We start from the raw sequence: 1,153,433 nt of genomic DNA, 5'->3' as shown, positions 1-1,153,433 counted from the left end.
GAAACTTTGTTCATTATAATGCATTTATAAAAATAGAAACTTAATTAATCCCATAGAAATAGGATCGTATTTTAAATCTGCTATTTCAACCTGTACTATTTAGACCAGGGTGCCACAGATACACAATGTAAAATCAGAAGAATCAACCAAGTACAAAGTACAAATATCAAGAAGGCAGATGACACGTCCCTTCACTTCTCTCCACCCAGAACAATGTCTAATGAATAGAATGGCTTTTTATAAAGTACTTATGAAATGAATGAATACTCTACAAACAGATTAATAGGCTTTTCACGCAGAATAGAGAATGAGATGTAGGGAGTTAAAAATTGTTAAGACCCTCTCCCAATATTAAATTATTCCACCAGATCTAAAGCCATCTCAAGAATCCTGAACTAATCTACATTGGGGAGAGAGACAGAGACAGAGACAGAGACAGAGACAGAGACAGAGACTCCATCACAACTTCTCATTCTTATCTCAGGGGCAGAGAACAGATGTTATTCATTGTGGAATACATTGTTCTCCTCACAGCACACATGCACATATATAGACTGTAATAATACTTACTGTGTTATAAAATAAAAAAGGGCAACAGAAAATATTCCTAGACCTAAATACTCCCTATGGAAACTTGCCCCATTTCTCTCTTTTCCTTTCTAGCAAAACTCTTCAAAATACCTGCCTATATGCACAGCACAGTGTGTGGCATATAATAGGACTCAATAAATATTTGTTCAATAAATGAATGAAGAACAGTACCATATTTAAGATGTAGTATCATTATATTCCATGTTTTGGTTTATCACTACCCTAACTTAACTTACATATTCAATATAAATGTTTCGACATCTACCACATATGGTGGCAATATTCTGAGCTAAGTGTTGTTTGTGTATGGTTGTGCATGTGATGTGTGCACATGTGCACACATGTGCGCACATACGTGCACACCACATGCACACATGTACATATGGATGTGTAGGGAAAAAGAGTATATCCTAACATTGCAGCCCTCAAAGATCTTAATAGCTTATATGTACAAAATTTAACTACAACACAAGGCAGTCTGGTAAATGCAACAGACATATTTATTTGTTCCTTCCACATATATTTGTTAAGTATTTCCAAAGAGCCTGCACAAAGAAAAGCAACAGAGAGTAGACAGAAATAAAAAGCAAAGCAAGACCATAGGGGTTAAGTGGCAGTATTCTAGATATATTTAAGAGTTGTATCAGTAGCAGGTTGAACTGGACTTAAGAAAGTTAATAATAGACAAGACAAGAAAGAGGATTTTAGTACATTTAGAAAAATAAGAAGAAATAAAAATGTAATAGGTAACATTGCTAAGCAAAAGCACCTGAAAAAGTGCAGGCAGTAAAATATCCCATGTAAAGAAGCATTTGCTTCAGTCACTCCCTAGAGAAGAAAGATATTTTTGTTCTGAATACATAGTATGCAGCAAAGACACAGACTCCAGAAAATTTATTTCAGGCATGAGGGGGGAAAAAAGCCAAATACCAAGAAAAATATGTTCCAGACTATGATGATCAGATCAAATCATATTTTTACGAAATACTATGTGGGAGCATCCTGTATGGCTTTTTATCCTAAATTTTTTTAAGACCAAACTAGCCAAGTTTTCATATGGAATTTTTGCCCTGTTTTGAGTCTATAATGGTAGATATTATAGAATTGTCAAAAGAGGTTAACTTCAATTTTAGACCACTTACATTTTTATGCATTTTAAAAATCACTCAACAGGAATATCTAACATTAACTCTGTAAAGCTTTTCACTTTGAAAAAAGTGTTAGATATCTTGTAAAACTACACGGTTTATTATTTGTGACTCTAATAGAAATGCTGTGAGGCATGTTTGTTTGCCTGTTTAAGTGATAAATAAAACGTGTCCTAATGTGGTAACCATATGGGCCTCAGAAATTACCTGCTGTTCAAATACTTCTGAATGTTTTATTTAGATCAATATTTATGTTTCAAAATAAATATGCAGATAATTATCAAGACAACGAATCGGTTCAAAATTAACTAAAACATTCAGAGGAAAAAAAATGTAAAGAAATGGTATATCCTCTTTTCAAGTACATGGACAAATGTTAGCAAGCTCTGAGAAACTGTTCAACTTGGGCTTTGGCTCCTCCTAATTCACCTGAGCCCTGATGTGATTGCATCGGTTTGCTGTGATGTCTGCAATGCTTGTACTATCTTCAGAACACACTCTCAAATTCATTATGTATTAAAAGAAAAGAAATAGAGAGGGAGGGAAGGAGGGAGGGAGAGACAGACTGAGAGAGAGAGAGAGAGGGACTGAAGGAGGAAGGGGGAGAGGGAAGGAAGGAGGAAAGGGGAGAGGGCAGAAAACAGAAAGAAAGAAAAAAGAAAAAAAAAAAAAACAGCCCTTCTCTGCAGTGAGGAAGGATTAGGATGGGCTGGTCCTAACAGACACAGAGTGGGCTCAGAAGCAGAACACCTATAAATTCACATTTTATTAGCCTGGTTCACATCCTGCTCGACTCCTCTCTCACCCCGCAAGAGAAAATTCCTGTTTACATGTACAATCTCCTTGGGACCATGGAGGAGTATGAATTGTGCTCTATGAAAAGAACTGCAGTCATATGTGGGGAAAGTAAGCTTAATATGACCTGTGAGGGCTGTACATCTCCTCATCTAAATTCCTCTTAAGAGATCTACCAGCATCAGTCCAGTGAATTCAAACAGGAACCTCCTGTGAGCATCAGTTACTTTCAAAAGTTCTACAGTTAATAAACCAATAAAACTGACAGTTGTGTATGAGTGACATTCTTATTTTTAAAAATAAAGATAGACTAGCATGACTAGAGAATAAAGATAGCTCTATATTCTTAATGAAGCTGGATCTTAGAAACATATACTGAGGGATTTTTTAATCTGTTTTGCTATATAAGCAAATATTCCTATTCATAGGAGTTCTATTCTATAGGAGACTGAAATTAAATGACTTTTCAAAGTAACCTAAAAGAAAAGAAAAAATAACATGACGCACAAAGAATCATAGCTGTCGAAATGTTCTATCCAATCTGTTGCCCATGGTAAAGATTCTGAGAATTAGTTACAAAAATATGAGGTTCTTAAAGATGCATTGGTGGAATTCAAATAAGATGTCACAAATATATCATGCAACTCTATCTCTAGTTGCTTCACTTCATGTTTCAGGTAAACTGTTTTCTTCGAATCACCCTCTACTGACATGAGAAGCCTTAAGAACAGCAAACCATAAGGACAGGGGTAGGAATCTGAAGATGGTTCAAAAGTGAATTTTCTAAAGCCAGTTTTGAAGAGCTTTAAAGAAAATAACAGGCAGTCACCTTACACTGTTAGTTTACATTTGATGTGATTTTAAGGCAGAAGGGTTTAGAGTACTTGACATCTTTAAATCTCTTCTAGCACTTATTATTTTATTTATTTCATTAATGAATATATAGCCTGCCTTGTTCCAAAAGTACTTGCAGTTGCTTAGAAAACTCCAAATGGTAAAATAAAATTTTAAATTAGGGAAACCAGGGAATAGACAAAATGAGGCTCATATATTATGAAAAAGTCAGAGAGTAAGAACTCAGAAACTATATGTACATTTCTGCAAAGGAATTAAAGGTGGACCATAAATTCAGTTCCAAATCCTCTATCAGACAAACTGAAGTGAGAAATATGATCAGTTATATTATCATCATGAGTAAGATAAAAAACATATCAGCTATCACAGAGAAACACACATTTTCCTACACTGAAGTCCACACAAAATTCTCCCACAGTTCCTCTTACAGGGAAGACTGAGGAACTTTAGAAACATCATCCTCAGTAATATCACTACATCACAACAGAGCTGTTTTTCTTACTGTGGCTGCCCTACCATGTTCGCAGGAAATTCACGCCAAAGCACAATATCATAAGCGTGGTTTCAAAGGATTGCCAAAACCACACGATCTATGCACACAGTTTCTGTTTGTCTCATTTTATCCAGGGGTAAATTTGAATGCTATTTAGCACACTAGATGAACTAAAATCCTTCAGGCAATCTTTTTGAATATCACTTTTCAAAAACCAAGTTGTGATAAGGGTTATAGTCTCTGACAATAGCCTGGAGTATAGGGATTGTATATGGATGATCCTGATTGACAGTTTGTCCAATCCTGTTCCAAAATCTCTTCTATCGGAAAATACAAGATACTAGTCTGAATCATTTTCCAGCCCAACTCCACTGATAAGTATACAAAGGCAATATCTTCAGTTAAGGCTAATATTATTTTAGGAAATAATTCTGGTTGTGCTACAGATACATTGTAATGCAGTACATGTAACACTAGAATTTTAACTCCTCAAAAGTGGGGATCTTTGTTCATTTTCTTTAATGCTATCTTCTCAGTGACTAGAAATAGCATTGGGCATATAGTTGATACTCAACAAGAATATTTTTTGTTGTAAGTATTCGCTAGAAAAACGATAATAATAAAACTCCTAAGAATCTGTGGTGATTAATAATTGAACTACATTTTTTATTCACAAAGCCTATATTTACATTTAATAAATAGTAGTATGTGACATCTTTACTGTCTACAGATAATGCTTTATGAATATTTGGACTCAAGCATGCCTTATGCTAACTTGAATGTAACCCAGGGACCCATGATCCATAGCTGGTAAGCACTGGATAAGAGTGTTCTCTATTATCAGAGGATTTCCCACCAAAGCTGTAGAAAAATGATGTGGTTAAAACCAGTGTGAGTGGGTTACAACCTCCGCAGACCTATATCTCAATCATGGTTCCACCATTTTCTAGCTGAATGGCCTTAGGAAATGCAATTTGCTTCTCTGGAGTCTCTGAAAAGAGTATAATTATATATGCATCAACCAAGTGTTGTGTGGAAAAAAGAATTGCTATATGTAAAGAGTTTCACACATAATAAGAGTTATTTGGTAAAGTGTTCCTGTCTTTCCAACAGATGTTAGATGGATATCAAAATTTAATTCATAAGACCGCTCTTGTTTCCTTATCAGAAATTCATTTCATTAGCATCTTTTGCTGTTCTCTACAGCAAGAGGATCTAAAACCAGAACATTTGAAATCACTGTCTGATTTGCCAGGGGATTTTGTATGGACTCTGACTCTTATGGCATTAAGATTCAGACTCCAAGTAAATTTAATCTCTGGATTTCTCTTACAGTGTTCATGAAACTCCTCCTATAATCAATGCTCTGAACTTAAAGGTATAAAACAAAGGAAAAATTAATAAAAGATAAAAGATTTTCTATAGTTCTCACATTTTTCCATAAATGTTATACACTTAGTGACCTACTTCCATACCAGACCAGAAGGACAAATAGTATCCTTGACGTTTCCTAGTAAAATACTGACAATCAACATGACACTAACAAATGAGCATTGCCATAGATTTTTACCTAATATTTTGTTTAGGGTCACCCAAAAGAAAATCTAAGTTATCAGTGACCCATTAGTGTATCTGTATAACAGGGATTACAAGGATCTCTTTCATCTTTTCCTTTTCTTGCAGCACCAGACAATAGTCTTTTTATTGTGGTTATTACCGACATTAATGCAAATATTTCTGACAAGTGGAAAATCTCCTTGTAATTAAATTTCTGTTGAACCTTAATGTTCTGTTTTTCCCTAAAGAAAGTCCCTGTTTAACAGATTTCAAGCTGTGATAATAATATTTTCTTCCTATGTTATCAACATTCGTAATCTATTTTCTTTCTTGGATAGCACTCAAAATAGCTGTAAGATTTAAGAAAACTAGAAAAGGTACTTTTTTCAAAGTTTGGGTGAATTATTCTTGAATATCAATGTAGAGTTTTGGTAGAATGAAGAACAATAGCAAACATAATGTAATAACTTTGAGCTGGAAATTAGTCTCAGCAAATGTTATAGTCTAGAAACTGCTGACTTTTCAGAGGTGGATGGGGAAGTAAGGGGAGAGGAGAAATTTAAAAAATGGAATTTATATGTGCTTTGAGATCTATATAGCCTTTGTTATTTAAGTTATAACTTTTGAATATGATACATATAAATTCTGAAAATAATCTCATTGAACTCACTTCTGTGTTTTTGTTTTGACTGTTTTACTTAAACAAGAATAGCCTTAGTTTAAATTTGAAGTAGCTAATTAACACATTTGTGGAAATAAAACATAAGCTCCCCCCAGATAACCACATTTGAGCCAACTATGTATGGTAAATTCCTTCATAAATAAGTTCATGACAGATAAAAGTCAGCTTTTTACTTTTTTTCTTTTTTAATTTTATGATAGTCACAGAGAGAGAGAGAGAGAGAGAGAGGCAGAGACACAGGCAGAGGGAGAAGCAGGCTCCATGCACCGGGAGCCCGATGTGGGATTCGGTCCCGGGTCTCCAGGATCGCGCCCTGGGCCAAAGGCAGGCGCCAAACCGCTGTGCCACCCAGGGATCCCCAAAAGTCAGCTTTTTAAATCCTGATATTTCATATTCTAACACATCTATTTTGAGCCTTTTGTACTTTTGTTTGTTTTGTTTTGTTTTGAAAATAGATCCTTTCAAATAAAACCAGTTTTCTTCAATTCCAGCCGAATAACTGATGTCATAAAAAAAAAAAAATAGGTTACAGTCTGTAAAACATTTATGGAAAAAATTCTGTTGTGTCCTCTGTCCCAATCAATACTTATAAAACATCGATGTGATAATAAAAACTGTTGCCAAAACAACTAAAGCCATAGAAGTTTTGTAAACTTTAGTCTTATCTAGTGTCACTAACCGAACCAAATTTGGCAAGTACTCACACCAACAGGGATGTCTGGTCTCAGACAAAGCTGGGTGGGGAAATGACATTCATTGAGTTCAGGTAAGGAGAAAAATTTAGATATCAAGATTTGTGTTTAACAAATGAAAAGAATGGCCCCAGAGAAGTTAAATGACTTTATCAAAGTGTTAAGCTATTTTGTAATTATACAAGAACAACAATTTAATGAAGGTTATTAACTTCTAGTCCAATAGTCTTTATCCCATACTGTTCTTCAATAGACATCTCTTGCTAGAACATTTTTTTTCTCCTTTTTATGTTCTTTTAAGTAGGCTCCATGCCCAATCTGGGGCTTGAACTCATGACCTTGAGATCAAGAGTCATATGCTCTACTGACCGAGCCAATCAGGTGCCCCTAGAACATTTTTATTCATAGTTGTTTTACAGTTATGTGAATGGAGAATCCAAACTGCCCAGATGGAAATCAAGTTTTATTTTGTTTTTTAAGTACTGGCAATTCTTTCTTCTGCTGCATCTGCAAAACTAAATCACAGTCCCTGCAGAGATAAGCTATCAACTCACTGTGGACGTCAGGAAAATGTATCTGTAGAACATTTGATGAAAGAAGGATTTATAGTTTATCACAAGCCACTTAAATGGCCAAGTGGTAGGATAGTTCAGAGACTTCTGGTTTTCATTAATAGATAAACTTATAAAACTTGCTCCCATTTCAAAGATGAACTGACTATTTGTAATCCTTAAACAAATAAAAATAGCCAGGAAAGAGACTCAGAGGGTCAACAGACTTCAAATGGACCTGCTTGGGTTATTAGCACTTTCACCAACAGATGTGCCCTTCAATGAAGACAGAAAATTTAAGTTCCTGTTAAAGGCACCTTTAAAGTTGAAACAAGAAGCCACACCGTCTTGATCACAAATATTCAGGCAAATTTTGCTACCACAATGATTAATAATGGACTTATCAAAGAAATATTTCCATGTACTAACTGCTAATATTTCACTCTGCTAGTTCTCATTCTAGGCTCTTGGTGATCCTCTTTGAAAGCAACACTTTTTTAAATTCCCAATCTGCTAATGCCATCAGAAAGAGAATGTGCCCTCCTAAAGGAAAACTTCATGTGTCCCCAACCAGTTGCATCCAATCAGAAAGCCCAACTCCTAACTTATCAAAACTGAATGATGATCTCCAGCTAAAGTCTTGTTTCTGGTACCATATACCCGTTCCCGGGAATTTTCAAGAACTAATTCCCAGGAGAAAGAAATCATATTCAGCAGTATTCAGCATCCCCTAGTCCTGTGAGGAATTAACGTTCTCTGAAATCCTTTCTCCCTTACCCCTCCTACACGCACACATTCCTTGGTAGGTAGCGTTTAGCGAACTGGAAAAAGATGAGGGACAACTTTTAATGGCAGAAAATTAATCTCTCAGTCGCAGAATTAACCAAGAAATGTGTGGGCCTTCTACAGTATGGCTTTACACCAAATGCATGACAATTACTTGTTTCCTAAGTAGTTTGTTTTGTTTTGCAAGAATGTGAAGCTCAAGGTTGCTAATTACAGTCATACCACCTACAATGTAACATCCGGCTACTTAAGTAAGGTTTGGGACTTCCTTCTTCTCATCAGTAAAACAGGGATAAAAATAGTACCCACTTTTATAAGGTTATCATGTAAGCACAGATGAGATTGTATATATTTACTGCTTAGCATACTGCTCAGTAAACATTAGCATTCTCACTGGATACCTTTATTTTTTCTAAAAAAAAATTTAAACGATATTCCAAATACTGTATTTGGGGGCACATTTACAAATCAGACCCAAGAAAAGAAATGCTCCATGGCTCTCTGCATCACGCTTCCTATAATGCATGTTATTTATGTGGCCAAAGTTATAAACACTCTTAGAGTATATGTTCCTGATATTAAATATGCAGTTATGTGGACAAAGCTTGCCACAGAATGGGTATCTAAAAATATATAATGTAACTAAAGGAAATATAAGGGCATGGAGGAAAAAAGGTTAATATATGAAAAGAATGCTTTAAGTCCACTGAACTTTTCAAAAGTAGGACATGGGTTCAGCTCAGTGTTCTAGCAGCCAATGCAAATAAGGTAATGTTATGAAATGAACCACCAAGTTTAAATGGTAGAAACACGGTAGATACTGAGGATAGGAAAAGTGATTTTTTTTTTAGCCAAACACTAGTGATTACTATAATTCTACTAATACATTCAATCCTAATGATAAACTATAAAACTGTCTAAGGACAGCAACAAATAATATAACAGGAATTTATCCGTGGATGAATGAGACGATATTTAGGAAAAGAAACTATCCTGTGGAATTTGAAAAAGCAACATATTATTTCTCAGCACTGTTGACTAGCATATATTTAAATCTAATATTAAAATTATTATATAGCACCATAGTATTTTGATTGCTATGTCTCTCTATTCCTTATAACTGATGTCTAATATGCAACTCATATGCATTTAATCAGTACATTGAGGTAAGGTTTCTAACATTTTTGTAAATTCTGGTTTTAGTCTAGGCATACCACATTATATCATGTTCTTCCAAAGCACTCTCTAAAACAGCAATTTCTGAGAAGTGAATGATTTAGGGATTTCCTTAGAGGAAATCTATTCTTAAATTTTCATCTCTGTCTCTATCTCACTCCAGCTTCGAATTAAAACTGGATTCTTAAATCTAGAATTTACTCTGCCGATGTATAAATGTAGAAGGTACTACTAAAATCCTTAGGAATCTTATTGGCTTTACAATATCAAACAATATGGTTATATTATAACAACATGATAACGTAACCTTGAACATATCTTCTGTATAATATTATACGCAAAAAAGAACTAAGCTAAAAAAGTAAATTATGTATATCCTGAGTGTTACTATTGTAGATAAGTATATCAATAAAACAAGCTATAAATATTTTTCTCTGTAGTTGAAGTCGAGAAATAGAAAAGTAATTTTCCATCATTTTAAATCTAAATTCACATGAGAAATTGTCAATATCTGTGAGTTACTGCATCTAAATTCTCTGTTACCTTAAATAGAATATAACATTGGAGATGTTTACTGAGAATTCATCTTTTCATCACGTAGCTCTTTCTTTAATGCTTGTTTAGGTTTTGACCAATCAGGATAACTTAAGAACATCTCAAAATAGAGATACTGTTCCTTGATCTTTTACTGCCCAAACTCTTCTTTTATTTACTTATTTTGAGTGAGGGGTTTGGAGAAAAGGACTAATCATTGCTAATGAATTTGGTGCTGGTGAAAAATGCCAGATGGGCAGTCAAGAGACTGAAGTTCTTTTATTCACAGGCTACAGCAGAGCATTTTCCCTGTTAAACATTGCTTTCAGATGCAACTTGGAGTACAAAGTTATCTGGCATTCCCAGACCTGTACAATCTCTTCCTCATTAATCAGCATTTTCACATTTCATCAAGTATCATTTCTGATAGGCATATTCCGGCTACACAGAAATCACCATTTCTCATTACTCATTTCTCAGACAGCTTTGCAAAAATAGGGATTTTACATTAGCATTGGCTATTGGCAGGAAGGTTATATAGTGCTGAACGAAAATTAATTTAGGGAAAACACAAAAATATATATGATGATCTGTTTTATTCCTTCAGTTATCTAATTTAGAACAGATTTATGCCAAACTAGTAGATGGTTTTGTATGTACTGAGTCAATCTGCCCAACATAGAGCATTCCTGATTTAAAAAAATAGAAAATTCATATTGGCTTATAATGGTATTCCCAATTATTATGCCAAGAGAAATGTCCAATTAGAGTGAAATGTCAATGGACATGCCACAATTAATTTTCTATAACTGAAAAAAAAATTTTTTCTATAACTGTTATTTCTTCAGAATAAACATTTTAATTGTGTCTACAAAGTACTAGTTTCAAAGCCTGAAAGATATGTTTTTATTTTTTTAAAAAACTAAAACCCTCAAGGACTTAGATAACTTGCCTGAGGTTATCCAGATAATAGACAGAAAGAATCATAATAAACTTGAATCTGTATAAACATGAAGTCTACGCCATACTATTTCTCTGTTCTCAATCTGTATCTCTAGACCAGATCTCTAGTCTCATGTGTCCAACTATCTTTGGGATACTTTTCAATTTACTGTATGTCGAAAATTGAATTTAATATTCACTCACTAATCAGCTCCCATTCTATAATTTGTACCAGTTACAAATATTTTTGGAGTCACATTTTTTTTTTATCATTGACAACACTAGTATTCAAGCATTCAATTTTCCGTTTTTTCTACAAAATTCTTTTTGGTTTGTTTCTTTTTTTAAGATTTTATTTATTAATGAGAGACCCACACAGAGAGAGAGGCAAAGACACAGGCAGAGGGAGAAGCAGGCTCCATGCAGGCAGCCCAACATGGGACTAGATCCCGGGACTCCAGGATCATGCCCTGGGCTGAAGGCGGCGCTAAACTGCTGAGCCACCCGGGCTGCCCTTCTTTTTGGTTTATAGCAATAATAGCAATAATCTTATAGCAATAATATTTCAAGAAAATATTTAAATTACACTCCTCTTTAAACACCACGATGTCAAAATACATATGGCAATCAAGACTAGGAGTGCATACTCTAAAATAAAAATTCTTGTATTTGAGTAGAACAATTAAAAGTGATATTTCTCCTTTTCTCAGAATAATATTTAATATTATACCTTTGCAAAAACAAAAAATACCAAGTAGTGTATTCTCTTTCTATTGCCTCTACCCCTATGCCAGTACCTCTTCAGGCCCTTGTCATTCAAGTTTGCTACATACTCTGTTCCCCGTCCAACAAGCCATTGCACAAAACTTTATGCACTTGATCTTCTTTAAACAAATATTTTTAAGACTAGATCCTATCTAAAAAATGTCAGCAATTGTTCCAGGCATAAAACATTGCTGGAAAACAAAGACTCTCCATAACCTTGGCTTACCTTCTGTTTCCAGCAGCATCACTCCTGTAGAGTACTTCTCTCCTGCTAGCTATCACAAGTTTCTTACTCCCATTCTTTCTTTATGTCTGAAAAGCTGTTGCCACCTTTAAGTAATCTTTCTCTGAGCATTAGTTAACATGCCAAGTCCTTTGTAAGTCCTTCTCCAAGCCTTACTTTCTGCTTCATACATATCTTAAGAATAAAGTTTATACCACATATTTAAATACTGGTTTACTCAATGCTGTCTTGTATTATTCCCTTTATATTTTTTTGCATGTTTTCTTGAGACCAGGAAATGGGTCTTATTGCCCTTCTCTTGAACATTCAAGAGCATCCAAGAGCTTTCAATTTAAAAAGAAAAGCATTCAGTAAATAGGAAAAGATTAATAAAGTCTGATTTGTGGACTGAGAATAAATGCTGCCTTCTATAGCAGAAATTTATTTTAAACACAAAAAAAGTGACTTTTCAAAGATTTCATTAATTTTCTTTCTTTTTTTTTTTTAATTTTTATTTATTTATGATAGTCACAGAGAGAGAGAGAGAGAGGCAGAGACACAGGCAGAGGGAGAAGCAGGCTCCATGCACCGGGAGCCCGACGTGGGATTCGATCCCGGGTCTCCAGGATCGCGCCCTGGGCCAAAGGCAGGCGCCAAACCACTGCGCCACCCAGGGATCCCAATTTTCTTTCAATTCAAATATCAGCACATTAGAAAATTTAAAAGAAAAGCAAGATTGAATAAAGTGTGAGTTATTAACCTTACTAGGTTAGGTTCTGGATTTGGGAACATTACAGTAATTTCCTATCCAGACAACTTCCATGGTTAAAATATATATATTTTTATATAAATATATACTTATATATTTTTAATTCTGCATCTTTATAAAATGAAACCTAAGTAATTTAACTGGTGTTTGAATGTTGATTAAAATAAATTTAAAATCCTATTATTAAATTTTGCCAGAATAATGGACTCTTAGAGACCCTATGTTACCACTTTAAGTAATTTTTAAAAATATTCACTGCATAATAAAAGCAAATACTGTTCTTATGTATTTAATGCTACTAACTTTATGACAAACTACTGACATTAAGATTTTTAAAAATTTATTGCCAAATATAGGCACTTCTTATATACCTAGCAAGGTTTGCAAAACTAAAAGAAAAGGAAATGAGCATATGAAAACACACAAAAAAAATGAAAAATGAGCCAAAACAAATCTAAGTTTTCACAAATGTTATAAAAAGCATCAAAACCTTATAACTTATTACCCAAATCTCTATTCTGGACTACAAAAATTTTAATAAAGTAATGTATAAAGTAATTAAATAAAAGAGATAAAATGCCTAACATCTATACAAGCAGATAGTTCAACTCTAACTCTATCATTAATAGGTATGTACCTTGGACAAGTTCATTAATATCACTGAACTTCCAGTTCCTTCATCTGAAAAAAAAAAAAAAAGAAAGAATTCTTATCTGTTAGCATGATGGGAATTAAATGTGGAGGTATATGTGAAGTCTCTAGAAAAGTGAATTGATGCACATGAATCACTGATATTTTTATTGTCTTTACCAGATCAATGAGATTGTAAAACGATCAACGATATAGAACTGGAGTTGACTTTTACTGCTTCAGACTCCCTGTTAGATATTTTTACACACTTTCCTGAACTCATTGTTTAGCTTTGTATGTTTATACTGTACATACAAGAAATATGGGTATCATTTCTAAGTGGCAAGAACATAGCCTCTGTTCCCAGGTTATTCTTCACGTGCCTAAGTACACTCCTTGCTTTTTAGTATGGCTTCCTCACCTCACTACATCCTTACCAGGCTCTGGGTTCCTAAGTCCTCAGTGTTTAATTCTCTGGGGTCTTCAGACTTTGCATTTGTTTTCTCTCCAGTATGATAAATGCATCTCCTGGCAGCCCCACTTGGGTCCATTAGAGTTGGAACCCCACTTGACCATTATCCATACAATGTTGCCAGGTTTTATTATCTATACAGCAATTTACCACTTTTTAAGGGACCAACTCAATATAATTTAGAGCTCTTTTTCTCTCTCATCTTCCATGGCAGAGCTATAGGGATTAACAGGCAAAAGAAGAATTATCAGATTCTGTAGATATGTAGGAAGGTGAACATATTATTCATCTCCTAGACATACATTCATTCTCCTCTCTGTTATAGAAAAATCAATAGTCACTTTGGTATAAGAAACATTGCTTTAATGACAAAAAATCAACAAAAGAACCTAAACTATATCACAGTGAACATTAGATTCACCCAGGGAGAGTTATAAAGTGCTTCTGCTTGATCCTAGCCCAAAACAGTTAAATAAGAATCATTTGGGAGCCAGTGTCCTGAAAGAAGGTGAACATGTGCATATCTGCTTACTGAAGCTTTCATGCATTCTTACTGACATGGCCACCAACCTGGCTTCCATCTGAGCAGACTAAGGTTTCAGGTTCTTGGTATCTGAACAGACTTAACAGTTCCTGGGCAATGCCATTATGAATGTGTGTTTTCCGGGCTCTGAGAGAACTCCTTGGCAGTGGCTGTGGCAGATGCTAGGGACAACAGGTAATATAAAACTCTGCAAGTTTGATCGACTTTTATTTTAAGACAAAGTGAGTCAAGAAAATGCATTTTGGAAGATTAGTTTAATCCTGTTTTGTTCTTTGTGATAATAAAACCTTATCTTAGAATTGCTGTGAAACTGTTGTGAGTCCCTTTGACTATTTTGAAATTTCAGTAAAGTAGAAAACGAAACCATTTATTTACCAGAGTGATAAAACATGCATGCTTCACATGCAGTCTCTATACAGTTTTTCTTTAAATAGCCTAATGGGTTCTTTAGGTGCAGTTTAAGGAACTGATACCAATTCAAGTTACTTGAGCTGTGTTTATGTTAAGACTTAGTTTCCTTTCTTAAGTACTTTAAACATAGTAGGTTCAGTGGTGCTCAGTGCATCCAGACACTCAATAAATGCTTTTTGTTGATGATAGTGATGAAGTTGATTTTAACTTGGGTGTTCCTTCTCTTTACTTAACACCGAATGTCCTACTAAAGATCAGATCACAGGTTGTCTTATCAGTTTTATTTTTTTTCTCAAAATTACAGAATGTAGTTGTTATATAAGTCTATTTCTTCTTCATCTTCATTTTTTTCAATGTCAAATTTTTAAAAGTGGGGGGTGCATTTTCTTAATCTAAACCAAAATCTTCTATCAGTAAGATAGGTAATACACTCTTTTAGGCTCTATGCCTTGTTTTTCTTTTCCTCACTCCCCTGATCTTACTAAATAGCTGCTCTTCTGTTAGAAGCAGTGTTCCCACAGGTAGTGCTATGAAGGGGGGTTTGAGAGTCAGAGGTCGAAGGACTTGCTTTCATGTATGTAGCTCTAACTGTAACCCAATGCATCCCTTTCCCCTGAGCAAAGCATTTGTCTTCTCAGCATGAATTGTCCACATGCAGAGCAGAGTAGGACCCTGCATAAAATGCTGGAAGAACCACATTTGGAGAGTCAAAACTCACACTTGAGATTTAATTGTATTACAACTGATGAGAAAACAAATATTGAACCATGCCAATACGTCATTATATTTTGAAAATTTGAAAATACTACTTAAGTTCCAAAGAATAGATCTCAAAGATCTTACTTGACTACAGATTGCATGCAACAATGAGTTATGCACAGCTAGCTGTTGCAGTGGCTTCCCTATAAAACAAAGAATAGCCAAAAACACTACACAGACCCCTTCCAATCAAAGAGCCTGAGCTTTAAAAGTTAACTTTACTGCCTGATTCTGAAGTTTTCATTTTCCTTGCCAGACAGGTTCAAAAAGAATGTCTGTTTTCATTTCATCAAGCTTAATCCATACATAACATCCTTTCCCACTATTTACTAGACTACAGCTATCAAATGAAGATATGATGTCTGTGTTTGGGTTAGTTACTTTAAATTCTAATGACCATGATGTAATCACTGTAATCAAGAAAAGCTTGTCTGTCTTTAGATTTAGGTCCTTTGCCATTGGCCTGGCACACTTTTGAGCCTTTTCATTAAGCTAACCACAATTTTGCCTAATTTGTAATTATCAGCGAGCCTGCTTTACACAGTCTTGTGGCCCCAAATTAAAGTTTGTTCCATTGGTTTGTTGTGATGGTTGTCGTCCTGGCAAAACACTTTACAAATATTTGGATAAGAAAACCTTATCAGCAGTACATTTTTTACTATACTGATATGTTTGTGCAATTTTGTGTTTTTTTCAAATTATGCATTTTTTACAATTATAACTCAAGATTCTCCTTTGCCCTAGTAAATGTTTAGAGAAACTTGGACATTTAGAGAGTAGTTAAAAAAAAAAAGATGAAAACTGTAATGAGTATATACATGAATGTAAGATGTTTGTCTTAAAATCTGTGTTTTTTAAATAAGTTTTCATAAATAAAATGGAAATCATACACATTTTCCTAGGTATGTAGAAAGTTTAGCTATTATAAAGAAAACCCCATGATGTCCCTATTCTAGGCACCAACTTTCCAAAATTATAAGATTATTCTTTTGCTTGTTCACTAAAAAAGGAAACATAAGATCTTCTTTCTCCTTTTTCCAGAGAAAAATACTTGCTAATGAATTTGGAAATCAAGGGCCATTAAATGATTTTGGTAAATTAACTACACGAGTTGATAAAATTTTGCTACTCAAATCCACTTAAAGCTCATTTAATCAGAGATACCCTAGAAAACATTACCGCTTAGCTACTTTCCTGGCATGGCCTTAAGTCAATGAAAATCTGAACTTAGATGCCCCCATACTTATTTTGCACATGTAGCATAGATTTTTTTTCATTCTATTTGTTTGTTTGTTTATTTATTTATTTACTTATTTATTTATGTCTTCTAGGTTGCAAGGTGAGTAGACCAAATGGAGAAGGAGAGAATGATTTAGTTGCTAAATAACAGACCAGGCAAAGACCAGGGATTTTTCAACTAAGGTCTGATAGGCTTCCAGTAGTGTCCTGGGAATGTGATAGAGAGAGGGAGTATTCTTGAACTCCCATGTACCTTTTTTTTTCCCACTTCTTTTAAACTGAAAGCTGTGAGGCTATTTAAATAAGAAAATGAATTATTTTTCTTCCCAGTATGTAAATAAGACTGTGGAAGGACTTTAAACTTACCAGTATCCTGTGATGCCTTTACTCCCCTGCCTCAACAATGCCAGAATAGAGATGGGTGGTCATCACTGACCCCCACAGGACACCATCCAGCAAAATTAAGTAATTAATCTACATTAATTAATCATTAGGTTGGTTGAAATAAATGGATTGCCATGTATATTTTTAAACAATAACCTCTTGGTAAATGCTGTTTCATTTTCCCCAATTAAAGTAAATCATGAAAGCCAACAGAAAGAAAGAGACAGCAGCATTAATTCAGCTTATTTAAACTAAACTCTCTGTAGAACTTGTTTTATACTGGTTTTAATTAAGTAATACTTTAAATACCTGACGTGAATGTCATCAATAGAACTAATTTCAGAAGGGCAACAGTGACATAGGCCCAGGAATAGAAGGGGAACCACAATTTTCCTAGGTGGGAATGGTGAAAACCAAAATAAAATATAACCCAATATGATAGATATAATAGGGTGTTTAGGTTAATAGGTGTGGTACATGTCTATTATAAAAAGTTGTTGTTGAAGCCATGCTTGTTAACCTTTAACCCTAGAGCCTTATTTAGCAGTTAACTTGCTTACCAGCAGGATATCTTTGTGATTTCTTAAGTAGGACTAAGCATAAAGTAGTAAGTCCTGACAGTGTGACAGGAAAGATAGAAAACAATTTCTCATGTTTCCTAGAACATATTTTTTGTGGCAACAAGTTCTTCCAGGAGAATTCTGGTAAACTGAGAAAAAAAATCATGTTTTTAATTTATACTAAGTGACAAGAAAACAACTATATCTGTTTCAACATTATCAAGTTGGAAAATGCAAAATTTTGAAGAACCATAGGCAAAGAAATTCAAAGAACCATGAAATTTAAGTGCATGCTTTTAATCTTTATTAACTTCTAGTAAATGTTCATCTTGTGTTTTTATGTGTGTATACATGCATGAAATTGAGGTGTAAATTGATATAAATTGCATTTGTGCTTAGATTTTGTTTTCAACTTAAATGAATAAATTTTTTAAATTGACATTTCAGTGATACCCTTGAAAGAAATGGAGCGATTCTTCTCTGACACAAAACCAAGATTCTGATTCTCTGACCTAAGGAGACACAGACGATGTGGGTAACTCGTACAGATTTCTGTGGCGCCACGGGTTATACTTCTTCATCATATCTTCTCTCTTATTCTACTGATCTGTTATTTAATGCCCCATATGTTTAATTTAATTTGTATGTGTTTTTATGTGTTTTACTCCCCCAGATACTGTTATCTCCTTATGGGAATGGATCCCAGCAGCATCCAACACAATGCCTTGTGTATAGTGGCATCTTAAGGAAATATCTGTGGTCTTGGTTTGACTTAACTCTTACATTCTAAGGGTTTTGTGAGGCTATGAAGAAACTAAGAGCGTATGCATGTGTCATTTGCCGGGAAAGGACCTCGAACATCATGAGGAAAGTAATCAGGCAAATACAAGTGAAGAAATCATAGCTGTGTTTGAAGAGGAGGACATTTAGAAGATAATGAAAGGTGAGGCAGAAAATATGGGTTCAGTGGCCATTGTGGGGGCTGAGGTATAGGATTAAAGCACATATTTAGAAATGCAAAAGAGAAAATCATACCACAAATTCCAAAAATTTACCTGTGTTAGCTAAGTTTGATGGGGAACTACAGGAGTCAAAACTAAGTGAAGCCACGTTCCCTTCATCCCAAATGTACCAAACTCCTTTTGCAAATCCCGTTTCTCCAGTTTCTTCTCAAGGCAACTTTTAAACATGCAAGGCTTGTACATTGCAGGTCTGATATAAATATGCCATGAACTTTTTCTGATACCAAGAACATGGATTCTGAGGCTTTTAGACATATTGAACGACTTATCTTTTCACTCCAACTAATTTCTACTCTCTGAATCTAGAAGGCACTCAAAACACAAAATGATTTAATACAAATGATGTAATGCCATGTATATATTTTAGGCTTTTCCTTGCCAAAGTTCCACTTAAAAAAAAAAAAAAGAAGAAAGAAAGAAAAAGAAATTATTCTCAGAAGACACTGCACGCGATGAAAGCTATTTATATCCCTCCACCACTCCCCCTTTGCTCAAAATGAAAACCTCCTCTTAAAAGCTTGTCAACAAATGTCTCAGAGTGGTACAGTAAAGAATCCTTGTTTTTAATGTGTCACAGTTAATAACAATGCTTGCATTTATTGCCTCCATAAAGAACAAATAGTCTCTGATTATGTAAACAAAATCAACATTTGAAGCCTCGGTGTATTTATGTTGTCTTAGGAATATACTAGCAAACCAAGATTATGTGTTGAAGGAGTTGAAGTTACTGTAGTTAATTCAAGTCCATTCACCTACAGATTTTGATTAGGTGGAAAAATTAATGTATAATCTTTACTAATTTAAGGACATGGATATACCTTCACAATGGTATGTGAAATTAATTTTATTCTTAAAGGAAACAAAGAAAACATACATGATTCCTCTCAATATTAATCCCCCCAAATTAACAAACTTATTGAAATGAAAACTGTGATATTACAAAGAATTGTAACTAATGAATGAACATAAAAATAGCAAACAGCAACGTTTAAGACATTTGCTGTTCTTATTTTAGAAGATGACTGCACAAAGCCAGCCTAAAGAGGGGGATAAGATTTCACATTTTATTGGCGTTTAGGGAAACTTTATACTCTGTCTCTGGAAAATCAGAAAGGGAAGTGGTTATAAGGAATCCACATAATAATGTATGGGAAAGCCAACTAGAATTTACAAGGGAGGGGACTCTGCTGGTGAATCAAAGAGCTGCCAAGTCACATGTTGCACAATTTATTAATCGTGGGCTGTTCCACCAGCCAGCAGTTTCTCCATTTTCTCCTCATTTATGACTCTATTCCCACTAAGCCAGTAAATTATTTTTGGTGCAAAATATGTGTTATGAGTGAAAACACAACACAGGACAAAATGAGAAGAAAGTAAACATTTGGCAGCTTTCAAAAGCAGGTGGAGTAGGTCCAGGCTGTACATTGTCTACATTTTGAGATTTTGATTTTGGCTGGAGAATGGTATTTTGTTGTTAAATGCTGCACAAATCTCAGTTTGGTCTTCAAGGAACAAGGACTCAGCATCGTTTTGAAGTCCAATTACTGGGGATTCGCTGGCACGAAGAAATGGTATGTGCCCTTGACCCTGTTCCCGTTTCCCACTGTGATTGTGAGTAAAAGAGGTTTATAGACAACTACTGACAGAAAAGATTTTTCCAACAGCCCTCTTGAAGATTCTCTTTAATCACTTTGAAAAAGGCCAAACACATATGTGTTGCCATTATTATGTTCTACCTGGGTGTGAATTTCTAATTTACAAAAATATAAATCATCTATATAATCTCTTTCTTTGAAAAAAAAAAGACCTTCATGCATGGCTAATATTTTAAGGCATTGCATGTCAAACGCATGAGATTTTCTAAACCTGCATAATATTGGACAGGAGGTTTGCCCTTGGGCTTCTCACCCTAAATGCTACTACCCTCAATCCAAAACTAAGGTACTGCTGACTATGGTAATTTGGGCTAAGTTGATGGTGGAGAGGAAAATTTTAAGAATTTATGTAATATTTGTTTCTCTAAATGTAATGCAATGGATTGAAGAAACAATATCTCCCTTCCAAATTATATCAGATGCCTTTTCCCCATGACAAGCCTGCATGCCATGGTGTTCTACAGCCTCAATTAATCTCCCTGGAAGAGGACTATAGAAAAAGGTACATCCATTTATCCCTATACTCACCAGAAAAATCATATTTTTAAAAGCCTTCCGAATGATCACTATCTGCCTAAGAAAATAACACAGAGTTCATGCAGACAAAGAGCCACAAAGCCATGTACAGCTTCATAGCTGCTTGGCAATTTCAGTGCGTCTCCTCTTGTCTGCTGTGCTCCTGATAGCAAGTACTTGCAGATGTTCTGCAGGCTCCTCCAGTTCCCTCTCCATATCCTTTCGCTCCCCAGGGGGAGGAGTTTGATTCCTCCACCACATAGACTACCTCAAGACCCTTCTGTGTTCCCTCCTCTACCTTGATTCACCTTCCCTTCCTCGTGGCTGCTGCGGACTTGTGCAGCTTGCCACAGTGACTGTCTTCATCTCCACTTTAGCTCTCATCCCTTCCTCCTTCTCAAGGAATCCTGCTCTATCCTTATCACTTGTCTTTTTGCTTCTGTAGGATCTCTACTCCTTGTGGATCACTGCACTTTATTTACAAATGTAATCAAATCATCCTTACATACAACACCTCCATTTACCTACTCCCCATTCTCTCCACAAGTTTTTAATATTCCCAGAATCTTAGACTTCCAGATCACTAGAGTTGGAAAGAAACTTGCAAATCTTTATTCTAATTAAATCATGTCACAAATAAACGGAAAAAACCCATGCCTTTGTTAGTCTTCCCTCTATGCACACAATCTTAACAAATCCATTCAGAGGTAATGAATTACTCACAATTATTCTTTCTTAGTCTTGTTCTTTTCTGGCTTTGCTATTTTTGGTAATTGTTTCTTCTCAGAGAATTATTTCCTCCCAATTACCCAGAATCATATATTTACCCCAATACACAGTCATCTGGGATCATCCCAGATCCACACAGCTATCCAGACTGCCCCTCAAATTTCTACCCCAAATTCTTAGAACAATCCATGATTCCCTCCTTTCTTTCATTTTTGTTTTAAAAATAATAAATTATATCCACCCTGTCCCTCTTTTCTACTGCCCTTTATGGCTTTCATTTTCTCTTTATGAACTTCTGTAATAGGCTCCTACTCGGAATCCCACAGTTGTTTTCTATTCTCCCCAGTGAAACCCTGATATGATCAATTTACCCTTAAAACCATTCTTAAGTGTAAAGCTCCAACTCCCAATGTAGTTGCCAACTAAATAAACTACAACACCTAGCAGTCAAAGCCCTTCTGCATCTGGTCCCAATTTTTATTTCAAGTTCATCATTCACTAGTGGGTTTTTTTTTTTTTGAACCTTAAATTGTAGTCAGAATGAGAGACTAGATGCTCTGTAAATATATTCCGTGATCCCCACCTATAGACCATGCCCCCTCCATTACAACCATTTCTCGTCTCCTACACTTCTTTCCCTTCATCACCATCTCTGTTAACTAAAAGACTCCTGCTCTACCAAGGTGAACCTCAAGGAGCATCTTCTTTTTTTTATATATAATTTTATTTTTTAAATTTTATTTATTTATTTATTTATGAAAGTCACACATAGAGAGAGAGAGGCAGAGACACAGGCAGAGGGAGAAGGAGAAGCAGGCTCCATGCACCGGGAAGCCCGAGGCATGGGACTCGATCCTGGGTCTCCATGATCACGCCCTGGGCCAAAGGCAGGTACCAAACCGCTGCGCCACCCAGGGATCCCGTCAAGGAGCATCTTACTCATGTAGCCCATCCTGATCATTCAGAGAGAACAGCGCTTTTTCTATTTGGGAAATCGTAACACTGCACATTCCATTTGATGCCACCTAGGATATTCTGTCTCAACTTTGAGTCACTTGCAGTCCTCGCATCATTCCTTTCCTAAGAGTAAAACTGAGGCTTGGAATTGTTTGATTTTGTTCCTTTGGAGTTCTTAGCGTAGTGTTTTGTGTTTAGATAATCAGCTATGGATTTAGGTGTGGTCTAGAAAACTCAACATGTTTTAGACTAAACACTCTCCCCACACCCCAACTTGATCCCTCACTAAAATTTCTCCTTACACAAAATACTTAGACTGGGCTAATGGTCCCACCAGTGATTTGGTAATCCAGCTCAAGAAGCTGAAAGTCTTCTTTCAGCTGGGGATACAAAAATAAATAAAACAGGACTCCTGACAACAAAGAGTATATACAAGCCAAAGTTTCCACTTGTGTCACATCTGTATCTTGGAAAATTGGCTTATCAGCAACTTGACAGAATGCAATTCATAGAAATAATTTTCTCCTTGGTCCAATTCAGAATTTGATCATTTGTAAACTATTATTACAGGTTGATTTCTTGGAAAATTAATATTAATTGCAGCAATAGTAGTTAAGTCTTTATATATATATATTTTTTTAATTTTTATTTATTTATGATAGTCACAGATTGAGAGAGAGGCAGAGACACAGGCAGAGGGAGAAGCAGGCTCCATGCACCGGGAGCCCGATGTGGGATTCGATCCCGGGTCTCCAGGATCGCGCCCTGGGCCAAAGGCAGGCGCCAAACCGCTGCGCCACCCAGGGATCCCTATTTTTTTAATTTTTTTTTTAATTTATTTATGATAGTTACAGAGAGAGAGAGAGAGAGACAGAGACAGAGACAGAGAAAGAGAGGCAGAGACATAGGCAGAGGGAGAAGCAGGCTCCATGCACCGGGAGCCCGATGTGGGATTCGATTCCGGGTCTCCAGGATCGCGCCCTGGGCCAAAGGCAGGCGCTAAACCGCTGCGTCACCCAGGGATCCCCAAGTCTTTATATTTTAATGTCTTATTATTCAGTAATTTATAAAGGGAGTTTTATATAATTTTATTTAAAATGGAATAACAACTTCAGGCTATTTCACAGTGATTTTGCGAACATTGTTTAATACACTGTGAATCAAACTGCAAATACCGACTTCTTGTTTGGGGAATTTTATAGTAATTATAAAACTTTTTGAGATGTACACAGTACATATCCATTATTTATTGTTGATATATACATAAGAAATAAAAAGTGATGCAAAACTTCATTCAAATAACAGTGGAATAAAATATATGCACTTTTGAAGACCAGAAATGTGAAAAAGTATAAATAAAAACCACTGTCAATTTTATACAGAGTAATATTAACCTCTGGGTAATTTGCATGGGGGAAAATGTTTTAAGTTGTGTCTAGTATAGTGAATAGCATAAATGAGTTAAAGATTCAGCGCAGCATTGTTTTATGGTAAGTAAGGAAAGTGAAGGATATAGTGACAAAGTAGGAAGGTGAGATTAAGGTAAGTGATATATGGCCTGATTCTTTTTACTTTTATTTTACTAGTATTTAACAGTTATTTCACGATTACCATATGATTCACAGGTGACATACTTTGGAAGGGGAATCCTTGCTTAGTAGATGAAAAACTACTATTTATATAACATAACTCTTAGAAGTGGCATGTATAGCCTAAGTCATCTAAGTCATCAAAACTTCATAAAAGGAAAAGAAAAATAAAAAGAGGGAAGAAAGGAATGATAGTTTTGTTGTAAGGATAAGCCTATGAGATTTCAGTGATTTATCATAATGGAAAGGCAGTGAATAAAGAGAGAAAAATGAGAGCTTTAGCAGAAAGTACTTAGCATAAAACTTCAAAGAGACTTTCCATAATGTCTGTGATCCTAGTTATAAAGCAAAAAGAAAAGAAAATATCCATCTACTTAAATCTAAAACAAATGGTCATTTATATGGCATAAGTACTCTTTGTCCAGGCAGGAGGGTCAAACCTTAGAAAAGAAAGAAGATAACGATTCCTTCTTTAGAACACAAAGGAAACTCAATTTCATGGTTACACTTTCTAATGTTAGGAATGCAATATCTGAGCTTCATTATTCTAAATTCTCTGCATTCTCAGTTTTAAGAACTAAACAAGACAAATCTATACATATCCTTATGATTTACACGGATATATTTGCTTCTCTTCCCAACCATAACATATGACTAATTCTTAAGATATTAGGAGGTGAGAGAAGTTGGTTTTGTTTTCCGTCAATATCTTCATGGGTTTATGGCCATAAAAAGTGACATGTGATGATTTATAAACAGTGGAATACTATTTTTTGAGTTCAACACTATTTTAAATGTGAATTGGCAACTTCATGCATTGTTATTGCACCTTAATTTTTCAAAACATGTAACACATATCAACTCATTTGATCATCTTGGCAATGTGGTGACAGGCTTTGTTATATTACAAATGAAAACCTGGGTGGCTCAGTGGTTGAGTGTCTGCCTTTGGTTCAGGTAGTGATCCCAGGGTCCTGGGATCAAGTACCGCATCAGGTTCCCTACAGGGAGCCTGCTTCTCCCTCTGCCTATGTCTCTGCCTCTCTCTGTGTCTCTTATGAATAAATAAATAAAATCTTTAAAAACAAACAAATGAAAACGCAATAACAAAAACATTAAATGACTGACCTAAAAACTCAAACATGTCAAAGACAAATGTGAGCTAGGCTCCATATGATCCATATGATCAGAGTACATTTTGAAAAGACATAAAAGCTTCTCCCGTTACTATCACGGGGAATTCAGATGACCATTTAGAGACTCTTGTCACTAATTTAGGAGACCTGTCTTGGGAGGTCACCCCTATCTTCATCTTGTGAGTCAGTGCCATGTAACATTCAGGCCAACCTCTTAGTATTTGTGTTCTCCCTCATGCTAGCATCAGATGATCACACAACTATGAAAACTACACAAATAGTATACATTGACTATGGAAAAATGAAATGCAAAAGAGATTGAGTCATGATGTAAAATATACTTTGAAAAACTTCAGCATAAGCGATGTGATATAATTTATACATAATACTTAAGGTAAGACAACACCCTAGTGCCCACCAAGAAAGCATATTTGCAAAGTGGTCAACTGACAAGTGAATCAAAATTATCCAGTCTTAATGCAGAGAGATCCAGCATACTATGAGAATGGGCCAAACTTCAGACATGGCTACCCAGCCCTCCTAAAATTCCTGTCTTTGATGGATAGCCAATGTTTTATTAATTTGATTATTGATTATTGGATATCTAAAATGGGTTTTTATTGGTGAAACTGGTGACATAGCTTGTTCATTTGAGTGATATTCCATTGTTTGTACCATTAACATTTAATATTTCTTAATTAATTTTTTTAGCATTCATTAGTGAAAGTAGAGGTAATTTAGATGTATGAATTGCCTGAAATAATTTACAGTTTTGCTACTGAAAGTGGGTCCAGCGTCCAACAGCATAAACATTACCTGGGAGCTTATCAAAAAAATGTAAAATCTCAGGCTCTGCTCTAAGCTTGCTACATCAAAATCTGCATTTTGACAAGATCCTTGGGTGATTCACATATACTAGTTTAAAAGCATCCTTCACCCTTTATGGGCAAGCTAAAAATGAACTCTAGCAAGGCCTGTAACTTATACCCTTAGGATACTGCCTTAGGCTCAATCCTAAGGGGTCTGTCCAATCATAACTTTGGCCTCTGTTGACCAAAAGAATAACACAATGCTGTTCTGGAATTTTGCACCTGCCTTAAGTAAACCTTATATTCAGAGTGCTAAACAGAGTACATAAGAGGACAAAGAGTTGTGATTCATGAAAGCAAAAGATAAGCTAAATATATATATATATATATCCAGGGCAGACTTACTTCATACCTACTGTGTTAGTGTAATTATAGCTGACCCTTGAACAACATGGGCTTGAACTGCATGGGTCCACTTACATGTGGATTTTTTTTATATAAATACAGTAAATACAGGGCTATAAATATATTTTCTTTACATATGATTTTCCTAATAACGTTTTCTTTTCTCTAGATTAGTATATTGTAATAATACAATATATAATACATTTTACATACCAAATATGTATTAACTATTTAGATAATTGGTAAGACTTCCAGTCAACAGTAGGTTATTAATAGTTAAGTTTTGGGAGAGTCAAAGTTATATGTGGATTATCAACTGCACCCTTAAGTCTCTGTCTTGTTCAAGGGTCAATAGTATCAATAATGCCCCATTTCACTCTCAAAAGTTTCTGGGTTTACATGATAAATTATGTGGTCAATCTAACTACCAGGTCATATGAATTTTCACTTTTGTGCTTGCTTCTTAATAATAGGCTCCCACAGTGATATTTTTTTTACTATGGATATATGGGGAATTCTAGCATCTATGATGTCTCAAGATTATCAGTTTGTTCTGCCATCTTGATGTTATTCTATCTAAAGGAATTATCAAATATGGTGAAGGTGGTATTGGTAGGATTGATGAATATAAAAAACCAAATGCACTTTCAAACTTATAGTTTGCTCCCATAACTCTTTAAATCAGCTCTTCTACAAAATGTTTTGCTATTTTGAAAATAAAATGGGATAGCATTTCCTTTCAATTTGTTCAATTTCCTAAGAGCTTTTGAAATGTATATATATATAGGAAAAAAAATAAGATGTGATGGAAGATGCTCCAGTTCTAAAATAAACGTGTTGATGTGGAAGTAAATCAAGATTAACTTTTAAAATGTCTTAATCTAAAAAATCTTATTCCAAAAAAAATCTAAAATACTTATTTATACAGTCATATCTATGCTAGAATTTAATCAACCACTATAATCATATATAGTTTAGCCAATATTAAATCTTAATCAATATCTTATTATAATGTCTTATACAATTAATAGTTAAATTGATAGAATTTAATTGCTTCTTAAGTACAAAAAATTAATCATATTATCTAAACCAAAATGCATTTGTAGCAATGTAGCTCAAGGCCAACATCCTAAGTTTTTATTTTCTGAAAGTAAATAAAATGGTTTGGAGCTCTCACTTAAATAGATTCTAGATCTGTGGTCCAGTTTTGGCAATGATAAGTTTTCTTGGTACATCAATGTTACCATAATGGTTAAGGAACTTATGAACATAGCATTTGTGGTAGCCAGTTTACAATTGAGAATTGAAAGGTGCATTTTCAGGATCATAAATAAAGCTAAATACCCTCTTATTCAAGAGAAGGAATATCCAAAACCTGACCAATTGTACAAGGATCCCAATTAACGATGACATTTCTTACTAGTGTGCAGGCTAGTATGTGATTACCGTACAATTGTGGAAGCAGATCTCCATAGACTTACTATCTTAGACAATGCCATTTTAATCTCAGTGAGTTTCAACCATTCTTACATTAAACGTGGCAAATTAGCTTGAACATTAAGAAATAACCCATGAATTTATTTAACAGGTTCACCAAGAACAAAATGGTAAGTAGACTGAAATACTGTATTGATTACTCTTAGAACTTTATCAAAAAAATTATAGTTTCTAAAAAAAAATCATAGTTTCTGAGAATACTGTTAATGCAGAAGAAAAAGCTCACAAAACACTAAGTCACAATGTTGCAACTGAATGAAATGCAAACCATAAATTTCTCATTCCAACTCACGGCATACTCATCTCTGAATGGCTCTATATTAGTTTCTATTAGAAATTTATAAAAGCAGCGCTTTCAGAATTTGACAGAATACTGATTAACTGTTTATAACTGATGAAAAATGGCCATGAAATACCACAAAACAAATGCATCTAGAAAACTTAGCAGTCATATTAAAAAGAAATAGTACAAAGAACTGAAAAATATAATCACTTAACCTAAGTTTCTTTGCCTTAACAGCAATTAACGAACAGTTTAAGAGTTAAAGAAATGAACGACAGTTAAATTCTCACCATTCTTATTAAAAATGCCATACCAAACATCTTGAAGATTAAGTTGCTAGGAATGCTTTTCAAATCCCAAATTTGTGAATATAAATTATTTTATCCTTCAATTTAGCAATCAATAACATATATATTTAACATCCATAAGAAATGGAAACCCTTTAAAGAGCACTGAATCAGAAGTTAGGAGATATCATAGAAGTCTCACCTCTACTCAACTACTCTTGTTTTATTCTTAACCATTGGAAGCCTAGGCTCTAACTAGGTTCATATCCTAACTGAGCCACTTACTAGTCATGTGATCTCAGGCAAATTACTCACCCTCCCTCTGCCTCAGATTATTCGTTTGTTATATGGGCATGACATATAATAGCTTTGTTTTGAATAGTTAAGTGTGTTCATTCATACAAGATATTTAAAACAATTCCTGGCACAGAGTGGGTAATAAATACTATCAATGTTTCTTTGACTACCCAATGTACTTTGGTTTTCAAAAATTTTAAGATAAGTGTTTCATAACAATTATAGACCGCTTCCCCCTCCCTCTACATGTTTACTTGAGTAGATCTGATTTCTAGGATCTTAAACTTCAAAGAATATGTACATTCTTTTAAACTTCTAAAAATACATGAGGAACAACACAGTCATCTCTAAAACTTTTATCTTACTCAATATTGCATGGCTGAGCCAATCATAAAGTAGTCTTATTTAAACTTGTACTTTTCAAACAGAATTTGTATCTACAAGGAAGGGCCAAGGGAATATATGATGCCACAAAATAGCTATAGCACATCTATGTATAAGTATAATCACATTAAAAAATTGAGGGGATATAGAAAAGCAAGTAAATAATTAAACCATTTAAACAAACAGAACTACGAAGTAGAAGACAGAGGTCATTACATTTTAAAGTAAAGCATGATATAGATACTTCAATAGAATAGTTTGAGAATCACTACTCAAAACGATAAAGAAGAGTGGCTTTTTCAAAACATTTATATCTTTACAACTTGTGTGAGTAAACTTAGACCATAGAGTCTACCACTGACGTGGCTGTTGACTTGATTTAAGTCAACCCTGGCACTCGAGGCTGAAAAATGCCAGCTGTCATCCTTGACAAACTGCTTCTTTTGTTGAGAGGTTCTTCTCTAAGGTTGCCTTTATGAAAGCTGAAACATACCAATTTTATTATGACCAAAGACTCAAGTTCACAGGTTTTTGTAAAGCCATTTGAAAGTTACATGTGCATCAGTTTTATCTTTGTAAAAAAAATTACTACTAACACTATGTACTTAAGAAAGCTCACAGTGGTTTTGCCCAAGCAGAAAACATTGCTTTTGTCACCACATTGAAAGCAAAAATACCTTTAGAAGACCTTGAAACAAAAAGTCATCCATCAAATTCATCTTACTTAATTAGAAACTAGTCATAGCTGTCTGGCAATGTGAATGTCTAAACTGACACACATGAGATTTTCTCACATTATATAAGAATTTTGTACAAAATATAATCATATTAAAACAAACAAAGACCTTTAAAAGGAGGAAATCCTGGTTCCTAGAATTATGGAGATAAATCAAACTTCAAGTGGTGAGCAGAAGTGTGAGCTCCTGGGAGTTTCAATCCATCTGTAGGATCAAGAGTCTCTTGACTAGAATTCTACTGCTGGTATGGATACAGGAGATGAGAAACATGGTGGGCACAGCATCTTTAATATGGCCTGAAAATCTACTTCCTTCTTTAAAAAAAAAAAAGATTTTATTTATTTATTCATGAGAGACATAGAGAGAGAGGGAAAGACACAGGCAGAGGGAGAAGGAGGCTCCATGCAGGGAGTCCAACGTGGGACTTGATCCCAGGACTCCAAGATCACGCCCTGGGCTGAAAGCAGGCACTAAACCGCTGAGCCACCCAGGGATCCCTAATTCTTTCTTTAAAAAAGAACGCAGTCAGTTGTTGACTTAGATCTAGAGACAGTTCTATAAACCAAAATAAAATATGATAAAAAGCAGAGAAATAAAAATTTCAGGAAAGGATCAAGCATGAGAATGCAATCTGAATTTATATTATTTTGTTTTTGTTTTGTTTTTATTGTTCTTGTGTAGTTTTCTTTTTAAAGAACAAATCCTTTTTTTTTTTTTTTTTTAAAGAACAAATCCTTGAGGAAAAAAAAAATCCTTGGGGTGCCAAGGTGGTCTAGCTGGTTAGGTGGCAGGCTCTTGATTTCAGCTCCGGTCATGATCTCAGGGTCCTCTGATCAACCCTCACTTCAGGCTCCCCACTCAATGGGGAGTAGCTTAAGGATTCTCTCTCTGCCCTCTCCCCTACCCCATCAATGCTTCCTTGCTCAATCAAATAAATAAATAAATCTTTAAAAAGAAAGAAAGAAAGAAAGAAAGTACAAATCCTTTTTACCTTAAATTGCTAAAACTACTTTTTTTTCTAAAATTATAACTAAAGATTAACAGAATTATATATTTTATTTAAAATTTTACTCTTGGCTGAGTAATATTCTATTGTATAAATAAACCACTTTATCACTATATTCCCCAACAGAACTATTTGGTAAGAATAAAATTAAACTCAGAAGGAAGAAGTGGTATGCAATGATAAAGAAATAAATTCTTAAAATGTTAGTAAATCTAAGTATTTGCTCATAAGAATAATAATAGTAAGATAAAGAATAATAGTAACTAATTTAGATAATTTAAATACAAGGCATAAGGCACAGAAAGACTTATTAATAAACAGCTTTTTAATTCCTTTGGTTGACTTTAAGTAAAACTAGAACCAAAACTTACTGGTGAGCTTGCTCCTTACTTGTACTCTCAACATATATATAACAAAATCACCAGAAAACCCAGCAACTAGGACCATACTTTATTACAGCAATTATAATTGAAATGGAACACAATCTGGATAAATATTGAAGCCACTTAGTAGCAAAGGCTCCGGAATTCACTTAACTAATTTAAAAGGTAAGAGAAGAGTCTTGTGTGACTCAAAAAGAACACTAAAGTCAAATTAATCTGTGACTTTCTACAAGGTTATTAAAATGACCCAGAACAAACAAAAGTTTTCAGTATGATTATCACATTATTTTGCTAATGCAAGTAAAAAAACCCTTTCTATATACCTATTTAAAATTCATATATATATACATATATATATTTAAGGTAGTTTGTTCATTCTGATCACCCTTTTTAAACTTAGAGCAGATGTCTATGATTTGTCTATATGTACACATAAATATTTGCTGAATGAGTGAACATATAAATATTTGCCATAATTTAAAATAAATAATAAATAAAAGTAAGGGGAAAATTATATTAATACACTCGACAAAAATAATAGAAAAAATAAGAGGAGGAAAATAGAGTTAAGGCATTCTTGAGTTCTTTTACTGTCATGAAGACATGAATAGACATTTTGCCAAACAGGACATAGAGATGGATAACTAACAGGCACATGAAAAGATGCTCAGCATCACTCATCATAAGGGAAATACAAATCAAAGCCACAATGAGATACCACCTCACACTTGTCAGAAAGGCTAAAATTAGCAACACAAGAAACAGGTGTTGGCGAGGATGCAGAGAGAGGGGAACCCTCTTGCACTGTTGGTGGGAATGCAAACTGGTAAGTTCAATCTGGAAAACAGTATGGAAATTCCTCAAAAAGTTAAAAAAAAAAAAACTACCCTATGACTCAGCAATTGCACTACTATTTACCCAAAGAATACCAAAAAAATCCGATTTGGAGGGGTACATGTCCCTCGATGTTTATAGCAGCATTATCAACAATAGTCAAACTATGGAGAAAGCCCAAAGATCCATCAACTGAGAAATGGATAAAGAAGATGTGGCGTGCAATAGCCAAACTGTGGAAGGAGCCTCGGAGTCCATCGAAAGATGAATGGATAAAGAAGATGTGGTCTATGTATACAACGGAATATTACTCAGCCATTAGAAACGACAAATACCCACCATTTGCTTCGATGTGGATGGAACTGGAGGGTATTATGCTGAGTGAAATAAGTCAATCAGAGAAGGACAAACATTATATGGTTTCATTCATTTGGGGAATATAAAAAATAGTGAGAGGGAATAAAGGGGAATGGAGAGAAAATGAGTGGGAAATATCAGAAAGGGAAACAGAACATGAAAGACTCCTAACTCTGGGAAACGAACTAGGGGTGGTGGAAAGGGAGGTGGGCAGGAGGTGCGGGTGACTGGGTGATGGGCACTGAAGTGGGCACTTGACGGGATGAGCACTGGGTGTTATTCTATATGTTGGGAAATTGAACACCAATAAAAAATAAATTTATATAAAAAAAGAAGATGTGGTGTGTGTACACACACACACACACACACAAACACAGACAGTGGAATATTATTCAGTCATCAAAAAGAATGAAATCTTACCATTTGCAATGATGTGGATGGAGCTAGAGTGTATTCTGCTAAGAGAAATAAGTCAGCTAGAGAAAGACAAATACTGTATTATTTCACTCATGTGGAATTTAAGAAACAAAACAAATGAACATATGAGAGGGGGGAAAAGAAAGAAAGGGTAACAAACAATAAGAAACTCTAAACAATAGAAAATAAACTAAAGGTTGATGGAGGGAGGTGGGTGGAAGATGCATTAGATGGGTGATGGGTATCAAGGCTGTTATTTGCTATCATGAGCTATGGGTGTTGTATGTAAGTGATGAATTATTGAATTCTACTCCTGAAATCAATATTGCACTGTATGTTAATTAACTAGAATTTAAATAAAAATTAAAAAAATATTTTGGAAGTTGTAATATCTAACATATAGTAAGTGCCTTCTCTGTACTGCTATACTAAGTTATCTATGAAGTAGGTATTATTGTCATCTCCATTGTACAAATGAGGCCCAAAGACGTTAAGTAGGCTAAGGTCTTAGACTTTAACTGCAACCAAGACTTGATTCAAAATCCATGTTTTTCACAATCATTTTATTTTGCCTACTTGATTCAGTTAAAATGAAAAGTTTCAGTATACCATACCACAAACTTGATTTAAATATAAGCCAAAAACTCAGAGACAAATGTCAACTCCTCACCTACAAATTATTACTACTGAAAAAACTCTAAGAACTCTCACAAATTAAGAAAAATACTTCTATAAAGGTAGTCAGGTATAACAGTAATCAGAGACATCAAATTCAAGCTATGGGGATATATACCCATGTACATCCACTAGGTTGGTAAACATTTTTAAGTATGCAAAAGTAAGTATTTGTAAGGATGTGAAGAGACACTTTCATAGGCTGCTGATGACAGTAAAACAAAGGAACTCTTTTAAAATAACCTGGCATACAAGAACACTGCAGATCCAGTGATTTACAGCCTTACAGAATTTAGGATATTTCTTACACAAGTAGGTGTATACAACGATTTCTATGATTTCACTCATGATATTAAAAATTTTTTTTGATATCAAAACTTTTGAAAGTTAAAAGTCCATCAACACAAGAAAATATGAAAAATGTGTTTTGTGATACATGGAATCCTATATAACATTAAAAACAATGGATAAGGGCAGCCCTGGTGGTTTAGCGGTTTAGCGCCGCCTTTAGCCCAGGGCCTGATTCTGGGGCCATGGGATCAAGTCCCACCTCGGGCTCCCTGCATGGAGCCTGCTTCTCCCTCTGTGTCTCTGCCTCTCTCTTTCTCTCTCTCTCTCTCTCTCTGTCTCTAATAAATAAATAAAATCTTAAAAATTGGATAATTTGTCAACTATAAATTCATCTAGAGCATATAATGTTGAGTGAAAAACTCCCCAAAAAAGTAGAGTATATCTACATTAGTTTTTCATAAAAATAAAACACACTAAATGCACTCTATATTTATAAAACACACTGTTATGATAAAAATATAAAAACTTAAAACATGGTTGGGAGGAAGACAACCAACTTCAGGATGTTCATTACATCTGGAAAGAAAGGGCAAAGAATGGGTTCAGAAGAAATAGAAACGAGGGCTTCTACTTCGTTTCTGATGCTTAGCCCTCTAAGCATAAAGGTTTGAAGCAGGGACATCTGGGTGGCTGTGGAGTTGAACACCTCCCATCAGCCCAAGGCATGATCCTGGAGTCCTGGCATCAAGGCCCTCATCAGGCTCCCTGCATGGAGCCTGCTTCTCTCTCTGCCTATGTCTCTGCCTCTCTCTCTTTGTGTCTCTCAAGAATAAATAAATAAAATATTAAAAAAAAAAAAGGTTTGAAGAAAATAGGACCCAAAATGTTAGCATTTAAGAAATGTCTGTGTGGTGGAATAGTGATTTTCTCATTCTCTGACATGTCCTATATACCTAAATTATTTCATAATTAATTAACTTAGTTTTAAGAAGAAATGTGCAGAAGGACAAACAGAAGATCCTAAGTTCCAATAAGACAGCTATATGAAATGATTTTTTAAAGTCACAAGAAAGAGACATTTAAACCACCTAAAAGTTAGAAAAGAAAAACAGATGAAGGGCACACCCTTCAAGTAATTCTCCACAAATATAATTTCTATTTTTTTAGATGGACCTTTTGATGAACATTAGACTGAAAAGGTCCCAAAGTTTTACTCTGTGACAAAAAAAGTAATATAGATGGACTTCACTGCCAGTCAAAGGGAGATCTCTAGGCTTTAAAAGAAGACCATGTCAACTTCCTCTTATAAAACAATGTGAAGCCTAAGAGGTACATTACTCTTCATCCCCCTCAACAATCTCAGGAAATAATCGGGAGTTAATTTCAAAGCATGAAACAATGGGGAACAAAGTATCCAATGGTTCTATATCATAAAATATGGATACATCAGTTTTGGCCTATATAATTCAATAAAAATCAAAGTTACCAAATTATAGTCATTCTTTTTAATAAGTATGAAGAAATTTTGACCCAAAAAATCAAAAAGTAATAATTAATGAAATATTTTCAAAACTTGGGCAATGAGATCAATATTTTACTCTTAGAGTATCTGCATTTAAGCAATTTTAAGTTCTTAAATACTTGTTCACACAAATAAACTATAAAATGTATTCTTAGATATAAAGAGCAAATGCACGTGTCTAAAGAGCCTATGAGATAGTAAAGCTAGTGATTTTCGAAGGATATATACTAATTATGATGATTTAAGCTTAAGTTTGGAAGAGCTTATCTTAAGATATATCTTTAAGATAATTCATTTTTTAAGTTATTCCATGTTCATGTTAATAAACAATTCTTGTTGTCATTATATCAGAATATTTCCTCTTGGCTTTTCAATAATGCACAAGAAAGAGAAGGAAGGCTTGTATTCAGTTCACCTGCAAGCTGCAGCTAGTGATTTAATTTAAAAAGAAGTGGAACTACAACACAGCTATGTTTTATTCCATGGAAAATATTACCTCATTCATCAAAGAATCCTTCCAACCTATGCTGACAATTACTGCAGCATGATGATGCAGGTTATTTTAAGAATCACTAACCACTGTTCTGTACAAGCTCAGAAAGTTTAGTATAGTGTTTGTCAAAGTGTCCCTGGACCACTAGCACCAGAATCACTTAGGGCAATTGTCAGAAATACTAATTCTTGATATAACATCGCATATTTTGAATAGGAATCTCTAAAGAGCTTGGGGGAATCTGCATACTTAATATGTTTTTTAAATGAGTTTTTATTTTAAAAGATGAATTTAAGAACAACTGATCTATAATTAGTATCTAATTAGTAAATCATCTGTAATTATCTGAAAAAAATTGATGTTCACTATATTAAAACAAAGTCTTGAAAGAAAAGAAAAAGAAAAAGACACATAGTCTTTGTTAGGAGAGAGGTTTTATCCCAATTAGGGAACTTCTAATTTATTAAGGTAGTGTTACTTCCACCTAAGCAATAAAGGTACTTTTCCATGTATAAAAATAAGTCAATTTTAAAAAGCAAAATTCTTTAAATTTGCAATCATTAGACCATTCCCCTAGGGCTCTGTAAGACGATTATTTTGTAATCATGAAGTGTTTTATATTTCCATTTCTGTAATAATACAAGATAATTATTTTTATATTATATACCCTCAAGATAATATAAATGTCACTACCTTCAGAGAGGAAAAAAAAAAGAATAAGCCAATTAGTAATTAAGGTCAATGCCAGTCATTTAAGTTGATAAGAGCATGAGAATAACAAAAGACAAAATTGCAGGTTTTATCTGATTCACTAACTTTGGCCAATGTCTTAAAAATGCACTTCTTTAAGCTCATTGCAGCATTATTTACAATAGCCAAGATATGGAAGCAACCTAAGTGTCCATCATTAGATGAAAGGGTGAAGAAGATGTGGCATGTATTATATATTTTGCTAAATGAAATAAGTCAGAGAAAGGCAAACACCATAGGATTTCACTTATACGTGGAATCTAAAAAATAAAACAGATGAACAAACAGACAAAAATAAAAACAGATCCTTAAATACAAAGAACTGGTGATCACCAGAAGAGAGAATCGATGCTTTACTTATTATTTACATTTCTATACTTTATGTTTTCCATTTAGCAACAATGTAAATGTATTAAAAGGCACAGTACCTTCATATACAGGAAATATGGGGGGCAGCCCCTGTGGCTCAGCGGTTTAGCGCAGCCTTCAGCCCAGGGTGTGATCCTGGAGACCTGGGATCAAGTCCCATGTCAGGCTCCCTGCATGGGAGCCTGCTTCTCCCTCTCTTTGCCTGTGTCTCTTCCTTCTCTTTTTGTGTCACTCATGAATAAGTAAATAAAAAAAATCTTAAAAAAAAAAAAAAGAAAGAGGGGGAGTAACTTTCATTCAAAGAAAATTTTCATGGAACATTTCCCAACCACATTTTAAGAAGAGCATGTCAAATACAACATGGGAGATATGAAAGGACATATGTAGTCATAAAAAATGAAACAAAGAAAATAATACATCAAAGTAATGGGTAAAAAAAAACAGTATATATGTAATATATGTAAATACACAGTAGATCCTTTTGCTATCACTCTACTTTATATTTAAAGAAGCTTCTCTGGGAAGAACATAGAGTTGCATCTTGTTTTTTGTCCAATTTGGGAATCTCTGCCTTTTAAATGGAGAGTATAGAACATTAACATTTAGTATATTTGCTGATATGGTTGGAATATTACTAGTTATTTCATATTTGTTCCATATATTCTTTGGGTTTTTTTTTGTTTTTTTAATAATAAATTTAGTTTTTATTGGTGTTCAATTTGCCAACATTCCATCTATTCTTTGTTCTTTCTTTCCCTATTTTCCTTCTTTTAGATTAATTGAAAAAAATCTATGTGTGATTACATTTTATCATTGCTACTTGCTTTTTATCTAAACTTCTTATTTCTTTATTGGTTGCTCTATGGATTACATCATACATATTTAATTTATTATGGTCCACCATTAACTATCATACCATTTCATATATGTTGAAAGAATCTTTTTTTTTTTTTAAGATTTTATTTATTTATTCATGAGAGACACAGAGAGAGGGAAGCAGAGAGACACAGGCAGAGTGAGGAGCAGGCTCCATGCAGGGAGCCCGACGTGGGACTCGATCCTGAGTCTCCAGGATCACGCCCTGGGCCGAAGGCAGGCACCAAACCGCTGAGCCACCAGGGCTGCCGTATGTTGAAAGAATCTTCAAACATTGTTCCATTTTTTTCTCCCTTCCTTCACGCTATTATTGTCATATATTTCACATTTTCTTGAGAAAAAAATCAAGAATATAGAGAAGACTATGATTTAAAGTTCCAAAAATAAAAAAAATAAAAAAAAATAAAGTTCCTATTTTTTTCTTCTTTTTTAATTCGTTCTCTCTCAGAACCTGTAAGAGGGGTGTCTGGGTGGCTCAGTTAGTTAAGCATCTGCGTTTGGCTGAGGTCATGATTCCAGGGTCCTGAGAATGAGTCCCATGTCAGGCTCCCTGCTCAGCGGGGAGTCTGCTTCTCCCTCTGCTCCTCATCGGCTCATGCTATCTCTCTTGAATAAATAAAATCTTTAAAAGATAAAATAAAACCTATAAGAGAGTGACCCCTTATTCCAAAATCTGTATTTTTTATTGAAGTATAATTAACATAGTGTTATATTAGTTTCAGGTATACAGAATAATGATTCCATGATCCTATATGTTACTCAGTACTCCTCAAGAGAAGTATACTCCAATCCTTTTTACCTATTTCATCCCTTCCCACACTCACCTCGTCTCTGGTAACAACTATTTTCTTCTCTGTTCTTAAGAATTTGGTTTTTTGTTTGTCTCCATTTTTCTTTGTTCTGTTTCTTAAATTCCACATAAAAATGAAATCATATTTGTCTTTCTTTTATTTCACTTAACATTATACCCTCAAAATCCATCCACGTTATTGCAAATGGCAAAAATCTTATCCTTTTTTATAACTAAGTAATATTCCATAGTGTGTATGTGTGTACATATATATATATATATATATATATATATGTATATATACCTCATCTTCTTTATCCATTCACCTATCAGTGGACACTGAGTTTGCTTCCATATCTTGTCTATTATAAATAATGCTTCAATAAACATAGGAATGCATACAGATATATTTTGAATTAGTGTTTTCAATATATAACCAGTAGTGGAATTACCAGATTATGTGGTAATTTACTTTTACATGTTATAATTTTTAACTATATTACCAGTTTTTCCTTAAGCAATCAGTTATATATTAAAGATTTTTAAAAATATATAAGAAATATTTTATATTTAATAACATTTATCATATCCAGTGATCTTAAGTCCTATATGAAGATACAAATTTTAATCTGATATATTTTTTTCTGGAAACTACCTTTAACATTTCTTTTATTTTCTTTCAAGATTTTATTTAAATTCAAGATAGTAAAAAAATAAATAAATAAAAATGAAAAAATAAATTCAAGTTAGTTACCATATAGAGGAGTATTAGTTTCAGGGGTAGAATTTAGTGATTTAACATTTTCATATAATACCCAGTGCTCATTAAGCATTAATAATTATTATATAATTAATTTTATAATATAAGTATACTAATATTTATATTAATATTCATATATTAAATATACTAATATTAATGTATTATATATTAACATTTAATGTATTCATATGAATATTGATCTTATAATATTAAATAATACACTTATTATAATAATATTATAATGTAATATAATAATCCACTTACTTGTTGTAAGTGCCTTTCTTAATGGCCATCACCCATTTAACCCATCCTCCAGCCTCCTCCCCTCCAGCAACCTGCAGTTTGTTCCCTATAGTTAAGAGTCTCATGGTTTGCCTCCTTCTCTGTTTTTATCTTATTTTATTTTTCCTTCCCTTACCTTATGTTCCTCTTTTTTGTTTCCACCTAGGAGTGAAATCACATGGTATTTGCCCTTCTCTGACTTATTTCACTTAGCATGATACACTCCAATTCCATCCACATCGTTGCAAATGGCAAGAGTTCATTCTTTTTGATGGCAGAGTGATATTCCATTGTTTGTACCTTTAACATTTAATATTTTTTACAGTGCAATTCTGCTGATAAGGAGTTCTCTCTGGTTTTGTCTGAAATAGTCTTATTTTTCCTTCATTTTTGAAAGATATTTTGCTACATATAACTCTAGAATGACAGTTGGTTTTTTTTCTTTTAGTGCTTTAAGATGCTCTACTTTCTTCTCACTTGCACAGTTCATGAAAGAATTCTGCTGATTCTGCTGTCATATTTATATTTGTTCCATGTGTGTAATGCCTTTTTCCCTGCCAACTCATAAGTTATCTCTTCATTACTTCTTTATCAGATATTTGTTTATGATATGACTTGGTGTGGTTTTCTTCATATATGTTCTTCTTGGAGTTCACTGAGTCTTTGGATTTATGGTTTTATAGTTTTTGGTTTTTTAGTTAACAAATTTGGAAAATTTTGGCCATTATTTATTATCACTTCTTTTCCCCTATCTCCTCCTTCTGAATTTTTAATAACACATGCATTAGAATACTCAATGTCATCCCACAGGTCAATTTTGCAATATTTTTTACAGATTTTTTTTCTCCATATAATTGCTGTGTTTTTAATTTGAAAGAATTTTTCTGCAAAGTTGAACCTGGTATTCATCAAGGCCTTTGGGTGTATTTTTTATTTCAAATATTCTATTTTTCATCTCTAGAAATTCATTTGTGTCTTTTTTATATGTTTCTCTCTTCTTAATATTCATTTTTTTCTTCTATCTTCTTGAACATGTGGAGTATGCTCATGATAGCTATTTTTCCATCTTTTCCTGTGAATTCTATCATATGGGTCATTTCTGGGTCTATTCCTAATTGATTGACTGTTCTATTCCTTCTGGGCCATACTTCCCAGCTTATTTGGTGGAGTTTTTATTCATGAGAGACACAGAGGGAGAGAGAGAGGCAGAGACACAGGCAGAAGGAGAAGCAGGCTCCATGGAGGGAGCCCGAAGTGGGACTGGGTCCCAGGTCTCCAGGATCATGCCCTGACCTGGAGGCAGGAGCTAAACCACTGAGCCACGGGGGCTGCCCATTTGCTGGGAGCTTTTAATTGGGTTTCAGACACTGTGACCTTTAGCTGTTGGGTTTTTCTTGTATTCCTTTAGATATTTGATTTTAATTTAGAGATGCAGCTAACTTTAATAGAATCATTTTATGCTTTGAGATTTGCCTTTAATCTTTTTAGAACAATTTCAGAAAAGCCTCTATTTGAGTATACTTTTGTTTTGCCACTAAGGCAAAACACTTCTGAGGATCCTACCTAATGTCCTATATATTAGGAAATATCTCCACTTTGGCTGATAGTGATGTTGATTATTTCCAGTCTCATGAGAGTTCCAGAGATTGCTTTGTCTATTCTCTTCTGTTGCTTTCTTAGTTTCATGTATTTTCCTCACAAATATGTGCAAAGAAGTGCTCAGCTAGAACTTCAAAAGGATTCTGTGTAGATATTTGGTCTGTCTTGCTCTCTCATATTTGCTATTTTGCCCCACAAATTCTAGGTGACCTGGTCTCCTCAAACTCTCTCTCCCCAACTTCATAAGGCTTCTAAACATTGTTGAGGTTTCTCTTAACACATCACCTCCTGGAAACAAAGACATGAGTTGAGGCAGTTGTAAGATTCACATACTTTGTTTTCCTTCTCTTAATATTTGATTTTTGCACAGAACACTAATTGTCTGGTTTTATAGTTGTTTAATGTGAGAGTAAATCTGATCCCATTATTCCATCATAGTGAAAAAAAGTCTATACTGCTGCTTTTTCTGTGTAAGTTTTTAAATGTTTTAAAAAGTATAATCTTTTAACAAAAGGAATAAAAGGTACAGCAAAGGAAATACAGACAGTGGTATTGTGATAGTGTTGTATAGTGATAGATGATAGCTGCTTGTGAGCATAAATAGCATAACATATAAACCTGTTGAATCACTGTGTTGCATACCTAAAATTAATGTAACATTGTATGTCAACTATACTTCAATTTAAAAAAAAAAAGTGTAACACTAAATTTTAATTCTTTTATTTCTCTTCCAAGGTCTTACCAATATATGATACATTTTCAAATAAGATCTGCTAGAAAAATAAGTGTATTTTGAAATTTGTTGTCACTGTATATTTAAGTCATGTGTTAATATGTAATCAAATTGCTACATAAGATTGGTTTTCTTTTAAAGTTGAAAGTATTCTTAAGTTCAATTGTATTTTTCATTTCCAGTGGAAAATGAGTTGTTAAAATTCCAAAGATACTTTCAATATTTTCCTTTTCCTAAAAATCAAGCAGAATTGGACATAATGCTGACTTTTAAAAAATAACTTCTCTATGTAGGATTACATTTTTTAAATTCCATATTTACTGGGGACCCTTCAAAGTCTTCATCTTTGTTTTTTCATTAATTATATGACTTAAAGTGAAAGAGCAATGGCTCTGCCTATGTTGGGTCTCTCTATTGTTGGTTCTTCATAAATAAGGGATAAAAGAATTTTCTGTTCATCTCAGGGCCTAGCAGTAAGAGAAGTTAAATGTCATTAAATGTCATAGCTGAAAAGAAATTTTTTGCGAAGACAAGTTTATTTCCAAATAAAACTATACAACTGCTTTGGCTTCTCAGTCAATCTCTACTGAAAATACAGAGACAGCAATACAATTTCCAGTTTCTACTAACAGAATATAAAATAGAAGCTACTTGTGGTATCCTATTCAAAAGAGGATCATCTAATCATGCTTGCCTATTCCACCATATTTTGTTTGTTTTCATTTTTGAGGCTTTTTTCGGGCAAATATGAAAGATTGTCTTTGTCCAGAAAACTGGAATGAATCCACTGAGTCATCCAAAAAATTGAAAAAAAGAACTGAACTGAGGTAGACCCAAGATGATTGATCCCTGGATTTTAAATCCCCACAGCTCAATCTAGGTCAGCTAAGCCTTAATCTTTCATTTACAGAGTAAGTGCTTTTGAAACACATGTACTAAGAAAAGACTGTCTGGCAAAGAATGGCGTGTTCAGTGGTTGGGTAATATGCTATAATGACATTTTGATTGTGTATTACACAAAACTGTTATGTCATTATGAAAACACTAGGCAACATTTGTCAAATCTAAGAGAAGGAGAAATTTCAAAGTTGCACCTATAATTAGTGCAGTGTGAAATTTAAAATACTTTCATTTTTATTCTGAAACCAGATTTTGAAAGTGGTCAGTTATTCTTCCAAGATTTTGGATTAAATTAGAGGGCACATACTTTTTTTCTTCATCTTTAAATGACAGGAAAGGGAAACAACTTCTCAATTAGGACAGACCTTAGTTATTGAGTATTGACAATAGTTACAAAACTGTTAGCTGCTACTCCCAGGTTTTTGTCAAGTCTCTTGATACAAGTCTTAACTAAAATTATAGTAGACCCATGGTATTTGAGTAATTGACATTTCCAATTTAAACTTTTAGAAAAAAAATTTTTAAATTCCTAAAAGGCTATGAAACTAAAGTACATTTTTCTGCGTTTCAATTTGGATCATGTGCACTTAAAGGCTAGCTTAGTAGTGAGCCTTGGTGTCCCCCCAAAGTATCTATACCTCACTTCAATGCACTGATATCAAGATTTCATTTGTGTCCCTTCCTCAATATTTTTAATAAGTCTTGTATAATGAATAAAGCATTGTCTCTGTGGAAAATCCCAAAGAATACCAAGAGCCAGCCTTATTGATAGAAACAAAAAGAAAATGGAGTGGTCTAAAAAGCAACAGTTCCTTGGCCAGAAAATTAAATTATAGATAAATTAGAACACACAATGAAATGTGGTAGTTGTATGAATGAGTTCACCATATTTTGTGTACGTTAAATACAAATAAAAAGGAAAAAGAAAATCTAAGGAATACTTTAACAATTAATACTTTCAGTACAAAAAGTTATCATTAAATGAGATAAAACTTTAAAAGAAAACTTGCGGTGTGAGGTTACACATAGGCCACACATAATTCTAAATGGGAATGTAATTGAAGAAAAAGCCAGAAGTCTATATAAGCACCCTATAAAGTAACAGGTGGCACAGGGCTTGTATGTTTTAGAGATGTAAATAATTAGAGGCTGTTCCTTAAAGTCAAGATAAGCTGATATGGAAATAAAATGTTTTTGCTTACATGAATCCCTCTAGTGCTTAACACAGGAAACATCAACACCATCCAGAGTTACTATTTTAATTATGCATATTCAGTTAATGTTTCCTCAGAAATGTAATATGGAGTGTATTTTATTGGCATTTATTGTAAAAGCATTTGTAAATGACTTCAGTGCTTTATTCATAGCATAATTATGCATCTGAGGAGGTTCCTTATATTTTTCAGTTTTATGTTGCTGTATTTTATGGAGGTAATTTATAAGGTAGAGTGATATTTTTAGATTTTTATTTACTAAAATGATGGGATAAGTTTTGTAAAAGTAGCTGGGTTTTATGGCCCATTTAAAGTTTAAAAATAATTTTTTAAATAAAACTGGTGATTAAGTTTTGAAAATTTGTAGCTATGATATACTTTATGTATTCAACTGCTAGACTTCACATGCAGAATTTTTTAAATGATGTATATGAAGATTTCATTTCTATGATTAAATTCATAAGCAGTTTTCAAGAAATACAGTAACTATCAAAATAAAGACAATTCCATTCAAAAATAATCAGTTTTACAGAAAGTCAGGGGGAAAATTGCTATCTCAGTCCCAATATCTAAGATGGATTAATACCTAGAGAGGCATTCAGAATGATGTTAAATAATAGCTTGTTGATGAACATCAGTAACACATGTAACACATGTAGCCCAGATGTCAACTGGCATCCACTTATGTCTTAAGATCTCAGCTAGATTATTTGACTCATGCCATGTCCTTTAGATGAGTAATTCCTTCCCAAACCTCTGGTCTTTCTGAGTAGCTGCTTCTACTGAATGAACTCAGTTTTGGATTATCTGAATGTTCTGAGTGCTTTGTTACCTGTCTACATTGCTTCAACCCAAATGGGAAATCAAGGGCATTCTGTAATTTCTAACAAGTCAAAATCAAAGCCACTCATTCAAAATATGGTTCTTGCTTGTAAATCTTCCCAAGGATAGTGAAGCAGTTTTCCTCAAGGGAAGGAAAATTTTATACTACAATCATGTAGATAACTTCAAACAGAAAATTAGACACAACTGTTTTTTTAAAGGCTCCATCCACCTATTTCTCAGAAAGTATCCCATTCAATACTTGTCTCTTTTCTCAACTACAGAGAATTTGGAAATTTGGGAAGAATTTAACTGAGTGATTCTGACTTGGGCTGTGGTTTCAAGCAGACAGTAACCAGTGGGGACAGGCTACACATTCTCTGTTTTGATGCAGTCTCAAGGCTTCCTCATGTGGTCTTTCCACATAGATCAGTCTGTACTTTCTCACAGCATGGCAGCCTCTGAGAAACAGGGTTTCACTCTGAGTGTTTGAAGCATCAAGGTAGAATGTGCACCACCATTTATGACTTGCCTCAGAAGTCACAGAAGGTCACTTACATGTAGTCACAGGTCCATCTAACTCCAAGATGGAGTAATTTAGACTTCCTTCTCAAAATCACAATGTAAAACCAAAGCATGAGATAGGAGATATTGTGGCCATCTTTGGAATACACAATCTGCCACATATGTTCAGTTATTTATCTTAAATTTTTACTCAATTCTTCATACAGTTTCAAATATACTGAAGTGATATTTACATATAAATGCATTAATCTAACATATTATTAATAGTATGAGTAAGTTTCTTTAGTCACTAATGGAATATTTAAATATCTGTAAAATAAACAAACATTTTACAAAATTAATAACATCATTAACCTGTCTGTAGGGTAAGGCTGCTTCAGCTGCTAGAGCTGTGGTTAAAAGCATGTCAATGCTACTCAGTGTATAGAATTTAGAATTAGATCTATTGGAAGAGGATAATGGCCTTAATGCCACTGTAAGCTCTATGTCCTGAGGAAGATGTTTATTCAACCTTTCTGGCCCTCTTGGTTTAAGCCTTGATAAAATGGTTTTTTTAATAAGTTTATAATATTTTCTCTTTCTCTGACTGCATATAGGCCTCACTCATTATTTCTTTGTGGATGAGGCAATAAAACTCAAGTAGATAGGGATGCCTGGGTGACTCAGTAGTTGAGCATCTGCCTTTGGCTCAGGTCATGATCCCGGGTCCTGGGCTCCCCACAGGGAGCCTGCTTCTCCCTCTGCCTATGTCTCTGCCTCTCTCTCTCTGTGACTCTCATGAATAAATAAAATCTTTTTTAAAAACAACTCAGGGGATCCCTGGGTGGCGCAGGGGTTTGGCACCTGCCTTTGGCCCAGGGCGCGATCCTGGAGACCCGGGATCGAATCCCACGTCGGGCTCCCGGTGCATGGAGCCTGCTTCTCCCTCTGCCTGTTGTGTCTCTGCCTCTCTCTCTCTCTGTGACTATCATAAATAAATAAAAAAATGTTTTAAAAAAAAAAAAACTCAAAGAGGGACACCTGGGTGGCTCAGTAGTTGAGCGTCTGCATTGGGCTGAGGGCATGATTCTGGAGTACCAGAAGTCCCACATTGGGCTCCCCTCGCGGAGCCTGCTTCTCCCTCTGCTTATGTCTCTGCATCTCTCATGAATAATTAATAAATAAAATCTTAAAAATAAAATAAAATAATTTTTTTAAAAAAACTCAAGGAGATAAAGTATCTGTCCCAAATTGAAAATCAGTGTCAAAGGTAAGACCAAAACTGAGCTCCGAGTTCACTACTCTCAACCATGCAACCTACTTGATCAATATAACAAAATACCAACAAGTGAATGTATTATGTTTTTGAAAAAGATTTTATTTATCTGAGAGAGAGATTGAGCATGAGCAGAGGGAAGGGCAGAGGGAAAGGGAGAAGCAGACTCTGAAAGCAGGGAGCCCCATGAAGAGCTTCATCCCAGGATCCAAAGATCATGACCTGAGCTGAAGGCAGACACTTAACTGACTAAGCCACATAGGCACCCCTATGTTATGTTATATCTAGAATAAAATTAGAGTGGCTACAATATTGAATGTAAATTTTCATCTGCCATATTGATAAAGTCATGAATTACTACCTTTCAAACACACTAAAAATACAATCAATCCAGGCCTATTTTGCTCACCTTTGTCAGAATTTGTGTCTGAACAATGCCAGAAGGCCAGAAAACCCTTTTAGAAAGTTATATCTGTTCCTGTATATGCCAAACTAGATTGACACAGTCCACCCTACTGTATTTTTGGCATACTCCAATGGATGTTCTCCCTACACATTTTTAAAAATTCATTTGAATTCAATTAATTAACATATATTATTGGTTTCAGAAGTAGAGGTTAGTGACTCATTAGTCTTATATAATACCCAGTGCTCATTACATCACATGCCCTCCTTATGTCATCACCCAGTTACCCCATCTCCACACCTCTCTCTCCTCCAGCGACCCTCAATTTCCTATGATTAAGAGTCTCTTATGGCTTGTCTCCCTCTCTGATTTCATCTTGCTTAATTTTTCTTCTCTTTCCCTGTAATCCTGTTTTATTTCTTAAATCCCACATATGAGTGATATCATATGATAACTATCTTTCTGACTGACTTATTTCACTTAGCATAATAACCTCTAATTCCATCCATGTCGTTGCAAATTGCAAGATTTCTTTTTTTTGGGGGGGGGGGGAATGGCTGAGTAGTATTCCATTGTATACCATGTTGAATGTGCCTAATCTCATCTCCCTACACATGTAATCTGTTCATTCCCCATCATACTGATAATATATGCACATTTGCTTACAGAGTATACTAACTGCAGTTATCATGTTAACATATTTGGATGATGATATGCCAACACATAATGTAAAAATGTGCTCAAATGCCAAAAATGTCACAAGTTTGCATGCATTTGGCAATTTTTGTATAAATTAGCCCTCTTGAGTCAAGAATGAAAGGAAAATCCGTTAAATATGATTTATCGGGGATCTCTGGGTGGCTCAGCAGTTTAGCACCTGCCTTCGGTCCAGGGCGTGATCCTGGACTTCCGGGATCGAGTTCCACATCAGGCTCCCTGCATGGAGCCTGCTTCTCCCTCTGCCTGTGTGAAATGCCTCTCTCTCTCTCTCTCTCTCTCTCTCTCTCTCGAATAAATAAAATAAAATAAAATGAACTTTATAAAAAAAAAAAGAATATGATTTATTGATTGCATACTACTTCCTTCCTTCTCATTTTAAAAGAGAACTTTTGAGATCCAGTCTGTCATCTATGCGCTTCACTCTAAGGGCAGAGCTACATACATTATAGCTCTTTCTTGAAACAAAAATTGCAAGGACTGTTCAATGTAATTATAAAATTCTCATTGTAATCTCAATGAAATTGTATTGAGAATTTTCTAGGAGGAAAATATGTAATAATCAAGATTAACCCAAAGAAAAACAGAAAACTTGGATAGACTATCAACCATGGAGAAGGTTGCAAAATGTATTAATTAATCATTTTCACAAAAGACTTCAAAGATAGAAAGTTTTACCAGTGACCTCTTTAGAAATGCAAGAAACATTTAATGTCTTGTTATAAAATTCTCTTAAGTTTCCTCAATATATAAGTATACCTTTAAATAATAAATTGTCTTTTCCTTTTTAAAAAGGGTAGTCTAAATAATCACTACAATTATGTTTTCTGGAGTCAGACAGACCTGCTTTTGCATGCCAGCTCCAACATGTATGAGATGTATAACTCTGGTCAATTAATTTGACCTTCCCAAGCCACCGTCTCCGCATCAGCAAAATTGGAATAATAGCAATAGGGATTAAATAAGAGAACTCACATAAATTTCTAATAGCACCTGACACATGGTAAGTGTCAGTAGATATCAAGTACTATTCTTGCTCATAACAATATTCATAAACATAATTATTGCCTTCTTGGATGTTCTGAATAATTATAAAAGATATAAAATGGAAATAAAAGATATAATTAGAAGATAAAAGATTATTGACTAGTATACAATTTATGTAACTGGAATTCCAAAAGAACTGCAAATTTCTTAGTATTATTAAAGATTATGAAAATGGCCAGGTATAAGACAAATGAATAAAAATAAAAGCTTTTCTTAATAAGTTAGAATAGTTATTATAAAAATATTTCATTTGTATATGCAAACAAAATTTCCCCAAAATAATAAATGGAAGACTATACATGCAACAAATTTGGAAAGAAGAAAAAAGGGAAATTGATCTTAATATAAGAATGGAGGGATCCCTGGGTGGCGCAGCGGTTTAGCACCTGCCTTTGGCCCAGGGCGCGATCCTGGAGACCCGGGATCGAATCCCATGTCGGGCTCCCGGTGCATGGAGCCTGCTTCTCCCTCTGCCTATGTCTCTGCCTCTCTCTCTGTGTGTGTGACTATCATAAATAAATTTAAAAAAAAATTTAAGAATGGAAATAAAGTTATTGAAACAACTGACAGAAACTAACATATGTATCAGAAAATCTTAGTCTAGAAATACACACTTTCAAGCATATTTATGAGTTTAACATATGACAAAGCAAATATTATAAATTATTAGTGAAAGGACAGAGCACCAATACTTGTTAGGAAGCTATTTGGGAAATAAGCAAGTAAGATCTTCATCTGTGTAATGACCGCAAATTAGAGAAGAATATACAAATTAGAGGAGAAATATAAGACATCATTAAATATAAAAGATCCAGAAGATGTTATAGAAATGAAAAGGAATGTTTTCACATTTAAAATGCATATTACTTGTATCAATATTGATACACAGAAATAAGTTCTCCATGGTTTGTAGTGCTGTCAGAAAGTAAACTGCAAGATGTATAAAGACCTTCATACGTGTTTACCCTTTTGAGCCAGGGTACTAAATCAGCCCTTCTGCTTACAAGTGCAGAAACCCAACTCAAAATGTTATAATAAGAAAAGGTACAGACTGGCTCACAGGTAAAAATTCCAGCAGTGCTCATATAGAATCCCACTGCTCAAATATTTGATTATGAATCTCTTTCCATGTCAAGTCTGCTTTCAAATGTAATGGCTTTCTTTCCACTGCCCCTACCACAGGAAGGCCTGAGGGGGCCAAAAATGATTATGGTATACATTTTTAAATAACAGCTGTATTTCTTATAGTAAAAAATGAAAACTATAGTAGAAAATGCCTAAATGCAGTATAAATGTTATCATAAAACTAGATAAAGTTTTATATAGCTATCATATCTAATAGATGTATTATTTAAATATATAATCATATCTCAAAATATATTTTTATTTATTTACCTTATATATTTATTGATTTCATATAAAGTAAAACACAGTGCAACTATGGGGGAAAACCACAATAGTATATGAACAAGTAGAAGAAAAATCTTTGTACAAAATATGCCAGTTTACATATTTCTATCTGTCTAGAAAAAAAAAACTGGAAGGAAATAAGCCATAATGACAATCTACTGTGGTAGAATTGGGGGAATTTTCTATAGACACATATATTAGCTTTTATTAGGTAAAAACTCTGTTAAAGAGTTATGAAATGCCAGGGCACCTGGGTGGCTCAGTGGTGAGCATCTGCCTTTAGCTCAGGGCATGATCCTGGGGTCGTGGCATCCTGGGATTGAGTTTTACATCAGGCTCCCCGCAGGTAGCCTGCTTCTCCCTCTGCCTACGTCTCTGCCTCTCTCTGTGTCTCTCATGAATAAATAAATAAAATATTTTTTTAAAAAGACTTATGAAAGGCCAAAGTTTGTTAGATAATTATTCAGGTGCTCAGTACCTACCGTACTTAGGCAGCCTGAGGTCATCAAATACCTGTGTGCTAGTTCACCTCTTTACTACCTAAACCTGAGCCTCACTTAAAAGCTTTGAACATTATTATCTACATCAGCAAAGTGGGAATAATTATATCTGCTCTGCACACCTCACCTAACTATTATGAAAAGCAAATAGCATAAGTCAAAACACTTTTTATAAAGTGTTATAAACACTGATAGGTACTACTGCCTGACACACTTAACAAATGTAAATTCTCTGCCCACTTTTCTTATACCCTATATATTCCCTTATTTGTAAAGTGTACATGGAATAAATACAGGGTGGAGAGGAGAACTGATATCCAAGAATCCTTCCCACCTTCCAGTTGGCATTTTTCCATGAAAGCTAAATCTCTTTCACAGAGCAGGGCAAGTAGACTATGCAGTACAAACAGCCAAACCAGTAGCTTCACAGATTCAATGCCTATTACCTGGGGGCAAACTAGGCAGGTGTCACAGCACATGGTACTGTTCCACCTGTGTGCTCAGAGGGTAGTAATGCTTACATAAAGGACCACTGGGACTTTAGAGCCTCCAACATACCTCTACCCAGCTTGCTCCCCTAAGAAAATTGGGAACCCTAAACACACATGGATTTCATATGGAGTCATAGTAAGGGTATACACTACCTGCTGTACTCCCACAGGTTGCCAAATACCCAAGTTTAACTCAATAAAACGTGGGCCAAGTAATGATTTTTAAAAATACTTGAGAAAGGTACAGGACCTTCTAAATTTAAAAACTGTGATGTTCTCTCTTTGATCATACAGTTCAGACTATCCCTATGACCCTGTCCCACTCCTCACCACCACTCTATCCCTTCCTTCTCCTGCAGCCCCTAGGGAAGTATATGCAGAATACAAATTCACCAGTATCCACACTTCCCTTGCTCTGGCCTTGACCCTGTGGCAATTCTTCAAGACTCAAGACAAGAGCCTGTTTCTTTACCCAAATTACTAGAGCCTGCTTAAAATGTTGGGCAGCTGAGAATGTAGCCTGTCCCCACAGGGTAGGAATGTATTAACCACCCTATAAAAGCTATTTTTAAAGTTTTATTTAAGGAACAGCAGCTGGAGAATAAAGAAAAGAAAGGCAAAACACAATTCCTTTATACCCAGGCTGCTATCCCTCTCACACCAATCTCCCATGGCTCTGTGTGGGAATTGCATCCATGAAAATGAAAGCATCTGACCTCCAAAACTAGAAACTGGAAAATCTAAAAATAAAACAAACAGGAAATGCAAAACAACCCTGTTTGATCAGTCTCTTGTAGTTGCCTTGCTTAATTACATTAAGCAAGATAACAGGCTTGGAATTCTTTCCTTGGATTTGGAGGGAATTACCAAAAAATTAAAGAGATACCAAGATACCATCATATACAATAAGCTCACTACCATTTGGAAATTGTTTCCAATCAAACAGCTATAGATATTAACAATGGAAGGTTTTCTAGGAACTCCTATCCTGTGGATAAGAGAGTAATCTCTGGAGTAAAGGGAAAAAGAAATTTAGCAAACTACAAAGATAAGAACTTAATAATTATTAAGTCTACAATGCACTGCCAGTTTGGAATTCACCTCAATTCAACAAGATTTATTGAGAGTACCAATTGTGTATGAAAAGCAGTTCCTACCTCAAGGAACTTACACGATTATAGGAATAAAACATATGTGTGCAAATAGGAAAATAAATACACAAGATGCAAAGTGCCATGAGCTGGGAAAGGAGAAAACATCATGCACAATCAAAGGGTTTAGGGAAGGTCTACTGGAGATCACCTTGAGGAATGGATAGAATTCTGAATAGGAGAGAACAGTATAAGCAAAAGCGACAGTAGGAAAACAGTTTGCATGTCCAGAGAACAATTAGTAATCTCTTAGCAGCATGAGAAAGTGAGCAAAGATTTCAGAGGAAAATGCACTCCTCCCTTGATCCTGCAGTTGCTAGCTGTTTGGCTTCTGGCAAGTTGTGTGACTTCTCTAAGTCTCTGTTTCCTCCTATTTAAAACTGAACTACCAGTAAGTGTGCCTTGTGAGTAAGACCATCCATGCAAAGCACCTATTATTTAAGTATACAGTGAATGCTCAAAAAGTGTTTAAAACAAAAGAGGAAAGAAGAGATGGAAGGAGGGAGAGCAGGAAGAAAGGAAGAAAAGTAGGAGAGAAAGACGAAGGAGGGAAGAAAGGAAAGTCAAGGGTTTTGAGATATTTGGGCTTAAGATATATATTTGGGCGTCATTTGCCTATAAGCCCAAGACATGAAGACAAACATCACAAACTAACAAGGCAGAGAACAGAACTACAGGGACACCTACATTTTGTGGGTATAAAGAGGAAATGACATATCAGGTCACAAGATGCAATGGAATAAAGATAGAACACAGTCCCAGATTTGAGTTCCATCAAAGGCTATGTAAGTTTGAAAAAAAAAATTACTAGAACTTCTTGAGCAGAAAAATATAATCCCCAAAGAAGTAATCTGAAGAATAAAAGAGATAAGATATATATAAAATCACATAACACCATGTCTTGTGCATAGCTAACCATCAGTAACTATTAGAACTCTCCCTCACTCTCTTGCTTGCCTTCCTCATAGAAAGGGAAAAGAACAATAAATTTAAAGAAGAAGAAAAAAATAGCTGAGAGGAGCTGGGTGGCTCAGTCAGTTAAGCGTCAGATTCTTGATCTCATCTCAGATCTTGATCTCAGGGTTGTGGGTTCCAAACCCTACATTAGGCTCCATGCTGGGGTGAATGTGGAGCCTACATTAAAAAAAAAAAAAAAAAAAAAAAAAAAAAAAGGAGGGCAGCCTTGGGTGGCTCAGTGGTTTAGCGCCGCCTTCAGCCCAGGGCCTGATCCTGGAGACCCCTGATGGAGTACCATGTCAGGCTCCCTGCATGGAGCCTGCTTCTTCCTCCGCCTGTCTCTGCCTCTGTGTGTGTGTGCGTGTGTGTGTGTGTGTGATGAATAAATAAAAATAAAATCTTTTAAAAAAAGGAGAAGAAAAACACTGAGATAAGGGAGTCATCATGGCTCTAACAAAATAGGAGAGGATAGAGAAGAAATGCTGTGAGGGTTATTGTATAGAGTTATCATTCATCTTCAAGATTCCAGTTTCAGTAGAGGGTTTGGAGAGGAAAGCTAGGTTATAAATTGAAAACAATAAATCAGTGGTGAGGTCCTGACCTCATGTCAGGGTATGAAGCAAAAAATTAAGAAAAAATAGCTTATTGTGCATGAGTTAAGGTTAAATGAGTTTTATTTAAGTTATTTAGGTAATTTATTATTATGGAATAGATAACATGAAACCAAAAAGAAAACAGAAACAAATTAGAGGTAGAGGATGAAGACAAAATAAAGGGCATGTCTGAGTGGTGTGGCAAATTGAATCTAGAAAATTGTTAGTCTTGACAAGAAGATACATTTCATCTTGGGTTAAAGGTGGTGTGGTTGGTGGAGATACACAATTCATTGAGAGGGAGAGGATAATAGCCAAGAAAGATCATGCCAGAAACTGTCCATCTTCTGAGCAGGGTTACATGAGTGATTAATATTAATTGCTGAAAGTCCGGAAGTAGGAGAGTTGTGAAAAGCTAAGGATCTCCAAGTACTAGTGAAAGCTCTGTAAAATGACTGACTATAGGGTGTCAGAACAAGCACGTGGATACAGAACAAGGGTGAAAGACTAAGAGAATTTTGAGTCCAAAGAAGCCTTAAAAGATCCATGATTAGTAGGTACAAATGTAGAAGGCAGGACACTGAGATTAAGATGATTTAGAGTTCAAAGAATAGATCTAAGAGTTTTGGTTGGGCCATCACTTGCTGGAGAGGTCAGAGTATTAACACAATGGGAAGGTCTACAGTGGATGGTAGACATTCTTCTCATCTGAGGCTTCGGAGAAAAACTAACTAAGGGATTAGAGAGTAGGCCAACTAATGAAATGGAGGTAGGGTGAAAGAGATGGCCCATACTGAGGATAAGAAAAGCAAATACTGAATGCAGAGGAATAAGCCAGCATTCAGAGAGCCAATGAAGTAAGACCCTAATGGATAAAAAAGCATTCCTGGGGACATGCTTGGAGGAAGGGTCAGTTACAGCACAGAAGGAAGGGAGGCCCACCAAAGAGGCAAAGTAGACTCAACAAAAATTTTCTGTGCTCTAAAGAGGCTGAAGGAGAATGAAGGTAAAGGGTTTAGGTAAGCAAAAAGCTATAGGATCAGAATGCTAGAAGGCCAACTGATAGACTTTATGAAGTCTCCAAAAAGTTAACTGGGGCATAGTGGAAAGACTATTTAGCAGACTTAACAAAAAATAGATCCAAAATAGTGAGCTTCCAGGGTGCCTGGCTGGCTCAGTCAGAGCACCATGCAACTCTTGATTTCTGGGTCATGGGTTCAAGCTCCACACTGCACATGGACCCCACTTAGAAAATAAATAAATAAAATTAAAATTAAAATTAAAAAATAAAAGTAGTGCTTCAGTAAACATTCTTATTTTAAAAAAGCTAGCTTGTGAATTTGGAAAAAGAAAAGAAAAAGACTGGTCACAGTAAAATAAAAATTATGTAGCTATCTCTATAACAGTGTATTATATAATTTTACACTATACATTTTATATAACAATGTTTCTCTCTATAGATACCAATACATATCTATAAAATAATTAAGAAATAATATTACTATAAATTGCACAAATGAGAAGTGCCTGGGTGGCACAGTCAGTTAAGCATCTTAACTCTTGATTTCAGCTCAGGTCATGATTTCAGAGTTCTAAGATCAAGCCCTTGCATTGGGCCCCATGCTGGCCATGGGCCTGCTTAAAATTCTTTCTCTCTCCCTCTCCACTGCTGCTCCCCACCCCACCTCACTGTCTCCCATTCTAAATAAATAAATGTAGTCACATTTGAGGGTTCTAAGAGAAAATAAAATACTTTAATTCCAATGAAAACATTAATTTAAAACAAAATTTTTGAAATTTAAATTATTTTAAGATTTATAAAACAATTATATACATAATCTTGAAAAAAAATTAAACTGTAATAATGAAAATGTTTGAAGGTAATAACACTCAGAACATCTGCACATAAAGAAATCATTTCATCTCCACTGTGGTTAATGTTGAAAGTACTTACACTATTTTGTAGATGTTCCTCTTCACTAGAAAAGCAACCATTGAACTGCAAATGGCATCATATGGGCATGTTGCACTTCTGTCCAAGATTTAATAAATTTATATAGTTATTGAATAAAACATATACTTCTACATACTTACTATGTGCTACTGTTTATATACTAGAAGTAACTTGCATTTTAGTTTCTACTAAAAGTAGGATGAATTTAATTTTTTTGCTAGATATTGTCAATGGAAAACAAACATTACAAGTTGTCATAACAGACATGTGCATTGGAATTAGCAGAATAGAACTAATGATGGTAAAAACATTTTTCCAGTTTAAAAAGCAAAGTCTTGAAATAATACTCATATTGATAGGCTCCAGTAATTATCAAACACCAGATCTACACTGGTTAGGTAGACTGGTAATTCAATGAGTCTAGAAGGTAAGAGATACCACAAGAACATTATTAAAAACCAAAGTCAATGAGTTCTAATCCAGCAACAGAAATTACTTCCTTCTTGATCTGTTCTATCTCAATATAATAAGGTAGTGAAATAACCAAAAAGATACCAGAATACATAAGCAAACCCTGCTTCAGCTTTGGACATATTTCCAAGTGATATGAAGACCTCACCAGAATCCAATCTAATACCCAATCATAGAGGCCACTTTGCCGTACCTTTTTCAACTTGACATTTGACACTAGCAATCACTCCCTAATGATGCAAATACTCTTGACTTCAGGAGCAACATTCTTTTCTGTATTTCTTCATGCAAGTCTGGTCCCTTTTCCAAGCTTTTTCCCTGTTTTTTTTTTTTTCTATTTTCAACTCCAGTTATAAGTCCTATATCTTGCTCACATTTTCTCATTTTATTCATTCAACACATATTTATTAAGATCCCATTGTGTGCCAGAAATTGGTCAAGATACAGATGTAAACAAAACATACTTAATCCTTGTTCTCATGGTCTTGACATTCTAATGGGAGGGGGAGAAAGAATGAGAATGCGCATGCATGCATGCATGCATGAATGCATGAATAAATAAATAAATAAATTTATACTACGTTAGTGTAGTGGGTTGATATGTGTCATCCCACTCCACAACACTGCCAATAAAAAACCATATGTAAGGGTGCTTAAGTGGTTCAATGGGTTAAGCATCTGCCTTCAGCTCAGGTCATGATCCCAGGGTCCTGGGACTGAGCCCCACATCAGGCTCCCTGCTGAGCAGAGAGCCTGCTTGTCCTTCTCCCTCTGCTCCTCACTTGTTCACTCTCGCTCGCTCTCTCTCATGCCCTCTCTCTCAAATAAATAAAATCTTAAAAAAATAAAATAAAATGAATGGGAGAAAATGACTATTTGAAAAAAAAAATACAACTATTACCACACAATCTCACCATTGGATCAGCACAGAGTCAAAAAATTGGGGACTTCCTTTAGTTCTAGGGCTCTATTTTATATCTTAGGACTCCAATAATTCAATCTAGTTTTACTCACAATCTCATGTTATTTTAAAAACTGCTGAAATTAAAAATAGTGGAAAGCTGATGGAAACTCTTGGTGGATAAAACATGTATTTTTATTAAGCTACTTTATGTCTGGCAACTGTTTTCGTGGTATGGTGGTGGTAGCATTCCATAAATGCCAACATTCTGCTGGTACTGAAACATGGGCACTTTTTACAAATACCTAAGAACTCTAAGGCTAATCTGTGTGACATTCCCACCTCATGGTTGGTAGACTCCATAATATCAGGGTAGGCTGAACAGAATGCTGGAACCTCATAATGAATATGCAGATTTAGAGGCAGATTATCACTGTATATTTCCACTCATGCCCAATAAAAGTTTAGTTGGGAAATGTGTTTAAACAATCAATGGTATCTTAGTTTCTCAGTGTCTTCTGATTTAGTTAGTTAGTTAGTTAGTTAGTTAGTTAGTTAGTTAGTTTTCTAGCTAGTTATTTGGATTTAGTCTCTTTTGTGAATATCCTAGTCTTTCCAATTTCTCTCCTTTCTTACCTTTCTTCATGATGCAATCAGGAATCAAGGAGATATATGTGACTCTGGCATCAGAGTCCTCAAAAGCTCCTTGTTCTCCCTGACAAGTAAGCAGAAATTTGTAGGATCTTCCATACAGATTGAACAGACTACAGCCAGGAGTATAATTCTTGGTTCATCCATCCAGTTAACCTTTTCTTCCAATTGTGGTGAAGTGTTGAGCAGGAAGCTATGTTTCTCCTAGAGTCTGAAGCTTCTCTGGATTATGCCTAAATGAGCAGTATCCTAATGCCAATGTATCATCTCCAAACATACCTACCTATTTGCCCACTCTCTTCAAAGTTTAACCCCAGTACAAGAACTTTTGCATCAGGATGCCTGGGTGGCTCAGCAGTTGAGCATCTGTCTTCAGCTTAGGACATGATCCTGGAGTTCCGGGATCAAGTCCCACATCGGGCTCCCTGCATGGAGTCTGCTTCTCTCTCTGCCTGTGTTTTTGCCTCTCTTTCTCTGTGTCTCTCATGAATAAATAAGTAAATAAAATCTTTAAAAAAAAGAAAAGAACTTTTGCATCTGATTTCCTCTCCCAACTTCCTATCTGTTCTGTTCTATGACATTTAGCAACCTAAATGTGTTGATATAGTTTAAGGGATTTTGAAAATTCTTTAACTCTTAATAGTATTTTCTGCTATAGACTGAAAAAAAAATTACCATCAGTACTGTACCTCACCATCCCTTCAGTCAAGATTACATTTGCTTTCTTTCTGAAGAAAGGAAAATCACTTAATGAGAAGGAAGTCACAAGAAAACAGGATTGCATAATATTAAAACGCATATGAAAATATATCTAATTGCATCCACAGTAAATAGAGAGATAGCGTTTGTACTATCTACTTTCTCAGTACTGATGAACTTCCCACATTCAAATTCAAAAAGAAGAAAAGCCTTGAAAATGTTCTACCAAAGATGATCTTTCTATCACTTCTTGGGGTAGAAGCGTGATGAGTGGCTCTAGAATGTCACAGCACATCCCTTAAAACTGTTTCAAGAGAAACATTACATAATGGTCAAAAGTTAATGATGAATATAATTAATGATGGTGCAGAACATAAAAGGCAATGTGCATAGTCCCTGCGGATATCAATATTCTCAAGAATCACTTTCCTTAATAATAAAACAGGTGGAGCCTGAATCACTTTCCTTAATAATAAAACAGGTGGAGCCTGTTACTAAAGCTGATTCCATGGCCACAGCCCAGAACTTCTGAATTAGAATATTTTAGAATGGAAGCTAGTATTATTCATTTTAATAAGTTCCAGGGATGATTCTAGTATACATCTGTTGGTATCTCATGAAAGGTTAGGAACATTCTCCCTTCTCTGGAAAATTTATGAAGCCTAAATTCCACACCCCAGTAGACCTACCTATTCAATTTTTGGTAGCTTACTTGTGAGAAATTAGAGAAAAGGGATACATATGCTGGGTTCTAAATAATGATACAGATTGCAAAACTCACTATGTTATGTTCAAAAATCCCTGATTCATTATCCCATGATATGTAGCAAATATCAGTCAAAACTAATGAGTCATCACCTACAGAATTATATTTTATTAATCATGAGGACTGTCCTAGAAGTTATTGATACTTTAAGTCTTTATGAATGCAAAACTTATCAAATTCGTATACTGACTGACTGGCAAAAGTATTTGCTTTCATGTTAACAGGCAACAGGTGGCTGCAGCAACTTTACCCTAATATTTTAAGGTAATTTCAACCATTGGGGTTTTAAAATTTTTTATCATTGAGGTACAGGGGACAATGTATATTACTTTCAGGTGCACAACATAATGATTCGACAATTCTATATAGTATGCAAAGCTCACCATGATGCGTGTGGTTACCCTCTGTGACCATACAACATTATTACAGTAATAGTGACCAAATTCTCCATGCTATACTTTTCTAAAAGTTTATCTTAATTTTTGATGCATCTGCCCATACTCACACACGACTTACCTTATACATTTCTTGTCCCTATTCTTCAGGTTCCCTCCAACATCTTTTTTAAGTATCCTAAGATCCAGTTTAACTATTTACATTTGTTAATTTATTTAGTTTTAAGTTTATGTGCTGTTAGAATGAAATATTTATTCCTCACTATTCAAATTTCCCTAAGATAAGATTCCCACAGAACATTTCCAGTCTCTCTCCATCCCCTGGCAGAGAAGAAGAGGATGGAGAGATGTACCTGACTAATAAACAATATGTAGAAGAAGAAATTGACCATGAGTAACTCAGCCTCCTCACCTTTCTTTCAAGAACCTCCCAGTCTGCAGTGAGTATGCATTCTAGTTTGCTCTTTGAAGCCACAAATCTTACAAGACAAGAACTCCCATGAAGGAACATCTGTGGCTGTTTTTTTTTTTATATTTTACTTATTTATTCATGAGAGACACAGAGAGGGAGAAAGAGAGAGAGAGAGGCAGAGACACAGGCAGAGGGAGAAGCAGGCTCCATGCAGGGAGCCCAATGTGGGACTTGATCCCTGGTCTCCAGGATCACGCCCTGGACGGAGGGTGGCGCTAAACCGCTGAGCCACCCGGGCTGCCCTCTGTGGCTGTTTAAGGCTGGCTGTAACTTGGTGCGGAAAACTAATTCTGGAGATCAACATTAGGTATTTCATCAACATTAGGTAATTCATCAATTTCATTGCCACATCCTGCAATGTATCATTTATCTGCATTAAGCTCATACTTTGATATTCATCTGTCTAAATGGTTTGTGTCTATCTCTAAATTGGTTTCCAACTCAGAAGGAAAACAAGAGTAACATTTATAGTATTCCTTCAAACTCCAAACCTATTATATAATTTCAGTAAGCATTTGTCTAATTTGTAACATACGGGTACTCTCCTTGGGTTTTCTTCCTATTCCTTTGTATCAGCCTTCCAAGTAGACTCCATATTTACATTTAAGAAATGCTATGTATGAGTTTGCAAAGAGTAGCCACATAAGAAGTTGGAAGGTTAAATGAGGCAGCAACATGAGAAAGATCTTTGTTTTTTTTTAATCTTAGTCTAGGATTATTAGTAATTTCATTGAGAGAATTTCCATTTCCCAGACCTTTTATTTCTCTGTGAAGAAGACTCTATTAGAATCAAATGCTTTCTTTCCTCCGTCTGAAGGATGAAATTATGAGGGAAAACCTAAGAACACATGGCCCAGCCCTTCTGAATCCTGAGACATGCCTACCTCAGGGAACATGTGTACTGAATGTTCCCTGATAAGGAGCATTTGGGGTGGTGGCTCCTGTCTTTCCACAATTTTTTGTGCCTGTGCAGATAATTCTGCTTAAGATTGGTACATTACTTCCACCAACCTGAGCTATATTCTCCAAATAGTTTTTGTCAGTAATTTAGGACACATTAAGTGATTTATATTCCTTTATTTCCTTCTTTTTTTGTTCTTTCTTTAAATTTTTTCAAAATGTTTTTCTAATTACAAAAACAAGTATGTACATATAACAAGTCAGTGAAGACGTGTAATGTTTGTGATCTCTTCTTCCCTCTCTCCCATCCTACTGTACCCAAAATACCAGGTGTTAACACTTTTCTAAGCATTTTTAGAATATCTTTCTTACGCCCTTCTCTATGCTCAGAAAAGCATGTATAGACATATATACTTATACGTAACTTTTTATGTACTAACTTAGCTGCATAATATTTCATATGGAGATGTATCATAATCAAATGAATCAATAATAGAAATTCATATTTTGCCCATTTTCATGAGGATACTTGGTAACAAGAATAAAGTATAATAAATATTATTTCAGGTTTATCTTTATTTGTTACTAATAATAACCAGTACTGGTAAAAATACAAGGAAATTCATTACTTCCTAGCTCCTTCTAGAAAATCAGTAAATGTTAACAACTAGCTGTGTACATATTCACATTCTTTAACTCAGTACTTACGCTTTCTGGAAGTTTTGAAAAGCAAATAATCACAATGTAAAAGTAAATTTTTAGAAAAGTATTTAATAAGCTTGGGAAATGTCCATAATATGTTGCTAAGTAAAATAGTTTGTAGAAATACTATGACAAACTAAGGTTCTTCTGCTATTAAAATAAATAAGTTCCATTACAGCTCAGTTAAGAAAAAAAAAAAGAAAATGTATCATGAAAACGAAAGACAGGAATTTATTGGAGCCTTGGAAATATATTAACTACGGCCTTCATGGTACTTAGAACCCTCTCCCTGTTTCTGAATTCCATTCCTTTCCACTGGTTTGTCTTACCTTCCTCCCGTGCTCCAAGCTGACTTCCTCTGCCTTCTGTTGTACATGTCAGAAAACATTTTGTCTCCCCTCTATTCAATAGACCAAGGAGTGTTGGTTGGAATCTCTTAATTCCAATTCTAAATCCCCCAGATGAAGATCTCATTGTTAGGCCACTTAAGTAGTCTAATCAGCTGTGTGAGTATGGGGTGTCAAGGGAAAAGAGAGAAATAAAGAAAAGTCAAGTTATATGCGTATAGACAAAGGGAGTCTTGCTTCCCATGGATAAGAAAAATATATGTATTTGTAGTTAGCCACCCAGGAATTTCAGATCCATAATAAATTTAGATCAATAGATATATTAAGCCATAGATATTAATAATGATTGTCTTATTTAGGAAGACATGAAAAACACTTAAATGCTAACCAAATATTATCTGGTTATTAAAGTGATAAATGATCTTAATCTCATTTTATTTTTCTATATATTTTTAATCTTTTCAATAAATATGAATTACTTTTATAATGAAGGCAAATACATTAAAATAAATATGTCAAATAAAACTGAATAATAAATTACTAAAGATTCACATTAACCTTCATTTACTGTTTCATCAATAGATGTTCTGAAGACATGCAAATTTTAAACTAAATCAACTTAAAATGCAGAAGAATATTTGCAAAGTGCATGCACATTCAGTAAAATATTAAGTTTAGTATACACAAAGTATTGATATATATTATAGAATTAAAATGTTAATCTGTTAACATTCATTTTGTTATCCTGCAGTAAACATATCTGGAAAATATGTACATGGCACTATAGATGGTTTTGTGCATTTTTCCTAAAGATTATTTAATTTATTTATTTATGAGAGATCCAGAGAGAGGCAGAGACAGAGGCAGAGGGAGAATCAGGCTCCCTGCGGGGAGCCCGATGTGGGACTCGATCCCAGGACCCCAGGATCTCGACCTATACCAAAGGCATATGCTCAACCACTGAACCTCCCGTCCCAGTTTTGTGCATTTTTAATGAACTTCCATTAAAGTTTGTTCTGTAACTGAATATTAGTATACAGATGGAGGCTAGAATTCAGCTAACGTAAGAAGACTGATTCAAAAAATGGGAAATTAGGATCTCTAGCTCCAGATAATTTCAGTTGTTTAAAATAATTTTCATAATCTTTATTGATTTCAAAAATATAAAGTTATTTCATATATCCATACCAACAAATTGCAACAAGAAATAGAAATGCAAATTCAATTTCTTGATCGATAGAATCATAATTGAATTGCATTTGATGAATCGGCCATTTTAATACTCTTACAATTATTGTGGTTTCCCTCTTGATAAAAATGGAGATTCTGCTTCTTGGTCATCTATGTAACCCTAACTTTAAGTTGTCCTTAGAGCCTGTGATTGCACCCAGAATGCTTATGCCATGTAGGCATCTTTTTTTTAAGATTTTATTTATTCATGATAGACACAGAGAGAGAGGCAGAAACATAAGCAGAGGGAGAAGCAGGCTCCTGCGGGGGACCTTGAAGTAGGACTTGATCACACCCTGAGCCAGAGGCAGATGATCAACCGCTGAGCCACCCAGGCATCCTTGCCACATAAGTTTGATAAGGCTCACACTATACAAGAAAAGATTACATTTTGCCAGGTACAATGTGCATCCATGAGTAAAAATCGCACAATTAGATCTTGGAGTTATTAAGAATCATACGTATGCTTGAACAATTTTTAGATCACCTAAGGGCTGTGAATGTTTCAGAAAAGGGGGTGCCTGGTGGCTCAGTCGGTTAAGCAACCAAATCTTCATTTTACCTCAGGTCTTCATCTCACCTTTGTGGAACTGGAGCCCCACTTCGGGCTCCATGCTCAATGTGGAGTCAGCTTGAGATTCTCTCTCCCTCTGGCTCTGCTTCTGCCCCTGTTCATGCTCTCTCTCTCTCTCTCTCTCTCTCTCTCAAAATAAATTTTTAAAATGAAAGAAAGAAGGAAAGAAAGAAAGAAAAAGAAAGAAAGAAGAAAGAAAGAAAGAAAGAAAGAAAGAAAGAAAGAAAGAAAGAAAGAAAGAAAGAAAGAAAGAAAGAAAGAAAGAAAGAAAGAAAGAAAGAAAGAAAGAAAGAAAAAGAAAAAGGCACTTCAGTTGTTTTTCCTAAAGTCAACCTAGTAAAACCCCTCCCTAGGACAGTTGGAGTTAGTGTAGCAATGAAGGATAGGTGGAAGAAAGGCAGGCAGGGACAAGGGCCCTGTCCTAAAACAAAACTACCCTTAAAAGGAAAAAGACCCCATCCTGTTATTCTAGGCTTTACTCAATGCCCCAGCTTTAAGTCTTCCTACTGGGAGGACTTAAAACTTGTATGTGACAGAAAAGAAGGGAATGGCCTTGAGAGTCTTAACCCAGGCCCCTGGGACCAGCTTAACAGCCAGGAGGATTTAAACAAAGAGCTAGATCCAGTGGCCTACCACTGACTGGTATACTCTGGGGCAGTGGCAGCCCCAGCCTTCTTGGCCCCCAAGGCTATGAAACACCACCCTGGAAGGAGCCTTCCACCCTTTCCCATGAGAACAATGACCTGAAAGGTAGATGAAAGTGTGAACAAAAACCTGATTGGGTGACAGGTGCATACAGGGTTAATCAGATTAAAACAGCCCACATCCACAAGCCCCCCCCAAAAACCCTAGATTTAAACTGTGAAATCAGCAACCCTCTCAGGTCCCCTCCCTCTTCGGGAGTTTTGTACTTTCACTCAATAAACTTTGCTTTATTGCCCAGCTCTCTTTGCCCAGTCCACCTCTTCATTCTTCCAAGCCGTGTGACCAAGAACCACAGACACTAATGAAAAAGAAATCCCGCGGGCAGCCAGGGTGGCTCAGTGGTTTAGTGCCTGCCTTCAGCCCAGGGCTTGATCCTGGAGACCCGGGGTCGAGTCCTGCATCGGGCTCCCTGCATGGAGCCTGCTTCTCCCTCTCCCTGTGTCTCTGCCTCTCTCTCTCTTTGCGTGTGTGTGTCATAAATAAATAAAATTTAAAAAAATTCATGAACTTATCTAATGGAAAGACATACTCAGTTGTGTTTTTCAAACTCTACTGTAATCATTTCTTTTCATGCCTATTCCCCCAGAAGACTTTTTTTTTCTGATTCTGGAGAGCAGGGGCCAGGAGTGTGGTGGTCCTTACACCTTTACACCTCATTAGTTGAGGGACCGCTACCCAGAAGTGCCAAAAGTTGTCACTTTGATATCTAGATGACAAGAAAAACTAAAAAGTTACATAGGGACACATGCAGCTAGAGGAAGGGATTACATAGATGTTGAATTCAGATTTCTTTTCCCTGGTCCAAAAGACAGACTGATGGCAGAGGCCCAGGAATTACTGGCCTTGAGCCCAGAGCTGAGCTTGTTAAAGAGTCCAACAGTGACCTTGAACACAGATCTAAAATCATGTGGGTTTGGGAAAGGGAAAACACCAAGGCCTTATTATTTATTTTATTTTTTATTTTTTTCACAAACTCGCAGTAGCATGGTTTGAGCTTCTCTCCCAGTGAGCTCCAAGATCTTAGGCAAATGTGATCCTAGACAATTTCTTTAAAGGAGTCTATCAGAAAGATAGCATTAGTTGATATGGCAGTTTTGAAAAAAGAGTAAAAATATGCTATTGCCCAATATCAGTTTTGTAAAAATTAAAAAATAAGATGGAAATGCTAGAAATATAAAACCCTTCTATAAAGTTTTATGCCTGCCGTGCTTAAAATTACACATTAATCCAATTTGCAGAGTTGGTAATCTGATAAAAATAAACAAAGCTCATATTTAGATATGAACTAAATTCCTCCATCTGTCAGAAAGCAACTACCACTTAAGCTGCTTTTTTACTGAAATGTGTCTATTTCAGGTCTTGCAACCACTAATGTGCTTGAATCATAAAATGAAAAAGCCTAAAATTTCATGTAAGATAACCTTTCCTCAGCATCCAAAATACTTTGCAATGTGATCCTCTTTTTAGTTTAAAAATCAAACTTTGGTTTACATCAAAAGCAGTTATGAATAATGAAATTGCTGTATGGCAAGCTTGGAAATAGATCAGAGCAGAAGTGGGGGAAGCAATGGAAGGGAGCCCTGACTACAACTTCAATCTTGTTTCCCCAGTCAGGCTGAATTAGTTCAGTACACCAAGACCACCGAAGACCTCCTTCCCTCCCCTACTCCTAATCCTTAGTTCTTTCTTGCGCAGAGGCAATGAAAATAACCAAATTTATTAGGTAATTATTTCACGCAAATCATTATGTTAAATACTAAGTAATTCTCACAAATCCCCCCAGGAGGTAGATGCTATTGTTATCTGCACTTTAAAGATAAGCAAATGGGTATACTCAGGTTCTCAACAGCATAATTCACAGGAGCCCAAAGATAGAGGCAACCAGAGTTTGTTGACAGATGAGTAGATCAATAAAATGTGAGATATATAAATATATATATATATACACACACACAATAGAATATCACCCACCTTAAAAAGGAAGAAAATTCTGGCATTTGCTACAATGTGGCAAACCTTGAGAATATTATGCTATGGGAAATAAGCCAGTTATAAAAATAATAATAATAATACCACATGATTCCACTTACATAAGGTACCTAGACCAGTTAAATTAATGGAAACAGAAAGTACAATACTGGTTGCCAGGGGCTAAGGGGAGGAGAGAGGGAGTTGTTGTTTAAGGGACATAGAGTTTTAGGTTTTTGTTTTTGTTTTTTTTTTCCTTAAGATTTATTTATTTATTTATTTATTTATTTATTTATTTATTTATTTATTTATTCATGAGAGACAGACAGAGAGAGAGAGAGAGAGGGAGAGGGAGAGGCAGGCCCGATGCGGGACTCCATCCCGGGACTCCAGGATCATGCCCTGGGCCGAAGGCAGGTGCTAAACTGCTGAGCCACCAGGGATCCCCGAGTTTTAGTTTTACAACATGAAAAAAGTTTTGGACGTCGGCTGCACAGCAACCTGAAGATAATTAGCATGGACTGTACATTTAAAAATCAGTAAGATGGTAAATTTTATGCAATATATATTTTACTACAATTTTTTGTTCCTGCTTTATTCCAGGCTGGCATTGCAGGGACCTTTGCAGTCACTTTCTGTCTTGTTCTGGACTGATCCTCAGTCCCTAGACTGAAATCCTTCAAATGAAGCTTAAAGTCCTCCACAAGACATACGTGGTCCCTCCCACCAAGCACCTACTTTTGCCCCTATCTCACCTCATACCACTATCTCTGTTTCATAAGCTCCAGACAAAACCAGCACTTCAGAGGACCCAAATATATCACTTTGCTATTCAATTCTTCTGTGTCTGTATATGCTCTTCCCTCTACCTGCAACTCCTCCTTTCCCTTCTCACTGAAAAATATTTCCACTAATCCTGGAAGAATTATTTCACAGGTATCTAGTTTGAGAAGCCATTCTTGATACCCAAGACTGCAAAGGACTCCCTCACAGTGATCTAATAGTTTTACAGAATGTAGAAAGTAGATAAGTTTTAAAAATACTTCTATATCCTCCATCTTGTTAAGGAGACTGAAGATTTGCTGGACAGAACAGAAGAATTATTCAGACAAAAGAAATAGATTCCAAAAAGAATAAAATTCAAAGTCCGTCGCAAGGGTTGGTCAACAGAAAACAATAATAATTTGACATAGAGTAGAAAAAGAGAAAAAAATCTATACTATTGCAGCAACACAATACATTTGAGATTTTCCAAGAAGCTACAGTTAGAATTTTTTTTTTTAGATTTTATTTTTATTTATTCATGAGATACAAAAGGGGGGGGGCGGCAGAGACACAGGCAGAGGGAGAAGCAGGCTCTATGCAGGGAGCCTGACATGGGACTCGATCCCGGGACTCCAGGGTCACACCCTGGGCTGAAGGCAGCGCTAAACCGCCGAGCCACCCAGGCTGCCCATCAGTTAGAATTTTTGCAACAGAACAGATGACACCCTTTCCTCCAAGAAATGGTTAAAAAAAAATGCTGAGCCCTTGAAAACCCTGAAGATGTTATTAATGCCAAAATGAAGAGATGTACATTACCAAATGACAGCTTTCAGTTAAAAAATACAAAGACAGCATAATGAAGAATTGCTATATCTAATTAAGAGGTAATATATATTTCTGGACCATGGATATGAAATGTGAATACAAGTTAATCATTAGTTAATCAAACCTACCAACTGCTATCAATTGCTGCCTGACTCACCAGGGAAGACACCTGACTCATAGGAGGATTAAACACAAAGGAAATAGAGGATGCATCTCTAATGACTTTAAAGTCCTTATTGGAAAAAATGGAGGACTTGAGGGCATAAGTGCCATTTTCTTTTCCTCCAATTGAAGGTCATGAATTTAGAAAGAAAGTAATAATGAGGTTGAGAAGTAGCTTGAGTCAGATCATGGAGCAAAGAATTCCGACAGATTTGGAGTTTACCCAATAAGTAATTAGGAGCCATTGAAGTTCTTTGCAGAGGGAAGTAAATTTGCATTCTACCTTATAAATCAGACTCGTATAAATTGAATTTATGGAATCAATTAAGTGTGACATAAATGTCTCTAAAATCTATTAAAACTAAATCATTTTACGAGACTTGAAAGACAAAGTATTAAATCCTGAGTGGCAATAACTCTACTAAGCTTTACTGGACCTTGAATCATTGGCCAAATATTCTTCAGTCTTCTAGAATCACTTTTTATTTTTTTAATCTGAAATGCCTAAGGGTACTTACGACTAGTAAATGCACATCAAATCATATGTGCTTTGCAGGAATGTGAGAATGGTGCCCACCCCAGTCCACTGTTCCTACCAATAAGGGTAATACAATAGTAGCAATAACTACAATAATGTAATGACACATATACATGCACATCTATCTTTCCTGAATTACACCCCCCAAACTGGATAGGTATAATCTGTCATACTTAGAGGGTATATTTGCGGAAATGTCCATTACAATATAGATTTATATCAGTCACAAATGTTCTTATGTGCCTCAAAAAAGTAACAAGATATAACAAGATGTTTACCTGTCTGCCAACTGAAAAGGATATGCCATATTTTAAAAGATACACTAGAAATAAATAAATATGTATTCATATTTAAAACTGAAAGTCTCAGGACACTTGGGTGGCTCAGTCGGTTAAGCATCTGACTCTTGATTTCGGCTCAGGTCATAATTTCTGGGTTGTGAGATCAAATGCTATGTCAGGCTCTATGGTAGGCAAGGAGCTTACTTAAGATTCTCTCTCTCCTTCTGTTCTCCCTGCTGCTCCCTCGTGCTCTCTCTCTAAACACACACACACACACACTCACACACACACACACACAACCTTGAAAGTCTCAACAGTAATCTTTCTTAATTGCAAGCATGATTTTTAATTAAATGGCTTCTAATTTGTACAACTCTACATAATCTGTTCCGAGACTTGTGAGAACAGGATTATTTTTAACAGGTGTTTAATGATTCTCCAAAGCAACCCCAGTGAGATTCGAATGTATATGTATTTAACACGCTGTTTCTAAAAGGATGTTCATTATGGGACCCATGGATTCTTCCACAGTTCCACCGAAGCCAAGGAACCAGAAGGCCCAGGACTTAGTGTTAAATAAACTGTTTGACAGTAGAGTATTACTGGCCCAACTTTTATCACAATAACTGTTCAACTATATATACAGCATTTGCTATATGCTAGGTACTATTCTAACACAGAAGATGACAGATAGATTGATAGATAGACATATATTCATTTCATCTCCATCTATAGCAAGCACAATCTGTATAACATCCTATACACTAGCTCTCAATACATTTACAAAACAGAAAATAGAGACACAGAGACACTAAATGACAGCCAGCATTACACAGGGAGGAAATGGAAAGGTTGGGATTTAAATCTAGGTAGCCTGGTTCCAGAGTCCTTTCCCAATCACCAAGTTTCAGTGGTGCTTCTATAAAGTGCTGATTCAATTTCAACCTACTTTGTGCTTGTACAGTACCCTATACACACCTCCGGAGTAGTGCTTCTCAAATTATGGTAAAATAACAGTATGTATGTATGTATGTATGTCTATAGTTAACATTTTATACACACACACACACACACACTATATATATATATATATTTATAAAAATATAATAAAGCATCACATTAATATTAATGCATAGATAGAATAGTATCCAATACTAGTATATATTAATAATATAATAAGTTATTTTTAATAATATAATAAGTTATTATTAACATATAATATATTAATGTATTACAATTACTATATAATTCTCAGTAATATAATCCAAAATTCTCTGTGAGCCCATTTGGGGCAGAAAGGATAGTTGTTCTATGTCTCCTTGTACCCATATTCCTACAGAGTGATCAATACACGATAAACACTCAGTGAATGTATATCTGCTAATGAAAACGAATATAAACACCACGGCTCCTCACTACTATCGGGTCCTTCTGCCTGCCCAGCTGGCATTTGTACTGTCTTTATGACACCTGACTTTCCCCTTCAACTTCTTTATTTTTTTAAATATTGTATTTAAATTCAATTTTCCAACATATAATATAACATCCAGAGCTCATTCCATCAAGTGCTGAACCTGATCCCCTTTCAAATTGCTACCCCTGGAACTAAAGCAACAACAATGTAACACCTGCTATTTTAAAGACAACGATGATAGTAATAACTACAATAAAGACAGAAGTTAATATTTATTGAGCATCAACTATGATTTCAGTCTTTGTTACCCTGAGTGGTCACAGTGTCTGGGCTCCATGCAATTCAGAAGGGAGCTTTCTCTGAGGCTGGTCTGCATGGAGTATACAAGAGTCATCCAAAGAGCACTTTAAAATGGAATACCTATTCAGGAAAAAGTTTAATCAAGAAATACCTGAGAGAAAATTATTTCTTTGTTCTGTGAGAGGATCTACAACGTTTCTTCTTTCTAAAAATCAAACCATAGTTCTTTCTTCTGGGTCACAGAGTATCATCTCTAGCCAGAGATTGCATTGAATGGAATACAAAATCCTACTGCTTAGAATCTTAGTTAACATTTCAACCTACCTTTGGAATGCAATTAGAGGCAGTAACATTGAGTCACAATTTATCTCAGTGTAATGACTTCTGGCATATATATATATATATATATATATATATATATATATATATACCACATATATATATACACACACACACATATAAAAGCTATTAAAGAATGAGACCAAGAGCTTTCTTCTTCACAATTAATATTTACTAAGTCTCCAGGGCTGAAATTACCTCAGTCTTTTCCTTCAACTCTACAATCACAGCTGTAGTGTTTTTCCATTACTATAGCAACCACAGGAATGCAAGCATTGTGTTTCCTTCTCTGTCCAAAACATATAAAAGGGGCCAAAGTAGCAACAACCACCAGGAGACAGATAAATACCCTAAAAAATGGTCATAATTAAGAATTTACATTTATGGGAGTATTTTGAAAGCACATCTGATTTCAGCATACTTAGATCATTCAACTATAACAAAATACATATTCATTCAAGTTTATTGAATCAAGATTCATTAGTTTCATTTACAGAGACTTTCCACAAAGGAATCCTAAATTTACCAGTTTTGTCTTTCTGTCTAAACAAATGATAGAAAAAATCTCCCCCATTAAAGTTATAGAGAATTTTCCAAATTACATAAAAACAATGTCTTATTTATACCCAAAAGGGAGTTATAAAAGGACAAAAGTATAAGAAGCTAATGGGTTGATCCCCAATTTTGTTATTTGTACTTCAAAATCATAGGTAATAGTAAGAACATTCCTTCATGACTACAATTATACCTTTAATCTAAATTCATTATAAAGTAACACAAGCATGGTATTTTAAAAAAGAACTCAATGGAACTTTCAAACATCTGACTCCCATTCTGCATATCTATGGTTGTGACTGAAGGTTGTGACTTTAGAAGTCCTCAGTCCAATTTTGCTATAATAAAACTAATTTTAAGGTAAAAGACCTGTAGGTGTAAATAACAGTATTCTTCAGTGTAAATCAGTAATTTTAGGCTTTGGACATAGACACATCTGTAGATTTGGTTCATAAATGTATTTGGGGGAAGGGAGGGTAAAAAGGATTTAAAATATCCTTCTCCATCATCTATTGTGATCTCTTTTTTCAGAAAAAAAGAACTGATAAAGAGGTAAAATTATGGTGTTGTAGGTAGATTGATAGATATCTCAGTTCTCACAAAGAAAGGTTCCCATCATTTAGTAATTTTTTTTTAATTTCAAAGGAAGATGGCTGCCCTGATTATTTTCTAAGGGCACACATATTAAATGTGTGCACTAGCCCTGCCAGTCTACAAAGGGCTCTTCCTTAGAAGATGGACTCCTACACCAAAGTTTATGATCTACTGAGATAAGTGCTACACTAGATGCATTTACTAAACACAATGGAAACACACAGGATGGGCCCAAATTTTCCTGAAGTAGCTTCAGAGAGGGAGGATTGTTTTCAGTTGGGTATTAAACACTGCATTCACCAGATGAAGATATGATTTTAGGCACAGGAAGCCAAGTGGAAGAAGTGTTGGATTATAGTTTACTATAACAAGAAAACTGTTATAGTAAACCAAAGGAGAAGTTAAACAAAGAAGTCAACCAAAGTATAGTAAACCAAAGGAGAAGTTAAATAAAGAAGTTATGGTAAAATAGAGATTAATTAGAAAGATATTTAGGAAGGAGACTTTACAGGACTTACCTTGGGTACATCTCAGTGTCAATAAAATAGACTAGTTGAAAATAACCATAACTTCTTTTTGTTGCTATATAATTGACCTATAACATTATATTAGTTTCAGGTATACAACATTATGACTTGATATTTGTGTATATTGAGAAATGATCGCCACAATAAGTACAGTTAATGTCCATCACCTCATATAGTTACAATTTCCTTTTCTTAGGATGAGAAGTTTTAAGATCTACTCTCTTAGCAACTTTCAAATATATAAGACAGTATTGCTATAGTCATCATGCTATACATTCCATCCTCATGGTTTTATTTAAAAACTGGAAGTTTGTACCTTTGGATCATCCTCATCCATGATAACTTATCACTGGAAAAACATAAATGGCAAAAAGTGAGACATATATAAACTTCTAGATTTGTTCAAAAAACTATGTGTCAGCTTCTCTACTTTGTAGTATCCTCCACTCATTATGCCCTATCTTTGCTCTCCAGTTTACCACCACGATAGTTAAAAATAGTTAGTTTAGCACCTTCTCTGACATTTAACAGAAATTGAAACACTTACCAAAGTAATATGTAAAAAATGCCACAAAAAAGTAAACATGTAACCTCTTGTACTCTCAAACTAAGACATTTAAATATTTCATAATTATTTTTCCTTAGTCCTTTGATCTCCATTCCTTTCAGAGAGAAGAAAAATACTTTTTGAAATGCAGCAATCTGGCAAATATACTTTTAAATATTAAGGAAAGAATAGCATATCACAATCATATTGTAGAGAAAAAAATCTACTTTAGTATTTTTTAAATAAATTCATTTTATTATTTTGTACTTTAAGAAATAACTATAGCTTGGGACGCCTGGGTGGTTCAGTCGGTTGTGTCCAAATTTGGTTTCAGCTCAGGTCAAAATCTCAGGGTCCTGGGATTGAACCCCTTGTTAGCCTCCATGCTCAGCAGGGAGTCTGCCTGAAGATTCTCTCCCTTTACCCCTCCCCCTATGTCCCTGTGCCCATGCACTCACTATCTCTCTCAAATAAATAAATCTTTAAACAAAAGAGAAATAACTATAGTTTTGTAACATGTTACATAACTATGTAACATTACTGTAGAAGCTTCTGCCTTGCAAGGACAAAGTAAGACAAAAGACTATAATCATATGACCTCATTACCATTAAAGCATGAGAAAAAACAGTATATTAGAAAGATTAAAAACATATCACATTCTCTATCTTACCTTCATTCAATATTATGTTATGATTTATATTGTTGTATATCATTCAGTGCCCTTGCCTCTAACTGCTGCATTGTAATAGGTCACATCTATCACATTTCTTATGTAGTTTACTTGCATTAGGCAGCTAGGCTTCCTTTACCTCTCTGCTACCACAAATGTCACTGTAAGAAATAGACTTAATTTTGCTAAGCCTATAAGATTGATTTCCAGAATGACTACTTAGATCTATGCTTTCACTAGCAGTGCAAAAAAATTAGGTCTTCCCACACTTTTGCCAACATTTGCCGATGGCCCCCTTCTTAATTTTTGCCATTCTGAGTGAAGTGAATGATGGTTATTGATATATGAATTCACAACTCTTGCATTTCTAGTAAATTCAAACATTTCTTCATACACTTGAAAGCCATTGATAGTTCCCCTCCTATGAATTGCCTATTCATGCTAGTTACCCATTTTCCTATTTTGCTTATAGTTTTATATATTCGTTACTTAAATTAAAGTCCCATGTGCACATAAACTCCCTGTGTTTTACATAGATAAATAAGTATTTTACATGGAACTCTGCAAAGCTCCTACCTGTGAACAGTCTTGCAAAGGTATTTTTTTCCCTTTCTAAAACTTAACCTAACAATTTTAAGGCATTATTTATCAGAAACTTTATTCTTCAATGTTCACATTGCCTGAGAATTTACAGTAAGTGAAAAATTCAATTGAGATGGAAATCTACATACAGAGCATTGGGAATCTTTAAAATTCTTGCAACAGCAGAAATTCTACTAGAAGAATATGTCAGAATATAGTGTTGCCAATAAAATCATAGTTACAAAGGCTGTATAATAATTCATTTCAGAAACGTTTATTGAGTGGTTATGGAGTATCAAGTGCCGCATTAGGTACAGGGAATACAGACATTACATTTCAGCTCCACACAAAAAGCTCATCATCAGGTTAAGAGAACACACATGCAAACAATTATTACAGATTCCTTGCATACTGTATAGATATTCTTACATGCAGTGTGCTATGAGAAATCAAATGACAGGAAACCTCTGCTGGGTGAAAGGGAAGTACTTTGAAGATGAGTCTAAGGTGAAGCTGAAGTGTAAGGGATACACATTGGTGGAGTGCCCCGGCAGGGGAGGGAAACGGTCTTCTGAGAAGAAAAGGAAAGTATATGCAAAGGTCCTGAGGTGTGAAGGAGCATAGCAGGATTCTCCACTGTTCCTTACTACTACAATCCTGGATATGTATCCAGCTCTTGCTGGAGTGAGATAGGAGACTGGGGAGATAATCAGGAAGCATGTGATGAAAGGTTTTTGTGTCTTCTTTGGAGGCCTCCCAATACTGGATACACACCTACCAGAGGCTTATAAGCACAGATATCAGGCATTAGCCTGGGAGTTGGGGATAACAACAAGCCCCTTAAAGGGTGAAGGGTTGAAGGATGTGAAGTGAAGACTGGCAATCCTATCTTATATTTTCAATGGTTAATCTAGTTGCCATGTGGAATAAAGAGCAGGAATTGAAGCATTGAGGCTAACTTACATTACTATTGCAATAAAACAGACCTGAACTAAAGCAAAAAAGTAGTTATGATATAATTATGGGAAATAAAACATTGCAGATACAAAGCTGTGGTAATTAGCATAATCATCATTTGAAGAGTACTTTACAGTATAAAACATCCAAATGAATTGTCTAATTAACTCTTGCAGTGGTCTCTGAGAATAATACTATCATTGTCTCCATTTTTTACGTGGATACTAGCACCATACCCAAGGAGAATAGTCAGAGACTGGAAAAACAGGGATGCTGTCTTAATTGACTTGAATTCATTCATTTATTCACTAAACATTTAATGAATAGCTTGCGCTATGTGCCAGACACCCCTTCTATGAACAGGGGTAGTGGGGTGGGATTTCAACAAAATAAAGTCTTCTTCCTACAAGAGTTTGTAGTCTAGAGAAAGAAACCAATAAGCAAACAGCCAATTACAATGCAGTACAATGGATGTTCTGATAAGGGCTAAGCCAGAACTGCCTGTCAGCTCAGAAATGTGTGATGTACATTAAAGACTTAAAGCCAAACCAGAAAGGAAAATCCATTGTATGAAGGCTGGCAGGCCTGGAATTGATGTATTTTCCTAAAAGTCACTTAATGTTGCTATGATAGCACTTCTAGAAGGCTAAAGTCAGAAAGAGAAAAGAAAATCATCAAGCACAGAGCAAAGATGACTTCTTGGCAGCCATTTAATTTCTTTCTATTGACAGAGCTCACAGAAACAATGGATGTGGTAACTCTAGGTAAACATCTAAAACAAATGAGATAGCTATGTAGAATATCCCCCAGTTTAAAGAACCAACGTTTAATCATCAATACCAGCACATAGACTAAAGAGGTGAAACATAGTAAAATATCAAGAATTAAGGAAACTGGATCAGGTAACATTGTTTGCACTAAAGGATAAACATGTCAAATTGGGCTTAATTACCAATGATGCCTACAGCTTTGCCAGCTGTGTTATAATTCAAATCACTCCTCCACTTCAAAATGTTTGAGCATTTGTTTTGTGATACATGAGAACATCATGTGAAAAGTGCCAATTCTAGACTGAGTTAAAAAAACAAGAATTCATATTTTATATTGCATGAGGACATTATCCACAAAATGTTCAAGTAAATTAAGAATTAGGGTATTTGCCTATTAAAGATAAACAGAAAGTTTGGGGTTTGGGGGAACTGAGGGTAGGGGTGGTTGGGATGATTGCCTGAAGACCAAGCCATTATTTTATCATCAATTTCACTATGTTTTGTCTTAGTATGGCACATATTGATCAGAATATTCAGGTCTGAGGGATACAAGTCTAAGGGACAATGTATTTCTGTCTTTGATAAAGCTGTGGTAGATTTTGGAGAAAACACTGGAGTTAAAGCTGGAAAGTCCATGGTTTGGTCTACCTCTTGCCAGCTGTGTGTCCTTGGGCAAGCCACTTAATAGCTCTGAAATGCAAATTCCTCAGGCAATTTCACATAAAGTTGTTGTGATGTTTAAGTGAGATAACATGTGCCAGCATTTACAAAACAATAAAATGTCACATAAATATCAGTTATTTATTACCCTATGTATAATTGCAAAGGGCATTATTAAACTCTAATCAAAACCAAAACAGTTAAGTTAAAAAAAAAAAACTTTTTGACTAGAAGCAGGCTTTATCTGCTTTCATTACCTTGTCACCTCATAATATTCATGTTGAAGTTTTTTTTTTTTTTTTTTTGAAGATGTAGGATCATAATTGATGGGGTCCAACAGAACACAATCCAGAACTTTGGAGAACAAGGAAAAGATTAACATTTTTCAAGTACTATAGGGAAACTGTAGTAATTAAAGAGTACGTTTTCTGAGAATTTCTATACTCAAAACCCCTACATAATTAACTATTCCTCTGTCCCTTCTTGGTTTGGGTTAGTAATTTTATACTCTTCTTAAGGGAGAGAAACAAAGGTTAAGTGACTAATACAAAGCTCAAGCTAGAAACAATCCTTAGATCTTCAGACTCTGAATCCAGGCCTATATTAGCTATGTCACAATAAACCTTTCAAGTTGCCACTGACTCATATAAAACATCAGCCCATTTGTGCCATTGTTCCTTTATCTGTTGTGCCTATTTGAAATATTACCTTGTTTCATAACAGATAAAAGAGAGTGACCTAAAGCAGGCACATATTCCTTCCACTACCACCTCTGTATCTTGAGAGATTCAAGCCACATCTAATGAGAAAATCTTCTGTGAATAAAAATGGCAAACAAATAACTTCTAAGAATTACATAGAAGAAAAATTTTAGGGGAAGATTCTTCTCATTAGAAAGAGTCTTATAATTGGCAAGATGAAGTTCTGACAGGGGTAACATTAATTGTTTCCTTGAGTTCTGTGATAAGCCTATTTAGGAGGAAATACATGTTCCCTGGTTATTACATAAGTAGTTCCATTATAAGCTCAGAGATACAAACAGCAACAACAGTAATAATTACATAGCATATACTACATGTCATGCACAGTTCTCTGTATTTTAAGTATTACCCAGTTGTCCCTATGTATCACCAACACTATCTCCAGTGTACAAAAAAACATTGCCAATATTTACCCCACTGTTACCCTTCAAGTAACAACAGTAATCTTTTTTTTCAGATTTACCATTCAATAATTTATCAGTTCCATCGAACACCCAGTGCTCATCACATCACGTGCCCTACTTAATGCCCATCACTCAATTACCCCATCCTTCCACCCACTTCACCTCCAGCAACCCTCAGTTTTTTTTTCCTATAGTTAAGAGTCTCTCCTGGTTTTTCTCCCTGAGGACTTCCCCTTCAGTTTTCCCTCCCTTACCCTATGGTCCTCTCTGCTGTTTCTTATATTCCACATATGAGTAAAACTATATGATAATTGTCTTTCTATGTTTGACTTATTTCACTCTGCGTAATACCGTCCAGTTCCAAAAAAATAAAAATAAAAAAAAAATACCCTCCAGTTCCATCCACACCAATGTAAATGGCAAGTATTCATCCTTTTTGATGTCTGGGTAATATTCCCTAGTATGTATGTATGTATGTATGTATGTATGTATGTATCTACATCTTCTTCATCCATTTATCTGTTGATGGATACCTCAGCTTTTTCCAAAGTTTGGGTATTGTGGACACTGGTGCTATGAGCATTGGGGTTCAGGTGCTCCTTTGGAATCTGTATTTTTGTATCTTTTTGGTAAATACCTAGTAGTGCAATTGCTGGGTCATAGGTAGCTCTATTTTTAACTTCTTGAGGAACCTTTTCCAGAGCGGCCACACTGGTTTGCATTCCCACCAACAGTGTAAGAGGGTTCCCTTTTCTCCACATCTTTACCAACATTTGTTGTTTCCTATCTTGATAATTTTACTCATTCTGACTGGCATAAGGTGGCATCTCACTGTAGTTTAATTTAACAACAGTAATCTTTAGGAAACTCTGAAGTAGTTCCTAAGGACCAGCTTCCTGCTAGAAATACAAGTTTCCCCCTCCTAGCAAAACCACCACCTAGAAAACAAGCAGGACAATTTTAATCCCCTCTACTGAGGATTTAGTACCAAGAGGCAGGACACATTTTGAGAAACAAAATTTTGTGAGATATATAAGAAAGAAATTTCCTTCTAGATAATATACAAATAAAAACCTAACTTCCTGCCCAAATTGAGGGAGGTCACTGAAATCCGACTTATACCAAGTGCAAAAGGCCTTTTGCAGCAGATAGATTTTTGCTAAGTGTTAGCAGAATCATTCACACTGAAAAAACATCTGCTTCCCAAAAATTGCACTTATTTGTGCCATAGAAAATAGGAAGAGAAATAACGAGAGCCAGTAGAAATACAGGCACAATAGCTCGATGCTTCACAGATGGCATTTGAGCAATTGCAGACATAAACAAAGCACTCTGCAATGAGGATATGGGCTCGGGTTCAAGGAAGTGATCAGCATGTGGGTCTGTAAGATGTGTGGGCCAGTACAGATCATGGAAGTGAAGACTCAAAGCCAGGATGATGACAGGAGGGGGTCTTGTATGACCCTGTTCCCCAACAATATGCCAATGAATGAGCAGGTAAATAGCAGACAGTTTGCTGTTTTGTTTTGTTTTAACTTAAAAGTTGAATTCAGTTGTTTAGAAAACTGTCTAGTATGAATTCAATTCATCTTTAACCAGTCTTTTGCTGAACTTAAGAGCCTACTGTCATATGCTGCCTTCGTGTCTTGTTAGGGAGAAGAATTTCCCAGCCTGTTGTGACCAAACAAAATTGTGGCCACTATTTTGGGAGGTCCATATGAGGCAGACCAGACACCAGCCTTTTTGGAAAAAAAAAAAATGCTTTTCTTGAATCAGCACACTTGTCTTGTTTATATCCTGAGCACAGAGCATGAAGAGAGAGCAAGAGGGATTACTTGTACTAGCTCCATAACCCTTTACAGAGCAAGAAGCAGATATTACCGCACAACAACAAAAGCATGATAGCCTGACCTAAATCTGAAGCAGTTTTAATTAACTTATAAACTAAACTTAAAATAACACCCAATCTCAACAGAATTATACTTACTTTTTCATTCCACAACACTGTGTTGAATCTGGAAGTAAAGGGATAAGGGCACAGTTTGTCTTCTTAACTGGCCAAGTACTGCTGATATGAAAGTAAAATAGTTCCAAAATAGTAACCATAAAGCTTTTTATAATTATGAAAAGCTATATCAGAGGATAAAGCTCCAGTTACTTAATTCCATTAAATATCTACTTTATAATGCTAAATGCAGGTGAAGTACATTATTGTTGCTATTTAAAATAAGATGAAATGTTAAGCTCTTTAGAGACTATAAAACAGTAGAGCCAAATTTTCATACTTATAACTCGATATGACTATTTCTACAGAATAAGAACCTGGCTTAAGTTGTGTAATCATTTAAAAGGTCCCAATGTCTCCTTCCTGGCTCTCTTCTCACCTCTCAAATGTCAAAAACACATTTCCTGACACAGCTGAGATGCATGCCAGCTCCCTGTCAATGAAAAGTAAGAATGAGAACTTTGACACAATGGCCATCAACAGCTCTCTGTGGACCGCCACTGTTTGGAACTTGTTTCTCTCTCTGGTGATGAAACATCTTGGTGTAGTGCCTCTCATCTCGGTTCTATATCCTTTTCAAGCAATAGTTCCTTTGTGGGACTTTTCAAGATTCCAAATAAGCCATGCAATTTGTCTCTATTCTCAGCCACTACTTGGTTTTGGAACACAAAACCATTTAAAATGATCCAGCACCAAAATAATCAAACCCTTAATTGTCTAGCATTCCTGTAATTCTGCAGTGACTGGAAACCTAAAAGAAAATACATACCCAGGGAAATAATCCAATGTGTAAATGTTAAGCTTAGTGGAAGTTTAGAAATAAAATGATAAATAATGGAAAATTCAATTAGGACAAAAGTAATGTCGCAGCTAAATAGGGTTGTATCATTTTGCCTTGTCATTTTATTTAGGGAACACAATGTTGGTTTATTTACAATAACTAGTATATGAGTTCCCAATAAATATCTGCTCTCAGCATTCATAGTAGTGATTGGGCATCCAGGTATCTCTAAATAGGAATGAAAACAGAAGCAGAGGAAGGAAGAAATACATAGCATTGGATATAATAATAATTTAAAAATATTCAGGGAAGAGAAATAGATATTCTGAGGAGATATTCCTTGGAAAAATATACCGTGTGCATGGTGACAGACGGTAGCCACATTTGTGGTGAGCACAGCATAACATAATAAAGATACTGAGTCACTACGTTATACAACTGAAACTAATGTAACATTGTGTGTCAAGTATACTCAAATTTAACATTTTTTTAGGGACACTTGTGTGGCTCAGTGGTTGAGCCTTTGGCTCAGAGCAGGATTCCGGAGTTCCAGGATCAAGTCCTGCATCAGGCTTCCTGTGGGGCACCTGCTTCCCCCTCTGCCTATGTCTCTGCCTCTCTCTCCTCTCATGAATAAATAAATAAAATCTTTAAAGTAAATAATAAAATAAAATTTATTTTAATAAATAAATATTTTATTTAATAAATATTTTTATTTAATAAAGTTAATAAAATAAATAAAATTTATTTAATAAAGTTAAAAATAATAATGATGAAAAAATACTGTGTCAGTGAAGAACTGCATGGAGAAGAGACCTCAACTTCTTGTTCTCTGGTTAAGCCTGAATAAATGGGAACGCTGCCTGACATATTTAAGACACAAAAAACATGCTGAAAGAATAAATGCAATCACTCATGATAAAACTTCCCTGCGTGATTCACGGTACACATGACCCAATCAAAGGCCTTAAGTCCTGCCATTAAAGAAACCTATTTACTCTCTTTTCTAACATACAATTTATAAAACTTATCTGACACAGAACACTTTTTGGGGGGAGGTCTATTCATATTTCAAGGACCTGATATAAGAAATGTGTCTAAGGAATAGAAACTTAAGGACTATCCATTAAGGGCAGCATACTGACCCAGAACATACAGACACAATTTGTATCCTCAAAGAGCTTAGAGTCACATGGTAAAGACCGATACATATCTATGAGATATATATACATATATTTCATTACAATAAAAGGCCAATATAAAACATATTATATTTATTATCATAAATACTTAAAATATACTTATACATTTTATATATTTTACTACTATAAATATTATATTAATCTAACATAGTAACAACTATTGTACTTTACTGTTATAATCTATCATAAAATAGTAATTAATATTGTGGTCATATAATAGTATTAGACTAATATAAATGTTATTGAAGGTTAGAGGCTCTTACAGTAAAACCAAACTTACAAAGGGAGAGTAACAAGAGTAAACAATTTTTTTAGATGAACTCTCAGTTTAGTATAAGATTTTAGTGAATTAAATATATAAAAATGAAATAAAATTCTTGTTTCTCTACTAAATCTTCCTACTTTTCCATTATATACAAAAGCACCTCGAAATCAGATCATTCCAATGAATCTTTTAACATGTATTAGTCATAGCATCTCATTTTTAAATTTGTAGGGTTAGCCAGTCATCACTATAAATTCTCAATCACAAGATAACAAAAGAAACATGAGGGTAAGTATTTTTTGCTCCTTTGCTCATGTTATATGCAACATTGTTTTTAAAAAGTTCAAGAAAGCTTATACAAACACATATACTCAAATATGCACAGCTGCTCAGAGGTAAATCTAAGATTAAAATTTTGAGGCATTCTAACTGCAAGCTTTTCTGATGTTCATAAAAGATATAGCATGTCCCAGTCATGTGCTGTCTCTAAAGTGTTATTCTATTTTTTTTTTTGACATCACTGTTGAAAATCCTAATGGAACAACTCTTCTATAAAAAGGAATCAGGGCTTGAACTTCACCAAAAGTGAGAAGCAGAATTCTGGTCCTGGTGGAAATAAACACATGTATGGGTAATAATAACAAACACCAATGATAAAATCCACACAGTTTATAAAACATGTCCTCAGAAAGTCCCCTATAAGACAGAAGAAAACTAATCTTTGTTCATCTAATGAGCAACTATATTCTAGATGGAGTGTTTGAACCTTTACATACATGATACCATGTAGTCTCCAAAATATTTACAAGTTCTCATGATACCATAATTAAAAATATCAACACTGGGGGTTTGGAGAACAATGTGATCATTTCCAAATCTCCTCCTCACCCACCCAAAACAACAAAATCAACAAGGGTAAGAATTAATCCACATTGGACCCATGGCTTCAGCATTAGATTAGACCACACTCCAAGTTCAAGCCACACATAATTAGTAGAAAGCAAAAACACATTCCAACAGAGTTTCTATCCCCTGTCCACACTGCAACCAGCCTGTGGATAGAATAATGAAGGGGAAACTGAAAAGGCTCTGTGAATGAGCAAAAGATCTATTTAGAGGAAACATAAATATATCCCCAGGAAAATATCTCCAGGAAAAGGAAGTGAAACATAAATGCAAAAAAAAAAAAAATGATGTAAACAGGTATAGACTTGTTAGTTCATGGGCCTGGCAATGGGGAAGAAGGTTGAAAAGTCAGGGGACCAGAAGTGGTGAAACTCATATGAAGTAATATTTCTGAATTTCTATAGATGGGGAATGAGAATGGGGGACAACAGAGAGTTTGGACTTATTTAACTGAATTACAGTTTGTGTCATGTGGCCATCCACAGAAGGATGCATTCTCAACTCTGGCCCCAATCAGGAATCAAGAGCAGTAAAACATTCTGATACCTCACTCCTTCCAATCCCAGCAGAGGTATATGATCAGAGAACAGACTCTCCAGTTAGAAAGTTGACCTGTAGTACTGAACAAATGAAGGAAGTCAATGCTGGTGTAATAAATGGCTCAAAACATTCCACAGGACTTCCAAAGGGGAAAAAAAATTAAAACTTCCATAGTAATGGTGTAATCAATATTTAGAGATCTTAGAGCAATTGCAGTAGTATGGACAAAGTATTTTCTGAAAATAGAAACAAGGCTACTAGGGGCACCTGGGTGACTCAGTCAGTTAAGCATCTGCCTTCAGCTCAGGTCCTGATACCAGGGTCCTGGGATGGAGCCCAAGTCTGATTCCCTGCTCAGTGGAGAGTCTGCTACTCCCTCTCCCTCTACCATTCCTCCCTGCTCATTCTCACTAATATTCTCTCTCTCTCTCTCTCAAAAATAAATAAATATAATCTTTAAAAAGAAGAAACAAAGCCACTGAAACAAAGAAAAAAGGCACAAAAGAACATGAGATAAGCAAAATCAAGAACACACAGAAGATCATAAATACCTGTGTGAGACCAGAATTGAACAATTCTCTTATCCATACTCTTTCTTGCCCATATCTATTTTCACCAATTCCTGAATAAAATGACTTGAGGTCTGCAACATTTGTTCTCTAGGTTGGTATTTAATAATACTTAGGTTAACTGAATAGAATTCTATTTCATTGGTCATTCTCAAAGATTACGTATATCATGGATGATATATTACATATATCTTCATATATCATGGAGTTCTGGATTAAAGAATGTTTCTAAGTGTTTATATTCAGATGTCCGTGGCTGTGTGAACTCTACCTAATTACTACAATCATATTTGGGGACTTAAAATATGGGGTCAGGAAAACCCCATAGTTACACCCTTCAAAAAATATACCTTCCCCACATTTGTTTGTTTCCATGTGTTACATGTGACACCTTCACTTGTTAAGAATTTTAACTGAAATAGAAAGCAGCTAGTTTTGCAGAATACAGGTAATGATGTGAACAAATTTATTTCCATGTATTTGTTATGTATCCAATTACAGACACCCATTTTAAGTTCATAAGATAAAGATATTTCTTTGTTTTCATCCAATAAAGTTTCATGCAAGGGACTGAATGAAGGGTCTATTTCCAGGAGACTGTTTTTGCCATTGAAAACTCTGTCTTCTTCAGGCATTTGCTGAATGATGCATTAGCAGGAGCTACAAGGATCACATTGTTTCACACCAAATAGCCTCTACACTTTGATTCATATATCACACATGTTCTGTTTCTTACATTTCTGTTTTCACACCCACTACCTAAGTGCAAAGGGATTTGAAGACAAGTACCACAGTTTTCTAACTTTCAGCTGCTTTGGTTGTATTGATGGAGGAAGTTATGGAACATGTAGAAAATAGAATCAAGATTAAGGAGATCATATTTCTGTTTTATGCCCTGTGATATAGTGAAGTTCACCAAGTAACAATTACTCAAAACATTCATTTTAGATTATTTAGCTTCACTGAAAATCCCTTAAGTTGGCAAATACAATTTTTTAAAAATATTATTTATTCTAGAGGAGAGCCAAAGGTGTGACTTCATGGAATGTGAAGGAGGCTATCAATAACAATAAGTGGTTGTTACATAAAAGAAATTGACATATAACTCTCTTTATCTTTTGAGAAAATTAAAACAAGGAAGTGAGTTTAAATGACTCCAGGAAAGTTTATTTCTTATAGATACTGAGATATAATCATGAGGACAATTACATACTTTTCTTAATAGTGTTCAAAAATACATGTGCATTCTGCTAATGAGTCCTGAAAATTTTAGTAGTTATACTGTGTAGTGATGCCCAGATTCTAAAAAGTTAATTAAACCGATAACCTTAGGGAGTCTTGTGTAATACTACTAACTTACATTTTATAAATTAATTTAGATAAGTTCCTGATCCACCAAATGAATAGGTAACACATGTTCAACTCCCTAATTAAGGTTGTACTCTTAAAATAATAGAACTAATTTTATAATGGAAAGGACCCTAGTAACCAAATAATTATGCTCTTTCATTCTATAGAGGATGAAAGTGAGGCTAAAAAAATATTACAGACCTTTTCAATACCAAAGAGTGGCAATAATTAATCCTATATATCTCAGGAATTCTGGTTTCCAAGTCAATGGCTTTTGTCACTACACCTCATTTGCTACTTTATCTGAAACTACAAATTTATTATATGGACATACTGCTATTTGTCAGATCTACCTTCAAGGCAACCTTCCTAACCTCTAGAGTGCCTGGAAAAAGATTTAAGTATCTGTTCTCATACCATTGCACAAAGCTTTTTGTATAATTTTTTAATGACCACCATGGAGCACACAGAGTAAAACAACAAAAGCAGTACTATGCCAATGTTAACAAAATGAGAATGAGAAAAATCAAATAGAAAGGCAAGGGGGTGACTTAGTCACAAATCAAGTTTATGATGGAAGAAGTCAGAGGGTGACCAGAGACCAAAAAGCACAATGCCTAAAACATAGGAAGAACTAAATAAATATTTGAAAATAAATTGAGAGGGATACAGAGTAAGTGGTATCAATAAAGGATAAACATGTGGATTCTTGCCCACTCTCCTTTTATCTTTCTATCCTAATTCACAATGTCCCCTTAGCAATAGTTTGCCATCAACTAAACATCTACTTACTACATTACTCTGCTCTACCAAATTCTACTTTTCATTTTTCCTTAGCAAAAATAATCATGGAACACACCTTAGAACTATTACCTTTATTCAACTACATTCTATTTTTCAACTTTATGAAAAACCTGAATAAGCTATTAGAAGCACTAATAAACCCAAAGACAATTAGGCTGTGAAATGAAAAGAAAATGCTTTGAAAACATATTTCTGACAAAGTAGAAAAAATTTTATATACATTTTTATTATATACATGTACATGCACATACAAATTTGACCAAAGTAGATGGAGAATACTAAATATCATTTAGCATACATGCCACTTAACCACATCTCACCACTCCAAATGGTTCTAAATATATATTGACATAAAACAAAAAACAAAAATACTAATTTTTCGAAGTAAGGAAGGGCTTAATTAAAATAGAAATTTGGTGTTCAAAAATCATTGGCAATAAACACTAGGGCTTTTGGTGGCTAGAACATTTGCCTTTAAAGAAATACAAATCCACACAGAAATATCAATTTGTCAAAGAATAAAGTCAAAATCCCACTGTTATTATTCATGAAATCCCTAAAGCATTTTCTAGACATTACAGGTGTAGATACCCATATGCTCTTTTCCAGTAATTACTTGACTACTTGGAAAAGAAGAAAGACAATCACTCTTAAAACTTAGAGGACCTGATCACAAAGGGAGGCCCACTGAAAGCTCTAAAGGAGGAGAAAAGACTGTCAACATCAGCAAAGCTGTGTCTAAAAAGCAACTCCATCAGTGTGGATTTGCATAAAATATTCCAAGGAGCTACACTGTTAGCATATTTCTTAGGCCCCTTGTATTATTAAAATAAAATTTGACCAAAAACTGTAGGATACCTAGGAATAAACCTAACCAAAGAGGTAAAATACCTATACTCTGAAAACTACAGAATAATTTATGAAAGAAATTGAAGAAGACACAAAGAAATGGAAAAACATCCCATGTTTAAAAACTGGAAGAACAAACATTGTTAAAATATCAATACCACTTAAACCAATCTACATTCAATCCAATCCCTATCAAAATATCACAAGCATTTTTCACAGAGAGAGAACAATCCTAAAATTTGTATAGAACCACAAAAGACCCTGAATAGTCAAAGTTACCCTGAAAAGAGAAGCAAAGTTGGAGGGATCACGATTCCAGACTTCAAGCTATATTACAAAGCTATAGTCATCAAAGCAATATGTACTGGCACAAAAAAGACATATAGATCAATGGAACAGAATAGAAAATGCAGAATGGTCCCACAGCTCTATGATCAGCTGATCTTTGACAAAGCAGGAAGGAATATCCAATGGAAAAAAGAGTCTCTTCAACAAATGGTGTTGGGAAAACTGGATAGCAGCATGCAGAAGAATGAAACTGGACCACATTTTTACACCGTACACAAAAATAAGTTCAAAATGGATGAAAGACAGGGAACCATCTAAATTTAAGACCAGGAACCATCAACATCCTAGAGGAGAACATAAGCAGCAAACTCTCTGACCTTGGCTGCAGCAACTTCTTACTACACACATCACCAGATGCAAGGGAAACAAAAGCAAAAATGAACTATTGGGACTTCATCAAGATAAAAACCTTCTGCAAAGGAAACAATCAACAAAACTAAAGGGGAAGATATTTGCAAATGACGTATCAGAAAAAGGACTAGTATTATCCAAAATCTATGAAGAACTTATCAAACTCAACACCCAAAACACAAATAATCCAGTTAAGAAATGGGCAGAAGACATGAATAGACAATTTTCCAAAGAAGGTGTATAGATGGATAACATACACATGAAAAGATGCTCAATATCCCTCATCATCAGGGAAATACAGATGAAAATCACAATGAGATACCACCTCACACCTGTCAAAATAGCTAAAATTAACAACACAGAAAACAACAGGTCGTTGGAGAGGATGCAGAGAAAGGGAAACCCTCTGTGCTATTGGTAGGAATGCAAACTGGTGCAGCCACTTTGGAAAACAGTATGGAGGTTCCTCAAAAAGTTAAAAATAACACCACCCAAAATTCAGTAATTGCACCACTAGGTATTTATCCAAAGGATACAAAAATACAGATTTGAAGGAGTACATACACCCCAATGTTTATAGCAGCATTATTAACAATATCCAAACTATGGAGAGAGCCCAAATGTCCATCGACTAATGAATGGATAGAGAAGAGGTGTGTTATACATATATACACACACGTACACACACACATACATACAATGGAATATTACTCAGCCACCAAAAAGAATGAAATCTTGATATTTGCAATGACATGGATGGAGCTACAGTATATTATTCTGCTAATGAAGTAAGTCAGTCAGAGAAAGACAAATACCATAAGATTTCACTCATATGTGGAATTTAAGAAACAAAACAGATGAACATATGGGAGGGGGGAAGAGGGTAACAAACCATAAGAGACTCTTAAGGACAGAGAACAAACTGAGGGTTGATGGAGGGAGGTGGGTGGGGGATGGGCTAGATGGGTGATGGGTATTAAGGAGGTCACTTGTTATGATGAGCACTGGGTGTTGCATGTAAGTGATGAATCACTGAAATTCTACTCCTGAAACCAATATTGTACTGTATGTTAACTAACTAGAATTAAATACGAATTTAAAAAGAAAAAAATTGGGAGCACCTGAGTGGCTCAGTGGTTGAGTGTCTGCCGTTGGCTCAGGTTGTGATCCCAGGGTCCTGGGATGGAGTCCCATTTCAGGCTCCCCAGAGGGAGCCTGCTTCTCCCTCTGCCTATGTCTCTGCCTCTGTGTGTGTGTGTGTCTCTCATGAATAAATAAATAAAATCTTTTTTTAAAAATAAGAAAAAAATGAAATTGAATTCTAATGTTTCTTTTTGTTTATAATGTTTTCTGGTTATTCAGAAAAACAGAGTACAGTACAGTGTCCCTTGGCTTCTTCCCCTAAACAAGCACAAGATCCAGACCAGCCTCTGCAGTAGCCCAGCACAAGAGATGAATCTAGACATCAGAAACTAACTACAAAGGAAAGGTCTTCAATGTTAGTTCATCTTGGATAGTTCACGTATTTGGAGGGAACTGATATATCAATATCTGTATTTTCTCTTGTGAACAGTGACTGAGGAGTCTAAACATGCCTAAAATCATCTAACTTCTTTAAATTTATTTATCTTAATTAAAGAGATATTTCTTAGCTTCTGAGTCATTTGTACGAATTCAGATAGATCACTCCATATTTATGTTTAACCAAAAACGGTACATAGATACAACAAAATTTCACTCATGCCACTTGAAATACTTAAAACCATCTGGTTAGAGCCATACTTTACATGGGGTTCTCTTATAATTAGTGTTTGATGAAGAATTACAAAGAAACATACCTAGTCTAAAAGTTAATTCTTTGCTACGGTATTTCCACATTTCACATCTCACCATAATTTTTCCTTATAAGTAAAATACTTTTATTTATTTGAAAACTAGAACAATTCTCATTGGTAAAAAGTGGTCTGAGATGATGTAATTCATAAGGTCCAAGTTATATCCAAGAAATGTGCATACCAACTGAATACCTGAAAAGCAGATGACATTACCTAGGTCCTTTATCAAAAGGCTCTTGATTGATTTTTAAAAGGTATGCCCCCAAACCATCTCACAAGTAATAAGGCTACAGCAATCTCCTGCATAATAGACACAGCAAATCCTGCTAAATCCTACCTTTAAATCAAATATTTGCATTTAGCACACATGTTCTTGTCAGTGAATGTTCAGTTCTCAGAAATATAATCTAAATGGAATTCAGACAACTGATGACATATGTCTATGGGGGAACCTGTGTAAGTTCAGAGGACTTATAGCAGTGCTTTCAAAACTACCTTAAAGTAATCACTGGAATTAATTTTGGGAGTTTTCTTGCTTTAACAACATACATGAGACTTTTTAAAAAATCAGACAATGGAAGACATAATGGTCCATATACAACCTGTGTTCTAATGTCCCTTGGTTTTGCATGAGAGCCATTCTTAAGGAGAAAAAAACTGAAAGTAAGAGGAACTGATAGAATAAAGGAAATACAGAGCTTTGATTCTCCCCCTCTGGATATCCAGGATCTCATATGGTTCCACATCCTCCACAGGTTTTTGATTTTCAAAGAAAGGAATGTGTATCTTACCATGTGGTCTCTATATCCAGGCACAAAATTATGTTACTGTGTGATTTAATTTAATTCCCTTGAGCTCAAGATATCTGAAATGAATTACTTAATAATAAAATTTTATATTTGCTTTTGACTTTTTCTACTGCACGTTTTTTGGTAGTAGGAAAATAGAATTTTTGTTTGCTTATTAACATGGCAAGGAGTTATCTACAACTATAGAGACCTCACGTTCCCTCACAGCAGTGAGTAGGTAGCATTGAGATACTGGCTGCACCTTTTAGAAAGAAAGGTCTTGGGACACTTGGGTGGCTCAGCAGTTGAGCGTCTGCCTTCGGCCCAGGGCATGATCCTAGAGTCCCGGGATCGAGTCCCACAGCAGGCTCCATGCAGGGAGCCTGCTTCTCTCTGCCTCTGTCTCTGCCTCTCTCTGTGTGTGTCTCTCATCAGTAAATAAATAAAATCTTGAAAAAAGAGAAAAAGAAAGAAAGAAAGAAGAAGAAAGAAAGAAAGAAAGAAAGAAAGAAAGAAAGAAAGAAGAAAGAAAGAAAGAAAGAAAGAAAGAAAGAAAGAAAGAAAGAAAGAAAGAAAGAAAGAAAGAAAGAAAAGAAAGAGTCTTTCCAAATCCAAGATTTCCAAAATCTTATTTAAAAATATATAATCCCAAATATGACACATCTACCTTTTTCTCTACCTGGTTGGTTCTTCTTAGCATTAATATGTGACCTCAACAGAGAGGAAATGGACTTTTTAAATAAAATTAAATAACCCATATGCTGGCAGGTATATAGGAAGCTGACAGAAGAATTGCCAACCTAAAGGCAAAAGCATAACATTTTATCACTGATGAACTCCCTGAAGTCACACCCAATTTAAATGCACTCTTCTTCTCTATCCACCATGAGCTATTACCATAATTTTAATGTTTTTGGAAAAAACATGGCATAGCTCCAACCATAGCTCAGTAGCCATCTTTCCTGTACTGGGTCTTTTAGCCCTATTCTGACATTTTGTGCCTATCTTGCTTTCTAATGTTGTGCTTTTATCCTTTCCCTAATCCCTCTTTACCAACTTTCATTTATCTATAAAATGAGGCTAGACCAAAAAAATAATTAAATAATAAAATTAAATGAGGATATACAAACCAATATTATTCAATGAATGTGTAAAGTGATGCTGACATCATGGTCAGGGCTACTGCAATTTTGAATGTGCTGTTATGGTTTCCTTTGAGACATTTTACACACAAAGAAATTCTAAGTAACTAACTACGCAAGAGAATCCAAGGAAGAAAAGAGACCCCAAAATATGACTTTGAGGAATCTGTGTGAGACTTTTATGCTAAAGCAAATAGAGAATTTTGTTCTTAGCTCTTTAAAAACAATAAAGAGTAATCACATTCTGATTGAGTAGCATATCTAAATTTAGAATATGAAGTGCAAATAAAATACACTGGGACGATCAACACGTTAGGAACAGTATAAAATGCAGCTTGAACTAATAAGGGCTTGGATCTATTTAGTTATGCTAAATTGAAATATATCTACAAAGTGAATTCTGGTTTCCTAAGACTATGGTTTAGACACATTAAAAGTTTAAGTAAATCTCACACCTAAATCATATTTTGGTGGCTTAAGGGTACTGATGCTCTTGTGCACACGCACAAAACAGTGAAGTTGGGAATCACAAGTACATATTTATATCATTAAATCAAATTAAAAATTGTGAAAAGTAATTTTTCTATAAATTTTTTTTCTAATTTCTTTTAGCTGTTGTTGCTCCCCTCTCTCAATTATGAAAACTTCATTACACTTGTTGCCAACTTAAGGCATAGAAACAAACCTACTCTCAGACCAACAGTGTAGTCCATGGTCGCCCAAATCTTGTTTAAAAATATAGTATTCTGATGGTGATCCGAGCTTGCTTTTATGCACATCACAACATACAACACATGCTCATCTTTCTGGCAGCATCTGTGTGTTTGGGAAAGTCCCTCTGTAACAGGTCATTTCCTGTAACAATCACTTATATTTTGGTTTAGTCAGAGCACTAACATTTGTTTCACAGACCTTCTCCTTTACCCGTTCAACTTCAAGCTGAATGTAGTTCTTTTAGAAAATGCTAAATTTCCTCAGAGAGATCCAGTGGTGACATACAGATTGTTCCTACAGCCAGAATGATGTGTGGCGTGATTCTCACATGCCACATCATGGCACTAGACAAGCAACTAGCAGTCACTGCTGTCCCTAGAAAACCAGTGACTGGAAGCACTGTCTTTGTGTCTGTTCCAGAAATGAATTCCTGTTATCAGTTCCTGTCTCAGATATTCATTCATGATTCATAATTTCACTCCTTGAGCCCAAGCTTCACTAAATAACGTGACAGCTTGACAAAGAAAAAAGTAAAGTGTCCCCACATGAACATCATCCTGAACTTACACACAAACATTTCTTTGGTTACTAGAGCTTCACATTCACACTGGGATAACTTCTCAAGCCTCTAACATTTCACAAGCACTCTTGAAAGGTTGATAAATTGAAAAGATGGCATCTCCTTTTCTGTGCAGTCCTTTGCCAGCCTCCCCAAAATTGCCATGCTGTATTATATAATACTTCCTTAGCTAGATTCCAAGAATTCTATAAGCTGTAATTTAATCCTAGGGAAACCAGAGGATATTAAATGATCTAAACTGTCTTAGCCAGAAATCTCTGATTTGGCTGCCCTTTGAAGTTTGTATCTGAAACTTTTTGATGTCTTAATATTGTTTTAGAAATTAGGGGGGAGAGTTGACTTTGTAAATCATTTTAGGATTGCAAAAATGACATTATGATGATGAATGGCATAAAGTTTTAAAAAAGTTTCTCTGAATATTAAATTAATCGCAAACCAAGGCTGTCTAACATTAGCTCCTGATAACTTAGAGATCTTGTGGCATTCCAGATGCTCTATGAAACAGAAATATTCTGTCTTTATTATGAGCACCTTTCCACATCTGCAATTCTGTTATACAATAAAGTCTTGTTCTTTTGTTGCAAGATTGCCCTGGTTCATTTTTTTATTATTAATTTAAACCATGTGGGTAAAGGGTAATCCAGTAAGCCATAGGATTTCAGATCAGAGCTTTCATACAATCACATGTAACACCAAACATCTGGATATTTAGATGGATGGGGATAGGAAAAAAATTAAAAGAACCAAAGCACTGTCTGAATGAATAGATATTAATTGTGTATAATTTTATACACTTTAAAATAACATACTCTTAGCATACCTTCTATAAACAATGGCCAGGTTATAATAGAAACTAAAAATCATAACCCAATTGCATCAGCCACATATAAATATATAATAACCAAACAGCTTTCAGTAAAAAGACCTTAAAATTATTATAAATTGCTTAAGTAACCTAGAATCACTTTTATTATATCTACAAGCAAGTTTAACAATCCACTTAAAGAGAACATAATATACAAGTCTTCTTGGAGCACTAAGTCACATGGTTGTCTCTTTAACATAAAACCTGTCTCAGAAACATTTTCCCCCCAAGGCACATTACTCAATTATATCCAATAATTAATATTTGACTTCATCTATTTTTGCCAACCCCTGCACTTTTCCTAACCCTACTTACATAAAAGTTTTGATAAAAGGAAGTCATGATGATGTACAATTGGAAAAAAATCTTATTTCAAATTTTACATTTTTCCAAGGTACCCATAACTTTAGGACAATAAATAATGTAAAGGAAATTTTTAAGAATCTTGCCAATGAATGATTCTCTCCTGCATTTTAGAAGTCTCTTTAAATCAAAGCAAGAGAGTACATTTAAGAAGCAAAACTTGCCATTCTTAGTAAAATACTAGATTAATATTGTCATATTAAAATGAAACCAAGAACAGTAGAATGTCCTATTCTGTACCCAAGAGAGGAATAATATGCCCATTCTCCCAAAAAGTTAAAGTTGAAAATCATAAAATTATATAAAATTCCTACTGCAGTCCAAATCAGTTTATTTCTAATGCATGATGCAGATACCAAGGCAGCTCTTCTTGAAAGTTTGCCTGAATGGATGTTATTTGCATTCTGTAATCCAGATGCTGTGTATTTTACTGCATTTGCCAGGTGTGGACATTCAAAAGTAAAAAACCTAAAGATCAAAGAAACAAAGGCTGATCCTGTTGAAATGTTTAGCCACAAGTCACTCATATGACTAGAGACTTTTTGTTTCATGAGGTGTTTACATCCTTTGTTGTTAAAGCTATTTATTACCTTTGAAAACAGTTCACCTTCCTTTTTGGAATACTATATAGAGTGTGATAAGGTCTTAATGTGTGTTAAGGGGACATCCATGTTTGCAATGGCAATCACCACCACTATTACTGCAAAAAATCAATTCAATGTTTGGGTTAAAATATAAAAACAGGTCAATGTCTTAACAAAGAGGGAGCTCAGGTCCACTAGTAATATGTGATATAAACTGGATAAATATGGAAACACAAAAGCTAAAGTAAATGGGAAGGGAAAAAAAAGTTCTAAAACTCAACTAGGTCCAAAAGGTAGTTAAAGAAGAGGGGGCTAAAGCCACAGGTTATAATTTCTGTAGCAGTGTGCTCTTTTTCTCCTGACAGGTCTCAACAGAGTTGACCCTCTGACTTTAGCATCTCTTTATTCCTTAACTCAGTAAATACTTACTGGGTACCTGCTTTCTATGCCAAGCAAGGTACATGCTAATGAAAACAAGCTCCCTCAAGGATCTTACTATCTACTGGAAGAAACAGACAAAGACTACATTTTTCAGTAGAGCAGGACTGGACTTAGATTGAGCAAAGTCAGGTGGGCAACACAAACACTAAGCAAAAAGACATCTAACTTTTTAGTGCATCTGAGGAGACTTCCCAGAGTGATTTCTATTGCCAGATTAGAAAAAATAAACATTGCATATTAGTCAGAGAAAGGGTAAGTGGTGAGTGACCATGGCAGGAGGAAGAGATGGACAACTTCCCAAAGATGTAGCAGTGCAACAAATATATGTAACCAAGGCAGAAAATGAGGACTCTAAGGCAAGCAATGGGGAGAGTTAATGTATGAAAGGTAAAATAAATAAATAAATAAATAAATAAACAAACAAATAAATAAATAAATAAATTCTTTTTTAAACCAACCTCCAAATCATGAAGAATTTTACATCTTTTTTCATCTCTACCACTCCAGGAAGGGAAAGCTATTTCAATTCAGCCTGTACTGTTCCTCACTCAGTTCAAACTTAGGCAAGAAATTCTTAAGTATCATCTGAAAACTATAAAGTCCTCCACTACGTGCTCCAAACTGCACCCTACATATTCTTCCAAAATACAGAGTTATTCTATTTAAAATAGAAAGAAAGGTACAGAGAACATTTTATGCTGACATCCAAATATTTACTACTTACTCTAGAAAACATGTATTTTCTTAATCTTCAGGACAATTGCAAATAGCAGTGGGGAATGACTAGGATCCCACTGGAGCCTTTGCTCAAAAATAGAGAAATTGTAGCTTAATCTCTTTGTAAACAATCTTTCTTGCTGCTACCTTTTACTCCCATTGTTATTATTTATATGGTGATGTTAAGATTAATATTAATAATATGCCATTGGCATCAAGCATCTAATAATATCTGCCAGACACTCCCCTGAGGCTTTCAGGAATTCTATATTTGTTCTTCACAATAAAGACTTATAAACTGATTACAGTCATTATCTTCATTTTACAGAGTAAGGAGTAAGATACTGAGTGTCAGTGATCTAGGTAGATCACAGGTCTGATAGGGACTCAAAGATAGGACGGTGGAAAGTATACAAACATGCAATGGTGAGTTTTCACATATTCTGATAATATACAAACAGTCTCCAATAGAGAAATGAATAAAGATTCATCTTACAAAACAAAAATTTCTCAGGTGTATAGGGTCCCACAGAGAAATGCAGACCGTTCTCTGGAGAATAATGAAAAAACACCTAAGAGATACACTCTCTGGGATTATAAGAATTCTCAGGCTCATCAAAGTCACCCACAGTTGCAAATACATTTGTCTCTTTTTCTTCCCGGACTTCTTTGCCCAATAGGTAACTGCAATAATTAGTTTCAAACTCAGTCCAATCCTTACACATCCAGCAACTACTTATTATTTCTTGCTTCTTGTCCCAGTTATCATAGATAGAAATAAATTATTTTAGTAAAAAGAGAGTCCACATGGCTATGCTGACACATTTTATTTTAAATGCCATTACCCAGGGCACCTGGGTGGCTCAGTTAGTTGAGCATCTGCCTTTGACTCAGGTCGTGATCCCAGAGTCCTGAGATCAAGCCCCACATCAGGTTCTCTGTTCCATGGGGAGCTTTCTTCTCTCTCTCTCTCTCTCTCTCTCTCTCTTTCTGTAGTAAATCAATTCTTAAAAAAATAAAAATAAATGCAATTACTCATAAGATCCCATAAGCCTGAGCAATAATCAAGTGTTCCTAATATCTAGTACTGAATATTAATCACCTCCAAAACTTAATGGCTTAAAACTAGTACTTATTTCACATTGTTCTGCGAGTTGGCTGAGTTCAGCTGAAGTGGTTCTTGTTTGGGATCTCTCATTTGACTGCAGTTAGAGAGTGGCTGGGGATGGGGTTTTCTCAAGGTTCCTTCACCCACATATCTGGTGCCTGTGTGACATGGTTGGAAAAGCTAGGGGTTAACTAGACATCCATCTGGCTCTCTATGTGGCCAGCTAAACTTCTTCATAGCATGATTCTCCTAGCACAATCAGCCTTCTTACATGGAAGGTGGCTGTACTCAGAATAAGGATTCCAGGACGCTATAATTAAAAACTATCAGTTACTTAAAAGCTAGACTTGGAAAGAGACACAAGGTCACATTGTCATACTGCACTGGTCAAAAAAGTCACCAAGCTCACTTAAATTCCAGAGGTGGGGATGAGACCCTACCCTTCAATGAATAAAAGGTCAAGTAATTTGTAACCACCTTTAATCTATGATACTAAATTCTTGGCTAGAAATAAATAAAGCCTTAATCTTTTAATAATAAGAATAAGAATAAGAATAATTTAAAATTAATCTCTTAAAAATCTTAAAATTTATTTTAAAAAATGTTAACTTCCTAAATGTCAGAAGGAGAAAAACAAAATGTATTGAAATCCACTACGTTTAATCATTGTTCATAGGAAGAAAGGAATTTATATAATATTAGAAATTTAAGTTTGCATTAGCCTATAACTGGTACATAATGTTGACCAGTGGTTCAAGTGTACTTATTCATGTTAGCCACTAGTCTAAAATTTTGATGGATGGTGTTATTTGTGGATTATAACTTCAATTCAGTTCAGAAGAATTGGCAAAGATGCCAAGATTCAAGATTAGAGGGAAGAAAATAGCAATTCTTTCATAGAACTTAAAATTATTTTGAAAAGTAAGAATTTATGATAGACTGCATAGCAAATAATATGCTCCTTTTGAATGACTTTATAATGATAGTAACAATTTTCATACACTTCCATGGGAGAATTTTTCTTTCCATAAGTATTTTTTAACGACTATTTAAACAATACTTGATATTCACACAGAATTTAAACCATACTATAATGGCTTGATTCACTTCATTAGTAAGTCTGTGGGAAAACCAGTGGCCCCTTAATTTGGGACTAAAAGGTTTCTTCCTGTAGCCTTTAATTTAAATTCCCAGGGAGAAACATAGGATATGAGTCTTTAAAGTTAAATATATGAAGTTAGGTTATCTCAAATCCAGTTTCAGCAGCACTGTTTTATACTGAATAAAATGTATGATCCAATCCACAAGACAAGTTGTGCAAAGACTGTTTGCAATGATAAGAAATAGGAGTTCTATGAGTCCACCACTGGGAAAGAAGACAGATAAAGTGTATATATGCATACTATAAACTATTTATGGCAATAGAGAAAATATTGAATAGATTTTTAAAAAGATTTTATTTATTCATGAGAGAAACAGAGAGGCAGAAACATGGGCAGAAGGAGAAGCAGGCTCCCCACGGGGAGTCCAATGTGGGACTCAATACCAGCAACCTGGGATCATGACATGACCTGAGCTAAAGGCAGACGCTCAACCACTGAGCCACCCAGATGCCCCTGAATAGATATTTTAAAAGTAACATAGATCTTAAAATGTAATGCTGAATAGAAAAAAATAAGAACATTAGATCTATATAATGACACAATTTATATAAATCCACACAACAATATAAATATATGGTTTTTGTAAGAACAAATATAAACAGAAGAATATACCTCAAACACTCTAAGATTGCTCATAAGGATAGGATATAGGAGGGAAATTGCAAATAAAATAAGGTAAATGATTTTTTAAATAAACAGAGAAACTTTGCACTGGCTAATAACATGAATTGCCACAAACTGAGTAGTTATTCTTGATTTAGTCCTTTTCACCACATAAAACAAGTTATGACCCAACTACTGTCATCTATTTTTAAGTTATAAATTACTAGATATTCTAGATTTCATTCGACAGACTGATAAATACAAATACTTTTTGGTTAAAGGTCATATTGGACAAAAGAAACTATTAGAACATCACTGTACATAAAAATCAATCATATTAAAATTATTTTTAATATGGAACCAAAAGTAAGCCTGCTAGAATCTTCCAAGATCTATTCACACCTTTCCAGCCCAAATTAATGGGCTCTTTAAAGCACATCTTAAAGGTTGGCCTATGTCCAAACAACTGCTTCAAGAGACTGATCATAAAGCTATATTAAGCCAGAGAGGATTCTGGGAATATAGTGATATAGCAAGCACCAGAAATCTGTCTCCCCACCTAGACTGCAATAGCACTAGCAAAATCTGTCTGATGCAACTATTTGGGGACTCTGGAGACCATGGAGGTTTGCAATCTTCAAGAGAAGGCCTGGAGGGTCAATTGTAGTTAATTTTTGGTCAATTTCAGCTCTTGGCACAATCACAGCAATCTGGTACCTACACCCAGCCACATAACAGGCAGCCATACAAGCATTCCAGGAACAGCTTATACATGGTTTCTAAAAACCCCAGTGGGTAAAAAGGACCTTGTCTTCCAAATATCAGGGATCTGTGCTCTGATCACTGGATGCTGCTTCTAATCATAAAGATGTAGACAAAGAGGTAGGTGGCCACTTTTGCTATACCTCCCCCCATTGTTGAAAGCTCTTGCCCTATAAAACCCTTAGAAGAAAGCATAAGGGAAAAGCTTCATGGCATTAGATTTAGCAATTATTTCTTGGATATGACAACAAAGGTATAAGTAACAAAAGAAAAAAACAGACAAATTGGACTTCACAAAAATTTAAAAATTATATACATTCTATATATAGAATGGGATATAATATTTGGAAACCAATATCCAGAATACATAGATAACTCATAAAACTCAACAACAACAAAAACCCAATTTGAAAACAGGCAAAGGACTTGATGGACATTTCTCTACAGAAGATATCCAAATGGCCTATAAGCACATGAAAAGCTTATCAACATCACTAATCATTAGGGAATTACAAATGAAAATTACAATGAGATACCACCTCATACACCTTAGGATAGCTACGATTAAACAACAAACAAAAAATAACAAGGATTGACAGGGATATAGAGAAACTAGAACCCTTGTGCACTGTTGATAGAAATATATAGTTGCCGTGGGAAGCAGTATCGTGGTTCCTCAGAAAGTTTAAAACAGAATTATATGATCCAACAATTCCACACTGGGTATATATCAAAAAGAATTGAAAACAAGGTCTTTAAGAGATATTTGTATATCCATGTTCATAACAGCATCATTTAAAATAGCTTAAACATGAAAGCAGCTCAGGTATCCATCAATGAATGAACAGATAAATAAAATGTAGTATATTATATCTGGTATATAAATGTAATATATATATATATATACATATATATAAGTATATATATATATATATGTACACACTTAAATATTATTCAGCCTCAAACAGGAAGGAAATGCTGACATGCTACAACATGGATGGACCTTGAGAACACTGCTGAGTGAAATGAGCCAGTCACAAAAGATAAATATATCTTAAGGGAAGTACTCAGAGTAGTCAAAATCATAGAGAGACAAAGAATGAAAGTTGCTATGAGCTGAGGGAGGGGAGAATAGGCAGTTATTGTTTAATGTATATAGTGTTTCAGTTCTACAGGATGAAACAGATTCTAAAGCTAGGTGGTGATCTTTGTACAATATGAATGTATTTAATACCATTAAACTATACACTTAAAATGGCTGAGATGGTAGATTTTATGTTATGTATATTTTACCACAGAAAGTGGAGGAAAGGCTGGAAGAAGGGGAATAGCAAGCTCAAAGCAATCAGAGACCTATTACAACTCTTTAAATACAGCTAAACACACACCAATCCTTGACTGAAGCCAGACCAGTTGCCTGAGAGGGATTTACCATGGCTACTGGCTTTGCCTTCTGGTCATGTTTAGAGCTGAATAACTTTCTCTGTCTGCTTCATGTCTATAGAAGGTTGAAGACCCGCAGACTTCTTTTCATTATAAGATGGCTCTGCTCCTAATGTTCTAGTTTATGTTCTTTAAAAGCCAGGTGGGTTTCTTGCTTATCAAATTATTATCCATACCTTATCACATATGAGTGAGCTAAAGCTGAATTACCAAGGAAAGGAAAAGCTAGACAGGTGTGAGAATTTATCTTAAAATTGAAACTTCATAATATAGTCAAAAATAATTCTTTTATGCACTTTTCTAACAGGGATCTATATGCAGAAGATTTTAATTGTTGATAGCATTATGTAACTTGGATGCAAATCTAGAAGAAATTTTGAAGAACATTTTGTTGATACTGATAAATTCAGAGTTAATTTTATATTTTACAACACTCTTGAATTCAATTTTATCATAAGAGCTATCACAAGAGCTAATTTACTTAAAGTAAACACAAGTTTAAAACTGATGTTTTTCAAGTTCATATAAATTCCTCTAAAAAATATGAATCAGTTTTACCAATATGAATGTAAATGCTAAAACAATTTGTGTTCTTAATTAAGTTTTTGGAAAACTTTTAAGTATATTTCAAACAATTTGGGTATATAAATCTTCTTTTTCAACTGTAAGTTTTATGAAATTTAAATATGGATCAAGTATATCCAGTGAAAATTTAGTGTCCAACTTGAGATGTGCTATAAGTATAAAATCTACATTGGATTTTAAATGCTTAGTACTAGAAGATTGGAAAGTATCTTATTAACAATGCTTCTATTGATTAACTGTTGAAATGATAATCTTTTGATAGACTGGATTAAATACAATATATTATAAAATTCACTTCACCTACTTAATTTTATATGTGATTATGTGCCAACTTCCATTTATTATCTTTGAACTGCAAATTTACTCTCCAGTACCTGCTCTGTAAAAGTGGACACTATTCTTTTTTTTTTTTTTTTAAGATTTTATTTATTTATTCATGAGAGACACACACACAGAGAGGCAGAGACACAGGCAGAGGGAGAAGCAGGTTCCATGCAGGGAGCCCGATGTGGGACTGGATTCTGGGACGCCAGGATGACGCCCTGGGCGGAAGGCAGGCGCCAAACCTCTGAGACAGCCAGGGATCCTCTGTATTGGATTCTTAAAACATTTTGCCTGTACAGTCCATGTGCTTTCAAGCTTTGTCTGAGGGTGTTAGATACTGCAGGATGAAGGGGACTCCTCTTCTTGATTCTGAATGCTGGGCTTCTGGTATTTATCTTGCTCTTATGGCACAATCATCAGCAGAATCATCAGCAGAATGGGTATTTGAGGACATCTGGTAGTGCACTGCCCCAGCCAAATTTCTAGAGCACACAGACCATCAGCAACCTCAACAACCCTGGAATAGTGTTCCCCTTTTCCAAGGTTACCCTTCCTTGAGTACTCTTCCCCAGCTCTAGGACACCTTTTATAGTTTCTCTTATTTTTTTTTTAAAGATTTTATTTATTTATTAGAGACACACACAGAGAGAGAGGCAGAGACACAGGCAGAGAGAGAAGCAGGCCCCGTGCAGGGAGCCTGATGCGGGACTCGATTCCGGGGACTCCAGGATCATGTCCTGAACGCTTAACCACAGAGCCACCCGGGCGTCCCTATAGTTTCTCTTATATGTTCACAGTTACTCTTCTGTCTCAGCCCAACAAGTCTTTTTTTTTTTTTTTTTTTTTTTTTTTTTTTTTTTTTTTTATGATAGTCACACAGAGAGAGAGAAAGGCAGAGACACAAGCAGAGGGAGAAGCAGGCTCCATGCACCGGGAGCCCGACGTGGGACTTGATCCCGGGTCTCCAGGATCGCGCCCTGGGCCAAAGTCAGGCGCCAAACCGCTGCGCCACCCAGGGATCCCTCAACAATTCTTTATATTAAACTTCCCCTGCTTAAATTTCTATGTGGCTTATGTCTCCTGATTGGACTCAAACTGTTCTAGGGTATAGGCACAGAAAGTTTTAATGACGTATGTGGCTTACATTAATTTTAGGTAGTGTTGCTGTAGAGCATATAACTAGAGAAGGCAGGGAAATGGGAAGTAGCAGAAAGTTTTGAAAACAATTTATTTAAATTTTTAAATTATTGGACGCCTGGGTGGGTCAACAGTTAAGTGTTTGCCTTCCAGCTCAGGACATGATCCTGGAGTCCCAGGATCAAGTCCCACATCAGGCTCCCTGCATGGAGCCTGCCTCTCTCTCTGCCTTTCTCTCTCTGTGTCTCTAATGAATAAATAAATAAAATCTTTAAAAAAATAAATTCTTAAATTAAGAAATAATGTTAAGCTTCAAGAGACAAATGAGGTGCTTAAATTGAAATTTCAAAGTGGTACTGAAATATGACTCTACCTACTAAGATTCAAAGATTTTGAGGAGAAAGTCTGGAAGTACTATCTGAGAGGTCACTCCATAGAAAGGGAGTTTAAGCCATACCTCAACTGAAGAGAAGAATGGAGAGGAAGACGTGGAAATGACCCCCACCCTCCTCCAAAAAAAACAAAAAACGTATAAGATTGAAAAGTCTTTACACAAAATAGATAAGTTTGAAAAAGGCCAATGGGATATCAAAAATGACAGCAGTTTGTACAATTAAGCCATGGTTGAAACAAATACGAATATCTGGGAAAAAAAAAAAAAAAGAAGGTTTACTCCTTACAAACTACAAGTCCAGGTCTCAATTAGCATAAATGAGCACAAATTAAACCACAAAATAAAAACACATTTTAATCTTCTAATGTGAATTTAAGTAAGCAACAAATATTCAGATATAAACAATCTACTGCTTAGAAATCTATGATACTCCTTAGAGAAAGAACTATTAAGAACTGCCCCCACAAAACTGTTTAAAGTTAGTCAGAATCTCATTCTTAAGACAAAACCTAAAACTGTCTATATGAGCAATGCTATAATCAACTGATCTCATGTTTGATGAGAGACATATCTAATACTATTTCTCAATCAAAAAAAAATCCAAGTTAATTTTGTTCTATGTGCTCTAAAAATGCATTTGGAAATTTCAACATAACTGAACATCTTCCTAACATGAGATAAAGATGATCATATTACCAATAACAATTGCCAGCAAAGGAAAGGAAGGAATTTTACAACAATGTAAATTCCAGTGCACTCCAACTATAATTTCAGTCATGCAAGGACCAGAATATTAAGCCATCAAAAAAATAATCCATGAGAAAACTGCTGATTCCATGTTTCTTTGTACTGAATATAGCCCTAAAAATATGTTTCAGAAAGTTTGTTTAGTATTATATAACTACTTGGGTTATGTGGTTTTCATATTTTTTAGTCTATTTACCAAAACCATCGGTCCTACATTTAATTGCTCATCACTCAGAAAGGCTTCCTAAGCTTCCAAAATAATAGAATCACATTAAATTTCATCAATGTTTAAAATTAGAATTGCATCTGGTTACATACAGCTGATAAATGTAATCAAGACATATTTAAAAGCATGTTCAGTATGTGATCCACTTAAAAAACTAATTTAAAATTATGATATGAAGGCCTTTTCCAGAATTACCAAAATCAATTAAGGCAGTTACAAAACTGGATTCCACAACACTCTACCTGCATTAAATGTTATATATATAATCTAAACAGTGTACAGAAGAATCTCATTGAATTGCTGGTGGCACAAAACCAGGAGAATTATTTCAACAAATGTATAATGGGACATCATGGGTCAGAATTCTAAGCTGATAAAACAACTTTTAAGGTTTTGAGAATTCCCAGTCTATATCTCAAGAACCCTATTCTCAAGCCATGAGCAGCCACATTGCTCAAACACACTGGGTTGTGACTCTCACTTTTGAGTGTGTATCACTCAGTCTGCTGAGTAATCACACCTCTCATCAACTCTGGAAAGCTAAAAAAAAAAAAAAAAAAAAAAGTAGTTCAAGGGAAGTTTTCCCTATTAGAAATACTCTGTTTTGTGTACCCGTGTGGGTTTTATTTTTGTTTATAAAAGCAGTCTTTTCAAGTGTAACTAACATATAGTAAACTGCACCTATTTAAACATAATTTGGCAAGTTTTCACAGTTATACATCTGTGAAACTACCACTGCAATCAAAACAATAAGCCGAGTTTCATGTCCTTTTGTTAATTAAGTCCTCCCTCCCAACCACATACCCTTATTCACTGGACAACACTGATCTCATTCAGCTATTATAGACAAATTCACTTTTTCAGAAATTTATATAAGCAGAATCATAATATATGTACTCTCTTTTATTCCTTTTTTGCTAACTCAGCATAATTAAGATCCATCTATGTTGTAGTGTGTATCAACAATCCATTCCTTTTTATTACTGAGTAGTATTCCATTGTTTAGATATACCACTGTTTGTTTATCCATTCATCTGTTGATGGACATTTGGATTTTTTCCAGTTTGGGGCTATGAAAGTGAAGCTGCTATGAGTATTCATGTGTAGCATATAAGCTTTCATTTCTCTTGGGTAAATACTCTAAGAGTGAATAGTTGAATCAGATGCTAAGTGTATATTTAACTTTCTAAGAAACTGCTAAATTGTCTTACAAAGTAGTCTATCATTTTGCATTCCAACTGGCAGACCATAAGAGTTCCAATTTCTCTAAAATTTTGTCTTTTGTATATATCCATTCTGATATGTAGACAGTAGTATCCTATTGTGGTTTTAATTTGTATTTCCTTATTGACTAATGATGTTGAGCCTCTTTTCTTCTGCTTTTCATACATATATATTTGCTTTATTAAAGTGTCCAAAAAATAAAAAAATAAAAAATAAAGTGTTTGCTCAAAATTTCTCCTAGTATTTTGTGTGATTTGTTTTCTTACAATTGAGTATTTTTAATATATTCTAATTATACTCCCTATGTATTCCAATATGCAATTTGTAAACAGTTTCTCCAAGCCTGTGGCTTGTCTTTTCTTTCTCTTAAGAATATTTTTTGAAAATCAAAAGTTTTAATTTTGATGAAGTCCAATTTAACAATTTAGTATTTTTATGAATCATGTTTTTGGAGTCAAATCTCAGTAATTTTTATATAACTCAGACCACAAAGATTTTCTCTCATGTTTTTTCTAGAAGTCTTGTAGTTTTAGATTTTACATTTAAACCTAAGATCCATTTTGAGGAGCATTTGATTTCTCTCAATACACAAAATTAAATTTATTGATGGGGTGTCATTGAAGAAATACATGTGGCTAGGTTGGTGGTCAAAGTTACAATCACAGGTTGCGTGATACAGAAAGATTTTGAGACGGTGCATGGGTGGCTCAGTCAGTTAAGAATCTACCTTCAGCTCAGGTCATAATCCGGGAGTCCTAGGATAGAGCCCCACATTGGGATCCCTGCTCATTGGGTAGGTTGCTTCTCCCTGTGCCCCTCACCCTGCTCGTGCTTCCTCTCTTTCTCTCTCTCTCTCTCTCTGAAATAAATAAAAACTCTTAAAAAAAAATTTTTGAAGATTGTTTGAAAATCCTACCACCTGAGATGTTTTACATATATTTTGTCCATATTTTCTTTGTTTTAAGCAGTAAATTCAGTCGTTATTGCTCCACCTTACCCAAAAGTTCTCTACTCTTTATTTTTAAAGAGAACTAATTACACAATCTCTGCAATTATTTCCTACCTAAGGAACTTTTAAAATAAACTTTGATCAATACATTCAAGAAAAAAGAGGAAGAGATGGGCCAAAAGGATAAATCTATGAGCATTTTTAAGAGAGAAATGAAATCTATAAAATAATATTAAATGGGCATTCTAGCCGTGAAAAAAAAATGCAACATCAGGGTGCCTGGGTGGCTCAGTCTTAAGCACCTGCCTTCACCTCAGGTCATGATCCTGAGATCCTGGGATCAAGCCCTGAGTTGGGCTCCCTGTTCCATGGGGAGGCTGCTTCTCCCTCTCCCTCTGCTACTCCCCCTCCTTGTGTGCTCTCACTCTCTCTGTCAAAGCTTTTAAAAAAATAAAAGAAATGATTCACCATACCCCAGGAAGTAATTTAGGAGATGATCTGATACATAAACATAATGCATTAATCTGAGTATTGATTATGTCTTGGCAATATAAGGGTGAAAGAAAACACCCAGCATCAGTTGTGGTAACCAGGCCCTTAAGCATCAGATTTCCACCACTTGCAAGATGGATAAGATGAATATAAAGAATTTTCCTTTCTTTTTCACTGTAAGTGATACTCCAACCATCATCTTACAAAATTCAAGGAACCTTTGATATTCATAGACAGATGAATGGATAACAAAGATATGGTAAAGACATACAATGGAATATTACTCAGGCATAAAAAAGAATGAGATCTTGCAATTTGTGACAACACAATGAAAATAGAGGGTATATGTTCAGTAAAGTAAGTCAGTAAAAGACAGATATATATGATTTCTTACATGTGGAATCTAAAAAACAAAACAAAAACAGAAACAGAATCATAAATACAGAGAGCAAACTGATGCTTGCCAGAAGGGAGGGGATCCGGAGAGGGGCAAAATAGCTGAAGGGGATTAAGAGGCACAAACTTCCAGTTATACAATAAGTCACATGGATGAAAAGTACAGACTGGGCAGGGAATATAGTCAATAATGTGTAATGTACAGAGACAAATGATAACTACACCTAGCATGGGGAGTATAGTTTAATGTAGAGAACTGTCAAAAAACTATGTTGTACATCTGAAACTAATATAACATTGTATTTTAGCTATTTTCAATTAAAAGAATAAAAAAATATCAAATAAATGTTAGCTGTTATTACTATAAAAACTTACTCCATTTTTAAGTACAAAATTTATTTAACTTGACTTTAAGATGATCCCATTTTTATTGGTACAATTTACATAAAGCAAAGTTTCATAGGCTAATAGCTCAATACAAATATTCCAGTTGTGTTCTTATTGATTCAAAATACATCCCATCTTTCTTCTTAACTGAGCTGATTCTATAGGAATCTAACTTTGATTAAACCTACATAACATAAGGTCAGAAAAGAACAAATCAAAGTAAGATTTCACTATTTAGGCAATACTGCTTCCTAATCCATGAATTCAACTATAAGGGCATTAGAGTCTCTTGGGGGAAATCATTTTAAGTGCAGATTTAATTTTTCTGGGATATTATCATATTATCAATAGTTTTCGATTCACAGCAGTTCCAATATGTAGACAGGATTGAGAACCACTGTTAGGGGATCCCTGGGTGGTTCAGTGGTATGGCACCTGCCTTCCGCCCAGGGCCTGATGCTGGAAACCCGGGATCCAGTCCCACATCGAGTCCCACATCGAGTCCCACATCGAGTCCCACATCGAGTCCCACATCGGGCTCCCTGTATGGAGCCTGCTTCTCCCTCTGCATCTCTGTCTCTCATGAATAAATAAATAAAATCTTAAAAGAGAGAGAGAGAGAACCACTGTTAGACTTAACCCATGAAACAAAATCTTTAGCATACATAACAATATGCTGGATAGGACAACCTTTGTCTACCCATCAAATATTGTGATTCCATTAAATCAAGGGTGGGTCCAGAAATCTGTCTTTTAGCTAGCAAGTCATTCTGAGACAGATTGTATATAGATCAAGTGATATTCATTGTCTTAAATGCAAAACAAGCTTTGTATCCTTCCTCTCTGTTTATTAAGGTCTGCCTAAAGTACACATCTCAGTTTCAGAGGAAAAATAAGACCTGGAGAGTCAGAAAGAAGAGTGACATCAGAGGCAAGGTGACCTGTGAATGCTCCAGCAGTTTCGTAACCTCCACACAATGTAATGGAGAACAGTTAAGAAGAAGTTCCACCTATGCAAGCTCCATCCTCTAGACAGTGATCCAATAAAATGTCCTAGGATGCGCACCAGAAATTACTTTTCCTGGTGAAGTAAGATGGGACTAGAGAGAGGCCGGTGCTCTTCCTAAATGCTAGTGTTTTCTTTGTAATTACTGTTGCTACAAAAAGTCTCAGTTGGAAAAAAAAAAAAAAAAGTCTCAGTTGATTTCCTCAGGACTCTATGAACTTTAATTTTTCATAACTTTAAGGATTCCAAAGATGGCATATTTTAAAATATCAATGTAAAACTTCATCTCACAACGATACCAATATTCATTAAAAATCAACTTTCTCAGGCAGCCCCGGTGGTGCAGCGGTTTAGCGCCGCCTTCGTCCCGGGGTGTGATCCTGGAGACCTGGGATCGAGTCCCGCGTTAGGCTCCCTGCATGGAGCCTGCTTCTCCCTCTTCCTGTGTCTCTCATGAATAAATAAATAAAATCTTTTTCTAAAAAATCAACCTTCTCTTTTATAGAACCCTAAAATGGGAACATTCCAAACCAACATTCTACTGGGATAAAATAATCCGCTGCTTTCCTCGAGTATTATTCATAGCCATATCCTATTCAGAAAAAGAGTTGCCCGCTTTGGTATTCATGATGAAAAAGTAAAATGGATGGTTCCAATGCCAGAAAATGTCTTGGTCCGGACTGAGAAATACTTAATCCGGAGCGAATGCATGCCGAGGACGAGGAGGCACACAGATGAGAGGTAGACAGCCCATGCACAGTACATAGTAAGCGCTCCAGAGCCTCGTACCGGCCGGGTGGCCGCCCCCTGACCGTCCGCGGAGGTGGGCTCCCCGCATCCCACCAGATGGGCAAGTCCCAGTCGGGCGCCCTGCGGGGCACCGCCGCCGCCACCCACCACCACGCCGACGGCCGCCTGATAGTCCTGCCGCGCGGTCCCGGGGGGAGCTCGGCGCCCGCCTTCGCGCAGCGAGTTTGCGCTCCCTGAGGCCGTGCCCGCGGCGCCAGCACCCGCGTCCCCTGCAAGCTCCACGGCCTCGTCGCGGGAGCGGTGCCCCGGGAGCGGAGCAGGCCCCGCCCGCCATCGTCCGCGGGTCCCGGGCCACCGTGTGCCCTCGGGCCTCGCGGGCTGCGCCGACCGCACCACGGGCCTTGGGTCCGCCGCGACCCGCTGACGACTCCCCGCCCATCATTTGCAAGGTGGACCCCGAGGTCGTGAGCCCGCCACCACCCCGGCGCTTCGGCTCCCAAAGCCACCCAACGACCGCTGCCCAAATCGGGGGGCTGGCGGGGAGCGAGCACGGTGACAGGGCACCTGGGGCGTCCCAGCCCAGAGACTCCTCAGTCCCAGCACGGGCCACTGGAGCCCCAGGGGGGTCGACAGCCCCGCCCAGCCTCCCGTCTACCTCTACCCGGCCTACCTGCGCGCTGGGGGCGGCGCCTTCCAGGTGGGCGGGGAGCAGCGCCAGGCCCTGAGCGAGGAAGAGGGCATGCGCGGGCGTCCTGCTGGTGCTCCCCGCAGGCAAGCAGCCCTGGGATCTGACTTCCAAAATTTGACAGTGGGTCACCCTTTTCAATTTTAATATCATAGTGCCGGTCATGATTGAGCCCATGGCCTAAAGGAAAGGGCCGTTTAATTATGAGATGTGAGAGTCAATGAATAAAAATATGGCAAGAAGAGGAGAGCAAAATGGGTTGAACAGAAAAAGGCGCAATGTGGAACCCTGCCCAACCATTATAATACTGTGTGTGTGTTTGGGATGTTTCTTCTCAGATGATAGAAAGGGAATAGACAGTGGCCAACAACATTTGGTATTGCTCGCATTGTTGTTTACTTTATTCCCAGGGCAACAATGTTGCAGCTCACACTTTCCATGTACTTTACACAGCAGGCCAAGTCAAACCTGAAATCCAAACAAGGTCAAGTTTCCACACTGTGACCTACGGTTAGAACAAAATAAATCATGCAAATCTTTCTTTAATCTATGCAGTACAGATAAATTGTCAGAAACTTTTAAAAATACCTGATCATTTTTTTTTCTCTAGCATCTTATCAATTTAACTCTAGTATCTGATCTTCCCTGCTATCTTCAGTTGTCTACCATATTATAGCTGCGCCCTGTAATGAATTAAAAGAAGTTTATCATACACTTTCTGGTGGATTCCGACTGAAGATAACCAATCTGGAGATAATGGTCCCAAGAGCCACTTCAAAGTCAGCTGGCCATGGAGAAGAGTAACAGGTCAAACCATGGTACACAATCATAAATCTAAGGTAGGAGTAACAGAGACTAAATTTTAAAGACTGGAAAAATAGGTAAACTGGGACTGCTTATGTTTGTGAGATAAAGCATAAGGAAACTTGAGAATAGATCTACGGATGTGGCCACTAGTGTGGCAACTTAATTTTAAAAGTCCTTTAAGTTAATAGTATGTGAGTGAACCACTGTGGCTCTAAAAGACAAAAGTGCTAAAGGCTCAGATCTGGAGATGAGAGCTGTATGAAATCCTGAAGGAATGTATTGAAAGAGAATAACAAAACTGTGTAACAACCACTTTGCCAAATAAGATGACTGATATGCTATTAATGCCACCTGGTTGAGATGAAAGGATTTTTTTTTTTTAAATTAGAATTTTCTCTTGCCATAAAGCAACACTTTGTGAGAGTGCTCTGGAGGGTCATCATCCTTCAGGACCCACAGAGATAATGACAGTAATGGTTTCCACCAGAATGATGGTTTTCTCCATCCATGATACTAACCAATATGGAGATTCCATAATCCTCAAATGATAGCTATAAGAAGCCACAAAGAGGCTAAAGACAGTGGCAGGATAACCAAAAAACCCTGCCCAAGGAAGGCTGGTGAGTCAAGAAGCAGGAAAATGGTTAGGAACCTTTTCACTTCAAAGTTTCACTTTGTTAGTTTTGAAACAGCCAGCATTTTTAAGCTTAAGTAAATCACTTAAATTTAGAAGAGATAATATAGGACAGAAATAAATCTAAATGATACCTTTGGTATCCTTACTTAAAGAAAGTTATTTAATGAAAATATCTAGTGAGCCCAATACAATATTCTTCATTGAAGAAAAAAGGTGATAAAAAGCTTTCAAACTCAATGCAAAATAAAATTAAACGTGTAATTCCATAGACCGAGTTATTGAGGAAATGCAGTGTTAAACTCTGTGCTAGGTGCTGATATCAGAAAGATAGAGATATTAGTTAGTGGGAAGCATTGTACCTTGGTAATCAAACCCCTCCCTGGCTTCTGACTTATGTTTGAATGCTTATGTGAGCATTTACACATTTGTGAAAACAACCATCTTGAGACTCATTTGGAAACTGGGAAATAAGAGAATCTTCTGCATAAGGCTGTTGTATTATTTTTTTAAAGTTTTTATTCATTTATTCATGAGAGACACAAAGAGAGAGAGAGAGAGAGGCAGAGACACAGGCAGAGGGAGAAGCAGGCTCCATGCAGGGAGCCGGAGGTGGGACTCGATCCTGTATCCCAGGATCATGCCCTGGGCCAAAGGCAGACACTCAACCGCTGAGCCACCAAGTGTCCCCAAGGCTGTTGTATTAAATGAAATATATGCACAGCACTTAATACATAGTAAGTATTCAATAACATTTATTATTATTATTACCAATGGTAGGTTTTTTTATGTTTTTTTTTTTTTTTAATTTTTTACTTATTTATTCATGAGAGAGAGAGAGAGAGAGAGAGACAGAGGGAGAAGCAGGCTCCATGCCTGGAGCCCGACCTGGGACTCGATCCCAGGACTCCAGGATCGTGCCCTGGGCCAAAGGCAGGCGTTAAACCGCCGAGCCACCCAGGGATCCCCTTGTTTTGCTTTTTAATGGTGGTTGTTTCATTGTTGTTTTGGAGTTTCTTGGGAGAGATAACTCCTCTCAATTACTCACAGGCAACTCCTGTGAAAAATAAAGGGAGAGAAAACAGAATTGAGCTGGCAAGAGCCTGAGACCGTAATACTTATATGACAGCTGTGGGGAGAAAAAAAAAAAATAGAAAACAACACAGAAGGAAACTCAAGCTATGATGCAGAGCTGAGAAAAAGCTCAGCAAACATAATAGGGAATTCTGGAGCAAATATCATCTATGAGGAAGTCCCATATTAGTCAGAAATGGCCAGACTCTAGTTTGTTTTGTGCTTAGGCTGATCAGAAAGACTGTAATCTCACCTCGAATGCTTCAGTGACTCCTAAGTCACTGAGGATGGAGCATGTTGGCTAATTGCAACCCTTGCAGTTGAATGAGAAATCTAGTCAGTGCACTTCCATGGTTACTATTTGGAGTTCATATTCTAATGAGGGAAACTGAAAGTACACAAGTGAAGAAATAAATATACAGATGTTTTGTGTGCTTTGGAGAAAGATCAAGCAATGCAAGAAGGTTAGAGAGTACAAGAGAGAGGGAGTACTAGTTCATATAGGATGGTCAGGGAATGCTTCTCTGATAAGCCAGCATCATCCAGGGACCTGAAGAAACAGAGGGAGTGAGCTATCTGGATATCTAAGAAAATATTGCAGTCAGAGACAATAGAAATGCAAAGGCCCTCGGACAGATTATGTGCTTACATGTTTGAGGAACAGCAAAGAGATCAGCATACTTAAAGCAGAGTGAAGGAAAGGGGAAAATAAGAGATGAGCTCTCACAGTATTGGAGTGAGAAAATAGTGTATCATGTTAAATGGTGCCTTTAACTCTTACCCCAAGAGAGATAGAAACTTATTCGGTGTCACCACTTGACTGTTAATAAATATACTAAGATTTTCAAAGCTGAACTCCTGATCTTCATCCTCCCCCAGATCTGCTTCTCCTGGGATCTTTCTCATTTCATTTGATCACACTTTCTTTCCAGTTGCTCGGGCCAAAACCTTGGGATGGCCCTTGATTCCTTTCTATTCTTCAAATTCCAAATATAAGCCATCAGCAAATCCCATTGAATATTCTTCAAAATATATCCCAAATATAACCACTGTATATCACAGCAAGTGCTACCATCCTGGGTTACTATAAGAGCCTATCTATCTCCTTGTTTCCTGTCAAATTTGTTCTCAACACATTAGCCAAAAGGCTTATTTTAAACAGTAATTAAATCTTCAGAAGGTTCCAATGGATCCTCAATTTATTCAAAGTAAAAGCCAAGGTCCTTAAGTGATTGAAAATATCCTACATAATGCAAACCTGCCCTGTACTACCATACTGACCTCATCTACTTTTTCTTTCTCCCAATTCTTTCTGTCTGATGGCTTCTGTGATGTTCTTTTAGTATCACAGGCATTCTTCCACCTTATCCTCTCAGAAATGTTCTCTAAAATGTCTCTGCCTGGAACACTCTCACTTGCTATGCAACTAACTACCTCCCTGCTACCTTCAAATATTTATTCAAATATCACTCTCCAGTCAGACTGTTATGTGATAACTCTACTTAAAACAGCAACCTGCCCCTAAATTTCAGTATTCATGGTCTCGCTTATATTTAGCAATTTTTTCCATAGCACTTACTATCCTCAACACTACGAAGAATTTTTTGTGTTTTCTATCTTGTTTACTGATATATACCAAATTCCTAGATCAGTGCCACAATGATCAAGCACATCATAGACATTCTATAAAAATTTGTTGAAAAAAATTATATAGTATATTTTTAAATTTAGTGTGCAATGCATTAGTGTACAATAGAATAGCAGGTTATAATTTGTATATATTGTTGCAGGTAGTACATTCATGTATAATATTAATTTTAAATATAATTTCACTTTTTAAAGTAAGAATATCATTAAATATGTTAAGCCAAATTAAGTTGCCCACTTTTTTTGAGTTAAAAATGGTTTGATTTTTGGAAGTTAACATATGTTTCAACTTAATATTTTCTGCATATCATAAATAAATAGTATAACAGGGAAAACTTTTGAAAAATTATTAAGTTGTAAAGTCACACATGTAGTCTTTAATCTCTGAATATACACAGAACTTAAGGAGTTAAGGATGACTGTCAAGTCTATAATGTTTATTACAAAAGAAAGTCACATTTAAAAATAATATGCAAAAATATAGCATAAGAAAATGAGATGAAAAATATTATTTGGGGGAACTAATTTATAACATCCTGAGGGATTTTTTTCTTCATACCTCTTTAGTTTTCCACATGTTTTTCAAAAAGAAAGATTTTGGAGAGGGTTCAAACAACAACTAATATAAGAACTACTATAATTGAAAATTTGGAAAATACATTTATTCCAAAGGCTAACTGAAATGGAACTATTCATGTGAAGAGGAAAAACTTGAGACAAAAAATTAACATTTAAAATTAATATTTTTAGCCATTAAAATCATTATTAATTTAAGCCATTTTTATAAGTGATATTTTAGAAATAGATATAGAGGTGCCTGGGTAGCTCAGTCATTTAAGCCTCCAAGTTTTGGTTTCGGTTTTGGCTCCGGTTGTGCTCTCAGGGTTGTGAGATCAAGCCTGACAGGGGGTCAGGCTCTGTGCTCAGCATGGAATCTGCTTGAGTTTCTCTGACCTTCTTCCTCTCACACTCCCTGCTGCATATGTGAATGCTCTCTCTCTCAAATAAATCAACCTTTTAAAAAAAAGATATAAAGTAGTGTATGTGTGTGTGTGTGTGTGTCTGTATATATATATATATATATATATATATATATATATATATATTCCAGTTAAGAAATGGGCAGGAAACCTGAATAGACATTTTTCCAGAGAAGATATATAGATGGCTAACAGATATGTGAACATTGCTCATCATCAGAGAAATACAAATCAAAGCCACAATGAAATACCACCTCATACCTGTCAGAATGGTTAAAATCAACACAGGAAACAACAGGTGTTGGTGAGGATGCACTCCTCCTACTGTCGGTAGGAATGGAACTTGGGGCACTTGGGTGGCTCAGTTGGTTGGGCATCTGCCTTTGGCTCAGGTCATGATCCCAGGGTCCTGGGATTGAGCCCTGCATCAAGCTCCCTATTAGGCTGGGAGCCTTCTTTTCCTTCCTGCTAATGTTCTCTCTCTCTTTCTCTCTCTCTCTCTCTCTCTCAACTAAATAAAATCTTTTTAAAAAAATGCAAACTGGTGTAGCCACTCTGGAAAACAGTATGGACAGTCTGCAAGAAGTTAAAAATAGAACTACCCAAAACCCAGGAATTACACTACTAGGTATTTACCCAAATGATACAAAAGTATAGATTCATAGGGGTACATGCACCCTGATGTTTATAACAGCATTATCAACAATAACCAAACTATGGAGAGAGCCAAGTGTCTATCAACTGATGAATGGATAAAGAAGATGTAGTATATATCTACAATTAAATATTACTTGGCTTTCAAAAAGAATGAAGTCATGCCATTTGCAATGACCTGTTTGGAGCTAGAGTGTATTCTGCTAAGCATAATAAGTCAGTCAGAGAAAGACAAATAGCATAAGATTTCATTCACATGAATGTGGAATTTAAGAAACAAAACAGATGAGCATATGGAGGGGGGAGAGAAAGAGAGGGAAACAAGCCATAAAAGATCCTTAATGATAGAGAACAAAGTGAAAGTTGTTGGAGGGAGGTGGGTGGGGGGTGCATCAAATGGGTGATGGGCATTAAGGAGGTCATTGTTATGATGAGCACTAGGTATTATGTATAAGTGATGAATCACTAAATTCTATTCCTGAAACAAATATTATATTATACATTAACTAACTAGAATTTAAATAAAAATGTGGGAAAAGGGCAGCCCCAATGTCCCAGCGGTTGGCACCACCTTCAGCCCAGGGTATGATCCTGGAGACCTGGATGAGTCCCACATCAGGCTCCCTGCATGGAGCCTGCTTCTCCCTTGGCCTGTGTCTCTGCCTTTCTCTCTCTCTCTCTCTCTCTCTCCCTCCCTCTCTCTCTCTCTCTCTTTCTGTCATGAATAAATAAATAATCTTTTTAAAATGTGGAAAAATAAAAATTAAAAATTAAATAGCATATCTATCTGTTTAATCTTTCAAATCATTGTCTAATTTTTTTAGGTACCAGCAGAAAACACAACACTAAATAAAGAGATCTGAGATAAACTGGAGGTATATCTTTTCTCACATATTAATCTGAATTTGAGAGGTACAGCTCTACTCCATTAGATCATTTCAGGTCCCAGCTTTCCATTGCTCTGTATCACCTAGGGCAGGATTCAGCAAGCTATAGCGTGAGAATCAAATTCTGCCAGCCCCTTACTTTTGTAAATTAAATTCTATTGGAATTCAGCTACCTCCATTCATTTATGTATTTTCTGTGGTGTTTTTACCTTACAGTGGTAGAGTTGAGGAGCTGTGATAGAGATCATATAGCCTACACAACCTGAAATAGGTACTATCTGGCCCTATATCGAAAAAGTCTTCCAGCCCCTTGGTTAGTGCTAGCACACCACCAAACTACTCACATTCCAGGCTAGAGTAAGAAAGCAAAAGACCAAGTGGAAAGCAAACAATTTCAATTGTTTCCAAAGACCAACCTGAACTTGCACATACTATGTCTCATTTACTCCAGTGTTGTGGGGTAGACATGTGCTCAGCAAAAATTCAGTGGGTCAGAAACATGCCCAGCTAATATATGTGTGGGCAGGTCTATTACTAAAAGGAAAAAGAGTAAGTAGATACTGGGGAATGCTGAGCAGTTTCTGCTACAGTTAAAGGAGGCAGGAGGCAATATAGGTGGAAATAAGAGTACAAAGGATAAATAAGCCTCTTGAAGCATCTGCCTTTATTGAATGAATTCTGACAATTAGGAGTACTTCATAAAGTAAAAGCCTGCTTTCCAGGAATTTTGCCTCCTCCTTATTTTTTCCTAGTTAAATATAATTCACCCCAAACCTGGTAATGCTAATACTTTAAAGACTACATCATCATATTTGGTATGTGTTTTCTTTCAGTGACTAGAAATAAGCCTTCAGTCTGGGCAATAGCAACTTTAGCCTGGTATGCACGCTTCCCATGCAGAGCCTCTTCTTGTTACTCTATAACACCTCAGTATAATTTTAGTCACAGTGCCTACGGATTCAGTTGCTTCAGGAGAATTTTCACAATTCCTGTCCATCTTCCTGGCACACATATACACATGTATGTGCTCAACAACTTAATATTCACTTATATGTTTAAATGCTTTATCTTAGCAAGTCCTCATTATAGGCACTCCAAGGAATGTGAAGATAGGCTTATTAAATAGGACAGGGTCAGCAAACTACAGTTCAAGAGTCAAATCCAGCCCACTGCCTAATGTTGTAAATAAAGTTTCAGAGCCCACAGCCAGTCTTTTTCATTTACATATTTTCTATGGCTACCTTTATACTACAAAAGCAAAGTTGAGTAGTTCAGCAGAGATTGTATGACCTGTCAAAAGCCTAAATTACTATTTTGCCAATTAAAAAGAAATCTTGCCAATCCCTGAACTACACCATTCTGAGGAGCCTTTAGTTCCATTTGAACTCAGGATTATAAGTAGAATATCAAGAAGATAGTTTGGATGTAAGCAAGAATTTCGTAGCTCTAAATATAGACAAATCCTAAAATTGATTTCCTTTTACATTTCTTGAACCTTTTCCTGGAGCTTCCAAGGGCAGAAAAGGTACTGATTTCATTTGGAAATATTTTAATAAAATAAATAACTTTAATGAGGTTTAATGGTTCCTTCCAATGAGATGAGCTGTTTTAGATCACTTACAAAATTTATTACATTTAAGTGTATATTTACTGTGGAGCCAAATATCCACAAAAGTATTTTTTAAAAGAGTAGATGTTTCAAAATAAGCAGATAAAAACAATTTCACTTATTTCTGTTCCATAGTTATATTTATAAACAAAAAATAGAGTCCATCATTATAACTTGGACTTTAACATTTTTGCTCTAATTGTGTCATCATGATTAGAGCCTTGTAGGGTAAACTGAAATTATTGTGGTATAAACAGAAGTGTTAATCTTGGGATATTATGATTAAATTGGATTTTTAATTATTGCTACAGACCTATTTAAATATTATTTTTAAATTATTGCTACAGACCTATTAAGAAATTTTTAATAAATTCCCTAATATTTTAATGTCAATATTTCAACCCAGTTCTGTGCGTTGGGTTCCATTAATACTGCTGTAGGCTTTTTTTGTGATAAGATTGTTGAAATATTCATTCCCTTGCATAAAATCATAAAGAATTTTAGTCCAAGAAAAATGTCTGTTTAGAGTCCTGTGATAGTTCTGATACCTATTTTATTAAATTTTACTTTTAAATGTCTGTCATGTTTCCCTTCAGTAAGTGTCCTAATATATTTTGTTGTCAAACTAGATTCTCACAAGATAAAGTATTTAATCCAGGCATTTAATCCACATACGTTTGCATTTAAAAGAGAAATTTATGAGAAATATTTAAAAACTAAAAGTGAACTATAAAATGTGTCCAAATATTTAATAACACATTGTTAAACAAGAGTTAGATAGCATGTTACTGCTTACCAAAACAAAAATTAATTCTCCCATTTGCTTATCTTTTAGTCACTGTTGAAATTCCAATTCATTTTTTTCAGTCTTCTCTTTGAAAGAAGTTGAGTAAAAATCAACAGGTTATCATAATCAAGGATCTCATATTCATTAACATCTTTCAAGAACATATATTTCAATTCTCTGCCTGAGCTACCACCATGCACATTGGAGCATGAAGAATAAACGCAAAAGAAAAGAAAACCAACCAAATAACAAAAGAGCAAGGGAGAACACAGACACAAGTGGGTTAAAAGAAAGGATGGATGATAGAAAAAGAAGAATTCAAGATGATACTGCTGGGAGTACACACGGGGAAGCCAGAAAGAGAAGGATTTGTGCTGACCTGTAAGAAATAGGCTGTTTCTGGGAGCTGTCCAATGTACTAACAGAACGGGCACACAACTCACCTCCTTAGTAGGAGTTGCTGTCTTCGGGGATTCTTCCTTGAGCCAAGGTGTCTCTTTACTCATCTTTTAAGACTATTTCTTCTAACCCATCTTTAAAACAATTTTCTAACATGTTATTCTGCTCTTCCGTGTCTTAAAAATCCCTACACTGTATAATAAATATAGCTACTGGCAAAGAAGGAAAAATGAACCCTTTCTTTGTTAAAGTATTAGAGGTAATATGAAATCAGTAGAACCTCATTTTCCTTATACCAAATGTAAAATCTCCTTTCACCTCAAAAACATGATCTAAAGATAACTTTAAAATCTCCCTTCCATAGAATTCAGAAGTTTTCACTCTTAAGTCCTGTAGGGCAGTACGAATCAATGAGGAAAATAAGCTAGGTGGAAGTGAAGATTTATCTGTGTTCGCAAATACCGATCGGCAGGGAGTTTAAAAGTCGAAAGACTTCACAACAGAGGGTGATCTGATCGACCCATTGGCTTATCAAAAGGTAAATCTCATTTTTGAAAGGAGATTGAAGTTGTTTTGCTTTGGAGGGGGGGGAGAGGGTTTGCTTTGCCCCCCACGCTGGGGTTACACAGTTAAGTACACTCAGACAAAATATTATGTGCCTCCTTTTTCCCCCCATTTTCTAGCCTTCATAACTTTTGTCCTCAAGTGAAATCTTGCTCTTTACATGAGTAAGAGATAAGTAGGGAAAGGAGAGTCAAGTGTCTCAGTTGTTAGGCTGATTGCAACAAAACGGACTTTAGAAATCAGGGTTTGTAACGAGGCAGGAGAGCTTTTTCGATGACCTGGAAGGAGAAAGCCGGTTCCAACAGCGACTGCGGGGAATGCGCTCTCGGCCCCCCCTACCGTGCTTACTTAAGCTAATGGAAGATCTTGCCTTTCAGTGGCCGCTGCACTGGGATACCAGACAAACAGCTCCCCTCGACCCCCGGCAGACAGGGCCCCTCTTCAGGACATCATTAAAAGCGCATGCACTTGTTTCACACCCAGTGGCAGCCTCCGGTGGCAAGATTCAAGACTTCTACTCTGAAGCCAGGGAGAAGCCAGAGCGGTGGAAAACATCCTCGCTTTGAAAACCCAAAGCTAAATTAAAGAGCTACATGAGATAAGGAGCCTGAAGAATATTAGTTGGCTGCGGGGGGTGAGGAGAGACACACACACAAAAAAGCACAGCAGGTAAGAGCTGGGGTCTGTTGCCAAATAGGAACTGTCCCAGGTGGCGCATCGAAAAGGATCTCGGAATCGGAGGCCTAACCCTCTGAGACTCCCATGCGTGCTCAAGCTTGTCTTCTTCCATCAGTTTCGGGAGGACAACACTGCCAGAGCCTTCCCTCTCGTTGCCACTAACCCCGTTATCCGCTTGGTTATAAATGCGAATTCCCCCGGCCCTTCGCTGATGGCGCTGCCGCCCATCGAGAGCTGCTAGGAGTCTCGCCGCTCCCTGCGAGGCAGGGCCGGGGCGGTGCGATGGCGGCCTATCCGGAGGGCTGCGTGGACGCCACCGTGCTGGACTTCGTCGCGGACCTGTCCCTGGACTCCCCCGGGCACCCGCTCCTCTGCGACTTCGCACCCGGGCTTCCCTTTGGGGACCGGGACCTTGTGCTCCGAGAGGGAAGGCGCAGAAGGCTGGCAGGCTTTGAGGAGGTGGACCCAGGAGAGGAGGGCGAAGGAGAGGAGGGGGAGGAGGAGGAGGAGGAGGAGGAGGAAGAGGAGCGCGGGAGAGGCGCCTCCCCGCTGGGCCGTCCCAAGCGGAAAAGGGTGATCACCTATGCCCAGCGCCAGGCGGCCAACATCCGCGAGAGGAAGCGGATGTTCAACCTCAACGAGGCCTTCGACCAGCTGCGACGGAAGGTGCCCACCTTTGCTTACGAGAAGAGGCTGTCCCGGATCGAGACCCTACGCCTGGCCATCGTCTACATTTCCTTCATGACCGAGCTCCTGGAGAGCTGCGCAAAGAAAGAAACCGGCTGAGCGGGAGTGGGATGGAGGCGCCTCCGGCCTCCCCTCCTCTCCTGGGCGCGCGCGGCCTCGGGGTGCTTCAGGACCTGGCAGGGTGCGGCCGGGGGGCCAGAAGGGACTCTTCAAGACAGAAGGGTCTGGCCTTCTGGAGTTTGGTCCGGGGTTGCGAAATCACAGCCCCCCGAGAAGCGTGGCAGCCCTAGCGCTAGTACACACGCGAGCGGTGTCAGCGGAGTCTGGGGCAGCGGCGCGCAGGGCAGGGCGCTTTGGGACTCAGACCCCGCTGGGGCTGCTGACGCGAGCGCCCAGATTCCGCTTCTGCCGGCCTGTGGGCGAGGGGCTAACCCTCTCCCCAAACTGCACGCTTCCGGGGCTTCTCGAGAGGCCAGACCAGATTCCTCTCTTTCCGAAAGAAAAGAAAGAAAGAAAGAAAAGAAAGAAAGAAAGGAAGGAAGGAAGGAAGGAAGGAAGGAAGGAAGGAAGGAAGGAAGAAGAAAGGAAAAGAAATAAAATAGAGGTTCCTACCTTCCCCACCCCCACCCCCTTTTTTTAAAGCCTCCAGAGTCGGTGCTGCCCCATCCTGGAGGGGCCGCGCGCCTAGGGTGGTCCTGCAACAGAAACATTTGCAGGGGGTGCAGGGGGTGGGGTCTTCGGACCTCTGGCCCGGTCCTCTTTGGCTTGTCTAGAAGGAAGGAGATGAGGAAAGAAGAGTCCAGGGGACAGGCGACCTCTGAGAAGGGACAGGATCCCCCCTCCCCTCCCCTTAACGCGCAGAACCAGAAAACTCAATCGGGTCCCTCCGGGAGGGAGACCGACGCTTGAACCCCGAGGTGGACGGGGAGGCGGGAGGGGGGAGCTCGGGCTCAGGCTCCAGGGTCGCTCCCGGGCTTCTGGGGATCTCGAGCTCTCGGGACTTTGGCCGCCGAGCGGGGCTTCCCCTGGGCTTCCGGGAAAAGGACCTGGTCTTCCCAGTGCAGCGCAGCTTGAGCGCGCACTTTCAAATTTTTAGCTGTAGACAGAGAAGATGGCTTTCCTTCTAGCCGCAGCTAGGTACGGGCAAAGCAAAAACTCAGAGGAGGAGATGCATCCTTCCACTTTGGAAAACGTGTGTGATGGAGATGAGGTTGAAGCGGGGACCAAAGTGAGGGCCCACCCCCAGTCTGGATCCTCTGACTTTCCACGTTTTTTTTTTTTTTCCTTCTGGGCGACCTGCAAACACCTGAACTGCGGTTCTTCAGATAGGCGTAGGTAAGTGAGGAGGAACTCGAGGGAACAAGGCCCGCCTAACTGTAAATTCAGAAATTCTAAAGGATAAATCCCAATGCTTTACTTTGTCGCTTCACCTCACACACCTATGCGTGCACACACACATACACAATATACACACACTATTCTCCCTATCATACCTTTAGAAATATGATTCATTTTTATTAATAAGTACTATATACTCATCCTAGAAAGTCTGGAAAGCAAAAGTTTAAAAAAAGTAAAATTTAAATCCACATTACCTCCGCTATTATTTTTATTTCCTTCTAGTCTTTTTTTCCCTGTACAGTTATAAATTATATTTGCTTAACAAATTTGAGATACTTTTCGATATTGATCTTTTTCTAATCAGCAACATAGAATAAGCACTTTCCCCCTGACTTTAAATAATTTTTGAGCATAATTTTGATTACTGTATTTTATTGTCTTAACGATGTACCACAACTTAATGCCAGTCCTTTACAAGTAGAGAGCTAAAATACTTCCTTTTAAGAAAATAAATGTTGATGCAAAGAGCACTCTTCTAAATGGTCTTCTCTGCCTGTGATAATTTCCTGATATTAGATAATTAGAAAGAAAATTTCTTTACCAAATGAACATTTAAGTTTGTGGCTAAAAATGGCCAGATTGCCGTCCAGGTCTTTTCTGCTAGTCTACACTCCTTCCCACCAGCATTGCAGGGATTTGCTTGTCTCTCAAGTGTCTTCTTTTAAAACTTTTCCTAGTTCTTCTATCTACAGGAACTGAATTAGTTCTGAAATGATCACCCTACCAAAGGTGATTTCTTATTTTGGCCATGTCTTTTCACCATGATTTTTTCCACCTCTACCATAAGACGATAAACAAGTAAAAGGGAAAAAAATGTAACCAGATAAGACAAAAAAAAAAATCAGGGAATGTATTTTTTTTATTCTCTAGAACCTTTATAAAATAAACCAAAATTTGGACAATGACCCCTACATCAATTTTATAAGGTAAAATTACTCATTTTTCCCTCTTTTTCTAGACAACTTTTTGGCTACTGGGACTGGCATATCTGTCTGTATTTTTAAATGATTTTATCTATTTATTTGGGAGAGAAAGGGTGAGAGGGAGAGAGGGAGGTCACAAACATTGGGGAAGGGTAGAGGGAGAAGCAGACTCCCCGCTGAGCAGGGAGCTCCATGCAGTATTCTATCCCAGGACCCTGGGATCATAACCTGAGCTGAAGGCAGAACTTAACCCATTGAGCCATTCCGGTGCCCTCTGTATTTTTTAAGATAAATTTAAAATTACTCATTTTAATATATAGAAAGAACATAACTACTTATTTCCCAACTTCTTATGGAGTGCTAGTGGCTCCATCAATACTTCGTGTTTATACAGTTATTTATTTAATCAATTAAAAAATATAATGACATTTTATGTATAGAGTGAATGGGTTCAAAATTGAAAGAACTTGCAGAAGCTCACTTACTCTCCCCCTTAAAGTTCTCCTGAGAATTAAACATCATGTTAAAAAAAAAAAAAAAAAAAAAAAAAAAAAAAAAAAAACAACCTGGTAAGTTTTTTTAAAAAAATGGCTCAACTCTAGGAATCATCAATATTTTTTTGAAAACCAGAAATTAAAAAAAAAAATCTGTATAGACAAAAGGACCTCAAAATCACTGGGTCCTAAAGAATAAATACAAGAAATCCATCATCCTTAATCCTCTCCCTCATATTCTGAAACAGTCATATTCTTAGTAAGCACGTAATATTCTATAGTGCATACCTCTTCACCATAGTAAGTAATATCTAAAGATACCCTAAATGATAAGCAATGTCCTCATTATCACCAGAAGAATTATATCCATAATTCTTGAATCCATTAACCCGCAACTGTTTTGTCCTTTGTAAATTATTTTATATGTTTAGAAGCTGCTTTAAAATGTAAAGTCTCGAGGCATTTTCTTTTTTTTTTTATTATTTCATCTATTCATGAAATACAGAGAGAGAGAGAGAGAGAGAGAGAGAGAGAGGCAGAGACACAGGCAGAGAGAGAAGCAGGCTCCATGAAGGGAGCCCGACGTGGGACTCAATCCGGGGTCTCCAGGATCAGGCCAGGCTGAAGGCGGCGCTAAACCGCTAAACCGCTAAACCGCTAAACCGCTGAGCCACCCGGGCTGCCCTCAAGGCATTTTCTTAATCATTGTACTGATAGAATAATTTGAATAATCCAAATAAGGATTATAAACACAGAAAAATGGGTTGACTTATTTCTTACACCAAATCATCCATAGAGGTAAGACAAAATCATCTGCATGAATCTGGTACACCTCCATATCTTGACACTCAACTTTTTTTTTTTTTTTAAGAATTTATTTATTTATCCATGAGAGACAGAGAGAGAGAGAGAGAGAGGCAGAGACATAGGCAGAAGGAGAAGCAGGCTCCTCGCTGGGAACCTGATTGGGGACTTGATCCCTAGATCTGGGATCATGCCCTGAGCACAAGGCAGATGCTCAACAGCTGAGCCACCTAGGCATCCTGACACTCAACTTTTCTAAGCAATATGACAGCTTCAGTTTTTTTTCATGTAAGAGACATAAATTTTATGTTCTTTTAATTTTTCTTTCTTTCTTTCTTTTTTTTTTACCATAGTGGACACACAACATTACATTAGTTTCAGGCATACAACATAATGATTTAACAACTCTACACTATATGCTATACTCACCACAATGTAGCTACTACCATCTGTTGGTATATTTGTTAAAAAATTTTTATTTGTTTGTTTATTTGAGAGAGAAAGAGAGTGCAAGTGAATGTGGGGGGCAGAGGAAGAGGGAAAGAGAAACCCAAGCAGATTCTGCTCCACAATGAGTATGTAGCCTACAGAGTCTAACACAGAGCTTGATCTCAGGACCACGAGATCATGACCTGAGCCTGAGCAGAAACCGAGAGTCAGATGTTTAATGTACTTCACCACCCAGGCACCCCAAGTATACTTTTTAATACAAATGTTTTTAGTGCATAACACATCTTATGTTAAATTTTTTTTTTAAGATTTTATTTATTCATGAGAGACACAGAGAGAGAGAGGCAGAGACATAGGCAGAGGGAGAAGCAGGCTCCCTGTGGGGAGTCTGCTATGGAACTCAATCCCAGAATCCTGGGATCATGACCTGGGATCATGACCTGAGACGAAGGCAGAGGCTCAACCACTGAGCCACCCAGGTGCCCCAAAATTGTTTTATTCTTTATCTTTTAAACTAACACTAATAAACTACAAGTAGGTATTCTCAATACCTTCCACCAGTTAAAAAAAAATCCTACTGTTAAATTACTTCTGGAAAATTAAAATAATGTTTTTGAAATCTAAAAGTTATTTGGACATTTGGAATCTAAATACCATTTTAGATGTTGTTTGGGGCGATTTATTTACATACAATTTACAGTCTGAAACCTTCCTTTTGGTCTCAAACTAAGTTCCCCATAATTATCAGGTTACTATTAGTATTCAGAACTGTAACCCAAGAAAAGATCTATATGAAATTGTATTTGAAAGACATAATTGAACTTTCCAAAGAAAGTAAAAATAATCAGAAGCCTTTTACCATCAATGGGCAGCTATTCAGGATGATCATCTTTTACGGTTGCCCAATGTGAAAGCAGATTTTGGCAAAATTAGCACTGAAAATTGAACCAAATATTATACTTGTATGCATAATTTCTGCATGAACATACAATTAAGATCCTTAGATGGAATTTATTATTGCATTCGTCAGCAATTCCATTATAAAAACATGATGGTGGAAGGTTTATAACAAAACTATAAAAATGCTGAGATGAAATCTGATAAGCAGAGTTTAGCACAACTGTTTTCTTAATTACAAATCTTCAAAGAAAATTTCAAAGGCAACGAAGACACTTAAGTACATTTTACATATGACCTTCCAAAATGAACCTGCAATTTGAAAAACCAGGAGATTGTCTTTAATACAAAAAGTAAATTATTTTATTTTTCCAAAAATAACTGGTGGACTAATTTAAAGTACTAAATCTACTTTTCATAGGGTGATATTATTTCATTAAATTTATCTTTAATATAAGATAGAAAAGTATTGAAGTTTTGGTATATACCTTTATCTTGGTGCAAGTTCATTCAAAGGTTCCTGAACTTTGCCAACATGTTGGGTGAAGTTAGTCCTAGTTTCTGGTCACTACCCTCTCTTGCTGTGAATGCTGGACTAAAAAAGATTGCAAAACAAGAGTCAGCAGTTCTGACCATTTTGTTTTGACTTTGGGGTTTCTTTGAATCCAAAGCTCAAAACCAAACCTGGCAGAGGAGGAGAAGTAAAGAAAAGAAGCCATGTAAACTAACATGAATAAAATACCAGAAAGATGGAAAAAATCCTCAAGTCTCTATAATTCAAAGCCTATACATTTCCACAACTTTCTCTGTGACCCTAAATTTTTAGTTCTGTGCCTGAAATATATTCCATAAAGAAATACAAGGAAATGCAAAGAATAGTATGAATGTATTTTAAAACACTTCTTATGGTTACTATTTGGTAGAAATCCATTCTTAATATTGCAGAAAGCAAAGAATTTTTAATGTTCAGTGAAACCAAAAATTTAATAAATATGATGGAAATTATCATAATAAAATGACTTATGGTTACTTAGTGCTTTATGGTTTTCAAAGCACTATTCACGTACCTCCTCTCATTTGATCCTCCCAACTGGATTTCAACGGGATCTAGGGTCTCTCTATTAAATTGAGTCATCACAATACCATCTTAAAAATTCATTCACTCATTGAAATCAGCATGATACTGAGATACCTATAGAGGACCAACGGTCACATATAAGCAACACTTCACTTTGAAAGATATTGTTTCCAAAGATCAAAAGCACCTTAACACACTTTGTGGATGATAAATTATACAAAAGGCTAGTAGAGTCCAGCTCCCTCAAAGCCAAATTTTACCACCTTCCATTTAGGGCTCTGTGAAAGAGATTTCCACCTGCAGTCCGCAAATGTAGATGACCTCAAAGCAGCTGTTGCAGACAGCTTTTTATAATTTCCAGTCTTCAAAAGGGAGGAAAATATCTATGAGAATCTGGAAATAGATCAAACAGTTGGTATACAATAAAAGGCAACAACATCACATACATGTGTTTGAATGAATGAACAAATGAATGGAATATGATTACACAATTATTTTACTGCAGATAATTTTGTGATTTCTCCAAAACTTAGTGAAATCACTAGTTGCATTTGTTACAAATCAGATCTTGAACTCACTGACTATATTTAGTCCCATAGTTTAGTGAAATGTTGGAGAAGCTACAAATGGTCTGAAGGAAAAAAAATGGAATAATTGGATTCTTAGGTCTGAGTATAGTAACAATATCTATAACCATATTTTTATTTATATAATAGCACGTGTTCTAAACACTGAGTTGGGTTCTTTACATAACTATTAAAGTTCAAATAATAATTTTAGGATATGGATACCATGATTACCCTAGCAGTCATGAGGAGAGTATGGAATTAAGAAGTAAATAACTTGCCCAGGCTCAATCAGCAAATAGATAGTGAAACTAAGATTTATACCCAGTCAAGGATTTGAGACCAATTTCTTAGGGACTGAGGTTATTTGTGAATGAGTATATGTTTATTATTTTTAAGCAGAAATTATGTGCTAAAAATAAGTAACTATCTTTATAAGGATCAGAAATGTGGACATGTGTTTATCATGTACCAAAGGAATATAGTTTTTTTAAAACCGGTAAGGTGGACTACTGGTGTAAGTTTTTGAAGAGGCCTTGAAATAATCTTCTATGGATATTTTAAAGTCAAAACTTTCCTCTAGGGGCTTCAATGCAATCCTGCCACAAGAAAAGAGACAAAACTCTTTTTGATGAACATAATGATTATAAACACAAGCTTTGGAATTTGGCAGAAGTGGGTTTGAATTGCAAGTACATCACATCATGTTATGGAAGTAGTACAGCTTATTTAACCTTGTTGGCCTTTAATTTATTCATCTTTAAAATAGAGATAATAGGGCAGCCCTGGTGGCTCAGCGGTTTAGTGCCACCTTCAACCCAGGGTGTGATCCGGGAGACCTGGATCGAGTCCCACATCAGGCTCCCTGCATGGAGCCTGCTTCTCCCTCTTCCTGTGTCTGTGCCTCTGTGTGTGTGTGTGTGTGTGTGTGTGTGTGTGTGTGTCTCATGTATAAATAAATAAAATCTTTAAAATAAAATAAAATAAAATAAAATAAAATAAAATTAATAATATTCAGCCAGTTGGGCCATTATAAGGATTGACTGAAATATGTATGCAGAGTAAATGGTGTACAAGCACTCAGTAAATGGTAACTACTATTAAAATACTCATCATCATCATATCCCTTACAACTTTATGGCAATAAAAAGTCTATGAACAAGGCACCACCTTTACTACCAATGATAATATATGAAAGTACAAAATATAAAAAGTAGAATTCATTATAAAATACCTTTAGGTAAATTGAAAAATATCAGATTTTTCCTCCAATATTTTTTATTCCTGGAATACTTATATGTCAGCATTTAGTTCTGGTCTCTGCATCTTTCTAAGTGGAACAATACACACCCGTCAAATGAACAGGGAGATCAAAACTCCCTCCTTTATTTTTTTTAAACTTGTTTTTATTTATTTATGATAGACATAGAGAGAGAGAGAGAGGCAGAGACACAGGCAGAGGAGAGGGAGAAGTAGGCTCCATGCCAGGAGCCCGACGGGGGACTCCATCCCGGGACTCCAGGATGGCGCCCTGGGCCAAAGGCAGGCGTGAAACTGCTGAGCCACCCAGGGATCCCCCAACTCCCTCCTTTAACTTGCTACTGCGATTGCATATATATTTTAAAGGAAAGGAAAGTGATTTTAAATCTGAGAAAAATGATATGAATTCAGAGAAGCTCTTTAAAAAAAGAAAGATTTTATTTTACTTATTCATGAGAGACACACAGAGAGAGGCAAAGACATAGGCAGAGGGAGAAGCAGGCTCACTGCAGGGAACCCAATGCAGGACTTGATCTCAGGGCCCCGGGATCATGCCCTGATCTAAAGGTAGATGCCCAGCCATTGAGCCACCCAGGTGCCCCTCATTCAGAGAAGTTCTATTTTATCAGCAGCCTAGACATTACATTTAAATATATATTGTCCAAGTAAGTGTGCGTTTATTCAATCAGATAATTTCTAATGGAATAGTTCTGTATCTTAATTGCAACAGTAGTTGCACTGACCTATATATGTGATAGAATGACATAGAACTATGTCTTTTTACACCGATGTTAATTTCCTGGTTTTGATATTGTAATATAGTTATGTAAGATATAACCAATGGAGAAAGCTGAGTGAAAGGCACACAGAACATCTCTATACCACCTCTGTAATGTCCTATGAATCTATACTTAATTCAAAATAAAAACTGAAAAAATCAGTTAATAACTATGACATTCATTTGAACCTATAAAGCACCTAACAAATGTGAATTATCATTAATTTTAGGGAGACATTCACACATACTTGATTCTTGTCCTGTTCTATAATTTTTCTTCAAGTGTTTCATGAAAGTGAAGCCAAGTTTTGTTCATGGTATTATGTGGATCCTGGAATGAAAATCAGGACTCTACCCCTGAAAGTCATAGCCAAGAACTAAATATCTGATTCTGGATTCTGTGGTCCATGCCAACTTCCTTGGCCAGATACATTCATTCTCAAGTATGGGTTTGAGTGTTGGAAGAGCTACACATCCTAATTTTGCCACTTACTAGATTAGATAACTCACTTAAAAGATCTGGGCTTCAGTACCAATCCTGGTCTATAAAGTAGAAGTAATAAATGCAGAGTTATATAAATTGTCAGAAGAGATCACATAAAGTGCTTAGTACAATGCCTCATACAAAGTAAATATTTAGTGAATGTTGTTATTGTTTATGCTATTTCAATGTTGAACGTGTATATAAAATAAAATGACAATTCAGCCTTTTAGAAAGGCTCATGAGAACAAATACGAAAACAATATTAAATTGTCTTGCTTCTCCTAAACAGAATCAGTCTTTTAATTAGCATGGCATTTGTGCCAAATTTAATCTGCCAGCATTATAGTAAATTTTTGTTTAATTTTGTTTTTAAACATAGAAATTTAAAGATAAGGCTTCTGGTCCATGACATGTAATCACAATCTTTGATCTGCCAGGAAGGTCACTGTAAACCCTACTTTTCTGAAATAACCTCTAAAATTTTCATATAAAGTTTTTTATATGAAAAGATGATACCTTGATTGGTAAATCCTCCGAGAATTTATTTTTGAACAAATTCATTTTGAAGGCTGTAGTGTTGGTAATAGCAATTGAGAAGTAGAACTGCCTCAATTATTATGCATACCTGATCTAGACAAACATGAAATATGAAAACCTGGAACTCAGTTCAGTCAACCAGGAATAGATACACAATCATGCTTTGTTTTAGGTTCCCTGAGGGACATAGGAGTCCCTATGCACCCCAGAAGTTTAAATAATTGCCACCTGCTTTCCACAGAAGAGAATCAGAGAGGAAAGGAGAAAAGGACCCTCCTTGGAACAACAGAGAGGGAAGTTGGGTCTCAAGGTGCATTATTGGAAATCCTGCACTATTTCTGCCATTTATACCTTTATGAAAATTTGGCACCTAGCTTTACCCTCTTTATTCGTGGATTTTTTTTCACTCTGAAATTAGTAAATTTATACAAAATCTTTGAAAAGTTTTGTACACTTTGGCCTAAATTTATTTGTAATTTAAATAGGAGTTTTTGAAAAGATGAAGTTGGCATGAATTTCTCTCAACATTTAAAAATGGGTAACTCTAAAAAAATTAAATAAATAAATAAAAATGGAGTGTCTGGGTGGCTCAGTGGGTTGAGTGTCTGATTCTTGATTTCAGTTCAGGTCATGACCTCGGGGTCCTGAAATCAAGCCCTGCATTGGCTCCATGCTCAATGAAGACTCTGCTTGAGATTCTCTACCTCTCTCTCTCTACTTCTCCTTCTGCTCATGCTAAATAAATCAATAAATATTAAAAAAATAAAAACGAAAATGTGTAACTCTTTCATATCCACTATTTTAATAATTTTTATTCCTTGCATAGAAAGATAAAAGGATAATTGTCATGTCTTGTTCCTTTGAAAAGCTTTGATTCAACTTTAAATGGTTTATTTGAGGGTTGATGGTAAAGGGCCTTCTGAAATTTACTAAAATTTTTCTGACTTGGGGAGCATACCCACTTTCAAATATTCTCACCATGGGTTCATACTTTGACCAAAAAATGTGGTAACTATAGTTAACAAACATTTGACAAGTGGTTTTGTTAATTGTAGATCTTATTGAACATGCCACACCATTGCTTTCATCACTATTCCCTTGCTTAATCTCACCGCAGTCCATTAAAATTAGAGCAGATGAGCTCAGTTAAAATATGCATAAAGGATGCCACTTTGTTTCAAGACGACACAACCACAAATTAAACTTCATACCCTTACTAGTATATTGCATTTCATCAAATTCAATCAACCACTTCTAAAGTTAACATGAAGCAGGCTTAAAAATGCTTAGGACTTAAAGTATTGCACAACAAAACACAACAAAAATCTTCCCAAATTGCATCCACATGAAATAATACACCATACTTTAATCCAAATCTCAATGTCCTTATCCAGGACACCCTCCAAGCTTCTCTTTCTATGGTTATAACCCTTCCTTCCATTGTATGGTTCACATACATGCAAACATGCATACATGTAAAAGTCTTTTTATCAGAACGCATTCAAAAGTGTTTTAGAATGGGTGGTCCTTATGTAAATTTTTTCACTATTAACTCAAATCTTTTTTTTTTAATTATTATTATTATTTTTTTTATTTATGATAGTCTCACAGAGAGAGAGAGAGGTAGAGACACAGGCAGAGGGAGAAGCAGGCTCCATGCACCGGGAGCCCGATGTGGGATTCGATCCCCGGTCTCCAGGATCGCGCCCTGGGCCAAAGGCAGGCGCCAAACCGCTGTGCCACCCAGGGATCCCTATTAACTCAAATCTTAAAACTGATTTCATATCTCTTCCTTTTTCTTCATACTTTGGTAGTTTCACTATTTTTTCAAATTGCCATCTCTTTCTTGAATATTTCATGTAATATTAATGATTGTTGAGCATTTCTAACTTTTGTCACCAAAATTCAAGTAAGCATCAGTGTCTTTACATATATTGAAAACAAGCCCAGGAATTATTCCAGTTACTGACTGATCATTAGCCACACATAAGTATATCAGACCTAAATATAATTACCAAGACCAGCAGCCAGTAAATTGTAGAAAAGGTGTCTGGAATTGCCATTCAGGAAACCTACAGAACACTCATTGATTAGATGAGGGTCATTTACTCAATGAGAAAAACAGAATTTTCCCTGGGAGCAGAACTACTTCCTCTTGGAGAGATTCAATACTATCTGAAGTTCAGGTAATTTACCATATCAAGAAAGGCGTTAGGATTCAAGAATGCTCTCTGAACTTTGGCTCTAGTTGAGAAGATCTAAGCCGTATTTTACAAGATTAGGGCATTTTGTGAATTCTTACAGCTTGCTTACAGAAATTTCACTAGTAGGAATTTAGCCTAGGAAAATAACACTATATATTATTGTTTATAATATTGAGAAAATAACCTAGATATCTAAAAATGTAAGTCCTTAAAAGATGTAAGTCCTTGTTTAAAATTGTGGTCACCTGGGTGGCTCAGTTGGTGAAGTGTCTGCCTTAAGCCCAGGTCAAGATCCGGGTCCTGCGATGGAGCCACACTGGGCTCCCTGCTCAGTGGGGAATCCGTTTCCCCCTCTGTCCCTCCCCTCAACTCATTTTCTCCCACCCTCCCTCTCTCTCAAATAAATAAACTGTTGTGGTCATTTAAAGGATGATGTACAAAAGAGATTGTGCTGTGAAAAGATGATTCCAAAAAATGATAAATGAAAAGGTATACAGCTAAATGTAAGGCATGATTTCATTTCTGTTTCATATAGATATGTGTATAAATATGTGTTTATGTATGCACTTTACTTACATATAAATATTTATATATGGATATAAATATTTTACATATGCTCTATAATTGGCCATTTTTGTACTTGTTTATATTTTTCCAGTTTTCTAACATTCTTTTGTAGTCAGAAAAATAGCATAATTATTTTAAAATAAGTGGGACTACATCAAACTAAAAGCTCTGCACAGCAAAAGACACTATCAAAAAATTAAAAGGCAATCGATGGAATAAGAGGAAATATTTGCAAATATCTATCTGATAAGAGGTTTAAATCCAAAATATACAAGTAACTCTTACAACTCAATAGCAAAAAACACAAATAATCCAATTAAAATGGACAAAGGACAGGAAAAGACGTTTGTCCAAAGAACACCTACAAACGGCCAACAGGTACATGAAAAGGTGCTCAACATCACTCATAAGCATGGAGATGCAAATCAAAACCACAATGAGATGTCATCTCACACCTATCAGAATGGCTATTACCAAAAAGAAAAGAGAGAAGTGTTGGTAGGATGTGGAGAAAGGGGAACCCTTTTACAATGTTGGTGGGAATATAAATTAGTAGTCACTATGGAAAACAGCTTGAAGGGTCCTCAAAAAGTTAAAATAAAACTATTATATGACCCAGCAATCCTATTGCTGGTTATCTATCTGAAGGAAATGAAGGCAGTGTCTGGAAGGGATATCTGTGCTCTTCATGTTCACTGCAGCATTATTTACAACAGCTGAGACACGGAAGCAACCCGGTGTCCACTAATAAATGAATGGATAAAGAAAGCGTGGACTATACATGGATTGGAATACTATTCAGTCATTTAAAAAAAGAAGAAAATACTGTCTTTTGCAATTAGTGATGGATTTTGAGGTCATTAAGTCAGAGAAAGACAAATACTGTATATTCTTACTTACATGTGAAATCTAAAAATACCAAAATCATAGAACTGGAGTAGAATGGTGGCTGCCAGCAGTTGTGGGGCAGAGGAAATGGGAAGATGTTAGTCAAAGGGAACAAACTTCCAGTTAAAAGATTAATTCTGAGGGTATAATATACAGCATTGTTCTAATGAACAATACTGTATTATAGACTTGAAAGTTGATAAGAGAATGGATATTAAATGTTATCAAAATTAAAAAAGAAAAATACAATTATTTTATATTAAAAATAGCCACACAAAACAATTTGTGAATTTTGTCAGTTGTGTGTCAGGATGCTATTACTCAAGGGAGAACTATTGCCTTCTTAGCTCTAAAATATTTAAAACTAGGCATTTAATATGCTGAGATGTGACATTCTGTAATATTTTTCTTTGGATACCGCAGAGCATAACATTATCAGCATACTAGAGGCCTCTCTCATGCTTCCCTCCAATTATGGCCCTTCTCTCCCTACAAGGATATCCAGTAACCTGATTTTTAACAACCTTGATTAGCTTCCCAGTTTTTGTATTGTTTTATGTGTAATGGAAATCATCGGGTTTGGGGAAAAGACTGCTTTTCAATTACAAATCTGTCTTCAATAAAACATGTATTTTGACATTCCTCCTCCCCAAACATACAAGAGAAGTTGAAATTAATTAGCAAGATAAGGAATAAATTTACCATTAACTACACAGAGTTAAAAACTAAAAGGAAAAGTACTTGTAAATATACACTTCAATTTTATTGATACTGAAATGGAAAATGCAAGTGGAAATTTTAACAATGTTGTGAGCCTTCTTAAACACAGCTGAGTTCACCCACAACTTACACACATACACACACACACGCCTAATAAAAATAACTATCATAAACTATACTAATTTCTAAGGAAATTCCTGGTTTTTAAACAATTAGCACCACAGTTTTCTTCCTATTTAGCTCCATGGGCATTACAATGCATGTATGAGTGCTTGTGCATGTGCATTGTGTGTGTGTGTGTGTATGTGTGTGTGAAGGTACAAATTGTATAACATTTAGTGTTTACTTCATCTTTTTAAAGGACATATTAGAACCAGATAAGTGTACATATCCATATGCATATTCATTGTCATATACTTTTCATATTCATGTTTGAAAACTGCCATATATTAAAAGAAAAAATATATTTCTAACATAATTTCAAAATATTTCAAACTTGCACTGCTTTTAATAACTTTTATTGTTTTTAACATGTGACATTTTATCCCCATTAGCAATAACAGATGTCTAATGCATTAAAAAGGAAAATCCTGCACATATGTTGAAATAGAGGACTTTACTGAAAGGAAAGCATGTGCTTTGATTTATATTAGTCAAAATTTAGATACTGTACTTGGTGCTATTTCAGGAAATGAAAAGGTGAGGAAACAGTTATATACTAGTAAACCAGAGCAAAAGTCTCCATAGAAACCAAAACAGTTTCAGTGGGAGCCACATAAGCTAAATTAATACCTAGAATATGGTCATATTAGCCCCTAGAGAGCTAATTCGAATGGAATAAAAACCTGTCTACTGGTTCATGCATGTTACATAGTATTTACAATTATTCTTTGTTCACGTCTGATTGTCAAAAACTCATCAGTCGAGACTATGAAAATCTGGGTGAATACTAAAGAGAAAAGATCACAAAAAGTCTATTATCTTCACTACAAGTCAAAGGGCAAACTGAAAAATAATGAAGGAGAAATCCCATTTTATTTGTATTTGGCTGGTGTTTTGCCTCAGATTTCACAGACACTCCTGTAGACGTGGCTCCCCACTCCACTGCAGACAGTGCTGAGTGAGAAATCATAAGCCAGTAGAGACAGCAATTGATTTATTGAACAACTACTATGCACTAGCTGCCTACATATACTATGTCATCCCATCCTTACAAAATACTATGATGAATATTAACATGTCAACTTTACAAATAAAAAAAAAACAAACAAGCTCAAATTGGATAAAATATCCTGTCTAAACTTAGACAGGGTGGAGCCTGATTTTGACCTAGTTGTCTCTTTCTCTAGAGGTGACTGTGACAAATGTTGCCATAGTATAGCTCTGTGCCCCTGTCAATTAGCTGGACGATGGCATGTACTCCTTGTGAAGGTGGCCCAGCATTGTTTGTGCATCCAGTTTGGTAAGGAACTTATTTAAGTACAGACTGAAGGACTCCTTTAAGGGTTACTGTTAGTTCCTATGGTTTCAATTTATACCATCTTTCAATACTATATGTGTTGCTAGCAGGATGATTTGAATTTTATGCAATTTATATTTTGTTTCCTTACTCTCATTTTCTATATTGCTTTGTGTTCACAGAGTGTGAAAGAGTTTCTTCCATCTAAATTGGGCTGTTTTCTTAAATGCTTCAGAAATACATATGTGTGACCTACATGTATAGCTTCTTACTGCCTGATAACTATAACAAAAAGGCTACCACCTCAAGACCACATAATCCTTGATATTTCCTTCATGCGATGCATTTGAGGCTCTGATTTAGAATTAATGATGAGGTACACTGTCATCTAAAGTATCCTACATAGGATATTTATCGTATTTATGATGCTTGGAACAGCAAAAAAAAAGGGGGGGGGAGGGGAGAGTATGTGAAATATATAAGCATTAGATAAATCTATCTCATGTTTTGGCTGATTATGTCCTAACTAGTCCAACCCTTGTGCTACTGGACAGTTACTTTGTTTTTTTTTTCTTTTTGTTCACTGTATTTTTCTGGCTCCTTAGCAAAATTAAAACTAAATTGAGATGATCTTCTATAAGTGAAATTCTAACCTTAAAACTGAGAAAATTTCCTTGTAAAGATGTTTACTTCATCATCTCCACAAAAGGAAAATACAACTTATGGGTTTAAACTAGTTCATATCTAAATACAATTCTAGTATAAGACAATAACATTGCCAAGTTATAATGCCAAAGAACCCAAAAACAATGTAAAGAGCAGCACCGAGGTCAGAAATGTCGAGTCCTACTTGCAAGAGGACAGTGTGGACAAACCCCAGTGAAACATCTTTTAAGAGGGAAGGGTACTATTCAGACTAAACTATGAATCTAAGGGTGGCTGGAAACTTTTCATGGAGGCTGATCATAAATTTACTACTGAATGGATCAAGTGGCATAAGTGAATATAATTCTTAGATTTATAACATTTAATTCAGAAATAGAGGTTCTCTGGGGCACCTGGGTGGCCCAGGGGTTGAATGTCTGCCTTTGGCTCAGGTCATGATCTTGGGGTCCTGGAATCGAATCCTGCATCGGGTTCCCCACAGGGAGCCTGCTTCTCCCTCTATGTCTATGTCTCTGCCTCTCACTCTTGTCTCTTATGAATAAATAAATACAATCTTTAAAACACATACACACACAGAAATAGAAGTTTTCTTGAAATAAAATTCCAACAATTGGGAGAATTTCCGTGTCAGAAGATATGACTTATGACATTTTCCTTATAAGCTTAAAGTATAAGACCATTATTGTATCTCTGATTTTGTGAATGTTCTTTAGACTACTTCAATATTGCATAAATCTGTTTTTCCCCCATACTGACTGGTTTGCTACAAGTTAGTTGTTGGTGCTTTTTAATATTCCTATATCATTCGTAATTGGCTTTCAATGCATTTATATTACAATTCTACTAGTCCTTTCTTGATCATTCATGCCACAAGGATAAGTGGCTATGTATAACAAAAATAAATAAAATCCTCATAGATCTCTCTTGCCTCCCTTCTCTTCCCTCTTTCCCCACAGTTTTTCCCCTTGTTCATGTTGTCACTGTTAGATTCATTAACTAAATTTTATATAATAGCATATAAAAGTTTATTTTCTTTTCTAGATTCTTTCCTTCTGTGAAAAATGCATGCAAATTATGTTTTCTACAGAAATTATAGAGAAGAAAACATGAAGATCTATTTTTTTCAGTTTAGTGAAGTGAGTGGGCTATAAATATCTCCTTTGGGAGAGAGAAGTTGACAACATGATCAAGAAGGTGAACAATTTCCTGACTTCCCTTTCCCAAGTCAATATGTATGGTCATTCTTATGTGCAGCCCTACACTAAGCAAGCACATAAATGTTAGCGAGGAGAGAGTGAAAAGTAGCAATAATGTAGGCTCAGTTTACATTTAAATTGGGCTGGAGCAAACTGAGTTCTCTTGCTCTGTTCAGCATCCAACTCTTGTGCTAACTTTCAGGAAGAATTTAACAAAAATCTATCAAGTTTATTGGATGCTTACTATGGGCTTGACTCTGTTCTCAACACAATTTTCTCCTTCAGTTAAGATATCTTCCCTAAAATGAGCTCACAGTGGAATGAGGGATATACACTTACTCAGCTTGTGCAGATACTGGATGGGACATGTGGGAGTCTTAGGAACACTAGCTATTGGAATATAATAGAAGACATGTACTTAATATATTGTAAGTTGTGTGGTACCTTATACTGAAATGCCCTTAGGTTGAGACTGCTGGAAGAGGAGCACTGACATGCTGAGTAAAACAGCCACATACCTAGCACGCACACTATGACTAGGTCTAAAGGAGTAAATTCTAAGCCATGCTGAAGCCAAGATTCATGATTATTTTATTCACTACTTGATTAAGAGCCTGTTAATTATCCAACACGACCCATTCTCCCCTTCTTCCTTTAGCAAAAGAAACTGTGAAAGTGATGCTTGACATGGCTATCCAGCTAATGACTACATTTCACAGCCTCACTTGTAGTTAGTTGTGGCTAAGGGACTATGAGCTAATAATGGCATGTGAGGAGTAGTCACATGTAATTTCTAGACAGGGCCCTTTCGAGAGGACATGTCTTCCCTTGGCTTCTCTCCTTTCTCAATGGCTGGAATGCAAAATTGAAAGGAGACCTAGGGTGGTCATGTGGTCCATGAAAGAGAAGTCATATTTTGAGGATAGAGTAAGAAGTTAAATCAACAAGGCTGAGCCATTAAGCCAAGCCTATAACACCTATCCAAATTTTTCATAAAACAAGCTGTACTGTTTAATCCAGTACATTTTTTAATCTATTATAGTACTATATCCTACTTAATATATCTCTTCCTCCCAGGTGCCTGGAACAGTGCCTGACATATAAAAGGGTCTCATTAATATTGTGCACCAGGAAGGAGCAGAATGAACTCACACTGCACAAGTTTTTAAGCCTAAGGCCAGAGTACAAACAGGCAAGGACTAAGTTTAAATTGTTCTAACCATGTTAAGCTGATATGAGAGAGCAAGTGCTACATATTATGCCTTTTCCCCACCCCAGTTTATAACATATCACAACTCCTCATACCCTAGCCTCATCTCACAAGGCATAAGTCTGATATTTCAGAATGGAAAAACAATCGCTGGACAAAATGAAAGAGAGCCTGAAATGTGATAGAGTAGAAGTCAGCTTGGGTACATTATAGAACACAAAGTATTGTCATTTTATGACAGTACAAACAATATAAATTTGATTGCAATACAATTTTTTCAAACAAATAGTTAAAATATATCTTATCTAAATTCAAAGTTTTAAATTATAAGAAATTTAGCATGCTTTTAGTTCATCTGTCTTTTATGACTTTCTCTTTGGTTAATGAAGTCTGGGCTAAGAATACTAAATTACAGAAGATGGTAATTATTGTTACACTCTTGCCACCAACTAGGGCAACAAAGCTTTCAAATTACATTACTCATGTCTTCCATTTAAGACATTGTTGGGCTCAATGGTTTTCTCAACCTTACTTCATTTTACTATCAAATTTCAGGGAGCAAAATCTAAAAATCACTTCTCAATAGCTTTTAATATCTCAGCTAAGAAAGATAGTATTTACTGAAGATAGCCAGAAGTATATGTATTATTCAGGACATTCAAAAATCTCTGACAGTATTAAACCACACAGAGAGAACTGCTTTTGTTAAGGTTACTTGTAGTAAGTCATCTTTGTCACCATAACATCATAAACCTATGTTAAATAGCTTTATTTAAAAATAAAAACAGAACAGCCCTATGAAATTTGGGTATTTAATATATTGTCATGAATAAAATCCTTTATGAAACTGAATGCTTCCTTTTCCAATTTACTTAAGTAAAAAAAAAAAAAAATCTTTCAGGAATAGTCAGACTTCTCCTGGACTCTGTGTGTGGAGTGTGTGTGTGTGTGTGTGTGTGTGTGTGTTTCCCTCATGAAACCTATGGTATTTCTGTGTGTGAGGAAGAAATGAGGAGTGGAAAAACAAAAGATATTTATTTTGTAGAGTAATAAATAATCCAGAAGGGGCATAGGGATGAGTGGAGGAGTATAATTTTAAGTAGTAGGGTGATATTTATGAAATTAGAGATAATTTATTTTCCCAAGAAGAAAGCAGGACAAATTGAGAAGATGCAATAATCGATAATACCAGTATTTTTAAATGGTGGATCAGAAACTTGGTTCTAAGAAGTCTAGTATACAATATGAATAGGTGCCACAAAAAAAAAAAAAAGACTGTAGTCTTTTCCTTTCTCATCAGTATTTGTGCTGGTGCTCCTACACACACACACACACACACACACACACACAAAATGCTCAATATGTGTGTGTATATACGCATATATATGTGCATGTACATTCATATATATACACACACACCTATATATGTGGCATATATAGCTATAGTAAGACTAGATATGTTTATCAAACAATTTCAGAATCTAGTTAGAATTAATATTTGGTTGAATATCTGTGGGAAGAAACAGTGTCCAAATCCGTGTTTTTAAAACAAGTGTCTTTAAAATCCCTGATTTTTGAGGAACAGATAATACTTTATATTTCACTGTTAAGTATACTGGCTAAAATGTAAGTTTAAGATAACACTGAGGTAAATTGAGAAATATTTAACCTGTGATAGGACCTGCATATTTTTGTACATTCCTAAAGAGAGTAATAATCGAAAAACAAGAATTTATGGGATTCCCATTTTGCACACTATGGAGCCCACAAGGAATATGGGAAGAGTCTGGTTTGTTAGTTGGTTCTCTTCGTCTTTCTTCGTCTCGTATAGTATGGGCGGCGGCGGTTCGGAGGAGGAGGAGGCGGAGACGGAGGAGGAGGAGGGAGGAGGAGGAGGAGAAGAAGAAGAAGGAGGGAGGAAGGAGGAGGTAGACAGGAGAGGAGGGAAGAAGAAGATGAGGGGTGGGGGATGGGAGGATACGAGCGAAGACTGCGGCAGAAGCACGCAAGAAGACGCAGTTGTCTTTTCGTTCTTTGTTTCTTCTTTCTGGTCTTTCTTTTCTTGGTCTTGGTTTTTTACTTTAAACTATTCTGTCTTCTTCTTCTTTCTTCTTTATTCTTTTTTTCTTCTTCTTTTTAAAGATTTTATTTATTTATTTATTCATGAGAAACACAGAGAAAGAGGCAGAGACATAGGCAGTGAGAGAAGCAGGCTCCCTGTAGGAGCCTGATATGGGAGTTGATTCCAGGACCCCAGTATCACAACCAAAGGCAGACACTCAACCACTGAGCCACCCAGGTGCCCCAAGAGTCTGGTTTCTCATAGCAATTAAGCTTCTCAGGAAGAAAATACTAACAAATGAAACAGATTCCAATGTGAGCCACTTAACACTAACTTGTGCTACAGGGAGTCTCAATGGTATGAATTCTGGAAATGCCATCTCTCTTGGAGTTCTGAATACACTGCACCCAAACTAATTTCCTACTATAGCGTGAATACCCAATCTGTCCATCTTGATAGGGAGACTGTACTCCTTGTAATCGCTTGGATGGAGGAAAGGGTGGGCTGGAGTCAAGAGATGGATTAATGATGGCTCTCAGGTTTTTAGGCTAAGCAATTAGATAAATAATCTACTGAGCTTGTGGGAGGAACAAATTACATTAGAGTAACAATAAGTTCAAGATGTCTGTGAGAAACCCAAAGTGTGGTATGAAGCAGATAGTTGAATAAGAATCTTCAGCTCAGACAAAACACCACCTACTATGGAAAATGGAAGTCATATGGCTCCTGTTACCATTTCTTGGTAGCCAGGGCATGGATAAATTATTGAACCTCCTCCAATTAGTGTCTCCATTTTGAACTTTGAGACCTCAGGGAGTGAGACAGGAACATAGGAACAGCTGCTCTTCAAACAAATTGAATCATGGATTAATTTCCTCATTTACCCTGTAAACCCTTCCTTTTGCACTTAGAATTGAATGTAAATGCTGCATCTCAAGTCTACAAGGTACCACCTAACTTAGTACTCATTTAAAATAATGATATCAGGGCACCTGGGTGGCTCAGTCAGTTAAACATCTGCCTTTGGCTCAGGTCATGATCCCAGCCTGCCAGGGTCCTGGGATGGAGACAGCTCTTGGCTCACCGCCGAACCTGCTTCCTCCTCTCCCCGCTGCTTGTGCTCTATCTCACTATTTCTCTCTCAAATAAATAAATATTTTAAACTTTAAAAATTTTTTAAATTAAATAAATAAAATAATACCAAACACATATCAAGTGCCAGGCACCGTTTTAATTACTTATGACTCTATTTCATCATGACAACAACTGATGATGTACATTATCCTCTCTCCTTCACAGGAAGCATGGAGGAGTAAGTAACCTATCTAAGGTTACATGGGTAGTGATAAGTTGAGTCATATTTGAACCTAGGCTGACTGGCTCCAGAATCTGGTCTGTAATCTACTGCACTGTTTTCTATGACAATTCTGTCTTGCCAGAAAAGGGAGAAGTACTCTGGACTTCTAAAATGTCTTATAGTTCTAGCTCTATGATTTTACTCAAGTGTTTTCTTTATATGCAGTTTCTCCAGTTCTGCAATTGCAATGTTTTAGGAATTTTATAATAAACTAAAATGACCATCTAATTTAATCTAGGGAAATGACCTAGATTCTTATTTTTAATCTGCTTTCCTTCTATTCTATTCTCCAATAGATCCTCTACCATACCTATTAACTCAGGGAAATGACAAAAGCTAAAGCACCCTGTGTTTGTAGCTTCTATTGCTGTTGTATTCACAAGTAAAATCTAACAATCACTTTGTCTTACCAAAATTTGCTGTGAAATTCTCTCTCCCATTTAAAATATGTATTAAAATAAAATAAAATAAAATATGTATTAAACAAGTACTGTAAAATGTTTTAATGAATCTCTAGAAAATATCTGGGTGCCCAATTTTTCATGTAAGAATCAAAATAATGAACACAATAGTGAATGAATGTTACATGAACCTAGAACTAAAGTTGATTTTTCCTGATAATTATATTAGACTATAGTCTATTTTGGAGAATGGCCCAGTTAAAAAATAAATTAAATATAATTCATTTGCAGTATCTGTTCTTCAGTTATGCTGAGTCCACTGATATGCTTCAAATTTCACATCTTTGTTGTTCTTGTCAGAATATTTTTAACAATTATTTATCCTCAGCCTAAACACTTGGTTGTGAAATTAAAATTGCCATTAAAGTTGCTTATGACTGCTTGTGGATATTTTTGTTTTCCTCAGTCATTATATATACTTCATATTCCCTGGAAATAGTTCTACTCTTGAATATAACTACATTTAAATAGGTCCATTATAATTAAAGCAAAGAGACTATGATTCGTATTTGCTCTTAACATGCATCTGATGGTGAAACAGAAGAGTATGCATTATTTGATAAACACTTTTCCAGGTTCTAAGATCCTGGCAGACATCAAAATGATGAGAAGGCCAGTGGGTTCTTGTTTCCTCACTATCTCATTGTACTCTATCTAGAACTGAATCGAAAAGACACCTCGACAGCAACAGCCACATGGAAGAGCAGGCATGGAAGGCTTAGACAGGCCTTGGAAAAACTGCAAAGGCCTTAATACCACAACCATTCCTTTCTTCATAACTTTCCTTAACTTCCGATCTCAGCTCTCCAATGTGTCCCTGTGTCCTTGGCTACCTTGGGCCCCTCCCTTCTTGAGAAAACTGCCATACAGTGGAATTCACTCAAAGGTTTTAGTAAGCCAATGTGTTACCTCACCTTGGGAAATCTGCCATCTAAAAGAGGAACCTGAAGAGGACAATGCCAGGCCCCAACATAATGAGTTACTTGTAACAGGTTTAAAGCATGACTATGGGAAGTATCAAGTGGTTTTGGAGGAAGCCCCTCCTGCTCCCTTTCAAACCACTTCACTGCCTGTTTTTACTTATATTTGGCACAAAAGTTTAAGCCCACAGTTGGCCACAAGCAGTTTTCAGAACTAGAAGGAAACTCATTCTCATCACTTTGGAAAATGCTTTTAGATTCCAAATATTGTCAAATTGTGGAGTTCAAAGCAGTCCCAGAGAAAACTTTTTCATCTATAAAACTATCAGACTAGATAATTTCTAAAATCCTTTAAAAGTTTACACATTTTTGAATTTTACACATTTTTCAATTACTTCATTTGACAGATGAGGAGAGTGATACCTCCAGATCTGAATCCATCCAGTCCTTTTCTCTCAGCTTCGTATTATCCTGTCCACGTGCCCCAAAGCTATTGCAATGGTGTAAGTTCTCATTAGTAAACTGCTGTACTTACATAATGTATATTGTGGGTTGAGCCAAGAATTCCCTAAATATAATCACATAGCTGTCTAATTCATCCATCCCCAGCACTGTCTATCCATAGGCTGTATTTTTTTTTAATATTTCATTTATTTATTCATGAGACACACAGAGAGAGGCAGAGACATAGGCAGAGGGGGAAGCAGGCTCCCTGCAGGGAACCCAATGCTGGACTCAATCCCAGGACTCTGGGAGCATGACCTGAGCCAAAGGCAGACACTCAACCACTGAGCCACCCAGATGCCCCCATAGGCTGTATTTCTCAAATATAAATCTAAACATGTCCTTTCCTTGCTTAAGAGTCTTCAATTTCCCCAATTGCATTTAGAATAAAATTAGCATGGCACAGGAAGTTAGTGATCTAAACTTTGTGTCCTTTCCAGCCGTTCTCACACTCCTTCCATCTCCTGCCATACAAGACTTCTTACCAGCCCCTGAGCACAGCATGCAGGCTCCTGTGCCCCTGCCTCTGCCCATGCTGATCCCAGTGTCTTTCCTTCCCTCTACCTTTTCTACTTCTCATCTGGTTCACTCCACGGTCCTTCTAGAGTAAAGCAGAGATAAAGGGTAATTCAGGAACACTGCAATGTATGCTTCCTGTAATATTTATGGCTATCCAATTCTGCTGAAGAGAACAGATGACACAGTATAGAAATAAGACAAAGAAAAGAAATGACACTGGGACACCTGGGTGGCTCAGGGTGAGATCCCAGAGTCCCAGGACCAAGTGCCACATCGGGCTCCCTGCATAGAGGCTGCTTCTCCCTCTACCTATGTCTCTGCCTCTCTCTGTCTCTCATGAATAAATAAATAAAATCTTTAGAAAAAGAAAGATGATAGTAAATATGGAAAGTAACCTCTAAGATATCTTAGATATCACTAAAGTGAATAGGAAGGGATAGAAAGACTATGTAAGCATCAAATAGTCATGAGGCTCTCAGGGAATCCCATAATCATGAGGTCTTAGGCTCCCTTTTGGTAACATCCTACCTGGCCCACTTGTTCTCTGGCCCAGATAGAAAGATAAAATCTGTAACTGCTCAGAGGCTGTGTCAAGTCCCAAGACAAAAGTATTTGCCTTCTGTAATAGAGCAAGGTTATTTTACCTTCAAGCATCCTCCAACATTGCTCACCCTTACTTTGGACCTCTTAACCATACCATCAGCAAGGAAAGCTGATGGAAGGACAGAGAGGAAAAGAGAGAGAATGATGTGAACTCATGTACTCCAGGATTTGGGTAGCATGGCCCTGCCTGCCTGTTTGCAACCTATTCTAGTATATTAACCTACTCTCTTTCCTTTTCTTGCTGTATATTTTATTTTTTTTAAGATTTTATTTAATTATTCATAAGAGACAAAGAAAGAGAGGCAGAAACATAAGCAGGGGGATAAGCAGGAGCCTGATGAGGGACTCAATCCCAGGCCCCTGGGATCATGACCTGAGCCAAAGGCTCAAGCCACCCAGGTGCCCATGTATATTTTAAATTGACTTAATAAACCATGTGACATGTGCATCGTAATCTGGTTGGTGAGCCTTTCTGTGTGTTTCTCTCTCTGGAACAGGCTTCCTAGAAGTGTATCTGGAGATTACCATGGCAGTGAGGTAATGTCCCAATGCACAAAGTCATCTTGTCACCTTAGACCAGGTCCAGTGTCCTTCCTTGACATTCTTTGAAAACATCTATCATAGCAGTTGGCTCTCCATGTTACAAAATTGTTTTCATGTTTTAGTTCTCATTAGAGTGACATCTTTGATGTCAGGGACTAAATCTTCTTACTCCAAGTACCTAATATAATTAGAGACGGATGCATTTTTATCAAAGAATAAATAAACGTGCTGTAATTAGTGCCAGTTGAACCCAGAATTCAGGTCTTCTGAATGCACCATTAGGCAGAACCAGGTGTTGAATGGGGGTAAGTGAGAATAAAATGCATCAGTTATAGCTAAGTCTTCACTGAGGTATCTCAGGTGGGGAAGGCAAAGGTACTGACCTTGGCTAACCACAGGGAAAAACACCAAGCTTGATCTCCACTGCAGAGATCAAATAGAAAACAAGAAATGAGCTAGGATTTCTAAAATCTTACCAAGATCAGAAGCATTTTTCTCAGAGTAATAGTATCAGTGCCCCCCCGCCCAGAAGTCTTCCCGTCCACTACCATGAGAGGCAGGGATGACAACATAGATCACCTTTATTCTAATTCTGGAGAGACCACATCTATTAGATGAACATTAACCTCAATTAAAAGTTTCATGGCCCTCCACCTAGTTCCTTACTTCTCGTTATGACTTCAGTGAGAGTGACAGGGAATTTGAAAATTAAATGCCTACACCAAGGGACAGGTAGCTACTTACAACAGTCTCTTTGAGCAGAAACTGAGGCAAATAATCTTGGTGCTTTTCTGCTTCCCGCTAAGTGCACTTCTTCCTGTCTCTTGTGATTTAAGCCTTTTCTCTGATCACTGATCCCTACATAGTAAGCCTCAGTCTTTTTCTTATAAGTCTTGGTCATTTGTTCTAGCTCCCTCTTTCACTCTCTTCACATTCTTTTTTTTCTCTTTTGATCTCCTCCTTATTTTCACTCTGTTCTTTCCTTGTCTTTTTCTCTTCTCTTTCCAGCTCTTTTGGTCCACTGTGCAGGTCCTCCAGCAGGGTCTCAGAGGATGTGATTAGGAATGCATCTGCAAGAAGACACAAATGCAAAGCAAAAACATTGAGTTCCAAATAAAGCAGGGATTCCCCAGCCTGGTTTTCACTGGCACTCACCCAGAACTATAAAATTCTTTTAGAAAAGTATCAAGACATAATTCATGTTAGTGTATTTTAATTGACAAAGTAATCTTATGGTCTGAAACCTTTTTTGAGAAAAAGTAATAAGAAAGAGGAAGGTGATCTCAAATTAAAGAGTGTGCATAATAATATGGGGCAAGGGTTGGGAGTATCTTAAAAATGTCCTATTTTTCCATATCTTTGAAAAATGATTTAGTTCTTAACCTATGATATGCATTAAAATATAATTGGCAAACCATAAAACATAATTTCCATACATTTTTTCATGTAAAGACATCCCAAATGCTGAAACTAAAAATTCAAACTTTCAAAGATATTTTGGAATAGTCACATATTTAAAAACAACAACAACAATAACAACAACAACAAAAACCTGTTTTTCATTGCCAAACATGGCTCTAAAATTGAAAAAGCAAAATTCTAGGTCACTCAGAGTTTTGTACAAAATTCTGCTAATGTAAAATAAATATTTTCCCTTAAAATGGTAGTTTTTCAGTATATTTTCATAAGCATTTTTCTTTTATATTCTACAACAAAAAGAAAACATCTTCCAAAAAACCTAAGGTTTGAATGCCAACTCATGCATATTTTTAATTAATAAAGGTGGCACAAATCAAATAGGCATATGCAAAATGACAGTCACAGATTGTACAGTATTTTTGCTATTTTGTTAGTTTTCTCCTTCTGTGAGGTTCTTTTAAAGCTAAGTTCTCTAGGAAATTGTGTCCTCTTGTGGTCACTGGCAAAAACAACATGTTTTGGGCAGGAAGAATCAATCAAAACAATGGAAATAGGATTTAAGGCTTCAGGAAAAGCCATTTGTGAAAAAAGGAAATCCCTTGAAGTGGAGAGACATGAAAGTTATGAGTAATCAGAAAAGCAACTTTATCTGGGAAAACACAAAATTTAAACCATTAGATTAAGATTTAAATTGCTCAATGATGAAAAAGAAAAGATAAACATGCTCGTGAAGTAGGAAGCCTGTATTCATAATAAAGGCCTCTTATGAATAACTATACATTTCTTCCATTATTTCTTCACTTACTCCAGCAGCCCCCCGAAATAGTTGAGAGCATATTTCACCAAGGTTAACTGGAAGCAAAGATGGGACGTGGCCACTCTAGCCTGCATACCCAATAAGCCAATAGAGGTGTGTGTGTGGGGGGGGGAGGTTCTTCAACGCTCCATTCTTTGCACACTTGGATTCCTCTCTACATCCAAGTTCAGCATGTTTCTTTACCTCATCCTCATTTTGAAGGCATAATGTCAGATAGTTTAAAGATGAATTTATTTGAAATTTTGATTTGCTCATTCGAGGTATTCCTGGCAACTCAATTTCTTAAGCTTTATTCTTTTTCATTTTATTTCTGGATTGATAGTTTCACAATTTCTATTTTTGTTCCTTAAAGAAGTTCAGAAAGAGAAATACAGAATCAATTAAATTCATGAATTCAACTATCATTAAAAGAGAAAAAGAATGACCTCTTCTTTAGGGCAAGGTGCTCAAACATCATTAAGGCTGCCTGTGTCGCTGAGCAAGAATTTGCTTTTACACAGAGTTATCAAAGTCACTTGTGCTGACACGAACTTCATATTCCACTTTGATAAAATTCTCTTACTTGAATATCAAACTAGGCAATCCCTGTGGAGTGTTCAAAACAAGATGAAATCTAAGATGTATAATCTTATTCAACTGCAGCCTTTTCCAATTTGCGCCCTCTTCTGTGGGAATGCTCCTGTGCTTCATTCATGCAATTCAGAGAAATTATTTCACAAAACTCTAAGCCAACTTACAGGTGGGAGGTCATCCAAAGACTGAGAAGAAAGAGTAGGCACAGATTCAAATACTCACCTTTTTGTACAAACCCAACTCCAAAATTTACTCTCTTGCTAACAATTCTAGAGTATATGTAGGTTTCTTTTCCTTCTCTGAATGTACTTATAAAGGATTGTTGCTAAGAGAATATCAGTGCATATATATTCAAACTGGAAGAATACAGATACATGCATAACTTACTGCATATGCTCAGTATGAGATTCCTAACTTTGTTTCTCCTAACAGTATTTTTTTTCAATTTTTAACACAGCACACATTCCTCAGGAAGGGCTGCGAACATGCCAAGTTTGCAGTTTTGAAAACAAAGCTCGTTTTGAATTATCCGAGTGCAAAAGAAAAACTTTTTTGTTTTCAGTTAATTTTTTTTTCAGGGATTTATTTTAGAAGTAGACAAAATGATTTAATTCCAATCAATCCAGTATTCCCAAAGAAGGTAGTTCTCCACTACCGTCCTTTAAGTCAGGCTGAGTTCAGCCCCAAAGGGAAATTTCTAAGACCGTTTTTAAGAGCCTGAAATTAGGATTTTCAAACTAAGTCTGCTTTCCCAGCAAGTGTGGACAAGAAAATTGTTAGACAAAATGTTAGGTAGGATATAGCTATTGATGAACAGAGAGGGACAATCCGGCCATGAAATATTTACGGTTTGCAAAGGAGGGAGTATCAAGCCCCAAACATTTTGAGAGGTAATTCATTTGGCAAGCCACAGCCTTCTGCTCAAAAAGTATCAGGCTAGGCACTCAAAATCCCTCTCATTCTCACCCTCCACTCTTTTGGAAGAGTTCAAGAGAAATTTCTTCTCGGGACTAAAGTCATTCATTGTGACTCCGTCAGGAAGATTCCATGCTGTGATGGTTCTGGTTAGGTCATTCATTTTAAACCCCCTCGTAAGTATTCCGGCATCCAGAGCAGAGCCTCAGCCCTGGGGATCCCTGGTACCCAGTGGCCAGGCGCTCCTCATCCCCTTTATGTTTATGTTTTAGTGCCCAGAATAGGGTTGGGTTCACTTGTTTAAGAACCAGTCTTGGAGATTGATGACTGTGCAAGTCCGGCTGGCTAATGATCCCTGGCTGCTGCGCTGCTGCGGACTTGGTTTCTCCTCCAGCTTCTCTGCCCTCGTTTTCATTCCCCAATCCCAACTCCCCTTGGTCAGGTAAGGTTTCCCTTTACACTTTGCCCACACTTTCCTGTCTTGCTCTACCCGTAGCCACAAAGGAAAAAGCCCAATTATTCGATCTCCTTAGTTTTAAGAATTCAACTAAAGGGAAAAGAAAAACAAAATTAAGAGATGAGATTGATCTTTAAAGAGAGAGAGAAAGCGTGGTAAAGGTGGAAAAATTTCAAGATTTCCGCAGCCACCTTCAAATAAAAATCGTGGAATAATCGGCAACTTAGAACACTTGGTAGAGTGTGGCTGAATTCTCTGCTTCCGAGAGATAAAATCCTAAAGGCAGAAGATGTAAACAAAAGGGTGAGTTATCACAGTGCGCTTTGTTTTAAGGATACCTGCCTGCAGACCGTTAAGTGAAGGTATCCTTAATTTTCAGGCAGGATCTCATTTTAAAATACCGCAGCGACTCCCGAGGCAGGCCAGTTGGCATGCTGTGGTCATTGTTTCTGAATATTTGTGAAAATGGTGATAGCCAAATCCTGCAAGTCGCCCCTCCCATGAAGGCACAGCCTTGTTGCCCCCCCCCACGGGGGGGGGGGAGGGAGGGACGCCTCTTGCCCTCACTTCCCCCAGAAGTCTGAGCCCTTCAGCCAGTTCCAGGCACTCCAGACCCCCGGGGGTTTCCGGACTGAAACTGTGAGCCTCAGCGGGGCACAGCCACCTGGCCTGCCCTCTAGTACCCCGAGGGGGGGGGGGGGCTTCCTCCTCCTCCCGACACCCACAGCCTCGACCCTCGGTCAGGCCCAGAATGGGGCCCTTCGCTGAGTTAATTCCCGTCTGACACTCCAGTCTGGGGACAGCGTGTGCGGACCTCGGCCTGCACAAGGGCACACAACCTCCACACCCCCAGACCTCCCCCCTCCTCTGAAAACCGAATACGGTTCCTGACCTCTCGTTTGCTTTGCAACTTAACAGATGAACAAGAAATGGTTATTCTATCCCAACTCGTTCCAAAAGAGAGAGAGAGAGAGAAACAAGCATGGCATTGCAAAGATGGGTTTCTCAACCACGCGGCTTCCCTTCCAGCCCACCGACTTTTGTTGCCTCCTATTTGCTAGAATGTGCATCAACCCCCACTCGCGGGGGAGGGGGGGCTAGTTGTTGTCAACGTGTTGATAGAATTGCTTAAAATAATAAAAGCACCCAGTAACTGGACCGCGCTTGGGTCACCCGAAGCATAACTGCCCACTCCAGCTCCTAGGATTGAAGGGCGGAGAAGGTGCCTCGCACAACGGGCAGCTGCGCGGGTTCGGGGTGGAGGGTGGGGGGTGGGCTTGAACCCCACCTCGCTCTCTTACGAGCCTCCCTTTAGGGGTCACGATGTGGGGCTTTATGTGGGGGTACGGTAGGGATGACACGGCCGCGGGGTCCTCCACCTTGGGCCGGCAGCTCAGGCGACGCGGGCCGCAGCGAAGACCCTGCGCTGTCCCTCTCCGGCCCGCTGCTTTCTCCGAGGACAGGGCTGACTTCCGAGAAAAGAACGAACTTCCTCTTTTTAGCCCCGTCGGAGGTGAAGTCTTTGGGGTGGCAAGCGGCTTTAGGCTTGGGTCGCTGTGGCGGGATAAAGGAAGGCCCAGATGCTTCTGAGGGAGGGGTGAGAGCAGGCCGGGGCACCGAGCCGCAGTCCCCGCAGTCGCGGCCACGTCTTCAAAAACCGCCCACGACCTCAGGGCCAGCCGCGGTGGTTTGGGCTTTGCAACTCGGGGTGTGGGGGTGGGGAGGTGGGGAGGTGGGGAGCCCCTCCGTCCACCTGGCTATAGGGAGGAGAGCTCCGCGGCTGCCAGTTTTCTTGCCCCTGCCCCCGCCCCGGCCATCCCAAAGCGGCCCCCGCGGACCTAGAGGGTACAGGGGCGAGATGAAGCATCACCCACTGCGTAGAAGCTGTAGCCGGAGCTGCCGCTGCTGTCACATCCACTCCGGGAGGGACTGACACCGCGGCCGAAAGGTCCCCTCCGGCCGCCTTCCGGGGCTGCGCTCGGGTGCGGGGGCGCGGCCCGCGCGCGCTCGGGCGCGGAAGGAAATCGCCCCGCGCCGGCCCGCGGAGGGCGGCGGGGCGGGAAGGGGGAGGGCGGCGGGGCGGGGAGGGGAGGCGGGGAGGCGGGGAGGCGGGCAGAGGGCCGGCCGCCGCAGCCAGGTCGCCTTTGAATGGTTTGGGAGAACGAATTGTTAGACCCCGCGGAAAGGGGGGTGGGGGTGGGGACGAGGAAGGGGGTGGGAGGGCAGGGGGGCCTGGAAAGCGGAAACTTTCCTATAAAACTTGGAAAAGTCCCTCCTCCCCACGTCAGGCCAATGACACCGCTGCCCCCAAGCTTTCCGCCCGCGCGGAGGTATAAGAGCCTCCGAGGCTGCAGCTCTCGTCCAACTCCCAGACACCTCGCGGGCGCGCCGGCACCGGCGGCGGTTCCGAGGGCAGGGCCGGGCCGGGCCGGGCGTGCGTGCGGCCGCTGGGCGCTTCTTTTTGGACCTCGGGGCCATCCACACCGTCCCCTCCCCCTCCCGCCTCCCTCCCCGCCTCCCCCGCGCGCCCTCCCCGCCCCGCCGAGAGCCTCCCGGGCCTCCTCCCGCCCCTTCCTCGGCGGCCGCACCGCCCGGGCCGGCGCCGCGCGCGGGGGAAGCTGGCGGGCTGAGGCTCCCCGCCGTCCTCCCTTTCCCGGGCCTGCGAGGCCGCGCGCTGCCACCTGAGAGATGATGCAGGACGTGTCCAGCTCGCCAGTCTCGCCGGCCGACGACAGCCTGAGCAACAGCGAGGAGGAGCCGGACCGGCAGCAGCCGCCGAGCGGCAAGCGCGGGGGGCGCAAGCGGCGCAGCAGCCGGCGCAGCGCGGGCGGCGGCGCGGGGCCCGGCGGGGCCGCGGGCGGGGGCGTCGGAGGCGGCGACGAGCCGGGCAGCCCGGCCCAGGGCAAGCGCGGCAAGAAATCTGCGGGCGGCGGCGGCGGCGGCGGCGGGGCGGGCGGCGGCGGCGGCGGCGGCGGCGGCGGCAGCAGCAGCGGCGGCGGGAGCCCGCAGTCGTACGAGGAGCTGCAGACGCAGCGGGTCATGGCCAACGTGCGGGAGCGCCAGCGCACGCAGTCGCTCAACGAGGCGTTCGCCGCGCTGCGGAAGATCATCCCCACGCTGCCCTCGGATAAGCTGAGCAAGATCCAGACGCTCAAGTTGGCGGCCAGGTACATCGACTTCCTCTACCAGGTCCTCCAGAGCGACGAGCTGGACTCCAAGATGGCAAGCTGCAGCTATGTGGCCCACGAGCGGCTCAGCTACGCCTTCTCGGTCTGGAGGATGGAGGGGGCCTGGTCCATGTCCGCGTCCCACTAGCAGGCGGAGCTCCCCACCCCCTCGGCAGGGCCGGAGACCTAGGTAAGGACCGGCGCCTCCGCGGGTCAGGTGGCGGGCGGTCAGACGGACGGCCGGGCCGCGGCTCCCGGCCCACCTGGCCTTCCTCCGCGCCCCCCCCCCCCCGCCCAGGTCGTCCCCCGCCCCCCCCCCATCAGCCTTCCCACCCAGCCTGGCACCGCCACCTCTTCCCCCGAGCGTCCCTGAAAGGCAGGTCGGTCCCCGCTAGGGTGAGGGGGACGCGCCCCGTGCCGGGTGTGCTGCGTGTGCGTGAGTGTGCGTGTCGGACAGGAGGGAGGACTTGAGAGACACTCGAGGGTCGTGGGGAAGGGCAAGTCTGGTTGCCAGCGCCTCCCTTTCTTCTGGCTCTAAGTTTTCGTTCTCCTTAAAACAAATGCTTCCAAATTCCACCTCCTCCTTCTTTCCGGCCACCCACTTCCTCTTGCCCTTGGGCTGAAATCCTTCCAGGTTGTTCAGCGTAATTTCTCAGTAGTGGTGATAAGAACAGTGCTCGCTAGTCTTAGAAAACAGCCACGAAGACCTAAACAATAACCAACTTTCCAACCCCCCCCCCCCTTCTGGGTTTTTGCAGATGTCATTGTTTCCAGAGAAGGAGAAAATGGACAGTCTAGAGACTCTGGAGCTGGATAACTAAAAATAAATATATATGCCAAAGATTTTCTTGGAAATTAGAAGAGCAGAACCCAAATTCAAAGAAACAGGGCGTGGGGCGCACTTTTAAAAGAGAAAGCGAGACAGGCCCGTGGACAGTGATTCCCAGACGGGCAGCGGCACCATCCTCACACCTCTACATTCTGATAGAAGTCTGAACAGTTGTTTGTGTTCCTTTTTTTTTTTTTTTTTTTTGACGAAGAATGTTTTTATTTTTATTTTTTCATGCATGCATTCTCAAGAGGTCGTGCCAATCAGCCACTGAAAGGAAAGGCATCATTATGGACTTTCTCCATTTTAAAATGGTACCAACCAGAGGAATTTTAAGAACGTCTTTAGAAATAAAAATACGGGGATCTAACTGACTTGCAAAATCACAGTCAGTTAAACCCTCTTTACAGTCTTCCTCTGAGAGAGAAAAAAAAAAAACTTAAAATACAAAAAACAACATTCTATTTATTTATTGATGACCCATGGTAAAATGCAAATAGATCCGGTGTCTAAATGCATTCATATTTTTATGATTGTTTTGTAAATATCTTTGTATATTATTTTTCTGCAATAAATAAATATGATTGAAAATTTTAAGAACCTCAGAGTTTGGTCTATATTTTTAAAGCTCAGGATTAAGTTGGAGGTAAATACCTGCTTGTTTAACTCTGGAGGCACCCAGGAGGGAGGGGGCACTAATATAAACAAAGCAGTGAAAAACGCAAATAAACTAGCTACTGACAGGCACAGGCGTGTTATTTAGAAAGACAGCTTTATTATTATTATTCCAGTTTGGTGTTCAGTGGACTTTGTAGCATCTCTCCTTCATCTCTTATCAGGCCCCCCAAACAAGCAAAAACTTAGGAAATTTGTTACTCACTTCTCTTGCTTATATTTTGAGGAGGCAGCTGTAAAACAGTTAAATGCAAATAAGCAATATGAAGCCAGGACTATTTTTCTCTCGTTACTGTATTTTTTTGTTCTACCCTCCACTGTTTGTCAGGACTTTTAAGTAATAGCGTTCATTGCACTGAAAGGATGCCCAAAGTGTTACTAAAATGATCTGTATCTGTACACTTACAAATCAGTAGGAATGCGTAGAAAAGAATGAAGTTTAAATTCAGCAGGAGAGAGAATTCCACTTGCAAAGTAATTTGCCTCCCTCTTTTTTCATGAATGAAAATGATATTTATGTCACGTTTGCTTAAAAGAAAAGCCAAAGTTAAGAATATTTTTCCATGTTGATGTTATCCATTCGAGAAGCATGCTCCTTCTTTATATATAAAGAACATATAACTATGGAGAGAAATACAATAAACAAAACACCTGAACTTTCAGTAACTACTAGAGCACTTACAATTTTAAGTGCTAGAGCTTTCATTTTCCAGTCAGTTCTTTAGCAAATATATTTTATTCAAAATTACACAATTTTTCCCTGGTTACTTACAGGTATACAAAATCCGAAGTTAAGTGAAACAGTAACAGTTAAACAAATGGGGCTTGAATTTTATTTAATTCTGGTTATTTCTGAGCCAGGAAAATACTGGTTTTTATAACTAACAACATTATAAGTAGTAAGTTTGTCTCACTTAGGACTTAACTTTTACATCTAGTTGACTGCATTCAGGTGTAACCCGGGAATTTTTCAAACTAGAAAATAATTTTGCTGTCTAATTGAAACAATAGGTATGGCAAACAAGTGTACACGAATCCAAACAGATCATGTTTGCCCAACTCAGATTGAGGTTATTATATTGCCTGAAGGTTTTCGTTTCCTTCCCACACATCATCAGAGAATGCTGACATAACAATATTGTAAATTTACTATTCTCAATATCTTAGACCATGTTTTACGATGAGGAGCCTGTAGCATTTACGCACACTGAAAGATTAGTGAAGGCTTGGGGAATTAATTTTTGGATTTTGGTAGTCCTTTATCAAATAACTACATGAGCCGGGAAAGTGATTATGTGTGAGTGTACTTATAGGGTGTGGGTATATTTGTAGAATGTGTGTATGAGAGAGAGAGAGAGAGAGAGAGAGAGAGAGAGAGAGAGAAGGGTAGAAATGTAAGGAGGGTACCCTAAAAGGATGAGAGAGAGCATCAAGATGGTAATTCTCTCTTCTGTGTGTATGTATCATCCTACCACCTCCATTTTCTAAACTGTTCATGGAGGAATCTCCTTGTTCACTAGCTTGGTATAACTATTTGATATTTCAGATTTCTTGATGTACATCAGGATGGAGCTGACCGTCATTGCTGAGAAGGTAATCTCTATATTATCTCTGATGATATAAAACCCAGAAGTTTCAAAAAAGGTAGCCTTTCATTTGGCTTTTTAATTAATTTTTTTAAAAAAATTTTTAGTGTTTTATTCTCTTTACGTTTCTGATAAGAGAAAACCTTTTGCAGAAAAGCAAATGCCATATTTATGTTGCTAAACTGAAGGTAATATTTTCTCCTAGAATTTAGGGGAAATAAATGAATGAAAGAAAGGTAACAGATAGCTTTTCTTTGAATGAGAATAATTCCTGGGGGAAAATCTTAACTATTAGAATACAATTTTCAGTTTGCAAACTTTTTATGTTCTCAATCTCCTCCCCCATTACACATGAGAATGCAAATTCTTTTTTAGAATAGAAATAAAGCCACCTGTGTTTCTCTTGCTCTACCATTATTTCCTGTTTTAATTTTATTTTTTTGCTACCTATCCTTATTTAATGGACACTTAGAATGAATTACCTCTGCTCCAGAAGTGAGAATTTAATGTGGTGGCTGGACAGGGGACTCTACTCTTTAGCCAGGAATGCATTTACTGGAGAGAAAATGCTGTATAAAATTGCCTTGGGTGAATACTAAACAACTGAGTAAGAATGTTTCCTTCACTGTGCATATATATATATATATATATACATACATATATGTATGTATGTATACATATATATATTAAATCTTTTAATTTCGTTGGATTGATAGCCTTCAGTCATAAGCAGTAAATTTTTGTTTTCCTATGAGAACATTCTGTATACACACACTTCCCTTCTTCGTGCACACACTTGCTAAGCACATGCACAGATGATAGATAATTCATGCACGGTTGCAGGTACCCTCCCTAAACTGGTACATATCATTAATAAAATAAGGTTAAATAGCAGAAACTCACATACTGTGTGTACTTTTTTCCCACACTCAACAACGGCACAAGCTTTCTGCTGCTTCAGTCTTCAGGCTCATATTCATAATAGAGCTTTTTAAGGGACACTTGGCCTCTTGCAAAAAAGTCGAGCATTTTGCACATTCCACGGTTTGGCAAACTCAGAACTGGTTATTTTCTCTAGACCGGTATCAAGTTCTTCTCAGGCATATGATTTCACTTGAAGTCCTGCCCAGGAATCCTTCAAAGTGAGCGTTTGTCCCGCTCTCATGATGTCAGGCGGTTTTCCCTGCATCTGTAATTTGAAGAAAAACAAACAAACCTGCGGGGAACAAGCGCCACGGAAACCCAAACAGAACTCCGTGGGGAGCGGGAGTCTCACCTGCGGCGGGCCCGGGAGGGGGGCGCCGGCCCAGACTCCCCTGCGTGGGTGGCGGGCCGGTGCCACACGGTGGGGAGAGTGACAGTGTCCGTGCCCTTCTCCGACTGCGTGGACCGCTCCGGGCCGCGTCTGGCCGCTGCGCAGAGGCGGCGGTTCCAAGTGTCAGCGGTAGCAGAAGGAGCAGCAGCAACAGAGTCAGGCAAAGGCCCAACCTCAAATTTCCAGAGACGGGCCTCTATTAGCGACAAACGGGGGTCGGGCGGGGGATCCCCGGGGGCCACTTTTCCAGAATTTTCTGCCTGTGTGTCATAAAGCGTGCCCCACCCCCAGGACCAGCGAAAGTGGAAGGAAAGTGCACCGGCAAAGTGGAAGGAGAAATCCGTTACCTCATAATTTCTCAAAGCCGGCTATACCACTCTTTTCCCAGGAAACCTCGAAACCGAGACCTCGGAAATGCAAACAGGATTATTAATTATCCTCATTTGCTGAACAGCAAACGATAGACCCGGTAAACAGGGCACGGGATACATTTGCCATTTGCTTTTGTCCCAAGGCCCCAGGACGTGAGCCCACTTAATGTTCTTAGCAAATCAAAGCACGTGTCCTTTGAAGAAGGTGTGTAATTGGAGTTTAAGGCATGTATGGAATTCCCAGATGTCTATAAAGTAAGAAGGAGCATGTGGCAGGTCACTGGAAGGTGGGGCAGGTTAAAATCACTGGCACAAAAGTCCCCCCCTTTACATTTCTCCTTCTTTATAAGGGCCAGGGAGATAAACCTTGGGGGAACGGATGGGACGGGATCATAATGAATATCCAGCTTCTCATATCAGAGTCATAGTAACCATGGTAAAAAAGCACATGGTCAGAAAACCTCAAAGAAAACACTCAATTATAGCCGGGATTTCGTGGGCGCCCTGCAATGAGATCGTTTGGGGTTTGCTGCAGCGAAGGCCTCCAACGGCTGTCTTTCTTGTTTACGTGGACTGTTTTCTTTTCCTTCCATCCTCCCCCCCAACCCCCCACCATCACCACCACCAAGTTTGTGGATGTGTCTTCGTACTTACGCGTGAACAAAATTCCAGATTAGGAAAAGAAAAAAAAAAAACATTTCCAAAGACATCCATCCCAAAGGCAGCCTTTTTTGGGGGACTGGAGATGACGACGAGCAAGTGAAATTAAATTTCTGTAAAACATGCAGTTTAGACATCTACCAGATAGAGCGAACGTTCCATGAAAAGACAACCATCAGAATCAACAGCAAGCACTCTTTTTTTTTTTTTCAGTTCACTGAGGAATATATAGATGTACATGGGACTGTGCGCTCTAAGCTTGCAAGTTTGAATATTGCTTATTAGGCAGTTTTTGTTTTGTTTTGTTTTGGGTCTGAAGCCTGAACCGAAGGCAATGTGACTTTTCTCCTTGGGTTCAAGATGGTGCCCTCGTTTACCTGCACAGTGGAGCCCGAGGCGGAGACGTAAGGACGGGGTGTGCCCAAGAAGCTGGCCCTGGCAGAGGTTGGCGTGGGGAGGGGGGCGATGCGGGGTCGCAGGAGGCTGGGGGCCAGAGCGCGGGGGCTGGAACAAAGCGCGCCACAGACCCCGCCACTGAGGCTTGCGGGAGGGCGGGAAGGACCCACCGGGGCTGATGCGAGTGTGACAAGTGAAAAGCTAAGCAGGTACCTGAAGGAAGTTTATCTTGCCCAGATGTTAGGGCTTTTATGAAATGTCACGTGAAGAGAACAGATGTACGATTTGCAAATGGGGCCACGCCTGTAAATACAAGGAAGGCAAATGCTTGGAGGAAAATCCAGGCATAAATCATCAACCTCCTTTTCTAGATATCTATTTTCTCCTTTAAATATTTGCTTCCGGAAAGGGGAGACACGTCTTAAATCGTTAAGTGCCTCTTCCAGGAGAAGTCACACTCTTACCCCTTCCTAGCAGCCCCCCAATCCCCTAAGTGCCTTGGGTGCAGAGGGTTGGGGTGGCTGGCAGATTTCTACACCGCCCCCCTCGCGCGCTTTCCTTCTTTACGTTCCCCATCCCCCACGTTTCTGTCTTGGCCTCTCAGAGACTTTTGATCCTGAGAAACGTATCGGATCTCGGTTTGGAAAAGCTGAAACTAATCAATTGCCTTTTTGAAGGGGTAGAGAGTGATAAGAGCGAAGGAATGCCAGGACTGACAGACCCTAAACCTCCAAGATGCTTGGCTGGGCTGAAAGATGAGCGGGTGATCCCTCCCTGCTGGGGCCGGGACCCAGGCTCTGGGGATCTTTGTTGCCCATTGGGTAGGGCTTTTAAGAAATTACATTATTAGTTTGATTGAGGATTTTTAAAAATCTCTTGTACAAATAAGAGCCCCCCCCCCCTTTCCATGCAAGAAGGAAACTCGGTTCATAAAATTGAAATGAATTAGTAGTTGCCCAGTTGTGGAAGACAGTCCAATTCCTTTCTCTGTTCTTAAGAGACAGATGTTCATAGAGGTTATTGTGAATATTAACGGTTGGCTCAGGCCTGGCTCTCTGTGCACAGTAGGGTTTTAAATATTTGTTGACAATATCTTTAAGACTGTACATTAAATGAAGGAACTGTTCTGTGGCTCTTCATTTAAATGCAACATTATTGCTAAGTGTTAAATTGATAATCGCCCAGCTTAGAGTTATTTATATAGCTGCCCACACAGCTCTGTATTTAAAAAGAAATTTTTAAAGTTGGTGTATATTCTCCCACAATAGTAAGTCTAAATTTACTGTCGGAGTTTATATTAATACCCTTTGGGTTTCCAAAGAATTGAAAAAAGTTCAAAGTGATCACGTTAGCTTTAAGGGTGACAGTTTTAAAAATTCGCAAGACTGGATAAACAGACACATCTTTTCTCTCTATGGTATTTAATCCAAATACCCCTCCAGCCATCCCTGAAGGAACTTAACCTTGATTTATTACCTTTGGCTACATATCATATCTGGTTATGGCCCCCAAAACGTCCTGGAGGAAGACCTCAGATCCTGCCCCTCTGGGTTTGCCCAGCCAAGATGGATGTTGGGTTGAACTCCAACACTCTGACTCTGATATGTGTTGCTTTCCTTTGGGGCTTCCAGACCTCTATTTCTAAATATACTACTGGACACAATAGTCCAGATTTCTCTTCCTCTTTTGTTTCTGAAACTTAACACCAATCAAGGAATTGTTACTATTCTTGAAAGCCAACATGCAGCAGAAAGAGAGGCAGTCAGCCTGCACGTTTAGCAATGATAATCCTTCAGAACCGGCCACTGATGCACCCCTACAACAGTGCTCCATTCCTAGGCAGAACCCTACCTTCCAGAGTAGCATTCTTGAAAACGTTCTTATAAATCCCTCTTTCATCACCCCAGACAACTTGTGTTAGTCTCTTGCTAAGGTTGCCCCCCTTGCCTCATTCAACCCTTGCCTTCTCTTGCTACCCCCCATCCACACACACCTTTTAAAACTCTTAACTTTGTAACATATTAAAGAGACTTGGAGCAGAGAATCCTTCTTCCTCTTCCTTCTCTCCAGGCCTCGACTGAGTGAAACTTAAAACACATCTCATAGATCAGTTTTCCTTCTCTGAAGTTAGGCACAGTCCACGACCCGGATTTTCAAATAGCCCAGGCTGGAGTCTGCAATATTTAATCCAGTCAGCTATTAAATGTCCTCCGGCTAAATCAAGAGTCTAAGAATCCGTAGTGGGATAATGATACCAAGAGCAGTTTGGTAAAGGAAAGGGGGGCTGGGAGGGAGGGGGCACGGACTGCAGGGATCCTTTGATTTGGAAAATCCTGTTTTTAGAACTCCTGTCAGAGTAATAACAAAGCAAAGAAACATGAAAGAGCAGCTCTTTGTTCCAGGATATGGTTTTAATGAAATACTACTAACACACACATACACACACACACTCATGGAGAGAGAGAGAGAGAGAGAGAGAGAGAGAGAGAGAGAGAGAGAGAGAGATCTACTATTAATAACCGCTTCTGAGACTCCGCTTTTCCTTTACCTATTAGGGACAAGCAGGCTGCGCAACGTGATCCCCTCTCCCCCTTTTCCGCTGCCTCCTTCCCTCCCTAGTTAAGCCAAAGTGATTGTTCTGATGAGTCCCGGCCCCGCACAGGACCTCGAACTGACACTGCCCTCCACATCCAGGCTCCACGTCCCTTCTCTGAGCAAAGCCAGCCCGCCTTGGGACTTGAGTACCAGGGCATTGCCTTCTCCTACCCAAGGCGGGCACCCTGCACTCTGGGAGCTAGTTAGTTCTCCTGGTCCCTGCCTGGAGGCCTTCTTAGGACCCCAACACATGTGGCACCAAAGGGAGAGCGTGCCCCAAATCTGCCTGCCTTGGCTCCCAGCTGACCCTGCCCAGCACTTTTTTGTTGACTTAAAACATCCGGAGGGACTGCAACTAATACAGCGAACGGGCCTGGGGGGTAGGGGAGGAGAACGAAGAGGCAGGGGGTGGGGATCACCAGAGAAAAAGCAACAGCATTTGGGAAAGGGGGGGGGGTGTGGATCAACCTTTTAGGCAGGGAGAACGAGGCATTTTAGCAGCCGCGTCTGTCATCTGTAACAGTGGACAGATAAAAACCGTCCCAGATCAAAGAGGTTCCTTCATAAATCACCCATAAGAAATGGATTGTGAGGAGTAAAAGACACGTGTCGAGTAATCTCAACCCAGGAGTCAGCGAGCTGCCAGCGCCGTTCCTAACGCCCCCTCTCGCGGTGCCCGCTTAGGGAGCGCGGCTCCCGGCAGGGGATGTATGTGGGGGGAGGTCTCTCCACGCTAGTACCCCCCCCCCCCCTCCACCGACCTCCACCAGCCAAGCTCCTACCCTCCACCCCGCCGCCCCCTAGCTTCCGCCTTAGACCGCGGCTGGGCCATTCCCGCTCCAGACTTGAGATATTTCCATACAATCGGTTGACTCTGGCTTGACCAAGGAAGTCGTGGTGAAAATCGGAGCGTTTTCTCATTTCTGATGCAAGAACGTTGCTGTCTCAGAATCGTAGACATCTACCCCTCGAGGTCCTCTCTTAGTGTCCTTGTCTCTCTGAGGATCCCGCTTGAGAGAACTCGGAAATTTACAGTGCTACGGTGCAAATGTAACTCAGCCCGGAGAGGGAGTTCGGCGAGAGCAGAAATTGCCTGGGCGGGTGTTTTCTGTTCGGAGTTTTCGAAGTTTCGGATGAACAGTGCTTTTGCACTGAGGGTTGCCGCACTAGCGTAATCTGTAAGGAGCACTTGCTGCACCTAAGCTAGGACCAAGTGAATTCTCTTTCTCCGCCTCCCACCTGCCCAGCTCCGGACTCTTGCACCTGCTTCTCTTGATTGGAAAAAAAAAAAAAAAAAAAAGCAAAAGCGAATGTCCAGTCTCGCGTTCTAAACTCTCCAGCCAGCTGTTCTTAGGACCCCAGAAACGCGTATTGGGCGAGTTTAGAAATGTTGTGGTTGGCCATCCCCAGGAAAGCAGTTGACAAATCTAAGTAAGACAAGATAGAGCTTGTGAATTTGTGCGGGGCGATTTACAGCGACAAATGCCTCTTACTCCTTCGTTCTCTCTCAGTTTTAGCATCCTCCAGATAAGTAGGATTTTGCTTATAATAGGTGTTTATGGTTCAGGAATTGCACTTTGATCTAGGATTTTGGGGGTGGAGTGTCTAAGGGGTCTCTAGACGCTTGTCTGATTTGAATGCTTTTCAGGATGATTTATGGCAAAAGGCTCCTTTCTGACACTTCCAGATGCCAAAGCTCTTACCTTCCAGGAAGGGGTGAGGGAAACCTGCTTCCAACAGCCGCGACGCTGGGAGCCGGAGCGCCTACCGCGCCACCCTGCGGGTCACCTTAAACTGACAGCACACACCACCAGCCTCCTTCTCCAGCCCCCGATGACTTTTCCCCGCCTTCCAACTAAGGAGGAGGGAGAGACCTTCTCTTTTTGATGACCCAGCTACGGAGGGAAACCGAGTCACCGCTGTAAAATTAGCCTCTTGCAGTTAACTCTGTTTTATGTAATTAACCACCTGCTCCCGCCCAGTTGGCGGTTTGGTGTTAATGCGATTTGACCCCCGAATGTGCAGCGGGGCGGGAATCAGCCCTCCGCTGGGACTCCCGGTGGTTTCACCCGCCGGCCTAAGCCCCTGGCCGAGGCCGCGCGGATCGCTGTCCCGGTTCCGGCGGGGCGGAGGCCGGGGCACAGCTCAGAAGCTGCCGGGGCGTCGGGGCGGGGCGGGGTGGGGGCGGGGGTGGGGGCGCCGTCTTTCCGAGAGCTCCCCGCAGTCTCAGGACGATGAGCCGAGGCCAGGAAAAATAACCCTCCCGACTCAATTACTCCGAGCTCCACCGTGGAGCTGAAAAGCTGAAATGTGCGCCGCTGCAGGGGGGCAGGTCAGACAGGGCGGACGCTATAGCGATTTGGGGGGGACCCCCAGGGCCCGCGGAGCTGGGAACGCGCTGAAGACATTTGTCAGCCTGAAGCTAAAGGTGGGCCCGACCCGCAGTAGCCTCCGCAGACGCTTTTACCAGTGGAATCGACGTTTTTCCAGCCATTTCTTCTTTGAAATGTATCAGATTGGGGAAGGGGGAGGAGGAACTTTGTTTTCTTTCTTCTTTCCCAAGGTGAAGGCAAATTAAGGAAGGAATTAGCCGCGCAGGCTTGAAGACCAGCGGTGAGGAGGGTCGAGGCCAGGGCACTGCTAGAAAACGTCTGCTTACAGAGGAAGGTTTCGCCCTGAGTGATATTCTAGTTATTTGCTTAGAATCCCACAAGGCTGGGAATCTGTGATATCTGGGGGAAGAGTGTCTGACTATTTCAGCCTTTCTTTGAGGAGCCTCCACACTCCCTCCTCCCAAGTCCCTCTGAGCTTGGTAACTCGAAGAAGGTCAGCAGTTTGCTTTCCCAGTTGAGAAGCCTGATTTCCTGGGTAAAAGAGAATGGATTAACTCGAGAACCTTTTTCAAAAAGAGTATTTTCCAACGGACAGGCTTGCTCCATTCTTTGTGACATTACAAAACAAAGAACCAGATCAGAGTTTATTGGTTTATGCAGAGACGATCCTGATTTGATAAGCTTAATCATATGACAAAAGACATACTGATTATTCCCCTCCTCTCTAAGGGCAACCTGAGAGTTTTTGGAAGTCACTGCCTTTTTCCTAGAGTTCCAGTCACTACATCAAAAGACTCAGGTCACCTCTTGTCTTTTCTGTATGTATATATTCAAGAGCATAAAAATATTAAATAAAAAACTTTTCCAACTTCAAACCTATCAAATGTTTAACAGCTGAAGGATATTCATCTTTAGGAGGCAGGCCAAAATGTCAATAAAAATTTAATTATTTCTGAAACATATGGGAGCACTTACAAGACCCAAAATGTGATACTAAGTATTGATATTGAGAGGAAACCAAACAATATACTTTCATATTTGCTGGTCAAGACCTTATACCCTGAAAAAGTTCCACAAGCCGCAGAAATTTTTATTCTTCCTGACAGGGTTTCTAAAACTAGCATGAAAGACAGGTTGGTGGTCAAAGGGGTCACCTGTGTCCTGTGTAAGGAAAAATTAGTGTTGAACTCTTATGTGTTTGGGATTTGTTTGCTGTAGAAAACCGTCTGTGATATCTGTGATAGCAAATGGTGTTTCAGGAGGTGATGCGGGAAAGGGTACATTGGTGTGGCCATTTTTGATTTTTTTTTTAATTTTTATTTATTTATGATAGTTGCACAGAGAGAGAGAGAGAGGCAGAGACACAGGCAGAGGGAGAAGCAGGCTCCATGCACTGGGAGCCCGATGTGGGATTCGATCCCGGGTCTCCAGGATCGCGCCCTGGGCCAAAGGCAGGCACTAAACCACTGCGCCACCCAGGGATCCCCTCCATTTTTGATTTTTAATGGCTACCACAAATTGCTTTTCTGAAATGTTTCATTCAAAAATTCTTTCCAGCTTATAATTGTGCCATGTTGAGAGCAATCCCTTTATGCTGGAAGGTGACATTGGTGGTATTATTTCTGTAGTTGACTGTGATGAATGAGACTGATATGCAGCTTGGAATAATCTCCAAAATATAATCAGGGCCTCTTAAGTAGCTACTTTTTCCATATATGACCTTTAGCTTATTTTCCACTTACAGCTTCTATAGGACTTTTGATTAAAAAAAAAATGACATCAAACATTAACTATTGAATTGCAGGTTAATTTGTTGGTCAGCTGCTACTTTTGGATCAATCCTTTGATAAACCCTGATAGTTGGTTTGATTTTGTTGTCATCATTTCCAATTTTCCTTGTGGTTCACTTCACAAGGCCTTCAAGAGTTTCTTTGGGTACCTGGCTTTCTGCTTCCTTAGACAAGAGGTTCTTAGTGTCCACATTAGCCTGATGGTGATTTACATACCTTCCTGATTGATAACCCATTTAATTTACAGTGAAGGACTCTAGAGTCCAAAGTGTTTAAGATATTTGCCCTGGATGAACTGGGTCTAGTCTGTGCCCATTTCTCTACTTGGGAGCATGGTTTTAAAATTTTAAGCAGGATAGTAAACTCCAGAATTGGAGTACTCAGGTATGAGAACTATCCATTTTCTTCTAGCTGATCAACTATTCCCCAAGGCTCACTATTTTTCTCTTTTACTACAGTTTTGCATAAACAAAGTAGATAACAGGGTCATGACTGTCTGCTAATAGGTGAGTCTGGACACTGCTCTGTGTGTAGATATAAGTAACACCTGGTAAATTGTAAAGGCCAGCATCCTAGTTAGCTGTTTCATCCTTTCATTTCCTAAGAATGAAAATGAGTAGTCTTTGTTTATACTAGAAATTCTAATAGTGATATTATGAATATGTGTACCTTTCAGAGTACTTTTTATTTTGTTTTGATTTTTACAATTACTGATACAAAGCCTTGTTTTGTGGAAAAATGCCCAAGACCATTATTTTTGCCTTTTAAAAGGATAATTACCACTATGAATACTCTTATGAATTCAAGACTGATGGAAAAAAAGATAATTTAACTAGCATGTGCAGAAACTGTTTGTTGGGCAGAAAAACCAGGAGTGTAGTTTGCCCCATGGAGTGATTATGGAATGAGGCAGAACCAAGGGAGAATGATCATAAGTGGGTTTTCCTACTCTGTGCAAATGATCCCAGAGGCCTTTTCAATTTCTGATCTGTGATGCTATGCTTATGTCTGACATGCTTTCCTAGTGGGTTTTGTTTTCATGAGTTACTGATGCAAAGAACAATTTGAAATCAAGTTGCAGGTAGCACAATTCTGAAAAGTAATATCTAGGTAAAGAATGTGTGAACTTTTTCAAGTATAGAGCCACAAGTGACTCTCACGTACTCCTGTGAAAGATCTACTCAATTGTCTGATCATACAGCTAGAATTAAATATCACATAGATCTGCAGAGGTGATTTCAAAATGTTCACTCTTCCCCAACCATTTTTCCCCAAGTGACAGGTTGCGTGGGTGGCCACTATGACACTGCCTTCAATTAAACAAATGCATGATTATTCAGTCAACAAACACTTCTTGGGGACCTCTCTAAGGTCTAAAGGCTATGTAGAAGTGACTGTAATGTTCATCAGAACATTATAGGAACCTCTAATCACAGAAGGTTGGTCTCACCTGTGGATATTTGCTGTGTGTGTGCTGAAGGCCCCAACAAGTGGTTTTCTTTGATATTCTGGGGTGGTGCAGAAAATGACCCCCCCACACAGTGGGAAGAATAAAAGTGGAGAGGGAAAAGTGGTTCACTCTGCATTTAATATTCTCAGAGTAGAAACCTTAGAATGGAGAGTAAAAGTGACTAAGAACATCTTCTTCTGGCCTATACTACTTCACTTTCTTTTCAATGCACATTCAGTAATTGGTAGCAACATCCTATATAGTTGCTTGTTAGACTTTAAGCCTTTTGTGACTATCCAGCTCATTACTATAATCCCAGCATTTTGCTTAGCACCTGTCACGAGACATTTTTGTTGATTTGAAAACCCCTTTTTTTGATTAGGGAAACTGAGGTAGAGAGGCAGAATTTACATCTAAAAGAACCCCCCAAATGACAATATGACAGTCCCATACTATGATGATGGGATAATCCATATACTTCTCAGGTTTAGAAAGAAAACCCAAATAAGCACAAAAGTAGACATATACTAAAACACTGAGATTCAGGCATTAATTTTAACTTAAGTATCTTAGAGTGTCTTTCTGTATGGAGCCAATAGCTGTCATTTGCCTGTATGATTTCTTGGTGTGAATAACTAAAGGGATCCCTTTCTTCCAGAGCTTATGGCTTGCCTATCAGAGCAAGGTTGACTTCAGGTCCCATTACCCCATGGACCAACTGCCCTTCTTCCATGAACATCCCTCACAACCATGGGTAGCAGCCTTGGCACCTCAAAAGTAATCATTGTCAAATTTAACAAGAAATCTGACTTCCTTATTATCAGTATGTTTTCATGCCTATGAAATTGATTCCACTTGATTTCTGTCAAAGGCTTAAATACAGAGTCTTCACATGTGCTTCTTAACCAAACTGGGGCAGTTTATCCAGAGAGGTTTCTCCTCCTGCTCCAGCCAGTTAGAGTTCCATTTTCCTATATTCTTAGGCTATAAAAAGCTCTACATTACCCCATCACCTCCTAAAACATTATGAACACTGGTAACTAAACTGTGTATGTCAATCAGTATCTACTGAAAAACTGAAATTCCAAGTTACTTACTTATTGCATATATATGCATACATTATTCCAAACCCAAGAGCGGTGGTTTAGAGATTTAAATATAATTGATTGTGAATTGAAAAGAGGTATTCTAAAACTATTTTAAATTTGGTATGATTAGCATGAATGGAGAAAGCTGCTTCTCCACCCCCATTCTTCTCCTGCCTTCCCCCCTCACTCTAGGGATGTGGTGAACTTGTGTAATTTAAGGCAGGTGGTCCACATAGTAGGCTGACCACAGAGGATGAGAGAGTGTGCATTTGATACCCTGACTGCTGCTCTTTAATAGACTTTAAATACACTATGACTATTATTTGGCTTTTGGCTATTACATTTATTTTCACTTTCTTTCAAAGGGTTCTCTCTTTCATTTCATCATTTTCCACACACTGAAATGCAGCCCAGGTCCAATGGCACCAAATAGAGGATTTATCTATATTGTCATCAAACTAAATGCAAACGAAATATCAAAGGGGGGCAGAGGGCACCACTATATATGGCTCTTGAATGCTGACAGAAAATGCATGCATTTTTGTCTGCCTAGGTAATAACAATACTTTATTTTTATATAAAGCCTTTCATCTGAGAATCTCAAAGGCCTTCAAGATGTCGTTTGGGTCTGGCATTCTTCAGTGGGCTGCCCTTTGTCTCTTTCAGTAAGGAAACATTCTTGCTGGGTGTAGCTTCATAACTCAGCTTGTACTTGAGTGTGCACATTCAGGGGTTCAAGGGCATTGAGTGTTTCTTGAATCCATCAAACAAGTGACCAGTGATGACATTCTCAAAACCACCCTGAGGGGAAGATGGGTGGCAAAGGTGATTATCTAATTTGCAGACTGAGCGGTTGTGACACAGCAGGTTAAGTGACTCACCTGAGGGCACGCGGTGGAGTCTTTGTTACTGCTGGAAACAGTAGTAACATCTAGCAGACCATTAGCGTGGCTGTGTTTCTTTGACAATCCCACCTATCTGCTCCTTGACCTTTCAGGATGAAAATCTCTAAGAAATGGCACCCTCGTGCACATGAAAAAGGGTTCCAGTGTAAGGAAGAAGGATAAAGTAGCAGCTTTGGAAATGTATAAGATAAAGAAAAATCAGTGAGTCTAAAATATAAAAGAAATATCCCTTGAACATAGAAAGTGGAAGTATGATCTTTAAATTCCATTCCTTATAAGTAAGAGATGGTTGATCTCAGCAGGAAGCATAGATTTAATGTGATATGTGTTTATGTATATATGTGTAAATTCTTTAAGCTATTTGCACATTTTAAAACTTAAAAGCAGTTTTCATTTATATCTTACATATAACTGTCTTTTTCTTTCCCGGAATATTGTTTTGCTCATCATTTTAAGCATAGTTACTGGTTTCAACGTCACAGTTTTTAATCTGAATCAAAGAGCCTTGAATCTGGATTATTCCTTGGCATCACTATACGATTTACTGTTAACTCCATGTTTGACAGTTCTGACTGTGTATTTCACTTAACACTTATGTTTTAATATCCTCTGGGGACACCATACATAATTTACTTTTAATTTTAAAATTCAGCGGAATAGGGATCCCAACTCTGGTTTGCAAGTAAAGTCACTTCTGTGTTTTATTCCAGAAGGAATATGTATATATATTTAGAATAGTGAGGACTTCATAATAAATGAGATTAGTTTTCATCTGAGAATAATTGTACATTTGAAGCAAACTAATTTATTAAAGGAAAAACTTATTTGTTTTGCTTTTCTTCCCTTTGTCTTATATTCCTTTTGAGTTTCTGCTGTGGGACCTATTTTTCCAAGTAAAGGACTACTATGAAAAAAAAAAAGTTCTGGAACAATTCTAATATCATACATCCTGAATCCTGAAGCTGTCATTAGTCCATCCTACTGATAGTTATATATAAAGAGAAAACTATCTCGAGTGTATATCTTCCTATTTTTCTAAGTTTAGAAGTTCTCAGGTCCAAGATATGTAATTTAGAAAGCTTAGAAAAAGCTGTTCCTTATATAACATTGGTTTTTATCATATCAGGGGTAAAAATCTCTGTGATATGCCCATTTTCTTTATCTGTACATACCATCTAGGTTCTCAGCTTAGTTTTGATCTGCTCCAGAAGAAATATGCATAAACAAGCAGGAGTAATGATGAAAAGAAGTTAAAAGCTTAATTATCTTACTTGAGTTTGAGTCTAGAATCTGTACTGGATCTTGTCATTATCAGTCTCTCTCTTCCAAGAAATCTCCATTGCTTTGTGCTGTCTCTACAAGTAAAGCCACATTAGAGAAAGAAGGTTGAAGTTTTAGCAACATGAAACAATGAAAGATGCTTAGGATTTTCCCCCCTGCTTCATTAGAAAAATCTAAGCATGATTTTTGCTCTTCTGTACCTTACATAGAGTAATCAAACCCTTCATGCTGGCCTTTTCATTGGTATATGTGTCTTTATTTTGAGATTCTGAGGTCTTCTTGCCTTATTGATTTTGCCCTAAATGAAAGTTTCATTTGTGATGTATAATTGGGTTAGTTTAGGGTTTACATGACAAAAAAGAACAAGTCTAAGCTCTGCCACTTATCAGCTATGTCATTTGCCAATTAATTGAATTTATCTGGGCATGAGCTTCTTTAAAATTGGGTAGGACAGTAGATTATATCACAAGCATTATCATTCTGTCATTCTATGGTCTAATATCCCTGATGACACTTCAATAAAATACAGTTTTAAATTACCATTGCAAACTAACTTCTCAAGACATTTTCTATCATATGCTTAATTTTTAATCTATCAGATTAATTAAAATATATTTTCTGAAAAAAATTTAACTTAAAAATTATGAAATAAAGCATTATTTAAAATCCAAAAGCTCATGCTGAACTTTGAATTGCTATAGTTACAAAACAAAAATGAAAATTCAAAATCTGGAAACAAATGCAAATGCAATGATAAATCAATAACATCTCTATTTTTAAAAGCCATTTGCTAATGGTTTAGCAACTATTTTCTTGTTAAAGGAAAGTATTTGTTATTTGTCCCTTAAATCAAAGATTAAATTCTATCTTAAACCATTCATAAGATTTCTTTACTAGTCAATATTAAGCTTATTCATAGCTATGTTATACGTCTATGAGAGACAATGAGTGTACATGTTTACATGTTTACATACAACTAGCATTCTTATTACTGATAATAAAAATGAAAATACATGAATATATATTGGCTTTGAGGCTTCTTTAAAATATTAGTTCACAATTCTTCATCAAAATTTCCTTTTTCACGTATGACATCAAAGTGAGGGTTTAAAACTTGAAACTTTTCTTAGGATTCATTCTCTGAAGTATTTCTGTTTCTTGTTTTGTTTTGTGGTCACTAACCACAGAGAAATTTGTCTTTTTTACATATGCTGGAAATAATTTACTGCTTTTAGAAATATTAAACCACAAAAAAACCTCCAATGTTAAAGAAACATTATGGGTCTGCCGAAGCCCTCAAAAAGCCAGGAAATTGAGAGTTAATGCGGAAGCTCTGATCTGGCTCTGTGTCCAACGGACTTTAGACCTCTGAAGAATGACAGGTAGCACCCAGCCCACATACCTGCCAAATATTTAAAAAAGTAAAACAAAACACAATATTGGCAGGGTGATATGGTAGGAGGCACACACAATTAGTGTAATTTATCTGATACATTAATATTCACATTGGCTTACTATAAAATAATACTTTTCATGAACACCAATTCTTGCCCGATCTTAGTCCATAGACAAAGATCACAAATTCAACAGTCTTCTAAAATGGCAATGCAGATTTTGATCTATGGTATAGGTGTATTCAATGGTATGAACTTGACAAAAATCATATTCTGAAATGAATTTTTAGAAGTAATATTAACTTGTACAATCTTTGTATATGGTGTATGGAGAAATGGTGCTTACAAGTCCACCTATTTTACTGATTTCACTTAAGAGATCAGAGATCCAGGCTATTCACACAAATTAGGTCTCAGGAAATAAAGTCTCCTGTACGTACATAACACAGAGGCAAAAGTTCAGTGGCTATAGTGCATATATATTTTTTAAAAAGTGATGTTTTTCAAACATTATCTTACATTTAATTATATAGAAACCACAATTCATAAATTAAGAGCAAGTTTCTATTGATGAAAATATTTAATCTAGTTTCTAATTACATTGTATTGAATTGTTTAAACAATGTAATACTTTTCCTCAAAAACTTTTGCTTGCCTGTTATTTCCATTTTAATATTTAATTATTATTTGGTGCAGAAAGTGTATTTTGAATTTTTAATGAAAACATCTATATTAAAAGTGGTTTTGTTTAAAAATTATTAAATACAAAAAAAATTATTAAATACATAATTTATTAACACAATTAAGCCTAAGTCATAGCAAATTATATCACTCCATTGAATATAATGCTTTAAATGTTTAAAATCTTTAAATAGAGAAAGGACTTACAGTTCTTGTATTATAGATATGCCCTTGATGTTATCATCCAAAAAGAATTGTCATATGACAGTAGTAGTATATTTTAAAAGTATTTCTGTTGAGCTGGAGTTTTGTCAAAATAGTTAAACAGTGATAATTAATTAAAAAATTAATGTATTGCTTCATTTACTGTCATATTATTTGTCATATTATTATCAGCAAATAATAAGAAAGGTGGTACAAGCCAAATGTATCAGTTACTTAAAGGAAGCACATTTAGAATCTGAAAGATGAAGAACTGAATCAGAAAGCATAAACTGTTTCCAATTTTAATTAAGAAAAATAATTTTTGTTTTCTGATATTAATATCACCTCACCAAATTTTTTTTCATTTTAGAGCTCTGTTTTAAAAACGAATAGACTGTAAGAATGAGACATAATGGATGATATATTTAAGAAGTACTCATTTCATATACATTCATATACATTTCAATTTATTGAAAATTGATAATTCGCCTGCCTACACTAGTGATTTCAGAAAATACTGGTAAAATAACAATCATTTAGTGAGAAACGTTTAACAACCTATTAAGTAGGAGTTAAATTACTTTTATACTTCAGAAAGGATTAATTATTGCAGTCTAAAAACACTTTACATGCTGATTGAATATTTATATATTTATGAACTTAGATCTACAATCTTGCTTTTTGTACTTGAACATAGAAATGTTTAAAACATATTATTGAATATATATAGTGAAGTCTTTCCAGATTCAGGAGCACAATTATAGTTTTTCACATTACATATTCCAAATCATAGATTTGATCGGGTTGCAGCTCATGTATAAATACACTTGATCTTAGCCAAAAGGCCGAGAAGCAATTAGCTCATGTATAAATAAATGAAATTATTCAACCTACTTTTTAACATAATTTCTCCCCATAAACACAGGAGACATGTTACCAGGCAGAAAAATTAGTACATGAACAAAAGTTGTCATAATGCACTTCTAAAGATTAAACTTTGTGAGCATAAAAATCACAGCTTTACAAATAGGAATCATTTTGCCTTTCTATTCTGGACTTAAAGGAAGACATTTGACACATTTACATGGCAAACTTAGTCAATGTTTGAAAATGCTTTGTAGTGGCCAAAAGCTGTGCATTTCCTTCTGTTGACCTGATTTTTTTCTTCCAATAAAGTTAATTAATAGAAGATGCATCAAACAGGATTATTGCAGATGTGCACATATTGCAGTGCTAATTGCTCTTATTTTTACAATCCAGTCCTGCACATGCTTTAATTTATATTTGCCTGAGTTAGCTTTTTAGAGTGAATTAGCGGCACTCTGCCACACACTGAATAGTAATGTGCTTGCATCACTCGATTATCTCAGATGTGTTATTGTCTAGAATCCATGCTCCTAATTTCCTTACCACCCACACCCATCTCTTTCCTCTGTTTGGAAGGCTGATTTGTGTTAAGAAGGGACCACCAAGCTATTAACTCTAGGACATAACTGGCATTGTTCATAGAGAGCTGGGCTTATGATCATATCACATTTTAACTCTTCCACCAGCATTATCCTTGTTTCCCCAGTGCTTTCAAGAGGCAATAACTCCAAATGCCTCGCATGGAAATGATAAACTGCCTGTTGTTCCTTTTCTTTGAAGGAGTTCTCCTGCAGAGTATCATATTTAAATAAATTGCCATTGAGTTTAGCAAGCAGCACAATCATGCCCATTGAGGTAGAGTCTTTTGATCATATTTTGTAATGCAATCAAGGATCACATGAGGATTCTCGAGCAGGCCAGCCTTGCTGTGTGCTAAATAGGCGACAGGAGAAAGAAAACATTAATTGCCCTGAATCCCACTGACATAACAAAGCACACCTGTGTCCCAGATACTCCAGGCCCTAAGGCAATGCTTACATGTACGACCAGAGTAACTCTTTTCACTTGATTGATCAGTAATTTCAAACTACCAGATTAAAAAAAAAAAAATGCTGATGTATTCAAATCATCAAAAAAGGTAAAATATGTGCACATAAGCACAGCATTTATGTGCTTTTATGTGAGAGAATGTACTAGATGAGAAGCAGGAGACATGGGTTCTAGGCCCACCTACTTGTTGACTGAGTTGACATCTCTGCCTCTAGTCTCTTCCTCTATCACACCCTCTAAGAGTTAGGAAGACAGCCACAAAAACTGCTACTTACTATAACAGTTGTCTTGAAGATTCCATGAGAGTATTGTTAAGAAAATCTTTAGGATTATAAAGGATTTACAAATGTGCTGTTCTGGTAACTGAATGGATGTGTGTGGCACACACTGTATATGAGTGGTGTCCCATTCTCATGACCTCTTTGCAAACATTTTTACAGTATTGATGTTTCTGGAAAAAAAGACTTTGGTGTCTTTCATCTACCAAAGATAAAGAGGCACTGGTAGGGAATTTCTAACTGACAGGTTAATTGAGGAAACTTGGGGACACTGTTGAATTTCAGTCAATGGATTTAAAAACAGGCAGCAGATGTGGAAATGGGGGTTTGTAAGGAATTTCCTGCTCTGCTGGTCCAGCATTCTGACTTTCTGCTAAACTCTAAGATATCAATGAGAAAGAACTAGTCTATACCATCCCAAACCATTTCTTTCTGACAGATACTGTTTATTAACCTATTACCCTCTCTACTTTTTCTTTTTTTAGATGGCACAGGAGAAAGAAATAAAATCAAGGAAGTAATTAATGAACATAAACTTTTTTTCAGTCTCTTCTAAGATAGTTTTGCAGTTCAGATTTATCTCTGCCCCCCCAAGAATAGGATATAACTTATTTTGCATTCCAATGAGACCTCAGAAATCAAAATGGAAATGCCATTTTCTCAGAATATTTCTCCTCTTTTATAAAGAAGAAATGTAGAGCTCTGGTCCTAGTCTGATACCTTACCTCTCTCCCAAAAGGGAATAAAAAAACAAGGGGACTGAAGTAGAAAAGCACATCTTTGGTCCTCAGAAGACTGAGGCTCTTTCATAAACATTACAAAATGTTTATAATTTTATATCCTTATTATGAGCTGAAGTCACATAACCTGAAAATTAATGACCAAGAAGGCAAATGGACTACATGGCTTTCATATTCAGAGCCTGTATTAGTTCGCTAGGGCTGCCATAAGAAAGGATCACAGGCTGGACTGAAGCAACAAAAATTTATTTTCCCAAAACTTTGAAGGCTAGAAGTACAAGATCTAGGTGTGGCAGCATGAGTTTCCTCAGAAGCGTCTCTCCTGGGCTTGTAGATGGCTGTTTTCTCTCTGTGTCTTCACATAACCTCTCTTCTATGGCCTAATCTCCTCTTCTTACAAGGACATTGGTCATATTGAATGAAACCCACCATAATAAACTCATTTAATCTTACTTCCTTAAAAACCCTTTCTCAAGATATAGCCACATTCTGAGGTACTGAGGGTCAGGACTATAACAGGCGAATTTTGGGAGGGCACAATTCAGCCTGTAACAGAGCCCTTTTCTGTACAGAGTACTGAAAAATGTTGCTTGAAATAGCTTGAAATCTCTTCCCTCAGTTCTTACTGACATTGCAGAAAACATAAAATGTATTCAATTTACAATCCTGCCAATACAGGTGGGATTCCTAGGAGATAGAGTGATGCCTTTGGGATTAAAACAAACAAACAAACAAACAAACAAACAAATAACCCAGATGGAGTAATTAATCAAAACCTAAGTTAAAATCAGAAGTGGCAAATCCACTAAGTGATAAAAATTTAAATAATCTGAGAAACATTTTTTTTTCATTGTATAAGGGAAGAGCTACTTCAAACATCCTGTTATTTTTTTAGATCAATCCACACAAATAATCCACAGTCCCATCTATAACCCTGTCTTATATTTCCCCATAGTCTTTGTTTCTTGCCTTTCCAACCTGGTAGCTCTGCCCCTGTCATCCCCACCCCATTTTGCAAATGTAAATTTTATGGGGATAAAGTGTTGTCTGTTTTGGTCACTTCTGTAATCCCAATGTTAGCCATTCGATGAAAGTTAAGTAAATATTTCTTGAATAAGTAGCAAGGTTGTTGCTCAACATTAGAGGCTAGGAGTTTGGAGCTCCAAGTTACTCTCTATTGCCTCTTATACTTTGTGCATTGCAGAAGCAACACAAAGTATCTAGGTCTCCTTTAAGTCCAAAGAGTTTGGCTAAAGCAGATCTTCATAAAAGACTTGAAAAATTCTGGTGCAGTCTCAGTCAGATCATGGAACATCTTGATTAGTAGACATGCCGGTGAGTCAGTCAGTTCATTGGATAAAAAAGTCAGTTGTTTGTAAGTTAGCATATATCCTATCCATATACACATTACCTATAATTCTTAAAGTAACCCACAGAGTAAGGTATATAATCCTCATCTTACAAATAATGTAGTAAAGTTCAGAGAGGTTAAGTAACTTAGCCAAGATTTCACAGCCATTAATGAACGGAGCCAGGATTTCAACTTGAGTTGGTCAGGTTCAAGGCACTATGACCTCACACCTATTCAATTTCATTTCTAGTCAGAATGGGCACTCTAATGAGGTTGGGGACACATAGTTATAGCCTGATAATAATTTTAAACATCCTGCTTTCTTAGGTAAAAGAATTGTCAAAATACTACTCTTCTCAGTGAAGTCAAACAAAAATATTGGCTTGTTGTTATAAATACAACATGTGTAATTAAGAGCTGGGTGGTATTTTCTGAAAAGAAAGGAAAATCATCCATCCTTTCTCAACCGATTTTCTCATAACTTGACTTAAACGAACCTTATTAATCAGGACAATGAAGAAAAAATTCACAAGACCCATGAGTCAGCCCATTTCAGATTTTCAGTGTCAGCATATGGCCTCAAAGCCCAGACACAGTATTTTCACATGATGCATTTTTGACTATTTATTACAGGGGAGGTAAGAGAAGAGGAAAGCAGTCTGTTTTGTTATCCATCCAGGAACACAGTTAATTGTCTTCATTCCCAAAGGCAACTTGGCAGTTTTGGGCTTGGTGCCCACATTGTTCAGGCTGCGTTTGTTCTCACATCTCCAGAAGGGCTTTTAAAAAATATTTTAGGTATTTCTATTTCTTCATGTCCCCTTCCCATCCTCTAGAGAAATTGTTTAAATCATATGATGGATCTAATTTAGGCAACAGCCCTGCTACAGCTCTTCAACAGGGAGACTTGTTTTCTTTTCACTTTATGGTGCTTTATATAGGACTCTTTAGTCATTTTTATATAATTTCTAGCAATTTGCAATCCCAGAGTCTCATCTGTTTTTAAAATGCTGTCTAAATTGAATATTTTGTACACAACTGAAAGTCTTTCTTTCTAGCAATGAGCAGAGTAAGTTCTAAAAATAAATGTTCTTTTCCATCCATATTTGATTCTAGTGATTGGATTTTAATATGGGGTATATTTGGGGTTCGTGTATACTCATTGTATATTGAAGGTTTTCAATCAATGGTTGGTGAATTGAACTAATATGCCGTCCATGTGGCTGTTCACTTGCCCCAGAACCCTCCTTCATTGTCACATATTTGAGAAGCCCACAGCTTCCAGAGTCTGTTTCTTTGATTCACATCTTCCTTGTGGCTGCCCGGCAATATAATGTTTTGCAAGGCCCTCAATCTCTTTACACTCAGTTTCCCCATTTGTTAAATGGCCAATAATGGTATGTGTCTTAAGAGGGTGTGTAAGTTAAATACAATTACCTCTCGATGTAAAGGATTAAGACCAGTGTCTGTCCCATCATATTCCCTAATAACTATTTGGCTTTGTTATTGTTGTGGCTACTACTATCATCACAGAAGATGTGGGGGGAAAAGTCACTCTTTGTTTTCGATGAAAGGAAGAAAAACTATCTATGAACAATTCTCCCTGTAGTTCTGTGTATGTTTGGAGCTAAGAATCCCGCACAGTTTACATAAAAACTTGTTAACCCCTCATCTAAATTTGTTGTTAGTCTGGCCCACACTTTAAATCCTTTCCCAGCCACACTCATAAACATCAAAGTGTGCATGTACAATGAGGATGGAAGGTTGGATCTTCACTCCTAAATAACATTTATTCATGGGGATGAATGATTTTTCCTATACCTCTTCCCCTTCCCTCAGTAACTCTGATTTACTCACGGGAATTCAGGAGCAATTGAGGTAACAATGACTATTTCCCAGCAGTGGAAAAGGTTGTAAAGCTGTTTCTGACTTAACAATAATAGGAAGGTTCCCTTTGGGTGGATAAGGAGGTAGGCTGGTCACCTGACATCTAGGACTGAGCATTATTCTAAAAGTCTTTATGTGATTGCTTATTTTCAAATATATTTTCAAAACCTCACTGACTTCTCAAAGTTTTCAGGGTAGCAAAAAGCCCTATTTTCTTGGTTAGTGACCACACTATCCATCCTGCCTCTTTAAGGAAGGACCCTGTGGTAGCCCTTCTCACCTCTCACCCATACCCCAGCCACAAGAAAGAGAGCTAGGGCAAAGCATATTATGGGTGCTATGTGTTACTTGACATATGGCTAAAAACTTCAAGCGTTTGAACTTGCTATCTTGCTCATCAGTGTCACATGTAATCTCCTTCATCATTCAAATCAGAGGAAATAATATGTTCCGCATTTTTACAAAATGTAGGCCTCCTTTGCAATTGCTGAGATCTGAGTTTGGAACTGGAAATGAACCTTTCCAGAACTAAGTTAAAACTAATGTTGTCAAGCACAGCATCATGGTTCAGAGGGAAAAAAGAAAAACATTAAACTAAAGCTCACTATATAAAAGATTGCCGGTCCCCTTAATAATCAAATGCCCCTTAGGATCCAGTTTATCATTTAATTGTCATCTCCCAATGCTCCTATGCCCACCAAACCTAAGCAATCTATTTTTGTATTTATTGATTTGCTTATTCTAGACATTTCATATAAATGGAATTACATACTATGTAGTCGTCTGTGACTGGCTTCTTTCATTTAACATAATATTTTCAGGGTTCATCCATGATGTAGCATGTATCAATATTTTACTCATTTTTATGGCCAAATAATATCCCATTGTGTGAATATACCACATTGTGTTTATCTATTCATCGGCTGATGGAAAAATAGGTTCCTTTCCACTTTTTAGCTATTATAATTAATACTGCTCTATGTTTGCACAAGTATTAATTTGGATGTATGTTTTCATTTTCTTGGTAATATAGCTAGGAGTGGGATTGATGAGTATTATAATAACTCTATGTATAACTACTTGAAAAAAATAACTATTTAAAGAACTGCCAGAGTGCTTTCCGAAGTGTGCTTACCATTTTACATTCCCCTCAGAAGTGCATGAGGGTTCCAATTTTTCCACATTCTTGCCAGTACTTGCTATAATCTAACTTTTTGATTGTAGCCATTCTACTGTGTATGAAGTACTATCTCATTGTGATTTTAATTTGCATTTCCTTGATGGTTGATGATGCCAAGCATGTTTTCATGTACCTTCTGGCCATTTGTGGTATATCTTCTTTGGAGAGTTGGGTTATCTTTGCATTATTGAATTGTTTGAGTTCTTTATATATTGTGGATACAAGTCCCTCATCACATAATATGATTTGCAAATGTTTTCTTAAGTTCTTTAGGTTATCTTTTCTTTCCTTAATAGTGCCCTTCAAGCACAAAAGTTTTAAATTCTGATTAAGTCCAATTTATCTATTTTTTCTTTTGTTGCTCATGCTTTTGATCATATCTAATAATTCATTGCTAAATTCCAGGTCATCAATATTTATCATTATGTTTTCTCTCTGTCTCTCTCCCTCTCTCTCTTTTTTTGAGATTTACTTATTTATTTTAGAGAGAGAGAAGGAGAGCTTGAAAGTGAAGAAGGGAGGGATATAGGGAGAGGGAGGGACAGAATCTCAAGCAGACTCCCCCTGGCTGAGCACAGAGACTGATGCAGGGCTCCATCTCATGACCCTGGGATCATGACCTAAACCAAAATCAAGAGTCGGTTGCTTAACTGACTGAGCCATCTAGGTGCCCTTCATTATGTTTTCTTTGGAGAGTTTTATACTTTTAGTTCTTACATGTATGTTAATTTTTGTGCCTATTATGAGGTAAAGGCTCAACTTCATTCTTTTTTGCATGTGGCTATCAAGTTTTTCCAGTACCATTTGTTGAAAGAAGTATTTCCCCACTGGTCTTAGAACTCTTGCTGAAAATCAGTTGTTCTTAGACACATGGGGTTATTTCTGAACCCTTAATCCTATTTATCTGCTTTATATGTCTATTCTTATGCCATCACCATACTGCCTTGCTTAATGTTACTCTGTAGTAAGTTTTGAATTGAGAAATGGGAATTTTCCTACTTTGATTTTCTTTTTTCAAGATTTTTTTAATCTATTCTGAATCTCTTGAATTTTCATGTAAACTTTAGAATTAGCATGTTAACTTCTACAAAGAAGTTAGCTTGAATCCTAATAGGTAATGCATTGAATCTATACATTAATTTGGGGAGTACTGCCACCTTAACATTATTAAATTTTCCAATCCATGAACATGGGAATTCTTTATACATCTCAACTCCTCAGCATCAGACTTATAGTAACTTAATTTTTGTGAGGTATAGAAATTTTACTCCTATAGAGTTCAATTCCCTTTCCCCTCTTTCTGTGATATTATTTTGGTTATTATATCTATAAATGTTACAAACAGAACAATATATTGTTATAATTATTATTTTGTTTAGTTTTATGACCTTTGAAGCATCTAAAAGAAGACTAAGAATGTGATACTGTGATGGTGAGAAGAGTTTTAAAGGCTTTATAAAGATGAACCTGTCTTCCTACTTTGATCATGAACTGATTTGCAGGACGCTATTTTATCCTTTGAGCAGTACTACTATGGGTGCTTGGTTTCTAATGGTAATGTTGTTACCATTTAATTGCTTCATATCTCATATTCCGTGGCCTCCAACAGCAAAGATTTAGATACCAAAGATTTAGATACCGATGAGGTAAAAGAAGTTCACCAAATTTTTAAAAAGTGGTCAAAATCACATAGCTAAGCATTAGTTGAGTTGGGATTTACACTATTACACTACAGATAACAAAAATAGGAAATTCAGAGAGTTCAGGTTCTACCATGAAAATGTAATTAGTGCCAGTTTTGCTTTTTTGCTATAAACAACTAGAAAAGCTGACAAAATATATGCAACCATAATTTTCAGATATTGGAAAGAAGACAGTATAGGACTGTGATCTTTTAGAGAAGGGAAACAAAGTGCATCAGCTTTCTGCCTGAACTTTTATGGACCATGAGGTAGGGAGGAGGAGCCCAAGGAGAGAGCAGTAGTTTTGCAGAGCAGAGAAAGAAGAAGTCAGAGTTCTGGGAGACTGAGGCAACTGAAAATCCAAAGTACCAAAGAGGAGGTAGTTAAGTAAAAAAGGGTCATAGGAGTTTGCATAGGGATATCTGGAGTCTGTAATTACTAAACCATGTATGTATAGAGCTTCCTGAGGCCAGGCTAGGAAGTACGGAGGAACAATGAGCTGACCAATTCCTTGAGTTCAAAGGGGAAGATTGGATACCTGAGTTCCAACTAGCCAAAGCTGAACTAGGTATAAAGGATACTCTAGACCTTCCATAATTTAACTTAAAACTAAGGTCTGAAATCATCTAAGCTGATCTCAAAGTGACGTAACTGTCAAACAAAACAAAGCTCAATACTTTTTAAAGGAAGACAACAAAATACAATCAACAACAAAGTATGTACAATGCGAGTGGAAAATAGAGGCATAAAGCTGTAAAGCTTTTACTTTTTTACATGATGTAGTATAAATACTACTTGATGGTAAACTCCAATATGTTAAAAATGCATATTGTAAATTCTTGAGCAACTGTTAAAAAAATCAAAACAAAACAAAAGCCTTTGCATCAAAGTTAAGAAAAAAAAAAAAGCACGAAGAGAAAAGAAAATAACCAAAACCCCAAAACAAAAAAAGGAACATCTAAAATCTATTGGGCCAAAGTAGGAGATAATGAATTTAAAAGAAGGCAGGAAAAGAGAAAAAAAATGAATAAAAGAATAAATAAAGGACAGGAAAAATAGAAAAGGTGACAAACTTAAATTCAATTATATTGGTAATTACATTCATTAGTCCAAACATTCAAATGAAAAGGCAGAGATTTGAGGCACCTGGGTAGCTCACTTCCTTAAGCACCCAACTCTTGATTTCAACCTAGGTCATGATCTCAGAGTTGAGATGGAACCCCCATGTGGGGTTCCGTACTCATTGAGCAGTCTGTTTAAGATTTTTTCTTCCCTTCCCCTCACAGTGCACGCACATCCACATGCACATGCTCTCTCTTTCTCTCTCTAAAAAAAAAACAAACCAAAAATCAAAGAAACAAAACAAAACAAAAAACGAAATAGGGGCACCTGGGTGGCTGAGTCAGTTAAGCATAGGACTCTCCATTTTGACTCTGGTCATGATCTCAGAGTTGTGAAATCAAACCCGGTGTGGGTCTCCTTCCCACTTAGCAAGGAGTCTGCTTAAGATTCTTTGTTTCCCTTTCCTTCTGTCCCTCTCCCTGCTTGCACGCTCTCTCTCTCTCTCAAATAAATAATCTTAAAAAAAAACCTAAATAAATTTTTAAAAAGGACTTAAATAAAAGAAAACGTAGAGATTATAAGAATGAATTAAGTACATACATCCAACTCTAATGCAATTTAGAAGAAATGTATTATATTATATGAAGATATTATAACAATAAGATATATGTATATAACATATATGGATGTTAAAGTAAAAGAATAGAGAAAGATATACCATGCATACACCTAAGCAGTGTACTAATTATATTCATATCTAGTAAAGAAGACAATGATGAAGAATATTATCAGGGATAAAGAGGGGCTATTTCATAATAATAAAAGGGTTAATTCCATCAAGAAGACATAAAAATTCAGAATGTGTTTGTACCTCAAAACACAGCTTCAACATATCTGCTTCTACTACTGACAGAACTGAAAGGAGAAAAACAGCAATCCACAGTTGTAGTTGAAAATGTCAATAATTTACAGGTAAGATTCACAGGAAATCAGTAAGGATATAAAAGACTTACAAAACACTATCAACTAAGTGATGATTAATAAAACATAGTAACCAACAGCAGTAGAATATATATTCTTTTCAAGAGTACGTGGAAAGTACATTCACCAAGAAAAACCTTATTCTCAACCATAACACAATTCTCAAAAAGAATTGAAATCACATAGATTGTATACTTAATTCTTACCACAATGGAATTGAATTGAAACTGAATAACAAGTTACCTTAAAAATCACCAAATATTTGAAAATTAAGTAATCCTCTTCTAAACAATTCCATACATCAAAGAACAAATCACAATTAGAAAATACTGTGATTTGAATAAGAATGGAAATACAAGATGTAAAAATTTGTGAGATGCCATTAAAGCAGTGTTCAGAGGAGAATTTCTATTTTTAAATTATTATTTTTGTAAGGAAGAAAGATCTAAACTGCATGATCCACCTAAAGAAGACAAAGAAAAAAGCAAACTAACTCCAAATTAAGTAGAAGAGAGAAAGTGGGAAAGAGTTAAGTATCTACAATACAGAGATCAATAAATTTAAAAAGTACATTTTAAAATTTTTAATAGTTTCTTTCGTTCTTAAAGTTTCCTTCTCTTTGCTTGCATTGCCCATTTGTCCTTGCATGTTTTATGCTTTTTTCACTAGAGCCCTTACATATTAATTATAGTTACTTTAAATTCTCTCTTCTGTTCAATAATTCAGAATCTGTGTCATATCTGAGTTGGGTTCTAAAGCTTGCTTTGTCTTTTCAGGCTGTGGATTTTTATCCTTTTAGCATGCCCTGAGATTTGTTCTTAGTCTTTAGTGTGAACTTTTACATTAACATTAAACACATCCCTGGGATCCCTGGGTGGCGCAGCGGTTTGGCGCCTGCCTTTGGCCCAGGGCGCGATCCCGGAGACCCGGGATCGAATCCCACATCGGGTTCCCGGTGCATGGAGCCTGCTTCTCCCTCTGCCTGTGTCTCTGCCTCTCTCTCTCTCTCTGTGACTATCATAAATAAATAAAAATTAAAAAAAAAAAAAACACATCCCAACTAGGGGTTGTCCTTTTTCTTTTCTTCCCTGTTGACTTTGACCTTCCCAAAGTACTCCTCCTCAGAGAGTTTCCCTTTTGCAGCTTGTTTAGCTGTAACGCAACATTATATTGGAACCCTGCTATAAGATGGTAAGGTATAGGGGGGAGGGAAAGTGTTCTTTTTAAAAATGTTTTTTTTATTTAGTTAACATATAGTGTTATGGGGCAGAATTTAGTGATTCATCAGTTTCATATAACACCCAGTACTCATTACATCAAGTGCCCTCCTTAATGCCTATCACCCCTTTACCCCATCCCTCCACCTTCCACCCCTCCAGCGACCCTCAGTTTGTTCCCTGTGGTTAAGAGTTCCTTATGGTTTGCCTCCCTATTTGTATCTTATTTTATTTTTCCTTCCCCTCCCCTATGTTCACCTATTTTGTTTCTTAAATTCCACATATCATATGAAACCATGGTATTTGTCTTTTTTTGACTGACTTATTTTACTTACTGTAACACCTTCTGGTTCCATTCATGTCATTGCAAAAGGCAAGGTTTCATTCTTTTTGGTGGCTGAGTAATAGTCCATTGTGTATATGTGTATATGGTGTATATAAATATTTTGGCTATTGTAGACATTGCCACTGTAAACATTGGGGTGCATGTGCCTGGGGAGAGAAAGTGTTCTATAATCTTATGATTAAATCAATCTTTTAGTGTGCCTGTGACCCTGAGCTGTGATCTTTACAAGTATTTCTTAGCTGCTCCCCTTCTCACTTAGGTTAGACAAAAAGTCTAGATGGGGTTGGAGTGGGAAAAATGCTCCTTCCTTGACTTGACTCTGGCTCTGGTAAAGTGTTTTCCCTTGAAGAGTAGGAGGAGCAGACTTTTACTATGGAGATTATATTTCATAATGATTACTTTTTACCTTCCCTACCAGAGGCACAAACGAGCTTTCTCTGCTTTTTCACCATGAGAATTTGGTGGATTTCCTGGAGGTAAGCCCAAAAGTGTAGAGACTGCCCAAGAATACAGCCCCCAGGAATTTCTCACTCCCACAGTAGTCCACATTCAGCCTCCAACAATTCATCAAAATTGTCATTTCAGTGTTACTACAAGTTTATGCCTCCACCAGCTTCTGCTTCAGGTAAGTACACCTTAGCCGTGTTGTTCAGAATTTGCTTGTCTCTCCAGATTCAGGATGCTAACTTGCCCTTAGACTTCAGTTCCACAATAGGTCCAAGAAAAGTCATAGATTTTTTTTTTGTTTGCTTAGTATATATTTTCTTGGTCTAAGGATGGGAGTGATGACTTCCAATCTCTACATTTTGGAGATAAATTCAAATGTTACTCATTAAAATTTTTAACTTGGTTATTATAATGTTTATTTCTAAAATTTCCATTTAGTTCTTTATATATTCTATTTCATTGTTGAGACTTTCTGTATTTCATTCTAGCGTATTTCTAGTAAATGCTCACTGATGGCTAGCATTAATAGCATTTTAAGGATGGCTGCTTGAAAATTTTTGTCAGATATTTTCAACATCTTTGTCATCTTCATGTTAGTTTCTGTTGATTGTCTTATTCAGTTTGAGATGTTCCTGATTCTTTGCATGTCATGTGATTTCAATCAAAACCTGGACATCATGTTTACTATGTTAGAAGACTGGATCTTGCTTAATTCTTGTGTTCTAGTAAGCCTTCTCTGACACCATTTCACTAGGTAAAGGAAGCTGCAGCATTATTACTGCCAGATGGCAGTGGAAGACAATCTTCACTTGGACTCCAGTGACACCAATGGATAAGGGGATGGTGTTCCCAGCAGGCCTCCACTTATACCAATCTGACTACTCCTTGGGTCCTAATGTCAGTAGTTGGTCTGCCTTCTTCTCTCCACCTTCTTATGTGTATTTTATATATAACACCTATGCTTTTAATTGTAGAAAATCTTAACATATCCTTGACTTGAATAGCATAACTTCTAAATAGAAAATTGTAAAATAGTTTGTTCTAAATTCTTACTCTCGCTATATGAGTATTTCTAAATGGACATAGATTTTTTAAAAAGGGAATCAAGGTCATGAGCAGTGGATAGTAGGTAAAATAAATACAACTAAAAAAAGATTCAACTCCATGTCTAATGCAGATTTTAAAAAGTTCCAACTCTTGTGTTTGAGATTAGCAAAGCTATCTTGATTGCTAAATAGTGTTGAAGGGCATGTCAATGATTTTGATTCATGCATTCCCTTTTGAGCCAATAATAATAATTACTAGACTTTTTAAAAGATTTTTAAATGTATTTATTCATGAGACACAGAGAGACAGAGAGGCAGAGACACAGGCAGAGGGAGAAGCAGGCTCCATGCAGGGAGCCTGACATGGGACTCGATCCGGGGTCTCCAGGATCTTGCTGTGGGCTGAAGTGGCACTAAACCACTGAGCTACCTGGGCTGCCCTTACTAGACGTTTAAAAAAAATTTTTATTTTGAGGAAATGTCAGTAATAATTTACACTTAAAGATATTTGAAAAAGAATTATTATAATATTAAGAATGGAATTATCTTTAATATGCTGTATTAGAAAATAATTATAGCACCCATTCATATGTTAGAAAGTTATGTAACAAATTATTTTTAGAAATAATTTTTAATGATATTGAAAGCAGTTATGATATAATAAGCAAAAAATTAAAATGCAAAATTGCTGTATATTTAATCTTAACTATGAATTTTTAAATATTTGTAGAAAAATGACTTAAAATATGGGTATTATGGGAATTTGGTTAATATTTATGTTATTTCAGTTGTATTACTTTGCATTCCAATAGAAGTTATGTATATAACAATGCAAAATACACTCTACATAAAGTTATTTTGCTATGACCATCAAATTTTAAGTTGTATATTGTAAAAACATTTTAGATGATTTGCCCAAATTGCTCTGTTTGGGGCTCATGAAGGGACTCATTTTATTAAGATATTAAATACCTGGTTAGTTGAAGAATTCCAATAATTTTTCTACTACTTTTTAAAAATGTGGTTTGTATTTAGATGTGCTTAACATTAAAAACCAAATTCCTGTTTGACTCTGTCTACCTGCACTAAAGAACACAAAGTTCTACAATGTGGAAGAAACAGGAAAACCTAGAATTCTCTTTTAAGATGACAGAATTTATTGTTTAAAATTTTCTTTTATGAAAAATTTCATTAGTAGATATTGTTTAAATGCTAATACTATGTCAATTGTCAATTTTTGACATTGCTTTGTTTCTTGCCTTTTTTAATTGGTTTGTCCTATCATTGTATAGTCAGTTTGAATAGCAGTTTCTATTTAGTTTTTATGTTGTAACATGGATTTGCAGCATATTGGGAGAGTTCTCTAAAATGTTCTTAGCATGAGTGATTTTAAATAATAAGTTTTATAATTGATTAAACATTCAGGATAATTTTAAAAGGACTTAAAACACCAAAATTCTATAATATCATTTTAGATATTATTATAAAAGAAAGGCAAAAAAATAAAAGAAAGGCAAAAAATATAATTTAAGAAAAGACAAGTAGGTAGTTTGAAAGATACCATGTTAGAAATGATAGATAGATCCTATTTCCTCTGAGCCACTCCTGTGCCAGAAGCCCATAGATATTATTGTTTATATATATATATAAAACAGTGTTAAAATTAATTGTTAATTTGCATACTTTTTCATATTCCTAATGAATATGAATATCCCTCATAATGCCTGTGAGAGAATTATTGTGAGGATTAGTGACACTTGTTTAAAACCAGCTAGTCGGCATCTGACACACAATAAATTTTGACAATTATCGTGTATACTAATAGGTAATAGGTACAATTTGGCGAATGAAGAGGGCTTTTTATGGAACTCTAATATCAAGAAAAGATCTTTTGTACTATGTAAGCAAAAAGGCACAAATGCAAATGTAGATATAAACCTAAAAAGTGATGATTATATCTTAAAGTGAACAATTTTCTCAGTATGGAAGGGTGTGCTGACAATGTGTATGTGAAAAATGACAGCCTTCATTTCATCATTCATTCAACAGACAGTTATCTATACCCTACTTTATTCTAGGTGATAGCCTAGATATTCTAGGTGAACTCCTTACACATAAAGCCTACAGGTAAGAGTGATCTTCAAAGAAAAGTAATATGAGAATGTACTCAAATCAGGTCATTTGTAATTGGTTTGTTCCAAATGCAAATTGACAGGCAAGACCTGCTTACAAGAAATGAAAGGCTTACTAATGGGTCTAAAAAACGATAAAGTAAAATGTGATAGTCATGAATAAGAAAATGTTTAAAATTTAAACTTAATTTATTAGACTTTAAGTTTTAGTTTTATTTTTTTGCAAATGAATCATTAAAAATTATAGCCAACTGATTTGTAGAACGGATTATTTTTGACTGAATATTTTTACATGTAAACATACTATATTATGTAATTCAATAATTAGGGTTATACTTATAATAGCTGATCCAGTGATTTAACATAGCAATTTATACTTTACATATATAAAGTCCAATGTAAGTGTTTATGTAGGCAAATTAAAAGACCTAGGCTTTTGGCCCAACTACACCATCTTCAACCACATGCTTCCAAAGTCACCGCATAATGGGGAAGAGCAAAGGAGATTTAAATCTGCAGCCCTGGAAGTGGTGGACCTCCTTTCTAACCACATTCCAGTGGTTAGATCTTACTGCAAGAGAGACCATAGTCTAGGTAAATGGTATTCAAATTGTGGTTCATGGACTGGCTGCCCATGTATAAACTATTTGTTAGTGATCTTTGGTTAGATAAGGAACTTGCTCTGGATGTAAATTAGCTGTCACTAAGGACACTGTTGAGTATGGTAACAACTTTCTTGATGACGGAAGCAGTTTGTTATTTGCATTCCCATGCAAGCTTTCAGTAGTGTGGACCTGCACTTCAAGTAGCACTAGCTTAGCTGTGTGCCCAGGAGAAAGAGAGAACTGATTTGGCACCCACTTAGCCTATCTCTGCTACATCCAACTAAATAGTTCAGATAGATATATTTGTGGGAGTAATGATTGGGTCTGGGTTTTAAATATCTATATAGTCTTTTAATATTAAAATGTGTTAACTAAATGAAAAGTAATTTGTAAGAAATCATAACGCACTTTGAAAATATGAAAACATATTTAGTATCTTTTCATGTACTTGTTAGCCTTTCATATATCTTCTTTGAAGAAATGTCTATTCATGTCCTTTGCCCATTTGTTTTTTTGCTCCTGAGTTTTATGAGTTTTTTTATATATTTTGCATACTAATCCCTTACCAGATATGTTTAATATATATAATATCATATATATATATATAAATGCTTGCAAACATTTTTCTCAACCATAGGCTGTCTTTTCACTTTATCATGGTTTCTTTTGCTGTGCAGAAGCTTTTTAGTTTGATATAGTCTCATTTGTTTATTTTTGATTCTGTTGTTTGTGCTCTAGGTGTCATATCCAAAAAATCATTACCCAGACCCATGTCAAGGAGCTTTATTCCTGTGTTTTCTTCTAGGAGTTTTGTGATTTCAGGTCTTAAATTTAGTCTTTCATCCATTTTGTGTTCATTTTTGTGAGTAGTATAAGGTAGGTGTTTAGTGTCATTCTTTTACATGTGAATATCCAATTATGTTAGCACCATTTATTGAGAAGATTTTTTTTTTCAATTATGTATTCTTGGCTCCCTCAAATATGAGTTGACTGTAAATGCTTGGGCTATTTATGAGCTTTCTTTCTTTTTTTTTTTTTAAAGATTTTTTTAAAATTTATTCATGAGAGACAGAGAGAGAGAGAGAGAGTCAGAGACATAGGCAGAGGGAGAAGCAGGCTCCTGCAGGGAGCCTGATGTGGGACTCAATCCCAGGATCCTGGGATTACACTCTGAACTTGAAGGCAGACGCTCAACCACTGAACCACCCAGGCATCCCTCTCTGCTTTCAATTCAATTTCTCTTGGTCTATTTTTCTGTTTTCATGCTAATACCATACTGTTTTGATGACTATAGCTTTATACTATAGTTTGAAATCAGGAAATGTGATGCCTTCTGCTTTGTTCTTCTTTCTCATGATTTCTTGGGCTATTTGGGGTTGGTCTTTTGTGATTCCATGTAAATTTTAGGGTTTTTTTTCTATCTCTGTAAAAAATGTCACTGAAATCTTATAGGGATTGTATATTGAATCTATAGATGGCGTTTGGTAGTATTGACATTTTAACAATATTAATTCTTCCAATCCATGAAACAGGTACCTTTCTGCCTATCTGTGTTTTTTATTTCTTTCATCAATATCTTGTAGTTTTCATAGCACAGAACTTTCACCTCCTTAGTTAAATTTATTCCTAGTATTTTGTTGTGTTTTATGTTATTGTAAATGTGATTGATTTCTTTGTCTTTCAGAAAATTTGTTAGTGTATAGAAATAGTACTGATTTTTATATGTTAATTTTGTATACTACAACTTTACTGAATTTATTGATTAGATCTAACAGTTGTTTGGTTGAATCTCTAGGAGTTCCTATATATAAAATCATGGCATCTGCAAGTTTTTTTTTTTTACAGTTTTACTTTTTCCTTTTTGATCATGATATGTTTTATTTATTTGCTTGACTGCTCTAGCTAGCCCTGTTGAAGGATATATTTGAAAGCTGTTAAGAGAGTAAATCCTATCTATGGGTTCTCCTCACAAAGAAAATTTTTCTTTCTTTTTTTTTTCTTTTCTTTTTATTGTATGCTAGCTGAAGTGATTGTGGTAATCATTTCACAATATAGATAAACTATCATGTTGTAAACCTTTAACTTGCACAGTGATGTATGTGAACTATTTTCAATGAAACTGGAAAGAAAGCCACATATTTAGCTTAAGAAAATGAAAGCATGATCAAATTAAGAGTGACTTAAGATAAATAATAATAATAGAGGTTCACTGTAATTGTCTGCACTGTATATTTTTAGAATCAAATCTTAGTATCATTTTAAAAGGTAGCAGTTATATATGCTCATAGAACTCAAGTTAAATGAGTTATGTCAACTAACTCATATTAAATCTAAAAAAGTCAGACTCTTGATAATAAAAGATGCTATAAAGGGCATTACAGATTTGGAATGAAGAGTTTTGCATTCTAGAGTTAGCTGTATAGCTAGCCAACTGTTATCAGTTAAGGAGTGAGCATCATTGGTGGGACTATTTAGTGGGAATGTCTGGATCAGGAGTGTCAAATGGGTTTTAACTCTTCTGTTAGTCAACGCAGATGTCTGGGAGTACTGTGTTGAGAAGGATTCTGGTGCAGAATTTAGGCCAATTGGTCAAAAGTACCATGATCAGTAAGAGATGTCTGCTCAGGGTGAAGGATAGAAAATAATTACTTGTGAAGTAAATACTTGCTATAGCTCAACAACATAAATTAGCAGATTATTTATATTTCTAAAATAAGAGCTCTTTTGAAGGTTTTAGACATAACTATCATGAAGTATACCAAAGGGAGGATATGAGATAGGGTATGGATAATTAAATAGCAAAAACAAGGAAAAGGGAGATGTTTAGAGAGTGACTTCATTTGTTTGAGGAGAATTTTCAAAATATAATTATGTCCATGTTTAATGTTAGCACAAAAACACATTACAAATTTAAATATCTCTTGGATTAGTCACCATTTTGAATTATCCACACCCTGTTTCTTTCTTTTAATGTGGAGAATCAAGGGTTTTTCTGGATAGCATGCTGTACCATTGTTGTGACCTATTAACTGAAGCATGGAAATGGACTATCATAATAATACTTGAGAGAGATAGTACTGCCACATCATAAAAAAAAGAAGGGGTGTATGCAATACATTTAAGAGGGAAAAGTGACTTGCACAATATAGGAAAAAGCAAAAGTGGCTGCAGATGGAATTAATGAAATAGGATTTAAGTTGCACATGCAGATGAGGTTTGACATTCCTCTTTAAAATATCTCATATGGAAGAGCCAGTCAGTCTGTTCTGGTTAATCTAGCTCTGACATATCCAGTGAATTAAAATCTAGATTATAGAACATTTACATTAGTCAAAACTATCCTCATGATTTAGTATGAAATGAATCTCTCATTCTCCCTGGGATAAAAATTTTAAGGTGTCATTTTTCTTTATATTCATAAAAACTGCAGATTTGGGACATCTGGGTGGCTCAGTTAGTTAAGTGTCTGACTCTTGATCTCAGCTCAAGTCTTGATCTCAGAGTCATGAATTCAAGCCCTGCATTGGACCCCACACTGGGCATGGAGCCTACTAAAACAAAAACAAAACAACAGAAAACAAAACAAAAAACCTCTTGCAAATTCAAGAGTCAGAAAACCCAGATTTCACTCTGAGTTCTATCATGATAAGGGCAAATCATCTCACCACTTAGGTTTTAGTTTCTTCATCTGTAAAATGAATTCAAGCAGATGCTTCCTGATACTCATACTATCCTATGTTTTAATCACAGAACACCAAGAATTTCCTGGCTTGTGATTTATAGGTAGAAATTGTGAGAATCCCATGAAAGCTAGAGTTCAATATTAATATTATAGGTTTTGGGGGGTGTTTGTAATTCTTGCAAAATACACTCAGATGTTTATCAGAAATCTCAGAGCCATCTTTTATACTCCTTCAGGTGGAATCTATTTCCTCTTCAACCTCTTTTGAGTTCACTCCACCACTCATCTCAGCTTAATTGTCAAGGTTTATTAAGGCTTCACCTGGAGCAATAGAGGATCTTTTCCTTTCCTTCCAGCCTTCCTCCTCTTTTCTAGCCCCCACTATTAGCATTTGCTCTTACTCAACTGTATCATGGAAATTCATATGACTGCTTTGCTTTTCTCTCTGAAACAACATAAAGATAACATATTCATCCTCAGCCATCTCTGTCTCCTGAAACACTGGGATGTGAAAAAATTATGACAGAATTTTACCAACTCAAAAGGCAACTATCTCATGAATAATACTCACTGATTTCCAACCTTTCTTCTTTTTTAAATTCCCTAATGGAAAATCAGAATCCCCTGATGGCCTTTCTTGGATAGCCAGAGTTTCTCTTGATATCCACGTTTCTCAAACCCTTTAGTCTTAGATACTTTTCACACTCTGAGAAATTATTGAGCACCCCAAAAAGGTTTTGCCTATCTTGGTTATGTTTATTTATCATATTAGAAATGAAAACCTAGGAATACTTTCCTAAAGAATAACTATATTTTCTAATAGTAAGAAATGTAGTGAAAAAAGTGACAAGGTATTAGAGCTTTGCATATCTATTGATGACTTGTTTTAGAAAAGACAGCTAGAGTCAGCTTCTGCACTCAAACTTTGCCATATGTACTTTTGGTTGGCATATATGGCAAAAATCTGGCTTCACAAAGATATGTAGTTGGGCAAAGATTACAGGTGACCTTTGAACAATGTAGGGCTTAGGGCACCATACCCACACAGTTGAAAACTAAAGTATAACCTTTGACTCCCCAGGAACCTAACTATTAATAGCCTATTGCTGATGAGAAGCCATACTAATAATATAAACAGTCGAGTAACCCATATTTTGTATGTTATGTGAATTATATACTGAATTCTTATAAAAAGTAAGCTATATAAAAATGTTACCAAGAAAATCATAAGAAAGAGAAAATAGATTTTTAGTACTGTACTGTATTTTTTGTGAAAAAAATCCACATATGAGTGGGTCCATAGCTTTCAAATCCATATTGTTCAAATTCAAGGGTCAACTGTGTTTTACTACCCTTTTTAGATAATCACCAACATTCTTCTTTGATACTACACCAAAATTCAACAATGGTAGTTTCTAAAAGATTAGTTTCAGTGTGGGATTTGAAATTGAAATTGCACCAATACATTTTTCCTTCTCTGTTATGTTAAAATCTATTAGTCTATCTCATACTTTGAATATATATTTCACCAATATATGACTTTGTAACATTATGCTTTGATTAAGTTAGGCAGAATTTCCAAATATTGACACATTTGATTATACAATATCAGAAATATGCATTCATTAATATCATCAATCTCACCCAAAAAGTCTTAAGTATTGGGAAGCTGTTAAACTCAGTGTGGTTAACACAAGTTTTTAAAAATTCAAAAATTTTTTTCAAAGGAATAAATTTTATCATGAGCAACAGATATTTTCACTTGTAAGGCTATAGGCTCATTTTGTCAAATACTCATTTCTGAGGGAATAGCTTGTCTGTCAGTCAGTGAAAAACATGACCCCAATTTGTCTTTTCTTATATCTTCTCTTGCCCCATAGGCTTATCAGCAAGAAAGAATGTTTGCTTTTATACCCTTTATCTTACACAGAACGCATGTTCAATATATGCTTCTTTACTGCATACATAGTATTATGATAGTATTGATATACTAGATTGAGTTAGATGTACTTTGGCCTAATGCTGAAGTATCCAATTCAGAAAGTCACCTACTCTCTATTTTAATTTACCTAAATGAACATAGATGCTTCTGTTATACACACACACACACATACACACACACACACACACACACACACACACACAATTATTAGACAACATTTATTTAAAGGAGTCAGATTGCTCAGGAAAATGTTTTCCTGTAAGAACCTTTGTTTGCTTAAGTTCTAAATATACCTCTAATTTTGCTGAGAGACTAAAACAATTATTCCATCCACCAAAAAGAATGAATAACTATGTAATGTGATAGTGGTGCTAAATATCACTTCAACAACAATCATATTCACAATTTAAGCATCAAATTAGTATCTGGTATACCTTAAATGTACAGATGTTATATGTCAAATATATTCAATAATAAAATAAAGCTAGGAATGAACTAGAGAAAACTACATAGGAATTCTAGTGCCTACTATTTTAATATTTTCATATTTTGGATAAAGAGATTTAACATTGTAATATCATTCTGATAATAATTTATACTATATTTAAGAGCTTTCCATTACAAAAACAAACAAATAAATATCTCAAACATGACTCTGACATAAATATTTATGTTCGGCATTACAGAAAAGTTTGCTTCCTACTATTTAAATCCCACAAAATCTCAAACAAAATCCTTTAGCAAAATCTTGAGGTTTATTTCATACTTTTTAATCAGAAAAAATATCAAAAGAAGTAATCACTTTTATAATGAGAAACTGAAGTAGTCCATTACATATGAGTTGGGCTAATTGACAAATATAATAATTGGAGACAATGTGTGTCATTTCTTCAATTTAAATTTGTAGAAATTTTCAAAATTTTTTGTTGACTTAGTTTCAAAAATTTTATAGACATTGTACTGAGCATTATTGTTATTGGATTTATTTTAGATATCTCCTTGCAAGTAAAGCAAAATGTAGACCTAAGAACTCTACAGTGGAATTTGATCAATGCAGACAGGCAAACTCATTTTTTTTTTCCTAAAATTTTCCCAATTTGGGAAATTGCCTCCATTCCTTTTTCCTTCCTCCTTTCCTTCCTTCCTCCCTCCTTCTCTCCCTCCCTCATTCCTTCCTTCTTTCCTGCCTCCCTCCCTTCCTTCTTTCCTTCCTTCCTTCCTTCCTTCCTTCCTTCCTTCCTTCCTTCTTTCCTTCCCTCTCTCTCTCTCTCTCTCATTCTCTCTCTCTCTCTCTTTCTCCCTTTCTTTATTTTGCTTCCACTCTTTTTACTTAATTCTGGTAGATGGATAGATTGCAAATGTCTAAATAATAACTATTGCTTTGGGATAACTGGGATGTAGAGTGTTGTGTGCGTGTGTGTGTGTGTGTGTGTGTGTGTGTGTGTGTGTGGTGTACGTATATATTCCCTGGAAGACTTCCATCAGCCTGGAAGCTTTGTAGATACAACCTAGGGTATCATTTTTTGTGTCCAGAAAGCTAGCTAGGGGAATGAATGCTGGCCTCACATAAAACCTAAAAATATGTTCTGGGTTAGGATTGTCTTCAGATCTTAGGTAAATAATATTTCTGACCATCTTATAGCTTTCTTAAAAAGACACTTTTAGTCATGGCAGCAGTATAAATCTCAACCTAATTGTCATATTCTTCTAATTTCACTGTCACCTACTAAATTGAGTGAAATGTTGGAAAATGTGAACTGTTTCTACAAATAAATGAATCATCTAATAGACTTGGTACGGTTATGTGAAAAAGTGTAGAAATAGTATTCAAACTTGTTATTCTTCTTTATTCATCATGAGTGTTCAATAGATGTGGATCAATGCTAGGACCATATTGATACTTGTTAAATTCCAAAGAATCTACAGCTACAAAGGAGACTCCAATAGATTAAGGCTTACAATTTACCTGGACTTTTATTTACTATGCAATCTCAAGCAAGTTACTTAATGTCTTTGAGCTTCAGGTTCTCTGTTTTTTAAAATATGAGTATTAATAGCTTGTGAAAATCAAAGGAAATATCATATATTTAAATACATAATATAGCCCTTGAGCATAGACATTTGGTAATTTTTGTTCTGTTACCCTACACTTTTCAAGATAATGTTATTTTTTTCAAGATAATATTCCAAGTAAAAATTGCCTTAATTAAATTGGTCAGCTCTTATTAATTGGAATTTCAGAGTAGCAATGGTTCTAAAATACTAGGAAGTACCCTCAATACCACAGAAATATAGAGTTTAGAAAAGTAAAAATATGATTTGTGAATCTATAAGAAATTCACTCTTTTAATAGGAAAGCAACACCCTTCCATGGTTTGGGTTGCTTTCTGATGTACCAGAATTATTCCCAATTAAGTAGCAGTTACTGCCATTATACATCATTATGTTTAAATGGAGTATCTGGAAGATGTCTCAATTAGACAGTCCTCCCAATTAAGCGTGTCCTATAGGTTAATAGGAATCACTTCCTCTCCCTTGAATAGCACTGTTTGGGAAAAATACCTAGGGCCCAATCATTAAAAGGTCAAAATTATGCTTCTCAGTTAACACTCCATAAAATGGAACTGGGAAAATTGGCCATGACTGCTATGGTTTTTGTCAGTCTGGCTGCAAATCCATCAAGACAACTACATTCTGACTTACAGTATGGTATACACTAGAGGCAAAATAATGCCTGGGGAGATCAACAACACTCCTTAAAAGAGCCCAAATCTGGCAGTTGTTGGAACACTTCATCATATTATTTTTATATTATATAATTTATAAAATAATTTGTGATTTAAAAAAATTAGATAAGATGGAGCAAAAAGAAAACTATGAGGTGATGAATTCTGGAGGTGAGAAAGAACACTTCACAGAATAGTGAGTTCACAAATAATCACATTGTGTACAATACAAAGCACTTTGCACTGTGGCATTGACCATAAAGACACAGGAAAATATTTTCTGGCCATAAAATAGAAGATACTATTCACTCCTTCACTGCTATTACTGCCACAAAGGACTATAGATACTGGTGAGTCTTAAGTGAGAAACCTGAAATTTGGTGTACAAAATTTATGGGTTACAAATGTCTAGACTAAATGTTTTCAATGCACCTAAGAGATGCTGTTTCACTCAACTTACATTATGTTAAGCTGTTTATAGTCTGGGAAGAAGCCACTGAAGGCAAACATATTTTGCTTTTTCTGAGTTATGCTATATATAGCCTTTCATTTCTTTGACTAAGAGGGTGAAAAATTTTCAAAGACAAAGATTGATAAGAAATGCTTTATAAAGTGAATCTTCCCCTACCCCCTTTTCTGCAAATAACTGAGTCCCTTCAGTGGACATTCACAACAAGAAATAGAAAGGAAGAACATTTCCCAAGAACATAATGTCATCTTGCCAAATATTCTAAAAAATCACAAGGTATTTGCATTTAAAAATATCAGCACAACAGCCAAGAGTAAAAAATAGTACAAAAATTTAAAAAGTAGTCATTTCTGGGACGCCTGGGTGGCTCAGCGGTTGAATGTCTACCTTTGGCTCAGGGTGTGACCCTGGGGTCCTGGGATTGAGTCCCACATCGGGCTCCTTGCATGGGATCTGCTTCTCCCTCTGCTACGTCTCTGCCTCTCTCTCTGTGTCTCTCATGAATAAATAAATAAAATCTTTTAAAAAGTATTCATTTACTTATTATAGTCTCATAAAATTAGATTTTACATTAATAAAAGGAATGTATGAACATTACAGGTGTCAATGACATTTTAACTTATTCTACTTATCTCTCAGGTCAGTCTATTCCTTGACCATGTTTATATGCATCCTTAATATGCTTGTAACAAAGCTTCATATATTCTGTGTAATTTTCTTTTCTCAAAAAGCAGATGTCATTTTTCAGAGTTAAGAAATATGACACAATCTTTGTTTCTTCCTTTGGCATAGTTTTTCTGATTCACTAGATGATCGTGATTCTTGATTATTTTTTTGTTTCCTTGTCGGAATATACACACACTCACACCTGATAAGGAGAAACTAAGTCAAGAATAATACTGCACTGTTAAGACAGGACCAATATCCTGGGGAACTGAGGGTTCTGATCTCTACATCAGGCAAAATCTTGGCAATTGATGAGAAGCATTTTAATGGCTGGCTTAATAAGAAGCTTCAGTAACACGAAAAATTAACCCAAAACTTATGTCTTCATATTCTTAGAATGGTTTTCTAAACAGCGTGCCCCCGATGGCACCGTCCATGGAGCCTAACCTGGTGTCAGGAGTTTGCTGTAGTGCTGTGGTGCTGCTCAGACATCATTTCATGGGAGGACACTTCAGCCTATCGGTCAGCAGGTGGCCTCCAGGGTTAGCCCCTTCAGAGTTTCCTGGCTACAGAGGACTCTGGGTGATAGCCACACTTTTCCTGAGACAGCCCACATCTAATGACTTGTCAAGGTGTGACTATAAAAGCTTGACCATTTCAGCGCAGTGCTGGATATTTCTGAAGGGCTGTTCTAATTTCAGATCTTGTAGGGTTGGTTGAGGTTTTGTAGTCTATATCCAAGTTTGACTTCCTCTCTGGCCTGTTCTATTATCACCCTCTTCCTTCCACAGGAATTAATCCCCTAAAATGTCATCTCAGCCTCTACTTCCAGAGAATCTAACCTGCAACAAGCATAATACAAACTTGTTGCATTTCTGGGGTTTCCATATCTCTCTTTGCTCTTTTTATTTGTTTGTGTTTAATGGCTTCTATTAGATATTACTTTAATTCTTAGGAACTGATTTTCCTGAATATATCTGTCCTTCTCTTTGAACCATGTAGCAAATCCTGTGTTCTAAGGCTAGAAAATTTTGGTTCTACAGTGCTATTATTATCTGAAATGCACTGAGTAGGATCTGTGTCTATTGGCACTTCCAAAAAAATTATCCATAAAGTTACTTACCTCATTTTTTTAAAGAGATGGACTAAATTGCACCTTAAGTGGTAAATTTTTATGTATCAGAGCTTCTACAATTTGAGTAAAGCACTACATTTTAAATAATATTTTGTTATTTTTAATAATAAAATATTTTAAGAGAACCAAAAATTAATGAATAAGCATCCAGTTAGAGGGCCCAGGGAAATAACAGAAAACTCCCAAAGAAAGTATAAATAATTAAAATAAATAAGAGAAGAAATTATTGAAAAAGAACAGAGGTCAGCAACTGTAGCCTGTGGGGCAGTTGGCTGTTTTTGTAATAAAGTTTTATTGGAACATAGTAGCCACACCAATTCATTTAGTATTGAACATGGTTGCTTTCATACCACAATGTAAACATTGAATAGTTGTTATAGAGACCATATGGCACATACAGTTGAAAATATTTACTATCTGACCTTTATAGAAATAAAAAATAACTATGATTCAAAGAAATAAAAAACAAACATCTGAATCTCTGAAAAGACATAAATTGACAAACTTTTGTTGTCTGATTAAGAAAATAAGAGGAGACATAAATAAACATTGTTAGAAATGATAAAGGGGACATAAGCAATGCATATTAAGAGGAAATTATAAATAAATTTGTGTCATTATATGTGAAAATGGCAGCAGTGGTAGATTCCTAAGACAATGTAACTAACTAAAACTACTAAAATATAAGACATATGAATGGTCTTGATAACCATTACAAGAAACTGAGTTAGTAGTTAAAAATTTTCCCAAATAGGAAACATTAGGTCCAGATGGTTTTCACAGTCAAGCTCTTAAGACACCAAAAAAACAAAAAAGCTGATACACAAATTTTTCCCAAGTAGAGAGAAATAGAAAACACTTCTCCATTCATCTTAAGTGGCTTAAGTAATTATATTCCCAAATGTAGATGAGGGCACAAGAAAGGAAAATTATAGGCAAATCTCACTTAGAAAGATAAACACACAGAAAATATGTTTTGCAATTAATTATGGCTATTTAGGGGTGCCTGGGTGGCTCATTCGATTAAGCATTTGCCTTCAGCTCAGGTCATGACCTCTCCTGGGATCAAGCCCCATGTTGGGCTTCCCACTCAGTGGCTTCTCCCTCTGCCTCTCTGTCCCCACCCCGCTCATGTTCATTCTCTCTCTCTCAAATAAATAAATAAAATCTTAAAAAAATAAAATAAATAAATATGGCGATTTAATGAGAGTTTAATTCCTACTTTACCATGGATTTTCTTTTTACTAATTAAATCTACATTTCTTTCTTGAAAAAAAAAAGGTTAATGTAAACACTTGATAAAATACTAGTGAAACCCCCTCAAGTTATGTATGTAAAAATAAGTTATAAAGTAGGATTAATCATTAGAAAATCAATTACTAGTCATCATATTAACACATCACAAGAGAAAGTCATGTGATTACCTCAGTAGATGAATGTGAAAGTTAATTTTACCTGTTAACTTTGCTACACCATGAGGTGCGCAGTATTTGGTCAAATGTTATTCTGAGTGTTTCTGTGAGAGTATTTTGAATGAGGTTAACATTTAAATCATTAGACAAAGTGAAGCAGATTGCTCTTCATAATGTCAGTGGGACACATTCAATTTTTGAAGGCCTAAATAAAACAGAAGGCTGCCTCTCTGCTGAGGAAGAGAGAGTTCTGACTAATAGCCTTCACACTGGAATATCAGCTGTTTCTGCTCAGCATCAGATACTGACTTTTCCTGTTTCTACAGCAATCTGTCACCTTTCAATTCATACTTGAACTGGGACATTGACTGCAAATTTTGGACTTCTCAGCCTTCATGAGTACATGATCCAATTCTTATTCCCAATTAATATATAGTTTCAATTAAAACAACAGTTGTTGGGAAAGATTCAGGAAAAGGGGGACACTCTTGTACTGTTGGTGGGAATGTAAACTGGAGCAGCCACTCTGGAAAACAGTATGGACAATCCTCAAAAAGTTAAAAGTAGAACTACCCTACAATCCAGCAATTGCTCTACTACATATTTATCCAAAGGATACAAAAATACTAATGTGAAGGGATACATGTACCCTGATGTTTATAGCATCATTATCAACTATAGCCAAACCATGGAGAGAGCTCCAATGTCCATTGACTAATGAATGGATAAAGAAGATATGGTATATATACACAGTGAAATATTACTTGGCCATCAAAAGAATGAAATCTTGCCATTCACAATGACATGGATAGAACTACAGTGTATTATGCAAAGTGAAATAAGTCAGTCAGAGAAAGACAAATAGCATATGATCTCATTTATATGTGGAATTTAAGAAAGAATACAGATGAATGTATGGGAAGGGGAAAAAGAAAAAAACGAGAGAGGGAAAGAAGCCATAAAAAACCTTTAAAGATAGAGAACAAATTGAGGTTTGATGAAGGGAAATGGTGGGGGATGGGCTAGATGGTGATGGTTATTAGGGAGGACACTTGTTTTGGTGAGCCCTGGTTGTTGTATGTAAGTGATGAATCACTGAATTCTACTCCTGAAACCAATATTGTACTGTATGTTAACTACCTAAAATTTAAATAAAAAAATATATAGTTTCAACTCAATGGCCATAAAAACTTCAGCAAACTTTTTAAAGAACTTGACAAGTTGATACTAAAATTTAAGCAAAAGAGCAAATGACCAAGAAATGCGAAGATACAACTAAAGAAGGACAGATTGGTACAACCTATTTCATAAGATATTAAAAGTTATTATAAAGCTATAGTAGCTGAGATAATGTGATATTTGTGCTAGGGCTAGAAAAAAGCAATGGAACAAATAAATATACAATAGGAGAAATGTATAAGAATGTTTGCAACGATATTGTTCACACTAGCAAAAGTATGGAAACAATGCAAAGGTCCATCAATTTGATGATGAATGAATGAGATACATTCATTGGAGATGAGATACACAATGGAGTTTATCCATACAGCAATCGAAATTAATGAACTACTGAAACATAAAACAGTATGTCATGTCAGCCATATAATATATGAAAAAGTGTCAAAACTGCAAACACTTTATGCTTCTTACAAATTAAAAAAAGAACTATACTTTGAAAGGATGTTTATGGATGCACTAAATCTATAATACTAGTAAAGCATGGGAAGAACGATAAACATAAGCTTCATGAAGTTGATTACCTTGAGTAGAAAAAGCCATATGAATGAGATGGTAGGTAACTATATCATTAAATTAGGTAATTTTCAAGATCTTAACTTTTGTTTTGGGTGCTGGATTTTTAGGTAGAGGCTTATGAGTAATAAATACAAATACATAACTAGCTATATGAATAAAAGCAGACTGTGCAATGCTAAGAATATGCTACAAACTAAGGATTATGATTAATTCAATAATACATGCCCCAAACATATAAAAGATGAAAATAAAATTCTGATTTGATAGTAGAATCTCCAATAAAAGATCTTAGATTCCTTTTTGAACTGAATGCAGGTCAAATTGAAATTACTAAAATGGATGCTATTTTTTATTATTATGGTGTCTATTGCCCACCATTTGATTAGAATATAATTCTATAGTTTTAAATCCTAGATGCCACATATTTAGGATGGGCAAAAACTCATTCTGAAAAAAAATGCACTTCAAATAAGAAGGGTTATTGAACTCATATTTGATATACTTTCTTCACTAGGACACTATACTCCCTTGACTTTTGTCCACTTTGTTATTCCTTTTCAGATCCCTTTTTAATCTGTTCTGTTCTTTCCAACCTGAGAAAACTGGTTGAGCTGCACCATGATTAGGTTCTTGGTTCTCATCTGTCTGTACTTACTCCCTTGGTGTTTTCCTCCAAATGTATGGCTATATTTATTTATTTTTAAAAAGATTTTATTTATTTCAGAGAGAGAGAATGAGTGGGGAGATGGGCAGAGGAAGTGAGACAAGCAGACTCCCCACTGATCCGGAAGCCCAATATGGAACTCAGTCCCAGGAACCCTAGATCATGACCTGAGTGGAAGTCAATTGCTCAACCTATTGAGCCACCTAGGCACCACCCCAACAAATGTATGATTTTAAAAAGCATGTGTATTTTGGTACTCCAAATTGTATACTCCTAACCCAGACTTTTCTCCCAACTTTTACCAGTTAACGAGAGCCAGTTACTTAAATATTCAGAAATTTTTCAAGCCATTTTTCAAATCTTTGGTAGCTTGAAATTAACCATAGTGGTAGTATTTTACCGTGGAAATAAAACCTACCCTAATAAACCTATCTAAAACTGCAATTTTCATACTCTTCCTCCTTAACTCCTGATTATCCTTATCCCGCTCTACTTCCTTTTTTCCCACAGCACTGCCACTTAATAGTTTACTGTTTAATGTATTTGTTACCTTTATTATTTGTTGACTACGTCTGCAAGCTAGAATATAAGGTTTACTGGGGCAATGGTCTTGATTAGTTTACTGTTACAGCCCAAGATACAATATCTGACACATAGTAGGAACTAAATACATATTTATTTATTGAATGAATGAAAGAAAAGACAAGGTGATTTCTCTTACTGTGAGTAAAAATCATAAGTAACTCTCAATGTTTTTACGTCAAAGACTTTAACTTGAATAATTGGCAATGTGAGGGCAATGACTTTTCAAATTGCTTGAAAACAGATAGCTGTCCTGGTTTTGACCATTCCAAAATTGTAAAGAATATTAGAGTTGAGATACTGAAAATTATTCCTTATTTGTATATACTTTTCCATTGCTTCATTGCTGGGGTTTCCATCAGCAAAGATTGGACTAAGTATAATGTTTACTGCAGACAATTTCACTTAAAAGCAACTGAAAGAAAAATGTATATGTATACATGTACATATCCAAAAATCCTATACTCCATTTGACAACCCTTTCTCTGAAATTATAGGTTTAGTTACTTTACTTCTGAAGCACCTACTTGCAATTTGGCTAGGTATTTCCACTTAAAACAGGGTTTAATAGACTTCTGATTTTTTGGTCTTTCTAATGGGTAACTGGGCTTTCAAATGACTCCAGCATGTTGACCTGATAAAGGATATTTGAAAATGTAAAAAGATGACAAAAAAAGAGAAGCACCTCATAAATAATGTAGTTACACAACTGTTTTTTGATCAGACGTCATTGAGATATCTTATATGCTAGTGAAAGTGACTCTTCTTTGAAGTGTGCTTTTAAATGTTCCCTTACTGGTGTCTCATGTACTCTGTAGTTAAGCTATACTTTAAAGTCATTTTCATGTTGTGACTTAGGATGCCAAAGCATTAAATGATACCCACTTAAATAATTATATTTCCCTAGCTACAGAAAGATCGAGTTCATGTACTTTGCTTATGTTCTTCTCCAAGATCAGAAAAACAAATAACATTTTAGAAATATTAATCATTATATTCATATTATTTCTTTTGGGAAGAAATAGTTTATATAAACTAGAAGCTTTACACAAAAGTATATCAAACGAAATGGGAGGAAACTCTTTTAAAAAGACCAATGTCTATAAATATACATTACCCTTATTTCCAGGCACTTTGAAGTTCAATTAAATACCCAAAGTGCCTTTCAAGAATCTAGAATATGTTTCTCAAAAATTGTTTTATTTCATTTTTCAGTAATATAGAGAAGGTCCCCAAATTGTTATTTCTTTGGCTGATTATAATGTCTGTGGGGAAATATTACAGATTAAGAAAGTGAAGCCTGAATTGGGAAGGGATTCATGCAAATCAAATTGCATATCAGAAATAAGATTCAAACTGTTTTGTGATGAAGATATTAAAATCGTAAACTCTTTCGTAAATCTAGCATTAACAATTTATAATCAGTAAGGGTCCTTTGCTCAATGAGTCTCATGCTTACAGAATTCCACCATTCCAAGTTCTTTTTCAGATTACTCACAGTCATTTCTGCCAGCATTACTATGGACTCTTTTCAAAATTGTAGGTATTTATTGTTCTAAAGTGTATCATAAAATCTTAAATCAACCTGATAGCCTAAAGTCCATGATATTTTGTGACTTAAGCAAATACCCCAGAGTTGCTGCAAGTCGTTACAGTGGCCCCTCTTCCCTCTGAATCCAAAGGCACTGAGTCTAGCTCAGGACTCAAGCTGAATGAGAAGGAGCTTGCTGGTACCCACTGGTAGGGTCAGCAAAGGTTTGAGGGCTTGTGATTTTTAGTTTGATAAATATATTAACAAAATTGTCTGCCAATTGTTATTGTGTGAGTCATGTTCTGAGACATTTTATCATTTAGAAATCTACTCTGCTGCAGATAAGTGAAAATCTACAGAATAAAAAATTATCGGCAATTTTTCCCCTCCATAATGTGCAAGTCAGTGGTAGGTTGTCCAAGGCCAATGCAGATGCTCAACAACGCTGTCCGGGATGCAAGCTCTTTCTACATCCTTGGTGCATGGCTGTACTTAGCATGTTTTCCTCCTCATGCTTGTCATTTCTCAGTCACAACACAACTGATGCACCAGCAAGCCTTATGTCCACAATCTAGGCAAGAAGAAATAAGAGGGACAAAGATCAATGCCAGCCATATCCACTCCTTTTAATTGGGAAAGAAAAAGACTTTCTAGAAGTTCAGTCCAACAGACTTATTCTTATAGCTTGTTGGCTAGAAGTAAGTTGTATGGCTACTTCTAGATCAATAAGTAACCAAGGGGAATCAGAAAATTACAATGGTTTAGACCAAAGGAGATTTGCTTCCTGGCTTAGGGTAGGAACTAAAAGTCTCTGAGATCAAGGTCCTGCAGGCATCGCCTGAACAATCTAATGTTGTGTCAGTAGGCAAAGGTTATTGGATATTGTATAGGCAATGGAAAGCTGCTTTCGTGACCACAGTTCTGCCTTATGCCTCCTCACATTAAATCACTAGCATTAGTCCATAGCACACAAAGCCAAAGTACAAACTACAGCAGGGGTTGGCTGGAGCATGCATTGGCCTCCACTTTTATTTGGTACCTAGGTTTTAGGTCTAAAATGTTCTAAATGACATTCAGATTTATTAATAACTTGATTTGTAAGTATGCCTCAATTCCATTGTATACATGAAGTGTAATATTCAAGACCTTGGCTTAGATTTTCAATTCTCATGGTCTTTCTCTGGGGCTCTTTGAGGCATGTAAACTAAACCTTAATGTTCTTATTTGTAAAATAGAAGTATTATCATTTATTTTGGGAACCTATTACCATAGTGTGATTATAAGGATAAAGATTGGGATCCCTGGGTGACTCAGGGGTTTAGCGCCTGCCTTTAGCCCAGGGCGTGATCCTGGGAACCTGAGATCAAGTCCCACGTTGGGCTCCCGGCATGGAGCCTGCTTCTCCCTCTGCCTGTGTCTCTGCCTCTCTCTCTGTCTTTCATGAATGAATTGAAAAAAAAAATCTTAAAAAAAAAGGATAAAAATCTTAGCTTGCAAAAATGCCACAAAATCTATCATTTTTAAGTGCCCAATAAATGTTTGCAGTGAGGATGGCTCAGTTATTAGTATTCCTGTGTTCAAGATTTATTGAATGATTATGGTGACCTCAATTTACCATTCACTGTGTAGTATTTAAGGTGGGAGGAGTGGAGAGAAGTATATATGTTTCAGAAATCCTGGCCTCAGTTAAATTAGTAACTGAACTTACTAATTTTTAAAATATTAGCCTATTGCTTACTTTTCATGTAATTACAAAACTTAAGATAAAATAAACATGCCTCAACAAATTGAGAACCTCATTAGGAATCAGGGGTTTCCAGGAGGTTTTAAAGACTAGAGGAAAGTGGGATTTTCTTAGGTAATCTATCAAGGCAATTGCAATAATTGCATTTTTAAAATTTAATGTGAAAAAAAATTCCAACCAACAAATAAATAAATTTACACATGTAACTCAAATTCTGAGCTATTGTCTATAAAGAAAGAGTCCATTTTTAATGATATTTTTAAGGCAGTCATATTAAACATAGAGTAGATGCCACCCTTAGCTCTTTAAACAAGTCACCTGATAGCTTCATTTCTAAGTTAGTATAGCAGAAATTAGGACTATTCACCCATCATAAAAACAAATCACATAAATTTACCACAGATAAGACATAAAAAGTAAAGTAAAATTCCTCAAAGAGCAAAAGGAATTACATGTAAAGCACAGAGAACCTTGCAGTAATTCAAATGGAGTGACTGAGGCAGTTCAAATATTGCCCAAGGCTCTGTCAGTTTCTCAGCCTGTTTTTTAAATATGGTAAAAATAACCCTCCCAACTAAACATGCCTTACCACAGGGATTTCACTCAATATCACCAAAAGATCATTAACAGGAGAGCCTAAGAAAACCAAGAGACCATCCAAGCTTTACTGAACATCTATGTACAAGGCGCTATGCAAAGGTAGAGCATAAATTTTGTATTTGGTCATTTATTAAAATTTGTTAACTACAGTTAATGCTGAAAACTGCTAAGTAATTGCCTTCTCTCTTTGATGCTAAAATGTAAAATCTGTTAGAGTTTTTATACAAATTTTCCAAGGGATTAAGAAAGGAAAACATTTGAAGTTACAGAACATTCCAAAGAATGGAGGACAGCTTGCTTGGATTTTCTCTAGAACTTGAAAAATCTAATTATTACATGTGGGAAAAGACATGTGGGAATAGTATGGCAAGGCTTCCCTACGTTCACTACTTAGACAAAATACACATCTTTATATAAAATATGTTCCTTTTCTATGCTCCTCAATGTTAATATAATTTCTGTGTTCCTAGTTGAAAATCTTTCAACTTGTCTCCATCATTCTGGATATAAGTTCCCAGTTCATAATCAGTTCTTTGGTAGTTTTACTAGCATTCATTATGTCAAGAGAAGTTATTACTGCTTTCCTTTCTGTGACATCATCTTCCTCCAAGTTGGCCTCTCTGAACCAACATTTTGCAAATCCTTTTGTAGTAAAGAGTGCCAACAATTTGGGCTTACTCTAGTCAAAAGTTGGTCTTCTAAACCTTTCCACATCTAGCAGTTATTGCCTTCCCCACCCAGCATCCTGAGTGACCAACCACTCTGGCCAGTCATTCCTGTCCAACGTGCTTTCTTACCTCGTCTTTCCATCCTCGAACCACAAAATCAAATTTCTTTCAGTGTTAATAACCAGTGCCTCAAAAGTCTATCTTTTATAATAACACCTGATAGATCTGAGAACCTGAATGTCTAATGAGAGCATGTTGGAGAAGGTTTCCCATAGCAGCATAGGCTCTGTCTAAGGTAACACAAGGATATATACAGGGTCCTATAGAGACCACGTCTCTGCCCTTGTCATCCAACCCAGGGAATAATCCCCTATTAAGAAGTACTTGGGACGCCTGGGTGGCTCAGCGGTTGAGCGCCTGTCTTCAGCTCAGGGCATGATCCTGGGGTCCTGGGTTTGAGTTTCACATTGGGCTCCCTGGAGCCCAACTGCTTCTCTCTCTGCCTATGTCTCTGCCTCTCTCTCTCTTTGTGTCTCTCATGAATAAATGAATAAAATCTTAAAACAAGGAAATACTTAATATCCTATTAAGTAGTACTTAATATGCTGAATTCTTATTGATCTAATCCTAAGCTTTATCTTATTTTCTCTTCCATATGTAAAATTTTATGTAATTTATTTTCTTCGTATCAATTTGCCTAGCTTAAACATGAATTATCCATGTGCTGGATGCTTAGGAGACCACCGAGTTTTGAAATGGCAGTCAGGATAAGTGATCCTCTGATGACCAAAAATTATAGTTCCAACTCCAAAACCTCTAACAAAATAATAGAGTCAAAAAATAATAATAAAATCAATATTCAAGAAGGATGTGAATTATTTAGCTGTTTCCTACTCATATTCTAATTAGTTTCCAATACATTTATTGAATCGCCATGCATTTAATAAAGGTGTTTTATCACAACCAGAACTAGACCAACATTGGGATGTCCAATACTAATTATTGAGGATCACTTCAAACTGATTTAACCATTTCAAGATTTTATTTGTTTTAATATTTTGCTTGACTTACATTATTTAGAATTATTTTTAATATTTCAGTTTAAACATTTAAAAACATTAGAAGAGTTTGAGGTAAACTAATTTTCTATTGATAAATTTTATCTTCATAATTAGGAACATATTACTTAGAATACAAAACTACAGTTTGAACTTGAGACTATTTGAGATTGTTTTAATTTCACAAGCTTTCCATTACTCATTATCATATCGCATCAGTCACTTACACTCACTAGAGACAGAGATAGTTTGAATTTCCTTTCCCACCATCTGCCCCACACCCAGCTTCCACAGAGCCAAGGAATATCCTATTTTTCCTCTTTTTAAAATGATTTTCTGAACTAAATATATTTATTTTGGAGACAAATTAAATGGGTTCCATGTTCAAATGAAAATATAAATCATCTGTTCCCGGTAACCTGGTCTGAGGCTCCTGACTTCAGGAAACGTCAGTCGCAGGAATTAGGACCTATAGCGAGCGGCACTATGTAACCTACATTTATCTGTGGCAAAAACTTTCAATAGAGACAGGCTAGCGAAGGTAATGAGTGTGTTTTATTTCTACTCTGGGGTGCTATCTGTTTCAGGGAAATCAGGGCCAATTGACCTTTTGCCAGTTATGTAAGAAATCCCATGTGGAAATTTGCATTAGCTGGCATCATATTACTATTTTTTTCTAGTGATATTTCAGTACCTTTTATAGTTGGCTTCCAAAGCAGCTGCCTAGTTAGACTACCCCTTAATATGATTCGGCTCACAACAATCATAGTTATCGAATTAACATTCCGGACAGGACTTCCTTCTAATGGCAGGAAAACCCCACTGTGGCAACTGCCAAGGGCAGAAGCTCTTTGTAGAGAAATCCCCAGCTAATATGCAGTGGTGTCATATCTATCATACATTAATCTGCACCGGCTTCACAACTTCTTAGAGCTTGGAAAGCAAGACCACTTCTTTACGTGTGGTTGGCTTCAAATGAAATCATTCAGGAGATCATAGACTCCCCTCCCCTCCCCATGAATAGGTGAATATAAGGATTTTTTTTTCTGCTAAAAATTCTTGATTCAATGCAGATGAACAGGAAGAAAAGAAATTCCATTTTCTACTAGAAGAAAGATTACTAATCATAGCAAAGAGTAACATATAGCTCCTCCTTTTGAAGATTTTTCTACAGTCATGATATAAAGCAGGTTCATTCTTAGCTCTTTCAGCCTTTTCTAAAGTATCTTCTGCCCTCCTGGTGTTTTCCTTCAAATGTTTATAGGTATTTCTGCCTTCTAGGTTTTGCTTATATGCACTACCCATGGGGGTAGATGAGTTTAAATTCAATGCACAGTTTTCCTAAGGGTATTTCCTTATGAAGTTATTTTAAATATTTTTAATATTTAATATTTAATTTTAATAATAATTTTAATATTTAATATTTTAAAATATTTTAAATATTTTAAATATATTGTTTGCTGTATGATGGAGGTGGTAAATTTGGGGCAGAGGGCTGAATGGCTCTGATGATATAGTTTAGGAATGACTTTGGCACAGAGTCCTTCCTATGTAAGAGTTTATCAGACTTGAATGGCAGATTCTTACCATAGACTCCAATGTGGAAACCATGTTCATGAAAAATGCTGAGGCAAAGCAAAATGGTTTAAAATTCAGTGATATATTTGAGAATACAAAAGAAATCTTAGTCTTTACTACCAGATATGCCAATAACTTTGCAAAGATTATTTTGGGGGGCACAGACTATTGATAGTGATACTCTTGATTAGAAACATGGGAGGCACTTTCCTGGCCCCATTATTTATAGCAAGCCCTCGCAGACACTTAACCCCACTGGGGCTAATGTGGTTGGACCAATCTTGTGCTCTTCACTATGATTGCAGGACACTTTAGCAAAAACCATCAGGATATTTCAAAGAATAAGATTTATTACTAACTAAAGAGTAAGAGATTTATTACCCTCCAGGGAGGGTAACTGCCATGTCCCATACAGTTTTGCAGGTCTTCCTTTTTTAGGGTCTGAGATTGAGGTGTCTAAGGTTTTGCATGTTCACTCTTTATTGACTAATTTGAAGGATGAGAGCAGAAATTGGGGCACAGGAAGGAAGAAATGAGGTCACTGAAGTTGTCTAGGTTCCCCAGGATTTTATGAAAGAAGGACATTCAGAGTAGGACTGGGGAGCTAATTTGTTATCTGGTTGCTTTGTTAGTAGCTGTTTCATACACCTGGCAATACATCTATTTAAGATGGATATATTTTGCAATGGGCGCTTCAGCAATCAAATGCTTAAGTCCAGCATTTAAATACTATTGTCAAAGGCTAATGTCAAGCATTACACTATGCAAGAAAGATATTTGCTTTATTTATTTTCACAGTGTTATGTACATAGAACTTTGTAACGCTTATATGTATTTTGTGTAAAATAATGGTGTAATAAACAATAGTATTGTTTTTTTGTGAATATTGGAATAAAACATTTGCACTATCACCTTCAGAACTCTTAGTCCAGCATGTTACATTTGCATGTTAAATTCACTTGGAAGAGTGAAGCTAGAAGTTAACTATTTTATATATATAAATATATATACTATTAATTTATTTATGATATATTACATAATATATTAATATATTATATATTAATGTATTATGTATTTATTTGTATATCATGTATTTATATATTTATAACAAATTTATAATACATTTATAGTACATAATATAATATATATTTATTATATATAAATATATTGTATATTATAAATTTATTGTATATTATAAATATATTATATAAATATATATTAATATTATATATTTGTTAAGATTTTATTTTTATTTATTTACTCATGAGAGACACAGAGAGAGAGGCAGAGTCATAGGCAGAGAGAGATAAGCAGGCTCCATGCAGGGAGCCCGATGAGGGACTCGATCCTGGGACTCCGGGATCACGCCCTAGGTTAAGGCAGGCATTCAACCGCTGAGCCACCCAGCCATCCCAACTATTACATTAATGAGCTATTGACCAATATTCTTTCAAATGTGTCCAGCCACAGTTTCTCACTGTGAAGACTCCTTCATCTCTGAACTTTTCCCAAAAGTTTTAGGAAAAATTTAGAATATTTTCTATTATAGTAAAATATATACAATATAAAATTTACCACTTTAACTTTTAAATATCAGTTCTGTGACATTAAGTATATTCACATTGCCATGCAACCACCACCACTGTCCATCACCAGAATTTTTTTACCTTCTCCAACTGAAACCTGTACTCTTTAAATACTAACTTACCCCTCTCTTCAGATCCTGGAAAGCACCATTCGACCTCTGTTTCTAAGAATTTGACCACTCTAGGAACCTCATATATGGGATCATATATTTTTCTTTTTGTGACTAGCTTATTTCATTTAGCAAAATGAATTCAAGTTTCATCCATATTGTAGCATGTATCAAAATTTCATTTCTTTTAGGCTGAAATATAGTCCATTGTATGTCTATTTGTTGTTTATCCATTCATCTGTCAATGGACACATGGGTTTCTTCCACCTTTTGGCTATTGCAAATAATATCTCTATGAACATGAGTGTACCAATATCTCAACTTTGAATTCTCTTGGATACATACCCAGAACTGGTATTACTGTATCATCTGGTAATTCTATGTTTAATTTTTGAAGAATTGTCAAACTGTTTTCCATAGTGGCTGTGCTATTTTACATTCCCATCAGTAATGCATAAGGGTTCCAAATTCTCCTCATCCTTGCCAACACTTGTTATGTTTTGTTTTTTTGTTCTGTTTTTTTTTTTTTTTTATGACAGCCATCCAAATGGGTGTTTGTTTTAATTTGCATTTATCTGATGAGAAGTGATATTGAACATCTTTCCATATATTTAAAAAATTTGTTCTGTTTCTGGCTGTTGAGTTGTAGGATTCTTTATATAATCTGGATATTAATTCCATATTAGTTACAGGAGTTGCAAATGTTTTCTCCCCATTCCATGATTTGTTTTTTCACTCTGTTGATAGTGTCCCTTGATGAGCAAAAGTTACTAATTTTGATAAAGTCCATCTTAACAATTTTTTCTCTTATTGTCTATGATTTTAGTACCATATCCAAGAAATCATTGTCAAATCCAACATCACAAAGGTTTTTTCCTTTTCTTCTCTTCTAAGAGTTTTATAGGTTTAGCTCTTAAGTTTAGGTCTTAATCCATTTTGTGTTCATTTTCACATATGATGTATGGTAGGGGTCCAACTTCATTCATTTATTTATTTTGCATGTGGCTATCCAATTTTCTTGGTACCATTTTTTGGAAATATTGTCCATCCTTTTTTGAAAGGACTTGTACCCTTGTCAAAAATCAATTGTCCAAATGTGTGAGGATTTATTTCTGGGTGCAATCCTATTCCATTGATCTATATGTCCCATCATGCCTGTACCACTGTTTTTTAATTATCATAACCTTGTAGTAAGTTTTGATTTCAGGAAATGTTAAACTCAACTTTTTTCTTTTCCAAAATTATTTTGCCTTTCAAGATCCCCTGAAATTCCAAAGGAATTTTAGGATATATTTTTCTTTTCTGCAAAAAGAAAAATTCATTAGGATTTGATAGGAATTGCACTGAATATGTAGATTGCTCTAGCTGTTATTGACATCTTAACCATATTAAGCCCAATCCATGAACACTGGATGTCATTCTTTTCCTAGAACCTTTTATTTGTGTGTTCGTTAATTCCTTCCAGAAATGTTTGGTAGTTTTCAGTGTACACAAATATTTCATTTACTTGCTTAGGTTTATTCCTATGCAACTTATTCATTTTGATGCTCTTGTAAGTAAAATTATTTTTAAAATGTTGATTTGAATTGTTCATTGTTAGTGTATAAAATACAACTGATTTTGGTTAGTCCTTCAACTGTGCTGAATTTGTTTAGTAGGTGTTACAGGTTTTGTGGAACCTTTGGGGTTTTCTGCATATCAGATCCTGTCATCTATGACCAGATATAATTTTAATATATTCCTTTTGAGTCTGAGTGTCTTTATTTCTTTTTCTTGCCTAGTTGCTCCGGCTAGTATTTCCAGTAATACATTGAATCAAAGTGGTAAAAGTGGACATCATTGTTCCTAATTTACGAAGAAAAGTTTTCAGTCTTTAGCCAGTGAAAATGTGATTAATTTATGTGTCATCTTGACTGGGCTGCATGGTGTCCAGGCATTTTGTCAATCATTGTTCTGGTATGTTCATGAGGATATTTCCAATGAACATATGAATCAGTAGACTGAAAAAATAAGATTGTCCTCCGTAGTTTGGATGGGCCTCATCAAATCAGTTGAAGGCCTAAATAGAACAAAAAGAACCCTTCGATGAGTGAGAGGCATTTTTTTCTGCCTGACTGCCTTCACATGGGGGCATCAGTTTTTTCCTGCCTTCAGACTTATCTGCCCTCTTTAGGTTGCTATTTGCACAAGATATCTTTTCCTATCCTTTCATTTTCAGCCTATGTGTGTCCTTAGATCTAAAATGTGTCCCTTGAACTGAAAATGACACAAACAGATGGAAAGATATTTCATGCTCGTGGGTTGGAAGAATTAATATTGTTAAAATGTCCATACAACTCAAAGCAATGTCCACTTAACAGTGCAATCCCTATCCAAATATCAACAGTGTTTTCCATAGAACTAGAACAAATAATACTAAAATTTGTATGGAACCACAAAAGGCTCTGAATAGCCAAAGCAATTTTGAGAAAGAACAAAGCTGGAGGTATCACAATCCCAGATTTCAAGGCACACTAGAAAGCTGTAGTAATCAAAACAGTATGATAATGGCACAAAAACAGATGCATAGATCAATGGAACAGAATAAAGAGCCCAGAAATAAACTCCTGCTTATATGCCCAATTAATCTATGACAAAGGAGGTAAGAAGATACAATGGGGAAAAGGTAGACTTTTCAATAGTTCTGGGAAAACTGTACAGCTATATGCAAAAGAATGAAACTGGACCACTTTCTTAGACCATACACAAAAATAAAATAGATTGAAGACCTAAAAGTGAGATTTGAAAGTATAAAATTCCTAGAAGTAAGGCAGTGATTTCTTTGACAATAATCTTAGCAACATTTTTTTAGATATGTCTCTTCAGGCAAGGGGAACAAAAGCAAAAGTAAATTATTGGGACTACACCAAAATAAAAAAACTTTTGCATAAGGAAATCATCAACAAAATGAAAAGGCATCCTACTGAATGGGAGGAAATACTCGCAAATAATATATCAGATAAAGCATTAATATCCCAAATACATACAAAAACCGATACAACTCAAAGCCAAAAAATCACAAATAATCTCATTAAAAAATGGGCAGAGGACCTAAATAGACATTTTTCCAAAGAAGACATACAGATGGCCAACAGATACATGAAAAGATGCTCAGCATCTTTTTCTTATAATCATCAGGGAAATGCAAATCAAAAACATAAAGAGATATCACCTTACACCTATCAGAATGGCTAGAATCAAAAAGATGAGAAATAACTGTTGGTGAGGATGTAGAGAGAAAAAGGAATGCTCATGCACTATTGGTGAGAATGCAAATTGATACAGACACTGGAAAACTGTATGGAGGTTCCTCAAAAAATTAAAAAGGGAAATACCATATGATTTGGTAATTCCACTACTGGATCTTTACCCAAAGTAAATCAAAACACTAATTTGAAAAGATATATGCATCCTTATGTTTATTGCAGCATTATTTACAATAGCCAAGATATAAAACCAGCCCAACTGTCCATAGATTGATGAATAGATGTGATATATATATATATATATATATATATATATATATATATATATATAGGAATATTACTCAGTTATAAAAATATTACTCAGTCCATTTGTGACAACATAGATGGACCAAAAGGTATTATTCCACATGAAATCAGTACAGAGAAAGAAAAATACCATATGATTTCATTTATATGGGGAATCTAAAAAATAAACAAATAAACAAAAAGCAGAAACAGGCCCATAAATACAGAGAACAAACTGATGGCTGCTATAGCAGAGAGGGTTGTGGGGATGGGGAAAATGGGTGAAGCAGTGGCGGGGGAGGGGCTGAGAGATTAAAAAGACATGGATATGAGAGGTACAGTATAGGGAATTTAGGCAATGGTATAATAGCATTCTATGGTGACAGATGGTAGCTGCACTTGTGATAAGCATAGCAGAGACTTGTCAAATCACTATGTGTGCACCTGAAACTAATGCAACATTGTGTGTCAACTAAACTTTAATTAAAAATTTTTTAAGTAAAATAAAATGTGTCTCATATAGACAGCTCATAGGTGGATCCTGTTTCTTGTAACCCATTTCACCAATGCATATATTTTGATTGGGGAGTTTGATCCTTTTACATTGTCAAAACTTTAGTTTTCTCTGTGCTCTTTCCAGCCCAAGGGAGGGAACAAGGAATTGGCCCTGTTATGGACTGAATGTACACCTCTCCCAAAAGGTTAGGAATTCAACCTCCAGTGCAATGGTATTAGGAATTGAAGCCTTTGGGTGGTATTTAGATTCAGATTATATAGGTCATATAGGTAGAGACTTCATGATAAAATTAGTGCTCTTATAAGAAAAAGAAGAGACAGCAGAGCTTCCTCTTAAATAGAGGTTATTTAACCCCCTGATGAGTTTATAGTAAGAAGGCAGCCATCTTCAAGTCAGGAAGAAGGTTCTCACCAAAACCCAACCATATCGGTGACCTGATCTCAGACTTCCCAGCCTCCAGAATTGTGAGAAATAAATGTCTGTTTCTTAAACTACCAAGAGATATTGTTATAGCAGTCTGAGCAGACCAAGATAAGCCACTTTGTCCTGACCTGCAGAGAATTCTGCAAAGACATGAAGCAGCTGAGGCAAAGGTGAATGAAAGTATCAGAAAATTAACTACGTTTCTGTGGCTTTTTCTTGATTGGGCATTTGCTTGGTTGTTGTAATTTTTAGCAGTTTTTCAGAGTACCTGTTAAGTTATTTTAGTCAGTCTGAGGATGTTTATTTGATAATTCAATAAGGGAATGAAGCCCAAGAGCTTCCTAGTCCAACGTCTTGCTGACCCTACCCCCCCTATAATTGAGAATGTTAATTTTAAGAAATAGGGATAATGTACACTGAATCCAAGTATGATACATCCTTTCCAGCTTTGAAAGTTGATCATGTTAATTAATATATTTAATAATTTATTCATGATTTTATAAAAATAATTAATTTCTAATAATTCATAAACTTGATTCCATAGTTCACTCTGTTCACTGTCAAATATCCTGAAGTACATATGATAAATAGCCACGTTTCATGTCTAAGTATATATACTATACATATATACAGAGACATTCCTGAGCAGTTACAAAATATGGTTTTGTAATAAGCACTGTGTTTTTTCATATATAACAAATGCATTATTTCCTTGTGCCCAAAATGCAAATTTGCAAATTGCATCCAGGAACTCATCAAATCTGCTAGATGAATTATGTAATTCAATTTGGCAAAATTTTTGCTCACAGTACAAATAGTTTTCTTTGGTTTTCTTGGATTCTGTTCTAAGAAGGAGGTAGCTGGAAAAAAGTGAAAAATTACAGGATATGATTCATAAAAATCCCACATCTTTTTTGTGTGCTTGTACATTCTTTTTTGAGGGAAAATGTTTTTGTCCCACAGCAATGATTCCTCTTCCTTCTCAATAAGTAATTTTTAGTTACAAAGATACTCATGCACAATATATCCAAGGTATTCAAAAAGGGGTAGTCAAAATGAGAGGAAGATGCATGCCATTTAGCAGCTAGAAGAACATGTAGCATATTCATTAAATCCCTTTTTCACCAGAAAGGAATGTGAAGCCTGAACTTTAACATGGCCACAGTATGTACTAGAGAGCAAAGAAATGAAACCTCAGCTCTGTATGTTCCTGCCAAGCATTAGCCCAAATCTTTCACTCTCTGACATATGACGGGTATCTATTTCCCTGTCATGTTTTGAGAGACAAGAAAATGATGTCCATGTAACCCTAGCCTTACTTCTAAGGTTCAGACAAGTGGAACTCACTACAATTCCTTCCTCTTCACATTTGCTACCAACAGTGAGATTAAGCACATACAACTCAAAGATGGACTACCAGCACTGCACTGTCAGAGGTAGTTTCAGAGGGTCCAAGAAAGAGCAAATCACCAGTAATAGTTAAATCTCTGCAGATAGCATAAGTGCTTCTAACTTCCTCTTTTGAAGTAGTCTTCAGACTCTTATTTTAGGTCGTGAGAAACTCTTACAGCAGTAACTCTAATCACCCAGAGTGAGGAGCTCCCTTAAGCAGTGGAATGACCAGCAATTTCAGATACAAAAGTGTCAATTTCATGCACATGAAGAATTCATGGGATATTAGAGTTAAATAGAACTATAGAGATTAGATACCCAGTGCTCTTATTTCATAGAGCCTGAGACCATTCTCAGTACTGTCAGTGTGAGGGATGAGTTAAACTGTAGCACTTCTGCCATAAGAATCAAGAAAAACTAGGTGTGAATTTCTTTTATATATATAGATAAATTCACCAGGCCAGTGAAACCTCCAAGTACCAGACAGGAAGAAGGCACTGAAAGTAAGAGTGGCCAGTGGGAAAGATGATACTGCCAGAGCTTGGGATAAGGTTGTAGGGATTTGCCAATGTAAGGAACCCAAGGGCTTATGTTTTCAGACCTATGCAGAGACAGGAGTTGAACTGAGGCAGAAAACTGGAACTGAGAAACCCATCCAGCACACACATGCTCACAATTAGGGTGGATCCTTGAAAGCCTGACCCACTAAGTAGTAGTGTAGACTAAAAAATACATTTGCCCATGGACAGCAGAATGACAAGGAAGCTGTAGTTTCTTTGCAGACACAGGGTGAGAAAAAAGTTTGATGATTGATAAGCTTGTACATGGATTTGAGATTTCAACTCTTATTAGTTATAAGGTTAAAGAACCTATAAGCAGCAAAATGAACATCAAAATGGTCCTACATAGTAAAACTCCTGAGATCCATGCCAGAAGAAAATCCAAAACTGCCCCTCAATCAAGGTAACATGGAATTTCCCACAAGTAAAAGCCCACTGAATGTGAATTCACAATAAAACATTTTCAAAAGAATAAATAAACCAATTTAAGCAATACTTTAGTACCTAAGATCATAGACAACTCTGATAGACACTGTAAATTAAATGTGTAGAAAATAATTAAAATATAAAACAAAAAGTCTGAGCAATAAGAATATAAGACACCAGGACAACAGAGTATTTAAAAAGAAGTGAATATATCTTTTTTTTGGTATATTTTTTATTGGAGTACAATTTGCCAACATATAGTATAACACCCAGTGCTCATCCTGTCAAGTGCCCCCCTCAGTGCCCATGACCCAGTCACCCCAACACCCCACTCACCTCCCCTTCCACTGCCCTTTGTTCATTTCCCAGAGTTAGGTGTTTCTCATGTTCTGTCACCCTCTTTGATATTTCCCACTCATTTTCTCTTCTTTTGCCTTTAATCCCTTTCACTATTTTTTATATTCCCCAAATGAATGAGACCATATAATGTTTGTCCTTCTCTGATTGACTTACTTCACTCAGCATAATACCCTCCAGTTCTATCCAGGTCGAAGCAAATTGTGGGTATTTGTCCTTTCTAATGGCTGAGTAATAATGAATATATCTTTTAAAATGAATAACATGGGCTGTGAAAGTTGAACTTCATATGATGGAAATGCATAAAATTAGACCTGGAAGATTAGAGAAAATTTTGCAGAGGGCAGCATAAAAAGACAGCATGATGGAAAATGTAAAAGGCAAGATTAGGGACAAAAAGTATGGTGAGGCCTATCAATCTGGATCTAAGAAGAGTTATATCCAAAGAGTTAGAGAAGAAAGAAACAGAAGATTGAGGGGGCTACTCTCAATCATAAATAATTTAAAATACTTAGAGTAAAGAATTTAATTTTCAGGGCAGCCCAGGGGGCTCAGTGGTTTAGCGCCACCTTCAGCCCAGGGTGTGATCCTGGGGACCTGCGATTGAGTCCCACGTCAGGACCTCCCACGCAAGTCCTGGAGACCTGCGATTGAGTCCCACGTCCCCTGCATGGAGCCTGCTTCTCCTCTGCCTGTATCTCTGCCTCTTTCTCTCTCTCTCTGGGTCTCTCGTGAATAAATAAATAAAATCTTAGAAAAATGAATTTAATTTTCATATTTAAGAAATACAAGTCCATTGCAGGATAAACAAAAAGATCACACCTTCTTACAGAGATGATCTTAATAGATCTAGAGGGAAAAAAGAAATCACTTTCAAAGATGAATACAGACATGTTGGTAGTTAAAGTAGAGGTAAGAATACAATAAAATGATGTTATCTTTGTGCTGAGAAAAATAAAATTTGCAACCTAGAATTTTATAGAATTTTTTTTTGAAAAACATTTTATTCAAGAATTACATAATTTCAAATATCTTCCAAAAATACAGTTTCCTAGATGGCTACAAAAGAAAGCAGATTCAATAAGAAATTTAAATCATTAAATATGTTTCACTAGTATATACATACAGAATGCCAAGCAATTAATATTTAGCCCTGGAATGTGTACCATGTCTTTGTTTTTCCTTATTAAAGAGAGGCTCAATCCAGCACTTGGTATAGGCTATGTACAACAGGCCAAATTCAGTGTTCAGAAGAGGTTTTTTTTTTTTTTTTTCAAGGAAAAACTTTTATTCAGAGTAAGCATTAGCAAAATGAAGGTAGGTGCCTCATAATGCAGGGCTACAGAGTACTCAGAAACAGATTAGAAAATCATTACAAAGCTTTGCTACAGATTAAAATAAACTTGAAACCACAATCATTGGCTATAAAATGCCGCTGTATGCAATCACTAAAAATAAAAGGTGAAAATCTTCAGACGATTTGTTCTCTTGCTTGCCCAAGTTGCAGGGAGTCAACAGCCCTCAGAATCCAGTGCAGCTGTGACACCCAAGGCCAGGGAGTGATCAGAGGACCCCTCAGCCCCACCGCTGTGGCCCTGCCATTGAATCTGCATGAAGACCAGCTGGCCTCCAGAATTTTATACTCAGCCAACATATTATTTAAGAGTGGGGTCAAAACAATATATTTCAGACAGAGAAAGTAAGAGAACATTACTCTCTCCAAGTCTGAAAGAAGAGAGAAATGGAATGCAAGCAAAATCATTGAGCAACAAGTTTGGTAAACATAATGAAATCTCAATAAGTACTGACATTATTATTATTTTTGTTGCAAATAGAAAATATTAATAATCACTGTATTAAAACAATAATTGTTATAAATGAAATCAAAATTCAAAAACAAAGAGAAAGGGGATCCCTGGGTGGCTCCGCGGTTTGGCGCCTGCCTTTGGCCCAGGGCATGATCCCCAGTCCGGGGATTGATTCCCACATCAGGCTCCCTGCATGGAGCCTGCTTCTCTCTCTGCCTGTGTCTCTGCCTCTCTTTCTCTCTCTCTGTCTCTCATGAATAAATAAATAAATAAATAAAATCTTTAAAAAAAAAGAGAAATTAAAAGTAGACAATAATAAGACAAAATAAAATAAGGTATATGGAAATCAATGCAATTTAAGGCTCATGTATTCTGTAAAGGGAAAGTAGAGATGGATGATTAAGACTAAGTGACGTTAAGTCAAGTGGGCATTTTAATAATATAAGTAACCACTAGAATAATAGAAATATAACATATAATTTCCCTAAAATGACAGAAGTATAATGTTTAACTTTCACAGTATTAAAGGGAAAAAAGAAATTAAGGCCATGAAAAGATAATGAATTTACCCAGTATCACAAGCTAGTTCATGGTAGAAATGGGTCTAGAGACCAAAAGTCTGGATTTCTGGTGCTGCATTTTCTTCTCTGGGAATACTCTAGGAATACATCAATCAAACTTGAGAGTAAACAAGATTTATATACTTGGCTGCTTTTGAAATAGTTTCTAAAAGCTCTATATACCTGACTTGGCTTGATCCCAAGAGAAAGGACAGTGATTTTATAGCACATCATATACTTTTCTATTCACTTTCCATTGAGCTTAAAGGAGTAATGACTAGAAGGAACTATTTCATCGTATCTAGCAATCCTTATGTAATATTCACTAATTGCAAAGCAGTGTTTTTGACGGTGTGTGATAGCTTGTCTTGAGAGAGATAGACATACATATAACCATAACAAAAGAAGTTAAATGCATTTAGTTAAGTATGGGGCTGAATTTTAAACTGGGGAAATTCAAACTTCAAAGTGGCAGCATAGTTTAATGGCACAGAGACCCTCTATAAATGTATCTGATGAGAGTGGTATAGCCTATCAGGATTTGGGTTCTGATGAAAGAACTGAGAGTACTGTTTATCAAGATCACTGCTTTAAAAGGTAAAAGAGGTTGGAAATTATGTTTCATTAAAGGGCAATGAAATAATGCAGAAATGGTTATTGAAGAACATGATTATCTGGGACTTCATGCACAGAAATTATAATTAACTGATTTTTTTAAAAAAGAAATAATGACAAAAATGCAAATGTCTACAATTTAGAAAGCAATTTCTAAGGGGATTTTTAGGGTCTCTACAAATTTAATGTCCTCCTTCTAATTTTCAAAATTATATATTTTTAATTGAATGTTGACATTAGGGATAGTAGACATCAGGGATGAAAGGGACATTTTAATAAATGCCCTAAATCATATCGACTCTCTTCATAGATCTTTGCCCAAATCTTCCTGTTAATGTAATTATATATAATTTAGAGAATAAATATTTCTCCTACATATTCTATGTCTGCCTTTATGTCATAATTTGATGGAGAAAGACAGGTCACATTTTGTTTAAGCCTTAGTATCACATAATTCTTATCCCAAATTTATTCGCTGGTAGTATTTCTTTTGTAGCTATATAAAAGGGAATTTTCATGAAGCTTTCATTTCTTTTATATAGTCATACTGCCAATTTTCTTGCTATTTTCCATGCTATTATGAGAACAAGTACTGAATACATGTAACATATTGTAGGCATTCAGTGAATACTGGTTACATCGAATATAAGTTTGTGGATAGTGGTAAAGAAGATAGGCTTTTTTTCTGGCAGTTAAACTCATTTCCTCATCTATTAAATTATTCCTCTTATGGGAGTGTTTTGAGATTTAAATGAGAGCCCAGGTGAAGGGTTTGACAACTATTAATATATTTATTTTAAAAATAAACAACTAAAATAGCAAAGAAGGAAAATTAAAAATAGCACACTAAAAATATAGATTCTTAAGGGAAAAACCTCATTTAAAATGGATATAAAGTCTTTCATATCTGATTAAATCTTCATATATATAATTAATTTGTTAACTTAATTTTATAACATCATTATATTGATTTACTTTATCACATCTTAAGTTTTTTAATCTTGGTTTTTTGGAATTATTATTTCTTGGAAAAAAGCAAAAAATACATGTGACTGTATCAAATTTTACATGTATTATATAAGCTTTCAATAGGAAGTTCCTTTCCTAAAAACAGTAAGGACTCAAAAAATTTGACTCGATCTAAGGTAAACGCAATCTTTCCTTTATTATATCTCTAGCTTTTTAAATATTAAAAATGGGAAATCAATCACTCTTTCTCTGAATCTTGTTCCCTTATTCTTATGACATTTGAAAGAACAACTATCAGTCTTTTCCAAAGTACTTATTAGGATATGTGGGGAATCATCCATTTATGGTCAACTGGAAGGCCTGTGGAAGTTAATATTGATACTGATATTACAAGCTGAGGAGTAATTGCGATATTTGGAAGTACTCTGAGTCAAATAATTCCAAAAGTGTAAGTAGTAAAAGAAATTCCTTAGTCTTCTATTTTTAACTACAAACTATTTTTAAAAAATAATGCACTCAGTCTCATTTTTTACTTATACTTCATATTTTCAATTGCTCTTTTTTCACCATGGAAACTTAAAAGAAACAAAGAACCATGAAGTAACATTTGCCATTTGATAAATCTGATTAAACTGAAGGTGTTTACCATTGAAACTGACTCTACCCACTAACTCCATCTCAAGTTTACTTTCTGTTAGACAAAATATTACTATCTTTTCCCAGAAGGAATCCAAGCCATTGTCCATTGGAAACAGTTATATTTTAGACCGTTAAACATTACAGGGGGTTCTAAAATACAGAAATAAGTATTGGTCTTGGAATACATTTCAAGAGTTTTTGAAATATGTATTCCAAAGACATTTTAGGGTTATTGGCTAGATTAAAGAAAGATGTTGAAATAGGGGGAAAAAAAGAACTGTTTTGAAACTTGTACTTACTGTACAAACCTAGCCACAATTACCAAATCCATTTAAAATGGTAATTTAATAAAATCATAAAGTTAGCAGAGACTGAGCATATAGCCTATTCTGAAGGTTAGTCATAGTTTTATAGTTAAAAAAAAAATCCCTTTAGTATGCCGTGATATGATCTTCGTCTTATCACGGATGCCATTTGGAGAGAGGACAGACTTTAGAGCTAGAAAGACATAGATAAGGATTGAAGCCTAATCTCTTACTATCTGTGACAATGGGTAAGCAAATGAGTTAATCTTTTTATGCTCCATGCCTCATCTGAAAATGGTAGTAATAATATATAATGTAGGGGTTCAAGTGATGAATAGTGTAATTCTGGTACAGTGCTCAGTAAAGTAACAGGCACAAGTTTGGGCTTAACCAGTGTTAGCTATTCGTTATCCTGAGCAGCACATTACATTCAAACAGCAACTCTGTTTTAACCAACTTTTTCGTCTTTTTTAATTCTCACATTGTAAAGGGGATTTTTAAATAAATTTATTTTTTATTGGTGTTCAATTTGCCAACATATAGAATAACACCCAGTGCTCATCCCGTCAAGTGCCCACCTCAGTGCCGTCACCCAGTCACCCCCAACCCCCGCCCACCTCCCCTTCCACCACCCCTAGTTCATTTCCCAGAGTTAGGAGTCTCTAGTGTTCTGTCTCCCTTTCTGATATTTCCCACTCATTTTTTCTCCTTTCCCCTTGTAAAGGGGATTTATTTGCCAATAGCCTTTCAGTTTTTGAAAGTGAAACAGTATATGTCACAGTAACTTATAATTAATATTTTATCTATTCAACAAACACTTGCCAAATATCTAGTATTCAGAGTCTAGCAGTGGACACCAAGGAGGTAGACAAATAAGAACACTTTTATTTCAAACAGCTTTTATTCACACTAGGACTAGAGGAAAATCTAATTCAGTAGAAAACACAAGACAAAAGGAAATCTTTCATCCTCTTTGAAGGAAAATCACAACATTAACAACATTGACATTAATTTGGAACACACCATTGAATTATCCATTCAATATTTTCAAATACAAAAAAAGGAATCCTAAAGAAGGTAAACATTCCATGAGCATGTTCAACAATGGTATTGTTATTAGGTATTAATCCTTTATTAGATAATTATTTTTCACATCTGGGAAAACATCACTGGCAGCACAATTTTAAGAAAAGAAGTTTGGCAACAAGTATTTTTCTCAGCAGCTCTGGATGACAGATTTTGGTGAATGCTAGCCAAAAAAATTAAGGGCAAAACCACTGGTGCACAGAGGACAACAAACTGATCTTATTACAGAAACAGATATCAGACCACAATAGAAAAGACATTTTAATTTTACACAAAGCCAGAAACTCCAGATTATTGGCATACACATCAACAAGCCTGGTCTAAAGTTGTTTAATCATGAGAGTAATAAATATTCGTTTCCTGCCTGCCCTGCCCACCTTGTTTAAAAATATCAGGATATTTGCTTTCAAATGACACAAACTGACAAGGTATAATCTACAAAATGGTCATTCACTTGTAACAGAATGCTTCTTATGCCTAGCAACCACTGAAAGGGCAATTTCATATAACCCAGCTATTGTGGAGATAGACACTGACATTGCTTATCCAGAAAAATTTGAGAATCTTAAAATTAGAAAAAGCATATGTAGATTTTTATCTAAAAACATTTTTTTTCATCCCCAGGAAAGTGTGATTCCTCTTTAGATCTCAGAATTCTTAATTCCTAAGTTGTTATATTACTTCACTTCTACTCAAGTTTAAGTTAATAAAAGCAACAGCCTGAAGCTGCTGCAAGATATCAAGTGTCATAAAATGCCAACTCTAAGAAAGGGCACAACCATGAAGCTTAAAGGACATGACGACATTGTCCCACAAAACATTTGACCCTCCTTTATTTTATTTGATGTTGCAACATTTGCCTCTATTGTGCCTAAGGCCCAAACAGAAAAATAAAAGACTCCAATTTTCTTTGAATAGTCTGGAAATAATATCTTATTTCCAAATTATATTGATTTAAAATTACTCCTCTGGCATTTTTTCTTCAGGTTAGAGTTTATGCTTCTGAGTTTACTCAGAAAGGCATCATCCAAACGGCATGGAGAGTATATATAATCTTCTTACTGCTATAACTAGTACAACAGAAGTAGGCAGTACCAAGAATGGTGGGAAACCACATTTGAGACCAAAAGAAAAATTCTGTATTAATAAAATAAAGTGCCAAATCCAAGACTGTAGGCCAAAACACAATAACTGGGTCTATATTTTAAAATAAGAATAGTAAAAAAAAGTCAAGTAGCTCTTGAAAAGGAAGAGATAAAAAGGAAGATAAAGAGAATCTATACTAGAGTTTATGTAAATTGGCATGACTCAAAGTATACCTAGTAGTGTCTCAGAATATAAGTTGCTGAGGTTGTTTCTACTTAGGAAACATAGAGATTTAAGAAATTACTCTGATAGTTTAGATATGGCAGTTTGTTATTGGCAGTTAGACAAGGGAAAGAAGAGTGGAAAGGAAATTGTTGGTTACTAAGACTGGCCCTGTATGGTGAATTCATCACGTATTTGCTAAAAGTTCCAGTTTGAGAATTAAGATGGTTTGAGAAATTGTTACAATCCTATTACTCTATCATTGAGATCAAGTCCAAAAAGCCCCAGATCAACAGTCTAAGTTTCAATTGTCTGACCCAGCTATTTCCAACATATTATAACTGACTCAGCTGTTGCATAAGCCATTATATAAAACCAGCCATGTATATTATAAAAAACATAGACTGGAGCTGATTTGGAGAAATCAAGTTCTAGAGTCCTATATACCATGTTTATCTAAAAAATTTATACTCTGGACTATATGACAAGCATGCTGTGTTTCGTGAGGCATTTGATAGAGTAAAATCAAGGAGGCAAGGGCTATGGTTTTCAATGTAAATATGACTGAGAAAAGAAGCCACAGATAGGCACTTATGTATTTTAGTGATGGTACTGATTCAGGTGATATAATACACCTAATACTTCATTCAAAAGGCAGTAAATAGTATATAATACTGCTGGAGACCAAAATATAATTGTGTCCTCTGGGAACACAAGAGATATTTGATGAAGATCATGACCATGTTGATGATCAGTTTTAAAGACAACAATAAAATGCCTCCATTTCTTAGCTTAGATAATCTGGTTTTCATTTCTTTTGGAAGTGAAAATGCCCTCTTTACGGAAGAGTTAAACAGGTGTTTTTCCCTACTTCTTTTCTTTTTCCTATTTTTCAGCAAGTCATTTCATTCCTGAAGCAGGAAGAGAATGTTAAGATAGATACCCCTAGAAATGACAATGTCAAACTCTGACAAAATGATTATTTCCAGCTCAGAATGAATTGCTTTTAAGACAGAAACCTTTGGCTTGTTTTGTGGCTATTAGACATTTAATACTTTCACTGAGACAAGTTGAGTGTAAACTTTCAGAAGATAAATAGTAATAAATATTTAAATAAACCACCCTAAACATAGATGCTGGCATAAAAAATAAGTATAAAAGTCCTGATTGAAGAGAAATTTTCTCCCAGGAGACTTTCCACATGATAATTCTATTTTATTTCCATATGGAATCTGTGAAGAAATCCAGTAAATCCACAAAGCTTTATGAATGACCTTTGGAAATAAAATAGTACTAAGCTGTTAGGAGAGACCAGCTCTACAGTTTCTGAAATTGTGTGAGGAGACATCCTGCTTTCAAATCCACCACGTTTTCTTTTTCTTTTTTTTAAAAGGTTTTATTTCTAAGTAATCTTTACACCCAATGTGGGGTTGAGCTTACAACCCCAAGATCAAGAGTTACATGCTCTACCAACTGAGCCAGCCAGATGCCTCACCTATCCTCAGTGAGAGGTATGTGAAAGTTTGCAAAGGGTTATAGTAAAAACTGAAGGCAAGATTTCAATTCTTGTGATTGGTTATGGAAATGCGATTTGCAACAGTTTTGCACGAGTATCTCCATTTTCTCTAAAAGCAGATTTCTATCTCTGATATTGATGTAAATATGTTAAAAATGTTTTAAAATATTTCACTTGAAAACATTCTTTCCATTTACTAAGCAATAATTATATAGCCTCAATTATCACTTGAAGTCCATTTTACTTATTATCCTAATAAAATTGTCTGTTTTTCAACTTTATATTTAACCCTGGATTATAGTACATAATTGAGAAACTTAATTTTCTTTTTTGTACTTATTATCAAATCTTATCAAAGCCCTGGGATTATTTATTAATTGATTTCTCAAAAGTCATCATTTTTATTCATCATGCATAAGTTATGAGATTGTGAGAAAGCTTATGTATTTAGCCTTCAAAGTATGGATCAGAAAGACATGTTGCTGATAATGTTTAGAGGGGAGTTCTTCTAATAACCTCTTACTATTATGAGCAATAGAAATTAAGTGTGTAAGTGAAGAAAATGATTACCAAGTGAAACCACCCTTTCAAAAAGTGCTGGTCTATTTCAAAAGAAGTGTTGATATTCTCCAAAAGCCTCCATTCCGTCCCTGAAGGCTATCCTATAGCTTGTAATGGTATAATCAAAAAGTACTGGCATTCTGTTCTTAATACTACATTCAGCTGTGATTAATCCTCTCCATAGTTTATCTGCCTCTTGGTATCCTAAAGACCCTAACTGCAACCAATTGGGTACAGTATCACATGGAAGGATGTGTGATTAACTCATTAATGTGTCATGTTTTAAATCTAAATAACCATGGAGATGTCCTAGTGATTTGGCTTTATCAGTTTGATGGCTATGTATAATAAGTATGTGGCAAAATTATTACAGGAAGCTTCAGTAAATTACTATGATTGCACTAATCTGTTTCATTTTCTTATTCAACATCTAAAAAATATCTGGGAGGATGGAAAGTAGTAACAGAGATTTGTTATTATGAAGTTGATTTTTAAAAGTCACAATTACATTTCCAATTAAAATACAATATAACTTTCCTTGTCAAGGTGTGTGTGTGTTTTCTTTGGCTCCACTATTTGGTTTTCTGTAAGTAAATCTCCTCAAGCAATTATGGAAAATAGCAAGAGCTAGCAAACAAGATTGCATGAATTTCTTCGAAAATATTTTTTTTGCAAAAATTCATTACTATTGTGAATCTAGATTGACCTTACTCTTATGCAATAAAACTAATTTTTAACTAATACTGAATTACATTCCATTTAAGATTTCCTATTTCAAAGAGTGTCTCAAATTTCTAAGATGTTAAACCAAGTATTGAGCCATTTTTGTATATGTAATAAAAGTCTTTAAAATTAAAATGGTAATCCTAAAAAAACCAAATGCATGAAAAATATGGTCTGACTGTATAACAAAAGGGAGTTATATAATTCTACTTGAGTGAGATCTTTCATCTTTGATTTACAGGTTAGAGTCCTCTTTAACTAAAACCATATTGTTCTATATCTTTCATATCATGGCCTTCCCTAAAACCTTGTTTTAATTAAGGTTTCTTTCAGATTTCTGAATAAAAGCATGACAATCTTCACTTATGGCTTTAATATATCCTTTGAGTTAGGAAAATATATAAAAGAAACAACTCTTTCAAAAGCATCATCAGATATTAAATACTGTGAGGTATTCTACATCAATATCTTTAGGTGTTTGAGTTATACATTGAAATAAAATTTTGGGAGGTAGGGGCATAACCTACTAATATTTAGTAAATTGCTTTTAATCTCAGAAATAAATGTCCTTTATTTTTAGCCTTTGACATTAAGGCAACATGTGTGAAGGTTAAATTTATGTTTTTGTGTTTGTCTTTTCTCCACAGGAAGGCACAACTTTAAGGTTAACACAATTCAAGGTGACTTCAAATAGGCAATGCCTTCATTAACACATTTTCAAGATCTAGAAAATTCAGTAACATTGCTTCACCTCAATGATGTCACAGCTAAAAGAATACATCAGGCCAAGCAACCGTGTTAACCTGAAAAGTAAAACAAACCAACCAACCAACAAACAAAAAAAACCCAAACACGAAATACTCAAGGCTCCTGAGTAATTGGGGAGATTACGGGTAATCTTTAGCTTTTCTATAGGAAGGAAGGATGAAAGGTAAGAAGAAAGGATGTGATGGAGGAAAGATGAAAAGTGAGAACTAAGTTCTTAATGGATTTGGAAAAAATTAAGACCATCTTATGTTGAACATATGCTTGAAACTACTATCATCAGAGCAAGGGATGTATGAGGGGGGAGACCTCATCCTCAAATACAATTGTAAATCTCCATGTGTGGGGATGCACAGAGGGATATCAGGGAAATAGGGTTATTTTTCTCAAAAAATGTGACATAAAATATTGCACCATTACATACAGTATGTGAGGTTCCTTTGGCATTTGGACTTTGAGATTTAGCATGGTTTATTCCACTGAAAAAAGCCTCATCCCAGTTTCTCCATCTTGAACTCTTACTAGCAAGAGTTGAATCATGTGTTAAAACAAAGGCCAAAAAACAAACAAAACAAAACAACCCTTGCAATATGTTGGGAACTGCTATCCGTTCATAGCTGAAAGCAAATCCTGTAAACAATTTAAGACTGACAAAAATTACCCAATAAAAAACTGATCAGAATGTCAGGAATGAGTATTTCTTAGGTTTTGCCCAAAATTTCACTGGCTGTCGTAGCATCCATAATAATTAACAGTATCTAATGCTGTACTGGATGTTATTAGTTCATACTCTGGGCCTAGGAGTGGGTCACCCAGCATATTAAAAGTATGCTGGAAGGAGTTTCTTCCAATCGTGGTTTACTGTAACTTTAGAATCACAGCAGTTACGTTTAAGGAATCTTTAATGCCCTTTCAAGTCCATCCAAAGAACAAGTGAAGCTGCTGTTCAGAATTTTGTGCCCAGTGTTTATGTTACATCGAATCTGTGCCACCCAGGCAGCAGACAAGACATGTCTGAGGGTGCTGGGTGGGGGGATACACAATGATGTCACACACAGGAAATATGGGGGTGGGGGGGCTTGGCACTTCACAAGGCTGGCTCCTCTTCCATAGGCTCACCAGCAGTTCTGTAAAAATAAACAGGCAATCAGAATACGGCATAAGAGTACACAATGACATTGTAGATTTTCATGCATAATCAAAGCTGATTTTTCAGCTCTCTCTGATGTTTATTTGTGTTATTCAGTTATCCATAAATAGAGTTTCTTTCCTAGGAAGTATAAACAAATGTCAAGTGGAAAAACATTTTAGATCCAAGCAATCATTGGAAATGTTCCTGTTTATATTAAAACATGTCAAAATATTTTATAATTCTAGATTCTGAAATGTACATGTTTTGTGTCTAGGATGGTCCAATAATTTATTGAAAAAATTAACTATAATATTTTATTTTAGGAGCAATTACAATGATTTCCTATGGAACCAGTGTGCTAATGAGAGCAAAGGACCCAGCTTGCTTCTGGAGGAGACTCACCAGGGCTCTAGTTTTTGCTTCTGTTCTTTCATAACTGGATTGGCTGCCTGCCGGAGGCATTTCAAATCAAATTCTGAATTTGATTAGCAAATCGCTGCTACAGAACCAACGTTTTTACAAGAAATGCTCTATGGTAGTGTGTAAATAGCTTTTATTCGACATCATCTGTGGGGTGTTCTGCTCAGGCAAAACCAAAACTAATTGCTTGAAAATTTATACTTGATACTTAAACTTAATTTAGTAACACTCTGAGGGTGTTTTAAGGCAAACTTTTAAAATGATTTTTAATTTAGTCAAAGGGACAGATTGTAGCAGATATCCAAATACATGAAGTAGTTGGATTATTGAGAGAAGAAAACTAGGTTTTGAGAGGACAAGAGAATTGATTTTGAATCTGAGCTCTGTGATTTGCTAATGCTTCAATTTGCTAATGTTCTAACTACACTTCTGTGAAGCTGTGGCTTTAGGTTCAAAAACGTGGGGAAAAAATGTTCTTAGCAGAGTTAATGAAGGTTTAAAAAAAGGAAATAAAATTGGCTTGTAAGTAATAAACACTATGAGACATTACTTATTTAATATTTTGGATTTGTCCCTTTGTCATCTAGCCTATGCATAAAATTGTGTGAATGGCACACAGATACAGAGTCATGCCTGTGCTACCACAGGAAACTAAGGAAACACAATATTTAGATGATGGCTCTCTTTGGGTGGTGGAATAATAGATAGGTGGCTTTCATTTTCTTTTTCATACAGTTTATACTTGCTAGTATTCTATAATGAGTTACTTTCATATTAGAAAAAAATGCCATCTTTAAAACACAGCTGTTTATGAAGACAAATGGACTATTTAGCCATTTTTAATAGATTTATAATAAGAAAAAAGCCAATATTTCTAGGCATCTCTAAGTAGTTTCCATTTAACTTAGTGTTTTTATAATAAATTTAAAATCTTAAAATCAAGTTTTATCAATGATATGGTAATGAAAAAAATTTTAACTCATCCTCTAAAGAGTGAGTAATATCAGCTATTCATTATTTAACATTACCCAAAAGAGGGAGTTCCAAATGAGTCCATGTGGAATACAAAAAAAAAAAAAATCATTTCTTAGGAAGTTATAGCCTGCCCAAGAGTGTACTGGATAAGGAGACTGTGAGAAAGTGTTTAGATTTGCTATGTAAGATAAAAGCTATTTAAGTGAGTCATACTCAATTTAAATCTTTCCAAACAAAAATGATCTGCATTCTGAGAAGAAAATTCTTAAGGAAAACATTTAAGAGAATAATTTATATGTAAACATGCAAACTTATTTACATCTTAGAATATGTGGATAATACAGGTGTAGAATCCTCAAACTAGGTACCCTAATGGAGACTGAATTTTCCTAATTTTTTCCAGCCTTGAGACCTGACATACAATATTATATAAATTTAAAGTGCAATGTGATGATTTGATAGACATATATATTGCAAAATGTTTACCACAAAAACACATCTTTCACCCCACATAAATACCCTTTTGTTGTTGTTGTTATGGTAAGAATATTCAGGATTTAATCTCACAGCAACTTTCATGCATACAATAGAGTATTGGTAACTCTAGTCACCTTTCCTTACATTAGATCCCTGGAATTTATTCATTTTATAACCAAAAGTTTGTACTTTTTGACCAACACTGCTCCATTTCCCCCAACTTCTAGCCTCTGGTAACTAACGTTCTGTTTTCTGTTTCTATAAGTTTAACATGGACTTTTCCCAGTTTTATTCAGAAATAATTGACATATATCATTGTATAAGTTCAAGATGGTTTGATTTACATATACTGTGAAATGATTATCATAATAGGCTTAGTTAATATCCATCATCTGATACACATACCGAAGTCAAAGTTTTTAGGTTTCACATATAAATAAGATCATACAGATAAATATTTTTCTTACTCTGCCTTATGTCATGTAGCATAATGCCCTCTGGTTCACCCAGGTTGAATCTTCTCTTTTATGGCTGAATAATATTTCATTGTAAGTTGGGGCTTAGTCTGTTCTTTTTCTAGAGGTTCCTTAAGATATAAGGATTGTTGTAGATTATGTATGTATCTATGTATGTACTTAGGTAGGTATTTATTGCTGTAAGTTTGCCTCTTAACGCTGCATTTGCTTTATCCCAGAAGTTTCGTTATATTGTGTTTCCATTTTTGTTTCAATATATTTTTTGGATTTTCTTTTGCTTCTATCCTTGATCCATTAGCTGTTCAAGAGTCTGTTAATTTCCACATTTTTGTGGATTTTCCAGTTTTCCTCTTGTTATTCGTCCTGAATTTCATAGTATTGTGGTCACAAAAGATACTTGGTATTAGTTCAGTCTTTTAAAATTTGTTAAGACTTGTTTCATGACATAACATGTGATTTGTCCTGGATAATGTTCTGTGTACACTTGAGTAAAATGTGTATTTTCCTGCTGTTGGATGAAATGTTTTGTACATGTCTGTTAGATCCATTTGGTCTAAAGTATAGATCAAGTCTGATGTTTTCTTATTGATTGTCTTGTCTGGAAGATGTATCCATTAGAAAAAGTGGGGGTACTGAAGTTTCCTACTATTATTGTATTGCTGTATATTATGCTTTCCAGGCCTGTTAGTATTTGCTCAATATATTTAAGGGTTATGGTGTTGGCTGCATAAGTATTTACAATTGTTGTATTCCCTTGATGAACTGATCTCTTGTTATTTTTTTCCAAAGTCTATTTTTTCTGATATAAGTATGCTACTCCTACTATTTTGGTTTCCATTTGCACAGAATATCTTTTTCCATCCTTTCACTTTGAGCCTATGTGTGTCCTTAAAACTGAAGTAGTCTTTTGTAAGCAGTAACCAGTAAGGGTCTCGTTTGTTTGTTTAAATCCATTTAGCCACTCTATGCCTTTTGATTGAAGAATTTAATCCACTTACATTTAAAATAATTGTTTCTCTCTAAGGGCTTACTATTACCATTTTGTTAATTGCTTTCTGGCTGTTTTGTAGTCCCTTTGTTCCTTTCTTTCTCTCTTGATGTCTTCATTTTGAATTGATATTTCTTCAGAACGGTATACTTGATTTCCTTCTCTTTATTTCATGTGTATCTACATAGCTCTTTGTTTTATGGTTAGTCTGAGGCAATCTTGAAACATCTTGTATCTATAAAAATCTATGTAAGCTGATAACAACCTAATTTTGATCACATGCAAAACTGTACCCTTTTACTCTTCCTCCTTACATTTTTTTCATGTTAGAATTTCAGGGATATATCTGTTAGTGAATTACTGTAGCTACAGCTATTTTTAACACTTGTGTCCTTTAGAATTTATGCTAGAGTTAAGTGATTAACACAACATTTCACAGTATTAGGGCATTCTGATTCTGTGTTCTTACATTTACTTGTGTAGAGAATATTTTCATGTTTTGTTTTTATGTTGCTTATTATTATCCTTTCTTTTTCAGCTTATGGAACTCCTTTCAGCATTTCTTGTAAGGCAGGTGTTGTGATGAAGAACTAACTCAGCTTCTGTTTTTTGGGAAAATTTTTATCTCACCTTCATTTCTGAAGGACAACTTTGCTAAGTAAACTAATCTGGTTGGCAGGTTTTTAATTTCAGCATTTTGAAAATATCATCCTACTGTCTCCTGGCTTCCGGGGTTTTTGTTGAGAAATCCACTCAGTCTGATGAAGAGTTCCCCAGTATGAGATATTTTTCTCGATACTTTTACATTTCTGTCTTTAATATAGACAGTTTTATTATTATTATTTTATTAAGATCATTTTGGATTGGAATTTGGGGCTGACCTATTAGCTTCATAAACTTGGATATCTAAATCTTTCCTCAGGTTTGGGAAGTTCAGCCATTATTACTTTATTATTTTTTCTTTTTCTTTTAAGATTGTTTTTATTTATTTATTCATGAGAGACAGAGAGAGAGAGGCAGAGACACAGGCAGAGGGAGAAGCAGGCTTCATGCCGGGAGCCTGATGTGAGACTCGATCCCAGGTCTCCAGGATCAGGCCCTGGGCTGAAGGCAGGCGCTAAACTGTTGAGCCACCCGGGCTGCCCCCCATTATTACTTTAAATAAACTTTCTGTCACTTTCTCCTGAGACTCCAATAATTCATAGATTGTCTTAATGGTTTCCTATGAATCCCTTACACTTTCTTCATTCCTTTTTTTAATTTTTGCTCCTCTGACTGAATAATTTCAAACTATCTGTCTTCAATTTCATTTATTCTTTCTTCTGCTTGGTTCAGTATGATGTTGAGCTCTGTACTGAATTCTTTAATTCAGTTATTGTATTCTTCAGCTCCAAACCTTTTTTGATTATTTTCTGTTTTCTGTCTCTTTGTTGAACTCATTTTGTTCTTTTATTGTTTTCCTGATTTTTATTAAATTGTTTGTATTCTCCTGTAACTTTCTGAGTATCTTTAGAACAATTATTTCTAATTCTTTTTCAGGCAATTCATGTATCTCCATTTCCTTGGGTCAGTTACTAGAAGTTTACTCAGTTCCTTTGGTGGTGTCAGATTTCCCTGATTATTCATGATCCCTGTAGCTCTGTGTCTGGGGCAGGGAGGCATCATATTTAGTTGGCTCAAGTGTCTCAGGTCTGTAACACTGACAGCTGTGTAGTCTTTCATAAGCACTGTGATGGCGGAGGATGGGGAGGTGTTAGAGTGACTGCAAGGGATTTTGGGGTCCTCAGTATCTTCTTCAAGTACAGCAGCTAGGGACCAGGACAGCCACTGTGGTGGCTGGAGCTGGTGGTGTACACACTTGCCTGCAGTAGCCCTGGGTCTTGGCATGTACTCCTGTAGTTGCAAGGCCTTCTCAGAGGCACACAGCAGTGGAAGCCAGTGTTGGGACTTAGGCTGATGGGGTATAAGTACTTAACTGAAGGGGCTAGTTGAGCCAATGATGCAAGCTACTGACAGGAGGAGTCAGGGATAGATGTGGGCCTTGATTATTTGAGTATGCTTCTGTGGCTGAAGGGTGTCACCATAGGTATGAGCATGGCATTGAGGCTAGTGACATGAGTTGACCAGCTGGAGGGACTAGCTGCATTGTGGGCTCAGCAGGTTATGCAGTGACAGAAGATAGGGCTGAAACCTATCCAGCGATCCCAGGTTAAGAAAACTTAGAAAAATGTAAAGCAGAAAGTAAAGAATTTAACCAGAGAAAATATATAGTGTAAAATTAAATTCCTGTATTTTCCTTAAATTCTTGTACATTTCCTTAAATGTATTTCATTTCTTATGATTTTTAAAACAGTATTTTAAAACTTATATTAATAATGCTATTGAATAAGACATATTTTCTCTTGTTCTATTTATTTAATTTAATCTCTTTGTATCTTGCTTTCTCTTCCTCCTCCAAGGCAGGCAATCTAATACTATGTACATTATTTTATTTGTAAGGTGTTCTTCAGAGCTATATATTATTATTTTGTGGGCATATATTTTTATTTTTTGTAAATTTTATTTTTATATACATATATATAATTTCTGTTGCTTAACTTTTTTACTTAGTACTGCATTTATTAAATCTATCCATGCAGTTATGTTTATCTAGTCTGTAGCTGCTAAGAACTACCTGGCATCTCCATGGTATATATCTGCCACATTTTAACTATCCATTCTCTCAATAATGGACCCCAGGTTTGACCCCCTCTGAATAAAGCTGTAGTGAACTTCCTAGTACCTGTACTTTAATGATTCTAGATGAGAAAGTCTTCAGTATACACCACAGGAGCAGGATTACTAGGTCATATGTTTTGTGTATAGTAAATGGTACTAAATTGCTTTCCAGAACAGCTACCATAGTTTACCTTCCCACAGCCTCCAAAGCTCCACATCTCTACTGGTTCTGACATTTCACACTTCATCGAATTTTTCACTGACTCAAATAATAATTACTGAGTGTCTATGATGTACTCTGGCTATGTTCTAGGTACTAGAAGTATAGAGGAGACACAGGAAATATAACAGAGGTATCTGATCTAATTTCAGAATTGATGGTCAGTGAATATTCTCCAAGAAGAGGAAGTGATATTTGATCTGAGATCTAAAGGGTAGTGGAAGAAAATGGAGAGGCCAACATAGGGTCAGTGGGAGGAAAAGTAAGATAAGTTCCAAACGAGGGAAGGATGTGTGCCAAGAGGCGTGATGTGAACATGAATATAGGTCTGTGGAAAAAATGTAAAAACCACAATAAGATACTCTTACATACCCACTAGGAAGGCTAAAATTTTGAAGACTGATTTTACATAGTGTAGGTGTAGATATGACAGGAGGAGTCAGGGCTAGATGTGGACGTTGATTATTGGAGTATGCCCCTGTGGCTGAAGGGTGTCACCGTAGGTATGACACTTATGGTGGACTAGTCATTCATTGCTGGTGGGAATGAAAGATGGCACAACCATTTTGGAAAGCAGTTTGGAAGTTTCTCACAAAGTAAAACACATGGCTTCCCTATAGCTTGGTGATTCCACTCCTAGGTATATATCAAAGAAAACTGAGTGCTTGTGTTCACAAAATAAAAACTTGTACGAAAATTTCAGAGACTTAGGTTCCTCAGAAAATTAAAAATATAATTACCATATGATCCAGCAATTCCAGTTCTGGGTATATATCCAAAAGAATTGAAAACAGGATCTTGAAGAGATAATTGCACACTCATATTCATTGAAGCATTATTCGCAGTATCCAAGAGGTGGAGGCAACCTAAATGTCCATTAATAGATGAATGATAAAGAAAATGTGGCATATACCTACAATGGAATATTATTCAGCTCTAAAAAGGATGGAATTTTGTCATATACTATAATACGGTTGAACCTTGAGGACATTATGTTAAGTGAGGTAAGCCAGTCACAAAAAGACAGATACTTCATGATTACACTAATATGAGATATCTAAAGGAATAAAATTCTTAGAATAATGGTTGTTGGAAGCTGGAGGAATGGGGAAAAAGGGAAATAGTTATTTAGTAGGCATAGAGCTTTAGTTTTGTGAGATGAAAAAGTTCTAGAGATATGTTGCACAATAACGGGCCATACAGTTAACACTACTGTTTTGTACACTTAAAAATGATTCAGATGGCAAATGTTATGTTATGTGCTTTTTACCACAATAATAAAAATTTTCATAGAAGCTTTTTTCATAATTGCCCTAAATGGCAGAAGATCTTAATATATATATATATTAATATATATATTTATATATATATATATATATTCAGATTTTATTTATTCATGAGAGACACACAGAGAGAGTCAGAGACATGGGCAGAGGGAGAAGCAGGCTCCCTGCGGGGATCCTGATTTGGGACTTGATCCTAGGACCCTGGTATTATACCCTGAGCAGAAGGCAGATGCTCAACCACTGAACCACCTAGGCATCCCTGAATACTTTTCTAAATAAGACATATAGAGGATTGATGGGACATGAAAAGGTATTCAATATTACTAATAATTAGGGAAATGCAAATCAAAACCACAATAAGATATCATCTCATACCTGTCTGAATGGCTATTACCAAAGGACAAGAAATAACAAGCGATGGCAAGGATAAGGAGAAAAGAAAACTCTCGTGCACTGTTGGTGGGATTGTAAATTGATGTAGTCCTTTGAAAAACAGTATGGAGTTTTCTCAAAAAATTAGAAACAGAATTGCCATATGATCCAGCAATTCTATTTCTGGGTATTTATCAAAGGAATGACAACACTAACTTAAAAATGTATATGCACCACCATACTCACTGCAGCATGACTTAAAATAGCCAAGGTATAAAAGCAGCCTAAGTGTCTATTAATGGATGAATGGATAAAGAAAATGTGATATAATTGAATGTTATTAAGCCATAAAAAAAGAAAATTGGAGTGCCAGGGTAGCTCAGCTCGTTAAGCAGCTGACTCTTGATTTTAGCTCAAGTCATGATCTTGTGAGTTGTGAGATTGAGCCCCCTACGAGGCTTAGCATGGAGCCTCCTTAAGATTCTCTTTCCCTCTCCTTATGCCCTCCCTCCACTTGCTTATTCTCTCTTTCTCTCTCTCCAAAAAAAATTTTTTTTAATTAAAAAAAATAAAATGTAGTATAAGAAGAAAATCTTGCATTTGTGACAACTTGGATGGACTTTGAGGGCATTACATTAAGTGAAATAAGTCAAATGGAGAAAGACAAATGCTGTGTCATCTCACTTGTTTGTGGAATCTAAAAAAACTCTTGAACTTACAGAGAAAAGATTGGTAGTTGTGAGAGGTGAGAGTAGGGGTAAGAGGGAGGCAAAATGGGTAAAAGAAGTCAAAAGGTACAAATTTCCAGTTACAAAATAAATAAGTCCTGGAGATGTAATATACAGCATAGTGACTATAGTTTTTTTGTTCGAAAGTTGTTAAGAGAATACATCTTAAAAGTTTTCATGACAAGAAAAAATTATAACTATGTGTGCTGATAGATGTTAACTAGAGTCATTGGGGTAACTATTTCACAATATATACATATATCAAATCATTATGTTTTACATTTTAGTAATATGTGTTACATATCAATTGTCTCAATAAAAAAAAAACAGCAAGATAAATTAATAGCCCCAAGTGGTAAACAAGCCAAACATGAATCCACAGGTATATGGATAAACAAATTAGGGTGGTTTATACACGGGGATAATGCACAATAATAAAAAATGAACAAACTGTGATGAGATGGATCTCAAAAACATTATGCTTAGTGGAGTAAAAGAAGACAGATAAAATGCTGAATGAATTACTGATTCCCTTTAAATGAAATTTAAAGTTTGGTAGAACTAATCTACAGTATTAAAACCATAAAAAAAAATCTCTGGAAGAAGTAGCATTGACTAAGAGACATGAGAAAATTTTCTGGGTACTGGATGATGTTCATGTAAGTATGGATTAGGTAAAAAATCTTTTGATTTGGGTGTACTATTATATGTAAGGTATACCCCAATTTGAAAAAAGAAAATGAAACTAGTTCATTGTTAGAACACAGATCAGAAAACCAAGAGGAAAGATTTCATATATAAGATACAAAATCAAGGGAAGGGTCTGATCATGGAGCGCTTATGCGTTCCTGTTAACAATGATGATCTTTATGCTAACGGCAATGGAAAGGCATTGAAGGGTTTCAAGCAAAGGCATGACAGGATTTGCCATCCAGTTTTTTGTTTTGTTTTGTTTTGTTTTGTTTTGTTTTGTTTTGTTTTGTTTTTAAGAGCTCCCTGACTGCTGTGTAGAAAATGGATTGGGAAGGAGGCAAAGTGGATATGGGAACTAGAAAGGAAGCTAATGTAAGAGTTTGGATGAGAGATGAAGGTACTTTTAGACTGAGTATTGTCAGTAGAAGTTTAAAAAAACACATGGTTTGCTCAAGCTATTCTTTCTCTCTTAGATACCTTTCTTCTTATTTCCTAGGTAAAATCCTATTTTTCCACCCCGGCTCAGTTGTTCTGCTCTGTGATTTGTTCCACATTTCTAGGCCTGTGTGAGATCTTCTTTTATTTTACAGCTCAATATAGCAAATTACTTGTCACTTATTATAGTTGGTTGCTCATGTCTAATCCTGTGGTAGGAAGAATAATAGCCCCCCAAAATGTCTATGTTCTAATCCCTGGAAGCTGTGAATATGCTAACCTTTCATGGCTAGATGTGATAAAAGTTAAGTACCTTGGGATAAAGAAATTATCCTAAATTATCCTAGTGGAGCTAATCTAATGAGTCTTTAAAAGCAGAGAATAGTTCCCAGCTTGTAAACCAGCCTGTCCAGCTTTCTTCCTTCAGTCAGAGAAAGAACTGATAAGTGAAGAAAGGTCATCAGGATGTAAAGTTGCTGACTTTGAAGATAGAGGAAGGGGGGTCACAAGCCAAGGAATGCAGGCAGCTTCTGGAAGCTGGAAAAGACAAGGATGTAGATTCTCCCCTAGAGCCTCCAAGAAAGGACCCAAGCCCTGACAACCTCTTGATTTTAGCCCAAAGAGACCTGTGCCAGCCTTCTGATCTATCATTTTAAGTCACTAAATTTATTTCTAAAGAAGAATACATTCCCCAAGTATATGAACCTTTTGTGGACTACGAGGAGTCTTTGTAACTGTGCCCTTCAATACTTTGACACATACAGAATATTCAGAAAGTGTTTAAAGATTGAATGGACTGGATATTCTTCTTCCTCATTTTTCAGGTTGAAGGATAATCCTGTAATCTGTCAGCATCACTACCAAGTTTTTATTCCATCCTAAATATAATTCCTTTCTCCATTCAGATAGACACTTTGCCGCCTCCTCCTTTATTATGTTTATTTAGCCAATCCATCTTTATGATATGAGTTCTATGAATTCTAGTCATCTGGAAATTGATATGGTCAATTAGCACTACAAAAGAAAATAAATATAAAATACACATTTCGAAAACATAAAAATATAAAACCACTGATTCTCTCAGAAAACGGTGAATTAAGGGAGATTAGAATTACTCAGGTATATTTATAAAGTGTTATATTACCATTTTAACAATATTTTAGCTTCCATCTTCTGTCTTTAGTGATTGACTGATTCATCCATTCATTCAGTATTTATTACCTATAATATATTAGGCATTCTGAAAATTTTAAGTTAAGTCACGTAATCACAGGTTAATTAACTCAATTTCTTGCTTAGAGATTATTTGTGATTCTCTTGTTTTTAATGACTATACTATTCTTTTAACCTATGAACACTTAGATGCCTTTCCTATTTTACTTATAATTCTATTCAAATAGAATAGAATGTTTTTCCTTATAAAACATTTCTTTAAAGAATTCAGAATGGAGCCCTGAATGTATAAATGAGCACTGGATTGAATCCCTATCATTACTAAGTCAGACTTCATATATGCCCCATGACCACATAGTAGGCACTGAACACAGAGATAAAAAGTCCCAGAGGAGGAGGAAAAAGAAGAAAAGAAGAGACATATTATCCTTCCTTTTATCAGGAGCTTCCAAATCTCAATCCACTTAGCCCACTTTTCAGCTAAGGCTTTTTTGACACTGGATATGTGGTGAATGAAAATTAAGGATAAAATTTATTTTGGAATGTTTGCCTGCTTAGATAAACAAGTACTCAAAGGTATCATAGAGAAAAATCAGAAACCTGCATAATTTGTACAATATTTAGCTTTTAGAAGCCTTGGGGACACAATCCTAAAGAATGGAAAACAAAGTTGTGTTTCTAGGTATAGTAGACATTAATAACGGTCTATATTTTATATAAATTTTCAGAAACAGAAAAATGAGGTCATTAATGTCCTTGGCACTAGTGATAGGTCATTCAAAGCTAAGGTAAATGATACTTGGGATCTTCCAGCTTATTGCTATACCTCTTTTATATTCATGAATAAGACAGTTTACTCAAAAAAAATAGCTAGACTTGGAATCATATATTTTCTTATGCTTTTGTATTATATAATGATTTGAAGCCATCTCTTCATGAGAAAAATTGCCAAAAGTTGAAGATGAAATGATTAAATAAACAACCAGATTGGATTGTACTAAGAAATCTAACATGATTCACGTTTTAATCAATAGGTCAAACTGACATTTGAAAAATGTAATTTTCAGTTTTTGTTTTGGTTTAAAAAAGAGAGAGAGAAAGAGACAGTCAGGATTTCTAGGGTGTAAATGTGTTCTCAATAACATCATAGTTGATCATCCTAAAGTTCTGATTGCCAGAGAGAGCTTTTTCTTGATTTTCAGCAGAGCCTAAACTAGTATCTAAGAATAAACCTGAATACTGCACTGACCTTTTCAAAGCAGAAGCATTTGAAACAGATATCCACCCAATGCAAACTATAATCATTTAAAGATGCAGTCTCCTAGCAAACAAGGAAAAACCTAAAATCACAGTTCTCTCTTCTAAATGATATGGTATATGTGACCAGGTCTATCTATTTAAAATTTTTTGAACATATAACTGGGCCCTATTTAATTTTTTTGTCTTTTTTTCCTGATCTGCTATCTTTTCTTTCTTGCTCAAGTCCTTTGCTACTTGAAAATTAAGTTTTGAAAACTGTATTTCAGTTAATCATCACCAAAATGAATCCCCACATGTCAGCCTTTTTCTAATAATTTACTCTTCATGGTCCATCAGTAAGTTGTAAAAATGAAATGACTGTTTTCACTGTGTTGTCATCTCCCTCCTAACCCCCCTCCAAGAAAAATGAACAAAAAATACTTACAATGGTTCTTAGCCAGGAGCATTTTATCCCTTATTCACTAGTGGTAAATGAGTCAGATATGAGTTGGCCAGGAAAAGAACTGCTTTACCCAAAATCTTAGTACAAAATGAGTCATCTCACTCCAAACACCAATATATCCTCCAAAATAACTGGCAAGAATTTCCTATAAAAAGAATCTTGCCTTCACTCTTTTCCATCCATTTAGCTTTCTGATTTTTCTAATTTTTAAATTTCCTGTGTACTTATAATATTACATTCATAACAAAGGCCCAAGAACATGTCCACCTCTTTATCTCATTCTGAAAGTCTTTCCTGTATTGAGTAGAGGGACAATTCTAATAGCATGCCCCTGAAAAGAATAAGTGTTCGTGGCTTTCAAGGGTTCTCTTGTCTCTGACTCTGATGAAATTCATGCATGGTTCAACAGAAATGCAAAAGTCAATTCTAGAAGAATTTTTCTTTTCCCGTGCTGAAAAAGTTCAAACCCATAGAAAGTATTTCAAGCAAAAGCATTTTTCCATAAAAAAATCAACCAAAATAGATACAATGTGTCTAATACTGATAAACAAACATGAATCCAGGTCACAAGCTTCGACTCTGTCTCCCTATACACCAGAACATTCCCATTCCCATTCTCTCTCTGCCATCATAGGAAGCTTAAAAGTCACTGTGAACTTAAAAAAATGAAAATAAAAATCACTGTGAACTGAAGCCAGGGTTAAGTCCCTGTAGATTATCAGAAGTCAAACACTCTATTTACCTGAGGATAAGCAAGCATGCTTATAAAGCCAATTCCTGCCAAAGTGCTGAGACTTTTATACTACTTGGGGTATATAACCAGACTTATTATTCTTAATTATCCTAAGTAAAATTATTTACAATTCATTTCACTCAGTTTGGAATTTAGCTTCATTTCTCTATATTAAATGAGTTCTAAAGAGTAGATGTATTTCTTTTATATCCAGCACCAACAGATGTTAGTTTCCTCCGTTTTATAGCCCTCAGATGACAGACAACTAACTGCATTTGGCCTTGGGAATAACTGCAACACCTTTAGATTATGAACTTGGTTTGATTCTTAACTGGGAATGGCAGGGGGTTAGTTTCTATTATCAAGAAAGTAAAATAAGTTTTCCCTTATGCTCCAGATGCCCAAATGAAGATGTTTTTCTAATACAATATTGTATAACTATTTTTTTTTCTACAGGTAATCTGGTCTTTAAGTGGTTATAGTAAGAAAAAATACTTGCATAAAAATGACATCTCTTATTCAATGCATCTCCTGCTTTTGAAAACAAGATGTTAAATCCATTAAACTTTGACTATCCAGTAAAAGCAAGAAATCTAAAACTGTCCAAATTTGTACATTCTTGGGAAAATTGCCAACTAGGTACTAGGTAGCAGGATCTGTGTAATTAATAGTGATGTTATTGATGGAGGGGAATATGATTTCCTTCTCATAAGCAATTTAAAAGTACAAGCTGGCAGAGCTTTAGTAAAGCCTCACCTGATTCATTTTTAAATTGAGAAAATGTGACTTTGAAGCCAGCCACAGAAAGCACCAGTGTTAATAAATGTACATTTATGATGGTTTTGGTTGTAGCAGACTTTAAAAAAATCCCGAAAGTAACAATGTCTATATGATAGGACGATGAACACCAAAATGCACAAACTGACAAACATTTCTTAGAAGGAGAACAAGCAAACCCGATCTTAAGTTAACCTTATTTTTTTTTTTTCTGAAAGCTATATTCATATGAAGACTAACTGGAATCAACTTCTTATCATAAAGTAGAATAAAATCAGACTCAGGAGTCCACACATTCCTTTATACACACTCTTGTCTTCTTTGGAGGCAACTCCTATCTTTATCCAATCCTTGTACCACAAGGACAGTCATAGAAGGAGTTTGGATGTATTTAGGTTATCCAACTGACTTGTAATACTTCCAGCTTCCCCTCTCCTTTTTTTCACTTTGTTATATCAGTAATTTTGAAATGATGATAGAATGAAAAAGAATATCTGGAAAAATACAGATAACTAAGGAAAGAAGTGAAGGTCACAAGTAGCTCTTTCTATAATAATCTGCACTTAAATTATCCAATGAAGAGTGATTTCTCACCATGTATCTCATCCACTCTAATTCTCTGTGAACTGCAACTACAGGTTCTAGCTCTATCTTTCCCATGAAGAATGAAACAAATGAATTCTTTGTGGCTTACTGAATTTGCTGTGGCATCTGTGACTTTGAAGAAGACAGGTGGTGGAAGTGGAGGAGACAGGTGAAGGAAAGCCTGGGGGCGGGGGGTGGTTCACAAATGCTAATGATGAGCCTGGATGTTACTGACCTTAATGACTCCCCCATGTTGGATCCATACCTGCTATCTTCTGAAGCAAAGGGCTGTTCTACATCTACTGTCAGGGAGGCCAGGGCAGAAACGGTCTCGGTCTCCTCCTGCAACTGAGTCCCAGCCAAAGCACAGCCCCTTGGCACAGCCACCATCCTTACTGACTTCCAGTACTTGCCTAGAAAAAAAAATGCATCATACTTTTAATAAGAATTTTAGAGTAGTATTAACCAGAATACTTGTATAGGTCCAACTCAGAGCAGTTATTAAGTTAAAATTCTCTATGTTATACACAGTTGTAATTTGGTTTCTTAAATGTTATGATTAAGTCTTTTTCTCAATATAAAAATGCCAAGTTGTGAAATACTCATAGTCCCAAGCCTGAGTCTCTCCCTTGCTTAGATGGTAATAAAGTGAGGAATAATCTGTGGTCTAATGAACCCCCTATCAGACTGACAGCTGTCTCTCCAATTAAGTAAGCAAACTCTGGGCATCATGCCCTCTGGGAAACCCTCAAGAGACTAGGGGGTGGAAGTCTCATGGAGAAACTGAATGAAATAGTAATGTTAAAAATTGCTACTTTGAGCTATTACCTTTTTATAAAAAATGAGGTTAGAATATTAAAGAAAAAGAAAAGCCCAGAAATGCCAGCATGAATTGAATGGCAACTTTGCCAGAACAATCAAGTTTGTTAGTCCTGGATGTTCTTTCTTTCTCAACCCCAGGGTGTGTACAAGAACAATAATTGATTTAAAACTTTAATATATGCATTGGCTGATGTTGGCACTCTTCCATATGTCAGACGGAAGTTTCATTTTTTTTTTTTTTTTGAGACAGAGAAGGGGAATGAGAGGAAAAGAAGAGGTCATTTCATGAGAACATGCCAGCAGAATAAATATGAAAAAGCAAGTCAATGGCCTTCTTGCAGCCCAAAGCTATTTTTTGGTCAAGTATTGAGTAGTCCCAAATCAAAGCAGGAGAATCCTACTAGATGATGACATGAATTACCAGATTAAAATGATCTCTGCAGCCTGACCAAGAAGGCAGGAATTTGGCATGGATTGGGAAGGAAGATAACTGGGTTCTGGAGCAAGCTCTGCCACTGACTGTGCTATAATACTGGCAAGACTCAATGGCATTTCATTTCTTATTCTCAAAATGGCAACGATCTAAAATCACTTCCAGCTCCAACTAACATTTTGCGATCGACCTCTCCTTATCTTACTGCTTCACAAAGGTATAGATATCACGTTAGGGGAGGAGACTCGGTCTCCCCATCCACTTCCAACACCAACAGAACCTTCTGACATAGTTGTCTACTACACCTTTATTTGCTGTGATCACCTATTCTGACCAAAGTCCGAGAATCATAAAGCTTTCAATTTGGACCAAATGATAGCAATTCTAATTGTGAATGAGCCCACAGCCTAACATTTTTTGAAAGCTACAACTGTGCCAGATATTGGGGACATAAAGATACTTTCCTCATACCAAGAAATTCATGGTCTAAAATGATAATATTGTATGGAAAAAGTCCATGCGATTCTGAAAGCAAATAAATAGAACATAGACTTAGGATGATGAGAAAGTAAGAGAAGAGTTACCAGAAAAAATAGTACTTGGCCAAGTATTTGAAAGACCATCAGAATTTAGTCAACTTGAAATACAGAGAGGGAGGTGGTGCGGGGTACAAAGTCCACTGCTAGGAACAACTAGGATGTTTGGAAAAGTCTTGTGTGTGATGAATGAGACTGTTGTGACAGACGTAGGCTAATTACCACACAATCTTGAATAACATGTGCATGATCTCGGACTTCAACCTGTAGGTGAAAGGGGGCCATTTTAAGCAGAAGAGGCAAGGAATCAGGCTTAAGTTTTTAAAAGATCCCATTGGACAGATCATGGACAATGAATTGGAAGGATGATGAGAGTAGTAGCAAGAAAACCTATGTCACATCTTGGCAAAAATCCAGGTGGGAAATGATGATGTCTAAAACTAAAAGGAAGTGACAGAACAGAAATGAGAAGCTGGACTAAAGAGAGGTTTAGGAAGTAGGCAATGAGAATGTGTCTTGGGTTATGCTATAGTGTATCCTTACATCTCTCAACTTTGAAAGATGACCCTGAATTGACAATTCTATTCCAAAACCCTAACTTTTCTAGGTCACAATGTCATTATAATCTTCCTCAAATTGGAAATACCATATACCATCTATAAGTGCATTAAGTTGTGTTTCACAAAATACTATTAACCATTATTTTAGCTCATAATATTCAGAAAATTGGTGATGCTGAATGACATCCTTTTCTTTTTCTCTAGAGTGACTGATATACGGTCTTTAACAAACAAACAACAGGTGGTTGGTGGTTTATGGGTTTAATTATGTTTTATACAATCTAGGAAAGAGAAACCAGCATTACTAAACTCCTAATATGTGCCAAGGACTGTTAGGTGTTTTCACATTCATAATTTATAAATCAATTTAATCCTCATGATAATTATGTAGGCAATGTCGGGTAATCTTTCTAAAGTCACATGGCTAGGAAGCAAAAATGTGAAATATTCATCTGGGACTGACTGACTCCAAAATATCTTTTATTCTGTATTCTGTTGTCCTCCTATATTTAGTTCTCCTCCGCCTTCTTCCTACTATACATTAAAATATGAAAACAGACTCAACATATAAAAATCCTAACTTAAAAGAATTATGTACGTTGCAAAAGAGTTATATATTCTTTGCTTTACTAAAGAAATCATATATGGTAATAACAGGTTACATTTGTTCCTCAGATATGTGACTCAACTGATCAACCTTTTATTGACTCTATGGTGTGATATATCGCAGCAAGGGAGACAACTATGTTGAGACTAGTTCTTTTACTCTTCACTTCTTATAACCTTATACTATTGCAAGTACCTGCTTACCAGAGAAGACACTGACAAAGCTATCATAAAACTGGAGACAAGTGCTCAGTGAAGAGCATGAGAAAGAAGTCCATTAAAGATGGAGCCCTGAACCAGAGGTCAAGATTTCCAGATTGGAGACTACACACTAAATCCAGAGAAGTCATTTGGATCACTCTGGGGCATAATCTCCACATTTATAACATGATAGTAGTGGGTTTGATGGCAATGAAAGGGTTATCCCTGCTGTAGTTCTCAATGATTGTGATTTTTCTGATCTCATGTTATATAATACTCTTGGATGTTATAATGAATTTGTTATGGAAGAAAATCTTATCTTTCTGTGAGTCTGTAAACCCTTGAGGAGGTCAGTAAACACTTACTTTTAGATAATATGACACATCTAGAATAACCAAGTGCTTTAATTTTTAAGCACTGTACTTTTTCCTTAAGAAAGGAATTTTTGACCATAGACAAAACAAACATCTTTACTCCCCAAACACAATCAGGACAGAAGGTGTGAATTATTAATAATGATTTTCAGCAGAATGACTGATAATGATCCTTCAACATTTAGCCTTTATGTATGTGAATAGTAAGAAAGATTTTAAGTAGCTAAGACCTTTTTGAATAAAATTTAATGTGTATAAAAGATCCTGCTAAGTTAAGATTAAATGTTAGAAGTTTGGTTTTTATCCAAATGTATGAGGTTTCTGACTCAGAAATAACCCAAAACTTTGAATTCAATATGGCCTCTGGCAAAGCCTATAAAAACAAAGGAAATACTTTACATTAATAATGCATTCATAGACTACTATCTCTATTTGTAAAGGAGAATAATTAAAATGGAAGTGGGTATAGCAGACTGTGCAATATGCAGCCAATTCAAACTCCCAATTTATGGGTTGTATTTTCACATGATGAGTAGGGCTTTTTCTTTCAGGAACATATGTGCCAGAAAATCATATCTGTTGGCATGAGAATAATATCCTTATTAGCACACAAGAGAAACGAACCAAGGTTTATTGCTAGAGTTTTCAGGAGCTATTTATAAAGTAAAATATTAGTAACAACCACCACTGGGTTGCTCTCCTAAAGCAATAAAACTGTCAAAAGAGAGAGGGTTTCCATTAAAACTGGACATGCACACTCTTTCTTTGGTCATATCCTCTATCCTTATTAGTTTTTTTCCACTATGTAAATCTCTCTACTTTTCAGTACTTTATCTTTCTTTTCTTTATTTGTCTCCCTCATTCTTTCTTTCTCTCTCTCTTCTTTCCTTCCATTCTTCCTGATTATTTAGCTTTCACTATTCTACATTTGCATTTTGTCTGATAAAGGCAAAGGAAAGAATGAATTTAAAATAAACTTAAGAGCTAATGGATGTAGACAGTCAAGAGTTAGAGAGGAGGCCACAGATGGAGTGTCACTGGGTCAGATAAGAGCCAGGAGAAGGCATCTTGCAGGTACTGTGCAATCAGATTTCAGTATAAACCACATTGTTCTTGGTAATGAGCAATTTGGAAAAAACAGGAATTTGATGATATATGAAGGTCTGTGTTAAAAATAACCCATCTGCCAAAAGTCTTCCCAACCAAAGCCTTTGACATTTTGAAACCTCCTGATTCCAGAAACCTTGCCCTTACCATTCTCGGGGCTTAGAGTCAGGTCTCAGACCTGTTCTTGCCATTTGAATAATATTGTATTTTGTTTATTACATGCCATGTTCTCATAGTACAAGAAGCTGGTAGTAAACCTTTTCTAATCCCCAACAACTTCAGAGATTACTAACTTCTGGGATTTACAAGATGCTTCACTTCATGGATTCTCCAGAGTTCAGAGCTTCTTAATAGTTTTTTAAGAGAAAAATTTAAAGCTAAGTGGAGAACTTTAGTTGGTTCCAAAATATTGTATATATGCAAAAATAAAGATGTATTGTAAGTTGGTATATCAATAGAGTGACCAGATAATTTTTCATCCAAGTCAGAGCAATTTTAAGCTTAAAATGAGGCTAAAAATAAAAATTATATGTCACTGAAATGTTTATTTATTGGTCAACTAATTGTTTTTATCAGTGGACCTATAAAATATAAAATAGTCCTATTCAAAAGTTATTTTCATAACCAAAATTCATTCTAAAATAACTCATGTGTGCCAAAGCACAATAACTAACTACTCTATGTTGATTATCTACACAGTAGAAATAACAAGCAGAATTATGATTGCTAGTAAATAATCACGGCAGTAAACTTTATGGCCATATTTCTCACTGGTAGACTATCATTGCTATTTTTATGAAAAATGCATTTTTCTTTCAATGTGGTTTAAATATTTTAGATTTTTTCATAAAATTGTCTATACTTCAAAGTGGAATTTTATGGTTAATAAATTTGAAACTGTGGCATCTTTAATCACTCTTCTCAAGAGTCTGTAGTATTTTAGATTGACGAATACTGTCTTCACAAGTGTGGTGCTATGTGGTAATTTCTGCTAAATGTGGAATATTTTCACTTCCAATTTTTAAAATATTGAAACGAGTGACTATTCCATAACAAATATTTTCATGACTAATGTCTTTTTCCTCCTCTCATAGGCATCTTTCTTTGGCAAACATTTTATGTAAGCCAAACTTATCAAGAAAGTTTTCTCCATTTGTGTTCCTACAAAATTTTACTTACTAAATTTAGATGCTGCAAAATCATATGACTTCTCAATTTCATTCTATTCCAGGACAGAACAAATTTAGGCCACTATGAATAGGAATTTTATCAATGATTCTATCAACAGATAGGTATCAAAATCAAATCCTGTGCATGGTTTGCATGTTTATCCTCAACTTGTTCATTTATTCCCTTCCTTTGTAGGGATCAATTTAAATGTTTTTCTTTAAATTGGTCAGAAACACCATTTCTGTAACTGAAATGCTTTAAAAGCGTCAAAAGCTATTACTTTTGCTTCATTTCATAACTGTTTTTTATTAGTGTCACTGAGTATAGTCTACAGTCAATAAAATTTACCAATTCTAAGGGAAGGTTACGATACATGTTGACAAATGGGTGCAGTGATACATAAAACCACTACCATAATCAAAACATAAAATATTTTCTTTGTTGCCAAAACCTCCTTTTGGCCCTTTGGAGTCAATTTATTACTCTCCTTTTTGGCCCCTGACAATCACTGAAATTCTGCCACCATACATTTGTCTTTTCTATAATTTTATATAAATAAAACCACACAGTATATAATCTTTAATATCTGGCTTCCTTCACTTAACATAATATTTCTGAGATTTAAAAGATTCTTATCTGTCTATAGAAAACCCAAAAGACTCCACCCCAAGGTTGTTAGAACTCATACAGAAATTCGGCAGTGTGGCAGGATACAATGAGACTGAAAGAGAAATTAAGGAGTCAATCCCCTTTACAATTGCACCCAAAAGCATAAGATACCTAGGAATAAACCTAACCAAAGAGGTAAAGGATCTATACCCTAAAAACTACAGAACGCTACTGAAAGAAATTGAGGAAGACACAGAGATGGAAAAATATTCCATGCTCATGGATTGGAAGAATTAATATTGTGAAAATGTCTATGCTACCCAGAGCAATGTACACATTCAGTGCAATCCCTATCAAAATACAATAGACTTTCTTCACAGAATTGGAACAAATAATCTTGAGATTTGTGTGGAATCAGAAAAGACCCTGAATAGTCAAAGGAATATTGAAAAAGAAAACCAGAGCTGGGGATATAATAATGCCAGATTTCAAGTTGTACTACAAAGCTGTGATCATCAAAACAGTGTGGTACTGGCACAAAAACAGACACATAGATCAATGGAACAGAATAGAGAACCCAGAAATGTGCCCTCAATTCTGTGATCAACTAATATTCAACAAAGTAGGAAAGAATATCCACTGGAAAAAGGACAGTCTCTTCAGTAAATGGTGCTGGGAAAACTGGACAGCCAAGTGCAGAAGAATGAAACAAGACCATTCTCTTACACCATACACAAAGATAAATTAAAAATGGTTGAAAGATCTAAATGTGAGACAGGAATCCATCAAAATTCTAGAGGAAAACACAGGCAACAACCTTTTTGAACTTGGCCACAGTCACATCTTGCAAGATACATCTATGAAGGCGAAGGAAACAAAAGCAAAAATAAACTATTGGGACTTAATCAGGATAAAAGCTTCTGCACAGCAAAAGAAATAGTCAACAAAACTAAAAGACAACCTACAGAATGGGAGAAGATATTTGCAAATGATATATCAGATAAAGGGCTAGTATCCAAGATCTATAAAGAACTTATCAAACTCAACACCCAAGAAACAAAAAATCCAATCATGAAATGGGCAGAAGACATGAACAGAAATTTCTCCAAAGAATACATGTACATGGCCAACAAGCACATGAGAAAATCATCACTTGCCATCAGGGAAATACAAATCAAAACCACAATGAGATACCACCTCACACCAGTGAGAATGGGGAAAATTAACAAGGCAGGAAACCACAAATGTTGGAGAGGATGTGGAGAAAGGGGAACCCTCTTGCACTGTTGGTGGGAACGCAAACTCGTGCAGCCACTCTGGTAAAGTGTGGAGGTTCCTCAAAAAGTTAAAAATAGAGTTACCCTACAACCCAGCAATTGCTCTACTGGGGATTTACCACAAAGATATAGAGGTGGTGAAACGCTGGGACACCTGTACCTCAATGTTCATAGTAGCAATATTCATGATAGCCACACTGTGGAAGGAGCCACGATGTCCTTCGACAGATGAATGAATAAAGAAAATGTGGTCTATATATACAATGGAATATTACTCAGCCATCAGAAAGGACAAATACCCACCATTTGCCTCAATATGGATAGAACTGGAGGGTATTATATTGAGTGAAGTAAGTCAATCAGAGAAGGATAATCATCATATGGTTTCACTCATACAGGGAATATAAGAAATAGTGAAAGAGATTATAAGATTATAAGGGAAAGGAAGGTACTGAGTGGGAAAAATTAAAGAGGGAGACAAACCATGAAAGACTCCTAACTCTGGGAAACAAAGGGTTGCTGAAGGGGAGGTGGGCAGGGGGTTGGGGTAACTGAGTGACGGACACTGAGGAGGGCACTTGATGGGAGGAGCATTGGGTTTTATACTATATGTTGTCAAATCCAACTTCAATAAAAAGAAATAAAAAAAAGATTCTTATCTGTATCTTATTGTCTCTATTTTTGTTTCTTTGTATGAATATGATTTTTCTTTTCTCTGGCTTCCTTTAAGATTTCATTATAATGCACCTCAGTGTGATTTTATTCATGTTTATTCTGCTGGAGGTTGATTGAGCTTCTCAGATCTGTGGATTTTCACTTTTCATCAAATTATAAAATCTTTTCCCACTATATCTTTAAATATATTTCCAACTGCTGCCTTTTCTGGGACTATAATTATAGGTATGTTGGCCAATTGATGCTGTCCAATATGCCATTGATATACTACTTTTCAGCATTTTTTCTCTATTCTTTACTTTGAATAGTTTCTATTACTTCTTCATTTTTTCTTGGTTTATTTATTTTGTTTTGTTTTTGTCTTCTGCAGTGTACACTCTGCCATTAACCCTTCCAGGGTGCAGAATTTTTTATTTCAAATACTGTATTTTTCATCTCTAAATCCTCCATTTTCATGTTTTTTAGGTTTTTCTCTTTTTTTAAGATTTTATTTATTCATGAAAGACAGAGAGAGAGGCAGAGACATAGGCAGAGGGAGAAGCAGGCTCCCTGTGGGAAACCCAATGCAGGACTCCATCCTAGGACCCCAGAATCACACCCTGAGCCGAAGGCAGTTGCTCAACCATTGAGCCCCCAGGCATCCCGGTTTTTCATTTCTTTCCACATTATGCTTGCAACTTTCCTTTTCACATTAGAAATAACTAACATTCTTGTCTGGTAATTCTATCATGAATTTCTGAGTCAGTTTCTGTTTAATTTGTCTTATATTTCTAGGTCATATTTTCTTATTTTATTGAATGCCTGGTAATTTTCATTTGGAGGCTGGACATTGTTCATTTGAACATTTATGGTTATTGAATTTTGTTGTATTCTTTGAAGATGTTGAATTTTATTTGGGCACATAGTTAAATTACATGCAATCAGTGTGATCCCTTTGAGGTTTGCTTGTATTCTTTGTTAGACTGGCTCCAGAATAGGTTTTAGCATAAGGCTAATTTAGTCCTAAAGCTAAGGAAAAACCATTTTGATATCTCTACATATTGCCTTATGTATTACAAGGTCTCTCTACTCTTGCTAGTAAGAATGTAAACTATTCCCAGTCCTGTGTGAACCACTTGAATTATTTAACCTACTGGTTACCAATGGTTAGTTCCCCACCCTTCTGGAGTTTCACCTCATGCATGTAAAATAAGTAAGACAAAGGTTCAAAGAAACTACTATAAAGATAGAACTATTTGTGCAAAAACTTCATCTCAAACATTCTGACCCACAAATTCTTGAGTCACTTGAGTCTCCCCAAACGCTGATTACTTTATCTTCAACTCAGAAAACTACTGGATTCTATTTGGATTCACCCTCTCTCTATGCTGAATCCTGGAAATTGCTTCATAGTTGTAAATTTAAGCAACTGTAGATCTCATTTTCCTCTTATTTGTTTCTTGCCAGGATCAGAGGCCTTTAGTATCTGTTGTCCAGTGTCCAAAAACATTGTCTCATATATATGTCTTTTTGGTTTTCTTTTATTTTTGATCAAAGGACAATTCCTATAGTAGTTACTTCTTCATACATGGGCACAGAGGTCCATTTACTGAATATTTTGGTTAATGAATTCTAACTGATTAGAAAAAATAGAATAAAATTTCAGAAACTATTTACAAAATAGTTCAGTATTATGTAGAATAATCATCTTAAACATTTCTAAAGTATGGTTGATAATGGGCACCAAAAAAGAAATTTTGATTACAAAATTTTGAACTGCCATGCTAAAGGTTTTTTCCCTTTGTCATCAATATCAGCTATATTTCAAAAACTTTGTATTTCATGTAACTGTTCATTTACCTGTATTTCATCCTGTGTTTATATAAAGGTATTATGTTTTGAGAAAAATAGCTTAAATTTCCATTGATAGAATATTGAGCCTGCTTTTTTAAGTTTTTAAATAAAATTTTCTTGAAATCATAATTATATTTGTTAAGTTATTTATAAAATTTAAGGAATTTATGGTCTCCATAACTAATGCCAAATACATTTCTGCTCTTCCAGATTAAGATATGCTCCACTAACATCTAAATTTACATATTAATGCAAAATCAAATGATTCAATTATCAGTGTTATATTTTCACTGTAATTTACAATAGCATCTACAATAATACCCTGTTTCATTTTTGGCAAATTTATTTCTAAAAGCTCTACTTTGATTCCATAAATTGATTGAAAAATATCAAACCATTATTAGAATTAACTGATTTCATGTATAAAACATCTAAGGATGCTGTTATCATTGAACCAAAAGTATTCTTCCAGTGAACTCAACACATAACAGCTATTACCTCACTTTGGAGCTTGAAAAGAACACTTGAAATTGAAAGTTCATTTTAAACATGTAGATGCATGGTCTTTTTATCTAAATAAAAAGTCATGCTTCATAAAGTGATACTTAAATGCACAGTCTGCAACTATACTTGTTAAACAGCCTCCTTTGGCCTTAGTTTTTATTTTTGCTTTGTTTTTCTTTTAATAATACTAACTTTTAAAGTGGACTTTGCTACTCATTCAGCAGCATTATGTCTTCAGGATTCATGTCAGTCATGATATCACTATGTCCTCATGATGAATGATGAATATTGACAAACATTTTGTGTAAGTTACATGGTTATTATCAACTTTCTTAGGAAACAGCAATTGAGCACTACATTTTTAAACATGCACATTTGTTTCTGAACATCTTTCAGCTAATAGTATTGATAGCAAAATTAAAATATGTAACTAACCACAAAATAAATAGTTGTGGAGTTGCAACATTCAATAATTGATGAAACCTCTATAGAAGAAACACTCAGAGTAAATGCTACATGCAGGACTGCTTTTTCTCTATTTCTTGAATATATTTTATCCATCCCTAACATTTTATTTCCCACATTTTTCCTAATTCTACCTTCTGGTGGCTTGGTGCTTTCATACATGTCACAAGCTGTCACTACAGCACACTTGCCTGGTTTACCAGGTGGCAGCAATGTTGAATATTTCTCCCTCCACCTTCCAGGCTGGAATTTTAGGTATCCTTTATGCCTGGTGTCTGTTATTCCATCCAAATACCACTTGTTTCAGATTTCTCATTTTTCAGAAGTCAAATTGGTCCCACACCCTGTTTTGGTAAATAAAGTTTTACTGAACTACAGCTGTGTTCATTGCACACTGGTTATGGCTGCTTCCTTGATACAATAGAAGAATTAAACAGCTGCAACCCAAAGCCTTATATATGTACTATCCTACATTGTAAAGAAAAACTTTGTTGACCTCTGGTTTAAAACAAGGAGGTACATAGACTAAATGTTACTTTGTAAAAAATTACCTTGGCATCACTTTAGAGAATAGATGAAGAAAACAAGAGTGGATGTGGGTAGACCACTTTGTAGGATATAGAAATGATCCAGAAGAAAGGCTATGGAAGCCTTATTTGGGACAGTGGCCATGGAAACAAAAGTAAGTGGATAGATGAATGAAATGTTTAAGGGACATGACAAACAGGATGGGATAATGGGTTGGATGCAGACAGTAATGAAAAGAACAACATGAAAATAATTCCTAGATTCCTGTCTAGCAAAACTGGAAGGATAAGGATGCCATCTACTTGGATCAAGAAACCTGGAAAAGGCTGAGGTTTGGGGAAAGAATAATGACAATGGCTTTGGACATGTCGACTAGTTGTGCCTTTGTGATATCAAAGGAAGATGCTGAGCTAGCACTTTAATAAACATTTGGAACTCAAATCTGAGGTCTGAACTGAAGATACACAATTTTGGAGTTATTCTTATAGAGATGACTATGAAGCTATGGTATGGGACAAACGATAAGTAAAATGATATGAAGCATTTATTGAATGCCTATGGCATACTTATGATAATGTATATGTTATATCATATAATTTCAAACCACCTTGTGAATCTTTCATTTTCTTTATTTTACAGATGAGAAAACTGAAGTAAAGAGGGTTGAAATAACTTACTCATATTGTACACTTAGAAGAAGAATATATAGTGTGAAAAGGATTTAGGTAGAGAATGATGGGCTCAAAAAGCAGAGATTCTTCATTTAATGTTGCATCCAGGGGTGTTAGGAATGGCTCCAACAGTCCATTTCATTGGCTAAAACGTGGACAAAAAGCTGGTTCTTGGTGAATGATTTAGAAATGTCAGACATTCTTTGGTTTAATGAAGAGGAAGGAATTCAAAGACATAGGGAGACTGTTAGAATGTATTTGTCCTTTAGAACCTACTCATCTACACTGAGAAAGTCCAGAAGACACACCTTTCACCATGACTGTGAGAAATAAATTTGTGAGGGAGAGGAGGGCCCTGGAATTCCTGAAGTGCCTTGTGATTGCTCATTTTTGTATACCATAACTTACAATGAGAATTTTGGTCACTGAATTGGGAAGCCTAAATACAGTGGGAGTAATTGGATCCTAGGTGGTGGCAGTAAGGGGCAGCATTGAATTGCCTAAGACAAGGTAGGTATTCTTGTCATAATGGACAGGAGAGTCTAAGTAACTGGTTTGATAGAATAGTGGAATGGCCTTTAGAAGATCAGTTTCAGTGCAAGCCAGGTAGTAATATCTTGTAGGACTGGGGCAAGTTTCTTTAAAAGGATGTATATGCTGTATATCATCATCCAATATATGGTACTGTTTCTCTCATATCCAGGATTCACGCGTTCACAAATCAAGGGGTGGACATGGGATTCTCACCACTCAATATTACACTTAGTCACCCACTGGCAACATTATTACTTTCTGTTCCAGAAACCTTATACTCTGCTAGCTTGAAAGTCTTAGTTCCAAAGGGAAGAAAGCTTCTACCAGGAGACACAACAATTATTCCATTGAATTGGAAGTTAAAACTTCTGCCTTGCCACTTTGGATTCCTCTTGCCTCTGAATCAATCTATAGGCAAAGAAAGGAATTACTGTGCTGGTTGGGATGATTAATTCTGGTTATCAAGGAAAATTGGCCTGCTACTCCACAATGGAAGTAAGGAAGAGAATGTGTGGAGTACAACGATATCCCTTAGGGCATACCTTAGTACCATTATGCCCTGTGATTAAGGTCAATGGCAACTACAACAACTTAATTTATGTAGTACTACTAATTCAAGAATGAAGGTTTGAATCATTCCACAAGGTAAAGTACCATAACCAGCTGAGTTGCTTCCTGAAGGCATTGGGAATACAGAATGGGTAATAGAAGGTAGTTATAAATACCATCTATGGCCACATGACTAGTTATAGTAACAAGGAGTAAAATTGTCAGAGGAGTTTCCTCCTTATTTTATTATGAATATACTTGTATGTAGGTATCTTTGTTTTCTTCCACCCCCTTCTCCGTTATCATGTAACATAAGATACATTGGCTTTAAATCATAGTATTTAACTATTGTTAATTTTATATAATAGTATTTAAGTTATGGGATTTGAGAAGAGTAAACATCACTCAAAACTCTAGCTATTCTCCTGGTGAAATGCTTAGTGTGTTTTCAGTTGTACTCAGGAAGTTGTATCATGTTGGGCAGAACTATAACCTTGTTATTGTCTGTAAATGGAGATTAAGTATGGTTTAAGGAGATGTGTATGATGCTATGTTGACAAGAGGTGGACTTCCGATGGTTAATTTTTATTGTCAATTTGACTGAGCCACAGAGTCCAGTTGAACATTTGGTTTAACTATTTGGTTAAACATTATTTAGTTAAACATTATTCTGGTATGTCTGTGAGAGTGTTTCTGGATGACCTACCACTTGAGTCAGTAGGCTGAGTGTAAAGGAAACTGCCTTCCTCAGTGTGATTGGGCCTCATTCAGTAGGCCGAAGGCCTGAATAAGGGAGAATGCTCTCTCTCTGATTGACAGTCTTCAGGCTGGGACATCAATCTTCTTTTGTCTTTGGCCTCGGAGTAGAACTTAAACTACTGATTTTCCTAGTTCTCAGGTCTTTGAACTTGGCCTGGAACGATGCTATCTACTCTTTTGGGTCTGTAGCTTGCCAGCTGTAGGTTTTGGAATCCTCAGCCTTAGTTACAACTACATGAACTACTGCCTTATAATATGTATTTATTTATATTTATATTTGTTATTGCTAGTTATATAGATTATGTCTCTCCGAGGGTCCAGACTAATACAGATAGTGAAAAACCCAGGTGAACTTGGAACATCTTGTGATATCAGAAACTAAGAAAGTACTCCCAGAAAGACAGAACCAAGTCAATGGGACATAGGAGTCAGCCCAAAAGAGCTCCAAATGACCAGAGCTAGAATAATTTGAGCAACAAAATAACAGGAAGAAAAAGGACAGTTCCTTATTACAAATAATTCCCAAATAATAACTTCTAAGGAGTAAGGAAAATAGAAAATCAGTATTGGAACACCAGAGTAATAATTTTTGCAAGTCAGATCTACCATTGGCTGTTAAAATTAGTGGACAAAAGTTTGAAGAGAAACAGGATATTTGCATAATTGCAAACTATTTTTCCAACATATATATATATATATTAACTCCAAAGGGAAACATGGTAACATCACATTGGAAAGCTCCTTAATCAAATGATCAAGGTTAACCTCACCAATAATAAGACATATTGACCTTATGTACAACAGATCTGAAGCACTAAGCAACTGCATCATCACTGCTGTGATAATTTTGTCCAAAATGCACATCCTCACTTTAATTGTGAGGAAACATCAGAGAATACTAAGCTGAAAGACATTTTTCAAACTAACTGACCAGTAACTCTTCAAAGAATCAAGGTCATAAAAGGCATGGAAAAACAGGAACTGAGAGATGTGAGAAGACTGAGTCACAAAAACTAAATGCAATGGGTCAATCATAGACTGAATCCTAAAATAGAACAAGAAAACTGGTGAACTCCAAAGAGAGTTTGCAGTTTAGTTAACAGAATTGTATTACTATTAATTTCTCAGTTTCTGCAACTGTGCTATGGTTATATAAGATATCAACCTCAGGGGAAGCTGGGTGAAGGTCATATGAGAACTTTGTATTATACTTACAGCTTTTCTCTAAATCTAAAATCATTTCAAAATAAAAAGTTTAATAAAATTGCCTTTTAAAATTTGGCAGCAGAAAGGCCATTGGTGACCACAGTGAGATTGCTACCAAAATAGAGTGGTTCTGACAGGGATTAGAATTAAGAAAATGGGGATGGCTAGATAGAAACAATTTTCAGGACTTTGTTCCTGAAGACTTGAAGAGAAATAGGTGGTAAACTGAAGGACTGAGGTAGCTGGAGTGAGGTAGCTGAATGTTGAAGGCAATGAACAGTTCAAAGATAGCAGTTTGGTAGTTACAGTTTAAGGTTTGTTCATGAGCTGATCTATTTATTTAGGCCCAGTGATGGAGAAAGTTCTCTGTAGAATATATCTAGGGTTGAGATTTAATTAGATTGGTAAAGTAGAAAGGCAAGATTTTTAAGGCAGGTTGAAAGATAGAAGGCCAAATGAATTTAAGTGTTACTGTTTTCAAGATGGATGTAGTAGTGAAGAAAGGAAAAAAATGAATTAAAAGAAATGATAAAAATATATGATGAAATAAAGAGTCTTAGGTGTGCGGGTCGACAATTCTATGGCATATGGGTCTGATGTAACACTCTCTGGCGGAGATTGGTTTAGGATTTTTTTCCCCAGGTCTGCTAAGACAGTAACAGATGGTCATCTGCTCTCCAGGTTCCTATTATTCCTCTTTTATTCTTTATCTCTATCTGTGTATGTCTGAAAAACAAAACAAAACAAAAACCCTCTTTCTTTGGAGTTCCATGGAGGAGTGAAAATACACTAGTATATTTAATCCATTATTATTACTTGAAAATAGTGCCCTTCCTCCATTTTAACCCCATAAATAAGGCTTATTATTCTCTTGTTTCTCTTTTTTGCTGACTTTCTCTAGTGATTTGTGCCCTTTTGTAATTGATTTCATCCATTTATTTAAATATGTTTATATATATTTTTTGAATTCATATTTTGTTGATAATATGTTTATATATATATATTTTGAATTCATATTTTGTTGACTTCTATCTCTGTATATACTAGGGTCCAAATTAGGGATACTTTTCCTCCAGAATGAAACTGCATTTGCTTCCTCAGAACTAGTAGACCAAGATAAAAACTCTTTGAAACCCATCAAATATATATCCCCAACTTTAGTGCAGACCTTAGGCTTTCTTGTCATTTGACCCATGGATTTCTCCCTGTTTGTGTTACTTACTCTATATTAAATTTTAGCTTATTTCTTTTTTTCTCCTATTCCCTTACATTCTAGCAAGCCTGATAATGTATTAAAATAGTCTGTTTAAATGTATACAGAACCTATTATATTTCAAGGGAGGTCTGGTCTAGTGTGTATCCTAAGATACCTGGGGATAGGAAATGTGGTGAAACTTTGTTCTTACCTGTGAAAAGAGAACAGGAAGGTCATATGCTTTAACAGAAAGAAAGTGGGCTTTGATAGCACAGTCAGATCCGAATTCAAATCTTGGTTTTATTGCTTACTGGTCGAAAGACCTTCAACAAGATACCTAACACTTAACACTTGTTAAGCCTCAATTTATTAATGAACAAGATGAGGAAACTATTCATTACAGAGTTGTGTAAGGACTAGACATAATATATAAAAATTTAGCAAACGATCTTCTCCTGTACTTGACTTTCTAACACACCTTATCTCAGTGAATAGTATCAAATGTGTGTGTGTGTGAAGCTCATCCGGGTGCTAACAGCTGAGTGTACAATCACAATGCATTCTTCTTAAAGAGTGTTCAATTCCGGAAACATGCATAGTTCTATTTATTCTTGTGGTTTGATTAGTTTTGCTTTAGTAGAACTCAAGTGAAACAAAACTCATAATTACAGATGCAGTTGGAATAAAAAAAACCCAGGCAGGTTAAAACTCTAAGCAGATAGCAAATTTTCCTTTCAGTTTTGGTACATTCTAGTATTAGTGTGCCACCAAACAATAATCGGTCTCAACATTTTAGGAGAATGGTTAATTAGAAGTTCAAAATAAACTTTCAAAGACCCCCATGTACAAGTTTGGCCTGGATTTGATGCAAGCAAGGTTTCGTGGGGTTAATAGTGGGAAAATGTTTAATGCTGCTTTTCTTCAATGAAGGTCTGCCTGGCCCAGGGCTGCAACGTCAAGGCCTCTGTCTAAGCCAAAAAAATCTATGACAAATAGCAGCTCACACCTGACAACAGTCAAGGTTTAAACTCAACAGGGCAGGGATTTGAAATTCTGCCAATCCTTGCATTTTTCTGTGATTAGATGTATTTTGCAAGTTTACAAGGGGCTCCAAAGTAGATTCATAGCTCCATGGCTCCTTGTAATTTGGCACTGCCCTCATAGAACTGACTAAACCTCATTTAACCAGAACTTCCCAAACTCCAAATCTTCAGTTAAATTGATTTTTTTCTAAACATGTCATTTTTTGAAGAAATGGAAAAAGTATACACAAAAACGGCAAAATGAATGAATTTGTGAGATAGAATGACACATTGGCTAAGACTATAGACTGAAGCTAGACTGCTTGATTTATGATGTTGCCTTTACCCACTTGTTAACTATATAACTTTGGGGAAGTTAATTGACCTAGCTATGCCTCAGTTTACTTGGCATAAAATGGAAATGAAAATAGTACCTACTTCATAGGGCTGTTAAGATTAAATAAGTTAATTTATAGTAATATGAATGCTTAGAACAGTGCCTGGCACACTGAAAGCACTCAGCAATTGTTACTTTATTATTTGCTAGCAGTTTACAGGGTTTGCATTGTGTGCATAATTTAATCTAATATCCCCCAATAACTTCACTGTAGTAAGAAAACTGGTATTTAGGATAATGTTGCCTTCCCTCCTAACTTCAAGCATTTAATCAGCAGAAGTTCTTCTTATTCCTCTCCTTTTTTAGGTAAACTCTACGCCTGACATGGGGCTCAAACTCACAACTCCATGATCAAGAGTCTCATGCTCTACTGACTGAGCCAGCCAGGCACCCCAATTTTCTTCTTCTTAAGTATAATATTTTTCATCTTTCTCTTCAAACCATTTTTACCTGCACTGTTCCCTATCACAGGTGACAACATCATCTACTCAGTTGTCTAAATCTGAAACCTAGAAATTGTTAATCCTCCCCATGACAATTAATTAACATACCAAGTCAATTCTACTTCTGAATTAAACTGCTCACATCTGACAATAAGCCATACTAACTCTCCGGTCCCTACTGCAGACGTAATAATCTTTTGAAATGCAGATTTGACCAAGTTCTTTCTCTGACTGAAATGGATCCCCCAAATCCTTGAGTTAAAACTTCCTTTCCAATATTGTGGGTATCTCTTATTCTTCTCCCCTGGATCTCAATAGGATGGTGATGGAGGAGAGAGGAAAAGAGAAAGAGATAAGAAAAAAAAAAAAAAGGTAGAAAAGCAAAATAAAATAAGGAAAAAAAGAGAGAAGAAAATGGAGTGTAGTTTAGGATTTGGGTGTGGAGTTAAGAAGCTAGTAAAGCTTTTAAGATGATTTGTGCATGCATGTTGCAATCTGGGGAACAACTCTAATCGGTGTGCATAGCCCCATGAGGTCAATATATTGGACAGTTCCCTCACAAGAGATGTAAACAAATTCCTTTTTTTTTTTTTTTTAAGATTTTATTTATTTATTCATGACACAGAGAGGCAGAGAGAGGCAGAGACACAGGCAGAGGGAGAAGCAGGCTCCGTGCAGGGAGCCCAGTGCGGGACTTGATCCCGAGACTCCAGGATCATGCCCTGGGCCAAAGGCAGGTGCTAAACCACTGAGCCACCCAGGGATTCCCTCAGATTCCTTTCAGTTTAGAAACAATCTGGATTTTCTCCTGATTTGTCTGATGTGAATGTCTCTTCTCCTTGATAAGGGAGTAGATAAAAGGTATTAGGCTGATAAGAGGAGATGGCTGAGAATGGCATTTCACTTAAAGGAAAACAATGGTTGTTTCTTTAGAACAAGTCTTACCTTACTTTAAGAGCTTTGTTTCATTAATTACTATCTAGATCTCTTAAATGCCAAGAGAACTGAATAGCACTCCTTCGATTATCCACCTGGTACATCAAAAGTGTTTGTATATTGGGACACCTGGGTGGCTCAGCAGTTGAGCATCTGTCTTTTGCTCAGGGCATGATCCCAGGTCTGGGTATTGAGACCTGCATAAGGCTTCCTGTGATGAACCTACGTCTCCCTCTATGTCTCTGCCTCTCTGTGTGTGTCTCTCATGAATGAATTTTTAAAAAAAAAAATCTTTAAAAAAAAACTGTTTGTATTTTACCAGCTAGTTATCTCCATTGGAAATAGAGTAGAAGTGAAGTCAACAAAATTAGCTTGCCTTTGGTTTGCTTGTAAAATCATTTGTTACTTCTTATTTCATTGTGGTACTTGAAATAGTGGATACTGACTACCTAAGTTAATTATCTGGTTACATGGTATATTCTCCTGGAATGAGAAAATCATATCCATCTTCATACTGGCCTCAGAAACTGGATTAATTCAGAAGATCCCAAATTCATTTCTCATTGCCCTAAATAACTCTGTGTGTATGTGTGTTTTAATAAATAGAGATTTAGCTATCCTGACAAATTTTATGTGTAGAAAACATAGATGTTGTTTGACAAAAACATAAATGACAAATACTGTCCCTTCTTCATTCTGGCCTATGTAACCATTTTGCTGTGATTGGCATGATAAGAAATTTTAAGACCCCAATCCACTAAACAAGAGAAGAATCCCTAGAGTGGGGAAAAGATGAGAATGGAGGTGAAGGGGGAAAATACTAGCCAGTTTTTCTTATGATCCTGCTTCTTATTTCCCATTTTGTTGTCACAGTAGATCCAACTTAGTGAAGTAGTATGGTGATATGCCATATTGAAATTTCTCAGAAAAATTAACTGGCTTACTCATCATCATGGCTTGTGAGTGGCAGAGAGGATTATATTGGAGTTCCTGTCATTTTTAAATCCTCTACACTAGTGTTTTTCAACTTATCAGCTACAAACCACTGGAGGATTGCAGCAAAATTTTTAAAGAATCCTCAAATCTTTGTGTACATATATATTTTTCTTGATCCGCAAATCAAAAGATACTATGATTATCACTATTATCATGCAGGAGGTCTACAAAATTGGTTGACACTTAAAAGGAGTACTCTTCTTACTAAAAATTTAAATAAATAAAAGGAAACCATGGCTCTATACTTGTGGTTTTCATATTTTGGGGTTTCACAGATCAATATCAATATCATTCATTATATGTTTTAGAGCTTAAAATTACAGTCTTCAAACTACATGAATTTAGTTTTATGGAAAACTCACTTCATGGTTCCTCCCTTCAAAATCAGTGAAAATGTTATGGGCAAGGACTGGTGTGAAAAAATGGCATTTGGAAACCTTTCTCACCTTGTAATGCAAAAGAAGAAATGAAGAATGCAAAAGACTCTGTAAGTTGTTGCGATAGGTTTTCAGAAAGGAAACATACATATGAGGATCATTTATCCTTCTCTGGGCTGACTTACTTGGCATCACTTGGTGATTACAGCCACCAGCTGACAATTAGTTTCAACTCTGAGAATTGGCACTTCAAAGATTAGTGATGGAAATGGTATCTCACAAGTAATTCACGTTCTTTCTAAGTTAGAAATGATTCATCATTATGGGGTATGGAAGATAGAAGAAAAGAGCTCATGTATATTTTTTCCCATTCTTTTTAATCTCTTGTCTGCATGGGTTAACCAAGGAGTATAATTACCTTAGATAGTTAAAAACAAAAACAAAACAAAGCAAAAAACAACCTGGGCTAAGAAAAAAAATGTGGGGATCCCTGGGTGGCACAGCGGGTGCCTTTGGTCCAGGGCGCGATGCTGGAGGTCCGGGATTGAATCCCACGTCGGGCTCCCGGGGCATGGAGCCTGCTTCTCCCTCTGCCTATGTCTCTGCCTCTCTCTCTCTCTCTCTCTCTCTCTCTGTGTGTGACTATCATAAACAAATAAAAATTTTTAAAAAATGTGGCAAATATTGACAGATCAGCTGATTCATTCATTCAGTAAACTTTGGCACAATGCCTACTATGTGCCAGACACTGTGCAAAGGATTCAGTGATTAAAACCAACATCAGCAAAAACAATCCCTACTATGAAAACACACAGGAAATGTACTAAATCTAGAGTAACAGTGAAGGGATACATGACTTCCCAAAAGAGATAACATCTGAGCTAAGTCTAGAAAACTTAAAGAGGGATGAAGCAAAACACTTGTCAGCCGAGTGAACTGCATGCGCAAACAAAGCTTCTTGACCATCTCTTTTGTCATCTCAAAAATGGTTGATCTTCATATACATCCACCATCTTGAGAGTTAGGAGGGTTCTTTATTACCTGTCAGGAGGAATGGTTGCCCTGCTGTGTCACCTTGTAAGGTCTTTTCTTCTCAGTTAAATGAGTAACATAAAGAAGGACAGGACAACCAGGATGGTCGTGCTGCCAAATATTCTCATACATGTGGCCAGGCAAAGGGCCAATGCTAATCACAGCCTCCAGCACCTGCATATCCTCAGCTGGGGGGCTCAGTTCTCAAAGAAAAACTCACATAAGGCCTGTCAGCACCTTGCTGTCTGCCTCAGGACAAGGCTATCTAGGAACTTGCCTGAATGTTTCCCACATGCTACAAATCCTGCTTCTTAACATTTACATAGTTTTCTGATACTGTAGTCCCAAACTGTAGCACAAAAGAAATCCTTTACAACCTATACTAGGAGGTAGGCTGAAATTCAAACTCTTCCCAAAGTTAAAAGGAGGCACCTGTGTGATGCTCAGAGACATATGTGAGGAGGATTTCTTAAACAAAGGCTACCTTAAAGGCAACCTGTGTAGTTGCAAAGGACACCCATGCACAGAAGAGTCCCCATGTTTGATTCAATGCTCTGTGGTCACCTTCTTGAATTATGATAATTTTTTAACATGGAAGCATTCATACATTTTCATCTTGCACTGGGATCCACAAATTATGTGGCGAGTCCTGACTACTTTCCCCACCAAAGGGGAAATAGGGAGCCCAGTCAAGCACCTGGAGTCCTATAAGAGCACTTGAAATGGAAGAGTAGGTTATAAAACAGAGAAAAATAAGAGTACAATTTTATAGTTTGTAAGGAAATCTAACATTGTTTGCTAACCTAGAAGCCCATAATTTTAATTTATCAAGCCATTATATGGTTTGTTACTCGGAAACACCCACTTTATTTTATTGCCTTATGGGCCTTATGCAGCCCCTTTCTGTTTCTGTAGTCTGGAAGAGTGGCTCTAAAGACATACAATTAAATACCCCCAAAAGACACACAATTCACAGAACTACATAAAAATGTACCACATAGTGTCAAAGCAACAGTCTGAAACAACTTTCTTTGTACTGATTTCTACTCTATGTCCCAAATGACAAGAGATCACTCTCATCTTGATTTGTCTTTCCCTTTACCTCAACTCACCATTTAGTTCTTCTCAACCACAACCTTAGTTCTCCCTGTGGTCATGTTAGTATTAGTCTTTCTTGGCAAATATCTTTTCACATCACTAATATTCTGAGTCTTATCAGGACTGGCTGCATAATTTGCAGGGTTCAGTGCAAAAATAAATGTGGGTCCTTTGTTCAAAACTTAGTAAGAATTTAAAGGCAGCAATAATAAGAGCATTAAACCATGCAGAAGGCCATTCTAAGTGTGAGGCCTATGTGACCACACAGGCTGAACACCCATGAAGCCACCTCTGATTCTCATTGGCCAAAATTGGATCATGTACCCACTCCTTAACTAACCACTGTTAAGTGGGTTGACTAGCCTTAGACTATCAACAGCTTCTCTGGAGCTGGGCATAAATTCATCTTCCCCTGAGTTGCATGGCATCTGGTGGCAAGGACTCATGACTAAAACCAGGCTTCTTTTGAGTGGAAGTGAGGAAGGTACTACTGCTGAGTAGCCAACAACAATGCCTACTACATCATATGTCCATGACTAAGAAAGAGGAAATCCTCTTCAGAAGCTCCCTTTGATGCAAACCAAATTTTTGTTCCCTAGAGCCTTAAAGATCAAATCCTACCTACTTAAATCTGCCTACCCTCAATTTCCAGGCTCACATGCACTTCAAATCTCTCCCCTGCTGCTAACCCTTTCTACAGGCATCTGCAGGGATGAAAAGATGTGATTCTCGTCCTCCTGATGGTTATCATCTAAGGAACCAAAATTAACAGACCATAAAACACACAACAAAAACCTCTCAAATAATAGAAAAAAATAATAGAAAAATGCTAATAATTAAAATCCACATGTTATTGCTGAGAGTTTGTGGAAGTATTGGATTTACAAATGCTGGATGCAATCCTCAGTAGTTTAGAAGGAAATGGAATTTTAAATGCAGTAAGTGGTCAGTGTTGGGTACTATGAAATGCATTTTGGAACAGAAGACTAATATTCACAATCCATAGTGGTAGAATTGTTATACAGCAAATTTTGATAGAATGAGCCTTTTTCAAGAGTCAAACAGGTTTGTTTGCCTATAGTAGACTACAAAAATCACTTGAAAACATCAGTGGTAAGTAAAAGGAAGAAAGCCATGCAGTAGAAAGTCCTTACTAGGAAATTAGATCTAATATAAAAGGCAAAGTACAGTTTCTGAAGATACACACAAACTATGCTTTTTCACACCTATGCAAAAATTGAGATCTTTGCTTCAGTTATTCTCTTCCAAACATTCACTCTTCATCTGGCCAAAATCCTGTTCAGTCCTTAAGAACAAGCTCTGGCCCTAACATTGCCAAGAAGCCTTCCTTGAACATTCCTCACTCTAGCATCTCTCAACCCAGCTGAAAAGGAATTAAGAAAGAGGATGCTCTTTCTCCATGAGCTCAGTGCTCCTCATGGCCCTGCACTGGAAGGATCTATTTAAGTGTCTCTCACTCACTGGACCATAACTCTTTGGTGCCAGAAACTACCTTATTCTTCTTTATAACTTGATAACTTATCAAGTTATCTTCTATCAACATGTCATAAGTATTCAAGAATATTTATTGAAAGTGATATGATCAGAATATATATAATAATAACTTTTAATAACCTGTGTATAATGGCAAAAGAATGCTCAGAATAAAAGAAAATAATATATATAAAACTAGATATTTTTATACTATTGATGACCTAAAGGAGGTATTAGAATATGAGAAGGCTATCAAAGATCACTTCAAGATTCCTCTCCTTGAGATCTAGAATAACATATAATAGAGCCTCTTAATTTACTTTCAGTGGAAATGAGCAGTTACTGTAATGACAGGATTTTGTACCCAGGCTTATAAAATCTTCTCCAGTCTCGCCTTCTTCATCTGTCAGTTCCTTTATCTCAGTCTTTTTTCAGAGGTTTTGGTCCCCAGTATTTGAATGTTTACATTCTCTGAAAATCTTTGAAATATGGACTATTTTTTTGAAATATGGAATATATGTTTTTCATGTGCTTTCATTTTCAGTATAAGTTTAATTAGTTTTACCTGATTAGAAATTAAAAAAAAAAACTTTAAAGACATACTTTGAATTTCAATGATCTTCTGTAAAGAAATAACAGCATTCATATTCGGTGTTTGGTGGAGAATATCTTCGGCAAGGGGTTCCAGCTGCAAGAACAGTAGATAATAATGAGCAGAATATTATGACTTTATAGTAAGTCTGACAGAAGCCAAAGGAAACCAAAACAACCAAAAAAAAAAAAAAGCTTTCTCCAAGAACTAGTTAATATTTTCATTTTGCTGATAGTAGTTATAATAGTGTAGCCAGTTTTATTTTCTGTTTTGCAGCCGTGTAATTGAATTCCAAGGGGCTTTTCTATTGGTCACAAAACTAATCTGTGAAGTCCCTGAAGCAGGTGCATGTCTGTGTATTATTCATTAAAAATCTGAGTTATTTGTGTCATTTTTGTAAGTTCTTCACAAACCAAATTCCATCATGTCTGTATATGCAGCTGGGCCCTGCAAACAGAACCTCAGGGAAGCTGCAGTAGACAGAAACTGAGCAGTCTATTATCCAGACTTTTGGAGTGTTTTTACAATGAACCACCTCACACTTCTGGACACTTCACAAGACAATAGAAAGCCATGAGACACAGCTGCTCTTATTCAACGGCTATTCAATAAATGATAGAGGAAATGTTCAAAAAAGACCAAAGCTAAAATAACTGTGCATTTTTAAGGGGAAGTAACTGTGCATTTTCATTTAACTTCTACTGTATTCATAACTATGCAGATGTCCATGTAGAAGCACAGGACAAATTCCTGTCTTGCAAATCTATCATGATCTTCTGGAATTACACTGATTTTCATGGATAAGCTTAGCAAATGCTGCTTTGCAAGAAATGAAGAGGAACTTTAAATAATTTATGGAGTGTTTTGGCAGAACTAAATCTGATGATGCATCCTGGGAATACCTTGATGATGTAGCTTGGTGTACGGCAGCAGAAACTGTGGAGCCAGACCACTTGCAAACAAAATAGCTAACTATTGTGACCCAGAAAGCAAGGAAAATAATAGTAACAAAGACATTAACAAAAATAGAGTTTTCTTAGAAAATTTAAAGTTAATAGTCTCAAATTCAAACTGATGGTCAATATGGCACGAAAAGTAACCGATGTCACTAGACATTGTACTGAAACATAAACTCATCTATGTCTCTTTATCTGTAGAAAAAAACCTAAAAACTCAGGAATTCCAAGTTTCCACAGCATATGTGAGTGAATCTTCCCCCCAGGGTCTCTCTGAATTGATTATTCTATACTTCAATCATGGAATCTAAAACAATAGCACCTTTCTTCCAGATGCCATAGGATAACCGACTAGCTTAGGGATATTTATACATGGGTAAATTCACTAAATACAACTTTCAAGAGTGTTTTTCTTAGCTGCCAAAGAAAAATCTTTAAAACATCAAAAGGTTATTTGCAATACAGTTTAGAGAGAGAGAGAGAGTCAGTGAAAAGGTTCTATAGTCTCAAATTCTTAAAATTTGTTAAAATCATCTTTTAAAAAGTTGGTATTTCAGAGAGTATCTCCAAGAATATGTTATCCTAGTAACACACTCCTAACTCAGAGGAACTAGTGAATCATAGGCAAAAGGTTACTTGGAAAACTTACTCAAGATTAAGGTTGAGTTACCTTGCTTATAAATACTCTTTCCTTTCACTTTGGTCTCAGAGATTAGAGAAAATTTTTAATAGAAATCAAGTAGATTTTACTAATAAAATGCGTTGAAACATCACTCAATATTCAAATACCTAAGAACAAAAGAATGAGGTGATTTCAGCATATTTAGCTCTTCAAAAGCTTTCCTGGGACATTAGAGTAAAAATGCTAAGAAATTGAAAGGTGCTGGCTACTGGAAAGAAAACTACAGGCAGATCATTAATGTAAAAACCTCACTTCTGGAACTCTCTTGCATTGAGGTTTGTGAGCTATTTTTAAGACCTGGGTTATATAGAATGTAAATATGATTCAGGGTATTGAGGATAAAAATACAAACAACCCTTAACCTCCAGTTTGGAATTGTCAGTTAGAAATGATAAAGTTGTATCTAGTTATAAAAGCAACCTAGAGAATTAAAGCAATTACACTGATAATTTAAGCTTCCCAAACCATTTCCCTGCATGTTTTAGGTGAACACCATTTAGAGGATTTAAACTTCAATAAATTGCCCCAATTTGCTTCATTTTGAGGGTATACACACAGACAGAGATGAATTCAGAAAGTCCTCAATGTAGGTTCTTTATTTTTTCTTGGGTAGCTCTGCAAGAAGGTAATAGGTAATACTCTGAATTGGCAAGAAGGCAAATGGCCTTTAGAGTCTTGTTTTCATAAAATTAAAATCTTGTATAGAGGGATCAGAGAATTGAGTTGTCTTTTCTAGAGTGTTTGTTGACTTAATCACTCACAATTAAAAGCCCTAAAAACATTTGAGTGAAGCAGCTATTTAAGAAATATTTATGAGTATTGGTCTTTATTAGTAATCTAATAACTAGCTGTAATGAAATAATATTAAATGAATAGTCCTTTTCTTACATTTGGGGCAAAACCTAAGAATATGCAGTAAAGCTGTTATATATTTAGTTCAGCTGATAAGATGTATTGAGGCTAATCAATGTTAGTTATTCAAAGAAAAAGACGTAATTTACGCAAATCAGAGTACTTTTGTATATAAAGCTTATGTGAAGATAAAGCAGATGCAGACATAGGAAATATCACACACCCATCATGCTACCATTGCTGAGCAATTCCCTCAAGTAATAATAATTATCACAGAGCAATAAGATACACTAGATAATTTTAATACAACCTCTTGACACAATAGGTCCTCATCCACCCTTATTAGATCTAAAATGTAAATGCAATCATTACTTATAGAACTCCTTTATACATATTTTCTGACTCAGTGACAGGGAAACTTATTTTTCTATATTTTTTACACAAAGTGGCAATACCATATTGATGTAATTCAGATGTTTGCTAAGTTTCACATATCATAATTTCTAAGCATACAGCTATTTTAAAACACCATAAAAATTGTGGCCATCATCATGTTGCAAATAAGTAATTTTCAGATTCTTTAAAATCAGATCATTTAAATAATCAAAAGTCATTGTCAGCTAAATGCATTTATAGAAATAGGCAAGTGTATCCTTGGAGAAGCTCTTGAGTAAGAGTTGTAAAACTTACTCTGTACTCATGAGACATGAAAGTCAACTTTACTATTTTCATATTAAGAACAGAACAGAAAAAAAGCTAGAGATTTTGCAAATAGGTACTGAGGGTAAATGTATACATTAACCAAGCAAAGGATCTACTGGCTATTCTCGTTAGCTTTTATGTTTCCCAAATATACCAAGTATTTTCACACTTTTATGCCTTTATTTATTCTGTATCTTCTAAATCTGATTTTTCTCTATCCTTATTTGAATTGGTGAAACCTTTCTAAATCATCCAAGACCAACACGAACATTGCCTGCTCTGTGAAATCTTTTCTAAAATTCTTTGATAGAGCAAATTGCTCCCATCTTTGTGCTTCCTTTCCATACAAATATTCTTTTTTACTCTACACATCACTGTAGTAAGCCATGTCTATAACTTTCTACTTTGTTTTGAGCCATTTAAAGGCAAAGACAGAGCCTGGTATATGGTGAGCATTTAAAAAACTGTTGAGTGAATGAAGGAAAGATTAATTGAAGGAAGCATGAAGAGGTTGCCTTTATTTAGGACTTCAGAGCTAACACACCTAAGTGGAACAGGTTCTCTTGGTTGCCTGCTACAGTCAGGGCATGGTTTAGGGTTAAAGATTAGGAAGAACAACAGTGATAATTCATTTTTAAATCAATATAATTGATAGTAATTGAAGTTTTAAATGATCTGAACTTTAACTGATTTTTAAATTGATCACTTTAAACTTGGTTATTAATTCCAGTAATACGTATTTATATATATGTATGTATGAATAATTTTGTATACTTTCTACACACACAATTATATCATCTGTGAAAAATGAGAGATTTATTTCTCTCCAAACTTTTTACTTTTTTTCTTACCCTATTGCACAGTCTAGGACCACCATTAATGTTAAAATGAAGCAGTAAAAGTGAGCGTCTTTGTCTTGTTTTTGATTTCAAAGAAAAATTCCCATATTTCACACTTAGATCTGATGCATACTGTAGGATGTTTATAGATACCCTTTATCAAGTTAATAAATTTTCCTTTTATTCCCAGTTTGCCAAAAGTAGTTAACATAATTGGGTATTTAATTTATCCACTGATTTTTAAGCATCTATTAAAATGGTCATATTTCTTCATTATTCTCTTAATGTAGCAATTATAATTACTTATTTTGGAATTTTAAAAAAGATTTTATTTATTCATTTGAGAGAGAGAGAGAATGGGGAACATACGGATTAGGGGGGAGAGGCAGAGTGAGAGGGAAAAGCAGACCCCCTCACTGAGCAGGGAGCCCAACAAGGGCTTGCTCCCAGGACCTGGAGATCATGACATGAGTGGAAGGAAGATGCTTAACCATCTGAGCCATCCAGGCGCAATCTTATTTTGGAATGTTAATATATTATGTTCCTGGGTTAAATACAATTTTGTTACGGGTTTTTAAGATTTTGATGAATGGCTAATATTTTGTTTTGTGTTTTAACTGCTATGCTTATGAGCATGATTTTCCTATAATATTCCCTTCTTATAATGTTCTTTTAAGTTTTGAGGTACCATATACTCAAAAAATCATCTATGAAGAGTTCTTTCCACTACCTCCCTCCTTTTACTCTAAAACAGTATAAATTATAGAAATCACTGATGAAGCTATATCGGTCTAGTATTTTCTCTTGGTAAATTTGGCATTCAAGATTCAATTTTGTTAATTATAGTGGCATTTAAATTTTCTATTTTTTTAAAATTTAAATTCAATTAGCCAACATATACGACATCATTAGTTTTAGATGTAGTGTTCAATAATTCACCGGTTGCATGTAACACCCAATGTTCACCACATGCCCTCCTTAATGTCTATCTGTCAATTACCCCATCTGCCCTCCCACCTCTCCTCCAGCAACACTCAGTTTGTTTCCTATAATTACGAGTCTTCCATGGTTTTTCTTCATCTCTGATGACTTCCCAATCAGTTTTCCCTTCTCAAATTTCTTGATTCTGTTTCTGTAAGGTTGTATTTTTTTTTAAGATTTTATTTATTTATTCATGAGAGACACAGAGAGAGAGAGGCAGAGACATAGGAAGAGGGAGAAGCAGCTCCCCACAAGAAGCCCGATGTGGGACTCGAACCCGGACCCTGGTATCATGCCCTAAGACAAAAACTAACACTCAACAGCTGAGCCACCCAGGCGTCCCAAGGTTGTATTTTTATAAGAAATTTTCCATTTCAAATAAAATTTCAAATTATTCTAACATAAACATTTTTAATACTCTCTTGTAATCCACACACTAAAATTTGTGGTAAAGTTCCCCTTTTCATTTTGAGTACTAGTAATGCATAACCTTTCTTAGTCAGTCTTGCTAAGCTTCTGTCGATTTTGTTAATTATTTCAAAGCACTAAACTTGACTTTTAAAAATCGTATGTTTGTTTTTTATTTCATTATTTCTTCTCTTTATATTTGTTTTGCTTACTTCATGTTTAATTTATTGCTTTGATTTTTTTGACTTCTTCAGTTGTATGCTTCTATCTTTAATTTTAAACTTCATTCTAATATACATTTAAGAGCTTTATATTTCCCCCAATTCACTTTTATATACATAACACAAATTTTAATGTCTCAGATTTTCACAATCATTCAACTCAAAATATTTTTGAATTTTTATTGTTATTTATTTGGTTCATGAGATACTGTATTTTGAAATTTACGAATAAATGAGACTTTCTGTTTTGAATTTCAAATTATATAAGGGTTTTTACTTTTGTTTTTATACTTCATTTTATTTTACATCATTGGTATCTTACTTTTATTTTATTTTACCATAGCAAAAACACTTAACATGAGATCTAACCACTTAACAAATTTTTATGTGTACATTATTGACTATAGGCATAATGTCATAGAGCAGATCACTAGAGCTTATTCATCTTGCTTAACTGAAACTTTATGCCCATTGATTAGTAACTCCTCATTTCTATTTCCCTCTAGCCCTTGACAACCACCATTCCACTTTTTGATTCTATGAATTTGATTATTCTAGAAACCCCATGTAAGTGGAATCATGCAGTATTTGTCTTTCTGCAACTGGATTATTCCATTTAGCATAATACCTTCAAGGTTCATTCATGTTTCACATATTGCAAAATTTCTTTCCTCTTATTTTTTTTTTTAAAGACTTTTTTTTTTTTATTTATGATAGTCACAGAGAGAGAGAGAGAGAGGCAGAGACATAGGCAGAGAGAGAAGCAGGCTCCATGCACCGGGAGCCTGATGTGGGATTCGATCCTGGGTCTCCAGGATCGCGCCCTGGGCCAAAGGCAGGCGCTAAACCGCTGCGCCACCCAGGGATCCCTCTTTCCTCTTAATAGCTGAATAGTATTCCACTGTATGGATACACCACATTTTTTATTCATTCATCTGTCAGTGAACATTTAGCTTGTGTCCACATGTTGTCCTTGGTAAATAGTGCTGCGATGATCATGGGAGTGCTAATATGTCTTCAAGATCTTAATCTTGATTCTTTTGGTTAAATGTCGAAAAGTAAGATTGCTGTATCATAAGGCAGTTCCATATTTAATTTTTTGAGAGTCCTATATACTGTTTTCCAGAGAAGTTGTACCAGTTTGCATTCCTACCAACAACATGCAAGTTTCCAATGTATCCACATAATTGCCAACACTCATCTTTGGCATTTTTGATAATCACACTGACATACTGACAGATGAAAGGTGATATTTCACTGTGGTTCTGACTTGCATTTATTGATTATTAGTGACATTAAGCATTTTCTCATATACTTTGTGGCCACTTTATTCTTTGGAGAAATTTTTGTTCAAGTCCTTAGCCCATTTTTTAAATCAGGCTATTACTATATTTTACTACTCAGCTGTTAAGAGTTTTTATATATTTTAGAAATGAACATCTTATCAGATATATGCTTGAAAATATTTTCTCCACTTCCATAGATTACCTTTTCACTATGTTGATTTTTTTTTAAGATTTTACTTACTTATTCATGAGAGACACAGAGAGGCTGAGACATAGGCAGAGGGAGAAGCAGGCTCCCTACGGGGAGCACAGTGTGGGACTCAATCCCAGAATCCCTGGATCATGACTAAAGCCAAAGGCAGATGCTTAACCACTGAGCCACCCAGGTGTCCTACACTCTGTTGATTGTTTCTTTTGCTGTACAGTTTTTAAATTTGATGTAGTCCTACTTGTTTATTCTTGGTTTTATTGCCAGTGCTTTTGGTGTCATATTTCTGAAATCACTGCCAAGACCAATGTCATGAAACCTTTCCTGGTTTCTTTTAGGAGTTTTACAGTTTTGGGTATTACATTTAAATTTTAATACAGGGGATCCCTGGGTGGCGCAGCGGTTTAGCGCCTGCCTTTGGCCGAGGGTGCAATCCTGGAGACCCAGGATCGAATCCCATGTCGGGCTCCCGGTGCATGGAGCCTGCTTCTCCCTCTGCCTGTGTCTCTGCCTCTCTCTCTCTCTGTGACTATCATAAATAAATAAAAAATTAAAAAAAAATCTTAATACATCTTGAGTTTATGTTTGTGTATAATGCAGATATGAGTCCAGGTTCACTCTTTTATAAGTGGATATCCAGTTTTTCCAACACCGTTTGTTCAAGTGACTATCCTTTCTCCATTATGTATTCTTGGGACCTTTGTTGAAGATCAGTTAGTTGACCACATAGTGCTTTCTATTCTGTTCCCTTAGTCTACAAGTCTGTCTTCATGGCATTGTCATTTCGTTTGAATTACTAAAGCTGTGTATTTTGAAATTAGGAGGTATAAAGACTCCATCTTTGTTCTTCTTTCTCAAGATTGATTTATTGCGGTCTTTTGTAGTTTAATAGGAATTAAAATTTTTTGTTCTATAAAAAATGCCACTGGAATTTTTTTAAAGACCTACTTATTATCTATTCATGAAAGACAGAGAGAGAGAGAGAGAGAGAGAGGCAAAGGGAGAAGCAGGCTCCCCACAGGGAGCCCGATGAGGGACTTGATTCAATTCTGGATCCCAGGATCACATCGTGAGCCAAAGGCAGACGCTTAACCACTGAGCCACCCAGTCCCGCCACTGGAATTCTGATGGGGATTGCACTGATTATGTTGATCAGTTTGTGAAGTATGGGCATTTTAACAATATCAGGTATCCATAAACATGGAATGTCTTTCCATTTGCTTGTGTTATGTAACTGATTCTGGTTTAATTCACTGTAGTAAGAGGTTATACTCTGTATGAATTCAATTAGTTGAAATTTATTGGAATTCACTTTATGCTCCCAAATACAGCTTGTTCTTGAAAACACTAAAGGTGTCTTTGAAAGGAATATTACTCTGCAGTTATTGGGTAGGGCTTATATATTTCAGTGAGGGCTAGTTTATGAAAGTATCTAAATCTACATACCTTCTTTTTGTTGTCTTCTTCCTCATCAGTTTCTGAGAGAGGTGTGTTAAAATCTGTCATTATGATTGTGGTTATGATTGTTTTTTCAATTTTTGCTTGATATGTTTTGAAGTTATATTATTAGATGTATAACTTTTGAATTTTTTCATCTTCTTAGTTAATAGAATATTATACCAATATTATCTCTATCCATATTTCTTTTTTTGTCTTAAAGTCCACTTTATATGATTGATATTAATATAGCTACATGAGCTTTCCTTCAGTTGATTTCTGTAGTTCATTTTTTCTTCACTTTTTAATATTCAAACTTTATCATTATATTATAGAAAGTGTCCCCTTAAACAGCATTTTTTAATTACAATGTGATAATCTTTGCTTTTCTTGATTAAATAAATGCATTTATATGTCTTTTGTGGAGCTGCACAAGATGATTCTAAAATCTTATATGAAAACATAGAAGGGACAAATGTAGCCAAGACTATCTTGAAGACAAAAAATAACTGAGGGATTTGTTCTAACAGATATCAAGATTTCTCATAAAACCATAGTCATTAAGACATCTAATAATATCAAGAGGATAGACAAACAGATCTGTGGAATAGAATAGCATCTCCATGAGTATACAGACAAAGATACTACTGCTGAGTCAAAAAGAATAGATGATCTTTTTAGTAAATGGTACAGGATCAACTGTATATCCACATTAAAAATCCCAAAAACCTTGACTTCTACTTCATGCTATATACATATTCAATTCCTGATGGACTGTGTAGCTAAATGTTGAAGTGAAAATAAAGCTTTAAGGAAGGAATGAGGAGAATATTTGCATGACTTTAGGTATACACAAAGAAAACTTTAAAGGAATACAAAAAGAACTAATCATAAAGGAAGTGATAGATTTGTACTACATTAAAAATTACTTTTATTTATCAAAGGACATGATTAAAAGGGTAATTAGTCAAGATATTTCAACACATGAAACCAACAATAGAATCCATAAAGAACTGCTCAAATCAGTAGGAAAAATAACAATCTAAAAGTGGATAAAAAGACTTAATAGGTATTCATAAATGTTATATACAAATAATCGAAGAGTAGATGAAGATCTGCTTTACTTCACTAGCATTCTGCCAAGACAAAACCAGGATGAAATACGATCACACACCCAAAGAATGTTTAAAATTTTCAAACACTAACAATAACAAGTGTTGGAAGTATGTAGAGCAACAGAAATAGTCATGGGCTGCCTGTAGGAGTATGTATTGTGATAACCACTATGGAAAACAGTTATTATCTATGACTAATAAACATATGCAAATCTTTCAACCCAGCAATACCACTGTTATATATATATATATACAGTCAATAGAAATGTGTGTACAAGTGCATCAAGAAATATATATAAAAAGTCAATAATAACATTGTACATAATGACCCCCTAACTGAAAAATTCCCTATATTCATTAAAAGTAGAATAAATTAAAAATTAATAAAAAATAAAAGTAGGATAAATAAACTATGGCATTTTCCTATTCTTTTTGTTAAGTGTAGTATTATATAATAGTACAAATGAATGAGCTACAGCTAGTTGCAATAACATGGGTGAATCTCACAAACAGAATATTGAGCAAAATAGGTTATAAACAAAGAGATGTATTTTTATGATTTAATGTATAAAAAGTTAAAAAATAGGTAAATTAAAATTTCACGTTAGAAAGCATAAAATTGGTTACTTTCAGAAAAGAGAAAGGGAGTACTAATTGGAAAAGGAAATACGGGGCCTCCTGAAGTGATAAGATTATTTTATTTTTTTGACTTGGTTGATGGTTATATATGTGCTTGATTTGTAGTATTTCATTGAGTTGTACATTCATACCTTAGTTTTCTGAATATTATACTGTACGATTAAAGACATTTAAAAAAGAGAGTATGTTTTCTGGCATAAGGGAATAGGGAAACTAAGTCTGAGTCCATATTTTCTCTACTATATTATGGCACATTTAAGGAAAAAAGTGAGATTGTAAGTGTTTCAGCAAAAACAACAAATTATATTCTTAGATACAGACTACAAGTTCACTTACAAACCAAAACAAAAAAAAATGATAGAGGGTTCAGTTGTCAGGACCAAAGATATTACAGAACTTTGGAAGAATATGATGATTAAGACCAAGAGGATAAGGGAAGCAGTTTGCTATATAGACCTGACCTTCCATGCTGATGAACTATTATCAATTCCCTAGTGAGGAGGCGTTGGTAGTTAAAACTCAAGTTCCGTTTAAATAATTGTCCTAGAGATGTATGCAATTAGTTGTATATGTTTAATTTGATTGCTTAAGTAAATCTGGTTATAATTTTATCCATATTGTGATTCATGAGTCATTCTCAAAATAATCCCTTTTATTCATTTAAAGTCATTAAAATCCTTGACCAAATAGATTGAAAAAAAAAGTATATCAGGATTGATTTCATTGATAATCAAGTAACTACACTGACAGACTACTGAGATTATTTAGACTGAGTCTGCCTGCATCCTACCTACATGTGGATGATAAAGGGTGACATCACATAACAATAAAGAAACATCTCTGGTCAAGAGGAGTGATAAAAATCTAACAAGTCTAATGAGAATATCAGGAAAACCAAGAAACAAAGGATAACAGCTATGGCCATGCAGCCCACGTAAGATATTGAAGGAATACTTGAATAAAATAAGAGGGACAAGCAGGTTAGAATCTGAGATTATTACTGAGGTTATTGCTTTATTTATCTAGTTTCATCCAAAGCTACCATGACACTGGGGCACCTGGGTGGCTAAATCAATGGAGTGTCTGCTTCTTGGTTTCGACTCAGGTCATGATCTCATGGGTTGTGGGATGAGCCCAGCCTCAGGCCCTGTGCTCAGTGAGGAGTCTGTTTGGGGATTCTCTCACTCTGCCCTTCCTCCTACTCTTTCTCTCTCTAAAATAAATCAACAAATATTTAAAAATGACAGCAAATCTATGACATAAAACATCAGCTAATAAATGGAAGTGGGAAGACTGTGAAGAAGTGCCTCTATTCACTCTTATATCCAAATAGTATCCCATAGTTTCTATGACATTGAACTCTGGTAAATTTGTACTAAATGGCATAATTAAACACCTGTAGCAAGAACTGACTAAATAATTAAAAATGAACTTAAAGGTAAAACAGAGGCATAGTGGCCTATTGGAAAGAGGATAATGAATGAAATTAGTTGGATAATTCACACTATCAATAATTTTAAGACTTGAGGTAAGATTATGGATGTTCAATACAATGAGAAAACATTTCAAACCACAGTTGAGTTAGAGAAATACTAGATATATGGAAAGGTGTTTATGTTAAAATGAAGTTTCAATAACATTGAAGGGATGTTTGCTCAGTCCTTTATGTATAATTCCCTAACACAATGCCCATAGTTGAGATATTAGTTTTTACAAAGAAGATTTAGTTCATTCTGTTTGCCAAAAACCTTGTTTCTCTGTTCCTGTTTTTCAAATAAGCTTAAATTTGATAGTTATACTTGGTGAGTCCTCCTACTTCATTATCTTTGATTCTCAGTTTTCTTCCCCCCCCTTTTTTTTAAATTTTCTCTTCTTTAATTTGCATGTTTTTAAACTACTTTTTCTTTTCTTTTTCTTTTGTTTAGTAAAAAGATTTGTACTATACTCTTTTCCAAAAGTCAATTTTTCTGTTAAGAATACCTGTTTCACATCATGTAGCAGCGGTGTGCTGGTAAATGTTTAACAGAAATAGCTGTAATTTGTAGCATTTGCTAAATTCCATGCTGTAAATATTCCCACCAAGGCCTATTTCAAGATACAAGTGTGATGTCACTGAACTCAGATTTGAGTAGAGATATATACTACTCAATATTATATAACAATTAGCTCTCACAAGTCATTGAGAGCCAGCTCCAACATAACACTGATAGACTATTATTTTGATTATTGATAATCAGGGGAAAACTCTTCTAATAATCATTTGCTTAAAAACTTTTTTTCTTGTATGAGTCTGCCCTTTTCAAAATTTACACACTGTTTTATTATTGTTTTACCCCAAAGCATGGAGCTTAAGTCTTCTATATCTTCCACAGAAATTCCAGTTCCTTATCATATTCCATTCTACTGATCCAACCCCATTACTTACCTTATTCCACTCAAGTAGCCTTTTCTCTGCCAAAAACAAAACAAACTCAAAACAGAGCTACTCACAATTCCAAGAAGTTTTAATGTCTTTTTGTATTTTAACTACAACAGATATTTTCCTTTGATTTTAGCTTTTCAAAATCTTATTCAAGACCAAGGTTAAATATTACCTCTATTAAAATATTCCTCCATCCTTTAACCTTAGTTAAAAAGAAAGGGTCCTATATTACATTCCCAAAGTACTCGGTTTATATTGCTTTTAATGTTATTTGCATTAGAACTTTTGGGAAAAACATAGATGTCCAATAAAAGACTATTGAATCAATGGACAGATAAATGAATGTCACAACATGCTTGTTTCACCACTGAAAAGAAATGCTTTCTTTCTTTTATTGGTAATTGGAATCCTGTAAGGTACCTAGGTTCCCAGTCCATATTCCTTTTAACACCTTCTGGAAAGCCTAAAGATAAACCGTATATAAGATCTACATGATGGAGTTTTGAATTATCCAGATATCTTCTACTTTATTTGGCATTTGTGAAAACAGATAAACAAACAAAACATCCTATACCACTTTGGTTCTGCTTCTCATAAACCTTTGAAGAATATAAGAAATGCAATATCATAGGCCATATCTACAATGGAAAATATCTTCAAATAATATTTTCCAAAACATTTTTACTCTCTTTATATTATTCATACATTCCTGTTAAGAGCATGGATAGGTTTTAAAGTCTAAGAGAGAAACCACAGAAAAACTTATTCTGAATTATCTGAATTATCTGAATTATCCTGAATTATCATATATTGTCCCTGTATTCAATTCTCCTTTTCTCTACTCATGAATTCCAAATATTTAAGAGTTTGCAAGCTTCGCCAGATTCACACTAATTCCCCAATGGAGTCAGTCATATATAATGTGAAGGATGAAAAGATGGCAAAACTTCTTTGTTTAAAATCTAAAGCAAACAAATCCCAATAACCAACTTGGACAATACCATCTTAAGAGTTCACCTAAGGAGTGGTTGTCAACACCTATTAGAGTCAATACAAGAGATTCTTTTAGCATCCTTATGAGGCAAAAAGTCACCTCGGGAAGATTATCAACATATATAACCAACATATATAACCAGTAAGTGTAGCCATTGCTCTGATATTCAAGTCAGATGAACACAGGTGAGCCTACTCAACAAGAGCATGCAGTTATTACAAAGAAGAGGAGAAAGAAGAAAAAGAAACAGAGGAAGGCAAGAAGGGAAAGAATGAAAGAAAAAGAGAGGGGAGGGAGGAAGGAAGAGGGGGGCCTGGGTGGCTAAATTGGTTAAGTATCTGCCTTTGGCTCTGGGTCATAATCCCGGGATCCTGGGATTGAGCTGGAGCACTAGTCTCCCTGCTCAATGGGCAGTCTGCTTCTCCCTCTCTCTCATCCTTCTTAATGCTTAGGCTTTCTCTAAAATAAATAAATAAAATCTTAAGAGAGAGAGAGAAAGAGAGAGAGAGAAGGTGAGAGAGAAAGAGGAAGGGAAGGAGAAAGGGAGCAGGAAAGAAGGAATGAAAGGAGTAAAGGACAAACCTTAATACGAGTGAAGGAGATTTTAAAAAGCTATAGTCCATATTTTAATAGCACTGTACGGTGATGGATGGTAGCTACACTTGCAGTGAGCTAGCATTAGACAGCAAGCTGACACTATGTTACACCCTTGAAACTAATGTTAACATTGTTTGTCAACTGTACTCAAATAAGAAACATTTTTAAAAAAGTAAAAAACATGTCATAGACTCAAATATAAGGGCTGAACTTTCAGTACTAGAGGCTGTAGCATCATCCCAACAACTTCCATGTTGATAGCAATTTGTTTTTTTCCCTAACAAGCTTAAAACTGTCATTTATTCTGTTTTGACAGGTGGCCTTTTAATAGCCACGGCCATGTTTTCAACTTACTACCCAAGGCTCTTCTTACTATATGTCCTCTTCTTTCTTCTACCTGCCTGAAGTTTTTCAATGTTTTCGTTTTAGATTCCATAGGAATGCCAACAGCTTAAGCTTTTCTCACCTCTTGGAAAAATTTCTTTCAGGGGAAGCAACCCAGGGTGCTGCTAATTGGCTTTGCATAACAGTAGGCAAATCTGGCCTTAAAATAACTGTGTCATTGTTTGCTGGCCCGTACAAAAGCAGACTACCAAAATGATTTTTCCTGAGAATCTCACAGGCATTTCTATTGCTGATTCTAAAAATGATGTAACTATTCACGTAAGGATCTCTGATGCCATTTCAAGCAACCTGACTCTTCTGATTTGGATAGTCACTTCAATTTCTTGCAAATCTCAAGCTGGTGTTTCTGTTTCACTTAATAAGTTCAAAAATATTCATCATACACTGATAGGGCTGATAAATCTAAGTTCTGAACTTTTCCAAGAACAAGAAAAAAATGGACTTCTGGTATGTCTTCAAAATCAGTTGCCTCAAGGAATTTTCTGTACCATGCTCAAATTAGCTTTAATCCAATAGTATATTATTTTGACTGACCTTTTGCATATTTCCTAAAAGAATAGCTAAAAGATGTTTTGCTAACTAGATCACTTTCATGAAAAAGGGATTCTTTAAAAAGAAAAATACCTATTTTGAATGCATCATTCAGATAAACTTAATTTTTAAAAAATCAAGTTTTTTTGGTACCCATCTATATATTTATACTAAGATGCAGAGTCAAGAGTTCCTGCTGATTTTATAATTCCTTTGGGTTATGTAATACACATTATTCTGCTGATAATAAGTTCTATGAAGCAGCATTTGCCGTATTGACATGGCCTGGCCAAGAACAACAAGGAAAAGAAATAGCATTCAAAAAACTGGCAAAATGTTTATGAATTCTAATCCTCTGCACATGAATAAATACATCTGACAAAGTGCAGAGTCCCTCAAAAAGGCCCTTCTTGACCTTCCTAATTTGAGTTCAATTGCATGTTCAGTGTTGAGAAGCCAAAGTAGGTTCTGCCAATGTTTTAAGCTAAAGCTTTACTACATTTTGCTATTTGTAAAAGTGAAATCCCAGATAATAAGTTATAATTGCCCTATTAATCACTTGAAAAGGGAGTTTGGAGGGAAACTGGGATTTGAAATTGCAATAATTGGCATTTGAAAGATTTTTAAAAAAATTTTTCTTACCTAGGCCTTACTACATAAAACTACTGTGAAAACTACATGTATGCACTTTTTAAAATGATAAGGTACATGCAATATGTCTTATTATATATTACTTTTTCTAAAAGAATGAAATTTAAAACTTCAATGTAGTCATGCTGTTAGTCATAATGACCTTTGAACTGGAAAAAATATATAGAAAGCCAGACCTTGGATTATAAATTATATTGTCAATGAAAGTGAGAAGAACTCTTTGTTTCTTAAGTTGTTTCAAGTATTACATTTTCATTTCCTTTTTTCAAATGAATTATAATGCACAACACACATGTATTTTTCTTCCATTTTTCATTAGGAAAAGAAAATCCTTCTTTCTCTAAGCTTTGTTCCTCTGCATATTGATAGACATGACACACCAAAATTTACCTTTCAAAGTTCAATATACCAAGTCCATCTGTTTCTCTTAAGTATCTTGTGGGAAATTTTATAATCTTATTTATATTCTAAAGAAATATCAACAGAAAAACACCCAGAAAACTAGAGGTTATTTAAACTTATCTTCCTTTAGTTCACAATACCCAAATTTTAGATTGTGCTCATGCAATTAAAGGTAGTCATTGAAAAACAATAAAGTGGGTATTATAATAACTAAAGCAAATTTACTATAAGATGTTCAGATAGTGTAGTTGATTAAATTGTCAATATAGTCAAAAATAATCATTTCAGTTATCATTTATAGCACCTATACATCCATATGGGCATGTTTAAGATTCACCGATTACATTTTTATTCCTTCCAATATCTTAACCCTGTTCTTTCTAAAAATACAGAGAAAAGGTATAGAGTAGGTTTGAGAACAGGTCTCAAATTTTAAATTAGGGGATGTTGTTCTAATGTCATTAACTGCTTTATGTAAACAGTCTATTTGATCTCTAGGAATAGCCTATATAATAAAATGACCACAGACATCCCAGTCAAAAGGTATGAAGTGGAAGGAAGGTACAAAACACAACCAGTTAGCTTTTTAGTATACCCAGACAAATTAAGAAAACCAAGCAACTACATACAACTGACTTGAATGTGTTCTAAAATACAGTCATCCCTTAAAGAAAGAGACCACACATGCAAAAATATTATTCCATTCTCACTGGAAATCCTTCCTTGGAAGAATAAAGTAGGCCAAGTGTAAAGATTACCAGCACATAGAAATAGAATCTCATTTGAATGGATGTGCTCAAAGAGAGCCAGTGAAATCCATAATTTCCTTTCACATATTTGGAAAAGTAGTTGGCTTTTGCAACTGGGTAACATTTTTTTCTGGGCAGGTCAATCATCCATGGAGCCACAATCCACAACCTACTGTGATTTTCTGCACATCTGGCATAAGCCTTTACAATGTAAATATTAAAACCAGTCTGCTTTTCTAAAATGTTTCCATATTTAAAATCAAATAAGTAAGTTGAGACTGTAGGTGAATATGCAAAATATGTTTTCTGGTAGGCAAATAGAGCAGCTTAACATTAACTGACAAGATAGAAGTAACTTTTATTTTTTGCACTCCTTTATTCCTATACATACACACAAAAATGTCCAGCACTATTTTTTAAATCGTTTGTTTATAGGGAACTAAGGCTCTAATATTTAGAAAGTCTTAGACACCCTGACTATGTATGCTCTGAAATAGCAATTTACTAATAAGAATGCTAATCATTAGATAGTTATATCCTTGGGTTACCGTGCCATCTAAAATTATGCAACAGAGTAAAGACTTAAATATTGCTCAAGTTTTTTTCTCATATTTTCCTTAGAAGAAAAAAAGTAAGTATTTACTTCAATAAATAAGGCACAATAATCATGATGAAGCACTATAGATTTGTAAGATAAAGGGTAACAAACAATAAAACTTATGTGCTTAGCATGCAGAAGAAAAAGTACTTTTTTCCCCTTCATAAATACTACAGGCAAAATCATAAGTCACCAGTAAAAAACAATATGCATGACAGATTTAAAAAATGATTTTGTATATGTTTATTTTGTCAGTGGTCACATTGCAAGTTCATGTAAAGAAAGGAAAACATCTAAAACAGTCTTAACACTTGTAAACTTTCACTATAAAAAATAAATAGCTACTCTGGAAAACAGTATGGAGGTTCCTCAAAAAGTTAAAAATAGAGCTACACTACGACCCAGCAATTACACTACTAGGTATTTATCCAAGGGATACAAAAATAGTGATTTGAAGGGGCACATGCACCTCAATGTTTATAGTAGCAATGTTCACAATAGCCAAAATATGGAAAGAGTCCAGATGTCCATGGACAGATGAATGGATAAAGAAGATGTGGTGTGTATGTGTGTGTATATAATGGAAATATGTATTTCCATTATATATCATTATGTGTGTGTGCATGTGTGTGTGTGTGTGTGTGTGTGTGTGTGTGTGTATACACAGGATCATAGGGGAAAGGAAGGAAAAATAAAATGAAAATATGTATTTCCATTATATATCATTATGTGTGTGTGTATACACAGGATCATAGGGGAAAGGAAGGAAAAATAAAATGAGATAAAAACAGAGAGGGAGGCAAGCCATAAGAGGCTCTTAACTATAGGAAACAAACTGAAGGTTGCTGGAGGGGAGGGGAGTGGGTGGGTGGATGGGGTAATTGAGTGATAGGCATTATGGAGAGTACTTGATGTAAAAAGCACTGACTGTTATATGTAACTGATGAATCACTGAATTCTACCCTTGAAACTAACAATGCACTATATGGGGCTGCCTGGATGACTCACTGGTTGAGGTCTGCCTTTGGCTCAGGGCGTGGTCCTGGAGTCCTGGGATTGAGTCCTGCTTTGGGCTCCCCTCGAGGAGCCTGCTTCTCCCTCTACCTGTGTCTCTGCTTCTCTCTGTGTGTCTCTTATGAATAAATAAATAACATCTTTAAAAAAATAATGCACTCTATGTTAACTGAATTGAATTAAAAAAAAAAAGCAACTGTGAAGATGGTCGCTGAGGTCAGGAAGCACTGCAGGAACAAAGTGAAAATATCAACAAAGAGATTGAGACTAGTAAAAGGTACCAAACAAAAATCATAGAACTGAAGAATACAATAACTGAACTGAAAAATTCAATAGGAGAGTTCAAGAGGAGACTAGATCAAATGGAAGAAAAGATCAGCAAATTCAAAGACAGGGCAATGAAATTCATCCAGTCAAAGAGCGAAAAGAAAAAAAAGAATGAAAAACAGTTAATATAGCTTAAAGGATTTATGGGACACCATGAAGCAAATCAAAGCAATTATAGGAGTTCCAGAAGGACAAAAGAAAGGGCCAGAAAGCTTATTTGAAGAAATAGTGGTTAAGAACTGTCCTTACCTGGGGAGAGAAACACACAACCAATATAGGAATCTCAAAGAGTACCAAATTAAATGGATCTAAAGAGACCCACAACAAGGCGTATTAAATTTTCAAAATTTAAAGACAAAGAGAGAATCTTAAAAACAGTAAGAGAAAAACAACTTGTCACAGATAGGGGAATATCATTAAGATTATGAGAGGATTTTTCAGCAGAAAACTTAAAGACCAAAAAGGAGTGTTATAATAAAGTACAGTAAGAAAAAACTGCTAATCAAGAATACACTACTCAACAAAGCTGTCATTAAGAATTGAAGGATAGATACAATTTTGCAGACAAACAAAAGCTAAAGCATTCATCACCATTAGGTTGCCCTTAACAAGAGTTCTTAAAGGGAGTTCCTCAAGCTGAAATGAAAGGATACTAACTAGTAACAGAAAAACGTATGAAAGTATAAAATTAAAGGTAAACATGTAGTTAAATTCAAATACCTTAATATTATAATGATAGTGGGAAATCATAACTCTACTGTAAAGGTTAAAAGACAAAGTATTAAAAATAGCTATAATAGCAATAATATTTTAATGAATACAAAATATAAAAATGTATAAATTGTTATATAAAAATATAAATTGTTAGAGGAGAGTGTAAAAATGTAGAGTTTCTGTATACATTAGGGTTTTATCAGCCTAAAATGCATTATTATAACTACAGGATTTTTGCAAGCCTCATTGTAACCACAGAGCAAAAACCTATAGAAGCATGCAAAAGACAGAGAAATAAAAATGCACCACTGGGGGGTGGGAAAAAAAAATGGGGGAAAAAAAAATGTACCACTATGGGAAATCATCAATGCACAAAAAAAGACAGCAGGAGAGGAAAAAAGGAACTATAAAACTGCCAGAAAACAACAAGATAGCAGGAGTAAGCCTGCATATATTTCTACTTCAAATTTAATGGACTAAATTCTCTAATAAAAAAACATAGAGTAGTTAAATGAATACAAAAATAAGACCTAACTATATGCTGCCTACAAGAGAATAATTTCAGGTTTAAATATACACAGACTGAAAATGAAGGGATGTAGAAGATATTCCATGCCAGTGGAAACCAGAAGAAAGCAGGGATATATATACTTATATCAGAAAAAAATAGATTATAAGCTAAAACTGTAATAAGAGACAAAGAAGGTCATTATATGATGACAAAGGGGTCATCAAGAGTACATAACAACTGTAAACATGCACCCAACATAGAAGGAGCTAAATTAATAAAGCAGGTATTAACAGATTTGAAGAAAGAAACATACGTAAATACAATGATATTAGAGACTTTAATAACCCACTTTCAATAATGGATAGGTCAGCCAGAAAGAAAATCAATAAGGAAACATTGGACTTAAATTATGCTTTAGACTGTATGGACTAAAAGTCATATGAAGAACACCCTATCCAACAGAAGCTGAAAATACACTCTTCTCAAGCACATATGGAACATCCTCCAGGACAAATCAGATAATAGGCCTTAGTTATTAAGACTAAACAAGTCTTAGCAAATTTTAAAAGACTGAAATCATTCCAAGTAACTTTTCTGACCACAATGCATAAAACTAGAAATCAATGACAAAAGGAAACTGGAAAACTCACAAATAGGTAGTAATTTAACAACATGCTCCTAAACAACCAATGGGTCAAAGAGAAATTTTAAAAATCTGGAGACTAATGAACATGGAATCACATCATACCAAAACTTATAAGATGGAGTAAAAGCAGTTGTAAGAAGGATGTTTATAGCGATAAATGCTTATATAAAGAAAAAAAAAAAAAAGATTTTGACAGACAGCCTAACTTCATACCACAAGGAACTAGATAAAGAAAAATAAACTAAGCCTAAGTTAATAGAAGAAAAAAATAAAGATCAAAGTGGAAATAAATGAATGAAAATATAATGGAAAAAAATCAATGAAACTACAGTTTGCTTTAGAAAAGGATAAAATTGATAAATCTTTAACTAGACTAAGAAAAAAAGAGAAAAACCTCAATTAATAAAATCAGATTTGGAAAAAGGGAGTTGACAACTTATAACATAGAAATCCAAAGTATCATAAGAAACTAAGAAACAATTATACATCAATAAATTGGATAATGTAGAAGAAATGTGTAAATTCCTAGAAGCATAAAACCCATCAAGATGGAATTCTGAAAAAAAAAAAAAGAAAATAGAGCAGACCAAAAACTAGTAAGGAAATTGAATCAGTAATCAACCCCCCCCCCCCCCCAAAAAAAGAAAAAGTCCAGAATCAGATGGCTTCACTGGTGAATTCTACCAAATATTAAAGTGCTAATACTCATCCTTCTCAAACTCATCCAAAAAAATAAATAGGAGGGAACATGTCTGAACTCATTTTAGGAGGCCAGTATTTCCCTGATACCAAAGCCAATGAAGGACACTATAAGGAAAGAAATTTCTTTTTGTAGGCCAATATCCCCGATGAACATAGATGCAAAAATTCTCAGCAAAATATTAGCAAACTGAGTTCAACATTACATTAAAAGGATCATACACCATGATTAAGTGCTATTTACTCCAGGAATGCAAGAATGGTTAGCACATACAAATCAACCAATGTGATACAATACATTAGTAAAATGAAGGAAAAAATCATATGATCATCTCAATAAATGCAGACAATGCTTTGACAAAATTCAACATCCTTTGTGATTAAAAACTCTCAACAAATTCAGTATAGAAGGAACATACCTCAACATAATAAATAAGCTGACACCATACTCTAAGATCAAAAACAAGATAAGGATGCCCACTTTTGCTACTTTTATTCAATATAGTATTGTAAGCATGATCTAGAGCAATTAAGCAAGGAAAAGAAATAAAAGACATCCAAACTGGAAAGGAAGAAGAAAAACTGTCTCTATTTACAGATGATATGATATATATAGAAAACCCTAAAGACTCCACCACAAAACCATTAGAATTAATTTAAAATTTTAGTAAAGTGGAAAAATGCAAAATCAACATAAAATACTAGTTTTATATACCAACAATAAACTATCTGAAGAAGAAATAAAACCACCCCATTTAAAATGGTATCATAAACAATAAAATACTTAGAGATAAATGTATCCAAGGAAGTAAAAAGTCTATGCACCAAAAACTGTAAGATATAGATGAAAAAAACTGAAGAAGACACATATAAATGGAAATATATCCCATGTTATGGATGAGAAGAGTTAATATTATTAAAATATTCATGGCATGCCTGGGTAGCTCATGGTTAAGCATCTGCCTTTGGCCCAGGTCATGATTCCTGGATCCTGAGATGGAGCCCCATGCTGGGCTTCCTGCTCAGAAAGAAGTCTGCTTCTTCTTCTCCCTCTACCCCTCCCCTCACTCATGCTGTCTTTCAAATAAATAAATAAAATCTTTTTAAAAAATATTAATATTACCCACGGCAATCTATAGATTCAATGCAATCTTTATCAAAAGGCAATTTTTACAGAAATAGAAAAAATATTCTAAAACTCATATGAAACCACAAAGACCCCAAACAGATGAAGGAATCTGGAGAAAGAATAATAATGCTAGAGTCATTACACGTCTTGATTTCAAATATACTACAAATAATCAATGTAAAATGTATGGTACTGGCATTAGAAAGACACACAGATTAGTGGAACAGAAGAAAAGACCCACATAAACTCATACACATATGGTAAATTAATCTTCAACAAAGGATCTGGGAATATACAAGGGAGGAGGGAATAGTCTCTTCAATAAATGGTGTTGGTAAAACTGAACAGCCATCCACAAAAGAATAAAAATGGACCCCTATCTTACATCATACACAAAAGTCAATTTAAAATTGATTAAAAACTTAAATGTAAATGTGAAACCATAAAACTCTTAGAAGAAAACTTAAGGTGTAATCTCCTTGACATAAACCTTGGCAATGGTTTTTTTTTTTTTTTTTTTGATCTGACGCCAGAAGTAAAGGCAACAAAAGCAAGCAAGCAAGCAAACAAACAAACAAAGTGGGACTAATCAAGCTTAAAAGCTCTGCACAGCAAAGGTGAATAAAATGGTAACCTATGGAATTGAAAATATTTGCAAACTATATATCCAATACGAAGTTAATATCTAAAACACACAAAGAACTAATACAACTCAATAGCAAAAAAAAAGGCACCCCCCCAAAAAAATAAAAAATGAACAAAAGGCCCAATTAGATGTTTTTCCAAAGAAAAAATGTAAATGGCCAACTTGGAAAGGTGATCATCAATATTAGTAATCATCAGGAAACTACAAAACAAAAACCTCAGTATTATCAAAAAGAAAAGAGATAAATGCTGATGAAATGTGGAGAGCAGGAAAAATTAGTGCAATGATGTTGGAAAGGTAAGATGTACAGCCACAAAGGAAAACAGTAGGTGATTCCTCAAGAAACTAAAACTGCATATTTTATGACATATGATCCAGCAATCTTACTTCTGGGTATATATATCCAAAGGAAACAACAGCAGTCTTGTAGAGATAGCTGTGCTCCAATGTTTAATGCAGAATTATTGACAATAGTCAAGATATGGAAACAACCTAAATGTCCATCAACAACAGATAAGTTGATAAGGAAAATGTGGTATATATAAGTGTATGTATATACATACAATAGAATATTATTCAATATTTTAAAAAGTAGGAAATCTTGTCATTTTTGACAACGTGGATAAATCTGGAGGGCATTATGCTAAGTGAAATAAGCCAGAAAGATATAAAAATTGCATGGTATCACTTATGTGGGTCCCCACCCCCAATAAAATTAATTGAATTCATAAATACAGAGTAGAATAGTGGCTGCCCAGGGTTAAAGGGGTGGAAGGGAATAAGGAGAGGTTGGTAGAAGTTTTTAAACTTTCAGTTACAAGATGAGTAAGGTTTGAGGATCTAATGTGTAATATGATGACTGTAGTTGATAATACTGTATTATATAATTAAAATTTGCTAAGAAAATAGAATTTAAGTGTTTTTGCCAAATGAACAAACAGACAAAATATAAGTATGTGAGGTTATGAATGTGTTAAATTAATTTTATACAGGGAATCAGTTTACAATGTATGCATATATCAAATCATCACATTGTACACTTTAAATGTATTACAATTTTATTTGTCAACTACATTTCAATAAAGCTAAAAAAAATGTAAAAGCTTTACTTTCTCCCTTGATCTAACATAATCCTATGGAAAGTCTCAAGAGAAATTTTCTTTGAGTTATTTGTTTTTCAGTGTTTAAATGCTTATTAGCTGGGACAATATATAAAGATTTTCTTCACCCAAGAGTTACTTATTTATTGAGTTTGCAAATAACCTGATTGAAGGAAGTGCAGTGGATTAACTGGACAAAAGTTATACCATGTAACAAGAGTACATGTAAACTCCTAGAAGTTTACCTTCTTTGTTAAAATTGTAAGAGCAATACTCTGCTTTCTGATTATGTGGGATTAAAAAAATAAGTATATGGATGCATACATCACTAGTTCTTTAGTGCTACTTTTGTAAACTTTTAATTTTTTTTTACCTCATTTCCTAAAAGAGCATTTACGCAGGCTTCTGATGCATCACAGATGGCTGTCAGATCATGTCCTCCTTCTAAGGCCAATACCACGTGTCCATCAGCCAATGTCATCAATTGCTTCGTCAAATGACCAAAGCCTATCATAACACAAACAGAACATTTCAAAGTATTAAATCAAAAGAGAATACTACTAGAATCTAATGTTGATTGAACTTTTATTCTGTGTGTGTCTTTTCTCAGCACCTTCCATGGGCTAATTCATTTAATACATACAATAACTTGATAAATTAGGTACTATTATTATCTATATTTTACAAATGTGGGAACCAAAATCCAAGATCCAACAACTAAGCAGTATCACAACCAAAATTTACACCAATCACTATGATTTCTCATCAGTGTATACTAGTACCTTTCACAACATATTCTATGTGTACTTGGATGAAAAATCTGAGTAGCATTTGGCAAGTGTTAATGAGGTCAATAATACATATATCAAATCAGATATATGTTTGACTTTGTTTCTTATCTCCATTATCTGTCTTACTTTATTATAAAAAGAGGTTTTTTACACATCCCTTCAAATTACTTATCACATCAGATTTTTATAGACATAATTTTGATTATGAAAGTTAATAAATGTAAAAAAAACCAATATCTATACATTCTAAAGTTTAATGGTATGAGAAACACCTGTCAACTCACTCTCTTTCCAATTTAAGGAAAATGATGTTAGCAATACTTTTAAAGCCCCTTGTGTACTTCTATTAATATCTTTCCTCCACTCTGCAGGAAATTAGGATCCTGACTTTGTGTGATATTTCCTTTGCTTTATTTTGTTTAATTTTTTTGAACTTTATAAAAGTGATTTGATATTTTCACAACTTGCTCTTTGCATACAACATCTTATTAGATCATCTCTGTTGATAAAAGTAGCAATAGTTCTTTGCTATCTAGTAGGCCATATCATGAGTATAAAAGAACTTGTTTACCCAATCTCTTGATGACAGATATTTGCATTTTTTGTTATTACCAAACCCCAGTGCTTTATTACAAACAATGCCTTCATGAATGTTTTTATAGCACTCTTTGGTTCACGTGTGCAACAGTGGAGTAAAATCATTGTGGCTTAAAATCTGCTAAATAATACCAGATTATTTCTAAAAGGCTACAACCAATCCATTCTGAGAAGTGGCATATATAAAAATTTCCATTTAGTTATGTCCTTACCAATATTTGGTATAATTTACCAAGCGAGTGAATAATGGTTTTAATGGCTTTTTATTGTGGCTTCATTCAGTTTTAAGAGGGACCTTTCTTTTTTTATTATTTTTAAATATTTTATTTATTTACTCATGAAAGACAGAGAGAAAGAGAGAGAGAGAGGGAGAGACACAGGCAGAGGGAGAAGCAGGCTCCATGCAGGGAGCCCAATGTGGGATTCCATCCTGGGTCTCCAGGATCACACCTTGGACCCAAGGTGGCGCTAAACCTCTGAGCCACCTGGGCTGCCCAGGAGGGACCTTTCTATTTCTACTTTGAATTAAAGGTTTTTTTATAAATGGTTGTTAAATTTGTTTACACCAAAATGAGATTTTTTTCTCCTAAAATTTCATAGTGTTGTGTTACATTAATTAATGTTTCTAACATTAAGCCATCATTGAATTTATGGAGAAAAATAAGCTTGATTGTGATGTAATTATCTTTTTTGCACACAACTTGATTTGTTTTATTAGTGCTTTGTTTGGGATTTTTTTCACCTATGTACATGAATGCAGTTAATCTATAATTTTCCAGTCCTGTATTGACCATGTTGAATATTGATATGGTAAGAATCTCCTTTTTCCATTATATGATTCTAGAAAGTTGAGTAGAAATCTCCTCTACAACCATTTGAGCTTTGTGTTTTTTTTGAGGAAGATTGAATTTCTTTAGCAACTATAGGACTACTCATGCTTTCTCTATCTTCATAAGTTATATTTCTTAGAAATTTATTTAAGTGTTCAAATTTATTGAAATAGAGTTGTTTATTTATTATCTTATTTTAGAATTCCAATTAGATGTATGTGGTTATTGTTATTGTATTCTCAATGTCTCTTAAGGTTTATTTCATTTTTTTGTCTCTTTCTGTCCTGAATTATATGTATTTTTATTTCAGATCTAATTTCCAGCCTTTCTTCGCATGTGTCTTATCTACTATTTAACATTTCTATTGGTATCTTCATTATAGTGATTATACTGTTCAATTCCAAATGCTCTATTTAGTTAGATTTCATAACTTCTTAGTTATTTTTATAGTTTCTTACTATTTGCTCATGTTTTTATTTCTTCCTTTTATTTATCAATAATTAATTTACATTCTGTATCTGTTATTTGAAATCTTTATGACCTAATATTACTATTTGTTATTTCTGCTGAATCATCCTCATGATGTCTTAATTCTCCTCTGTTTTATTATTATTATTATTATTATTATTATTGAGCTCATATACATTGGAGCTTCCTATGTGAGAAGTTTTCGAAACTTAAACTGAATTTGATCTATTTTTGAAACCTGGGTTAAGTGTGATTTTATTTGCCTCTACAGGATGACTGTGATAGTACCATTTAAGATAAATTTTAAACTCTTAGGTTTCAGGGACTTTTTTTAATGTAGTTATTGTAAATGTGGACCCGAAAACCTGACTGCAATTCTCATGTAAAAAAAAATGAGGCTTCCCCCCATTTTCTTTTCAATATTTTGAAAATCCTTCTATTCATAGCCCTAGCTAAGATAGATTTGTTGTTTTAATTCAGCAGTATTTCCTCTTCCATTCACCCTTTTCGTTAGAGTTGCCTCTTTCTTATTCCTTTCTTTATGCTGGTCTCTAATCAAAACTTTTTCCATCATAGGCCCAAGGCTTTGACTCCCTTTTCCAGTATGCAGTAGTAATTAATGTTCAACCTTTATCCAGCTGGAGACTTTGGATAGCCAAGGGTAGCCAACAACTATAGGATTTGTTAATCTCCTTTGATCTTTTTGGAAGTCATTCATGAATTTTAAAAAGTAGTTTTGATACCTTTATGTAGAAGTGTTTCAGGATAGATAGACTTTCATACTGCCAAATGTAAATGTCTCTCATTCAACATTAAAAAAAATTAACATTGCATCCAACTTGCCCAATTTCAAGGACATTTGCAAAAAAAAATAAGTGAAAGTAAATAATGTGTTCAATATGGCATTGCATTTTTTAATATGTTTAAGGAACTTACAAGGAATAATGTTTAATTTTAAATCAATTATATTTTTAATAATTAATAGCTTTTATTTTTTAGAGCAGTTTGGGTTTAAAGAAAAACTGAGCAGAAAGTACAGAGAGTTTCCATTCACCTGTCATTTCCTCTATTACTAATATCTTACATTAGTGTGGTACATTTGCTACAGTCGATGAGCCAGTATTGATATATTATTGATAATAAAAGCCAATGTTTAGGATTTACTGTTTGTGTTGTATGGTTCTGTGGGTTTTTACGAATGCATAATGTCATGTACCTACCATTATAGTATCATATATTTTGTTTCACTGTCCTTTTTTTAAAGATTTTATTTATTTATTCATGAAAATACATAGGAGAGAGAGAGAGAGAGAGGCAGAGGGAGAAGCAGGCTCCATGCAGGGAGCCTGATATGGGGACTCGATCCTGGGTCTCCAGGATCACGCCCTGGGCTGTAGGCGGCTCTAAACCGCTGAGCCACCTGGGCTGCCCATTGTTTCACTGTCCTAAAAATCCTATTCTCAACCTATTCATCCTTCCTCTCCACCCCTCCACACTTGCAAATCAATAACATTTTTGTTTTCATAGTTTTGTCATTCATTTTTCAACGTTTACATTAATTCAAATTTTTCTGCTTCTTGTATTATCCATTCTACAGTATAAAGGACATTATTTCATTTCCCCTCAATTGTGTGGTGCTTATAATACTTAGGGTATTTCTACATCCATAAAAATGTGAAAGAATAATCTTAAATATGGAAGTGCATGCCCTGCAAGACTGACTGGGCTACTTTCAAGGCTGATCTCTTCTTCTCCATAGCATTGTGGCTCTGCGAAAGGAATTCTCAAAATAAAGTTGATAGAACTAAATGAAAACCTATAATATTGTGAAACAATGAGATCTCAAAACTAAACTAAGTTGCTTCCATTTTGGAAAAATAGAATAATATATTCTTAATCCTTGGAATGCACTGAGATATTCATCCAATAAAGCATAACTGTCCAGAATTTCAGTATTGCTCTAGCACTTGAGGTTAGCCAGAAACAAAATTTTACTTCCTCACTACCTTGAAGTACTTCATTGTTGATTCTACCCACTTAGCTAATATTTTGATAGAAGTCAAAATAGTCATTTATAATTACTCTATATTTCTTTTTTTTTAAAAGATTTTATTTATTTATTCTTGAGAGAACAGAGAGAGAGAGAGGCAGAAACATAGGCAGAGGGAGAAGCAGGCTCCATGCAGGGAGCCCGATATGGGACTCGATCCTGGGACTCCAGGATCATGCCGTAGGCCGAAGGCAGGTGCGAAACTGCTGAGCCACCCAGGGATTCCCCTAATTACTCTATATTTCTAAATAGTTTTCAAAAATTATCCTACAAAGATTTTTAAAAATAGATAAAAAGTGTTTTCAAGCACTATAATATTTCTTTTTATGAACCTCATGATGATATCAAATGGAGTTTTCCATGGGCCACTTATGGGGATGACCGCACTAAACTCCCTACCTTCTTACATGATTACTATAAAAAGAATGCTAAACTTTCAGAAGATGTGTATGGCAAAGTTTTGATCTCTAATGGTTAGAAATATTAAAAGTTAATAGCACATAGTAACTGTTCCATTCCAGAAAATAAAAAAGCAAGAAATACTCATAATACTCAGAGGCAAATAGGCAAATATTTCTGCTAATCATATTGTTAAATATTCAGAAGAGTTTTTCCTATAACTCTAAACCAGGACTATAATGAGAACTTAAACATATAATAATAATAAATCAAGGCAGTATGCCATATCTTTCATAGTAAAGGTTCCTAACATTTGAGAATTCAATTATCTAAAGTCATTATTGAGCAGATCAAATCACACAGACTTAGAAAAAGAGAAAGAGAAAGAAAGTCTCAAATCTGATTTAAGTTCACTCTTACCCCTGGAAAAAAAGTCCCATAAAATACCAAATTTAGATGGGATAGTAAAAAGTAAAAGGAAAGAATGGAATGAAGCTAATCTTTGATCTCTATCCAAATTCCTCTTTCTTCTACCTACAGGGTTTATTTCCATTCACATGTTACCCATGTGATTTTTGAGCCACAGATTGAAGCAGCTGAACTTTTGAGTTATGCTTGCACAAAAGATTCAAGTGAAATAAAGAAATGAATATCTACAAGGCCTGTGCCCTCTTCCAATCAAAGTAAGGAACTCAAGAATAACTTTAGTTTTTAACCTGAGTTCTACTGTGTCCATTACTCCTGTACATATATATGGGGTATTTGAAAAGCCAAGCATGGCTATTAATGTCAAGGTATTATTTTCTAGGACATGTGAGATAAAAGTTTCAGTGGGGTGTATGTGAAACATTTTTAATAGGCATAATTGCAAGTTGGATTTAAAGTTTTTACTACAAAAGGCACAAAAGCCCACCCTGCTTGTTACAATAAACTTAACCTGAACAGTTGAAACATTATAGTGAAGCATAACTAGCAATTTGTTTTCAGGATGGTTGGAGTGTCCTGAGTGTGAGGGCTTATGGGAAAAAAATGATCAAGTGGAAAAACATATCTATATAACATGTTGCATCTTGGGCTAAAGCAATCATCAAATATGGTGATGGAACTAGGTTCTGAAGGTCCATATATACCTTTAGCTTCTGGATTATTTTGGGAGTGGGAGTAGAGCTTAGGGAGAAGCCTGTGGAGCAGCAACATGGGCACACTCAGGGTAGTCACTGAAATTGGTATATATCTACTGAAAATCAGATTTGGCAGTCTTTTCTATTACTTTTGCACTGACTAGGATGGAATTCTGTAAGAAATACTTTTTTTCAAAGTGAAATTTGGCACCTTACACTCTTTTGAGGAAATCTTCCAGAATGAGGCATTAACGAAATGCTAACACTACTATACTACTGCCACTACACTAGAGGAATCCTCTGTGCAGCCTGGTTGTTTCAGAAAGCATTAAATTAATTTAATTTAATCAGCATTAAATTACAAGTATGAGAAGGAAGCTACATTGTAACAAGTCATTTCTTTTCATGAACAAACAGAGCTGAAGTGGTAACTACCAAGAATGGGACACCACTGGGGAAGAGAATTGGAAGGGCATTTTCAGTTAGAAATTCTGTTTAGTTCTGTTGGTTTACTAGAAGCAAATGTAATTTTTTGTTTCTGAAAAGAATTACAAAGTAAGTTGTAAATATGGCCTTGTTCAAATTATCAGTTTCAATTAGATTTCCTGATATTCTATAGGGTATTACTTCTGGCTAGAAGTCATATTGTGTTAGCATTTTTTTAAGTTCAGAAAAGCTGTTTGAAATGAAAAATCGCTCAAAGAAATCTCAATAATTAAACTTTAGATATGTATTTATTTTTAAAAAGATTCTATTAATTAGTGAGAGACAAAGAGAGAGTGACAGAGACATAGGCAGAGGGAGAAGTAGGCTCCCTACAGGGATGTAGGACTCCATCCCAGGACCCCGGGATCATGAGCTGAGCCAAAGGCAGATGCTCAACCACTGAGCCACCCAGGTGCCCCACTTTAGATATGTATTTAATAACTAAGTTATGGACAAAAAAAGGATTCATCCTTCAAAATGGTATGTCTCAAACACTTCTATCTGATGTTTCCCAAATAGTTCCCAGGGTATAGTCATACTGAGAAGAAAAAACACTAACTAGCTTTATTTTAATTTCCACTAATAAAAAAACTGTTTTGGAAACCAAAATTAACACAAATTCAATGTAGAATATTTGGAAAATAATGAATAAATAGTAAATAAAATAAAATAGCAATATATATAGTTATATATTATATAAGTGTATTTTCTTATAGTTAATAAATAATAAAATAATGAATAGCAATAAAGTAATTGTAATGTTTATAACAGTAAATCCACAGTCCTACTAACCAAAGATTTGCCAATTCTCCTTCTGTGGTATTTCATACTTTTTGTTTTTGTGTATTTTAAAAATAAATATCATAATTTTTTAACTTACAATTATCTCTAGTGGGAAACATTTTTCAAATCCTCACAATATTATTTTAAACATATTAATATGCCAATCAATTCTATTTTTATATATTTGTTACTAGGTTTTCAGTTTTGTATATGATTGCAAATAGTATCCTCTTGTATGGTTAAAGTGGCCACTTTATTTATTTATTTATTTATTTATTTATTTATTTACTTATTTATTTACAAAAAAATCTTATTTATTTATTCATGAGAGACACAGAGACAGAGACATAGACAGAGGGAGAAGTGGGGTCCTCGCAGAGAGCCCAATGTGGGACTCTATTCCTGGACTGCGGATCACACCCTGAACCAAAGGCAGAGGCTCAATCGCTGAGCCACCTAGGCATCCCAAAGGGCCACTGCATATCAGCATTTATTTGATGCTAGTGTTATTATGTATTATTTTATAATCGAAAGAGGCCTATTTTTAAAATTAATTTTTCTTTCTTATCAGTTACGAGATCATAATAGCAGAGCATATAAAGGCAAAATGGGAACTAAGTTCCGATACTCTATATACTCCATTCTTTTAGAACCTAGATGTATTCAGCAATGCCTGTTGTGGATAACTGAAACATTATTTTTTTTTAATATTTTTTTCAATTTTTATTTATTTATGATAGTCACAGAGAGAGAGAGAGAGGCAGAGACACAGGCAGAGGGAGAAGCAGGCTCCATGCACCGGGAGCCCGACGTGGGATTCGATCCCGGGTCTCCAGGATCGCGCCCTGGGCCAAAGGCAGGCGCCAAACCGCTGCGCCACCCAGGGATCCCTAACTGAAACATTATTATAAAAGCCCAGGGAAATGAGAGATACTCCCAGATAGCCTATTTCTCTTATGAAATTACAAAAACGTTGAATTGGAATTCTCTAGGGAAGTTAAGACGAAGGAATTCTGTTGTACACCGAAGAGGGACTTCTCTCCAACCTACAATTTAGTTGCCATTGTTATTTTGTCATCCTGTAATAGATTAGACTCTAGAATCAGCAACCAATTGCCAGAGAAAGTACCTGGGTCATAATTCATTGGATTAATACAGAGATAGACACACACACACTCTCTTTCTCTTTCTCTCTGTCTCTCTCTGTCTCTCTCTCTCTCTCACATACACACAGTAAATAGACACAAAGGCACTGATTCTAGACAGGTCATTTTACTTCTACTTATATTAATCTCTTAACTTTGTTGATGTCAGTTTCCCATTCACTGCAAGTGTTTTTCCACTATTATTTTTTGTCTGTTGAGGAAAGTTTCAACTAAAAACAAAAACAAAAAGAAAAACAAGCCCCCCAAATCCAGGAATGACAGAGGCAATCTTCACACCCATACCCATTCAGAAGAGGTAGCAGAGTGAAAATCAGCAGTAGTGACATTCTCTTCGAAATACTGACACCTACTATATTATTAATTTATATCATTCTTGTAACTCTTTCTGATATAGTTAAAAAGTCTCAATAACAATTTATTCATATTTCTCACAGCTTAGTTTCATTTGGGCCTGAAATACTTGTGAAGACTTCATTGCAGATTCAATACAGTAGGGATTAAAGGAGACACTTTGTCCCATTTTAATTTGAAATTTAATTTTGCTTATCCACTGGCCTAATCTCTATAGTTATGTCCAGAAGGGATCACTGAAGAATGCACATACAGCGAAGTATAATTATAAAAACTGTAGCCATTTTCCTCTATAAACTCCTTCATCATTAAATTGCCATATTGTTCTTTGGGAAAATGCAGTCAAACTCAAGTTGAGAGAGAAGTTTGGGTAGCATGTGGCTGTCTCATGTATTGTGAGACTCTAGCAGGACTTCAAAGCAGAATCTGATTGTTACAGATGGGAAGAATGCTTTCCACAGAAATACCTTTTTAAGACTCATAGTGCTGTAATTCATATGGTAGGCACTTGTGATTCATTCCTGATGATGTTGGGATCATTTAACTCACAAAACCATTGTCGCTACCATAAAATCCTTTCATCTGTAGCCAAAAAAGTTTATTTCATGCAAATGAAAATTTTTCATTAAAGTATCACCTTAATAATGGGCAAAGATATATATTTTCTGGTCATGTTTAAAATGTAAATTTATGAACATATTCTGAAGATTCATTTCATATTAAGATCTTTATTTATTTGATGTCCTAGGACTCTTTCCAAGTTCATTGAAACCGGAAATCAAATTTAGAAGAAATATGGAGATTATTATCATTAAATCTTTCAGTTGGCTTATTTTAAGCAGCCCTATAAATATTGCATATGTTTTAAAGAAGGTACTTTCAACTATAGTCAAAATTCCTTTGCTGTTCCAGTCAGTTATGGTCAAGGAGGTGAGTTTATATTCTCAGCATCTTTTGAAAAAAAAATGAAGTTGGTTTTTATCTTAAAGTCTGAGGAAACAGAATACTTCAATGCCATTATTTTTGGAAAACATTTGTTCTGAAGAACTCCTGAGAATAAGATGGCAAAAAAGGTTGACAGGCATTTTGATTATCCATCCATTCATTCATTGATCCATCCATCCATCATCCCCCATCTATGATCTACCTATAAATCAACATTTACTAAATTCCTACTATGTGCCATAGTTTTATATATAAATCTGATACTTGAAATAGATATTTGAATCTCAGTTTTTTCACCTGTAAATATAATGAAGGATTAATTATTCTGGGCAGCCCCAGTGGCCCAGCGGTTTAGCGCCGCCTTCAGCCCAGGGTGTGATCCTGGAGACCTGGGATCGAGTCCAACGTCAGGCTCCCTACATGGAGCCTGCTTCTTCCTCTGCCTGTGTTTCTGCCTCTCTCTCTCTCTGTCATAAATAAATAAATGAAATCTTTAAAAAAAGGATTAATTATTCTGTCTCACAGATTTGAAATGAATATCTAATCATATGAAGGTACCTCAAAAAAATAAGCACCTACATCAAACAGAGCCTGTCTCATAGCACTTTTTATCTTTTTTTTTTTTTTACTTTTTATCTTTTTTAATAAAGGATTTTAAACATGGAATTTTAGATCTAGAAATGAATTTTAAGATTCTATATTCCAATATTTTCATTTTAAGGATGAGGAAACTAAGACCCAGAAAGGTGAATTATAAAGGCAAACAGTTGACAATATAGTTGGGGCGAGAACCCAAAACTCTCAGTGAGTGCATTTCTTACATTCAGCCAACTCAATAGATATTAATACTGCTCATATTTTTAGACATGATTTCTAGTTCAAAAGGAACTTTAAAAAGAGTTCCTAGATACCAAATTGCTTTCACAAATCATTGCTTTGGTGTGTTAAGTGTAAACAAACCAGAAACATGTGAATTAAATTTCCCTTAAAATACACAAATATAAAACCAGTTAGGAAAAAAAAATCCCTAGAAAATGCTTTTGGACATCATAGGACCATTTCTTCCTACCCCTCAACAATATTTTTTGCCAAACCCCAATTGCAATTTGATTTGCCAATCACTAGTTTTTACTGCTGTTTTCAATAATGCATCAAACACATGGGATCTATTCTCTCACCAATGTTCATGCATAATTGACCAAGTGGGATGGAACAAGAGCAGAACAGACTTATGCTAAGCAATGATGATCCCATTAAAGTAGCTTGCACTACTCAAAATCAACCAGTATTTACTGAGCACATACTGTAATAACAGCTAGGGAAATACATGGATAAGTAACATATACTTCCTGCCTTCAAGGAACTAAAATATAAGAGGTATGCATGGAGATAGGTAAAATTTAACATATAGAAAGATAATTGTTTATTTTAAAACATACTTTTAAATAAAGCTTAATAGATGAAATATATCTGCTAAGAGGAAACTCAGAAGATAATAGAGGAGATATTCAAACATTTGCAGTGTTACATATTTGTCTATCTTTTCTTCAGCTTCCCATTTATGACACAGGAATAGTAATATTGATTAGTTTCCCCAAAGTAATGTCTGTAAAATGCATCCATCCAGTACTTGACACACAGGCAGTATCAGTAACTATTACTTCCTCATCTTAAGCCATTAGCCCTCTTAATGATTTAAAAGCTCTATTAAATAAATAGGTAATGTCTTCTAGATGGTATTTTTCTTTCATTTATTTAGTTTTTCAATTAGTAAACCTAGTTCTAGAATACTCAAGTATGTTGACATAGGATCATACATATTGTAGCTCCAGAAAGCAAGATGCAGAAGAGTAAGTCTGGTGGACAGGAACTGATATTTCCAGACAATCCTGCTTTTTAAAATTTATTTCAAAATATTAAATTGCTAAGAATTGATTAACACTTGGAGATCTAACATACATACAGCTTGGTACATGGTAGGAGTACAGTACATGTTTATTGACAGAATGAGTGAATTTGGAATGAACATATTCAAGTTTACTTGATTGCATTTAAATTAGTAAGGTAGGCAAAATTCTGAGAATGACCTTGAATAACTCTAATGACTCTTGCGCTTGTATAATCCTCTTCTTTTTTAGTGCATAGGTTGGTATGGTTACACTCATGCAGTATTGCAAAAGGATTTTTAAGTTGAATAACTAAACCAAAAGGGAAATTTGGGACAGTGTTTAGCACAAAGGAGGTGGATATATAACCTAATCACACGAATCCCTTAAAAGCAGAGTTTTCTCCAGCTGGCCCCGTAAGGGAAAGTTGGAGAGATAGATTTGAAGGATAGGAAGGACTAATGTATCATTATTGGTTTGAAAACGGAGGGCATCATGTAAAAAGGAATATTGGTAACTTTTAGCCACCAAGGAAAGGGGGACCTCATTTCTGTAAGTGCAAGGGACTGAATTTCAGCCAGCAACCTGAATGAACTCAGAAGAGGAATGTTTCTTAGAATCTTCAGAATAAGGAGCCAGCGTGGCTCTTATATCAGCTTTGTGAGACCTGAAGCAGAGAACTCAGTAGTATTTCCCTAGATTTGTGACCGTAGAACCATGAGGTAATTAATGGGTGGTGTTTTAAGCTACTAAATTTTCATATATTGCTGAATGTACTGCAGGTCTAAGAAAGCTGAAACTATAATTATGGCCACTACAAAAATTAGAAATTCTGAAATATTTATCCTGTGCTAGGTTATTGGACTTTGTAGAGATGTTTCATCATCCAATTCTCACACCAACCTCATGAGGTAAAAATAGAATAATTCTACATTGCACAGGGGATTTAGGATGCTGCTTGTGCTGAGTTTAAAAGATGAGTAGCTCAAAAAAAAAAAAAAAAGATGAGTAGTTGTTGACTGAACATGGACAGGCTATTTCATCAGCAGAGCCTCATAAATGTGGGTACTGTTTGATTAATCAAATTGTATAGATAATAACCTCCAAGTCGAGGGAAGAATATCAGACATTCTATAGAGGAACAAACAAAAAGAAGTTGAGTAACTTTCCCGAGGTCACACAACTAGAATAAAGTAATGTCAGGACCCAAACCCAAAAAAATCCAAATGATTTTGAAAAGCATGATTACTTTTCACTTGGAAGATGAGGTAACCAATGTGTGTCACTATGTGCCAGAAGTATTCAACTTTCTTCACTAATTGCCAAACTATTTTCTCCATTAAGTGCCAAGAGCCAGTATACTGAGGAACAAGATAAGTACCTTGACAATATCTGAACAAAACGTTCATTTATCTGGGAAAGATGGATTGTTGGGAAACAAAAGGGTTGTGATGAGTTTTCATGTGTGATGAGATTCTTCAAATAAATTTGCTGCTGATTTCTATTATTACCTTGAACCAAAGCCAAAATCTGTGGGTCATTCTATTTTTTTTTAGGTATGTATGTATGTATGTATGTATGTATGTATGTATTTATGACAGAAGGAGAGACACACAGACAGAGGGAAGAGCAGGCTCCCCACAGGGAGCCCAATGTGGGATTTGATCCTGGAACCCCAGGATCTAGCCATGAGTAGAAGGCAGGCCCTCTACCACTGAGCCACCCAGATGTTTCAGTGGGTCACTCTATTTAAAAGAACATGAGAACTCCACTCCTGGATGAACCTGAATTTATGTAGATTAGGTGATCTTTCTCAAGCAGAGAGATTTCTAAAATTGTAAACTCTTCTAAAGAAGGAAGGGCTTGTTAAAGATGTACGATCATTGGCCACATCTGTCTGGCTGGAAAAGTTTGGCCACTGTAAGACTTTTCTAATTAATATATCTTGTAGTCAAGGAATTCTGGGAGGTCTTACACGGCTTAAAGAGTGTACAAGTTAGGAGAAGCCTCTGAGCATAGATAAGTAGACATGTCACCAGAAAACTCTAGGCTCACTGACATAGAAAGGTAGGCTCAAAATACCAGTCATCTAACCACCTGTCATTGATTTTTTACAACTTTGAGGATTAAATTCAAAGCCTTCAAGATATGGTCTCTCTCTAGCCCCATTTTATGCCATTCTTCCAAATTTAGTCTTTCCTTGACTTAGAGTTATGATCTATACAATTTGATTGATCAAATGGTACATTTGATGAGCTTCTGCTGATGAAATACCCTGTTCAAGTTCAGTTAATCCCTAATCATCCCAGTTAATCCCTAATCATCTTTTAAATTCAGCACAAGCAGCATTCTAAGCCCCATGCACAATGTAGAATTATTCCTATATGCCCCTTTCTACCTATTGCTACCTATATACTCATTAATTTGTGAGTTTACTGTACCAGGGTGTAAACAGGGACCATGTCTTGCCTGACTTAGTATATCCATTGCCTACTAGAGTGCTGAGCACTCTCATTATGTTAATTAAATGAATGATATAGATAGTATAGAGACATAAAGCTGACATTATGGATCTGGCTGAATGTGTGATGATAGCTAATTTATATAAAACTTATGGAGGGTAGGCTCTGATATAAATACTTTAAAACTTACTTAGTGCTCAACTGTCCCTTACCCCCAAAACAAATAGAAAAAAAAATTATTACCACTATTGCCACTGTGGATATAACAAAACAAACACAGAGAGGTTAGGTAAATCGTAAAAGGTAAAACAGCACAGGTAGGATTTGAACCCTCTCACTCTGGAGTCCCTGCTTTTAGAACATAATACTCAATTTTGTGGATGCAAAGTCCAGATGATACAGGCATACCTTGGAGATATTGTGGGTTTGGTTCCATACCACTGTAATAAAGTGAGCTAAATGAATTTCTAAGTTTCCCAATACATATAAAAATGATTTTTACACTATGACTGTAGTTTATTAAGTGTCCAATAGCATTACGCCTAAAAAAAAGCAATGCACATAACTTAAGTAAAAATATTTCATTACCAAAAAATTCTAACAACCAACTGAGCTTCAGACTTTACATTTTTGCTCATGGAGGCTATTGCCTGGATGTTGATAGCTGCTGACAGACGGGGGTTGCTGAAGATTCGGGTGGTTTGGCACCCAAATTTTGTGCATCAACGGGATCTTCCTTTTGCAAATGGATTTCTCTGCAGTATGTGGTGTTTGACAGATTTTACCCACAGGAGAACTTCTTTCAAAACGGGTGTCAATCCTCTCAAACCCTGTGGCTGCTTTATCAACTGATATATGTAGTATTCTGAATCCTCTGCTGTCATTCCAATAATCTTCACAGCATCCTCAGCAGGAGAAGATTCCATTTCAAGAAACCACTTTCTTTGCTCATCCATAAGAAGGAACTCCTCAACTATTCAAGTTTTATCACGAGGTTGTATCAATTCAGTCCCATCTTCGGGCTCCACATCTAGTTCTAGTTCTCCTGCTATTTCCACCACATCTGCAATTATTCCCTCTTCTGAAGTCTTGAACCCCTCATGGTGTTCCATGAGGGTTAGAATTGACTTCTTCCAAACCCCTGTGAATATTGATATTTTCATCTCCTCCCACAAACCACAATGTTCTTTTTTTATTGAGGTTTTATTTATTTATTCATGACAGACACAGAGAGAGAGGCATAGACAGAGGCAGAGGGAGAAGCAGGCTCCCCACAGGGAGCCCAATATGGGACTTGATCCCTGGACCGGGGATCACACCCTGAGCTGAAGCCAGACACTCAACCACTCAGCCACCCAGGCATCCCAACACAATGTTCTTAATGGCATCTACAGTGGTGCATCTTTTCCAGAAGGTTTTCAATTTACACTGCCCAGTTTCATTGGAGAAATCACTGCCTATGAAGGCTGTAGCCTTATGAAAAGTATTTCTTAAACAAGAAGACTTGAAAGTTGAAATTACTCCTTGATCCACAGACTGCAGGATGGATGCTGTGTTAGCAGCCAGAAAACAACATTCACCTTGTTGTATGTTTCCACCAGAGCTCTTGGGTGACCAGGTGCACTGTCAATGAGCAGTCATGTTTTGAAAAGAATCTCTTCTCTGAGCACTAGGTCTCAACAGCGGGCTTAAAGTATTCAGTAAACCATGTTGTAAACAGATGTACTGCCAACCAGGCTTTGTTCCATTTACAGGGTGTAGGTAGAGTCGATTTAGCATAATTCTTAAGGGCCCTACGATTTTCAGAATGGTAAATGAGTATCGGCTCCCACCTAAAGTCATTTGCTGCATTAGTCCCTAACCAGAGAGTCAGCCTGTCCTTTGAAACTTTGAAGCCAGGCATTGACTTCTCCTCTCCAGTTATGGAAGTCCTAGGCGGCATCATCCTCCAACAGAAGGCTGTTTTCTGTACTATGAAATCTCTTGATTTGGGTAGCCACCTTCATCAGTTACCTTACCTACATCTTCTGGGTAAGGTGCTGGACCTTCCACATCAGCACTTGCTGTCCACCATGTACTTTTATGTTATGGTGATGGCCTCTTTCCTTAAACCTCACGAACCAACCTCTGCTAGCTTCACACTCTTCTCTGTAGCTTGGCCTCTCTTGGCCTTCACAGTATTGAGGAGAGAGTCTTGCTGTGGATCAGGCTGTGGCTTACGGGAATGTTGTAGCTGGTGTGATCTTCTGTTCACACCCCTAAAATGTTCTCTATATCAGCAATAAGGCAGTTTCACTTTCTTATCACTCACTTTTAATTTCCTTCAAGAACTTTTCCTTTGCATTCACAACTGGGCCAACAGTGGCACAAGAGGCCTAACTTTTAGCTTCTCTTGGCTTTCAACATGCCTTCCTTACTATGCTTAATCATTTCTAGCTTTTGATTTAAAGTGAGTGATGGGCAACTCTTCCTTTCACTTGAACACTTGGAGGCCATTGGAGGATTATCAGTTGGTCTAATTTCAACAGTTTTGTGTCTTAGGGATCAGGGAGGCTTGAGGAGAGGGAGAAAGATGGAGAATGGCTGTGGCTGGAGCAGTCAGAACCCACACAACATTCATCTGTTAATTAGCCACTTTATATAGGTGTGGTTCATGGTGCCCCAAAACAATTACAATAGTAACATCAAGGACCTCTGATCAAAGATTACCACAATAAATGTAATAGTAATGAAAAAGGTTGATATATTGTGAGAATAACCAAAATGTGACACAGAGACATGCAACAAGCAAATGCTGTTGGGAAAATGGTGTCAATGGACTTCATCAACACTGAGTTGCCACAAATCTTCAATTCATAATTTCACATGATCTGCTAAGTACAATAAAGGGAAGCACAGTAAAATGAGGTCAGCCTGTATTGGAGAGCAATTTTTGGAGAAAAATAAGGCAGTGAAAAATGTTATGCTCTTAAGATACACATACTATAGAAAATCTCTTTTCCTTTTTCTAAGAACAATTTAAAAAAAAGACTGGCCAGTATAGGTAGAAAATCATTTTCAAAGACTGGTGAGGAAGAGTATATGTGGAAGAAGTTCAGGTGAAAAGAAATACAACAGACCAAGGAGAAAGATCCTTCTTATCACAGGTATTTTTTACACACTATAATATTTATAAAGAATTTCATTAATTTACTTTTATACAAAGTGAAACTAGAATGCCATGTCTTCAAGGGGACTCAATAAAATAATTATAGCTAATCCATTTATTTCAGAAATATTTGTTGACAAATTGCTATGTGACAGTAACTCTGCTGGCTATTGAGGATATAGGTTTGAGCACAAGACAGTCTCTATCCTTATATCACTTATAAACTAATGTTAGTGATAGCTAACATCACCAGGCACCATGCTATGTATTTAAAATGCATTGTTATCTTATTTATTCATCATGCAACTACCCAAATGGGAGAATGAGTTATAAAGAAATTAACTTGCCCAAACAACACAATCACTGGCAAAGCTAATAAAAAAACTGGATTGTTGAATTCGGGACTTGTCCTGTGTTTAAACCCAAATAATACTGAAGCACTAATTTAATGTATTAGTGCTATAGTCATAGTACCTTGTGTCTGAGTATTAATCATCAAATTTTAATAACTGTAACCCTTTCTTCTTACTCAAGCTTTGATTTACACTCATAAAAACTAATTTTCAGAAAAAGAAATATCTACTTTGATTTTTCTGATATTGTCAATTTGAAAAGAAATACATTACCACCGCCACCACTATCACTTCTTTCCTCCTACCCGCCGCGCCCGCCCCCACCAAAAAATAACTGCTTTTCAAAAAACTAACTTGTGGAACTAAGCTTGTATTTCAACTTCAGTACAGAATTAATTCATGGCAGCATTCCCCAAATTCTGGTCATATAATGATGGTCATGGCAATATTTATACCTACTATTGCCAAAAAGTTGATCCAGTAGTTTGTCCTACTTGTCTTTGTGGTTACTTCATAACTATATATATTTTTTAAATTGATACTTTCAACGAGCATAGTACCTAACATACAGTACCAAAAGTAACCTGGTGTTTTCTTCAAAAGCAAACAAACAACAAAAACTCCACTACTGAGTGTCAATGTATACATTTTTCACAAACAGATGCCTATAAACAAGACAGATGATAATTCATAAGAATCAGCTAAATTTCAATTTTGTTAAATGGTAGAAAACCAAATAATTCTCTTCTAAGGGATATGAGGACATGTGACTCATAGCCAAAAACATTCTTTGGAATTCTATTTCCCAAATGACCTGGGTTCTTAATTTCAAGACAAAAATACCTGATTTTAAAAGATAAGCATCTACCCTGTGGGCAAAACCAATGATTTCTCATTTTTCCTACCATAAAAAGAGATTCAGGAACTCTCTAAATTATAGGTTTCAAGCAACCATTTAATTTAGATTAAATTAAACAGCAATTGTATGTTAAATAAATACGAAATGGCTCTGAAAGTATTTGTTAAAGATTAAGAATTCTGTAATACTTGGCTTCTGTTACACATTTGTTATTGCTGATTTTTAAAATAAATCACCATTTAATTGAAATACTTAAAGAACATTTACAAAGGAAAGCACAGCATTTAGTAAAACCCGTAAGGATCTAATAAGCCCCAAAGAGTAGCTCTTTAAAAAGTAGTCCATTCTCCAACAGTGTGGCAGAAAGACTGTGGTGCAAACATGGCTAGGGTCCTATACAGACATTACAAATGCCATGATTACATTTGCCAATATGTACCCAAAATGGGTTTTGTTTTAAATATCTATCTCTATATCATCAAAGTGGTTTTGGTCTGTAGGCTATAGGTCCCATCTGCTATTAAAAAATCACTGAATGGGGATCCCTGGGTGGCGCAGTGGTTTAGCGCCTGCCTTTGGCCCAGGGTGCGATCCTGGAGACCTGGGATCGAATCCCACGTTGGGCTCCTGGTGCATGGAGCCTGCTTCTCCCTCTGCCTATGTCTCTGCCTCTCTCTCTCTCTCTCTCTCTCTCTCTTTCTCTGTGTGTGTGACTATCATAAATAAATAAAAATTTAAAAAAAAAGAAAAAAAATCACTGAATGAACTAAAGGTAGATGAAAATAGGAATTACCTCATATATCCATCAGACACTTGAATATAACTATCATCCTTTGGAGAAGAAAATTAAATATTCCACAGCACTGTGTGTCATGACTTTTATCTTATATTTTTTTCCTGCTTTCCCAAGTTGGAGTTAGGGGAAAATAAAGAAGCCTTCCTTTGATCATGCTAGAAGTCTTAAATCTTATGGAAGTTTCTTTGTTAATAGGCCCACTATCCAACTTTTATTATAAAATATTATAAAAACTTCAGCAGTGCAAAGATGGAGTATTTCAGGGAAGGTGGTGGCATTTTTAGGTAAAACAGTTCAAGGCACTTAAGGTATCTGAAGGATCACAAGACTGGAATATTGAGAGAGTGAAGTAAGCTGAGGCCAGATTACAGTATCAGTAGATCAAAGATAAAAAGGAGTTTCTAGGACTTTTTGGATTAGCTGGGTATGTTTAAGAATAAATGAAGGAGCATAATCTGCTGGTAATTCTAGAATTATTAGAATGGGGAGGTCATGGACTTATTTCAACAAGAGTCTGTAATGGGATTTAGCAACTGATTTTTAGACTAAAGATAATCATAGATTCACTAGGGTAGGAGTCAAACTAGAATACTTTTGGGATATGCACCTGTTGGGTCTACTGCCCCTCCCTTAAAGTTTCAGCTCAAATTTATGACAAATAGTTAAAATGTCAGGATCTAGAAATCAACAGCCAGATCTAGAGCTAAAAAATGTGGGAATTTTATTATGATGTAACCAGTGGCATTTTTCTTATCCCAGTCATAAGTGTTATAGCTTTAGAAAAAAAGAGCAACTGGGTACCCCAAACTACCTAACCAATAATAGATGACAAAAGAAATTTAAAGTAACTATTAAAGAAACATGGCTTTTATCGTAACTATTATGTCTCAAAAGAGTTGTGCAACTCATCATACTTTTGAACTTAAATTCATTAGAGATATTATTTATTTATTTATTTATTTATTTGAAGAGATATCCAGATGTTCTTTGCCAGCTACTTTAATCCTCCCAAGACATTTGCTGATTCTTATTGCCTAAAGAATGTTAGTTTCTAGAAAAGATTACCTTAGTCAGCCCTGTGAAGAATCAGTGACAGCACCAATGTGGCACTCCTGATTATGAATTTGGATAACCTTAACCAACTATTATAATGGGTATTCTCAAGTAAATTACAGTTCAAGTCCTCTGACCTGCTGGGTAAAGCTAATTCCCCTCTCTAGGTTTTTATTTCTCTAAGGATCAAGTAGAGGGGTTGGACTAAGTCAGGATTTCTTAAAGTGAGGTTGACCTCTGGCTAAATATAATTATATGCATATTTATCAAAATGCAGATTCCTGACCTTAGTTCTCAACCAAGTTGAAATCCAAATCTCTGAGGTGAGACGCAGACTCTAAATTTAAAATAAGTCTCTCAACTGAGGTCTCAGTGCTGACTACAAAATCTTAGAAGTTCCTTCCAGCTCTGCCATTTGGTTTGATGCTTTGGTATCTTTTATAATTTTGTAATAGTCACTGATTTAAGCCCACCAAAAAACAAAACAGATCTAGTTTATTTTGTTTATCAATAAAACAAATAGGTATAAAAGTAAAAAGAATAGAATACCTTGTTACTTCAGGTAACTATTTCCATGAAATAGTATAGGAGGTAGCATTTCAACTTGCCTTTCACCTCTTCCCTGTCCTGGGATGCATCCCAACAGTCCTTTTAAGTGCTATCCCTCCTTTTCTCACTAGTGCCCATAAAATACACTTTCAAGAAGAGGGTTATCTTTATCAAGAAGCCTCAGATATGGAGGTCTCATGTCAATATTTAAATATTAATATTTGAGAAACGTATTAAAAGTGCCATACTCATTGTAATAAGAGTTATATAACTATTAATTCTGGAATCAAAAAGGACTTTTCCTCTATTTAGGAAGATTTCTCAAATGAAACTGTGTCCTGGCTCTCCCAAACTATAGTCTTAAAGGACACTATTTCACTCATATTTTGGTTACCTTGTTACTATCATTTTGGTTACTCTTATGATCAATTATAAAGAGTAAAGTGCCAACACAAAGAAAGCTTTCTGCTAATGATAAACAGGTTATATTTATAATAGGCAGTTCTTTGGAAACAATCATTTGCAAAATGACATATAAATACCCTTTTGGCTTACGTTTCTAAAGATAATAAAATTATCCCTATGCACATTGACTTTTCTTTATAATTAAGTCTTCTCATTAATCATGACTTATTCTTTATTAAGTTTTTATTGAGGGAAGTTTTCTGTGTGGTACTTGCCTCCTTATTACTATTTCAAAGTGCAAGGCCTGATTTGAATAGACATATTACATTATTAAACAGAAAGACTTGGGCTATGTTAAAATAACCAGAGAACTAGATTTAAGAGGCCATGATTCTCAATGGAAAACTTTTTAGATCCTGCGATTAAAATAAAGTTTATTAATAGGAGAACTCTGGTGATTTCCAACTGCCATCATCACTGAGCACATAAGGAAAGGGAGGTTCTTAGGACACTTCATCATTTTAACTTGCTGATTCAATCAAATAATTGGGACTACTGAAGTTTTGTTTCTGACTGAAAAATGGAGGTAGTAGAAGAATCTGTAGGGATAAATGATCCAACTGGTTGTGTGTGACTACAGTATGTAAGAATACGATAACTTTTTGGTGTGGGAAAGACAGGCAATAAATAAGAAACAGTAATAAGAAGATAGCTATTTTAGTGGCTTCATTTAGGAGCAATTTTTTTTAATAAATTAATTTTTTATTGGTGTTCAATTTACCAACATACAGAATAACCCTAGGAGCAATTTTTGATGATCATGTGAAAAAAGCATGCAATTCTTATGTCTATTCTTAACATAAGCAAATGGAAAAATTATAAATAGATGTCTCATCTAAATTTCTTAATATCTCTTGATATCAATTAATTTAATTAATTAAAATACATTAATATCTCTTAAATATACAATATCTCTTTACTGATACTCTCATTTTCTGCATCGTTAACCTTTTTTTTCTCCCCTGCATTATGAAACTGTCTTCTTAACTGGCCTTGTGCCATCACACTGTCAGGTTCTCCTCCATCCCCTTCTCCTCTAAATCTCCTTGCCAGTTCCTTTAGCTCCTTCATCCAAAAAATATGGGTTCTCTCAACATTCTGCCTTCAACACTCTACCCTCCCGCTGCAAACTGTCCATCAGTGAATCTTTTCACTGCCATAGTTACATCTATTCACTAAGTTAATACTGAGATTTCCATTAGTCCTTTCCTTTTCTAGATCTAATTCTCAATCATAAATTGCTGGTAGAGCATTTCTTTTCATATCCCAATCTAATTAACCGGGTCTAAATACTATCCATTATCCATCTTCTATAGTTTCTCCTCCAAAAATCCCCTTAACATGTATAAATGATAATGCTCAAACTACTAGGCTGGTAATCCAGGCCCCAATATGCCATATCGTCAAATTGTAATTCCTATTAGGCTTTTCTTCCAAAAAGTGCATTGGATAACAGCACAGATTTGGGAGTTTGAATTCTATTTCTCTCTCTGTCACCAGTGTCATCTCAGACATGTAGTTTAATGTCCCTGAGTCCCCATTTCTTTTTCTGTAAACTGGGGATATTAACACTTGAAGTTAAGGTAAATACATGAAAGAGTGCACTTATCTACTTAAGCACAATGTGAGGACAAAGTAAAGCCCAACAAATGGTTGTAAAGAACAAATGTGATACATTTGCTTGTGTCCTTCTTTCCATCTGCTCTTTTCTCCTCCTCTCATCTATGTCTAACTCATCATTGAAGATGGCTCCAGCAGAAATTTCCCTGATCACTACACATTTTGCCTACAGAACACACTTAACCAGATACTGTCTTTTCTTGCATATATATCTTATTTTCAACCTAATTGTAAGATGTGGAAAGAGTAATTCAACATCCCAATTTTTGGCACATCAGCCAATAAGCTAAAACAATAGTATTTACTGAATAACCAAATGCCATTGTTCCCCATACTAACTAAAGTCCAAGGGACATTTAGATTGAGCAGTACCCATGCTTGAATCTGAGTTTTTAGTCATGACTGACTCTAAACATTGTCACATTTGAGCCAGGGAGATCAGTGCTTTGGCATTCTCTTTGCTCTTTCTCCGGGAATGTAGGGTGATTTTGTATTTGTGAACTTTGAAAGTATTTTAGCTCACCTTTACTGTCTCTTTTCTGTCTGCCACATGTGTTCACAGAATTTGGAAGGTAATGTGAAATCTGAAGTGCATCGTCTCCTTCTTTTGGGCACTATATAATCTCCAAATGTAACTTAAAATGAGCAAAGTGTGGACTCGACCCAAGCAATGCTCAGAAAAGCCTCTCAAGGTCCGGAAATAAACATTTTGGGATACTCTGCAGGCCAGATGTGCAGACAAGATGGCATGTGGGAAAAGAAAGAACCCAAGCTCCTTAAATCTAGCATATTATCAGGGTAGCTTACTTTTCTTTTCAAAGACAGGGAGGGGGAGCTCTTCATTCCTGGCTGCTTTTTACCCACACTTCCATGGATATTTGCTAATATCGATTAAAAGAGAAAGACAGGTAGTTTAAGAGTAATTTCTCTAATACGTAGGTAGAAAGCAAACCCCAAATCCAAAAGTGTTTATGTTTATTTCTCTCTGAGGCCCAATAGCTTCTATATCCACCTCATTAGCCACATGATAGAATTCACCAAAATCCTATACCACTTTACTGTATTATCTTGAGCAAACCATGCTGCCACTGTGAGATGCTCTGTATTCACTACTTCATTTGTAAAACTAGGAAATTGTAGATGATATCGAAGTTCCTTTGCATCTACAAGTCTACCTTAGTGAAGGACTAATCTTTTCCCCCACATAACAGAGCTCTTCAGGTCAAGCTCTAATTACTCTCTTTGGCACTCAAAGAAATGGCTGCCAAATTTCTAGCTGGTGACTGACATTTCATATCCACGCTAGTGCACTTTCAAACACAAACCATCCCGAGCCTTTCTTTGTTCTTTGGAAATGTCTGTTTCCGTCATCCCAAGAAAATGCAAGAACAGCCAAATGCAGGTGTTTGGGCATGGCCTAACAACTATGGTTCTTTGTCTTTTTACTTTTTTTTTTTTTTCTTTTTGAGGGGGATCTGTTTTAATGTACAGGAAAAGTCACAAAGCCTGATCCCAAAGTCTTGACATCCCCTCTGGTTGTCTGAAATTCCCTCTGAAGTTCATGGGTATTCTGTACTCCATAGGCCCAGGTTCATAATTGGTAAATGAAGAAATATCCAAAGGAAGAGAATTTTAGTTAACAAGGAAAAAAAAAAAACCCTTAACACAGAAAAAGTGATTTTGTTGTTGTTGTTGCTGGGAAAAATGGGAGTTTAAACAGCACATTTATTTCGTTTTAATTTCTGGGCTGTCAGACATCAGCTCTGAAGCCCTGATTCGGAACACATGCGAGGTCCCTTTGAAGTTCTGGCTGCATTTCTTAACAATGGCAGAGAGATATAAAGAAATTAAACTGCAACATAATCATGAAACAAAACTTCTGGACTCCTGATTTACAAATTGTCATTATTTCATTATCTTAGGACTTCATTTTCAAAGATTCATTGTGGTGCATACATTTTTATAATTTTTTTTTTTTTTTTTTTTGGTTAAACTCAAGCTTCAGCCATACTTTTCACTTCCAAAATGAAGCATTCTACTCTTATTTTAATCAACTAAAAAATAGTTTATTGTGGTTTTCTGAAGAGAGGAAAGGAACTGGGAAATTTAGAGCAATATATTAAATAGAACCTTTCTGATAAAGCCATTGCAATATACAGTTTAGCTCCTAAAATACCCAATTCTCTTGGCATAAAGACAAAAATGTACCTTAAATTTTTAGGCAGTCCAAAGAAAATGTCTACTTTGATTTCATGCTCTAATTACAAATGATCTTTACCAAAGATTTCAAGGATCCTGAATGAAAACTGCATTTCAAATTTGGTTTGGTAGATGCCACATTTAAACATACACACATGCACACATGCAAACTGATTTCATGTTGTCACTCACTGGTCATACATATTTATTTGAGAAAATTATGGAATTTTGTAATCTAATTGCCTCTTTAAAATCTATATGCAAATATGATAGGCTAAAAGAGGCTTAGTGCCTAAAATCATTTTTCTTTGTTATTTTTTTTCTGTAATCTCTCACAGGCTTTATCATATTAAGTATTCTAATATTTATGTTCTTTCCAAATATTGCTATGCTTTATTCTACCTCTTTCTAGTTTTAGAATGAAATTTTCCCTCTAGGGCTTCCTTTGTGCTATAATCCAATTGTCAAAATTTCAAAAATTATGGTTTTTATCCAATGTATTGACCTTCAATACACTTTTGAGGAATACTTGTCATTTTTTTATTTCAAGTTCCAACTTCATACACCAAATTGATATGGGAAGTTGAAAGACCTTTCTCATCAGTGGTCAGATCATACTGACTTGTGAGAACTGGCTGCTAAATTTTCAGAAACGTTGTGAGCCTGTAAACACAGCCATTCTTAAATTATATATATAATATTATATATTACTTATATAATATATAAAAAACAAAAATTACATTAAAAACAAAGGCATTAATATTCAAAACTTCACTTCCTAATTATTTTAGTACTTTTGCTATTGTTTATGCTCCTGGGGTTATTTGCATCTATTGTATTGATGTGGTGAAAAAATTTATGATACTTTGCTCTTGTACATCTCTTCTCAACTTGTGAAAGTGACTTCACATTGGTAGTTGAAATTGGCCAAGTGGGAGTATTATAGCACAGGCCTATTTGTTTTTTGTTTTGGAGAATTAAACATTTACCTGCATACCATTAATTGTCCTCTATACCTGAATTATTCAAAATAATTAATTTATAATGATCACTTTATATTTTATCCTGAGAATTTCAATTAAGAATTAGAAGCTGGAATTTGTTTTTATTAGTCTTACTTTTGGGGTAAGGATTGAAGGGAAGAATTGGAATATATGAAACTATTTCTACCATTTCTACCTGCCTATAGCCTGAAACTCCTCATACTTTCTTCTTCTGCCTAGTATTCTTTAATCCCTTCACTGTTATTCAATGTATTGATTTTCCTTTTACATTCCTAGCTTCTAGGGTTTTAATTTCTCCTCTGCCTAGAATAAAATTGCATTTTCACATCTATTGAACCACTTCTTAAAGCTTTAATGAAAACTTACATACTCTTGATGTCAACAGTAATTAGGAAGGTTGGTATAAAATTCCTCTCATTTTCTGGCACAGGATCAGGCACATGTGGTCCAAATGAAACATAAAGAAAATTGTACATATATATGTTTTTTAAAAGGAGTGCAGAGTAAAGTGTGTATTGCTATGTCATTACCTTAGAATTCTGGACTGTAAGTGTCTAGAAGGGAGGTACCAAGTATGTCAAGTAGCCTAATCCCTTAAGTATTAAATAATCATCAGATGGTTTGCCAAACTTCCTCCCATTCTACTTTGACAACAGCCTCCATCTACAAACGAAAAACATTTCGATGTCAAGTAGTTTAAATTTTATTATTCTGATATGAATGACTGTCTTGAATACAAACAGATTTTAGACATAGAAAATTAAGATCTCTTCCTTTAGAAGGGATGTGGAAAAGATTTGGGTAAGAACTGGAGAAAATTTGACCATGGAAATTAGCCATGTGTTGAAAAGACTGCATTATTTATATACATTGCTATCACCTTTGGTCTAGCTCTCAAGAATGCTAGATATCCTTCAATGTCCAAAAGAGAAATAGGGAATTTTTAGGCAGAGAAAATATTCATTTATTGCACTAAAACTAAATACAGCTTTTTCACTTAAAAGTCCTCTTTAGGTAGTTTTCTATTATTTAAGGTCAGTATTATTTATAGTGCATGGTGATAACATTAACCTAAACACGTTACCTGAGTTCTAGTATAACATTTAAGGGAACACAAGCATGTCTTTGATGAAAGTGGAAGACCTAACTCTCAGGCCTAACTAGGTTCAACACAAATCTGTCTCATCCCAAATTCTAGCAAGAGAATTACTCTAGTTTTTTATTAAATCATTTCAAGTAATGTCACATACAATTAAATTTTGTTTAAATCAGATGAATATTTCTTAAACTCCACAATATCAACATTTTTAATCAGTTAATGCTTTTTTATAGGGAACTATCTTGTGCTTGTATTATGTTTGGTAAAATACCTGAGCTCTATACCCACCAGATGCTAGTAGTATCATCCAGCTGTGACAACAGCAATGTCTCTAGACATTGATAAATATACTCTGGAATGCAAAGTCATCTTGAGTTGAGAACAACTAAATTAGGCAGATTTTCAATACAAATGTTAATTTGACATGAAACACATTTTTAGAGTTTTTTAAATCTATTTATTAAAAAAAACATAATAATAGGACTTTCACTTGTTGGATATTTCTGTAGTTTTCAAAAAATTTTAAAACATTATCTCATTTAATTCTTGTAACGACCTAAAAATATAGGTTTTTATATCCATTTTTGTCGATGAGAAAACTGAAAATAACTTGCAAAGATCACTCAGCTATTATGCTAGACACAAATATATTTAATTTTAAAGTTCCTATCTACATATTCAATGAAAAATTACTAAGCTTTGACCCTGGAGAAGCAGTGTAATTGACATGGCTCGTAGCTTTTATATTACTTCTAGGATATGATGCTTTTAAAACAATATACCTAAATTTTTAACGTACCAACTATTCCATGCAACATCTAAAAATAGATTCCATATAAAATTTTTTATACAGCCTCTTCACATATTGAAGAAAAATACTTCATAAAAATTATCTCTTCTATTAGAATAAAACACATTATCATGAAAACAGCATTGTAAAAATATCTAGAATATACTAGGTGTACATACTATGTGTACATAGTAAAACATACTATGACATATATTATAGGTATAAATTTGATCAGAACCAATTCTATAGAAGTCACCTTTAAGTCTCACTTTCAAGGTTCTTTTGGATCTGAATGATGCTGAAAATTACCCTACATTGTTTTACCTACTCTGAACATAGCACTGTTTTAACCAATATGTCACTATATTACCAAGAATAAGGTAAAGTATAGGAATACCTCATGTACTATGCATGTTGCCCTTAGTACATTTTGCTTTCTTTCCAGGATTACAGATTTCCTGTCACTGGGTTACAAGATACTGAGGATCATTGGTCCATCCTTTTCTAAGGAATTATATAGCTATGGCTCCAAAAGTATGTGACCTTTCTCATAAGGATGGACACTATGATATCACTAGTGGATTCTACTTTGTTTTTTAAGGTTGTGGTATAACTCACCTATAGTCAAATTTTGCCTATCACACATAACGACATCACAAAATCTGGGAAATTCTTAAACTAGCAATATGACTTAACTGGTAAAAACATGAATGACAGAACATTGATATACATTATAACATCTTATGACATGCTCTTTCTTTAAAAATCTTTTTAGACAAAACTTCAATACTTAAGAATAAAGTAATTTAAAATTCCTACTATAAAAATTCGTATTACACCTCATCTAGTGACAAGTGGTTTTAATATATAGTTAATCTGGGCATTGTCTATTTTACCTGGGAAATATTTTCCAAATCATAGTAGTCTAGTGATTTTTGTGAGAACCTCCTTCCTCCACCTTTATGTTAAACTCATTTTTCCCCAAACAAAATTATAAAGAAAAAAGTCCACCTTCCTATGTTTTGAATGGCATTATATCCTGCAGCATAGATTCCCTACCCTTGGTATCATTTGGTTTTTATTGGAGCTGATTTCCATACAACCTGCTGGCAGTTTCTAAGCTTTGCGATGCACATGGAGTTGGTTTCTTTTTTCATGTAAAGATGTTATACTAAATTCTCTGTCAAATCACTTTACTTTTCCTTTAACCCTTATTGCTACCAGTATTATCCATTTTTGTTTGCTGTCACACTCCCATACTTTCATCACTCCCAAAAAGTAAGTTCCATAAGGACAGTAAATTTGTCTTTGTATTCTCATAAATGCATCCCCAGCAACATTACTTAGGGTTGCAGTAGGAAACAGATAGCACCTCAAAGAGTGTGAAGAGAGAGTTTAATAAAGGGACTTTTTACTGAGGCAAAAGCAACATACGAAACAATGGAACTACTGCAACCTTTAGGCATGAGGGGCAATGAAAAGAAGTAAGAGAAGGGGACAAAAGGCCATGTGATAGAAGCTGTAATGTTAGGTAGAAGAATGTTGCCCTTGTCCAAAGCCAGGTGGGAGTAGGAGTAGGTGTCTTGTCCTCTAGGCTTCTGCCAGTACTCTCAGTAGCCACTATCATCTAGAATCAAGGGGGCATGGTGCTTCCTAGGGCACTAAGCAGGTTGGAAAGCTGATGTGGAGGGGAGCTAACAGATAACAATGCTCATATTTAAAATTCACTAAATGAAAGACTATGTTCTCCAAATGATAGGGAGGATTAGCTTCCCTTATCACGAAGAGGAAGGAGTGCTAATGGGACAGCATATACATTTTGACAGCAATAGAACACCAAGAACTTGTGAAATTGGGAGTAGGAGAACAGAAAACATCCCTAGGCCTTTTCTTGGCACAAAGTAAGTGAAAATACCTGGCTTCAAATGAATCACATGAGTTGGACAGTGAACAATGGCAACCATAATGGACTAAAGGCTACAGCTCCCTCTGAAACTTTTTAACTATGTAATTCGCCTCAATCTCACTCAAGTCTAAGCAAGACTTTGAGGATGGTTAGAGGGCTTCCCACTGAGTTATGATGAGGATCTAGCAAGTGGGAAACTATGAGCCAGATAAAATTTTATTTAGAATAATAAACCAGTGCAATATTTTATCAATCCAAGGATTTTAGAGTAATTTAAGGCCTGCTATCTAGTTCATATTCTTCCAAATAGACTTTAATCTCCATCAGGGTTATTATGGCTTGAATTATGTCTCCCCCAAATTCATATCCCAATCCCCTAGTACCTCAGAATACAGCCATATTTGGAGATAGGATCTTTAAAAAGTGGTTAAATTAAAATGATTCCATGAAGTAGGACCTTAATCTAATATTACTAGTGTTATAAGAGAGGGAGAGACATCTACAAGTCAAGGAGAGAAGATTCAGGAGACATCAGACTTCCTGACATCTCGGTTCTAAACTTTGAACTACCAGAACTATGAAAAAATAAACTTCTGTTGCTTAACCCTGTAGTATTTTGTTACGGCAGGTCTACTGAACTAATACAAGAGCTAAGGCTATATCTTATACTATCCACAATTTATCATCATAGTGGCAGCATGGTGCCTTGACCATGAGAGCTGCATTGTGAATTCTGTGATTTGTTAGCTGTATTGGTTAATTCTTTTCTAATACATCAGGAGTGTGAAGAACATTGTGTCTTTCATAATTATCTTCTACATCCATTGTATAAATATGTGAAGTAGAAAATAAACTTTACTATTTCAGTAAATTTCTACTTCTTACTAAAGTAGAAAATAACCTTATCCATTAAAAAGAAATTTGGAAAAATCATATTTTTATCTAAAATATTTTAAAGCTTGTACTTATTCCAATTTTTGGGTGTTATTGGAAAGATAGGAATTGTGCCTATTGTAATTATGAGTATTTCAGCCTCAGACATTCAGCTGAATCTCTGTTCCCAAATGTAGCCAGCAAATTCTGATTCTATATCCTTTGCCAGTTGTATAAAGGTCACGTAGAGGTGAGCAGAATATGAGGTATCTGGGTCCAATTCCATGTGAAACATTAATGTGACTCCAGATTGATAAACAATAGAGAGAGGGAACAGCATGCTGAACTACAAAGATCCCAAACCAGAGTAAGCCAAACAGTACATTCTTGACTAATGGTGATTGGCAATGAAAGGGAGAAGTGCCCATAGGAACAAATAGAAGCTCCATTTTGGTTTAATACATAGGTAGGACATATGAGATTATTTGGAAGTAAGAGGACTGAACACATGAAAGTAAAGAGCTGACAAGAAGGACAAGTAAATAGTTAACATTTTCTGGAAAAATATGAAAATTTACCATTTTTTATGGTTAACTGCTGGAAGTCAGTGAGATCATGGGAACAGAGAAAATTAAGAAAGTTAAAACAGATTCTTTATGAATGTCCTATGAAACTGGAAGAAAGGAAATTCTACTGAAGGTCATCTTGAAGGAGTGACAAAAGGAAGAATATACAAGCTTAAAAGGATTATTACAGATTATCTACAGGCAAACCATGGATATATTGCAAGTTTGGTGCCCGACCATCACCAGAGAGCAAACACACAATAAAGTGAGCCCAATGAATTCTTTAGTTTCTCAGTATTGATAAGAGATAGGCTTACACTATAATTGTAGTTTATTAAGTGTCCAATAGCATTACACCTGAAAAGGCAAAATACATAACTTAAGTAAAATATTTCATTGCCAAAAAATTCTAACTACCAACATTTGCTGAATATTCAGGTGGTTTGGCATTTTCTTAAAATAAGACAACAGTGAAATTTTCTGCATCGATGGGATCTTCCTTTTGCAAATGGATTTCTCTGCAGCATGTGGTGTTTGACAGATTTTACCCACAGGAGAACTTCTTTCAAAACGGGTGTCAATCCTCTCAAACCCTGTGGCTGCTTTATCAACTGAGTTTATGTAATATTCTGAATCCTCTGTTGTCATTCCAATAATCTTCACAGCATCCTCAGCAGGAGAAGATTCCATCTCAAGAAACCACTTTCTTTGCTCATCCATAAGAAGGAACTCCTCAATCATTCAAGTTTTATCACGAGGTTGTATCAATTCAGTCCCATCTTTGGGCTCCACATCTAGTTCTAGTTCTCCTGCTATTTCTACCACATCTGCAATTATTCCCTCCTCTGAAGTCTTGAACCCCTCATGGTGTTCCATGAGGGCTAGAATCGACTTCTTCTAAACCCCTGTGAATATTGATATTTTCATCTCCTCCCACAAACCACAATGTTCTTTTTTATTAAGGTTTTATTTATTTATTCATGACAGACACAGAGAGAGAGGCATAGACAGAGGCAGAGGGAGAAGCAGGCTCCCCCAGGAAGCACGACGTGGGACTTGATTCCTGGACTGGAGATCACACCCTGAGCTGAAGCCAGACACTCAACCACTCAGCCACCCAGGCATCCCAACACAATGTTCTTAATGGCATCTACAGTGGTACATCTTTTCAATTTACACTGCCCAGATTCATCAGAGAAATCACTGCCTATGAAGGCTGTAGCCTTATGAAAAGTATTTCTTAAACAAGAAGACTTGAAAGTTGAAATTACTCCTTGATCCACAGACTGCAGGATGGATGCTGTGTTAGCAGCCAGAAAACAACATTCACCTTGTTGTATGTTTCCACCAGAGCTCTTGGGTGACCAGGTGCACTGTCAATGAGCAGTCATGTTTTGAAAAGAATCTCTTCTCTGAGCACTAGGTCTCAACAGCGGGCTTAAAGTATTCAGTAAACCATGTTGTAAACAGATGTACTGCCAACCAGGCTTTGTTCCATTTACAGGGTGTAGGTAGAGTCGATTTAGCATAATTCTTAAGGGCCCTACGATTTTCAGAATGGTAAATGAGTATCGGCTCCCACCTAAAGTCATTTGCTGCATTAGTGCCTAACCAGAGAGTCAGCCTATCCTTTGAAACTTTGAAGCCAGGCATTGACTTCTCCTCTCCAGCTATGGAAGTCCTAGGCGGCATCGTCCTCCAATAGAAAGCTGTTCTCTGTACTATGAAATCTCTTGATTAGGGTAGCCACCGTCCTCAGTTACCTTACCTACATCTTCTGGATAAGGTGCTGGACCTTCCACATCAGCACTTGCTGTCCACCATGTACTTTTATGTTATGGTGATGGCCTCTTTCCTTAAACCTCACGAACCAACCTCTGCTAGCTTCACACTCTTCTTCTGTAGCTTGGCCTCTCTTGGCCTTCACAGTATTGAGGAGAGAGTCTTGCTGTGGATCAGGCTGTGGCTTACGAGAATGTTGTAGCTGGTGTGATCTTCTGTTCACACCCCTAAAATGTTCTCTATATCAGCAATAAGGCAGTTTCACTTTCTTATCACTCACTTTTAATTTCCTTCAAGAACTTTTCCTTTTCATTCACAACTGGGCCAACAGTGGCACAAGAGGCCTAACTTTTAGCTTCTCTTGGCTTTCAACATGCCTTCCTTACTATGCTTAATCATTTCTAGCTTTTGATTTAAAGTGAGTGATGGGCAACTCTTCCTTTCACTTGAACACTTGGAGGCCATTGGAGGATTATCAGTTGGTCTAATTTCAATAGTTTTGTGTCTTAGGGATCAGGGAGGCTTGAGGAGAGGGAAAAGATGGAGAATGGCTGTGACTGGAGCAGTCAGAACCCACACAACATTCATCTGTTAATTAGCCACTTTATATAGGTGTGGTTCATGGTGCCCCAAAACAATTACAATAGAAACATCAAGGACCTCTGATCAAAGATTACCACAATAAATATAATAGTAATGAAAAAGGTTGATACATTGTGAGAATAACCAAAATATGACACAGAGATATGAAACAAGCAAATGCTGTTAGTAAAATGGTGCCAAATACTTGCTCTACGAAGGATTGCCCCAAACTTTATCTGTAAAAAACACAAGATGTTGGAAATATAATAAAGCAAAGTACAATAAAAGCAAGTATACCTGTAATTTTGGCTTAACACTTACATTGAATAGGTAGTATGCGAGTATTTTACATGAACTATGAATAAAGCTTAGTTATTATAAAGGAGGATACTGAAGTTTTTAAGGATGTTAGTAGCCTAAATTCATGTGGCTTCAAAAGGTGGTGGAGTCAGGACCCAAATCCAGGTTTGCCTGGCTCTACAAGTCCTTGCTATAATTAACCACCAGGCTGAAATTCCATCAATTCTCAAAGTGCTCCCTTTTTCCTACTGTGATCCATAAACTTATTCTTTGGTCTAAACAGGTACATTGTTTGCAAGTAGCTCATACAAGTAAATTACTGAATATATTTATTCATTTCCCTGTGAATAACTTTACATTATGCTTTTTAAAAATATATCAGACTGACCCTTTCTGCACAATTTGTTTTGTTCAACCCATAGCACAATATCATGCATAAATTAGTGGTCTTACTGTAGATTATCATCCTTTCTAAAAAATACTGCAAGGAATGAGATCAGTGAGAGTGGGTCAGAAAGCTTACACATTTAGGGGAGAGAAGTGTTTTACTTATAAATAGCGTGAAATTTCTTTTTCCCAATATTTTCTATTCCTCAGGTATTCCTTTTTTGTTTATGTGCTAGTTTGATTACTTAGCCAAATAATTATATTCTAGGAAATCCAACAAGATGTTTAACTGAGCTAAAGTACATTTTTATTTCAGTGATGCAATTTATTCAATCAAATATTTTCCCTTGCCCTTGTCAATTGCTTCAGTTGCTCACAGGCAATTCTATTAAGAATGAAATATTGTTGGGGGGGGGTCTCAAAAAGTGCTTTATCTTCATTATACTGAAAATTCTATTCCAAACAAACCTTTGGGGAAATCTGTTTTACTGACATACTTTACTTTCATAGTTTGTTTCAAACACAGGGAGTTTTTCTTGCCAAAGCCTCATTTTTCTCCTTTTGGCTAAAAGCTCTATTCTGGAGACTGTTCATTTCCCCCCACCCCTCAGTGGGATTTCACCATGATGACTCTCCTACGGACACATTAGAGGGCTTTGCTCTAATCCATATTTTACTAAACGGCTCCAGGAGTGAAAAGGACCTTCACGAGGACTTGGTTAAACAAATCTTTAAATTCAATAAAATGTTTTTAAGTTGCAAGAGAAAGCAGCATTAGTGCACATTCCCAAGAAGGGCAGACACTTCACTTTTCAGTCATCATTTAGGATGGAGTATATTCTCTTTGAGATTAGTTGCAGAGGCTTCAGCCTCTAGGGGCAGTTGACTATGAGAATAAATAGCTTTACTGAATAGCACAACACGGTTGTGACTTAAGCTATTTCTTTTTTTATATATAAATTTATTTTTTATTGGTGTTCAATTTGCCAATATATAGAATAACACCCAGTGCTCAACTCATCAAGTGCCCCCCTCAGTGCCCGTCACCCAGTCACCCCCACCCCCCGCCCACCTCCCTATTTCTATACATTCCATACCAACTTTATGTGTAACTTTCCTCTTCCACTTGAAAGGGTTACTGAAAGGGTAGAAGAAAATAAAGTAGGTAAGATCAAAAAGACTGTGATCAAGTTGAATATGACTTATTCCTGGGAGAAATGAAAAAGAAAACTACTTGTTAAATACAGTAGATTGGAAATATATATAAGCAGGTCTAATAAATAAATTTTAAAAAGGAAATATATATAAGCAGGTCTAAGAATAAAAAAGATGAAACATATTAGACCAATTCATAGAGCCTATTTTTTAGAGTAAATTGGCTTGGTTATGAAAACAATTCTATCAAATGTTCAGGAAATGGGTAAAATGAACCACATTGGTTGAAATATAGTTTGTTAACAGTCATATTTGTATATGCCAAAATATCCATTATATCCAGTGAAGAAGAGGCAACTAAATGGTTAATGCAGTCACTATCCACAATCATAGAGATTAATTTTATTAGGGTGAGGGAATCCCCTAAAGGCATGAAATTCTCTCAGTTGACTGATAATAACAAACAGGCTTGCCAGAAACAAACGGTTGTACAATATCCACTAGATAATGTGTTCGATAGATGTAGTTTAAATATCAAGTCTAGCTTTTCTTTTTCCTAATGTCAGTAATGCAGATAAAGACAGATCTTTAAAGAAGGATGTTTTAAAAGTTTGAGATATTTTAATTTTGCCCCAGCAGAGAATGAAAGAATTAGAGGAGAAAATATAGTATTCACACACACTCAGATACACACACATACACACACAAATGAGCATCTGATCTGTTGCAGTATGTGAGCCCTGGGAATAAAGCATCTTGTTGGGAATCTCTATAGTATTTTATTAGACAATCATGATTAATGTCACAAAATTTAAGCAATCTTTGAAAAGAAGTCAAATGTGCCACAAAAATTCACTTGATTGTGCCAGTGGGAATATTTCCTAACATAGCCTCAAACTTCAAAAATAGTATAAAGCATGCAAATGGAGTAAGGGGCAGAGTGCTTCCATGTCTTCCCAAGTATATTTAATTTATTTAACAGAAAAATGTTGGGAAAATTGTGGCTCTCATTAGCATGAGAAAGGAGAGTCCAGTGGTATCTATACACTGGGTTGTTCACATGTTGTTTTTCCCAGGGCAAGTGAGGTATTCAAACCTCTTATTGCTTCATGTCACCAGTCTGTAACCCAGATTGTAACTTTAAGATGTTATCTCCTCACTGCTCAGATAAACAGCCCATTATGTTTTTATGGTAGGCAGTTCCGTATCCTCAGGGGATTAGAAGATATTGGCTGGGGTGTGTGGTTCTCTGCTAGACTACCAAGGAGTTCATGGGATCTTGCTTGGACTATATCTTTAAGCAAACACCTCTCTCATAATGGTGTCTCACACTGCCTTCTTGGCCATGGACTTCAAAAGCTGATTGCAGGGAGGGCCAAGAAGGCAATAACCCTTAATATAACAGAACTAGACTAGAAGGGACAGACAGGGCAAAGGTAAGGCGTCTCTGAGGTTGGCATTTGTGAGTTTAGCCACATGGGGTGAATAGAGGCCATCTGTTCTTGAATCTGCGAACTCATAGGTTTCACACCATCCCAGGATCAAGTACATTTCATTCTTACTGCTCAGTACTGTAGAACTTTCCCAATCTTAATGATACATATTTTAAGTTTATTTACCTTTGTTCTCTAAATAATGATAATAATGCATAGCTGCAAACGTGTGTCCATGTGTGTGTCTATGTATATGTGTTCGGGGGACTTGAGTTGTTCTTTGTGGACTTAAAAATAAAACTATCACAATTAAAACAAAACTCAAATATGTTTCAGGAAACACATACATCCTTTGAGGAGGGACAAAGAAAACCTCTGAAATGTTGTGTTGCTGGAATTCTTTGCTTTCTTTGGAGTACATTGTATGAAGAGGTTTTTGTTTTGTTTTGTTTTTTTGTTTCTTAATTAGAGAAACTCCCTTTTTGAGATCCGTATACAGAGGAACCCCCTCTTCTGTCATCTTTCAAATAGTTGTGCATATTATCAACTATTTCAAAGAATATGTCATTTCAGAAAATACCCAAAACATTCTCATTTTTGAGATTTGGAAATAAGAAATAGAAACTTGAGTTCTCCTGTTAATATTCCTTAAAAAAAAAAGATTTTATTTATTTACTTCAGAGAGAGAGAGAAAGAGAAAGAGAGAGAGTGTTCATGTGAGTGGGGAAGAGGCAAAGGGAGAAGGAGAGAATCTCAAGGACACTCCCTGCTGAATGCAGGGCTCCATCTCATGACCTTGAGACCACAATATGAGCTGAAATCAAGAGTTCAACACACAACCAACTGAGCCGTCCAGGCATACCTCTTCTGTTAATATTTCAAACCCGATATAAAATCATTTTTATATGCCAGGTCACTAATAGTATGTAGCTTATTAAACATTAGATATGATTTATATGGATATCTGCCTTTATCTACACTACTTGGTAGATGACAAATCATAATGAATAATTCAAGGCTTATTCACTGATTTTAAATATAATTAACCCACTGCACTTATACTGATTCTTCGTAAGTTAGCTTATCCACTGTATTTTCTTCTCTTTTTTCTTCTCTCTCTCTCTCTCTCTCTCTCTCTTTGTCACCATGTCTTCTGAAGTAATAATTAAAATACCACTACTTTAAATTTTGGAATAAACCGTGTAATAAAATTTTTATCTTCTAGAGCCTATAAAAGTATGATTTATTTAACCAACATAAAATTGAAACTTGCTATTAATGAATGACAGTATTTCCCTATCAATGTCTTTAATACAACCTAGCCTAGCTATCAGATTCTTCATTAATCTCAGTAATATAATAAAAAAGAAGAAAACAAGTTCATGTTTAGGTATAGGAAGCATGACTAACTTTCTGAAAAATGATGTCAGTCCTAACACCAAGGCACTAAGTTAACTCAATCATACTAATTGCTTCTTACTACATCAGAACTCAGTTCAAATATAAACACAACAAAGAAAGTGCCATCTATTGATGGGACACTGAATCAGCATCTTGATTCTGAGAGAGAACAGTCTATAGCTCATCCAAAAGTTATGTTTTCAATCAGCAAAACCATAGCAAATATATCCTAAGATTAAAACATGATTTCTCATTAATAACAGTTTACGTGGTAGAGATTCCAAAACCTAAGCCTTTGGAAACCTTCCCTACCCAATAACTATCTAACTCAGCAATCTTCATACCTTTTTGGTAGCATAATCTTAACTGAATGTGAAAAATTATTTACTCTCTTGCATATTTAAAAGGGATGTCTAATATTTTTCTGAACTAGTGTTTTTTTGTTTGTTTGTTTGTTTTTTAAAGGTGCATTTCAGGGATGCCTGTGTGGCTCAGCGATTGGGCATCTACCTTTGGCTCAGGGCATGATCCTGGGGTTCTGGGATCAAGTCCTGCATCAGGCTCCCCATGGGGAGCCTGTTCTTCCCTCTGCCTATGTCTCTTTTTCTCTCTCTGTGTCTCTCACAAATAAATAAATAAAATATAGGTGCACCTTTAAAAAAATAAAGGTGCATTTTAAATATACTGTATAAGTGATTTAAAAACATTTTCTCAGAGCACCTGGGTGGCTCAGTGGTTGAGCATCTGCATTTGGCTCAGGTTGTGATCCTCGAGTCCTGGGATCAAGTCCTGCAACACGCTCCCTGCAGGGAGCCTGCTTCTTCCTCTACGTCTCTGCCTCTCTCTGTATGTCTCTCATGAATAAATAAATAAAATCTTTAAAAACAAAAAAAAATTTCCTCAAGATATGGACCACTTGATTCAGCTTGTTCAAATTATGGAAAACATCTACCATACAATGGAATTGGTAATTCCAATCCTTTTTGTCATACCAATCGACTAAATCAGACTTGATCTTTTCTTATATCTATACTGCCATTATTATATGCATGTTTCTCTTAATATGCCATTAACACTTACCATATTTAATGATTCAATATATGTTCTTAAATGAAACAAATCAATCAACAAATGATTCAATAATTAAGAACTAGTTCTACTGAGACATAAAATAAGGCTTTGTAAGGACAGTAGCTATGTATAAGTTCATGCTTCAGAAGAAGTGATTTCTTTAAATGCACAAAATATATTTTGCTAATTTCTATACATACAAAAATTCAAATGTTACTATCATACTTTTTTGTTCCTAAAGAGATTGATTCATAGGAGACATTTTAAGAATGACAGTAAAAAGTAACAATCTAGAAAGGCCACACATGGACATGATCTTTTAATAGCATTACTTCCATGCCATTGTACCCTGGTGGCAAAGACCTTTAGCAGGAATGGGGGAGCAATGTTAAAAAATCAAATTTAAAAGGATATTTGGATGGGGAGCAAATACATTTGTCTTATAATCACTTCTAAAATCTAATTATACCCGTTTAACATATATAGCAAATAGCAAATAAAATTTTAAAATGGAAAATAATTTTAACATATTATATGGAGAATCATAGTTCATCACTGATCCTTTTTGGTTCCCAAAGAAAGCAGCCTAATCAGACTTTCTTCAGTAGAATATATTAAAATTGAATGTTAACTACAACTTTGATCATTTGATACTCTGCAGATGAATTAGCAGGAAGCAAAAGCCCCCACAGTATGCTTTAAACAACTTTTGTTAAGTTAGAACACTAGATTTTAGGAGTCACATGATATTTATCTATTTTTTATAGAAATATTCTAAGAAAACAAAGAGAAAATGTGTATAGTCCTACGGTTTTGAGAAACCATGAATTCCCCCAAGTCTTTGAGCACTCTTCAGATTTCAGAAATTACTTAGTAAGTGATTATTTGAGAGACCTTATTACTTTTTCCTCAAATGACAGTCAAATTTCAATATACATCTAATATATGACTTATATATGTTCAAATTTATTAATTAATCAGCCTGTTATAAATAAGTATGTAGAAAAAACCCGCTAGAGCCATTTCTGAAAAGTTTGGTCATACTAGATTTTGTTCAGCCAGCATTTTTTCCATGGTTTAAATTTTAAAAATAGTAAATATTAGTAAAAAAAACCTTTGAGACATTAAAATAAAATTACAGGTTATGATTTTACACTAGAAAAAATTAGCATCTGCATTTTCTTTTTAAAATTTTTTGCTTTTTTTTTAAAGTAAGCTCTACACACAATGTGGGTCTTGAACTCACAACCCAGAGTTCAAGAGCTGCATGCTCTACTGACTGCTTTAGCCAGATGCCCCAGCATCTGTATTTTCTGTATTGAATGAACACATGTTGCTAAATCTTTTAGAATATCTTAGAGTATCTTTAAATGCAGAAGTAGTTTTCTTTGTTCATGCTTGTGGTCTCAGAAATTGAGAATAAATTTTCCTCATTGGATGAATTAGATTAACTGATCTACCTTCATTATTTCTCAAGGGAGATATTTTTATTAAAAGTTTCAGTAATAGAATTGGCACTCTGAAGGTATTAGGTCAGAATAGGTAACTCTGAAGCAATGTTGTTTTTTCTCTAATAAGCCACCGGTCCTGAAAAGAGACTGTGTGACCTGTTTTCCCCATCATTAACAAAATGATTTTTTGTACAAAAGACCTTTCTACCTCAAAAATAAAATCTTGTGATACATTGTGAAAATTATTTGGTCTGACATTGAGTTTTTATTATGCTTTGTGAAGAACAAAGAAGATCATGCTCAAGAATGGAAAAGAAAACACTTAAGGGGATCTGGGCAGTTTAAACAGCATGAGTGAAATAAAACACCAAACAGGATGTCTTTATTCCCTTTGAACTTGAGGCATCCCATGGACCCTAAGCTACTGAATTCTCTGCTTAGTTATGTGGTGCCAGACATTCAGTGTCACTTAATGAAGATAAGTTCCTACCTCCTACTTTTAAAGGTAATGGTGACTGAATTCTGGCTGACCAAGCTGAGTGTTTTATCAGAGTCTTTGTAAAGTTAGAGAAAATGTGCACACTTTTGTTAGGTCTTAAAATAAAGTAAGCCATTGTCCATGTTCTAGTTTGTGGGATTTTCGGGGAGGGGAGCTGTTTTCTTTTTTGCATTGACTACCAATAAATTTTCAAATTAGTAGGTAGATATATTTCCACATTTGCATCTCAAGAGTAAACATAAATATTTGTTTGTCCATTTATTTTGGAAATATAAACAAGACTGTAATGGAGAACAAAATGTAAACTTAAGCATTAAGTAAGTGATTTTTATATCAAGTATTTCCTCTTATCATAAATAACACTTAGAATTTCCTATTTAGTAGAAAAAGTATCTTCTTGATTTTTTTTTGGCACTAATAAACCATGTTCCTGTTATTTTTTGAGATTTCCTTCATTATACAAATAGATCAATGGTTTTCTTATGGTTGTATACAATCAAGCAGCAGAGAATCCATACATAGGATACAGCAATCCTCTCTTTTGGAAATATATTCAAAAGAAAGTGGCTAAGCACAATTAAATAATGCTTATTGGTACTAGGCCTGTATTGGAAGTCCCTAGAGAGTAAACTCTTGGAAATTGGGTAGAACAAGAAGTTTAAGCTTCTGATCAAATGCAAACCCCAATATTGCACTGTCTAGACTCACAAGGGAAGAGGCCAAAGAGATCTATCTGATGTTATCTGAGGTGAATGTGCTGCCCTCTTATTTTTTAGTTTCAAATTTAAGCATCAATTTGTCATCTTATCAAAAACTTTTCTTCTTTCAAAAAAAAAAAAGCTTTTCTTCTTTCATAAAGAGATGCACTCTAATTCAGAGAAAATACACACTGACCTAATTAAAATTAGAGTAACTCCCTCTGTGAAATGATCTTTAGGATAGGATTTAGTGATTCTCATATATGATCATGACCTGGTCACTTTAATCAGCAATAAGAACATTTCTACAGTATCAATTCCAAGCATTTTCTTCTTTTATCATCATTTCTTATCTTCTCAGTTTACTTCCACTACTACCTCAACTGCAATAGTTTTGGGATCTGCAATTATTTGATCCAATCAATTTTTCATTCATACATTTTTTATTTCTCTTCTTTAACTAGATGAAATTTCATAGCACATCAGATAATCTTTTCCTGGGCTCTTTTGCTTTAATTTAATCCTAGTTTATTGTTCAATGTGGCTGGTGAAAATGACACAGTTATGCTGAATTTTCTCACTTTGAAGTGAAGTCCATGAAACTTATGTGGGCCTTTAAGGTTGCTCCAGGCCATCTTCTCCTATTAGATTACCTTTTCTGCTCTCCTTAGCTAATTATGTCTATCTTCTCTTTGGTTTTCAAATCTCCCAAGTTTCATCCCCATTTTCATTCTCAGTGATATCCTTGGTTCCTATTACACTAAAGAAGTCAATCAGAAGCACACTTCATAAATCTCTTACCACCACATTCACACACCTGCCAGCATCTGGACCCATGCATTCTGCTTTTTCTCCAGTTACTATGGATAAATTTTCCATGTATCTAAGGTCAAATCTTCCACTAGTGCACTAGATCTCATTCCCTTAATAAATTCAAGGATGTTTCTCCAGAAATGAATCCATTCCTCTTTCTACATCAATATTTCACTGTGCATGAAATCATTCCCAGCATCATATGCTGTTATTTTACTAATACTGTTTTTTAAAATACTCATTTACTCTCCTCTCCCCACCTATCGTTCCATTTATCGAATCTGTTTAGAGCAAAATTCCTCAAAGATGAATGCTCTATCTGAGTAGTTGATTTCTCTTGTCCAATTCTCTCTTCTAATCAAGCTTTTAATTCATCAAATCCTTTATTGACAAAGTCAGCAGTAGCCTCTGTGTTACTGAATTTAATAGCCAGTTCTTATCTTACTTGCCCCATTGACAACATTTGATACAGCTGATTACATTCTTCTCTTCAAACCACTTGCTTCAGTTGGGTTCCAGGGCACCATGCTCTGCTGGTGGAAATCAGCCACTCCTCCTGTGGCTCCTCCTCAGTACTCTGATGTCATAATGTTGGAGCGACCCAAGTTTCAGTCTCTAGCTCTTCTTCTCTAGTTATACTTGCCCCCCATATGATCCCATCTGGTCTCATGGTTTTAAATACCATCTACATGCTGATAACAATTACATTTATATCTTTAGCTCTGACTTCTCTCCTGAACTGAAAGCATGTATATCCAATTGCCATCTGGATAGCTACATTCAAATGTCTTAGAAATATTCAAATCTAAACATGTAAAGTGCTGAATACCTGATCATCCTTCCCCATCTCAGTTAACATCAACTCCTTATCTAGTGCACAAAACCAAGACCTTAGAGTTATCCTTTACTCCCCCCATCCCAGATCGAATCTGTCAGCAAATCCAGTTCACTTACCTTTAAAATAAATCAAAGTATAACCACTCCTCACCTCTTCCACTTACCTTCTCCCTTGATCATTGGACCTCAGTCATACTGGACCTCCCTTATTTTGAGCACCTCAAGCAATCTTTGTCTCAGGCCCTTTGCCCTATCTGTTCTCATGCCTAAAACGCTCCTCCTTATAACTGTCTCACAAGCTTGCTCCCTCATTACCCTCAAGTCTTCATGCAAATGTCATTTATCAGTAAGGTCATCTCTGATCATCCTTTTTAAAATTGCAAATCATACTTCTCCCAGCACACCTGATCCTTTCCCTACTTTAACCTTATTCAAAGCATATCAAATCTTAATGTACTACATTTTTACTTTCTTTTTTTTTTAATTTTTTAAAGATTTTATTTATTTATTCATGAGAGACACACACAGAGAGAGAGAGAGAGAGGGAGAGAGAGGCAGAGACACAGGCAGAGGGAGAAGCAGGCTCCATGCAGGGAGCTCGACGTGGGACTCGATCCTGGGTCTCCAGAATCAGGCCCTGGGCTGAAGGCAGCGCTAAACCACTGAGCCACCCGGGCTGCCCACATGTTTACTTTCTTCGTTTCAACTTTAACCATTAGAAAATGCTCTTCAAAAGAGCTTTCTGTGATGATGCCAATGCTCTATATCAGCGCTATCCAAGGTAGCAGCTGGCAGCTATGCATGGTTACTGAGCACTAGATATACATAGTTCAATAAATTTAAATATTACATTTAAACTTATGTAATCACCACATGTGGTCAGTGGGTACTTTTAAACAGCATGGCTTGGGTATATAAGCTGCATTAGAACACAGAGTTTTGACTTGTTTAGACTGATGTAGCCCCAGGACCTACACCATCATCACGGCCATATTAAGTGCCCATTGTATATTTGTCAAATTAATTAAGCACTTTCTTTTCTTTCTAGTTTCATTTCTCTGATTAAACATTGACCCAGGCCATGGTATTTGATTGATGAAGGGAGCAGAGGCTACATGTTAGCTCCTATTCACCCTGCACCCTTTTGTGCAAAGCACAAATTACAAAGCTACAGATGGTAACCCTAAGTGAGTGACGTGGTTTTGCAGATAATTACCAGTTAATTACCAGGTGCAGCTTTCTCTTCTTTCTGATAGCACTATTGCTCTCAGTGTGAAAATGATAAAAACATGGTAGGAGAGCCTCAGATATGTAAGTGTATGTCGTAAGTGTATGTCTATGTCTGTCAACTGTCACTGCCTTAATGATAAAGTTACTTAGAATTCTTTTTTTTTTCCCCCTTCAATCATTTTGCCTACTTCAAGCCCTATCTAGGTTCTCAACACTCAGCTTCAGAAGAAAAGCCAAATATGAGAAGCATCAAGTAACAGCCTGGGAGAAAAAATAAATAAAAAGGTGGGACATAAATTTAGGCTCCTTGGGCAGCCCAGGTGGCTCAGCAGTTTAGCACCTGCCTTCGGCCCGGGGCGTGTTCCTGGAGAGCCGGAATCGAGTCCCACGTCGGCCTCCCTGCATGGAGCCTGCTTCTCCCTCTCTCTCTCTCTCTCTCTCTCTCTCATGAATAAATAAATAAAATCTTTTAAAAAAATTTAGGCTCCTTAGGCTCAATAGTAATCATCCTGAAAATAAATATCCTTAAAATAAATATCTCTCTACCAAGAAAGAAGTTTCATCAGTCTTATATGAGGAAGATTTAAGAACATTGTATGTCTGGGACAAAATCAAATACATCTTCCTGAGCCTTCTAAATTTGCTTCTGTGAAATCAATATCCTTTTCCCACTTTGCTAATCTTTTCATAAAGCATGATGAGAGAATAGGTACACAAGGGCAAGGTATACCACTTTCTGTCTTCACAGGGCAGGGCCCAAGTATTCATGGTGGAGTTTTATGTTCTCAATATACAAAATGATCTTCCAGGAAAGAAGGGAAAAGAATGGAAATAGCAGAAAAGAAATGTAGCTATTTCGGCCAAATGAATGAACTTAATAAATTTGGATCCCTATGATGATGATGATGCAAGTCCTGGTCTTTGCTCCTCCTTGTTTCCAAGGTCAATTTCTGATACAAATATAGAAAGAAAAATACATTTTTATTATCTCTAAAACTAGACTACCTGTAAATTCCAGCTGTAGCCTTTTTATAAATCAGGCCATTTCTTACCTTTTTTATGCTTTAGTTTCTTCATCTCTAAAAATGGGAATTATAGCAATATTTCTTATCTTAAAGTATTGTTATAATGATTATAAAATAAATGTGATGTTCTTACCATAGATTATGAGCACTTATTAAGTGCTTATAGCTTGTTAGTCTAGATAGCAAATTTTAAACCATTCTATTAGTTGTTTCAAATGTTTCATCTTATGTGAGAGGACGAGAGACATCAATTCTTTAAATGGATATTTAGTGTCCGAATGAGGAATAGAACAAAAATCTCCTACTTCCTAGTTAATGTACTTTCCAATATACCACTCTAATTCTTACCATGTCCCTTTATTCTTTTTCTATTATTTTCTTATTATGTGATAGTAGGAATAATCACACCTAAAAAAAAAATTGGAGGTGGAAAGTGTGACTTAGATTGCAAGTAAGAAATTCTTAACATTCCGCTCTTCAAGTTTCTCCAATGTGGCAGTCATCAAACAAATCTGGTGAAAGTGTTCTCCTTGCCACCAGAGGGAACAAATCCATTCACATAGAGACGTGCCAGGCTATCCTAATACCAACGTCCCTGTGCTATGTGGAAGGTGACCTTAGGGCTGCCTTAGATGAATAAATGTGGCCAGTGTAAGGGTTTTTACTTCTAAGTGATAAAACTTCAAAATTTGTGGATGATCTACTTTATTGGAATCAAGAATGGACTGCGACTGACCTTCCTCTTGCCAAATACTCAAGCACCACCTCTGAAGGCAGTCATGCAAACAGCCACAGCAGCAAACACATGGGAAAGAAGAAGAAGCTGGACTCTCCAAAAACTTTGGGCTATTAGTTTGGCCTGGCACTTACTAGTTATTAAGTCTGGTACTCAATGATTTACTCTTAAAATGCCTGCAGTGGTGTCTTTTCCTAATTGCTGATCTCATTTTGCACCCTAGTGCCAAATAGCCCCCCTGAGACTACTGAGTAAAACAACAGGAAAAGTTCCAATAACCATCACAATCCTTAATAAAATGCAGCTCTTAAAGTAGAGGACCTTCCTGGAACCATCCCAAGTAGCCTGACACTCCTCTGTTTTCTTTGGGCATCTCATGTGCCTGTCAGTTACTGAAATTAGCTGCATTTTAAAAATGATTCCCTCTGCTAGCTACTTGGACAATAAGGTAATTTTAGGTATTCTTATGTAGGGACTCTTATTTAGATGATTACCCTAAAACAGGAAGGAAATATTGTACATAAAGATAGTGCTATGGGGAGAAATCTTTGACTAGTAATAACACCTGAGAAAACTGTTTATAGTAGATTCAGAAAACTGCAAATAAATGAATATAGCTGGCAACTCTTTTTCAATTTGAGATAAGCAATTCTAAATGAGATGACTGGAATTTATATAGTACATAAAAGTATGTGCTATGGAACCCAGCTCATATAAACTCACCAAAATATCCTACGCTGTGAGAATTAAGGGTTGGCCAAAGAAATTAAATCCGCAACACACTACCTTGAGCTAGTTGGTCCCTCTGGCCTTTTGTCTTTTTATCACTAGCTCTACCTATCCTTTTTCAGGCTGTATGTATTATAGTTCCAGGAAAAGAATAGTAAGCATAGGGGTAATCTGCCATGAACGATCAATGTATTTTGACCTGTGAATTCTGAATCTAGCTCTGACTCCTGTGTCTGAAAACAACAGTATCTCCCAATTTGATGGATATAATACCAATGGTATCTCAATATGTTTACAGTGTCAAAATTGGAAAGCACTTTTTCAATTATTTCCATTATTTCATTTGTTATAATAGCCCTACAGTTAGTCAAAAGAATATAATTTGCATTATTTCTGTTTGAGAGACAAGAGCATTAAGACACAGAAAAGTGAGTTGGTAGCAAATTAGACTCAAACTATAGATGAACTAACTAAAAGTCCTCTGTTTTCTTCTTTCTATAACTAGTCCAGGAGTCCTCAAAATTTGATTCCTGGACCAAAAGTATCAGCATCACTTGGGAACTTGGAAATGCAAATTTTAGGCCCTATTCCAGACCTAATGAATCAAATATTCTGGAAATAGGGCCCAGCAAGCCTAACAAGGCCACCAGGTGATACTGACGCCTGCTAATACTACACTGTACACCACCATCATGGCTCTCCCCCTCATTTGAGTACTGTGAGAAAAACTTCCAATAACTGAAAAGTACACTTTAATTCTTTAAAATTTATTTAATAACTTCATCACACACACATGCTAATAGACAACTCTCAGTCATGTAGCTGTAGCCCATATGCTTACTGTACTGGTGACATTACTTAACAAATTTTTTGATTAACATATTCTATTTTATACTGACTTGTAAAAATGAATTGCAAACAAATCATTTTAGTTAGAGTGATCATCAAAATAAAAGGTCAGATGGAGATTTCAGGCCAAGCAAAGGCAATTCTTGTGTAAGCTAAAAACAAACTCACATGAAAAGAATCTACTATTTATAATTTGTCCCTGATGGGGCACCTGGGTGGCTCAGTCAGTTAGCGTCTGACTCTTGGTTTAGGCCCAGGCCATGGTTTCAGGGTCAAGAAAGCAAGTCTTATGTTGGGCTGGGCTCAGTGTGGAGTCTGCTTGAGATTCTCTGCCTTTCCTACTCCCTCTGCCCCTCTTCTGTGCTCGCTTGCTCTCTGTCTTTCTCTTTCTCAAATAAATAAGTAAAATCTTTTAAAAAATTTTAAAAATTTCTCCCTGATATTTTTTTGTTGTTTTGTATTGTTATTTTAATTTTTTATTTTCTCACAATTCTATTCAATCACTGGAAGCCTAGAGGGAATATAAAATGGATATCTAAGCTATCATTTTAGTATGGCCTTTGACTGGTATTTTTAAAACCATTTCAAAGAGCGAAATCCTATATTTTGATTAATATAAGATGTTATCATATGTAGCACAAAATAATTGCGACCATTTTTTACATACCACTATAAAAAAAAAAAACTGCCAATCCAATAATGAAATGCCATCAAATAAGTAAGAGGCTCTCAATTCAGACATGTTAAAATATGAAAAACTACATCTTAGTATCAATGAAATACAGTCCACATTTTCCTGTACAGTTGTGACTGGCATCCTCTTTCAGGGCAAACTCTGCTTATGTATTTTCTTTTCAAAAGCAATGCTGATCTGGACCCAGTTATGGTACAGTTACAGTAATTTTGTTCTTCAAAGTTAAGTAGTAGTCATCTTAGCCTAAGGATTGTTTCATGACATCAGTAAGCACTACAGATGGAAAATATTCTTCTACAATTTGGTATCTGAGTTGTCATGTGGTGTAAGGAAACAGGCAATTGAGTGAGAAAATGAAGGCAGGATAATAGTAAGACATGAAGCACTCATTGAATAAATCTTTTGGCTGTCATTTCAAAATAAAATCATTCCCAAAACTGATTTGTTATTCTTTTTAATATGCTGACATTTCCCCCTCTTAATTAGCTATGTTGCTTCTTTATGTGGACTGTTATAAGGAAATGTGTTGCATAAGACATTTATGAATATAAATCTCCTGTAAATCCACTTCCCCCTCTTTGCACCATGTGCTTGCTTATGAGTACAACAAAGAGAGTGGTATGTGGGAATTTTGAGCCAAAGACTAAGTCCTTGACTGATTCTTATGCATAATGTTCCATGAAAAATAGCAAATATTATCTACAAGCTGGTAAGCTCCCATATATTTGAAAAGCTCTGCTTATGTTTTTGACTTGGAAAATTTTATACAAATAAAAAATTCCTTGGTGGGAAAATTTCCTTTTATTTTCTCAATTCAGAATATACTTCTAAGGCAATTAAAAACCCTACTCATTTTTGGAGATTTCTTTTTTTAAAAGATTTTATTTATTTATTTATGAGAGACGGAGAGAGAGAGAGGCAGAGACATAGGCAGAGGGAAGCAGGCTGTCTATGGGCCTGCTGAGCCATCTGAGCCAAAGGCAGATGCTCAACCACTGAGCCACCTACCCAGGTGCCCCATTTTAGGGGATATTTTTAATAACTCGTTGAGTAAAGTGGAAGGTATGTTAAGATAGAAGTTAAAAGACAGGAGATCAAGTTGTGGTTTTGTTATTTTTCAGTTCTGTGCCTTTGAGTGAGCCACTTAATTTTTCTGTCACTTTTTAAAAAAATTTAGAAAGATAAATGACTGCTAAACCGTCTTTAGTGATTTCAGGGTAATAAGAAGAACAAAGAATACAATAATACAAAAATACAAAAAAAAGATGTTATATATGTGTGTGTGTATATATATATATACATATATATATATATATGATCCTATTTAATTATAAAAACAAAATGAGATAATGCAGCAAATTAGTGAGCATAGTGCCTACCACAGAATAAAAATTCAAAGATTGCCAGCAGGTATTACTCTCTCATCTATTAACAATAATACTGCTAAGACAAAATTAAGGCCCCTTTCCAGGCAAGACAACAATCTACAAGAGATTGAGTGACATTCCTGTGGTTATTTTAAGGGCCCAGCCCAGGATTATGATTCATCTACTGGATGATCAGATTGTGCTTTCAACTTCAGGGCCATAGTGCCCTCCACAGTCACTAATAGGATAGCCAACTGGGTTAGCTTTGAGTAGAAAATCATCTTTTCAACTTAAGTTTCATTTCCAAAGTATTACTTGAAAACATCTGAGAATAATATTTTATTTATTATTGCATGACTTCTAGTCCATTTTTCCCTTAAAGTTCAGATTAGCTTTGAAGAGTATTAACACACAACAATATCTCTGCAAATTTTAACTGGAAAGGAAAGGGTATGATATACAAAGTATGAAAAGATAAAGAGAAAAGCAAGATCAGTTGTTTGGGTGTATATGTTTGTGAAAGATAAGGGATATAGACAATGGTTTGAGAAATAGTTATGGAAGGTAGAAAGAATTTTTTCCTTCTTTAGCTATCTCCCTCCATGTTTATAAGTGCTATAAACTCTTTAAGTAATCTCTATGTCCAAGATAGGGCTCAAACTTATGACCTTGAGATCAAGAATCACATGTTCTACTGACTGAGCCCGCCAGGTGCCTCCAAGTGCTACATACTGAAAAAGAAACAAAAGTCCAACCTGACTAAAAAGTCAGTGTCAGATAAAAGAGATTTATGAAAAGACATTCACTTCAACATTGTTTATAACAGTGAAAACATAGAAACATCTTGAAGATCCAGTAATGGGAGAATAGACAAAAATATATGATGGCACGTGTCCATAATGGCTTAATACACAGAAATTAAAAGGATATAGAAATATTCATAGGTGTATGTCAAAACAACTTTAAAGGCAAAAAAAAAAAAGCAAGTTCCATAAACTATATGGACAGAATGATAATGCTTTATCATTACCATTGCTATATATGGTAAATTTAAAACCATACTCACTAAAATATTGTTGTAGTGTGTGTGTGTGTGTGTGTGTGTGTGTGTACTAGAAAGAACACAAACTATAACAGTGGTTAGGAGAAAAGGGGAATAGGACTTAGGGGCAGTAATTAACGTGGAGCTCACATTCTTCTGCAAGTTTTATTTCTTTTACAAACAAAAGAGTTGGAACAAATATGATAAAAATATTTAACTGTTGCCAATTCTAAATGGTAGAACTAATGAATTTGTTATATAATTCTTTTTATTACTCTTCAACTTTTAAATCACCCATTTTTAAAAATTTGAAAATAAGTGTATAATTTTAAACAAAATTTCTGAATTCTCATAATGCCATTAGTTTATTCTCTCTAAAAGGAAGGCATATTAATATACAAATTATTGATGTGAAGCTTAGTAATTATTTATAATGTCTGTTTGACTTCCAGGTATAAAATATGGAGATCTTGAGACATATATGAAGTTTGTTTTACATATAAGAAATCTTTGGAAAAGCAGAACACACAACATTTTTTCAGGGTTTGCTTCAGAGATGAACTATGTTTATAGTTTACACCAGGAATAATGTGAGAAGCAAATTAGAAATAACAAACAAACAAACTATACTTTGCCTCAAGTACAGATTATATGTGTGTATGTGTGTGCATGTGGGTGTATATTAGAGCCTATGGATCCCTTCTTGAATATTTTTAAATAAATAAAATAAAATACAGAGTAACAAAGGAAACTACTATTTTGAAAATAACTACCAAAATATGAGAGAAAGTCATGGTATAATATATGTAATTCTATATTAAGGCATCAAATAACTAATTAAACAGCAGATCAGACATACAGTATCACTTGAAAGCAATGATGAGAGTAATTAATCATTGGAACTATCTACACAACAATAAAGTGATATGAAAATAGCTATCATTTCTATTGGTGATAAAGTTGCCAACTTTACTCATATTGTTATGGCTTGTTGCTTACATTTAAAATGAAAAGAAATAGTTTTTAAATTCATACAGCTAACAGGGAGCAAGTAAAGGGGCAAGTAATTGTTTTACTAAAAAATAATACTGTAATTTTTTTTTTAATCCAAGCTCATAAGCCCGATGAATTCTATCCGTGGACTCCTGGGAGGTCTGTGGACCCAAATTTAAGAACTTCAGAGATAGAAATATGCCTACCAAAAAAAAAAAAAAAAAAGAAATATGCCTACCATCCTTTCATCTACCGCTGCTACCAAACAGCTCCTTAATTCTGCTGCAGGTTGTAAAATTAGATAGATAATCAAGTACACTAATTATATATGTAAACAACTACGCAGGATCTCAGTAAGGAGAAGGTGGGTCTATAAATTTATAAATGGGCTTTCTGCATCTATTTTTGAATTTCAGAAGCAATGTTTATTTTCTGATTTTCAAGTGTATTTCAGATAGGTCAATTGCTAAAAATGAATCACGGGATAACTTGTCTGGATCAGTGTATTAATAGTGTAACAATACAAGTACACCTCAATATACCAAAAAAACTGCACAGCTTTAGGCAGGTAGAGCCTGAGTTATCCTCATCACAAAAGAATGTATTTTATTTTAAAAGCATTGCCATTTATTCCAATTATCCCCAGATTTATTTCAATAAAGGAGTGGATATGAAAATAAGATGTAGGCACTTCTCTTACTACCCTGACTTTTAATTGAATGGTACATCCACTACTATTTACCTAGAATTTTGCACAACTTCCTAGGACTTCTGACTATCCTCCTTCCATTTTGTTTAAATAAGAGTCTCAAACATTTTCCAACAAGTTACATTCGTGTTGTATATTTTTGTGTTCAAAGACATCATCAAAATGCCCAGATCTTCACTGAATGTTTAGAATTGTTGAAATGATAGCAACAATAAAATTTAAAACTATTAACTCACAATGCCTAATCATTTATTCCTTATGTTGCAGGTATGACTTTTATTTCTCTACTCTCTCACATTTTTTTTCTTATTAGGAAACTAATTTTATTGCAAAATTAGTGAGAGACAAAGTTGAGACTTGAACACAGGTCTTCTGACATCAAAATGAGCTATTCTGTACTCTTATTAAGTTTCTCAGCTTTATTACAAGTTTATTATTTAAAAGAGTCACTCTCCTACTGTCCTGCTTTTCTGAACAGAAATGAAAGGAGTTGTTTTACCATCTAGATTCTAATAGGTATTAACAGCAGGAACTCAGTGCTTTTGTCCAAGGCCCATTGCTACAAGGAAACCCATGACTTCACCCTTAATATTATATTCTTTTCAATACTATTTCTATTAAAGGAAAATGTTGCACAAGTTACCATTGTCAGAAATACAGGTTTGTGTTAATTAAAATATTATTTGACATATGAATACATTGTCTATCTAAGCCTTACAAAAAAATCATGAAATCCAATTTAAGTAGCATCAAATATACTGGAAGAAAGATTCTGGCTAGTTTAAAAGACAATGGGTTCATTTAGTTTTATTCATTTAAAAAAATTTCTTTAGAAAATGTGCCAAGGAGCAGCCCAGGTGGCTCAGTGATTTAGCACCGCCTTCTGCCCAAGGCATGATCCCAGGGACCCGGATCGAGTCCCACGTCGGGCTCCCTGCATGGAGCCTGCTTCTCCCTCTGCATGTGTCTCTGCCTCTCTCTCTCTCTCTCTCTCTCTCTCTGTCTCTGTCTCTGTCTCATGAATAAATAAATAAAATCTTAAAAAGAAAGGAAGAAAATGTGCCAGGAAGTAGGTCAGCTTCTGAGGACATAGCACAGAAATGTATAATAGAGGTTAGTCTGATGGCAGCTGGATGGGAGGTACTTTGGGTAATCAATTGTGCACAATATTCTCCCAGTTTCCACTCTAATCTAAAAGAACTGAAGCAGTTCAAGTTTAAGATTGATCCTTCATGAAATGGCATTTGGTAAATGTCTTCCAGACACTCCTTTTCTCCATGCCTGTTTGTTATGGCCTGAAATTCTATCATGAAGAAGACAAAGCACTGACTCCATAATTACAGATGAATAAATAAAAGATACAACTTCCAAAAGGAACTATCATATTAGCTGAAATACACTTACTTTTAAAAAGTATATACTCAGGTAATAAATAAAAGTAAATGTGGTCAAGTTCTTTCTAGAGGAGAAAATTAGAGAAAGAAGGTAACCATGGACATACTAAGAATCAGCAGTGAGAGAACAAGAAAAGTTACATTTGCATTGTATATTTTGTGTTCAAAGATAGCATCTAAATGCCCAGATCTTCATTGAGTGTTTAGAATCAACATTCAGCTTCACCAAAATATAATTAATTCTGGCTCAGTCTGCCTTCAACTCTGTGAACATACAAAATGTGCAGACAGAGGACATTTTGTGCCATATACTCTGTATACCAAGGGGGATGAGGTACATACATCCATCATAAATTGATGAAGTAGACCAACATATCCTCATGTTTTTAACAAGTTTATTTGTTGGCACTTATTTGTTGACTGGTTTAACACTCAACTTCTAAGAGACTTATTTTTGGAGGACTGTCTAATCAAGGAAATTTTGTAGTTCCTCAGGAAAAACTCAAAGTTAAGTACAAATTCATTTATACAGGTATTTGCCTCATAGCAGTGTTCTCTCACTGTCAGGCAGACATTCACAGTGGGATATAGGAATAAGAGCATCACTAAAAAGGATAAGACATTTTATCAAAAAGAAGATGGTAATTCAAGACTAAGATATGTTATTTGATTTTTTTCCCCAACAAATAGTTGTTCTTTATTTGTCAAAATAACATTTATTTATTTGCCGAGGGAAGCAGTTCCTATCTCAAGGACTACGAAAACAATCTATGTTTGAAAAAGGAACGTAAGTTTTTATCAGACATGGCTATCATCTTACAATGACTTTTGAATTATTCCAAAGAAAGGAAAATTATTATTCACACAATAAAAGAAACTTGCACATAGTTCACTATATGAAGCCAATGAGAGTCGAGAACATATAAATGTGTTAAAAAAAAAGGAAGAAAACATATATTTTGTTGTAACTTAATTTGAACTGAAGAAACTTTTCCTTTAAATGTTGACAACACTGCAATTGACAACATTGCAAGTGGTACTGCAATATGGTTAAGCAATTCTGTTTAATATTATTGTTGGAACGTGACACTTAATTGTCATGCCAACCTTCTTACACTATAACCTGAAGATATTTAGATCTGAATGAGAGTATTTTAAAAAGATATAATGATAAATTCATGGTAAAGTTTGATGTAGTGTTTAGGGTAGAACACAAAGGTACTTATTCCTTTCAGTGTGGGCCTTAATCTTGGTGTTTAATTGAAAAGCAGGATAGATTTTAAATAACGAATCCAGATAATTTATTTAAAACTGCAGCACAAATATGAACATTTTTATTATAGACAATATTCAATACATAAAGAAATAAAAAGAGAAGAAAGCAAAGAAAAATAGTACTAGCCAAGAATCAACTTTAATTAAAATCACCTCTATGTATGCACTGAAATTTTTGTCACAGCATCAATCAATTCTTTAAAAAATCATATAACTAATTTGATATCTAATAAAAATGAAAATGAATACACTAGCTTGTTTTGACTTAATTTATCTTTTAGTTTCAGGGCTATTAAACAAAATTATTTTAAAAGATTTATTCAATGTGCTAAGACAGTAAAATTTTGGCATCTCTGACACAATAGTATCTTCAAAATCACTCTAAAATCCTTGGAAATTCTACTTGGAGCAGGGGTGACTTTAGGTGGAATGGGAAAACATTAGGTTATGAATTTGTTTCTGTAATTTCCACCTACTTTTTACTATACGTTTTAGCCCATTTCTAGCCTCTTTTCGGGACTCCTCTCAAATGGAGGATGACTTCTGGCATAGGACAATTAAAGCCCAATATTAGTCTCCTGTTGAGAACTTTCAGACCAAAGCAACATAAATGCATCTGCCAGGTGATTAGAAAAAGAGCAAAGAGACCAGAGGTGAACTATTTGGGGAGTAACTATACAGCTGTCCTAACAGGTGTATATACAGGTGTTCCTAACCTCTACCCAGTTATGGCAGCATCTCTAGAAAATATAGCTGGCAAATTCGGGCCTGCATGAGATGATGTATACAGACAGTTGCCCAGATATGATGCTCTTTGGTTTTTCATTTAAGTATAATGGGACTAGTCAGTGTCTATCATAGACTGTGCTTGGGGAGTTAAGGGTCTAGGGCACCAAAATGGCCTCTGCAGTATACTGCATCCAAATACTCTATTCTCAAGCATTTTATGAAACGTTTTTCTCTTTAGTGGAAAAAAATCCAGTGAAACCTCATACCATTTTATCTAAATACAAATTCAGACTAAGCCATTTTATCTTAACCCCAATTATTTCAGATGGTAAAATAAATTAGTTTTCTCATCTGTGCAATATATGAATTGTTTTGGGTAGTCTCTACTATAATCTCTTGAGTTCTAAGATTTCCTTTCTTCATCATATATCTTTTCCTATTAAAACTGTGAGTACTCAAAAGAGGGCAAATTATTAAATATATTAAAATTTATGTCTATTTTTCTTAGGAAAATGGACAGACATAAAAACAAGTCACCTTGTAAGGAAACATGTTGTTGAGTAGAAAAGACACAAGAAGGGAAAACAGATAAGAAGGAGTGAGGGGTTGGAGAGGTTATAGACAAACTTATTCCGGCATAAGAAGCAATGAAGAGCTGCCCCCAAAATGGATAAAGAAAGACAACATAATAAAGTCTTGGTGCATTGTATTGAAGCTAAAAAGAGTAGAAATAATGTTTTTTAGGTCTATGACTAAAAGAAACCATGCTACTACTACTTTCTAGTCTGCCTTCCAAGATGATATTTGATATTTGAACTCCACTGGCAAAAAATGAATAAACAAGCAAACAAAAAGAATAGTTCCTTCCAGCTAGTTCTGAGAAATGGACTCATTACAACTTGCTCCCTTGGCAGGAAGAAAGACCCAAATGCAGACATTTCTCCTTCCCAAGGGAGATTCTTATATTTAATGGCAAGAAATACCTTTTCTAGATTTCTGTCTTTGTTCCAGTGTTTTCTATTGTTTAGGTTTATCTCAACTTGGAGTACAAGGTCTTTTTTTTTTTTTTTTTTAAGATTAAACTCCTCACCAGTCTTGATGCTAATGAGGTTTATCTGCAGTGGAAAGATTTACTTCCATTTGAGTTGAATTCCGTGAAGAATGAAAAGGGATCATAAAGATATCTGATAAAACCAAACACCTCTCTACTTCATTTTACCAAACTTGTGAATTACTATGTGTTGTTTGTGTTTGTGGAGTTGCCTCTTTCAATGTGTTTTCAATAGACAACAAGGCACCAAAAACCCTGGGTAAATAATAGATGTTAAAAATAGTTTCTACCTAACAATGTTACTGGAACAATTAGAGTGCAGAAAACTCTCTCACAAGAGAAGCCAACTAAAAACAAAGGTTGGCATGATGCTGGTTCTTTAGTTCTTTTCAAATTAATAAAACACACTTGCTCTAAACTCATCTCTCTCACTTAAAACTATTTGGGGTGTTTTGATTTGTTTTCAACCCCCACTAAAATATACAATAGTGGATCTTTGTCTTCTTTGTGCAATTCTGCTTTTTTCCTTCTTCTTTTTAATATATATATTAATATTAATATATATTATATATATATATATATATATATATATATATATATATATATATATATATACAGAGTGCCAGCACAATTTGTATGCATGGACTATACATATGCCTTATATTCACACTCAGCTTGGGAATTATTCTTAAAGAAAGCCTCTTTCTAGTCACATTATTCAAATGCGGTATAACACAAAATTCATTTGTTCATTTGGTGTCTAGTTACTAAGGAGTACAGCCAAAAAGTTAATCTTTGCAACACAGCAGAAGACCAGTAGAGAACCTGAGCATTGTCTGTAGGCAGGTACAGAGCCTCTGAGAAAGAGGAACTACACTTTTGTATTCAAACCTAGAAGACCATAGCATTATTAAGAAACAGCTATTTTTACCACATGTACAATGGAAGAAAAACAGTGACTTCCATTCTCTTTTCAAAAAGCCAAGAAGTTTTTCTAGACTCATGACCTCTGAAGTCATTTAATGTATTTTAAATAGAAGTTCTATCACTTCTGCTTTTAAATAGCAAAACAGGACTCCTGAAAAACATAAATATAAAGGTTCTGAAATGCCCCATCAAGTCTACCAAAGGAAACAATTTAACTTTTTTTTTTTCTTAAGGGCAAACATCTACAGAGAAATGAATCTGACAAAGCAATAAACATGATCTGAATTATTTTTAAAAATCTTACCTAAGTTTACTAGACACATGTGCTATCTATTCTAAAGACCTAAAAGATGTTATGTCTTAGCATTTCATAAATTCCTAAACGATATACTCACATTTTGCTGTCACTTTGTACCCCCCCAGAGGAGGAGCATGGCCTTCTAATGCATCAAATCCAGCGGAAACTAGGACCATGTCTGGATCAAACTCTTTGGCCACAGGCGTCACTACAGTCCTGCACAGTAAAAAGGCAACCAGTTACACAAGGGAATGGTGAATACCTTTAAAAATTGTGCAATGAAAATGACTTGGCACACCCTCAAGAACTTCCCAAGAATAAAGAAAAGGGGAAAAGAAAACACTACTTGAATGGATCAAAAACTTATCATTTCCTTAATAGTGAATCACTGTTATTTTAGCATCCCAATTCAGTCTTTTTTCTTTCATCTTTTTTCCCTCTAAATTAAAAAAAAAAAAAAAAAAAAGCTTTGCAGGTACATTTCTAAAGCCCATCATATTACATGCACATCTGCGGCTGTTTTATCCCCCTGCCTATAAAAAAGTGCTTCTTCCAAGGGAGTGACTAATGTTTTACAGAGAAAAGTTGAAGCTTTACTGAAAACCCGGCTTGCTCCAGTTAGTGAGAATTTGGTGTAAATTTGAACTATAAATTTCTTTTGAGAAAAAGTTGCTTTTCCAACTTAAAAAAAAACATTTTTAAATATTTGTCATGGTAGGGGGTAGCTCTTGCAAAGGAAAAACACAAAATTCCTTTAATAGAATCCAGACTATAATGTTAAGCAAGTCCAAGGTCAGAGACACCAGGAATGTGGCAGCCTCATCCATGACAGCAACCCCTGCTGGCCCCACTCAGACACTTCAGCACATACCTCTTCAGCCTTCTCAGGCCACCTTAACTTTTCTTCAGTGCTAAATTTGAAAGAAAATGACTAATAGATGCTACTGGGCTTTATAAAATAAAATTTAAAAATTAATGTAAGTTTCAAGACCAATGTGCCATTATCAAAACTCAAACTTCCAAAGACTTTACTAAGATGGGGAAACCGTACTCAGTAGCAAATTTAAAAAGTGGTAAGGTTTCTGTTGTGCATTTAAGAGAAATAACTGATCTAAACATTAAAGTTGCTATCCTTAGTGACAAAATTGAGTTCTTTTCATTTTTTTATGTTTACAAATTTCTCATATTTTAAAACTGATGACATATTAGTTCTACACTTAAAAATTTAAATAAGAAGTTATTGAAGTTATAAAATAAAAAATACTTATTTGAAATTCATAAATGAATGAAATGTTTTTCATAACTCCACTACTATTATAAAAGTTCAATACTTCAAACTCATAAACATACATGTAAGTGCCTTCCATGGTAGTCTTTCTAACAATTGAAAAGCCACTCACGTCTGAATTAGCTCACCAGTGAAACTATGTGTAACCTAATTTTGTTTACTATGTAGTTTCATTATTTTATTCTTCAATAAAATTAAGAATATCTAATACATCTACATTATCAGAAGAGATATCTTCAATCCTTTTCCGTCCCAATAATACCAACACTTACATCATAATTTTCATAGAAGTGCTACATATTACCAATTCACTACTTTTCATATGAGTGAAATACCATGTGTGTATATTTGGGATATTAGATACTGGAATAAATTGTCTCAAAGAATCAAGACTGCTTCATCAAGGTGCTTCATCTATTTAGTATGATCAATCCTATCTATTCCCTTAGCAAATAAAACTCTTAGGAAATTATGGAGGTAGCTGATTGAACAAAGTTGTCATCTAATCACATGCATCATAGTAACCAATTTTCCATCTCCCTTCCCTCTCTTTGGATAGTTTCTCCCCCTACTCTTCTTTTCTCCATCATCAATCTACACTTGTAAAATTGATTGAAGGGTAAACATCCTTCAAAGCACAGCTCACCATCTTCTCCATAAGGGCTTCTCTCTACATATGGGTATTAAACATGTATGTATATATTTTTGAAGGACAAAGACAGTAAAGGAGACAAGGATTGCCAGTTTGAAAATATGACAAATATAGAGACAATCTACACAGGGGAAAACTTAAACATAACTGTGTTTGCAGGAGGAAGCTACAAAAAGCAAGTTGACTTTTCTCTTTCCTGGAGAAACAAACCAACCAAGGAGGAAATACCTAGAGAGACTGACACTTGTGAGTCACACGGATCAATAGTCAGGTTTTTTCCTCAGTCTTTCCACAGTGAATGCACCACTCCAAAAGCCCCACTCAACATACAGAGCTCCCGCTTATCTTTTCAGTGTGCTTTCCTTAAATAGGGACTATTTGATGAAAATTTCTAGCATAAAAGATAACTAACATACAAACAAACAAAAGAAAGGGAACTCAGAAAACCAGAGAAAATTCAGGGAAGCCATTACAATTACCAAAATTAGGATTATCCTCAGAGACATAAAATAGTACATCTACAAAAGGAAAAGTGGGTGCTATTAAAAGAAGAAAAACAGTAAACAAAACATACCACAGAATGTTTAAAAGATGAAGCTGAAAAGTTCTCTCATCAACACAAAACAGAGACATGCAAAGTTGACAATATTAGATGAGACAATTAAAGAACCCATAAAGGAAGTCAACATATGAAGAAAAGTCTAAGGGAATTTTTTTCCCTTTTTTCACAATCTCATTGAGAAATAATTGACATAGAGCATTGTATTATTTTAAAGTGTCTAGCATAATGGTTTAACTGATAAGTATTGTGAAGTGATTACCACGATAGGTTCAGCCAACAGCCTTTTCATCTAGATAAAATAGAAAGAAAAAATAATTCTCTTCATGATAAAAATTCTTAGGATTAACTTTCATAATAATTTCCAACATATCATACAGCAGTATTAACTACAGTCATCCTGTTATACAATCTATTCCTAATACTTATTTATCTTCTATTAGCTTCTATCTTTGACCACCTTCCTCCAATTACTCTCACCCTCACAATCTGCCTCAGATAACCCCAAGTTTGATCTCTTTTTCTGAGGTTTTCTTTTTTTTAGTTGTTTTTTAATATTCCACATATAAGTGAGATCATACAGTATTTGTCTTTCGCTATTTGACTTATATCATCTTCAAGGTCCATCCATGTTGTTGTAGATGGTAGGATTTCCTCTTTTTATGGCCAAATAATATTCCATTGTGTTTACATACCACAGTTTCTTTATCCATTCATCCACAATGGATGCTGGGTAGTTTCTATGTCTTGGCTACAATAAATAATGCTTCTATGAATACGAGGGTGCAGATTCTTTTCCAGTTACTGTTTTCATTTCCTTAGGATATATTCTCAGAAGTAGAAATCGTAGATCATAGGATAGTTCTCTAATTTTTTGAGGATTCACCATATTGTTTTCCATTGTGGCTGCACCAATATACAATTCCACCAAAAGTACTCAAGGTTTCCATTTTCTCCACACCAATGCCAACATTTGTCATCTCTTATCCTTTTTATGATGGCCAGCTAACAGACCTCAGGTGATATCTCAATGTGGTATTAATCTGCATTTCCCTAATGATTAGTGATATTGAGCATCATTTCATGTACCTGTTGGTCTTATGTATCTCTTCTCTAGAAAATGTCTATTCAGGTCCTTTGGGATCATTTTTAAAAATCGAGTTGTGTTTTTTCCATTGAGTTGTATGAGTTCTTTATATATTTTGGATATTAACCTCTTATCAGTTATATGATTTGAAAATATGTTTTTCCCATTCCATAGGTTGTTTTTTCATTTTGTTGATGGTTTCTTTTGCTGTGCAAAATCTTTTTATTCATGATGTAGTCATACTTATTTACTTTTTATTTTGTTGATTGCACTTTAGGTATCATCTCTAAGTAAGCCTTATGAGGGCTCATGTTAAGAAGCTTTATTCCTATGTTTTTCTCAGAGGGTTTCAGGGTTTTAGAATTTACATTTGAGTCTTTAATTCAGTTCAAGTTAATTTTTGTGACCAGCATAAGACATGGGTTCAACTTCATTCTTTTATATGTGAATATCCAATTATCACAGCACCATTTATTTATTGTCACTCATGAGAGGCACACAGAGAGGGACATAGGTAGAGGCACCATGCAGGAAGCCTGACATGAGACTCGGTCTGGGGACTCTGGGATCAAAGGTAGATGCTCAACTGCTGAGCCACTCAGGGGTCCCTTCACTCAGTATTCTTGGCTCTCTTCTCAAATATTAGTTGACTGTATATGCTTGGGTTTATTTCTGGGTTCTGCATTCTGTTCATTGCCCTATTTTTCTGTTTTTTTTTTTTTTTGTTTTGTTTTGTTTTGCTCCAGTACCATACTGTATTGAAGATAGCTTTATAGTATAGCTTGAAATCAGGAAGTGTGATGTTTCCTACTTTGTTCTTTCTCAGGATTTCTTTGACTATTTGGGGTCTTTTGTGGCTCTGTATGTACTTTAGAAGTGTTTTTTTCTATCTATAAAAAATGCCATTGGAAACTTGATAGGGATTTCATTGAATCTATACATGATATCTTATTATTTTTGATACTACTATAAATGGGATTTATTTATTTATTTTTTATAAAATTCATTGTCAGTGTATAGAACATGCTACTGATTTTTGTATGTTAATTTTGTATCCTGCAACTTTACTGAATTAACTGATTAGATCTAATGGTTTTTGGTTAAGTCTTTCAGATTTTCTATATATAAAAGCATGTCATATGCAAATAGAATTTTCCTTCTTCCTTTTCAATTTTGATACTTTATTTCTTTTTTGCCTGATGTCTCCAGTTAGAACTTCTTGTACTATCTTGAATAAGAGTGATGGAAGTAGGCACTCTTGTCTTGTTCCTGATTTTAGGACTTAGCTTAGAAAAGCTTTCAACATCTCAACAGTGCATATAATGAAGTTGTGGGCTTGTCATATGTGGACTTCATTATATTGAGATATATTCCTTCTTTGCCTGATTTATTCAGTTTTATCATGAATGAATGATGAATTTTGATAAATGCTTTTTCTGTAGTTATTTAGATGATCATATGGTTCCTTTATTTCATTCTATTAATGTGATGTATCACATTGATCGATTTAAGTATGTTGAACCATCCCTGTATTCTAGGTATAAATCCCACTTGATCGTAGTGAATGATCCTTTTTCATGTGTTGTAAATTCAGTTTGCTAGTATTTTATTGAACATTTTTTGTATCAATATTAATCAGAGATATTGACCTGTAGTATTTTTTCAAGTGTCCTTTTCTGTTTTTTTTCTGGATAATGCTTAGCCTTGTAAAAATATTTTTTTTGGAAGAGTTCAAGACAGATTTGTGTTAATTCTTCTTTGTTTTTTAAAATTGACCAGTGAAGCTATCTGGTAATGGGGTTCTCTTCATTGAGAAATTCTGATTACTGATTTCATCTCTTTACTAGTAACCAATCTATTCAGATTTTCTCTTTCTTCCTGAACAGTCTTGGTTAAGTTGCATGCTTCCAAAATTTTTTTCCTTATGTTTTGGCTGTTCAGTTTATTGGCACATAGCTCTTCACAGCAGCTTCTGACCATCCTTTGAATTTCTGTAATGTCAGGTTTTTTTTTAATATTTATTTATTGATTTCAGAATGAGAGAGAGAGAGGTTGAGAGAGAAGAAGAGAGAAGAGAGAGCATGCATAAGCAGGATAGGGGTAGAGGGAGAGGGAGAAGGAGAGAAGTAGGCTTCTCACTGAGCACTGAGCCTGACATAGGGCTCAATCTCACAACCATGAGATCGTGACCTGAGTGGAAACAAAGAGTAGGATGCTTAACTAACTGAGCCACCCAGGTAACCCTGTGATGTCAGTTTTAATATCTCCTTTCGCACTTATAATTTTGTTGATTTGGGTCTTTTCTCTTTTTTCCTTGGTCTAGCTATATGTTTGTCAATTTTGTTTATCTTTTCAAAGAAGCAGTCTTACTTTGGTTAATCATTTCTATTTTTTTTGTCCTCTGTTTCATTTATTTCTTCTCCAACCTTTATTATTTCTTTCATTCTGCTAATTTTTGGCTTAGTTTGTTCTTTTTTGTTTGTTTGTTTCTTAAGGTTAGGTTGTTTATTTTGTATCTTTCTTGCTTCTAAATATAGATGTTTATTGCTATAAATTTACCTTATAATTGCTTGTGCAGCATCCTGCAAAGCCTGGCAGGTAGTACTTCCAATTTCATTTGTATGAAGAAAACTTTTTATTTCCCCATTAATTTCTTCTTCAATCCACTCATTTTTTCAGGAAAGTATTATTTAATTTCCATGTGCTCATGAATTCTCCAAGTTTCTTCTTGTTATTAATTTATAGTTTCATGCCACTGTAGTCAAAGATACTTTGTATGATTTTAATCTTGAATTTTCTGACTTATATGTTGTCTAATGTATGGTCAGTCCTGGAAAATGTTCCATGTGCACTTGAGAAGAATGTGTATTCTGCTGTTGTTGCATAAAATGTTCTGTATGCATCTGTTACATCCATTTGGTCTATACCTTGTTCAAGTCTGCTCTTTCCTTATTGATTCTCTGTCTGCATGATCTATCTATTGTTAAGAGGGGGATATGAAAGTCTTCCACTATTATTGAATTACCATTTATTTCTCCTTTTAGCTCTGTCAGTTTTTACTTTATATATTTAGGTAACCTAATGATGGACACACAATATATCAAAACATGTAAATTATAACAGCAATAACCTAAAATTTAGTGGGAAGAGAAGTAAAAGTGTTAATTTTACAAATTCTATTGAAGTTAAATTGTTATTAAAGTAGGATATTGGAGGTTTAAGATATTTATTTTATGTAAATCTCATAGTAAGCACAAGGGAAAATCCCATAGTAATTTCACAAAAGAACACAATAAAGAAGTCAAAGCATAGTGATGCCAAAAGACATTAAAACACAGAAAAAGATAGTAGGATAAGAAACAAGGAACAATGGCTACAGAACAACTAGAAAACTGTAACAAAATGGCAATAGTATGTCCTTATCAATAATTACTTTAAACATAGGTGAAATGTATGAAGGAGATTTAAGAGGTACAGCCTTCTAGTTTTAAAATAAAAAAGTCATGGTGATGAAAACTAAAGCATAGGGTATATAGTCAATAATGTCATAATATATACTTACTGTGTTGAACATTTCCTAGTGTATATAATTGTTAATAAGTATATTGTACACTTGAAACTATTTTAATTTTCTATGTCAACTGTACTTCAATTATTTTTTATTTTAAAAAATAATTACTTTAAACATAATGGATTAAATTGTCTAATTAAAATACATAGAATAGCTGAATGAAAAAAAGAAGAAAAGGATTCAATCTGCCTAAAAGAGACTCACTTTAGCCTTAAAGACATACATAGATTGAGAGTTGAATAATGGGAAAAAATATTTTAAGTAAATGTTAACCATAAAAAAGCAGGAGTAGTTATATCAGACAAAATAGACGTTAAACTGAAAATGGTAAAAGGGACAAAGAAGGTCAAAATATAATGATAAAGCTGTCAGTACATCAAGAGGATAAAACAATTATAAATACTTTGCTTCTTTCCCTGGGTTTGGAACATTTTCAGCCATTATTGTTTTAAATATATTCTCTGTCCCCTTCACTATCTCCTCTCCTTCCAGAATTCCCGTAATTTGAACATTTTTTTTTTCATTCTGCCCCATGATTCTTATTGGCTTTCTTCATTTTTATTTTTATTTTTATTTTTATTTTTATTTTTATTTTATTTTTTTGCACCTCTGGATAATTTCCAAAATCCTATCCTTCAGGTCACTTATTCTTCCTTTTGCAATGTGGAGTTTACTTTTGAAACTCTCTATTAAATTTTTCAGTTAAGTTATTATATTTTTCAATTCTAGGATTTTTTGGTTTTTGATGGTTATTTCCTTGTTGACCTTCTCATATTGTTCATGCAGTTTCCCTAATTTCTTGAAATTGTGTTTTCTTGTAGTTCACCAATCTTCTGTAAAAGGATTATTCTGAATTCTCTGTCTGGCACTTCTTAGATCTTCATTTCTTTATAGAGACAATTATTGGAACATTGTAAGTTTCCTTTGGTAGTATCATATTTACTTGATTCTTTGTGAGCCTTGATCCCTTATGCTGGTATCTGCACATGTGATTAATCATCCTCCTCTCTGAGACTTTATAGGTTTGTTTTGGCAGAGAAAGTTCTTCACCAGTAAGCTCAGTTTGGGTCTGTGGATGTGTCCACTGGTAATATCCTTGGGCAGGTGGGGTCTGTTATTATGGTCTGTTTGAGATCTAAGGATGGGGATGTGGGGGTTGCTACTGGCTGAGGATAGCTAGTAAGACTACTGCTTGATTCCATACCCAAGTAAGGCTATAAGATAATCTCCACAATTGCCTAGGTTCTCTTACTAGAATGGTTAGGACTGAGTTCTATATTCAGTAAGAGAAGAAGCTCTGAATTAGTTTCCTTGCCCTGGCAAGGATGCATGATGAGAAAAAGGACCTGTATAGCTTGTTTGGGGATCTGAATTGCAATTGTGCCCCATAGGATTAACGAGGTTGAAACTGGCAGAAAATGTAGGGCTTGGCTTTCAGAGAACTATTTCCCCCTAGTTAGCTATTGTGCTTTTTAATTTTTTTAAATTTATTTATGATAGGCACACAGTGAGAGAGAGAGAGAGAGAGAGGCAGAGACACAGGCAGAGGGAGAAGCAGGCTCCATGCACCGGGAGCCCGACATGGGATTCGATCCCAGATCTCCAGGATCACGCCCTGGGCCAAAGGCAGGCACTAAACCCCTGCACCACCCAGGGATCCCGCTATTGTGCTTTTTAGATCCTACTAAAAATCCACTAGCTGTCTCAATAAAAGAAGCCTGAACTCAAGGTCAATGGATAAGTTTCCAGCCTATGAACAAGCAAGGCCCTGCATTCCTTACCCAAGATAATGAGCCCCAAACCCCTTCCAGTTTATATTAGCTCTCAGAGCATACCCATAGCTCCTTCTCCTTGTCCTAAGATAATCTCCTGATGTCAAAAAGCTGACTTTTATCTCATTCTGATGTTGAGTCACTCCAAAGTGAACATGGGATGCATGTTACATATTTGTTTGCTCAGTGTGAATGCTCCATCTTTTCTTATGAATAATTATGTTTCCTTGCCTTTTTAAGTCAATATATGTATTGGGGCACCTGTTAAGTGTCAGTCAGTTAAGTGTCTGCCTTCAGGTCAGCTCATGATCCTGGGTCCTGGCATTGAGCCCCATGTCAGGCTCTCCACTCATCAAGGAATCTGCTTCTCCCTCTGTGCTCCCCCAATTCATGTGTTCTCTCTCAAATAATTAAATCTTTTTTAAAAATCCATATATGTACAATCCATATATGTGCTCTCTCCCCCTTCAGAGAGATGGATTTGGAGCTTGCCCCACCACCCCCATCTCCTCATTTGGCTGTCTCTAAAACAAATAATTTCTTTGCTGTATATCTGATGTATCAGTGATTGACTCTGCTGCACATCAGGCAGATGGGCCTGGGTTCAGTTACAGAATCAAGCCAGAGTTTTCTCTGGTCAACTGAGTCTACCACTTTTGCTGGGCAGATGAGGAAGCCATAGGCTATGTTCCAGTACCACATATTCAAGTGCTACTATACACAGAGCTGCTGAATGGGCTATTTAAATTCCCACGTACTCTGGTTAGGCTCCCTAGTCAAACAGGCTGAAGATTGCATTTAGTAATGAGTGGAGCTAAAATTATGTTCCCCACCAGGGCCTAGAAGGAGCAGCTTGAAAGCCAAATATAAAGCTCTTTGTTTTCTTAATATAAGCCAGATAGGAACCCCCAAATCCCTGATCACACATGACCATTAGATTAGCTATGTGGACTATCATCTCTGTCCACCCATCTCATGGCTTAAGTGCCACTGTGTTACACAGCCTCTAGGAGTTGTCTTCAGCCCTTCCAGTCAGATAGGATAGAAAGACACTATATAAAATAAGTGGAGCTGTCTCAGCATCCTTGCCTGGGTGGCAGTGGGAAGGGCCAGGGTAGCTCCAGACTACTTTCAATTTCCCAAATAGGCTCTGTCTTTTGGGAAGGTCTGGGAGCTACCTTCAGCCTTGGCTATGAATTAATTAATCTTCCTGTCTATGCATGGTAGGGGAAAGCTCCATTTCTGTTACTGGCTTTGCTTTGGGGGCAATAAGCTTTGCCTGCCCTCATCTCAGGTTTGAATGCCTTTGGGCCACAGCTCCCAGGAATTGTCTCCAGCCTTTCTGGTGAAACGGGACCAGAAGACACTTTCCACAGTAGATGCAACTGCAATTCAACTCATTTCCTGGGCCTGGGCAAACCGGGCTCTAGCAAAACTCATTTGAGGACCTAAATCAGGTAGATCTGCACTCTACCATGTTCTCTGGTCAGAGTGCACTCCTGACTTGGTTCTTCAGATGAGCAAAACCACTGGTTGGGATTACTACTTAGGTACTGCAGGTTTGAACATGGGCTGCCAAATCCGGGTGTTGGTTGTTGCAAGACTGTCCCTTCACCACAGTCAGGTTGTCAGTGGTTGAGCCCCACGGATTTCTCTGAAACTTTGTGCTGTGAAATCAGAGTAGGGGCTCCTGCAAAGCAATCACAAGTGCTGATATAGCCTTGTTGTCCCCTCTGGGTTCTGGGTTCTCTTTTCCCTCTGTTTTCCCAAACAGAGGCTTGAGGGAGATTTCTGTGTGGTGATGTGCCAGTCTGGGTTAAGAGCAATGTGGTCAATGTGTTGGCACATCTCTTACCCTTCTAATGCAATTGGTTCTGGTCTCTGTGGTGCAGAGGGTTTACTTCAGCCTTACCCCCATGTTTTAGAATATCTTAGTGTGTCTTTTCCTTGAATACTTGTTAATTGTTCTTATGAGGGGGAGCAAAGTCAGGAACAACTTGTGTCACCATGTTGATTATGTCACTACCTGGGAAACTTTTTCAAATTTAGAATCTCCGATCCATACAAACTGCCAATCAGAATTGAGAGTAGAATAATAAAGTTTTAGACATTCAAACTCTTAAACAAATAGTATTTCAAAATCTTAAAAAAGAAAAAAAGATGGCAGGGGGTGTCCGGCTGGCTCAGTCAGTGTAGTATGCGACTTCTGATCTCAGAGTTGTGAGTTTGAGACCCACATTGAGTATAGAGATTACTTAAAAAAAATAAAATCTTGGGGCACCTGGGTGGTTCAGTCAGTTAAGTATATGCCTTAGGCTCAGGTCATGATCTCAGGGTCTGGAGATGAAGCCCTGCATTAGGCTCCCTGCTCAGTGAGGAGTCTGTTTCTCCCTCTCTCTCTCCCCCTCCTCCTCAATTATGCATTCTCTATCTCTCTCAAATAAATATATAAAATCTTTTATATATATATATATACATTTTTTTAAAGTAAAATAGCATCTCTCACAAACATTTTCATGGAAGGGTATTGGATGATATACTCCATTTAAAATAAAGGCAGAAACTATAAAAGAATGAGACACAAACCATTCACCCAATCAAAACATTTTTTAAATGCCTGTTTTTGCCAAAATTTTAAAAAATTACACTTATTTTAGAACAAAATAGTAGAAATCTATATAGAATGAATAGGTTTTCATTTAAATGCAATTATTTTGTTAATAAAGACATCTTACCCACTTACAAGAGAATTATATCTAATTATCCATGTATCTCAAAATATACAGAAACAACTAGTTTTTATCTGAAGCAAATACCACATTTGTTATATGTATCATTCCCGAATTCACAAAAATGGCTTTTTAAATTTCAAACAGGCTTTCAAAATGCTCTTTCAGGACTGATCCTATACCTTGAATTTACTCCCCAAAATAAGAAAGACAGAAAATGGGGAAAAATACATGCTCAGAATTGTGTTTGAGTGGTAGATGTTTGTTGAATGAATGACTGATGCATGATTGTAAGAGTTGTGAAGGTGTGTTACAATGTATGCTGTGTATTGAAGAACTACATGGTAACAGGTGCTTAACAGTGATACTAGTAAGGTTCATTCATTTATTTCAACAAGTATAATGAGAGTCTACTATGTTGCACACTTTTTTGCTTTAAAGACATACTCAATTTTGAACTGAATTTTTATTTTCCTATTATTGACTTCAAAGTCTTTCATGCTCAGTTCCCTGATAAACTGACAAAACTAAGACACCACAGATCTCTTTATTGTGGCAATTATTTTAGCAGTGTACATGGAAGTGTTTGTACTCTTCTGTTTATGCCAATGTAGACTGATTTTTAATTCAAAAGGTCTATCAGGTCTGAAAGATAAGAAACATATTAAGTAGGAAAAACTATAATTCTTCTTAAATAGAATAAATCCACAAAGGAATTTCATTTAAAATTTTATCTGAACAATTAGGTTTCCCAGTTAAAAACAGCAAACAAAGACTACGTGTTTGTCTCTCATCTTTCCCAATATCCCACTGACAGGAAAGTAGAAGAATATGTATATGAACTAATTTTTTTATGTTTTTATTTATTTACTCATGAGAGACACACAGAGAGAGAGAGAGAGAAAGAGGCAAAGACACAGACAGAGGGAGAAGCAGGCTCCATGCAGGGAGCCCGATGTGGGACTCGATCCTGGGACTCCAGGATCACGCCCTGGGCCGAAGGCAGGTACTAAACTACTGAGTCACCTAGGGATCCCCTGAACTAATGGTTTTAAATGTGTATCAGGCAAATAGTCATAGAAATAACTTTAGGTGTGTGTGTGTATGTGGGTGTGCATAGTTTAGTATGCATTTCCTAAAACCAATGACAGAGCACGATTACTACCCAGATCATTTTTTCTAGTATCAATCTCCAATATAAAGATTCCAGGGACCCTTGGTGAAGTGGCCGATTCCAAGAATGTGTCAGGGAAAATACAAACCATTTCTGGACATCTTGTGGCGACAGAAAACAATGAAATGCTCAAACAAAGATAAGCACATGTCAATAGGACATATGAACTAATGTGAAAGAGCTCCCAATGGCCAAGTCTGGGACAACTTGAGGAACAGAATAACTAATTACAGTATTAGATTATAATCCATAGAGTCAAGAAGTTTTTGTGTATCCACACAGAGATTAAAAAATAATGGAATAGAGAAGAAATAGCTTTGCCTTACAGAAAATTTTCAACTAATAAGTAATGAAAAATTGAGGGAAATAGAAAATCACCATTTGGATAAGACAGAAATAATTGACAGAGACTAGGGCCATGGAGGGATGCTGAAATCAGTGGACAATAGTTTGAGAAGAAAGATGTTGTTTGCACAATATTTTCCAAAGTATTTTCCCCCAAGATATTCTAAAGGGAGAAAAACCAGAAGCTTTAAAACAAAGAAACCTGCAGATACCACCATAATAAAGTGATCAAGGTTAACATCTCATATGATAAGACATATCAACCAACAGTCCCTGATAAATGATATACTGAGAAAGGCTGATCATTTCTTTTCTTTTTTTAAGATTTTATTTATTTATTCATGAGAGAGAGAGAGAGAGACAAAGACATAGGCACAGGGAGAAGCAGGCTTCCTGTAGGGGACCCCTGTAGGACCCTGGGATCATGACCTGAGCCAAAGGCAGACACTCAGCCACTTATCCACCCAGGTGTCCAAGGTTGATCAGTTCTAAAGTGTTCTTGAAAAAATATATATAACCTTAAATCTAATAATGAGAAAACATCAGGCAAACCTAAATTGAAGGACATTTGGTAAAATAACTGACGAGCATATTTAAAAGTCATGGCCAGGAAAAAATAAGGAAAGACTAAGGAGTTGCTACAGATTGGAGGAGACCAAGGAAACCTGACATCTAAATGATATGAAAGACTCTAGATTGGATTCTGCAATGGGAAAAGGACATTAGTGGGAAAACTGCAGTCTCATATAAAATCTGTAGCCTAGCTAACAGTATTGTACAGAACCTAATTTCTTAATTTTGATAATTATACAATTGTTATGTAAAATTTCAACATCAGGAGAAACTGAGTGTAGGACATATAGGAGCTGTGTGCTGTTCTTACAACTTTCCTGGAAATCCAATAGTATCTTAAAATGTTACCAAGTATCAGAATACAAAAAAAAATATTTATGATACAAAAGAAGATGGAAGAGGGGATCCCTGGGTGGTGCAGCGGTTTGGCGCCTGCCTTTGGCCCAGGGCGTGATCCCGGAGACCCGGGATCAAATCCCACATCGGGCTCCCGGTGCATGGAACCTGCTTCTCCCTCTGCCTGTGTCTCTGCCTCCCTCTCTCTCTCTCTGTAACTATCATAAATAAATAAAAATTAAAAAAAAATTTTAAAAAAAGAAGATGGAAGAGATGTTTACAAACAGATTTTTTTAAAAAAAGAATATTTATTTGAGACAGAGAGAGAATGAAAGTGTGAGGGGTGGAGGAGCAGAGGGAGAGAGAGAGAGAATCTCAAGCATACTCCCCACTGAGCGCAGAGCCTGATGCTGGGCTAGATTCAGGTCTGAACTTGGGTTGAGTCTCAAGACCCTGAGATTATGATCTGAGCCCAAAATCAAGAGCCAGATGCTTAACTGACTGAGCCACCCAGGCACTTCAACCAACAGAGATTTTTTTTAAAACAAATTTCTAGAAGAGGGAAATTGACTGGCTATATACTAAAAAAATGAAACAAATAAACAAAAACTACCCCTGCACACAGTCTCATGGTAGTACAGAATAGATGGGAGACACTTCCACCCAATGAAACCCCAGTAAAGAAAATGTATGGTGAAGGAAAAGAGGCAGGATTGAAAACAAGAGATTAAATAAATGTTAGTTGGCTAAGAAGACCAGAACTATATCCCAATACCTTAATTACCTTTCCTCGCTTTGCCAGCAACCAGTGTTTAATTCCACGTAGAACATCCAGATGATTTTCATAAGAAAAGGAGGTATCTGGAGAAAGCCAAAGCTTCTACTGTGGATACTATTGCCCCCAAATGCAGTCTTCTTTATTTTGTCATTTTGGGAGATTCAGAGACCATGAGCCATCTTCTGGAATGCTAACCCCAAAGTGGGGTTTGGCGGTCTACATACCCCATTCCACACCCGCTGAGAGAGAGCTCCCATTTGACCCATTTATACAACCACAGGGAAACTTGTGACACCAGTTACTACTTTCATAAACATCAATGGCAAAGCTGAAATTTCCTGGCATGTAAGAAGAACCAGTAGTATAAAAAAAAAAAAAAAAGGACTGAAATGAGCATAAATAACTGAACAAAACAGAGATAGTTCAGGCAACATAAATAATAACCTCAAAGAGATTCAAAAATATTTTATCTTTAAAACACAGACATGCTGATATAAGAAAGAAGAATCAAAGAGCAAGGGAAGCACGTACAGATAAAAACTACAATTGAATAGACTAATAGAAGCTCAGAAAAAATAAAATTAATTTCTCCTAAAAGGAAATAAATAGACAAAATATAAGTGGGGAAAATATGAGACATAAAAGGTTAACACAGAAATCCTATCTTTGAATAACAAAGTCCCTAAGAATGCTGAAGAAAAAAGAGGGAGGAAGTTTTCAACTAATAACAGAAGATAATTCTTAGGAACTGAAAAACGACTTAAGGCTACATATTTGGTAAGTCCAACTGCTACAAAACTTTATGCATAAAATATATATATACACTCCTAGACATAGTCTTATGAAATTTCAAATCCCCAGGGATCCTTAAGAAAGAAAAATGTCATCCTCAAAAGAGATCAAGGAGATTGACATCAGAGTCACAATCAGCAACAGTGAATGTCCTCACATTCTGAGGGAAATTATTTTTACACTTTAATTCTGCTTCTAGCTATTATATACTGGTATTCAAGTATGTTACTTAAATAAAAATACTTCTAAGACATGTAAGGACACAGAAATTTAATTCCAAAATACTCGTTCTGAATTACTTACTTAGAAATGTACCCCTATAACTGTAAATCAAGGAAATAAACCAAAGAGCAGAGAGGCATAGGACCAAAGTAGTGTATGTATCACTGGAGAATGATAAAGAGAGCCCACTGACCTGATGATTTGTGCGTGTATTTTTTTGCTAGAAAACAAACTACTAAAGCAATAATGATGGCATATCTGCTTTTTCATCTCCAACTGACCACTGGAGAGTCTGTTATAGAGAAAATAATCCCATTTTGGATATGTTTCTGTGAAATGTGATTCTAATTCACAATCTCCTCAGTTAGAACCAAATCTTCAAATTTATTTCATCTCTAGCTGATGGCCAAAGAATTGATTACATTGACACTGAATCATATGCTTTACTTAAGCTGAGTCACACTAGTGATTTCCAATGACACACCCAGGTGTGTGCTAAGTAAACATACACAATACTACCCACTCATATGGCATGCTCAGTGCAGGAGAGCACTCCTTCAGCTTTGAGAAAAACAAAAGGCTTGTTTTAAGTTGTTAAAACATTTCAAAACTTAAACTCAAAATTTACAGCATTTCAAAGTTTTTAAATCTACAGTTATCAAAATTTCTGTAAACATTCAGATGTCATTTATTGAGCCCCTGTTGTATGAGAGGCACTGGAGTTGTACCACGATCCAAAGATATGAACAGGTCGTAATTCTGCCCTCCAGGAGTTCATAATTTAGAAGGAAACATGTTTTTGTAGTATGGCATGGCACAAAATCAGTCACAGTGTACCAAGAGACAGAGGGCAGTCAACAGGGATGAAGAAAGTATGAAGAAAATCCAACAAAAGAAAGAACATGAGAAGTGGATTTGGACATTAGTGTAAGAGAGGCTGGAAGGATGAAAAAAGTAGCAAGGGCAAGGTTGTGGGCATTTGAAAGGGCATAGAGATTTGGGACAAATACTTTTGATATGACTCCAGCATAAGGTACACATAGGGTGGCAGTGGCAGAGAAGTTTACAAAGGCGTGTAGTTCCCAGCCCCACATGTCTGAAGCAGGACCAGGAGAGCTTGATGTTGAGGAAACCAGTGGCTTTGAGATGGTGGTGGTGAGTATTTCAAGAACTGGAATGTTGACTGCATTATAAGTTCATCACACGGGTCACTCAGTTCATTTTCTTCACTCAACAAATCTTTACCAACCTCCTAGGATATTCCAGGCACTATTTTAGGCAGAGTTTATAACAAAGTCCCTATCTCTTGCCTTTATTAAGTTTACATTCTAATAGAGGAGAAAGACAGTGTATAGATAAACAAGGAACCATGTAAGTCAGGGCTAAGGTGAAAAATAAAGTCATGGGAGGTGATGCAAGTTAAGTACAGATACACAGAGAAGGCGGCTCTGAGGTGGTGACAGTGGAATAAAGCTGCTCTGTATGAAGTCAGGAGGTAGGTCAAGTGAATTATGGGGGGAAAACACTGGCCTGTGAGAATAGTAAATGCACAAGACCTGAAGTGGGAGGGTCTTTGGTGTATTCACAAGGACCACAAGGAGGCAGTTATGGCTGATTTAAAATGAATAAAGGAAAGATGGTTTGGAAATGGGGTCAGAAAAGTGGAATAAAGCTGGTTCATAAAGGGTCTCACAGTCCATCGTAAGGATTTTGGATTTCATTCTGAACAGAAAAGGAAATTGGAAAGTTTTGAGTAGGATACTGACATGATCTGATTTATATCATTTCTATCTTCATCAATTAAGCTAAGTATTTTAAAGTGCCTTTTAGAATTATGAGGTCTTTTTGACCTCTGAGACAGCAGATTCTGGTCCCTGATAGAATTTATACTGCCATACTACAATCATGTAAATATGAATTCTAGGTGAAAATCCAAACCTACACTTTTCTTTGTATTTTAGTTGTAGGTCACCACTTAAAAGCATCAGAGTATAAAACTGCACATTTTTAAATGGTACAGGACTTGTTACTTCTAGATTTTTCTTGCAAAAACGAAATGCACATTACAGTGTGCACACTTTTTCATCCATCTATGTATGTTTGTACATGAAGTGCAGGAGAAAGATGCTCCCAAGGGAAAACTTTTCTTAACAATTCATGCTTGGGCAAGCGATGAAGGCAGCATATCAAAGAATAGCTGCTAAACTGATTCTAGGCATTGGTTGTTGTGGCTGGTGCTTCAGGATGTCCCTCAGCATCACAAGATGCTCATCACAAGATGAGCATCACAAGATCGGCCCCCTTTAGAGGATGCATGAAAAGAGGGGATATCATAGATATTTGTGGAAGAGGATCAGCTCTGGGAGCTCCAAGCACACCAAGTATACTGGTACTGTCTTTCAGACACACCACTCCCAACTTCAGTAAGTCCAACTCTTCGTCCTTAACCTCAACCCTCCAGCTCCTCACACATCCAACACAGACACACTCACACACACATTGTCCCTTTCTATCACTACCTTCTGTTTTCTTTATTGCCTCAATTTTCCATCTTCAGCATTTCCCCTTCTCTCTCTTACATCCATCTCCAGCCCATTAGGAAACCTTGTTGTCTACACATTCAAACTTATTACATCTCAACACCTCCTTTGTCATCAACCTGGCCTGTGCCAACACCTCTTATCTCAATTAGAGCTATAGCTTCCTAAGAGGTGCCCCTGTTATCTCTTTTACCCACTCTGTACTCCATTCTCAACACGGCAGCCAGATTAATATGTTTATCATATCAAATCTCAATTATTTTTCTCAGGATAAAAGTAAGGGTTTTTTAAATGGACCACAAGTCTCTGCAAAATGAGGCTGTCCAGCATCAATATGATCCCATCTCTTACAACTATCCACCAGAACTCTATTCACAAATACATTGGATGTACTCTGGCCATCAGGATTTTTACACTGGCTATTTCTTCTGCCTGGAGTGCTCTTTACCAGATGGCTAACCCCCTAAACTCCCTCAAATCTTTGCTCAGGTATTATGAACAAACGGCACAAAGAGCTTTCCCTGCTACTCTTCCCACACCTACCCCCACCTCCATCATTCCTCTTTTCTTCTGCTCTCCCCCCCCCCCTCATATTATCTTCCTAACACATATTACCTTCCTAAGTGATACATGATTCTTATTTATTATGTTCACTGTGTATTTTATTATCTGATTCTCCCCAGTAGATTGAAGCTCCCCATGGAAAGAAATTGTTTGCCTCTTTGTTGACAGATGTATCCTAGTGACCTAAAATAGTACTTCCCACATGATGGGTACTCAATAAGTAGCTGTTGAATGGAATGCCAAATGATAACCTCTCTGGTTTTTCATGTTTTCAGCTCAGGTTTTCTTAGTCCCTCACTCTCCTTAAGCCTCTGAACATTTCACATATATATTTAAATGCTTCTTTCAGTAAAAGGCCATCTATATTTCTTTTGTCATATCTTTGTATATGAGCTTTCACTTTTAGTATAATCATCAGATAATACCACTTTCTTGGTCAGCTGGTTACAAAACTGTCCAAGCATAAAAACAGAATAGGGATGGTAATTATAAGAATATGCAAAAAACCCATTTAACTTTTAATCTAGAAATCATACTAATGAGGAAAAAAAGGAAAAGTGGGGATAAAAGTCTTCACAACTTCAGAAGAGTAGTCTATACATGAAGTGGCTTCTATTTATTCATATAATGTTCTATTTCCCTCTCCTGGGTTTTTATAGCCTTTTTCTGTCTCAATAATTTTGCTCAATATGAATTTCCTCTTAACATACTTTTGTTGATCACTTTAGATATGTCTCAGTGTCTAGTTCTTTTGTATTTGTACAAATTAAGCATTAAAATAGGAACTCTGCCAATGCAAAAGACATTATTCTCTAACCGTCTTGCTTTGATGGGCGCTAGAATACAGCATGAAAGAGAAGGAGAAGCGGAAAGGTACGGTTTCTCCAAAAGCCTTCAAAAAAAGGAAACCAAATTCTGCAGTGTTTCCCACCGAGTACCACCTCATAATTGAATTATCTAGCTTCAGTGTACAATTGTAATGAAGTAGGAAGACCAATGGACTCCCAACTCAATAATATCTGGTTTGTTTTCTTCGGCTGCTCTTAATTGTATGACCTCAGTAAACCATCTTTCCTCAACTATTAGTATCTTCAACAAAAAAATGGGGGAAAGGGGAGCTTCGCTTAGATTGTCTCTGAAGTCACATGCAGTTGCAGTTCTCACAAAATATGATTTTTTTATGTCTCAGAACTACTACATCAAAGAAACATTTTTCTCACATTCTTACTCTCTTTTTCTGCACTTGATAAGAAAAATCATTGCCTGTTTGGGGTGTGAGGGAATTAGGTGAAGATGATTGAAAGGTACAAACTTCCAATTATAAGGTAAATAAATATAAGAAAAATATGATAGATAAATAAATAAGAGATGTAAAGCACACATAATGATCATAGTTAACAATGCTGTATTGCATATTTGAAGGTTGCTAAAAGATAAAATCTGAAAAGTTCTCACCAAAAGGAAAGAAATTATAACTATGGAGATGATGGATGTTAACTAATTTTATTGAGGTAATCATTTTGCATTATATACATATATCAGATCATTATATTGTATACCTTAAATTTACAATGTTATATATCAATATAACTAGAAAAAGAAGAACCACTGCCTGAAGCTCAATGTTGTTTCTGAATAAAATCTGTATTAAATACTCATTTATTTGCCCTTATCCTTTCAGGTCAATTCTGAAGTGTGTCTCTCCTTTAAGGAATCCAGAGTCTAAAGTCAAGAAAATACTATACTTAAAAAAAAAAAAATCTATTTATGAGTTATATTACTAAAGCAAAATTATCATTTTCCCAAAGTTTGTAGTTCTAATATGAAATTTAGTGAGTTTACTTTATTATTTTGCTACCTTAAAATGTTAATTTTAATAGTCTGTTTTTTTAAAAGAATGAATCCTTGATGAGAGTAAGAAAACTATGTATGAATAGCACTTTTAAAAGCATAACAATAGAAAAAATAAATTAAATAAATAAATAAAATAAAAGCATAACAATAGGTCTTAGATCTCATATTACTTCATGTAAATGTATATCATAATACCTCACAATATATTCTAATAGGAATATGTATATTCTAACGAAATTTGTGTATGTATATACATAATACTTATAAATTCCTAGTCCATAAAGTTTATTCTTTTAATTACAGCTTTCAATATGACATTTAGTAAGTTTATATTTCTTCAGTATATTAAAATGCCAATGCTAATTTTAGAACTCTGTCATTTAAAAAGAATGAAGACTTGAAGGGATTAAGGGACTTTCCTTACCTAAGATGTGTCATATGGACAGTAATAGTTCTTACTAATTCAGAGATATTACTCAATGTGTCTCTGAACTGAGAGTTGGGAGGAAAATCTTTCTCAACAGTAGCTCTTCCTGGCTTTGGGGCACTGTCAGTGAAGGTCACGTTATTATATTCAAAGTATAATATTTGCTATTCCTCTGTTTAAGGAATGATGCTGGCTTCCTAGGCAAAATCCTAGATTGTAGGCATAGCAAGCTGGGCAAAATTATAAATTGCTAGTCTATCAAATTGGTTAAAGTGAATCTTATGTAATTACAGTACAGAAACAGAGTGGTAATAGAATTAACAGATTTTGCTTTTTCACCTCTATGTTGAAACTTGGTCTAGAAAAATTAACAAAGCAGAATTAGGAAACTCTGAGACATTATTAGCTTGGAGTTTCTAGAAGTCATTTAAGAGCTAATATTAAATTTTTATTGAAATAAGCCTTCTTTTGCTTTGAAACATAAAATGAAATGCATGTATGTTCATATATGTCCCTTCTCAGTCATTAGGAAGGTATATAAATACTGTGTATTTTAATATGCCAAAACTGTGGCTATAATTTTTCAACACTGGTTTTCAAGAAATATTTTATTATGATTCCAAATGTGGATCTAGTTACTCACAGATGATCTTATGCCTTAATTTCATAAGTATTGCTTAATCAGTTCTTCCAAATCTGTAAAAGCTAGGGCTCTACTACTATCCAATAGTGAACAAAGGACTGAGTCCTAGGTAACCAATGCTGAGCCAAAGCAGAAAAGACCAAGACCTTCTCTAAGGTGATGCACTAGAACTATGGATTCCTCTTGAACCCCTGCAAAATTTCCTGTTGTTCCCCAAGTAGAAATACATTTTCCCCTTATTGTTACCATGGGCAACTACAACAGAGTTTAAGCTCGAACTTCTTATACACCTACCTTATTCCTTTTCCCTCTTCCTTTCCATCTTTCCTTCCCTCTTCCCTTCTTTACTTCCTTCTTTTCTTTCTTTTATTTTTTCTAATTTCTTCTCTCTTCTTAAAACCAATTTGTTATTAGGACATAAACATAATTTAAGACAAATTTGGAAAAATATTTTACAAAAATCAGACCACAAATTTTTCAATTTGTTTCCTTCATCAAAGACCAACTGAATAACTGAGGAAGAAAGTATATTTAGAGAACATAATCCACATATTCGAGCAAGAGAGGCAGAACAAGCCCCTGCATCATGTGTCCTTCTAAATCTTTGTTTATTTTCATTTCTATAGCAACTTGGAGGTTGTAAAACATTGCCATAATGAGTGGAAAATAGAACACAAATGACAGTAAAATGTTTTTATAACTCAAATAGCAGAGGATTGTTTAGAGAATTTAGAAAGCCTGATTTTTTTTTTTAAATGAGCTCATAGCAGGAAAAATGTCTACCTAAGTCAATAGTAAATTTCTCCTCCAGAGGGAGAATAAGATGCTTGTGACACGTGCATTTTGGAAACTTAATTATGTGCCCATTTCTTGTTATTACTTTTTTTATCCAAAAAATCCCTAAAGAGATTTTACTACCATCAAATCAGTCATAGGGATTTCTCTGCTTTCAGTGGGGTGCAATGTGGAGCTTAGTGCACATATTGCATTTCCCATCACCCTATGAGCACAGAATATTCTTTTTGTAAAGTTTCAAATGGGCCTCTCTTTGGTCTTTGCACAAGTGATTGCATTCCATAAAATATTATTGCATTAAGCCAAAGGATCTTGGCTAAAAATTAAACTCAATATTCCAATAAAATCCAATCTAGAATATATGTATATATATACACATACACACACACTTTAAAGAGAACTGTTAGCCTTTATATTTCTTCTCAAAAGAAGAGAAGATGGAGCTTTGTAGACATAAAAAGAGGGAAAAAGAAAGGTCAAACTTTACTGTAAGTAAATGTTCTGTGGTTTATAGAATTCACAAAACAAATTACAGCATGACATCCTTTTCAAGGAACTGTTTGTGTCTTCGGAAAAAGTGTGTATTATTTTTGGTGAACTCTACCTTTTGATGTGGCCTTTCTGAGGAAGGCAGCAGCATCAAGATTTTTTTTTCTTTTAATTGCGTAACAATACAATATGAACAAGAAAAAAAAAGCAAGGACATTTAGTAATATAAATCCCTCAGGCATAGGGGGATTAGAAAGAGCCTGAGAAGGAAAGAACTTGGGAACTGAATGGAGTTCTGAAGTGCAATGTGAGGGTATCTCTTCAATCAGAAGATCCAAGATCCAAGATCAAGAAGTTTTAATTTTATTTATATCTGAAGTGATAGGGAAGTAGAATTTATCCCAAAGCTGAAGAAATAGTCCATTTACACTGGAGGCAAGCTAACTCTTCTCTTCTAACAACAATAAAAGTATCAGCCATTTTGACAATACACATGTCAGGCATGGAGTTACACAGCTTATATTATATTATCTATAGTGCTGAAATGCCTATAATATACCTGAAATTATGTATTTTGCTTGCTCATTTTATAAAAAATTAAACTGAGACTCAGTTAAGGGAAAAAATTTTGTCAAGTTTATCTGGCAAGTAGTAACTGGTATGACTGGGAGTCAATTCCAGATCTACCTGAATCCAAAAACCATGCTCTCAGAAACCTGACAATTTCACTGTCTTTTAAATGCATTACTGGATGAAAAAATTATGTTTTTAAATGCTATAATTCTGTGAAAAGATGAACGTATATCATTTGTATCAACTTAATCTCTTCAATGTTTCTGTGAGTTGGAAAGGGAGCTGGTATGTTATGCCCCATTTTATAGGAGATAGTGGAAATGGGACTGGCTGTGAACATTTATTCATCAGAAACTTATTTTCTGGCACAATTCTTTTAAGATGCTATTTATTTATTTATTTTTATTTTTATTTTTATTTTTTTAATTTGTGATAGTCACACAGAGAGAGAGAGAGAGAGAGGCAGAGACACAGGCAGAGGGAGAAGCAGGCTCCATGCACTGGGAGCCCGACGTGGGACTCGATCTCGGGTCTCCAGGATCACGCCCTGGGCCAAAGTCAGGAGCCAAACCGCGCCACCCAGGGATCCCCTTATTTATTTATTTATTTATTTATTTATTTATTTATTCATTCATTCATTCACTCATTCATTCATTTATTTGAGTCTGCACGTGTGCATGAGTTGGGGCAAGGGCAGATGGGGAGGGAGGAGAAAGAGAATCGCAATTAGACTCGATGCTGAGTGTGAGCCTGACAAGGGGCTCCATCCTAGGACCCTGAGATTATGACCTGAGTCTAAACCAGGGGTGGGGTGTTCAACTGACTGAACCATCCAGGTGCCCTTTTCAGACATAATTCTAACCACAGTGTTCATTCTATCAATAAATTTGGACTTTCCATGGTGGCCCGATAGAGTAAATGACATTTGCTATTTTATTAGTTACAACAAAAATATACTGCCAATGAGTCAGACTATGGATTGTCAGTTGGATTAACATGAAAAACAATTTCTAGGGCAGCCCGAGTGGCTCAGCAGTTTAGCACTGCCTTCAACCCCAGGCCTGATCCTGGAGACCCGGGATTGAGTCCCACATCGGGCTCCCTACATGGAGCCTGCTTCTCCCTCTGCTTGTGTGTCTGTTTCTCTCTCTGTGTGTCTCTCATGAATAAATAAATAAAATATTAAAAAAATAAAAACAATTTCTAAGCATACACAAACATTTGAGATAAGAAGTAAAAAAATACTATGATCATCCATTTTTCCAAATATCCTAATGTCTGGCTCCATATACACAAATAGCTAGCTATCTTACTGATTATTTTCATTTTAAAAATTAGATTTTATAGTGGCATGTGAGTGTTGCTGTAGTGATACAATGACATGCTAAATAAGCTGCTGAACACTTGGCAGGACCCAAGATTTCAATAAATAAAAAACCTGAAAATTAATCTTCCTTTGTGCATATGTACTCGTCTTACAACCAAATTATCCTATATTGTCATCTATACAGCATTGTAAATCCTCATATCAAAAAGATTAGGGGCACCTGGGTGGCTCAGTTGGTTAGCATCTGCCTCGGGTTCAGGTCATGATCTTAGGGTCTTGAGGGCTCCCTGTTAGGAAGGAGCCTGCTTCTCCCTTTGCTTGTCCCCCCACTCGTTCTCTCTCTCTCTCTGTCAAATAAATAAATAAAATCTTTAAAAAGGATTAAAGTTACTTTTTAAAACCTTTCCAAGTAACATATATTTCATAGATATTTTATAATTGGTTTGTCACATTTCCATTTGAAAAGAAACCTAAAGCTGGACTTTGACAAGGTTGTCTTAGTCACAGATTTGTTCTTTTGTTCACTCATATATCCACCATGCATTCATTAAACATCTACATTGAATCTCTTTGCCAAGATGTTGGACTCCATACTATAGTGACAGGTTCCCATACTTGAGGAGCTCACATGGCACATGTAAAACAAATTTTTGAACAAATTTCCCCCATTTCAAAGTGGTGAGCTCTTTAATATGGATATAGAGGGATCCCTGGGTGGTGCAGCGGTTTAGCGCCTGCGTTTGGCCCAGGGTGAGATCCTGGAGACCCGGGATCGAATCCCACGTCGGGCTCCCGGTGCATGGAGCCTGCTTCTCCCTCTGCCTGTGTCTCTGACTCTCTCTCTCTCTCTCTCTCTGTGTGACTATCATAAATATATTTAAAAAAATTTAATATGGATATAGATTTTTTTCTCCCATTTCAAAATAAGTACTCTAAAAAATATAACTATGCATTTAGACACAGAAAAGGAAGTTATTAACTGTCCATATAATATAGAGGCAAGGCTTTATAGATAAAATGATATGTTAGTTGACTTGCATAAGCAGTGGCTCAGTGGGTTTCAAAATTCTCAAAACACGAGCAAAAAACCATTTCAGTTGGTAAATCAACACATACACATACACATGCATACACACAAATAATACAAAAGTTTCATAAAACGATACTTACATCTTTAGATTTTCTACTATAGTCCATTTTGAAAGTGCCAATCTTGACCCACAAAATGGATTTCATATCTTTTAATAAGTTGTACCTTACAGGTTAAAAGCATTAGTTTAAAGGGAAAGGAGGCAATTAGCCATCTGAAGAAAATAATTTCAGACAAAGGAAACAGTTTTTGCCAGCCATGGATTGCCTGAAGACATAAAATGTAGAGAAAATGGTAAAAATTTCAATGAAGTTGAATTATGACAGGCATGAGAGTGAAGAGTTAAAAACTGGATTAGAAGAATCAAATAGAGACAGGAAAAGATAAGGCTGAGAGGTAAGAGAACAATGAAGAATCAGACTCTGAATAACCAGATTTTTATTTACTTCTAAGGAATACACAGTCTTTATGGTGTGATTCAGTAGAGGTCATTAAGGTGGAAATGAGTATGCTACCTTTGCTTTATTTAAGAACAATAACATGAAGAAAAGACCAGAATGCAATGAGAGGTAACAGGAAAATAATACAGACCTTAGTCAAGGCAGTGGCAATGGAGAAAGATAGCAAGAAGCATGTTAAGAGCTATTTCTAGGAAGAGATTCAAGTTAAGAAACATGACATTATAGCATACAATCCTAGTTGAGATAGAACAAAATAGGATAGTGAAGATGAAATACAAACTAAACAAAATTTTTGTCATTTCCAAAATTTAAAGCAATCATATGAAAGGGATTCATGTATTCAACTAAATATTCTTAACAATTAAGTTATTTAAAATTACTAATAAGAATTGGCATGTAATGAGTTAATATAAATGGTCATTAAAGATTTTTTAAATATCCACCTTATTATTAGAGAAATGTAAATTAACTAAAAAGTATGCAATTTCCTGTTTATCTCAATTAGAAAATATTTTTTAAATATTTACTTATTTACTTATTTTAGGTTTTTATTTAAATTCCAGTTAGTTAACATGCAGTGTAATTTTAGTTTCAGGTGTACAATCTAGTGATCCACAATTTTTTTTTTAAACACTAAAATTTTATACTGGTAACAGTGAGTTGAAATTGGTACTCATATATGTTACGAGTGGAGTTATACATTTTTAGGATCTTTTTTGGAAGTCAATTGGTACTTTGAATCAAGAAACTTAAAAACTTATCACATCTATTGACTGATAATTCAACTTCTAGAATTTTTTTCCTTAAGATAAGAACCAGATTTAATGGAGACAAACTTAATTCCACTCAACATTTAAAATAATGACAGTGTGAAAGCAGCCTAACTGTCCACCCTTAAACACTGACTCAAAAACATTATCTATTAGAAATTATATTTTAATTAAACCTACATAACAGAAGGCTTATAGTCATAACTTTAGTTTAATTATGTAAATATTAAATATTCTTATTAAAGAATAACTAAGGGATGCCTTGGTGGCTCAGAAACTTAAGTGTTTGCCTTCAACTCAGGTCATGATCCTAGGGTCTTGGGATCAAGCCCTGGGTTGGGTTTCCTATGTGGTGGGGAGACTACTCCTTCCTCTCTCTTGTTTATGTTCTCACTCTGTCTCCTCCAAATAAATAAATAAAATCTAAAGGAAAAAAAAAGAATAACGACATGAGGAAAAATGTTTATAATGTTGACCTAAATATCAGGGCACCTGGGTAGGCAGTCAGTTAAGCAACTACCTCTTGATTTTGTTTCAGGTCATGACCTCAAGGTTGTCTGATGGAGTTGGTGTTGGGCTCTAAGTTGGACATGGGGCCAGCTTATGATTCTCTCTGATGTTCTCCCTCTGCCCTTCCCCCTACTCACTCTTTCTAAACCAACAATAAAATGCAACAACTTTAAAAATGCAGGAGTCAAAATACATGTGAAAGTTAAAGAAAATATGAAAACTTATTATAGATGACACTTAGATTCTGTGATTCTAAATGATATTTTTTATTTTACTCTTTACACTTCTCTTTGTTTTCCACATTCTCTGTAATAAACAAGTATTACTATCATAATTACAGCATAAAAGATATACCAGTATTAATTATAGATTAAAAACTATAATCATCTTATACAACATTTATTAATACACAGTTTGTTATTCTCCTTCATTAAAGGGGGATGAAAAAAATACTACCTTCTAGAGTTTAGGGGATTAAATATGATTATGTAAGATAAAATGCTATTTTTAAAGTATATGTTTCTGTGAAAATATTATATGTATTTTTCTCTACTAATACATTTTCTAGCAAAGACCTTCCATTGGTATCATCAAAATGGCTTTTGAATAACAAAGAAGTTCTCTAATCAGCATTTGCAACCAGAATCTAACAGTCAAAATACTGGAAATCTTCTAAGGATCCTAATTTAATTTTCCTAAGGAGAACATAATTTAAATTAAGATTTAATATTTATTCAAAATTATATTAATTAACTATGAAAATTTTTAAATTGCCATATTCATCCTAAGGTCATTACATTGTCTTTTGTGAGAATTATAGGTGATAAATTTTGTGTATCTCCATTTTCCAAGTTTTCTCTAACAAACCAAATTATGAATATGAAACCCCTATTATTTAGATCAAGTTCCTAGATATATAAGGAGCTTAAGACAGAACTTTGGGTACTCTACCTTTTGGGGAGCAGAAGGAATAATAAGAGAAAAAGCAAAAGAGAATAAATCCTTAACATTTCAGGAAGAGATCCAGGAGACCACAATGCTATAGAAATCAGGAGGCATACAGATTTCAAGAAAGAAAATATCAAATTACTGTGAGATTGAGAAGGAAGATAATGGCTAAAACAAAACAAAACAAAACAAAACAAAAAAATCATTGGCACTGTGGACTTGGTTATCAGGTACTATCCCAAAGAATGGTTTTAATAAGAATGAAAGCAATTTGAATAAATGATGATGATATACAAATAATACATATAGTGAGTTATTTGCATTACAAAGAGACTTTGACCTAAAACAATTCTACATCAGCATTCATTTACAGCCCATTATAAGTGTATATGATGTATATATCAGTCTGCATCCCCATAGGTTCTAAAAAGCTTCAGAAGCCTTTGTCTAGCAAATCTGAGGTAGGAATATGAGGAGGAAGACATCCCGGAGAAGAGAAATTCTCTGAATACAGTCCCTCTTGGGCAGTCTGTTTTGAGGCTTCAGACCTCCACACTGTTCTTAGTTACCTTATTTCCAGGAAGATTTGCATTTATGCAACAGAAATGCAATACACTAATGTAATACGTAACTTTTAGAATATATTATACTTCATAATAAACAAAGATGGCTTTCAGAAAAGCATTTGTGGTGATTTTCCATTAAGAAATGAAGTCAAGTCCTTAGACAATTAATTAGCACAAGCTTTCTTGAAGCAAAACATCGCTTCGAAACTTTTTCTAAAATGAAAAACTCTAAAACTTAAGAGGAGAACAGAAAATCCATATTTGGCTAGTGTTGTGATAAAAAGAAATCATAATTCTTACACAGAGATGAAGTACTTAGTTGATTAAATGATTAGAAGTATGTTGATATTTACTATTGAAATCATAAGTAATATAAAAGCAGAGTACACAGTAGGAGACTAAATCTAAATTTTTTTCTAGGTATTTATTATAACTAGAGTGGCTTTACTACTTTGGGAAGCCTATTTCAAAATAGTAATAATAATAATAGGGGCACTTGGATGGCTCAGTTGGTTAATCATTCGACTTTTGGTTTCAGCTCAGGTCATGATCTCAGACTCATGTCAGGCTCCATGCTCCGTGTGGAGTTGGCTTGAGATTCTTTCCCCCTCTTCTCCCTCCGCCTCTGCTCCTCACCTTGCTGGCACACTTTCTCATTGTCTTTCTAAATCAAATAAATCTTTAAAAATTTTTTTTAAATAGTAATAATAATAATAGCAAATGGCACTTAGCTTGTGTCAGGCCCTATTCTAAGTGCTTTACTTAAATAAAGTCATCTATTCCACATAGAACCCTCAAAAGTATTTCTATTAACTTTTCCCATTTTGTAGATGTGAAAAATTGAGGCACAGATGGCTTAACTAACTTGCCCAGGGTCACATGGCCAGTAGTAAGTGAAGGAGCTGAGGTATGAAACCAGGCAATCTGGTTCCTGAGCTCGGGTTCTCAATAATTTAAGTAATTAGGCAATATGTTTTATAACTGTGGCAAACTAGAAAATTGGTTCCCTGTATATAAATAGTTTGCACCTGAACTGATGCTACATTTGACTGTACTGTTCATATTAACTAGAAAAAAATGTTAATACAAAGTAATTATATTGCTATGGTACTTCAAAGGAAAATGCACATGGAATTCTTTGTTTCCTGAATTTATATCATGAACTAATAAACTGAAATTAAGGTAAGATGCTAATACATTTGTAGAAAACACACCTCTTTTCGCTCACTCCCAAGTTCAGTTTAAGAAAAACAGAAGTTGTATCTAGACAGTTTGTAAAATCAATCATATAGACACCCTTTGGAGATTGTTTCTATGGAGTAGCCATGAATAGTGAGGAGACTGCCATGGGCTCACTCTGTCTGTTCACCAATAATGACCAAAACAGCAAAACACATTCTGATTTTTAGGGTTAATTCACGGAATGGATTCTGATTTTCAGGGTTAGTTTAAGTGTTAGATGCAAATTCTATCCAGTTACAATTGTTTCTTGGGGGTTCTAAGCCTTAAAGCTTGAACCTATGATGCAATATCTCTCATGATGAAAAATATTATAAGAGTACCTCCTTTTCAAAACATACATTTTAAGAGAACAGCAGGATTCAGCTCCCCTAACCAAGAGCCCCACTCCAAAGATACAACAGATGTTGGTCTGTGTGCAAAGCAAACATCAGCCCTGCTAATGTGGTCTGTACTGAATTCTTCATAATTAGACATTTATCCCAGTGCAGAGTCAAGGTCGTTAGAGTGAAAGGCTGTAATGCTTACAATTATTTTGCCCCTCATGTTTCTCTGCATGAAGTCAAGGAAGACAGCAGTGCATAGAAGTAAAAGAAGGAATGTTTCCATTACTGCACAGGTCTCTTGGTTCTATAGAGGCCAGGAAACAGAATGAGTCAGTAGTAGAATCGGCTACCGTTTGGGTAGATAGTTGGACCTGGATTTGGCTTAGGATCCCCTCCCCCTCTTTCCCTCCCCTCTGTGCAAGGGAAACATTAACAGACAGAATGGCAAGTTAAAAAGTAAGGGGCTAGCAACCACAGCCTAATTAAATTTAATATATTTAAGTGGTGAAACCACAGGCAGCTGAAAAGGAGTGTTCAAGTTCAGCATGGCCACCATTTCTAAACACAGTGGGTGTGATGAACTATGAACAGTACCTTCAGAGGACAAGCAGGAAAGGAGCGCTCGTGTTGAAGTCTTAAAGTACAACCATCTCTCAAAATGATAGAATTAGAAAATCAGGGCTGTTGACAAAGGGCCAGGTTTAAAAAAATTATTGCAACTATTTTTTCTAAATAGAGAAAATGTGCATTTACATCAGGTTCACAGAGAACAGCCACTAATCAATTAGTCAAGCTTTCAAACTTCTCTACAATAACACAATGCTGGGCAAAATAGATCTTTGGGGAATATATATTTAGGAAAAAAATTGCTATATGTAATCAAGTTTAAAAAGCTCTGGGCTTGAAGTCAGGCAATCTGTGTTTGAAACTAGGCTTTGCCATTCACTGGCTATGTGATGGAGGCATATCCTTCTGCTTTAGATCCTGCCTTTGGAGAGTAGAGTTTGGTGAGATTAAAGGATCCCTTCTAGCTAATTCCATCTACCTCTGAAACCTGACACCAATCACTTTAGCACCCAATTGAATCAGTTTTCCCATTATGCTATAAAAGCATTATTTTAAACTTTGGCGTTATTCAAAGTATTTAACAATCACAACAGAAGATCTGACCAATTTGTACAGACACTGACCACATTGCTTTCTTTGGGGTTTTAAATACACTGGTGAAATATTCTGACCAAAACAGCTATAATGTCAATGACCTTAAATTACAGCATTTGAAATAATGGCATTTTCAATTTTTGTTTTTTCTTTGTTTTAGTGGCTCCTAACTCCCATCCATTTTTTAAAAAGTGTCCCGATTTAATTATGTATTCCTCTGTTAGACATTTTATATTTTCCTCCATTAACTTCTTCTTTTAGTATTTCATATTCAAGCCTTTATACTATCCTCACTTCATGTTTTTTTTTTTGTCATTTAGCCATTTCTGTACTTTCTTTACCCACATAGTGACCCTTCTTCTGATCCCCTTTTCTAATTGATGATAGTTTTTTTTTAAGAGTTTATTTATTTATTTTAGAGGGGCACCTAGGTGGCTCAGTGGTTGCGCATCTTCCTTTGGCTCAGGGCATGAGGACTGAGTCCCACATTGGGCTCCCTGTGGGGAGCCTGAATCTCCCTCTGCCTATGTCTCTGCCGCTTTCAGTGTGTCTCTCATGAATAAATAAAATCTTAAAAATAATTTTATTTATTTATTTGTTTGTTTGTTTATTTATTTTAGAGAGAGAGAAGATGCACATGAGTGGGGAGGGGATAGAAGTGCAGAGTGGGAGGGAGAGGAAGGGGGAGAGAATACGAAGCAGACACTATGCTGAATGTGGAGCCTGACACAGGACTCAATTTTATGACCCATGAGATCATGACCTGAGCTGAAACCAAGAGTCTGACACTTAACCAACTGAGCCACCCAGTTACATCCTAATTGATAATACTCTTGAAGTGTCATAAACTTATTTTCTATGTTGTAAGACACAGTAAGAATCTTGGCATTTATTAAATGACCAGCATCAACATCATTATGATCACCATCACTATCACGAGGACCATGAGAATATCACTTACTTAATATATACATCCAAGACATCTAAAAAAAAACTATCATTTTTTCAGTTGCTAATCTATGGCAGTGTAATATCTCAACCAGTAGATAGAGCTAAGCAATTCTCAGGAATGTGCTATGGCTGCCACTTGACTTACCAGATACATATGGCTTCATAATGCCATCACATTAGGTAAATTTATGGTACAGATCTCATGAAATCTTCCCACAACAATGAACAAAAAGATTTTTTAAAATACAGATTTTATTCAGTTTTAATTTCTTAGTCTTGACTTTAAAGTCTACCCAAAATAGATCACGGCCAAGTTGTAGCAGTGAAATTAAAAGTATGTCAATATGATCCTAACAAGTAAACTTTTTGTTTGTTTAATTTTGTTTTTACTAAATGTCACAATCAACTGAATAATTTATAGTTCAATCAGCAGTGAAGATACCCAGACATGTGAATTATTCTTTGTCTAATGTTTTTTTCTGATAGATAACTTCTGAGAAAAATGCAATCAATTGATTTAAAAAAATCTATTTGGGGGCACCTGGGTGGCTTAGTCAGTAAAGCATCCAACTCTTGAGTTTTTGGTTCACGTTGTGATTTCAAGTATCACTAGATCAAATCTCACATTAGGTTGTGAGCTGAGCGTGGGGCCTGCTTAAGATTCTGTCTCTCTCCCTCTGCCACTCCCCACTCCACTCTTGCTCATTCTCTCTCTCTCAAAAAAGACAAAACAAAACAAAAAACAAAACTATTCATCTGACTTGTTTAATTTCCAAAGAATTCAATTACATAACAGTATTGTGTAGCAGTGTTGTGTAGGGGTAGGCAAAGGTACAGTAATGAAATCTAAGAGTTGACAAGAATATTTCTGCTGCTTTAAGTTCTGCTGAAATGATTTATTCTATATTCAATAATATTATATTCTATAATGATTATTATATATTCATTTATTTTAATGATTTATTCTATATTATTCTATATTATTCATTCTATAAATATAGAATATATTATATATTTATCCTATATTCTATATTCTATATTCATAATGCCATTACACACCAGAACCTAAATTCTTAAATCATAACATTTTCAAAGGTACTTTAAAGGTAACAATGACACATACTTTTTTTCCAATGAGGTCACAAGAGGGCTAGTATCAGATTTATAATGATGTGTTGAATATATTTTGAGAACCATGGTTTTAGAATCAAATTTTCAGAAGCCAGACAAAAGAATATTCTAAATCACAGAATAAATTGCTTTAGAATTGATGCTCACTGTCTGACGCTAATGGTTGTTTAGAATTTACAGAATTGGTATGGAGCTCCCAAACTCATTTTTCCCCCTAATGGATTTAACCCTACTCAGGGTCACCTACACATTTATTTTGGAATGCATTAAAGTTTTTCCATTTGTTTTAATAAATACAATCATATAAAAGTCCCGGACATATTTAATATTTTTTAAAAGAGACTAGGATGAAAAAAAATAAATAAAAGAAACTAGGATGTCAAGAATATTTTTTGTTTCATTCCATTAATATAAATCACTCTGGTTAAGATGAAACACCCTACACGTGAACCGCATTAAAGCAACACTACTCCTTAAAAGGAAAGTCTCAGGCAGGCCACCTCAGGGACTTGCCTCATTCCAGATTTTGAGCGTTTCCACAAACAGGTGCAGACTCTTCACACCAAAACCAAAAGTGTACTCCCCACACAAACACTAGTTGCTCTCACAAACCCTATTTTGATATGTTTTGTTCTGTTTGAAACTGACTTATTTTCCCTTTATGAATCCTTTCTATTCTTTTGTTCATTCATTCATTTTAAATCTACATTAATGGATACTTGAGAGAGAAAAAAAAATCCTTTATTTTGATCTCCTTGGTGTGTGCCCTAGGATGAAAAATGTACCCCAGCTGAATTTTTATGTCAAGATCATTCTCTGTCAGGGCAGTTTCTCAAGAAATTCTCCACCCCTGTAGAATGTCTCTGCTTCCCATCACTTGCTAGCATAGCTACTAATTTTATCTAAGGCTCATTACGTGATATGCTGTACACTGTTTCATTCCAAATAATGGCAATCCAAGACATCAAGGTTATGTGAACCAAGGCATATTTACTATAAAGCTTGTGAAGCTTAATTTCCAGAGCCCCTCATTCACACAGACACTTTCCAAGGCCCTATAGTACCTATTTTTTTAAATTTTTTCCCTTTGTATTCTTTTTCTGAGAGTCCCCATGATTGTACAAGATGGAGACCCATAAAACAGGGTCTGCCTCTGAGTAGGAATGAGATTACATGCCTGTGTTGTATGAAACTATCCTTCACTCGATGTCTGAGGAAGTGGGGGCTGCTTATAAGGCTTGAATCAGCAATCATTTCTTTGTTCTTCTGTATTGTCAATATTTCAGGCTTCATTCATTCTTTTTTTTTTTTTTTTTTTTTTTTTTTAATAATTTTCACTCCCAACCAAAACTAAACTTCTCCCGGGAGGTTGCTGGATACCTCTCCATTTTCCTCCATTGCAACTAGCTTAGAGATGAGCCCCTATTAGGTCAGTTACTTATAAGGCAGCTTTATGCACACCGACTACGTATGAAACATGCTTCAAGCTCCAAAGGCTGAACTGAATCAGTGTCTACTGATTTGGCAGTTAAAACAAAGCTGTGCCATTTCTGCACCATTCAGTAGCCATGTCAGAGAGAGCTTTATCTGGGGACAAGTTTCCAATAAACCTCAGTTTCTATGGTATTTTCCCCACAGGCATACCTTCCTGCCAGAAGGGAAGAAGGCATTGGCGAGTGGCTGGTCCTGTATTATAAAAAAGGAAGAAAGTCTAATGAATCTATACATTCAGGAAACCAACTTTGAGCTGATGTTTTCGTAAAAGAAAGAATATGGAAAATGGTTTGCTTTCATAAATATATTTTAAAAGACAGACATTCCATGTTAATGGAATTGTGAAGAGTTGATTGGATGATGTAATAAAAATCAATACACTGACTAACATTTCAGAAGAATTACATCACATAAATCCAGGTCTTAACCTTTTACATGTACCCTTTGAAAATTAAAAGTGCAGTTTCATGGGAAGGCAAATAAAGGATGATAATTACCAAGAGATAATCATAAAGCAAAGTACCAGAGAAATTGTGGGCAGGCACTACAGCCTAGATCCTCCTGGTGGAAAACTGGTGTGGGGAGAGGCAAGCCACTACTGGGAAAACTGGAACACTGCAAACAGAACTGGTTTCTTCTCAATATATTTCTAAATCCATTCAAGTGTGCCTTAGGAATGTACTCACTCGGTTTACCATTTTGAATTAATAGTGAGGCAACATTTAAGCTTTTGTTCTAACTCTGACACTAATTTTCTGTGTGATCTTATAAGTAATTTGTCCAATATATAAAAATGTTTGAGAAGAAAAAAATATTTTAACAGATGCAAAGCTTTTGGTAAAAAAGGCACTTCTTTGTTATGCGAGGCCCAAGAAAAAGCTATTGCTCATTAATGGAAGGAAATATTTTGTAGGTTTATTCCATGGAAGAATTCTTCTCTCAACTGTCATTTTGGGGATAGAATTGCCACACATCTGTCTCTCTCAAAAGAAGTACAAGGGTTTGCATCACATGGACCACTGTAATGGTTTCCCAAGCATATCCCATATGCGGCATTTTGGAAGCAGGGTCATTTTCGCCAAGGAAGGCTACATTCGCTTGTATTATTAAAGAAAAGCATTTTATTTTTTTGGCTGTATTAAATGTCATAAAGGCTCACTGCCATAATGCTATTTTACATTGTTTGAATTATTTGATAGAATATATATATTATATATATAATAATATATAATATTATGTATGTAATATATATATTGCTTGTGTGTTTTTATTTAGGCTTTTTTCATTTCATTTATGTAATTCAAGCTACATGGATATCTTATAGACATTGGTTGAATATTTATACATGCAATAAAATGAAAGTGCCTTTTAAGCAAGTGACTAAGAACTTTGTTGATTTATTGCTCTGATAATTATAATACTGTTTGAATAAATATCTGATAATCGTATCTGTCATTTAATAAAGTTCAGAACATCGGTACATCTAGAAATATTATCTTTAGAAACAAAATCACATTGCCACACATGATACCGCAAGAAAAACCACTTTATTTTTCTACCAGGAAAAGTAATATGTTTTAACATTTACTGTCTTATTTCAGGTGTGCTTTCTTATCATGAAAGATATTCACTTAATTAAAAATCCCCCTTATTGACATAAAGACAAACTAATTTCCACCTTTTCCCTCAGCAAAATATAGTCATGAATAACAAATGAGGTCTTAAAACTTTGTAACTCCATAAATGGATTTACCCATAAAACCAATTATATGTTCACACTGCAATTAGTTGCTATTTGTAAAAGTTAAAAAGAAGCAAATCCATGTTTTTAATGTGTCATATCTGATCTAAAGTAAGTTTGGGAGATATGTGCACATATTTAAGCTGAAACAAAATATATACAGTGACTGTAAAATATAACCAATTTGCTATAATTTTGAATGGCAGTAACTTTACCCTAAGAAAATTCACTGGATGATTTAATAGTGATATCAAAGAAAACTGACCCTCTTTTTCCTTTCCCTCTCTTGTTCATTCTTTGTTTCTCCTTTCTGTTTTGGCTTTATGACTCTATGCTATCTAAGAACCACTCAGATGCAACCAGTGGAAAATGGAGAAGATGATCTGTAGAATATGAGTCACCCAAGTGCTCAGTTTATCTAATAATGTGATATATTTTGACTAATATATAAAACACATTTGCCCTTATGATTCTCACAATCAACCTAATTAAGTACAATATATTATATAATGTATATGTGATGTATTATTTATAATATATTGTACTTAATTAGGTTGATTGTGAGAATCATAAGGGTAAATGTGTTTTATTTACTTTTATATTATGTGTAATTAATAACGAACTATTTATAATGCAAAGTTTGTACTCTATATGTCAGGATTTTCCAAACTATGTACTGTTGAATGCTAGTTCCCATGATAATTATTTTGGAGAAAATAAACTGGAGAGCAGGGCATTCTATGTTTAAGTAATTTGAGGAAACAATGCATTAAATGATATAATATAGATTTCCTTAACACTGAAAATTGTTAAAGTCTTAAAATTGCTTTTGCAAACACTTTTCAAGGGGAGATTTTTGTTTTTTGTTTTTTTTTGTTTTTTGTTTTTTTGTTTTGTTTTTTTGTTTTGCCACAGGATATTTTTATTGTTGAAAAATACTTGCTAGCATCCAATGAATCTAGTGTTTAGCACACTGTATTTTGGAAAATTATTTTACTGGTATCTCAAATTTAGAGCCATTATTGGGTTGTTTCATCTCCCAAAGATCTATGGTAGATGTCTTAACTCTGTCCAGGCTGCCATAACAAAATACCATAAACTGGATGCTTTAATCCATAGAAATAGAAATTCTCACAATTCTGGAGACCAGCAGTCTGAGATTAGGATGCTAGAATGTGCTTACATGGCCTTTCCGCAGTGCATGCACACAGGCAGAGAAAGAAGAGAAAGTTCTATGGTGTCTCCTCCCTAATCCCATCAGATCAGAGCTCTGCCCTCATGACCTCATCTAACTCTGATAAGCCCCAACTTTAAATACCATTGCATTGGGGGTAAGGGCATCAACAAATGAATTTTGGGGAGACATGTTCAGTTCATAATAATGTCTAATGATAAAACAAATATTTTTAATTAACTGAGTATGCTAAGACTCTTCTGTCTTCTGGTGTGAGCTGATATCAGGTTCATCACTGGAAAAAAAATTAAGGGTCTCCTTAATTTCTTTTAGGAGAGATTAGGGAGTAGAGGCTCAGCTTTGTCTTCCTAATGCTGATTTCCCTGGATTCTCCATATCGTTACTTAGGTAGAGTCATATCCTTGTGGAGAACTAGTGCTCAGTCCAGTTTATGCACAAGAATACTCAAAAAGAACTATCAGATGAATGGTTACTGGGATCATGCGTGAAATTAGAACACATTAATGTCAAGTTTACTTGAATGATGCAAAAATAGCTAACTTTTTATTTCAAAAAAAGCCAAATCAGATGGTATCATTCATGACTTTCTTACCCAAAAGGTGATAAAGAGGGCAGGAAACAGGCCCTGATTCCGTGTTCATTGGCTTTTATGGCACGTCCAGTTCTCCTCATAGTATGTTAAGGGCTAAATAATTATTACTTCATTAAGATACAGAAACCCTCTTTCTCAATTGGACAAAAGAGGAATAACAGCAAGCTTCAGAAGGATGGGCTCTTTGGTGACACTATAGACAACCCCTTAGAGGGAGACTACCTTAGTTTTACTTGCTTCTTGGCTTTGGACTAGATTGGGTACACTTTTGTGTAACCTCTTTGTGAAAGCTCTAGAAGTGGGGCTTTAATTTTGTAGAGTCTCCTGAGGAGTCTTTATTCCTCAGGGTGTCAGGACAACTCTTATACCACAGGAGGGTTCCCCACTTATTTCCACTTCAAAGGGGCATTAATAATAATCCTGCTTATTATAGAATCCAACCAGACCTTTTTGGTGTGATGATTAATTGGGAGGTGTTGTATATATGTTTTTTTTTTCACTATATCAGGTGCAATCATTTCAGCCTCTAAAAATAAATGTTCTTTCTGCAAAAAACAGGCACAAACAAAAATGTTTTGAAAAGTAATCACTTGTTTAAAAAATGGAAATTGGGCTTCTGTGTTGTAAGGAATGTATGTGCATAACGGTGAAATTCAACACTGGTAAATGATCTGACTACCTCAAAGTGAAGTTTTTGCCTTCCTACAGTGGCCTTTAACCCTGTCCTTTCCTCCAATCTGAGAAGAGCTGATGTTGATGGAACATATAATGGCCCCTTTCCTGTGTAGTAAAGTCAGCAATAAAGCTTAGTAATTAAGGGTACCAGGGAGGCCCAGCCCAGCAGGCTAGTGGTGTGGCGAACACTTTTAGAACTTCAAACAATATCAAAGTCACTAAGAAACGGGCCTAGCTCAGTTCTGGTTTGAATTAAGCCTCACTTCCACACGCACTTTTCAAATCCAAGCTCAGACAAGAAAGCCAAGGCCTTCTGGATTTCATTAGAGCCAATTATCTTATCTGTTTCATCTCAGGCCTGACCCTAAGGCTGGCAAACAGCTATTCAGTGCATTTGTGTGGTTGTTTGAGAAAGCCTCCAGTCAGCCAATGGCCCGAGGACCTGCTAATTAAAACACTGTTGCCCCCCTGCCTCTAGTGATTAAATATTTTCAAGCTTTTGTAAATAATTTTTCCATTCTTTGCCCCAAGCCTCAAAGGTCCAATACATGCAGTAATTTATTTAGTTTGTCAGAGAATACTGTTGGAAATAGGGTCATAATGGAACCTTTGGAAATTTTTATACGTCTTCGTACTTCTGAAAGTGACAGTTTATAAACCAGCCAAATGTGTATACTGTTTCTGATGTAATTAGGCTCTAATGGCCTTTCTCCTTTTGAAGTGATATAGTGTATAACAGGCTTACATTTTGTCAATAATCATATTTCCTCAAATGTCAACATGGTATCTAGCATCAGAATTTAATGAGATCATTTAAGTCCTAGAAATTATATCAAGGTATAGTACCTTCAGGTTTTTTTGCCTGAGGATGGGTCACAGTCACAACAACTAGTTTGGGAAGAAGACTAATCGAATTTTTGCTTGCTCTCTGTGGCAAGGAACAGCTTAAGAACATGGTAAATTCTTTCCAGAACCAACTTCTGAGAAATCAGCAAGTGATAATATAATGCCACTTCAGAAAAGAAAATATTCAAGAATACTGAATTAAAACTTTCCCCAGACCTAATTTATATATACTCACAGTGATCTGAGAATCTCAGAATGATACCTTGCAACTGGACTGCGGGGAGGAGGAGGACATTAAGAACTTCCTTTATAGCTCTGACATATACTAAAGCACACATGGATTTGGTAAACACCTCAGGAAGCCACCATGGCCCTCCTAACACATGGATTTCCCTGCCCCTGTGCTCCTCAGGCTTAACATGGCCACAAGCACCAAAGTGTCTGACACTCCAGGCTAGCATGGACCAAATACAAACAGAGGCAGTAAACATAGTTTACAGACATCTCTCTTCACTTCTATCCTGGGCACAGCCGTATAGACTCACAGCTCTTCTAAGCTAATCCAGTCATGTTTTATTGGAGAAAAATAAAAATCCAGGGTTTTGTTTGTTGTTGTTGTTGCTCTTTTTGAAGTATTACAAGAAAAAATGTCGGCAGGCTCATTAGCTGCATCCAGCATTCACTAACACACCTATGAAAAAGAACTATGGCACTGAACAGCTCTGTTTCTGTTGTTCTTAAAATGACACTTTGGTCTTATCCTAAATAATAGGCTTTTAATAAAAACATCCACCAAAGGCAAACAATTAAACAATACATAAAGCACCAGGGGGCAACCTCGTGGTTTAGTTACAGTCTGGAGTCATTCCAAAGGAGAACATGTGGGTATTTTACAAGGAACAATGCACTTTTCCAAAGTTATTATAAAACAACAAAATTTTAAATTGGGCCTCATAAGTCCTTCAAATTTGGTACAGGATTTCATGCTCAGCTCTGATAATGGTAGGAAATTTTTACATACTAATTTCTTCAAAAGCATGTTTACATTTTATATATAAAAACAAGCACAAACATATATACATATATATTTATGACATAAGTGTATATATGCATGTCTGTATATATATCTGTATCTATATATAATGCAATCATATATATGTATGTATATGTAGCAAATACTATTTATGATGCAATGGTATTGATATAGATCATTGCTATTTTAGCAAACAAAATATTATTTCCTTAAGTTTTAAAAAAATTGACTCTAGTAAACTAATAGGTGAGGCATCCTTCTTTCATATTAATTAAATATTTTTCAGCTGGATTTTACATATAATTATTTGATTTTTGTCCACTGTCATATCCTCAAAAAACTGAACTAAGTAGAATATATTAACAAACTTTGGCAGACTCCAATTATCTGAAAATTTCAGAATTTAATCAATTTTAACTAAATCAGTAAAATATGACACACACTGTAGATTTTATTATTTCTGACCCTGCCTTTTTCACCTGCTATAAATTATATTATATTGCTGTAATTATATTTATTGGCAAGAAAGTTATCATCGAATAATTTCTGCAATGATATTTTCAATCTAGAAATCCTGCATTATAGAAGAGAATTAACAGTATCAGAAACCTGCACAAAGGAGAGAACTTGAATACAAAAGGCAAAGTCAGAGGTCTGATGTGTAACTTTAAGAGACCTTTTCTGAAACCGAAAGCAGAAGGTCAAGTGACCAACTTTCTTCGAGCTACAAAACTTTTAAATTATAACTTCATGCCTGCTCCACTCTTGCTCTGGATTGCAAATAAAATCCTCTTCACTATTTTACCTTTGACTATTGTTCGAGTAAAAATGTTCATTTGTTTCTGAAATTCAGTCTATCATAGTAACTCCAATATTGCTTTAATTACAAGAAGTTATGAACCAACAAAAAAAAACCCACATTTTAGGTAAAGCAGTATTTTGTTTTCAAGTACAGCAATATGTATCTTTCTTTAATAGGTCAGATAATATATAGATGCTATTTTCTAGCATGATGGACTTTTCCACAATTGTCTTGGTATGCAAAATATCTCCAAATTGAAATGTAAATGGATTTAAAATTCTGCTAAGATTGAAAGGTGACCCAATCATCCATCACATCTCTTCTCTTACTTTTTAAATTGCAAAATAAAATAGCACTATATAATGGAAATATATAGGCAAAATATAATGGCAAAATATAATGGAAGTATAATGGCAAGAAGATTATTTTGCTAAGTCTTTCCCATTAGAAGTTTGTAGTTCATAAACCCACTGCCCTCCATATGGCTTTATAACAGCAATGCTGCTCTTCAGAGTAGTTGTTTAGACAACCAATCCCAAGACTGTGGTGCCCACAAGAAAGATGTGTAGATTCATAACAGATACAAGGAAAGGTCCTCACCCTTCTAGAAGAGTGCCAGAGGAGTTTAAATGTCTGCATAAATGGGAACAGATGTTGATTTACAAGTTTCATCCACATGACATCAAATCATTGGGATGAAATATGGAAAATTGAGTCTATCATCCAGATGTTTGATGTCATGCAAAGACTTGGACTATTCTCTGAAAGTCCTGCCTACCAGAAAATGGTGTAAACTTCAGCCCTGAACCTCAAAAGTAATATCTAAACAGATTTTCTGTTGAACAGAAGTTTTCCAAAGATGTCTCCTCTACCTATAATGTTAATAAGTGAACTTTTATTAGTGAACATTATATTTATCTCATTCTCAAAAGAGACTACAAATTTATATTTGTAGTATATTAAAACAAAAATTCTATCTCTTCTTTCATATTTATCATCTCAATAAATTTAGTTATAGTAAACTTTAGATATGAAATCATGGAAATGAAAGGGTATTATTCAGTTTTAAGAAAACATATCTAAGAACACAAAGGCATTGAATATTGGTTAGCAAACAGCTATCCAATGGAATACAGAATAAGTGACTTCTATTTGCTCTTACCTTACCAGTAAATGAAGCATAATCTTAAAATATTCACTTAAAATTGTGAAAAAAATGTGACTCCTCGTTTCTTAATTATATTTATATAATAATTAAATTAATGGGAACTCCATTATTACAAGATGATATAATTTAAGTTAATGAATTGATCTGAGTTGCTTAACAGTCCAAAAGATCTGCTATTTCTGGCCTAAAAAGCTCCACAATATTTCATGGAAAGCTTTCATCTCTTGATATCTCTGAGTATTACACATATGTTGGAAGGATTCTGTGCAAAGCAAGAGTTTTATAATTCATTGTTCCATCTTGAAAAAAAAAAAAACCCACAAATCGTTTCTAGTCACGCAAATTGCTTTCTTTCTTAGAACTGCTGGGAAAAGATCTAATTGAACATAGCTACTCTTTTAATTAGTTCTTCTTATTTGGAAAACTGCATCATTGCTAAACAAATTCCTGGAAATTTTTGGCTTTAAAATTTCTAAGTCAGAAGGGAAAAATATTGTCTTAAAATTTTTACAGTGGATCTGACCTTTTAAAATAATAATAAAAACTATGTGGTAGCATTTGAACTATTTTAAATAGTTCTTCATTGCAGATAATATAATTCACCTTTCAAAACTTCAAGCACTTCAAGATACTTCCTGGACTTTTTACCTGAGCTCTATACTGTCTAATAATATCATATCTCTTTGATGCTCAGCTCAGAAACAAAATTTGCAAGTTTCCTAAAGAAGACAGGTGTGCATAGGATCAATTTACTCCCAGGGTCAAAGAGCAGAATTCTAAGGGTATCTAGAGACACACACCTATAGAAATTGTAATTTTTTGATGAAAATTGGTACAATATGTTGCACAGATGAAAGAGAAAAAAATGTTGTTAAACTATACTTATTGCTGAAACTAAAGAGCAGATAGAACTGACAGCTTTCTAAAATTTATTCCTATGGATTTTTTCTTCTGACCTGTTCTGATAAAAGTTCTCAAAACATCTCTACATGCTGAATATAAAGAAAATAATCTGGATAATGAATAAAATTGTTGATCACACCAGCAATAAATTTATATGCACTGCTCTTCATTGAAATAAAATATCAATAGATGAAAATCATTATTACTTTGTTCCCAAGATTGATTGACAAGTTCAGATTTGAGCCCACATCTTCTTTATTAGCCAAGTCTTTCAGAAAGAGAAAATGTGGGCTTGATTTGTGAGCTATGATAAATGGTCTGGGAAAGATGGTAGTAGGGCCAATTTGATATGTACAGTATTTCATATTGGCAAATTGCTTCAAGAAATTCCACCCTTTTTCCCAAAATGTCTTCAACATCCTTGGGAAAATACATACTATCATGAGCATAATATATTTGGTTGTCACTAACAATTGAGAATTCATTTCAAGACTGGGAAGCATCAACCATAGCTCTTATAGACAAAATAAGACCCCAAATCATTTTGCAGTATTAAGTATGATTTTTAGATGACAACAAATCATTCTTTATTTCAAAATTGGATATAAAAGTTCATTTATCACTCTATATTCCATTAAAATTTAATTTGGTATTTCTCAGGTTCAATTACTCGCCCACTTCAAAAAATGTAAATGTATACCTAAGAAGAAAACATTTCTTTTAACAAGGAAAGGAAGAAATATTTCCCATTGTAAACAGTCTGGTTATCAAAAGAAGAAAAATTATAAGGGGTTCACTTGATAGGCTTTCTTATTATGTCAGATGAGGTAAAAAAGGCACAGAGAGAAGTGGCTTGGGAGTTATTATATGATACAAGTGTAGTGAAAATCTAGGACCTATTTTCAATTTTAAAATAGTATTGCCAATTTAGATGTCCAAATCAAATGTTGGATAGACTAAAATGCATTTACAAAGAATTTCTAACTATATTATTGTTTTGTCACCCCTAGTCTTGATAGAGGAACTATAGTTTATAGCTTGAGGCCAAAAGAGTACTGTGTCTACATTCACACTTCTTGGTACTGAGTCCCTGATCACCATTTACCAGCTGTGTGACATCAGGAAACCACTGAAACTCAAAAAAGGGCTTGATTTCCTCATCTAGTAATTGGGAGCACTTAGCTCAAAAACTCGTAAAGATGAAAAGAAATGAGCAACTTGCAAATATTAAGTCTTCAGTGAATGGTCTATATTACTATGCTATTATTATCATTATGTTATTATTTTTACAATGATACTACTTTCCATTCTTTTAGCATTAAATTATATTAAAATATGATAAACAGAATAATCAAAAATGTTTACTTAGTTGTCATCACCAACAAGAAAGAATAAAAATATTGATTATGATCTTACATCATTTATTTTTTAAAAGATTTTATTTATTTAAGCAATCTCTACACCCAAGGTGGGACTTGAATTCACAACTCCAAGATCAAGAGTCACATGCTCTACCAACTTAGCCAGCCAGGTGCCCCTTGTCTCATTTTTCAGACAAAATTCTGAACCTCTTTTTCAACCTCTTGCATATTACAAGAATATTTAGAAGCCAGTGCTCTAAAATTAATTAGAATAGTGACAATATGTTTGTTAAAATGACAAGGAGAGAACATAAAATCTGTACTTCTTCATGTGCACTAACCAAAATTATCTCCAACCACTCCATGGTAAACTTAACCACTCTAAAAAAATCTCCAGGTTGACTATTACTGACTAGCTGTCTAAGGGACATTTGCTCTATGAATATGACAATAAAGGGCTGCACTCTTTGCCTTCAAGTTAAATGTATATTTTTTATTTTTGCCACAGGTAGGGTAGGAATCATGGAAAGCTATAGTTCCTATTTTAAAGATGCTGCATCTAGAACAGAATTCACAATTTGATGAACTGAGAATAACTATGTTATCTAGTCAAGTTCCAGTCAGTCTTGTTTTAATGGATTTTCAATTTGCTTAAATCATTAAAGTAAACAGGTATGAACCAAAGGCAGAAAAAGATACAGGCTATCTGGGCTGTGTATGTACTCAACTGATTGGACTGCTTTAATGATGTAACAAATATACAAATTTTCAAACATTCTACTTGGTTATGTGGTCTAAGTATTTTAGCCAAGGCTACATTTTCAATTACAAATATTTTGATTAGAGATACTTCATATGTGAATAAAAAATAGGTAGTTTATAAAAAAGTAACAACAAAATTTTGACTAGATATTTATTTTCTGCATTAGAAAACTCATTTAAATCCCCCCTTTTCACAGTCTCAGTGAATAGAGTCATTCAGAGTTTTCCCCGTGAGGTGAATATTCCTGGATAATTAATATTTATAGATCCTTTACCTTTTGGAAATCCTCACAATAGTAACAAATATTAATTATGATACTACAGACTATAATACCCTGGCTTGGTGAGTTGTTATTTTTTAAAGATTTTATTTATTTATTTGAGAGAGAGGGGGCACATGAGCTGGGAGGAAGGGCAGAGGAAGAGAGAGAAGCAGACTTCCTTCTGAGCAGGGATCCAGAAACACTGCTAGATCCCAGAACTCTGGGATCATGACCTAAGCCTTAAGCCAAAGGCAGGCACTTATCCTACTGACCCACCCAGGCACCTGAAGAGTTGTTATTTTTTAAATCACAACTTATTTGTATCTAAGAACCTCATATCAACAGTTTTATTCCATTCTTTTAACTAGTTCTCATTGTGTGCCATTGAGTCATTTATTATTTCAACAAAACCTTCTGAATTAAAAAAAAAAAAAAAAAAAAAAAAAAAAAAAACCTTCTGAATTTAAGGAGTTTGTACTTCATTTTTGAAATTAAAAAGTCACAAAGGGGTTGTCATTCATTCATTCATTCATTCATTGGATAAAATAGGCAAATTTCAAAAACTTCTAGTATCTTACTTCTACATTGGAAATTGCTACTCATTTTCTAAACACTCAGAGATGTTGCCCTCATTAGATTTAACTAGAAGCATGAGACATTGTCTCCTGTCCATGATAAACAAACTATTTAAATGGTTTTATATAAATAATCACTCCAACATTTGCAGAACTCTTAAAGAATTAATTTTTAGAATGTAACCAGTGCTCATGTAGGGACTATAGATGAGACAGAACAATTGGAACTATGTATATAGAGTTATATATATACTTTTTTTTCTTTTTCTTAGAGAGAGATAGAGAGAATGTGAGTGGGGGAAGGCATAGAGAGAGAGAGAGAGAGAGAGAGAGAGAGAATCTTTAGCATGCTCCATGTCCATGTGCAATGCTCGATCTCATGAGACTGAGATCATGACCTGAGTCGAAATCAAGAGTCAGATGTGAGGGATCCCTCGGTGGCTCAGGGGTTTAGTGACTGCCTTTGGCCCAGGGCATGGTCCTGGAGACCCGGGATCGAGTCCCACATCAGGATCTGCCTGTGTCTTTGCCTCTCTCTCTCTCTCTCTCTCTCTCTGTGTCTCTCATGAATAAATAAATAAAATCTTTAAAAAAAAAAAAAAAAAGAGTGAGACGCTTAACTGACTGAGCCACCCAGGCACCCCTGGAACAATAATTTGAAGTGACTGAAACAGAAACTGCTTAGCACGTATTCAACAAAAATATTTATTGAGTGAAGAGAAGATATCTGACAGTATTATAAGCAAATGAATGGGTATTCAGAGTTCCTTATAATGTATACTCCTTGAAGGGCCAAGGTTTCAGATTTTTGCTAGGTTCACTTAATACCAGGGGTTACCAATGGTACTGTAGCCAGTATCATTCCTTTTTCTCTTTGACTCATTCATTTATTCACTGATTCACTCACCCAATATTACTGAATAGCTCTTCTTTGCCATGCTGTGTACTAAACATTAGTGACTTAGATCAGGGGTGAAGGTTTTACATTTTGTAAAAGTTCACTGTGCTTTATCACTCCTTAGTCTTTTAAGTCATGAATAGTAGAAAAGAGTAGCAATCGGTGTGACAGCTTTTAGAGCTGTAAACTGAGTTCACACCATGGCCCTTATAATTAGTAGTTCTGTGGCTTATATAAATCACTTATGAATTAGCCATAATGTTTATAAAATTTCTAATCTAGAACCTTGCATGTAAGACTTCAATCAAAAGAGCCATAATTATTTTACAAAATGGTCCTTGGAATACATTTTAGTTCCACATAAAAGATATTTGATATTACCAAACATTTAAAAAACTTATGAAAAATCTTAAATATATCTTTCGATAATGTTAGGGATAAACAGTAATTACATGGAAGAAATAACTAGTTATGCAAACTAATTTAGATATTCTATTAAATTTTTTCAGTTATCTTTAAAGACTATAGCAAACATGAAAGTGTTTGGTTTGCCTGCAATATTCTTTTCACCATAGAAAAAACACATTATAGACACCACAAGAAAAATATATGTGACAAATGTGGGCTGGTAAAATAAGCAGCCATCTTAGGCCCTTCTATAGCTTCACAGAGAGAGACTTTCCCTCCAAAGATACTTATCACAATTCAGAGACAATTAAAAATTAAAAAATAAAAGGCACCATTTACTTTTTCCTCCATCTCCATTTCCTTTACCCACAAAAGATGCCAAAAAGATCTTCAGTTTTAATACTGGGAAACAAGGGTTGTATTAAGAAATATATGCTTATAAAGTAATACTAAATCAAAAATATTTCAGAGTATATCTCACTAAAGCCCCAAATTAGAAAAAAATTTATATACTTAAATGTGCAATTCTTTGTCAACCAAAGAGTTTATGGAGTCTGATCTGTATTCCTGCCAGACAATCCCACCCTTATGCTCTTAAGCCAACAGAGCAAGATCATTTCATGACTCTGCTTTTCACAGTCTATTCTCTCTTCCAATCATGAATACCCCCTACTTCAATTCCTTTTCCCCTTGAAAATTCTCACTCATCCTTGAAAGCACAGGTCGAACAATATTTGATGAAGCCTTTCCTCAAACCCTTCAGGAAGAGTTCATCATTTTATCCTCTCTATGTGTAAGCACATCCATTCTCTAGAACAGTGAGTATCACATATTTTATCATCACTGAGAGCAAGTCAGCTCAAAATTCCAAGTGTTCATTACTTTGCCTGGCATACAATATGTATTCTATGAATGTTTTTGAATAGATGACTTACATTCTTGATTCCTCTATAACAAGCTCACAAGTACCTCTAGTCACACAAGTTGAATGGCAAACAGACACAGTATAGTTCAAAATGAACAGAATTATTATGGTTTAGATCTGGTTCTTAAATAACTAGGAATATTAAAAGCTACAATTTTACATTTTTTTAGTCCAGCTAAATAATATTGCCTCTTCTCTAATTAAGCTTAGATATGGTGACTGCACTGGGAACTTTAGAAAAGTTTGCTAAAAAAAAAAAAAAAAAAAAAAAAGTTTGCTTATGTAAAGTGTCCACATTCAGGCAAAGAGAAGGTGCCATTCTTGAGGACATTAAGTCACTTTCAGGAGCACCTGATTCACTTATCATTTCATTCAAAAAACAATAACATATACTTAATATCTGTCTTCACGTTATTTAATTATTTAATGAAATTGTTGTGTTCAAAGGGGTTCTTTGCAAACATTCTTACCCATCATTCACTTTGTGATATGAGAACAAGTAGTACAAAATAATAAATTCTCCTTCCCTGCTGGGTATGCATAATCTATTTTTATGTAAAGGCATAGTACCCCAAATAGCATTATGATAATAAAAAACTAAAATCAAAGGTGTTCAGTCATTTGTTATAGTAAGGTTGAGAACTTAATGTGTGTATCATGCAAGTTATCAAGTTAACTTGATAAACAAATTGCTATATATAATATTAAAGTTTATTGTCCCATTAGAGTCCCTTTATGATATTAATAGTTTCTTAAATTGCAAATATAGGTAAACGGAATTTATAATAATGAAACTCCTAAAGTCTCTTAATGCATTTTTTTAGTTTTAATGTAAATTATCCAACATTTCATAGACAAAGCAAGTATAAGTAAATAAACGTATTTCAGCTATAAATAGTGTAGATATTTGAATATGTACATAGATTTTTTTTTCCTTTTTTCCCAAAGTAAAAGTCTGAAATGTGGGAAGAACTTTCCTTAGTATCTTCAAACCAAATATACTTACTTTTAATGTATTTTCTTAAAAATAGCAATTTTCTACCATTTTTCCTGGGCCTGTTTTCAAATGAAAAAGGACTTTCAAATGAGAAATTGAAGTATGCTTAATATTTAGGACAGCAGAAACTCATCAAAACTTCACTTATTGAAAAATTTCCCTATTATTTCCTTAGGTTTCAAATACATTAGCAACAGAATATTCCCCCTTGGGAATTTATAAATGGTAAATTTAAAAATTATGCTTCTAAGATTTCTCATACAGTTGTTTGTTTTTGCTTTCAACTAAACAAAACACCCCCAAATCATGCATTACCAATAGGTTAAAATCTCCTAAAATCTTGCAAGTAGGTACATATTGACACAATCTGATATTTCTCCTTAAAATAGTTCTAAGGACTGAAAATATTTTTTTAACTGTAGAGAATAAAAATGCTTTAAAAAAAACCTTCCATAATTAAAAAGAAAGTTTTGATTTGTTGCATTTCTTGCTTAAATTAATTTTAAAAATTCTTTGTTTAGAAAAACAAAATAACAGAATACAAAATGTGTATATACATACACATTTCAATTACTGCCTACATTTTGCAGAGAAACTGAAAACAACTAACTAATCAGTTGATATTTTAATGTGGAGGTAAAATATTTTATGAAAGAGAAAAGTCATTTACTCTATCACCAAATGAGATTGCCTAGACCAACATTCCAAAAATGAGCTAGCTCTGCAGAATCAAGAATGCTGAGTGGCACTATGTGCAAAAGGGAATGTGTAGTCCAATGAAGTTTGGGAAATCCTTGTTTAACAAAGTTAGGTAGGTAATGAAAGCCTTCTCAGAGCATCTAATATGCTAATGTCCGTTCTAAATCACAACATATGTTAGAGTAACCATAAGTTTCCAGGACTACTTAATAATTTTTCCCTTCTCTTTTTTTTGCAGAGAGGGGGTAGCATGGGCCATTGGCCAATATACCTGTACAACTACAATTAGGTCTTGATGTATCTTTTTTCTTACAAATATTCTTAATGTGACTTTGTAGCTATATTTAGGTTCCCTAAACCAAAGATTTTTTGAAGCTTTGACAAAATGACTCCTTTAACCACTTTCCCTTGTTTAAAACTTGCACTACTCTCTTACATTGGTGGTGTTTCAATGGACATTTCTTTTCTAATCTGCCCCTTTCAGAAAAAGAAGTACCAACCTGAATGCTTCAAGGTACTCTATATCTCCCATTGGGGGATCAAGGCCACCTGTCCATGCAATATTTATATTGTATCCTTCTCCAAGGCCTGTTCCAACCTAGAAAGAAAAAAAAAATAAAAAACACACAACACAGTGGGTAGAGAAGGGCCCAGGGAAGGAAGCAAAAAGAGAGGAAAACAAACACATGTGAGCTCTTGAAATAAACATCAAACAACATGTCAAATCAGCCCAACCTTGCTTGACAACCAGTGCTCTGGGTTATGCACTTGTTCTGCACTGGTTCTTGGTCCCATGGGACAATTCAGTAATCTCGTGTAATTTAAAACACCAGCAAAGGACAAGAAAATTAGGGGTAATCATGCAATGCAATTACCTGAAAGATAAAAATAAAAGTGGGGCTCTAAAGAAATAAACCGAACCTCATTTGGGGCTCCACTGCCAGGGAAAAAGTTCCCTTCATCATAGCGATGGAGTGAAATATACAGGATGCTGGGGTCAGCATAAAAGGCCTGCTGTGTACCATTTCCATGGTGAACATCCTACAGGGAAAAGAAAACAGATGACAAATACAGTCATGTTAACTCTGCATGTAGACAACTTTTCTTATTTCTAGTTCCCTTTCTACCCCACCCTCCTTCTCATTTTCTGTCTTCTCACTATGTCCTTCCTTCTTTCTCCTATTCAGCTTGCTTCCACACCACCCCCTTTACTTCCTGAACTTTCAGGCAAATTACCCTTTAATGCACTCATTTTTTAAACTGGCTTCTAAAAATCAGGAAACCACAGCGAACATGCCCTGGAGACTCCAGATGAGCAGTCATTGAGAAAGCCCAGTCCTTTGGTACAATTAGATATTTATACACCGGCCCTTTGTACTCTTTGCTTCAGTGATGGAATCTCGCATCCTGTTTTATGGAGGAATTTTATGACTTATTAACTGCCAACAGTTCATAACCCCTCAGGCTTAATTAACTAGCCTCATTGGCCTCTGAAGAAAGACTAATGTTTAAACTACAAACTAGTATTTTGCAGAAGGATCTATGGCTTACAGAGCATTTTCGCAATTCTTGACAGAACACTAAACATACGTGTATGCATTGATTTGCCAAGTCCCACCATTAAGGTCAGAGGCTTTGCAACCAGCTGAGTAAATTGGCCTTCTTGGAGCGTTCAGTTCAGTTAGCAATCCCTCAGCAGTTAGAATCACTTCAAAAGAGACGCCAGATGCAAAAAGGACTTCATACTTTATTTTGGTAAAATCATGACGGCAAGAGTTGAAGACACAGGAGCATGAGCTCATCAGCTATTAAATCATTTGCACCACGCAGAAAGATGGCATAGAGCTTCATGCAATCTTGTCCAATCTACCTAATTTTAATATTATATCATGGCTCTCTTCCCCACCCTCCTTCCTTTTCTCCCCGCCTCACCCCCCACACCACACTCTCCCTTCCTACCAAAAACAAAAAGCAAAAAACAAAAACAAAAAAACCCTGCATCATCAAAATGAATTAAAAAATTCTTAGGACATTTGTATATGATAATGATTTAACTCTTAATAGTTATTTGCTGTTTCTATTGTCTTATGACATAGACATAAGCAGAAATTGCTAAAAGAGATAGGAAAAAAAGAATAACATTCAGCATTTTTAAAAATGTCGTCACTGAAAGACTTCAAGTCTTTAGAATCCCAACTAATACATTTCCTAATATCTCCTGAACAAAATAGACAACTCTCAAAAGTAAATAACCTATATATTTGTATTCAAAATACGACTGCTACATGTATAACATAATTAATTTCAAGTTTTGTTAAAAAAAAGTTTTAGTCACTTGTAACTATATATTTATATTGCACTTTATTTTATATCAGTAAAAACCCTATCAGTTTCAACAATGATTCCTACAACTTTTGCATCAGGCATTACATTAAACAACTTGTATGAATTATTAACAAGTATATGAGGTATATGATATTATCCCTAATTGAAAAGATAAGATTCAGAGAGTTTCAATAATTTACTACGACTATACAGAGAAAAAGTTGCAAGACTAGGTCTTGAAACCATTTCTTAATCCCAAGGCCAAACTCATAACTATTATATGTTAACTTATACTTAATATTCATTACCTCTTTGATCCTCTTAGCAAATCTGTGCGGAGTGGTGGTCATCATTGCTCCTTATTGAGGTTTATATAACTTGTCTTCACTTCAACCTTCAGTCCAGAACTCCCTCACTAAATACCACCAAAACCTCCCTTTGTTGCATTCTGAAAGTCTGCACAGGATTTGCCATCCACAGTGTAGACATACACTAATCATCTCCTCCTCTTATATATTATACACATATCCAAAATCAATTAAGGAATCATAAAATATTGGGGAAGGTATGCCTCCAGAAATATATTCTGGTTCAATGCATACACATATTATCAAGGAAAAAAGAGCTTACTAAAAATATATTCATCCCTGGATTTCTGAATTTCAAAAAAAAAAAAAAAGGAAAGCAGAGATAGCAAGGCTATTTTCCTTTATCTGAACAAAAATGAAACTAACCCAAAATGTCTTTTGAGTTGGCTACTGGATACCTAGAAGATGGACAAATAAAATACTATGAAAAACAACAGTGAAGTAATGTCTGCAATTTTACTCCATGATAGAATTTTTAGTCAGCATTGTAAGAACAATGTGCTCTGGCCCTAAATGGGTCTACACTTTGAAAACCAGAAAAATAATGCTTTGATTACTTTTGTTTTTTTTAGTGAAGTTGTAAAAGTTTATTTAAGAAGGTCAAACAAAAAAAAAGGTCAAACAAGATTGTCTTAGATATAAAATCTAAGATATAAATTGTCTTAGATATAAATTGTCTTAGATATAAAATCATTTGTTCTTGAAAAATGTGTTGGAAAAAAAAAAAATGTGTTGGGTGTCTATTGCATATATTTCTGAATAAGAAATACTGTCTTGTCCACAGTCTAATAAGAGTTCAACAGACATTATTCATTAATATACACAAATCTATTCTAAAAATACTTGGATAATTCTTGATTTCATATTCATATTCACAAAATACTTAGGAACAAAGATAAATCCAAATATGCCTTTAGTTTTGGGTAACAATTTATAATGTAACCTTGAGAATACTTTTTCAGCTTGCTTTGCTGCAAAATATTCCTAAAAATTACTTACTACTCAGGTATAATCTAACAGTTTTCTCTCCATAGCAACAAATATATACTAGACAAATACAAGAAAATTATGGTGACTGTCAGGAATTACTATAGTAATTAAATTAATTGAATCATTAAATGACTCAAAATAGACCTTGTATCTAGGATTTCCTGGGAAATTGAAAAAAATCATTTTGATATTTTTACTGGTCAAAAATACACTGTGAAAATTTATTTTCTACTAAGGATTTAGAGCCAATATGTTCTCATTATAATGTTAAAATAGCTTTAAATAAATCATATATTTGACCAGCTGATATTATCACTTATAATTATTTGGTAAAGGCACTTGTAACTATTCTTTTGTCAAATTTGGTGCTTGACTAAAAATGGAATTACCCAGAATCTAGGATATTTGAAGTGACTTTTTAACAAAGAAAGTCTAAAATGTATTATTTTCAACTGAAAATCACATTGCATAAAAGCTACCTGAGTCATGCAGGCAAATCCTACTTCTGGGATGGTTCATGCCCTGAACACAATGAACAGTCTCTTGCGAGTTGAAAAGCAAGTGCACCTGCTCCCTCTCCTCATCAATCCGAATGTTTCTGGAATCTCCCCAGAAGGAGAATTGGAATGAATAAGCTCCACAGATCAACTAGAATCATTTTTGCCCAAAACCCCAATGTCTCTGAATTTGGCTGTGGCCCCAAATAGGAGGTGAATTAGAGCTCTGGCTCTCTATTTACTAGGCATATAAAAATGCTGAAAATAGTTGCTGGACAATGAAGTAGCTTTGCCCTCTGTTGGCCCAAGAATTTGTGGAGCTAGTTCACACTGATTAGCTAAAGTTAGTGACTTCAGGTATGCAGGAATGAAATTCTTCTGCCATGAAGAACCTTCACTTCTCCTTTGCTAACTTGCAGAATAGACCTGTCAGCTGGGGAGAACGGATGTTTCTGCGCCACGTGGCACTTTAAAACTTCCTTCTCGGCAGCTGGAAGAAACAAGGGAATTTCCTCAAAGTATCCCTGCAGCTGCAGAATTTGGAAGACTTGAAAGTAAGAATATGCAGGCTGGTGGTGATCTCAGAGGCAACCCTTTGGACAGAACTTCATATATTTGGAGGATTTGAAACAAAAACTTCTCTACTACAGCCTGTTGGGAAATCAGTATCCTTAATGATTGGATAACAGAGCAAATTTATAATCAAAGGCCAGTAAGCTTATAGGATACTCCTTGGAGCTACCAACCAACTTATTTTATAAATCATATTTAATTATCTAGAGCAGTCTCATATTAATATATAAGAATATAAACATTATATACTTAATATAGATACATATTATATATAAATAAAAAACTTTACATATAAATCCTGCGGGGTTTCTAACACAAGCAAAGCATCTCAGTTTTCAGGTTTTGTGTCATTTACTACTTTAGAGTTTGGATATCACAAATGTGCTTTCAAAGCAACTCTTTAACAATTATCACTTATCTTCACATAACCATAAAATGACAGCAGAGAAGATACTTTAGGAAGTAATACTAAAAGATTCCTAAGGATAGAATAATTTACCAATCTCCTTCCTGCATAATTCTGACAAATTTAGAAATCTTAGAAAAATTTTTCCACAAACCTTGGTCTTCATCTGCTACCCTTTCTTCAAGTTCTTGGCTTATCTTTCTAGCAGAAATTATGGGACTAGAACTATATTAAATTACTTTTTAAATTTACTATCTTAGGTATCATGTAAACCTATAATTATCAATAAGGAAATGTCATTTTCTATGTGCAGGAGAATAGAGGTACTGATGTTCTCATTTTTGTAAAATTTTAAGACCTTTTAGACCTTGCTGCTGTAGTATATCTACACCTTCAACACATTTCTTTAATGGTGAACTATGACCTACAGCGAAACTCAAACATATTTGGAAAATACATGGAAAGTTCTTAGCACCAAAGTGCTTGTGGGGAGGCGACGATACAGTATGTGGAAAACATCCATTCCTACTAAGCATTAGAAATGGTTATCAGTCTTTCAGTCCTTTTATCTTCTTTTCAACTCAACTAAGTATTTCTTCACATGGCTTTGTTCGTGCTTTCTAAAACCCTTGGTTTGCTTGCTTAACTGAATCAGAGGGCTGGATGGTGAGGCCACGACTTCCCAATAAGATTTAATTATGAGTGCAGATATGAACAAGATTTAGACTATTAAGCCTTGCACTTCAAAAAAACTTTTAACATATTTTGCCTTTAAATCTTTTATCACCTGCAAAAATTAATTAAGTGCAGATGTAGCAGGTTCGCTTTGGATGCCAGGGTTCATTTCCTGTCTATGCTTTGTCAGACAACCTATTACACCTCCTCGTGAACTAGAGGCAAACCGAAAACGGGGCTCATAAATCACCAGTCAGCTCTCTTTCGCCCTTTCCTGGGTTGGCCTTTTTGTATGGGGCAGATCTCCAGCTCATTATTCATGAATATACTATAGACAACATGCCAAGTGTCATCTGCATTTAAACAAACCATTTGTTAAGCAAATTATAACTCTATTGTGTAAGAATGCATCATGTTAAAATGCAAGACTAATGTAATGCCTCTGACTTTTAATCACTCAAGGTTCCTGCCGGGAGTCATCCCAAACTGGCATACATGATCAGAGATCTTTTCAGAAAGAATGACATGCTGACTTGTTTTAATAATACCACTGTTGCACAACAAGCAACATGATTGCTAACCAGGGGAAGTGGCCAATTGGTTACCAAAGCAACAGCATTCTTTCCAGCACATCTGACTATTTAAAGTCTATATTCTGCAGGGAAAAGTAAATTCAGGTTCTGTTGGGTTATTTTAACTGTGGAAGTATCAATTCATTTAAGGATCATAAAAGTTGCCCTGATCTGCGCCTTCTTCTCATTAAATTGCAGTTAACACCATGAAAGTGAAACGTGAATGTTTATGGTTTCAGAACTGCAATCCTGAATTTAATGAGTTTCCACATTCAAAGGAAACGCACCCTTCAGTTGTTTGCAAGTGCTAAAAGCAAGACAACCTAACACAGAAATACAAATTCACTCCCTTTTATCTAGAGTCACTGAAAATGCAGCTCTGGCCAGGAATACATACCAGATCTACAATCAATATCTTGCTTATATTTAGTTGGTCTCTCAAGTATTTGGCGGTAATTGCAACTGAATTAAAAAAGCAGAACCCCCTGCGGAATAGAGAAGAACAGAGAAATAAGAAAGCAAATCAGCCAGGAAAACCATTATAAATAATGTTCAGAGCATTTTTTAAAATGCTATATGATCTCTGAAGCCATAAATCTGCTTCTGGGAGTACCTTGCAAGATTTTTCAGTCCATCTGCTAACAATTAGAGGCTTCAGAGACATGCACGGGGCAGGTGACCGCCAGGAACCGTGGCGCTTGGAGATGGGCAACAGTCCCTGGTACTTACATGGCTGTGGATTCTTCAGCATGATGGCCTGGGGGCCTTACAACAGCAAACCCATTCTGTAAAAACAAGACAGGTTTTCAATGATCAGATATGGTAAGATTGCTTGGATCTCCATGTACTACAGAGCATCAGACATACACGAAAAGATTCAAGTCTATAAGAGGTTTCAGGGCTTGTTTTCTTGATCCCATTGCCATTTCAGAGAATGAAGAGAAACAATATATATATGATCACATATTATCAGATCATGTCTCAAAAAGAAGGCTTCTACAGAGCCAGGGGAAGAATAGGGATTTGGGAGTTGTACCTAGCTGGCAAATATGCATATTAGCTATTATACTAGCATAACTCATTTTCAAGAACAACTTCTTATTTTATGAAAATAACATCCTACAAAGGAAGAAGAAGAAATTCATTCTTGGTGCAACTTTGGGTCAAAATTTGGAAAGACCAGGGAAGACCCAAAGTGAAAATTCTTTAGCTGGATTCTTTTAATGGTTATTTCCACTCCATTGTCAGCAAAATGATAAATTTATACTCACACACTCATATACACACAAAAGAGACCCCAGAAAGGTGAAAAAGAGAACAATGGAAAGCCCATATTTCTTCCAGTCTATAAATTTAGCTTGGATGACTGCCAAGACTTGCAACTTTATTGGATTCCCTAAGTCAATTTCTAGCCCACGTTCTGGAATTTTATAAAGAATTCCAGGGCTGAGTAGCAATCAGATCTATCCATGATCAAGGAATGCCTTAACCTCCAGATTAGTTGGAATGCATCACGGAAAGCTGAAGTAACTCCAGCATGAAGGCAAGGAACTATAAATCCTTACAAAGCCAGCATGCTCAGGAAAGTTGGGTTGCTTGACATGAAAAAAAATCATTCATCAGAGGGTTCACACCACCTTTCACTTAACTATGATTCAAGTAACATACTCAAAAGATATTTATTTAATATAGAAACCTAAAACTTTTGAAATAATTTTAATACACTCCAGGGATATTTTTCCAAGTCTTATTACAAGCATAAAGATAATATCATGAAGAATAATCTATTCCCTAGGACTTTAAATATACACAGATTTTTTTAGAATGTTATGGTAACCAATATACAATGATTAATTTGGTATACATTTTGATGAGCATATACATAATGATAATCTCAGAAGCAAATTACAAGTCAAATAACACAATATTAATTGTAAATGTAGAAATGGTGATAAACATATTTCCTATTACAGTTCTTAAATACATACTATTTTTGTCAATAAAAGGTTAATATCAGAGAAACTATTAAAGAACCACACAAGACCAAAGAGATTGAAATTTTAAGATTTTACACTGAGACTTTGGTGTACTATAGGAATTCTGAGGATTGATTATTAAGTAAAACTTATGAAGGTGCAATATATCCTACTGGGAAAACAACAGGGTGAAAATAACTATATATATAATTAACAATATAATTAGCATGTAATGAATTTCTGTAATAGGATTCACAGTAGAATTCACAATTGGTCTTTCACAATTCAGTTAAAACTATTTTTGTAAACTACTATGTTTTACAAGTAAAGGGCATGGATAGACAATACAAAGAAGAAAAAATTCCAGTGATCAGTAACTATAAGAAAAAGTATTTCACTAAATTCGTAATCAAACAAAAGCACATGAAAATCCTAATGGAAACATTTTTCCACCCAGGATATTGGAACTTTTTCAATACTCTATGCTAACAAAGGAATGCTACTTTGTACACTCACGAACACTGCTTAGAAGAAGATAATTTATCATAACCTTCCTGGAAAGTAATCCATCTCTATATATTTAGAGCCTTTAAAAACATTTACCCTTTGAATTACCAATATACTTAAAGGATTTTTGCCCTAAAGTGTTACTAACTTTGTAGATAACCATTTATATAAAAGATGTTTTATTTACAATATGAAAAATCAGAATTATGTAAGTTAGCTAATATTAGGAGAATGTTTAAGTGAATTACGTTATAACTATACCATGGAATATTAGACAGCCATTAAAATTTTGTTATTACAAATACTGAGTGGAACAGAAAGATATCAACTTTGGAAATACTAGTGTTAAAAATAATAGACGCAGTAGGATATATCTGAGTGATAGTATTATATGGGTTATTTTAAATTTATAATTTCATATCTTTTGCAAATGTTTTTACAATAAATATTAATTATTTCATAATAAAAAAATATAAAACAAAGAGAAATTCAAGAGAGAGATTCGAAATGGTCTTATAGGAAGAGCTGTGGTGGTCACAAAGGTAGAAAAATGTTTTAAAGGGTTTTCTGGGGGATCCCTGGGTGGCACAGCGGTTTGGCGCCTGCCTTTGGCCCAGGGCGCGATCCTGGAGACCCGGGATCGAATCCCACGTCGGGCTCCCGGTGCATGGAGCCTGCTTCTCCCTCTGCCTGTGTCTCTGCCTCTCTCTCTCTCTCTGTGACTATCATGAATAAATAAATAAATAAATCTTAAAGGGTTTTCTGGACAGGAGGGAAAAATATGAACAATGATGAGAAGAAGGGATTTGGGGAAGTACTATTTATGAATACTACATTGCATACTAACTGGGATTTAAATAAAAACTTAAAAAATAAAGTATTATATACAAAAAAAGTCAATCTGAATAGCAATGTTAAGGAACAACATGGAAATAAAGTCACATAAAAAATTAGCTAGATTATAGAGGAGAAAAAGCCAAATAGAAATTGGTTTCTATTTCCCTCCTCTCTTACAGACATATTCCTTGAGAAAGGGTCTGCTTTTCACTTTATAATCTTCCAAAGTAACTTCCACCATTCTGCTAAACTGTTTCTGAAACTGCTTGATTTGGGGTTGAACATTTTCTTCTTGCAATTACAAATCTTTGCTCAGTCATTATGATTCACCCAAAGCTTCCACTTTGCTCTCATTAATGGCAAATACCCCCACATTTTCCATGTCTTTTCTGAGAGCCCTCCTTTCCTTAGCTGAAGCTAGCAGGACCGCTTCTTCCACAATCTGCTCAAGCAGTAGCTGCTTCCTCTCTCATACTACACAAGCCTGCATTCAGGAGAAGACCGAACTGGTGTTCTCCTAGTGTCTCACTGCTGCTTTTGAAAGCCCAATGCTCCCACTCCCCACAATACTTTCTTCTAAAAAAGGACTAGATCACACACAGAGAAAAGATAAACACAGTAAGATGACTGAGACTGAGCCCTGGAGCGGTCTGGCTCCTTTTGCCTCCTGTTACACTAGAGAAAGTGTTAGTCCTCCTCAGATCTATTTTACCACCTGCAGTTATGATCCCCCCTTCTCCTACTTTTCCATGATCATTTACGTTTTTCCCACTAACATTAAATTCATATTAAAGTTCCAAATTATATATATTTCATTGAGATGTAAATAAGTTCAAGTTTCTACCATATTGAAAATTAAAACGTTATATATAACAACCCAAATAATACAAATACATATATATATATCCAATGTACTATGTACCTTCATCATTAATCCTACTGATCCCTCCAACTGCTACACTTTTCTTCCCTTTTAGCAAGCAAAATTCTTGAAAGGTGGTTTACCTTGCTGTCTTCTTTTTCCTTTTCCTCACCCCTGCTTCAATTACCTATCTCTAATTTAACTTCACTTCCTTAGTCTATTAAAGAAGTTTTTACTAAAGTCACCAATGGCCTCCATGTCACTAAATCCAAAGACCTTTTTATGCTCTTAGCCTTCAGGGCCCCTGGTCAGCTTTAAACACTATTGGCTACATCTTCCTTTTAAAAACACTCTCTTCTCTTGGCTTCTGTGATTTAATTCTTCCCAGGTTTATTTATCTCTCTTTCCATTTCCTAATCAGTCTTCCTTGAATGCTCATACTCCTCAGCTTGCTCATTAAATAGAAAATCACTCAAGGCCCAGTCTTAGACTTCTCATTTCATACTTACTTCTGAGCCTGTGCCATCACTCTTCTGAATTCAATTACCACCCATCATCAGATACTTCACAGATTTCTATTTCCCAGATAAGCCCTCCATTGAGCATCAGCCCACCTACTCAATATCTTCACTTAAATATTCACTTGAAAGTTCACTTCAAATTCAATATATCCAAGGTCAAACTCCTAATCTCTCACAGCCTTCTCTAACTTACTAATGAAACCATGTTTTATCCAGTCACTCAAGTCAGAGACCAATGAGTTATCCTTAATGGCTCCCTCTCCCCAGCCTTCCTCCATTTCATTTTAATTCATGACCAATTCCTATTGATTTTGCTTTTAAATATCACTCAAATCTATGTACTTAAATCTATATCCACTCTTGAACATTTTGCTTTTTGAATTTCTTTCTCTCCATCACTCTTCCAAAAATTATTATTAGTGATTTCAATATCTATACATACAGATACTCACTTCAATATCTTTATTTCTCAGTTCTCTGGCTCCTCATCTTCAATGACTGTCTTCCATTTACAGTCATACTTCTAGACCCTGCCATTACTGGTGAGACATCTCCATAATCTTAATGTCAAACATCCTACTCTCCTATGTTCTATTTTCCAATTTATGCCTCAACTGCACCAAGACTTCCAATCCATTGACCTTATTTAACTTTTGCTATCCATCATTCACCCCTATCACCATGTTCGCTTTCCTCCTTATTTGATTAGACTTTATGGTCCTTCATTGTATTCACTTCTTTGCATATACTTTCAGATATCTTGTCCCTCTTCCCCTCCAATATACTTCCCTGGTGTATTCATCTGCTCAAGTTACCATAACAAAATACCACAGGCTGGATAGACTTAAACAAGAGAAATTTATTTCTCTAGTTCTGGAGGCTGGAAGTTGAGATTAAGGTCTGGTAGGGTTGAGTTTGCGTTGATAGCATTCTCAGTTTGCAGATGTCTGCTTTTTCCCTAGGGTCCTTATGTGGCCTTTATTCTGAGTGTACACACACAAGGGCATAGAGAGAGAATTCTAGTATCTCTTCCACCTCTACAAGAGCACTAGCCCTATCAGATTAGGGTCCCATCCCTATGATTTTCCCTCATAGATAAAGGTCTTGGAATACAGCCATATTAGGAGTTTGGGTTCCACATTACAAGTTTTGGGAGCACATCCAGTCCATAAATACTTCTAGTCACTTTGTCCCTTTATTCTTTCAACACACTCCCCTGAAAAAAATACAAAATTAATTAAATATAACTTATATCTGCTCTGTTCTTACAACCAAGCCTATGTAAAAGCCACATAACTTATCTTCCTTCAAAGTCATGATTACAAACCTCAGGCTCTCCATGATGCCCAGCAATCATACTACATTTCTTAGCCAATTAACTCTATTTCAGCAGAGTATTTCTACCTTCTTCTATTTCTTCAAATCTCCATTAACCCCTGCTCATTCTTTTTCTTTAAGATATTTATTTATTTATTTATTTATTTATTTATTTATTTATTTATTTATGAGAGACACACAGAGAGAGAGAGAGAGGCAGAGACACAGGCAGAGGGAGAAGCAGGCTCCATGCAGGGAGCCCAATGTGGGACTTGATTGTAGGACTCCGTGATCACGCCCTGAGCCAAAAGCAGACACTCAACCACTGAGCCACCCAGGCATCCCACCCCTGCTCATTCTTTACAATTTGCTGATGACCTAGCTTATTTCACTTAAAAAAATAGAAGCAATTGGAATAAAATTGCCTCTTCCTTCCATAATCAAATCTAACCATCTATCCCCAGCAATCCCTGATCCTAAGAACAATTAATTCCCCTGTGCACTTAATCCCACCACCTCTTACTTATTTGAAAACTCCTTACCTACACTTTTCCCTTTCCCTCTGGTATCATCAATTGTTTCTTATATTGGATTGTTGTCTTGAGGGTAAAAAAAATATATTTAAGTTTCCCCTCTTAATAAAAACAAAATAAACAAGGCAAAATGACAATAATAGCATTATACTATAATACTATCACATAAGTGTAATACGTAAAAATAATATAATGCAAATATAAATATGATAAATAATAAAATCTAATATTTTATTACTGATTTAATCCTAAAAACATCTGAGGGCTGATAACATTATTACCCTCACTTCATGAATGAGGAAATCAAGGCATAGGAAGAATAAAGAACTTGCTTAAGTTCCATACCTAGCAAGTGACAGGGCTGAGATTCTATCCCAGATGGTCTGGCACCTGAATACAAGCATTTAAGACTAGTCACACTGTACAACTTGGCCTTTCCTCCTTCCAGCTTCATCTTACACCACCATCCACTTTCATTTCTCCACTTCTCTCCATTTCTCTGGCTATAGTGTCCTTGTGGTTCCTCCAGCATGCTTGTTTCCTCCAGCCACAGGTCTCTGTACAAGCTCCTACTTCAGAATGGGATGTCTTCCATTTATATACCCTCTCCCTTTACCTGGATGACATTTCCTTATCTGCACATTTCAGCACCAAAATCACCTGCAGGGAAACCATCCCTGGGCCTCCGAAGGTCAGCATCAAGATCCTGTGTGATATGCACTTAGAGATTTGCCAACCCTTGCTTCTGAGAACTTGTTTCAGTTTATAATAACATACTTCTTAGTGTGATTGCCTTTATTATTTTTTATTATTGTGACTTATATAACTAATGTCATATCTATACTTCCCATAGTGGGATCACCCTGTTATGACTTTGCTCACCATTTTATCATCTAGACTTACATAGTGCCTGGTACATAGCCAGTGGTCAGTAAAGAATGATACAATGAATTTGTGAACTACTCTGGCTCTTATCCCTCTAGCAATTCCTTAGATTTGCTCTTGGCTGTTAAGTTCTTCATTATCTCCAAGGTCCCAACTTCTGTACCCTAGCTTTTTGTGGGAGGTTGACTATCAGACTTGGGAACATCTTCTTTCTTAGAAACACATAAAATATTAGAAACATATAAACAAATTACAATTAATGGAGCTTTTGATTTCAAGAACTATTGTGGAAAAGTGTCTTAAAATAAAATTATTATTCTTACAGAAATATCTGACTTTTACACTGAATTCTAAGCTTCTTAACATGGAATTTGTTTACTATTTTACTGTACCCTTTAGTGTCTGGAATAAAGGTTTATTGTATGGGATACCACTTGAACCAAGGTTTTCCTTGGCTCAAGAATATATATGTCTTCAATGACTATTTTTCAATGAGCCTTTTTAATTGTTAATTTACTATATATTCAAAAAACCTCAATAATCTACTAGCCTCTATAACTATAAGAAAACCTGTATACAATAAAGGATTCAGAGACTCACTCTATTATTTTTTCATCTATGCCAACAATAATCATTTTCATTTCATGAAAAATCTTGTTTTCTCAAACCTTGAAGTTTGTATGTTTTCATTTAATCTTTTAATTTTTGAGCACTTCAGAATGTAGTAGTAAAACCTACCCATCCATATAATTTTGAATTGCTTTCTACTTTACTTCCTGAAAAAATTCCTTGCTTTATATTTTATTCAAAGTTATGAAGACTAAGTAATTAATCTAAGCAAATGAATGCTAAGGTACTCTTCTGTGACTTTATATTAATTTAACAGGGATGTAATTTTACCTTAATAATCTGATTTTTAAAATCTCTTTTCAAGTTTTAAATTCTCTTCAGTCATGAACATTACTAATCATAGAGTTTTGGCAGTATTCTAGCACCACTAACTGTAACTATGTTTCCAGAGTGTGTTCACATCCATATTTTTGTTGTGGTTGTTGTCATCTAGATAAGTATAATAGATGCTTCTCCTTGGTTAAAAAGGAGAAGGAGGAGGATGTGTTCTCTGATGTCTTCATATGGGGAAATGCAGGAGACTATTTGCTTCTCCTATATAGCTAGCCATGGAAAAGGAAACTAGAACAATATCTATAGGTAAAAAAGGATTTGAATGAGAAGGAAAGGAATCAATCATTTTAGACTACTTTTGTACTGATGGAATTTTCATTTTCTGGTCAAACTTTTCAAAATGTCTAACTTTATGTATTCTTTATATGCATAGTAAAACCTTCCCCGGGTGAGTAAAGGATAAGGAGTAAGCAAATCACTTGAACCATTTTAAAGGATTTTTTTTTTTACCTCCCCTAACCATAGTTCAAATTCCTCTACACAAGCTCAGTTTGCTATGGCATACTGAAAATGGAACTGCCATGGAACTGAAAATTTGGAGTGTAAAACAATCTGATCATTTTATTTGTTACATTTATTAAAATGGTCTCATGGACAGAAAAAATATATATTTTCATTTCACTAACATCCCCAAGCAGGTATTCAGTGGGTAGTAAGAACCATTACTAATTCCAACCGAGATACAGTAATTTAGGTTTCAGAAATCATGGAAAATAAAGACCTAATCACCACTGATGAGAGTTATGTAGAAAGACAAGAACACATTGTATAACAGAATCTGCCAATACATACAGAATCCAAAAGAGAAAAGTCACTATTATTTATACACTTTCAAAAATATTAAACAATTATCTGGACTTCCAACTACATGTAATAGCCAGTAGTCCTGTTTGCAACTTAATAATTTTTATTTGTCCTTTATAAAAATATAACTGCAGTACATAGTATAGAAATTCTTTGTGATATTAATAAACTGATGAGATTGTATTTCTTTGTTAAAAGCAGTTAATCAAATATTAGATTTTAATTTAATATTTTAAATGTAACTCTATTTTGGGACACTATAAGAGAAATATCAAAGAAATCTGTCCTGCTTAGAAAAATGTTTTATGTATAATTGCCTACTATCCAAAAACTAATTGAGCATGTCAAACCAGCTGATTGAATTCTGTTTTTAAAATTTCCCTTGTAGTGCACTGCTAATTTAGAATTCAGTAATTACCTCCCATTGTCTAAATATTACCACTAAAGTATTCCTAAATGTATTTAAGTATCAGTCCTCAGTGAAATACTAGGTATCAAAACCAAGCACAGCATGGAAAACTCTACAGCATGTATTTCCATGTAAAGATGTGATGGTTGAATTATTGCTTCCAATACATTTACTGAATTGGAAATTTATATGCAGTGGTTTATGTGCTTGAACTATTTCACTAGAAGCCAAAATTCCAGCTACCCCGGAATTATACTGATACATTATCAATTTTGAAAATGACTTTAAGAAAAATTCCTTTATATATATATATATAAAATATATATATATATAAATTATAACATATATATTAAAATAGTTGGAAATCTTTTAATCTACTTTGATATTCAATAATACCTGTAATTATCAAATATATTGGTGAATAAGCTATTTGGCACTAGTAAAAAGAAGTGCTGAACGCACCCAGAACCTGAAATTTACATGTCTTTGCTAGGCTAGCACACCTTAATCTCCCAAAAAATCTATATGCTCATAAGTTCCTTTTTTAAAATCCCAAGAAATGTGATTGCCAAGTGTACAAGTCTTGCATATGATGATAGATCAAGAGTAATAGAAATAAAGCACAAATTAGCTGGTTTGACACACTTTAAAATTATTTATAGTAACAGATTTTGATTTCTTTATATTATGTTGCACAGGGGAAAGAGGTTAGAAACATGGTAAAGATATAGTGCTTTTGGAAGAATTAATTGGATAGATTTTAATGTTTTCCTATTATAGTAAAATTTTGTTTTTTAAAAATCATTGCTTGAAGTGATTATGTTGTCTGTTGGATCCTGTTTTGGATGTTTTAGTTGTTGCATGGGTCGGTTTATTTTCTTCTTTCTTTCTTTTTCTTTCTTTCTTTCTTCTTTCTTTCTTTCTTTCTTTCTTTCTTTCTTTCTTTCTTTCTTTCTTCTTTCTTTCTTCTTTCTGATTTCTCCTTTGCTTTTTTTTGGGTGGAATGGGGTATTAATATTTGTTATAACAGGATTTAAAATATAAATATTACTACTCATCTTGTTACATTAAGCACTTTAATTATAAGTGTTCCCTTCCCTCTGATTTAGGTAAAGTGGAATAAGGCAAATATGTCCATCAACATTCTCTAACACCTTGTGAAATATCTATGATGATTCATATGAACTTGTGGATTATCCCCCGCCAATCCTAAATAGTGCTAATTACAATCAACATAGAGATATGAGAGCTCATTCTTTCAGCTAAAGAAGCCGAAAATTGTTTAATGGAAATTGTTCACATTATCTTTGTTGATACCATTGAAAGTTAAAATTTGGTGTGGAAGATCATACATGAAGTTTGAATGAATACTCCTTCCCTTCCTACCACTCACTCTGTGGTAATGGATTTAGACAATCAGAAACCAACTCAGAAACAGAGAGAGGAAAAACAGATAGTCACTTGTCCTGCCTTGCTTCCCCTACTTCTGTTTATCTTGTAGGAGCTTGTGCAACAAAAGAATCAGATTCCGCTTTTCAGCAAGGACTCGGGGAATAGGAGTGTTAAGAAGATGTTAAATCCTAAAGGAGCTGGAGAAAGAACAGCAAATAAAGCTTAAATTCAACAGAAGAAAAGAAATAATAAAGATTAGAGCAGAAATTAGTGAAATAGAAACCAAAAGAACAGAACAGATCAACAAAACTAAGAGCTGGTTCTTTGAAAGAATTTACAAGATTGATAAGCCCCTGGCCAGACTTATCAAAAAGAAAAGAGAAAGGACCCAAATAAATAAAATCATGAATGAAAGAGGAAACAGATCACAACCAACACTGAAGAAATAGAAACAATTTTAAGAACATATTATGAGCAATTATAGGCCAACAAATTCAGTAATCTGGAAGAAATGGATGCATTCCTAGAGACATATAAACTATCAAAACTGGAACAGGGAGAAATAGAAAATCTGAACAGACCCATAACCAGCAAAGAAATTGAAGAAGTCATCAAAAAACTCCCAACAGGCAAGAGTGCAGGATAGGAAGCCTTCCCAGGAGAATTCTACCAAACATTTAAAGAAGAATCCATACCTATTCTTCTGAAGCTGTTTCTATGAAACTCTTTCTATGAGGCCAGCATTACCTTGATACCCAAACCAAAGACTCCACAAAAAAAAAGAAGAATTACAGACCAATATCTTTGATGAACATGGATGCCAAAATTCTCACCAAAATGCTAGCCAATAGGATCCAATAGTACATTAAAAGGACTATTCACCACGACCAAGTGGGATTTATTCCTGGGCTACAAGGGTGGTTCAACATTTGCAAATCGATCAATGTGATACAGTACATAAATAAAAGACAGGACAAGAACCATATGATTCTCTCAATAGATGCAGAAAAAGCATTTGACAAAGCACAGCACACTTTCTTGATTAAAACTCTTCACAGTGTAGGGATAGAGGGAACATATCTTGATATCATAAAAGCCATATACAAAAATCCCACAGCAAATATCATTCTCAATGGGGAAAAACTGAGAACTTTTCCTCTAAGGTCAGGAACACAGCAGGGATGCCCACTATCACCGCTGCTGTTCAACATAGTACTAGAAGTCCTCGTCTCAGCAATCAGAAAACAAAAAGAAATAAAAGGTATCTGAGTTGGCAAAGAAGAAGTCAAAAACTCTCACTCTTTGCAGATGACATGATCCTTTAAATGAAAAACCCAAAGACTTGACCCCAAAATTACTAGAACTCATAGAGGATTTCAGCAAAATGGCAGGATACAAAATCAATGCACAGAAATCAGTTGCATTTCTATACACTGAGACAGAGGAAAGAGAAATCAAGTAGTCAATCTCATTTACAATTGCACCCCAAACCAGAAGATACTTAGGAATAAATCTAACCAAAAAAAGATCTGTACTCAGAACACTATAGAACACTCATGAAAGAAATTGAGGAAGACACAAAGAAATGGAAAAACATCCTGCTCATGGTTTGGAAGAACAAATATTGTTAAAATGTCATGTCACCTAGAGTAATCTATATATTCAATGCAATCTTTATCAAAATACCATCAACTTATTTCAGAGTTGGACAAATAATCCTAAAATTTGTATAGAATCAGAAAAGACCCCAAATAGCCAAAAGACTGTTGAAAAAGAAAACCCAAACTGGTGGCGCCACAATTCTGGATTTCAATCTCTATTACAAAGCCATAATCATCAAGACAGTATGGCACTGGCACAGAAACAGACATATAGAGCAGTGGAACAGAATAGGGAACCCAGAAATGGACCCTCAATTCCATGGGCAACTAATCTTCAATAAAGCAGGAAAGGATAGCCAATGGAAAAAAAGACAGTCTCTTCAAGAAATGGTGTTGGGAAAACTGAGCAGCCACATTTAGAAGAATGAAACTGGACCATTTCCTCATACCATACACAAAGATAAACTCAAAATGGATGAAATACCTAATGTGAGAGAGGAATCCATCAAAATCCTAGAGGAGAACACAGGCAGCAACATCTTTAACCTTGGCTGCAGAAACTTCTTGCTAGACGTGTCTCCAAAGGCAAGGGAAACAAAGGCAAAAATGAACTATTGAGACTTCATCAAAATAAAAACCTTTTGCACAGCAGAGGAAATAGTCAACAAAACCAAAGGCAATCTACAGAATGGGAGAATATATTTACAAACGACACAGCAGATAAAGGACTAGTATCCAAAATCTATAAAGAACTTATCAAACTCAACACTCAAAGGACAAATAATTCAATCAAGAAATGGGCAGAAGACATGAACAGACATTTCTCCAAAGAAAACATAGAGATGGTGAAAAGACACATGAAAAAATGCTTCACATCACTTGACATCAGGGAAATACAAATCAAAGCCACAATGAGATACCACCTCATACCATTCATAATGGCTAAAATGAACAAGTCAGGAAACGACAGATTTTGGCAAGGATGCAGAGAAAGGAGAACCCTCTTGCACTGTTGGTGGGAATGCAACTGGTGCACCACTCTGGGAAACAGTATGGAGGTTCCTCAAAAAGTTGAAAATAGAGCTACCTTACCACCCACCAATTGCACTACTGGATATTTACCCCCAAAGATACAAATATAGTAATCCAAAGGGGCACCTGCACCCCATTGTTTATAGCAGCAATGCTCACAAAAGCCAAACTATGGAAAGAGCCCAAATGTCCACTAATGGATGAATGGATAAAGAAGATGTGTTATATATGTGTGTGTGTGTATATATATATATATATACACACACACACAATGGACTACTCAGCCATCAAAGAAAAAGGAATCTTTCCATTTGCAACGACGTGGATGGAACTAGAGGATATTATGTAAATGAAATAAGTCAATAAGAGAAAGACAATTATCATATGATCTCACTCATCTGTGGAATTTAAGAAATATAACAGAGGATCATAGAGTAAGAGAGGAAAAAATAAAATAAGACAAAATCAGAGTGGGAGACAAACCATAAGAGATTCTTAAACACAGGAAACTAACTGAGGCTTGCTGGAAGGAAGGGGTTTTGGAGGATGGCATAATGGAGTGATGAACATTAAGGAGGGCATGTGATGTAATGAGCAATGGGTATTATATAAAACTGACAAATCACTGACTTCTACCTTGGAAACCAATAATACATTATATGTTAATTAATTTAATTTAAATAAAATTTTGTTTAAAGATGTTAAATACCCACAATCTTCAGTTGATCACTATGGATATGATACAGCTTATCATTTGTTCAACATATCTTACACTAGCTCCCACTCAAAGTTCCTAATGAATGGTAATTGCGAACCTTTGTATATTCTGAGGTCTTCCACTTTAGCTACCTAATATTTGTGATAAAAAATAGTTCCACATGATTTTTAGCATGGCAACAATAATGTGAGTAGAAAATTCTCCTCTCCAGCTTTAATTTCTTGGAATAAAATTTTACTTAGAAATAAAAAGAAAGGCATTAAGTCTTTTAAACATTGTAAACGGTTGGATTGCCCTGTCATGTCTGTTTTTATGAGAAAGAGGATCAAACTATGTCATCTTAAAGACCTACTAGTGACAAATGCTAAACTTTATCTACTTGTATTCAATTCTACAAGTCTTTGAGGAGCACTGTATAATATCTTTATTGGTAATTCTATATATAAAACATTAAAATAGGTTTGTGAATCTTTCTGAAGGGAAGGAATTGAACAGAGATGTAAGTGTAAGATACTATATTACAGAATACTTGAAGACTAAGTCAAGAGGTATCTCATAATAATACCTAAACCACTTATAAAATTTGACATTGAAATTAGTAAATCAAGGTCAGTCTTCTGGGTTGCCTTTAACTACCATTCACTGGTATGCATAATATTTTGAAATATGCCAATATAGTCCTCAAAACCAGTTAACTTCAGCCTCAAAAAGGACTTTCTAAAAAGACAGTTTGCTTTAGAATCAATGCTATTAATATACAGCCTCTGAGGAAAGGAAATTTCACAAAGAAAGTTTGTCTCTCACATACTAGAATCTGGGAGGTTAAAGGAGGTAGGGAGTTTGCCAAGAAAACAATAAGGGACATATGGGAATACCATTTTGTTTCTTTGAGTAAGCTCAAGGGAGCCAGGAAAACAGGAGCCCAGCATTAACAGTTTAACTGAATGGTAGACCCCAAAGCATATGCGCAGCTGCCAGCCCTGCTCCCTGAAGAATCCAGAAGGAAGAAGCTTGATGACAGCACTGGAAAACAGTTCTTAGGAAGCCTGGCATCTGTGGCCCATAATGCCTACAGCCTTGAGCCTGGCAAAGATGTAGCTGTAGATAGGAATAAACACAGTCATGAGAAACCAGTCTCCTGGTAGAAAAGAGACAGGGTATTTGATGGTGCTTATATTACACATAATTTAAGTTGAGCCCTGTATGAAAATCATAACAATGGATCCACTATGAAGAAGTTTCTGTTGGGAGGTGGGGGGGATCATCAGGAGAGGCTTGGTAAGGCAATAATAACCCACTAAAAGCTATTTGTTTAGTTTATCAATCAGTGGTTTCAGCTGACACAAGATTCAACAATTTAATTCCCTAAACTTTTTGAGACATGACTGGTTTTTGGACCACAGCAACCAAAAAAATCAGGTATTTTTTATTATGTAAATAGAGCCTCAATATGAAAAACTTCTGAAAAAAAAAGGAATTAGGGCAAAAAAAGTTTTTGGTTTTGTTTTCTTTTTAAAACCCAGGAGAAAAAGAACAAACCATTTTTTTAAGTTGGATGATCATAGCCTTCTGTGAGGATAATAGTATAATAATATGACATTATAATAATGGTGATTACTATAGGATACTATAATAGTAATATAATAGTAGTGACCAAGACCTAAGAAGAGATGACTGGGGGAAAAGACTATACCAACAAATGTCCATGGTCATGATCACTTTTGTCATTTTGCTTACATCTACTAAGGTAGATTTTCATTCAGTCAATGGTAGTTCTAATATTCTTGGCACCTTTTGTTATATACATGTATTTAATTAAATACATGAAATTTCAAAAATTTTAAGAGTAGCAATTTACAGTTTATAACTATTACTTAAATGGGTTTTTAGGTAGATTATTTTTTAATTTGGTCATATTATTCCTACTCTAATTGTAAAATTGCTTCTTTCATTAAATTCTAATTCTCCATGACCATACACTATAACAAGAACAGATATCAGTAATAAAATTTGTCTTTTTGATCAAAGATAGGCAACTGAGTAAAAATTTCAACCAAAGAAACTATATAGCATTATGTACCTAACAGCATCATGTGGAAAAAAACACCTAATCAAATGACCAGACTTCATTTTACAAGTTTGTATGTGTATGTGTGAGTGTATGAAATTTATTGCCATATAAAATAACAAAGGTGTAAAATACTTATGTTCTCTAAGTGTGTATGATATGTGTGATTTGGACACTGGTAACAAAAAGCAAAACAATGTCTTTTGCAGAGATTGAAACAAAAAGGAAAGTTAACATCTGCATTATGCATAAACCAGCAGGTATCAAATTTAATACTATCAAAGATAAAAAAACAAACATAAATTAGTTGGGAGACTTTTTTCCATTATAGATTATTTGTGCTATATTTTAAATATTAAAGTCAAAATATCACAGTATAAAATGTTGCAAGTAAATGCAAAATGTGAGCCTAGAATTTATTTCAAAAAGCATTCTTTCCCATCTAAGTTATTTTTAAAATAACTTTAGAACTTTGACTAAAAGTGTAAATAGGTGTCAGGAACTGGGAAAAGCTTAGCAAGGTTTAGAGGGGAGAGAGATGTAGATAGTTAGAGTCTGAGGGCAGATGCAGCAATTTTTAGTCAGTATGAGCTAAACCACATACAAGTAATGAAATCTGGACAGCCCAAAGCCAAGAACCAGATGGAAAGGCTGGAAATAGCCAGATCCAATTACCACGGAGCAGGCAGTTAAAACTACAAACTAGAAATTGAAATATTAGCCATCAGAAAAGCAGATGGGTAAAATAAAAACCTAGAAAGAAGCAGATTGTGCAGCAGGAACACCACAGGCCCTCCAATTGGGCAAAAAGTTTTAGTTTCTGAGTAAACAATCTGAGTAGTCAGTAGGTTTACCTTTTACTTAATCTAAGAGTTTTAAGTATTTGCATGCCATTTTTCAAAGTGTAAATCAGTCCATAAGTTGGCTAATTTAAAAGTCTTCAGAAAAGTACTAACTATGAAAGGCAATGAGAAGGTCAAGAACAAGGCAGTTTCCCATAAAAATAAAAATGTAACTGCCAAGGTTTCTCTCTTTCTTTGATGTTTACATATCCATTCACAGTGGATGTGCTGAGAGTATATTAACAACATATTTGTTATTTCCTTCACTTAAAGTTGAAGAATCAAGTAGAAAAACAAGTTAATGTGCCCCTGTTCTAATTACTGACATATATATCCTTTAGGAGAATGAGAGATAAAATTTGAACCAGGAGAGAACTCCAATGTGTTCTCAAAAATATATTTGTTTTGGAGAGCCACACTTGATTAGAAAGAAAAAGGATGTACACAAGGATGTCTTGCAAAAGTAATAATAAATCACTGAACGAACAAAGAAAAAATCTTTTCCTTTCTTTCTTTTTTCTTTCTTTCTTTCTTTCTTTCTTTCTTTCTTTCTTTCTTTCTTTCTTTCTTTCTTCTTTTCTTTCTTTCTTTTCATTTTCTTCTTTTTTTCTTTCTTTCTTTCTTTTTAAGGAAGAGCATGAGTGGCAGGAAGAGGAGCAAAGGGAGAAGGAGAGAGAGAATCTTAAGCAGGCTTGACGCCCAGCCCAGAGTCTAATGCAGGGCTCCACCTCAGGACCCTGAGATCATGACCTGAGCCGAAATCAAGAGTCAGGTGCTTAACCAACTGAGCAACTCACGCGTTCCATAAAACATAGCTAAATTTAAATTACTGAAGACACAAAGAAATCACTTTGGACACAAAGAGATTTTAAAAGAATTAAATCCTAGAGAAACAAGCCCCTTCTAGTCTCCACTGATTTTTAACACAATGCCTAGTATATAATCAAATGTCACAAGATATACAAAGAAGCAATATTAAGACTCTTAATCAAGTAAAAAATAAGGTGATCCCACAAGTGATCCAGATATTAAACTTTCCAAATAAAGATTTTAAAATAATTATAAGAGACATGATAAATAATCCACAGGAAAAGATCATGAAGAGAAATATAATAATAAAGAGGATAATAGCAAAAGAGACATGGAAGCTGTAAAAAAAGAACTAAAGGCAATCTTAAAAGTGAATAATATACTGTGTGAAATGAAAAATTATTTTAATGGAATTAATGGCAGCTTAGACACAACAGAAGACAAAAGCAACAAACCTGAAAACAGATCAAGAGAAATTATCCAAATAGGATTACAAAGAAGATAAAAAAGACTAAATAAGATCAACACACTCTCTAAGTCCAGTGAGACAGTATGAAATGATAAAGTAAACATATAATTAGACTCTAAGAATCAGAGGACACAGAGAATATGACACATAATGTATTTTAAGAAATACTACCTTAAAGCTCTCCAAATTTTATCAAAAATAGCAAGCCACTGACACAATAAACTCAATGAACTCAAGCAAGATATAAGCAAAAAACAAAAAGCAAAACAAAACAAAAAACCATACATAATCACAAAACTACTAGAAAAGAGAAAAATTAAAAGTCTTAAAGGCAGAGAGAAAAAAAGATGCACTAAGTCATTAAAAAGAGAAGTTCATTAGAAGAGTGATAACTGATTTCTCATCAATTTTTTTAAAAAAGGAAAAAATAACACTGCAAGGATATCTTTAAAGTGTAAAGTAATAATCAACAAAATTCTATATCAAATGAAAATATCATTCAAAGATTAAAGGAAAAGAAAAACATTTTCTTATAAACAAAAGATGAATTTGTTGCCAGTAGAACTGCAATACAAGGAATGTTGAAGGAAATTCTTCAGACTGAAAGGAAATGATACCAGATGGAAGTCTGCATCTGCCCACATGAATACAGAGCACCAGAAAAATTAAATATGCAGGCAAATATAAAATATATTTTATACATTATCTTTATAGTATGTATGTATACACACATTCATTCTGTCTCTCTGACACATACAAACATATACAAACATACATTTAAAATTTTTTTCAATGAAGCAATAGAAATGGTAATTTGTTATGAAGATCTATAATATTTGTAAAAATAAAACATCTGATAAAATAATATAAAGTGGAGGAGGAGATAAAGAGAATCACACTAAGTCTCAATAAGTGTAAAATGATTCAAGTCACATAAAGCATATTTTTCTGACTCTGGTACAAGTAAATTAGTGATGACAGTGAATCAGTAATCAAAAACCTCCCAACAAACAAAAGTTCAGGACCAGATGCCTCACAGATGAATTTTACCAAACATTTAAATAAGAGTGAATACCTATTCTTCTCAATTCCAAAAAACAGAACAAAAAGAAAGACTTCCGGGATGCCTGAGTGGCTCAGCATTTGAGTGTCTGCCTCTGGCTCAAGGCATGATCCTGGGATCCCGGATTTCAAGTCCCACATCGGGCTCCCTGCATGGAGCCTGCTCCTCCCTCTGCCTATGTCTCTGCCTCTCTGTGTGTGTCTCTCATGAATAAATAAATAAAATCTTAAAAAAGAGAAAAGAAAGAAAGAAAGAAAGAAAGAAAGAAAGAAAGAAAGAAAGAAAGAAAGAAAGAAAGAAAGAAAGAAGAAAGAAAGAAAGAAAGAAAGAAAGAAAGAAAGAAAGAAAGAAAGAAAGAGAGAGAAAAAGAAAGAAAGAAACTTCCAAATTCATTCTATGGGGCCCCCATTACCCAGATACCAAAACCAAAGAAAAAGAGACACTACCAAAAAAGAAAACTATAAGCCAATATCTCTGATGAACATCCTCAACAAAATACAAAGAAACCAATTAAATAATACATTAAAAGAATCATTCACCACAATCAGGTAAGATTTATTCCCAGGATGCAAAAGTGGTTCAATATTTCAAATCAATCAATGTGATACATCAAATTAAAAAGGGAAAGGATAAAAATCTTATGATCATCTCAAGAGATGCAGAAAAAGCATTTGACAAAAACATTTATTCATGATAAGAAACTCTCAAAAGAGTAGTTTGGAGGGAACATACTGCAACATAATAAAGGTCATATATGAAAAACTCAAAGCTAACATCACACTCAATGGTGAAAAACTGAGAGCTTTCCCTCTAAGATTAGGAACAAGATAAGAATGTCCACTCTCACAACTTTTATTCAACAGAATATTGAAATTCTTCACCACAGCAAACATCCAAGAAAAAATAAAATAAAAGGCATCCAAATTGGTAATGAAGAAGTAAAATCTTCACTATTTGTAGATGATATACCATATTAAAAAAAAAACCCTAAAGATTTCACCAAAAATTCATTAGAAATGATAAATGAATTCAGTAAAGCTGCAGGATACAAAATGAATATACAGACATCTGTTGCATTTTTATATACTAACAATGAAGTAGAGAGAATTTTTTTAAAACTCCCATTTATAATTGCACTTAAAAAAATATGCCCAGCAATAAACTTATCCAAGGAGGTAAAAGATCTGTACTCTAAAAACAGTAAAACATTGAGGATGACACAAATGGAAAGATATTCCATAATCTGAAATGCAAGAATTAATATTGTTAAAATGTCTATATTACCCAAAACAATCTACTGGTTCCAATGTAATCCCTATCAAAGTATCAACAGTGTTTTTCACAGAACTAGAACAAGTAATACTAAAATCTATATAGAACCACAAAAGACTTTGAATAGCCAAAGCAAACTTAAGAAAGAACAAACCTGGAGGTGTCACAATCCCAGATTTCAAGATATCCTACAAAGCTGTAGTAATCAAAACAGTATGGAACTTGCACAAAAGCAGACACATAGATAAATAAAACAGAAAAGAGACTGCAGAAATAAACCCATGCTTAAAAAAAAAAAAAGAAATAAACCCATGCTTAAATGGTCAATTAATCTACTGCAAAGGAGGCAGGAATATATAATAAGGAAAGGACAATCCTTTCAATAAGTGGTGCTGGAAAAACTGGACAAGCTACATGCAAAAGGATGAAACCAAATCACTTTCTTACATCATGCACAAAAATAAACTCAAAATGGATTGAAGACCTAAATAAGTTCAGTATAGGGAATATGGTCAATACTACTGTAATAATGTGGTTCAGTGTCAGATGAATATACCCTATCTTAGTGAACACTGAGTAATGTATATAATTATTGAATCAATATGCTGTATATCTGAAACTAATTACAATATTGTAAGCTAGTTGTACTTCAATAAGATAGGAGAAAAATAGATAATTATATGAAAAAATGGACATATTAATTAGTTAGATTTGTAGTAAAAATTTTACTATGTGTATCAAGTCCTCATGTTTCTTCACCTTAAATATATACAATTTCTATTAAAATAATAAGAAAGAAATAGCACTAAGTGTTCAATTAGAAAAAAAAGAGAAAAAATTTGTGAAAATAAGTAAAGGAAATATGATTTAAAAATGGATTTGGGAGCCCTGCCGGGGGTGCTTTCATACACTACCACTAGCCCTAAGAATACCTCACATTCCCAGAGGAAGAAGCTTACTTTACATACCCTAGCAAGAGGAAGGAAGAATTTCTCCTTGCTCCACTACAGCCCAGCCAATGAGAACACAATGAAAAGCCCCTCCCACCTTCCTTCTTTCCTCTATAAAAGCAAGTCCCTCTCCTCTCTTCTCTAGATTTGCTCCTGATTCTCCATAGTTTAAATGTCCCAAATTACAATTCCTCTGCTATTCCTGAATAAACAAATTTTGCTGGTAAAATAACTAGCTCTTTTGTTTTCTTAAGGACAACAGTCTCACGTCTATGACCTCAGCTTCCCCCTTAAAAAACTAAAACAAACAAAAATGCAGAGCAAATGAAGCCCAATGTAGTAGAAAAAAAAGAAAATGATAATGATGAAATCCGTGAAAGAGAAAATAACAACAAAAAGAACATTAATTAATCTAAAGGCTGGTCCTTTGAGAAAATCTATAAAATTGATTAACTTCCAGCTACGCTGATCAGGAAAAAAAAAGAAGACACAAATTATCACTCTCCGGAACAAAAGGTGACAAAATCAAATTCTATAGATAAAACAGTTATTGCTTCAGAGAATAATTTTTCGTTTTCTCTTAAAGCTACACAAATACTAATTACAATCCAGTTATTTCTCTCCTAGACATTTACCCATGAGAAATAAAAACACATACCCAAAAACAGACTTGGAAAAGTACCTTTACGCAACTTTATTCATAGTAGTTCAGACAGAAATGAATTAACAAATCCATTGTTACAAATGAAATGTATTATATTCATAAAATAGAATACTACTCAGCAATAGAAGTTAACAAGCTAAATGATATATGGAATAGCATGGATTTATCTCAAAAACATTATATAAGTGAAATGAGCCACACAGAAAAGTCTACATACAGTATATTGCCTTGTATATAAAGCTCTACAATAGGAAAAATTAGGTAACTGTGAGACTAATCACGCTAGTGTTTGCATATCCTGGAGAGCAACCACCAAGGCCTGAGGAAACTTTCTAATTCAAACATTTTAAAACTTGTGGTGGTAACAAGGTATATATATATCATACCTTTGAAAATCTGTACATTCTATTGAATGTAAATTATATCCTGATTAAAGAATAAATAATATCTATTTTTTTAAATGTCAATGATTGCTAAACAGTTACAATCATGTACGGTGAGAACATTAAAGAAGGAATCTGTTTTGAATTTTCAGTTGCTGTTTGTGGTAAGTAGAAGTACCCCAAAAGATGTTCATGTCCTAATCCCTGGAATCTTTGAATGTTACCTTAAATGACAAAAGACAATGCAGATATGATTATAAATTAAATAACTTGACATGGAAAAGGCACCCAGCCTTATACAGGTGGTCCATTCAAATCATACACATTCTTAAGCCTTTCACATCTGTGGTCAGAGAGAGATGCAATGATAGAAAAATGACAGCTTGAGAAGGATTCTATACCATCTTGCTGGTTCTGCGATGTAAGGGCTATGTGCAAAGAACAGTGAGGCCTGTAGGGGCTAAGGGCAGCTCCCAGTTGACAGCTAGCCCAATAATAGCGTGCTACAACTGCATGGAGATGAATTCTACCAACATCTGATTGAGCAAGGTAACTCTTCAAGTCTCACTGGGCTAAAATCAAGGTGTCAGTAGGGCTGCAGTGTGACCTGTGTACTTCTTCTGATCTTTAGGGCTGAAAATAATGAACTTGTCTTAAGCCACTAAATATGTATAATCTGTTACAGTAGTAATAGAAACTAACACTCTGGTATATTAAATTATACATTATTTTTGTCCTAGTACTAACCGTTCTACAGTCTTTACCTGATATAGTCCACAGTTTTTCAGCTATAGAAAGAGTTTCAACTTTAGATATTAAAAGGCCAGGTTAGTCTAACTAAACTCTTTGATGTCACATCTAATTTAAACCTTTCCTCTGCCGACTTACTGATCCACAGAATCAGGGACCAGTAGTGGGCAAATGTGATGTGTCTGTGTGTCCTGGAAGAGTAAGCTATACAATCTGTAGTTTATTTGTTTTCCTTTCTTGCACCACTACTTTATGCCTAGCTTATGGATCCTCTAGCTCTGGAGAGTGGGAGAATAAAAAGGTTAAGGCTTTGAATTAGCAGGGCAATTTAGAGATCTCTTTTGGTTCTTCAAAAGCCCTCTTTCATGGCAGGAATCCAAATGCTTGTCCTTCTTTCACTGGAAGCATTCACAAGTTCCTCAGTGTTACTGGCAATAACCTCCAGGCTGCAGGGTTCACAAATGGAAGCAAAGCACTTGGTTGGCTGACCTTGGAAGTCTCATTGGCTCCTTCTCATACTCTAGTCTCATTCTACTGGCCAAAGTAGTGAGGGAGGTGGGAGATTTGCCCTGGAAGGTAGACCTTTTTGTTGAACCTTGCAAAATGATTCAAATCTGGCTTTTATCTAAAGTGTCCACTGCCCAACAAAAACCTTTGCCCCGCCAAAAGTGCCAAGTGTCAATGCAGCTCCTCTTCCCTCTTTTTTCCATCCTCCAACATGACAGTTTCAGCCAGCATTTGGCTGCTGAATGCAAATCACTTTGCATTCTCCAAGAGGAATCCAAGAAACTTAGGCATTCCTCTACCTTTACCCAGCTTCCAAATTCCTGATACCTATGTCAGACTCTCTAATGAAGAACTTCTGCGTGCCCCACCCTGGTAGTAGTGTAGAGTGATCCTACAAATTTCTATAATTCAACATGCTTCAAGTTAAGGACTGAAAAGCCACTTTTATTCATAGACATACATGATTTCCTTCTACTCCTTCTCCATCTCCACTTGGCTTATGCTGGGAGAAGCCCAGGAAGGGAACAGAGCAGAACAATCAAAATACTTAGATCTTTTATTTTTAAAAATATTTTATTTATTTATTTAAAGCACAAGTGAGGGGAAGAGCAGAGGGAGAGGGAGAGAGAATCTCAAGTAGACTCTGTGGTGAGCACAGAGCCCGACATGGGGTTCGATTTCACACAAGCATGAGATAGTGACCTGAGCTGAAATCAAGAGTCAGACCTTGACTAACTGAGCCACCAGGTGCCCCACTTAGAGTCCTTTTAAAGACTCTTCCATTAACCACATCTCTGTTACCTAGTTTTTTTGTTATATAAACTAACTGCAGACCTACTTGACTAAATTTTAATAAATTCATTGAAGTGGTGTCTATCATACATAATTAATAACAATTGTCTTCAGCTTGGGAACTTAGACAAAATTGGAGTCAACACAAATATTACATTCCATACCTTATTTTGTTGTATGATTCCAGGATGGAGAGTATATATTTTAAGAAAGACCAAATTGGTTGCAAATTGAAGTGACAATGCAGTTTTCCTTATAATCAGTATTTAATGTAGTCACTATCCATATCCTGAACCTGTTAGAAACATACTTTCAGTTTTTAATGCTACCTACATATGTATATGTGTATGCTGTATAATTTGTGTGTGGGTATATTCTATTATTTTGCCTATGACCATCTTTCTAACATCATGTTCTGTGAAGACCTCTGCAGGTAACTCAGATCCAGACACACGGGTTTTCTCGTAATTCTATAAACAGGTCAAAACTTATTTACTCCACCTGACAAGAGGGATTCTGTAATTGCTTTTTTCCCTTGTATGGAATATTCTTTCCCCATGTCTCTACATGATTCTTCTCTATTTCATTCACTCAGATCACTCAGTAAGGTATTCCTGAAAACCTCAGCAAGCAGGGCCAGCCCTTTCCCTAAATCTCTTTTACTTTTTATCCAAAGACATATTTTCACCTGAACTTGTATCACTGTGTATTTGTTTATTTATTTATCTTTGCTCTCCCTGATAGCACCGAATTTCCCTGTCTTGGTATTTTCAGTATTTATAGTAGTGTCTAGCACATAGTAGTGCTTAGAACATATTTTTAAAAAAATAATAATTAGTAATTAAGATCAGCAACTTTCAGGCTGATGCAGCTGATTTACCACAAAGTATCATCATGGAGTTGCATTAAATTTCAGTTTTGCTAACATATATTTTAAACAATGTGAGTCAGTGAAATCCACGGTCAGATCCACGGCAAGCAAAATACAGAATACCAAAGCCAAAAAGAAGACATTAAAAACAGAGAGAAAAAGACACAGTATCTATAAGAATTGCAACTGATTAGAAGTTGATATTTTCCATATAAAAATTAGAAACCAAAAAAGCATGGAGGATCTTCAAAATGCTGAGAGAACTGTCAACCCTGAACCACATTTCAAGAATGAGGGCAAAAAGATATCAAAGACAAACAAAACTGAAAAATTATCACTAAAGAAATTTCTAAAAAATGTACTGGAATAAAGAAAACCATCCTATGGAGGTTTCAGCTACAATGATAAATGGTGAAAAAGGAAAATGGTAACTATGTGGGCAAGTATAGAGAAGCACTAATGGTTTCAAACAGTATAATGTCTCTTTAGTGATATTATTATTTTTAAAAAAGCTAATATACTAAATTATAACAGCATATAAAGTTATGACAGGATAATTGCATTTAAAACATACTAAAGTTGGGATCCCTGGGTGGGTCAGTGTTTTAGCGCCTGCCTTTGGCCCAGGGCACGATCCTGGAGACCCAGGATTGAATCCCACGTCGGGCTCCCGGTGCATGGAGCCTGCTTCTCCCTCTGCCTGTGTCTCTGCCTCTCTCTCTCTCTCTCTCTCTCTCTCTCTCTCTCTGTGTGACTATCATAAATAAAAAAATAATAATAAAAAAACTAAAAAATACATACTAAAGTACTTGTACTGTTAGTGAGGAGAATGGAGAGAATAATTAAGTTTAGATTTATTAAATAGGTTAAAATTTATAGTGTGTGTATTTTAAAAAAACCTAGAGGTAATATAGAATGAGAAAAATACTTTCAATTGAAAAAAAGAGTAAGGGTGAATGAAGGTAAGAGGACACACAAATAGGGCAAAGAGGATAAATTAAATACAATGAGAGAAATACATTTGTGTTAAACTGTGTTAAAATAAAAACAAATTGAGTTCCCCAGTTAAAATACACAGTCAGGGCATCTGGATGGCTCAGTTGGTTAAGCACCTGCCTTTGGCTCAGGTCATGATCCCAGAGTAGAATCCTAGGATGGAATCCTACATCAGGCTCCTTGCTCAACAGGGAGCCTGCTTTCACTCTGCCTATCACCCCCTCTGCTTGTACTCTGTCAAATAAATAAATAAAATCTTAAAATAAAAATAAAATACACAGATTAGAAAGCAAAAACCAGCTATGAGCTATTTACAGGAAACAGACCTAGTATACTTAACAAAGAGAAAGTTTACAAGTAAAAGGATAGTAAATGATGAACGAAGCAAATGCTAGGGGTAAAAAAGGTAGTAATGCTATATTAATATTATACAAGTACAACTGAGAACAAAAAAACCTTTTGTGAGATAATTGTTAAATACTAATAAAAGGTTTAAGAGGGATATAATGGTATTAACTGTATCTATACACAGGAAACTATAAAGTGACACTTCTTAGTGTCAAGACTGGCAAACATTTAAAAGATTGGCAAACATTTAAAAATCTGAAAACGTCAAATGTAGACAAGAGTGAGAACGCTAGTTGAGTATGAAATCAGCACAATGACTTTGGTATTTGTTGTCTATGTGTTGTCTTTTTTTGCTCATTACTGCTTTTACTTTAAACAGATATTCTATAATGCACCATTTTAATTTATTACTCTTACATATAACCTTTTATATTCTTTAATATATTTTTTGAGTTGTTTTCTTTCTGGTTGCCCAGTGGAATATAATTAGCATTTAATAATCTAGTTCAGACATGAACCAAATTTCAGTAGTATCAAAAAACTTTGTTTGGGGGCACCTAAGTGGCTCAGTTCGTTAGGTGTCCAATTCTTCATTTCAGCTCAGGTCAGGGTCTCAGGGTCCTGAGATTGACCCCACATCAGGCTCTGCACTCAGTGGAGAGTCTGCTTCTCTCCCTCTCCCTCTCTCCCATCTCTGTATGTGCACATGCTCTCCCTCAAATAAATAAATACATAAATACATAAATAAATAAATATTTTTTAAAGTTTGTTTTGTTGTTATATAGCTCCATTTCTCAGGTTCTCCTTTGGGCTGATATTATCATACAAATTACATCTTTATACACTGTGTGCCCACCAACACAGACTCATGGTTATTGTTTTATGCAATTGTCTTTTAAACCAGAAAGGAGAAAAAGCGTTACAAACAACAACAAAAAACAAATATACTATCATTCATAGTTATTTACATATTTACTTTTACTGGTGTTCATTATTTATTCATGTGGATTCATATGTTTCTTTCCATGTCTAATAATTTTATGTTAAAAACTGGGCATTTTAAACAATGTAATATGGAAATTTTGGAAATCAGATTTTCATCCCTCCCCAGGGCTTGTCATTATGTGTGTGTGGTTTTTTTTACTTATTTTCTTTATTGAATTAAAATTATACTATGTATAAAATAACCATGTTTATACAGACAGATTATATGTCACTGTAGTTTTGCTTATTGCCGTTTCTGAACTAATTCCATAAAGTCTATATTCTATGTTGAGTGTGGCACTGAAGTCTCTGCTTAGCTAATTTAGTGGTCAGTAAATGATTGGACAGAAATTTCCTTTAACACTGGCAATAGTCCCAAGCCTTTTTCAAGGGGCTGTGAGTGTGTGTAACACATTTTTAATATTCAGCCAGGAAGTTGACAATTTCACCTTGGCCTTCACTTCCTCTTTGAACAGGGCCTGAAAATCACCTTGAGATGAGAGCTAAGGGCCTTCTCAGGTCTTTCCTGAATGTGAACAGCCCTATAATGCATGAGGCCTTCTGGATTCTTAGGTCTCCAATGGGACTTTTCATAGCTCTTACCACATCTCATTTCCCAGTTTTTGCTTTGATGCTTTTGGTTAGTCTATTGTTTTATCCACTGTTAACTACCATTTCAGGTAGCTATGTAGTTAACAAACCATCTTTAATTTTTCAACAACTGCTTCTGGGGAAAAAGGCTTTTCATGTCAGGTGAATTCCAAATCATGTCAAAAAAAGACAGCCTTGCAAATGGGGCCTGGTACCGAAGCACCAGACAGACCAAGTAATGACAATTCTCAGAGAAGGAGGCTTTGAAGAAGCTCCAGGCCCATTCTGTCCCCTATGGAGACTGCCAAGTTACTGGTTTTCACTGAAAAATGCAGGCTGTTATTTGTTAAGGCTACTGTGGAGCTGGAAAGGGTAAGATGAGAATAGGGTGAATTAAACCACCACGAACCTCACTGTTCTTACCAAGATTCAGCTGGTTTTGTTTTGAACACATGCTTCCTGAATTGCTGGACACTTTTGGTTGATTGCCAGAGTTCTTAAAAAATGTATCCTGACAAATTCTACCAGTTTTGTCAATGATTTTATGATGAAAAGATTTTCAGAGGTTTAAACTGCCTTTTTTTTTTTTTTTTTTTTTGCTGATGTCACTGTGGCAAATAACTTTGGAATTCTACTTTGCATGACTTACTGAAATTTACTATGTTTCTATCCTTAGGAGCTTGCCATTTTACTCTTTGTAATGCCATAGTGAAATAGCAGGTTTGTTAAAGACTATCCACAGCAGCATTATTCAGAAGAGCAAAAACCCAGAAATGTCCAACAGAAGAATAAATAAATTATGATGTACAAGGAATACTTCTCCACAATGAAAATTAATGAATCACAGCTATATAAATTCATATGGATAAATCCTCATAACATGATTTTAAGGGGAGGAAAAGAAATCTGAGGAACAATACATTTTATAATAAGATTCCATTTTTATAAAGGTCAAAACATATGGTTTAAAACTATTAAAGAAAGGAAAAGTAATAATTTTAAAAATACAATAGATTAACAATTATTTTGGAGTCAGAAAAGAGGAAGTACTGAGAGACTTTAATAGTATTAGCATTCTTAAGTTGGATTAAAGGTTCATAGGTGTATAGTTTATCATAATAGTTTTTAAGTTATTAGTGTGATTATTTCTTTTTGTGTGGATTAAATATTTTATAATAATAAAAAAGAGATCTAGACCATTTGAAAGAGATGACTTTAACCTTTTTTTGCCCTTACATATTTGTGCTATTTCCATAGGAAATTCCTTATAGAATAGCTGAAAAAGAAAAGAGGGTTATGAGATTTACAGGCTTTGACATTTATTAAATTGTGTACAGGATCTCAAAAAATTATTTTATGTCTCTGAGCTGGTATCCTATTGGTGGTACTTCCTTCGAAGGCCTTTGTGATAATTATCACAAATTATGCATAAATTGCATATCTTCCAATAGGTGCTCAATGAATAGAAGTTCTTATTAGCAACAAGACATCACAATATCTATTTAAACATTAAAGAAAGTCATCCATCATTCAGATAATCCAGTGGGTTTTTTTTTTTTTACAAATATTTCCAAAAACAACTAAAGCAATTTTTACTTTTATGATGATATTATATATAGCATTGCTAAAATAGCATCAATATGGGTCCTCATGGTAAAGACTGGTAAGTACTGAACCATTTTTTTCCAGCCTTACTAAGGTACAAACTACAAAATTCATATATACTTAAGGTATATAAAATGATATTTTATACCATTTTTTGAACCAAGTATTGAACTACTTATAATTTGAAAAAAATACTCTTTTGGAGATATATTTATTTCTAGATATAATTTCTTAAATACCCTATAGAGCAATAAAACCAGTTTGAGATAAATATTCTTCCAATTATAGTTTCCAATAAACCTAACATTTTTGCATTTTTGGAATATTTGAGTTCCTTTGTACTAGAACCTAAGAAATGGCCAATTTGAGCAACTATTAGATTCCAGAAATTTTCAATTGTTTGAGTATTGCATACAGATATACATGTACATATTGTTAAAAACCTGGAAAACTTGAAAGTCCCCATAATTTTGACTGAACTCCACTGAGCATGTCAATTCTTTGTAAATACACCAATTTATTGCTATAGTTTGCTGCACATGGTCTATTTAAGCATCAACATGAAACCCACTTCCTGTGCCTGGTTCATTCACCTAACTCCTTCAATCCATCAATACCTCCAGGTAAATAATGGACAGAACCTGTCAACAGTTAAGGATGTCACAATCAAGTTCAGCATCAAGCAAAAATTCCAGGTCATCAGATCTGTCCTCGGCATTTTCCTTTCTCATACACATTTCTTATCTCCTAGGTTCCCATTCTCTATGAGGTCAGTGACCTAACCTCTAGCTGTCTCCCACTTCTCAGTTCATCACTCCATCCAGGCCCACCCTATTTCAAATAAAGCTCTAATTATTCTGTTTCCCAGGGAAAATTAGTGCAGTCTCACAAAATACAGCGTTATAATATGCCAATGGTGTTTCATTAAGTTACATTGATTTACAAGGATAATGGGGTAGAGCATGTAAGAACTGAATGTAGATGCTGAAAACCAAAAATGAAACACTAAAGTTTTCTTTCTACATCTCTTATCAGAGGTTAACTTACCAGTGTCCTCAAATAAGCTTCCCTGTTTTCTTCATAGATCTGAATGAAGTGATGACTCCAAGGCCATGAGTGTTAATGCTCCTGGCCAGCAACTGTATCAGCCCTGTCATATTGGAGTCTGTGACAGGTAGATGCTGAGTGACATGTTTGATTAGCTAGTGGTCCTTAAACATGGTTCCCTCTATCATTTCTTCAATGTGGCTGCAAATGATTTAACACTGCTACCTTTCTCATATGACATTCCCATAGGCCTCCCCAAACTCTTTGTAATCAAGGGGCTCAGTCTCTTGACCTGTCAGCACTGGTGCCTTTGTTATGGTCCTGACTATCTTGGACTTTTCCTTGAGTTTAACAATCAGATAGATAAACCAGCTGCAATATCTCAAATATTCACCAAAATAAGTTGAAATTAGTTTTAAAATATCTACTATTTGGTATGCCACAGTATATACATTTGAGAATCAGATCTAATTTTCATTTGTAAATAGTTCAGAATATCAGAACTGTGTACAACCTTCAACATTATAAATTCCATCCTGGTGATTTCACAGAACAAGAAACTAAAGCCCAGAGAAGTTCAGTGATTTGCCACCAATGACACAGCATTTAAGTGGCAGAGCTTGGGCCAAGATTTCTTGATTATTAGGCTGGCTCTTTTTCTCTATTCTTCTTTCTCTCTCTTTTTGTTTTTAGCCATACCTGCTGGTTTTTCACCATGGGGGGAAAAGGATTTGCATGAATCCTTGTTCTTAACATAAATTTCTTAACATAAATAGCCAATGTTAGTACAGCTGGTAGCCACCATATCCATGCTGTATGTTGTTGACACTTTGTTTGTAATTGGCTATTTTAAATTATTACCTCCTAAAAAATAGAATTAGGCTTCTGTTCAGTACTCTTCAGATTTACATTTGGCGATTCTACATTCTGTGAGGCTAATAACAATGATGATTTTGAGTGAAACATGTGGGCATTCTATTTGAGAAGGTTTCTGAATTATTGATTAAACTCCCACAAAATCATAACAATGAGAAATTGTGCGTGCTAACATAATCATTTTCTTTGTCATTAAGTGGGTCTGTGCCAGAATTATCTTTTAAAAATTATAATACTGTGGCTTAGCTATTGTACGTTTTTTAATTCTTTTGAAAGAAGACTTTCAAAGATCATTCTTTTAAGATATCAATCTATTCCAGTGTTACAAGTGACATTCTCAAACAGGAAGAATTATTGCTAAAAGTGCTACTGGGAGACAGCCAAAACTTCTCCATAAGGCTGATTCCTTTCCTCTTTCCAATAGTCCATTACCAAAGGTAAAGACTGAGTAGTATGCACCACATTAATGACCCCATAAAATCCCTGAAATGAGCAATTAATGTCCCAACACTGATCAAGTCAACTACACATAAGGTGTGCATATCTATATTTTAAATACAGCTCTTTTAAAAATTATATTTCTATAGGTTCTGACTTCCTACAGAGTTAAAGCAAAGGCTTCTGGGAAGACAATATATTGTAAAATATACCCTTTTACCCAGCATTTTTTACCACAAGTGGAACAGTCAGGTGTAACCGAATAAAAATTCACTAAACAGAAAAATAATCCTAATTTGATTTTACTTTAGACTAACAAAATTTGTGGTGACTATGTTGTTCACATTATATTTCCCCTATCCCTACAATTGCTAAAAATACCAAATCAAACACCACCCAGATTTCCTTATGAAGTGTGTGAACTAGTGCTTTAAAAAGTCATGTTAGCACCAACAAAGTTTATAGGGGCAACTGCATTCAAGACGCACATGGCATACCTTTAAATAACACTGTTAAAATACCAAATAAAATGTCAACGTCTGTCAGGTCTCTGGCTTTTATAAATTGTTTAGACTGGGAAACGTTGGGATTTGGACATTGTTCTTTTCATATGATGTAGAAAAGAAGAGACCATAAAAAGAAAAGAACAATAAAGCATAGATCATTTTTGAAGTTCTTTCATGGAAAAACATACCCTGGATCATTACCCTTCTAATCAACAATTTCCTTCTTCCTCCCAATCCTTCCCGTCTGGTATTTACCTTTCTCCCCCTCCCGCCCCTCCCCTCTCTCTGGGTGGTATTCTGAGCTTATACATAGTATTCAGTAATCTATTTTTTAAATTGCTTCGAAAGAGAATCTCAGGAGGACATGACAGACATGTATACACTGGGTATTTTTAATCTGAACCATGGCTTTCCTCACCATTTCTGCTCTCTTAAAAACACACCTGAGTGCCCTGACCGCAGTTTCCCCAAGGAGAGGAAGGCCTTGTGAGCAAAATTAGCTACTACCTACCTACAGACTAATTATCACACCTTAGTGGTCATCTTCCTGCCCTTTCCCTCCACCCCTTTCCTTTTATTACCACACCACACTCCCACAATTCCCAAACAACAACATCACTGTTTTAGCTTCTTCTCTGGATTTCCCACACTTAATGCAACCCAGACCTCACCTTCAGCTCTCCTGAGGCCACTTTGGAAGCCAGTTCGATGACACAGCCAACAGCCATGCGTGCAGCACCGGACGAGTGCAGCTCATTCCAAATGGTGTCACTGTCCACCTGAGCAAACAGTCAGCACGGCCCGAAGAAAGAGAGAGGGAAAACAAGAAGGAAAACGAATAGATGAAAAAGGGAGGGAGGGGGAGGGGAGAAGAGGAGAAGGGAAGAGAGAAAGAAAGCAAATTTGTGAGGAAGGGCTGGCAGGGTAACAGCCTAGATACAATAACATTAGTCTTCCATCCTGGCCAGCTGAAAAGACCTTCTGGACAGAACTTTGCTTATACTTTTTCTCTATACTGACTTCTCCAATGGAAACACATTCCTGCCATGCCTCACTGCCATTCCCTGTTTAGATTTCTCATTACAAACAGCATTACATAGGCCGGATCTGGCGTAGTTACAGGCCTGCTAGAAACCAGGCCCCAGTAGTAGATAGAGTAAAAAAGCTAAGAGCACTTAGCTATACATAAAAATCGGATTTGCAAGTGCTAGAGGGGAAAAATTCAAATACCATTCTGGCTGCAGGTTTACAGGGAGCCAAAGACAATTATTAGGCAGGTAGCAGTAGCAGTCAGTGAGTAGGAAGTAGCAACCACAGTTCAGGTTCTCCAACTAAATGGAAGGAGTGTGTGGTCCTCACACTTAAAACATTCATCAAATTCAACTGCAAAGAGCAATTTGATTTTCAAAGTAGAAACTTAAAATTTCTAACATTTACTACAGTTTGGCAGCTGTTCTTAATGTAGATTGGTATTATTAGAATTGGATAGGCCATTAAAATACATGGTTGCTTCTATAAGAGAACATTCTTATGAAAACAAAGCATAAACCAAAAATTTTAATTTATCTTTCTAAAAGTCTATTAACCCTTTTTCATGCATGCAGTAAGATAACATAGCAAGAACAAGAGAAGTACAATAACTGGTTTATAATGATCATAGATGTTACATACTTTTATGTATAAAATATTTCATAATATAAAAAACAGAATCCAATGGTAGAAGTCTCTAAAGTTACAATACATAAATTACTTGAAGCACTAGGAAATGTAATACAAAATTTGTGATTGTGCAAATAGTAAGACTTCTTAACTGGGTAAAAGAAGGGAAATCCCACACAAAATAAAGATTTTTTTTTAAAGAATTAAAGAGGCCTAATAACATGGAACAAATACAATAAATAACAATTACACATATTCACAATGTACTAAGCAGTTTCCTAAGCCTTTTAACATGCCTTTTCTCATGAGATCCTCACCAGCTTAAATTCTGTCAAGATCAATGAATAAATAAATAATGAATGAGAACAATAAATAAATAGAAAATTAAGATCTCTTCAACAATAGCATAGTGGTGAAGAGAGAAGTTTCTAAATCAACTGTCAGGGTAAAATTGTAGCTTCACCTCTAAAACCTACATGACAGTGGGCAATTAGTTAATAAATGTCTCTGTGCTTTGGTTTCCTTATCTATGACATAGCAACGTTTTAAAGTGCCATCTGTATATGATTTTAGTGAGGACTAAATGAATAAGTGATATGCAAATATTAGCTATTACTATTTAGGCTACTATTACACCCATTTTATAATGCCTAGCCCAGAGTAGAGGCCTAATAAGTGTTTACTGAATGAGCACACTACTGATTAGAGAGGCTACTCAGCTGGCCCAAGGACCTTCAGACCCCTGACTCTGACATCACATGTCTTTCTAAATGGCTCTCCTGAAATAACCCTCACTTTCTAAGAACGTTAAGCCCTTGTCATACTCAATATCATCTTGTCAACACCACCAGCTAAAAAATGAAGGTATGATCAAATGGCCAAAGGAACCTAATCATCTGCCCTCCAAATTAAGTTTTATTTTTACCAAACAATATAAGCACTTACTTGAGCTTCATATAGATATACCTTGAGGAAGATGGTTGCTCAAGTTGAAAAATGAAAACCAACATTTACACTGTGTTGCGTAGTTTTTAGCCAATTTTCAACTATTACAGAGCTATAGGTGCCATAGAAAGCCCTCACTAACCAGATTTAAAATTATTGGGAATGCAAGCAAATATAAAACAAATCAATAAATCCCAAAGACCTAATGGATGACTCAAAACCACATATAATTCCAAACCCCTTTTTACTTGACTTTAGAATACACTCTAAGTTTTTTCTTAAAAAAAAAAGAAAGAAAATTTCCTTCCAAAAAGCTATAAATACTATACTTGATTAGAAAAATATTACAACACCTGGGAACAATGTCTCTTTAACCATAATACTAAGGGGCATTAGATAGCCACAAATAACTTTAAAATTCATCTTCTTATCTACATTTTTCTATCTTCCTCAAAGTAGTCTTACAGAAATAATACTCTGTGTCTATGCCATCAATTTTGGTATATAAACCTCTACTAATCAAGATACTTATTTTTTTTAACTCATCTAATATTTGTCAGGTACCTACCATGTAACAGATGCTAAGAGTTCTAGTATACAGGAGTTACTTTTATCATAAAGCTATAATTATTGATAAAAAGAATGCTAAGCACATAGATGCTCAATGGAATGGATATATGAGATTTTTACTACACCCAAAGGTCAGGATTATTCCTAAACATGTGCTCTTTAGGAATCTATGAAGTTTATTTTAGGAGCTTATTAAATTTATTTACTTATATGTAAACATAAAAAACATTTACTTAACTACTTCAAATGGTTTTATGTATAGTTTGTAACTAAATGGCAATAATGGGGATCCCTGGGTGGCACAGCGGTTTAGCACCTGCCTTTGGCCCAGGGCGCGATCCTGGAGACCCGGGATCGAATCCCACGTCGGGCTACCGGTGCATGAAGCCTGCTTTTCCCTCTGCCTGTGTCTCTGCCTCTCTCTCTCTCTGTGTGTGACTATCATAAATAAATAAATTTTAAAAAAATAAATAAATGGCAATAATGGTCAAGATTTTGTATATGATCTATTCATAAACCAAAAATTGTAATTAATTCTGAATTTATTAACAGATGTTGTCTTAGCTCAGCTGCCAAAACAAAATACCATATGCTGAGTGGCTTAAACAACAGGATTTTATTTCTCCCAGTTCAGGAGGCTAGGAAGTCCAAGGAGTCAGTCAATTTGGTTTCTGCTTGAAATTCTGGTTCAGTTCGCACCTTGGCTTGCAGATGTCTGCCTTCTCACTACATTCTCACACGGCCTTTCCTCAGTTGAGTGCAAGTACAAAGAGAAAGATCTCTCTCTCTTCTTCTTCTGATAAGGCCACCATTCCTATTAAATTAGGATCCCATCTGTATGACCTCATTTAGCCGTAATTATTTCTTAAAAGCCCTATTAGGTTAAATCACATCAGGGGTTAGGGCTTCTACATATGAATTTGGGGGGGATACAATTCATTCCATAGCAAAGTTATATCCCCAAAACATGTTTATAAGTCAATTTATAAGCATATTTTCCTAAGATATTGTGTTCAAAGTGGTGTTCCAGGGCCATTAGCTACCAAAATTAGTTACTAAAAGCTACCCACATGCATTTGCCATGTTATAGTTTAATAAGAGCTCCAAGGTAAAAAAAAAAAAAAAAAAGTATGCATGGCTCATGAAGTCTCCTGACTATTATCTCTGTCACTAGAAGAGACTCCCATACCTACTTCCTACTATTCTCAAGGGCAAAAAGTATTTCTTCTCCTGCTATGTCCTTCTTATTGGTATGAGAGATTGCCAAAAACCTTTCTCTGTATTAGTGATAGTGTCAAGGAGGTCACCTTTATATGAAAACTCTGATTTTTAACTGCTGCAAGACTTTCTGACAGTAGAAAAAAACTCTAGGTAAGAGAGATGGTTGACTCCACCAATTATTGGTGGTTCTTGGCATGGAATGGGATACTGAGTGGCTGGAAAAGAAGGAAAAATAGCAAGAAGGATTAGATTTAGTTGGATATCTATAAATGGGATTAAGGAGCTAAGATGGCAATACAATGATGGTGGAAGTAGAGACCAGAAGAACTTAGAACTGTAAGACAGGTGCTCTAGCATTTGAAAGCTGAAGGTAGAGAGATTAGGAGCATGGCACAGAGTTGGCTCTGGATATGTAAAATAATTTTAAACAATGTAAATTGTTTAGAGTAGGCCATGAAAGGGGAAAGAAATGGTAGTGGAGGAGAAAGCAATCCTGCTTACCACACTAGCTAATTACTTGCTAAAGCTGTTAAGAAATGCAAAGCAAATTCTTAAAACCAAAACTACTATAATCTGAAAAAAATCAAAGTACTTGTATCTTTTTTCTTTCCATACAACACATTCACTTCTCCTTAGTCTTTCTACCAGTTTATTCTTCAGCCTGATACGTGTGTGTGGGTGCACACCCATGTACACGTGCACACGTACATTAGGAGGCAATGGTACACAAACTGAAAAGGAGATTAGGATTCATATAAAAGACAATGACATTCAAAATAGGATTTTGCATCAGTACACATAAAAATCCATACTTTTGTGGTGAAAGAGAATTTTTTCCAAATTCCTTTGTATATCAAGAACTAAGCTGGTGGTCTCAGATTATTACATTAGTGACAGCATCAAGACAATGCTACCATTGCCTCTCTAATACTCAGAGAAGAGACTTTTTCTACCCATCAGAAAGCCAGGCCTAGACCTTATAGATTTAGTCTTTAGAAAGGATATATAAGAGGAAGAAAAAGCCAAAAGTCATCCCTTCAGATCCTGAGAGATTGGAGAAAGACAAACCTACGGTTCATCAGAGACACCCCACCAGGGAACCCTACCAGGTTTCATCTTGAAGTGAAATCAGGAGAAAATCAGCTCCTTCAAATGCTAGGCAATCAGGAACAAGAAGATGGACCAGGGAAATTGCCATGGAAGCCTGAATATCCAGAGGATAGTATGAGTGTCCAAGGACCTCATCAGGTCTCCATCCCTCCCTCATATACCCAAAAGACATCTTGAAGAGGAAGCTGAGAGATTGAACAGTTACCTATAAAAGACTGCATCCAATAGTAAGTTGATCTTGAAGTTGACTTTAAAGAGATGGATATATTAGTAATTATGGAGAAGATCAGTATAATTAGGAAAAAAAGAAAAAGCATATTTATCACACATATGAATGAGGATGGCTAATTCTAATTCTGTATCCAATTTTTAAGATCAGGAATTTATTCTGCTAGATGATAGGGAAAAAGGTATAAGCTGGATACTGAGCAGAAGTCCCAAGGGATATGCTATATACATGGCTGGTGGTATATAACTATATTTTAGAATTAATGTGGCAATATACAACTTACTACCTCCCTCAGAATTCATCTGGAATTTTTACCAAGCTTTTGCTTACAGAGCATTCTAAAAAATAGTATGCTTTTAACTTCCAAAAATTTCTGTATAAATGTACAAAACATGAAGGCAGCTTTAGTAGTCTTTTGAGTAACTGTCCAAAGAGGCTTTGTTTTACTGCCAGAATTAAAATTTATCAATTTGAAAATAGTCCCCCAAAAGTTCAAATCACTTATAAACATGTAGAAGGGTCTGGACCTAATGTGTCCAAAACTGTGGTTCAGAAATGTTAGATGAGGCTGTTCCAGAAAGTCTTTCTTTGTTAGGAACCAAGCAAATGTGGTGAGATAGGATGGAAATATACCCTAGGTTAGAGAATTATACAAGCTTGGCCCATAAAAAAGATTTAGTCATCAGAAGAGAAAGCACAATTCTGAAAACAGTACAGAGCTTGGTACTAAGATCCTTCCAGCCTGTATTTCCAGAGCCTCACATCTAGTTAGTAGGGCAGTAAGTGTAAAGAGATGGAGAAGGCTATAAGTAACCTCTGAAATAGGCAATACATTTTATATTCTGTTTAAAAAATGTGATTGAAGTAAAATACTTTGGTATCAATTGTAAAAATTATGTTAAAAGACAAAGAACGGCACATTCTTCGTTTCATTATGGACCTCAGAGAATCCATGGCAACTGGCAATGTGAAAACCCCAGAATAATCATCAGAGGCCAGTGAGACTCATCAATCTGAGAAAGAAAGAGGAAAGAAAGAAAGAGGAAAGGAAAGGAAAGGAAAGGAAAGGAAAGGAAAGGAAAGGAAAGGAAAGGAAAGGAAAGGAAGAAAAAAGAAAGAAAGAAAGAAAGAAAGAAAGGAAAGAAAAAGAAGAAGAAAGAAGAAAAAACTAAAGAAAATAGACGAAAAAAGAAGAACGAGGCGGGGGATGAGGGTGTTAGAGAGAGAAAGAAAGAGGGGGGAGAGCAGGAGGAAGGAAAGAAAAAAAGAACAAGAGATAGGGGAAAAAAGTCCAGTAATTCATAAGCACATAGCAATTATTAATACTAGTCTTCTAAAACAGTTAGGAACATGCTCTCTATATGGAGGCATGGAGGTAGAAGAGAGAGTAAGGGCTAAAAGTATTAGTTACATGTCTACTTATGAAAACTTAGCCACTAGTTAATACTATTCACATCTGAAAGAAGAACATGGTGCATCTGTATCTATAAAAGATAAAAAGGAGGGCTGCTAAATCAAACCTGATCTATGAAACATGAATGGTGAAAACATAATTCATTCACTTGGAGTCATAGCAGAATGTAATTCAGAAAGTGTACAGAGAATGTGATAGACACCTAATAAGGACATTTCAGGTTTTTTCAGTTTTATTATATATTACCTTACTCTATAATACTCTGGTCTTTATTTTTTATAAATAACAATGACAACAATAATCATTGTTATCATGTCATAATTAATATACTTATTAAAATCCAAACACTATGCAAAGCTCACTGCCCAGATAAACTCAGACAATTCCTCCAACCATTGACACTGATCCTCTTACTAAGCATTTCTGTATATGAAATTCAGAGAGGTTATTTAGCTAGTAATTTAGTGCAGCTGGAATGAGAACTCAGAAAAAAAGAGTATAAACTCTTAAGCCATATTGATTTTTTATGCTAGTAAAGTCGAAATTGAAATAAACTATATAAAAAACAAAATGATTTTTAAAAATCTAGTTTATTTATAAAATCAAGGATTTTCTTAGTGAAATATACCAGATAAGACCTAATATCAACATTTTATTTTTAAAGGTATTAAAATTCTACCATGTAAAATTGATAAAATATTCAAAAAATTCAAATACCACAAGTTGTATCTGGAGTAGTTGGGCATTTTCTAATTTGTTTGCTGTTATATTAAAGCAGTAGTTATCAATGGGAGTGGTTTTCCCTACCACCTTTTCCACCTCCCAGGGGCCATTTGGGAATTTCTGGACATTTTTGGTTGTCAAGCCTGAAGGAGCAGGTAAGCTTCTAGCCTCTTGGTAGAAGCCAGGAATGCCCTAAACATCTTAAAGTGCAATAGGACAGTACAGAGAAGTTATCTTGCCAAAACGTCAATAATGCCAAAGTTGAGAAATCCTGCCCTAGAAACATTGAGATTCATATAAATAACAGTGCTACCTTCTTCACATGGGCTGCTAGAAGTCTCAAAGTCAAATTTGTGGTCCTTGTCTAGTAAAAATATTAGCTACGACAACACTTTATATGCTAATCCCATCCCTAGCTCACTGTATTTTCACTTTTGCATGATGACAACCTGCCTTGAATATACACCACACATAAACACTTCATGTTTATTTTGAAAGTTTTGAAATCCTTTAAGGAATATGGCAAGACTAAAAGGAAAATATAGAGATGCAAGATGCAAAAAGAGCAAAGAGACCCCAGAGGATGCAGGCAGAGAAGAGGAGAGAGAAGAAATAGGAAGGAAATCACTTTATACTTTCATTGTTAATTTTAAGTTGTGTTTTCTCTCTTGCATTTTCTTTGGAATACAACCAAGAATGATTTTTATCAACATTGTTCTTTTCCTGAATTTATCCAAATAATTCTGTATCCTGAATAAAATCAACATTAATATAAATTTATATTAAAGGGTTGTTCTGTCCTTTTCAGTTTCTTCAGTTTCACAAATAGTAGTGACAGAGCCAGGAAAAATCTTTCACAGTTCTACCCATTCTTTTGCTTCAATCTCAACTTATTTTAGCCTAATACATGAAAGAAAGGGATGATAATTTCTTTTAATGATTTCAAAAAAGAGATAATTATATAATATCAGTGGCAAAATAAAAGATCAAGGACATCATGTGATTATTGGCATTTATACAAAAAAGAAAAGAAAGAAAGAAAGAGACAAGTTCTAACTATTAAAATCAAGTCCTTGAGAAATGCTTGTTTATAAGAATGTTGGGTTTGTCCCTGCACATGTGGCTGGGAGTAAATGGACAGTCTGCTGCATTTGAGTGGCTATGATTCATTTCGTTTAGTGGAGATATCTAAGTGCCATTTGTGAGTATACCCACACTTCCAAATGTTCAATTCTTTTGAAAATATTCTGAGCATCTGAGAGCTGGGTTACTTCAAACACCATTGCTTTCACAGTTTCTTTACTCCACTGTGAATTAGAAGCATGAATAAAAATGACCAAAATCCATGGTCAGGATTTTGCAAGAAATCAAGATGCTTCCTTAGTGCTACTCCTGCCCCTTATTCAGAAGCCTCTGTGTATGTGAAAATCCTTAGAGTAATCACTTATGTCTTTCATAGTTTTTTCCTTTTTTAAAAAATTACTTACTCTGAGAATGACTCCATTAAAATGGATAACACACAGTGCACAAAATAATCAGAGTTCTAAGTAGGCTAACTGTCCAATAGTTCTGTCACTGAATAATATATATTGTTCTTGCAATTTATGGTTTTAAAAACAGCAATAATAATAGCAATCTCCTTCCTAAACAGATCTGCAGCAGGAATACTTTAAATATTAACTAAAGTATAAAGAATTTCTTTGGTGTTAAGGGGTACGTAGTGACCCTTTTACATAGACAAATAGATCCATGAACAGGAAAAGGTACAAAAAATTAGCTTAAAGAGACTCACATACAGAAGTGGTACAACTAGGTCTAAAGCAGTAGCCACATGTTCAAAAGACTCCAGAGGTCACACTGTTAATATAGATGTAATATAATGTAATGTAATGCAAGGTGAATGAAAGGTAGGGCCCTTGGTATGATTTTTCAATCTTAAATATTGAGAAGAATTCACTTTTTATTTTATTTTTTAATAAATTTATTTTTATTGGTGTTCAATTTGTCAACATATAGAATAACACCAAGTGCTCATCCCATCCAGTGCCCACCTGAGTGCCTGTCACCCAGTCACCCTCACCCCCCGCCTACCTCCCCTTTCACCAAGAATTCACTTTTAAAAAAAAATCCCCAGCCAGGCTAAAAGAAACTTATCTATGTGCTAAATATGGCTCCTGGGCTATCAGTGCATAACTTTTGCTGTCTAGGGTAACTTATTTCTTTTTTTTTTAAGATTTTATTTATTTATTCATGACAGACACAGAGAGAGAGGCAGACACAGAGGCAGAGGAAGAAGCTGGCTCCCCACGGGGAGCACAATGCTGGACTCGATCCCAGGACCCCAGGATCACTTAGTCAAAGGCAGACATTCAACCACTGAGCCATCCAGGTGTCCCTAGAGTAACTTACTTCTACACAAAGTTTGAAAATTCTAAAGGAGGAAATGGGGGAAAAAAGTATATCAGAGAAACTAGCTGGGTTGATTTCTTGGGCAAAATGATAAAAGTCTAAGGATTTCTTAGTGTGAAACACTTGGAGAGTATAACAACCCTAATTCCTGGGGGGGGGGGGGGGGGGGTGGGATATGTTTATAAAGGAGTCTAGCTTTGCCTAAGGATAAGACTAAAGCAAGGATGCTCAGGTTAACATTTCAAGTAAATGTTATAAATATTCACAGCACTACAAAAAGTTTCATTGCACTATTAAAATTTGCTACTTGAGAAAATTCATAGTGGTGAAAATTATAATTAATTCAGCAATGTTTTAAAATTGATTTGAAACTTATCAATTGCAGTAATGCCTACATGCATTTAAAAATGTAGCCTCATATTTCTGACACATCTATCCTAATTAAAAAATGCTGAATAAATAATTAGTTAACTGTTGGGGAAAGGTTCCAAGCTAAGGTCATAAGGCAGGCAAGTAACTGAATTGTCTAATGCAGGTGTAACTGGATTCTTGGAAGGGGGAAAGAAAAAATAAAGCAGAATGACTGACAACTTCTCAAAATAGTGAAACCACAGATCCAAAAGATTCAGACCATAAGTAGAAAAAAAAATGCCATCAATTCAATTATAATAGCAGACAAAACCACACCTAGGTGCATCACATTCAAACTGCTAAAAAATAAAAAAGTAAAAATAAAATATTGAAGGCAGCCAGAGAAAAGATACATTGCGTACAATACTGAACTATGACAGGAATTTTGACTGATTTCTTAGCAGAAACTACTTAAGCCAGAACATAAAGGAGTGATGTCTTCAAAGTTTTTAAAGGAAAAAAATGTCAATCAGAATTCGATACTAACAAAAATATCTTCAAAAAATACTTTTAAAGGGCAAAATAAAGATTGTTCAGAAAAATAACTGCTGAGGTATTATTCTTCCATCAGACTTGAGTCACAAAAAATGGCAAAGACGGACTCCTGGGAGGCTCAGCGGTTGAGTGGCTGCCTTCAGCTCAGCACGTGGTCCCGGAGTCCTGGGATCCAGTTCCTCTAGAGCCTGCTTCTCCCTCTGCCTATGTCTCTGCCTCTTCCCTGTGTCTCTCATGAACAAATAAATAAAATATTTTAAAAACATGGTAAAGAGGGATCCCTGGGTGGCGCAGCGGTTTGGCGCCTGCCTTTGGCCCAGGGCGCGATCCTGGAGACCCAGGATCGAATCCCACATCGGGCTCCCGGTGCATGGAGCCTGCTTCTCCCTCTACCTGTGTCTCTGCCTCCCTCTCTCTCTCTGTAACTATCATAAATAAATAAAAATTTAAAAAAAAAAAAAACATGGTAAAGAAAATCATAGAGGAAATGAAGAGTGCTAAAAATGATAATAATGAAGACATGCATATAAAAGAGAACTTTTTCCTTATTTCTATTTCCTTAAAACACTGATTAAAGCAAAAATATTAAAAAATATACTGAGGGGTTTATGGCACATGTAAAAATTGATGTATCACAACAAAATACATAGAATGGAAGGAGAGGACCACAAATAAACTGCTTAGGATTTTCATATTACATATGAAGTAGTGTAATAGTACCTGAAGGCTGACTTTGAAATATATTATTAAGTATAAATGCTAGAGAAACTACTAAAAATATAGATATAAAACTAATAAGTTAATAGTGGAAATAAAAGATATAATTTTTAAAAATATTCAATCCAAAGGAAAGCAGAAAAAGAAAACAAACAAGCAAATAACAGATGTAAATATAAAACAACTAACAAGATGGCAAATTTAAATTCAATCAGTAAAAAACACTGGTCTACAATATTGCTACTCAAAGTGTGGTTCATGGCACTGTGAGGGTCTCAGTCTACAGTAAGATAAACAAAAGGAAGCATTTAGCAACTTCTATAGCAATTTTTTAGAATAATTTTATATCTGTTCAATCCAATAAGAATGAGTTTTTATTGTGTATGTTTTTTGTATCTCATTTTTAGTAATTCTTTTTTATTGCATTTTATGGAAAGCATTGCTCTATGACAAGAAATAAAAAGTAATCAGGGATCCCTGGGTGGCGCAGCGGTTTGGCGCCTGCCTTTGGCCCAGGGCGTGATCCTGGAGACCCAGGATCGAATCCCACATCAGGCTCCCGGTGCATGGAGCCTGTTCTCCCTCTGCCTGTGTCTCTGCCTCTCTCTCTCTCTCTCTCTCTCTCTCTCTCTGTGACTATCATAAATAAATAAAAATTTAAAAAAAAAGTAATCAAACAAAATCTTGTCCTTTACCACATAATAATTTGAGGAGCATTGATTTCATAGAGAAAGGACTTTCCTTCCAAATTGTACACAGATAGAACTCTATTTGGGTAAAAGAGACAGAAAAAAAAGGGAAGCTGGAGGTAAAATTAGAAGTGTTTGTTAGGTGGGGTTCCTAAATGGCTCAGTCGGTTGAGCCACTGACATTTGATTTCAGCTTAGGTCATGATCTCAGAATCATTGGATCAAGTCCCACATCAGGCTCACAGTCAGCAGGGAGTCTACCAGAGATTTTCTCTCTCCCTCTCCCTCTGCTCCTCCCTCAACTTGCACATGTGTGTACATGCCCATGCTCTCTCTCTAAAACAAATAGATAAATCTTTTTTTTTTTTAAGAATAATGACCTCTTTTTTTTTTTCTTTTTTTTTAGATTTTACTTATTTGAGAGAGAGAGCACGCACACAGGAGGTGAGGGAGAAAGAGACAGGGAGGACAAGGAAGAGAAAGAATCTCAAGCAGACACCCTGTTCAGTGCAAACCTGACACAGGGCTAGATCTTTCCACTCTTGACATCATGGCCTGAGCGGAAACCAAGAGTTGGATGTTAACCAAATGAGTCACCCAGGAGCCCCGTGTTAGTTTTATTAATAAATTACCCTGAACAAGGTATGTTGTACACCAAGAGGAAATGACTACTAATAATCTGCCTAATAATTCCAGTAATAGTTTATACCTGGAGGCCTTTATAAACCCCAGAATTTGGAGAAATTGTCAGGTTTTCTGATAAGCTTTTTTAACAGACTTTTCAATGAGCCAATGTTTGGACTTCTCCACCTTTTTCCAAAACTCTTTTGGTGGTAGCTTTGGCAATGATTTTATCAATGTTTAGTGTAATACCACCTTATCTATCTGGCTGACATTAGAATTTGAGTGAGAGACCTTGAAAACTACCATTTCCACTTACAAATTTTTCAAACCTGGGCAAGTTTATTAACCATGCTCTAAATAAAAATAGATATGACACAGCTTTCCTCAGAGGATTATTATTAGTATTAGTCAATGCATTCAAAGTGCTTAACCAAGTGCAATACGACAGTGAGAGCAGTAAGCTCTCAGTAAAAGTTTACTAAGGAAAAAAATATTCCAGAGTTTTGGTTCCAAAATTACTTTCTATTCAGCCACACATCAAAAACAAAAATCATCTGTGATAATGCTGGAAGCCAAAAACTACTTCTAATCAGAAAGCTACTTTTTCTTCTAGCTGCATATGGATCTAGTTCAACTGGAGTTTCCTGAATGAATGTCGGCCTTTTCCAAGCACATCCAGCATAGCTCAATCATTGGCACCCGAAACAAAGCTAATGCTCTGAAAAGCCGCACATGATAGAAATTAAGCTACCTGTACTGAAAGTGGATGTGAAAGTATTTAAAAGGGAAGGAGAATGACTTAGAAGAAAAGGAATTTTTAGGCACAGTCTCCTCTGTAAAATCTAAATGCAGCTTGTTGATTCTTCTCGGAAATATTCCCAGAGTTAAATATAATACTAGTTTGCCCATTAACAGAACAGGTTTCATATGCACTGTGCATGGTTAATGTGGTACATGATTCTTCCACGGATGCCTTGGATATTTCACCCTGAAAGTTGGGAACTGAAACTCCTCAGCCAACATTAAGCAGTTTAGTAAGCAGCTGCTGCTATGCTATGCTGCTGCTTGGGCCACGGGGCATTTCTGAATAATTGAGTTTAAGCTTAAATAATGATCAGATGCCCATAGAAACCTCCTGTGAGATACCAGACTCAACAAAGAAACAGGTTTTCATCACAGTACTGATTCTGTACCACTTTAGGCACGCTGTATAAAAATTAAAACTATGAAAGAAATTAAGTACTTTTTAACTTTTGCATTACATCAGGTAAAGTATATCATTTAAATGAATCATCCATTGTGGATCAGCTATTTCTGCAGACAGTATCTTGATTTGGTAACTTAGAAATTACCTAATATTTTTAAGTCACTGGAATCATATCAGCTTGATTTAATTTCTGAGAAACTTTAGTTTTAATTTTTCTACAGAGCTTATTCTGTTTTAAGCTCTATATAGTATGTATAATGGCATCTGCAAGCCAAATTTCTTTTTTGTTTTAGGAAATAGGATAATTACCTTTTACCAATTGAGAGGTATTTGAGAAGGTTTTCAATCCTCAAGCCTCTACTTTTAGGGTTAGAGCTGAAGATTCCAGTACTTATTTCCTTTCCAGGAAGAGTGAAAGTAGAGGTAGGAGTAGGAAAGATTCAGAGAGAGAGAGAAGCCTAGCATGTCAGTAGATGCAGTGAAAGAGATAATAAAGTCAAATTTATTACCCAAAGGAAGCACAAAGTAAATATCTCTGGTCAGTATCTAATGAAAGATGTAGCAGACAGATTGAAGCACCAAAAAAGTGCCAGCACTGTGTTAAACATTTCAGAAACATTACCTAATTTATTCCTCATGATAGTCTAATAAAGGCACTATTAGTCACTTTTATAAAAGAGGAAGTCTCTTTAGAGAGGTTAAGTAACTTGAATGGTTACTCTGTTGATAAAGACACAGAACTGGAATTCCAATCAAAGTCAACCCTAGATATAGATATTGTTCTGGATGGAATTGTGCCTCCCCCCAATTCAAATGATAAAGATCTAACCCCAATGTGACCATATTTTTAGATAGTGACTTTAAAGAGGTAGTGTGACTGGTGTCCTTGTAAGTAGAGGAAGAGACACCAGTGATGTTTACACACAGAGAAAAAGCAAGGTGAGGACACGAACAAGTTGCCATCTGCAAACCAAGGAGAGAGGCCTCAGGTGAAACCAATCCTGCCTGCAACTTTAATTTCCAGTCTCTAGAACTATGGGAAAATATATATATTTTTAAAACATGCAGTTGACCAAATCTTCATTACCATCAGGAATAGGATAAAGGAGCATATTTTTCTACCCTAGGCATTAGCATCTCAGAAAGGGGGAGTGATTATTTAAAAAGTTAATCAGGTTTTATAAGTAGATGTTTTTGTTTTGTATGTGTTTATTTCTTTTCTCTCTGGATTTCTTTGCAGAATAGGCTAATTATATGATGTTCCAAATGCACGATGACTGTGAAGCTTGGAAAGCCATCAATTTTGACTTCATGGAGTAATTGAGGTATTGTTTAGGATTACCTTATATTTATATAGCTGCTAGTAAGCAATACTTTGTTATTTAAAAATGTTAGCCAGTGGTATCTTTTTATGGCAAGCTGATCAAATACAGATATGAACTTAAAAAAGACTTTCTGTATTGTGTGTTCTATAGATCTTTCCTTAATGATATATAATGAGAGCTATTGTTAAGTGCTGTGAGTGCAGGACTCTGGGTGTCTATATCTTCAGGGTCTGACACATAATAGATCTTTAATAAATATGAATCAGTCAATGAACGAAAAAAATTAATTCTATGTAATATATTTCTTGACAGGGTTTGACTGTGGCTAAAAAATCTAAAATGTGAAAATCCCTTACCTATTCAAGTCCTGCATTACATCAATAATTTCATGAAGAATACTTCTTTTTCAGTTAGCACCACACCTAGATTTATAGCTTTCATTTGCTAGAATTATGTGTCTCCTTTCTCTGGCTTGACAACCAGCAACATCTGGGGTGCCCCAGACCTCTGTTTTCATGGTTCACCCCTGCTTCTCATAGAAACTCCCATGTCTTATTAACTATTTGCCCAAAGGAGACAAGCTATCCCTCCAAATATTTTTTTAAGAGTTATTTATTCATTTTAGAGAGAGAGAGAATTAATTAAATGATTTGTCCATCTGTAGTCACACAGGATCTTGTCACTCAAAGTGTGGTCCATGGATCAGCAATATTGACATCACATGTGTGTTCAAAGGAATATAGACTCTCAGACCCCATCCAGTTCTATTGAATCAGAATCTATATTTTAAGAGTTAGAGAAATACTTTTGAAGCAGTGACAATGCGGAGAATTGAATTCAAATGTTCTAATTACTAAATCAAGTTTTTCTGCCCATGTGCCTCATCACAAGGGCTTCTAAAAACAATCTTTGCTCTCCCCTTACTAGTCCCCCTGAAGTGACATGATTCTAATGGGAAAACATTAGTTGTATGTCAGATGCGACCTGAAGGTATTAGAGCTTTGAAGATGTTTTTAAATCACACACTTAAGGTAGCAGTTTATTTATTTTCTGCAAAGCAAGACCTAATTAAGGCCACCCATCAGATTGGAGTAGTATCCATTCTCTACACACAGTTGCCACTGATCATCACATTTGATCCTCACAATAATGCGATGAGAGAGAGGCCTGATTGTTAAAGACAAAAAGGGGCACCTGGATGGCTCAGTCGGTTAAGTGTTCAACTCTTGATTTCAGCTCAGGTCATGATCTCAGGGTTGTAAAACTGAGCCCCATGCTGGGCTCTGCACTCACTGTGAAGCCTGCTCAAGATTCTCTCTCCCTCCCTCTCCTTCTACCCCTCCCTGGACTCATGCACACATGCACATGCTCTAAAAAACAAACAAACAAAAACAAAAAACAAAAAAAACAAACAAATTGAGGCTCAGATAAGCCAAGTAATTGTTAAAAGAGTTTGCATTGCTGATTTTTCTGACTGTAGGTCTTGGCAGAAGTACATAACCCCTAAAATCATAAAAGCAGTCAGGGACAGTTCTGGTGTTATTTAGGTAGCAATACTTCAAAAACTCTTGAAAGCCCTCTATAACTCTAAATGACTGTCACTTTTTCCTTCCATAGGCTAATATTGAGCATCATATTTCTGGGCTGAGGACCTATGGTATTCTTTACTGTATTCTTTGGTTAGCTCTGCAGGGTGTTCTCTTTTCTCCCATGTGATACAACATGCCAGTTCTTTAAATGTATATATTCATTTCATGTTAGATGTTCTGAAATCCTGAGACTTTTGAAATGGAGCTGGGATGGATTTATGATGACAATGGGTGGGTGAACCCACATGCTTTCTCTCTTTTGTTCAACACTGGGAGGAACACATGAATGACAGCCCATTCTCTTGGGATCACTTGTAGGTTATAATGCCCACACCTTAGCTTCTTTAGTCATGGTGAGATGAAAAAGAAATAAAGTGGCTATAGGGAGGATCTTCAGATTCCAAGTAAAACCATGGATATGATGAATGAATACTGTGACTGATACTCCATATGGAAAGAAGGCGTGAACTATTAATGCGGCAGCTGGAAGAGACAAGGGGCATGCCATGTACATTAATGCTCTACCACAAACCCCCTTCCAGTATGATCAACTGTTTTCTGGCAGCCCTACTGACCTTGCATGTACAATTTTTAGTCCTCTTCGTCTTCAGAAAAATATCCCTTTACTATTTATGTGCCAGTGATAAGTACAGAACCATATTTGTTTTTGCAAATTGCTACATTTTAAGATTCTAAGATTCTTAAGACGTTGGCAGACTCAAGGCTTTGCAATATATGAATTCCTGTAGGTTATGTGGTCAATCAAGGAATCTAAGAGTCCTTACTGTTGTTATTTACAGTAATCTGCTCATCAGTCCTAACAAGATTGATTAGAGATATAGCCCAGTAATACACCTTAGTATTTCCCTACTACTTCATTTAATCTGATGAACATACTGTGGAAAGGATATTTTACAATGTGCAAATCCTTGTAATCACTAGACAGTGCACGATAGAGCCGTGTTCCTACCAAGACAGCTTAATAAAATTAACTCTGGCTCAGTAGGTGTGTGCAATGAGATTTTCTCTAACTTTTCCAAAAGTAGTTTTGGTCCAAAAGCAAGGATTTTTCACTGTTCTAGTTCAAATTAAAATGCTCTGTAGAGGTTCATAATTTTTTACCTCAAATTAATGATGTCTGAATGAATGGATTTAATACTTCATAGGAATTACAATAAAGAGAATGCTCTTGGCAAAAGAAACAATTGTGCATTCTTATGGATAGGAATATTTTCATTTGGGAAATGAGTGTTGATAATCCTATGAGGCTGACATTATGGTGAGTTGTATGTGCATAGTACTGTGGTTAAAAGCTTGGGAATCAGGAACTATTGATTTCACCACCTACTACTTGTGTGACTTGAACACGTTACTCCCTTTTCTCAGCCTGTTTCCTTTTCCATGGAGTCAGAAGCCTCAGTTCTACCTTTAGTGACAAGACTTCTGGGAAGGCTATGAGGATTAAAAGACATAAGGTAGGTTATCATTGGAAGCTGCATGAGGTAGGTATCATTGGAAGCTACTCTCTGATGTGAGACTGTATTAGTCCAATTCTGTGAGAATCAATAAGTATGTTTTAAAGGGTTCTCTGGCACTGCAGAGGCCAGAGCATCTCACCTATTAAATCATTCCTTCATTAAGTCAAACCTCTGAGTCAAAGTTAAGGGTTATAATTTTACTTAGTTAGATGTTTAGACTATAGCCCTATATGACAGCTGAAATTTTTTTATTCAGTCCATTTAATAACAAAGATTCTGAGCATCACAAACAGAAAGTTAATAGAAAAACATAGCCCTGGATTTCAGACTCCAAAGTTTGTGATTCTTGTGCTGTATAAGCATAATATACAATTGGTTATGAACAAAGAGAAAAGTAATCTAACTTCGTTTCATGCACTAACCTAATAGGATCAATAAATCAGTTACCCTCAATCTAGCAGATCAGATATAAATCAGCAGGGATGAGCTAAAGACAAGTGAGACCACAATATAATAGTGTCTACTAAAGAAGCAGCTAAAATGCACATGAAAAACCACGAGAAATATAATGTAAATGTTAGGGTATTTTCAATATACTTGAAAATGGGCAGGTATTAGAGTATTGCATCTAATTTGCAGCTGCACAATTTATATAGGAAGCTGTCCAAATAGTGTTCCCAGTTACTGGGAAGCCCAAAGCATATAATACTAAGATCTAAAGCTACCCAGATGTCTCCCAACCACAGATTGGATAACTGTGACCCCATCTCAAGCTCCTCCAGACCTCCAACATCATACCTTAAGAGAGATTTCAGGATATCAGGGTATGACTAAATCTACTACACCTCAATCCAGTAGTCAAAAAAGAGGCCAGGAATTTTCTGTGTTCTAAATAAAACAACCCTACCCTAAGATGGTTATATCCTCATAGGCAGAAGTGAAGGTGGAGATCCAGAACTGTGAGCAATCTTGACAAGCCTACTCTGGCATCCCCTGTTATCCTTCAAGTTAGTCACCAAAGAAACCAGGACTCCCAGGTCATCCCTTACTTATCAATGCTTAGCTCCAAAAGGTAACATTTCTCATTAACCATCAGTTCTGTCCCCAAATTCCATACCATCTTCCCTCCTTGCTTTCTTTTCTGCATAACATTCATCATTACACACACATACTTGAACTAATGCATATTTGTTTATCTGTCTTCTCCACAAGAATATATGTTCCACCAGGATAGAATTTTTTTTTCTGTTTTTCTCATTGCTGGATTTATTGTTCCTGGCTTATAATAAGCACTCAATAAATATTTATTGTGTAAACAACTGAATAAATGAGTGAATGGATTCTGCCCCAAGTTATGGTAGTTTCCAGGAGCTGTGAGTATATTAAGTCTAAAGCCAATTAGTATTGGCTGTTTGACTTCTTCATACTTGCTTTTAGTAGAACAGTGAGCTAATGAGGGATAGTGCACTCACTTACTAGTTCTCAAAATGAAGATTTGATGCCTCTGTCAAAAAAAAGCTAAGGAAGGAAGGCTGTGCTGTACAAATATTTCATTAGAAAAATTACTTTGGATCTTATTCAATGAAGAGGTCAAATATTTTTTCTTACAGTCCATATCACCATGGACTCCCAGGTGTCTCTCACTAAAGTTTTATGAATAGAAATGGAGAAAGGTTAATACAGAGTACAAGTGGTAAGCATAACAAGGGATATGAATGAGAACTGAAAAGAAAATAAAAATTTAATAGAATATGCGGCCAGAGTTGCTCCGTACTTAGCACATAGGAACCTCTCAATACTTATTTATTTAATAATTGAATGAATAATGTTGACATATCTAAAGGAGAGGCAATAGGTTAAGAAAAAAGTAATCTCTAGTAGCAAAGAATTTCACTACTTTCAGGCCTTGTCTTTTATTTCTTCGAAATGGTGACACTTCTAAATGGCATAGGATGAGTGACGCCTGGGTGGCTCAGTGGTTGAGCATCTGCCTTTAGCTCAGGGTGTGATCCTGGGGTCTTGGGGTAGAGTCTCACATCAGGCTCCCCATAGGGAACCTGCTTCTCCCTCTGCCTGTTTCTGCCAATCTCTTTCTCTCTCTCTCACTCTCTCTCATGAAAAAATAAATAAATTTAAAAATTTTGTTACTATGGTAACAATTAACCAAATGATTTTGGATGCATAGTATTCTCAAATACAGTAGATTTTATAGTCTTCATTAAAAAATATGATTCAGTGTATGCGTTGTTGTTAAGTCATTGCTTAGTCTTTCAAGTCCTTAATTTTACATCTTAAAGTAAGACATTGTACAGTAATAATGATGGTGCTTGCTTAGGAGTCAGGAGCTGTGGGTACCACCCAGGAATTCGATATGATTAAGTCCTAGGGAATCTGCCATGAACTGCTTGCTATGGCTCAAGCATTCAGTACACTAATTTATTTTAATCTTGGGTTTTGAAAGAAAATGTTACAATATGAGAATTTAGAAATTATGCTTTACTAAACTTTCCATCAAAATATTTAACAAAGACAAATCTAACAATATTGTAGCAATATTCTGTATTGGTTACTAGTTTGTTATAGAGATGAATATCTTGATCAGGAACTATCCAAGGTAGAAATATGACAAATGAAAATATTAATACAGTTTTTTTACAACAAAATGAAAAGGTGAGATGGGCAAGGATTTAGCTGTATTCCAAGCCGCACAAAACAGAAATTGACCAAAGATTCCTTTTTTCTAAGTAGTCTCATTTCCTTTGTCAACTCTAAATGTTCATCTAAACTCAGGCCTTATGTTTTTTTAACAGAAGTGGCAATCAGTAGATGATTGTATATTCAAATTTATTCAAGTGTGTTTTAGTTTCTCAGAGTTTTTGTTTCATAGAACTATAAATTTCTTGAATTCAAAGCTTAATGTTCATCAAATCCATTTATCTTTAGCAATGGGGAGTCTAAGTTTCAATTTCTTTAGAGAAACTGAATTATAGACCAGAGAAAAATTATAGAACAAGAAATTCCAGAAATGGATATGTTTTCTTCTTCTCTGCTATTGATATTATTTTGGTTGACAGTGTTGCTCATACAGTTTTTATAGGTGTTGTAGTCCTGAGAATGTAAAAAACACATGTGTAAAGCTTTAATGATGGCATTTTTAAAATATCCCATGTTGACAACAGAAGAATTTTAATAGCTTTGTTATATTCATGTATACTTTAAATAAGAAAATGAAAATGGAATTTCAAAATTAATCCTGTGGTGCGTAGCCATAAAGTCAAAGCAATAAAAGAATTTAATCACAAATGAGATGCTACAGCTAACTGAATTAAGGAGGAAGTTAAGGTTTTCATTTCTAATTGTCCTCTTCCCTGCAATAAACATCAGACACTTAAAGATTATATACACTTTTACATTTTGCAGTAAACATAGAGTAATGTATATATGTTTATCTCTGTGGGGAGTATTATCTACTTCCCTGCAACTATTATTGAGTATATATAATTAGCAATATTGGAAACTTCCCTTGTTACTTAGAAGGAATTTCCTAGTTTGCATAATATTTTGTACTTTATTTTCCACATCTGGGGCAACATGATCTTTTTGTAGAACCCACAACATGAACCAAAATTCTGAAACAATTTCATCAGAGCAGCTTATCAATTTTACTTTTTCCAGGTGCTTATGGGGTGTTCCTGCTAGTATTACTTGCATCCAGTTTAAAATTAATGTAAATCCAAATAGGATAGGGAGATGGGGAAAAGATCGATCCAAATCATAGCAGATCCTCACTGTGCTGGAGGGAAGAGGGCTGTGAAGCACCTCTGATAACAACAGTGGAGGAAATGAAGCACTGATTACAAGCCAGGTTTGAGCTGAGCATTAATACAAAGAAAATCAACATTATCCTGATTACTGCATGGAAAAAATAGATGCTACCCCACCTCTTTCTGCAGATGTAACACCAGGCATTGTGCTTGCTTAGGATAACTGGATGGGAATAGCACATAATACATATACTTATAATTAAAGGAAGGGAGGGTTCCTGACTTAATATAAAAACTTCAAAAACATACAAATTTTGGCATAAACATTAGGTTTTGTTGTTGTTGCTTTAGGGAAAAAAATCCCTTACTAATCAGCAATAGCTTAGTGCAATTGTTAAAAATATGGTGTGTTATTATAGCCTAAACACTTGATTCCTGGACATACCTCCCCATACCCCCCACCCACAAACTCATACAAGTATGTTCATTCCTAATTATACTTGAAAATTTATTTAGCTTATGGCTACTTGAATAGCCCCCACATCGCTCTTCTTTCTTTTTTGTTCTGGAAGCTCCCTCTTCTGTGTTCCTTTAGCACATTTGTCCACATCAGTCCATGAATAGGCTATGAGCAACTGAGAAAAGTGGCCTTATTAGTCTTTGCATTCCTGCACCTTATCTAATCACTGGCAAAAAAGTCTTATTTTTCCTGCCTGCCCTTCATTCTACATATGATGGCATATGTTATGCTTTCTAAATTATTGTATTTCAAAGAAGACAACTCTAAATAGGAGAAAATTATATTAATCAAATATTTCTGTTACACTGAATTTAACTATATATCCATAGGTTTGGTCATAAATCATTTCCTGATATTATAATACAGAAAGTCAGTGAGGTCCTTTAAAAGACTTGCCACTAGAACCCTTTTTTTTACTGTTACTGGGGAAGACCCAACGTAATGTAATAAATGGGTAAAATAATAAAAAGACAAAATGGCAGACAATAAATGTATGTACATATATAATATTTATATATATCTATGTAAATTTTATAAATCAGAGGGGAGAGCTTACATTTTAAATCCGACAGAATGAAAGAAAATTTGAGACATTTCATCCAACCCTGCCTCTAGTACAGTGAGTATAGTTAGTACATAACTGAAATGTCTGCTGAAAACCTTAGGGCAATTGAAATGAGCCTTAAATTTCCTTCCCACAACCACCTAATCTTTCTCCCCATCTCCCCCACTCCAAATCACAAAAATGACATCTCTAACCTCCACAGTGTGTCAGATTTAGGAGTAATCAGATAGAATATGGGCAGAGTAAAAGTTTGTAATAAAAAGCCAGCTTCATGTTCACAGATTGACTGAGTTGCTGCTGGAGAAGGTGCCTTGATTAAACCTCACAGAGCCTCATTTTTGGCACATCTTTGACCAGTTAGGCGGGCCTAGATTCTACCCATGCTCAGCAATTCCTCATTCCTCTTAGGGAATTGTTCTGCTTCTTCCACAGCTCCTCCTCCTCCAATTAAGGGTCTGACACTGCCCATTGACCACGTTTATTTTTCTGCCTTTTGGCACCAGGAGCTTGTCTGTTGTAGGATAAAAGTGGAATTCTCTGCTGTCTGCAGGGCTTTCCCCAGGGAACAGAGCATGAAACCCAAACTTATATATAAAATCATATCCTGTTTGCAAACATCATATTCCCTTTGCTTCTCACTAATCTGGTCCTGTAAACCCCAGCACAGCTTGAGAGCCCATTCCTCATCTAAACAAATGCCATAAGCTCCTTTATACTTTTACAACCATGTCAAAAAATAATATTGCCTGCCAATAGTGATGTGATTGGAGTTGCCTCCTCCAAGCCATAAAAGAAGTGCAGAGTCTGTTATCAATTTCTCTAAGTGTATCAGGGGAATTATGGGTCGATTCAGTTCCAAGTTATAAATGACAACTCAAAAGCCGCAGAAGTGTTTGAAGCTGGGAGCTGATGACGACATTATCATAAAAGCCTGCTCGTCCTTGCTTTTGTGGGTTTTTTTTTTGTGGCCTATCAAGTGAAGAGGGAAAAATAAAGCTGAGAAATGATTTCAAGATTTCTTCACACAGCAGCAGGTCAGATGGCCAGAAAAATGATCACTATTTTTAGTGATATACCCTTAGGAGTGAAGTGGTCCTACACTGGCTTTTATTTCCAGAATCCCTTAATTATCTATTTCATTAGATGATAACCAAGTCCTGGTATTTGGTAAAATACTCTCTGCAATTGATGCATTTTCATGTAGTGTAATCACACACTAATGAAAAGTGAGTCATGCCATAGTAACTAAGAAAATGAGAACCAAACAGAAAGGAATTAAAAACCCTTGAGATTGTTGCTCAAAATGCTATTCTGGAAAACATACTTTAAAACACCTGAAGTACCAATTGCCCGTTGAGCAATTTAACTAACTACTCTCAAATAGTCATAGGCAAAGAGTATATACTTATCATGATGAGTACTGGGTCATATTTATAATTGTTGAATTGCTATATTGTACACCTAAGACTATAATACTATATATTATCTATACTGTAATTTAAAAACTATCATATGCAATTTTAGGTAAAAATTTAATAAGAAGTAGGGATTTTCAGATTTCATAATGTCCCAGATAGTCTCCTCAAAAACCAATCTAAAAAACAAAACAAAACACAAAAACCAGTCAATCTATCAGCCTTCAGTAGGTATATATTAAAGCCCCCTAGTAGCAAGGTATATATTCTAGGACTAGAGTTTACTTTAATAATTGGGGAGCATCAAGTATTTTGGAATTTAAATCAGTGTGTCCATCTTAGATAATGTGAACTGGAAGAGTGCCTTAACAACAAGAGCAATTTTAGTGTTTTCTAAGCTCTCTGGAGTATCCCTGCTGTGAAGTTGGACCACTCTCAGTTCATATTGGATATCTTTGTATAGTTAATATGTCTAGAACTATCCCAAAGGTAAAAATTTTGACTGGTACAAATCCAGAGTATTCAGAGTTTCTCTTAGGACTTGTATCAAAACCCAAGATATGATGGGCAAGAGGTTTCTGAATGCCTTAGAACACAACTTGGTTTCTGGAGGAAAAAAAAAAAAAAGGCCAAATCAAACTAGTTCTCTAGACTAGCAACAAGGACAAGCTTGTGTGTGCACACACATGCAGGACACACATGTTCACACTCATTTGGACCTATATTAACACCACCAGAAGACCATTAAAAGACCCAGAGGCCAATCTAATAAACACAAGTACCTCTCTCCAGTCTTCTCCAGCACTAAAGTCAGATTAATCCAATCTTCTACCTCCTGCTACTGCTTGCTACTACTAGAGTAGTTCTAGCTAAAGAATAAGAAGTTACTGTGGTATGAGTTTAGAGCTGTTGAATAGAGGTACTTTGTGTTCAAGGAAAAGTGTTGCATAGGCACAACCCAAGTCAGACTTGGGAGGTGGATCCTAGGGAGTTGTCCTCATTTCAGCTCTGGGTCATGAATTAAGTGTAAAGGAGTGGAAATTTGATGATCATCTCTCTTTTCACAGTTTTGATTTCCTCCCCATCATTGTATCCTCTAAGTAGCCATTAGCTTTGTTTCATTCTTTGCTTCATTTGCATGTAATCAGTCATTCTCTTAAAAGGAGCACTTGAGATGTTAGAAAATAAGTACAAAAGCCAATGAAACCTATTTTATTTTTTTAAAGATTTTATTTATTTATTCATGAGACAAGGGGGGAGGGTGGGGGTAGAAACATAGGCACTATACCAGCCACACTGCTGTACTGTGAGGCTCTAGGGATTGTGAAGATAAAAACCATGGAAGAACCTAATGAGCTCTTTTAGAACTCCTATACATAGACATGAACATCAACCTCATACTTTTAGCCTTTTACCCTTTACTATGTGACTTCAGGAAAATATAATTTCTCTGAGCCTTCCAGTTTCTCATCTGCAAAAGGGTATTAATAATAATAACTATTTCACAGGGGCACCTGGGTGGCTCAGTGGTTGAGTGTCTGCCTTTGGCTCAATTTGTGATCCTGGAGACCAGGGATTGAGTCTCTCATCAGGCTCCCTGCATGGAGTCTGCTTCTCTTTCTGCCTGTGTCTCTGCCTCTCTCTCTCTCTCTGTGTCTCTCATGATTAAATAAAATTAAAAAAATATATACAATAAGTATTTCACAAAGCTGTTATAAACCTCAGTTATGTGTTAGCAAACTAAAATCCAAGCAGGTATTGACTGTTGTAGTTGTCATCCTTATTTCTAGAGAGGGCAAAATCATAGGTGAAGGGATAGAAAGATTATTCTTGTGAAATCTAGAATCACCAAAATGGTAGAATTAACTTAAAATATATGGGATTTCCCTGTATAGAATTCAGTTATAGCAAAATACTGCCTAAAATATGATACCCACAGTTCTTTCCCTTCAATATCCAAGAGGCCTAATTGACTTAAATTCCTCGGTCCTTGAAACCTGACCTAGAATTATGCTCTCCTAACATGACTTAGCACTTAGTTCTATAGGATGACAATTTGTTACTGGTAACAGTTAACTTTAAATAAATTGCAGGCTAAAGGATGTGTTCTAATCATCCACAAAAATGTAGACATTTTTCTTCATATGTCAGTGGATTCAAACAAATTTGTCTTTGAAATGTGGTATAAATATCCTGGGTCAAAAAAGGCTTTGTTAATTACTGAAGACAAAAATGGCCCCAGGGGTTCACAAACAAAACGTGCCACAATGCAAAGCACTTTGTGAAGTTTATGCTATTTTCATCAGGAATACAATGTACTTGCATACTCAGTGTGACTCTACTGAGTACTGAATTCTGCTGCAAAACTGTTAAACCTCTTGCGTTACCTTTTCTTCAGCTACATAAGTCTAGCAAAACTAGCTTATGGACATGTTATCTGTGCAATCACACAGAACCCTAGAGTAAGAAGAGTCCCACACTTGGATTAATTCATTGTGTCACCATCTTGAATTTCTTAATAAATTTTGAGCATGGGGATCTGCGTTTTCATTGGGAATTGAGTCCTATAAATTATGTAGCTAATCCTGAAGTCTAGGATAAGTTTTACTGAGAAACAGCCTGAACAGATAAATCAAAGGAGATATTTTTGACAATTTATGTTATTTAAAAGCAGTAAAAAAACTCACACTTACCCCAAGTCCACCACAAGGTAGTGAAGAAAAAATCTTTTGAGAGGTGTCACCTACACATTAAGAAGATATAAAAAAAAATTATCAATTGGGAATACAATCATGATTTTTAAAATTTGAGTGTTTATTAACATGTAATATGTCACATAGTATTTATCATTTGACTTAGAAGAAAATTAATCAAATTTTATACAGGTAAGAGCTCAAAGTAAATGATACTACGTGTAGATTCTATTGCCTTACATGAACAAACACATACCTATGAAATTTGAGTCTCAAAAGTTTTTTTAGCTTCCCTACAATCATTTACCATATCACGTCTTTTTTTTATATATACTTTACTTAAGATAACTCAGCTATTCTGAGTTATCACTCTAAAGTGATGTGTTAAGCCACAAGTTTTTGAAAAGCAGTTATTTTTTAAATGTTTTAAATATTAAAACATCTATTTAAATACACAGACTTATTCTTAATTTCTCCTTCAGATATAACTAAGACAAAGTTTACTATAAGCTTCTTCAAAATCTACATTTTTAAACAAACAAATCAGAAAACACTATAGAAAGGATAACCCTTTTGGGAAATCTATATAATACAAATAGAAATATATCCTCTTTAAAATATATACCAAATTCTTGCTTGCATCTGTCTCTTAGAATTGATATTTCATGGAATTTTTAATCATTTTTACCTGCATTTTAATTTTCTACATTATCTACCACATTTAATAGAGAAAACAAAAATATTCACTCCTAAACCTCCCTGCAAAGTAATTAAAGGAAAAAGCAATGGTCATTTCTATCCCAATTTATTTGTTGTATTGCTGATCAATGAAACAAATAATGATGAAAATTGAAAATAGGTTTGTGGCAAACTTCACATGTCATGTCAGTAAAATCTATCTAGATTTTGTTGTCAAAAAACATTTATTTTGTGAATAATAAATTGTTTGGGTTGAGTTAAAATGCAATGCTAATGGATGGGAAATGATAAAACAAATGGAATCGCAAATGAAAAAATAAGACATCTTGGGGTGCCTGGGTGGCTCAGTGGTTGAGAGGCTGCCTTCAGCTCAGGGCATGATCCTGGTGTCCTGGGATTGAATCCTGCATCAGGCTCCCTAAAGGGAGCCTGCTTCTCCCTCTCCCTATGTCTCTGCCTCTCTCTCTCTGTGTCTCTCATGAATAAATAAATAAAACCTTAAAAAAAAAGACATCTCATTACATATAAGGATGAGGGGAAAAAAGATGAGAAATCAACAGAAAAAATATGGAAACCTTGGAAAAATGTTGAAACTGGAATAATGACATCAGTAAAAAATACATGAGAAAATTTATGGACAGCTTTGAGAAAAGCAAAGTTTTCTTAAGTTGTTGCTCATAACAAAGATATTTCTGTATTCTTAAATATTTTGCAAGGATGTATTGGTCACATATGAAATTAAAATACATAATAATATTTTAATGTCTGAATTCTTCATTCCACAACCAGTAAAAAGGGATTAAAGGTAATATTGCAATGTAATAAAGCAAATTTAAAGTACTTTTAAAAAATTATTAAACTCTAAGAGAATAAGTAAAATAAATAATCTGCTTAAGAATTTTTAATAATGTTTATAATAATACAAAACAGCCTAATAATCAATAATTTAAATTTAGTAATGTGTAAAAAATTTTTAATTCACTGAATTGATTGGGTTTATTTTTTAATAATGCTATATTACCTTATCCATGGATTCATATCTGGCTAGCCACAAGATAATGGTAACTGGTAGTAAGAATGACAGGAATATTAATGTAAAGAAAAACCGTGCACCAGAAATGACTGGAGAACATGTATTTAAAGTGTCACCTTACAGAGTCTAGAGTATTTAAGGAGATAAATGGCACCTATTTTCAAAACTAATCATTTTATAAATTATCAATGTCTTTTAAAATACAAAGACTGATAGGCCTGGTCATAATGGACCTTTATTTAAATCCTTCCCTCTAACTCCAGGACTTAACTATCAAAAACTGTAATATCATTTTAACTCAGAAAATCATACAGTTGAATGAATTTCAATTAAATGTGTGTGCACAATGACAGGTACCAATCACTGCCCACATCTGTACTGGGAGGGACTGAGGTAAAAAAGGAAGTATGGAAGTGAAAGAAAGGGATAAAGAAAGGGAAAATATCTTGATGATTATAAATTTCTATATATTTACACATGCGAGCTTCAATCTGGTCTTTTATTTATTTTTTTTATTATTATTTTTTTTAATCTGGTCTTTTAGATATAAGTACAAAGCCACAAAAATTCAAATTTTCTTCAAAGAAGAAAAATTTTGAAATTAAAATTAAAAAATAAAATTAAAATTTGAATTAAGGAAAACCAGCTAAGTTTCTGGATTCATAAGAGAAACTGATGTAGTTCAAAGGTGTTATGAAAGTTGAATTTAGGTGCACCTGGGTAGTTCAGTCATTCAAGTGTCTGCTTTCAGCTCAGGTCATGATCCCAAGGTCCTGCGATGCAGCCTCACTTAGGTTCCCTGCTCAGTGAGGAGGCCTGCTTCTTCCTCTCCCTCTGCCCCCCTCCTCTCACCACTCATGTGCATGCTCTCTGATAAATAAATAAAATTTCCCCCAAAAGAGTTGAATTTAGTGCTTAAAATCAGTATCTAACAATGCAACATCCATGTTTATCTTTAATCACATAGCCTGTGCACAATACTAAAGTTGCTGCACTGATCCCTAAGAGGTGCCTATGGAACTCCTTAGTGTATCTAAAGCTAACTCTAAAATTATCAACTGTGCTTTTGTGGGTTTTTTTTAAAGATTACTTATTTATTTATTTGAGAGAGTGAGTGGGCACACAAGGTCGGGGAGGGGTAGAAGGAGAAGGAAAGAATCTCGAGCAGGCTTCATTCATGTTGAACAAAGAGCCCAACAGGGGGCTTAATCTCACCAGCCTCAGATCATGACCTGAGCCAAAACCAAGATTTGGATGCTTAACCCACTGAGCCACCCAGGAACTCCCATATATTTCTTTTTGAACTGTTTAGGACCAGTTAATCCATTTAGAAATAGTATTGAATTAGGTGAAAGAGTTCAATACTTTGGATCTGACACAATAGGTTTATTTGAAAGGGACAAGAAAAAGCCCTAAAATGCCCTTTGAGTTAAAATACTTAAAACATGATCCTTATGGCATGCGTTGCCATGTTGCATATTGTTATTCCATTATAAAATATTAATGAATTTAATATAATGAATTGCTTCAGCTAAAATATGGTTTTGTTACAAACTGTTTTCTTAAATCTGTTATTTCTATCACTGATATAAAGTTATGTAAAGCTCTGCAATGTAAATTTTACTTTAAAATCTGATGGCAAATGTTTGAAAAATTATATACTAATTAAAAATTATATTTATCAGTTTTCTACTTCTGCCATCTACTTTACTATTTAATTCCATAGTTAAGGCATGCATCAGACACATTATACCAAGATTTAAAATGCAGGGTGCCTGGCTGGCTCAGTTGGAAGAGCATGCAACTCTTGATCTTGGGGTTCTGAGTGTGAGCCCCACACTGGGTATAGAGATTACTCAAAAAATAATAAACTTTTTAAAAAATGTAATCTTACTGTAAAATGCAGTGTTCTAGGCATAGTAATAAGGAGTTTTAACTTAAAGTAAGTTGGTACCATGCCCTTCGTTTGTTAAGGTCATAGAAAAAAAAAAGAACTAAAAACACAAAAGAATTGGAAAGGTGAAGATAAACTTGCATAAAGAATGTGAAAACCTTTTTTTCTTTTAGTTTAAAAATGTAAGCAAACAAACTCAACAATGCATCCATCCCTGTAGGCTAAAACATAGTGAACAAAATTCTATTCAAATAAGAAAGTTAATATAAAAGTAAACATCATGGAACTTGCATTGTCATTTTTTCTAATGCTAGATTTTCTTAATCTACATTGACTTTTATTGTAAACAACTCATTCCACAGAGCAATGCTGTTGGAAAAGCTGATTTTTTATAACACTGCTTGCCAAGTATTTTGAACTGACAACAGCACTGACTAATGATAGTGCTGGAATGTGCAGTTCTCAGTAGAATGGAGACCTGTACAGACCTAGGAGTGTCCTGGGGTCCAGCTTCTGTCCATCCAGGGGGTTGGTGCCATACAACAGTGAGTGATGTTCAGAATGAACAAGCTGTATTTCCTCCAGGCTGGCTTTTCGACCTTGAATTCGCTGAAAGAAAACAGCAGAAGCCTACAGTATTCCACTGACAACATTTAAAAGAAAGTAAGACCCAAGTCACATTTTTAAGATGACTAACAATGAACCAAGTTTAATCATGCAGGAATGTGACACCAATTTGCTTAGTAAAGTACCATAAGAACATGTGGAAAATGAGTGTGTATGTAAAGTTCAGATTCTAGGGATTGCTTATGCCTAACTGGGCAACTGACATAAAACATATTTTTTTGGCATAAAAAAATAAATCTGTAACAAAAAATGTAATAGTTAACTCCTTTGTAAAAGTATCAGCTTAACAGTAAATAGGGGCTAAAAAATAAAAGACAACAGAAGAAACAGGGGCTACTGTTTAGCTGAGAATTAAATTCATTAAAATCTTATTTTACACTCACCTATAGAAATTGTTAGAACAAATTATTTATGATTTCTTAAAGAACATAAGTAAGTACCGATACATTTTAATGTATTTGATTATCACAAAAATGCTGATCACTTCATGTGTTTGCACTTCACAGAACCATTAACCTAGATCAATGTTACTCAAAGAGTATCCTATGGTGTCAGTAACATTTCAGCAACTGTTCACGAACTGTCTGTGATGAGGTCTATACAGAAATTCAGAGTAAATATTTAGAAATCTTCATAGTGATTGGACAGACTATTTTTATGTCTATTGAATCTAATATAATCTTGGGTGTCTTCAATTTTTATTTTATTTTTATAGTAACAATGTATTTTATAAAACCATTAGTCTGGGACAGAATAGAAATTAAACAAAACCAAAAACTGCTGTTTAGCCAGAAATAGTCTGACACACTCTAGACTCAGTCAATATGTTTATGCACATGCTAGGCAGAAAGTTGTACTTCAACTAACAAAGAATGGTACTTCAACAAAGACAAAAGTATACATTAAGTGAAACCTCAGTTAGTCAATATGCAAATTATTCTCCCTGGCCATATTTCTTGGTTGGTATATCTACAAGCCTAATAACATCATGCTGGTATAGGAAGTTAATTAACCTTACTTTTGAAAATCATTGTGCTTCCTAAAATTAGTCAATATTAACATTTCACTTAAAATATGTAGCACAACCATAGTAAAATTCAAAGAGAATCTGTTCAGGGAATGCTGTCTTTTCATGTTCCTGACCATGGAATCAGCAGTTGACATGGAAACATCAAGAGACAACAACACCTTTATGAGGACCAGGACAATTCCATACTTAAGCTCCCTAGTTTAAGCAGATGTGGTTGATGTTTAAGGGAATAAAAGGCTAGGAAAATCTCAATATGCTGATGCTCCCTAGTTTACTGGGTAGAGGGCAGAGCTGTGTTTGTCACAGAAAATAAATCATCATGTCACAGTGAGAGAAGAATGGTCAGAGACCTGAAGGGTAAGAACAAGGTAGCAGGAATGATATAAAACAGAAACTTCTTGACACTGTGCTATTATGTGCCAAATAAATAAACAAATGCTTATGGGATTTTCTTTGTCACAGCATTGAAGTTCCCTGGTTTTGACATCCAATTTATATTTGTAGAAAGCATTTTTTAAAATTTTAGGGGAATTTATATTTATAGAAAACATTTTTAAATCATTCAGCTAAGTGCGGAATGGTGAAATTAAACCAGGTAGATGATGTTGAAAATGAAAGCAAATTTAATGATGGCCATCTGGTCAACCATTGCTCTGATCAATAAACAATCATGTTATTGATATAGATGACTTGCTAGTAAACATTAAATTTGGAAGCATTTATGAAAGATTAGAATAACCGAAGAAAGAGAACAGCAAATAATGAGATAAAATAAGCACAAGAAAGTTCAAAGAAATATTAAAGGTTAACATTTTAACTGTGAGATTTCAGCTGGTGGAAAATCCCCCAAGATAAACAGTGGTAACTCCATGGTCTGAGTCATCTAAAATTGGAATGAACACAGTACTGGAGACCAGACTGTGGTAACCAGTCTTAGCCCGGCAGAATAATGAACAACATGAAATAATAGGGCTTCCAGCTCTTGTTTCTGTGAGTCTATGAAATCCACAGCCACTAACATTTCACATGCTGATACAGTGAATCATCTATATCTTAAGCAATGTCAGTTCTATAGCTAACAATCAAACCCACGTTTTGACTACTATCATAAAGTTTCATTGATTTTTTTCCCCTTTCTCTTTTTCTGTAAAGATATTTTTGCAACTCTAAATTGAATTTTTGCCTCTGGCCTAACATTAAATACCGTTCATAATAAACATATCTTTATATTTTCATAAACTAGTCCCATATATTTACATACCATACACCTCATGCTTGTCCCAACTCCTTTCTCATCCTCCCACAATCTCACTAGCATTTGTGCTCAATGCTCAATCACACATTTAAAAAATAATCTGCTAATAAGATTTAATTATCGATGGTAGCCCAAATGCTGATAAATCATAAGAGGATACCTGCTGGATCTCGGTCATCACCTTGTGTAATATCAGTTAAATAAGAATAAGGGTAGGACATCTGGCAAAGCCTATTTAGCACTGACTTACTCTGAAAGTATTCTGCTCTAGTTTACACTCTTGTCCTACCTCTCACTATTAAAATGTAATAATTCCTAAGTTTTACTTTGATTTCTTTCTGCCCCTCCCCTCTCTGCTCCCTTATGGCTCCAAGGAAGTATTTTATCCTGGTTCTTTTTATTATTATAGAGTATATTTCTTAAGAAATAATTACCTAAGTAATGTGAGTACCTATTCTCGATAACCACCTCTGCTTCTATGGATGCTAGACAAGACCTACAAAGGAGGATGTACATGTTTCTATAGAAAGGGAGTAGTAAAACCAACCCAGTAAGAAAAATGTTTCTACCTGGAAAAATTATCTGTCTGGAGAAAGCATGTTTTGAGATTTGTATCTCACAGGGGCACTGCTGTGGGAACTTGGTAGATGACTAAGCTGAAAATTCTGAAATAGCAATAGCTTTCCTTCTTTACTAACACATAGGATTTTCTGGAATAATTCCATTTTCTGTCACTTTTATCAGATATCTTAAATTTGTCACATGTAACTTTTCCTCTCAATTTGAGGTTTCCAACAGTTCTCATTTCTGGTATTATCATCAGCAATTTATCATGTTATATGTTTATGCTTAAATATAGATATTTTCATTTAAGCTCTTCCCATATTTTTCTATTTCCTGTGTAGCCTTTGTTCCTTCATTTCTCTCTCATGATGCTCTCCTGAGTCAAAGGTCAACAGCATAATGAGTCATGAAATAGGATAAAGTGCTCTGATAATCATAAATTAGGAAGATACTGATTTCCGTTCTCAGAGATACTTAGCATGCAGGATGTCTATCTAAAGTTATCTACGATTCTGACCAAAAAGGGTTTCTGAGAATTCTGAGTATGTCTGGACACTCAATGCATACAAGGTGTGGCATTCTTCTGGGTCTCTCTTACTTCAAATCCAAATATAGGTCTTAAATACCTTAAGGCTTAGGAAACAAAGTTTATAGCTCTTCTTTCATCTTCTTAGTAAAGAAACCCAGTGATATAGGATGTATTCATTATTATATTTACATTCTCTATGACTTGCATTCAAGCAGTTCTTCTCCGAGAGTAGAAAAGGAATTAATGCGCAGAGTGCCAATTCTCAGTGCTAAGTACCTAGGGTATATGATCTTATTTAGTTCAGAGCCCCAAATAGTCCACATTCAGGTTTGAAGTTTGACCAAAGTTATTTAAAATGACCATATCATTGAGTCTCCCAATATACCATGGTTCTTTCCTAAAGAAATAGTCTTTCTGAAATAAAGCCCGTTAATGCAACCTGATTATAGAAGGAATGTTCTGAACATGATCTACAAAGTCATACTGTGACAGGATAAAATTCACTCTACCCACACCCACCCACACACAGAGCACACACACGGTATACATTCATTTTTTTTTTTTTTCTGCGAAGGAGCAGGGGAAAAAGGAAACAGTTCTATTCCTTCCCCTCCTGTGTTCAAAGCCTGGATTGAGGCCAGTGTCCTAATCAGTTCTCATTGGCCCTGGAGGAATCAGAACCTTTTGTAAAATATAATAAAGGGCATAAAATCATGATAAAATGCATGAAAAAGCAGTGCCTTTGGTTAGGGAACTAGAAATAATTTAGCAGAACAGATGGATTGCATTGGTTTGGTATTATTGAGGACATGAAAGGGCTCATTTTGTGGCAGTTCCAAACTAAGAGAAAATGTCCAACTTAAATTTGACAAGTCAAAGTACCTGCCTCTGCTGGGGGAGACCCCATTTTCTTTAATCATTTTCAAAGTGGTGACATATTAGGGAACAATTTCCCCTGAAATATTTCATTTTCTGAAGATATTTCATCCAGTGTCCCTAAACATAAGGATGCTTTTTTATTTTTTTCTACAAAAATTCATAGGGTTGTAGACTTCAAAAGTTGAAGAATCATAAATGACTTAGGAGTGTCAAAGTTACCTTCTGTTACAAATTCCATACTTAATATTTAATGGATCAGTTCACAGCCTGTTCATTTTTCTTCATATACTTCTCTCTTTTAAATTCAAAAATCTGGTCTCATTGCTCATGCCCACATGTACCCACTGGAGTTTTCAAATGCTACAATCAATTGTTTCTTTAAATTTTACATAAAGGATAGTTTCAATCCCCTACTTACAACTGCATTCTTTCCTTCTATATATTCCACGTGGTCTAATAATCTTTTCCTTATAAAGAAAGGGGAGTAAAAGAAGGAAGGAGGCAATTAAGCAGACAGGCAGCCCAACAGGCTTGTGGTCCTTTCTGTCAGTCACACAAAAAGAAAATAAGCTACAAGTCAGGAGCCCTGAGTTCTAGGTTCTAACTCTCATCTATCTTTAACATGCACATAGGCAAGCTATGAGGCGTGTTTCTGGATCTTTGTTTCTCTATTTACAAACATTAGGAGGTTTGACAAATTACTTTGAAGACTCCTTTTAGCTTTAAAACAAATAAGATTTTATGTGAAATAATCTTTTTTTTTCTTTACCTGCCCAGAACAGCAAGGTGTTTTTTTTTTTTTGTATATTTTGTATATTTTTATTGGAGTTCAAGTTGCCAACATATAGTATAACACCCAGTGCTCATCCTGTCAATTGCCCTCCTCAGTGCTCATCATCCAGTCACCCCATCCCCCTGCCACCTCCCCTTCCACTACCCCTTGTTCATTTCCCAGAGTTAGGAGTCTCTCATAGTTTGTCTCCCTCTCTGATATTTCCCACTCATTTTCTCTCCTTTCCCCTATAATCCCTTTCACTACTTTTTATATTCCCTGTATGACTGGAACCATATAATGATTGTCCTTCTCCAATTGACTTACTTCACTTAGCATAATACTCTCCAGTTCCATACACACTGAAGCAAATGGTGGGTATTCATCATTTCAAATAGCTGAGTAATATTCCACTGTATACAGGTACCACATCTTCTTTATCCATTCATCTTTCAATGGACACTGAGGCTCCTTCCACAGTTTGGAAGGACATTGGTTCTACTGTGGACATTGCTGCTATAAACATTGGGGTGCAAGTGTCTCGGCTTTTCACCGTATCTGTATCTTTGGGGTAAATCTCCAGTAGTGCAATAGTTGGGTCATAGGGTAGCTCTATTTTTAACTCTTTGAGGAACCTCCACATAGTTTTCCAGAGTGGCTCTACCAGTTCACATTCCCACCAACAGTGCAAGAGGGTTCCCCTTTCTCCACATCCTCTCCAACATTTGCTGTTTCTTTTCTTGTTAATTTTCCCCATTCTCACTGGTGTGAGGTGGTATCTCATTGTGGTTTTGATTTGTATTACCCTGATGGCAAGTGATGCGGAGCATTTCCTCATGTGCCTGTTGGCCATGTGTAGGTCTTCTTTTTCTTCTTCTTCTTCTTCCTTTTTTTTTTTTTTTAGATTTATTTATTTATTCATGAGAGACACAGATAGAGAGAGACAGAGACACAGGCAGAGGAGAAACAGGCCCCATGCAGGGAGCCCAATGTGGGACTCCATCCCGGGACTCCAGGATCACGCCCTGGGCCAAAGCCACCCAGGGATCACCGAGCCACCAAGGCATCCCCCATGTGTAGGACTTCTTTGGTGAAATTTTTGTTCATGTCTTTTGCCCATTTCCTGATTGGATTGTTTGTTTCTTCGCTGTTGAGTTTAAGAAGTTCTTTATAGATCTTGGATACTGGCCCTTTATCTGATATGCCATTTGCAAATATCTTCTCCCATTCTGTAAGTTATTTTTTAGTTTTGTTGACTGTTTCTCTTGCTGTCAGAAGCTTTTTATCTTGATGAAGTCCCAATAGTTCATTTAGCTTTTGTTTCCCTTGCCTTCATAGATGTATCTTGCAAGAAGTTGCTGTGGCCAAGTTCAAAAAGGGTGTTGCCTGTGTTCTCCTCTAGAATTTTGATGGATTCTTGCCTCACATTTAGATCTTTCATCCATTTTCAGTTTATCTTTGTGTATGGTGTAAGAGAACGGTCTAGTTTCATTCTTCTGCACTTGGCTGTCCAATTTTCCCAGCACCATTTATTGAAGAGACTGTCCTTTTTCCAATGGATGATCTTTCCTGCTTTGTCAAATATTAGTTGGCCATAGAGTTGAGGGCCCATTTCTGGGTTCTCTATTCTATTCCATTGATCTATGTGTCTGTTTTTGTGCCAGTATCACACTGTCTTGATGATCACAGCTTTGTAATACAACCTGAAATCCAGCATTCTGATGCCCCCGGCTCTGGTTTTCTTTTTCAATATTCTCCAGGCTATTAGGGGTTTTTTCTACTTCCACATAAATTTTAAGATTATTTGTTCCAATTATGTGAAAAAGTCCATGGTATTTTGATAGGGATTGCATTGAATGTGTAAATTGCCCTCAGTAGCATAGACATTTTCACAATATTAATTCTTCTAATCCATGAGCATGGAATATTTTTCCATTTCTTTGTGTCTTCCTCAATTTCTTTCACAAGTATTCTGTAGTTTTTAGGGTACAGATCCTTTACCTCTTTGGTTAGGTTTATTCTGAGGTATCTTATGCTTTTGGGTTCAATTATAAATGGGATTGACTCCTTAATTTCTCTTTCTTCAGTCTCATTGTTAGTGTATAGAAATGCCACTGATTTCTGTGCACTGATTTTGTATCCTGCCACACTACTGAATTGCTGTATGAGTTCTAGCAATTTTGGGGTGGAGCCTTTTGGGTTTTCTATGTGCAGTATCATGTCATCTGCGAAGAGGGAGAGTTTGACTTCTTTGCCAATTTGAATGCCTTTTATTTCTTTGTGTTGTCTGATTGCTGAGGCTAGGACTTCTAGTACTATGTCGAATAGCAGTGGTGAGAGTGGACACCCCTGCCGTGTTTCCAATCTTAGGGGAAAGGCTCTCAGTTTTTTCTCAATGAGAATGATATTTGCTGTGGGCTTTTCATAGACAGCTTTTAAGATGCTGAGGAATGTTCCCTCTATCCTACACTCTGAAGAGTTTTGATCAGGAATGGATGCTGTATTTTGTCAAATGCTTTCCCTTAATCTATTGAGTGGATCATATGGTTCTTGTTTGTTCTCTTGTTGATGTGATCTATCACATTGATTGTTTTACAAGTGTTGAACCAGCCTTGCATCCCGGGGATAAATCCTACTTGGTCATGGTGAATAAGCTTCTTAATGTACTGTTGGATCCTATTGGCTAGTATCTTGCTTAGAATTTCTGCATCTGTGTTCATCAGGGATATTGGTCTATAATTCTTCTTTTTGGTGGGGTCTTTGTCTGGTTTTGGAATTAAGGTGATGCTGGCCTCATAAAACGAGTTTGGAAGTATTCCATCCCTTTCTATCCTTTGGAACAGCTTTAGTAGAATAGGTATTGTTTCTTCTTTAAATGTTTGATAGAATTCCCCTGGGAAGCCATCTGGGGCCTGGACTTTTGTGTCTTGGGAAGTTTTTGATGACTGATTCAATTTCTTCCATGGTTATTGGCCTGTTCAGGTTTTCTTTTTCCTCCTGTTCCAGTTTTGGAAGTTTGTGGTTTTCCAGAAATGTGTCCATTTCTTCTAAATTGCCTAATTTATTGGTATATAGCTGCTCATAATGTTTTTTTAAAATCATTTGTATTTCCTTAGTATTGGTTGTGGTCTCTCCTCTTTCATTCATGATTTTATTAATTTGAGTCTTTTTTTCTTTTTAATAAGGCTGGCTAATGGTTTATCTAGCTTATTAATTCTTTCAAAGAACCAACTCCTGGTTTTGTTGATCTGTTCTACAGTTCTTCTAATCTCTATTTCATCGAGTTCTGCTCAAATCTCTATTATCTCTCTTCTTCTGGTTGGTGTAGGTTTTATTTGCTGTTCTTTCTCCAGTTCCTTTATGTGCAAGTTTAGCTTGTGTATTTGAGTTTTATCCAATTTTTTGAGAGAGGCTTGTATTGCGATGTATTTCCCTCTTGGACTGCTTTTGATGTATCCCAAAGACTTTGAACAGTTGTATCTTCATTTTCATTAGTTTCCATGAGTCTTTTTAATTCTTCTCTAATTTCCTGGTTGACCCTTTCGTCTTTTAGTAGGATGCTCTTTAATCTCCACATGTTTGAGTTTCTTCCAAATTTCTTCTTGTGATTGAGTTCTAGTCTCAAAGCATTGAGGTCTGAAAATATGCAGGGGACAATCCCAATCTTCTAGTATCAGTTGAGACCTGATTTGTGACCCAGTATGAGGTCTATTCTGGAGAAAGTTCCATGTGCACTTGAGAAGAATGTGTATTCAGTTGCATTCTGATGGAAAGTTCTGTATATATCTGTGAAATCCACCTGGTCCAGTGTATCATTTAAAGCCCTTGTTTCTTCGTTGATGTTGTGCTTAGAAGATCTGTCATTTGCAGAAAGTGCCATGTTGAAGTCTCCTACTATTAGTGTATATTATCTAAATATGTCTTTGGTTATTAATTGATTGATAAACTTGGCAGCTCCCACATTAGGGGCATAAATATTCAGGATTGTTAGGTCTTCTTGTTGGATAGACCCTTTAAGTATGATATAGTGTCCCTCTTCATCTCTTACTACAGTGTTTGGGATAAACTTTAATTGATCTGATATGAGGATTGCTACCCCAGCTTTCTTTTGAGGACCATTTGAAGGGTAAATGGTTCTCCAACCTTTCATTTTCAGGCTGGAGGTGTCCTTAGGTCTAAAACATGTCTCTTACAGACAGAAAATAGATGGGTCTTGCTTTTTTATACAGTCCAAAACCCTGCATCTTTTAATGGGATCATTTAGCCCATTCATGTTCAGAGTAACTATTGAAAGATACGAATTTAGTGTCATCATAATACCTATTCAGTCCCTGTTTATGTGGATTATTTCTTTGGGCGTCCTCTTTCTTTTACAGGGTCCCCCTTAATATTTCTTGCAGAGCTGGTTTGGTGGTCAGATATTCTTTCAGTTTCTGCCTATCTTGGAAGCTCTTTATGTCTCCTTCTATTCTGAATGAGAGTCTTGCTGGATAGAGTATTCTCGGCTGCATGTTCTTCTCATTTAGGACCCTGAATATATCCTTCCAGCCCTTTCTGGCCTGCCAGGTCTCGGTGGAGAGGTCTGCTGTTAATCTAATATTTCTTGCCATATAAGTTAAGAAACTCTTGTCTCTTGCTGTTAAGGATTTTCTCTTTGTCTTTGGAATTTACAAGTTTCACTATTAAATGTTAAGGTGTTGAACGTTTTTTATTAATTTTGGGGGGGACCTCTCTATCTCCTGGATCTGAATGCCTGTTTCCCTCCCCAAATTAGGAAAGTTCTCTGCTATGATTTGTTCAAATATGCTTTCTGACCCTCTGTCCCTCTCGGCATTTTCTGGAACCCCAATTATACATAGATTCTTCCTTCTGAGGCTATCATTTATTTCCCTTAATCTTTCCTCATGGTCTTTTAATTGTTTTTCTTTTTTCCTTATCTTCCTTCCTTGCCATCAACTTGTCTTCTATGTCACTCACTCTTTCTTCCACCTCATTAACCCTCACCATTAGGACCTCCAGTTTGGATTACATCTCATTTAATTGATTTTTAATTTTTGCCTGATTAGATCTAAATTCTGCAGTCATGAAGTCTCCTGAATCCTTTATGCTTTTTTCCAGAGTCACAGTAGCTTTATAATTGTGTTTTTTTTTTTTTTTTATAATTGTGCTTTTGAATTGGCTTTCTGACATTGAATTGTAATCCATACTCTGTAACTCTGTGGCAGAGTACTGTTTATGATTCTTTCTTTTTGTGGTGAATTCTTCCTTCTAGTCATTTTGTTCAGTACAGAGTGGCTGTATGAGTGGGATGCATCAAGAATATCAACCACGACCTAAGTAAATTTCACCCTATATGATTCTGACGAGGTCAGAGACCAAAAATGAAAACAAAGTTCAGAACAAAATAAAAGGACCACTAAAGTGTAAAACAAATTTTAAACGAAAGTAGTAAAAATAAAAGGCCAAGAATCCCAAAGAAGAAGAAAAAAAGAAGAGAAAAAGTAAAAGTAAAGAGAAAAAAGAGAAAAGAAAGAAAAAAGGGGCTGCTGGGAGATGATGGGGGTGAAGAAGTTGTAGTGGAGAGAGAATGTAGTCTACCTGAGGGGTCCTAGAAGGTGATCCTTTTGGTTCTGAGTGTATTAAGTTCTGTATGTAGAAGATGCGCAGTCCCAAATTTATATAAACAAGCAATACTTGTAGAAAGCCCCAGCACTGACCACCAAAACACAAATGAATAAAAGGTGGGGGCGGGCAGAATGGGAATGAGGAATCTCACAGAATGAACCAGCATGGTATACCACTTGGTTCTGGGGGCATGCTGGTCATGTTTTAGAAGGTATTAACTTCTACCATTGTAGAACAAAATGGGGCAAAGAAAACAAACAAACAAACAAAAACATATCTCGTATATCTCCCATAATTGAACTGAGTATGTTGAAGGGAATCGAGAAGTGGAAAATACAACTAAGACATGTAATTGTAGAAATATGAAAGTCAAAAAGGAAGAAACTTAAAAATGAAGAAGTGCTAAAATATTGTAGTTAAGGTGGAGAAAGAGAAAAAATAATGGAAATTTACAGTCTGATATAAAAATGAGTTGTACTGGAAAAGGGGGGAGAAAAAGGAGGGGTACCCTCTAGTTCTTAAATCCCTCGACTTCCCCTGGAGATTTCCAGCAGGGAACAGAACCCTCCCCCGGAGCTGCAGCCTGAGCTGCTCCCGAGGCCCCACCAAACACACTCCAGCCCTTTACCGAACTCGGTCCACGGTGTGTGGGGCACTTTCCCCCGGGGCACACCTCCTCTGTTAGTGACCCCTGGAGCCTGGGGGCTCCACTGTCCCCCCCAACCCCCCCCGGGGATCCTGCCTGGTTTCCCTGCTAAGTACCTTTCAGTTCCGGAAGAATCCAGTGCAGATTTTTAATAAAGTTCCTGCTTCTCTGGCACTGGGCTTTCCTGTCCCAGAGGCTCTCATGGCCCTCCTTAGCCTGGCTCCTCCACTTGATTCTTTTTTTTATTTTTTCCCACCTTCCTTCCTTGCTAAAAGCAAAAACCCTTCTCTCTGTAGCGTTCCAGCTATTCTCTCTTTGAATCTCAGGTCAAATTTGTAGGTGTTCAGGATGATTTGAAAGTTATCTAGGTAAGTAGGTGGGGCTGGGGGAGGTGAGGACCCTGCTCCTCTACCATCATGCCCCCCCCCCCGGCCTCACTATGTGAAGTCATCTTATACACAAAAATTCAACAAAATATCCATTAAAGATTTGCCTCAAGTAAGCAAATATAATAGTTGGGGAAATAAATCAGTATGGCTGAGGAAAGAGATCTCACTATGAAGATCTTCAAAAGAATACTAGCTATTCTTCAAAGCCAATTTCTTATATGTTTAATCATAATTGAAAATATGAATATTTTTTGAAAAATATGAATATTCTTACACTATGATAATTTCAAAATAATGAACACTTTCCCCAATTTTTATGTTTGTGTATCAAACTTATGAATTAATATTATCTTTGTTTCTTAAGTAAATGCCTGCTTCTGTTACTCTCCCATGTCCAACTACTTGACTCCATTCACCTTTTTGTCTCTAGCTCGTTAAGCTTATGTTAAGAAGCTGAGTTTCAGTTGCAGTGATTTTTAACATTATCTGCACCTCAGAATCAGCTGTGAAAGTTTAAAAGGTATTGTTGCTGGGTGCTACCTCCAGAGCTTCTGGTTAACTTTGTCTGGGGACAGCCTAGGCATCTTGATAGTTAGAACCATCCCATGGATTTTAATGGGCATCCTAGGTACAGAACTATAGGTTAGAGGGAGCCGTCCATTCTTTCTGCTCTTTGATAAATTCAGGATACTAACACTGTACTGACCCACATTTCAGACTAAAGAGTAGTTTCAATAAATGGTTATCACAGCAAAGGTTGGGAAGTAAAAAGGATCTGTTCTTCAAAACAAGTGTTTCTACTTGCTTGTAAAACTACTTGATTCCTTCATTACAATTTATTTAAAAATATTTCAGGTGCATAGAGCAATTGTAAAAGTACTTCAGAGAAACAGCAAATCTCATTCATTAATAAAGGTCTAAGTGGCAAAAAGTACACATACTATATATATTTTAACATTTGATTTTCACCCATTTCAAAACCAAAAGCAACTGCAAGTGCATTACGCTCATCAAAAAGTAAGGGAAAATGTTACCGTTTAGTGTAATTGCTCAATATTGATGATTTTATGTGACTGAATCTTCTACATTACAATTATTTTGTAAACAACTGTAAATGGACATTTTAATGGTTTGGGTTAAAGCAATGATTTTTTTTTTTTAAGATTTTTTATTTATTAGAGACAGAGAGAGAAAGAGGGAGAGAGGCAGAGACACAGGCAGAGAGAGAAGCAGGCTCCATGCAAGGATCCCGATGTGGGACTCAATCCCAGGTCTCCAGGATCAGGTCCCTGGGTTGAGGGCAGCACTAAACTGCTGAGCCACCTGGGCTGCCCTAAAGCACTGATTTTTAAAACAGTAATTAGATATAAAACAAATTTTGTCAAAATAAATATTTTGTATTACTTTAGCACTGCAATTTTCAGATGGTCAAAAAACATGTGACTATTCATTTTTGTTAATAAGCTTAATGCTGCTGTTTAAAAAACTCCTGTACCACTTTCCAAATGGACTCGGAAGAGCAAACTATTTTATTTCCTTTTATTGGTTGTTTTCCACATTAATGCTTCCTTTTTTGCAGAAATAAAAATTAAAACAAAAAAATTCTAAATCACCTTAATTCTAATTACATGCTACACAAGCAATTTTAATGTATTTATCTGCCTAAGTCCACTCCACTATGATATAAAAATTTCTGTCAGAATAATGACATAATGTACCCTGGTTTACTCATCACATCTAGGTCATATGTATGGCTTCTCAAGACTGCCATTCCTTTAGAGACAATTCACAAGACTCCTTGTTTGAATCTCTTATTGCTTTGTGGTTAGATTCTTAGACACAAACACACACACAAAATGTTCTACAAACTAAACAAAACAGTAAGCTGTTATGTGCTGCCATCTAGTTAGATTACTCTATAAAACAAATGTTTAATTGAATTAACTTGCAATCGTTAGCTCTACTTTGTAGCACTGATGTCAGAAAACCTGCACATTCCAAAAGTATTTCTCCAAAGAGTATTATATTTTCCTTATTTAGATTTTCAAAAGGTCTTTTAAAATCACCTGTCATGTGCAGGAAAAGTGTGGGACCCTAGCCTTAAGTTCCCTGGCATCTTAAGATTTTATATTAAATCTGCTCTCTACTTTTCTCATTGGAACTGCTGAGGAAGTCCCAGAAGGGGCAACAGTAGCTTCGGTTCAGGTCCCAGAATTGTTTTGTAATTACTTTGTGTTGGCACTTGAATAAAAGAGTTAAACATTTCAGCACAGTATGCTGCTTATGGTTTTTACTTATGAATTAAGCGAAACAAAGTTATTCAATATTAGTCACAAAGAGCCAATGCAAATTCCACATAATATGTAATCCAACAAAAGCATTATAAAATGTTATTATTCTCAAAACAAATGTGAGAGCAAGCAAATGTCTGTGGGTGGCTTGGTGGGGCTGAGAGTCATGAACACTTCTGGAAAAACAACTGCAAGTGCATTTCTAACAGATGATGGGTCATTCTCTGTGATTTTTCAAGCACAGAAAAGCACATTCTTTTCTTCAGGGCATACACGTTTTAGAGACCTGGCTACCTAATCAAAGGGCTTGTTCCTGAAGAGGACACCGAATGATCCTTCCAGATCGATTTTTTATGGTGACAAGAAAGCTGCTGATTTTGCTTTTTGCTCCCAACAGAATCACTAAATATGAATGATTCAATAGGGGAAAAAATTAAATAGTACTGGCACGAAGGACTACTAACCACCTCAACTTTTAAAAAACAGTGCCACGTCATGCCAAAAGAAGTTAACCCACGTAACCACTGTAATCTAATATAATGAAGACTAATGTTTTCTCTGGCTGCTAATCAGGACTACTAAGCACAACCAATTTACACTATAGCTCACAAAATAAAAAGCAGTATGTTTACTAAACATCCTAAAAATTTCATCTACTCTTAACCGAAGAAAGTATTACATTCCAAATGAACTCCTTAGCCATCTAATTTCATATGATATCAGAGCTGGAAAAGATCCTAGCAAATATCTGCCTAAGAGCCTCAGCTTACACATGGGAAACCAAAGATCAGTAAGGTTAAATGATTTGACAACAGTATACAGATAATTAATGGCAGGACTAAGGTCAAATCTAATGTTGAGCAATAACCCATGAAAGAATCCATTTTGATTAATTTTTCTACACTGCTAAATGAACTGACACAATTTGTAAGTTTGATTTGTGGATCAGTCTATTATTCTGAGACAAAAGAGGCCTTTAAATGTTTTCAAATTACCATCTTTTCTATCATATCAGTGTTTAATTGCAAAATTGACTATTTTGTTGGGAAGGAAGGGAAGCTGACTTTTCTCTGAATGCTAGAAAGATTGAGACTCCTTCCCTTTTTTGCCACTGAAACAGTAATCTGAAAATGAATGTGAATAAAGACAGAAGGAGGGCAAGCTCTTCAACATCAGGTCTGGGATACTTCCTTCTTGAACTCAGGTAAGTATTTTTACTTCTATCTCTTGTTCAGATGGCCCTTCTGATGCTGTCAAGACTATGGAGGCAGCAGACCACAGTCATTCTCATTTATTTCTTCCCCACACTAAATCAGTTTAAGTCTTTAAAAATCACTGCAACATAAACTAGAGACTCAAAACCTCTTGGGATTTTGTAATTATATATTTCTTTATGTGATCATTTGATTAATATCTGCTGATCTCACCAGGTGTAGAAACCTCCTTGTAGGCAGGGTATGTATCTTCTTAAGTATTTTATTTCCACCTCCTAACACAGGAGTATATCAAAACTCAAAATTTTGATATACTGTTGAATGGATATATCCCTGTTCTTAAAGTGTGGTGGCGAGATCAGCAACAACAGGATTACTCAGATACATGTTAGCAACACAAATTCTTAGACCTCACTCCAAAAGGACTCTACCACTGTTGAATGTGAAATTCTGAGGTTGGGTCCCAGCAATGTGTCTTACTATTCCTAATGATTCTGATATATGCTAACATTTGAACACCACTGTAGTCAATAAATGAATACCACTTACCCAACCACAGGTATCTGCTTGCTGGCCAGCGTTATGTCCCCAGAACTCTCTTGATTCCTTCTCTGAAAGCACAGGCTATCACTAACTATAGGTGACTACACAAACCTGGCAGGAAGATAGTGTTCAAACAGGGCAAATCAACTTTCTGGATGTTTGGGGGTAAAAAACTGACCCAGCTTCTAGGTCTTATATTCTTATTAGATTATATTCTTTTCTATGAAATCTAATAAATCCTCTCTCCTTTGAGACAATTGAGCTAAGTTCTTACTGCTCACAACCAGCACAGGAATTTGTCTATACTGCTTAGGAAAGAGTGATAACCTAGATATGAGGGCTGGTACTCATATCCCTGGAGTCCTGGACACACAGATTTTATCCTCTCAGGAATACATGCTCTAGGCATAATCAGGAACAAACAGAGCTAAACTTTACTTTCCCAATAGTCTTACCTACACAAATTAGAAAGAAATGTCTCATTCTCCGTAAGTCCTTCAGCCATGCTGGAAAATATTCATTCATACCCAAGTTGAAACAGAATTTTTATCACCTGGAGTGAATAAGTCAAGTTCAATTGGAAGATACTGTCACTGGCCCTGATTTCTTTAGAAGGTTCATAAACACTAACCAGGAAACCTGTTAGCCTATATAGGAAACTTCTTGCCCCTTTAACCAGTAATGTACCCACCATGTACCTGACCACTTGCCACATATAGTATACTTTTTTAAAAAATATTTTATTTATTTATTCATGACAGACACAGAGAGAGAGAGGGGCAGAGACAGAGGCAGAGGGAGAAGCAGGCTCCATGCAGGGAGCCTGACATGGGACTTGATCTCGGGTCTCCAGGATCACACCCTGGGCTGAGGGGGCGCTAAACCGCTGGGCCACCGGGGCTGCCCACATATAGTATACTTTTCTCCTGATTTTTTGACAACTGATTGTAATAGTTTTGGTGAATTGCTAAAAGGTTTGATTTCTATGTTTCTGTGGTTTTTCTCTTCCATATCACCAAAACTTTAAAAAAAATTGGCTTGAGCAGGTTAGTATCAAGATGGTTTAATAATATATTAATAAATGTGTACATTAGATTTAACTTGTCAAATCAAAAACTTTAAAACAAAATCCACAATGAACATATATCTTTTGTTTTAGCTGTATTTATTAGGGAGAGTACTGGCTAAGGAAGTAGATTCTACTATTTCTGAGTGGGCTAACTGGTTTGAAATAATCTCTGTATATTTCCTCTTTATTTTCTCCCCAAATCTTCCAAGAGAAATAATCAGGGAGAAAAGTAAGTTATGTTTCTTGTGGTTCTGTTTTATCCCTTTTGTTACTATGTTTTATTTTATATAAAACCTCAAAGTCTCTGGGAAAGGGTAATATTTGTTTGGTTAAGGATCATTTTTAAAATTTTATTTTGAATATACTTAAAATAATTTACATACAAAATCACTTACATACAAAGAAACGTCAAATTCCTAGGTAGCTTAAATTGTTTAATAGTTTTAGAAATTCCATTTTATGATTATGTCAGCATAAAGTCATAGATAACCTGATAATATAGGAGCAAATAAATATATATGGGAAACAATTTCATCACTTAAGAAGTCAAACAATTGGTGAGCTGTCTTCAAACTATGTTAGCAAAAAGACCTAAACATAGTCTGTTTATATTATTGTGAAGTTATGGATCATATTTTTGTGCTTGGCCTTCATAATGAGCAAATCTGCTGATCTGCTTTTGAGTGAACTATTTGTAATTGTGTGACTGTTTATCAAAGAGACAGTTATTTAGCTGACTGGCTTGGTGCTAGACTCAGTCATTCTATCAGCCTCACTGTACTTCTTGACATTTCACCCTTGGTCTTGTATCACATCAGTCAGAGCTGTTGCATAAATTGAATTTTAGGCTTTCAAACAATATAGGACTAAAATAATGTGATGTATGAGGAACTGAAAAAGAAGACTGATCAGAAAGGGCTAACAGCTTTTTAAATGTTACGACTAGTATGAGCTATATTACAGTCCATCTATTTCTGCACTTTGCTCCTTTCCTAACCAGTGTTCCTTCCAGTAATAGATTTAAGGAATACCATAATCTAACAATGCATTTGAAGACTGTGGTCAGCAACTGCTAATTTGGAGTGGCTGAAGTAAGACTTCAGGATATAATAAAGACCTGAAAGTGAGAAAAATGTAAATGGCAATGCCTTAGACAGAGAAGCACAGAAAGAATGCCACGGTGGAAAACATCTATAGTTGATGCAAAAGTGAAAGAGGAATATTCACACGAATCAATGTCTATTAAGACCAGTTCACCACAGATAAGTCCCCTGGTTTACTTTCATTACTCCATATGGGATTGTGTAGATGACAGAGGCAGCCTCCAAACTCCATTATCAAAAACATACAAACCTTAAAGATAATGCTATAATTTATCAGAAAGTATGAAAAAGCCTTCTGCTATATAATATGGATGCTATTGGGAAAAGATGAATATTTCACTCAAGAAAGAATCAGAGAAATAAATCTAGCTCAAATTACTTCATTTGGGGCTTCTAGGTAAAGAATACATTTAATCAAAAGTATATCCTTAAATACAAAAACATTTGATGATTCTATTGCAAACATATAATAAAACTTGTGAAACTAAATCTGTACACACTACTTTGGTGTATTCATTCATAATCTCAACCTGCTGAATGACCATAAACATCTATGTCTTGATGTAAAGAAAATAATCCTGTAAGATGAGATATTTTATTCATCTTCAAGAGAGAAAATCCATAAAGAAAATAATAATCCTTATAAATGAATGCAGTGAACGAATAACTTGTATATTCAAAAGTCAGTTATTTTTACTGCTTTGCAAAGCAGCAGCATCAGACTGATGTAACTCAGGCCATCAAATACAGGCAAGTGCACATGACTCTAAGAAATATTGTCTGCTTTGACATTCCTATATCAATTAAATTATTTTGCAGGTGTGTTTTAAGCTAAATTGGCTTTCAAAAGGAATATTCTGGACTACATTTTGGGTTGCCAAAAATTAATTAAAAGTCATAGCAAAAGATAGCTTTTTAATTTTTATCAAAGTAGAGTGAATTCAATGTAGTCTCAATGTCTGTTTCCTCAGGATATAACTATAGTCAAAATATTATCCACTTTATTCTTCCCAAACTACTGAGAACTAGATTGGATTTCCTTCACTGATCTGCAAAGAGTGACAACAAAACCAAAGAGCAACATGTTAAATTGTCAGTCTGTAATAACAAGGACTTTGTCTTGTGAAATTCTGTAATTCTAGTTCCTAGAATATGTGTGGAACATAATAAAGATAGACTCAGGTATGTTCAATGATCAATAAATGTTAAAGTAATGTGGAAAAAAATGGGAGCTGTTTTTTAAAATGTCTTAGACTCCAATATAGGGTGTTATTGCATCTGAGGCAACAATGGACATTTATAGCAACTAAGTCAAATAGCTGCTGATTGTTACATAATTTGCAAATATGACAATAGGAGTCTTTTTGAATTGATATCATTTTTACTTTGAAAGCTTAAGAAATAGATTTTTCTAAATGAAAGATGGGACTTCAAAGGAATCTGCAAAAATGAGTCTAAAGAAGTACCAATAAAATAAAATTACTCAAACCTCTACCATAAAAATGTAAGAACATGAGCCACTTCAATAAAAAGAAGTGACTTTTCTTGGTAAGAGGATAATCGTTAAATCTAGTCATTTCCATAGACAAATTTGGCATACATCTGAGCTCACTATATAGCTTATAATAAGAAATAACAACTACTTAGCACATAGCAGTTTGTAGAGTTTCCCAGAATATTAACTTAATAAATAATACGTATTTGCAAACAGTAATATTACAATGTATACTTAAAAGTGTTGCAATAATAACACACATACATCATGCAGCTGCCCAGTCAATCAACATGGACTGACTCCCTACTATGTGCACAGCCGAGAGTCAGGACATAAATGCTATGCTACTAGTATCAATGATAGTTCATGAATCATGATGTTTGTGTTTCACCATTAATATTTTTCCACTACTACCCAAATGAATACTAGCCTCTTTATATGATTTATTTAAATAAATAAAAGAGTGTAGCCAATTTAGGATTACCTCACATTTATTTAGCAGCCCAGTTTCTTGCAGCCGTGACCAGATGCTCTGTATTCGTCCAGCATGCTCAGGGTGGGTGGTGGAATTGCCACAAATGCACTGGTGTTTCAGCATCAGAGGGTCATAGGCAATTCCTTCAGGACAAAGAAAACATAGCACAAGACTGAGTAATGATACAAAGTAATGATACAAGTTACATGACAATATAATTACTCCAAAAAAAAAAAAAGATATTCTTTTAAAAATAAATTTACAAATAGAGAAATAATACAATTTCTTATGTGCAAATTCCTAGCCCATAAGAGCTGTTTAGTCCTTCATGTCTGGATATAAATGCAAAAAAAAAAAAAAAAAAAAAAGTTTAACCTATGGATTAATCAGAACTCAGATCTTAGCTTGGTAAATTTATAGTGATGAAGATGGTAATATATTTTTTTAAATTTTATATATTTATTCATGAGAGACAGAGAGAGAGAAGCAGAGACACAGGCAGAGGGAGAAGCAGGCTCCAAGCAAGGAGACCGTGGGACTTGATCCCCGGTCTCCAGGATCATGCCCTGGGCCGAAGGCAAATGCTTAACCACGGAGCCACCCAGGCATCCCGAAGATGATAATATTGTAAGAAACTTCAAATTTTTAAAAATACTATAATTTTAGCAGTATCTTAAATCATTATGAAGTATGTTTAGACAAATAATCCAAATCAGTAAAGGTCCAAATTTTATCACTAAAACCACAAAATGAAAAAAATAAAAAATAAAAAAAAAAATAAAACCACAAAATGAGCTGAGTCTCTAAATCATGAATTAATTTCGCAAGTAATTCCAGCTTCACTTTAGAGCAGGCCTTGCATTAAACTACAAAACTTTCCAACTGCTTGCCTATTCTGCTTCAGAGTTGTGCAGAAAGAGCTTCTTCCCTGCTTACTGTGCTTTTCTCAAAATTTATGCCAATCTGTAATCAATATGGACACTGTAGATCTTACAATTCTGTGGGACATTTGAAGTGTTTCTCTAAAAAAAATGAAAAAGAAAAAAATAAGTCAATTGCACTACCTTCAGTAGAGATTCCAAAGATACCTAATGAATAAAATCTGCTTTTAAATTATCAAGAGTTCACGTATTTCATATTTTAGTTAGACCCTATGATGAGAAAGATTTTTAAAAATATGATGAAATAAACTATTATGGGGATGCCTGGGTGGCTCAGTGGTTGAGCATCTGTCTTTGGCTCAGGGTGTGATCCCAGTCCCGGGATCGAGTTCCACATCGGGCTCACTACGAGGAGCCCGCTTCTCCCTTTGACTGTGTCTTTGCCTCTCTCTGTGTGTCTCTCATGAATAAATTAAAAAAACCTTTAAAAGAAAAAAGAAATAAACTATTCTGGGTACATAAAATAGGGCTTTTTAAAGCAACAAATTAGATGATAATTATAACTCTGGTTAATTCTGAAAAGATTTCCACCCTTAATCCAATTCCTTGGGGAAAAACACGTTACTTACAAAACTGCCTAAGCATGGAGTGAGGGCAGAAGAATCCAAGACCAAAATTGAAGAGCAAAAGTAACTGTATTCAGATACAGGCCAGTAATTTGTGTTGTAAAGTAAGTTTAATTAATGCATTTTATTCTCTATTTCACTCACAATCTCATGTTAGAGAAATGCTACTCAAAAGGGAAAATATTTCTCTGAGTGTACTAAATCAAGCAGAATAGTAACATATGTATTTTGAAACCATGTGGTAAAAATTATATCTAAGAAAAAAACATCACTTTGCTGGCCCAAATAATATCCAATCTTAATACTAAAATGGCTTCAAAATCTATCCTATGCCCCTTACTTACATTTTCATTCTTAGTGCTCATTCCTCTAAGTAGTATACTTGCACACTTATCTATTCAATTGCCCCTCCAAAATCTCCATTTGGATGTCTCATGGTTTTTATAAAGTGAGAATGTCTCAGACTTGAGTTCATGATCTTAAACCATACACTTTGTCCCTCGTTTCAGTAAAGGACATGATGATCCATCATTGCTCAAGCAAGAAACCTTAGTATCCTCTGGAAACTCCCTCTCCAAAGAACTAAGAAGTAAGTAGTGTTTTCCCTTCAAAAAACAACATGAATCACTTGATGATCTCCAGCCAAAACCATACATAATCAAAGGTATTATTGTCTCTAATCTGAACACCTAAAACAAAGCCTTGTAACTGGCTACCTGACTTTTACTCTGTTCTTTTTGCCACATAACAGTTACTTTTGCTTAAATATTTTGGTGACATGACAATATAATTACTTCAAAAAAAGACATTGATTAATCTAATCACTGATTAGAATAAAATTCCTCAAGGCATAGGTAGGCCTCTCCCCAGTTCTTCAGCTTTCTCTCCATGTACCTCTTCCCACAAAGGCCCACCTTCCATTCTTCAAAACAATCAAAATCACACCAGCCTTGGGATATGTATATATCATGTTCCATCTATGCCCATAATTCTTCCTTCCTGCCCCCCATAACTCCAGCCCTGATTTGGGTAATTCCTATACACTTTTCAAGGCTAAATGATGTCTCTAAATTAGGTTTGCTACTATATGTCCTCATAGTATCTTCTAGGTCTTCAGAGCATTTATCACAATTATGTAATTGTCATATAATCTTGTTAATTGTACATTTTCTTCACTATCTGCTGAGATCTATGAAAGCAAAGATCAGAGTTATAGTGTTTATCTCTGAACTCATAGTGTTTATACACATGCTTGGATATAGTAGGTCCTCAAAAGTATTTTTAATGAATGACTGAAAAACATAAATAAATGAACAGATGTAAGAACTAGGTCAGTTATCTCCATTATAAAGTCTTGCTTGATGAACCTAAGTGGTGGATCTCCTTGGAATCCTTAATTTTTTTAGCCTTATTTCTTTAGTATTCTTTTCTTTTATATGCCTTACCTTCCTACTGGCAAGTGCTTCTACTACAGATATTTAACTTAATCAGCTTTATATTTCTGCACAGTATTTTGCACAAAAAAAAGATGAATAAGTATCTTTAAATAAAGTCCAAAGGAATACATGTAGAAAGGCAGAAGGGAAAGCAGGCAGACATAAAAAGTAACATTCAATATATAAAGATATACAAGACATGTCTTTGAAATTCAGATGTATCAAGTATATAAGTTCCTATTACATAGCAGGAACCGTTTAGTATATATCTTTCCTTCCTTTCATTCTCCTTCCCTCCCTTCCTTTTCTTTCTTCTTTTTCATCACAAGTATACTCTTTAATCCTTACCACCTATTTCATCCATTCCCCTGTCCACCTCCCCTCTGGTAACCATCAGTTTATTCTCTACAGTTAAGTCTATTTCTTTGTTTGTCCCTCTTTTTTTTTTCTTTGCTCATTTATTTTGTTTCTTAAATTCCACATATGAGTGAGATCATAGTATTTTTCTTTTTTCTTTTTCTGACTTATTTTGCTCAGCATTATATCCTCTACGTCTATCCATGTTGTTGCAAATAGCAAGATTTCATTCTTTTTATGGCTGAATAATATTCCATTGTGTATATATATATATATATATATATATATATATATATATACATACCACATCTTCATCCATTCATCTATCAATGGACACTTGGGCTGTATCCATAGTTTGGCTATTGTCAATAATGCTGTAATAAACGGGGGTGCATGTATCCCTTTGAATTACCGTTTTTGGGATTTGGGGGGATAAATATCCAGTTGTGTGATTCCTAGATCATAGGATAGTTCTATTTTTAATTTTTTAAGGAACCTTCATGCTATTTGCCACAGCGACTACACCAGTTTGCATTCCTACTAATAGTGCAAGAGGGTCCCTTTTTTTTTCCACATCCTCACCAACACTTATTTCATATTTCATTGTAGTTTTGATATGTATTTTCCTGATAATGAGTGATGTTGAGCATCTTTTCATATGCCTGTTGACCATCTGTGTGTTTCCTTTGGAAACATGTCTGTTCATGTCTTCTGCCATTTTTAAAAGGAAATGTTCATTTTGAGGTGTTGAGCTGTATCAGTTCTTCTTATTATATATTTTGGATACTAATCCTTTATTGGATATGCTATTTGTGAGTATCTTGTTCCATTTAGGAGGTTGCCTTTTAGTTTTCTTGATTGTTTCCTTTGCTGTGCAGAAGTCTTTTATTTTGATGTAGTACCAATAGTTTATTTGTACTTTTATATCCTCTTGCTTCCGGAGACATATCCAGGAAAAAAGTTGCTATGGCTGACATCAGAGAAATTACTGTCTGTGCTCTCTTAAGGGATTCTTATTGATTCAGGTCTCACATATAGGTCTTTAATCCATTTTGAGTTTATTTTTGTGTATAGTGAAAGAAAATGCTCTGGTTTCTTTTGCACATAGCTGTCCAGTGTTCCCAATACCATTTGTTGAAGATACTTTTCCCCATCGTATATTCAGCCCTCCTTTGTCAAAGATTAATTGACCATATAATTGTGAGTTTATTTCTAGGTCCATTTTTATGCCAGTACCATATTGTTTTAATTACAACCACTTTGTAATATAACTTGAAATCTAGTCTTTGTGATACCTACAGTTTTATTTTTCTTTTTCAAGACTACTTTGGATATTTGAGGTCTTTTGTGGTTCCATACAAATCTTATGTCTGTTTCTTCTAGTTCTAGTGAAAAATGCTGTTGGTGTTTTCATAGGGATTGCATTAAATCTGTAGATTGATTTGAGATATATAGACATTTTAACAGTATTTGTTCTTCCAACTCATAAGCATGGAATGTCTTTCCATTTCTTTGCATTGTCTTGAATATCTTTCATCAGTATTAGTTTTCAGAGTACAAGTCTTTGACCTCGTTAGTTAAGTTTATTTTGAGATATTTTATTGATATGGGTGCAATTATAAATGAGACTGTTTTCTTAACCTCTGGCTGCTTCATTATTAGTGCATAGGAATGCAACAGATTTTACATTGATTTAGTATCCTGCAACTTTACTGAATTCATTTGTCAGTTTCTAGACAAATTATTTCCTTCTTACAAATTTAAATGCCTTTTATTTCTTTATGTTATCTAACTGCTTTGGATAGGATTTCCAGTACTATGCCGAATAAGAGTGGTGAGAGTGAACATCCTTACCTTGTTCCTGACTTAGCGGGAAACCTCTCAGTTTTTTACCATTGAGTATGATATTGGCTATAGGGTTTTTTATTTCTATTTTTTACTATTTTATTTATTTGAGAGAAAAAGAGACAGAAAGCAAGCATGAGGGAGGGGTAAGGGGAAAGGGAGAAGCAGCTTCCCCACTGAGTAGGAAGCCTGATGTAGGGCTGGATCCCAGAACCCCTGGGATCATGACCTGAGCCAAAGGCTGACGCTTAACCGAATAAGCCACCCAGGTGCCTGGGCTGTGAGTTTTTCATATAAAGCCTTTATTATGTTGACATATGTCCCCTCTAGACCTACTTGGCAGAGGGTTAACTCTTCTATAAATGTTTGGTAGAATTTGCCTGTGAAGCAGTCTGGTGCTGGACATTTATTTGTTGGGAATTTTTTTATTACTGATTCAATCTCCTTGCTGATAAGTAGTCTGTTCAAATTTTCTATTTCTCCCTTCTTCAGTTTTAGTAGGTTATAGGTTTCTAGGAAATTTATCGATTTGCTCTAGGTTGTCTAATTTGTTCACATGTAACATTCCAAATATTCCCTTACAACTGTTTGTATTTCTTTGTTAGTTGTTATTTCTCCTTTTTTATTTGTGATTTGAGTCCTTTCTCTCTCTCCCATTTTTTTTTTTTTAATGAATCTGATTAGGTTTATCGATTTTGTTGATCTTTTCAAAGAACCAGCTCTTGGTTTCATTGATCTGTTTTACGGTAGTTTCTAGTTTCTTTTATCACTTATTTCTGCTCTATTATTTCCTTCCCACTGCTGGTTTTGGGTTTTGTTTGCTGTTCTTTGTCTAACTACTCTAGAGTTAAGGTTAAGTTGTTTGAGATTTTTCTTCTCAAGATAGGCTGTATTGCTATAAGCTTCCCTCTTAGAACTGCTTTTGCTGCATCCCAAAGGTTTTGGGATGTTGTGTTTTCATTTTTGTTTGTTTCCATGTAATTTTTTTATTTCTTCTTTGATTTCTTGGTTGACCCATTCATTGTTTAGTAGTATGTTATGTAATCTCTATGTATATGTGGGCTTTCCAGAGTTTTTCTTGTGGTTGATTTCTAACTTAATAGCATTATGTCCAGAGAAGATACATGGCATGACTTTGATCTTTTTGAATTTCTTGAGGCTTCTTTTGTGGCCTAATATGTGATCTATTCTGGAGAATGTTCCATGTGCACTCGAAAAGAATGTGTATTCCGCTGTTTTAGGATGGAATGTTCTGAATATGTCTGTTAAATCCATCTGGTCCAATGTGTCATTCAAAGCTACTGTTTCCTTGTTGATTTTCGGTTTGGATGACCTGCTCATCCATGTAAATGGGGTGTTAAAGTCCCCTACTATTATTTTATTACTATTGATTATTTCCTCTGTGTTTGTTTTATGTATTTGGGTACTCCCATTTGGGTGCGTAAATATTTACAATTGTTATATCCTTTTGTTGAATGTTTTAATATATTTCCAACTACAATTTCATAATACATAAAAGATATATTAAGGATATCAGACACAAAAAATACGTCTCACTGTGAAAACATATTTTTCAAGACTAGAGATTTTATTTAGTTGCTAAATATTTTTCACTACTTCATCTCTTAATATTATCTAACTTTAGTTCCACAGTACTGTTCCTCTTTTAACAGTATTTTCTCCACAAACCACTGCAAAAATTATTATAAAACAGGTTATGGTAGCTGGAAGTTATTGCCAAGTATCTGGAGATTATAATACAAAGTCCAGAAGCTCTTGGAAAGACATTTGAATTTAAGGGGAAATAAATAAAGTCTGGAACTCTAAACCTCCACTTACTCATCTTAATGATGTAGCAATGAGGTGTTAACAGGTAGAGTGCAAGGTGAGACTTTAACCTCATCCTTCATCTCCATTCCTTTCCTCTTTTTCTTTTTCTTTTTTTTCTTCTTTTTAGAAACAAAGACTTATAGGGTGAGAAATAAACCTGCCCTTCTCTTTGGGATTCATATGGTATTTTACTTTTCTTTGACCCTTTCTGCCCTACTGGTTAACATTTGCAACATAAACCAATGGATCAATCTCTCTCTTGATCAATGGGACAAGAGTTAAAATTAGGATTTGGGAAAATACACCAAAGAGTCTTAACATAAAGTCTTTACTATTTTAAACCCTAGAAGTTTATTTCCCAGAAAAAATATTTTTTGCTACATTTTCTAGATATGCTTGGACTCTATTTTCTCTGGCTTTCAGTTTAATTAAGTAAGATAAGTATTTCAAGCACCTACTGTCTATCTTTCCCCCTTTTAATCATTACATATAGTTAAATCATTATTTAGCCACAAGATCTATTCTTGTCTTCAGGTTTATACCCAGTCTCATATCAACTATTAGGTTGAGTCTACTCTGGTCTATGAGGAGAGCTGAGTGTAGAATCTTTAACCCTAAAATTTCTAATCCTGATTCTTGGTTCTTAACATTCATATAGCTTTTCTGGCAACTGCTTGAGGTTTTACACCTTCTCAAGGAATCTGCTCTACAAGGTTTATTAAACATCTTGCAGGGCCAAAGGACAGAAAGTTAGCATCATACAAATGTATATAGTATGATATCTTTCCTGAAAGATGTAAATGCAATAATCATTCATTGAATGTTCATTATTGTCTGGGCGCCAGCAATTTTTTTTTTTTTTTTTTTTTGAGAAGGAGCATGTGTTTTACTGGGGAGAGAGCATTTCTCATGACCAACAGATGAAGATAGCTCAGTGGGCATACTGCACATCATACTCAAAAAGGTACACAGGAGGCTCTGCTAAGAAAGATGAGCTGGAACATGGGTTCCTCTTGGCAACTTCCCCACGCTTGTCCCTCCAAGGAGTCAGGACACTCACAAGCATTTTCTTGAGGCAATTGTGGTCCACTAGAGATAGAGCCCCTCAGGGGTGCCTTCTTGTTTTTCATAAAGAGCTTCTTTTTTTCATAAAGAGTTTCTTGTTTTTTAAATTTTGTTAATTTATTCATGAGTGACATAAAGAGAGGCAGAGACATAGGCAGAGGGAGAAGCAGAATCCCTTTGGGGAGCCTGATGCAGGACTTGATCCCAGTGCCCCAGGATCACGACCAGAGACAAAGGCAGATGTTCAACCACTGAGCCACCCAGGCATCCCAAGAGCATTTTCTTTAGATTTTTTTAAGTCTTCATTTATTACTTTCATTCTACATTCTCTCAAGGCCATCAGACCAGCTTCTGTACAGATGGCCTTGATGTTACATCAGACAGGACATCTTTAGCCATGATCAAGTCGTTCAGGGTTACATCATCAGCCAGCAGCATTTTACTTGTGTGGATCTGAAAGATGTATTTCTTAGTCTTTTAATTGGTCAGGGGGAACTCAGTCTCTCTGTCATTGCACCCTGGTCTGATAAGTGCTGTATCCAAAGTATCTATTCAGTTTGTGGCCATGATAGCTTTCATGTCATCCCTTGAATCAAATCCATCCACTGGTTCAAGAGTTCCAATATTGTTTGTTGAATTCCTTGCCATCAAATGTGAGTTATACCTTTTGTTCCAATGGCATCAATTTTATCAATAAACATAGTGTATAGCATATGTTCTTCACCAACTCAAAACAATTCTCAAATGAGTCTGGGCCCAACACCTAGGTACTTCTGAGTAAGTTCAGAGCCAACCATTTTCAAGAAAGTGGCTGAGGTTTGGTTTGCTACTCCTTTGGCTAATAAGGCTTTACCGATGCCAGATGAATAATAAAGAATGATACCCCTTTGGGGGAATTATTACCCATCTCTTCATAATATTCAGGATGAGTGAGAGGAAGTTCTAGTTTCCTGAATTTCCTGGATTTGATTGCCCAACTCCCCAACATTAGCACAGGTTTCCTGAGGGGTCTTTTCTACAGTCATCATTGTGACCAAGGGATCTGTGTCATCCATGAACACCCCAATGATGGCATGCACCTAGTGGCTGAGTACAACCAAGCAGCCTGGTTCTAACAGATCCTTGTCTTTTACATAGGAAAGAATGCTAATTTAGTGTTCTGAGCCCACAGATGTAGACATGATAACATGACTGTCACCAATGATCTCTTCCAAAGTTCCTACCGACATAAGGGTCCCCCTCAGATCATCTGTCTTTGATCATTCCCTCTCTTGATTTTCTTCAAAGGCTTCATTTGTTCTTGATTTCTAATGAATTCTTCTTCCATGAAAAGATAGTCTTTAATTCTAACTTCAAAATATTGACTGGCACTAAGTGTGAGGTGTCACCAGTGGCAGCTTGCTCACAGCATCTGGTCCCTTTGCTTTCTTCTTTTTCCCCACTCTAGTTGGTATAGGAGGTTCAGATTTCATTTTCTTATCCTTGTCATCTGTTTTTGCCATTACCAAGGCCATGACTACCACTTTGACCTATTTTGCTTCGACCACTCGAATCCTAGGTGCTAACAATTTCATTTTATTACATTTAATTCATGATCTAGTAGTAAAGATGAGGCTTGTATAAAAATAGTTATATGATATGGTTTTTAAAAAAAACTCTTAACAAGGCACGCCTGGGTGGCTCAGTGGTTGAATATCTGCCTCAGGCTCAGGGCAGGATCCTGGGGTCCTGGGATCAAGTCCCACATTGGGCTCCTTGTGGGGAGCCTGCTTTTCCATCTGCCTATGCCTCTGCCTCTCTCTGTGTGTCTCTCATAAATAAATAAAATCTTAAAAAAAAAAAAACAACTCTGTACAGGAAGGAAGAAAAAAATTATGGGGATAATCTCTTAAAATATTTTTTAAATGTTTTAAAAGACCTGAAATGGGTATAATTATTAAAACAGATAATAAGAACTATCTCGAAGCAATGGTCATTTCTAATAACTTCCACTTCATACTTATTAACAGCTATTATACTTTCTGTTCATGATTCTCTATCCATAAGGCTTATCTTGCTTTTTTGTTCTGTATCTACTATATTCTTTACATTCTAACATCTGTAACACTTGTTATACTATCTTTTAATAAGTACTCTTTAATCAAAGTACCAGATAGTGTAATTATTAATTGTGAAATTTAATTTGCCCAGCACGCAAATGAAATATCCAAAAGTGAATACTTAAAATTTGCTAAATTGTTTCTCTGAGTATATAAAAAGAATTTTTAAGATATAATCTTTTATGTAAATCATCTTTATCAGACTATCGGACAGTTAAAAAGGAAATGGATAGAAGAAATTCCACTTTAATCCTTCCAGCTAACACTGTATGAGATAGTCTGTTGAAACCTAGGAATTGGACTAGTATTGCCATTCAACAACATAGCCAAAGAGGAGATTCAACCAGCATATAAGCTGGAAAAAGTGAAATCAAATAGAAGTCACTAGACTTGCTGACAAATATGTGGAAAGATTTCTCTACTTTCAAGAATGAGTGAGCAAAAACAAACGCAAACTGAGGGCCTATGAGAATATGCTACAGAAACTAAAAAGGGAACTATCATTCCTACTAGTTAGATCATTGAATATGATTTACTATAGGAACCAAAATAAAATTCTAGAAAACTTCTTGACATCCTCAAATGTCAAAAGACATTGACTCTATAAAATCTACACTGGAGGCAACAAAAGAGGAATTTACTTTTCAGGAAACCAAATCAGTGCTACTGATTATAAACTTAGAGATGGACACAAGGAGAGGAAAATACAGAAGTCAGAGAAGTGGTAGCTGAACAAAAAAATTGTAATTTCCTTCAAGGAGGAATTCAGAGTCATTGTATAATAGGAATAATTGAAGAATTTCTCCATAACTAGAAAGAGACATTTACATGAGCATGTAACTGCAAATGTTCATGATAAAGATGATTTGTTTTTGCTTGATTAACAAGATAAAGGAAACATACCATGAGACTACAGAGAAGAATAAACAGGCTGCTCACAAAGGAATATATACCAGTATAAATTTAGACCTCTTGTCAATGCTAAACTGAGATTGTCCAAATGCTTTAGCATTTGACCATATTTCCAGACTTTTCAGACAAAAAACATGTGCCCCAATAAGTCTGTGTCCAAGTATGTACAAAGGTAATAGAATGACACTGTCAGGCACAAAAAAGCCAAAAAATATAAATATACATAAATATGTATAAGTTATATATACTTACAAATATGTATGCTATATGTTATATAATACAAGTGATCAAATTCAGTTAATAATCTAAGTAAATAAAATAGCTGTTTTTACCATCTTCAGTGAAAGTTAGATAAGCAATTTTTCAGAGTTTTCAAGAGAAAATTTAAGCATATATATTGAAAATGGTAATTTCAAAATTGATTATCTTCCCAAAAGAAATTAATGTTTTCATTCTGATACAGGTAGTAACAGATGTTTCTCTGAGAGATATTAAAATACACACACAGAGAAACATATACAGAATTACACACATACACATATACTTACAAATACACACAAGCACAATTAAGAACACAAACATATGTATAACTTTTCTTCATTCTGTTAAAGGGACCCACATAGGAAGAGGAAAACATACTGAAAATAAATCCATATTTGACTTATGATTACCTATGAGTGATGGAATAATGGGTGGTTTTCCATTATATTTTACTAGATTTACCAAATTGCCTTTTAATAAACACGTATCCTTTTTCTCTAGTTAATAAAAATATATTACCCCAAAACTTTGCCTAACATACCAATGATTTTTTTTTGTATAATTTTAGGTAATTCTTGTCTATTTACTCTTTCATTCAGTTGTTCATTTGTTTGTTGAGTTGTTTATTATAGAGTAATAAGCACCTTCCATGTGCTAGCCATGTATTTAAGTACTCGGGTTACAGAAAACAGAAAAATACAGTTTCTTTCCTCATGGAGAGCCCATTGGAACACAATGCCCCAAATAATATAATTACAACATTTGAGGAAAGATCCAGTTTTTTATGAAGGATCAGAATAGATTTAATTTGGATTTAGCTAACCAAGCAAGGCTTCCTAAAGGAAATATATAAACAAAAATCTGAAGGATCAGTTGGAGTTAGCCTGACTTGGGAAAACATCTTTACTTAAAAGGAAGAAGAAAGGATGAAAGAGAAAGAAAGAAAAAAAGACAGACAGACCAGCGTTGCTATTGTTATACTGAAATGTTCATATGTACTTCACTTTCCATCATGCCATTTTACCCACTATTTAAAAATTCTTTTAACTAAATTATTTTTAATGGCTTTCACAATGTTGGTTTAGTTTGAGTACTATGATCCTATTCACCCTAGACACTGACTAAAAAGTTAGTATTATAAAGAAAGAATTTCTTCACAGATTATATAAAGCCCCCTAGCACTGGGAGATAGAAGATCTTAAATTGTACTGGTTAACAGGGAAGATAAAGCCAATCAAATTCATTTGCCATTAAGTTTTTATTTCAGTGAATCCCATTTGATACAACTATGTCGTATACTGTCAATGCCCTTTTGTGATTCATGGTTAAGCCTTATCCCTGATAGAAATAGTTGAGCAGAAAAGATGGCTATGGTAAAGAAAACAAAATATACTGCCCTTTCCTTAATTATCAGAAGTTATATAAACAATATGCTTTGCCTTTAAATGGAAGAAAAAACCCCACCTCTTAAATTGAATACTATAAAAAATGAGTATTATTACTCATTACAATATAACATAAAATCCCTTTAAATGAATATGTGGCAACCTGGCTGTACAACATACTTTCTTCTCTGTCACTAGCAGCATCATGATCACATGCTCTTCTTGTCCATCCTAGAAATATCTTTACCCAAGAATTCTGTAGGGCCACCAGGTAGTGGCTATATATTAGTCCATTTTTTGGTCCATTCAAGTCCTCACAGGAAACAGACTGAAGACTTCATCTTTCAACAACTGACTGAGTTCAGACAACATTTTTCCCTGGGAACACGGATTTGTTCTTTTCAAAAAGGGGTGGCGTGGTTGCTCTATCTGGCTGCTAAGAATCCACGTGGAAGATAAAGTTTGAAAAGATGTGCCTTGAAAATTAGGTGAGTTAAGTATTGAATAAACTTTTTAAGTTATAGCAAAAAGTATAGCTCTTACAGAATGGATGTAAGCAAAGAATCTACCTTTACAATGTATTTGTTTTCTCCTCCTTTTTATTTTTTTAATTTTTATTTTTAAGAGTTTATTTATTTATTCATGAGAGACACAGAGAGAGAGGCAGAGACACAGGCAGAGGGAGAAGCAGGTTCCATGCAGGGAGCCCAATGTGGGACTTGATCCCAGGACCCCAGGATCATGACCTGAGCCAGAGGCATATGTTCAACCACTGAGCCACCCAGGCACTCTTCTCCTCTTTACTTCTTAGTAGAACAACTACTGAGTGTGTGAGATTATATAACTTCCTAAAAAAAAAAAAAAAAAACCTAAAAACTAAATGTTCCCAAAGAATGTACTTGAATGTTACTTTTGTTTTTTTAAAAATGTATCTATATCTATAGACATTAAAAAAAATCAAAAGAATTTAATGCTTAAATGTTCTTTTCAAACATACTACAAATGAAAGTCTTAATAGTTCACCTCTGAAACTGAAGTCATTAGAAACACTAAAATCCTATGTGTATATATATATATATATATATATATATATATATATATATTTTTTTTTTTTTTTAAGAGACAGAGGGGTCTTGTGCATGCACATGAGCAAGGGTGGGGGGAGACAGAGAGAAGCTTAAGCATACTCCATGCCCAGTGCAGAACCCAAGGTGTGTGTGTGGGAGACTCAATCTCATGACCCTGAGATCATGACCTGAACAGAAATCAAGAGGCAGACACTTAACCACTTAACCAACTGAGTCATCAAGGCACCCCTAAAATCTTATTTTTTAAAAATATAAATTTATATATCATTTAGGCAAGAAATGTGCCCTATCAAGTCCATTAAATATGAAAATAAGTTCATTTCTTTTCTTGTCTTTGGGATACAAACTCTGATAAATACTAGGATGCTGACATTATGAGAAAGGAACTAATGATCTGAAATGACTCAGTTTTTGGTTTGAATGATTAGGTTGTTTGTCATCCTTATGTTAGTGTGGTTAAAGTCTACTCTTCTACCTGGATTCTTCTAAGCCCGACCAACCCTTTCTATCTGGCAACACTGTTTTCTTAAACATGTAGTGTCATTCTAATTATATAAGGAGGACTTCCTTATTCATATTGAAGGAACATCTAAAAGCAGAGGAAAAAAAGCAAGTCAGGAAAGGTTATCCCTTTTAACCAAGAAAAGAAACTCAATCAATAGGATTTCAATAGTAGACATCAACATACATGAGAACAACACCATGAAACTTTATAAATTAAGTTCGCTTTAAAATTAAAGAAATAATTTTGAGTGAATAGAACTGCCATTATGACAGGATGAATTCTGCTCTGTGTTCTCTGAAAATTTATAGCTAAATAAAAAATACTTTCAGGAAAAATACTTTCAAAGAATATAATTCTTGAGGACTACTGATTTGAATAGCTACAAAAAGTATTCCTCTATATCATATATCTGGTTTTGAGCAAAAACTCTCTAAAGACCAAGGAGAGAACAAGGCAGGACTGATCCAAGCAACTTCTGCTGACAATGGGCTACAGTCCTGGGTTGTCTGGGATACCAGGGCAGGTCTCCTATGCTCTAGAAATACAGGGATCCAAGACAGTGGCTAATGTGGTGTAAGAAATATATGCAAATATATTGCCTGTAACTCCTAGGATGGAATGTTGGCTTCTGGTGTAACAACTTTTAAAAAGTAGTTCCTCTGCATACTTATTAAAGATGTCTGTCAAAGCTAAATAACTTGGCCATTCCATTCATTGATTTTTAAATAAGATGATATCAAGGCTTGGGAATGTGATTTTAGAAAAAGTGTTTTAACTTTTCCAAGCACAAAGGGTTGCATGAGGTCACCAAAGCCACAAAAACAAACTCTGAATCCTGAAAATTGATTCAAAAATAAATCAGATAACCTGTAAGAGCCTTTGAGAGAAGGTGCATATGAATACTCCCCTTGCTGCATCCAAGTTATGAGCCCCTTAAGGCTATAATATCTTTCATTTGATCAACCACAAGTTTGAAAGCTTGGATATCTTCTTGATCCCATTCTTGTGAAGACAGAAAGGAGTATTTATCCACTTGGATATTTACAGCACAGTTCCTTTGGAGAGCGAATAGCACCCCTTTTTTGTGTATGTTCCAGACTTGACCTCCCTTTGGCCTTGGAATTATCTAGTTTGTTTTCCTCTGTAGCCAGGTTCTAAAATATCATATACAGCTGTAGGCAAAGGAAAAGGTTGGTCAAATAGCCCACCCAGAGGTGCCATAATAAATAGAAATGGAACTAATGTATGTAGCATTAAGCAAGGTTTGACTTCATACCACTGTCTCCCAGGAGTCATTAGTATGGCAAGTTGGAAGAAAACAATGAAACAAAACAACATGAAAAACAAACGGGGGGAGAAGCACTCTTTAGGGTCAAATGAAGCTGAGCATCATAAATTTCCTAGTGGCTAGAACTACTAGAAGGAAGAGATTGAGGAACATTGCTGAAGAATGTTGTAGGGATTTTGTTTCCAAAAGGGACCTATGCACCTGTTGATGTGTTTTCCAGGCCCTTGAATGATAACAATTTATGAGGCTATTAATACTAAGCCCAAGATTTATCAGATGTGCTGTTTGTCTTGTGGCCAATATAACCTCATAAAATTTGGGTTGCATTGGGTTAAAATAGAGTGTTCTGCTATTGGAGTTATTCAGAGCATTTAAATCGCTTAATCCTACAAGAACGGTGCATTTAGCCTGCCTATTAGGAGAGTCTTTAGGGATTCCTACCAGTTGCAGAGCCAGGCTGGAGGGGGCAGTCCATTGCTGGATGAGGTAAAATGGAGGCAGCAGGGGAGGAATGTGTCCTGGAGACAAGACGATGTTTCTCTAATCCATCCATGCCAACCACAGCCAGCTGAGCTTGGCGCACTGAGAGCGCACGTGTGTGCTGGGGCTCCAGGAAGGGCTGTTGCCAAGAAAAGAGCACAGTAGAAAGAAACATGAGACAAGCATTGAGGGAGACACTGAGAACGATGTGTAAACAAATTAAGTTCATCAGGTCAGAGACATAATAAACGGTGTGAAGGAAAAAGAAAAAAAAGAGAGAGAGAAAGAAAAAACAAGATCCAGTCAATAAATCCATTCAACAGATGTTTTCACACTGACTGCCAGGGCCTGTCTGCCTGGCTGAGGAGGAGGTGATGGCAGGAGGCCTGTCAATTTGAACTGATTGAAAGAAACAGACCTTTAACCTCAAGAGAAACATCGACTTAGATTCATTTCCTATCTTGATAACAACGTTTTGGATATAGCTCCGGAATTGTTGCAACACAAAGTAGGAGAACAATTCAGCTGCTTTCAAATTGCCAATAAAGCTCAATACTGAAAATTCTATCTTGAATTTATTTAGTAATATTGATAATAAAATTTATGGAAGCCCCCAAATCACCAATTAAATGGCTATGTTTTAATACCTTTCAGTTTTCATATTATGGTACAGAACAATGAATTTTTCATAAATTGAATGGTATAATCTCAATACTATAAAAATTTTTAGTTTATTTAAAGAGCAGTAAATATAATCTCAATGATTTAACAATGTTGATATTCTTCATACTTAAGTTATCAAATCAAAAAGCCAGAGTTTGGAAGCTCCTGGCAGATTCACTTAGTCTGTTCCTCTGTCTCCAAAAAAGACAATCTCTGTGACAGACAGGCAGCTAGTTTAACTATCAATATTACTCAATGAATATATTTCCTCTCCTTCAAAATAAGGGAATTCATAACCTTTGTGTTACTTTTTTATGCTTCTTTCCTTGTCCATAGTCTGAACAAACATGGAAAACAGTTGAACAGTGATACAGACGATGACCATCTTATGCCAAATAAGGAAACTGATATTCCAAAAGGTTAATAAATTCCTTTTAGGTATAAGGCTAATTTTCTATAATTTTAAAATTTTATATTCCTTTCTGCTTTGATCTATCTGGCTAGCATTTACTCGTTCAAGACTTGATACAAATATCACCTTTCCTTAGAGAGGATTTGCCTTATCCTTCCTGTTACTAACCTAACCCAACTGCTAGCACCCAACATATGCCATTATATGTGATACTTGCATTTCTAACTAGCACAAGGCTTGTTACACCCTAAGTATACAAATGATTCAGTTAGGATTTTAATAAATCTACATACAACATATCTGTACTCAATGCATATTACATGGTTTTATGTCATTATAACTTCCCCTATATATGAGTTAACACTGCATATAAATGTGCAAGTTAGGATTATGAATATGTATTTAGTTATAGACCATAGGCAAAGACTACTCAACTTTTTAAAAATTAATAATAATCTAAAATTAACTTTAAGTTATAGTTAATATATATGTATATGTTGTTACTGCTGTTTTGCTCTAACTGAACCATCAATCAATTGGAAGGCATTTGTCATATGCTCAGGCTTTTAGCACTGACTGATGATAATGATGTCAAGATCTAGTTCTAGTTATAATAGTTTTAACATTTTGACAGGAGTCTAACTCTCTTGTTTTCTTGAGTGTCTCCATCTTCAAAGCTCTGAGGATACAACGGTAAGGTTGACATAGTCCCTTCTTTCATGGAATTTATATTCAGAGGGAATGCAAATGTATAATTATGGCTTGAGGAACTTTCTGTGGGGAAAAGGGGCTTTTCTGCACACCATCTAAAAGAGCATGGGTAAATATATACCTGAATGTCTGAAATTCCCATCCCTTGTCTTTTTCTGACTGTAATCTCTTTAACCCTCATCTAACCTAATGCAAAAGACCCTTGACTGATCACCCTATTTCTGAGACGACCCATCCTATTCCTTCCCGCAGGAACTCTCTTCCTAAAGCCCTCTGTAAGAAGGAAGTTGATACAAAAGTATCTGAAAGAAACCAAAGTTCAAAGAACTTCTCCAGCCTAGCATTTTGACTCTCTTTGACCTGAGGCCAACTTGCATTCTCAACATTAGGTCTTTTATTCCTTTTCTAGGTTCTACCCAAATCCTATCTACTATATAACAAATATTGTCCCCAGTGCTACATTCTGATTATCATGAGCCCTGGGCACTACTGCCTTTTTTTGGTCCCTTCCTCCACAAAAAATATTAAAAATTACATTCTACACTTACATTGGCATACATTGGATTATTATCTCTTACTGTGATATTCATTTTCTCTTTTGATTAAAAAATTAAAATTTAAAACATTCTGTGGGCCCCTTAAAGTATCATGGGTTCTGAGCACAGTATCTACTGTGTCTATGGACACTGTAGACCTGACCATTTGTGTTCCATCCATCTATCTTTTCTGTATCATCTCTCTAGGTCTATGAAGCTGCACATTCAGCAGTCATGTACATCCTCTAAGGAAAATTTTAAATTTTCTGTAGAACTTCTGAAAACTCCTGCATATTAAATGCATATTAAAAGCATATTAAATGTGCTTTCCCTTTCCATTATATTCCCATCACATTGTTTTTCTCTCTCCTTTTCCCTGACATCATCTTTTACATTATTAGAGTTACTGCATGCCATAACCACTTATTGGGCTCATACTCTGTGCCATGCACTTTGCTAGTATGTTGAACCTTTTTTTATGTTTATTGTCTAGTAAGGATAAAGATACTAAATATTTCTAAGTATAATGCAATTAAAAATACAATGAGTGCTGTATAGGATAAATGAAAAGTGCCATGAAATAATATAAAGAAAAATCTGATCTAGAAGGTGAGCGAACTTCCATCTAAGACCGTGATGTTTAATTTGAGATGTGAAGGATAAGTTGAATCAGCCAGGTAAAGAGTGGGGTAAAGCTCTAGATTTGTTGTATGTGTGAGAGAGAAATTATCTTCTAATGTGTAACATTGAAAGCTTTTTGAACTGGGGACCCATTGATTCATATATTTCCATGCAGTGTTTGACATAGAACAGATGTTAATAAATATAAGTTGAGTAAAAAAATAGCAAAGAGATACATAGTTATCCTTAAGATCTCACTATAAGGGTAAGATAAAACAAGAAAGCATATTATAAGCAATTGTAACAGAAAAAACAAGAAATGATGAGTGAAAAATATAAGAAAATAGAGACCAGACAAAACAGTTAGCAAAGGACAATACTCTGAAATTATTTAGTTTTGGAGCCAAGAGATCATGAAGGAAATGAGTAATTTCAGGATTATTTTTCCTTTATGCTTTTATGAGGTTTCCAAACTTTCTACATACCACCCATATTAAAACTTTAATTAAAAAAAACAGTAAGTGTTTTTATAAACAGTCAAAACTTGGACCTAAGAGCAGACATAGGTCGAATATTTTTGAATCTCTACCAAAAAAAGGAGTAAAGAGGAGAGAAATGTTTATTCACTTTCAAAAGAGTTGGCTACAATTATACACTTTACAAATGAAGTATGGTTTTTAATGTATAGGGGGAATCTTGATAATCCAGTAAGGTACCTATTATTATGTTACATATTTGACACCAAAGTATCACAAAATGGTAAGTCACTTTTATTTCAGATAGATACTACTCCTCAACAATAAAAAGCTTCCTGTTTAATGTTGAAAACTGTGATAGTATTTTTCTATTGTAGCTGGAATTGACTGAAGTGCTTCACCAACACTTTTATTTCTATTAGCAATTTTAAGGAGAGAGAGTTTTGTCTGTAGTTATTTTCTATAGTTCTAAGCAAGTATAAAATACATGTTTCTGTTGCATTGTCAGAAAAATAAAACTTTGAAGAGTACAAACCTATTGTTAATAAAAATTAGATGGATATCCAGTTAAACTTTCATCTGTTGATCCCCATTGAAAGAAAATGTGTCATGCCCATTTAGTGAATAATATACTCTCACCCCAAAAAAGCATTTTTTTAAAAGATTTTATTTATTTATTCATGAGAGACAGAGAGAGAGAGAGAGAGGCAGAGACACAGGCAGAGGGAAGAGCAGGCTCCATGCAGGGAGCCTGATGTGGGACTCAATCCCAGGACTCCAAGATCACGCCCAAGGCCTAAGGCAGGTGTAAACCACTGAGCCACCCAGGAATTCCAAAAAAAGAATTTTTGATTAAAATATCTTTTAAATACATTATATTGAGTCTGTTTCTTAACATACATTAGTTTTTCTTTTTTTCAGGTGATTTAATTGGGGATTTGGTTTTGATTGGTTACTTTGTCAGACTGTCATTCCGGAAAATTCTCTCCGGTAACTGAAATGTGTAAGACAACCTTTTCTTATATGAAGTGAGTGGTCTAAGGCCACTATACCCAAACATCATCGGTCTCCTCTGACTGATAAAAATTGTAAATTACTTTCACAAAGGAGTTATTATGCACCTATTTTATAAATTTTTCAGTGATGCCTAATAAGACATCAATGTTATTAAGGCCCAGGCCTTTCTAATCATGGGGGGGAAGGCATTGCTATCTATTTGAAAGTGGGTAGGAAAAGCCTTGAAGTTCTCTATATGACAAGTACAATGTTCTTCCTTAGAGTAAAATATTTATTTCGGGGTAGCTTGCTAATGGAGATTATGAGGTAATAAAGCCCCTAGGCAGAGGCAACTTCAAGGCTCTATTTTTTTTTGTAACAGCAGTGATTTTTGGTTATGTTTCTGTCTGGTTTTGTTTTGATTTCTTATTGCCATTGCTTAGGGACCTATTTTATGGCTTCTGTGTTTTCACTTTGTTCTGGATGGTTACATTTGCTTCCAGACATGTGGGTGGCTGCTAATTATGTGTTCTAATCAATATCATTATGCAATTTCAGCAAGAGCAAATACAAAAATAAAAATTTATAGTGTTTAATCTTTGAAATAATCATTGAAATAAATTGGAATTATTTGAACTAGTTTAATAAAAAATATGACCTAAAAGAAAAAAAGATCATGGGAAAATAATATTATTTTTAAAAGTTAAAATTCCATTTCCAAGGCCATTTCTTTAAAAAATATATGTTCCTTCTTTTTTGGCATTATGTGAAAATTGAATTTTCTTCTTTGGTTCACAGTGTTCTGAACTTCAGAAGTCTTGTTTTTTCAGAAAATTAGAATCATAGATATCCCAGGAGCTTATCTTATAAAATGCTAAGCAAGGGCTGGTGGAAGTTTACATGTTGTAAAGTCTTTGTATTATTCAGGATCGGTGTATAAATACTGGTTAACTTTAGACTTTTTAAAACTAAATATGCATGTTAATAACTTAAAATTAGTTATTAAAAATGATGTGCATAACTTTAAACTGAACGAAAAGTTTTGAAAAAGAGAAAGCAAAACCCTTCTGCACTGCTGTTGGGAATACAAACTGGTACAGCCACTCTGGAAAACAGTATGAAGGTATCTCAAAAAGTGAAAAATAGAGCTACCCTATAATCCAGCAACCCCACTACTAGGTATTTACCCAAAGAATACAAAAATATGAATTCAAAGGGATACATGTACTCGAATGTTTGTAGTAGCATTATCTACAACAGCCAAATCATGAAAACAGCCCAAGTGTCCATCAACTAATAAATTGATAAAGAAGTTGTGGTATGCATATATATATACTATTCAGTCATGACAAAATAAAAGCTTGCCCTTTGTAACAACATGGATGGAGCTAGAGAGTATTATGCTAAACGAAATAAGTCTCAGAGGAAAAAATACCATAAAATTTCATACATATGTGCAATTTAAGAAAAAAAATAAATGACCAAAGGGGGGGGGGGGAGAGAAGGAAGCAAACCAAGAAACTGACTCTTAACTCTAGAGAATAAACTAGAGGGGAGGTAGGTAGGGGAATGCGTAAAACAGACAATGAATTTAAGGAGTACCTTTGTTGTGATGAACACTGGGTGTTGTGTGGAAGTGTTGAATCACTATATTGTATACCTGAAACTGATATTACACCATATGTTAACTAACTGGAATTTAAATGATATTTTTTAAAAAGAAAAAAATGACAATTTAAATTTATGAAAATAAGTCATATTGATAAAAAAAAAAAAAAAAAGCAAAACCAGGAAGCAATCAACCTAAAATAAAAGGAGAAAAATGATGGAGAAAAAATGGAATACTGAAAAAGCTAACCAACTATAATTCACAAAATGAGATGCTAGAAACAAATCCCTACATATTACTAAACACAGCTAATGGGAGGTACTCAATTAACCAGTTAAAAAATGGAGACAGTCAAAGTGAACTTAAAGGATAGAAAGGCTATATTCTTTGGCAGAGTCAGGTTAGATTAAAAGGTTATATGAAGACATACAAAAAATACTAACTAACAAAAAAAGAAAAAAGAAGAAGGAAGAAGAGGAAAAACCTTCTGCAGCAACATTGAAAAAACAGACAAACTTTAGGGGAAAAATACTAGAGACAAAAAAGGGTACATACAAAATAGTATGAATGTTTGATTAACAACAACAAATTTAAACCTAGCAACATAAGTTCAAAATGTCAAGAGCATAAATTGGAAGGAATATAAAGAAAAAATGGAAAATTCACATAATGGAAGGAAGTCATAACAAACTTTCCACAAAACGACCCAGGTTACAGAAGACTTGAATAACACAATTCTGTAGCTTGGAGATATATTGAATTTACGACCAATAAAATATATTCTTTCAAGGACATATGTAACAATTACAAACTAAACATACAATAAAGCAAATGTCAACAAGGTTTTTAAAATTAGTGTTTATAACAGAATATTATTTGGTCTTAAAAAGAAACTCTGACATGTGCAACAACATGGATGAACCTTAAAGGCATTATGTTAAGTGAAATAAACCCTCACAAAGGACAAATACTATGTGATTCCACTTATACGACATATCTGGAGTAACTAAATTCATCAAGACAGGATGGTGGCTGCCAGGGGCTGGGAACAGGGGGAAACAGCTATTATGCAAAGGGTAAAGGCCTAATTTGAAAAGATGAAAAAATTCTGGAGACAGATGGTGGTGATGAGTGCACAACAATGTAAATATTCTAAATGTCACTGACTATACACTCAAAAAATGATTAAATGGTAATTTTTTGTTATATTTTAATGGAAAAAAGGAAGAATGTCACAGATCATATACACTAACCACATTATACTTAGAAATGCAAAGTGAGAGATGAAAAGATACACTACACTCTATGAGGATAATAGCATAAAGGCAGTTCTTCAGAAATTATTTCTGGAATGTTTCAGCTGATTCTAAATTTTGTATAGGAGATAAAAGGCAGAGAATAGCCATGTGAATTTTGAACATAAAGAATAATTTGGAGAGATAGGCCCAACCAAATAGCTATACATACTAAAAGTTGAATCATTTAATACAATAAAGTATCAATAGATTATTGAATAGAGTAGAATACATTAGTAGAATAGAGAGCCCAGAAGGAGACCCATGGCTACATGGAAACTCCATATAGAACAAAGATGACCTACAGAGTAGCGGTTAAACAAGGAATTTCAATATGTGATGCTGGGAAAACTGGTAATATGTAATGGGAACAATGAATTTTGATACTTATCTACTACTATATCCAAATAACAATTGAAAGATGTGGAGAATATCATTCTAAATTGGGGAAGGAAAGGAATTAAAATATTTTTATATACCATGGGCCAATAAAATACAAGCCTCTGTGGAAAATAGAAGAGACTGATTAAGTTAGAGTGTACCCTGAGCATCCACTAGGCCCTGAAACTGGGGCCTGCTCTCCCTTCACTGAGGCCTAAAAACTGGGCTGTGGGAGGAGGGCCCAGGGTCCCTCCTCATCCCAAGCACTGACTTTTACAGACCCAAGCACAGAAAGTAGGTATCATTTTAGTTTTTAGCACAAATTCATAACAACTCAAAGCCATGTGCTACTCAAACCTTGGCCTGGGTCAAGATCACTCAGCCCAGAAGAGAAGACAAGGTAAACTAGGGGCAAAATATTAGCAAATATTTATTGCATAAAGTAATTGTAATGTCTGTATTACATATATAACTCCTAAAAATAAATGGGGACAGAAAAATGGACAAGAAGTATGAACAGGGAATTCCCAGATAACGAAACATTTCATTAAGACAACAAATACATGAACAGAAACCTTAGTGATAATAAAAAAAAAAATGCAAACTAAAACCAAGAATCGATGCCATTTTATACTTATCATATTGACCAAAATTTGAAGTCTGATAATACCAAGCATTAGTGAAAATACAGAGTAAGAGAAACTCATAGACTTGTAGGAGGACAAAATGTTAAAACCACTTCAAAGAACAATCCATTAACATTTGGTAAACGTGAAAATGAACAATAACCCTATAGTAAAAATGGTAAGTGAAAAAGCAAGCAAAGAATGTATATGGAGTCAATTATTTAAGTTTAAAAATATGCGAGTATCATATATTGTTTAAATATGTATATGAATGTAGTAAAAATATAAAGAAAGGCACGTAAAAATTAGCAAATCATAGGAATAGAAGAGATGAAATAGGAGAGAGATATACGGGTACCTTCAATTGTATATTGTATTTCTTACATTGTATAACAATATTGTAATATTATATAATAATGTGACATATACCATATAATATAAATTTTATATAATTATATATAATTATTTTCTATATAAAATATACATTATTTATATATTATAATATGTAATTAAAAATAATATATTGTTTTTATATATTATATTACATATAATATATATTTATTTAAGATGGATGTTATGGATGTTCATTTTTAGAATCTTTATTATTTTCTCTGTGTATAAAAATATCTAAAATAAAATTTTAAAGTTTAATAAGTTGGCACATATAAAACACCAATATTACTGCAACATACAATGGTTTTATTGAAAGGACTAAGTTTTTACATGGAGGAAATAATGATTCATTGGAAAATACAAATAGAATGAGTGAAAGAAAAACAAAAAGTAAAAGTAGATGAGAAAAATAATAAAAATAAATATGAAAAATATTTTTATTAAGTTTAAATATGCTAATTTAGGGGTGCTTGGGTGGCTAAGTTAATTGGACAGCCAACTTGATTTCAGCTCAGGTCATGATCTCAGGATCCTGAGATAGAGCCCTATGTCAGGCTCTGGGCTCAGTGGGGAGTCTGCTTGTGATTTTCTCCTTTCACTCCATCTGTCCCTCCCCCCACTCATGCTTGCTTTCTCTCTAAAATAAATAAATAAATCTTCAAAAAATATGCTACTTTACTTTGAGATCAATATATACTCATAAAATATACATTAATTTGTATCGACTTGCACTAATACAATAATATGTACAATTAAGTATATTTTGTCTCTAAATTTTCAATATATTAAATTAATTTCAATAAAAAAACAATGATAATCAAGGGACAAAAGTGAGAGCAGAAGGATGTAAACTGGGAACTTAAAATGAGGGTTTGGGACACAGAGAGAACAAATTTAAGAGTGCAAAGTTTAGGAAAAATCTAAAGAGACAAAGACAATTAACAGTAATTAATTCTAAATACTGAACTATGATTGCTTTGTTGATTGCTATGTTCTTATTTTGACTGACTTTATTTTCCAAATTGCCCAATAAGCATATACTTTAATTTTATTTTACAAGTTATTTTGAAATGTTTTATTGTAATATCAATATTTTAATTAAATAGGCTAAGGTGCTGTGCATTTGTGTATGTAAAGTAAACAATAACTGGCATTAACTCAGACTTGGACAATGAGAGACTATTAGTTCCAAGCTAATTATGAATAGAAATGTCCATTGCACTGTTATCATCCCAGACCCAAACTCAGAGCCTGGAACAAACAGGAGTTCACTCACTTAATTTTGAGTTTGAAGAATGTATATATTATATCATAGAAATATGACTGCTTCTAAAAAGAGAGAGACAAACCAAAAAACAACACTCAACAAAGGGAATAAACTGATGGTTACCAGATGGGGTAGGTGGGGGGATGGGTGAAATAGGTGAAGGACATTAGGAGTACTCTCATGGCAATGAGCACTGAGTAATGTATAGAATTACTGAATCACTATATTGTACTTCTGAAACTAATATAACACTATGTTAACTATACTGTAATTAAAATTAAAAACTTATTTTTGAAAAAGTAATTAAATATAAAGTAGGAGAAAAAAATGTATAACTGATTCTAGATTTGAGACAAAAATCTGACTCTAATTTATTTGATTGAGCTGGTAAGTCAACACAATTTTTAAATGTAATTGAAATTTCTTGTTTCTCTTCACAGTGTGTCACAAGACTCTGGTAAATTCTTCAACAACTTTAGGTGATTAAGATATCCTCTTATTTTGTTTTAACTGACCAATGTATTGTAATAATTATTTTATCATATTAAAGTCAAAGTTAGAATAGGGTGATTGAAATGAAGTTTCAGAGAAAGTCTACTCTTCTGGATATGTTACTGGGTATGTACAAGTAATTCAGTATTATCTTAGGACCTTAAAGTAAGGGTGAGACATTAGTTGATAGCACTTGGCTAAACAGCGGGACAGTGAGGAATAGAGCACAAATATGGTGCCTGCAAGCAGTGGTCTCCAAAGTAAGGCGTACACGCCAATCTGGTGGGGCACAAGAGAAAATAGTAGAGCTTCTACTGATATATAGTTTTTAAATAAAAATACAAAAGTTAAATAAACTATACAATACTTGATACATGGGGATGACACTAGCATTTACACCAGTCCCTGCATCAAAGGTCACATAGCATAAACTCTGTAAAATATCCTAACATAGAAGGGGAGTCTAATTTCACACCTTAATAGACAGCTACAATAATCAAGACAGTATGGTCCTGGCATAAGGATAGACATATAAATCAATGGAATTGAACTGAAGATCCAGAAATAAATCCTTATATTTATGGTCAATTGATTTTCACCAAAGGTACCAGGAGAATCCAATGGAGATAGAATAGTCCTTCACCAAATAGATTCAACCACATATCCACATGCAAAAGAATGAAATCGAACTTCTTTTCTCATACCATAGACAAAAATTAACTCCAAAGGGATCATAGAATCAAATATAAAAGCTAAAATTGTAAAATTATTTTAAGAAATACAGGAGTAAATCTTGTTAGATGTAAGACCAAAAGAAAAAGTGATCCTCAAAGTAAATAAATTAAGATATAATTAGAGGTAAAAAACTTTGCTTCAAAAGGACTCCATCAAGTAAACAGATAATCCAAAAATCAGAGAAAATATTTGCAAACCATATACCTGATAAGAGATTTGTACCCAGCATATATAAAGATATGCCTCAACAACAACAACAAAAACAACCCAATTCAAAAATTAAGTAAATTTTCTTTTTTTTTTCTAAATTTTATTTATTTGAGAAAGACACAGAGCAAGCACAAGGCAAGAAGAGCAGAGGAAGAGGGAGAAGAAGTATACCTGCTGAGCAGGGAGGCCAACGCTATTCCATCCCAGGACCCCCAGATCAAGACCTGAGTCAAAAGCAGACGCTTAGCCAACTGAGTCACTCAGGCACCCCAGTAAATTTTCTAAATAAACATTTCTCTAAAAGAGATATACAAACGGCCAATAAGCACATGAAAAGGTATTCAACATCATTAGCTATCAGGGATTTGCAAATCAAAAGCACAATGAGTAATAACTTCACACCAACTACATTGGGTTTATAATAAAAAAGATACATAATAGCAACTGTTGGTGAGAATGTAGAGAAATTGGAACTTTCACACACTTGGTGAAAAGGTACTATGACGTAGCCACTTTGGCCAAGAGTTTGGTGGTTTCTCCAAAAGTTAAACAATGAGCTAACACATGACCTAGCAATTTCAATAATATGTATATACCTAAGAGAAATAAAATGTATGTCTCACAAAAATTTAAAACATGAATGTTCACAACAGCACTAGTCATAATAATATAGAAATCAGATTATTGGCAAAGGAAAAAAAGAGCACAGACAGAGGTCTCAGAAGCATTTGAAACTAGAGGTGTCAGCATCTCTGCTAACAAACCTGCTAACAAACAGGTAGGTTTGTTAGCAGTCCTGGTGGTCAAAGGAGCACAGCTACCCTGGGAAGCTGCAGGTCAAGAAGCAAAAAGCTGTTCCTGCTGAGCCAGGTCCCCTTGACTCAGAGTCCCTACCACCAGCTGAGAAGGGTCTGTTCTCAAAGTGCAAATAGAAGTTTTTTGAAGGAATCCTAGTAGCTCCAATGCCATGTCCCATGGGCAGGGCCCATGCAGGTTGTGTATGAAGTCTCACATATCTCAGAAATATCAGGGAGAACTGCATAGTTACACAAAGAAAAGTAAAGTGCCAGAAAGAGACATCTGTGCTGCATTGTAAACATCCAATTTCAGTGTGACCTGTCATTTCAGGTCCTGACCAAGTGGTCAGGCCTCCCATGTGGAACTCGATGCCAGACAAGACAAAGACACCAGCTCCTCCATAAGTCCCTAAGACAGAGGAGGCAAAACTTCTACTTCCCTTTAAATGATTAAACAGACCAAGGCGAAATGAGGCAGTACTTGTAGGCATTTCTAAAAGATAAAAACAATGGATAGGTAATCCACATTGGCAAAGTAGAGATATAAAAATCTTTAGCCTGGGAAATACAAATCAAAAGCCTCGACCATTGTTCCAGGCCAGAGTCAAGCATGAGGATCCTGGCTCACCAGAAGGCCTAGGCCCCAACGCAGAGACCCAGGAAGAAGGTGCCTCTTCTGTAGGAGTCTACTGACCCTTCTCATCAGAGTCATATTTGTTACATTTGAGGGATTTCTGAGGCTGAAAATAAACATAAAAGGATATTTTTGCTAGACCTTGGGCCAACAGTAGTCCCGACGGTGGATTTGGAATTATCTCTCACAATTAGACCATTTTCAGAGACCCTGGAAGTAATGAAAAAGCATAAGCTGCTTATGTCTTCAGCTTCATAGATGCTGAAAAATGGTTGAGTGCACCTGGCAGGCAGAGCAGACTCCCTAGTGAGGGAACCCGTAACAAGCAACCACCTAGACCTGGGCCGTGGTGCTGCGGTCACCTCCTAGCAGTGAGGCCCGGGAATCATTACACACTATTTACGTAGCCCAAAGCGCTGCTCTTTAATGATCTTTGAGGTTGGTCTGAGGTGCCCTGGCACAGGCCTGAGCGGCCCTTGGAAAACTCCAGCAGAGGCCCCCACCCAGATGCCCACCAGGCTTGCATGCCTCCTGTGGGTGGAGGAGCTGGTTCCAGGTTCCCACAGCTGGTTCCGTCTCTCACCACCTACCTCTGATGCAAAAAGAATTCACAACCACATTTCTAGAGAAATTATAAAACAGGTTTCCTTTCACAGCCAAGCTTCTTCGACATGGCAGTTGCATCTTGGGAAAAGGTAAAATGTTTTTCCAGCTGTCAACACTGTGTTCATCCTATCCTTTAGCCCCATTCTTGCAAAATCCTGGCTTTCTCGCTGGGCTCACTAGTTATGCCCTATGGGGTTCTACAGCTCCTTGGAAACCACAGAGAGGCACTCAGCTTGGACCTCACTCCTGTAACTGTAGGAAGAGCTGCTGCTGAGCAGCTGCCCCAACCAACTTCCAGCCCTCCAACACCAACAATGCCATCTGCACAAGCTTCCCTTCCCAACACTGAAGCACAGGGTACACCGCACCTGTAATGTTTTGTTGTCTTGTACTCTAATTTTATCCTTCACAAGTTTTATTACTGAAGAAATACAAACTTCTGCCTCCTCCAACACTCCTTACTCTGTCTAGCCCAGCAGAGGTACCAAGTAGGTGAAGTCTTGGTTGCATCCTCATCCAAGTCCAGGCTGAGCCTGGAACAAATGATACACTTAAGATTTCCAGTCCACATAGCATCTACCAGGTGGTGAGGAAGTAGGTTCCGCCTTCCTTGTGCTGGATGTACTAGTACCTCTGGCCAAGACACCAAGCTCTGCCCGGTCACAACAGCTCAGGTCGCCCCCCAGTACTACCCCAAGGTGACTTCCCCAGGGATGACAACGGCATGTGGCTTGCAACACTAGCACATAGTCCTTCTCCACCAAGATCTCAGCAAACCACACCACAGGGCTACAGAGAACACTTTCTGGTTCATGGGGGGAAACACCTCCAGGTGGTCAAAAGGTACAAACTTTCAGAGCACCTGCCTGGGTGGCTCAGGTGTTAAGGGTCAGACTTGATTTCTGCTCAGGTCATGATCTCAGGGTCAAGATACACCCCACCTTCCATCAGCAGAGTCTTCTTGAGATTCTCTCTCTGCCTCTCCCTCTGCCCCAACCCCCTTTCTAAAAAATAAATACATAAATCTTTAAAAAAAAAAGTACAAGCTTTCAGTAAGTCCTAGAGATGCAATGTACAGCATGATGACTATAGTTAATAATACTGTATTACATATTCTAAAGAAAAGAGTAATGAAATGCTGATGCTACAGTATGGATGAATCCTTGAAAAAATTATACTAAGTGAAAGAGGACAGTCACAAAAGACCATGTATCATACAATTCCATTTATGTAAAATGTCCAAGATAGACAAATTTTCTTTTATGGAGACAGAAAGTAGATACACAGTTCCCTAGATTAGGGGTAGGGCAGTGGGGAGTTACTGCAGATGGGTATAGAGTTTCTTTTGAGGGTGATGAAAATATTCTAAAATTGACTGTGTTGATGGTTGTATAGCTGTGTGAATATATTAAAAAGCATAGGATTGTACACTTGAAGTGACTCATCCATATGATATGTGAATTATATCTCAGTAAAGTTGTTAAAAAATAACACTATTTTTACCATAGTGCAAAAGGTTTCTATCCTGTTAACTCACAAGATAAAATTTATTTACAAATAATCTTTACTTCACTTTTATCTCACTGTTCTTCATTTCTCCTTTTGTGCATATTCTCTTGACACATATAATACACTGATGTGGTGGTACACTTATATAATTTGGAAAGATATATTTTTATATCTGTTTATATATATAATGTTTCTATACATAAGAACCTGCTAAAATATTTGTATTTCTTGTGACTAAAAAAAGGGTGATCATAAGAGTTGAAGAGCACAGCCCTCCTTTTTAAAGTAAAAATTGGGTAAGAATGAGAGTACCTTTAACAGAAATGTTAAGACTGTTTATTATTCCCCTTCTCCCATAGCAATGGGCAGGATTTCTGAATTCTAGTGTGTGAGAGTGGCATCCAGTCCAGGAGAAGCTGGAATAACAAATCTATGCTCAACAACAACAAGAAAGCACTCACTATTTCTATACTAACCTTCCAGGTCCTAGTGGTGGCCCCTTGTAGCAGAGGTCAGGCTCCAGGTAGATAAATTATTGCTCCCACGTACTCACTGGTTGCTTCCAGTGAGGCCAGGTCAGTCTCACTCCCTTCTTCTCAGGTTCTTCTCATTCCAAACAAGAGTCTTTGCTTAGCATATTTTTCATGCCATCAAACAATATACAAAAAGGTACAAAGGAAAGGTAAAATTTTATATGTCAAATATTATCCTCATTTTCAAGTCATGAGGAATCTATAAACAACAATATGAGTCACAAAGGCAGAGCTGTTGGTTGCTGAGCACTACAAAGTTTCCAGGTAAAGCATCACCAGCAGAATCAGAGGGAACTGTTATCAAGTGCAACCAGCACTTATATACGTGTGCAGTGTGTGGTTAAACCGTCAATCTGGATTGAGGCTTAGAGATGTCTTTTAATACTATAAAACTGAACCTATTTAACAGTATTGTCCCTCAATTAGATAGAATATTGGTAAAAGTTACTACACATATTCAGATATGTAAATTGCTTCTGATGCATTTATAGATACAAGAGTTTTGGGGGAAAATAAATTACTAATTTGGTTGCACTTTGCATTTATATCTGTGGTTCCTTTAGAAATGTTTAAGATCCAACTACTTTGGAGTGCCCTTAGAAAATGACTGGTTTAAATCAGTGGGGATTTTACTCTACTACAGAATACAAAAGAAACCACATTTGAATTTTGAAATTAAATAAATAGCTAGTCCATAATGAGTAATTTCTTTCACAATAAAAAAGTAAAGAAAACAAGTTATATTTTTGTTCGTTTGCTTTTTAGCTTCTACATTTTCACAATTGCCTGTAGAAAAAAAAAATTTCAAGAGAATAGATTGAAATTATTTTAATTACATAACAGCCCAGAGGAAAATCAAATTGTGCAATGGCCTAGACTAGCACCCTCTGTCTGGTTGATAGCCAATGAACAGTGCAGCATGAACAATAGAGCGCTGGTCTAGAAATAATAGCCTGAAGATAAAGGGAGAAAAATAGGGGTTTCTTTTGACTATGATGAATCTCTCGAGCATTTCCTTTATTCCTCCCCTTTGATAATTAGAGTCCAGATATAAAACAAATCATAATGAGAGGGATGACAAGCAATATAAATCATTGCTATTTAAGACACATAAATTAGATGGGTTTATCTTGAATAAGTGTTCTTAGCCTAGGTTCTCTGGAAGAATTCTAGTGGATATAAAGCCTCTGCTCTGAAATTGTGTGCAAAGTTGTATAAGGACAGGCATCTGTGAATTTTCTGGAGATAGAGTCTGTAGCTTTCATTAAAGAAGTCCTTAATTTTAAAAGTTGTTATGAAACACAGCTCTAAAAAAATGCAGTAAGTGGCCTTAATAATATCCCACTAAAATAATAATAATAATAATAATAATATCCCGCTAATTACAACTTTTAGGTTTTCTAATTAATAAACCAGTTTTATGTCCTGAATGGATTTTTTAAAAACCCATGTGTTTAAACATATAACAAGGTGAATCAAGTAAGTAGGGTGAGAACTCCTATAGGATCAAGCATTTAAGTTTTATACCTTTATCTCTCAACCCAAGAAAATATCTTACCAAACTCAACATTAGGAGATCACCATATTTCACTACCAGTCTCCAAATCCAATTGCTTGTATGCAAATTACCAATTGTCATGTTTTAGAAAATGTGTGATTTTATGTCCATTTCACCCTGTCTCCCAAAGCATGCATGTGTCAAAGGCAAGATATTCCAGTTTGTTTTGTTTTGGTTTGGTTTGTTTTTTTGTCATCAAACTAGAAGCCAGTTACTGATAGCTCCCTGCTAAAATGTTTGGCTAACAAAAAAAAAAAAAAAAAAGAGAAAGAATATTGTTTAACCTGTATTCCTTCTGGCATTTAACCACAAGCATCCTCTCAATACAGAAAACTTTCCTCTTAAAATAGACAAGTGTTTGAGGAAGCACACAGCTCAACTTGTAGCATATAAGAAAACATCTTAAATAAACACTCGTCTCTATAAGTTGGAATTGAATATTGCTGTTTCCTCACAACCAGACCTTTAACAATAATCCTAGGATACATTTGCTAATAAACGTAGTAAAATACACCTCAAAACACTTTAATTTTTGGAAGGAAGACTTTGTAAATATTTCCTCAAACCTAAAAAAATAAATATCACAAAAAGGCATTGTAATTTAAACACTTCGGTAATTATTTCTTGACTTTGGTGGAATTTAATGAATTAATCTGCTCACTCAATCACTATATTAAGAATCTATTAGATGTTGAGCATCATGTTAGAAACCAGAAGATACAATGATAAACAAAATGGATACAGTCATTCCCCTGTGGAGTTTATAGTCTAGTGAGAGGGCCAAATAGTCATCAGTTCTGCACAAATAAATATAGAGGAGTAAGCTTTACTTGACTCTCTTATAGAGGGTAAGTAAAGCTTCTCCAAGGAAGGGATATTCAAACCAAAAGATAAAGAATGAGAAGGATTTAAGTTGACAGAGGAAGAATAATGTTCCATGTGGAGGGAACAGCATGTTTAGAGTACATCTGGTGGTAGGGCACCTGGAAGGTACCATGGAACAGGTGCAGGTCAGCATGGATATTTATAATGAGAGGAGTCTACAGGAGCATGTAGAGTGAGATTACACAGAATTTGCATCCTATCTAAAGAGGCTGATTCTTAATCCTAAAAACAATGGCAAGCCAATGAATAGTTTTAAACTCCCAAGAGTTTCGGCCTAGAGATTGGACATTTAGTGGGGCTGATAAAAACAGATTCATATTTCAAAATGATCATTCCAGAATAACCTACATTTTATTTAGGATGGAGAACTTAATATTCATGCACCTTCCTAAGCAAACTAAAGTTATTAGAGAGAGCATGAGACTCAGAGTGAAAACTGCTAGGTTTGTAGTCCAACCCTATCATTTTATAAATGTGAATATTAGGGGAAATTTACATAACCTCTCAGAGCACCTTTATAAAATGAAATAATAATGTGTGTCAGATGACTATTTTTTTAAATTAAAATTGACTCTCTATTAGCAAGATAACAGACTTATCTCTGGTCTCATGACTGCTGTCACAGTCTCAAAGTTGTTCAACAATGTTTGTCTACTTCAGCAACCATCAAATACAGTGCTTCTCAGATTCCATGCTTGTTTAGCTCCTTTGCCAGAGTTATACACATTATTTTTCTTACGTATATTTTTAGTGTTTTACTAAGATTTTATATTAATAAACCTTCTTGTATTAAGGCCCTGCATAGTTATCAGTATAACAAGATAAAGTTTGTAAATCTATTGTGGTGTCTCTTGTATCTTTTAACCACTGGTTTCTAAAATATTCCTGGTCTTAACCCTCAGGGGTCAGTATCTGCTATCAGCTCACATATCATGCTTATCACAATACTGTTAACCTTACAACACTGTTTTAATTAATAACTTAGCCCACAGTAACAAAAGGTGTGCAGATTTTGCTGAGTGGCCTCACTTGCTGCCATAAATTGTCGACCTCTACCAAGAGACAAATTTTCCTTTATTAGTCTCACTTCTCACAATTATTTCTAAAGGCTATTCTCCACTGACTGGGCATATCAAACTCTTCAGTTTTGCTATACAACTTGCATTGTTTTAGCGTCAACTTAGATTAACTTCAGCTACCTGATTTTAGTTGTGCTCATCAAATGGAAAAATGTGTTTCTTATTACAATGGGATATCCTTTAGGTCTCTGATTTTCTTCAAAATATTTTATAGTTTCTGAAAGAGCATAGTGGTTAAGGAGTATGGAATCTAGAACTAGATGGCTTGGATTTGAACTCCAGCTCTGTCACTTGTTTGTTGTGTCATTTTGGAAAAATTAATTAAATTCTCTAGAATGAAGATGATAGTATCACCCATGTCATAAGATTCTCGTAAGTGTTGAATTGGTATATTAATATACCCATTTTATAATGTTGCTTGGCATACATTGAGCATTATGTAATGTTAATTATAGTTACAGTGGTTGCCATCGATATACCAGAGTTTATCAGCAATAATAGATGTTGTTTGCAATTAATTATTTAACCAAATAATGTGGGGTAATAATAGGGCAATATTAATTGCACTTTTGTTAAAACTCTCAATTAAAAATACTGAATCAGGATAGCATTTTGTTAATATTCTGATGGTTTATAAAAAGCCTTTCCAGGTGTAGCTTGAAATAACAAACTAGTATTTAAATTGGTACGATGATCATATTGCCTGTGGTAAGAATTTTTCCCAGGTTTCTTCTTACAACCCATCTTCAGTAATTCTGTCTTCTCTGAGATTGTCTATTTGTTACACTTCACTGCATTTAAAATGTTTATTGATCTGTATTTATCCATTTCTACTTCCATGGATACAGATCAATAGATTTCGTCTTACAATCCAAAAGGGGTAGGATGCCTGGGTAGCTCAGTGGTTGAGCATCTGCCTTTGGCTCAGGGCCTGATCCTAGGGTCCAGAGATTGAGTCCCACATCCAGCTCCCTGCATGGAGCCTGCTTCTCCCTCTGCTTATCTCTCTGACTCTCTCTCTGTGTCTCTCATGAATAAATAAATAAAATCTTTATACAAAATATAAAAGATGTAAAATAAAACCCAAAAGGGGATAGAGCTATACCTTAATATTAGCAAAAAGAATCTTGCAATATATAAAAAGAAAAAATGAAAAAAAGAAGATATAAAAAGAAAAAATATATAATATAGACATTAGACAATTCTTAAAATTTCAGTTTATGATCCTATCCGGTATTATTTGGTTTTAGTACAACAGATTTAATTTTGAATAGAGTGAGCAGGGACCATGTAAATTTCACTAAAATAACTTCCTGGCTTACATGAATGAATATGTTAAATATGTTATTTTATCTCTCTGAAAAATATAAAATAATATTATAATGTATATTTATGTACATATTATTCACAAAGTATCAAAATTGCTAATGAAAATAATAATAAAGTAAATCAGAAATTGTGCAATAAATATGAATAAGATTTCAAATGGTTATATTCAATTATCACTGAACTTACTATATTTGAATGACTACATGTCAATAAACATGCAATACCTATCATTAATGGTGTGACTTTTTATCTGCTGCATTCTTCAACAAAAAAATAAATAATAATTATTTGTTCACAACTTGCTCATAATTTATTCACAACTTAGGAAAAGCTAAAATAGTTCTCATTATTATTAGGTGGCAAGTCTGTCATCAGTTATACCTGGAGATTTTGAACCATGCTTCCTAGAATATAGGGTATGAAGTAAGGTCAATTGGAGGAGGTAGCAATAGATGAGAGAGGAGAAGAAAACTTTTGAAAGTGTATGTTAACCATATTTAAGGAGTTTTAACTTCACTTTGAAGGCAGTAAGTACTCATTGACATGTTTTAGAAGGTGAAAGAGTATGCTTATATTTGCATTCATGGAGGACCTCATACTTCATTTTAGTTGAATGGAAATGGGAAGACTGATGGCAGAGCTGATGAGTCATGACCAGTAAGCCATTGAGTGAGACACAGATCCTTCATCCTGCCTACCCAATTGTCCCTAAATCTGTTGGACATTTGCTTTGGTTGGTATGAGTTTGCTTTGTGATTGTTGAAGGAAAAAAGAGGAATTCTTGTGGGTTATGAGAGAAAATATGGGACAAGATGAGGAATGGAGAGGAACAAACAAGTCTGCCCTCATTTAGCCCCACTGAATGGTTATTTCAGGCTTTCAGGCCAGGCTTTCAGTTAAAAAGGCCAGGCTTTCAGTTAAAAGGTGAAAGACCTGTTTTTGTACGATATTTAAGGTATAAGCACTGTTCGTTTATGCCTCCTGTGACAAAATGGGTCATAGAGTTTTAAAGAGGGCATTTTCTCATTTCTGGCAGAAGAAATCATTGTAGACTAAAGGAAATGAAGGGGCATTTGACACTTTAATGATTAGAGAGCTTTGAGAACCTGGGATGCGGCAACCGAAATCTGGGCAGTGGTGGTGGTCATGGCAGATCATGGCAGGAGCTGATGGTTCTCAAGTGAGCACAGACTCATTCCTGAACTCTTAAGTACTAGAGGGCATTGAATCAGGCTCTTGTTCCAGAGTTATGTAGTTGGGGACTATCATGACAGCAGAAGGTGGGTAATTGATGCAAATGTGACCTAATTTACTAACTGGCCAACCATAGCAATTACAAATGAACCCAGTGAGTCAGACTACCAGAGACAAGTAAGAGACTCTATAGTAATCCAGTTGACTGACAGTGCTGGGTGGTCAGACACAGTATTGAAGAGATGGAAGATGGAACCTAAGAGATATTTAGAAATAAGAATCAATATAATCTGATGAATTGGGAAAATGTTCCCTACTTGAGGGAAATGGGAAGCAATGATGAAGTGCATGGATTCTGAAATCAAATGGTTTTGGGTTTATCACTTAGTTGTATAATGATAGGCAAGTTACTTTATTGAAACCTCGGTTGTCCCATATTTTGAACTTAAAAATTTTCAATTACAGTAGTATCTATTGCTAGTATCTAAAAGAGACTCTTGTCAAATTTAAATGAGTTGATCCACCTAAAATATTTAGCACAGTGCTAAGCACAATGCTAGTCTAATGCATTCAGAACATATTAAAAATTATTACTAAACTTGCAGAGTATTCAAACAATGAATAAAGGAAATTGTTAATTTTGGAAAGTCCTACTTATATACAAATTTCAAATTTTGAAATAACATTTCAAATGTTATTTATAATTATTAGTCTAAAAATCTTACTTGGTTATATGTATGTACATATGTATAATTGGCTAATGTTCACCATTGAATAGCGATAAAAATGTGCTACATACACTTTTTTTCTATTCCATGTACTCTTTATTGTTATTTAAACTCAAGTCACTTTCTTTATTAGGGGCATAGCCCATAATTTTTCACTTAGCTCATCAAAGAGCAATTGATGTACTTTCAACTTCTGGGCATGAAGGCTAGTCATTCTGTTAGATGAACAGATGTATCATCATTGATACTATCCACCAGTATGCTAATGTTAATAGGCTAATGTTTTGAATACTCAGTCACCTTTAGGCTTTGATTATGCACAAAATTTTCCTACCAGAATGTGTATATTTGTGTATATACATGTGTATATGTATGTGCATTTGTGTACATCTGTGCATGTATGTGTGTATATATAAGTATGGGAAAATAATGCTAATGTTTTGAATACTTAATCACCTTTAGGCTTTGATTATGCACAAATTTTTCCTACCAGAATGTGTATATTTGTGTATATACATGTGTATATGTGTGTGCATTTGTGTACATCTGTGCATGTGTGTATATATAAGTATGGGAAAATAATCTCTTGGAAATGACATCATAAACTTACATTCAAGATTTCAAATAAGTAGATACAAAAGAAACATAAGATGAAACATTAACAAATAATGCTCACAAATAATCAAAATCCTTCTCCCTTGATACTTCTCAGGAGACAGCGCTATGTGTAGGAGGGCCTTGACAAAACTGAAGTCTTGGGATGGAGTAAGAAATAGAATCACAAAGGAAGGTGCCCTATTATTTGCATGATAATCCCTGAAATTCCCCTATTTGCTTCTAAAATTATGAGGAGAAGAGTGAGTCTCTTTTGTCCATCATTAAGTACCCTAGTCACAAACACAAATATAACACAGTGCTCAATAAATATTTGTGAATTAAGCTATAGTATATGGGGTTCTCAAAACTTGAAGGATAGTTTAAATTTTAGTCTAGTTCTTACAAGATATCGTGTAAGACAGATATAACTTAACCCATTTTATGAATGAGAAAGTTGTTCTCTAATATGAAAGGGGTTTGTTCATGATATATAGCAATTAAGTATCTGGAATTGAAAACAAGGTCCAGTATCATTCTTTTTGCTTGGTTGGGAGTCTATTTTAACAACTCTGTTATTTAACAACTGTGTTGTTTTCTTAATATTTACAAGTATACACATGTACCTCTGTGTGTGTGTGTGTGTGTGTGTGTGTATACAACTAGGGGGTGAGGAAAAAGAGGAAGGAGCATACTTAATATACATTTATTTTTTAAATTAATTTTGTGAGAGTTTCTGTGTTCCACGTATAACTGGAAGTTGAATTTTCACTGTCAAGTGAGTGACCATACTAGCTGGGATTGTCCTGAAGACAGCAGCTGACCTACACCTCTCACTTCCATCTGACACTCCTTCATGCCTATAGTCTTCCCTCTCAGTACCCCATTCTTAGCTCAAAGTTCTCCTTGTTCAAGATCTCTCACTCCCTGTCTCCCATTACTACAGCTTGTAGACCTCACTGTGACTTCCATTCCCTTCAGCCTTCTTCTGGCTTTATTTCTGTCCTTTTCTAGCATAAACTTCATTATCACCTCAAGCACCCAGAATACTGGTGTTTTTTCAGTGTCTTCCTCGGGATCTGCAACCCTCTCATCAGTCTCACTATGTGCTTCCTTTATTTTTAAATTAATGCTACAGAGCGCTGCTAGGGAAAGCCAGTTACCACAGTAGGTGCCCTTCGTTAAAAATTCAGTCTCCAGCCTCAGCTGGCCTCTCAAGTCAGCTGGATAATCTGTCTCTATGTCCCAAGTCCCCTTCCTCCCTCTTTCCCCTTAGCAGCCCTTCCAAATTCCCATCATTCTCCGTAAACCCTTGACCCCACTCAGCAAATGACCTCACCTTCTATTTCACAAAGGAAATAGAGGCCAACAGACAGCAACTCCCTCAACTTCCTGCCCCCTCCTCTACATTCTTATCAGCACCCACATCCATCCTTACCTCTTTTCCTCATTTTTCAGTTGAAGCAATGTCTCTCCACTTAGCCAAGGCTAATCCCACCACCTGTGATCTGGATTCCATCCCCTCCCGCTCCCTCAGGGACATGCTCCATCAATCATCCCTGCTCCTGTATCTTCAGCCTCTTTTGGTGTACTGGCTCTTTCCCTTCTGCATACAAAAATGCTCCTTTTGCTTCCAACTCAAATACACACACACACACACACACACACACACACACACACATGCACGCACTCCTGTGTGCCCCCCCAACCTCTTCAAGTTACTGCCAGAACTTTCTCTTTTCTTTCTCAGCCAAGCTTCTTAAAAAAGAAAATTTCCTCTGACTTTAAAAGGAATACATGCTCATTTTAGAACATTTGGAGAATAAAAATCTTCAAAGAAGAAAGTAATAATTGCCCATAATATACACCACCCGGAGATGACAACTATTAATATTTTGGTTTTAGAATTTTTTTTTAGTTTTGTTTTTCTCTCCCTGTAAAAAAATTGAGTATCACACTGCATAACGGTTTGCATCTTGTTTTTTTTTTTTTTTCACATACTGTGACCATTTTTCCATAGTCTTAATTACTAAATATCTGTTAGTGGTTATTATTGCATTAGATAGATAGATAGATAGATAGATAGATAGATAGATATTGATATATAGATATAACAATTTAAATACCTTTTTTATTAGGCTGTTAGACTGTTTTCAATTCTTCTCTTCTATAAATAATCATAAACATGCTTCCTGAAGACAAACCCATACTTTTTCTCTCCTCCTACTCACTTCTCTGCCTAAGACAATCTGTCTCCTACCCCCTTCACTTGAGATTTCTCTCATTAAAGTTACCCATGATTCTTTACCGATGTTAAAGAGATTTTTCTGGTTTATCTCACTGAGCTTCTTTGAGGTACTTGACATTGTTAATGATTATTTCCTTGAAGTTATCTTCTGCTCTGGCTTCCAAGAAACAATGTCCCTCTTTTCCACTCTTCTAGGTCCTCCCTATCATCCCCTTTGCACATTCTTCCTCCCAGTCTTCCCTTAGAAAATTGGCTTCTCTAGAGCTCCATCCCAGTTCTTGGCTCTATTTCTACACTTTGTTCTTGGGGGTAACCAGTGACTCATCTTTTACTCAATATGCTGCTGGTTTCCAACCTGCACACCCAGTTAAGCTTATCTCCTCTGGGGAGCCTTTTCTACTTCTCAGGTAAGCACTGAATTCTTTTTCCTTTTCTAAGCTTTTGTGGAATCCTATACCTAACTCTATGATAGCATGCATTGCTTTTAATTTAACTGTTGATGGCTTGCCCTTCTATTCCTGGGGATTCTCAACCTCAGTATTATTGACATTAGGGCCAGATAATTCCTTGTTGTGGGGATGTCTTATGTGTTGCAGGATGTTTAGCAGCATCTTTCACATCTATCAACAAGATGTCAGTAGCAACTGATTGTGATCATCAAAAATTTCTGAAGACGTTGTCAAATTCCCGTGAATACAAAATCCACCCTCTAGGTTGCAAACCCCTGGGAGATTTGCAAGGGTAGGACTTGTGTATTCATCACTTTTTCCCATCCCGCTGTCCAGTATATAAATGATATCAAAGAAATGGGCCAAAGTACAAGGTAAAACTGAAAAAAATAAAAATTAATAGGAACAGGTTATTGTTTTTACAAAAATGTTCAATTTTTATTGTCAACCATCAAGCAAATATTATATTACTGACAAGTTTCCTTAATCACGACAGATTTTGAAAATCAGCAAAGTCCTTAACCTCAAGGAGCTTACAATTTTAGAGGAAATAAATGAGTCAGACATGCATGGAAATTTAATCATACAAACAAAATGTTTAGGTTTGCTGTGGCAGTTTGGAAATTTTATTACTACTCAGGGAAAACAGAAAGTAGAAAAGGAAAACTTCCAGAGGAGCTAGACCGTTTACCACACGTGAACAAAAGACCTGGTTGGTACAAAACAAGAGACATGGCATGTTTCCCAGTTGTGTGGGAAAGACTGGGGGAAGATTTCAGAAAAAAATGGGTCAGGATCTAGGTTTTCAAGGACACAAGTTTGCCCAGACATAAAGCAGATTATTCCTTTGAGCCACAGGATTAATTTAGCTACTGAGTCATAGGTTCATGTTTCAGTCCAGTGAAATATGTTATATTGCCTAAAATGTTTTAAATTAATTCAATTTAATTAGTAAGGATGGATATATGTGTTCAGTTAATCACTGGAATACAAAATGGAAGACCTATTTAGATAAGTATCTATGAGCAAAAAAAAAAAAAAAAAAAAAAGGAATCGTGCTGCACATGCAATATCCCACCTGTTCTCAGTAGGAGCAAATTTTACTCCCCAAAAGACATTTGACAATGTCTAGAGATATTTTTGGTTGTCCCAACTGGTGAGGAGGTAGGAAAGTGTGCTACTGGCATCTAGTAGGTAGAAGTAAGAGAGGTTGCTAAAATACTAAAATGCAGAGGAGAGCCCCACACAACAAAGAATTATTGGGCTGGCATTCTGGAATGTCAGTAATACTGAGGTCCGAAAAGCCTCATGTTTATAGGTTCAAAGATCTACAACACCAATTAGCATGTTAAAGGATCCAGACTCCTGTAGTTAGATAGATAAATACATAAATTTAAATTAAAAATTTATTCATTCATTAATATCTTTATTTTTTCCTTTTTTTGAATTTAAATTCAATTAGCCGACATAGAGTACATCATTAATCTCAGACATAGTGTTCAACAATTTATCAGTTGTGTATATCTTTAAGCACAAGTTTTCACTCGATTATTTTATCATGAACCCTGACAGTATAAGCTATATTGGGTAAAGCATAGTGAGTAAAATTTAAATATATTAAAAAAATAATTTTACCTGTTTCATTTTATTTTTTAATATGACTACTATAAAATATAAAATCACATATGTGGCTTGCATTATATTTCTGTTGGACAACACTTATCTATTCATTTCTTCATATCAATAAAAAAATATTCCAGTTCCTATTAAATGTTGAAAATCTTTTTCAACAAGTGGTAATTGATATTTTACTCCTTTTCCCACCTTTATCTTAATTTATTATACTGTAGCTTAGTAGTTAGTTGCTGATCATATAGGTAAACTATATGGACTTCTAAAAAATTTTATTATCCAATCTGTGTATATGCAAGAGAATAGCTCTCCCACTGCTCAGATGTTTAACGTCAGATTTGGTGTTTCTTGTAGCTAGTGAAATCACTAATGTGTTTAGACTTTGAGCAAATTCTTGACTCTATACTTGCTCCAAATCCTATTTTTGTCCTATTTTTTAAATAACTAAAAGGAATAGAGTATTAAGGTCAAGGCAGATGAGAAGTTCATTTGATAATGTCCAGTTGTCATCCACAGATGTGGCTGTCAATGAGAGTGTGTCAGTTACTCAAGGAGCATCTCCACCTATAAATACAGTTAAGTAGTTGGAATCACATTTTTAAGGAAAAATAGAGCTTTATGTAGTACATGGGAGAATGCTGAATCTTAAAGTCACGAAAGGTTAAGGAAGAGCCCACAGTACTTCTAGTATTCCTAAACAAGGAAAGTCCAAAATCTTCCAAAATCAACAGTTATGGAGGAAGAAAAATGTGAGCAAAAGTAAGAGCTGCATAGGCGTTGCGACTTTGTGCTTCTGACTCCTTTTCTGTGTGTGGCCAGTTTATATTTTGCTAGGGCTGTGCTTGCAGACAGGCCAGGCCGAGCACACAGGTGTCACTGAGTCCTAATTATAGCAAGGACTCCTAGGCTCTCAAGAGGATTTAACAGATGACACTTGCATGGTAGCAGGGTTGTGAAGGGCTGTTTTTGATACTGTTTCTCTCTCAGCCATCCTCCTCCCCCAGCCCAGGAGTGGCAGGGATGCCACATTAGTCAAGGCACGACAAGGTCAGGGCTTGGCCTAGGATCTGGTTGTGGGAATATGTAAAAGGAAGTGGCTAAAATTAGTAATGGACTGAATGTGTGCCAGTGTTGTGGAGGGAGGAGCAGCTCCAGATCGTATTTGTATGGTTCTATCTGGAGGAAAAAGTAGGAATACAACACTGCCCAGGAGGGAAAAGGGAGGGGGGGTATCTAGGGGTGGACAGTACAGTTTTCTGCACCCCCCCTACTTTTCTCAGACCTGTCTGCTAATTTCATCACATTGTTTTCTCCCCAGCTCTTCCAATTTGGAATCCTTTGTAAATATGTTATATTTCATGTATTTGCTCACTACGTCTTAAAAACCTGAGTAATATTGAAAAGATGGAATTGGGAACATAGCAGTTTGTGCCTCTACATAGAAAAGTGAGCAAGAATTCAGACAGAAATTCAACATAGATTTGCTCTAATATATTTTTATCTTCTTAAAGATCACTTATTAATTTGAACAATTGGACATCTGACAATGGATTTTTACCTTTATTGTGACTTTTTGATGTATTTGATTTAACTTCAAAAATTAATGATTTGGGAAACCTGCACATCCTGATATATGATTATGCATAACAATGTGATAGAAATAGGAAGTCAGGGATATAATTAAATTACAGTTTACAAAAATTCATGACACCTTTAATTTTACGGTTTCCTCTGAGCTTCTGTTCAGAAATAAAACATTTTAAGGATTATTTTATATTGAATGAACATTAGAAGATCAGAATGGTGTTTCTTTTATTGTGGAAAAATAGGATATACTCAGAGTGTCTGGTTTTCTTTGATCCAGTTTAAAGAGTTTTAGGAAAGAATAAAATGAAACAGGTTTTGAAGAAAAGGTCACTGAAACAGATGCTATCATAAAATGTTTAATAGTTTCTTGAATTCTTAAAGCATTTGTCATTCAAACAAAGTATAGGATTCATATAGTATGTGTGGATTTCAAAATATGTAATTGTCATTCAAATGGAATATATTTGGGATTCATATAGGAGGTAAGGATTTCAAAAGATGTAACTTTTCTTTATCCTTGTAGCAGGAAGCACATACCTGCCACACGGATGTTTAAAGTTAGGCAACAAACAGCACGCTGTTAGGACAAAACCACAGTTTTTGTTGCAAAGAGCAAAATGCAGACAGATATTTTTGATAAATGTCAGGGTGAAATGTTAATTCTAATTGTTCTGTAGAGTTGTCCTTGATTTGTGACAAGTTTGTTACTATGCAGATTTCCGTGCTGCCAGGGCCCATGCGGGGTTTTTACCTTGTGAAGTTACCCAGATACACCCTCTTCTCCATCTCACCTCTTTATTCCTAATTAGCTTGTCCCTGGGTTCTCTCAGGATAGCATTATGGTTGTCCTGAAGTGTTTTTGATTCGGACCCACTGACAAATTAAGCCATCCAATGTCTAGCAAAAACACAAATTTAAGTCACAGAATTGGGAAAGCCTTACAGGTGGCACCCCAGACAGTCGCCGACTTTAATCCTGCTCACCACGTCCACTCTCCAGAGGTGCTACAAGCACCAGTGTATCTGTAAACTTGCTTACTACGGTTTTGGCTTTTGTGTTTTAAGTTCTCATTATGGCCCCAGAGTGCCTTTTTCTTGAAGTAATAATAGCACAAGGGCCAGGCAGAGCAATCCAGTTTATCGATGTGCAGTGAAATTTAGCAGGTCTCTGAAAACGTAGACACAGGAAAATTGCAGAGGAGGAAAAATAGGTCTGATACTGGTGCCAACAACCTGTCTGTCCCTTTCTTGGGCCAGCAACATTCAGACTAACTAACCCAGAATCAGGTCTCTGTCCTTGCTCGCAAACTGCCTAACATGCAACTTATCAGGAAGGTTTCAAATGCTTTCAATAGCTGAATAAAGTAAATACTAAGAGAAAGAGTAAAAGGGCAGGGGAGAAGGCAACCAACATTGAGACTTTCTATGTACCCTCTGAGTTCCTGCATTTTTGACTCCACATTATCCCTATGGAAGCACAGAAAATTAGAGGATTTTGTTCAAGGTTATACAGTAATTAACAGCCAAATTTTAACTTGTCTATATTCAAGACACATGGTCCTTGTCCTACATTCTCTCAGATGGATTTATGGGAAGTCATATCCACATGGTATCACAGATCTGTGGGAATCCACAATGTCTTTGGACATTTCATGGATATTTTATATCTATTTTATATATGAAATGTCTTTGGACATTTCATGGATATTTTATATCTATTTCATATATGAACTAGGCATGTTATTGGGGGATGCCTTTACCTACAAACTACACAAAATGAGATGGCTGTTTGTAATTGGTTCTGATAAAAAATACAATTTTGAAACAGCATTACATTTTCTGTGGGGGAAACATGCAATATATGTATATATGTTATATATCTAACAGCTGCTAATAAAATCGTTTACCTTTTAGAGACTGCCTTCATCTAAAACTCTGTGCAAATACTAATCGGTTGAGTTTCATAGTGCTAGTATACAGTAAATTTTATTATTTTTAAAAGATTTTATTTATTTATTCATGAGAGACACAGAGAGATAGGCAGAGACAGAGGCAGAGGGAAAAGCAAGTCCCTCTGGGTGCCTGATGCAGGACTGGATCCTGGGACCTCGGGATCACGACCTGAGCCAAAGGCAGATGCTCAACAACTGAGCCACCCATGTGCCCCAAATTATTTTTAAGAAGATGGCATAACAAGATAAATTTTTATGATAAATAAGAGAACTTAAAAAATGTCTTTTTGGCAAGCCAGATCACAGTTGTGTTAAAACATAAGTATTCATTATTCTCATACATATCTCAAGTGACTAGAATGATAGGCCAAAGCTGAGAAAAGTCTCATTCTTTCCCAGGGTTGGGTTTTTGTTGTTGTTGTTGTTTTGCTTGGCTTTGTTTTGTTTCTGATTAAAGAGGGGGGAAAACATGTCTATGCCATATTTCTTTTCAAAAATAAGTTTCTATATATTGAAGTTTATTGATCCTAACATAAATTTTGCAGAAACATAAATATAACAATGATTAAAAATTTAAAATTAGGTCCTGTATTTATCTAATTGAAATGTACTTCAGTAATTGGGGAGATGACAGTGGTATAAATGTAGCAGTAAAGGCCCCAAAGAATCATTCCTTCCTATGTACATGCCCTTAAGTAGTCTCCTCCCATGGTAACTTGGATATCTGATGTGCTTTGACCAATGAAATAATACATAGCAAGTATGACAAAAACAGACACCTGAAAAGAGCTCGCCCACTGGGGCATACCCTTCCTGGTCAGAATCATTGTGCCTCATTGTATGAGCACACCAGGGCTAGCCCCCTGGAAGATGAGAGACCATGGAGAGAGGCCCCAGCATTTCCAGCCATGCCAGGTTTCCCAGAGGAAAGGCGAGGGAGGCCATCCTGGATGATTCAGTTCTAGCTGAGCTGGCTTAGAAAAGAGGAACCACTAGCTGATCAGCAAGTTAAAGAGAAATAATTCATGTTTATCGTTTTATGTCACTGTTTAAGCTGGTTTGTTACAGAGCAAAAGGAGCAAAAGGTAACCAATTAAATACTGTTCCTTCAAAAATGTAAACATAAATCCAATTAAATCTTAGAGTGATTGAAAACTGTTACCAACTCACAGGGCTAAGAGATAGCTTTGCTCCTAATCTCATCTCGATAAACAAATTAGCTATCTCCTTTACTTTCAGGAACTAAATTCTAGAAAGGCAATCTCACTGGCACTAATCTTCATGCAAAAGGCTGCAGGGGACAATAAGAGGTTTCAGGGAGTGTCCAATTAAGACCGTAAAGACAAGGCCATTCATTCATAAGACTATGTGTTTCACAGAAATATAAAGACTTCAAAAATACTCTCTCTGCATTTCTTTGTCTTTCTCTTATACACACACACACACACACATACACACAGCTGTGCAAGTAGAGGAAACATTCAAATTCTCTAATTGGTCTAAGAACTCAGAACTTTCAGAACTGTTATCTTTCCAAAAAGGAGACATTCTGTCTTCTTTAGCATCCAGGGCCAGGACAAGCTTGCCTGTTACTCTATCACCATCATCTGTGAGACTACTTCCTTAAGAGAACTGTGTATGCTAGCTATTCCAGAAAAACATGATTTTGAAGAATATTTAGTAACATGAAATAATGCTAATGTGTACAGAAAAAAAAACTACAAGATTTTATACTTTGGATGAATTCAATTTTATGAGTCCTATATATTCTATATATTAATTTACATACAATAAAATAAAGACTTTAAAAAAATGTTTACCCAGATAGTAAAGGACTTTATGGAATTATATGATATTTTTATTTTCTGGTTCTAATCTTCAGTGGTATTAAAAATATATATGTAAATTATAAAATACACTAACATAAGCTGAAAGTCAATGGGGGAAAATCATAATATGTAAAATAATATTCTGAAAACCATTTTGGGAAAAAATCAAGAAATTTAGATCAAATTATAGATGGTGGACATTGCCAGGAGTGAGTGGTTACTCATTAGAGCAGTAAAAGTATGTACAGATTTTGTGTAAATAAGTAACTTGATTGATAAATGGAATTGTACACCATAGAAGTACTTCTAAATTTTGTCATCATGTTCATCTAATGTTTTTAAATACACACTTCCTCCTTAAATGAAGAATCCCTCATTGGAAACATATCAAATTGCTTCACAGTTCTCATTAGAACTCTACCTTATTTCTGTTCCTGTCCCACGGCATCTTTGTCTCTTTTAAGATTCTAATGCACAGAGAAGGTAAGCTATTATTTAAAATTATTTCAATCACTGGAATGTTTGTAAATGTTAACCATTACTCAGGTTTTAAGCCTTAGCCAGTACCCTAGATATACATCCATGCAGTCTATCTCTCCATTAGTGACTATGTAAAATACTTAAAACATAATGGTATTGAGAAATGCAATTTTAAAATAATGCATGAGTCAGTGGTTGTCCCAGTTGACACAGTTACAGGACAAAATCTGGATATTGAAGAATCCCAAATCACTGCAGTGCCATGTATTTGTGTCTTTAAGGTCCTAGAGAGTAAAAGATTCTGAAGATGAATTCTTGTGCACTGTTAAAAAGTAATCTTCCCCAAAGGTATAAGTGAGAAGTTTATTTTTTCCTTCATACAGGATGACCTTATGAAACCTGTCGCTAACATTTTCAGCCTTACTACATATTGGAGAGTACCCTTTCTTAAGGGAAGATTTTGCAAACAAAACATGACTTGGATTTTTAACAACTAATGCGATGCAAGAATAATGAATATTATAACAGAAAAAAATGAAATTGGAGTTGCCTCCTCCCTGAATGCAATATCCACCTATTACTGACCACTGTGACCTTTCTGGGAAAAGGCACTTCCATTGGACAGGGCAGTGGCCGCAAGGCAGCAAAACACCACTCAGAGTAATTCTTTACAGATGCCAGGAACCGGAAGTTTCAAGGGGAAAAATGAAAGCCATTCACTCTTCCAATGACATAGGCCTTTGATACCACAAAGCCATTTGGGCTCAGAGCTCCAAGGTCAGGAAGGCACATAAAGATTGGTGATTAGAGAAATACTATATCAGCAAAGTGTGGCAAGCTATTAAAAGAAACTATAGCTTTTATGATTGTGTCGCTGAAGCTCCCCAGGGCTATTTGTATTAGATATTGAGTTAAGCATAACTTATTTAGTCCCAGCATTCCAGAAAACATTTTGATGTCAGCTACTGCAGGAAAGTAAACACAAAGCAAAGGAGGAAACAGAGCTGATCTCAAACAGATAAAAATGGCGTAATTTAATTTTCTGAACCCGGGCGTTTTAGAGCATTAAGAATGAGGAATTTTAGAAGGTCCTTTCAACTTAAAAAATAAAGTTTGCTTAGGCATGTGGTGGAGGGGGAGAGAAAGAGCACAGAGCTTACATTATCAACTTGTTGAGCTTGTATTAACTTCTGATCAAAAACTATTTTTGATATACTTAAGTGAATTGCTCCCAGGGTTACAATCTGTATGGTAATGGGTACATTTCTCCCCTGCTCCTATAACTTAATAATCGCATAATAATTTTTGTTTCTGTGTTATCTAGCAGGTCTAATTTTAGCACTATTCATGATATCATTGTTTCATGAGGTGTTTAGGATTCATCCGCACACTTCCACAACTACTATCAAGATCCTTTTTTTCTTTTTTATAAGACAAGGCTTTAACACTGACAACACTCAGCATGTGATATCCAATGTTAAAATGAAAATGCTGGCAATGATGAGCATACCAAAAAATCCGTTCGATTCCATTTGAACCAGAGAAAGGAATGCTTGAACGCTGAGTCTTAGCTCATGCCAAGATCCCCGAGAGGAATTTCCTTACAGGTCCTATGAAAACTAGGCAAAACCTGGTGAGACTCGGAGGACAGAGCAATAGGCATCTGAAAATATTTGGAATATCAGTATCTGAAAGACTGACCACTTTAAACAGTCTTAATATAGGTGGCACTGCAGTAGAAAGGAGTTGGAGGGGGACATTTTTACCTAAAACTTCAGATGTTATCCAAAGGAAGAAATATTTTCCATCTTTGCAGAATAGCTAATTAGAGGAAGAGAGAGAGGAAGAGAGAAAGGGAGGGAGTGAGTGAGGAGGGAGAGACAGAGAGAGAAAAGAAGAAAAAGGAGGAGGAGGAGGAGAAAACATGCAAAAATAAAAATAATGCTTGCTTCTGGGTAGTGGGCTTATGGGTGATTTTTATGCTTCTCTGATTTTGTCACAGTTTCTGCAAATACTGGGTACTCCTTCTGAGGGAGGAGAGAATGAAAAAGGAAGGAAATACACAAATGATTAGGAAAGCACATAGGCCTCTAATGTAAAAGATACGGCAATGATTCCATCTCTCATGGGCTAGGCCTTGCCTTGATGAACATCTATTTTGTCATAATCTCCGAGGAGCTGCTGTAGGATTTGCCAGCTACTAAAAGGAAATTACTAGGCCATCTTTAGAAGGATATCCCTCCAAGTTCAGTATTTGAGACTTTGCATTCCTTGGGCAGTCTTTTGCTCTTAGAACTCCATGAGTTCTTGCATTTGTGTCTTCCCTAACAAAGGAACTCTCTTGGTTTCTTTTATCCAAGAGTTGTTTTATTTGCTTGTGGGAAGAATGATAACTCCAGCAAATATCCTGTAATCATATATCTTGCTCAAGGCTGATGACATTCCATGAGCATGTGACAATTACCACTGCCACTCTCTGTTTGGCCTAACCCTTGCTTGTGCCAAATGGTCATTAAATGTTGTGAATACCACTTGTAAGTGTGCAGCCCTACAATGCCTCATTCAGGTCATCATAAGAGTGACCACAGGTTCATCATTATAGTAGCTATAGATCTATAATATAACAACATACTATATAATATACTCTTTTATGCTATATAATAAGCACTGCATAGAATTAGAGTTATATAAATATGCAACTATAACAAAGTTTTATAATTTATGGTGAAGTCTAAGATAATTAATTATAATTGTACAGGCTATCTATTTCAGAGATTAGTTTGAAATAAATGGTTTGATGAAATTTTCATTTTTGAAAACCACATAAATATAGCCAGTGAATGGTCGGCACCCGATTGAAAATATTAAAGGAAAGGATAAAAATGATATTTAAAAAAAAGCCACCTTTTTAAACTTTGTTTCATAAGGCAGTATCTGTTAGGAGAAAAGATATTATAGATTCTAACTTTCAGTAATAAAATTACAGTTTGAGTGCACTCAGCTAAATGGTCACATGTATAATACAGAAACAATTTACTACCCAGTACAGTATAGGCAAAGTATGAGCAGGAAAAATAAGAGTGTGAGAGAAAACAGAGATATTATTCACCAGGCAACTGATTTTTCTCAGAAAAGAGGAACAATTCTTAAGGTTGTGCTTCTCTTATTTTTATTTTTTTTGGTTGTTGTTAAAGAAAGTTCAGGTGAGGATAAGCTCCTGTTGGACAGTCATAAACCAACCATTCATTCTAAATTCAGAATATTAAGGGACACAAACCTGACATCAAGGTAAAAATAAACCTTGTATCACTCACGTTGGCAACATTTTGAAAACACCAGAGAGATTATAGAGCAAACTGTTCATTCTTTTACTATGCTAAGTCCCATTCTGGTCATTGGAAATGTCACTAGGCTGTATAACAGGTTCCCTCTGTGTATCTCAAGGCAAGCACACACTTTCAAAATCCATCTACTAAAATGTTAAGTAAACATGGATTGTATCATGTAAACATAATCTTTGTTTATTGTTGAAATTTTTATGTTGACATTATTTGCTAAATAGCGCGGTAGAAAAGACAGGGAAACAAAAAGCTTCCCCATAATTTCAATATTTCTTCTATGTGCATTCTTGTGTTCCCTCCTCAAAGAGTCCACATACAGACCTAAAAGGATTCTTTTCTAACCTGAGTGGTAGCTCAAAGTACATCTGCAGATGGAAATTGCTAATGGTGCCAGCATTTCTGCCCTATCACCCTATGGGACACCTGTTGCCTTCCCAGATGGAGTTTCCTCGGTTCATCTCAGTTCAAGAGATTTAGTCCTGAGATGTACTAAGATGCGTGACTTAGTTTGTTTAGAATCATGCTTATGCCTCACTTATGTCCTTGGCAATTCCATCCAGCAACCTTCAAACTAAATACTATTTAACTTATTTAGATAAAGCATCAAGAAAGTGGAGGGTTTTAATAACAATAAAAACAAAATGTCACCCCCATGCCTATGTAAATTAGAGAAAACAAGGAGTAGATGGAAGGACGTATCAAACATATTTTCTTTTATTAATACTTTTAAATAGCAAAGAAACTCTCCCAAGAGTATGGCCTCTTTGAAGATAAAGGCCCATTTGCATAAACTGAAGGGGCCTCTTTAATGCAGTTTTCATTATCTTGACTCCAAAGTGACTGATGTCAAGATCAAGGGAGTCAATCAGGGCAGATACACTCCAGGACACCTCAGGGAAATAAATCAGCCCATCCTCCCCACTCAGGAGAGTCCCGCTCCACGAAGGGGATTTGTGAATCTCCTTTCTGAAACAGGAGGCCAAGTTCCATTACCGTGAGGACTGACTCTCATCCCTTAGAAGTCTCTCATTCTTTACGTTAATTGGGGTCCCCTGCTTCAGTTATCTAATAGGCTAATGAAGTGTGGAGACAAACCAGCTCTTGACCATTTCTTGCCCTCTGAACACTCCTGGTAAACGAACCCCATCTAGCCTTTTATCTTCTTATTTTAAAGCGGGAAAATTAACTCTGAAGAAAATGAGTCTGCAGCCCCTTGGGTGGTGATGTGTTATGGGTCTTCTTGTGAGAAGAGAGGGCGGCGGAGAAATCACCACAGTCCATTAGATCCTATCTGATGACTCAGCCTTTGCCCCCCTCACCATTTTCTCCCACCTGTAACAGCACAGTGGTCACGGAGTCGGCCTGCTTGCCTTTCTTTGGCTTTGGAAAGTAAAGTCCTTACTTCTTTAGTTGGCCTCAGTAATCCAATGTAATACATGGCACAGTGGGCCTACCCAGTCACCATAGGTGTAGGCGACTTAAAAATGTCATCATTCGGTCTTTATTTCACAAGCTTGACTTAGTGCTGTTTTCACTTGCAAAAGACAAATGTGAAAACTATAATTTATTATGGTACTAGCAATTCAAGATGTTTTGCTTGGATCCTATGTGTGCCCTTGGTTACCAACATTCCAGCCTGTTTTGCTTTAGTTGGCTACTAGTTTACTACCCTCAATTTCATTCTCTAAATCTGTGTTTAAAAACAATTTAACAACACTTTGATTCTGTTTGGAAATGCAGTTATGGGTTCCCCTCATCGATGCACAGCAACATTTTAAATGTGGTTAGTAAAATGTCATTTTAAGGCAGATGACAAGACGCAAATGACTTCTTTAGCGATTCCTTAATTTCACACATGCTATTTTATTGGAGTAAATATCAGAGGCTGGGTCACTTCAGGAGTGTATGAAGAGGTTATTTCAATTACAGACATTGGAGTGGCCTTGAAATCCCAGTCTCCTTGAAGTCATGAATCCTGTAGCTGGAAGAATCAGCCTCCCTGCTCTATGAGCAGCCCCTACTGGACGACTGATCCATCTGTGCTACTGTTGGACTAGAAGCATCCATTCTTTCTCACTTTTCTCCTCTATCCTCCCTATGCTGGTGGCAGAGAAGGATTTCTGACTTTTCTCTTTAAAAAGTAAGCTATGTTATTTTTCTTTTCTAATCGTGAATATTAAGTTGAATGTTACACCACATAATCCTATAAAGACAAAATGACCTTCTGAAAATTGAATGGTATTATGCTTATTATGCTTACTCAGTAATTCATTTAGAAGTCTTAAATTGAATCTCTTCTCCCATTCAAAACTATTTTCTGTGGCTAATAATAAATTATTCTTGTTAGTTTTCGTACATGAGTACTAGTAGCTATTAGGAATATGCTGCAATTGACTAAATAGAAATAAAGATATATTTGTTTGATTTGGTTGTCTTTCCTTTTAACAAATAAGTGTCTGACATGACTCTTATTGCTACATATTGTTTCCCTTGGGTCCAAGGGCTCTAATAATGCCTAAGTGATCTAGTTTTTATTCTTAGCTACTGTATAAAAATAAACTAGTTTACATGTTAGGCATATTTTATCACAACATAAACATTAAAAAGCCCCCAAAATCAGTATATAAAACATCATATTGAAAATGTACTTATCACCAGATAGCGAATATGGCTATTTTCTTTACTGCAAACATCTGACTATAATGTAGGGTTGTTTTTTCTTTTCCATAAAATAATAAGAAAAAAATCACTATTTACCAGTACCCAAATCATACACTTCTCTTTTTTTTTTTTCACTTCTCTTTTTAAGATAAACTATAAATAGGTTACTTTTATCAGCCTTGGATGCTTTAGTTGCCTTTTTATCTGTAAGACCAGCAAACAACCAAACTCAGCCACACCAGGCTAAGAAAATATTGTACACCAACCAGATTTCCAGTAATTGTTTAGAGCCCACAAAATTTCTGTAATGAGATATTAACAAGGAGTGCCAATCTTTGTCTAAGATAAATGAACTTAGACCCAAATCTTTTTCCCACAGGCCACAAAGCAGTTAAGAGAGATGGTTTGTTACAGATTATATTAATTTCCTAAAGTCCATTGGGTGTCTCCCAAAAGCTTGCATAGAATTCAGAGTTTCCAAAATTCATCTGACCAGAGATTATCTCCCTTGGATTTATGCTTCAAAACACAGTTGGGAAAATTCCCTCTATAGACATCTAGTCTTTCTACTTTGTAAGCTCTTAAGGGAAGTGATACTTCATTCCTTTCCAACCCTCAGTTACCATACTATCTACTCTGTGAAGGGACCTGAAATATGGTGTGCCATCACCACTGACCTTGGGAGATGGATATCATCTACTCTGTCTCATAGAGGGGGAACTGGAGACTCAGAGCTTAAGAGGTCTCAGGATGAGTGAGTGGTTAGGACTGAAACATAAGACTTGATCGCTACAAAATCTATCCCCTTTCCCTTATACTGTGTGGCACAAACTGTTCTTTTCTGGTGAAACTCTTTAGTGGTTTCTCTGGTATGTCTGGGTCATGTAACTTCTTCAGGATCAAGATGCTCCACCGAGCATTAGCAACCCTGATGGTTTGATCTTTGACCACTGCATACTATGGTAACTTGAAGTCTCTCTAGTATGGAAAAATGAGCACATTCGATGCCAACTTTATCTAGAATACTATTCATTCTAAAGCACTGTCATTTATAATACACAGATATGATGAATAATGCATACATGTTAAAATAGTAATCGAAGGTACATGTGGAAACAAACAAAAGAAATTCATGTTGAAGAACAGTTGGAGATCAGCATTCATGTCAAAGGTGGTCTGTGTTTTCCTCCCCTTTACCTACAAGCCAAGTAATACCAAGCCAAAAACCACCAGACAACTCCTTTCATCTCACAGTAACAAGGTATTAAAGCCCACAGAAAAATAAACATATAATTTAGTTTCTGTTCACTTTAGTCCTTCGACTCTTTGGCACTAAAATGAATGTAAGATCAAAATGAGCAGTACAAAGTGACTGACCCATCAGAAAAGTTTTGGGAAAACATATTCAAACTTCTGGGTCATTTCAGTCATCTGTTAGCATTAATTGAGACAGGTTACATTTTTACATTGCAGAGAATTTTTTTCTGTCAGTAAACAAAAGATGACCCCTATATGCAGAAAATGACTTTTGAGACCACAAATTGATCTGAATGGCTTGCTGTTTCTCAGGTCTCCCGAAAGTCCTACCAGCTATGCATGTGAAATTACTGCAACCCAAATAAAATGAGCATTTTTTCTCAGAATTCTCCAAGATAAGAGAATTCCACAAGAGTCATTCAGAAATAAATATGCATTAAACAAATATCTGATAATATCAGTGACTATTTTGTTTTCTTTATAATTCCTTAGTGGAAAACTATAATCACATGCTATAAGATCACATGGAAGTATACCTTTGTCATGAGTGAGGACAGGCAAATTACCCACAGGAAATTAAACAACTCTATTATCAAGCCTGATATAACTTTTAATAGGAAAAAAAGGTATGATGCCAAAATATGCTAGCTGCATATCCTATGTCTTATTTGCAAAATTATTTACATTACCTCTCTTTGTTCAACCTAATTTAAAGAGCAACTTCTTTCTAAATAATTACAACTGTTTCTTCTCTAGGAAGAAAAATAATGTGTAATATGTATTATAGCAACCTTTTTTTTTGCAGGAGAGGTACCTTAGCAATTTGACTTGGGTGAAAAGAGAGGGCTCCTTTTCACTTTCAGAACAGCAGCAGGAATATAAAAAGAATTTTAAGTGAGGCCGAGAACACAGATGTAGAATTCTGCCAACATGAGAGAAATGCCTGGCGGCAACTGTTGTTCTACAAGAAATGAACGGGCTAAAAAGTTATGCTTACAGCCACCTTTGCAGCCTTAGTATGCAGAGAAGAGCCAAAGTTCAAAGATAAGATTTTTCTGGTCAAAGGAAAATAAAGTGTCCCAATATTCCTATCATACAATCTATAAACAGTTATGGGATCTGATGTCCAAATAGTTGAGTTCCATAAATGCAAATTGAAGCCACTGTATTTTAACATTCTGTTACCCGCAATGGATCCTTATAAAAGATAAAATGTACTTCACTTCAAGCTTTCTTGAATATGAAGTCTGAATGATAATCTCCTCTGTTACCATTAGATAAGGGGGCCTTTGCTGAAAGTTTTGAGAAAAAGGCAGCAATGGGCAGGCAGGAACTGACCTGGCAGGGATGCTTATTGAGCATCATGTCTTGATGTCTTGTTCTACTCACTGTCTCTCTGCCTTTCTTAAGGATATTCAGCCCGTTTAATGAAGGACCACTGGTTGATGTCAATAAATCTTGATAAGGTGACCAAATTACCCTGGGAAGAATGTCTTAAACACCTTATGATGGAATTTGTGCCCTGCCTTATCCGATACATGCAAGAACACAATTCCATTTCCCAATAAAATCTGGATAATCTAGATTATTCCCTCTCCCTAGATATAATTGACAACTGAATTTTAAAATGCTTATTTTAAGTCAACTCTAGCCACAGAAAAATACACCACCAACCAAATCAACAATATCCAGTTGAAATCAAAGTAAACTAGGTTGTTGATGATCCTAATGGTTGCAGGCAAAACATGAACCATAAAGGTTAAGCACTAGTCCTTACTGCTACCATGATTGCCCAAATTGACTAGAGCCAACATTGCTGTAAAGCCATAAATCAACAAAAGCTTTAGCCTTAGTGTGAAAATCTAAGACTGTCAAGCACTTTCTTTTGTTTAAAATACTTTCAATATGTTTTTTACAAAACAATTCTGTTGGGATCCTTTGGTTATAATTATTTTTTTCTCTTTGAGTCTGAATCATTCCACTCTCACCCTCTAGGTCCTTGCAGCAATTACCATTGACCCTTGTGACATTGCTTCTCAGCGATATCCTACTAGAAAAGCCTACAAAAATTCAAATTTTCTGAATTTTGGAAATTGTAATGGAGCCCATAGAAATCTCTGAAACCCATGTCTTAAACTCACTATTAATTACATAGTGAGAGAAGAAAATGTATCCATGGGGAGATGGTTATAATGTTTAGAAGATGGAATCTCCCTAAATCCAATTTAAGGATGTCTTCCTTGAGGTACAGACAGATTCTAGCAACAAATTTTTATGTGCTAAAGGTGCAAATTTTTCAATGTAATTAAAATTTATGCTTATTCTTCAATGTAAAATATGGTATGAACCATAGTTTTAATTTAGCTGCTCCTATGTATTAATTTTACTTTATGTGAGTGAATACAGGTTTGGAAGCAATAAAATGAAATCACTTTTAAAGTAGACTATAATTGAGACTTCTATTAAGTTAGATTAATTTTCCCTTGCTTCTGTCAGTGAGGTTTTAATTATTTTCAGGGGAAAATGGTCTATGCCAGGTAGCTAACAACAGTCCAAGTGTCTCATGGAAAGATATTTACTTGTCTTAACCTTTCTTTGCAACTGTTAAGGTACTTGTCATTTTGACTTCCTTTCAGCTAGTGACCTCTGCCCTACTCCAATTTAAAGATAAACTGAAAGACATTTCTCCTGGATGTGTACTTCTTCCAGTTGTTCAGTGGAAGCAGTGGGATCTAGCCGTCCTAACCCATTACCTCCTATTTGAGAGGATTCAAGGGGTATGTAATTTAGTATTGGAAGAGGGAAATTTAGAAAGAAGTAAACAGAAAAAAATGATGTGCTAACTCTAAGAAGTGAGTCCAGACTTCGATATCAAAATAGGAAAAGGAAAAGTATGAGAGATAATAAATCTTTCACGAGTTAGCTTTTATCACAATATATGTGAACACATGTGATAATATTTCTAAAATAATTGTTTTAACTATATGACTAGAATCAGGGTTAAGCAAATCATCTTTTGTAAATATTGTTCATAGAATTGGTATATAAACACACTAGCACAGAGCATTTATTATTTAAAAGTTTAAGGAAAAGCATTTCCTATGTCACTGGTAGCCTGATACAATAGCATTTTTCCCCCACCTTTTCCTGCTCGCTAAGAATATGATAGTTCTTGGTGTTGCTTTTGAAATCGAATTGTTCTCTTATTGATAACAAACTAGGGAATTAATAATAGAGTATCATCAAAATGGTGACTAGAAAAAGAATTACTCTAAACAGTACATAAGTACACATTATCACATAATACACATCATATGCACAGATCATAACATACATAATGTATATGTATGTATGAATACATACAAGCTCATACATATATTGTCATTTTCATTCAATTTGTAAGTTATATAGGCTGTTTGTGGGGTTTCTATGGTTCTAGTTAGCTTGTAAAAGGAAATCTGATAGCAACCTCACTCCTTTACACATTACATTATGGAAAAACTCTACAGAGAGTATATAGCCAGACTTTATAGTAGATAATGGCGAAAATTTACTGCATAAAGACGAAAATGATCTTTATTACAAGAAACCACACCTCAATATACAATGGAAAAAAAAAACATCTCCCTTGTGAGAAAACATAATAAAATATGTCCATCTAACTATCTGTGAAACCCTGAAGAAATACATGGCTTCTCCCTTTCCCTCCCTTTTGAATTCCTATTCATTTTGAGTCAGGCTATCTTAGGCCAATAAGTAACTTTCAGGACTTTGAGGCCACCTCCTTGGATCTGTTCCCTATATACCAAAAAGTTTTATTTCTCTCTGAATATTGACTACATTAGGAAAAAATGATACATCTGCTAAAATGCCTGGAGTTGTAAATCCAGATAAAAAATTCACTAAAGGAACTGAATAGCACAGGTGTTATTTACCCCCAATATAGAAATTTCTTTCTCATCGATGGGAGTTCTGTGATAATATCAAGTATAACTTAAACATACTGTCATAATTAAGGCTTACATCTTTGACTATTTGTCATTTAAAAAAAATCTTAAACTAGTCTGTGCTATTGCATGCAAATGCACATGAAGGGAACCAGCATGACCAGTGAGTTGAGTGGAAGGTTTATTTAAGTTATAACTACTGGAAGCAATTGACTAGGGCTACTTACTAGCTTGTACACTGAATGGCTTACTGCTTATGATGGAAAAAATGTGTTGATCTAGGAAATGTGTACACATAGAAATAACTATAACAAAGCTAAATGAATAGGATTAGAAATAAATTTCATTATTTATACTAAATCACAGAAAATTTGGAAAATTTAATCTTTAACTAGTTATATTATGAACATATGGACTCCCAAAATACTATTATATTTCTGACTATCATATATACCTAACTTCTTTTATCTAATGATTATTTGTATATGTGACTTATCCTCCTTTTACCAGATTATAAGCTTATTAGAGCCAGGCAGGATCATATCCAACACCTAAAACAATGCCCTGCATATTACAGATGCATAAGTAATCAAACATAGAAGTGAAGTTTTTTTTTTTTTTTAATTTATGATAGTCACAGAGAGAGAGAGAGAGAGAGAGAGAGAGAGGCAGAGACATAGGCAGAGGGAGAAGCAGGCTCCATGCACCGGGAGCCCGACGTGGGACTCGATCCCGGGTCTCCAGGATCGCACCCTGGGCCAAAGGCAGGCGCTAAACCGCTGCGCCACCCAGGGATCCCAGAAGTGAAGATTTAAACAAGCTTAATTAACATTATTTTATGAGTATCTTTACATATAAAGGAGAGAGGAATCAGCCTTTCTTTTAAACCTAGTGTTTTACTACAATAATTTATAGGAGAGCGGAAATGACTTCACATAAATGTTAGTATACAGAATTAAAAATGCATAGTCTAAAAAATAAAAAATAAAAAAAAATGCATAGTCTACTGGGCAGGCTAAGGATATTTGAGCCAAGAACTTATGCTGAGATTAGTATTTAAATTTGTGCTTTTTATATATACTAAGATGCAAGGGGAATGAACATACATTACAAGTCAAAAACAAACTTAGTAAATAAAGTGAATTTCACATCAATTATGAAAAGTAAGTATTGAAGACCTGAGAATTCCATAATTAACATTTTGTATGTCTTCTAAGCCATGACCACTAAGTTATGAACTAGAGTTAAATAGATGACTTAAAAGATGGTAAAGAAGGTAATTAGTAAAAAGAAAAAAAGCAGGGCTGCAACTCTGCAGCCACTCATACAATGACTTAATGACTCCTAATAGCTTTTGTTTTTCACTTTTGAGTTTTCTTTCTGTAAATGCTAGCATATTTTCCTCAAAATAATTGGGAGAAGTAAGAAAGACTTGGTTGAACCATTAACAGAGTAATAAATGGCGTCCTGGTTTGAAGATGGAGGTATATTTGATATTTATCCAGTGGTCTGTGTCAGATCTGAGGATCTGTTACAACAGACAAATTGGCTGTTACAAATTGGCTGGGAGTCTCTGAGTCTTCTCTCAAGGGCTCTGCATTTGGACTGGGGTTGGAATCCAAACTGCCATTTTCTAAATGTCAACCTAAGGCAACTGTTCCGCTACTCTGAAGCCTCCGTTTCTTCATCTGTAGTTAAGAAATGGTGACCAACTGATAAAATATATATAACTTGCTGGCCATTGTGTTTAGCATTTAATTAAGTCTTAGTACATGCTAGCTTTTACTGTTGTTACTGTCACTATCTAATATCCCTGCAAATAATAATATTTTGTCCTTCTGTACTATTTTTAATATTGCTTTCTGTAAAACTTTAAATACTGGGCATATATTTTATGACTAAGTTGTATTATTTTCACTCATTAGAAATATCAAAAGCTCTGTCAGCACAAAATGTGTTTCTTCCATCTCCCTGCCTTTAGGTAGAAATCTGTTTGTCAATCTTGGTTTAAAAAGGCTAAATCAGCATTCACTTGACCCCTTTTTTTAACGTTCAACAAGACTTTTTTTCTTAACCAGTTATGATTTTGAAGGAAATTATGTGAAAGGAAAAGTAAAAAAAAAAGAAATTAAAAAAATAAGATGGACATCAACATAAGTCTACATGCTGTCAATAAAAGCGTAAATATTTCTTTTTTTTTTTTTAAGCACAAATATTTCTCATCTTTGCATGTCAGGTTGGGGTACATATATAAACACGATGATACATAGACACATATACATGCATACATATGTTAATGTGTACAAATATATATGTTTATTTATCAAATTACTTTATAAACCCAACCGTCTTCTGGGGTAGGGAATAAGATTCTCAAGCCATTGAATAATAAGTGTTTCAAATCAGCTTTTAGGACCTTGATCTTATGTTTAAAGATAAGAGATATATTACTTAAAAATTGCATGCTTTTCTCAAAGGAAATCACAATCATAGCTCAAAAGACAACTTTAAATCATCTAAAAAAGATCAGTTTCAGATTAATCAAGGCTCTTTCAGTAACTCACTGTAGCTTTGAGAAGAGTTCTTGGTTTCCAATATTATTGAGATTCTTTTTCTGATCTACATGAGTTAGTGATTGTTATTCTTTTATGTTAGAGTAAAAATGAACTTCAAAATTTTAAGTTATATAATCGAGGCAACAATAGTTGAATATAACTACATCAAATGTAAAAATATTCATGCAGCAAAGAAAATAATCAACAGAGTAAAAAGATAAACTACAAACAGAATGGGATAAAAATATTTGAGAAGCATCTATTCAATAAGGAATTAACATTCAAAATATACCAAGAACTTCTACAATTCAACAACAATAACAAAATAACCTGATTTTAAAATAGGCAAAGAATAGACATTTCTCCAGAGAAATATACAAACAGCAAAGATGCTTAATATTCCTAATCATCAGGGAAAATGAAAATCAAAACTGTAAATTATCACCTCAGACCAAATATAATGGCCACTGTCCAAACAAAGAGAAAGTGACAAAGGCTATCAAGGATGTAGAGAAATTAGAACCTATGTGCACTATTAGTAGGACCATAAACTGGTGTAACCACTATAAAAAACAAAATGGAGTTTCCTCAAAAAAAAAAAAAAAAGTATTATCATATGACCCAATCTCATTTCTTTGTATATATCTCCAAAATATGGAAACAGGATCTCAAAGACATAATTGCATGGATAATTATATGTCCATTTCAGCATTATTCATAATAGCCACAAGGTGGGAAAAAATCACATATGTCTATATAAAAAATGGAATATTACTCAGCCCTAAAAATGCAACTCTGCTGTAATATGCCACAACATGGATAAAACTTGAGGACATTATGCTGAGTGAAACAGTCACAAAGAAAAATACTGCATGATTCCATATATGTGAGTTATCTACAACAAACTCATACAAACAGAAAATAGAATGTGGTTATCAGCTGCTGGGATAAAGAGAAAATAGGGAGTTCAAGGGGTATGGAGTTTCAGTTTTGCAACATGAAAAACTCTAGAGTTCTTTGTATAATAATGTGCATATAGTTAACACGACTGGGCTGTACACTTAAAAACAGTGAATATATTAAATTTTGGTTTTTCTGTACCATGATAAATAAGTTCTATAAATGAAAGCATATTAACACTTAGAAAGCATAATTTACACTTAGAAAACCCAACCCTGAAGGTACGTGGTTGGCTCAGTCTATAGAGCATGCTACTCCTGATCTCAAGATTTTAAGTTCAAGTCTGACATTGGGTGTAGAGATTACTTAAAAATAAAATCTTTGGGACAGCCCGGTGGCCTAGTGGTTTAGCACCGCCTTTGGCCTGGGGTGTGATCCTGGAGACCCGGGAACGAGTCCCACTTCGGGTTCCCTGTATGGAGCCTGTTTCTCCCTCTCCCTCTGCCTGTGTTTCTGCCCCCCTCTCTCTGTTTGTCATAAATAAATTTTAAAAAAATCTTTGAAAAAATAAAAAATAAAATAAAATCTTTAACAAAAGAAAAAGAAAACTCAATCCCAGTATCTTGACTCAAATGTTGGTAATTGCAGTTCATAACATGTATAAATGAAATACAATTAAAATTTTGATTTCTGCCTACAGTATCCTCCCATTTTAATGAATGAGTGAAAAAAATGCAAAACCCCTCTCAAATTTCCAAAAATGTATCAATGTCTTTGGTAAATCTTATCCATTGTCATAAAACAAATGAAGATATCAACTATTATAGTTAATGGAGGCTCTTTCTCAGACTAATTCAAGGTCCAGCAGAGGCCCTGCACCTGTAGAGTGGAAACCTCAAGATCTTCCTTATACTCAGTGTTCAAGAGGTCTAGGCCCACGATGCCAAACCCTTTGCTAAAATCTTGAGTTGTACTCACAGATGGCAATGGTCCTCGGACAGTTGATGTGAGTTTTGATCATAGTTCAGCAACTTACAAGCTAGAACATTTTGATCAAGACCTATACAGACTTTGTGCTTTATATATATTTTTACCATGGTAGCACAAATGACACTGTATTTTCTCCATTTGTTTACTTGTCCATTTCTCTAAGAGACTGTAAATTTAGAAGTCCATATGGCTACCTCATTTATCTTGCCATGCTATGGTCGTCTTCTCATTCCCTGGCTCAAGTCCCAGGCTCACGTAGCTGTTCAGTATACATATTGAACTGGCCTGAACTATTACTGATTATATATAGGCTAAACCACAATTTAAAAAAATAGATGAAGGACATTGGTCAATTTAGTCACACATTCATAAGTGTACCTGCAATAAAATATTAGGCAAATATGTAAATAAATTTGGATTATTTGCTACAAGTCAAATGAGTTCTTTACTCTTGACGCAGATGTTTTTATTTATTTATATTTTGGAAATATCTATTTGAAATTGCACATTTGCCTCCACCAGGGTTATCATTTTTTTGTAAAATAAATCAGAATTTTATAAAGGTTACATTTTCTAAAAGAAATCAGGCTGTACTATTCAATATCGACATTCAAGGTTCTTCTTTTAAGTTTCTAATGAATATTCTTCCCTTAAAAAAATCTTAAGCAGATCTTTTTATTTGAATTAACTCCTACCTCACTACTAATTTCATTTCAAACCTTAGTCATGTTGTACTTTATAACATTTTCAACAAAATTTCAATACTAAAAAAGAGAGCTTATGAGAAATTACTGTTTCAGCCTTAAGTTTTATTCTCTGTAGAGATAAGGGTGTTTCTCAATATTAAAAAAAAATGTTCATTCTTAAAAAGTTACCACCAAAGTGAATTTTATGTGAATACCACATTCCAAAAATCAATGTGTGGTGGTATATGTACGCCCTCAGAAAAATCACACTCTAAATATGTAATTAAAATAAGAATGAAAAATTAAATACATAGAGAACTAGAGAATATAACAATTAATCTCAAAATGGAAATGATGTAAGTGTAATTACACTGAAGAATGGATGGTGAAAAACATTAGAAGATAAAAAGCACAGCTTTCACTTGGCTGTTGTTTGCTTGCCCTTAAACAAAACACAAAATCTCTGCAGCACATAGTCCCTAACAAGACTTAGGTTTTGCATGGGTGATGGCAGCCATAGTAACTATGAGATCATTATAAAGGTCTGTATTGTGAATGTAAATTATGTTGTAAGAATGATGTTGGTTAAGAGAATTTACATATTTAGGTTTTAATTTTCTTTTCTTTTACCACTTAACATGTTTTAATTAAAAGATAATCAAAGGTAAGGATCTTATCTGCAAATTATATCAAAGTGAAATATGCAAACATTCTTTGGAAAATTCCTGATCTATTGGGAAATCAGAAATTTATTAGCTTTAGAACAAAGATACTTCCTTTGAGACTGACTGTCATTTATTCAGTATAGGTCCCACTGGTTGCTCCAAAGGCCAGGAAATGTCAGAGGTTAGGGGCTGTGTCTTGGCACCTAGGACAGTAGTATACACTCACTAGATGCTCGGTATGATTGACTTTAACTCCTGCAGGACATTATTAAGTCCATATGCAAATCCTCTTGAAGTCCTAAACTGTGCACGTGTCCAAAATTAATTAATCTCAAATCTGGGACCCCTAATTTTAAAATGTGGGTATTCAAATAAGTTTATCACACTGGACAAGTCACTTTGATTCACAAAAATTGCTGTTAATTCACCTGGAAATTTAGGTAGATGTTTTGTTGCAAATTAGATTCTCAAGCTGTAGAATGTATTTTTCAATGTTTCTTTTCAAATGTTCTTCATTAACTTTAAAGCTTGAAGAGTATCAGGAATGTAAGAGTGACTTAAATCTGACTAAAGAGAATTTTAAAAATTTGAACATATCAATTAAAAAAGAAAAATTAAAAATGTCTTTGACAGTGAAAGAAAGTCTAAAATATCGGGAAAAATTCTTTAAGTGACTAAATGCGTTAACCACCATCCTTTCAATGAAAACAAAACAAAACTAAAATATTCATATCCAAAATATTCAATGAAATATTTTCTTTTTCAACAGTAAATTCACTAACAGATTTAGAGATCTTTGCAAGATAAAGAAAATCACATTAAATAAACACATGAACAAAAATGGAAGATTGATTTAAAATGACAGTTTGGCAGCTAAGTTGAGGTAAAAATGATTCAATAATTGTTTTGAGTTTCTACTAACACAGTGGTAACAAACTGACTAAAAATTTCTGATGAGAAAAAGATAATATTCTCAAGCCTATATTAAACACAAAGAGCAACAGCTCTTCTTCATATACTCAGTATTTCTTTTTTACCTTCCCAAAGCCAAAATGTTATCATTTTGTATAAAAGAAAATCAAAGCCAAATGGTAAAAATGCAAAGATTTGGCTAAACAGTCAAAATTTCAGTGGTTTTATCTGCAGCATGCTGAGCAACCAAACAAAGCCAAGATATTGTCCATCTTTTTGACAGACAAAGAGCCTCAGAGGTCCAGAGTGACATGCCCGAAGGCTGGCACGTGATTGGGCTAATTAAATTAAATAGCAGGAAACAGCTTTTCCATATGCCACTGCCTGGCCACACACAAACTGTAACAGTAAATCTTTTATACTACTCAAGGAAAAATGTAACCATTAAAAAATATACAGTATCAACACACCATCCAAGAATCAGAAGTTGAATATTCACATATACTTCCCTGGCCTGGATTTTAATGCTAAATATCTAAGAACTTCCTAATTGACTTTAGGAGCCATCCAAAAGCCCATGGTAATTAAAGAAGATGAAAAAGACACACACACACACACACACACACACACACACACACACACATATATGCACATCTCCTGCCACATCCACCAAGGTTTACCAACACTTTCATTTAAGCCAATATTCTGATTGCTTTAAGGACACATTTCTACACTAAGTCAATCAAAATCTCAATACTTCTGAATCAAAGTTAAAATCTATTGTTTATTTTCTCCCACTGTTATAGTCTCCCTCCCCATTACCCTACTGTAACTTATGAGATCAATTGAAAAAAAGCATAAAGCCTTTGAAACTCTTGAGAAAACTCTTCCCCCCTTCACCCTCCAGTTCCTTACCCAATAACATTTTTCTCTAAGTTTGCCATTGCAGTTCTAGCTTTGGTTCAAGACACATCTATATTTCCATGTTTCCAGAATTTCCCTGGGTTGGAAGGTGCTACTCATTTTTATCAATCATGGGTTTCATTAGTTTTGATATCTGCTTGTCATCCTAGATAAAGAAGCACTGTGATGATAAAAGAAAAGCAAGGAAGCTGCTTCACAAGGATCCTGGATTAGAATATTGCAAGGTAATTTTAACTTAGTGACATAGAAAATTCAGAATCAGTGCAGAGCATGGCTTATCTGTTTAAACAGAAACATGGAATACATAATACAGTATACAAACTGTAAATGGCACTCAATTTTTTGGTAAAGATTACATTTATGGTAGCCAGTATGCAGATGTAATAAATATTCCATTATTTATGCCTTTCATACTTGAATTTTCATTAGACTAATTAAAGAGTTGACTGAATTGATAAACCATGAGCTAATAAAATGATAGCATAATCTTTAACTACAAAAACACACTCAATTCATGGCAATTCTGTGTTACTCAGAAATTCCTCCATGTCTGCCTTCAAAATTCATATTTGAATATGAAGATGACCAAAATCCAAGAAATTCAAAGCCTAGAAGAAAACAGTCAAGCCACATAGAACATAGAAATTGGTAGGAGCCAGTAGATGACCAGCATCTAAACTGAAACCAGGCCTAGGAGTGAGTTGAACCAGCTCCTCCCTCCCACCTCCCCTTCCCTCTCAGAAAGCTGTATTTATCTCTTCACACCTTTCATGAATCTCATGCTCCCTTCTGCATCCTCATCCTTGCCACAGGGCCCTGGCCTAAGATTAATAACTTCCTGAGGTCGTTCAGGAACATACAAGACATTCAATAGATGCCTAGAGAGCATACAAATTTGTGAGAGAAAAAAAAAAAAACAAAAAACAATACGTTGAGAGGGCAACTATAGACCTGCCCTAATGAAACTTAAAATCAAGTCTTGGAAGCTTCAAGTGATTGATATTCTTTTTTTTTTAAGATTTTATTTATTTATTCATGAGAGACACAGAGAGAGAGAGAGAGAGGCAGAGATACAGACAGAGGGAGAAGCAGGCTCCATGCAGGGAGCCCGATGCAGGACTTGATCCCAGGACTCTTGGGTCACACCCTGGGCCGAAGGTGGTGCTAAACCTCTGAGCCACCCGGGCTGCCCTTGATATTCTTTAAGAAAGACAACAAATTTAAATTGTCTGGCACCTAATGAAAAACAAGAACCATGTTCAAGAAGAAAATTAAGCAGTAGTCGCACACACAGAAATGGCAGAGACAGTAGTAGCAATAAAGGGTTTTAAAATGAATATTATAAACATGTCTAAAGATTTGAAGGGAAACATGAATACAAGGAGGATATAAATAGAAAATACATAAGAAAACTAAATGAGGGGATCCCTGGGTGGCGCAGCGGTTCGGCGTCTGCCTTTGGCCCAGGGCACGATCCTGGAGACCCGGGATCGAATCCCACGTCGGGCTCCCAGTGCATGGAGCCTGCTTCTCCCTCTGCCTGTGTCTCTGCCTCTCTCTCTCTCTCTCTCTGTGACTATCATAAATAAATAAATAAAAAAAAAAAAAGAAAACTAAATGAAGTCTCTGAAAAATACACTATTTTAAAGAATTTGTTGGATGTGAGTAAACGAAGTTTATCCACTAGAAGAAAAGATGAGTATGGCAATAGAAACTCCACAAACTGAAATACAAAGAGAAAAAATAAGAGAAAATGTAGAGACTTATAGAGAGGTGAGATGATATCAAGCCATCTACTCTAGGTGTAATTGGAGTCCCAAAAGAAAAGAAGAATGAATATTAAAAGAAACAATATCTCACACATTCCAAAAATTTAAAAAGTACAAAACCCTACAGACACATAAAGCTCAGTGAACCAAAGTAGAAGAAAGAAAAAAAGAAAGAAAGAAAGAAAGAGAGAGAATGAGAAAGAAAGAAGAAAGAAAGAAAGAAAGAAAGAAAGAAAGAAAGAAAGAAAGACCTGCTTTAAGTCAAAGCCAAATCATAATCAAGTTGCTTAAAACCAATGACAACAAGATCATCTTAAAAACAAGCAGATGAAAAACATACTACCTGATTTTAAGACTTTCTATAAAGCAATAGTAACCTAGGTCCTGTGGTATTGTTGTAAAGTTAGACATATAGATCAATGGAATAAGAGAAAGAGTTCAAAAATTTGCTCACACATATATGTTTAATTGGTTTCTAACAAAGTAATCAAAATAATTCAAAGGAACAAGAGTAATCTTTTCAAAACCTGGTTCTGAAAAATTTAAGACACCTATATAAAATAATGAACCTCAGCCTTTCTTCACAGAATACATAAAACTGTATGACTCAAAATGGCTCTTTGCTTTAATTGTAAAAAAAATAAACTAGAAAAAGAAAACACAGAAGCAAATGTTTCTTAGATAAGACATTAAAGGATTAACCAGAGAAGAAAAAATTGATAGAACGGGACACATCAAAATTAAAACATTTCTGCTCTTGAAAATAAAAAGCAAGCTATAGGTTGGTTGAAAATATTTACGACATATATACCTAGAAATGGATTGTATCTAGAATATATGCTTCTTTTTTTATTGGTTAATAAAATAATAAAAGGACAGACTCTCCAATAAAAAAAAAAAAACCTGCAACATAGTTGAATCAACAGTTTACCAAAGAACTTCTACAAATGGCCAGTAAGCACATGAAAAGATGTGTAACATCATTACACATCAAAAAAACACAAAATAAAACCACAATGAAATTCCATTACACATCCACTAGAGTGCATATCATTAAAAAAAAAATCTGATAGTACCAAGTGTTAGTAATAGGAACACTCTCATACTTTGCTGATGAGAATGTAAAATAATAATCAAAAGTAATTTGGCAGTTTCTTATAAAGTTAAACAGCTCACAACTCAACAATTCCACTTGTAGGTATCCACCCAAAAGAAATAAAGACAAATAACTACAAAGATTTGTATAGAGTATTCACAGCAGCTATATTCTTAATCACCCACACCTGAAAATTACCTTAATTTCCATCAATAGAAGAATACACAAGCACATTGTGACATATCCATTTAATGGGATGCTATTTGGCCATAAGACAAGTCCATTATTACTGATATACACATGTATGGACCTAGAAGCAATTTCTTATTGGAAAAAAATCCAGAGAGAAAATATAATGGATTCATTTCAAACAATTTATTTATATGACATTGTAGAAAAATCAAAACTAATGCACAGTGACAGGATATAGATGAATGATTGCCTGGGGCTGAGTGGAGGGTGGGGGCTTGATTAAGAAGCAGCAGGAGGGAACTCTTTGAAGTGATATAAATATTCTATATCTAGATTGTGATGTACACATTTGTCAAAATTCATCACACTGTACACATATAATGAGTGGATTTTTGTATATACTTTTCAAAAGAGTAGATTAAAAAATGAATAAGATTTAGAGAGCTAAAGCAACCAAAATAAAACCCTCATTTTAATTCATTTAACTCAACATTTTAATTCAAATTATCATGGAAAGAGAAACCCCAGGACATTAGGAATTGGATTTTTTGAATCCCTAGGAGAGCCTCTTGGGGAAAAAATTTTTTTTCATCTGCTTCTATATTTAGAAGAAAATTATATTGAGATACAACTAACCAGTATACATCTATAAAGGCATACAATATAGAGTGATACTTGAAATCTACGAAGCAAAGAATATTTTTAAAAAAGAGAATCAAGTTGAATATTTTCATGAGTTTGTCAGATGATTCAAGCAAAAAATCAAAGCATTTAAAATATGTACCAGAAAACTGAATGTCAAATTTACTTTGATTGGCAAAGTATAAATAAAGAGGGATTTGATACATTACCGTCATGACCAAAACATAGCTAAGATGCTAAAAAATAGTGTAGAGTAAGCTTAGTTTTTATCATGTTAAATGGAGGTAAAAAAGAGAGGAATGATATCTATTCAAAACAAGGGAGCAATTTACTAAGATGGAGGCATCAATGCAGGATTTCTTGTTCCCAGATGGAACAAGTTTAACATTCACCCAACTGCAGAGAGTAGAAAAAAATCCTCCCACCCAAAAAAAGATTCTCAGAGCATTTGTTAAAAAGCAAAGACAGAAAAGTTTAGTACTTTTTTTTCCCTCCTGACTCCAAGGAAGGCAGAGCCCAATGCAAATGTAACCAGAGAATCCCTTGTAGGCTTCTAGGGAAGGCCAATTTTTCTGAGTTGAGCTTCCCAATTGCCGGCTTTGGTGCTGATAATGGGGTGGGAATTAGCCCAAGAAGAGAGCTGGCCACAAACAGCTAATGAGAAGACTGTCTCCCTGGTCAATATATTTTCTTTCTTTTTTTAAGATTTTATTTACTTATTCATGAGAAACAGAGAGGCAGAGAGAGGAGAAGCAGGCTCCATGCAAGGAGACCGACATGGGACTCAATCCTGAGACCCTGAGATCACGCCCTGAACCAAAGGCAGAAGTCCAACCACTGAGCCACCCAGGCATCCCAGTATATTTTCTTAATACGTCTTTTGGATTGAAGGTCATTCCTACCTGGTGTTGTTTTAAATTTGATGAATCCTTAGTTGAAATCTGTTTAAAAAACAACAACAACAACAACAACAAACCTCTTGGGGTCCTCTTAATGGTCACTAAAGGAGGTGGAAGGAAAGGGAGCTGAGAAGGGGGATGTACTCAGTCTCGCAAAGAAGATCCCAACCTGGGAATTCCCCCACAAATCATGAAAGGGTTACAGCTGAGTAAGTTCAGAACTGCCCCCTGCAGTAACGGGGACTGTATATATATCACCTTTTTTGTGTGTGCTGGAACATGAACAAGGTGGGGAAGCACTGCTTTAGGGTTTTTTAACTTACTGATGAGAAAGTTATTCACTATCAAAAAGTTAAACTGAGTGTGAGGTTCCTACTAAGAAGAAAGTTACTAAAGTTCCAAGTTCTTAGTGATGCTACATTAATAATGGCATTAATAGCAATAGCTGATTTTTACTCTGTACCAATTTTGCTACCATCTATTATGTTATTTATATAGACTAGTCCATTTAGGCTTCCCAATACCCCAACAAAAAGATTACAGTGTTCATCACATTTAATAAATGTGTAAACTGAGGCTTGGCACAATTAAATAATTTGCTCCAGGTGGACCTGACGGTAGATGATGAAGTTGCCACTCCTGTGGTGTGACTATTGCATCAGCTTTGTAACTGCTCAGCAGTTCTGTCTAAAAGGCAGTTCTTGGGCAGCCAGGGTGGCTCAGGGGTTTAGCACCGCCTTCAGCCCAGGGCGTCATCCTGGAGACCCGGAATCGAGTCCCACGTTGGGCTTCCTGCATGGAGCCTGCTTCTCCTTTTGCCTGTGTCTCTGCCTCTCTCTGTGTCTCTCATGATTAAATGAAATCTTTAAAACAAACAACTTATCGATGTTCAGTAATACTTTTCTTTATTTAAATATGTATAAAGATGAAGTTGATTTATTAGCCTCTAAGATGAATATGCATCCTTTTTTCTTCTTTCCAAACTCTACCTCTCAAAAGCTATCTGTAGAATACATGGATATAGAAAAATTAGTACTATAAAGACCATAAAAATTATCTGATATACTGTATTTTTTAAAAGATTTATCTATTCGAGAGAGAGAGAACATGCCCGTGTATACACAAGTGTGTGTGTAAATGGGGGGAGGGGCAGAGGGAGACAATCTTTAAGGAGTCAGTATTCAGGGAGACTTCCTACAAGCCAGAAGCCTGAGGCGGGGCTGGATGGGAGGACCCAGGCAATCCCGACCTGAGCCAAAACCAAGAGTCAGAGGCTTCACTGACTGAGTCACTCAGGCACTTCGTGATATCCTGTATTTTTATCTTAAAATGTGTCCCAGGGCTCCTTGGTGGCTCAGTCCATTAAGCCTCCCACTCTTGATTTCAGCTGAGTTCGTGATCTCAGGATCATAAGAGTGAGTCCTAAGGGGAGTGGCAGGGCTCTGCTCAGCTGGGAGTCAGCTTCTCTCCTTCCCCTCCCTATCTCTCTGCCCCTCCCCACCTCTGCCCTGCCCTGCTTGCACAGGCAGCCACTATAAAAGAAATAAAATTAAAAAAAAAAAATTGAAAAAAAATGTGTCCAGTACTACATTCATATAGAATATAAATTATGACAAATCGTTTCAGTTTAGGGAATATCAAATAATAAACTCACTAAAAAAAAAATTCCATCATTAACCCCTGGCTGAAAATAAAAATTAAATAGTAACTAATATCACTAGAGCCAGTGTAAAAAATATATTACTAATGTGGACATTTGACACAATAAATAGTTCAACAGGTAAAAAATGATTCACCATTTCACACAGAAAACAAAAGTGAGCTTGAAATCATAATATGAAAGAAAATGTCCTTTAGGCATTAAGAAATCTGTAAAAGAGAAATGTAAAATAAAACCCATTCAAATGAAGTTTAATTGAGCACTTTATGGGTTCTATGTGGGGTGCTAGGAACACTATATTTCCAATGACTTCAAAAGGCAAAAAGACATGACATACAGGTAATAATGAAAGAAAAATTATACAGTAAGTTATACAGAACAAATTCCAAGTTGACTAAAGAGTTAGGATGAGTTGGAAAAATCAGAGATGGCATAAAGGAGAAAAGCAAAGTAGGTTTTTTTAAAAAGGGAGTTAAAGGTTTTCCAGATAGGGAAAAAAAGTTTGGTGAAATTCATGAAAAAAAAAAAAAAAGAAAAGAAAGAAAAGAAAAGAAAAGAAAAGAAAGAAAAGAAAAGAAAAGAAAGAAAAGAAAAGAAAAGAAAAGAAAAGAAAAGAAAAGAAAAGAAAAGAAAAGAAAAGAAAAGAAAAGAAAAGAAAAGAAAAGAAATTCATGGGCTTGGAGCCCAAGCTGGGAATTTGCTGTGCATGGTTAGGCGATTCAGTCAGACTTGGAGGGATGAGTGCTTGGTCTGAGTATAAAGGCTGAATTACGAGGGCAGAAACTCCATGACACCATTTAGATAAAACAATTAGGTAGATATTATAGGTTATTTTATAGAGAATGTGAAAACTGGGTATTTTACAGTAAGTTAACCAATTAGTAGAGAGATCACACTGATATGGAAGAAGGCTACTGCATTAATAAAAGAATGAGTGTGTTTCATTATTAATTAAGGTATTGACCAGGGAAAGCAGAGCCAAAGAGAAAGAGATATGATGGCCTGGAAAATGGAAACAGGAGTAGCAATTGCCTATAAGAAATAAAAGAGAGGAAATAATCAGAGGTGATTTCATGATAATCTGCCCAGTGTCTAAAGGGTGGTTACATCAACAGAAGTGGAAAAGCCGGATAAAACAGCACATTTTACAGATAGTGAATTAAAAACCTTTGAGACGAGAGTGGAGAAACCAGTGAATTGTCTTTGCAGCTGGTAAGTATTAATAAAACACTTGATAGACTTCAAGTTGTCCTTAAGGTGAAGAAAAAAAGAGATCATTAAACCCTTAAACCATTAAGATGTGTATATCCCTCTAACACTAACCACTAACATTTTATGTGTCTATGTTAGACTGAGAAAAGCAATAGAAATATTCTGGCATGAGCAAATATTAATTTGTTCAGGTTTGATAGCTCACCGATTTCTAAAACTATGTAGTGAAATCTGTTCAGATAATATAAAATGAGAGGAAGATGAGCTAAAGCAGCATTCTATAGAAATAGCATTTCTATAGCAAATATAATGTAAGCCATAAATGCCAAGGGATACGTATAATCTTACATTTTCTAATAGCCACATTGAGAAAGTAAAAGAAAACAGGTAATATTAACTTTAATACTGTTACACAAACTAATATGTTTAGAATATTATTTCAGGATGTAATGAAATACATTATCATCACTTAAGATATTAATATATTTTTGATACTATGGCTTTGAAATCTGTATACAATGGAATATTACTCAGCCATTGGAAATGACCAACACCCACCATTTGCTTCGACGTGGATGGAACTGGAGGGTATTATATTGAGTGAAGTAAGTCAATCGGAAAAGGACAAACACTATATGGTCTCATTCATTTGGGGAATATAAAAATTAGTGAAAGGGAATAAAGGGAAAGGAGAGAAAGTGAGTGAAAATATCAGTGAGGGTGACAAAACATGAGAGACACCTAACTCTGGGAAATGAACAAGGGGTAGTGGAAGGGGAAGTGGGTGGGGGGTTGGGATGACTGGGTGACGGGCACTGAGGGGGGCACTTGGGATGAGCACTGGGTGTTATGCTATACATTGGCAAATCGAACTCCAATTTAAAAAATTTTTTTAAAGAAATCTAGTATGCAGTATACACTGGAAGCATATCTCAACTCACGAGTCACATTTTAAATTCTCAGTTGATACACGTGGCTACCAGCTTGGACAGTACAAATACAGGGGTCTTTGCAGAAATTCTGTCAACAGAGGCACAAAGATCAAACTAAGTTGCAAACATGGGTTCAACATAAAATTTAAGTGCAAAGTAGACATGAGTAAAAATGACTAACCAGGACAGAATTCTGTCATATAAATGAAGAAAAAATAACTCTGGTTTAGTTTTTAAAGGTCACCAGAGAAAAGGCATTTCTTAAAGGAAAGACAAACTTAATGTTTGCTTCAGTTTATATTAGATACAATCAACAGCAAGATTGTAGCATTTAAGTGGTTCATTGGGAAGAAAAAGAAAAGGGACAACCTCAAAAACCAAGAAGTAACAAGAGATAGCCACAGGAATGGCAGAAAAGCAAGACCAAGATCAACTAGAAATAAGGAAAACAGAGGTGATGCATGAGAAAATGGAGCCCAACAATCATTAAGTTCCCATCTCTTTAAAAATAACTCAAATGGAAGAATATTTTTTAAAGTATATATAACTGGAAAACAGATCAAAGAACTAAAAGTAAGTGCTAAAATTAAACCTCTCAGAAGGAAACATGGGTGTAGGACTGACACATGAATCTTGAAAACATTACGCAGACATACAAAAGGCCACATAATATATGATTTCATTTATATGGAATGTCCACAATAGGCAAATTCATAGAGATACAAAATAGTTGCCAGTGGTTGCCAGGGGTTGGAGGGACGGGAGAATGAGGAGCGATTGCTTAATTGGTACAGGAATTCTTTGAGTTGATGAAGATACTCTGGAATTAGATAGTAGTGATGGTGGTACAACATCATGAATATACCAAAACCCACTGAATTATATACTTTAAAATGGGTAAAATGATAAAGTTTATGTTATACAAATTTTATCTCAATAAAAACACAAGAACAAAAAACAATGTGCAACAAATAGCTTGGAACTTCTGAAGAAAAATAACTTGCCAAGTCTTGGTGAATAAATACTCTATAAATAGGCTAAGCAATTGTGTAAATTAGAAGAGAGAAATAAAACAAAAGGACAGATATTATCACAGCAGTAACAGCAGTAAATATAGTGAGAATAACCTATAGCTGAATTAAAAGGCAGATGAAACAGAACAATATACAAGAAATAAGAGATCATCTATTTTAGAAACTATGAATGAAGAGTCCAAGGAGCTTAGGTAAAAGCTATTAAAAGGCAGGCCATGCTTCAGGAAGTGGTTTAGGGCCCCTGGACAGCTCCAGAACATTATCTCCAAACCAGACTCTTCCCAAAGGGCTTGAAAAATGTAGACTCCTGGGCTCTCAGTCAGGATAACAGAATCAGAACCTCTAGGAGATGCAGTCAGAATCTGAATTGCCAACAACTCCCTCAAGAGGATTTTTATACATCTTTCAAGTGAAAAATCACCTAGGAAGATAAGAATTTAAGACAAATGTCTCTATTTTTCCTTTTCCCGGCATTTTATACAGACTATTTTAGGTCAGAACGATTATCAAGTGCTTCCTTGATAGGTCAAAAGGGTTTGAAAGGCAAGGTCCTAACTGCTTAGAAATCAAGTTTTTGGCTTTGGTTGGGGAAGGACGGTAAGTGGCAAAGGGGAGTTGTTAGCTAGTTGAAATTTTTTCTCCTTCTCTCCCCCAAAATAGTTAACTCCAAGTGCAGGCATTCTGTTTTGCCTCATTCTAAGACTGGCTCTGTTCAGAAATAAAGAAATTCTCAAACTTTAATGATTCAAAATGGTTCATATGTGTCCAAGGATGATTCTCATGTATGCATTAGACGAAAGAAGAGCCCTAATCTACTTCATGGCAATGATTAAGAGAAAATTGATTCAAAACAATTTGGAAATAGTGATGGCGGGGGGAGGAATAGAGAGAGAGAGAGAGGGATGGGAGTAACAAACAAACTTCTGATTTAATAAACCTGGACATGTGAAAAGAATTGTTGCATAAATGTAGTGTGGTAGTAAAGAGAACAAAGATGCTGATGTCAGAGTAACTGGGTTCAAATTAAAGCTAGACTGTCACTAATTGGGCGACTTTAACTTTACTTAACTTCTTGTGCCCCAGTGCCCTTATCTGTAGGAGACAATAATATCTACCCCATAAGGTTGTTGTGAGGACTAAATGAATTGCTAGACATGTATGTTTGCAATAGTTAAAACTCAAAATCTTTTTGTAAATCAAGATGGTCCCCAAAGGTTATACTGTCTAAAGCTTACAGTTTATAAGCCTTAAGGTATTATAAAATTAGAGTAGAAAACCTTTCAAATCCTAATAGAGAAGTTCTAAAAAGTCACATTCCCAGTATCTTGTTTTATTTGCCAGAATCCTTTGATTGCTCTCCCATACTTTTAAAACCCAGATGGAGGGATTATCAATATTAAAAGGAATGGTAATCTACCTCTCAGATTCCTCCTCTTACATCTTCAAGTTCTTGATTATAATTGATTATAATTTGTAGACCTTGATTATTTATCATTGTTAATTCACAATTGTATACCCACAATTCTGTGCTTCCATTATTGAAAAAAAATCACAAAGGAAATGCCAAATAAAAAAAAATACTGTTGTTGACCTAAACATCTGTTGAGTACTAAGTTTAAAAAAAAAAAAATGGTTAGTGTCTGAATTCATTTTTAACATCCTTTAGAGAAAAAAAAAAGTATAAAGCAAAGTAAAAATTTCTTAAAAACAATCCTTTTCAGATTTATGAAAAGCAACCAGTCTCCATTTCAGCAGCCACTTTCACCAATGAGAAGGTGGATTTTTACTGCCAGACTAGGAAATCTAATGTTTATTTATTCCAAGTCCTGACAAAAATTATTTTCCTGAAGAAAAAGTTTTTAACATGAGATTGATACTTTTTATTGAAACATCCACTTTACACTTCAAAAATCAGATATACAGTATAAAACCATTATCTAATTGGTTCCTCCAACTCTTTTTTGAGGATCTGGTACCAAGTTACTCAATTTTATAAGAGTCCAAAGGCAATTCTTGGGAAATTATAACTAATGGTATTCCCACAATTCTGACCAAATTATCAGGCTTATGGCATTGTGGAATGATAATCCATTTTGTAATAGTCAATGATATTAGCTCCAGAATTCTTTTTTTTTTTTTTTTTTTTTTTTTTTTTTTTTTAAATTTTTATTTATTTATGATAGTCACACATAGAGAGAGAGAGAGAAGCAGAGACATAGGCAGAGGGAGAAGCAGGCTCCATGCACCGGGAGCCCGACGTGGGATTCGATCCCGGGTCTCCAGGATCACGCCCCGGGCCAAAGGCAGGCGCTAAACCGCTGTGCCACCCAGGGATCCCAGCTCCAGAATTCTTAATAATCTAATGCAATATTGTTGTGACTTAGGATAATTTTAATTTGTAGGATATTATTAAAGTTTAGATTATGGGAACAAAAACACAGTGACACATTATGAAGTACTGACTGATTTAAGGTTTGCGAGGAAGAGCTAGGTATGTCACGGTGCATAGATGTCTATGTTTCCTTTACCTGAGCCATGCTCCTTGTTCCTTACACTAGTATTATAATAATTGTTTCCATAAAAGGGAGGTCATTTAATTAGTTTTTTTTCTCTTTACATTTATGTACTGTTACTTTATACTTGTAGGTCAGTCTGTCACTGTAATATTTTGATATTTATTTCGATATTTATTGAGTGCTTGTTACATTGGAGGGATTATGTTAACCTTTTTAAAATGATTTTTTAAGTTGAGCAAAGTTAAGAATTAACATTTATTTATATAAGATTTTATATTTGGAAGTTGACATCAAACATGATAACATATTATGAAAAAGAGGCCACGCTGGGAAAAGGAAAAGGCAGCAAATTTTACACGTCTGCTATTTGATAATGGCTGACATAAATAGTTTAAATCATTGTTGGGTTTATTATTTTTAATGGTATGAGAAATAACGGCTCAAAATATCTTCATTTTCTTGTTTCAACAACGAATGGCAATATATTTTGGTATATGAGACCTAGCGCATGAGCTTCAGATCCGATTAAGTATATCAAGTTTACACAAAGCCAAATGTATGAAAGGGGATCTTTTAAAAAAAACTTTATTTGAGAAAGGAAGAGACTTATAACAGAAGGCAAGAAGGAAGCATACAAACAATATATTTACAACACAAAACAAGAGATCACCTTCAAGGGTGTAAATTATAATAAATACAGTAGATTTTAAAAGAGACATTTATCAATTAATTCTAAGATGAATTAAGTCCAGCTTTCTTTTTCACTGGTTCCAGGTAGTTTCTTGATTAAATTCAAAGACTATCAAATTCAAACAATTAATGTCCACCAACTGTACTGATGAAGCTCTCTCAAATGACATTATAAAAAATAGGTTTTTTTTGTTTGTGATTACATATCTTTGAAGTAATATTATACAAAAGTCTGCTCAGCCACATGTTCCTCCCCAAATAAAATGTATTTTAAAAGATGCACTATCCCTTTTTTTATGAGATTGAAAAAAAAAAACTTAAAAGAAAATGAATATTTATGAGATGGAAAAAATATACAATTTTATCTTAGGAATGCCATATTTTTAATGCAAAACAACTGACAAAAAGTCATTTTAATCTTAAGGAATATACTAACCAAAATATGTTGGTAATAGGAAAAGTTGCCTACTATAGCTATTTGTCAAATTATCAGAAGGACTTTCATTATATGGAAAAGTTTTAAACTTTCTAACTTCTAGTTATGTTAATTTAATTTGAATGGAGACTTTTTAAAAAAGGATAATGTATCTTTAGCAGTGACCTTTTTTTTAAGAAATATTTTAAATGTCACAGCAAAATGTAAACAACACGTGCCAATAACATACAGTGGTTACAATGTCTACATTTGGCAAAATCGTTATATCTCCTTTGAAACAGGATACTACACCTTAAAATACCTTGGATTTAGAAATATAAATATTTTAATAGAAAAAAAACCTCACAAAGATTCTAGGTCAATTTGGATGATCCATTTTAAAGGGGTCTTAATACAACGAATCTTTAACTAGCTTAACAAAAGTAAACCTATAAAACAAGGTAAACATATCAAAAGGGAGTATGAAGGAAATGTTCCAGAGTGAAAAGCTTCCTTAACAATTTCCCTACTTGTGGTGTTATTTTCTTAGACAATAAATCAATTCATAGAGTGCCCTTTAAAAACAGAAAGAGTAAAACACTATCCTCCGTTTTTTCTCCCCCTACATTCCTCATTACATGAATCACTTAGACTTCCTGTTTCCACAAGGCATTTCCTGTTCAGCCTCATAGAATCAGTTTTCTGTAGGAGAACAGCAGGAACCTGACAAAGAACGGACTTGAATAAACAGAGTCTTCTGTTGCCTTCAAAGTTGTTTGTATTTCATAGCATCAAAGGACACAGTCCTTCTGAAGGTGTGTTATATACAAGGAGATTCTGTTGTTAAGCATAACTTTCCTAAATTTGTATTTGCCAAAATGGTATGGTATATGCCAAGTCCTTATGGAATTCTACCTAAGAGATCCTAGTGATGTGATTATAAAATATGATACACCTTCTTCTTTTAAACATGATTGTGACTTCGTATCAGATAATCTTCATACCTTCACTGTGTTTTCTACAACTGTAGATACAATATAGTATCTGGTTGAACCATAATGCTGCACATTATTTCTTGCCGCTATTTGCATTGGTTTCATTTGATCTTTTTTGATAGACAATGTCATCAAATAACACAAGATAAAAGTAAAATGAGCAGTGCTAGGTGAGACATAATGTAATAGTTAAAATAGTGCTGTACTTTGCAATCTATATATTTAAAACCACCTCTATCCTAATATTTTCAATTGCAATCTATACAATAACCTAAGGACTATTGGCATGGTAACCAGAACATTTAACTTAACAAAAAAGAGAGAGGAAGGAAAGGGCAGACTACTTTTAACAGTGTTCAAGACTATAGTATGATACATTATGTACAACAATGTGAAAATTGAATTCTACATATCAAAAAAAATCAAGAACTAATAGAATGTTTCATTGATCAGACTGGGTGAGTATATCCAGCAGTCACTGATCTCAACAGATAAACTAAAAATAACAGTGAGTTCGTTTTCCTTAGAAGTAACTGGTGTGACAGGCTTTGGGATGAATTTAAAGCCTATTCATTACTTGTATACTTATGTAGTATAATTTTAGTGTCACAAGTATTTCCTTACCAGTGGAGTTTCAATGAAACCTTGATATCTATATAGAAATCAATATATAGAGAAATCTCTATATAGATATATCTGCAATAAGTTGAATCCTTAAACACTAAAATCAAATCATTCAGAAATATAAACAGATAGGAAATAATATCCATTTACCAAAACCTGCAATGCATTTCATATTCAGATAATGACTTTAATTACAAATCCTGGAGCTAAATCTTTGCCTATTACCTGTTGCATAAAAGCAGCCTGCTCCCCAGATTCCATTTCCTGGATCTGAGCATCTTCATCACTGTCCACTGGTTCCTCCTTGACCTTCACAGCCCCAACTTGTCCCAGTGTGTCATCCACACAAGCACTGCTGTCGCTCCTAGTGCTGTTGCCACTAGAGGGCGCTCTGTCTTCCTGCATCGCCTGGTCCCCCTGAAGCTCTTCCTCCGCTTCCTCGAGGTGACTGCCTGGTTGCTTCAGTTGTTCAATAGATTTCGAAAGCAGCTAGAAGAGAGTGTTCAGGGGTTCAAAATTCAATAGTTCTTGGTGGTAACAGAGAAGCAAAATACACACTTTTATTTCTAATGACTCTACTTCAGTACCTTCTGATGTCTAGTTTCTGGACATCAATTTCAGAATGAATTTGTATGCAACAAACTTCCTCAAGTAATACTAAATCTGAAGCAAGTCTCATCACTTCCATATTGTATTGGTGTAGTAGGCAGAAAATGAGGTCTTTAAGTGCTTTTTTTAATGGATTACTCTCTAACACACTTAGAAAATGGTGGGGGAAAGGTAAATAAGCTTTTTTGATGGGAATCCTAAAACTTTCACAAGTACACTTTGTACTGAGACAATGTAATCCAAATAAACCTGAGAATATTTTTCTTTACAGATAAAGTGTAATGGAATTAATGGAAAGGTAGTGAAAAACTTCCACAATCTCATTTTTTGAGAATGTCAACCACTATAAAACACAAGCACAAATGCTAAGTCCTCATCTATCTTATTTTCCCATACCTAAAGGGTCAAATGATAAAACATCTTCTTATATGCACTGGTAAAACATGGAAGTACTGATTTGGAAATCCTAAACTTCAAAAAGATGTGGGATTTTTAAAAAATGTGATAGCACTAAAAATGTTTTATGAACATATCCAAGTTAAATAATAAGAAAGAATTATTTTTAATTGGGAAACTATTATTTAGACCTTTATTTTATAATTAAATTATACTTAATCTTCAGAAGTATATGAATCAACTGCTCAATGATTTAAAAAAAAATGAGAACAGGGATTCCTGGGTGGCGCAGCGGTTTGGCGCCTGCCTTTGGCCCAGGGCGCGATCCTGAAGACCCGGGATCAAATCCCACGTCGGGCTCCCGGTGCATGGAGCCTGCTTCTCCCTCTGCCTGTGTCTCTGCCTCTCTCTCTCTCTCTCTCTGTGTGACTATCATAAATAAATTTAAAAAAATTTTTTAAATAAAAAAATAAAAAAAATGAGAACATACCTAACTTAAACAACAGCAAAATATCACAGTATAAACAAATGGAGTAAAATTCTCAAGATGATTTCATGTCACAGGTCTCTTGTTTTGATTCACAATGACCCCAGCGACTGATCATCTGCAGATCTTGAACTGTGGTTTCAAGAGTGATTAGAATTTTCTGTTAAGTCAGCACCCATGTAAGCAATAGGCCAAATATTGTTAATAAACAGCACGCTTAGAATATAACTGCTAAAATCATGAATACTAATTTCTCTTGGTACAGTTTAAGCTTATCTACCCCCCATACCTAACTATGTTTTTAAGGCTAAACACACGCTTAGAGTTAGAAAACTTCTACATACTCCAACTCTGAAGGGTGTCTTACTCTCTTTAGGCTTACAGACTTTCCTCCAGGCCACATCACCTCAGAGGGCTGTGCACCAACAGACGAAACCCTCCACTTTCACTGTAGGTAGAGTTATTGGGATTTTTTGTTCATTTGTGCAACAAATATTTATTGAGTGCCAATTGTGTTCAAGACACCATGCTAAGCACTGGGAAAATAGCCATTGCATTGCCCTCATGGAGCTTATAGTTTAGTGTGTTAGAAGGGAACCAGATAGATAAATAAATGTATTCTGATTTTCAAGTAGGGTAAATGAAATGGGAAGAAGCACGGGGCGTTATGAGAGTACACGCTAGTTGGCACAGGAGCATAACTGTGGTTTAAGAGAGGTTTCACTACTGGCAGGGTGCTATGTTTAGGTTGAGACATGAAAGAGGAAGGATAGAAAGGAAGTTCTAGTTGCATGAGTATAAGGGGTTGAAATAAGGGTAGAGAGCATTTCTGGCAGAAGGCACAGTACATATGCTGAAAAGGAGTCCAGTGCGTTGGAGCAAATGAAAGGCCAATGAGGTTTCAGCACAGGAAGATGGGAAAAAATGCTGGAAGATGATATTGGAGAGAGTAACACAGTTTATAATGTATTTGGGTTGAGAACAAGATTCTATAGAAATAAAGTACAAATTAGGAAATAAGCCATTAATAAGATATAAACATCACCAATCTTAAGTTAGACATAATCAAACCAAGAGAATAGATACCAATCAAAATTTATGTCAAAATGAAGAAGGCAAATTTAAATATCAATTTCCTTTGTACCTACAATCTAACATCTATTTTCCTGGGCTGTCAGCATAAGAATGAATGAATGATGGGTCATCCCAACATTCTTTAAATGTTTTTGAGTACTTTTTAGGAAACTATTTGCAGGACTTTTGTACCAATGCCAAGTATTTACATAACAACATTAAATACACAATACCTTGCATACTGCTAAGATTTTGGAGAAGAGGGACAATGTAATATTCCTAAGCTTTGATTGTACATCTATAGGATCCAACTTAATCGGCTGTTAGAAAAAGAACACGTGACACCATAGAAAACAGGCAGGATTTTAATGGAAAAGTCCCAGTTTGGGCTGGGACCCCAGGGATAGGGACTTCGGGTGACAAGTATCCACCCATTCTTCAGAGACAAAGCTCATCAGCCAGCCCTTAACCCTGTCCCTCACCTCAGATGTGACATACAAGAGGACGATAGAGGGTCTTGTGGGGAGAAGAGATTGATATAAGGAAAGGTATCACTCAGGTGAAGAAGGCTGCAAAAGTCCCTCAGAGGGACGATCTGCAAGCAGACAGCTGCAGTTCATCTTCTAGATGGATGCATGTGGAGCTGCAGAACTTTTCCCTCTCATTGCTAAAGCTTAGCTGGAAAAATTCATGGGAGATAGCACATAAGGCAGAGATGGGGGGCCAAGGACATGTATGAGGCAAGTGGACACCTCTGGGAGGTGTTCAAAAGTTCATGTGCATAAGAGCCTCTGGGAGGAAGACAGAAGGAAACTATATGGGATGTGTGACCGAGAGAAGAACTGAGGGGCCCTTCATGAAAGGTCCACCAGGGAGCACAGGACCGCTGTCCAGAAAAGGTCACATCAGAAGTCCCCCTTTACTGAGGAGTGACTGCCGCTTTCATAGCTTCTGGATGTTTGACTATGCAGAGTATTTAATCACCAAGAGGAAAGTGCCCCTACTTTCCTTTTCCTTAGCAGTGAAAATAGGGAAAGTCTATTGCTATTCTTCTCCTTTCCAGTCCCAGTTCCAACAAGTCTTAGGACCTTGACTTCCTCACATCCAATAGTCTTTTTATCTGCTCTTCCTCAGTGCCCAATGCTATGATCATACATACCCTAGCCCAGGTCTTTACTGGTAGCTGTACACTTTACTAAATCTGTTTCAAACATGACTTCTTTCTGCTTCATTCTCAATATATTCTGGCCTTAACCATTCTCCAGCTCCAGAGCATCCTCTAAGTGATTGAGCCTGACATTCTCACTCCCTCCCACTCTTCATCCTCTCACTTTCCTCCTTGCTAGACTAGGCTCCATTTTCCATCATTAAAAATCACTCCTTTGGGGCACCTGGGTGGCTCAGTCGGTTAAGTGTGTGACTTGATTTTGGATCAGGTTATGATCTCAGGGTCCTGGGATCAAGCCCCATGTCGGGGTTCTGCACTTAGCGGGGAGCCTGCTTGAGATTCCCCTCTCTTTCTCTCTCTCCCTCTGTCCTTCCCCTTGCATGCACAATCTCTCTCAAATAAAGAAATCTTTAAAAAAAAAAATCACTCCCGGGGATCCCTGGGTGGTGCAGTGGTTTAGCGCCTGCCTTTGGCCCAGGGCGTGATCCTGGAGACCCGGGATCGAGTGCCATATCGGGCTCCTGGTGCATGGAGCCTGCTTCTCCCTCTGCCTGTGTCTCTGCGCCTCTCTCTCTCTCTCTGTGTGACTATCATAAATAAATAAAAATTTAAAAAAAAATCACTCCCTTACGTTGTCTTCAACTCCCCTGCCCTTTTCTTTCTTTCTTTTTTAAAAAATATTTTATTTATTTATTTGAGAGAGAGAGAGAGTACTAGTGAGGTGAGGTGCAGATAGAGAAGCAGACTCTCCTCTAAGCAGGGAGCAGAAGGTGGGACTTGATCTCATGACTCCAGGATCATGACCTGAGCTGAAGGCAGATGCTTAACCAACTGAGCCACTCAGGCGTCCACCCCTGCCCTTTTCAATATGGGTTTTACTGGAAAAGTAAGACTTCCAACCTTGGTTAATACTACATCTCTGCCAAACCTAAGCAGCTGAATAAGCAAGGAAACAAACAAACAAATTACAATCATGCTGAATGTTTCTCTTCAGATTCATGAGCAAAACCCTCAAAAGGGCCCTCATCAGTACTGCCTGGCAATCTTACTACATTTCTGTAGTTAATTCACTCCCACTCTTTCAATGACAATTTCAAACTACCTCCTCTCTCCTCAAATCTCGAAAACCAGACCTTTTCTTCACTCCCTGCTGATGCCTGTGCTTGTTATTTCACTGAGAAAACAAGCCTCCAAAGAGAAACTCAACATCCTGTTACCATCGCATTTACCAAGCTGTCCCATTCACCCTTCCTCCTGTTCTAAAAGTGATGTCTGCACTTTTATCTCAGGCAATCCCTTGGCTTATGGCCTGTATCCTATCCCCTCCTGCAATTATCCACCCTGTCCTCCAACACACATTTCTCCTCTCTGCTGGAATATTCTTATTGGTGCATTTTCAGAAGATAATCTGTCTTAAGTAAAACCTCCCTTGCTCCCCCAACACCATTATGTATCTCCCTTCACAGCAAAACTCCTTGAGCTATCTTTCTTTACTGTCTTCATTTTTCTTTTCCCATTCTCATTAGAATTCACACCAACAAGGCTTTCATCCACACTATCTGACCGAAATCTCTCTTGTTAAAGTCAGTAATGACTGTGTTCATGCCAAATCCAGTGGCAATTTAAATAGAATATTAATAAGTGTTAGTGAGGGTAAAACATCCCCAAAAAAGGCACCAAGACACAATCATAGCATCTTTGAAAGTAAAAGACTGATATCACTACTGTGGGTGTAGCTAAAGACCAGACGAACTGTGTGCTAATTTCCTGGAATATAATTTCCCATAGATAGCAAGTAAGTCAAAGAAAATCTCTAATAGTGATCAAATGCTGAATGTTCACAGAATATGTCATATGTACATTTTACTAAAAAAACCTTCTGAAATCTGACCTGTTAATGTATTTCTGAGGTCACAGATGTACCCGGAAATCTCATCGTGTAGTCCATGAATCAATTTTGATCAGTATTTACAACCTCACTGACACAGATACGTATATAACAATTTTCAGTGTGCAATAAACAATGTCATTTGTTCTAGTTAGTTCCTTTGGCTTCATCTACACTTGTGATGCACTGAAGGAAACATGAGAGAGAGAAGTGTCAGAATGAATAACACTGTGATAACTGGGCAAGACGGCCAAATAGCAGAATGATCTTCCAAGGGTCGAATTCCTCGATGGTTTGTAAAAGAAATGTTTCTTGACATAAAACAGTAACTTAGGAGTGGAGATTGTGTACATATAAAATGTAGTCATTGGAAAATTTCTAATAACACCCTTCAAATCCTTATTTTGTAAAGAAGGAATTTCACTTCCAGGAGAAGCTGAGCCATATCCAAAGAAAAGAGTAGAAACCTAGAATTTTTTTTATACCCTTCCACTCTGCATTCTACTCTGAAACAGCTATATTCTGATGACAACTGTACTAACACAAATAATTCCAGTGTCTCCCCTGCCCAGCTCCAAACTTAGACATTCAGCTGCTTCCTTAACATTTTCCCTTAGATCTAGAATATCTAACAGGTTTCATAAACTACAAGTAGTTCAAAGAAAACCTTTCTTCTCCTTCTACTCAAATGTATCACTCACCTAATTTTCTCATCTGAGTAAACAGACAATACCCAAGTGCATAAGTCAAAAATCGAGGATTTGTCCTGTTTCTAACTCATCTTTTTAATAAATACCGAAAGCTTAACTGATATTAGGAACAGTGCTTTGACACTTTTCTTCCCAGATTATGCAGCAAATGTCAATGTCCCCACACAAGCAATATCATTTTTTTTTCACCATCTCTGAAATACAACGTGCTCTTTTGCAAAGTTCCACAAAATACTAAAGTGCTCGATGGGATCTCCTGGAGATGGTTTTGCAGAATATAAACACATAGAAAGAGTTAATCTAGACCTCTTTTTCCAGGTATTTGACTAAAGCTGTTTTTGTTTAAGCAGTCAAATTTGCCAGAGTGGAAAAATTAACAATTAACATCAGCAAGAAAAATCTACAAACCAAAGTCACAGAAAACTGGCCTGCTAGGTTTAACTTATTTGAGATTTTTTAAATAAAAAAATTACTTGATGTTGTTTGTAAGTTTCTGACTATTTATGAAGACATTCAGTACTCCAATTATGTTATGTTGTATGTGTTTTTGAACTTCAAATGTGACCATTACAAAGATGGTATGGGCTAACCCTTTTCTAATTTGCACTGTCGCTGAGCGGCCCCAGATGCAGGGAGGAGCTGTCTGCTTACTCTCAGTGGGGTAGCAGAGTCTCCCTTTGGTTGAACATCTGGAGGTGATCCCCCAGCAAAGTTGAGCTGTTGCCTTGCTGGCTACAAAACACAAGACGAAACATCTGTGTGACAGATAAATGTGCAAGCCTGTGTGAATCTCGGCTGAGGGCCCATCTGTAAAACACACCACGTGTCATTCGTCTGACACCAGGTGAGTTACTTTGGTGGGGAACCCAGCTGAGAGGAAGATGATGGCTGTGCTTCTCCTTCCCCTTTTATCTGTGCCTCTTCCTCGTCTGTCAGTGTTTCTCTGTATTGCCTGTGCACAGCAATCGTATTAAACACTAAGAACGGTGCAGGCAGTCTATGACCATTCTGGGTTTGTAACACACACGTGCATACCCACTCACACTGACATGCTATAGACCAGATATGATAATTTATCTAAATCCCTAACCTTCAAGTGTTACAGTTCCATTCTTATCAATCTCTGCTAGGATCATAATTACAGTAAGTCCATAATTTCACTGTTTATATTCTACGTTAAATATCATATATTCTAAGTAGCAAATGATGTAAAATTCATGAAATAATATCGAAAGGCTGTGCTGTTAACCTTTATATATGAGCACATGAAGCTCCTCTCCGTGTAAGTTGCACTAACAAAGTCTGGAAGTCAACACAAGCATAAGTGCTATCAAATAAAGTATCTTTAAATTCCATATTTAAAATTTTTTTTTTCCCACAGTGATCTTTCATGTACCCACAAATATCTTCAGATTTGGAATGGCAGCTAAGAACAAGAGCGTATAAGGAGTAAATCTGTTTCTGATGGACATCTGGTTTTCTGAAATTGTCAACAACCCATTAAGCACAAGTGTTTGAATGTGATTATTAAACTATGCAAAGTGACCTTCAACCTAACTCATCACTTTCCTATTTTGCCTCAGATCTGAAGACAGATTTTACTTGGGGAATGGCACAAGTTTTGTTTTTGTTCTTTTTTGTTTCTTTTAAATAAATGCAAAATTCTTCTTTTGGAAAATGAAACCTTTCCCTTAAGCTCCAAGGAAACTAGATTTTAAAACAATGATAAAATTCTGTCTCAAATCACAAATAGATTAGGTATGTACCAACTGTTCTCAAAAACAACATGCAGAACACGGAGGGCTTTCAAACCAAGAGGTCTACTTAGAGAAGAACTCTGCCTCGAGCCAAAATACTCAATGCCATTTCACTCCTGTGAGTTTTAGGGAAATCACCAGAAGAACCAAGCTAAATAATAAGAGAGAAATATTTCTAAATATTGCTTCATTATTCACACTAATCAAAAGTCTAACTGAGGGGATATAAAACTAATCTAGGGACCAAATGAATTCCTCATAAAATGTGTTTATCTGTTCAACTTTAAATGATTGTCTAAAAACAATGCCTGTTGGGCAGCTCGGGTGGCTCAGCGGTTTAGTGCCGCCTTCAGCCCAGGGCGTGAACCTGGAAACTCGGGATCGAGTCCTACATTGGGCTCCCTGCATGGAGCCTGCTTCTCCCTCTGCCTGTGTCTCTGCCTCTCTCTCTCTGTGCCTCTCATGAATAAATAAATAAAATTTTTAAAATAAATAAATAAATAGATAAATAAATAAATATAAAAACAATGCCTACAATTAAAATATCCTTTTTTTCTGGCTTCAAAACATCCTAATAATTCAATTAACTTAAACAAGTGTTAACTTCTGGAAAGGGTGCTGAAAATTTCCTCCTTCCAGAGCTTCAAGTTAAGTTTGAGAAAGTTACTCATCTACTCTTTCATTAGTCAGGCAATTTTTATTGAGCACTTACTATATGCCACATCCTGAGAAGAGCAGTCAGTTGGGAACCTCTCAAAGGAGGAAGCACAAAGTAAGCAACTGAAGATTGGAACCTAATGTGGTAGGGAATGATGGGGAAAGGGGTGAGTGTCTCTGTCTAATTGGTATGGGTAGGGAAGGCCTCTCAGAAGACCTGAGGCCGGAGCTAAGAGAGACTCCAATACCAAGATCGAGTCATGAGAAGATCCAGAGGTGGAACATTCCACACAGAACAGTGGCCAGCACAACTGGGGATGGAATGACATTCTTCACAGATGGGAGAAAAAGCCAGCATGGCTGGAAGTCAGCAAGGAAGGGAAGAGAGTAGGAGATGAGGTCAGTGATGGGGGCAAGAGCCAGATCACGATAGCCTTGTAAGCCACAAGAAGATGTTTGGATTTTATCCTCTGTATGATAGGAGCAGCTGGGGAGTTTTAAGCAAGCCCTTGATATGATTTAATTTGTATTTGTAAATGGTCACTCCAGCTGCTATAGAAGACTGGATTTAGGTGGGCAAAAGTAGAAACAGACAGACTGACTTTCAGAATATAAAATTCTCATCAAGAGAACGTAACAGGACCTAATTAGAACACAAAGGAGCTATTTTTCCTTCTTTTTTTTAAAAGAGTTATTTATTTATTTATTTTTAATTTTTATTTATTTATTTATGATAGTCACAGAGAGAGAGAGAGACAGAGACACAGGCAGAGGGAGAAGCAGGCTTCATGCACCGGGAGCCCGACGTGGGATTCGATCCCGGGTCTCCAGGATCACGCCCTGGGCCAAAGGCAGGCGCTAAACCGCTGCGCCACCCAGGGATCCCCTATTTATTTATTTATTTATTTATTTATTTATTTATTTATTTATTTATTTATTTTTATTTATTCATTCATTCATTCATTCATTCATTCACTCATTCATTCATTATAGACATAGAGAGACAGACAGAGAGAGAGGCAGAGACACAGGCAGAGGGAGAAGCAGGCTTCATGCCGGGAGCCTGATGTGGGACTCGATCCTGGGACTCCAGGATCGCGCCCGGGGCCAAAGGCAGGTGCCAAACCACTGAGCCACCCAGGGATCCCCTATTTTTCCTTCTTTTATAGCACTGTGTAATTTTATGTTCTTTTTATTTCATAATGGGATTTTCCCCCAATAATCCACTTTCCAATATTCAGTTGATAGTACACTTTCTTTCAAAGTTTTCTTTCTTTACTTTTTAAGGGTAATGGAATATAGATAGAGGCACATTTAAGGAAAGGCACCCTCGATGACTTTGGACTGTGTCTCAGAATAGACACGATCTCAAAGTCAGTAATTTTCCAATCAATTGATTCATAATCAAACCGTTCTCCCCATTAATCAACCCTTGCTTTGGTAATCTGGAGAGCAGCACAAGTCCTTTTGAAAATGGATGACCAAGAGTAAACCCCGGAAAATAATTGCCACATGGAAACATGGGCCCCAGTGTAGTCAGATTTTCAATTTTTCAGACAATGCCAGAAATCCATATTTGTATTTGAAATCTTTCTATTTTTAAAGATTGACCAGTAATTCAAACGCTTTTTGAGATACCAGGCAGGCCAATGACAGTAGTTCAATGGAATGGATCCAGTCCACAGAGTGTCTGCCTATGACCTCTGAAAATAATCCCTTATGGCCCTTCTTAAACATTCTATGGTTTAGATCATTTAGAGCTGATGTCTGCTTGCTCTTAAAATATACCATCCTTCATACTTGAGATTTGTTTTATGTTCCTTCCATGGTCAAAAATTTAACTACTTTGCCAGGGGTTGGAGGTGGGGGTAGGGACTGACGACAAAGGAGCAACACAAGGGAAGCTTGGAAGTTGAGGGAACTGTTCTGTATCTTGACTGTGGTAATTATATGACGATATGCATTTGTCAAAAATCACTGAATTGTACAGCAAAAGGAATACATTTTGCTGTGTAAATTATACCTCACTAAATAATTCAGTAATTAACCATAATACTGTTCCAAAGAGAAAACAAGGTCTGCTTCATGATGAATACAAAGGCTCAAGTTGGAACAAAATTTAGTGGTTTGGTTTACAACAAAGTAGCTTGATGCAAGATTGAGGCAAGTAGGAAATGTGTATCTTGGAAGTATTTTAGCACTTCCAGACAACCATTTTCATTAAAAGAATAAGGAAAATAAAACTATTAGTGCTACATAAGAACATAAATACTGCATTAGATTTCAGTAGTGCCGACCATGTTTACAAAGCACTTTCAGTACATCCTTTCATGTAGTCCTCACTATAAACCTTTAAAACATGCAGATTAGAGAATTACTGGATGCAGAGGTTTAATACTTTGTTCAAAGTTGCAAAACTGATAAATAATCCTGCAGGACATCAGAAACTTCTCTTGGAAAGGTTATCAAGTATTTCAGATTTTGCGATTCATATAAGCTCTTCATTACATAGAACTGCCTTTGAGTAGAATGATCTGTTCACAGGTCTATGGGTCATTTGAGGGAAAGTACATGCCTTCTTTATTTTCATTTTCAGTATGCAGCACAATAGTTGCTAATAAATCTTTTTGGAACACCATCAATGACTCCATGCCAGGAAATTATTTTTTAGAAGTGAGTTTTTATTGCTGGTTGATACAACCAAGTTGATAGCAAGAGAGTAACAGTGCCTTTAGGACATGGGAGCTTAGCCCTGAGTGCAATTCTGCCTGAAGGAATGGGAATCCTCTAGATCATATGACACTTCAGGGTCACTATGATCCCTCAGATTTCATAAATATTTAGAGGAAGGGCAGAAAGATACATGGGAAGAAAACTAAAATCAGGAATTTAGAAGCAACCAAAATCTGTAACAAAGAGACTGCCACATATTGGTGGTTTTCATGTCCACAAATCACTTAGCTTTATTAAAAATTCCTTAGTAAGACTTAATTATTTCATCCTGTCAAATGAAACTATTTGTCAAGGTTGAGAAACAACCAAATTATTTAGCTTCCCTCTCCCTTTGAACAGCCTGGAATCAACATCAGTCAAACCACTCACATGGTTTAATTCCCCAGATATTTTTCTTTCCCCTATTTTCTTACCTCATAGTCCTGTCCAACTATTGTTTTTCTCATTCAGTAAAAGCGTCTCTGACTAGATTAACAGTGCAGAGTGAAAAGGAAAGGTCGAGGTCCTTCCCTTGGTCTTCAAGTTATGAAAGCAGCACTGGGAACGTTTATGAATGTTACACATTAATCCACTGAAATGGTCATTTAGTTTCTTTTACAAACACAGGATTTCATCACATCTAATAATAAAGCAACAAGCCATTTTCTGTATATTATAAACCATCCACTCATAATTATGTCGTGAAATGCTTCTATAAGAATTCTCTGTGATGATGTAAGCCAGTATTGCAGTAAGTGGTTTTTTTGAAGCTCAGCACATACCTACATGGATCTATTTACATTGGGCTAATCATGTCGAAATAACATCTATTTAAGGGCAAAGTCAAAGTTTCTTCTGTAAACCTCTATAGATAGATAAATAATCTAGGGGGCTTTTTACTGTTATAAAATTAAGACTGCCTTTCGGTGCCTGCTCAAGTTTTTGGACATACTATCCATCTAATGGGCAAAATGTAATCCTAAATTGTTGATTAAAGACTCTGCCTGGAAACATACTGTCAAATGGATAGAGAGAAATTAAACCTGACAACAGTAATGCCTACTTTCCTAAATGAAAGCCCAGTTCAAGTTTCTACTCATCCATTTTTCAAAACTTGAAACAAGGCATTTTCCAACCACCCATCGATGAGATGCCAAATTTGCATTTTAGTTGAACTTGATGAAGTCAGTAGACTTTCAGCATCAGGCTCACTGAGAGCTCTTAGGAGAAGACATTTGCCCAATCTAAACAAAATAACAATTTTACAACATGCAAGAAAGGAACGAAGCATGGCCTGGCCGTACTGCACTCACACCGCACTGCTGGAAAGCTTTATAATCCAACGGATATCTGAATGTCCTGCCATCAGATCCACATAAAAAGACTTCCAAGTTAGTAACTGGATGGAGGGAAATGCATGAAAAGTTGGGAAGTAGGGTCAGGAAAAGGAGTTTCTTCATCCTGGCAAATCCAAACCAATACCAAAACTAAATAAATACATAAAATCAGATCATCTTCCTGTTTTGTTTGCTTGTTTGCCTTATCTTTCATTGTAAGTTTTCTACTTTTTGGCAAAAATAAAATTCAGGGGTGCCTGGGTGCCTCAGCCTCTTGAGCATCTCCCTTTGGCTCAAGTCATGATCTCAGGGTCCTGAATGGAGCCCTGCATCAGGCTATCTGCTCAGCGGACAGCCTGCTTCTCCCTCTCCCACTGAATGCCACTTCCCCCATTTGGGCTCTCTCTCATTCTGTCAAATAAATTTAAAAAAATCTTTTAAAAATAAAATAAAATAGGGATCCCTGGGTGGCGCAGCGGTTTGGCGCCTGCCTTTGGCCCGGGGCGCGATCCTGGAGACCTGGGATCGAGTCCCACGTCGGGCTCCCAGTGCATGGAGCCTGCTTCTCCCTCTGCCTGTGTCTCTGCCTCTCTCTTTCTCTCTCTCTCATGAATAAATAAATAAATAAAATATTAAAAAAAATAAAAAATAAAAATAAAAATAAAAAAAATAAAATAAAGTGGGGAAAATGTCTTAGGGTGCCTGGCTGGCTCAGTCAATAGAGCATTTACATGATTCTTGATCATGTGACTCTTGATCTCAGGGTAGTGAATTCAAGGGCCATGTCTGGTGTGGACCTTATTTCAAATAAAAATTTATATAAAAAAGGGAAAATCTTATCTCCTGCTCAGTGATAAAAACAACACTACAATCCTAAGTACACGTTTAAGGTTCAGAACAGGCTTCTGTGTCATACAACCTATGTGAGAATTCCAGCTGTCAACTGCTAGCCCTGTCATGTTGGTCAACCCTTTAAAATTAAATTTAATGATATTAAAAGACTGACTTGTTAAGTATGAGAAGTTAACATACATAAGAATATTAGCATTGTGTCCCATCTTACAATGGATCCTCCTCATAAAAGGGAGCTGGTATTATGTGAAAGATCTAATCCCTAAGGTGCCTACAGAGAAGGTGCTGGGAGGAAGCACAGTGCATAAAAGAAGGGGAGGGAAAGACACACTCAGAGTAACAGGTGCAGCAAAAAGCAAAGATCGGTTCATCGTCCTCATCTAATTATACTCAAAATTTTACTCTTCTCACAAGGAAGTAATGGGTATAATTACTTTTATTAAAATAAAGCTAATACAAAATGTTCCCCTGCTGTTTGATAATAGGAAATGTGACTTAAAAATGTAGACTTTCTGGGATGCTACATTATAGTTGTTGGTCAAATCAACCTCCTTGGGAAAATATACTTTGCTCAAGAGTGCACAAAATAGTTCTATTTTAGAACTGCCTTCAGGGATACTTTATAAAGAAAACAAATAACACACACATATGCATGATATGTTTGTGTGTGACCATGTTTGTGTGTGACCACAGGCAAGAAAGAATATAGTCCCCTGGGTTGCTGTGGATGGATGATCAAGGACAAGGAGCAGGTATGAATCATGAGGGGTTATGAAGAATACGTAACATTTATGTTAGAGAATTATCTCAAGAAAAAGGATAAAACAGATACTATTCAAAGAAAGGGTCAAATTCTCTTCCAAAAACTAATGAAAACTCCCCATTTGCTCCATTCCAGCATTTGAGCAGAATTATACTCATGCCTTGCTTGTCAGATATAATATCTACCTGTTTTAATAAGGGCAATGCAGGACATCTGCTTGGCCTCCCCTTTACTAATCTCGTCTTAGATATATTTTTATTATGATAAAATAGCACTCATGTCAAAATGCCTAAGTATCATAGTAATAAATATATAATAAATACTTATATCTACGGTGAACCTTGACATATATATCATCTCATGATTTATGTGGGTTTTTAAACAAAGTATTGGCTGACATCCAGTCATAGGAATGCATAAGATATTTATCACAAAGCGTATTACAAAGGGAGAAAGCAAGCAAGCAAGCAAGCAAGCAAGCAAGAGGGACAGAGAGGGGTGAAAAGGAAAGAAAGGAATATATAGAAAGGACACGATAACCCAGAGAGGTAACTAACAAGTCTCAAGTCTTACTTCCTCGGAGAAAACAATTTTCTTCCTCATGTCCCCTGTCCTAGTACATCACACATTGTATTACTGTTTACTTAGATATTTCACTTCTTGGCTCCCCAGCCTGTAAGCTCCATGAGGACAATGAATATTATTTTCTTAGTGCCTAAAATAGTGTCTGAATTTTTGAAGCAAAAATTCAATATGAGTTGCTAAATGGATAAATGCATAATAACTTAGTATTTCATTCAAATAAGTGCTGAATGAAGAACTTTCTTGAAATTTCTGCTTATGTGGATTTGGAATTATGAATATGAAAAACATAGGTACTAGAAAAATTCTAGTTAAAATAGAAATTATTTAGCTTTTTTTGATGCTGGTATAAAGAAACTTTTTTTTGGAAAGGCTCACAAGTTATTATTGCAAGAATGTACCATCCATTAGCAACAAAAATTGCTTAATGCATTTCTAAATATTTTAAATGTCTCAAAAAAAAACAAAAGAACACATAGTGTAAGCTATGACTTTCTTATGCTAAACTTCTCAAAATACTTTCAGTGAAAATCGTTTATTCAAACTGATGGAACAGAGAGACAAATCACTCATGTTGAGATTTCCACTCACCTTTCTAGCTTGCCCCACTGTGTGGATATAACAATACACATACTATACAATACACACTCTAGGGATATTTCTGCTAAGCTATTAAGTGCATACACTAATTGTATGAGACAAATAACTCTAGGACACGTAAACTTCCCATGTAAATGTCATTAAAGTATCAAGCAATGGGTAGGTAAATTATTTAGCATGATTAATAATATTTACATTGTAGACTTATAATAAGCAGGAATGCTGCTTTCATAAATGCCTTCAAGTAACAGGAAGACAGGAGAAAGTTTTACAAATTTAATAACTCAGTTATTGTATAAACTCTGCTCTGAAAAGTACAGGTTTGCTTCTAAGGATTATTAACAATTCAATTATATCATTAAAAATTTCATGGGGATCCCTAGGTGGCTCAGCGCCTGCCTTCGGCCCAGGGCGTGATCCTGGAGTCCCGGGATCAAATCCCACATTAGGCTCCCTGCATGGAGCCTGCTTCTCCCTCTGCCTGTATCTCTACCTTTCTCTCTTTCTCTGTGTCTCTCATGAATAAATAAATAAAATATTAAAAAAAATTTCATACCAGGAAGGACAATCACATCTAATATGATGTATGCTTAGGGATAAATCTACTTCTCTTTTTCTTTGTTGCCACTGTATTTTTTTTCTTCTCTATATCTTAAAAAAAGAACCATAACAAAAGTTGAGGGAGCAAAAGTAAAGGACATTTTCAAACATGTTATCTGCAAACCTATGTCTTTATGTGAGCATATATTTTCTGCGGTAAGCTGCTCAAGAACAGGTACGATATTTTTATGATGCCAACTATTTGGCTCCAGTGTGAAATGCTTCAATGCAGACTAATCCATTGTACCAAGAAAAAAATTACATAAAGTTTCTGTGGTTACTTCTCATTAATGGATATTCAAAATGGGTAGAATGTACATAAATATATGATTATACAGAAACTCATTGGTTTTTGTCATCTAAGTTATGGCCCTCACATAATGTGAAATAAATGTTTTCATCACATTATGGGGAATGGTGAGCAGTTGTAATTCATTTCTTGATGGTTCTATTGTGAATGCTTCAAAATAGGAAAGAGATTCAATATTTTCTTTAATAAGATTCTCCTCTTTTCCCTTAGACGATTGAGGGCAGGTGAAATATTTTCAAAATCTGGAGAATACCCAATGTGCATATGTCATTTGATCAAACATATGGAATACATACTTGGAGAAAAGCCAACTAGAGACCTGCTTGAGTAATCTAAACACCCAAGCTGAGAGGGGTTAATATATAAAGATCAGCTTTGTACTTTGAAGTTTTCTGGACTTCATTTTGCCTAATTAAGACAAGATTTAATAATCAAACCACTGTACAAACATGTACCTGAAAGTATAGGTTTGTTTCTAATTTTGGGAAGAATTCTTAACAGATTCCAAGGAATCAGCAACACATGGGAGAAGGTCTCTGATAGGATTTGCTTTTTTCCTTGCTCAAATGCAAATGCCTGCTTTTCATCTTAGTTTCTTCCACGCGACTAAGGTTAGCATCCGCCTGTCAAAATCTCAAGTGGAATACTAAAATATAAAGATTCTGTTATTAGCATACCACTGAGTCTGAAACACTGGCATCTCTAGGTCATAAAAAAAATATTCTAAAATATTCTTAAAAGTATTCATAGGAATCTAATGAACCCAATCCCAGATCAAAATATTATGAGGTAACAGGGCGCCTAGGTGGCTCAATCGGTTGAGCAACAGACTCTTGATTTAGACTCAGGTCATGATTCTGGGGTCATGAGATCGAGCCCCTCATTGGGCTGCACGCTGGGCATGAAACCTGCTTAAGATTCTCCTTCTCCCTCTGCCCCTCTTCCACTCATGCTCTCTCTTAAACAAACAAACAAACAAACAAACAAACAAACAAACAAACAAAAACAAAAACAACCAGAAAAACTATTGTGAGGCAAAAGGTAGGATCCCCAATCTTTCTTTCTTCAAAAATTTTTCTCATTAATCACTGGACAATTTTTCAAGAATACCCAGTAGTTTGAAGTAGTGCTGAGAGACCACAAAACAAACAAACTGCACTCTACCATAATATAGCAAACATATGCATAGCCACATTCAAGTCCATAAGTATCAAGCCACTCTACAAGAAGGAAGTTGGTCTTCTCCAGTGAGACTGCCTTGATATAAAAATAATTTGATAAATTTAGAGAAAACTGTAGCAATAAAATTGGCATCTGATGATGTATAAAGAGTATGCAGTACAGTGGAATATAGAATTAAGTATAATGAGAGATGGCAGGAAAGGCAGTGCCACTGCCATCCATCCCCAGCACCCACTTCCCCAATCCCACACACATACGCATCATCTTTGAAGGCAGCGAAGGGCTGGGCTGGAAAGATTTCTATTCAGTAGTATGGTCTTCAGCCCCTGCTCCCTTCATGTCTCTGCCCTATAAGTGGAGGCCAAAGAGAAGAGAAAAACTCTTGCCCTACCTACAATAAAGTGAGCACAAGAAAAAGAACCCCCTTTCTCCTATAGCAATTAGAAAGACAATCAGACCTTTGCCCATGAGGTTTTGCTTTGTTTATATCATGATACAATAAAGTTTTTAAATAGTGAGCCAATTTTTAGCTACCTATCAGTAAACAGAAAGTCATTTCTTAAAAATAATACCTCTATGAGATGCCTTGTAGGTGATACAGTAACAAAGGAGAGTGGATAGAATTATGATATTCAGGACCTTAACACTGTCCGGGAATGAGAAGACTCTGTTTTGTAAACCTACCATAGCAGAGGGTAGTGTCAAAGCTTTGTAAACAGGTTTTGCTTATGAATTTGTTGAAAACATTTTACAGGCTGAGCCTGTCTGATATTGTTATATTGTAATCACTGTTTCTTTGTGGTTGCCTCAGCAGGAGAGCGCCTAAGGATGTGGTGTGATACAGACATCAGCTTTCCATTTTGGCCACAATAAGGCTGCCAGAAAATTACCACACATTTCTGAGAAATTGCTTCAGACACTGTTTGGAATAAAGTGGGGGCATGCTAAAAAATAAATATAACATGGATATGTACAAGTTGCTGAGAAATAGTTTGTTGGCTCACCTCATCATAGCTGCTTGTACCTGTGCAAACTTTTTGAGCTGTCAACCCCACCACATTCAATTCTGCCTTCAAGCCTTTTCTACCATACTGAAAAATGGGGCTCTGTATGTGCTGTATGTGCTCTCAATGTGCCCGTATGTACTTCTGTATTCAAATAGGCCCTCAATCATAAAACTTACCAATCTATAATCTCAATTTTGCTATAAACATCCTGTGAATGTAAGGATAGTGAAAATACTGATATTGTGATGCTGTCCTCGAGGGCTAGGCTGGCAATCTCCTTTTGATACCACCATTCTCCTCTTGTGTGCCCATATCAGGGAAGAGAACCCCAATTTCCCCACTGGTGGATATGACATCATGACTTTGGATTGGGGGCTTACTTTGTTCATGTGGATCTGCTGCTGGTATTGCTTCTGCTTCTCCAAGAATTGCTGGTGTTGCTGCTGAATGACCAGCTGAGCCAACGTGCTCTGAGGCAGAGGTGCAGACTGGGTTCGATTCAGGGGTCTGTGACGGGGTAGTTTGTGGGTACCTCTAATGCCAGGTGAGATTCTCTCCTTTGTTGCCAATGGAGACTGAGGATGTAAGGGAACTCCACCTGAAAAAAAATACACATGTACACACATACACACAATTTTGCTTAAGATGAAAAGCCACAGAGAACAGATATATGAGATAAATTTGATGAAAACGAGCTTCTCTACTTGGCAAATATCAGAAGAAGGCCAGGATGTATGAGGTGCAGGCAGATGTGTCAGAAGACTAGACAGGTCTGCATCTGACCAGTGACTCACCAGTAGTCCACCGTGGTATGCATGAAGGCTAAATAAGGTGAGATGTTTTTCCCACCATGTGTCTAGAGCAATAAATAGGAATAGTAGCCTTTCCCACAATACCAAGTGTCAGGGAGACCTTTGTATGACACTGTAAATCTTTACTAGGGTCTTAAACTAAAAAGACATTACACTGGATCACTGATAAATAAAGTCCTAAAATGATCTGCAAGTGATGCCATTATTAATTACCAGCCACAAGAAGCTTTTGCTGTCGCATTTGTTCTTTCAATAATAAATGCTGTAGGAGAGCTTGGTGGCTGCTGTTGGGCTTTCCCTCTAAAGCAACGTGGGGATGGCTTGAAGATGCTGGGATGCTGCCCCCATACTGCCCAGGAAGAGGAACGCCTTGTCTGAGCGTCTGGGTCTCACACTTCTGTTTCTCTTTAAGTGAATTTGAAGCCTGTGTCAAGAAATAATAAAGATGTTAATCCTCTTTCATCCATTAGGTCTGTACACTGTTAGGTGAGTTTTTTATTCCCTAATTCTCCCTTCCTCTATCCAAAAGAAAACCCCATCTTCTTGATGCCTGAGTAGGGCAAATATGTATAACAGCATGTCCTTTTTTTCTCCCAGTTCTCTTTTAAATTGAAGTATTTGACATACAATATTAAACTGGTTTCGAGTGTACAACATGGTGATTCAACATTCATATACATTAGAGGTGCTCACCATAAGTATAGCCACCATCTGTCGTCATACGAACTTTCTACAATCTTATTGACTGTATTCCCTATGCTGTACTTTTCATCCCTATGACATACATTTTACAATGGGAAGTTTGTACCGCTAAATCGCCTTCACCTATTTTGCCCAACAGCGTGTCTTTTTAAACTAACTGAATTAACAAAGGAGAAATAGAAACAGAGTAGAAGCACTGGAGACGATTTAGTATTGAGCATCACTGTATTGAACTTAAAGAGTTTTTAACATTGAAAATAATGCTAATTTCAGGCTTAATAACTGGGAAGTTTATTTTTAAAATATTTTAGTGTACTGTTTAGGTAAAAAGGTATAAGGAAATGTAAAATTGATTCAAATTGCTAAAGTAATGACTATATCATAGTAATGAAGAAGCTGGAGATAAAACTAACTTTGGAGTTTTAAGCAGGAGCGATTCCTCTAATGTCTTCTAGTAAGTTCACAGAGCTGTAGATTTTCGATATTTAGGGACACCTGGGTGGCTCAGCAGTTTAGCATCTACCTTTGGCTCAGGGCATGATCCCGGAGGTCCAGGATTGAGTCCTACATTGGGCTCCCTTCATGGAGCCTGCTTCTTCCTCTGCCTATGTCTCTTCCTCTCTCTGTGTGTCTCTCATGAATAAATAAATAAAATCTTAAAAAGAAAGATTTTCAATATTTAATTTTTAAAATAAAATTCTTCAGCCTACTCAATGAAAGGTTGTATAAAATATGCAGGACTTTGATTTAAACATGTATTTTGTATTAATTCATAACAGATCCCCCAAATCTCTAAATATTGAAAATGACACTCCAGATACTTTTGTTTAATAAAATAAACTACAAGTGAAATTAGATCAAATAAAAATGCTATTAAGAACTTGAAATGTATGATAACACAGTAATAAGGTAATAATAATTATATCATCAATAGTAATAATGAATTATCCTATTCAAAGAATTTAATGAATGGAGGTCATTTTGGTATTACAAAAGCAGAAGTCTAATACCTCAAAATTATGTGGCATGTTTCTTTTCAAAACTCATGTTTCATCTTTCAAAATTGCTGTGCACCAGGGAAGCAAAGCAATTTTCAGTGATGGAGAAATTGAAGGACAAAGAGGTAAATGGTTTGTCTTAGTCACATGGCAAGTCAATGCAATGTTTAATCTAGAAGTGATTCCTTCTCCTGGCCTCTTTTCCTTAAAATTTCCCACTATTCAGTGGGGAAATGGAATATTAAAGATCCCTTTGCCAAAGCAATGCTAAGCTTGAAAAATTAATTGTGATGGCCTCATCCACACCAAAATGGAAGCAAAGAAAAATGAAACTGCAATCCAAACCACATTGGTTTATTCATCCAATGGTACCAAATTGTATTACCATTGAAACATTAAATGGTCTGGCTTTAGTACTTGGTCCTTTGGGAAAAAATTCTCTCTGACCACATTAAAAGTGGGGTATGTTTGTGTTAGCTGGTAGGAATGACTTAGAACATGCAAAAAAGAGTGGAAGTAAAATGCCTATTCATGTGTCATAAGAAGCTTTTGTGTCAGTTTTTGCTTATTATCAGAAGAATAGAAAAAAAGAAATAGATGAAAAAACAATTTTTAATAAGTGGAGATGTGAAAATATCATCCATGAATATTTAATGTTCAGATTCATCCCTAATTCTTTTTTTTCCTTTTCACTAGACTCAACTGTTTACAAATATTTCATGTGGAATTCTCAGGGGGTAGCTGAAATCAGTATTATTAAGCCTTTTTTCTTCAATTCCAAATATAAAACAACATCCAAATTAAGGCTTTCTCCTCTGGTGTAAGATTACTGGATCATGTGAGATAACACTTTACTCTCTTAAAAATACCAAATATAACCAGATATCTCTTAGATTGATTTTATAATATGTATTGAACCCAATTACAAAATTTATCATTTAAAAATGTCCATATATATTGGGATCCCTGGGTGGCGCAGCGGTTAGCGCCTGCCTTTGGCCCAGGGCGCGATCCTGGAGACCCGGGATCGAATCCCACGTTGGGCTCCCGGTGCATGGAGCCTGCTTCTCCCTCTGCCTATGTCTCTGCCTCTCTCTCTCTCTCACTGTGTGCCTATCATAAATAAATAAAAGAAAAAAATTAAAAAAAAATAAAAATAAAAATAAAAATGTCCATATAGGTGTGCTTGTGCCCACCATTTATATTCTAAAAATAAATGAGGCAAAAAATGGTCAACTCTTTAAAATTTCCTGGTGTGGGTATATTGTAAAAGATGTGAATTTGACAAGCTGAACTCCATGGAAGATGGGCTGCTAAAGCTTGACAAAATTGGTGCCAAGAGTTGAAATAAATTTCTCTTAAAACCTAATGCATAACATGACCTCTGCATAAGTACAATTTAATTTACTAACATTTCATAGATGAATTTTTCTCGTAAAGCTTACAAATCTTTGACAATGACTAAAGTTTGTATTATTTGGGGGAATATGTATAAAATAATTATTGCTATCTTCTGCTCGTAGGACAAGTACCTCCCAGAGATCCTATTTCAGATGTCAGGACTTTTAAAGTAATTGATTCACTCTGAATCTCCTGGGGAAAATTTAATATTGCTCTTAGAGAGGTTTTCCAGAGATTGTATTCCTTAGTACCACAGAGTCAGTAACTTAAATTCCAAAAATAAAGTCATTCACAAAATAAATTCTATAAACATATGCTGCTGTGCTTTAGAAGCTACACCTCTCAACACTGGCCTGGGTTGAGTCCTAGGACTGCTACTCAATGCCTCTGTGATCTTGGGCTTTTAAATATTCCAAGACTCAGCTGCTTCTTCTGTAAAATTGTGGTCTGTAATCTCTGTTTCATGGGAGAGCTGTGTGAAGCTACTAAAATAATATATCTGGAGAGTGCTTTCTTTTTTAAAAGCTATAAAACATTATATAAATGTTAGTTATTATTTTTGTATATATTACATAATGTGAACCCGTATAATACGCTAATTTGAAATTAAACTGAATGTCTCTGTACAACTCAGAGCGAAGTGAGTGAATTCTAGGAGAAGTGAACTCTACCACATTTCCCTGAAGTCTAAATACACAAGAAATGAAAGAGAAGTTCCCCTAAGAAAACATCACTGGGCTGATATTTTAATGGGCTGCTGTGTAATGACTTACATTGAGCTGGGGTGGCACTGCTGGAAGTCCCAAGGTAATGTTGGGCAAAGAGGGAGAGGTATAAAGACTTAGCAGGTTCATGGAATCTTCATGAATTAGAATGCGTTGCTGTGACACCATTTGCTGTTAAAAAAATAAAAAAGAAAGAAAAGGCAGTCTCAAAACATTATTATATCATAACATTTGCTGTAAAATGTTCACATTTCAGAAAATACATTTTACAGTGTCATAATTGGACAAAATAGCCAAGTATCTTAATTGCTTATGATTTCTGTATCCAAAAGTTGTATCTGAAAATTAAATTAAAATTTTGTTCATTAAACATAATCACAAAGTCTGAAAAAAAGGGCTTTGTATGTTCATTTTGCAAAATTCTTTTTAATAATTCTACCTTTACCAACCATAATCAGTGTGTCTGTCATCAACTGGTAAAGCAAAACAATTACATCGACTAATTCTTATGAGTATATTTTTGTATTACTGAGCGATGAATATGTATATAATACTGCTAAAATAATTATTTCTATATAGATTAAACATCATTTTACTGATGGGGAAACTCAAAAGGAAATCTTAGATCAGATGTCACCATACAGGACTTCTATAATTGATAATATCTTTTTTAATATAAAATATATGAACTCTACGTGATGTATATTTAGATCATTCATATTCAGAAACTAAGGTAAATGTTAAAATGTTACAAGTTCTTTGTGCCACAATAGCCTTCATTTACACTGAAAATACCTCAAATGTTTTGGCATCGCAGTCCTTTTTACAACAAATACCATTTTTTAATCCAATACTAAGTCATGTTTTCCCACATGTGGCCTAATATGGTTGCTTGAATTACATTTTCTGTTTAACTCTTGCTTCCCTCCCAGAACTCTTCTACAATAAGAGTTACAAAGGTCTTATTAGACTAAGGAACTCTGGCCTGATATGGTCCCCAAGGGAACAACATCCCTGAAAAAGAATACTCCATGTAACAGTATGACACAGTGACTGCTTTCTTCCCAAACAAAAAGCATATGGGACTCCAATAAGAGACCACCTCCAAGAGGGATATTGCACACACGGGCTTTGAGTAAAGTAAATATAATAACTTGTCAAGCATGTTTGGGGGAGCCGTAGATTTTCCCCTGGACGAACCTGGGATATCAATTAACTGGGGAAAATATCATGTGCTAATACAATGCAACCTCAGAATGTCACTGAAGAGTGATGCGCCACCAGAACACAGGATGTTATTCCAAAACATCACCTCAATCATACGTTTGTTTGGAGATGAGTCGTAGCCTTCACATAATACCAGCAGAAGGTTAAATGGAGATTTTTTTTTTTTTTCACACTGCAACTTGGAATTCCAGGCTAACTCAGATTTTGTTTTTTCTCAAAAGAAGTCAGATATGTCTGTGTGAACACCAAGAGGCATACTGAAACTTTAACATTATATAGACTTCAGATGCAACCCTTTATAAAATCAAAGTTGTCTAAACTGCCATTGCATGAAGATTGCTGGGAATGATTTTTCCTTCCGATGAGACTGCATTATTTTAGAAGCTCTGAATAGCAGCTGCCTATTTGCTCTAGTTAAAAAGGCAAGCTTTTATTTTGCTTACACTAATAATTGCTTTTAACATTAATTTTTGGTTTGGAATACATGTTTGAATAAGAACAAAAAGAATGTATGAGGAGGTAAAAAATATTTTAGCTAGATTATTAGCAGCAAGCTGTCATTTACAATAAAATGGTATTTCACTTACTTATCTGTTTTCATAGAAGAGAAATACGTGTGGAAAAATAAGCATTTTAAACCGTGTATAATATTCATTCCAGGCTGTATTAGCTTATCACAGCACTGAGACTTGACATGCACTGTGGGAATGGCACCAAAGATATACCACAGGCCTCTCTAAAGAGGTCATCTTTGTTTCCCAGGATGAACTTCTGCAATACCTTCCCACCTCATCTCAGAAAGCAAACCTATACTAAAGGAAGAAAAATATTTATTCTTGGATGTAATAATGGCAGCAGCGGACTATCTGTGCATGTGGGCTTTGACTAAAATGAAGACATTTGGGAATATTCTTACGATAGGATTAAACTCCTTAAGTTTCATGTCAAAACTGAGTGGCTTCAAAAAAAAAAAAACCATTTCCTATGACAGCATACTGATTTTCAGCACCTACTGTGTGCCAAGCCCTCTGCCAGGGACTTCTTCCTAGACACACTTCAGCTTTCATTACTGTTCAGTTATGGATGAAGAAACTGAGTGATTTCCTCAATTCTGGTTCCCATTGGGATCAGCAATAGAACCTTTAAAATGACCCAAGCTATATGATTTGTTGTTAGGTACTGTTGTAGAAGCTACATACCCCACTCTGCAATTACTGAAGGATATGGGAACCATAAAAAAAGTATGGACATGGGGGAAGCTTTAGAAAAGAAGAGGTAGCAAAATTAGGTCCTGAGGCTTATGGAAAGTAATAAACGTATACAACTGGGAACCAGCTGACCTGGGCATGAGAAGGAAGTGAAAGCTCTGATGACTTTTTAGACATGAGGGTCTTCAAGTCACAGAGACAATTCCTGAGGAAACAAGCAAAGTCCTGAGTCCTCCAGGTTCACTGAGAGTACATAGCTGGTTCTGCACACAGAGACTAAGTGGCATAGTATCATATCACAGGACTTCAGGGACTTGGACATTATTTAGTTCATTTCCTTCAATTACAGATAAAGTAGTAGGCACAGAATTTCTATAGGATGACTAGAACCACAAATGACTTCACAGACCTGAAAAAATGTTTTCCTCAAATTATCTTCTTTAAATATAACTTTCTTCAATATGGCTTTTTGATCAGCACAGTCTATCTGTTCCAGGTTAATGTTTTCTTAGCAAGACCCTGGATTTGTACTCCATCTACACTGCTACAAAAGTGTGGACACACTTGAAAGCCAGCTGAACAGGTGGTGAGAGGTACCAATTCACTGAGATAATGAAGGATCCTGACCAGTATTCTTACAAGGCTGGAAGGTTACCCCACCTTAGCATCATGGTGAGATCACAAGCGTTTTCAAGCAAAGCCAGGATTTTTTTTTCAGGAAGCAATTTTGAAACTGATCCAGCCCTTAAATCAAAGCTGTGCTAAAATGCCAACGTTTTACATCTTAGAACATGGGGAGGATGGTTTTAATCTAAAAATTTTTCAGAACCAGAAACTATTGCTGTAGCCACATAAAATGGAAATTAATATTAAAAGTATACATGACTATCTTTTAACATTCATGAAACAATTAAGAAACAACAATTCAGTTAGAGTAACAGTGTGGGCATTGGAGAGTAGATATACAAAGACGTCCTCCACGACTCAAGTTCATATGCTAGTTTAAGTGCACAGAAAAGTAGAAAACAAACTATAATGATCTGTGATAATTCCTTTAATTAGAACAGGGTTAAATCACTTCAATGGCACAAACCAGACTGTCAGTTTTGTACCAGGCTTTGATAAGTAACTAGCACTTCACCAGAAGGAGCTAGGATGTGACTGAATCAGGTATTGGGTCAGTGGAGGTCTGCTCATATCTTAACAATGACCTTCAAAATGTTTTCTCACCATCATAGCAACTGGAAGACTATCTTATGGATAATATTTGCAATCAGATGAATAAAATACACTGAAAAACTATGTCTCTAGGGCTATTAATTTTGCCATTGAAATCAGAAAGCTATTCATTTCAAAGACTCAAAATCTCTTACAAAAAGAACACTGGCAAAAATTAGAAAAATACAAAATCTCAAATGTCATAGAAAGGTAAAAACCATCACATATTGCTGGTGGGACTGTAGACTGGTATAGCAGTTCTGGTGAATAATTCCGAATGATAAAACATTATACTATATACCGTGATCCCCAAATTCCTCTGCTGGGAATTATATCTTCAAGAAATTCTCTCCTAAGCTCTCATCCATCATCCTTTAGGGTGATGTCCATGAGTACATATTCAAGCAGTTTTTGGTGGTGAGTGAGAACTGGCAGTCACCAGGGCATCCAACTGGAGAATGGGAGGGAGAATTAAGCACTGCCCACCATAGACTGCCATGGAGATTAAAAGCAAACTATCAGGTATCTACATCCATAGTGACATGACTAGATCTAAAAACACATGCTTAATGATAAAAATAAGAAGTGGAATGAGACTGACAATACCGTGCCATTTTTACCCACTAAAATTTGTGGACATAAAGCAGAAAATGCATTTGATGCACAAGCCGATGCAAACAAAAATAGAGAATGACTGCCTGTGGGTGAAAGGGAAATGGGAGTAGGGGTAGGAGATACAGAAGAAGGAAGGGAAGAAGAGAGAAAGGGAAGGGAAGACTCTTCTCACTTTTTTTTTTTAAATTTTTATTTATTTATGATAGTCACACACACACAGAGAGAGAGGCAGAGACATTGGCAGAGGGAGAAGCAGGCTCCATGCACCGGTAGCCCGACGTGGGATTCGATCCCGGGTCTCCAGGATCGCGCCCTGGGCCAAAGGCAGGCGCCAAACCGCTGCGCCACCCAGGGATCCCTCACTTTTTTTTTTTAAGATTTTATTTATTTATTTATTCACAAGAGACACAGAGGGAGAGGCAGAGTCATGAGGGAGCCTGATGCGGGACTCATTCCCAGGACCCCCAGATGACTGCCTGAGCCAAAGGCAGATGCTCAACCACTGAGCCACCCAGGCCTCCTGACCCTTCTCACTCTTAAGACAAAGAAGTTAAGAGATGACCTTCAAAAGAACACTAGTTATGTAAATAACCACCTACATTTTAAAAAGCTCATAGAAAAAGTTGATGTAGAATTTTAAATTTACTACATGTTCAAAATTACTGACAATATGCATGAGAATCCAAAAAGAATGTAAGTATCTACAGAGTTTTGGTGAGGAGCAGTCTGGACTGGTGAAAAGAAGTGTGGTCTCAGTGTCCTAACACTTGAGCTCTACCAATCACTGGCATATGACTGGGCAGCTGCCCTCCTTCCCTGGACACCAGCTCCTTCCATTTGGGACAGAAGCACCTCTGACTAGCCTGATCTGGAAGCGTCCGTCTGTGTGTACTAGAATGGTGTTCAGGAAGACATGCTTGTAAACTTAATCTGCTGTAGTTTTAAAAGGTCCCAGATCCCCAAATTAGGCTATCTACAAAAAAAAAAAAAAAAAAAAAAAAAAGAGCCACATTAAAAATAAAAAAACAACAAAGAACCCCAAACCAAAAAAAAAAAAAAAATATTTCCTAGTCATTTCATACTTTTTTATGGTTTTCACAATAATTTTAAATAGTATTCATTTTCTCTTGTCCTTTCAGATAGCCAACAGAAATGAAAATCTCCACGTGATGAAGAGATTTTTTAGAAACTTAAATCCCTAAGTTTTTATTTTTGCTGGACATCCAAGAATATATATCACTATAAAATGATTTGGATATAAGAAATTATCATTTGACAGGGCTTCCTTTGCATCTAAAAGGCACCGCTGAAGGTCTCATTAAAGGTCTTGCTTTACAATATTGACTCATGTTATTCCTACTAAATAATTCTTTTGTCATAGCAACCTCTTTTCCCCAAAGATGGGGGGAAAGCATTTTATTTTCTGCCATCTAAAACCATAGCTCTACACCCACTCAGAAGGGAGCATAACATTTACAGCAAATGTCACAACAACCATTATGAAACAATAGGCAGATGAGTCATGTGAGATTGGGGCAACACGAGTGACATTTCAGATGATTTTAGAGTGCTTAACCTTATTATTAGAACTCTTTTAAAAAAATCGTTTGTATCTGCTGGAAAAAAAATTATTTAAAAAACAGCATAGCAGAGCCAGCCACTAATGTTCAAATAGAAATAAACCAGCTGCTTGGCTACTGTTAACATAGCTATCAAATAAATCTACGGCATCTAAAATAATGGTGTTGATATTCATGGAAACATTTGAACCCACAGGCCCACAGTATTAACAATAAAGTAACTAGATAGGTAAAGACATTTCTGACTGGAGCTGGAAATAGAAACTCCTGAGGTTTCAGCTCCCCAACCAAGTTTACAAATGAGTAAAACAAGTAGCTCCAACAATCCGAGTTCAGGACTGAGCATATGTAAGAAATAGAAGAAATGGAACAGAAGTGGTCAGAGCAGATGGAGACTCACTCTCACATGTGACTTGCTGGCTTGAAGACAAACATGCTAATGAGTTTTCCCTACTAGGAGTCAGTATTGATAACAACAACAAAAAATGAACTCGTTTCACACGTCGCAATTCACCACCCGCCTTCCCAACACTGATTCCTCACGGCAAAGCTGTTGGGAGTAGTAGGTATCACTACCTTTCACTAGATAAGGAATCCGAGGTCAGGGGCAAGTTTAGCAACTTAACCAATGATGAGAAAGGAGCTGGTTTTGGAACCAGGTTTCTGTGGAGCCTTCTGAATAGAAGACCCATACGTTTGAATTCGCTTGTGCTGTTTCCTAAAACTTAGGAGTAAATTCTCCTCCTACGTCCATCTTCACCCCCATCTAAATCATACAGGACATGTGAATTACAAGATAAATTTTTTTTTTTTTTGCCTAAGCCTCGAATCAGCCTGAGATACAGCCTTACTTTCCTATTTCCTAAGCAGTAAAAGGGAGTGGAATCCTATTCATTTACAAGGGCTCTGAAAGAATTAGGTGAAATGTTTTTCTACTGACAGGTCACAGAATGAAGCATTCATACAAATGTACACTGTTGAACTATTTTAAAGTGAAAACTCACCTGTGCTGCTTAACCAAATCTTTTGTAAATGGTGAAGTATACAACTAGCTTGGCTTTTGAAAGTATAGTAGGTGATGTATATTTTTCATGCCTCAAACTATTTCTGTTGATAGGAAATTACACACTATTGTTAATCTTGGAAGATGTCTGTAAAAATCAAACTAAATCCAAAATGATTGTAAATCAAGAATTGGCTGAAAATATCTGTTTTCCTCTCTTTCTAGTTTAGGTGGAAGCATTTTGTGTTACAGAGCTAGGATGTTAATTTGTTGAGAGTTTCTGTCTGAATTCCGCTGTCTCTTTAGCTCCAGCATGAATTACATTACAGGCCTCTGTAAATGCAGTGCAGCAGAAAACCACATGTTAGCCATCAGGGCTGAATTTTTTGTTTTGGGCCATGGAGAGGCTACCCATCAGTGCATAAAGGTCTGTCTACCTGGCCTTTTGGATCATAGTTCAGGCACACAATTAATTCATTATGGAGTAAGTCACTGCTCGCTTTTGAACTAGTCTTTCCAGCTTTGGAGGTGAATGTCCTGTCACTGACCTGAAGAAATACCTCTACTCTTTCAAACTCCATTAAATCACATTTCCTTCTGTTTTTTTTTTTTTTTTTTTTTAACTGGTGGGGGTGGAAGGCAAAGTTTGTAGTAACAGAATGTTCAGTAAGTAGATGAAAAGGTAGAGCAACCTAAGCATATTTGTGATAGTGAAGGTTTTAGGAATAACAAATAGATTAAAGCAACATAAGCAAAATCCTTTTAATCTTCATTCTTTAATGTATTTTGAAATTTAAAGATAGGGTCACATCATCTGGGATACTCAATTTAACATGTCATTAAAAGTTTGAAGTAAAGAAGTTTCCATTTATTTCCAATCTCACAAATATATATTTCTTGGTGTTCTTCTATGCTGTACTAAGTACTGTATCCGTATACATGTATTCATAATGAAAGAGTATATGCATCTTCCTCTTTAGTAACAAACCATGTCTCCCCCAACCCTTTCTACCTTGCTCGCTCCAGAGAGGTAACCATCATGCTGAATTTTGTGTCCATCACACCCTTACCCTTTGTAAAATATACTGTTACTACATATGCTTTCCCAATCAAGATATTACACTGCCATTTCTGAACCTACTAAAATATTATCACAGACTGTAAGTGGGCATCTGTACCTTTTAGCCCTAACAATGCATTTCTAAGAATCGTCATTGCTGTCTGACATAGTTTACTGTGTCATTGCTTTTTTCCAAGGGCACAGAATTCATCTCAAGCTGATTTAGAATCCAGACCCAAGAATCACATTCTTCAAACTGAGAGGCAATGGAAACCTAAAGTTTTTAGAAACGTCTATGACCAAGTTGTTGTTTTTCCTGGAAACTGATTAAAGGGTCACGAAAATGGACCAATACTGAGATAGAATTGAACTAACAGAAATACAATACCTATAACCAACAGTCCAAGAATACCACTTATATCTCTGATCACAACTATATGTGATGTACTCATCCTATCTGGTACCATGTTTTAGAAGGGACAATGAAAAAAGAAAAAGAGGGACAGCAGGACCATGAATAACAAGAAATAGATGAAGGACCTGGAAATATTGTTGAGGCCTGAATTGTTAGTCTTCAACTATCTGAAAGCTGATCATAAGCAAGAGAGTGTCTATCTCTTCTGGCTATTTCCCTTGGAAAATTGAAGGAAAGTTTTGAAATTTAGAATGCAAGTGTATTCACCTAGAGAGAATTTATATTTGCTTTTTTTTTAAGATTTTATTTATTCATGAGAGACAGAGAGAGAGAGAGAGAGAGGCAGAGACACAGGAGGAGGGAGAAGCAGGCTCCATGCAGGGAGCCCGACGTGGGACTCGATCCCGGGACTCCAGGATCACACCCTGGGCCAAAGGCAGGTGCTAAACTGCTGAGCTACCCAGGGATCCCTATATTTGCTTCTCTAGACACCTAGGGGCCCTAACAAATCTGGGGCACTTTAAAACCAAATTAACAGTTTGAAGGTATGTAAATTTGGGCTACAACTCCATGCAAGAACTAGCTTCTGGTTAAAACTTCGGAGAAAAAAAAAAAAAAAGAAACTTCGGAGAAATCCTGTCCCTGCTCTGGTGTATATCCAGACACTTCTGGGGGTTGCGGTGAGGGACTCACCAACATAGTATAGACATGAGCTTTTGAAATTTCAGTTTAATGTTTCATATTAGATTATCCTGCTTGGTCAATAGGGAGCTTTAACCTTCTATTTTGAGTTTTGTGAGGCCCTGAAAACCAAAACTGAAAACCAAGTACACAAATGTCCTTAGAAAAAAAGTAATTTCACTGGTGTCAGTCCTTTACTTATCAGGAATAACGTCTGGTTCTCTGCCTTCAATGGTGTCAGTCCTTTACTTACCAGGAATAACCTCTGGTTTTCTGCCTTCAATTATAGTTTGGCCTGGTAATTTTACAATTTATAAATAATTTATTATAAGTGTGTGTATGAAATTATAGAGACGCAGATATTGACATAATGTACAGAAGACATTTCTGTCGAACTAATTCTCCAAAATCAACTGAGCTGTCTCAGGAAACAGCAAAGGGAGATGCCTAGTAGAAGTGCTCTAGAGAAAGTCTGATAATTACACATCAGGAAAGTTATATAGATGATCCAAGAATCAGAGATTTGATCAGTCTTTCAACTCTAAGTTACCATGACTATATCAAATACAAGAGAAGAAGCACGTTACAGTTACATAGGAGAAGTTATTGTACCAGCTTTCCCTGCATAGAGCAATTCATGGTAAGGAGGATTTATAATGACAGAAAATCAAGAGCAAGAGTTTCAGTCAGCTGACGGTGTCTTCAAAACATCTGATTTCATAAGAGTGGCTGTTTACAGACTGTTTCCTTTGCTTGGCCTATTACCAAAACTACATAGAAAAATTCCTGTTGACTCACAAATGTATTTTGTATCTTGGGTGTCAAATAAATTATGTGTTGAAAACAAGTGTTTTAGGGTTGACTGCACACACTCATATCGATTTCCTTTAATATTTCATTCTTCAAAAACAGAGTTCATATGTTATTCACCTTCATATTCCCATTACCAGGCAAAACAATTGGCACTTAGTAGGTCCTCAGCAAATGTTCGCTCAGGAGAACCCTAGGTTCCTCAGCTATAATACTCCAATTACATCTTCATTACTCTCTAGGGAAAGTAGATAAATCCTACTTTGTGAGGCTGTTCTTCTGTAAGGTTTGCACAAAGTTGTTTTTACTTATTTATGCGTCCACCCTCATCAGAAAAGAACACAAGAATCAAATACAACACTACTAAGTTGTGCATCTGTAGGGCAGTGTATATGCTGCATCCCTAAGAGTAGTTTCTTCGAGGATTACATTTTATTATTTTCAAACTGTAATTGTCATCCAAACTTGGTAAATAAGATCAAATTTAATTCAATTCCATACATGATAAGACTCTATGAAAAATAACTAAGAGCAGGTGGCTTTACACTTCAATTCAGAAATATCACTTTGTCTTACAGGGCTAACCAAGGACCTAATATTTAAAAGAGCCAAAATAATAAAAGTCTTACCTCCGCATGAGGAGTAGGTGGCAAAACTGAAGTCTCATTTTCAGTAACATTTCCAGTTGGCCCATTGTTTGGTGAGCTGGGGCCAGACCCTGGAGAACTGCTACTGACTGAGGATTCTGGAAAACATTGTGAAGCACAGATTCATGAAAACCATACAAGGATGAGCTTTACTTACATTCTAAACAATATACTGCCCCAAACATTGCTTTCCTCACCTATGGGAACAACAAGCACCATTTCAGTCCACAGTAAGGACTGTGCAAAATTATGAAACATTTCTGAATTCTACCACTTTTCCCCTTTGTTTTCACCATTAAAAATACAACACATTACTGCATAGTTTCTAGATAAGTAAGAACAGTTGGAGAACATTATAGGAGCTTTTGATGAGGCAAAATAAATAAATAAATAAATAAAGGTCATAGGCATAAAATTCTTAAAGGCATCTTTCTCACTGCCTTTCTATTTGTCTTACATTTTGATGAATCTGCTTTTTTGCTTTGATTCTTTCTTATTTGCTTTTAACCAGAAAAATGCACCTTAAAAATACTTCAAGGAGCTTCTTTTCCCCCAGACTGCTAACTCCTGTCTTTCCTGGGTGACTAAATACTGATTTCTCATTAATGTCTCATTTTCATATCCTGTCTTCAAAAACAAAAACGAAAAAGTTATTTTTTTTGCACCTGCCTTGTCAGTTTAAAATCATATTATTTATATCTTAGCAATATGCAGACAGAAGTATTTCCTTATGTAGAAATCGCTGCCGTGAGCCTGAGAATTCAAGGCAACAAATAAATACTGCAAAAGGGTTCTACAGCATGGCACTGGACAAGTTCTGGAGGGGGACGTAGCAGCTGATTTTCTGGGAAAACTGAGGAAATCTCAGAAAAGAAATGAGATGGCAACTGGCTTGAAGAGAAGTAGAAGTAGTTCTCGAAATGGAGACAGTGGAGAAGAAGGGAGTGCACGAGAAAGCACTGTAGGCACAGGGAGATGCTGAGCCTTAGGATTTTTAAATAATGCGGCTTTGGTGGGAAGAGGGAGCAGAAAATTGAGGAACTTATAAAAGAGGGAAATGGCGAATGGTTCCCAGGTCAATTCTTGGGAGGAAAGGGGGCACAGGGTTTGGAAAAAGCATGTACTTGATCCTAGGAAACAGACAAGGGAGATGGAGAGGTATAAGAAGAACAGCAATACCAATTTAACTGCTACATGATACCATGATTGGTCTCTGACTAGATAGTAAAAATAATTAGTATGAAGATCCAAACAGAGCTCATCCAAATTTCATGAAAGCTGGCAGAGAAAGGAGGAGGAGCATAGGTAATAAAGCTGTCTTTCTGGTACTTTGGATCCTCCAAAGGCATTTAGATTAAGTACAACATACTAGTTTAAAAAACCTACAAAAGTGTCCACAAGTCCCAGCTCACTGACCGAAGATGTGCATCTAATAAACACAGAAGTCTCTCTTTGAATATACATTTTTTTCCTCAGATTAAAGGGGGAGGGAGTCATTATCTCTCAACATCAGGGAAAGAACAATATGGTGTTTCAAAACTCAAGAAACTTGAGTAAAACTCCAGTAAATCATAACTCCTTTCAGTTAGAAATCATCATTACCCAGGTAGGTATTAACCAAAATCCCCGTGCAAGTTAGCAAGTGACTGTGGGGAAAAAGTTATGATCAAGAAGAGATTAATAGGAAAATAGAAAAGAACATTGGGATAAATAAATAAGACCTTAATCAGATTCTAACAAACACACAAAAACAAACAACAAAAGCAAAGCAATGTATATGGCTTTCTATTTTCTTCAGGCTTTCCTGTTATGAGGGAGTGTACTCTCTCCGATTAGAAAAATCACATATCTATTTACATTAGACAGTTGATATCTTCATCTTCTTTACATTCTTTAAAATGGACTCAGTCCCCAAATTCCCAATCCCACCAAGTACCTCTATCATGAAAACCTGAGGAAGATTTTTATTTACTTAAGTACAAATCTGTGTTTTGAAAAACAAGTCTTCAGCTCTGAATTTAGAATTGATCCAAACTAGTGATTATATTTGATATTGAAAAATAAATATAAACTTCAGTAAAGCAATACTTATTTATCTATTTCGTGTTCCTCATCTGTTAAGGAAAAATGCTCCAACCATTATTTTTCTTCAGATAAACACTTCAATTTGCCAGGAATGAATAGGAGACTACATACTCATTTTTTTCCTAAATAACCTGTAAAACTACCAAGTTGCATTAGTATTCTGTACTTTCCCACTTCCACCCCCACAATTTTTTTCCCTTTTGTCTCCTCAAAGTAGGCACTAGCATGGCCACAGGAGATAGAGAAAACAAATAATTTTGAAAAACTATTATCCTTACCTGCTAATAATAAGACCTGATCTTGGAGAAATAATAATAATTGACTACATTGGTACAAGCACAATCTTCCTTGAGAATGGAAGGAAATGGTTGCAGATTTCTACTTCTTTATGGATGCAACCAAAAGAAACGACCAACTATAATGCATATAGTTCCAAGTAGGTACTCAATAAACAGTAGTCAGTATTATTACTTTGGCTAGTCTTTTTGGTTCTTATATCCCTCGGTCTTCTCTAATTTCAGACCAGGTACAACTGGGACTAGAAAGCTTTGTAAGACATCAGGTTGAATTTCCTAACCTGTTCACCCCACCACTAACCAGGCAGCTAAAAAAATAAGAACTCTTCCATTTGAGACTAGTGAAAATGACAGTTTCTTTCCCTTCCTAAAAGGCAATATATCCCCCTCCTGCCATAAGTCCCAGTTCACTAGTAAACACATAAAGTCATTTATGAGTTCTGTAAATTTGTTGAAAAGTCAAGGTTTTGCTGTTCCACATAGTTTAATTTTCCCAGATGTATTTTGTACATTCATGTCTGAATATGGGGAAGTGTTCTTCTTGGACCTCCCTCTGCTCATTGCTGATCAAATTTCATTAAAAGTTATACTCTTCTGGTTGGCATTCCTAAAATGGACTGCCTGTTTCTAAAAAGATTAAGGTGAGCTTTGGCGTTCCCTAGTTATGCCTAGATTGACACACAGTTCTGTTTTTCATTCATTTCCTGTTTGACACAGTTGGTGAATGCATGGCAAGGTTTACTGAGCTACTTGTGAATTTTCAATATAATTTCCTTTCAAGACATGTTTCTCCTCAAAATAACTTTTAATATGCAACAGCCATATTTACTCTACGCTATTTATTTTCATTCCTCCTACCGGCATTTTTTAGTGTATGTCTGCACAGTCCTCAATTACCTGTCACCTCAAACATTCGCTTCTTGAATGAAGTGACAACATTTCCATCCTTCCGCCTGAGTAAGGGGCTGCTTCTCCTCTCTGCCACTTTCTGTTTTAACCTGGACCGCACCTTCAAGTTGGGCTCAGAGGCTGGGGATTGAGACAAAGAAAATAGATAAAAATTAAAAAATAGAGAGCCAGTTGCTCCTGTGTATAAAAAAACGGCTCACTCTCTTCTTGGTTCCTTCTCAGCTCAAATTAAAATTCCAAGCATGTCAATAAGGCATTAGCTCTAAATGAATTAAACAGACAAATATAGTAATTATTTTTTATGAAATGTGCAAAATGCTTTTCTATTTCTTTAAAGGTAAAGCAAAAAAAGTAAAAATAGAAGTTTTCTACTTATTTTATCTGACAGAACTGGGATTGCTGGGAAGTTTTAATCACTAAATACGTTTGGGTCAGAGTAAGATTTATTATGCGTCATTGTCAGCTCTCTTAATTCTCTCCAGGGTGAAACTCAATACCCACAAAAACAGTACCCTAATGTGATTTTAGAGACTCTGGCCTGACTTCTGGTAATAAGAGGACACCTCTGTAGCATATAATTTACGTCTAATTCTGACTCCTGGAGTATTTCTTTGTCGGTAGTCTCTAACCTGAAATCCTGAGAAAATATACTCATTATCATAACACCAAACCAAGTAGAGTCACTATGAATAAGAAAGGGTGGTCAGATCTTAGAATTGGAAGTTCAGAGTAAGGTTCTATGTTCCAACGTACAAATGCACATTATTCATACATATGTTACTATTTCTTTGCTTAAACGATTCTCTCTAAATAGTGATGCTCTATAATTTAGATATTATGGATTAGGTTTCTACATAATTATACTCTAAAAGAATGGGAACATTAGACTGAGTCCCTATGTAATTCAAACCAGAGATGATGATGATGATGATGATGATGATGATGATGATGCGGGGGGGGGGGTGAGGGAAAGGGGGTTTCCAATGACAACTAGCATTCACAGAGTAGTTTCTATGTCCACTACTATTCTAAATGCTTTTTTCAAGATTAACTCATTTAACCATAAAAAAAATCCATCTGGGTCAGATTCTATTTATACCTTGATTATAACGAGGAAACCAACACACAGCCAGTGTAAGTAACTTGCCCAAGGTCTCATAGGTCAAAAGGGAGGACACCATGATCTATACCTAGATAATCTAGCTCAAGTCCAATCTTCTAAATACTGAAAATATTGCTCCTCCATCTCTCCTCATGTATGAACACCATAACAATTATAAACCATTTCCCAAAGTTCTACTAATCATCCATATCAGACACAATGTTATGATGCAGTTAGAATTTCTGATCAGTGAAAATGTTTCCTTTGAAGGCATTTTCTGTTTTTGCCTGACTGCAAAGGTTCTCAAAGTAGAACTTACAATGCTTTCTTCCTTTCTTTCTCCTTCTTGCTTGCTTGTTTTTATGTTTAGATTTCAACTATCCATACCTTAGTGTTGCCTTTGTTCTTTTCTGTTTCCCTTCTCTTACCTGAGACTGAGAATCCCTGCATACTAGGCTTGAAATAGGAACTTGAAAAAAATAGGTCATTACAAGATAAAACAAGTTAATTTTTTGGTGTTTTATGGCTGAAAATATTGAGAACATGAAAAGGGGCAGCTGGAAAGCATTGTATGGTGAAAGAGGGAGTGGGCAGAGACCAAATCTTAAAAACAAGCAGCTCAGTGTGTGGAGCCCTGCACTTCCGCCCCCCGCCCCCTAACTTTGAGGCAAAGACCAGAAGCAGTTTGGGCAAAGCACTGAAGATCTTCCAGATCTTCCAGGAGTGTCAACCCACTTGAACTTAGTGGGGAAGTCTGAATCTGAATTGCTAGCATCCGATTTGCCTGGGATTAAAGGGAGAAATGGAACTGTATTAATTCACTTAGATTTGATTCTCCATACATATTTATTTTAAAATTCCTTTAGAAGCACCAGTTTTCATCTCTACAAAAAGCTGTCAGTAAATATAATCATCTGAAACCTGTAAAAAAATGGGGACTTTTTTTTTTTCTGTTTTGTCCCCCCTGCCCCCGCCCCCATTTACTCCAATGGATTCCGTTTTCCTTCTGTGTCTGAGCCGATAGGGCTAAATCCTAAGGTTGTATCACTCCTGTCCTTTGCTGGTTGGATTTCATATGAGCTCACCTACTAGTAGAACTGATTACTGACAGAAGATTAAGGAGGAAGGAGGAGCCAGGGTGTCCTTTGCTCTCTCTGCTGCAGTGTTGCTTTGTCTCTTCCTGATTTCATCTCTCTCTAGAGGCTTCTCCATGGTTCCAGCTTTCCTAGCACTCCAGGAATATCATTTTCTCTCCTTACTTTCTCCACACTAGGGATAGGAATGGCTTCTCACTATTGCTATTTTCTGGGTGCCTCAACATCCCAAAGCAGTTGTAAGTTTCCTTTCCAAAAAGCCTATGGCTGATATTGTGTAGGTTCTATTTCCTAGCAAGACTCTGACTTACAAAGTCTCACATTTTGCAAAGTTATTGTAGAATCAAGTAAAATAATGGGATAAACCAGTGGTTCTCAGGGAAGATTCTGACACCAGAGGACAGTTGGCAGTGTCTGGAGACATTTTTGATGGTCAGTTATAGTGTAAAGCTATTGGAATCTAGTGGGTAGAAGCCCAGAGATGCTGCTAAACATCTTACAATGCACAGGGCAATCCCCACAACCAAGAATTATCTGAACTCAAATGTCAGTATTGTTAAGTGAGAGAAACCCTGGGGTTACTAATTAGTAAATGGCAGTTTCTAATGACTGTGCTAAACGGAGATGACCAAAGGAGGCAATACTATCTGATAGCAATTCTCAGTGAGGATGTAGAAGAAGAAAATAAAGAAAAGATTATCAGAAATTAGGGAGAACTATAGGTTGCTTGAAAATATTCAATATTTTGATACATTGTATACTTAGAAATTTATTTGAAAACCTTTTTAAAAGATTTATTTGATTGAGAGAGAGTACAAGCAGGGGGAGAGATAGAAGGAGAGGGAGACAAAATCTTCAGGTAGACTCCCAACTGAGTGTGAAGCCCAATGCAGGGCTCAATCCCGAGACCCTGAGACCATGACCTGAGCCAAAATCTAAAGTCAGATGCTCAATCAACTGAGTCAGCCAGGTGCCCCCATTTGAAAATATTTTTTAATACCACTGACATTTCTAAAGAAAGCAAAATAAATCAACTTTATGCAGAAAGATGTAATTCTTAGTTTTCGGAAGGATTTGAGGCATTGTGGTGTTTTTTTAATCTTTTTTTAGTTTAGGACATAGCTTTTTAAAAACTAGGAATCATTAATATTTTATAAGTGCAACAGTTTATTTTTTTTTCAAAATATACAATACACGACTTTTCTCAGTAAAGAACTATATCTACAAGTTCTAGTAAAAACTTTTGTCTGTATTTCAATACTGGTCTGAGCCACCAGAGGCATTTGTATCTCAGTGGTAAGGGCGAATGATGGAATGATAGATAATCATCATTTAGTCCATGAAATGCTTTATAAACTCACTCCTAATATTTCAGAAGCCCACACACCAAAGCTCAGCATGATATATACCCAAGGAGTAGAATTAATGACCTATTGTGCTGACTCAGTTTTCAGTTAGAGTTAATTCCATTTTTAATGCTCTGGTCTCCCCAAAGGCTGAAGATTTCCATTCCAGTGATTTACTAATGGGATGCTAATCCTCAAGAGACCAGATAGAGATCACTAACTGGGGAGACATTCTGCTTGTATCTCAATGTATTTCATGCCTAGTTGCACTAATTGCCTTTCTATTTTTACCCCACACCCATCACTCTCTACATCTCAATTAATCACAGAAACAGAAGGCAAGCTTTTTAGTGTGTGTGCCCATCTGAATGCATTTGTCTGCTGAGATGAAAACTTTGCATGAAAAATTGATCATTATTTAAATGAAAACAATGAATATTAAAATCAAGAGGACAGACCTGAAAGCTTTTGCTCTTTTTCACTTAAGCAAAATTAAGAAGAGAACAAAAGGAAACAGAAAACATGTGCAAGATGCCTCTCAAGCTAAATGTCTCAAATCTCTCTTTTCTTCCTAATCTCCATGTGCAGAATGAACTTAGGTGTGGCAGGGTATGAGAACAAACAATGGGAAAGAAATAGGAGAGTCAGGTAGAGAAGCACAGGCTAAAAAATTAGGATTCCAACAGTAAGTGACAAGGCCCAGACTTGTCATTTCACTGAGAGATTGGTGTGAGTGTGGGGGGTCATTTCTGCACACTACACACACCCACACACACACATACACACACACACAAAGTATTTTTTGGAGAAGTACAAGTCCCCAACACAAAAAGACCAGACTCAGATTTCAATGCTAACTTTTCATGTACTAACTGCAACCCCGGGTGAGTTGTTTGACTTCCGTGAATCATTTTATCATCTATTGCAGAGCAGTAATGATGCCTACCATAGATATATCACAGTGGAAAATTAAAGGGGTGGAAGAAAGTACTTAGCTCACGGATGGCTATCACAAAAGAAGTCACTGAATAGATAGATGTTGAATAGATGAATGTTTTAGGTAGTCTATATGTAAGACTAAGGAATTTAGATCAAAACAAAACAAAACAAAAAAAGTAGAAAGATAGAGAACTACAACTGGTTCACTGCCTTTGCCTAGTGCAATGTTGCTTATATAAACAACAACAAAAATAGCAATAGCCCTCTTCTGATCTTTTACTCAGTGTATTTTAAATCCTTTTTTAAAAAAGATTTTATTTATTTATTCATGAGAGACACACACAGTGAGAGAGAGAGAGAGAGAGAGAGAGAAGCAGAGACACAGGCAGAGGGAGAAGCAGACTCCATGTGGGGAACCCGATGTGTGACTCCATCCCAGGTCCCCAGGATCTTACCCTGGGCTGCAGGCGGTGCTAAACCACTGTGCCACTGGTGCTGCCCTAAAATCCTTTTTTGTTGCTAATTGACTCTATGTACTTTCCTTAGTGGGTAGTTTTTTTTTTAACTTACCTTTATTATCTATTTAGTTTTCTGTCTTAAATATGTTACCTTCTACTAAGAATGACTGCCTACTGTGTGCATTTTGTCTCTGTTCACTTTTTTTTAAAGATTTTATTTATTTATTCATGAGAGAGAGGGGGAGAAAGAGAGGCAGAGACACAGGCAAAGGGAGAAGCAGGCTCCATGCAGGGAACCTGAAATGGGACTTGATCCTGGAGTTCCAGGATCACACCCTAAGCTGAAGACAGACACTCAACCACTGAGCTACCCAGGTGTCCCTTTGTTTACTTTAAATCCGAAATTATGAATATTCTTTACACGAATAATTTTGACAAAAATTCAATACCACATATCATAGTATATAGAAGTTATTCATTCTCATTGGAAATTAACATAAAGACAAAAGGAATACACTGGTATTGAGTAATGGTTAATCATACAATTAATTAAGATAATTCATGATCAATCAAAATTCATTGATTAATAAATGGATCTTTATACTAATGAATATTTGAGTTATTCAACAATTTTACCTGCAGTGCACATTTAGTACTATAATCACAAGTGAAGGTGAGGGTTCTATTGACAACTTCAGATTCCTTCTCTGGCGTTGTCATTCTTTCCTGCTATACCAGATATCTGTGGGTTTGTCCACCCAACCCCTCTCTCTCCTGGATTTCTCCTGCTCTTTCCCACCCACAGGGCTACCTAGGGGCTGCCAAATTCCAACATCCTGTCACTTGGAACCAACCACGTAAAATCTGTCATTCATTCACTTTTTTTTGAATGTCCTTTAGGGAGATTAGGTTTCCTGCCTGAGTCACTTCTTCCTTTCAGGCTAGCTCTGTAGGAATCCATGCCATGTGTGAACTGTTCAATTAAGCAATCATTACAATTAAGAAAAGATACTTTCGGGACACAGAAACCTCTCTAATCTAGTTGATCTAAAGATATAGGTTACTCTAATTAAAACTTTTCATAATTAGAAAAAGGCTATGTGTTTTCAAAATTAGCATTTAGAATAATACTATAAATCTAACACAACTTATGCTTTTTATTTGGCTCAGATAATATAGATCCTTAATGTTATGAGTCAGATTTTGTTTTGGTATCAGGGAGCAACATTTCTAATCTAACTCTAATTATAACCATTTAATAATACGTAATTCATTTATACAAGTCTAAAAAAAATCATTTCTTTGGTAATTTTAGCTTCTAGTAACTAGCTACATTTATGGTAATTTATGAATGCAATTTCCTGAAGAAATTATAATGCTATTCTTTTTGATTCAGAAATAGTTTGCAGACATCTATCCATCTTCTTATTGAGAATATGCCAAATATATCTATTTATTAAAAAAGGATTATTCTTTTTCAAAAAGCATATTGGTAAACGTTACTCACATTACTCAGTTTACAGTGTGGTTTTCTGAAGTGTTCATTTTATAACATATATTGTTATCTTCTGATTATGTAGATCATATATGTTCAAAACTTTTGAAATGGAACAAATTGAGTTTAGCCTGCTAACATGTTTAAACTTTTGTGCTTTGTACACAAAAGTATTTATTTGAAAATGAGGATCAAATTACATTTATGATTGTATACCGTTTGTTCACTTAATAATGTATGTGGAGTCATTTCACAGGCAATTATATATTCTCTAATGATTCCACTGGGGCCACCAGGGTGGCTCAGTTGATTAAGTGTCTGCCTTTGGCTCACATCATGATCTCAGGGTTCTGGGATGGAGCCTTGGGTCATGCTTTCCGATCAGAGGTAGTCTGCTTATTATCCCTTTCCCTCTGTTCCTCCCCTCTCCCCTGCTCATGCTCTGTCTCTCTCTAATAAATAAAAATCTTAAAAAAGAGTTTAAAAATAAAATGATCCCATTTATTTTGTTTTATTTTATTTTACTTATTTAATTAATTAATTTATTTAATTAATTTATTTTTTAATTGTTTTCACTTAAAAATCTATTATGAATCTTTTCCCAAGCAGTTGTATATTCTTTTAAAAACACATTATATGGATATACCATATATTATTTAGCCACATTTACATGGGAGTATACAATATTTTATTTAAATATTTGATAACTAGACATTTAGGTGATCTACAGTGCTGCTCAGAAAGGCAGCACAGTGGCACCATCATTATGAATCTATATGTGCATTTGTGGAGTATTTCCTCCCATCATTTGACATGGGAATTTAATTCTTAGGTTCCTCATAACTGAAAACAACCACGACCACCTTGATATGATTAGAAAAGTGCAAATGGGCATACAGGGCAGAGAGTATTACCAAGTCCTAGGGAGCAGCTCGGAGCAGCATGGGAAAACAATATACAGAGGTCCTAGATAACAGGAATGTGGTCTAGAATGGGAAGGTTCTTAGCTCTGGGTAGGCCTTTTCCCTTAGTGTTTATGGATGCTTCATTTGTGAGCCAGAGCAGGTACTTCTAAAGCTCAAAGGCCCATGACAGGACACTCAGTTTCCTCTATCTAAGAGCAGTACTCCATGCTGAATCCTATACCCTTTTTCATACCATTTTTCACCAGAGTGCCTGGTGCTCAGCTGGCTTAGCACTTAGTAGAAATTCATTGAATGAATAAATGGATATACGGATTGCTGCTCAATGGTAGTTTTATTTATTTGTTTTTTGATACTAAAACAAACAGAGGAGGAAATAACAATTTTCTTTGAATTTTTAGGACACTTAAAGTACAATGCCCATTTTTAACATGCTTTAATCAAACAATATGATTCTGGTCAGAAACAAATTATAATGTTATAAAACATTTCATCACTTTTTATAGTTAAAATGAAATTTTTCTGTTCAATTGGTTCCATTGTTAATGGCATCTAATTAAGAGCTGCTGAATAATAATATTGAGAACCTAGGCTGCAAGTTCCATGAGGGTTGGGAATGGGTCTAGTTCTGTCTCATTGCTTATTCAGCACTTCTGCTATACCTACTACATAGAATAAATCCATGGGTTACTGAATGTGAATGTGAAAAAGGGTGTGTTAAGTGCTGAGGCAACCACTTCAACGATATAATAGAAAGCCTTTGTCTTCCAGGTATTCATGGTCTTGCAAAAATGAATGATAGACTAATGATGATCAATGCCATGTGATAAGTATACTTAGCAGCATACTTATATAAGTATAGACTTATATACTTAGCAGTATACTTATACAGCAGCGTTGTGACTGAAAGGCAGGGTGGGGAAACTGGGTGCTAAATGAGACTCTGACAGGCAGAGGTGGGAGGCAACCTCATCCATGGGGAAGTGAGGGCAAATTCAAAGAATAAAGATTAAATATGCTAACAAGGTGGGGAAGGGATACTGAAAGGAAGATAAGGCTTTAAAGAAATGTCGAGCAAAATTTAGCAAAATTATGCAATACTAAGAGAGGCTATTCAATGTGTATCTTCAAACTCCCTCTCTCTGTATGTCTCCTTAGCACGTGGACATGCTCGCATCTTTCCCATTCAAATAAAAATAAACCCTCCTGAGATACAAATATTATTAGCTACTCTCTGCATTTATACTTTAATTCACAGTCAAGTTTTTTTTTCTAAAGTAGCCTTACACTTGCCACCACCACTTCCTAACCTCAAACCACTGCAATATGGCTCTAACCCCTCACTGTTTCACTGAAATTACTCTACCACACATAGTGCTCAGAACAGTAAATGTAATAATTTTGTGTCTATTCTCAGTACATAGCAACTACAGAGACTCATGGTGAGTCTCAATAAACAGTTGCTGAACGAATAAATGCATGCTTGCATATATCCAAGCATGAAAGAAAACTTAATTAAAGACTGGCTTTCAAGTGATGTTGAGAAGAGAACTAGTTGAACTTCAACTTTTCTAATTTGTAAGAGTTTCTTGACACTGAATGTTATGGCAAGAGGTCTTATAGATCAGATGCAGAATGCAGAAGGAATTTCATTTTTCTGGCAAGCACCAAAAATAACATGTTTTGGATTCAAGGAATCAAAGAATACTTTCTTTTTATGTTTTAATTTTTTCAAGTATAAAATATTTACCTAAGTAAAGAGAAATTTTGAAAATCTGTATTTTGAAAATACAACAAAATATTGAATTGTCATTTCAATAAAACAAGCTAGATTAGGAGCATATTCAGTCTTCTTCAATCCCGTTTCTAATAAAGTCTTCCTTCTGAATTAGTATTTCACAATTTAAATAATGTTCTACTTTTGGGGGAATCTGAATTTATAAATATATTTATATCTTTTTTACTAAAGGCTTTCTTAGTTCTAAAATTCTATCTACATTTATAAACAAAAATTCAGAATTTATCATTTAATTCTGCTAATAATCTTTCAGTAATGAGCTAATTTCTGTCTATGCATGAAAAAAATTATACCATGTACTTTACAGTTTTATTTACTTCCTTTATTAGATATATCTTTTATACTATTTTAAATAGAAGTGTTATGAAGAGTAATTTTATTTGTGATGTAAAGCTTTTTAACACACTTTCTACCCAGACACTTCCTAAGAGCTACATGTGTAAACATAGATGTGAACTAATATCATGACAGGGTGAGGACGTCTTAGGAGGTGAGATCTGCGCTGGAGCAGCCCACTATTTGATAAGGACACCATTTCTCCAAAAAACCCACCATATAGTCAGGACTATATGGTCCAGAAATTAATACCTACCACCTAATAACTCCCTGGGGATCACCATAAATCTAACCTTTTCCATACATATTTGTGCTCTCAGCATGAACCTTACTTGGTCACATTCATAAGAGGCTGGTGTTGTTTCCCAGTCCTGACTCTGCCACTAATGGTGTGATTGGGTCAAGTATTGTTCGATGTCTCTATGCTTCAATTTTCATGCCTGCAAATGTGGACAATAATATTCATTCCTTTGACTTTAAAGAGTTCAGAAGTATTGAAGAGAATGATATGCGGTAAATATAGTAAAATCACTGTCTAACCTTAAATGCTATAACCCTTATTTTCTTTATATATATGGCTTTCAACTTTTTGTCTCTGATGTTTACCTGAAAAATTTCAGTTTATTCCCATAAAACTGTTAAATCATTGTCTAGCTTGTTACTTCATTTGTTTTGTTTTCTTCTGACTTACCCAGTTTATAGCCATCCAAAAGCAGTCACTCAGTCTCTTTCTTACAAAATATTACTGTGAATTAAACTCTTAAAAATTTGGGGCACCTGAGTGGCTCAGTGGCTCAGTGGTTGAGCCTTTGGCTCAGGTCATGATCCCCACAGGGAGCCTGCTTCTCCCTCTGCCTGTGTCTCTGCCTCAGTGTGTTGCTCATGAATAAATAAATAAAATATTTTTTTTAAAAACCATTAAATTCTTAAAAATCCTTTCATAATCTTCCTATATTTCTGAATACCTAAAGAGATATATACTAGCTCCTATTTTACTCTATACTCTTATTTATTCTTCTAAGATAAATTTATTCAGTGCCTATTATGAGCTCTCTGAAGATGCTTGGTATTTAACAGTAAACTAGCCATAGATACTATCCTGAAAGATTTCTCACCTAAGTAGAGAACATTAATTTTAATATAGACATATACACACAAAGATATGTGCAGCTGTATTTGGGCATATTTTTGGAATAAGGTATGTAGTGAGTATTTAGGGTAGCCTGGTGGGTGACAGGTACCAAGAGAAGTTTCACAGAGGGGAAGTATGTGTCAGCTGAGCATTTACAAAAAAGTAAGAACTATTCAAGCATACGCTTTAGGAAAAGCAATGACCATTTGGAAAATCAGCTGTGAATGGCTTTCATGAGTGTGAAACAGAGTTTTTTATGGGATTGCAACTTGTTTAGTACTGTTGGGGCAAGCCATATGAGAAAGTAGAGCAGGGACAGGTTAGGAGAGAAGGTTAGGGCAAGAGGGTAGAAGGGAGAAGGAGAAAGGGTGTGAATGCCACATAAGTACTTCGGCCGTGAAGATGACAGAAGAGGTGTTACATGATTCTTAAGTAGGAGGGTAAGGTGACTAGATTTAAAATTTAGAAAGATGGAAGGTGGACTGGACAAGAGTATGCTGGAGTCAGAGAATGGTCAATAACCGGAATGGGCAATGAACTAAATGGGTATTGAGCTGCAACAGAAGGCATGATGAGAAAGTGGAGGCTTAAGAGCAAATGATGGCAGAAGAATCCCTGATGAGATAAAGGAGAACCAGCTGCCCAGGGCGCCTCCAGCTTTCTGGATGAGGTCACTATGCAGAAGGTGGTTCCGATTAGTCTCCTCCAGCAATCACATTATCACATTGTTCAGTTTAGCTTAAGTGGCTCCTGGTCCATCTCATTCATATATATATATATATATATATATATATATATACTGTTTAATTACTACTTCTTGGAACTGTTATCTATTTCAATATAATTTCGAGTCTTTATGTGCAGTCACTAGTATATGCGGCCCTTCAAAACCCCTGAGACACAGCCAGTTGCCATGGATCAACAGCACCAGAAGAAATGGTCAGCACTGACTTCTGATCCACAGGAGTTTGTCCTTCACTCAACTCAAGTGCTACCTTGCTTCCTGTTCTTTCCCTGTTTCAAAATCTTCCAAGTTACTGGGGCAGGTCTTGTTATTAATTACTTCCCTTTGTAGATTATGATTTTGTGAACTTTATGATTTGGGAATGTTCTTGGTAATTCATTTCTGCCTCAATGGAATTCACAGCTTTATTATCTTTATTACAGATTTTTTTTGGAATACATATTTATAAGAAAACACTCTTATCCATTTCAGACTGATGTAAAAGGCAGTATTTTGCCTCTGGATATATATATATATATATATATATATATATATATATATATATTTTTTTTTTTTTAAGATTTTATTCATAAGAGACACAGAGACATAGGAAGAGGGAGAAGCACCTGTGGGAGTCCGTTGTGGGACTCAATCCTAGGACCCTGGGATTATGCCCTGAGCCAAAGGCAGACACTCAACCACTGAGCCACCCAGGTGCCCCTTCCCTCTGGATATACTAAGGTCGTCCCAGAATCTTGGGGCCCTCGACAAAAGGCCCTTGTCACCACTAGACAAACCTTTAGTAAAACATCTTTTTTTAGCCAATATTCTCTGGATGACAATCTGGATAAATTGGTGAAGAAGTAGTAAGTCAAAAGATTCCGTACCAAACACCATCCTAATAAATACTCTATGTTAGTTGTGGTGGGCAGAATAATGCCCCCTTGGCCAAGTTATCTATGTCCTATTCTCCAGAAAGTGTGATTGTTACTTCACAGGGTAAAAAAGAATTTAGGTGGCAGATGGACTTTAGGTTGCTAATCAGCTCATTTAACAAGAAGGAGATTATCCAGGTGGGCCCAGGATAATCACAAGTGTCTTTTGAAAGAAAAACAAAACAAAACAAACAAAAATCAAAAAGAGAGGCAGAAGAGTGAATGCCAGAGCTATGCAGTCACTGCTGGCTTGAAGATGGAAGTGGGCCTCAAGCCAGAGAATGCAGGCAGCCCCCAGAAGCTGGAAACAGCAAAGAGATGGAATTGCCCCTAGAGCCTCCAGAAAGGAACATAGCCCTGCTGACACCCAGAGATATCTATTTAGGACTTCTGACCTGTAGTACAGTGAGAGCATAAATATGTGCATTTTAAGCAACTAAGTTTACAATAATTTATTATAGGAGCCATAGGAAGCCAATACAGCAGTCTAATGAATTCCACCATTGGCACTGTTTTGGAAGTCTGAATATTCTCAAATATTCGGTTCTGACTAGATCACGTTTTACTGTGCTATATTCTTATTGCATTATTTTTAGGTAAACAAATCAGGTATTAAAGGAAACTTTTAATGATGTATATGCTCATCACTTATCAAAATAACCAGGACAATAATTTACTTAAAATTAGTATTTACTATTTTATCAGATTTGATTTTCTTTAAAAGGTAAAGGTTTTATTAATATATTTTCTTACCTGTGAAAAGGTCAAAAAGAGAAAAAGGAGCAAAAATAAGAGTTTTTTTTTCTTTAAATTTTTTCTGTTAAGGTGTAAGTTAAGGATCATTTATTTTAAACCTAATATGCTAAGAATACTTTGTACATATTAAACAGCCATGACAAGAAAGCAATTTCCAAAATTCAGTCAAGTGGGAACATTTTACGTTTTTTTTTTTTTTTTTACAGATTCCATTTGAGATATTGAATTATTAAGCCAAATAACAACTGTATGATAAGGCCCATTCCTAAGAACAATTTCCCTTTTTTTAGTGCAATGTAAGTTAAAGGAGAGAAAAAAAAAAAAAAACTAGTTAAACCTCTAATTAGCCAGTTTCAAAATGTAGTTAATTAAAATATTTTAGCTTTTATATATGATCTTCAGGGTATGAGATACAATTCTAGTCTCCTACAACTTAATCAGCTGAATATAAAATGTAACGTTCCATCTGGTAAATCAATTTAACAGACATAATTGTGCCCCACCATAACTCAATAAGACACTGAGGAAAACCATTGAAATGCTATTTCCTTTTCTTTAGAAGAGAATTATGTACAATTTCAGCATGCTTTGCATTTCTAAAAGTTAAAGTCAACAGGGAGGTATCACTCTGCTTTACATAAGTTTCCCATGAGAAAATCAACAGCAAAGTATAAAGCCTGTGCTCTTATTCCTGAAACACTCCATAATACTAACTTGGCTTTAACCAGAACATATTATTTGGCAGCTAAAACCTTTAATTAGAGTTGTGGTTTGAACAGATTTTCACTGAATTTATGTTCTATCAGGGCTCAAAGAACAGCATTGTTTTCCTTACCAGTTTATTCTATTTCAGGTGGTTTAAATGTTGTACTTGAGCTAAGAGTAGGGGGAAAAAAGAGAATGTTGCTGATTCTCATTTAATTGGTTTTAATTATGATTTGACATCTCTGAAGGAGAACTGTAGCAGTCAGACAAGAAGAATGAGACACTCCCTTTAACAATTATTAATTGAGCACTTGTTCTGTGCAAAGCTGTATATTAGGTATTAGGGAAGGAACAATTTTATATCTAAAAAGATTCCTGGTTTTTTTTGAAGATTTTATTTATTTATTCATAAGAGACACAAAGAGAGGCAGAGACATAGGCAGAGGGAGAAATGGGTTCCCTGTGGGGAGCCCAGTGTGGAACTCGATCCCAGGACTTCTGGATCATGACCTGAGCCAAAGGCAGATGCTCAACCACTGAGCCACCCAGGAACCCAGATGACTTCTACTTAAAAAAAAAGAAAGAGCTGGTAGAGCAAAGGTCTTCACTTGGTGATGAACTGGACAAGAGGAGAGAAAAGACCATGAAGCCAAGGAGAATCTCATGGTCAAATCTGCATGTTTAGAGCAGAGGTTTTAGCAGAATCAAGAAAAATTAGGACAGGACTTGAAGGGAGGGTGAACTTTTAAATCTGGGAAGTGACAATAATGGCGGACACCTTGGGAATGTCAGCCTGGAATCTATAGAAATGTTGAGAATTAGAGATGTGGATTTTGACCACAAATGAAAAAACTTAAAGGAAAAAAATGAAGATGGTCTTAGATTAGTCTGTTCCTTGTATGAATGAGGAAGCTGAGTTAAACCTCACCATCAGAGGTACCTACTGATTAGAATGAACAAGAACTAGAATTAAAGACCTTCAATAGGGCAGCTCCAGTGGCGCAACAGTTTGGCACCCCCTGCAGCCTGGGGTGTGATCCTGGAGACAGGATGGAGTCCCACGTTGGGCTCCCTGCATGGGGCCTGCTTCTCCCTCTGCCTCTCTCCCCCCCACCCCGTGTGTCTCTATGAATAAATAAATAAAATCTTAAAAAAAAAAAAAAGACCTTCAATAGGGTGATGGTATTTAACACATGGGAAAATTAAAACTACAGAACAACATGCAGAGAGGAGACAACTGAAGTTGGGAAATCCCATGTTTCATGGGCTGCAGGTATAAAGGATGTAGAACTGCAAACAGAGAGGAGAAGCAGATGAAATGAAGAGCAGCATATAAAATTTAACTTCAAAGGGGAAAGAGTAAAAGTTGGTCAATGGGATCCAAAGCTACAAAAGATAAAGAAAAAACCTAAGAAGAATCCACTGATTTAGGGATTTGTAAGTTTTGGTGTCCTATGAGAATACTGATAAAGAAGAAAAAAAAGAGCTAAATCAGAGGATACAGATTTTTGTAACATCATAGCCTAACAGGATAACTAAGGTAGAATAAATGTTTAATAAGTGCTATTCTGAACTCAATCACACAGGTAATGATGGAGAAGATTCAAATTTTGACAACAAAAGGAGGAGGGAAAATTGGAACTAAACTGAATTTTTATTTCTTACAGTCATGGCCTTTTCTCATGTGCCAGCGTCTCCATTCCCTTTCCTGATAGAATGTTTTCCTGTGTTCTCATGTCATTCCTTAGGATTTACTCAGTTATCTCCTCTGGATTATATCATTTACTTACAAACAAGTGAAAGGTATTATGATATTTCCAGGACCTATCCTTGAAATATCCATTCATTTCTCTTCTTGCCTTCTGTAGCACAGAGCTCTTCATCCTTGAATTCTCTACCTCCTTACTTTCTTTACTATCCTGAGTCCTCCCTGAGCATTCTTACTTCTCTCATTCTCTAAGCATTCATATGTATATCCCATTCCTGAGAAAAATGCACTGGCAATATTGTAATTAAGTTATTTATATAATGCCACCTTTAAAGGAACTTCAAGATTTTCTCGAGAAATGATATAAATAAGATGGGCAAATTGTAAAGAAATAAAGTTGCCCAGGATAGATTAGTATCCACAAATAATACGCACTTTCTCTTTTTTTTTAAGATTGTATTTATTTGAGAGAGAGAGAGAGAGAGCACACAAGTGTGGGGGAGGAGCACAGAGAGGGAGAAGCAGACGCCCAGCTGAGCAGGGAGTCTGATGAGGGGCTTGATCCCAGGACCCCAGGATCATGACCTGAGCTAAAGGCAAATGCTTAACTCACTTAGCCACCCAGATGCCCCAATAATAGGCATTTTCAATCACTGTAGTTAGGGGTGAAAAGTGAAATTAGTTTTATAGATTAGATAGAGTCTGAACCAGAAAATATACTGCTAGAAATCTTTCCTGTAAAAATAATAAGCAATTTACCTAAGGATGGAAATTTTGTAATGTTTCCTGAAATATTATTTTAATAGCAAACACTGGAAATACTTTAAATGTCCAATATTAGAGCACTGTAAATAAATTATGATATAGCTGTTATGCTAAATTATTATTTACCCAATAAAATGATATGGGAGATTCAAATTTGATATTAAAAGACATCAAAAAGTGAGTAATATTCTTATGGTGGCAACAAAGAAATTATAATTTTTTCTATTTTATTGATTTATATATTTTGTACAATTAAAATGGATGCCTTCTAATAAAAAAAAAACAGTAAATATATAATATAGTAAGCCAAATAAACAAGTAAGGATCGGATAAGCTAAGGATAGCTACTTCAGTTGAACAAACTGAATAGCTTAGTTCTGACAATGAGAGCTAAAGGAAAAATATAAAGAGTTATATTGTTCTAATAAGTGAGCATATTCATTCTTTGAGACAAACATTATCCTAGCAATACAACCAAAGGGAAATTATTTTACATGTATGTATATGTAATGGTAATGGAAACATAATGCATGTGTCTTTAAGGAACATTCTCTAAAAGATGGAGAAATATTCATCATAATTTTTTCTTATAACTATATTACAAATGAATAACATAATAAATCTAAAAAGTAAAATAGCTTCTACATGGAATATTCAAACATATATAAGGTATGTCTATTAATTCTTATATATCCACGAGCTTATCTAACTCCCTAAAAAAATCTAGCATATTTCAAAAAGTAGATTTTTTTCTTGTACAGTGATTGCAAAGTCATATTCTGGCACTAATTTTACATTTACAGTTTCTCATAATTCTGTTATTAATCAATAAATTAGCTCATATTTGATTGTGTGGCAAATATATTTGGAAAATCCAACTGAAAATTATATTTTATTTCTAGAATAGCTTATTTTTAAAAATGTTTAAATAGTTAGATCCAGAGAGAATACATCAATTTATGATTTTAAATAATTTGGGGATTCCTGGGTAGCTCAGTGGTTTAGCGCCTGCCTTTTGCTCAGGGCATGGTCCTGATGTCCTGGGATCGAGTCCCACATCAGGCTCCCTGCATGGAGCCTGCTTCTCCCTCTGCCTGTGTGTCTGCATCTCTCTCTCTCTCTGTCTCGCATGAATAAATAAACAAAATCTTAAAAATAAACAATAAATAAATTGGTTTCAAAGGAAAGTGTACTTGTTGCATTTTTGAAAACTAATCTAAGTTCGTATGTTAGTTCTAAAATATTTTGAACATATTCATCATTAGACTTAAATTGTAATTGGTACAATCTGAATTGTTATAATTCACTACTTGTATTAGAATATAAAGTTATAGTGGTGCTATAACTTTAGGAAAATTGCCTTTTTCAATGATACTAGCTACCATTTATTTATGTATGAAACAGAGGGATTGAAAGGCCAGGTTCTGAAATAAAACTTACTGCCTTCAAACTTGGCACTGTCCTTCAAACCTGGCATTACACTCACTCATGTAAATAAAATCACTGATCTTTCTGTGTCTGTTCCCTTGTCTAGAAACCTAGTGAAAAACATTGAGATGTATTTCAAGGGTTACTGTACAGAATCACTAAGATATATAGATAAGGTGCTTACAATGGTATTTTGCACATAGTAACCAATGTTATCTATTAGTACCATAAAAATCTAACCAGCTGTCAACACTAATTCTCTTCAAAGTTATTATTTAATAAACATATTTTTAAAACATATGTAAATTATTCCTGCCAGCAGTAATCTCAAAATCTGTAAGTTACCCACTTATCCCTTACCAACTATCACAGCAAGGTAATTTGCTCCTCTCTTATTTATCAGTGTTTTACTATAATGCAACAGCATCTGAAGTAGGCAAACATCATCACCATGCAATTAATCACCATGCAATTAATCACTATGCTCCTCTTGATATTACATTCTTTATTCCAAAAATGACTTATATCACAAAGTTCACAGTGCACTTTTCTCGCAAATACTCATCTCGTAAACCTTGCCTGATTATCCTCTTTAGTATTTTGCAAAATGAGGAATATGACATGAATCTACTGTACTGTAACCAGCATCTTAAAATAAAACAAGTAGAATAGTAAAGAAACTGTCATACATGATAGTTATTGTGAATTTTATTAGTTTTTGTAATGAGTGTGTACTCCACACTCATTCCAAATGATCCAAATGATCTACATCATAGCTAAAAAAATTTAAAAGACACTGATTATATTAAAGAAACATACTGTGATCTCCATTGTTTGGACCAAAAAATATATAAGACAAATCCTGCCACTGAGTAAATTTCATTATTATACAGAAGCAGTGTTTACACGGAAATAAACATAGATAAAAAAGGAAAATTAAGGGAGACGAATTATAAAAGATTTCAACATCACTGCTTCAGGAAAGGATAAAAAGAGGATTTGGGAAAACTTCCTACAAATTGTAGCGTTTAGGGTGACTTTTGAGAATAAGTAGGAAATTCAGACCTGAAGAGACCACTGAAGAAAGTTGCAAGTATGTGTGACAATCACACAATATTTTGAGTAAGAGATTTAATAGGACCAGATTAATGCATATTGGGGAAACCAGGAACTGGTTCTTAGAAAAGATAAAATAATTGATAAATCTTTCATTAAAAGAAAGAGAGAAGACTCAAATAAATAAAATCATAAAGGAGGAGAAATAACAACTGATACCACAGAAATACACAGGATTATAATAAACTGAATGAAAAATTGTATACCAACAAATTGGACAACTTAGAAGAAATGGATAAATTCCCAGAAACATACAATCTTCCAAAATTGAATCAGGAAGAAGTAGAAAATTTTAACACACTAATTACTAGCAATGAAAGTTAACGAGCAATCAAAAACTCCCAACAAAGTCTAGAACTAGATGGCTTCATTGGTGAATTCCACCAAACAGTTGAAGAAGAGTTAATATCTACTCTTCTCAAACAATTTCAAAGAAATAGAAGAACAAAGAAAGCTTCCAAATTCAATCTATGACGCCAGAATCACCCTGATACCAAAACCAGACAAAGACACTACAAAAAAAAAAGAAAAAAAAAGAAAACTATAATCCAGTATCTCCGATGAACACAGATGCAAAAATCCTCAACAAAATATTAGCAAACTGAATCCAACAATATATTAAAAATCATTCACTGTGATCATATGAGATTTATTCCAGGATGCAAAGGAGGTTCAATATTTGCAAATCAATGAATGTAATAATCACATTAATAAGAGAAAGGACAAGAACCATATGATCATCTCAACAGATGCAGAAAAAGCATTTAACAAACTACAACATTCACTCCTGATAAAAACTCTCAACAAAGTATGCATAGAAGGAACATACTCTAATGTAATAAAGGCCACATATGAAAAACTCACAGCTGACATCATACTGAGTGGTGAAAAACTGAGACCTATAAGGTCAGGAACAAGACAAGGATGTCTGCTTTCACCACTTCTATTCAACACAGTACTGGAAGGCCTTAGCCGTAGCAGTCAGACAAGAAAAAGAAATAGAAGGCATCACAATGGGTAAGAAGAAGTGAAATTTGCACTATCCGCAGATGACGTGATACTAAAAGGAGAGAGAGGCCGAGACAAAGTGTTAATACAATCAGATCTGCCTTTTAGAAGAATGAATGCTGGTCAGAGTTTTAGTTTCAGTCCAGGCCATGTAGAGAGCAACTATAAATTCCATTCAAACTTCCAGAGTGAGCAGGTGAGGTAATCTCCACATCAATGTAATCTGTCTCTCTGTGAGAGTGATGCATTCAGGGTTGGTACAAGACCCAATCTGTTCAACTGAATTAGTTAGTCCTGGGAATTTATCAGAACTACTTGGTGGAAAGTGCTTGTTTTTGCTAATCTTGTTAGGCAGCTAGGAATTAGGCCTAGGGCTGTACTAGGTTATCCCTGACACCATTTGGAGACAGCATTACTGTATGTAAAGTCCAGCAGAACCAGTGTGATCACACTGAACCAGTATCTAAGCACATAGAGACTACGAAAATTCAGTTAAAAGAACCCCTCCACATCCCCTCCTATTCTTTTTTAAACTAAGCTAATTTGTATTGGTTTCATGCTACTTAAAAATTAAGAGTTCTAAAAAGCCTAATTCTGCTCAGACATTATACCTTCTTTGGGTGATGTGATTTAAAAATGCTTCCAAGGCTATGTCCAAACTCAGAGGGAGGAGTTTGCTGTGACTGATTAGTGATGTCTGCCTTGGGCACCAGAGAGATTTTGTCATGACACTCAAGCCACATTTCTGCTGCCTCAGTCTTACTCATGCTGTCCTGTATGATGGTAAACAGTCTAGCTACATGTGGACATTTAAAGTTAAACTTATTAAAAATTTTCAAAAAAACTTCTCTCTTCAGGCACACTAGCCACATTTGTGTTTAATTTCAAGTGGCTATACCTGCCTAGTGGCTAGTGAATTGGACAATGCAGATATAGAATTTTCCCACCATTATTTTCAAAGAACCACATAAACATAGCTGAAGCAGGCTAGTAAATGCTCTCTGAGAACTTATTCCATGTTATCTACTTTAAAATATATATATAATAAAATTAAATAGATAATTCCAATTAAATATGCCAAATGCTTATAACTAAAAAATTACTATCTCAATGTCTTCTATCTATATTCTTCAGGTGGTTTAGATCTTTGCTTTTACTCAAGAATATTTATAATCTTGAAATCTAAAATAGTAGCTCCTCTAGAAATAAGGTGGTCCAAATACTAAATTAAGTTAATTTTCAATAACCCTCTCAGGAACCTACTACATGTGCAGCACTCAGTAATGCCAAAAATCCTGTTTTATGTATATTGATTTCTTTACTACTCACTAAGATAAGAAGCACAGCAGAAAGTGTGGTTTGTCAGATAAGGAATGAATATATCATAAACACTCTCTTTAAGGACATTTTTACCATCTAATTGGGAAGAAGAACAAGATAAAAACATCAGTATGAAATATGGTATCTAATAATTAAAATATGATTGCCAGCTTTTATAGTAAAAATTATAGTGATATGAGAATACAGATAAAGAAAATGTCAGAATGAAGGTTTTATAAAAAATGACTTTTGAGGGGATCCCTGGGTGGCACAGCGGTTTGGCGCCTGCCTTTGGCCCAGGGCGCGATCCTGGAGACCCGGGATCGAATCCCACATCGGGCTCCCGGTGCATGGAGCCTGCTTCTCCCTCTGCCTGTGTCTCTGCGCCTCTCTCTCTCTCTCTCTCTCTGTGACTATCATAAATAAATAAAAATTAAAAAAAAAAAGAAAGGAAAAAAATGACTTTTGAATTTATCTTTTATATGGATAGCTGGTAAAGAATGTATAAATCTTGAGATAATAATAAAAATAAGAAGCTTCAAAACAAATAGTTTTATAAAAAAGGAGATCAGGAAACAAAAATAAAGGTGACTCTGAGTTGGTAAATTAAGGCCATTTGATGAAAAACCTAGCATGCCAGGATAAACTTTTATTACAAGCTGCCTTAATACTAAGAAGGTTTTTTAGGAAACAGATAATGGTTTCCTTCAGATTTCTTTGCTATAAAGGACCCTTTCATTTCAAAGTAACCCAGTGAGTGGCTGATTTTAAAGAAAATACAATTGCAAACATTTCATCATTTATTTTCTGTCATCTTTTAATTTATTTTTTTTAGATATGTCTAGAGATGTGTAAGTGTACATATTCCATGGACTTTTTCCCGCAGTGTTTCAAGTTATAAAATTGTGAATATTACAAATTAGGAGTCTTTTTTCAATCATTCTCATGATTATACAACAGATGGCTAAATGCTTTTAAAATCTTAATTATTATTTTTTGCCAATTTCTCATTCCAATCTTATCTAAAATGTCCTGCCTATTTCTAATTGAATACTTTATGGGGAGTGAAAAATATGTCATTAGACTTTATTACAGTTAATTACAATGAATTTGAGACATAATTCTGCAGAAGCACCATTATTTATTTCTTATTTATATGGTCTTCAAATTATTAACATTTTCTTATCTTACTCCTCATGAAACATAATATTTCCTTTTTAGACTTATATAAAATCTTAGGCATCATTTGCTCCAAATCTTTCCCTTAACTAAGAAATCTGAGATCCCAAATCATGAAGTGCTATGTTTAAGGTCATATATTAGTGACAGGGTTAAGACCATAGTTCTACACTCCTTTTGCTATTCCAAGTCCTGCATTATTATACCATCTGGCTACTACCAATAGTTCCTACCACAAATACCATACCTTCATTCCCAGTAACTCATACAGGAAATATGCACTGAGACAGCCATATATCAGGCACTGTGCTAGACACTTTCATATAATACCTTTATTACTTATAATAATTCTGTAAGGCAAGTATTTTCCATACTTGATACTTGAAAAAACAGGTTCAGAGAAGTCCTTTTAACTTGTCCATGGTTACACAGTCCTAAGTGGTAGCACCATACTAAAATTCTCAGCCAGATCTAACTCCAAACCATAAGATTATTTTCCATGCTTTGTCTTTCTAGGCTATATTAGCATTTTCATACTAGTTTCCCCCACAACCAAATAATTCAATTTAGATTTTCAAAGTTCTTACAAGGTTGTTTAATTATCACACAATTTGCAATTGATACTTGCTCTTGGCTCTAACTAGTTATCATCCATATTGCACATACAATCTGTGAGACCAGCTTCTTGTTTATTGAATTGCGAAACTTAAATCATTTTGTTCCTTGATTCTAACTTAACCAAACTAACTTTTGAATAGATAATTCTTAGGAACATTAATTTCTATGCCTTTTATAATTTTAAATAAAAAATCAATTTATATTTTTCTATTTTATAACAAGTCACATTATTCTAAACCATTTAATTCTTAGGTAAATATTACAGTAATTGATCAATTGTAGCATGCACAATCACTAAGAAAAAAATGCAAAAGCAAAAAACATTGCTGGTAGAACTGTGAAAATATCATCCATTGGACTCATTCAGGTTTCAGACATATATTTGTTTAAAAAAATGAGCATTTTAGAATCAATGAAATAGTTTAAAATAGCTACCTTTTCATAATCAAAGTGATTAAATCTATCAAAAAGTCTTCTTGTAAAAAGTAAATTATCTATGTGAAAAATTAAATCTTATTTTAAAAAGGAACTAAATTTTCTAATTTTTGGAGGGCCACAATTGTTTTTTATACCTTATCAAATTTCTAGTTTGATATAATGAGAAAAATTAGAAATACAGAAAAAAAATCCTTATAATTCCCAAATCTTGCTTACACAGTAGTTTATATTCCCTTCCAACTCAATATTTCATCAAATTTATTTTCAAAGTACCAAAATCAATAGGGTGCGGTTCCAATTAAGAAGAGAAAGATGACATACAGAAGAGGATACAGAATAAAATATCATAGAATAAATCATTAGGCAAGGACTTTAGCACAAAGTATTGGATTCCTTCCAAAATGTGATTTAAAATTATTTCAGCCTATTCTGTCACAGTTTTTAGCACATGGATTTTAGTCATGACCAAGCTGAGAAAGACAATCATTTATGCTAATCCTTAAAAAATCTATTATAATTAATTGGTAAGAATTATATTGCTTAAATATAAATCTGTCACCTCAAAAAATTGGAAAGTTGTGTTTAAATATTTTAAAATATTTTATAGGCTTTAAAGTCCATGGCAGACTTCTGGAATCAACTCCAACATGTAAAGAGCTTGGAAATCTTCACTTCCATCCTCACCACAAGAAAAAAGCTGAGCAAAGTAAAAATCAAAGCAGTTTCTTTCCATCCTTCAGAGAATAAAAGTCTCAGAGCGAGGTGCTACCCTGAACTCTGGAGAGCCAGGAAAATACAGAAAATTGCAGCTGAGATCAGCTTACTGGAAGCAGAAGCTCTAATGGAAAAAGTTGACAACTTGCAAGAACACATGGGCAATATAAGCAGAGAGATCTCTAAGACAGAATGAAAAGGAAATGCTTGAAATCAAAAACACAGAATGAAGAATGACGTGATGGGCTCATCTGTGGACTGGATGTGGCTGAGGAAAGAATCAGTGATCTTGAAGACATGTCAATAGACACTTCCTAAGCTGAAAGGCAAAGAGAAAAAAAGAACACAATATACTAGAACTCTGGGACAATTACAAAAGATGGAATATATGTGTAATGGGGATCTTAAAATAACAAGAAGGAAAGGAACAGAAGAATATATAAATAATGGCTAAAATGCACAGGTATAGGAATCTCAGGGAACATGAAGCAATATAAATACCAAAGGTTAAACACCTACATAAATCATATTTGAACTGCAGAAAACCAAAGACAAAAAGGCTATCTTCAAAGAAACCAGAGGATATTAGAAAGCAACTTGCCTATAGAGTAACCAGGATAAGAATTATACAAGATTTCTTGTCAGAAATGATGCAAGCAAGCAGAGTGTAGTGATAGGTTTCAAATGTTGCAATAAAAAATCCAGCAACTTAGAATTCCATATTCAATAAAATCTTTCTCAGACAAACAAAGACTAAGGGAATTTTGCCAGTATATTTGCCTTGCAAGAAATAATAAAAGAAGATCTTCAAAAAGAAAGAAAAGGATATAGTTCAGAAACTTCTATTTATGTAAAGGAAATGAAGTAAAAGTAAAGTATTTTATTATTCTTATTTTTAATTGATCTAATAAACTATTCAAAATAATAATATTAACAATGTATTGGGTGATTTTAGCTTACAGAAAAAGGAGGTGAATGACAGCAATTTGATAAAGGGTGGGTGGGAGGAACTCAGAATGTGCTGTTGGAAGGCACCTATGCTGATAAAGCACTACAGTATTATTTGAAAGTAGATGCAGCTCAGCCACAAATATGTACTTCAAACTCTAAGGAAACCACAAAATAAAAAAGTTTTAAAGAGGTACAAATGATATGCTAAAATGATAGAGAACATGGAATCATACAATGGTTAATTAAATCCAAAGAGGCTAGAAAAAGAGGGGAAATAAAAAAATGATAACAATAAAGAGTAAGTACAATGATTAGAAAACAGTTACACACGTCGTGGTAATAATCTAACAATAGATCAATCACCATTTTAGATGTGAATGGTCAAATACACTTATTAAAAGAGACTGTCAGAGTGGATTTTCAAAAAAGACCCAAGTATATGTGGCCTATAAGAAAACTATTTTAAAAATAAAGACACAGATAGGGTGGCTCAGTGGGTTAAATGTCTGTCTTTAGTTCAGGTCATGATCCCAGAGACCTGGGATCAAGCCCCAGGTCTGGTTCACTGCACAGTGGGGCTTCTGTCTCACCCTCTGCCTCTCACCTGCTTGTGCTTGCTCTTTCTCTCTCTCTCTCTCTCAAATAAATAAATAAAAATCTTTAAAAAGATAAAAAATAAAGATTAAAAGTAAAGGAGTGGAGAAAAATACACCATGATAATACTAGGAAGTTACACCTTAAAACCAAAATGGGAAACCATTATATACCTATTAGAATGTTCAAAATCCAAAAAAAACTGAAACTGAAAATACCAAGTGCTGGTGAGTATGTGTAGCAACAAGAACTCTGATTCACTGCTGGTGGGTGTTCAAAATAGTACAGCCACTTTGGAAGATAGTTTGGCAGTTTCTTACAAAACTAAACAATTTTATCAAAAGATCCAGCTATCACACTCCTATGTATTAACCTAATTCAGTTCAAAACTTGTATCTATGCAAAACATACATGGGAATATTTACAATAGATTTATTCATAACTCCTAAAACTTGGAAGGAACCAGGATGTCTTTCAATAGGTAGATGATGAACACATTGTGGTTCCTTTTATAATACAGTATTACTTAGCAATAAAAAGAAATGAGCTTGGGACACCTGGGTGGCTCAGCGGTTGAGCTTCTGCCTTCAGCCCAGGGCATGATCCTGGAGTCACGGGATCAAGTCCTACATTAGGCTCCCTGCATGGAGCCTGCTTCTCCTTCTACCCATGTCTCTGCCTCTCCCTCTGGGTCTCTCATGAATAAATAACTAAATCTTAAAAAAAAAAAAAAATAAAAAAAGCTTTCAAGCCACAAAAAAGACATGGAGAAATCTTAAATGCATATTGCCAAGTGAAAGAATCCAGTCTGGAAGGCTAAATACATTATACAATATGATTCCAACTATGTGACATGCTACAGAAGCAAGACTATAGAGACAGTAGAGACACCAGTGATTATCAGAGGCTGGTCAGGGGGAGGGATGAATCCATGGAGCGAGAGGATTTTGAGGGCAGTGAATCTCTTCTTTATTATATTGTCATGATGGATACATGATATGACATTATGCATGTGTCAAAATCTATAGAATTTTATAACACTAAGAGTAAACCTTAATGTAAGTTAGGTACTACGCTAATAATAATGTATCTAGTGGTTCATAAATTATACCAAATGTACCATACTCATGCAACATGTAAGTAAGAGCAGAGCCGGTAGGGGGAGAGGGTGTGGAGAATGATATGGAAGCCCTGTCTGTATACTATCTGCTCAGTTTTTTTTTTTTTTTTTTTGTATGTGTGTGTGTGTGTGTGTGAATCTAAAACTGTTCTAAAAATTAAAATCTAACAATTTAAAAGTCAAGTCAAAGGGCAGAAATCAAAACACAACTTAGCCCCAGTGAGCATAAAGTATCAATTAGTGTTCTTCCTATGTTAGATGACAGAAACAAGTCTGCTACTATTTTTAGACACCACATTTCGCTCTGAGATGCCAGGGAAATACAAAACTGGCAAAACCCTTTATTCCAATGTTGACATTAGTACTAAAAGTTTCACATAGCTTAAAAAGACCGTTTGTCACTTTCTCCTCAGTTGTTTGTGAAATCAATAAAAATGTAGCAGAATGTTAGACCTTAAAAAGACTTCCCACAAGAGTAAGATATGCAGTTTTAACTTGATAAAAATAAATGAAGATGAATTCCTCAACATAAAATTAACTAAGCGCTCCCTAAATTCTAGGTATGATCCTCAGCTCATTACACACAATACTTAACTGAATTCCTAAACTAACTGTATGAACCAAGTGCAATAATTATTCCTATTTTACAGATGACAGAGTCATAAGGCCAAGAGGTTAAGTAAATTTCCTAAAATGAGGATCCAGATTTCGAACTGGTAGGTGGATTCAAAGCCTGGTGTTACTATGCCACATTGCTTCTCGATTCTGGGAAAACTTTGTAACATTATCACGAAAAGAATATTCTAGTAATTTAAAGCAAGAATGACTGCTACAATGGAACTAAGAGTACTAAAATAGATAAGAATCCTCCAGTTTTTGTTAATCTGGAATAAGACTCTGAGTGGTATTTTTACAAGCATAAGCACTCTTTTAGTACTATCTGGGCAGAAATGTGGGTGCACGTCCATGTGTGCACATGAGTATGTGTTTGCATATCATGAGAAAAACACAGAAAGAAGGAAAAAGAGAGATTTTAGGACCTAAGATTAAAAAAGCCTTCTTGTATTAATTCTGGATTATAATAACTTGAATAGGTCACCAAGGTACCACATAACTTCTCACTACTATTCTGAAGGAGATTTATAAAGCTGTATATCTCATCTTTGCCTTCTTTCCAATTTACTCAGTGTGGAAAATGACACTGGCCTTCCAAAACCTTAACTTATGTTTGGACCCCTTCCATATTTGAGTCTTACTCTTGTGTTGCTGACCATTAAAATGAGTATTTCAGTGGGGCTGGAACAGTCCACGCCAAGCTTTATAATGGCTTGCACACTTTAAGAGGTTAATCTAGCCAGCCAGTTCACTTTGTTCAGAAGTATTAAATGGAAAGACTATAACATTCAAAGAAAGGCAAAGTTCACTGGGTAAGACCCCAATAATATAATGGAGCATAAAACCTCTAGAATTTTTTTACTATAATATTTTATGAAACATACGTACACACTCACTGGAATAGAATCCAATTCAAATGATTCTGAAGGTCAATTCAAAGTCACCACATATAGCAGTACTTTGAGAGAAATATGTACTATTTCAAAAGTGCCTGGATCCAGACGCTTTCTTTCTCTATTTTATAGTTTATTATCAGTCTAGAAATGTACTATATTAGGGGGGAAAAGTCACATACTACAGTACAATATAATTTGCAGCCAAAACATGAAGTTCAATAAAATACTACAAATTTCAGTATCAACAAATCCTTGTGTTGTGGAACAAAAAGAATCACAGAAGGTAATTCTAAAAGGAAGTGCTATTTTAAGTGTGGGCGATAAATATAAAAATTGAAAACAATGATTTCATTCTCAACTTCACAACTAATTATGAAATCCTTCAATGTTCATTGTTGTCAAAGGAGCAAAAGACTCTCAATTCCTACATTTAAAAGAAAAGTGAATTAGGAATGGGCCTGATTAGAGCCACCTAGTTGTATTATTCTGATATTTCCTAAATGCCCAAATTTTAGGAGCAACCATCATTCTCCTAAGGGGAAGGAAGTAAAGGTCCACTTTGCATGACAAAGGTCAGATCTCCGCAGACAAATGAGCCTTCTATGGTTGACTGTTTCTAGGTTATCACCGTCTGGCTGGGTCCTAGGAGGTCAAAAGAGGTTCCAAATTGTGCTCACTGTTTAAGGGATACCCTTGGGGCCACTTTAATCATTTTAAGGTCATTAAAATTTTTCTTATTCCAGTTCCAGCTTTATCCCCTTAAACCTTGCTAATATAGATTGGCAATTCAGTCCTGATGTAGGTTAAAAAGAAATTGGAAGTATTCAGTATCGTATGCAGATCCAAAGAGAGATCCAAAGAGATCCACTCATTTAACAACTTCTTTTAAATCTAAAATTGAATTCAGTGAAATTCAAGTAGACCACAGAGGGTGATAATCACAGGCCCCAGTAGAAAAGCTTGACTCTATTATAGCTGTCCTGGTATTTACACTATGTGATCAATGCCACTACTCTAGATTTCATTTAATATGATAGAGCTTTATGCAAAAATTATCTTAGTTTCCCCAATCATTACATATGTTTAATTGTAATTATGATAATACTTTGTTTACTATTTTGTAATAACTATTAAATAACAAACATATAAGAAATGTTGAAGTAAAAATTATCACTTGAATCACACTAAATATTTCAATGCTCTTCTATTTATTGCAAAGATATGTCTAAAGTTTCTCACAGTGGACTGGAAATACACCAAATGGATCACATTGATAAAAGTTAGAAGAGTTCTGTTCTCCGTATTTGTAATTAGTGAAGGGCATCTCTTAAGTACTTTAGATAATGTGTACAAAACATCTGTACTTAATTATATAATACTTTTCTTTGATGATAGGAATTGAACTAAGAAATATTTTGAAACCCTCATACAAAGTATTAATGGCTGTTCAAGAACTTCACTGGTATAGTGCTTTAAAAAGTTTGTTTGTATAAATCAATGGCCCGATGCTTCAGATTTTCAATTTTATTAAAAGAATAAACTTGAAATACTAGGCCAATAAAGAAAATATAACACTAGAAAACACAAGGGCTGCATCTTTTCACTATTATTATATATCACACCAACAGAGAAAATGTCTCTCATATTAGTACAGATTTGAATAAAATGTGGTAATATATATAATGAGCAAGATTTCTCTTTGAATTCTGTTGTGGACTGAGAATTTTTACAAGAATAAATTAACAGCTTGCTAGTCATTCCTCACAGAGAAAAAAATCCTAAACTGTTCTCATGGAAACTGGGACACAAAGTATGGGTTTTCAGTACTTGTTCTTCAGTATTGAAAAAGATCAGATTTTCTTTCTGGATGCCTTACTGGTTCCAAACGCCACTTCTTTTCAAAGGCAGTGTCAGTTCTGCAGTCAGTTTTCGTCTCCCAGGGGTAAGAATATATTCAAAGGCTGTGTGCACAGCAGGGTAGAAGTCTTTCTCCATGAATGTAACTATATCACTCATCAGTAACCTCCTGCCATAGGGGGACTTATGTTTTCTTTCCTTTTAGTGACTCCTTGGGCTCTTGAATGCCAGTCACTGCCCTGAGACCTGAGGCAATATTCACATAATCTCTGTCAATAGTTCCTACACATGCCATTGGCGCAACTCAATGTCAAGACAGCAGATCAAAGTCTGCACATTCTAAAACTCATGCCCTTTATGGATCAATTTTCATAAACTATACTCTGTGTTTCAGAAAGAACATGGAAGCTCATTCTTTGCTTTCTTCCTTTTATCCCAGATAAGTTTATTTATGTGGAAGGCAATCTGATTTGTACATAACAGTGTGAAGTTCTTATGCAATACATAAATCTCATTCTCCCCTTTGCACAGCCTTCTGGGGTATTTAATCTCTTGAAGTATTTTACTATACCTATTGTCTTAGAGTAGAAATGCAAAACTCCTCAGGCTATTAAAATAAAAAGGCATGGATTTCTTTGCAATACTTCACCATCCTACCCCAGTGGTTGTACAAAAGAGGGTTGGTGATAAGTTCTTATGACGGATTTTATTTTTAAATCTTCATTATGCTATAGGTAAATTATGACAGACAATAGCTATAGCGTGTGTTTTTACAATCTATATTCATTTTAATGACTCAAAATTGCTTGGGAAGATTAATAAAACTATTGGAAATCATTTTTGCTCTGTAGATTTCAAATACAAGTTACATAGATCTATTCTTCTTAAGTAGACCTGAGTAAAATACAGTGAACCAAACTATCTTCTCTGAGTACCTTTTCAGATCAATTCTGGATACAAAGATTTTAAAATCTACAACTTTCTCTAAAAACTGCATTTGGAAAACAGAAGATTTAGAACAGAACATATACAAAATGATATTTATGCTCATATCTAGCTAAAGTTTAAATATATTTATTACAGAGGTAAGAGCACATAACACATTAAATATGCACATATCAGAGGGCTGAAAAAGGAGATGAGCAAACAAATACTAGCCTTAAGAGCCAGAAGGCGGTTTACTAAACTCCACAAATAGAAGCTTCATTGTCCCAGTTCCCGTAAGCAGATTTTTATATAATTGCATGAGATTATTAGGTACAAAGCATCACTCTGAGGTCTCCTGTAATCTGTGAGACATTAGGCAAGTCACTTACTCAAAAGGTAGCTTTGGTTTTATCTGTTTTCACTACTTAAACAATTAAAAGTTACATGTTTTAAAATGTGTGAGGAAAGAAAGTTTATTATTCCCATTTCTGAAGTGAATGGTTGAAGCTCAAGAAAAATTTAGATAAAAGGAAGAAATTACAGAGGTCCTCATTAGTGGAGACAATTTAAATTTTCTGAGAAATCTAATTTCTGTTTTCTGTAATTGGAAAATTTATTGCTAATAAGATAATAATTTGAATAAAATCCAAATATGATGAACTTTTAAATTAAAAAAGGTACCCGATTATATCTTGAATCAACTGATGTTGAAACTGGCATGTGTACGTGGTGCATGCACATATATGCTTATGCTAAGGACAGGGGTGGAGAGGGCACAATAGCTCTGATGCAAATCCTTTGACTTTCCTCTAGAGGCATGGCAAAATGAAACTACAGGTACATTATGGAAGAGCAAGTGGAGTCTTGCTAAACCAACTTACCAGTTTTTCGAAGGGGGAAATCATCCTTTGCATCCTGTGCTCCTGGTAATGTGTATTTGTAGGACGGAGATGTCCCACTCAGGGGTGGAGAGCTTTGATCCAATGACGTGTGGTGGGCAGCCCTACAAAAGAAAAAGAGGGTTCACCATTTGCTCTGGAGTTTTTACTGTGTGTGGGTCAGCAATAATCAGTTGCACATGCTGTACACGTGTCTCAGCTGTGTTTATGTTCTTTCTTTTTAGTGTGTACAAACCATAGTCTCATATAACCAAGTTCATTTTAGCAGTATGTTATAGAATGTTGCACGATTCCCAAGAATGACCACTGTTGTGTCTGGTCACCTACTTATATAGAAGTTTGCTAATTCACTAAAAGAGAATTCACCAAGAGCCTGAGTTTTGATCATCTGAGATGGCCATGTAGGCTTTCTTAAGCATCATACTAGTGAAAAAGTCATCATCCTAATCCTTTTTAGTCAGTAATATAGAATAGTCAAAGTAAAAGTAGAAGGGACTTCATTTTCAAAAATTGCTAGGTAATAAATAAAAGTATAAGAGGGTGGCTTTTCTATTATAGTGATAGTGTCAACAGCCTCAGATCTCCTGACTTCTATAGCACTTCTAAGGTAAAGGCTGGCACTCACATATTTCTTCAACATGAAACTGATTTTTAAAAATATTTTCTATTCCCTGCATAAATATAGTGAAAGAGAGGCAGCTATATTACCAAGGAAGAGTTTTCAGGGCTGAACGCAAATTATCCAGTGGATATGGACGCCCATAACTATGATACACAAAGAAAACAATGCACAGGGCATGGGATCACCACCATGATGATGGTTCTACCAGTATCATTTATTTGAATTACACATTCTCAAAAAATGGTTTAAGGGCACTTCATCTAGCCCTAACTGGCAAAAAAGGTATTAAGTTCAGATTCCATAAACGAATGATTTATAGTGTTTGGAGTTGGCCCCTACTGAAGTTCAATTCAGTACAATAAAGGATTGCTAAGTAACATTTGACAGTCATGTTAAATATACCCAAGGGGACAGCTAAAGAACTTCCAGCTGACACACGCTTTGCATATAGTTGTTTCCCACTTAAAAAAGGTATTGTCTCTTCTTAAAATGAGCTTTAACCTAGAAGGAATACAAATCAGTTATAAATTATGTGTGCGGTTTTAAGTAATGGTATTTGTTTCTAAATATTTTGTGATGGTAACTGAACATCTGAACATTTTCTTCAGGGACTGGCTTCTCAAGCCAACTGACATGCCTGATAGAAATTACATAAACATTTTAAAAGTACTTATATAACTGGAATCTGCCTCAGTTACCCTTTTTCAATGGATGCTGAGAAGGGCAGATACTTATAAAATAGAATTAGAAGTATAATAACTCTTCAAATAGAATTCCTGGGATGCTTACAACTTCAATATAGAGTAATCAAGTATTTATTCTCTTATCCTGGATGACATGAGGAATGAAAAAACAGTTAAGTGTAAAATCTAATGGTCATTCAGTAAATGTATAACATCAGAGAATCAAAACTTATCTATTAGTCCTGTTATCCAAATATTTGCCTATGAGGGTTTGTCCGAATTTTTAAAAACACGGTATCCTTCATATTTTCCAGAAAGGAGAACTGTGTATCTCATAGTTCTCTTCACTGGGCCTGGGGAAACATGGTTCTGTACTTCTGTAATCATATTGTGTATTATGTTGTCAGCCTGTGTGTGAGAAGTCAGTGTGCTCGGCTCATAGTGTAGCAAGAAATGAAGTCAGATGGTCAGGGGTAAACTTGTCCCTGAAGACTTAGCTTTACTTTGTTGCCTTCATGCTCTTTCCCTTCCCTCCCTTGTCTTCCTGCCTTTTTTTTTTTTTTTTTTAAGTCGAAAAGCTTCTGGTCTTTTAAAAATAGCTCAGATCTCCACCTTCTATCGAGCCAAGTAAAATAAAGTCTCAACCTGCCAAATCTTCAGAAATTATTGTAAAGATATCAGATGCACCATCTGAGAATAGAAAAATGCAAAATAGGAACTAATTTCTATGCCCCACCCCACATTTCTGTTATTCATTCACCAAAAAACCTATCTACTTCCATGCCCTCGAGATGGTACTTGCTAACATTTATTAAGCACTGCTCTCTGTTGCATGCTTTACCACATTATTTCACAGGACCTTTCCAGCAACCCTAGGGGCAGGTACTATCATTATAATCTTTTCAAAGAGAAGGATGAGAATGCAAGGAGCCTGTCCACAGCCACATAGCTGAGAATTGGCAGACACCAGGTCTGTGCCCAGGCTGGCTGAATACAGAATCTATATTCTTGACCCCCCGGGGAAAAAAACGGCCAAACACTGAACATACGTGTACCAGAGCTTGGGATGGCGGCTCACGGAATGATTTTTTCCATTGGTTGGAGTGTCTTTTGTTGCTGATTTACTCAACAGGAATTCTTGAAGCTTCTGCTTTACTTCTGTACTTGCCACTGCCCCTGAAACACACACATACAGACACAGATGTTGATTTGGGGCTCTGTTCTTTCAAGCCTCTGGAGCATTTAGCAAAAATTAAGAAGTAATACCACTGGTCACTGTATAGGAAGCTTCCTACTAAAAGAGAAACCAGAGTCTAAACGGGCTTTTGAGAATGGCACAGTAATGTTTTATAACTACTGCTCAAACCGCCAATTTTCAAAGGACCTTTGATAATTTCTTTAATTGCTTCTGCAGAATGGGGAGTCTCAAAATTAATACTATTTTTTTTCTTAAGGTTAAAGAAAATGAGGAATGAAACATTGTCTTTTAAAAATCAAGAGTCTTAGGGGACCATAGAAGTGATTGAACACAATACAGTCATCTTTCCTGAATTGCTAGTTTGAAAAACTCGTGTTTTAAAAAACTCTTTTGAGCATTAAGCATGTAAATATTGCTGACAGTTCCAGTTCAAGTCATCTGATTTTAAACCTTGCTACATCCTGATTTTGAACTGACCTCAGACAGGGGAATTATTTGGATCTGTCTCCCTCTTGTGGATAGTTTTTTTCAACAAATGTTCTGCCTTAAATCTTCCCAAAGTCTGGGTACTCAAAAACTAGATGGAGGCAAGGCTTGACTTACAGAGCAATTATTACTTGAGCAGGTGGAAGGTCTAGCGAGGAAATGAGGAGTAAGTCTATCATAAAACAATACAGCATGGCTAGGTTGCTTTCATGGAACCTTGTTTTTAAGGTTTGAAACAACAAAAATCAGTTATCTTTGCCAAACAATGCTCCGTTTGCTTCCTGAGGCGCTGTGCAGCCTGAATGCAGGGAGATGAGATGTGAATGTCAACGCTTTGTATTTGGGTCCCTAGTTTATTCTTTTAATTAAATGCAGCCAGTTTTGACAAGTTTCTTTTCTTTCTTTTTTTTTTTTCCGATAAGTTTAATTCACTCCTTATCAGGCTTTATTCTGAATGACATCAGCTAAACATGAGGGAAGAGATTGATCTTTTACCCTGGTGCCTCTTACTTTCTCGTCCTCTATCTTTGCCTCTGAGAGGAGGAAGCTGCTGTTCTCTGCGGTGCCTCTCTACTTCCTGTTCTTGCCTCTGCTGCTCCAGTTTCTGCTCCTTTTCTAGGAGTTCTTGTTGCTGTTTTATGGCTAGAAGTTCCTGTTGCAACTTGCGAGAAGAGAAAGACATGAGAGTGTGCAATTTCTTTAGGCTTCATTGTCATCACTGACCAAAATCAAACTGTTAGGAGCTTCTGGAACTTGTTTCTGTTTAGTTTACATTTTTTACTCACTTTTTTTTGTGAATTATTGAATCTAAAGACAAACAACTAATGCCATAAATGGACTTCAGTCATCAATAAGCAAATTTTTAGGTAGCTTCATTACCTGTGCCACCCCACCAAAAATCGTTACCAAATTTGCTCTACTCTTTAGTTCCCTGAGTAGCTTCTCTTTGTACACCTGAAATATATGCAATAGGCAAAGGCAAGAATGGCCTAGCAGTCTGTTCTACCATGCCCCTCCAATTATAAATAAACAACTGAAACCTTCATTTCCAATCCTGAGAAATGGTATGAAAAATAAACCAAAGGAAGGGTGAGAAATCAGTTAATTTGGCTGAAGTCTACCTGAAACAGAATGAATGTTAAAAATTTCAAAACCTGGGGCGCCTGGTTGGCTCCGTTGCTTAAGCATCTGCCTTCAGCTCAGGTCATGATCTCGGGGTCTGGGGATCAAGCCCGGAGTCGAGTTGGGCTTCCTGCTTAGTGGGGAGTCTGCTTCTCCCTCTGACCTCTGCTTGTGCTCTCTCTCTCTCTCTCTCTTTCTCTCCAATAAACAAATAAAATCTTTTAAAATTTTTCAAAACATTACAGAGAATGTTCTGATTAATGTAAGCTATACATCTGTAAAAGGCTTTCTCTCAATATAGCAGAAGCCTAGTTCATTCATCCAGTTTGTAAAAAACGTTCAAATTTGAGACTAATGGAAGTGATTTTGTTTTGACCAAACTACTGTCAGTATGTCTGAATCCCTTGACTTCACTTCCAAACAACGAGTAACATGAACATGAAGGATTCTTAATAACTCTGTTGACAAGTCCATTTATCCTCAGATGCAGAAGTAGATACCTACAAATAATAGTAAATGTGCTCACTGTGGAATAATTAAAGATTTTGAGTTCTACTTAGGCTCTGAGAATACTAGATATGAAATCTACTAGATATGAAACCTTACAAAACTACTCAAACACCTGGTTCCTCATACATAAGAGAAATAATCTCCATCACACATGTTCAGAATGCACATGAAATTTAGTTTGAAAGTTTGGACCATACTAATTTTAATTGTCATTACTATTTTTAGATCTCTATCCTAATAAAGTTGGTGTAATTTGCTATTTATATTAGATAGGTACCTAAAATTTATGCTGAAAAAGTGAGAGAAAAACCAAAAGGTTTGTGGAATAGCAACAGAGGCATTCTGGAGCAAAAGGAAGCCAACTCTGTATGCTAACCTGATAGCCTCACGTTTCCTAGAAGGATAAGGTTAGAAGCATTTCTAGTTATTCTTCATATTGAAATCTTTGGCATTTTGGCTTTGATGTATCAATCCCTTATTGGATGTTTTTAGATACTCCATTGTAAAAAAGAATTTATAACTGTACTTAAATCCTGCCTTAAGTATTAATTCTATACAGCTACAGGGATTGGTGGAATTGATTTAGTGCTTCAATCAAATTTAATCTATTTTAGGAATCTAGAAAAGCACACAATTTAATTCCCATAGTTATTATTCATTACTGAAGATTGCCAGAATGCCATTGAAAAAAAAGAGAAAGAAACAAAACATCAACCACCCAGTTTCAGATGTTCTGATATAGGACACGGGGAGGATGATGTGGTAGCTTTGATGGCAGATAAGGCAAGGCTACAAACCTTGGAACAACTGTCTACTGGCTGTGTGGTCTTGGGCAAGTTTCAGTATTTCTCTATGCCTCAGCTTACTAGGTAGAGAAATGGGATAATAGCATCAAACTCAACAGATGTTGATTATAGAAGCCAAAGATTCAAAATGCTACTATAAGTAAAGCTTCATGTACTGTTTCTTATAAACATAAAAGTCAAATGAATGTTAAAAGCATCAACTCTTAGCATAAAAAATGTTAAGTAAAATGAAACAAAAGATTTAAAAAGTAAAAGCTTCCTAAATTTAAAAGGCATTTTAAAGCAGGTCTTTGTTTCTGAGAAAACAGTTTATTACTTTGGAAAATCATTTCAAAACCTAAGTTTTCCTTTTAGCTATCTCAGAATCTTTTTTTCTGACAAGAGCCTCTGCTTTTCCTATATTTTCCAGATGTCAGTAAACTTCCTGTATTACTTTGTTTAAGCTAGAGTAACAATTAATTTCCTACTAGCTACTACTACTAAAGTGAAATATATTACTTTAAAATATTTTATATTGATCTTTACAATTACAAAAGGTATTAAACATAAATGAAAAGAAGTATTTAAACTTCTTCAGGGCAATATGAATCAGGTACCACAGCAAAATGAACTATACAGTTACTTTTAAAAGTATGGTGAAAAATATAAATTTTATTCATTCATCATTGTCATCCTAACACACCAAGAATGAATGGAAAAAGAAATCTAAACATTAATTCCTAACATTTTTTTCAAGGGTCAAATAATAATGCTTTAAAGTCATTCAAAAATAAGTCTATAAACTAAAGGAAGGTTTCCTATTCTACAAAATACAGCCATGACCTACTGGTTCCATATGAGACCCAACACAAAATTCTCACTCTTAGTTTTAAAACATCTTATAGATCAATAAATTGCAAGAGTTCTTTTAGTAAAGTTCAATAAAGAAGAAATTATAATGTTTTATATCAGATATCAAAGCTTTTTTTGGAAAAGAAGATAAAATTGGCCTTTCAGGCTAAGAAGTATCTTTCAAAAAAAAAAAAAAAAAGGACATGGGGGGAAGAAGGTAAAAGAAGCATTTTTACCTTCTGAGACGCTAAAATTAATGTGGTAAATTTTTATAATATTGACATAGATTAGTTATCTATATTAATCTGACACAAATGTGCTTGTATTTGATGTATGAGTAATAGATCAAGTGTCTAGAACTTGTAATTTATTGTATTATTAAATTAACATGTATTTACATCATTTTGAAGGACATAGGCATAAAAATGGAATTAAATTATAAATATTCGCTGCTTTATGTTACTGTCATAATAAATTCAAACTAAACATCTACTTAATCAGACCAAAATAGCTTTGTTTTAAATGTCTTTGTCAAGAATTTGAAGGACACTTCACAAATAAAGAGAAAGGGATATTTATCTCAATAATACAAGAAGAAATAGATACATAGATACATCTAAAATGACTTGACAACAAAACAGTCCATCATAAAAAATTCTGGGACACGGATATATTTCTCTTAGAATAATTTATGCAACTTGGCTCTAATTGTCAACTCCTCCCAAAATTATTTCATTAAATTCTTATCTGCAGTCTACTAAACTTCTCTAATAAATATTTAAAATATCTGCACCAGTTTCTTCATATATAATTCTCTTGAGCTTTTTATGTCATTATTTTAAATGTGTGCATTATGAGGACTTCTTCATGGTGAAAATTAGGATATATTCAGAACATTTACTTATATGGAGGTGAGTGGGGGGATGGGTAAAATAGGTGATGGGGATTAAGGAGTGTGCTTGTTGTGATGAGCACCAGGTGCTGTATGGAGCTGTTGAATCACTATGCTATACATCTGAAACTAATATTACATGTATGTTAACTAACTGGAATTTAAATAAAAACTTTTAAAAATCCACTTAAAAATCAAAACCAAAACAAGAAGGCTCTGTCTTTGTCATTTCTGGTAAATAGTTTATGAAGTTTTTTTAAAAAATATAAAACAGATCTTCCCAAGTTCATGGTTCTTGGTGGAGAATAGATGGGGCAAATGAACAAAATCACGTAGAAGACAAACTAAACAGATGTTGGGAAGTTACTATTCTCTACAATTGACGCTGTAAACTAATGGATGAGAATGGTAAAGGCCCCTCCAAGAGCAAAGCTGGTTTTTAGTCAGCATTCTTACTACTTACCCAAAGTACAATCACAATTTCCTCCAGGCCATACTTCCATGTCTTAATTGCTGTGAAACATCCCCCACCCCACCCCGCTCTGCACCACTGCAAGTGCTCTTCTTATGCCCATGTCCTGTAGCAGGCTTCCTGAGTGAAGAGCTGTCAGAGGCAAGGAAACATTTGCTACCTTGATGTGCTCCTGGAGCTGAGCCTGGTGCTGCCTTGTCAAGTTCTCATGCTGTTTCTGAAACTCTGCAATCAGGAGCTGCTTCTGGATTTGCTGCTGTTGCTGGATAAGAAGTAATTCTTGCTGCAGTTGCTTCTCACGGACAACAGGATCCACCACAGGCATCATCATCCTGAGGTCCGTCCTTAAGTCTAAAGGTGAGATGGGCTCTAGGCCCACAGGAACCTCTGACTTCACATCCACTAGAGAAACAGGAGAAAAAAAAAAAGGGTGGAGGGCACGGCAGAGGATAGGAAATTAGCACATTGATTTTGAAACAAAAAATAAAAGACATTAGATCCTACACACAAATTTTATGTCAACAAGTGTAGTCATTTTTTACAAGGATCATTAAAAGGTCTTTAGTGTATTAGTTTTGGTAAAATGGACTCTATGCTAATTTTACCCAGCAATACTCTTTTCATGAATCTTCTAAATTTCTCTTTTCAAAGAAATGAATCCCCCCCCCCAAAAAAATCCCCCCAAAACCACAGAGATGAACCCAATTATTTCCTGATATCAAAGTCCTTCATAAAACTTACTTTGCTGGATGACTTACACAAGTCAGGTCAACTTAGGACAAAAAGTGTTACTCTATTGAGGAAAAGATGCCAAGTTGTAATAGAGAACTTCTATCACAACTTAATTGCCATACTTGCAAACATGTTAGTTTGTAGTCAGAGTTAGAAGATATATTCTAAGATATATTCCTCAAGAATTAAGGAATTCCTTAAGAATTAAAGCTTTCAACCATGTATCTGCAGAGCTATTGGACAAATCTGCACACTAAAATGTTGAAAACGGGGGACACCTGGGTGGCTCAGCGGTTAGGCATCTGCCTTCAGCTCATGGCATGATCCCAGGGCCCGGGATTGAGTCCCACATCGGGCTCCCTGCGAGGAGCCTGCTTCTCCCTCTGCCTATGTCTGCCTCCTCTCTCTCTGTATCTCTCATGAATAAATAAATAAAATCTTAAAAAAAAAAATGTTGAAAATGGTGAGTAGATTAGTTAATCAACCACAACAATGGCACTAAGTCTAAACATGGAGTAAAAGTAGCCAAGTCTCCACGTTATGTTTTTTCAAAGATGATAATCTGCATTTCAGTTATCTAGTCCTAAAATGAGTAAGGCACAAAAATGGTGAGGAAGCTTAAAGCAAATCAAAACATTAGAGGAAGAAATATTGGATGAGAATAATTAAGTTGATAAGAATAAGATATTTAAATTTTAAAAAAATTAGATAATGTATATAAAATTCTCAGCACTACTTCTATTAGATAACTTGTAGGACAGTATAAACACAAAAGCTCATAGGTAAGGTATATGTGCAGTAACAACATGGGAGTTGTTAAATGGCGTAAGTGGGATAATCCATACCAAGTACCTACAACATATAGCACATTTCTCAATAAATGCTCTGGGTTTTTTTAATTATATCAAAATGGAATTTTTTTATGTGTTAAAATAAATCAACACTGTTTGGCTAACAAAGCAAAAATATTAAGAGCAAGTAAGCAAATAAAATTGTATGAGATTTCCATTTAATACTAGAAAATGAAAACAGAAAAACTTCTAGAAAAATGGAAAAAAATAAAATACAGGAATATAAATAATTTTTTAAATTTACCTTTACTAGTAAAGAAATGCAAATTTTAGGTGAAAATAAGATCTCATTTTCTAAGTATGAAATATCATCTATATGATTCATGTGTGCATATGTGTGTGTATATAATGTCTCATTGTGTAAGCATACGACCAAATATATAATTATATATTGTAAGTGGTACTACCAAATGGCTTAAAACTTCTGAAAAAAAATTGGGGATATGTCAGAAGAGGCATTAGATAATCTACCATTTGATTCAAGTTTGCCAACTCTAGGAATGTATCTTAAGAAGACAATAGTAACAGGAAAAGAAATAGTTCAATGTCATACTGTTTACTGAAGTATTATTTTGATTGAAATCATCAACTACAAGGAAATGTCTAAGTAAAGTATGTCACATCCATATAATAGAAAAGCACATAATCATTAAAAGTAAGGTTTATGGGAACACGAAGAATGCTATTACAATATTAAGGAAAAAACAGTAAGAAAAGTGACATATACCCTATGATAACTCTTTAAATAAATATAACTTAAGTCAACATACATTTATTGAGAATCTTAAATTCCAAAGCCTGATTTTAAATGAGGAAAGCAAAAAAGTAGGAAAGCAAAAAAGACAAAAATTCCAGCCCTTTTAGAGCATATATCCTAATGGGTTTTTAATTGTATTAGTCTCTGAATTCTTGTAGCAAAGGTTGGTGAGATACAGAACAGAAGATAGCTGTATTTGGGTTGGAAATAAGAATAATTTTCCCCTTCTTACTTTTCTGTATTTTTCCAAATTGCATCTAATGCTCTGACTACTACTGTAAGTAACTTAGATTTGCAAATTCCAGGTTGGGAACTACAAAGTTAATATTCCATGTGGATTTAAGAGCTATTTTCAGTACGTTGAGAAAGACTAACAGAAATCTTATCTGTAGAGGTTAAGGCTGCAAATACTAAATGAAACATTAATGTCCTTACTTATCACTTGAATTGCATGTGCGTACAAGGCATGTGGTGTGCACCTGTGGGTGGGGTGGGAGATGAGTTGGTATCAATCTTGGGTTGCTAACACTGGTCACTTTTCAATGTATTGATCAGAAGCTTGCATTGATGGTACTACATATGTCACTTTAATGAAAATGGTAAAACAACTTATCAATAAACCATAGTTTGGTGGATGGTGTCCTTTAAAGTAATGATATTTATGAAAATAGAGATAGTAATTATGACAAGTTTGGGATTAAACGAGCATGATGGCCTTTAACAGTTCTTAGTTGCAGTGTCTGATGCAGAACTTTCAATCAAGACTCTGGAGTAACATGAGATTTTGAGGATTAATTTATAGAGTTGGCATGGTCCCAATGAAAAGCAATGACTGTTAATGATGTATTTCATTTTTGCATTAAAAAGGCCAAACTACAGCCCCCAGTGTTTGCATGGAAATCCCAATAAACAAAGGTCAGAATTTAACCCTATAAAGTCAAAATATAGAATTTCAGGAGACCCTGGGGTCTCTTCTTGTTGGCATTCTTCATATCCATAAACTGTGAACATCAAATCCCTAAAAAAACCCCTCCCTACAAAACAAGATAAGGGTGAAAAAAGTCCCAGAACTCTCCAAAACAGCTATTGTAAACCTCAAAGGGTAATTTGACTTCTTAACCTGCTATCCCAACAGAAATGATTGTGTCTAACTGCTTGCCTTTGTTCAGAGACTAATCACTAAATTGTGAAAAATCACCCTCAACTTACAAAAACTGCTCTTGATTATAAATAATTGCCCAAGACTGAGAGAAAGCGGCAAGCAAGATCCCAGCCTTTCATCCAATTTATTCAGCAGCAATCCACATTCCATTTGTCTAGACTAAATATAGCAGCGTTTATACAAGAAATCAATAGTGCTTGCAGAGAGGAGAGGGAAGGCATGAATATTTCATCAAACTCAGAGAGAAATGGCAATCAGCAAACTGATGGTGCTGTGTAGGTCATCTTTGGCCTGCTGGATTAGTTCTGTTACTTGGACAATAGCTCATCTCTGGCTAATCATAATCATATCATAACCATTCTTTCTATTTTTAACATTAATTGCATTGTGGGTGACAAAGACTCATCGTATTCCAAAAGAAATGATGGATTTTTCTTACAGCGTCTGTGACAGGCTAATAAGCCTCCCCAGGAGCAATAACAGTAACACAAGACCAGGGCGGAGTTTCAACAAGTTATAGTCACTCTCATAGCACAGAATGTGAAAGAAAGGGCATTGTCCACAGCTGCTATATTATCATAATTAGAAATAATCAACTTACAAGAAAAAATTGACCACCAATTTTAACAATGAGGAAATGGAATCATCTCTATTCATAACATTTCTTGTCTAGGAACATGCAAATTCCTTACAAATTACTTAGAACAGGTGCCAGTGGTGCATAAATTAGAAAGAAGTTGATGCAACAAATTGTAGTTATTAGTAGCACTAGTTATAAACAAATGATGTTTTCTTAACAGATCTCAATTACTTTAGCTCAAGACCTCATAACTTTATTTGGACTTACTATGCTTGTCTGAGATTTCAACTACATGCCAACACATATATATGTTATATTTATATTATTATTCTAATACCAAATGCCCAGTCAGAACATTTCCAAATATATATCAACTAGTCTTAATTATCATTTTACAGAGCCCTGTTCATTCTTTCTCCAGTGTCTTTCTTAACTGCTTCTTTGATAGTTATTTCTTCTTCTGTTTAGCATTAATCAATTCATGCAATTTTGTTTTAGAAATAGTTTTTACTTTTAAATGAACATGGAAACAAAAAAGCTCCCATTTCAAAATAAAAATCTCAGATCACATAGATATGTATATTAACCACATTTATTTAAGTAACGGACATACCCTGTTGATAGTTGTAACTTAATTTCTTCGACAAGCATTTTTTAAAATATTTTTTAAAGTGTTAATTCAGGGATCCCTGGGTGGCGCAGCGGTTTGGCGCCTGCCTTTGGCCCAGGGCGCGATCCTGGAGACCCGGGATCGAATCCCACATCAGGCTCCCGGTGTATGGAGCCTGCTTCTCCCTCTGCCTGTGTCTCTGCCTCTCTCTCTCTCTGTGACTATCATAAATAAATAAAAAAAAATAAATAAATAAAGTGTTAATTCAGAGTTCAAAGGATAATCTAGCAGCCATAGTGTTTAATTCTTCACTTTAGATACTGTTATTTATAGCACAGGTAAGTAAGAAGAATTTTCTATTTTCAAAACCAGAAATCTTTGGTTGCTCTTAGCTAATTTACAAACAAGAATCTATTCTAAGACTGTTTTAAGTGAACAATTTGCAAACCCCATGGATAGAAAAATTCTAAGAAGGCACAATTTTGACCATTTACAGCTATCATAACTATGGCTGAAGACTGTTAATGCAGATCCTCTGAAAGGAGATCTCAAAGCAGTAGAGTGCAAACTAGAGGTTTTCACAAAAGATTGGTATAGGTACCATCCCACCACCAATTTGTATGCATCAACTCACCTAACAATCAAAACCTGAAAAATGCAATAAAAACTAGGACCATATTTATCTCAGTTAATATTCATAGTTACCACAGCTGTAACTCAGGGTGTAGTAGCATCACCAATGCTGCCCAGAGCCAGTTTATGTGGAAACTAAGTTGTTTATACCAAGGAAATGGTTGTCCACAACCACTGGCAAGGGGACATATGAACTACAATCGCTAGACCTGGGGAGAAACAAATGTTGCTCTGATTGTCTGATCAGCTAACGTAAGTAGTTTTCATTGTGAGCCTTCTTGAACAGAAACTGAAGAGGCCTTGGGGATGGGTAGACGACAATTCATAAGTAGCACATCATAGTCTGCTCTAACTATAGCACTGCATGTCAATCGCATCTTGAGCAATCTAAGGAATTTGCCCTTCAATGGGGGACAGATTTTACCTTCACTGCCACTTCGTTGTCATTGGTTATTTTGATAGCTGGAGAGAGTTTTTCAGGTAGAATCCATGGGCTTGGGGAAATAAATAGAAGAACTCAAGTCTTTTTCTTCCCTCAGCTCCATGAACTTGATTTAAACCCATTTCAGTCACCTCGTTATTTCCTTTTCTGAAATCCTGCTACCACCTCTCACCCCCTTCTAAGAATGTTTTGGAACTACACACATACAATTACGTATTTTCATTTACATTTTTACTCCTTATAACCTGTTGGTTATACTGGAACAAAAAGCTATTGGAGGACAGGGCATGCCTGATGCTTGTATCTTGTTTCTCTAGGCTTTTGTCTCAATAACTACATAGCTGTACAAATTCTTTAGATATACTATCTAAATAAAGTATCAGAGACTATTTAGTACTGTATGTATCTAGAACAACATTGTAGTCATTGCTATTATGTATCATCAGGTTGATATATCATTTTTCATTAATTTCTTTATTCAGCAAATATTTGTAAAGCCCTATTAAATAACAAAAAAGCTTTTAGTCAACAAGGGAAGTCAGGAAAGCCTTCAGAGAACTCATATTTTGCTGCAGAAGATCAACCCATAAACTTATGTAGAAAACATGATACATGAAAGGCAATGATGTTGCTGTTCTAGAATCCTACACGGGCCTTCTTCTATTTTCTCACCAGGACTCTCCGTGATGATCCCTTCCATTTCCAGGACTGTATTTGCTTTGTTGAGGGTAACAATTCTAGCTCCATCCTAAACATCTATTCCAAACTTGCAACCCATATGTATAACTACTACTGGCACTCTCCATTTAGCTGTCTTAGACTACTCGTTCCCCAGTACCTCTGGTCTCAATTATTGCAGCGAGAGAACACTGAAGTGGTATCTGACTCCTCTCTCTCCCTTTTATCACCCATATCTAATTGACAGAAATCATCTTTTCCACTCTCAAATCCTTTTTGAATTCACGAAGACCTCACCACCACCACTGATTGTTTTACTGAAGCAGTCATCTGTCACTTTCCAGGCTAAAAAATCCATCAGTGGACACCAGTCTTTAACATGGCTGGCCTGTCCCCGTCTGGTATGCTTTCAGCCTGTGTTTCTAGCCTCAACACCACCTACTCTCCCTTCAGTTAAGTCACATTGATCTTGCAGCTCCTCAACACTCCATGCTTTCACCTACATTTCAGAGATACCTCATACATGTCATTGCTTTCTAAAACCCAATCCCACCCCATTTTTCTAGGCTGATTCTTACTTAACCTTCATATAATAAAAATGATTTGATGCAGGAGGTCTTTCCAAGTCTTACTGCATTTACCTATTAAATTCTGCAATTCCTTTCATAAATTTGTTTGTCTGCCTTCACTATTATCCTAAGTTCCATGAGAGGAGGGACCGTATTTTCAGTGTCTAGTATAGCATGAACACAGAGTAATGCCTTCATGCATACCTAGAATGAATGAAAGAATAACTTAATAATTGACAGAAGAATCATATAGGAGGAATAAATGAATAAATGACCGAAGAATCATATGGGAATAAAATTAGAAATATATGTGCACAGATGCACACATATACACATGGCATTAAAATCCTAAAGCAATTACTTTCTAGGTCCTTTTGACCTGACCACTTGAATTTCAGATAAATATTATTCAACTGCTTAAATTATTGATAACTGAGTAAGTTTCTGGCAATAGTGAATAAGTATTTGGGGGGAAAAATGATCTCAAATATTTTCTTATCTATTATGTTATTTCACATTTCCCAGATCTCAATGTACCCTGAAAACTCAGTGTACTGACAGGTGACAACCACCAAAGTAGGGTGGAAAGACTCAAATAAAATTTACCCATCCATGCTGTTTTCTCAGTGGGGATCACCAAGAACAGGTCACAGTACAGAATGATCTAAACAATAAGGCCTAATTTATAAATGATCATCCCATGTTATATTATCAGAAAATCAGGCCAGAATGGTAAGCTAAGAATTTTTTCGTCTCTAATTTGAAAAATGGAGAATTAGATTAATATATGTAAATAGAAAAGAATGGAGCCTCCCAAAGTTAATTTAATCAAAATTCTTTAACTTTTTATCTAAAATAACCAATAATTGATTTTAAAAATATAGAATACCCCTTAGTGAAGGCTTTTCATTGAAATGTGTAGTGTCACTTTTGTCTTGGAAAGCACATTTTCTCTGAAAAAATAAATTAATAAATTTGAGTAAACTAATGAATTAAGTAACATCAAACATGGGATAAGAGAAAAACAGGTAATATATCCTCAGTCTGATGACAAAACTGCCCAAATATCATTTTAGTAATACAAATATTCCTAGCTGATTTTCCACTGTTTCTACTTATGACAGCATCATCATGAAATAAAAAAGAATTAGGAAATTATCAAACACGAAAAGAATAATTTTTATAACAAGAATTATTTAAATTGATTAGTCCGGAAATATAATTCTCCCTCAAAGTGATTTTGTTCAAGTTATACATGTCTTTAGTTTCTTCGAGTACACTAATACATGGCATAAATGAAAAGAAAATAAATGCAAGAAGCAATCTGGGCTTTGATTTACTATTCTCTTATTTCCCAGGGGTCTGAGCAGGAAACAAAAATAACCACAAATGACTAAAATTTCAGTAGGCCTTGAAATATCAACATTTAAGTTAAAGAAAGCTAACTTTTTAATCAAAGCCTTACTATTTTGATTTACTTAATTCAAATTCCCTCTCTGCAAATATGCTTTTGAATTAAGCAGTCATAACAAACCATAACACAAACATGAATTGCCAACTCATTTGTAATACCCACTTAGTTCTAAACTATTGCAGTGTTTGCTAGTTCCTCACTATTTGAGAACTGAGTAAAAGCTTCATTGAGCTTCTTGCATGATGGAAACAAGATCAAGCCAATTTCTGCAACTTCCAGGTAATAGGAGCTAAGAACCTAATCCATATTATTTTGTAATCTGAGATAAAAATTTAACCTGACATAATATTACCTGCGAATGACACCTTCGGCAGATGAGAAATTTTAGTCTTAAAATAGAAAATATAAATATTAATCCCCAGAAGTTATTTATATAGCCTCATATAACAACTCATCACCTGGGACAAACAAAGTGGTTTTTACAAGGAAGGGGGGGACAAACTGTTTCCTTCATGTATTTTGTTCCTAAAACTTGTATGTTCTTCTAGGTTACATATAATTACTAAATTATTACTATTTGCAAATGGCTAACAATACTTTATTCTAATTATGAAAACCTAGTATTTATAGTAGCAGATTCCCTTCTGACTCCACATTCTAGTCCATCATCTGAAATGTAAAATAAGTTTAATAAGTTTCAGTTGAATGAATGCTGATTGGCCAAACAGCTCTCTCAGCAGATACACGTCTGTAACAACATTCTTCATGTCCCAAATACCTTTGTTTATTCAGCAAATATAATTTTCCAAAGAATGTGTTCCCACTCTTCTAACAGGAACTGTTGTTTGTGGAAGTATGTAACTGTGTTCTTTCTTGATAGGAGAAAAAGAGCTTTTATTGGTTCTTGCATTCTGCCAGGAAAATTACCTTTCACCAGTAAAAAATATTTCAATCTTTTCTGAGAGTTTCAATGCTTAATATATTCAAAATAACAGCATGAATTAAAAGGTGCAGGCAAGTACAAGGAGAGAAAGAGCAGAGATGCCAGGCATGAAGCTTCCCTTGCTTCCTCTTTGAGATTTCCTTTCTGCCCACTAATCTTCAATGCTGCAAAATGGGAAGAGGATTTCAACCAATGCACTTTTTTTTTCCTTGTCCAGGTCTGGGCTATACATTAAGTTCTCAGGAAATATTCATTACAGGGGCACCTGAGTGGCTCAGTAGTTGGTCTGCCTTTGGCTCAGGTCGTGATCCTGGGGTCCCGGAATCGAGTCCCACATCAGGCTCCCTGCCGGGAGCCTACTTCTCCCTCTGCCTATGTCTCTGCCTCTGAGAGAGGCAGAGTGTCTCTCAGGTATAAATAAATACAATCTTAAAAAAAAAAATCTTCATTACAAAATGAAAAGTCTTCAGTCCCACTAAAACCTTCTAATACAGGATTGCACTGGCTTTAAAAACCTTTCTTTAAACAGCTGGACACTTCCTTCATATAAAACCTTCTGAATAGCCCCAACATAAAAAAACAGCACAACTCTTCAGGAGGAACCCATGTCTCACCCACTAGCTTCCGCTCTGCTCCTTCCCCTGGGAATCCAGACTCCATGGAATTCAGTTGAAAATCACTGTTGTAACTGCATTATTTCTTTATTTGCTAAATTCAAATCAGAAGCAAATTACATTACTGCTCTTTCAAAGAACATGCATTACTGTTTTATGGAATTATGGGAATTTGGAATTTTTGAATTGGAAATAATAAAGTTTCACTTTGTACATAAAATTTGGGGGGAAAAGTAAATGTTAAAAAATAAAAAATTCATCTAACGTTGCATAATTTCAAATCTAGCCAGACAAATGCATTGGCACCTGTGTTTATGTTATTGCCACATGGTGGCACCACTTTTGCTCATAAGTAGAAATACCCACTATCCTTTGTCAGGAAGCACTTTGAATATGTGAGTTTTAAAATAATTATGCAAGCTTGGAATTATGCAAAGTTTTCAGGGCTTGAGCATTCTAATAAAATGTGACTTCCCTATGCCGGTTCCAAATTTGGCTTTCTAAACTTGGTTAAGAACAAAGATACCATAATGTTAGTCAGTCTGGAGAGTTGCTTTCTTTTAATTTAAATTATGAAGCCAACACCAATACCAGTGCTCATTACGTGCCAAACACTGTTCTGAATGTTTTATAAAATAGATGTTAATTCATTTATTCTTTTGTACAATACTATATGAGGTTGGACTATCTGGTTACCTATGAGGTAGACATGATCATGATCCTTGTTCACAGATGAGGGAAATGGATGCCAGAGAGGAACTTGGGCAAAGTTACACAGCTACTAAGTGTACAACAGAAATAAAAACAGACACCATTCAGTTCTAGAGTCCATGATCTTAGCCACTCCTCTTATTCATGAGTTCTACAAAACAGGTATCCAGTTTAATTTCTATGCAGTTCAGGTTGGCGCATACCTTGATATAAACAAGACTGAAGAGTTTTTTGTTAAAACAATATTACATATTTTTTTCTTTTAGAGGTAGAGAACCACTGTAATTGCCAATACATACAATAGAGAGATTTGTAGTAGAACACATTCCGGCATATTTTGACACATTTGTGTATTTTCAGGTGAGTTCAAAGCATCTTTCTTAACACCTGTGTTTCGATGCTTTTTTTAAGAAACATGTCTGTATTTAGGAAGTGCAAATTTGGTATTTCATTCTTTTAGCTATAGAAAACTCTGTTGAGTCTAGACAATTTTTTTGAAATTCATTTTACTTTCCATTTTGAATCCACTAACTTACAGGTAAAGACTGCCTATTAACTAAGTTATCTTTAGTACTTGATTACTAAATCCCATTGGATTGTATCAGAGGTGGAGGTACTGACTCATAATTAACTGTAAATAGTGTTAATGAGATTTAAATGTGTTCATAAATTTTTAGATTACTTTTTTAATTGAAGAAAGTAAGTAGTAACAAAAAGGAAGAGGCAGCTGTTTTTTGACAGTGTGAGAAAAGATTTGACAGGATAGACTGTGGTGGTTTATTTTTTTCTGATTTCAGAGCTTTTTTGGTGTATGATTCTCTGTGCATTATGAGGGATGATCTCTAGCCATTAAGGCACAACTTTGGAGATAAGCAGAAGGGTCTACCTCAAAGAAGGCCATGAGGTTATCAGAAAAATCGGATTAAAAAATATATATATAAATAAATATATCTGTTTCTGTACATTAATTAAAGATCTTCATAATCTAGCATAAGAAAATGTAATAATTTTTCTCTACAGTTTCTATTTAATTAGATGTCATTAAAACTTCTATTTCTGGTAGAACTCATAGTATCTGTTTATAGGAATGGCCTGTATTCAGAGAACTGTCAACATTACAGAATGCCTCTTAATATTTTAAGCACAGCTGTGAGATGATTAGTCTACAACTTGAAGTGGTATGCTTGGTACAAACAAAGTATAAGAAAGAAGTTATTTAAAGTATTAAAAAGAAACAGGATTCTATAGAGCAAGGGTCAGGAAACTATGGCCCATGGGCCAAACCCAGACAGCCCCGTTTTGTTTTGTTTTGTTTTTTAAACCACCTATGACCCAAGAATGACTTTCACATTCTTGTATGGTTAAAAAAAGAAAAGATATGAAAATTATTTGGAATTCAAACTCCAGGGTTCACAAATAAAGTTTTATTGTAATACATTCATTCTTATTCATTTATGTACTGTCTATGCCTGCTTTTACACTAAAAAGTCAAGAGTTGAGTGCCACAGAGGAGCATGGCCTAAAATATTTACTACCTGCCCCTGACAGAAAATGTCTGTCAAATTGACTGCAGAGGCACTTTTTTATTTTCACATAGTGATGTTTTCCTGTGATAATTAAATTTTTAAGCTGCCTCTCTATTCTCTATCCTACATAATTAGGAAGCAGAATACACTGACAAGGAAAACACCACGTAAAGAAGCTCTTGGAATTTTCATTGGATTGATATATTAATTTTAGGCTTTGTTGCCTGTTTTTTGCATTTTGCAGTTAACTGGAAAACAAAAACAAAAATATAAAGAAGCATGATGGCATTTTTAAGTGAGCAATGTGTGCTGAGCACTAGTTATAAATTTTGCATGAATTTTTTTCATTTCATACAGCAGCCTATTATCCCCATTTTATAGGTGACTTAAAGGTTAAGTTAATTTCTTGTAAGGTCACATATATAACATCTTTTTTTAAGGTGAATTGCTTACTTAAATTCATGGTAAATATTAATTTAGAATGATGTTAAATGAAAGTCACTTTACCATATTCCACACTAAACAATTCAGGTAGGTTTTCCTTCTAATTTATCTCTTTCCATGAAGCAGAGATAACTAGAACAAATATTTGCTCAATTGAAACTTCCTTTAATAAAATAAAGAACACAGACTGCACCCATCTGTGTAGCAGTTGCTATCTAATTACATATATATATGTATTCAAAGACCAGTACATTTTATAGAAATCAACATTTGAATGAGTTTAAGAAAGGAATGTTTAGAAATTACAGGATATTGTCTTTATTTGACATTAAAATTTTTGTTAATAATGTGTGGGCTGATTTAGTTTATACTGAATATTTTAAAACCTTGAGGTTTTAAAGAAACATCACATGTACCTCAAAGCTACAGTAATACTACTACAAGGTTGACTATTATGCCCTAGTGATAGATCTGTAGCCAAACCACTAAAGAAATTTGGTGCCTCAAACAAAATAGCCCTAGTAGTTAGCATTGTAAGAGAAAAAAAAAAAAAAAAGTATGGAAAAAAATAGTTACCCGAATGTTCTTCCAGATATTAATGTAATTTTAAATTAATGTAACCCAAGATCATAGGAAATACATTGCTAATCATAGAGCTTAGCAAAGCCATTCTGAATCCAATGGTTTCAATTTTATTTTCCACAGAATTCATAACATAATGTAGATCAGACTGGTAGAGGAGATTCAGCAGCTTGAGAACTCATTTGTTAAGCAAAAATTTAAGTTCTAGTTTAAAAAAATGTTTTAAATCAATGGTTTGGAATTTTTAATCCTTGAAAGAAATTGTAAGAAGTAAATATTACCTCAGTGAAACAAAAGAAGTAAGAGAACAAAAAATAGATGCAGTTTTTATTTATCCTAAGAGAAATGTACTTGTAGAGGGGTCACTTTCCCTGCCGGGTAGGGAGAGAAGGAAGGAGCTAGAACCCCACGTGATTCCTTAGGTCAGTAAGGAAATTCAACCTGCTGAGTTAGGCATGTGTCTGTTCAATCGATGTAGGCTATTCAGCTGGGTTTATTCATCTCAAGGTAAAGTTGGCAGGAGGCAGGATTCAGTCAAAGCCAAGGTTCAGAAATTTCTGGGCATGTCTGGAGCAGGTGGGACTGGCACAGCAGATGTCCATTTGCATAAAAGACTAAGGCACCTCCTAAGAAAAACTCATCTTCAGAAAAGAGGAAGCCAGGCCTGACACACTTGACCTGATAACCAAGCCTCGGGGCCTGAGGGGTTCTGATTGTGAACACACAGTGCCATCCCTTCTTGTGCATCCTCCCTTCCATGTCCCAGGGTACAAACCTCATGTCCATCTTTAATGCTATTCTGAAAATACTTTCCCCAAACTCGCTAGTCAGATCACATTGTTAAAAACATGTCTGTGTTTTACCTGATTCTCTCACTCATGGGATCCTGTCGTTTTAGAGAATAAATAAATGTATAAAGTATTCCATCATTCTTCTTTTCATCCCTGGCTCATGTGCAATATCTTGCCAAAGGCTAGAATAGAAGCAGAACATGGCAGAAAGAGGTCTGAGTCTCCAGTTCTAATCTTGGATCACTCTATTTCTGTGGGCCTTTGGTTCCTCATGTAGAAAACAAATCAAGCAAAGAGGTTGCAGTGATGATTCTCAAGCTTCTTTCTAGTGCCAAAGCTATTCTCTCCACCACTAAATTATATAGAGTATATGTTAGTCTCTATCAGAAAGTCTATCTCATGAGGGAGGCAATTACTGTTGGCCTTCACTGACCTCCTGGGTAGATCAATAACCAGCAGAGCAGTTCTGCCCAGAGAAAGGAAAGGGTTCTTAGGAGAGAAAGAGACGAGCTCCTCCCAAACAGGAGAAAATGACAGAGAACGGAAAATAGAAACTCTTTAGAAAAGGTTTATCTAATTAAAAATTACCCGAGGGCAGGCTGTGCCTGAGATACAAAACCCAATTATGGTCAAAATTGTTTTATTCCTTGATTGTGGTGTTTGGCGACTTTTCCTCCAAGCTTCCCTTGTACATAGCAAAATATTACTTTCCATTTTTTGTTTCAGTGAAAACATAACTTCTTCTACAAGAGTTGTTTCTCAGTGGGGTGTAAGGAACAAAAAATACTTATATTTTGTAATTCATTACTTACAAGAATAAATATTTTCCTTACTTACAAGTGCTACTATAGAGCAATACGATACCCAACTTGAGAAAAATCAGATATATTGTTCTGATTCTATGAAATGTGATGGCTCAAATTGAAGGCACTCACATTGCTTAATAAAGTCAGAGTACTGCCAGTAATTAGGAATAAAAAAAACCAACTAAAGTTGAAAATAAAACTGAAAAAAATTACCCACCATTTAAATATCTTAGAATTTCCTTCTTTGGTTGACATGAGAAGATAACATTACTTACCAAGTCTCACTGAAGTAAAATTAAAGGCTCATCACCAGTTTATTTTTGTTATTTCAGTGCATTTAGAGATGAACTAAATCTTTTTTTTTTAGCTAAAAAATCCCCCCCCCCCCCCCCCCCCCCCCCCCCCCCCCCCCCCCCCCAAGCACCCTATACTGTCCAAAGCATTTGGTCCTGTTTAATAGCTAAAAACTCTTTTTTCCCACCTCTCTCTAGTTTGGCTCCAAGTCAATGCTGTTTTTCTCATTCCAACTGTTTTGGACATATGCTGGCCCAACTAACAATGGTAAACACAGCAAGCTGTCTCTGATATGGTGCTGATTAAGTCATCTTGTGAGCAAGCAGAGTTTGGATGTTAAGATGCTAAGAAAGAAATTACTTTCAGAAATTCTCCTCCCTTTGAAAAATATTTAGATTCTCAATTTTAAATTATATGATAAACAAACCATGGGATACTTTAAAAAATACTCATTCAATGTTGGCTTAAGCATTTGAGATACAAAGAAAACTAAGACATAATCCTTACATTCATAGATTTTACAGTTTAAAAGGATAAGGGCAACAAGAATGGGGAACAGTGGAACCCAAAGATGAGCTTAAAAATAAGATAATGTCATTTGCTATGTGTTATAGGAAAAGAAGGTATGAAATTAAAATTTAGAATATCTTGAATTGTATTTTAATATCCTATTAGTAAAATATTAGAATAAAAGTAATACCTTAACCAAAAGAATTAGGAACAAAGACCCAACAAACATCATAAGCATATGGTACAACTAACTGAAAGGAATATAAATATTGTAGTGCATGTAAGTGTTATTCAGAATGAAAATAATGATTTTTAAAAATTAGCATCTTAGATTCCGTTTTTGTACATTAGAATTGAGCGCTATTTTTCACTTAGCTTAAATTGCTATATGACAACTTCCCCACATTATGCAAATAGAATATATAAAGCCAAATTGTAAAATAAAGCCAGGAATATAAATCTTCTTTAAAAATGCATATATCATATGTTGGGGCCCCTGGGTGGCTCAACTGGTTAAGGATCCAACTCTTGGTTTCGGCTCAGGTCATGATCTCAAGGTTGTGAGATTGAGCCCTACCTCGGGTTTTATGCCGAGCAAGTAGCCTGCTTAGGATTCTCTCTCTCTACTCCTGACCACCCCCACCCTCTAATAAAAAAATAACAATAATAACAATGCATAAGTCTTTGGAAGCCTATGAGGAATAGGCAACTCAAAAAAGAACAACTTCAAACTTGAGAAAATTATGATATCTCATGCACTGATCAATAAAGCTCTCTCCAAGTTACTGCTATCCATAATTTGACAGCTACAAAAGCAAGGCAGATTAATTTATTTATGATCATGGATAATTTTTCATTTGTAGACTTACAACTTAACTCAGTTTTCTAATTTCTGAACTGTATGGGCCTGAACATAGGAAGGTGAGGACTTGTTGCTCTCAAAAGATTTATAGTTTAAGCAGGGTGAGAATCTAATGGCAGAGAAGTGAGAAGATGTACGAAAGGTAGAGAATATGACAAAGGCTACACTATCTGAAAAATCATTAGTGATGCTGATAGGTGGTGTTTTTTGAAAGTTTTCTCTAAGAAAGGTATTTTTTTAAAGATTTTTATTTAATTATTTGACAGAAAGAGAGAGAGCATGAGTGTGATCACAAGCAGGCAGAGCAACAGGGAAGAAGCAGGTTCCCCGCCCAGCTGGAAGCCCAACTCGGGGCTTGAACCTAGGACTCCAGGATCATGACCTAAGCCGAAGGCAAATGCTTAACTGACTGAGCCACTTAGGAGCCCCTAAGAAAGATACTGTGCTAATAAGCACTTTACATTAGGAAATCACAGAAAGGAGAAAAAGTTATTCTGTCTGCAGGGGTCATAAGAAAGGCTTCTGAGTACAAAATATTAGAGGATAGAGGATGGGGAAACAATTAGAAAGCTAGCAGCAACAAAAGAATATACCACAAGGTAACCACTTAATTATTAGGGCTACCCAACAGATAATAGAAAGAAAGGGATGATGCATTTAAGAGACATCTTCAAGTATAGTTAGCAAGATTTGAAGATCAACTGGAAAAAACAAGTAGGAATTATTTGTATAACATTACTGGCATATTTAAATTATAGTAACAATGTTATGGCAATATTGAAATTTTTATTAATTTCAAACCAAGAGCAAAACACATAGGATTTTTTTACTTAAAGGAGCAAAATCTTTTTTTTCTCTCTCTCTTTTTAAAGATTTGTATTTATTTATTCATGAGAGACATGCACAGAGAGAGAGAAAGAGAGAGAGGCAGAGACATAGGCAGAGGGACAAGCAGGCTCCATGCAGGAAGCCCAATCCTGGGACCCGGGAACCACGCCCTGAGTCAAAGCAAACGCCCAACTGCTAAGCCAGCCAGGCGTCCCAGAGCAAAATCTTTTGACAGCAAAAATGGGAACATATAAATGACAGTAAACTATTTTCTTAGTCACAAAAATTTCCTAACTGTATGAAGCCACTTTCCTAACTGTACAAAGCCACACAATATATTTAGAAATTCTTGGAAACTTTTGGTCAGTAAGTACAACCAGACTAAACAAAAGTTCAGTAAAACATGAGCTACATCAAAAAAGAATGAAATTCTTTTTTTTAAAGAATAAAATTCTTAAAAGAATTGTGACACTTGTACGTGACATTATGGATAATTTTGGAAAGAAATCAAAGGAGATCTAAATGAATGGAAATACATCCATGTTTATTGATTAAAAGGTTTAATATTACTAAGAAAGCAATACTCTCCAAATTGATTCATAGATTCAATGCAATCCCTATCAAATTCCCAGGTTTGTTTTGTTTGTTTGCAGGAATTGACAATCTGATCTTAAAATTCATATAGAAATGGAAACGAATAGCATAGCAGAAATAATCTTGAAAAGAGAAAACAGTGCAGAGGACTCACACTTTCTGATCTACAAAACTACAATAATCAAGACAGCGAAGCATTGGCACAAGGACAGATGTATCAACCAATGAAAGAAAGTCTAGACACAAAGCCTTACATTTATGGTCAACTGTTTTTTGACAAGGGTGTTAAGCCAATTTATAATACAAAAATAATCTTTTCAACAAATGATGCTGGAACAATGCAATACTTAGACACACAAAAAATGAAGTTGGAATCTTACCTCCCACTATACACAAAAAATAAACTCAAAACTATAAAGCTCTTTAGAAGACAACATAAAAGTAGAGCTTTGTGACTTGAATCTTTGACTTGAATTAAGCAGTAGTTTCTTAAATAGCAAAATCAAAAGCACAAATGAAAAAATTAGATAAATCGTTCTACCTCAAAATTAAAACGTCTGTGCTAAAAATAACAACATCTTTGGAATGGAAGACCATATTCACAAATCATATATCTGATAAGGTCTAGTATCCAGAATATATCAAATCTGGAAGAGTTTAAACTCAACACTACAAATACAAATGACCCCATTTTAAAAATAGACAAAATACTTGATAAGGCAGTTCTTCAGAAAAGAGATAAAAATGATCAATAAGCACTTGAAAAGATACTTTGTATCATTAGTCTTCAGGACAATACCACCTCATGCCTACTAGAATGGTTGTAATAAATATGATAGGTTATAACAAGTATTGACAAGCCCTTATGACCCAGGTGTTCCATTCCTATGTATATATACCAAGAGAAATAAAAACACATCCACATAAAAACTTGTAAATGGAAGTTCTTTTTTTAAGATTTTATTTATTTATTCATGAGAGACAGAGAGAGAGAGGCAGAGACACAGGCATGGGGAGTAGCAGGCTCCATGCAGGGAACCTGATGCGGGACTTGATCCCAGGTCCCCAGTACCACACCCTGAGCCGAAGGCAGATGCTCAACCGCTAAGCCACCAGGCGACCTTGTATATGGAAGTTCATAGCAGTATTAATCATAATAGCCAAGAGACAGAACAACTCAAATGTTCACCAACTGATAAACTGTTAAGTGAAATGTGGAATATCCATATAGAGGAATATTCTATTCAGCAACAGTAAAAATAAATGTGGTATTGATATATGTCAACAAGAATGAAATAATGCTGAGCAAAGGAAGCCAGTCACAGAAGACCAAGTGTTGTATGACTCCATTTATACCAAACTTCCAGAATAGGTAAATTTATAGAGACAAAAAAGTAGATCAGTGATTATTTATGGCTGGGGGGAATGAAATGGGAAATGATTGACAATGGGTATGAGTTTTTTAGAGTAGATAAAAGTATTAAATATTAGTTTGTGGTGATGGTTGCATGACCCTATAAATATATCAAAAAACATTGAATTCTACACATTATATGAGGGAATTTTACAGTCTACTTCAATTAAGCTGTTAAAATGATCTAATAAAATTGTCCATATAAATTGAGATCTAGGAATAACAAAAAGCTAAAAAACAGAACAAGATATTCCTTCATTTCAGAAATGCAAAAGGTAAGAACTTGAAAACTGTTCTGTTTCCTCTAGAAACTTTAAAGATGGAAGTTGCCAATGCCTTATTAATGCTCTCAGTTGAGCTGTGAGGGTTACATTTTTAACTCCATACATACTATTACTAGCTTCTTTTGGAGCAGCATGTGTGAAAACATCAACTTAAAATGCCACCACAACACTGACTCCAACTTCTTAACCAAAACATCAGATTTTTCAAGTAAGAGAGAAAAATGATTCATTTTTTCATTCCTTTTCCCCCACTGACCTTTCTAGGGTTAGCTAACACAGTAAGTAGGGACACATGTGGTTGCCTTCAAAGGTTCCAGTCTCTTAACTGTAGAACTACTTATTTTTAATGTCTGAAGATGATAAGACAAGGTGAGGTCCAGGTGAAATTTCTCAACATGTAATTTACTTCCAAGGCCTTCCTTTCTGCCCTTTACCTTCTCTGTAACATCTCCTCTCTCCTCGACCACTTCATATTTCCATCTCTGACTCTAGGCAAGCTAAGTCCTATGGTCACCACAATTCTCATGTCATTGAAATATTTCACCTTTGTCCATTTCCCCACTATCAAAACAAAACCACCCTCAGTGAGGTGGCTTAATCTGCACAGTGATCCTTCAACAAATATATAATGTTGATTAGGTGTCAATTACTACATAGGGTGATGAAACATTGAACAAGGCACAAAGTTGGGGAGAAAAATACTCAGTTTCACTATAGTGAGGAAGCATAGTATCAGAGATACACACAGGGCACCATGGCTGCACTTTACACAGTCAAGTTTTCAAGTTGGGCATATGCAGGAAATGTCAAGTAATTATTGTCACAAGGGGTAAAGAGAGTATGTTGGTGGCAGAGTGACAAATGTCAAGGGTAAGGAGGAAGTAGAAGTTAATATTACATGACAAAGGGCATGGGACTTTAAAAAGCTAACATTTATTGAATAAACTGTATTAATGCCTTTACATCTATTTGGTTCAGCAAATTCTCACAATTTTGCAAAGTCTTTGGCATTACGATTTCCATTTTACAGATGGAATACTAAGGTTTAGCATAGTGATGTTCCACGCACAGCATCTCTCAGCTGAGAGATAACATATATGAAAAGCTAAATCAAATCAGCCTGAGGAAGTTAGGAAATTATTTTTTGTAAGTTATCTTGATGAACCTGAACATCCCTAGAAATGTTTGACAAATTAATTTTTTAAATAACTAACAAATAAAATATCTGCTTTTCAGAAAGAAAGAGTGACTGGAGACGTTGGCGCACATGGAAAATATATTTGTTGTTATGTATTCCCTTGCGTATTTCAGATTTCAGATCACTTTGTATAGTATCTCTTCAAGTGAATAGATAATTAAAATAAATATAAGAAAATATAAGATTCAGGTCATCTTGACCCATCATTGATATTTAAGCTCATACTTAGGTAGTACAGCTAGCATTACTGCCTCTAACAAGTAAATACAAAACAAACAGACCTTAGAATGTGATACCCGAATGAAAAAATATCTCACAGACTAAATAAAAGAAAGAAGTTATATTCCCAAAGCTGTTACTAAATAGTTGTCTCTGTTTTGGCTGAGGCCCCAGGAAAATAGGTGTCAACTACTCCTGTATTTTAGACCACCCATGAAGGATGGCCAAGGAATAAACTGAAAACCAGCATGGGGTATCTCAACAATGTTAGCTTCTCAATACTTGAAGGTGTAAAAGAGCTGCATTGAAACTGGCCAAGGAGTTGGAGAAAAGAGAGAATTCTTGAGGGAGAGTGTCAATGCATTCCCCATCCCTACTTCCTCCTTCTCAGCGATGTAAAGCTTGCTTGTTCCTCACCTTAAGTTTAGTGCAAAGGGCTTCAAAGAACACATTTGGAGAGCTTGATAGGCTTCCTGAAGTTTTAGAGACATAGTGGCCCAGTTTCTAACTCGTGTCTAAGAAATCTAACAGATGAAAACCAGAGCTGAGAAGGTAGTTGAACCCACTTGGGAGAGGATGGAATAATGATCAAGAAGTCTAATAATGGGTGGATGTATCATGGAGACCAGATGTGGGCCAGAGAGAGAGACAGTGACAAGACTTGGCCTTGGACTGTGATGGAGTCTGCCCATGAGGCACAAATCAGTCAAAGAAATTTCAGCAAGAATATCCTCAAGATGTACAGGCTTGTGCCCAAAGTGCAAAGGAGTAGTTGTAATTGGCCAGTTGAGGAGTGCTTCACTTAGTTCAAGAACTATGGGTGAATGTACCTACAAGGGAAAGAGCCAGCTTTAATTACTTGTCCAAAGCAAGATATCTGCTCATAGGGGAACCCAACACGTAAGACTTTTCCTGCTTTCTTACCTCTCTTTACTGCTCCTTAACTTCACACTTTGGTCAAGCTGGTGGAGGAGAGACAGAAGACAAAAAGCTGAGGGGCACCTTGGTGGCTCAGTAAGTTAAGCACTGCCTTCAGCTCAAATCATGATCCCAGGATCCTGGGATGGAGCCTCAAGTTGAGCTCCCTACCCAGCGGGGAGTCTGCTTCTCCCTCTGCCACTCTCCCTCCCATGCTCACGAGCACAAGCTCTCTCTCTCTCTCCCCCCCCTCAAATAAATAAATAAAATCTTAAAAAAAAAAAAAAGACAAAAGCTGGGGAAAACAGGGAAAATGCCTCTCTTTCCTATTTCAGGCTTATCCATGCATCTGATCTAAGTTGAGAAACTTTTACTTTGAATAAAGTTTGTTATATTGATAATTACTGAACTGACACAGTATCGACCTTTAATTATGACCTTTAATTATGTAGGCCCCATGAAAAGTCATGGGGCCTACAGTTTATTCTCAGCGTTGGGTGATACTACTCCAGTACCAGCTTGAATGGGAAGAAGGGAAAGAGATTAAAGTTGGTTTTCTGTTGGCACCCTATGAATTCCACATGCTTAATACCAAAGTTATAATAGTTGTGATAAAACAAACAGACAAACAGACAAACAAAAATTAGCCCAAAGAGGGACTAAATCTGCCTATGGCATTGACACTTTCAGAACCATATGTTAGTGTGTTAGGAAAGGCACAACCTCAATTTCCACATCTGTAGAGTATTGTATGTAGATTTAGAGGATTGGCCCTGAGATGCAGTCATGAAGTGAGCCCTGATACACAGATTTTAGATGACCCTGACAGAACAACATTCTCAACCACCATTCTTGTCATCTTTACCTCTTATGTCTCTCTAGTTCCTTTACTTATCACGGCCTGTGAAAGAAACACCAATAATTGGAAATATACTACATTTAGGAATACAATATGTGTTTTCTGAGGATTCTGAAAATAAAATATGTTAAATATGAGAAGAATAACCATTAATGACTGGGTCAGAAAAGATGACTGATTATATGAAGCTCTCCATGACAAAGACTGTATCCAATAATTTTCGCTTATTATGAAAAGAAATGCTTTCTGTATCTACAGACCATATTTACCAAATATAAGGATATTTTTAAAGAGCTTTTTAAAATGTCTAAAGTGTTTGTGCTTCCTTACTCCAAGTCTCATATATTGTAAAAAATGTTTTTAATGTTAGATTCTTTCAAGGTTCAGCAGGTGGTAAGCACAATGTAGCTTCTAATGTCCACTCCTTTCCTGAGATTTTACATTTTTAAAAAATGATTTTATTTATTTATTCATGAGAGACACAGAGAGAGAGAGAGAGAGAGAGGCAGAGACATAGGCAGAGGGAGAAGCAGGCTCCATGCAGGGAGCCCAATGTGGACTCGATCCTGGGTCTCCAGGATCATGCCCTGGGCTGAAGGCAGCGCTAAGCCACTGAGCCACCGGGGCTGCTGGTAAGCACAATTGTAAAACAGAAATAAACACAAGTGAAGGCTGAAATTTAATTAAATATTTATTAAGCTCATAATATGTCAAAAGCCTAATATGAACTAATAATTTATACATAAAAATAAAATGTTATTGTTTTAAATTATAAAAGTAACAGTTTGTTCATGGCAAAATATTGCAACAGTAGTAGAGATACAGAAAAAGGACAAAATCCCTCTTCCATACCCCTTACCACTTCCTACTACTCTAGAAGAAATTCTTATTAACAAATCTCTATTTTTTCTGTGTTCTTCACGAAGTCTATATTTCATGAAGTGTTTTGTTTCTATCTCTGATGTCATAGATAAAACGTATCATTTCTGATGAAGAACAAGCATAAGAATTATAGCTTTATTTTCACTTGTAACAGAGAAAATTTAGGAAAAGATGACTTTAAAATACACCACAGGTATTTAGGTTACATATAAAGAAAAACGTACCATCCTGCCATTGCTTTAAAGTTGTCAAAGCCCCAGAATAAAACACCAAAAGTATCTGCAGAATCTCCTTTGACCTACATCTGCTTTTTAAATTTTAAGTCAGTATCACATGGAGAATACATCTAGAATGTTGAACTAACGGGACTCCAAAATAGCTTCTTCTGGCTTTAAAAATAACCATAATCATACTATTCCTGAAGTAGCTGGGAATGTGAGCACAGAATATTCTCTCTTATAACTAAAATGCTAATGAGATCCATGAAAAATTGCTCTTGAATCTATTTGGATTCCCAGGTAGATTTTCTTGTTAAAAGATACTTAGAACCTCTCTGAATAAACAGTTAAGAGCTTTCTGAATTTACCATATAGGAAGCAAATAAAGATGCTTACACTTATAAGAAATCAGACAGTACTCATTAGGTTTGTTTAATTACTCTAAGGAATGATTTATCGCATTACCCCTAAAACTGTTCTAAATGAGATAGAATCCACTCGTTTTCTGCTGAATTATGTAGCATTACCAACAATTTAACAGACACATGAAAATGTGTGGGGGAAACACTGAGAAACAGAAGTTTTATTGAGTTAAATATTAAGATAAGTGACAGTGAATTTTAAAATATTCAATTTACTTCCAGAGGAACATTTTTCCATATGTGGCATTTGGCTGCTGACTTCAACACTGGAATGAGACAGAAATCAGGGAACCTAATTAAAGAGCTTAGAGAACATCTGGAAACTCAGTAAATATTACTTAGATACTAAAGATTCTTTGGACTTTTGATTACATATGACATTACTGTCATAAGAGAAGTTAATCTTCTTCCAATTTTCAGCCAAAAAGGAGGACAACTGACATTTACTTATCTCTTTACTAGATATACCTTCTCTTCCATTTCTTATATCTGAATCCCCAGCACCCAAGTCCATGCTCTATGAATAATTATGGAATGAATAAGTGAATGAATGACTTAATGAAAAGTAACATTAAGGAATCCAACTTACAAATTCATAAATTCTTGTGACCATTTTTACATACATGAAATTGGTATTCTTACCCTATTCTTGCAGAAGACATGATATAACCCCCTTCTAACATGTATTTCTAGCATGAAGTGTTATTTTCTTAATATATCCATGATTTGCAACTATAAGTTTTTAAAAATATTTTAAAAGATTTATTTATTTACGGGGGTAGGGGCAGAAGGAGAGGGAGAGAGAATCCCAAGCAGACTCCAATCTGAGCACAGAGCCCCACAACCTTCCTTCCCACAACCCTGAGATCACAAACCAGGCTAAAATTGACAATCCAACACTTAACTGACTGCACCACCCAGGTGCCCTGCAACTATGATTTTTTTGAACTAAGACAATACCTCAAAACTTTTAAAACACATGCTAGTGTCTTCTAATAGAATTTTTGGTGATGTATACTTTCTCCAAATGAACCATTATGTATTTATTAATAAAAAATACAAGAAAAAAAATTCCAGGATTTTACCACCTAGAAATAATAATGGGAAGATCTACTTGCGGAATATATACATAATGAGACCAAACTATGGAAAAAAAAATTTTTTTACCTTGCTCTTGTGCTCAATGTTATTATACATTTTATCATGTTATTAAAATTTCTCATAAATGTAATGAAATAATCTAGAATGTAGTCTTTTAGTAATTAATTTAACCATTATGTTTCTTTGTATATGTTAATATTTTCAACTCCTTTAAAAAATCCTTTTATTACACTTATATAATAGGTATTACAGAAAACTATGAAATAAAAATAAAAATCAGAAAATATGAAGATGGATTTCTAACACCCAGAGGTTACCACTATTAACTTATTAACTATTGAGTATTAAGATGTTAATATATCACGTTGAATCTTTTACGTATACACATATCCACATGTATGTATCTTTGCATACATATGTGTACTAAAATGAGATAATATATTCATATTATTGTATAGCTATATTATTTTTCCTGGTTAAATAATCTCTACCTTTCTATTTTAAAATAATTTCATCTCATCTAAAAGCCATATCATATTCATACATTATTCCCCCAAATTATCCATTAGATTTGGTTTGTTGAAATTAGGTAAGGACCCATTTTTATTATTCAGATTTGAGGAAGACTTCCCTATTTTTTGCTATTAGTAACAGTGCTGAAATGGAGACTTTTTGCATAAGGCTTTTCTATAATTAGAATTGTTTCCTTAGGAGAGGTTCCCAGAAATGGAATTAATGAATCAAATGCCATGAACTTGTAAATCTCTTGATACCTACTGCCAAATGACTTTCCAAAAGCATTGTACTAAATTACATTTGCAACAGCAGGGCATGAGAATTTTCTTAAAATGAGCATAGTTAAACAGTAAAGGAGTCTTTTCAATGGAAATTTAACTTGATGTCAAGAAAAAATGAAACTACACAACTGATGTTTACATTATTTACCTGTTAAGTTCAAGTCAGCTTATTAAATATGTACTACACATATAGAATTTAACTAGATAGGAAAGGTGCACAGCATAGTTTCTTTCACAATAAGAATACAATCTATTAAACAGCTATAATCCATAACATGATGCCAACACAATTCTGGAAGACAATGACAAAGATATACTCCAAATCTTGTGTGAGCAAACACAGGAATCACCCAACTTAGTCTGAGATAAGAGAAAGTTCATGAAGTCTCTTTGTAAGTTGTAGCAATGTAGCTTATCTTGATTAAGTAGGAGGTAGCCAGGGCAATTAAAAAGTGGGGACAGGGGGCCTGAGTGGTTCAATCAGCTAAGTGTCAGACTCTTGATCTTGGTTCAGGTCTTGATCTCAGAGTCATGAATTCAAGCCCCGCATTAGGCTCCATGCTGTGCATGGAGCCTACTTAAAAATAATAAAAATAGGTAATAAAATAATAATAAGCAGGGACAAAAAAAAAAGAGAGGACAGTCCTAGCAAAAAGATCAGCATGAATTTTCAGAGTAAAATCTAACCTGGTATAAATAGGGGCAACTGGCCAGCTTTTTTTCCTGTCTTCCCTCAACTTTTATGGTAAGTATCATTCCTTCAACAGAGTTTCAACAACAGAGTTATATAATCACTTCCTATCCATGGAGAACATACTTTAGCCCCTCCAACTGTTCCTAGGAGGAAGGGGTATAGTTATAGGGGACATTTGATAAGTATATGAATGTATTTTTCACTGTCACAATAATTATTAATACTACTGACATTCACTAGTGAAGGGACAAGGAAGTTTAACATTCCCACACAATGAAGAATTGTTCCACCAAAAATGCCAATAGTGCCCTTAAATACTGAGCCAGATTTTAAGTTCCTTTGGGACAAAGATCGTATTCTACACCTTACCCTCATCACACCTAGAACACCTAGATATGTCATAAACATACAGTGAATATCTCTTAATAGGTTAAAATGAAAATTAGTATATTTCAGAAATAAGTAAAGTGTTCGAAGAGATACACCGTCTTACTTACTACTTATGTGCACCACCATGAAGGTCATTACCTCACCAAAGAGGAGGATGTAAGCTGCCCCTCTGTGAATATAAATCAATGGTAGCCACCTATCTGTTTACATTAGCAGCGAAAGCAAATCAGCTTTAATTTTCTCAGTCACTTGCCACAGGGAGAAAAATTTCCTAGAGACATTCAAGATATGTGAAAACTTATTTTTAAATCATTGCGGCTCTAATCCCCTACCAATGGTCACCTGGAATGAAAGCATAATCTTCTGAAGCTTAAAATTTAACACAAGTGCTAAATAAAATGAGATACAGGTACAGTTTGTTCTTAATTGTTTCATTGGACTTTTTGAAGTCTATAGCATGTATTACCCTTAAAAGTTTCTTTTTAAAACAAAATTGCCATGATTTATTTTTTACTGAATCTTTACACACCATTAAAACAGAGTCAGTTAGCCTTTAAGACAACCATACTGCTCTTGGGGAGAAAACACCCTAAAAACATAAGGTTCTTAAGATTTTTATTTTACAATAAAACAGGCCACAGGCAAATAAACACAGTTCTGAGTTAAAAGTGGCAGGAGCATTAGGTTTCAGAATTATCGTAAAACAGGAAGGTTGTGAGGGTGTAACATAGGATGAAAGCAGCCTCAGCCCCGGAGCCTTCCTGCTGACTTGGGCCAGGCCAAAATACACAGTGGTTTACATACAACACAAATACACACAAAGGTGCACACACACAATACTCAAAGGAGTATTGGGGGTAACTATTATCTTTCCCAAAGTCCAATTTAAAAGTAGAAGATAATAAAAGGTTCAAAGAGTTAATTCAACTACTTCTGAAAATAAAATGTTGCCAGGACATTTGGATTACCAACGGTTTTCCAGCTTGTGCATATTAGCAGTTTCTATTAAGATAATGCCATCTGGGAGAATAATCTCTCCTTGATAATTCTACAGACACACATACATACACTGAAATGCCTGGAAAAGGTTATACCTCCAGTTTGAATGTTCAATTTCTCTCTGAACAATTGCTTTGAGACCACACTTCAGAGAAAAACTAAGTATCTGTGTGGGTAAATATGGCTCAAAATATATGTTGTGGCAAAGAAAATATACATTGTGGTAAAGAGAGCTGTACCTACGATTATAGCCACATTCCAATAAAAGGAGTTGGAGAATATGCCAAGTGGAGGTAGCAGTTAAATTGCTCACCAGAAAAATAAAGAAAGCCAGGTCATTATTTTTCCTTCCCTGAAATAAAGAAGCAGCTTCTGCTTAGTTTGGAACAGTCAGTGTAAAAAGGGAGGCTTGTGTTTGTTCAGCTCTGTTCTCAGCAGTCCGGGTCATTAGGTTTGTTGTCTTTTGTTTTTTTGCTTTTTGTTTCAAATTTTTTAACATTGTTACAATAATTTGTGGGTACTATAAAGCTAACTTATGAGGTGACAACCAGTGCTGTTAGAAGGTAAGCAAAAGGCAACACAAATGCATGCAAATTAATTTCAAAATGCTGTGTAGGCTCAAAAACAAAAAAAAAATAAATACTAGAAAATCTAGCCCTTTTCCTAGACAGCCAAATTGCATTACTGATATTTTTCACCTATAATCCTTCCAGTGCTTGGTATATGAATATTTGACACTCAAAACATATGGACAAATTCCATAAGAAGGGCGAAACTTCCATATATTAGTCACCACTTGAAATAAAGTCCTGTGTAATATTAATCAGTTATTACAGGGAATTATTTGAAAATTCTAAGTCAGATGCTTAATCTTTTAACATGCATAAGTGCAAGAGAAAATGAAGCAAAAACATAGTTTTATTTATAAAAGATGCTAATAATAACAAACATCATAATAAAGATAAGGTTAATTTCTTTTTCCTCAAATAAATACATATAAAACATGTTTCACTTCAGCGTCCTATAACAAGTGTAATGGGCAATTTATTAAGACATCACCCCATCATTTACTGTAAATAACAGGTCAAATAAAGAATCACCATAGAAAAACTATTAACACCAAACCTAACTCTTAAAGCAACTAAAGCAATGTTGTTTCTCTGTTTCAAACTTAACAAAAAATTAAGAGTTGGAATGCCAAACTTTCAACAAAAATATGGTCCTGTTTTGCAGTATAAAAATAGAATTTAAAAAGCTAGGGGTGCAGCAAGATTGAATCCCATCACACCCTGATGCACTGATGGTAACAGATATTTTTAGTAATTGGATCTCTTTTGATACACGTTCTTCACTTGGCTTTGAGTGCGTTACACTCTCAGGTTTCCTCCTAACGGACTTCCTGCTTTTTCTTGGTCCTCTTTACTAATTCCTTTTTTTCCTTGCTGACCTCTTAATTTTGGAGTTTCCCAGAGCTTACTACCTGGTCCTTTTCTCTATCTAGAGTGATTCCTTTAGTGAACTCACTTAATCTCATCATAAATATCACTATGTTTTGGCAAGTTTAAAATATATACATCCATTCTGGATCTCCTGAACTCTAAACTCATATACCCACCTGCCAACAAGCAATCTCTATTTGTATGTCTAAATGATATCTGAAAGTTACTATGTTTAAAAATGAACTGATTTCTCCCTCAAACCTACTCCATCTATAGTCTTCATATTGGTTGGTGGCAACCCTATCCTTCCAGTTGCTGAGGCCTAAAACTTTGGAGTCATCTTTTCCTTCTTCCATTCTCTCACTCTACATCAAATTCATCAGAAAATCCTATTGGCTCTATCTTCAACAAAAAAGAATAAAACATATGTATATATATTTTTTTGATCAACACTATGCCCACTTCTGTAACTCCACTGTGAACAAAATAGTGTGAGCCAATATCTGTATCAAAAGGATTACCAGGGTCCTAAACTAACTGAGATCCTATGATCCTCTGCTGAAAACCCTACAATGGCTGGCCATTTTGTTCAAAATAAAAACAATGACTCTCACAAGACCTATGTGATCAGACCTTTCTTTTCCTCTCTAACCCCACCTCCAACCTCTAATCTTACTGACTCTCTTTAGCCACAATGGCCTCCCTGCTATTCCTTAAACATTCCAGGCATTTCCCATCTTAGTAACCAGAAAACTCTTTTCTCTGATCATCTTATGGCTAAATCCTTTACTTTCTCACACAATTTCTTACACCTTATTTTGTTTGAAAATTATAATTTCCCTCCATTGCCCATCGCATAACTCCCATCTCTTAGCTTTTTCTCTGCAACACTTATAAAATTTATGTACGTATTAAATCTATTATATTTCTGACAACATTTCTTATGCTATAGTTTAGCATATATATAATTTTATACTTCAGGAGAGCAGCGACTTTTGTCTGCTCTGTTCATTGGTACATGCCAAGCCCACCCTGAATAGTAGTACCTGGTACATACCAGTATTTATCGAATGGAATGAATGGACTAGAATGGATTGGGAAATCATAGAATAGAATGGTGTGGAATGGAATGGAATGGAATGGAATGGGATGGAATAGAATGTATTGGATTGGATTAAAAAGAACAAATAGGTTGGTAAGGCAATTGGCTATTCTGTTTTGCTCTGTACTCCACTTAACATCACTGACTTTGCTTTTATTTCTAAACTGTAAAATAAAACCAAGCAAAAAAACAAACCAAAAGGCCCAGTTGAACACCAAAAGAGCAACGAGATGGCTATGACATCAACTAGACTTTTCAAAGGGGCCATATACCCAAGTTACAATCACAATAAAACTGATTCACAGTAAAACACACACACACACACACCACACACACACACACACACACACACACACATATTATAGCCTTTCTAAAAGCTAAGGTACTAGCCAGAAGGCCAGGACCAGTGAGGGCATATTCCTAAATTACAAAAGTAAAAACTCTCAAAACCATACACAAAGACAAACGATTTGGGCCAGAATAAATGAAATACCCACACTCATTTACTTCAAAGTAACCTTTTCCCAATAAGTAATAGTGTTATACAAAGTATGGCTTTAAAAAAGACAAACAATTTATTTTGAAATAATTTTGGAATCACAGAGAACTACAAAAATTGAACAGAGAGGACTCCTATTTACCCTTCACCCAGAGGTTACACCTTCCATAATTATAGTATAATATCAAAATCAGGAAATTAACATTGATACAATTTTACATAAATGGAATCATATAGAATGTGTGTTACTTCTTGGGACTGGCTTCTTTCACTCAGCATAATGTCCCTGAGATCCATCCAAGTTGCTGCTTATTTCAGTAGTCCTTTCATTTTTATTGCTGTGTAGTATTCCATAGTACAGACATAACACACAGTTTGTTGAAATGTTAACCTGTTGAGGGACATTATAGATGTTTACTGTTTTAGGCAGACCTATTACAAATAAAGCTGCAATTAATAATGTTGCATAGTATTTTTGTGTGTGTGAACATAAGTTTTAGTTTCTCTAGGATAAATTCCCAGGAGTGCAATTGCTTGGTCATACAAGAAGTATATTTTTATATGTGTGGCAAAAAGCCAAACTGTTTTTCAGAGTGGCAGCATCATTTTACATTCCCATTAGCGATTTATGAATGACCCAATTTCTCTTGCATCCTTGCCAACATTTGGTATTGTCATTATTTTTAATTTTAGCTGCTCTAATAGGAATATATTGGTATTTCATTGTGGTTTTAGTTTCATTTCCCTAATGGCTAATGATATTTAATATCTTTTCATGTTTGCTATTTGTGTATCTTCCTTACTGAAATGCTTCTTCAGGTCTTTTGCCAATTTTCTAATTGGACTACTTGTTTTTTTTTTACTGTTGAGTTTGGGAGTTACTTATATGTTTCTAGCTATGAATACTTTGGTCACATATGTAGTGGCAAGAGTCTTGCTTTTTTATATAGTCAGGATTTTACCCATAAACTCTTAATATATACACTTATTAAAGCATAAACCCAAGAGCTTACTACACAACAGATAAAACTATACTTAAATGACTGATAAAAATTCCTCTGTTTTGTTGTTTTCACCTTTACTTTGCCAATTTCCATTAATGTTATCTCTTTAACCTTTCTCTGCTTCCTTGAAAAAAATTAAATATGGAGATAATTTTTAAATAAAAATGTGTTAATATACATGCTACATTTGTTCACGTACACTTATTCAGTGGATGTATGTACTGTGTATTAGGATAAATCCATAACATGTACACATGCACATACATGCACACACGTGCACGCATACATGCACGCTATTCTCAGCTTTTATATCCATGGAACAAAAACCTGAAGGTCAAATCTTGTCCTTTTGTCACTTGTTAGAATACAGACCAATGGGTTTCCTGTTAATGTATTTCTTTCATTTTTTTTTAAGGATGTTATTTATTTATTCATGATAGACATAGAGAGAGAGAGAGAGGCAGAGACACAGGCAGAGAGAGAAGCAGGCTCCATGCTGGGAGCCCAACACGGGACTCAATCCCAGGACCCAAGGATCGCACCCTGGGCCAAAGGCAGGCGCTAAACCACTGAGCCACTCAGGGATCCCCTGTTAATGTATTTCTAAGGTTCAACAATAGCTTCTATTTCACAGAAAACCAAACTTACTCTCTTACTGTATGTGACAAATATCTCACATTCTTTTTGATAATGTAAGAGTTTTTTAAACATGAATCCTTTGTTACAAAATTAAAACCTGTCTATTTCAGCAAGTGAAACCCGTGTTTATGTGTGAGATTCCAGCTCTTGTGTTTTTCCTAAGTTTCTTTGAAATGTTAGGTTAGGTCTTCTGATCTTTCAATCTCATTACTCATCTTCGGCATTTACAGAGAGATCATCATCATCACTGTGTTATTAGTTAGTGTCCAATCAGGGGAACAGAACACATGCAAGCTACCCCAATAGAATAAAATTAATATAACAGATTTCACTGGAGAAGCATTGGAAGAGATGAAACAGAAAACAGAAAGGTAAGGTGACTCAGAGATTTAATAAGTGCAACTATTTCAGAGACAGGAGAGACTTAGAGAAGAAAGAGTACACTAGAGACGAGAAGCTGGCAAGAGGCCCAAAGGCCATCAATGTGCCACCCTTACGGACAACAAAACTGGAGCCACAAAATTGGCTCTGGGATGACGAAGAAAGTGTAGCCATGTGGACTGAATTGGAGCCATTATATACCCCGGGACCATGAAGGGAAGGGCTTCCTGAAGAAAGAGGGCACAGAGTGGGGCAAGGGGTGGGAGGTGTAACAGAGCTCTGTTATCTACCTTTCAACCTAGACTCAATACTTCCCTTTGGCTAAACCAAGAAGGAAACAGTTGCCAAAGGATCATGGAAAATGATGTTTGCCAGCATCGGCCCCATGCCAAACGGAGCCTAGGAGGACAAGAGAAGAGTGTGACCAGTGGAATTGTGATCAGGACTAATATATGGTAAACAGAGCTAAGGAAGTTAAGTAAGTCAGATTTCAGAGTCAGGCTGCACTTTAGCAACTCTATAAGAAGACTTGATAGAAGTTAGTACTACTATATTTATTAAATCTTATTGATTACTTTGGAGTATAATTATCCGTGGGGTCTATGATCTCCAATTCTCCCAGGCTAGCTATGACAACTGAGCAAGATTAAGGAGCATACAAATGGGCAGAAGTTTCACTGTGAACACTCTCTAGTGGGAAAAACTGCTCTGTGCCCCTGGTGACATAGTGAATTTTCCAACTCTGCTCCCTTGAGGCCCTGTCTATGAATGTGTTTACATATTCTATGAATGCACTACTGCCTCACAGGGAAAATACCATCATACGACACAAAATACCAACAAAACTAAAATCTTGTTTATTTTAACACGGTAAGAGTTTCTATTGGGTTCATCCTAAGTTGTTTAAGTCAAACAAAAAATGGGAAAAGGGAAAAGGAAGATACCAGGACGGGTCAGGTTGAAAGAGGAAAGTCTACGGTTTACTCGATATCTCTTTCGGGCTCTGGTACAATGCTGGCTGCTTGCCTTTAGGTAAACTTCCTAATACTTAAAACAACTTTGAGAGGTAAGCATTTTTATTCCAGGTTCACAAATGACAAAATTAAGACTCGAAAAGGCTGAACACCCTGCTCAAAATGTCTCTCACTGAGGGTGGGATGCAGAAGGCTATTTACATTCCTTCCAAAAAGCCAACTACTTTCTACTACACCAAGGATGTTTCTGTGAGTTTATACTCTTAAATCATATTTTACTCTGAAAAGATTATTTTTTACTTGAAACAAAATAAAATTCCTAAATCTAAGGAGAACTTCTCTTTCTAGCATCTATGCAATCACTAGGCAAGGGCATGTAGTGCTTGGCAAAAGGGACAGGAAGAAAAGCATCCAAAAATTTAGGAGTTATTCAAATTATTCCCTCTTACATATTCCTACAGAGTAAGATCACAGTTGTGTCAATATGCATAATGTAAGTGAGAATAGAAATTTGTAGTGGTAAAAAATAATTCAATGTAATCTGAGGAACTAAACTTACAGGCACTAAAATCAAGAAATTGTGATCTAGAGACTCATAGGCCAAAGAATTATAAAGGCAAGTTTTTTTTTTTTCCCCCTTCCATGATTCTGACCACATATAAATAAAGGGATATTTAGGGGATCTCTTGGTGTACAGTGAACTAGTAGGTAGAATTTCACTAATTACCAGTGAACTAGTAGGTAGAATTTCACTAATTACCACATCATTACCTTGACATTATATACTTCATACATACCCTTTATTCATTTATCCCATGCTCACCATTTTATATTTATTAAATTTCCTGTAATCTCCACATGTATGTTCACTTGGCACCTCACACGTGGGCCATGGATGTGCTAGGTGCTGGGGATACGAAGTACTAATACGTAGTACCTATTCTCAAGGAACTTTAAATCCAGCACACCAGTTTCCAACTTTCTCCTTAATGGCGCCCTTAGCATCTCAGTAATTTTTTTTACTAATCCCTTAAGCCACAAGAAATACCTATTTATTGAGTTTACTGACTTGTCAGGTCTAAACAATCTAGTAACTATTTATGTCCTAACAACTTAACACCTTTTGGGCACCATACAACTTTTCAAACCTTGGAATCAGATTAGAAACCACCACTTCATTTTCCTATTCCAGAATGATTTTTATAAAGTATTTGATTTGTATCACAGCAGTTTCCAAAATGCAAGTCTGCCAAGATACAATGTTATTAAAAGGACTGATGAACATGGGGTGATGTATATGGAAGTGTTGAATCACTATATTGTACACCTGAAACTAATATAATACTATGTGTTAACCAGAATTAAAATTGAAACTTAAAAAAATAATACATAAATAAAAGGAATGAAAAGATCTAATGTTCAAACTTTGAGCTTCCTTGAGCTAATACTCCATGTGGTGTGTGAGAGATGTCTTTGCGTGTCCATTCAAAATTTGAAATGTCCCATAGCCCTCTTGTGGGTCTTTCCTGAGGTACCTAACCAAACAGTTTGGAAACTAAGTCTGTTACAGAATTTCTCAGTTTAGGCACTTTTGGCATTGCTGGCTGAATGGTTTTTGTTAGAAGGGGCTGCTCTGTGCATTGCAGGATATTTAGCAGCACCTATGGCCTCTACCCAGTAGAGATCCCAATAGCACACGGTCCTTTCAGTTCTAACAATCAAAAATGTCTCCAGACATTGCCAAATGTCCTTCAGAGTACAAAGTTGCCTCCTTTTGAGATTCGAGGGTTTAATGGAAAGCATAGGTAAGTAAATAACACTTGCCACGGGATAGTATAACCTCTATGATAAAGGTAGTCATTTGGCAATGACCTTCATAGTGCCAATCAAGTGGTAAATTCTTAGTGCATTTGACTCATAAGACTACTCTCACATTCTTTAAACACTATCTTTCTCTCTCTGTGCTTCTAATATTGCAAAATTACATTTTCCTCTCATCTCACTAACCTTTGCTTCACAATGCTTTGGTTAGACTCTCTTTCTGCCCTCTCAGTGGTGGAGTGGCCCAGAAGTGAGACCTCAGACCTTGTTTCTTCAGTCTCCACTCACAGCCATGTCAGTGGACATGTCAGTACCATCATTTTTAGTACTCTACGCTGTTGCTGATGCCCAAATTCCTACCTCTGTCCACCCATATCCTAAACACTCCTGTCCAACTATTCCCTCAACATGCCCAAGTTGATGTCCAGTTGGTATTTAACACCTAACATGGCCAAAACCCAATACCAAGTTTCCATTCCTAAACACACTCTTCACCTAGCATTCACCATATAAGTAAATACCACAAACATGCACCCAACTATTCAGACCCAACAGCTCAAGCATCACTCTTAAGGCTTCTGTTCTTCTTCACCCTAGACCAAATCTAATGAATCTTGTCAATGTTAGCTTCAAAATATCTTTCTAATATGATCATTTCCATCCACCTCTACTGCTGTCACCTGGATCCAAGCCATCATCAGCCCTTTACTCATCCTTGTGACTGCCTCTAATGGATTATCCTGCTTCCACCAGTACTTCTAATGATCCATTATCCATAGAGCAGTAAGGATAGTTTTAAAGCATAAATATGATCATGTTACCACCATGTTTGAAACCACAATTGGAGTGAAATCCAAAGATCTTACTATGGCCCTCAGGATGCTCTAGATCTGACGTCTGGATGCCCATCTGGTCTCATTTCTCACTGATCCAGTCTCATAAACCCATTTTTTTGTTCCTAGAATGTACTGAGCAAGCCCAGAGCTTTTACATGTGTTATTCCTATGCCCAGAATGCTTTTCCTTCAGATATTTCTGTTGCTTGTGAATGAAAGCAGAATATGCTATCCCCAAATATGTCTCCATGATATAAAAATTATTTTGAGCTGAAGGCAATTAAGGAGCAACAAATGAAGGAAAAACTCTCTCAACTCTCCCCTTTTTTTGCAAAAAGGCAGAATATAAATTGTCCTTTTAGTGGCAACAGATTCCTATCCCAGAGACAGCACAAGAAGAAATCTGCAAACAAACCTTTCTCCATTAGTTTTCTCCCATATATTTACTTTCCCACAGTTTGCCACCCATGGGAGCTTAAAACTACTATCCTTAGTCCTATCATTTTTCTAAAACTTTATTGTGCTTTATTGAATCATCTTCCTTAGTTATTGCTGAACATAAGTGGGAGTTCTAAGTCATCAGTTTGAGTTTCTCTTCATTAAAGGTTTCTCCCTCATGTTGTACTCTGTATGAATTAATAACTTTTTCTCCTGCTACCTGTCTTTTTGAATCCCAATGAAAACTGAAGATGGGAAGAAGTAAAATTTTGCCTTCCCTACACTTAGGGACTCGCTTCTTCCAAGTCCTGCTCAAAATAATCTCTTAAGATAAATTTATTTTTCATGGTTTACTTGTTTAAATTTCATCTTCTCCATTGTAGTATAGATCCCCTGAAAGCAAGAAATTTTGATATTTTTTCCTCACCTAGATTATAGTCACTACTTAAAGTAGTAGCCAGCATTTAGTAGTGGCTCAATGTATATTTGTTGAATACATGAATAGCAGGATAGTAAAGGCATGGATGAACAGACCTGCATGCTATGCTACAGGAATACAGAGGCACAAAACATTCGAGTCTGAACGAGTTGGTGGTTAGGAAAAGCTTCCTAGAGCAAGTGGTGACTTAGCTTCATCTTTAGAAGGTAAGAAAAGCTAAAGGGGAAGAAGAGCAATCCAAGTTGAGAAAATGGGTTGGTGGGTCAATGCTCAGAGGGTGATGCAGCAAGGTTTGTTCAGGAAACTGAGCAGGTGAGCAGAGTTGGGGCCATGGGGCAGCAGTCCTCAGCCATTTTGTATCTCCACATAGTGCAAATTCACCATTCGTATGTCCAATAGAAAATCTTTCATGTAGTTCTCGAATGCAGATGCATACCCTTCCAATTATGGTGTATCAGAATCTCATAAAGTGTGGAGGTTGGGAAACTGTGAAGGAAACCTAGGGAGAATAAACGCTTAAATAAGTAGGCAGCATTTGCTGAAAAATAACTTTAAGAGTGTTTATGGGTGCATGCTCCTACTCCCCTAAAGTTTTTTTTTAAGATTTTATTTATTTATTCATGAGAGACACAGAGAGAGACAGAGACGTAGGCAGAGGGAGAAGCAGGCTCCCAGCAGGGAGCCAATGTGGGACTCAATCCCAGGACCCCGGGATCACACCTTGAGCCAAAGTCAGAACATGGAAGACTCCTAACTCTGGGAAACGAACTAGGGGTGATGGAAGGGGAGGAGGGCAGGGGGTGGGGGTGACTGGGTGGCGGGCACTGAGGGGGGCACTTGTTGGCAAACTGAACACCAATAAAAAATAAATTTATTATTAAAAAAAAAAAAGTCAGACGCTCAACCACTGAGCCAGCCAGGCATCCCACACCTAAACATTTTTATATTACCTTGATATGATGGGGGCATTTTGAATCAAGAATTATCACAGAGAATTATCTCAATTTTATGAATATTATTTGAAAATGTGATACCTACATATTATATAAGTACACTGAGTTCTTTTGTCATCCTTCTATATTCAATTTATAAGTTGCTTCTGATTTTTGCCATCATAAATAAAAGAGTAATCAACATGCTACTTTATTAATTTTTGAGCATATTACTCCCTTAGGATAAATTTTTAGAACAGATTTACTGTTAAAGGCTATCAATATTTTAAAGCTACGGTATGTTCTGCCAAAAGATCCTTCAGAAAGAATGTAGCTCCATGCTCTCCCAACAGTTTATTAGTGCTTTTTTTTGCCACATAGTTATCAATCTTGAGTATTTTTTTAATCTTCTCTAATACATTTAAATAGCACACCACAATGCTATTTCATATTTTCTTGATTATTAATGATGTTGGTCATTGTTCTGTGTGTTTACTATCACTCGTATATCTCTCTTCCTAAGTCCTCTGCGTACATCCTCTGGAAAGACAAATCTTAGTAGTTTCCTGTATTGTAAAAATATTGCTAGCACTTACCAGTTTTCAGATGTTACACCAAACATTCATTAACTTAAGCATACTATGAGCCAGACAGTGTTCTCAATGTTTTACATGTATTTGTTCACGTAATCCTCACATCAGTCCTATGAAGGTGGTTTTATTAGTGTATTTATTGACAGATGAAGACACTGAGGTATAGAAAAGTTAGGAGCTTGATCGAGTTACACAGCTATTAAAGGACAGAGGTAAGTAAGATGTGTTCTTAACTTTTCAGGAGGAGAATATTTGAGGGGAAAAATGCATTTAATTTTGAACATGTTGACTTTCCTAAGCCTATAGAATATGTAAGTTAGTGGTTCTCAACTGGGGATGATATTACTCCACAGGAGACTTTTGACAATTTTCTGGAGAAATTTCTGATCATCACAACTGGGGAGAGATGCTCCTCATATCTAGTGGATAGAGGCCAGGATGCTGCCAAGCATCCTACAAGGCAGAGGGCAGCCCCCCACCGCAAAGAATTGGCCAGCCCAAAATGTCAATAGTGCTGAGGCTGGGAAACCTCCCTCTGCATGGCTATATTTAACACAGAGTTTGGAATTCAGAAAAGTGGCCTAGGTCAGAAATAAAGATTTGGCACAAACAGCATAGAGGCACACCGTAAAAGGATGACATTTTCATGTGAACATACGCTGTTATCTGCATCTCTGCTCACTGGCAGCTTGTATCAAATTTATTATTAAGCTTTCAGAATTAAATTGACTATAAAGCTGAATATTTAGCCACATATAATTCATTTACAGAGCACCCTGTTTTTCAGTAATTGTACAGACAAATTAGGATTCCTGTTCTTGTTCCAAAAACAATAATGCAAAACAAAATCCCATATAATTATGATGTTTGTCACCAAAATGCTTGCAAGCAAATGGGGTCATTGCTGAGTAACACAAAATGGAATATTTTAGACAAATTAGGCAATTCCAACAATAGGAAACACAAAATTAAGGGAAGAGTATATTAGAATTACAAGAACATCATAAACAAACAGACAATTAAGACACACTTTGAAACATTAGTTAATGAGCCACCTTATAAAAGGATAATTATGTCGATCGACATGGCAGGGCATACTTGATGGTTCGAAGAGTTTTTTCAGAAACTTGAGCACTACTTTTGCTATTTTGAAATCTTGGCTGGCATGCCAAGTTGCCAAGGTCACGTTCTGCTGGCAGGCAGCAAAGTAAAAGGTATCAGTCCATGCACATTAGCAAGAGGCACAGTGCCAACTGGAGGGCACAGGAAAGGCCAGTTGCTTCCAGAATTAAAAAAAAAAAAAGAGTGCTATAACCAGTTATATTTTAAAGCAATTTTCCATAAAAATCAGTGTTCCTTGGATATCTGAAACATTTTATGCTTATTTCCAGCCAGAAAAATGAGACAACCATGACTATGGATGCCATGCATTTTACTGGGGTGGATGGACTGTGTGCTCTGGAGTCAGATGCCTGGATTCAAATCATGACTCCACCACTTAAAACCAGCTGTATGATCTTAGGCATATTATTTAACTGCTTTATGATTCAGTTTCTTTATCTCTAAAATGGGAGATATAATAGTATCTATGTCCTAGGGTTCTTACAAGAATCATGTTGGTTAACACCTTGAAGTCCTTACAAGTATTTTCCATATACTAAATGCTCACTAATATTGAGTATGTTAATATAATTTTTGTCTCAGTCTGACTGGTCATCTGTAACAAAATACCACAGACTGTTGACTTAACAAACATTTATTCCTTACAGTTCTGGAGGTTGAGAAGTCTAAGATCAAGGTTCTAGTGTCTGGTGCCCTCTTGCTGGTTTGCAGATGGCAGCTTTCCTATTTCATCCTCATGTGGTGGACGTGGGGAGGGAGGTGGGATGGAAGTAGAGAGAGGGAGTGCTCTCTGGCCTCTTCTTATAAGGGCACTTAATCCTTTTATGAGAATCTACCCTTATGATCTCATCTAAGTCTTATTACTCTTAAAATCATCTTGGAGGTTAGGCCTTCAACATATGAATGGGGGCACAAAAATTATGTTATGTAGTCCATAACAATTCTGAAACAAAAAAAAAAATATATTGTGTTGGCTAAGCTCCTTTCCTAAACAGTCTTTTTTTAAATTAAGATTTTATTTATTTATTCATGAGACACACAGAGAGAGGCAGAGACATATAGGCAGAGGGAAAGGAAGGCTTCCTACAGGGAGCCCAATGCGGGACTCGATCCTGGGACCCCAGAATCACACCCTGAGCCGAAGGCAGATGCTCAACCACTGAGTCACTCAGGTGTCCCCAAATAAGTCTTAAATCACAAAGAATCTCTCTTCTAGTTCTACATATGTCCTTCATGAAAATTCTCTATTCATCCAAGGATGCTAATGTCTACTCTGAACTTAATAACTCACTTTTTTTAATACAATAGTGACCTAATCTTGAAATATTATGTAAATATTTCATGTCGTTTGAATCCTCATATATTTATACCCTGATTCTTCACAAGAATTTTTTATAGTATGTTTTGGTCTGGCTTGAAATGAGGACTTATAAAAAAAAAAAAAAAAGAAATGAGGACTTATTTTAATATCAGAACATGTCAAGTTCTGTGTGCCTCCAAGCCTGACATTATTAGGAGTCAATGAATATTTGTTAAATCAAATGACAGAAATAATAACATTCTGTTGATTTGATGACAACAGTATTATGTGTAAGAAATAAAGCTCTAACTTTATAATTTTTTCTTGTACCTTGTATTATTCTTTCTTTCTTTCTTTCTTTCTTTCTTTCTTTCTTTCTTTCTTTCTTTCTTTCTTTCTTCTCTTTCTTTCTTTTTTTCTCTCTCTCTCTCTCTCTCTCTCTCTTTTTCTTTCTTTCTTTCTCTCCTTTTATTTTTTAAATTGGCATGTAGTAAAGTGGACTATTTGGTGTGCTGGTCTCTGGATTTTAACACATGTATAGATTAATATTACTACAATCACAATCAGATATGAAACAAGTCCATCACCCCCAAAACTCCCTTATGCTCCACTTACTCCAACCACTGGCAACCACTGATCTGTTCTGTCACTGTAACGTTTACTTTGAATGTTAAAAAAAAAATTTCATTTGCTGGAATTGTTTCAAATTTTCAGAAAAGTTGTCAAGACAATACATTAAGTTCTCATATAGGCTTCACTCCACTTGGCCTCATGTTAACATCGTACATAACCTTGGGACATGTGCCAAAACTAAGAAATTAATATTGATACAATACTATGAAGTAAACTACTGATTTTATTTGGATTTCATCACTTTCCCACTAGCATCTTTTTCACTGTTCCAAGACCCAATCCAGAGTGCCACATTGCATTTAGTGACTGTAGCTCATGATCTTCTGTGACATGTGGTGGTTTCCAGTCTTTCCTGGGGTCTTACAACCTTCACACTTTTTAAATATTACTGTTCAAGTATTCTGCAGAATATTCCTCAATTTGAGTTTGTCTGATGTTTTTTGCATTATTAGACTGAGGATATGAATCTTGGGGAAGAGCACAAAAAGGCAAAATGTCTTTCTTATCACACCCACATAAGTACAGTAGATCTCCATACATATCACCAACAATGTTCACTTTTATCACCTGGTTAAGGTTTCTGTCACGTTTCTCCACTGCAACATTACTGTTCCCCCCTTTCTGTACTCCATTCATTGAGTCGTTCATTGAGTCACTAATTTATAGCTGCTGGTATGACTACACTATTGCAAGCATAATTTATCGACAATCCTATCATGTGAAAGGCATTATGTGAAAGGTGCTTTGCATTTACTCCTCAGCATATACATGAGAAACCTGATTTTATAAGAGAATTGAGGCTCAGTGGAATTAAAATACTGCTTAATTAGTAAGTAGAAATAAAATCAAGTCCATGAATCTCTGATTCCCAAACGCATGCTCTTACCAGACTGCTCTTTCATCTACCCCCAAACAAATATCAGTGTAAGTGAAGCAATAAATTCCTGTCACTGTTGCTAAGTATGCAACTCACGTATTTCACTTTTCCACTTTAACATACCAACATATTTGAACTGGCGTGTTTATTTCGTAAGGCTGTGGCTGGGCTGTGTGATAATTAGCAAACTGATAGACAGGACCTGTCATTAGTGGGGATACCAGACAACATAGATAAACATCACCAAGTCTGGGAAGAAGAGGCCTAAATGGAAAGTGAGATCCCATGGGGGAATGAAAGTGAATACACCAGAAAAGAAATTCAGAGAGTGAATGCCTGAGAAGTATACTGAAAATAATGGCAGAGAATTGTCAAGGGAAAAAAATACCGTAGCTCCTTCTCCCAAATGATCAAGGCTCCAAAGAGATGAGTGGTCTACAGCAAAATAACTCGATGATAACTTGCAGGGCCCAGCATAGAGCAGAGATCATTCCATTTCCAGGCTGAGACACAACAGCACCTGGGAGCTATGGAGGCCTGGAGGTGTTGCTCATCACCCGAGGCTTCAGGAAAAATGCTGGTCCACCTCTTTAGCCTGCACTTAAAACTGAAATGTTCAATCTCAGGATCTGGCATTTTCAAGAGTTGTAATGGCTGTGGGCACTTAATGGTTAAAAACTCAGATATTATCTGTATCTCCCTGGTCCTTCATTATCCCCACCACCACATAATTTTTAGGTCAGATTGGATTAGACTTGTTTTCCCTCTATGTGCAAAGCCCAATGGTTTTCCTCATATTTAAGGGAATTCCCAGGGCCTCACAGTATTATGGCTACTTCTGGCTCTAACTTCCTGTCTCCACTAAATTACTGTTTTCTGCTCTGCATTTTTCACTTTTATCCATGCCCTGGCATTGATCCTATTGTTAACAACAACAAAAAAATATCCTTTTGATCCCTATAAAATAAACCCACTCATTTGTGGCCTTTTTTGTGGTTATTTTATTTTATTGTCGAGTATGGGAGAAGAGTATGGCATAAACACTGTAAAATACGAATATGTGACACGTCTAATTTTTAAGTTCTTTGGTTTCACCCTCTCATTACTTTTCCATACCTTCTCTCCCCTGTTCCATCTCTTTTTATTCAGTTCCACTCCTCTCAGAATAACAACAAATACATTTCTTCCATTCTGCTGGCAGAGAGCGCTGGCTCTTCTACACCAGTCCAAAATCTCTACCTCTCAATTTCTTCCACTTGTCTCAGAAGATGAGACATCAGGCAGGGAAAGAATGGAGGCAAACTTTATTCAGGTTACACTCCAAATGTTAGCTTTACGGTGATTCCCATTAATTGCATTTCTGTAGGAGAGTGAAAGTATGTTTTGTACCCAGATAATCCCGGAAGGGTTAGGAGATTGTGTAGAAACACATTAGCAATAATGACAGTCTAGTAAACGAATTGCCAGGAGGAGCGGAGGAAGTGTGTACACAGACACACAGTATTTCATGCCAGGATTTATTTCATAATATGTAACTTTTTTCTTTTTTTTTTTTTTTTAGTTTGAAAGTTTCTACAGAGAGTAGTAACTATGTGATTAACTTCACTAATACCTTTACTAGTAAATTCTCATGAATTAATGAAAGTTTAGGTAGGCTTTTTATTGAGTACTAAGTTAATTAAGTTAATTATCTCCCATTTTCTTGGGATTCAAGCATATGTTTTAATTAGCACAATAACATCTTGGATATCAGAATTCTAATCAAATGAATCATTCAAGATGGTTTAAATTTCTGTGTAGGTAAAGGTCAAACACCAGAACTGTAATATAGGAGCTATTTTAAATGGGAAAACTTTCATAAATATATAAATAATTCTCATGTTATTTAACAGAATATACTAATATAACTGAGTGTTTCTTCTGTGATTGTGGGTCATCTTGAAAATTAAGCATATTACCTTTTGTACATATAATACTATCTTAATGAAGAACAGATCACTGTTCCCAAAATCTAAATGGTCCTTTCTTAGTTTGTATTCTCTTAAACAAAGATTTCAGTGCAAGTGGTTTATTTGAGAGATGGTTCTATGAAACACCAGCAGCACAGTAGGGAAATGAGACAGTAAAGGAAGGCGGCCAAGAATAAAACAAATTACAACTATGGACAACTGGAGCTTCATGCCTCTAGGGAACTCTGGTCGCCAGGGCACAACACATTCTTTAGACTTAACCAACGGGTAAGGAAGCTGAGATATTTACACATCAACTCCTGTCAGTCGTTGGTTGCAGGATACTTCCTGGTGGCATTAATTCTCTGGCACTTTGGACCTGCGATGCACCTGTAACAGGCATCTGGTGTAGGCTTGAGCTACCAAAGAAAACTCTCAGGCAAAGAGAGACTTATGCTGGCAAAAGCCAACCATAAAAAAAGATAGAGCCTCTGGAGATATGGGTGGTGTATCTATACCTTCTGCTACAAAGCTGGTAATAGGAGTTTGAGTCCCTTTGTTTACCATTTCTACTTCTGTCTGCCTTGTGGTTGATTATTTCATAGATTGTTTCTTGCCTGCTGATAGGCTTCCTTCTTACTTTTTTCTTTTTGTTTTCTGAGCTCTGTGTATTTAAAATGTACATCTCAAAAGCTATTATAATTGGTTATGAAACACAAGTAAATGCTTTTTGGCTAGGGCTCCTACAGACTACCCCTAGAAAAACATTTGTAGACCAAAATGCAAACTTAGGTTGTTTCAAAGATGTTTCTGATATCGTGTTCTAGCATCTGTTACCAATAAAATGAGACTGCTGAAGAGCTGAGTTCTGGATGGAGGAACTATCACCAAAGAAATGAACATACGTAGATAGGAATACATAACTGAAAAAAAAAAAGGAATACATAACTGAAAGAGGTCACAAATGTCCATTGCAAAATTTAATATTATGACATCTTCACTAAAATTATGATGTGGATCAGGTCTCTGACCATACTGAAGTTTTTCAGGAGTCTATTGTAGGAGATTTCTTGGGAAGTTTCCAATATTCTGATCTTAAAATACCTCATGTTACAAACAGTAATAACAACATCAATGGTAATACTCGTAATATTAATTTGGGATGACTTACAAACTATATGACTTCTGAATAAAAATGATGGGCTGACCAAAGACATTTATCTCTCATTCCTTTGAAATATCATAATTGGTAGTAAAATGTTTAAAATTCTGTAAGCCTATGATAAAAAAAGTTAATAAAAGAGATGACAAAAGTGAACAAAAGAGTTCAATGAAATTTGATAGCAGACGAGCGAAATGAACAGTGATAAACAGCCCTGTTGAATGGTGCCCATCTGCTCATGCCAGAGAATCTCCAAGAGATTCACAACTTATGAGCACAGGCACTAAAGCACTAAGGAAGGTGCGTGATCAGGTGTAGATTCCAAACAGAGGGGCTGGTTTAACCAAAGCATTTAAACTGCCATGTCCTTCCTCTCTCCAGTAGCCACAAGATTTCTCCTCCCCTCCAGGTCTATTTGCAACTTTTGCACATAGTGCAGCTGTTAGCACTACAAGACTAGAGAGTTATTCCCTGGATGAACTGAACTGAGAGGGGGGCCCTGGTGCTACCAGAAAACTTGAGATGGGGGCAGCCCGGGTGGCTCAGTGGTTTAGCGCCGCCTTCAGCACAGGGTGTGATCGTGGAGACCCGGGATCGAGTCCCACGTCGGGCTCCCTGCATGGAACCTGCTTCTCCCTCTGCCTGTGCCTGTGCCTCTCTCTCTCTCTGTGTGTGTGTCTCTCATGAATAAATAAATTTAAAAATCTTAAAAAAAAATCTGACATGCATTCAGAGCTGAAAGTGGCACACTGGGTGCACCTCTGCATAGCCTACTTGCCAATGTACTTGCTGAGTGAGCTCTGCCAGCCAAGTGTATTCCCATCAAGTAGAAGCCTGAAGAGTCCTCTCTGGAGACACTGCACAACTCATGAGAAGAAACTGAAAGACAATATGCAAGGACTCCCCAAAATCACGAGCACACAAAAAGTGATAAATCCAATCAAAGAGCTAACTACTCAAGGCTCCCATAGAGAAAGCTGTCCAGTCCACAGTTGCCACACAAATAATGAGCTTTCACTGAGCAAATGCTCCCTCTTAAATATGAAAGCTCCCAACATTTGGGAGATCAAAACAAATGTTAAAGGGGTGGGGACAAAAAAAAAAAAGCATAAACCACGAGTAGAAAAACAGAGATTTGATTAACTATGATTAATATTCTCTATATAATAAAGTTGTCTAGTACCTGAAAATAAGAACAGTATGCTCTGATAAAGAAATGTTCTTGAAAAGTGAAGAACTTTTTGAAGCACTGGAAAAAATGAGCCTCCAAATTGAAAGATCCACAGAAATACCCGGCAAAAGACGACTAAGGCATAAAAATGTGAAATTTTAGAACAGAGATAAAGAGAAGTCTAAAGAGCTTCCAAAGGAGATGAGGAAGCCACATAGAAAGGGAAGAGAATCAGACTGAGACTAGAATTCACAGTGATTTTCAACTGGTGCTCTCTGCCCCACCATGCAAATCTATTAACAACATGGAGAGAAAAATGACATTTTCAGTCACTTTGTAAAAACTCAAAAAAATATAAGCGATCATAAAATTTTCTTCAGAAAACCAAAACAAAAGAAAAACCATAAGGATCTGAGAAAGAGGGGATCATCCAAGAAAAGAGAAAAGGAAAAGATGCAGGATGAGTGCCATGTGTAGAAAGTAACCAGTTCACAGTAGAAAAGCGTTGAAAACTTAAAGAAAAGACAGAGTTGAAATACTGCAGGTTTGGACAATATTTTTCTTTTCTTTCTTTTTTTATTTATTCATAAGAGACACACACACACACACACACACAGAGGGAGAGAGAGGCAGAGACATAGGCAGAGGCAGAAGCAGGTTCCTATAGGGAGCTCAATGTGGGACTCAATCCTGGGACCCTAGGATCACGACTTGAGCCAAAGGCAGACGCTCGACCACTGAGCCACCCAGGTGTCCCTGGACAATATTTTTCTATAAACACATGGCAGAGATATTTAAACACAGAATATCAGATAAATGGGGAATAAATTTATAATTAACTCCAAGAAAAGGGCAGAATTGAACAAGAGGCATGGTTGATTCAGTCAAACATTTGACTAGTCATATAAATACTAGGTGATTTTACTTATCACTAAGATTCAGTCACTGGGGTTGGGGAGTGGAGAAGAAACGTGCATGTAAAAAAAAAAAGAAACGTGCATGTATGTGCACATTTGTATGTCCATATGTACGTGTGCACATAGCATGGGTACACTTGTGGGTGAACATCTAAATTGATATTATGAGGAAATTCCTCATCTCCCCAAGCAAGGAAACCATACATAATGCTTAAAATTTATAAACTAAGAATTTCATGTATGAGTACATTATTTAGAACTATGAAGGTAAAAGCTAGAAGAAAGAACAATAACTGCTACAGGTGATTGCCACTGTGGACTGGAAAAAGAAATTAGAGATATAGCAGGGGACCACTATATTGATTATAAGAATTGATACTTTTTAAACTAAATACATGCCTTATTTTTATTTCTAAAAACCTGTATAGAACTGATATATAACATTTTAATAATTTTACTCGCCAATTCATAAAAGACCTGAAATTCAAGTTAGTCTTTAAGGCCTGGTCAGCTTGCACTATGGTCAACAACAGAGCTGAGAGAGAGAAGGTAGAAAATGGGTGTTTATGACATTCCACAAAAACTGCATTATTTAATTAATACAAATTGATTTTCAGAATATATTTTAGTAAATATTTAGACCACTTATTTTCCCATCCCTCTATTCTGAATTAGTCAAATATTTTAGTCCAGTTAGAAAGACATGGGTAAGAGAGCTCTGGATCTCACTGCAGACAATGGTATTCCTGAATATAGAGGCTGAAATGTGATCCTTCAATTTGAAAGTATTTTAATTCTTCCACTACAAAGCAGAAGAGCAAACAAATACTTTGGACAATAAAAATCCATTTTGTAATATTCCTTTTCAGAATCATCAACATTTTGATACAACATAGAGTCCATTTTTCATCATGCATCAACTTTTTAAACACATTCCCTTTGCTTGTGTAATGAAGTTGAGGTCAGTATAACTCTCTGACAGTGTATTGTGGTTTTGGGAAATTAAAGGCACTAAGTTTTGCTTACATAGGCACATTTTGCCGGTGATGAAGCAGAAAGAAAAGTATGAAAGGAACAGAGGAGTTTTTCCTTCCTATTTCTTTATTTATAAGAAATTCATAAATTTATCTATTGAAGACTGTCAAAAAGCAACATATACATCATGAGTTAACTTTAGAGCTGTTTGATTTTTTTTTCAACCATAGAAAAAGGTAATTTTCTTTTAACTTTTTAAGTTCCTAATTTTTTTAGAGTCCATTTCTTATTTGGTTCTTAATTACATAAACATCAGAGAAAAGTATTTGAAGAAATTAAATTATCATTTAACAATTTCTCCAGTTTATATCAAATGGTTTAAACTCTCATTTTTTCAATTAAAATAGAAATTTGAGTGTAACAACAGTCCTTAATAAAGCACATTTATATGGTGTTTATATTGCCAGTCTACTGTACTGTAGTCTTGCCTACATTTCAAATTATTCAAACCTGCATACATATACCACAGTAAACTGAGGACCAGTAAAAAGCCCTATTATTTGTGGGTTTACTGAGCACTAACAAAAACTTAAAATAATAATAATTGGAAAAACTAGTAACAATGGTGTAACTATATTATGAAGTGGGAAAGGAAGAGGAAAATCAGTTATTCTCATTACCATGTAATAAGTCAATAGTGTTTAAAGTGAATATATCAAACATTTTATTTAAAGCTAAAGATGTTGTTACTAAAAGCATAAAAGTCAGAAACTGTTAAAATTGGCTAACAAGGGAAGCAGAACTGGGAGTAAGGTGAAATGGGGCAGAGAACAAGTTTCTTTCATTGTAAGCTTTTCTGTACTGATTGATGTGAATTTTTAAAGCTATATATCTGTGTTTAAATTTCCAAAACTTTACAAGAACATGTATTTTATGTACATGCATTTCATCTTACACAAACACACGTATATATTACATATGTGTTATATATATAATATATATTACACATATTACACATGTGTACATAATTAAGCACTCCATACTTTTACCAACACGAAATACATCTTCACAGGTTTGTACCATTAGGGGAAATCCCTCAGAAATCCGGGGTGGACCCAGATGGTGAGTTTGCAATGCATGACCAATAACCTATTTCTGAACTTTTAATAAAATAAAAAGTTAATAAATGTAAAATAAAAAAAACTTCAAACCCTTTTAGAGACTTCTCAATAAGAGTTTCTATTTTGGGTTTTTTTTTTTTTTTTAGAATATTTTGCATTAGTTGAAAAAATCCCCTGCCATCTCATTAAATGTATAAATCATTTGTTGGAACCACACAGCAGAAGTGGCTTTTAGCTTTTAGCAAGGGTATCATTTTTTGTTCAACACTAGTATGTAAAACATTGTTTATGTTCTGAAGCAGTCATGGGGTTGGCTAATCTCACATGAGTGAGTCTCCTTCAATTCTCCAAGTAGCTTCCACAGGATGTTAATAATATCGTTTTTAGAAATAATATTTATTATTTTACAATTGCACCATCCTTAAAGCACTAAGTATCTATCAATCTATTTTGGCATCTATGTTAGAAATCTGTATGGATATTCAGATGTTTTTTTTTTTTTTTGATATTCAGATGTTAATTGTCAATTTCTCCAAACTAAGTGTTTGATGGAAACAATGCAGAATGGACAAAAGTACTATCTCCATCCTCATTCTGGTCTGGACCATCCCCCCCCCCCCCCCCCTTTCCTATTGACTAATTTCCTACCATCTTCTGATTTGCTTTTATGTCCTATGGCAATTTATGACCTTTGGATGAGGAAGGAAAATAAAGGAGAAAGATAAGAAGTATTTTTCTTTCCCCAAAAGGTTACCATAAAGACATTTCACCATTACGCAAACATTTTTCCTTTCCGGTGATTCCTGGTCTCCTAGTCTCCACTTTCTTCTTGGATATAGGAAATTTCCACTCATTTGTGTTGTTTAGCTCTTTGAAGCCCTCTTTTATTGAATTGCATAAGGAAAAAAGGCTTTACACCCAGACGAACGTTTCACAGAAGGACAAAGACAGCAAGCAAGAAAGCAGAAATGAAATGCAAGTAAACCCTAGAAAAACTCCGATAACTGAAATCGCTATTTCACCTTAGGTTTTTTACTTCTGTGTTTCCTTTGGCAATGTATATAATTCAAATATATATGCTCTAGACTGGGTAGGAAATTGTTGAAGTTGAAGGGAAGAGCAATGGAGTCGGGGAATGATTACCTTCTAATGCTTTGTACTCTTTTTTTTTTTTCCCAAGATTTTATCTATTTATTCACGAGAGACACACATAGAGAGAGACAGAGACACAGGCAGAGGGAGAAGCAGGCTCCATGCAGTGAGCCCGACATGGGACTCGATCTGGGGTCTCCAGGATCAGGCCCTGGGCTGAAGGCGGCGCCAAACTGCTGAGCCACCGGGGCTGCCCTAATGCTTTGTACTCTGATAGAGGATAAGCTACATTCCATACCAAGTCCCCATTCCCACTGATTCCTATCTTCTTGTGTATCTACCACTACCATAAAATGTAATGTTATTAATATTGTTACTGAATATTATTTACAAATTGGAAGCACTGTACCACTTTTAGAAGTGATCTCCTAGAACAAAACCCAAAAGAATGCTCCTCGTATATAATTACGAGTTTAAGTCAGCTTCAATGCTCTATGAGAGACTACTGAACAGTCAGTAAAGGGACAAAAAAGAATAAGCATTAGTCTTACTGAACATAGCTCAGAATTTTGAGTAAAGGACCAGAAAGTCCATTCAGTCTGAAGATCCAAAAAAAAAGAATTTATTACACTTCCTTCATTAGGCTTATAAATATATTGGTTTACCTTAATAATCTTTTTGTTTGCACTTATATATAAGCCGCTACGCTAACATGCTACACTATACTTCTAATATACTACACTAGTATTTAGTATTTTAGCTCCAAAAATATACTAGCTTTATGAAAAATAATCAATTTTAACTTAAAATTTTTTAGAAAACAACTCATGGAACCTATATTCTGTATGAAGGACAGTTTCCATAAAATAGTAGAATAGCTTTTATTTAAAAAAAGATTTTATTTATTTATTCATGAGAGAGGCAGAGGGATAAGCAGGCTGCCTGCAGGGAGCCTGACTGGGACTCGATCCCAGGACCCACGGATCACAACCTGAGCCAAAGGCAGACACTCAACCACTGAGCCACTCAAGTGCCCATAGAATAGCTTTTTAAATTAAAATTGGTTTTTATCTTCAAAAAAATGTTTTTATCTTCTATATAGAGACAAACAGGATAAACATTCCAGTAAGTTCAGAACTCAAAAAGTAAAATCGTATTAACATTTTTCATCATTTAAATTCCACATGAATATATTAAATAGGAAAGTCATATCTTCTCATTTTAATATTATTTAAAGATTTTTATTTTCATTTGAACATTTTCCATAAAAATTATATACCAAAACTAATTACTGTTTTTTTGCAAAATGTATCAGGCTTTTTATCCTAATTAAAACTCTCAGAATGACTTTTGTATTGTGAGCCTAATTTAGAGAAAACCAATACAGATATTTTTTCAGTATTATCACAAACCTGACAACTTCCTTATTGAGCCACAATATTTCTTTCAGTAACTTTTAAATCTAATTTTGTGACATTACCCAGAGATTCCCAACAGTTTTCTCAGTGCTTCAAAATTCTTTTACAACACCATGGATTTACTTAATTAGACATACAACCATAAAGCTGAAGAAGGAGGAGGTGAAATGGGAAGAGGAACGATGGCAAAATGTACATCATTCAGCTTTAAATTTATGCAAAAGCCCTGCAAGTTTCACTCTCCAATTTTTTTCTCAAAAATTAGTAAAAGGTAAAATAAAATTTTCAAAGAGTAAAAGAAAATTTCAGAACCACTACCACCCCCTGGCCCCTCTCTCTTAAAGTTCCTCTATCTTTTTCTTTGCTGTGGTTCTAGAAATGGCCAGACGAAAATCACATGGAAATGATCTTTCATCCATGTGAATTTCTATGTAGAACCCCAAGAATTCTTTAACCCACCATTCTTCTGAAAGTTCATCTTTTTCTCTACTAAATCATCTCAGATTGCTGACTTTTACTGTTACATCTCTAAAATGGAGAATGTTGCTCTACATTCTGGCTTACCTTTCATTCAAAGACATTTTCACCAAATTTCTTATTGACTAGACAGATTTTTTAAAGCTCCACCTAAGACCCCTTTGCCTTTGAATTAGTTACTATCCTACATGCTCCTGACTGACCCCATGTATCCCTTTCTCTCAGGCTGTACTTCAGGATACTGTTAAGATCGAGTTGAGTTTTTTTTTTTTTTTTTCCTTTTTAAGTTATGTAGGCTATCCTAAGTCACAGATCTTTTGTACTACAAATAGAACTGATGCAGTTAATTGAAGGCTTCCTGCTGCTGTATGCAGTCAGCTACTGAGGTAGTCTGGGATTTCAGGGAGTTCTTATAACATGGAGCCCAGAGGCAACTTTAATTTCTCTGATGCCCTTATGAGATTAACTTTGATAATATGTTTGGTGACACATTGACAAGAATTGGCTTTTTCTACCTTTTACATCTATTGTATTACAACTACTAGAGTCTGAGTCTTCAGATGTAGATGTAGAGTAGTAATAAAGATAGTGTCAGTTGAAATGTCTGTGACAAATTTTCCACTGCTCATAAAACACCATCTTTTAAAATATTTGAGCACCTTTATATGGGGTGGCCATTGAGTTCTAATAGTTTATTTGCAGTGTTCACAGCATGTTCCTTTCGGTGTGGGAGTGGTCAGTGGGAGAGCTTCTGCATCACTCTAGGAGAAAGATGATTCAGGATACAAGAATTCTCAAACAGTAACTTAAAAATAATGCTATTTAATTTCAACAAAGTATCATACATCAAGAAATTCATATAATAATCCATTATATACTTTGCAGACTTTTCCCATGAAGGTTGCAGGTTTCCTGAGGGAAGTGATTCTTTGTGCACCCCTCAAATAGTAACTAAAACCATGAGTGAACTTCATCTAGTACAGAACATTTGCTGGGTGACATGTAAAGACACAAAACAGAGAAACTACAGGACATTATGTCTTAGGTAACAAAGAAATATGGACTGCTAGAGAGGCAGCCCTGGCAGTTAGCAACTACAGTCAGGTGAACTAGGAATCATATGTGTAAAGTAAACGATACTTGTAGGAAAACAGTTCAGGAACTGTATGTTCTCAAAGTGGGATGGGAGCAAGGCCAAAGAATCCAAACTCCAGAAAATAGACTGCGGGGCATCCTACTCCACTCTCCAAGGCCAGACTTAGTTTACAAGAAATGGCAGTCCAATATTCAAAGAGAAATCCTATTTTCATCATGCCATTTATATATATATATATAATATATATGTATTATATATATAATATATATATATATAAAAATTACTTCAGGAGCATTTCTAATTTTAAACGATACCCTACATTATACATGAAAAAAGGGAAGGTAGGAATATATAAAACAGTAGCTTAAAAAAGGTAAAACAATTCAGTGTTCACAAAAACATAAATTGAGCAGGATGGTTTATAATGAACATTATTTAATACCCATATGGATTAGTTTACTAAAGACTGCAGATGAATTATAGGATTACAGTTTTTTGGAGAGAATTAGACTTATTTTTTTTTAAGATTTTTATTTATTTATTCATGAGAGGCAGAGAGAGAGAGAGAGAGGCAGAGACACAGGCAGAGGGAGAAGCAGGCTCCATGCAGGGAGCCCGACGTGGGAATCGATCCCGGGTCTCCAGGATCACGCCCTGGGCTGGAGGTGGTGCTTCACTGCAGGGCCACCGGGGCTGCCCTAGAATTACTTTATAAACACTCAAACTTGGCTATTTTAAAGACTTATCTTCTGTGATTACCAAAGTGATTAAGAAATTTCAAAAGAAAAAGAATTGAAGACTTTGGTATTTCTATCATTTTAAAATACCTACCCCAGGGGTGTCTGGGTGGCTCAGTCAGTTCAGTGTCTGTCTTTGACTCAAGTCATGATCCTGTGGTCCTGTGATGGAGTCCTGCATCGGGCTCCCTGCCGCACAAGGAGCCTGCCTCTCCCTCTCCCTTTGCCTGACTCTCTCCCTCCTTGTGCTTTCTCTCTCTCTGTGCCAAATAAATAAATACAATCTTTTTAAAAGTATATAAAATAATAAAAGTCTACCCTGATAACATTTATCAGTTTTAAATTCCCAGTATTATTTGATATATAGTATTATATCTGATTCTTGTCCAAGCCATTACATGTGTCAACACATTTGCTCTGAAATTAAATTTATCAAATAATTAGTAATTTTTGTCCTATAAAAACAATTGAAAAAGGGCAAACATGCCCTTATAACATGCAAACCTAGGAGGCTTCACTGATTCAGGCTAGTTTCTTAGTTTTCTCTAGTTCATAATGAATGACATACTAAAAACTTAAATATGTCACTATTATTAAATCTTAAGATGATTTTGGAGTCTCCCAAGATTTCTTGATGGTGTATTACATTACATTTAGTAAGGCAACTTTCCTTCTGTATACATACTTTTCTATCTTTATTTCATATCATATTTAAATCACTAAATTTTATTACAAATACCTCCTACCCAAAATCTTTTAGGCAGACTCCGTGTGTCGTGTGTGTGTATACACACACACACACACACACACACACACCTCACAGCTACATTTATTTTTTGTGCACCTCACAGCTACATTTATTCACACCACAGCGGACACAGCACGTCTACAAGTGTACGTCGGGGCTCCATGTTCCCGGCTAACAGAGCGTGTGGAGATTTACAGCCAGACTGACGTTCCATCTGATGTGTTCTTGGAGCTGATTAATGATGGCCATGAGCAGGCTCAGGGCTCGAGGCTTTCAAAGCTTTACTTCTTTCATCAGCACTCCTGATTTTATAAATGATGACACTCATCAACCCCATTCCTAACAAAGTCTCCTGGTAAGCTTGGGTATAGTAGGGATTCATGGGGACCCAAACATTTTTAATAAGATTTTGAAGCATCTCGACACAAGACCCCTGGCTCAGGCCACTGCAATACCCTCCATGTATATTTTGAACCAGGTGTTGAGGTGGTAATAATCCAGTAAGGAATTTTTTTTTTAATTTAAAGATTTTATTTATTTATTCATGAGAGACACACAGAGAGAGAGAGGCAGAGACACAGGCAGAGGGAGAAGCAGGCTCCATGCACCGGGAGCCCGACATGGGATTCGATCCCGGGTCTCCAGGATCGTGCCCTGGGCCGAAGGCAGGCGCCAAACCACTGCGCCATCCAGGGATCCCGTAAGCAATGTTTTAATTCATATCTACTCACTCCTATTCACTCTCCAAATCTCTATCTCTCTTAATCTCTGAAGAGACCCAGAGAAAGAAACAATATATATATAGTATATATATAAATATAAATATATTTAATATATATAATTTTATATATATATAAAATTATGCAAAAGCCCTTATATATATAATATATATGTATATTATATATATATCTACTCTCTTAATCTTCTTCTTCCCCTAAGCTTAAACTTTATTTTCACATGTATTACTACCTTTTAAAATTTTATGCCATTAGCTTTAGATGTAAATATCTTAAATCCACAACAAATAACATACTGCTATCCTGAATCAAGCCTTTGTACAAGTTGTGTCCTTGCCCTAATTTAGACTAACCATTAAGAATAGAGTGTAAGCCCCTCCCAACCACAGCTCTGATAGCAGGCCTCATCACAAAGTAGATAGATGCCTGAGGCCAATTTCAGTTCCTTTAAATAAGAAAAGGCAATAGTCTACATCTGAAATTTACAACTGACTAGTAACTCTGAGTTTAAAATCCCTGCAAAACTTAGGGTTTTCTTCAAGTATAAAAAATGGTTAACTTTCAGTTCTCAAAGAAATACAACAGTTAATTACATGTAGATTATCCTTCTCATATTCACTATATATGTAAATATATGTATACATGTAGATGTATGTGTGTTGTGTGTGTATGCCAAGGCCCAATTTCCTCAGATCTCTCATACTTGATTACCCTGAGAATAGCCAACCCAGCCAGATGCTGAAGTTTCCATAGGATACCTTTTGCTTTATGCTTTCACTGCTTAAGGTTTTTCTACTCTCATCCTTCCTTCCCTCATTCAGTAAAAATTGATCAATGTTCCCCACCAGGCTCTACTATACATCTGTCAGTCCAGATGGGTAGCAGGACAAGCAATGGGAAGAAAACACACACACACACACACACACACACACACACAGATTTCAGGTTCCATGAGGGCAAGTGTACAAGATGCTTTGTTTTCTTCCCTCATTGATCTTAGGCACCTACACAATGTCTGGTACATAAGAGGCACTCAAAAAATACTTGTCAAATGAATGAAGAGTGGTGTCACATGTACTCAGTCATAAATACTAGAAAAAAAAAGTCATTCTAGATTTTTTTCCTAGTCATTCTAGGTGCTCTAGATTTTTGCATTAATTCCTGATTTCTCTATTTGTGGTCCTTCCAGCTCCTTCTCATTATTCTATTTCTGCCCAGGCACCTACAACTGTAAGTTAAGAGTTAACAGGCTGTACAATAGGCACACAACCCATTTTAAGGAGTGTTCCATCTGCAACCAAAGTTGCATTTCTTTTTTTTTTTTTTTTAAGGATTTTATTTATTTATTCAAGAGAGTAAGAGAGAACATGAGTACAGAGGAGGGGCAGAGGGAGAAGCAGACTCCCCGCTGAGCAAGGAGCCCAATGTAGGGCTCCATCCCAGGATCTGGGATCATGACCTGAGCTGATGGCAGACCCTTAACCGACTGAGCCACCGAGGCACTCCTTTTTTTCCAAAGATTTTCAGTCTCCTCATTTTTTTCCCACCACCTACAAAGAAGGTTCTGGATAGGAACAAATGAAATATCATCCACTGAAAGTTCATGGCACTTGATACTCACAGATTATTATTACTTTTTAAGACACATCTTTGATCTCATTTCAGTTGTACCACCTAGAAGGTCTAAATAAATGGGGCAAGAAATAAGAAATAAGAGCCATTTTATATGCTTGCTTCTTTGTAAACTGCCTATTTCTTGTTTTCGTATTAGCAAATAAACTTCTGAGTGAAAGCTAAGATACTATATCCTGTCTAGTTGTAGGTCTGGGAAGAATTTGGCTAGGAATAAATGATCAAGCCTTAGTATCAAGAGAAGAAATGGAAATGTGGGTAGAGAGCTGGGAGTGTGCACTGAGTACACTGTTCGAAGGTTCTGGCTCCTCAGAGTCTCTCAGCCTGTAGCCTCACTCCCAGAGTCTTCCACATCCATATGTCTCTGATAAAATTTCTATCCCTATATCTAAAGACGTATCTACTAATCAGACACTTCATGGTCTAAAATCTTTCAGTGTGTGGCTGGCTCTTACTTCTGAATGGCCCGAAGAGTTTTTTTGTGCTTGGAAGAGCCAACTTAGCCATTCACAGAGAGGCAATCTCTCTATAAATGAACAGATTTCCACACGTGGGCTGTAATATATGCATAACACATTTCTCTCAGTGTTAATTTTGGTCTAACATCCTCCTGATGGTCTTGATTACCTTGGAGACTTACATCCTGTGTTCGTATATACGTGGTTGTTAGTCACTTCTACTAAGTTGTCTCACCACCATTTTACAAGAGTGATAATAAAAGACATAATATTTCAATAACTCATTTTTCCTTGGACAAATGTTTATTCAACCTTCTGTTTCAAGGCACTTTTCTAAGACTTAGTTAAATCTAAATCCTATGTAAAATAGACAAATTCTGTGAAAGTCCAGCTAACCTTGTAGTAAAAATAACTGGAACCATTTGAGGATATCTAGCAAAAAAGTTTTGTTAATTGAATGTCTATCTTTTAATTTTTAAGTAAAAAAGTAAGTACCTTAATATAGATTCCCTTTAACTGGTTTTATTATTCTTTTTCTAAAAATTGGAAATTCTGGACCATTGTTTATGATCAGTCATGTTCTTTATATGGCACCAATGCAAATACTGTGTGAATCAATATTCTGAGAAAGCCATACAATAAGAAAAAACATGGTGAAACAGTGTGGCAATACATGTCTTTTGGAATAGCATATTAACCGTGAATAGTAATAGTAATAATTCTTAAAATTGGAATTATTAAGCTTTTATCCACTTTTCTTATTTTATTCAGGGTGTGCTAATCAAATAGATGCATAACTGGGCACTGAATCCATGTAAACAATCTATGTTGTGACAAATCTCAAGGCATCTGGTTAAGTCAGATATCTCCCTTTGGGAATTAAAATGAAACTTGAAGTGTTTGCTCTCAAAATCTGTACCCTAGTAGATAGCATCCAACACAGAATCAAACATCCCATCTAATTTTTCCAATGCCATGTTTCCAAAAGGAAATTACATTAAATTCCTCCATTCAAAATGCAAAAAGCAAGACATCCAAGAATGAGATTTCCAGCAGAATGTAATTTTAAATACAGGATTTTTTTTTCCATTACTGGAGATATCAAACATTTTAAAAGCCTGTTCTTTCATAATTGGATTCCAGATCATTATTTTTTTGGCCAAAAAGAAAGGTTTTCTGCATTCTTAAAATAATTAGGCAGGATTTCAAATCAAATTATCCAATTTCAAAGCTCTATTTTTCTCTCTAAAATGCCTGTTAGGGAAGGACTGCTGATGACTAAGCTCTGTGTCATTCTCATGGCTTTATTAGGAGAATGTTCTAAGTCCTTCACTTTCTATGTAATCAGAACTATAATTTCTTCAGGTTATTTTAAGACCCAGCTATGGCTAAAGCAGGAAACTCAATTTTATTCTGAGCTCTAGACATGTCGACACAGCAGAGCAGGGCTCCAGCTCTCTGGGCTATCTTCTTTCATAAACCTTCTTGCTTGGTGCCGGACCAGGGCTCTAGGATAGTTTTACTCCACTCTCTGGGTATCAGGTAACTCTTTCCAAGACACTGAGGATAGTAGGACTGTTATTTTGGAAAATGTGTGTTGACATAGCATTACTCTACAAATGAAGAGCTTACTTGTCCAGAAAGCACTACTGACTCTTCCTCACATCAATTTGAAAACCATATTCAACAGAAGGGCAGTTGAGAAAACCAGGTGCCAGAAACATTTGATAAAAAAGCAGAACAGAAAGCTCTAACTACACATGTCTACTTTAGTTCATCATATTCCCTTAGAATTTTATAACTTAATTAACCAACTCTATTTAAGCAGGCTGGTTGCCTCTAATTATGCTAAAAAATTTCTGTGCTGCAAAGTGATATTAATAGTGAGTGACATTTCTGCAAGTAACAGGTAACCCACTTCTATAACCATGAACTATATCTAAAGTAAAGGGGGAAGAAGAGGACAGTATAATAAACTATAAATAAAAATTATCTGCAAGAGATGGTCCTCAGAATGAAAACAAAAACACAGCATCATTACTTTAGTATTCTGATCTATACGGAAAGGCTCTCATTGATATGTATAATCAATCTTTTTTTAAAAAGATTTTATTTATTTATTTGAGAAAGTGAGAGGGAGAGAGAGAATGAGAACGAGGAGGGAGGGGAGGGGCAGAGAGAGAAGAAGCAGACTCTCCGCTGAGCAGGGAACCCAACATGGAGTTTGATCTCTAGACCCCAAGATCATGGCCTGAGTCAAAGGTCGATGCTTAAGCGAATGAACTACCTAGGTGTTCCAGACATGTATAATTAATCTTATTACTGAAATAAATTTATTAATATTTTCAATTTTAACTTAACACACTGACATAAAAATGCTTTCTTCCTTTAAATTTATATGGTGCACTAACAATTTATCTTTGCTGTTTCATTCTAGAATTTTTCTTTAGATTAAAATGCTATTTTTCTATTGCTCCTATAACAGTAATATAGCAATATCATCATACATCTATTAATTAAGCTTACCATCCCTATTGTATATAATTACACATTTTGGGATTTTTTTTTCACACTCAACATTATATCTATCCCATTCTTCCATGTTAATATATTTAGACATTACTTATTAATCTTAATGACTATATAGCATTTCAGAATATGGATTATGGCAACTGATTTTTATACTGTCCAATTCTTAAACCACCTTCAATTTTTCATCACTATAAATAATGAGGCAAAACAAATACCCTAGCATACAAAATCTTGTGCCCTTTCCTCCAGCCCTACTATAGGAGTCTTTTTATTTTCACTAACATAATGGATGTGAAAATGGCACCTCATTGATGTTTTAAGCATAACTGAGAATGATCACCTACCCATTTATGTAATGGCCATTTTTGTTTTTTTCTGTTTGATATGTTTTTCATACCTTTGACCATATTTCTATTGAGTTACTGGTATTTTTCTTATTGATTTATTGTTTGTATCTGTACTTTACAGATCTTCACTTTTTGGGTGTTTGATACATGTTAATAACTCTTTTCCTCTATCTGACATTAGTGAAAAACTCTGGCATCATTTGTCATATAATTTGTTTCTGACTTAGAATGCCAAGTCAAACATCACTCTTTTTTAAGTTTCTCTAGATAGGATTACACTGACAGAGATCTTTCCTAGAATGAGTTGTGACGACCTCACTCATAAGCTCATTAATATAAATAGAAATATTTTTCCCAAGGCATAATATCTAAACTATAGTTTCTGCTAGCATCTTTTTCATTTTGGTCAGTGAAGTAGGGCCTTGTAAAACCAAGCTTTAGTTTCATTCTACACAAAGAGTTTCTCAGTCACTTAATGGAGCCAACCAATATATGTAAAACTAATAAACAAGGCACTGGGCTTCTGGATGTAGAAATTAATTCTCCATCATAAAACAGCTTTATGGGGCAGGAGATACATCCTATACTTTATATATCTGTTTTAGTTCATATAGGAGTAAACATTTCAGATGGCCGAAGCTTCTCCTCAAAATATTTTTTAAATGCCATTTTACTGTTTTAAGGATCTCTTTTCAAAATTGCTTAGATATATCCCTGCTTTTAAAGATGCCCACAATATGGAGAACATAGAACCATCATGGGGCCTATCAGTTACTGCTTTGTGACACGGTGGTTCCCTTAGGGCTTGTTATGCACAATGGCTAGTCCTTCTGAAATGAGGCTGGTTTTAGTTCTATTTCTACTTTTCCAATATTTCTGTGCGTGTGTGTGTGTGTGTGGGGGGGGGGTCCTTCTGGATCGCTATTGTGCATTGTGGTTGTGGGTAAGCTTAGCTTGAGTACCCTACCTGTGCCTTTAATGCATGCCTTCTGATCCCAGGTCTGAGAACCCAAATAGCTACATTTTTTATCACTCCTAAAATAATTACTTACATTTACTGGGGTCACACATTTCTTGGAGAATTAGGCAAAAAATGGCCAGTCTTCTAAGAAAAATGAACATGTACACAAATATATTAGTGTACAGAAAATTTCAAAGGATTCAGGGAGTGCCTAAAGCCCATTCATGGATCCCTTGGGTTCTCCTGGTCCTATTTTGGTTCACTTCTATCTCCTGATACTGGTTCATATTGAAAAGGTTTCTGAATAAGTGAATCATTAATAAGTCAGTATGGTCAGAGAAGCCTAATCCCAATAAAATCAAGCACTGTGGGAGATACTAAACCAAAAAATGAGAGTTACGTGAATATGCATAATGCCCTTTTAAATGTCCAATTAAAACATACAAAGCATGTGATCATCTGTCGATGGTGAAATTTTCTCATGTTATTTCAAAAGAGAAAACAATGAAAAGTATGTGTGCACACTGCATAACACTGTAAATGTGAGCATGTGAGTATGAAGATGGAGAAAAGAAAATGAAGAGGATCATTTGTATTTTTAAAACAAAAATTTGTACTTTAGCCAGATGAGCTGTCATTCCAGTGACTACTTCAGAAGTAGTCAGGAGTTCCTTAGCATGTGCAAGAAGATTCTTGTCCTCACTGCCCTGTTTCTTGTCAAATTTGCATTAGAAGCCCACTTTTTCACTCTGCTGTCATAATCCTGGCAGAAAACAGATGGAAAAAATGGAAGAAAAAGGGAATAAAGGCCTCTTCTTTAATTAAGAAACTTTGACTTTACTTGTAATTCTCTACCTACAAAGTCTTGTCCTTAAGCGGTTAACAAGATAATCAAATCAGCAATGAAAAAACCTGGATGAAAACAAGAGAACACCAAAGGCAATATATAATAGCTAATTTTTTAGAATAAATGTGTAGGAGAACTATGATAGCAGCTGTGCTAGAATCTGAGAGTAGGAGAGAGGAGGAATGGAATGGAGGAAATGACTCAAAGTCATCTTTAAATCTAAGGACTTTACCTTTTAGTTCATTCATTCACAAAGTTCTGGGTTCTTGCATGGTATCATGCAAGCAATCATGCTTTACACCAACCTATAAGTGGAGAGTAGTGAGGAAATATAACATCCTTGGAATTCATTTTCATAATGCATTCTTTGAACTTTTATCATTCATACAAACAAGGAAGTGACTCATTTTCTAATCTCTAAAATAAGGTATCTGTGGAACCCACTTATGGACAGTGGGAGTTGTTGATATAGATCTAAAGGCTTAGGAGTGAGGTTGGGGCTTGAGCTAGAGATTTATGGGTTATCAGCACAGAGCTGGTATGTGAACCTGAGTAGGAGATGAGATTATGCCAGAAGGATGTCTACAATAATAACTTAGAAAAATTATTTTGTTAGTCAGTAAGATGGTTCACACAACACTCCCCACCTGGTATCCATGTTTATATTAGGTTACCTGGCAATGGAATTTGCATAGGTAATAAAGACTGGTGATCATTTGACTTTTAGAGAGATATTCCAAATGGGGCTAACTTAATTAATTTCTCTAGAAGAAAAGAGGTTTCTCTGGCTGGTAGAAGATGAAATCAGAGAGGACTGAAGCTTAAGAGGGATTCAGGGAGAAAAGATTTCTTCACTGCTAAGGTGGAGGGGGCCAAATGGAAGCAAGCAACTGAGAGTAGCCTCTAAAAGGTAAGAATGAATCTAGCCCATAGCCAACAAGGAACCAGGGTTCTCAAGCCTATGACCACAAGGAACTTAATCCAGTTGACAACATGAATGATCTTGAAAAGGACCTCAAGCTCCAAATGAGGACACAGCCATAGCCAACATACTGTTTTTAGCCCTGGGCAATCTGAGGACCCAGCTAGCCCATGCCTGGCCTTCTAAGCCACAGAGGTACTTAATAGGTGCTGTGAAGAAAGGAAGGAGAGAGGGAAGGAAGGAAAGGGAGGAAGGAAGGAAGGAAGGAGGGAGGGAGGGAGGGAGGGAGGGAGGGAGGGAGGGAAGGAAGGAAGGAAGGAAGGAAGGAAGGAAGGAAGGAAGGAAGGAAGGAAGGAAGTCAGAAAGCAATGAAATGAGGCAATCATGAAGGTGACACCTGTTAATGGACATCAATGCCGCATAATCACCTGACACTCCATACAACCTTTCCAGATGTATTTGCCTTTAAACATTCAAAAGTGATTTTTTTTCTATATGTGAGATTGCCAGTTTGGAACCAAGAAATTAGGAATCAGACTAACATTCATGTTTATTTAAAAAGAAAGAAAACTATATAGAGAATGCTGGCTGATTTTTTTTAAAGAAGTAGTCTAATATCAGATGTTGGTCCTTTAAAGTAATCCTTGTATATAATTTTTTACTTTTATACTAGAGGTTTGATTTTTCAGCAAAGCCAGGTCAGATGTGCAATTTACCATTACTCAGATCAGATGTGCAATTTACCATTACCCTAGAATTTAAATTTAACGTAAGTAAGAACATTTTCTAAGGCTCTTTCCTAAAAGCAGTAGAGGAAGGTTAAGTTGGGCTTTTCCCGTTAGTATTTTCAAGTAAATACAATATTGAGTAGGACTGTAAGGTAACATTTTCTCTTCTGAAAGATACTGTAATAACTTGAGTAATCCAGAACATACTAAACACCTAAACATTTGGCCACTTACTGGCCAAACTACATTTTCCATGGATATAAACTTAACTGAACATATATTATAAGAAATCCTTCCTAAGGGTCTTTTGACTCTTACTTTAAAAACCAAAGTAACATGCTTGATCATTTGCTTTTTTTATTCCTAACTATAGGGCCCATAATAACTTAGGATGACAGAATGTGGTTCACTAGAAAGAGGCTCAAAGGTGGATTTAAAGGAAATTTAAAGGAAATTTAAAGGAAAATGCCATTTTTGTCTGAAGGAAATAGCTTTCCAAACCTTTTTTGCTAAAGGATCTCCATATTCAAATATGATACCATTAATATTCATAAAAATAATAATATCCCCTTAATAAAAGTATCATAACAAAGAAAGAGAAGATCTACCTTGCTTTTATCAGTTCAAATATTGGCTTTTCAAATATATTGGAATATATTCAAATACATATATTCCTTATGTATCTCTATGCTTAGATAACCCAATGTAAGAGAAACATGTAAAGTACAAAGGTACATATGCAGTTTAATATCAGCTGTTGTAAATGATTTTCACTTCATTCATTCATTTAGTCATCCCACAACATTTATTGAGTGACTATTACCTGCTGGGCATTCTTCAAGGTCTTAGATTTGTTTATATGAATTTCCATGTTTTAATTAATTCAGGAATTTTATTTTTATCTTACAGATACTTTCTTAGATATTAATGAATGGTTCAGGAATGGAACCAATTTTGTTCTGTAAAATCATAATGCATTTTTATCTCATCCACAAGACAAAGGACTGATTACCATCATTCTGTTAACCTGCTATAACTCTTGGTCTAGACTATTGTAGCTCACCGAATGTATATCAAATTCTACTTCATGCACTGTTAATACTTAAGCCCTAGATTCCACACAATAATGTCTAACACTGTGGAGTTAGAAATCTTTGCAAACTGGCTTTCACCAACTACCCAAGTAGCTAAAAAAATTTTCATTCTCAGAATACTGAATATTTGTGAATGACTGATGTGTTTTTGGCAAAGAAGTGAATACTTCAGTAAGGCACACTATATTCAGCAATGAGATACACTTAACATATGAAAGAAAAATTTCCATGCATTACATTTCAAAAGATTGGAATGAGAAAGAAGGAAAAAATACTGTTGTTATCTTGATTGCAACATGTAGCTTTGGCATCATTTAAATATCACCCAGAGTAGGTGTAAAACCCAATAAAATAAGACTCTAGAACCAATAACCAATATAATCTCTCTCACTTTCTAAATTCTAACAATATTAACTATAAATCTGAGGTTTAGAAAGACTTATAAATTAAAAAATACCTAAGGACTCTGCAGTACTTAGTCCAACATATTACTTTTACGAAGAGAAGAACTTTGATTTAAATATATTGTCAAGAAAAAAATAAATGGAAATGATTCCCAATATATTATTTAACAAGTGACTTGTAGCAATTAAATACATTAAGTGGTAATATTTTTGAAAAAGGCATTTGAATAAGCTTTCTGCTTCTTTATAATAATTTCTGCTATAGTGTTTTTGAAACTGAAATTTCTGCTATAGTTATTTGTCTAAAATAACACCTAATTTTTAAAAGTGAAATGCAATTCTAAAGATCTAGAAAATTCAAATGTAGTCACTGGACAAAGAGACAGGAAGGATAAAAATGAACACTGATGATAAAGCCTTGTATTTTTGATCAACAGCAAAATGATAATCTTCATTACTAAAATGGAGACAAATAATATTTGATTCTAAGCTACAAGAGTTAGTGCATAGTCACATTTTTCCTTCTGCCTTCTATTACTATTAGAAAAACAGTACAGGGAAATAGAAAATAAGTCAATTATAATTGTAATACATGCATTATATACATACACACACACAGGACATGCACACAAAAGAAAGAGGAGAGCATTGCTTTAAAGTATCAAACTAAGCTAGGTAAGTCGTATTACTGAATGGTTCTCTGTAAACAGGTCTGACCAGTGCTTTTGTGAATAAGTAAAACATTCAAAACAAGTCAGGCACTAGCACAAACTTCAAAAGAAAGATATAATAAATCAGAGCAGAATGAGTTTCTAAACCTAAAATATGTAGTATTATAAACTGATAGACCAACACATTACTGGGGCAATATGTTCAATCTAAATTACTCCTGCTATATGAAAAAGACAATGCTATGACCTGATCTGTTTCAGGTGATTAAAAAAGGGGACACACTGACAGTTTTTAAAGATGGTAGGAACCTTAACAGTAATCTAGGCAACTCCCCTCATATTTTATAGATGCCAAGACAACTAAATTACTTACTTTCACACAGAGTGTAGCAGACCCAGCTAAAACCCCTATAAAGTAGCTCCGTGAGACTGGAAGTTGGTGTTTCATCATCAGTATCATTATTCCTGAACTCTTTCATATACTAAGTTCATAAAAATATGAATGAACATATAAAGGGATACACCGAGTTTTCTGGCTATCACATCTACTATGCCATGCAATATTTAAATTGTTCTCACATATACTGGGATTAGAATTACATTCAGCACATTTTGGATATGCAAGGAAAAATAAAAAGGTAAAGAACATTCTGTTCCTTTAGCACCCAAATGGTACTTTCTAAAGACAAACTACCAGATATTGGTGAGTGAAGACAATGAAGTATGAAGACAAATCCTATGTTGAGAGTATGAAAAATATGTCATTTTCAGTTTGCTGGAAAAGACAGTTTGGATGCAGTATTCAAATGGTCTTTGCTCAACCATTTACTTTCCCTCCGTTTTGTTGAAAAAGGTGTGAAAGGCCACACTAGCCTTTATTCTGAAAACAGCCAAAGGTATTTTGGACTTAGGGGCCTTTGCACTGGCTGTTCCTTCTTACCTGGAATGCTATTCTTTGCATGGCTGGGCTCTTAAAGTCACTCATGCCTCAGCTTAGAAGTTAGTTACCAATTGGTGTTTTTAGGCACCAAGTGGTATTCCATGAGGCTTTAGGATAGAGTAGCTACCTTTTTTTCTTGACAAAATTATCATCCCTATTTCACTCAACAGTACTCTAAAATCTGAATCTTTCATTTAAATCAATCTCAAATTATATTTAGAAAATTGGGTGAGCTATATAAATATTGAGTACTTCTGTCACCTAATTTAGTTAAACTGAACTAAAATCCTTAAAAAAAACCTTACCTTAAAATAATTCCTTCTCATCCCTCCATAAAAATGCAAGACCCTGCATACATTATACATTGGCTTTGTAGAAGTTAAAATCATAACCTATCTAATTGAATAACAATGGTATTGGACTTTATTTTTTTATAAATTTATTTTTTATTGGTGTTCAATTTGCCAACATATAGAATAACACCCAGTGCTCATCCCACCAAGTGCCCCCCTCAGTGCCCGTCACCCATTCACCCCCACCCCCCGCCCACCTCCCCTTCCACCACCCCCAGTTCGTTTCCCAGAGTTAGGAGTCTCTCATGTTCTGTCTCCTTTTCTGATATTTCCCACTCAATTTTTCTCCTTTCCCCTTTATTCCCTTTCACTATTTTTTATAGTTCATTTCCCAGAGTTAGGAGTCTTTCATGTTCTGTCTCCCTTTCTGATATTTCCCACTCATTTTTTCTCCTTTCCCCTTTATTCTCTTTCACTATTTTTTATATTCCCCAAATGAATGAGACCATATAATGTTTGTCCTTCTCCGATTGACTTACTTCACTCAGCATAATACCCTCCAGTTCTATCCACATCGAAGCAAATGGTGGGTATTTGTCGTTTCTAATGGCTGAGGAATATTCCATTGTATACATAAACCACATCTTCTTTATCCATTTATCTTTCGATGGACACTGAGGCTCCTTCCACAGTTTGGCTACTGTGGACATTGCTGCTATAAACATCGGGGTATTGGACTTTAGCCCTACTTTGTTCCTTCAGGCTCCCTGCTTAGTGAGGAGCTTGCTCTCCCCCTCCCCTCTGCCTGCTAGTTCCCCTTGCTGGTGCTCTCTCTCTCTCTGCCAAATGAATAAATAAAACCTTATAAAAAATGGTATTATAAAGGGGATCCCTGGGTGACTCAGCGGTTTAGTGCCTGCCTTTGGCCCAGGGAGCAATCCTGGAGTCCCGGGATCGAGTCTACGTTGGGCTCCCAGCATGGAGTCTGCTTCTCCCTCTGCCTGTGTCTCTGCCTCTATCTATCATGAATAAATAAATTATTTAAAAATGGTATTATAAAAATAGATATTTGAGTATATCATTTGACTATGAGTATATAAACTGAATATATTAATTGTTCCCAAACCACTTAATTAACAGTATGTCCTCTGACCATGGTGTGTGATGTAATTCTGTCATATAAAATGTTATTATTAATAACTCTGTATTTTTGTTCTTTGATCTATTTTTCTATGTCTCTTGCCCAACCAACCAATCATTGTTAATACATCTTTGAATGACTTATCTATCCTTCTTCTCATTTGTTGTTTGACAAAATTACCACTTGTGCATTTACTCTTACATTTGAATTTTAGTCAGTATGCAATATTCCCTGGTAGCATTTTAAATGAACTTGTACTGACATACAATGCATCTGTAAAGCACAGAAGAATTTGTGGGCCACCAACGAGGCAGAAAACTGAAAGGCTGGTAGAGTTGGTGTGGAAATGAGATATAGATATACTACTTACTATATAATACCATTTAGGGCACCTGGGTGGCTCAGTGGTTGAGCATCTGCCTTCGGCTCAGGTCTGGATCCCGTGGACCTGGAATCCAGTCCCGCATCAGGCTCATCACAGGGAGCCTGCTTCTCCCTCTGCTTATGTCTCCGCCTCTCTCTCTCTGTGTCTCCCATGAATAAATAAATAAAATTTTAAAATTTTATAATAATACCATTTAGTATATTTGATTTTTGTATTATGCATGAATTATCTATTTCTTAAAGAAAGTTGGCTGTTTCAAATACAAAGAAATTTATAGATTGAATTGGGAATAAATGACCTTTTAAAGACATGGTCTTCCTATTTATGAACACAATATCTCTCAAATTTATTCAGGTTTTCTTATTTGCTCTTCAATAATTTTACCAATTTCTCCATAAAAGATTCAACTGCTATGTAAATGATATCATTTTGTGAAATCTTTTAAATTTTTTGTTTTATGCTGACCTTGTACTAAGCAACCTATTTTTTTAATTTTTAAGCTTTTAAATTCCCGTTAGTTCACATACAGTGTAATATTAATTTCAGATGTACGATTTATTGATTTGACACTTCCATACAACACCCAGTGCTCACCACAAGTACACTCCTTAATCTCCATCACCTATTTTTCCAAAGAAGACATATAGATGGCCAGCAGACAGAAACATGAAAAGATGCTCAACATCACTCATCATCAGGCAAATACAAATCAAAACTATAATGATATATCACCTCACATCTGTCAGAATGGCTAAAATCAACAACACGAGAAACAACAGGTGTTGGCAAGGATGTGGAGAAAGGGGAACAGAACCCTCTTGCTCTGTTGGTGGGAATGCAAATTGGTATAGCCCCTCTAGAAAACAGCATGGAGTTTCCAAAAAAAGTTAAAAATAGAACTACCCTACAATCCAATAATTTCACTATTAGGTATTTACCTAAAGAATACAAAAATACTAATTTAAAGGGATACATGCATCCCAATGTTTATAGCAGCATTATCTGCAATAGCAAAACTACAGAAATATCAAAGTGTCCACTGACTGATGAATAGGCAAAGAAGTTGGGTATATTATTGGAATGGAATATTATTCAGCCATAAAAAAAGAATGAAATCTTACCATTCACAACAACATGGGTGGAACTAGAGAGTATTAAGCTAAGTTAAATAAGTCAGAGCCAAAGAAAGATAAATACTATATGATTTCAATCATATGTGGAATTTAAGAAACAAAACAAATGGGCGAAGGGGAAAAAAAGAGAGAGGCAAACCAAGAAACAGACTCTTAACTACAGAAAACAAACTGATGGTTACCAGAGGGGAAGCTGAGGGGGAGGGGACATTAAGGGAGGGTTTAAATAACTGAACTTGGATTAGCTGGATTAGTTTCTCTTCCTTTCAAATTCTTACTCATTTTATTAAATGTTCATGTCTTGGAACATCGATTAGGATCTCCAAGGACAAACTTCCTGACACTAAAGAAAATGTGTTTTAATTTCACCAGTAAATACAAAGTTTCAGATAGGGTTTTGTTTGATAATGTCCATTTTTTAAAAAATATTTTATTTATTTATTCATGAGAGACAGAGAGAGAGGCAGACACGTGGGCAGAGGGAGACGAAAGCTCCTCACAGGGAGCCTGAAGTGGGACTCGATCCCCTAACTAGGATCACGCCTGAGCCAAAGGCAGACACCCAACCGCTGAGCCACCCAGGCGTCCCAATAATGTTCACTTTCTTCTATTCTTACTTTATAAGGAGTTTCTATCCTAGAAGGGTATTGAATTTTATCGAATATTTTCCTTTAATGAGTTATTATTTTTTTCATTTACTCTGTTAACAGGGTAATATTCATTGATAGACTTTTCTCCTCTAACCATTCTCTCATTCCTGGATTATCTCTGTATAAAAGAAAACCCAAATGGCTAATAACATATGAAAACCATTCAATTCTAACAATAATCAGAGAAAGTAATGCTGTGTTATTTTTTTCCTCTCTCAGCTTGGCAAAAATATCTAAAGTCTAACAATATCCATTGACGGCAGGTATATGTGAAAAATGGTTCTCACCTATATGATTGGTGAAGCATGAAGAAAATCTCTACTACATACTGGTTCAGTGCTCAAGGAAGTTGACTGGGCAGTAGAAAATCTAACAGACAGATGCTTTCCCATGTCCACAAAGCAATTTAATATGCTTTCTAGGCATCTAAAACACTCATAAGATTTTCTAGAATGAATTTAAACAAAGTTTTCTAGAGTTATATTCATATTCAGGTTAGGACTATCCGCTGAAGAAAAAAAGAAAAAAAGACCACTGATCTTTCCAGGTCAATGATTTGGGAGCATTTCCCTTTAATAATCGGGATACTGAACAGTGAGAGTTGACTCTTGATTAAAATCTGGAAGAAGTGATACATATTAAGAGCATTGTTTTTATTATGTTCAATTACCTGTTGACTGAGATTGTTTATATTATTTTCCTTTATACACTATACAAATTAGGTTAACTTGATACCCAAATATTTTTTTCTAACCTTTTTATGTTTACTTTTCAGAAAAGAAAACAGATGAGTGATTCCAAGTAACTAAATTGATAGCTGCAAAAATCATCTTTGGAAATTTGCTTGAACTAATTCTTATTAATGCTTAACATAAGAATGAGAAACATCTAAATCCAAAGCCAACCAACTTTGATTTGTGCCATCTCCACACAACTATTGTAGCAATCAGAAACTTACCTTGGACTCAAAACGATAAGAACACACAATTTGGTAAAGTCAGGGGGAAAACACTGGCACATATTCATTCCTGTGCTCTACTAAGGTGAGTTCAACAGCCATGTTGCAAAATTTGGTTTTATTATCCAATCCCTTTCGTGGCCTGCATTTATATTAACTAACTAAATTTTCTGAGCCTTAAAGGCCTTAATGTATCCTTTCTTGTGCTGAGTTTTAAGGTTAAACCAAAGCAAAGACTACCCTAAAAAAGCTTACATCATTTCCTACTTATATTACCCTTGTTTTTTCACCATTTCTCTCCCATTTGGACATAAATATATTTCATTCTTCTCCTTGAGTGTGTACAGAGATTGATTCACTCCTTCCATCTGTCTTTCCCTAATAAATTGCTATGTGAATTCCCTGTCCTGACTTTTTAGTTTTTTTAAATTACTGATACCTTTGGCATTTAACATTTGATTACTAAATTGTTCACCAAAAAATATTTTCCATTGTTCCCTTCTCAAATAATATAACCAATTCAATAATACCTGAATATATGTAGATGAGCTCTAAGTAGCAATTTGTGGGCCAAAACAAACTTCAAATTGATACTACTGTTAACAAAAAAAACAAGCAACAAAAAAACTATTTGTTTTTTTACTTATCTAAGAAAAATTTCACCAAGAAGAAAAATAGGAGATTATGAGAAGTGGTGTTTGAATAATATAAAAGTATACCTGTAATCATTTTCACAACCACATTTATTCTCCTTGGACCAAAAAGAATGTATTTATATTCAGGCAGTCTTAAATGAGCTATTTCACAGTTAATATTTTGAATGCAGACACATATCTCTTGGAATTATTGATTAAAAAATCAAGTCAAATAATATTATAAAATTCCTTTTCTAAGAATAATTGAAATATTTAAAGATCATATACATATTATCAAAGCATTGGAGGTCATTCTTGACATATTCTATAATGAATGGTTTTAATTTTAAGCCAAAGGCTCTAACATCCCAAGAAGCTTATATTGTTCAAATTTACAAAAAAACTGAGGACTTATTTTCTACATAAAAGGAATCATTTTTTAAATAAAAAATTTATAAAAACAGACTGTGATACTAATGTACTCTTTAATCACTCATTCATTCATCTAAAAATAGTCTCAGGGATCAATTATGTGTTAGGCACTGTAGGGAATAAAAATAGAAGTAAAACATGATCCTTTTCCTCTTGGAGTGTATAATATAACTAATGGGAGGGGATGGGGACACACACACATAAATAACCACAGTGTGAGACAAAAAGTGGGAATTTCTAAGATAGTAATAAAGAACTATTGGGGGAGGTATGGAGAGAAGATAACACACATAACTGAGAAAGTACAAGGGATGAGGGGAATTAGGAGACATCTGAACTATGCTTTTAAGAGTTAGGATTTCTCCTAGCAAAGACTAATTGGAACAGAGCAGCAGAAGGGTATTTCAGAAAAACGAATGGCTGATTATTAGTACACACACACACACACACACACACACACAGCAATAACAGACAAACCAGAGATCTGGCCTAAAAATATAGTTGTCAAGTACTCAGTAATTGAATTGAATTGATTAAATGAGACAATCCTTGGGGGAAAATGTAGCTATTAACTATTTCCCTCAAGGTACACTATAAATCCAACAAAGCATGTTGTCCAAGATTTTGGCTAAGTCCCAGTATTCTCAAGGCTAAAGAAGATGGTAGATGATCTCCTTCCCCTGGTTCCCTCACCTACCCACTGATAAAGGCTTCCCCATCCCTTACAGAAGGCAGAACTCAGTGGAGTTTAAAATAGCTCCTGAACACTTCCTGCTCTATTCTAACTGTGCTTTCATTCCATTTGACTTAGACCAATTGGAATGTTGAGGGAAAACCCCATGAGGCATCAAGCATGTGAGATCATGTGTCAGTCCCTCAAAAATGTTTGTCCATCCTACTATGTGTATCCATCATTGTTCCCTACCCATGAGAAAGCAGAACATGTGGAGGAAATAGCTTTTAGCACATTGCCATTTCTCCCTTTTTAAAAATAGATCTAAATACTTCCTTACTCAACTTTTGTAACAATTCATCACAAACCTATCCACTTCTCAACACCATGAAGACAATGTATTCTAAACATTTTGTTTACATGTTACAGTTCTATAGCTCTACAACAAAGTTGCTATTTATCCCATGACTTCCCTGAATTAAATATTGGCTGCATTGTAAGGACTCAATAAATACCCATGTAATGAATATTATATAACATAACCCCTTTTAAAAGTGTGCAATATTGTAACTTTGAGAAAATTGTTTTCAGACTTCCCTTCTAACTTCAGTGGATGAAGATATATTGTCCCCATTCTTTCTAGCCCCCAGAGAAGAAGAAATTCTCACTTCACTAAACTACAAGGATTGCTCATTCTGCTTGGGTAAGAAGTTTCAGCATATTTGAGGTCAGAGCTGGAATGATGGGCAAAGATGAACCTTTGGGAAGGAACCAACAACTAAGTGGTCTGAAAAGGTCCTTAATTTCCAGCCAAAAGCATCAGTCCTAGAGAGGTCACCTGATTCCAAAATCTCTTGTTGGAAAATAGAGAAAATCTATAGCTAACAGCCTTCCCCTGGCTTTCTCACCTATCTACTGATAAAAGCTTCCCCATCTCTTACACAAAGCAAAGGTAAGTGGAGGCTAAAACAGCTCCCGGAGACACATTCTGTTCTAACTGCTTTCATTCTACTGGTTCTAGATAAAAGGGAATGTTGAGGGAAAACCTACTTTTATTGGGAAGATGTTTCTTTGTATCTCAGCCTCCTCAAAAGGCTTTATTTTACTCCTCCAACACTGCCTTCCCAACATGTCATTTTCTATCTCATTTTTCTTTTCTTTTTCCTTAGTACTTATTAGTATCAAAAGTAGCCTTATTTATCTAACATTTAACTGAACAATCAGTCAAACATATCCTGATCTTGTTTCATGGGTGTATCCTCTGTGCCTAAAACAATACCTGGCACACAGTTGGCTCTCAAATATTTTTGAGTGAAAAAACGAACAGATGAATGACTATTTCAACTCAGCTTCTAAAACTTCAAGCAATTACATCATCTCCCCAAACCTTCAACCTGCTAATTATGAGTGGTCGGGAAGCAACGAGTTCCTGCAATTGCTTCCCCTTCCAATCCTCAATTTATTTACATCTGGATTTCTTTGAGAATACACCTGAATTGCTGCATGGTTCCTGTTTTTCTGTCATTTTGCAAGTTCCTAATGGACTGTGGATTTATTACACTGCACACAAGTACAAAAAGATTTATCTTTAAAACAGATAATGTTTTTCAATAAATAATTAAATAACAAAATTATGAATATTCCTATAGAGCTCTGTTTTCCGTTCTAAAGTATTTCAATTAATGTGTAACATGAAATGTATTAACATACCTTTAACATTTCACCATCTAGCAACAATGAGTGAATAATCAGGAAATAAAAATGCAGATTTAAGAGAGTAAATCACAATTCTAATTTTAAAGCAATATATCAATTTCAAGATCTGAATTAAACTTACAGTTTAAGTAAGCTAACAGATCACTTCTTGAATGTGAAACTGTACATTTTCTTTTACATGAAAACTGTTGGATTCAACAAGAGTAAGTTATACCAGAACAACTAGCAGAGGCTTCTACTTCCTTTTTTATATACTAGAATTTTTTACCTCATCTACTTAAATCAGCAACTTAATTAATGAATCAGTCATAATATATTTTACAACTATATTTTATATGTAAATCAGCAACTTAATTAATGAATCAGTCATAATATATTTTACAACTATATTTTATATATTATCACAATAAAGCCAGAAGCATAAATGATATTATTTTGCTGATATTGTAATTTATTAAGAGTCATTTGTGATGTAAATTTGCCTATTTTTCTGCACCTTATAGCCAACCTATATATTCATTGTATTTATAACATTGGATTGCTTTTCATCTACCATCCCTTAGACCCAGTCTTAATGGAATTTTAAAAAGTACTGTGTATCTTTCGGAGGAATATCATAGAATTTAGATTCCTTAGCTTTCAAAAGTTCTAATTACATTCTTAATAATAGTCATTCTTGAAAAATGAAAAAAAGTGTGTGTGTGTGTGTGTGTGTGTGTGTGTGTGTGTGTGTGTGTGTAAAATGCCATTTTCCCTGGAAGGGTCAACAACAAGGAGCCCTGTTTATGAGCCATATTAACACCAAACAGAGAGCTTAGCAATGTCTGTTTCTAAAAATAAACCCTGTATGTCTCTTGTTGTCATCATCAACCAGAGTCTTCCGTGCTCTGTGACAGAAAGCATCAAGGCTGCTTCTTTGCCTTTCTACAAGCATTATACATCAATACCCGAAGTCCTCCCTTTTCTGTCAAGGTGGCAGAGATAAAAAGAATTCTGCAATCACCCTAAGCACACATTTAAACATTATTGCCCCTTAAGAAGACAGTTATCATGTTGTTTTGGCAGCAGGAAGGAATCTGTGGTTTCACTTGTATGTTATTCTTCTTTATTTAAACTACTAGAAATAACACAAAAATGACAGAATGCTCTTTCTATAAATAATCATTCCAGTGTAGAGTTATATTAGGAGGTAACTCAGATGGCATGATAACGCCTAACAAGCTAATCTTAGACCTGCGATGCCATAAGATAGAAATACCGAGGCTAAGAATAACTGACCCAAAGGAGTCAGCCTGCCAGAGAGCCACAGACATGTGGGCATCTGCAAATTTTAATGCATTTAACGATCTCCTGAAAGCTTCTTTCCCCTGGAAGGCAGTAAATTATGTTGGTCATTAACATGACAATCAATAATTCCTCCACAGCGTATTCCATAAAGATGGCTGAAGATTCCCATAGCCAATAAGATTATAAAAATTAGTTGATGGAAGCCAAGAAGTTGGCTCTTGAATAGTTAGTTGCATTAGTACCTAACTGGTGACTTTAAGGCAAAAATTTAACTTAAAATAAAATGTAATATCCTGTTGTTACAGACAAATATTACCATCCAGTTTTCCCCTAAAATGTCCAAATTGGACCCAAATTGAACCAATATATATTCAAAATGGAGTAAAATTTTGTTAGCTAGATTATTCTTTCAGCATAAGAATGTGACATAGCATGTTGAGATCAGGATTTGAGTAACAGACTTTATTGACTCCCCCCCCCCCCCCATTTCTAGGCAAGGACTAATGTGATGAGTATAATCCTAATATTTTGGTCAAAAAACACACTGAACCCCATCGGGCTAACATTTGGGGAAAAAAGAAACCCAAAAACGTTTTTCTGCTAAATTACATTAGTAATAACGTGCTCTTCTCGATTGGTGCAAACCTTAGCTTTATGACTTATAAGATGTACTGTGAGCACTGGCAAACATGCCAAATGCTTTGGGGATATTGGTTCTGTCCATCGTGTATGCTCATTACACTGCGTCATCATCAAGGCTCACAGAACTTTGGAGGTTGCCCTGACTCTCTCAGCCCTGGATAGTGTTAACTTCCTCCAATTTCAATATCAAGCCCTGGGAACATGAAGTAAAGCTCCTCCACCATGCCTTTCAACATAGTTGTCTATTTGTGCCTTAAACCTTTGAGGATTAAGAAGTATGCCTAGACATTTACCTATAAATATAGATGATTCTATACTTTCAGCACCAGAATTGAAACACATTCTCTTATGCAAAATAGTATTCTTTTTCTTTTTTTTTTTAAGATTTTATTTATTTATTCATGAGAGACACAGATATCTATATTTACTTGTTCATGAGAGACAGACAGAGAGAGAGAGAGAGAGAGAGAGAGGCACAGGCACAGGCAGAGAGAGAAGCAGGCTTCATGCAGGGAGCTCGTTGTGTGACTCGATCCTGGGACTCCAAGATCATGCCCTGGGCCAAAAGCAGGAGCTCAACTGCTGAGCCCCCTGGGCGTCCCAGAAAAATATTCTTCTCTTTGAGAAAAGGAGTCAGAGACATGGTAAATAGGGACAGAGACATGGTAAACAAACCAAGTTCACATCTGACCCTGCCAGTTCCTAGCCATGATCACCATCAGTAAATTCCTCTGAAACTGTTTCCATCTCTGCAAAATATGAATACTACTGTTAACTACTACAGATCTCTTTAAATTGAGGGAAGGATTAAATGGTAAAACAATGCCTCATACAGAAAAAGCTTCTGAAACATTAGCTTATTATGTCAGTAAGAAAAATGACAGTGATATAAAGTGATGAAAACATATGGCTTCAACCACTGACCTAAACTGGGACTAAACAATTAGATCGGAGTGGAACAAGACAGAAAAACCATAAAATGATAACTGATTAGGATATTTTTAAATCTAAAATGACTGCTTCCTGACACAAAATCGTGCATTCCAAATACACAACTGAATTTTGTTTGTAAGCAGATTCAAAAAGCACAGGGAGGGAAAGGTGGGGGCAAACCAAAGAACAGACTTTTAGGGCAGCCCTGGTGGCCCAAAGGTTTAGCGCCGCTTTTGGCCCGGCGTGTGATCCTGGAGACCCAGGATCGAGTCCCACGTCGGGCTCCCTGCATGGCGCCTGCTTCTCCCTCTGCCTGTGTCTCTGCCTCTCTCTCTCTCTCTGTCTGTCATAAACAAATAAAAAATCTTAAAAAAAAAAAAAAAAAAAAAAAGAACAGACTTTTAACTATAGAGAACAGTTGTTACCAGAAGGGAGGAGAGCAGGGATGGGTTAAATAGGTGACGGGGATGAAGGAGTGCACTTGTCATGATGATTACTGGGTGTTGTATTTAAGTATGGAATCACTAAATTGCACACTTGGAACCACTGCTACACTGTATGTTAACTAACTGGAATTTAAATTAAAACTTTTTCGGGCTCTCTGCATGGAGCCTGCTTCTCTCTCTGCCTGTGTCTCTGCCTCTCTCTCTCTCTGCATCTCTATGATTAAATAAATAAAATATTTTAAGAAATAAATAAATAAAATAAAACTTTTTTAAAAGTACCATCAAGAGTAAAATTTAAATCATGTTCAATTCCTAAAGAGCTTTTCTAGTTCACCCTACGTGTGGTTTCATAAAAACTTTCTGTGTATACATGTTTTTATTAATGAAAGAACTCCCAGGCTACAATGTAATTTAATGGAAATTCAGTGAAATTTTCGTTTCATTTTGTTTTTAATTTTAAAACTAAAAAAAAAAAAAAGCAAAACTATTTTAACCCAATGTGGATTTATGTCATGCCTTACACATTGACCAAAACTTACCTCAAAAAATTGAAAAAGACATCTGCAGGGCTACAATTGTGTCAATACTGAATATAAATTATAAATTAAATGTTTCAATATAAGTGGTAGGCCATGACGGGAAGAAGTAAAAAAAAAAAAAAATGAAGTTCTGGGGTATTTCCAAAGTTATCAACATGCAAAAAGTTTAATCATAAGTAAATGATTAGTTACACTCTGTGGTTTGGTGAATTTCCTTCTTCCTTAAATGTAGTTTTCAATGGATTTAATTATTGGGTATTTTTAAAAGCACTATAAAAGGCCTATCACTTATTTTACTATGGAAAATTTTACATTAAAATAACAAACAGAACTGATACTCTTCTAAAACATAAGAATTACTTAGTTTTGTATTCATAAACCATAGCATCATAGAGAAATCCTAAATATAATGTTCTCTGATTACACTTAAAGTGTAGGTCGTTTAGTCTTGCAAAAATTCACTTAAATTAAATTTGTTTTGTGAAAGTGACTTAGTGGTGAGAATGGAACTTGTAGATACAAGGTATTTTCTCATCCCTTCATCTCCTGATTGTCAATCTCCCAAAATGAGAAAAGGGAAAACTGCCCACAGTAAGGACATCATGCATCCAAGCCAAACACTGGTACATCATTTTCCTTTCAAGAATGGGACAGACCACAGCACTGCCACTCTGATTTGAAGCACATGCCAAAATATCTTTGAATTTCATCTACAGAAAGCTTATTTTTAAAGTCATTTTTTCATGGGCCTTTATTCCAATTAAATTGTTTTCAAAGTAATCCAATTCAGAAAAAAATTGTTAAAATGCAGTTACTATTCCAGATTGTTAAAATTGTTCATTACTCTGAAAATGTAATAATTATAACAACATACTGGCAAAGAAACTGCATTTTGAATATTTTAAAAATAATCCTCCTTCAGTGTACTGAAAAGTTTATACATTAGATAAGTTTCCCTTAATATTTTCTGCATCCTTCAATGCCAATATTAAATATTAAATATTAAAAGCATATTTTACTCAAATTTATAATAAATGCCTGTAATACACTCATCTATGGTGTTGGCTTTCCTCTTTTCTACAAAATGATTTACAACCTCACAGAGATCTAGTATTCTTCCATAACTAGTCTTTTTAGGGTTCCTTCTAACAATAGATAGTACTAAGAAAGGCTTTCTATTCAATACTAGTAAAAAAATTATCAGTGTTAAAATGATGTATATCTTCATGAAAATAAAGGAATACTCACGATTTAACTGAAAGAAATTACATGGTCTACCTCCTTCATTTAATTATTTATATTTTAAGGAATACAAACTAAAGAAAATTACAAAGGAGGGTGCCTGGGTGGCTCAGTTGGTTATGCATCTGCCTTCAGCTCAGGTCATGATCTCTGGATCTTGGGATCCAGCCCTGCATGGGGCGGGGCGGGGGAAGGCTGCTCAATGGGGAGACTGCTTCTCCCTCTCTCTCTGCCCCTCTCCTCCATTTCTGCTTCCCCTCTCTCCTCTCCTCTTCCCTCTCAAATAAATAAAATCTTCTAAAAAAAATTCCAGTCACCAACATACACACTGTAGCAAACACTGCTGGTACCTAGCTAATAGGCATTCTTCTTTACCTTTCTTCTTCCTAATAAAAACATTCACCTTCCTAGGCTTAGTATGACCCTACGGAGCTATCATGGCAGTCCCATTCTTTTGTGTGACTGGCTAATGTGTGGGTAGTTGCTGCTATTCTGGCCAATAAATTATGAAGGATGATTTGCTGGAGAAATTTTGGGTACAACTTCCTAAAGAAAACATCCAAGGAAGCAAAGTATCTTTCCTATGTCTCCAGACTTTGTCATGCATAAATAGACACGTCAACTCGTGCCTTCTGGAAGAAACAGACCTATGATGACACCAACTCTAACGCCAACAGAAGGGAGCAGTTTGAGAGACCTGAATACTGTTGCCATTATTGACTGCCAGGTGCTGCCAACTACCCTGTTATTTCACTGAGAAATGTCCTTGTTGTTTGTCACTTTAAGTAGGATTTTCTGTTACCTGCAGCAGAAGACGATCTAATTTACCTGCTACTTACAATTAAACACCATTAGGAGTTTGGCACAATAACTTTGTGTGGGGGTGTGTAAGACATACTTCATAGAAAATATGGGCATATTGTAAAAAGTCATACAAGGCGAAAAAGCATGCTGATGAAAACAAGAGCCTCCCCCCTCACAACGGTACTACCACCACACACACACAACTTCCCCTGAGTTCCTTCCATCTATGTATTAATTCTTCTGGGAGATGGATAGATAAACAAAATATACCTTTATAAAAAGGTATGTTATTTTTCTTTAAAAAACATTAAATTTAAATAATTTTAACAGAATTTAAAAAACTGGAACTGAATGGACCGTAAACATTCTAAATGCTTCCTTCCCATTATTAGGTAACATTTCCAAAAAAAGATCTTTCTAGGGTTAAATAAATTATTTAAAGAATCAGTGTTCAGAGTCTCTTAAAAAAAAACAACAACAACAAAACAAAAACCTCTGTGTTATTTTAAGCAGCAGGGAGTCTGTCCTTGCTCAGAAAGAAAATATCATCACTTTCACACATCCCTTCATCTCACCTATCTCTAATGCCTCATTATTGGTTGTTTCTGAATATCATCCTACTTTATAAAATTTCTGTCCTGTAACCACAATTTCATATTTATTTAAGTAGATTCCTTGCTTGCCCCGTTAATCTTACTATGCTTTGTTACTTTTCTATTTCAATTTTTGCTTTTACATTCGTCTTCATTGTGTGGGCTTCATTGTCAAGCAGTCTAGTTCATGTTTGGGAACTTCTGACTTGCTTACCTATTTTCTCTATTGTAACAGATCTTGCCTGGATGGAACATTGGGTTACACTTCTTTTTGAACTTCAAAGATTTTTTTTCACTATCTTCTGTCATTAAATGTTGGATATCTTTTTTTTTTATAAAAAAGATTGTATTTATCTATTCATGAGAGACACAAAGAGAGAGTCAGAGACAAAGGCAGAGGGAGAAGCAGGCTCCCTGTGGGGAGCCCGATGTGGGACTCGATCCCAGGACCCCGGGGGTCACGATCTGAACCAAAGGTAGGTGCTCAACCACTGAGCCACTCAGGCATCCCAAATGTTGGATATGCTTGATAAGCTTTCTTGAATCCCATACATTCCCCCTTATCCCCACCTTCCCCCAACCACAGATCTTTGCTTGAACCCCTGCCTGAACCCCTAAAAAATTATTATTTGAAAATCAATAGCCCAGTTAGGATATGACTCTGTGATGAGCATTTGCAGCAAGACGAGGTGCCTTTCGATCTACAGATTTATATTTTTCTTTTCCAATGAAACAATGTTTCATCTTTTCACAAAATTTTGTTTCAATGCTTTAGAATATCAACTTCAGAGATACAAAAAATTTCTTTGTTATCCTGTCTTTGTCTTTCTTATTAGTTGACTTCCATCCAATTGCTTGTATCGATTTTCCTTTTTTCATTCCCTATGATGATCTTAAACCTTTCCCTTTTGTTGGTAAAGAGTTTCACTGGTATCTGTTCTGCTTCCTGCTCTTTCTAATGAGTATTCTTGATTTATAATTATCATGTTTTTTTCATTTCCAACTTGTTTCCCTAGATATAAAATATTCTTTTCCCCTCATGTTATTGTGTTATCATATCATCTTTGAGCTCTTGTTTTGTGGAATTTACTTCTTTAAGGAGTTCTATTTGTGAGGAACAATTATTAGACTATTCCATGGCTTCAGTAAATTGATGATTTCTTCTTGGTGGAACATCTAAGATTAGTTGGAGAAGGATATTCCGTTGGAAAAAAAACAAAAAACAAAAAAACTGTGGATCATTTTCCCAAATTAGAGTGTTGCTCTGACACCTTCATTTCTCCAGAGAGGCAGTGTTTGTTCACCGTCCTCCAGTTCACTAGTTTCTTTTCCAGAATCATTTCTACTACTTCTCACTCACGAGAAACAACAACAACAAAAGCTGAGGATATCAACTCAGTTTGCTTCTCTTCAGATTTAAGAATGTTAGAATTTTCAGGAAGTTGTCATCTTGACAGTAAAATTCTAAGGAGGCCTGGGATGCAGGCCCTGTGAGGGTTCCCTGTTTGGATCAAAAACCCATACCCTCCATTTTTCCCTTGACTATTAGTTTCTGAAATATGTTAGATCATATCATTTTCTGTACTCTTTTAATGCTGACGTGTGTGTGTGTGTGTGTGTAGGGGGAGTGTTTGCCAGCTTATGCCATTTTAGAATCACTTCATTATCTATCAGTGGTGAGAAACTATATAGTACATTTTGAAATTTCTCATCTTCAAAATCAAAATCCTCATTTTTATATTCAGAATTTGGGCTTATTTTAGTCTTCTAAGGGATATTATTGAATTTTCTTGCTTAATGGACATAACAATTATTCCACTGGTGTCATCCACAGAAATAGAAAATACTCATTCTTATCCCCAGCCTCAATGGGCCTATTTATAAATAGCTTTTTGATCACTACCTATCAGATATTCAAATTGATAACAGCCTTGTAAGTGAAGATAACTTGAGTTAGAGAACAGCAAAACAGTAATTATGGGAAATACCAGAAGTGATTCTTGACATGACAGGAGCATTTCACAGACTTACATTTTCATAATTAGATTCTGCTTTCCAAGTAGACATAAATGGCTACTGAATCTAAAATGTTCCTTTCCCCTCAACAATGCACACCAAAGGAAAAAAAAAAAAAGATTCTGAAAGGGTGAAGATATGTTTTCCATAAAAGAAATTCAGGATTTAGATTCACATCCTTTTCTTTTATACCCTAAAATAAGAATACATAGAAAAAATATGAGTTTTCCTTATTTTAAATGTATTTTACATTAATGCTGTATAAACTCTAGGAAATTCTTTTATAGTAATAGTTCCAATATTGTCTGGACAGCTCTGCTGTCCAACATGTTAGGCAACATGCCTGGCAACAGGAGAACACCCCAAATTGTGCCAGCTACTGCTAAGTGACCTGAGTCAATATTTGTACATGCTTCAGTTTCTACCACAGTTATCACTTCTATTGGCCCACACAAGCCACAAAGGTAGATTCTGACCTAGCAAAATGTGTCACTCATAATGAATTCCAAGATTCAATATTAATGAATTTTTTAACTAAAAACACATTAGCAGACTATATTCCAGAACCTAGTTCTACCTAAAATGTCTTGCCTAGCTGAGTCAATATTAGGGAAAAATGGAACCATATTAAATACTTGCAATTCAACAGTATATAAAGATCTCTGAAGAAAATCATCTTTATTAATGCATAGTATCCAGTTTAACTAAAATAGCAAATGGGAACCTCAAAGCAATAGCTAACAATAAAACAAAGCTTTTTAAAACAATTAATTCCAAGGAATCTGCTATTGGGGTTTCACTGTTCAATTACGTATTCTGCAAATTTTTTGCCTTTGATTATTATGTAATGAGACATTTTACAGGACACACGTATATGTGTGCGCGCGTACACACACACACACACACACACATTACTCTGATTTATAGTCAAAATTTGCACATGGAAAGGACTAGTTCTTCCCAGACCAGGATAACTAAAACAGAAGCCGATGTATCAGATAAGTAAAGAGAACTTACTATCAAAACAAAACACCATTGTTCCAAGTGACATACAATCAGATTCATCTATCTAGCTTGTTTAGCAAGACAGAGCATGGTATTGAAGAGCTAGAAACTCAGGTTCATTCACTATAAATAGTTATAATAACAGTGAGTTGCACTTTAATAACGTTGTTACATTTGAACCTCATAAGAATGCCAAGAGATAAACAAGAGGACATCAATATTGTTTAGTTTACAGATGAGTAACCAGTTACACAACTGGCTAGTAGCAGAGCTCTTGCTAGAACACTGAGCTCTTGACTCTTACAACAGTGTTTTCTCCACTATTCTGCGTGGCTACCAGATCTCTCTTTCAGATCCAAAGACTCCAACCATTCCTATGCATATCAATCACATCCATGCCCTGGGCCAAAAGGGAGTGGAATGAAATTTATAGATAAATTAAGACAAACACACCCCAAATTTAACAATTAATTTAAAGGAAAATCCTACTGAAATGGGTTACTAGGATCACCATCACTTCCTCCTATCTCTACATCTGTGATTCTCACAGTTCACTGCACCTGAGGTTTGATCATAAGATTTTAAAAAATTCAAATATCCAGGCTAGTTCACATACCAATTAAATCAGAAATTCTGGGGGTGTGACCAAGGCATGAGTATTTTGTAAAATATTCTTGAGGACTCCAAATTTGAGAGTCAGTACCTCAGAGGAAGTATATAATAAAGACTAGAGGAATTTAAGGCCACATTATACTAAACAAAGCCAAAAGTTACACAACATGGTAGCACAGATGCAAATTATTGTATGTTTTAAATTTTAAAAATAAACAGAACCTGGAGTTTCCTTATTTATACCAGACAGGTTTGGGAGTTGATGTCAATCTACATCACTTTTCATGTACTAGTTAGTGCTTAAAGGATGCTTCCCTTCCTGTAGAACTGACAATAGCATGGACAGTCTCAAGCACTTCGCTGCTTGAAAATATTATTGCTTTAACGTCAGGAAAATGACAATCTCAACTGAAAAACGGAATAAAGTTACATGCGATTATCAAACACACTGAAAACAGTGAGGCTTGCAAACACCTGTAGCCTGTGGCAAGAGATTCCATGTCAGCAGCCTGTGGCTGCTTAAAAGGCACAGCTTTGTTTCAACCATGTTAAAGAAACATTAAACTTGTAACACAGAGGTAAGGACTGAAAAAATAAGTGTAGTACTGAAAAGATACCTAAAATAGTTATTTTTTAAAAGTCAATTCATCTGTAGAAAACAAAATGCTAAATTAAGTGACCAGTTCCATGTGAGACACACCAGCTGACCCTTCCCCAAGCTCTTGTCAACTTTACAGCCACAAAGATAATAGAAGGTAATAAACCATATTAAAATTCTAGTACTTTTATTTCAGATAAGCAGACACTACTAATTAATATAATTCCTGTCACGTAAATGTAAACATATCAAATTACACAAACTTGATCTCTTATTTTGAGTCCATGAAAAAGATCGGGTCAAGAGAAGTATCTGAAAATCATCACAACTGACGGAGGTTTTTTTTTAAAAAAAAAAAAAAAAAAAAAACAAAAAAAAACCTTGGTTCAGACATAGATCTGTCAATGGGAAGATGTTGAGCACTGAAACTGACATCGTGCCAACCTGTGGAATATTTCCTTTCACATCTAGCTCTACCAAGTAAACGCTGCTCGATGGTACATTCTTTTCATGGGAATCTACATGGTGATCTAGAATTCCGATTAAGCCCACATAGGAACTTAGGAGATGTAAGGGAGAAGTTTAAGCCAATTCAGGCGGAAGTGTTCCGAAGAGGACGGAAATAAAAAGCCCCCAAGCTTTAGGAACCGGCTGTAGGATTAAATGTGAGGAGCAACGATTACAACTAAGTGATATTGCCCGGAGAGTCTGCTCTTTTCACAAACAGAAATTGATCAAGCTGACAAGCTTGATCTCCTCAGCACATCGCCTTGAAGGCACAAGTACAGACGCTGAGAAACTAGAATCCGGTACTGTTATTCTCTTAAGGGTTGCACCTGCATGTAACACCTTTATGTGTGTGTTATGCCATCCATCTGCCTGACAATGCTAGACTCTGCAAATGTTTTTAAAGAAAATTAAAATAACCATCTGCTAATAATAATTTTTCTTCCATCCTAAATAGTTTCATTTTGGGCTGATGAGAAAAAGCCACATTAAAACTACCTTTGCAACTCTTAACAAACACATTTCAGAAGGTAGGTCTATAAATAGATGTGCTTCTGGATGCACACCATAAATATAAAATCATCGGGCTATTGCAGGCTGCAATTTAAACTGAAGCTCCAGTATGAACTTACCTGATTTTTAAAGTCCCATTAGAATAGCTTGCAATCAGTACAGATCTCCTTCTTCTAGTTGCATAGTAAGGCAAAGCACCCCCAACTACATTTCACTTATCTCAGTCCCATCCTTCATCAGAAGCTTTGAGATTTCATTCAGAAGCTGTCGTCCCTAAACACTGAATATGCACAAAAAACGGTAATGGCAGGGATCTAAGTTAAACCCTACAGACGCACCAAGAAAATAGCAACATCAACATCAAAAAGCAGCAAATCCTTGAGAGGTGCTTTTTCTTAGCTGCATTTCCCAAGTCAGCCTCCTTTCACACATAAAATGTCTCAGTTATGGAAGAGGATCTTACCTGAGCTGATCATACTGTGCATTCTCTGCTGAGCCAAGAGCTGCTCTCGTCCAGCCACCCCATCTGAGGAAAAACACGAGTCACTCTCGTAAATTGTCTGCAGCATATTCCAATCACTCTTACTTCAGCTCCATGAAAGATTCATCGCGGCTCAGTGCACGGGCCCCAGGAGCTACCCTCCCTGGTCCTCCCTCCTCCCGGAGGAGAGGCAGCAGCCGACCAACTTCAACAATGATTTCCTTTCTGTTAAGGTGGACATACACTTTTTTAAAAAGATCTGGACACTTTTCCTATGTTACCAACCTGTGTACAGAGCAGAAAGGACCGTGGGGATGCTATGGCTCTCTGGAGTTTAGGTGATCCCGGAAACTAAAAGCAGGTGGGAAACAGTAATGTGCTTCGGGGTTATTGCTTTGTCAGAGTAAGTAGAAAAATATTAACTCTACCCACAAGAAAAAGAAACCAATTAAACCTGGCTTATAGTTCTCCGGGCTGCTAGAGTTTCGTGGCAAGAAGCCCCAGTCCTGCAAGTGGCTTCGGCCGATGCCCTTCTATCTGTTTGTGTATGTCTCTTCCCCCTCTCTGGTCTCTCTCAGCTCAAGTTGGCTAAAGCTAGTGATAATCCATTTGCATATGAATCAACAACGGCAGGGCCCACAGGCACAGAAATAGAACAATGGTCGGCCTGAGCCAAAAATAGGTCAAGCATGGCCGAGTGATTGGAGCCTGCATTAATGCATTTAAAAATACCCCAGCAAACCCAGCTGTCCAGCCTCTATCTTTCAAACCATAATTCTCTATTGCAGGGCCTTAAAAGCAATTAACTCTTTCCTCCCTCTCAGCTTGCTTTTTACACACTGTATTTCCTTCCATACTGGCGATTCGCCTCCAAAGAAAGGAAGGCAAAAAAAAAAATTAAGAATCATAATTCTAAGAGGGCAAATGCACATACATTTAATTTCATTTTATTTTTATAGTATGTGTTTTTGGAAGAGAGAGGAGAGAAGTGCAGAGCTCTGTATTGGTTCTAAAATAATACTGGAAGCTTTTGCTCATAATGTGGTTTCTGCCTCACCCACGCACAGCAATCCTGGTGTTCTATTTTTGTTGCCTGTTTCTCTGGCTACACTGCAGTTGGCTGTAGCACTAGAAGCTTTTCTGCCTTCTAGTTTCAAGACTGACAGGAGATTTAGTAGAGGTAGTTTGAGAAAACAAGCACACCCCAGAATAAAATGTTTATGAAGAACTAGTTTGATTTTTTACTTGCTATTTATGAAATGTTGTCCATTTCACAAATCCTAATGTGATCATCTTACTACCACCTATCAATTTTATTGCATCCAGTTTCTATTATATCAAATTAAAAAGAAAACAGCTCAGATCTGAAAATGTTACTCTATTTCAGCCTCTCGGGATAAATTCAATGTGGGAAAAAAAAAAGGAAAAGAAAGTGTTGATGCTGTCTAATGGATGGATGCAGAACCACTGAATAGATGCACCTGTCGATCAACCAATAAACATGGTCAGTCTCCAACTAGGAATATTCTGCATTCATCTCTACCTGAAACAGAGACCCCATTTTGCTATAGAAATAGCATTCATAATAGTTGATAGGCTCCCAGCCAACTCACACTGTGAAATTCACCTGTAGAGCAAAAGAACTGTACTATATATAATGCTAAACATGATATAGTCTCTGGTGTACACTTTTAACATCATTTCTATATGAGAAATAAATTCTGCATCACTAACTGGATTGTAGCACCTAGCCACTCCCAAGGGCACGCCCAAAAGTGATAATCCACTAGTCCTGAGACCTCTTCTCATTTTTCTAAACTAGATCAGCAAGGAAAATGTAATTCTTAACACATTAGTAGCAACAGAGAAGGAAAGGGAAAAAGCGGAATGTTTCAAGGTTCCCAGAACAATCAGATGGAGGAAGGATCTTGGTCAACCCAGAGTGCGGGGCAGGGAAAACAGAACAAGGAGATGTAGTTTTGGTGGAAAGGAGGAAGCATCTAAGTCATTAGGCAGATAACTCACTGCTGAAGAAAGTGGCACGGAATCTTCCTTGTTTCATAGATTAACTTCTACCTCTTGAAAAATTATTTTCAGACCAATAAGTTATAAGATCATTTATTTATTTATTTTTTAATAATAAATTTATTTTTTATTGGTGTTCAATTTGCCAACATACAGAATAACACCCAGTGTTCATCCCGTCAAGTGCCCCCCTCAGTGCCCGTCACCCATTCACCCCCACCCCCCACCCTCCTCCCCTTCCACCACCTCTAGTTCGTTTCCCAGAGCTAGGGGTCTTCATGTTCTGTCTCCCTTTCTGATATTTCCTACCCATTTCTTCTCCCTTCCCTTCTATTCCCTTTCACTATTATTCCCCAAATGAAAGAGACCATATAATGTTTGTCCGTCTCCGATTATTTATTTTTAAAGATTTTATTTATTCATGAAAGACACAGAGAGAGACACAGAGAGAGAGGCAGAGACACAGGCAGTTGGAGAAGCAGGCTCCATACAGGGAGCCTGATGTGGGACTCGATCCCGGGTCTCCAGGATCAGGCCCTGGGCCAAAGGCAGGCCCCAAGATTTTTTAAAAAGGAATTATTCCAAATTGCGTGTGACTTATGTTAAAAAAGAAAATCTTATGTTTCTGTCATTCAAAAAAATATTTAATTCCATTTGATATTGCAACTAAACTTTCACTCAGTTAAGAAATCAGTATATAAAACTCAAGAGATGGAAAGATTGTGGTGGCAACTTAGCTTAGGGATGATGGAACTGAGCATAGCATTGTAGACCTAGAAGGAAATTAAGAGTTTGCTACAATGGTGTTCAAACTCTCTGCCCCTCAGGATGCCTTGGGACCTGGGAGTTGACTCACAGTGTTCTTCAGAAAGAGCTCTTCCCCTAAACCAGGGCAACCTCATTTTTATTTGTTTATACCGGAATGTGGAAGAGTTCTTTTGAATAACAGCTTCTTATACTAAGGAGAAAATAGTTGAAATCCACTCATTTAGGACAAACAAGCTCCCTATTTTACATACAAAGAAAGTAGAAAAGGTGTGTTGAAGGTTACTCAAGCTAGGAAAACACTTGTTAATGAAATTCTGACTAAGGAGACTTGCTTCATCTCTGGCAGGTGGTCTCTAATGCAGCAGGCTTCCCATCACATTCTCGAGTCTGCCATCCTGTCCCTCACTAAAATGATGTAAATAATTATCTCAGATATTTGGAATAAATTTTAACATGATCTAATGATGAAAAATGGAACCACCAAAAGTTTCAGAGTGGTTTTGAACAGAATATGCAAAACTAGTGATAAACATGTAACAGGGATAACACAATCCCACTAATGACATAATATACATCTTTCTCATTTTAAAGTTAAATTATACCCTCAAACTGTAATTAAGAAAAATAGCCTCCCAGCTTTTATCATCACAAAAAAATAAAAGAAAACCCCGAAAGAGTTCATTATTATCCCATTTCTCAGAGGTTCCAGGAAAAGGCATTTCACATAAAATAGTGTAATATGTCTTCTTCATGTTGACCAAGTTACTCTACTTGAGATTTATTTACATTTCATCCCTGCATTCTTTCAGTGTTTCCACACACACACACACCCCCTCCAGTAGCAGTCTTGTCTTTCAGCTCTTAACAAGGAAAAGATTGTTTAGAGTGAGAAGACTTTGGACACTTATCATAAAATAGGTATCACTTGCTTCTCAGAGGAAAAATAACTATCATTAAAATCACCACCAAGTATATTGATTATCATGGTTCTATTAATAACAACTTAAACATTAAGACTGCTGTATAATTCTTCTCACATGATCTCAACAATGTCAGTAAAAATATGTCACTAAGTTTCTTTTTGGGCATTTATAAATAACTAGTTTTACTGACTTGGAAAAAAAAGATATTAAGTTCTATATTATAAAAACTGTAACAAATGCCAGGCTAGAGTAAACAGGCATTTAAAAAAAAATCTCAATATAATAAATGTTAATTCAATTTAATGAAAATGTTGATCTAAAAATTGATCTTAAAATCATTTTACATTCATCCAATAAACTGTAATATTATCTACTGATGAAAAATGAAACCATTGTCTAATAGTTTCTGAGTGTTTTTTTTTTAAGATTTTATTTATTTATTCATGACAGACATAGAGAGAGAGGCAGAGACACAGATAGAGGGAGAAACAGGCTCCATGCCGGGAGCCCGACGTGGGACTCGATCCTGGGATTCCAGGATCACGCCCTGGGCCAAAGGCAGGCGCCAAACCGCTGAGCCACCCAGGGATCCCCTGTTTCTGACTGGTTTTAAAGAAAATATGCGAAACTAGTGATAAACACATGAGGGATACCAAAATGTCATTCAAAAGTAATTATGATAACTCCAATTCTTTTTATGCAAACGTATAGGCAAAACAAAGAGGTGTATTAAAAAATCTACCTAAAAAAAAAAATCTACCTATATGGCATCAAAATATTTCCAGAAATATCCTCAGACCCCTAGCTCACAATGACCTTTTCTCAAATCAGTCTTAGGTGATGACTACAGACCCACAGGAAAGAAGCAAAGAAGGTAGAGTAACCTGATTTATGCTAAAACAAGAAGGTACCCTCTGCTCATCTGTAATCAAACACAGTACCATTTTTCATGCAGTACCAAATCCTATGATTCCAGAATCTAGATGCACTAAGATTTTAAAAGTTGTTTGCCTAAAATATTAATTGTACTTTATTGGAAAACTACAAATTACTCATCAATACCTGGAACTCCTCACTAGTTCCCTGATTCACTCATGTTGCTTCTCCCATCCTCCCGTCTCTAACTATTGTCACAGCAATAAAGTTACACATATTTGCCAAGGAACAGGAAAAATAGAGTACAGTGTACTCCTTTTTATTTCAAATTCAAGGAACTTATTTATCTGAATTTTCTGTCTCTTGGAGGAACATGGCCAATTCTTATTAAACAGTGGATATTTAATTTACAAGTGATTCCTCTCTACCGAAACAACCTAATTGGTTACCAAGTGGTCTTCTGATAAGGAAACCTTGTCTGGAGCCAAGGGCAGGTAATGGGTTTGAGAAAACACATCAGCAATGAAATTCCAGGGAGACTTTTATACAAAAACAAAACAATATCAACAAAAACTCTGTAATTGTTGACCTTGATTTGATTGATAATAATTTAACTTTTCCTTTCACATGGGATGGGTTGATCCATGATTTAGGCTATTTCTAAGGGAGTACAGAGCATCAGGGTCACCTGGGAACTTGGTAGACATGCAATTTATTAGGCTCTATCCCAGAACTACTGAATCACAATCTCTGGGCGGAATCTGTATTTTATTAAGCACTCCAGCTGATTCTGACACACAACAAAGTGTGAGAATCAGTAGATAAGATCAACCTTTCCAAAGCAATGATTAGATGGCTAAAAATGTAAATGGATAAAGTATCTTTTGTGGGCTTAATTTTAAACTAGCCAGTATTACTAGAGAACAATTTTTCAAACTGAAAACCATTAAATAACATAAGAGACTGATGAAAACCATGAATATTCAAGGTATAAAAAGGAGGACTGCCCCGAAAAGAATCTCTTCGCTGGCAAATGAGACCAGCATTGTACACTTAAGATGACAGGGATGTATGCACTGCTCTTCTTCACTGAGCCATGCTGTTCTAGGTTCTATTTTTCTGAGTATTTGCCAGTTGCACATCAGTACCTCTCTGCAGAGCTCTGAGCAGCCCATCCAGGAGGAGAAAGTAGTATAGCATAATATTCTACATGTAATATTTCATTGTTATTCATATTACCATAGTATCTTATTAAAATTATTTAATAACTAATAATTAACTTCAAATCAAAAATAAATCACAATTTTAAAAAGCTAGATGCATTTCTGAAAAAGTTATTTTTTGTTGAAATCAAGTGAAATGTAATTGCACTTTCACTTTTTGCATTTATTTTTCTTGCCTTGTGGACAGAATAACCAGTGAAAAAGCTCAGACATCAGAATGTAGCAGAAATTATCTCACGTGGATTCCGTAATGTAATCATCAGAATATAGTACAATTTGAGCAGAGTATTCAGTATCTTTCTTTTAGAGTATTTTAAAGATATGAGCATGAAGAAATTAATATAAAAATGCATTTGTAGAGACTACTTTATAGTACTGGATCTAGTAACTGCAATGATGGCAGAGTTTCTAGAAAAGCCTGGTTATAAACTGCATCAGCTCGTGTCCACATGTTCTATTTTTAATTGGTAAATTCCATTGATTATACCATTCTGACTCAAAGTTCTGAAAGAAATATGGCTTCAGACTCAATCTTCTCTCTCTGCAAAAGTCACCTGAGAAACATACAACATAGTATTTTTTACACTTTGTATAATGGTACTCTGAAAATATTTCACATAGAAAAACTATTTCATATTAGTTTATGTACCAATATTCCTGAATGGAAATATTAGTATACACCAACAAGAAATCTCCCTTTTGCTTTAAATGGAAAGTACTGGTTCATGCTGGTAATCAGATATAATTTTCTTTTAAACAGCATCAACTATGAAATACAAACCAACCTTGACTAACCTAGCCTATGGTTACTAAACTATGTATATGTATTTATGAGACCAGGGACTCTTTATAATAGAAATCTTAATTTCTTTATTTTTTTTAAGATTTATTTATTTTTTATTTAACAGAGAGAGAGAGAGAGAGAATGAGGTGGGGGAAGAGCAGAGGGAGAGGGAGAAGCAGGTTTCTTACTGGGCAGGGAGCCTGATTCGAGGCTTGATCCCAGGAGCCACCCATGTGCCCCTGAAATCTTAGTTTCAAGACAAAGCATTATTTTTGGCTACAGGGCTATGAAAATCAAAATTCTGAAAGAATTTCAGTTAAGTAAAATGAGCATTCTGATCTTCACTATTTGGTAGGACTCAAAAATCTAATCTTGTATTATTCTACAAAGTAAGTGTCCTTCTTATGTAGCCACACCTTAATATTTATCATCTTATAAATAAATGGGATTCTGATCACCAAAAATCAATAGTGCTTTGTAGCACCTGGATGAACACCGTATTTAAGAGCTGGGATGGGACTGATTTCCGTATGCTAATATAAGTATAGCAGACATCAAAAAATCAGCCCAGAAATGTCATTTCTTGCCATAAAGATCAAGCTGATATTTACCACAGCAAACCAATACCTATCACCAAGTTAAATCAAGAGAATGCCAGAATGCTTGCCACTGAAAATAGGAACAACATTTTTTATATTGAAATTATATTCTGACTTCATAAACGTTCTAATTGGATGCCAACTACCATATTTAAGAAATAGCAAGCACCCAACACTTATTTTTTGACTGATCAAAAATATTTATAGCAATGGTATATAACTAAAGTGCAAACATTTGCAATTAGCCATATCACTAAGTTTATCAGACATCCCATGGTTAAGGAACTTTTCCTATTTCAGGACTGTTTCGTGTAACAGATTTTCTTTTAGTTAACATTTGTCTGATAGATATTTTTCTATCACTTTATTTTCATCCTTTGCATCAGTTAAATATGGCTTTTACAGACAGCATATACCTATTCCCTGCCCTCCCCCGCCCCGCCCTTTCATCCCAAAGAAAAGTCTCATACTTGGTTACTTCATGGAAGGAAACAGTGGCCCTTAGTGGTTAATTATCTTCTCAAGAGCCCCCCCCCCAAAAAAAATAGTAAATCTATTCCATCTTTCAAATTTTGCTCATACATTACTTCCTTGGCAAAGCCTTCTCTAATCTAAGCAGTCATGAATGAGTAGACCCAACTCTATCCTTATTTTTATAACAGGAGTCATTGGATATTTCAACAATTTGGTTACATAGCTGTTCCCCATTTTAGGCATCAGCAAGTCAGGAACAGAATAGTCATTCATCTATGTGCCTATTGCACACTGCCTAGCAAACAGTAGGCACTCTATATGATATGGGAATATATGTAAAGATCCATGATGTGTTTGATTTTTCTACACTTGGATTCATACTTATTTTCACAGAGAAGTGTCAGGCAAACAATTTCTATCATCTTCTGCATCAGCTATTCCCATCTCACCAGCCACCCTCCCCCAAGTCTATCTCTATATACTTCATTTTCCTGTCTCAAAAGAGGTTACTTCACACACCTAATACCAACATCACCCTGGTCAGATAAGCATGATGATTATATCATACACAGTCCTTTTCAGGACAATATTGTAACCATAAGTTTTGTATCATCAATATAAAACACAGAGATTTTAATTTCTACCATGTTTTTTTTCCCTAGGATTAAACACAGGAAATTTAAAAATTCAAGATTAGGGACGCCTGGGTGGCTCAGCGGTTGAGCGTCTGCCTTTGGCTCAGGGCGTGATCCCAGAGTCCCAGTATCGAGTCACACATCGGGCTCCCTGCATGAAGCCTGCTTCTCCCTCTGCCTAGGTCTCTGCCTCTCTCCCTCTCTCTCTCTCTCTCTCTCTCTGAACAAATAAATAAAATCTTTAAAAAAATAAATAAAAATTCAAGATTGAGGGAATTTACTTAAAATCTTTCCGTTTCCACAGTGAAACTATTCTTACTGAAAAGGAGTTTTGAAAAATTTAACAAGAATTCCTGTGCTCTTGAGGCTCTCCTGGGCTCTTCTAATGGCCAGCATGGCTCCAGGACACAATGACATGACTCTTCTGAAAACATCAAAGATCTAATCAAAAAAGTTCCACTTTATATTCTCATTGACTTGAAGAATTCCCTTTCAGTTTTAAAGAGCTCCTACATGGTCTCAGTCTATTGAAGGAAGGGCCTTATGTTCACATATTTTCTAAATCAAAGAGAGACATATTCTGAAAAATGTGCAAACTTCAGTGTCAGATATTAAGTTATGCTTGATTCATGAAAACCATAGGATATCTTTCATATGAAGGGCAACTACATAACACTCTAAACAATGTGACTTATTAAATGGAGACAGGGCTCTAGATTCAGACAGAATTTGACTTGAATTCCACTTCTGTCACCTAATAGTAATAAGCTGTAGAGCTTGGTTAAGTTACTTAACCTTCCTTAGTCACAATTCCCTTCCTTTAAAATATTAACCTTAGCCTTACACTCACTCACGGAGAACCAGAGCATTGGGATAAAGACCTTGAGAGGAAATGGGGGAAGAAAAAGGCTGAAAGAGAACAGGTCCTCTACAATTACCATCTGGACAAGATATTTGCTATATCTGCAAGGGGCTTCCATTGACAAACCTTTAACCAAGATGCAATCTTTATTTTATCTGCATCTGGTGTCGCAGATAAGTTATTAAGCCCAACTGAGGGAGGAATGTCCTTCAAGAATTTCCTTGGATATGAAGCCCCAAGTATAGAATTAAGTGTTACTTGAAAGGAGGACCTTCACAGAGCAGCTAATGGTGCTTTCCTCCAGGCAAAATTGGTTTCTTTGCTCAAATTAATATTTGCTGAATAATGTGTTCAAAGTGCCTCATGAATGTCATCTATGGAACTTAAAAAGTAAGAAATAAAGAATATACACATCATGCCATGGAAACATATACCATGATGCTATATAATTAATATATGCTGATCATGGTCCTTATTGTTTCATACATTCTAAGTCCATGAGAGAAGAAAACAGTCATGTTGTCACCTTTTATTTTCGTGGTTGAAACTGCTTACAGCAGGGTTCATATAAACATTCACTGAGTCTCTCTTCAACTTCATCCTTCTGCTCCCTATATCCTTTGCCTATTCTCTAACATTTCTTTCCTCCTACCCCCTCAAAAATACGCAATAAAAAGGGAAGGGAGTATTTATTTCCCCAAATTGTATCAACTGAATAAGGACTAGGAAATCATGATTATAAAATAAACATGATAAAGATGAAAAAAATTAACATCTGCAGGGTTGCTTTAATATTTGGAAATATGAATATAAAATTTCTATCAGTATGACAAGACCATAACAGGTATTCATTACCCTGTAGTTATTATTATAGCACATTATTTTTTTAAAGATTTATTTATTTTTATTTTAGAGAGATAGAGAGAGCACAAGACCACCAAGCGGGACATAGAGGAAGAAAGAATCCTCAGAGCAGACACTCCACTGAGCATACAACCCTGAGATCATTACCTGAGCCTAAATCAAGAGTCGGACACTTAATCAACTGAGCCACCCAGTTGCCCCTCAGAGAACATTTTTATTTTTATTTATTTTTAAAAATTTTATTTATTTATTAATGAGAGACACAGAGAGAGAGAGAGAGGCAGAGACATGGGCAGAGGGAGAAGCAGGCTCCATGCAGGGAGCCTGATGCAGGACTTGATCCTGGGACTCCAGGATCACGCTCTGAGCCAAAGGCAGAGGCTCAACCACTGAGCGACCCAGGCATCCCAAACATTTTTAATACACACATCAAGAGGTGAATAATTGAGGGCCTCCTTAGATTTCCATATTCTGAATGAAGATAATTTTTATTTCTCAAAATTAGCCATAATATCATAAAACAGAATATAGAAGTCCCCAGTTTCTGCTATTTTTAAAGGAAAAAATGAGTACATGTAAGTTGGATAAGAAAAATTAGAATGGAAAGTTTCATCACTCTCCAGGCTGATAAACAAACCATGTGTATTCAACAAGTCACTGATTCCTAACTGCAAAATAAGAAATGGAAATAATGAGCAAGAGGTGAATAGCATGTGCCAGTATTTGCTATGCTTACTTTGTGGGGTCAAATCAGGTATTTTATTTTATTTTATTTTATTTTATTTTATTTTATTTTATTTATTAAATATTTTATTTATTTGACATAGAACACAAAAGAGGGAGTGACAGGCAGAGGAGGGAGAGGGAGAAGCAGGTTCCCAGAGAAACAGGGAACCTGATTTGGGGCTCCATCTCAGAACCCAGGATCATGACCCGAGCCAAAGGCAGATGCTTAACCGACTGAGCCACCCACGTGCCCCTAAATCAGGTATTTTAATATGAGAAATAGGGATAGCAACACTCACATGAAACATAGAACCTTCATTAGGTACAATGACATACATCTGTGTTTGGGATTTAATAACAACCTAGGAGTATCACCAGTCCACAACGCATTATCCCCAGCTAATGTTTTCATTCCAGATGTCAGGGAATGTCTATTTAAAAATCAAAGAGCTAACATTAGCTATTTCACCTGAAGCTATAACAACCTGTTTTTTTTTTATAACAACAATCTATGAAGTAGAGACTATTGTCTTATTTTGGCTCTATCTGAAGGAAATTCTCTACAGTATATCCTGTAAGTAGAAGAGACCCGAATTCATTTATTTTAAATACAAGACTTTACTTGGATAAAAATTTACTACTTTTTGATTATTTAAAATGAATAATTATGTATTGACTTGAAGGAACCCAATTCTAGTTAAAGGAAACTAAAGTATAGGAGTTATTAATATTCTGAAGGCTAACCCATAAGAAATTTTCAAGCATAGGTTAATGCTGTTCCCATTATAAGCTAGGAAGAAAAAATTAGTAGGAAAATTCTCAGGTATTTAATTTTATTTAAAATATGTAGCCGACCCTTGAACTACATTGGTTTAAATTGCATGGGTCCACTCATACATGGATTTGTTTTGATAAATATAGTACTATAAATTTATTTTCTCTTCCTTATGACTTTTTAATAACATCTTTCTCTAGCTTACTTTATTGTCAGAAAACAGTATATAATATATATAACATATGTTACCTAAAACATAAAATATGTTTAAATCAACTGTTTATGCTATCAGTATGGCTTCTAGTCAACAGTAGGCTATTAGTAGTTATGTTTTGGGGTAGTAAAAAGTTATATGTAGATTTTTGACTGCTTGGGTGGTTGGTGGCCTAACCCCCACGTTGTTCAAGAGTCAACCATATTTCACTTGAAATCTGATCAAACATACCAGAGCATTCCAAGAAAAAAAATGTAGGCCAACATGAGGAATAAAAAATGAAAAATCCATAATTATTGTCAAGGTCTATGTTAACATGGTTAGCTTTGTATCCCATGGTATAACACTAGTCATATTTTTAATATCCAATCATTAGGGTAAACGTAAAGTAGTCTTTTCACTACTTTCAAATGAATTATGGATTATCATAACATCTCAAGAATGTTTAATCATTAAATACAGAGTACACTGGCTGTCAGACATCCAAATGTATATGATTCAAATCAGTTGACAAGAAAAAGCAAGATTAAAATGGTACTCAAAATTATGAATTTGTGCCATTGAGTATAATGTACAGTCATGATATCTGATCAGTTTGTCTAATAATGAAATCCATTAACTTGGAAATTTTACATAATTACCAATGTAGCATCATTCTTGACAGAAAAGACAGGAAGAATCTGATTTGTAAAAATTTTAAATGACTAAAAAAAAAAAAATTCCTATAAATAAATAAATAAATAAATAAATAAATAAATAAATAAATATTACTCCAGAAATTACAATGTACATCCAAGAGCAAATTTGACTTCTGGAATAAAGCTTCTTGGCATGGTGGTGAATTAAATGAGAAGGCACAGTCGATACCCTGCCCACTCTTCATTCCAAGCGTACTCTTCATAGGATTTTCCTATGATCACAACAACAATGTCAACTGACACAATCCATAAATGAAAACGTATACACTATCAAATAGATCTCCTTTTTGGGTTCATTTTTCTTGTGTTTTTATTTTTTAACTTGCCTCATTTTTCATTAGGTTCTTCAGAAGCACTGTATCTCAACTGTATTTCAATACTTTTAAAAAATGTCTTAGGGTCACCTGAGTGGCTCAGTCGGTTAAGCGTCTGACTCTTGATTATGGTTCACTCAACGCCATTAGATTGAGCCCGAGTCAGGCTCCTTGATCAGGGCGGAGTCTGCTTGTCTCTCTCCTCCTACTCCTCCCCTACTTGCTTGCCCTTTTTCTCTCAAGTAAATAAATAAATAAATAAAAATTTTAAAATATCTAATTTCTGATCGCTCCCTCATCTCGGCAATCACTGCCTATTCTTAGAGACAGGCATTCCATACCACCCTCTGATTTACTCACATACAAATCTGAAGTCAGTTTTCTTCCTGTCCCAAGTCTAAGCACATATTACTTAACCATTAATAGCCATGCTTCCCTCCCCTACTTCTTTCATCTTTCTTTGTAACACATAACAAATATATAATTCAGTGCCTTTTCCTCTAACAAGTGTTCTTACTGGGAAAACTGCAGCAGCAGCTGAAGTATTCCATCTGACCAATTCCTTAAAAAATAGATTAACCTTTGTTCGGTTTTTAATTACAAGAGTTTCCTACATTTATACAACAAATATTGTTTCCTTTGACAAATACTGGTCCCTTCAAAGGGTTCTGGGAAGAAGGGCCTTGGGTGTTCAGGCAAAGTGAGCAGGACCAGTAGGGACTCTGTGTAACGAAAGTCTGAGAACTATAGGACCAGGCACACCTCGCTGTTAATGTTCACTTTGTAAACTGTAATCTTGTGGTCCGGGAATAGACATGGCCTTTGAGTCCTAGCACTGTGTCCTTAAAAATATGCCATACTGCTCCAAATAATAATAATAATAATAATAATAATAATAATAATATAAAATAAATAAGGGCTCAACATGAATTAGGAAAGAATACTATTCTTCCATAATTATGAAGGAGTATTATGAAAGAATCATATTCTTTCATAATTCATGTTTTTAATCCTCCAATACTATTTTTTTATCCTTTTGTCACAGCAATTCCTAATATTTGAATAGCAGAATAACATTTCCAGTACTTAGTGCTGGGAGACAACAGAAATCAAAATGAAAATGCACAGAAATATCCAGATGGGGGAAAACAGCGAAAAAGATAACCCTGGACTGTGGCAATAGGAGACACCCTGCAACAGTGTCACTGTGCATGCTGGCATCTACTATAAAACATTGGGGTCCACAGTTCTGCGCCTGTTACCAGTTCAGACTCCTTCTCTTCTTGCCAGAAAGAATAGAATCTGTTTTTGTTGCTCTAACTTTACAGAGAAAAAGCAGAGCAGGGTCAGAACTAAAGAGGCTCTTGGCTACTTGATGGTACCCCAGGAATACACAACTTGCAAAAGGCATTTGATGAACTTACTGCAAGAAAACTAACTTCTTTTAAAAATGGTACTGGTGAAGACTTGGCACTTAACATGACCTACAGGCACTTACAGACACAGAGACCAATCATTTTTCTGCAAACAGTAGCAAGGTCTTGACATAAGGAAGTAACAACCAGACAAAGACCATCATGCCATAATATGGCCCATTCAGAACAGAAACTCTGGGGTTCAGGCTATACAAGACAAGAAATCCAGGCTGGATTTGGCTCCAACTGGTAAAGATGAGATAGGAACTGAAGATTCATGTCAAAAGTCATCATTTGTCAAATATAATTTTGCTTGGTTTAATAATAAATCATTGTATGGTTTATTAATGCACGTTAAATCATTTTCTGATCTTTCTGAAGCCTTGCATTAAAAAGACATTTTCTAGGTTTTGTAATGGATGCTGGGGTAAAATATGACTACTGGAGACAAAAACACCATTACTCAAAGTAGAAAGAGCCAGGTATGACTTTATAGAACTGTGGCATAGCATTCAGTAGTTCACAGCAGTATTTGGTTAAGAATATGCATTTGAGTCACCAACCCCAAAGTAATATTAAGTAGGTTAAGTTCTTTATTTATACTTTTTGAACACCATGAGGAAAATGACAGGCTATTACAATGCATGCCATAGCACATCAGCTATAACACAGTAATTATATTCCAGAGAAAATTCAAATTCTGTTAATATGCTAACAAGTTTATGAGGTGATAGGATTATCAAGCAAACTGCTCAAAACCTGTTATTTTGTAGCTTACCATCTTCATCATCATCATTATCATTCACATTTAAAATTGTGAGTTGGGGAAATAATTGTGAGTTGGGGAAATAAGTTGGATCCTTTGCACCCTAACCCCCCAAAACCAAAAGCTACCGTTCAGCTGGGCCAGAGGCTGTCACAGTGGATGGATAAACGCACAAAACAATAGCTAGGACTCTTATGGAGGAGTGGTGCCGAGCCCATGCTGAGAGAAGTGGAGCACCTGGGGCAAGGGCTGCATTTCAGGGGGCCTTAGAGGAAGAACATCTTGCTATGAACCAACAGCTGAACAAGGCTGGGCATGTGCACTATCCTTTAAGACTTATCTGGTGAGCTATTATGAAGAGAATGCATTATTGGTTCAAGTATAAACTAATACTTAACAGAATAAAGCAACAAAGAGTAGTCCCACTTATTTATAAAAACATATGGCAGTTCTAGTACCACAGAGAAGGGGAGATCTTCGATTAACAGTGCTAAGATAGTTGGTTCTGTATGTTAAATTATTATAGACCTAGAAATTAGATCTTTATATTACACACACATGTACACACACAATCACAAAATTAACTTCAAGTAGATTAATGATCTATATATGAAGAGTAAAATTTTTAAAAAATTAGGAAAAAACTGCAAAAGAGTATGTTCAAATCCTCAAATTAGGGATTGAAATGTTCAGTAAGACAAAAAACAGAAGCCATTATAAAAAATATTGATAAATATGACATAAGAATGTGTTGTGCAAACAAACCATTATAAAAGGAAAAAATGATACATTGAAAGAAAACATCTACAGCACATTTAATCAGCCAGTGATTAGTATTCAGAATATAATAATATTTACAAAGCAGTTAGAAAAGATACAAACCAAAACAAAGTAGGCAAAAGATAAAAATAAGCATTCAGTGAAAAGGAAACACTAATGTACACTCTATATATAAAACATGTTTAAGGTTACTAATAACCAGGAAATAAAAAATTGATTCCTAAGAAAATATAGTTATAAATCTAAGGGATAGGCAAAAACTGAATCTATTAATACCAAAGATTAATAAGACTACTGAATAATAAGAACTCTTACACATTGACAGTGTAAGTTTATTTTGTCACAAACATTTCATTTAATGCAGGTGAGAGTTTCTGAAGAAATTGCCATTTGAAGTGGCAACATTTTGTGTTTTCTAAGGCAACTAAATTTCATAAAATCCTAAGCGGAATCTTAGCTAAATCTTTCTCTTCCTCTTTTTTTTTTTTTTTTTTTTTTTGCTTAATTTAAACTAAATGTATTCTTTTCAAGATTTTTCTCATTGTAATTCTGCTATCAACAATGAGAAATTACTATGGCACCTGAAATAAAAGTTGATTTCCAAATTAAGTAATGAAACATAAAAGGAAAGAGCTAATGTGCAGCCCATCATCTTGAGAGAGCAGCATAGAATTAGTAAATGCATAAATTGCACTTAAAAGTACAGTTTCTTTTTCAAAGATGATAACTACTTTAAGGAAAGCTTCATGTCTGTTGATAGCCTTCAGGCAATTAAAGTATTGACTGATCTTTGTCTCTAGTTTCAAAAGCAAGAACCATTAAATGCAGAAACAGTCATGATAGCCAAACATATTTTAACTTAACAAAATAAAACTACTGAAACTTATTTAAAATATCTGAATAAATATATCAGATAAGGCAGAAGATAGGTATGCTCTGTGAAAGGTTATTAAGAGAACAAAGAAAATTTATAATTATTCTAAGTTTCTCTTGATTTTCATGAATGTTTGAGATCAATGTAATTTAAGAATAGTGTAAATATTAAAAAAAACAACATAACATTAAGTTCCAAAAATCATACTTTTGTAATCTGTTGTGATAAGACCCTCACCAGTTTTAAGTTTTGAAGATTCATGAACACTAGGAAGTGTGACTGGCAATGAATTTTGAGACCATTTTAAAGCTCTTCAACTACAAAGATGTATTTTACTAATAAAGAATCTCCTCCATATGAACACAATTTGACCTTAATAAATACCCCATCTCAATCATGTTTTGTAAATATAGTCTTTTGATTCCTGAAATAAATACATACGGATGAGTCTGGTTTAATTTGCTTATTTATACGTAAAACTAATGAACTCCTCTGCCAGCCTTGGATTAGAAATTTTGACACATTGGCTATTGGGATTCCCTGGACAGTTTTTAGCTACCTATTGTCAATTGTCAAACTATCAGTTCATGTGGTCCAACTCAGTTCTTAAAGGCTATAATTATTTCCCTTACTTTCAAGTTCTTGGGGAACTCAAGATATTAGTGGGAACTGACTGCAAGATAACTAATTACTTTAAGCTACTGAATGAAAGATGCATCAGAAGGGATGTTATTACTATCTTTGGAGTTAGAGAAAGCATGGAGCACAGCACTGAACACTATCAGCATCCACCTAAGTAAGCTCTGCTCTGGAGACAGGGTGTTCAGCCCCAGACGCTGGTGACTTCCTATAATTAGGAATAGGAAGTCCTAGTTTTCCTAGCAGCAGAATGTTTTCCTAGGAATTATTAGGTGACGATTTGAAAACCAATTTGGCATGGCGGATGATATCTCCAGGCGGCAACCTTAAGTAGCAAAACTTTGAAAACAAAAGAAGGGTTTAGCTAACTGTAGGCTTTGCTTTTCTTGGTGGGAATACAAAACTGGAGCCAGAGTTTAATTGTTCAAAAAAATACAATATATTCCAGGGGCTGTGTGGACAAAGAATGAGAAAACAAAGCAACAACAAAAAAGAGAGATAAGGTTATTGGCTGCTAGGGAGGAATATTGGGGAAGAAATAAGATATTTAAGGGGGATTTTTTAAAAATGATGTTTTACTGTGTGGTATTCTCTAGGCTCTCCTCTCTTACTCTATATCAGTCTAAAACACTACTGCTTTAAATCTTAGAATGAAAGGAGTTAAATTTGCCCTTTTGGGAAATATAACAAAGCTCAGATCCTGTTCTATTGGCTTTGGGGACAGATCCGAGGCTCTCTGTGGTGGTCTTGCCACATCTGGGTTTCACAGGGGCAGATCCATCCAGTCATGTTATTAAACATTCAAACCATATAACTAACAAGCATGGGTTTCAGTCAACATTCTGCCATCATCCTTCTAATTATAATCTGGTTTCCCAGAATTTTCTGGTCAGAGGTCATGAGGGTATTGTCCCCTGGAGTAATACTTTTCATTGAGACTATTCATTTGGCATTCTGGTTGAATCCATTTGTCTTTGCAGGCATCACTGATATGAATTTGCCAAAGTAATGCCATCCTGTGGGGACATGCTAACAGACATTTGTAGTTGACATGCTAACAGACATTTGTAGTTGATATGGTACCTATTCCAAACAATCTTTAATCAGAGTTTTCTATAAACATTAGCCCTGCAGAGTGATATAATTTAAATGTGATACATTCTTCTATTTTAAATTCAATAGCATCCAAAATCAAAATTTAAAAGTTCGAGTTTGGGCTGTATAGAATTCTTGATCTCAAAGAACTGGCCCGTTATCCATAATGGAAACCAAACATGCAATGGGACGTTTGCTTTATAAATACGTAGTTGAGTTTCAGGAGATGAGACCTAAACTGTGCTATAGGAAATACACATGTAAAGGGACTCTATTACATATCATTGTATCACAGGACATTCCTAAGTAAGGACATTTTAATTTTAAGATCACATAGAGCTACATGCAGAGGAAATAATACTGAAATCATAATGCGATGCTCTGGAATACTAGTAATCTTGGTGGATTTTGCTGATATTTTGTTGTTTATGAGTGACATTACAGAAGCTAGAGCCTAACACAGTCATTCCAGAAGAAAATTTCCCTGCAATGAACAAAGCCCTTTTGTGCTTCTGGTAAAACATGACTCCACTAAGGCAATTAGCTGTTTTAAAAATAAACTAATTCATTTTGGAGATCTGATGTATAATTATGCAGCTGCATGGACTGGGGAGGCATGGTGACTGGCTAAAGTGTTAGTAAAATTAGAAGAAAAAAAAAAGCATCTCCATGCTGACAGCTAAAGCATTGATTTAATGTCCAATTGCCACCTTTGCATTATGAGGAGCTACAAAATGAACCTTTTGCTAAAATAATACCAAAAATTTCTGATAATGATAATAGGGTATCTCCAGGGACATAGGGACATAGGTAACTAAAAATATTTATCCACAGCCTCGCTTTGAAGAAGCTTGGCATTCTCCGTAAAATCAACTCTTACATCTCCACAAAAATATGACTCAGAATTTAACTCACTCATTCCATAGACAGAACTGTTGCGTACTACTTCTAGAAGCAGAACATTTGGTGACAGGACGCTTGTGTGGGTTCAGAGGCAGGGACCAGAAGAGGAAATGGCTCTTGGTCCATTTTCAGAGATTTGTTATTAAGGCAGCAGCTTCCTTGGGTGGGGAAGAGCCAGGCCTGGCCATTAACCACAGCAAGATCCTTCCAAGTTTTGTTGGGCAAAGGGCTCTCAACCTGATCATGACACCGAAACTGACCCTGCTCACAGCTTCAGCTTCCACAAAACCCACAGGGTAAATTCACACCACATGATGAACGTTATTTTAAAATTCTACTAACACTTATTCGACTCCCTTTCAATTACACAATACACTTCCCACAAAGTGAAGACAGCAGTATTTGCACACTGTGTCTTAATAGATTTCCCTCTCTGTTGATCATTCTTTTCTTTTTTACCTTTCTTTTTTTAACTCCTTGCTTCTTTGTCCTTTCCCCTCCCCCACCTTCTCTCTCCTCTTCTTCCTCCCTCCTTTCCTTTCCAGTCTCTGCCTCCCCTCCTTTCTCCATCTAACCAGTAGCATTTTAACTCGTTTTTCTTCCTCTGAGCATTCCAGATTCTGGCTATGAATCATGTTAAATATCACTGTTTTTGTGCCTCTGACTTTCAGGTTTCTAGTGTTGCTTTTAGTTCTCTAACATCCTGAAATGAGATAATATGAATTTCAGCTCCACGTAAACATACAGAATAATCTTTATCTATTTCAAACTTGCTTTTAAATTATGTGAGAATGTAAATGTTTATTAAAATTTGGTGATGAGTCTGCTCCCTCACTGCCCTAAAGGAAAAAAAATTGTCATTCAAAGACAATAAAATATGTATAAATAGAGGACTATATTAAAATTCTATGGTTATAAAATGTTACTTCCTCAGTATCATTTTAATGCATTCTAACAATTAGATGCAACCTTTATTTCTCCAAATTTCGCTTCCCTAGGTGTCTGATTTCATCAGCTTAGCAGAACCTTCCTTCCCCCAAAAATACTGTGGCTAAAGTCTCCCAGAGGAAAACAGACACTGCGGGGGCAGCTGAGGGGGCTTACCTGCAGGGGGAAAGCACAATTCTGCCTCAAATGTTCCTGACGTTTTGTCCAATATTTTATTTAGATCCTTTAAAGCTGACAGAAAAGGTGTAAGAATCATGCAAAGAACTTACATGTAGACTCACCAATTTTAATCATTGTGCCACAGTATGTTGCTGTTTTAAAATTGAATTTAACTTACACAGAATGTTTCCATACATGCATCCACAAAAAAGTCATTAGAGATATTACCAAGGCTCAATATCAGTGTCTGACAGAAAGATAAAAATAGCCTTCCCCAGGCAAATATTGGGTTGCCATCCCCTTCCTCAATGTCTTCTTAGAAGGCCTAAAATAACACAGGATACGAAGCTGAGAAGCACTAGGGCCTCAGAGTTAAGACCTAATTATTTTATTTCTGCATTTTAAGTGATACGTGCGAAACACCATAAATTTATACAGGAACCTTCTTATTACTTTATGTTATTTATGACACAGCCAATGTGGCATAAGATCCCTCTTAGACTCTATCCACAGAGGTCAAAAAGTTCCATTTTTGATATTTTTAAAGACCATTTTAAACTGCTGAAAATAATTTCACCAACATGTTGATCCATTAGTATGAAGCTCTAAGGAAAACATTATAACAAAGCTCTAATCAGTGAGAAGTAAACCAATGATATATTACAATAGCTATGAATAATTACAAATGTTGTCCAAGAAGAACTATTGGGGGAGGGAAATCAAGGTTGCCAGATAAAACTGGACACATCTTTTGGTATCACATTCACCTCAGAATTTTCTAAATCAATTTCTCCTTACAAAATCAGAAGTCGTTTTGGGCAGCCCGGGTGGCTCAGCAGTTTAGCGCCGCCTTTGGCCCAGGGCCTGATCCTGGAGACCTAGGACTGAGTCCCAGTCTGTCTCTCATGAATAAATAAATAAAACTCTTAAAAAAAAAAAAAAAAAGATGAGAAGTCATTTTGGTAGCTTATGCTATAGCTTGACTTATGCAGCAGTTTTCAGACCCAGATGCACAAGGATATGAGTGGAGATGAATTACTGTCCTGTAGAGATAGGTGAGGGTGACGTGTATATAGGTCCTGTCAAGTGAGCAGAAAATGGAATTGGTTGAGTCTTACAAAAGGATGAGGCAAAAATAAGTTGTCTGAGTTAATGTGGAAGGGATGTATGCCTTATGCTAAGGCTCCATCATAATCACCACATGTTGTTTCCTCTCAGCCCAGTAAAATAATCTGCTGAGCTCTGCAAACACAGAGCTAGCAGAGATAATGAGAAAGGGTGACCCAAGAGCACAAGTATAAAAGTTGTGGCAAATCCCCGGCTCCTTTCTTTGAATGGGTATTTGTTTTCTGGGAGCAAAGATTCAGCTAGTCCAGTGATCTTGGCTTCCCACAACCCAGATACTGATTGGTTAACTTTGTTCTCCCTGGCTTTGATATGCCTTAGATGGGTGCATCTGTCTAGGTGGCTATGTGTAGGAGTGGTTGTGCTTCAAAGATAGTTTGAAAATTGCAAACTGGCCTTCATTCATCCATTTGTTCAATGAGCACCTAGTCAGTACGTCCAAGCATTACTCGAAACATCTGGGATAGGCTAAAGACAAAACCCATGCTCTCATGGAGCTTCTATTCTACTGTGGGGGCAGAAAACAAAACACAGGTACACAAAGAAGTGGTATTCCAGATAGTGATTACTGCAACACTGAAATAAAACATGGTAATAGGATATAGAGTAACTTTGGAGGCATGGATTATTTTTTTTTAAGATTTTTTTCATTTATTTATGAGAGACAGAGACCTGGGCAGAGGAAGAAGCCTGATACAGGAGTCTATACCAGGACCCCAGGACCCCAGCGCCCCAGGGCCCCAGGTTCACAATCTGAGCCGAAGGCAGGCACTCAACTGCTGAGTCACTCACATGCCCAGCATGGACCATTTAGAAAGGGTACTGAGCAGGCATCTCTTTTAAGGAAGTGGACACTCGAGCTGAGATCCAAAAAATATGAAGAAGCAAGTCTTGTAAACATGTGGGAAAGGCATATTCCAGACAAAGGGAATAGGTCTCTGTGTGTCTGCAGCAGAATGATGGCCAGTGGAACTGCAGCACAGAAAGGAGTGGCCAAGGGAAAGAAGATGATCTTGGACAGAAGAGCAATTCCTGTAGAGCACCCTGACTGAACAGAGAGAGAGAGTTTAAAGGATCGGGTATGGGGTGGTGTGGCTTTAAGTGGGAAAGAACTCCATTCTAAGAGCCCTCCCACTGCAGAGCAGGTCCCGGCCCATGCTGGGGCAGTGCCTGTCTGGGTGGCAGCTAATCAGAGACAAAACCAGAGGTGACTAGATTAGAGGAAGCTGTCTGAATATTATCTGTGCCATTTCTTACTGTGGAATTTGATTTGAAAACTGCCAGTAACAATCTTTTCTTGGAAGTAGGCAGGGATAGATAGTATAAATAAATATAATCTAAAGGCAAAAACAGGACTGAAAATCAAATCTCCCAGCAAAAAGCAGCTAAAGCAGGGCTTCAAATCAAATCTTCAGGTCTAGAGGAAATCTGTAGCAATTACAGAGCACCATGCACAGCAGAGGAGCAGTATAGACAGAAGTACTGGCATGGACCTGTTAGAGGTCTCAGTCTGGTTTATGTTAGTAGCAGAATTTTAAAAAAGGGGATGGGCTTTAGAAAACCAGAATCCAAACAGTCATTTACAGGTTATTTTTAAAAGGCACCCAAATTAGCATGTCTAAACTACTTGAGTCTTCCGAGCATCTCTTTATCCCACTCCCACATCCTTCTGGTAATAGTCTTTGATTTTCTTTCCATGGGATGGTTACATAATGGTACCCCCAACCCAGTGACCAAGTAATAAAACTAAAGAGCAGGCACCTGACCTTAGTGAGCAAATCTCAATCTCTCTCCAAGAATTTGAAAACAGTACAGAACACAACATGTGCAAAGGCCCAGAGGTGGAAAAATGTTGGGAGCTGAGTTGTTTTTGGATGGCATTCTAGAGAGAAGGTCCAGAGACACCTGCTAATGAGTTTTCACCTAATTCATTTTCTTAATATATACTTGGTTAGTTGGCCATATTGATTTCTGTTGCTGAGAGTGGAAAAATCTTTAGTGAATGTCATTATCAATGTTTATAAATGTCATCCTGCTTTGGAATCTGGTATGTCAGAACAACAACAAACTTGAGGGCAGGACATAACCCCCAAATTACTCGAAAGAGTAATAAAACCAAAAGGTACTGTGTAAAAAGCAGCAAAGCTGTGGCTAAGACTCAATTGCTTGGATATCAAATACAGGGATGGTGAGGCCACCTGGATGTAGGGCAACATTACACCAAAACTGCATTCAATTAATCTTCAAATATGTATCAAAAAATCTACCCTCTTACCCTCTGCCAGTCACCTCCCCTATTTTCAGTAGCTGGAAATACAGAAGTAAACAGGAAAGAAAAGGTCCTTGTTCTCTTTGAGTTCTCATTTTTAGACTTTGACTAAACAGAAATTTTGCCCACATACTTTTTCTGTCAATTATTTGAAATAGAGGCTCCACCTGATAAGCATATGATCCAAAACTTCAAAGTAATCAAGCTACCTAGAAATTCCTTAGGGATACTGTAGAAACAAATCCCTGCTTGAGGTATTCTGGTAGGTAAAGGACATGAAAGTTCTCAAAATAAATAGTAAATAGTAATAATAATGGCAACTGAGTAAACATGCAGATTCCAAGGGTTTATCTCTCTGGAGTCTGATTCTGGGAGGTATGAGAACCAGATCTTTGCACTGTTGACAAATGCTGTACATGAGGGGTTAAGCAAACTATGGCAAATGTAACCCTTGTGCCCATTTTTCCAAATATTATTGGAATATAGACAACCCCATTTGTTTACACACTCTTGATGACTGTTTTCCTATTAAAAAGTAGAGGTGAATAGTAACAGAGACTGTATGGACCACAAAACCTGAAATATTTACTATCTAAAACTTTATAGAAAAAGTTTGTCAACCCATGCCTTGAGAGATTCTCAGGCAGGCTATCTAATGTCTCTTTTGAAAGCTCCTTCTATTGCTACATTTTAGTAATTTTTCAAAAAAAATAATTTTAATTTAATACTAAGAAACAGAAAACTCCATAACATGTCAGGCATAGATACTCAAGGAAACATAATGATTATTATCCTTGCAAATTATACTAGCTTAAAATCAGTGATGTTTTATTTTTTGATTCCTGAGTTGAAAGAAATAACATACTTGTCTTAGAAACCAATGAGCAGTTATAAAACAACTACTAATTAGTGACACACAGAGATCATCTTGGTTACATTTCAGACATATTTCCTTCTAGTCCTCCTTGTAACTGATTTATTAAATGCAAGAAGACACATATATAGGTGACACTATTATATTCTCAAAGCTGATGTTACTTATAATTCATTAGTTCTAAAATAAATAAAATGAGTAATACACTCTGAGTTCTCCCCCCATGAAACTGAGATATACACTGGAAGGGAATGTAACTTGCTCATTTTAATTTTCACAGCAACCAGGATCCAGTCTGGTACATAGTTGGGACTGGTAAAATATTGATAGAATGAATGATAAAGATAGCTATAGACAGTTATGTTCTTACATAGGTCCTATTTGTGGGAACTTTGTGAATTGCCCTCATTCATGAAATACAATGTAGTACCATTAGGTTGTTACTATTGAACACCTACACACTTTCTCTTGCTCTTTTAAGCTCCTTGTTAGATGTGTCACCCTTTAAAATGTGCTTTTTTTTTTCCTTGTTAATGTAAGTCTTTCAAGGTCAACCTACAGTTTCCTAAAATAACATTATATCTGGTGTTTCCCAGAAATAGCATATACAAATATGACATTTAAAATTGCTCTTTGATTGTACTTGATGGTGAATAATAGTGAGAAGTTCCCAAATTTGAACATGAAAATGTAGTGCTGCTTTTCTCCAGAATGAAAGTAACAGATTATTATAGTAAGCTAACATTATTCTGATGTATACACACACACACACACCCCACGCCACACACCACACCACACCACACCACATCACATCACATCTATATAAGTAGCCTGGCAAACAAAAATCTCAGCTCCTTTTCATAAGTTTTGATTTAGTCACACTGGCCAATGAAGTAAAACTAGAAGTTACAAAAACCTGGTGGTCACCTATGGAAAAACTCCAACGTCACCTATGGACTAAACACGACTATGTTTGAGTCTGAATCAATATAGAGTGGGTTATTATAAAGCCTGAGGGAATAGCAGGGTAACTAAGAAGCACAAATAAAAATCTAGAATAAGACAGATACCCAAGGTAACAATTATCTCATCTTTCTAAACACATCTAGTGACAATACAGAGATTTGCTTTAAATTTACTTTTGTATCATCTGTTTCCCACCTATATAGTTATCTGGAGGCTCAGAGGAAATGAAAAATAATCAAACTCTTTAAAGATGAAGATAACCCAGGAATCCTTAAGCACCAAATAAGGTTATTACAGATTCCATTCATTCATCATTTATGAATTGATTCTTGTGAGAAATACATATTGACTTCTACAACATGCCAGGATCTTTGCTAACCTTTTGGGGTAAAACAGACATCATATCCATCCTCACAGAGTTTATATTCTAACCAGAAAAACAGATATTTAAAAATTTATACCTCCTAATAGCTAAAAATAATTTGAACAACAAAATAAGTAAACTAATATCGGATTGTAATACACAAAATAAAAAAGGAAGATAAAAGACAACATAGCTAAACACTTCAAACATATTAAAAAGGGTTTTGTGTTAAGAAAACAGAAAGGAAAAATTTTAATAATATGGATAAATTCCTAGAAAGGCAAAGTATATGAGACTGATACATGAATAACTAAGAAAAACTGAATAGTTATAAAACCATTAAAAATTGAACCCATAATTAAAATCTTTCCACAAAGAAAAGTCCATGCTTCAGCAGTAAACTGTGCTAAAAAATCAAAGAAGAAATAACACTAAGTTCTTCCAGAAATAGAAAATCTGGGAAATACTGACCAACTCATTATGTAGATATATCTTATACCAAATCTAACTAGAGGATTTCAAGACCGGAAAACTATAAACTAGCTTCATTAATGAACACAGAAATAAAAATCTTAGAAAATAGAAGAACTGAAAAACAGACATAAATAAAAATGGTAGCTTCAATTTCTTTCTTCAATAGTTTTAGGAATCTTCAGGGAAATTTTAATTAAAACCACAACTATGCATCCACTGGCATGCTAAAATTACAAAGACAGTTGACACCACATATTGACAAGGAAGTAGAGGCACCAGTACTCTCATGCAACACCAGTAAGACTATAAACTGATAGAACTACTTTGGAAAACTGTCTGACATTGAGTATTAACTTTCAATGGACTCATATGTTATGTCACAACAATTCATAAGGTAAAAAAGTTATTCTCAAGGTACATGAGCAAGAATATTCTATATCAGTGTTATTGATAATTGGTCAGAACTGGACACAACCAAAATATCTATCAACAGTAGATTGGGTAAATTAATTCTGATATCATGATGGAGTGGATATGATAGAACAACGAATATTAACAAACTAAAGTGAAAACAACACGGTGGATGAATCTCACAAACTTAACTTGGCATGAAAAACAATGTATACCATGTAATTCCATGTATGTGTAGTATAAAAACAGGCGAAATGAAATGACATTGATGGAAATCACAGCAGAGGTTACTTATAGGGAAGAGGATAGAACAGGGATTGGGAAGGCATTTGATTGCTACATTACATTGCTACATTGCTACATTGCTGGCATCATGCTGTTTTTTCATCTGTGGGATTATAACTAGAATATGTTCACTGAGCACTTTTCTGCATATGGGCTTTACTCTACTACTATTATTATTAATTTTTTTTTTGGTTAAAAAAAAGGTCCTGACATTTATCAGCACTTGTTAATAACAATAATAAGGTGAACCTGGTATCAGAAGAATTTTATTATGCAGATATATATATAAAGAATGGATGAAGAAAGGAAGCCTAGATATGAGAAAAAGGGTAAGAGACTGCAACACATAATCTATCAGGGACAGATTAAATGCTGGGGGGTGACTGTGGATATGGAATTGCTATAACATCATTACTTGAAATGTTAAGATATATCTTTTTATGACAAATTTCTTATTTCCAGCCTATTCTTTTTTAAATGCTAAGATTAGGGTGCTCTGTGGCTCAGTCTGTTGGGTGTCTGCCTTTGGCTCACCATGATCCCAGGGTCCTGATATTGAGTCCTGTGTTGGGCTCCCTGCTCAGCAGGGAGTCTGCTTCTCCCTCTGCCTCTCCCTTGGATTGTGCTCTCTCTCTCTCATGCTCTCTCTCTCTTTCAAATAAATAAATAAAAATTTATAAATGCTAATATTAGATGCAATGATAAATAGATAGTATTGAATGATAATGCTAAGTACTTAGTCAAACAAAACCACTTCCTAATATAATGACCATACTCTACTTCTCCAGGTCTCAGTTTTTCTCATCCTAATATAACAACACTTGGGAGCATTAAAAATGAGATAATTTATTTAAGATTTTTAACACAACATCCCCTACTGTGAAGTATCATCAACATCATATAAAACTGACTAAAGCCATATTAGTTTAAACATAGTTTCAGTTATCACAAATAATCTTTTAATCAAATAATTTAATATTTTTCAAATTTTATTACTTTTTCTTAAACAAAACAAAAAAGTCACAAGCATTCAAACCATAGTTGTAAAAACCTTTCATCCAGTCTTCATTGTACTTTGTAAGCAACAAATGGGCAAGGAGAGCCATTTTTTTTTTTTTTTTTTTTTGCCTGAGAGACTGCTCTTGCTAAAATTGCTTCAATTCCACTTAATCCTGTGGTTAGACAATACTGATAAGTTCTCCAAATAAAACAAATCACAGATGATTTGGTTTTGGTTAATGGGGAACAAAAATCAAATAAGAAAATATATTTTTTAGAAGATTATGAAACAATTTCTATCAGTAATGCAATGAAACTGATATTAAAATAACTGGAGGGCAGGTGCCTGGGTGGCTCAGTGGTTGAGTGTCTGCCTTTGGCCCAGGGCATGATCCTGGGATCCGGGATCAAGTCCCACATCGGACTCCCTGCATGGAGCCTGCTTCTCCCTCTGCCTGCGTCTCTGCCTCTCTCTCTCACTTCACTGTGTCTCTCATGAATATATAAATAAAAATATTTAAAAAAATAACTAGGGGATGTCTCTTTAGATGCTGCCCTGGAGATACAAGTGGGCAATGTGTCCTAACAAAGTGGCAGTTCCAGTTCAAATTAGCCAGTAAAAAAATAAGACGAAAGAAAAAATGGTTGCTTTGTCTAGTACCAATTGAGTATTTTTGTACAATAAAAAATAGGAATCCTATAAACCGATAGCAGAGGGCATAACACTGCTGCTGCTAACAAGATCATGCACAAATGTCATATTACTAGGTTACAATTCCGTAAGCATTTTAGGAAATATTGGATTTAACTAAAACTTTTTGAGCTTTTTTGGTCTCTTGTGTTAATTGTGAACAAAACATTTAAAAATCCTCCAATGCATAAGAATCACTTTCATTAAAAGTCCTCTTTGTTATCACTTTAATTTATACTTAACTAAAATTACCAGTGTCTACTTCAGCACCGCATAACTCATTTTTATTTTTAAATTTCATGAATTTTATAATTTTATAGGATCAATCTGTGTCAAGAAAAGATAATTTGCATTCTAGAAATCAATTTGGGTTTAGTTTCTAGCATTTCACCAAGTACTTAGGACTCGAATTTTTTTCTGACCACAAAGTCCTTTTGTGTCTGAGAGAAGTGTATGTGTATATGTACGTACACACACATACATACATACACACACACACACACACACACACACACACCTTTTTGTTAGACTTTGACTTTGTTATTCTTTTCCACAGCTAATAGAGCTCCCCACAGAAAGAGTGCCACTAATTTAATTTTCTCTTTTTGGCTTTTTTCACTCTTCTCTAAAAACCATTGTTTATTTTCCAGAGTCCATTAAACAAGTTGAGTTGACACGTTAGTCACAGTAGATCATTTGGGATTTTTTACAATTTTTCTGCTCAATCTACTTTACAAGAAAAGCTAGTAGCCTTTCTCATTTTTCTATTAGTTCGGGAAAATCCACCCTTGACACCATAGAATGAAATTGAAAACCATAAAATATAGAAACCTGGGAACTCTGCCCCCAAACGCAGCTGTCATATATAGTAACTTCACACAATTCTATAAAATTGAGCAAACAATTGTCTCTTCTGCCCTGCAACCAAGCCCGGCTACTGTCAAAAGCTTTGTTCTCTTTCTAATTCCACAAATGTTAAACTGCAAGCCCAAGTGCTAGTGTTATTAGGAAGAAGAGTACCACAGAGATGACGGGCTAGAATTACACCTTGTACTCATGAGCTACTCCAATTATCAGAAGCAAACATACAGTTGACCTAATCATTTCAAGTTAACTTCTTCGTAAGGGGGTGCAAACTGAGATCTAAAATATTTGGAAATAGGAAAATCTATGAGGTTTGAAGACTCTGTACATTAGATGAATGCATACCATTCTCAACTATAAGGACTGGAAGATAGGCTGTAAGATAACTAATAGGCAATTTCCTTTCATTTTAATAAGGAAGTTATACAATGTAGCCCAAGGGGGCACGCCATCCTTGGAGAACTCTATTAGGCTTCAGCACAATTCCCCAAATCTACACTTGCAAATGTTAATTTGTAATTTGAACACCGTGAAAATTAAATCATCACACTAGGCAAGCTGATTCACTGGCAAGGGAGCAAAATTTGGAAGCCAAGGGCCATTTTCTATGGTTACCATTAGTCAATTACAGTCAGTAAATTGAAGCTTATCTTACCTGTTTTTTTTTAAAAAAAACCTGCCTCTCCAGAAAACAGTACCCACAAAAAAACTTGAAAAATACACTATTTGAGCATATATACTACCAAAATGCAATTTTATTTATTTGTTTAGCCTTTTCTTAGAAAATTTCTTTTACTCTACTACTTTAATATAATTTTATGCTTTCCTACCCAATTTCCACCCCACAAGAGTATCATTTTAAAATCATCTGAGAGCAAGAGAGTTAATTCTTAACACTTTAATGTCTAACTTATCTGTTAAAACTTTGTAGGAATTAATAGACTTCAGGCACTTGTAGCTAACAAGAAAAAGGAATCCAGGGGCCTGTGATAAGAGGTGAAGTAAATAGATAGAGTAAGGAGAGATGCCAAGGCCCAAAGATACACCTAACCAACCTGAGAGTCTTATTCAGCTGGTAACCCTATGCCTCAGACTCGTGCCAGCTCCTAACAGCAACCCGTGAGCAGGAGCCCATGGCAGAACTGGGTCAGGCGTGTCTTGGCCAAAGTTGGTGCTGACCACAACTTTGACTAATAGCCTGGGAAGGAAAGTTACCCTCTCATGCTCAGTTTAACTCCAAAGAAACCAAAGAAACAGGATGAGGTCTTGCTCTACCTAGGAAGAAATGTAGCAACCAGAGACAGTACCTATAGAAGGAGTTTTAAAAATGGTAAGTCGACATGGAACTTCATTTTTTTTTTTTTATTGATCAAAAGTATTGTTAAACTGGCTTCACTGTGTTTGAACTTACAGATATTCTTCTGTCAGGTAGAAACTAGATCTCTACTTCCTAAAAAAATTTACTGTTATTTCTTCCTTAAATTTTTGTTACAGATTACTGGAATTTTTTTGTGGAAAGATTTTTAATGATGGGTTCAAAAAAAAAATTATGGGTTCAATTTTTTAAATGAATAAGATCTACTGGGGTAGGAAAATAAGGATTAGTAGGAACCTTCATGGGAGTGGCAAACAAGAGTCAACATCTTTAGTTCTCTGTTACTGCTTTGATTGGAGGTCAAGGATTTAATATATATTATTTTGAAATCTTGGCCAACTAAACAACAAATATCTTTTTATCTCAAGATATGATTTTGCTACCCTCAGCCATGATATAGAAGACTGCAGTGAGAAACTAAAATTCAGTCAATAGGATTGTCTATGAGCTTTTAAAAACCAGTTTTGGAAAATTTGTATCCAATCCTTAAAAAGACAGTAAATCTTACGTTCTCTGGAAACAAACCAAAAGGATATTACAAATATTAGCAGGTTAGTTAGTACTAGTTTTATCAAAAAGTGATCTGAATTCTATATTTATTGGTATATCTTGAAGGTCACATAATTTAGGGGACTTCTCATAGTTTCCTAGTAACCATGTTCTTGTAGAAACATTAGCCATATTTCACATATGCTCATCTAAGTTATCAAGCCTAAAAGAGCTCTCCTCTCGCTCATTAGACATGACTCTGCCTACTTAAGTTTCTCATTTCAATATATTCTTTTGATCATTTTCTCCAGGGAATCATGGTCAAACGTCCACATTTTAATTACCAGCACACTAACACAGAGTGGCTGATCCTTTTGATAACGTAACACTTCCCTGGGGCAGAATGCCAAGGAGTTGTCGGCACAACTGCACCTACTCTTTGATGGCTAAGCAGCAACTGTCACAACACAACAAATGTAATTCAGTCCTAACATTTTTTATAAAACCCATCCCAGTGTGAGGCACGCCTGCCCATACACAATCTTCAAGTGAAAAAGTGCCATACTCCTCAGTGTCAGTGTGTGCATCTATGTGTAGACATATGTCCTGTTAAACTTCACAGACAAGTCTCTTCTAATGGCAGAGGTCTCGCTCCCGTCTGACAAAATAGGACCTATCCAGTGGTGAAGGATAATCAATTTAAAAATTCTTGTCACCTGAACATCTGTGAGTTCAAACACATTGAGCCAGGCAAAAAATACTTTTGACCAATCAATAAAAACGGAGCTCTTGGTAAACTTAGTATTTTTTTAAAATGTACTAATGCCTTAAAAAGGATCCCAAATCCAGTTGCTGAGAGTGAAAATTAATTAGAGCAGATTTTTATAACATGTAGTTATGAGACTATTAAGGTCCACATGCAAAAATCAACCAATTTGTAATTCTGATGAGTCACTTGCACAAAGGCAAGCAGGAAAAATCAGAAAGAAACCACTAACAGCCTAAGAACAATTAGAATATTCTTTTTTTTTCAACTAGGATATTCTTTTTAAAACTATTACGTGGCAATTAATTTTAAATGTTAAACTACATTTCAAAAACAAATACCTTCATAATATCCCATGAATTTTATTTCCCAACTCATTCCTTGAAAAGCCTTTTCCCTTTCACATAATGGCAATTCTTTCTATTTTATCCTAAATGAAAAGGTGAGGCAGTAGAAATTGATGGGATGAACATTAAGCAGTTCACTCAAAATACTATAGGAGTAGTAGCAGAACTGCATACATACCTTTGAGTTCTGAAAAAAAAATCAAAACAAAACAAAAACAACACTTGTATTCTCTCCTTGCTTGTTAGAAAAGGGTTAAGATGAGGCATGGACATACAAACTAATCAGAATCTCTCAGATCCAATGATCATCTGTAAGGAATCCTGGGAAAGGAAGTCTCATTTTACCTACTAGCTTAAGATCTCAAAAAGTGTGGGCACGTGAGCTCTACTGCCACCTTGCTATAACATAAAACTTGAATATGAAGCCAATACCATAGGCAGCAAAACTGAGGATGAAGAACACCATTTTGTGACTCTGGAATACAGCTCTATCTGAAGCTGGTTCTATTTCAGGGTTTTCAGTGCTGTGAGCCAATATTTGGCTCAATTATTTGACTTTCAATTACAGTCAGTTTGAGTTGGACGTTTTAAAATGTGCAATCAGAGAGATCTTAAATGGTACATTGCTCCATATTCCATGTAAAACCTAAAAAACAATTTTAACTGGTTTAGGTGAGGTGGTTGTTTAACAATACTTTGGACCAATCAACAAAATGGAGCTCTTTGCAGACTTAATATTTTTAAAAACTCATTAATGCCTTAGCGAGGAGAAAAAGGGTTGTTATTCGCATTTCATAAACATAGAATGAGAGGAAAGCATAGAGAAGAGCTAAACAGAGTGGCCAAATCATCTTAAACTTAGTACAGTGTCATTCATAATCCTAGTTTCTAATATCTGTCACCGACTCCTTTTTCAAGTTTGTGAATCTTATGAATGAAAGTGGTGAAAATATTATGAGCTCAGAAGCTAAATATGATCTTAGTGACAACATGCAAGTGGGTTAATTACATTATAGGATGAAATTACCTTCACAAAACTTATTCTAGCTCACCTATGCTTATTTCACAACAGATTATCAATGCAGAAATGAAATGTGGGAGCTATATAATGCATATTTACATTTTTATCTAAGGAATTTTGGGACACAGAAACCCACAAATATTCATTAATAAGTTATACCTGCTTAACACATAAAAAACCTGCTTCTGTTTCTTTCAAGAATAATTTCCTCGCTTCTTTATTATATCCCTTGGTTTCATGTTTTCCAGTTATAGCTGATGTTTTCAAAGTTGACAATAACTGATGATAAAGGAAAATTTTAAAACAGCCAGGAAAACACTTTCTAAAGATGCTTTATGGCTCTCGGTAATCTAATTTGTGGGAAATGCAGAATGAAGCACCACAGAGTGCTTTTCAATAATTTATGGTGGAGATTCATCTCCTAAGTTTAGAAACATGATTTGTGACCCAACTGTGCTGTGAACCTATTTGTGTAATTAGATGGCTGGCTACAATCCCCAACCTGGCCCATTCTTCCTGCATGCTCTTCTGGGTTTGTAATAGATTCTTGGATCTATCCTTTAGAAATGAATAAATGAAAACAGTTATTTAGCATGTATCTTTAAAAAATTCTACTTATTACTAAAAGCACAGGACTGGCTAGTAGATTCTCATTGTCAGAGTTTTTCCTTCTGAGTTTCGAGGAGAAGAGATAAACACTAATACAAAATTATTTTGTTTTCATTTCATTTACGTGCTTGAATAGTGCAGGATTTTTTTTTATTGTGTAATGAAATCACAACATCCTGACTAAAAATTCACCTTAAATGGGAAAAGGGACCAAGAATATCACAGCTATAAGTATTTCTAGTTCAAATTTTAAAGGATTCATTGAGTGAGACTTAACATTGACAAAACTATTTTAAAAATCATCTTGAACTTCAAGTGAAAAAAGCCAGTTATATTATCTTTATTTTATTTACATGACTACTCTTAAGTTGTAGAATATTAAGTTACTTACAACAAACAGGGAGAAATTTGGTCTTTTTCCTACATTCACTTCCATGTCCCTGACACTGTTTTATGATCCAAATTTTCATCTTTAAATGAAGTAGGCACTTAGCTTTAAAAGAAGAAAAAGAAAAGACAACAGACAGCTATGAATTATGTATGACCTGTGTGCTCAGGGACAACTAATTAGAAATCAGTTAAGAAGAAAGTAAATTCTGATGCCATCCTTCTCCATTTTTAGGTAAAAGAAAACTTTTAGTTTGAATATTTGTTGTCAGCAAAAACTAACATCCACAATGAAAATTTATTTATAATGTTCTATTTTATACAGTTAAAGAAAAAATGATTATATTTAACCCAGTAATGAGATCAACGGAATTGTTAAATAAAACTTGTATAATTAATTCTCAAATGCCACTTTTTTTAGGATAAATGCTGAAAATAACAGCTACATAAAAGGTAGAAGACAATTTAATTAGGGAAATAAATAAAGCAAGTTTCTGGTTGTCAAATGAGTAATAAGTAAAGTAAAAGAATAAAATTTTATTTTTCCTTATAGGGATTTTTATTTTTAAACTTTTTTCGTGAATATATTATGTAACATTAAAAAGAAGGATTTGGGAGTAACAGCCCAAATACTTGGATTTGACTTCTAACTTTACTGGCTTTGTGAACCTGGGTAACTAATTTAAACTTTCTGGGCCACGGATGCCTGAAATGGAAAGTGGAGGCAATACTTGACCTATTTATATTACCAAGTTAAGTATCTGAAAACATAACTAACACTTCGCAAATTGTAAAGCACTATCCAAATATAAAATGTTGCTATTATAAAATTTTCTAAAGCTTTAATCTCAAAATCGTAGTGACCCCCTAAAATTAGAAGGTTAATTACATTGCCCAAGAAGAACTGCAATTCATCCATCACCTTATGAATTCAGAGGTGTTTTTTGAGATCAAAACTTTTTTTTTAAATCTCTAATTTTGTAAGTCTCCAGCATTTTTATAAGACTAATAAGTAGACATGTCCTAGATACTTTTGCTATATCTGAATTGCTTTTAATTATTTTATAATTACCACTTCAGAAAATTTTAGTAATTATATAATTACTAATTTAAGCAAATACAGTTTCTGAATAATATGTATGCTTTCATGTTGGATTATGAGGCTTTTAGTGCATAAGCTAATTCTGAGAATATCTCTGTATTTGCTAAATATTTCTGCAATTCTATTAAAAAGGAACAGGGATCCCTGGGTGGCGCAGCGGTTTAGCGCCTGCCTTTGGCCCAGGGCGTGATCTTGGAGACCCGGGATCGAATCCCACGTCAGGCTCCCGGTGCATGGAGCCTGCTTCTCCCTCTGCCTATGTCTCTGCCTCTCTCTCTCTCTCTCTCTATGACTCATAAATAAATAAAAATTTAAAAAAAAAAGGAACAATTTCTCCACATACTTAAGTTTCAGAATCCCTTTCCTCTTCCTTGTAGGCAGTCTAAGTGTAATTTTGGTTTTCATATATAGGCTGCTTGCACAAGTATATCATTTAAATTGAATCTTATTCATACATGCTCATAATTTAGTTCCTGCTTGCTGCATACAATAACTGACATTTACTTAAACTGTGTAAAACTATGGAAAATACAACAAAAAATAATTATTCTATATAGTGATAGTAAACCAGTTAAACTTATCAGTTAAGGAAAACTTTTGACCAAAACTGGCAAATGCATAGCCAAATATATGGGAAGCCACAACCTCCCAGCCACTAGGTTAGCACTCCCAGAAAAGCATTCCCAATTCCTTGTCACCAAACCTCAGCCTCTTTCTTAACATAATACTCCAGGAAGCTGATACCAATTCTGTAGATTTGATAGTCAAGGAGAAAAATATTTACCTATTACTGTATTAGACCACTATGTGCCTACAGGAATCTATAAGGTATACTTTTGATCTGATTAACCAAATGAATTTTATCTCCAGGATTAATACATATTCCCCTTTGTGTCAATGCTGATGCTGGATCTTAGTGCTTTCATCATTATTATACCTAAAAATAGGTTATCATTATCAGAAATAGTCCAGTGTGAGAAATCTGTAAGAAATAAGAAGCAGATGACTATCTTCAGTGAAAGAAAAGATAAACTGCAAATTCCAGTCTTGTGACACAGCAGACATAAAAAAAGCAATTTTTTACCAGAACTCATGAATAGAGACATTCCTAAGGAAGATTCTGATAAGAAGATATAAATTTATTCAATGAGCATTTTATAATTTATGTTGTAAAAAGTATCACAGTAATAAAAAGAGTAAAATCATGTTTAACTTGCATTGGGAAACAAGGGTAACTCTTTACTGGCTTTCTCTGGTGGAGTGTTACAATATGCATGTCCAAATTTATATTACATATTGATACTGCTTATAAGCTGTTACTCACATGTTCTCTCTTTGTAAATGGCAGGCCTACCTAGCTGTGGTTTCACACAAAGTTCTCTGGACAAATCTAGCCCAAACTAGCTTGTCAGCCCCAACTGAATCACATGGGCCTCAGCGTCAGCTTCTGAGATTCACTTTTGATATTTCTGGTTGTTTTCTAGGAGTATCACTTTTATAGATTTATATTGGTCAATGTTCCTACTGCCACTTCTACTTCATACTTTAGCCATATTCTAAGTGCTCATTTTGGCCTCTTCTTGCTCTTGAAAGATTGCTGCACAAAGCTCCATGCTTGTGTTACTACCATGGCATAGCCCAGGACTCAGGTCACTGCTTGGTGCTCTGGCCACACCTCTCCTCAGTCTGCTGCTGGCTTCTGTCCTGTAACTTGATAACTTGCTCCACAGCCCTCACACCACCCTAACATCTCAAGGCTACTGATTAATAAAGCAGATGCTGACTCCATACTTCAGATAGATCCCACAGCAAAATTACTTTACACATAATACTTTTGTGCCACATCTCTTTTAGGTTCCACACAAACCTTAACGCCCTGGGATCTGCATCTACCCATAAGCATTGCCAGATTGGAGTGGATTCAGTGAAACCACCATGCTATTCTCAAATGCACAGTTCTTCCCAAGGCCTCACTTCCCTCTGATCCCATGTCATTGAATCAGACTTCTTCCCTTGGGTGAATTCTTTCCTTGGGGTTGCAAAGTTCCTCCTAAAATTTGCTTTCTGTTGTCTAAACCATCCCATATCACACAGTTTTCTAAATATGCCAATAGAGCCGTAGGGCAAGCACGTTTTTTCAGGAAGTACTTCTATCTCCAGATAAATCAGTGGCTACAAATAATGGGGAAACAGAGGATGTGTTGTGTTTAGAAATTCCAGATGTGGGATTTGTACAACCTGTAGTCCCGATCAGCTGGTCTGCCCTATTATTTATGAATATCTATGTATGCATACAAACATACACATATACATGTATATATAATCCATATATTAATATATATCCACATGGAAACACAAATTACATGTAACATCTACTGCTTTGATACTTTCCCTTTATTTTATAGGTCTTAATGTATTGCACTCACAGGGGAAATATATGAGATATACGATCAAGACTCTCCTTTCTTCTGATTAAGAAACTGACTAATCATGAGGTACCTGGGTGGTTCAGTTGGTTGAGACTGACTCTTGGTTTCTGCTCAGGTCATGATCTCGTGGGTCATGGGCCTGAGCCCCAATTTGGGCACCACACTCAGTGGGGGGGTCTTCTTGAAGATTCTCTCCCTTCCTCCTCACACCCTGCATATTTGCATACGTGCACTCACTGTCTCTCTCAAATCAACAAATCTTAAAAAAAGAAAGAAAGAAAGAAACTGACCAATCATAATCTCTGGAGCTCTGCCTCTCCTCAAAAACATAAAGAAAATAAGCATAGGACAAAATTTTCATACTAAATAATATTAGTTATGGTATAAATGTGAAGAAACAATGGATGTACAATTCAAATTCAGATCTATGTGTTCAATAAGAAAAAGAGAACTCTTGAAATAATAAAGCACTTCTTAAAGTCTTAAATTTATTTACACATGGTTAAGTGAAGAATGATAATGATGGAATCATAGGTTAGTCTTACAAAATACTTGGATCATTCCAGGAAGTTACTAAAAGTGTCTACCCTATAACTAGCACTGTGCCAGAGTAGTGAAGAATAAAAATAAAGTGTACAAGCTCTGTTAAATATGCTTTTGTCACCAAAACAAAGCCATTTTTGGAGACATTTTACCTACAATTTGCAAAAAGCAAAGACTCCTAGCAATATTAATGGTGCTGATCTTCCAATTTAAAACAATGGCAAAGTTGATGAATAAATATCAGGTCAGTAGACCTGAACCAGGAATCACAGATGTGGATGTAATTATTAGAATCAGATACCATCATATACTAATAGCCTCAGTTAGTGAACATTTCACAATATTCTTGTTGACTGCCTTCTCACATAACCTAGGCAATCAGAGTTGGAAAGACTTCCAAACATAGTAGATTCATTCATTCCACAGATCCCTTTGAAAAGCCTACTATCTGTCAGGCACTGGAGTGGCAGTCTGACTCTGGTTACTTCTCTACTAGCATCAGCTTGAATGTTTCCAACAAAGGAGCATACTCTTGAGATACTTGTTTCATTTGTTAACTTCTTTGTTAAAAAGTATTTCCTCAACTGCAAACAACTTAAATTCCCCCAAATTAAGGAAGTGGTAAATACATTTTAGTACTTCCAGTCAACGAACTGGAATTTTGAATTTCCAATTAAAAATATTGAAGGATGGGATCCCTGGGTGGCGCAGCGGTTTGGCGCCTGCCTTTGGCCCAGTGCGCGATCCTGGAGACCCGGGATCGAATCCCACATCAGGCTCCCGGTGCATGGAGCCTGCTTCTCCCTCTGCCTATGTCTCTGCCTCTCTCTCTTCCTCTCTCTGTGACTATCATAAATAAATAAAAAAAAATATATTGAAGGCGATGGAAATTGGCTCCAACAGAATGATAGCTGAAACATATATAAAAAGTATGTCCTGGATATACTGGAAGTATAAACTGGAGACTTTCATTATCTGAGATACCAGAGGCATTAGTAAACTTAAATTTTACAATACATTGGTGCAGGGAGGAGTGAAAGTGGAGGACCTTTGCTCAAATTCTCAAAGTTAAATATAAGTTGATTTTAATATGTTTAATAAAATTTAGTTATACTTACAACTCTGAGCTGCTTCTTATGATGGGCAGAGAGTAAATTAAATATTGTGTTGGGGTGGGGGGAAAGGGGTAGTGAAGCTTCTTTAAATAAAAACTCTTTTATTCTAATGCTACATATATACAGAAAAGTGAGCAAATCATAGGTGTAGATCTTGGTGAATTAACACAAAGTAAACACACCCAAGAAACCAACCAGAAAAAGAAATAAAACATTTTGAAAACCACAGCACCTCTTCTCATGCTTCTCTCTGTTGCTAACCATTTCTAAGCAACTATTATATAGACTTCAACACTATAGGTTGGATTTGCCTGTTTTTTAACTCTAATAAAAATTAAATCATATACTAGGCACTTTGTGTCTCACTTCTTTCTGTCAACATTACATTTGGAGGTTCACTGATAATAATAATAATAATAATAACAATAATAATAATAATAATAGTGCATTCACTGGGATGCCTGGGTGGCTCAGCAGTTGAGCGTCTGCCTTCAGCTCAGGAAGTGATCCTTGGGTCTGGGGACTAAGTCCTGCCTCAGGCTCCCTCGCGGAGCCTGCTTCTCCCTCTGACTGTGTCTATGCCTCCTCTCTGTGTGTCTCACAGGAGTAAACAAATAAAATCTTAAAAAAAAAATAGTTCTTTCACTTTCATTACTGTATGATATTCTATTATATGCATGTATCACAATTTATCTAATTTGAAGAACACTGTTTTATTTCCACTTCTGGGCTATTATTAATAGAACTGTTATAAACGTTTTGTACATATATTTTCGATAAACAGATTTTGGTGCACACATTTCTATTGAGTATGTATCTAAAGCACTGATGCTGAGTCGTAGGGTATGAATGAATACATTCAGATTAAATATAAACTGTTTTGAGCTTAACTGTATCAGCAAAAATGTGAGTTCCTTTTGTTTTGCCAAAATATTCTTCAGTTTTGCCAAAATATTCTAGGGCTTTATCAAATTTCCCAAGTGTTTTCTTACTTCTCTGACATACAAATTATTCTCCCCACCCCTCAATTGTTTTAAGCATCAACCATGCCACAAATCTTGCTGGTTCCCTCTGACTGCAGGCTAAATTCTACCAAAATTGCAGGAGCTTTGTTGTTCAAACATTTTTCCAACATCATCTCAGCATGTTAATAAAATCCTGCATCTTTTCCAAACTTTGCATATTTGTATTATATTATTCATATTTTATATTTTTAAGAGTACTTTCTAAATTGCATCCAAAAATTAACAGAAATCTAAGAAGGAAAATGACCAAAAGGATGAATTACAAAAGAAAAATATTAAGTAAGAATATTTGAGTGGAAGAGAGTTTTTATAAGTGCTCAATTTGCCATGAAATAATATCTTCCTTTTCTTCAGCCTAATAGCTGGTAGAAATCTAATAAGGAACACTCATATTTGAGTGTCTAAATATGAACACTCATATTTCACCATTTGAATACAATGGTGAATATAAAAAGTCTTGTAAGATAATACACCAAACTATTTCTTGGTGGTAGTATCAAAAGTGACACTTTTATTTTAGTACTTTCTTTCATTTGCACAATAAATATTCATTATTTGTATAAGCTCAAAATATCCATAAGGATTAGACTACAAGTGAAATTTGTTTCCCTTTCAACATCTACTCATTGGCCTAAGTTATGCTTTATGTAACTACACAGAATAAATTTAGCTTATTTTCCATATGAATACCCTTGAAAAAGTTTGTAACTGTCATAATTGCTTCTTTATTATGGGACAAATAACACCAAATCCTCCTACAGTTCTTTCTATGACATGATTTCAGAACCCTCCACAATTTCATTACTTTCCTTTGGATATGCTCTAGTTGTGTTCTTCCAAATTTATATTGTACTAGAAATATGTACACAATAGGAGTCAATAGAGACTTCTAAAAAATCAAACTTGTGAATTGTATAAAATTTATGGTAGTCTTACTAGATGCATATAATGATTAATAATGTTCTTGCTACAATATTCCATCTTGATTGTTAATTATAGTTTATAAGGTCTATATAGGAAGACACGTCTCCTATTCCTGAAAACAATGCTAACTTTATCATTTAAATTTGCATGGCTAAGATCACTGCTCTGATGTAATCCAAATTCTAGGCTATAAATGAGTAAAATGAGTAGTAGACATAACTGCATTTCTTTTTTTCCCCCTAAATGGACTAATAGAACAAACAATTCTACAGTGATTAAGTTCAACACAACTTTTTAAAAAAATATTTATTAATTTGAGAGACAGAGACAGAGAGACAGACAGAGAGGGTAGTATGGACAGGGTGAGGGGCAGAGGAAGAGAAATTCAAGCAGACTGCACTGATCATAGAGCCTGACACAGGGCTCTATTCCCCCGACCATGAGATCATGACCTGAGCTAAAATCAAGAGTTGGATGCATAACTGACTTAGCCACCCAGGAGCCTCAAGTTCAACACACCTTAATCTCTTCTGTTTTATAAATGGCATAACATTATTAGTATTTATTTTTACTTCTAAAAACAAAACTCCAGTAAAAAACACACACACAGGGTTATATTACAGACCATAATTTATATAAATGTTTCTGTAAAATATAGGAACATTAAAATAATCAACATGAAATATATCTTCACATAATGATTATTTTAGGTGTCAATATATTTCATCACAAATCAGTGTTAACTCTCTCCTATTTTTATTTTCATACCACTGACTCGTATCTAGATTTGGATTTTTTGAAAGGTTAATGATGCCATAGATACACTAGGGTCAATAAACATTTCCATTTTTTAAATACATCAATAACACTATATTAATTTTAGGGTTGCAAGAAAGAATCTATCAACCTGGGAATTCAACATTTATTTAAACATTCAAAACTTTTAAGAGAAATGTAAAGCTCACATGGTCATAAATATTAACTAGTTAATAAGTACACAACTATTCACTGAGGCAATCATTTTGAAATATAGAGAAAAATTGAAGACAGACTTAATATTCAATATTAGGAGAAAGGTTAATCATATGGATAAGATGCAACTGTTAAATTGAGCGCATTATAGCTTTCTACATATAAGGCTGCCTTTAATATTTCACATAATTTTTAAAAAGCATCTCGAAGGAAAATATGCACATCACACACACAGAGAAGCACATTTATGAATGCAGAGCAAGAAGTTTAAAAACCATATTAAGTGCCTTCTACAAGATGCAGAAGTAGAGGCAAAGAGAGAGTTTTTGTTGTTTTTTTAATTTACTCATAATATATTGCAATACATTTTAGATGGAGGCCAGATTAAAGGAGAAGATCTGACTCCAAATTGTACCTCTAACCTGTTTCTTTTTTCAAGGTTTGCCAAATTTATACTAAACACATTCTTTTTTATTTCTTTATTAAAACCTATCCTCCACCTCAGCATATGAAAGAATAGTGACCAATGCTGATGAATGGCTGGCTTCAGAGCAGTGATGTCATATACAACAACCTAGAAAACCATGAATAAAATCTGAATATAACAATAAACTATTTATTTTTGGCAATCTTCTGAATTCCAAATTAGATACAGTTCTCTAACTTTAGTGGAAGCTCTGTGTATGTGTCTGAGAGTGTGGGAGCCAACAAAGGGTAGTGTTTGTCCCACTGAATTTAAATGTCTCTGCATATTATCCTCTTGGCTGGCCAGATGACAGAGGCCCTTGCCAGTCCTACTCTTTAAATAGAGACCTACACTTTTTAAATAGAGCTTACTTGTTCCAGAGAAAGGTTTTCTTTCCTTGTGCTCAAATTTTACTCTTTAAGGAGCAAATGAGCCTCTATGCCATCAGTAACTCATGCACATATCCAAGATGTGTCTGATTTATGAGCAGATTTTTGTGCAAAAGGTTAAATTAAAATCTTCTTTTTATTCTCTGCTTTTATTTCCAGCATCTAATGAAAAGGTCAAACCATTTTCAGGATATTTCTAAATATTACTGTCAACTATCTTTTCACCCATTTAACTATCCAGGAGTATTTGATTCAGAAAAGCTGCAGTTTCAAAATAATACCTTCATTTCTAGCCATCTGTAAACAGCTCACCTCCAGGCATTTAAGAATAGAGAGGCCTGCTTATAATACACTGAAAACAATCGCTGGCAGTGATGAACAGTATTCTGTTTAAATTTTCATTAAAAAAGGCTCAGAAAGCTCTGTGAACCTCAACTCATATTATCACAGGTACTTCCATTTTCAACGACGGCATGTGCAATCTAAAGCATTTATAGAAGCTATCCAGTCCTATATATTTTGTCATTACATATACCATAACAATATAGTCACAGCAATCATGCAGTCAGCAGAAAATGGGCTACTTCTCAATATGTAAAGTCAATTAAGACCATCATATAGAACAAAATGTAAATATACAAATTACACAATTCATTCAAAATATATTCCAAGGGAAAACAAGGAAGTATTCAGCAAAAATGATAAAGTAACTCAATGTAATTGAATTTATATTATTACTTACAGTTGTGACTTGAGCTAATAGAACTAATGTTACCTTCTATGATTAGTGAAAGCTGATTACAGTTGATTAGATACATAATCTGTTGCCATGATATGATTATTATCTTAAGAAAATGCAAAATTTATTTTTCTGCAGCTATGAATTCTTGTATCATTGATATGTTGAATGCAACCTCTTGCTTGCTATAATACATACACTGACAACCAGACATGACCTTCTCAGGTCATAAAATGATTAAGCTCTTGAATAATTTGAGAAATTCACTTACAGCCACCATTTCCAGCACCGAATCTTACATTGCTTATATATTCTAAGGAAATTTAGTCATTAAATGAAAGGCATGAGAAAGATAATATTTTCCATTTTTAGTACATACAAATTAAATGTTTGAAAGTCATGTTATGACAAAGATTATAAATAGTACTTGATAATAATGAACAAGAAGAGGGGCCACCACTTTTTGAAAAAAGACAATAGAATGGCATTATCACTCACAACTTCTATTTTGGTACCAAACGTCTATCTTGACATCACAGTTGACACTATTTTACTTATTCACTAGTGCCTCTTTTGGGCATGGCACAGTTTGAAGAACCATTAACCTTCAAGAAAAATGACATTATGGCAAAATCAAATAATCAGACTCTTCTGTATCTGTGATACCATCATCTCATTCCATATCCTTAAAAAGTGAATATACTTGGAAATAGCAATTTAAATACTAAAATAAGTATGAAATACACCGTGTTCAGAGGATAAAATATAATGATCTAGTTTTCCCCTTTTAGTTACAAGGTATGCCACTCAGTATGTAGAAAATATATTGAGGCATCTACTCAGAGACTTGTTTCATTACTGCTGTTGATAATAAATCATCATCTTCATTAGTAGTAGCTGCAATAGCCTGAATGAAGTGTTTCTTTTCTCCTCTTGCTAGACAGATATATACATATATACATATACAAATCATGGTATTTGCATGTATGTATTTATGCATGTGCATATAAATGCAAACTTGTTTTTATTGTCATCCAAAGCATTTTTAGTTCCTGAGCCAGTCAGGCACCCCAAAAACATGTTATTTTTTACAAATAGTCAGGAGCTCTCTGTGTATTTAAAACCAGTGTTTAATGTCTGTGTTAATTAGCAGAGCACCATCCTTCATGTATAAAATAGAATTCAGGAACTAAAAATGCTTTGGATGACAACAGAAACAAGTTTGCATTTATATGCACACACATAAACACATACATGCAAATACCATGAAGGATGGTGCTCTGCTAATTAACAGAAATGGAGAACAAACAGTAGAAAAGATTAACAAACTAAGAGTTGGGTTTTTGAAGAGATAAACAAAATTGACAAACCCTTAGCTAGACTAGCTATAAAAAGAGAGAAAGGATCCAAATCAACAAAATTATAAATGAAAATGGAGACACAGAAATGACACAGAAGTACAATGGATTATTAGAGACTAATAAAAATAACCTTATGCCAATAAAGTAGATAACCTAGGAGAAACGAACCAATTCTTAGAAACATTTAACAAGAAGAAATAAACAATCTTAATAGATCAGTTGCTAGTTAGGAGATTGAATCAGTAGCCAAATACCTCCCAGTAAAGAAAAGCCCAGGACCAGATGGCTTCACTGGTATATATTTTACCAAACATTTAAAGATGAATTAACACAAATCCTCCTCAGACTATCCCAAAAAATTGAAAAGGAGGGAATTCTCCCAAACTCATAGATAGAACAAGAAAACTACAGGATCATCAACCATAATTAAGTAAAATTTACTCCTGGGATACAAAGATGATTCGAACATACACAAATTAATATGATATGTCACATTAATAGAATGAAAGAAAAGAATTATGTAATCATTTTAATGGACACAAACAGCTTTTGACACAATTCAATATCCATCTGTGATAAAAACACTCAAAAATTAAGCATGAAAGTAACATATCTCAACATAATAAAGGTCATATATAATACATCTATAGCTAATACCATACTCATTGGTGAAAGGTTGAAAATTTTTCCCTTAAGATCAGTAACACTTATCCTGATGAACAGTGAGCAATGTATAGAATTGTAGAATTATTATATTGTACAACTCCACCCCACAATTTTTTCAATTCATATATTGCTTAAACTCTACTGTGCTAGGCCAGTACTGAAACTAATATAACATTGTTAATTATATTTCAGTTTTAAAAAAGACAAGATTGATGTATTTATTTTTTATTTTTTTATTATTTTTTTAAGATTTTATTTACTTATTCATGAGATACACAGAGAGAGGGAGAGAGAGGCAGAGACGCAGGCAGAGGGAGAAGCAGGCCTCATATGCAGGGAACCCGACACAGGACTCGATCCCGGGACTCCAGGATCATGCCCTGGGCCAAAGGCAGGTGCTAAACCACTGAGCTCCCCAGGGATTCCCAAGACTGATGTATTTAAAGAAAAAAAGATCAAAAACAAGACAAGAACCACATCTTCTTTATCCATTCATCTTTTGTTGGACACCGAGGCTCCTTCCACAGTTTGGCTATCGTGGCCATTGCTGCTATAAACATCGGGGTGCAGGTGTCCCGGCGTTTCACTGCATCTGTATCTTTGGGGTAAATCCCCAACAGTGCAATTGCTGGGTCGTAGGGCAGGTCTATTTTTAACTCTTTGAGGAACCTCCACACAGTTTTCCAGAGTGGCTGCACCAGTTCACATTCCCACCAACAGTGTAAGAGGGTTCCCTTTTCTCCGCATCCCCTCCAACATTTGTTGTTTCCTGCCTTGTTAATTTGCCCCATTCTCACCAGTGTGAGGTGGTATCTCATTGTGGTTTTGATTTGTATTTCCCTGATGGCAAGTGATGCAGAGCATTTTCTCATATACAATGGAATATTACTCAGCTATTAGAAATGACAAATACCCACCATTTGCTTCAACGTGGATGGAACTGGAGGGTATTATGCTGAGTGAAGTAAGTCAGTCGGAGAAGGACAAACATTATATGTTCTCATTCATTTGGGGAATATAAATAATAGTGAAAGGGAATATAAGGGAAGGGAGAAGAAATGTGTGGGAAATATCAGAAAGGGAGACAGAACACAAAGACTGCTAACTCTGGGAAACGAACTAGGGGTGGTAGAAGGGGAGGAGGGCGGGGGGTGGGAGTGAATGGGTGACGGGCACTGGGGGTTATTCTGTATGTTAGTAAATTGAACACCAATAAAAAATTAAAAAAAAAAAAAAGGAAGGCAAAGCCACACCAAAAAAAAAAAAACAAGACAAGAATCCCTCATTTCACCAGTTCTATTCAACATAAAACTGGAAGTCCTAGCTGAAACAATCAGGCAAGAAAAAGAAATAAAAGGTATCAGAATTAGAAGGGAAGAAGTAAAATTGCCTCTATTTGCTGATAACATGATTATATATATAGAAAATCCTATGGATTCAACAAAAAACTGTTAGAACTAATCAATGAATCCAGTAAAGTTGTAGGATACAAAACTAACATACAAAAATCAGAAGTATTTCTATACATCAACAACTAAATTTCTGAAAAGGATATGAAGAAATTGATCCCATTTAGAACACATCCAAAACAATAAAATACTTAGGAATAAATTTAACCAAAGAAGTGAAAAATCTATACTCTAAAACCACATGACATTGACAAAAGAAATTTTTAAAAGACGCACACACACACACACACACGCACGCACACACACACACACAAAAGACACAAATAAAATATATCCAGTATATATGGATTGGAAGAATTAATATTGTTAAAATGTCAATTCTACCAAAAGCCATCTACAGATTCAATGCAATTCCTAACAAGTTTCCAATGGCATTCTTTTACAGATATAGAAAAAACAGTTCTGAAATATATATGAAACTACAAAATACCAAAGAAATCCTGAAAAAGAAGATCAAAGCAGAAAGCATCACATTTCCTGATTTTTTTCTTTTCCTGATTTCAAGCTATACCATAAACCTATGGTAATTAATATAGTATGATATAAAAACAGACAAACAAAACAAGGGAATAAATTGAGAGTCCAGAAATAAACCTATACATTCAACTAATATTTGACAAAGGAGTGAAGAATTCTCAATGGGAGAAAGGACAATCTCATCAATAAATGGTGCTGGGAAAATTATATATTTACATGTAAAAGAATGAAACTGAACTCCTTCCTCCTCACTTATACCACTCACAAAAGTTAACTCAAGATAGATTAAAGACTTAAAGGTAAGACCTGAAACCATGAAAGTCCTAGAAGAAAACATAGCAAAAAAGCACCTTGACATGAGTCTTGGTAACAGATTTCTTAGGAATCACACCTAAAGCACGAGAACAAAATAAAAAACAAATGGGTGTATAGCAAACTAAAAAGCTTCTGCACAGCATCAGAAACCATCAACAAAGTGAAAAGAACCTATGGAATGAGCAGAAAATGTTTGCAGACCATGTATCTGATAGACAGTATCCAAAATGCATAAAAAACTAACACAAGGACAGCCCGGGTGGCTCAGCGGTCGGGCATCTGCCTTTGGCCCAGCGCATGATCCTGGAGACCTGGGATCAAGTCCCACGTTGGGCATCCTGCATGGAGCCTGCTTCTCCCTCTGCCTGTGTCTCTTCCTCTCTCTCTCTCTCTCTCTCTCTCTCTGTGTGTGTTTGTGTGTGTCTCTCTCATGAGTAAATAAATAAAATCTTTTTTAAAAAAAGAACACAAGTCAATAGCAAAAAAAAAGAAATAAAACAAAAACTCAATTAAAAAGTGAGCAAAGGACCTAAACATATATCTACAAAGAAGACCTATGAACAACCAACAGGTGCATAAAAAGATGTGCAATATCACAAATCATTAGAGAAATGCAAATTTAAACCATACTGAGAAATCATGTAACAACTATTAGTATAGAAATCATCAAAAAGACAAGAGATAGCACATGCTGATATGGATATGGAGAAAAGGGAAGCTTTGTGCAGTGCTGGTGGGATTCTAAATTGACACAGCCAAAAAACAGTATAAAGGTTCCTCAAAAAATTAAAAATAGAACTATCATATGATCTAGCACTTCCACGCCTGAAAATACAACCAAACGAAACAAAAACACTAACTTGAAGAGATACCTGTACCCCCATTTCATAGCAGCATTATTTACAGTAGCCAAAACATGGAAACTTAAGTGTCCATTAATGGATAAATGGAAAAAGAAGTTGTAGTATATACATACCATGAAATATTATTCAGCCATAAAAAATGAAGAAATCCTACCACGTGCAACAACATAAATGGACCTTGAAGGCATTCTACTAAATGAAATGTCAAACATAGGAAAACAAACTCCATATGATCTCACTTAATTTGGAATCTTAACAAACCATCCACCAAATTCACAGAAAAAAAGATATCAGATTTGTGGTTGTCATAAGCAGGGGGCAGGGGTCAAAAGGTAGATGAAGGTGGTCAAAAGGTACAATTTTCAAGATAGAAGACAAGTACTAGGGATATAATGTACAACAGGATGGCAAAAGCTAACACTGCTGCACAATATACAGGAAAGTTGTTAAGAGAGTAAATCCTAACAGTTCTTGTCACAAGGAAATTTTTTTTCTTTTTCTTTTTATTCTATCTATGTGAGCTGATGGATATTAACTAAACCTATTGTGGTGATCATTTCACTGTATATGTAAATCAAATCATCATGCTGTACCACCTTAAACTTACTCAATGATGTATGTCAATTATTTCTCAATGAAACTGGAAGAAATTTTTCCCTAATATCCTAGCACATAAAATTAACACTAGGATGTAACTTACCTTGTCTCTATGAAAATTTATAATCAAATGCAATGAGAGGAGTTTCTTCCAGAAAAAAATATCAAGTCAATAAACCACTTTAGGTGAAGTAGGACTTTACCAACCCCAGCTAATCAGTGATTACTGATATTCTATCTCATTTCTATGAAAGCGAATTTGTATCAGGGCAGGGACTGCTGTGAACTCTGTTTCTATCTGTAGTACCCTAGCAAATCAGGGCCTCCCATTGAGTTGTGTTGGTTGAGGAGAACGATTCAGATATAAGGACTCAATCAACCATCAGTCTGAGTGCCTGGGGCTTACACTGTAGCTGAATCCCCAAATGTGCCCCTCGTGAATCATATTAGTCCCCACATCAAAGTCATCTTCTCTAGTTTGAAGCTGTACTTTTGTGGCTGGGTTGGAAGTGAAGCAGCCTCTGGGGATGTGGACAAACCAGCTGCTAATTAACCAGGAACTGTCTTGACTATACAACCACTGAAAACTCTAGAGAGAAGGAAAAAATACAGATGTCCCATGGTACTACAGCATAGAGAATTATAAATAGGATATTGCAAAGTGACAGTATGGTGCCAGCTACTTGCACTCAAAAGGATAAAACCTATTACAGACATAGTTTAGTTTGGATTACTCTGAAAATTATACTGTTTCAGCTAATGCAGGCTCTTATGTTTCCATTGAAAATTCACGATATTCAACTGATTGTGGGCCCCCTAATGGAGATGAAAGTGAACACAGGAATACACTAGACAAAGTAGGGACAGGAGGGCAGGGAGGATGATGTACCATGATCACAAAAAGTACAAGCCTCAGTTCTGGAAAATAGGCTAGCAATTGGAGGAAAAAAAAAATTGTACTTGGCTTTTTCTACTACCTCAATTTCTTACTTACAAGTATCAATGTGAAGGTTAAGGCTACATGAACTAATGTATCTGCTAAGAGGGATAAGTGTGGCACAGAAAAAAAAAATACACTTCTTCTCATCCAATCTCCATAGCTAATACAGGGGTAGAAAATGCTAAATGCTGATGGGAAAGAAATCCTGTGTATAATATCAATGTACGTTCACATAATCATTGGTGGTCATCTATCATCTTTACTTTTCTCTCACTTTGCAGAGACTCTGAATTGAAAAATTATGAAAATTAACTTCCCCTCTGTGTCTTTATAGCTCTTCTGACTGTGTAAGTTCCTCTCTTGGTAGAAGATGGATGGAAGAATGGAACCTTTATATAATCTGCCTTCTTTTATTTCAGGTTTCTACAATGAAGTCTCCTGAGATCTTCACCTCAAAACAGGTGAATATTGAAAAATTTCTTGGGAATGTAAGGTAATTTGCAACGTATATTATGCAATTGTAAAAGTAAAGCTGAGATAAATCACAACATATTATTTCCAAGTAAGTGTCATACCACTATGTGGAAAAAAATACAGATTTACATATGCATATATGTATACATTTGAATACTTTAAAATCCTTCTAAATATATGTATTTAAATTTTTAATATTTTGCATTGCCAAATAAGTGCCAAAATATTAAAAACACATAAAATATAAAGGTAAACACAAAATGGAGAGAAAGACAAATGACAAATGCCCAAGTAAAATATTACAATAAGAGCTGACAGATGATATGGGCGTATGTGATGTAATACATTTTTTTAAAAAAAGACTGGATATCTACATAGCAGTGGACATGAAAGAGCCTATGATGTTGCTATGAGAAATAGAATGATATGGTCTTAGATATATAAATGTTAAATCTTGAAAAGACTTGAGTCACGATCTTGGTTACTCCTCCAGCTTTTACGAAAATTTGATATCACTATATCCATTCTATAGATGGAGGAATGAGGTCCAGAGAAATTCACTGACCTGCTGCCAGCATCTCTAAGAGCAAAGAACAGTAAAGTTGGAACCAAAAGCAAAATCTCCTTTCACCTAACACATTGAATTGACTTAAAAAACATTAATCAGGAAGACTGAAGCTCAAGCAGCTTTCACGATAGACAGTATTTAAATATAAGATGATCAAGGCTCACAAAAGATCCATACGAGACTGCAGTAAGAAAAAGGATCACGTAATTATGTAAATTAGAGTTTTATACATTTTGTCATGTCTGTCAAACCTATGTTTGCCATAATCATTAGGCTTAGAGAATTAACCAGCATTCTGAGAGAAACAGAGACAGAGCTGGAGGGAATTGATCGAAAGTTTTATAAGTGATATTTTTCTTACTATGTGTTGTGTGCACTCTGATACCTTCAATCCTGTGTTTAAATGCTAGTCTCAACTCACATAACTGATTTCTCAATTGGTCTCCTTGTCAGTAAGAAAACAGTAGTAATGAAGGGTAGGACCTCTCAATTTCTTTGGACCAAGAAATGCCCAGGGATTCATAGAAAAGAGGAAGGTACTAGTAGGCATAACATCATTTTTGGTGTAGAGGCTGCTGGGAACCTGATAAAGTAGAAATGAGAAAGACAAAAGAATTTGAGTCTTTGAATAAATGAAAGATTACAGTAAGATTGACAGCCAGTTAGGGTTTAATTCGTTGCCTTGATTTAATCAATTTTAAGCATTTCTAAGTTTAACATTACTATGAAGAAGTCAAACTATAATTTGCTTTCAGTATTTATATAAAACTATTTTTAGAGTTTATGAAAATGAGAGAGGAGATGAAGAAAAAGATAGAATGGAAGAAACAGAGCCACAGAGAAAGAGAGAGAATGAGAAATGGAGAGAGTAAAAGCTCCTGTTTGTGGCATCCTTTCCATTTTAATTAATTTAATTTTAATTCTCTGGGATTACCAGAAGAGAAATATTTAGCTTTATTCAAAAACAACAGATCCAATAATGAGCCATGCAGAATAAATGAACTGATTGTTAAATGGGGCTATTTTAACTCATCCAAAATTACATATAGATGTACCATTCCACATAAGTCCAGATACTAAGGATGAAGTAATAGCATGCATGCACATACTTTATGTGTGGTAGCTGCAGTATTCAAAAGTAATTTTTGCTCTCACTGATTCCCTTAGAGCTTAACTTTTCTGTGATGTAGGCAGGGATAATTTAGAACTTCTGTTGGTTTAAAAATACTATTAAAAGTTTAGTCTCATAAAGTTAAAGCAATTTAGAAGTTTAGGGAATAAAAAGTATAAGTAACTCAATATCCCAGGACTAACAACTGTTAAGAGTTTTGCTGTGTATCCTTCCAGACACACACACATATACATACACACACAGCATATATATATATATATATAGCATATAATTTCTTTTCACTTTTGCAATCTGTCTTAGACCTTTCCATGTCTAGATATAAATCTCTATACCATTCTAATGATAGATATATCATAATTTAACCCTTCTCCATCTGCTTTGTGAATATAAATAAAAAGCCTTTATGCATGAATTTGAACAAATGTGTAAATATTTCCATACCATAATTAATTCTACAAAGTTCAACTGATTGCAAAAAAGTATCATATTTAAAGTTTTGAAATGATAAGTTGGCCCCCAAAATGTTTCCAATAACATATTTGAATGCCCAGTTCCTGATACCATTACCAACACTGAGTGACACCAAACTTCCAAAATCTTCTACCAATGCTTCGGGATGAACAAAAGTAACATATTAATTTTTCTTCCTAAACATATGTCACATGTTTATTGGTCATTGAATTTCTTCCATGAATTATGTTTGTGTATTCCCTGTCCATGCTAATACTGAGTTTGGTGATCTATAGGAACACTTTCTATATTTATGATACATATTTATCCAGCATCTAATATATGTGCTATATGTATTATCTGTCTACAACATGTGAAGTTTGCAATCTTTTTCCTTTTGTTTTTTGCAATCTTCTTCTTTATGCCTTCTGAAGCATATATTTTGGTGGTAGAAATAAAAAAAAACAAAAAACAGATTACAGATGAGCACATAGAGACTCCAAGAACTGACTTGTCCATGGTCGCATAGGTATATATTGGTGATTCCGAGAGTCTGACTTTGGTTGGCTGAAGTTTCTCTGGCTAGAGCTCAAACAAACTACAGTAACAAAAAAGCCGTATGATATTTTTGGCAGGCTTTATTTCAAGGTTCTTGAATATATTATACATATATAAACATGCACACATACCACACACACTAACCATACACTCTTTTAAAATTCTTCTTTTACTCTCACACATAAAAGGCTACTTTCCACAGATCATTTTAGCTTCAGATGAAGTGAAATTAAGTCTAAAATCAATTTTAATTAAAATCAGCTCAAAAAACTTGATATGGATTGCCAGTGCTAGAAGGAGATTTACAGAGTTTTAAGCTAATAAATAAAATCTACAGTCTCACTGCAAGAGTGCCTTAGAAATCCCTCTTGCCTCACATTAGCCTCACCCTAAAGAGAATCATTAGCTAATGATATGTATGTAAGTGATTAGTATAGTTAGATTTGTTCATCAATAAATGATATGAACCAGAGTTTGAACTTCAAGACCAGCATGCTTATTATTTCTGTCATATTAAATCTATCCTTTACCCATCCTGTCTTTCCTCAATAAATAAACAATGCTACACCATCATCTACATTTCATTATGGCTACTGCTAACACAAGATAATCTGGAGCTATAAATTATATATTAAAATAAGGCCTCAAAAAAATAAAGCCTCAAAAAAAAAATAAAAATAAAGCCTCATTTGGCAAATGTAAAATTTTTATCAAAACATAATCTACTGAATTTGCAACTTTAAAAGATACAACCACTCTTAGCAGATGTTAAATGTTTTACATTCTTTTCCTTGCACAGAATTTAAATGAAATATTTGTTGTATATGTGAGGCACTAAGAAGAGTCCCACATGACAATTCCACAATTTAAAATCATTAAGACAGATGGATTCCTAAATATCTATCTTGAAATTAGTGTGAAAACAAAATAACCACATATGAATTTTTTAATGAAAAATGAATGGAACTTTTCCCCACTTACCATACTATTATTCATAGGAGTTCCTAGTAGGGTTATACCAACTTTCAACAACTGTAGATTTTTCCCATTAAGACTACTTTCCAAATCATTTGAAACAGGTGACCAAAAAATACTCTTTACACAATTTTATTTGAGGAGAAGTAGAAATTCTACTTTCTAATTCAATTAAATTTTTCAATGAATAAGAACACTTAAGACTTTAGCAATAACAGATCCTATAAAATCTACTTTTTTAACATCATTTCAATATCTTCAGAAAAATAAGTCATCAATAGAAGTATTGTGCATTTATTACTATTAGTACTATTACACACAATGTAATAGTATTATTAGTATCATATTAATAGCATATAATAACTATTATTAGTAATAATTAGTATAGTACAGATATTATTTAATTGTAGTTTATATAGTCTATATAACCATACATTTTGATCCTGTGCATAACATAATCCTTCTTTCCAGATGTTTCAAGCACACAAATTGAACATTCAAATTTCCAACATAATCCTCAGTGTTCAGTTGGTGGAAAGAAGCATTATTCCTGGTTCCAGGTGAAGATGCAAACAGAAGTATGTTAGAATGCTTTAACAAAGGCCCCAAATCTGAGAGACTGGGGATAGCTTGCATCACCAGGCTTGGGATGGAAAACCTATGTCAATTTTCACAAATGTTTCTCCATTCATCAATTTAGCTTTACTGAGCACCTGCCATATGCAAAGCCTCACACTAGGCTCCGGAAATCCAAAGGTAAATAAGTTAAAATATATGTCCTCATGAGACTTCACAATCTATCAGAAAAACAGATTAAGCATAATGGCTACACAATGACATGGTTCTACTCAACAGAGGAATAGATAAGGGAGCTGGCAGTGGGTACTGCCACGGATCCAAGGCATGGATGCATATTTTACTCAGGACCCTTCAAATAGCACTTGCCCACAAAGAATGTGAGGAGGACTATGTAGGAGGTGAGGATGAAGAGGTAAAAAGGACACACTATGGAATTCTCACTTTATGTTGTAGGCAATGGTGTTCTTTCAGCACAGTGTTCTTTCTATATATGCTAAGTTCTCAATAAATGTTTGTTGAATACACTGAATGATTTTCTCATAATAGATAAATCAATGCTAAAGGATAAAGAGATATATAATTCACAGTCATACTCAGTATTGCAAGTATTGTACAGTATCAAAATCAGTACATAACACCATTCTTGAATACAGCCAGCCGTTTTTTGTTTTGTTGTTTTTTTTTTTTTAAGGATTTTATTTTTTTGAGAGAGAGAATGAGTAGGGGGCAGAGGAAGAGGGACAAAAAGACTCCCCACTGGGCAGGAAGCTGGACACAGGGCTCCATTCAGGACCCTGGGGATCATGACCTGAGCCAAAGGCTGACAATGGACTGAGCCCCCCAGGCACCCCAGCAAGCAGCTTTATAATGTTTATTTTTTAAGTCATTATAGGGGTATAAAGGATTAATAGTAATATTGGCAGCAACAATATATACATCATCAAGGATTTATTATATGTATTTAAGCCCTCTGTTTTCAAAGCCCTATCATAGCTACTATCTTATTTGGTCTTTCCTTGATTTGGAGTTCACAGTGTTACTAGGGATATAGTGCTTATGTTTTAAAAATACCTACAAAATTAAAGCATGGCAGCTTTTGATTATGTATCAAAATTGGTGTCATAGACTAGGGAGAAATAAATGGTAAAATTGCATGGTTTGACCATATCATGGAAGTCAATTCTCTAATTCTCATGGCCCTTGGGGCTCTTGAAAATATAATAGAAGGTATCCAAGGATTGCTCTCACTTCTATGACCTCACAGAAGTAACAAAGTCAAAGACTTTGACATTTAATATATTATTTTGTGTGATCACTATATCTAATCATTAATTTCATCCCTTTGTAGGTTCCTTAAGTTCTAATTTTATTACATTTTGTATCCACAGTGCTTCATGTATATAGAAGCAGTTTCTAAAATAGTGTGTGCACCATAAAGCCAAACAGTGGATTGTGGGACATGATGCTATGGGGGGGGGGGGGGTGGACAGGAAAGGAGCAGGGTGGAGGGAGAGGAGGAGAGAAGAGAGGAGAGAAAAGAAGATAGGTATGTCATGGGGAGGCAAGGTTAGGCTAGGCTAGAGCAGAATAGAACATATCACAGTGTACTACATATGGTGAAGTTATGTAATGAAGCTTAAGTTTCAATTATATGTATGTGTGCAAGTAATCATAATTTAAAATTTTTCATTAGTGTAGGTTGTTATCTACAAGTTGGAGAAACACCAGTTTAGGAGGGTAAGTATAAGCTTTAAATTCAGACTGGGTCGGGGCACCTGGGTGGCTCAATTGTTAAATGTCAGCCTTTGGCTCAGGTCATGATCTCAGGGTACTGAGACAGAGTCCCGCATCGAGCTCCCTGCAGAGAGCCTACTTCTCCCTCTGCCCATATATCTGCCTCTCTCTCTCTGTGTCTCTCATGAATAAATAAATAAAATCTTAAAATTAATTAATTAATTAATTCAGACTTGATCAACTTCTAGCTTTGGCATAGCTGGCCCTATGGTTTTTGGTTTTTGTTTTTACAAACTGATCACTTGGAAGCCTCAATTTTCTAAAACTGAAGTAAGGATGTAAAATAAGAATGATATTCTTTAGAATATAGAACCGTTACAAATTCAAATTTTAAATGAACTAATGTATCATATATCTATTAGAATTATTGGGGTACCAAGGTGGCTCAGCCAGTTGACATCTGACTCTTGATTTGGGCTCCGGTCTTGATCTCAACATCATGAGATTGCGCCCCACACTGGGCTCTGCACTGGGCATAAAGACTACTTGAGGTCCTCTCTCCCTCTCTTCTGCCCCTCCCTGCCCCCCCCAAAATAAATAGATATTTAAATAAAAAGAATTCCTAACACCCCGTAAGTATTCATAAATTATCAATGTTATTTTATGGTAGTCCCTTAGGTAATTTTACTTCAATGCAACTGAAATAATTCTTTCAACATTTCCATTAATAGTGAAAACATCATCTAAGGAGTAATCTAGTCTACTGAGAAGAGTTTATATTTGATGTCAGCTCTCAGACTCAATAGGAAATGTATCTATACAGCATAGGAGTTTCCATGATTTGGTGCAGAGAAATTCTGAATTTCTGCCTCTACAAGTTTGTATTTGCATTAATTTTTGCATTACCTGCAACAGCATGGGGAAATTATATCAAAGATGTGGTCTGTATCTCCCTTTTTGCATTTTTATTGCAAACATCACACCATAAAGACAAGGTTAAATACATACACATACACATATTCGTGCGCACACACAATCAAACTTTCACGGGCTATCTGCAGTTGAGAACACAAAAACAAGCACCAGCATCCAATGGAAAGTAACTTTTTTTTTTTTTTTTGGAAAGTAACTTTTTTATATGAACGAAAGGATGGGTAGCATATTTGTAACTAAAGAGAAAAAAAATGTTCTTGAGGCATAAACACTTGCCTGAATTAAGGAGGTGGTAGTGGGAGACATAAGACAAAGCAAAGATAAAAAGCAGAAAGCAGACAAATAAATTCATGTTACTTTATTACTTTTTTTTTTATTCAACAAATAGGAAGTATTTATTGAATCCCTACTCCATGGCAGGCATTGCTCTAGGCATGGGGGTATGGGGATATAGCAATTCCAAAATAAGGTCTCTGCCTTGGGGCACCTGGTGGCATAGTGGAGTGTCTGTCTTTGGCTCAGGGCATGATCTTGAAGTCCTGGGATCAAGTCCCACATCAGGCTCCCTACAGGGAGCCTGCTTCTCCCTCTACCTATGTTTCTGCCTCTCTCTGTGTGTCTGTCATGAATAAATAAATAAAATCTTTAAAAAAATAAACTCTCTGCCTCTATGAAGTTTATGTTTTAACGAGGGGCAAGAGACTACAAACAACTAAAGACATACCCTGCTGGTTGGTGATAAGAGCTGTGAAGAAAGTGGGGTAAAGGGAAAGGGAATGTGAGGTGGGTTGGGCTGAGGTGCAGGATTGTTATTTTATACAGAGTGGTCAGGAACAGCCTCTCTGAGAAGGCAACAACTAAGCATAGATCTGAAGATTAATGCAGATATCTGGGAGAGATGATCTATGTATTTAACGAGGAGGAGCAGCAAGTATAAAAGCACCAAATTTGGAGTATGCTTGGCATGTTGACAATACAACACAGAGGTCAGAGTGGGAGGAATGAGTGGCAGTAGATGAATGAGAGTGAGGGAAGAGCAGATTCTTAGAGGTCCTGGGAAGCATTTCTGTTTTTACTCCAAGAGAGATGAGAAACTACTGGAGAGTTCTAAGCAAAGGTGAGGCATAGTATGACTTCTAAAAGCTCACTGGGGCTGCTGCTGGTTTTAGAATCAATTAGGGCCGGCTGGAGGCCATGGAATTTGGAGCAGAAGCAAGATCAATGAGAAAACTATTACAATAATCCAAGAGCCATAGTACAGGCCAGGATCAGCAGGATTACAGAAGTGGAGCTACCAGGATTCAGTGATAGGTTAGACTGGTTGTGGAATAGGCAGAAAAAACAGTCAAGGACGGCTGCTGGAGTTAAGACAGATGTAGGAAAAGTGAAATTCTAAAACAAAAGAATGAATGACTGGTGCTTGAAAAGATAACGAAGGAAAGGGAGGAAAGAAGAAAGGAGAAAAGGAGATTTAACATGCAAATATTTACACTTAGAGAACTCAGGATAAGTTTTAACTCTGCTAATAACGAAATATTCACTGGCAGGTGAGTGGTTAGGCAAGGTGCTGCCATGGAAAAGATGAGGGTCCAGGCATAAACAAGCACCTATGTCCCTTTAAGGGCTTAACTTACTACAAAAAGAATTTAGGAATAGAACAGAGCCTTCAATTTGAAATAGTTATTAGAGGCAAAGCATATCAGGAAGTTGTCGTGCCCGCAACAATTGGTTGTTACTCTCCAGCCGGTTAATGCCAGCCAGGCAATGCAGGTAATTTTAAGGATCAAAGAGTTGAGCTCCTACAGAGAAGCAAGTGCATACGTTGCCAATATTTCATCATTCAGAGCAACATTCCTTCTTCTCCTAATATGAAAGCTATAAAAGGAAAAGGGGGAAAAAAAAGCCTCTGAAAGTGCTATTGTTAAGACCAAAAACTAATTAGTCATTGCTTCCCAAAGTGTTATGTGAAATGTCTCCAGAAATAATGGTCTGCTTTCTCAGATTTTATAGGTTTGCTGAGTCTAGTGTTCTCTGGAATTTCCTGTTTCCCTTGCTAGGGAAGATTGAGTAAACTTTACAAGTCATCTTGAATAACACAAACCTTTCAATAAAGGCAATCATTTGTGGATTCATAAAGTATACAACTAGCCTTGAAATAAGGATGAGAGTGGTAAATAAAAGCAATCCCAAGATTGTGTATATGAGTGTGACTAAACTTTTTGGTTATTATAAGCCTGAGGTATTCATTTTATACTCTTTGAAGATGATGAATGAAAAATTCACATTTCCTTTCAGTGTGTTCCCATGTCAAATAAATTATGGTCTAAAATGGTAACCCAATGCCCTTAATGTTTGTAAATAATTTGCAACAATTGAATCGTTAATTATATAGCTATCCTTGGATTAAAAATTTGCTATTTGATATTAAGTATCATTGTCATTATATGTTAGTAAAACATTCAGATCCTATGCGTCTCACTAATGTTTAAAAACGGTATTAGCATTTGTGTAAATGCTGCCACTGATATGGAAACTCACTTGGAGAGTGACAAATGACTTTTGCACAGCAGCTGCCTTCAGAGGTTCCCAGAAACAAAAAATAATAAGTACAAAATATTGACATTTGTCTTCTAAAGCTCTTGATGCACACCAATCCATCCCCTGAAATTACTCTACCTGATTTAGTCACATGTGGCTCATAATTATACCTGACTTATTCATAAGAAGTATTATACATGTGTTAATACCAAAAGTCAAATGCAAAATAATGAGTCTTCAGGTCTACAAATGTGTATCCATATATCACTGCGCTAATATATATGGGATCTATTCCCTACTGAGAGCTAACAATTAGTGTCCAGAATAAAAAAAATATTTCTCTTATCTAAGTTGAAAAATACATGCTGGTTTGGTAGAAGGCAAGTTGACTTAAATTCATTACAAAGGGATATAATTACCTAACTACAAAATGGACCTGTTATATGACATATGATGATTCCATCTACATACATACAATCACAAAGATAGCATTGAAGAGACTTACAGTTTATTCCAGAAAGAGCGCAAACTGTGATGAAGCTTGCCAGGGAAAAACTTTCTTTCAATATTTTCTATAGATATAATGTATATTGAGTATTTCATTGTTAAGTCTCCAGAATCACAACTCCCCATGGCACTTTCTGCTTCCTGCAAAAGCACTGATAATTTAGTAGTGACTGAAAAAGGAAGATTCTCCTTTGGAGCCATGAGCCATGAATTATTTTGATGTTAAAATATGTCACAGAGATCATCTACTCTGATGTTTTGAAAACACAAAATTCAATTTAGCTGACAAGCTTTATCAGAAAGCAGGTCTCTCCCCAACACGTGGTACCTTTCCACTCAGCTGTGAATGGAGAAATATGTCATGCACCTTCAGCTGTGTTTTTCTTTCATGGTCAATCAAATAAATACCCACTGAATAATCTTAGCTCTTATGCAGCTTTCACAACTGAGTTGGCATACATCTCAGATGCAAACTGTCATTTTACAAATATTTCTAAATTTGCTTAAAGAAATTTCTGAAACAATTTTGTTAATTTTGCACTCAAAACAATTTAAATCTACTTGAACACAATTCTGCAAGATTCATGTCCAAGTAATTTTACTAAAAGCAAAGGTTTAACTTTCTAAAGGGTGTTTGACAACAAAAAGAAAAAAAAAAAGAAAAGTAATAAAATTACTTTCACATATATTTTCTAGATAACCCACAGTTTTTTGTCACATGAGTACCATGTAATCTGAATACACAATTCTATGATCATAAAATATGTTTCATTTAGCTACTAAAGGTTAATGGGGAAAAATACCCCTTAGATTTTTTTGATGACCTTGTTGTAAAAGTCATATAATTATGTAATATCTATAAAGGCAGAATAGAAATAGTGCTAAATGCCTTCCATTTCTAAGGAATGTTGTAAATATACAGGATAAGAAAAACAACTTTAAAAAATGAAATTTAAAAAAAATAAAAAATAAAAAATAAAAAATGAAATTTTTATATGAACACTATATATCAGCAATCATATAAAGCAAAAACTTCAGAAATTTATACATAATTTTATATTTTCTACTTATTTTTCAATCCAAATATTTAAAGGAAGAATGTTATTACTCTTGCTATTATAAAATGTGACTGAAATAACCGAATTCAAACTGAAGGAAGGCCCTATCTCCTCAAAATATTCAAAAACAATTTCTATACAGGAAATTTAATAACTATACTGATGGAAAGTAGGGAAAGGGAAAATCTGTCTTAGTGACTGTTACATAATTTATATAACTACTTAATCTTCATACCAATCTGATGAGGTAGATATAATTATTCTCATTACACAAATGAGGAAAATAAGACCCAAACATTTTAAAATAGCAGGCCAAAATGTACACAGACAAATGTATGGTATTTGAGCCCAAATCCATCTACTTCCAATTTCTTTTCACCACACCATGATGAACAGGATGTTATAAAAAAGAACTCAGTTGATTGTCAAGTGAATAACAGTGAACATTTGGGAATTGTCTGACTTGGATGAGAAATACAACTTTTTATTGTTACATTAAAGATCAATAATATGGAAGATCAAGGAATGACAAACTCACATTGCAAGATTAAGAGTGAATACAAAATTACAACATATTTATAAGTAATATGCATTGAAAAGAGGTTTATAATTAAGGAGTTTTTTAAAAATTAATTCCTTAATTTTTTTAGTAGGCTCAATGCCCAATGTGGGGCTTGAACTCACCATCCTAAGGTTAAGAGTGGCATGTTCTACTGACTGAGCCAGCCAGGCACCCCAATTAAGCAGTTTTCTCATTCTATTCAAGGATATATTTATACCTTGGTTGTGCTAGATAGTCTCCAAATGTGTTGGCAAATGCCTTTCCTCCTTGTAAATGTACACAATTCCTCCCAACAAGAGGTAGAGTCCATTCCCACTTCCTGAATCTGAGTTGGCCTTGTGTCTTGCTTTGATTCATATAATGTGGTGTGAGTAGTACTATGTGAGTTCTGAGCCAAGCCGTTAAACAGTTCTAGCCTTTAAGATGCCTAGTACCTCGGCTTTCACTCCCTTTGAGATCCAGCCTCCCATTTAAAAAGCTTGGGACTCATTCAGAGGTCACGCGGAAAAAAGCCCCCGGAAAATGAGAGGCCCTCCTGGACTTGCCATCTTCAGCTCCAGGTGAATTTCATGAGAGCAGAGACAAGCCATCCTGCCAAGAACTAGCTAAAATACAAAACTATAAGAAAATAACTGATTGTATTTTAAGCCCTATGTCTTGGGGTGATTTGCTACACATAATGGGAAAATGAATACAGTGGTTAGTTAAATCCATTCTTTTAAGCTACCTCTTTAAGCATCTTATAATATCTGATGAATAAAACTTTCTTCTAAAGGGACATCTTACCATTTGCAACAACAGTGGATGGAACTAGAGGGTGTTCTGCTAAGCAAAAGAAGTCAATCAGAGAAAGACAATTACCATATGATTTCACTCATATGTGGAATTTAAGGAATACAACAGAGGGAAGGGAGGGGAAAATAAAATAAGACGAAATCAGAGAGGGAGACAAACCGTAAGAGATTCTTACTATAGAAAACAAACTGAAGGTTGCTAGAGGGGAGGTGGGTAGAGGGATGCGGTAAGTGGGTGATAGGCATTAATGAGGGCATGTGAGATAATGAGCACTGGGTGTTATATCCAACTGATGAATCACCAAATTCTACCTTTGAAGCTAATGACACATTCTTTGTTAATTATTTAAATTTAAATAATATAAAATAAAAATAAAACAAAAAATTAATAAAGGGACATCTAGTACCTAGAAATGAAACTCTCTTAATATTGTAAGAGAAGTAATTAGGGATTACCAATTTTCTGAAAGAATTAAGCCTTAAACTAGATACATATACATTCAGATATATATACACCCCAAAAAAGAAAAAAAATCATCAGTTATTTGTTGAAGTTTTCACTCAGCAAAGACATACAAAACTAAGTTTTAAACATTCATAAAAATAATCAATTTATTTTTAAAAATAAAAACAAAAGATACCTGTTCTGAATAAACTGTAGTGCTCCAAGTAATTGGGTTGTAAAAAAACAAAACAAGTATTAATAAAATCCACTAGTTTAAACCTGTTATAATTTTAGTAAAGTGTATCTCAATTACCCAATAGCAGTCTGCTATAAAGTGACTTTTGATAGAAAACTGATGTCTTTGCAGCTTTTAGCTCAGTAGAACCCTTTCCACATTAGTCTTGGGAGGCACACACAGGACTATTAGATTTGAAGTTTTAAGACCTGCCCTCTCCCTCCTCACACTCAGGGCTGGGAAGAAGCAGTGGAATTATTAACATGAAATTCAGATAGGAAATGAGTCTAGAGAGAGAGGAAAAAATAACCTCCAACCCAATCCATTTTGAGGTTAGTGGCAGCTTTTTTTTTTTTTTAACGCTAATGACAGGTTGGGCTGTAGCCTGCTGCTACTTCTTTCTCTCTCCAAGTCCAAACCCCACGGTGATTCCTTCCTTTCCCATGACCTATTGCCAGACTTCTGCTTTCTTTCCCCACAGGCTCGGTTTCCCCCTCCTTTGAAGATTCTGTTTTATAAAATCAATGCCTCATTCTTGCCTATAAGAATGTTCTTTGGAGACCACCATAAGTAGTCAATTGACGGAAACTGGGCAGAGGAGAGTTGATTCAGATTTTCCACATGTGTCTAAGCATTTGTTTATAATCTACTCACAATTTGCATATGCATTCTCCAACCAGGTCATTTCACCTGCCAATATTAAATCTTTTGTTTACTGATGGCTTCTCTTTTCTCTCCTTTCTCCCCAGTGATCACTGCCCTGTATTTTTTTTTTAAGATCGTATTTATTTATTCATGAGAGACACAGAGAGAGAGGTAGAGACATAGGCAGAGGGAGAAGCAGGCTCCCAGCAGGGAGCCTGATATGGGACTCCATCCCAGGACCCCAGGATCACGCCCTGAGCCAGAGGCAGATGCTCAACCACTGAGCCACCCAGGTGCCCCTGCCCTTTATTTTTTTTTTTTAATAAAATGGCATAGGATAGCAAAAAGTGATTAGATGGGGGAAACTGAGGAGAATGAGACTGTTTCTCACCATTTTATTGTCTGCTAGATGAATCCTAGGAAAAGAAAAAATCTTTTTAGCGTACTTTGAGAGAGAACATACTAGAACTAAAGCATGCACTTCCAGATGTGAGACTATGTCCTCTTTTCATCATCAGGGAAAGTAAGCAGAATCAAAGTAGAATGAAAAGATCTACATTTAGACACAGTGAGAAAACTTGAGAATATTCAGTGGCTCCTAAAATCAGATTACAACAGAGAATGACATTATGCCAGTCACAGGATAGCCAGGGTCAAGGTATTAAAGATCTACCCAGACTGGGATCGACCATCACCAGGATGCCTTCTGGGGGTAAGGCTGGTCCAGGGCTCAGCCTCCACAAACAATAACAACCGGACTTTCAAGATTTAGTGCTGTCCTTACAAGAGACTGTTTTCACTCAGGGTGCTCATTAATCTTGTGCATTCACCCTGAGCTTAATCACGTGGCGAGCTAAGGTTAAGAGTCTGTTCTTGGGGAGCTAACTGCTTACTTGTGAGGTAAACTCACTCATCCATGACACTGAGCTACCAAGAGGGCAGTGAAAGAAATAATTTAGGAAATTATGCCCTGGAAGTTCCACATTATGAACATGTGAATCTGTCTCCCAGCTTCAAAGTTACCTCATTTGGAAAAAAGTTCCTTGTATCTTTCCAGACATTAAAAAAACTGTATTTTTGTTTCTTTGTGTCTTTAAGAGACGTTGTATCTGCTAATTTTCAGGCAAATTTTGAGATAAAAAAAATTGAGGGGGAATTGTTTTGAAATTTACTGTTTCTTAAATAAACACTTTTAAGCTAATTCATTTTGTAAAATTATTTTACATGTGGAATTATTTCCTGGAAACACTAGAGAATCAATTTGCTAAAATAACAATATTTCTTTTTTTATTTATTTTTTTTACAATATTTCTATAGTCTGCTGACAAGATAGTTTTCATTAAGAATACACAAACTTGAGGGGTAAAGTGGAATGGGACAGAGTACAGAAAAACTTTGAATAGAAAAAATGAATGCAAATCAGGCTAGCAAGTTAAGGTGACATAAGGGTGTCTAGCCAGGTCTAAATTATAGCAGTATCTTTGAATTGGGTGTGATCTCTGCCTGGAATGCTTGCTCTTCCATCAGATCTTTGTGTAAGCCTGTTTCTCATTCAGGTATCCACTTAAATGCCACCTCCTTGGAAAGCTCATCCTTGCCTGATTTAAAGCAGGCTTCCAGGCACTCCTGATTATTTAATTTATTTTAATTTCTCCAAATAAGTATTACTACCTGGTATTTTTTGTTCATTTTATTCACCTCCACTCCAACTCTCCATTAAAATATGAACTCCATCAGAAGAGAAATCTTATCTTTCATTTTTTCACCACTGAAGTCCCCAGGATCCAGTGGAATGTCTGACAGAGATTAGGTATTTTACAAAATCTATGGAGTCAATGCAAAAACAAATGAATGGGTGCTTTCAGAAGAGCTTACTTTGTTTGCAGTATCCATTCTGAGTTTTTATAGTATGAAAAATCTGTATCAAGAAGAAACTTTGGTATCTCTGATATCAGGCTGTAGCTAAAACCATGAAAAAAGCAGAAACTCTTTTTACCGTAGATTATTATGCCAGGACCCATACTTCAAACCCAGAGAGATTTGCTAAGATTTTACTATTCCAGATGACATGAGCATAGAAACTGACATGGTTAGCTCTAGCAATCACAAAAAGTAACACAACAGAAGTCAGTGATTTCTGCAAACAAAATAACTACAGGGAGTACACCTATTCCTGGGCCTGAAATTCTGACTGTCAACAGTCTAGAAAGATAAATAAATCATCCTGGGTCATCAAATAGTGTGCTTGTCCCAAGGGCAAGAAAACCACATTTAGGAAGAGAAGGTTTGTTCCTACCCAGCCTCCCAAACAACTGTGGCAATTTATCTGATCTCAGTCGTTTATGGGTTTTGTGTATCTCATTGAGGTCCACTTCTCTGTTCCAAACATTTCTGTAGAACAGCAGATCTTTTCGTTTTTACAGAACAGGGGCTGGTCTTACGGAGCTTGTGCCCGAGGCTGGAATCTGCAGGTGCAAGCTTCTGAGATTCATGGGCAGCCATCCCCGGAAATCTGCACCCTTCTCCAAGTGCAGGAAACTTTTCACAGTCATGGCGTAGGCTTGTAATTTTTAATGAACCTAGCCAGTGACATATCCTTACAGCTATTTTTATAAAGAAACCAGAACGTTTTTATAAAAATGGAAATATTTTTAGGAGAACTTAGCAAAAGAAAAGATTTATTCTTCAAAAAAAAAAAAAAAAAAAAAAAACCAGGTTCCCAACCCTCTTCAAGGTATAAAAGGCTTATTTTCAATAACAGAGTGTAATTTATCATTAGCAGCATTCTCCTCTGTATAATAATGGGAGCAACAAATGGAACAAGAATAGAGTCATTTGCCCACCTTTGGAGATTCTGAAGTATGTCCAGAGAGGAACATATAGCCACACGTTTGAAAATACTAAAAAGAAAAAGCATCTTCTCATTTGGAGTCAGGGGAGCATGGTCTTCTCCTGACAGAGACATAAGTCTTGTGTATAGCTTTCCCTTAGCTGTGACATCGTGAGCAATTACTTAACTACTTTAAGACTTAATTTCTTTATTTGTAAAATAAGAACAGTGATAACTACTTCACAGAGTTGTGAATTGTGAATGATATATTTCTTAGAACATCAGTAACTGACCCCTGTGTTTACTATTATTATCCTGATTGAAATATTATTATCATTATTAAAACCATCATTGAAAAGCATTTTTCTCACTGGCTGATGACTAGTTTTTTTTTTTTTTTTTTTAAGGTTCTATTTATTTATTCATGAGAGACACAGAGAGAGAGAGGGGCAGAGGGAGAAGCAGGCTCCATTCAGGGAGCCCGATGTGGGACTCGATCCTGCAACTCCAGGATCATGCCCTGGGCCAAAGGCAGGCGCTAAACTGCTGAGCCACCCAGGGATCTCCCTGTTGACTAGTTTTACGTGTCAGCTTGACTGGGCTTAGGGATGTCTAGAGTAGTGGTTAAATATTGTTACTGGGTGTGTCTATGAGGGTATTTCTGGTATAGTTTAGTTTATTAATCCATAGACTCAATAAAGGATGCTCCCTCACCAATACTGATGGGCATTATCCAATCTGTTGAGAAACTGAACAGAACAAAAGGCAGAGGAAAGGTCAATCTGCTGTTTGTAGCTTCAGCTGGGGCATCCATTTTTTCCTGCCTTCAGACATCCTGAATCTCAGGCCTTAAGATTCAGGCCAGAACTTTCACCACTGGCTTCACCATTCTCAATTCCTCAGACTCAGACTGAATTATGCCACCAGCTTTCCTGGTTCTCCAGCTTTCAGACACAGTTCATGGGGCTTTCTACTCACCATAATCAAGTGTACTAATTCCTATAATAAATCAATCTCTCTGTGTACATATATAATATTATACATATATATTAAGTACTCAGTAGTTTTATTTGAAATATAATTTTAGTTTTTATTTTTACAATGCAGTGTGCAGTATGATACCTCAAACTAACATATTGCATATACAGGACACGAGACCCAAGGTTATACACACATTAAGAAACTGGCCATATGTTCACTATAAAGAGAGAAGGAGCAAAGTTAATTCCTATTTTCTAGTCATACAATAAAGAGAAACCATATTGGGAAATAATCAAAATCAGTCATCAGTTTCCAAATAATGTTTGTAAGCAATGTAGAAAAAATTAAGTTGCACAGCTGCTATAGAGTAAAGAAAAGAAGGAATATAAAGATGGCCCAAGCTGGCTGTGCAGACATATCCCACCATCTACAAAAATTCTAAATGAGTTGTATAGGGCAAAATGCACTATCCTCAAATACAAGAATTCCCAAGAAGATAAATAATACTTGATTTCTTGAATAAAGTTTTATGATAATCAATATTTGTAAAAAAAAAAAAAAAAGTAGAGGTAAAGTATTTCAGAATGCCAAACAGTCATTTCCAAACTGTTGGCATACCTAGGATAGTAAAAGAAAAATTTTATGGGGAATCAACATGGATGGACCACTTATATGTACTTTTACCAGATAATGACTTAAAAAAAAATCTTTACTACCCATCTGCTATCATCAAAAATTCAATAAACATGGAATTTTATCACTAAAAATGTAGGAAGGACATGGTCAAAAATAAAGTCTTTTAAATGGAATAAATTTGGTTTTATGAAGAACTCCCTACATTTTTCTATAATCTGGTGAAATCATCCTTAAACATAAGTACTCATCCATGGATATCACTTTGGGAACCACCTACATAATGTTAGATTGCCCACAAAAATTTTATTTCATGAATTTATTGAACAGAATTTTAGATGTTTGTGTGGCTGTAGGTTTGGTTTTTTTTGGGGGGGGAGGGGGGAGGTTGTAAGTTTATATAATTTTGAAGAGAATTTTTTTTTCTGAAAAGAAAAAAAATAATATAAACCTTTATCTAACAGCCAAAATACTAGGATTTATTCTACTGAGTTCTACGCTCTGAGACTGAAACTTCAATATTCAGTTTCAAAGTCTTCTCACTTCAGCTGTTCACTAAGTGTCAACGAACTTCTGTTTTCAACTTATATGGAGTAACAAGAACTGAATTTATCCTTCTGCCCAAACAACTAAAACTCTAAAACAAAACCCAAAACTAAAACAATGGTTTTTAAGATCCTGAACTCAAAGTAACATGGGATACTAATCCTAAAAGGTGGAAGATAAATGAAGTGAGCCCCATAACTGTCCATGTTTGTTGCCTTGAGAGAGTTTCTAGGTGATGGCACAGGGAAGGAAAGCCAAGGAGGAGCCTGACGGTCTATTATATGTGAGGAGACAGATCTGAGATTCCAAGAAGGACAACTAGAGTTTTCAGGACAGAGTACCAGAAGGATCAGGGCTGCACATAGCTAAAACTCTGAAAATTGACAAAGAGTATTCAGCAGAGTAGCAGTCACAGTACCCGCACATATGCGTGAGAAAACTGCTTGAGGCATGGGAAAGAGCCACCTGAAAACCCTAGAGGCAACTGACCAGCACACAGGCTAGGACTAGTGCCTGCTCCCATCACCCAGGCCAGTGTTGTATCAGTACCAAGAATAATCAATCCAAAACTAAATACTAATCTAATCTTGCGAAACAAATCTTAAAAGCAATACCTGTAAGAATAAAACTGTTGACATGTACCTGTACTGTTTCCCAGAACAAAGCAAGATTTTAAAGAATATAAAAATATCTGAGCGCCCGACAGCCCCGACGGCCCAGCACGTCCCGCTCCCAACAAGTTAAAAATCACAGTAACTGGCTTCCAATAAAAAAATTAGAAGGCATTCAAAAAAGCGCAGAGAAATATGACCCATGATGAGAAAACCAACTAAATGAAACTGACACAGCACTGATACAGATGTTAAAATTTGCAGACAGGAGATTAAGACAGTTATTAAAACTGTAACCCATATGTTAAAAAAAGTTAAGCAGAAATATGAAAGATATGAAAAAGAAACTGAACTTATGGAGGTGAAAATTACAATATGTGAGACAAAATATACACTGGATGGGATAAATGGCAGAGTATACAGAGCAGAAGAAAAGATCAGTAAACTCAAAGGCATAGCAATAGAAACCATCCAATACACACAGAAAAAGAATAAAATAATAATATAAGCCCTAATGAGCTATGAAATCATGCTAAGCAGTCTAATGCATGTGTAAGTAGAATTCCAAAAGGAGGCTGGAAGAGGACAGAAAAATATGTGAAAGAAATGATCCTAGTTCATGAAATCTACAGGCCCACAGATCCAAGAAACTCCATGATATCCAAGCACAAAAAGCATGAAGAAAACTAATCTGAAATATATCATAAACAAATTATTCAAAACCAGTGAAAAAGATAATATAATTTACCAATCCAAAGTAGAAAGACATTTAATCTACAGAGTAACCAAGAATGAAAGCAGATATCTCATTGGAAACAATATGAACAAGAATGTGACAACAATTTGCTTAAAATCTGGAAAAAAAAGAGGATACAGAGGTGACATCACTACAGAGTCTATAGACATTACAAAAATACTAAGGCAATATTATGAACAAGCTTTTCAAAAAGTTGGCTGACTTACGGGAAATGGACATATCCCCTGAAACACTAACAACCAAAGTTCACTAGGAAGAAATAATTAATCTACATAATCCTGTATCTATTACAGAAGTAGACTATTTAGTTTAAAACATTCCCACAAGAAAATTCCAGCTGAGATGGCTTTACTTGTGAATTCTTTAAAAAATTTAAAGAAAACTTAATATCAAGCCTAACAACTCCTCCAAAAAACTGAAGAGGTACTAATACTATCCAACTCCTTCTATGAGGCCAGCATTACCTTCATACTAAAACTTGAATAGGATACTACAAGAAAGGATATAGATTAACATCCCTCATGAACATAAATGCAAAAATGATACATAAAATTTTAGCAAATTGAATTAAACAATTTATAAAAGGAATAATAATACATCATAATAAGGTAGGGTTTATCCCAAAAATGCATGAATGATTTAACATTTGAAAATCAATCAATATAATTCCCCATATAAACAAACTAAAATTTTTAAAAGCTTTTATTTATTTGAGAGAGAGAGAGTACAAGAGGGAGTGACCATAAGCAAGGGGGAAAGGCAGAGGGAGAGGGAGAGGCAGACCTCATCCTGAGTAGGGAGCCCAATTGTGGGCTCAATTCCAGGATCCTGAGATCCTGACCTGAGCTGAAGACAGATGCTTATTCAACTGAGCCACCCAGGCACACCAACAAACTACGTTTAAAAAAAATTTTTTTTAAAGATTTTGTTTACTTATTCATGAGAGACACACACACACACAGAGAAAGAGAGAAAGAGAGAGAGAGGCAGAGACACAGGCAGAGGGAGAAGCAGGTTCCCTGCAGGGAGCCTGATGTGGGACTCAATCACGGGACCCCAGGATCACAACCGGGGCTGAAGGCAGACACTTAACCGCTGAGCCACCCAGGTGTCCCAAAAAACTACATTTTAAAACTCTAATAATACATTAAAGATACAACAATAGTATTTCCATACTAAGAATTCACAAAATGTGTACAGATATTTTGAGTTACTTCAGGTTCAAAACTTTTTTTTTTAAGATTTTATTTATTTGACAGAGAGAAAGAGAGCACGTGCATGCAAGTAGGCAGAGGGGCAGGCAGAGGGAGAAGGAGAACCAGGCTCCCCACTGAGCAGAGAGCCAGATACAGGGTCCATTCCAAGATCCTGGGATCCTGACCTGAGCAGAAGGCTGACACTCTACCAATTTAGCCACCGAGGTGTCCTCAGGATCAAAACTTTTAAATTATCTCCGAAAGAAATACATTTGCAAAACTTTGAGTAGATACAATTTCTAGAAAAATCTGATACTGATACTGTATAAGTTCCTCAAACACTGCTTCTAGGCATTTCCGAATACAGAAGAGAGGAAGGAAAAGAGGGAGGGAAGGGAAGAAGGAGAAAGGGGAAGCAAGGAAGAAAAGGAAGGAAGGAAGGAAGGAAGGAAGGAAGGAAGGAAGGAAGGAAGGAAGGAAGGAAGGAAGGAAGGAAGGAAGGATTCAAAATAAGAAAAACCTTGAATCAGCATTCTTTTAGGAGATTAAATTTTCCCTCTAATTATTCTGAGAATGAAACAAACCTAAAAGATAAACAATGTTAAAGAGTGTGTCTTTGTATAAAAACCCAAAGAGCCTCACTGATCATTTTATCTGTCAGCATTAAACTCCTCACTGTGACTGCTACTGTGCCAAAGTGTGAAGACAGTAGAGACTGAGCAGTGGTTCCTGAAGGAGGCATTGAAGCAGGTGAAGCAGAAGCAGGTACAGTCGAGAGGTCCTGGCAGTGGTTAGTTATTAGCCATTCTGGAAATATTTCAATATTTTAACAGTTGGTTCAATTGCACCACTGTGAACTGGCTGAAATATTAGCCCTGTGTACGTTCTAATTTAGACCGAAAAACATATACACATTAAAAAGTTGAGAACTTTCCATCAGCATCACCTTCTAATCTATACGAAATAACTCCATTAGAAAGTCAGGAAAAGCTGTGTGCCAGGACACAGGACATCAGAGCTCTTGCCCAGCTTGGACCAATTAGCAGCTGTGTAAACTTTGTCAAGCTACTTAATGCCTCTGAGCATCAGTTTTCTCATCTATAAAATTAGGAGAAAGAGAAGAACAAAGAGAAGAAAGATTGGGAACTACAAAGTGAGGAGAAAGGAAAGAGGTGGACAGTTTACAGATTGAAGGCAAGAAGCAAGAGGAAGGGCTTGGAACATATGGAACTGTGATGAAAGCTGAAGGGACTCAAAAAAGATTATTCTCTAAAATAAAGATGGAGAGAGCAAGAAGTTGAGATAAAAAATATCAACATCAACCATCCTCCATTCCCCTATTAAATAATAAATTCAAGCTGGGTAGTCCACAAAAATAACAAGTACCCTTCTCTTCTTCCTCTTTCTTTTTTTGAATATAGTTTATTTCACTTAGCATTATTTTTTTCAAGATTCATCCATGTTGTACCATGTATTAGAACTCCATTCCTTTTTATGGCTGAATAAGATTTGATCATATGTATATACCACATTTTGTTTATCCATTTATTTTTCTTAAAATTCTCTTAAATGTTAGATAAAACTAACATTTAGCATTATATTAGTTTCAAGTCTACAATATAATGATTCAATATTTTTTATGTATTGTGAAATGATCACCAGAGTCTAGTTAATGTCCATTCCACACAGTTACAAATTTTGTGATGTAGCCTTTTGCTTTCATTTAAGTTATATTTTTTCTTAATTTTTTCTAAGAAATATATGTATTCACTATAACAATGTTTTCTCTATATGAGTCAACATCAATGTTTTTAATACATTGCTCACATATTTAGTCTCCTCATTAAAAGGCTAGACCATCTAACTTAGAAAATCAAGATGTAAGATCACCTCTTTACTTGTAATTTATTTCTTTCACATATCTAAAGATATTTTAGGTAACTTATACAATCCATTTTTGGCCAAGGCAAAAAAAATCAAGCATGATGATGGAAGAGACATACTTATCTCCCACTGTTTCATAAGAATAAGTACAAAAGTCCCTTTGTTGTTGTTGGTCCTTTAATGGACATTCTACTCAATCCTAAATTTAAGAATTTACCCTGTGAATCTTACAAAAGTGGTATTATACAATATAATGCCCATATCTTCGCTACATCTTTACAGGAGTACAATGAAAGTACTTTTTTTTTAACAAATGAAAGAAGTAATGAAAGTTCCATTTACTTAAATATTTTTCAAGTTTTTGTTTCAATACATTTAAAAAGTAAATGTTAAATAACCACATTTTAAAATGCTTAAGTATTTTAATATCTTAGCAGCATTCTAGTTACGGTACCTCAGTCTTAAAACATCATTTATTTACTCCTAATTTCTTCCCTCTGGCCTTCTAATTTCCTTCGAAATGAAGTTTCTCATGTGTGGTCTTAGTCTAAAGTGAATTTATTGGCAGTTTCATTTAAATATTATCACAACAGGCTTATACAATAGTCAAGGCAAAACACAGAATATTAAACTACCCTCAGCTTAACACTGACACAGCATCTTCCACAGAGTTCATCATTATTATCTAATAACACAAATACTAAATATCTTGAGTTTTAGGCTGCATAAACATCAGCCTCAGTTCTACACTGAGATAGGAAATATTTTACTCAACTTAGGTGTCTAAGTAGACAGAACATTGACTCTCTAAGCCTATTCATCATACCCTTTGTTATTATCTATTCCTCTAAGTATCCATTTCTTTCAGAGATTTTGCTCAGCAAGTAAATTTTCTAACATAAGAATTAACATGGTTTTATAAACAATGTTTTATAAACAAAGATACATGAAATAGCCAATGGAGCTCGTAATATATATGAGAGAGCTTATCATAGTCTGTTAATGTGGCAGTAAAGAATGAAAAAGCTCAACAGGTTAAGTCTTATGTAGCCCTAACTGGAGTCAAGCTATTAACGTTAGGACCTTTAAATATTAATAATAACACACAATTTTAAGTTGGTGCACTCTTAGGAATCCAGAGATGGACTCTCCAGGTTGCAACTGTTACTTTTAAGAATCCTGTTCTTTTTCTTATAGGTTTTTAATTAAACCTAGAGACCCACTGGTATATTATAGTTATCAGAACTTTTTCCTCAAATTAAATTTGCTATGTCTGCAATTCCTCCCTGCTCTACCTTCCTTTTGTGATCTCACTGCATGAAATACCAATTCATAGTAGAAATATTTATAGGAAATTATACACTATTATTTTGTATGTTCTTCAAATTATGGTGACACCGTCCCTATTGAGTTAACAGTTAAAACTAATAAATGCTTTCAAAAAATACAGTAATAAAAATATATTACTGACTCAGAATTTTTATAGTTTAAGTCAAATCACATTTTTAATTAGTTAATCTGAAGATGACTTTAGTTTACAAACTTGAAGTGACATTGTTATAATGCGGTTTAAACTCTTTTAGATTACATGAGTTCCTAAATTTTTCAAATCAGTACTCTCTTAAATACAGATAAAGAAAAAGAAATGATCCATTTCATTATACTATTGTTTTAAACTCTCAAGTTTTCACTAGATAGAGTCTTCATTTTTTTAGACTGTCATTTCTTCTAATACGTATATAACTTCTTTGTAACAGTTGAATTACGAAAACATGGCGCTGTATGTCCCTATTGCATGTGGCATATGGTTTCTATTTTGAGTAACCTTTGCTTTGTTTTCTGCCTTATAGTAAAGAGCTCAAGGTTTGGACCAAGTCATACATGGGTATGAGGCTCTTAGTGATGCAAGGCCCAGCAAGTTACTTCATCCATTTGAACTTCAGGGCCCTCATCCAACAGGAAGAAAGTCATTTCTCCACCGCAGGGTTCCAGAAAACCAAGTGATCAAACTAAACCATTCTGAGGCACATAGCACAAAGCCCACCAATGAAGCTACAAACCATCACTACCATTATCCATTATAGTCCTGTAGACTATAGAAGACTTCCTTTGCTGAAACCCTTGCCTCAACTGGTACACTCTAGTATACCTCTGACTCGTACATTCCACCTGTATTTTATTTATGATTATATATATATATGACATATCCCTATTATTTATTTTTAGATAAATGTTTCTCCTAGACAGGCACCTAATAAAAGGCCAAATACTGAAAGTAAGTAAGTTCCAATAACTCCTGTAGGATGATTTGGATCTTTTCTGAAGGTGAGGTACCCACCAGCACTCTGTGGATACACCAAATACCCTAAAGCTGGAACTCTGACTTATTAACTTATTAGCACTTAACCAAACATTGACAGACAAGCCTATGCTGCAAACTGCTTCTTGCTGAGCAGCTTAGCGCCTTTTATTCCTGGCAAGAAATAGATTTCCAAAATCAGGCTTTGATTCTCAAATACTTCCTTGACTGAATTCTAATTCTCTAGAGCTACTCCTCTCTTTTTTACTTTCTTAACATCTTTCCTACAAAATGGAGTTTGCTTCCCTTACTAAAACAGTGCACTTTTGGTAAGGCTTACATTTACCACATTTTTAAATAGACTATTTACACTTGATAAGAATATCATTTGGAGTACTCTTTCAATTAAAAAAATTTCAGAGAGAAGCTATCCATGCCTATTCCCACCCTCTTGCATTTCATCAGGTCCAAAGAAACTATAATTTTTCTTTCCTGAAGAAAATATGCAGAAATAAATATAAAAGAGGGTAAGGTGAAGAGAACAAATATTTATGAGCTATAATTCCTTTCAACTTTATTGTGTATCTGTTGCTCTTTTGTCACACATTTGAAAATGAGATCTTAAAAACTAAACTATTTTTAAAAGCCACAAAATTCTTTAGTCATCATAAAAATATAGTTTAACAGTGTTGTGTGTGTGTGTGTGTGTGTGTGTGTGTGTATAATTAGAAAGAATGCTTCAGAAAGCATTCTCTTTCCAAAGTACTATAGGTTCTTGGCACACAGGGTTTTGAAGAAAGGTTCTTATGACTGATGTCAGAACTAAAAGCCCTAACAGGATTGTCCATCCAGTACAATTTTCTTTCTTCATTGTTAGCAGTGATGCATGTCCCATTGGTTTTTAAAGAAATATGCTTGAAGAAAGTTTCTGTTTTTCTTTCTCAGCAACAAACGGATGTAGTACCTTCACCTTAAAACATTATACATATACTAATAGAGTGAAAACACTAAATTATAATCCAGTAATTCAAAAGAGCTGTTTTTGGATCATGATTTAAGACTGAAAGAAACAAACAGAAATTCTCCCAAAAAATAAGTAAAGAAAAATGTTGTTGATTTAATGAAACAGGATGGAAAGAAAACAAATATTTGCTATATTTCATTTTCCCACCTTTTCTTAATTAAAACTAATTGATTTCATCATGTTTCTGTGTTAAAATAAACTATAACACTAATTATAGAAAGCTACTTAAAAGATTTGGGGGAAAATGATTAAGGGAGCCAATATTTGAGGGTCCCTCCTTCTTCCAAAACCACATAGAAAATATAAAAATACATAGCTTCCCCAAAACTACAATCCTATCACTTTTCCCACAGTTTAGTTTATTGTGTGGAATCATATCCCTAACCACAGTATCTGTCTTTATATTTCCTGATAAAAAAGTAGACTCAAGAAAATAAATATGCTAATATTTAAATATAACACAAATGTAATTAAGCAAACACTGTCTTCTAAGGGGAAAGATGAAAACATCAGATTTACAACATTTCATGTGGTAGAAATAATTGTTGCAACAAGAGCAGTTTCTGAGGGTTGAGAGGTGAATGTAGACGGTGTCACTAAGCTTTCAGTTAAGTCTCAAAGAGGTACCACTGTGGCTAATTATTTTCTTCTATGCTTCTGTCTATAAGCATTACACTTTTCACTTTTCTATGAAAAAGACCCATAGTTAATGAGAACCATAAAGATTCCTTAATCAGCTTATATTGTGAAAGAGTATTAAAGTCTCCACTTTCACAACAGGCACATGAAATATACACTTTTATGATATATTACTAGCACAGGAACTTACATCTCTCTCCCCTTGAACCACCTGCAAATTTTAATAGTCATGTATCGCCAGGGTACCAGAAACTCATAAAAGTTTAACCTGCTAATTAACAAGTAGGTAAAGTTCCAGCCCTATACTATAATTCGTTTGCTTCCAAGGCATAGTCAGCAAAACCTAGAAAATATTCCCTTGATTTTTTTTTCCAAGGCAGCTATATTTCAGGCATGATTCCTTACCCAGGTCACAAGAAGTAAAAGCACACAAATATATATATATCAAAAATCATGTCTTTATGGAGGGCATAAAGTTAGTGAAAATATGGAGTTCTAAAAATGGATTTAATTCTCTTCAAAAAAAATCGCTACCTGAAGCATTTTATTTGGACTCGGTCACTGTGGTTCCAAATTCAATCTGTTCCTTTCCTAGTGTGGCTGCACTATTGGTAAGTCTGTGTTGTTTGTTTCGTTCCCATTACCGAGAGGCTGCATTAGAAATTATCATACGCTTACTGGGACTATTTGTTCTTAGGTGAATATCTAAACCATGATCTCAAATGTGGAGCCCACAAAATACAGCAATTTAAAGAGAGCATTGCAAGAAAGAAAAAGTCTCCCAATTCTTTCCTGTAACAATGGTGATGGCTACTAACGACATTCCGATAAGATGACTTCAGGCTATGTAAGTTTCATAAACGGCCCATTAGTGTCAAGCCCTTGGTCTCAGTCCCAGCACAGCTAGCCATACTAGGAATTACTACCATATTAAGAAATTGGTTATTTTTCTGAACTTACAATACCAGGCAGAGCTATTTTCTTTTTCTAGTGTTTTATTTATGTGAACTGGCTTCCTTAGGGGGTAATTAAAAGATTTATGCCAGAAAGCTAGTGGAGGTACTATATGATGTCTGACTTTTCTGTACTGAGAGAATATCTACATACATAAAGGCCAACAGACAGACACAAGTTAGGATGTGGTTCATTCATTCATTCTTATTTCATTGTGTGCCTTCCATAACCTAAGAACAAGGTACTGTAAGTACAGGGATTAAAAACAACACATTCCTTCCCTCATGGATCTGATCATCTAATGAGCACAAATCATTAGGCTGGTTCTTCAACATCTGCTGATTTTAACAGAATTCCTTCCTTCCTAGCAAATTCACAGATTAAGAATAATCATAACAATAACTGGCATATGTTGAGTACAAATTTGTACCAAGCAGAATGGAAAGCCTTCTATGTATCATCTCAATTAACCCTCCCAATAATTCCACAATGCAAATATTATGTAAGTTCAATGCTGAATAACTTGACCATTAACACACAATTGAATATGACCAGAGGTAGCCTGGATGGCTCAGCAGTTTAGTACAGTCTTTAGCCCAGGGCATGATCCTGGACACCCAGGATCGAGTCTCACGTCGGGCCCCTGCATGGAGCCTGCTTCTCCCTCTGCCCCCACCTCTGTTTCTCATGAATAAATAAATAAAATATATTTTTTTAAAAAAAAGAATATGACCAGAATGCAAATCTACTTCTGGTAGATTCCAAAGTATTGGTCCAAAGCATTTGTGCTTATTACTTCATTATCTCTACCTGAAAAATGATTTAGGATCCAATCTTAAAGGATTTCAATCTACCCCAATAATCGAATTTTCTTATATATCTAGACAAAAGAAAACATAATCAGATTTCCTTCAACAACTGAGGATAGCAGCACTACTTTCCTTTACCACCTCCAGAGCACAGTCCTACTAACCAACGTCTAAAAACCATTTTGCCAGCTTTACTACTATTCTACGAAACCAAGGCATCCCTGGTGCTCTAACAGTCAACTCATAAATGCTTCATAGAATTTTAAGAATTTGAACCATATGTAATTTACTAAGTGCCTAGCCATATTGTGCTGGTAAGGACTGTGAGAGCCATGAGACTGTTTTTTTTTTTTAGAGATTTTCCTCCCTGAACTGACCAGTCATGAAAGGATGGATATGCACTTGGAATCCCCTGTTTCTATTGCCTGTTCACTCATTTTCAGATTCTTGTTTGCCTAAATAGTTGCCATTCCAATTTGAGGTTGTTACAGCAGCTTGAGACCTCAGAATGGAATCAACAGAGAAGCCAAATTTAAATGTACAACATTCTTTGTCCCTGGTAAACAAAGGATACCCACTACAGGGGACATTCAAGGGTTCAAGGAACACTTTCCTTTGGCAAAGAAGTGATTCTTGGGTCACAAAAAGAGATAATCAAATAGAACCCAGAGGTTATTCTAGAAACAGAGCAAAGAACTCAACATATAGGTAAAAAAAAACATAGATTGGGAAAGTGGTCCTCTATAGTTATTTGATTAACATACGTCTTGCCCTTGAAAGCAAGAGCTTTAAAGGTTAAGAACTATTTCTGTCTTGCTTACCATTGCTATACCAGCTCAGAGCCTGGGAAATAGTAGGTACACGATAAATGTTTACAATGGAGGCCAACTCACCTACAGTTCACTGACTGACATTTCTTCATTTATTCATTTACATTTGTTTACTCAATTCATTTTGGCACACAATTCTAACAAACATACATGGAATAATTACCAAAATCAGGCACTCTGTTAGACTCTGGGGCTACAAAGGCTACAACCAAATATATAGCAGGCCCTGCCTTCAAAAATCACACGGTCTAGAGAAAAAACACAGGAAAGTAATGAGCGTCATAAAGTGCTTATTATATGACAGAAAGAAATGTGGAATCACATAGAAACTGATTAAAAATAGCTGTTTTGCCTCACACCAATAAATTATTAGTGATCAAGTCATGAGACTTCTATGCCACTCTATAGTAGTGATGATTTTACCATAAGTGTGACTGGATTTCTTTATAGTATCTTCTTCACGTTTCTATTTGAAATAAAATGGCAAATTAGCAATCTCTTACTATGTAAGGATATACCTCACTGTATTTATATACACTTCACTGGGAAGTTTAAGTCTGTATGCACAGTCAATATAATTCCCTACTCCAAATTTGTAAATAAAGAAATTTTGTATCCAGCTCGCAAAACATGCAATCAGATGTACAATAAGAAATGAAATGTAAACATATTTCCCTAGCCACTAATTTGCTATCAAGCAAGGGACTTTAAGGACCTAGCCGGCTCTGACTCACAGCTATGCGATTCTATGATTGTGTTTGCTTAAGCCACAAGCCAGTGTTTTATATAATCACTCTGTTTAGAACATCATATTTCCCGTGGATTTTTTTTAGACTTGCTATGCCACCCAAAATTTTCTCTCTGAAGGTTCATACAATGTATATGGTGTGTTATTGACTTTTCTCTTGGAAGAGGCACCCAGCCAATGAAGAAGGGCATGAAAGCCACCATTCAGTCAGCTGTCTTAGGTGCCGTTAACACTACAAAATTCATTCCAACCTCAGCAATCCTAAATATTAACCAGTCCCCCACCTCCAGATTCATTATCCACATTGTCATAAGAATGAGTTCTTTCAACCAACAATCTTATCACACTTCTCACATATCTGAAGCTTTCTGATGATATTTCATCACAAAAAGGATAAAATTCAAGCTCCTCATCTTAGCAAACAAAAGCTTCCATAAACTGGCCCCTGTCTCCTACCCTGGCCCACCCCTTACCTCACCCAATCATGCATTAAGATACTTAAGTTATTTACCGAAGAGACTGTCAGGAGGGGAATGAGACAAGGAAACAAATAAGTGTCACAAAGGATTATATGAAAAAAGTCTGATGGAAGGTGAAAGAGGAAACAACAGATTGAGAAAATCAAGAAAGACTTCTTAAACATAAGTTTTATTTTAATTGGGTCTCTCAGAATGGGTAAAATCTGGATAGGAGAAAATGGGAAGAGGATCAGAGGAACACCTGTATAAATAAACCCCAGAAGTAGGTAAGGACATATTGTGAGCTAGGAGTAGTAATCCTGGCCGAGAGAAGTGCAAGAAACTGAAGAGTGTGGAATGAAAATGACAAGGAGGATAGGATAGGGCTCAACGCATGGGGTTCTTTGAAGTCCCGTGCATTTAATGAGTTTAGTCTAGAAATGCACATAAGGCAGATTTTCAAGAACAGCTTTGACAAGAGGAAAGAGTATTCTTTGTTGCTGATATAACGCTGATGGGGCATTAGTGATTTCCCAGTATAGTTACCCCCCATTCCAGCTCCATCACTTTAAATATAGCTAAATGGGTGGCACAAAGTATTATGAGGCAAAGCACAGAGATCGCAGGTTAGAGAAGGTCAAGAAGGGTTGGGTCATGCCAACCTCCAGCACTTCTTCCCAACTCTTCTCCCCAACTACCAAGTGTGGTAAACATCTGTAGAATCTTGTGAAGCAATCACACTCAGTAGATGTGTCAAGATTAAGGAGGAGCTGTCCTTCTTTGAGTACAAATCTCTTTCACAGCACCCTGGAGGAGACCATCAGATCATTTTATTTGGGTCTGTTAGCCTATAAATTCATTAGCCTGTAAATTCATATCTGCGTCATACTTTAAACAAATGTACGATGTTTCATAAAGATTCCAACTCTTAGTAGTGTTCAAATAGCAAATATTTCACATGCCACAAGCAGAAGGGACTAAAAGTAACGAAAGCTGGGTGAAATGTAAGATTTATTTCCTCCAAAACAGCCACAAAATGATTAAGTTTAGATTTAAGAGTTTCCCATCATTTTCATACCACAACTGAAGTTTCCCAGCCTAGTTTACACAAATTGGACTGCTGTGTTTATTTAACATCTGATAGCTTAACCTAAACACTCAGACCTTGCTCCATTAGGAAAAGAAAACCTAAGAGGAAAGTTACTTTTGCAAAATGCAGACTTGATTTACATGACACAATCTCCAGTTCTTGAAGATCAGTGGAGGCCGTTCTCCCTTTCCTGGGCCTGGCAGCTAACTGGCTTTATCACAGCTGAGCTCCTCTGCTTCATCCATCCAACGGAGCCCTGATTCAGCTCTGTCCTCTTCTACTTGAGTCACATAATTCCACATATCAATCAAAGCAGGGCTCTCCATTTTTCTGTCTCATTGGTCAGCACCCTCTCCCATTCCAAAACTGTCTGCTAACCTCTTGCCTACTCTTCTTTGGCTCCCGTCTACACCTCTTGGACACCCTTTCAGTGAATGTCCACACGTCCAAGGTCATCCGATGTGAGGGAACATTGCCAATCTTGGGGCTCCCAGAATAATACACTCGTCTGAGTCCACACCCATCCTTTATAAATCTGTCTGCCCAGATTAGTAGTAGGATGTGTCTTTCTTCTGTCAATCACTACCCCAACCAATTCTATAGCAGTGGATTGGCAATAGCAGTGTATTGGCAACTTTTTAGGTTTCTAACCTGATGATCCAAAATATCTCACAATTACACACCACACGCTTTTACTTTTGGGTGGTTGTTGTTAAATTGAGTTTTAAAAAGGGAAATTGGTTCTCTGGCTACTTCTGTCAAAAGACTTATAATTGTTTTTGCCTTTTTAGCTTCATCGAAGGCATGGCTCCCAAGTAGCACATTCTTCCTTCTACCTAATGTAATATCTGAGTATCCATATCAGCCATTGAAATAAAAATAATCAAATCCCATAACCTCTCCAAATCTCTACAGTTTTTGATTCTCCCTTTGGACTCTGAGGGTCCCTGGGTGTCTTCAAACAACGGTGGTAAAAAGTGGATCTGTACCACCACCACCACCACCACCATCACCAAGCAACATTGCTGTTATGCACCTTGAATTTCCCCAGCCAGAAGAAGTAGAGACAGGAATAGGACTTCAAGCCTATTGGGATCAGTGCTGCCTGATACAAGTGCCTGGCCCTGTTGGGCAGCCCTGCTCCCTCCCAACTGCTTTCCCAGAAGGTGGCCTGTGAATATCCTGGAGATATAGAAAGGGTCTGGTATTCCTTGCTGCCACACTCTGCATGATGCGCAGTAAACAGTCTGCTGAATTTCAAGGGAAGAGGCCTGATTCTTCTTGATTAGAATGTTTTCCTAATGTTCCTCTGAGAAAATGTGATGCTTGGGGAGAGGGAGAATTGGATGTTGTTTGAATGAAAACCACTTTCTGAATTACTATGATACGGGTTGCCTCACTCACATTTACTACTACTATGAGGTTCCCTTGTCAACAAAACAACAAATAAAAGTTAAGTTTTATTGTGTTTTAAACAATGAGTGCCATTTGTATCTAATTTTTAAATCTATACTTAACCGAAATTTTCCAGACAATATGGTTTTTCCTTCGGTACCTTTTGTATCTCAGAATTTTTTTTTTTTTGTACTGGTAGAAATCTTAAAGAAAAAGTGTCATTTTTTTCCTTTTTAGTGATGCTGGGGATAACTCCCACCCTTGTAAATTTGGTACAGAAGGGTGGATTTTTCCCATATTGTTTTACTCAGTACCACCTGATAAAAAGCTTATAGAAATTAGCTTTGCCACACACCACTGACCTGCAGAGTCATTTTTCAGCTTCATGAACAAGTCCAAAGGAGAGGAAATTATTTTTTATTAACCAGGTACTAAAAACTAAAGCCTTTTATAAGGGTTGCTTGCTTCTTTCCACTGAGACCAGTAGGCAAAGGAAAAGAAATCCAACTGCAATAACTTTGCCCATAGGCGGCTTTATTAAAATCTATAAGGTGAAATTTTTAATAGAATCAAATCATCATAAAATATGTTAGGTATTTATGGTAAATACAACTATTATTATACCTTCCTCCTGTGACACCACCCTTGGGAGAAAAGGATTTTGTATGTTTCAAAAATGTGCTATTGTAAGGTGCACTTGGGCTCCTCTAGTTAAGGTCAAGTTGCATTTTCCATTATAAACCTGTTTCCAGGGGTTCATTACTTTGTCATAAAAATTTGCTTGGGGCTGAAATATGGCATAGAGAGTCTTAGCTCAGCAGCACATTATTTTTAAAAATGTATCAAAATTGGCTAAACTCAGTTTAGTCACACTTAAATGATAAAATTATGATGGAAATATATCTGAAAGAATTCAGTGGACTAACACAGCTCAGCCATTGAGTTGAACAAAGGATCACACCCATAATCTTATGTCTTTCCACTTGTCAAATCTTAAGGACCTATGAGGCCCACCACAATTCTTGTAAGCAAGAAAGCTGGAAAATATTATAAGCTATTAAAAGACGAAAGAAGAAAAATAAACAAACTCAATTCTAAGGCAGTGTTTTATTTTCTGAGGTTTAAAGCAAGAGTCATCCAAGGACAAAATCTTATTTTATGTCATCAGAAATTATCTGAACACTAACATACCATACCACTCCATTTTGTCTCTATCCTCTTTAACACAGCTGTGCGGATATGTACTTGAATGCACCTGTTCTCTTTCCATTCACATCTATTAGTTCCCTGAACCACAAACTTTTATGCATCCCAAACCTACTCCCTCTGTTCGTTTCTTGTTCTGCCCAAAGGTAGGAAACATTTTTTTTTCCAATACAGCATTACCTTCTCTCCTTGAAAGAGTTGGGGGGTGGGGGGTGGGGCAATGAGGTAGGGAAGGAATTACATCCAAAGTCAAAAAAAAGATAAAAGAAACCAAAGGAATTTGGTTTAGGACAAGATGACAATCATCAGCCTAAGTTAATTCTACCATCAAAATAAGCCAAAATGAATCAGCAGTTCCAAAAAGAACATGCTCACTGAAGTACTTTTCCCAAGTAAAATTCCAGTATTTCACAGTCTTTAATGTATTGGCTGAACACAATTAACACCACTAATCAGACACCTGGAATTTTTCAGCCTGGTCTCAATAAAGGGGTGTGAAACTTAAAGGCATCATCTCTTAACAGTGCCAGTCAGGTGTAAAAATTAACACCTTGACCTCTATCCTTTAAAACAATTTACAGGGATAGACTTGGGTTCAAATAAAAAGGCAAGAGAAGCCTCAAAGGGTAAATAAAATTACAGTGGGGAATGTATGAGGAGGGAATGGGAGTGGGGGGATATCAACTCCTCTTTGTTTCTAAACTATTGGGGATACAAATAACCTGTTTTCACATCCCACATCTCATACAAGGAGATGAGTCCATGTATACTACGTCTTGTTCCCTCTACAACAGCACCTTGCTAAGACCTGAGTAGTTCTTACCATTTCAGCATTTGACATAGGTTTTTAACGTATTTATTGTTTGCTTCCCTCACTAGAATGTAAGTTCTATAAAAGCAGTGACTTTGGTTTTTTTATTAGTATCTATTCCCAGTACCTACTGCCTGCCACACAGTGTCCCTGGATAAACATTTGTGGAAGGAAAGGAGAAAAGGACCAGGGAATGAAAGGGAGTTTGGGAGACATAACAAACAATTTGATAGTCAGGACAATCTATGTAACTAGTAGTAGTATTAAAAGATTGCCTTTTTCCTACAACCCTCCAAATAGAATAAAAAGTATAATTCAAAATATTGTAATTTATCATGTGAGAACATATAATCAAAGGCAGAATCAACTACTAGAATGATATATAAATTTTCTTTTCTTTTAATTAAAGATTTTATTTATTCATGAGAGACACACAGAGAGAGGCAGAGACACAGGCAGAGGGAGAAGCAGTTTCCCCGTAGGGATCCTGATGTGGGACTTGATACCAGAACTCTGGGATCACCCCCTGAGCCCAAGGCAGATGCTCAACCACTGAGCCACCCAGGCATCCCAATATATAAATTTTCAAAAGAAGGTATCTCCCAATTTTTGTCACCTAAAAAATTTATTAAATGTTACAGAGTCAATATGACATTTTATAGCTCTAGAATCTTTGAGGAAAAATTAAAAGCTTCAGGCTTCTTCTCTGAAATAATATAATGGCCTTGGGGGAGCAGTGGTTGAAAGTTTCAGGCTAAAAAAGTCTTATACGAGTTGGCAATGTCAAGTTTCTAACACACAGAATATATCTTTTATGTCATCATAAGTAATATCAAAGAAATCTAGTCTCTGGGGAGAATGATCACACCTGAGAACACTCTAACAAAGAATGCACTCCTTCCCAAAAAAGTGCAGAGATATATACTATAATTTCCTTTTGGAAGGCTTAGGTTGCTAAAAATATAAATGTGAAAATGTTTGGTGTAATTCATTTCTCCTGCAATTCCACCATCTACATACACAAAATTACCACATGAAATAGCCATACACATATGTACCTCATTTTCCAATAGAAAAAAGGTACAAAGTGAATCCCAATCCAATAATTAATAATACCGCTCTATACTCATGTAGCACTTCACACATTATCTCTTTTACAGAACATAACCTGGTAAAGTTGATAAAATTATTTTAAAGTTACATTACTTACCAGGTCAAACAGCTAGTGGGAGAACCATGGTTCAAAGTTTGAACTTAACTTCAACTACCATGCTCTTTCCATTTTATCAGAGCTGCCTCCATATACCACAGCATTTCTACAAAAATAATCCTCTTGGTAGGATGTCAAACATAGTATAATTATCCATTTAAATCCACATTATAGACACATAGATTAATGGAACAAAATAGAAAATCCAGAAATGGACCCACAACTAATGGGGTCAACTAATTTTTGACACAGCAGGAGAGACTATTCAATGGGAAAAAAAGACAGTCTCTTCAACAAATGATGTTGGGAAAACTAGATGTTGAGCAATGTGCAAAAGAATGAAACTGCACCACTTTCTTAACACTATACACAAAAATACATTCAAAATGGATGAAAGACCTAAATGTGAGACAGGAAACCATCAAAATCCTAGAGGAGAACACAGGCAGCAACCTCTTTGACATGACTGTAGCAACTTCTTACTAGATACTTCTCCAGAGACAAGGGAAACAAAAGCAAAAATGAACTATTGGGATATTGGGACTCATCAAGATAATAGCCTTCTGCACAACAAAGGAAACAACAAAACTAACAAGACAACTGAGGGAATGGGAGAAGATATTTGCAAATAACATATCAGATAAAAAGCTAGTATCCAAAAATCTATAAAAAACTTACCCAAACCTAATACCTTCAAAAACACATAATCCAGTTAAGAAATGGGCAGAAGACATGAATAGATATTTTTCCAAAGAAGACATCCAGACGTCTAACAGACATATGAAAAGATGTTCAACATCACTAACCATCAGGGAAATACAAATCAAACTACCATGAGGTATCACCTCATACCTGTAATACGGCTAAAATCAACAACACAAGAAAAGCAGGTGTTGACAATGATATACTGTTGGTGGAAACTGATGTAGCCACTCTGGAAAATAGTGAGGAGGTTCCTCATAAAGCTAAAAATAGAGCTACCTTATGATCCAGCAACTGCACTACTAGGTATTTACCCAAAGGATACAAAAATACTGATTCAAAAGGACATGTACACCCAATATTTATAGCAGCATTATTGCCAAATTATGGAAATAGTTCAAATGTCAATTGACTGGTGAATAGATAAAGAAGATGTGGTACACACACACACACACACACATCCTTTGACATTGTGTCAGACATTGTTTATGTGTGTGTGTGTATATATATATATATACACATATACATACACAATGGAATATTACTTGACCATAAAAAAGAATGAAATCTTGGCCATTTGCAATGATGTGGATAGAACTATTGCGCTTAGTGAAGTCAGTCAGTCAGACAAAGACAAATACCAAGTGATTCCACTCATATGTGGAATTTAAGAAACAAAACAGATGAAGATGGGAAAAAAAGAGACAAATCATAAAACAGGCTCTTAACTATGGAGAGCAAACTGCAGGTTCCTGGAGGAGGGTGGATGGGAGGATGGCTTAAATGAGTGAAGACATTAAGGAGTGCACTTATGGTAATGAGCATCAGGTGTTGTATGGAAGTGATGCATCACTAAATTCTACTCCTAAAACTAATATTACATTATATGTAAACTAACTGGAACTTAAATAAAAACTTGAAGAAAGATAAATAAATAAATAAATAAATAAATCCATATTGTAAAATACTATAATCTTGATGGAAATTTTTCTGTAAATCATGTTGACTTATCATGTTTATAAGATTACTGTTAAATTTCCTAATATCTACATATTTAACTCAGTGAAGCATTAGTCGAATTTTATTAAATTATGGTAAATGAAATTTTGAAAACTAAAATACATAACTATTTAACTAAAAATACATAAATAACTCTTACTGTTTGATTTGTAAAGAGTTCTTTGATAAAAGAAATGACACATTTAGGGGTTCTCTTAAACCTTTACCTTACCTTCTCCTAAGTAGGAGCCCTCTTACAATTTGACCTGCAAGAAATCTGCAGAGTGTAGTTCTTACATGGTGAGTTTCCAGTGAAGAAACCAAGTTAAATTTAATAGTTCTCAAACCTGGAACTTGCTTCAGAATAATTTGTGGAACTTTATACACATATACACCCCATTCCCTTAAACTCCTGAATCAGAATTTCCAAAACAGGGCCCCAATATATACATTTTTCAAAGAACTCCACAGGTGATTTCTGATTAAGAATCAAGATTCAGGGCAGCCCAGGTGGCTCAGAGGTTTAGCGTCGCCTTCAGCCCAGGGCCTGATCCTGGAGACCCAGCATTGAGTCCCACGTCGGTCTCCCTGCATGGAGCCTGCATCTCCCTCTACCTGTGTCTCTGCCTCTCTCTCTCTCTCTCTCTCTCATGAAAAAATAAATAAAATCTTTAAAAAAAAGATAAGAATCAAGATTCAGAACCATTTCTATAAAGTAGAACATTCGTTTCCTCTGACAATTTTTTGAAAAAATATTTTACAGCATCACAGAAAGAGGACACTGAGCAGTATCTCCAAGGATTTCAGCCTTTGTCACCTCCCAGCATCTCAAATACCTCCCTCTCAAAATGCACCTTCACAGCCTCCATTTTAGTTTGTTAAAATCAACAAGGCACTTGGAGAATTTTAGTAATAAACAAAGATGGCCTCCACAGCTAAGCATCCCTTTAACAAACAAGGTATGATTGTAAAGGATGGACTCCTAAATATTGAAGGCCTCCCGCAGAAATGCTAAATGGAGATTATTTAAAGACAAGTACACAGAAACCTGACACACTCATTTTTAATGGGGAGGTAGACTGTTGTTTATTTAGCTTTTGAAATCTATCCTAAATTTGGCTTTATGGAACTAAAAAAAGTCTAGCTTTAAATTAACAGACTGCTTTCTACTGTCCAAGGGATAATTTGAACTTCACTGAGACACGTCTATGAATGGAAATAAAAATAACTCACATTAAACTCTAAGTACTTCCCCACACGCATTTCACTTGCCACAAGGCCCATTGTTTCATGCGTTGCTTTTAAGCAGCCCATAGGAAATTTTCACTGAAACAATTTCCCATAACCAAGAAAAGGAAGGCCAAAATGATTTCACTTAAAATATATATACTTCCTAAGCTTTCAGCATCTCGGGTATTAAAAGCAGCTTTGTCAGAGTAGCAGGGATGGGAAATGAGAGGCACTCTAAAATTCGTAGCTTTAATTTTAGCACACTCTTCTGTACTTCTAAACAAAAAACTACTCCAGATAAAGTGTTCTGCTCCTTGTTCCCACCTCATCTCATCCATTCTTTTAAAAACCTATTTTTTTCTAGCTTTACTGGGAAATAATTGACGTACATCACCGTATAAGTTTAGGGCAAGAAGCATAATGGTTTGATTTTACCACAGATTGTGAAATGATCCCCACAATTGGTTCAGCTTGCATCCATCTTCTCATATGGATACAGTAAAAAAAAAAAAAAAAAAGGAAAAAAAATTCACCTTGGGACGAGAACTCAAGATTTACTCTCTTAACACTTACAATCACACAGCTGTGTTAGCTATAGTCATCATGCAGTACATTACACCCTAGTACTTATTTATAAGTAGAAGTTTGTAACTTTTGATGACTTTCCTCTAATTTCCCCTCCTCCACCTCTGACAATGACAAGACAGATCTCTTTTCCTAAGACCTATCCATGTTGTTGCAAATGGCAGGATTTTCTCATAAAAACTTAATTTCAGGGGCACCTGGGTTGCTCAGTGGTTGAGTGCCTGTCTTTGGCTCAGGTCATGATCCTGGAGTCCTGGGATCGAGTTCCACATTGGGCTCCCCACGGGGAGCCTGCTTCTCCCTCTGCCTAGGTCTCTGCCTCTCTGTGTCTCTCATGAATAAATAAATAAAACCTTTAAAAAAAAAAAAACTTTTAAACCTGGAAATATTTCAAAGATCCAGAAAAGAAATAAAAATAAAATGAGAAGCATGCTTGATTTAACATAGATTAATATTTTGCCACACTTGCTTCCACTCCCTTTCGTTGTCCCTTCTCTTCACTCTCCAGGGCTAATCACATCTTATGGAAATGGCCCTGATATCAGTCCAACAGATCTCTCCTCCAAAATCCTTTTTCTCCTAATTTCCATGTTGACCAACTGAATGTTTTATCTCTTGTACAAGATACATCTTACAAACTTGACTGGTTTAATTCACTATGCACATTGGCCTGAGTTAATTTCTTTTCTTTACTGCCTGCCGACCCTCAGGTTTTCTCTCTCATCATAAGTCAATTTGTTTATCTTTTGGAAAACATTCATTTTATCTAAGTTTGAAAAATTATGTCACACAGTTTTACATACTTCCTTATGACTTTAAAATCACTATCAAAGCATTGTTAGATCCATTTGCATTTCTAATAACATTTATATAAACCTCCATACTTTTTAATATAAATCTTGGCAAAATTTTAAATATTTTCAATTATTTTTTGTCAGTTATGTCCAAGCCTACATCCAGCACCTCCCATCTGTCATGCCTTTTGAGCATTCTAGTGGAGTCTTGACCCTGAATGTCACAATCTAGCAAATAAACAGGGTCAGCAGAAAATGATGTTCCATTGTTTCTTTTTGCCCTCCTCTGGCTCTCTTTTAAGATAAATTGATTCAGAGGAGACCTTCTCCTGTGAAAAGTGAAATGCCATGTCTGCTAGCAAATTAAAAGCATGAAATGTAAATCCTTAACTTGAATGACTTCATTATCTGCCAATAATAAGTTAGAATATAAAAAATGTCAATAATAAAATGACACAGATGTATGATACACAGAAGTCAAGCTCTTCTGGGGAAAATTATAGTATGTGGACTATAGTGGTCAGGAAAAGTGACACCAGGAGAACAGGAATTAAACTAATAATGTAATAATTACAATAATAGCAACTGTCTTCATTTACCAAACACCTATGCATGTCAGTTAATGAGATTAGCACCACCTATGCAGAATATATATATATATAATATATATAGTGTGTATGTGAAAGAGAGACAGAGAGAATGTATATAACTGAGCATTCACAGCAAATCTGTGGATCATGGATGATTGCAGTTTGCCAGGGGATTTGTAGTCCAGGGAGCCTAAGCAACTCGCCCACGTGACACAACTTGTAAGTTGTGGTAAGGGGATGAGAACACAAATCTAAAAACTGCTCTCTTCTCACTATATCTTGGTCACCTCACTCAAGAAGGTGTTAGCTGCTAAGTGATGAGGATGGGAAAGTCATTTTATATGAGGGAAAAGTATGGAAAAGTAAAAGGTACAGGAAGGAGATAGTGACTAATAATAGGCATTGCTAACTGAGAGCTGCATCCCAGGCTCAGCTATGAACCCCAAACCTGTAAAAACTCATGTAATCCCAAAAAGAACTTCAGGAGGTAAAAGGTACTACTGTCCATTTGACAAAAGAAAAACCAGGGAATTAAAAGATTAAGTAACTCACCCACAGTTGCCAAAGTAGTAAGGAAACTCAGGACTTACATCCAGGTGTCTTACTCTAGAACTGCCATTCTCAATAAGTAATAAAGACAAAAAAGGGGAGAAATGTTTGCAAGGCCCTTAATGTCATCAAATGTAGTTCACTATTTCCAAGTGTGTGTTCTGGGGAACACTATTTGCTTGGAGTATCACTAAGTGGTGTGTGAATAATAAGATTTGATGGTCAATATGTGAGGGGTACTCAGGGTTAAACCCAGGAAACTAAGTCACTTTGTGGTAGGAATTCTCAGAACCTTTAAATGTGCCACTGTGCAATTTTATTTTTTTTTTAGATTACTAATAAAAAGATATAGTGCACAATGTTTTTGAATCTTCTTTGAGCAAGAAATAGTTATTATTCTGCAAAGAAGCTGGAGAATTTTAGACTTCTCTATAGTTGATGTAGCTGACTGTGGTGAACTCAAAACCAGAACTGAAGATCTCTAGCTGCCAGGCCAGGCCTTGTCTAGGCACAAATAGTGAAAGATCTTAAAATATACACTAGGGAAAAGATAAGCAATTGGTTTTTACGAGCAGGAAAAAGCAGGGTACAGAATATATAATGAAGTGGAGAGACATTAGCAGCCATTGCAAAACTACTGCAGGAACTCAGAAACAGCACGCAAAGTGGCTAGCCTAAAAAAGGTGGCAGAAAAAAAGAGCAAGAAGAATAAGATCAAACATTTAAGAATAGAAATAAGCCTTGAGAGTTTCTATGAACCTATAGTTTCTGTGAGAGACAAGACTTGCTGACCCAACTAGGATCTTATCTAAAATTCTGAAGCCTGCAGGTTAGCATAGAAACCTCCTCTGCAGTTCTATCAGCTGATTCCAGGAAGCAATAAGCTACCAAGAGCTACATGAACATCATGTCATCACTACTGGAGAATTACTTTTAAATACAGCTATATTTTTTTCCCAAGAAAGCCAAGAAAAATGGTCAAATCTTGAAAAAAAATTTGGTTCTCATGCTTGTCTCTTTCCCCACTGCCTCCCTTCTCAATTGTGTATGTGTCTGTGTGTGTGTGTGTGTCTTTGTTTCTCCAGGGGCAAGCACAATTGAGATCTAAAAATATTTTTTTCAAAACAACTACATTAACTGATGTGTGTAGAGAACGTTATTCATGTTCACAAAATGCCAAAATAAATTTAAAAACGATATCCTCAGGAAGTCACACAGTCTTTAAATCATGCAACCATGGAGACCAACTTTTATTAAATCCCTCCTTTTCCTTTGCTACCTTCAAAAAAAGCAGAATACTTCTATCTCCAGAGTATCACATGATATTAACATTAGTTCATTGTTTCTTCTTCACCTTTGGTCCTTTATCATGAAGTCATTAAGTCCAGTTGCCTCTCAGAAACTCCTTTTCCTCTCCCTTATGCATACCTTTGACACACATAAATTGCTTCCTACCATCTTATGGCAGAGACCACTAGCTAACTATTAAAAGCTTCTCTCCTCCTCCACATCCAGGCCTCTCCTGCAGTAAGATGAAATGATAGCATACTCTCCAATGGCACATGAGCAGAAGTGACCTGTGCCACTCCAGATCCAGCCTCTACAGAATGACCATGAGTGCCCCTCTATGTGCTGTCTCCCTTGGAGTGCCTGGGCAACACTGGAAGCCATGTGAAGCCATGTGCACAAGATCTCAAAACTACCATCCATATGGATCCGTGAGGCACTCCGGAGAGGAAAGCTGTTGTGCTGATTTAAACTCCTCTGAGGAGGACTCTTATGGACTAAGGACTATAAAGACTCTTATGTAAGTGACAAATTAATCTTTACTGTGATAATCCACTGACATTGTGTGGTCTCTCCGTTACCACACCTAGCCTAGCTTAACAGAAAAATGAATTGACAACTAGAAACAATGAGAACCATAACAAAGGCCCCAGATTTTAATATCAGCTTAGTGGTCAGAAAGAGGTAGCAAGAAACAGATATACAGCACCTGGAAAGCTGGAGATTTGTGCCACAGAAAGAACAGTTAGTAAAACAGAAGCCTACAATTACTCAAAAAGTAAGTGCTTAGTGAACTTGCAGCTCTAGGAGAAGCATTTGCAAAAGGCCACAACATCAGCGGGTGTTATTTGTTCCTTGCTGCTTAGTACCAGGTCTAGCAAGAAAGATATGAGCTTAGGCGAAAATCAAGGAGTTTGGAGACAGAAATGAAAGGGAGTAGAGTCTAGAAATGTAAGACTTTGGAGAACTAAAAAATCAGACAGCTTCTGATCCTCAAATAGCAAAAATAAATATAAGTTCATATTTGACCAACTCTGAACAACAAATGTTAAAAATCCCCAGAAAGACTTTGGGACAGAAATAAGACTGCAGCTAGCCCACCCCAATGACCCGCCTTCCCTTTGGTCCACAGGGATTCAAGGTGGCCACCACAGGACCAAGAAAGCAGCGCAGGAGATGGAAGGAAAGAAAAAGAGTAGAGTTAGGAACTGCGTTTAGAAAATCACTGAATTGACTGGAAGCAGCATATCAGAAGCCCACTACATTTCTGAAAGAATTGCTAAGACAATTAGGAGCCCACTATAAAGACTTAAACTTTCTGATTACAATTCCCATAAGGCACTCTGAAGCTACTCAAAAACCTGTCTTCCTTCATGTCTCTTCTCTCCTCAGAAACAAAACAATCATGGGGCACCAAGCTTAGGCTTGTGGGGAGTGGGCTCTGAAAGCTATGTGACCCCCACAATGGGCATCTTCCTCATTGTTCATGGAGGATCATGAACAAGAGAGAGTTTTCCAGAGGACTTGGCAGGGGCCACTAAGAACATAAATAACATACTCTGGAGACAATTTTGGGAGTAGCATCATTTGATTTTGTTAGCGCCACATACAAACACACCAGGGTGATTTGGGTCAGAATATCTACCTTGTTTCTGTAAAACATGCCCACATAGTTAAATGAGATGAATCTTTGCTCCTGGACAAGATGAACACGTTTCCTATGTATAACTTAAAATAATGTTACTAGAATTCAAAAATAAAATTTCAGGAATCTTTTAAAGTATAGGAAGGTCACTTAGTTACTGTGATCAAATGTGAATGGAAGTTTTTTTTCTCTTCCTTTCCCCCACCCCATCCCACCCTAGAATTTTTTTTTTCCTTACAACCTAATTTAAAACATGCAAAAAACATTAAGGTGTTTTTCAGATAACGAGTTGATAGAATCTGTTGTTTTACTCACACACACACTAGTCCCTAGCAAAGCATATAACCACATTTTGCTATTGGAGTTAGTATTTAAAGTATCCAAGAAAGGAGATGCTTTTGTTCAATCGTTTATCCCTGTACTGATTACCATTATTGTCTTATTTATTTTTGCCACTGATAGGAAAGATTTTTTAAAATTCACACTGCCTTACTTATTTCTAAAAGTCTAAAGATAAGCAATGTTCCTACACCATTGGCTTGGCTAGGAGTACTATTTCAGTTGGAATTTCTCTCTGTTCAGCCTACCTCCTTCCTCATTTTCTACAAGTAGTCAAAATAGCAGAGTATCACTTTTGGAGTGACATGGCATTTCAGGAAAAGCCCACACGACAACTGTTTAAAATATTCTTTGCAAGCTTTTGACTGAGAAATACAACACAGGCAATTTAGAAAAAGGCTTTAATTGTGCTAAGATTCTATAAAAGCAGAAGAGAATAAGAAGTGGGAATTTTTTTTAAATGGACGGGGTTATGAATTTAGCATTTAACTGAGCACCTTCTGTGTGCAAGACTTCTCACTAGGTACTGGTTGGAAATATAAACATGAATAGAGCAAGAACAGTTATGAACAGAAAAGATGTCACAAGGCATACCATGCCACAGACCCATCCCACATTGAAACACAGAAAAGGTTAAGGTCATAAAAACAGATTTTTTTTTTTTTGAAGCAAAGATAGAGACAGACACTCAAGAGCTGGAGACATAGTCTTCCTCATTAGGTCTTCTATCCTCAGAAGCTAAGGTCACCATTCCTTATCTATCAGCACAAATAGATCTGAAAGTAACAATCTCCATAAAAGGCCAGACACGAGAGGGGTGCAAAGACATGAAAAGATGGGCAACTGCTGGAATGGGGGAAGGGAAGAACAGGGAGAGATTGCTAAGTGGAGAGGACCCATGAGGGACAGACATCTCTGCCAAAAGTAGAGAATGGATTTGACCACGTGGTGTGTCCCAAAAGACTAGTACAAAATTCCATGAGTAGAACTCAGTAAAAGATCTTTAAAGGCTAAAGAAGGCAATATAGAATCTTCTTCACTCTGGGGACTGAGTATGAGTGGGAACAAATTGCTTGAAGCCAAAGAGACTGAACATTCTCTTTTCCAGCTGTGACTTCATCATGATAGGTCACTTTGGATCTCCTAACAAGGTTTCACAACAGGGACGGAGGAACCACCATGCACACTGCAATGTTAAATGGGACCTTCTTATAGGTGCTTAATTTCTGTCCTCTAAGAGGGTACCAAGTGCAGGGCATGCTCAAGATGAGAGGAGCGAGGTCTCAAGTTATGGTCTCAAGGTTCTTCTGGCCTCAAAAGATAGAAGTGCCACACATAGGGCCAACACTTAGAGGCCATTTAAAAAAAAAAAAAATTACAAAATGAGATTTCCAGTGCAAGGGATTCATTGACAATAAGACTCCATTTAAACATGTAAAACTGCAGTTAATGTTAAGTAGAAACTAAATGAGGAATTCTAGGGAATAGAAAGAGAAAGAGGGACACCTGGGTGGCCTCAGTCGGTTAAGTCTGATTCTTGATTTTGGTTCAGGTCACAATCCCAGGGTTGTGAGCTTGAGCTCCCTGTGGGGCTCTGCATTGGGCATGGAGCCTGCATAAGATGCTCTCTCTCCCTTTCCTTCAGCCCCTACCCTCGCCTTAAAAAAGAGAGAGAAAAGGAAACTGGAGAACTACAGATACACCTACAGGTCTCAGGGTGTATATTACGAAGCTGCCAAAGGCTTACCTGGGCTGGTAGGGTTAACTTACGAAGAGTCTACACAAATGTATGGTGTCAGAGGTACAAACAAGCAATCTACAGGAGTTCAGAGTTAGTGATAAGGGGAAAGGTGCATTGATGAGTTAAGCTGGGCCATTATGGCAGATAGAATCTTACCAGAGATACACAGAAGGAAGATAAACCGGGAAATCAAAACCGTGATGACCAAAGGAAACAGAAAATGATGAAGTATCATGAACAGAATATTTAATGGTACAACTTTGCTGCAACAAAGTGGCTTGAAATGTAGCCTTGGGCTATAAAGACTGTGACTTTTTTTTTTTTTTCCTTTTTTTTACAAGCAATGGCGAAGCTACTCAAAGTTTGGAAAGAGGGAAATTGCTTAGTGAAAGGCCCTGTACTGGGGAATTCTTTCCTCCAGCTCTTAGAATATCAATAATGGCTGCAGTGTTATCAACTGTGCTTAAAAGTAAAAGAATCAGAGGCTTCAGTGCATTGGGTTTGTTTGTGCAAGTCGGAAGTCTGTGAAATTCACAATCATGCTGTGTTAGAAGTATTTTCTAAAACCAACTTAGAAGAAAACTTCCATCAGCAAATAGTTCAAGACAAACAGTATCCTAAATATAACTATAGTCCTTAGTCAATTTGAAATTTGTTCTAGCAAGCTCAAGGTTCTCAATACTCCTCCCCTCTGAAAAGAGGCAGAGAAAAGGCCTCAAACTCAGGCCAGAGAGCAATAAAACATCAATTGTGATATACACAAAGTATATTTTCAAAATTTATGCAAATTTCCTTTAGTACACCAACACATTCAAGACCCAAACTATCAACTGGTGACATTCACTAACATACTAACATAAATGTATTCATTTCTTATGGTGCTTTATCCAAAAGGGAAATGATGGGATTTGAGAAGCATACATGCAGAGAGAAGAAAACTTTATTGAACATACACCTATCTAGTATAATTAACAGTCTTGAAATACTTCTGCATTTGAGAGTGCTTATTTCTTACCTGGAGCTGCATATACTTGATTCTATCACTTTGCCTCTTTTTGAAGCAAGAGGCCTAACATACATAGAATTAAAGTCTCCAAAATGTCTGTAATAAGGAAATAAATCTTTTATTTTGCAATATAACACTCTGCAACTAGAAGAACTCAAAAAACAAAAATTTTAAGTTGGTGGGCCAAAAAAAGAAGGATCAAAGAAGTATCTTCAAGTACAGACTCACATTTGCAAGTGGTAATAAGAACAAAGAGAGTTCACTTTTTACCCAACTCTGATGTTTTCTATCCAAAAAGCCTAACATCACCTAAAGGAGAAATAACTTATCTTCTTATCCCCTTGAAGGACTGAATGGGAAATATACGGTAGGAATCAGGGACAGGCACAGAAAAATCAGCCCCCTTCTGCTGTTGAAAGATCAGCCCAAAATTTAAACTTAATCTTTTTTCTTTCTTTCTCTCCAGTTCTGACATCAAGCAGAATAGAGATCCATAACAGATGTTGGTTACCCTACGGGATCACCCAAACACACATTTTGGGATCCTTTGCCACCCCTACCTGACTTACTGTGGAGCATTGCTTTAATTTCACTGAGCCTCAGGTCTCCAAGGTTAAAAAGTGGAATATTATTATATATTTCAAGAGACTGTTAATGGGAATTCAGAAATAATGTATGTAAAAAGTATTAATATTAGATTTTTAAATTTGTTTTCTAAATTTCTTCATGAATGATACATATGCTTTTTTAGAATAGATGTTTATTTTTGTTTTTTAAATTAATTTATTTATTCATGAGCGATAGAGAGAGAGAGTGACACAGGCAGAGGGAGAAGCAGGCTCCATGCAGGGAGCCTGACATGGGACTCAATCCTGGGTCTCCAGGATCACACCCTGGGCTGCAGGCGGCGCTAAACCGCTGCACCACTGGGGCTACCCTAGATGTTTATTGTTGAAATATTTTTAAAAATTATCTAGAACCTATCTTAAATGAATGGCTACACATTGTTTTTATGTTTCAATTTCTAGTATATATATGTGTATATGTACATACTTTCAAATAATATTTTACAAAAATATTGTAAAACATGCCCAGTATGTTTTGTAACTAGCACTTTTAAAATTTGGAGAAATGAAAGTTTACAGTAATTTCATCTATCTATCCTTTTATTGATGTTTTCCCTCACTTTCTTGCTAAAAAGACCTTCTTTGCTTTGATGTAGGATAAATATCTATATTATCTTCAAGATCTTTCCTGCTTTCTTTTTTTACATTCAATCTTTTGATCCATCTGGAATTTATTTTAGTATATAATGTGAAGGAAAAAACTAACTCTATTTTTTTCCAAAGAGTTCGCCAGTTTTTTCCAGAATCATTTCCGAAATAATCTTTCCTTTCTTTACTAATTTAAATGCCGCTTTTATCCTATACCTGAACGGGGTGCCAAAATGTTTTAACCCATGTGGCAATTTTGAAAGCCAAATAGTGCCTGTCTAGCGTATTCTGAGCTCATGTCCGGGCCCAGCAGAGAAGGGTACCCAGGTCACGTAGCAATGAATGTTTGCCATGGCAAGGAAGATGGGAGGAGACCATAGCTGTGCTGCAAAATGTGCCATCCTCGCATTAGTTAATTTGCTTCTGTGTTTTTCAGCTCAATTCCATTGCAGCTTCATGATATATTTTGACATACTGTAGCCCAGGTGCCCTTTTATTTCCCTTCTTAATCAAATTATTTATGGCTGTTCTTTAAAGTTTATTATTCCAGATGAATGTTATATTCTCTTTACAAGTATCCCAGAGAATTTCCTTAGGATTATAGTAACAGTAAATTTATAAAAGACATGAAGATAAATGACGTCTGTACAACAAGGAGTTTTCTAGCCAGAGACTGAAGTTGCTCCATTTATTTTGTCATACATTCTCTGAATTAGAAAAATATTCATATATGATATACATATACATTTGTATGCATACTCATATCCATATTTTGCATTATATATACAACATAATTGTACATATTGTACATACAATGAAATTGTACATATTTATTATTAGGTTTCCCTATACTTTTTATATTATTTGTTGCTATTGTGAATGGAGATATATGTCTATTACATAATCTATATGATTATTCTAAAACTATAGTATATATTTTACATCTTCCTAACTTACTAATCACCATGTTATTTCTAATAATTTTTCTGCTGATACATTGACTTTCTATGTAAGCAATGACATATCTGAAATCATAAGATCACTATCTGAAATCTCCTTTCCTTAAAAAAAAAAGTCAGAGTCGGGGATGCCTGAGTGGCTCAGTTGGTTAAGCATCTGACTCTTGATTTCAGCTTAGGTCTTGATCTTGGGGTTGTGAGTTCAAGCCTCACACTGGGCTCCATGCTAGGCATACAGCCTACTTAAAAAAATAAATAAAATCTCATTTCCTTCTTTGTTATCATCAACCATTTACCACCCTTAAGTGACATATTCCAGACAGCTTGATTTCTAGTGCTTAGAGCAGTGCTTGCCACATGATACATGTTCAATAAATATTTGGTGAATGACTGTTGCTTGCAATGTAATAATCCCCAAAATAATGGAACTGCCCTCTTCATATTTCTAAGAGTTGTATCTCAAAATTTTGGTTCTAACTTAGTACACTGTCTAGAACCTGGGGGTAGATATTTTTTCTTGTTCTTTACTGAGAGTGTCTGTGGTAGTTCACTATTACATATGACTGATGCTTAAAAATTGATTTGGGAATAATATGTTACTGTTAAGCATTTTACTATAGCTAATTTTTTGTGGTGGTGGTATTTTGGGTTTTGTTTTTTTGTTTGTTTTTTTTCTTGAAATAAAGAATGGACATGGACTCCATTTGGGAGACTTTTTTTAAAGATTTTATTTATTTATTCAGGAGACACAGAGAGAGAGAGAGAGAGAGAGAGAGGGGCAGAGGGAGAAACAGGCTCCATGCAGGGAACCCGACATGGGACTCGATTCTGTGTCTCCAGGATCATGCCCTGGGCTGAAGGCGGTGCTAAACCACTGAGCCACCCAGGCTGCCCATTTGGGAGGCTTCTTAAAAGAAGATTACCATGGAGGTTTTTCTCCTTTGATCTACCAAGATGATTTGCTATCAGTGAAAATAATTTTGGGGGGCAGGGGTTTTCAGACCACTGCGAGATGCTAATATTGACACTACCCAGAAAAACACCACTCACACACGTATTTTTCAGAGATCCACAAGTTTGTATATAAAACTTGTATAAAAACAATTTTTTTTATTAAAAGGCATTAAATTGGGGATCCCTGGGTGGCTCAGCGGTTTAGCACCTGCCTTTGGCCCAGGGCGCGATCGAGTCCCACATCGGGCTCCCGGCATGGAGCCTGCTTCTCCCTCCTCCTGTGTCTCTGCCTCTCTCTCTCTCTCTCTCTCTCTATCATGAGTAAATAAATAAATCTTTAAAAATAAATAAATAAAAGGCATTAAATTTTTTCATGACCTATCCAAGAGTGCATATATCTGAGGCAAAAAACAAAGCAACCAAACCGAAACCTGTAAAACATTAAAATATTTTCTAAAATTAAACATACTGCCAAATTCTGAAATAAGACTCATAATATCAGGGTGTATTTTTCTAAAATGCAATCTTCAACTTATTTGTCTATTCTATCAAATTTACCTCTAATCAATATTTTATTTTGTATATTATTTCCTTCATATTCTTTTTTTTTTAAGATTTTATTTATTTATTCATGAGAGACAGACAGAGAGAGAGAGAGGCAGAGACACAGGCAGAGGGAGAAGCAGGCTCCATGCAGGGAGCCCGACATGGGACTCTATCCCAGGTCTCCAGGATCACACCCTGAGCTGAAGGCGGTGCTAAACTGCTGAGCCACCCAGGCTGCCCTCATATTCTTTTCATAGCAGTATACACTTAAATTTTAAAATTGAGTAGTTTATTTTCACTCTTTCTTAATAACAAAATATAGGTCTAAAATTTGCCTATTAAATTTCATTTTATCCTATCCCATACATTTTGACATATGAGCTCATCATTGCCACCATCTTCTTTTGATTTCCTTTTTGAGCCAAAAATTTAGGAAAGTGGTTTTCTTTTATTGTCTCCAGTCTTTTTTTTATTTAAAGCTTCATTATTAATTTCTGCTTCATTACTTTGTGTGAAGACAATGTACACTGTGCTCTTTCCAGTTTGAAATATTTATTCAACCACATTAATTCCTCCAAGCCTTTTCCCAAACCATTTGTCAAAGACCCAGAATAACTGTGTTTCCAACGTTGTTAATCTTCTTTTCCAAAAGCTTTACTTTATAAATATGAAGAGATAGCTTTGTAGAACCCAGAGCTGGAAGTAAAGATATTTGGGGGACCCCAGGATACTAAGTGCTCTTTCCCTCCAGATGATAATGCAGTTGTGCAAACAGTACATTTGTTTAAATAAGAACCAAATAAAGTCCCTATTAGAGAAGCCTATAGATTGTTAGTGTGAGTTCTTCTGGAATGGTGATGAAAACCCATGTATAAACAGATTCCAACAGAGTAAGACTTCAGCCTTCCTTTGTATTCTGTGAGGACCAGATCTATGCCGAGTCCAGGGGCAATGAAAAAGCCCCATGGTAATTGGCTCCATCCTCCTCTGTTCAGACAACTCTCTTCTATTTAATCATGGACCCTTAGCAAGGTTTATGGCAAACTTCTAAGAGCTAATGTCTTAGTCTCTTCCTTGGTACTCTGAATTTCTAAACTACAACAATGCAGTTTAATTACTGCAATATAATTTGCCACTTTTTGTGTTTTCAGGATATAAAACATCAAAAATGTGGTTTCAGGGATCCCTGGGTGGCGCAGCGGTTTGGCACCTGCCTTTGGCCCAGGGCACGATCCTGGAGACCCGGGATCGAATCCCACGTCGGGCTCCCGGTGCATGGAGCCTGCTTCTCCCTCTGCCTTTGTCTCTGCCTCTCTCTCTCTCTCTGTATGTGACTATCATAAATAATAAATAAAATTTTAAAAAAATGTGGTTTCACTGTGGATGTATCTTTAAAGAATACAGAGTAAGTTGATTTTTCTCATCTAATGATTTTCTGACTTATATTCTATGAGTCATTAAAGCCATCTCCCTATTTGTACTTTGTGGAAAGATTTTAACCCATTATTTGATTTTAAACATATTGTGTCAGAGGCTCCTGGGTTGTACAGCCTGTTGAACTCTTGATTTGGGTTCAGGTCATGATCTCCGGGTGGCAGAACTGAGCCCCATGTTGGGTTTCACACTCAGCCCACTCAGTTGTGGGCTTGGGACTCTCTCCCTCGACCTCTGCCCCAGCTCTCTCTCTCTAAAATAAATTTTAAAATCTTCAAAAAACAAAAACATACTGTGTCATTTTTGTTTTAGCCCTTTGAAAAGAGACTATTTTAAACCTAATCTGAGAGCGTCTTTGTCTTGAAAAGTGGAAATGTGATACACCTGTATTAACTGGAATAATTTATTTCTGTATGTATTTACTGATTGATTTTTAAGTTTATTTAATTAAGCTCTACATCCAGCCTCATGAGGCTTGAACTCATGACCCCAATATCAAGGGTTGTACCATCCTCCCACTGAGCTAGCCAGACACTCCTAACTGGACTAATTTAATGTCCCATTTTACTTAGGCATTTTATTTTAGGAATTCAGTTGGTTTTAGAGCAAGATTAAAATGACTTATTTTACTCATTCTACTCCAGGTGGGGAAAAGCGTGAGGGGTATCACCCCAGTTTTGGGTGACTTTCTCAGAGAAAAGTCCTATAAAATGCAAATCCAAGGGTGGTCCAAGTAGTTCACACCAATTCATTAGGAATTTACAGCATCTGTATGGAATGGAGACCCCTTAGATTTGTTCAAACCACAGGTGAGAGCCACGAAAGAGAGACACACACAATAATTATTTCCAAGAATGTGCTGTCAGCCCCAGAGAAACAACCACACAATAAAAGACAACAATCCTCCCAGGGAAATAGAAAAATAAATACTGAAAAAAACTCAGTAATCTTGGGACAGGTTTTGAAACTAAGATAAAAAAGATTTGTGGACTTTAACATTAAATTTTAAGAACTGATTGTGAAGTAAGATTTTTGTGTGTGTGAGTTCAAGCCCGACCTCAGTTCAATTTCTGATATAGAACAGAAGGCCACTGACAGCTACAATAGCGCAGTATGTTCAAGAATCTATGAAAAACTAGTATTAACTTCCCTAATAAGATGCTCATGAAATAAACAGGTTTCTTGTTGCAAGACAAAACAAAAACTTGTTTCTCGTGTATATATGAATTTGAGGCCTATTTGATACCTTGGTAAACTTAATTGTTTGCTCTACTGAAAGAAATACTAGAAACCAAATGGCAACCACTAAGTAAGACAATATAGTTATAATTTCAATCTATACTTATCTAAGAATCAATATAAGCTTATTAGTAACATACTAAAAATAATGTAGCTGTTAGATTCATTCTCTTAAGTGCATCTTCTATTTTCAGAGAAGCAAACTTTTGAGTGGTGATTTAAAAAAATTTTAAAAGAAGGATCCCATTACTAAAGAGAGAAGTCACTTATGAGTTATGAAGTTATAAATTTCAATAACTGCATCTCAACTAAAATATAGATCCTTATGTGTAGTGAGAATAATGATTTTTAGATATAAATCTTTCAAAAAATAAGCTTCAGTTTTATTTTGGTGTTTGAATAAGACTGATGTGCCCATAGATCAAATAACCAATTACAATTTTAGATAAAATTGAATTAAGAGAAGGCTTTCCATATTTAGTTTTACTAAAAACAATACAGATGTCATTTAATAAAAACAAGTTCCCTTTGCTATCTGCTTTATCGCTTCAATTGCTCAGACATATTGAAATAAAGCCATTTTGTTTTGTTTTGGTATGAACTCTGCTTTTATAAAATTCATATGTTTACTCCAAAATAGAGACTATGCATAGACATAAACATATTTATATGCATATAAACACATATGCATAAATAAATATATATCTGTGTTAGATACGGGTATGTATAAAATTTACTTTACTCAGGTAAACATCCACAGGAAAAAAGATTAGATTACTAAAATTTGACTATCTGTGGTTAGGATCTTTTTTCCCTAATTATTCTAATGTGAATTCAATCCACTCTTAGGTATTTTTATCTGGCATTATTATGAAAACAGTATACTGTAATATGATCAACAATGAAAAAAATAAACATTTTCTAAGCACATAAAAATAAATACATAGTTTGGTAAATGTAATACATATACATGCACATATATACATAATATACACACATCAACATATAAATATGTATCCATATACACACTAAATGATTTATTCTTTCAGAAATTTAGCTGTGGCATTTGTGTTTATGCTAAAAATTACATTTATATTTGCTCCAACCATTCATACAGTTGAAATTCCTTTGACTTTTCACCTCCTAGTTACTTAATATCTTTTATACTTTCCTAAATCTACACTGAATCATCCAATCATATTTGCTAGTCCCTGAGTGCAATGAGTATGAGCTCACTAGACAAAGAGTGGCACCTAATTTAGCCTCTGTTTTTTCAAGTCATCAGATTTACTAGTTTTGTTCCACCTACTGACATATCTGAGACTTCCTTTAGGTTTTCTGGAATGAAAGTTAAGTATTTTTCAACATGTAAAATTGAACCGCTTCCATGATCCCCTGTCTATCCAAAGGACCAAGTTTCTACTTTAAACCTTAAGAACAAAAGGATAAATAACAAAAAACAAAATCCTTAACTTTATATGAATAACTTAGATTTCAAAATACTTAAATATAATGACATCCTTAACAATGAATCATTATTACATTATTATCCTTGGAGGACGAAGCACAAAAGATTGATCAGAATAGCTGCTCAATATATATTTGTAGCCTGCCTGATTTACTGAAAGAATAAAATATGCTGAACTGTGGAGGCTGATATTTAAATTTCAAATCATATTAAACACCTTCACCACATTCACTCAGATAAGAGGATTTAAGACTTACACTGAAGCTATTCTTTACCATACTTAAACTTCAACCAAAACAAGTATCATACATATATGTGGACATGGAGTATATTTTCTATTCTTAAAAGAAAAGTGAAAGAAATTTTCCTAATAAGGACTTAATATAACTGATAAATATTAATGACTAGTAAAACACCTGCAACATGAACTAGCTCATTGTTTTTTATTTTTTTTGAACTAGCTCATTTTTTTTTAATTTTTTATTTATTTATGATAGTCACAGAGAGAGAGAGAGCGCGGCAGAGACACAGGCAGAGGGAGGAACAGGCTCCATGCACCGGGAGCCCGATGTGGGATTCGATCCCGGGTCTCCAGGATCGCGCCCTGGGCCAAAGGCAGGCGCCAAACCGCTGCGCCACCCAGGGATCCCTTGAACTAGCTCATTTTTAAAGGAAACCTCAGATATCAATTGTTTTAAGAGGAAAAGCATCATTGATGAATTAGAGTGACTGTAAAGTAGAAATTCTAGGCAAGATATGAGCAAAGTGCAGACTCATAATAAGTTTCCAGGCAACTGACTGGATCTTAGCCTCATCATCTCTAATAGTTCTTTCTTAATAGTTCTTTCTTAAATCAAGCAAAGGGAAGGGAACATCACATTAGCATTATGCTTAATAGCCAAAAGCTAGTGTCCATGTGATGCCAGAATTATTTCATGATTTCCACGATCCTATAGCAAAATAAATATGAAATATATAATAATTCATTCAATAATTCAACAGTAAAAGTGGAAATATGTATCAATTTAGGGTGCCAGAGTGTGCAACATATCAAAGATGATGAATCAAACAAAGCATTTTGCATGTGAATCAGGAGGGAAGTATACACTCACTCAATGGGTCAAAGTTATGGAATGAAAGCAAGTTTAGCATGATTTTTTGGGTAACATTTATATCTCAGATGCAGAATTGTTACAAATGTACACATTTTAAATACTTAGAAGAGAAACTAATTCTACTGACTGAATTTATTAATTTATTTTGATATATTTTGTAATTGAGCAGAGCACCTCTTCCTGCACCCTGCTTTTTGCTCTAATCACTGCCTTTCACCTTGACCTCTCCCTCCAGGGCCTCACTTCTTGGACCATCTCCTCCTTGGGCACATTCCCAGTCCTTGCTTGCTCTTCACACACAGCAGCTCTGAGCCAGAAAAGTCACAAAGCTCTCTTGGCCTCTTTTTTAAAAAGCACCCTCCTTGAGAGTTACTAAGTAACTCTCAGTGTCAATAATCAAAGCATTTTTTATGATCCTACCTATTCTGCCTAAAAAATAAACTGTTACACAGATATATGCATAATATATTCCTTTTACAGTTATTTTTTCATAGACATTATTTTATTTCATCTTCAAAAAAAATGACATCAGGATTGGCACTGGAGGACAGATACTAATGCACTTTGTATATATGAGGGAACTGGACAAACATTTGTTAAGTGACACAATCAGGGTCATATAGCTGGTTAGAGCCAGGCAGGATTCAATCACAGGCTTTAGATTCTCACTTCCCAGGCTCTTCTGGCCAGGCCTCCGCCAGCCCAGGCAGTGTGAACGTGGTTTCACATGAGGGCTAGAGGCCAATGAAAAGGAGGGCAGGAGGCACAAAAGCAACCACTTGTCCCTCATTAGGTGCCAGTACAGGGTCCCATCTGCACCACCTGTGTGGTAGCCTGGCTAAACAGACAGGGAAGGGACAACTTATTGATAGATTGCTATATACCAAGCCCATTATATAAACAACCTATTTATTTCTTGCAAACACCATTACAAAAAGGATGTTATCATACTCATCATACAGAAGAAGAAAATAAACCTCTGTGAAGTTAAGTGATCCTCTTTCAAGGCTACATAGCTAATAAGTGGAAAATGAAAACTCAAAACTAGGTAAGCCTAACTTCAATGCCCATCCTCTTTTCTTGCAACAATGCTACCTCCTACTACATACGTTACAGGAGCCAAAAAATAGAGAGATTTAGAGTACAAGATAAATATATAAATATATAATATTATATATTTACTTGTATTATAAATATATAAATTTATTTATATAAAATAAATTAGATTTTAAATTTATATAAATAAATTTATATGATAAATATAGAAACATTTATGCTGATATATGTGACATATATTAAAAATATATACTATATATTTATATATGCTTAATAAATATACACAATAGAGATATTATATATTAATACATTATTGATTATATATATTACTATTATAAATATACTACAGAGAGAGAAAATAGCTCAGTGAATAAACATTAATTCAAATTAGAAAAAACACATCTAATAGAGAACTAGTCACATTTTAATCCTACTTAATTTTAATAATTTTTGTATTCTAAAAATTTTACAGTAGTAATCAACAAAATCTGCCATTTTTTAAGAAGTACTCAGGTTAAGTATCCAATTATGGAGTGCCTTTCACATTTCTAAAAATATCAAGTATCAACCACAAAAAAAATTCAGAGGTTCACAAGTCTAAGTCTACTATTTCTTTTAAAAGTTAGCATATCTTAAATGCCAGAAAAAATACATCATAAAATTTTTTTTCCAAAACAAATGAAATTTCAAGGCAAAGCTTAAAACTGCCAATGATTAGTAAAGAAGGGCTAACTCACGAATTCAGGTTCTTATGTGGTTTTTCAAAGCTCCTTCAGTTTCACCTGGATTTCAAGAGAAGTAGCATTGCAAATGTGGCACTTATACCTCATTTCCTGGAAAGGAATCTCTAACCTACTATGAAATCCCATTAAAATGTCCTCAATATTCAAACAAAAGAAAGTCCATCAGAATTGCTGAATTACTTGGATATAAAACTCAACAGAAGGGTTGTTCATGTCATTATGAATCCCTCCAAACACGCATATTTATGTATCATAATAACCCCATAAGGTAAGTATTGTGATTATTCTCATTTTATAGATGAGTAAACTGAGACACAGGAACATATTTAAGTGATCCTTTTATTCTTCTCATGTTAGAAAAAATATACTGTAGGCCTTCACAAAAATTTTTCATTTTGAAACAGGATAAACTTTGCATAAATGGTAACTTTAAATCAAACACTTACCTCTTACTACACTCCAAAAGCAACATGCTCATTAGAGCTCAGCTAAAAAGTACTACAACTGCAGATTAAAAATTCAGGTCTTTATTTTATTTTATTTATTTATTCATGAGAGACACACACACAGAATGAGTGAGAGAGAGAGAGAGAGAGAGAGAGTTAGAGACATAGGCAGAGGGAGAAGCAGGCTCCATGCAGGGAGCCCAACCTGGGACTTGATTCCCGGTCTCCAAGATCAAGCCCTGGGCTGAAGGAGGCACTAAACCGCTGAGTCACCTGGGCTGCCCAAAATTCAAGTCTTTTGGCTCTGATTCATTTATGTTTTGAACCCAAAATTAAGCAAATGATGATGTAGATATGAAGTTTCCAGTTTATTAAAATGCACTGTTTTGGATAGAGAAATCAGTTACATGGTTCATAACCCTGGCGCCTGTACAAAAATGCCTTATCCTTCTTATAATCTATAATATATAGCTACTATCACAGCACCACTAACATGATCACCAATGCCATTCAACACAACCAAGTCTGCCAGAAGCTATTCAGCTGGTGAGGAAAGCTTTTTCTACTAGCCCTAAGAGAGCATGGACTAGACTAGGTCTGGTCTGAGCCCAGGACTCATGTTTAAAACTGCCAGACAGGGGATCCCTGGGTGGCGCAGCAGTTTGGTGCCTGCCTTTGGCCCAGGGCGCGATCCTGGAGACCCAGGATCGAGTCCCACGTCGGGCTCCCGGTGCATGGAGCCTGCTTCTCCCTCTGCCTGTGTCTCTGCCTCTCTCTCTCTCTCTCTGTGTGACTATCATCAATAAATAAAAATTTAAAAAAAAATAAAACTGCCAGACATAATTACAGCTCTGTCCCTCTTATCTTCTATAAAAACGTTTTCAACCATTCAAGAATGATCCTAAGAGTCGGAAAGGGGGCCTATACTAAGCAAGTCAAAACTTTTTTTTTTTTTTCTTTTCTTAAAGATCAAAACTTTTAACTTCAGAAGTGATCTTGAGCTATGGGGATATCCAGACCAGGCAACTGGATTACCCGTGCCTCACAGGCACTCTGCTGCAGGTTCAGCCACTGCTCTGCCACACCTGTCCTTGTTCACAGGATCAAAAAGCCCTCTGAAGTCCAGCAGGGCAGGCTAGCACTCCATGTGGTTCGCTGGTGTCCATGTAATTCATTCTATCTGGACATCGACATTCCCAAAGGTGTGACCACTGTGCTGGATCTCCGCAACCCACTGGTTCTCAAATCTGCTGCTTATTGGAATTATCAGGTAAGCTTTCCGAAATACTGATGTCTGGGCCTCGACTGAAAACTAAATCAGAATTCATTAAGTGTGAGCTACATTATTGCAATGGCTGAGCTCACTCAGAGTCCATGTCTCACTTGTAGTGAGAAAATAACTAATACAAGATCATCAGTGTCTTTGGAGTTTGCAATTCAGTCCATTTCAAAAGGGTCCCAGAGTTGGCATAAGGTCTATCCTTACCTCAAGAATCTCAGGACAGCAAAGAGAAAGGTACCAATTTTTCAGTACTCAGATTAAGCAAAGACATATGACTCATGTCAAAAGATCTCTGAATTCTGTTTTTGGTCATTACAAGGTAAGTTAGTGTGGGAATGGAAGCAGTACGTATTTTCTTGCCCTTAGCATCATGTCAGAGGAAACTGATTCAAAGTCCTTAAATTATTTGAGGTACTGCAAGGAGGAAAAAAAAATGCCTTCATGCCATAATTATTAAAAAGATATGAGAAAGGAGAGGAAGGTAGACTGTGACAGAATAGAGCAATAAATAATTCACCCATCTTTTTCTGCTTTTGTGCCTGTATAGTACTTTCAGTGTAATAAGTTCCTAATTATATTTGGTTTTGTTGTAGAATTCCTAGTAATTCTAATACACACATTAGACATGATGGATACTAAAAGAGACTATCTTATACTAAAATAAAATCAATGAGATTATATATATATGTATATACATGTACATGTTACACAGACACACACATACACACAAAAGGTGCTTCATCTCAAGCATTCATTTAACTCCTTTAATCAGAATTTTAGGAGAAAAAAATCATTAAAATATTTATCTCTCTTCTTAAAATTACTTTTAAATTAATAATAAAGGTGCTAGATGCATTCTACATAATAAATACATAAAATATCCTGCACACAAACATCTACATTAAAGTTGTTTTTGAAGGGGAAAAATGTATAACTACATATTGTTAAACTGAAATCCATACCTCGATTATTGCTGCAGAGCAACGGCAAGGTTTGTTTAGCAAATTTCATGCCAAGCTTCTGAAGTATGCACCCTATCCCTTTCCACACATAATTCAATATAAACATTTTCTTCTGACAGACATTTTGAAAGATCAAAGTGCAGAACAAAGGCAAAGAGTGACATGAAGCGCAAGTTCTGGACCATTGAGATGAATGGATGGATTAGCCAGAAAATTCACGATGACACCTTGGACCTGCAGAAGTGGTTCTGTTTATGTGATTACAGTTTCAATGCTTAGGAGACCCAAAGCTCTAAACAGCAATTTTCCTCTTTGCCCCTACAGGAAACCCTGCAATATTTCAACAAGCTCATCCATCAGTGTCAATCAGTGCAATTCACCTGACATCTCATTATAGGTTTTAAGCAACTGGATGTCATCTAGAAGAGGACAAATAGTTCATTACACAAACCATTATGGACCAAATAGAACCCTTATGCAAAATGTATCAAACAAAATCCACTATATTGCCAGCAAGGGCTAGATAAAAGTCAAATAAAATAAACGGACTATTGTGAAATATGCTTCTTATAGAGCACAATGATCCAATTCCCTCACACTTATGATTTACAGACTTACATTATAAGAAGCAGTGTTGAGCTTGCTAAACAAAAAAATATGGTTTTATGCATATATACTTGAAATAGAGAATTAGATTAGGAGTGAAGTTTTAACTACATGGACTTCTCTGATCTAGGAGTAGAAAAAAAGGAGAATGTTTGGGCTCACTAGCTGGACTTCAATATTTTCAGCAATTTCCAGCCACCCTCTAAATTAATGTTTTCAGCAGTGTCGTATACCATCACGTTGATTCCAGAATATGGCAAAACATCAAAATCCTAGCCAGTGTTACTCCTTTCACTGCTAGCTTGAAAGGATATGCAATTAATTATATTGCAGATTTATGGGATTCTAACTAGAACCACACTGACTGGCTTGCTAGTGAGTAGAGGAAGAAGGTAACCCACACGGGGCTAGAAGAACCTAAAGAACTACATGCGCAATGGTTTGCAAGAATGAATTACTTCTTAATAGCTTATGCTCTAGTTTATTAAAATTCATACTTTTTTCCTCTTCAATATCATTATCTCTATGGACAAGTTATACTGTAGTTATTTAAAAAGGGGGGCCTGAAAAAGCAAGTCTTAAGGATCTCTAAAAAAAGTCTTCTTAAATATGCTTTGAACTTCCAAAAAAATTATTGCATTGGCAGGTGGTGGGAAAATTGACCTTATAATTCCTTCCTACCCTAGAATGATTTAAAGATTCTCTATAAACCTTTTTTCCTCCCTTAGAATAGCAGTTATGCTGATGCAAACAGTCCCATTTCAGGATGATGGCAGGGACAGGCTCATAGAGTGCCACACTTTCTCAATCATCCTGAGTCTCTCTCCTTGATCGACCGTGAAACACTTTTCATGACCTGCTCTGCACCATTCTAAAAAGATTTTTTTTTTTACTAAGAATGCTAACTATCTGGTGTTGATCAGTCTAGCACACAGCCTCCTTCAGTGCTAAACCCAGAGTGTTTAAGGGAAATTTATTCCACACACAATGAGAAATCCCACCAAAGGAGTCATTAAATCAATAAAGAGTAGATATGGAGCTCAAGATAAAACATTCTCAAGATCTCAGGTGTAAAGCTATATTAACTTACAAAAATTTAAGAAATAAAAGGAAATGAAAGAGAAAAGGGAAGGAAAAAAAAGAATAGATCTTCTGTAATTTAACCCTCTTGTTTCATTTCCAGGTAACATGGTAAACATGTTATTACAATATTCTCAGTATTGCTACAGAAAATGATGACATAAGCTGTTAATTACTTTTTTCTTGAATTTCAGTTCACTAAAAAGGAATTTTTAAAGTAAAAATGGTATACAGAAGCATCTCAATATTCTACTGTTTTTTTTTTTAATTTTTTTTTTTTTATTTACTCATGAGAAACAGAGAGGCAGAGACACAGGCAGAGGGAGAAGCAGGCTCCCTATGGGAAGCCCAATGTGGGCCACAATCCCGGGACTCTGGAAACAAACCCTGAGCTGAAGGCAGATGCCCAACTGCTGAACCATCCAGGCATCTCAATATTTTACTGTTTAATGAGACAGGATGGGCTCATAATAATTCATTACCAATACCTTAGGATTTAATTTCTATTTCAAAAAAAAAAGGAACACATAGCATAATCTAGTCAACTGTTTTTATGATCTGAGACATTGAAAACATGGATATTTTTCACTTTAAACACATAAAGGAAAAAAGAAAGATATCAGGACAAAGAAAAAAAGTTTTAAAAACTCTAAATATATATAGTTCTATATATAGTGTGAAAGCATTTAGCCAGGTGGTAGATCTTCAGGGAATTTCAAAAAAGTGGGTTTAGTAGATTTTTAAACCAGTAGCAGATGAAAAAAAGGGTAATTTATCATCACTATGTCTAGATATTTATAAAGATTTTTGCCAATATACAATCAAGCAGAAGGCTATGGTTTATATGGTGAGTTCAACAATTACAACCCCTGTTCCTAATCAGAGGCACCACAGAGAGGCTCATCCCTTTTTGACTTGGCCACGTGTTATATGAGGGCTTCCATATTCATTTTTCCTGACTTGAATATATGTCTGAAACCTGGATATCTTTTCTACTTCAACAAAAGTCAAGCGTATCATCATGAAGCTCAGATCCTGAAAGGACTGAATCCTTATAACCAACACAAGGCAAGAGAAGACAAAAGCCATGAAATTAAACTGATGGTCTTTTTTCCATAAAAATCAATCTATTTTTTTTTTCAGAAAATAAAGCACATCTTAACAAAATAGTATGTTTTGCTTTCTAAACAAAGGGTTTAAATGAGAGGCAAAGTTCTCCTCAATGGTACCAAATGGGAGTCCAGATACAGAACCATGTGTTTGATACATAACAAATTTGGTATATGGCAATGGTAGCACTGGAGATAACTAATTGGTCTGGGACATTTGGTTAACCATACAGAAAACAAAAATAAAATTGGATCCCTACACACACACACACACACACACACACACACACACACACAGATCCTAGGTAGATTTAAAGGCAAAGTATGATAGGTAACTTTAAGAACAAGCACAAAAAGACATCTTTATGACATTTCATTGAAAAGAATTTCAAACAAGATATAAAAGAGTATTGATTGTGAAATAAAAAATAACAAATGTGAATCCATTAAAATTTAAAACCCGTGGGGGCACCGGGGTTGCACAGTTAAACATCAGACTCATGATTCCTATCAGTGTCATGGGATGCAGCCCCACATCAGGCTCTACGCTCAGTGTGGACTCAGCTTGGGATTCTCTCTCCTCTCTTTCTTTTCCCCCTTTTTCTTTTCCCCCTCTTTCTCTAAAATAAATAAATAAGTCTTGAAAAATTAAAAACGTGTTTATCAAAGAACACTGTAAGTAAAGTGAAAAGACTCACAAATTATGAAAAGATACCGGTATCATAAAAATGACATAGGATTAATCAGATTATTCCAACAATTTCTAAAAGCCAGTAAAGGATAGAAATAATCCAAAACAAAAACAGACAAGAGGCATTTCCCTGAAAGGAACACTACGTTGAGTAAGTACATCCAAAGACGCTCAACTGCATGCTTATTAGGGAAGTGCAAATTAAAACCACATTAATATCCTCCATAGGACAAAAATTAAGAAACCTTAATATACAAGTGTTGGGAAAAATGTAGAGCAACAGAAACTCTCAGACACCAATGATAAGTGTATAAATTGGTTCTAAACATTTTCAAAAATAATTTAGAATTATAAAATTTTATGTACCTATTTTATGACTCAGCAAATCCACTTTCAGGTTTATCCTAAAAAATACTACATAGGTACCAGGAAACATGTATAAGCAGCAAGTTCAGAAAATATTAACTATAACAGCAAAAACCTAAAAATAAGGTAAATGTGTATGAAGAGGAAAATAGATAAGCAAATGTGGTTTATTCAAGTAATGAAATACTAAATTGCAGTAAAAAATGAGTAAGTTCTAGCTATACATTATAACCTAAGAATGAATTTTAAAATAACATTCAGTGTAAAAAAGCAAGTTGTAGAAGATTGCATATATTATCATGCTATGTTTACAAAGCTGCAAAACAAAACAAACTAAAGATTGCTTTGGAGTATATACAGAGATAGTCTCTTTTTACAAAACAAACAAACAAAAATGTGAAATACATACTTGGTGGTGGTAGTTATCACAGAATTGGACTGTTGTAAAATATAGAGTACTATATGTATTGATAATGTCAAGTGGGGTGGTGGGTTCAAAAGCAATCATTTTATTATAAATTACATGTTGTATATTTTCCTATATGTATAAAACCTTACACTGAAAAACCACAAACATAACTGCAATATCTAATATTAGACTTATACATAAAAAGAGTGAAAAATGTCTGCATACCTGTTCTGGTTGGTTTCGACATGATCTTTATTATGTTTTATGTCATTCAAACTTCAAGACGATATATATAAAAAATCTGGTACTCTTCTCTTGAATCATAGGAAGAACTGGTGACCTTAGGCCTATTTTCTTGCATGGTGTGAAAATCAGTGGAACTAAGTAAAAACTGCTTCCTCTAGTCTCATGGCCCCTATCCAGCTTAATTCATTGTTACCACCCTGCCTAAGTATCTGAGTTTGCAATCACTTAGAATGCACTGGAATTCACAATGGCTCTTTCAAAGTGGCAGAATTAAACATGATTTTATTTCTTTTCTTTGTTTATCTGTGCTTCTTACTCTTCTGCAGGGAATGTCTATTACTTATGAAAAAAGAAACACAAGCACTATTTTGATGGGTACTGCAAGAGAAAAATGATGAAATTTTATACAGATGAGAAGAGAATGAGAAACAAGTTACCTAGAAAGGTAGTGAATGCTACATGTTAAGAATTGCATGTTAATAAAACTAGCCAAATTTAAGACATTTTAAAAAACATCTTTCATCTAAGGCATCTTTTTACAGTTTCTTTCTTATTAAGCTAAGTAATACATAGAAAATATAGCTATTTAAAAGCATTACTTTTACATAAAAAAGGAGTCAATTCATTGGAATCTCAAACTGAGAATGGAATATGAGCTAGGTCCATAGCTATGAGCTTTTCTTTTAGAAACCAAGTTAAAACTTTGTAACTGCAAAGATAGAAAGCTGCCTTATAGCAAGGAACTAATAGCCCTGCCAAAAAATGTCATCATCTGTCAGCAACCTACGTTCTTAAATTTTTTTGAAGAACAAAAAGGAAAAGGTGGTTATGGAATTTATGCATCCCACCCTTTGGCTCTCAGCCCTGCTCCCTTGGAGTGTATTCATGTGAAAGTTCACTAGCCAAGGAGGTTCTTGGCCAAGTATGACTGAAAAGCCAGAGCCCATGGAAGAGTAAGTACAAGTCTTGATTGACATTGTAGCAAGTTCCTTTGGGGCAGAGATCTTCCACTGGAGCAAATTCTAGGTCTTACATCCAAGCCAGTTGTCATGATCTAGAAACCTTTATTCCCAAGGTCCTAGGCTGTATCAGTCATTATTTTCTGCTTAACATTTACAGGATACTGACAGCTAATAACTGACCCTGTATTCTGTGACGGAACCTCTACTTCCATGAGTAACTTGGTAAAGACCTTCTGAAGAAGACTCGCCTAAAACTATTCTGCAAGCAACATCATCCATGATCCATTTTCCTTCAGTTTATCTTCATCTATGATGCCTAAAGCAAAGGAAATAAAGGAAATGAAGACTTACAGTATTGGGAAGTGAGCATGAGAATACCAGTCTACCATTTAATTTTTCAGTCCTAATCCATAATTCTTGATTGCTCTGGATGCTCACAGAAAATTAGCAGAAAAGAAAGAGTAATTGACAGAAGAAAAAAAAATTAAAAGCAACATGGGCACCTGGCTGGCTCATTTTGTGGAGCATGCAACTCTTGATCTCAGGGTTGTGAGTTTGAGTACCACATTAGGTATAGAGATTATTTAAAAACTAAAACTAAAACTAATAAAAAATCTTTAAAAGCAATACAAAAGGGGGGAAAGAACTAATAGGAGATAATGCATTTGGCATTCTGTTACATTCATTCAATTTTTCTTGAACTCTATTTGGAAATACTATTATTATTACTCTGTTAAAGATGAGGACACTGAGTTTTCATTCTAGGAATAGGAATAGGAATAACTATAATTTACCTTATGACACAGATAATAAGTATTAGATCTGGTGTTCGAATTCTATTGTATTTGTTTTTTCCATTGGACCATACTTTCTAGAATATGGAGTTATGCAAAATCAGATTTTGTTTGCCTCTGAATGAGATATGGACTTTACAGTCAGATATTTAAAAAATAAACTCATTGCTTCATTCCTTTGATGGCATTTCCTATTCCTAGGCTAAATATTACCGGAGACTGATCAATTATGGTACAAAAATGATTTACCATAAATTCATGTTAAAGTTATTTCTTTATTTCTATTCAGTAGCTTTCACACAATTCCAGGAGATCTATACTGGGGATGGCAAATGTGTGGGGCATTTACCACTACTCTCCCCGATTACTAAGGTCAGGAACTCCTCATCAAGCATAGCTCTTTCTTCTGTATATTAAGTTGGCCTCAGAATCCTTCTCAACGCATCATTGCATGCAGCCACTACCAATCAGAGTTAGGACTGAATTTAAAATTTATGTACACTCCAGTCCTACCTCACTCACCACAATGGCTCCAAACCTATCAGAACACTAGTTACTAAACATATCCCTGCCTCGTTTACTCCCAGTAAGTCACCTTGCAGCCTAGAAGGCATCTAATTAGAATACATTTATCTTTCCTCTTCTTGATCTTAAATTCTTTCCAATCTTTACATTTGTCTAAGAAGAGGTGTTTTTCTCAAATTCACTAGTCATCTATGTTTTTCCTCTCTACCCCATCTGAGTCATCCATGCCTTCACTTATTCATTATTCTTCAGTCTTTCACCCACTGTTTTACTCTACTTCCATGTGTAAACATGCTCCACTCTTTCTTCCTCTTAAAAATAAACAATTTTCCCCTGAACTCTGCTGCACTTCAAGTGAACTCCCTGGGGATCTGGTTAAGCTGAAGATTTAGATTCCTTGAACTTGGGAGGCCGGGGGATCTAAGATTTAGAATTTCTAGCAAGCTTCCAGGTGAAGCAGATGCTGCTAGTCCACGGACCACACTCTGAGTGCCAAAGCTGTATATATCACTCTCATTTTTTAATCACTCTCTTCTTTTTAATTTTTTAAAAGATTTTATTTATTTATTTGAGAGAGAAAATGTATGAGCACAAGCTAGGGGAGGGGCAGAGGGAGAGGGAGCAGATTCTTTGCTGAGCCAGGAGCCTGATGAGAGGCTCTATCCCAGGACCCAGCATCATGACCTGAGCCGAGGTCAGACACAACCTACTCAAGCACCTCTCTCTCTTCTTTCCTCAGAACACTCCTAGTTTTCTTTGGTTCTGATTGCTTTTTTTCCTTCATCCTTGTGCTTAAATTTTATTTCTATTAATAAAAACAACAGGATTATTCTGAGCATTTCTGATGTGCTAGTAATAATGCCACAAAACCTTACACTGATGATCTTAATTCTCAGAAGAATCCATGAGAAGTGTTTCATTTTATAAAGATGGTAAATGAGGTACCATCACCAACACTACACAGGCAGCTTGGGGCAGGGATTCAGCTCCCAACAATTTAACTCGAAATCCTGGGAACTTTACTTGGGCAATCCAGCCTTGTGCCAGGATTGTTCAAGAAGCCATGTGCAAGCCAATGATGCCAAACTTGCATCTTGCAAGTAAGGGGCTGAAAGGTGAGATTAAGAAGGTGAAAAGGCTGTTGAAAGGCAGATTGTGAAGTACCGCAGGAAATCTGATAAAACAACACGAGGAGGAGAACAGATTGCTGTTGCAAAGTAACCTGATACAGCCTGTCCACTTCAAATTAAATTTCCAAACCTGAAGAATCTTTAGGAAAAACTGGACTCTGAAAAAAATATTCATGGTAAAGCATTTCACTAAAAAAATCAAACTCTGGGGCAGTTCATATTTTTAGAATTCAAGTCATTGGATCAACTGACACAGTGTAATGTCCTCTGTAGAAATGCTAAAAAGCGAGGCTCTCAGAATTGAGATCAACCACATGCAACATGAGGAGACACCTGGTAATGCTGCGTTATATCTATATTTATGCCTTCCTCAATGCTCAGTCTACTGGCCTTTTCTAATTAATCCTTATAACACTGCACTTCTGAGAGGCAAATTAGAAGCAGAAAACATCTCCATTTTATAAATAGGAAGCAGATGCAGTGACTTAGTGGTACTCAGTGAATCAGTAACAGAACTTTAAGTCAAGCCTAACTTAGGTTCCACTGATTTATCTACATAGCATAGCACCAAATGTAAACTTTAAAGGACAAAACCAAAAACAAAAACAAAAATGGTCCTTCCCTTCTTAAGACACTGAATAACCTGAAGTCTCCAAAAATTCTTATTCTGTGAAATTCTGTAAAACAGGCAAAACTGTGCCAGTTCTTTCTCTAGGATTAATATGTTTCTTCTGAAATGCAAAATTACTAGACAGGAGTCTTGCCCATTAATCCTCACAATTAGCTTTAAAAGTATCTGAGATCAGACACCAGGAAGTTGCAAAAGATATATAACTCATTTGACATTAAGAAAAAGTAAAGAAGGAAATTATATGAAAATCCACTGTGGCTAAAATAAAAGTCATGGATTAAAGGCTTTATGAAAAACTGCCTTATTAAATTCTACCCTTCCTTAAAAGAATAGAATTAGTATAATTAATGGTTGTTGTAATTACTTTCATAATATACTTCTTTTCTTGACATAAACATTTTTTAATCAATCCAAAATGCAAAAATGCTCATTAGTGAGTTTATTTTAATAACCTTTATTAATGCATGTCTAAAACTCACACCTTCCAGTACTTGAATCAAACTAGAATAAATATTTTTCCCCATAAATTCTACATTTTTGGTAACTGTCAGGCATAGATTCTTAATAGAAGACAGACACAAGCTAAACATAACAGTGCACATTTTCTGACCTTTAAAAACATATCAGAACTTTCACTGTTCGGATTGCTCTACCTTCAAATATGAGACCCACAAATAATTCTTCCTAAGAGATAAATGCAGTATAAGAACAGTTACATGAAACTTAAAATCAACCGCATGATTAATTGATGTATTATGTGAATAAGAGAAAAGAGAAATGTCACCATTCCTAGGTCACTTTTGGCTCATTTCTTAAAGAGAAATCACTGTTTTTTTACTTAACACTTGTATTCATAATGATCCCAAGATATTTATATCTGCTCACCATTGTGTGTGTATACTGCCTTTCCATGCCTTTATAAATCATGAAATCATAAATATCCAAATTCCTCAGTGCTGAGAATCTTTCTTGTGATTTTGATGACTGGGCCACATTGTGTTTCCAGTTACTAAGATTCATATTTTTATTAAAAATCAAGTTTCTTCAACATGCATAATCTAAACACATACCACTACCCTCTAACATAGACATATAAGAAAATGATGATTGCAGCACATAAACATCACAGATTTCTATTCCGTGGCAATAGAATCCTTTAATTTCTTCAATTCCATGATGAAGTTTGGAAAATGAGGACTGGAACATCATAAATGCTGAACATCCACATGGCCGAGTACAAAAGGTTAGATCATTTGCAGCCTAACAGCTCATTCTGTTCTCCCAGAAACAATTCATAATCAGTGAGGAGAGCTATGACTCCTAAGAGAACTGGGGAGTTCACTGGTGCTCCGTTCGCTGCCCCCAAAGCGACGCCTCAGGAGCAGCAAAAGCTAGCTCAAGACAGTAGCCCATGCTGAGTCAGCACTTGTCCTTGAACCAGAAATTCCAGAAGGGTGGGAAGCTGGCAGGGAGAGAAGGGAAGAAATAAGGAGGACTTGGAGGAAAGAACATATCATATACTGACAATGGGTCTCCTGAGTGTATCAGTAATAAATTGGCTTTCTTCCAAAATGTTTTTCTCTTTCTCCCTCTCTCTCTCTGCAATAAAGGAAACAGTACATTAAAGTGTTTTGTGGTCTATGGACAATTTGGAAAATCACACATTTGCAACAGTACTGCTCTATGAATTAGAGTTAAGGTCTTTTCCTTAAACAGAAGTAGCATTAGCTACATATTCAACAGAAATCTAACCCTCAGTAAAATTTTATGCCTATTGAAGCAGTTAAAGTGTTTCCAGAATAAGAGAAATGAACGTTTCTTTTGGTTTCCCTAGTGTAATATAACTGAATGTAATTATTTACCAAATATACAGAATGAGAATGTTTAAACTGAAATTTAATTTAAAGATTTAAGTTCTTCCTAGGGGAAAAAAATGCTACCCAAACAAGAAATCAACATGTAATAGATGAGCTGTTTTGAAGGGATGGAAAACAGTGGTTTGGATAACTTCAGGAAAGAGGTATGGGTAGGGTAGAAGAAATAAGTCGCCATCCAGCTTCACTTACCTGTGTGTTGTTTGAGATTGTCAATGAGCACCTATAATTTTAGTAACTTAGTATTTTGAGAGAAGAATACCCAGTGTCTCTCCTTGCTATGCCTGACTAGAAGAAAGAATAAATCCCTCCAGCTTATGGAAACTTTAGTATATCTTATAAAATGCATTATGGTTATTAGTTATAAGGTAGGTACAGGAACAAAGAATCAGCTAGGAAAAAAAAAAAGAAACTTTGCTAAACTAAAACACTTTCTTGGAATTCTCAGAAGAGGATAAACACGATTCAGCTCCTGGAAACTAGGTTAGTTTTGAATGAGCCCAATGAACAGAAAAATTGCTTCTATCTGCAACATGTTACAAAACTGATACCAAATATAATTCTTCTGCCATATTTCAAGTAAAATCAATTTATCCATCAAGAATTATAGACCCAGAAATGCTCTAGACACCATGAGAATAAGTAAGTATAAAGAAATCACCCCAGGGGCACCTGGCTCAGTGGTTGAGCATCTGCCTTTGACTCAGGTCGTGATCCTGGGGTCCAGGGATTGAGTCCCACATCAGGCTCTCTGCAGGGAGCCTGCTTATCCCTCTACTTATGTCTCTGCCTTTCTCTCTGTGTCTCTCATGAAATGGGTAGGAAATATCAGAAAGGGAGACAGAACATGAAGACTCCTGACTCTGGGAAATGAGCTGGGGGTGGTGGAAGGGGAGGAGAGAGGGGGGTGGGGGTGAATGGGTGACGGGCACTGAGGGGGGCACTTGGCGGGATGAGCACTGGTGTTACTCTCTGTATGTTGGCAAACTGAACACCAATAAAAAATAAAATTATTAAAAAAAGAATAAATAAATAAAATCTTGAAAAATAAAGAATAAATTTATTATTAAAAAAGAATAAAGTCTTAAGAAAGAAAGAAAGAAAGAAAGAAAGAAAGAGAAGAGAAAAAAAGAAAAGACAAGAAAAAAGAAAAGAAAAGAAAGAAAAGAAAAGAAAAGAAAAGAAAGAAAAGGAAAGAAAAGAAAAGAAAAAAAAGAAAAGGAAAAGAAAAGAAAAAAGAAAAGAAAAGAAAAGAAAAGAAAAGAAAAGAAAAGAAAAGAAAAGAAAAGAAAAGAAAAGAAAAGAAAAGAAGAGAAAAAAAGAAAAGAAAAGAAAGAGAAAAATCATCCCAGCCCTTGGGAAGTATATGCTGTGTAAATGATAAAGCAAAACAAATAAGTAAAAATTGTTAGCAATGTAGCGTATAATAATTTTAAAATGAGTGGGACAAAAAGCATTGTAGTAAGTAAAGGAAGAAATTATTCTTTGAGAAAAGAACGTGGAAATCTTCAAGAAGGAGATGAGACTAAAGCAGACCTTCGAAGAACTAGAGACTTAATTTGATTAAAGTGATAGGGAGAAGAAAGGCATTGGAGAGAGAGGAAGGGAAGGGGAAATAATGATTCTGAAATGTTCCTTTTGTCCACAGCAAATGGGAAGCCTCTGGAAACTTTTGGTTAAAGGGAACATGCTCATGAGTTAGTCACCAAAGTTACTTTGGTAGATAGATCACTAGAGACAGAAAGTGGGTACTGAGCTCACGACTATGTGGAGGATCACTGCACCAGAGCCTCCTGTGCAGTTCTGAAAAATCCCTTTTTAAATTTTGAAAATGTAAATGAGAGCTAAGGAAATGAAAGTATAAGAATAAAGAGAAGCTAGCTTAGGGACAGCAGCAAATATCGCTCGTCCCCTCTCCTCTACCCTATCACCAATTTAAAGTACAGTAAGTCACTAGAGGTGCGGGATCTCGTGTCAGACTTCATGGATTCAAATATTAGCCCTGCCATTTATTACTGGTGTTTCGGGACAAATCACTTGATCCTGAGTATTGACCATGAAAGGAGTATTTTTTCTTCTTTTTTTTTAATATTTCATTTATTTATTCATGATAGACACACACACACACACACACACACAGAAAAAGAGAGAGAGAGGGAGAGAGAGAGAGAGAGAGAGAGGCAGACACAGGCAGAGGGAGAAGCAGGCTCCATTCAGGGAACCCGACGTGGGACTTGATCCCAGGACTCCAGGGTCACGCCCTGGGCCGAAGGCAGACGCTCAAACCGCTGAGCCACCCAGGCTGCCCGGAGTATTTTTTTCCATGAATACTGACTGTTATGATAGGTCCTTTACTTAGACTATTTCATTTAACCTTCCCATTCTTGTGACATGGTCTCCTAAATCAGTTTTCTCATTCAGGATGATTAGTGAGAGTACATGTGCCTAACATTACAGCTAAACCTAGCCCTGTTGATTCTAGAGCCTGTGTTCTTAACTACTAAATGATAATAGAGAGGGAATACCTGAAGATAGGATATACTTGCATGGTACCCTGTGTTGGGTTCCTGAGCAGAAGCACCATAAGCAAGACATGAGCACCTAGATCCTTGTATCTAACAGCTTTTATTTAACATATATTGAAACCACAACAGTTTCATGGTCAAAGTCAAAAGACAGCAAATGTCAGTTAAGTAACACATTTGAGTTGAGGAGGCTAGAGAGGTCACCCCAATTGCAAGATGGTTCTCAAGAATTAGTCACCATTCAGTACCAGTCAATGGTTGCCATGGAAAAAAAGTAGGTCCACATTAATGGATTTTTCATTTCTCAAAATCACATGGAAGTAAGGATCTTTATGCTGACAACTAATTCAAAATGTTTGAAAATTCCAATGTAAGGTGAACAAAATATTAAAGTCCTTTGGCCTGGGTCACTACCTCAGCATGACCAGACAAAGGTTCACTTCTACTCTAGTGTCACTAACAGAGCAATGCTTTTCATGTCTCTTGCTGTTTCTGGCAAACGCAAAAGGTACTCAGAAAATGGTATGTCCAGGGAATGGTGCCTAAAACAGTAAATCCTCTGTTCCTTAAGAAATAAGTATCTTGTAGCACCTGCAGACACATTTTGTGTTATATTCAGCTTAACAGAAAGCTTGAGCGATGAACAGGTACTACTGAGAGCATTACCAGTACTGGTATGTTCTCCATATGTGCCAAATAGTGTTCTCAATGCTTTCTATACAACTCTTTCAATCATCCTGAGAACTACATAAGATAAGTGAGTTTATTATTCCCATTATACAGAGAAGACAACTGAGAGGTTCAATAACTTGCTCAAGGTCACAAAACTAGTAAGCTTCAGAGGCAGGATCTGAACCTAAGAAGGCTGCTTCCAGAGTCTGAGCCCCTCACAACTATGGGCAGTACCTTCCTAAATCTAAATAAGGGCAGTAAGAGGTTGACAATGCTTTGGAGTTACTGTCCTCTTGTCCCTCACAGGTGCTGCCATGAACATACATGATACTTTTATTTTTAGCATTAATGCTGCCTTACCCCCCTTAGCAGGAAGGAATTTTGTGTGGTAGGTATATAAAATATCCCAAGTGTTCTCCATATCACTCTTACTCACATCAAGATCACCAATATATACTTATACAACTGTTAAGCAGTATTCACAAATGTGTAAGTTCTTATTATTTTAATTTGCTACTGAAAAACTTTAAGCATTCATGAATGTATGCTCCAGTGACTGAGCCAGCCGGGCACCCCCACACCGACATTCATGAATGTAAATATATACATATTTGTAAATGCACATTTATAAAGTCTCCTGGGGGTTATAATATTATTCAAAAGGTGGGGTTTTTTAATGTAAGCCTCAGTAGTCCATTATTGCATTTGATTAAAAGAGAAATTCCTAACAAAATAAAATTAAGGGATATATAAACATACCTACCAAGTTCTCAATGTTCTCATCTACTCCTGTATTTCATCATCAATTTTTAAAAGTTTCAGCCCTCAGAAAGAGAAACTCTCATTTGAGGACGTTGGGATTGCCTTGGCTTTTTACAGTCAATGTCAGTTTGCATAAAATTAGAAATATAAGTTATTAATGTTTCCAAAAGCACTTTTAAATATCCTATGAATCACTAATCTCTCAATGTAGTCACATTTAACAAGCAGAAAACTATACCTTTAAAGAAAAAGAGCTTTTTCTTCTATTCCAATATGCAAGTAAAAGTCAATTGCAAAATCATTTTAGTCTAAATTACAATAACTGTCTTGCAAATTTTCTTCCATATTTACTTGAGCCCCGGTCCAATACGGCAGACAGAATGATACTTCCGAAAATTAAATGAGATGATGTCGTCACTGGTTTCCTTTTGCCATTTAAAGCAATCACCGAACCTAGAAACAAATCCAAGCTTCTCACAAAAACCTTTTGGACCTGCCCCACCACCCCTCCCGCCATACCTTGGCTCATTTTCTTCATTCACGGTGAGATACTGAGACACATGTTCACTTCGAAAAATAAGCCAAGCTCTTTCCTGACTCAGGGTCCTCTCATACTGTAGTCCCCTGATAGAAAGCTATTGGCTGGGGCCCTGTGAAATAACCTCCTTAGAAACATTCTTCCTGACTACCTAGCTTTAATTTGTTCCCTAGGGTTACTCTCACTGTCCTCTTCCTTCTTAGAACTGATTTTGATCCACAAAATGTGTCTGCAGGTGCTTTTCCTTTTTGCTAATATGTTGTTTTGTCTGTCTCTTCCACTGGCTAGAATTGCACAAAGGCAGAAACTATGCTTGTGTTTTCACTATTGTATAGGTGGAACCCAACCAAATGCCTCAAACACAATTAGCATGCAATCAAAGTTTGGTGAGAGAAATGAAGAAAACAGGAAGAAGGGAAGAAAAAGAAAGGAAAAAGGAGGGATGGGAGAAGAAAAAATAATTGCTATGTTCATGCAAATTGAATTTTTTATGATTAGACAGGCTGTTCAGGCTGTTCTGAATGTCCAGACAATTCTCAAGGTATTTCTTACTCTTGTCTACTCTTTTCACATGCAAAATAGGGTGAATATGTAGGAAGAATTTCAAAGTAAAGATACAGTGAGTGGGACCTAAAATTGTTTCAGATCCTTATATCAAAATCAAAGCTTATAAATTTTGTATGCTGATAAGATCCTAGAAACAGAACAGTTTGTAGGTCTGTTTTTATTTTATTTCAAAGACTAGTAGGGAAATGCCATTAGTTGTGCATAAGAAGGGGCTAGTCATTTCTTTAAGTGACCCAAATGTATAGAACCTACTGCTAATTAATTTAATCTTTCAACCGTAAGTATTGATTTCTACTATACATAAGACTAACAATAGTTAAATGGAAAGAACTAGGGGAAAAATTTACATTTCACAATTCAAAAAAACATTCTTACAGTTTTTTTTTAATTCTTACAGATTTTTTTAAAGGTTTATTTATTTATTCATGATAGAGAGAGAGAGAGAGAGAGAGAGGCAGAGACACAAGCAGAGAGAGAAGCAGGCTCCATGCCGGGAGCCCGACGCGTGACTTGATCCCAGGACTCCAGGATCGCGCCCTGGGCCAAAGGCAGGCGCCAAACCGCTGAGCCACCCAGGGATCCCTCTTACAGATTTTTAAGTCCTGTATTCCTAATTATCCATACATTGAAGAGAATGCTGGCATTGCACTTGTCTCTTGTCATAGCCTAATTTTTCCAGTGTAACTTTATTCACTTAGGAGGTTTAGGGATTCATATCATAGTTTCTTGGATCCCCCTGCTTCTCTCATGTGTAAATACTGATTTTGTTCCTTGACTCTTGTCTTTACCTTAAAATGAAGCTTCTGGAGGAAAAATGCTGTGAAAATCCTAAGTGAAATTCTTCCTACATACCACTATAGGTTAGGCCAGAAGATGTTTTCTAAGGCATAGATATTCAGAGGTGGGACAGCTGACCGAGAGGAAGAGACTACTAATTCCAAAGAGTTGCTGAAGGAAGGGTCCTCATCACCTGTCAAAGTCCTCAGCACATACCCCTGAAATCAGAAGGTTCATCTAAAGCAATGTGGCATCACTGATACTTTCAAGTCACTGCAGTTTGTTTCAGGAAGTTAAGGTTTCTGAGAAGATATTAGTCTTTCTAATAAAAACACATGTGCTGCCCTCTAGAGGCTACAAAAAAGAATCAACCTGAAAATTCTGAAAGAAGGAAAAAGTAAAGGGAAAAAGGACACAGGAGGCACTTTTCTGCTTTTCTGACCTATTGTATTACAATTAGTGTCAGGCGTTTAATTTGAGAAGTAAATTAATCATCTAGAGGAAATTCTGAATCTGATGCAAATAGCTTTCTCTGAAAACACACCTGTGGATCTTTTTAAAAAATATATTCATTTGACAGAGAGAGAGAGAGAGCAAAAGGCGGGGAGAGGAGGGAGAGAAAGTCTTAAGCTCGATGAGGCACGGAGTGTGGATCCGTCTCACCACCCTGAGATCACGACCCGAGCTGAAATCAAGAGTCAGACACTTAACTAACTGCACCACCCAGGCGCCCCTTTTATTAATTTTTTAACATGCATTTTAAAACAACTTTATTGAGTAAACTTACTCATTTTAGGGGTACAATTCAATGATGTTCTTTTTTAAATTAATTTATTTGAGAGAGAGAGAACGAAAGCATGGGGTGGAGGAGGGCAAGTAAAACAGAAACTTAAGCAGGCTCCACACTGAGCACAGAGCCAGAAGTGGAGCTTGATCTCCTGACCCTAAGATCATGACCTGAGCCAAAACCACAAGTCTAACACTTAACTGATTGTACCACCCAGGTGCCCCAATTCAATGATTTTCTAAAATAAATTTAAACCGGGTTGTACAACCACCACTGTAATCTAATTTGTGAACTTTACCATCACACCCAGTAAGATCCACCCTGCCAACTGAAAGCTAATACCCATTCCTGCCCTTGACCCAGGAAACTGATAATCTGTTGTGTATCTCTACAGATTTGCCTCATTTTATTATTGAAATATGAAAGTCTGGAATTTAATATTCCCTAACACAGCAATCAAGACAAGTCTTGCTTTTTGTAATGTTTCTCCTTCAAACTATCCTGCTTTGATCAATTTCATTCATTAGGTGGGGATTGAATCCCTTACCAAATGAAACTTTGGGGGGAAGTACTAGTAAATACTTACTACTTTTCCATGTCTCAATGCAGTGTATGTTTAACCTTCCACAGTTTTGAAGATGATGTTAAATCTGTCTCTAATGTCTATATCAAAAAAAGACCATGGGGCAGCCCCAGTGGCGCAGCGGTTTCGCGCCACCTGCAGCCCAGGGCGTGATCCTGGAGACCAGGGATCAAGTCCCACATCGGGCTCCCTGCATGGAGCCTGCTTCTCCCTCTGCCTGTGTCTCTGCCTCTCTCTCTCTAGCTGTGTCTCTATGAATAAATAAATAAAATCTTAAAAAAAAAAAAGACCATGAGTATACTTTGCATGTGCTGCTCAAAGGCCCATTTCAAAATAAGATTTCACATCCTAAGGATTGATAAGGGATTAATAGTTATTATATTTGTTTTTAAAAGATTATTTATTCATTTAACTTATTGATTTATTTTATTTATTTATTTATTCATGAAATACAAAGAGAGAGGGAGAGAGAGGCAGAGACACAGGCAGAGGGAGAAGCAGGCTCCACACAGGGAAGCCCGACGCAGAACTCGATCCCGGGACTCCAGGATCATGCCCTGGGCCAAAGGCAGGTGCTAAACCGCTGAGCCACCCAGGGATCCCCTATATTTGTTTTTATTATGTCTGAGCAATCAATTTTTAAATGACTATTGAACAAAATCCTAAATTATTCCTTTCTTTGGTAATAAGCTTTTTTAAAAAAAAATCTCTATTTTTAATTTGTCAAAACAATTTCTATGGGCAATTAATTTAATTTTCTTTTATGTGTATAAAGTTGGCACACAATGTTACATTAGTTTCAGGTGTACTACATAGTTATTCAACAAGTTTACATATTATGTTATGCTCACTATAAGTATAGCAAACATCTGTCACCATGCAACGTTATTACAATACCACTGACTATATTCTCTAGGCTATAGCTTTTATTCTTGGGACTTATTCATTCCATAACTGGAAGCTTATATCTCTCCTTCCCCTTCACCCATTTTGCCCAGCCTCTTCTGTCTGGCAACCATCGGTTTGTTCTCTGTATTTATAGGTCTAGTTCTGCTTTTTATTTGTTCAGTCATTTGTTTTGTTTTTTAGACTTCACATATAAGTGAAATCATATGACATTTGTCTTTTTCTGTCTAACTTATTTCACTTGACCTAATATCTTCCAGGTCGAAATCATTTTAATCCTAGTGGTGTAACACAGATAGAAAGTAACATTCTCTCAAGAGCCCAGACTCTCAGGAGGTAAGACCTGGAACTCTAGTCCATCCTCTGGAGCAGGAATACCACCTGAAATATAACATGTTACTGTAAGCAGGGCACTTAATTTGTCTACCTCAGTCCTCAGTTTCCTCATCCATTCAGTGGAAATAAGAATTTATTTGGGGTTTAAAAGTGCTGAGACATAGCCCATTGTGACTGTTTACAAGCAATATTACCTGAAAGTTATTTTATCAAGGATAATTATCATCATTTAAAGGTAAAGAATGAATTTGTGATTGGGGGCAGAAAAATAACTAACAATGGGCAGAGGGAGGATTTTTAATCATCAATTTACAATTACTTATATCACATGCTTTGTGGATCTTTAGGACCAGCCTGTAGTTTGGGTTCATTTCTGAGCCTAAGGACCAAACCAAGAGGAATTCAAAGGCTGATCCAAAAGAAGGCAATAACGCATATCAGAGCATACATGCCACAAGTGTGTTGATGCCCTTTAATGCTTTTTTGTATTCCATTTTTATTGCCTTAAGAGTTTTTCCCTCACCTGATTCAATTGATATACTGCCTACTTCACAAGAATCAGATTATGTGATAATAGCAAGGTAGAAATGGAATAAATTTAGGTCTGGATAAGTAAAATAAAACAAACCAAACCAAAGAAGAAAGCAAAGATACGTATTAATAGTTTGATTTTCAGGTTTCTTTTTCTTCTAAGTAATTTATACTTTAAAGCATTATTATGTTAGGAACAGTACATATCTTAGCAAATCCACTTTAAGGCAACAAGGCCTGCTGATTCACCTCCACTACAGGCAGTCCCTAAAAGCACAAATCTGCACATTAGTTGCGATTAATGCTTCTCTCTTCTTTCAAGCACCAAGGAGCAGAGTTTTATAAACAGCAAAGTGTGTTAATTTAAACAAAGTATAAAAAACCAATTCTTTCTAGGTGGTAAAGCTTGGTCTGCATATTTTCATTATTACATAATGGTTACCTTTAGGTCATAAACTGTAAGGTCATAATAAGGTCACAATGAAGTGGCAAATGTAATAAGTGAGAAGAAAAGTAACTAGAGACCATACCTAAGATGATTTTTTCCATAGTTGGGTAAATGAATGTTCTTTTCGTATAGCTCATTCAGGTAGAGCTGCTTTAATATAGGTTTTCTTTTTCAACCACTCATCCATACCCTGTATTGTAAAATTTCTTTAAAATTCCTTTTTAGTGCTTTCCCTCTCTCTCTTAAGACAAACAACCAAGAATTTGCTATGGCTCAAGTGGTGAGACTTAAAGATTAAAGCCATCCTTGGGGTTAGAATGTGCATGTACTCTAATATACAAAAGAAAAGAATTATGAAATAAGTCACTGTTCTGATTGTGAAGAATACATTAAAATAAACAAAGAGGAAGAAAATAATAGTAAGTACGGGCTCTGTGTTTCTAAAAGACTTATCCTTTGAACCAGGTAATGGTAAATTAATAAAAGGCATTACTAATTTTAAAAAAAGGTGTGGGATCCCTGGGTGGCGCAGCGGTTTGGCGCCTGCCTTTGGCCCAGGGCGCGATCCTGGAGACCCGGGATCGAATCCCACGTCGGGCTCCCAGTGCATGGAGCCTGCTTCTCCCTCTGCCTGTGTCTCTGCCTCTCTCTCTCTCTCTGTGTGTGACTATCATAAATAAATAAAAATTTATAAAAAAAAAAAGGAGTGTACCTACTACTTCACTATACAAAAGTGCAAAGTCTGTGTAGGCAGGAAATAGCTTGGGATTTTTCTATCCAAAAGTGTTGGTCAATGTGATAACTGTTTTTCATTTATATACTGTTGATACCCAAGATACAGCAAATAATGTCATCAATTTCCTACAATTACCTCATAAAGGATTCATTTGCACTAAGGGAATAAAAAGGTTGCGACAGTAGCTTCAGGATCACTCAGCAGCAAGAATCAACATTAATAACTATCCTCAGAGGCACAGAGGGAGGGAAAAAAGTCATTTACTTAACATTCTTTAATTCTTTGTGGTATAACAAGACTATGTCATGATTTAGGGTTGAAAAGCACGGTTCTTTCGCTCACAAGAAAAGCCTTTCATAATCTACACATTTTTTCTGACACTTGGAGTTATGAGACCTCAGCCAACCTTCAAATGTGGTATCCCCCTGCTGAAAGCTCTCAAACAGCCTTCAGAGGAAAAAGAAAATCCCAATGTTACTTTACTCCTGAGACTTCAATAGCCCACGCCTTACTGAATAAAGATGTTTCTTTATACAATAGTTAGATAGTGCTGAAGAAAATAACTTTTGTATGCCTATATTGTAACATAGGGTCATGTATAGCTAATTAAGCATTCTTCCTTTGGTTTGATTACATAAAGAGTTGGTTTTGTAATATAATAGCACGTGAAGGTCAGTATGGTTATGAGAGAAACCTTAGATGCTGTGACAAATCCAATAACTATCAGGGTATTTTGTTCATAAAAGTAAAGCATTTCTCAAAATATTTTGCTGATTTGTTAAGGTACCGGGAGATATTATGCTGGCTGCTGGGCTGACCTTCTACTATACAATGTCAACAGGTTTGACAACCATACAATGTCAACTATCTAGGCTGTCAACAGATTTTCTCAGAAGACAGAGATTTGTCTTTTGGAGTAAGGCAAAGACCAAAACAAGAAACTGAAAAGCTGAGGTACACAGGTATCTGAACCAAGCTGGGGAGGTGGGGGAGAAATCCCTGTCCAGGTGACCTACTTATGCACCCAGCTTCCTCGATTCAGTGTAACGCTGACACACTTTGCAGGTAAACCTCCCATCCCCAATCTAACAGTTGGACCATCTCGGCAGAAATGACTTTCCTTTCATGTTTAGGTCTCCTCTGAGTATTTAAAGCGGACAGTGATTCGCATCTTACAAGGCCAGGAATCTTTGAAAGTAACTTCAGAAAAATCTGAAAGCTACCTGAAGCTCCAGCGACAAATATAGAACTGCACTGCCCTCCAGAGGTGACTCTTTGGCAAATACTTGTCATCAGCTAAGGAAAAGACCAAGGAATTATGCTAATGTAATCCTCATTGCAATTTTACTTCTGCCATCTCAAATGTTCTTTTAAAAATATGCCTAAAAATCAGTAGCAATCTACTGTTTTTCCTTAAGTAGAATATTACATTTTCTTGGCTCTTCCCTCTCCTCTTCCTTCCTTTTGTCCTTTTTGAAAATAATATTTGCCAGAGTTTCTGTTAAATGGTAAATATTAATTTTTTATGCTAGGAGGGGCCTATTTATTCATGTACGTTTTTCAGAAAAATCAGACTAAATAGGCAGCCTAGGAAAACCTTAACAGATTGGAGAAGCTGAGAGATTACTTGAGGGCATCAAAGAAGCTCCTAAGAAACGGAATATTTTGCAGTCTAATTATATTGTCATCACTTAACTGAAACCTGAAGGGTGCCCACAGCTACTGTAAGAAATACATAAATTTAATTTATTTTGAATGCTTTTCTTCTTCAGCTTTTGTTCTCCGTAGTTAGGTAAACTACTTCTGTTCTGTCTCACAGGCCACCTCAAATAAGGGATAATTCTGTGGATTGTCATTTTTCCCTTTATTCACTATCAGTTCAAAATTTTTGAGATTTAAGACAAAGCTAATAATTTCATGATAAAATTGTAATAATCAGTATGAATGACTCAAAGCACAGAAGTTAAAAGTATGAATTCTCAACCACTTAGTTGGGAAAATTAAACTTTATCTCTTTGTAGAACACATATTTATGTAGGGATTTGCAAATATTAGCTTAATCATCATAACACATTTGAGATAAGTATTATTGTTATCATTTACCTTTTACAGATAAGACACAAGAGGTTAACATTGCTCGAGATCATGGAGCTGGGATGTGACAGAGCTGAGATTCAAACTCAAGTACTTTGACTCCTCAGTCCTGGTTCTTAACTTCTTGAACTTAAATAGTAACTTAAATACACAGATTTTTTTTTTCTCCCACATCAAAAAAAGCATTAATAAAATTTGTAAAGTTAATACTTTAAAATAAAGTTAATACTTTTCAGTTATGTTTTTTAAAAAATCCAGGGTATATAAAAACCTTTAAAAATATTAAAACCCTGGTAGGGGGAAATACTGTAAGAAAGAATGATATTGTAAATCAGTTTTTTGTGATGACTTGTAAATATTTACTAAGTCACTAATCTTTAAGTGGTGGAATGAAGAAAACATTGAAACAACATGGAAGAGCATTAACTATCTTCTCCTAAAAATAAAAGTAAAATATATAAGTAAATTAGCCATTGACTTATCAAAGTCAATATCAAAAACATATTCTAGTTTATAAATATCAAGTAATTATTTATCATTTTTCAGATAAATGTGATTATTTTTCTGCAATAAAAAAGAAATGCAAAAAAAACATTATTGATAGTAATTACTAAATCTATTTTTTAAAAAAGACAGATAGTTAATACAAGACTTTAGGTTCAATCATAGAGGAACCATCACAAATTGACAGTCATTTAACTTAGAGAGGGATTATAAAATACACTTCAGGTTGTATTGAAAAACAATGTTCTTGTACCAAGCACAGGCTGGCCAGCTACCCAGCGGCTGGGTTCAGAAACTTAAAAGCCCCTGAGAAAGCAGCTCGGTAACAACAAAGCAAATGCAGTCAATGCCCAGTGTCGTTATGGGGATTAGATGGGGGTCACCACTTCATGGCAGCACCTGCACAGCTATGACATAAGCTTATATTCTACATAAATCATACCCCCTCTGTTTTGAAAGCAAATAATAAAAAAAGTTGTTGTATGTCTTTTGACCCTTATTTCTGGGAAACTTAGATTTTTCCCTTATAGCTGTGGAATGTACTAACCATTCCCAGTGGAACACACTTAGAAACCCCTATCACAGAACACATGTATAAATATTCACCTTCTCACTTCCAAAGTGATTTGCATCTTAAATGTCACTAAGTTATTATTATTTTTAAGTAGGTTAAAGTGAGGAAGAATGGGAGAATGAAAAGGAAAGAAAAGCAACAGGCGAGACACCTGAAAGAGGAAATTAAAATACTAGTACTGATGAGATACATAAATGACTAGCTATTGATAAAGGGAGATGCATGTTGCAGCTGACAGTTGCTAAATACTGCTGTGCACAAATGCTGTGAACCTGGTGCACAATTAGTTCCTGGGTTCCTTTTTTTTTTTCATGGAATCCAAATACTCAAAACTACTGCCTCCCCCAAAATATACTACTTTACAAAACTTAGCATTAACATTACTTGAGATCAACGAAATGATGTTGCTAAAACTTACTTGAGAGGACACGGTGATTGCCTTTATTTTTTTTTTTTTTTTTTTTTTTTTTGGTGATTGCCTTTAAATCACTATGTTACACACATGTACAATAATTTGAACAACCTATAAATCCAGTTTCCCACAGAGTAAACTTCAAAGTAGAGAATAAAAGAATACCAGATTAAAAAAAAAAAAAAAAAAAACCTAGAAACCTATTGAATTAGCATTACCACGCTTACATGATAATACCAATACTACTACTATTACTAATGAATGATGACCAGATACACAGACCTATTGCATCATCAGGTAGATTACCTCCTAACACAGAGATAATCCTTAGTCTTGATGTGCATTCTAATGCTCTAACTTCTAAAGGGAGGAGCAAAAGAAATGTGCTGAGTATTAATACTGAAGACCTACTAAGTGACTGAGTAAGGGGTCTTTTAAAAACCTCTTTTGTTCTAAATATCCTATCTAGAAAGATATATTTTATTTTCTTCAAAGTGATGATATTCCTGTTTGTACAAAAAGTGAAATCCAACAACGTACTTTTTGGTCAGAAACTTTGTTGTGAAAAATATAGTGAATACGAATGATGTTAGGATAACAGCCAAGACATCATCTATGAGGCTTTAATGCTGTGAACATTATAAAAATACTAATATAAAGAATACCAAATATGTCCCCCCAATTCAGTGTTAAATATTTAAATATTTATTGGGTCCCTGTTCTTGAGGACTTACATTATACTGGGGAGAAATAAAAAAAAATTTTAAACCCATAGTAGATGTTAGCTATTGATCTCTGCTACAGAGAAAAATATTAGCCAGCAAAGTGAAGGAGCTGTGTGTGTGTGTGTGTGTGTGTGTGTGTGTGTGTGTGTAAACTCTAATATAAAGTAAACTGGTGGGAATCCCTGGGTGGCTCAGTGGCTTAGTGCCTGCCTTTGGCCCAGAGCATGATCCTGGAGTCCCGGGATCGAGTCCCATGTCGGGCTTCTGTGTGGAGCCTGCTTCTCCCTCTGCCTGTGTCTCTGCCCCTCTCTCTCTCTCTGTGTGTGTCTCTCATGAATAAATAAATAAAATCTTTAATATATATATATATATATATATATATATATATATATATATGTATATAGTAAACTGATGAGGCATCTCTGGTGAGATGGGGAGAGCTGTGTGTTATACCTGATGGAAACAACAAATGGAAACATCCTAGAACATGTAAGGCATATCATGCGGCACTTTGTTGGCCTTGGTAAGGACTGAGTTTCACTAAGTGAAAAGAAAGCCATTGAGCAACCAGTATGAGTACCATATTTTCCAATTTGGGGGAAAAGTAACTGTACTTGAGCGATAGGAATAGTATATAGGACACAGTGGCCAGTATTTGGGCATGGAGACTGACATACCTGGATTAAAATAATTTCTGTTCTTCAATATCAAAGGGGAAAGACCTTGTCTTCATTATTGCATCTCTCAACCTCCATTTAAATGATCATAATACCTATATTGTAGTACTACAGTAAGATTACATAACATAAACAGCACCTAATAATAAGTGCTTAATAAATAATAACTGATGTTTGAATAGTGTTGTAAGCAGCGGGAAGATGTGTTTGATGTGAACTTAGGAAGGAAATATGAAGATATTAAAAGGTCTAAAGGAAGATGGAGGGAGAATGTTGATGTTAAGACAGGCTTTGAGTCTTGAAAGATGCTAAGGGGTTCTTGAGATATAAATAAATCTCCAAAAGGTGCCAGTTCAGAACAACAGAAGTTCCTAAGGGGAGCAAATACAAATACCTAATTTGAATGACTGAATCATTATTCCTAGAGTAACGATGAATAAAAAGTGGTACTGCTCAGTAAAAATTAAGCATTTTGTAGGCCATATCTAATTCAATCCTTCCAATAGCCTATGAGTAAGATATTAAACTTCTATTTGGGGAAGGTCAAGAAAATGCCCCAAATCACACATCTAGCAGGTATGTTCACAGCCAGTCCACACTAAGTGCTCAATAAATGTTTCTCAATGAATATATGAAGCTTTACTCCAAATTCCACATCAAATTATTGATATTGCCTCTACAATTTATTAAACAGGATAAATGTTTTCCAAATTCTTCTGATGATTCAGAATAATCTAGGGTGCTTGTGTTTCCTGCCCTGTGTCCCACTGCATGACCCAGAATCCTTTATGGAGAAGTCTAGAAATCAATATTTTTAACAAGTAATCCAAGAGATTCTTATGATGTAGAGAATTTTGAAAAACACCCCACTGGATATTTACTGTATAACGGCTCTTTTCTAATCTATAACTGCCACCTAGCTCTCTTCTAAAAAGTAACAATATGTGACCCTTTCAACCCTTCACCCATTTCAAAACCCAATACTTATTAATCTCTCTACTTTGCAAAGATTGAGGACGATGAAATACAGATTTAAAAAATTTTGCAAGCTATCACCTTTGTCTAAGATCCCTTTGTTGATTTTAGCTGAATGGGAATAAACACAAAATATACATGGAAGTTGTAGTACTGTTTTTCCATTACAGGCTACAAATCCCAGCAAATGTCTAAGGAAGGATTTTCCAGTATTGAAAGTTTTTATACAGATTTCATTATAAAAAGCATCTCTCCCCTAGCCCCCTGAAGGGGGGTGGTGATCACGGTCTCATAGGAGCTAGAAACTTTTCTTCACGTTTTCTTTCTTGGTAACATAATTAAGAGTGTTGCTGAAATGAAATGCCCATTTCCGTCACTTTCGGGTAAGAGTGGGAAAACAGTCTTCATTTGGAAAGTCTTCATTATGCTTTAAAAAATACATATTGCTGTGTGTTCTGGCAACCACTGAGTGGTATGCACTCTGCAGGGCTGGTAAGTAGGATTAAGTTAGACACATTAAATTGGTGAATATATTTTTCACAAAGTTTTGTGTTCTAAAAAGAAGTTCTGTAAAATATTTATTTGATGTGGAATATCAAACAAGAACAAACAAGAACAACTTTTTTTAAACTCCCCAGCTATGGTATGATAAAGAAAATGACTGATAGGTATGACATTGTCTTTGCCAGCAGATCTTCCCCTGAATGCCATCCTCAGGAATTAGGAAAAACTGGGGAACACTGTTTAAACCTACAAAACAAAGTAAAGTGGCAGAGTGGTTGTTCTATTCTCCTTGGACCAAGAAAAAGGATATGAATGGTCATCCTCTGGCTCCCGAGAAAGTAATGGGAAACTTCCATCTTCTCTTGCTTTGAGATTTCAGTGACTATTAATGATGAGAGTCACTAATCAAACATACATACCAGTGTCTACCATATATATAAAAGATAAAAAAGTCTTCAAATCCCAGTAACCATTAGCTATTGCAAAGCAGCAACATCCTACAGATTTTAAGATGATGAAGATTCTGAATATTTGTTTACTAAAAAATACTATTTCATGGTCAAATGACTTTTTCTTTTAATAACAATAAAAGAACAATGTGAAAAATTACAACAGGTCTCAGGAAATACTCATATTCTTTTCTTAGGCCAACATAAGTAATAGGAAAAATTGAAAATTATGAAATCAGAGGTTGTGGCAGCCAACAAAAGCATGACTACAGAATCTAAAAAAGCATATGACAATATTTGAAATCTAAATATACAAATTCTCTCATAAAGAAATAGTCATAAAGATTTAATGACAATGAGTGATACTTGTTTCAAAGCACTGTCAAAGTAAATTACTCTGAAATCATCTAGTTTCACTTATTTGTAATATCATACTATCAATTTCAAAGCTTTTACAAATTCTTCTAAAATGAAAACAGTTGTTTTCTCTTTTGTTGCACAATTAATGCTATCTTGAGAGGGAGAAAGAACCTTCCTTCATTATGAACAAGAACATAACTTTTCTTCAGCAAATGATTTTTCATTAAACTAGATTAAATTTAACTTCATTAAATTAGATTTAGCATTCAGAAATTCACAATGTCTTTTTTATTTTCTCAGGTTGCACTGGTGTACTCCAGTCTCTCTAGAAAACTTTTATGAAGAGTGTGTAAGAACTTAAAACATCTAATATTAGATGTTTGCTGCCGTGTTTAGAACATAAATATTATTCTACATGAGACTTTAAGAGAAACAAGACAGAACAATTAACTAGTCTTTGGAAAAGATTCAACTCTAATGCATGCCGGGGGCCAGCAGGGGGAGTAAAACCCCCAAAATATGAATAACAGAGAAGAAAAATGCTAAATGGAGTTACAGGTGGGACAACCTGGAAAGAATCAGTCACCCAATCAAAAGAGGAGGATGGAAAGATTCTATAAGGCCTTAACCTAGAGATAAAATGATTTTGAACTATATCTCATCCACCTGGTGAAAAGTTCACCTCTTTCTACATATATTCCAGACGGCCAAATAAACTAAAGGAATTTCCTCATCAGTCCACAGACCTCAAAACCTTGTCTTTTTTTTCATCTCCTGTTAATTAATAAAGATCACAAACTGCCCTACTGCTAGCAGATAGCCATATACTTTTACTAAACAAGAATTCATTAAACTAACAATTTCTTGAATTCCACTGTCTCGTCAGCAAGGAGAGTAATGATTCCTATGTCAATGACCTCTTAATCAGGCATTTGTTCTAGTACATGAGAGAGATTGATACTTAACATGATTTGTGTGATTTAACTCTGGAAGTACAGATGAGGGGGTAACTGCCAATGGCAATGAAGAAAATTTTTTGGCAATAGGCTAAAATATATTCCATGTTCATAATGTTTAATTTGAAGACATTTTATGCTAGGAACACAGCATTATCTAGAAGAAAGGAAATTCTGGCCTTTAGAAACACAGCCCTTTCAGGTCACAGAATCACCAATACATCTAATTAAAATAATACCTATCAAACCTTTCAGGAGCATCTACTACCACCTAACAGGTGTTTGCTGGCTGGTTATTCACTCAATAAGGCAGTGAAGGGTTACAAACTTCATCCTCTATTATTTGCATTAAGATGTAAGGCCATAAAAAAAAAAAAAAGATGTAAGGTCATCAGGTTTAAGCAGAGATGCCAGATCATCCAAGTTCTGATTATGTAAACTCTGCTGAATGACCTCACTAATTACCCTTTAATAGAAGACATTCTTCATCAAAAACGGTTATCTTTTTATGGATTTTACTTATCAACCCTCAGAAGTTGGTGAAAGAATTTTTTTCAAGTTAAAAAGAGAAAGAGTTTTGCTAGAAAATCTTCAACTGTGCAGTTAACACTGAATTTGATAAACAGTACATTCCCAGTAACAGCCACCAAAATTCCAAGTTAAATCTGTGCCCTTGGAACAACGCCAAAATGCCACAGCATATTTGCACTTTGAACAAATTGCACATTTTTAACTCCTATTTTTTTCTGCCAAAACAAAGGCTCAAATATGCAGATTCTATCCTCTCTGAAAACTTTACAATGGTAATTTTGGATGCAAAGAAAAATGCTTTCAAGACCAACAGAGTGATAGATTGATTTGCAATTTTAGTTTTAATACTACCTGAACTATTTCTGGAAATCATATGTGAAAACAGATACCATGAAACTGTCACTATTATCATCTGGCTTTGAAATCAGGCAGCTTTATTGTATCTTTCTTTGCTACTTGGCCAATATCCTTGTCCTCTCAGCCTCAATTTCTTTATCTGTCAGATGGTGGTAATAATACCTCATAGGCTTGTTGGAAGGAGTCAATGAGATAATAAATGTGTCTAACGTGGTTCCCACTACAGAGTAGCTAATCAATAAATGATACCACTACCATTATATCTTACTAGACCTTTGCACCTACTGGATTCAAGACACTAATCATGATTTGCAAAAGGAAAAAAAAATTTTAAAAAGCCATTTCTAATATTTCACTTATAATCTGAAAAACGCCCTGATTTAGGGCATTATATTAATGAGAAAACCCTATTAAGAAATTGAATATTTTCTGTCAAATCTATCATTCTTCCCCCCAAAATAATTACTCATTAAGATTCTACTAAAGGATCTTCCTCCTGAATTTTCCATGACACAAGATTTGTTCTAGTAAAAACAAATATAATTTGATCAGGACCCAAAAGAGTTGAGTTACTGAAAAAATAAAGGTTCCCCACGTTATTTCTGGATATATTTGACTACTTTATTACCTTAATGAGTATCCTATAATAAACATCATCCATTCCTACTTTTTTAAAGATTTAATTTATTTATTTGACAGAGAGAGCACAAGCAGAGGAAGCAGCAGGCATGGAGAGAGTGAGAAGCAGACTCTCAGAGCACAGAGCTGGATGCAGGGCTTGATCCCAGGACTCTGAGATGATGACCTGAGCCCAAGGTATACACTTAACCAACTGAGCCACTCAGGTACCCGCCCTGCCTCCTGTCCTATTTTTTTTTATAAAAGAATACTATACTTCTTTCTGGTGGAGGTAAATACATATATAAAGATAAATTTGTTAGAATAAAAATAATTTTTCTTAGCAATAAAGATTAGTACATATAAAATCTATGCTAAAATGGTTCTTTTATTGAATTCAAATAGAGAAAAGAGTCTTCTAGCTAGGATCAAGGTAGAAATTTATTTCTTAGGTTTTAACTTTTGCTATCTTTTTTAAAAGAATAGATTTTTGGGGCAGCCCCAGTGGCTCAGTGGTTTAGCGCTGCCTTCAGCTCAGGGTCTGATCCTGGAGATCCAGGATCAAGTCCCACATCAGGCTCCCTGCATGGAGCCTGCTTCTCCCTCTGCCTGTGTCTCTGCCTGCCTCTCTCTCTCTCTCTCTCTCTCTCATGAATAAATAAATTTTAAAAACTTAAAAAAAAAGAATAGATTTTAAGGGCATCTGGGTGGCTCAGTCAGTTAAGCATCTGCCTTCAGCTCAGGTTATGATCTCAGGATCCTGAGATCAAACCCTAAGTCTGACTCCCTGCTCATTGGGGAGCCTGTTTGTACCTCTCTCTCTTTGCCCCTCCTCCTGTTTATGCATGCTTTCTCTCTTTCTCAAATAAATAAATAAAATCTTTAAAGGAATATATTTTAGTCGTATTTAAAAACAAAAATGTGCAAATATTAATTTGAATTTTAGTTTTAATTTTGATTTAAGGTATAGCTCCTTCTCCTCACTGCCAATACTTTGCAGATACAGCTGAGCAACATAAACCGTACACATAGGCAATTTTTCTGTAGATAATATGAATGCTATGATGATTTGAAATGTGCCTAATATTGTTTCCATTAAATTGCATCTAATGTATTATAACTGTGCATTAAAAATTTATATGTCATAAATTCCGTTGTAGGTTTTAAATAGCAACTTACTAATTACCTTCCTTGCAAAAAGTTCGTAAGACACAAAGTATTTACTATTAAATAGCTTCTATATTTCACCTTAGGGAATGCTAAAATGTTCCCCAATGCATAACTTTAGTGACCCAAGCATTTAAAAAATGATGAGTAAGATACCAGAGAGATATGTAAATCCCAAGCTGCTGAGTTTGTTTTGGTTAAACAGCCCAACTTTTTTTTTTTTCTAAGAAAGACTGGATTAAATATGTATCTCCCTTTACAAGGGAAGACAGTATGCAATTAGAGTACAGAGATGATTCAAATCACAAACAAATGACTTGGTGAGTTGTTACTGGAAATCTTATCTGGATAAGGACTTTCATTCTTCGAAGAATATTTTGAGCTCTATATTAAGTGTCCTTGACAAAACTTCTCCCAGGAAAACCCAATTGACTATATTAATAGTTATTATGTTTTTCAAGATGTATAATTCTTCCCACTTATTCAGGAGATCCACTTAACCCTTTGCTTACAGATAACATAGATATTAAGCTTTTTAAACAGAAGTAGAAAGTAAATAAATTTCAGTGGATATGCATTTAAAATTGAGAGATTGTGTTGTTTGATTTGTAACAGAAGAGAAATGATAACAAAGGTAATTTATTAGATAGAAGCTTTCTATGTGTTTATTAAATGTTTTACAGTTATCTCATTTAAATTTCTCAACAACCTGGAAAATGGGCACAAATTACAATTCTAATTTTATAAATGAGAAAATTGAGGCACATAGAGGTTGGGAAATCAGGCTTCTTAGTTAAAAAGAGAAAAATAAAAACTTAGGACATTATTCTTATGATACAAAAATTACTAGGAATCAGGGATCCCTGGGTGGCTCAGTGGTTTAGCACCTGCCTTCAGCCCAGGGTGTGATCCTAGGGTCCCAGGATCAGGTCCCACGTCAGGCTCCCTGCATGGAGCCTGCTTCTCCCTCTGCCTGTGTCTCTGCTTCTCTCTCTCTCTGTATCTCTCATGAATAAATAAATAAAATCTTTTTAAAAATTACTATGAATCATAAACTTCCATTTCCTGTCAAGATGGAATAATGGACTCTTGCACCTGAATCAACCAAACCATGGACAAAATATGTGAAACAATGGTTTTGAAACACCAGAATACAACGCAACAAAGCATAGTGATCCCTTAAGAGATGCAAAATATACAAAGTAGGTCAAAAGACTGCACAACTTCATGTCTTGAAAGGGTTTTTGGTAATGGTACAGTGAGTGGAAAACCAGAAAGAACTCAGCAGGATCCCTCAGGTTAAGAGAATAAGCTGAAAGTCTGAACACAGCAAAGTATTCATAGGAGAGAGTACTAGAAATAAGAGTGTAGCACCAAGCAACAGAAAGAATTCCAGAGCTATAAAGAAAGACTTCTCTTAAATAATCAGTAATTTCAGTACATATGTGTAAGGAAACCACTACAAAAGATTAGAAGAAAGAGTACCCAACAGTCACAAAGGACTAGAAACAGTGCTTATTTTTACCAATTAGAGAGGAAAGTCTCATGAATAAAGGGGAATTGAATATAGTAAACTGAAGGGGCTTCCCACAAAAGTGAGAAACAATAAGCCATAGACAGCACTACTCCAGTCATGTCTAATTGGAACCAAAAGGATAAAACTGTTTTAAATAACTGTGTCCTTGAATGAAGTTCAAGAATACTTAGAAGAATACAAAAAATATTCAGCATTCAAGAAGGTAAAACATACAATGTTTGGCATATAACAAAAATATGACCCCAACTAAGGAGAAAGGTCAACCAAAACAGACTCAAAACTAATAGATGCTTTAACCAGAAAAAAAAAAGCACCATATTAAGACAGTTATGAAATGGTATTCCATCTGTTCAAAAAATTAAGTAATGACACAAAGATGTTTAAAAAAGTGAAAGTTCTAGAAATGGAAACTACAATGTGTCAGATGAACAATACATTGGATGGGACTAACAGCTGATTACACATTTCAGAAAAAAGTATGAGCAGACTTGCAGATGTTGCAGTAGAATCTACCAAAATGAAACACATAAAGAAAAGAGACTTTTTAAAAAATAACAGACTCATCAAGATGTGGATCATTTCACATGGCTAAAGTACATGTATTTGAAACACCCAAAGGATGGATGATATTTGAAGAAAAAATGCCCCCCGAAGTGTCCTTATTTGATAGAAAACATACCCTCGCAGATCCAATAAGTTCAATGAACACAGAATAGAAAAAACATGAATAAAATTAGGCCAAAGAATATTATAATCAAATTTTCACAAAATATAATAAAAGGAATAAAAATCTTAAAAATAAGCTAAGGGGTACAAGAAATGGGAAGATGGGGAGAAGACTCAATTAAAGTACAGAGGAACAAAGGTAAGAATTACGACAGAAAAAAAAAAAGAATTATGACAGCATACTTCATGCTAGAAACACTGTAACCAAGAAGATAATGGAGCAACATCTTTAAAGTACTGATAGAAAAATAATATCAACATGGAATTCTATATCCAGCCAAAACATATTTCAATATTGAAAGTAAAATAAAGACTTCAGACATAAAACACTGAAAGAAGTCATCACCAGCACATCTGTACTTCAAGAAATGTTAAAGTCCTTCCCATATAAGGAAAATGATATCAGATGAAAAAATCTGATGATTTACACAAAGGAGTGAAAAGCATTACATGGAAAAATAGAAATTTTTCTTATTATTTAAATTTATTTAAAAATAATCTAATGTTTAAACAAAACTCATAACAATGCAGTACAGGGCTTATAACTAATGTACAAGTAAAATCTAGGACAATAATATAATGGTAGGAAGAGGTAAACACAAGTATACTTTTTTTTTAATTTTTATTTATTTATGATAGTCACAGAGAGAGAGAGAGAGAGGCAGAGACACAGGCAGAGGGAGAAGCAGGCTCCATGCACCGGGAGCCCGATGTGGGATTCGATCCCGGGTCTCCAGGATCGCGCCCTGGGCCAAAGGCAGGTGCCAAAATGCTGCGCCACCCAGGGATCCCCACAAGTATACTTTTGATAAAGTTCTCATACTATACATGGAATGGTATAATATTATAGGAACATAGCCTATGATAAATTAAAGATGCGTATTACAAACCATAAAGTAGAGCTAAATAACAGAGTTGTAGACGACAAACTACAGATGAGAAAAAATGGAGTCATTTTAAAAATTCAATTATTCAAAAATAAGGTACTAAAGAAAAGAAATAAAGAAGAGATAGAAAAAAAAGCAAATAAATAGCAAGGTGATATATTTACACCTAACCATATCAATAATCACACTAAATGTAAACTGTCAAACACTCTGATTAAAAAGGAAATCTTACCAGATTGAATACAAATCAAAGTTCAACTATATGCTGTATACAAGATATTTATTATAAATATGACACAAATAGGCTAAAAGTAAAAGGATTGGAAAATATATACTAAGATTAATCAAAAGACAGTTGTGTCAAAAGCAGATTTCAGAGCAAAAACTACTACTAAAGATAAAAACTGTCATTTCATGATAGTGAAATCAATTCATCAATAGCATATATTAATCCTAAATATTTATGTACCTAATATTAGAGCTTCTAAATAGAGGGAAAAAAAGCTAATAGAATTTCAAGAAGAAATAGACAAATCCACAATTATAATAGGAGATTTCAATGCTCTTCCTTCAATAATTGATAAATAGAAAAATCATTAAAAATATACAAGATCTGAATAGCACTATCAACAAACTTGACTTTATTAATATTTAAAGAAAACTAAACATTTATGTGTAGAATACACATTTTCTTCGAGTACATATGAAACATTTGCTTATGAATGTGGTACCACATTTTGTGTCACAGGACAAATCTCAGTATATTTAAAAGGATTCAATTTATTCAAGTTATATTCTGACTCAAATGTAATAAATTAGAAATGACTAACAGAAAGATATCTGGGAAAATACTCAAATATTTGGAAAATAAAGCATTTATGAATGATCCACGGGGCAAATAATAAATCAAAAGGGAAATTAGAAAGTATTCTGTGATATCAAAAGCAAAGATAATATAAACTAAAATAAACAAGGGTGACTTCATCAAATTAAATAGCATCAAATTAAATAAATAAATAATTTTATTAAATTAAATAAAAAAGGCAACCATTTTATGGAATCTGAGAAAATACTTGCAAAATAACATATCTGATAAGGAGTTAACATCCAAAATATATAAGGAACTCCTACAACTCAACAGCAAAAGTACAAAGAACCCAACTTTTAAATGGACAAATAGCCTGAAGAGACATTTTTCTGAAGAAGATATATAAATGGTCAACAGGTTCATGAAAAAGTGTTCCACATCACTAATTATTAGCGAAATGCAAACCAAAACCACCCTGAGATATCACCTCACATCTGTTAGAATGGTTATGATAAAAAAGACAAGGGATAACAAACGCTGGTGAGTGGGTGGAGAAAGGACAACACTGTACTCTGTTGATGGGAATGTAAACTGGTAGTCTCTAAGGAAAACAGTATAGAGGTTCCTCAAGAAATTGAAAATAGAACTATCTATGATTTGGCAAATGAACCTGAAGGGCATTAGGCTAAGTGAAATAAATCAGAGAAAGACAAACACTACGTAGTATTACTTCCACGTGGAGGAAAGAAAGACAAACCCATAATAGTTCCCTGGGACTGAGGTCTAGGAGGAGGATAAGGAAAGGGCAATAAAAGAGTAGTAACTTTTAGTTTTGATATATTGTTGTAAGATGAATAAGATCTCAGGACCTAATGTATAACATGTTGTTACAGTTGATAACACTATGTCATAATATTGAAATTTGCTGAGAATAAAACTCAAATGTTTTCAGGAAAAAATGGTAAATATGTGAGGTGAGAGATGCATTAATTAATCACATCAACAGGAAGAATTCTTTCTCAATGTATATGTATATGAAATCATCATGGTATATACACTTTTAAAAAAAGAAGCTATTCTAAACCAAATGAAAATGAGAACATAACATATCAACATCTGTGGAATGTAGCTAAGGCAGTATTAGTAATATTTAAGAGAAAATACATATAACTGAAAGCAGAAAGATTTCACATCAATTACCTCAGCTTCCACATTAAGAAACTAGAAAAAGAGGAACAAATCAAACCCAAAGCAAGTAGAAGAAAGGTAATAATGAAGATTAGAGTGGAAATCAAAGGAACAGAAAATAGTAGAATAATTCAGACTACTGATGAAGCCAAAAGCTGATTATTTAAGATTTATAATACTGATAAACTTCTAGCTAGACTGATGATGAAAAAAAGAGAAAAGATATTAATTACTAATATCAGGAATGAAATCTGTGACATCACTACAGAGTCTACAGATAGCCAAAGGGTAATAAGAGAGTATTACCAGCAACTTTATGCCTGCCCATTTGAAGTGGGCAAATCTCTTGAAAAATACAAACTACCCAATTCAAGAAGAAATGGGTAATATGAGTAATATTTTATCTATTAAAGAATTTGCATTAGTAATTAAACATATTCCTCCAAACAAAACAAAACAACTACAGGCTCAGGTGAAGTTCACTATTGAATTCTATCAAATATTTAGGAAAAAAAGAATGCCAACTCTCCACATACTCTTCCAGAAAATTGAGTTTCCCAGCTTTGTCCCAATATGAGCTAGTATGACCCTGATGCCAAAATCGACAAACATATTAGAAGAAAATTACAGACCAATATTCCTCAAACAGAATCCATCAATACTTCATAAAAACTATTTTTATACCTTGACCAAGTGGGATTTTCCCCAGTAATGCAAGAATGGTTTACTCTCTGAAAAGCAATTAATGCAAGGCACCATAGTAATAAATGACAAAACCACATAATCATCTCAAGAGAAGCAGAAAAGTACTAAACCAATTCTTGATGAGCTATGTGGAAACAGGTGCAAATTCTGAATGTATCTAACATAAGTGCTGTTCATATCATCAAAGATTTATTAAGTATCTATGCACTAGAGCCTAATTTTTGGCTCAGAAAACATTAGGGAAAAAAGAGACAACCCCTAGCTTCAGTACAGCTTATATCTTTGTAATTGTTGTCATTATCACTGTAACATCATCATCATTCGTTTTACTCTGTTCAGATCCCTCTAAGACTAATAATGGCACTCTACCACACACTTCAACTTGCCAACATAGTAAGTTGCTATTGCATATCCAACTGATTTTACATACATACTTTGTTACATCAGAGGCACATTGTTTCTATTTTCTTAGGCCTGAACTACCCTAAATACAATAATTGTCTACTTCCCTTCTTGTTTAAATAAAATAAAGGTACTTATCTCTACTGGAATTCTAGATTACAAAACAATAATGAAAAAATAACAATCCCTTACACTTGCATAGTGCTTTACATGTTTCAAAGCATTTTCAGATTGATTGTATCATGATCTCATTTGAAAAATTCTGTGAGGTCACTGGAAAAAGTAAGCAGTACCTTTATTTTACAGATGAGAAAACTGAGGCCCAGAGACGTTAAGTAATTTATCCATAATTCACAGCTTTATAATTTCTTAACAGACATAGATGCTATTCTTCCAACGCCTTCAAGTTTCAGAAAGAGCAATGGTTCCATAAATATGCACTATCTTTCTTGAATACAGTGGCACATGTCCAATTTCCTAAACAGGCTCCTTCAAAAATAACCAATATGGCTTTTCCAATATGGCTACTAAGCTTTATCCAGTAGTAATCAAGTCTACTGTGGAACATAACACACTGCTCAAGTCTTACAGTTTTACAAAATGACCAGATTGGCTAAAGAGTGGGCAAGTGGCCTGTGTGAGAAAAATTACAGATCAAGGAACTAAGAATTCCTATTATTCTAACATTAGAATCCAAAATATAAATAATATTAATTACAGTTCCACGAAATTCATCTGTAATAATAAATTCCTCTTACTGAGAAAGCATGTTTTAAAGCTTTATACAGAACTATTAAAAAAAACCTGCTTTTTAAACTATGTATCAACTTAACTAGAAAAATAATCATCTCAATCCTTTTATTTAACAGAGATGAACTCAAAGTGCTAAAAAGTATTTTGGATATTCTTTTACCCAATTTCAGTAGAACTGCCTCTGCGCAGCTGACAGGAAGAAATGAAGAAAGGTTTCCTCTTCTATAAATAAAATACAGAAGTATGAGAAGGAGGGGGGCATTTGAAGTTGGTTGATTTGCTGTTCCTCTTTTAAAAATCACTAAATTGAATGTGAAAATAATTCAACATACTAAGTTGTTCATGGGTTTCTCCAAATGATTACAATCGCTGGAAAACAACCTTACTCTGTTACTATTTCTGCAATAAATTATATACGTTACAGAATAATGTCATTGGAGAAAAACCAACAAAAGCATTAAGAGATTATGTTTCTAGGCACATGCAGAGCTCATTTTACTTTAATCATACAGTTCTTTAATTTGGTAATTATAAAATATTCCCTGACAAAATTAGTTTAAGTTACAAACTTAGGAATGTAAATTTCATAGAGCCACCACTTTCTCTGACACACTGTCAGAATGTCACAGTTTTTAAATAATGACAGTACGTGGTATGGCACCACTACTTTTTAAAGAAATACATCAACAAGAACTTAATGTTCAGTTGGCTTCCTCAAAAGTAAACACATGAGGAATAAATAAGCAGGAATAGTTTGCCTGCTTATGAAACATGAAATTAACATGATAACATCTCAAATTTCACTCATCATCACCCCTACCGTGTATATCGATACCCATCTCAACTTGAAGAGTGACATTTTAGAACTATTTAACATGAAACTAAACTAGCAATTATAATTGACTATCTCAAATGGCTAGCATTGCAACCAAATTTCTACCAGTTTTATACTTTAAGGTATAGAGAGAATGCCACATACATTCATAATGAAAATTGCCTATGTTAAAGTGAAAATTCTATTTATATTCTTAGATATTGTTATGTTAACAAGCTTCTGTTTACAGAATTCACTGCACAGCCCCTTGTTTGCTGAGCTGTACTTAAATATGTGGCTACATTTGCATCAGTGTTTGAATGTGAAAACATGAGAAATGGGACGCCTGGGTGGCTCAGTGGTTGAGCATCTGCCTTTGGCTCAGGGCATAATCCTGAAGTTCTGGGATTGAGTCCCGCATTGAGCTCCCCACAGGGAACCTGCTTCTCCCTCTACCTATGACTCTGCCTCTCCCTCTGTGTCTCTCATAAATAAATAAATAAATAAATAAATAAACAAACAAACAAACAAAAAAATAAATAAATCTTTAAAAAAGTAAAGAAAAGAAAACATGAGAAGTAAAAAAAAGGGGGGGGTAAGATACAATAAGTGGATAACCAGAATTAAATAAATATCTCATGGAGAAGCCAAAATGAGGCTATACGAAAATGTGAATAAAAATAATAGTTATTTGATCCTGATACAATATGTGCTATGTGCTATTATTATTCCCATTGTTCAGGGGGAAACTGAAATGCAGGAGATTAAAATATTTGTCCAAGGTCCTATAGCTAGCAATCAATTGAGTGAAAACCTGATCTCAGCCATGCTGACTAGAGAAGGTGAATCCCTGATTTTCCTTAAAAAGACGGTTGTTTTGAAACACAGATTTTTCTAATTATAAAATTTATTTAATTCAATTCATATGAACAATAAAATAAAAAAGTGAAAAAATTGCAAGCCACAAAATGTTTATGTGGCTGAAAAGCTTCTTGAATTATACTGTTTAACAACCAACTGACACTTGTCCCTGACATTTGGATTAGCCTCCCAAACATAAAACTCCCTACCCACCACCACATCTGGCATGAACCCTTCCCCACGCACTTCTTCTGCTGATAGAGCGGGAAAGTAATGATCTGGAATCATCCTACATACAGCATGGCTCAGAGTCCTGCCCTTTTCTCCTTTAAAAATCCTAGGCATTCTTAGACCAGCAGCTTAGCATTTATCCCCACCCCTTACCTGAGGATGCATCTACATTCCCTGTTAGTGTCTTCCACAATATTCTTCCTACATTTTTAACATTGACATGTCTCATTCTCACTCTTATCCTCCTCTAGTCCCTAGTAGAATCTTGGAGCCTAAGGAATTAAAAACACCCCAGTCTTCTGCACTGGATCAGGCTTAGCAGCAAATCCATCTTTATTAACAATGTCATGGGCCTGCTCTGGCCTTGGAACACATTCCGAGCAATCCAGGATGAACCAGGAAATGGGATCTCTCAGTGTCAGTCCTGCCAGCAGAAGACAACTAGAATCTTGGTGGCATAAAGACTGTACAAGGCTAAAAAATGGAAAGAGTGAAAATGAACAGAGTCCAAGAAAAAAAACAATAGGAGGAGAAACTGAGTCTAAGGCAAAAAATAAAATAAAATAAAATAAAATAAAATAAAATAAAATAAAATAAAATAAAATAAAATAAAGGATCTATGGTAGAACAAAAACTGTATCCTTCTCTTGTTTAGTTGATGGAATATATTGCTTTTCTCTGAGACTATTGTTAAATTATTCTAAATTTTCTTCTGTTCCCTGCATTAAAGGTGTTTCTTCTGAGTCTTTTCTTTCTTTCTTCCTTTTTTTTTTTTTTTTGTTCTTTTGTTTTCTTGCTCTCTTTCTTTCTCTCTTTCTCCTGTTTAGGGAGCTTAATTTCTCTCTTTAAAGTTCAGAGTTTTTCTGAAATATCAGGCATTCGGGCCAGCAAGTGGGAAGTAGGTTGACAATTCTTACAGTCAGGACATAGACTTTCACTTAATCCCCTATTTATCAATCCAATTCCTCATCCCCAACTTCCCATATCCCAGGTGTCCCAAAGTCTCAAAAGTCTGTGGATTAATTTCTTCAAATAGTCAACTTCTTAACCCTATTGGGCAAGAAGAAGGGTAGTCTCCTAATAGTGTAGGGTAGTAGGGCAAAGAAGGGAGAGAAATGATCCAGTGACCTGATTGCTACTTAAATAAACTTTCAACCAACCATCATATACAGTTGTTAGCCTCATCTCCACCTGTAATCCTTGGATCCTTTTGAGTTTAGGGGAACAAAATAACTTGCTTTGCTTATCAATGTTACTCTCCCTGTAGACACTGAGTTTGAGTTTCTTCCACGGTCCTAAGTTAGCCCTCTTCCCATGTTCCAGAAGTATATTGGTACACTCTTCTCTATCTCTTCTCCTATTGCCTCTCTCCTATGATTTATACTTTTAAAAATGTTTATTGTAACTTTAATGGAGTTTCTGGAAGTAATAGAGATAAATACATGTATTCACTAATATAGTTAAAAAACTTTGATATTTTGAAAAAGTAATCACCACCAATAACCTTTAATATATCATCAAATATAAAAATGCCCTAATTTTGGCAAGAATGCCTCTGGCATTTCACTTTTCTCTGATGCTGTCTGACTGAAGTACATTTTCTTATACAGTGAAGGTTATTTTATGTCTAGTTTATTAATATTTTCCCCTAGGAATAGGAATTGACTTTTGTCATGCTTTTTATCCATCTTCAGTGAGATTTTTTTCTTTTGATATATTTCTGTAATTAATTATTAATGGATTCCTGACAGTAAGTCACGTCTTGGCTGAGCTGAATTATTCTTTTAATATAGTTCTAAATTTAATTTGTTGTATTTTACCTAGACTTTTTGCCTATATATTCATATTAGGGATTGGTGTATATATATTTTTTGTGGTCTTCTCTGCTAAGTTTTAGATTCAGGATTATGTGACCTTCAAAAATATTAATTGGGATACCTTCTATCAATTTCTGTTTAGGCAAATAAAAATTTGCTCCTTAAAAATTTGAAAGCTTACCACTACAAACATTTTGAGAGCTTGCAGATTTATACTCCAAAATTATAAGTAGTCACCCACTAAAATTTTACCTACTACCAAGTTTCATAAAGAATCCGGTTATAAGCTCTATTTTTATTAAAATTTGTATTTCATTTAAACTTTTTAAAGAAGATGTATTTATTTAGTTGTTTGAGATAGAGTAGAGAGAGTACTAGCAGGGGGCAGGGGGAGAGGGAGAAGCAGACTCCTTGCTGAGCAGGGAACCCAATGCTAGACTCGATCCCAGGACCCTGGGATTATGACGTGAGCTGAAGGCAGACAGTTAACTGACTGAGCCACCCAGGCGCCCCTCTTTATTCATTTTTAAAATAACTGCTCTATACCTGTTCCTAGTTATATTTCTAAATATTTTTAAATTACTATTTTTAAGAACCAACTCTTGGATATACAAGCACCACCTTTCATGGTTTCTTTAATTTTGTTTTTTATCTTATCCAATTCCCCTTGGTATTGTTATGTTTAAATTTTATATTTTAAGAAATATTCTATGTTCTTTTTTTTTGTAGTTTAAAGTGAAATATTTTGCCACCATATATTTGCCTGTTAATATGGCTTTGCTGCACTTCAGGAGATTTTTTTTTTCCCCTGAAAAGTGTTCTTATTTTCTAAATGACTCATAATTGCAGTTTTAATTGCCTCTGACCCAATAGTTTTGAACGGCTAATTTCTTCCAAGTAATTGTTTATTTTGCATTATAGCTTTTTGTTAATAATTTCTGGTTCTATTATATTGTAATCAGAGAATATGGTTTACCTAGTACCTTTTGGCACACAGCTTAATCTCTAACTATACAAGACACTAAACTTGGCATGATAAAAAGACCTCTCATTCTCAAGCAAATACTTTATATGAGTATTATGTAAGTTACGGGAGTTTATCTTTTCATAATAGATGCTTTATCAAAGGGTCTTCTAACTTCTGAAATAAAGCCTTTTTTCAGTGTTTCATAACTTGGGAATTGTTGATTGGGATCCTGGATGGCTCAGAGGTTTAGCGCCTGCCTCTGGCCCAGGGCGTGATCCTAGAGACCCGGAATTGAGTCCTGCATTGGGCTGCCTTCATGGAGTCTGCTCTTTCCTATGCCTATGTCTCTGCCTCTCTCTGTGTGTCTCTCATGAATAAATAAATAATCTTTTTTTTAAAAGGTAATTGTTGATTTCTTTGTCCCTAACAAAATTATTAGCTCATGGTCTATTGTATAGGAAAAGGAATAACTTCAAGTTTCAACACAAAAGACAGGCCCAAATGAGAAGTGGTGTTTTCAATCACTTGAATAACCACTATCTTGAATTTTAAGAAAAATATTTTACAAATGAATTAATGGAAATGTACAGAGGCCTAATGACTTGCCCAGCATCTCACATCTAGGACAGAGTAGCCAGGGAAGAACCATTTTTTGGAGGGTTCTTCTGCCATAGTTCCCTTCCAATGTGCTCTTTTCTTTTATTGGCCCAATTGTGGATATTCACAAATTTTATGTATTTCTCATGAATCTAATTAGAACAATTATATGCTAGAAGAGAAGTGAAAATCAAGCCTAATGTATGAGGAAGAGGATTTTTAGAGAATACACATACAGAGACATACAAACACAGCTACAAATTATAGACTTGTGAAAAAATAAAAAATCATCTTTGAGATGAGATGAGGAAGCCTCTCAGGGGAACTCTGGTTACACAGACCATGTTATATTTAGTGGTCAATCTTGTCTCCACCAGAACATTTTAGTCATTAGTTTGAAATGTTTAAGTGAGAAAATAATCTGAAAAATTATTTCATATCTGTGTCAAGTTCCCACTCCTCTCCCTAGAAAGAATTTTAATTAGAACTCCAAAGAAAATAACGCACTATTTTTAAACATGCCTAAACTTTCAAATGTCTGGCAAATGTGGTCATGGAAGGTGTACTGAGCCTGACAGAAGTTTAGTGTGTGGGTTCCAGTCCTGGTTCTGTGACCTGAGCATCTGTGACTTAGTTCTGTGACTCTACATATTTCTCTAGACCTCCTCTTCCTGAGAGGCTTTGCACAGATGGTCCCTACCATGTCCTTAAACTCAATTTTTGTAAAACCTAGTTTGTAAACGATATTGTCCTTTATTTCAGTAATATTCAGAATGTATCCAGAGCCAGAAAACAGCACTAGGTAATAGGTGACAGTGTGAAAAGGGTAGTTACAGCTCCCACATACAACAAACGTATAGTCATCCAATATATTTTCACCTCAAATAAGATGACTTAATTATTTTTTGTATATTTTTTATTGGAGTTCGATTTGCCAACATACAGCATAACACCCAGTGCTCATCCCATCAAATGCCTCCCTCAGTGCCCATCACTCAGTCACCCCAATGCCCCCACCCACCTCCCTTTCCACTACCCCCTGTTCATTTCCCAGAGTTAGGTGTTTCTCATGTTCTGGATGACTAAATTATTAATTTAAAATAGTCATTATTCTACTATGTTTTTCCTGTGCACACAACAGGCATTTTGTAACTTCTTTGAGAATTACTTAAAGGTGATAAAAAAAAAAAAAGAAAAAGCTAAACATTTCGGCTACAGTCTGCAAGCCATAGCATAGGTTCAAAAGTTACATTTTACCACACACCTAACAAAAGGTGGTGCTATATGCCTCAGTTCCATTTTCGTATGTGGTTGTTAGAGCTATTTTAAGTTTTAATTGAAAATATGCATTTCCTAAAAATAAGCTAACTGAACATATTGCCTCTTCTTTATATTAAAAAAAAACAACTTTCTATTAATATATAATCCCCAATAATATCAGGGATTAATAACAAAAGTAAAAGGTAATTAAGTGGGGACATTTAAAATAAACGGAATTCAAAATGTATTGCATGCTTGATTATTCAACTAAAATTAAACAACTAATCTGAATATGACTGATGGGAATGTTGCTGAAGGAACAATTAAAACCGTGCAACTCTGATAACTACAATCAGAATAGCTCTCTTTTTGCTATTGGCCTTTTGTTATTTATACCTGAAATGCAAAACCATATGATCAGTTTCTCATCTCCCCTATGGTTGTGGTGATAGGTAAATCAATTGTTAATTGGTCAGCTCAAACCATCCTCATTTACTTATTATGTCTGTGCCTCTTCCTCCTTGATCTTAAATTTCCTTATGATTCTCCTCAGGATTATTTGTTTTATGTGAGTAAAACCAGAATGCCCCAGTGCTAAACTTACTGCTTTGCCATTTGTTTCAGATTATTCTTCCTACATGCTCCAATTTGCATAACTTTATTGTTTTGTGGATTCTAAGCTTGTGAATTTATTACCAAGGCACCTGCCAGTGTTACTGTATTTAAGGAACTGTCAGCAGTTTCTATTTTGGGGTTCTAAGTTGGCTACAAAAATTCACTATGGGCTAAATTTTGGCGTGTGTTATGGGGTAGCAAATGAAGAGGGAAGTATTTTTAGAAAGGGGGGAGAGAATGGTGGGGAAATAGTTTTTTGCTTGGTTTTTTTTTTTTTTAGGTATAGAAATATAAAATAGAAAACAGAAGTTGGTGGTTTCAGAAGTATTCTGAAAGATTAATCTGCTTTGGTTTTTCAAAGTTAGTACCTTTTTCAACCCATGAGTCTACATTGCAGACTCATGCTTTGAGGGATTATCAAAACATGAAAATTATCTTTTCTATGTACAAGCAAAGTATCTTGTGTAAGCATTAATTTTAATAAGACAGCAGTTTTAGGGGGTAAAAATCATCCATTCAGTGAAGACTAGACTAGAACCAGCAACAAGTTTCAGATTCCTGACAAATGACTAAGCATCTGAAGTGTGACCTTGAAGTGTGTCAAAAAGAGGTTCTCCTTCCCCCACTCCCTCTTGCAACTTAAAATCACTATTAGCACAAAGAGCCTCACTATGGGATCCCTGGGTGGCGCAGCGGTTTGGCGCCTGCCTTTGGCCCAGGGCGCGACCCTGGAGACCCGGGATTGAATCCCACGTCGGGCTCCCGGTGCATGGAGCCTGCTTCTCCCTCTGCCTGTGTCTCTGCCTCTCTCTCTCTCTCTCTCTCTGTGACTATCATAAATAAAAAAAAAATTTAAAAAAAAGTTTAAAAAAAAAAGAGCCTCACTAAATTGGGAAGAATTAGGGATGCTCCAAGTTTCATCTAGTTCTGAAGCTGACTCTGGAAAGAGTCTTCACAATCTTAACCTTTATTTGGCAAGCAAAAATAAAAGAAAAAAAATCCAAGATCCATCAGCATATCCAGAACTTTTGCAAAATAATGTAATCAGAAAAAATTAAACTTCTAAAGCATCAAGGCACAAAAGATAAGTATCATGCCCTTCTCATTACCCACACACGAGAGACTATACATATACATATCTTAGAATGAAGCAATAAACTATATTTTATACCCAATGTATCTTAGAAGTAAAATAAGTACTATTTCTAAATAATAACCAAAACTACTAAGCCAACTATATGTATCGACTGATAAACATCTATCTCTTAAGCACCTTTTGGGGCAAAGTCCTAAGCAGTTGGGTTAGTAACATATATAAAATTCTGGGGCAGGGATGAAAGTATAATGTGAAATGAAGAAAAGAAACAGAAGTCTACAACACATATAATCTGCATCCAAATACTGTCTATGGGACAGTACACTCTGGTCCATAGTTTTGAGCAAGTAAGTCTGTCTGGCAGGTGCATAACTAACTATTGTAAAATTGGAGACACTGAAATAATCAGAAACTAACATCGAACACTGAAGTATATAATTCATTCCATTCTCTCTTCAGACCTTACTCACCAACTGGCCTTGCAGTGATAATTTGAGTTTCCCTGTAAAGCAACTTTCAGTGAGTTAGCACGGAGTAGGATCACATTCTGAACATTTGGAGCAAATAATTTTAATCATACACCAATACATTTGCATTTGGAGTCATACATTAATATCTCGTGAGTCTGGTTTACAAGAGCCTGCTCCTGTATGAGAGCTCTAGTCCCAATACGCTAACCAAGTAAGTGCTTAGATCTCCATTGCTAAGGTCCACACCCTACAGCCTATAAGTCCCGTCCTGACACATGACAGTAACTTAATGAATGAGTAAACTCAGTGCCACACTGTCAAAACCCCTGGAGGGTAGCCTGGCCTCTCCTGGTAGCCCACTCAAATTACTATGTAGTTTTTTTTCTCTGAAACTAAAAAGTTCAAAGAGGAAAGTAGTCATGGTTTGAATTTTGACAATTTCATTTTAATGAACTCCAAAAATAAATGAGCTAAAGCAAAGAGGCTTCTAAACCATACCTCATTTCCACTCTGATGTTTCCAGTCTCATAATTACTGCTTAAATAAATATCCTTTAAACCATGTTAGATTATTTTCCCCCATTTCTATGGCAGCCTACTGCTAAAGGACACCGTAGAGTTTCTAGCACAACCTCCTCTTTTACAAAGGAGTAAACTGGTGTTATTATTTCATGTAATCCTATAACAATAAAAAAGGAAATAAGTACCAAAAGTAGATTAAAATAACCAAGAAGTTGTTCCTCACTAATTAAAATCAGGAAGTTTGGTTAGTTTGATGTTATTAGGAAACAAAAAATTATTTCAGAGTAACTCATATGTATTTTTTGCTGTTTATCCAACTTAGTTGGTATAGGCTCTTCAAGTTTATCCTCAATTTTCTGGTTATTAATAGTTTTAATTAGCTTTTTCACATTTATGGGATGATAATAAAAACAGCAAGTTCCTCAGAAATATGTGTTTTTCTTTTAGTTTTTGTTTTCTCAAGCATAAAAATTTGAACCCCAAGAGTGAAGTGTTGCCTATTTCATGTTTTGTTTTGTTATTGTTTTAATTAGTGTAACATTCCATGTTTTGGCCTCTATTATTAAGTTTAACCACATGCTACTGCCCTATCTATAGGCCAACAGTGGTCAAATATCAGCAATTTCATATAACTCAAACTAATATTTACTAAAAAATGTAGTTCTTACTGCTAATTAACTATATGATAACATTATACTTTCTGGCCAATCATACCTAGTTTTTCCTTTTTTTTTTTTTTTTCTCTGTAAGTAGGCTCCACACTCAGCATGGAGCCCAATGTGGGGCTTGAACTCACAACTCTGAGATCAAGACCTGAACTGAGATCAAGAGTTAGATGCTTAACAAACTGAGCCATCCAGATGCCCATATATCTAGTTTCTGATTCGTAAACCAAAAGTAAAATATTGCAGAAAGAGGGTTAAATTTAATTTGCAGCAAATAGGGATCCCTGGGTGGCTCAGTGGTTTAGCACCTGCCTTTGGTCCAGGGCATCAGGCTCCCTGCATGGAGCCTGCTTCTCCCTCTGGCTGTATCTCTGTCTCTGTCTTGTGTGTGCGTGTGTCTCATGAATAAATAAATAAAATCTTAAAAAAAATTTGTAGCACATAACTCTGCTTATCCTAAGAAATAAGTTGATTTCTCTAAAAATAACTACTTGTAATCATATATGCACTCTACAAACTAATAAAAAAATGAAAACAAGATGTTTCCTTATTAAATAAAGTCCTGTAAGTAGTATGTCAAATATAAAATGAGCTCAAATAAAAATCAGTGTAAGAATTCATTTATAGATATCTTGCCACACATCTCTGTGGTGTTTAATGGGTCATTGGCACATGGGATATATGGCAGGGATAGGGAGTTCCTCTACTCTTGATTGCTTTTAAAAATACTTTGAAGTGCTACAAATCATAAAAGAGTGAAATGAGGGAAAAATAGGGCACTGCGGAGAAAGATCTATGTTTACCTTTGACTTAATCATTCAGTTAACAACCTATATCAGCTGTCCTCTGGATTCCAACTGTGAAGATCTCAGATTTCTAGAAACCTTCCACACTCTACAAAAGGGAATATAACCAGATATAAATGACTTTCAAAGACAGACTTACATAAGAAAATATAACCTATACAGTATATAACTCTTATCTAGACTTTCTTACAGAATTTTTAAAAATCTGAACAGTTTAAAAGTGCTGAGAAATCCAAAATATATATTCATTTTGGTGACAGACCACATGCATTGTGAACAAGCTCCTCTTCCTAATCGGACTCTTTGTAAAACATGCTAGTATGTTTTGTGTTTGTGACAAAATCAGAAATATATAAATGTTGAAGAGAAATTGAGAACTGATTGTTAGCTCCTAAAAAGAATGTGTGACATATCCACTATATTTGCACAAAGTAGCTGAGAATATAGTATTATTGCTTCTTGTTACATGTTATCTAAATTACACTTCCAAGGTGCCTGGATGACTCTGCTAGTTAAGCACCAGACTATTGATCTGGGCTCAGGTCATGATCTCAGGGTGGTGAGATAGAGCTCCATGTCAGGCTCTGTGCTCAGCACAGTCTGCTTGTCCCTCCTCTGCTGCTGCCCCTCAAACCCTGCTTTCTCTCTCTCTCTCAAATAAATAAACAAAACCTTAAAAACAAATAAATAAATTATACTTTCTTCAAGCTTCCCTTGTCCAAAAGAATTTTTTAAAAATTCTAAGGGGGCAGCCCAGGTGGCTCAGCGGTTTAGCGCCGCCTTCAATCCAGGGCCTGATCCTGGAGACCCAGGATCGAGTCCCATGTCAGGCTCCCTCTGTGAAGCCTGCTTCTCCCTCTACCTGTGTCTCTGCCTCTCTCTCTCTCTCTCTCTCTCTTTCTGTGCCTCTCATGAATAAATAAATAAAATCATAAATAAATAAATAAATAAATAAATAAATAAATAAATAAGTTAGCTTTTATGTGCTAGTTAAATTTGCATCATTTTCATTCCAGAGTAGACTTAATAATTTCTAAAATTATTAAGTTCAATATTTTTAAACTTATTTAAAATAAATATAGGGCAGCCCTGGTGGCTCAACGGTTTAAGTGCCGCCTTCAATCCAGGGCCTGATCCTGGAGACCCAGGATCGAGTCCCATGGCAGGCTCCCTGTGTGAAGCCTGCTTCTCCCTCTACCTGTGTCTCTGCCTCTCTCTCTCTCTCTCTCTTTCTGTGCCTCCCATGAATAAATAAAATCATAAATAAATAAATAAATAAATAAATAAATAAATAAATAAATAAATAAATAAATAAATAAATTCTAAGGGGCATCTGGGAGGCTCATTCAGTTAAGTGACCGGCTCTTAATTTCGGCTCAGGTCATGATCTGAGGCTCTGTGCTCATGGGGAGTCAGCTTGGGATTCTCTCTTTCTGTCTCCCTCTGCCTCTCCCCCCATTAGCGCTCTCTCTCTCTCAGATAAATAAATCTTTTTTTTAACCCTAAGAATGTTGTCATTTGTAAGAGAAACATATTCAAGTACGAATTTTCAATTTGAAGTTATAAAATGTAAAAACCAAAACAATTATGCCAGACAAAAATGCAATTTGAAATAAAACAGATCTTTATGTTCACTAATAACAAAAACAAGAGTAAATAAAATCAACCATGAACAATTTCATTTCTATATTAGAGTCTCATCGGTCAAATTTGTCACCTTGAAAATTGTTTTCACTATATACAACATCTATGTTTCAAGAATAAAACTCAGCTGAATTTATTTACTTTTGTCAAACACCATTAGTTATAGCCAGTGACAAAACCAGTTAAACATTTATTTCAAATGATTATTTCTGCCTATATTACACCAGGCCATGTGATTTTATCACAAACTGAAGTGAAACATCCCCAACCTTGAAAAATTTTATGTACTCATTTTTTTTTCAAGTTTTTCATTTTAATTCCAGTATAGTTAACATACAGTGATATTTTAGTTTCAAGTGGACAATATAGCAATTTAACAATTCTATACATCATCACTCAGTGCTCATCATGGTAAGCATACTCTTAATCCCCTTCACATATTTCACCCATCTTCCCACCATCTCCTCTCTGATAGGCTTTATTTTAAGTGAGTACCCTTGGCTAAAGTGTTTTTTTTTTTTTTTTCAACACGAACATTTTTTACTTGAAGCATACTTCAGAACACCTGGTTAAGACATTCCATCCAAGAAAAATAAAAATCACATTTTCCTCAAGTACACACAGAAGAATCCCCTGGTTAAATCACATGGAAAAAGATATAACAAATATTACAAATTTAAGAAAACTGAAACCATACCAAGTATATTTTCCAACTACAATGGTACAAAACTAAAGATCAACAACAATACAAAGCTGGACAATCTACAATGTAAATATTAAATATTTAAATATGTCAGTATTAAAGGACACACTACTGCACAAGCAGTGGGCCAAATGAGAAATCAAGTGGCAAATCAAAATATGTCTCAAAACAAAAGAAAGGGAAAGCACTATATTCTAAAACCTATGGAATGCAGCAAAAGCAGATGTTAGAATGAAATTTATGATATAAACGCTTGTATTAAAAAGAAAAGTTCAAATAAACAACTTCACATTATACCACAAGGAACCAAAAAAAGAAGAAATTCAGCTGAGATTTAGTAAAGGAAACAAATAACGGGGTGGGGGGGACTAAATATTTGTGTTGTAAAATCAAATAAAACATGATAACTATAATATTACTGAAACCATCTTCAAATTCAAAGCTATCAGCTTCTGCATAAATCTGACAATTTCCATTTCATCAGAGGAAGGGACTGAACCACTGCATTTCATGGAAATTATCTTAACTGTCTTAACTTTTATTCTGTATCTCCTTTAAAAAATGTTTTTTGTTTTTTGTTTTTTTCTGAAGGTGGCAACAGTAGAATAATGGGTACAGTTTCTCTTAAATCCCTGAAGCTAGTCTCCTTCTATCTTTTAACAATCTTTTTAATTCATTTTGCTGATAATACTTCCAATAATATTAAGTATATTGTAATGATTATTCAGAGTTTAATGATGTTCTTTCTAAGTGGTTTTATTTCTACCTGTTCTGATAACCTGCAATGGTAAACTTGATGAGATGAAATCAGTACTAGTTAAAGAAGAATAATTAATAAATCAGTGTTTTGTTCATAAGGTCAACTGGCCATTTCTTTGTTTTATTCATTGCTTTTAAATTCAAACACAAAGTTTTATTTTCAAAAGTGCTAAGCGTCAAGAATTAAGGTTTCCATTCTTGGAAGAATTGTACTCTTTCCATTCACATGCTTTGTCTTACTCTTGATCTTTCTCTGAGGAGTCTATTTCGTCTCATAGACTTAAAATTACTGGGTCATTTTTACTACCTTTTGTTACTTCTTGTTTCTTTTCTGTCAGGCAACAATTCAACTTGTACCGTCAACTGCCCCGATTTAGCTCTGCACTTACATACATGTTAAGCTCTACGTTTACAGCATTTGGAGGTTAGCAGAAAAGGAAAAGTGTTCATTGTAGCTTTAAGAACTTTCAGACTTTATCAGTCAGAGAAGAAACTTTATACTATTTTCAATTTGAGCTTAAAACAATCTGTGGTATTTTAGCATTTGGCATGGATGTCTCATGTCACTTATCACATTATACCCTGCATTATAATTATTTCTGTAAATACTAAAGTTGTTTTAGGGACCTCTAAGCTCCATAAGGGCAAGAGCTATTTTTTTATTCATCTTTATATGCCTTAAGAAAATGCTCCTCAAATTTAATGTGCACACAAATCACCTTGGAATCTTGTTAGAATGCAGATTCTTTTCAGCAGTTCTGGATGGGGCTTGAAGCATTGCAAATCTGATCAATACCAGGTTTGCTGATCCTGCTTTGAGTAGGTAGGTTATACAGCACCCAATATAAGCCATGAACCACTTAAAACTATTTCTTTCAATTATTTTTTGAGAGAAATACCTCGTTAGAGGTAGAAATTTAACACTACTGAGAGAAATGCCTCCTTAGAGGTAGAAATTTAACACTACTGAGTGCCCACAACGTATCAAATACAGTGGTAACTCTCCCATCCCTGGGAGGTAGGTACGATTTTACCTCCATTGTACAGATGGGGAAATTGTAGCACAAAAAGGTGAAGCCATTTGCTGAAGTAACTGAACCACCTCTGTCTGATTCTACTGCCTCAGCTCTTAATTACATCAACATGTTTCCTTTTAGCGTCCCCCAGCCATAATACATAAAGTCACCTGGGACACATATTCTCCCCTTCTCTCTAGGAGACAATCTCTCATCCCTAAGGCCTGGCAGGATGCCACTTCTTTGACTTCTCTTCATTGTATGTAATTGCCCTACTTCCCTTGAGGTTCCTCAGAAATTTGTTCACCCTGCTAATGTAGCACTTGTGAAGGAGTATTACAGTTATCTGAGTGGGGTGCTCTGATCTTCCTTGCCAGGTGTCAAAATCTGGAGAGTTGGAATTTGGTCTTACTCACTGCTGATATCCCAAAATTTATTGCATGGGAGCTTTTCAAAGATACAGTGTCCTCACATCACTCCCAGGGATCAAAATTTGTCTGGTCTGGGTTAGAGCCAAGGCATCAGCATATTTCTAAAACTCCCCAGGGGACTGTAATGCACTACCAGGTGAGAATCCTTGATAGTAAAGCTCAAAGAACATAATGAGGGCTAGGATGTTCACTCTGAGGGAGAAAGGTATACTTTGGAGGGTTCTGACAAGCTCCCTCTGGTTGATGTGCTGAGAACAGGGGGACAAGGGCAAAAGCCAAGAGCTATGCTATCATCAAGTAAGAGGCCACTGTAATAATCTGGCTAAGAGAAAACAATGGTGCAAACCAGAGGAGTGGCAATGGAGGTGATCAGAAATAGTCCTAGGTCTAGATATTTTTTCCATGATAGAGTCAATACAAATTTAAGACAAATTGTATGTGGGTCTGGGAGATAGACACGGATGAAGGATAACTCCAAAGTTTGGGGCCTGAATAACTAGAAGACTCAGTTTGCTATTTATGAAGAGACTTCCAAAGAGATAAGTAACAAGTGTACATCTGATACCATTCATTCCAGAAGGGGTCCAACCACCTCTGAGGTCATTATTATCATAGAGCTTACTCTTCAGTAATGAAGTTCTTTTCCCCATCATACACTCCCTTTCCTGATGTCTGTCACTGAATCAGGCCCCTTCTCTTTCCCAAACTCCCAAGTCTTCCGAAGTCCTCTTTCCCTCCCGAAGATCCTTTCCCAAGTTTTCCCCTATGCTTACTGGATGATTTTTCTCCAGAAGGGGCACGCTTCTTACTTTTCCCTGCATCCTGAGACTAGCTGCTGTTTTTCTCTCCCAGAGGGACCTCACATTTTGCCCTCAATCCTGTTCTTAAATCCTGCTATTATCCATACCTGTCTTTGTCTCCTGTACCCCTTAACTAGAAAAACACGTTGGACGCCCCTACTGAGTCAGCAATCAGCATGCTGTCAAGGTAAAAATAAACAAACACTCTGCCTCTGTCTATAGAATTAAATGTTTTCAGTATGAAAATATAACCTCCTGGTAAGTAGGAGATAAGAGCTGCAGTGTATCAAAAGTGATATGTTCACATTAAGTAAACCCTGAAAATTATTTTCCTCGACAACCAAAGATGTATCTAACCATATTTCCAGAGGGAAATTGTACTCTGTGGTATCTAATATGGTAATCCACAAAAATTAGCTATTTTTGTTATAGTCTATGATCATGAAAATTACACTCAATACCTCTTTTTTGATATCTAAAAACACATTTTCCTATGTCCAAAGTCTGATTATGAAAAAGAAATAAACTGAATAACCCGAATTGTGTTGCTCACATTCAAATCCTGAAGTACTACACTAGAAAAAAATAATTTTCTGATTATGCCACAACTTTATAGATGAACAGTTTTTGAGGCTGTTAAATCTACCAAAAAGAAAGGATGATTTTCATGTTGGCTTTATCTATGGAGGAGAGTTTTCTACATGTCACTGTCAGAAGATGTTTTAAATAAAGGAGAAAGGGCCTTTGAGGTGTAGGGAGATAGAAGCCATACATTTCTTCCACTAGAAATCTTAAAGAAATTCTCACCTAGAAGAAGAGTAAAATAAATTTAGCTAGTTTGAAATGTTAAGTATCTTTTTGAAGTTGAGGCTAAAACATAATGGAAAGCAGAAATACTTCAATTTTGCCTTGCTTCTTATATAAATTCTAAATGAAATATTCAAAGTTACAGCTCTCAAAGTTAAAAGAAATGGATAACATTTATGTGGTTCTATTGTGCATCGAGGTGCACACTTTGATTAGAACTTGACTTAGTTGAGAAAAGAAAAGTTAATAAGGCAATTACTCATATGCTACCTAAAATAAGACAGGAGTGTGAACTTTCAACAAGACAGTATATAGAGTTACTTTCCAAAGTATCTTCCCAAAACTTATATACACTTTAATAATGCTAATCTAAATCAAGCAACTGCTTTCCAATTTAATTTTATTATTCCTATAATTCCACGCACTATTTTTGAAGCTTACCACATAATTTTGTGGCTAAAATGGAATGATCTTTAGCAACATTGAGGCATCATCCCTTTTTAATGTGGCCTGTTCTTGATTTTTACCATCAGTTCTGAGGTCTTCTTCACTTGCCCTCTTTGATCTCACATAGCACATGGAATGAATGTAAGGGTTCAAAACGTGTACAGTAGGTAAGAAGATGAATGAAGTAGGAAGACTGATGCATGAGAAGATCATGAAGGTTCTGAAGGAAAGGAAAGTATTTAACTGGAAAGGAAAGGAATTAAGAAAGGGAGGAGACAGAAAAAATAGTTGTAGATACTAAGAACAATATCTATCTGCTCCACTATTTAAACTCAAGTCAGATCTGACTATAATAGTAAGAAAATCTCATAAGAAATCTGTAGGACCTCCTTAGGCTTTAAGTGTGGATAATAAGATCTAATGGTTTGAACCATATGAAACTGACTTATCTACAAGAATCCCCATTGCATATGGTTCAGACTAAGATAAACATTTGCATAGTCAACGCTAATTATATCTGCTCTCTCCTCTTCCTAAGCATGACTTAGATAAATATGTTGGAAAATGGGCAATTGGAAGGTTCAGTTCCTCTAAAGAGGCTATGGAACTGCCTGAGCTTATACTGCTAACCATATGTGGAGCAGGGAGCAAAAATCAGAGTTTACCTCCCCACCCCCAAAACCAGGGCTCTTTTCACAACCCCACTGCAATAATGGGAGAGTCCAAAGAGAGAAACAAAGTGCAGAGCAAATGTCAGATTTATCTGCAGCCTCAGAATTTCACTGAGGGATGAAATTATACCTACCAAAATAGAGCTCCCTTCCTCCTCGTGTACCAGAGAACAATGAATAAAAAATGAATCAGCTGAAAGAATGACAGTTCCCCCAAGTGCCATGAGTTAGTGGCATTTTTTAAGAATAAATCCCAAGTTTGTCAAATTCAAGAGTCCTTTGCTGGTGATTAGTTAACATGATAGACAACAAGGGATACTTTGAAGAGCTACCCATCCGACCATGACACATCTTTCAGAGTCGGACAGGAGAGCCAACGCAAAGGATTTCATGGCCTCAGTCATTATCACTGTCCTAAAAAATAAGAATTCATACCATTCACAGCACAGTTCCTCCTTTAGCTGAAAGTTAAAGACAGATTTTTAAGTCCCATGGATTTAATGAGAGATCAAGCACGGAGCACATGAGGAGAAAAAGATAAAGAATATAATCAACTATCTGATAAACTCAAATCACTCACAGAAACAGATAATGTGGGTCAGAGAAGAAAAATGCTCCAAGCTGATCTGAAAGATCTTCACAGATCTCTTAATAGCCTCAAACTTGTTGAAAGAATTTAATAGGCTGTAAGTAGAAGCTCCTTAAGAATCACTGGGCACCTCAAAGTGGTTGAATGTCCTCAAGTCTTTTCTTTTTTTTTTTTTTTCCCTCAAGTCTTTTCTCCCACAGATATACTGATGAGCTTGTTAAGAGGTGGGCTGCTTCTAGTGAGGAGTGCTGAAAACACTTGGTCTTCAGACTGAGAGAAAAATCTTTTGTTTCCACCATCATGAGTTATTAAGGTTATAAAATTTGGAACTGAAAGCTGGTCAGCAACAATAACAACAACAGGAGCCTGCTGCAGTAACTAAAATAGATTGTATATGTGAAAAAGAAAATTACTTTTCTCACTAAATTTGGGCTCCAAGAAAAGAAAAATTAAAATATTGGATGAATGCTGTGATTGTCTGCTGTTAATGGCAAGGCTGCTATTTTAAATTGCAAAGAAATTTTTCAAAAGCTTTAAATAATGGTTTCAATAATATTTAGGCCTTCCTCTAGATGACAAATACATCTTCACCTCTTTTACAAAATTGGGTGGCTTAAAACTTTTTGGAGGAACACAGGAGGAGAGATACCTTTCAAATGTGGTCTCGTGTATTTTTTTCTGGAGCTAAATTACAAGCGATATATTGGTGAGTTTTAAAAGTCAAATAAAGAAGTTAAATTTAGCATAGTGTTTACAATGGTGATTTCTCATTGCAATAATTATAGGAACTCATAAAATTTAGGCTTTGTGACAAAAGCAGATTTGTTAGACTTATTTTTAAATTTATGGGCATCAACAAATAGAATAGTTTCCAAATATTTTATTTGATCTGATTTTTTAAAATCTGGCTGGCAATTTGCTTAAAACATTCACAAGATCCCATTTTATTGTTGGCTAGATGAGCTTTTATTTGTAAACACACTGTGTCTACTTTTAAACGGTTTCTTTGGCTTTACAGTTTATGTTTAAATGCATAAACATAAAAGAGATAAGTAAAATCTATTTTAAGGTCTGAGAGGCAATTCTGAAAGTTTTACTGAACCCCAAAACTAATCTGCACCAGCCACAGAAACCACTCTTGTTAGCAGCAAATAATAAAGAGAAAGTACCAAAAACTAAATACCATAAAATGTTTTTTTTCAACCATCAACTGTGTTTAAGGTTATTAGCTTAAAGTAAAGCAAACAACAATCATGACAAACACTACTGAACTAACAAACATTTAACGTTTATCTATATCAGCGCTTGTCATACTTTTATGAACAGAAGAATCTTTTCCCTGCCACCAATGTGGGTTCTGGCTGAGGAGGCCTGGGAGGGGCTGAAGAGTCTGCATTTCTAGCATCTTCCTATGTGATGCCAATGCTGCTGAATGCTGCTGACCTCAAGTCCAGACTCTGAGTAGCAAAAATCTATTATGTAGTAAGCATAGCACTATGCATATATTCTTACATATAATCTTCTTAACCACCCTAAGTGATAGGTGGTTATCCCCATCTATTAAATAAGGAAACGGAGGAAAAGAGAGATTTCATTCAACTAGCAAGTGACAGTACCAAAATATGAACACCAGTCTCTTTGAAACCAAGATCCATTGTCTATAATATTTCTTGCCTACATCTCTCAAGAAGAATCTCTCCTTATCAGTACTTAATGCTACATACAAATAACCTGCTAATCCAGAATAAATGGATTCAACTCAATTCTTTTTTTTCAAGATTTTATTTATTCTTGAGAGACAGAGATACAAAGACAGACACACACACACACACACACACACACACACAGGCAGCCTGACATGGGATTCAATCCTGGGTCTCCAGGAACAGGCCCTGGGCTGAAGGTGGTGTTAAACTGCTGATCCACCAGAGTTGCCCTCAACTCAATTCTAGAGCAATTTAAAAATCCAAAGGTTCAGACCTTACCACTTCACCCCATCCCCTATATATTTCCTTTTTTGATAAATATGGTAGAAATTGAGAATTCTAAATATTTTTATCATCTCCACAGATAACTCTGGAAATCACCAAAGTTACTCATCTGTTATGCTGTCTGAAGAGAAAACCCAATGCAATAAATGCATCTGCATTCCATTTGTTACTGAAAATGGCAAATATGAGGTGTGGATGCTTATCATGAACGTGGGCTTGAGGAAAAACATTTCATCTGTAAAAAAAATGTGAGACATTTACTTAGCATTTTCTCTTGGATGACAACACACAAATTCTAATCTTTCATTTAATCTCTAGTCCTGAACTATAGTCCTTTTGTAATTCTCCCTTATTTCATGAAAGGCTCTAATCCAACAAACACTGGCATATCCAGCAGGTGTCTGCAGAAAACCAGTCCATTCGGAGACCTCCCTCAGAGGCCAGGATACTGAGTTGGTCCTTTTCCTCTCTACTTTCCTGCTGTTGCAACAGCAAGCATGTGTCATCAGAAAATATATGATTAGTCAGAGCTCCTCCTGAGTACCATTATATTTCCTGGAGTTTAGATAGGGCAGGCTTCTTACCCCATTTCCACTTTTACAGGAAAACTTATCATTTTAAAGGATTTTTATACTGGGCCATTTGTGCAAGATGGGACAATGAAATATAGAAAGAAATCTCACCCACACAAAACCACTTTAACGAAAAGAAATGAAACACAGATTGGGTTCTTACACCATCAATTCTTCCCAAAGTAGGAAGCTCTATCACCCTGAACAACAATACCACAGATTTCCACAAACTTTTCACCTGTCTCACCAGCACATTTAGGCAGCAGTTGATTCAATAGTTATCAGAGAAAACAGATTCAGCACCAGGATAGTGCATCATCAGTGACAAACTGCAATCAGTCACTCAATTGATGCTTGGGAAAGATACGTGTAAGTAAGACTCTACCATTTTTGTCAACATTAGAAGTGACTGGATATTCATAAACAGTGTTTCTTATGTCTTCAAAAATCTACTTTAAGATTCAAGTTTATCAGATGGAAGCCCAGCATACTTTATTAGCAATCCCTTACTCAAAGTATATAAAGAGCAATGCTCTCAAGAGAAGAAAACAAAGTTACTCCTTAGAATAATGAGAAATAAATAAGCCATTATTGCTTTAGTTAAGAAACTCTGTCAGAAATAAACATATGTCACAGTCACCAGATCATATCTTTAATTCACTATTATACACACAGTAATATTTTTAAATGGGTAGTATTTTTAATAGAATCTTATTCAAAACAGGGCTCAATACTGATTTTGTGCTGTACAGTGCAGCACAAGCCACTATGTAATGTATTACTTCCCAATGAGAAGACTGTAAATGCCATACTTCTCAGTACTTATGTATTTACGTGCATATTTTGGCAGATAACCCCCAACTGTGTGTAAAGTTAACAATGAGAATATTCTGTTTATATGACACTTAAGAGTACTTACTAATAGAAACATGTCTTCTATACACATTGTGTAGCACCCTGCTATTCAGTGGGGTCCCTGAAGCAGCAGCAGGAGAAGTAATATCACACAAAAGCTGGTTAAAAGTGCAAAAATCCAAAAAAGGAAGGAAGGAAGGAAGGAAGGAAGGAAGGAAGGAAGGAAGGAAGGAAGGGAGGGAGGGAGGGAGGGAGGAGGGAGGGGTGAGGTTTTTGAGGTAGGTACCCGTTCCTGAACCTCCGTTTACGTGCTTACCCGAAATTCCTCCTAAAAGTCCCTAAGCCCTCACCATCACTCCTCGCAAACCACGAGGACCGACCTACCGAAGCCACTAAATCCCGAAGAACTCACCTCCGAACACATCCTCCATCCCCTCATCCCTCCCCCTCACCTCCCTCCCGCCTCCCTCCCTCCCATCCCTCCCACCCCTTAACCCCGCACCCACCCACTAGCAAGCATCACTCCCTCCACCCTCAAGAAAGAAAGAAAGAGAAAAGAAAAGGAAAAAAGGAAAGGAAAAGAAAAAAATCTCAGCCTCAGCCCAGACCTACTGAATCAGTGTCTGCATTTTAACAAGATCCCTAGGTGACTCACAGGCACTTTACAGTTTGAGAAACACTGGTGTAGCAGTTATCAAGCTAGGCACTTTGTATTTGTTTTTTTTAATTTAATCCTCATAACAATACCCTACTAACTTGATATTTTTCTTTTCATCACTACCACTTAATGGGTGAAGAAACAAGACTTGGTAAAGGTTACATAAACAGGAAGGGACAGATGCAAACCCTGGGCAAGCAGGCTGGCCACCAGATACAAAAGCCCTGGTTGTTTCTCTCTGCTGTATTGTCTTAAAGCAGAATGTCTTCGTTCAGAGCCCACAGATAGGTGTTGCATAGTATGCAAAGTTTAGTGCACCTTTCTCATGATAAGGCTCATGATCTTCAACTGAGTTTTCAAAGAAGTCTATTATCCAAAACTGTTTAACAATTACTCTTGAAATCCTTGTAAATAGGTATAGGGGCAAGCGAACAAGTAAAAGGAATCCACAAGATTTTCTTAGCATTAATACTTTAATCCTTGAAATTTGAAGAAGGCCATTACAAATAAAAAAGTCATATTCCAAGCAGTAATTTACATTTATACATTTCCTTTTAAAAATCTGTGGTCATGCAATTTTTTCCCCTGCTTACTTTAGGATGCTTAGGAACTTATGTAATAGGAGAAATGAAAATGAAGGACACTTTGTGCTGAAATTTTTTTTAAGATTTTATTTATTTATTCATGAGAAACACAGAAAGAGAGGCAGAGACCCAGGCAGAGGGAGAAGCAGGCTCCTTGCAAAGAGCCCAATGTGGGACTCGAACCTGGACCCTGGGATCAACACTCTGAGCCAAAGGTAGATGCTCAACTGCTGAGTCACCCAGGTATCCCTGTGCTAAAACTTTTAAGTCTAATTAAAATTTGGCTCATCACTACAGATTTTAAAAAACACGGTGGTCAAAAGCATAGCTATTGGAATTCACCTGTTAATCTGGGTTTGAGTTTTAACCCTACTGTGTGTAGTATATGTAATCTTGAGCAAGTTATGTGATTTCCTAAACCTTAGTTTCCAGTGCAACCTAAGTTTCCTATTCCTAATGCAAAAAGATAACAATAGCACCAATCCCTATCTCTGTTGTTTCATTATATAAGATAATACAGGCAGTGGGCCGAGTGAAGTGCCTCACCATGTCGTAAGCACTCAAAATTGAAGTCAATTACTACTACAAGTGCTGTATCTTATCAGTGATTATTATATTAAAAATTGACTTACTGGAGTTCTTCCAGAGTCCAAGAGAGCTATTTACCAGATTTTCTAATCTTCATAAATAAAAGAATGGGCATTTAAGAAGTGAGCACTGGCCTAAAAGCAAAGGGAAGAAAGGGGAGGGGAAACTTAAACTCCTTTCAGTTACATTTTTATTATGAATCAGTGGTTCTCAAAGTGTGGTTTCCAGACTAGCAATATCACCTTCACTGGGTACTTCTTAGAAAAGCCAATTCTCGGGTCTCTCCCCAACCCATTAAACCAAAAACTCTGGGGCTGTAACCAGCAATCTGCACTATTTTACAAGTCTTCCAGCTGATTCTGATGCAAGATAAAAGTTTGAGATCTGCCAGTATAAACGAAAAAGAGCATTGGACAAGGACAAATATACCTCCACCCAGTCTCTAAAAGTCCATCTTTAGTGTGTGGACAACCCAAGCTGTGATTAAATCTCTTATGATCTGTGACACATGTCATCATAAGGATCTTCCCAGGCAGGAGAAACGCACATCTGCATAAATAAGCAGCTCTAAACTTCCTAAAACTAGGGTTACTGTCCTCCTAGAAACTTCCCCCACCTCACCAAAGGGGATTAATGTATCCATTAAGTTATGTAGGGCTGTGAACATCCACATCAAAAAAGACAAATCCTCATTTTCTATAGAAATATATGTCAAGTCTCTGACCCTTGCTAAGGCTAGGGCAAAATGGACATCTACTTAAGTTTAAAGCAGAGACATGTTCACTAATAAGAAGGAAAATGAGAGATTATAAAGCATAGAAGTTAAGAGCGTTGACTGTGAATTCCTGTTGCCTGTTTTCCCAACCCAGCTCCCTCAGTTAGAAGCTCTGTGACATTGAGCAACTAACGAATCATGCTTTGCCCCCATTACTTCACTCCAAGGGGATAATAACAATCTTCTAAGATGCCAAAGATCAAAGGAATTCACATATGTAGAACACACAGAACAGTGCCTAGTATCTAGTAAGTGCTGAATAAATGTTCATTTAAAAAAAAAAAAGGGGGTAGATGAAACAGAAGAAAAAAATGTTGATCTCTTCTGTCAGTGGTCTCATCAAAGGGAATCCATTCCCTTTAACACTGGGGCTTAGATAAATGCCTTGTTTAAATACTCTGCATAATACCCACAATAAGGTCAGAAGCTTTATGTGGTTATTGTTACTTAATTATTTTATGTACTTTTGTCAGATTTTTTTCAACCAGATTGCTGAGAATCACTGAGGACAAAGACCCTTCATATGTTTCCTCACATCCCCTACTCTGCCTTCCTGGAGAAGCTGCTAAACACATATTTATCTGTGATAATACAAAATGAAAAATAAAACTGTGAATTACAGAATGCAAATTTTAGAATTCATTTATTTTTAAAAAGATAGCCACAAATTTAGAAATACATTTAGGTAACTTAAATATTCCTAAATTTATTTTAAATCTATTGCTAAAAATGCATTGACACATCAAATAACTTCTATAGCATCAAGTATAACAACTCAACCCAATTGTTTCATGGCGCTAGAGTCAAATCACCTTTTTTAAAACACTGTAAAAAACCTACTCCTCAATAACATAAAAATGTGTTTATGACATTGAACATAAAGACCAATGAAGGTTATACTATACAGCCTTTCTAAAACTCCTTTAGGTTGTTTTACTGATGCTCCAATAGACATAAAAAATAAAGTTATTACCTGAAATAAAACCTCAGCTTCAATTTATTGCCACATTTCCAGGCATCCCATATCAAACATAACTATAAATAGTAGGATCCTCAAACTGCAAGTCCAGTCTAATTTATAATTTATTTCCCCACTATTCCTGTCTTTCTGTCCTGGAATGCTTCAGCTTGAAAGAAATACCACCATGTTTTACAGGGTTTAGAAACAGTCACCGCAGATCCACTCCAAATGGGACATTGTTTCCTTGCCTGGACTGTGATGTGAAGATAGGGCAGGCATATAACTAACTCCAGAATACAATGGCTATTTTGCCCACATTTTCCTCCCTTCTCTCACATTGGAAACAGTACAGTTATGAGTTTCTATAGAACCTGTCACCAGGGAACTGTCCAACATACTTTGGCAAAGGAATTATTTCACCCTGTAAGAAAAGAGGATAGGAAGATACTAAAAAGAATAATCTCTTGCTTGGATGCTGGCCATCTAATTAAATTCAGAAGGGTATTGATTCTGTCCACTTAAATTAACTTTAATTTTATATATAACCAAATTATAGATTCAAATGAACCAATATAGATCCCTGAAACTCCTCCAAAAATGTATCACATGTCTCTAAATGAAATTTCTAAAGTGAATATGATTGAAGACTGACTTGGATTTCTGATTATATTTAAATTTAACATAAAATTCATAGCACAAAAGGATAAATTGAGGCAGTATATTACATATATTGGAGGCCACACAACATAGCAAGAAAGAAAGCAGAAACTTTCTAAAGCTTATTAAAGGTATATTATTATTCCAGAGATTTATAAAATATGTAAGGGCAGCATTTTAAATTAAATTGATAACGTGTAATAATTTGTCACCTAACTCATCGCACATTATAAGAGCATTTACATATATTAGAATCCAAATATTCCAAAGTTCACACATGATGACAAGGATATCAAATCTTGAATCCTAAGTTTGGCTAGCCAATATCTAGTTAGAGTATTCCACATCTTTACTAAATGCTGAGCAAGAGGAAATGAACTACATATTTGGATCTGTGCCTTAATAATTTTCAATGTCAGGTCATAAATCTCCTGACAGAAAAATATTAAATTCTAAAATCACTTCTCAAAGAATTTGCAGCATTGTTTTCTTCAGATTATTTGCTACAGAGCACCAATTTTATTATCTCTGAGTTAGTGTGGACATAATGGAGTCAGAAAAAACACAGGATAGACCAAATCACTTATCCATATATTACTACCACCTTTCCACTTGATTGCCTTCCAGATCTATTTCTCATATAATTATCACTCACTGGTATTAAATATTTGTCCCTAAAATTGGCTAAAACATTAAGATGCAGGGATGACAGAAAATGCAGATGATGAAGAAATGTTTTCTTTGTAAAACTGAACTAGCAGTTCCCAGAACCGTCCTCAAAAAAACAGGAAAGGGAAACAGGCAATGCATTTAAGAAAATATATACCTTCCATATAATTTCCCAAATCTCCATGAATTACGGGAAAATAAATCTGAAAAAGTTTTAATAACTGTGGAGAATAAAGCAGATAGAATTTTCAGAGCACAAACACTTTGTCCTTCTAGAAATAAACATTCACCATCCCTCATCAACTCACTAAACTGTCAGTAAATTGTGTGACTTGAACTCTTTTAAGGAGACAACTTTAATCTTCTCAGAGAAGACTGTCTAGGGCAAACAAAGATTTCTTACCACGATTACCATTCAGAAGCTAAAAATAGACATCCAAGAAAATTGAGATCAAGCAACTTCCTGACGCAAACCCGACCTAATTCAACAGTCTGATCTTTATCAGTCTTTGCTAAAGATCCAGAGGGCTATGAAGCTTCTACTAAGAATAAGAGATGCAACAGAGGACACAGAGACCTATGGGCAATTTATATGGAAAAGAATCAGGCTTGCAAAAGATTAGAAATTACCTAACATCTGTTCATGGAAGACTCGGTAAGAAAGTTTTAGAAAATCCACACAACGAAATACTACGTAGCTGTGAAAAAGAAAGAAGCAAGGAGTCTTCTGCATTGGGAACTCAGAGAAGTACAGTAAGGGGAATAAAAACCAAGGCACGGAATGTGTTATAATGTGCTAATACTGAATACATACATGCACACCTGTGCACTCGTGCATACACACAGCAGGGCATTCTGGAGGACTACATAAGAAACCAGGAACAGCAACAGATTCTAGAGAGAGGTGAGGAACCATCAAGGAAAAGGGGCAGAGACACAAACTTTTCCCACTGTGGCTTTTCTATCTTTGAATTTTATATCTATATATATCTCACACATAAATGAGGAGAGGATAATCTGTATTAAAAAATATTTAGCCAAGTGAGTAGTCCTTCACATCTGTGGGGCATCTGCATGCCCTACAAGAAGTCAGAACAAAAAGCCCTACGGTATTCCAATGGTTTCCATTTCATCTTTTCCTCACTCATCAGGAAGCTCCACATAACAAAGACTGTTTTAACTTTGGATAAACATCTTTTCCACCTACTGTTCCTTGGATTGTTTCACATAAATTTCCCGTGGTAGCTCAAAGAAGGTAACTGAGTGGCAAAAGCCATTTCCCTTCTGTATTAATCTTCATCAATCTCTTTACAAAAGCTTCCCAGAACAAGCACACATTCTGAGTAGAAAAGGTGGCTGGACTGAAAAGGCAGCTCCACAGCCAGTCCCTAACCCTTTGTTTCTAAACCCTTCTGTAAAGAAATTCTTGGGACATTCCTCCTTGACAGTACTATGATCTGAAGGACAGAGCACAGTGTTACAAGTGAGGACTTTGAGGAGAGACGGCCCACGTTTGAACCCGGAGTTTCCCACTTACTAAATACATGGACAACTTACATAACCTCTATGTGCCTATTTCCTTCTCTATAAATTATAGGTAATAATATCGCTAAACTGATCATATAACTTTGCATTCTTCAGGTTGCAATCCATTAGTGTGAGAATAAAATCAATTTGCTGAGCTGAGTCACAACTGGCATATCTTTCATTAATTGAGACAATACTGGAGTAGAATAAGAAAGAAAATAGAGGAGTTTTAGACATAGTAAGAGTTGATCGTAAATATTTTTCCATTCATATGTAGCATATAGACTGGAGGTGTATGTGTCCTGTGTCTCAATTTTTCATTGGAAGTCAGGTTCAAAAGCTTTAAAGTCTATTACAGTTAACTATAAGGGGAAAATGTGTTAATCAATAGCAAGCATTTAGTACATTACCTAGTACTTAGTAACACTCCAAGGATGACCTCCTGTACTCTTTATTACAATAAGAATAACCTACCTTTGTCATCATCGTCATCTGCAGAGCTCAGAGGTAAACAAGTAAAAATCGATATATAACTAATGGCAGCAAAAATATTGTATAAAATACAAACCTTATTAAAATCTGATTAATGATGTTAAATATATATAGAAATAACTGTGAATGATCACTTGGAAAATTCTAGAAATAGAAAATAGAATGAAATAATATAGTAAGTTTATGTAACATAGTTAAGGTAAGAAAAACACTGAATTTGGGAACTTCAACAATTTAGTGAAAATGAACTCTGTGGGGGGGGGGGGGGAATCTTACAAGTTCATAATGACCTACTGAAAATATCAACTTCTCCTTCCTCCGATTCTATGTTTGCAAAGGAACAATCCATTATTACTTCTACATCTCCCCTAGAGCAACGTGCAGAAGGTAGGGAACTGAATCTAATCACTGGACAGAGATCCTTCCAACTCTAAACATTAACTCATATGCAGTGAGAATGGGAGGGGCTAACATGAGTATCATATAGGTTTGATTTTTATGCTTCTCATTATAATTTGAAAAATAAAAGTGGCATTCTGATTTACACATACGTTCCTTGGGAGTCTGGTGAGCATGAAGCTATTGAACTGAGACATACACCAATTCTTTCTTTAGTGACCAAACCCAATTTCAAATCCACATGGGTAGAAAGATAATGGACACAATAAGAGATGCTCTCACCCTGAGAAGACTCTGGGCCACCAAACATTCTCCTCCAAATGTTTTCAAAACTGTGTTTAGTGGCAGAACCCAATATAAAAACTTGTAGGTGAAACAGGAAACCAAGCTTCCCCTAGTTGACAAAGGCATGAAGGGATGCCTGGGAAACTTTTCCTGATCATTCCCCACTAATTCCTTCTCCTCCCACATGGCAGAATTAAAGGAACTCTGTGAAGCAGTTTGAAGCCTCTATTCTATCTTGATAGCTATCAAACTACAGCATGCATCAGAATGATCAGGAAGGCTTGATGATCAACCATTCCAGATAAACCCAGATGGCTGAAGTCCACCAGTGTCTAGTTCAGAAGGTCAGGGTTGTGTAGCCTGAGGATGAGCATTTCTTACAAGTTTTCCAGGTAATGTTGATGATCTTGGTCCAGTGACTGCACTTTGAGAATTGCTGCCCTACCATCTCTTCAACTCATTTGTTAATATAACTAAAACCAGGATCACCTATATTTTACTCCTTTCCAGCTAATTTGGAAATTTTAAATACTTTTATTACAATACCACCCCCAAAAATTAAAGACATAAAAGTATTTGGATTTGAGGATTTTTTTTCCCCAACAAAACAGTTTTTAAATCCTAGTGATTCAGCATAATTAATCAAGAATGTACTCACTAGGGCATTTGAAGGTTCTGATAAAGTACTATAAAAACAAATTTTCCTAAAAGTTCTTTAGGTTCTGTTTGCTTACAGAACAATAAGTGTTCCCTGTTTGGAAATAATCTCCAAATGTTCCTTCTCGTTTAAATTACATGAATTCTTAACATACGTGGCACACATATTGTAATCTATGACTGAATGGAGGCCTTTCTGTTCTCAGGGAGAATGGAAGGATGTTATTTTCAGGAACAGTGAGGCTACCTTTCCCATTTTTTTTCTGACTGGCAAAATACTGCAATAAAGTATTGCTCAACTCAGACTGAAACAATTTTCCCATCTGTCAAAATATTTTAAATAGTATCAAGCTGGTATTACTTTGTCAAAACATTTCATCAGAAACAGTATCTAAATTTAAACAAGCAGTTCCTCGAACTATGTAAGTAAGGTGAATAAACTGTCACTGACACAATATATTTTTTAGAAAACCTGCAGTCTTTTTAGAAAAACCTTGAAGGAAATGGGTGTTTAAACCAAGGATAAATGTACCACTGGGTAGAGAAAAATGAATATTGCATAAAGGGTGAACATTTCATTGTCCTAGAAATGACATACTTCAATTCTGCCCAAGCAGCATAAAACAACCCCAGCTTTACAAATAATTCTGTTTCAGTCTCAGTAAACCTACAATCTGGCAATAAAATATTAATGATACAGATTGATATAAAAACCTCAACAAGCATAAGGACCTTGGGATCTGGAGTTAATGCTAATTGTCTCCTCCTCATCCATGTGACGTGGTACAAGATTCCTGATATTTCTGGGCCTTAGTTCCTACATCTGCACACACAGGTAAAACCTGCCTTTTAAAATGGACTTAAGATATGGCACAAAGAAGGCATTCAATGGACTATTTTTTGCCTTCATATTCATCCATAAAAACTCAGATTAATCTCCACAATTTGAGTTTAAATTGGGAGAAAATATGAAGAGAGAAAATAATGGCTAGAGACTTTTTATATCAATAATACATATAACTTACATCCTGGATTTATATATTCTCTACTTCTTTTTATTGGAAATCTAACACACAAAAAGCACTAACACAACATTTTCTCCAGGTCAGACATCTCTAACATTTTTCCTCACAAAGTAGAATATCTCCAATTATTTACAGATGCTACCAAAACTTTTACAACACTAAGGAATTTAAAACTCACTCTTATGTCTTAAATGTGGGTCACATATTATATTAGGAGGAAGTATGGTATACTTGTAGCAAACATTACTGTTTGCTGTAAACCCTCCAAAGGTTAAATAACTATAGACCAGTGTCAAACTTTATTCTCATAAGAAAAATTTTCCTTTCTTGTACCTGGTCAAACAAATCTACCTATCAATGGAACAGGCTAAAAAAAGTGAAATTTTCCCCTTTGATGTTTAAAATATTCTATGTAGGCTTGGCTTTACAAATTTCACATTCTAAGTAATCTAGATTGCTAGTACCAAATTGATTATAGAAATTAAGAAGTTTTAATAATCAAAATTGGTTCACAATACTGTTAAAATGTTTTAACTAGTTGAGAATATAAATGTAAACTAAAGCAAAGTGGCTGATAATTTTATTTAAATTGAGGAAATTGTTTTTGCATAGTTTTTTATCATTCTTCAGAATCATGTGATAACTTTTAACAGAGACTGACTGATTTGTAACATTTTCATATATATGTATATTTGCCAGCTCCTGAAATATTTCTCTACTTGTACTTTTTGCATGACTTCAAGTATTTCAATTATCTAGGAAGTACATCTGGCCAAGTAGAGAATCACAGATGTATATCTTTCTTTTCATACAATGATCTTTGGGGTTAGTAAGTGACACACATTTCTTTTATACGTGGGATTATTGTTTTGAAAATATCACTATGATTTTGATTGTTAGGATTTATAATGTCAGAAACTGTTTTTGGAATCCAAGGACAGCTAAGCACTTATTTTGAGAAAATGATGTGGGTATAACAAGAAGAGCTTTGACTTTTTAAAAAAATGGCCCTAAACAATTACCGTTACTTTCACAAAAGTCACAATGTTCTAGGTGATTGTTGCATCAAGAGCCTTTTCTATTATGAATAAGGTAGAAATCTCATTTATGGGCCTTCCTTTTGTAGTCTCAGATTGATCAGCCTAATGTCTAGGCAGATTGAGCTGTCAATTACTTGTCCATGGACACAAAACTCATAAATGGATGAAGTCAGAAGTATGACTTCATTTTATCTACCTCCAACAAAAAAGGGGGGGGGGGGCATAGAACTGCCTCTCTCAAATAGTTACAATCTAGCTGGGGAGCCAAGACATAAGCACAACAAGTTTAATAATAAAAGTGAGAAATAACAATTCAACTAATTAATGCAACACATGTCACACTGAACTGTGCAATGAGGACAAGGAGTGAGGTGAGGTCACTGCTGGATCCAATGACCATAAAGAGACAGCTGCTAAGAGAAGTCCCTGAAGTAGATATGTAGAGCAGGAAAATTTTAAGTAGAGACAGGTTTCACGCATCTAGAATAACAGAAGCCAAGAAGAGCAATGTGAGTAAACAATCATTGGAGGAAGATTTATATTTTTAAGAAATTAATGAAACTAAATAGTTGAAAATATTGTTACTGTCTTGAATCAAAGTCTGGTTAAGACTGGCAGGAGTTAATTCTGCCAGCATTGGTATCCATCCAAGAATTTTGAGCAAGAAAGTGCCTGACTGAAAGGTGTTTGAAAAAATAATAATAATTCAGAAGTAGTATGAATAACTAGTAGGTGAGGGGACCCCAGAGTTGTGTACAAAAAGCTTCAGAATCTACTGGGTCAATTTCAAAGACTCCTAAATTATTTAATGTTAGTTAAACATTTCTTACTGTTATCTTTCATTTCCTTACAAATGTTACAACTTCAGAACCACATAAATGCTGTTTTGGAGCATGTTTAAAACTGCTTCATTAAGATTTGCTTCTGAAAACATGCTGTAGTAGATACTATTGATGGATCCTCCATATCTACTTGCCTTTACCACTGCAGAACACCCTGGCCAGACTTTGACTTCCAACTGCCAGCACCTGTATGTCTTTTCCAGGGGCCAGGAGTGCTAAGGACATAAACCCCCCAATGCCCAACCCTGAGTCCTAGGAGCACAGAGGCCCTCAACCAATGGCTAGAGTCAAGAGTTGGCATATAAATACCTCAGCTCCCTCTCCTGGATAGAGTATTTCAGATGTGCATGCTGTACATTCTTTCCCTCCATTTCCAGTAGAAGTAAGCTTTAGTTATCCAGCATAGTAATTTACTTAATATCTTACCTCACCCTCACTCCCACCCCCACTGTCTTCCACTCTCTTTTCCATCCCAGAGTTTCCTGGACTGTTTCCAAATTTCTTAAATTTGAATACCTGCCTTGGGGCCTGCTTGGGGTGAGGGTGAATCCAAGCTAAAATACACCATGGTGTTTCAGCTACTCACCTTGGTTCACATTACCTCTCTTGTTCTAACAGCTAGCTTCTCAAGACCCAGAAAAATACCTCCTTTTCACCCCTACTGAAAGTTTTCCTGATCAGCCCTGCTTATTATGCCAGCTTTCTTTTCTGATACCTTAAACAATTATAGCCTTTACTTTTTATTTGTTCTATATCACATGGTGTGTTATGTATATATCTTATCTTCTCACCTACTAGGCACTCACCTTAGAGACCAGAAACTGCTTTTTGTATCTTCCACAAGCATAGAACAGAGTTTTGTGTCATTCAAATCTACTGATTACTAACTCTGTTGTCTTATAGACCATAAAACCTGCTGATAAAAGGGAAGTCACACTTTATTTACCTTAGGATTTAGATATGGTTCTTTGGACACATATGGTTTGGCAGAATTAGAGAAGGTAAAGGGACCAGCAAATTTGAATCTAGCTTTCTGGCTTCTTTTTTTTTTTTTTTTTTTTTGTCTTTCATGTAGCTTTCTGGCTTCTAAGTGGAAGTCCAATGATCCAAAACATGTTTCCAGTTTCCTAATTTTTCAAGGTTGGTACAGAATGTAGAGGAAACCAAGAAAATTCATTTCTTTTACTCAAACCTAGTGTCAATCATCCATTTTTTTTTCCATCCATCCATTTTCTTATTCAACAGTCGTTTATTGAGCACCTGTAACTATCAGGCACTAGCATAGCAGACCTGTACATATTAGAGGAAAAATATGTTTTTTGCTGTGTGGTACTTACAGTTGAGGGTACAAATGAAAGAAGATAAAAAATAAAATAAAATGAGAATTATAAAAAGTGAGGCCATGAAAGAAAAACAGAGTTGAGTAGAAGAGAATAACCAAGAGAGAAAAGGGGCTACTCAAATGGGGCTGGTCAGCCTTGATGTCCCCCCAGCATAATCCATTATACCTTACCTATATGAGGTACTCAATTGGTGTTTGCCAAATGAATTAATGACATCATTAGTATTTATTAAATACTTAATATTTTCCTGGCACTGTGCTAATTGCAGCTGGTACTGCTTAAGATTATGACACTCTGGAGTCAAATGTGCCTGAACGTGTCATTACTAGCCCTACACCTGTGGGAAAGTAATTTATAATCATCATTCCTCAGAGTTCCCATTCATAAAATCCAGATTATAATCCCTAGTACATAAATTGGTCATGAACATTTAAATGACAGAACACACTTAGCATAGTGCCTGATATATTATAAATTCTGAACTTTTTTTTTAAATCTTACTTATTTAAGCATTCTCTACATCTCACATGGGTGTAGTGAACTTACAACCCCAAGATCAAGAGTCACATGCTCTCCTGACTGAGCCCACCAGGAGCCCCTAAATGCTGAATTTCTAAACTCTCACATAATCCCACAATAATACCATGTAATACATCAGGGCACTGAATCTTAGGAGACTCAGATCACATTACTCATGATGGGCTGAGCTCAGATCAACCAAAATCTATGGGACTCCATATCAGTCATGGTTTAAGTTAACCTGCTGTAATAAAGAAACCAAAAAAATACAGTGCTTTAAACAATAGAGATGTTTATTTCTCTCTTGTGCAGCATTCCAGATTGGCAGTTCCTGCAGTGACCAATACTCTTTTCTCCTTTTGCCCTGACATTTCCTAGAAATGTATGGTTGAAGTGGGATAAAAACCATCTGAAGTTCCAGCCAGCAGTAGAGGGAAGGGACACAGACAGTAACAAATGTCTTAAAGCACAGATCCAGTGACACACATCACTCACATTCAGAATCCCAAGAACTTAGTAACATGGTCACACGTACCTCAAATGGGGCCTGAGAATTATAGGGCCTACCTGCTCAGCCATGTGCTCATGTGCAATTTTGTTTCCATGGAACAAGGGGGATGGATTCTAGCAGACAGCTAACAGTCCTTGCCATGGACTCCAACCCTATGCTTTTCACCAAAAAGAATTTAAGGTCTCATTCCATAACTACCCTGTTGCCATCTCTAAAAACTTAACAGCCTATTATGCTAGCTACTTGATTATGCTACAGTGAGGATCAACTTGCTACACTCAATAATTACATGAGCTTCTGTTCTGCCCTTTCTATGAAAAACCATCAATCTCTTAATGGCTAATTTATGATATTGCATCCAGTAAAATTATAAGCTTTTAGGAAAAGGTACTAAAGACCAATTGACAAAAATCACACTAATTATATATGTGGGAAATTAGGATTCCCCCCAAAATTACTTGACTTTTAAATGGTCTTAACTAAGTAAATCAACGAGATATAGAACTCCAAAAATAAAGAGAATGGAACTAACACTTGTTGAACACCTACCAGTATTCTAGGTGCCTTAATTCAAACAAGTAATTCCTGAGTACTCATTATGCCACAAACACTGTGCATTACTGGAGACCAGACACTGTTATGTCTTCTAGAAGGTTGGGTTCAACTTGTACATAAATTATTTAATTTTACATTCACTACCACCCTACAAAGTAGACATCACAAATGAGAAACCAGACTCAGAAATGTAGTCAATTTGCAAATGTTGCTCACTAGTTAATGGTATGTTAAAATCCAATCCTCTTGGCTCCAAGACCAATGTCCTTTCCATAATATCCTAATTCCTAACTCCAACCATATCACATGTCTTAGCAATGATTTAACCAAAAAAGAACATATCACACACCTAATATCATTATCTGAAGATTTTCTCATTTTCTGACTGAAATGATGCATAAAAACTACATATGCCAAGTGAGTCCCCACTGGAGCCATGATTAGAGAACTGTGCACATGGGCATACGTCACAAGTGGCAATTATGTGCATAAAATCAGCAGCACTGACCCAAGAGTGTAAACAAACAAGCAGACTGGGGAGTATTATTAATCACATGCACACTGTCTACTTAATTGCAACTTGGACTCCTAAAAGTTAGAAGAGAAATTTCCACTTAAGGAAATTTCCAATTGATGGTAAGACCTCTGTTTTCAATATCTGAGTATTTTAGATAAACATATGACAATACATATGATTTCAAAAGCAGCAGTCACTAAATATTTTTTTTCACTAAATATTTAAATAAATTGTCACATATATAAGCAAAAAACACTATGATTTATACAAAATCCACTTTCTTTTATATTAAATTTTGTAGTAGATGAGAAGGAATAGGGAAACAGAAGTGTGTTAAGACCTTACCATCTGAGAACATCTAAATAACAAGATAGACCTTTTCCTTTTGCATCATTCAATCACCCTCATTATTAAACATAAGTGTCTACTTGGGAAATAGGAGTAGGGGCTGGCACTCCTCACGGGAGGGCAGGTTTATTTTGACCTCTTTGTTGCATTAAGTTACAAGTTAAGATATAGGGTGATACATTCTATATCCATGTTTGTTGTTGTATATTTTATATGTAAATTCATATGTAAATTTACACATTCAAATACAGCAGAAGTCAAAGTTTTGGTCTCTTTCTACATTTAAATGCTTAGATAGTAATATGAAAAGAAAGTATTAAGTTGTTTACTATTCCCAGTGGGATACTAAACGAAAACTAAATAAGTCTCCAGTACAAAATAGAGGATTAAATCAATTTATACAAGAAAAACTATGTGTCTAGATTGCTTTTTGCTGTAACCACATTTAGTGTAAATTTAAAATAAAGACAACTTTGTGTTATGAAATTTAATTTCAACTTACCATACTTAAATTAACTTGTTCCATCTGAGAATATAGATATTATATCTTCAAATCACTTCCACAATAGCCCACACTATTATCTTAAAATGTAATTGATACCTATATTGAGAAGCTGGAAAGTTCCAATTGAAGGACTTAACTTGAAGGAATATTCTTTTAAGCAATTTTACACAAAATGAGTATTATTTGGTCATCCAAATGTATATGCAATAAACATTTTCTTTTTAAAAATTGCAGTACAGGAAAAAGCGGTTTTACCTAAAGAACAAAAATGTTTGCATTTCTTCAGTTTTAAAGCAACAAATTAATTTCTAACTCTACTTTTTCAGCATGGTTCTTGAAGAATTGTGTCTTTATTAACTAGAATCCATGACTTCAGAATTTTCAAGCAATTTCATAAACATTAATAAAATTCTTGCCCCTAAAAGTATTTCTCATCAATTACATATCTGAAATCATATTTGTCTTCCAAAACATATAAGAATTTTTTTTTCTAGCAAGCACAGATAAGACTGTGCCTAGCTTTAATACAACCTACCTGTTTACTTGGAATAGTTTGTTTTGAATACAGCTTAAGAACTTTAACATTTATATTTATTAGGATATTTAAGATATTTGCAAACTGAAAAACAATTTTTTCTTGTGGCATGCCTCTTATTTTGATTTTAAAAAACACATATAATGAATATATTGCTTTATCATCTTTTTTCCAGCCTAGCATACAGAAAATATTGTGTATGTTATTACATATTCTTTTGCAGTGGCTTACACAACCTTCTTTTAAAACATCCTTTGGTTCTCTTGTGTTTTTTCATTAAAGTATTGGTAAGTCAAAGGAAACCTGATTATTTATAGAAGTATGCCACCCGTTAAATTCGGATCTTACCTTGACATTCCATCTGGAGAGACACAGCTCTGAAGAGGAAGAAGACTTGACTTTAAGGGTGGTGATATCTGAGTTCCTGGGAAGTTACTTAATATCTCCTGGGACCTAAAGTATTTCATTGGCAAAAGTCTAGATAATAAAGAATATCTTACTTGTCAAGAGAGTCTCTTGAGAAGCCTTCAAAATTTAACGTCTATGACTAAAATATGCAGCTCACTGGCATCAAGCAGGAGAGAAGTGTTTGCTAAGGTGAAGGTGAATGGGGAGGGCTTCCTCTGCAGTTTCACTCTCCATCGTAGAGCCCCGGATGACTGATCCTGGAGACTTTCCTTTACAACAGGCCAAGCATATTTTTCAACCAAGTAGGAGTTTATTCCTGCCTTCTTGAGCTGGCACCAGCCCATTTTTCAAATTGTGTCAAGCCATGCATTTTATTCAGTGACAACCTTTCTTTCTCTAAACCTCTCAAGATGAACAAACACTTTTTTTTCCTGACTGTAAAAAATCAAATTATGTCACCTAATTTCAAGGAAAAGATATGCAATGGCAGCTAGACCAAAAACACCATTTGTATGCAAAGAGAGTTAAAATACTGGAAAAGTACCCTTGCCAGTAGAGTGTGGTATCATTAAACACAGAACTAAATTTGAAGCAGAAGTAGTAGAAAAAAATATATCTTGAAATGTGATAGGGTCCATTACGCTTCTTGATGAGATTACTTGCCTCTCCAATACATTACCCAAAGGCGCTTACAAAACTGAGGGAATATATTACATTGGAATTATCAGGACTTTCTAAGTAGGTCAAATTTTGAAGCAAAAAAATGCTTCAAATTTTATGCAGTGTTACAAAAAAAAAATCTTAGGAACTGTACAACGAAGGTGCTAATCACTTTTTAAAGTAAATTTTTTTAAAGCCTCTTACTTTTGCATAAACATTAAATGTATCACTTTAAAATGCAGAGTCACACACCTGAGGCTGTTCTTTCACTGTCATCTTAATTCAGTTTTTAATAATAAACTGAATTTTAATTATATAAATATCTTTATTCATTTGAAAATCTAGAAAAGTTTGGCTCTAGAAAAGTTCAAAATCTAACTCATCGTTTTGAACCGAACAGATTCAGTCCTGACCATAAATACAAAATATTTTTCCCTCTTTCTTACTGGGTTTTCATTCATAGTGTTAATTACACAACAGAGTTTTGGAATAACGTTTTTAACAAAATTTTGGTTTTCTTTTAGGTAATCCTAAAATAGCAGGTTTACTATTTGTGTAACTTTCATATAGGAATATTGAAACATCTAGCAGCTGCAGCATATGCCAAGTACCCATCAATATGATTACATAAAAAATGACTTAAGAACCGATTTAATTAATTCAAGTAAAAGTTGAATTTAAAAAAATGCTAACTGCTTTAAAAGTAAAAATTTCTTTTCAAAATCATTTCAAGTGGGGTGCCTGGGTGGCTTGGTCGGTTAAGCAACCCACTCTTGGTTTTGGCTCAGGTCATGATAGGAGATTGAGCCTCCAGTTGAGTGGGCTTCAGCTCTGTCTTCTGGGGATTCTCTCACTGTCTCTCTTCCTTTGCCCCTTCCCTTACTCATGCACATACGTGCTCCACCACTCTTTCTTCTCTTTCTCTCTCTCTCTAAAAATAAACAAATGAATTTAAAAAAAAATTATCTCAAGTAAGAAAAACATAAAAATATAGATCTTTTAATTTCTAATGTTATATTGACAAAAGTTAGATAAACATGGACCAAAAAAAGTACTTTTGAAAATAAATAATACTAACAATAGACCTGTCTGACTTAATCTGCCCTGACATCTGAATAGTCCACCATTAAGCACCACTTTAGTTGAAAGCCATGAAGCCCCCAGTGAAGATAGCATCTGGGAGTGAATACATTATGCCAATAATAGCGTATTGTGAATTACTGTGAATAATACAGACTTAGCACATTAGCATCAGTAACTAGCAGGCCTCTGAGAAGAGAGAATGTAGAACTCTAACATTTAAATTTTATGTGAGGGAGGAAAGAAAAGTGAAGTGCCTCTGGTTTAGGCCCTAACAGGTAGAAAGAGGGTTCGTGAAGATTAAAGGACAGAAAAGCTTTAAGGCAGAGAAAATGTTTTTAGATAATTTTTACACATTAAGATCACTTTTTATTTTGAAGACTAGGAAATTTAGGATCAAAGAAACTAACAAAAAAAGGGAAATGGTGAACGGCAGCCCTAGAAACAAACTTTGCTGATGTCACAAGCTACCTAGCAGCACTGATACCACTTCTGGTTTTTTGGATAATTACACTCTCAATCAGAACTAGAAAATTGTTCCAAGTCATATTAACATTACAAATCAAACTATTTCATATTTATTGTCATAAGAATCCAATCTAGTTTTGAATGTTAATCCACTACAATAATGCATGTTGTAAAGACTGAGGAAGCATATGGAATAGAAATATATGGAGAGAAGATTTTAAAATAAAAACGAACAAAAAGCAACAGGAAAAGTTCATGATTTTTTTTCTTAATCCCCTTAATCCCGCCGTTATTGTGGGCATTCCTCAAACTCCATCTCTCTTTTGTCCCTACTTTTCTTACGTTCATGTGGCCTCCACTTACACACCATCCTGAAGACTCTCAGATATCCATCTCCAGTTCTGCCGTCTTGACAATGATTAATCCTTATCTCTCTCAGTGCCCTCAGAGAAACTCTTAGGTGACCTGGTGCCAGGGCCAACTGCAAGTCCAGATAATGAACACGGTACTTCACTCTTCCTGAAGGAAGGCACAGCATACAAAATCTATCTCCCTCTGTATATTCTTTGTCTTGTCTCCTGTGTGTCTGGTAAGAAAACCTCCATTGCATTACCGTGTTTAAAACACTGTCATTTTCATCTTAGGCTCAGCCTTTATCCCGGGATGCAGTCACAAGAGATGTCTACTCCTTTCTAATGATGGCACTGTCCTCACCACATGCCTACATTTCTCAGCCACTGAACTTGTTCTATTCCTTCACTTTTACCCAATCCATCCTAAAGGCGTATTTTTTTAATTGTGGTTTTAAAAAAAAAGCCACACAGCATAAGATCTACTCTCATAACAACTTTTAAGTGTAGTGTACAGTATTAGTAACTGTAACTACAATGTTGTACATCAACTCTCTAGAACTTTTTCATCTTGCCTGACTGATATTTTACACCCACTGAAGAGTAACTTCCCATTTTTTCCTCTCCCTGGTCCCTGGCGACGATCATTACTGCTTTCTTTCTGAGTTTGACATTTATAACTTGCATAAATGGATTCAAGCAGAATATGTCCTTCTGTAACTGGCTCATTTCCCTTAGCATAAGTTACTTGAGGGTAATCCATGTTGTAGCATATGACAGGATATACTTTCTTATGGCTAAATAATACTCCGCGGTATGTATGCCACATTTTCTCTATCCATTTGTCTGTTGATGGATATTTAGGTTGTTTCTACCTCTTGGCTACTGTGAATTGAATATTGCAATGAATACAGGACTGCTAACATTTCTTTAACATCCTGATTACAGGGATGCCTGGGTGGCTCAGTGGTTGAGCATCTGCCTTCAGCTCAGGGTATGATCCTGGAGACCCAGATCTGGTCCCACACTGGGCTCCCTACATGGAGCCTGCTTCTCCCTCTGCCTGTATCTTTGCCTCTTTCTCTCTGTGTGTCTCTCATGAATAAATAAAATATTTTTTTTTAAATCCTGATTTCAACTCTTTTGGATGTATATGAAGCACGACTGATGGATCATATCGTAGCTCTAGTTTTCATACTTGAGGAACCTCCATACTGTTTTCCATAGCAGCTGCACCATTTTGCATTCCCACCAACAGTGCATAGGAGCTCCAAATTCTCCATATCCTCACCAACACTTGTTACTCTGTTTGTTTTTTTTTTAAATGTCCACATAACAGCTGTGAGGTGATATATCATTGTTTTGACTTGTATTTCCCCAATAATTAGCAATAGCGAGCATCTTTTCGTACACCTGTTAGCCATCTGTACTGTCTTCTTTGGAGAAATAGCTATTCAAGCTCTTTGCCCATTTTAACTGGGTTATTTATTTATTTGTTTATTTTTGCCATCGAGTTGTAGGAGTTCCTTATATGTTTTGGATATTAACACCTTATAAGTAAAATACATGTTTCATTAATATTTTCTCCCATTCTATATGTTGACTTTTTTATTCTGTTGAGAGTTTTCTTTGCCGTACAAAACCTGTTTATTTCTGCTTTTGCTGCCTGTGCTTTTGGTGTCATATACAAGAAATCATTGCCAAGGCTAATGTTATGAACTTTTCCTCTTTATTTTTGCCTGGGAGTTTTATAGTTTAAGGTATTATACTTAAGTCTTTAATCCATTTTGAGTTCATTTTTGTGTATGGTATAAGATAATGGTCTAATGTCATACAAAGAGGCATTTAAAAAGCTCTAATTTTATATCTTATTAAGTATACATACATATGTAGTAAAACTTAAACACAAATTAAAGAATAAAAATTCAGAATTGTGTTTACCCTTCTGGGCGGGGGGGAGTTAAGGGAGGAGACAGTGCTGATGGCAGCTATATTACTTTCCTAAGTTGGTTATGCGTACCTAGTATTCCATTATATGTATAGACACACACACACACACACACACAATTTTATAATAAAATGAGAGTAAAAATGTTTATTTTTAAAGAGTAAAAAAAATCCCTATACTTTTTTGTTAAAAAAATACTTTTTTAAAAAAAATGAATCTAATACCTTTTAAATTTTTTTTAATTCCAAAACATCCCTGATACACATTTTAGCATAATAACTTAACTCTACTTAAAAGGTTCCAGCTCTGATGTAAAAAGTCTAACATCCATTGGGTGGAGCACTGCCCTCTATTTTTAACCATGTAGATAAAATTCTATTGACAATTAATTCTACAAAAACAATTCATACAAACTTTATTTTTATTTATTCACTTCTTTCTACCAAATCTCACAATGAAATAAAATTCAAAGATGACTTGCTACACAAACTTACTGAAAAAACAATGAACAAAGAGATCTCTATTCTCTGACAGAAAATCTCTAGTCAAGAACTATTATTGCCAGTGCCTGAAGGTGGGCACTTGATCAGGACTGCATCATGATCTATGACAAGGTTTCTCAACCTCAGCACTACTGTTATTTTGGGTCAAAGAACTCTTTGTTGTGTGAGGTTGTTCTGTCATTGTTGGATACTTAACAGCATCTCTGGCCTCTTCCCACTAGAAGCCAGTAGCACAGTAGTCTCCAGTTGTAATCTTCAAAAAGGTCTCCAGTCATTGCTAAAGGATAAAACCGCCCCCCAGTTGAAAACCACTGCCCTTTGTGAATGACACACCCTAGAGAGAGGTGCACTCAGCAACAGCACCCAGAAGCCTTGACAATGGAAATACAAATTATGAACAAAGTGCTAAGTTAAGCAATTTACACATTAGGGGAAATAAATTTATATCAGTATAAATAATGTATTATTATTTCCTTGAATACTATATAGCTACATGAAGATAAAATAAGGAAGGGCACCTGGGTGGCTCAGTCAGTTAAGCATCTGCCTTGAGCTCAAGTCATGATCCCAGGGTCCTGGAATCAAGCCCTGGCATCATTGGGCTCTCTGCTCAGTGGGGAGTCTGCTTTTCCCTCTCCCTTTCCCCTCCCCCATTCTTATACACTCTCTCTCTCTCTTTCAAATCAGTTGCCTCCCTGATGTACTCCCTTCAAAGTTCCAAAAGCATTTCAGTTGAGATGTTCAAAGCCTGCTCATCTTCCAGTTTGCCCCATTTTCATATATGACATCTCCCTGGATCCAGCTGCTCATGCCATAGGATCAGAAGTGACATTTTCCTCATCCTTATTTTCACGTCTAATTGTTTATCAATTCCTATTTATTACACTGGATCTCTCAGTTCAGTCCACTGCCTTCAACCCTACTGGTACTACCTACTGCAAGCTACCATCATTTCTGGACTGGGCTACTTACTTTAAGAGTTTTCTAACCATTAAAAAAAAAAAAAAAAGAGTTTTCTAACCTGTTTCTTTTTTTATTTTTAAATATTTTATTTATTTATTCATGCGAGACACAGGAAGAGAAACAGAGACACAGGCAGAGGGAGGAGAAGCAGGCCTCATGCAAGGAGCCCAATGTGGGACTCCATCCCAGGAATCTGGGATTGCGCCCTGAGTCAAAGGCAGACACTCAACTGCTGAGCCACACAGGCATCCCTCTAACCTGTTTCTATGTCTACTCTTGATTCTTGAGATCCTCTCCATTTTTTAACTAATTTAAAAATAGTATTCAGATCATGCAACTTCCAGTGTAAGCTTTCAGTCACTTCTGATTGGACTTAATATGCAACTCCCTACCATGACCTACTTGACTCTGTTGCTTGGACACCTCCAAGTGATTTTTCCCTTTTACATGTTTCAACTATGCTGGCCTTTACTCTCTTTCTCAGAGAAGCCAAACTTCTTACCACTTGGCACATGCAGTTCCCTGTGACTTAGAAGGATCTTTCTGTCATTCAGGCACATCTTAAAGTGAGCATCCTTTGATAGAGACTTCCCCTGATCCCTCAAACTATAAATGACATGCTATATAAATTTTTAACATGTATCCTATCATACAACTCATATAAAACCCTTATGAGCTTGATATCATTTTACAGATAAAGAAATTGAGGCTTAGGGAGGTTAGTAAGATTTCCAAATCACAAAGTAACAGAACTTGAGCCATGGCTCTCTAATCTCGGAGCTTGGTCTCTTATATACCAACCTTTCACAGTGTAGTTAGACCAAAGATGGTAGGATATGTTTTATGAACTACAGCTTCACTCACTTCATAAAATTTTGTTCACCCACTAGTCTGCAAGCATTCTGAGGGTAGAAGCTGTGATTATGACCTCTAAATCTCCAAGGCATGTGATACTAAAAAATCTGTGATGAAAGGATCTAAAGAATAACAACAACAAAGACAGAGAGAGAGAGAGAGAGAGAGAAAGAAACACTTAAGGAAAAATAAATGCTTTTTTTGTTCAGGATTTTTAACAAAATAGGGGATCCCTGGGTGGGTCAGCGGTTTAGCGCCTGTCTTTGGCCCAGGGCGGGATCCTGGAGCCCCAGGATCGAGTCCCACATCGGGCTGCCAGCATGGAGCCTGTCTCTCTCTCTGCCTGTGTCTCTGCCTCTCTCTCTCTCTATGTCTATCATAAATAAATAAAATATTAAAAAAAAAGATTTTAACAAAATATTTAATCCCCAAAACAGCAGTGACATAAAAGCAATGACAAATATTAAAGGTTAGGACAGAAAAAGTCGATAAGGAAGCACGAGCACGTTGGTGTTCAGTCACCAGTGGGGGTGACCAAAGCCATCAGAAATTACATCAGTGCGTAAAGAAGGTGACCATGACAAGCAAAATGGCACTTCTGCATTGGTCTCTAACCACAGACAGATATGAAAATTTCCAATGAATCCTTTACAAGTTATGAGTGAGGTGTTCTTATGAGATGAAGACATTGGAGAAAAGAAAACACAGGTACGGAACAATTCTGCAAAAAAATGGTTTGTAGTCACCAGTACTAACTAGCCTCCTTGGTTTCTCAAAAATTTAAGAATCCAAGGATGCTTTCTATGATCTTTCCAACTTTACTCCCTCCCCCACCAGCAGTGTCAACTTCATTCATCTCCTATTTTCTCTGCCAAAAGACAGCAGGATTTGGAATTTCTTCCAATGTTTTTATAAGTAAAGGTTGGTGGATCCTATCAAGGTGACAAAAGTTCTGTAGCCAATGAAGGAAAAATAAAGATGAAAGATTGCTGAATCTACCCGATTGTCTGATAAGTCAATTATTTTATATCTGATATTTTCATTTTTAGCTGGAAATTCCAGACAGCATCCCTTTCAGTAAAGGAAAATTTTTTTAAAAACTATTACTCCACTGGAGGAAAAAAAAAAAAATTCTCCAAAGTTGTGAAATTAACCTCTTCCTTCATTCACACATTTGGTTCTATTTTTACAGTTGTACCAGAAGTCTAAAAGAAAAAGCACTGAAAGTCAATCTCAGGTTTCTAAAATGTCTGACTGTGCATGACCCAGTTCTCTTCAGCACCTCCCGGAAGATTCAGCCAATTTTTATTTCGGCAGTGCATCAGTGTTTATCATTTGTTTTACAACAGTGCTGCATGTTCTTGAAAATTGACGCAGATGAATTTCACCCATCGTTTACAAAAACTCAAGAGAGACAAATGGCCTTAAAAACTAAATTCGCCACTGAGGCATGGTTAATTTACTAAAACAGCATTTCTTTTTTTCCCTCTCAGTTCAATATTTACTTCCTTACAGTGGTAACTCCATCCCCACCCCCACCAATTTGTCAAGATCTGACAAATTTCCAGCTTATAATTAGGCATTATGAAAATTCACTGTGGGAAATCTATTGCTAGACAAAAGCTTTTCCATTCAGTTTGCTTTAAAGGAACACTGATGACTTTCACCTTGGGAAGAATGCTAAGAGCAAAATCATGGATGCATTTTTGACCGCATATGTATGAATAAACTGACTTCTTAGGGACAAATACTCTAAGAAGTGATTAAGTCAGACACACCTAGAACAAAATCCTGGCTGTCTCTTATTTGCTGGGTAATCAAAGGCAGTTTGCTTCATCCCTCATCCCTGCCTCAGTTTCCCTATCTATAAAGTGAGAACACAGTAACCCTAAGTGTCATATAGGGATACTAAGGGTATTAAATGAAAAAAAACTATGCAGTACAGTGTCAGGCACATAGTAAATGCTTAGTCAATCGCAGTCATTGGCATTTTTACTAATAACAGAGAAAAAGTACAGAGTAGAGAAGGTCCTTGCCTCCCTACTTGCTGTCATCTTCAGAATTTCACCATCCTCATTATTAATGAAAAAAGTGTCTAGGCAGCTTGCAGACCTGGAAGGCCAGAGCAAGCCTACAAAGTTCTGTCTCTGAGAGACAGAACAAGAGTTCAGATGTCAGGTGGTCTCCCAGGACTAGAAGCCATGCTGCGTAGGCCCAATGGCAATATACCCCTTTCTTAGGGATGAGAGGAGCCCATGACTCTCCCCTCAAATTACTTCTCCTTGCTCTGTGAGGGGAGGCAAATTTCTAATCCCCCATCCTCAAAGCAAGAGGATGGCAAGACAAGCTCTGATACTCTTTTCAGAGAGAATTATTTTGGAGCTGGTCGGGAAGAGCAAGAGCTGGGAGTTTTCAGGAGCCCAAGAGCAAGTAAGATGTCTCCAGGGACACTTTTCCTGGCCTCATATCATCAAATAATCAAAAGAAAACAATGGTCAGAAAACAATCAAGTATGCTCAGACACATGTTTGGCTTTCTGTCTGAACAGAGCTCATCCCTCCTCTCACTCTAATCATTTCAGCAAACAGTTGTGAAGCTAACATACAGTGAACACTCTCTGTTCTCAGCTCTTTGCCAAGTCTTTCCACATGCACAGATGGTCTCATTGTCTCCTATCCTCAAAAAAATCAATGCTATAGTTTATCTTCATTTTTCAGGTGAGAAACCGAGGTATAGAAAGACTAGGAAACCCTCAAAAACACTGCATTGCATGGAGCCAAAATTTGACCCCAAGCAGTCTAGCTCCAGAGTATACAATCTTCACTAATCTTCTAATTCCACTGGCCAAACAACTGGAAAGTTGGTCTTGCTTTCTCTGACTCAGGATTCAATTTTCTGTAATGATATTTCTCTAAAACTTGTATTACTAAACAGATAGGAACCGTGAGGAGATTCTAGGCCTCTTTCATTTAATGTTCAGAATTGGCACACTTAAAATATTGCAAGCCTACTAGAATAGAGTGGGGAGATTGTCACAGAGGTGTGGATGAAACAGCCTGGATCCTGAGTCCCTCAGTCTGGAAGCTGTTTGACAGTGCATGGGCAATCTATGCACTGTGCACTCTACTTCTGCTTGTATTTGAGATTTTCCATAATAAAAAGATAAAAACCAAGAGGAACTTAAACTACAAGCAAGATAGCTGAAGACCTTAAGCCATTTCAGGATCGAGAGGAACATTTGGTTCAGTGACTCAATGTCTCTACTGATAATTACAAAGTCTAGAGTACAAGAACTAAGGGTGCAGGAACTTATTTATCAAAAATTATACTAGTACAAGAATCCTCCCCCATGAGCATTTTACTGTGATCTACATGGGGCAGTGAAGATATCCCAGGAGTTGAATCTTCTGCTCACTCTAACATTTGCTGTTCCTGGAGCTACTGCTGCTGATAGAAAAACCTTTTGCTTCCCTCCTCGTGGCAGGTTTATCTTTCCACAGCCTATAAACACTAAAGACTATTTGCATAGTCAAACTTAAAAATTTCCACATCTTTATCCCTTTTACAGTTTTCCTAAAAGATTAAAAGAAAGAAACTTACCCATTCTGTTGTACATTCCCCCTATGCCAAAGTGTGCTGTGGTTTCAAAAACTAGCCCAGTCCTTCTGAACTTTTCTGTATCCGTTATAATATTAAAGAGCCACAAGGAAGGGAAGTGGTTAGTCAACTTGCTAATTTTATCAGTCCCTCCCACTGGTTAAATAGTACCTGATGCTACAGACCCAAAATCAGTTTTCCAGCTCACTTCTCTGCTATAGCACAACTTGATGAAAACAATCTAACTTGAGGAGAAAGAGAGTGACAATATCTAGTTCGTAGGCATGAGAGACAGTTAATGAATGAACATTTTATTACTATTAATAAGAAGCCTAACAGACTACAGAAACCAGCGATTTTACAAAATGAGGAGGAGGAAGAGAGAGAATGTCTGTCAGCTCCATACTCTAAGCACAGTCTCAGCTGGGTGGGAAGGGGAGTGATTTTTAATGCAATCAGAGGACGTGTGGGAAGTAGCTGGTGGTTCATTTGTTGATAAATTTTCTGTCCTGGAATGAAGCCAGTTTACCGGATATAGAAACTTCCACAACTTGGGGCCCTGGCTCCGTTGATTCTCTTCCTCTGGAGTTTAGCAATTAAAATATAGGAACAAGTAGCAGACGTGTGCCTCTGGACGAGGGAAAATTTAATGTCCTCTAAAGAAGCTCTCAACTGTTTTCTAGTTGTAAATGTCTGTAGTAAATGAAAAGATAATATTGAACCTGAAGACAGATTTTAATGAAATAAAATAATTCTGACATGACAATCTAATTCCAAAAGGTTGCAATATACAAAACACTGTCACCCCAGAACTCTGTACCACAAAATTTCCTGAGTTATTTCAACGTGTGGCATTTGAATTAAATCTGGAGTACTCACTTTAAAGTGTATCCCATCATATCAGGAAAAATCAGATAAGGAAAGGAAAAACTTTGGAGAGCTATTGAATTTATTTTCCACTCCCATAAGTTTGTTTTCTAATTAGAGCTAAGAAAATGTACTAGACTGAAGTGAAGCACCAGTCATGCCTTGTTCTGAGATGCCAGCTACAATTTGCCTTGAAGAGAACAAATGCACAGTTCTAAGCCCTCAAGGTCATATCTTCATACATCTTTAAGAGGAGGAGTAAACAGCTAAAATCAACATTCACACCCTTGACTTTCTCAGTTACACCTGTAGCTTCTGTAGCTTCAAGGAAGGAAGAGGAAAAGACACAGAGCTCTAGAGCAAAAAGAAGGAAAGAAAAATGAAAAGGAATCATTTGTTCCTTCTCAAAAATTCACTGCAATATCCCTAGGCTTCTACATTCAGGTGAACCTCCTCAGCCTCTCCCAGAAATCCTACAGCATACTTCATCATCCTCTCAGTAGAGCCCTAGATTATTTCTATGTAATATCTTTCTAGAAGACTGTAAGCCTCTTCAGGACTTAGATACACTCATGATGCCTACCTAGAACATTAAGCTTATCAAACACAAAGCCCCACTTTTTAAAAAAGATTTTATTTATTTATTCATGTGAGACACACAGAGAGAGGCAGAGACACAGGCAGAGGGAGAAGCAGGCACAGTTGGGGAGCCCAATGCAAGTCTAGACCACCAGACCCCAGGACCACAATCTGAGCCAAAAGGCAGAAGCTCAATTGCTGAGCCACCCAGGCTTCCCAAAAGCCCCACTTTAAAATAAGTATTTCACAATGCTCTTTTGATAACCTAAACTGACACTTAGATTCTAAATCCAAATTCTATACAGTATATTTTTCAAGATTAATAAAGAGCTCCCACACATGAGTATTTACATGTCTCAGAAGTTCTCCAATGCTTTCCCTACTACCCAATGAGTAAAACCAAATTGAAGAGATGTAGCAAGAAGCCAGTCTTTACACGAAAGGTAGGCAAGTGAGAAACTGGACAATTGAGTGCACATGAAAATAAAATCTAGTGTTAAAACAAGAAACAATAAATCAGATTTATCAGCACATGAGAAAGTAAAAGGAAAGTAAGATTACCTGAAATGCAGATAACATGCTAAGGCAAATTCCAGACCAAAGATATAAAGAAAACATGAAAAATGATTAATATTCTCTTGCAGGAGCTGAGAATTATCCCTTCTTCATAAAAGACTTTAAAGGTGCATGAATTTCCCTTTTTTCAATACTGAACAAGGGAACTAGAAATGCACACTGATAACGTGCTGTGTGTGTAGGTTAAAATACCATAGGCCATGCTGCTGTGACATGATTTTCCAAACGGTGACCAATTCATCATTAAGCTTCTAATAACAAAATGTTAAATTATATGATAGTTGTAGTCATAGAAAATTCAGTGTACACTAAAATAGAATAAAATAGTTTTCATATGTGTAACAAATTTTGTTTTTAGGCTCAAATAATTATAAAAAGGTGTTTTACCCACTATCCAAAGAAATCATTGAAATTCATGACACAAGAAAAATTTTTCCAGGTGTAGCAATGTCCCTCACATTACAAAACCGTCACATCCATGAGACTGGCCCACTAAATACTAGAAGTAACCCCGGAACATTTGGGCATCCAGAAAACATTCCCACAATTTTCCAATCCTTGCCTTAGAGATCAGGACAGCCCCATTAAAAACCACTACCCTAGACAATCCACTATCCTTGGCAACCTTAGCTGCTTCAGGGGTCAGGCAGGAATGTCAAGAAGTGAAGGAAATCAGGGGGGGGATTATGTAAACGAAGAGCACATGCCTCAGCTAATATGGGCCACCATGGACTCTTACCCACCCTGACCTACAGATTATGAGCAGTGCAGAGTCTCCCATCTTTTAAGAGAAAATACATCTAGATTTCATTTTATTTTAAAGATTTTATTTATTTATTTGGCAGAGAGCAAGGGGAGTGCCAGACAGAGGAAGAAGGAGGCTCCCCACTGAGGAAGAAGCCAGATGCAGGATTCAATCTTAAAACCCTGGGATCATGACCTAAGCCAGAGGTGGATGCTGAACTGACTGAGCCACTCAGGAGCCTCTAGACCATCTAGATTTCTATATGAAATTTCACTTCAAAAGACTGGTAACACTCAGGATCATACACAATTGTTCTGCAGGTTAACATGATCTCTAACATGAACTATTTATTCAATTTAAAAAACATAGAAATTTAAAAAACATAGAAACATATATAAAATATATTATGTCAAGATACGATATTCAGTGTAACAAGCAGGTGACCAAGCACTTTTATCTCATTTTGTAAAAACAATTATATATGAATTATATAGGAACGACTCTGGAGTATCTACCAATATGTTAACCAGAATTCTCTACTGATATATATATGACTTCTTTTTTTTTTTTTTACTTTTCAGTACTTTTCAATTTTTCTAGCATGAACACATAAGGTTTTACAATAAGAAATAAGCCATAGTAAGTATATTTAGTTTTAAAACATTAGAGGATGGTAGCTATGAAAAGCTCTTTGAACACAGTCAGAAAGGACCACAGTTAAAATGTACAAACAAATGAAATTCCTCTCAAATACTAAACTCTGCCCCATGTCAAGCACTGGCTAATGACCAGGTATAAAAATTAAGCTGTCTGCAAATCAGAAGAATGTGCTCAAGTAACAGGATTCATTATCTTGTTCCAGATAATCAGACATTATTTTATCTCCCGTATTAGACAGCCAGAGCCCACACAGGCCAGGATCTAAGAGTGAACTCATGACAAAGAAAGCACTCAAATAACTCCATTAAAAAAGATCCAGGGCTTTAAAAAAGGAAAAAATAAAAATTTCCTATGAGCTAAATAATAATAATAATAATAATAATAATAATAATAATTAGTTAACCTTTAAAATGAAGGTGCCTTAATTTAATTACCTTTTTTCTATTTACAAAATTAATATTAGAAGCTGAGTCATGTTTGAATTCAATAAAATTATTTTACTGACTTCTTCTAAGGCTTAAGAAATACTTTATAAAACCCCTCTTCTTTATAAGGCAGTTTTATCCTTCAATCTGTTGAAGACTGGGACCATATTTTACTCCTATAAAAGCTTATTTTCTCCCAAATTAGAAACATTTCAAAGCTGATCCTCCTAGGAACCAAACACGACATGTTAGAAGAATAAGCTAAGATCTTGAAAAATCATACATAATAAGACTGTTTAAAATGCCCAGGTATACACACTAAAAATGCTGCAATCACTTTTGATGTTTTTGGAATTTATAAAAATGTACTACCAGACTATATAGAAAGGAACATTTAGAATCATAGAAATTGGTGTGGAAATGATGATACAATCTCTGGAGATGTTACTTTTTCTTGTTAGAGAGTACAGTCATGCCAGTGCTTACTTTGAAAGGAAAACCACCCTTTTTCCAGTCTTAAACTATATGCTGACTAGAGCTTCAGTCCCTAAATATGTTTTCAAGTTTATTCATTTCCATTCTGCAGAATCAGAAGATTATACAGTTTATGAACTAAAACTTTCCTTTCAGTTATGTCTTTCAATTTTGATGACAAAAGCAGATGTTTGCAGGTTTGAAAGTTGCTAGTTCAACACTGTTGGGGAACCCAGGGTAAATGCAACAAAATAACCAATTGCCCAGCTTCAAAGGTGATATGAAAATCTCATAAGAATAGTATCATGCAGTATGTCTTTCTGAAGAAAGCATCCCAGATGTAGTCTCTTTAAAATGCTTTAAGCATTTGACTAAATTTGTGGCTAAGGTGATTATTTTTAGCCAAGATCTTGCTTACTGACATATATTTAAACAAAATTTTTAAAACTGCCATTGAATACATTGCTGGGAAGGGTGTGTGTGTGTGTGTGTGTGTGTGTGTGTGTGTGTGCGTGTGCATAAAATATATATATATGTATATATATATATAGTAATATATATAACTAAGGAATATATATATATTCCTTAGTAAATATAACACATAGTATTTAACTTCACTAATAAATAAATGCAGATCATGAAATATTAACCTTTTTACTTTCAGTTGAGGCTAACATAACATGATGACGAGCATAAGACATAAAAAGTATTCTCATATATTACTGAGAAGAATGTAAATTGGTACACCTTTCCTGGAGAAAAAAATTGTCACAATTTATCAAGAATCTTTTTAAAGGCTCATGCTCTTTGAGAGTGACTCTGTTCCTAGGAATCATTTATAAAGAAAAAGAAAAAAAAAGATGTGAAATGGTGATTTATGTAAATGAATTTCCATTACACTATTTGTTTTTATTTTTTAATATTTTAAATGAATTTCGATTTGCCAACATATAGTATAACACCCAGTGCTCATCCCATCAAGTGCTCCCCTCAGTGCCCATCACTCAGTCACCCCATCTTCCCACCCACCTCCCCTTCCACTACCCCTTGTTTGTTTCCCAGAGTTAAAAGTCTTTCATGTTTTGTCACCCTCTCCAATTTTTCCCCCTCATTTTCCTTCCTTTCCCCTATAATCCCTTTCACTATTTCTTATATTCCCTACACTGTTATTTTAAATATTGTTGAACACCTGTAAATTGTCTATATGCCCAATATAAGGGCAATAATAAAAGAAATTATGGTATAATTACAAGACAGATTTTAATAAAACCTCTAAAAATCATGGTATTAAAATATTTAATGATGCTAAAAATTGTTTATAATACAATGTTAGGTAAAAAAGATGCATAAATATGGGTGTACTATGATCCATTTCTTGGAACACAAACATTCTCCATTTACAATCTTACACATAAAATGTATCCACATATTCAACAGAAAAAGACTAAAAGCCAAGAATATGAAGAATAATTCTCTCTGGGTGGTATAATTATAGATAAATTTTACATTCTTCTTTTTATCTTTTCTTTTTAACCAAGTTTTCTACTTTGAGTATCGGAAAATAAATATTTCATAAATCTGAAGACATCAAAAAATTGTGCAGTACCTTTCATGAATGTCAGAATCTTCTCCATTATCTCAGCACCCTTTACTTGGCTTTTGGCTTTAAAAGTATATTTTATTGTTACTTTGGCTTTGTGGATTTCTCATTTTATTCCTTGATAAAGTGAAGCTTGCCTGCCAACTCAGATGATTTAGGGTGAAATCAACTTTATGTTAATGTGTTACGTTATGTTAATGTATCAGCCAGTCATCTTAGTTACTCCACAAGATTCCATTACTCTTAAAAACAGACTGCTAAAATCTACATCCAATTTATTGCAAAATGAATAAGCAAACTTTTATGTAGGGCAATAGTTAACAGTGAGTGTTGAATTTAAATCAAGTGAATGAGAAAATTGTCTTTAGTCTCCATAATATCAAACACTTGAAAATTTTAACTCGCTTAATTATCTCAACAATCTTGAGAGTTAAGTTTTCTTCCATCGACTTTACAGATGAGATAAGTTTCCCAAACACCGGGTAAATTGACCAAGGTCTCATATTTGGTAAATGGAGGAACACAACTGACTACAGATAATTCTGACCACAAAACCAATGTCTTCCATATAAAAAGAAGGTTATTGCTGTTTTTTTTTAATCCAAATAGTTTACCTGAGGTGGTCTTAAAATTACAGACAACTTAAAAAAATCTTTAAAGACTATGAAATAAATTAGATTCCAAATGAGAACAAAACACATTTTTCTCCTCTGTGGTTACTATGATGGAAGATGAAATAACTAACAGAACTGGAAAACACACACTCACACACACAGACACACACACACACAATTGAATATATAATTGAGGTCATGTTTTCTGAGTCAAAAATCAGAACACATGACACAGAAATGGTCTGAGTCTTATATGTTTCATGTAACCATCATTTCTCCACCGTTTTATGGGGGTAAAAAAAGTCTAAATAGGCATCTTGTATATTATTTGTAAACACTAAATAAAACTGACTTTTTTTTTAACTTTAAAGGGAAAGTTTTAATTACTATACAAATAATATATGATCATCAAATCAAATAACAGAAAAAATATAGGGGGACAGAAAAAAAAACTGCCCACCATTCCTGTACTACAAAAATAGCCATTGTTGATGTGTTAACCTCCCAGACTTCTTTCTATTCACATACAAAATAGCAAAGTAGCACTTAAGAAACTGAAGGCTGGTTAAATTGGCCAAGTAAGTATAGTTAGTGACATGAGGTAAGGTTTGCACAGACATGTGTCCATCTCCCACAGGATTGTTTTTCCTACCTCCCATTTTGCCTAGGGTAGGGGGATGGGTGGAAGACTCCGCAAACACAAGAAAAAGGGGGCATTGCTTTGTCCATTTTTCATACTTTTCTAAAATCCAAAATGTTAGGTGGTTGACTCTGCCATTTACTACTATTTGAGCAAATCACTCAATTTCCCCAGGCTAAATGTTCCCACCTATAAATAATAGTGATAACTTCCAAGAGTTGTGAGTCAATGATTCAGTAATTAAATTGAATTAAATTTTAGTAGTTAGAAATCTCTGTTTTAGAACACAACACTCAGCATAAAGATGCAATGCTAACCTTTAGAATCTTAAATGAATTAATTAAAATGCCATTTGGACCATGTGTACTGAAGACAATCAAGAAGAATGTGCAAAGAGGAATGATAATCAGTTCAATAAATAATAGCCCACTGTTAGACTACCTGTGACATAAACTTGGTATTCCACAAAGTTTACAAATAAATCTTTTACTCACCTTTGATTTATCATCTCTCTTCTTACATGATTACTATGCTCTCCTATGGAGTGCCTCCCTCTCCTGGGTTAAGGTGTGCTTTGAGTATTAGAACACCAAGGATCAGAAAAGGGTCAAAGAATTCCACATGTTCTTTATTGGTTTCTAAATACAGTGCCTAAAAAACATTCAGAATTTCCAACGTTTCTTTCAGGCCCTGGTTCCAAGGATGAGAAATGTCAATCACTAAAACAGCCCTGAGTTCTAGCTTTTCACACAGAGACTGAGTTGTGTCTCTGAATATAAGTGAATTGTACCCTGCAACATGCAGCAAAAGGAAGGAGTACCCAAACCTACATAGCTATGGCCCCATTGTGAAATGCAATTACAACATCCTTTTGCCTCTTGGGATACAAAGGAGTAAGTCCCTCAACTAAATCACACACAATCCAAATGAGCTGCATTCCTTTCAAGTAGTTTCCACCAAGTGATAATCACTTTCCCTCAGCGTAAATATGTGACTTCCCTTTCTGGAAATGGTCCGGGGACCTTGCAATGTCTTGTTTAACAATAATAATCATGTTGTTTCACTCTCGTCTATTCCCCTAAGAATTAAACTGTTTTTATTTCTCAATACTACGGAGTCTCAGGGACCATTTTGGGATTTTCCTAAGAAATTTCCATAATATCCTACCACTCACTAACTAGATAGTTTTAGAAATGTTATGAAAGGCTCTGGACTTTATTTTCTCATTTATAAAATGGGGCTAATAATGCTTAGTTCACAGAATTTCTGTGAATATTAAGTAAGGTCAATTACATAGAAGCCCAGCATATTGTAAATGGTTAAAAATTAATAACTACAATTACAAGTGATCATAAACAATATTTATACAGGTTTCCTCCTCTCCATTCTGAAAAGGATATTATAATGACTGTGTGTGTGTGTCTGTGTGTGTTCTTTCAGTATCTTTTAAGGTGGCTGTAGGCTTTCGGCCCTTTTCCTACAAGCTTTACTATACAGTTTTTAAAAATCCTTTTAAGATCCATAATCCCATTGAATCCAGAATAAAATGTATATTTAGTTTCAGGCAAACAATAGTTCAACAGAAGCCCCTTCAATTTTTAATTACTCCCTCTTCCTTTTTCAAGTTCACTGCTATTCTGATTTTTTTTAATCTTGAAAGCCAGTCAGGGTACATTATTTATGTTATATTCAATAGGGAGAAAAAGAAGAAAAGGAATTTTATTCAGGACACTAACTCTAACCTTGAAATGTTATTTTCTGAACATTTGTTCTGCTCACTGAGCAATTTTTGTCTTCAAGTCAGATGTCTAAATACAGTGCTTGAGCTCTGCTTAAAGGCTAAAAATATAGACTTCGGCACAAGGTGATGGTTACAAAAGAAGGTGTTTAGAATATGGTTCAATAGAAGCTAAGGTAATTGAGCATTAGCTATATAGTTCAGCCTGAAGAATTTCTGATCTACATTGAAGCTTTGGAGTCAAATCTTAGGCCATTATCCTTTGAAATACATTTTACTTGAAAAGAGAGTCAATTAAGTAAGTGGTTTCCTGAACTCCTTCACCAGGTCCTCAATTTTCATCATTTGAAGACTGGAAGTCATGGAAGCCTTTGTCAGCCTTTCTTTTTCTAAATAGAGTACCTACAAAAACATGTTCCACAAAGCATACTGAGTTTGAACAGGAAGACTAGCCACAATGCTCATGAAGTATTTCCCTCCTCTCAAGAAAAATCTATGAATAGAAGTCAATGAATAATTATGATGCTCACTAGCACCATGTAAAACATGGCCATCATAAAGAAAGTTTATTATCCTCCAAGATATATAGATCATTTGCCAACTCTGTTTCAGACTCATAGACAAAATCTACTCTTGAATCTCATGCTTGGTCTTCCAAGGCACACTGAAATTAAAGTATCAAGGTTGGGATGGCAATAGTAAAATAAAAGAATTATCCTAGAATGAATAATTCTGACTGTTTTCCAAAGACAGTGAAGTCCATTTAATGTTTAAATTTTTATTCCTTTTGAGAAATTGGGGGAAAATAACACTGGATGAAGAAAGGGAGATTGGGTTACAAATAAAAATTTTGATGTGCTCATGAGGTAAATATTGCCTGAATGAGCGAATGAAGGAAGGAGTTATAAACAATACTAGAAAATCTCAATAGGTTATATTATTATCAAATCCTCTCTTTAAATATATAAGTAAATCTCATGAGACTATTCTATCTTTTTTAATGTTTCAGTGCCTAGAAACATACCCAACAGAGGTAGTTCCTTAACAAGTATTTGCTGAATTGATTAATACATTATCCTTTTCCTTTTCTTTCCTTTTTAACTTTTCAAACATGTTTAAGGCTAATACACAATTATTTTCTTAAACCTCTGGGAATTCCCCTTTCAACACTAGAATAGATAAGTGGAATGAAATCACAATTCCTTAATAAAATTTTCATGTAAAAAATATTTGGCCAATATACACACAGTATGTAAATTAAGCCTCTGAGAAAACTAGTTTCTAGGCAACATTTGTCCTTATTAAATGAGTAAAATGCAAACATATATACATACTGGATATACATTTAACCAATATTTTGCATCATCTCCATCATGATGTTACTGGGTAGAAAAGATCAGAACACAAAAATTTCCTCAATCAATTCATTTATTCTCATCTCATAACAATCAGAATTGCCTATAGTAAGAATAAGGACAAAATGGGTAGTAGGAAAGCCAGGTAAGCAGGTAGAGATAAAGTAGCTAACATAGGGACAACAGAATTGTATTCTAAAGGAGGTCTCCAGCTAAACTATGTTGTGTCAACTAAATTCAATAAAATGTAGTTTATCATATTCTATCATTTTTCATAAATAAGCTTTTACTGTGTATTAGAACTTTTCTGGCAGAGGTTTAGTTGTGCTTTATTTTATAGTTAGTTGAATTTTATATATATCTGAGATAGGAGTTTGATATCTTTCAAATTTGTTTCTAAAATGACATGAAATTTACTTGAAAACTCCCAAACTTCCACACTCATATTTTTGAGTTTCCAGATTTGGACTTTCAGAATGGAATACCCACTTCTATAGCAGAGGCAGCTCTTGTTATGGGGCTAAAATGTTCAACAGAAAAAAAAAATCCTTTTTCTTGCCTGCATTAGGGAATACCTCTTCACACCTTTCAAAGTGACCTTTTAAAATCGAATGTGAAATGCATTATGCCTCTTTCCATATGCACATATTCACAATGTCCTAGGGCATTATTTCAGCAGGAAAAGTCTGGATATTTTAAAATCAATTTAAAAACAAACAAAATACTTAAGAAATAACTGCATCTTATAGAATTTTAAGTACTTCTCTTTTACCATGTTACATAAAAGGCATATCTAAATTTAGACATATGTAGATAAACATGCCAATCCCTGAAAAACCCTAGACCACAGAAGTTCTAGGGAAAAGTCTGTATTATATTAAACATGAGACTCCATTTCCTTGTTTTGAATTATTGGTGCTGCTGTGGCAACAGCACAATAGAGAACTTTGTTGCACTCTCAGCAGAGCTATTTATATTATTTAACCTCTTCCCTGAGAGTTCTTCCTCTACTGAGTTCTTCCATTATTTTAATAAAGCAGTCCATTCAAAGTTGGTTTTTTTTTTTTAAATCGTTGCTAAATGTGAACAAACAACACATACCTTTAAGCTGTTTAGGGCAAACATTCTAGACACAAAGCTAATCTTTTGACATGTTTTAAGTAACAAAATACCCACTTAAAAGGTTGTGAAAATAAAAGGATAATTTCTTGCAATCCAAAGGAATGGCAGAAGATTTCTAAATGCTCTAAAATTTTACCAAAATATCCAGAAATGGGAAGTTGTGAGGTCATAATTAAAACACTTCAAAGGAGGAGATTTCTACAAGATCCAAGTTCAAGGTGGTATTCCTTCCCAACTGTAGGATATTGCAAGTAGAGGGTGAGGCAAATGGCAGGGCCACAGACTAGGAAAAAAATCCAACGTTATACCAGTTCCATAGAGGTACACCTCATAAACATTTCTTTAATACTTACACTCGAGAACCAGTGATATTAATAAAACAAAGGACGAAGGGATGAGATTGAAACTGGTGATTTCTTAAACTATGAGCATTGCCTTTAGTTAGAAAACTGGCTACCCACTTAGTTGGGTTCAGGGTAGGACCTTTTCATAAAATCTTTTGAACATGGTGACTGAAATTAAGTCCCATCTTTGAAAATCAAAACAACTGAAAGAAGGTGTTAGGTAATGAGAAAATGAGATAGGATAACTACCTACCAGTGAATCTTCTCCAATGACTAAGAAATGTTTGAGTAGGGGGGTAGAACAAGGCAAGCTAGGACAGTTAGGGATAAACTATCAAAAGGAAAGCAAAGAACTATCAATACTATGTACACATGAAAATTCCTCTCCCCTCGATTTATCTGTCATTTCCCCCACAGACCTATTCTCCATGTACAAAGATGTTCTCATTTTTCATTCAACTGGCCAAGACATTTCCCCTCTTCTATCCACCTTGTCTGTCCTTCTCCCCTCCTTTTTTTGCTGGCAAATGTCAGTGTTTAGACTTAGATCAGTTGTTTTGTCTGTCAGCTTGCTCAGTGTTGCCCCACTCAAGCACAGCTCATTCCCGCTTCTCCAATGTCACAGGCCATCATCCCTACTTCTGCCTGAGTGCTCCCACTCTATCATTATGAAGGTGTTTTTATCTAGTTCTCTCACTCGACTGGGGCCTCCTCCAGAGCAGTCTACAGAAAGCTCATTCATTCATCCTTATGTCTTTTTTTTTTTTTTTTTAGAACTGTGCTATGATTACTGAATGACTGTAGTACTAGTATCAAAATGGATTTAAAATTAGTAATAAAAAACCATAACATGTTTCTTTAAAATTACAACGTTCCAACATGTTTTAAAATGTAAGTTGGCACGTATGATAGAATGCAAGAAGACATTTAGGGTATAGAAGAAAAAGAAGAAGGATACAAAAAGAAAAATTTAAGAGAAAAAGACAAAGAAGCCACTTTTGTCACTGTCTGCTATGACTATGAGCAAACTCAGTAAATATTCTCCTGTAAAAATTTTCTGAAGGGAATCTTATAAAGGCTAAAATGAATAAGCATTATTTCTAGTTTTATATTTGGCTCGCAAAAAAAAAGTAAATTGGGTAAGCTGTCACTCCAACTATTCATTATTTCTTTATAAAATGTAACACCACCCACTTTCTATGGAAGAAAAAAATCACATATTCTCTCTTATTAAAACCTATGCCCTCTAGAGGTGCTCTGTCAAGCTGAGAAATGGCATGTCAGGAGACATAATATGCTGCAGAGACAGATGTCCCTATTCAAAATGCATGTACAATGATCAATCACAATTCAGAACAGTCCTGAAAACTCAAGTACCACACTTAAAAAACAATTACAGAAAGACATGTTAAAATAACATCAAGAAGCTTGATACACGCTGAATGCATTATCCAAGAAATTCAAAAGAGTATTTGTAAAACAGGAGAGGATTTTGTGTTCTGCTAAGTTCCCATACAAGAATTTAAAAAGTACTGTTAGAGGAATTATTGTGCCACGGTCCACACCTGCTCTTGGGTAAGCTCCCTTTGCTTTATGCTACAAGTTAGCCATTCCATAGCTACCCGTGGCCTCTCATTAATTCCATTTCAAGTTTCAGAGAGAATTTAGTACTAGTCACTAGTAAGCATGCCTTTGATTGTTTTTTGTACGTCTGTAAACTTAAACAATAGAGCAGTGTAAACATATTTTTGAAATTATATGATTATATATGCCTAGCTAATTCATTATCAAAGCCACGTAATATTCCATCGCATGAAAATACCTATACTTTTTATCCTATTTTCCTATTGGTGGATATTTGGTTTGATTCCAGTTTTTCAGTATTATGAACAATGCTGAAATAAACATTTCTGCACATGTCACATTGTGTACACAGGGGTATCTCTGTGGTATTATACCTCCCAGTGGAATTTCTGGGTGGACACTTAGAAGGTGCACAACTTGACTACATATGCACAAATATACTGCTCTCTTTAGTGGTACTAATCTACATTTCTCCTCAGTGTGGTGAAATTGCCTACTACTCCACATCCTCACCAATACTTGGTGTTGTGAAACTTTATTATTTCGTCAGATTGATGGGTATATGCAATTGTTTAACACTTGTAGCTTCAATTTTAATTTCCCTGATTATTTTAACTGTTTAGTGGCCATTTAGATTTCATTTTATCAAAATTGGCTATTCTTATTTGTCCTGTCTGCTCTGGGTTACTTTTCTTTTTGATATCTTATATGCTAATCCTTTGTCATATTTATGTTACACATTAACCTTCCCCAGTCTGACTTTTCTCTTTCATTGTACAAATTTTAAATTTAATATTCATAATTATTGTTCATAATTATCAATCCTTTCCCTCAAAGTAGTGTTTATGTTTAGCTTAGAAAATTCTTTCACCCTCTATATCATAATTTCCAATTTTCATTTAAATGCATATGCTTAATTCATCTGAAATTGCTTTTGTGCTTTTATGAGGTAGGGATACAATTCACGTTTCTGTTCCAGTGCCATTTATCAAATAACTTCTCCCTTTTGATGATCAACATTGCTACTTCTGTCATATTTCTGGTTTCCATGTATAAACTGGTGCCTTCTTGGCTATGCAGTCTAATCCATTTGGCTATGAATAATGTACAATATCATGATTTTATAAGAAGTCTATCTATGTATGTTATAATGCCATTCTTCCCATTTTTTCTTTTTATTCATTATTGTCTTTTCTTTCCTTGACCTTTTACTCTTGCATATAAATCTGAGAATTAGGGGCAGCCCAGGTGGCTCAGCGGTTTAGCGCCACCTTCAGCCCAGGGTGTGATCCCGGAGTCCCGGGATCGAATTCCACGTCAAGCTTCCTGCATGGACCCTGCTTCTCCCTCTGCCTGTGTCTCTGCCTCTCTCTCCCTCTCTCTGTGTATCTCATGAATAAGTAAATAAAATCTTTAAAAATATAAATAAATAAATAAATAAATAAATAAATAAATAAATAAATAAATAAATACCTGAGAATTAGCTTGTTGAATTCCATAAAAAATTCTATTGGGTACTCAATTAGAATTCCATAACTCAATTTGAGGAGAATTAACAACTTAGTAACATGGAATATTTCAATTCATAATAATAGTATCTTTCTCTATTTACTTAAATCTTCCCAAATGGCTTTCATTAAAGATCATCTTTGGGACACTTGGGTGGCTCAGCAGGCTGGGCATCTGCCTTTGGCTCAGCACGTGATCCCGGCCCCACATTGGGCTCCCTGCATGGAGCCTGCTTCTCCCTCTGCCTATGTCTCTGTCTCTCGCCCTGTGTCTCTCATGAATAAATAAATAAATAAAATCTTTTAAAAAAGATCATCTTTGTACACAAAGATATTTTTATCTTGTATTAACTTTATTCCTAGTTTCCTTTTTTGCATGTGGCATCTTTATATTTTATAACTATGAAAATGCATCTTCTTGATCTTTGTATCCAGAGTTCATTATACATTTAGTGCTCCCTATATTCTGATTATGAATAAATGAATGACAAAATGTTGTGATGTTTACATGAGAAATAAAATTCTATAATGATGGTAAACCATAAATATGCTATTGGGCATTATTTTGTTTTAATTTCAACTAAGGTGAGATTAATTTAACATAGGGAAGAAATTCAGACAAGAATTAACTAAAGTTTTAGAGATCAATTTCAAAAGAAACTAAGGTAGGGCAGAAAGGTTTGCAGAAGACAATATTCCTGAAAACATCAGGAAGAGAAAGCTAAAACCAAGGGAGAAAAAGACTTAAACATTTTTTTAAAAATCTGATTCAGAATAAAGGGCTAAAATTATTTATTGTAGGAAAAAAATGATCCCTACATCTCACTGACTGAAGGAGTTTTACTATAACACATATATATACACACTTAATATTTAATATTTTAAATATATGTGTACATATTTAATATTTTAAAATACATATATATTTAACCATGTTCCTATGAAGACAGAATTGATATGTTTATAAAGTTAACATATAATCAGGAGACTGAAAGGTGTGTTACTTTCCAGATGTGAAAAGCACCCATCCAAACTGCTAAGGTTTTTAAATAATGCTTCTCTTAACTGGAAATGTTTGATCTGAATATGATAACTATAAATGTTAGTATAGCTAGCACTAATCTTACAAGAAAATAAACATTTGCAATACTGCTATTCTTTAACAATTTTTGCGTTACTAAAATTCACATTTCCAAAATTCAACATAATCCAAATCAGACTTTTTGGTGGCAAAACAAAAACATCATTTGAGGCCCAGTCATTGTTCAGCAGATGCACTACTTTATCTGAAAATGGTTTACATGAGAAATAAAATTCTATAATGATGGTAAACCATAAATATACTATTGGGCATTATTGTATATAAATCTGAGAATTACACCCATGTATACATGCAGGTATACAGTCACATTTATGAAACTCTAATAATTCAGATTGTTTAATTCTTTTAAAATCATACACTGTACACATTCAGCATCTAAATTTCTGCCCCTAATTATAAATTCTACAAGAAAATTTTACCATAAGACAATGGCAAGTAAAAATGGTGAGAGATGATCAATAAGTACATAGTGATGTTTGCAATTCAAACTTTGTAGAAATTATTTCTTGAACATTTTAAGGAATTTCCATATAATTATTCAAGACACTAAGTATTCCTTCCAGATTATGCTTGGTATACCAAATCAATGTTAATGCTACATTTGTTCTTGCTAAATCAAATAATTACAAGAAAATCTGGGTAACTTAATTTCAAAAAAAGTAAGTAAAGCTTGTAATTTACTTTTGTTGTTTCACTAAAAATTGAACAAAATGCCACTGAGAATGATGATATATAATGCACTCAGACTTAGCTGTTTTCTGTTTTATTTGGCTTTTCTAAAGACCAAAGGAAAAGAAGGCATTTTTCAATAATGATTCAGAAGGTTCGCATAAAATCTAAGCATAATGCCAGAAGCAACCACAACTAGTAATTTAGCATTTCCCTTATTTTTCTTCACCAAAAATAATATATTTACATATATGTGTATTACATATATATTCAAAATAAATCATTCTTTAGGTTTATAACCTACTTCTTATAAAAACAATGTCATTTAAAAGATTTGGTAGATGACCTATTTTATGAATGTATAATATTCTACAGAAAAATTAAAAATGCATCATACTGACTTGGCTATTTATTACATTAGTAGGCATTCAGTTATATTTCCAACTCTATTTGCTCTCTAAAAATAATGCAGCATCGAGCCTTATTTTATCCTGTTCTACTGATAATATAGGAACTCAAAAGCAGAAAAAGTGATAGATAAACCACCTTTCTTCCCTAAATCACCTATTTAAAAAAATGTATGCAAACATTTACTGAAGTCCAAATCTATGCCAGGCCTTTTCATAAGCACAGAGGATGCAGAGATGAGTACGAATCAAAAACACTGCCCAGGAGCTCATTGTCCATCACAGTCATTTTCAACTGGAACAATTTTGCCTTGCAGAGGACATCTGGCAACTCTTGGACACATGTTTGGTTGTTACAATGGGGTGCGAAAGCACAACTGGCATGTAGTGAGTAGAGGCCAAAGATGCTGCTGAACATCCTGTAGTGCACATAACTAGCCACCACAACAAAGAATTATCAAGCCCAAAAGGTCAATACGAAAAGTAAGCTGAGGTTCAGAAACCCTGTTGTAGCCCTTTTGTATGGTCTGTCCAGCTCCATCACACTCAAGAGTTCACCTCTCCTCAACAATAACATTTAGTAAGTTGTAACAGTGGAGAGGTATACCAACAATCTCCATGAAACTACATATTTAGGTTAACAGCATGGCCCAACCAGAAGGAGCCAATCCCAGTTTCCATACCCACATTTCAAATATAATGACTGCATCTACTGATCAGTGAACCCTGAAGCCTGGCAAGTATGAGGATTTTACATCTGGAGCATAGACTTCAGACTCAGTTCAATGTGGCTTCTTCTACTCTCTTTCAAACCTTTACAGTTTAGGATTGTCTCAGGCAAGAAAATGAAAACAAGGTATTTTTAACTACCTGCTCAATTGCTTGGAAAATTACCTCTTAAAACATTTAAACACCCACTTCTCATTTTTTCCAAAGCCCTGGACTAGCCAAATGATATTAATCACTGGAATTCCTTAATGAGAGATGTAATTTTTCAAAGTTTAGAAGGTTCGTTTTATTTTTCAAGTTGTTTATTTTGAAGTGTGTATGTGTGTGTGTGTGTGTGTGTGTGTGTGGTATGTGGATATATAATTGCTGTAAACATACTATATATGTTATAAATAATATGTATATATTATGTAAAATAATATAAAATATATAAACTAATATATAGCATATATAATATGTATAGATAAATACAAACATCTGCAAGACAATCATAAAGTTGCTACAAACCCTGTAGCATTACCTTCTCTGAAATTCTAGAAGATTCAATTTTTGATAGACCCACATGAGCCTTCAAAGAGCAGCAAACTCTTCATAGCAATTGAAATCCGAGTAATTATAAGTTCCTCAACTACAAATGCAATATTTATTAGGCAAAAGAATCCCTGATTTGGGGTAATGCTGTATACAATGAGATTGTACATTTCCTTTAATCTTCCATTTGTTCAAATAACCGTAGCACAGCTGGTGGCAATAAAAGCTACTCAATTGTTTTCCCACTGTCTAAACTTGGAATAAATGGTCCAGCTCTAGAAAAGAAGTTGTTCTTTTGTCTGATAAGTTCCTTTCAAGTGGTTATCAATTTAAATAGAGAAGTCAAAGCAGCCCATCAGTAAATACCTCATCAGATAAAACATCAAATACCAACCACCCCCATTACTGAAAACACTGGTTTGGAAAATAAACAAGGGTAAAATGGCTCACTGCTTTTAATCAGTGTAATGAATACCATTAACTCAAACTGCAAACTCCCTACTCACCAGAAGTGAATTATTTAGTTCCAATATCTTTCCAATGGTTTCTTTTTCTCTTTAAACTTTAATTAAAATCAACCACATTTGAAAACTGAGGAGCCTGAGCCTAAGAAAAGATTTTCAGCAAAAAAAGTTTTTTTAAAACTTTGGTACTGGAAACCTCTCTAACATTTAAAAATTCTTCAATTCTGCTGGAAATACGATTTGTATAACTTAAACATCCATAAAGGAAGTTACAAAATTCAAGCTATTCAACCAATTTTTGTGAAGAAAATTCCATGTGCTGAATACCATGAGTACATGATAAATAAGGCAGGCATCAAAGAAAGTATCAACTCATGCAATTTATGTATCAATCTAATATTTGTCAATGAAACACAGAAATTAACTTTTTGAAAATATAAAATACACAACATAATATTTTAGAAGAATATTATAAAAAGCTTTTCTACCATTCTTTTGATTTCTAAATATTCTAATAGGTTTTGTTTTTTTATTAGCTCTATTAAATATCTGAGTTCTCATGAATATGTTAATTGACCACAAATGTACATTTTAAATTATTCCCAATAGCTGTGAGTAGTATCAACATCAATTAAGATTGGCTGTGTTCATGCCTGATGCTTAGCATTCTATCAAGTACTAAGAGGAATAGTAACATTAGAAATACACTATAAGAATGGCTTCATGGCTTTTGTTGAGATTTTTGTGGTATTTATGTATCCATGTAATATTTATTGTCCACCATGTACAAAGCTATGTAAAAGATAGAACCAGAAGCACAAAATATTTCCTGTTGAGGAAACATGACAAAAGGGTCCTTTGTAGGAATTTCCCAGAGAACATGAGGGGAAACAAGTCTCCAGACTAAAGGAACATGCATAGATTCTCTTTCTGATCCAATTCTAATTCCTGAGTGTTGAACTAGCCCTACCACAATGGTTTAGAAAACAGCTATCAACTGTGAACTGATACAGTACTCCTCCTTGGTGGGTATTTTGATTTTTTAAAAAATAAATGTCTAATTTCCAAACTTAAAATTCTGTGAAAGAAAACAGCATGAGCAGATAGCTCATAAGATATTACTTCCAGCAACATTTTTGTGTATATCATGATTTTTGCTTTGGTCTCCCTTCAACAGTCATGGAGATTATTATAAGTGAAATTGGATCCATTCATTTGAAACACACAATATTGATTTCTCCTTGATCTGAAGAAAAGGACAAGTTTTCAGAATCTATTTTTTTTCACCACCTAACACAGACTGAAATTAAATCAAAATCACCATTTATAATAAAACTCCCTATTGTTCTTCAAAACGCATAGATCTCGTAAACTTACGTGCTCTCAACTTAACGCATCATGGTGAACATATACAGATACTCCTGGGCACAATGTTTAAATACCCCGGTAATAACTAAATTGTTTTCCATTAATGGCACTAATGTATATAACAAAAGTAAATAAAAAAGATGTGGCCTAAATACCATTTAAATATAGTCAACATTTAAAAGAATATATAGCTAAGTTTCTAAATTTACTTACATGTACAGCTTTTTTTTTTATGAACAGCTTTCACTTACAACCCGAAATTTTGTCTAATTGAAGCCTAAATTTGAAGAAGGGCTTTGAAATGTAAGATAGTAAATTAATTAATAGTCCCCATAAGTACTAAAATTCATATAGTAGCATACATGGGTGAGACAGTCTTAACAAAAATAAGAGTGTTGGGATGCCTGTGTGGCTCAGTGGTTGAGCCTCTGCCTTTGGCTCAGGGTGTGATCCTGGAATCCTGGGATCGAGTCCCACATCAGGCTTCCTGCATAGAGCCTGCTTCTCCCTCTGCCTGTCTCTCTCTCTCTCTCTCTCTCTGTCTCTGTGTGTGTCTCTCTCATGAATAAATAAAATCTTTAAAAAAAATAAGTAAAATAAGAATGTTAATCCTTCAAAGTGAATCAAAATTATTTGCTGGCCTCCGTATACATGTTCCTATCACATAATGAGTATATGTACAATTATTTTTAGCTAGCTAAAATCTCCCATACCTCATTTCATCATAGTTATAAAGAAAGTATTTTGCTTATATAATTACACAGTAGTTTTTTTTTTAACCATGATGTGCCTGTAACTTAAGTTATTTTGTTAATAGTTATATACGTATGTTCAGTCTGTTTTGTTCTTCCTTGGCACGTTAATTATTTAAGATTATTAAGATAAAAATTGTTTAATTCCCAAATATTTGTGAATTTACCAAATTCTCTTCTGTTTTTGATTTCTAATTTCATTCTATTGTGGTTGGATAATATACTTTGCAGAATATTAATCATTTTTTAACTTTATTTATTCATGAGAGACACAGAGAGAGAAGCAGAGACATAGGCAGAGAGAGAAGCAGGCTCCATGCAGGGAGCCCGATGCAGAACTCGATCCCCGGACTCCAGGATCATGCCCTGAGCCAAAGGCAGACACTCAACTGCTGAGCCACCCAGGCATTCCAATATTAATCCTTTGAAATTTATTGAAAATTTTTCTATGATTACCATATATGATCTATCCTAGAGAATAGACTTTATGCACTGAGAAAAATATATATTACAATGCGGTTGGCTGGAGTGTTCTGCAATGTTTGTTAGGTCTAGTGGACTTAGAGTATCATTATTAAAAGTCTGCTAGTTTCTCATATATCATCTGTCTGGTTTTTCTATTCACTATTAAAAGTGGGTGATAAAGTCTCCAACTATTATTGTTGAATTTTCTATTTTTCCTTTTCTCAGTGTTTGTTTCATATATTTTGTGGTTCTGTTATTAGTGCATTAATGTTTATACCTGCTATGTCCTCTTCATTGATTGATCATTTGATAATTATGATCATTATAAAAAGTCCTCTTTTGTCTCTAGTTTTTGTCTTAAAGTCTATTGTGTCTGATATTAGTATCTCTTTGGTCACTGCTAGTATGGTATATCTTTTTCCATCCTTCTACTTTAAAACTGTTTGAGTCTTTGAATCTAATGTTTCTTGTACATAGGATATAGAGGATTTATTTTCCATTCTGTTAATATCTGGCTTTTGATTGGCTTATTCAATCCATTTATATAAAATAAATTACTGATAAGACAGAATTTATGTCTGTCATTTTGCTTTCTCTCATGTTTCTTGTTCTTCTATTCCTTTTTTCTGTTCCACTTCCATTACTGCTTTATGTTATGTTACACAGATATTTAATAGTGTGTAATTTTAATTCTCGTCATTTTTGTTAATATATTTTGTTTTTTAAACCCCTGATTAAAATTAGCTTAATTTGCAACAATGTAATTCGGATTAATACTGACTTAATTTCAATATGACATAAAACTTTTGCTACAATATAGCTTTGTTTCTTCACCCTCCTTTGTGTTGTTATTGTCATACACATTACTTCTTAATGCACTATTAACCATTAATATAGCTTTATGGTTGTTGCATTATGCAACTGTCTTTTAAATCAAGAGAATAAAGTTATAAACAAAAATACATTTATACAGTCTCTTGTATCATTTATATAGTTACCTCTATCACTATTTTTTATTTCTTCATGTGAATTTGAATTGTGGTCTTACAGTCTTTCATTTCAGCCTAAAGGAATTTCTTTAATATTTCTAGCAAGGCAGGTTTGCTAGTGACAAATTCTGGTTTTGTTTATCTTGCAGTATCTTAATTTGTTCATAAAATTTGAAGAACAGCTTTGTTGGATACAAAATTTTTGGTTGACAATCTTTCAGCATTTCAACAATCTTTCAGTCATCCCATTACCTTCTGGCCTTCATGGTTTCTGGAGAGTAATCATCTGTCACACATATTGAAGTTTGCTTGATTTAATGTGTTTCTTCTCTTTTGCTTTCAAGGTTTTCTTTGATCTTTGCATCACCAGTTTGATTATGAGATGTCTGGGAGTGGTTTTCTTTGAGTTTTTCATACTTGGGGTTTGTTGAGCTTCTTGGACATATACATTAATGCTTATCTTCAAACTTGGGGAGTTTTCAACCATTATTTCTTGAAATATTCTTTTGGCTCCTTTCTTTCTCTCTCTTCCTTCTGGAATTTCCATTATGCACATGTTGGTACACTTGATGATGTCCCTCAGGCCTCTGAGGACCTGTTCATTTTTCCTCATTCTTTTTTTTTAATATTTTATTTATTTATTCATGAGAGACACACACACAAAGAGGCAGAGACATAGGCAAAGGGAGAAGCAGGCCCCATGCAGGGAGCCCAATGTGGGACTTGATCCCGGGACTCCAGGATCACGCCCTGAGCCAAAGGCTTGAGCCTTTAAAACAAAATTTAAACCAATGAGCCACTCAGGCAGCCCCATTTTTCCTCATTCTTTTACTTCTTTGTTCCTCAGATCAAATAATTTCAATTGACCTATCTTCAATATCACTAATTCTTTTTTTCTTTGGCCAGCACAAATCTGTTAAGCTACCCTAGTAATTTTTTTCATTTCAGTTGCTGTGCTTTTCAACTCCAGAATTTCTATTTTATTCTTTTTTTATGATGTTAAACTGTTTATTGATATTGTATATTTAGTTGAGAATATATTGTTCTCACACTCTTCTTTAGTTCTTTCAACATGGTTTTCTTTAGATTTTTTGAAATATTTATCAAAGCTGGTTTAATTCCTTTGTCTAGTAAGTCTAATGTCTGGTATTCCTGAGGGTCAGTTTTTATTGACTTTTCCCTCTTATATATATATGGGTCATACTTTTCTTTTTTCTTTGTTGGGGTGCCCGGATGGCTTAGTCAGTTGAGCAGCTGAATTTTTGTTTCGGCTCAGGTCATGATCTCAGGGTCATGAACTGAGCCCCATGGTGGGCTCCACACTCAGCAGGGAGTCCACTTGCAAGTCTCCTCTTTCTGCCCCTCTTTCTGCTCACAGGCACACTTGCATGCTCTCTTTCTCTAAAATAAATAAATCTTTACAGAAAAAACTAGACATGTTAAACAATATAATGTGGTAATTCTAGATAACAGATTCCTTTCTCATCCCCAAAGGGCTTGCTTTTTTTTTTTTCTGTGTGATATTGTTATTGTTTCTCTCCTGCTGATTTTGCTGTTGTTTGCTCAGTGACTTTTCTGAATTCTCTGAAGTTTGTATTTTTGTCATGTGTGGCTACTGAGATCACCACTCAATTAAATTTGTGATCAGCTACTTTTTAGACAAGGATTTACTTAAATACCTTGAACCAATATGTCTCCCAGACTTTGTCAAGGGATCCTATATGCATGTTGGGGCAAAAATTCAATGTTCTGGTGGACAGTTTACAACTCTGGCTTAGCCTTGACTTCTTCCTTGTGCAGAAGCTCAAGGTCAGCCAAAGGAAAGATTAGGGCTCCCTTATATCTTTCCTGGGCATGTGCACATCTCTGCACATACTCCCTAAACCAGACCCTAAAAGAAGTTCCATTGTTATATGAAGAAGACACTGACGCATCATTAACATAAATTCTTAAATGACCCAGAACTTAATTTACTGCAGATATGTCCTTTACCATAGCTAATATTTCTCTGCCTGGCTTTGAGTAAATCATGGTTTTATGCTCACCAGATCAAACTTCTCTATGCATATTTTGTAGATGATTTAAAAACACAGCACCTAATTCAAGCATTAAAAGTCCAAATGTTACAAAGGTTGCATATTTCAACAAAATCTTAAAGATGATAGGATCCAGGAAATGCCAAAGTTCTTCCCTCTTCAAATTAAAATTCTAAACAATTGTACAAAAGCTCCTCAGTTCAGCATCTTCTGTAGCCCACTCCCCAGACAGAGATTTTATGGTCTTCATATATGCTTAGCACATATAGCTCATTTAGAGAAGGGCTTATATCACCAAATACTTTGACTATATAGGTTATTTCAGGGACCTTCCTAAGGGACAATAATTGAATCTTTCCAGTGCTGCTTTCTTATACAGAGATCATCCTATAGGTGCTCTTCATAAGGATATGAAAGAGTACAGCATTATATCCAACACACCCAATTCTTTCACTAAAAGTCATCAGAAACTCTATACCAGGACACTTCTAGGATCAATCAGTTATCTTTCTATTTTGTCCCCAGGTATAGCCAGGTAAAAAGGAATTAGCCAAATAAGAAAGCTATGTTTTGAACCTGACATATCAAAATCAATTCATACATTTTTAAAGTTCCATTTGACTAAATTTCCCATAAATTGAGAATGTGCTCTTAAGATAAATCATTGGATTTCATGTATGCTCATAAAAATTAACGGGCTGGTATTTTGCATGTAGAAGCTTTTTGTTAATAAATAATATCTGGCTTAAAATTAGCTGACTGATGATTACAGTTGGATACCACAGCTCTTTCTAAAAGATTTTATTTAACCTGACAAAAGGTTTATTTTCTGAAATAAATAGACTCTTAACAAATGATACAAAGTTATGGTAAGAGGCCATTACAAGTCTACTCTATCTTTAACTCTTTGGAAAGGAAAAAAGTATCGTAAGTGCGAAAATCTACTAATTAAATGTAAAGGGCAAATTTAAGCACCAAAAAGCCAAGAAAGACAAATGTTAAAGTTCTCAGGTTAATAACCATTCAGTTATGTTAAATTTAATATGTGGTTAATTCAGCTATTAAATGTGTATTTTAATGTACCACAGGTGAAATGCAGAGTAGTTAATGTTTCCATGAGAATTTAATTTCTACACTTCCTTACTTTCCCAAGTTTAATTTTTTTTTTTTTTTTATTTATGATAGTCACAGAGAGAGAGAGAGAGGCAGAGACACAGGCAGAGGGAGAAGCAGGCCCCATGCACCGGGAGCCTGATGTGGGATTCGATCCCGGGTCTCCAGGATCGCGCCCTGGGCCAAAGGCAGGCGCCAAACCGCTGCGCCACCCAGGGATCCCACTTTCCCAAGTTTAAATATGCAACCTTTGAGTTGGGTTAATATAGCCCTTTGCAGTCGATTGCTTTGTTTTGTTTTTATTTTAAAAAGAAAAGAATAAAGCAACTGACAGTATTTAGTATTATTCATGTTTAAATGGTCCTTGTTGGTTTTAAAAATACCTTAGAGGAAAAGATTAGAGGATGTGTTTATATCTTTGTTAGCACCAACCTGCTTGACTAGAGATAAATTTTTAGCCAGGTTGTATTAATAAGCAGCAAATCAGCATTTTGAAATTAATCAAAAGACATGATTCAATAAATAGCCACAATTATACATGAAATCCTTGTTGTCACCATCACTAATTTACTTCTGCAATAAAAACAACCAAAACTAAGGACTATGCCTTTGACTTTACTGACTCCGTTCCACAAAAACTTATCAACATTATCAGAAAAAGGCAACAAAATTTCCCTTCTCAATGATTATGAAAAAAGTATACTCCAGAACATTCCAGCTACCTTAATTCTGTGCGTGTTTTCTCTATAAGCCACCCACCTTTTTGTTGGTGCTATCACATCTTAAATACAGAGTGTAAACCTTATTTTAAGAGTGGAAATGAAGATGAGAATCCTTCCCATTAGTCCCATGAAGTTACAGCATGATGGTTTCTGGACTTGTGTGATTACCCTACAATATATCGCCCCAATAGACTGAACTGTGATGCATACCTTGGGAACCTTAAGAATCTATTCCCAAATGAGTGGGAGAGAATGGTAGTGCTGGCTTCAGAGAGGCTGAGTAGGGTTCCCATTAGAATACATTTTGTTAAGTCAGAAACAGCTATACAGTTATCCAACATGTCTACTCCACACTTTAGAGCCATAAAGTATCTATCCTAAGGCTGGTTCAGTTGATTTAACAAACTGACTCTTAACTTCTCTGCACACAGCTGTTGACTTCTCTGCATGCAGCTCTGGGTGACTTCCCAAGCATAAGCCTAGCCATCCCAGCAAAGTCAATTTCCAGGAAGAGAGGACCATAATGTCCCAGATCAACCTATTTTGTATAACCATGCTCTTTGAGAATAAATGGCCTGGTAATTCATTACCTTCTAGTTACTCATTTACTCCTACCCTTATGCAGTAATCAGAGCTATAAAAGCAAATCTAAATCTCAGCTACACCACTTAGTTGCTCCATGACTTTGCATAAATTGTTAATTCCTACAAACCTCAGTTTTCTTATCTCCAGAGTACAGAAAATAATAATTTCTTCTAAAACTGTTTTGCTGACCAAATGAGATAATGTTTTTAAAGCTCTAAAAATAGTGCCTGCCAAAGAATAAACACTCAACAAATGCTAGCCTTCTCAACAGCAGTACTGTAAATACTAAGAAACATTATCAAAGAACACATTTGATTAGCAATGCTTCAACCAAGTTTAAAAGGCAACCATTGGGAACTGATGAAAGGCATAGGTTGCTAGACTAGATCTGACTTATAATAGTGATCATCATTGTTCATTCAAACATTTACTAAGCATCTGAGTGCTAACTAGATTCCATGAAGGAAAAAAAAGTTGACAATTTCTCTAAAAGGTTTACATTACTAGGGGAATATAAGTAAACACATACATCAGAATAGCCGATGCCAAGTGATGTAAAAATGCTTAAAGGTAGGGAACTTGCACAGGTAAGAGGGATTATTATACTAAGAAGTATTTTTAAAATAAGTAAGATTGTTTTATTCTGAGTGTATTTCTTTGATAAAATTGGGCTCTGAAGGAGATCTCAAGAGTAAATATTAAATTCCTTTATTCAATCAATTATGACTGATAGCCTATTATGTGCCAATTAGCTCACTCCACTAAACCTCATACAACACTCAAAGATAAAAATGGCTTGTGTTCATATATCAATAAAATCTTGTTTTGGGGACAAAATGCAATCATTCTCTCCATTCTGACAAAATTTTAATTCCTACTTAAATACTTCCTGAGGAAAGCTGCAGGATAAACTGAGTTATATTAACTAAAAGCACACTTATTCTAAAAAAAATGTGAATCAAAATTATTACATTGTCTGAAATACTCAAGTTGAATGGAGAAGCCTACTGATTTTTAAGACTATTTTTATCACTTTATAAATGGTTTTCCTTTTTGTTTTTCTTCTCAAGAGCCTGCATTGTAAAAATATAAACTGGATTTGGGATCACACAGACCTTGAGTTAAACTTCACTAAGGCAAGCTATCTGTGCCAAGTTTCCTCCCCTGTAAAAATCTGTAAAATAGGAACAACTATCAGCATTTTGCTTGTACCCATAGTTTTTATCTCATTGTGCCAACTTGTTTACAACTAAATCTCCCTTACTAGATTTCTTCTTAGAGACAGCTACCTTGTCTTGTTCATTTTTATATCCCAGAGTACTTAACACAGTGCTTCACACATGGTGGATAATAACTAAATTACCTAAGTGGCTAACACTCTTCCCCCTGTTTGGATGACAGCAAAAGCATCAGAGCTATCTTTAACCAATAAAATATTTTTATTTCATGTACTTTGCTTTTGATTGTCAGGGAGACAATCTCCAAATCCAATGCTATATAAGATTTAGTAAAAACTCAGCTAAGAGAAATAATATTCTTTTAATTTTTATTTATTTTTGACATAGAAAAATTATATATATTTAAGGTACACAGCATGATGATATATGTATATGCTGTATAATGTAATCAAATTAATTAACACCTTTCATAGATACAATTTATGTGTCTATGTGTGGGATACAATACATTATTATTATTTACTCTAGTCACCATGCTGTACATTAGATCTCCAGAACTCATTCATCTTATAGCTGAGTTTGTACACTCTGATCAATAAAAGATTATCTAAATGTCCAATAAGTCATCTTAGATACTTGAAATCATTGCTCCCTGGTAATCCCCTGAAGATTCTGATTCAGTAGGTCTGAAATGGAGTCTGAGAGTCTGCATTTCTAACAAGCCCCCAGGTGATGCTGAAGCTGCTGGTCAGCAAACCACACTGTTGGCCGGCTCTAAATCACTCAAAGTTTGTGCCGGTATTCATTTCTTGGTCTCTATAGAAGGATTTTCCTGGACACTGCATAGGCATTAAACAATTAGCCAAAAGCATTATAAAAATGTACTTTAAAAGGCCTAAGACAAGCTTTGTCCTATTTACTTGGATGTTTTTGAGGATACTCCTTATTTATTACATTCTGTGGGGCTTCTCTCAGAGGACCTATCACTGAGATTTCTCTCTGGACTTGGTATGAGTAGTGCTGCTTCTGTGCAGCTGGCTTGTTCTTACATCACACACAGTACCAGTCTTACAAACCAATAGTCTTTCTTTCTTTCCTGTGGCTGCTTGAAAACCCAGAGAAGCTTTATGAAACCTTTATTTATAGAAACGAGTAGCATAATAACACAGTTTTATATGTACAACCTCATCTTAAATAATTCATTCACCTTTTTCTTCCCTTATTTCTTACTGGCCCTTATTTTACTACTTTTTGGCTTTTCCATTATATTTATATATTATAAACTGACTTAAAATCCTCTTTGAAATGACAGAGGAATGGAAATTGAAAGAAAAAATAACAGATTTTAAGCAGAAAATACATTCATCACAGTTCTCAAACATTCCATTATTGTCTGTTATAAAAACTACAATGCAGCTTACCAAAAAAAATTTTTCTTTAAAGATTTACTTATCTGAGAGAAACGAAAAAGAGCAGGGGGGGGTGGGGGAGAAGAGGGAGAGAGAAACTCAAGCAGACTCTGTGCTGAGCATGGAGCCCAATGTGGGGCTCCATCCCACGACCCTGAGATCACCACCTGAGCGGAAACCAAGAGTCTGATGCTTAACCACTTAACCACCCAGGTGCCACACAGCTTACTAAAATCTTTATTAACTGATTTAAAGTTATTTTTAAGAAAATTAGGGTTCCAGGGCACCTGGGTGGCTCAGTTGGTTAAACATCTGCCTTTGGCTCAGGTCATGATCTCAGGGTTCTGGGATCAAGCCCCGTGTCCAGCACCCTGCTCCCCAGGGAGCTTGCCTCTTCCTTCTCCTTCGACCCCTCCCCATGCTAGTTCTCTCTCTCTCTCTCTCAAATAAATAAAATCTTTTTAAAAAGAGAGAGAAAAGAAAATTAAGGTTCCAAAAATCTTTGCTATTATTCCCATTACTGATGACAATGGATTGTCTCATAGCAGTAAGACAGAACACAAATTAGAAAGGTAGGAATGGCTTGTTGTTGGCTGCCTGATTGGCTTAAAGCTCTCTGATGATATGTCATCAATTTCATCACTCAGTCTGGAGGTTAAAAGCCTTTGAGAATTCTTCCATGAACTTCTCTGAAATCTAATTACAACTATGAACTCCTACAGAATTTCTTTTCTTTCTTTCTTCTTTTTGAGAGAGAGAGAGAGAGGGGGGAGGGGGGGGGTTGCAGAGAGAGACAGAGGGAGAGATTGAAAATCTTAAACAGGCTACATGACCAGCACAGAGCTCCAATCAAAGCTCCATCTCACAATCCTGAAATTGTGACCTAAGCCATATTCAAGAGTTGGACATTCAAACCATGAGCCACCCAGGTGCCCCAGAATTTATTTTCTATACTATTTTTTGCTATCTCCCAAATGTTATATAGTGTTATTATAACATTCATATTTTTATATTTTTGTGTCCCTCACTTTAGCTAGCACCATACTTTCCATGTAGTCAGATCAATATTACTTTCTGCTTATTAAGTAACAACTGCATCACTATTTTTATGCAGGAAACCTACAATAGGGGGCACTCTATAATAATCTTGGACACTCAACATAGAGGTAAGAAATAAACAACTAAAAATCTGGGGCTAACAAAATTAGTCCTTTGAGTTATCAAAAGCCTTAGATCTGTGAGCATGGCAAGGTTTCTGACGAGCAACTATAACTATGAAGTCACCTCAGCAATTAAGGTTTTTTAAATACTACTTTCAAAGCCCTCTTAATCATTTCATTCCATTGTAGAAACTCATCAATGTCTCATCAAAACTCTATAAAGCTCCCTAGATTTTAAGGCTATCAAGGGTACAGCCACAACCTATTTTTCCAAATTGAGTGATTTCCCATTATTCTTTCATATATTTAATTTTCCAGCCAAATCAATTTGTTTACTTAAGCTCAAATGGCTCCTCTATCATCCCCTTATCATGCTCATATCATGCTGCCTGGTTAAAGTACTATTCATGCCTGTCACACAGCTAAATTCTAACCATCCTCCAAGAACCAATGAAAATGGTCCTCCTTCATGATGGTGTCTTTCCCTATTTTCCAATCTGAAAAGAATCTTACTCTGCCACATTTATACCACTTACTATCTGCTTCCTGAGTCATTACCAAATACTGCCTTTGACTACATTTTTTTTTCTGTATATGACATGTGCCAACTGGTTAGCTCCCTGAAGAAAATTATGGCTACTTTTTTGTTAATATTCTAAAAGCACCTACCTATTCCCTTCAATCTAGTCGTTAAATGTCTATTAAAGGAACCCATCAACACAATCCTGGTAGCCATGCATCAGCAGATCAGTTTAAAACAAATTAAGTGTTATTTATCTGTTTGACCTATGAAACAAGCCTTGTTTAATCACACCTACCATTTATGTGGGTGTGCATATGTATGTACATATGTAACTATACATTCATGATTTTCCAAAATACGCATTAAGTATATAAAATGTATATTCCAGTTTTGATTAATCATGGAACAGTTTTCCTTCATAGAGGTTAATAAGAGCTCCTCATAAAATGAAACTCTACATAATAGTACTCACCTTGGCACTACTGCACTTAACAAAAGCACTTAAAAATTCACATATAAGTACAGAGTGCTCTAAATTACAGGATTCAAATTATTTTAAATGTGTGATTAAATATGCTATAAAATTATTCTTCTGAACACTTATTTTATTTGTTAAAGAACATATGTTCTTCCTCAAAATAACATGCTATTTTTGAACTATTACTCAGCCACACACTTCCTACAAGCAGCAAAGGTTACCTCAGATAAACCTTGATTTTACAATATTTGAAAGACTTTCCTCTGCTACTCTATGCCAACTGAAAATTCATGAGTCATAGGTGAATGACAGGGGCAGTTCTGGAGGTAATTTTTCCTTAATGCAGCTGGCCTGAAATAAAATTTGTTTAGCCATTAATATTTTATAAACCCCTTCATAGACATCATTTTGTTTGCTTCACAGCAATAATGAAAACAAGTTATCAGTATTATCTCCCTTTTTCAGAGGATGCATTCAGGTCTTAGAGGAGTTAAGTGAATGGCCCAAGATTACAAAGCTAATTAATTGGCCCTTACTCTACACTATCACATTTAAAATTTGAAGCACTGATTAGTTAACTTTCACTTCAATTTGCACTGACTTTAGATAGCCACTTTTTAAAATTCTTTATATATAGCTGCTTCCAAACTAGACAGTGAATTTGATACTGTCTTCATTATGTTTTTGGTCATTTCTTTTTCATTTGATCCACTGACTTTGTGTTAAGTTGGAAACTTCCGAATTATACCAAAAGATAAGAAAAATTTAAGTCAATGTACCATGTTTAAGCACTGGCAGAGACTGTGCTATGTATTTCTAACCCTTGTTTCCTTTTCTTCCAGGGCATATGGCTCGATATATTTCCCAGACTCCTTTAGGTTAAGTGGAACCATGTGATTAAACTATAAACAGGGAAAGGTAGTCAGAAGAAATCTGGACTAAAATGACACCCTTCGATGCAATCTTCCACACTCTTCTCTCTTGTTTATAGGCCAGATACAGGGGATCCACTCGGGATGACAAGGCCTTCACTGACAGGAAAGCCCCGCAATGGAAAAAGCTGGAATTCCTAAATACTGGGAAGAGTAAAGGCTTCCAACACCTGCTCCACTACCACCAACACCAACTGGAACTGGATGATGACATCGTGAGAAATAATCTTGTATTGTACTAAGCACCAAGATTTAGGGCTTGCTGGTTATATTCACCTATCCTAATTTAAACATGAATGAATAACTATTTCTCTTTTAATAAACATTCCATAAACAAAAGTATATGATTTCAATTATAGATTCCTCAGCCATTATTACCTTTCATAATGAAGTAAATGCTTTCATGGATTGCTCTGGTGTAAGTAGGCTCAAAACAAAGAAATAAGTTCAAAGTGTTAAGTAGTGGATTATACATAGCTCCTTCAAAACATGACAAGAGTAAAGTATTCTTAAATTTGGTATTTTTAAAGTTATTCTCATGTTTCATGCACTTTAAGATAAACAGAATATACACACAGGCTATATGCACAGATGGATCCTGTATATAGGAAACAGTAAGTTCATTATATAGAATATATAAACTACTCAATTGAAAATGTAAGATTTATATGGATAGTGCTCACATTTTAATGACTAAGCAAATACTATTTGTCACCCATGAAGAGAAGAGAGTGGTGACAGAGTTCCTAACTTTCAAATAGTTGACCTGTGGTTCTCTGACTATTCCTGGAATTGGTTGCAATGCACTGACTCCAGCCACCCCTCTGGATTTGAGTTATCATTGCAACTGGTTGTAGTTACACACTTCTCCTATCAATGTCCTCAGATATATCATAATTTTTTGTCTATGTTGCCTATTGAAACAATAACTTCATGAAGGCAGAAAATTCTAGCTTCTACTTATTTGATAGTGTTCTGTGCTGGCAAATACTGAGTGTTCTCAAGACCAGCTAACTGGCACATAAGACTATTTGTACAATATGTAAAAGATACTTTCTTTAGTGATATAAGTAAAAATCTAGAGGAATATGAAAATGTAATGCATCATTTTTGGAAAGCACACTCTCAAGAGATATAAGCATATATGCCTCACATATCTTCCTTCCTTTAACTCATACCTCAATGATAACAAAGCAAGTCCCTTATGCTAACTTCACAGTAATTTGCAGAACTGGGAAATATCTAAATCTGTAAGCCACCCATACCTATAAAGTCCTTCGCCTATTATCATTTATATAGTTAAAACACACATTAAATGGAAATTTTATGAATAGGAATGACAGCACCGAGTTGACACAATATTAAAAGCTGCCCCTCTGAGCAGCTAGGTGGCTCAATGGTTAAGCAGCTGCCTTTGGGTCAGGTCGTGATCCCAGGATCCTAGGATCAAGACCCACATCAGGTTCCTCGCAAGGAGCCTGCTTCTCCCTCTGCCTATGTTTCCATGTGTCTCATGAATAAATAAATAAGATCTTGAAAGAAAAAAAAAAAGCAGCCCATCATTTTTAAAATTACAAATTCCCACCTGAAAAAGTTCAAAGTATCAATTGCTAATGTTTTCATTAATACCACAAAAATGTGTTCTTAGAAGCTACCCACCCTCTCTCTGGCCCAAATTCGACCCTCGAGCTTAATATAGTTAAAGCTTTAACATTTTGGTAGTAAAAAAAAAAAAAAATTGGTAGTAACTCATTTGCTAAAAAAAATTTATTGAGCACTGACTGTGTGCTAGGCCCTAAGCTAAGTGCTAAAGACACAGAATAGTCAAGTAACCAACCTTGCCCTCAGTTTAAGGACCAATTACCAAGGAAGAGGCACATTAAGTGCATAACAATGAGTAAGAAAATGGGATGATGGAAAGACAAGTGTTAACAATTACCAACAGCAACAGAAGGCTTTAGGAACATAAAAGCTGGGAGATTGCTGAGTTTAACTCATCCCCTTAGCCTTTTGCTGAGGATTCAGACTGTACTGGAAGAACATGCAAGATATATTTTTGGTTGCCCAGGAAATGTTTTTTCTCTCCTACTAAAACACTAGTTTCTGTTGGGGGGATATAATCACCTCCTTCTACATGTTGCCTCTAAACCCAATACTGTTTGTTCTTCTGTTCCTTCGAATTTATCTCACATAAACCCATCCCAACTTCAATAATATGATAATCTAGAGAGATAGAAAGCATTTTCACAAACTTTACACAACTATCATTTATCTGGATATGGGAGATTTTCCTTCTTATTTTAATAGTCCACTGCTGCTTCTCTTCTTAAAAGTCTTATGGGCAGGGGCTTCTTAATGCAGTTCCCTTTAATAACATGCAGTTCCCTCTTTTGTTCCCAATATTGTTACTTACCTCAGAGCTGCAAAAACATTAATTTTCTTTGGATTTCTTCATCTTCCAGGGCAGAATCTTGACTAAAATTAGCAGGCATCTTTATAATGGATTCAATTCTTATTTTAAAAATATTTACAACCTCTCATCTTAGTTTTTTACCTACGAGGGGGTATAACCTATTCATTGAAAGAAAGATTAACAGATATTAAAATAAAATGTTAAAGAACTAGGTACCTAATTCCTAATAACTTAATTGGTGTTTTCTCCCAGAAAAATAGAAAGATCATTCACCGATAAGGAAAAGTTAGTTTGGGAGGGAGTTGGGGATAGGTTTGTCAACTTACAGTTTATTAAATCTTCTTTTAGAAAAGGGTTAGTCCTTTTTTTATTTTTTAAAGTTTATATCCAACATGGGGCTCAAACTCATGACCCTGCGATCAAGAGTTGCATGCTACCTTGACTGAATCAGGTAGGCACCACTAATTTTTACTTTTTATTTTTTTTTTATTTTATTTATTTATGATAGTCACAGAGAGAGAGAGAGAGAGGAGAGACATAGGCAGAGGGAGAAGCAGGCTCCATGCACCGGGAGCCCGATGTGGGATTCGATCCCGGGTCTTCAGGATCGCGCCCTGGGCCAAAGGCAGGCGCCAAACCACTGCGCCACCCAGGGATCCCAATTTTTACTTTTTAAATTAAGTTTTTTAATTTTTAATTTCAGTATATTTAATGTATGTGTTATGTTAGTTTCAGGTGTACAATATAGTGATTCAACAATTCCATACATTACCTGATGCTCATCATGATGAGTGTACTCTTTAATCTCTGTCACCTATTTCTCCCATTCCTCTCCTCCTCCACCCCAGTCTGCCCTCTGGTAACCATCAGTTTGTTCTCCACAGTTAAGTCTGAGTCTATTTCTTGGTTTCTCTTTTTCTTTCTTCCTTTGCTTCTTGGTTTTGTTTTTCAATTTAACATATGAGTGAAATCACATGGTTTTTATTTTTTGACTTATTTCTCTTAACATTATATTCTCTAGCTCCATCCATGTTGTTGCAAATGGCAAGATTTCATTCTTTTTTATGACTGAAAAATATTCCATTGTGTATCTATACCCCATCTTTTTTATCCATTCATCGGTCTATGGATGCTAGAGCTGCTTCCATAATTTGGCTATTGTAAATAATGCTATAAATAATGTAAATAGAGGAGTATGTATCTCTTTGAATTAGTGTTTTTGTATTTTAGGAGTTGATACCCAGCACTGCAATTGCTGGATTGTAGATAGTTCTATTTTTAACTTTTTGAGGCAATTCCATGCTGTCTTTTACAATGGCTGCACCAGTTTGCATTTTCACCAACAGTGCATGAACATCCTTTTTTTTTTCCAAATCCTCACCAGCACTTATTGTTTTTTTTTTTCATTTTAATCATTCTGACAGGTGTGAGGTGATATCTTGTAATTTTGATTTGTGTTTCCCTGATGATAAGTGAGATAGAGCATCTTTTCATATGTCTGTTGTCCATCTGTATGTTTTCTTTGGAGAAATGTCCATCCACGTCTTCTGCTCATTTTTAAATAGATTATTTGTTTTTCAGGTGTTGAGTTGTATAAGTTATATACTGTAGATACTAACGCTTTATCTAATATGTCATTTGCAAATGTCTTCTCCCATTCAGTAGGCTTTTAGTTCTATTAATTGTTTGCTGTGCAGTAGCTTTTTATTTTGATGTAGCCCCATATAGTTTATTTTTGCTTTGTTTACCCTTTCTCAGGAGACATATCTAGAAAGATGTTGCTACAGCTGATGTCAGAGAAATTACTGCATGTGTACTCTTCTAGGATTTTTATGGTTTCATATCTCACATTTTGAGAGATTACTCCTAACTCAATTTTCAGTTTACTTTTGTGTATGGTGTAAGAAAGTGGTCCAGTTTCATTCTTTTGCATGTAGCTGTCCAATTTTCTCAACACTATTTCTTGTAAAGACTATCTTTTCCCCATTGCATATTCTTTCCTCCTTTTTCAAAGACTAATTGACCATATTGAACATATAATTATGGGTTTATCAAATTTTTGCCTGTTTTAAAAACTATAACCTGAAATTGGGAAATACTAAGAATATAAAATACTATAGAAAAATTAAGATTTTTTAGGATTTTTGTGATAACAGATACAACAGCTTTTTTATCCAACTGAATCTGTAAGATTCCAGCTGCAAAAAGTCTGAATCTTAGTTTCAAAACTACAAATATTGGATAGCACAGTAATTTATTTGATTTAATTACAAAGCAAAGTCATTTCTATTTTCACCTGCTGCAGAATAACTGCCTTTAGATATTTGTTTAAATAATCTAAATGATTGATGAATAAATCAATATTGATTTATTCAATATTGACTGAATAAATTAATTACTGAATGGCTTAATCTAGCTCTTTGAAACATAGCATTTAACACAATGATTGGCACATACTAGATACCCAAGAAATGTTCATTAAGATTGACACACTCTTCCACAGCCTAGTAAGAAGATGTCTTGAGGACCAATTTTCTCAGACTTCAATTGTATCTCATATTTCAGCCTCATTCATCTCATGCAGTGCTTGAGAGAAACTGACCTTCATAAGAAATATTCAGCTGATAGAACAATTATTGAATAAGAGTAGCATGCTGCAATCCAGTGAAATCTTCCATTTTCAAGCCCCCATGAAACTATCCATTAGTGTTCATAAGCATTCACTTGATACTTGGAAAGGTAAAGAAATAAGCTAAGCATGAAAGAATGTGCCAGAAGATGTTCTGGATAGTGTTTGCTCAAAAACTACCAACAAAACCAGCCAAGTTCCATGTCAAAATACCATACTCAATGAATGCAAGGGTTCCTCATCTTTATTATACAGCTACTTTTCAGAAAACTCTTTCCTAAAACTTTTTAATGTCATAAGAGCACAAAACTAGTTAAAATGAACTGTGTCTATTCATAACACTAGGATTAATGGTCTGGTGTTTATATGCTCCTCCATTACTAGAACATGTAAAGAAAGTTAAATTCTTTTCATCTCAGCAACTTTAGAACCTATTTGTGATTTAAAAAAATTAAAAACCTCAAATAGCAAATTCAATTAGGAAATTTGCAATTGCTTTTTTAATCTTCCATATTTTAAAAATTTAATTATCCCAGACAAAACTTTATTAGCTAAGTTATACATAATACATTTTTATGTAGCTAAATAAATTAAGCATTATAAAGGCCTTAAAATAGGCACTGCATACAATTTCCTGTTTTTCCAAGGGTCTGGAAGGAAAGACTATTCCTGTATCTTCAAAATCTCCAAAAAAATTAAATTGTCAAAATTTTCTTAGTTTTTGTAGAGATCAGCTAACCTATAAGAAGCACATGTGAACAAAAAAAGAACCTTTACTGGAGAGTCTTTAAAAGTATTTATATTTTAAAACATTAGGTTTATTTTAGTGGTTCAGAAGAACAACTTTCTCTTCAGATCAGTTTCTCATTCTTCACTATCTTGCAGATATATTTATTTTTCTTTTCATTTTATTATTTTTTAAGATTTTATTTATTTATTCATGAGAGACAGAGAGAGAGAGGCAGAGACGTAGGCAGAGGGAGAAGCAGATCTGATCCCAGGACTCTGGGATCATGACCTGTGCCAAAGGAAGACACTCCACCAATGAGCCACCCAGGTGCTCCTATTTTTCTTTTTAAATGATAGGGATTATCCTGCAAATCTTTGGTGCAGAAAATGGAACAATATTTTACAAAGAAAATTATCACTAACATGAATTAACTATACAATTATGTTATAAAATAGAAGATAGTAAGATTTCTAATGATAGTGAAAAGCCAAAGAACAGAGTACTGCCCCCATTTCTTTCTCTACTCAGTATTCCCAATTCCTCCTGTCCCATATTCCCTTACACCCATTCCAGTCTGATTTACAAGCTAATCATTCCACTTAAACTGTTACACCACAACCTGTTATATCAATAGTCCATTCAGCAGCACCAATCTCTTGAGCACTCTCTCTTCCTTGGTTCAATTTTTTTACTTGGTTTTCCAATTACTACACACCCATTTCCTCCTACTTTGGTTCCTCCTCTTCTGGTTCCTTCTCATTATCTGTTCACCTTTAATCCCTCAAAGACTGCTCCCAGTAAATGGCATTAAATACCATCTCTATGCTATTGACTCTTAAATTTTTATCTCCACTCTGGGCCGCCTTTCAGAATTCCAGACACACACATCTAACTACTAAACGTTTTCATTTGGATGAACAGGTATCTCAAACTCAATCTGCCCAAACTATATTCCTATTGTTCCCCCTAAACCTGTTTCAGCTTCCCCATCCTAAGGCAATTTCATCCTTTTAGTCATGTAAGTCAGAATCACTAGGGCAATACTTGACTTCACTTTTCTATTACACCCAAATCCAGTTCATCCACAAGTCCTGTTGGCCCCAGCTTCAAAATATTTCTGGAATCCGACCCCTAAGCACTTCCACTATTGCCAACCTTGTCTGAGCCATCATCTTCTTTTACCTCTTCAAAAAATTTTCTGAGTATAGATGCTATACAATGCTACATTAGTTTCAGGTGTACAACACAGTGATTCAAGTCCTCTATACATTATACTATGCTCATCACAAGCATAGTTACCATCTGTCACCATATAACGTTATTACGATACTACTGACTATATTCCTTATGCTATATTTTTCATCCCTGTGACTTATTCATTCCATAATTGGATCAATCTTCTCCCTTCCACCCTTGTCACACACTCCTCCAATCTACTCTCCCATGGAGCATTTCATTCTTCAGTTTGAACCTCTGGAATAGTATTCTACTTCATTCAGAGTAAAAGCCATAGTCCTTACAACTGCTTAAAAGGGACTCATCTCTCCTTTACTTCACAGACTTTCTCCCCTACCAACCTGTTTCATTTACTGTGCTCCAACCCACAATGGCTTCTTGGTCTTCCTCAAAATGCCATGCGCATTTATAAAAGCAGAAAGCAGATTAATGGTTGTCAGGGTCTGGGAGGGAGAAGAAAACTGAGGGGATGACTCCTTAATGGGTATGGGGTCCCCTTTTAGGGTAATGAAAATATTTTAGAACTAGATAGTAGTGATGGTTGCATAATATTGTGAATGTACTAAGTGCCACTGAATTATACAGCTTAAAATGGTAAATTTTATGTGTATATTACCATTTTTTTAAATGCCAAGTATACTTCCAACCTTTGCTGTAGTTGTTTCCTCTGCCCAGAGTCTATTGTCCCAAATATCCACTTGTCTAACTCCTCTCCACCCATGTCTTTATTTAAGATCACATTCCCAATCAGGCCAAACCCTGATCACCCTATGCAACAACGCTCCTTACTCTGTTTCTCCCTTACCCTACTCAACCCTTCTTTTTTTTTTCCCCCACAACACTTATTTTCTAACATGGTAGATAACATACTTATTCAATACATACATTGTTTACCATCTCCTTTGCTAGGATAAGAGCTCCAAGAGGCAGGGGTCTTTGCCTATTATATTTAATGACAGATTCCAAGTGTTCAGAGAAGTGCCTGGTGCACGTTAGCCCATAAACATCCTGTGAATAAGTGCTCTTCAGTGTTCCCAGAGATGGGTAAGAACTGAACAGTTGTAGTGATTTATTAATTTCTGGAAACTATTTAACTGAAAACAGGAAGAAAACACAGTTTTTAAAAAAACTATAACTTACTTATAACTATTTTTTAGAAAACTATCACAACTTAACCTGATTTCTTAAAAAAGAATATATATATATATATATATAGTCTGATATAAGTGAGGCAATTTTCTAGATGTTAGGAATTCAATGGTGAACAAACAGGCATAGTACTCCCTCTTCTCAACTATAGCAGGAATTTTATGGAGAATTCATTGTGGCAAAATAACCTCCTGAGAATTTAAGTTAGTCTTGTTTTTCACAAATTCAGCTTCACCAAGGAGGAATAAAAGATTTTTTTGTCATCTCTGCAACCCTTAGAAGTTAACCTTTAAAAACCACCTCAGTATTCTTAAAGTTGTCCTTTTTGAATTATTGACCTGAAAGAAGTTTCAGCTGGGTGAATGCCCCAAAGACAAATTCTAACTGGGCCTCTGCACTGGGAGGCCAAAGCCCTTGAATTTTTGTTTGGAGATAGTTTTTGTTTGAAAAGGAAGAGCAGTGAGATCTCAGTGTTAGAAATGGCCCCATCTCTTGGGAGGGCAGGGAGGAGTCTAATAGTTTGCAGATACTCTGAAAAGATAGGGATTACAATTTTATAGGATATAAGATACATGAGCCCATTTGATAGTGCAGCTTCTAAGGAAACAGTATCACAAAGGGATGCCTGCTGGCAGCCATGAGGGAGAAAGAATTAGTACTACACACTAAAGCTTGGAAGTTGAAGCAAAATTTCCCCATCTTCATTTCCCCTGAATGAAACCAGCTGCCAGTGGAGCCACCCAAACTGAACTGACACCACTTGCCTAAATGAAGAGCCCAGGGAAGTGACCAACATGCACTAATGATTGAATCTCATCCCATCTCCATTTACTAGAAGCAAGTAAGTCTTCAGATGCTCAAACACATGTAGGAAGAATGGAGCATCTCCAAACTAAGTGATATTTGCTTTCTGGTCAGTCTTGGTTACCAAAGAAAAACTGAAGACAACTCTTCCAACATCTTACTAAGCAATAAGAAGGCTAGGATGTTATGCCATTTGTCTGTAACTGCTGCTGTAACTAATGTACATAATAACTTGTCAAGAAATGAATGAACAGTGACTTAAAATAAGATGAATGGAAATCTGTTTGCATTCTGCAATAGTTTAATACTTTTCTAAGGAAAATAGCACTTCATTTCAGTTGCCAATATGTATGGTAGTGGGGTTTTGTTTTGTTTTTGTTTTTGTTTTGGGTTATGGAAATTTTTTGTCCTTTTACTAGAACTGCAGTTTCTATTGCATAAAAAGAATTTCATCTCCACCCCTTCAGCAACCTCTTCTCCCCCCCTGCACAATTTGCCTCTTTTTTTTTTTAACCTTCCTTAGCTGTTCACTTGCTCATATTTGTGAAGTTATTTTATTTTAAAACTTACTTTTAAGCTCTTGCCTCAAAAAAGAAAAAGCTTTACTGTCATGCTGGGTTATTCAGCAACAATCTATTCCCCTCCATGGGATAAACTCAGCCTTCACCCCATAGTTTATCTGCTCTGGGAGCTGGATTACTGCCTCATAAAACAGCACAACAGTACTATTATCACATAATCATTATCATTACCTCACTTGCAGCCATACAGATCCTTCTAATCCTGAACATCTTGCCTCTCGAATCTTGCTATATCTATCCTCTCCTGCTGTGAAACTGGTGTGTTCCATTTTCACAGAAGCTTAATGTAATCACAAATGGAAAAATAAAATATATTTTTTAACTAGGCTGCCTTTTATTGATACCACTGTGTTATACAGCAATTTAAAATAGCTCCATATTTCATTCAGGTAAACAAAACAGATGTGGAAGTGGCAGTGAGGTTTGATCTTTTGCCTTGGTCCATGTTTTCTCCTCCAGCTTTACCTTCCTGGCTTTTGTCATATTATTTAGGACTGATTCAATATGACACTTCTGTGTAGGGACTCCTCAGTCAGTACCTGAATTTCAGTCTCCACTTTGAGTGGAGTTTGGAAGAAGCACTGCCATTCTACCAAAATTTACCAAGAGGCTAGAGGTCATCACTGTGTAATTGGGCCTTTCTCATGCCCAGGAAAAGTTACAAGGGATAACCAAAATGGGTTCCTTCCCTGATCATTTTGACAAAAAAATGAGTCATTCTAACTCTATGAGGATGACATAATCCATGATCTCCAGAGGTTAAAATAAATAGGTATTGAAATTTAGTCCTCACAACCATAGAAAAGAAAGTTAAGAAAAATTTTATAGCACCTTCAGTGAAATCAGATCATCAAACAGTTCACATTTATTTCTTTATGTACATAGAACTTTTACATGTATGTTTTCTCATCTAGTGTTTGATTTTAACACTGATAACACAAAAAATTAGAAAATAAAAATATCATTAAGAGAATGAATGAATGAAATAGTGAAAAAGGGAAAGGAAACTACAATCACCAAAATTCTAATCAATCTCAAATATTAACTATGGTATTTGAATTAGTATTTTGGTGTCTAACCTTCCACATCTTTTCATATTCAAATGAAAAAACTATAGTTGCTTTCCAAAAATTGAATTACCCAGGATGTATTGTTTTGTGCTCCTTTATTCACTTAACAATAGAGCATTAAGGTCTTCTTTATCAATAAGTATGATAAATTTATCTTTTCCAATGAGACTCTTCCATTCTAAAGGTACATAATACCCAGAACTTCACAGAAACTGAACTGCACAGATGGGGAGCTGACAGAAACATTTAAGAAAAATATGAGATAAGTGCCCAAAATGAGGATGTAGAGGAAAAGTAGAAGGCAAAAAAAAAAAAAAAGCTATGATGAATTACACACACATTAAGTAAAATTTTATTCTGATGCTACTCTAAAACACAAAATAAAAAGAAAATAATTGATATTGGCCCTAACCCTTAAGAAAAGAGAAAGACACAAATACATACCATACTCTCCTCTCTAAAGAGGAAAAGGAAGAACATGAGAAAAATGTGAGGAAATATAAAGTGATGGTGATACATTATCAGATTAAATCATTTCAGGGGTTTAAATATCCCTAAGTTTCCTATCCAGTCTTTTTTGTTTTTTTTTTTTCCTCAAAACAAGTCAGGCTCCTGCTTCTTCCTGTAACTTAGGGCTTATTATATCTGATACAATTCTTCCATGCAAAAATAGTTTATAAGGATTAATAAGAAAATAATAACTGTAAATTATTATTTCAATGAAACTGTAACAAATGATTACATATACCAGAAACTGGGCTATATGTTCAGAAAGCTTCTCAAATAATTGCAGCCTAGTGGGGGAAAACAATAATCAGGAAATTCTAAGTCAGAGAATGTTACAGAACATTGTGTACAGAGGAATGACAAGCAGATACCTCAATGGCTTCCTTATCCATGGATTGGGGGAAAAACAAGATTTAGAAGGCATTAAAATGAGTAGAGTATTCTAGTCTTTGGAAGCCAGCTCTTCACAGGCTATAATCTGAAATTCAATCCATGCCCAAAGGTTTGCTAAAATCCCAGAAATAAGTTGATATTATATAACAGAAGTTGCTTATATAATAGAAGCAGCCCAATTATCTGTCAGACTCATACTCAGCCTTACCATATTCCACATTATAGCACCTCTTTATGGCATATATTGAAAAGCTATTGGATTTTAAGAACCAAGTTCCACTATTCTAGTAGGTTGTGGCATGTACAACCAGCAACAGCATCCAGTCAGGTGTATAACCACTCTGGTACTCTGGCAATTTAATGTCAGAGAATGCCAAGAGTTGGCATGTAACCATGGGTGAGCCAAATAACCAAAAAAACTAGCAAATTATACCAAAATGTTGTTGACTTGGCCTTTTAATTGAATGATAACATTGGATTTTAAATCATTAATAAAATAGAAATCCATATTTCTTTGTTCTTTTGTCTTACTGTGACACTTGTGATTTCGATCAATAGTGGAAATCACAAAGCAGCAGCAATGTAAGAAGGACACAGTTTACTTCCTAGAAACAGCTATCAACAATGCCTGGAACAGCTAAGAGTCAGGAAGAACACAAACCATACAGAAGAAAGAAGAGCTTTAAGTAATGGAAGGAGAAGATACCTTTTCTCTGTTTAACACCAGGAAAGGCCAAAAACCCATCTATGGCAATAACAAGGCATTCCCTAGAAGGAATCCCCAAAGAGAACATTAGTAGATCACATTGTCATTTGAGAAGCGATGTGCTCTCTCTGAATTTTCAGTATGCACTTAGTTTTGTAGGGTAGCAATTAACAAACTAAATAACTAAAGAAACATAGTTGATCAACAGTACAGCTTAAGTGGGAAGTATTTGTATTTTGAACTTGCCCACATTCTAGCCCCAGCTAAGGAGGTCACTGGCCCTTAAGACTGGATAGGATTGCCTTCTTCATTCTAGGCCTTCCCTGGGAAGCTGTACGTCTCCTTTGTTTTGTTTTGTTTTGTTTTGTTTTGTTTTGTTTTGTTTTGTTTTTCCTGCTCTAACTTTCCCAAATAGATCTCCTAATTCCTGAGTAGAGCTTTCATGATCTGGAACCTGTATCCTCCTAGGCTAGTAGTGCTACTGAATGGTCAAGGAAGGTCTCAAAGACAAGGTGACATATAAGTCAAGAACTGAAAGAAAAGAGGAGTAGCAAGTACTGCAAATATCTAGAGGAATAAGGGGAGAAGAATGCAAAGGCCCTGACGTAGGTCTGTGTTTGCAGTATGCAATCACCAACAAGGAGGCCAATGTGGAGTAAAATGAGCAAGGGACAGGGTTTAGGAGATGACATCAGAAAGAGAGAGAGGGTGGATGCATATCACTTATAGCACTATAGAAAAAAGGGGAGATTCTAGATCTTATTTTGATAAGATAAAAAGCCATTAGTTATGAGCAGAGAATAACATAAAAATAACATAAAAAATAACATAAAAAGCATAATGACATTAAAAAAATAACATAAAAAGACTTTTAGTATTTTGGCTATTGTGTGAGAAATTAACCATATGTAGCAAAGGTAGAAGCAGAAAGTTAGGAGACAAATGCAAGAGTCCAGGCTATTTTTTTTTCCTCAGGGAAATTTTCCCACCAGCTGTTCAGAGAATGGGAAAAAATATTCTTCAGACTTTTATATTAAAAATAGAAACCAGAATAACTGGTACATTACAAATTACAAATAACTGCAATCTTTTAATAAGTTTTAATACAAAGAAGGGCCTTTTTCAGTAGCAGAACATGCAGCATAGAATAGAAAATCATCACACAGTACAAACCCACCATAACAAAAGATAATATCCAAGCACAACTGAAATAGAAGAATCTAATGTAGCCACCTTTGGTTAAGGCTTTCATCAATACCCAAGTGGGAAGAATAGTGAGGAATACTAGGGCAGTTTTGATTGTGTAGTGTATACAGTTATAAATCAAAGAAATAGGTAAACATTTAAAAACTAATTTATTCCAAAATGCCCAATTTAGATCCCAAGTAGTATTTTCATTTACACCTTTATAAAGTTTCCAGTTAAAAGACCTCTTATGACATTATTAAGGAAATGAGACCGGCAACATGGACTTTAGAAACACTGGAATTTGCTGTCTAAATTATCCAGAGAAAATATACATCTCATTGGAAAGGCAAACTGTACAAGGATTTACTCCTTTCAAAAATGTCACCTCTTACATTTCATGCAGCACTATTCCTTTAAACGTTGTTCATCTTTATTTACCTTGGAACTTTCATCCTGTATTATGATAAAAGGAGATTAAAATTCCGGGAACTATTAACTGTTCCCAAAAGGTACTCCCGGTTCTCCTGTGGCAACTTAATATATTTGAAGCTGAGCCCATTTTTGATTAAACTATAGGACGACTCTGCCAGGCCGCTACTAAAATTTATCACTGTATTTCTCTTTCCTATCATCTGAAATGTTTTTGAAGAAAATCAAAGGTACATCTAAAATAGAACTTTATTTTTAACTTCTTTTACCACTTGAAAAGAACAGGGTTGTCAATGACGCTGATCTATGGGCGAAGGGAAGAAACCAAGGTGGTCAGGAAGGCAGCTCAAAGTTTTCACAAAGTCCTTGGTCAGCTTTTATGTACATCAAAACGAAACGTATGGCCCCTGGTGACTGAAGGCCTTCATGGGCTTGCAGCCTCTCTCTAACCTCCCTTCATGCTGCGTGGTTCCAGGGGCTCTTCCTTTCCAAGTCAGAATTCATATTCCTCCTTTGTGGCGGAACAGTCTGTTCAAAGTAACCCAGATAAAATGGGGTTCCTTCTAGTTCTTATGGAAGTTTAAACTATTTTAAAAGGATGTTCTCCTTCTGTTTGCAATAATCCTTATTTTCTTCCAGTTACTGGGGAAATTCTGTTACCTTTTATTTTGGGCATTGTCTTTCAGAGGGGGAAAAAAAAAAAAAAAAACACCAAGTGCTAAATTTGACACTTGGAAGTATTTTTTGATAAACTAGGCAATTTCCAACTGTAAGTGAAAGGCCACTAAGACATCTTTAAGATACACTTAAAATACCCATTAGCAGGGGAAGGATCGTACCTGGGGTTAGAAATTACGGGAAAAACAACTTGCAAGCACTACCATCATGAAGCAGAGTTCCTAAGGCAATGTTCCTGACCACCACACAAGTCAGGATTTGCCTCTGGAGTCTGCTCCACACCTCCCTAATAGGCCTAGAAGCTACAGACAATTAATTATTAGATTATGTAACTCCCACTGCTAAAAGTTAGCAGAACATTCTATGGTTTTACTGAAAGTGTGCTGCTTTTCAGCTAGGGGTGCAATTTCATCAGCTCATTCATCTGCATCTTTGTGCTACTTAATCCTGGCTTCCTAGGGTTTTTCTTTAATTGGCTCAGCCATTTCTGCCCTCAGTCAGCCTGATTTTATTCTTGGGTTCCCAGTGAAGATGACTGAATCTGAAATCTGTAGTACCAAAGTCGCATAGCAGTCAGATGTATTTATCCATCTAAAATTTCTATGTTTAGAAGGGCTGTCTTTCTGTGATTAATGAAGGCACATCTTTGCAAGCTTCTAAAGTCTACACTATGCTGGGGAAATACTAGAGGAACTACTCACAACACGAGAGTAAAGGTATGGCATTTATGATGCTATGGAAAACACACTGGTCAAAGAACCAAAAGACCTGACTTGGTTACAACTTATTTGACCATATATCTTTGAAGGCAACGCCATCACTCTGTGCCTCCCTCAGTTTACTCATCTATAAATTGGGGATTAAACCACCTACTTCAAAGAGTTTTAGTCAGGGAGAAATGAAATAATAAATGGTAAAATGCTCTGCGAATTGCAAATGCTATAGCAATTGAGGGATTAGAGTATTATTAGTATTCCCAAAACCTAATTTCCTTATCATGGTAGCAGTAAATAGCTCTTAAGAACTTGATGACATTTTTATATTAAAAAGTTAATTAAGAAGACCTTCATTAGCATGTGCAATCAAGTTCACTGTTCTAATTGGCTCACTAAAATTTCTGTTGCTAAAATAACATGGAATAAACCACAATAAAATCCTGAACAAATGTTAATTACAAAACATCAAAATGTATCGAAGAATAATCAAAAGATTTATGACCACTGACATTACTCAACTCAGCTGTCTGCTCCTGATGATTATCTGCCACACCTATTCAAGGATACTATGCCACCTCCAAGGTTTCAACCATCACCTTTAATAAGAGAACACTAATGGGCATATGCTGCTCACTCCTTTCTCCTAAGCTTTAACTCAAATCTCAAACTACTTAGATCATCTGAGTTCCTGACACTTACCAGTTCTAACGCTGAGTTCACTTCAACTGTCTACATTTAGACTTGCTTATTCTTTCATCAAAGGCATCATCAATCTCTCAATCATCCAGCTTAGTACTTCATCCATTTGTTCTTCAAAATATCTTCCATGAATTATTTTCTTTTATTCTGGCCATAAACTCCCCAAGGTGCCTTTATCATTTCAATTCTAGGCTAACAGATGTGCTTTTCTTCCTCGTTATCTCAGAACCCCCATATCCCATCCATAAGTGGAGGATTAATTTTCGTAGACACCCCACTTTCAGGTATCACACAAATAATCAATGCCCCAGTGCCATGGCAAGCTTTTAAATCTCACTCTAAGTGATTTTCCTTAATTGAAGTCACTCAACAGCAAGATGTTTCCAAGCTTTAATAAAGTGCAGTTAGGCTATCTCAGTAATATGTAACTAGATATCTCCAAATCAGTAAAAATACTTAAAATGGTGCTAAAAATAACTGCTAATCATGGCTTCTACAAATATTATGTGCACAAGACATAAATGATTGTTTCACAGGAACTCCTATAGTCAGTTCCCCTGGAGTTCCCCAAGAGCAGCATAAACTGGGATTACCAGCCTGTCAGAGACATAGGATCAACTTGTACCAGCAAAAAAAGCAAAAGAAATACCTGGTTATGGTTTTGAGTAAATTAATATTAGGATGACCAACTATTCCAGTTTGCCCAGAACTAAGAGGTTCCCAGCACACAGAGCTGTCAAGGGCTTTCAACTTTAAAACAAGGGGAATCTAAGGGCACCCAGATGGTTCAGTTGATTAAGCACCTGACTCCTGATCTGAGCTCAGGTCTTGATCTCAAGGTCATGAGCTCAAGCCCCATGTTGGGCTCCATGCTGGGCATGCAGTCTATTTAAAAAAAAAAGGGAGGGGGGAATCTCAGGCAAACTGGGATAAGTTGGTCATTCTGATTAAGACCATGGTTGAAGGTACACCAGGCTGAAGGAGAAACATAAAGCACAATGAGTCAACTTAGGGTAGTCAGAGCCGGGGGCAGGAGGGGGCCAAAGTTATGGTACAGTTATCACACATGGACCATGCTTGGCCATATTCCAAATGTTTTACTTCCCCAGTCCACAGCTGTAAATAATGAGTCTTATTTCAGTCAAGTGTATGAACTGCCATCTGACACTGCATGAGGTTCGAAGTCTGTATGTTCACTTCATCTGTTTGGTTCATTCCAGGACAAAATTCCAAGCTCATTCAAAGTGCACATAGAAAATTCAATTGTATAAGCCACAAACCCAGGTGTGTATGTAACTATCTTAATTTCCCTTAAACTAAACTTAATTTCTACTTTAAATCCCCAATTCCAGTTAATAGCAAACAACTTAATGGAGTCACTTCAAATAAATGCAATTAAATTAGTGATTACTCAGTTATTTCTGATTTAAAGTCTGTCAACTTGGAATGAGACAGCCAAGTTTTCTCTTTAAGACCTTCCAACCCCTCTGGGATTTCTGGGTCTGGGGGATAAGACCTAGCCTACTGCCTCTCAGATTTCAGCAAGCAAGAGAATCACTTGGAAGGCCTGTTGATTACAGATCACTGGCAATGGCCCCACAGTTGCAGATTTGGTACGTCTGGGGTGGGTGCCCAAAAATGTGCATTTATAATCAGTTCTCAGGTGATGGTGATGCGGTTGGTCTTAGGGACCATACCCTGAGACCTACTGACAAACATTTAGAGGTATTCTGGGTGACTTCAGCTCTTCATTAGCTTTCTTCCATTCTCTGAATCATCTTCCCGGAGCTCTCGATCACTCCATGTGGCAAGAAAAGAACTGGCAATGAGGGTGGCATCAAAACCCTACCTGTCTCAACCTGGAGATATGTTAAATAGTATATAACACAAGGAAACACAGGGTTGTAGGAGCACTTCAACTAATATCTCAAAATTATCATTTTGCTACATTTATAGTGTTATTTTCTCAGCGCTGTACATATAGCTCCCCTTCTATGTATCCTATAGCTTAAGTACTAGAGTAGAGTGAAGGAAAATGATTTTACCAGAGTCCAGAAACTTCTAAGTCAAGCTTTATCTCTTAAAAGTCAGCCACATATCCTTGGATAAGTTTTTAAAATTTATCAGCTTTGTTTTCTCGGCTCTTAAATAAGGCTGATATTATCTTCCCTGCCATGGCAATCTCAGAATATCTGCAGGACTGAAGAGTAATATTTGAAAACCATTAATGGTTATATTTAAGGTGAAATATCTGTTATCATCCACATAACTTCTTATCAGCCTAAATAGTTAACTCTGTAAAAACTGGATACATGTGACCAAAATATATATACAAAATATTGCTTTCATATATATGGATACAACAAATATATATATTATATTATAATACTATAGTATATATGACAATATATAATCATACAACATGACTATGTATGTAATACAGACACATACATGCACACAATGTTAACATTCATCAATACTACCAATACTACCAGGCACTCACTGAGGTGAGTTAAACTCATGGGCAGTAGGAAACTAGAACCAATTGTGTACATGTCTTCCCAACTCTACATTTAATGACATTAAGTTGGTAGTTTGAAACCAACAAATGCTACAAATCAGGACTTATGTGTGGTCTTATTTGTTCATTTTCAGAGAGCTAGTTATTAAACATTTACCAGCAAACCACTGCTTGTAGTACACATGGGGCCTTTGAGAGATTATTTCCAGTGTCAGTTTGTAATAAAGCAATAAAATGTATTTTTCTTTTCCCTTTTATACCACATAAAAATGTTACCATTTGAATAAAACATACTAAAATACATACACACATGATGTATTACCAAATTCTTTACCTGCAGGATTGATTTTCAATCTAAAGTGGGATAAGGGGCAGCCCCGGTGGCGCAGCGGTTTAGCGCCGCCTGCAGCCCAGGGTGTGATCCTGGAGACCCGGGATGGAGTCCCACATCAGGCTCCCTGCATGGTGCCTGCTTCTCCCTCTGCCTGTGTCTCTGCCTCTCTCTCTCTAGCTGTGTCTCTATGAATAAATAAATAAAATCTTAAAAAAAAAAAAAGAATGAAGGCAAGGTGATGAAAACACTTTTAAAAAAATAAAAATAAAATAAAAAAAATAAAGTGGGATAAGAATCATCTAGGATATTTATTTAAAATGCAAATTTCGGGGTCTTACCCCTCAGTAACGTGAACTATAGGTCTGAAGAGGGATCACAAAGGGGCATTTTTAACAAGCTCCAGGGGTATCCCAAATAGGTGGTCCTGAGATGTCACACAGATCTATGGATAAAACACAAACCTCACATTCTGGCTTTCAAAGCCCCCTAACACGTGGTCACAAAATTCCTTCTCCTCATCTCCAACTGCTCCCCAGTGTATGCCTGTCCTGAACTAAAAAGGTACTATCACTGTCCTACAACAGAATCTTTGGAATTTTGTTTTACCTATTTGCCAAGTATCCTACAATATGGCTTGAAAGCTCTCCAATGCAGACTCTGAGTTGACAAGATAAAACAGATTTCATAGCCTTTTATACTAGCAAACTTAGCAACGTTTCAAGGGCACATGCTGGCAATGAGTCAGGACCAATTGAAATCTTGCAAAAAGTGGCAGGGAAAGGGGTCAAGGGAGAAGGATGAAGGTCTATGCATACATCATTCCCCCACAGACTACAAAATAATGCTGAGCATTTTGCCTAAGCAATTTTACTTTAGTCACAAAATCTTACTATATAAAAATAACTTGTTTTATAAATTAGCTGTCAAATCCTTGAAGAAGCCAACCATGAACAATTTGTTGTTGGTTATATTTCCATTATTGTCACCATTTAATCCATAGTTTAGTGATTAATGGTTTTCTAAGAAAACTTGTTTGAAGTATAAAGAATGAAATCCGTTAAACCAAGTATGACCCGACAAGATTCATTTGTCTTGGGGGTCTCATCAGTACTGAAACTGCCATGGCATAATTAACAGTCCAAGAGATGAAACAGGACTCCTGTTCTATCATGTCTCCTCTATTTAAGTCTTTAAAAATGAAAAATAATGAGTAAAGGTGTAAAACAAATTGCTTGATATGCCAAGAAGCAAAATAATCCCATTAAAATAATTAGAATTTCATCATAAATTATTAGACACTGCTGTTACACTGGAGAATAAGCTCTGTCTGGGGTGATCCCGATACATATACGTGGGCATCATTTATGAACTGTCGTTAGAAAGGATGTACTTTCTGAAAGGTGATCCCGATACATATACGTGGGCATCATTTATGAACTGTCGTTAGAAAGGATGTACTTTCTGAAACTTGATAAGAAGCCTCCAGACATGCTTCTTTAATTCTTTAATTCTCTCAGAAATAAAAGGCTGCTTTGGGCAATAATCTTACAAAGTTTCTAAAAAATTGACAAAATTTATTGTTTCTTTAGTTTAATTAAGAGCCTCCTACATATCTGAAAGAAGAATAAAGAACTCAAAACTGAATCTATATTATGGGTGTGTGATCAGATTCATAGAAATTATACGTGCAAAAAGACCAGACTAGAAAAGGCAAGAGAAAAGAATAACAATAGTTGATTTTCAGGGACAGGACATTGGGTATTAAATTTTACACTGTGCAATAAATATAAATTAAGAATGCTAACAATAATTCAGCTTGATTTTATGGCACACTGGGTCAACCATCTGTGAACCTGAATGGTTAACTATTATTTTAATCCAATCTGATTTAATGCAATCAGCACCAACTATGGGAAAGGCATTTTGCTAATATCATGAGGACGAGAGAGCCAAGAATTCATAAAAATCCATGTCATCAGGAACCTGAAATCTAGTGGGGAATAAAGACATGAATAGAAACGACAATGATAGAAAAGTAAAATATGGAATGATCTGGAAAACACAAGGGAGGAAGTGATTTAGTTCCAAATAGGAAAACAGTAAAAGCTTTTAAGAAAAGATAGCAACAGAAAGAAGACTATAATCTTCCTAAGATGTGGAGGCTTGTAAACAGTGGTTGAAAGGTGATCTCAGGAAGTACTAGGGCCTATGGTAAATAAGGGGCAGAAACACTGAAGAGAGGTAACAGTCATACTGTGTACTACCTATACTGTAACCCTGGGGACTTTTGGGTTTATAACCTCTAGCAGCATGCTTGGCAAATAGCAGGCACTCAACATATTTTGGTGGAAGACAGTCAAGCCTCATGGTAACTAGGAAAAAGAATACTCCAACTTGGACTTAGAAGGTAAACACTTAGAAGTGTTTTAAATGTGAAAGTTCAGGCTAAGTCTCATTTTATATATGCTTAAATGTCATATCTCATAATTATGATAAGCAGTACAAATCACAAATGTGCTCATTATTTTATCTTTTTTTTTAAAGATTTTATTTATTTATTTATTCATGAGAGACATAGAGAGAGGCAGAGACACAGGCAAAGGAAGAAGCAAGCTCCGTGCAGGGAGTCCGACGTGGGACTCAATCCCGGGTCTCCAGGATCACACCCTGGGCTGAAGGCAGCACTAAACCACTGAGCCACCTGGGCTACCCATTTTATCTTTAATGGAAATTAACTAGCTCTCATTTTACTATTATAAAAATGTTATCTAATTTATCAGTGTGTATCTTTCCATGTGTTCATATATGATTTTACATCTATTAGGTTTGAGAAGGCAATACAAATATTTTTGATCCCTAAAGAAAAACTTAGAGAAGATTACATTCAAATCAAATAATACTTCAATTAACACATATAAATAACAGTTCAATTTAACAAACACCCTTGGAAGAGGATACCTAAACCAAAACCAATGTAGTGAAGAACACTGTATTTTGTTCTGCATCCATTTCTCCCATTCCCTAGCTTCTAATTCATATATAGAGGCTCTGGGCCCTCATCTACCAAGCACCCATCAAAAAATGAAGAATCACTACTCTTACCATTTGCCTGAACCATTACCCACTCACACTGAAATTAACTCAAAGTATTTTGATTTTTAAAGGTGTTTAATCAGAAATAATTTTCTTATTCCTAATAAGGAAAGGCATTTTCTCATTCTAAAGGATGCCCAAATAATGAGTCTGTTTACTAAGTCTACTTAAGCTGGTTCTTAGGTTGTCCTCAACACTAGCTTATATGGTGCTCCTTCTTGGGGAGGAAGGTACAGCTGAACATAGCAGTCCTATATGAAGGACAATCCACTTTAATTCTTGTGGGATGACTTGGGGAGGGAGGTACAGAGCATATCTCCGTAAATCAGGATGGCTCCTTGCTCCTTTGGGACACTGGCTGAGGCTGTTGGAAACTTTAGGGAATAGAAAAGCATATGTTACAGCTAAAGTGAGCCTACATCACCCCAACAAAGGGCTGTCTGCCAGCAGGTCCCTACCCTCTATTCGTGTACCCAGTGGATTTTCCTTTCCCAAGCATAAACCAAGCCCTAGTCTTCATCTCCTTTAACCTTAACTGCTGAAGGTTTTTCTCAAGACTAAGATTTTTATTGCTATTTGAAATTTCTGTTCTGTACTCTTACTTATTTGGAATGCATCCTTCTCCTTCCCAGATTATTTCTGCCTGAGGTTATGAAGTCTCTAACAAATAATTATGTTGTTGGAATGCATTGATTTCATTAATGGAGCTATTACTGCACCCAGTAAAATTGTTGATGATGATAGGCTTTTTAAACCAACTTTTAAAACCACTTATAAAAGTTTTGTTTATTTGTGCTCTTTACCTACTTTCAAGAGAAAATCTGAGATGGCTTAAAACACAAAAGCCCAAAACCCATTAACACAGCTTACAAAACCTAAGTCAAATAAAGAAGAAGTGGCACAAGAAAACCCAGACTGTGGAACCCCATTTGAGCACAACACATATCTGTGGTAGCTCAAAAAAACCTATTAAGTCATTTAGAATGAACACTATTCTGGTGATGTGATCAAAGAGGAATTTATCACTTAAATCTTTTTGTATAATTCACCAGGCAACATAGCAAGTAAGGTCTTTAACAGCAGCTTTCATAAAACAAGCAAAGACATCCTGCGGGGTCAGCCTAATAGGCATGCGACCCATGCAGCTGCATAGCACCTCAAGATTGGAAGAGCCCCATATCTGGTTTAGTGCTCTGCTGTTGCGGTCTTGAAATTCTTAATTTTTGTTATAAAAAGGGTTTTCTCACACTTTCATTTTGCACTGAGCACTGCAAATTACATAGCCCGTTTAGTCATCTTTCATACAGCTTCTATCAATCCCTAAATTTCTTGTTAGAGGGCATTTCTCCTTTGGCAACAGAGGACAGTATTTGCAAAATTGATCCTACATTTTTTTGGGTATTGAAAATAAATTGTGTGGATATATAAAGACACACACACACACACACACACAAAAAAAAAAAAAAAAACCAAACTTAAGTCTTAATAAATACTAAACATAAACCATATAGACTTCCTTTGGAGAAAAAAGAAAAGCCAATATTTTTCTCCCTTCATATATTAAGCTCAAGATACCTTTCAACAGAAACAATGTATTTCTTGTGTATTTTTTAGATATAGTTACAGGTCTTAACTGTAAAATCTGTAAACAGACTTATAATTTAAAACCCATCACCCAGTTAGATGAAGTATAACTTCATCAAATTAAGAGAATTTATCTCTGAATTGTGCCTTCCATGGTGTTTGCCTTGATCTTATTGTCTTAAGAAATACATTTTTAACGAGTTCATGGAGAAGTAAAATATCCTCAGAGGGCACTTTTGTATCTTATCATGCCTTCAGATCTGTTATAATTACTCCTTCCTACCAGAGGGATGGACTCTTACCCTATTCCTTATAAACTTTTTGTATAGTTGAAAATCATCTTTCCCACATATAACACATCAAGTAAAAGTAACATCAAGTAAAAGTAACATCAAGTAAAACAGAACTTGGCAGCTGCTGTCCATATGACTGATGAAAACTGTTTTCTGAAAGTAATCGCACTAAAGGCCTCTATTACCACATTAAGTCCAGCACCATAACTGCTGCTATTGGAAGATGCTCAAAGTACCATGACCCCAGCATCCTTCCATTCTAGCTTAAACAACCACACAGACTTCCACACACAGCGCTAGGCCCAAAAGACACATCCCTGAGCAAAACATTTCAGTGTGCCTGTAGCTTAGAATCTAAGTGCATGTTGCAAGTGCATCATCACCACACCATGTCTACATGACATGGTGAAATCACACTGGAGAAAAGCAGGAAAGGTTTCCTGAAGAATGGGACATTCAAACTTATTTTTAAATATTTCTTTTTATTACCAATTCAGAATTTAACTTAATAGGTACAAGGTTATGTATGAGGCCAGAGGTGTATTTACCGTGAATTAATGAAGCTTAGGTTCAGGTCTCCTTCCTTGTCTAGGCACCTTCTAAGATTTTTTCATCCATTTTGTTATTTGTAATTTTTTATCCTTTCTCTTAAAGAGGACCCCCAAACTGTATAAGATCCACAACCCACAAAATCTAGGTCCTCCTCTGCAGGAGTCATGCTGAGTTTTGACTCTCCACAGGGTATGCAGTTAGTTAACATTACTTCCATTTTACTAACTCATGGACTAAACAGGAACAGTTTAGTAGGCTGTAAACTTTATCCTATTCGGCCTAATTTTCTCAAACTAAACTCTCCTCCTGAGCTCAAAGTCTTTGTGCTAATTCAAGCCCTCCTCCTAGTAAAAACATAAAGATAAGGGTAGGAGGGCACATGCATTTTCATGGCAATCCCAGAACCAAAGAGAGGCATAGAGAAAAAAAAAAAAAAAAAAAGAAGGTGTGCTGAGAAGGAAGAAGTCATGACACTGCAGCTCCTCTCTTGAAGGAGAACTTCTCACTTCTTGGTTCCACCCCACAGCCAGCTTGAGCTTTCTAGACAACCTCACTGGAAGGAAGGAAACATAATTTGCCTTTTTTTCTCTAGAAGTATTTCCTTCTAATGTCACGGGTTTCCTTTATAACAGTGACAGAGAACATCAAAATTGTTGTATGGGTGAAACTGTATGTTAGGTGATGTGGTGTTACAAAAATGGCTTTTAATCAAAGGAGTTTTATACCTATCACAAAAATGGAGTTTTAAGCTTCATTTTCATAAGCTTATCTGCTTTATTTAACAATGAATTTATCCATAAATTACAATGTAATTTTTTATAAAGATAATTATTCTTTATAGAAAATAGCTTGGAAACAATAACAATCACAAAATCAGAATAGAAATAGTGAAATCTTTTGAGTATTAAGCAGTCACTCTTATTCCATGAAAGTATATGTGACTTAAAGTGGGTTTAAAGGTGTTTGCAAAAAAAATAAATAAATAAAGGTGTTTGCAATTCTTTTGCAACCAAACATTAACATTTCCACCAGATAAAGCTCAGTGATTAGGAGGAATTGCAAGCTAAAGAAACTCAATTCATATGATGCCACTTCTAGCAAAATTTATTTTGATTTATTCTGGAAAGAAATGCAAATAAATCTTTTGAGCACATATAGCCTAGAGAAGATTGCCATGAAACTTAAATATAATTATTATAACACAAGGGAAAGTGAATAAAAATGTATTAGCACAGTGACTTAGACAAAGAGACATTCAAAGCATATAATTCATCCAGTAAGCACTAGCAGGTCACACTGCTTCATATCAATAATGCAAACAAAAGTTCTCAAAATATTAGGAAAAAATCTTTGAAAGCTATTAAAACAGTACATAAAAGCTTTAAAAATAATAATATGATAATATTTCTAATAAAGGAAAAATGATAGCAGGCAGCAGGCTGCATTGTTGGTTCATGCTGAAGTACCTTTGGCTAGGTAGTACGAGATTATCTTTACAAAGAACTTTCTCATAGAGACTTAGAAGCTTTATCAGATATATAGTTCCAAGCTCTTTATTTGTACCTAAGAACAAACTTGGTAACAAATTATCTTTTAAAATAGTGCAGCCTTTAAGTAGTTGTATTTTGGCAGCATCTAAGAGAAACTGGTTGTACGATGCATTTTGGGTAGGACTATGTACTTTTAGCATGTTCAGTTTCCATGAAAATGTGTCTTCTCAAAAATAAGCTTTTCCTTTGTTCTCCCATGTACCAGAACACTCACAAGATATCAATAGCATCTTACAGTAAACAGTGAATTTTTATACGTTCTTTCAAAAATATTTTTAGTCTTTTTATTCAAATACTTGGATTCACCAGACTACTAAGGAAAATACTCAAGAGTATTAAAAAGTTTCTGTCAGAAGATGAGAAGTCTAAGGAAATTTGCAGCAGCCCTAGCTTAACATAAATATATTGATCAGTATTTCAGATCTAAGGCATTCATAACAGGTTTACATGTATGCATTCAACTAACCTTCTAAATATCTTTACTTGAGTGTCTTGCCCTGCAAGGGCAAATGTACAAAATTAGGCTAATCTACACGTTCCCAACCTTAAACCTCCTTTCCTAACAGGTCTCTTCTTCTCTTCCAGTTTTGCTTCCCTCCAAGTTACAGCCAGAATGATATTCCTAATATACAAATCTGATTATGTTATTGCTCTGCTTAAAACTCTCAGTGTTTCCAATTGCCCTTCATTCACCCCAGTTTGGCTCACCACATTCTCTGAGGTTTGCCCACAGCTCATACACCTCTCCACTCTGTCTCACAGTCTAGGCTGTGATCAGCCATGGTGAACTGCTCTGAATGCTATAGATGTATCAAAAATATCTCTCACCCTGCCCCCAAACTCTTTCCCTAACACTAGCCTCTACTCTTGAATCTAAATCTCTCTTCCAGTGAAGCCCTAAACTAGCTTATGTTCCCACAGCATTCTATACTTCCTTTCTCATAAACTCTAACATACTATACACCATTACTGTTCAAGAGAGGGGTGCTTCTCTCCCACTCTTGAAGTTTCTCTCACATGGGAGGAACACTAGTAGTGTGACACTCTTACTCTTCCCCCAAAGAAGGAGGGACAGACCTGGTGAATTTAAAAAGGTAACGCAGTGTCTTTCTCCGGGGAGAAAAGAACCCTTCTACCCACAGAGAGCATGTGCTTCACTTCTCAATGATATTAACGTCACAGGAGGCACAGAGGAGCCTATAGTTGCCCACCACTCTCAAAACAATTTGAGTAAATTTCTCATAGTATTAGAAAAAGTTCAATATTAGAAAGCCCACTTGTCCTCAAGCTACACAGTCTAATGCCACCTATATCAGTATAAAGATGATAATTTTGTGGGGCAGCCAGGTGGCTCAGTGGTTTAGCGTCTGCCTTTGGCTCAGGTTGTGATCCCCAGGTCCTGGGATTGAGTCCCATGTCGGACTCCCCCATGGGAAGCCTGCTTCTCCCTCTGCCTATGTCTATGCCTCTCTCTGTGTGTCTCTCATGAATAAATAAAAAATAAAATAAAATATTTTTTTTAAATTATAATTTTGTTTCCCATCCACCATATCTCACTTTGCTCAGAAGTCAAACAAGGACAAAAAGCATTTTTATTGAGAATACTCAAACCCCCAAATTAGCATATCTATGTACTATTTTTGGTAATAATCTATCAGCTCCAAAAGATGGGGAATACATGTCTGGTGTACTACTATAGTACTAGGTTTAGCAGGTGCCTGGCCAATAGCAGGTGCTCCATAAATTGTTGTTTATTTAATGAATAGACAATTAGGTGCCATCCCTCCATCTTATCCACTATTCAGGCACAACTATTACCGCCAGTGAGGTTGTAACTACTCTTAAAATACTTCTTACTATCAAATCCCATCTAATATTTTCTATCTAATAAATTTTAGGCTTGTAACATCAATCTAATATACTTTTAAAATTTTTATTAAATAGCACTCTATTGAAATAAACCCTAAATTGGAAACAGATGAGCTAGCACATTAAGAATTCACTAATTTGCAGATCATTTTTATCCATTAGTTCACTGCAGAAAAAATCACACATTTAAAACATAGTTTAAACAGCAATTTCACCAACATTTTAGCCTTAAACTTCACATACTCTAAATTTATCTTGTCCAGAAACATACAATAAAGTGTAGACATGTTATGGTTAAATATGGTTCAAGATAGTTAGAAAGAGGCAAGCTGGCATTTTGGAAAGTAGATTAATGGGTTAATGAGTGAAGTGAGGGTAGATTAATTAAATTTTGAGAGTTTCTAGTTCTCTAATTTTAACATTTCCACTGACCATAAGAATAGCTATTAATATTCTAAATATGTTTTCTAATGAATTTTATAAAATTACTATTTTATGTTTAAATATATTATTTTAAAAGGACTGATACACTCCTGAATATGACATCTCATTTAAAATCAAGGGACAAGTTTTCCTTTTGAGAAAACAAATCTATAATTTTTATGATACTTAACTGAAAAATATAAATCATAGGATTAATCTGTCAGAGAATGTTTCTTTCTTGTAAAGTATCTGTTATTTTAAGTGAAGAATGCTTGCATAAACTAATTTGTGGCAACTTCATTTTTATTCATTCAATTATATTTAAAAGTCCATGTATATGCATGAATACATAATTAAACGTTCTTGTAAGATTTGTCTCTAGACTTGAAGAAAAAAATATATATATTCTCAAATTTTGAGAATTATGATGCTACTGCATAAAACATAGTGAAGGATTATATGTCAATATCTTCCTTTTGTATTTATGACAAAAGGAAAAACATTCCAAAAAGAATTGTAAATGAAGATCTAAGTTGTACAGGACAGGAACAAAATGTGCAATAAGCAGAAGTCTTTTGGCATGTATTTTTAAACAGGAGGTTTTGAAAACTCCAAATTTAGCTTCATAAAAAGAGGTAGTGCAAGTGTGAAGCATGTGGTCATTTTGGCATACTCTGTGTATAACTTCTCTCTTTACCTATATAAGGATATAATAAAGCTTCAGAAATGTGCAAAGCAGAAATCCTCCAGTTCTGTTTATTCACTTTCAGTCAGGTAGTAAAATATCCTAATGTTCCATGAAGAAATCTTCAAAATGCACTGCTAAAATAGTCTGCTAAAGAGAAATCAACAACTTCTTTATTTAGATACTAAGCAGTTTAAAGGAAAAGATCAGTGAGGTTTTTAGTTTTTTATTTTCTAAGCCAACTATATCTGCAAGGATCAGTCAGTTTTACTAAATTTTCATCATCTTTATTTATTGCATTTTTTTCATACTGCCATCCCCCTTTGTTCATCTTCCATTTCCCATATCCTCCAACTTCCTTTCAAGCTCTTTTGAGGGAGGGTGTCTCAATACTCTTTTTCCATTTCATCTCCTCTTTATTATCCTTTCTCCTTTTTCTGATTCCCTCTGGCCTTCCTTCACTACTATAATTATATTTATACAGCCTCATATTTCTTTTAGAAATTCAATTTCTAAAACACTTACCATTCACTTCTGCTTCTACAGTTCTTGGCCACACTTTGTAAAGAAAATGCAAACTAAAGCCTCCTTTCTTTTGGTTATCTAAAACACGGTAGCAGTGGAAGGAATGGCAAAGAGATTCTGCATGCTATGTATGTGTGATGTTGCTGTGGCCCTCAATCTCAAGAGAATACAAAAGCTACTTATAACTAACATGTATGGCAAAAGGATCCATAATTGAGAAAAAAATCACACTGTTTGGGCAGATGTATTTGTGTGGACAATTTTTTTTAGATTTTTTATTTATTCATTCATGAGAGACACAGAGAGAGAGAAAGGGGCAGAGACAGGCAGAGGGAGAACCAGGCTCCCCACAGGGAGCATGATATGGGACTCAATCCCCAACCCCAGGATCACACCCTGAGCCAAAGACAGATGCTCAACCACTGAGCCACCAGGCGTCCCTGTGCTGACAATTAAAATGGGAAATTCTGCCTATTTCAATGGTGCTACATGACATTCAGTTCAGTTTTGAAAAACTCCAGTTTAGATCATTATGGTTTCAAATTTAACTTTAAATAGATTTACAGAATCCAAATAACCAATAACTATGAGCAGATGAATGAAACTAGATTTTCAGATAATAGATCATTAAGTAGAGCCTCTGATCACCAAGATACTGAAACCATGCCTTCCTCTCTGACAATTAGTATACAAAAAGAGGACACAAACTAACATAATAATCATAAAATGGAAATCAACTTGGTAAATATTAATGACAAGTATCATACATCATTGACAAAATGGCATGCAGTTGTAAATCTGAATAACCAACATAATCAAGATTTAACCTAGAAATGTACTTAAATAAAATGTCCAAAACTGAAATGAAGTTAATTGTACAACTTTACTAAAAAGGTTAAATAAAAGATGTACTATCTTTCTGAATAGATGATTAATATTGTAAAGATGTTAATAGTACAATTGCAAACTATTTTGAAGAGAGATTTTATAAATTGAATTTAACATTTGGTTCTGAAAGAAAAAGTAGGTAAGAATAATCAAGAAGAGTTTTAAAGAGAAAAATTAGGCTAATTTAAACAGTATGATATTGGTAGAGAAATAACAGATCATTATAATAAAAAAAGTCTATAAACAGACACATGTATTTATAAATTTAGCATAAAATTAAAAAGCTCTATTATTCCTCACACTGTTAAAAATGATGAATTTTATAGGGATTGTTATATTTAAAAATTTATAAACAAAACAAAAAGTAGAAACAATGCAGGATGTTTTGTTATTTGTATCAGAAATCTTGGGGTTACGGAGGTATGTGATTGTATTTGAATGGTAATGCCATCACTTAGTATTATATAACCCTAAAGAAGCTGTTTATTCATCATCTATAAAAGAAGAATTAACAGTACCTTATTCATAGAGTTATTAGGATGATTGAATGAGAGCATGCTCACAAAGGGCTTAGGTGCTCAACAAATATATTACTTGTGGTTTTTATTCTTAGCATAGAAACAAAATCCAGGATGGAAAAAAAAGAAAGAAAGAAAGAAAGAAAATCCAGAAACCAGAAGCAAAATGAACATATGTGAATATATCCATTTTTCAAGTTTTTGCAACAAGTATCACATAAAACATAAAATTCAAAGTATATAATGATTTATAACATGTATCAAGGATATATTGAGAGCTTTTTAAGGCACACCTGGGTGGCTCAGTCAGTTAAGCATTTGACTCATAAGTTCGACTCAGGTCATGATTTCAGGGATTGTAGGATCAAGCCCTGTGTTAGGCTCCACGCTGGGACTGGAGCCTGCTTAAGTTTCTCTCACCCTTTCTCTACGCCCATCACTTCCAACCCACCTTTCTACTTTCTCCCTCCCTCTCTTAAAAAAAAAAAAAAAAAAAAAAGCTCTTTAAATTAGTATGAAAAATAAGCACCTTAAAATTGCAGCAAATGTCATAAGCAAGCTATTCCCAAGAGAAATATAAAGGTCCCACAAACATATCACCAGTAATCAAAGACATATGTATTTTTTCTTTTCTGATCAGCAAAATTATTCACAGTATTATAATAGAATAAAGCCAAAAAACTTTTTCATGCAATACTAATGAAACAATTAATTGGTAAAACCTTTTAGAGAGTGGTTTATGAAGGTGTACGCCTGTAAATATTTAAATTTAAACATGCATTACCTTTCCCTAACAGTTCTATTGGCATGAATTTCACCTGAGGAAATAGAGAAGTACAAAAAAATACAAAATGGGTGTTTTTTTTTCCATACTGCTATTAAAAGAGCAAAACAAACCAATACCTATGAGGTAAATCTATAATGCAGAAATAGACCAACTGGTCAATATTCGGCAAGGAAAAAAAATAAATAGCATATGCAGTATAATCAACCTTATTTCAAACATATGTAGTAGCAATATAGGTTCATAATTGCAAAAAAAAAAAGTTCTAGAAGAAAATAGATTAAACTGTAATCAGTGAATATTTCAGGATAAGATTATAAGAAGCTTTCACTTTTTAATTTATACTATTGAGTATTGTTTGAACACTTTTCAACATTTAAGAACTGCTTTTATAATAAAGAAAAAACGAGACTTTTCCATTTTAGAAAAAATAAAAGATTAAGAAATTCTTAATTACTCTCCTAGTTTCAGATTCTCACATAATGCTAACAGCTACCTGACTTTTTATAACATTTTTTGCTTAGGTTCAATAAGGTCCTTGTCAAGAATTAATAGATACTTAAGTGCTAACTTCCTCTTTAAAAGAACTGCAATTAGAAGAGCCACTTATAAAAGAATTCAAAAGCATGTTTCTTAGAGTTTAACTTGCAAGTAACATCTTCACTAGGACTTGAAACCAAGAATTATAACCCATAGCAGGCAGAGCATTAAAGAAATCTTAGCAATAAGAAAGGGTCCAATTTAATATAGCTTTCAAAATGTTTTTTATACTCTAAAAGTGAAGGACTTCCTTACAGCCCATAAAACCTGTGCTTTGCATCATAATTTTCAGGAGAAAAAGTAATTTCTTTTCATTAATGGTAAATGAATTCATTTCTTTCAGAAACTATAGTTATGTAGAAAGTTCATAATTATTATAGTAGAAACAAGATACTCTTTTTCATCAATGAAGAGCATTAAAATCTTCTGAAGAGCAAATATTTTGCATTTCCCATGGTTTTTTAATTTTTTACTAAGCAAGCTCTAACTATATTTAAATATGGAAGGCCACCACCCAATTTAGTGAACAATTTCACTTCCTCAGGAAGCAGAGGAACAGCCATATGACTAGATATTATACCCCTCAGAAAAAATTAAGCTGGATTCCTCCAAGAGAGACTAACTTCCCTATCTCTATGGCATAAAAAATGAACATTACTTGTTCTTAGTTTAGAACCCATTCCTCCTGCCAAAAATTGTACGTCCCCCAGATTCTCTTAAGAAGCATCGTGTTGAAAAGCAGAGCATTCTACACCAACATTTACCAGATATCTAATTCTGAGATCTAATTCTGAGAAAGTTTAGTGTATACATCTGTAAAATGGGAAAACATCACCTGCTTTATAAGGATGTGTGAAGACTAAATGGGATGCTGAGGCTAATATTAATGAAAATATAATAAAGGGCCTCAAAATATGCTACTCCCTTTTCAGCTTATCTGTAGCCAGGATAATTAAGAGTGAGCATCCCAAGAAAGAAAAAAATTGAAATATTACAGTAATTGTAATTGTATAATTATAGTTATATGATTTTTGAAGTATGTGCTTTCTTGGCCTTCTTGAAAAATAACATGCTAATTTTTTTTTTAAAAAGTAAAGTCACACAAAGTAATGTGACCATTAATCAACCACCTCACATTTTAATTTTTTTAATAAATTCATAAAGGAACAAGAAGAACAACATACCACTAAAAGTTATTGAGCAAGAAAGAAGTGATGGATCCAATGTTTGGAATCTGATCACCTGATTCTGAGTTATTGGGTTAACTCTCAGCATGCCATCTTCATATCTGCTGCATTATTTCCAGATTAAAGTCCCTCAAACCCCAGAATCATGACTTCTCTCCTGCTCCAGAAGCTTCAAGTGATGCTCTTATGTCTGCTTAAGTTGTCCTGCCTCATAATCAAGATTCTGATTACATCTCTCCTATCCATCCTGAATCTCAAACGCAGATTCTCTAGTGAAGGCTGGGTCAGTTTACTCCTGGAAAAACACCACATGTGTATCAGTTTCTGTGCAGGGATTCATATCACCCCCAGATTTAGAACACTTCCTCTCAGTTTTATGAAAGCTAATTCACTCTTCAAATCCAGTTCAAAAAAAACAACAAAAACAAAACAAAATAAATCCAGTTCAAGACCTACCCAACAAAATCATGAATGTGTATGTATTCATACATTCAGAGCCAGTTCCACAGAATTTATCCCATCTATCAGGTTCCTTTTTACATTCATACTATTAGTCTATGACTTGCTTTGCCTGGCATGGTCAGTTCGGAATAGAAAGTCATGGCTAATATTACTCTATTTTGAATTCTTTAGAAAAGTTTTTTAAAGTATAATAGCAGGAAATTTCTTCACTGGTGCAAAAAATAAGTATTTGTCCATGTCTCCCCTCATCTACCATATACATTCTTGTTTAGAATTATGGCATAGGGATCCCTGGGTGGCGCAGTGGTTTAGCGCCTGCCTTTGGCCCAGGGCGCGATCCTGGAGACCCGGGATCGAATCCCACGTCAGGCTCCCGGTGCATGGAGCCTGCTTCTCCCTCTGCCTGTGTCTCTGCCTCTCTCTCTCTCTCTCTGTGACTATCATAAATAAATAAAAATTAAAAAAAAAAAAGAATTATGGCATAAATTTAATGTTCACTTAAAAATGACTTAATTTTTCACTTTGTTTAGATCTTGTGAAAATATCACTTTCCAAGAATAGTATACATTTCTGTACTTACTGCTTCATAGGAGTAACCTTGCACTGTGTCCGTCAGGCACTATGTGTATAGCATATAATTCTGAAAACAATGTAGCAAAAGAAGCATTTTTGCTCCTTCCTTATAGGTGAGAAGATGGAGAATAAAAGGGTCAAGGTCAAAAAGCAAATAAGTAACAAGTATGCACATCAAATGAGGCCCTTCAGATTGCATGGTCTCCCTGCTTTATGTTGCTTCTCCCTCATCAGACAAGGTGTGTTCTTATTCAATCCTAGCTCACTATCTAAGTCTCTTAATAACATTTAAAGTCTCAAATCAATTATCATCAAAAGGAAATTTTTTGGAGAACCAGAAAACTGTCAATGGGTCAATTTTTCTATACCTCACTGAGAACACCAATGATATGTGCTGGAGAAGGAAGACTTTTCAAGTAAAAAGAGCCATGAGTGTGCGGAGAGTGTTTTTTTGTTTTGTGTGTTTGTTTGTTTGTTTGTTTGTTTGTTTTTTTAAAAGACGACTAGACAACTCTCAACTATGCCTTTAGCCCTGGACAAATATTCTTCAATACTCACCAAATTTTGGCAGATGGCTGACAACAAAGTAAAAAAGGCATCTTTTCTCACTCATAACCCCTTATTCTAGCAATGTTCAAATAATAAAATACAAGTTAGGGAGACTTTAGTTTAGTAACCATTAAACTAAGTGATCAGTACTTTGAAAGTCCTTCATTCATCTAATTACTTTCCAGTATTTTCAAGCTCTCCACAGAACAGTCCCATTGTGTAGTCCCAAAGCAAAAGTTCAATGAAATATATTTCATATAATTCAATACTGAATTCAATATTTCATATTTCTATATATAACATTTTTAACTGAGAATTACCTGCATCTTTAAAAATAATTATAAGGAAGATATACTTCTAAAAATCAAGGAGAAAAATAATACATGGATTCAGAAATAAGGCTGCCAAATAATTATCCTACTTTATTAAGAAATTTATTAAGAAATAAATTTATTAAGAAATTCAAAAATAAAAATTAAATAAAAATTACTATGTTCCCTATCAGGCTCCTTTTATTTTTCAAATATAGTACCTTTTATTTTTCAAATATTGATAAGCATATAATAAGCCAGACATTGTTTTTTTTTTAAGATTTTATTTATTTATTCATGACAGACACAGAGACAGAGAGAGAGAGGCAGAGACACAGACAGAGGGAGAAGTAGGCTCCATGCAGGGAGCCTGACGTGGGACTCGATCTCGGGTCTCCAGGATCATACCCTGGGCTGAAGGCAGCGCCAAACTGCTGGGCCATTGGGGATGCCCCCAGACATTGTTTTATTATGTCAATAGGAACATAAATTTAATACAAATTCCTAGAGAATATTTAGGCAATATGTGTATAAAGCCTTCAAATGTTTACATGCTTCAATTCAGCAATAACATTTTTAGGAATTTATTTTAGGTAAATGGTAGAAGATGTGCTCAAGAATTTAAGGGCAAAAAAAATAAATAATTTATAATAGTCAAATACTCAAAATGACCTAATTATAAAACATCAGTAGATTGTTAGAACTATGGCATGCCCACAGAATGGATGCTAAGCAAACATATAAAAATCCTATTTTAGAAATACTATTTCATACATGAAAATTGTTTATGATCTGCTGTTATGTGAGAAAAAGTTAAAAACAGCACGTACCCTAATTTGTTTTTTAAAAATGTTCAAGGTTACATCCGCATTGGAAGGAGAAAAAAATAAAACCTGGAAGATCTACTACATGTGGATGGTAGACTAAAGATAATTTTTATATCTTGAGGTAGGTGATGACTAGCTTTCAAGGAGACCCAATGACCCCCACCTCTGGCATTCACTTCCTTGTGCTGTAAATTCCCACAATGTATCAAGGCTGGTAAACTGGGATTAATGGAATCCAGAAGGGTTGGTATGTTACTTCTAAAGGTAGTTCATAAAAGATATTAGAGCTTCTACCTCAGGCTCTGGGGTCACTCATTCTGGCAGAAGCAAGCAGCCCTGTGAAGAGATCTACATGGCAAGAAACTGAGACCTTCTGCCAATAGCCAGAGATCAACTGAGGCCTCCAACCAATAGACATGCAAGTGAACCATCTTAGGAAAGGGTCCTCCAGCCTTGCTCAAGCCTTCAGATGACAATAGCCATTGCCAGTATAACACATGAGCCAGAAAAGCCCAGGAAAGCCACTCCAAGATTTTTGACTCTCAGGAACTATGAGAAAATAAACGTTTGTTGTTTTAAGTTATTAAATTTTAGAGTAATTTGTTATACGGTAGTGGTAATCAAAAGTGTGTTCATATATTCCAAAATTCTTTGGATAATGTGTACTGCTTTTAAAATTGGAGAAAGGGGGATCTCTGGGTAGCTCAGCGGTTTGGCGCCTGCCTTCGGCAGAGCGTGATCCTGGAGTCCCAGGATCAAGTCCCCTGTCGGGCTCCCTGCACGGAACCTATTTCTTCTCCCTCTGCCTGTGTCTCTGCCTCTCTCTTTCTCTCTCTCTCTGTCTCTCTCTGTGTCTCTCATGAATAAATAATTAAAAAATAATAATAAAATTAGAGAAAAAACAAAATGCTGCTTTAAAACACTAGACATTGTCAGTGTAATCCTGATACAGATTTTTTTTTTATTTTTTTATTTATGATAGTCACACAGAGAGAGATAGAGAGGCAGAGACATAGGCAGAGGGAGAAGCAGGCTCCATGCACCGGGAGCCCGACGTGGGATTCGATCCCAGGTCTCCAGGATCACGCCCTGGGCCAAAGGCAGGCACCAAACCGCTGCGCCACCCAGGGATCCCCTGATACAAATTTGAAGATTTTAACTTCAGTTTCAACTTTTCAAGCTAAATGTTCCCAAAGAATTCTTACACAGGTTAACATAGCTGTACTAGTCTAGCAGCAGAGAAGTCCTACAAATTGAATTCTCCAGTGATAGTAAACTTGAAAGCCTAAAAACTAGCTAGAAAGACTCTTTGCAAATAAATAATAAAAATAAATTAACAGAATATTCAATGTAAATATGTAAATAATTTTTTAAAAAGAGAATAAGCTATAGCTAAGGAAAGTTAAGAAAAGAAATGCTAAAGATATAAACAATTGGGTTTTTTTAAGAAGATTTTAATTATTTATTCATGATAGAGAGAGCGAGAGAGACAGGCAGAGACACAGACAGAGGGAGAAGCAGGCTCCACGCCAGAAGCCTGACGCAGGACTCGATCCTGGGACTCCAGGATCGCGCCCTGGACCAAAAGCAGGCACCAAACCGCTGAGCCACCCAGGGATCCCCTAAACAATTGTTTTTTAAAAATACTAAAATATGTACTTTCTAGTAAATAAACTCAAAGGTATTTGGAGAGAGAAGGAAGAAAAAGCTAATCTTTGCTCTCAAGAGACAAAGACCAAAAAATAAAATGAGAGAAAAAAATCACTACTCAAGGGCAGTTGGTGGCTTAGACCATTAAGCTTCTGCCTTCAGCTCAGGTCGTGATCCCGGAATCCTGGTATGGAATCTCAAGTCAGGCTTCCTGCTCAGTGAGGAATCTGCTTCTCTCTCTTCCTCTTCCCCTTCATCTTCAGAGAGTGTATGCTCTCTCTCTCTCTCTCAAATAAATAAATAAAATCATTTTTTTTAAAAATTAGTACTATAGAAATGATTAAAAGAATTATAAAGAGTGCTACATACAGTTTGTTGCAAAAAAAAATTTTGTTTCAGCATGCCTGGGTGGCTCCGTTGGTTGAATGTCAGACTCTTGGCTTAGGTCATGATCTCAGGGTCTTGAGACTGAGCCCCCCACCAGCTCTGCACTCAGCAGGGAGTTTGCTTGAGATTCTCTCTCCCTCTCCCTCTGCCCCTTTACCCTTCTCCCCTTAACCCCACCTCTGCTTATGCTCTCTCTCAAATATATAAATAAATCTTTAAAAAAAAAAAACAAAAAAAGTCTAAAAAATTGTTTTAAAGATTTTATTTATTCATGAGAGAAAGAAAAGCAAGAGAGCACAAGCAGGGGGAGGGGCAGAGTGAAAAGGAGAAGCAGGCTCTTGCAGAACAGGGAGCCGGATTGGGGCTCAATCTCAGGGTGCTGGATGATGACCTGAGCCAAAGGCAGATGCTTAACTGACTGGGCCACCCAGGCACCCCTTACAATTTTTTTTTTAATTTCAGCAAACTTAAAAGATTCTCCCAGAAGAGCAGAATATACATTAAAGCAGACCAACAATTCTAGAAAAGATGGAAGTAAACAACTATTACCAAATAAATTTCCAGCCCATGGTGATTTTAATTTGTTAGTTCTTTAAACATTGAAGGCATAGAAAAATATAGGGATATTTTTTAAATCTATTTTAGGATGTCCAAGTAACCCTGATCTTTCTACTAGCTGATAGGATAGCCTGTGTGTTTGAAGAAGGTCCTTTCCTCAAGATACTTCACTATCTTCATCGGCAAAACTACCATAGCTATACAAGGAATGATACGATAAGTGACAACATGCAGGTTGTATGATCATAAATGATGAGCCCAGTAACCTTTAAACTGAAACCTGAAAAAGAGCTGACAAAACAGAAAAACTACAGGTATTATTTATAAGCACAGAAGCAAAAGTGTTACATGAAATATACATCAAACACAGCAGGGTATTAAAATAATAATAAAACATGTTCAGTTGAGTTTATTTCAGGAACTCCAAAATGATTTAATATTAGGAAGTCTGCTAATAAATTTATGAGATCAATGGGTCAAAAGTAATTAAAACAGAACACTCTCTCAAAAAAAATTTAACTATCTGAATATATGTCCCTGGGACAGCAAACCAGGATAGTCTGATGTAGAGTTAGCACCCTATTAAGCATTTAATAGAGTTGTTTTCAATAAACTCAGATGTACATATGCCCACCGCTAACATTAGAATGACAGCATGACAGTCTTACCAATACAATAAAAAAAGAATTAAGATTTATAAATACTGGAAAGGCAGCTTATATGTACATATAATATTGCTGCTTCTCTTTTTAAAAAAGAGATTTAACTGAAAACCATGACAAGTATTGAGATTTGGGTAAACTTTTCAGTATGCCAACAACAGCTGGAAAGTTTTCAGGAAAAGCCACAATCATATACAATCAGTCACTCAATCATTCCATCAATTGCCCTTCTTTTGCTTCTCTCTTTCTCTCTTACCCTTCTCTCCCCTTGCTCTCTCTCTCTCATACACACACACTAACATACATTCATACATCTCATACTGCTACACACCTATTTACAGAAATAAGACTCTGGTTATCTAATGAAAAAAGGGAGAAAAATAGGCCTTCTAAAGATCTTACATATTAATGTGATATACCAAGATGAGTGACTTCTCTATTCTCAAGGAACAAGATATGTTTCAGAAATTGTCAAATATGTATTAATATGATTGACAAGAACAGCTTGGAATAAGCCAATGGAGTCCAAGCGTCTGTAACACACATTTTCAGCCCAATACAGGTCTTCTCTTCAAGAAGACAAAAGCAACAAAGTTCCTCATTGGATAAGGAGAACAAAAGATTTCTCTTCATCTACCTCATTTTCTTTGGAGTCAGTAGTCCAAGTCACAATATTCTGGGACCACATCTTAAATTACATAAGAACAATGTATCCTTTCAGTGCCAAATGATAAAAACTCTTTGAAGACAAGGACATAGTCATTTCTTTAGATCCTCAATACTACCTTCTTAAATCTTTTAAGCAGAGCAGACAACTTATTAAGATACTAACCCTTCATAGAGTGAAAAAGGAACAATTCACCCACATTAGGATAAAGAGATAAATTGGCAGAGATCACTTTTTATGTATCCTTTTCCGTTCCATAGCACCAACTACAGGATCTCACCCATTAACAGAAAACTTAAATATATTGACTAATGAGCCTTCTTGGGTCATTCCAAGTTATATCTCTCCACATAAAGAAAGGACTGAAACTCTGTCTAGATGATTTATGTCTCCCATCAATGACGTTAAATGCTTTCTTCAAATGGGTCAAACAGTATTTTCACCTTTGAATCTGTATCTTAATTGACTACACTATGTGAGATACGTAAAAAGGGGTTAAGTCATTTTTAAATATACTATTTTACAAGAGAATAGAAATGATCAATTTACTATCAAGTAGTATTTTTGATCCACATTCCCCTTTCATTTCCAGGAAACAGCAAGTAACATCAACTGTCACTAAGGAGACAGCAGACGCCCACTATTAAACTATGGTACTTAAGTAAAAGCTTTTCTACCATTTTACATTATCTTTCAGGAAAATATTTTGTGGTTCCATATGTAAATAATAACAACAGTGTAATCTCCCCAAATAGCCAGAAATAATAAAATACTTTCCATGATCCTCAGTTTGCTTTGAGTGAACAGAACTACAACTAAAGATGTCTTTATAAAATAATGCTTTGCTTTATTTCTTGCTGCCTATGACAGCGTATAGTTAAGAACTGCTGCATTCTTTATTTTGTTATCTTATTACTTAGTTTGTTAAAGACATAAAAGTAGGATTTAGATTTGGTAAATCTGGTGAACATTTGCTTCCTATGCTGTTGCATATCACAGAAGAACTTACCAGTTTCTCAAAGCATTACATATAAGTATCATTCTTAACTACCTTTGGAAAAGCACCAAAATGAGATTTTCTCCATTGATATGACTTTTATTTTTTAAGTACACTAGTTACAGTGTATTTAATGAGGTGAAGTGAGAGAGATTAGACCTTTTCACATATTAATCTGAGTTTAAATTCTGAGAAGCATCACTGTTTTATAAGAATGGACAGAGGCATGTGTTTATCTCTGAAAGAACAGCTATGGCTAAGTCAAATGCCGCTTTTCATAGCTGAATGGCTGGAATTAAATAGCATGAGTCAGACAGACCATTAAAATAACAGTAGCTTCAAATTATGACTCTGACACTTTCTGTATGATGTGAACAATTATACTCCAAAGCCATTGCCTCCTTATCTGTAAACAGGATAAAAATATATACCCTGTAATGTTACGTTGTTGTGAGCTTAGATGCAGTAATGTATAAAGTGATTAGAAGAGTTCCTGGTACTGTAAGTACCTGCAAATAACTCTGCATTTACTCTGATAATGAAATTTATGTCCTAATATCACTATTCCTATAGATGAAATATCCTCTCCCCTTTAAACTTGGAAAGGAAAAAAAAAAACACTTATATCCTAATAAACTCACAATGCTGGAATGCTTGGAACTACGGAAAAATTATGACATGAAAGATCCTTCAGAGGGGCTCAGCAATCTATTATTTTTGCCCAGTAGATGTCCCAAGAAATAGAGAATTCTTCATCACGTGTAATGGACGATCAGGCTTCAAAACGCTTTTCCAAGGAGTGGTACCACCAGTGAAAAATAGAACTGCTAATTTCACATCTCTTAAAAGCACCCTGTATCTGAGCTTAGGTCTTCAGAGTGTGAACAGCCCAAACATTTAGCTTTGCTGTTTTATCTGAGTAGATGAAATTAGAAGTCAGCTAATATTAATGACTATGTTTACAGTAATCTTCAGTCAATGAAAATCAGTCATGGTTACACTAGCTAATAACGAAAATTCCTTCTTAAAGATCCCAGTCATAAAAGTAAAATCTCAAAAACACCCCATTAATAATGGTTTGTGGACAAACAATACTGAGTTACCTATTATCAGAGTTTATAGTAATTAGAGCTGTGTAGAAGAAAGTTAAAACTAGCCAAACCATCTTTCTACAGGTAAAACAAACACACTTATAAAATACAGAAAACTATGGTCCCTCACATGTATACTAAATTTAAGAAAAAAAAAAAAAGAAGTGTAGGTCATGAATACTCCTCATCGTTACTTAAATGCCAAAACTAAAAATTGGCCACTGGAATACAATAAACCTTGAAAAGTACTCTCTCCTGGAAATAGGCATTTCTTTTAAAAGTATTCTTGGTCTTACCCTAGAGGGAAAAATTATTAAAATAAATTAACATTTTACTGGGTCTCTAATTGGAAGTGGCTGTTCTCAACAAATATGTTTATCAAACAGTGTGACTGGCAAAATGTATTACTGTAGCTGTAGTTATCCAAATTACATGCTGTCTAAAGTAAAAAGGGCAAAAGCCATCTGGCTCATATAACTTGCATTTTCTAGACAGCTTGCAGCTGGTTCTGATTAAGCAGCATCTCAGAACTCCAACAGATCTATTTTTATCCCTGGAAGTATATTTTTAGGGCTCACACATCCAAGGCACAATGCATTTGCATTAATAAATGAACAACTACCTTCGATAAGGAAAAGGTTTATGTAAAACTGTGGTTTGGTCTTCAGCTATACCAGATGGGCTACAAATTGAATATGGTAGCCTGAAACCTAATTTTGAGAACCTCCTCCTTTCTGGATGTTCCAAGAGAGAGAGACACATAAAATACACCTTTTCTGTCTTACGAAACAATCAAAAGGAGATAGCTCAGGGGTGCCTGGGTGGCTCAGATGGTTAAGCATACTCTTGATTTCAGCTCAGGTCATGCTTTTGGGTCATGAAATCAAGCTCCAAATCAGGCTCTGCACTGAGGATGGAATATGCTTGTGACTGTCTCTCTTCCTCTCCCTCTGCTCCTCCCCTCACTCACACATTTTTATGTGTGTCCTCTCTCAAATAGATAAGTAAATAAAATCTTAAAAAAAATAAAGATGGCTCAACAAGATACTTGACTGTATTATCTTATTCATCTTATGAAGTTGGTACAATTATCAACAGATGAGGAAACAAAAGTTTAGAGAGGTTAGATAACATTCTCAGTGTAAAAAGCAGTGAATAATGCAACAAGGATTCACACCTGTCTCCTCTAGCTCCAGAGCAAGAGCTCACCACCGACAGGGTTAATGAATTTCAATAAATCACTTTTTCATAATAGAATTTAATAATATTGTATAAAGAAGTAATCATAAAGGCTGATGGAAGAACATCCTAGAATTGAATCTTATAATAATAAAAATGATGAATAATAAATAAGGAAACTTTTTTTTATTTGGGGGAGGGGGAGTAGAGCCAGAGGTGAGGGAAGGGCAGAGAAAGGAGAGAGAGAATCTCAAGCAGGCTCCACACCCAACATAGAGCCTGACATGGGGCTTGATCTCACAATGTTGAGATCATGACCTAAGCCAAAATCAAGAGTTGTACACTTAACTGACTGAGCCACCCAGGTGCCCTTGTTTTCTTTCATTTAAGTCTCCACAGTGGTTTTCCTCATCATCCTATTCATCATCATCCTAACCATCAAATTAGGACAAAGGCAGTCTTGGGTGCTAGACAGAAACATTAAAAAAGGCAGATTACTAAAAAGATAAGCATTCTAATTTTTTATAATACTCTGTCTAAAAGAAACTCAGTGAATCACTGATCTCAGTAAACAGCCTGATCTTTTAGTAACTAAAGAATCCCTTCCAAGAGAATCCTTGCACCTTAACCTTTATCGCATGCCACTTAGCCCTTTGCTCACTCCCCTGCAGTGGTCTTTTGTGCCTGAAATATGAACTCTCTCTCTCCCCTCCATAACTCCACACCTTTCCATGCATCCTCCTCACTTGTCACTCCTTCCCCATTATTTACTTACATTATACACTGTACTCACTTGAATAGAAATAATCACAATGACCATACTTTACATGAACAAATCTATGCTTTAAACATTGTTTATTTATGTCTTTCCAGCTGCACTTCACAATGTCTATTATCATAGGACCTAGGTTTTCACTGTACATTTTTCATCCCAAGAGCTTAGAATAGTAAGTAGCACTCAGAACCTTTTGCTGAATGCATGAGTACAAAACTCATTCTTTCCAGGGACAGATTTAAAATACCCATTATCAAGTAGATCTTTCTGTTCGCGATTAACAGGCACCAGCAAACATCTCTACATGTAACTTCATCATAGAGACCAAGTCAAATAACAGTCATGGATACTATGACTGTATCAGAAGAAAACCATGAGGATACCAACACTTGCACCAAAGTTCATCATTCTCTCATGCAAAGGCAAAACTTACATTGGACTTCTCTCAATATATCACAGCACAATCAGTCTCAAAACAAACATCAGAAACTCATTCACTAAGTACTGTATTTGTATTCAAGATACACTATCAGGGCCTGAAAATCTATTTTTTTTTTAAGTCTTAGATCTGCAGAGGTGCCTAGGTGGCACAGTCGGTTATGCCTCCAACTCTTGGTTTTGGCTCAAGTCATGCTCTCAGGGAGAAGAGATCAAGCCCCACACCAGGTTCCATGCTCAACAAGGAATCTGCTTATGACTTTCCCTCTCCCTTTACCCCGCACCCTGCACACACACTCTCTCTCTCAAACTTTTTTTTTTTAAGTCCCAGATTAATAGTATTGGGACTGTGAGTTAGTGGGCTTCTTTGATGGGTGAATTTTTACACAGGCACAAAGGTGGTGAAGCCCAACTCACTAAGAGCTTTGTAAGCTGCTTTAAAATGTAAGTTAAATGTTGTGTAGATGGTTACTGATGGGATTCCCAAATCATTAATCCAAGACTGACATTTTCTCCTTTTATTATCAGACATTCTCCTTCCACAACTATAGTTACATGCTTTTATGTCTCCAGGGGACTTTGCATGCATTTTAAGTAATTATGGTCATATTTACCATCAGGACTCCAAAGGAAAGGCCGCCCTGTATAAAAATGTTAGGGAGTATTTTATTCCTATCCTTGACGTCATTGCCATGCTCTCTTTACAAATAAATACCTTCTGATGGTAAAAACAGATAATAATGAATGGTTGCCAAGTTTCCTCTCCTCCAGAATGTCATGGAGGATTAAGTGTTAAAATGATGAACTTAGCTATAAATAAAAGGGATCATTTCACTATGAATAAATAAAAATTGTCAATTTATAGCATGAGAAACTCCTCAGGCCCAAATTCAGAAGAGGAAAGGAAGAAAATCTCAGTTTAATTTACAACCTTGAGCTGAAAAACACAGTCCATATTAACTTAGTTTTGGTTCCACATCATATAGCAACTCCCAAAAAACAAAAACAATACTTTCCTGATTCTGGTGTGTCATAGGGTGCAAAGAAAGAAAAGGAAGTGACTGGTTTAAAATAGGCCTTCTAAGTGACTCAATTACATTACACTGAACTCTTTTCAACATCCACTAGTTCTAAAGGTAAAATGTGGATTCTAGTTGAAAAAGGTTTAAAATGATGGTACAAGCTGATTTACATTACAGTATCTGAAATAAGAAACTCTCTTAGCCAGAAGTTACATTATTAGATAAGTGATAAATGCCCAAAGGTGATGATTCTCATCAGCAATTTACTGAATGTGAATTGTTTGAAAAGTAGCGATCTCATGATAAATTCAAAGTTTCTCCATTAGACTCTCAGTTCTTTGAGAGTCAGATCTAGGTCTTATTCAAGGCTGTAGCACTGGACATAGTAGAATATCTGGATTTTATATGGTATTCCAATGTCTGATGAACACAATTAAGTCTGAAAAAAATCCAACTATGTGCCTCACTTTCCTCATTATATCAGTAGAATGTTTACAGTATATATTGTTTGTAGTTGTCCTTAGTAGACAAAAAGAGAATACCAGTTCTTTTCAAAAAAACTACATACTACTCTTTTCCCTTAAAAAACTGTTCCCATTTCTGATTTGAACCAAGGGAAATCTGAACTAACTCTTCTGACTGCTGTACAGTCAACAACAATCAGAGCTGCATCTCAGTGATTCAATTCCACAATTTGGTCCAGATAATATAGCAGCCTTACATTTATTTCACTTAATAGAAGATTATAGTTTATACAACATAATTAATAAACAGATAGCAAAGCATATCTTAAGTAAAAGTCTAATTTTTCTCGAAATTTTCTTTCCATACTCTATGTTATCAATGATGACTTCCTTACAACTTAGAATGGATGTGCTAGGACATTTTGGATACAAATGATTAAGTCTACCACACAAATTAGAAATGATTTAAGATTAGGAGAGTTATTTTTTGTTTTGTTTGCTGCAGGTGATGTTAAGGGAAAAAAGAGAGCTAGCTATTGAGATAGAAAATATGAAATGTTATGATCTGGGTAGCTATTAAGAAACAGTTCTTTCAAAAATAAAATAAAATAAAATAAAAAAATAAAACAGAAACAGATCTCTCTCAAATGGAGGATTCAGTAAGTTTTTTACATCATGTTTACTATGCCTGCTCTTCTTTCCCACACATTTCTTATCCCTCCATTGTTAAATTAATGATTAAACTGACCAGGTTGATCTGAAATCACCCACAGGTAAACCAGTAGTTCTTTTAAAGGGAATCATATAAAAGTACTACCAAAGCCAAATGATACACCTAAAAACTGTGTTTTTAAAACACAAATATAAAGATTCAATATATGTAACAATAATAATAAATAATTGCATGTGTGTATGTAATAAAAGACATGATAGGAATAATAAATATAAGCATACTTGCTTTTTTTGTGGCTAAGACTTCCCACTAAATTTATATTTTCCTGTTGGCAAACTGAACTCCAATAAAAAATAAATAAATAAATAAATGTATATTTTCCTGATAATCTTTTCTTCTCTATACTTTTCCTCATTATTAAATTGAATACATTCTTATAAGATGTCTCAAATAATTTTTTTCAAAGAAGTGCATAAATTAAACATAAACACTTGGACTAAATTTATTATCAAGTGTCTGCTACTCTTAATTCTGCACTTGAACTTACTCTGAGGTTACAGAACTTGGACCACTAAAATCATTTCAGTGTGCCTCCCAAAAGAGAATTTTTAAAAGGCATCCATTTATTCAAGTCAATGGCCCTGTGTATATCCAAATTATATTTTATGATTCAGATAGGAAACCAACTCCTCATTATTCTTTCATCTCCTGTAACCACAAGAATAATCATGTAACTGAAAGGGCTGAAATTCAAGGAGTCTCTCTGGGAATATTTATCCCCCCCCACATCCCCACCTTTCTTTTCTTTTTTATAATGGGATCCTGGCCAAGAGAAGTGTTCTCGTACATAAAAAGAATTACACAAAAGAGAAAGTCCAAAGACAGTCATCCATTGGGATTTCTTTATTTACGTCACTGAGGTCCTGCTTATTCCTGACCTAATTTGCCAATACAAAAATATTTTTAAATAAAGCATACATTATAAAACTGAAATAATGAAATGAGCTTGAGTGTGCATTTAAATAGGAGAGTTTAAATAACTGATGTACACAGAATTCCAGAAATGATTACTATATTATATGTTTGTTTTATTTTCCAAAACTCCTGAGTATCTTTTATCCCCTCCTTGTCACCAATTAACAGCTGCAGTGATAGAAACTATAATTCACATGCCAAAGATGTACAGTGTAAAGTTTCCGTGGCTATAGAACACAGACTGTTTTCTACAATTTCAATCAGATTTTCATAAGAATATGTTTTCTTGGTTCAAGAATTTTTCATTGACATACTGTCAGTTTCAAAATTAACATCACTAACACATCTATATTTGCATCTTGTATATGCTAAATCCTATCAAAACCCAGAAGTAATACCAATGAATGTTTGAGAGACCACCCCAGAAGATGCAGGAGTATATGCTCCAATTTTTCCTTGAGTGCCAACCCCAAAACAAAAGCTTTTTTAAAAGAAATAAATCAAATATGGAACTACCTGGAGATTACCAAAATAATACTCATAACATGTACATAATTATTTCATATTAAAGAAAACTATGGAATTTAATTGAGATACAGAAAATAATCCTAAATGAGATTATAAGATTAAAAAAATCAAACGTTCTCAAGTAATTTTGTAGACATAAAATAGCAATTAAAATTAATATAAAACTTTCATTAGTTTTAAAAATAAACAGGTGAAAATATGCTATTTCTCTGTGCTACCACAGTACTATATTCACCTCTCTTTTATGTTTTTTATCACATTATAAATGGGTTTTTTTTTTTTTTTCATGTCTATTTTCCTTGGAAGATGTTGATTACCAGGGCGGGAAACTGGGTATTGTTCATTTCTCTACCCACATTTTTTCTGGTATATAATAGAAGCTCAATGATTTTTTAAAAGAAGATCTGAGCCAACCAGATTTTAAAACTTATTATAAAGCAACAGTATTTTTTTTTTTATTTTTTTGAGAGAGAAAGTGACAGCAAGCGAAGGAGAGGACAGGCAGGGGGTGGAGAGGAAGAAAGAGAATCTCAAGTTGACTTCCCAGAGTGCAGAGCCCAAGACAAGGTTTGATCTCATGACCCTGAGATCATGACCTGAGGCAAAATCAAGAGTCAAATGCTAACCAACTAAGCCACCCAGGGCCCTAAAGCAATTAATAGTTTAAATAACTTGGTTTTGATATTTATTTTTGAAATACATCAACAAATAAGAATAGAAAGTCCAGGAAAGTTTCTAATATACGTAAAAATATTAATAAAAAGGAAGTTCAAAACAATAGCTATTTAATAAATAATACTAAGATAACTGGTTGGTGATTTGAGGTAAATTGGGTCAAAATTTATAAAGTATAATATAGTCGTAATACAAATGCCTCCTTATCTTTTTCTGTGTATGTGTGGCTGAGTATATACGTATAAATATATGATCTAGTTTTAGCATAAAATAAAATCGGGTATTTCTGCAAGAATGATAGCTTTCTAAACCTTGAGTATTTAATAAAAGAAACAAAAAGATGTTAAGTTTTGTGTAACAGTTCAATCTTTAACTTCTAAGAAAAGTAATAGTCATGGTAAAAAGAAAACAATATATTGCAGAAATATTTATCAAATACAAGTGATCAAAGGTTTTCTTCTATGTTACAAAAGGGGATAAACAATCTGACAGAAAAACAAAATTCAGAAGAAAAATGAGGCAATAATATGGAGGATCTACAAATGGGAATCAAATTATTAAGTACACATAAAAAAAAGAGAGCAACCAAGCATTTTATTTATCAAAGTGAAGCAAATTAAGGCAACGCTGAAGTATCATTTTACATTTAACTAACAAATACAAAAGTTCTCAGACACCATATCCAAGTTCTTAGAAAAATAGATAAACCTATACATTATTGCTGGAAATTTACAGTAGAAAGCCCACTTGACAAAGCACTTCAAAAGCCATTTTTCAAAAATCACATCCCTTGACCCATAAAAATATTTGATACTTTTAACCTAATAACATCAGGCCAGAAAGTTTAAACTGAGTAAATAACCACCTACACACAAAAAAAGAGGCATATTCAAACAGATTTTTGTGGGGATGTAATATACAGTAGCAAAACATTATAAGTCTAAATCTTTAACATCAGAGGAATAATTAAGTAAACTACTGATTATCGAACAACCACTCACAGAAACCAGTCATTAAAGAATATATAATACATGAAAAGGGCAATATAAACTGAAAATGAATATGACTTGAAGCCAAAAGGAAACAAACTGCACAGGTTGGTATGGTAAGGAATATCTCCCTTCTGTTGGTAATATTATTCTATAATTAAAAATTGAGAAAAATGGTTATATAAATTACTGGTAGATGTTTAAAACTAGAGACACACACAAGGATCACATATGAGGCCAAAGCTAAAAGCAAAATTAATTTCTTCGAAAGAAAATTACAGCTTCTGAAATGTAGTACATGCCCTGGCATTTAAATGGAAAAAAGGCTAAAAATAATGGGGAAGTTACTACAGTAAATAAATGAAAGACAAAATAAAAATGCCTATGCAAAGTATTTTCTCCATGGAGATCAAGAACTAAAGCTGATTTTAAGATAAAAAACAGCAGTTATTTGGTCCATTCAAAGAAGCTAGAAAACAAAAGAGAGTATTACAAAAAAAAAAAAAAAAAAACTTTCCCTGTGACTAATTTTTTTTCACTTTCCCCCACCAGTCATCCCTCTTAACTCCTGTCTCCTGTGCACCAATAGTAGCCCATTGGTGTCTAACCAATGACTGCATGGTTGCAATCAGTTTGTGTACATTCATCATTTGCACACAAACTTTAATATTAGCTTTAAAAAGAACACTGAAAAAGAATAAAGGAACAGTGATGCAGAGGTTTGGAGAAAGGGCAAGCTACACCTTATATCTGTATAACATTACTTGTAAAATACAGTGCTCCTTCTAATTTTAGTTTCATTAAGTGGAATGAAAACGAGAAAATTTGTTATGCCCGGGTGTTCACACAACTCTACCCGGATTAGCCACTGTGTTGAGACACATCTGGTGTGCCAGAAACAAACTAGGAAGTGGTATGTAGGAGGAAAGAAAATTAAAAGTTGTCAAACATATTTCTTTAGGCACTAAACATAATCTGTTATTCTAATTATTTTCCTGATATTGATGTAGCCAAATTAATTATTATACAAACTAAAGTAAAACTTTTAGGTTCCCCCGAAACTTTCCCTTCACTATTTCTTACATGGCATGTCCACGTAACACCCCATACACACAAACACATATACATTATATTAGGAAATTTTCTCCTTAAGTTATTTTATACCTTCTATTAGATTATCCTACATTCCTCAAAAATATCCATATATTTTATGCTTCTTTATCTGTTAATAACTGGACACTTATTTCCTCAATATTCCCCTTATAATCAGAGCAACTACGACTACATGACAATTTTAGGCCAAATCCAATGACAACAATGAAGACAACTATAAACAGTTTGACAGTGGGAAATAAATTGCCTGGAATCATCAACTGATTTCACACAGACAACCAAAGAGTCTATATTTATTTATTATATTTATTTATTAATATTACATTATACAAAATTAAGGCTCATAGTCTTTTGATGCACAGTTCACCTTTAAAAATGCAAGCTAGGAACCTCAGATATCTTTCTAGTTCTGTTTTCCTACATAATAGTGTAGTATTATAGAAAAACACTTTAAAATACAGGTAAACACTGATCCACTACCTCAAACTAGGAATGTGAAGACTGTTCAACAGCTAAGATTTATAAAGCATTTATGATGTTTCAAACACTGTTCTAAAGTGCTTTCCAGGTATCAATTCACTTAATTCTCACAAGACTTTTGAAATAGCATTAATTAGCATGCCCACTGTGCAGATAAGCAAACACCAACAGGGAGATTGTGAAAGTCAGTTGGTGGAACTGAGTTTCAATCCAGGTCCATAGGTCTCCGCTGCTAGTCTCTGCTGGCCCAGTGCCTTCCGCTGTTTATCATGATTACCTTTGTGTAACTTGCTGTGTGCCACTCCTCAGGGGCCCTTGACAGGCCCACTAAGCAAAAACATTATGATGATTCAAGAGATGTCAGTTCAACCACTTCTTCAGAAACAATCTTAAAGGTGATGGTTTTGATTCCAAGAATGTACTAAAATATCTTAAATCTTAACATCTTAAAACATAAAATCTGAAATCTACTCTGCAATTCAGTATCCTTTTAACTAAATGGCCTTGAACCTACTAAAAGGAAGCAAAATCTAAATGAGTGTACTAGTGGGAGGAGAATCTGTAAGAGTCCAGTACATTATCATTTTTTATTAGTTTTAATTTTCCTCTGAATGAAGTAAAAGTGTCTATGCACAGATGCAACATCTTTCACAAGGCAAGAAACCCTAAAGAAAGAAATCTTAATAGGAAGGATACTGTTAAACATTCTTTAGGCTCATAGGTAGCTCTCTTCAACTGTTGCTGGAGAAGGTAAAGAAACAAGGTGATCACTTAAAAAATATCTGAAAAAATACAAAGTCATGAAACCTAGTAGACATTTAATTCCATCAAACTAAAAATCAACTAGAAAGTCTAAGACACTTCTATGACCTGAAATTTTACTTAATTCAGATTCAGAAAGAGACAGAATCAAAACAAAATAAAATCATTTGACTCTGCCTATAGGTACTGGGGAACATATTTATTAAAATATAATGGTGGGTGCTGACAGAGCTGAAGCAGGACAACAAATAGATAGGAAAAGTCTCCCCTCAGCTTTCTCTTAAAAATGTCAGAAGATGGGCTTAGCGGTTTGGCGCCGCCTGCAGCCCAGGGCGTGATCCTGGAGACCCCGATGGAGTCCCACATCCGGCTCCCTGCATGGAGCCTGCTTCTCCCTCTGCCTGTGTCTCTGCCTCTCTCTCTCTGTGTCTCTCATGAATAAATGAATAAAATCTTTTAAAAAAAAATGTCAGAAGATGGGATACCTGAGTGGCTCAGTGGTTGAGCGTCTGCCTTCAGCTTGGGTCCTGATCCCGGGGTCCTGGGATAGAGTCCCACATTAGGCTCCCCGCAGAAAGCCTGCTTCTCCCTCTACCTATATTATCTCTGTCTCTCTCTGTGTGTCTCTTATGAATAAATAAATAAAATCTTTTTTAAAATGTCAGAAGAACAATACCCTGGTGATGACAGAGTAAAAGTTCTTCATTTCCCATTATTCAGAATATTCTGAGCATGTGTTCAAAGCACTCTCGTCACCACTGCTTAATTCTCATTTATTTTCCTCAAATGCAAATGGTCAGTTGCCTAGGCTGACTTCTTTACCCTTGCTTTTTCGACTCGATTCAGGATTATAATGGGAACATAACTCATTATGTAGGGGGAAAAATGTAAATGACACTGCTGTCAGAATGCTGATGGGAAACAGGAGTGGTAAGGCAAAAAAGAAAAGAAAAGAAGAAAAAGAAAAAGAAAAAGACGAAGATGAAGACACTCACCAAAAGGTGACCTACCTGAAAGGAGCTGCTTCCTATGAGTGGTGGAGGGCTGCTTTCATTGGCCAGAGTCCTTGGAAAGCACCCGAGTGATAGGCTCTTGGCCTCAGTGAGGTCTCTCAGAGATACTGCCCTGACAGACCTTCCTGAGAGTGGTCCTGCATGGGGGTAGGGTGGGGACTTGCCAATCCACACTTCTCCATCAAGGACTGGGTGGCTAAGTTCAGTAGAGAGCCCTGGGAGGCACAGGAAGCCAGCTTCAGCCTTGAGTCTACCATGTGGTCCAAAACCCAATATTATTTGTAAGAAGGCAATAATTTTGATCTATTTCCCTTTCTCTTTTTTTTTTTCCCCTTTCTCTTATATGTATTTCTTGATGGCTTCAAACGAGAATGGTGTAGTACATAATATTTTGAAATCCTAACCAAATGTAAAACAGGTTTGTTTGTTTGTTTGTTTTTTCTGGTTTTCCAAATTCATGAAAGTATGGGGAGTTATTTTAAAAGCATTAAGGAAAACAACCTAAAGATACAAAATCTGAGATAGAGAAGAAGGATGGATCTTAAGCATTTTCGGAGAACGGAGAGATGGCTTCCACAGACCAGCTCAGTTGAGAAGTGGTCATAAGTTCCAGCCTAAGCTTCCTGTGTCAAATAAGTAGGCCCAGCTCCCCTGAGCCTGAAATGAGAGCGCTGGAAAAGGCCATCTTCAAGGCACCTAGAGGCACCAACATTCTATGATGTTATAACTAAAATTAACTAGCTTTGGCAGTACTTTTAAGGTGAAAAATGAAAACCCACATCAGTCCCACATCATAAGACTAAAGCCAGCCAGAGCCAGAGAAATCTCTCAGAAAGAAGAAAACGTTGTTGATTTGCAATAACTTTAGAAACTGGTGAAGAAAGAAAAAAATATACTGAGAAATTAAAACAGGACATTGACCTCTGTGAAAAGATCAGATACAAGAAGAATAAGCACTGTACTAAGGGAAAAGTCACTTTTCCTTGTATTATTTTTAAAGTACATATGTCCTTGGAAATATTATTAAAAATATTGAATCCTCATTGCTCAATGGTGTTAGTCCACTTCCAAAATCCAATAAAATCCCAAATTAGCTTGCAGATGAACGATGGCTTTAAGAGTTTATCCAGAATCTAGTGTGATCCTATAGATGGGTTGGGCCAAACTCCTCAGAAAATGCCAAGAAACATTTGTGCCAAGCCAAAAAGTGCTGAAATGTTCCACTGACATAGAACCCACAAGTCAACATGAAGCTTTCACTGGAAGATACAGCCTTTGCGTGCAGTTTTCCAGGGATCCAGCCAAAACTCAGAGATTATTGAAAAAGGCTCTCAAAACCAAAATGATTCCAAATAGAGATTTGCATGACAGGGGAATTCTGAATGGAAATTTATCATTCACAACCAATAGATTCAGTAGCTGGTCCCATTACATCAGAGAATTTTAATTCTTCCTGGAAATTCTTCACAAATTACAGGTAACTGTAGTCTGAGCAGAACTTCTGTGTATTTTTAAACAAGTCAATTGTTTCAATGAGATAAGTACATTATTTCCACCAGACAGATAATTGTTTTCTTGTTCAATTGCATTACATTTGTGTATCCAGGTATAAAATGTTACAAATGGAAAATTACTGAGAAGCAAAGCAGTCATTAGTGTGACTTCTAAATGGAGCAGAGATGTCACAAGTTTTTCTAATGCTTTTTTATGTTCCCAAATATGTATATTTTATTTTTTAATCTCTTCTATATCTGATTACAAAGCAAATAGTAAAAGCAGATCCCCATGCCCATACACAACAAAAACAAAACTAAGGAGTCAGCTGACCAACATGAATAACTAAGTGATTTGAGTATGAATATACACAAAAGTAAAATAAATTACTTACCTTCATAAGAAATCCAGAAATTTGGGATCTCTGGGTAGTAAAAATAAATAATTTTCAAGTATCACTACTGGAAATAGGCAATATTTCTAGATATTACTCTGTAGATAGAGAAATTGTATCAGAAAAGTGCATATCTGATTGCTGTGGTGACATTGTCTATTTCCTGAGAGAATTCTTACCTATTAACTGTCATCAATTAAGAAGAGCCTCAAAGCAAACAAAAGAGACATTAAATACAAAACAAAACAAAACAAAACCAAAAAACCCAGCACTTTGTTAGTCAAAGGCAGATTATTTTCAGATGGAATCTGCAAATAATAGATTTGGTCACTAAGAAAGAATGACCACAGAGAGTGTGCCCTTACACACCAGAAAGTATGAAGACAGACAATTAGAATTAAAAATAGTATTTAACACACAATGCATATCTTGGGGGCACAAGTTCCACTTAATAAACAAAATGTTTTTTTTAATGTTAGTATCTAAATGCCTTTGGATTAAAGCTTATGGCACCTATTCCCCATCTGTTCAATAGTTTCTGTATCACATATAGTATATCAACATATACACTGTACATTTTTTTAAATCACATTTTTTCCAAATTTCTTAGAAATTCGTCATATTTTAAATTGTACGGTGAAAAAATTGTTAAAGGGTATATACTATAATTTAAACATAATGCTTTGATCAAATACCCAAATTGATTAAAAATGGGTATTGTGAGGGCAGCCCTGGTGGCTCAGCAGTTTAGCGCCACCTTTGGCTCAGGGCCTGATCCTGGAGATCCGGGATCAAGTCCCACGTCGGGCTCCCTGCATGGAGCCTGCTTCTCCCTCTGCCTGTGTCTCTGTCTCTGCCTCTCTCTCTTTCTCTCTCTCTGTCTCTAATAAGTAAAATAAAATCTTTTTTTAAAAAAATGGGTATTGTGAGATTGTATGATGTTAGCACAGATCTAGAAACATATGAGGAGGTGCAACATAATTTTGAATAAGGTATGGTAAACATACAGAATTATTTTAACCAGTGATCCTTCTGTTTTAATTATGTAAGTTAACTCTATGAGAAGCTTTGAAGAGTTACAAGACTTTGTAATAGAATAAAAATTCCATGAGAACTGAAATTTCTTTACGGTATTACAGTTTAAGGAAAAATGCGGCTTGTATGTTTCTGTTTTCTGGGGGGGGGCGGTTTACAGCTATATTAATTTAAAGCTATATAAAATAGGTTTAGGCCCCCTGTAAAAAATTTTTTAATCACATTTTTAATATTTAGGAGGAAATCCATTGGTCCAAAGATGCTTTTAGACAAGGTTACATAAAAGCTTTCATTTAATATATTACAATATTCTGATTAATACTGAATTAATTAAAAACTTCCCAAAAAGTGTGAGGAAGATTTGTTATAAAATTTATTTTCTGAATTTACCCAAGGCCACTTTTGCCTCTTTTGACATATAGATACTTTTCCCCAGTATTTTTCAGCTATAAGAAAATCCTAAAAGTTCTTAAATCAACCTTCAGATTTTGGAAAAGGAAATCAAAGTTCTAGAAATTAAAATGTGAAACTGGATTCTATATGTCTAAGTCCATGCCAGGTCAAGATTAGAGCAAAGAAATCCTAATTCCTGTTTCATTTTTCATTTAAGATAAAAAAATATGGGACGCCTGGGTGGCTCAGCTGTTGAGCATCTGCCTTTGGCTCAGGGTGTGATCCCGCAGTCCCAGGATGGAGCCTGCTTCTCCCTGCATGGAGCCTGCTTCTCCCTCTGCTTAGGTCTCTGCCTCTTTCTGTGTCTCTCATGAATAAATAAAATCTTTTTTAAAAAATAAGGTGAAAAATAAAGGTTAAAGTAATGTTCTAGAGATCTCACCAATCTGAAGCACAATATTTAAAACTGGGGTAAAAGGAGTGGGGAAACCATTGCCATCATGGAGCTCACATTCTCACGCACCAGGCAGACAAACCAATGTCAAGAGTGAACTCTATCACCAACTAGGTTTTTATGTACTGACTCATCTTTCTTCTCTAGGTCCATAATTCCCACCTTACCCTCTGCTTCCCTCTCTCACTCCCCTGTGGGCTTTGTTCTGCCAGGAGACCTCTGTTCACCTGCTTGCATAGGATTCCAAGATGCCACACCCACCCTAACCCTCTCGAGCTACCTTAGAGCTACCTACGTTACTACATCTTCTTAAAATAATTTCACTTGAATCTCTGATACCACTTCAGAATCAACAAGAACAAAACCAAACATATGCTCTCTTAGGACTGATTTCCTATTTCAACTTCCTCTATTGCTACTATTACTATTCTCCAGAATTCTCGTTCTCAAATTTTAGGTCATCTTTAATTCTTCCCTCACCTGTAGCATCCATATATGGTCAGTCTCCACGGCCTACAGGTATTAGTCAGAGTTCTCCAACAAACAGAAACTTACTATAAGGCGTTGGTTCACACAATGTGAAAGCTGGTAAGTCCAAAGTCTGCAGAGCTGGTGTCTCCATTTAAGATTAAAGGTCAGCAGACAGGCGGGCTGGGTGGCTCAGCGGTTTAGCGCCACCTTCAGCCCAGGCCCTGGTCCTGGAGACCCAGGATGGAGTCCCATGTCAGGCTCCCTGCATGGAGCCTGCTTCTCCCTCTGCCTTGTCTCTGCCTCTCTCCATCTCTCATAAATAAATAAATAAATAAAATCTTTTTTTAAAAAATAAATAAATAAATAAAGGTCAGCAGGCTTCTGAAGAACCAGGAGGAACCAGTGTTCCAGCTCAAAGGCTGCCAAGCAGAATTCTTATTTAGGGGAGGTTATTGGCCCTTTGTTCTATTCAGGCCTTCAACTAATTGGATGAGGTCTACCCACATTATGCAGGCTCAGTCTGCTTTACTCAGTCTACAAATTTAAATGTTAATTTCAATAACACCCTTACAGAAACAGTGAGAATAATGTTTGACCAAATATCTTGGCGTTCAGTAGCCTAGTCAAATTGATACAAAAATTAATCATCACATCACGGTTTTACTTTTCAGAAGTGACACTCTTCTCTCTCCATTCTCAGTCTCACTAGCATCATCTCAGTTCAGATCCTTATGATCTCCGACTGGTTTTCAGCACAAGGATGTAACTCAGCCCCTTCCCCATCCTTTAGTTCATGTAAACTGGATATGCTGTGGATAAATTTATTTTCAGAAATGTTTTTAACATATCATTCCTGTTCTATTCTTTAATTCGCAATGACATCTTACTCCAAATAGATCCACTTATTTTTACAATATATTTATTGCTCTGTGTAATCCAGCCCTACTGGCCCTACTGACCTGTTTCTACTGTCACTCTTCTAATTTAAAACTTTTTTTTAAAGATTTTATTTATTTATTCATGAGAGACACACAGAGAGAAGCAGAGACATAGGCAGAGGGAAAAGCAGGCTCCCTCCAGGGAACCTGATACAGGACTTGATCCCAGGACTCTGGTATCGGGACCTGAGCCAATGGCAGATGATCAACCACTAAGCCACTCAGGTGCCCCTAATTTAGAACTTATATTATAATTGGCCAATAACTTAAATATCTTCTCCATTTATCCACACCCATTCCCTTAGCAATGCACCTCCCTTCTCTGGGAAGCACTGGGCACTCTTCTTCGCCTACCTCAATTCCATCCACCTGCCAAGGTTGGTCTCCAGCTACAACTCCTTTCTGAAGTTTTCCTAATACTCCAAACCAAGAAAGTCTTTTAGTTTTCTAATCCTCACATGCATTTAAGATAAACAAAAGCACTGCTACTCTAAACTACTCTGTCTTATTCATGAATTTTTTTTTTTTAAGAGAGTGAGAAAGAGAGAAAGAGAAAGGGAGAGAGTGTGAGTGTGGGGGGAGGATCAGAGAGAGAATCCTAAGCAGGCTCCACGCCCAGTGCACCACCCAACACTGGGCTTGATCTCACAATCCTGAGATCTCAGCCTGAGCCAAAATCAAAAATCAGATGCTTAACCAACTGAGCCACACAGATGCCCCTCAAAAATTTATTTCTATTGCACATCTCTCTTTCCCTAGTTCCCAATCTCACCCTATCACTTCCAAATACATACCTTCTATTTACTTAGGGTTGAAAATATTGGAATCTGTGCCTTGCTAAGCACTGTGTAAGGAATAGACATACAAAGAGGTACTAATCTCAGAAGCCTTAGGCTAATATAAAATAATTATTGTAGGGATCCCTGGGTGGCGCAGCGGCTTGGCGCCTGCCTTTGGCCCAGGGCGCGATCCTGGAGACCCGGGATCGAATCCCACATCGGGCTCCCGGTGCATGGAGCCTGCTTCTCCCTCTGCCTGTGTCTCTGCCTCTCTCTCTGTGTGTGACTATCATAAATAAATAAAAATTTAAAAAAATAAAATAAAATAAAATAAAATAATTATTGTAATAATTAAGGGGCAATATACTACATACTATAACAAAGGTAGATTCAAAACTCTAAGGGAATATAGAAAATATAACAGAAGGAAAAAATAAATTGCCCTACTAGAATGATGTGGTAGGGAGTAAATTTAAGGGGAGGAAGAGAGGAAAAGGCATTTCAGTACTGAAAATAATCTGTACAAAAGAATAGAAACAATGAAGAAAATACATATATATACACACACACATATACACATACATACGTATATAGTAGACACACAAACATATATTCTTATATATTCATATAAGGTATGATGAGACATTTACCATGATGGCAAACAAACTAGGTATTAAGGATCAGAAGCAGAAAAGTAAGGGATTAAATTCAGCAAAAGAATCACTGAATAATAGTAACAGAGCCCCAGAAACAAAATATCTGTAATATTAAGAATGTTAAGTCCAGAACTTGAGTGGAGCTGAGAAGAAGCAGGCATGGCTGGAGCATGGAGCTCTATCACTTAAAAGTGACATGACATGAGGAGCACCTGAGTGGCTCAGTTGGTTAAGCATCTGCCTTCAGCTCAGATCATGATCTCAGGACCCTGGGATCACCCCCATGTCAGTATGGAGTCTGCTTTTCCCTCTCCCTATGCCCCTTCACCCCCCCATCCCCCACCTCTGCTCATGAGAGTTTCTCTCTCTCTCTCTCTGATAAATAAATGAAATCTTAAAAAAAAAAAAGTGACATGACATGTAACACAGGATTTATGTTCCATACTACCTTTTAAAAATCTGATAAATTCTCAATTCCAAAACTCACCTGGACCCTTGGGTTTTAGATAAAATTCTACAGATCTTTGACTTTGAGATTCCACAGAATGTGTCAGATACACAAAGGGGTCTCTTCCCCCATGAAAGGTTTTAGAGTCCATGGAAGATCCATTTAGAATTGTTTTTAAGTGGAGGATAAGTTTCTTAGTGCCAAACACATTCTATTATTGACTGCCTTTGTGATCTGTGGCAAAGTTTATTTTACTTATAAAATATTAGTTAAAAACAAAAGATAAACTGCCAATCATGGACTCTTACTTCAATCTTTTTACTCCCCTTATAATGCCAAGAATACCAGGAAAAAAATTGTAAAACAACATTCTCTTTGCCTCCTATAACCTTAATAGATAGTTTCCTGGAATTGTCTATTCAAACAGAAAATTAATTTCCATGCACAGCTGGAAATACCACATTGGCAAGTGAAGAAAACATCAAACACCAGTAGATTAAATAAAAAGTGTAGGAACTATAAAGACTTAACAAAACAAAATTTGCTCAATAAGATGGTCCTATGAAAACAGCTTTTCACCGTTTATTTAACGTATGAATACATCTCTTAAAAGCGAAGTAGCAATAATTAAGGAAGCTTTGGATTCAGAGAAACAATGAGAGGATTATATCATTCAAGTAGTTTTTCTACTGTTGTATGAAAGAGAAAAGGTTAACATTTCCCTTGCCAAGTATGAAAGAGGTCCTAGGGCCTGTACAACACATGTACAGGTAAGACATTGCACCTACGTTGTGCCATGTCCCCATGGCCAGTTTTTTTGTTTTATTTTGTTTTCACTTCAGGATGATTAAAAAGTTCTAGAGATAGACGGTGGTAATGGCTGTGCAATACTAATGTGAATGTACTTGATGCCACTGAAATATACATTCTAAAAGGGTTAAAATAGTAAATTTAGTGTTATGTTTGTTTTCCTACGATAAAATACAATTTCAATAATATACAAAAAGTTCTTGAAACCAATAACAAATAGAATAGTCTAAAAAATATGCAAAGGGCACAAATTCAAAACGGGAAGAGAATCCAATAAATACATGGAAAAATGTTCAAAACCACTAATATGAATACAAGTAAAAATGACGACAAACTATCAAGTTTAATCTTTCAAATTACGGAAGATTAAAAAGTTGAGAATTTGAAAAAGAAAAAAGGCAGCTTTTCGAGACCCGCCAACAAGATCAGGCTCTGTTTACACATCGCCCTCCATTGGCTTCAGCCTCATGGGGATTCTCTTTGTACTGACAGCCATCAAGAAAAGCAGGCCCATGGGGCCATCAGGGGACTACTCCGGGATGCCATACCTGCATCGGGCAATGACTTGCCTGGCCAATATTCAACTAATAACCAAACTAAAGAATACACTTTGTACAAATAATTCAGAAACAAAAGAGGGAGAGGCAAAAAACCAGAACATCACTTTCAGGAACACAGAAACACATAAAGGCGAGCATGAAGCAATAACAGTGTGGGAACAGAACGGCACATGGCTTCCAGACAGTCAGCCCCCTTGCCCTGCTGCCTTGATTCTCAAGTTGTCAGAAGAAAAATTAAAAACCTCCAGTACTGACACTTTGTAAATAGCAACAGAGAGAAACTTCAGTAAAGATCTGTGTGTTATGAAAGCAAGATAGAGAAAAACATTCCACATGAACTCTATCGTTGTAAGACTTCTGAAAGGAGTGAAAGGTTGAGTTTAGGAACATTTCTAGACCAAGCATGACAGAGTTCCATGTAGCATACTGTGTTATAAAACATGGAGCTACATCTCTATTATCTTTGACAAACAACTCCAAGACACCATGTACTTCAGTAAGCCTGCTGGGATACCCCACAAGCAAAGTGAGGGATCAATTTAATTAGCTACATATAGGAGGAAGTATGCACATGGCAAAATACATGGCACAAAGCAGGAGCTCAGTAAATATTTGTTGAACTGAACTGAAGCAAGTGGTAGAAGCTGATAAACATTACTTGTATCTATTGATAAAATTTATTAGATTATTGTTCCAACTTTCCAATGCACTTAACCTATGTAACCTATGGAGAATATAGGCTTTATCTATAAAGCAAGCTATAAAGGTTCTATTCTTTTCCATTTGGCATCCCCAGTAACAACTAACCCCCCAGCATGGTGCTCATAGGTTCAATGAAGATTCACTTCCCTAGAATCAGCACCTTGGACTCAGTTTCTAGTGACAAAAATACAGACATTTTTTTAAGTATGGAGGTGAAATGTAAATGAAGCAAAGGTGATCAAAACAAAGATTCTAACAGAAGACGGACCCAATGATACATGAGCCACCTCGATGAGATCCACTTAAATTAACTGGAAGTCAGTCTCTTAATATCGAATCTGAGAAATGAGAGGACTCACTCAGTGACTTCCAATCTTCCTCAGGGGCTACTCACACTGAAAACTCATTTCATTTAAATGAGGTATATTTATATACATATAGAAATATACTTATCTATACAAAATGCAAATATCATTTTCACAAATTAATACTTAATCCTACAATGTACCTGCTCCCTGATATCTTCTAATGTGGTCTACTCTATTCTACCATTTAACTGCAACCTATGAAATCAATTCCATGGCCCAACAAGAGTTCCTGACATGCAGAAAACACAGAACTAGAGGACTTTTTCCCAGTTTATTAAGGAAAAATCCTGATTTTACTTAGAAGCTAAAAATATCCACCACTCCTAAATACTAGTTCCTCAATGAACTTTCTAAAACTAATTCCTGAATGAAATGACATAATTCCTGCCTTCCCTGTTTCCTCACAATAAGTACCCATGATCCTTTCCACTTGAAAGTCTTTAAAAGTGATTTTCCCAGGATATATGACTATTGCCACACCTGATGACAGAGATGAACACAAGGGATTTTGCAGAAAAAAGTTAGACATCTACCAAAGGAAATCCCTTAACCCCTAATAAAGTACATTTGAATCCTTGTAAACTACCAGACAGTAACTAAACAAAAGTCAAAATGGCACTCACACAGCAGCAGCAAACCACATAAATCTTGATTTTAATTAAATGAAAGATACTTCATAGTAGTTGCCTTCTCCCTTCAAAACTACAGAATTTGTTCCCTGAAATAAAATGATTCTAACTTTCTAGAATAGCATCTTTGTCACTTTTGTAGATTTTCTTAATTAGATGCCTTCTGTTGCAAGACCCCCACTTCATCCCACCTCATTTTCACCATCGTTAGTAATGCCCCAAACTTGTGGGTGTGCAGGGATCTCTGGTGAAAAATGAGCTGGCTATGAGTCAAACAATACTTCCCAATCACAACTGGGTTTTTTCAGTACATAGCTAGGGAAAGGTCTTGTTTACTTCTTCCCATTATAGCTTAAAAACCATCTAAAACATTGTCTCCTCAAAGGCACTACAATCTAGATATGGCATGCTAACAGCATCATTTGTGCTTGTCAATGATTTCAAAATGCTTCATTCTATAAACTTTCTCTTGGTTTCTAAGTCTACAGGGTAAGGAAGAAATAAATTCCACATCTATTTAATAGTATCTGGATATTTTATTCATTACAGTTTATAAAATAAAATGGAAAGCCTCAAAGTTTTAACTTTAAAAGGCACTTCAATTCATAAGTATGAAAGAAATATTAATGTCAAAAATTAAATCCATTGTAATCCTGTAATCAAAGCATTCTGTGTATTTTCCAAACTTGGCAAGACACATTTTTATTTTTAATTTTTGAACTACTAATTCTAGAGGAAAAACAAACACCATTAACTTCCTCTTCAGTCACTAGCTGTCTGTGCCATGTGTTTTTATCGCTTCCTGCCACAAGGAAATACGTTTGAAACAAAGAATGATATTCAAAAGAGAGTTCTTGGGGTAAGTCTAAAGTTATTCTTTCAGGAATTGAGAAACAGTGTAAACATATTTAAATAATAGTACAGTGCTAAAACTATTCGGAAAACCTTCATGTTTCTTTCATTACGTGATAATCCTCAAAACAAGTCTGCCAAGATTATTTGGGAATAAACTAGTTGGTTGAGTTAAACAACCTTGCTTCCCTAACACAGCTAATAAATGGCAGAGCTACAATCTAAATCCACTCTGTTTTTGTACCCAACATCATGGTGGAAATCATACCCCACTGTTTTCCCTATGAACCATCTGACCAAATTGTATCAAATTGATTATTTTAGCCTGTCTGTCTAAACCATCATGGGTTTTTGTGTAAGACAGTCAGGAGAGCCTTAAGTGAGGTTATAGATGATGATGATGATGATGATGATGATGATGATGACGACGACGATGACAAGAACATGAAGATGGATTCCACTGCTTCAGTCATGTTCAACACTTATTTATTGAGTCCTGTGTTCTAGGTAGTACACGAAATACTAGGGATCCTAAACAAAGTCATAAATATAGCTCTTACTCTAAGGAGTCGGTAAGAAATTCAGAAAGGGAACTGTTCTAGTCTGTTCAGGTTGCTGTAACAAAATATCATAGACTGGGTGGTTTCAACAATATATTTTTTTTCTCACAGTTCTAGAAGCTAGGAAGTCCAAGATCAAGGTGCGGGGAGATTCAGTATCTGGTGAGAGTCCTCTTTTTCATTTGTAGATGACCACTTTCTTACTGCATGCTCACATGGCCTTTCTTGGTTACATGCTCATGGAAGGAGATCTTTTTTCTTCTTCCTATAAAGGCACTAATCCCTTCAGGAGGGTCCTACTCTCATGACCTAATCTAAACCTATTGTCTCCCAAAGACCTCCATCTAAATACCAATACATTGGGGGCTAGAGCTTCAACATATGAACTTCGGAGTGACATAACAGGAACCCAACATGTAAAACAAATAATCACAATTAGTTTGATATATGTAATTCTACAACATTATCACTTAATTACATTCAACAAATATTTATTGATGTTGAAAAGAAAGTAAATTTTTGACAGTAAATGAAATCCATGAGATAAATAATATTCTCCATGTTTCACAAATTAGAAAACTGTGGTTCAGAAATGACAATCTGTCCAAAATCAAAAAGTGAGCAAGTGAGGGAGACTGGATTTAAACATAAATCTACCTAGATCCAAAGCTCAGCCTCTTTCTACTAGAATAGAAGAGCTGTAACCAAGGGCAACACAGCCGTCCTCACTGCCTCTTCTAGGATGTGAATAGTATGGCTCTCCCTACCAAGAAAGAGAGTAGCTCTCCAAGAGCCAGGTACAAACACACATAGCATGTACAAACCCTCTGAATAAAAGATGACTAAGGCCTGAGTGCTGATACAATAAAAGCAGGTCAGGGAACTAATTAAGAGCACATAGCCTAAACTAGCTTGTCCCACCTGTAAAAGAGAACATTCTACGCAGTAAAATGGTAGAGCCACTGGTTTCATGGCAGGTATAGTGTGACTATAATTCTCAAAAAAATATTTCATAACCTGAGTAACAAGAGAATAAAGATACAAACATAGCTGAAAGTTTAAACCAATATAAAGAAGTGTTTCAATGGTGAAGCAAACCAACCTCAGATGTAGACACAGATCTTATTTATCTGTCTTCGGCTCTGACAAAGTCACTGTGACTCACTGAATATCAAGGCTGTAGCAAAATTTTAAGGGTATACATCTTTTCTGGCGCTTTGCATAGTAGGTACTTAATAAATATGCTGTGAATGAATGGATGCAAGAAAGAATGAAGATTCTGATTAATTGGTCATATTCAAAATTTATAATTATATATCTTATTTTATTTAGAGGTTTTGAAATGATTTCCTCCCCTTCCAATTAAACATCTACCCATAATTTACTTGCAATCCTAATGTGTTCCATAGCCAAAAGGGCTAGATTTTTTTTGTTCCAAAATAGAAGAAATGCACGATGGTATTTTACTTGCAATTTTTGAAATCTGGGGGCTCATAAAAATACTATGTTTAAAAGGTATTTGGGGAAAATAGAAATGACTGGGAATAAAGAAATCTGTACATATGAAGTTTGATAATACAGAAAATGTTAAAAACTAGGTAATGTTGCTTATTTGTAGTACAAATGAGGGAGGATAAAGAAAAAAAGAAAAGCAATGATCTTTATTTCAAAGTACTATATAATAGCTATTTTGATGATAATGCAGAGGTTTGTTTTTTTTTTTAATTTTTATTTATTTATGATAGTCACACAGAGAGAGAGAGAGAGGCAGAGACATAGGCAGAGGGAGAAGCAGGCTCCATGCACTGGGAGCCCGACATGGGATTTGATCCCGGGTCTCCAGAATCACGCCCTGGGCCAAAGGCAGGCGCTAAACCGCTGCACCACCCAGGGATCCCTAATGCAGAGGTTTTAAAGACAATATCTCTACTCCATCTTACATTCTAGTCATCATTTTTCTCTTATTTCATAATCTTATTGTTAATGTCTTTTATCTTGCAATATTAGGGATCCTTTCATAAGCTAGTTTATATATTTTTTTGAAAAGACAAGCTGTGTGTGCACGTGTCTATACACACACATTCATATACATTTATATAAATGCCCATAATCATTTATGTATATGTGATTATATACAATTATAATGTATATGTCTCTCTCTCCTGGGTGTGTTCTCTCTCTTAGTACCTCTCTCACATTCCCTAACATCATACATATGTTAGAATTTTACATATATAAATTATATATGAGTACATATAATTTAGAAATTAAATATAATAAAATTATATACATAAATTATATATATAATTTGGAAATGAGGTAATACACATTTTAACTATATTTATTTACAAGTTCATCTCCTTTATGTATCCTTATACGCTCACATAAAAATATCTCAGGCTCACACAAATATGAAAAAAATCACCTCTCTCAAGAATTCACTTTAATTAATGTGTCTTTGGGTTTTTTTGGCACTTGGTTTGCACCTCAGGAATGTGTGTAAGAGGATGACCAGGAGAACTCATGTGTGACCAAGTATCAGAATGTCAGGCAGTACTGACTGATTTCCTAAACACTCAGTGGTACCAAGAGTCCTTGGGTGGTCCCAACCACGCACCTATGCTCTAAGACTATCAGAAGACCAGAAGGTTTTACCAGGCCCCACAAGGCCTTGTAGATCCCTGAAGATTGTGCTAGGCAGGTTGAAGAGGGGCCTGAGAACTTGTGTATTAATAAGTCCCCAGTGATTCTTATCAGACAAGCCTGAAAAACACTGTTACCATGTCTGGGAAGGAGCACACTGAGGGAGAACACCAGAAATGTGGTTTGTCCTTATACCATGGACTCTAGAAATGTTTCATGAGTACTGCCATTTTTTATAGACCATGGCGAGCCATGGAGATTTTTGATAAAGGAAATAATTGGATTTGTGCTTTAGCAGGACTGCTTTACTAGGCAGCAGTGTACAATTAGGCTGAATGGAGGAGAGTCAAAAAATAGAGACTAGCTGGAAGCCTATGATAATAGTTGCAGCCAGAAGTAATGAATGCTAAAGGCTGGGAACAAAAATGGAAAGCAGAGTCAATCGAAATCCAAGCCAACTTAATGTGGAGGGGAACACAGTAGGAGTTTCAAAAATGGCACCACTGTTTTAAGCACAGGAGGTAATGGAGATATCTGTGATGTTCATAAAAAAAAAGGTTAAAAGGATTCAGACTAGATGCAGTATGACTAAATGAATTCATAATTGAGTGATTAAAAGAAAGACCATTCGGAAGGAGAGGAAACAGGGTTTCAACTCAGTTCTACCATCTCCTTGCTAGGAGGTGTTGGGACACATTTTTTAAGCTCTCTGAACCTAGTAAACTCATTTATAAATAATTCTAGTAAAACATATTCTGCAGGATTTGTGGTGAAGACTAAATGAGGCTATATGTAACATTGATCCTTAGTTAGTTCTTAGCAGACAGTATTTTTTTTCCTGTTTTTATTTTCACTGACTTTTACTTTCAGTGACTTAAAACCATTCCAGATACATAGTAGGCACACAATATACACTTGTTGAATGAATGAATTGCTACTGCTATTATAATTCTATTGAAGACTGAAAAAAGACCATGGGATTTGGCCATTAGACAGTAATTGGTGCACTAAGAGACTGCTTAAATGCCTAGGGGTTTTGAACACTTGGATGAAGTAAAAGTCCAAGTGTTTGTTCTGGTGAGGACATTTGAAATCAAGTGGTATTGTAGAACAAAAGTTTATTTGAGTTTCATTTGTTTGTTTTTTATTCTGCATGTTAAATAAAGGCTTCCAGCTAGAAAAGAAAAATCTGCTTTATTAACGTTAACAATTTTAAAAACATCTTATCCTTTATTTAGAATTTCTACAATATATTATGTCTCATTTGATCTTCACCCCCTTGAGTTAAAGAACTAGGTTACTACTGTCATCATTTCTATCTTAAAGATGAGAAAGCTAAGACTGAGGACAGTTGAGTGACTTTTAGTGCATGAGTGTCAGAAGCAGGAATTATACTGAGGTCTTTTCATTACAAGTTTGCTGAGCTTTCTACTACCCACACTCATCAAGCCCATTCATGCTATTCCACATGAGCTCTCTTCCATGCTTCCTCCCACACAGTTTTCCCTCCTACAATCTGGAAGTGAAGTGGGGGGGGGGGGGAGTTTTGTGGGCCTGAAGAAGTTGTGAGAATACTGCTCTTTCCTCAAAAAACCAGCCAGTGCCAAAGAGCATCCAACCTCCTGCTAGGTCAGTGCCAGTCAAGAATGCTAACACCGTAGTGTATTTGTTCCTTGTTAGCTTCAACAGAAAAATCTGCTGTTCTCTTGGGAAATATCAGGATTGTCTCTTTGGAAAGCTTTCCTGTAAAGGTGATACAGCTTTAAGTGTGATCTTAACCAATTGGTTAAACAGAAAAATTTGTCTTCATATTGAGTTATTGTTAGTTTGTATCATTGGCTATAGTGTCGATGGCTTGAATTCATATCCTGGCCTTATCCCTAAGTAGGTGCACAACTTTGGACATCTATCTTATCTTTGTCTCTAAGAGTTTCTCATCTTTAAAACAGGGATTCTCAAAAATAGCCCATTTCATGGGGTTTTCACTATAATTAAATGAGATGCCATATATAAAGCTTTGGCACACTTAGAATTTAAAATAATGAACACTCAATACATGGTCATTGCTATTTGGCAATATGTGGAATCTTAGTCTCACAGAGGAAGCAATTCAGACTCAGAATGATCAAGATACTTGGCACAAAGTAATCAAGCATCACTTTGTAACAGTAATCATGCCTTCCTTGTGGAGAAAAAATATTCAAGATTATCAATGACTTTTTCACTGACTGAAACTGCCACATTTATTCCAATTTTGAATTATTCATTTATAAATTAATGTATTTTTCAGTTCATAAATTGAAATGATGAGGGGAGTAGCTAGACCCACAGTTGAGATTCAAAAATCTTAAGGAAAAAAAAAGTGAGTTTAGAAACACAGAAGGGCTTTTTTTTTTTTTAATTTTTATTTATTTATGATAGTTACACAGAGAGAGAGAGAGAGAGAGAGAGGCAGAGACATAGGCAGAGGGAGAAGCAGGCTCCATGCACCGGGAGCCCGACATGGGAGCCCGACGTGGGATTCGATCCCGGGTCTCCAGGATCGCGCCCTGGGCCAAAGGCAGGCACTAAACCGCTGCGCCACCCAGGGGTCCCCCAGAAGGGCTTTTTAAAGCACATAAATACATATTCTCACATATTCTTGTAACAATATCTAAGTGAAATTAATTTGCATCTTTTCAAAATAGAAAAACCAAGAGTTTAGTCTTCATAACTAATAAGATAATATTTCCTTTTTTAGAAAGTGTACGTCATTTCCTAAAGGGTATGATTTTTATATTTATTTATGATTTTTATATTTATTTACTTTCTCCTGCTCTTTTGTACTTCTCTGATGTTTCTTTCAATAGTGGCTCTCATCATTGGCTGTATATTATAATCACTTAGGTTTAAGTGAATACCCACACCCAGGGCTAACAAGAATCCAATTAAATCAAAACTGTTGAGGCTGGGGGTCCCAGTTCAAGTTTTGCTTCTGAATTTTTTTTAAAGCTCTATAGATGACTTTTAAGGCAGAGCCCAAACCAAGAATCAATGGCTTACCCAATATCTTTCCAGCAGAATGATGGACTTTTTTGCCTTGTTGATTGTTGTCTGTAAATAAGTTATTTTACTTCCAGCCATAACACTGCTTATTCTGAAACACAATCTTGACCATTAATGCAAGTTAGATTTCCCTTGATTCTAATCAAACACTTTTAGAGAGTCCTACTGCATTAACTTTCCTAATAAAGTTAGGTGGATGAGTTATATAAGACCAAATTATACACAGCACTCAATTATAGCACTAGAAAAAAACAGGACAGACAGGTTACAGATTAGGGCTCTGTGGTATTTTTTTAAGAGTTTAGGTATGGTGCTAAACTTTTAACAGTCGAAGTTATAAATCAAGGAGAAAAATGTGATTCCAAGAAAACCAGCACAAGAAATACAGTATTATAATATGAAAATATTTGACACAATAATACAGCTTTTCTGAAATCCTTTGAAGTCAATACCCAAAACCCTTCTAATGAATTATACTAGATCCAGACTGTGGAACAATGGGGGTTAAAAGAACCAGAAAACCATAGGAAGCTTGATCTGGCTATACTGGCAGGCAGGCAATCAAAAAGGAATATAATTTATAGATTTAAACAGCAGTAATTTTATTTTTTTCCTGGGTTGTTTTATAGTGCTGTCATATGCATGCTCTATAACAGTGTGGAATGAAATGAAATTCCAGGCACTCTGAGAAAAGCAGGAGGAGAAGACATCCAACAGCCAAGACACATCACTAGCATATGTTATTTATCCTTTCAATAACTTGGTTTACTAATGGTTTAAAATGACAAAAATACTGAACTAGTCTACAAATTCTCTTACACTGGCATAGCCTCCCTACAGAGCAGCCCTCTTCCACAGGGGAAAACATGCAATAAGGTGGAAAAATGGAATCCGACAAAGACCCCAAGAATCTGAAACTAAACAGGTTCACAAATACAGGAAAGAGAAGTTAAGAAAGTATTTTATCTGTCTCCTTTGAGTAACTGAAGTTATTAAGTAGAACCTTAAACACAGGTTGAAAACTTCTGGATGGACAGATGGGTTCATTTGTTTACTTAAATATTCAAAAAAGTTTTTTTGTTTTTGTTTTTAATGAATCATATGTTAAGTGACCAGCAGCCTTAAAGAAGGATAAGATACTGTGCCTATAAGTTTCAATGTGACTTAGTCCTTGGCCCTTTCCTCTGTTCCTCCTTTTATAATCTTTTGATAAGGTCATGCTTGCTAGTTTAAAGCTACCAATGTTTTCAACTGTGATCTTTCTTTAGATGATTCCTAAATTCCTTTGGGACCAATTTCTCTTCATCAACTCTACATCTCAAGTCACCCTCTTGACAACTAGCAGACCGTGGTTAAGAATACACACTCTAGGGGCACCTGGGTGACTCAGTAGGTTAAGCATCTGCCTTGAGATGGGGTCATGATCTTCAGGCCCCGAGTCGGGCTCCCTGCTCAGGAAGAAGTCTGCTTCTCCCTCTCCTCTTGCCCCTCCTCCCATCACTCATGCTCTCCCACTCAAATAAATAAAAAAAATCTTAAAAAGAAAAAAGAATACACACTCTAGAATTAGGATACCTTGATCTGAGTCCTTGATTTATTCTACTCAATTTACTGTGAAACCTTGATAGAGCAAGATACTTAACTAACCTCTCAAAAGTCTCAACATCCCTATCTGTAAAATACGGATGAGAACAGTACCTGTACCTCAAGAGTTATGAAAGGAGTTCTATGAAATAAAGAAAATATAGTCATGAAGCCCCTAGCTTGCAGAAAAAAATTCAGCAAAAGTTAACTATCTTTTCTATCAATATCACTTACATTCTATTATCATTCTTGAACTTCAAAATTATTTTTGTTGCTTCCTACTGTGCTTTTCTGTCTTGTAGTCAATCACTGTATCTAGCTATTCTTCTTTTGAAACATTAAAATAAAATTTTCCCGTTTCTTTTTTTTTAAGATTTTATTTATTTATTCATGATAGACAGAGAGAGAGAGAGGCAGACACACAGGAGGAGGGAGAAGCAGGCTCCAAGCCGGGAGCCTGACGCGGGACTCAATCCTGGGACTCCAGGATCACGCTCTGGGCCAAAGGCAGGCACTAAACCACTGAGCCACCTAGGGATCCCCCTTACCCTCTGTTTCTATTTTTCTCACTGTGGAGAGTCTGCTCCTAATATTTACAGGACTTAGATTAAAATTATAGACAGAGGTCCAGCTATCGTGTTTCTAAACTTTTAAAAAGTATATACCAGTCTATCAGATGTTAAATAAAATTTGTTCTACCCTACTACGTTTGAAATACCTTAAACGATCAGGTTTAAATTTCGATTTTTCAGTTACTTCTGGATTTCAGACCAGAAAGTCTGAGCAAAAGGAAATTTGGTGCCTGAATGTGGACCCCTGGCCCTTGCCTCCATCCATGACCACCCACCTCTCCTAATCTTACCCACCTAATCTTCTGAAATCTTACCCATCTTTCAAGGACATTCTAAATACTTCGTTCTCCAAATTTTCCTTGAGCCACATATGATCTCACCCTCCTCTGAGTATCCAAATTATTTTGTTACTCTATAGTTTAATAGAACTTACAGCCTTCCATCTTACATTTTTAACAGTACCTAAGCCTTTGTTTTCCTAGTTACAGGTCACTTCTACAAGACCTTCAATGCTAGCAGCATGTAAGAATTTCCTGATGAGTCTTAAAAAAAAAGACCTTTAGGCTTCACCCAAAATCAAGCATGAGGTGCAGTGGGGGAGCAGGCAGAGATACTTTTCTAAAGCTCCACTGTTGATGCAGCAAGCGTTGATAAGAATTGTATAAGATTATAAATTCCTTGGAGGGCAAGGTCTATGCTTTATTTTGTACTCAACACATTCTCTGGAACTGAATTTAAGCTGATATGTGTTTTCCCTCCTGCAAAACACTTTCTGGTCCACAGGCTGCACATAACCTCTATAGTTACTGAAATAATTTATGAGCACTGGGGCGTGATGGTGACTTATGTTCTACAATTATGTAAAAGGAAAGATACAAAGAATTAATCTCATAGCCTGGATCAAACTGTCTCTTTTACCTGCATCTCTGTGTTTACTCTGTATGGTACATCTGATCAACAAAATAATGAACTTACTAAATCTGGTCAATGTGTTATTCTTAATACCTCGCACAGTGTTTGGCATATACTGAGCATAAAATAAAAGTCTGGTGAGACTGGGTGAGTGAATAAGCAAATGTGTGAACAGAAATTACGAACTGGCAGCAGCTGAGAAATTATTTCGGTCAGGTGTGGGGTAAGTTAAATAATGACTGCTCAAAAGATACTCATATCCTCATCCCTGGAACGTGTGAATGTTATCTCATAGGTCAAAAAAGGGGGAAATTTTGCAGATGTGATTAAAGATCTTGAGATGGACAGATGATCTTGGCTTACCCACGTGGGCCCCGAATGCAACTACATGTATCCTTATAAAGAGGGAGGCAGAGGGAGACTAGAAACACATAGAGGAGAAGGCAATGTGACCATAAAGGGAGAGATTGGAATAATGCTGCCACAAACTGAGGCACCAGAAGCTAGAAGAGGCAAAGAACAGATTCAGATGGGGACACACAAGAATGCTGGTATGGCAAATGGTGTAAAAACAGGCCAAAAGGTGAGGCAAGGCAGCAAAGTCATTTACTATTGGAGGTGGGATAGGGTAGGAAGCTGGCATATAATAAAAAAGAGGGATGACATAATTCCATTTGCTCAAAAGTGAACAAACTTGAGAGACACAACTAGAAATTGTGACAGAACATGGAAACGATGGTCTCTCACCAGTGTGCAAAGACCTGCAGACATCAGTGTTCACAGTGAAATTCACAAAAGCAGAGTTACAGATCACAGTTGAGAAAAAAGCACAAATTTTTATATAATAATTCTAAATGAACAGTAGCTACTTTAGTATTCTTTTACAATTATATTTTTATGTACTGATATAACAAATTCATGACATATTTTCCAAATAAAGAAACTGGGACAAAGGGAGATTTAGTGAATAGCAGATAGATAACAGGTAACACTTGTTTTCAGAGCTTATGTGTAAGTCCTTGAGTTTTTACTAATAACTTCAAATATGCATTTGTATTTGTCAGTAACAGATAAGGTAACCAAATATTCAAAGCAAAAGATACGGGTTCACTTAGAACTGATAAGTGTGAACTCTTTTTCTTGTGATGTGGGGGTAGAGGTGGAGAATGAAAAAGAATATACAGAAAGCAGAAGCAAAAAGACCAAAACTCTTCACCCTACATATTGGCTGAAAACATATAACCACAGCAGGATGTAAACATTTCCATAATGATCCTACAGTTATAACAAGCAAAATAAACAATCCAACCTTAACATGTCCCAATTCCCCGAGGACCTCAGGTTCACCTTGTAGTTTAAGATTTAGTCACTCATTTAGACTGAGCCAAATCCCTGTAGATTCAGGGAGTTTGTGATCAACTAATGGGTTATGGCGTTATTGTCAGTGGATGTTACCCCACAGGAGGCTGGACCATTGCATCACTCAGGGTAAAGACATACTTCTTTTGTGTGTGACAAACAAGAGCCTACCCAAAGAGGTTCCACAGGGAGCTGTGAGTGAAAGATATGCAGTGCTTACCTGTTCCACATCTGTTCTTTCCATAATCTTTAGAAATATGAACTTCCTGGGCAGACATGAAGGGAACCCCACATGACTAGATATATGCCAAAGTAAGAGATCACTTCATCTATCCAATATCATGCTGCCACAATGTCAAACAGTAAAGCCAAAACATATCTTCAATGGAGACACACAGAAAATTTAGGATCCTAATTTAATCTTTATAAAGACTTCAATTATCATATTAAAGTGCTTATGAAAAAAAAAGAAAAAAAAAGAAAAAAATAAAGTGCTTATGAGTTCCTTTTACATGAGAAGAACTGAAAACATATATAGATTGAAATGTCATAAATTTTAAAGCAGCTGTTTTCCTTTATACATATTTCACTGAAGGTCCTCGGAAATTAGTGCATAAAAAACATTATTGCTAATCATACAGTCTGCAAAAAATGCATTAATTTTTAAAAGTTTAAATGATGTAGGACCAATGAATTCTAACTTAAAACAATTTGCCGCTTAACCACAATTCCAAATCCTTTTACTCTCTCCTCTATTCTTAACTACAATGTGTATTTTTAATCGGGTGGGAGGTAGTTTCTAAGTACTGGAACAAGGAGAGGTCCAAGTTACTAAAAGGCAAAAGGCTGAGAGGTCAGCCTCGATCACTGCTAGCTAAGGCAGCTCTGCAGGTAGCTACAGGTCTCACAAACAATAACCACCCTATTGCCATGTTCATTGTTCAACTAATAGGGAAGCCACCCTAGAAAGACAAAAGCATTTCAGTGGGTAGCACCTAAACAGTCAAAAGAACAGCTCAAAACCATCATGAAGAAGTAAAATGAAAAAAAGGTCAACAAACAAGAAGAAATAAAGGGAAGGGACATGATTTACTACCAAGATCAAGCAGCTTCATTTTGCTCAGGTATTTTCGACTCCTTCCCCTCCCTCCAAAGATAGTGCATCAGCAAAATATCCTTTATTCTTTACTTATTTGGCTCCTTTTATGTGCTAGACAACATATCAGCTAACTAATCAAGCAACCATGAGTAAAATAACCAATTTTTTTATTTTATATTTTAAAAGATCTTAGAAAGAGGTCTTTTGTTTTCAAAAAGCTTAGTTTATTACTAAGCTATGAGTTAGTAAACCCCCACCTCTAGGAGATAAGCTCCATATTCAATGAGGTAACAGATGTCACAGGAGCCCAGAATCACCCCGGAGAGCTTCACAGAAGAATGAAATAGAGTCATGCCTTGAACAATAAATAATCATAAATAACAAAGTGAAGGGGTAGCAGTATGAAGGGGAAGGCACTCCCAACAGTGAGAAAGTTGCATTCAAAGGTCTGCAGGCAGGAAAGCAGGGAAGGCACACAATTCCATGTGGTGACCAAAACAGACTCATGGTTTATTCATGAGGAAAAGAAAGACAAACAGGAAAGGATATAGGGTCCTTGTATACCTCAGGGAGAGGTTGTATGGAGAGTCTCTGACATTTCTCAAACAGTGCAGAGACTTCATCACTTAACCTAAAGGAGGAATAATCTCATAGTAGAAAACAGACCTCCCACCAAGAAGTTCAGAGCGAAATCTGTTCCTTCCTAGCAACTTTACAGAACTTGAGTATATGTATGTACCAAGGGCATTTGCTTTATCCAATCTCCCTTCCTTTCTTTCCTTTCATTCTCATGTATTTTATTTTTTAAAACTAATTATATAAAAAACCTAATTATATAAAACCCAAATCTTTTTGGAGTTAGGCAGGATAAAAGATAAAGAAAGAAAGAAAACTAAGAAAGGTAAGAAGGCAGATGGGTAGGCGGATTATCAGTTCTCCCAACAGAAGGGAAAATGAACTCTACTTTGACATATTTTATTGAAATTTAGAGATTTGATAGCACACATTATCCAACGCAAGTTATGGTATGTATTATTTTTCCTCTTTCTATAATTGGCTTCCTGACTTTTTCTACTAATTTCTGGATCCTTTCACTAAAATACTATTACCTTTAAAATCTGTTTTCTAATTTGTTGTTTCACTTTAAACATAAAGCCAAAATAAGATATATTAAGTTCTCCATTAAAAATGAAGCACCATATTAATGGCACAAAGATACAGATACATTCAAAAATAACATTAAAAACCACCCCAAAAAAATTCATAGCTTTGTGCTTTTATTCTCTTAAAGTAGTTTTCAAAATATTCCCTAATTATATTTCTTTTAATACAATATAAAATGAGAGCAGACAAGTTTTCAGAAAGAATGATTTCACAATCACTGGGTTAATAATTTATTAACAGACAGTACTCCCTGAATGATAGTAACAGTCCCCAAATGTCCATGTCCATGAACACACTGGGTAGACTTTTGAGATTCCAGTGACATACCAAACAAGTAACTATAATGACTTCCTATATTTCATCCTACCACATAGACATTCTAAAAAGCGAGGTTCAAGATAAAGTTCTGGTTTTGTCTATTTGTACAGCAGTCTTAGATCTGCAGAAAGCACTCAGAATCTCAAAATCAGAAAAATAGAGGTAAGGTAATCAAACAGCCTTTCCCGTAACAAAAGACCCAGGTTTCACCAGCTTTTGTTAAACATGCTTATATTCCCAGAGAATCCGAACCCACTAACTGGGTTTTCTTAATAATTTGTTCCTATGTCATTTCAGCATTTCTTTCTAAAGAACCACTTCCTCTTAAATGAAAGTTAAAAGATAAGTGCCTGCATAGGTGCCCCTGTGATTATCTGCCCTCTCTTAGGACTCACAGAATTCCAAAGAGGGCAAAATTATTAGGGCAAATTCCAACTTCAAAGGAAATTCCCCAGCCAGGCCAGGTGCCAGTGGAACTATAATATCAATATAAAGAGAAAGCCTTCTTGGAAGGTAAGAGTCTTGGAGAAAAGGTATTAACTAAGGAGCAACCATCTATCACAAGAGGAAAGAGCTTTATATAATCACATGCCGGAAAGTTATCATGAAAAAAGACTTAAAAAAACTTCACAGATTGCCTCAGACTTCTACTCTCTGTAAATCAATATAAGACCTTAAGGAAATACTCACCAATAAATTAAGTCATGAGTCTTTCTTTTTGGGTATTAAAGTAACTCTGAAGCAACTTAAAAATCCACACATGAGACATGCATGGATAAAAGGTATTGATTATAATTTGTAAGGATAAGCATGACAAAATCAAAGGCATTATAATGGCTCACCTATTAGAAACTCAGAATTTCATAAATCTATATAACAAAGACAGAAAGAACCAAGAAAATAAGAGGGATTGAAGACAATTAAAATGTAATTGAAACATGTAAGAAAAAAGAACAAAAACATATTTTGTTCATAAGAGAACTTTGTGCATTTCTTCAGAACTTACTGAATTTATTCTTATCTCACTAATGATTTTATTTAACACAGTTCTTTGTTTTCTAACCCGACAACAAATTAGAAGCAATAAATTATATAAATTATATGGGGAAGACTGCTGTATTGACATTCTTAAAAGATAACAGATAAAAATTAAATAAACAGAAAACCACAGAAAGTAAAGAATTTGAGTATTTAGTGGAGTTTATATGGTCCTACATACCTCTGTATTCCCTGAGACTTATTATTGCATTGCAAAACAATCTCACACATAGGTGTACACACACACACACACACACACACACACACACACACAACTTGGCCATTATTAACAGGAAACCCTAAATTATGCATAGAAAAAGAAAATTCTGTAAAAGTCCACATATTGTTTATAAACAAAAGGCCCTCCGTGTGCTTTGTCAAGGTATTAATAATTGCTCCTGGATCTTCAAAAACTAAAATCTAGCATTGTTTTATAATTACGTTCATGAAAAGATCCGTATAAAACAAGTGTTTATCAACCACTATTTGACCTAGATTTTCATCAAAATATTTGAAACTACAAAAGTGTTAAAAAATGTGATGCCAATATGCAATAAAGAGCAAACTTAAGAATTGTGAATATTAAATTACACTTTCCTCGGCATATGCTTAACTATAATCTAAGATAAAGTGACATGACTTTTTTTTTGGCACACAGCCTTCACCTGCCACTGATATGACTTTTATACACTAATTAAGGACAGATAATATTCTACATTATACATATTATTCCAATTTTCTGGAAAGTTTCCACTAACAACAAGAACTTGAGTTTTCTAATAGCTACACTGCTTCACTATTTCACACAATTCATAAAGAAAGGGTTCCTTAAGCATCTCTTAGAAAATGTAGATAAGTAAAAAAAGAAAGAAAGAAAGAAAATGTAGATAAGCTGCATCTCCCTAAATTCACTGTGTTTCTATGTCTTTAAAAGAACCTTACTTAATTCTTTAATAATTGGTTTAGTCAAGAGTACATTATGAAATACTCCTACCTACCTCTTGTAAGCAATACTATATTTGCACTACCAGGTATAACAAGGTGTATTCAAGACAATTGTGGTAGAGATTGGCCAACTATTCACCAAACCTGTTTCCTCCTCTTTCTGGTCCACTGCTAGACTACTTTCCCCAGCCTCCTTTGTAGTCAGGTGTGGTCATGTGACTAAATTCTACCCAAAGAAATGTGAGTATGCCTATGGAAGTGTCCTATATAAACCTACTTCTTCCATCAGCTTGATGTAGAGATGTAGATTGACCTTAGAATCCAAAAGCAGAAGAAAGACAAGTCACAAGTCAGAAACTGCCCGGAGCCTGAACAGCCACCAGAAAAAGACCAGCCTGCCACTTAGGAAAGTCTTTTTGGTCTCTACATGAGGAAGAAATAACCTTCTTTTCTGTCTGAACTACATTATGGGGGTCTTTTGGTAGTGTTAAAATAATGAATACAATAAGAATTATATAAACTGAGTTACCCACCAAAATTAATTGTAAAAAGTAAAAGTTGAGAATTAAATGTGCAAAATGAATTTAAACTGAACATTTTGGTAAAAGATTTGCACCTCATTTTTAAAGCACTGTCCCTCAGGAAATGGGAGAATAAAATGCTCTCTCTGGTTTATGTTTCAAACTTGAATATCAGCTTGAGAAGTTTTGACTTAGCAATAGCAAAAGAATGAGTCAGTTAACTATGAAGTTAAAGTAGTAAAAGAAAATCCAAAATAATATTTAATACATTTAACATTCCTTATTTCCCACCAATACTATACTCTGGTCAAATTCAGTTGCAAAACTTCAAGAGACTGATTTATTTGATTATCTTAGACTATTTTTCTTGAATACAACTTGAAATAAATAATTAGCTGGGAGCCTGAAAATATTTTAGTTACACAGAGCTTACTGCAATGAGATTTGACCTGTATTTCATTAAAAAGCCAACTGGTCAGATTCATCTGGGGAAGCCATAACCTACTTGATTTGTCCTATGACTCTATTTCATTTACCATTAATTTTCTATGGTAACATATTATTAACAAACTGAAGAGAAAATACCCACTTGGACATTTTTGTATTTGTTTGTAGCTTTGTCCTGGTTTTAAGTTTCCTACTTAAGGATTAAATGGCACCACAGTGGGTAATGCACTGGAGTAAAAGTGGTGAATCATTAAAGAGTTCGTAAATTTTAAAAACAGGGGCAGGCCTTCTGGGCCCCATATGCTTCTAGAAAACCCAATGTTGTGCTGTATTAATTGAACCGTGAAACTTTTATTAGTCCTCTGTAAAAATGCTTGCAGTGAAGCTTTTATTAATGCTTGCCCTCAAATTGTTTATACTACTTAGCATTTCCGTAACAATCTCTATTTCAAAGAACTTTTTGATCATTAGTTAAATCTACTACATTTCTGTAAGAGAATGCGGCTGCTTAGCAAAACGGAGGCATGAAGGGAAAACTCAATTAACTTTTGCCTGAGATTTGCCAATGAGAAAAGAAAGAGAAGAGAAGATCTTCCCACAAACCTTTAACTTCTGATTCTATAAGCCTGGTTCTGTCACTCCATATGGGTGGAGTAATTGTTCTAAGTGTTCTCATAATGGTGAAGAAAAGAGAAATTAGTTCCTTTATGCAATGGGCTTTGAATACTAATGTTACAAGACTTTGCAAGAGCTATAGCAACTCTACTATCCAAACTCACCTACATGCCCACAAGGCCACAGCATTTCCAGTAACAAGAGGCAAACTGCACACTGCAGTCTATGTTTCAAAAATTCCTTTGGTTACATTTTTGTCAAAAATGCATTATATAATTAGATTCATCAAAAGTAAAAGTCATGCTGGAATCATTCTATGGTTGAGGCAGCCTAATTTATTTACTCTTAAAAATGCCCAGGCTCAAATTATGTTTTCTATATTCTTGGGATCATACTAAAAATCTGATCTGGGTTAAAATAAGTAGAAATCAGTTTTGAGTCTGGGGTTGGGGAGGAGGAAATGTACTCTATCTATAAGAATATCCTTGGGTCACCTCTGCATAAAAACAGGATGGCCTAGACAGCGGAGAATTCATATAAACCACAAGAATTTCCCCACATCTTATAATCTCTTCTAATTTTCAATAGCACTAGCTTTTCATTTAGCAGAAAGCAAAATAACTCAGTTATATATTAGCTCAAGGAGAAACACCTATATTCAGATAGGATTTAATGATATATTTTCTGTTTTTCTAGAGTCTCAACATGAGAAATTCTAGGGCTTGTTAGATTAAAAAACATTTCTTCACTTTGCAAGTCATGGTGAAGAGCACTATGCAATCTGGTATCTAGTACCCGCCCCCCCCCCCACCCAAGTTGACCGCATAATTCTCTTTAGGGGAGGAATCTGAGAATCTGTATTTATAACAAGAGCCCCCAGTGATTTTATTATCTGACATGTTTGGAAACTCCAGATTAGACGAGCCCTGAAGTCTTTCCTTCAGAGATTTAACAATCCTGATAAAAAAATTAATTACTAGAAATTGCATTCATACTGCTATACAGAAGAAATTAGTTTCTGCTCCTATATTTATAAAAAGACTTAATACACTGAATGGGCCAAACTACTTACTCTTCTATGCCTCCACTAAAGGGTGCTGTTCATCAAGGTAGAAACCATAATTTAGTACTCTCTGCGCCCCCTGAATAACACACGGCCTGGCACAAAATGCTTAATGAGCTTTGAAAGACTATCCCAACTGCAGCAGTTAGCTGCCAATCTTATCCAGACAGTCTTCCCTCCATTCAGGCTCCTTGCTGCCCCAAAGCAACACTCAATGCTCTAACTTAGAACATTACTGAGGCACCGAGATTAAAATAAAAACCAGTGAATTCTATATTCAAAAATCAGCACTTATTGTTTGACTGAATACATGATCAAGACAGTAATATTTAGTACTTGATATCAACTATAATTGAACATGGATGGAGAAGTTTTATGGGGAAAACAAGAATTCACACTATCCCCGAACCAATTTTCAAGACAAACATAAATACTCTGTCCAAAGCCCTGACTATTAAAGAATTTCTGGAATAACTGGAGTGAGTCTATTTTTCTGGTGCACAATAACTCCTTAGAGCCCTTTGCAGAACAAAAGCAAAACAAATGGATGGTGATTGCCTCAGGCCAATTTAAGTCTCTTTTTAGATAGCTTTTTTTTTTTTAAAAGGAGATGTAAGAAAAACACTTTTTCTAAGTCAAAAGATTAGGTTATTTCTCACCAAAGAACATATATGGCACCATAAAATACAGGCTAATAATAGCAGAAAAATGTTTTCATGTTTATGACCAGAACATTTTATTTTACATATGCAAAGTGCATTTCAGGTCTCTGATCATAGTTTGCATTTTAATAAATACAAAAGACTCCCACCCACCTGGCCCATTTGCCATGACTTTCCTCAATTCAAATTTCATTCATAAAAACTTCCCAAACAGAATTAAGACCTCTGTATGCTGCTTTCAATAGAGCAGAGCACTTAAAGTAGAGTACACAAGGAAATTTTAATGATTCTAAAGTCAAATGAACTTAACTCAGTAGTTGTCTCATTTATCACCCACTTTTTCCCTTCTCATAACTGAACAAAGATCATGGCTGGCAAGAACTTACTCATTAAAACAGCAGCCTCAAAAGATCTTTTCATTTTATAAAGTCAATATTCTTAGGGGAAAGGGTATCCTGATTTCAACTGTCAAATATTACTAGTTGTGAGCCAGTATCAGATATACATGGAATTAATCCAAGTATTTGGTATTATTTTACTTTACTTTTTTTTGGAGTTCAATGTATTTGTTCATCTTATGTATTATAATACATTTACCTATAGATGCTCTGAGTTTTTAAAAAAATGCTACAAGCTGTTATCATCTTGAGTATAAAGAGTTGATACTGGGCAGCCCTGGTGACTTAGCGGTTTAGCGCCACCTTCAGCCCAGGGCGCGATCCTGGAGACCCGGGATCGAGTTGCACATCAGGCTCCCTGCATGGAGCCTGCTTCTCCCTCTGCCTGTGTGTCTGCCTGTGTGTGTGTGTGTGTGTGTGTGTGTGTGTTTCTCATAAATAAATAAATAAATAAAATCTTTTAAAAAAAAGTTGATACTATTACCAACAGTATCATACTATTCCCTCCTTCTCTAGATGCACCTGGAAGCAAGGATTTACATCCACTTATTACACAACCAATAATCTATGCTGGGTAGACAAACTTCTATTTAACTTCGGATCCCCTTTAATCATGCCTGTTTCTTCTCCCTCAGGAGGAGTTAGGTACATGCACTCTGTTTTCCTTCTTTCTTTTACCACACAAAGTTCAGTAAGTGTTCCTTCTGGCCATTACCTCCTTATATATACACATTTCTATACTTTACCAGTATACTGGTATACTTAACCTCTTAAGCAATTATCTCAACAGCAACAAAAATCTCACTCTGCTCCCCACATAAGATGAGAAAACTAGTAGTGGTATCACCCTTGCAGCAACTTTCCAAAAAAATACTACTTTTAGAATGAAATTAGATGTAATATGGAGCTACCTGAGAAATTCTCTAAGGTACCCATAGTTTACATTAAGTATGAAATTTTTCACCTGTTTATCTTCCTGCTATTTGGTACAGTTTTCTTTAAGCATATAACGTTTTTAAATATTTCATATTACATTGTACTGATTCTCTTCCTTACCTAAGGTTCCTGTATTCATTGTAAGCTAGTTACCTTTAAATAGGCTTTGATGGCCCAAACTGGGAATCCAACCACTTACATATAGTGTCATTAATGGGATTATGTGTTTTTCATTAAAAACAAGTGGGTCCAGGTTTTAGAAAGATGCTAAATAAAAACCACATAAACTCTGAAATTGCTACACTTGCACTACTTAAAAGTGAGTTTCATAAATTGAGTTTAATTATAATCTGGATCCAAATTGTTCCTATATAGTTTTATCCTTCATTAGCCATGATGGCAGCTGCATTTTATGTCCATTTCAAAATTACATATCCTGGTAAAGTTGCTGTTTCAAATGTTTCATTTGGATACAGCTGTTGTCACTGCCATAAATTCTATTTTCTCATCATTCAACCTGCCCCGTCACTCTTCCGTAAAGTCAGGGTGGGAAGTAAACAAACAATACAAGGAAGAGATGATAGAGATCAGTGGAGAATAAATGGACATGACAATTTTTATTGGTGTAGAGAATTAAAGACAAACCTCTATATGAGTTCTAGACAATGATTTCCAGAAATGGAGGAAGTTATCTGCCACTTTTGTACTCAGCCAATTTATTCCTACTGGTTTTTTCTTCTTTGTATGAATTCTTTTAAATTCAATTAGCCAACATATAGTACATTAGTTTCAGATGTAGTGTTCACTACTTCACCAGTTGCATAAAACACCCAGTGTTCATCACAACTTGTGCCCTCCTTAATGCCCCTCACTGTTACTCCATCCCCTCACTCGCATCCCCTCCAGCAACACTGTTTGTTTCCTATAGTTACGAGTCTCTCGTTTTTCTTAATTCCTATTGATTTTTGTATGATTTTTAATGATACCAATACATTCCAATTAAAGAAGAAAATGTTTGACTATGATGGTTCTAAATAAAATGCCTTTCTTAAATTATGCAATTCTGAAACATTAAATTCAAAATAAATAAATATATATTTAAAATGCAATATATACAAATATAAAACGCAAACATGATGTTAAATTCATCCTAACAGAAAGGATAATAATAGTATACTATAACTGTGATGAGCAATGTTATTCACACACAGGGCTGTCTGTGGGATGAGATGGGGCAGGGAGGAGCAGGTGAAGGAGCAAATATAGCAGTCTAGACCAGTGGTTCCCAAAGTGTAGTCTCCAGGTAAAAGTAACATCATCTGGGGCAATTTGTAATTCTTCAGCCACACGCCAGACTTACAGAATCAAAAACTTTGGGGATGTGGTTAATTTTTAACAAGCCCTCCCAGTGATGGTAATGTATGCTAAAGTTTGAGAACCACTGGACTACAGGGACTCAGAGATAAGAAACCTAGGTAACTAACTCTTCATCTGTTTATTCAGATGACAATGCCCATTATAAATAATGACTGTAACTAAAACCTCTGAAATATCTTTACTACGTCACTTAGAAGCAACAGTCATAATTCTATCCTACAATGATGTCCAGCTCTACATTCAACATACAAGTTGGCAGGCAGACTATTGAGGATGTGAGGAAAGGTTGATGAGACAGTGGAATATCTGGGCAGCTGATCTGGGTGTGGCACTCACAGGGTGAAAATCTTGGCAAAAATTTCCTTTTGTAAATCCTGAATATAATATTATACTAGATCCAACCTCAGGAGTTGGATAACTCAAGGATATCAATATGACAAAAGGATTTTTTAAAGAATGCATAGAAACAAATTATCCTTTAATGATCCATGCAGAAAATTCTTTTAAAATTTGTCCATGATTAACGTGATATCGGACCCTACTCCATCATTCGTAGACTTGAATTATGTTTGTTCCAAAAGTGACACCCTGTTCCTGCAGGAATGGGTGTTGGCTCTGCTGATCACAACACTATGAGCCACATATTACACTAGACTCAGAGGAAGCAGGTGCTGAGATTATTATTAAATAGGTATATAGGAAACAGAAGTGGCAGCAAAGAAGGCCAGGGAGGAGAAATATCCTTCCTGTGTGTCAAAGAGAGAAGGTGTAAATCCACAAGCTGATTTCCAAACCCCACAGCACAATTTAAGAGCATACAGACACATATTAGGTCAGAAAGACCATGCCTGTGAATTAGATACCTATGTCATATTTAATAAATATTAATAATGTCACAAAATTTAATCCAAATGCTACATTAGCAGCAGAAGGATTAAAGTCTAGTGCTCAGATAACAATGCAAATGAAATTAGTGCCTGGAAAGCAAACCAGGTTATGTAATCGAAGATTAGTTATAGAATACAAAATTCAAAATTCATTATATCAATCTTTGTCAGACAAAAAAGTCCTTTCATTACTTCAACTGCTTGCTTTCAAGCAACACAAAGCAACATCTTTCATATAAAATCTGCAAATAGTTTAAGAAGGAATCAGACTGACCAGGCTGCACTGGAGAGCTCATCATGGAATCTGGAGAAGGATGAATAGGATGGGATACAAATTCACAACCTTCCTTCAGCTGTCAATGTTGGTCCCGGAGGAGCTGGTAGAGGTGAAACCTAGAATGTTAAAAAAAAAAAAGAAGAAGAAGAAGAAGAAGAAAAGGTGTATGATACAGGTTATGTCAAGCCACAGGAAGAGACAGAACTGGCTTTGCATCTGAGCTCAGCCACAGGGGGACTGTGGGCCTCTGCAGCAGTCATATCAACCTCACTGGTGTCTTAAGTCCTCACCCAAAAAAGAGCAAATTGACCAGTCATGCTTAAAGCACAGAAATATCGTGAACACCAAATAATATGATAGGTGTGGAAGCAATCTGTGAGGAAGAAAGCCGTTCACAAAATTATAGTTTCCTGTTTTTTGTTCACTATAATTTGTTTGCTGTTATTATTATAGAAATTAAAAATATTTTTTGAAATTTGGATGTAAGTGTCTCATTACATAGTATGCTCAAATATCACTGTCAAAGTTCTCCTTGTTAGAGACAGGAGTTCTTAGTGAAAAAAAAAATTAATGGACTAAAATAAGGAACAAATAGGCCATAAACTATCAGAGTGACAGAAATCCTCTACTATAATTTCCATTTCTTCTTGCAATCTTTTGCAGTCTTGTTCCAGCCAAAAGTGATAACAGCCATAGTCTTTCAAGGAGTGGCACTTACGGGATGGACTTCTTGAAAGGAATTTAAGGGACTTTCTGCTTTTAATTTGAATGTACTCTCACTTCTAGACACTTCAGCAAAGGAAAAGCAAATGGAAGGACATTTTCCTCACAGTTTACTGGAATGTCAAAGTTTAAAAAAAGAAGAGGAAGAAGAAGCTTTTAAAGTTGCACTTAATGAGTTTCTTACTAAAATAGTACATCCCAATTGCACTATTTTTATAGAGAGAATGCTGTAACGCTGAGAATTGTACTTCTCTTTATCTTGAGAATCCAACATATTTATTGGGACTCATTTTCCCATCAGTATCTTGAAAGTGTTATTACTATTTTTGCCCAAATGTATAAAGCAGGATATAAATACATATTTCCTTTGAAGAACTATGTAACATCACCAAGAATACCTAGCATACTTCAGAAGGTCTCTACATAGAAATAGACTACTTCCTAAAACAGTTAAGCAAGAGTCATCAGTTCAGCAGGCTACTACTTCTCATCTTACCTTTGGTCCTAGAAAAATATTAAAATATAGTAACAATAAAATGTATACTTTTATAAATCTTCAAAAATTATACTGATGTGCTTATTTTATACTTACTTGTACTTAATTATACTGATCAGCATTATTTTAAGAATCTTAATTTCCATGTTGATGAGAAAGCAATGTCTACAAAAAAAGATGAAAAATGAAAAGCAGAAAACTTCTGAATTTCTGTATCAGCAGAGGCATACTGACATTGACTTCTACATGAAAAGGTGTCATTGTCATATTTTAAAGTAATAAAACCATATGCATAATTCTTTGGAGTCACAGAGTACTTTTAGATGTATCACCATATGTAATGCCATTTTCACATCAACCTTGCTAATAGATGCTTGTAACTCACACCTCCCTTGTTTTTTTTTTTAAAAGATCTTATTTACTTATTCATTCATAAATAAATATGTCAGGCAGAGACATAGGCAGAGGAAGGAGCAGTCTCTCTGTGGGAAGCCTGATGTGGGACTTGATCCCAGGACCCTGGGATCATGACCGGAGCCAAAGGCAGACTCTCAACCACTGAGCTCAGGTGCTCTGTCTCCCTTCCCTTTATGAGTGAGAAAAATGAGATATCTATGATCCACTACATAATTAAAAGATAGTAAAACAAAATCAAAACAAATTGAATGAGATTTGAATTTTATAGGCTTTAAAATTAATATGGAGTCTGAGGATTTGGGCATTTTTACTTTTTACATTGCAGTCTGACATATTTCATAAATGCTCTTGATACATTCTTGATTCTCAATGCACAATTTGATTTTAAATTATGAATAACAAAAAGTAAGACACAGGAAATTGTAAGAGTATGTAAGTGAAGTAATACTGAGATGTCTTTCATCAGGGGCTGAGTTACTCTGTGTTTAAAAAATTCTTTTTAATCTATAATGTCACTTTGTTCAATTAATACTTGTATATGTACAAATACAACTAAATTTAACCAGTAATCTCCAATGGTTTAATTGTGATAATAATACTAAAGCCAAAGTTTTACTACCTATCCATAAGTCTAAAATTTAAAAAAGTCTCTATTTCCACACACCTGCCATTTATTTCCACAAACATACATAACAAATGTCCATGACATGCTGATTCATGGCTAGTTGCACATTGGTGGGTTTTGCCTTCAAAGCTTTAGACCTGACTTGCAAAATGAATCTCATATGGAAATATGAATTTGGCTACCAAAATACCAGTAAATAACTACTTAAAATGTAAACTCTGGGATCCCTGGGTGGCGCAGCGGTTTGGTGCCTGCCTTTGGCCCAGGGCGCGATCCTGGAGACCTGGGATCGAATCCCAGGTCAGGCTCCCGGTGCATGGAGCCTGCTTCTCCCTCTGCCTGTGTCTCTGCCCCTCTCTCTCTCTCTGTATGACTATCATAAATAAATTTAAAAAATTAAAAAAAAATTTAAAATGTAAACTCCTCTCTGCCATTCAGCCTTTTTAATAACTGCCTAATCATGACATATTCTTCTAATATTATGAAAGCCTTGTTATCTGAAAACTGTAAAAAGAAAATTAATATTCATTTATATGTTGATACACTCTAGTTTCTGTTTATTGCATCTCCATTCCCAATGAGCCACATTAAACCAAAATTATGATGACAACTAGAGCTGCGTAATTGAACTATGGTCATTTTAAAAATCTATCCTAAAATGTTTCAGGAGTATCGACCCTCTACTGATACATGCATCACATGTGTGTATATGTGTGTGTACACACACATGCACATCATCAGCTACATAAATTTCTCTTTTCTCGTGGCCAACAAACAGATTAACAGCCCTGTTCACACATTTCAGGGACAAAACTGATAACAGAATTTTACACAAATTAAGACAGTTTCTAGCTGCTTGGAAAAGAAAGAGAGGTCAGTAGGGGAACATCTGTCAATGCGAATGGGCTATTTATTCTTAAATCTTCTCCCACTTCTTTATCCAAATGAGCTGCAGAGAAACAGACTATTTTCTTAGAATGGGGGAATTTTCTCTTAGAACATTAGTCATTCTTACAATAAGCCTGATGTAAAAATAATAGGAAACTAGCCTTCAAGTGAGCAGATAAATTTAAAAAAGGAAAAAAAAAAAAAGCAAGTAATGTTGATTGGGGGTACAGATTATCTAAGCAGATATGGAAATATATTTGCCTTCAATTAATAGTTTCAATTAATTTGCACATTGATTTGTCCATGCTGTAAAAATATATACATGAACATTTAAGGAGATAAACACAGGCACAGCAAGAGCAAAATTGCTGCTATGAATCTTTTACCTATTGAGATCCAAGAATAGCTACTTTGGTTCCTAAATATATTCCTTGAGCTACGCGAATCCACAATAAGGGACTAGAAGTCTTGCTTGAAAAAGATCAGTTCTGGGAATCTCTGGGTGGCTCAGCAGTTTAGCACCTGCCTTCAGCCCAGGGCATGATCCTGGAATCCCGGGGTCAAGTCCCACATCAGGCTCCCTGATGGAGCCTGCTTCTCCCTCTGCCTGTGTCTCTGCCCCCCGCCCCCGCTCTCTCTTTCTCTGTATGTGTGTCTTTCATGAATAAATAAATAAACTCTTTAAAAAAAAGAAAAAGATCAGTTCTGACTACAAGTTGGTCAACTGCCTACACATAAGTTACTGCACTGCCATAATATACTGGGATACAGAACAGTTCAACAGTCCAAGGGGGTGACACCTTGCAATGTCTTAGCTTGCCCATGCTGCCAGGGTAAGAAAGGACACTAAGACATTATATCGCCCAAACCCACAATGCTCTCATTAACATCATTGTGGGGTTGTTGCCATAGGTCCTTTAGCCATTCCATCTCCATGGCCTATTCCATAGCAATCACATGGCAAATCAGCAGAAGGTTGTAAAACATAGAAAATTTGCACAAGGATTTCCTCCTCTGATCTTCACAACAGCCCTTTGACATATACTGATAAGCCATTTTTTTAAATATTTCAGTTATTTATTCATGAGAGAAACAGAGAGAGGCAGAGACATAGGCAGAGACACAGGCAGAGGGAGAAGCAGGCTCCCTGTGGGGAACCCCATGCGGGACTTGATCCCAAGATCCTGGGATCATGACCCAAGCCAAAGGCAGACACTCAATGCCAAGCCACCCAGGTGCCCCTGATAAGCCATTATCATTCCTACTATATAGATGAGGAATTTGAAGCTTGAGAGTTTCAGGGATTTGTTCACATCCATGCAGGTGGTAAAATGGAAGGGGGCTGGTCTTTTGACTTTTAGCCTACTGTACTCTGTAGCATCACGATGAATTACACACCACTTTAGCAGAGCTGCTTAAATATCAAGACTGTGTCTACCTAGTCATCACAATTTCAATAATGACTCATTAAGTAACAAGTCTCCTTTACTAAGGAACCTATCTAGACATTGAATAGACTGAACCCAGTCAAACAAAAACAATAAAACAAAAAATTTTGAATGAATGTCTACATGAATTCTCACAGTACAAGCTTTCATTTCCTTAGATTTGGACTTCATAGTCCTACCACAATCTTTTCTTGTTTTTTTTTTTAACTATGGTCTGAGCTTCTTACTAGAGTTTCTTTTTCCCTTGTGGACAATTGGTATTATTTTGGACAATGTATCACTAAGAAAACAATGTTTTTGTAATTACGTAGCTAACAAAAACCATGCATCTCTAAAATATCTTTCCCAGACATAGAGCAAGTTGTAACACACAGCTCAGTCTACAAAGCCATTCACATTCATCCACAGGCCTTTTCTTCTTAGATAGAACCATTAGCCCCAATTCCTCTAAAGAGTTAAGCTCCATGGGCTGACTCAATTTGTTAATCTACTGTAAGAGATTTTATTGGTCAGATAAGCCTACTGTGCCAGTGCACTGAATATCATTCGACCTCTCTCTCTTGCCTCAGAATGCAAAATTCTGCCAAAATTTCGTCCTTAAAGGAAAACACAGGAAAATTACTCTTAACATTCTACTCAATTCAACAAATTCTTATTGAGTGCATACAAGACATTCCATTATCCATTTTGGAAACCTTAGATTATATTTCACTTCTTGATTCTTGCATTTCTCACAAATAATCATCAAAGCCAGTACACTGTCTTAAAAATATCTTTCATATCTGGGCCCTCCTTTCATTACAATGAATGCTGTCTTAGCTTAATTATTGATCTTTCTTCTAAGTATGTATATATGTATGTATGTATGTGTGTATGTATTTGAAAGACAGCACCAGCGCCAAGTGGGGGAAGGGGCAGAGGGAGATCGTATCTCTTTCTGCAAAGGATACCATCACCACTTTACTACCTCCCAGCTCAAATTCTTTTAAAACCATCTTCAATGAGAATTCTTAACCAACCACTCCAAGTGAAAGGTCAGCTTCCTTTCTTTATATACCCTCCCACTGCGTCTTGTACCATACTTGGAATAATACCCCTTGTGTTAGATAATAACCCTTCTTATGTTAGTCAAGTACTTTTATCCACCATAAGACTATGTTCCTCAGTTCAGAGATTGTATTGTATTGATCTCAGTAATCCCTACACCCAGCATAGTACCTGGAACATGTAGGTACACAATAAATTCTTGATAAATAAGTCAACAAAGGGGAAGGAGTAAACTAATGAATCTGTAGTTGCCTTTCAGGCAGAATCATTTACCCAGTGTTTTAGTACTGAGTTCTAAAGGACTAGAACATAGTCCTTTGATTTGGGTCCAAAAAAAGTACTCTATAGTTTGGGCCACCTCCTAGGAAGAGCAGAAGGAGATGGGGTGAATGCCTTCATGGATCAGGGGAAGGCACCACACACTGAAAAACAAATTTGCGTGTGAATTATGTTATCCAAGATACCGCCATTTTCTAGGCTTTTCAATTGAAGCGATTTCTCAGATTATTGGAAGAGTTCTGCTTCTCACCTTATTAGCCTCAGCTTTTTCTCCTCTCAGGGAAATCCATTTCTTTTTTAGACAAGCTCTATAAACTCCATGATTATATCAAAATAAGCAAACCACTATTCATCAAGACACAAGAGAATGGGATACAGAGACTTAAGGATACTTATTCCCCTTCAAGTAAGAAGAACAGAAGCAGGATTGTGCAAATAATGCTCCTGACAGTATTTAAATTGTCTTAAGCAATAGGACCCTGGAGACTCCGGAGACTGGGAAACCTATGGACACAATGAGAGCCACACCAATGATACAGTCAATGATTTAACTTCACCTAATACCACAGCAGCCACCCAGTGCTCCAAATCACCAAAGACTAATAAAGACTGGCAAATCAACCTCTGTTGGCTCATTCTGGTCCCTGGGCAGTTACCTACACAAGACTACTGGCTTCGCTCCCCACCTGGTTGCCAGATGTTTGCTGACTTCACCTTTGAGCACAGCTAAGAACAGAATATGTCACCCAGAGGGCTACACATGTCACATGCATGCTCTGTGCTCACATTTTAAAAGTAAATAATAAGATCCATTCTAAGACTTTTAGGAGAGCCATTTAAGCACAGGCTACAATGTAGGTGTAATATAGAGCAGGGAACGCAGCTTGGGAGGTTAGTTATGCATATATTTTGCATATTTAAGATGGAATTCAGTAGTCTATACTATAAATATAACTCAATGGTAACATCTAAAAATACCTAACACAATCAGAAGTGGTCTGCTGGTTATTTCATTTCATAAGAAGTTGTTCTGCCAACTACAGTACCTGCACTAATAAAATAGACCTGTTCTTAGCAAGTCTTGTTTTTTAAAACACTGAGCATAGCCCCAGGGACTCCAGTATCCAAGTCATATCCTAAATGGCTTCTATATAACGAAAACCATTTATCAAAAACTCTTACTGCACCAATTTTTATTGGATCATCTTTGAAAGCCCCTACCCGCAACTTCCCTCCTTGGACAATAGGGAATAGGGAGTCACAGCCACCATTATCATCAGTTTGAGTTTAAAACTAGAATCACAATACCCAGAAACTGCAGGACATACAAGGCTCCTTTTCAGTCACGGCAAAGGGGTTGTTAGAAAAAGAGCTTTGTCTACCTGTAAATACACACGAGACAGAAGTCCAAAATAGAATTGTGAAAAGGAGTAATAGTCGAAGTGAAGGAACTTGTAACAGACAACCTCTGATACCTGGGCAGCAGGAGGGCTTTGTAACTCTTACACTATAACCTTCCCTGCAGAAAACTGCCCGATCAAGCATGCTTAAAAGAACCTGGCTCCCGGTCTACTCCCTTGCTAGTGTGGAGGCACGGGTATGATCAGCTAGCCAAATACAAAAGACCTTTATCCATTGCTGCAATTTAGATTGACATAGTTCTCTTTTCCAAACTTCAATATTGAATACATTTTTTTAAATGTCTGTGATTTCTTTAATGCTACAACCTACCTCTTGAAGATCTGATAATCCCTTCATGCAGCAAATTGCCCATGTAACATGTCTCACTAGCTGGGTGGTATGGAAGTCAATTAACCTCTCTGAGCCTCAGATGCTTAAACATGAATTATTTAACTCACCAGGTCATTGTGAGGCTTGGAAAAAATAAATGTAAAATAATCGGTAAGGAGAAAGTGCACAAAAATGTTGACTATTATTATCATTATTAGTATAGAAATTGTGTTGTACTTCAGGCCAAGCTCCATCCCAGGAGGAAACTGTGATACACAGTGCTTCTCACCCTAGAACAAGTTCTGCGGCACAGCTATTAATCTTTCTCACTCCACTAGGGTTACAACAGGGATCTAATTACTAAAGCTTTTCTCCTTTCTTTGCTTCTTTCTTTTAGAAAGCAAATGTGCATTCTATGGAAATACAGTGTGCCACTGTTCGCTTGTGAATATACCCTGTTTACCCTAATCTTTCACTGACTGATGTTACTAATACATTTTTTAAATCACTTCTTGAGTATTGATGGAAAGGAAAGCATAAGAATATCAAAAAACAGGGACAATTATCACTTTGTAGAAATCTGAAAAGAAACAGGAAGTACACTCCCCAAGCACTGTATAAATCCTTCCATAAAGAACTTTTGTTTTAACAGATCACCTTAGGAATTTCAGTAGACACTAAGGCCTCTCCTCCTATCTTGAGGAGGATTTCACTAATCATTTTACTCACTGTTCTATCTATTGCTGTTGGTCATTTCGATTTCAAGCCAGCCAACACATATCTCCAGACACAGACAGTCACTTCCTGAGGGGTGGAAATGACAACAGCAGCATTCCTACACAATGAAGAAGGGAAACGAGATACTCCTTGAGCCACAAGGGCTGCTGCTTGTGCTGCAAAAGATGGCAGGTGCATGGGCTACCTCCCCAATCAATACCCACGCTGTCACTGATGCCTTTTACTCCCCATTTCTCTTTCACTCTCTTTTCTACTAGTCTTCTCTAGAATCTTCCAATTGAACAGGTCATTTACTTCATTGATCTTTTTCTGAAGAACTCTCCCTTAACTAATGAATTGAACCAATCTCCCATCTCACTGCCTTCTTATCTCTTCCCAAAGAACTATAGTTTATACCTAAGATTTATCTCAATTGCATCCCTCTCTGGTTCTTTTCTTGCCCATGCTTTTTCTTTCTCTACAGAGACTTCCTTTGAACACACACTTGTATCTTAGGATACCTGTCAATTTCCAGAATACACTGATATGCAAGAAATAAATCATCACAGGGCACCAGGGTGGCTCAGTCAGTTAAACATATGCCTTCAGCTCAGGACATGATCCCTGGGATGGAGCTCCACATCAGACTAGCTGCTCAGCAGAGAGTCTGCTTCTCCCTCTGCCCCCCCCCCCACCCCCGGCTTATGCTTGTGTTCTCTCTCTCTCTCCCTCTCTCTGTCTCCAAAATAAATATTTTTTAAAAAGTAAAGAAAGAAATCATTGCATCAAATACCTTGTTCTTTGAACTTTACCCTACCAATTATTACTGACTTTTCTAACTGACACAAACCTACCATTTATATTCAGATTAAGATCAACCCAGGTTCATGCTATGAAACTTTGTGCACCAAATATAGCATAAGAGCAATAGTTTTAACTATGCTTGAACATAATATTCACTAGGAATGTTCAATATGGAGCCCAGAGGGTAGCTCGGAGAGTTCTTGCCTCACAGATTTCACACCAAGGATCTCTCATAGTGTGATCCAAGGACTACCCTGAAAATGCAGATTCAGATACTTGGCACTGATCTAAGAACCTCCTAGATTAGAATCTTTGGGACAAAGGCCCAGAAACAATGTTTTAACAAGCTTCCACAATGATTCTTAACTGAGCCAAAATATGAGAACCACTGAATATATGAACAATTAAAGAAACAAAATAACAAAACAGAGAGAGAGAGAGAGTAACACAGTGAAAAAGTGCACTGGCTTTATAGTCTGAATGACCTTAATGTAAATTCCACCTCGCTGATTTTCTTATTTTATTCTCACAGGCAAATTATTTTACTACTATGACCTTCAGTTTGCTCACCAGTAAGTTGCTGACTCTAAGACTCACTTGTAGGGACAAAAAAAAAACAATATATTTAAAATACTTAGCACAGTCTCAACCAATGTAAGATACCATTATGATATTCAGGGTCTCTGCATTGCAAAGTGCCACTGGAATTGTAAAACTGCAGCCCTCATAGGTATTATTTCTTAAGAGGAACAGGACAGGGCACGTGCTACAGGGATTTGAAAGGAGCTTTCATTGTACTGAGATAGAAGGGAGAAGGTACCATGGCAGAGGTGGCACACAGCTTTAGGGTACTGAATGTGATTGAAACATGCACTGTTGGCAAAAATGTCCTTCCCAGGAAATTTCCTAAGTCCTAACACCTCAGTAAATTGTAAATAGCTTCAAGAAACAATTTTAAAATTACCTTGTTATGTCCTTCAACTATTTCATGATTAAAATGATCTATTTTTGTATTCCCATACCATAAATTATTTTCAGTATTAAAATAATCCTCAAAGTTATCTCAAGCTCTGTGCTAGTAACAGGATGTTGGTAGTTGTTTTATGTAGCACATTCCATTCCCTAAAAGATGACAGAATTTTATACAGACTGCTTCTCAAGTACATCATGTTCTTTATATACAAAATGACAGTGCTGACTCCTGCCAGGAGGGGGTACTCTGGATTGTTATACTATTATTGCTGATGGGTTGCAGCTTTTCCATCACCTCTTTGAAGAACTGTGTGAAAGACATCCACTGGGGGTCAGGAAGGTTGCCTTTAACAAAGATGAAGATTCACCTGCTAATGAAGCTAAATGGCTCATGACAGGATCAAGAGACTTGATCCCATTAACAATATACACTAATCAATTAAGCCAACTCACTCTGCGCCAATCTTATTAAATCTCATTATTCCTATGAAGAATAAAGAGAAATTCCTACTCTATTTCAAAAAATGGAGAGAAGTTTCAAATTCTAAAACTTGCAAAAATAAGGTAACAATTACTGCGTATATAAATACAATTTCAGAATTCAAAACAAACTCAGTGCTCAATCCATAGGATGTGTATTTTCTCCGAGTGAGAAAGCCTCCTTTGAAATGGAGTATCTGCCTAAAAACAAAGGGGCTGAAGCAACTCATTTTACTGCAGGCAACTTCTATTAATGTCACATAGGGGAAGATACAGTCTTTGCTTTCATATTCCAGTTCTGCAGGAAAAAATATTCATATATATATGTGTGTGTATATATATATATATATATATACACACACACACACACATATACACATACACATATTAAAATAGACTGAGACAGATCAACACATATAAATAGCTCAATGCAACATCTGTAGCAGTCCTTAAAATTGTATTAAAGTCCTTGCTGTTTATCAGGTTGGTAAATCATATCAGCTCCTAGTTATTTAAATTGCCAGTTGCCAGGCAACCACATCTTCTGTCAACTGTCATTCACTCTTAAGTTCCTCTGCAACACTCCTTTAAGAAAAAAAATAGTGAAAAATTCTTGAGATGCTTATTTTGGGCATCAGAAATGCACTTAATTTTATCCCTGAGCTTAAAGAGTCTGAGACTTGTGTGATATTGAGAAAATAAACACGTTCAGTGAGTTGGAGTAAGAGCAGTACAGGTAGTGATGTGGATGAGTACCCAGACAGAAAAGTTGAGAGACATTGTTAAAGGAAGTTTTTCCTCTGGAACTTGGTCCACGGTAAAGGTATGTTTGTGATAGAAGCGTTCCAAAAGAAAATACGCACTGAGGGAAATAGGTGATTCTCAACAAAACTGATGTCTAGTTATTTTTATAATCATGCACTCACCACTGAAGGATGAATAAGCATTACAGTCACCAGTAATCAACAATGCCTAGCTTCTGACAAAAAAAAAATAATTACAAATAATTTACTGCCATCTCATGAAAATTTCTACTATATAAATGTTTCATTTTCTTGGATGTAAATCAGCATCCATTTTACTCACTCCAAGAGTTATCTACCAGTAGTATAAAATTCCTCTTCAAGGTCAGAGTGCTCCTCAGTCACGAAGATAATATAATGCAGTATCTATGCAATTGACTCTACCAATACAAGTAGTTCTAGAAGTGTTGCTCCCTGTCTCTCTGGACCTCAGTTTTAAACTAGATCATCCCTGGGGGCACCTCAGTGGCTCAGTGGTTGAGCATCTGCCTTTGGCTCAGGTAGTGATTCCGGGGTCCTGGGATGGAGTCCCACATCAGGCTCCCCACAGGGAGCCTGTTTCTCCCTCTGCTTATGTCTCTGTCTCTCTATGTGCCTCTCCTGAATAAACAAATAAAATAAAATCGTTTAAAAAATATAAAAAAATAAACTAGATTAACCCTGAAGTTCTTTGTAGCAATAAAATTTCATAAACTCATCAACCTTTAAATTATATAGTTCTCAACAAGTGCAGCCTGTATAAAACTGGGCCAACCCAATAAATCAGACTTGTGTTGCTACAGGTCACAAATACAGAAAGATACACATATGTAAATAAAAAGCAAATTATTAAAATGAACAATTTACTGTTATACAAACATTTAAAAATCAAAAGGAATATCTTCATGACTTCAAGAAGGATATAATTTCTTCAACAAGACAGAACTTGTCAACTTTGAAATTAAAACCCTTGTGCAATCAAAGAAACTCTGGAAAAGTGTAAAGATAAATCACATCGAGGAAAAAATATTGCAATGAAAATAGCCAACAAAGAATTAGGAACAGGAATATTTTAAGAACACCCATGAATCAGTAAGAAACCAAACCAAAACAAAAAAAGAACAATTTAAGAATAGGAAAAGGAAAGGAATGGGCAATGAACTGAAAGGAAAATTTCAGCAGCCAATGATTATATGAAAAGATGCTCAATGAGATACCAATCATGCTCGTCAAATTGGGTATCCTTTTTAAAATCGTATAATCCTAGTGTTGGCAAGGATATGAAACAACTGAGATTTCACTTTCAGAGAGCATATTCTAGACACGTACCACTTAGAATAGAAACAAAACTATGTAGTCAAGAGGAAGATTTATAACACCTATGACCTGTGGGAGGCAGAATAATGATGTCCCTAAAGATGTTCGTGACCTAATTCCCAGAACCTGTGAATATGTTACCTTATGTAGCAAAGGGGGATAAAGGTTGCAAACAGAATTTAGTTTGCTAATAAAATAACCTTAAAATAGGGAGATTATCCTGATTATTCAGGTGGGCCTGATGTATTCACAAGGGTTGTTAAGAGTGGAAGACAGGCAGAAGGCAGATGGAGATGTGACTATGGAATAGCAGAGAAATGCAACAATGCTGGCTTTGAAGACAGAGGAATGAGGCCACAATCCAAAGAAATTGAGCACTCTCTACAAACTGTGAAAGCAAAAAATGGATTCTCCCCTAGGGGTTCCATAAGAAATACAGCTCTGCCAACACCTCTTCCATTTAACCCATCAAAGCCTGTGTTAGACTTCAAATCTCCAAAACTGAGAGACAATAAATTTGTGTTTTTTTAAGCCAGCAGGTTTGGGGTAATTTGTTTTAGCAGCAATAGGAAACTAATAAATGACCCAGCAATTATTCTCCTAGGAAAATTCTCCCATGCGATTACTTGGGCAAAATCACAAAAAAATGTTCACAGAAAGATTATTTAGAACAGAAATTTTGAAAATGATCTAAATGTTCATCAACAGGACAATGAATATATGAATACAGTGCTAATATATAATAAAAGAATACTCTATAGTAATTAATATAAAGGACCGATAGCTATATGCATCAGTATCGATACATTTCAAAGTTTACTGTAAATTAGTGAAATAACCAAGACATTATTTGTACAGCATACCATTTGTAGAAGGTCCAAGAACATACAAAATGACATGGTAACATTAGTGAATAAATATATTATAGCTAAAGAATAAATAAATTGGTAGGAATGATAAATACCATACCCCCAATAGCTCCTATCTTTGAGTGAGTGCAACGAACAGAGTGCTTCAAATACATCTTAAAAGTTTACTTCATAAAACAAGAAGTCCTGGGCAGCCCAGGTGGCTCAGCAGCTTAGCACCGCCTTCAGCCCAGGGTGACCTAACCTGGAGACCCTGGATAGAGTCCCATGTCAGGCTCCCTGCATGGAGCCTGCTTCTCCCTCTGCCTGTGTCTCTGCCTCTCTCTCTCTCTCTCTCTCTGATCTCTCATGAATAAATAAATAAAACTTAAAAAAAAAAAGTCCTGAAGTAAATAGGATAAAATGTAAATATCTGACAGGCACATAGGCATATATATTAAATTATTATTAAATTTATTGTTCATATTTTTCTGTTACTGAAATATTTCACAATAAACAACATATGCTCAATGATGTATTTCCCACATGTCCACTGACAAACAGGCAACCCAATTCTCTCCAAGTTCACAGAAAATGATCTCACCCAAGGAAGTATCCCTATTAACTTGCCAATTAAAAGACAAAAATACCAAAAAGCAAATATCAATATTTGACCCAATTTTTGTAACCTTCCAAATGTACACTGAAGTAAGCAAATTTTTATTTTTCTTTTTATTTTAAGCAATTTCATCTTACTTCTGAAAGTCAAGAAGTAATTCACATTGGGAGAATTTCTTCTGAGTGTCTCCAAATAGGCACACCCAGGTGTGAAGAGGTCTATTTGTAAGTGTGTATTTATGAAATGGACTATAATAAATATGCTGTCACCTTTCAGACCAAAAATTGAGATGGTTCATTTAGAAATACAGTGTTTTAAATAGTTGTCAGACAAAATGATATTTTAACTATCATCATAAAAATGCTCCATCAATAAGTAGTAATAAACTTGTTTGCTAGAGCACAAATATTAGGGAAAAAATATAAATCTCCTTTTTGTGGTTTAATATTTTCCCTTTATTTATACTTCTATCAAACATGTTTCAATTCCTATTTTTATCTTTTTCAAGTGGCAATGTCTGTGTAAAGCCCTGAGGGCACTAAGAGTAGGAAATGACTATTCTGCTTCTTAGGAAAATATAAGAAATGAGGGGGTTTTCCACTTTGTCTGCTTTTCCTACTGAACTGGAAAACTTTAACTCTTTCTCTAGGAAGCATTCATAACTTAGAATACTGGCACTAAACTGTTTTTGATACAAGAAAAATATAACTATAACCTAAGAATAATGTATAATAAATATATGACTGGTGAAAGCAGAAGCATTGTACTAAGCCAATTGTTATTAACATAAGGCTTACTTAACCTCTAGAAAGCCAAGATCCCTGTCCTTTGGGGCTGAGAAAGCTAAATTAATTATATTTCATTCTGGGTAGCACAAATTTAATACTTCTGCCTGCCAAAATGCCAACCACAACATAAAAAGCAATAATAGCAACTCTAAAGAAAAACATGTTCCTTTGTTCTTTCCCTAGCCAAGCCTGACTCCCGACAATATACTTCAATCAACAATTCTGAATAGTCAACATGAAGACATGTCATATGATTATGCCTAAAATAAAAAATAAATGTACCATTCCAGGTTAAATTTATATAATACTGTTTGAGGTATTAATGGACTAAGAACTATCATCTAGGAAACAGTGACTTAACTATTCCAGCCAGATAATATCTTATAATCAAAGCTTATCACTTTGATAACTTGCATTTATGCAGAACATTACTACCTACAGCATTCAAGAATCACTCTTCAATAGAATAGAATCTTCTTCAATATGACCCCTTCTGCTTCTTGATCTTACCTTCTGTTATCCTTTTCTCTAACCAATCAGCATGAAGACACCTGGGTTGGTGTCTACTAATTTTCTACCTGTCTCTTCTCCAGAGAAATGTCATCTCTTATGCTATCCACTTCTTCTGAGGGGTCTTCCTCTCTGGCTAGGATCATTTCCTCCTAGGTCAAGTTCCTAGGTCACACTCCCTAAACTTAATGGAATAGGGATCTCTGAAACCATCTTGGCAGCGTTTTCCTCCTTTAGAGGAAATTCCCCACTCACCTCAGACAGACAGATCACCTCTACTGAAAAAATCCTCTGTAAAAAACTCATCAAATTCTTCCATTGATGAATAGATTATAAGCATTTATTTTTTTAAGATTTTATTTTTTCACACACAGAGAGCGAGGCAGAGACACAGGCAGAGGGAGAAGCAGGCTTCATGCAGGGAGCCCAACGCGGGACTCGATCCTGAGTCTCCAGGATCACACCCTGGGCTGAAGGCGGCACTAAATCACTGAGCCACCCAGGCTACCCAGATTATAAGCATTTAAAAGATATTCTTTACAGGGAGTTAAGATATGCCTCTCTGTAAGTTCTATGTACTGCTTTACTTCACTCATTCTTCTCTGGGTGATCCATAATCTGTTATGTTATATATTCATTCAATTATTTGAATGTTATTCTTGTTCCCTTCAAATCTTTAACACCCTCTGTTTATCCAAGTAAGCCTCTGTAACTTAATACCCTCAGCCCCATAATATGCCCAGCTCCCACCATCAATCACTCTTAAGCTAGCATATGACTAGTAAATGCTTGGAGAGAGTACAGTGGCATATAGGAAATAGCAAAGCCCTTACCAGTTCAGCCAATCTAAAAGCATACTACTGCACTCAGTCCCCTCACATCACCCTGGGTTTATTACTTCAAATTATTTACTTCTAGTGACATTATCTTACTTATTTGTTGCTTCTTGTTGGGTGTATGTCTCCCACTGCTAGTCTACAAAGTCCATGAAAGTAAAGATGCCATCCACCTAATTCACCAGAGAACAGTACCTGACATATGACAGTCCATATATACCATTGATTCTTCAAATAAAACCTACCTAAAGTATTGCTTCTCAATAATTTTCACCGGACATATTCATATATATTCTGGATCTCTTATTGACCTATGTCATATAATGTCTAAGTGCCGGCCATAAACTGTGGAAATACAAAATGAGTGAAATTTAGTTTTTGTGGGCAGGGGGGGTTCCCAGAATTGGTGATGACAAGGTTAAGTTCTGGGGAGGAACATAAAGATATCATTCAAAACATGTATTTGTAACAAACATGAAGCACTGCAACGCCATCCTGTTTCATTTTTTTCAGACTTCAGGAGGTTTGAGACTTCAAGAAGGTTAGAAGAAATGTTGCTACTATAGGTACAAGGAACAGCACTGGTGAACAGTGCAGAAGTAAGAGAAAGGACATTCTAGGAACTGCTACCAAAGAATATGATGGCCAAGGAGAAGGTTGCGGGGGGGTGGAATGTGAGGAGTGGACTTGGGAGTTATCAGGGCAGATTATGAAAAGGAGGGCAGCGAGAGCCTCTGAAAGAATTTTAACAAGAGTATGACCTCATCAGGTCAACATTTAGAAAAACAGAAAATGCTGGTGTCAGAATAGTGCATTCAGCAGAGAAGGGGATGATTAGGGGCAGGATGATGGGGAAGAAGCTGCTGCAGAATTCCAAAGAGATGACAGGAGAGTGAGATAGGAGGATGGACAGGGACCACAAGAGTAGGCAGCAGGTATATTCAAGGCAGTAGAGCCAACTGGGTCAAATGATAAAAGGGTGAGTGAAAAGGGACATTAAAGATGACCCCCAAGCTTTCTGACTTGATGAACTAGAAGGGGAAAGGGGGCCCAGTCACAGAATCAGGATCAAGAATAGGAAACAAGAAGCTCAGAAGCCTTCACCTTCCTAAACAGAGGGAAGGAAAGACAACATCAGTATGGTGCTCCCTAAGAACTGGTATTTAAAGGGATCTTACCTCCTTTAGTCTTTTTTTTTTTATTTCCAAATTTTCTTTAAAAAATGTGTTCTTCATAACCAGAAGATATTTTTACTTCTGATTTTTTTCAATAAAACTGGCTTTGTTATTTTGTTTCCTTATTTCCCATTGAAGAGTCTGAATGTCATTAAAATCAAAACTAGATGATCCATGTAGATAGATTTAGGGGTTTGGAAGTTTTATTTTTTGGCATAAATATAACCACCAATATAAGACTGTGATATTACCAGGTGAGCCATGTCAACCTGGGTTTTAATGTGGTTATCTGTTACATGCCAGAAAATTTTTGTGTAATGCCTACTACTAGGTCATACTGTGTATAGAGCCAAATTCTGCACAAAATTAATAGGTAAAATAAAAGGGACACTCATTTCCTCTAAACTAGTTTGTTTTCAGTTTTTATTTAGTTATAGCAGACACTCATCTTACTTATAGACTTAACATCTTGGACATGGTAATTTAAACAGATTTTGTCATCCCTGCCAATAAACAGAACTCTTATATAACACGCCATCTTCATAAGCAGATTGACCACAAGCACCACATACGTGGAATTTTTTCAAAAGTGTCTTAATGTAGACAGTTGTATGGTAAGGGTTAACAAACAGTCTAACTCCATCTCCTGATTTCTTTGAGGAACTTTTTTCTCTAGGTTTTAGGAAAAAATCATTACTAGTATTTTCTACAAAATTCAAATATGCCACTATGGAGATTTATTCATTTAGCACAGTCTAGGTGCATGGAATACACCAGTTACAAGAGATGAGGGGAAAAAGCTCCCTGCCTTCATGTAACTTACATTTGGGTAAGAGAGCAGCAGAGGGTAGAGTTTTCATATTTCCACAAGGTAACTGTAAATCTGAAGTGGTTCAAAACTAAAAGAACCAAAGAAGGGAACTGAAGGATCTTGGTGGGACTGAACACCCAACAACTAAATCCAATGGTTCTGTACATGCTACTCATACAATGGAAGATTTTAACATAAGAGGATCCCTCAGCTTGGTAAGTGTTTGCTGCTATAGGTTTGCTTCACAGACTCAAGTGCAAAAAGAGATGGAATCACAAGATGTGAGCATAAAACCGAATACTCTTGACCTGCCAAACCCTCTGAAAGGGGGGATAACCAGGTTCCATCTCAAGAGAAGCAAAAGTCAGCAGCCCTATGAGCCACCAGAGATGAAAAGCAGAGGACCAGGTGAACTGGGAGGCTTTCAGATTCACTTGAGATGAGTTGGTCCCAAAAAGGCCAAAACTCTATGGCCAGTTGTCCCTTCTGTTCAAAGCAGAGAAACAGCTGAGAATTAACAGAACACCAAGTCCCCTGCAAGATGAAGAAGGGACAACAAAATTCTACACAGTAATGCTGACCTCATCCCAGGAACAACAGAACAGATTCTCTTAACATCTTGGGGGCATTGCAGACTCCAATGCACTTAATCTTCAAGCATGCATTTTTTTCAAAAGGGAGAAGAATCTCAAAGATAGGAATGAGAACTGCCAGAGCAGGTAGGAAGGAAGAATAGGCAAGGTGAGGGGTCCCCTCTGAGGGTTACTCCTCTGATTATTCTGGAAGACCTTATATTTTAAGGTAGAGTTCACTGAGTCAAATTAAGTTACTTTTTTTAGGCCAAATGAAGGTACTTCTAATTTCTTCCACCGTCCCATACAGCGGGTGAGGAGATGGAGGAGATCCTTAGACATAGGTTCTTTGTAGCTTAGGCCCATTTTCTCTAAGCAACAGAAGAGTAACTCTTACACAGACAGCAGGTGGGCAGGGGTTGGGGGTTGGAATTCTTCTGGTAGGACTTTTTACTCAATTAGGATCTAGGAAAATAGTCCTAAAACAATGAAGAACTAGGATCAATTTGATAATTAAGAAGCTAAGGATTTGAAGGTGCCTGGATGGCTCAGTTAGTTGGGCATCTATCTTTGGCTCAGGTCGTGATCTTGGGGTCCCTGGGGTCCTGGGATCCAGACCTGCACGGGGCTGGCTCCCTTCTCAGCAGGGAAATCTGCTTCTCCCTCTGTCCCTCCCCCTGCTCATGTGTGCTCCCTCTCTCCCTCAAATAAGTAAAATCTTTAGAAAAAAAGAAAAAGAAAAGAAACCAAGGATTTGTTTAGGGAACTCATCATTCAAGGAACTGATAGTATATTGTAGGCCCTATCCAATATTTGCTTTCTGTATCCAAAGCTCTGATTACACTATGGTATTTAAAGTCTATAAGGCAAATATTTTTAAAAATAGTATCTTAGAACAAGATCAAGACTGTGGTCATTTCAAATTAGTAATAATGAAATGACACAAGTAACTAAGAAAAAAGGATATATGAAAATGCAAAGATGATGTAGTTTTGGAATATACATGGGATTTGGTGGGGTGAGGTCGGGAGCCAAAAACCAAGAAAGAATTCTTGAGATGTCTGGTGTAAGGTGGTGGTTTTATTAAAGCACACGGACAGGACCGGTGGGCAGAAAGAGCTGCTGCACCTGGGTTGTGAGGGGAGGCTGATAATACACTCAGGAATTGTGGGGAGGTAAGAAAAACGGAGGTTTCAAAAGAATTTTCATATGTTAAAGAAGACTCACAGGGTACTGGAAGCCTTGCCATTGTCAAGTTAAGGTTGTTTTTCCTTCGAGCAAGGCATTAACATTAAGACAGTTGGAAGCTTTCTGGAGGAACAGTACTTTCTGCCCACTTCAAGTATCTGCCAATGGGCTGCAGGTTATAAGGACATTTAATTGTATCTAGATTTCCTTCTGGAAACTAGGTTATTCATAAAAATGCTTTGTTCTTATAAATTACTAAAAGATTTGTAAACTGAGGGAGACTTGTGTCTTACAGGATTGTGATCTCTGTAAGTTATCTATCTGTTTTTCCTTTCCTTAGTTTTGGAGCAGCCAGGAGTGCCTGAGGAAAGTCACACAAATCCCACAAGGTGAGGAGCGATTTGCAGGATGTCAGCTTCTGCTTCGTGCTCAGCTTGCCTTCTGTTCCCTCATCAGAGGTAAAAGATAAAATCCAGCCCATTCCATGCCCCACCACTACTCTGAGAGCCCTACAGTTATTCGGTCAGAAAATACAAATAAGCTCCAAATGCCCCAGCCGTTTAACATTTTATATGATGAAAGAAGCCGTCTCAGTATCTGTATCACAAGTACCCTGGAGTGTTGAAAACTTGCCTATTTATTCTGGGATGTTAGTCCTGAATATTAGAACTTCATATTAGAACTTAATATTCCTTTCTGAATACCAAAGTTTTAAAGCATTTACTATGCAAAATTTCCTGCCCAACCAAACCAGCAGTTCAGGAAGCAGAGTACTGCCTGTGGGTTCTGATGGCTTTTAGACTCCATGTACCTGGGATCAAAGGCAGGATTTTCAGATAATTTTAAAGCCCTTGCTAGGGTGCTCAGAAAATGTTCAAGGCTTTTAAGTTTATCACTAGATGTAGAGGGAGGAGAATCTCTTTTCAAATAGATAATTTTTCTGCAGTCCTGAAAGTGCTTTTTAACAAACCATAATCACCTCAGTCAGATGTACTGCAACTAGCAAGGGAACAATACAGTTTACTTTTGAAAGGACTCTGCAAAATACTCATTACCAAACAATAGAAGCAGTGCTTCAGCAAGGGCCTCGGTTCAACTTTAAAATGCTTGAAGCCGAGGGTGGCTTGCTTGCTAATCAGGGCATACAACTTTTCACTAACTATAAAGAAGCTTGTTTTCATAGTGGCTGGTTTATTCTAAAGAAAAATGCTGTTCATTGAGAATTTTATTTTTATGAAGGAACAGGAAGTCAAATTCTACTGTAGCCACTTGATTAAAAAAAATCTTACAATTTGACTTTCCATACAAAATGTGACCTTCAAATTAAATGCTATGTCAACAAAATAGCTTTGTTTTTAACTTAATATTACTAGAGTAATTTACAGAAAGAACCAAGATAAATACATTCAGTGGTATAAGCATATACATTAAAATCTTTGGTAATGGGAAAAAAATTTTATTTTTTCAAAGTATTGCATACCAAGTAACAACTTATAAAAAAAATTTCTAAGTTATCATAGTTAGATGGATGTATTTATTTACACAGCTAAATAAATGGAAAGTCTTGAATAATCCATTGTCCAAATATAATTACTAACAATTCCCCTACATAATATAAATTACCAGTGTAGTTTTCTAATTGTATTTGAATTAAAATAACTGTAAGAGATGAGATGAAATCTAGATCTAGTCAGAGTAACATGTTTTCCTAAGTTCTAAGGAAGATGATGTATTTTAATATTTTTCTTATTTTAGAGTGCTCAAAGAAAAAATCTGTAAAATAACTTGTATGCTCATATTCCAATTTTTTAAAAATACAACAAAACTCATAACCTTTCATTTCTTCTTCAGACTAATTCTGACTTTGTGGAGATAGGCCATTTTCCTGCTGCCAAGAATCCCTGTGCAAGGGACCATCCTTCCACCACTGGCTTGTCATCAGAGCCTCCTTTCTACAGGGGGAAGAGTCCCCTGTAAGTCTAGAGATTTCACTTTAGCAATACGTGAATTTTACCTGGGCAATGAGTGCCCTGGCTTTGGCAGGAAAAAAACCCTGAATCCTGCCCTTCCACTTTTCATGAATTGAGGTTGGATAAGGCCTTGGACTTCTCCAGGGTGTCATATTCATTTCCTAGGGATGCCGTAACAAATTATCACAACTTGGGGCCTGAATCAATAGAATTTATTTTGTCACAGAAGTTCTGGCAGCCATAAGTCCAACATCAATTTCAAAAAATAAAATCAAGGTATCAGTAGGGTAATACTCCCACCAGAGGATCTAGGGGAAAATCCATGTTGCCATTCCCATTTTCTGGTAGCTGTGGTTTTCCTGGGCTTGTGGTGGCATCACTCCAGTCTTTGCCTCTATGGTCACACTGCTTTTTCCTCTTCTCTAGTGTCACATGTCCCTCTGCCTCCCTCTTATAAGGATATATGTGATTGTATTTAGGGCCCACCTGGATAAGCCAAGGAAAATCAGAATAATCAAAAATATCTTAATCACATCTGCCAGGTCCATTTTTGGCCATTAAAATAACATTCAGGGGGCTGGGTGGCTCAGTCTGTTAAGTATCTGACTCTTGATTTCAGCTCAGGTCATGATCTCAGAGTCGTGAGACCTAGGCAAGGATCAGACTCCATACTGGGCATGGAACCTACTTAAGATTCTCTCTCTCCTTCTGCCTTTTCCCTCATACATTCATGTTCTTTCTCTCCAAAAAAAAAAAAAAAAAAAGTAACATTCACAGGTTCTGAGGATTAGGATGTGGATATATTACAAGGTCCCATCATTTTAGCTTACTACAGGTACCTTGTTTGATCCAACATATTACAAAATTGTTTATGAAACCTAACAATTTATTCTCTATGAGTCTCAGAAAACAAAATAATAGCAAAACAAAGTATGTGAAGATTATAAGTAAAGCATTATAATATAAGTTCCATAATTTCTTGGTGCCAGAGGGTAAAATAAAATGTCAAGAAAAGGTCCAGATTATAATGATATGATGATGATACACGATATATTAAATATTTAATATCCCTAAGCATATTTTTCACTATCTAAAATACATAACTTTTTAAATATTTTAAAATATATTTGATTAGGGGCATTTGGGAGGCTAAGTCGGCTAAGTGTCTGACTCCTGATTTCAGCTGGGGTCATGATCTTGGGATCATTGAAACAAGTCCTCCAACAAGCTCCACAGTGGTGGAAATCTGCTTAGGATCCTCTCCCTCTGCCTCCTCCCCCCTTTCTAATAAATAAATAAAGTCTTTTAAAAAAAATCCATTTGATTACCAGGTTTAGAAATAGAAGATTACTAGAACTGTTAGTAAACACAGGTATAATCATAACATTTATTGGTTTAGACCCTCATGCTAAAAATCATTATCTAGGGTGCCAGGAAGGTGTAATGAAGAGGAAGAAGTACTATGAATTGAGCCAAGTCCTAGATTTACATCCCTGCCTTGCCCATGACAAGGTGAGTGACCTCAGACAAGCGCTTATGCTCAGTTTGCCAATCTGTGATATGACAAATGTCCCTAGGCATTTCCCAGCCAATCAAGATTCATAATGAAACTGAAGTTGAACCCCTAATTCCTTGGTTGGTGCAAGTCCAAAGTAATCCTCTCTCTCATTACCAGTTCCTAGAGAGGTTGGAGCCTGTCACCCTTTCTGCTTCTTGAGCTCTCTCCAGCACTATCTACTTATGCTAAGAGTCCATGTCAGCACAAAAGTAAGAATACTAATAATCACATCATCATTATCATCAGCATTATCAGCACCTCTATGGAAAGCTTCCCACCATCTTGGCTTTGGATCCCTTTTTTTTCTACCCCCTCATCTCTCTTCCCCATTCCCTCCAACTCAGACAAACCTATGAAATCCAATCCCTTGTCACATGATTCTGTGATCCAGTTCTCACTCTGACATCTTGGAACCAGCAACAAGAAAGGAGAGAAGGCGAGGAAAGCATCAAGTATGTCAGAGGTTCATGGGGTCTCCCCAGAACCCTCATCAAGACTGCACACTAACACATTTCTTTTCCTACCAATAGGTTCTATTTTTATCAAATTGATAAGACCTTGTTATATTTTAAATGGGGCCAATACTATGCACTTGGAAAGGTAATGAATGATGAGAATTAAAAGAGAAAATAATTTAGCACACTGTCATGCACGTATTATGAGCTCAATAAATATTACTGCTATCATTATTATTATTGATGTTACTAATATGCTACAGGGGTTTAAATTAGATCTTTTTCAGTATAAACCATATAAAAAAACTTATAGTCAATATCCATAAATGGACTACAAAAACTATTGAAGTCAGAATCATAGTTTGATTCAATGCTATATTTTAAAGGGTTGTCATGCATAAAAACAAATGCCAATGAATTCCATTCTGAAAACAATTTTGCATAGTTGTATTTTTAGTTTCTCAGAACTGGCCTGATTTTCTCTTCCTTGGGTGAACAGAATTCCCTCTGAAATCCCTAATGTAGCAAATAAAAAGAGAATATTTCTAGTTTCAGTCAAGTATTATTTGGGTTGAGGAAGGGAATGGGCATGGAGATGAAGCTAAAAACACAAATCTGATTCAGAATCACTCTCAGTGTTTAAGAACGACCAATAATGCTGCTCACAAATGTTGACAACTTAAAATTGATCCTCTTCTTTTTCTCTTTTATGGCAGTTCCTGTAACTAATTTCTGCCTTTAAAGAGTCCTGCTCAATTTCTATTGCTTCAAATAGTGCTGTGCATAAGAATCTCTAAGCTATGGGATGCCTGGGTGGCTCTGTGGTTAAGCATCTGTCCGGGCATGATCCCAGACTCCTGGGATGGAGCACCACATCGGGCTCCTTGCATGGAGCCTGCTTCTCCCTCTGCCTATGTCTGCCTCTCTCTGTGTATCTTTCATGAATAAATTAATAAAATAATTTTTAAAAATCTCTAAGCTACATTCAATCTATGAATTTTGATAATGACAGGTGTAAGTACAGCTAATGGTGGAAATTAACCATAGCGTCATTGGTCTTAATCCATCAGAGTTATAAAAGAATTTATATGGTCACCCAAGGCTCATTTCTTTTCCTAGCAGTCCTTTAACAACACTTCTTAATTAATATATACTACAACATTAGTGAAAAATAATATGCTATCCAGCAGAAATAAAGCAGGTCAACTTTGTATCGCTTAGCCACAAGAGATTTAGTCTCTGAAATACCAAGCTGCTTGGTAAGGGGACTTGGACTTTAAAGCAGTCCCACAGCATGAACACAGAGAACACTATGGTGCCAAGGAGCCAGCACAGCTACAGGAAACTTCCACAAGGTTATTCACACAATGGTTGTAATGGATCAGTTCCAGGAGGGTGAACATTATAATCAAGGCTAAATTTTACTCTGTTGGCCCTGCCTGAGAAGAAGCACTTAGGCATTTAAAAAACAACTTGTGTGCAGGCACGTGTGTATGTGTCTGTGTGTACACACAGATATGTATACACATAGATATATAGATTTTTAAAAAATAACTTCAAACAAGCAAACAAATGTAATGCCACAGAAATGTTGCATGCTTCCCACAGCAATTTCCAATAGTCAAATGGTTTTCTCTGAGTAAGCGACATGAAAGCATTTACAAAAACATGCTGCTTTCCCTTTTTCCTACAATAATCATTTTTTCCACTTGATGCTTTTGGTTATCTGACTCAAGTGCCATTTTAGATGCAAAACAACCAACAAAAATGAGCCCATTAACTCATTAAAAAGGTGTTCACGCATACAGAATAAAAACTCAGTGAAAAGGTTCATATCTGCTGAATAATGTGTATATCCTACAATTGCAAAATTAAGCCCAGGGATAATAACCAGGAAAAACAGACATCACACGAAGCTAAAAATAAGCTGATGCCAAAGCTACCAGACTTAGCTCCTAAATGTCCCTAAAATGACAAGAAGTCATGCTGTGTCTAGTTTCAAGTCATGGATATTTGACAAGTCTTCTCATATGTCATCTAGAATATCACCAATGCTTAACAAAAAGCCTGGTGGATTTTTTTTTCCTTAAGAGGTTGATATGAGGAATGAACAGCTCTAAATATATTATAAGGCTCTGACACATCCAAAAACTACAATTATTTTCTGTGATTAATCCTGTTTTATACTGACAGCATGGGTATGTTGGAGGGAATTAGTTCTGCTTTGAATGGGAGTTCAATATTCTGGAGGTTTTTTGTTATTAATTTCTAATGCAATTTATGACAGAAACTAAGGATGGGGAGTTGGTGGTGCGGAGCAGAAGTTTGAATCGAGATTTGCTTTCCTTGACAGACCGCTGGTACCAATTGTTACCATGGTGAGCAGCTTCATTTATGTTTGAGGCCAGAGGACATAGTTAGACCAGGGCTCAAAGTTCATAGCCAATTGATTTAATTCTGAGAGCTATTTTAAAAGACTGTTAACCTTAGGATGCTTTTCAAAATAAAATCAAATAAAAAATAAAGTCACTTTATTCTGAGGAGGGGGAACAGGATGCACTGGGATTCTGATATAAAGAAACAATATGATTTGAAAGGCTTGTTCTTCATTCTCAGCCTTGAATGACCCACCTCACTAACGACAGATTTAGGCTAAACTTTTCATTTTATGGATAATAAAACTAACACCTCACAGATCCAAAGAACTCGGCCGAAGTCAGTTAATGATTCTATACCATTTTCTGAATAATCTTACTTAAAAGAACACACTGTCTTTTTTGGAAATTCTTCAATTCTTCCACATAATTCAGGTGATGTTAACTTATCTGACTCCACATAGAATAAACTAAAAACTTCAATAATAACATTTGAGTATATTCTGCTTATTAGTCCTCATATTACTACAATCTTATGAGAGTTTCTAAACACCTTGAACGTAGTTATATTTTACTTCTGTAGTTAGCAATTTGAAGACTGTTGTGAATTTTGGAAGCTACTAATTGTCTCAAGAAGAGAAATAACGTCACTGGGACACATTGGCACACTAAAGGCAAGAAAAAACCCTTAATTGCTGTGACTTGGGAGCAAAATGAGGGAAGCAAATGAACACGCAATAGAGAATTTTTAAAAAGAGGCGTGTGAAGGTGTTAGAGAATGGAACACATTCAACTCCTAGTTCTCTAAGTCTGTAATTACCACCTGGCCTAAAGAACAAGCAGTGATTCTCCATAATCTATCTGTTGCCATTAGCTGAAATAGCTCTTAAATACTTGACGTCAGCTTCTTCTAAACCTAAAACAAATTGGGGAAGTATTTGTCTTAAATTTTGACCCCAATTATCAATCATTACATCATAATTTGTAAATTTTGTACTGCTCAGATTACAAAGACCAAAGATGAGCGAGCATGACAGCCTGCCTGAACCTGCTTTCTTTAAAGAGGTCTTTCTTTCCAAAGTCCTTCGTTAGGATTGAAGGCATCCATCACCTCATATGGCAGTGTCCATTGTCACCCTCCTCTCTTGCTCAGAACAAGTTTCTTTCCTTCTCTAGGGCGTGGAGACCACCATGGCCAAAGCTTTGGCCCAGGAAAGACACTGATGCCTTCTTTTCCGCCTTTAAAAGATACTTTCAATAACTGACTTCAGAGAGTGGTTCAATAGTGTACACTTTACCTATACGTGGTCTGGTCAAAAAATAAATGAAGATTAATACTTCTTTATTTCTAGGGCTCCTGGGTGGCTCAGGTGGTTAAGCATCGGACTTTGGCTCAGGTCATGTTTCTGGGGTCCTGGGATCAAGCCCCCAGGGTGACCCTCCTCAGCAGAGAGTCTCTTTCTTGCTCTCCCCCTGCCCTCCCCTAGCTCATATTCTCTCTCTTTCTCTCTCTCTCTCTCTAATAAAATAAAATCTAAAAAATTAAAATTAAAAAAATAATTGGAATAGATTTTAAGTATTTTTCTTTATGTGAGCCATCCAAAATTACGAAATTCACACCTCAAGTTTTCTTCTTCTTTAGAAGAGCAGAGAAGCTTTAAAATGTGTCTATTACATTACAAAGGTTCATTCAAGATTCCTAACACTTTTAAGTGGAAGAGATTAGATTTGGGTAAAAGAGTAAAGACCACTTGATCATCTGTAAATATTTCTAAATACTGAAAAATAATGAGTGACAAGAAAGACATCTCTTCATCAATACAAATTGGGCTGTTGCACTTAGCAATCTGGAAATTGTTCTAAATTTGGAAGTTACTGATGGTCTAAAAAAAAAAAAGAAAAGAAAAAATACAACATGGAACAAGTTGGCATACTGAAGGCAAGAAAAAGCTTTTAACTGTAGTGACTTGGAGGTAGAAAGAGGGAAGCAATAAACATGTAAGAGAAAACTTCAAAAAGAGACATGACACAGATAATCACATATTATGGTTCCATGTATACAGAATGTCCAGAGAAAAAAATGTCCATTAAGGCAAAAGTTGAATTACTGGTTGCCTAGGCCTGGGGGAATGAAGAGTTCTAAAGAGCATGGTGTTTCTTTTTGGAGTGATGAAAATGTCCTAAAATAGATTATGGTGATGGTTGTAAAACTCTGTGAATGTATACTATACTACTAATTTCTATGCTTTATTTTTTTTAATTGTATGCTTTAAATAAGTGAGTCATATGGTATGTAAATTATGTCTCAATAATGCTGTTAACAAAAAAAAAAAAAAGAGGCCCATGAAGGTCCTAGAAAATGGAACACCAAAAAAAGCAACTGTAAGGAAGTAATTTAGTAAGGGAATAAAACATCTAGGAAACTGAGAACTAGGCACAGCATCTCCAGCCCTCATGCCACTAATCCCCATGCTTAAGTTTCAATGCTTGGGGCCCACAGGACTCTTTTCCATCTCAGGGCCTTTACATGTAACATGTAATATGATGACTAATCCACTTGTCATCAATTGTTTTGTTTTGTTTTTGTCTAGCCACGGAGTAACTATTCATCTCAAAAGTAGCTCTCTCTTAGCTTAAATGTTACTTCCAGAAAGGTTAAAGACATCTATTCTAGAGATGTCACAATTCTCTCTCACTTGAACCCTGATACTCTCCTTCTTAATGAACACTTTTCTCAGTTTCCAGTTGCACATTCATTTATGTTTACTTTCTATTGCTTTTTCTTTCATTGACCATAAGCTTTATGATGGCAGGGGCTATGTCTGCTTTGTGCAAGCATAATAAAGGCCTCAGAGATCATCCAGCCCCACCTCCACTTTATTTTACACATGAAAAAGCCAACATCCAGAGCTACCAGCACACCATTTCTGCTTAGTAGTGCCAAAAAGAGTTTGGGCCCTTAATAATTTCTCCATAGTAACTAGATAATAAAACCATTCCCCTAATATACCCAGTGGTTTTCCAGCCTAATCTCCGGGATTTTTTGGTAAAAATATAAGTTTCTTAGAGTTTTGGCAAAGTAGGATGGAACTGGCTTAGATAAGGTGTACAGAGGAGTTCGTAGTCTACCCCACCTCGGTACATGTCTACCTGGTTAGATACTGAGAACTCTGACTTCTCCTACTGCATTCTGATTGGGCAAGAAAGAAAAAAATTACTGAGGGTAGCTGGGTGGCTCAGTTGGTTAAGCATCTGCCTTCAACTCAGGTTGTCATTCCAGAGTCCTGAAATCCAGTCCAGCATCAGGCTCCCTGCTCAACAGGAAGTCTGCTTCTCCCTCTCCCTCTGCTGCTCCTCAATCCCACCCATGCTCGCTCTTGAGTGCTCTCTCTCTCTCAAATAACTAAATAATGGGATGTCTGGGTGGCTCAGGGATTGAGCTTCTGCCTTTGCATAGGGCGTGATCCTGGAGTCCTGGGATCAAGTCCAGCATGGGGCTCCCTGCAGGGAGCCTGACTCTCCCCTATGCCTATGTCTCTGCCTCTCTCTGGCTCTCATAAGTAAATAAATTTTTTAAATCCGTAAAAAAAAAAAAAAAAAACTAGGTAAAATCTTTTTTAAAAATTACCATAAAATATTTCCTTTTATTAAAAGCGGAAATACAGTTTCAGAATTGTTAGGGATCGCAATCATCCATTAAATTTTTTTAAAGTATTTTATAACAGTTTTGAAAATGCACCAAAATAGCCATGGAAATCATAAGCTAGAAAATGAACAACTATGATGACCAAATTTTAGATGAAATAAAAAATAGAGTTAAAATCATAAACTGAGGTTTTGTGAGAAAAAAAAAAAAAAAAAACACTGTACCAGAATAACTAAAAGAATGATTTCAAAACTCTTCTCCATTTTCTCTGCATGGGGTATGAAGTTCTGGCTCCTTAAGTGACTATGTGCTACTATTAGCTACAGTAGGTTCTATTTTTTTTTTAAGGACTTTATTTATTTATTCATGAGAGACAGAAAGAGAGAGACATAGGCAGAGGGAGAAACAGGCTACCTGCAAGGAGCCCGATGCAGGACTCGATCCCAGGATCCCAGGATCACGACCTGAGCTGAAAGCAGACTCTCAACCTCTGAGCCACCCAAGTGCCCACTACAGTAAGTTCTGTTAAATAAATACATAACCTGGAAAAAATAACCTATGAAGCCATTAGCACTGACAAACAGGTTAACTCCAAAGTATTTTATCAGATTTCCCACTGGATGCTATGAAAATGAGCAAGAATAAGGTCCTCACTTAATGGTCTTGAGCTGGTAAATTCAAAATAAAAAAGCAAAGAATGGGGTTTGCTATAGCATGAATGTCTGTATTCCCCCCAAAACTCGTAAGTTGAAATCCTAACCTCCAAGATGACAGAAGATGACAGTATGAGGAGGTAGGGTGATTAAGCCATGAGGGTGGAGGAGCCCTTACGAATGGGATTAGTGCCCTTATAAAGGCCCCAGAGAGATCCCTAGCCATTTCTACCATGTGAGGCTACATCAGGCTCTCATCATGAATCTGCCAGTTCCTTGAAGTTGTATTTCCCAGCCCCTAGAACTGTGAGAAACGAACTTGATGTTTATAAGCCACCCAGTCTATGGTATTTTGTTATAGCAGCCTGAAGGGATGAAGACAAGGTTAATAAACCAAAGCCAGCAGCACAGTGAGGGTCTCTGGACAGTTTAAATGTCTAGAGAAGGAGAAAAAAGGATGGGACACTGTTAGGGTTGCCAGATTTAACAAATGGTAATAATGATAATACAGATGCCCAACTGACTTTACATTTCAGGTAAATAACAAATACTTATAGTCTAAACATGATCCATGCAATTATTTGGCAAATACTAATATTAAAGTAGGTTTCTGTTGAGAAGATAAAATTCCAATTTAATTGGGCATCCTGCATTTTACCTGGCAACCTATACACTAATGAAAAGAAACATAAACTTAAAAGTCAGATGACTTTGGTTCATATTCCAGTTCCACCACTCCACCACCAGCTCTTTACAGTCTCTGAGACTCACTGAAACCTAAAAGCATTGTTGCAATGCCAAAATTAAGTAATAGCAAAATACCAATACATCAATATAACCATTTATCCACTTGTCCTCATGTACTTAATAATTCTGTATGAGGATGGCTTGGACTTGGAAGATATTTTTTATACAGGTTGCTAATTTTACTCCCAATTGCTCCTCCTTGAACCCAGACAGTACATAAAGTGCTTTAAACCTTGGCTTATAACAGACCTACTAATATTTTAATCCAAACACAAACAGTATGACTTGGGAAAATGTTTATAGCAAATTGATAGCCAGCATTAATAAATCCCTCACACTCAGAAATTGGTGGCTTTTCCACAGAAGGATTGGGCTCTCTGTGGCCAATAAACTAAATTGAAAAATCTCCAACCAACTGTAATAAACACAGAATTGAAAGCTAATAAAACACCACAGGGCATTTCAAGGTAACTCAGCAGGGGAGAGCTCACCAATATTAGATGTGTTTACAGATGGTGACTAAAGATATAATAATTAATCTGCTTTTGAACTAATGAACAAATCACATGCTTCCTTAAAATACAAAGCACAAAGCTCTTAGCTGCTAATTAAGTTCAGGAGTGGAATAAACACTTGATTTGCGGTAAAGGATAAGGCTCATAAACAGTAATATACAGCTATCCAAATCTTGCCTGTCTGACAGAAAAACAAGTGCCCTATTCAGGGTGTAAAAATTGACATGACACTATCATTCACCTGTGGTTTTCAAGTCTTAACAAGATCCGAGATTATTTATTATTTGATGTAATGTGCTTAAGGATATTTTATAAAGGAATTACTCCAAGTTGGTTATCAGAATGCTAAATGTAGTATTTTATAATGATGATGATAAAATATTTAAAGCTTATACAAGTTCAGCCATGGAAACAGGAGTGAATCTGACGAGAGATGCAACAACAGATCGGCTATTCTTTATCTTCTTTGTAAGTGTTTGGTGCAGCTGACAACATATAAAAGTAAGACTTCCTAACGCAGAAATTAATGGCATGAGATCTATGCTCACAGATGAAGGAGGGTAGAGGACGGATGGGTAGACAGAGAGACAAAGAGATGACAGACCAGGGTTCAACAAACTACAGCCCAAGGGCCAATGGCCTTTCGCCTGTCTTAGCACAGCCCACAAGGTAAGGGTGAGTTTTACATTTTTTAATGGTCAAAAAAAAAAATCAAAAGAAGAAAACTTTTTTCTTTTTTTAAGATTTTATTTATTTATTCATGAGAGACACAGAGAGAAAGGCAGAGACATAGGCAGAGGGAGAAGCAGGTGCCCTGCAGGGAGCCTGATGCAGGCAGGACTTGATCCCAAGACCCCGGGAGTACGACCTGAGCGAAAGGCAGACACTCAACCACTGAGCCACCCAGGTGCCCTAAGAAGAAAACTTTTTCAGGACACGTGAAAACCACATGAAAGTGAAGGAAATATGAGGAAGTTGTCCATAAATAAAAGGTCTCTGGCACAAAGCCATGCCCATTTGCTTAGCTATTGTCTATGGTGCTTTTGTGCTATAGTAGCAAAGTGGAATACCTAGAGTACCGGCCATAAGGCCCTAAAAGACTGAAGTATTGACTTTCTTGTCCTTTATAGAAAATGTATGCCAACTCCTGAGGCAGACAGGTAAGTAGACAGACAATACAAACTGTAATCCTCTAGCACCTACCCACCACAGTAGGTTTCACTAGAATTCCAAAGCACAGTCATTAGCAAAGTACATTACCAAAGTTATCAGTATCAGTACCATTACCAAAGTACTTTAGAATGGATTTTATCATCCCTTAGAAAATAAAACACATTTATCATGAGCCAGTACTCCTCTTATTGCTACATTTGATGATAGGCATGCTTTCCTTTAAAAAATGGACTTTGATGAAAGGCCCAGAAACCCAGATTGCAGCAGAACCTGAGGATCTTCTGCTTCTCCCTCCCCTGCCCTCATGGTCCACCATCTCTGATGTTGCCTGCCCGGCCTGTTCCCTTCTCCAATCTTTGATGGTCACCCACATGGCAGCCATGCGGCAGCAGGGGGACGCCCGTGCCTCAGCATGCCTACAGCTGTTCTCAATCACAGGTCAATCTTCTCCAACATACTCTTCTTCTTCTTTCTCATTGCATCTGGGTATTTCTCAGAAGGTAAGTAGATTTTAACTCAGTAGTTTGAATTCAAGGAAGACCTGTTAATTCTTTTTGTGCACTTTCAACTTTCTCCACAGGCCTAAGAGAATAGAGAGGGTGAAAAAGCTCCCTCAACGCCTCCATCATCTATTTCCTCTGTCGCCAACAGTTTGGGGAAGAAAAAAAAAAAAAAACGCTTAGAAAATATCAATCAAGTTATCTGTTGCTTTGGGGGCAGAAGTCTAAGAAAAATGCTGCGACACTGTGTCTTGTATTAGGATGGGTAATGGAAAGACAGAAACCCTGTCAGAAACAACAGCTGGCGGCAGGGCAAAATGGAATGGATCAGATAAATCTCTCAGATTCTCAAAAAAGAAAGAAAAGAAAAGAAAAGAAAAGAAAAGAAAAGAAAAGAAAAGAAAAGAAAAGAAAAGAAAAGAAAAGAAAAGAAAAGAAAAGAAAAGAAAAGAAAAGAAAAAGAAGTGATATGAAGCAGCCAAGGCTAAGAAACTGCCCACAAAAGTTTATGCCACCAGACAGCCTTAGGTGTCTACAACATCTCTACCCCATCCCCCAAATCTTTACAATGATGACAGCTTATCACATGGAATCACAAAGAAATATAAGAGAGCTGGGAAGGGACTGTTCAAGGTTCACTGATATCCTCTGTGTTGAAAATACTGCTTATACAAAGCAGATGCTCAATAAACATTTGCTGAATGAATAAACTGAGGAATAAATGACTCTATTTTATTCTCTGTACAGAAACTAGAGGCTTGAGAGAAAAATCACATGACTTTTTCAAGATCACACAGCTGATTGAAGAAAGCTAAAATAACAACTCAAAACTTCCCCTTGCCCAAGGCTATGGCTCCCTAGGGGCAGGTAGTGTGGAAGATACCGATGACATTCATCATCATCTGCTGCCATTCTACCCTCTTTATCTACAGATCTCCAAATGAGCTTGGCATTCTGCTCAGAGAAGGTAGGCAACTGCCTTACCTCCCAGAAGATAATTCACCTGAAGCCTGGAGTCTAAGCCAGCGGTAGCAATCTGATTTTTTATGGGCAGTGACTGGTTTAGGAGCAGACTTCTGACGGAGGATATTGGTCAATGGTATGTGAAGGGAAATGTGCTCAGGAGAAGGCCTTTAAGGAGATATTTTCCTACTTAATAGGATTAAAAGGCCACTCCTCATTCTTTTACCTTTCAGAGTTTGTTATACAAGGGTACGAGTCTTCTGACATCTTATGACTGTGAGGCTACAAAGATTTCAAAGACCTAACCTAACCTAGAACGGAGACTTCATTGAGCTGTTGAATTAACCAAAGCTGAAACTGCCTGTTCCAGACTTTGTGAAAGGATAAATCTATTATTATTCAAGTACTATTATTCAAGTCCAGTTGTCTCTTGTTTGTAGCCAAAAGCATGTTGAATCATGTATCCACTCTTGGAAGATGCCTGATTCCCTGCCTTAGCCTTTATCCTGCTAGAATCTTCACCTAAAGTCAGAGGAAACACAGGTATCATCAATAAGAAAAAAAATGCTAATTTTCATCGCCAAGATGGCAGGAGGGTTTCAAGAGCCCCGCATTACCCCTGTGAAGCACTAGTCTATTCCAAGCCAGACTCCAAGTGCATCTTCCCAATAGAAATATATGTTGTGTGGGCCCCAAGATGATTTTAGAGCAAAAACTGTACTCTATGGTTTAAATACGCTTTTGTAGGTTGGCCTGGAAACGTAACATTGTTTCTATGGAAAAATGTTTAAACTCCAAACAACTCTGTTCCAAATGAACTTTTGAATGCAACCTGTTTTAAATTTGGGGGTTGCATATTTATTTATAATTAAAATACACCAGGATGAAAATGAGTTATCAGGTGGAAAAATCACATTTGGACTTGTGGCTTTCAATTGATCAGTGTCCCTTTGCCATTTTGAATAAAATAGCTATGAATAAAAAGGGGCTGTGACATCTTGCAGCACCAAATAAAAATGCTAAATCAGAACTCCAATAACCTACCAGATTCCATTTTACAGTACTTTCCTGTTGGAGGAGGGGGTTACCTTACAAATTAAACAGTGCTCATTCTGACAAAGTCTGTCATTGTAACCAATGGCTCATTGGGAAATATTTCAAGCAGCAATTTGAATGAGTGTACGAAAATCTTCCACCAAAATACATTTAAAAAACAAAATAGGAAAAAAATTATATTTAATGATGACTCCAAATCCTTAGAGTTTTGTGTTCAAGTCAACCAACAACTGTAACTTGGTTCCCCTAATCCACCCCGCCCCGCCCCAAATCTCCATTTCTTGGTCCTAATACTAAAGATGGATTGGGGTATATCAGAAAAAGTAGTTCCTAGTGATGGTAGCTTTTTCTATTTCCTCAACTGTAAAAGGAAAATTATGCCATCTAGATCCCAGACCTGTTGTGACATTTAGAGGATATAGCTGTACAAGTACAGTGCTGTACTTGAAATCTAGTAAGCACTCAGTGTCAGTTCCATTACTTTCTCGTCTCTCTTACAGAGTACTGCCCTCATCTAACATATCCAAATTCTCACCAACCTACACACATAACTGACAACCAGAGTTTATTCTTCTGGTAAATATGCATATGGTCTCTAAAGAAAATCAAGTCTAGCATAATCTCTCAACACTATGTGAAAATGAATTAACATTTCTCTCTCCTTGTATAAAATATTATGATTGAAAGCTATGGGGATTTTTCAATACTGTAATTACCATAACTTATATTTAAATTCTGCTGAAAACAAAGATCCGGATGTTAGTTTCTGGAATTGCCCGTGTTGAAGAAACACAGGTGTAGCCCTGTTGCATGAAAGGGTAAAAAATAAATTAAAAACTATAATTCAAGTCGAGGTTTGGTATGATATAGAGAATCTCATCTTTGCTTCAAGATCTCCTTATCTTTTCCTTGGAAACTACTAAGTTTCAGAGTTTCCAAAACTGTTCTCTTGTAATATGACAGCTTTTTTTTTCTTTTTTTTACTTAAAAATCTATTGTAATGATTAGTGAATGTTGGTGAAAACAATGTCTGTAGTTAACAGAAGGCAGTAAAGATTAGACCTCAGTGTTCCTAATGCTTTGAAATTAATGTTGAAAAGCAGGAATTCATTCTTTCGGTTAACTTGACTGCCACACTGAGCATATCTCTGTGTACTGCTCCCTTAAAATGCTCAATTTTTAGATGCTGATTAGAAGCTGTGTTCAATTCGTCTATCATTAATTCTGAAGTGTTATTTGCATATTGCTATGGTGCTCATCTTACCTCAGTTCCAGGACCTGTCTTTTCTCTGTTTATTAAACCTACCACTGACAGAATGAACACTATGTAAATCAAAGAGATGCCTTTGTTCAACAAGTGTGATGATACTGTGCAAAGCAACTGAAGACGCTGCCACAAGTCTCCAGAATAAAACTTGACCCCACACATGTGTAAAGCTCTAGGAGCAAGCAGAGCTCTATCCAGGGTGGCTATCTATATTCTCCCATGTATTCTTCAGTCCCAAAATACAGTATTTTGAAGGCAATTTAATATTTTGGCAAAAAAAGAAATGAGTCTTATCAATTTTCCTAAGTCATACTTCCAACTCACAAAATGTAAGTTTTCAAATAAAATAATTCAAACTAACTTTTCCCACCTATTATACTGCACTAACCTTATTTATCTGTCTGGCTTTATCCCAGGCAGATAAATACCAAGATTTATCAGTGATTAAGGAAGTAAATAAAACAGTTTCCTCATGAAGCTCTCTACACTTCCCTTCCCAAAGTGCAATTTGCTCTTTCTCACATCTCTGTATCTTCTGTTATGTTTTAAGTCTGAAATGCCCAAAATCTACCTTACTGCCAGCATGAAAGTAAACTCTCATCCTCAAGTACCCACAAAGAGTTTTCGATTCCTCAACAAGCAAGCTCTACAAATCACCATCACGCCCAAGAGAAGAGCAAATCAAATTGCTTTTGAAAGATACAAAGAGAAGAAAAACTAAAAGCTCTCATTCTTAATCTAAAAACAATGCATATGTATGAGCAACACTAAACTCTAAATATACATTTGTATTTCACCCACACTGCTTATGACTACAGATTTTTGCCAAAAATATTACATTTAAGTATAATACCTCAACTTTTTGAAAATCTCCAAACCCCCTATCTTTCCTCTCCACTGCCTACCCCCAACCCAAATATATTACTACAAGGTGAAGGACAGAAAATCTCACATTAAAGATGAAAAACTGAGAAGAAGGGTGATTCCCAATGTAGGGGAAAAGAAGATTTGGGTTTAGGTACCATCTCTTAGTCTAATAGGAATGGGCTTTAGAGGCTGAGATGGGAATGCTGACTCTGCCTCTAATGAACTGTTTAACACTGAGAAAGTGACTTAACCTTTTTGAACCTTAGCTGTAAGATGGGCTTAACATCTCCTATGATCACCGTGTATACAAATTAAATAAGCCACCGGCTATAAAGCAGTTTCTCAACCTTGGCACTACCAGAATCTTAAGCCAGATAAGTCCGTGTGGGGGTTGTCCTGTGCATTGTAGTTTATTTAGCAGCATCCCTAGCTTCCACCCACTAGATGCCAGTAGCACTCCTTCCTTCTGTTGACATTGCCAAATGTACCTGAGGGGCAAAACTTTCCCCTGTGGAATATCGCAGAGTTATCTGGCTGATAATAAACACTTACGTTTTATTAGTAATAGTCATCATCCTCATTATCCATTAGATATTGGTTTCCAGATAAAAACTGTACTATCATCCACATTTCAAACTTCCCAAATGTTACCAATGAAAATGTCCTTTGGTGGCAAAGATGGGAAGCATGGCAAGACCACAGTAAACATCTAGGAGTTGATTGACACCTGATGAAACATATATTCTCAATACGACAACTACAGTCCTTTGTAAGAAGGAAATGAATTTGTAGTTAAAGGGAATGTAAAAAAAAAAGAAAGAAAGAAAGAAAGAAAGACCACAGCTTTGACATTAAAAAAAAAAAAAAATGCCACACAGCACGACTTCCCAGTCCTAATGTTAATTTTTAGCAGAGCTGTGACCAAAATACGGACACATTTACTCCTAGTTCAACAGATATTTCATCTCACCATGACAGGCATTTAGGGAAAATCCAAATTCAACAGTCAGACTTTCCAGTGACTATTCACTGTCCAAGTGCATTTTCCCACTAATTCTTTTTTGTAAACTAGCTAAGCTCCCCAAACTCTCTTCCTGTCTCCTTCACTATATTGCCCAGTTCTTCAGGAAATCGACTGTTCTCTAGGGTCTACAAGACAGAAGACAAATTTAACCAAGGCAAGTTTGGGTAGCAAGAAACCGGTAGCTTCAGTCTCTCTAGTATGCCATAGCAAACATTTTCTATGGCAAACATCCTCAGCTGGCATAGAACAGTCAGTCTTTCATATTTCACCTAACCAGTGTACACTGCTTGGTCAGATCAGTTTTGCCTCTAAAGACTTACTCAAACACTACTGCTTGCTGTATTTTCTAAGAATTTTTAGTATTAGAAGCATGCAACACAGTGTCTATGCCTTCCAAGGAAATGGCATGGAACAGACTTATTATGCACTCTGATTTCCTGATTTCAAATAGAACATATCTTTTCTACTAAAGGTTTGTAACCTAGCGTTCACTAAAAGGTCCATGTTAGGGATAGACTGTACAGTTTGTTACCCGTTCTTGAATAGGAGAATACAAGCAACAAAAAATTAAGGCAAGAAACATCAGTTTTTGCTGGCCCTAATTATGGTAATTAAAGATAAATTAGTCTATTTCCAGAGTGGATTTAGATAAAATATTCTGAAAGAAAACAAGTTCATCTTTGGTATCCCCATGTTGACACACCTGTGCTCCTCATGGTATGCCCCATCCCCAAGCCTAAGCTACTTTATGCAGTACACCATTTTTCAGATGCTTCCAGATTTCCCATAATTACCCATGTTGGTCAGTATCTTCTTAGAGCCCAGATACATAACTTCCAAGTCAATCATCAATCTGATAAATTAATCCATGTCACTGTGTTAAAGGCCCTCTCTAACAATAATATGCAAAAATAGAGTCTGGTAGTAATATAAACAAGGATTTGGGGACTAGTAATTTTGACCTGGTTACTTTTCCGAGCCTTAGTCTTTAAGCTGTGGAAAAATAATCATCTGTTTCATAGGTTGCTGTACCCAATGCAGTGCCTAGCACATAGTGAACATCAAATAATGACAATTATATTAATAACTTCCTATTATATCCTACGTTGAAGTAGCTCCAATATTGACATTTTCAAGCTAGAAAATAAGGAAATTATATTAAAATAATTTTCACAATAAAAAAAGAGGATAAAGTGTAACAAAGAAAGAGAATTTCAAAGAAGAAAATAGGGACCCTCTGTTCTGCACAAAAGGAAACTGTGACATGGCCAAAGTGAGAGTACCATGTTGATGTAACATCCCTTTACATGGCTTTCACTCCCTTAGGTATCTGTTGTTATCTTTCCCATCAAGGAAACATAAATACTAACACTATTTCAGCACAGATTTCCATGTACAAGTCTCTGAAGGGACAAATTAAAAAAAAAAAAAAAGTGAGAAGTCACAGAGAAATGTCATTATTTGGGTCATTTGTAAAGTAGGGATAACAGAAATGCATTACTCACAGAATTCCTGTGAGGAGTAAATGAAATAATACACATTAATAAGCAGTGGGCCTGGCATAGGACCCATATAAAATATTGGGCATTACTGTTACTCAAAACAATGCAAGATCTTCACTGTACCCACACAGCAAATGCAACCCAGACAGATTAAGTGATGTTGCAAAGGAATGCAATGGAGGTAGAAAAAAAAAAAAAAGTTACTTTCTCATGTTTCTAATGAGAAGAAGGAAAATATGGAATGCTACGAGAAAGAGCAAATCCATAGAACACTATCACAGACTATCACTCTTCCTAGTTAGTTTCCTAGGGTGCTGTAACTACCATAGACTAGGTGGCTTAAAGCAACAGATATTTATTCTCTCATGGTTCCAGAGGCTGGAAGTTTGAAATCAAGAGATGAGCAGGGCCATACTCTCTCTGAGACCCAGTAGAATCCTACCTTGCCTCTTCTTAGCTTCTGGTGATAGCTGGCAATCCTTAGCATTCCTTGGCTTGCGCCTGCATCACTCCAGTCTCAGCCTCTGCTTTTTATATGGCCTTCTCCCTGTGTGTCTCTATCTATCCTCCTCTTATTTAAGGAAAGTAGTCACACTGGATTAATGGCACATCCTACTCCAGTATGATCTCATTTCATCTTGATTACAACCTCAGAGACCCTTTTTCCAAATAAGGTCACAATCACAGATTCCAGGGGTTAGGATTTGCATGTATCATTTGGGGGGAACACATTTCAACCCCCAATACCTCTCTCCTTGGGAGACTTTTTATTTTGTTTTTGTTTGATTTGTGTGGCTTTTTTTTTTTTTTTTTTTTTGTCAGTACTAAAGCTACAAATGTGAAATCCACTGAAACAGATATTCATGCTAATGGACCAACTCAGAATTATTGTAATAAAAAGGCAACTATGTCTACTTAACCATGTTTACTTCCCAAGCTCATTAGTGGTTCCATGTGGTGAGAAAAATTTCCCACTCACTTTATCAAATTTAGCACATTTATTTAGTCCAAGTCAATGTCTGAAATATCCTTTCATACATTTAAGCCAATTTTTCCCAAGGTCGTGCAGCAAGATAGAAGTCATAGATCTTTCCCCTGTGAGTCAATCACTATAAAATATAGCACTGAATTTGGGTGAAAGGAAGTTAGGTGATGAAATGTGCCTGGAATAATACAGAGTTGCTTTTTTCCCATGTAATACACTTTTATTATATTTTATTATATATACATTTAAACCAAAACCAAAGCACCACTGGTTCTAGAAAGAACTGTAATTTCATCTGAATGTTTCTGTAATTAAGTAGCTTATTTTTTAGGACTAACAACCACACTTTCTTTCCAATCACAATTCAAAGTAAAAGGGAATACATATTATTATCAATATCATTTAAGCAAAGTGATCTTTAAAGAATAAAAGTGATCACTTTTCTCTTATCATAAAACATCAGCAAGTAACATAAAATATAACTTTTCCAGTCAAGCATAATCTTTCATCATTGCTGAAATTTTTTGTCAGATTTTTCCAGCCTGGGATTTTTCTGATATAAATTTGGTAATTTTGATAAAGAAAAATTAACTCAATTTGCCTTAAAAATGAACTAATCTAAGTTCTGGTCATATGTGCAAGACACAAAGCAATCCATATTAAATTGTCATTAGTGTACATCAGAAAAACAGTTACCAAATTTGATCTGACAAAGAGAAGCCTCTGAGCACGAAATCACTGAGAAACATGAGGCGGCTTTTCTGGAACTGTGTAATACAGATAAAATTTTCTCTTTAGAAATGAACATTATATTTTACATATTTAAAAACCCTATGGGGGGCAGCCCGGGTGGCTCAACGGTTTAGTGCCTGCCTTCAGCCCAGAGCCTGGTTCTGGAGACCCGGGATTGAGTCCCACATCAGGCTCCCTGCATGGAGCGTGCTTCTCCCTCTGCCTGTGTCTCTGCCTCTCTCTCTCTCTCTCATGAATAAATAAAATAAAATAAATCTTTAAAAAAAAAACCTATAGGGATACAAGTCAAACATGTGACTAACTACACATATAAGCAGTGTAGTGAAGTAGCTAGGGCCCATGTAGAGTCAGGTCAGACCTCCTAAGTTGGAAGCCATGCCTTGGAAGCTGCAAGAAATTCAAACAGCTACTCAATCTAATACTCAGTGTTCTCAGCTGTAAAAGAGGGATGATGATAATAGTACCAACATCTAAGATTTTGATGAATAATAGATGAAACGACTATAAAATCTTTGGCGTTGTGCCTAATGTTATTATTATTAAGAGCACAGATCCACACCTGGCAGGTATGGCAAACTGCCTGGTTTCGAATCACAGCTGCTATGGATTACTGGCGAAGAAGTCTTAGGCAAGTAACTTAACCTCTGTGAGCATCAGATTCTTCAAAAGGGGAAAATAATAGTAACTGCTTCAAGAATATAAAATATATGTGAATTGCTTAACCCAATATAGGAATATAGTAAGACCTCAGAAAAAATATATATACCTCATCATATGTTCATGGTGGAATTTAATTATGCAAATAATTTAATAATTGGCTTTTCATTTACATGCACTACAAATTTTTTGTTGTTTAATAATTATTCTCATAAATCCAAAACAAAGAATGATTCTATGCATAGAGGGCCAGAAACATTTTTGCAGGTATGAAGGGTCCAAGATTGATCTAGGCAGGGATTTTAGAAATATATTCCTTTCAGATCCATTCTCAGTGCTCCCAAGTAGTCCATGAGCAGTTTACTTAAATTTCACTCTTTTCTAATATTTTTTTTAGCTGCAAAGAAAGAAACTAACATATTTCAAAGAAGTCTTGATGTCCATTCTCACAAAAATCAGAAAACAACCCAAGTAATGTGTGTAGCTATACTTGCTTAAAGCATTCAGATACAAAAAGTATTATCAGGCAGATTCTCAGATTACTTTCCTCCTGCTCATCTTTTTCACCGGACCCTTCCCAGCAGCTATGCTTGGTACAGAGAGCCCTCCTTTCAAGTTCAACATTGTGTCTCAGCTCCTGGACTGCTCTATCTAGACTGACACTGAAGAGTGGATCCTCTCCTCCACAAGGGATTGCCTAATGGCTTTACTTACCAACTAAAAGTAAAATCTAAATGGGGGCCAAAAACATTTCTCCCAGGCCAGTAGGTAAGGAGACTGAAAAGGCTACCTTCCAAATATGCCAGCCTGAAGTTGTTAAGAAATAGGAGTGTTGGAAAAAAAAAAAAAGAAGAAAAAGAAAAGAAAGGAAGGAAAGAAAGGAAGAAGAAAAGAAAGGAAAGAAAGGAAAGGAAGGAAGAAAAGAAAGAAAAGAAAGAAAAGAAAGAAAAGAAAAGAACGAAAGAAAGAAAGAAAGAAAGAAAGAAAGAAAGAAAGAAAGAAAGAAAGAAAGAAAGAAAGAAGAGTGTTGGGCAGCCCGGGTGGCTCAGCGGTTTAGTGCCGCCTTCAGCTCAGGGCCTGATCCTGGAGATCCAGGATAGTCCCACGTCAGGCTCCCTGCATGGAGTCTGCTTCTCCCTCTGCCTGTGTCTCTGCCTCCCTCTCTCTCTCCTGCTTCTCCCTCTGCCTGTGTCTCTGCCTCTCTCTCTCTCTCTCTCTCTCATGAGTAAATAAATAAAATCTTTAAAAATAATTTTTAAAAAAGGAGTGCAAAGATTGGAGTTATACATGGTTTGAGAGCCTCCCCTTTAGCAAACATGATTAGTTGGCTAACCAAAGCCATTCTCTATCATAAGCCATTTTCTCCTTTACTGTCTCCCACTACAGATGTTGGAAAGATAAGTAATCACTTTTCAAGCTCTTCCGTAGCTAGGAGTGGCCAATGAGGTATAAGCAGGCCTGCTAAGGAAGTGTTAAGAGTCTCTAAAACTTTTGCTTTTGTGATCAAACAAGATATTATATGCCTGGTGCTGCCCCTTCCCTGCCCCTCCCCCTTTTTTCTACCTAGAACATGAACCTGAGGTTTAGACCAGCAGTAGCATCGTGCACCTATGAATCAATCACTAAATACAAGGACCAGCTGTCTGAGCAGGGCCACAACAGTGTTCTAACTCTAACATCAGAAGTACAGAGTGAGGCATTATTCTTCCAACATCAAGGCTAAGGCCTCGAGAGCCTCAGCTAGATAGAAGGGGTGACATTAGACTGCAAAGCAGGTAACAGTGTTAGCTGCTCAAAATGGTAGCTGTAATGGCAACAGGGGGCCAGCTGCATGTATTTTCAATACCAATAACCGTATTTAGCATCATCAGTACCAGTATCCCTAAATACTTAGGCTAATTGTTTAATTCCTATTTGAGAAAATAGATCTGAAGAGACCTGAAATGTTAAAATGTTATGCAAGTGCAAAATAGTAAAAAAGTTCTTTATTTTACTATATTTCAATTGAGAGAAAAATAAGGACTGTAAATTTTAATAATGAGAAACTAATAGAACTGACACAGGATAAGCAAAATGTTATGCCTTTCTTTGATTGAAGCATATATATAAATATGAGTGTGTTAAAAGCAAGAATCCAAGTGAAAAAGTCATAAATTATAATGTTGAAGAAAGTCATGTTCCAAAATAAGACTTGTTTTCTTCAGCAGTCTGGATAACATTTTACCTTGTGTTCAAACTATCCATGCATGCAATGAATGCAGCTTAGGCAACCTCAAATTATACCTCATTTCTGATCATCTTGTAGCAACTCAACCCGTGTCCATGGAAATGTAGCATCGCATTGCACAGCTAAGTAAAACAAATAACATTTGCCATTTAAATGCATGAGGTACCTTTAAACTGACTCTCTGTATTTAAATATCTCTACCTAAAAACAGACTAGAAATACAACACAATATTTTAGAGATTAAATCAACATGAAAATTTGCCCTGGTCAATCACAGTATTCACCTCTCATTCTACAAATTTATTCACAAATTGATTCCTTTCTGAGTTTCTTTTCTTGAGCTCATCCTTCCCACTTCTTTAATTACAATTCACTAATGTAAATGATGTTAATATACCTGTACTTGAATTTGCCACATCTTACATTATCATTCCTCATCCTTACAAGAACAGGGACCCAACCTCTGGACAAGCTTAATTTTCCCACAATGGTCTGCATCTCATTTCCTACCATTTGTTTGTCAACTTCTTCCAACATTTACTACTTCTATCTTCTTTTACACCATCAATCTCTTGCTCTCGAATGGCTCCTTTTGTTAGGGCTATCAATTAATTCAAATAAAAACACAAACAAAAAATGAAAGAGCCCCAAACCTGCAAATGTCTTCTGGCTACTTATAACCTAGTACCTAAAGAACATCCTTCCTCAGTCATGCTTTTTTTTTCTTTTCTTTTCTTTTTTAATTTTTTTTAAATTTTTATTTATTTATGATAGTCACACAGAGAGAGAGAGGCAGAGACATAGGCAGAGGGAGAAGCAGGCTCCATGCACCGGGAGCCCGATGTGGGATTCGATCCCGGGTCTCCAGGATCGTGCCCTGGGCCAAAGGCAGGCGCTAAACCGCTGCGCCACCCAGGGATCCCCATCAGTCATGCTTTTCAAAAGAAAAGATCTCACTTCTTTCCAAATATCCCATATACACAACCATTGTGTGCTGGTAAATGTTTAGCAATTGGCTCTCCTAAAAATAAGTATGTGTATGTGTATGTATATATATGTATATGAGTTTGTTATAAATTTTATTATTATAAAAGAGATATCAGCACAATTTATACATAATAATAAAATATATAATATTTTTTACCTTAAATTCCATAGTGCCAACTGATTTTATTTTTTACAATCTGGTTTCTTATAAAATGCTTTCTTTTTTTTTCAAGATTTTATTTATTTATTCATGAGAGACAGAGAGAGAGAGAGGCGGAGACACAGGCAGAGGGAGAAGCAGGCTCCATGCAGAGAGCCCAACGCAGGACTTGATCCAGGGTGTCCAGGATCACGCCCCGGGCTGAAGGTGGCGCTAAACCCCTGGGCCACCCGGGCTGCCCATAAAATGCTTTTATTGATATTCACCAAATATGTTATATTCTGACATGGATGTTGGTTGGTATTTTCTTTTACATTTATAAATATGATGAAAATAAAACAATGAATATGTATGTCAGAACTTCTCTTGCACATCAAAAATGGAAGCAACTTCTCTGTTAACTAGATAATATTTTATGAATTTGGAGAATATCTGGAAGAATATTTCATTTTTTGTGCCACTTATAATGCAATTTCTACATATCCAACACCTTTTTTAGTTTAGTCTGCATTATTAACAAAATCTCTATCCCTTTAAGTCTAGAAAACAGGGGATCCCTGGGTGGCGCAGCGGTTTGGCACCTGCCTTTGGCCTAGGGCACGATCCTGGAGACCGGGGATCGAATCCCACGTCGGGCTCCTGGAGCCTGCTTCTCCCTCTGCCTATGTCTCTGCCCCTCTCTCTCTCTCTCTGTGTGTGATTATCATAAAAAAAAAAAAGTCTAGAAAACAGCAAAACAAAATCTCACATTTGCACCATTTGCCAATTTCCATGGTATAAATACTCTCACTATGGCAAACTGCAAGATACCAAAGTGAAGTCAATGAACGCAGACTCCAGAAGAGATATACAGTAGCAGAACATTATAGGGTACATCCATTATCCAGACAAAATAGATGTAAATAACCTTTTTAAAATTTTATTTATATTCAATTAGCCAAGAGACAGTACTTCATTTGTTTCAGGTGTAGAGTTCAGTTACTCTAGACATAAATAACTTTAAGAGCACAGACAGGGCAGCCCAGGTGGCTCAGCAGTTTAGCACCACCTGCAGCCCAGGGCGTGATCCTGGAGACCCGGGATTGAGTCACGTCAGGCTCCCTGCATGGAGCCTGCTTCTCCCTCTGCCTGTCTCTGCCTCTGTCTCTCTCTCTCGATTAAATAAATAAAACCTTTTAAAAAAAAAAAAAAGACCACAGACAATAAGAAATGCACTAAAGCAAGTAGGAAGGATGGATTTTGAACATTTATTATACTTATTTTTAATACAAATTATTTAATTGTAAGTATACATAATTCAGTTTACAGTAATGGCTATGTTTAACAACCAGCTTGTACAACTCCTGAAAATTTAACAATCTGACTCTCACAAATCAGTATAAGCCAGCTCCAGGTCACCACTACATGGCTATATGGCTTACGCACCTATCACTCTACTGTATCTGCTCTTGCTAGAGCCAACATGGACTTGCAGCTACTGGTCCATGGAAACTTTTGTGTACCTATTTTATTTAATCTCTCTGCCACATTTCCAACCATTTCCACACAACTTTCAACTACCCTGTCATGCTTTTTCAAATTCATCTTAGAATTTATTTCATTCACCATCCTCCTTAAATGTTCGTGTTATTCTAACCTCAGTTCCCTTTCCCATTCATTTTGCAAATCCACTCTAGGCAATCTCACTAATGGTTTTAGTTAACCAACAATTTACCAATGACCTTAAATCCCTATCACTTAGCAAACCAGACTGTTCTGCTAAGCACCAGAATGGATCGCACAATGCCTTATGAGTTAGGTCCCCTTCTTATTTACTTACAAATTAATTAGTTGGGTAATCATTTGTTTATGTCTGTCTCTCCCAGTAGGCTGTAAGCTTCACAGGCACATGGAACATTGTGACTCTTTTCTTGCTGTATCCTCAGAGTCTAGCACATTATCTAGCATAGAGTAGTTAACTCTGGGAATCAATAAAAGTATAAATTGAAATAAGTATTTCAAACTCAACAAACGCAAAACAGAACTCAGCAAATGTTCCACAAAATGTGTTTCTTTCATGAATCCCAATCAAACCAAATGGTGCCAGTATACAACCCTGCCTCATGTGAAAGCATCCCAGACTCGCCCTTTCTTTTATTCTCCTTAGCTACTCCTTCATGACAATCTACTTTCTCATCTCCTAAATATACTTCAAAACTATTCACTCTTCCTCATCATTCCTCTTGCTACCTTAGCTTCTACTCACTCTTGCCTGGACCACTACAACAGCCTCCCAAGCTCCTTGCCTCCTGTCTTTCCCTATACCACCTCAGCTACATAGTGCTACCAAAATAGTATCTTTAAAATGATGACTATAGCCACACTTATTTAGTAATCTATCAATGGTGTTCTACCAGCTGGAGGGTAAACTCCACAGTCCATCCCCTAGCACTTACAAAGCTATCAGGACTTCATCTGGCTTCGCAGGCTCATCAGCTTTGCTTTCACAGGAGAAGCCTAAACTCTACTTGCATTCACGTGGCTGTAGTTCCCCCCACTCTCTCTCACATCTCTGGGCCTCTGGACTTTTACTTCTCTCAGCCTGAAATATCCTCTCCCAGTTGTTCACATGGTCGTCAAGGCTCATTGGAAGCAGCTTTGCTATTCAGAAGCTTTTTTTGACCCCCAAGGAAGAGCCTTTCCTCTCTACTTTCATAATACTCTGGTCTTTCTCTAACTATATTAATTCCCTTCTATGGCTATTACTTTTGAATATTTATTTCTCCCCAACTAGACTATGAACACTTGCCCAAACTTGACCATAATGACCTCAGAGACAAGCGCACAGTAGGAACTCAGTACTCCTTGTATGACTATAAAATGACAAATCATTTATTCTGCAGAGAAAATATACATCTAAGAAGTTGTCCCTTTTAAAACCATTCACCTTGAAAGTTACCCACTTAGTTTAATGATGGTGGCATTACTCCAAGTATTTTTGGAAGTCGAGTTTCAGAATTGTCTGGGGAATGTTCTTTAAATTATCTCAAGTGAGGCCAAAAAAACATCATTCTGAACAGATCTGAAGCCTAGGAGGAATCACAGCACAAGTGATACAATTCTCTGCAGAGAATGAGGAATGAAATATGTACAAGATCACATAATGATTGATGCAGGGGGACTAATCAATTGGCTCAGAGGCATATCTACAGAGAGAATCTCAAAAAATATTTTGAGCAAAGGTCAGATTATTTAAAGACATTTACAAGTCCTTAAGACATGATTTCTTTGGTAGACATTATTAAGGTGGATGTATAATTATTGGGAACTTGCTTGATCCATTTTATGAAGCTCTACAAATTAACATTTCCCAAGGAATATCCAATGTGAATTGGTATCTAATAGAAACTGGTGATTAAAGAAATTTAATGCACAGTATTAAACAGTCAAAAAGATCCATTTACTCCCAGATTTTTCACAAATGTTAATATCTTAATATGACTATCCGTGACATCCAATTATGGCACACAGGGTTTATCAAACTCTTTTAACTTCATGATCTTTTTTTCTTGCAGATGTTGTAGTACTAACACTCCATACTTTAAGAAATCTGTTGCATGGGACTAGGTGCATCTTTAGACAATATGACTTTGTAACCTGAAACTATACTGATACCAAAAGCCGCAGATGAGGTTACTGAGAATTTATTCTAACTGCCTTACATAATGTATCTTATGTATCTTTACAACATATCCTTACAACAGTCTTATAGTGTAGATAGTACTAGGATCCCCAATTTATAATTAAAGAAAGAAAGGCTAAGAAAACTGAAGTAACCAGGCAGATACCACACAGTTAGTTAGAAACAGAGACACAATGTCACCCTGTCATGGCCAGCCCATGGGCCGGAAAGCTTAACCTGGGCACTGAGACAGTTCGCACCTGCACTGTCTTTTGGACTTAACACGCTCTCCTGGAATACACTGTCCCTTCACAAATTCCCTGTGTCCAGATAGCTAATTCCTACCTATTACTTTAAGGTTCATTTTATCTACTTTCCCTGGGATGCCTACACTGCCAACTGACTAAAAATAGCCATCCCATGGTACCGGATTCCTTTTATGAACTTATAAATCTACTATCTTATACAAACTGCAGCTAGAGGCCAGAAAAAAAAAAAAAAAAGCTTTTGACTGGCTAACATATCCCTGATAAGAGACAAGTTAATGGCCTAACCTCATTTTTATGGCTTTATCGGAATAAATTCGGGTCAATACCATAATAATAAATTTGAAATACTGCTTTTAACATTTCAAAGTATTTTCAGGAATATCATCCCTCTGTATCACAACTTTGAAAGGAAGAAAATAAGTTATCTTTATAAATGAAGAATCTGAGTTTTAAACAGCTAAGAGGCTCACAAGCAAATCAGTATACCCCAGCACAGTATTTAACACATAGTAGGTATTTGATGGATGGCTGAGTAAACGCTTGAGTAATGTTAAATTAAATTTTGATATTTTTCACACTTTAGCACTCCCCTCACTATGGTGTAGCATCTCCATATACAACAGATACTGTTGATGCCTGCCCACATCCCCTGGCCATTACTACTCAAATGTGTGCCCACAGACTTTCAACTGCCAACACTTCTATTTTGTCACTTGAGGGTTTTCTCTGGACCTCTACAGCAGGCGGGGAAGCAGCCTTCAACTAAGGAGTAACTGGTTCTAAGGTATAATACCCAAAAAGCAAGGGAGCTCCTTGGGTAGACAATTCTAAGGGATGTCTTCTTGCAGTTTCCCAAAAAGAATTAAGCTTCAGTTGCCCAAAATGGTACCTGGCTTAATAGACATCCTTTACTGACTACCTTCCCTATTCCCACTCATAGGTTCTTTGCCTCCTAAAGAAACTACCTGCTCTCCAACCTTTGTCTTAGAGTCTGATTCTGGGAAATGAAACACTCTAGGATAGGAAAGTGTTTCTAGTTTTAAAAACCAAAGGTAAAAAAGTCAGGGATCATTTACAAATAATTTAGTATAATCACATTTTTCAAAGAGAAAACATTAACCAGCCACTAATGCCACTGCACACTAAAAAAATCCTAACTGGGAGTTACTGTTAGCACATGAATTTTAACTTACGAATATTCTGACATGAAAAGGGAAGAAAGACTGCTTTGAAAAGTATAGAAAGACACTTTAAAAATCTGTTGGGCAAAGTGCCATTTTAATACCCACTTTAGGCCTTCTATCTAACACCTTCCTCAGGTGCATAGACTGAGAAAAGTAAAAATTCTCACATTCTATTAATCTATTCTTTTTGAAATAACTTTTTAAAGGCTGGGGGGCAGGGACAAAAGACATCAGGTTGTTTTAATGAAGCGATCTAATTGCATAGCATTTCTTAATCCACAGATCTCTGATTTTCAGTAAAGCAAACATAAGCTATCTCTCCCATATGCCTACATTTGATGCCACTGAATATGTCCACTCATTTGTTCAAAATCTGCCAAACACTTTCTATGGAGAATTATGAGGATTTACTTGTAAAAATAGGAAAATGAAAGACACACAGCTATCCCCAAGGAATCTTAAATGGTGAGACAGAAAAATGAACCGTTACCATTCAGGATGACAGTGGATGCCGAGGGCATGTGGGGGTCACCAAGGAAATGCTCCTAACCTACACAGGGAAGGAGGAATGAGGTGTGGAGTCAGCAAAACTGGATTAAGATGCTTATGAGACAGTTGCTTTAAAATATAGTTCCCCACACCTAGCCCACCATATTTTATTTAAAATTAAAAACTATAAAACATGAGCACTTACATGCACCATGAAATTAAAAGAGCTTTTTTCTAGATTTTCTGATTTCAAAATTTGGATAAATTCATTAAAGTTCATCTCCCTTCATTTTGTAGATGCTCCTGCTTGGCTCTGGAAGATCTACCTAACCCTCCTCTTAAGTAATCCAGCAGCATTTGTATAAGAAACCCCAAGTTAATGAGATCTGAACTAAAACTTGAAGGAAAATCAGGAATTCTCCAAATGTAAGGGGGGAAGGATTCTTCTGGCAGAAACGTGCAAATGGATACCACTGAGAGGCAACATGGAACTCTTAGAACAGTCAGTAGATTAGTACACCAGGGAGAGAGGGGCAGGTGGGGGATGTAGGGGGAAAAAAAGTATCAGGAAATGAGACTGGAAAGATCAGTAAAGGTCAGGTCTGTTATGGCCTTTGATTCATTCTTTTGAGGTAGAATTCACATACCACAAAATTCACCCTCTCAACCTGTACAATTCATTGATTTTTTTTTTTTTTAGTAGACGCACAGAGCTGTACAACCATCAGCCCCATGTGATTCCAGAACATCTTCATCACTCTCAGAAAGAAACCTATGTGCATTAGTAGTCACATGCCATTCCACCCCGCAACCCAGTCCCTGACAACCAATACTCTACTCTTATCTCTGAAGTATAAATGGAATTATACAATATGCGACCTTACAAAAGGCCTTGTAAGTCAGGCTCCTTTAACTTAGCATAATGTTTTCAAGGTTCATCCATCAATACATCATTCTTTTTTTATGTCCCAGGATTTTCCATTGTGTGCATTTACCACATTTTGTTTATCTATTCATCAGCCGGTAGACATTTCAGTTGTTTCCACTTTTTGGCTATTATAAATGGCTATGAACAAGCATGTACAGCTTTTGTCTAGAAATATGTTTTTCATTCCCTCAGGCATATACCTAGAAGTGGAAGTGCTGGGGAATATGGTAATTCTACATTTAACTTTTTGGGGAACTGCTAGACTGTTTTCCAAAGTGGTTGCACCATTTTACATTATACCAATGCTAAGGAGTCTGAAGTCATCCAGATGTCAGGGGAGCCACTCAAAGTCTTGAGGCTGCATAGAATGACACTAAAATTTTTAGAAAGGTCACTCTAGAAGCAGTGTGGAGAGTGATTAAATAATTTGAGTAATATAAGAGGCATAAAAATCAGTTCGGTGTCTGCTGCAAATAAGCCGGGTGAGAGACAACAAAATACTCTAATTAGGAAAATAATAGCAGACATGGGGAGGAGGAATTGGAATTGAAAAGGAAGAGAAAGGAATTAAAAACTCGGAGGAGAGACAGAGAAATTGCTTTTTAAAAAAGATTTTATTTATCTGAGAGAGTGAAAGACAGAGAGAGAATGAGAGAGCACAAGCAGGGGGAGGGGCAGTGGCAGAGGGAGAAGCAAAGTCCCCTGCTTTGCAGGGAGTCTGACATGAGGCTGGAAACCAGGACCACAGGATGATGACCTACCTGAGCAGAAGTTAGATGCTTAACAGACTGAGACACTCAGGCACCCCAGGAAATCTTATTTTTTTTTAAGATTTTTTTATTTGTTTGTTCATGAGAGACACACAGAGAGAGGCAGAGATACCCCGGCAGAGGGAGAAGCAGGCTCCATGCAGGGAGCCTGATGTGGGACTCGATCCCGGGACTTCAGGACCACATCCTGGGCTGAAGGTGGCGCTAAACCACTGAGCCACCAGCACTGCCCGGAAATCATTTTTAAAAACAATTAATTCCAGACACCTGGGTGGCTCAACGGTTAAGGATTGAGTCCCACACCAGGCTCCCTGCATGGAGCCTGCTTCTTCCTCTGCCTATGTCTCTGCCTCTGTGTGTGTGTGTGTGTGTGTGTGTGTGTGTGTGTGTGTCTCACGAATAAATAAAATCTTTAAAAATAAAAACAATTAATTTAAAACTTAAATTACACAGGAAGATGAGTATCATAAATCATAAACTTAAATGCCTAAAAGATCAGGCAAGTAATGAAAATAAATAAAACACCAGATGTGAGCATTGGGAATGGAGATTATAAGAGGAAAGAACAGATCTCATCTTAAAAAAGCAGTTATCACTCAGCTCCAATCACCCCAATGCCATTGGGAATGTAGATGTAGTACTGTCAGATCTTCTTCTTGGTCACAAAAAGTCAAAAATCTGGATTTCATGTTAAATATCCTGATTTTTTAAGTATAGTCAATTAATTCAATGTTTCTTTAAATTCTGTGATATCAACAAAACATGCCCATGAGCTGCAGTCTGTGATCTCCCCAACAGAAGTGAAAGGAATGGTAAGCCAAGAATCAGAGTATGTGCACAGAGAAAGGGTGGACTGGAGAAGATCCCATGGAAGAGACTGAGGAGAGAGCAGAGGCAGAGGAGGAAACTGTCAGGATTTGACATCCCAAAAACCCAGGGATGATATATTCCAAAAAGGGGAATAGTAGTAAACTGTAAAATGCCACAGGGAGCCATTTCACACTGGGAGTGAAAAGTGGACTTCAGGATTTGACAACTATGGAATACAAAATATGGAAAATTAAAAAAAAATTGGTGACTGTGAGCAAGTAGAAAGCTGAATAGCTTAGCTTTCTCTCTTTTCCCAAGCCTTTTCTTCAAAAATCAACATAAGAATTACGTGCCTCAAATTTCTATTTACATTTCTTGGAGAAGAAACATCACTGATTATGCTGTCCTCTTTAGGTGATAGATATTAGAATAGTCCAATTTTTTTTAATGATGCCCTATGAAGAAGTTTTGATCTCTATGATGCATGATCCCTTGTTCCTCTCAAGCTTAGTTATAAAAATTAATGGCTAATGTATCTTATAAACAAAAAAATTGTGAGAACAGTGTATAGAGCTTTATCTGTGTGTGGCAGAGACCCAAAATAACAGTGGCTTAAATAAGAGAGAAGTTTATTCCTCACTCACATAAAGCTCTGAGCTAGTATGGCAGCTCTGCCTCAAGAAGTCATATCATTGTTCCAGGCTTTTTAAAAGAAATCTTGTTGTTCTGCTATCCTTAGAATGCTGGCTGGCCTCTTACCATGGTCTAAGACAATACACCACCATATCCACATTCCATCAAGTGAGAAGGGAGAAAACAGCACTCCCCTGTGCTTTAATGGCCCATTTGGAAGTCATACAAATCACTTCTACGTACTTCCTATGGCCAGAATTTTGCCACGTGGCACAATTCCTAGCTGCAAGGGAGGCTGAGAAATGTCATCTTTATTCTGCAGGGTCTGATATCAGCAAAATTCAGAAACTCTGGGTTTGAGGAAGATGGGGAAAGGAGATACGGGGAGATAACTAGCAGTCTCCACGATAGAGTGGTATTCAATTTTTTAAGATTCTGTTCTTAAAAATTCTATAAATAATTTATATTTTGGTTCAGTTTTACAAGAGAATATAAATCTGTCCTAACCTTTATGCTTAAATATTGGAAACAGAGCACTGTAACATTGCCACAATTTTGGCTTCATCGTGCTGGTATTTATGACAGCACTGAAGAAAGTTAAAGTTAATTTTAATTTGTTCTTACAAAATTATTTTCCTAAGAATTCTAAAGCAACTCTAGTCTTCTTGCCATGCCTAAAAACTAGCTTTCAAAAGACTACATTAAAAACTCAAATTATAAAATACAAAAAATCATTGACATATTCCTACAGCATATGGAACTATACCACCTCAAAGATTCTTTTAAATTAACACAGTCAATTGTGCCCTTACTGCCAGAAAATGCTTGAAGTAACAACATGCATGCGCTAAAGCAAGATGTGCTCCTGAATTTTGACACTCTATTCTCATATTAGTTCACAGTGCTATATTTTATCATTCAAATACTAGAGAAAACTAAAAATAAAATAGGTTCACCAGCACATAGTTCACTACTACTTGACATGTGAACATTCTAAAAACCTACTCATGAACTATAGAACTACTAAATTTCTTAAGTAAATATAAAAAGGAACTCCAAAAAAAGTGACACAATTTAAGAGACAGTAATTTATTAGCTGTTTTACGATCACTCACATGATATAAATTCAAGAGTATATTATTACAAACTACCTGACTTCAATTCTTCTTAAAAAAAACAAGCTAAGGGCAGCCCCGGTGGTGCAGCGGTTTAGCACCGCCTGCAGCCCAGGGCGTGATCCTGGAGACCCTGGATCGTGTCCCACGTCAGGCTCTCTGCATGGAGCCTGCTTCTCCCTCTGCCTGTGTCTCTGCCTCTCTCTCTCTCTGCATCTCTATGAATAAATAAATAAAATCTTAAAAAAAAACAAGCTAATAGGACAGAGTATTTCCCTATATTAACATCTTTTATCCACTTACAAGTATGTGAATTCTTATGCTTAACAAACTTAACTTCTTATTTTATGACTGACTTACTTTAAGAATAATTTTGAATAGCTAGAGCAATAATTAAAATCATCAAGCATAATACAGGACATAAATGACTATTAAAACTTAATTTTTGAAAATATGTAGTACAAAGTATTCATTATTAAAGGTTTGGAAAATACTGAAAACTAAAAAAGACTATCACAATAAACTACATTAAAGTGAGTATTAAATACTTAAATCATCTCCAAAATTATATTAACCAATAATACTTTACATGGAAGAGAAAAATCAATGGAGGATATTCATTTTTTAAAAGATTTTATTTATTTATTCATGACAGAAAGAGTGAGAGGCAGAGAGAGAAGCAGGCTCCACGCAAAGAGCCCAATGTGGGACTCGATCCCGGGACTTCAGGATCACCCCGAGCCAAAAGCTGACGCTCAACCACTGAGCCACCCAGGCACCCTGAGTATATGCACTTCTAGTCAAGACAGAATAACAGGGATGGGAAATGCATGCTCTCTGAAGTGCTATACAAAATGTATGAAACAACAGTTTTCAAGACACTGGATATCAGGCAATAATCCTGAAGAAACAGGAAACATAATGCAAACCCTAAGAAATGGGAAACTGATGACATGAGCTCTATGACTGTTCCAGCTTCTAGACAATAGCTCAGGGAAGAAAAAACAAGGCAGAGCCAGCACAATCCCTGAACTGAAGAGATGTACCTAAGAATATAAGGAGATCAGAGAAGCTAGAAATCCCCAGATTTCTTCTACCAGAAAAAAAGGTAGTTGAACACAGAGAGATCTCCAAAGATCTGCAGATAACCCTCAAAGACTCAGCAAAGTACTGATCAGCTGTGATCAAAGTATTGATCACAATATATAAGGGAAACAACGCATGGCCAGGGAAAGAACCACCAGAAAGGATTAAAGGGAACAGTACAGAGCACTCACTTAAGGTTGAGAATTGTGCCTGTTCCCCCCAGCCATACTGGAAAACATTAGAATTCATGCGGATTGGGGTAAAGCTGAACAAGACCTGAAAAGATCAAACTTTTTCCAAGAAACTAATTGTATCACATGAAAAACACATTTAAGAAGATTTATAGGGATACAAAAATATCCCGCACTCTACAAGGTAAAATTCACAATCTCTGGTATCCATCAAAAACTACCAGGCACCCAAAGAAGCAGGAAAATATAAACCATAACAAAGAGAAAAATCAACCCAACAAAACTGGTCAAGAATTAAAAAGATGTTAGAATTTGCAGACAAGGCCATTAAAATGGTTATCATGAATCTATTCCATGTGCTTAAAAAAGTTAGAGACATGGAAGATTTTTAAAACATCTATTTTAAACTCAAGAGATGAAGACTACAATATATGTGATTAAAAATAAAAAAAAAACACTAAATGGGCTTACTGGTAGTGAACCTGAAGACACAGCAATAGAAACTATCCAAAATGAAACACAGAGATGAAAAAAAGAAACAGATTATCAGTGATCCTAATATATACCTAATTGGAATTCCTGAAAGAGAGTTGGGAGACCAGGGAAACCAAACAAATTTGGGAGGAAAAATAACTACGTTCTTTCAAAATTTGAAAGCAAAGATAAATCCATAAATCTAAGAAGTTCAATGAACCCAAATTACAAGGAACATGAGGAAAGCCATACCAAGACACACCATAATCAAATTTTTCAAAACCAGTGAAAAAAGGAAAATGTTTAAGGACACGTTGTATATGAAAATAAGGATGACAGCAGATTTCTCATAAAAAATAATGCAAGGAAGAAAACAGTGGAGCAACATCGTTAAAGTATGAAAGGGAAATACTGTCAATTTAGAATTCTATAACCAACAAAAATCTTATAAAGTGAAAGTGAAATAAAGATGTTTTCTGATATACAAAAGCTGAAAAAATTCATCACTAGCAGACCTTTGCCACATGAATAGTTAAAGGAAGCCCTCCAGGCAGAAGGAAGATGATACCAGATGAAAATAGTATGAAAGCATAAAAGGAAATGAAGGAATGAAAGGAATGAAAAGCACTTAAAATGGCAACTACATGAGGAAATGCAAAATATTTGGTTTTATTGTGTAATCTCTTTAAAATATGATTTCATGTTTAAACAAAAATAACACGATATAGGGTTTATAAGATATACAAAAAACATTATATGAAATAAAATTTAATGTGTTTCTAATAGTTATTCAAAAATTAATTTCCCCAAGAATATTTCAGACCTGATATTCTAAAGAAATTAGAACCGTAGCCTTTATTCTAAAATCCCATTCCACTTGGTTTACATTTTCTCATTCGCCTTGAGTAGGCTTAGCATTAAACTCAAATTATATACTCAGAAGTATATTACATTTGTTTTCATAAAGAAAAAACGGTAACTCCAAAAAGGTGTTCTTAGTGAACAAGCTAGCTCACATGGTTTCACAATGGTTTTTACTGAAATTTTATAAATGAAAGCAAATAACTATTGTTTCACTACAATGCTAAGCTCATCAAATTTTCATTTTAATGCAGGTAACTTTCAAAATTTGGGTCAAACAGGTAGATTAAAAAATATTTATGGCGCAAGTCACAAAACAAAGTTCTCTTCCTCATTTCCCCAACCTGTCTAAAATGAACATAATGCATAATACATACAATTAGGTATTTTTAGGATAAGGCAAGTTGGAGCAGAAGATAATGCAGTGCTAGCTTCTCACCATTAAGAGGCAGATGAAAACAATCATGTGACCAAAACACAATTCGCAAGTCATGAGTTTAAAATTCTATATATTTCTGAGTTTTTGTCTTAGTCTTTGAAATCTATTCAGAAGCAGAATGACAGATTCTCTCAATGAGTAGCCCTATGCTGGAAGAAATACAAACAAGATGCATCTTTTGGGTAGTAGGTTTCAAGATAGAAAATTTCATATTGACAAAACTGTCTTGGAAAGGGAGCTAAGTCAGCCATAAAGTATACTTTAAAGGCTTGAGTGTATAACCCTGTAAAGAAATTCTGATGCATATTAAATTTGGGAAATAATACACTAGACTAAAGAATGAAGAAAGGCAAGTCTCCACACCAAAGTCTGTTTTCAAATTCTGCCATTTAAAACAACTATTAAATCTCTAGGAGTAGAGAATGAGTGGAAAATTCTCAAATGTTTCTGCTTGTCAGCAGAGTTTACTTCAGTTTCTTTGAATATTTAGTCTCTATTTAGTTTCTAACCACTATTACCAGATTAGCATTCTCAAAAGAATTAAATGAGACAACATATACAAACATACCCAATAACAAGGTTCAATGAATATATGATGGATTTAAATAGAAGACTTGCTCCTAAAGTGCCACAAGTTGTATAAAAGACCTTGGCCACTTACTTGAAGCAATCCTTATCTTTCTAAAGGGAAAATCTTGTTGCACTGATGTCATGCAATTGATACCAGCTGTGAAACTTTTTATGTTGGGATTATATCTTACACATAAGGATTGAGTCATCATATGTTTAAGTGTGTATGACGTCACTTCATTCTTTTTCTCTACCAGAAAGGATAAAAAATATGAAAAGCAAAACAGCCAACAGAAGAAAAGGAATATTCAGACATTTTTAAGAATATGTAAACTTGATGGAGTGCCTGGGTGGTTCTGTGGGTTAAGTGTCAGACTCTTGATTTCAGCTCAGATCATGATCTCAGGGACCTAGGATGGAGCCCTGAGTCCGGCTCTGGATTCAGTGGAAAGCCTGCTCAAGATTCTCTCTCTCCCTCTCCATTTTCCCCTCCCCCCCCCCAGTACGGGTGCTCTTTCTCTCTCTAAAATAATAAATACATCTTTTTTTTTTTAAGTACATAAATTGGGCAGCCCGGGTGGCTCAGCGGTTTAGCACCGCCTTCAGCCCAGGGCGTGATCCTGGAGACCCGGGATCGAGTCCCATGTCGGCCTCCCTGGATGGAGCCTACTTCTCCCTCTGCCTGTATCTCTGCCTCTCTCCCTCTCCTCTCTGTTTCTCATGAATAAATAAATAAAATCTTTAAAATAAATAAATAAATAAATAAAGTACATAAATTTGAAATCAGAATATCAGCAGACATTAGTACATCAAATACAAACTATTATAAACACTTCATGAACAATGATGATAATAATGATAATGATCAAATAGAGAATGCAAGTTTAAATGGTTTATTAAGGAGAGAAAAGGATTAAAACAATGAGACTAGCAAACACAAGTAAACCTGGGCAATTAAGAAAAAAAAAGTGTATGTAAAACTTATTTGATTAAGTGATCAGTGTCAGACCTATACACTAATAAGGAAATGATAAAAACCCAAATCAAATGATGGGAGATTGAAGGGATGATGACATGCAATGTTGTTGGTCATTTGGGAAAAGAATGAAACAAATTTGAGGGAATATATCGACCTGTGTTTAAAGTAATGTAACTCAAATAAATAAGTAAAGTCATATAACCCTTTCTATTTATCCAAAAACAATGACTTCCAAAAACACCAAATTACAACCAAAAAATGTAGCAATGCTGGTGCAATGAGTTTGAGAATGGATGGCACAATATCTGGACCTGAGATGCCTACCAACCTCATGACACTGCTTTATAATTAAAATTAAATAAAAGCAAATTCAGGCTCTCAGCCTAACTACATTTCAAGTGCTCAAAGGTCACATGTGTCTAGTGACTATGACAATTGGAGAACACAGACACAGAATATTTCCATCACCAAAGAAAATCCTATTAGACAGCACTAATCTATACAAGTGCTAAAAGGCCTTGTATATGAAGCGTGAGTTCTAAAAGAAGACATGCACATGCACACATATACACACAAGCAGGAGTCAATAACTCATCCAGTCTTTCTTTCAGAGCATTTATTGAGTATTTCTCATGTAAGAGTTGCTGTGCTAGGCATCTGGAGTCCACAGATTAAACAAAATAGTCCCTGCCCTTAGGAGCTCACAGTGCCATAGGAAACAACAACATATAAACAGTTGTTCAGTCAGCAAACACTTGTTAGGCATCAACTAACAGAAACACACTTAGTGCCGTAGAATAAAAACAAAAACAGTGAGCACATTCTCCCTGCCTTCAACGGGGCTTCCAATCTAGTCAATGACACAATACAGAGTAAGATGTAAAATATTTTAAGTGGCAATTAATATTTGGAACTATGTATTTCAAACTGAAATCCATGAGTTTAATGCACAGTTTTGTTTTGCTATTTTGGGTTATCACAGGGATAATAATCTAAAAGTATAAAATAAATATAAATATATTCTAATTAATTTCTGAATAAGCATCTTAAAACAAAATAACCACCATGGAGTTTTCATTCCACTTTTTATGATTGGTGTTCTCAATCAGGCAAGTACTAGATGAAGGCAAAATAACATGCAATTTGCTAAATAAATAAAGTCTGATGAGAAAAAAGGTAAGCATGGATCAAGTCACTACATAGTAGCAAGGCATCCAAAGGTAACCTGCACAATAGTGGTTAAAATCATCATCATGTTTGAACGTGAGGCATACATGCTATCTGTGTGTAGTTTGTACACTATCTGTTCTCCATTCCTGTAATCTCTGGATATGACTTACACATTTGTCTTAGAATTCAATAATTTCACAGTGCTGATCACATCTTTAAGAGAACAAAAAGATACTATAGAGTGATCAGGTGATACCTCATTAAAACAGACACTTAAAGATTACTTACTAGTAGAATTTTGTTCATGAATGAAGTCTGATTGACCTGAACCAGCAGTCTTGAAGTTAATATTGTGTGTGTGTGGGGGGGGGGGGGGGGGGGAGGCTAATCTTATTTTTATAAGGACACTTTCTATCCATTATATATCCATATATATAAAACACAGAAACAGATTAAATAAGAACAAGATCTGAGGCTACATCTTTATATTCTTAAACCCAACACTGGCAGTGTAACTTCAGGAATACATCATTTGTCACAAAATTTAATGTTGTTCTTTTTAATTTCATCAATTCTGTTCACATTTAATGTTGGCTCATTGGTTCTGGTTTTATAATTTGTGAAATCTACAGGTAAAAGTTTTTTCACTTTATTATGTGTTCCTACATACTTACATAAAATGTTTAATAAGAATAGCCTAGGTTCTTACTGCACAGACTCATAGTCTTAGCTAAAATCAGACCATTCTTCCTGTGGTGTTTTATTTGGGAAGGGTGTTCATTAGGAAGCCAAACCTCCCCTTCCCTTCTCTCCATCTAGGCATGAGATGCTATAGATCTCTAGTGGGCCACAGAATTGCAAAGAGACCAAAAAATATGCAAATCATTCCATATAGTAAATATACCATGATACTTCAAAAGTATAAATTAAAGATGCTGTTCTGGGCAAGAAAAATGCAAATTCCTTTAACAATTTTACTCATATAGTAACCTTATTATGGATTTTTTCAATTAATAATAAAATTCAAATTTGTGTAAACCACTGCTATAATCCTAAATACTATAGGAATTCAGAAAAGAATGAGATCACTGTGAGCTACAGTAATCAGATGAAGCATCACAAAAGCAGAGGGACAGAAGTTGGGCACAGAGAAAAAGGAGCACGGAGAAGGTACACCCCCCCTAATGGGTACACTTTCCAAATAAGAACCCAGAGGAGTAACACTCTGATTTTGAGTGGCTACTGACAGTTTCAGAGGTAGCAGTTTCAAAAAAAGCATAAAGAATCCTAGGCTGAAAGAAACTTGGGCTATTCGGTACTCTCTCAATCACAAGTGACAGAAACTCAATTTAAGGAAAAACTTCTTGCTCACATAATGTAAAAGCACAAAATCAGCGGTAGATAGAACGGCCTCCAGAATGACTGGATGCTGGAACTGAAAAACTGAAACGTTGCTTTTGTTTGTTTCCCATCTCCTCCCTCCTCCCCCCACACACTCATTCACATCTTGACCTTTCTTCACATGTCAGGCTGGTTGTTTAATATCTAAAACCTAAGTCATGTGCTAGTTCCAAGCTTAGGGCTTATATACTTAAAGCCATACAGCAAGGAGTGACAAGAATTAAAAATGAGGGCAGCCCGCTGGCTCAGCGGTTTAGCGCCCGCCTTCAGCCCAGGGCGTGATGCTGGACACCCAGGACTGAGTCCCACGTCAGGCTCCCTGCATGGAGCCTCTTCTCCCTCTGCCTCTGCCTCTCTCTCTCTCTGTCTCTCATGAATAAATAAATAAAATCTTTAAAAAAAAGAATTAAAAATGAAAAGGTAATAAATATAGGCTAGGTCCAGACTATGAGAGAATCTGTATGCCATGCTAAATAGTCTGGGCTTTCAGAGTCAAATCTGGCCTATGCTAAGTTAGAACATCTAAGTCATATGGAAAAAGATAAGTTTATTTCAGTTTCCTGAGCTGTAACTTGTCAGAGATTAGGTTATTGTAGCTGACCCTAATAAGCCACAGTTGAGTGGTCCATAGGTATGCACCTGACCTAACATAATCCAATCACAGTGCTGCTTTAGGATATTCAGTTTAAAATACTTACATTTTGACTTAAATACCCAGAGAAACCTTAAAGTCTTCCTCATACTGTGCTGGGATGTGGGATACAACTCTGTAAAATTAACCAAATACAGATGAGTCCCACACTGAGCTTGTATTTTGCAGTAGAGCAGCAAGGGAATCTGAGCAAATGATTGCGATCAATGGAACTAGATCCATTTAAAGAAGAGATTTAAGTACATAAAACAGAAGGGAAAAAAAGTAGAAGATCTATGAATAGAATTCAGAGGCACCACAGAGTAGAAAGGGGGACTGAGTAATAGAAGAACAAAGGAAAGAATGTCTCAATAGACTTTTCAAGTAGATCAAAACAGTGGCATCTACTGAAAAAGCTATAGAAAGAACCCTATGACCAAAGAGGCAAGGAGAATTCATAACGCTTCCTAATTGAATTTAATAGAAATCTACATATAGGAGAGAAAGGAGACACAGAGCTTTATATTTCTGCCAAAATGATAAGTAGAAATAAAAATATACAACCTCCACTCCACATTCTTACTTTTAGATGGAAGACAGACCTATAATCTGTACTTCCTGCTGGGAAAAAAGAAGGCACGTTAGCACACTCTCACTCCTCTCTTTAACCCTCATACTCCAGGATCCAGTTCTCACAAGATGAATGAAGGAACCCAAGAGCAATTGTAGGGCCGACATCCACTTCAGTAAGAAAAACAAGTTTTTCCCCTAGAAGCCTCACTTACTGCTTGTGAGTTAGGGATGTGTATTATAAGACTATGGGCTTTGAAATCAGAACCTGATTCAACTCCTGGTGCCACTCATAGGTGAATGACCCTTGGCAAGGTATTTAACCTTTCCGAGTCTCCATTTCCTTGGGAGGGAAGCAGGGGTGGCAGAACCAGGGAAATTGGAACTAGGTTGCCAGAGATGGGAGGCAGATTAGATAAAATCACTCCTGCAAAGTGCTTGGAGCTCCAGCTGTGCTCAATAGAGGACCCTCCCCATGCCCCTACACAACACCTGATACTCATTAGACCACACTGTACAATGGATCTGAGATGGTCTCTGGCTCTGTTCCCTCCTGAAAAATAAGGGGAGGCCAGGTTGGGGACCTCCAAATCATAGTACTAGTTTGTACAAAGATTGGTGGCAGTAGTCCTTTAAAAAAAAAAAACCTTTCATATGTGGAATATATTAAAGGCTAATTAAGTCAATTCCTAGACTAACATGTCTGCTAGTGAGTCATCTATTTAAAGGCTTCTACTCCTTTCTTACCACCACTGTTGCAGGATTCTTGTCTCACAGAGTGAAATAATCTCCCAGGCAAAAGGGTGAAGTGAAAGTTTAAGTGAAGGTGAGAAGAGAAAGGAAAGAGAGAAGCTCTCTGGAGTGAGATGGATCCCCAATAAGTTGCTGCTGAGGGCTTTTATGGTGGGTCTTATATAGAAAACTGACCAGAGAAGTTGGTAAATTTCATGTCAATAACATGGTGGATTTGTAAGTATCATGAGACTATCCCATCTATATTTTGAATGAACCAGGAGTTCTTGCAAATATCATGAGCCCAAACAAGGTGTTCCTTTCTGTCCAGTTAATCTCTAGTAGATTTCTACACACCTGGGATTTCCCAGAGCCTGGTTTCTAGCCCCCTGGGTAAGCCTAGGCACTTAGCCCCCTACCTGTCTCTCCCTACCCAGCCAGCCCTTCCTGTCCCTTACCACCATTCCTAAATGAAGCCTCACTACCCGCATTCTCCTAAATGCTACTAGAGTTTTCTAAGGAGTTGCAGGAGTCCGGCTACTCTCCAGTCCAACTCGGTCTCCAGATGGTCATCATGCCTATCCAAAAACTTCAACATTTCATTAAGCAATCTTTTGCTCACATTTTTTTGTCCTTCTTTCCTTCAGCAATACACATTTGTCATCCTTTAGGGGCCACGAGCAACTGAACCCCATGGTGTTATATGAAGAATACTCTCTTATGATACAGAGCTTACCTTCTACTATGGAAGCTGGTATGCCAACAGAGCAGTATTTTCTCACAAAACAGTTCTGCAGATAGATTCTCAGCACTGTTTTTGACTGAGTGGCTTCTAAGCCAGGTACGTTGACTATTCCAGAGATTCAATGAGTTAGTCAACATGGTAGATACATCCAATAGTCACGTGCTTGTATAGTCCCCTCCCCTTTAGTTTGGGTATGTGACTTGCTTTCAACACAATATGGCAAAGGTGATGGATGTCACAGCCTTGATTAGGTTATGTTACATGACAAAAAGTGATGTGTCATTCCCTTATGTTATAAAAGATTGTCTTCTCATACTAGAGACACAACTCTTAGTTGCTGGTTTTGAAAAGTAGGCTGCCATGTTGTAAGAGTACTTTTGAGAGTGCTACATGGCAAAGAACAGCAGGGTCTCTAAGAGCTGAGAGTGGTTCCTGACAACCAGCAAGAAAATAGAGACTGCAGTCCTACAACCACAAGGAGATAAATTCTTCCAACAATCTAAGGAAGCCTGGAAGCAGATTTTCACCCTAAGTGAGCCTCTGATAGGACTGTAGGTTTAACCAACACCTGGTGAGACCCTGAACACAGTATACAATTGGGCCATACGTGGACTCCTGAGCAATGAAACGGAGATAATAAACATGCCTTGCTTCAAGCTGCTAAATTTGTGGTAATGTGTTACAAAGCAACAGAAAACAAATAGAGTCAATATCCTCTAATACGTTTATTTAATGCTTAACTAAAGGTAACTTCAGTGACTTGCTGCCAAATATCTTGAGTGATATCTGAGTGAACCAAATCTTATCCTTCCTTCGTTAGCCATTTCAAATTCCACTTGTCATTACTGCATTCAAACTAGACTAATCCACACTAATCTCCTTATCATAGATTCTGTAAAAATGGGAAGAAAGTACCATTTCCAGCAATTTCAACTCTACTCAGACTCACCAGCAGCATGCTACACTCTCCCTGGGATAGCAAAGAATATTAAAAATGGGTGTTTTCTTCTCTCTGTGACCCTAAACAGAATCCGTTATATCGAATGACAAACCACACTTGAAAAGTAACTTTTTTTTCCAGCATTTCTTTCACACTTAAAAATGTTTGGATGAACCCCTTCTATAAACCATATATTTATGGAAAGGACGGTAAATAAATAAACATAGTAGAGAGAGCACCTAGTACCATCGCCTTATTAGAAAATGCTGAAAATATTTTAGCCCAATAAACAAACCTTGCATAACATGTTTTTTTTTTTTTTCTATGACAACACAATGCTTTCTTCTCCATCATGGATAATGTATTCCACTTTTGAATCTAACAATATAATATCATAAGTCTTGGTTGTTGCAAATCAAGTGGGCAATTACCCTGAAAAATTCTAGTGAGATTCGAAAAACAGGGAATTTGAAAAAATGAAAAGTCATGAGTACCTTCGCCACAAAAGAACAAGTTGCCATCTTTTCTTTTTTGTTGTGTTTTTAAGTCTGATTTATCTAGACACATTATCTACATGAACAGAAACAATCAGATAATTGCATAAACCCTCACTTTGATTTCTGTAAGTTCAGCCAAAGACGCAGAGCTAATGAGAGAAGATGGGTGTCCTGACACCCAGAAAAACATGATCCTTAATCGATATTGGCTGGCTCTGCAGTGGACAGTCCATTACTGTCTTCAGTCAATATCCTATCTTCTCAAAAATCACATTCCGAGTTCTCTCACCAGTGAGCCTGATGATCCTCAAGCTTGATGAATGTGCTGATAAAATTCAAAGCAGCCTTGACTACTCAAAGGACAGTATGCAGTTCATAAGGTAGGGCCAGTGGGGACAGAGAAATGTGCGGCATATGAACTGACAGCAAGAATGACTACCCCTCACAGGTGTGTATGTTTGTTTTAGCATTGGCTCCTGGGGTCACGGTTCTCCCCATCAGCAGGCCACAGTAAGGACCCATTCCCTTATGATCATATTGATGGATATAAAATCCGATCAGCATATCTACAAAGCTAAGCACTTTAAAAATCCAGGAATGTATAAATTTATGAAAATATCATTTAACATAGCCACAGGAGCAGCTTGCTATTACGAACAGAATACAAGAAATATAGATGTTACCCTTAGCTTCACACTGATTCACTAGTGTGTGACCTTGGATCTATCGGTGTACCTGCTGCCTTCTTCTGAAAACGAGAACAATATGTCTTCCTACCTGCCTCTCAAATGTTTTGAAGAATATCTGAGAAAGGTAAGAGTTATAATAACAAGCTAGGAAACAACTGTATAAATCTGCGGATGTGTGCAATAAAAACTAAGTGTGACATCTTTATTGAAAGGAAAGGGCTTCAAACAATAAAAGCCCCCACACCAACTTACACATTAATATAATTACATTTTAAAACAAAAAAAAACCATCGAAGCAAAAATAAAAAGCCACATTTCAGTGTAATAAAAAATGTCCATAACTACAATATTTCACTAATGAGAAGGTACAGATGCTACATACAGAAGGATTTTATGATGTCCATATGTTTCTCAAATGACTCTCCTTGTTAGCTATTTCTCCATATCTCTATTTAAGAATAACCTACACCTTCCCTGCTGAGCAGGTGTAAATTGCAGTATAATATGTTGTAATATTTAAACAAATTCAAAATAGAGGTGATTCTAATGAAGAGAAATGAAAGCCGTGTAACTGTAAAACATCCTTAGATGTTGATATTAATACAAATCTAAATTATGTGTATCACTGTAACTATAGTTAGACAACTTAACCGGTCAGTTGGCTTCATGATTTAAAATTCTTAGAAACCCAAATACATTCCAAACATACCCCAAATACATATAATAATTATTTATATGTATATATATATAGTGGCAGTAACTTCATGAAGCAACTGTCTACCATAATAATGGGCATAGTAGTGGTCATAAAAGTCTGTTACAGTATATAAAAGTCCCTTTTTTATTTCAGAAAGGCCATCATTATTTTTAGAGGATAGCAGTTTAATATGCCAAACACTGTAGCCAAAGAAGTGTTTGGTCTGACTTTCCAATGAAGGCCAGTCCAATAAGCTGAATTGCAGAGGGAAAGAAACAGGAAGACTGAGGTTTAAGAAAAAAAGAGAAAGAAAGAAAGAAAAAAAAAAACACTCCCTTTCCAACCATAAAGTGGTACTTAATTTAAATCTCTTAATTCCTGAATTTGCACAATCCTATATGCATCTAACCATATCCATTCTGAGTGAAGATGATCAATTCAGGAGGAGAGCTGGGAAAGCACCTCTCCCTCTAGCTGGCAGTCTAAAATCGAAGGTCAGACTCAGGATTCCCACTCTATTTGCACCTGTTTGTGACTGAAACCTGAAAACATTCACTTTCTCCTCACACAGAAAATGACATATTCCAAGAAAATTCTCTCTTCTTGAGATCTGCCTCATTCAAACAAAATGGATGAAAATAAATTACAAGAAAGTTTTACAACTGACTACCTTATTTGTCTTTTTGGAAATACAATATTCTTATTAAGTAGTTTTAAATGCAAATACTTTCCAGAAGGCACAACAGTGGTTTGGTCTTTGGGTAATTAAATTGGTCCAAACTGGAATAGCAGTTTAAAAGGAAAAGGAGGACTAATTATTTGTGGTAAAAAGCAAATATATTAAACAACAAGTTTTCAGTCACAGTAATTTCCATAATAAACATCCAAAGTACCAAAGAGTACTTCAAAAGATATCTTTTCCAAACATGATATTTTAATTGTCCTCATTTACTTAACTGCAACTTATTCTGTGCTGTTATTAATTACAGGATTTAAAAGATCTGCAGCGCATCAGAAAATAACATCCAGACCTTTCCAAATGTCAAAATGTTTTCTTTCCAAATAATTTTTTTTTCTTTAGCATACATTCTCCACCTACCTACTCCCTACTCCCTTTCTCTAGCTTTCAATAACGCTCGCAAGATTTGGAAACATGGATTGTACCCTAAATACCTGTAATTCCTAAAGCCTACCCTTTCTGAGACATCTCCACACACCAAGAGTATTTAGTTGTAGGAGTGTTTGGTTGTAGGGTCGTTAGACCCTTTGGGGAGAATACCGTTAACTCTTCACTTTCTTTTTTCCAGGTTAAGTTCAACTTTTTCAGCCCTTCTGACCCACTCCCACATTCTGCATGCACGCACATCAAGAGGCACGCACGCCCAGTGTACGTAAAAGGGGAATATATGTGGACAGCCTCTTTCTCCCAGATTGGAAAATATCACAGTCACCGAACCTAAAAGTTCCTTCTCGGAGACTGCACACACCTCCCGGCAGGGAAAACAAACGCGACGCATCCTTCTGAAATTAGAGCGCAGCAGCCTGGCTGGAGAATTCCCGGGGGCAATCACCTGAGCGGCGCGTCCCCGGCTCCGGGCTGCAGGCCGCCGCTCCGCGCCACCTGGCCTCGGTCTGCAGAGCCGCTCAGTCCCGCTGCACCGCGCGGCCGACGCGCAGGCCTCGGACACCTCGCCGCGGACCGCGGGCCGATGGCTCCGGAGCCCAGCGCTGCCCGCCAGGCCCTCGGGGGACGCCCCCTGTCCTCCGCTGCCTCCCGTCCCGTCCCCACTGTGCCACCCTCGTGGCATTGAATTACCCAGTTCACCTTAATGAGTCTGCGATTTACCCATCTCCTTCCACCGGCTAAGAAACTGATTACATCCCACCCCCCCACCCCCCGCCCCCAGGCGGCTCCGGAACTTTTCTTAAGAGCCTAGAATTCTAAATGTATATAGACTTGGAACTGAAGTCCCCCCCCTCCACGACACATCAAAGGTGCCCCCGCTAAGTACTGCTCCCCTCCAGCAACACGTTGGCAGCGCAAACTTTTCATTCATAACTCGGCTCCTGCATGAGCTGGGTGTGCGCGCGTGTGTGTGTGTGTGTGTGCGCGTGTGCGTGTGCGCGCGCTGGGGGCGGCGGTGTCGTGTCGCCGACCCCTCGCCTGGGCTGGTCGCAGCCCACGTCTTCTGGCTTCACCTGGCGCTGAACTTACGACAAAGGTTCCCTTAAAGCCGCCAGCCCCGGGGTTGGGAGACGCAAGGCAGGCAGCGTCGGGGTCCCGCCTGGGATGCTGTAACCTGCGGGAATCCGAGCCGGGAACCCAGCGCTACATCCGGGGCGGGGGGCGGGGAGCGGGGCGGGGGGCGCTGGGCCCCCGATTCCCAGGGCGGGCCCCCGGGCACCCGCCGCGGAGCCGGCCGCGGAGCCACTCACCTCCGCCCGCGCCCGCCGAGCTGTCGCGCCCTCCTGCGCCCCGCGCCGGCGACCCCCTAACTTCTCCCCCGTCTCCAAACAGCCATGTTTCGCGGAGGAGAGAATGGCGAGGCAGAAGCACGGGGGGATTGAAAGTTGACTCGGGGACCGCCGCTGCTCCGCCAGCAGGGACTTACCGGCCGCGACAGGCGCCTGCGGAGGAGACCGCCGCGAGGGTGGCGGGCGCGGCGGGGCCGGCTCGGTGCGCGCTGCGCGAGGTGCGGGACGCGCCGCCGCCGCCGCCGCCGCCGCCGCCGCCGCCGCCGCCGCCGCGGCCACCGCGCGGGGGGCGGGGGGCGGGGGAGCTCGGGAGGGCGGTCGCGCGGCTGCGAGCTGCGAGCTGCGAGCTGCGCCGGTGGCGGCGCGCGGAGGATTTACTAAAAATAGCAACTCTTGGGGAGGAGGGGGGCGGAGGTGGGAGGGAGACGGAGAGGCCAGGCCAGGAGCCCCTGCGCGGCGGAGGCTGGGCGGGGCCGGTGGGAAGGGAGGCTGGGCGGGCGGCCGGAGACCCGCAGGCCCGGGAGCGGCCCGGGGATGGGGGATGGGGGCGGGGGGGACACCTGGGCGCGCGCGGCCGAGGCTCGAGCAGGGGCGCGCGGGAGGCGGCGGGACCCCGAGAGCCGCCTAGGGGGGAGCGGAGGGGAGCTCGGGGCCGGAGCGGCGACTCCTCGCAGGGGAAGGACCGGGTGCCCAAGAGCACTTGCTTTCTGGAGCGAAACACGCCCCCGCGGGGCGCACGCTGACGGCCCGGGCGACCCGCGCTCCTCCCGCGGGGTCCTCGGCTGCCCGCGGCCCTGACCCGGGGCGCTGCGGGCCGGAGCCGCGGAGCCGGGGCCGCTCAGGTGCGCGCCCCGCAGAGCCCGCGGGTCCGCAGCTCCGCCGCTCGGTGTCGAGAGGAGGGAGCCCTGTGGGGCGGTCCCTGGAGCGGTCCCCCCCCCCCCCCACACACACACACACACACAACGCTTGCAGCCTGAAGAATCATTCAAGGGGATTTTAAGAGAAAACGCTGCGTTTAGGGGGTTTAAAAAAACCAAATGGGAAATGAGAGGAAATCTGGTGATTGCTATTGGAAACATGATTTAGTTTGTCGCGTTTTAAGGCTGAACAGGGAGCACCATCTGCGCTGAGACCAACCCTGATGGAAGGAAGGCAGAGTTAGTTAGGTCGGAGAATTGATGAGGTGATCCCCTACAGTGGTTAGTATTTTTACTTGGCAGACCTGTTTTTTGTTGTTTTTTTTTTTTTTTAACTGCTATAACTTAGTCTATACCAATATCGCTTACACCTATAGAATCGTTTTTGCAAGGGCAGCCCGGGTGGCTCAGGGGTTTAGCACCGCCTGCAGCCCAGGGCGTGATCCTGGGGACCTGGGATCGAGTCCCACGTCGTGCTCCCCGCAAGGAGCCTGCTTCTGTCTCTGCCTCTCTCTCTGTGTCTCTATGAATAAATAAATAAAATCTTGAAAAAAAATCGTTTTTACAGGGTAGAACCCTGAAACATGGTTTTTAAAAATTGTGATCCTAAACAAACTTGCCTAAGGCTAACATTTGATGCTTCCAAGAGGCTCGTGTTATGGTGTATATAATGCGCCTCTCAAACGAATTAAAGCTAGTGTCTCTACATGTACGTTTCTGTTTTCCGCTACGTCAGCTAAAACACGACTGGCTCATAGATTATAGGGATGTAAAGAACAAGAGACACTTAACCTAGTGCCCTCGTTTTCAGAGAAGAGAACAGGAATCCAGGAGTAATGTGATTTGACTAAGGTCTCACATATAGTGCCTGGGTTCGGTTTAAACCCTAGTATTAAAACAGATCAATGGGAAAAGACCAAGATAACTCAGAGAAAGCGGTGTGGCGTCTAATTTAAAATAGTTCAGCATTTATAGTAGAATGAAGGCTTATTGTGGTTGATTTAACCCTCACTTTGCTCTAATCAGGAATTCACACTACATGGATGGTCAGCTGGCTTTAAATTAAAAAGTCACAATCGTAAACCTGTTGGTGCTAGATCTTAGCTTGCTTAACTTTCTGTCTACACTAGGGCCTGTGTTCATCAGAAAGATGAATCTTGATAATGGGATTTCAGTAGTAAATTGGTTGTGTTGGATATTGACTAAAATATTTTAAACTTCTCATTCACATATGAACTAAGCATACACAGGTATAAACATCTAGAGACCTTTAACCCTTTACCTTCCAAAATAGAGTCCTTTCTGAAATGGTCAAGTGTCTAGCCTTTATTTACTTTTTTTTTTAATATATAATGATTGTGTTTGCCTACTACTGACCCAAAGGGAAACAATTTTCCCTTTCTTGTCTCAAAAACAACAACAACAACAACAACAACAACAACAACAAAGACCTTTTGAAGCACAAAAAAAGACAAAGTACTGGGATTTCACCAAATGTCTGTGTAATAAAGTATGCATGGCAGAATTTGAACTGAAATTTGTTTTCACCTTCTAGGGTGGTAGAGGGCATAGCTAACATTCACCCATGTCTAATTATTTCTACCACATCTAGGTCATTTGACAACAGGGAGCTGAATTCCTCATCGTTCTCTTAGATATTCGATTGCTGACTTTAAGCAAGGCACTTGTTAGGTGCTACTGGAGATTCAAATATTTTAAGATAATGTTTAGTAGAAAAGGTTAGAGTTTCTCTTAAAAGTCCTGATGGGGCTCCCACCACTTTCCCTTCAAACCTATATTGAAGCATTTATGACACTATTACAAATTTTTTCTGGTTTTATACTCTCCTCAATTCTGAAGACAGATTACATAATCACATTTTTGTAGGGTTTTTTTTAATAGACTATTTTTTAGAACAATTTTAGATTTACAGAGACATTGAGAAGCTGTATAGAGAGTTTCCATATGTCCCCCCACATACACACATAATTTTGTGCTATTGACATATTTGTTACAAATGGTGAATTAATATTGAGACATTATTATTTATTATTAACTGTGGATTCATAGTTTTTCACATTTCCTTAGTTTTTATGTACTGTCATTTTTCTCTTATTTATTTATTTATTTATTTATTTATTTATTTATAAATAGTGTGAGCACATACAAGCTGGGGTAGGAAGAAGGACAAGCAGACTCAGCACTTAGTGCTGAGCAAGTGGCCTGATGCCAGACTCCATTCCACAACCCCAAAATCATGAACTGAGCTAAAATCAAGAGTTGGACGCCTAACCAACTGAGCTACCCAGGGCCCCCCCTCCAATGTCCATTTTCTATTTCAGGATCCCCTCTAGGGATCCCATATTGTATTTAGTGGTCATGTTTCTCTGACTCCTCTTAGCTGTGATAGTTTCTCATACCTTCCTTATATTGATAACCAAGACAGCTTTGAGAAATGATGATCAGGTATAATTCGGATGCCTCTCTACTGGAATTTGCCTGATGTTTTTCTTGGATTGAGACTTGGATTATGGGTAATGGGAGGAAAATCATAGAGGCAGAATGCCATGTTCAGCACATCATGTCAGGGGTACATACCAGCAACATGATTTATCACTGCTGATGTTGATCTGGCTAAACTAGTGTTTGCCAGATTTCTTTACTGTAAATTTACTCTTCTTCTCTCCTTTCCACACTTTATTCTTTGGAAGGAAGTCCCTATGTGCAGTCCACACTTTGAAAGTAATTTAATTAACTTTTAATATTGTATAAACCACATATGTATGTATGTACAAATTTATTTAATTTACATTATTCATCTGGAATTATTGTGCATTCATTTACACTTTTTCCTCCAAGGATCAGCATAGTGCCCTCACCATAGTAGGCTCTTACTAAAAAAATTGCCAGTCTAGGTTTGAACAGATTTTTTTCCTCTAAGAAAACTAATAAAATTTCTGCATATTAGCAGAAAAAAAATGCCTCATTCTAAACCTCAAAAAAATTTTAATATTAGTCATAGAAGGGAAGATAAATCAGGTGTTTGTAGTGGTGGTGATGGTAGATGTTTGTAGTTTCTTTATAGGGAGAGATACTGCATAAATTTCATTATTTTTTGAAATGTTTGTGTCACCCTATTGGGACCAAAACCTCCCACTTCACAATATCCAGCTTAGCCATATGACTTACTTTGGCCAATAAAATGTTAGCAGAAGTGATGTGTGCCACTTTCAAGCAGAATCTTTAACAGCCTTCTTGTGGTTCCATCATTTCTCTTTGCCTTCAGCCACAAATTAGCAATTCTCAAGAAATAAAGAAATGAAGGCCACCTCCAAATGATGGAGTACATAAACACAAATAAGAAAATAAAGCATTGAGACTTGGTGATTTGTTGTCACCACGCCTTCACCTAACCTATCTGATCTGATTGCAAATTCCCATTTGGATTCCTAAGACTGGATCACCAAGTGCTGTGCTTGATTCAGTTCTCAGAGGTGATCTCCTTTGGGGTATTGCCTTTTAGGACCTGTTTGTGTTTAGTTACGATACAAGTATGTTTTAAAATGATTTTCTCATGTTTAAAAGTGAACATTTTCTTATGCATGAAAAAAATCCCATCCTTTTTTTTTATGACATTGTCAAAATTAATCAAATACCCATTGTGTGCAGAACCCTATAGCAAAAAACTATAAATTTTTATCTGTATGTTTATTTTAGGATGATGCCATTTATTTTTTTCTTTATATGTATTTTTTAAGTTTTTCTTTAAATTCCAGTCAGTTAATATATATGTATTTTTAGATGATGATAGATGATAGATAGATAGATAGATAGATAGATAGATAGATAGATAATAGATAGATGTATTGGAATATTACTGTATATATCTATAGATATAGATAGATAGATAGCTATGCATAATGGAATATTACTCAGCCATAAAAAAAGAATGAAATCTCGCCATTTGCAACACTCTGGACAGAGCTAAAGAGTATTATGCTAAGTGAAATTAGTGCTCACCACATCTTCTGTATCGATTCATCAATGATTGGATGCTTGGGCTATTTCCATATTTTGGCTATTATTGATAATGCTGCTATAAACATTGGGGTGCAGGTATCCCACTGAATTAGTGTTTTTGTATTCTTTGGGCAAATACCTTTTAGTACAGTTGCAGGAGCGTAGGATATTCTATTTTTAACTTTTTGAGGAATCTCCATACTGTTTCCCAGAGTGGCTCACCAGTATGCATACCCATCAACAGTGCAAGAGGGTTCCTCTTTCTCCACAGCCTTGCCAAAGCATGATACCATTTTGAAAAGGAAAGATATTATATTTAGAAGTAAGAGATACAGAAATTTCGCTAGCATAATATACTACTGGAATTGGATTTTACCATGGAGCTACTAAAACTTAGGTTCCAGGGACCCTCATGTGCGCAGATGCCTTCTAAGGCCCTGTATTCATAATTTAGTATTATTTTACTTAAAAGGGCCCCAAATATGCATAAGCTTCAGACCCCACCAAACCTGAATCTTTCCTTGTTAATTTTGCTATAGGGTCCTAAGAATAGCAGGTAACAGTCCTACAATATGTGTATTTGATTTTCCAGAAAGAGTTCTGTGCAAGTTGGCACTGAAGTTTAGGTTCCTCAGTCAGATTTAAAACTGAGTCTGCATGTACATCTATAATAAGAGACAAGGATGTATTCAGCATCAGGTACAGCCTCCTCAACCTAGAAACTACTGCAAGGCCAGTGTCTATATATCCACCTTAGCACTTTCATTTTGTTTGTCACTCAGAAAAGTCTTTGAGAATATTATTAGTCCTCTCTATAAAAATTCTAGTTTTCACTGAGATCATTTTTTCCTGGAAGTCACTTCATTTTGAAAATAATTTTTCTCATGATTGCTGATAATACTTCCTTAGGGGATTTAAGTGACTATTTCATTCTCAATTAATTTTGTCCATTTCTAGGTCTGCAACAATGGATATTGTATTGCTCATCATCTGGTCAGGAATTCCCCATTGAAGGGAGAAGTCTGTGCAGTAATAGAGGTTGTAATGTGACCCATTAAGGATTTCTTTCCCTTGCTAAATTTTGAATGGAAACTGGATGAATATGCTGCCTCTATTTTTAATAATTCCTTTCTTATGCAAAAATGTGTGGGTCATAGTAAGGTTTAATCACAATCCATTGCTCATTTATGAAATACTCTGAACTGCAATTAGTCACATGCAAATATGAAGTGCTGCTATCATGTCGCCATTAGTAGGCTGCCAAACCAAGTTTTTGAATTATGAAACAATCAAAGGAAAACCTTGCTTTTTATACTTTCACAGTGTTTCTTTTATTTTTTTATTTTAAAAAAATATTTATTTGAGAAAAAGAGAGAGTGTGTGAGCAGGGGGAGGAGCAGAGGGAAAGGGAGATGGAGGCAGGCTCCCTGCTGAGCAGGAAGCCCAATGTGGAGCTTGATCCCAGGACCCAGAGATCATGTCCTGAGCCAGAGGCAGATGCTCAACTGACTGAGCCACCCAAGTGCCCCCACAGTGAATTTCTTTTAAAAGAATAGCTTTCATATCCATTTTTACAATATTTCATTTTAAGGTACCTCAAATCTACAGCTAATCAACTGACATTGAAAGAAAATATTTCAAAATCTAAATTTACGTTTATAGGTGTATGTCTACATTTATACATAATTTTGGTAGGTAAAGTCCTTATTAGAAAATAGTTTTTAACATAAATAAGTTTTATGCCATTTAAGTAAAAGGAAGAACATGAACAAATGAATGCTATTTGTAGGTTATTTTTCAGTATGCTTGAAGTAATCATCAAGTTATATTTCAGCTCTAATATGTTACCTTATGATATGAAGGCATAAAGTTCATGTTGCCTTTTGAACTTAGGGTGTTCACACAGTTGCATAATGTTGTTCACCATATGAATATACATACAAATTTTAGGATGTCTTTTTTAAGGGAATCTATTTTCAGTCCCTCAAGAATTAAAGTTTACTTTCATCTGTGGAAAATCTGAATAAACAGTGGCTTGTACAAACTAAAAAGGCTTATTTATTTATTTGTTAACACTGTAAGAAATCTAAAGATAAGAAGCTGCTGATCTTGGTTTGGTAGCTGAAGGATAGAAAGGCAAGGCTTAGTGGTTGGTCAGGGCCTTTTTATTATTATCACAAAATGGCTGCTGCAGTTCCGGCCATCAAATCTATTTTCTAGAGGATAACATAAGGGGGAATATAAAAAGGGTAACACATGTTTCAGGGAAAACAGAGACTTCCCTGGCAGTCCTAAAGTCTTCTCCTTAGTTCTCACTGACCTTTGTCATATCAATTCTGTCTGCAAAAGAAACTGGAATAGCACATTTTATTTCATATTTACTTGTTATTTCTTTTTCCACCCCCTATACTAGAGAAAGACAAGGAAAAGAGAGTTTGAATGGGTGAAGAAACCAACCTGTAATATCTGCCATACCCCCAAAGTTAAGTTTCAAAAATATTGATTTTGACTTTACCAGAAAATTCTCATTATTCAATATTTTTAAAGATTTATTTATTTATTTATTTTAGGGGGGAAGCATGTGGGAGGAGGGGCAGACAATCCTAAGCAGTCTCCCCACTGAGCATGGAACCTGGCCTGGAGCTCCATCTCAGGGTACTTGAGATCACAACCTGAGCCAAAGCCAAAAGTGAGATGCTCAACTGACTGAGCCACCCCGGTGCCCCCATTATTTTAAAAAGAATGTGCTGAATGCAGCTCTTGATCTCAGAATCACGAATTTGAGCCCCACATTAGGTGTAGATCTTACTTTAAAAAAATAATAAAATTTAAAGAATGCTTAGTTACAGAATTACATGAAATTTCAGATATTCACTACCCTGATTTTAATGATCACATCTAATCCAACTCAATCTTACATAAGAGGAAACTGAGATCCAGAAGTTTTAACGACCAGCCCAGGACCACAGTAGGTCTTAATTAGTCCAAAAGCAAGAGCCCTCTCTGATCTAAGACATACCTTCTATATTAGTATCCTCCCCTCAGTATAACTAACCCCTGTCTAATTTACCTTTTCTGTTTAAGTACTGAAAAAGAGAAAGAGAAAAGAAAGAAAAAAGAAAAGGAAAGCGTGCCTATCATCCTCCTCTAACCTACCCTCTTCCTCTGAACCAAAATTCCGTACATGGTAACAGACTCAGTAAAAAATTCCCAATACGTTTTGGTATTACTTGTTTAGTATTTAAAGTCAGTTTGCCATTATAGCCCTCCTCTTCTGGTTTCTCATCCTAAATCTTTTGCTGTTAATTTTGCTGTTATTATTCCTGAGCATTAAGAATATTAGAATGTACCTTCCTTCTCTAAAGATAATTATAATTGCCTGAAAAGGAATACCTTCTTTTCTGTGGTTCCTTATGGCTGCCTAAGAGGACAGGATATATCCATAAAATAGCCTTAAGAAAATTCAAATTTAGAAAATGATTAGTGTGGCAAGTAATTATTAACAAAAAATTGTTTTACAATAGTTTTGATCATTGAAAGCTGTAATAATGTATGATTAAATATAATTGGAACATGTAGGGGAATTTTTCTTAAAATTTATGAAGTGTTTGAAAATCTTATTCTGTGCATTTTATTGCATAATGAGCTCTTCAGTGAGTTCCAAATTCATAATTTTTATTTTCATGCAATTCAGGAACACAGAAAGCATTAAGTAAATTAACTCTCATTATTGCCATCGTCTTTTTTTCTTTTAATAATTTGTGGTAATGTGGGTTTATGTTTGAAATATATAAGCATTATTTCTTCTAAGCCAAAGAATAGGAATAAACAGTTTCTAAGTTATCTGTTATTGACCAAAAATTCTTAGAAAACACAAAGATTTTATAACTAAGTTTTCATAAATTACCATGTTAATTGTAATAACCTAAAAGTATGGAGATGTATGACAATGGTGGAACAGAGCAGAGGATAACACAGACTTGTCTTAAGGGTGGTAGTGCTCAGAGGTCAAATCTTTTACTGACCAAATGATCAACTTTGCTATGAGGCCATAGAACATATATTTTACTCAGTAAAAGGAAACATAAACAAAGACCTCAGATATAAAGATAGTGAACAAATAACAGCATGACAATGAATGAATTCCGATGGCATGAGGAATATATCTGCTTTTTTAAACTAAATTGGTCAGGTCACCTGGGTGGCTCAGTGGTTGAGCATCAGCCTTTGGCTCAGGGTGTGATCCTGGGATCCTGGGATCGAGTCCCACATTGGACTCCCCATAGGGAGCCTGCTCTCTCTCTGCCCATGTCTGTTATGAATAAATAAATAAAATCTTTAAAAAAAAAAAGAAGAAGAAAATGAAAGTCCAACACACAGAATGGGAGAAAATATTTGTAAATTATATCTCTGGTAATGAGCCTCTACATATAATATACAAAAAACTGTTAAAACTTTCTTTGTCTCATGTGTATCATTCCAGAATGAGCTAAAAGGAATAGACAGGAGTATACAGAATTAAAGCCCAAATTTGCACAATCCCATGAAATGTATGTAGGATCAATCAATAAGTGTATTTTCCAAACCCACAACTTAACTTTCACCCTTTTTTTCACCCTATCAGTTCTTTCGCTATGTCCCACATCCATCAAAATAAGAATCTGATGTTGACTATATTCTAGTACAAATAAATTTTCATTAATTTTCTCACTGTGAGGAAAGGAAGATCTCGTTGCTGTTACTATAGACTTGTTTCTAGGGACCAAGTGTGAAGAAATGAGTAAGTAATGCTATTTGTTACTTACCTTTCGAGTTTCTTGGAGGCACTCTTTCCCTAGTAACTAATCTAACTCAAGCCAATCCTCTCTCATTTGCTCCAACAGGCCCAGTTTCTTCTCCCTTTTCTTTCCCTAGCTCTTGAACATGAAATTACCCACTTGTGTTTGTATATGCACTTTGAACTTAATTATCACAAAAACTTATCACATAAAATGTTATATATTTCTTTCATACCTATTAATCTAGGCTTCTAATTCTCGGTCTCTGAGGGAAAGCTTTTTTTTTAATTAAAAATGAAATTAGGCTTCAAATATAAGTCACATTTTATGGTAAACCACTTACTTCAAATAGACAAAGAGATAACTGGATGGATAAATAGATAAATACAATATTGACTGAGCACATTATTAAATGTGTCAATTCATTTGGGGCTTCAATCTTAACTCTTCGTTTATGCTCTCCTCTTTATCATGTGTGCCTTTGTGTAATCGGTAATCAGTAGCTGAGTTTTACAGTCACAGTTTCAGTTTAATTTCAATGTAATTTCAGATTCAAAGTAATCGGCTCACATTTTCATTTTACAGGGAACATTTCATCCATTCCCTCCAGAACACCTCTCTTCTCCATCTGGCTGTCTGCCCAGAACACTGGCCTCTGCAGACTGTACCACCTGGGCTTCCTTGCCTTTGGGCTCCTGGTTGGGTTTTGCCAGTGGGAGGCTTGGAGAAAGAAGTTACACTGGATATTTCATCCCGTCACTCCAGCTTTGCCTGCTGGGCCCTAGTTTGGCAATGACTACATTCTTCCTCAGCCTGGAGCTCTCATAAATGCAACTCTCACAGGGTTCTGCTCAAATGCTCTCACCTCTCAATATCTCAGGCTGAGAGACATCACGAACTTGCTACTATTGCTGTGTTGTAGGTACTTCTCTAGCTACTGCTCTGTTACTTGTTGACTCCTCTAAACTGTCCACACCTCTATATGGAGTGACGCAAACCCTCTTTACCCCTTTGCTTGTGCCATGTTTCATTCTGCTTAGGCTGTAATATTGGCTAAAATCCCCCTATCCTAAGAATAAGGTTTTGAATCAGTCAACCACAAAATGTTCTGACTGCAGCTACCATATAATTCCATCCATCACAAGACTATGATTGAATACTGCTTTAAAGCACATCAGGGAGCTCACCAAAATCTAGAATTCCAATGTTTTCCATGAATCTGTGATTAAATGGGGTCCCTGAGTGGCTCAGTCAGTTAAGCATCCAACTCTTGATTTCTGGTCAGGCCATGATCTCAGGATCGCAAGATCAAGCTCCATGTTGGGCTCCACAGAATCTGCTTGAGATTCTCTCTCTCTCTCTTTCTCTTTCTGTGTGCCCTTTCCCTATCTCTGTATCTTTCAAATAAATAAATAGATCTTTTTTTTTATAAATAGATCTTTTTAATAAAAAAAAAGATCTGGTGGGCAGCCCGAGTGGCTCAGTGGTTTAGCACTGCCTTCAGCCCAGGACGTGATCCTGGAGACAGCGGATTGAGTCCCATGTCGGGCTCCCTGCATGGAGCCTGCTTCTCCCTCTGCCTGTGCCTCTGCCTCTCTCTCTGTGTGTGTCTCTCATGAATAAATAAATAAAATCTTTAAAAATAAATAAATAAATAAATAAATAAATAAATAAATAAATAAATAGTTTTGTTTTTTTTTTTTTTAATCTGGGATGTTCATAATGTCATTTGAGGTATACATGTGTATATTCCTCCAAGCTTTAGCTTCACCAGCCAGGGAAGGATCACTTTTCTCAATGTGTGTGTGTATGTGTGTGTTTCAACTTAAGATACACGTGTGTCTTCAATGGATATATCTAACACAATAATAGTATTGACATGAATGTAGCAAGTTGCTTTGAAGTGGAACATACAAAGTATTTGAATTATGGACCCAAAAGAAATCTGGTTTAGAAGTAGTTGTCTCAGAAAAGCACTCTGGTGTCTTTTTAGGGGCCACAATTAAAGAAAGTAACATTCCTATCAATCTTCAACAGAAGGTGTTCAATACTTCCAGAACAGATAGTCTAATATCTTCACTTGGTGTTAGGAGAACTGGAAGAACAAGAAGCTTCAGATTTGAGACTTACCACTGTATATAAAGAGAATGGAAAACTGTGGTCACCTACATTTGGTTATTTCATTAGCATGATAGTACATATGAAAGCCACTGAACAAGGGGAACAATGAAGTTTTCGGGAAAAAAGTCAAAGAAATCGATAGAAATCATCTTTAAAGATTGGAAAATAATCAGCAAAACAATGAATGTGACTGACTCAATGAATGTGGGTTAGTCCCCCCAATCCAGTAAAGAAAAGGTTAAACTCTTCCTGTTGCTTTAGAACTGCATTTTCCCTCATTATTCTTCCAGGTTTGGTGTTTATTTGTATTTTTTAAAGATAATGTCAGCATTATATCTCTTCTGGATGCTTTAATCTTTATACCTTAAAGAAATGGACTTTCTCTAATGAATCCAGAGTACTGTAAATCTGTCGTCCCATCAATGACATCTTTTTGCTCTTCAAAAAGAGACTTTGATCTTCTTTACTTGAACAAAAATTTTCTAGTATCCGTTGAAAACCCTCGAAAAATAGAACTCAGCAACTATATTTTACATGGTATTACTCACAGCAGTTGCATATTTCAGTGCTTTAAAAAAGGATTTTATATTTGAAATGTACAGTAGTCCTCCCCTTCTCTGTGGTTGGGCCTTCCATGGTTTCTGTTACCGGCAGTCAGCCTCGGGTTCAGAAGCAGATGACCTTCCTTCTGACGCATCATCGCTGTCATTATGCTACATCAGTCACCTCTCTTCATCTCATCACGTAGGCATTTTATCTCACATTCTCACAAGAGGAAGGATGAGTACAGTACAGTAAGATATGAGACAGAGATCACATTACCCTAGTTTGATTACAGTGTATTGTTAGAAGTGTTCGACTTTATTATCAGTTATTATTGTTCATTTCTTATTCTGCCTAACTTATAAATTAAGCTTTATCATACATATGTATGTACAGGGAAAAAATTAGTATCTATAGAGTTCAGAGTTCAGTAATATCTATTGTTTCAGTCATCGTCTGAGAATCTTGGAATGTATCCCCTGCAGATAAGGACTACAACATTTCTTTTTTTTTTTTAAAGATTGTATTTATTTATTCATGAGAGACATAGAGAGAGAGAGCGAGAGAGAGGGAGGCAGAGACACAGGCAGAGGGAGAAGCAGGCTCCATGCAAGGAGCCCGATGCGGGACTTGATCCCAGAACCTTGGGATCATGCCCTGAGCCAAAGGCAGATGCTCAACCACTGAGCCACCCAGGTGCCCCAGGACTACAATATTTCTTAAATGTGTATCATTTTTCCCTACTGCCTTGTGCATTTCTCACACTTGTCCATTTAACACTTGAGAACAGAGTGCTATTTTTCCTAATTCTTTGGCTTACTAGTAAGAAAGGCATATTTTTCTTCTTTAAATATGAAATACATCCACAATTTTTAAAATATGTTACTTTATAGACTGACAAAGACTGAAGTAAAAAAATAGGGCACAAAAGACATAAATTAATGTTAAGAAAAAGCTTACTGGTGAAAATATTCTTTCCTGCTTGCTTTTCTCACTTAGAAGTTTTAAAAGGATGAAGACTTCCCCAGAAAGGACTGGAGAATTTCAGAAGAACTAATAGGATATATTCACAAATCCCTATATTGAAAAGCTATTTTAATATATTTCATTTGGAATTATTAGGAAATCCTCTTTCCTCCTATTTCAATATGGTTTAACCTCAATGGCAGCCAAAATATTTATGCTACAACAAATTCTTTTGGTGACTAATTCCCATATTTCATAATAATGACTTTTCTACCATTTTCTTTAAACTATGAAGAAAAAGTTTAACTGTTTGAGAGCACTGTATTTGGAACTTCAGTTAAACAGTGAACTGAACATGTATTTGTCTTGAGTTCTACCATAATCCCATTAAACCGACAATAATGATTTTTTAAAATAACAAATCCATGAAAACAGAAAGCGTGAGAAAGAAGACACCAACATTACAATGTAAGAGGTTGCAGAAAAAGATAGATGAATTATAACTGATTTAGAAGCTAAGAGAAAGCTTAAATGAAAAATAAGTCAACTCATAACTCAAGAATTGGAAATAACACAACCCCCTAAACAGGGAATCAGCCAGTAGATACAATATGGGAGATTCACAGTTAGATAATACTGGCTCTGAAAAATGTTCAGAAAGAGTTTGCCCTTAGGAGACAATTTAATTGTGAACCACTGGATGCCTAGGGAAACTGAGGAGACAGGTTTGTCACATTACATTGATAACTAGACCCTATAGGAGACACTTG

General features: G+C 35.8%; 3 protein-coding genes, 8 long non-coding RNA genes and 3 pseudogenes across 45 annotated transcripts; 10 read left to right on the top strand and 4 right to left on the bottom strand.

Annotated features, from left to right (window-relative positions):
• The first annotated feature begins 3,145 nt into the window (after window positions 1-3,145).
• Window positions 3,146-20,206, top strand: LOC111098676. The gene is made up of 4 exons (XR_005369191.1): window positions 3,146-3,211; window positions 18,006-18,089; window positions 18,232-18,501; window positions 20,077-20,206. It is a non-coding gene; the product is annotated as an uncharacterized LOC111098676 (long non-coding RNA).
• Window positions 20,207-121,755: 101,549 nt separating this feature from the next.
• Window positions 121,756-122,310, top strand: FERD3L (Fer3 like bHLH transcription factor). The gene has a single exon (XM_038556384.1). The coding sequence runs from the start codon at window positions 121,756-121,758 to the stop codon at window positions 122,257-122,259; it is 504 nt and encodes a 167-aa protein (XP_038412312.1). The 3' UTR covers window positions 122,260-122,310.
• A 3,327-nt stretch (window positions 122,311-125,637) lies between these two features.
• Window positions 125,638-147,997, top strand: LOC119866951. Its single transcript, XR_005369517.1, has 3 exons — window positions 125,638-125,776; window positions 145,950-146,045; window positions 147,666-147,997. It is a non-coding gene; the product is annotated as an uncharacterized LOC119866951 (long non-coding RNA).
• A 6,470-nt stretch (window positions 147,998-154,467) lies between these two features.
• Window positions 154,468-156,489, top strand: TWIST1 (twist family bHLH transcription factor 1). The gene is made up of 2 exons (XM_038556383.1): window positions 154,468-155,249; window positions 155,818-156,489. Exon 1 carries the CDS (start codon window positions 154,581-154,583, stop codon window positions 155,205-155,207), a length of 627 nt encoding a protein of 208 aa, XP_038412311.1. The 5' UTR covers window positions 154,468-154,580; the 3' UTR covers window positions 155,208-155,249; window positions 155,818-156,489.
• A 167-nt stretch (window positions 156,490-156,656) lies between these two features.
• LOC119866867 lies at window positions 156,657-161,740 on the bottom strand. The gene is made up of 3 exons (XR_005369190.1): window positions 159,426-161,740; window positions 159,053-159,338; window positions 156,657-156,796 (listed from the first exon to the last, which is right to left on the bottom strand). It is a non-coding gene; the product is annotated as an uncharacterized LOC119866867 (long non-coding RNA).
• Window positions 161,741-228,357: 66,617 nt separating this feature from the next.
• On the bottom strand, window positions 228,358-1,139,559 carry HDAC9 (histone deacetylase 9). Of its 28 annotated transcripts, none has more exons than XM_038557045.1 (28): window positions 749,353-749,636; window positions 749,184-749,249; window positions 748,881-748,943; window positions 748,537-748,697; window positions 660,333-660,574; window positions 656,035-656,200; window positions 654,905-655,031; window positions 652,533-652,654; window positions 620,643-620,774; window positions 617,347-617,462; window positions 606,949-607,071; window positions 603,288-603,498; window positions 602,643-602,860; window positions 583,797-584,060; window positions 516,974-517,151; window positions 500,964-501,097; window positions 480,937-481,057; window positions 476,823-476,872; window positions 449,722-449,829; window positions 416,591-416,646; window positions 416,259-416,346; window positions 410,377-410,496; window positions 409,956-410,053; window positions 357,973-358,091; window positions 299,177-299,310; window positions 274,354-274,438; window positions 249,607-249,754; window positions 228,358-234,578 (listed from the first exon to the last, which is right to left on the bottom strand). In XM_038557045.1, exons 5-28 carry the CDS (start codon window positions 660,501-660,503, stop codon window positions 234,539-234,541), a joined length of 3,129 nt encoding a protein of 1,042 aa, XP_038412973.1. In that variant the 5' UTR covers window positions 660,504-660,574; window positions 748,537-748,697; window positions 748,881-748,943; window positions 749,184-749,249; window positions 749,353-749,636; the 3' UTR covers window positions 228,358-234,538. The 28 variants fall into 28 exon arrangements, with proteins under 28 accessions (XP_038412973.1, XP_038412974.1, XP_038412961.1 ...); XM_038557046.1 differs by lacking the exon at window positions 748,537-748,697 and adding an exon at window positions 674,284-674,393; XM_038557033.1 differs by lacking the exons at window positions 748,537-748,697; window positions 749,184-749,249; window positions 749,353-749,636 and adding exons at window positions 1,068,197-1,068,315; window positions 1,139,456-1,139,559.
• Window positions 482,336-503,050, top strand: LOC119866183. The gene is made up of 3 exons (XR_005369516.1): window positions 482,336-482,462; window positions 496,176-496,259; window positions 502,971-503,050. It is a non-coding gene; the product is annotated as an uncharacterized LOC119866183 (long non-coding RNA).
• LOC111098781 lies at window positions 509,278-510,521 on the bottom strand (annotated as a pseudogene).
• On the bottom strand, window positions 716,627-716,809 carry LOC100686608 (annotated as a pseudogene).
• LOC111098786 lies at window positions 724,645-736,526 on the top strand. Of its 2 annotated transcripts, none has more exons than XR_005369515.1 (3): window positions 724,645-724,815; window positions 733,042-733,309; window positions 735,608-736,526. It is a non-coding gene; the product is annotated as an uncharacterized LOC111098786 (long non-coding RNA). The 2 variants fall into 2 exon arrangements; XR_005369514.1 differs by having other exon boundaries at window positions 735,556-736,526.
• Window positions 881,847-890,614, top strand: LOC111098783. Its single transcript, XR_005369512.1, has 4 exons — window positions 881,847-882,202; window positions 883,303-883,481; window positions 883,653-883,845; window positions 890,094-890,614. It is a non-coding gene; the product is annotated as an uncharacterized LOC111098783 (long non-coding RNA).
• Window positions 937,022-982,023, top strand: LOC111098784. The gene is made up of 3 exons (XR_005369513.1): window positions 937,022-937,156; window positions 952,125-952,344; window positions 981,760-982,023. It is a non-coding gene; the product is annotated as an uncharacterized LOC111098784 (long non-coding RNA).
• LOC111098782 lies at window positions 995,598-1,022,425 on the top strand. Of its 7 annotated transcripts, XR_005369506.1 has the most exons (7): window positions 995,598-995,765; window positions 996,824-996,929; window positions 998,849-998,912; window positions 1,016,123-1,016,248; window positions 1,017,728-1,017,817; window positions 1,020,410-1,020,605; window positions 1,022,213-1,022,425. It is a non-coding gene; the product is annotated as an uncharacterized LOC111098782 (long non-coding RNA). The 7 variants fall into 7 exon arrangements; XR_005369509.1 differs by lacking the exon at window positions 1,016,123-1,016,248; XR_005369505.1 differs by lacking the exon at window positions 1,020,410-1,020,605.
• On the top strand, window positions 1,042,546-1,042,677 carry LOC119867753 (annotated as a pseudogene).
• Window positions 1,139,560-1,153,433: the final 13,874 nt, after the last annotated feature.

The sequence above is a fragment of the Canis lupus genome, chromosome 14 (assembly GCF_011100685.1).
Source record: "Canis lupus familiaris isolate Mischka breed German Shepherd chromosome 14, alternate assembly UU_Cfam_GSD_1.0, whole genome shotgun sequence".
Taxonomy (NCBI): domain Eukaryota; kingdom Metazoa; phylum Chordata; class Mammalia; order Carnivora; family Canidae; genus Canis; species Canis lupus.
Note: the sequence above shows the minus strand (reverse complement) of the source record. Positions and strands in the feature narration are given on the sequence as shown.

Excerpts from the sequence above, each read along its gene's own strand:
- FERD3L (XM_038556384.1), top strand. The coding sequence starts at position 121,756 with ATGGCGGCCTATCCGGAGGGCTGCGTGGACGCCACCGTGCTGGACTTC.
- HDAC9 (XM_038557033.1), bottom strand. The coding sequence starts at position 1,068,221 with ATGATGAGCTCTCCAGTGCAGCCTG. Across the intron at positions 620,775-652,532 it reads TTTCCCCCTTCGAAAAACTG|CCTCTGAGCCCAACTTGAAG; the intron begins GTAAGTTGGTTT and ends CTCAATCCCCAG. Across the intron at positions 481,058-500,963 it reads GGCTGCTAAATAAATGTGAG|CGAATTCAAGGTCGAAAAGC; the intron begins GTAATCCTAAAT and ends GTTTTCTTTCAG.
- TWIST1 (XM_038556383.1), top strand. The coding sequence starts at position 154,581 with ATGATGCAGGACGTGTCCAGCTCGCCAGTCTCGCCGGCCGACGACAGC.